Source organism: Ovis canadensis, chromosome 6 (genome assembly GCF_042477335.2).
Source record: "Ovis canadensis isolate MfBH-ARS-UI-01 breed Bighorn chromosome 6, ARS-UI_OviCan_v2, whole genome shotgun sequence".
In the NCBI taxonomy this organism is placed as follows: domain Eukaryota; kingdom Metazoa; phylum Chordata; class Mammalia; order Artiodactyla; family Bovidae; genus Ovis; species Ovis canadensis.
In genome coordinates, this window is record NC_091250.1 from 93,149,647 (window position 1) to 94,303,079 (window position 1,153,433).

Below are 1,153,433 nucleotides of genomic sequence, written 5' to 3' on the forward strand. Positions count from 1 at the left end.
AGCTCTTCGCATCAGGTGGCCAAAGTATTGGAGTTTCAGCTACAACATCAGTCCTTCCAATTAACAGCCAGGACTGATCTCCTTTAGGAAGGACTGGCTGGATCTCCTTGCAGTTCAAGGGACTCTCAAGAGACTTCTCCAACATCACAGTTCAAAAGCATCAATTCTCCAGTGCTCAGCTTTCTTTGTAGTCCAACTCTCACATCCATGCATGACCACAGGAAAAACCATAGCCCTTGACTAGACAGACCTTTGTTGACAAAGTAATGTCTGTTTTTTAATATACTATCTAGGTTGGTCATAACTTTTCTTCCAAGCAGTAAGCATCTTTTAATTTCATGGCTGCAGTCACCATCTGCAGTGATTTTGGAGCCCAGAAAAGTAAAGTCAGCTACTGTTTCCACTGTTTCCCCATCTATTTGCCATGAAGTGATGGGACTGGATGCCATGATCTTAGTTTTCTGAATGTTGAGCTTTAAGCCAACTTTTTCACTCTCCTCTTTCACTTTCATCAAGAGGCTCTTTACTTCTTCACTTTCTGCCATAAGGGTGGTGTCATCTGCATATCTAAGGTTATTGATATTTCTCCCGGCAATCTTGATTCCAGCTTGTGTTTCTCACAAGTCCAGTGTTTTTCTCCAGTCCAGTGTTTCTCATGATGTACTCTGCATATAAGTTAAATAAGCAGGGTGACAATATACAGCCTTGAAGTACTCTTTTCCTATTTGGAACCAGTCTGTTGTTTCATGTCCAGTTCTAACTGTTGCTTCCTGACCTGTATATAGATTTCTCAAGAGGGAGGTGAGGTGGTCTGGTATTCCCATCTCTTTCAGAATTTTCCATCGTTTATTGTGATGCACACAGTCAAACGCTTTGGTATAGTCAATAAAGCAGAAATAGATGCTTTTCTGGAACTCTCTTGCTTTTTCGATGATCCAGTGAACATTGGTAATTTGATCTCTTGTTCCTCTGCCTTTTCTAAAACCAGCTTGAACATCTGAAAGTTCATGGTTCACATATTGCTGAAGCCTCGCTTGGAGAATTTTGAGCATTACTTTACTAGCATGTGAGATGAATGCAATTGTGCGGTAGTTTGAGCATTCTTTGGCATTGCCTTTCTTTGGGATTGGAATGAAAACTGATCTTTTCCAGTCCTCAGGGCACTGCTGAGTTTTCCAAATTTCCTGGCATAACTAGCATATTTTCTCTTGCTCCTTTTAAGATTCTCTTTTTGTATTAAGTTTTGCTATTTTAATTGTAATATGTCTTAGTGTGAACATCTTTGTGTTCATCTTGTTTCAAACTCTATGCTTCCTGAATCTGAGTATCTGTTTCCTTTCCCAGATTCTTCAATTTCTCTGTTTCTTAGAATAATTTCTCTGCCCCTTTCTTTACCTCTCTTCACCATCTAGGATCTCTATTGTTTCAGAGGCCTCTTAAACTCTGCTCATTCAAAAAATTTCTTTTGTTCAGCTTTAGTGATTTCCGCTACTCTGTCTTCCTGTTTACTGATCTGTTCCTCTATATCGTCTAATCTACTCGATTTTATCTAGCATATTTTTATTTCAGCTACTGAATTATTCAGCTGTTTAGCTATTCATGTTTTCTCTTTGTTAAAGTTATCACTCTGTTCACCCATTCTTTTCCCAAGTTTGTTGAACATACTTCATTTGGAACATATTCCTCTATCTCCTCATTTTGCCTTATTGTTTGCATTTCTATGTATCAGATACATTGGTTATGTTCCACCTCTTGGAGAAATGGCCTTATGTAGGATACATTCTATGGGACCCAGCAGCACACTCCTCTCTGGTCACTAGAGCTAGATGTTTTATGAGTGTCCCTTATTTGGGCTGGGTTGGCTCTTCTCCTTTGGCAGATTGACCACTATGGGTATGACGGTAAGCAGAAATGGCCCCCAGCCCAGTTGGTTGCCAGGTCCACCTTGTGCAGTGGCTGGCAGCCCACTTGTGGGCAAGTAAGCACTAATAGGCTAGAAGGAGAACTCCAAAATGGTCCTCTTGCTAGAACAAGCTCCCCAAAATAGTTGCTGCCAACACCTGTGTTCCCAAGGGGAGTCCCAGTGGCTTTCTCCCTTTCCAAGGGACTCTCCAAGATCAGCAAGTAGGTCTGACCTAGGTTCCTTTCAAATTACTGCCTCTGTGCTGAGACTTGGAGCATGTGAGATTTTGTAGCTGCCCTTTAAGAGCAGAGTCTCTTGTTTCCTATAGCCCTCTGGCTTTCCTATATGTTAATCTCTCTGGCCTTCAAAGCTAGATGTTCCGTGGGCTCCTCTTGTTGGTACACGGAGTGCAGACTCTTGCTTTTTGGACAGAACCTCTGAAATTGTAATTATCCTTACTTTTTGGGTCACCTACTTAGAAGTGTAAGTGTTATCTATACTTTATTGTTCACCCCTCCCATCTACCTTGTGTGGTTTCTTCTTTACATCTTTAGTTGTAAAAAATCTTTTTTTCTAGTCTTCAAGTTATCCTCATAGTTGGTCTGTAAATAGCTATAACTTTGGTGTGCTTATAGGAGGAAGTGAGTTTGGACTCTTCCTATTTCATCATCTCAATCATATCTAGTAAAATTCATTTCATCATATAAAACTTATAAAATACAGATAGATAGGTAAGAAAGGAAAAGAAAATTACTTGTAATCACATCACCTAGAGATCTATCATTGTTTTGATTTATATGCTTCAAACAGCTATTTTATAATTACTTAGGTACTTTGTATTTGAACAATTTATGGATGATAGCATATATATATATATATATATATATATATATATATATGTTATGTGCTTAGTCAATCAGTTGTGTCTGACTCTGCAACCCCATGGACTGCAGCCTGCCAGGCTCTTCTATCCATGGCAATTCTCCAGGTTAGAATACTGGCGGGTTGCCATGCCCTTTTCCCGGGGATCTTCCCAATCTTGGGATTGAACTCAGGTTTCCTGCATTGCAAGCAAATTCTTTACTGTCTGAGCCACCAGGGAAGCCCAAGAATACTGAAGTGGGTAGCCTATCCCTTCTCCAGGGGATTTTCCTGACCCAGGAATTGAACCAGGGTCTCCTGCATTTGTAGACAGATTCTTGAACTGTTGAGCTACCAGGGAGGGCCCTATATATCATATATATGTATATGTGTGTGTATTGTGTGTGTGTGTGTGTGTGTGCATGCACATTAAGTTGCTTCAGTCGTATCTGACTTTTTCAACCCTATGGACCATAGCCTGCCAGGCTTCACTGTCCATGGGATTCTCCAGGCAAGAATACTGGAGTGGGTTGCCATGCCCTCCTCCAGGGTATCTTCTGAACCCAGGTCTCCTGAGGCTCCCACACTGCTGGTAGATTCTTTAGCACTGAGCCACAGGGGAAGACTCGTGTATGTGTATGTGTGTGTACACCTACATATATATTTTATATATGTATAGAAAGTTTTCTAGTGTTTCTATGTGTTAAGCATTTTTCTAAGCACTTCATTTCATATTTATTAACTTCTTTAATATCCACAAGAACTTTCTATTAATACCCCTGTGTACAGATAAGTGAGCTGAGGCCCAGTATATCTACATTCACATTGTTTTCTCACTGAGCAAACTGATTCTAAAAACTAGTATATAATAACAAGGATTGGTGAAAGGGAATACAGAGGGAACAGTCACTCTGGGAACCCTCAATATGGAGGGTCCTCAAAAATTAGAAGTAGTATTATGTTAAGTGAAATAAGTCAGAGAAAGATGAATAGTGCATGATCTCATGTATAATGTGGATTCTAAAATAGAAACAAACAAAAGAGAAACAGATTCATAAAGACAGAGAACAAACTGGCTGTTGCTACAGGGCAGGAAGATGAGGGATTAGAAAATAGAGGTGAATGGGACTGAGGTGAAGACTTCCAGTTATTAAATAAACATATCATAGAGAAGTAACACACAGCATAAGTAACATGGTCAAAAATATTGTAATACTGTAATAACTGAATGATGACAGATGGTTACTAGACTTATTGTGGTACATATTTCATAATGCATTTATTTAAATGTCCAATCAGTACATTGTACACCTGAAAAATAACATAGCAGTGTGCATCAACTGTACTTCAATTTAAAAAGTTTGGGAAAAATTGTTTTTAGTTACTGGTTTGAAAATTTTAAACACATTATTAAGAATATCTTACTTGTTTACATTTTAACAAAAGCCTTCTAGTGACACACTTTGTCACTTTCATAGGTTTCAGCAAATGATGAAAGAATAGTAGAAACCCTGAGAAATCCTTAATCACCACTTTTAAAAAAACACACACATTTCTTTCATTTCTATATAATGCAAGTCCAGAGGTCAGCATTTCTCAAAAGATACCCTGGAATCCAGCTGCTGGAGGAGAGGACAGACTTATGTTAGCATCCCATGTGGTGGAATCAGGATTAAAGGAGCTATTCTGAGTTATCTACCACTCCTTCCTCCAACATCTTAGGTTACATCTCCTTACACTTGATGAGATCTGGAAAACACGTGGGCAAAATGTCCTTATTACATTCAGAGATAACAGAGGAGCCAGAAGGTGATTTTAAACCCCAAACTTAGCATAATAGGAACTGCGGTATTATTCTCAACTGTGAGACTCAAGAATCAGTGGAATGTCAAATCAAGCAGCATTTTATAAAACTGTGACATCCCTGCATTGAGTGAAAGTTGCTAAATACGCTTACTATATTGCATTCTCTATCTTGAGAGAAAACATTAAAAATATATATGTAATATTTGGTGATTATATCTTTGCCAGTTTGATGTAAGAAAATGTTCAGTTTTTATTATTTGTATTTTAAATAAAGAAAATGCATAGAATATATTGAATTAATATCTCCAATATACCATAGTAATGACATAAAATATTACTATGTTATACTACGTATTGTGCATATAACTATGCTGCTGTTGCTTAGTCATTCAGTTGTGTCCAACTGTCTGTGGCCCCATGGACTATAGCCTGCCAGGCTCCTTTGTCCACAGAATTTTCCAGGTGAGAATACTGGAGTCACCTGCCATCTCCGAACCCAGGAGATCTTCCTGATCCAGGGAATTAACCTGCATCTCTTCCATCTCCTGCATTGGCAGGAGTATTCTTTACCACTAGTGCCACCTGGGAAGCCTGTATATAACTATACATAGCTACAGCTTGACCACTATGAATTGTCTTTTCAAATTTAATCTTCATAATATAGAAACTTTTCTGAGTTGCACACACTGTATCCCCTAAGAATGGCTTTGTGTCAGGCATATATGCGTATTCATTCATTTAATAAATACACTTGACTACATACTATTAACAAGGAAACAAGTTACAGAGACTAATATATTCAGGTTCACATAGCTAGCCTACATTGGTTAGAATTCAAGATTATACCTAAAGTAATTCGTCATCACCACCAAGTAGGAAGAAAAAGGTTACAGTGACAGATAGAACTCTAGAACTCACACAAACCCCTAAGTCTACCCTAGAAGTGAATGTGAATGTATTAGTTGCTCAGTTGTATCCAACTCTGCAATCCCCTGCCAGGCTCCTCTGTTCGTGAGATACTCCAGGCAAGAATACCCGAGTGGGTTGCTATTCCCTTCTCCAGGGCATCTTCCCGACCCAGAGATAAAATGCAGGTCTCCCGCATTACACACAGATACTTTACTGTCTGAGCCACCTGGGAAGCCCTAGAAGAGAGCCACTAGAAAATATTTTCAGTCACAGAATTTGAATCATTGTCAAGATCCATATCTCTACCTGCTTATATTACAGGTATTTTTGTTTCCAAAATATGTGACTCCATAAAGAATAAACTTTATGCCTTATTCATATACGTTACTATGGAGATAGTTGACACAAAAGACCTAGTAAAGTTCTAATGAATTGAATTAGAGATGAACAATATGTCAGTAGCACAACTGATTATAATGAATATCCTTTTTATAGGACAATGACAATCTATTAGACACATGTATGTACAGGCATGCAGATTGATCTACTATGAATACAGGATCAAACTCTAAACCAAAAGGTTATAAAGTGATGTTTCTTCCTGAATTTTATAGAAATATAATAATTATAGAAATAAAACAAAACTGGATTTTCCATCAAAGAAAGGAATACTTCCCATGAGTTGAAGCTGGCAGTGATGGGCCTGAATCTCAAACTAGACATTGATGCTTAGTTGTAAAAGGCACTTTGAAAGGCAAATAGTACAGGAAAAGTCAACCAACTAAAATATGGGGCAGGTAACAGGAACTGTGGTTAGCATTGATATAAATACACACCAGCACTTCCTGTTGGACTTTCTTATACCATTAATATGCATGTATGTGTATATACATATGTGTGCACCTACAGGTATGTGTATACATACACATAGCAACAGATAGATGACAGAGAGGCTCACATTCAGAATTGAGTCTATCAGGCCAAAGGTAACAAGACCTCCTATGTAGATCTGGCCTTTAGAAGGGATACAGTCTGGGAAGAAGAGAGATTATAGAAAAAGTTTATCAAAATAAAGAAATGCTCTATTCACAGAGGAAATGAAATATGAAGACAGGTGGTCAAGCATAAAAGAGTAAAGCAGCTGTCCCAGCTACTCCAAGTTGGATTCAGAGCAAAAGCTTGTTCAGTGAATCTAGGGAGAAATTATTAACTTAAATGGAAGAAAATTAGGCAGAACCAAACCTGAAACATTGAAACAAATGTTAAAATTTCTCACGTCTCTTTCTCTTTAAGTCTCTTTCTCATCTTTTACTTTCTCATCTTCAATAGGAAAGTTAGGTATGGTACAAATTAAGGTCACAAATGACAAAACTGTAACATCATTTAAATAATTACAAGAGACAAGTAATGATGGGAACAATAATCATCTCAGACAACGAAGTCTAGGGAAATTCTTACTATTATGCACAAAACCAAATGCTTATCTTTCAGGCATTCAAAGCAAAAGGGGAACATAATAGGATACATAGCTTTCAATAGCTAGTAAGTAGAAAACCAAATTATTAGGAAAGAGATATGCCCCTAGCTCTGAAATCTGAGAAGAAACATTGCATGGATCTACACTGAAACTTTTCAAAACCACACAGACAGTATTGCAATAAGGTCTTTAAGGAGGAGGGGAAAAAAAGACATAAAGAAACTTTGGATGAAATGACATGAAATCATAGAAATAAGATAGAAAAAAATCAGCAATGCAAGTGACAGTGAGACATATAAGACTAAAGGAGAGAGGCAGAAATAAATAATTACAAACGGTAAAGAAGCACCAAGAAGATAAAAGTGGTAGAATCATTTTCACAATTGAACTGGACATGAAAAAAATACAGATATTAAAATGATAAAAAAAATCCAATGGGCAATATCTGTCATTGTAAATGTCTCCATTTTCCCTAGGAATGTATTCCTTATTTTCATATAGGTTTCTCTGGCAAAAAATTGTTGTTTCATAATTATTGTTCTAATGCAGTGGCTACTAAGTTAAAATTTCAACTATTTTATATAAATTCATTTATGTTCTCTTTCAATATCTTGCTTTAAAAGATTGTTCCACTCTGAAATGCTATGTTATTTTGTAGAATTGATCTTTCGCTAATCTGAACATGAAAGTGAAGGAACATAAGTTTTAGAATTAGATAGGTTTAGGTCTGAACTAAGCCCTTCAACTTATTGGCTGTTTGACTTTGAGCAAGTTAGCCAGCCCTTGGCCCTCTAAATTTACAATATGAAGTAAATAACTCCTATACCTCTGAGTTGTTTTTATTGTTAAATGAGATCACGTATATAATGTTCCCGGTAAGGTTCAACGCAAGTATTAGATGAATAATACTGCTACTCTGATAGGCTTCAGACTCCATATCTTAAATAGGTAAATGAAATACATTTGTGGCAGGTAGTAAAAAAGAAACTTTCAAAGGAAATAATTTTTTAAATATTTATACAATAAAAACAGCCTTAAGAAAATAACCTTAGTTTATAGTTTTTAAATTGTTTCACATTCAATGGTTCAATCACTGAATATCTAGTCAATATGAAAGGGATCTTGCTGGGTAATATATGTACTAAAATAAATTTTACTGCTTCCTCAAGAGTCTAATGGGGGACAGACATTTTTAACTAAATATTGAATGTTAGCCAAGTTTTGAGAAAGACACATGAGGCTATGGAAAGTAGAACAAATGGGAAACTTTAGAGTAGTTCCAGAAACAGTCAGGAAATACTCATGAATGTTCCTGATCAGCTGTACATTTAAATATTATGCATATTAATAAATGTATGCAGCACTGTAATGATTTTTGCTTCTCCTCACATTCCTCTGAAAAGGATTTCAGTGACTGTATCCTAAGAAATTCATAAGTACTAGGATCCTTCAGTACAAAATCAGCAATATTTATACCCCTGCAAGTTTAACTTCAGTTTTTCCAAATCAAATTGGAGGTCTGATCTCTCCTTTTCTAATAAATACAAATCACATTTAGTCATTTTTTTATCCTTGCTCCACCACCTGAGACCCACCAGTTTCACAGAGCTTTTTTTAAAATTTTCATTAAAATAAATCTCTATAATACAGCAACCACACTATAGTTTAGTTCTATAAAATTATCTAAAGTTTTTTTTTCAATGATTTATTTTGTTATTTAGAAGATATTTCAAGATTATGGTTTATCTCTAGGTAACAGCAATTTTTTTCTTATAATTATTCAAGGAAGTTTTTCTAATTTCAAAAAATATCTGTTGTGATATTTGTAATAACTTATTGACAGAGTATATAACTTGTCAGGGCACCAAGGTGGGTTACAGAAAAGTAATTCCTTCAGCTCACTTACCATAGCTTCCCAAGATTCGCATGAGTTGTATAAGGTAGAGTCCTGCGGTTAGTTCAAAGGCTGGTTAGCCTATTGCAGAATTATTCTTGAAGTTTTAAGTGCTGAAGTGGAAGTAACAGTACATTCTAGGTTAAGCCACACAAACCAATTTCACTAAGGGAATGGAAAACTAATTCTAATGGAAAACCAAGGTGATATTTTTAGCCATTCATATGTTCAGTAAATATTTATTGAACATTGCTATATGCAGTTCCTGTTTTACTTGTGGAGAAATATCAATGAGTAAAACAGAAAAAGTTCTCATCCTCGAAGAGCTTACATTCTGATGGGGAGACAGTCATAAACCAGGGCCAACTTATCCATTCGTATAAAGCCTAAGGCCCATGGTACTTTAGGGCCCATAAATATGCTTTACTTTTGATTTATTTTAAAACTAGAAGAAAAATGTGAATGTTATAATAATGTACCCACCCTGCATTATATTTTTCTTTATACCAATGCAGCTGTAAAATATAATTTAAAAAAATTTTTGAAGAAGGGGACCATTAAAGCAGAAGTGCCTTGAGACCACAAGTCATATAGTAGACCAGTAATAAACACATATGAACAATTAAACTATGTGGTATATTACAAAGTGAGAAGTTCTGTGGAAGAAAAAAAAAGGAAGTGTGATAAGAGTCTGGGATAAAACTGTTGGCAATTTTAAATAGAGGTGAGAGAAAGCATCCCTGAGAAGCAATATTTGTGCACAGACTGGAAGGAAGCAGTGCAGACCTCTGCAGGTATAGAGTGCTCTAGGTGAAAGGATGAATAGATGCAAAGCCCTGAGACAGGGGTGTGCTTGGAAAGTGGATAAGCAGCAAGGAGGCTGTTACGGGTGCAGCAAAGTGATCTCTGGAGCTAAAGGCCAGGCTTTAGAGGTGTTGGGAGTTAGACTATATAGTGCTTAGAAGGCCACTTCAGACCTCTCTGAGTGATAAAGGAACAACTGGAGGATTTAAGGCAAGGCCACTTGTTAGGTGTTAAATTGAGCACCCTAAAAAGTTACTGATGTCCTAACTCCAGGTACCCGTGAATTAGATATTTGGAAACAGGGTCTTTGTAGACATAATCAAGTTAAGATGAGGTCACCAGATTGAGTCCTAATCCAACATGGCCATTGTCCTTATAAGAAAAGGAAAATACTATGGAAAGACAGAGACACACAGGGAGAATGCCATGTGATGACAGAGGCTAAATTTGGAGTGATGCAGCTGCCAACTGGAGAAGGCCAACAATTGATGGCCACCATCACAAGCTAGGAGGAGGAGAGGCAGAATCCTATCCAGAGCCTCAGCGGGAGCATAGCTCTGCTGACATCTTGACTTCTAGCTTCTAGTAGAACTGCTAGACAGTGAACTTCTGTTGTTTTAAGTCACCCAGCTTGCGGTACTTTGTTACAGTAGCTCTAGGAAACTAATACAGTCATTTTGCTCTCACAGCATGTTTCTGACTAAGTGTCAAGAAAAAAACTATAGCAAGGGCAAGGGTAGGAACTAGGAGGCTGTCTTACATCAAGTGTCCTGGGAAGCAGATTCTGAATCAAAGACTTGCATACAGAAGGTTTATCCAGAAGTATGCTCAGAAACAATACCGGGTGGGAATGGAGGTGGGGTGGGGGGATAAGGGACTCAGAACTAGGCAGGAGGAAGGGTGGAGCGTGCAAAATACCCAGGAAATTCAGTGTTTCTCACTGAATGTGAGATGGTCCTTCAGGGTCAACTTGAAGGAGGTGAGCCTACCATAAGTATCCCTGTGAAGGACAGGTATTGAATTAGTTTCCTGGGAAAGGAACATAATCTTGAGTTAGAGGTCTCCCTTCTGTAGAGGGAAGGAAATACTTGAGGAACTCCTCTGTGAGCAGCCCACATGCTTTAGGCTATGGAAATGAATACTCTGTTTCTGGGGAGAAGGAATATGCAAGGTGCTTTATATCATCTCCAGAAGAGGATACTGCATTTCTAGAAGAGAGATTCAAACAGCATGGGAAAACTGGAATTGGAGTATAGCCCATGGAATTTTGTGTGTGTAAATGGTGTAGTTGTCTATGGGGGGGGGGGGGGTTGTATCCTAGCAAGATCTTCCATTTGCGCAGTACACTAACTTTATAATATATGTAATTTGATGGCCACATTAACCTTGTAGTGCAAGTAAGACAGATTTTTAAAATACTAATTTCTCCACTAAGGAAAACAGAGCCTAGAAATATCAACTAATTGCCCAATACTTGGTGAGTTAATGCTAAAGGCAAGACTGAATGCTTTTCTGAATCCATGTCCTGAGTTGTTTGTTCTAAGTCACATGGCTTAAATATCACTTCAGATATGTGATAGTGCTTGTACTACACCATTCTGCATATTCTTTTACACTTTGTTATATTGCAGTGCTCCAAGAAAGTATGTCGAAAGAACTGCATAATTGTTTATCAAATTCACAGCAGTTTCTTCCTGGATCCAAAGCTAGACCACATTTGTCAGCTTCCTTTACAGTTAGTGTAGCCATATGACTGAGATCTCATGAATGGAATCTGAGCAGTGATAAGGATCGTTGTTGTGATCTCATGGACTATAGCCCGCCAGGCTCCTCTGCCTATGAGATTTTCCAGGCAAGAATAGTGGAGCGGGTTGCTATTTCCTTCTCCAGGGGATCTTCCCTGCATATGGATCAAACCCTTGTCTCTTGCATTAGCAGGCGGAGTTTTTTACGACTGAGCGACCAAGGAAGCCCACCATAACATTCATTTGTGTGTGTGTGTGGGTGTGTGCATGCTCAGTCACATACAGACTGTAGCCTGCCAGGCTCCTCTGTCCATGGGATTGTCCTGGCAAGAATACTGGAGTGGGTTGCCATTTCCTCCTCCAGGGGATCTTCCCAACCTAGGGATCGAAATCCCATCTCCTATGTTTCCTGCATTGCAGGAGAATTTTACTGCTGAACCACCAGGGAAGACTGCAATAGGAATCCTGCAGGCCCATAAATAAAATGCTAAGGAATCATCGCTCTCTGTTCCCCAGGGTCTTCCCAGTGCAAAGCCATGCGTTAAAGATGGACGAGTATCCACTAGCCTGGATCTCTGAATGTTTGAAAGGAACAAAGATACCCATACACTAGTTCCTGTTTCAGTTTAGATTCCTAATCCAGTGATTTTTTTTTTTTTTTTAACGACTAGAGAATTGGAAACACAATATGCTTACCTTAGTGTAAGATACATAGTATAGTTTGGGGGTTTTAGTTCATGACATTTCACATAAGCCTAACTAATGTATCTTATTAAAATATAATGCTAAATAACTTAAGAATACACCAAGCTGTTTATATATGTATATTTAATTGTTTCACCATTTTGTGAGAAAATCATTATTTTATTTTTGTAGTTGTTAAATCCCTGAGAGATGAACTAATTAACTAATTACTAAGCAAACAAAAACACTTGAGATTTAAACCATTCCAGCTTGAAAACACACCAGAGAAGGTGGGAAATTTACTCAGTGTTCATATTTTAAAAACAGCATGGAAGAACTCTGAATAGCCTGGCTTAAGTCACATGGCCATCTATAACAAAACACTGGGTAGAGCTGGTTACAATATGTGATTTGACCTGGATCATCTGCCTTCCCTAGGTGCCATAGGCACAGATCATTGCCAATATATAAGTGCAGAGGAAAAGGACACCCAAGGAATAAGCATGCAATTTTCAAAAGCAGGAAGAGGCAAATGACCAGACAAAATCCATTGATGACTATGACTAAGTTATGCTGGCTTCATCAAAAAGGAGAATGTACTGTAACATCTCAAGGGCTGATTTCCAGACTATAGTTTCCTACTATAGCAATGTAGCTGGATCTTATAAAAGAAATAGAACTCAGGTCCAGACAGCCATTTAAAAACTCTCTGCATTTCATGTAGACTCTTCTCATTGCATATGTTTTATGACTCTTTCTGCAGATTGTCATCATTTTCTTCACTTTTGCTGGGTGCCTAAAGGCAAGTTTAAATGATGATAGAATAATCTAGATCTCCCATCAAACACAAACTATCTCTGATTCTTGAATTAAAATGGCAGGGAAATGAGGGCCACACCACAATTTGGTAGCTTACCTGGCCTATTCAGAGAAACAATGACTCTCTCAAGACCAACTCCCTGGAAACAAGACTTGTTTATCCTGCTAATCAAGCAGCTTACCTCCTTCCCTTCCTGATTCAAAGAACCGTAACCAAGGAGCAGTGTTCTCATTGGAAAAACTCACTTTCAGGATCTCTACGAATGTTGCCAAAAGTTTAATAAGATAAATGCGTCTAAATGCTGTACTCTATTAATACTAAATGTTCATCCTTGAGAAAGATATTATACTCTCTGAATCTTAGTATCATTATTATTAAAGTGGAAATAATACCTATGTCACTGGTTTCTTGGGAAGATTAGGTCTTGCCCATAGAAGATGAGGATGAGATGGTTGGATGGCATCACTGACTCGATGGACATGAGTTTGAGTAAGCTCCAGGAGTTGGTGATGGACAGGGAAGCCTGGCATGCTTCAGTCCATGGGGTGGCAAAGAGACAGACATGACTGAGTGACTGAACTGAACTGATAGAAGGCGAGGGTCATTACTTTAAAAGAGTTTCAGTGCAAAAATAATCCACATAAAAATTAGTCATGCTTTATTTCGAACAACAAAACATATTTTTTTTCCTGGCTTGATGGCTAATTAGATGATTTCCAAGCTCTTTTCCAGTTCTTTAATGCAAGTGATTTTTTCCAGTGGACTTCAAACCATTAGCCAAAAAAATAGTGCTTTCAAAGCAAGAGATTCGTTAATATCTCAAGGATATTCCAAAGCATGTCATAGCATAAAATTATTTCAGAGGATTCAATTTGTTTTAAACAACAGCAGCCTCCCCTTGTCAAGGTGAATAACTCGAATTTGATAGCTTTACTTTAGATGTATAACTTTTATTAATATATAATTTTAATAGAGTGATATATTAATATTAATCAGACATAACCGATAAATCGCATGTATTTTATAACATATATCATATAACACTTGCCTTGAATTTTTTCATCACCAAACATTTATTAAATATCTAATATGGTCCTGAGCACTGTATTTTTAAGTAGGCAATAACTATTATTTTTCCTACCACTCTTCATTTTTCTTTTATAAGAAAAGAGGTGAGGTGTATGATTGAAGCAAATATCAGAAATGAGAAAATTATCTAACTGGGAGTTAGATAACTACAAAAATATGACCAACATTCCAAGAGGAACAATGCAATATGTGTTCTATGAGCTAAGCTTACAGGAAAATAAAGCAGACAGTATTATAGGGAACCTAATTTCCTAGATATCACCATAATACAGACTGTATGTTAGACTATAACAACATGTTCATACAGAATTTTCCCTTTGTGTACATCTTTATTAGGAGTTTAGATATAGATGCCAAATAAAAAATAATTTCTTATTAAGGCTAGCAGTATTTTTAAAATCTGATTGCTTTCTTCAAGAATATATTGCACTAAATCAGTCTTAGATATATAGCAGAAAATGTGACCATGTACCCCAGATCCTCCGCTATCAGGGGTGTTGAGACCCTTTGCATAATATGGTCTGAAAACTCCTAATGAAGAATTCTGATTAGCGAAATTTGGGTCAGCTGTCCTTGCCTGGATCAAACATAGCCAAGGAACAGGGCCAAACAGTATCGCCAAAGCCTCCTCATACTTGTGTTTAGGAACCACTCTGAGAGAGGGGGGAATAATTATGAGTCAGTCAGGAAGATCCCCTGGAGAAGAAAATGGCAACCCACTCCAGTATTCTTGCCTGGAAAATTCCATAGACTGAGGAGACTGGTAGGCTACAATCCATGGGGTTGCAGAGTCAGACATGACTGAGTGATTTTTCCCTCGTGGCTCAGAGGTTAAAGTGTCTGCCTGGAATGCAGGAAACCAGGGTTCGATCCCTGGGTCAGGAAGATCCCCTGGAGAAGGAAATGGCAACCTACTCCAGTACTCTTGCCTGGAGAATCCCATGGAGGGAGGAGCCTGGTAGGCTACAGTCCATGGGAGCAACTTCACTTTCACTTTCATCTCCTATTGGTGTCTAAAAAGAATAAGGTTGAGGAGCAGAGCCTAACAGGGTACAATATTTTACAAAGAAACAAAAAGTATTTCCCTTTTGTTGCAGGCCGTGACAATCATTATTAAATACCTGGTTGACCATGATATTTTAATTTGTAATGCATAAGCACGTTTGCCTTTACAAGAGGGAGATCTTAAGAAAAAAGTTTGGGGTTTGGAATATTTTTATATTTCTAGAGTCTAGAAGCTAGATACTGTGTTGTGATACTTTAACAGCAACCATGTTTATAAGGGTGCTGAATCCTTCTCCAAGGGCCAGTGTTCTATTCGTAACATTTATAGTAAGTAGTTTAAAGCATTTGGTGTTGAACCTAATTTAAAGTTATGAAAGGTAATTTAATTGTGGGATCTAAAACAAAGTAGCAGGGAAAGTTAAAAAAGAAAAAAGCTAAAAAAGAAAAAGCTTGTTGTTTCTTTCACAGTCATGCAGAACTGGCAGGCATGTATGCAAGCATTAGGGAAATTATGAAAAGGAGTTCTAGAGAGACTCTCCACTGAGAAGAAAAAAGTTAGGATATAAAAAGAATGTTAAACAATTAGGAGAAGCTGTTTATAAAAATATCTATATCTAGATTTATTTTATTTAAGTCTATTGATAAATTTCCAGTTTATTTAGAATGTATAATACATAGATCCTCTTTTGGACCAAAAAAGAACAAGGCTGAATTGCTTTCAATCAAGGTAAGAATAGATGATATCAAATCAGTAGGGATATATAACCAACCTTTTAAAATGGGTCCTTTGATGTACATACCAAGAAATGAAGAACATCACTGGATACTTCTTAGAATTAAACTATCCCTTAGTCAGTCAAATATGTTCTGCTAGTATATATAATCTTCACTTAGTCATTATTCTAGTGAACCCCAAATCTGTTAGACTTCTAACCATACCATGGCATACTAGGAATCTGAGTACTAAGCTCTGGTACATATTTTGCTTGCAGGTATGATTAACCCTGCAGTGTATCTAGGCCCAGTAGCATTTAAGATGATAACTGTCTGCTGATAATTGATTAGGTATTAGAAAATATTTTTCCTAATAACAAAACTTAGTAATTTATAATCTGAATGTTTACGTCTGGTTGAAAAATACAAGGTCATTTCATGTGAAGGTGGTGTTGTCTCGTGTCTGCAGAAGGGACCACTTGGTTACTAAAAGCCTCAAATATTTGAAGCTCAGCCCAGGGTAGTGTACGTCAAGTCATAGGATAAGGAAGAGTTGAATCATTAATGAATCCTGATTTTCACTTGCATGCATGCCTGCCTGGAATAGTCAACGTTTCTCTTTATACTTGTAGCTAGGTGTTAACCAGCTCACCATTTCAGAAAATGAAATGAAAGGGCAAATGGTGTGTGCAACTTTAGGAAAATGTCTCTGGGTGTGAGTATGCCTTTCTTTTCTTCCTTTTCTTCTCTGTTTCTGCAGTGTAGGCATCATTGTGAGAACTGGAATCGGGAATAACTACCCGGAGTGGCTGAGCAAGAAGATAAGGAAGGTGTCTGTTACAGGTTGGAATACCACAACAGCCCAGGATCACTAAAAACTATACTTTAAACTGAAAAAATAAATAAACTTTTATCTTATTTATTGTTGAAGTGTGTTTCTGTTACTTGTAGCCAAAATGAATCCTAACTAATATAGAATAAGTTATTTTAAAAAAAAACTTTGTAAACTTTAACTTCCCCCAACTAATTGAATAACTATCAATTCCAATCAGGTAAGAAGGCATTTACTGAGTATGCAAAAACAAGATATCTTACATACTTACTTCCTTTATACAACAATTACAACTGAGAGGTGTGCCACCGTGCAAAAGCCTTGTCTATACCTCTGTTTATTTCTGTAGAAGTGACATCTGTGAATAGAAACCATGGATTAGTGTATATATTCTATAAAGCAGTTGACATAATATCAGCTTTCTTTCCAGAAAAATTGTGTCAGTAAATATCACTAGCATAGAGGCAGGCCTGTTTCAGTTCAGTTTTGTTAGAGTTTAGTAGTAGGAAACTGCTATTTTTCAGCTAATTTCATGAATGAAACAAGATGGATCTGGTACTTGTATACATTTTTATGTATTGGATTTATATTGACAGAACATATTTCCTTTTTTGGCCATTTGTATTTATTTTGTGAACATGTTATGCATGTTCTTTTCCTAAATTTCACATGCTGGAGATTTTAGTATATTTCTTATTTGAAAAGACTTTTGGTCAGGAAATTTTTTTAATTATTAAAATATTTTAATTGTGATTATCTTATTTGATTGGCTATTCAGCTTTTAAAAATTTTGGGGGAGGGCCTCTTTTCAATTTTATAAATGATTTATTTTTAAATTTTAATGTCGTTAAAGTCAACAGTGGGATCTTTTTTGAAAACCACTCTTGCACACAGAACTACCACATATAAAAGCTTCTTTGCTCAAACATCATCTGCCCCGAGAAGAAGGTGTTAAAAAAAGTTGTGTAGCAAAGAGGGCATAGCTTTTTGATGGTATTTTTGTGGAAGGTTCACCTTAGAAAAATATTGGCAAGAGTCATGGATTTCCTGGCAATGGAGTATTGACACTTTGTATCTTAAATCAAATAGAGAAGACTATGGCCATCAGATTAAAAATGATTTGGAAGCATGAGGTTTGAACCTAAAGTACAGGTAGCTGCTGTAAAAATTGTTACCTTGACATTTGATTAAGTTGTATAAATCTTTAACCTATTCTTTCTTTCCAGTGCTTTTCATTAACCATCAGCTATTTTTATTCACACATTTTTTTCCCCTTTTTGGTTCTTTCTTCCTCATTATTCTGTTTGTAATTTTGTTTGTTTGAGTCAACTCCTCTGTGGTGAATACTTTATTTATTTAACTTACAATGCCTGGTTTTCACTTATCATATCTCACATGTTGATAAACATATTAATTATATTTTAAAATTTATTTTTCTCACATATTCTTCCAGACCTGCCATATCGTGATGTCTGATTCTAAATATTGGTCCATAGGTGCTGTTTATTTATATTTCTTCTGATACCACTAATATCATTTAATATCTATATAGCACCTTTCATTCTATATTCTGTTTTATTACTTTTCTACATATCTACATTTGGGGGATGAATTGAGTACTGTCCATTTTTCCTCCTTTACAAATAAGAGCCTCTTGTCACAATTGGTTAGTCTACTCTTTCCAAAATCATTTAAGTAACAAGTGACTCCAGATGTCAGTTTACGGTTTCTTTAAGTACTCTGGGGAATTCATGGATGCCCCATATTAAGCAAATTCAAGTAGCCTAACTTAAGCCTGTGGATATTTAGTTGGTCAGAATTCAGCAATATCATTCAACCTCTTTCCCATTTTTTTTTCCAAAATAAAAATAATTATAATGTGCAAAATAATGTGGTTACAGATTAATCTTACATAGATGATTGAAATTTGTAATTTAAATTCCAGGAAGATACTCTAATGTGAAGAGGTATACAGACAAGCAACTAACACCTTTAAAAGAACAAGAAAAAAACAGAATGAGATGAGTGTAGAGATACAATCAAAGTGCTATGGGAATATAATAGAAGGGGTGATTATTTTGAATGAGTAGCAGTTGGTACTGGAATTGAGTTTTGAAGACTGAATGAGATTTTGATAGTCACTTGTATTGGGTTTGGTCTGTTAATTCGAATGCGGTTTTATGTTCTTCAGATGTTGACTCTACCTCCCTAATAACTGAGAGGGCATTAGAGCATTCTGAATATATTATATACAAATGTAATTTGGATATAATGTGCTTGTTGGATGCATATAATAAATCTTGGTTTCTCTTATAAGTGCAACTCGAATGTACTGATATAGACAATAACACCTTAGCCATTTCAAATTATGAAATTTTAGAGCAGGAAAAGACCTTAGAAATTACCTACTTAACCCTCTCATTTACAAAGAAGGCAGAAAGGGGCTCAGTAATTGAACAAGGTCACTCAGTTAACTTGAACAGACTTTTCCTCCATCAAAAGGCACTGCTTTGGAAGCGGCACCTTTCCATATGCATTATGGTAATTTTTACTGATGTGAAATAAAATCATTTAATCCCCACATCGGATTATCAGAAGATACTTTAACGACTACAATGAACTTGCACGTCGTGTAAGTTTGAAGGAACATAAAATGGACCAAAGGCAGAAAACGCACTGGGACTGGATACCTGCATAATGAAAATATGGAATAATTTGCACCTGTAAAAAGAGACGCTGGCAGTAGTTTCAATCTGATGTCACTTATTCACCTGGGGTGGAATGAAGGAGGAAGAGAAGAGGAGGGGGGGAGGAAAGAAAGAGGGGAGAGGGAGAGGGAAGCTCGAAGGGGGAATGGAGGGGCCGAGAGGGAGGGGAGGGAGGGAGAAGGAGAGAGAGGGAGAGGGAGAGAGAAAGCTTGTCTCAAAGCCGCGAGGAGAGGTACCCTTTGTTTGACAAACCCTGAAAGGAAAGCCTCTTGTAGCAGCTCTCTCGTTGCCACCTCCAAGCGTTTGTCGAGCTGCTAGGTGGAGCCCGCGCGGCGGAGCCTGAGCGCACTCCAGATCCGGGTTTTGCCTCCCGCCACCCCTTCTCCCGGCGCGAGCCCCCTCTCTTCGGCTCTCGGCGCTCGCTTGCCCGCGGCTCATTCTGGGCTCGGCTAGGGCCCCGGCTGCGTCCGCCGCACGCAGGCTGCACGGCCACGGCGCGCCAGCGCTCCGACCGGTTCTCGGCGCGTCGCCCGGTTGTCTGCTCGCCCCAGTTCCCAGGAGCGGGGATGCAGATGCTGCCGCTGGTCCGGGTGGGCGCCGCCGCAGCCGCTGCCGCCTTTTCCCGGACTGCTCGTGGCCTCAGCTCCCGCAGCTGCCGCCTGTGACTCGCCCCCTCCCCTTTCTTTCTTCTCTTTTTGCCTCCGTCTTCTTTCTCCGGGTGTGCGCGCGCGCGGGTTGCACGGCTGGCTTTGGCAGGAGCTCGCTCGTGTGTGCGCGTGTGTGAGTGTGCGTGTCTGGAGAGCGCCAGAGCCTTGCTCGCTCGCGGGGAGTCGAAGAAGAGAACGAAGCGAAGAGGCGGCGGCGGCGGCAGCGCCGAGCCCGGGGCTGCGCGATGAAGCTCCCACATGTCCGCAGCTGCCCAGCCCGGCCGACCAGCTAATCAGCCACGCTCCGGGCTCGGGGTTCCGCGGCCCCCTGGACGCAGCTCTAGGCGGCCGGGCTCCCGCTCCGCCGGCGAGCCCCCGCTGTGCACCTGGGAAGGAGTTTGTGGGGCCCTCGATCCTGCTCTCGGCGCAGGTTTCGGGCGCGTGGGGAGACCCTCGGCGGCGAGAGAACCCCGAGAGGAGAAGGAGGAGGGTTTGGCGGAGAAGGAGCCACCCCTGGCCCTCGCGGCTCCCCCTACCTTTTCCATCGCTCCCGCTCTCCAGCGGAAAGGGGAGGACGAGGAAGAAGAAGAAAAAGAAAGGGGGTGGGGTGGGAGAACTGGATATAAAGATCGACTGGGGGGATGGTGGCAGATTTTTGGTCTCTTCAGCAGCGTGTTTCCTTAAGCGGCAGCAGCAGCAGGAGGAAAAGGAGCCCCAGCTATGACTGCCGCATGTTAATAGCTGCCGCTGGGGTCCCTCGGCTGCTACTGGAGCCAGAGCCTGACTCCGAAGTTGTGCAACTGTGGACTGGGAGAGACATTTGAACCCTCCACTCTGTTTGCTCCGTTTTTACTCCCTTGGTGTGTGTGAAGCGAGGAAACGTAAAGGAAGACAAGCATTTGGCTTCCCCCGCCCCTCCACCCCCGTCCCTTTTTTTCATGGCTGTGTAGCAGAAGAAAAGGGGGAAGGAGACTTTTCGTTGTTTCCTTGGCCGGGGTCTCCACCCTCCCGCTGCCTTCTCTGCGCACTGGTTATAATTCCTGGACGCGTGTGCTGGGGGTGTCTACGCTGGGGCCGCTCGGTATTTTGCCCCGGGCTCCATGGTTCGATTGTGGAAACTGCACCAGGCTGCAGGTTGTTGAGCAACTGATGGGACGAGCTCAGGGACCGGCGGTTACGAAAGGTAATTTATTCTTCTCACTCTTCCTAATAGTGGTGGCCCCGGCCCGGCGCAGGCGTCTGCGTCCGCGGGGCAGGCGACCGAGGGGGCGCAGGATTCACGCACACTCAGCCTCCCACTTGCACACTCGCCCGCACACACACTCATCCAGTCGTGATGTGGGGCGGGAAGGGAACCTCACGGCTGGTGGGTGCTGGGGGTTGGCACGGGTTCGAGGTTTTTCCAGCCGCTGGGCGGTTTGGCGGCTGAGAGAAATGAAGGGGAGAGTGGCCGGGGGGCATTCGCAGTCCAGCACTCTGGGGGATAGGAACGGTTTCCACCCTGGGAATTTTCCCTCCTGTCTCACCCCAGTATCATTCCCCTGGTGGGAGCCCAAAGCAAACCAGGGGGCGCTTTCTCTCTGCCAGCCCGGAACCTGTGCCGCTTGAGGCGGGAGAGGGCTGGAGGACCTACAGGGACCTGGTGAGGAGCTCGGCTCAGGGGTGATGGGGACAGAGGGGACCCTCTCAAGACACCTGCCTGAAGCATCCATGGGGGTCGCGTTTGCCCAGTTCGTGTCCCGGAGTGGCGGAGCCTCACCACCTCCCCATACCCAGCCCGCTGTGTCCCCTTCACGGGCAGTTTGGTTTAGACCTGCTTGCTCTAGCTTTTGTTAGGCGGTTTTGGCTGGAGAAAGCGGCTACTTTCGTGGGTGGCCGGGGGCGGCGTGGTGTTGGGAGTGGGCACTGGGCGGGGGGTGGGGGGGGCGGTGTTGCAATAATCAGTCCGGCCGGGGCGCCGGGGCAGGGTGGTCGGAGCATTGGTGGCCGCGGTCGGCTAGGTTACAGGTAGGAACGCAGGCGCCCTGTATTTTCTCACCAGTGAAGGGAAAGCTCCGGGCTGCGGCGGAGCTTCAGTGTCACCGCACCCCGGCCGATGGTCCCGCGTCGGAGCTCAGAGGCTAAACGTGCCAGGGCCCCTGGCACTGTAGGTGGGTGGGTGTGTATGTGTGTGTATGGGGGGGAACCTCCGCTACCAGGGTTAATCGGCAGCGGGATCGGCGTGTTCAGGTCTACGTGTGCGCGCGTTAGTGCGCTCCGGAGATGGCCCGGAGATGGCCCGGAGATATTTGCCGGGATGACAGAGCTGATGCTACTTGAGCTGAGCTTGCTTATCGAAATCGCCTGCGATCCGCTTAACCGGAAAATCTGGTTTGAGGAGGCCGCGGGGGAGGTAGGGGTTCTGAGGAAGCCCTACTGTGTCCCCTGTCCCCTAGTGAGCACCTCTAAGAGATGCGTGCTGCGCGTGAAAATCTCTGGTGCAGCGCGCGATGCACCCCAGATTGGCCCTGGTGAGGACCAAGCGATAGAGTAGTCCTCTTTCGGTCAGGTTGAAATAACCAAGTCAAGCCAGCATAACCCTTGTTCAGAATTCTCTGGCCACTCTCAGATAGAAATGTGCGCTGCATAATTTATGGCCAGAGATAACACAGCAATTGGGCGAACTCGAGGCGTGTGAGCCACCTCTGGGTGTCTCCTCCCTGTGCCTGTGTGTGATCCTGCCTGCGGTAGTTAGAGCACATTGTAAACAACGGTGTAAGCAGCCCTGCCAGTCTCCTTCGGAGCCCGACCTGGTGATGTCTGTTGTGTTTACTTTCTTGGGTGGATTACTCATTAGGAAGTATAAGCCTTCTTGGACCTATGATTTTACATCCTTTCAGCCAGCTGCTGGGGAAATGAGGAGATGCACAGACTCTGGCAGGAAGGAAAAATTGCCTTCTGTGTTTGGCTCTGAAGTAAATAGGCAGTCTGCTAATTTAGTGTCATATGGGCTATCAACACTAGTTAAAGGTTGTCACTGTAGAATCTCCAGAGAAATAGTTCTTTTGTAATTTTTCATTTGGAGAATGTACTTTGTTTCCCTGAGATTAAACAGAATTTGGGTAGATTTCCCTGGTATATTTTTCAATCTGTAATAGTTCTAGATGACCTAGAGTTACAGCATCCAATTTGTCTATATATGGATTATAGATAGAATTGTCAGTTCTTTTATAGAATCACCAAAAGAGGTTCGCAGATATTTGTCTAGGAGTTAGAATATTTGTAGTGAAATATCTCACCTTTGTTTCACCCAATCTTTTGTTGTTATTGTTGTTGACCAAGGGTTAAAAATGTACAAAGACAGTTTTTAAAAGTTGGAAAGCTAATCACTTTTCAGTTTCAATAATCAGAGACATGAAATTCTTTAGTTGTAGATTAGCCCTGACTGCTTTCATGTTTGTTGCCCATGGTTTTGTTGAAAGAAGGTATAGCACTGTAAATGTAAAAGGGTACTTCGATTCTGGGTACCACCATTTTCACATTTCTTTCAATTTTAAGATACTGGCGTCTTGGAAAAGCTTAGATTACCCCTCACTTCCCTTGCCAAAAAAGGAATACTGAATCACTGATGCCTGATTTTGATTAAGTTATATTTGTATGAGATAGGGCTAGTGGAAAACTTAGAAAATTATGATTTCATCCATCTGATTCTAGCTTCTTACATTTCTTTCCTTTCTAGAAGGTATGTGTTAAAACCTTTGCCCTTGCAAGTATTTCTGAAGATTAAAGAGTACTTGTCCTCTTATTTTAGAAGATCTAATCACAGTGATTCCAGGTCCTGTGTTAGAAGATTTGATCAGATCTGTTCTTTGTTTCCTAGCAGCATGTGTTTCCTAGCAGTCATACATTCCACAGGTCCTGATGTCATTAGAACTGTGTCTGTCAGGGTATTGTGCTGTCTTTAGCTGAAGGTGAATGTGTCACAAGTGCCTGAATGCCATTCCCTAGCACTTCTTCATAACTAAGTATACAGTAACCTGCTCTGTTGGTGTGCATGTTGATGAGACTATTTCCGTAAACTCAGGGTAGGAGGAATGATTACTATGAAGGTTTATGTGAACTATTTAAAAATTTTAGATAGATACATTAGGTTGCTCCAGGCATCCCTGGCCTAAAGAGCGATAAGCCAGCTTGTGATTTGCTTGATGGATAAATGCTTTTGATGTCTCATTTTAAATTGCATGGGTGATTCTCCTTCAGATTGGGAGCCCTCCATGAAAATATGAATGGAAGGTCTTTTAGAAATGAGTTTATTAATGATGATCTTCTTGCATTTTGGAGATTTTAAACATTTCTTTAAAACATTCCTTTGCACAGGGAATAATAGTGAGTATGAGACTTACTGGCTCCAGCTACTGTGCCTGGCATTGTTTCTAGTAATTAGGAAAAACAAATTTTTTTATGGACTTGTTTTCCTTTTGATTTCTTGCTGAGCTCTAGCGAAGTTAATCCTAAATAGCAGGTTTTTTTAAAAAAAAAAAGTTATCAAATCGAAAGAATTGAAGTCAGTCAAATAATATTATGCTAAACTGAAATGTTTTTTCAGATTTCCTTTGGACAACTTTAACTGCTGGATGAAACTCTCTTTGAAAAGAGCTGCCAAGTAGGAGTGATAGTTGCTGTTAGAAGTGGGGCATTTTTTCCCCAGAAATCAGCAAGGAAAACTACTTGTGTATTTGAAAACAAAATAATTTTGAGAAATGCTATGCAGCTTTAATTTAGCATGGTGTGAATGGCTAGAGCATTTGGAATTAGAGGGAGAATATCTTTCCTTAAGTTTTGCAAATGACTATTTTCCCTTTGATTTCTTAGATTTGCATAGCATTCAAAATATGCTCTTGTTCACATAGGGAGGAACCCTAAAGACAGAGGCTGTATTGTAATTTAGCATTTGTTTGCCTTCAAGGACATGTTTGCGCTTTGATCACTATTGGATTTATGTCTTTTTCTTTTATGCAAATGAATTTCCTACTAGAATATCCTATTTTATAATAAAATATAAACGAAAACTTTAAAATATGAGTAAGGGCTTCCTGACATGCTTCTTTTCTTATCTTTGAGTGTGTGTTATTAGGGATTTGCTGATCAGTGGGAGAAAACCCCAGATTTTTCATTGATTATGATTTTGATATTGATGTTTATTAGCCAGTGTGAAAGAGTAGTACAAGCGTGCCTGTGAATAGCATTTATGAGCCCAAATATGTGCACACTGTCCCCCAAATTCTTTCATGTCAGTACCCTGGTCTGAGTGTCTACATGGCCCACTGAAATTAACTTTTCTACTGCATAAAGTAACCAGGTGTCATTTTTTTCTTAGAATTGTTAAGTGTGCCCATGCGCTCACAAATACAAATATATATAAAAGACTTAGCTGTTCTACTCTGAGTTCATTGAAATTCTCCATCTGTCTTTAGAGAGTGGGTAAAAGGAAGAGTCTTTTCTGTATTTGATAATAACAGATTCTATGTGTGTTAGTCACTCAATCATGTCTGACTCTTTGCAGCCCCACAGACTGTACCCAGGCAGGCTCCGCTGCCCATGGGATTCTCCAGGCAAGAATACTAGAGTGGCTTGCCATTCCCTTTTCCAGAGGATCTTCCCGACCCAGGGATTGTCTCCTGCATTTCAGGCAGATTCTTTACCGTTTGAGCTACAGGGAAATCCTAACAGATTCTATAGATCTTAATAATTTATATCTTACTAATGTCTTGTTGACATTTAAAACAAGAATTTAGTTAAATATTAACAAATTTCTTCAGGAGTGATTACATATACACATTAGAAGTTGTTAGCATTTGGTCCATATTCAAGAACTTAAATGGAGTACTGTTGGTGGTAATCATAGTTATTGTAAACATTATCTCTGGGATGGAGATTTGATTCATCCAACTGAATATTTCTATCTGGTAAACTTCTGTGTCAGTTATTTTATAGAGCAGACAACCTTCTCTTTTCAAACTTTATTCTGGAGAAATCTGTGGGTTTTTGGAACCCTTTCAGGGGTACTCTAAGAAGAAAACATTTTCACAATAATGCTAAGACTTTTTTTTAAACCTTTCAATCTCATACTTTAACAAGTTTATGGTAGAGTTTTCCAGGAGGTATACAATATGTGATGGCATCATTACTTTGATGGCATATGGCATGCTGGTGTATTCTTCTGTTTTAAAATTTTATGAGCTTAACTATTAGTATTTAAATATTGATGGTTGTAACCAATATAATCAACAGTTGCTTTAGGTCACCAATCTTAAGTGTGTAAAAGGGTCCTGGAACCAGAGAATTTGAGAACCATTGAAGTTGACCTCAAGATCTGCCTCCTTGTATTCGAAAGTTCACCTCACTGCACCATATTAAAGAGTCATCTAGGATGAGAAAACAAATTGTTCAAGTTTTAAAAACACACAAGCCAGATGGTTATTTTGCTAATTATTTGACATTTTCACTTTTCCCTTCCCAGAGAGCTTCTTTCTAGTTTCTTTGGTCCCCAGTTAGTGGAACAGAAACGCTAAGGCTGCGGGTCTCCAGCATGACGTGCTGATAGTAGCAAAGGAGCTCCTGGGAAAATTTAAAATCTAGGCCCCAGTTCTTGATATTCTGCTATTTAGACAGGCAGAACAGCTTGGTGGTGATGAGAAGGAACTCTGTGGTGTGTTTGCCGAGGTTTGATAAATTATTTGAGTTTTGCCAAGATATTGGATCTCTCTCTCTATGCCTTAATTTCCTGGTATGTTTGGTGGGTATAACAACTGTTCCTAATTCATAGGTTTTTCCCATTCATAAAATTTAATGGGAAAATATATGCAAAGTGTTTGAAGCGGTTATAGACACAATTGTAACTACTTGCTACCGTCATTATTATTATTTTCTAGGTCTCATGAGGGGCCCAGGAAACTTTAATCAATTCCCCATGTGACTATGTGACTGACATTTGCAATTATGTGTTATCTCATTGCTTTACAGCATACCTTAAAATGCAATTAAATTTGAACATTTCATATAAAAGATAATCTTGGCTGTATTTTACATTTGCACATGAAAACTTATGAAGAGTTACTGGATTTTTTTTTTTTTCTTTCTGTATAGTAAGAATGAATCAAACACCTTTTTAGTCTGGGCCAAGTTTGAAGTTTGGTAGAGGATGAATGCCCAATTAAATTGAGATTTCAAAGACCCTAATTGAATATTTATGTATCTTGGGAATTATTAGGGAGGAAATCACTTTTCTGAAGTGATATCAAGACGATTCACTATATTCTTAGTCTGTTAATCACTATCAAAACAGGCCATTTTCAGTGAAAAACATCCTTGGGGTAATTATACACTGCAGTCTGTTTGTGAGTGGTCATATGCTTAACGAGTAACAGAAATCCCACATAGAGATTACTTTTAATAGATGCTGAAGTTTAAAGATGATCTGTAATACTTCTGAATGGCACTTTGACATCTATTGGAAAACCTTCTCTTCTCTCTCTCTCTCTCTCTCTCTAGTTGCTAAGTCAGGTCCGACTCTTGAGACCCCATGGACTGTAGCCTGCCAGGCTTTTCTGTCCATGGGATTCTCCAGGCAAGAATGCTGGAGTGGGTTGCCATTTCCTTCTCCAGGGGATCTTCTTGACGGATGAATTGACCCAGATCTCCTGTATTGCAGGCAGATTCTTTACCAACTGAGCTATGAGGGAAGCCCTAACCTTATAGAGATATTTATAAATTCCATACATATATTTGAGCATATTTCATGGCTAGTTTTGGAGAAGGAAATGGCAACCCAGTACTCTTGCCTGGAAAATCCCATGGACAGAAAAGCCTGGTAGGCTACAGTCCATGGGATTGCTAAGAGTCGGAGACGACTGAGATACTTCGCTTTCACTTTTCACTTTCATGCATTGGAGAAGGAAATGGCAACCCATTCCAGTATTCTTGCCTGGAGAATCCCTGGGACAGAGGAGTCTGGTGTGCTGCCATCTATGAAGTTGCAGAGTCCGACATGACTGAAGTGACTTAGCAGCAGCAGCATGGTTAGTTTAATTTCTGACTTAGGGTGACCACTATGAAATGAGTATTGTAGCACTGATCTTCTCCAACTCGTTGGTGAAACCTGACTTTTTCTGGAGAACCTATACTATACTCCTTAGATGGGCATACCTGGACAGTGTTCCAGATTATGAACTGCTTAGAAATGGCCTTTGGAAAGGGAGACACTTGAATACAGTCTTAGATCTACAACTTTATAGCTATATCATTGCTCTTTGTGAAATAAAGGTAATAAAATCTGCATTGTTGGTTTGGGGTGAGAAATAGGAAATGAGCAGAAAAGGACCTGATAGAGTGAGCATTTAATAAATGGTACCTATTATTATTAGAGTAATAGAAATGTCCTTCGCTACTGGTATTAAGAAAACTTAGCTAAATCAAATATCTTGTTTTTATTGAAGAGTTCTCGATGAGCTATGAAAATCAATAGCATTTTCTTAAGAAGTTGAGAAAGGTTTCACATGTATTTTTGTCTTTTCCATGATCTTTCCCTCTCTCTTGTTTTAACCTTTTAGTCAGTACCTATTTCTGAGCTCTTCCTTATAATGTTAAAATGTTGTATGTACTTTGCTACTAATTCTGCCCCCCCTCCATCATAATCCTGACAGGAAAATATTTTTGACAGCCACAAAGTGCTGTGTCTGGAGATTGACTTTAAATCAGGTATAAAATGAAAGTAGCAATTTAACTTAAGACATTTTAAATTAAACTCCTGATCATCTTTTCACATGGCATCAGCAGCTCTTTAAGCTTTAACTGCATCAGAATATTCTGCATGTTGTAACTAAATCATCATAAACTTCCAAGATTTAAGAATTTCTCATATGTTTGAAGGATTTATAATCTTAAAGTTTAGTCCTCATAAGATTGCTATAAATGCAGATGAACCCTTAAAATTCAGATCCCCAAATCGTTTTAAAGACTAGAAGTATGGAAGGGGTCATAAATAAGTCCATGTTTTAGAATGAACATGTGTATTTCAGTGACAGTTGCCATTAAGAGAAGCTATTAAAATGTGTGACTCATATCTAATCATTCAGAATTTATGTTAAAATGGAAAGAGTACAACATGGTTGGTGGTAAAAATGAATGAAATAATAAGCTGCACATTGGACAGCTGACTTGCTAAATTGTACCAGACTTAAGTGTCTTAAAGTATGACTCAAGAAAACGAAAGCCAAGTAGAAACGACACCCCCTTTTGTTTGATCAGCTTGTGTTGGTGTTTATGCATCCCGCAGAGGCAAAGTGTGTTACTATTCAAGACAGCCCCAGTGGCTCCGCAGTAGCCTGAGCCTGTGAGAATAGGGGAGAGACTTAAGCCCAGTTTTTGATGTTCTGCATGGGTGGGTAACCTGAATACTAAAGTGCATTCCATTGACAGCTGACCCTCTAAGAGGGTTTTCAACAGTCTCTTGTTTTGTTTTGGTCCCCCCTCCCCATTTTCCTTTCCTCAGAGTTCTTCCAAATACTTTTGGATAAGAGGAAATGGTCCTGACGGATGATTCTTTTTTTGTATGAGATTTTATTTCTGGCCAGAACGGAAGGGCTCAACTGGTTAACATTTCTGTCTCTTGTTTTTTTTTTTTTTTTTTCATATTTTCAGTGTTGATTTGTCAGTGGCTGATGGTTGTTGTTTGAACCTTGACTCAGAATACTGATCATGACTTTAAGGAGTAGACAAAGAGTCTATTGAGAAATAGGTTTGTATTAGCATGAGGCATGTGTAAATCTATAGACTTCTTTCTGCTGGCTTTAACTGTTCAGTTGAATTTGTCTGTTGAGTTTTAATCATAATATTAACAGTAGTTGACTTTGGAAGAAGAGCTTAGGGAATCCATTTTCTTTTAAAATAACATACCATCATGATTTGAATTTTAGGCATATTCAATTTCACTTTACTTTTCAATAAATTTTATGTGTGACAGTTAAATATTATTTTGCAGTCATTCCAAAATGCAGCATAGTTTATAACATCTCAGTTGATGCTATATGATATATCATAGTTATTATGATTATATATGATAACCATCATATGATATATCATATGATAACCTCACCGTATGCTAACATCTCAGTTGTCAAATGGACTTAAATTTAGCTTAAATGATTTAGTAGAATGGGTGTGCTCATTCTTTTTCTTTTAATTGCAGACACCTCCCAGTCGCTTTAGGCCATAAATGATTAGGGGGAGGTTTTTGTGTCTCTCACCTAAAAAATCTTGGGGAATGATGGAGGTTTACCTAGGCATCATAAGACATTAGCACCTTGACTACAACTAGGTTCTGTTCCAGTTTCATGATCCTGTTCCGACTGTCTCTTTTTCTTCTCTCTGGCTTCACTCTGGATTCTTAACCTTTCACCACAATCTTAATTAGGTATTCAGCTTTAGATCAATCTGTTATCACCAGCTTATGGAGTCAGTAAGAACACTGCAGTTCCTCTGTGGATGGACTAATATCTAGAAGAAAGAAAGGCTCAATTAAGAGAGGGATATTGTCGACAGAAAAAGGTAGAGGGACTGATGAAACCTGAATGTCCACTGCAGTGATCCTTTGTTAACTCATATCAGGCAGTAGGAGAATTGGTTAGAAAAGCCATTTAAAAGGGATGTATTCTTTTCTTTTCAGTAGCCAAAGTGATCATGGAAAACGGTTTCCTTTTACTTGACTCAGAAAATGCAACAAAAGCATGCCGATCAAGGGAATTCAGATTTTCAGATTCAAGAACATCTGTGAAGCTGTCTAATTTGTCCAGGCTGTCCATGTCTGAAAAGCCATCAAATATCTGCAGATATCATTTACATAAACAGTGTATGGCATTCCATCATTTGATGGCAGAGTTGCCATCCCACAGTGCTGAATAGGGGACACTGGAGACAGATTCCTTGGTACACAGAGTGCTAACTTTTTGCTACTCTTCCCCACAGTGCTGATCTTACTGGTTAGATCATTTAGGCATTGAGTCTTAAAATCCAGGTGAAAAATCCCCTAAGATGTGCCACTGGGCATGGAACTCATGGTTGGGTTAACTTATGTATGAGCTCCATTAGCCATATTAGATGGTCCTTACTGAAAAGGAACAAATTGTTCCTAAACCAGAAATGGGAAGTTTCACAGAAGAAAAAGTTATCTCAGAAGAAATCAAAGAAACAAAATGGGATTAAATACAGCATAAAATAAATGCAAGTAGAAGTAAAGGGAGAAAAAAGTGGATTTACAGACATAAATCCATCCATCTGTTTGAAACATCTAATTATTTTACACTTGCTAATGTACTCATTATGTCATGCTACTGATGGGAATATATTTTTATTCAAATTAACCTTATGTTTAGAGGCAGAATATTCAGAAGTACATCATGTAGGATATTTCAAATAATTGAGTATAGACAGCTTTATTAGCTAAAGCATCCAATGAAAATATATCTTCAATATATCCACTAATAAGGTTATTGAAATGATAGACATCTAATCTGGATCCATCATCACAAAAATTAGAGCCTAGGTAGTGTTTAATCCTGACGCTGGACCAGCTGAAGTTAAATGGTGCTTTAGAGCTATTATTTGTGTAGGATGGGAAACCTCTTAAATTTACTGTGTTTATGTTTTATTTATTCAAACAGAAAGTTACTGTTGACTTTTCTTTTAATATGACCAACTTGATATAAATAGTAACATAGGAAAATTTGGGAGAGTTTTTAAAGGTTGATAGAAACCTTAATTAGAAGAACTCCTGTGTGCTTTCCTTATTGTTGCATATCTTCGAAGAAGAAAGAGTCCTAAAAATTAGTAGACTGTCAGCATTTTATTTTTATGATCTGACACTATTAAGCAAACTTTGGGAGTATTTCTTTTTGTGAAGCATTTGATTAAAGGTGTGATCTTATCTTGGTGAAATAGCCTGCTGGGCTGCAGACAGTAGTATTCAGAAATAAAATTTGCTTAGAGCCTCTGAGCAGACATTTATTCATTGAGACCCTTACTGAATAATGGATGATAGTGAAATTGCAGGAGTGTGTATGTGTGTTTTCTTGCCTGAATATAAGGGTTGAGATAGAGCAACAACAAAAACATAATGGTGTATGAAAGATAGCATAGGTTTATAAATGAGAAATTAACCTACATTATTGCAAATGAATGGACTCTCTGTGTGGAGGACTCAAAGTATCACTATCAAGATGGTGTGCTAGTCCATTTGCTTTGTTTCAGTAATCTTGCTGAGTTCCTTCCTTTTCTGCTATTCTCTCTTAGCTTGGTAGATGTTATTCTGGGATTGTGCCACAATCCCAGTGTATATCCTTTATGCTCTTTTGATTCTACTTGGGTGCCAGTGATAGCTGAGTTTTGATTCCTATTCATTCTTCCTAGTGCAACTTATTCTACATTCTTAGTGATCACATTTAAATTTTTTTTTTCCTATGGCACATGCTCATGTTAAATACTTGTGAAATATAGTGATATATAAAGTCAAAACAGAAATCAACCAGTATATCATAATATAATGGTACATTGCATTTGTTCCGGAGAAGGCAATGGCACCCCACTCCAGTACTCTTGCCTGGAAAATCCCATGGACGGAGGAGGCTGGTGGGCTGCAGTCCATGGGGTCATTAAGATTCGGACATGACTGAACGACTTCACTTTCACTTTTCACTTTCATGCATTGGAGAAGGAACTGGCAACCCACTCCAGTGTTCTTGCCTGGAGAATCCCAGGGACAGGGGAGCCTGGTGGGCTGCCGTCTATGGGGTCGCACAGAGCCGGACACGACTTAAGTGACTTAGCAGTAGCAGTAGCAGTTGCAGTGTTCACAGAGATTATGTCACACATTTTTAGGCTGATTATCCATGTATTTATCTATGTATTATCTGTGTTTTATGTGTGTTTGTGTCTTTGTTTTAGAAGAATTGAGATTAAAATATATATAATTTGTATAATTCTCTTCAGGTTCCCAATGGCATTAATTTTTTAGAGCATTATTTTTAACGTTATAAAATATTTATTTTATAATGTGGATATACTATGATTTATTTCAACATTTTCTGAGAAATTCCCTGGCAGTCCAGGGGTTAGGACATTGTACTTCCACTGTAGGGTGTGTGGGTTCAATCCCTGGTCAGGGAACTGAGATCCCACATGCCACATGGTGTGGCTGAAAAAAAAAAATTGAAAATTTCCTTATTCATGTGAGTTGTATTTTGTGATGATAAATAACATGAAGCTTGGCCCATTCTTTGATGATTTTTGTAGTGGAGATTTCTTGAAGTACAGTTATTAGGACAAAGTAAATAATGACTGTTTGACTTTTACTAGTTGGTTATAGTAATCCATATGCATCATTGTTTAACTGATTTTCATGGGAAATTTTGAAGAATTATCTATTGTCAATTGTGTAGAATTAGTAGTTATTAACTTTTCATTATTTATAAAGTTAGTAACAGTTGTAATAATTAACAAAGTTGTGTGATAATTCTAAAGAATTACTAACTCTCATATCAATTATAAAAGCTGAGGTCAGTAAACTCAGTAATAAAACAATGAAATATACTGGCTATTAATATTTAAATAAGAAAGGTAGTGCCAAAGAATGCTCAAACAACCACACAATTGCACTCATCTCACACGCTAGTAAAGTAATGCTAAAAATTCTCCAAGCCAGGCTTCAGCAATATGTGAACCGTGAATTTCCAGATGTCCAAGCTGGTTTTAGAAAAGGCAGAGGAACCAGAGATCAAATTGCCAACATTTGCTGGATCATGGAAAAAGCAAGAGAGTTCCAGAAAAACATCTATTTCTGCTTTATTGACTATGCCAAAGCCTTTGACTGTGTGGATCACAATAAACTGTGGACAATTCTTCAAGAGATGGGAATACCAAACCACCTGACCTGCCTCTTGAGAAACCTGAATGCAGGTCAGGAAGCAACAGTTAGAATTGGACATGGAACAACAGACTGGTTTCAAATAGGAAAAGGAGTACATCAAGGCTGTATATTGTCACCCTGCTTATTTAACTTATATGCAGAGTACATCATGAGAAATGCTGGGCTGGAGGAAGCACAAGCTGGAATCAAGATTGCCAGGAGAAATATCAATAACCTCAAATATGCAGATGATACCACCCTTATGGCAGAAAGTGAAGAGGAACTAAAAAGCCTCTTGATGAAAGTAAAAGAGGAGAGTGAAAAAATTGGCTTAAAGCTCAACATTCAGAAAACAAAGATCATGGCATCCGGTCCCATCACTTCATGGGAAATAGATGGGGAAACAGTGGAAACAGTGTCAGACTTTATTTTTGGGGGCTCCAAAATCACTGCAGATGGTGATTGCAGCCATGAAATTAAAAGACCCTTACTCCTTGGCAGGAAAGTTATGACCAACCTAGACAGCATATTAAAAAGCAGAGGCATTCCTTTGCCAACAAAGTTCTGTCTAGTCAAGGCTATGGTTTTTCCAGTAGTCATGTATGGATGTGAGAGTTGGACAATAAAGAAAGCTGAGCGCTAAAGAATTGACGCTTTTGAACTGTGATGTTGGAGAAGACTCTTGAGAGTCCCTTGGACAGCAAGGAGATCCAACTAGTCCATTCTAAAGGAGGTGAGTCCTGGGTGTTCATTGGAGGGGCTGATGTTGAAGCTGAAACTTCAATACTTTGGCCACCTGATGCGAAGAGCTGACTCATTGGACAGGACCCTGATGCTGGGAAAGACTGAGGGCAGGAGGAGAAGGGTTTGACAGAGGATGAGAGATGGTTGGATGGCATCACTGACACAATGGACATGGTTTGGATGGACTCCGGGAGTTGGTGATGGACAGGGAGGCCTGGTGTGCTGTGGTTCATGGTGTTGCAGAGTCGGACACGGCTGAATGACTGAACTGAACTGATCCTTATTGTCTTTGAATTTAACTTAATATTAAGATGAAACCAATGAACGAAACTAATTTATGAAGAATTAAGAAATCCACCATCCAGTTTATGTCCCCATAAAATTTCTTAGTTTTGTTCTCTGCTCTGAATGGACTTAATCTCTCAAGTTCATCTGTAAACATCAATTTTTAACAAAGTTCTTCTTTTCCAAACCTCTCATGAAACAAGAAAATTGGTGTACTAGATTTGGACTATTGTAAAATTTAAGGATGAAGAGCGGGAATAAACTGTCAGTTAACACATTTATAGTAATTAAAGATTGCCTGTAAAAGGAGAATGAGATCAGTAAAGAAAGTAACTGACAGAACAGTATGGCGCATAATTAGTAAATGTGAGCTCAGTTTTTTGCTAGGTTTAAGTTTAGTTAGAGATCTGTCCATTGGATAAAAAATGACTATAAAATATTAACGTGTTCAGTAGCACTGAAGTGAAATAGAAGAGGAAAACAGTAGGTATGTAATGCAAATTTTTATCTTTTTAACAATAATGCCAATGCCTACTGAGTTTAATTTCATTATTTCATTCTTGGGTCAGAGGGACCAGTTGTTCTATTTTTAACAGTATCTTTGTGATTTCTGCGTCTATCATAAAGACATTTATATGGGGTACACTTCCTAGCAGTCAAGTTGGGAGACCAGTTCTTACTTCACTTTCTATATTTTCTTTAAAAATATGTACCAGAACATATTTACGGAACCAAGTTTAATGCTACATTAATAATGAATGTATACCTGCATGAGTGTGGTTTATGGACCTAGAAGAAATAATTGAACATGAAAGCAGTTTTTGAAGTTACTGTTGCAGGATAAATTCAAGTGCCATTCAAAATTGCTTTGCACCTTCAAGTAAAATAATAAAGGCATAGAAGGAATCCTAAAAGGCACAGTCTTTCACAGTTTGGTTCCTTGAAAAAAATTAAAATTTTGGTTAGCAATTCCCTGTTTACTAATCAATGGCTATAAAGTTTCAGTTATGCAAAATGAGTAAGTTCTAGAGCTCTGCTGAATAACATTGTGTCTGTAGTTAATATGTTGTCTGTTTAAAAGTGGTGTTAAGTGGGTAAATCTCAAAGTTTCTTACCATAGTAAATCTTTTTGAAAAGTGACAAGTCTGATGATTATGAGCACATAGCCCGAGGCCTCCTAGGACCTAAAGACGGAAAATGTTAACCCCAGTGACACCACCCTGTTACCTATGTCAGAGAATTGTATCCATTCTGATCACATATCCTGTGACCCCCACTCCCCCTGCCTTTACTTGGCTTTTAAAGGTGCTTTGTTAAAACCCTTCAGGAGTTTGAGGCTTTTTAGGGCATGAGCCACTTCATTTCCTTGCATGGCCCTGCAATAAACCTTTCTCTGCTCAAAAAAAAAAAGTTACTTGTGAGGAATTGAACTGACTTGCCGAAAGTAACATGACTGGTTTATAGCATATGCTGCCTTTTGTCAAGTGTGTGCATTGATATGTTTAGTGTATACTTAGATGTATACTTAGTGTTTCCTTTTCACTCGTTCTTTTCTCACATGGCTGAATTTACTTACATAAAATTATTACAAATTATTGTAAGGTTTAAGCATTAACTTGCATTTAGTTCTATATTAATGTTCTTTACCCAAAGTAATAAATACACATGTAGAGAAATACAAAATACAAGAACATATAATGTATATTAATGAGAAGCAAAGTGGTAGAATAGCAGAAGCTTGAGAGTTAGAAGTGCATGATTTCCAACCTGTTCTCTGTTGTGACTCTGAAAACATAACTCAGTCTCTCCATGGCTTCGTATAAAATGGGGGTAAAAATAATGCTTACTTTTCCAAGTTATTTTGAGGATTAAATGAGATGGTAAACATAAAACGTATAGCACACTGATAGCTTATATAACGTGTGTTAGTTTTCATAGATTTTTAAAGCGGATATCTTCTTTTAAGTGCGACTCTAAATCATTCTGCTTTTTCTGCAGTTCTCAAAAGACCAGCTTTATGAAGTCATTAATTTTGTCATTCACTATGTATTTGTTAGCACCAGATGTCTGCATGATGCTGGGGATGTGAAACATAATATGGCAAAAAGAGCCTCTGACTCTAGTACTTGCACAGACATAGAAATAAAGAGGTATTAAGCAATGTATCTATCATGAATTGTTAAAATTCTGGTAAGTGCTACAAAGGTCAAGTTCAGGATACTATGAGATAGCAGCAGGATCAGACCTTGTCTGAGTTGATGGGGTGAGTGAGTCTGCAAAGACTTCCCAGAGCAAGTGACATTTGAACTGAGATATGAAGGTTGAGTCGGCAGCCCTAGAGAATGTGCTGGTTCACTGCTTCCTTCACATTCTGTCATCAGAAGAGCTCATCACAGACCCAAGCATGTTCAACTGGAGGAGGTTAATAGAGGTGAGTAAAGGGAAGAAAATCGAGCATAGTTACCGTGATTTGACAGTAGAGACAACACATTACAACACACCTGAATTTTTCATTTTACCTGAGTTAACACAGAGAATGGTTTAATATCAGTTGTCTGGCTATGATGCTAAATTTCAGAATGTCTTAAACTGTCTAATGACCATAAAATATGATCAGGCACTGTAGATTTGAGATGAGGACAGTACTTAAAATATGTATGGATACTGAAATCAAGATTTCCTAGTTTAGCTTTAGGCACATGTATCTGTGTGTGTGTGACCGGGAGAGAGTTTTACTCCAGAGGGTTGGTTTCTGTTCATTTTTATCTTAACTTCTCCCCCTGCCCGTTGTCTTAGTAAGTGTGTGGTGTTTTTGGTTCTGAAACTTTAGAAATGGAGGAAATAGTTTTAGGAATACCAGTTCTATAGTTTGGCAGTGGTTATAACTCTTTACTTGTCAAAGATCAGTAGTAAAATATCAATATGGAAAATGATTGTTAAGAGAGCTATAGTATAATCATTTAGTAAAGACAATAGATTTTCTCTAGCAACTCTCCACTGTGAGGATTAAGCTTGTTATTTATTTTTTGAAAGCTTTCCACAGTATATGATGATAAAACTGGTTTTACTGTTATTTAGAGCAAATCATTGAATTTTAATAAAGTAACAATGAAGTATGTTCTAGAAAAAATGATATTAAAGTCTATGAATGAAAAATAAGTGTGGTTTAAGAAAATTATAATCAAAAAATTAATATAGGAAAATGCTATAATAAGAAGATAGCAACTTTGGAATCATTAATCTTTTGCATCCATTTATCAACATTTTACTGTATACTTCCTGTATAATAAAATTAAACAGAATAGTGATAGAGATTAGAAAAAAGAAAATAGAATAATTGCCCCAAGAATCTCAGGCACTCCAGGTAAAAGTTTTTCTCACCCTACCAAGCCCTGGAGGATTTGTAAGAGCTGGCTAAGCAGACAACCTTCCTGCAGAGGGGATCCTCCAATCTCAAGGCCTAGAGTGAGATTGGAGCTCAGCTCCTGTGAAAAACTCAGGGAAGGTTCTAGTAGCTGGAACATCAGGATTGAGAGAGGCATGAAATATAGCTAGAGGAGTAAGTAGGAGTCCAGAATTTATAGGTTTCTTTTTCTTTTTCTTTTAAGTATTTTGGATTTTATCCTAGGAGCAGTGGGAAAATCATGAAAGGTTTGAAGTAAAGTGAAGTTACTTGAAGTTGCTCCATTGTGTCAGACTCTTTGCAACCCCATGGACTATATATAGCCTACCAGGCTCCTTGGTCCACAGGATTGTCCAGGCAAGAGTACTAGAGTGGGTTGTCATTTCCTTCTCTAGGGGATCTTCCTGACCCAGGGATCGAACCCAAGTCTCCTGCATTGTAGGCAGATGCTTTACCATCTGAGCTACCAGGAAGGCCCTAAAGGTTTGAAGCAGGGTAACAAGAAGATCAGATTTTCATTTTACAAAGATCATGTTGGCTCTTCTGTGTAGATGTCATTGGGGGAGGCTTAGAGAGGGGATGTGAAGAGACCAGTTAGATAGAGTCTAAGCTTCTGCCTCACTCCTTCTCAGTTGGGAAGTGTAGTCCAGAGCTTTATGTATAAGGAGGAAGTTTGTATTATATGATATTCCTTTCAACTCTAATATGCGATGCTGTGCTTAGTCACTCTGTTGTGTCCAACGCTTTGTGACCTCATAGACTGTAGCCACCTGGCTCCTCTGTCCATGGGGATTCTCCAGGCAAGAGTACTGGAGTGGGTGGCCTTTTCCTTCTCCAGAGGATCTTCCAAACCCAGGGATTGAACCTGGGTTTCCTGCATTGCAGGAAGGTTCTTTACCTTCCAAGCCACCAGGGAAGCCCAAAATCATTCAAAGGAATTCCTGTTTTAATGACACCTGAAAAGACAGTAATATAGGTTTATTGCAACACTACAGTGGTGTGATAGTCTGAGTGACAAATGCAGACATGTTGACAGGATATTATTTAAGAATTTCTAAGACATTTTACCCCTTATATACTTCATATTATATTTTCCCCTTGTATTCTGTTTTCTAATTTCCCATAACACATTTTAAATATATCTTTTATAGCATTTATAACACTCTGCCATGGCTTTTGATTATTTGTCTTCTTGTCTTATACTTGTATGGAAATATAGTTTCATTTATAGTTGGGACTGCTTTTAGTCTTTTGATGAACCTAGAGTACCTGATTATGTAAATAGAGTTTATGTTTTATGTTGATAGGTTATTTTTTTTTAAGGATGGAGGTATAGTATGCTAGGTAAGCTTCATGAATGAAATATATCTTGGATGATTTAAAAAAGTAATAGTATAACTTCTAATAACTTGACTGTGTCCATGAGACTTACTGTTTTAGAACATAGACGTTAGGAGTCAGATGAACTTAAGTCTAAACTTTAGAGATGCATACCAAGTAAGAGCTGTGTAATTTAGGGTCATTTTTTGAGTCTCAGTTTACTCTCTATATCAATGGTTTAATGATATCTGTTTCATAGTGATATTATGATAATTAAATTAGTTTCTGTTATATAATACAAGATTTGTATATTGCATATGAGAGTCAGATGGGAAAAATAGATACTGTCATGCTTGCATGTAGCAAGGAGTGAAACACAGTGGTTCAAGCCATCTCTTTTTATCCTTTAATCCCAAAATTTTTGCAAGATTGACATCACTTTACATGTTGTCTTCAATCTTCATGGCCTTCCATTTGGGATTATTTTGTCATGTTCCTTCATATATACCATACTATGTTTTTTTTTTTTTTAATCTCTGACTTATTCTGAAAGGAATGATTATCTAGCAGTTTATGAGATACAAATGGAAGCCTAAAAAAAATTAAATTTGAAGAAAGTTGCTTATTTTAAAAAGGGACAGTTTAAGAAAATAGCATTACTCTCATAAAGAATTAACTCTTAGGAAGGATAGGGTATGAACTCAGTGTTGAATGGAATACAGTTTTATAAAACCCTGAAGCAATAGGGAATTATAATTAGGTAATAGTTACCAAAATTATTGGCAGTTTTGAGAAAAAATTATACAGTTGGTATGCACAATAAAAGCAGTACAGTTTTCAAAAATATTTTGTAGCCAATTATTCTGAGAACAATTGCAGATGTGTAAGAACTAGGGCTTGGTACCCTTTGTACTTAGCTTGTGAGAACTTGTTCTTCAGAGATAGCCTTGTAGTATGTCAGTACTTGTATCCTCATGAAGAGCTGCTCTTTCAATTTAAAGTGAAGTCGCTCAGTGGTGCCCGACTCTTTGCAACCCCATGGACTGTAGCCTGCACCAAGCTCCTCGGTCCATGGGATTTTCTAGGCAAGAGTACTGGAGTAGGTTGCCATTTCCCTCTCCACGGAATCTTCCTGACCCAGGGATCGAACCCAGGTCTTCTGCAATGTAGGCAGACGCTTTACTGTCTGAGCCACCAGGGAAGTCCATTTCAATTTAAGATAGTCTCTATTCTCTAATCGTGCTGGGGAGAAGAGTTGCAATTTTAAAACTCTCTTGACAACTAAAAGGACTTTTTGAATGAAAGTAAAAACCCTAAGTTGTTCTTCTGGGTAATTGAATATCTAATATTATTTATAATCCTGACTGCTCTAAAAATGAATTATTAATTTTTCCATGAGTTTTTGAGTCTTTCATTGGAATTAATATTTTATTCTGTAATTGTTTTATTATTTTTTCTGAATGTTGTATTAAAAAGAACTGTTAAACACGGAATGACATAGTTAGGCATATCAAAAAAGAACTTATTTTGAATAATTTTGGGTAATTGTAGCAAACCAGATGTTGCTAAGTTCTTATTTAATCAAAGATAAAAAATATTCACAATATAGTTTTGTCTAGCTGTCAGCTTAGATAAATGAATCCATTTCAATCAGCATGCTCCTAGTGAAAAAAGGAGAGGATATAATAACATTTTTCTAGCTACATTTGTTGAAAATAAATATTAATCTTCTGTGTGGTTAAAACCATGCTGTGCCAATTTCATCATAACCATAATTGCGGTGAAGCCATTTAGATTTTTTATTTTTATAAAGTTTGCTTCTTTTTCTCCTCCGGAGGCATTGAGTTAAATTCTACTTTTCATTTATATTATATGTTCATGTAGGTTTGTGTTAATCTTATATTGTCTTGAGGCTACTTGTTAAGACAGTATTGGGTGATTTATTCTCCAAATATAATGCTGTGACATGGCCAAGATGTTTTTTCCCTCCCAAACCTAAACTTCTATCTTTAAAAAAAATTTTTTGTAATTCTTGTGAGAAATTTAAGTATTAATACTATAAAGATTCCCAGTTTTCTTTTGTTCAGTAGCTTTAGTTAATACAAACTGCGACTTGAGCTGTGCTGATTTCTTAGAGAATGATGTATAAAATAAAACGCTAAAGGAAAACAAAAATCAACCTAAAACAACAAAATAAAATAAGACACTAGGCCAGGAAAAATACTGTTATTTTCAAGCTCCATTAGAAATGCCAGTGAGAAGAATGGCAGAAAAGGGTGATAGGTATCAGGACCAAGTTGGTAAGGAATGAGTTTATATGTTTTTGTCTTTTTATTGTATAGTCAGGGAAGGTGGAAAGAAAATCTCAGACCATAAAGTGAATAATATCTTCTTAAGAAAGTATCGACAGTGTCATACTTTCCTGTACTAATAAAAGTTTTGAATTTATGTGCTGTCTTAAGGGATTCCCAGATGGCACAGTGATAAAGAATCCACCTGTCAGTGCAGGAGATGCAAGAGACTTCAGTCCAATCCCCGGGTTGAGAAGATCCCCTGGAGGAGGGCATGGCAGCCCACTCTAGTATTCTTGCCTAGAGAATCCCATGGACAGAGAAGCCTGGTGGGATACAGTCCATGGGGTCTCAGAGTCTGGCACGACTAAGCACACACACACACAAACACACTAGGCCTCTACTACTGTTGTATACAGGAGTTGTAATGAGGGGTTTGATATCACGGTTGTAATTGTTGATTTTTATCAAATATATGGAGTGCTTGTAGGGAAAATTGTTGGAGCCTTCTAGATGTGGCTCAGAGGGTAAGGAATCTGCCTCCAGTGCAGCAGACCCAAAACCTCTATGAGCTGTAATAATTGCCAGAACAAATTGATTGTTCCAGTTTATGCAGATGCTTGTCTAGGCTATTCATAGAGGAAATATAGAAAATAAAGATTGAGTTGGAATTTTATTTCTACCTCTAAGAATAATTCTTAAGGATGTGTCTTAGATTATTATTTTTTTTTTCTGAGTCAAACTCTTATCTCAATTTTATTTGTGTCCTTTTCAGAAAGCAGGTTTTAAAGTGTTCTTCTTAATTGATAGTTAGAAAATTGGTTGGAAACATATCACAAAATTCTCTTTGGAGAGAGATTAGGATGCCAAGGAAGAAGGGAGAAATCATAGGTATAATTTTATCTCCTTTTACTTTTATTATGGCAGTTTGAGAGAAGAGCAGAAAGCATATTTAATGGTCTATCTGCAGTTATGACTAGTAGTATAATTTGAGCAGTGAGAAGAGAGTGATGCAAAATTGTCCTGTTATGGTTTTCTCATTGGTCTTCCTGCTTCAGTGACTTTGAGAGAGAAGTAAAACAATTCTCTTTGCTTCTCCTGGAACACAGTGGTTTTGAATGTAGGTGTAGAACCAGATTGGTGAGTGGTGGTGTCAGTCAAACGCCTCTACTTATGGTTAAATTTCACATGTCAACAGTTGTGGGTGTTTTGCCCACACACTATGGGGTAACAACCTGTATTTGATTTTTATTTTCTTCCTACTGTGCTGAGGGTGTGTGTCTGAGTGTTTGTGACTTACTGATTGTTCGGCAGAAGAGTAGGATTCTTTGAGGTACCTTGTCATTCTTACACTGCCTAGTTTCTGCCTGCCTCCCTGTGCCTTTTGAAGCACCATAGAAATGGCAATCTAGAACCAAGCAATCAGCTTCTAAGTGCAAATACTAACAGATCCCAGACTTTAAATGTATCTGAAGAAATCTCCAAATATTGCAATCAAAAATGTGATAGGAAAAAAGGTAAGTGTCTTTACATTTGCTACCCTCTCTTTTAAAATTCTTGCTGCGTTGTTTTAAGTGGTCAGTACTTTTTGCACTCATAACTATTTTATTGATAAATTATAACTTATTGTTAAATACTGTTTAAAAATCATACTTTAATTTTTAATTTCCAAAAAGAATATTTGCGTGAATATCTAAGTGGGGACTCAAAGATGGATCTGATGAAAATTTCATATCTAACAAACTATCTTTATCATTACTCTTTTTTTTCCAGGTTTGAGAAAACTTTAAATATGTTTATTTTCCATAGTTAAAATTTTTGGGGTGGACATGCATATCTAAAGTTTGTTTAAGAGCCTTTATTTAGGTTTTTGTTGACAATGTATTCTACATGAATGTGGAGTCCACTCTTTTGTTCTTTTAAAACTGGTTATAATTTGATATAGTAGTGGCCAGAAACTTGAAATGTATGGACGTTCTTCTGGTATCATGATATGACATGAATCATTTCCTGGCTGTTACTGTGGACTAGTTAATTTCCAATCAAACCCACCTTCCTGGAGTTGATAGCCCTGTGGCTGTAAGGGCTATGTAAGACTGAAACTTTTCGGAACATGTCCAGTTTTATGTAGTTACTGGGTCAATGTCTGGTTTTCCCATTTCTCTCCTTCCTATTTCTATGCTGTTAGGGACATTATCTTTTCTGCCTCATCTTCCTTAATCTCAGTGTTGTTCCCAGGCAATATAATATCACTTAACTATTCTCTGCTAGGGAAAAATAGTCCTAATACCATAGTCAGTGTTTCTCTGTGCAGATAATTAAAAATATTACCTTGTTGTTCACCCTAGCTGTATGTAGCTTCATATATTTTAACAGGCATCTGGTTTTTTAGGCATTTCCCTTTTTACTTCCTTTGCTCTTTTAGTGATATCCAGTTTAATTCCAGAGCTGAGTTTAGTTCATTCTTAGAGGAGCAAGGCCATTTCTTCTGAGCCCTAATCAACAATCAGAATTGGTCTTCCAGCAAGAACGCTGGGTCATCCAGGGTTTGGATTCAGTCCTATGTATCTATTTCCTTTCCTGGCCCATGGTCAGAATGAAAATCCATTGACTGTTCCCCTTGTTTCATTTGTTAATAACATCTTTTCCATCACTGTTTTCTACCATCTTGTTATCTGACTCTTTTTTGCTAGTAGCTCTCAAGTTCTCATTTTTCTCTAGAGTGCTCCCCACCATTATTCTTTGTCTCCCCCAGAATAACTACCTAGAATTTATAATGACTCCTCATGGGTTATAGGTGAATCACTTTGTCTAGCTTAGAGTTAGTTCTTTATTGTTCCTTTTCAATTCAAATATCAGCATAAGCATTAACATTTCTAAACCCATTTATAATTATCGTGCTTTCCATCCAACCTTAGCACAACTCTTCCTCTTAGCTTGGTGAGGGGTGTCTCAATATCTGTAGTTATCCTAGTTGCTGAGCTTAAGGACCACTTCTTTAAAAGAAAACACTGAAAATTTATATTAGCTGTAACTGGACACACTTTAGAAATTGTAACAGTAAATAAATCATTTCACTTTGAAGTGTGGGAGATAGGAAAAATCTTTTTTTTTTGAAATATCACATTGGTTTCCATATGGTCAGAAATCTCTTGTTTTCTATGCATGTATGATTATTTTAGCTTCAGGGTCATTGATAGAGCTGAGATTTTGATGAGTGGATAGCAAAAATTCATTCATTTTATGGGACTCATTTTAGATTTATGACTTTAGGTGAAATGTAAATACCACTACTTAGGTGAATAATCTCTGAATTATAAAGTAGGATATATTTGACCTTTGTTTATTGGCCTCACTTTATGAGAAGATGGAGGAGGTGAAAACCCTGAGAGATTTTCTGCTTTGACTGCAAATTGCCGAGCAAACAACTAGAGGGACAGCTCAGATGGGAATGTGGCATGAGGTTGTCATTTCAACTCACTCTGGAGAAATGTGGGTGTCAATTAGAAAAAATTAATGGAAGGTAGATAGCCTATAAAATCCAACTCTTGTCTTCAATCCTCAGAATAATTTGAAGGTATATGAAAGTAGAGCCTCATTATCTTTGTAAATTGAGATTATTTAAGCTCAGTGAAGAAGAAATGGAAAATATACCGCTCTGAGAAACCAAATTTAACTCTTTTAGGTATTCAAAAGTAGATTATTTTACTAATTTGTGCTTTGGGAGCAAGTTATATATCAAAATGATAATATTTTTATTTAAGATTTTGTTTTCTGGAGCGCAACATGAATGGCAATACTAGCACATAATACATGCTTCATAAATGCACATTGATGAATGAAGACGTAAAACTTTATTTTGCCTTAGCAAAGATATCTGGCAAAGATGGAGTGGGGAATTTTAACCTTTTCTTATGGCAATGTGTTTCCTGTAAGTGTTTCTTTTCTTTCAGAATTATATTACAATCCTAATGGAAAAAAGTATAGTCTGTTCTTTAATTCTGCCCTTGGCTGAACTGAGCCTTGGAATTGTATAACTAATGAGATACAGTGTTTTGCTTCTCGGGTTCAAATGTAGCACTTAAGTTTTCATTTTTCATTCATGGCTCTATCTTTGTAAAACCATTCCTTTGTCAAAAATCAAAGGTTAATAAGCCCTAATTGTTAAACACAGCCAGTAGAAGCTATGTTATGCTGGTATTCTAAAGCTCAGAATATTTGAAATGGTCTTCATTTGATGTTCAGTGACATCTGGACTGCTCAGCAAGCTACTCTAAAATTTTCTGTTAAAAGAACTGGCAATTTTCTTAAATGTTTTATTTTGGATCAATTTCAACTTAGAAGTTGTAAAAATAATAGAAGAGTTCCCATATACTCCTTAAGTAGTGTCCTCTAATGTTATTGCTATGGTTTGAAGGTGTCCTAAATTTCATGTGTTGGAATCTTAATACCTAATGTAATGGTATTAGGAGATGAGGCCCTTAAGAGGTCTTAGGTCATGAAGGTGGAGCCTCATGAACCAATGGAATTAACGGTCTAATGAAAGAGACCCCTCAGAACTCTCTAGCCACAGTGAAAAGACTGTCATCTATGACCCAGGAAGCCCTACCAAACACTGAATCACTGCACCATGAACTTAGAAGTTCTATCTCCAGAACTGTGGGAAATAAATTTCTACTTTTATAAGCCACTGACATCTCTGGTATTTTGCTATAGTAGCCTGAACAGCCTAAAACAGTAACTATAGTTCAATTATCAAATCTGAAAATTAATGTTGGTAAACTACTATTAACTAAATTCTGAGCAGATGTAAAATAGCCTATGCAAAGTGAGTCATATAGCTAGTACATCTTTGAGGAAAATCTTTCAAATAGGTAGTAATTAGGCAGTGAAAAGTTATTCAGGTAGTCTTATCTAGACATTATTTGCTTCATCGTATTGTTTTAAGAAAACTTGAATTTGTGGATAAGATTTTGTACATTTGAAATATAATGTAGATTCACACTGGACATATGACTTTTTTAACTTTATTTTTTCTTTCAACCATACATGTATTAATTTTAATTTGTAAATATGTGAAAAAGAAGCCAGGCTAACATCAAATGAGTATGAATCAAAATTTCAGAATGTATTTTTAAAAAACTTATTTCAGCATCAGATATTTATGTGAGGGCTGAATAATGTGTGGAAGTCAAAATGTCCAAAGTATAGGTTTTGGCTCTGGCAATGGCTGGCTAGGTGATATTTGCACCTTCCTGTGTCTCTTGCAAGTTGGGAATACTAAATAGTACTTACATCCATAGTATTTTAGGATTCATGAGACTATATATTTAAAAATCATAGCACAGTTTGGTCCACAATAAAAACAATAAATATTAATTTTTATAATTCTTTAAAGAAGGCATCATTTTAGGGTTTTAAATTACTGTATATACCATATGATATATTTTGAGAGAGGATCAAGGACAAATCAGCAGAGATGTCATTGTTAGGTAATTAGAAGTTACATTGTTAAATTTTGGTATATTTTTATTATTTTCATTTTAGTTAAAGAAGAGATTTGTTAACTTGCTATTGAATGAATTTAGAAATTATCATAACATGTAACTGTTTTATCCAAGAATGGGTAGATAATCAGGAAACCTTAGGAATAAAGAGAAGTAGAGAGGTGGGGATAAATTAGAAGTGGTATGACAATAAGAAAAGAAGAAAACTATTAAATAATAGTGACGAATAAAATTTCCCCTTAGTTTTGTAGTAGTTAAAATACTGCCATGTGCTCAGTTGTGTCCAACTCTTGTGACCCCATTGACTATAACCCACCAGTCTCCTCTGTCCATGGAATTTTCCAGGCAAGATTACTGGAGTTGGTCACCAGTTCCTACTCCAGGGTATCTTCCCAACAGAGGAATCGAACCCACATCTCTTGTGTCTCCTGCACTGGCAGGTGGATTCTTTACCACTCTGCCACCTGGGAAGCCCCAAATACTGCCAGAGAGGCATTTTAACTTTACCAGACTCCTAGAATAAGAATATTGCCAATTCAACAAAGTAAAAATCCAGATAAGACAATGCATGAAAATGCTTAAAGAGATTTAACTAAATATAGTTTTGATTTTTTTCATGCAAAAATAGTTCCAGAAGTGAGTAGTCCAATGCTAGTGTAACATGTTTTTGATGACAGTGAGACCTGAAGCTCCTATTACTTAAGCCTAGTTGTGTTGCTTCCGGCTATGGGGTCACACAGAGTCGGACACGACTGAAGCGACTTAGCAGCAGCAGCAGTCATGTTGCTCTTACATCCTATGTATTCTCATAGTTGGCCTTCACATCTGCCATGGGAAGAAGGAGAAAAAGTTGTGTGGAGGTATTGGAACTAGTAAAGGTAGAAGAAAACTTTTCTAGAAAATACTCAGTTTCTATGTCTTTCAACAGTGATGAGTCATAGGACCACTCCTAGCTAGAGGGGTGTCTGGGGAATCAAGTAATTTTTAAATAAGTGTATTCTTACCCTGAACAATGTGAAGTTTCTGCTACTTAGGAAAAGGGAGGTGAATGACAAGCAGCTAATACTGTCTGCAGAATCTCTTGGCACAGTTCTCAGCACCTAGTGAGTCCTCATCAGCACCTAGTGAGTCCTCATCGTCTGATAGGCATTCTGCTTTGTTGTTGCTCTATTATACATGAATTCTTTTAGATCATCAGCATTAGACCCAGTTTGATTAAATGAAACAGTACTTAGTAGAACTGTCAAGTGTTGTGAAAATATTCCAGATGTTGCAATCTTTCCTTATCTTTTCTGAATTTCTAATGTGGGGTTCACTGCATAAGTTGTTAAGAAACTGTAGTGAGGTCTTTTCCCCAATTTTCTATAACCCTTTCACCCCCGTTGTTGTTTTTGTTATTTGTATGTTATGATTTGTAAAAAAATGTATTATTGTTGATCCCAATCACCTGTCACAGGAGTTTCATAGTAGTAGAGCTTTATTTAACCATTCAAAAAAATATTTTTTGTGTACTAATTAAAGTTTATATCATGATATGCCTAATAATATATTGAGGCTTATCAAACTTGCAGATAGCTTGCGAAGATTTTAGTCTTAGATGAAAGCCAGTAGTTTTCTGGAGAGAAGTGCTGATAAGAACTAGGCTAGTTGGCTTGGGCACAGCCAGGTGGGCATCTGTCCCAGGCAGTCCCTCAGCCCAAGCAGGTGTTGTTTGTGCTATACAAGGAGACTGAGGCAGCAGCCCAGTTGGATAAAATGGCCCAGTGTGAGGACTGTTCTGTCTCTAGGAGACGATGGTCTCAGTGTGTGCAGGACTGAACTCAGGCATGCCAGATAAGCAGTTTGTAGCCATAAAGGTAGATTCACATGACTCCATGTGAGGTTGTTTTTATGCTTGTCTTCTCTGGGTGGGACAGAAATTAAAGTTGGAAGACATCCTGAGATTCCAGGTGAGAGGTTTTGTAGAATGAAGAGGCTGCTAGCTAGTAATTCATGCAGGGAAATCATTTATGGAGGGTGTTGGGAGGGGACAAAACACAAAAACAAACCCTCTCCCAGAGTTTGGCCTTGAAAGGGAAAGTGTTAGTCACTTAGCTGTGTCCAATTCTTTGTGACCCCATGGACTGTTACCTGCCAGGCTCTTCTGTTCATGGGCTTCTCCAGGCAAGGATACTGGTGGAATGGGTAGCCATTCCCTTCTTCAGGGAATCTTCTTGACTCAGGGATCGAACTCTGGTCTCCTGCATTGCAGGCAGGTTGTTAATCGTCTGAGCCACCAGGGAAGCCTGAGTTTGGCCTTGGTCTTTTCTTCCAGGTATACTTTACTGGACTTCCATCTCTCCATCCTTCCCTCTTCACCGGGCAATTTCAGGCTTATCATTTAGGACTCAGCTTAGACATCACTCAGCTCCCAAATCTGGAAAGGTTATCCTTTTCTGCATTTCTTAGCAACTGAACTTTCTTTGTTGTGGCATTTCTTAACGCTTTTTGTAGCTATCTATTTATTGTATTTCCCACAAATAGTATCTGTATTCTTCATTTTATCCCCTAGAGCAATCTTACTGCCTAGGACATGGTAAATGATAAACATAAGGTAATTAAAGATACCCATATTGTCAGATATCTGCATTGCAATGTACAATACTTGGATAGGAGTTTATTTGAGTGTATAATGCTGAGGAGGTAATGATGACTGTGCCATGCTATTACAATGCAAAAACGAGACCATTAGATAGGAAGGAGGAAAGAAGCATTGTTCGACAGATAGAGGTGGGAAATTTAGAGATATGAACTTGTGCAAGTACTTAACCTCCCAGAGCCCCAGTGTCCTAATCTGAAATGATGGAGAGAATGGTGATTTCTCCCTCCTGGGATTGTGTGGAGATTAAATGGGATGATGTGTATGGAGAAATCAGAGAAAGGCTTGCTACAGAGTAAGTGATCAATTATTGTTACACATATTGTATTACACCTCTTATATATTCTTATCTAGATTTAAAGAGGTAGGATGTCTATTCTAATGTTTGCTTAGGTTTGAATTCCAGTTCTTCCAGTTACTAGCAGTGTCACTTTAGAAAAGTAAGTTTATTCATCCTGAAAATGAGCTAATGATAGCAGTGGCTTCACATTGGTGTTTTAAGGATTGACTGGCTTGAAGTATGTAACATGTTTAGAACAGGGCCTGGCATTTCGAAAATGTGCTTTAAGATAGTTGTTATTATAGCTAAAGTCTCTGAAAATACTGTATTAAGAGACAGACCTTCTGCTTTCATTAGAGCACTCAGCAGAATCGCCGCCAGCACAACTCACCCAAAGGTGTCATCAGCCAAGATAATTTTGTTGCCTCTGTGTCAGCCTGAATGTAGATAGTGACAAAGCTTCAACATTCTGTAATGTTGCTCTATGACAAAATTATTTGCTTGAGTATTTATTATTATAGACTTTTAAGACAAATTTATTTTATGATTAGTACTAAAATTCATTATGAAAAAAGCCATCTGGTTTATTTGCGTACTCTAATGAAAAATCCCTTAATAATGATAACATGTGGCACAGTGGTAAAGAATCTGCCTGCCAGTGCAGGAGACACAAGAGATGTGGGTTTGATCCCTGGGTTGGGAAGATCTCCTAGAGGAGGAAATGGCAACCCATTGCATATTCTTGCCTGGGAAATTCCATGGACAGAGGAGCTTGGAGGGCTAAAGTCCATGGGGTAGCAAGAGTCAGACATGACTGAGTGCACATGCCCACACACATCATCATCATCATCATCATAATAATAATAAAACCTTATATTCAACATATTTAACTTAATTTTAGTTAAGCTCTTCTGCGCACATATTTTCACTTAGGACCAGGTCATCTCTTTAGGCCGTCATGAGTGATTACAGTGATATGGGTTAAATTCCTACAGTTCTTCTTTTACAATCTATTCTCCTTTATTTTAGTTTCCTGTGCTTTTGTCTTCTTTCTTTTTAAAAAGACCACTGCGCACCCCTGCTTTATGCCATATACTACTACTATAGTTTTTCTTCCTTTATCCCTTTGCAAGAGTGTTAGCTGTTCTTCCCAAGTTATATTGTTAGAATAATACAGTGTTTGTATTTACCATCTAGATCCTTCATTTTATAGATTAAAAAGTTGGAGTTGTGGAAAGGAGAAAGTATTGGAACAGAGTGCTCAGAGGAACAAACGATAATGAAGTTACCCTGAAAAGCCTGCATGTCTCCTGACCAGCCAGCAGCCCTTAAGTCAGTGCTATCTCCACTGTGGGAGTTGGAGCCCTGGAGAAGGGTACTGAGGGATTTTCAAAAAATCCCATGGGCAGAGGAGCCTGGTGGGCTACAGTGCATGGGGTTGCAAAGAGTTGGACACGACTGAGCAGCTGAGCACATAGCACTGGGTGGTGGGCCATATGATATGCGAGAAGATATAATAAGGTTAACTTCGGTGGTGCTGACCTTGGGAACGTTCCCATCTTACAAGTATCATTTTCATCATACATTACTGCTTATTAACCAGTTCAGACAAACAGGTGAAATGAAATTATGTATTTAATATTCAACCAATGTATATTTGAGTACCTGTTCAAAACCAGATACTGCTCTGGTTACTTGGGATGAGAAATAAGCAACAGCCAAAGATTACTGTCTTCCCGGGATGTTTTTCTGTGGTGGAGAATATGTGTAGTAGTAAAGTTAAAAAGTGAGTGAATTATGCTGCCTTTTGGAAGGTAGTAAGTGCTCTAGAGAAAAGGCAGAGCAGGATAAGGGGATAGAGGAATAGGTTGAGGGGACAGGAAGGCAGGTTGTCATATTAAACAGGGTAGGCTTCATTGAGAAGGTCACATTTGAATAAAGACTTGAAGGATGTCAGAATGTATAAGGAAGTTTAATCTAAATTTCTACACAATTTTAGTTGTATAGAAGTTAGAAAATGAATAAGGAAGTGAAAACATGTTACTTAAAGTCTCTCCTGCTTGGGGCATTGAGATACATCATCCATAGCTATACATATGAACTATGTTCTACAGGTAAATAGCCAATTTCAAGGACATTTGTTAGAGAAATTTTTAATTTATTAATAAGGAGAGAGGCATCTTTTGCTGACAGAATGAGAATGATATTTAAAATGACCTGCTTAGGTTAGGAATTTTGGCATTCTTAGTCCCACAATGAAAAGGACCTCTTTGTGAAGGAAAGATTTTTTTCTTTTGAAAAATTACATTTTCTTCACTTTATATTAAGTTCATTATATCTTAAAATATGTTCTGTATAATGGTTGCTGTATATATCTTTGGTGACATTTGCATCAGTGTTTGTATCCAGTTGGGTATGGAAGACAGTGTTATGTTATCTGAGGGAATGCATGGGCTGGCTCTCAAGGCTCAGCATCAAATTTAAGTTGTTTCTTGACACTGGAAGTTATAGAATATCAGAAGTGCTTGCTAGTAACTCTGAGCAACATAATCACATATTCAGTATTCACAGTCTTAGTAACATTAGCATTCTGTTGTTAGTGAGGGGTTTATTATTATTGTGAGCTAAAACTGCTAAGTAATTCAGAAGTTCTCATCTAGTAAGGTATGAGCCCTGTTATTACTGGTGGATGTAGATAGAAAGCTTCTTAATTTGTGACAGTGAAGAACATGATAATATACTGTGTCCATAATTCTTGTTATGGTGGAAATTGTGGTTTGGCAGTTGTGGTTTGGCATATCTAAACTGGCGACATGAGAATTACTTCTGTTGACACTTAACTGAGAAGAGAACTCTGCAATTTTTATAATCATGCCTTGGTTTTAAAACATATTGTGGATCAGGCCAGTCAACAAAGAGGTTGAAATTGGCTTCCTGAGACTCCATTAGGTGTTGGATCAATGTGGCACTGACCTGAATATTGTGCTGAAAGGTATAACAGAAAGAGGATGAACTTTAGGATAAATTTGATGTGTGTGCACAAGCATGGGTGTTGTATTGATGTGGTTTACAAGAGGGGTCTGGAATTGTGGTGAATAAAGCTGGAGAGGTATGGGCACTTCCCTGGTGGTCCAGCAGCTAGGACTCTAAGCTCTCAGTGCAGGGAGCCTGGGATTGATCCCTAGTCAGGGCACTAGATCCCACATGCTGCAACTAAGAGTTTGTAAGCTACAACTAAAGTTCCCAAATACTGCAATGAAGATACTGTGTGCCAAAGCTAAGATCTGGTACAGACAAATACATAAATCAAATATATATATTTTTAAAAAGCTTGAGATGTGAGTTTGAGCCAGGTTCTGGGGCTTGGACTTTCTTGTGGTTAACAAGTATAGGACATGGAGGATAAGGAATTCTGCAAGAAGGGCCAGTCTTAGGTGCCTCTTGGAAAGATGTTAGGGACCTCACCAGGCAGTAGCCATGGGGATGGTGAGAAGGTTGTAAGAAAGCAAAATATTTTGGAGCTAATGACTAAATTGTGGATGGACAGTAAAGGAGAAGAAATCCAAGTTGATCTATATGTTACCTGCATGATAGAGAGGATGGTGGTGTCATTTTATGGTGTTAGAGGAATATTAAAAAAAAAATGATGGGAAAGGTATTGCATTCAGTATAGGCCATTTCTTTCACTTCCTCATGGGTATGGTCTAGAGATAGATTTCTGAGGCTATGGGGAGGATTTGGGCTAGATTCAGATTTTGGTATCTTTGGGTGGAGGTTGAGGCCAAGGTTATGGATTAAATTACTAGGAGGATTCATAAAGTACAGGCACAGAACATAGCCAAGGATAAATTCATGAGGAACTCTGAGGGATCCAAACTAGAAAAGGGAAACAAAAAGATACGGTCCCAGAGTGTGGAGGAAAAATACTTAGATTTTAAAATAGAAGCAAAGAAAGAGTATTTCAGAAGTTCTTGTTCAAATGTATTAGTGACCTTTTTCCAGAGTGTTTTCAGTGAAAGTTGATGCTGGCCAAAAAAGATGATTGCAGAGGGTTGGTGATTGAGGGAGAGGTGGGTAAGAACAGACGGCAAGTATAAATTATTTCCCCATTTGTTAGGAAGAGCAAGAGAAATTTTTGGCAGTGTCCAGAGGAGAATTATAGATGGCTGTGAGGGTTGGTTTTTTGTTTGCGGCATTGCTCACTTGCACTTTGAAGATAAGAGAGGGTGGAACATAATTGTGAGTTGTAGAAGTCAGTCTGAAGAGAAAATGTGAGCAGATGAAGAACTTAACTAACAAAGCAAGGTCTCAGGAACACTTGGAAGGAGAGGCTTGGCTTATTCTTCTGCTCATGGAGATAATGCCTACCCTATGTCTATAAGGAATTTATGAGAAAATAGGTTCTCATTTATCTAGTTTATATGTCTAGAGGTAAGAGGCATTCAGTAAATGTTTGATCTATTCAGCTTCTAAATCCTCACTCCTGAAATGTGCTTGCTGACCTAGAGTTTGTACTAGCAGATAAGTATTAAGTGTTTAACTGCACTCTGTTAAACTTCTGATCATTTTAAGAGGGTGGAACTAGTTGATCTGTAATTCTTAATTTGCTGTTCAAACCTGTTTTTTGGCTAATCTTTTTTATTACCACATCTTTTCTGGCTATGCCACTGATTGTATCAAGCTTTACAAATATAAGCCTTACACTGCAGAATGATAGTGCAGTGTGTGAGAGCTTAGAGACCAAAGTGTTGCTCATATAAGTAAGAAAGAAGGGAAATAAAAATTCCTCTAAAGGTGAGATAAGCACAGAATGGATAAAGCATAGGTGTGTAAAACCATCTCAAAAGTGACTGAATCGCTCTTTGGCCTATAGCTCTTTGCTAGATTAAAGTATGACTAGATCTGATGAATAGTGTGTCACTCAAGAGAAGAGCTGGTTAACTATGGTTGTGTAGAAAGGAAATTCTTCATCCATTGGTGAGACCATCTGCCCTTAGAGAAAGAATGGGCGGATGGCTGAGACTCTAGTATCTGGGTCCCTGTGAAGGTTATTTCTCCTTGTAAATTAGTAAGGTGACATTCTACTTATCTATGTCAATCTCTGTGGGCTTGGATATAGTGAGTCTGCTTTTGAGAGGCCTTTTCTTCCACTCTAGATGTGCAGCTTTCATTAATGTTTCTAAGTATATGAGAGTGAATCCTTCCTGTAAATGGTCAAGGAGGAGACATGCTTTTTTCTTTGGTGAATCCATCAGCCATTTTCCTACTCAACACCACAAAGATAAAATAATACTACTGAAACTTTTCTTCTTTATCTTTTGATATTTTGTGAAAACAATCTTTACTAGATAGAACATGACTGTTATTCTAATAAAGCTTTTTAGGGCTTATACATATAAAATGAACTTTTATGAGCATATATCAATATTATGGTAGCCAACTAATTATTTTAGTGATTTTTAGCATCTGTAAGTAGAGGTCTGTTTAAGAAAAGCATTGCAAATCCCAGTAATAATTCCTCTGAATTACAGTTGTCACATGAGGTTGTTTTGGAAAAAGTATTATTTATTTTATAATTCAATAAAGTGAATTAGAGCTGAGTTTCCTCAGTGTGGCATATATCAAAACTTTTTTGTCCATCCAATGAAATCATAATTGTAAATCTGTCTAGGCTTGCTTTCTTCCTATCTTTTTCGATAAACAAGGCTATGAATTTGACTTTCTCTTTCAGATTTTACTACATTAATAGCTTTTGCTCTGCATGTGAATTTACATATAATTCTTTACTCATTCCTTTTTCAAAATGCAAAGATATTTATTCATCTGTAGTTGTGTTCCATCAGAGTTACAGTTTCATATTTTACATTATTGTTGTTGCTGACTAATAAGAGATTGATTAAGATTATTTTCCCTAAAGTTTTTTATTTTTCTTTTTAATACATGAGCAGTACATTCTGAAGATGTTAGGAATCTTTTCATTTTCCAAGTGTATATTCATTTGGACTGCCAGGAATTTGACGTAGATTAAACTTTTAAAATGTAAGGAATCTAGAAAAATGGTACTGATGAACCTATTTTCAGGGCAAAAATAGAGACGCAGATGTAGAGAATGGGTATGTGGATGTGGGGTGGGGGATAAAGAGAGGATGAACTGAGAGATTGGAATTGACATATATACGCTACCATGTGTGAAATAGATAGCTAGTGGGAAGCTGCTGTATGGCACAGGGAGCTCAGTTCAGTGCTCAGCGATAACCTAACAAGGTAGGATATAGGGGTTGGGTGGAGGTGGGGAGGTCCAAGAGAGAGGGAATGTATGTATACATATAGCTGATTTACTTTGTTGTTCAATAGAAATTAAAACAGCATTGTAAAGCATCTATCAGTTCAGTTCAGTCACTCAGTCATGTCCGACTTTGCAACCCTATGGACTGCAGCATACCAGGTCTCCCTGTCCATCACCAACTTCTGGAATTTGCTCAGACTCATGTCTATCAAGTTGGTGATGCCATCCAACCATCTCATCTTCTGTCATCCCCTTTTCCTCCTGCCTTTAGGCTTTCCCAGCATCAGGGTCTTTTCCAATGAGTGTCTTGTCAAGGCTATGATTTTTCCAGTGGTCATATGGATGTGAGAGTTGGACTATAAAGAAAGCTGAGCACTGAAGAATTGATGCTTTTGAACTGTGGTGTTGGAGAAGATTCTTGACAGTCCCTTGGACTTCAACCAGTCCATTCTAAAGGAGATCAGTGCTGGGTGTTCATTGGAGGGACTGATGTTGAAGCTGAAACTCCAGTACTTCGGCCACCTGATGTGAAGAGCTGACTAATTTGAAAAAACCCTGATGCTGGGAAAGATTGATGGCAGGAGGAGAAGGGGATTACAGAAGATGAGATGGTTGGATAGCATCACTGACACAATGGACATGGGTTTGGGTGGACTCTGGGAGTTGGTGATGGATAGGGAGGCCTGGCGTGCTGTGGTTCATGAGGTCGCAAAGAGTTGGACATGACAGAGCAACTGAACTGAACTGAACTGAAAGCATCTATACCCCAAATGAAAAAAAAAAAGAAGAAGGAAAACATTGCATGTATGTTTTATATATCTTGCCATCCCTTATGTCATAATTTTTAGTTTTTTGGGGGTGGGTTCATGTTGAATATTTAAAGAAACTTTTGGCCAATAAAGCTAGGTTAGCTGCATTTTCCCCCACTTCAGGGGGAAGGGGAGAAGGGAGACAGTTCAGTTCAGTTCAGTTCAGTCCCTCAGTCGTGTCCGACTCTTTGCGACCCCATGAATTGCAGCACTCCAGGCCTCCCTGCCCATCACCATCTCCCGGAGTTCACTCAGACTCATGTCCATCAAGTCCATGATGCCATCCAGCCATCTCATCCTTGGTTGTCCCCTTCTCCTCCTGCCCCCAATACCTCCAAGCTTCAAAGTCTTTTCCAATGAGTCAGGTAGGTTCCTAATAGTCTTTGTTCTTTGACACAGGGAAGAAGACAACATGTGATGGAAGAGATCACCACTGACCAAATCCTAGATCTTTTGTCTGTACCGACTCCTTGAGTGAAGCTGAGAAATACCATTTTTTTATTTGACCTGAAGTATAACCCTGTCTGCATTTTAGATGTCATGAATATTGATAAACGTTATAAAAGATAGTCCTATTGGTTAGCTTTAAAAAAGAAAAAAAAAGCAGCTGTATGATAATTGATGCAGCTGAGGTTTTCTGCAGTTATTAGTATTCTGGAACTACCTCACTAAGTTGCATTAGCTTTTTGAAAACTCTGCAACATCTATTTTTAAAATCTGGTCAGTAGTCATATCTCTAGTATATTAAATGTAAAACAAGATCTCCTTAAAAGCCAGATGATATTATAATATTGTATATAGAAATAATATGTAAGTGAATGGTCAGGGTGAAATATAGAAACAGAATAAAAAGCATTTCTTTTGTAATGATGTGAATCTGTGTAGCTGAGGCATATATTAATAAATTGACACTAGCTCTTTTGCACTCTTGATATTTCACTGGTATCAATTCATTGGAGGCTGACAACTTTCTCTTTTCAGTTGATTGATTTTGAGTTTTTCAAACTGATTAATGTTTTCATTTGAATGGTAATGCTGACTTTGCAGAAGATGTGATCTTTTAATTAGCAGATGCTGAGATTAGCATTAGGGCTGAACAGTAATTAGCATTTGTTCTTATAGTACAAGAGCACAAACTAAATGCTGAAGCAAGTAGAGCTACTGTGTCTACTTTCCATTGTTCTTTAGATCTCATTTATGAGAGAGGTTAATAATTATTGAAATACTTAATCACTGTGGCTCTAAAAACATTTTAATACGTTGAGGATTCACTTAAGAGAAAAATATTTTCAATTCCTTAAGAATTCCTATGTGTGTATATGTATTGTATTGTTCAGTCACTCAGTTGTGTCCGACTCTTTGCAACCTCATGGACTGCCGCACACCAAATTTCCCTGTCCTTCACCATCTCCTGGATTTTGCTCAAACTTATGTCCATTGAGTTTGTTGGTGATGCCATCCCACTATTTCCTCTTCTGCTGTCCCTTTCTCCTCCTGCTTTCAATCTTTCCCTGCATCATGGTCTTTTCTAATGAGTTGGCTCTTCACATCAGTTGGCCGAATTATTGGAGCTTCAGCATCAGCCCTTCCAATGAGTATTCAGGATTGATTTCCTTTAGGATTGACTTTCAAGAGTCTTCCCAAATGCTACAGTTCAAAAGCATCAGTTCTTTGGCACTCAGCTTTCTTTATGATCCAACTTTCACATCTATACACGACTACTGGAAAAAGGATAGATTTGACTATACAGGTCAGGAAGCAGAAGTTAGAACTGGACATGGAACAACAGACTAGTTCCAAATAGGAAAAGGAGTACATCAAGGCTGTATATTGTCACCCTGCTTATTTAACTTATATGCAGAGTACATCATGAGAAATGCTGGACTGGAAGAAGCACAAGCTGGAATCAAGATTGCCGGGAGAAATATCAATAACCTCAGATATGCAGATGACACCACCCTTATGGCAGAAAGTGAAGAGGAACTAAAAAGCCTCTTGATGAAAGTGAAAGAGGAGAGTGAAAAAGTTGGCCTAAAGCTCAACATTCAGAAAACTAAGATCATGGCATCCGGTCCCATCACTTCATGGGAAATAGATGGGGAAACAGTGGAAACAGTGTCAGACTTTATTTTGGGGGGCTCCAGAATCACTTCCGACGGTGATTGCAGCCATGAAATTAAAAGATGCTTACTCCTTGGAAGAAAAGTTATGACCGAACTAGATAGTACATTCAAAAGCAGAGACATTACGTTGCCGACTAAGGTCCATCTAGTCAAGGCTATGGTTTTTCCAGTGGTCATGTATGGATGTAAGAGTTGGACTGTGAAGAAGGCTGAGCGCTGAAGAATTGATGCTTTTGAACTGTGGTGTTGGAGAAGACTCTTGAGAGTCCCTTGGACTGCAAGGAGATTCAACCAGTCCATTCTGAAGGAGATCAGCCCTGGGTGTTCTTTGGAAGAAATGATGCTAAAGCTGAAACTCCAATACTTTGGCCACCTCATGCGAAGAGTTGACTCATTGGAAAAGACTCTGATGCTGGGAAGGATTGGGGGCAGGAGGAGAAGGGGACAACAGAGGATCAGATGGCTGGATGGCATCACTGACTCGATTGACATGAGTCTGAGTGAACTCTGGGAGTTGGTGATGGACAGGGAGGCCTGGTGTGCTGCGATTCATGGGGTCGCAAAGAGTCGGACACGACTGAGCGACTGAACTGAACTGAACTGACTATACAGATCTTGTTGGCAAAATAATGTCTCTGCTTTTTAATATGTTGTCTCGGTTTGTCATAGGTTTTCTTCCAAGGAGCATACATCTTTTAATTTCGTGGCTGCAGCCACCATCTGTGGTGACTTTGGAGCCCAAGAAACTAAAGTCTTTCTCTGTTTCCATCATTTTCCCATTTATTTGCCATGAAGCGATGGGACTGGATCAGCTGCCATGATCTTTGTTTTCTGAATGTTGACTTTTAAGCCAACTTTTTCACTCTCCACTTTCACCTTTATCAAGAGGTTCTTTAGTTTCCCTTCACTTTCTGCCATAACTGTGGTGTCATCTGCATATCTGAGGTTATTGATATTTCTCCTGGCAGTCTTGATTCCAGCTTGAGCTTCATCCAAGCCTGGCATTTCACATGATGCACTCTGCAAATAAGTTAAATAAGCAGGGTGACAATATACAGCTTTGATGTACTCCTTTCCCTATTTGGAACCAGTCCATTGTTCCATGTTCAGTTCTAACTGTTGCTTCTTGACCTGCACACAAGTTTCTCAGGAGGTAGGTAAGGTGGTCTGGTATTCCCATCACTTTAAGAGTTTTCTACAGTTTATTGTGATCCACACAAAGGCTTTAGCATAGTCAACAAAGCAGAAGTAGATGTTTTTCTATAATTCCCTTTCTTTTTCTATGATCCGATGGATGTTGGCATTTGATCTCTGGTTCCTCTGCCTTCTGTAAATCCAGATTGAACATCTGTTAAGTTCTCTGTTCACATACTTTTGAAACCTAGCTTGGAGAATTTTGAGCATTACTTTTCTAGCATGTGACATGAGTGCATTTGTGCAGTAGTTTGAACATTTCTTGGCATTGCCTTTCTTTGGGACTGGAATGAAAACTATATATATATATATATAATCCTATTTTCAAGGTTTACCTAAAATTTTTATAATGGAACTTGAATATTATTTTGTGAAAGTGTGAACTCTTATTTATATATATATGTGTATGTATACACAGGTATGTGTAGTAATCAAATTATCCAAAGTCCTTGTTTCCAGATTGTGCTGATTTCATTAACACACACTCTATCCAAAGCTACTTTGGGAATTAGTTTAAAATTGATGAACCCCAACTAGAGACAGTAGCGTGAGGGTTTTAAAAATTGAGGTTTGGTACAATGAGATATCACCTCACACCAGTCAAATGGCCATCATCAAAAAGTCTACAAAAAATAAATGCTGGAGAGGGTGTGGAGAAAAGGAACACTCTTGCACTGTTGGTATGTAAATTGATACAGACACTATGGAAGACAGTATGCAGAGCCCTTAAAAAACTAGGAATAAAAGCACCATATGACCCAGCAATCCCACTCATAGGCATATACCCTGAGGAAACCAAAGTTGAAAAAGACACATGAATTCCATTATTTTTTGCAGCCCTATATAGAGTAGCTAAAACATGGAAGCAACCTAGATGTCCATTGACAGATGAATGGATAAAGAAATTTTGGTACATATGCACAATGGAATGTTCCTCAGCCATGGAAAGGAACACATTTGAGTCAGTTCTAATGAGGTGGATGAACCTAGAGCCTATTCTACAGAGTGAAGTAAGTACAGAGAAAGATAAATATTGCATACTAACATATATATAGTCTCTAGACAAATGATACTGAATAATTTATTTCTAGGACAGCAATGGAGCAACAGACATAAGAATACACTTATGGACATGGGGAGGGGGAGGAGAGGGTGAGATGTAGGGAGAGAGTAACATGGAAACTTATATTACCATATGTAAAATAGGTAGCCAACTGGAATTTTCTATGTCTCAGGAAACTCAAACACCCTAGAGGGGTTGGATGGGGAGGGAGATGGGAGGGAAGTTCCAAAGGGAGGGGAAATATGTATATGTATATCTGTTTCATGTTGAGGTTTGACAGAAAATAACAAAATTCTGTAAAGCAGTTATCCTTCAACTAAAAAATAAATAAATTTAAAAAATTTGGGGTTTGGAATAAGACTTAGAGTAAAATCCCTATATGATACTTTCCAGGGTGTATTACTTAACAGTTTTATTCACAGTGCCTTTAACTGTGCAAACTGAAGAGTGTAATAGAATTGCTATGAAGATTAAAACTGCATTTTACATAAAGCATGTTCATGCTGCATGCTAAGTTTCTTCAGTCATGTCCGACTCTGTGTGAACCCATGGACTGTAGTTTGCTAGGCTTCTCTGTCCATGGGATTCTCTAGGCAAGAATACTGGAGTGATTTGCCATGCTCTCCTCCAGGGAATCTTCCCTACCCAGGGATCCAACCCATGTCTGTTATGGCAGTACAGTTCTTTACAACTTCCACCACCCAGGAAGTCTACATAAAGCATGTAGTGTACATTAAATAATGAGTAACTATTACTGTTCTGGAGAAGGCATTGGCAACCCACTCCAGTACTCTTGCCTGGAAAATCCCATGGACAGAGGAGCCTGGTAGGCTGCAGTCCATGGGGTCGCTAAGAGTTGGGCACGACTGAGCGACTTCACTTTCATTTTCATGCATTGGAGAAGGAAATGGCAACCCACACCAGCATTCTTGCTGGAGAATCGCAGGGACAGAGGAGCCTAGTTGGCTGCTGTCCATGGGGCCGCACAGAGTCGGACATGACTGAAGCGACTTAGCAGCAGCATGCAGCAGCATTACTGTTCTAGGGCTTCCCTTGGAGCTCAGTTGGTAAAGAATCTGCCTCCAATGCAGGAGACCTGGGTTCGATTCCTGGGTTGGGAAGATCCCCTGGAGAAAGAATCCTACAGACAGATGAGCCTGGCAGGCTATAGTCCATAGCATTACAAGAGTTGGACAGGACTTAGTGACTAAACCACCACCATTACTGTTCTAAAAAAACCTACTGTAAGTAATGTTAAATAACATTATTTGGCAAGAGTACTGGAGTGGGATGCTGTTGCCTTCTCTGATTATATACATTATATATACATATATATGTATATACAAATCATATACATACAACTATATAAAATATAGGTATGTACAAATTATATACATACAACATATATATAGTATAATACATATAAATATATAAACATAAATGTATATATATGAAAATTACATACATGTAATATATGTATAATATATAGTATAATGTTAAGTAATATGAAATAGAATGAGATGGTTAGATGGCAACACTGACTCAGTGGACATGAGTTTGAGTGAACTCTGGGAGATAGTGAAGGACAGTGAAGCCTGGCATGCTGCAGTTCATGGGATCACAAAGAGTGGGACACAGCTTATCGATTGAACAACAACGTGATGACCTACATTTAAAAAATACAGAAAAACCATTTATTTTAGCTTAGTTAAGCCTAACAAAGAAAATAAGTGCTAAACACCTGTAGGCTAGCTAAACCCCCTTTTTGTACTCTTGTGAGCATTATGTATGCCTTTGCCTCCTCTCCAGAAAGCCTTGTTCTGCTGGTCATTGTGTCCATCCTAGCTCTTCTTCATATTTCTTACAGATAAGCTGAGGTGTCCTCTCCAGAATTGCTGCCTAGCAGTGGCAGTTTCTGTTTTGTTTTTTATTTAAATGGTTTCCACAACTAATGACAGGAGAAAACAATCAAACCATGAATGGTGAAATACTTATATAAATTGAAGGCTATCTTTCCACATATACAATGTGGACTGCATTTTTAGGCTGAAGGTAGAGAAGAGAGTGATAATGTATGGGGATGCTAAACATGTGGCTGACTCAATGTATATCAAACATCAACATCTTGGGAGTTTAGCCAATAACATTTAAAGAGAAAATTGCTGCTAATCCCTAGTGCCTGGGAGACACGTTTCTATACAGAATTTTTTTAAACTAGTCATACCATTTAAAATAGCCCTAAAGTAAGTGCTTTTACATCTGTTACTATGGATGTTACTTTCTCCCAGGAGACATCAAACAGAACACTTAAGCTCTGAGTGAGCAGAATAATTGACAATCTAGATCTCTATTCTCACAGTTTGCTGCCTGCCCACTTAAATACAAACACAGGGAAAGAGTAAAAAATGAGTCAAAGAAGATTTCTAGAAAAGAAAAAAAAAAAAACCTTTGAGATATAATGCTTTATTTCTTTGGCGGATTTAAATGGTACTTGAATGTAATGAAATTTTAACATGGAGAGAATAAGATTTTCTTTCAGGGTATCACATCCATTGAAAATAGGTAAAACTAAATATGACATTGAAACAGGAGAGTTTTCACTTTAGAATTAGAAAATAGTTGAGAAACACATTCTTGAGAAAAAAACTGGCTTAAGTTCGTAAACTGAAATATCTGTTTACTGAAGTGTGTATTTAGTTGAATATCAAAAGATAATAAGGCGATTGACTGCTTGGCAAGCATTTCAGTTTTCAGACCTAACTAACTGGAATGTTTCCAAATAGATCTCAGATTTCCTTTTCTGTTCATCTCTTCAGTTCAGTTCAGTTCAGTTCAGTCGCTCAGTTGTGTCCAACTCTTTGCGACCCCATGAATTGCAGCACGCCAGGCCTCCCTGTCCATCACCAACTCCCGGAGTTCACTCAGACTCACGTCCATCGAGTCGGTGATGCCATCCAGCCATCTCATCTTCTGTCGTCCCCCTCTTCTCCTGTCCCCAATTCCTCCCAGCATCGGAGTCTTTTCCAATGAGTCAACTCTTCGCTGCTCATCTCTGCAAGAATTTTTATTCCCTAAGTTCAATATAAAGAAAAGTCCATCTTCAGTACCATGTAAATCAATGAAGTTAGGACAGTTGCTCACACCATACACAAAAAATAAACTCAATGTTTTCTCAATAAAAGTCTGAGAAAAGAACATAGGCGAAACATTCTCTGACACATGTCATACCGATAATTTCTTAGGTCAGTCTCCTAAGGCAATAAAAAATAAACAGATAAGACCAAATCAAGCTTATAAGCTTTTGCACAGCAAAGGAAACCATAAATGAAACAAAAAGAACCTACAGAATGGGAGAAGATAACTGCAAATGATTTGACCAACAGCTTAATTTCTAAAATATACAAATAGTTCATACAGCTCAATAACAACAAAACCCCCAAGCAATCCAGTCAAAAATGAGCAAAAGATCCAAATAGATACTTCTTTAAAAAAGACATGTAGATGGCCAATAGGCACATGAAAAGATGCTCACCATCTCTAATTATTAGATCAATGCAAATCAAAACTACAAAGAGATATTACTTCATGCCAGTCAGAATGATCATTATGAAAAGATCTACAAATTACAAATGCTGGAGAGAGTGTGGAGATAAGGAACCCATTGAATACTGTTGGTGGGGATGTACACTGGCACAGCCACTTTTGTAAATAATATGGAGATTCCTAAAAAAACTAAAAATAGAGTTGCCACCTGATCCAGCAATGCTACTGTTGGGTATATATCCACAGAATACTAATTTGAAAAGATACATACACCCCAGCGTTCATAGCAGCACTGTTTTCAGTAGCCCCATATATGGAAGCAACCTTAATATCCATTGACAGATTAATAGATACAGCAAATGAGGTGTATATATGCAGGGGAATACTATGCCACAAAAAATAAAATAATGCCACTTGCAGCAACATGGATGGACCTAGAGATTATCATACTAAGCATATGTAATCTTGAGTTAGGCATCAATATATTGAAATTACTTTTGTCAACATCCATTTTAGCCAGTTTAATCTCTACGTGGCTTAGAAATGCTTTTGCAAGGCAACAACTTTTTCATAATTGTTTCTGTTTTTAGGATGGGTAATATAAAGGAAAAAAATTGTGCTTTCTATCAATATATTTGGTTTTTATAAAATTTATAAGTTACTTATAAGCAGAATATGTAGTTTGAATTGGGAGTGACCTCTCTTCCATTGTCCAATTTTAACCTGAATCTTTCTGGTACTTTAGTAAGCATCACAATATTTATCACTTTGTTATAGCATAATGTAACTTTTTTTACTTGTGAGCACAAAAATACACTTGATACACCATGTACTCTAGGCATAGTTTATTTATATTCCCGGATTTTGCTTAACAATATATTACTTGAGAGAAATAGGTTTTATGTTTCTTAATATATGTAAATGTTGCTGCTGCTGCTGCTAAGTCACTTCAGTCGTGTCCAACTCTTTGTGACCCCATAGACGGCAGCCCACCAGGCTCCCCCGTCCCTGGGATTCTCCAGGCAAGAACACTGAAGTGGGTTGCCATTTCCTTCTCCAGTGCATGAAAGTGAAAAGTGAAAGTGAAGTCACTTAGTTGTGTCCAACTCTGTGCGACCCCATGGACTGCAAAATTACTAAATTTGTGATGGTATATGGCGCGATTTAGATTATTAGAATATTCCTGATCATGTAATTGTTTGCTCACCACTCTCACCTAATTCCTTTTTTTCTGGGCAACCCTAAATCATAATTTTATTCGCCTGATTATCTGTTTAATATCTAGCACTTTATGCCAATTGTAACCTCAGTGAAGCTGGGATTTATGTCTATTATGTTGCACTGCTGTACTTCCAGTCCCTGTAGAGGACTGGGCATGTAGCTGGTGTTCAGTAAATATTTGTTAAATGAGGTGAATGAGTGCCTTTCAGACTGATGAAATTGTGCTTAAGTGTTTTTTAAACATTGTTAATTGCCACAAAGAAGCCTATGTATAATTATTAGAATGCTTCTGCAATTTTCCTTTTTCCCATTATTTCCTACACTGATTTATATTTGAATCAGAGCATATTTGCATTATTTTGAACATTAAATCTCTTATCTATATGTAAGCATAAAATTAGGATTAATGTCTGAAATCTCAAGAAAAACCAAGGCCTGGGTTTATCAGTGAGGAGCTTTCCATTGAAAGAGTTGTATAAATTTTTCATAAACATTAGAACTAGCAGTGCAGAAAATACATAGAAATTCCCAGTGCACACGTTATCATTGCCTGAAGGCTGCTGGCTAACAGTTTCCCCTGAACTATTCAGGAATGTGGTCTTATTTGTTGGCTAAATAGAATATATATGATGATTTCATTTTTACAGACTGTCATTCTCTTCATATTTCATAACACATTCTTGATTTCAATATCCTCACATTGAGGAATATATAAATTTTAGAATTTAATTTTATAATTATAGAACAGTTCTATGCAAGGCATTGTTTGAAAAGCACACTAATAATTTATTGTCACTGGCTTTATTTGTAAGCTAGTGAAGAAATAGGACAAGTGCTGTAAGCAAACTACAAAGTGCCCTGGGAACATTGAGGAGAAAGTTAATTTCAACAGGAGAATCAATGAAATGTTTACTGAAATAGGTGATACTAGACATGAGCATTTAAAGATGAGTAGAATTTTAGGAGGTGAATTGGTAAGAACACCGTGACCCCACTGTGTATTTGGTGTAGGGAGTTCAATTTCAAACCAGATGGGAAATAAACACAAGTCAGATAGAGATCAAACCATCTACTTTACTATTACTGGTTCTGCTAAGTTGCTTCAGTTGTGTCCGACTCTGTGTGACCCCATAGATGGCAGCCCACCATCCCTAGGCTCCCCCATCCCTAGGATTCTCCAGGCAAGAACACTGGAGTGGGTTGCCATTTCCTTCTCCAATGCATGAAAGTGAAAAGTGAAAGTCAAGTTGCTCAGTCCTGTCCGACTCTTCTGCGACCCCATGGACTGCAGCCCACCAGGCTCCTTTGTCCATGGGATTTTCCAGGCAAGAGTACTGGAGTGGGGTGCCATCGCCTTCTCCATTATTACTGGTTATATATTACTTTATTATTATATCAATTAGAAACCACAGTCTGGCAGGGTAGCAGTGGAGATGCAGACAGAGAACAGAGTTATGGACATGAAGGCAGGGTATAGGATGAATGAAGAGAGTAGCATGGAAACATAGACACCAACATGTAAAATAGATAGCTGGTGGGAATTTGCTGTATGACTCAGGGAACTCAACCCAGGGCTCTGTGACAACCTATAGGGGTGGGGTGAGAGGTGGGAGGAAAGCTCAACAGGAAGGAGACATATGTATACCTATGGCTGATCCATGTTGATGTATGGCAGAAACCAACATAATATTGTAATTATCCTTTAATTAAAAATAAATAAGAAAAAAAGAAAGAAATCACAGCCTGGACTTGCAGCCAAATGGCTTCTCAAATACTTCTTCCCTGGAGTTAAACTTATTCAGACCAAATGGGAAAAGACATCCAGGTCTCGGGCAAAATTTTTACACCTTTCCCTCCCTAAATTGAAGTACATGAAATTACCCACCAAGTAATCTCTGCTTCTGAGAAGGACAGCAGTGACTAGAGAATGAACAGATTGTTAAATATGTTTTCCTCTTGGGAGTAGAAGTGTCTGCATGAGAGAGGGGATTATGGTTCCCCTTAATAGTAGGTATCTTGATATAAACTAGCTTAAGCTTTAAATACTTACTAGTAATATTTAAAGAAAGCTTTGTTAATTCTAATATTGGCTTTTCTTTAGAGCTGTCATTTTTTTTGACGGAAAGCTATTTAATATCCATTCTAGTTCCTTTTCCTTCAGAGACCTTCCAAGGGAATTTATGTTTGTATTGGTGGAAATCTTCAACAAATAAAATTAAAAGTCTCACGTCTGATTTGTGAATGAAACCCAAGGTTGATTTTAATACCATCATCATAAAATAAGTTAAAGGACATTATATCACTGTGCAATCCAATGAAGCTAACCACGCTATTAAGATTAATTTAAATTAAATTTTACTTCACTACTAAAATATTTTGATTAAATTCTATCCTTGGGTTTAATGATTTTTTTTCTCCATTGAAAGTAAATTTGTACTGGCAATTTCAAATACAACTCAGAATACAAAAATTAAGATCATTTATTGCTGTCCAGATCTACCTAACTTTCCCAACCTGTCATATTTTATAGAGCAAATATTTGTGGGTTATGGAGTTCAGCATGAGACCTTTGGTTGTGAAAGTTTATTAGCTGACTCCAGTTACACTGATTTATGCAGTAGTAAATATGATGAAAGGGGAGGGATTGTGTTTTACTGATCAGAAAACACATTGAGAGTTAAACTTGTATTTCAAGTCTTCTGTGGGGAATATTTTCCTTATAAAAGTGTTTTAATGACATAAATACCCATTTGATAGAATAGAAATAAAAGTCACTTAAATAGTATTTTAGAAGAGTTGCTGACCTTGGTTTACTTTTTCCGTGAGGCCTAAATAACTGTACAAGTAATAAACATAAAACTCGTGTTTTTCTCTCTTTAAATAGATGTATGCATATGTAAATATATGTATGGCATATTCTCTTATATCATGTGACTCTGATCTGCTTTTCTTCTCTATTTTCTGCCACTCATCTTTGCTTATTATACCTTATACTGTTTTTCTTTAATGAAATAATAGTCGTTCAGAGAGATGTGAAGGCTTTTCCTGTAGGGGAGCACAGGCTCTAGGACATGCGGGTTTCAGTAGTTGTGGCACATGGGCTCGGAAGTTGTGGTTCCCAGGCTGCAGAGCACAGGCCCCATAGCTGTGGCCCAAGGGCTTAATTTCCCCTCTGTCTGCCTGTGGGATCTTCCCAGACCAGGGATCAAAAAGGTGTCCCCTGCATTGGCAGTTGGATTCTTAACATTGAGCCACCAGGGAGGCCCCCAGCACATTCAGTTTTGCTGTCCTTACTTCTGCTTTCTTTGGCAGACTGTCAAGAACAGCTAAAGAAAACCAAATAGACTTGTGGATCAGTGCTATTACACATGTAAGGTTTTTAGCCTCAGCCGAACCTCAGCAGATCCTTTCACTTGTCTCCCAGTCAGCTTCCTTTTCCCATCTATCATGGTGTTCATATTTGCATGTACTATTCTTTTCCTGAAATATCTTTTTAAAAAGTTCCTCTTCAGATAAACCCCAGTCATCCTTCAAGACTGGCTGGGATGTTACTTGAGTTTGTGAAGCTTTGCAGCTTGCCCCTTTCTTCTTCCCATCTCCCCCAGGTCCTTCCCCTAGCCTAGCTACTGTCTTTCTTTTTGCACGCTTTTAGTGTGTCACAGGTAGCATTGTTATTAGTGTTGAAACCTTTCTCTCCCACGTGCAGTTACTGGAGGCCATGTCCATGCTTCATTCATTTTCTAGTCCAGTGGAGGGCAGGGGGTAGGGGAGGCACAGTTGACATCAGGCTAGGTTTGCTGAGTAAACTAATGCCTTTGAATAGGTTGTTGGTCTCAAAATGTGGTCTGCTGGGGAAGCCAGAGTCATTGTCTTCTTAACATTTGTCACAAATATCTTCCTGTTTATAATTGCCATGCTGCTGCTGCTGCTAAGTCGCTTCAGTTGTGTCCAACTCTGTGCGACCCTATCACTACATGGTAATAGCATTAAGTGGTAAACAGATGGAAGGGTGAGGAAATAGTTCAAATAATAATCTGGCTTTGCTCCTTTTAGATAAGGCAATAAAATACCTTCAGGCAGATATCTGTTGTTTTTTTTTTTTTTTAACAAGGTCTCTCATTAGCTCCCATAATTTCTATAAGTAGTTCCTGCTACACTGTTCACATCAGTAGGCTATTTCTCTGTGTTTCTCTTCTTCCTGTTTCTTTCCCACCCTCCTCTTTTTTCCTCTGTGCTACTCTGTTGCCTCCTGACTATGGCTCTCCTCTAAAAATCTACATAAAATCTACAACTCCTTTCAGATCTCTTTCCATAGGCCACCTGCCAGCTGTTGAGGCAACAGCTGATTCTCCTTATATAGTGAAAGGGTGGGGCCACAGATTCACAGGTGCCAGGCTTCTGGTTCTTTTCCCTCACCACATTGAAAACCCAAGTTCCTTATTACATAAAATAGCCCAGCTGCCATCTGTCTTGTTACTGGTGATCAGGGAGGAGTTTTCTGTAGAATGGTTCATAGTGGGACTCATTCTGGGGGGAGTAACAAACTTACAAATATCAGGCATTGGCATTGGAGGTAAGTTTAGTCATTGCTATCTTGCTGCAGTTTGGGACCCTAAAAGGGTATTATATTATGAAAATGTTCACAAACCTTAATAATCTTTTGTCCATAATTATTTAGTTTCTCCATAACTTTAAATTTAAATGTGTGTTTAGCTTGGAATTTGGCATTATGACTTTGACTGTGTCTCAATCTGTAGCAAGTTTCAATTGATTTTCTTTTGTCATGTTATTACTTTAATTTTATTTTGCCCAGAACAAATGAAGATTCACTTATATCCTAAATAATAGATTTATGCTAATAACCCTTTTCCTGTATAATATTTTAACCAAGATGAGTTTTCAAATTTTTGGGGGGAGGGGGTAATGGATCAGAATTGGGGTGAGTGCTTTTTACTATGATTACCTATTTGTGGAGCATCAAATTTTATCATGTGCTTATAGGAAAGAAACTAGGTTTACAGTCTATAAGGCCACACAATTGAGTGCTTCTACTGATTATCTTTTAAGCAAACACTAATGTAACAATCTGAGATTGAGATGTTTTTAAAGAAAAAGAAAGGAAGCAAATCATTAGTTTTTTTCCATATACTTTACTTTCAGATATTTTTGTCAGGAGCATATTGGCTTTTTAAAGCATGATCAAAAGCAGGCACTTTTAGTTTTAGCTGAATTCACTTAGCCATTAATAAAAAGTATAATGTTCCTGACACTGAGCTACATCCAGGGGATAGAGAAACGAGTACACACAAATGAGTACAGCACACAAAGAACCTTAATCATATTCTATTCCTATTCAGGGGGTGCTTTTATAAACAGAAATCTCCCTTGTATACTACCTCCTATAGGCAGACCAAAATTTTTATGACAATTTGTGCATTGTAAGTTTTATAAAGTTTAGCTCTTTTGTAAAAGTTTATAGGGCATTCACTTTTAGATGGTGTGGATTGTAAAATTTAGGTAGGTTTCAAATACCTCATCTGCATAATTTATGATAGGAGTTAAAATATTTTGAAGGGCACATTTTGCACCATGCTGCTGCTGCTCCTAAGTCACTTCAATCATGTCTGACTCTGTGCGACCCCATAGACGGCAGCCCACAAGGCTCCCTCGTCCCTGGGATTCCCCAGGCAAGAACACTGGAGTGGGTTGCCATTTCCTTCTCCAATGCCTGAAAGTGAAAAGTGAAAGTGAAGTCTCTCAGTCGTGTCCAACCCTCAGCGACCCTGTGGACTGCAGCCTTCCAGGCTCCTCTGTCCATGGGATTTTCCAGGCAAGAGTACTGGAGTGGGGTGCCATTGCCTTCTCCAATTTTGCACCATACTTCCCACCTAATGCCATAATTGACAGTTGTTCATTTTCTTGCCCCACAATGGTATTTAACTAATGACACTTTTTGCTACATTTCAGTCAGTTGTGGGGTTTGAATAACAGAATAATTCTACGATTATTTACATTATATAGCATTTTATATTTTAATGCATTTTCACATAAAGAAATCTGATTACATTTTCCCAACCTCCATGAAATTTAGCTTTACCAGAAATTGTTATTCCTTTCCTTAAATAATAAAATGATACTCAAAGATGTTAATAATAATAGCAGCTTTTCCTTTTAGATCAAGAACAAAGGTTTGTCCAGAACAGTACTAGGAACAATACATCACAGTGGTTGTGGAAGTTATACATTATCAACTTTTTCTTTACAGTTGAAAAAATGGAGGATCAGGCATGGTAGATCCCTCCCTACTGCCTGGCTATATCGGGATTTGAACCTAGATCTATCTCAGACTTGCTTTGAGTGTCTTTATTATATATTCTAATATATTAAAATATGAATATTCTTTATTATATATTCTAATTATACACTTCTGTCCTCCTTGTATGAATTAATCAAGTCATTCAACCAGTTATCAGAGCTGGAATATCCAGATCTTATGGGACATAATCTGGTGCATTGTCATTTACTGACTCATTATTTATTCAAAGGTTATTTATTGCGTGCAGACTCTATTTCTGTGATTGTGTCCTGGCTCACAGAGTTAAGAGCAAAGACACCGATGTGAATTTACAGTTTATTAGTAATGCTTTAAGGAAACATGAAACCATTCAAAACAGAATTAATGTGATTTATGTTTTAGAGCTTTTCTATTTACTCCAGACATCCCCCACAAGGAGAGCAGTAAACTAATTTGAATACCATTTAAAAGTTTCAGAGAGGGAGGGTCAAAAGGGAGAGAATATATGTATACCTATATCATGTTGAGGTTTAACAGAAAACAACAAAATTCTGTAAAGCAATTATCTTTCAATAAAAAATAAATTAATTAAAAAAAAGTTCCAGAGGGGTAAACTGCTACATGTGTGAAGTGCAGTGTTGACTTACTGAATTGAAGATTTCTCATTTACTTGTCTTTGCTTCTTTAGCAGTATGATCAAGTGGTACTGTATATATTTTTTGTCACTCTCATAGATTTTCAGATTATCTTCTAAAACAGACCCATGGTGAGTTGTTGAAATGCTTCATTTTAGAAAGTTACATATGACTAGGCATGCTGTAAATTGAAAAGTTAAATTACTATTATGTAACATTTCTTTCCAAGTATATTGAGTTTGATTTCCATTATTTTCTAAGCTATTTCCACTGCCGGAGTCTATTTGTTTGTTTAAAGTCTTTTAAAGAACAAATTTCACTGCTGATTTTATAATCAGTTGACTAAACAGCAAATACTGATATATTGATTGATATAATTTGATCTGCAGTAAAACCTAATCTGACATGATTTGTCTGTGGGTTGATGACACATGGGCAGAAATGGGTAATAGCTAAAGCATCTAAAATTAGCTGTCTTATATTTGTCTAAAATACTCTTCTTTTAGACATTAACCAATTTTTCTTTTAACAGTACATCTAATCAATTTCAAAGTGAAGAAAAATAAAGCCTGAGCCAGTTTTGAAAATTATTCCTCCTTGAAATGTTCTGAGTGCTGGAATTTATTTTACAGTTCCACCTAAGTAGGCTTCTAGGCTGAAAAGAAGGGGATGAATAGTGTCTAAATCTGCTTTAGCAGAGAGCTTGTTTATCGAGCTACACCTCATTTTCCTTTATCTGTCACTGGGTAAATAATGGGTAGAATTTCTTGGTTGGTTGTATTGTACGTGCACAGCATAAAGCTTTGAGTCAACTAACTGTAGCATTTCTGATTCTTCCTCAAGCTGTCTTTAACTTGCTTAGCTCCCTTCTCCATCTCACCTCCCTGCATGCAATATGATCCAAGCAGAATTATACAGTTTAGACAATTATAGTCTGCAGTGTCTATCTTTAAATTTGTACATTCAATCTTGAAGTATAGATCCTTTGCAGGATGAAATAGAAATTACAGTGAAGTAGATTCTTAGGTATGAATTGACTTAATTTTTTTAGGAGCTTTCAACATTTTGTTTGGCAATATTTTTCTGTAAAGGTAATACATTAGTAAGGATTAGCTTTGTCTCTTGGCATTTATCAGAAAACCCAGCATGTTAGGAGCTTAAACAGTATAGAAGTTTCTCTGTCTTAGAAAAGAAGTCTCTCAGTGGGCATACATGGTTGTAGGTTGTTTCCATGGTTTTCAGAGACCAAGGCTCTTGCCTCCTTCCACCTTTTGACTCCGGCTTTCATTCTCAGGATCACCTTATGTTATGTCATGGCTTCTGGAGCTGAAGCGACCTCATCTACATTACATATTGCAGGAAGGAAGGGAAAATTCAAAGCAGGAAGCACAAAAGGAATGCATGTTTCAGCTGAATCAAGGCCTTCTAGGAAATTCCACACAGCACATATATATATATCACTAGCCTGAATGTAATAACATGGCCACACCTAGCTACAAGGGTGGTTGGGAAGAAACCCAGTCTTTAATTTGGGAACATTGCCCCCTTAAATGACATAAAGAAAAAAAAGGAGAATGGATTTTATATGCAACTGTCATTGTTCATATACATGATGGCTGCTTTTCCAGTTTTCAGTTTTTCCAACTGTAATTTTGGCAAAAGAATATCCTTCCCATGGTGTTTGTGTGAGGATTGAGGGAGATACTGCATGAGTGATACTTAGTCCTGGGACAGAGTAAACATCACCACGGTTGCTTTTCTAATTCTCGTTTCCCTTGTCATTATTGCAACATTAGAGCAGCAGGAAGTCTCAGGGCTTTATGGACACTTAGGATATGATGATCCACATTAACTTGTGAATTACTTCACTTTCGGGACTAATATGTGCTTTGTTTGCAATTGGTGTCTCCTCGTATTGTCTCTCATCTATAATGCCTTACATAGCAAAGGGACATTCTATCTTCATGCCCTAAATATAACCGATAACTGGGGATTAGTCACTCTTTGAAGTGGAAAAGGATTAGCCACAGCCAGGATTAATCTATTCTGAAATTTTGGGGACTATGGAGTTCACTGAAATAATCAGTCTCCTTAAAGAAGCAGGCTACTCTTTAGTCAAGGATGCTAAAACAGTGTCAGGAAAGAAGGGCAGGCCTGGGCAAGTCACATGGCTAGTCTCCTTGTCAATGGAGGGATTGGATTGGGTGATCTCAGAGGTCCTTCTTTTTAAATGATGTAATTGTAGGAATCTCATTCTCTTAAGGTCTTTTAAGACCATGTAGGTCTTTGTGGTGTTTGCTGCTTTTATATGTAGAAGGATAGTGAGGGTGGGCCGATCTGGTGGGATCTAAGCAGCCCTTACAATTTTATACAATTAAGTTTTGCTTCCTGAGGTATCAAATTCTTTATTTTCCTCTCTGGAGTTCTAAGAATTGCAGATTTAATCAGATTTGAGCTATTTCAAGTAAATACTCTTGAAAATAAAAGTTCAGTGGCATATACATTAATACATTTTTTTTGTTGTTGTAAAATGGCTGTCAGATTGTACATTATTTTCCTTTCAGTTCAATTCAGTTCAGTTGCTCAGTCATGTCCGATTATTTGCTACTACATTAACCAGAGCACACCAGGCCTTCCTGTCCATCACCAACTCCCGGATTTCACACAAACTCATGTCCGTTGAGTCGATGTTGCCATCCAACCATCTTATCCTCTGTCGTCCCCTTCTTTTCCTGCCCTCAATCTTTCCCAACATCAAGGTCTTTTCAAATGAGTCAGCTCTCTGCATCGGGTGACCAAAGTATTGGAGTTTCAGCTTCAACTTCAGTCCCTCCAATGAACACCCAGGACTGATCTCGTTTAGGATGGACTGGTTGGTTCTCCTTACAGTCCAAGGGACTCTCAAGAACTGTCTCCAACACCACAGTTCAAAACCATCAATTCTTTAGCACTCAGCTTTCTTCACAGTCCAACTCTCACATCCATACATGACCACTGGAAAAACCATAGCCTTGACTAGACAGACCTTTGTGGGCAAAGTAATGTCTCTGCTTTTTAATATGCTGTCTAGGTTGGTCATAATTTTCCTTCCAATGAGCAAGCGTCTTTTAATTTTATGGCTGCAGTCACCATCTGCAGTGATTTTGGAGCCCCCCAAAATAAAGTCACCTACTGTTTCCACTATTTCCCCATCTATTTGCCATGAAGTGATGGAACTGGGTGCCATGATCTTAGTTTTCTGAATGTTGAAATTTAAGCCAATTTTTTCACTCTCCGTTTTCACTTTCATCAAGAGGCACTTTAGTTCTTCTTCACTTTCTGCCATAAGGGTAGTGTCATCTGCATATCTGACGTTATTGATATTTCTCCCGGCAATCTTGATTTCAGCTTGTGCTGCTTCCAGCCCAGCTTTTCTCATGATGATGTACTCTGCATATAGGCTAAATAAGCAGGGTGACAATATATAGCCTTGATGTATTCCTTTTCCTATTTGAAACCAGTCTGTTGTTCCATGTCCAATTCTAACTGTTGCTTCCTGACCTACATATAGGTTTCTGAAGAGGCAGGTCAGGTGGTCTGGTATTCCCATCTCTTTCAGAATTTTCTACAGTTTATTGTGATCCACACAGTCAAAGGCTTTGACATAGTCAACAAAGCAGAAATAGATGTTTTTCTGGAACTCTCTTGCTTTTTTGATGATCCAAGGGATGTTGGCAATTTGATCTCTGGTTCCTCTGCCTTTTCTAAAACCAGCTTGACCATTTCGAAGTTTACGGTTCACGTAGTGCTAAAGCCTGGCTTGGAGAATTTTTAGCATTACTTTACTAGCGTGTAAAATGAGTGCAGTTGTGCAGTAGTTTGAGCATTCTTTGGCATTGCCTTTCTTTGGAATTGGAATGAAAACTGACCTTTTCCAGTCCTGTGGTCCCTGCTGAGTTTTCCAAATTTGCTGACATATTGAGTCCAGCAGTTTCACAGCATCATTTTTGGGATTTGAAATAGCTCTACTGCAATTCCATCACCTCCACTAGCTTTGTTCTTAGTGATGCTTCCTAAGGCCCACTTGACTTTACAATCCAGGATGTCTGGCTTTAGGTGAGTGATCACACCGTCATGATTATCTGGGTCATGAAGATCTTATTTGTACAGTTCTTCTGAGTATTCTTGCCACTTCCTCTAAATATCTTCTGCTTCTGTTAGGTCCATACCATTTCTATCCTTTATTAATATATTTAATTAAAAAATGTATTTTTAATTGTAAGATAATTGCTTTGAAATACAGTGTTGGTTTCTGCCATATATCCACATGAATCAGCCTTAGGTATACCTATGTCCCCTTCCTCTCAAACCTTCCTCTCACCTCCGACTGCATCCCACCTGTCTAGGTCGTCACAGGTCACCATTTTGAGTTCCCTGAGTTATGCAGCAAATTCCCATTGTCTATATATCTATTTATAGTAGTGTATATTATTTGACATGCACTTTTATGAAAGGAACTGGACTTTTTTTCCTCCCAAATGAGCAATGGATTACTAAAACTAAGTTCTTCCAAATCACTCCCAAGTAAATACTTGTTCTGGTATGTGTTCTGTCATTTTCAGAGACTACTTACTATCTCATCTGCACAAATGGGAATATTTATTATACTTGTTTTTTAGGTCAAGGAGGGAGAGTTAAAGAAAATCATGAATGTGAAGTTTGTTAACCATTTGTCTGGACCTAGAGATCATGACTATTATTTTATTACTGGTACTAAATAGTATTCCTCCTATTATGGAAATGAACTTGATAGCTAATTTAATTAGGGAGATGATTATTTATCTATTGCTAACTAACAGCTATCAATAACCATTTTATTTTGCTCATACACTATATGGGCAGAATTCTGACAATATATGGAGGGTTTGCCTCTGTCCCACACTTGTCTGGACACTCAGTGGGGAAGATTCAAAAGACTGAGGGTGTCTCAGGTCTGGAACCTGGCTCATCTGGAGGTTCCTTCACTCACAGGTCTGGTTTCCAGAGTGTGGTGCCTTGAAGGCTGTATCCAGCTGGACAATTGACGAAAACCTCTACATGGCCTCTCTGTGTGGTTTGGATTTCTCCCAGTATGTGTTTGGAAGGGGACATTCAGAAATCAAGTGTTCCAGGCGACCCAGGGGAAGTGGCATGGCACTTTTTGACCTTGCTTCAGCAGGCACATAGCATCACTCCTGCCACATGCTATTAGCTGATGAATTCACAAGCTCTCCTAGGTTCAGGGGGCGGGGCATAGACCTTCTCTGTCCTTGGAAAGTGTGTCAAAGGACTGTAAGGCCATCCCCACTGCCCTCCTGTCCTTATAGAAGGTTGAAAGTGATGAGGGATAAGCATGATTTTGTTTGAAGATAGTTTGTAAGTTATTCTCAGAAGTAATGAAACTCTAATTTGTCAACATTTTAATATGACCAAGCAGGTAAAGTTTTTAATCAAAGATGTAAAATTGCTGAAAATATAATCCTAGCTTTTAATCCTGCTAATCTTCGACCTTTATACTCTCAACTCTATGATAAATCTTTTTCTAAAAAAAAAAAAATTAAAAGTCATTGTGGTGATCAGGCACATTTTATTTTTCTCATATAGGAATTATATCTTCCTAAGGTTTTTGAAAAAATAATTTATTAATTTATATTTATTTTTGGCTCCACTGGGTCTTTGCTGTGCAGAGTTTTCTAAAGCTCCAGTGAGCTGGGGCTACTTTCTAGTTGCGGTGTGTGGGCTTCTCATTGTGCTGGCTTCAAGCCTAGAATCTAGGGCACATGGAGTCAGTAGTTGTGGCTCCCAAGCTGTAGAGCACAGGATCTGTAGTTGTAGAGTACTGGCTTAGTTGCTCCACGACATTGATCCAGGATCTTCCCGGACGAAGGATTGAACCCATGTCTCCTGCATTGGCAGGCAAATTCTTTACCACCGAGCTACCAGGGAAGCCCCTAAGGTTTTAATAAAGATAAAATTGGCTATTTTTAAAATGCTTAGACCAGTACCAAGTATATATATTACAAATCCAAAATAAGTGCTTCAGTTCAGTTCAGTTCAGTTGCTCAGTCGTCCCTGACTCTTTGCGACCCCATGAATTGCATCACGCCAGGCCTCCCTGTCCATCACCAACTCCTGGAGTTCACTGCAACTCCACATCCATCGAGTCAGTGATGCCATCCAGCCATCTCATCTGTCGTCCCCTTTTCCTCCTGCCCCCAATCCCTCCCAACATCAGAGTCTTTTCCAATGAGTCAATTCTTCGCATGAGGTGGCCAAAGTATTGGAGTTTCAGCTTTAGCATCATTCCTTCCAAAGAACACCCAGGGCTGATCTCCTCCAGAATGGACTGGTTGGATCTTCTTGCAGTCCAAGGGACTCTCAAGAGTCTTCTCCAACACCACAGTTCAAAAGCATCAATTGTTTGGTGCTCAGCTTTCTTCACAGTCCAACTCTCACATCCATACAGGACTGCTGGAAAAACCATAGCCTTGACTAGACGGACCTTTGTTGGCAAAGTGATGTCTCTGCTTTTGAATATGCTGTCTAGGTTGGTCATAACTTTTCTTCCAAGGAGTAGGCGTCTTTTAGTTTCATGGCTGCAATCACCATCTGCAGTGATTTTGGAGCCCCCCAAAATAAAGTCTGACACTGTTTCCACTGTTTCCCCATCTATTTCCCATGAAGTGATGGGACCAGATGCCATGATCTTTGTTTTCTGAATGTTGAGCTTTAAGCCAACTATTTCACACTCCTCTTTCCCTTTCATCAAGAGGCTTTTTAGTTCCTCTTCACTTTCTGCCATAAGGGTGGTGTCATCTGCATAGCTGAGGTTATGGATATTTCTCCCGGCAATCTTGATTCCAGTTTGTGTTTCATCCAGCCCAGCGTTTCTCATGATGTACTCTGCATATAAGTTAAATAAGCAGGGTGACAATATACAGCCTTGACGTGCTCCTTTTCCTATTTGGAACCAGTCTGTTGTTCCATGTCCAGTTCTAACTGTTGCTTTGTTACACTTTGAAAAGATGTTCCAGGTGGCTCAGTGGTAGAGAACCTACCTGCCATTGTAGGAGATCTGGGTTTGATCCCTGGGTGTGGAAGATCCCCTGAAGGAGGAAATCACAACTTGCTCCAGTATTATTCTCTGTCTCCCATGGGCATAGGAGCCTGATGGGCTGTAGTCCATGGGGTCGCAAAGAGTCAAACACGACAGAGAAATTAAGCATGTGCACATGCATGCACGCACACTTAAAAAATGCTTGTAAATTCCTTTTAAAATGGCATAAGGAATAATAAAAGTAACTTATTGTTAAATCAACATAAAATTTACCAATATTTGTACCATCAGGATTGTTACTATAATATTTTAGCAGATTTGATTTTGTTAATTTGTTTTAAAGGTCAAAATTTATTGTCAACTAATTAGTGATTCTGATTTTAAATTACAATGAATATTCTTTCTCAGATCTGTAGTTATAATTATATTTCAGATGTGAATGTCTCATTAATTTTCCAAATTGATCTCACTTATTTTTTGGAAGCAACAGCATATCATCATACTTGTTCAGATTTATTTTGGATCATTTCTGACTTGTGTTTTAGTTGTCTCAAATTTAAGCCACATTTTTTGAGGGGCCCCAGTTGAATGTTTTAAAACCTGAGATTATAGCACCTGGTGGCTGATGATGCTCTTCTAAACTTACTCAAACCAGAAAGCAAACTTATTTAATCTAAATAAGTAGCTTATTTCATAATTTATTTACATCTAAATGACCATACTTTCTTTTGCTCAGTATCAAGCCTGCTATTTCATTGTTATTTATAGTGACCTCATGCTTGGAGTACCTTGCATAAGTAGGAGTTTAAAAATTATTTGAATAGCCAGGATGAATATGTCTTTTCTTGTTGTTTTGATTTCTGAGTGAAGTGAGGACACTGAGGTTAAAATGTGTCATGCATATTTTTTTAGTTATCACTCTCAGTCTAAACTAGGCATGTGGACAGTTCTGACAGTTAATTCTGTAAATCATTCAGGAATCTGACTGCTTTCTCAAAACATACCTGGGTCTTTCATGCAGAAGTCTACAGGTGATTGCCTCTAGATGTTTGCCTAGAGATGATTTAGAAAATTGGTGGGGACTTTGCTCTTCCTCAGCTATCAAAAATTAACCCGCCAGAAATTTGCAGACACAGCAATGATATGTTAATGATTCTGCACAAGATTTTTTTTTTCTTTTAAGAAGTTGGCTATTCCAATTTCAGAGATTCAGCATTTACTTACTTTACTTCTTTATAAAAGAAGTAATTTACTTCTTTATTTGTGCTATGAATAGAACATTAATTATCAGGCTCCTTGACTCTCTCAAACCTCTAGAGTACTGATTGTATTTATTGAACTCAGGTAACCAGCGTTCTGTTATTCCAGTGGTGAACAATAGTTCTCATTTGCTGGGAGAAAAGAGAGGAAAATCTTTGCACCAACAACTTAACTCCAAGAGGGACTGTTGTCTGATTTCCAAACAGGCCAGGGAGTAGTACACTGTGCTGCCAGATCCCCTTTGGTATTCATTATAGCATCCTGACTGGGTCATAGGGGTGAGAGCCCAGAGAGTGAGAGGGGCCGAGGTTGTGACGTTTTGTTTAAATGTTCAGTTCCACTCATACATGTATGTATTTATGACTTAGTATACTGTCACAGCCTTTTATAAATTCATAAATTAAAAAAATCATTGCTAAAAATTTTATGTACTTTATAATTAGCTTCAAATGCTTTGAGCTTTTACGTATAAGTTAGTTAATTTATCTCTGTGAGGATTGAACCAGGTGATCTCCAAAGGCAGTTCTAAATCCCTATGTTTCTGTAATACTGGTTATTTTTCTAAACTTTAGCCTCCAGTTTGATTTTTTTACCTTTGTTTAATTTTTGGCATAACAATTATTCTGATCAAAGTGCTGTACAAGCAATCAAGGTGAATTATGAATATTATTGGTAAGAACAGGAAAGCTTTTTACCTTTAGCTTTTGCTGTTTTAACTACTTCTCAACCTCCTTGTGCATTTTTTGTTGGCTTGTTTGTTTCATTTACAGGAGTTGATTTACATTCAGCATCTTCAGGTTTAGTCAAAGTGCATTACTCTTCCATCCCACTTATACCCTCCATCCTATAGAAGTATGTGTGTGGCTCAGTTCCTTGAAAGTTTGAAAATGGGATCATAAACTCAGAAGCTTCAAGATCTAAGCAGAAAGTCTTAATAAACTAGGCATATATTGTATAAGCGCTGCCAGCTCCTCAGATTATTTTACTACAAACTGGAAACCTAGATTTTTACTGTTACATATTTTACCTACTTGGTGCCATTTGAAATGATTTTAAAACTCTGAGGGAAAAAAGATAAAAGAAATTAAAAGTGATACCACTTTGGAAGACCAGGTCTACTAGTCTTTTAACTTCTCAACCTTAAACCTTAAAAGGCACACTTTTCAGCTTTGTGCTGATTGCTACTCTGTTGTGAATCAATTCCCCAGTAGACCCCTCCTCTGGGGAATCTCCATTCCTGAGTGCTATGTTTTACAAGTGTGAGCTTGCCCAGGAACTATAATTATCCCTGGACTTCAACATGGGTTCCTCAGTAGTAGTTGCCATGCTTAATAAGTTTCTGAAAAATGTCTGTCTCCTGAACTAACATCAGTTTCACAGGCATCCAGGGTTGATGCTGATCCTTAGGTCATCCTCACACTCAAAGCTCTTCCTTTTTACTAGTCACTTGTCTTTCTGTCTACAATATTTTGCATGTCTTCTGATTTATTCTTCATTTTTCAGAGTCACTGCCACTCCTGACTCAGTGCTCATCTCAGCACCAGTGACTGCTTTCATTCTTGTTATCTTTTCACTTCTGTCATTGTGTACTCCTTCTTACTACTTTTTACACTCTTGCACTTTCTACATGAATGGAAAAAATGGAAGGGATAATGGCAATAAAGTAACAAGTTATAGCATTAATATAGCAACCACATGTTAGATTAAAGAAGGATGCTGTGGGGTAGTATTAGAATGACATTACCTGACCACTGAATGCATTTGTTGTTGGCAATCAGGTTTGATATCCCGTTGTTCTTCAACACAGACTTGCTCACTTTTGTGAAATTTTGAAAGTGCTAAGTTCTCAAGAAAAGAGCTTCTCTTCTGAAGTAGCTTTTACACACGAAAGTTAAAGTATACACAGTATACTGTATATGTATTCAGTATACATAGACTGGTGCATTAGTGGTCCTGAAATGATTCAGCTGGCCCTCTTATTAAATGCTTTTTGGGTTTCTCTTACTAAACTTGCAGCATGTCAACACTCAGCTAATTTGCTTCAGTCATATCCAACTCCTTGTGACCCTGTGGACTGTAGCCCTCCAGGCTCCTCTGTCGATAGGATTCTCCAGGCAGGAATACTGGAATGGGTTGTCGTTTCTTCCTCCAGGGAATCTTACTGACCCAGGAATCAAACCCATCTCTCTTCTGTCTTCTGCATTGGCAGGTGTATTCTTTACCACTAGCACTGCCTGAGAAGCCTTGGCTTGATTTTATTTCTGTACATCCCATTGTGAGGACAAGACTGTCATGAGTGATCTCGCCAATTGCCTTGTGTTGTTGTTTAGTCTCTAAGTCATGCCCGACTCTTGTTGTTTAGTTGCTAAGTTGTGTCTGTCTGTTTTGACACTCCTTGGAACCGTATTCTGCTAGACTCCTCTGTTCATGGGATTTCTCAGGGAGGAATACTGGAGTGGGTTGCCATTTCCTTCTCCAAGGAATCTTCCTGACCCAGGGATCCAACCCATGTCTCCTGTATTAGCAGGTGGGTTCTTTACTGCTATGTCACCAGGGATAGAACTGATTAAACTCAATCTTCTTTGCTTCCCTCTTTACACATCTGATATGTTTAGAAAGGATGATGTTGTAGTTAGAGATGCCATTTTAAATTATTTATGCTGAAGAAGACGTGCATTATTGTTTTATGTCATCACTATTAAATACATTTATTTTTCATAACTCTGTTATGAAGAGGTCCTGTTATTACTATTATATAAATAGGAAATCAAACTGTAGGGAGTGGAAATTACTTGCCTGGATCACACAGGTTGTACATAATTCCTAGGAGCTCTCACTGTTCACCGTGGTTCTGTGCTGTCTGTGTCTCAGTACTTCATTTTTGATAACTCATGGTTAGGGTAGCCAGGTGGCCCCTAGTAAACAAGAAATCCTTTTCTAGCACCATACAAATCAATTCCTAATAAGTTGTTATGTAAGCTTATAAAAGAATAATATAAAATTCTTATGTCGATATCTTGAAGAATTTACTGTTCTCTTCTTTTGCAAACTGAAAATGCTTTTGTCTGAGTCTGCCTGGTGACTCAGGCCCCTCTCCAATCTTTTAAGTTCCTGCAAAGATAACTGCGTTCATTGGATCTATTTTGCAAGTCCTTTCAAATAATCTGCTCTTTAGTCAAATGGTCTAGGAGATTGGAATACTTTCCTAGCAAACATTTTCTTACCTTTAGCACTATTTTTCCTTCTGACCAGTTTTTCTTCTGCTCTTTACAGTCATGTGATCATTCTCTGATAGAGAATTCTGAGGCAACATGAACATTAGTTGTTTGGCTATCTTTTAATCATAACTATCCTTTATCATTTATATCATTAATTTAAAAATGTATGTCTCCCTTGTCCTCATTTGTGGGTATTTGCTTATTGCTTTAAATTGTTGGAGCACATAGTATTTAGTTGTTAGAGAATTTAAAAGTAAATCAGAAGTTATTTTCCTGCCAAACTGAATAGAATTTACTAGAATTATGAGTCTTCTCTGAGATATTATCAATAATTACAGATATTTTTTTCCTCTGCATGAGTCAGTAAACGTACTCGACATTTTTAGGAACATCATATCTTTCAAGATAAATCTTCAAAGTTTAGCTTCTTTTGTTTATTTGTTTTGTATGAAGGAGTATTGTGAGTTAATCAACACTAAATCAACCTAAGAAAGCTCATTTTTACTGTGCTTTGCTAGTGATTTACTTTCTATTAATTTTTACCTTTCATTAACTGTAATCTAGAACAAACCACGTTTTTAAACTCTAAAGATGATGAAGGACATCCAGGGTAGAATCATTTTAAAAATGCAAAGCCAGCTAAGTGTGTCGTGCATTTGACTATGTGCATTCTCACATCCTGTCATTTGTATTTATGGAAAAATATTTATATTTGAAAGCTAACTTTAATAGGTGGTGCACTGTTAAAGAATCTATTGCTAATGTAAGAGACACAAGAAATGTAGGTTTGATCCCTGGGTCAGTAATGCTCTCTGGAGTAGGAAGTGGCAACCCACATCAGTACTCTTGCCTGGGAAATCCTATGGACAGAGGAGCCTAGCAGGCTACAGTCCATGGGGTTGCAAAGAGTCAGACATGACTGACACAGCATATACATTAAAAATTCTAACATTTTTGTGATTACTTTTCTCATTTCTTCTGTTTATAGCCCTTTATACACATAATCAAATTTTAATTTGAACTGAAATGTGAAAATTATAATATTTCCAGCTGTACACAAAAGTACGGTGAAAAAGTCTTAAACATGCTTAGAGTCAGTTTAATTGTAAAATATATTGAGTGCTTTTATTTCACCTTTCACTATTTTGAATTCTTTGGGATTGAAATCCAGTATTTCCATTAGGTCCATGTTTCCAAGTCTATTCCTAACATACTTGCCCTCCTATGAATAATATCATAGTAGTTTATGATAGATCACAGTGTCAAAAAAGATCATAAGATCACACTGATCTTGGTCTAATTTTTCGCTCTGTTGAAAGAAATAAGAAATTCAGTTTGCTTCCAGATTTTGGAGAGAGGATAATGTTATTCAAACCAGTGAAGTGGCTCAGCTGTGTCTGACTCTTTGCTATCCTATGGACTGTAGCCCACCAGGCTTCTCCATCTATGGAATTTTCCAGGCCAGAGAACTGGAGTGGATTGCCATTTCCTTCTCCAGGTGTTATTCAAAACAATAGTTTAAATATTTATTCATGATATCTAATTAGTGCTATTTATAATTGTTATTTTAAAACCATAATCCTTTGGTATCAAGTTTATATTGTGCGGACCAGTGAATCTATTTGTTTAAGGTCATAGACTAGGTATATATTTAGACAGATCTGTGTTCTTTGAACTTAGTTTTAGACACACTGACTGGGATAGCTTAGGAATACTTTACATCTATTCTCTGAGTACCAAATTTAAATAGTGGTGATAAATATTAAAATTAAGTTAAAAAGCCTCACTACTGATGATAACAGTCTTGAAATAAAAATCAAATAAAATATTGTAATGCTCTTATGTTGTCCTTGCTCTATAGTTATATCATGTGAACTTATTAAAGATTATTTCACTTCATAATATTTTTGGATCCATTTTTCTCACTGAAGGTATGGATGTGTGTGTGTGTGTGTGTGTGTGTGTACCTGTGTGTACATGTGCATGCACACTTTTGGGCAGAAGGCACAGTGGTTTGTGGGGAAAATGTGTATGTGGTTTCAATTGCCTGTTTTTCTCCAAAGTAGGAAGAGATGTATGAACAGGTACAGGTTAGAGTGCTTTAAGGTCTTCATTTTAGCTACCAACTGCCTTGGGACCCCCAGGACTAATATTTTTGTAAACCTGAGTGTTACAATTTCTACCCCACCAATACTAAAATATTGGTAATACCGAGAGATCTTGCTTATTAGCACTGAATGAACTAATGGACCAGGTCCCTTGATAAAATTTAGTCTTAGTTCCAGTAAAAAAAAAAAAAAAAAAAAAAAAGCCCTTATAACATTAGAGGATCCCCAGATGAGGATATACTTTGCCCTATAAGCCTCCATAGTTTCGGTATTGATGATTTTTCCAACTGTAATGGAATCTGCATATTGCTCTTGTAATATTTAGGACCCACCAGAACCGTCGGGTGTGTTAGCGTGTGTGTTACATCATCCTAATGTGGTTCATGTGGCCTTCGGATCAAGTTTTTGATCTATTTTTCTGGGATGTGTGACATTGGGGATATTATTTTACCTTCCTGATTTCTACCTTGTAGAAGGGGAATACAAATAGTAACTGCTTCTCGATTAGGTTAAATAACAGAATGCATATAAATTGATTAGTTCTGTATCAGGCACATAGTAAGTGCTCAGTATTATTGAAATCAACTAATTGTCATTGACACTCCTGAGATGTTGTCAGACTGCTTGAAGAGTAAACTTACAGTACTATTCCGAACTACTCGTTGTGGCCCCTAAACCTATAAAATTAGTGTGTCCATAAACAGTAGGTAAGGTGTTTACCTCAGGATTAATCACATATTGTTCTTATATGAATATATAATAAAAATAAAGTAATTCAGTTTTGAAATATAGATAGGTATGTTGGTATTACAAGTATTAAAGAAAAGCTGTCATATACTAATACTTTGCATTCTGAAATCCTATGTCCAAGATAAGAGGATACAAATTTGGCCTTTCTTTTCTTCATGCCAAGATTTTTAAGCATTCCCATATTTGCCTGATTCGCTCCCAGTGTCACTTCAGGCATGCTTCTTCATCAATTGAATTTATTTCAAAACTAATTAATGATATATTCCAATAAAATCTTTTCAGCAGCATCCTCCCATTCCCACCATATTTAATTATTTTAAAATCAAGACAAATAACAATTTGATATAAGATCATCACTATTCAGAACTGGTCAGGCTTCTTCCTCAATGTAAGCAACTCAGCAAAGCAGTTTTCTTTATAGCCTGGAGTCTTGCAGTTTTATCCTCCCAGTGTTTGTGATGCATAAAGACTGACTGAAATGCAAGTTAGTCCTTGTGTCTCACTGACATGATGACATAAAGGAGAAGAATGGCATAATTAGCTTTTTGTATCTTTCTCTTGTACATTTTTTTCTTTGAACATATTTATGTTCTAAAATACTCACTTTCATTGGAAATATATGAGTTTCTGTTATAAAGCGATGCAAATCAATGCATACTCAAATAGGTTACCAAGATCTATGCCATTGACACATAAGATTTCCTCTTTTCTACAGTTTTAAAAATCATTATGATTCAATTTAGAAAACATTTAAATAAGTACTTAGTATCTAACATTGTGCTGGAGGCTTCAGGGATTTGCAAAGGAGTATAAAAATGCTGCTTGCAATCAAGGAACTTCCATAAGATGTGTATGATTAAATGTCAAAATATATGATGAGCATGAAAGTGAAGTCATTCACTCGTGTCCGACTGTTTGCAACCCTATGGACTGTAGCCTACCAGGCTCCTCTGTCCATGGAATTTTCCAGGCAAGAGTGGGTTGCCATTTCCTTCTCCAGAGGATCTTCCCAACCCAGGAATCAAACCCGGATCTCCCATATTGCAGGCTGACGCTTTACCTTCTGAGCCACCAGGGAAGGCTATGATGAGCATAGTAGAGATTAATTCCACACAAGGTCAGAGTTGAAAGAGATCAGAATGATTTAGATATTTGAAGATGGTTTCATTGCATATTAAACCTGTAAATTTGTGCAGCTTATGAAGAATATTGGAAACCTGATAATGGTTTGGTTGTTTTATACTTTTTGGACAAGAGATAGACTAGATAGAGCCTCAAATTTTATATCTCCTACCAAAACATTTAGCTAAAAGCTGTTTTTACTAGGAAACAAAATGTGCTTTTCTGTCTGTTATTTTCCCTGGGCATTTCTTGATCTACTTGTTAATAAATAATGAAGCCTAGAGACAGTCTAGCATAGTACATTTGATGGAGTTAATGGTAAGATCAAAGGCTTTGATGTAAACAATGTGATTTTGGCTCTTAATTTTGATACTTACTACCTTTCCAATTTTGGAGAACTATTTAATATCATCATGTCCCTTTTTTCGTACATAAATAGTATTTCATGGTAGTTGTGAGAATTAAATAAGGTAAGTGAAAAGTACTTACAGCAAAGTGTCTGGCACACAACACACCTCAACACATACAAATTTAGCTCTATGTTAAACTAAGAGCCTGGTTTAAGATCTTTGTAATTGTATGAAACCAAATCTGGTTTTTTCATCTCTGTGAAGAGGACAATAGCGATTTACCAAGGTGTTTGAAAGTATTGAATAGATTGGTATTTTGAAATTGGCCTTGGAGTGTGTATGTATGTGCAGTGCTGGCAGGGAGAGAATGTTTTGCCATGGAGATTGATAAACACTGCAAATCAGAGATCCTTATTTTTTTCAAGAGTTGACTTACAAGCACACTGCTAGATAAAAGAAACATATGATTAAAGAATCACTGTAAAGACTATGATACAACTGTAATACAGTGTTTCAGTTTAGTATTTACAAGGATGTTGAAACCAGCCAGGAATGTCAAGCAAGAGTATCTCCTTTGAAAAAGAGTAACGTCTATATTGAATATTTGCCATGTGATAAGTGAGGACAACAGTTTCTGAAACAGAAGGTAATGACCTATGTGAGGTTCTAAAGCTAAGAGAGAATTGTTCTTTCAAACAGCTGAGTTAAGTCGGGCTTAGACTTCTATGGAGATAGAGATGTTAGGAAAGGAGAGGTCGAAGAAGTAAAATAGAGATCAGGGAAGGACTCAGCCATGGTTAGAAGATTTGACTTTTAACATTATTCCATGTTAAAGTATAATAATCCAGCCTTATTCATGAGAATCATCTTTATAATAGTTATAAAATTTATTATTTGCAATTTTAAGCAGTTCCACAATCTGTGGTAATTCATAGCCATCTATGTGGTGTGGTCATTCAGCCATCTCTACGTAATTATATTTTTCATTCTTTTGTATTATGGGTTTTATTTTTTTAAATGGAAGACTTTATGAAATTAAATATATGCATATCTGGATTCTACCTGATAATATTAACTCTCAAAATTAGAAAATGAAGTTAGTTTGCTATGACTTTCCTAGGAACCTCTGTAAGTGCTCATTCTATTTTATACCTGTTTCAGTTTTGCCAGGAAGAAATATTAACCTCAGAATTGTGTTATTTCTAGGCTTCACTCTTCTGAAAAAAACTCAGCTAATGCTTTCTTTCACATTCACTAAACAGCATATTAGTGATCACCACTGTTAGATCTTTAACTAACCTGGCCTGCTTCTTGCCTGGCCAACCACCCTGAATTAAAAAAAAATAAAATAAAAGTGTGCCTTGGTTTCTTTTCATTTTATTTTCAGTTTGGAACACTAGTTTCTTCCTGGTCATGTTTATTTTATCATAGTTTTACAAGCATTTATCTTGTTATAGAAAGAAAAAAATAAAAGTGAAGGACTTCTGTCTTCTCTAATTTTGCCCTACTTCATACAATGCCACCTATACATCAAGAACTAGACTTGTTGTCTGTTTTATCTTGAATAATAAGGAACCAGTTCATTATTTTTGTCCTGTGATGCACTACTACTCTTTAAAACTTCTATGACTCAACCATAAAGGATTGTATCTTTTAAAATATTTCTGGAAAAACTATCAGCATATCAGCTTTTAAATGGTAATGCTAGGGAAGATTTAAAAAATAGTATTAGGAACTGTGCATATTTAGATGAGTTTAAAATGTAAAAGTGGGGATTCCACATTTAAAGTTTCTGAAAATTGTTCAATACAATCTTGATATAAAGAGTCATTGGATAAATAATGAATTCCTGGATGGCTCAGTGGTAAAGAATCCCCCTGCCAATGCAGGAGACTGTATTCCTGGGTCTGGACAGTTTCCTGGAGAAGGAAATGGGTACCCACTCCGGTATTCTTGTCTGGGAAATCCCATTGACAAAGGAGCCTGGCAGGCTACAGTCCATAGTATTGCAAAAGTGTTGACTTAATACATGACTTAGCCACTGAGCAACAACAACAAACTGAAAAGTTAGGTAAATGTAAAATCATTGCAGAAACAATTCATAGACTGCTTTCTGCTGTGTTATTTTCCAAGTAAAGTATGTACCATTTTGTTAGCATTAAATGAAAATAATTGGAATGAAATCAACAGTATGCAATATATTATTTAATAGGAATTGAGCTTTGCAGTAAAGATATCCCTAATTTTCCCAGAGAGAGGGGATTTAAAATAGTTCATTAATTCACTTTGATATTTTGAAAAGTTAGGAAATTCTTAAGAGGAGGAACCTTGTGGTTGGGGTTTAATCTTTTTAATCTTAGCTGTAATTAAGTATTAATTATAAAATACTTGTCTTTATATATAGTACCTTAAGGAACCTGGAAAAGCCTGATTTCTGTGAATTTTTATGTATAGTTCTAGCTCTTCATTTTGCAGGAAGAAAAAATACTTCTGAAACTTTCATATTTGGATGGAATATCTGTCTATTCTGAAATGCCAGAAAAAGCCTTAAATGACGTGTAATGTGCTGCTAGTCATCTAATGAGGTGTTCAGTGCAATGTGATTATGACTACATTACATGGGTACTGTGGCTACTGGTTTCTCAAATGAATCAAAAAAGTTTCCAGGGACTGCAAGTACTGAAATAGTGCTGTTGCTAAGTCGCTTCAGTCATGTCCAACTCTGTGCAACCCCATAGACAGCAGCTCACCAGGCTCCACGATCCCTGGAATTGTCCAGGCAAGAACACTGGAGTGGGTTGCCATTTCCTTCTCTGATGCATGAAAGTGAAAAGCAAAAGTGAAGTTGCTCAGTCGTGTCCGACTCTTCGCAACCTCATGGACTGCAGCCTACCTCTGTCCATGGGTATTCTCCTGGCAAGAATACCAGAGTGGGTTGCCATGCCCTCCTGGAGGGGATCTTCCTGACCCAGGGATCGACCCAGGTGACTGGCCAACAGCAAATGTAACAGAGAGAGCATTGTGATTGTGGGTAAGATAGACTGTATTTGTCCATTTAGGGTGGACTTTTACTCATTTGCTTCAAGATAATTTTGACTTTCCTTGAAATAAATGGAAGTTATAGACTTGTTGGTATCTTTTATTATCCATGTGGTGTCTGCATGAAAGAAGAAGCAAGTAGATTTCAGGAAGTTTCCATAGCAGTAACAGATGCAATCAAACCGGCCAATATTGGGAATAATTGTTCCGTAAGTAATTGTGGTTGGTTTCTAACTTTGATTTTATTCAGTCTAATAACAAGTATTGCTCTAAAGATAATTGTTGATGGTTGCAGACACTGATTTCATTCAATTAAGCTGGTAACCTTTTTAAGAAACTGCCTGGGAGAAAGCCAAGAATTCCAGTCAACTGATTTCTAGGGGAAGTGAATTGCAGTTGTGCTAGCCTAGAAAATGTTCCAGGTAGACACAGCTGTGTTAATTAACCTTTCCTTTAAACTACCTTCTTTATACAGAACTCCAGATGAGCAACATAGCTGAGGACCATGTTATCTGGATTCAGATTTTGCTCAGAGTGATTATAAAGTTGGTAAGACATTATAAAATATGTTTGAGACATATACTAAGAGTATAAAGGATGGTCTGTCTTTGTAAATCACATCAAAATTCAGATTCTCCCTCCTTTCTTCCTTTCTAAAAATCACTGATGTGTGTATTCAACAAAAGCAGAACCAGTGTGTATTATACAAAGGTTTGCTTTCTTTATGTCAAATTATAAATCCATAATGATAGGTAATATGGTTGGAAGACATTGGAAACTTGGTCTAACATACTTTTTCTTAATGAAATATAGAATTATGTGAGTAGTATGATTGGCCTATGACTAATATGGACAATACTGAAATTTTGCTGTTTATATCTTTTTTGTTTCCCAGAATGGGAGAGGAAAAAATAATTTGTGTTGAAAGTATGCATTATATCTGGGGAAAAAATGTTTCTTTAAATAAATGAAGCCTTTTGTGTAGGTACCAATGCAAACTAGGAAAGCAAAAGTCATAGGTCCCAGTGACCATGTGTGTCAATAAAGGGCATTTATTTGTCATAGCTACACCTAGTCATCTATGAAGTTGTATTATCCATCGTACTAGTAAGAGGCAGGGAAGTATTAATGGAATTCCACAACCATCCATCCTTGCCTAGGTAAGGAAGGAAGAAAAACTGATAAACTCTTCAAAATATACTCATTTGAGTGATCTTTATATACAGAATCAGTTCAGTTCAGTTGCTCAGTCATGTCCAACTCTTTGCGACACCATGAATTGCAGCACACCAGGCCTCCCTGTCCATCACCAACTCCCGGAGATCACTCAAACTCATGTCCATCGAGTCGGTTTGAGCTAATTCTTAACTGTATCAACCTGATTAATATTTTTATATTTTTGAAAAAATAGAATCTACCAAAGAACAACTTGCTAAAAAATCCATTCCTGACATTGCTATTGATACTGGGTTTTAGTAGGTGAAGAGTCATCATCTGCTGATGATATTCATGTTCACAATTAAAAAGATTATGTCCAAGGTGATTTTGATTGATTGACTTTTCCCTGGCTTATGGCCAGGGTTGCAGCATATGTGAATTTCTAGGTTGTATCTTTTAGGTTTTGATCTAACTCATGACAGCAGCAATAATTTCCTATCTTCCTGGGCTGAATAAAAGGAGGAGAGTAGTTAATAAGGTGACTTTGAACAGTGACAGAGGAATGTAGTGGGTATACCTTATGCTGTAAACAAGTTCTAATCTCTCTAAGAGCTGTAAGTAATATAAGATAAAAAGTATAAATCAGGAGTTTTTACTTGGGGAGGGAAAAGTGAGATAATTGCCTAAAATGGACAAGTTTTGAAATTTACTAGCCTTAAACATGATGAAAAGTTTAATTCAAACTGGTTTTGGAATCAAAGCAATATAGCATACTGTGGGGGTCAGTCAGGTCCAGTAAGTGGGAGGTACACATAGTAAGTGGCACACGTAGTAAGATAATGTAAAAAATTAACTACAACCCAAGATTTTTGACCTTCAGTGCAATTTCAAAGTTGAAAGAGATTAACTTAAAATAATGATCTTTTTAATTTGCATTTTGGAATTTATCTTTTCCTTAGTTCTTGCAAAAGCACATTGATGCACATAGATATTTGGGATATTATCTACAGTGGTATAAAATTAATAAGGAATTTTATCATATTACCTTTTTAATTTTACCTCTTTTAGTCTTAATGTGTTTCTAGAATTCTTCTTTGGGCAGTTACAATTTGATAACAAATCCAAAAGTAATTTGTACCATTTCAGGTTAGGCTTTTATTTTTGTAATGAGTCCATTTTCAGAAAGTTTGTCTGGTCTTCCTCCTTCATGCCTCTGCTAGCCGCCTGGCACAGCTATATCCTAAAGGGCTTGGACTTGATTCTCCACTTCATGTTTTTTCTGACTCAGGACTATTTTAGAAAGAGCTCTGTTTTCTAGGCTTTTCCTGTGCTTCACTACAATATTACCTTTAAAAAGTGCATTTAGGGATACTTTAGAAAGATTAAATTGTACTCATACATATTCATAAGGCAGAATAAAGAGCTGACTCTTACTTGGGGAGACTTTAAGAGAGTAGGGATTCTAGACTCTTAAGAAGATGCCATTCAATTTTAACATATTTTTTGTAGGAAAGGAGATTTGTTATATATTGCTTTGATTCACTAAATCTTTACTGGATGTTTTTGGACATATATGAACAAGCATTCATGCCTGGACAATCCCATGGGTGGAGGAACCCCTGGGTTACAGCCCATAGGGTCGAAAAGAGTCGGACGCGACTGAGTGTCCAAACATATAGACTCGTGTGAACTAGGACAAGCATTTGTGGGCAGGGAATGTTCTACAGTGGATCTTATACTGTGATTTTTCTTACATACAATTTACAGACTGTTCTGAAAACATAGGGATAAAGATTCTCAGGAAGTAGTTTTTCTACTATAGTCACTCATTCTTATAGAATGAAATAGTTTTATATATAAGAATAATCTAATCATTCCAAAAATATTTTATGCTTGACAAAAATTCTTTTGATCTGAATTGGGGCTTCCCTGGTTGGTTCAGATGATAGAGAATTTGCCTGCAATGTGGGAGACCTAGGTTCAATCCCTGGGTTGGGAAGATTCCCTTGAGAAGGGAATGGCTACCCACTCTAGCATTCCTGCCTGGAGATTTGCTTGGACGGAAGAGTCTGGTGTGCTGCAGTCCATGGGGTCACAAAGAGTCAGATATGATTGACACTTTCACTTTCATATAGTAGTCCACTAATTAAAGTAAGCCATAGGCAGTGTCAGTGCCTTTGTTTTTAATAATAGTCATAGAAACATTACTGCTGTAGAGCAATGGAGAGTTAGTGTTCAGAATTGTATGTTCAATGATGAAAATGTCCTGGACTATTGCTAATAAATGAATTCAGTTTAGTTTTGAATAGTATTTTTGTCAATATTCTTCATTTTGATGTATTGTATTTTGTCTAAGTATTATAATTCTGAGCTCAGTAGCAATTTTAATGTGTTGAATGCCATGTTTTTAAAAACATTTAAAAGATTGAAACAAACTCAAACAAGTTACATGAAAGCAATTGCAGTTCTTATTTGAAAATTAAGCTTTCAACTATGTTGGAATATATTTTTAATAACCTTTTCTAAAAGCAAACACCCTATATAATAAATTACTGGCATGTGATATTTAAGAGACATCAGTCAGGATTTCGTTTTTTTTTTTTTTTTTTTTTCAGAGAGGGTCCCAGCTACAACTAGCATGAATAAAAATCTCTATCCCTTTCCCTCAGAAAGAGTTATATGGTTAAAATATGAGTTATATAGTGAGTTCTTATATCACCACTGATCATCATTGATCTCAGAGACTGGCCAACCTGTAGACTTCTTCCTCATTTCTGCTGTACAGTAGGCCTGAGAAGATGAGGCCGCCCAGATTTTATTCATTTGCACATAGAGGATCAGTTTTCTTCTTTACCCTTCAGCATTCCAGTACAGACTAGAAAGAATATTTAAAGTAAGTTGATGTCAGCTTGGTAAAAAAAAAAAAAATACTGTCCATCTACTAATACCATGGTTCAATTAAAAAAAAAAAAAAGGAGGAAAAGATGTTTTCTTTTCTCTGTCTCTCTCTTATATACTCACAGAAACTGAGAGCTACTCAATTAAAAGGCAGGCTATACATGGACTAAGTCTCTGGATCTGTTTCAGTAAAGCATTGTCCACCTCAAATTTGGATAGGGTGTAAAATATTTTAGTTGTCTTCACTTTTTATTTTGCTACTTTGTTTCAAGTATTGTAATTATATAATAAATAGTGTACTGGTATTTTTGGGGAGGTATTGAATGAAATGCTTTTGAAAATACAGAATATTAAGTAAGTTTTGTGGAAGTATATGAGCATGCTCTTGGTCCAAAATCTTGGCAAGAAAATATTGATAACTGATTTTTTAAATTATGAATATGTATAATTATTAGTGGCCAACATGCCATTTTTTAATGAGCCCATGTAAATGATTGATTTCCTAAAACATGGGCTTCACTTTTTAGTCTATAAAATTTAGTTTGCTTTTGTTATGAATCCAATGTATTAACTGATCCAAATGGAAAAAATATAAGTAGTTTATGGAGAAGTTAATATTGCTTCAGTTCTTTTGAAAGTTATTCATATTTTGAGTGGACAGTGTCAACTTCTTAGTGTAAAAGTCACAGCCCTAATATTCTAATTTGAAATCATTGCAGGTATTCTCTCCTGAATTCAATTTTTCCCTCTTTGTAGATGCAGGGTAAAGAACTTCATCCCAAGATTAGCTATCTGTTTTTACTTGCTGATTAACCAAATTTATATCTTCCTACTATCAGGTATGTTTTAGTCTAGGGTCTAATAAAGTCTATAAGAATGTATTGGACTGAGCTATTTTGAGGGAAGTAAATTCTATGGTTTAAGGAAGATATTTGTATATCATAATTTCCTGTGGAAATGCCCTGTGAATTATTTAACATCAAGTTGCTAGCATACCTTTTTAGTACTTAGTACTAACAGCTTCCTCTAAAGAAAAAGAAATGGCCTTCCTTTTCTTTTTATTCTAGTTGTGTGTGATGTATTAAAATATGGCACATATTTGGGAAAAAACTTTATGTAAAATTAAATGTTAGACTTGTAGCATCATTTATTAATTGGCAAGATAATTTCTTGAGAAACACTGCTACAATACTATAGAAAGTGTGACCGAGTTTCTCAGATAGCAAAAACTATCTTAATTCTTTAAAACAGAGGACATTTATTTGGAGAGCACTCTTGGAAAAATGAATAATTTTGTCAACCAACTCATTATTTGCCCGTTATACTTAGGGCTTTAAGAAGTGAAAGGCAGGTGATAGTATATCCACTGTTTCTTGGTCATTCAGATGGTAACTTGTTCAATTAAAAATTCTTGTTAGGTCAGACATAATGGATTCTTGTTGTTACTTTAGTATTTATTCAATGAAAGGGATCAATATTTTGGGCCCGAGGGAGCTACATGGATAAGAGACTCTGCAGTAAGTCTCTCTGTTCATTATAAACTTTTGGCTGGTTGGCTGGCAGGTGCAGTGTCTGCTGTAGGACTTATTTTAATTAGAAGATCAAGGTGGAATAAAAATTCACATATTCTTTTTCTCCCTTTTTAATAGCACATAAGCTTTGTTAGTGCATTTTACATTCTCTTCCCTGTTCTCTTCTGTGTGTGCTCTTTTTAGAAAGGATTTCTAAAAGAGAATTTGAGAACAATAGATCTGATTTTGAGAAATTTAACTATCGTGCACTTGAACTCTGTACAGAGCCCATTTGTTTCGAGTTTGAATAGATTAAATCTTATCGTGGTAATGTACACTCTGGTGGTACCTGATAGGTAGAGAAGTAATCATTCTTCATTAGCATAGTCACCTTTGCCAAGTTTTAAATGTATCTTTGTTTAAATTTAATGAAACTGATTTGTGATTTTTCTGAAGCATGGCATTAAATAAAGCTATAATAAATTCTATTTTGCTTTGCTAGTTGAAGTACTTTCCAAATATGGCCTAATGCTCTATTCAAGTAATAATGTCATTTGCAGAACAAGCTGTCAAATTAGACTTGCTCTAAATTTGGCAAGAGCCAGTATTTAAAAAATTAAACCAAAATGCAAGTCCTTGCCATTCTGCAGCAAAACCTTACTCAGACCATTACATTCAATCTAATAGATGATTTATTAACTTGCCATTTAATTCATCTGAGTAAAAGATTTCAATGAGATCATCGATCTGAGAGCTGGCATGAACCTTTCCAAATCCTTTAGTTCTGCTCCCTTGTTTTACAAATGGAGAAACTGAGACCAGGAGAAATTAAGTGGCATGCCTAAAATTACACAGCAAATGGTTGCCAAGAAAACCCGGTTCCCTCAACTGAGTCTTCTTTTCAAAACATCACGTCAAAGAGATTGGTTGCTGTCTATAAGAAACAATAATGGTTTAAAATTTATTTATGTGAGGACTTCCTTGGTGGTCCACGGGGTTAAGACTTTGTCTTCTAATGCAGAGGGTGTGGGTTCGATCCCTGGCGGAGGAGGTAAGGTCCCAAATGCCCTGTGGCCATATATAACCAAAACATAAAGCAGAAGCTTTGTAACAAATTCAATAAAGATTAAAAATGGGCCACATCCAAAAAAAATATGTAAGCCAGTTTGTCTTCAGATCCCAATTTGCTTAGAATTATCATAGTACAAATAATTTCAGACATGTGCAGCTTGCAAAATCCATCATATTTAAGGGTCAGAATATGTAAAGAATAAATGTTAGAGGCCCAGAAATGTTAGGTATAGCCTATAAGACTAAATTTAAAATTATAGGCTCCTGAGTGCAGGGCCTCTTCCTGAGTGCAGGTTTACTTCCACGTCTTTATAAAAGAAAAGCTTTAGGGTTAAAATTCTAACAGGATGCTGTTGCATGACTGATTAAATTCCATAAAGGGTGAGAATTTGAGAAAATTTTACTTGTGACTAGCACCAATATTTCCCACATGGGAATCACATAATTTGTATCACTTTTCAGTTAATATTCTTAATACGAAAAAAATTGTTTATCTGAGATTAAACATCCCTGGAAGCATATCTCTGTCTAATTGTGAAGGTCCTAAGCATCAGAGGAGAGTGGCAGTCATAGTAGTTTAGATTTGCTTGTGAGATAACACTGCATCAGAGGAAAGAAGTTTGAAATGCAAAGGCAGCTGGAGAGGTTGTCTGGAAATTAATGTTATCCGAAGCGTGTTTTTATTATTGCTGCCAATAGGCAGATGAAATGTAAGAATGGCCAAGAAAATCAGAATGTCCTAAACACCTGCCATTTATAGCAGCTAATACAGTAAGAAAGCAAGCATTTCCTTAAATATGGAATTGAGCTCTTGCTATGCCATGAATATCTGATATTACTTGAATGACTTTTCTGATCACTTCCTTCATTGGCTACAGTTATGTTGAAACTTAATTTTGGAAGACTTGATGCTGGTAGGTTCCAGATTCTTTTCATATCATGTGTATGGGAGATGATAATATTTGTATGGCATATGTAATTCTAGAAAACTCCATCTCTTAACAGACTGTCAAAACCTGGTAGTTAAAGGAAACAACAGAAAAGCAGTAGTGGTTATTGAGCATCTCTTATATGAGAGGAATATGAACCCTTTTCTTGGAAAGTGATAAAGATGTGTATCAGTGTTCTTTTCCTATAAAATTAATGCTCAGGAAATACAGCTAAGAAGTAATAGAACACTAATTCAAATCCGGTGTTTAGTATCCAAGTCAGGGCTATATAAACTCAAATGTCTTTAGGATACAAGAATGTAAAATGAAACTGAAATTTATATATGTTGTAAATCTTTGCTCTTTACTATTGTATTACATTGATTGTCCAAGTCCTTGATCTTAGACAAAGATTTGACAGAATTGAATGTTGCCCAGTTTTACAGATATCTCAAATGAGGTCATACTATGGCATTAAGAAATATAATTATCCTAGAGCTTTTGGTTTCTCAGAGTAAGTATTGTTTAGGTTTTGTTATTATTTCAGATATTTAAATAAATGGGAAAAGTTTGTGAAATACAATCTATCTTATGTCCATATCACTTCCATATACACATCAGAGTGAAGCAGGTCTTCCTACGATTGATTTTGTGGCATTTAGGAAAAGAAAGTAAATTACTAAAATCAGAAATGGATAAGGAAACAGAGAAGCCTACTCTTCTCTGAACTCTTTGCTGAAGGCAGCTGCACTGCATCCCACAGCTAACTAATTTATGGGAGAGTATTCACTGCTTTTGAGCTTCAGATTATTCAGAAGCAGCAATCAAGGCCAGCCCAGAATTAATGTGCAAGTGACCTTTCTCAGAACTGGGACAGAGGAAAATGTCACTTATCATTGGAAGAGGTAGATTTTCAGATGTCATGAACTTCTCTTGCTTCTGTTTAAGCTAAATGGTAGAAGGGTTTCCTTTTCATAGATGTTCATTCTCAGTAGAGAATGAAAGGGTGATATAGATCCATCTAATTCTGAATTCTTGCTGTTCATTTGTGTGACGTTTAATGCAAAGCCATAGGGAAGAAAGTGATGTGTCCAATAACAAAGGACTTTTCAGTGCATATTAAATTTATCATTAGAGGTGAAAATACATTGTTTTTTAAGTGCTTGATATTTGTGAGATCTTCAAATACAAGAACTAATTCAGTCAATTCCAGGTAATTTGAATATGTGGGAATTATTTGGAACATCTGATTTCTCTAAGTAACAGTGTCTCATAGGACACTAAAACATTTAATTTTCTCATATAAATTAGTGCTTATGCTAAAATAGAGCTTCTAGAGTTTTGAAAATGATATGGTTTTATGATACTAAGTTTAAAACTGTTGTGTTCATTTTTTTGATTTCTGTGACAAACTTAAAATGTTAATGAAAAAACTATGCCTAGAAGCAGAAGTATGTTCAGAAGTCATGATTTAAAAATAAGCAAAGAGAGTGAATCTAAAAAAAAGGGGGAGGTAGGGTAATAACTTACATTTTTTCAAATGAAATTAAAGTAATTCATTGGTAAGATTAATGTTGCATTCATGTGTATAAATCAAATATCTGTATAAGCCTTGCATTCTGTGTAATGAGGGCTTTGGATAGATTTTACTTTTGAACAGCCTTTTAAAATTAGAAAACAATGTAGTCATGATTTTCATGAAATAAAAACCGAAAAACCTGTTCTAACATTGCCCCAAACAGCTTGGGATACACAGCTAGTGAGAATACTACAGATTTTTAAGTCTGGCTTCTACAGACTTTGAAGATGAGATGGTAACTAAAACCAACATGGATATGGCTATGCTGCTGCTGCTGCTAAGTCGCTTCAGTCGTGTCCGACTCTGTGCGACCCCATAGACGGCAGCCCCCGTCCCTGGGATTCTCCAGGCAAGAACACTGGCGTGGGTTGCCGTTTCCTTCTCCAATGCAGGAAAGAGAAAAGTGAAAGTGACATTGCTCAGTCGTGTCCGACTCTTCGCGATCCCATGGACTGCAGCCTGCCAGGCTCCTCTATCCATGGGATTTTCCAGGCAAGAGTACTGGAGTGGGGTGCCACTGCCTTCTCCTGGATATGGCTATAATCCTAATTAATACTTAGAATGAAAAGTAGGTTTTGAATAACTTTAACTGTCAGTCATATTGAATTTATTTTGATATTATTAAGATAGGACTCTTCATTTAAAGTAAATTAGGGAAATTTTGTGTAATCAAATGCCCATCGAAGAGCATTCAGACTGCTGTATATGTGTCTATGTCTGACGCAGGATGCAGCATGCTTCGGGCTGGTGCATGGGGATGACCCAGAGAGATGTTATGGGGAGGGAGGTGGGAGGGGGGGGTTCATGTTTGGGAACACATGTAAGAATTAAAGATATTAAAATAATAATAATAATAATAATTAAAAAAAATAAAGTATATTCTTCATAGACAGTAAGTTGAAAATAGATAAAACTTTGCTCTAAACTATTATGTAGTGTTCTGGAGTGATTTTCTGGGTTGACAAAGAAGTTCCATAACATCTTATGGAAAAACCCAACCAAATTTTCTGGTCAATCCAATAATATATTTTGAATTCTATTGTCTGCTGTCTAGATTTGCTTCCTTCCCATACATGCTAGCTGTTTGAGTAAGTTACTGTCTCAAGTCTCAATATCCTCAGCAATATATAGGAGATAATGAGGAAAACTACTTTTGGCAGGACATGGGGCTGGAATGGAGAGGGGAATGGCAAACCACTTCAGTATTCTTGACTTGAGAACCCCATGAACAGTATGATAAGGGAAAAAGATAGGACACTGAAAGATGAACTCCCCAGGTTGGTAGGTGCCCCATATGCTACTGTAGATAAGTAGAGAAATAACTCCAGAAAGAATGAAGAGATGGAGCCAAAGGAAAAACAATACCCAGTTGTGGATGTGACTGCTGGCAGAATTAAAGTCCAATGCTGTAAAGAACAGTATTGCATAGGAACCTAGAATGTTAGGTCCATGAATGAAGGCAAAGTGGAAGTGGTCAAACAGGAGGTGGCAAGAGTGAACATCAACGTTTTAGGAATCAGTGAACTAAAATAGACTAGAATGGGTTAATTTAACTCAGATGACCATTATATCTACTACCGTAGGCAGGAATCCCTTAGAAGAAATGGAGTATCCATTATACTAAACAAAAGAGTCTGAAATTCAGTACTTGGATGCAATCTCAAAAATGACAGAATGATCTCTGTTCATTTCCAAGGCAAACCATTCAATATCACAGTAATCCAAGTCTATGCCCCAACCAGTAATGCTGAAGAAGCTAAAGTTGAATGGTTCTATGAAGTCCTACAAGACCTTCTAGAACTAACACCCCAAAAAGATGTCCTTTACATTATAGGGGACTGGAATGCAAAAGTAGGAAGTCAAGAAACACCTGGAGTAACAGGCAAATCTGGCCTTGGAGTACAGAATGAAGCAGGGCAAAGGATGATAGAGTTTTGCCAAGAGAACACACTGGTCATAGCAAACATCCTCTTCCAACAACACAAGAAAAGATTCTACACATGGACATCACATGGACACTGAGCATAAGATGCTCAATACCAAAGTCTGAATGATTATATTCTCTGCATCCAAAGATGGAGAAATTCTATACAGTTAGCAAAAGCAAGACTAGGACCTGACTGTGGCACAGACCATGAACTCCGTATTGCCAAATTCATACTTAAATTGAAGAAAGTAGGGAAACCACTAGAGCATTCAGGTATGACCTAAATCAAATCCCCTATGATTATACAGTGGAAGTGAGAAATAGATTCAAGCGATTAGACCTGATAGACTGAGTGCCTGAAGAATTATGGTTGGAGGTTCCTGACATTGTACAGGAGGCAGGGATCAAGACCAACACCTAGGAAAGGAAACACAAAAAGGCACAATGGTTGCTGATGTGGCCTTTCAAATAGCTGTGAATAGAAGAGAAGTGAAAGGCAAAGGAGAAAAGGAAAGATATACCCATTCGAATGCAGAGTTCCAAAGAATAGCAAGGAGAGATAAGAACGCATTCCTCAATGGTAAGTGCAAAGAAATAGAGGAAAACAACAGAATGGGAGACTAGAGAACTCTTCAAGAAAATTAGAGATACCAAGGGAACTTTTCTTGAAAAGATGGGCTCAATATAGGATGGAAATGGTATGGACCTAACAGAAGCAGACAATATTAAGAAGAGGTGGCAATAATACACAGAAGAACTGTACAAAAAAGATCTTCATGACCTAGATGATCACGATGGATTGATCACTCACCTAGAGCCAGATATCCTGGAATGTGAAGTCAAGTGGGCCTTAGGAAGCATCACTATGAACAAAGCTCATGGAGGTGATGAAATTCTAGTTGAGCTATTTCAAACTAAAAGATGATGCTGTGAAAGTGCTACACTCAATATGCCAGCAAATTTGGAAAACTCAGCAGTGGCCACAGGATTGGAAAGGTCAGTTTTCATTCCAATCCCAAAGAAAGGTAATGCCAAAGGATGCTCAAACTACCGCACAATTGCACTCATCTCACATGCTAGTAAAGTAATGCTCAGAATTCTCCAAGCCAGGCTTCAGCAGTACATGAACCATGAACTTCCAGATGTTTAAGCTGATTTTAGAAAGGGTAGATGAGCCAGAGTTCAAATTGCCAACATCGCTTGGATCATTGAAAAAGCAAGAGAGTTCCAGAAAAATGTGTGCTTCTCCTTTATTGACGACACCAAAGCCTTTGACTGTGTGTACCACAACAAACTCTGACAAATTCTTTGAGAGCTGAGAATATCAGGCTACCTGACCAAGCAAAAGTTAGCACTGGAAATGGAACAGCAGACTGGTTCCAAATAGGGAAAGGAGTATGTCAAGGCTATACATTGTCACCCTGCTTATTTAACTTATATTCCAGTACATCATGAGAAATGCTTGGCTGGATGAAGCACAAACTGGAATCAAGATTGTGGGAGAAATATCAATAACCTCAGATATGCAGATGACACCATCCTTATGGTAGATAGCGAAGAAGCAAAGACCCTCTTGATGAAAGTGAAAGAGGAGAGTGAAAATGTTGGTTTAGAACTCAACATTCAGAATATTATGATCATGCCATCTGGTCCCATTCAGTTCAGTTCAGTCGCTCAGCCATGTCTGACTTTTTGTGACCCCATGAATCGCAGCATGCCAGGCCTCCCTGTCCATCACCAAATCCCGGAGTTCACTCAGACTCAACATCCATCGAGTCCGTGATACCATCTAGCCATCTCATCCTGGGTCGTCCCCTTCTCCTCCTGCCCCCAATCCCTCCCAGCATCAGAGTCTTTTCCAATGAGTCAACTCTTCGCATGAGGTGGCCAAAGTACTGGAGCTTCAGCTTTAGCATCATTCCTTCCAAAGAAATCCCAGGGCTGATCTCCTTCAGAATGGACTGGTTGGATCTCCTTGCAGTCCAAGGGACTCTCAAGAGTCTTCTCCAACACCACAGTTCAAAAGCATCAATTCTTCAGCGCTCAGCCTTCTTCACAGTCCAACTCTCACATCCATACATGACCGCAGGAAAAACCATAGCCTTGACTAGACGGACCTTTGTTGGCAAAGTAATGTCTTTGCTTTTTAATATGCTATCTAGGTTGGTCATAACTTTTCTTCCAAGGAGTAAGCATCTTTTAATTTCATGGCTACAGTCACCATTACTTCATGGGAAATAAATGGGGAAACTGTGGAAACAGTGACAGGCTTTATTTTGGGGGGCTCCAAAATCACTGCAGATGATGTCTGCAGACATGAAATTAAAAGACGCTTGCTCCTTGTAAGAAAAGTTATGACCAACCTAGGCAGCTTCTTAAAAAGCAGACATTATTTTACCAACAAAGGCCCGTCTAGTCAAAGCTATGGTTTTTCCAGTAGTCATGTGTGAATGTGAGAGGTGGACTATAAAGAAAGCTGAGCACTGAAGAACCAGTGCTTTTGAACTTTGGTGTTGGAGAAGACTTTCGAGAGTCCCTTGGACAGCAAGGAGATCAAAGCAGTCCATCCTTAAGGAAATCCGTCCTGAATATTCATTGGAAGGAGTGATGCTAAAGCTGAAACTTCAATACTTTGGCCACCTGATATGAAGAACTGACTCATTTGAAAAGACCCTGATGCTGGAAAAGATTGAAGGCAAGAGGAGAAGGGAACGACAGAGGGTGAGATGGTTGTATAGCATCACCAACTCAATGGATATGAGTTTGAATATACTCCGGGAGTTTGTGATGGACAGGGAGACCTGGCATGCTGCCGTCCATCGGGTCGCAGAGAGTCGAACATGACTGAGTGACTGAGCTTAATGCTAAAAAGTACTTTTGGGGGTGGGGGTGGGCTGAAATGAGGTAGATGGTGCATGTAAATGCTTAGTACAATTTCTGGTATTACTCACTTATTGTTTTGTTTGCTGAAGTTGTTTTTAGTAGAGTAAGGACACATGTTGATGCACTCAGGGCCAGATTTTAGTTTCCTTTGTTGAATTTGTTTAATTTGGAAAGGAACATAAATATTTAAGTATGACCACTGTCATTAGTCCAAACCTCTCTTTCCTAAGTATCATATTTGGAGGAAATTGTGCAGTATTTTGTCTTTCTACAATTGGCAGAGGCAAGGCAGCACTAAGACCCGTGTGCTGTGTATGGAGAAAGCTGGATTCATGACTTTGCCTCCATATGAGTGGCAGAGCTGACACTTTTGCCTCCCATATGCCTGTCCACCCAGCTGTTTTTGCAGAATTATACAAAAGTCCTGTATTTGCTGAAAAATATGCTTGTATGGAAAAGACTTTGTGACATACTTTGTGTCTTCGAATTACTTCCATCTGTTTCTTATTCAATGTTAAAAGACAAAGAAAAAAAAGAGAAGTGGTGTTAGAAAATGGAAGTGTAGTTTTATAAAAGCTGTGGTAAAATGTTTGTTTATGACCCATTCCCCACCCTTCACCATGAGGCATTTGAGAGGAGAATGGCTGCCACACTCACAATTTCAATTTTACCAATTCACAGCTGCATATAATAAAAGCATTTAGAGGTTTTAAAGAATACCTTTGCTGTTAACTAACGTCTGTTCCCCCAAATGGAATTTGTGGTGCAAGTCTTAAATGGTTCTTTGTTATTTACCTAATATATATTTTAAATGTATTTCCTCCTACAAACATATCTGTTCCTAGGCATAAAGAATGCCATTTTAAGATAAACTGATGTAATATATTTTAGTGGTTTTAAAAATTGTGAAAACTGTAACTGTTTCCATATAATCTATTGTCATCAGCAATCTTGACTACAATAAAAGATCCTAAAATAACCTTCATCTTTTTAGTAAAAGGAGAATCTACATGCAACATAATAAAGAGAAATTAAGAAACTTTAAAGTGCATATGTAGCGATATTAGAGGAAAGTTTCTATAATTTGGAAAGGTTTGGCAAAAAAAAGTTAAAGTGTGGATGTCAGGAATATTTGATGACAGAGTTCTGGCAGGAGTGGTTTTCTCCTACCTTTCAACATGAAGAGTCTCTAGCAGTTTAATGAGCAAATATAAAAATGATAAATGCTGGCATTATTATATAAACCACAGGAGAGACTGCTATCTCCACTATGAAATTGAAGAGTTTTAAATTGTATCCCATTAGTGGAAGATGAGAAGGGACGAATATGTTACAAGCTTTCAACTACATTGGCTCCAAGTTGTAGACATCTAATTCCCCAGGGTACTGCCTTTCCATGAGGGCAGGACTGTTTATGTTGTGTTTAGCCACTTAAACCCAGGGTCTAGCCTAGAACTCCTCAGCAAATGTGTTGAATGAATGACTGTATTTATCAAAATGAATGATTTAAAAACATGTTTAGGGTTCATAATCTGTCTTCTCTGTATGTTTATTTTGTTATCATAGGTACAGTGCTGTTTAGGGAAGAATGCAAGATGGACACTTAGAAATTGGTTCCTGGCTTTGCCCCTCACTTGTTTTGTGACTTTGAATAAGTCAGTTTCTTTTTCTGGGCGCTTTCCTGGAAGACATTGGTCTAGAATTAAAATTAGGACAATTTTAACCTTCAGACTTTTTATTTTTTTCCTCCAGCTTTATTAAGATGTAATTTGCATAAAACATTATGTAATTTTAAGGTGTACACCATGTTGATTTGATTCATTGATAGACTGCAAGATCATTACTGCCACCCAAAGGAGGTTTTAAATAAGGGTCATTATATGGTTTAGGGCCACATGTGTGACTGTATTAAACTTCACCCTGGTCCTTAGCCTTCAGAGGATGGGGTAAATCTATGTCCGTATTGTCCCACAAACTACATACTCTTCATACTGCTGGAACTAAGTGTTTATTCCTTTCTGTCAGTATTGGCTGCTGTACTACTTAAGCCTAAACTTCACTACCTTGCATTATCAGATAACTATCTTCTCTGTGACACTACAAGTTTATTGGAAGGTAGGAGTTTTACCTTTATCAACTTTGAATAGTGCCTGTGCTGTGTTATACCTAACAAAATACATTCTTCACTAACAACAAAAAGTACCTTTTAGTAATAACTATTTTTTTCAAGAGCATCTGTACCAGCTGAAGGGTATTTGCTTCTAATTTCTCAGGATGTGCATATACAAGTTCATATTGATAAAGGGTCTGCTATCCTGTCACTGTGTTATCTGAAAGGAAATACCAGGTCTCTGGTTCTTTTCTTTTCTTCAGGCATCACAGAATGTCCTGCAGGGTCTACCCTGTCTGCAAAACTTGTCTCTAAGTGCTCTTTACAGATTTTAATGAGATCCCTGTTGAGGAGCATGTGGGCTTTAGTGTACCTGAGTTTTCACTACTTCTCTTTGCTTCTGCCCTGTCCACTTGACTCATTTAAACAACCTGCCTGGTTCCTGCAGGGCCTTGTGTTTGAACCATGTCTAGACAGATCAGGATGGGCATTCAGGTACTTACGTATCTAAAATAAAAGCGATGTCTGTTGGCCTCAGGGGACACTCTGTTGAATTTATTGATTCTCTTAAAAGTAGAAGTAGAAAACTAAATAAGGATTTAAGAAGTAGCCATTTGTGTCTCTACATTTTTTCCTTAAGCAAAAGGTCTGAGACTGTTCCACAGGCCAAAGACAGATGTTAGGGAAAAGACAATAAGCTGCCATCAGAGTTCATGATAGAAGAGTGTGTGCCCAAAACAGAAAGATGGGAGTTATTCTGCTAAATGAGGAGTAGGTACCTGGGGGCAAAGACTGAGAAAAAAAGTTGATTATCTTATTCAGCAAAACAATTTATTTCAATAAAGGTCATGATGTTGGGCAGAAAGGAATATATGATTTTTAACATCTTCAAAATGTTACTGTCCACAACAGAGGGTTCTTTCCTTATCTTAAATTTAGAGCTTTCCTGACCAACTCCATTAAAGGCAAATCATCCATAAATTTAGACATTTTAAAGCCATTTATCATTTCAGTCCATACAACTTCTTGGGTTCACATTTAATGGTTTCAGTGTAGAGAATATATCTTTTTGTTTGTTATGTATTTACCTCTTTCAAACTTAAAGGAATGGCACTCAGTTCTACAATATGTGGCTTTAGTAAATTCCATGTAGTCATGATTTTACAGGTCATATTTTGATTGTATTTATTTTTTTGTTTTTGGCTTTCTGGGCTATATGAAATAGTTCATTTTTTAGTGGAGTTTCCACAGATGTGTTTAAAAGATTATTTTATATCATAGATTTTAGAATTCTTGCTGTTCATTTATAATTCCTTTTAATCAACGTAGATGGTAATGTATAACTAAGTTCTGAACTTTATTTTATGTTAATATGCCTGTTTTTCTTATTTAGACAGTTTTCTCTGTTCTTTTTTCAAGCTGATATGTTAGTAAGAAGATATCTCAAATTTAGAAAAAGCCTGCATTTTATTTTTTTCCTAAAAATTTTTAACCATCAAATCTTAAGCTTATTACTTAACTTTTTAAAATGACAGTGTACTCATCTATAAAATAGGGATAATATACATAATATTGGATTAGACAAAAAGTTCATCCAGATTTTTCTGTAAGACAACATAGATAAATGCAAATACAGTTTTTGGCCAACCCAGTAGATACTGGTATGCACATAATTTGCAATAATAGGTAATATATATAACAGATATAACCAATACACATGCTATACATAGTAGATACTGTTGTGAGAGTCAAATGACTTGTGAAAGAAACTGGAAACTGAAGGACTAAATAAGTTGAAATGCTTTTTTTTTCTTTTTTAATGTAGCTATTATTAAAAAATAATGTCTGGACTTTCAGCAAGTGTTTTTTGATCATTTCTGGCTTCCTATGGGTGGAGTTTATAACATATACATTTTATTTACTCAAACTTTACTAGAACCAGCAACCTGATTTCAGTTTCTGATATTGCCATATAATGGATGTGCAATTTTGGTAAAAATAAGTCATTTAACTTCTTGAGCCTCAAGTTCTATATTTTGTGGGTGATATGATAGGAGTGACTGATATGGGTTAGAATTATGCCTGTGAATCTTAGAATAGCACATGGATTAAAGTAGTTCAGCAGGGGTTGATGTTGATTTATCTTGATGAATGTGGGTAACATATAAAGCACCTAGCATGTGACAAGATCTAGGTAGACACACATCAAAATTAATTCTGTTTCGCTTTCTTGTTAAGTTATGGCATTTTTAAAAACTATGAATGCCATTTCGGTCAAATTTTCAGTTACTTAGATAAGAGCCAACATCTTGGCATAGAATTTCAATAGAATCCAGAATCTAAAATCACAGGGATGTAGTGGAAAGAATCTTTAAATAGAGAGTCTCAAGATCTTAATTCCAGTCCCACAGCCACACCTTACCAGCTGTGTTGTTCAGAGCAATTTACTTCACCTTCCTGAAATCCACTTCTCATTTACAAAAATAGGACAATAATATCTATCCTGCTGCTGCTCCTGCTAAGTCACTTCAGTCGTGTCCAACTCTGTGCGACCCCATAGATGGCAGCCCACCAGGCTCTCCAGTCCCTGGGATTCTCCAGGCAAGAACACTGGAGGGTGTTGCCATTTCTTTCTCCAATGCATGAAAGTGAAAACTGAAAGTGAAGTCGCTCAGTCGTATCCGACTCTTAAGCGACCCCATGGACTGCAGCCTACCAAGCTCCTCCATCCATAGGATTTTCCAGGCAAGAGTACTGGAGTGGGGTGCCATTGCCTTCTCCGAATATCTATCCTATGTACCAGCAAAGATTGTTGTGAGAATTAAATGAAATAAATACATGTCAAAATGTTTCGTTCAGTTCCATTGCACTATAAATGATTCTGTTGTTCCTATGCAATGCAAAAGTTAAGAGGGAACACTCAGAATAAAATAGGTATATCCTCAGACCTATAGAAGAAGCAGTGATGGGTTAATTCCATGAGGGAAGCCAGCCAAGAATTTATACCTGTGGCGTAAATTCTCAGTTGTAAGGGTTTGTGGCTGTGAGCAGTCAACAATTTTCAAGAGGCTGGTTAGGAAATTAAGAGAACAGATTAAAGTAAAATTGGGTAATGTTTCCCCTAGATCTTTATACTTGAAAATTTTCAACTGAGACACAGCTGATCCTTTCATTTATTTTTTAACGGTAGCTGAGTTTGGCTGCCTGGGGTTACACCATGAATCATGTTTATATTCTGAAAAAAATGGTCTCTTTCATCTGCCCTTTCTCTTGCCCCACAACATGCAACTAAGATCTAAAAGTATTTTTTTCTCAAGGGAATTTTTTCGTCAGATCAAAACTCTGGAGTTCTGTGCAAAGATAATGAGCTAGTAGCAAATTGAATTTTAGCTTTTCTAAGACTGTTGAAACATTTCTTATAGTATATCTGGTCGGGTTCAGAAGTGAAAATATGATATGTGACATAAAATTGCAAAATATCTTAGGAAACATTGCAGTGGTATTTTGAAGGGAAAATGAAGCACATCATTGGTAAGAAATGGTTTTGAATCCATATACAAAAGGACCAGATATGAGCATGTACAGTATCATTCTGATATACCACAGGTTTTAGTTCATTTGTATACAGACATGCCAACTCTTAATTCACATTGAACAAGACTCCTTTAATAATAAAGTCCTTATGTGGCTACAATTTAGTGCCTTAAGTTTGTTGCTGCTCCATGTCTGTTCATGGTCATAAAAGAAAAATATTTCAGACTCCAGCAGATTCTGTTTGTCTAGACTGGTTTCAAAAAAAGTATTGCTTTATTTGATAATGGAAGTTGTAATATTTCAGCTTAGAGGCAGTTCCTTTTAAAATATAGATCTATTTGGGCTGTCTTGAAGCCAAAAATGTATCACTTCTGAAACTTAGTTTACTGGTACACAAGTAAACTGCTGCATTGAAAACTGGGTATTCATTCACATTTCTGAGTGGGCTTTTGTTTTGTGTTTATTAAGTAAAAATATTTGTTTCCCTGAATTAGATCCTGTGTTTTGTATTAGCAAGCCGACTGTCTTCCGGTTCATCTGCTCAGAGTACATTTACTGAACACCTTATACAAATGGCATAATAGCAGAGGTTGTTGAGAGGGTGAGCAAGGAAAGCATCTTTAAAGGGATGACATTTAAGGTCAGGCCTAAAACATTAGAGCTGGCCCTTCATTTCTGTAAGGCTGAACTTAATGATATCTGAAGTCATACCTGTGATTCTATGTGTGCCTGAGTAATAGAATTATCTGCTGTGACTGACTTTATCATGTCTCGTTATGGCCTTATATTCCGGTTTGAGAACTTAAGAGGTTTCTGCTGATGTTTTTTGTTTGTTTTGTTTTTTGCCTCATTTTCCATCTATTATTTATTTTATCCCATCTTCCCTTTCTTCTTTACCTTGTGACAGAAGCTCTTGGCTTTACAAGATTAATATTAAATGTGTTGTTCTTATATTGGTTCTCTTAATAAATGTATGCTTATGGCCAAGTCACTTAACCTCTTTGGGACAAAGTTTCCTCATCTGGAAAATGAAGATAATTAAGCTTTGTAAACGACTTCAGAGTATTCGAAGGTTACTGATGGTTCAGTATTAAATGTACCTGTGAAGTATTCTGAGAAGTATAAAATGTATGGGGAATATAATGTGTGTTGGTAATTTCACCCCAGGAGACACTAACACTATCAAAGAAAATTTAAACCATTTGATGTATTGCTCTCTAAAATATGTTTAAGGTATTATTTTTAAGAAAAAGGACAAATTAATGGAAGTAAAGTAGGTTTCTCGGAGAAGGCAATGGGAACCCAATCCAGTACTCTTGCCTGGAAAATGCCATGGATGGAGGAGCCTGGTAGGCTGCAGTCCATGGGGTCACTAGGAGTTGGACACGACTGAGTGACTTCACTTTCAGTTTTCACTTTCATGCAATGGAGAAGGAAATGGCAACCCACTGCAGTGTTCTTGCCTGGAGAATCCCAGGGACTGGGGAGCCTGGTGGGCTGCCATCTCTTGGGTCGCACAGTCGGACACGACTGAGGCAACTTAGCAGCAGCAGCAGCAAAGTAGGTTTCTACATAAGGTGCTGTTTGTTATCTCTAATCCATCTATATACAGTGTTGCCCTTATAAACAACATGTAATTTTGTGAGACATTAATGTGAAATTAAAATCCCCTCTACAAAGTAGGGCTTCCAGGTGGCACAGTGGTAAAGAATCCTGCCAACATAGGAGATGCAAGAGACGCAGGTTCAATCCCTGGGTTGGGAAGATCCCCTGTAGGAGGAAATGGCAACTCACTCCAGTACTCTTGCCAAGAGAATTCCATGGACAGAGGAGTGTGGAGGGTTACAGTTCATGGAGTTGTGAAGAGTTGGACACAACTGAGTGAGCATTCCAATGTATAGTTTCTTGTTATCTGATATTATTTTTCCTGAGAAGACTATTTCAGAGTAGATAGGCTTTCTGAATTACAGCTTTGTTATAGTTTAATGATTCAAAAGGTATACCTTTTTTTAAAAGTAGAAGAAAACACAGAAGTCCATGAAAAGATCTATATTTTAACAGCAAATATCAGAATCATTTTGTTTGCCTAACAAAAGAGCTTAATTAAATGTATTGTGAAACATTCACTTAGTGAATGCTTTGTAGCAATTCAAAGTTTTGATGTTAAATTTAAACAAGTTGACCCAGAAAACAGCTTTTAGTTGATTGACAGATAAATGTAAAAAGAAGATCTGGTATATTACACACACACACAATATTACTCAGCTTTAGTCCAGAAAAAAAAAAAAGAATGAAAAAATGACATAATCAACAGCATGGGTGGGCCTGGAGATTATCATACTAAGTGAAATAAACAAGACAAAGACAATGTCGCATGATATTGTTTATAGGTGAAATCTAAAAATATGATACAAATGAACTTATTTATAAAAATAGGCTCTGAGATATAGGAAACAGTATTCTGGTAAGGAAGAGGAAGACAGGGATACATTTGGAGTTTGGGATTAAAATATACATATGCGCTGTGCTTAGTTGCTCAGTTGTGTCTGACCCTTTGTGACTTCATGGACTGTAGCCCCCAAGGTTCCTCTGTCCATGGGATTCTCCAGGCAAGAATACTGGAGTGGGTTGCCATGCCCTCCTCCAGGGCGTCTTCCCAAACCAAGGATTGAACCTAGGTCTCACACACTGCAGGCAGATTCTTTACCATCTGAGCCACCAGGGAAGCCTAAAATACGCATACTGCTGCTGCTGCTGCTGCTGCTAAGTCGCTTCAGTCATATCTGAATCTGTGTGGCACCACAGACGGCAGCCCACCAGGCTCCCCTGTCCCTGGGATTCTCCAGGCAAGAACACTGGAGTGGGTTGCCATTGCCTTCTCCAAAATATACATACTACTATATATAAAACAGATAACTAACAGGGACCTACTGTATGACACAGGGAGCTATATTCAGTATCTTGGAATAACCTATAATGGAAGAGAATGTTAAAAATGAACATAGGTATTTATATATATGTATAATGGAATAACTTTATGGTAGATGTGAATCTAGCACCACATGGTAAATTAACTATATTTCTATAAAAATTAAAACAAAATATATTTTAAGAAAATTAAAAAAAGAATGATGAGTCTCATAATATGACCCACTTTGTAATAAGCATATTGATACATAGGATATTGAATATTTTTGAATATTGTATATCAAATAGTATTTTAATTCATACTTCTGGAAATTTCTGATAGTACTCATTTTTATATGTGACTTTATATATGTCTAAATTTTTGAAAGGTAGCAAATACTACTTTATTATCAGACAAAACAATAAAGCTGCTTTCTGTTTTTCTTTTTTGTGGAAAGGCTTTTTATTTTAAATGTAGCAGTATATGGATTGACATGAGTTTGAGCAAACTCTGGGAGATAGTAAAGAACAGGGAATTCTGGTGTGCTTGTCTAGGAGGTGACAAAGAATTGGGCACAGCTTAGGACTGAACAACAGCAACAGTGTATACATGTCTATCCCAAATTCCCAAACAATCTCCCCACCCCTTCCCCCTTTGTAACTCTCAAGTTTGTTCTCTTAAGTCTGTGAGTCTGTTTCTGTTTGGTAAATGAGTTCATTGAATCATAGTTACAGTTTATTTGAAAAAAAAAAAAAAAGATTGGACTGTTTGAATTACATTTCCTAAACGGGAATGTTATTCCAAAAACCAGTGAGTTTATGATACTCTAAACCAGATTTTTGTTGTAATTATTGTAGCAAGTATTTTTTAAGCTTTTCACATGTAAAGCTCCTTGTGTTATGATTCTTGCAGTATTTCTCTGATCTAACCTTTTGGTACCTCAAGAATAGTATTTCTTGCACATTAAATTGCATTCTGATGAGAAAGTAATATTTTAAGATGATTTAACATACTTGGGAGTAGTTATATTTTTGCAATAAGGAATTGTAAATTGTTAAGAATATCTATAGAGATATGTTTCTTGGATGAAGCATTAAGAACAAGGTGTGGAAAAGAAGGCAGGATTTAGACTTTAGAATCTTCAGACTGATACACTCTTTACCTTTGATTTCTTCTAAATGCCTTAAGGCCAAGGGAGCAAAGGCAGGAGAGAATCCTGAGAAGCAATTCTATAGAATTGGATTTTTTATATCTGAGCAAGGTGGCTGACCTCTACTGAGCCTTGGTTGTTTTTCTGGTTACAGTTTTCCATTTCTTTTATTTGACAAAACCATAATAATGGTTTGGGAAATGATTGGGAAAAAGCATTTTTAATGAGATATATTAAATGACAAAAGTAGGTATGTTTCAAAGTTTAGAAAATCTTTTCAGTTTGTTATTGTCAATATCTATCTAGAGTCACTGAAGTGAATGTGACTTTCAAAACACCTACTTAGTTTCTCTGTGTTGGTAAGGTACTTGGTCCTTATTCTCTGGGTCTTCCAATTCACAACTATATCCAACTTATTTTTTTATTTTGCTATCAAGATTCTAAATAGGGTACGGTAGCTGCTTGTGTTGCCTTCCAAAAGTAGAGCATTGCATAGAGTCAGTTCAATTCATTCGCTCAGTCATGTCCGATTCTTTGTGACTCCATGGACTACAGCACGCCAGGCCTCCCTGTCCATCACCAACTCCCGGAGTTTACTCAAACTCATGTCCATTGAGTCAGTGATGCCATCCAACCATCTCATCCTCTGTTGTCCCCTTCTCCTCCCACCTTTAATCTTTCCAAGCTTCAGGATCTTTTCAAATGAGTCGTTTCTTTGCATCAGGTGGCCAAAGTATTGGAGTTTCAGCTTCAGCATCAGTCCTTCCAATGAATATTCAGGATGGATTTCCTTTAGGATGGACTGGTAGGATTTCCTTGCAGTCCAAGGGACTCTCAAGAGCTTTCTCCAACACCATACTTTAAAAGCATCAATTCTTTGGTGCTCAGCTGTCTTTGTAGTCTACCTCTCACACTAACACATGACCACTGGAAAAAACATAGCTTTGACTAGACTGATCTTTGTTGGCAAAGTAATGTCTCTGCTTTTTTAATAATCAATCAGTAGATTGATTATCGGAGAAGGCAATGGCAACCCACTCCAGTACTCTTGCCTGGAAAACTTCATGGATGGCAGAGCCTGGTGGGCTGCCGTCTATGGGGTCGCACAGAGTCGGACACAATTGAAGTGACTTAACAGCAACAGTAGCAACAGGTTGATCATAGCTTTTCTTCCCAAGGAGCAAGTGTCTTTTAATTTCATGGCTGCAGTCACCATCTGCAGTGATTTTGGAGCGCCCCCAAATAAAGTCTGTCACTGCTTCCACTGTTTTCCAATCTATTTACCATGAAGTGATGGGACCAAATGTCCTGATATTAGTATTCTGAATATTGAGTTTTAAGCCAACTTTTCACTCTCCTTTTTCAATTTCACCTAGAGACTCTTTAGTCCTTCTTTGCTTTCTGCCATAAGGTTAGTGTCTTCTACATGTCTGAGGTTTTTGATATTTCTGCCGGCAATCTTGATTCCAGCTTGTGCTTCATCCAGCTCAGCATTTCTCATGGTGTACTCTGCATATAAGTTAAATAAGCAGGGTGACAATATACAGCCTGAAGTTCATCTGTAAGTTCACAGTTCACATACTGTTGAAGCCTGGCCTGGAGACTTTTGAGCATTACTTTACTAGAGTGTGATGTGAGTGCAATTGTGCAGTAGTTTGAGCATTCTTTGGCATTGCCTTTCTTTGGGATTGGAATGAAAACTGACCTTTTTCAGTCCTGTGGCCACTGCTGAGTTTTCTAAATTTGCTGGCATATTGAGTGCAGCACTTTCACAGTATCATCTTTTAGGGTTTGAAATAGCTCAACGGGAATTCCAACACCTCCACTAACTTTGTTTGTAGTAATGCTTCCTAAGGTCCACTTGACTTAGCATTCCAGGATGTCTAGCTCTAGGTTAGTGATCACATCATCGTGATTATCTGGGCCATGAAGATCTTTTTTGTATAGTTCTTCTGGGTATTCTTGCCACCTATTCCTAATATCTTCTGCTTCTGTTAGGTCCATACCATTTCTGTCCTTTATTGTGCCCAATTTTGCATGAAAAGTTCCCTTGATATCTTTGATTTTCTTGAAGAGATCTCTAGACTTTCCCATTCTGTTGTTTTCCTGTATTTCTTTTCTTTGATCACTGAGGAAAGCTTTCTTATGTCTTCTTGCTATTGTTTGGAACTCTGCATTCAAATGGGTATATCTTTTCTTTTCTTCTTAGCCTTTCGCTACTCTTCTTTTCATAACTGTTTGTAAGGCCTCCAGACAACCATTTTCCTTTATTGCATTTCTTTTCCTCGGGGATGGTATTGATCCCTGCCTCCTGTATAGTGTCATGAACCTCGATCCATAGTTCTTCAGGGACTCTATCAAATCTAATCCCATGAATCTATTTGTCACTTCCACTGTATAGTCATAGGGATTTGATTTAGGTCATACTTGAATGGTCTTAAAGAGATGGGAATACCAGACCACCTGACCTGCCTTGAGAAATCTGTATGCAGGTCAGGAAGCAACAGTTAGAATTGGACGTGGAACAGCAGACTAGTTCCAAATAGGAAAAGGAGTACATCAAAGCTATATATTTTCATGCTACTTACTTAACTAATATGCAGAGTACATCATGAGAAACACTGGGTTGGAGGAAGCACAAGCTGGAATCAAGATTGCCAGGAGAAATCTCAATAACATCAGATATGCAGATGACACCACCCTTATGGTGGAAAGTGAAGAAGAACTAAAGAGCCTCTTGATGAAAGTGAAAGAGGAGAGTGAAAAAGTTGGCTTAAAGCTCAACATTCAGAAAACTAAGATCATGGAATCTGGTCTCATCACTTCATGGGAAATAGATGGGGAAACAGTGGCTGACTTTATTTTTCTGGGCTGCAAAATACTGCAGATGGTGATTGCAGCAATGAAATAAAAAGAGGCTTACTCCTTGGAAGGCAAGTTAAGACCAACCTAGATAGAATATTAAAAAGCAGAGATGAAACTTTGCCAACAAAGGTCTGTCTAGTCAAAGCTATGGTTTTTCCAGTAGTCATGTATAGATGTGAGAGTTGGACTATAAAGAAAGCTGAGGGGCGAATAATTGATGCTTTTGAACTGTGGTGTTGGAGAAGACTCTTGAGAGTCTCTTGGGCTGGGAGGAGATCCAGCCAGTCCATCCTAAAGGAGGTCAGTCCTGGGTGTTCATTGAAAGGACTGATTTTGAAGCTGAAACTCCAATACTTTGGCCACCTGATGTGAAGAACTGACTCATTTGAAAAGACCCTGATGCTGAAAAGATTGAAGGCGAGAGGAGAAGGGGATGACAGAGAATGAGATGGTTGCATGGTATCACCAACTCAATGGACATGAGTTTGAGTACACTCCAGGAGCTGGTAATGGACAGGGAGGCCTGGCGTGCTGTAGTCCATGGGATTGCAAAGAGTCGGACACTACTGAGCGACTGACCTGACTGATGTTTTTTTTAATTTTTTTTATTTTTTATTTTATCATATTTCTTTTTTTTTATTTTTAGTTTTTTATTTTTTACATTTTAAAATCTTTAATTCTTACATGCATTCCCAAACATGAACCCCCCTCCCACCTCCCTCCCCATAACATCTTTCTGGGTCATCCCCATGCACCAGCCCCAAGCATGCTGCATCCTGCGTCAGACATAGACTCGCGATTCAATTCACATGATAGTATACATGTTAGAATGTCATTCTCCCAAATCATCCCACCCTCTCCCTCTCCCTCTGAGTCCAAAAGTCCGTTATACACATCTGTGTCTCTTTCCCTGTCTTGCATACAGGGTCGTCATTGCCATCTTCCTAAATTCCATATATATGTGTTAGTATACTGTATTGGTGTTTTTCTTTCTGGCTTACTTCACTCTGTATAATCGGCTCCAGTTTCATCCATCTCATCAGAACTGATTCAAATGAATTCTTTTTAACCGCTGAGTAATACTCCATTGTGTATATGTACCACAGCTTTCTTATCCATTCATCTGCTGATGGACATCTAGGTTGTTTCCATGTCCTGGCTACTATAAACAGTGCTGCGATGAACATTGGGGTACATGTGTCTCTTAAATGGAGAGATCACAACAGACAACACAGAAATACAAAGGATCATAAGAGACTACTATCAGCAGTTGTATGCCAATAAAATGGACAACATGGAAGAAATGGACAAATTCTTAGAAAAGTACAATTTTCCAAAACTGAACCAGGAAGAAATAGAAAATCTTAACAGACCCATCACAAGCACGGAAATTGATACTGTAATCAGAAATCTTCCAGCAAACAAAAGCCCAGGTCCAGATGGCTTCACAGCTGAATTCTACCAAAAATTTCGAGAAGAGCTAACACCTATCCTCCTCAAACTCTTCCAGAAAATTGCAGAGGAAGGTAAACTTCCAAACTCATTCTATGAGGCCACCATCACCCTAATACCAAAACCTGACAAAGATGTCACAAAAAAAGAAAACTACAGGCCAATATCTCTGATGAACATAGATGCAAAAATCCTCAACAAAATTCTAGCAATCAGAATCCAACAACACATTAAAAAGATCATACACCATGACCAAGTGGGCTTTATCCCAGGGATGCAAGGATTCTTCAATATCCGCAAATCAATCAATGTAATTCACCACATTAACAAATTGAAAAATAAAAACCATATGATTATCTCAATAGATGCAGAGAAGGCCTTTGACAAAATTCAACATCCATTTATGATAAAAACTCTCCAGAGAGCAGGAATAGAAGGAACATACCTCAACATAATAAAAGCTATCTATGACAAACCCACAGCAAACATTATCCTCAATGGTGAAAAATTGAAAGCATTTCCCCTAAAGTCAGGAACTGACTGATGTTTAACAACTGCTCTCAGAAGATTGAATTCAAGACTGTATAATGAGGTTTTACATCACATTTAAAATCCACCTTTGGTTATTAAGTTGATTGGTAATATTTTAATTTCAATATAAGACAATTGTGTTAAAGTTTTTTGGAATATGTGCTAGTGTAGCATAGTGTGAAGTTGGCTTTAAGAGTGAGGAAGTTAAATTCATAATGCTTTTAAATTCATAACATTTTAGGTGTTTTTTGAGTAAATTTTTTGGATATTTTGTGGATTCACTAAAGAGATCCCACAGCTTTTATTATAATTAACATGATATATCCTTTGTAGTTCCTTTTTTAATAATCTTTTTATGTTACATCAGATGAACTGTTTGTCAATGGTGAATACAGTTGATATAAATAAAATCTGAAATTCTGCAGCAGCTGACATTCAAATTTGATCTTTAGACTCACAATTCAAATTTACTGAATAGTTGGAACCTCTTGCCTGAAGCGTGACAACCAGTGGTTATTTCATTCATTCACAATTACTTGGCAAACCTGAAGTTTTTGTTATCCATTGAAAGTCTCTGAACGTGAAGGACTTCCTTATAATATGACATAAATTTTCATATTTTAGATTGTTTTATTTAATCATGGTCCAGCTAGTTTTCATAGTGAACACATCTTTTTTTTTTCCCCTTTGTTTAGTCATGGTTCAGCTATTAAAAAAAAAGAAAAAGATCTACACTATTGTTTATAATATGTTCTCATGCCAAAGAGAATCCTAATAGAAGGTTGCATTTAGCTTAGTAGCCAGTCACACATTGTAAATGTCTTCAACAAAGCCACCAATAATTGTATCACATACTGCCTAATATAATTTGGAAGAATGAAAGTATTCCTCTCTGATTCCTTTATGTTTATGTTTTTCTTGCAAATAAAGTAGTGAATGTATAACTTTGGTATATTGGAATTGGTTAGCCTTCCTGCTCTTCATAACTATAGGTAGCACTGGCTTGATGGCTAAAATTTACTTTCCTCAGAAATGGCTAATTAGCAATTGAGATTCTTTTTCAGGGACCCCTTTTCAGTGGTAGTCATGAATAGGACTTTCAGGTCTTTTAATTCCATCTTTTTCTATTTTTTAACTTTTTCTTTCTATTTTTTTCCTTTTGCAGTAGCTGCCTCACTCAGGTGTTGATGACCTCAGTTAGACCTGCCCTAGTCTTTTCCTTCAGCTCTGCTGGTTATAAATTCTGTTACCTTTTACCTAGGAATTCAGAGACACTACTCTTTGTTAACTAACTTTCAGAAATGGTGCCGACTCTTCAATTCTCCAAAGTATAGTAGAGAATCGACTCCAGTGGTTCAGACTTTACTGGTAAAGTTCAAGGATAACAAAGGAAAAATAACACACAGTACAATACAGATGTTAAAGAAATTTCATATCTCAAAGGCTTACGTTCATCCTAAGTCTTGTAGCTCCTTACCTGTTTCCAGAACCCTGGGGCAGTTTACTCTATCAAGTGGAGTACCTTATGCATCCACCTCACTGCCCTCTATTTTGGTACAAATTTGCGAGGACCATGTCCAGAGTCCTTAATCTCTCCGGATGTTGAAATGATTCATAGTGCTAAGGTCCACCCTCCAGAGCATCCCCCTACAATTATGTAACTATATGCACTTAATCCATAATTACACAGTTGTGGTCCTGTCCCTAATACATGATCGAAGGCAGTGCATTCTGGATTGTTTATTCTTAATAACATATCCTGACTATTTCAGTGTCTTTCCATGCATCTTAATTGATATGAAGTGACACCGAATGATCTTTAATTCCAAATCTCCTACAAACAACTATTCAAACAAGCAGGAATTTCTATAGAGCCTTCTCCAGAAGGAACAAAACAGCATAACCTGTAACACATTATACTTAAGACATGATTGACTTTCTTTACCAGAGTCCACTGTCTCTTTTTCTAAAATATCTGTATCAAGTGATTCTATTGCTCTTAAGTCTCCTATGAGAAATAATGGACAGTTGTTTGCTTTATATTAACCTAATAGGGCCATATTCTGCACCTAAATGTCCAGAAAAGTGTGTGGCAGATATAAATAAAAGCTCAGTACCTACTCTCTACCGAAGCATCTCACCACTTATTATTTATGAGCTACATATGAATGATGGATCCAGAGATATATTTTTCCTCATTCTAAAAGTACAGCATTTTATCTATTAATTGGTGTTTTTTGATTATCAAAGAAATCAGTTCCTTATTTATAAAAATATTTTCATTGTATTACTTTGGAAAGTTTAGAAATTATTATCAATTGCTCTTAAATTAACTGTATCTAGCTGTAAAAATAATTTAACTTTATCTAGCTGTAAAAATAATTGGTGGAACATATCCAAAGTTTTAGCATTGGAGTATTCACTTATATAATGGAAGAATTCATTGAAAGAATGTGTGTTTTCTTAAAATGTCTAAAGAAATAGTGAGATCTCATCATATTGATGTAGGCAGGAGATCAAACTGGAAGATACATCAGCATATGTGAATCGACAAGACACTGTCTGTGCTTCCTTTCCTTCCTTTCTTTCCTCCCTCCCTCTGTCCCTTCCTCTATTCTCCTTCAAGTTATCCTGAGTTCTCCTTATTTTATTGTCTTATTTTACCAATGGCTTTGTTTCATCATTCCATGTTAGCTTAATGATCTTAATGTTTAAAAATATGTATTTGTGAGATGGTTGGCCACAGGTAGATGGATATGGTTTCAGGCAGTGAAAGAGAAACTACTTAATCTGTCAAGAAAGAAAGAAATATGACCCTGACTTTATTTAGTATAGTGCTTTAGCCAGCTGGAATACCATACATTAAAAAGAAAAAAAAAAAAGAAAGAAAGAAAAGAAAAAAACACATCTCCAGATGCTAATTACAACAGAACGGTTTACCACCTGCACTGATTAAATCAACCTTAAAAAATTATGCATTTATCTTACTGAGTAAAAATATAGAATATTTATCAACAAGTGGAAGAGCAGATATATGGGGATATATATATATAGTTTTAGTTTTCATACCTGGAATACTGCTGAGTTTTAAGTTATATATATAAAATGAGGGGTATATTTCTTAAAATTTTCATTGGTTGCTAGAAATAGTTAAGTAATTTTCTTGACGTTAAACTTGGCAAAATATAATTTCTAAAATATAAAATGCGTATCAGTACCTTTTTTTAGTTTCCCTGGCTGTGTATCTAGACTGCCAAATAGTCCATGGATTGATCCTCATGTTGTCCCCTTGTGGAGCAGCCTTGTCCCTCAGTCCCACTTTGCAAATTCTAGTGTCAGTGTCTTGCTCAGTGCCTTTCGGTGCCGCTAACTAAACATGCTTCAGGCTTATGAAACAGGCCAGTCATTCATTGTTGCAAACAAAAGAAAATGTCATCTCCAGACTCACTTTTTACTTATCCTTGCTTCAGTCAGAGGTTTAAAGGGATCCCGTTTGGAGCTCAGCATTATGTTAAAAATCGTCTTAGGTTTTATGAAATACTTTCTCCTTTTGGTGCTTTCCCTGCATTCCAGTGATCTTGAATCAATTAATATGGTACCATTAAGAACAGAGAGGGGGTTATTCCCTCTTAGGAATTTAAAAATCATTTTCTTTTACTTGGTGCTTCCACTTGGACTTCTAGTTTAACTTTCCTTATCTTTTTTTTTCTCTTTTATTTTTTTCCTGCGACTCATGCATAGGAGAACTGAAGAAGAGTGTTTAGTTCTCTTAAAATTAAAAAAAAAATTAAACATGATCTTAAATATATTAAAATACTTTGATTTATTCTGCTGTAAAATTAATTCTCTTTGTGGTCAGCTGTTTCACAGCATCTTGGCATGGGGATATATAGTGTGTTTTTAAAAATATAGTTATTTGAAACTTGATTTATCATTTGGCTCAAATATGTGAACCCATCGAATATTTCACATGGATTGCAGTGCCAAATTCATGTCATCCCCCAGAACAAAACACAAAGTTTGTTTTTTGATTGGAGCTTGGAGTCACTTGTTTAGTATTTTTTTTTTTTCCCCAACAGTTAAGATTTTTCACTTTGACATGAAAGCTGATTGGCCTTGGCAATGGAATTTTAAAATAATGTTTGACTTTTAACAATCCTCTTTTTGTGGAAGTAAAATTTAAAAGTTTTTTCTAGAATATTTTAAAGCATTTCAGATGGTGACAGAAGTCATAAAATGAGAGAAGATAAATTCAGTCTGACACTTTAAGATGGTATCTGTGTAAGTGGGGCAAATTGGTGAGTTGTATGTAAATACCCAGTGAATTGGGAAACTGCAAATAGTTAAATATAATAATTCAGTCCGACATGAATTTTTCCCTCTTTTGTACACCCAGATGGACCTTGTGTATCTTTGTAAATTCTTTTGTAAATTCATCATATTCATTGAATTTTTTAGCAGTATGTTTTTTCTAGAAGTCCTAATTTGAATAAGAGAAGAAAAGGAGGGGAAAAAAATCCCCAAAATTCAGTACACACACATTCTTTCTCTCAATAGAGAGTGTTAGAAATAATATTTCTTTCAAAGTTATAAAATCCACAATTTTTCTTTTTAAATATGGTCACCAGTTTTATGCACTTTTCTTTTTTTTCCCCAAATTTTATCCTCTTGTTTTTGGTAAACAAGATGTCTGTGAAGTGAAAGTTGCTCGGTTGTGTCTGACTCTCTGTGACCTTATGGTCTATACAGTCCATGGAATTCTGCAGGCCAGAATACTGGAGTGGGTAGCCTTTCCCTTCTCCAGGGGATCTCCCCAGCCCAGGGATCGGACCAAAGTCTCCTGCATTGCAGGCAGATTCTTTACCAGCTGAGTCACAAGGGAAGCCCAAAATGTCTGTATTCTTTTGTAATTACTAAAGGACTTAAATTGGAGAAGGAAATGGCAACCCACTCCAATGTTCTTGCCTGGAGAATCCCAGGGATGGGGGAGCCTGGTGGGCTGCTGTCTGTGGGGTCACACAGAGTCGGACACGACTGAAGTGACTTAGCGGCAGCAAAGGACTTAAAATTACTAAAGTAATTTTGTAATTACTGAAGTCAAAGGGACTGCTTAAATTTATAAGAAAAAAAGCAGTGTCCAGCTTTACTTTCACTGACTCTTATTTAAGGACTGAATATCAGCAATAATTATGGAGCTCTTTATAGTCATGATTTTGCATAGGTAGAAGAGACCAAGTTCTTAGTTCTTGAATAGAAGATACATTATAACACACCAAGGTAGAAACAGTCCAAGCACAAACTACTTGTGGATATTGTAGTTATACTGTAGAAGTGTAGCTATGTAGAAGGTGCACTGCAGTGATCATTTGCCCCCTTTAACATCTTAGTATTTTGATAATAGACCATTACTAATGCAGTCTTCTATACTGTGGTCTTGCACCAGAGTATAAATATGTTTGACACTCTTGTTCAGGTGACACATCCTTTTCTTGTATATTGAGATTTTCATCTTAATGCATTATACCTGTCCGGTGAGGAAGACTTTAATGTGCTCTTCGGACGTGGGTTTGGGTGAACTCCGGGGGTTGGTGATAGACAGGGAGGCCTGGCGTGCTGCAGTTCGTGGGGTCGCAAGGAGTCAGACACGACTGAGCGACTGAACTGAACTGAACTGAAACATTAAAAAAAAAACAACACAAAGAACTTGGAAAGTAAAAATGTCCACTCTAAGGGATTAGAGGTAATTTTACTGACTATTTTTTCTGTATTATAGAAAAATGATTGTTTGAATAAATGTTACTATTTTGTGTAGATTTATTAAATTGTATAAGAATTCTGTAAGCAGCTTTCTCAGTAGTGATCAAAAGCATAAAAATATGGGCTATGCTTGTGTGATGTTTTTCAAAGGTACTGTTTATAGCTCTGCCTCTTTAGGAGAAATTGAAAATATAGGATGATGGATACAGATTTTTTGGTAACTTGAGAAAACTTATCTTTGAGGACAGATAGTACCTGTCTTTTGATATATAACTTTAGTAAGTTAAATTGTTTAATATGATTAATGGTTTTGAGGTTTTATAGCTGAAGTAGTGATAATGATTTTAGGAACAGGTAAAAATCTGACCTAGGTAACTTAATAAAATATGTGAATGTATTGATTTTACTAGTGAGTTGAAGGATATATCTGGCTTCAAGCAGTATGATCAGAACTAGCATTTCTCTTTCTCTATTTCTTGGTGCTTTTCCCTCACTGTTGACTGTGTGCTCTAGTGACCCAAAGATGGTGTGGCCACAAGCTCTAGGGCTACAGGATTTTTTAAAAAAATCCTGATCGAGAGGAGAAAAATCTGCTTCCCATGTTTTGTAAAAGTCCCAGGATCAATGCTATTGACTTCAACTGGCCTGACTGGGAGAAGAGACCTATCCCAGTCCATCTGTAGGTCAGTGAGGATGGCATGTACTAATTCACCTCAATCAATAAAGGGTTATGTTTCAATGAGTATGAGACCAGTTTCCTATTGCTGAGAAATTTGGGGTACTATTTAGAAAAGATAATGGATGCAGGGTTGACAACCACAGATTTTCACTGTAGTCTTAATTGTTTTATTTTTGGAGCTCATGGACAGTGAGACTACTGATGGGTTGAGTAGGGCTTAGCATGCTTGTTTTTGTAATGTTTTGAACACTGACATTCACCTCTTTGTCCTTATTGTTATTTAGTCACTAAGTAGTACCTGACTCTTTGCAACTCCATGGATTATAGCCCACCAGGCTCCTCTGTCCATGGAATTCTCCAGGCATGGATACTGGAATGGCTTGCCACTCCCTTCTCCAGGGGATCTTCCTGACTCAGGGACTGAACCTGGGTCTCCTGCTTTTCAGACAAGTTCTTTATGGTCTGAGCCACTAGGAAAGCCCAGAAGCAGACTATAACATAATTCTTTTAGACCTTACCCTCATGGGCTGCTGGAGAGGACCATTTTCTCAGTTCTATGCCATCAATAGTAATAGTATGCCATCAGAAGTTTTGCTGGGAGAAAAATGTTTCTCTGTGCTTTCTAGCTGCAATGTGCCTCCCTTCATAAATGGATTTTTTAACCTAGTCCTTAAGATATCTCCTTGGTTTAGCAGCTTTTGGCTCTATATAACAGAAGATCAAGCTAGCAGTGGCCTTATCCAAAGGACACTTGCTTACTTCAAAAGAATTCCAAAAGAAGGTGGTACCTGTGATGATTTGGTTTTTCAACTGAATCATCAAGAACCTTTTCCCTTTTCAGAGGCTTTGGTATATAATTTTGCTAACTGTAGGTAGTAAAATGGCTTTCAGATATCTTGGCATCAGGTCCTGACATAACAGCATTCAAAAACAGAAGTATAATAGATTACACAAATATTTTTCTAAAGTCACCCAGTACTCCACCCATGCCCCCAACTCTATATCATTAACTAGAACAATAGACTGTAAATAAATGTTATCATTTTCTATATTCATAACAGAGACTGCCAGGTAGAGTGTGACTGAGAGCAGTTGTGTGGCTGATATCTCCCACAACTGCTCAAAGTAAAGAGGAGATAATTCCTTCGTTTTATGTAGAGTCATACAGAAGACTTTGTAATGAAAAGCACTTTTTTATCTGTTTTAGTTCTTGTGCTTTTTCAGTGGTTCTGAATCTTTAGAATAATGTCATTTTAACAAAGTATTTCACATAATAGAAGCAAGTTCTGTTAAACTTGTTATCCTCACCTGCTTCCTCCATCAAGATGCTAATGATGAAAACAGGATAGGTCAAAATAAACTAGGCAAAAAATTAAAATTATGCATCTATGTGCATATATACACACAGAATATTATATACACCTAGATATGTATGTGTATTATCATGTATTTTGGAGGTACGCATTGCCATGATGTAGCACAACTGAAGAATTCTAGTAATTTAAAATAGCCTTATTCTGTTTTCCTTTCATTTGCTGATTTCCAAGCTTTTCTTCTTTCATAGCCTCAGATACTGCTCTCTTTCCATTCAAAATCACCCGCAGAAAGTATTAGCATCATCTTAGAGAAGTGTTTGCTTATTACACTTTGCACCATCTTTCTCTCTCACTTCATGTCTGACTAATAAGATACTTATCATTGCACCAGACTTAAATAATTATGAGGTAGATAATTTTGCTTCCCTGGTCACTTCCAACATTAGAAGACTACTGACATGTTGTGTATTAAATTATATAGATATAAATTATGGCAATATTTGTCTTTATGACATGGTCATGATTCATATTAGAGAAGACATGTTTATAGATAAGTTATAGCAGAAAATGAAGAGGAACTAAAAAGCCTCATGATGAAAGTGAAAGAGGAGAGTGAAAAAGTTGGCTTAAAGCTCAACATTCAGAAAACTAAGGTCATGGCATCTGGTCCCATCACTTCATGGCAAATAGACAGGGAAATAGTGGAAACAGTGTCAGACTTTATTATTTTGTGCTCCTAAATCACTGCAGATGCTGATTGCAGCCTTGAAATTAAAAGATGCTTACTCCTTGGAAGGAAAGTTATGACCAACCTAGATAGCATATTAAAAAGCAGAGACATTACTTTGCCGACTAAGGTCCATCTAGTCAAGGCTATGGTTTTTCCAGTAGTCATGTATGGATGTGAGAGTTGGACTGTGAAGAAAGCTGAGCGCCAAAGAATTGCTGCTTTTGAACTGTGGTATTGGAGAAAACTCTTGAGAGTCCCATGGACTGCAAGGAGATCCAACCAGTCCATGATGTATGGCAAAACCAATACAATATTGTAAAATAATTTACCTCCAATTAAAATAAATAAATTTATATTAAAAAAATAAAGGAGCTCAGTCCTGGGTGTTCTTTGGAAGGAATGGTGCTAAAGTTGAAACTCCAGTACTTTGGCCACCTCATGCGAAGAGCTGACTCATTGGAAAAGTCTCTGATGCTGGGAGGGATTGGGGGCAGGAGGAAAATGGGATGACAGAGAATGAGATGGCTGGTTGGCATCACCAACTCGATGGATGTGAGTTTGAGTGAACCCCGGGAATTGGTGATGGACAGGGAGGCCTGGCATGCTGTGATTCATGGGGTGCAAAGAGTCGGACATGACTGAGCGACTGAACTGAACTGAACTGAACATAATAGTAATTTTTTCTCATGCTATCGATTCAGAACTTCTAAGTCAATTTTTTCAAACTTTTGAATGAGCCAGATATTTGGATGTTGCTATACCAAAATTTTTCTCCATGATTATTATCTTTGTTCAGGGGAGATATATTTTTAAAAAGAAAGAAAAGGCAAATTTAGTGATTCCAATGTAATGTAAGGAGATAGTAACAGGATACTAAAGACAAAATGTTTTAATCAACATTAATTGTTAAGTCTAATCTGCCTGCAATGCAGGAGACATAGGTTCAATCCCTGGGTAAAGAAGATGCCCTGGAGAAGGACATGGCAACCCACTTTAGTATTCTTGCCTGGAGAATCCCCTGGACAGAGGAGCCTGGTGTGCTACAGTCCATGGGCTCGCAAAGAATTGGACACAAGTTACCAACTAAACCACCACCTTCAATTTTTAAGTTATGCAGCTAAGAAGGGAGAATCAAACAGTGCCGCCATTAGAGTAGAGTAAATGAGATGGAATTGGAGTTTCTCCAGTGTCCATTGACTGGTTTAGAGTTTGTAGGGTCAAAAGTATGGAGTCACAATTATAATGTAGTCAATATAAACCTCAATAAAAAATAGTTATACAGTGTCCGTGATCTCTTCATAATTAAAACTACCTTATATATACTGAAATATACTTATTTTTCATTATGGCTCAAGTATAAAATATCATTCTGGATATTTAATCCAGTTTGTTTAGTTCAAAGAGAAAGTCTTCTAACTTTGATGAAAGAAAGCAAAGTAATAAAATAATCTCTAGGGGTTTGGGGACTATAGTTATAAAACTAGTAACATTTATTGTGGTTTATATAGAAAGTACCGATAGTGTTTGAAAATTAGATTATTGTTCAACTAGATGACGAGCTTGTACGTGTTTGTAATTACCTTTTGTTTATATGAAAATATATTTGTATATGTATGTGTAACTTTGTATCCATAATTTGAGCATTAAAAAAAAAAAAGGCAGTCTTAAGACTGCCAACAACATAGTTTTCATGACTCTGCTGTGCATCTAATGAGTGCATGGTGGTATAGGAGTGAATCAGTCAAATAAAGAAGGTCTGCCCCAGGGCTTTTCTTTGTTAATAGCAAAGTAAGAGACCTGGAGTCTGAGAAAATCCTGAAAGCTAGAAGGAAGCTGGAAGGCAGGAAATAATCTAGCTGACAAAGGAGGAGAGTTTTAGAGACTCTTCTATGTTCTCTTAGATGCCTTTTCTCAAAATGCCCCTTTCTTCAGATTGCAGCACTGGGAAAGCAAATAGAACCTCCTTGACCAACAACCAAGATTCATTTTAACAAAATATCTACCCAAGTGGCTTGACTATAATTTTCTGAGACCACCTGTCCAATTTGAGGCTCCAAGGGAACAGTAAGGAGAGATTTCACAGACTGTTCAGGTGAACCTCTTTTCCCTCTGTTTCAATCGCAAACACAGCTCATTATCAGCACCAAGCACTTGCCTCAGCAAAGCCAGGATGTGCAGAAAACAGAGGTGGTGGATTGCTGAGATAGGTTATGTACCAGCTGGAGGTTTTGTGAAATGAAAGACACCAAGTCAAACCCATGCACTGGTTATACTGGGGAAAAACATGGAGCGGACTCATCAGAAGGAAGAGTGAAGGTATCTGGAGTGGCAGGAACAGTAGCATTCCCCTTCCTCTTTTGTCTTTTAAACGCTTATGACACCTAAGATATTCTACTAGGTTTATATTGAATATGATTGTTGAATAAAGCTTTCCTGATTCAACTTGCAAGTCATATGATTTAAAGCAGTTGCTCAGACATTTCCAAATGGATTTATTTTCATTTCCTCACAATGATATTGCAACTCTACCTTTTCCTGTAAATGGAAGTATTTAAATAGATGAGGTACTCAGAATTTAGACTTATGACTTATTTTACTTGTGATGATATATACTGCAGTACTGAATATGATGTTAGCAGATACCTTGCCTATCTGTGTATATCACAACTGCATTCATTAATCAGAAATTAATAAACTCAGATAGGAATATTCTGGTTGATGCTAAACTAGTTGATAATACTTAGAAGAAAGTGACAAAATACAGAAGCATAATCTATTGGCCCCAGGTGTTTGTTTACTCACTTTTTAATAAGTGAATCCAATTTCAAGTCTGTTGATGAGAATTCAGACCTAGCAAGCATAGGAATTGAGGAAGGTTCAACCAATGTGGGACTAATTTAACATCCTAACTGTGACCTTCCTAGTTGTTCTGTTAGAACAAGTAAGTAAATCTCCCTCTGCCAGTTTCTCTACTTCATAAGTATGGAATGCTCTCTTGTGGTTTTCAGGGATAAAACGGTAATGACCCTAAGAGTTTTGTACAGTGACTGGAACATAATATAATTTATCCACTCAAAGGCATACATTATATTTGTATTTTTGTGTATCTGAAAATGGATGCCTTATAATATTTGATAGTCTATCAATGTAATTGGTAACATGCATTTCCCCTTAATGGTGCATAAAATTATGTTCTATCATATAAACAGTGGCATCATGTGTTTTTTGAAATATGAGTCATAAAATGCCTTCTAAAATAATATTCCACCCTATAATGAAAGGTGTCTTAATGTTTTACAAATTGGGAATAGATGTACCCAAACTGTTAGTTCCCGTTCCTTTCCTGTAGAACTGTTATTTTATGTTAGCCACTGTTTAATACTAATGGCTAATTTAAGCCTCAGTCTATGCTCCTTTTGTGATGTTTCAGATTATATATATATATATATATATATATATATGCATGTGTGAATTATTCTCAATTAATAAATATAGACATCACAAATATGAAGCAAGTAATAAAAATAAATTCTTGTAATTGCACTTGTTAGTAATAGCTGTGCTTTGATAAAGATATTTTCACACATCACCAAGTTTCTGATTAAACAGCTGATCTCTACATAATACATGGGGGCTATAAACAGAGTGGAGAATGGCGTGGCAAACCACTCTAATATTCTTGCCTGGAGAATCCCATGGACAGAAGAGCCTGGTGGGCTACAGTCCATAGGTAACAAAGAGTTGAACACTCCTGAAGTGACTTAGCGCTCATACATGCATTAACAGAGACTCCATTCAGTATGGAATTGATGATATATGTTATATGTTTTTAAGTGGACTTTGCCATGGTGTCTCATCTAAAGTAGACTGGTTTTTGTGACTGTGTTGGATTTTTCTGATAAGAAATTAAACAAAGCTAGCTTAATAACACTGTTTTTTTTTTTTTCCCCTGCCACTTCAGCAGATGATGTGATGTAGGAAACTTGAATGCAGTGATGAAATATCAGGACAAGAACATAAAAGGTTGAGTAATAGGAAATGAGACAGAAGGTAGACTGACTCTTTACCCAGAACAAATCTCAGGTTAACTGAAATTCTGGTGCTAGGAACAAAGAAAAACTCATTGCCTTTTCATGGTAAATGTCTGTAAACCCAGTCGTGAGGGAACTTCTGAGAAGCCCTGGTGTGCTTTTCAACAGATTTGTAAATTCAGTTGATACATGAAATAAAAATCAGCAGTTGGGAGTCAGTGTTTTGCCTTATATTTTGGTAGATCAATTGCTTAAGGATTTAAAATCCATCTGCAGTAAGGATGGTACATACTGGATTAGAATTAAGGGATTTATTTGGTCTTCTTTTTCCAGAAAACCAGGATTACTTCATGTCAAAACAGTGTCTTGAGAAAGTGCAAATTCAAAAGGCTTTACTTGAAACTTCATTTGGAGATGAAGACTTTTATTTCCAAAATATATTATCATTATATGATTTTGTGTACCTGTACTTTTGAAAGTAAGTAGCTTGCTTTATACAAAGCAAAGCTTGTTAAATTGTGTTTATAAAATGCTATTTGTGAAAGTAGCAGTGCTCAAATACATAATTTATATCTCTCTTCTTTGGCTCCCTACTTTAAAGTTACATTAATTATACCTATGGAATTAAAAATGCTTTATTATGGTATATTTGACATATTGATATTATTTGAAAACTCTCACCAAAGTATTTTGCAAAGAGAACATCAGTTTTATAGCAGTTGATATTCTCCCTATACCTCCTTAAACTATGCCTGTGTGTGTTTGCATATTTGCTCAGTTGCTCGGTTGTGTCCAACTCTTTGCAACCCCATAGACTGTAGCCTATCAGGCTTTTCTGCCCATGAAAATTTCCAGGCAAGAACACTGAAGGGGTTGCCATTTCCTTCACCAGGGGATCTTCCCAACCCAGTTATCAAACCTGAGTTTCTTGTGTCTCCTCCATTGGCAGGCAGATTCTTCACCACTGTGTGTCCTTGGAAACCCTATAAATATTAATAACATGAAAACAATAGATCAGGTACCATAATTGATACTGTTTGTTGTGCTTTTTAATTGCATAGGTAGCTATTTATTTTTAAAGTGTTGTTTTATTTCCTGGATAAAATGGATAATTCTGATTTCTAAATAGGTACATTGAAAATCATTGCTGGATACCAGAGATATTTCTGGGGTCCCTTTAATTGCATTGAATAGACTGTACCTAATCAGTTTTTGTATTTGGCCCTATGCCTTCCATAATATATGCCAAGTTACAGATTTCAAGTCTTTTGTCAATAGAATGGTGATGTTTATATGTACTTTGAAAACTGTAAGGAACACAAAAACACTGAAAGTTGATTTCTAATTTATTAGTAATGGTGATAAAAATTTGCTGCATTTTTAAGTTTCTGCCTTGAATTTTTATAAAGTATGAGACTGCAGATCTTATATACTAAACATAAGATTAACAACAAAAGATTTTTCCCCTTCTGTTTTTTTTTAAACAATTATTTATTTTTAATTGTAGGATGACTACTTCACAATACTGTGTTGGTTTCTGCCATGTGTGTGCATGCCCGTGTGTGTGTTAGTCACTCAGTTGCATCAGACTCTTTGTGACTCCATGAACTGTAGCCTGTCAGACTCTGCTGTCCATGGAATTCTCTAGGCAAGAATACTGGAGTGGGTTACATATGTCCCCCTCCCTCTTGAACCTTCTTCTCACCTCCCACCCCATCCCACCCCACTAGGTTGACAAGGAGTACTGGGTTGAGCTCCCTGAGTCACATAGCAAATTCCCAGTGTGTATCTACTTTATATATGGTAATGTATATGTTTCCATGCTACTCTCTCAATTCATCCCAGCCTCTCCCTCCCACACTCTGTCTCCAGGTTTGTTCTCTATGTCTGCATCTTCATTGCCGCCCTACAGATAGGAGCTTATCGGGACCATCCTTCTAGATTCCATATACATCCATTAATATACGATATTTGTCTTTCTCTTTCTGACCTACTTCACTCTGTAGGTTCATCCATCTTATTAGAACTGAATCAAGAGTGTTCCCTTTTATGGCTGAGTAATATTCCATTTTCTATACGTTCCATGACCTTTTTAATCCATTCATCTGTCCATGGACATCTAGGTTGCTTCCATGTCCTAGCTATTGTAAATACTGTTGTGATGAACACTGAGGTACATGTGTCTTTTCCAGTTATGGTTTTCTGAGTGTATATGCCCAGTAGTGGGATTATTGGGTCATATGGTAATTTTATTCCTAGTTTTTAAAAGAATCTCCATATTATTCTCCGTAGTGGCTATTATCAGTTTGCATCGCAACAGTGCAGGAGGGTTCGCTTTTCTCCAAACCCTCTCTAGCACTGAATGTTTGTAGACTTTTTGGATGATGACCATTCTGACCCATGTGATGTGATAACTCATTTTAGTTTTTATTTTCATTTGTCTAATAATGAATGGTGTTGAGCATCTTTTCATGTGTTTATTAGGCATCTTTATGTCTTCTCTGGAAAAAATGTCTGTTTATGTCTTCTGTCCAGTTTTTGATTGGGTTGTTTGTTTCTTTGTTATTGAGCTGAGTGAACTGCTTGCATATTTTGGAGATTGATCCTTTGTCAGTTGTTTCCTTTGCTATTTTTTTTATCATATTCTGAGGGTTATCTTTTCACCTTATTTATAGCTTCCTTCACTGTGCAAAAACTTTTCATTTTAATTTGGTCCCATTTGTTGATTTTTGTTTTTATTTCCATTACCCTAGGAGGTGGGTGATAGAAAATCTTGCTGTGATTTATGTCAGAGTATTCTGCCTGTGTTTCTCTTAAGAGTTTTATAGTTTCTGGTTTTACATTTAGGACTTTAATACATTTTGAGTTTATCTTTGTGTATAGTGTTAGGTGGTGTCTTAATTTCATTCTTTGAAATGAAAATGAAAATGAAAAATGCAGCAGATTGTTGTCATCATTACTAATAAAAGCTGTCTAGATTTTCCTGTACCACTTATTGAAGAGATTAGTTTTTCTCCATTGTATATTTTTGCCTCCTTTGTCAAAGACAAGGTGCTCATTTGTATGTGATTTATCTCTGGACTTTCCATCTTGTTCCATCGGTCTGTATTTCTGCTTTTGTGCTAGCGCCATACTGTCTTTTTTTTTTTTTTTAAGTTTTAGTTTTTTATTTTTTAAATTTTAAAATCTTTAATTCTTACATGCATTCCCAAACATGAACCCCCCTCCCACCTCCCTCCCCAGAACATCTTTCTGGGTCATCCCCATGCACCAGCCCCAAGCATGCTGCATCCTGCGTCAGACATAGACTGGCGATTCAATTCACATGATAGTATACATGTTAGAATGTCATTCTCCCAAATCATCCCACCCTCTCCCTCTCCCTCTGAGTCCAAAAGTCCATTATACACATCTGTGTCTCTTTCCCTGTCTTGCATACAGGGTCATCATTGCCATCTTCCTAAATTCCATATATATGTGTTAGTATACTGTATTGGTGTTTTTCTTTCTGGCTTACTTCACTCTGTATAATCGGCTTCAGTTTCATCCATCTCATCAGAACTGATTCAAATGAATTCTTTTTAACGGCTGAGTAATACTCCATTGTGCATACTGTCTTGATTATAACTTTGTCTGAAGCCTGAAGTCGGGCAGGTTGATTACTCCGGCTCCTTTCTTTTTCAAAATGTGTTTGCCTAACTGGGATCTTTTGTGTTTCCATATGCATCTTGAATTTTTTATTCTAGATCTGTGAAAAATATCATTGGTAGTTTGATAGGGATGGTATTTAATCTTTAGATTACTTTGGTCATTTTCACAATATTGATCCTTCCAATTTAGGAACATAGTATATCTCTCCATCTGTTTGTATCATCTTTGATTTCTTTCATCAGCATTTTATAGTATTTTCCATACAGGCCTTTTGACTTGTTAGGTAGGTTTATCCTTAGGTATTTTATTCTTTATGTTGCAGTGGTAAATGGGATTGTTTCCATAATGTCTCTTTCTGATTTTTTATTGTTAGTATATAATAATGCAATGGATTTCTGTGTATTAATTTTATATCCTGCAACTTTGCTATATTCGTTGGTTAGTTTTAGTAATTTTCTGCTGGCATCTTTAGGTTTTCTATGTATAGTATAATGTCAGCTGCGAACAGTGAGGGTTTTACTTCTGCTTTTCCAATCTAGTTTCCTTTTATTTCTTTTTCTTCTCTGATTGCTCTAGCTACTACTTCTAAAACTATTTTGAATCATAATGGGCACTCTTGCCTTGTACCTGATTTTAGAGGAAACACTTTCATGATGGTGTGATCCCTCACGCTCACCTAGAGCCAGACATCCTGGAATGTGAAGTCAAGCGGGCCTTAGGAAGCATCACTACGAACATCTGGTGGAGGTGATGGAATTGCAGTTGAGCTATTTCAAATCCTGAAAGATGATGCTGTGAAAGTGCTGCACTCAATATGTCAGCAAATTTAGAAAAGTCAGCAGTGGCCAGGACTGGAACTCAGGACTGGAAAAGGTTAGTTTTCATTCCAATCCAAAAGAAAGGCAATGCCAAAGAATGCTCAAACTACCACACAATTGCACTCATCTCACATGCTAGTAAAGTAATGCTCAAAATTCTCCAAGCCAGGCTTCAGCAATATGTGAACCATGGACTTCTAGATGTTCAAACTGGCTTTTGAAAAGGCAGAGGAACCAGAGATCAAATTGCCAACATCTGCTGGATCATGGAAAAAGCAAGAGAGTTCCAGAAAAACATCTATTTCTGCTTTATTGACTATGCCAAAGCCTTTGACTGTGTGGATCACAATAAACTGTGGAAAATTCTGAATGAAATGGTAATACCAGACCACTTGACCTGCCTCTTGAGAAACCTGTATGCAGGCCAGGAAGCAGCAGTTAGAACTGGACATGGAACAACAGACTGGTTCCAAATAGGAAAAGGAGTACATCTAGGCTGTATATTGTCACCGTGCTTATTTAAATATATGCAGAGTACATCATGAGAAACACTGGGCTGGATGAAGCGGAAGCTGGAATTAAGATTGCCAGGAGAAATATCAACAAACTCAGATATGCAGATGACCCCACCCTTATGGCAGAAAGTGAAGAATAACTAAAGAGCCTCTTGATGAAAGTGAAAGAGGAGAGTGAAAAAGTTGGCTTTAAGCTTAACATTCAGAAAAGTAAGATCATGGCATCTGGTCCTATCACTTCATGGCAAATAGATGAGGAAACAGTGGAAACAGTGGCTGACTTTGTTTTCCTGGTCTCCAAAATCACTGCAGATGGTGATTGCAGCCATGAAATTAAAAGACGCGTACTCCTTGGAAGGAAAGCTATGACCAATTTATACAGCCTATTAAAAAGCTGAGACATTACTTTGTCAACAAAGGTCCATCTAGTCAAGGCTATGGTTTTTCCAGTGGTCATGTATGGATGTGAGAGGTAGACTATAAAGAAAAGTGAGCGCCAGAGAATTGATGCTTTTGAACTGTGGTGTTGGAGAAGACTCTTGAGAGTCGCTTGGACTGCAAGGAGATCCAACCAGTCCATCCTAAATGAGATCAGTCCTGAGTGTTCATTGGAAAGACTGATGTTGAAGCTGAAACTCCAATACTTTGACCACCTGATGTGAAGAGCTGCCTCCTTTGAAAAGACCTTGATGCTGGGAAAGTTTGAATGTGGGAGGAGAAGGGGGCGACCGAGGATGAGATGGTTGTATTGCATCACCGAGTCAATGGACATGGGTTTGTGTAGACTCCGGCAGTTGTTGTTGGACAAGGAGGCCTGGTGTTCTGCGCTTCATGGGGTTGCAAAGAGTCAGACCCAACTGAGTGACTGAACTGAACTGAACTGAACTGAACTTTCAGTTTTCACAACTGATAAGCATGTTTGCTGTGGGATTGTTGCATTCAGTGTTTAATACATTGAGGTATATTCCTTCTTTGCCTGCTTTCTGCAGGGTTTTCATCATAAATGGTGTTGAATTTTATCAAAAGCTTTCTCTGCATCTATTGAGATGATCACATGAATTTTATCTTTCAATATGTTAATATGATGTATCTCACTGATTGATTTGCATATATCGAAGAATCCTTGCATCCCTGGGATAAAGCCCACTTGATTATGATGTATGATGCTTTAATGTCTTGTTGGATTCTTTTTGCTAGAATTTGGTTGAGGATTTTTGCATCTATGTTTATCTGTGATATTGCCTTGTTTTCTTGTTTTTGTGGCATCTTTTCATGGCTTTGATATTAGCATGATGGTGGCCCCATAGATTGTATTTGGGAGTTTTACTTCCTCTGCTGTTTTCTGAAGACCTTGAACAAGGTGTTAGCTTGTCTCTAAACTTTTGGTTGAATTCACCTGTGAAGCCATATGGCCCTGGGCTTTTGTTTGTTGTTAAGTTTTGTATTAGTTTACATTTCTGTACTTGAGATTGGTCTGTTTATATTTTCTGTTTCTTTCTGGTTCAGTTTTGGAAGGTTGTACTTTTCTAAGAATTTGTCCATTTCTTCTAGGTTGTCCATTTTATTGTCATATAGTTACTTGTCATAGTCTCTTATGATCCTTAGTATTTCTCAATTGTCTATTGTAAATCTTTTTCATGCAATTTTATTGATTTGGGTCTTTTTCTTAATGGATCTGGATAATGATTTTTTAATTTTGTTTATCTTCTCAGAGAATTAGCTTTTATTTTTATTCATCTTTGCTATTGTCTCTTTCATTTCTTTTTGCACTGATCTTTACAATTTATTTCCTTCTACTGACTTTGGGGTTTTCTCTTTTCTTTTTCTAGTTCCTTTAGGTGTAAGGTTCGGTTGTTCGTTTGAAGTTTTTCTTGTTTCTTGAGATAGGTTTGTATTGCTATAAAATTCCTTGCTATAAACTTACCTCTTAACACTGCATTTATTGCATCCCATAGGTTTAGAGTTGTCGTGTTTTCATTGTCATTTGTTTCTTGGTATATTTTTGTTTCCTTTTTGATTTCTTCAGTGATCTGTTGGTTATTAAGCAACTCATTGTTTAGCATCTGTAAATTTTGTGGGTTTCTTGGTTGATTTCTAGTAGTTATATATTCTTATAGCATTGTGGTTAGAAAAGATTCTTGAAATAGTTTCAGTTTTTAAAAATTTACCAACACTTGATCACCCAAGAAGTGATCTATGCTGTAGGCATTTCTATATGCACTTGAGAAAAAAGAGGAATCTATAATTCTAGTATTGGCACACTTAATATTGTCCCAGAGATTTCTGAGATTGTACCTATTTCTTTTTATCCTTTTTTGCTGTATTCTGCCCTGCTTCAGTGTTTCTGCCATTCTTTCTTCCAGTTCACTTATTCGTTCTTCTGCCTCAGATAGACTACTATTAGTTTTATTAATCTCAGTTATTGTGTTGCTCTTTGCTGATTGTCTGTTCTTTAATTATTCTAGTTCTTTGTTAATCATTTCTTGTATCTTTTCTGATCTGTGCCTCCCATCTATTTATCTGTTCCTCCATTTTATTTCCATGGTTTTGGATCAGGTTTGCTATTGTTACTCTGAGTTCTTTTTAAGGTAGACTGCTTATTTCCTCTTCATTTGTTTGGTCTTGTGGATTTTTATCATTTTCCTCCATCTGTTGCATGTCGCTCTGTCTTTTCATGTTGTTTAATTTACTGTGTTTGGGGTCTCCTTTCCGCATGCGGGGTGGGGGGGTCATAGTTCCTTTTAATTGTGGAGTCTTTCCCCTCATGGGTTAGGTTTGAACAGTGACTTGTGAAGGTTTCCTTGTTGGGAGTACTTGGTCTGTGTTCTGGTGGATGGAGCTGCATATTATCTTTCTGAAGAGCCTTGACATGTCCACTGGTGTGTCTTGGGGTATCTATATGCTTGGTATCACTTTGAGTAACCTTTCTGCTATGGGGGAGGGTTGTGTTTCTGTTTTGCTAATGGTTTGGCATGAGGCATTCAGCACTGGAGATTTCTGGCCTTTGGGTGGGGCTTGGTTTTAATGTTGGTATGGAGGCCTTTGGCAGAGGTTTCATCGATTAATGGTCCATGATGTCAGGAGTTCTCTGGTGGTCTAAAGTCCTAGACTCGGATCTCCCACATTGGGGATTCTGGCCTGTCACTTTATTGTAGTATCAAGACTTCACAGGCCTCACAGCACAGAAGACAAAACCCCGAGGGTAACAATGAAATCACCCCTCAATAGCCAAGGACAGCCAAAGAAACTTGCACACTTACAAAGGGAAAAGAATAAAGAAGAAGAAGAAGAAGAAGAAGAAGAAGAAGAAGAAGAAGAAGAAGAAGAAGAAGAAGAAAAGGATAAAAACAAGAGCCAAAAAAGAAGAGATCAATACTGGAGAAATAAGGGAGAACAATTAGTGAATTTATTTAGAAATAAGACTTCTAAAAATAGAAAAAGTAAGTTATAAAAAAATAAAAATTAAGGGAATAATAAAGAACATGAACAATGGGAAAAAGAAAATACTAAAGGGAAAAAAGGAAGGAGAAGAATGTATATAAGTGGCAGTTCCACCTCCACCTCCCTAGAAGGCCCTCCAATACTGTAGTATTCTCTGGACCTGCTGTGGGGACAGCTTAGACTCTAATTTGACTCTGCTTCTGTGTACTTGCCTTCAATGTCCACGGTTGCCAGAGCTAGGGCTTTTTCTTTTGTGTGACCACTCATTGTCCTCTTATATATTCCATGGATACAAAGTCTACTTAGTTGATCATGTGGATTTACTCTGCAGCTTGTACAGCTGGTGGAAAGTTTTTTGATCCTCTTCCTTAACTAGAGGACCCACATCCCTGTTGAGGTTTCGTAGGGCTGCAGTACAGATTTTCTGTATGGTTCTCACTCCATTCAGACTGTCACAGATCAGCTGCTTCACTCTCCAACAGCCCATATGCCTCCTCTCTGTCCCAAACTATTACTTTGATGTGGGAATCTCACCCCTGCTTCAGTTCCTCTATCCCCCAGGTACAGGTCAGGTCCTGCTCTCTCTCCTCCTCCTTTCTCCTCCTCATTTTCCCTTCCTTCCTTTGCTCTACCAAGTTTTGTGTGGATCCATATTCGTTTCTGGTGGTTAGGGACTCCTGCCAGCTTTCAGCTGGTGCTCTGTGAGATCCTGTGCTTTTGAATATGTATTCCTAATGTATCCCTGGAGAGAGAAGTAGTCCATGTTCAGCTATTCCTCTGTCATCTTGATGTCTTATTCCTTTCTGTATTTTTCTTGAATCATGTTTCTGTAACTGAAGGCACAGGGTATCCTGGGGAAAAGGAGGGTTTTTGAGGAGACAAAACTTATTGAAATTTACTACCTTATTTTTCACCTTAGTTAGAATACCCTCTTCTCTCCTTTCTGATGTGTGGCTATAAGGGAGGAAAAGTAATTTTCCCTCTACCCTTGTAAGTTCACAGCTGTGTCTCCTGTAATAAAAGACAGATAACAACAGAAAAACAAAAGAAGTTTATTACCTTGTATAGCTCATGTGTATTTAGGAGATACCCAGAGAAAAATGAGTAGTAACTCCCTGAAGTGGCTTAGAATTCAGTCTTGAATGCCATCTTAATAGAGAAAGGGTAGGGGGATTTAGATCTATAAGTTGGAGAGAATAGATGATTTTAGGGAAGATGAATGGGCCCTTAGAAAAATAGATGTGGGGATGATAGTTTGGACAAACTTTGGTTTGTCTTGGTGTGGTGTCAACTTTTAGTCTCCTATCCTGTGACAAAAGTCAGTCTTTCTTGGGGATGAAGTTCCCAGGAAGTGATTTCTGATGTTGAGTTCCTCTTGGGAGTTCTATCATTAGGCAGATGAGAGAAATTCAGGGAAAGCCTCTCCCTACATTTGCTGTTGTTCATATGCCTATAGCTGAAACTAATCAGTGTTTCAGAGCAGTATAATTTGTAGTAAGATATCTTGAACTCCTGTAGTCATATTTTGGGGTAGTATATTTTGATATCCTTCAAGGGTTTGTTTTAATTAAGTCAGGAGATTCTTTTATTTTTTATTTTTTTTTATTTTTTTAGTCAGGAGATTCTTATGAACTTTAAATAAGATACCTTCTAGAATGGTCCTTAATACTCATATATCACTGTTACCACCACCACTCAGTTATTAAAACACTTACCATTTGCCAGGCTTTCTCTTACGTGTTTTACTTTTAGAATTTTGTATAATCTTCCAATTTGTCATTTTACATGCATGGAAAAAGGTTTGAGGAGAATCAGTTCCTCAAGATTACATAGTTAGTACATATTATAACTAAGGATTTCAGCTATTTAAAAAACAAGCAAACAAACAAAAACAAAAACATTTTTAGTGATTTTTGACGTTTGTTGTAAACTAATTTGAGCATGTTTTAATTATTAAATGTTCTGGAATTCATTATAAACTTGTTCATGTGAACGTTATTTAAATTGTTCCTATTTCTATGTGCTTTTTTTTTTTTGAGTAAAAGCATGAAGATATTAAGAAAGCTGTCATGAGAGTATCATAATAATATTAAGGGGATAGAATCAGATTAATACTATCTATGCTGTGTTAACTGGCCTACATTTGTGATCCATCTCCTTGGGTACACAAGCTGCTTGCTGTATTGTGCTGGTAAAGATAACCCTTAATTCCTCTGTATCCTGTTTTTGAATCATTTCATTAAACAAAAGCCTTTGAGTCTTCTTTTGTTGTGGAGAACAAATGGTTAGATTTTAGGAACTGTAGCTACTTTTGTTGTTAACAAATTCCGGAGCCTTTCAAAATTTATCATTCACATTCTCTACTCTGCACACAATCAGTCATTATGTCAGCAGCTGCCCAGGGAGCCTCACTTCAATTCATTCAGCCAAATAATAACCATCAGGACAACCATTGGTACATTAAAAATAATAATAAAATCAAATCCTTAAATAGCAGAGTTCTTTACTTCTGTAGCTAAAAAGCTTATATTGAGTAGAAAACCCATTGTACATTTTGACAGGAAGAGAAAAGTAATATCTGTTGAAAGTTAAATTGATTAGATTGATATGTTTTAATACTAAGAAAGGTTAGAAAGGGTTCCATTTCCAAATAAATGACTTCAAATGATTTATTACAGGCTACCATAACTTAATCAGATGTTGGCTTTGGTTTTTGTAGTCTAGAGAGTGAGCAATCAAAAATCTGTAACCATGTAAATAATTATACATTTTGAAATAGCTTTAGCGTAAACGGATATCTTTTGTACTTCATTAGCGGTAATGGACACATTGTATATCGAACATTTACCTTGTTTTTGAATATGTGATATAATCCATTTGTAATTAAATAATTAAGAAAATAATTTCTAAAATTATAACTTGAGTGTTTGTCTCCATCCTTCTTCCACCCTGTACACTCTCCTCATCTTTTTTCTCTGCTTTCCTGTGATGTGTCAATTCCTACATTCCGTGGCATATTGCTGTTTAGAACACTGAAGAAGCACTTCATATATTGCAGGCAAAGCATTAACATAAATATTAATTTATCAGCATCATTGTGAGGCTGTGTCAGGAACATGTTCGCTGAACTCTTTTGTGTAATGTCAGGTTCTCCTTATTTTAAATGTCCTTGATCATGTTCGTTACTGGTGTCTTAAAAGAAAACCTATGTTTTTGTCAGCATCTTCACTTAATTTCCTTCTTATGCTAGAAATAAAGAATGAGAGGTAAGTGCTGACTCAGATGATCAGTTTGCTGGCAACTTGCTTTTAAGTCACATGGAATTAGAGCCATTAATTTATGCACAATGTTGCCACCTTTTGCATAAAACTTTACATCTTTGAAAAGATCTGTTTTACTTTCTGAGTTACTATTAATGTGAAAAAAAATGAGAGGTTTTTTGTGAATCTAAATTCAGTTTTGGTTATATGAAAGTTAGATGCATATGTCAGGTGATATGAAGACTTTTTTTTTTGATATATATAAGGTCTATTGTTAAGAATCTGGATAATTTTCCTTAAAGATTAATGTTGTATATTTTCTCAGTTATAGGCAAAAACTTAGTAATTAACAATTTCACTGTTCATTAGCAAATCTGGTATAACAGATGTGATTTCTTAAAAGGTAACCAAGATAATTTTGGTGTTTATAGTAGAAAATCTATATGGTATCTTTTATTATTTATTACTATTATTATTATTACTCAAGAATTCAATGGGCAGAGAAGTTTGGTAGACTGCAGTCTATGGGATCGCAAAGAATTGTGCATGACCAAGAGACTGAGCCCCTGGAGAAGGAAATGGCAGTGCACTCCTCTATTCTTGCCTGGGGAATCCCATGGACAGAGGAGCTTGGTGGGCTACAGTCTTTGGGGTCACGAGAGTTGGATACTACTTAGTGATTATACCACCACGACCAAGAGACTGAGCACAGTGCAGGACATTATTATTATTTTTACCTTGAATGTTTTTAGTTACTGTCTCATTTACCATCAAATTTGGGATCCAGTTTTCTATTTTAGACAAGCATAGCAGCTTGCTGAAGAGTGGCTTTTTAAATTTAAGAATTATTTAGTTTACGCTTATTAATACTAGATAATTCTAATATTTTCTTTTATTAATCTTGAAAGAAATAACTCATTTAGTTGAAATACAAGAACTTCTTAAGTTATATTTACCAAGTAAATCATTCTCATATATAATGCCAGTGTTTTATCTCCATTTAATCTCAGGTTACAGCTGTCATAGCCTTCATTCAGTGTTTCAATGCAAATGTTTCTAAAGGGTTGTTATGATTTTGCAACTACTTTAAAATCTGCCAAACAAATATAGATGCTCTAAATGCATAAATCTTCCAAACAGATCTGATATTAACATGAAACTGGAATAGACCAGACTAATGAATGCCAAACTTAATGTACAGTCTTTTTTGAATAAATTTTGCAGGAGAATTGCAGAGTTTGTAAATTACATAGCCATCATAAATCAATACCCTTTAGATTGCTCTGCCTTAGATAAGGAGTTGCCCTGCAAACGGCCATGGCATACTTGAAAGTGAATGTGAAGAAAGCAGTTAAAAGGAGAGAGGAACACCCATTAAGGAAAAGGAATGCTTAGGAAATTATTATAAAAGTTGAGGACAGAAATTACACATTCCTGGGCAATGGTTATTTTATGCAGAGTGCATGGATAGATGAAATGGCTCATGCTGGTTTTTACTCTAGACTGTTATAGGATTAAGATGTTTTTGAACTGTTCTTGTAAATTTGCCCTAATGCTTGAGAACGAGTCCTCAAATCTTAATGTTGTTAGTTTCTTAATAAAGATTTTGTACTTATTGATAAGGGGCTTCCCAGGTGACACTAGTGTAAAGAATCTGCCTTTCAATGCAGGAGACATAAGAGACAGGGGTTCTATCCTTGGGTTGGGAAGATCCACTGAAGGAGGGCATGGAGAATCCCATGGACAGAGGAACCTGGTGGTCTATAGTCCACAGGGTTGCAAAGAATCAGACACTACTGAATCAATTTAGCACACATGCAGTTATTGATAAAGCTGTAGATACAGTCATTTTATTATAATAGCTTACTCTGCTACCCACTTTACAATTTTACTAAGTGAAAAGTATTAGCATAAAAAGATTGTGAGGTTAAAACACTATTTAAAATACTGTCCATAGTGGCAAAACAAGTTTTGTGAAGAGATGTGAACACTATTTATTTTTTTTTTTTAAAGCTTTTTCACAGGATCAAATTAACTGCCAGGAAGTTTTGCCAAACAGATTTTAAGGGGAAAATCAGGCTATCCTAACTGTCCAAATGTTTTATCAAGTTTCAAACAAGCAGCTGCCGGGAGTTCATGCCAGTAGTAAACCTTTCAGGCAGAATGTGAGCAGCTGTCAATCTTGTGTCAATATTTTAAATTCACTTACAACTATCTTAACTGGTGTAAAAATGTCTCTTTCCCCCAAAAGGACTAATAGATAATTCCTTTTCATACTTTGCCTCCTTTTACTCCCCTAGTGATGAAAGAGCCAAGTAAGCAGCTTTGGAAGAGAAAGAGAGATTTCTTTTGAGTATTAGGAATAAGAACAAATCTCAATTTGTCTCTTGATGAGGGTAAATCAAAAATACCAACAGCAACCAAAATATGCTAACAATATGAAAAGTGTTAAAAATTATAAACTGTAAATAGTTTAGCAAATATTTGCATAATAAATTTTAGGGCTTACTGCTAGAGCTTTTTTATTTTTAGTTTTTTGTAAAGACAGTCTAGAATTTGACCTTCAGAAGCTTATATGTAAAGATTGACAGAAGCAAGAACAAAATGCTTAGAAATTAGTTTGAAGATATCTGGTGCATAATTATCACCTTGACTCTTAGATTATAATACAAAGATTATATTGTAATCCTTGGTCTTAAGTTTTCTTTGAAATAGATAAGACTCAAAAGTGTCAGATATTATTGTGTATGTAAATTGAGAGGAAAATGTAAAAGATTGTGCTTGAGATATGATTGTATAAATTTTGTTTGCTAGAGTAGGAGGATTTTATTAAAAGCATGATGATGGATAATCGTAGGGTGAGTAATGAGGGGAAAAGATGAAGAAACAGCAAACTGCAGCCACTTGTTTACCTGGAGAGTGAAGATTTGTACAGAGCTAAATGACAATCCACTCCAGTACTATTGCCTGGAAAATCCCATGGACAGAGGAGCCTGGTAGGCTACAATCCATGGGGTCACAAACTGAGCCACTGAGCCACTTCACTTACTTCCCAGATAGGGAAGTGAAGGCTTTCGATGGAGACACTGAAGCAAATGGTTAAATCTCATCCTGTCCTTGAATGTTTTTATCTAACAAGTAGGCATTGGGGGAGTTTTTTTTTTTATAAAAAGCTGAATGATTTATGAACTAAGCATTGTCTACTTCTCCTTGAACAACTTTTCACTGTCCGTGTTTTTTTTTTCCTCCTGATTAAAACTGAAAAAAATTCCTTTAGTCATGGAAAATTTTTATAAGATTTAATTTTACCTCTAATGTTACATTTTTGCTATCCAGGTTCAAAAACTATTAACATACATTTGATGATGGTTAAAAAATGGCCATAAAACAAAATCTAACTCATTTTCATATTGGATTATGAGATTTAACTACAAAGTAATGATATTTAGAAAAAAAAAGTCAGAATTGCAACAATTAATGTAAATAAGACAATCTTTTAAAATAGTCATTTTGAGACACTATACTCTTATTCTAGTGATAAGGATACTGCTAAATCATTTTTGAACTTCTCACTGGAATTGTCTTTATAACTGGTAATAGATAAGAAAGTAAGAACCACTGTTTTGTCAATACTTATGAAATATTTCTGTCACATCATGATCTGACTTGGCTCAAAATATATTTAGCCTTTCAAATGTGAAATCTATTCCTCACAGTTACTATGAAATGTAATATGGACCTCATCAGTATCCCTGAAACTTTAGTGAGAAATGAATATGAAAATGAATTCTGTCAGAGGTGCTAAATTTAAAAAGAGATTCAACATATATTTTTTAAAATTAATGGAAAAGTTGCTGTATTATTGCATAAATTCTTAAGGTAAGTTATAAGGAATCATTCACATTCCTTATCATGTATAAATTCTAAGAAACTTAAAATTTTCTTTTATAATATCAACTCATATGACTATTCAAATTTATAACTTTTCTTTATAGAGTTAAAACAACAAACATCTGCATCTTGAAAGAATAGTTATATACTAGTTGTGTGGTACTTAGGCTCTCAGAGTTTGTGAGATAGAATGGCTACTTTGAAAGCCCAGCTTCAGCTTTTACTGATAAAAGCCACCTTGGCTTCCCAGGTGGTGCTAGTGGTAAAGAACCTGCCTGCAAATGCAGGAGATTCGATCTTCGATCCCTGGGTTAGGAAGATCCCCTGGAAGAGAGCATGGCAACCCACTCCAGTATTCTTGCCTGGAAAATCCTATGGACAGAGGAGCCTGGTAGGCTACAGTCCATAGTGTTGAAAAGAATCAGACACAACTGAAGTGATTTAGCACGCAGCACACACACAGCTTTTACATGCTGTGTGGTCTTCCTCATCTGTGTATTGGGAATAATAAGAGTGTCTCATAGGTTGTTTTAAAGATTAATAACAGTGTATGTGAAGTATTTAGAATGGTGCCTTGAACATGGGAAATGTTATCTAATGTTGACAGTTAGTAATACTGATAAATTTGATTTTTTTTTCTTCACCAGCAAATTTAATATTAAATGATCCTATGTGTGATTTTCATCTGAAAGTAGTTATGACAGAAACTCTTTCTGGAAGAGCACTGTTATATGCCTAAATCTGTAATTTCCTTTTATTGTTAGGAGTCTTACACTTTTGTAGTAAAAAATTAATTAGATATTTATACATTTTTTGCATTTCAGGTGGCATCATTAAATGCCTGTAATGTGAGATTTTTAAGTTTAGCATAGCTTTCTTTCTCAAGGTTTTAAAGTAAGTCATTCTGTGTTCATATACTACAGTAGTGAATTTTATGCATGGTTCCACAAACTACCTAGTATAGCTTGATTTCCTCATTTAATTTAGTAAATACTGAAAAGTGTACAGCAATCTTGGATGGCTACATAAAACGTGGATGTGATGAAAAATAAAGATATGTTAAATCTTGTAGAAATCACAGTTTAACTGCAACACAGAATCTTTACTCTCTTCACAGGCATTATGTTCAGTATTAGCAGATGATAATAGATAGCTTGTTTTTTCAAGGGTGTGAACATGTTCATTTCTGTGCCTTGGGTAGCAGCTGTGGCTGCTGTGCACAGATGTGACAGACTCTCCAGGTAAATGAGAGCTACAATGTTGTTTGTGTAGCTGCTGCTGCTAATTGTAGAATATTTGTGCAGTAGCCCTGCTGCCTGACTCTTCTGCTGCTTTCATAGTGATGAAGACCTCATTGTGTGATTGCTTTTGCCCTCATGTAATTGATTCACTTCTTGTTTTTTGCTTTGTAGTGAAATGCATTTGATTTTAATCCAGTAGTTGTGCAACTCTCAAGGGAATAGACATTGTTCTATTGTAGGTGAAATACTCCCTGTGCTCTGGAGGTCTTGGGACTTCCAGTTTGTTTGTTTATATTATTTGGTAAAGTGATTAAATAATTCACCCCTCCTTTAGGTTATGCCATTGAAAAACAAACTCCTGAACTCTAACAGGCAGTGAGGAGCCCTTATTTATTTATTTTTAAGTTTTATACCTGAGGTCACTGTGTGCATTCTTACATTTAGTAGCTTTGAATGTTTTTTGGCTTTTGTATACTAATTAGTGCTTTCTTTCTTGTGTTGGTTAAAATTTTCAGATTTTCATTTTAGAAGTTATCTGTGTGTGTGTGTGTGTGTGGTGCACATGGTGGAAGGCAGAAGGGGGAGTGCTTCCTTGTAACAACATGTTTCTGATCATTTCTGTTTTAACAAGCTCCAAAGGACCTTGGTATAACGTTTCCTGGGTGTCTTATTGATTTAAATCTCAGTATTATTAATACAGAGAGTGTTTATGGAAAATCCCAGAGCAAAGTAATTTTGATAGGAAGGTTCTCCATCTTAAAAATCACCTGAAATAATCCTGGTAGTCTTAGCAGTGAATCAGTTTCAACAGTGGGACAACAGTGCCTACCCTAGAATCCTTTGTCTTTGGCTCAAATTTCAGTCAAAAAAGCAGAGTTCTTGGTCATATGTATTAAGTTATGAGGCAAGATTAAATTGTTAAATTATGAAGTCATATTCTGCTATTCAAGATCAAACAGCTAGTGTTTGTTATCAGTCCTAAGCCTTATGCCTCACATGAACCATTCACTGGAATAATTTGAACCATTGATTTTTTTGAAACAGCAGATTTTACAAATAATTTTTTCCAACTATTTTACTTGAAGTCTATAATAAACAAGACATAGTGTCCATGCTTAGTCACTTCAGTTGTGTCCAGTGACTTTTTGTGACCCCATGAACTGTGGCCCGCCAGGCTCTTCTGTCCATCGGATTTTCCTGGCAAGAATCCTGGAGTGGGTTGCCATTTCCTTCTCCAAGGATTTTCTTGACCCAGGGATGGAACTTGTGTCTCCTGCATTGCAGGCGGATTCTTTACCACTGAGCCACTAGGGAAGCCCCCATACTTTAGTTCCAACACTGAAATTGTGAATATTTTTCCATGAAAAGTGAGTTTTAATCTACATTTGGAGCTTTGGTAGTAGGAAATACTAATACTCATGTATTAAAGTTTCTATATTATTATATCGTTCCGGAACCTATAAAGCATCTCGTGCTCCTTCTGAGGAAAGTTCAAGTCTAAAGTAACAAAACAACTATATTATATATTGTTGTAGATTGTATTATAATATCAGTGAGAATTTGGTTCACAAAAGTATGGTATGTTGGTGTAGGAAATGCTAGAGTTGGTAGGGTGTGGGGAAACTCTAAAAGGTTCTCTTTTATTTGTCTTTCAGTTCAGTTAAGTTCAGTTGCTCAGTTGTGTCTGGCTCTTTGCAACCTCATGGACTGCAGCATGCCAGGCTTCCCTGTCCATCACCAGCTCCTGGAGCTTACTCAGACTTATGTCCATTGAGTCGGTGATGCCATCCAACCTTCTCATCCTCTGCCATCCCCTTCTCTTCCTGCCCCCAATCTTTCCCAGCATCAGGGTCTTTTCAAATGAGCCAGTTCTTTGCATCAGGTGGTCAAAGTATTGGTGTTTCAGCTTTAGCATCAGTCCTTCCAATGAATATTCAGGACTGATTTCCTTTAGGACTGATTTTAAAAGAAAAGTAGGGCATCTAGATTTCCAAGTAAATTTTCCTATTTTTTTAAAAAAAATGTTTAATAATATGTGGTTCATAGAAGAAAAGATGTATAGTATCTTTCCAAAGTGTTTTGATTTTCTGAGTCTCAGATTAGCTTAAATTAAAAAAATGGGATTGTAATTAACATGAAATATACACACCTCTTAAGCCATCTCTTTAATGACATCTGACAGTATACATACAACTGGATAATCACCACTTAAAACCAGGTTCAGAACATTCTCACCACCCCAAGCAGTTCCCTGGTGCCCCTTTCCAGTCAATTCCCTATTCTCCAAGTGTGCAACCATTTTCTGGAACGTTTTCATAAAGGACAAAGAAATTCTGTCTCTACATCAATCTTTAAAGCCCAAGGGCTAAAACTTCCAATGACCATTTTCTGCTATAAAGAAAACAAAATGAACTCATAGTGAACTTCCTTTGGTCAAGGAAAGGAGGGAAAGGAAATAACATTTGTTTAATGCTTACTCTGTGCTGACCACTTTACATCCATTATTGAAGCCTTGTGTGCAAAATAATGCAGTTTTTAAAGCATCTAGATGCAGGGACTGATGGCTTGTAATGAAACAATGACTTGCCCAGTGTCAAACAATTAGTAGGTAAGGTGAGAAAGAAAAACCAGAATCATAATATTAAGCATTTCTTTTTCCTGGTATAAACTTGGAAATGTGTTTTTGAAAATTAATATAATAATGAAAAATGGTTTACTATGGTTTGATTACCACATGGTGACAACAGCATCTAAAATGTTAATATTGTTGTTCAGTTGCTCAGTCATGTCCAACTCTTTGCTGCCCCATGGACTGCTGCACGTCAGGTTTCCTTGTCCTTCACCATCTCCTGGAATTTGCTCAAACTCACATCCTTTGTGCTGATGATGGCATCCAACCCGCTCATGCTCTGTTCTCTTCTCTTGCTTTCAGTCTCTCCCAGCATCAGGGTCTTTTTTGAAGAGTCAGTTCTTCGCATTTAGGTGTCCAAAATATTGGAACTTCTGCTTCAGCATCAGTCCTTCCAATGAATATTGAGGGTTGATTTCCTTTAGGATTGACTGGTTTGATCTCCTTTCAGTCCAAGGGACTCTCAAGAGCCTTCTCCAACACTACAGTTTAAAAGCATCAATTCTTTGGCACTCAACTTTCTTTATGGTCCAACTGTCACATCCGTATATGACTACTGGAAAAAGTGATAGATTTAGCTATATGGATCTTTGTAGGCAAAGTGATGTCTCTGCTTTTTAATAAACTATCTAGATTTGTCATAGCGTTTCTTCCAAGGAGCAAACGTCTTTTAATTTCATGGCTGCAGTCACTATCTGCAGTGATTTTGGAGCCCAGGAATATAAAGTCTGTCACTATTTCCAATGTTTTCCCATCTATTTGCCATGAACTGATGGGACTGGATGCCATGATCTTAGTTTGTGGAATGATAAGTATTAAGCCAGCTTTTTTTCACCTTCACCTTCAATAAAATATTAATATATTCATTTATTAATTGTCTGATGCTATTCTGACATACAATATTTGACCTCACAATCAAATTTAAGAGGTAGTATTTTTATTTGTATTTCATAGATTAGGAAAATAAGGACTATAGAGTGTATAGTCAGGCCACTCAAAACGGCTGCTGTATGGCTTTCTGTATGTCTCCTTCCTGACCTGGGCCTTGCTTCACTTGTATCCTACATATATGACTGACCTTAGATACTTGCCCCAGGACCTAGCTAGTGATTGTTCTCATCAAAGGGGCTGTGAGGGCGTGTGCCCGTCTACTGGTTTCCCTGGTAACTAGTGAGACCACCTGACATCAGTTCCCCTCTGTGGTAATCTCACCCCCACAGCATGCCCTATGCTGCCACCGTGTCCTTCCTGCCTTGGGATGCAGAAGATGGGGTGTCGCTCTAGGACTTTGCTTCATCCATCCAAGCTTCCCTCATTCATCTAAATGACTGACGTTTCTGTTGCTGACTCCAGTCTCTTATGTCTTAAATCTGGGCAAGTACAGATCTTGTAGGCCTGGGAGTGGTGGTGCAGCCCAACAGAGATATTAATTACCTTTTTCAAATTCACATATCAAATGAATCAATTAAACCAGAATTTAAACAGGGATCTTTCTAAGGATTGTACTTTTTATAAAACTATTTTGTTACCTGTTATATTTTAATAATTTAATATTACTGACTTTTACTTTAAAAGAAAACTTGACTTATTCTGTGACAAATGTTTATGGATTACAGATAACAATTTTAATGAGATATGAAGTGTGAAAGTAAGCAAACACTATAAATGTTTCTAAAAGTGTGGAAACAATATGGGTGAAAGATTATATACTTTATATATGTGTAATATAGTAAAAAGAAACTGTTTAAAGTACAATTAAGATGTATATCATAATTTACTGAATGGTGGTGTCTGTAGTCCAGATATTAAATAATTAGCAATTTAATGTTTTGTCTCATTGGTGGGGTTGAATAGTACACAAGTCCTGCCTTGGTTCTGTCTCATTTAGGAACTAACTGGCAAACTAAAATCAAACTATTTTTTGAATCATCAAGGCTAATTTAAGAGAAGGTAGCTTGACTAAAATGTGCTGTTTTAAACTATCCCCCTGAAATGGTCTTACCTACCTCTTTGTAGAGGAAGAAGCTGGAGAACCATGATCTCCCTGAAAGCAAGCTCAAGACTTGTCCTAGTAATTCTCTTCCCATTGGGAAGAAAAGGATGCTTAAGGGCATAGTGGCATGTGGAGAAGGAAAGAGCCCAGGGACAGACCCACATAAAAGTGTTACCTTAACATTTTTACCACTGCTGAAATTGAGTACATGACGTACTTAAAGTTAGTGTCTTGCCAATTCTATTTCTCCTATTTGGGGAACAAATACAAGATGGTGACATAGTAGGATTTTCCAGTGATTCTGCCCCTGAGAGTGGAAGGGTGTTGGGGGAACGCAAGCACCTTCTTGCAAGGATGGAAGAGAACAAAGGGGCGGAGGGAGGGTGGCCCATTTTATTAGCTATTCATTATTGTTTTCATGTACCTTGAAGTTTCCCTGTGAATGACACTAAAATGTTTGTGTGTTTATAGTTTAATGTTTTTAAGACTTCCTTCCGGGACACTTGCTGTGCTTAACCTGCTCATTCACTTCAGTCAGCTGCTAGTGTGTTAATTCACCCTGACACTATAAGTGCATTTGAAGTTCACAATAAAATAAAAACCATTAGTGAAGGTATCAGTCAGCAATAAAAATGAGATCTGCAAAACTTGTACTTTAATTAAAAATGGGGGCTGTTGAAATGAGAGATTAATGGAGCCATAAAGTAGAAAAATTAAAATGCATATGTAAAGCTGAATGGAATAGTAGTTCCTAAGATTTACCTTGTCTTAAAATGGTTTTTGAAACCTTACTCTCATTAGATTGTAATTCAGAAGGTCATGAAGCCACAGAAGCAGGAATTTGCACAATCATCATTATTGGATTGATGCTAGGTATTATAGTTTACTGTCTTATTTTAAAAGGTAATAGTGGAAAACAATACTATTTTGCCTTTGCATTTTATTTGTCTTAAAAACAAAGTAAAATATTTATTTGTTTGGGAAGTTCTTTAATTATATTTTTGTTGCACATATAGAGAAAGACTCCTTTAAATTATATGGCCTCAAAGTATATCAAAATGTTTTGAGTCATTCAAATGTAAAGCTTTAAATGATGCTCATTTCTAATTGATTTTCCAGGAGGGAGAATGATAGGAAGGAAGAAGAAAAGTCACATCTGTCAGTTACTTCCCTGAAATCCATATGAATTTGGTAAATTAATAGATGCCTTGGTCCACTGTATGGTTCAGTATCTGAGGTCAGGACATCTGGTACCCTAATTTGGCTCTGTCATATTTGTAAGTGGAGATTTGAGTCAAACCATTTAAACTCTTTTTGTTTTGCCCTCTACCAAGCCTCTATAGATTTAACATGCTGGAGGGTAAAAGTTGGGGTATGATACTAGCATCTTATCTACTCCTTGTTTATGTCTGAAATTAATAAGACATTTACTTCCATCTTGATGCTTCCTTATTGCTATATAGCAATGATCACTTATCCTACTAAAGAATCTCTGATACATGTACACTACTCTAATAAATCATGTTTAGCATAACAATGTCTTCAGATAAGAATAACAACCTTATTCTTTAAAGAGGCTGCTGCTGCTGCTGCTAAGTCGCTTCAGTTGTGTCCAACTCTGTGCGACCCCATAGCCGGCAGCCCACCAGACTCCCCTGTCCCTGGGATTCTCCAGGCAAGAACACTGGAGTGGGTTGCCATTTCCTTCTCCAGTGCATGAAACTGAAAAGTAAAGAGGTTAGCAGGAAAAAAAAAGACAGATTGCTGATAATTCACTGATTCGGAGTACTGGTTTTTAGGTATTTTCACCAGTGGACATTTTTCATAAAAACCTCCCTACAAAGTCTTCCACCCCTCAGAAATGAAAGATATGAGTTGGTTATCCCATAAATCATCTTTCCAAGAAAGCGAGCTGTTTTTGCAATAGGATGGCAGATGGAACAGCTTTTTACCAGTAGGGGGTTGTTCTCTGCTGCCAAGTATATTGAGGAAAGAAGGAATTATGTTAATTTGTCTGTTATTCTCCTTTGTAAGCAATTTTATATGTATAAGAAGCTCATTCATTTTGGGATCTAAGTTATTATTTTTGGCACTTTGTGTGCTGAATGTATATGCACTGGTTAACCTTTAAACAGATATAAATGCAATACACTATCAAAGGGTCTTCTGCTTGTTGAATTTCAAAAAGTCATGGGAGGTTAAGGTGTATAAAGCATTATAGGTAGTCTCTCTCGCTGCCCAGTTTCTCAAATGTGCAGAGCAGGAGAACTCTTATGAGGGAAGTTTTCTTTACCCTGGCTAAAGCCTAATTGAAAAAAAAAAAAAAAAAAGGTCCAACTCTTACTCTGATTAAGCATGCGAAGATTATTTTATTAAATGACCAGATTTATAGAGGAATAGAATGCTTAGGCTCTTGGTAAACTTTATTCCTGGTATTGACTTTTGATATACATACAGATAGTTTTACTGTCTCTCCTGACTTTATACAATGACTACTTAAATACAGAATCTGTTTTCTCTTTGTGAAGTACAATACCAATGTTCTATTCTTTGCCAAGGGCATGGGTTATTCCAGGGTGTACTCAAGTGAGCAGTCCATCAGGACACATAATTATATCCTGCTCTTTGGTGCCATCAAAGAGAATATTTTGAGAGAATTATTAGTTTTCTCAAACAGCCACACATGTATTGAAATAGCAAGATCAAGTCCAAAATCCTATGAGCTCTTTTGCTAAAAAAGATAATATGTGAAATGCTGCACATCTTCATTATAGTTACTGCTTTCTAAGAAACCCCTTTTCCATGCTGTCTAAGATCAGCTTATATTTTTAGAGTTCCTATTTTCTTTTTTCTTTCCTTTTTTCACTTGTCCCACTTGAGGGGAAGATAACTGAATCACCTCAGGCTCTGTGCTTGTGGACCCTATGAATTTAATGCCAATAAATAAATTATGCATGTTATATAGCAGTTAGAAAGAATGAAATGGGTACTTCCAGTCTAGGTTGTGAGTAGTTAGTATCTTAGGTGTTTTGTGTTATTTGATAGGGAGGAGATAAAAAAGGATATCCAGATCTTAGGAAGGGACTTTCTGCTTTGTTCCAGATTTTAACTTTAAGTAAAATACTGTGTTTTCAAATCGTATTTTAAAATACTCTCTTCAGTGTTCTGAATGTGTATAAGGTGATTTTCTTGAGTATTTCTCTAATACCTTATTTGTAGATCCAGGTTACTTCCATTGTGTTGTTATTCTTTCTGGAATATGTGGCTTCTAATATTGCTGTGGGGTTTCCCAGGTGATTCAGTGGTAAAGAATCTGCCTGCCAAGCAGGAGATAAGGGTTCAGTCCCTGGGTTGAGAAGATCCCCTGCAGAAGGAAATGGCAACCCGCTCCAGTGTTCTTCCTTGGGATATCCCATGAACAGAGGAGTGTGGTGTGCTACAGTCCATAGGGTTGCAAAGAGTTGGGCATGACTTAGTGACTAAACAACAACAAGAACATTGCTATGGTAGTATAAAGAGAGCTAGAAGACCAAGAACTATATTTTGTGAGCCAGGTCTGACACATTTCATAATGCAGAACTTACTTATTCTGCAACCTCACTGCAAGGAGAACTGGGAATAGCCCTCTTTTGGTATGTCTAGGAAGAACGGGTTACTAGGCTTCATTGTCTCTGCCAATAGTTAGTGCTTTTATAAATTCATAACACAACCTATAATATTATCATCAGAGTCAATTTCAAATTATGTTACTCACACCTGGATACATTATGTATCTTAGTGTTCATAAAACTCTCTAAGAGAAAACTAGAACTTAAGACTGACACTACTCAACTTCAAGATTTAAGAAAGCTACGAGAGTTAAGGTAGTATGGTATTTGGTGAAGAGTGAACAGGCTGTTTTTGTCAAGATTAATGGAACAGAAAAAAAGAATCCAGAAGTAGACCCACAGAAATACAGTTAACTCATCATTCACAAAAGAGCAAAGACAATTTAATGAAGAAAAGATAGCTTTCCAACAAATGGTAGTGCAGCAACTATATATCCACATGCAAAAAATATGAAATTAGAAACAGCCCTTAAACTTGTCACAAAAATTAACTCAAAAATGGATCAAAGACTTAAGCTTAAAACCAGAAAAAAACTCCTACTTGATCACATAGGATAAAGTCTAGGTGACCATGGGTTTGGTGAATAATTTATATACAACAACTAGAGCACAGTATATGAAAGAAAAATACTGACAAGTAAGGCTTCATGGAAATAAAACCTGCTCTGTGAAAGACACTGTTAAGAGAAATGAAAAAAGATATTATGTCTGGTAGAAAAATCTGTAAAACCTATGGGTGACAAAACTGATATCCAGTATATGGAAAACTCTTAAAAATGCAATATTGAAACAAAAAATCAAGTTAAAAAGTGAGGAAGAGAACTGAACAGACTGCTCTGCAAAGATGATATGTAGTTGGTAAATAAGCCTATGAAAATATGCTGAGCATCATTTGTCATTAGAATATTCTAAATTAAAACAGTGAATTACTATTACACACCTTTTAGAATGATTAAAATCCAAACCACTGACAGCACCAGTTTGTTGACAAGGCAATGGAGGAACAGGAACTCTAATTCACTGCTGATGGGACTGCAACATGATACAACTATTTGGAAGACAGACAGTTTAACAATTTTTTTTAAAACTGCATTATTACTGTATGATACAGCAGTCATGATCCTTGGTATATATTCAAATCAACTGAAAACACATGTTACACAAAAACCTGCTCACAAAAGTTTATAGAAGTTTCATTCATAATTGCTAAATCTTGGTAGATATCCTCTAATAGATGCATGTATAAACAAACTATGGTACATCCAGACAATTGAATATTACTCACAGATAACAAGAAATGAGCTATCAGGGTGGTTCACTGGTTGAAATTTCACCTTCCAATGCAGGGAGTGTGGGTTTGATAGCTGGCTGGGGAGAAAAGATACCACATGCCTCATGCCAAAAAACCAAAGTATAAGACAGAAGCAATATTGTAACAAAATCAATAAAGACTTTAAAAACTGGTCCACATCAAAAATAAAATCTTAAAAAAAAAACAACAATGAAATGAGCTATCAAGGCACAAAAAGACATGGTGAATTTTAAACACATGTTGCCCAGGAAAGAAGCAGTTTAATTCCACACTGTATGATTCTAACAGTGCGGCATTTTTGAAAAGGCAAAACTTACCAGTAAAAAAAATCAATGAGTGATGTTGAGCATCTTTACATGTGTTTGTTAGCCATCTGTATGTCTTCTTTGGAGAAATGTGTGTTTAGTTCTTTGGCCCATTTTTTGATTGGGTCGTTTATTTTTCTGGAATTGAGCTGCAGGAGTTGCTTGTATATTTTTGAGATTAGTTCTTTGTTAGTTGTTTCATTTGCTATTATTTTCTCCTATTCTGAAGGCTGTCTTTTCACCTTGCTTAGAGTTTCCTTTGTTGTACAGAAGCTTTTAATTTTAATTAGGTCCCATTTATTTATTTTTGCTTTTATTTCCAGTATTCTGGGAGGTAGGTCATAGAGGATCCTGCTGTGATTTATGTCGGAGAGTGCTTTGCCTATGTTCTCCTCTAGGAGTTTTATAGTTTCTGGACTTATGTTTAGATCTTTAATCCATTTTGAGTTTATTTTTGTGTGCGGTGTTAGAAAGTGTTCTAGTTTCATTCTTTTACAAGTGGTTGGCCAGTTTTCCCAGCACCACGTGTTAGAGATCGTCTTTTCTCCATTGTATATTCTTGCCTCCTTTGTCAAAGATAAGGCGTCCAATAAATGCTGGAGAGGGTGTGGAGAAAAGGGAACCCTCCTACACTGTTGGTGGGAATGCAAACTAGTACAGCCACTATGGAGAACAGTGTGGAGATTCCTTAAAAAACTGGAAATAGGACTGCCTTATGACCCAGAAATCCCACTACTGGGCATACACACCGAGGAAACCAGAATCGAAAGAGACACATGTACCCCAATGTTCATCACAGCACTGTTTATAATAGCCAGGACATGGAAGCAACCTGGATGTCCATCAGCAGATGAATGGATAAGAAAGCTGTGGTACATATACACAATGAAATGTTACTCAGCCATTAAAAAGAATACATTTGAATCAGTTCTAATGAGGTGGATGAAACTGGAGCCGATTATACAGAGTGAAGTAAGCCAGAAAGAAAAACACCAATACAGTATACTAACACATATATATGGAATTTAGAAAGATGGTAACGATAACCCTGTATGAGAGAGAGCAAAAGAGACACAGATGTATAGAACAGTTTTTAGACTCTGTGGGAGAGGGAGAGGGTGGGATGATTTGGGAGAATGGCATTGAAACATGTATAATATCATATATGAAATGAATCACCAGTCCAGGTTTGATGCAGGATACAGGATGCTTGGGGCTAGTGCACTGGGATGACCCAGAGGGATAGTACGGGGAGGGAGGTGGGTGGGGGGGTTCAGGATGGGGAGCACGTGTACACTCTTGACAGATTCATGCTGATGTATGGCAAAACCAATACAATATTGTAAAGTAATTAGCCTCCAATTAAAATAAGTACATTTATATTTTAAAAAATCAGTGGTTGCCAAGGACTCAGGAAAATGGGACAGGATGAACAGGTAGAGCACCAGGGAGCTTCAGGCAGTGAAAATATTCCATAGGACACTCTACTGTTGGATCAGAGATTGGTAAAAATCAGGTTAGAGTTCTCAAGATGAGGAAGTCTGCTCAATTCTTGCCCAAAATCTTAATTCACAGTTGCCTTGTCTCTGAATCCCCTCCCTTCCTTCTAATCTGAGATCTAAACCCTTGGTTGTTATGGACAGTATGCGTTTGATCCTTTATCTCATTTCCACAACACAGAATTAATGACTATTCTTTTAACCCATTTATGGGAGTTGAGTGGAAGTTCTTTCTCACCTATATTAGCCACAAACACACTAGTGATCAGCCTTGGGATATTAGACAAAGGGTCTATATAGCTAACACCTTCTTCCCAGGTGGTTCAGTTGGTAAAGAATCTGCCTGCAATGCAGGAGGCCTGGATTTGATCCCTAGGTTGGGAAGATCTCCTGGAAAAGGAAATGGCAACACACTCCAGTATTCTTGCCTTGAAAATCCCGTGGACAGAGGAGCCTGGCATGCTTACAGTCCATGGGGTTGAAGACTACAACCAGGCCAGAGACTAAGTCTCCAATGGTAGTGTTAAAGTGCAGTTCAAGTGATCTTGAAGGATGTGCTGCAGAGTCAAGGAATCAGGCTGGTCTTGATTTTAAGTCTTGGATATATATATTAACAGGTACCTTTTGCCATCAACTTCTGGAAACGATGAATGATCAAGGTTAAGGACCAATAGTCATCTATATGTACTAGGAGTTAGACTAGGTTGGGTTTTGTGCAGCTCTTGACTGCTGTAAACAATCATAAGACCATATTCAGATCTCAGTCTAGGTACTAGAGTCATCAAGATGACACTATTTTTTGTCAGCAAGTTAAATGAACTAACAGAAAAAATGTGTCTCATTTTCTCTCTGTTTTCAAGATATATGCCATGTGTAAAAATAGTTTTGAAATATCATAATTTAGAGTTTTCACAGATATTAGTTGAGTACTATGTAACAGATATGTTTAAGGCACTGGAATATTTTTGTTCAGTCACCCAGTTGTGTTCAACTTTTTGTGACCCCATGGACTGTAGCATACTAGGTTTCCCTGTCCTTCACCATATTCCAGAGTTTCCCCTAGTTCATGTCCATTGCACCAGTGATACCATCCAGCCATCTCATCCTCTTCTCCTTCTGCCTTCAATTTTTCCCAGCATCAGGGTCTTTTCCAATGAATTGGCTGTTCTCATCAGGTGACCATAATGTTGGAGCTTTAGCTTCAGAATCAGAATCAGTCCTTCCAATGAGAATTCAGGTTTGATTTCCTTTAATATTGAATATAACAGTAAGTAAAATTTACCCTTGCTATCATAAAACTTCCTCTGTTAGAAGAAGACTGATTATGGAAAACGTTTATAAATAATCTAGTGAATAATTCCCAGAGAAGGCAATGGCAACCCACTCCAGTGTTCTTGCCTGGAGGATCCCAGGGACAGAGAAGCCAGATGGGCTGCCATCTATGGGGTCGCACAGAGTCAGACATGACTGAAGCAACTTAGCAGCAGCAGCTTCTTTTTTATATATTTTTGGAAACTACATAAATGGAAGTAGAGAATTTTAGACCATTTTTAATGTCATTTTTCCAAGATGTGCTTTATTAAAAATATTAGGCAAATTATTGATAATGTAGAACTTGAGCAGTGTAAATTGATTTTTTTTGAAGTTTTCTTCTTCAGGCTGAGGAAGTTTTAAGCATTCACCCAGACTTACCTTTTGGGGGTATATAATTTATTATCCAGAAATTTATAAGAGGGACACAAACTCTGAAAGTTGTAGAAATAAAAGCACTACTGGAAACTTCAGTCACGTTCTGATGCGTGACCATTGTGGAATAAACCATGAGGCTGGATTGTATGTGCTTTAAGAATGCTAGTACATTTTTGTGAGCTAAATCTGGGGGTGGATCTGGCAGACCAACACCCTAGTTTCTGGTATCACTAAAGAAGTAGCAATTATTTTCAATTTTTAAAATATAAAGCAGATTTTTGTTGGAAGCATGTGCAAGTACCCAAGTAGACTGCAGGACAGTTTCGGCCCAAAGATTAATGGGACCATTACAAAGGCTTTCACCAGGTTGTAATTCTAAGGGTGGTTAGAGTACATTCATTATGTACTTGCAGGATACTTAAGGGGTTTTGGGGAGAGCTGGCAATGGATCTTTCTACATCAAAAGCTATTAACTTGTTTTTCCCTTCTTATGTAAGGCATACATTAGTGACTTTTTAAAAAATGCATTGAATTTGCTACATTTTTGAAGTGCAGAGTAAAAATGAATTGTGAAATATGAGTACAGATTAGTGGAGAGCAAATTAACTTAGTTCCCAATCATATTTTATCACCGTGTAAAGAAATGCAAAACTGAGAAGTGTAGCTTCTATCTTTATAGAATAACGAGGGACTGTATTAGCTTTCCAGTCTGCCACGCTGACAATTTAAAAACTAAATATCTTCTTAATATCTTTTTCCCCCTTTTCTGTACCCTGATGTAACACTCAAAAAGAGAGCTATTATTTCTGTACACTTATAAGAATAGGATATTATTGTAAATAAATTATTTTTTCAAATTCAGTCTACTCAACTTTGGAAGAAGATTGTTACAAACAACACCACATGAGGAGACTTAAGATAAGGATTTTAGCTCTGGTTTTGCTAATGGGCCAGATTATTACCTTCTTAGAAATCCAGTTCCCTTAGCAGCAAAATTACCTTCTTAGAAATCCAGTTCCCTTAGCAGCAAAAGGGCCGTAGTATTAGGTTGCTGCGAACATAATTGCGGTTTCAGACCATGCATTTTAAATCATTATAACTATGCTCAAACAGATCTTTATTAATCAACATAGGAACTCTTACAATCAACACATTTTTGCCAATGAGAAATAAGTTTTTTTATTCCTGTAGTGTAAAAAGCATGCTTCAGGATTCAACAAACCTTTGAAAGCATTTTCTGCCTCCTGCTGGCTGTGGAAGCGTTTTCGCTGAAAAATGTCGAGATGCTTGCCGAAGTGGTCATTTGTCGGTGAGTGGTCAGAAGAATATGGCAGATGAGCAAATCTTTCTAGCCCAAACATTCAACTCTTGTAGCATTGGATGTGTGACATGTGGTTGGACGTTATCTTTGAGAATTGTGCCCATTTTGTTGACGAATGCCAGCTGCAGCCCTTGAAGTTCTGGGGGCATCTCATCAACTTGCTGAGCATACTTCTCAGATGCATTGGTTTCACAGGAAATTAGAAAGCTGTAGAGTTTCAGACCAGTAGCAGATCACTAAACAGTGACCATCGCCTTTTTTTGTGCAAGTTTGGCTTTGGGAAGTGCTTTGGAACTCCTATTCCATCCAGCCACTGAGCTGGTTTTCCCATGCAATTCACTTTTCATTGCAGTTCAAAATCTGATTGAGAAATGGTTTGTTGTTGTGTAGAATAAGATGACACTTCAAAACAGTGATATATTTAAATTTTTGATCAGCTCATGAGGCACCCACTTACCAAGCTTTTCACATTTCTAATTAATTTCAAACTGCAAATGACCATAAAATGGTATGGGTTGAGTTCTTGGGCAACTTCTTGTGTAATTGTAAGAGGATCAGCTTCGGTGATGCTCTAAGTTGGTCATTATCAACTTCCAATCACCGGCTAGTATGCTTCTCTTCAAGGCTCTTGTTTCCTTGGCAAAACTTTCTGAACCACCACTGCACTGTACATTTGTTAACAATTCTTAGGCCAAATGTGTTGTTGCTGGTGCAAGGTGTCTCTGGTGGTATGACCCATTTTGAACTTGAATAAAAAACTTGCTTGAATTTGGCTTTTATCTAACATTATTTCCCTAGTCTAAAATAAATATAAAATACAGAGCAAGTGATAAGTCATTAGCAAAACAAAATAAAGCGAGAAATGTACATAAAAATTATGTGTGACATAGCCATATTTATTTAAGAATGTATTCCAATATCAAAAGGCTAAGCTCAACAATGCGAAACTGCAGTTACTTTGGCAAAAGCCTAATATATGCCTTGCCTTCCTGTCAAGACATTTTGAGGATCAAATGAGGTAATTCTTGGACAAGTTTGTGAATTATGAAATAGTATAATATCATTATAGTTTTCTTGATTTGCGTCATCGCTCCTTTTCAGAAGAATTAGCCACACACTGCTGAAGTTTTGTTCTGTGGAGCTAACCCCTGGTAGTCGACAGAATGACAGAGGCACTATGAATTAGTCTTCAGATAAGCATCAGATCGCTCATCAGTGTAACAGCTCTGTAATCACCCCAGGACACTGCAAGTACAGTTATAGTGTACAGTTTTGTCCAATTATAAACAGTTTTGTTTTGCAAATATGAAAACTCCCTCAGTTAAATTTTCTGTTTTTTTCCTTGGCAAATTGAATGTTCTAGAGAATTTGAAATATTTTAAATAGAATTATTATGTTGACAGTCACAATGCTAACTAAATGTCATATTTATTTAGTAATTATTGGTTGTCAGATATTTGACAAGTCCTGTAAATTCTCAAATTTAATCCTTACAACAACCTTGGATTATTATGCCTGTTTTAGCTAAAGGAAATCTGAATCTTCAACATATTAAATAACTTGTGCAGTTTACAACTGGTTAAATGGTGTAATGAAGAACCAGACTGCCTGGTTTTAAAATATGCACTGAAATACTACCTTTTAATACCTTCCTAGAGTCATTTTCTGGTAAAAATATTTCAGAAAAAAATTATATAGAAATGCAGCATTTTCATAAACTCAAAGAAAATACCACTTAAGAAAAACACATGACAGTTCTTCACTTTTATTTCGTTCTGGGGAGAGAAAATTTTAGTCCTCTCTACAAACACTTGGAATAAGTTATTAAGTCATTTGATAGAAATCTTCACATTAGTATTACTTTCAGTCCCATATGCCCAGTATATTTAAAGTTTATCTTTTATTCTATTAAGAACTCGATAAATTTACATATTCATACTTGACTTAGGATACTCTGAGCTAAGAAATAAATGGGAAACTCTGAATAATTCTTGAAAATTGACTTTATTATGTTAGTCTCTAGATTCTCCTACTTTCTCTCTTGTATCACAGTTGATGAGTATTTCTGAATATGCAGAGCCTATGGTATTTAGAAGCAATGCATGTAGGCTCAATTCCAGCTTGCTCTTTGTGAGACTATAGTATTGAGATTTAGTGTATACCACTGAGTTCTAATTTGATCATACATAACATGAGAATAACTATTAAATTTTTCCAAATCTGAGAGAATTTTATAAAGTTTTAATGCTATATAAACTATTATATGATAAACCATAGGTTTATAAGCAGTTGATTAAGATAAGGTGTTCATATCTGTGTAACTGTAATAAATTTTAAATATGAAAGCTACTAAAATATGTGCATGTGCTTTGAAGAACTGTTACTCCTCTGCTCTGGACTGAATTGTTCTCCATGCTTATGTTGAAGTCCTAACCCTAATAATGTGACTGCATTTGGAGTTAGGACCAATCGAAGAGTGATAAAGGTTAAATGAGGCCATAAATGTATGGCACTAATCAAATACTGTCAATACCAGTGCCTTTATAAGAAGGGTGTTTTCCTGGTGGGTTCAATGGTAAATAATCCGCCTGCCAGTGCAGAGACGTGGGTTTGATCCTTGAGTCAGGAAGATCCCTTGGAGGAGGAAGTGGCTACCCACTCCAGTATTCTTGCCTGGTAAATGACATTGACAGACGAACCTGGTGGGCTACAGTCCATAGGGTTTCAAAGAGTTGGACACAACTGAGCACAGATGCATACACACGTGCATGTATCTATGAGAAGGTGAGAGACAGCACCTTCTTCTTCCATACGAGGGCACAGTGGGAAGCCAGCTGTCTGCAAGCCAGGAAGAGAGTCTCACCAGGAACCAAGTTGGCTTGCACTTCAATTTTGGACTCCCTAGCCTGTGAGATATAAATTTCTGGTCTTTAAACCACCCAATCTGTGGTGTTTTGTTATGGCAGCCCAAGCTCACTAATATACTTTCCTAAATATACTAATAAACCTAAGGACAGTTGTAATACATAGGACTAGGAGCAAGTTACTAGTAGTAAGTTACACATATAGTGTGAGATTGGGTAAGGGGGAGAGAAAGAGAGAGAGCGAGATTGACTTTAAGGAACTGGCTTAGTCTGGAGAGTCGGTCAGGTAAGAATTGATGTTGAATTTTTAAATTGCAAGACTGGTCATCAAAATTTCTATGCTGCATCCTAGAGGTAGAATATTTTATTCTTTGAGGACACATAGTGTGTGGTCCAAAGGCCTAAATCTTATTGTGTAAGACCCACCCATATTATGAAGAATATTCTGCTTTGTGTAGTTGCTGCTGCTGCTGCTAAGTGGCTTCAGTCGTGTCCGACTCAGTGCGACCCCATAGATGGCAGCCCACCAGGCTCCGCCATCCCTGGGATCCTCCAGGCAAGAACACTGGAGTGGGTTGCCATTTCCTTCTCCAGTGCATGAAAGTGAAAAGTGAAAGTGAACTCGCTCAGTCGTGTCTGACTCTTCATGACCCCATGGACTGCAACCCACCAGGCCCCTGCATCCATGGGATTTTCCAGGCAAGAGTACTGGAGCAGGTTTTGCATAGTTAACTGATTATAAATGTAAATCACATTTATAAAGCACCTTTACAGGAACATCTAGTCTAGTATTTGGCCAAACAATTGGTAAACCATTTGGTTAGCCAAGTTAACATACAAAATTAACCATTGTATTGCTGTAACAAATAAGTATAAATTTAGTAGCTTAACAGCACAAATTTATTATCCCACAGTCTGACAGTCAGAAGTCTGAAATGGTTCTCAGTTGCCTAACACAAAGATGTTAGCAAGACTTAGCTTCTGGAGAAAATCCACTTCTTTGTCTTTTCCAGCGTCTAGAGGCTGCCCCTGTTTCTTAGCCCATGGCTTCATTCCTCTGTCTTCAAAACCAAGTATGCCTTACATTATCATCTCCCTATTTCTCTTTCTTCTGCCTTTTTTTCCATTTATAAGAATCTTTATGGCTACATTAGCCTTATACTGATAATCTTAGATATTCTCTTAATCTAAAAGTCTGAAGAGTAACTTCCTTAATTCCATTTGTAATCTTAACTCCCCTTTGCCATGTAATTTAAGATATTCACAAATTTGAAGGGTTTGGAACATGGATATCTTGTGGCAAGATGGGGTGGCTTCTTCTACTGACTTTACTACCTGACTTATGTGGCCTAAGAAGGGTATGGTAATTGTTGAGACCAGACATTTAAGCAAAAGCACCTAAATTGGTAGTTCTAGCTCTTCCTTTGAGTTCAACGGGCAGATGACTTTATTTTTTCCCAGGTTGAAGTGATAGTTGCTAAATTATGTTTGACTCTTTGGGACCCCACGGACTGTAGTCTGCCAGGCTCCTCTGTCCATGGGATTCTCCAGGCAAGAATACTGGAATGGGTTGTCATTTCCTTCTCCCAGGGATCTTCCAAACCCAGGGATTGAATCTGGGTCCCCTGCATTGCAGGCAGATTCTTTACCATCTGAACCAAGAGGTTTGCTCATCTATAAACTGAACTGAAAGTGTTTGAAAGGATTAAGTGTTTTGATACTTGTAAAACATCTAGAAGACTGATTAACACATAATAAGAAATCAGCTCATTTATCTGTTATTATTTTGATTACATAGTTCATCTGTGTTTTTTTAGAAAATTAAAAGTAATATAAATTGGTTAGGGGAAATGAGAGATATATAATTATTATCACTGTTCCATGACTTTTCTTTAGGTTTTATGCAGTCCAAGATAACTTACTTTTTCTGTTTTAAATTATCTTAAAATCTACAGACACAATGATATTTTATGCATATACATATGTATCTAGTAAATAAAAGATACTTCATGCCTGGCAATGGAAACAGAAAAACAAAGCATCACCAAAAATATTGAGCACATTAAAATAAGAATTTGAAAGAAAGATTGATTTTTTTCCCCACCACTTTCTTCTGATTTGAAGGAGGTGGAACTTTTAGGAAAAAGTTAGAGTGAGGTAGACTTGATTATTTTTAAGAATATATAACATTATAATTAAATGTAAAATATTCTCAATAGAAAGTCTAAAGCAAAACCAGACTATATTACAAAATCAACTTTAGTCATACATATGTGTTTGTGTGTGATTTTTATTGTTAGAAATGAGACTTAATCTGCCAAATGTTTTACCTGTTAGGCCCTGGCAGCTCAACAGACAAATATGGAAGCCACAAAAATGATATATCTTTATTACATTGAATTTATAAATATTTACAGAACATTTTGATGTGCACTTTTTAGATTTAATATTTTTGACATCCGCGGCCACATATTGAACTTTTCTATATTTTTCTTTCTTGGCTTTGACAATTCCTATCTGTAATAAATTTTGTGAATTTAGTACTTGCATTGACATAGCTAGGTACCTGGATAATGTAATCCATTAACACATACATGAAATAGAATGTTAAATTCTGAAAGCCTCAAGTAATAACCTTATTATCACAATCATAATAGAGTTCTTCTGTGTGGACCTCTCACTTTAAAGAGTACTGAATGCATTGCTTAAGAATAGTGTATGCAAAATCTATAACAGATTTTGTACTGGTAATTTTATTTATGTTGTAGTCCAGTATTTAGATATTGATATATGGTCATATACTAAGGTGGAAGTACTATTGAAATGTGAGTAGAAAAACATTTTTAGTAGCTTAATAGAATGCTATCACTTTGAAAGTTACATATGAGTTCTCATTTTACAGGCTTTTTCTTTTAAATGGTTTTCATTGAACAAATATTTGTTGAGCATGTTCCAAAACAAATTCTAGTGGTTGCTGCTGCTGCTAAGTCGCTTCAGTTGTGTCCGTGTGTGCGACCCCATAGATGGCAGCCCACCAGGTTCCCCCGTCCTCGGGATTCTCCAGGCAAGAATACTGGAGTGGTTGCCATTTCCTTCTCCAATGAATGAAAGTGAAGTCACTCAGTCGTGTCCAACTCCTAGCAACCCCATGGACTGCAGCCTACCAGGCGCCTCCATCCATGGGATTTTCCAGGCAAGAGTACTGGAGTGGGTTGCCATTGCCTTCTCTTCTAGTGGTTGAGGAGAAGTTAACAAAATAGAAGATATGCTTTTTCTATACATCTTATATCCTAGCCTTTAAAAAAACCAATATGATGGCTTTTAACCTTTTCTGGTAATTTTATGGTAGTATTCCTCTGTTGGATTAGAGGAGTAAACATATATTTAATATAATTCATTATATAAAAAGTTAATTTTGAACTAATAGGATTAAATAGATTGCTGTGAAATAGAGAGGGGCTTCCCAGGTGGTACAGTGGTAAAGAAACTGCCTGCTGAGGCAGAAAACATAGGGTTCGATCCCTCGATGGGGAACGTCCCCTGGTAGAGGGAGTACACTCCAGTATTCTTGCCTGGAAAATTACATGGACAGAAGAATCTGATGGGCTATGTAGTCCATGGAGTCGCACAGAGTTGGAGATAACTGAGCATGCACAACCTCAAACACAAAAAGAGAAGGGGGTCATTGAGCAACTAGTTATTGATTACTTACATATTTAAAAGGATTATATCCTTTTAGGAATACTAAAACCTATTATACTGAACTGTATAACTTCCTCATAGCAAACTAAGAAGTAGGGCCCATACAGAAGCTGGGACCTTAGAAACTGAATTATTTGCTGTGGTTATACATTTGAAGAAGCTGAGTCCAGAAACCAAGTATGTTTTATTCCAGGATAGAATACTCTTGACCCAAGTGCAATGTGGTATCTAAGTTTGTAAGTTTTTTTTAAGTATTTTATTGAAATATCATTGGTTTATAGTCTTATATTGATTCCTGCTGTGCAGCAAAATGATTTAGATATATATATACACACATATATATTATTTTTCATATTATTTACTATTATGCTTTGTCACAGGACATTGAATATAGTTCCCTGTGCTATACAGTAGGACCTTATTGTTTATCCATCCTGTATGTAATAGTTTGCACTTGATAATCTCAAATTCCCAGTCCTAAACTCCTGCACCCTCCTCCATGTTGGCAAGCATGATTCTATTCTCTATATCTGTGTCTGTTTCTGCGTCACTTATACATCCATTTGTGTTGTATCTTAGATTCCACATGTAGTGATATCATGTGGTTTTGGTCTTTCTGATTTATTTCACTTGGTATAATAATCTCTAAGTCCATCTATGTTGCTGCAAATAACATTGTTTCATTCCTTTGTACGGCTGAGTAGTAGTCAGCTCTATGTATGTTTGTATACGTGTGTGTGTATCATATATCTCATATCTTCTTCATCCATTCATCTGTCAGTGGACATTTAGGTTGTTCCTATGACTTGGCTATGGTAAATAGTCGTTTTGCTACAAATGTAGAAGCGTATGTATCTTTTGAAATTATAGTTTTGTCTGGATATCCCAGGAATGGGTTTGCTACAGCATATACTAAGTTGCTTTAGTCATGTCTGACTCTGTGGCCCTGTGGACTGTAGCCTGCCAGGCTCCTTTGTCTATGGGATACTTTAGGCAAAATACTGGAGTGGGTTGCCATGCCCTCCTCCAGGGTTTTTTCCCAACAAAGGATCGAACCTGTGTCTTTCATGTGTTCTGAATTGGCAGGTGGTTCTTTACCACTAGTGCCACCTCTGAGGCCCACGTGCAGCATATGGCAACTCTATTTTTACTATTTTGAGGAATTTCCATGCTGTTTTCTATAATGGCTGTACCAGTTTACATTCCTACCAACAGTTTGGTTTATAAATAACTCATTCTCTTGAGTGAGATGTTTCTACTTGTTAATATGTGTTGTGTTACGAAGAATTTGGAAGTCTCTTTGGCCATGGTGCTTGTATGTATTATCATACAGAAGAAGTCCTCTGACTTCAAGCCATTACAACCTATTGGAATCTACATGCAGGGAATAAAATGGTCTCTTTTATCTACATGTCAACGGGAATTCTAGGAAATATATGATTGTATATAAATTTCAAGTGAGCACTTAAATATTTGAAAGTTGTATAGAAAAATTACTATTTATTACTTGTCTAATTTGTAAGCTGTTTTTTCATCAACAAATTTAAATTTGAATTTCCATAAGCATGAACTTACTTTCTGTAGTTGAAATTTATTTCTAGTTTTTCTCTTTAATTTTTCATACATGTAAAATTTTGGTCAATGTAATAAAAAGTTACTTTGTTTATGTGAAAAATACTACATGTTTAATATGTTGTTAATGTAAAAAAACTGGAGAAGGAAATGGCAACCCCCTCTAGTATTCTTGCTGGAGAATTCCATGGACAGAGGAGCCTGGTAGGCTATAGTCCATGAGGTCGCAGAGTGGGAAATAACTGAGCTACTATCACTAATGTAAAAATAATATGTGTTTAATAAGATCTTCAGTTCAGTTCAGTCACTCAGTCGTGTCCGACTCTTTGCGACCCCGTAAATCGCAGCACACCAGGCCTCCCTATCTATCACCATCTCCCGGAGTTCACTCAGACTCACATCCATCGAGTCCGTGATGCCATCCAGCCATCTCATCCTGGGTCATCCCCTTCTCCTCCTGCCCCCAGTCCCTCCCAGCATCAGAGTCTTTTCCAATGAGTCAACTCTTCGCATGAGGTGTCCAAAGTACTGGAGTTTCAGCTTTAGCATCATTCCTTCCAAAGAAATCCCAGGGTTGATCTCCTTCAGAATGGACTGGTTGGATCTCCTTGCAGTCCAAGGGACTCTCAAGAGTCTTCTCCAACACCACAGTTCAAATGCATCAATTCTTTGGTGCTCAGCCTTCTTCACAGTTCAACTCTCACATCCATACATGACCACAGGAAAAACCATAGCCTTGACTAGATGGACCTTAGTCAACAAAGTAATGTCTCTGCTTTTGAATATACTATCTAAGTTGGTCATAACTTTCCTTCCAAGGAGTAAGTGCCTTTTAATTTCATGGCTGCAGTCATCATCTGCAGTGATTTTGGAGCCCCCCAAAATAAAGTCTGACACTGTTTCCCCATCTATTTCCCATGAAGTGATGGGACCAGATGCCATGATCTTCGTTTTCTGAATGTTGAGCTTTAAGCCAACTTTTTCACTCTGCTCTTTCACTTTCATAAAGAGGCTTTTTAGCTCCTCTTCACATTCTGCCATAAGGGTGGTGTCATGTGCATATCTGAGGTTATGGATATATCTCCTGGCAATCTTGATTCCAGCTTGTGTTTCTTCCAGTCCAGCGTTTCTCATAATAAGCATTTCTTGGGTAATTACTATTTGGTCTTTGCTGGATGTGAGGAGGTGAATTTGCCAATCTCTTTCCTCAGGAGGGAAATACTTAGAAATACAGTCATTTCATTTAAATGCTGTCTGAGACACAAAAATACATATCTGGTCATATGCTATATTTTATTAGAATTTTTACCAGAGAAAGTATTTATAGTCATAACTATTTTGTGGTTTTAAAACTACTATAAAAAATAGAAAAATTTAGGTAGCTATCTGATATTACTCCTGCTGCTGCTGCTGCTGCTGCTAAGTCGCTTCAGTTGGGTCTGACTCTGTGTGACCCCATAGATGGCAGCCCACCAGGTTCCCCCATCCCTGGGATTCTCCAGGCAAGAACACTGGAGTGGGTTGCCATTTCCTTCTCCAATGCATGAAAGTGAAAAGTGAAAGTGAAGTAACTCAGTCATGTCCAACCCTCAGTGACCCCATGGACTGCAGCCTTCCAGGCTCCTCCATCCATGGGATTTTTCAGGCAAGAGTACTGGACTGGGGTGCCTTTGCCTTCTCCAATATTACTCCTAATAGTAGCCAAAATTAAGTTTAGTATGACAAAGTCTATGAAATTTTATTAAATTTTATTTAGAAGAATTATTTAATCATGTTTTTTCAGTGTTAATAATCTCCAGGTAACAATTATTCCAGTTTAAAAATGTTATTACAAGAAAATAATTTAAAATTTGATATTTAGAATATGTTTCATTAAAAATTACTGAGAATTAGTACTATCTGAGTATTTTTTGCCAAACTATTATCATAGGCAACAGAAAACCATTTAGTGAAAGTTGCATATTCTGGTAAGGACAAGATTACTAAGCCATCTAGTTTTTGAGTGAAATCTCCAATTAAATTATTTGGAAGAGTTTCTCAGTGAGATTAATCTTAATGGGGTACAGACCTATACTTATTAAAACTTGCTACTCCTTTGTTTTTGCTTTGAAAATTGAATGATTATTTTTACAGAGAAGAGTTTATATTCTGAGTTCAAGAATGGTGAATTGTAGTTATATCAGAAAAAGATAGATTTGTGTTGGAAAATTTTAAATTTCTTTTGGGGAGCTTTTGTTTACATGCTTTGGGGTAAATTTTCAACCCAGTGTGTGTTAAGATTGAACCATGCAGCTCTTACTGATGTTACTGGGAATCTCTAGGCTACATTTGGTCATGCTGTGCTGAAAATGTACCTCCTAATGTTTGAATAGTTTTCTGGCTATCATAGATGCTAAAATAGAGTGATTATGGCCCACAGTATAAATATATACTTAGATAGTTTTAAAATATGTGTTTGATAAAGTGTTATGTGAATTGTTATATAGAGCTCCAATCTAATACACTACAACTTAACATTGAAAATAGTAGTGTTCAGTGAATTATAGCTTGTATTTCACCAGGACCAGATGATATGCTTCATTTTGACTTCATTTTACTCCTTGCTATGATTCTGAACAGAAGCCTCTATGGCACAAATGGAGAGCACCCCAATGGATTCATTTATGAAACGCCATATGCTAAGAGTATTCTTAGAGCTTCCCCCTCTTTCCCCTTGTCCTTATTTTTAATCGGTACATCCAAGGCTTCAAGAACAAGGCTTCTATCTAGTGTAAGCTACACAATGAATTTTGCCAATTTTTATTCTTCATTTTGCTTGTTGAGGCAAAGTACAGAAGTATTTTCTGGAAAGTGTGTCCCTAGATTACTTTCTTTTTCTATTTAAGTGCAAGTAGATGCTTTATCTGGAGAAGGCAATGGCACCCCACTCCAGTACTCTTGCCTGGAAAATCCCATGGATGGAGGAGCCTGGTAGGCTGCATGCAGTCCATGGGGTCGCTAGGAGTCAGGCATGACTGAGCGACTTCACTTTTACTTTTCATTTTCATGCATTGGAGAAGGAAATGGCAACCCACTCCAGTGTTCTTGCCTGGGGAATCCCAGGGACGGGGTAGCTTGGTGGGCTGCCATCTCTGGGCTCGCAGAATCTGACACCACTGAAGAGACTTAGCAGCAGCAGCAGATGCTTTACCATTAACATCCTTCCCCATGATTGATTTAGAGAAATTAAAACTTATTGTAAAACTGATTTATCAGATATTTACTGTTTTTTATGTGGTTTTTGAATGTTTTTTATATTTATAGAACTCTGTGACTCTTTGAATAATAAAGAGTCTATTATTTGGTCATTGAGGAATAATTATAGAATATTTCTTATCTAGTACTTTCGGGTTAGTAAGGTTCAAGTGAGAAGCATCCTAAGTTTTGCTTTGTTAGTGTTTAGCATTTACTCAAAGAAACATTGATATATGAAATTTTACAAGCAATATAAGAAAGAAATGTAATCTGAAAATATACCTATATTAAGCTATATGCATTTATCATTGTGATATATTAAATTAAGGAAAAGGAAATGGAGAAGATTGATTATTATTATTTTTTTGTTTTGGAAGACAAATCAGACTAATTCCACAACATGTCTGATTTTAAATGTTTGGCTTTCTCCATGTAAAAAAGGTTTTCTCTTTTATACACTTTACTGAGGTTATTGAGTATTACTCTCCAGGACTAAAGTACCATTAGATACTCTCCAGTTAGAAAGATGAATAAAGCCCTTGGAATTAGAGCAAGATTACACATTTAAGAGTGATGAAAATGAGTTTGGACTTCTTCAATTCATCAAGCCTCTTGATGCCATAAGGAAAATCTACCAACCTGATTAAAACTGAATGTCTTGGATTTGGGGGGGAAAGTCAATTCAAGGGACAGATTTAGATGTCACAGAGTTGGTAGCTCAAATTCTGGGATTAGAGTAGATCACTCAAGAAAAGGAAGTAGAATAAGAAATGAAACATCTAGGGAAATCATACAAATAAAGAGAAAGAAAAACAGAGAAAGACAAGCAGAATTTGAAGAGTTAAGAGACTGTGAAAATGATAGACAAGAAAGAAGCAATTTTAAGAAAATGAAGAGCTCAAATATCTAATGTTTCATGTTGTTTTTGGCATATTGAGTGAGAAAGGGGAATTTAGTTAATTAATTCATGGATATATTTAGTAGCTTTAAAGAGATATACCTTGAGCCCTAAAATATTAAAGCCTGAATGGAAAATAAAATGGAAACTGCAATTAAGTCTGTCAAAAATTATTTCAATACATTGGCCAGTCCCTAAGACTGCAAGGAGATCAAACCAGTCAATTCCTAAAGGAAATCAGCCCTGAATATGCATTGGAAGGACTGATGCTGAAGCTGAAGCTCCAATACTTTGGCCACCTGATGCAAAGCTCTAAGTCATTGGAAAAGACCCTAATGCTGGGAAAGATTGAAGGCAGAAGGAAAAGAAGGCTGCAGAGGGTGAGATGGTTTGATGGCATCATTGACTGAATGGACATGCATTTGAGCAAATTCCAGGAGATAGTGAAAGACAGGGAAGCGTGGTATGCTGCAATTCATGGGGTTGCAATGAGCTGGACACAGCTTAGTGACTGAACAACACTGGCCATGAGAAGAAGGAATCAAGTATGATGGTGGTATGAAACAGAGCAGGAGTTGTGGGAGGATGTTTTGTTGTTGATTTGTTTCTTTTTCATGGGCAAGATTTGCACTAATTTTTCACTAGGAAGATGTGTTAATTTATAGTCCACTGTCACCTCTGACAGTGAAAAGGGGCTATTAGTATTTGTTTCAGGATGATAAACATATACAGGAACTCTGAGTAGCAAACTAGGATATAATAGTTACCCTATTAGGTAGAAGAAATTAAGCCTAATATTTTTCAGTTCTAGACAGACTAAGGTAGCATAAAAAGCTTTTAGGTGTCTGGATGACATAGAGAGCAGAAACATTGCCACATTCATTCCAGAGATAATTGGATACAGTGACACTTTCCCAATGATTGACTGTAAAGTAGAGGCAAAACATATAAGGCCTATGCCAATTTTTTCATTATATATTTTAAGGAGTATCTTCTTTGCATGAAAGGGAAAGACAGAAACAGCATTTTACACTCTAAACAGTTGTTACAGAGGCATGTATACACAACCCATAAATGAAAATGACAGAGATTATCATCCATTACAAAAGAAAGCAGCCAGATTTGCAGGTTTTTTTTTTTTTCTTCATTTGTTTGTTTTTAAGTTCAGGTTAACTTTTTTGGATATATTAAAGGAAATTATATGAGATTTCAGTGAAACTTTATTTGCATATTTTAAGGTTTTTTTCCTAAGGCAAAATGTTTCTCTGTAAATATGGTAGGAATGTTAGGTGATACAAATGGCCTCTCTTTATACTAAGAGGATCACATTTGGTTTGTTTTGTTACACTATTGAATTCTCCTGGTCCTCCTCCTGCCTTATTGTGTGCTGTTCCCCTTAGTCCCTCAAGCTGAAAATTGATCTCCAGTCAATAGTGTGCATTTATTCAACCTGCTTCGTAATCGGTCCTGCTCTGTGAATGAAATTCATCGTGGGAGACTTGTTTACTATCTCTGTTAGGACTGACCTGGTTGAAAGCCCTGTCAAGCTGTCTGAATTTGGATGCTTTGGACGTTTGCCGTAAGGAGTTCTTTGCTCACCAAAGGAGCTAAATTGAGCAGAGATGAAGGACTAGTGTTCATTGATTTTTTTCCTTCTTGCTTCTGAACAGCTTAGAGGATAGGATACAAATTTAAAAGCTGTACCATAAGCATTTAAATAAAATACTCTTCTACTCTTACAAGTCTAACTGATGTGGTTTCAAATAACTTTATAAAACAGGTTTATAATTGGGAAAGCATTTAGCTGGCTAATAGAAATTCAAAGAAATCTTTGGCAATATTGTATCATCTCTTGTACCTGCTCTTGAAAGCTGTTAGTAATGCCAGGGTTTCCTTCTTAGAGGGATCAAACCATCCTTTGTTTGCAATTAAAATTCAGTCCTTTGATGTTTCACTGGGCCGTTTCTTCCTCTTGCTCTTTTTTTCTCTTTTTTTATTTTATTTTATTCTGATTTATTTTAAATGTAGAAATTCGATTTTTTCTGACATATAAAAATAAATGCTCAATGAAAAGCCAACAATACAGGATATTATAGAGGAGTTAAAGTCATCTGACATGTCTGAAAAATTAATTTTGTTAAGCTTAGGTCACTATCCCTCTGTGCACATATATTGAATTGATGGTTGTCTGTAATCTGCTGGTTTTTTTTTTTAAACTCAACAGTGTGTTGTGACCATTTTCTAGAACAATAAAGATAGGTCTGTGGTATCTTCCTATGACTTAAAGCATTCTGATTTACAGGATTCAGATATTTTACTGATTTTCTAAAGATGGACATTTCTAAAATCATAGAAGAATAACTTTGTGTTAATCCTTGTTTCATATCAGAAGAGAGCTATTCATGGTGTCTGAGCACAGGGGAATGTGTTAGCCAGGGACAGGTGCACCTCAGAGAACCTGAGGATATTCAGTACAGTTGGGTCTTCTTTAAATTCTGGAATCAAGGAATAAATTTGGAATACTTTTTTGGCACATTTCATTGTCTTAGCTTCTTTCCTTGCATCTGCTCACAGTCTTTACATTTCTGTGGTTGTTCAGTTGCCCAGTCCTGTCTGACTCTACGTGACCCCATGGACTGCAGCACAACAGGCCTCCCTGTCCCTTGTCATCTCCTAGAGTTTGCCCAAGTTCATGTCCATTGCATTGCTCATGGCATCCAGTCATCTCATCTTCTGACACCCTCTTCTGCCCTCAATCTTTCCCAGCATCAGGGTCTTTTCCAATGAATTGGCTCTTCACATCAGGTGACCAAAATATTGGAGCTTCAGCTTCAGCATTAGTCTTTCCAATGAATATTCAGGGTTGATTTCCTTTAAGATTTACTGGTTTGATCTCCTGCAGTTCAAGGGACTCTCAAGAGTCTTCTCCAGCACCACAGTTCAAAGGCATTAATTCTTTGGATGTCAAGCTTTCTTTTCGGTCCTGCGCTCACAACCATACGTGACACTGAAAAGACCATAGCCTTGACTATATGGACCTTTGTCAGCAAAGTGATGTATTTTTTTTTTCAGCACACTGTCTAGGTTTGTCATAGCTTTCCTGCCAAGAACCAATCGTCTTCATGTCTGCTGTTACCATCCACGGTGATTTTAGAGCCTAAGAAGAGGAAATCTGTCACTGCTTCCACCTTTTCCCCTTCTATTTGCCATTAAGTGATGGAGACGGATGCAATGACCCTAGCTTTCTTGTTTTTTAGTATTTAGTTTTAACCCAGCTCTTTCACTCTCCTCCTTCACCCTCATCAAGAAGCTCTTTAGTTCCACTTTGTTTTCTTCCATAAGAGTAGTATTATCCACTTACCTGAGGTTCTTGATGTTTATTCTGTCAATCTTAATTCCAGCTTGTATCTCTTCTAGCCCAGCATTTCTCATGATGTGCTCAGCGTATAGGTTAAATAAACAGGATGACAACAAACAGCCTTGTTGTACTCCTGTCTTAATCCTGAACCAGTCAGTTGTTCCATACAGGGTTCTAATTGCTGCTTCTTGACCCATGTACAGGTTTCCCAGGAGACAAGTAAGATGGTCTGGTAATTCCATCTCATTAAAAGTTTTCCACAGTTTATTGTGATCCACACACTTGAAGGTTTTAGTGTAGCTGATGAGACAGAGGTAGATGGTTTTCTGGAATTCCTTTGCTTTCTCTATGATCCAGCGAATGTTGGCAATTATGTCTCTGGTTCCTCTGCCTTTTCTAAACCCAGCTTAGACATCGGGAAGTTCTTGATTCCTGTAATGCAGAAGCCAAGCATGCGAGATTTTGAGCATTACCTTACTAGCATGGGAGATGAGTGCAATTGTCTGGTGGTCTGAACATTCTTTGGTACTGCCCTTCTTTGGAATTTGGATGAGGATTGACTTTTTCCAGGCCTGTGGCCATTGCTGGGTCTTCCAGATTTGCTGACATGAGTGCAGCACTTTGATAGTATCATCTTTTAGGGTTTTAAATAGCTTTACTGAAATTCCTGGAGAAGGAAATGGCAACCCACTCCAGTATTCTTGCCTGGAGAATCCCACGGATGGAGGAGCATGGTGGGCTACAGTCCACGGGTTGCAAAGAGTTGGTTACAACTGAGCGGCTTCACTTTCACTTTCACTGTAATTCTATTGCATCCACTAGCTTTATTGACAGCAGTGCTTCCTCGGGCCCAGTTGACTTCATACTCCAGAATGTCTGGCTCTGGGTAACTGACCACATCATCATGTTTATCTGAATCATTAATATCTTTTTGTGTGTGTGTGTAGTTTTCCGTGTCTGTGTATTCTTTCCATCTCTTCTGCTTCTACTAGGTCTCTACCATTTCTGTCCTTTATTGTGTCCATCTTTGGGTGAAATGTTCCCTTGATATTTCCAATTTTCCTAAAGAGATCTCTAGTCTTTCCCCTTCTGTTGTTTTCCTCAATATCTTAGCATTGTTCACTGAAGAAGGCCTTCTTGTCCCTCCTTGTGATTCTCTGCTGCTGCTGCTGCTAAGTCGCTTCAGTCGTGTCTGACTCTGTGTGACCCCATAGATGGCAGCCCACCAGGCTCCCCCGTCCCTGGGATTCTCCAGGCAAGAATACTGGAGTGGGGTGCCGTTGCCTTCTCCGTGTTATTTTCTAGAACTCCACATTTAGTTGCGTGTACCTTTCCCTTTTCCCCTTACTTTCTACTTCTCTTCTTTCTTCAGCTATTTGTAGAGCCCCCTCAGATAGTCAGTGTTTACAGATTTTCCCAGTGTTTCTCCCTTCTGTTTAAATTTCACAGATGAATTTCTGTATGATCATCTTTGGCTCAATTTGCAGGGCCTTTTTTTGTTAGCATTTGGGTTATTAATACATTATCATTGATTAGAAATTATTTTCCCATTTAGACGTTCAGCCTTGTTTATAATAGCTTTGCTATATGGGCATCTAAATTTTTTTATTTCAAAAGTTTTTAAGCATGACTAAATTTTGGGTTAGAGGAATATATATTCCAAGTAAAATTAACTTTAGCTGTAAGTAGTAGTTTCTGTTGTTGCTATGTATAAGTTGCTAATGCCAATATAAAAGTGTATGTAATTACTTGCTGAATTTAGTCATTATTCTAACTTGAATGTACATTGCAATTCCAGACCAGTCTTTTCCTTTTTGATTTGGGGAAACAGGAGCACAAACTTAGAAGCTCCCTCATAGCACTGAGACTTAAAAAGGTGGGCACAATTACTGTATTGAAAGTAGACGAATCTCTTAGATATCATGGGTTTCATTTCATCTGTTGTAAAGCAAGGCATTTGGAATTGTAATCTCTACAAATGTGTATTGAGCATCTATAATTTATTAGCCTATTTACATGTGCTCTTTATTTATTCATCATTTCAACTGTGTAAGATGAGTGTTTCTACCTGCTTCCCATGTGCTGAGAATCTAAGGTTCAGAGAAATGAATTAACCTTTCTTATCATCATATGTTTAACAAATGATAGAACTGAAATGTGAATTTAGTTCTTTCAGAATTTAAAACCTGTTGTTTTCCTGATTATATTATATATTTATATTAATTTGATATACTCCATGTGCTCCAGAAACTTAGTTTATAATTGGACAGAGGGAATATTGGGTTGGCCAGAAAGTTCATTTGGGTTCCCAGAGTAACTTTTTGACCAACCCAATATTTATTATTTGCCATCCAGACCAGTGATGCTTAACTAGAATGGTACCACCCCTGGAGCATTTGAGAATGTCGGAGAGCATTTTCATTTGTTACATTGACTGGGAGTTGCCACTTGCATTTAGTGATTGAGACCACAGGAATATTAAACATTTTGCAGTGTCTACTTCAGGCTCCTGGAACAAAGAATTTCCCCCCACAAGTGTGCCCTTGGTGGCCATGTTTAGATACAGTATTTTTCTGTGATATCTGTGAGGGCAGGAGACATTCTTCTTGTTGTATTATTACTGACTAGTAGAAGTATAATGCTTTAGTTTCTCATAATGTGTCCTGAAAACTTCCTGGAGTCATAGCCACAAATAGCAGTATCCATACCAGTAGGGTACTACCACTTAACATACAACCCAGCATTTCAGTGCTGAACACATTTGTTTACTAAGAGATGATCCAAAGCCTTCATGATATTATGAATTTTACATCATAAACTCTCTTACGATGTTAATTGTTCTCTGCCAGAGTATTTCACTGGTTACTTCCTTCACACTTAAATTCTGTTTATAGTTATCTCCCAAAGAAATTGTTCTTTCAGGTTACCCTTTCTTGGGTCTTTTTCTATTCTATAGTAGGAAGGGGAAGTGTAAGATGTTCAGTTGTGCCTGACTCTTTGTGAGTACATGGAGTATAGCCCCTCAGGCTACTCTGTCCGTGGGATTCTCCAGGCAAGAATACTGGGGTGGATGGCCATTTTATTCCTCAGGGAATCTTCCCGACTCAGAGATTGAACTTTGCTCTCTCACTTTGCAGGCATTCTTTACCGACTAAGCCAGATTCTCCTTTGGCATGCAAGTCCCATTTTTTATTACCTTGGTAGATCTAACTCACTTTTCCTTACCTAGTTTAGGTTCTTCTTGCACAATTCCAGAATACCCTGCTCATACTGCTATTAAGGTGTTTACCACAATACTGTGCTTTAGTTTTCTGATCTTGTTCTTCCTCTTGCCTGTAAGCTCCCTAAAGTTAAGGGATTGTGTTTACTTCAGTAGCTAAAAGACTATAGGTTACTTTCCCCATAACTTGAACTATTCCTGATGAGAGCAGTTTTATAACGAGCAGTCCTTCAGCCAGTTCAGACTATCCAAACTTTGTATTATGTCTTGGCATTCTTTTCATTGGAATGAGTTGTAAAAATCTGAGTATATATTCTCTTCACAGAAGATATATTTATACAGCTTTAAATCCATCACTGATTTTTAAGTCTGTCATCATTTGGCAGTAGACACATTTTTTTTTTGGCTTAATAAGGCTAATTTTTCGTTAAAATTTACTCTCTGTAAAGGCTCCATTCCAAAAATATTTAAATCATTTGCTTTAAATAAGCATTTAACCAGCATAGAAGATAACCGCATATACTTTGAAAGTAAAGTACGAACAGGAATTAACAACTGTGAATAGGAGCAAACACTTGAAAATTTATTATTTCTATTTTGTACTGCCATGACAAATTGACTTAAAAGCAAATTGTTTCTTGATTAAATCCTTAAAAGGAAATCTTTAGTGGGCCTGTGCCACTATTAAAAATGCAAATATTTTAAATTCAGAGTTAAACCACTTATAAATAGAATTCTTGGATAATTAACTGCTCTGACTTAAAGGATCTTCAAATTTATCACAATAAAGTATAAACTAGTTGCCTCAATTTTTCAGTTGTATTAAAAATACTTCTATAATACTTTAGTCCATTAAATTAAGGATAGAACACTATAGAAATGATATATCCTCTTTGATTTAGGCTCTTACAATATTTGATCAATTTTTGAAATATGAAGTTCTTAATTGTAATTATGGGTTATAAACAAAATTACGTTATACATTTCTTGAGTCTAGGATGTACTCTGGATGATAATGTTTTAAAAATAATAATTTATAATATACTTTCTTGTGATTTATCTTTCTCTTAAAAACTACTTAATTTTCAACAAAGTCCCAATAAGGTTTTAATATGTCTGTTAAATATAAGCTCATTTGCTGATGAGTGCTAATGACCAAAATGAACTATGGAAATATTAATTCAAATAAGTGGCTAGAGGATGAGAAAAATAGTAAAGTATCACTAAAATTAATGAAATATTCTTTCCTATTATGATATATATATATGTATGAGCTTATTTTATCTTAAAATTATGTATACTTACAGTAGTGAAGGAAATCAAGCTGTTCCATAATTCTCTTTAAAATGGTGTATTATTTTATTCTACTTTTTATAATTAAATTGAAATGATGTGTATAAACTGAACTTCAGTGAAAATAAAGTTGTCATCCTCAAGCTTTGTGGATTTTGTCTCAAAAAAACTCATGATTAAACATGTTAGATCAAGGTTAATGGATGTATTGTCTTTGAAGGCTCTGACAGTTGGGTTGCTGGCATGGTAAAAGAATTTGTATTCCATTAATGGGTGAACTTCTTACCCATGTAATAAATAATGTATTTTACAAAGAAGTAAAATAATGATATTTATTTCCTTTGCTTCAGGAAGATGAGGCAAGGTGCATATGGCTATCTTGACTGACAAAGTTGTCTCCTTTTCAAGAAATGACAGGTAAAAATGGCTACATTCCCAATCATGAGCACTTGAAAATATTTACATATTTACATATCTTATATGTAATAATACATATAAAAATAATACATTGTTAAATTTTAACTCTGATATAAACAATACTGATATTGTTGACAGTATTAATAACTTTGTTATAAGTTGAGTATATTCTATGTCTTTAGTACATAGAGCTGTGATAACTCAGGGAACATGATTTGAAATCTGGAACTTTTGCATCCTTATAAATATTAACTAATGGAATTTTACTTTATTTTTTGTTCTGTTTCTCAAAGTACAGTAAAACAGCACGAAATAAGTAATATAATAACTTGGGAATGTACTCAATTGGAAGCTGCACTGTTTTATTTCGGAATGTCACTTAAATGTGTTGTGTTTAATCTGGGTATGTTGAATTCTTACTTAACCTTTCAACTTTATTAAATGTCCTGATCTTCTTATTCTCAAAATATCCTTTAATATAAATTCTATTTGCAAAAAATTAAAATAGATTTCCATAGTTTGCAGATAATTTGAATTTATTTCTCTCTTCAAGGGTTGGAATAGATTTTCTGGAGCACTGGGGAGAGAATGTCCACCCTCAGAACTAGTTGGTCTCCTTCCTCTGGTATGATCAGGAAAGAAGCTCTGAGAAAATTGTATTGTGAAGAGATATTAATTACATGTAGCAAAATGTAAAAGTGTGCATTTGGCATGAAATGAAAGTGAAAGGAAACATTTCAAACTTTAGTTACCTAATGCATTCCAAGAAAAAAACAAGAGATGTGACTATCAAGAACCATCAGTAAGTGTTGTCAGGGACAACCTTTTCTTCCTCATACTAACTGATCCTTCCCACAGATCTAGAAAATGTACCTCAGAAGCAAGGTTTTTCTAGTTACATTTTAGGACTCTAGGGAAGCTTCTGTAGATGTCTCCGCTTGCATTTTACTGTGTTAATCTCCCCCTCCCTTCCCCTTTTTCTTTTTTTGGTTAGGAATAACCAATATGAATAGAACGTTATACATTTTAAAAAGATTCCTAGACAAGACTATAAAGTATGTCTTTTTCAAATTCTGTCGAGTTAGATTTGTGACAGCTTTGGTTGAATTTTTCTATTTATCAAATTTGATTTAGAAAGAGATTTATCACTAATCTGTTAAATGAGGACAAAAATCTCATCTTAAGTTGTTTTCAATGAACAAAAGTTATCAAATTTATATAGTAGATACAACATTTGCTTCCTCATTGAAGAATTCCTATTATAATCCATATGAAAAATTCTTAGCTCTTCCTTTTAATGGCACATTTATAAGCTATTCTTATGAAAAAAGTAGAATGATTTCTATCTTTTCTTGGTGGAGATTGCTTAAAGTAATGAAACTGGTTTGTTAATATAATAGTATAATGCTCAGTTAATAACCAATTATTGTGGTTTTTGTTTGAAGAGACATTTAGATGAACCTCATCTCTTTGTAAAGAATTTACCTCTGGGATATGACACTGGACTTTTCTCACATTTCCGGGTAATACCTAAAAAGCAGTGCCTAATGCATAGATTCCTTTTCATTCTGTTTTACTCTTAAAGTTATTCAGCTTTTAAAGGAATATCATTACTGCTTGAGATTATCCCTATAATGAGAAATCACAGCATGCATCTTGAAAAAATGGTTCCACTTCATCTTTTCTCATTCATCTCCTTGTGAAATTATAAATGCATGAGTGCAGTGTATGGCTATTCAGGTCAAATTCTCTTTCAGGACTGATGTTCCTGTTATACAATTTATCCATCTATTAGCATGCTGAAATGTCAAAAGCTTCATTTTTTTAAGAGTAGAATGTCAGTTTCTTTTTTCACTTAGAGCAATTTACCCAGGGAAAAAGCAAGAGATTTGACAGTTATAGCCATCAGGGCAAAGTCTGGCTGATGATTTGAGAAAATAGGAGTAAATGTTCAGATACAGGGTGCTCTAAGTTAATATGTTTTCAGGTTGGTGTATGAGGTAAAAGGGACAGTGCATGGGGTAAAAAGTAAATAGAGATCAGAATAATCTGTGCCTGTGTATATAAAAAGCTGCATCTCATTCCTAAATTTCAGGTTTTGAGAACTATTTTTTCACTCCTCTAAACTCTTGAGTTTAAACTCTTGAGTGACTTTTGAGTTGCAGCCAAGTGTATCATTGTGGTTGCCTGAAAGTAAAGAAGTTTTCAGTCAACTGTTGTTTACATCTAAATATTTAAAACTGTGATTGAGAGCTTTTCATTGATAATTAGAGTTTTATTTATTGTAAAGATAGCATATGTATGTGTAAAAGAAATTGGATAGAGTACAAAGATTCTGCATATTAATGTAGAATATATAAGATGTCTTCAACAAGTACTTCATTAGAATATATAAAGTGAAATTATTTTAAAAGTACTATAAATATAAATATTAACTGAGTTGTATTGATCATTCGGCAGATAGTATTGGGATCAATGAAAGATTACACAAGAGCACAGTTTTCAAGGTGCCAGTCAAAGCCAAACAATGAGCTTCCCCTCAAATTTCTGAAAATTCTCCCTTTGTGAGATAATGGATTGGGGTGGCTCTTTTTCTTTCCCATTTAAAAAGTCAGTTGGCACTGAGGAATGATGTGGTTGTTATCCACATTCCACATGGATTGAAAATCCCTTCCTTCATGCCCATGCTGTGGGATCTGTATGAGTCCATGAGATCCTGTACGGTCTGTGAGCCTCTGCTCCTTTCTTTTATGTTCTGTCTCTGGATGGGACTGTGCTGTCTTGAGAGGTCTATCTGTTGAGAGTATTTCCCCCATGAAAGGAAAGTGAAGAGCTTGGAGGGTAGCAGGTTATTTTGCAAGCTTCTGAGCCTCAGCGTATAAGTGTGTGGGGAGGTGTTAGGGTGGAAATTGGGCTCATTATGCCTTTCAGTTTATTCGTTTGTTGGTTCCCTGTCAACCTGCCAGCCTCTCTGTGGGACAACTGCCCTTTGTATCATAATCTGCCAACATTCATGGTGGTTGCATTCACTGTACCCATTGTACTTTGGAACTCCATTACAACTGGGGTTTGAATGCAAAGCTTCATGATATCTGGGTATACAGACAGTGTGCTGAGCCACAAAGGCATCCTTTGTATTTCTTAGTCTTATAATCCTTTAAAACAAAACAAAACACAAAAAATGCCCAAGCCAGCTTTGAAGAAGTGATTTTCTGAGAATAGGAAGGAAAATATGCTTTCACCACGCTATTCCATACTTTCATAAAACAGTGTTTGGGAAGAAGGGGAAATTTCTAATATTAAAGCTAGATTTGTTTCTTTGGCTAAAGTTGGCTATGTCTAAGACTAATTTTCTACTTGTGGAGATGTGGGTGACTTTGCACCTGTCTTCATCTGTTACCTTGCCTGGCAGGTGGCTACATTGATTATTTTTGGCATATGCTTTAGAAGTACCTCTGTGACCCTTGTGAGTTTCTGCATTGTCCACAGCAGTCCTGGACTGTTCTTAACTTTGAACTCCCTTTTCAAAGGAAGATGTGTCTCTGACCTCTTTATGGCCACCTCCTCTGAGTCTCTTGTTTATCTTTTCTTTTCTGTGAGTGTGTAGTTTGGTTTTGAGAATAAAGAATGACAGAGTCTTCAATCAGCAGACAGGTGACAATTACAAATGAAATACGGAAGGCTTGCTTTTCTTTGTTCCACATGCCCTCCCATTACTTTAGAGACAGAATTCCAGTTTTGAGTTATGAGGAAAATCGACACAATTGGGGTGCTACAGCAAACTCAGGTAAATGCTATGCTCTGCTTCTGTCCTTCCTCCCTCTCCTGGGGGCTGACACAAGCTTTTTGAGGGTCAAGGTACTCTCTTCCTTTCTTCCTCCTTTCTGTTGAAATACTTGACATAATTGGAAATGCTATATTTACTCTTTTTGTTAAATATCAATGTAAACTGATATTTAAGTTAGTGCATTAAGGCATTGAGCACTTGCCTAGTACTCTGGTTCACATGTACTTTTCTCATTTAACTGATAAACTTACATAGGACCATGGAAGTCAGAGATTCCTTTAGAGACTCTTCGGCTTCTTAAGAATCCTAAGTCTGTTCATGCTACTGTACCTTGTTGTTTTGGCAGACCATTGACTTTCATAAATTCATACAAATGCACGTGCACACATGTGTGTGTACACACACACACACACACACACACACAGAATACACTAGTTATAGTAGCGTCTATTATGGTCTTCATCAGTGCAGATGAATACAAGCAGATCCTAGGTCTTTTAGTTACCATAATTAAAAGAAAAGAAAGTCCCTGTTACATGGTGGTCTCTCTAACATTGACTTTTACTACATCTTCAGAGTGGTATTTTCAGGACTTCAATGACAATATATAAAAGAAGGAAGGTGTCTTTCTGTTCTTCCTGTTTGTAGATGGTTCTCAAAATTTAGTGTGCATTTAGTTCACTTGTGTTATATGTGTGACAGAGATGAGATTGATTTGATTTAATAGCTATTAAATGGCACAGAGATATGCATATTAAATAAACATTCTAATTTTCAGACAAGAGGCTCAGAAGACACAGTTTGAGGACCACTGAGGAAAGCCTTCCTGTGTGGTCTCTAGTGTGTTATAAATGAATCATTCTTTGTGAGGCTTTGATCATCTAAGCTAGTTTAACTATCATTTCTAAGTTTGATCACTATAAGGGCCATTTAATCTATATATAGTCATTATATATATATAAATATATTTTAGATAACAGCCTATATTGGTTTGCATTCATAATTCAAAATTATTGACTAACTATTAAATGAATGTCAGTGTACAAATCGTAATGAACATTTTATATGAATGTGGGTTGTTATAGTCTTCTGACATTGTAGGTAAACTAAACGAATAGTACATTATTATGAAATTGTCTTTTACATTAGGTAGAGCTTATCAAGTAACTCTATTTCCATGTGTCTACAACTTAACTCATGATCATCCCATTTCACACATATGTGTGATTCCTAATCCGTACCTCCTTGTTCATTAATGAGTACTGAAAGATTTTGCTCTTTGTAGGCCCACCAATAAAACATTTAAGTGCTTTCTCATCAGACTGACTCCAGCAGTGATTGATACAAACTCACTCTTTTCTAGTCTTTGCTTAAGATCCTTAACTTCTCAGTTGTTGCTATTGTTCAGTTACCCAGTCATGTCTGACTCTTTGTGACCTGATGGACTCCAGCACACCAGGCCTGTCTGTCCCTCTTCTTCTCCCGAAGTTTGCCCAAGTTCATATCTAGTAGCATCCAGCCATCTCATCATCTTATGCCCTCTTCCCCTTTGCCCTCAATCTTTCCCAGCATCAAGGACTTTTCCAGTGAGTCAGCTGTTTGCATCAGATGACCAAAATACTGGAGTTTCAGCTTCAGCATCAGTCCTTCCAGTGATTCAGGGTTGATTTCCCTTAAGTTTGACTGGTTTGATCTCTTGTTGACCAAGGGACTCTCAGGAGTCTTCTCCAGCACCATAGTTTGAAGACATCAATTCTTCAGACAACAGAGGGCGAGATGGTTGGGTGGCATCATTGACTCATTGGACATGAGCTTGAACAAGCTCTGGGACATGCTGATGGACAGGGAAGCCTGGCATGCTGCAGTCCCTGGGGTTGCAAAGAATCAGACATGACTGAGCGACTGAACAGCAAGAACAACTGTCCAGCTCTCACAACCATATGTGACCAATGGGAAAACCATAGCCCTGACTATATGGACCTTTGTCGGCCTTCTCAGTACTTGGCATTAAGAAACTATAAGAATAGTTCCAACTTATAGGTTTATTTTGATGCTTGATGAAAATATATTTGCAGAACCCTTAGCACAGTGCTTCACACATATTGAACCTTCCATAAATGTTTAGTTAGGTGGTCAAGAGTGTCTAGGAAGCACATACTGTCTCTGGATTTTTTTTTTTTTCTTTTTGATTGTGGGTATTAGCAGTTTTGTTTTTTATTTAGGTATTTGTCAAACTCAAGAAGGCAGTTAGATTGGTGTACTTTATACTAAAATAGATCTTAGAGATGTTTATATGAACACCCATGCCACCATTTTTCATTTCAGAAACTGAGGAACTTCATGTAGAATAGTTAATAAGCTGGCACTGGAACTGGTTTACTTGCTCCAGCAATGGAATACACATCTCCTAGCCTAATTATACTTCTGAATATTTAAGTATGGTGTTCGATACATGATACAGGGTGCTCAGGGCTGGTGAACTGGGATGACCCAGAGGGATGGGATGGGGAGGGAAGTGGGAGGGGAGTTCAGGATGGGGACTTGCATGTACACCCCTGGCAGATTCATGTCACTGTATGACAAACCCAATACAGTATTGTAAAGTAATTAGCCGCCAAATAAATAAATAAATAAAGTGAAAAAAAAAAGTATGGTGCCTTAACTCACAGAAATTGGACTATAATCATTTACACTGTATAAGATATTTTGTGGTAGTGGTTGGTGGTTTAATCATTCAGTCACGTCTGACTCTTTGTGACCCTATGGACCATAGCCTGCCAGGTTCCTGTTCATTGGATTCCTCAAGAATGCTGGAGTGGGTTGTCATTTCCTTTTCCAGGGGAACAAAGACATTTTGTATGTATTTTAAATATTTGCAGGAATATAAAACTGTTTTATACTAAATTTTTAACATTTTTCTCTTTGAGTTGGGTCTAATAACAGCATACAGCATTTATCAAACAGCCTTGTAACTACAATTGTCTTGCGCTTTGTATATTAATAAAAATTGGAAGACCCGGTGCTATAGTTTGGCAGTGGTTTTGCATGATGATGGAGCCCAGGGGGACAGTCTTAAACCTCTTGGTCCTTGGGTTTGTGAAGCTCAGGTGTTTTGGAGCCAGTTTGCTGCCAGCTGGCTTATTCTCAGAGGTGGTGCTCTGGCAATAATTCTTCAGACAGATAGAAGCAGTCAGATTGGTCAACAAAACAGAACCAAAGTTTTGGAATTCCTGTTCAGGATAATTCCTTTTCAGTTGATACTGGCTGCCATGTAAAGAAAAGTACAAAGTTGGAGGGGTATTGACAGAGCTTGTTCTGTACTTCATGACATAACTCCATCTGAAGATGCAGTGTTTTATTTTGGCAGCTGTGATGTGGTGATTAGGCACATATTTCAGACAGGACATGCATCAGAGCCACCATCCCTCAGATTCAAACTAAATTGGGCATTTTGCTCTAGGGAGTAATTCTGCCCTACTCACATCTTACTACTTGCTGCTTATCAGAAAGTGGCCCGACTGGCCCCATTAATCCTCATTTTAAAGTCCAGACCAAAATATTACCTTCTTAGTAAACCCTTGTCCACTGTCCTCTTTTATACAATATCTGCCATGCTGCTCTCTATTTTAGCAATCACTGATTTCTTTGTCTCACTTTCTTCTCACAGTGTAAATGATTATGAGAAGGTTGTTATTTGATGACAAGTGTGAGATGGGCATTCTCACACTCCTACTGTACAGCTTAATTTTGTTTTTTCAAGTCCCCAAGGTAATGTCTGGTACATTCTCAGTGCTTAAAAACAGTGGAATGAATGAATGTGCCATTTGGATACTTCTTTGTAAGGTAGAATTTAATAGATATAGCTGATCTTGAGTGAACAGTGTTGCCATTGTACAGTGTAATTAAATGTACTTTATAATGTTCCATCTCAAACTTTCTTGCTCTGAAATAGTACAGATCATCTGGAAAATTTTGCTCAACTTTCTCCTTTAAAGACACTTTTACAAAGCTATTTTTCATGTTATTTAACAGTAAATCAACATTCACAAAGCTAAGATCATGGCATCTGGTCCCAACATTTTATGGCAACTAGATGGGGAAACAATGAAAAGAGGGACAGACTTTATTTTCTTGGGCTCCAAAATGACTGTGATTGTTGACTACAGCCATGAAATTAAAAGACACTTGCTCCTTGTAAGAAAAGCTACAAAAACCTAGACAGTATATTAGAAAACAGAGACATCATGTTGACAGCAAAGGACCGCATAGTTGAACCTATGTTTTTTCCAGTAGTCATGTACGGATGTGAGAGTTGGACCATAAAGAAAGTTAAGAACTGAAGAATTGATGCTTTCTGAACTGTGGTGCTATAGAAGACTCTTGAGAGTCCCTTGGACTTCAAGGAGATCAAACCAGTCCATCCTAAATGAAATCAACCCTGATATTCTTTGGAAGGACTGATGCTGAAGCTCCAATACTTTGGCCACCTGATGTGAAGAACTGAGTTATTGGAAAAGACCCTGATGCTGGTAAAGATTGAAGGCAGGAGTAGAAGAGGATAGCAGAGGATGAGATGGTTGGATAGCATCACCAACTCAGTGGACATGAGTTTGAGCGAATTCTGGGAGATGGTGAAGGATAGGAAGCCTGGTGTGCCACAGTTCATGGGGTCATAAAGAGTTGGACAAGACTGTGTTGACCGAACAATTGAAAGACAACAATAATAAATAATGATACACCAAGAGCCAAAGGACTTTCTTTAGGTTTTTTTGTTTTTATAGCTTTCTTTCTATTTTTAATGCAGTGTGTCTGTGTGCAAGGGGTCATGTGGTACGAACAGTGGCAACAACTGCATTAGTTTGAGGAATAAAGACAATTTTGAAGTGAAAGATTTAATATCAGTTCTTTAAAGGGAGTTTGCTTTAAATGTACCCTTATATGAATTGTACCAAGGTAACACTGAGGTTTTTAAAATCCGTATTTGGTATGATGATTTGTGTGTATGTGTATTTTTGTTGTTCTTATATTTATTGCAAAGCTATTTTGTTTATAATCTATTGAAATTAGTACAATTCTGAGGAATAGCTACTTTCATATTTTCAAAGCAGTTAATCTAGGGAGATATTTGTTAACATTGTGATAGTAGTTACTATTTCCTTAGGGAAAATTTCATTTTAATATATTATAAAATAATTATGAAACTAATTTATAAATACTTTTAAAAATTAAGGACTAGAGAGGTGTATCAAGTTGAGTAAAAATTCCCAACTCCTCTTATTGGCCATAAGTAAATATGGTAAATGATTTAGTATGTATTTTCCTGGGTTTTTCTTTATGCATACAGTCATGTGTGTGCTCAGTTCAGTTCAGTTGCTCAGTCATGTCTGACTCTTTGCGACTCCATGAATCGCAGCACGCCAGGCCTCGCTGTCCATCACCAACTCCCGGAGTTCACTCAGACTCACGGCCATCGAGTCCGTGATGCCATCCAGCCATCTCATCCTCTGTCGTCCCCTTCTCATCCTGCCCCCAGTCCCTCCCAGCATCAGAGTCTTTTCCAGTAAGTCAACTCTTCACATGAGGTGGCCAAAGTACTGGAGTTTCAGCTTTAGCATCATTCCTTCCAAAGAAATCCCAGGGCTGATCTCCTTCAGAATGGACTGGTTGGATCTCCTTGCAGTCCAAGGGACTCTCAAGAGTCTTCTCCAACACCACAGGTCAAAAGCATCAATTCTTTGGCACTCAGCCTTCTTCATAGTCCAACTCTCACATCCATACATGACCACAGGAAAAACCATAGCCTTGACTAGACGGACCTTAGTTGGCAAAGTAACGTCTCTGCTTTTGAATATGCTATCTAGGTTGGTCATAACTTTTCCTCCAAGGAGTAAGCATCTTTCAATTTCATGGCTGCAGTCACCATCTGCAGAGAGTGGAGCCCCAAAAAATAAAGTCTGACACTGTTTCTACTGTTTCCCCATCTATTTCCCATGAAGTGATGGGACTGGATACTATGATCTTTGTTTTCTGAATGTTGAGCTTTAAGCCAACTTTTTCACTCTCCATTTTCACTTTCATCAAGAGGTTCTTTAGTTCCTCTTCACTTTCTGCCATAAGGGTGGTGTCATCTGCATTTCTGAGGTTATTGATATTTCTCCCAGCAATCTTGATTCCAGCTTGTGTTTCTTCCAGTCCAGTGTTTCTCATAATGTACTCTTGTGTCAGGTTTTATTTGCAGCAAGCGAGATCTTCAGTTATGGTGTGTGGTATCTAGTTCCCTGACCAGGGTTTGAACCTGGGCCCCCTGCATTGGAAGCTGAGACACTTAACCACTAGACTGCAGGGCAGTCCCTATGTGTGTGCTCAGTTGTGTCCAACTCTTTGTGACCCTTTATACTATAGCCCACCAGGCTTCTCTGTCCAAAAATTTTTCAGGCAAGAATAAAGAAGTGGGTTGCATTTCCCTCCTTCAGGGGGTCTTCCCGACCCATTGATCGAACCCACCTTGCCTATGTCTCATGCATTGCAGGCAGATTCTTTACCACAGAGGTATTAGGGAAGCCCTATATAGTCATATATAGGGTAGTGTATTTACATATGGGCTTCCCAGGTGGCACAATGGTAAAGAATCCATCTGCCAGTGCAGGAAATAGAAGAGATGTGGCCTCGATACCTGGATCAGGAAGATCTCTTGCAGTAGGAAATGGCAATCCACTTCAGTATTCTTGCTGGAAAATTCCTTGGACAGAAGAACTTGGTGGACTACAGTCCAAATGGTTGCAGAGTCGGACATGACTGAGCATACATGCACACAAACACATTTATATATGCAATATATGCTTATACATATATGTGGTATATACCTATAAAGCTAATAGAATATTCATTAAAATGGAAATGGTATTCATAGCATTCTCAGATGTTTTTGTTGCTTCAAAACTTACCTTAGAAATCTTTCTGTCTTAGTGTAGATAAATTTGTTTCTTTTCTTTTTATCAGTCTCTGAAAGTGAAAGTTGCTCAGTCGTGTCCAACTCTTTGCGACACCATGGACTGTATAGTCCATGGAATTCTCTAGGCCAGAATACTGGAGTGGGTAGCCTTTCCCTTCTCCAGGGGATCTTCCTTCCCAATCCAGGGATTGAACCCAGGTCTCCTACATTTTCAGGCAGATTCCTTACCAGCTGAGCCACAAGGGAAGCCCAAGAATCCTGTAGTGGGTAGCCTATCCCTTCTCCAGGGGATCTTCCTGACCCAGGAATTGAACTGGAGTCTCCTGCATTGCAGGCAGATTCTTTATCAACTGAGTTATGCTCTAGTGGTTCTTTATTTACCAGGTCCACAGTATAGTGATTCAATCTCCTTTTCTTGGCCTTTTGCATTGTTTTCAGGTTTTTCCTACTTTGATTTCTGTTACAGCAGACATCATGGGCATATTTATTGGTGCAAGTATTTTGGGAGATTGTATTTGTAAAGTGGAATTATAGGGGAAATTATGAAATATATAATAAATGCTTTCGCTAAACATTGCCAAAACACAATGCAAATGCAGGAGTTCTTTCTTTCACATGGTCATTTTAATAACAGGATCTTGCTATTTTAGAGTAAGTACACTTTTTTCTAATTATAATATAATGTATATCCATTATAGAGAATTTAGAATTATAGAAATGTCAAGGGATAAAAAGAAAAGCTTTATAATCCTACCATCTAGAAATAAGCACTGTTGCTCTTTTGATACGTTTAGTTCCAGTCCATATTTTCCTATGCATAATTTTTACTGTATTTATACCTCAGATTTTCTTATTTATCATTATAGTGCATTTAACCCTGCATCATTAGAAATATTAAAACATTGATATACTGATTCCCTCATTGTTCATTATATAGTACTAGCATGATACTTAAACTATATTCCTCTGTTTTATATTGATACTTAATATGTCTCCATTTCAGCAGTCACAGATAGTAAGAAATATCTTTCATGTAAGCTTTCTCTGTGTTTCGTATTAGTCTCTTAGCACACATTAAAAGTCATGTAAATACTGGGTTAAATAGTAGTAATACTATGACGTACTTAGATGCCAAATTATTTCCCACAAAGACTGTATCAGTTGCAGTCTTTTTTGTACGGTTTAAGTATGCCTTTTTCATCATTCCCAGGCTGCTACGGATGGGTTTTAATGATGTTTGGAAGGCTACGATCCATTTCATTTTTAGCCTTAGAATATTATTTCTTATTCATTTTAGGTACTCCTTTATAGTTTTGGCTTAAAGTTAAAACTTGTTTTAAACCTCTTGAGCTTTGCCAGTTGGCCCAAATTATTAGACATTTCAGAACTATTTACTTATTGCGTAGTTTTACATGCATCATGTGTAGTGGGGTAATCAATGATGAACAATTCAATAACATAAATGTTTAATAGTAATAATGAAAACCTAGAGTCTCCAGAGAAATTCAGTATGCATGAAAGTTCCTTTCAACTTTATGTATTTCTTGGTGCTCCCTTCGGAGACCATGTCATCTGCATTCATTTGTCATACACACTGTGCACCTCAAAGAAGGAAAAAGTGTTAGTTTCTTTTTCTGTTGCCGTTTCCTCCTTCATATATGTCTTCTTTTTGTGATAAGCCATATTCCCTGGTGGCTCAGATGGTTAAGAATCTGCCTACAGTGCGGGAGACCCTGGTTCAACCCTGGTTCAGGACTATCCTCTGGAATAGGAAATGGCTACCCACCCCAGTATTCTTGCCTGGAGAAGTCCATGGACAGAGGAGCCTGGTGGGCTACTGTCCATGGAGACGCAGGATTCAGACACGACTGAGCGACTAAAACTGTGTTTTTTTGAAGCTTTTGCCACTGAGCTTTACCACTTTCTTTCCTTTTATTGTTGACATGACTGAGCTCTTATCATTTTTTAATTCAAGGAACCTTCTAGGATTATTCTCATAGCTTTCATCTTACTGAACCTGTAACTTCAAACAGCCGTGATTTCAATACAGCTCAGTTATCAAACTATCTCATATAAATTTACCCATCTACCATGATTATCGTAAATCTTATCACCAGATTATTTCAGTTTTCAAAACCACAGAAATCAGGCCTACCTCTGATTACAGTCTTCTCTTCTTCCAATTAACTTTCTCAGGTACAGTCATAATATCAGTACCATTAATATGTTGATTTTTGCCCTCACCATGTTCGATTCATTCATCATCATTTTTCTTACAGTCTTGCAAATACTGTCAAAACCCTTGTTGCTCTGTTTTCATCACACTAGCCTGGCAAGATGCCTTACCGTATGTCAAAAATGATGTGTTGGAAGGACCCTGGCCACATCAGAGTTTAGTCCTTGCTCTCTGTGCTGACTAGCAATATAAACTTGGCAAGTCACTACACTAATCTAGCCTGTATAAATTGTAGTGTTTAGACTAGATCATCATTTTCTAAAATATAATAGACACTAGATCCAGATGTTATATATAAAAAAATTTCATAGTCAAATACATTTGGTAACACAGCATATTATTCCCTCTTACAAACTCACTCTGCATAATAGCATTTTAAAGGTTCTGAGGAGTCCTATGGGGAGGAAAAAGCAACTTGACATTATTTATCCTACTATTTGACTGTGGAGCCTCACACACTTAATTTCTATTTGCAGAACTTGACTCACATTGACCACACATTTGGGATTGCTGGGCCAGATTATCTTTGGCATTGTTTATTTCTGATATTTAATTTCATGATTCTGTAATTTATGTGTTTGTTTTAGTCACTAAGCGTATCTAGGATAGATACAATCCAGTGTGTCCATAATTCAGTGAGATGGATTTATACTACATATCACCCACAAATAGTGCTTGACAGTGGTCCTTCTTAGGAAGTATTTTTTTGAGATCAGTGGTATTTTATATACTGTATTAGAGAGAAAGAGAAACAATGCCTATGACTTATTAACAACAGTGTGGTGAGTAATCTCTTATTCCACAGTCATCAGTCAGTGAATAAGAAGGTTTCTTTAAGACCTTCCTTCAAAGTCACTTAAATGAAGAAGTAGATGTGGGGGAGGCAATGCATATATGTGAGAATTGCCAATACTTGCTTTGCATAATGTAGTGATTCTGATAGGTTGCTGGAATAAGTACAAGTTAAAGAGATGCATGAAAGTACAGGATTGTAAAGTTCAAACAAAATGGAAACTTGATTAACAGAAGTCACTGTCATAGACGAATTGTAATTCTGCAGCATATGAATCCTTGAAAAATGTCCCCTAAAAAGGACAGCCAAAAGTCCTGCTTCTGTCTACTGTTCCCCTGAAGAGAATTTTCAAACTTAGGTATTTCCTGGCATGGTAAAAAGCAAGGGACCTTTAAAATAATTTTTAAATTATGTATATAAGTTAAAACAACATGAGTTTGGTGGAAATGATAGTAGAGCCTTTCTGGTCATTAAATAATATGAGATTTAGCTTTCAATTTAGTTAACTAAATGTACTGTATGCAGGAGACCTGGGTTTGATCCCTGGGTCAGGAAGATCCCCTGGAGAAGGAAATGGCAACCCACTCCAGCATTCTTGACTGGAAAATCCCATGGTCAGAGTAGCCTGATAGGTTACAGTCCATGGGGTCACAAAGAGTCAGACACAACTAAGAGATTTCACTTTCATTATATGTGAATGAGAGCTCTTTAAACTGTATATATCTCTTTATTTTTTGTTTCCATGTTTCGTTGTCTTTACTTTTTTGAGAAAATATTTCTAAATTTGTCCTTTTTCATGTATTAAGTTTGCATATAAAAGATTCATGCAAATGTTATTAGTTATGCATTTTAAAATAATTATGTTGGTTTTATTATAAATATGGGATATAATTCCCCAAGAGCATGGCAGAAATAATGAATTAGTACTTAGAGATTTTTCTAGTGCTAATGATTAAATGATTGCTTCAGTAGTGTAATTTTTCAACTCTACATAATTAATGACTCTGAGTAAGCAATTAAATTATGTTTAATTTTGATAACTGTTATGATTAAATAATTACATATTTTGTTATTTCTAAAAATTAATTGTTTTATTGGCTGTGATGTTGATTGAGTCCTCACTTAATTTATTGATTTTTGTTGTATGGGAAATGTTTTCTAAGTCAAACAAAATCCCATGATACAACTAGGCAAAATCTCTACACATTTACTACACAGGCAAGAATAAAAACTGTGGTTCAAATACAAGAGCAGTTCCATTTATTACTAACTGATTCACAAATTATACCAAGAGGATGGTCATTGATATTTTCTGGAAGGAAGTCCTTAAGTGGAATACTACAATTTTCTGTCTCTTTTGCCCTCTTATAAAAAGTTCAACATTTTTTAATGATTTGAAGAAAGACATCAAAGGGAATATTTTCAAGATTTGAGAAGGACATTTATTTGGTAGCAAAATGTCATGTTTCAGAAATAAATTCTAAAATTGGTCTCTATAGACTATAGAATTTGTTTGAGTTATACAAGAAGAGGTTTATGGCATCTTATTTCTTCAAGAAACCATCTGAGAAAATACTCTATCACAATGAAGTGAGTTAGGAGCTGCAAGGTGGGATAGGACTGAGGATTTTTTTTTATTCATTCATCAAACCTGATTGAGTGCTAACTACATGCTAGATTCAGCTCTTCCTGAGCCCCCAAGAAACTCGTAGAACAGTTGAAATAGGTGTTTGCTAACTGGTGGTGTTAATGAAAATAGATGCTCTTTCAGAAGTAGAAGCTCTGCGTAGACACAAAATTAAGATAGTTTTAATATGGACATTACTTAGGATGTTTGAGGTTTCAATTACCATACCACATTTTGACCTTGTGGTGCTATCATTAATGACAATTATTAATATTATTCAGAATAAAACATTGTATTAAAAATTGAAAACTTGAAACTTAAGAATTAGGGCCATTATTACAAACCCTAACTATGAGAAATATAGTGATGTAGAAGGTCTAGACTGTATTATATAAAGAAATATTGAAAGACTGTTTAGCCTAAGCAAGAGAATGTTTAGGGATATGAAAGCTTTGTACTGATATGTGCAAATGCCATAATCCATGTTTTTACTATTCTTTGTGTCCTCAAGTGTAAGTGTCCTGAAGATGTGTGAGAGTTAAAACAGTTTTCAGTTTAAAACTGTTTAAGTTGTAAACAGTGAGTATAGTAGGAACCATAAGCTTCTCTATTGGTATGTGAAACTTTCTTTGAAATGATTGTGAGGAAAATTGCTTAAAACTCTTTATGTACCTTTCATTACACTGAAGTGAATATTTCCAACTGTAGGAAGAAAGAAAAGAGGTATAAATATATATACTTCATGATATTGAGTAGGAAGACAGTATATTCAGTCTGATTAATCCTTGTAACTAAGTCTCTTCCTATTGCTATTGGAAGGCATATTAGCTCTTTTAGGCCAGCAGGTATCATTCAATGCATTATTCAAATAATAGAGCCCATTGGGTTATTAATTCACCAATCTTGTTTTCAGTATATAACTCATAACTACTTAGAATGGTTCTTAGAACTACAGTCTTAGAGTATGATGACTGAGTTCACCAAAACAAACAAACGAAAAAAAATCAGTGTATGCCTGGGTTGAACCTGATTCATGCTTAAAGTCTCAGGGAAAGCAATGACTTGAATCAGATCAAAGGACCTATCATAGGCACTTGAAAGTCTTGGATATTCTGTGAGGAAAATTGCTGAGTTTTACACTTGCTCAAACCAAAATCAAGAGATGCTTTCACCAGTTTGAGCCATGCTGTATTTCTTCATTAAGCCAAATTTTTACATTTTATGTATCAAGAGTTTGTATTAGTTTAATCATGATAAACATTCAACTGGAGATACTTATTAAAATATTATTAGAAATTTTTTATCTTTATACTTTCTGTATCTATGTATATAAGCTCTATGAAGAATTTTTCTTCTTATATCTTAAGAAGAATCTGTTAGTGAATTATTGTATCCCTAATGGATCATTTGTCTATCATTTATTAAAATCAGACAAAATGACTTGTTAATATTTCTTCATCACCTGAAACCATTGTAGAGCACTCTTAGGAAATCTTAGCACATTTTCTAAGCTTGAAATAAAAGCAGATATTATTGGAAAAGCAGAAAACACGATTACCAAAGAGAAGAAACCAAATCAAACCCCAAACCCGAGGACAGACACTTTTTATTCTTAAATGCACATATGAATGTTTTAATCAAAATGATTACAAAGTGATTATTTTCCTATGTAATTGACTCTGTATTGTGTATGTATTTATATCATAGAATTTGAAATTACCTCAAGGGTAATTTTTGAATGTACTTCAATGAGAACATGTAATAAACAGTCTTTATTATTGCAAAGCAGAGTTGTAGAGAAAGCATGGTATATTCAAATGAGTATCCTAGTAGTACTATCAGAATAAATCTATGTTCTTAAAAAACAAAACTTATGTTCTTTGGGACGTAGAAGCCTAATTCCTAAGTTAAATTTTTATAAGGCAGAATTAAGATTATTTAATTGGTGAAAATAAATTTCTATAATACAGAAAGCTTAAATCTGAGAAAATGAATAGTCAAAGGTATAAAATATGGTAGAAATAAAAATGAAATAAAAAATCATAGTAAGTCATGACTCTGCTATTTTATTAAACTTTGTTTCATAAACTGGAAGACTTGGCAATCTGATAAATTTGCCTTTTAATATTCAATGGTTAATTTTTTAAATAAATTATTCCTTTGTCTTCTACTGCAGTAGTTAGCTAAATCTGTCTTAAGGAATGTGGAAATCTGCAGTCTTGACTAAGTAATAATAGAGATAAAAGTAGAAAAGTTCTGGACTTAAATCCAAAACTGTTATTTTAACCATATTCTTGATATAATTTAAGAAGAGAATTTGAAATGAAGATTAATGAGTTGGACGGGTAGTTATTTAGGATATATGCATTTCATTTAACTGCCTTAAGGTATTTCTATAAGATCTGATTATGTTTGAGTGCAAAGGAAAAAGCTTGTATCACATTACTAGTTTCAAATACAAAGGCAGTGTTATTCTTAAAAAGTTACGGAACATTTTGAATCTTATAAAGTAGTGAAACTTGATAAACAGACTTTCAATTTTATATTTAGATATATGATCCAGATTCCCTGGTGGCTCAGAGGGTAAAGAGTTTGCCTGCAATGTGGGAAACCTGAGTTCAATCCCTGGGTTGGGCAGATACCCGAAGAAGAAAATGGCAACCCACTCTAGTATTCTTGCCTGGAAAAATCCAGTGGATGAAGAAGGAGCCTGGTGGGCTACAGTCCTCAGGGTCTCAAAGAATTGGACATGACTGAGCAACTTCACTTTCACTTTCCACTTTTGTATGTTGATTCCTTTCCTATATTCTCTGAATTGCAGAAAAGAATAACAATTTTTGAATATTTTCATTCTACTGAGAACCACTTATGATACATTTTTACTTTAAAGATAATTAAGTATTTGGTTATTGCTTTTCTGTGATTATAGAAAATACAATGCAACAATAATACCCTATGATTATTTTAGAAATAAACCTCTTCCCTCTTCCTAAAATGTCACACCATAATTATCTATATTCTCTCTATTTGGGTCACCACACTATAATATAGAGTGTCCCTTTATAAACTTTGATCATGTCCAGAATCCTGGCTGCATCATATACAATGCTATGACTTACTTCTTTGATCATCTGTTAGACAGCACAGTATTAGTACTTGTCTTGTAGGTTGTAGAGGGAAATGATGAAATAAGGCTTCATAAATACTAGTACCTTTGCATAAAGTAACCAGTCAAGAATGTTAGATGCCATTATTTTCCTTTAAATTATGGGTCCATGGGGCTTCATTTTCTGTAATATTTATCCATGACCTCCAAAAGTGTGCCTCCCTAGAGTCAATGATTTTTAAATGAATCAGAAAATAAATGAATGAGTGGTTCATAGATGGACTTTTCATACTATACCTCACTCCTATTCATTTTTGAGTTAGCCATTCAAAATTTAAAAACATGCTTTACTTCCTACATTTATTCTACAAATGCTTATTGAGTAATAACTTAGATCCATGATACAGTCTGAAGTTGTCTGTAAATTGGTGGTGGTGTTCAGTTGCTGAGTTGTGTCTGACTCTTTGAGACCCCATGAACTGCAACACACGAGGCTTCCCTGTCCTTTACTATCTCCCAGAGTTTGCTCAAACTTATGTCCACTGAGTTGATGATACCATCCTACCACCTCCCATCTCACCCTGTCACCCCCTTTTCCTCCTTCCCTTAATTTTTTCCCAGCATCAGGGTCTTTTCCAATGATTCACATTGGGTAGCCAAAGTATTGGAGCTTCAGCTTCAGCATCAGTCTTTCCCATGAATATTCAGGGTTAATTTCTTTTAGGATTGACTGGTTTGATCTCCTAGCAATCCAAGGGACTCTCAAGTGTCTTCTCCAGCACCACAGTACAAAAGCATCAATTCTTTGGTGTTCAGCCTACTTTATGGTCCAGCTCTCACATCAGTACATAACTACTGGACAAACCATAGCTTTGACTGAACAGACCTTTGTTGGAAAAATGATGTGTCTGCTTTTTAATATGCTGTCTAGCTTTGTCATAGCTTTTCTTCCAAGGAGCAAGTGTCTTTTAATTTCATGGTGGCAGTCACCGTCTGCAGTGATTTTGGAACCCAAGAAAATAAAATCTCTCACTGTTTCCATCCCCCCCACCCATCTATTTGCCATGAAGTGATGGAACTGAATTCCATAATCTTAGTGTTTTGAATATTGAGTTTTAAGCCAATTTTTTTCACTCTCTTCTTTCACCTTCCTCAAGAAGCTCTTTAGTTCCTCTTCGCTTTCTGCCATTAGGGTGGCATCACCTGCATATATGAAGATACTGATATTTCTCCCAGCAATCTTGATTCCAGCTTGAGCTTTGTCCACCATGGCATTTTGGATTATACACTCTGAATATAAGTTAAATGAAATAGTAGATTAGGATGTATTTATTTATTTTAAAGGTTCATTCATTTTATAAATGCAAGTTGAGTATTTACTGTCGGTTTGGGCCAGGTGTGGTAGAGAGTATTTCAGAAGGGACTCAAACTGGAAACAAGGAAAAAAATTCAAACACAACGTTGATAAAAATTAGAGAACACTATTTGAGATCTGTTGTCAATGGAGCATGAATCTGTATCTGTAATATTTTCAGTTAATACAGACTTTATTTTTGTTTTTGTAGTTTGAAATTTATACTGAAGAGTAATTGTGAAGAAGTGAGTGTATTTTTCCAAAAAAAGTATGCCTTTTCCCAAATATTCTCATATAGAATATTTTCTTTCTGTTTAGGCAGATGTATACCTTTATAATAATTGTTCTGTCAGAACTATAAAATTAAAACCAGTGAGGTGGTGCTCTTTCTGTTATTCATAATTACTACTTTAGTACATTCAGTCACCTAATGATTTAAGTTATGAATTGAAAGTACTTTTAAAGGTGGCTTAGAGGTGAAGAATCCACCTGCAATGCAGGAGATTTGGGTTTGATCCCTGGGTTAGGAAGATTCCCTGGAGAAGGAAATGGCAACCCACTCCAGTATTCTTACTTGGGAATTCCCATGGGCAAAGAAGCCTGGGAGGCTACAGTCCTTGCTATTGCTGAGTCGGACACAACTGAGCGTGCATGCATGAATTAAAATATTCAATGCATGTTAGTTTCTAGACATGTCATTTTGACATGACTGGAAAGGATCTGAGTCTATCCATCTCTTTAATTCATGGCTCAAAAGTCGCAAGAGAGAAGTCTTTTCTGTCTAACTGCTATAGCTTAGGCTGGTCCTAGCATTTCCAAGGAGGAGTTTGGTGATGTTCTGGGCAAAGTGCTCCAAGTTTTCTAAATTGTCATTTATTTGTGTACAGGTTTTTTGTTTTTTTTTTTTTTTAAGCCACATCACAAGACTTGTGGGATCTTAGTTCCCAACCAGAGATCAGATCGACGCCCCTTGTAGTGGACTACCAGGGAATTCCTTTGTGTGCTGTTTTGAATAGGTGCTGCATGTACTTATATATACACACATTCAAATATATAAGTATATATATATATATATATATATACGTCTATGTGTGTATAGCTATATACATATATAAATATATGTTACACTGTGCCATTTTACAGAATTTCTGTTTCTTGTGCATTTTAAATTTATAAGTTCAGTTCAGTTCAGTTGCTCAGTCATGTCCAACTCTTTGTGACCCCATGAACTGCAGCATGCCAGGGCTCCCTGTCCATCACCAACTGCCAGAGTGTACCCAAACCCATGTCCATTGAGTTGGTGATGCCATCCAACTATCTCATCCTCTATTGTCCCCTTCTCTTCCTGCCCTCAATCTTTCCCAGCATCAGGGTCTTTTCCAATGAGTCAGCTCTTCGCATCAGGTGGCCAAAGTATTGGAGTTTCAGCTTCAGCATCAGTCCTTCCAATGAACACCCAGGATTGATCTCCTTTAGGGTGGACTGGTTGGATCTTGTTGGAGTCCAAGGGACTCTCAAGAGTCTTCTCCAACACCACAGTTCAAAAGCATCAATTCTTCTGTGCTCAGCTTTCTTTATAGTCCAACTCTCACATCCATACATGACAACTGGAAAAACCATAGCCTTGACTAGATGGAACTTTGTTGACAAAGTAATGTCTCTGCTTTTGAATATGCTATCTAGGTTGGTCATAACTTTTCTTCCAAAGAGTAAGCATCTTTTAATTTCATGGCTGCAATCGCCATCTGCAGTGATTTTGGAGCCCCAAAACAGTTATTTCCATGAAAATCCTTGTTAAAGGCCCATTGCTTTCTCCGTCACTTCAGTCGTGTCTGACTCTCTGCAACCCCATGGACCATGGCCCGCCAGGCTCCTCTGTCCATGGGATTCTCCAGGCAAGAATGCTGGAGTGGACTGCCATTTCCTTCTCCAGTGATAAAGTATGAAGTGAGTGAAGTGACGTCGCTCAGATATGTCCGACTCTTTATGATCCCATGGACTGTAGCCTACCAGGGTCCTCTGTCCGTGGGATTTTCCAGTCAAGAGTACTGGAGTGGGTCGCCATTTCCTTCTCCAAAAGCCCATTTGAAAGTGAAAGTGAAAATGAAGTCGCTCAGTCGTGTCCGACTCTTTACGACCTCATGGACTGGAGCCTACCGGGCTTCTCCGTACATTGGATTCTCCAGGCAAGAATACTGGAGTGGATTGCCATTTCCTTCTCCAAAAGCCCATTTAGTAGTTTAAAAATGTTTATGAACAAGAATTGTGTGCTCAACCATGTCTAACTCTTTGTTACATCATGGACTGTAGCCTGCCATTCTCCTCTATAGAATTTTCCAGGCAAGAATACTGGAATGGGTTGCCATTTCCTTCTCCAGGGGATCTTCCCAACCCAAGGATCGAACATGTGTCTCTTGTCTCCTGAATTAGCAGGTCGATTCTTTTACCGTTGTGCCACCTGGGAAGCCCAGAGAGAGAGAGAGATTTGTATTAATGTGGATTGAAAAAATCATATAAAATGACCATTAGAACCCCAAGGAGGTGCCTTAATAGGTACCTTTATCTTTCAAACTGTTTTCATGAAAATATCTGTGTTAGTTTCTCTGGGCATTTTCTAGTCAATTTTGTATAATTTTCTAAGTTACTTACAACTTTGAGGATAAAAAGAAAACTATTTGGTTTTCTATTCATCATTTTAATGTTTATATTTAGGTTTTCATATTAAATTTGTTAATGGATAATAGACAAATGAGGAATTTGATATGTGACATTACTGAATATAATTAATGAAAGCTGTAAATGTTAAGTGATTGGTAAGAATGTGAAACAGTTGTTCTGATCCTGTTTTGGGAAGTTGAGCTTCTTTTGGTGGATGTGTTGAGAGAATTGAAAAACTTGGAAAATGTTTGAAAAGTATTTTTGATTAGATTAATAAATCTGAAAAGAATGTTGTATAAGTCTAAAATAATTGGTGGTTGTGGAGTAATAATAAACTAGTTAAGATTAAATAGGAAAGATATAACATTAAAATGTCCTACTGTGGGAGAAAGTCTCTTCTAGACTAAAAAATCATTAAAAGCCATATTTAAATATTGACTATAAACCATTTTAAGATACTTTTTGGATAAATCAGCAGTAAAAAATAAATTAATAATGCATGATACTAAATAGTGATTGTTAAATCAGGTTTGAGAATAGAATGTTGGCTAAATAGAAAGTATTCTTGTTTTTTGATTATTGGGAATGAAAGGCATTCTGAATGTAGTTAAATTTAAAATAACCTCCAACCACCATTCTGAAAGAGATGAAGAGACAAGATACTTAGCAGTTTTCAATATGTAGATGATTTATATAAATTCATACTTAGCATTTTTCTCTACACTTCTCTAGCTGGAATTAATTTTTTGAAGTAATAATGTCTACCAGAATGATTTCCTACTTTTCTTTCTAATACCGCAAATGGGTTAAAAGGACTGTTTTCATTTTCTTGATAGAACCTACCCCCAGCCATACTTAGTTTTAGAGTCTCTCTTCTTTTCTCTCAAAGACATACTATATAAATCATAACAAATACCAGCCATTTAATTGGTTGCCATTTGCCAGATATGGTTTAAGTGATTGACTTCTGTTAAATCTTTAAATCCTCATAACACCCCTATGAAATAAATAATGATATATTGCCTTTTTAAAGGGGAACACCTTGATATACAGACAATCAAGTGGCTTATCCTAGGTCACACATCTAGTCATTGGGGCATCAGGGAATGGAGTCATTAGCCATCTAACTACATTGATCATGCTATCAACCATTGAACTATTCTGCTTCTTATGAAATATTTTATTCTATCACAATATAAAATTTATATTACAATATAAAATTTACTTCCAGAAACAAAATTAAGAAAAAAAGATGTGTCAAGGGCAATGCAAATAATTGTAGAAATGAAGGAAAAATTAATGGCCAAGATTGTTTATTTGGGTATGAAAGCATGATGGCATATGTTACATACTTCATATAAAGTTCTCCACTATTCACAGTGGATAAGACTTTTTTTCCCAGTGCTTTACTGACCCAAATTAAATTCCGACTTTGAACTCTGACTCAATAAACTATTGTAATATATATAACATTTTAAAAATTATTAATCAGGAATGTGAATGATCTACCCATTACCTGTGGGTTCAGAGAGGCCAGGACAGTGGTTTCTGAAGAAATTAGCATGATTTATTAGTAGTTCCAAGTTGTATTCATTTCAATTTATCAGCATGACCTTGCTTAGACTCTTTAAAGAGCTTCTAGTTCACCTTGAGCCTCTGTTCTGCCTTGGTCTGAACAGTGGTATAGTTTTATGTCCTCTTTTCAGTTTATACTTGCTAGAGCACAGGTCAGTCTCTGGTTTCAACATTTCCTTCTGTCATAGTCTGAATTGATCAGAATACTTAAGGTCAGTGGAGCAAAATAATTTGTCCTTGGCCCTTTCTTTAGTTCCTTAAAAGTAAAAATATAAAGGCTAGTTTCATTTTATAAAAATAGGAGTATAGAGATCTCCTTTCTCTTATCAATTCTTTAACTGCCTGATGGGTAATATTAGATGAGACACTTAACTAAGCAGGATTCGTTCTCATCTGAAAGTCTGGTAAGATTAAAAGTTTACTGTTCAGAAATCTGAAAGCCAAGTAAGATAAAACATATTCATCAGCTATAAACAAATCCCATATTGTATTATTATATTGTTATTATAACTGATTTTTGTTATTTTTTAAGCCTCTTCCAAAAAGACTTCCTCTAAGATACACATTTTGCTTTTAGAATATATATATATTTACATATATGTGTGTGGATGTGTGTGCGTAGTCCATCTTTTTGATAATTTCTTAATCTTTTAATAATAGTAATGTATTATTTATGTAAATGAAGTTAATTCCTGTTATATAAGCACAGTTATTGTGCTTGGTTTAAATGCATTTCTAAGTTCTTGAATGAAGAAAGTACATATCCAACTATGGAAATCTCCTTTAGTAAACTAGAAAAGTAATAGATAATATCTTTCTAAGGTAAAGGAGTACCTTTCTAAGAAAGCTAGTAGATAGATGATACTTTTCTAAAAGTGATAATTTGGGGATTAAATTGAGTGTTTTCAATTTGTGGAAGAAATGTAAATGAGTCCTTTTTGGCCATGTTTGTTGACAAAATATGCCTTGGCATTCAGAGCAGACACTGACCCACTCTCTTTAAGTATATATGTACTTTTATTTGCTGATCATTTCATTTCTTAGCACAGCTATACTAACTTTCCTATGAGAGTAATGTATCTAGTAGAGAAGAAAAGGAATGAAAGATTTTCAATAAATGTTGCTTAAATGAATGAAGAGTAAATTCGAGTTTATGTTTCACTGGTAGTCTTGTGGCTTCAGATATAATTTTCATGGTTATATTCAGATTTTGAAGTGTTATCCTAAATCTGTTACTTCAGTTCAGTTCAGTTCAGTCACACAGTCCTGTCCCACTCTTTGTGACTCCATGAACTGCAGCACACCAGGCCTCCCTGTCAATCACCAACTGCCGGAATCTACCCAAACCCATGTCTACTGAGTTGGTGATGCCATCCAACCATTTCATCCTCTGCCGTATCCTTCTCCTGCCCTCAATCTTTCCTGGCATCAGGGTCTTTTTCAGTGAGTCAGCTCTTTGAATCAGGTGGCCAAAGTATTGGAGTTTCAGCTTCAGTATCAGTCCTTCCAATGAACAGCCAGGACTAATCTCCCTTAGGATCGACTGATTGGATTTCCTTGCAGTCCAAGGGACTCTCGAGAGTCTTCTCCAACACCTAAGTTCAAAAGCATCAATTTTTTGGCACTCAGCGTTATTTATAGGCCAACTCTCACATCCATACATGACTACTGGAAAAACTATAGCCTTGACTAGATGGACCTTTGTTGACAAAGTAATGTCTCTGCTTTTTAATATGCTGTCTAGGTTGGTCATAACTTTCCATCCAGGCAGTAAGCATCTTTTAATATCATGGCTGTAATCACCATCTGCAGTGATTTTGGAGCCCCAAAAAATAAAGTCAGCCACTGTTTCTCCTATTTCCCCATACTATTTGACATGAAGTCATGGGACCAGATGCCATGATCTTAGTTTGCTTAATGTTGAGCTTTAAGCCAACTTTTTCACTCTCCTCTTTCACTTTCATCAAGAGGCTCTGTAGTTGTTCACTTTCTGCCATAAGGTTGGTGTCATCTGCATATCTGAGGTTATTGAGATTTCTCCCGGCAATCTTGATTCCAGCTTGTGCTTCATCCAACGCAGCATTTATCATGATGTACTCTGCATATAAGTTACATAAGCAGAATGACAATATACAGGATTGACGTACTCCTTTTCCTATTTGGAACCAGTCTGTTGTTCCATGTCCAGTTCTAACTGTTGCTTCCTGACCTGCATACAGATTTCTCAAGGGGCAGGTCAGGTGGTCTGGTATTCCCATCTCTCAGAATTTTCCACAGTTTATTGTGATCCACACAGTCAAAGGCTTTGGCATAGTCAGTAAAGCAGAAATAGGTGTTTTCTAAAACTCTCTTGCTCTTTTGATGATCCAGTGGATGTTGGCATTTTGATTTCTGGTTCCTCTACGTTTTCTGAAACCAGCTTGAACATCTGGAAGTTCGTGGTTCACGTATTGCTGAAGCCTGGCTTGGAGAATTTTGAGCATTACTTTACTAGTATGTGAGTTGAGTGCAATTGTGTGGTAGTTTGAGCATTCTTTGGCATTGCCTTTCTTTGGGATTGGAATGAAAACTGACGTTTTCCAGTCCTGTGGCTATTCCTGAGTTTTCCAAATTTGCTCATGTATGGTATTCATTTGGTTCTTTTTAAAATTTACAATTACTGATGTTAATAATGTAATAATTTTTGATACACACACACACACAGTTCATGTGGTCACAAAAATTCAGACACAACTGAGCAACTGAACTGAACTGAAGCCTTCAGAAATTTGTTAAGTGGAATTTTTTAATGCAAAACAGTTAAGATTCCACCAAATATACTGTATTCTGGCACCTCACTAGTAAAATGGTACATCATTTCTGTGAATACAGAAAAATTATTCCACATATTAAGAGGAGAAATCCAAGACTGTTTTTCTTCAAAGAGGAATAAACTTCAGTTATGTAACTAATGGCTATATACAGTAGCTTTTTTCATTTCCGTAATACTAATCATAGCTTTTAATTCATTTTGCAAGCATGTTTTAATACTCTCGTGAAGCAAATGCAACTCATTCCATGTGATATTTGACAAGGTCATTGCATTAAATGGCTTCTTTAGTTTTTGCTTTTGAATTTTCTTTGCTTGGTCTCATTTTAAATTAAAAGCAAACATTGAAATTTTCCTTGCAGCTTCTCTTCATAAACAAAATAGTTTGCAAATGCAAATGCATTTTGTCATTACTCATAGGAATGGAAAAGATAAATGTGAAAACATAACCAACTAAAATATCAGGACTGCAGAGTCCTACCCTGAAAAGGTCTGTATTTTTCTCCAGAACACAACTGCTTTTTTAAAAAACTGGGCACTCCTTCCTACCTGAATACTGTAAACTGTAGTTCAACTTACTTATTGGTACTTAGTAACTTCCCATTACACTTTTGACAAAGTGTAGTGCCATATATATAATTTTTCAATAAAATGTTGGTGAGATTAAATGTGCAAAGATGATTGAATTAGTCAATTAAAGTAGCATTGCTTTAAACCTTGTCATCATATATTCAGTTCATTATCCACTGATGCTAGGGAATTTTAAGTTTTATTTTATTATGTTGCTCTGGGGAAGGTAAAGACCCATAGCTGCCTTTTATCAAATAATTGTGTTTTTGATTTTATAATATGAATATAAAAATTAGCTGCTTAATGAAGATTAATATATGTTTCTTCATATATGATGTTAACTAGAATAATGATATGAAATAAGAAAATGTTGTTGGGTATGGATTTTGGTATAAGTAGAATTAAATAATATGTTAGAATTTTTTGACTTAAACTGAATAATAGTAGAGCATGTTGATATTTTTTGATTATAATATTAATGTATATCTGCTGCTGCTGCTGTTTAGTCACTAGGTCATGTCTGACTCTTTGCAACTCCATGAACTCTCCCACTAGGCTCCACTGTTCATGAGATTCCCCAGGCAAGAATACTGGTTTGGGTTGGCATTTCCTTCTCCAGGGGATCTTTCTGACCCATGGATTGAACTTGCATCTCCTGCTCGACAGGTATATTATTTTCCACTGAGCAACATGGGAAACCCAATGCATGTCTTTTAAAGAACAAATAGAGAAAAGAGGAAAATGAGAAATCTTCACTTTCAATATCACCAATTTTTAAAATATTTAATATATTCATTTTTTCCCAGCTATTTTTAAAGCATATTTTCAATAATTACAGAAAGAGCTGACTCATTGTAAAAGACCTTGATGCTAGGAAAGATTGAGGGCAGTAGGAGAAGGGGGTGACAGAGAGTGAGATGATTGGATGGCATCATCAACTCAATGGACTTGAATTTGGGTAAATTCCAGAAGATAGTGAAACACAGGGAAGCCTGTCATGGGATCACAAAGAATTGGACATAACTTAATGATTGAACAGCAACAATATCTACATTACATATGTGCTTTCTACTTTATTTGGTTCGTATTGTATTATAAGCCTTATTAATTGTGAAGGTGTTTTAACATTTTTCATACTGAGAGTGGTTTCATTTAGGCATAGAGACCCACACTTTTGGCAGCAATTGGCACTAATAACTGGGGAGCATCTTGATAAATATCTAAAAATGTATTTTTACATGTTTTCAGACATACGTGAAAAGTTCTAAAACCCATAATGACCTGTTTGGGGAAAAGCAAAAGATCAGTTAAGAATTCATATTAATACATACCAATGGAACATTTCTATGGAAAAAAAAAATTCTAATCAGAAGCAGTTACTTACAAATTATATGTGAAAGAAACTTCATGGCTTTAAAAGGAAGTATAGCAGTGTGGTTAAGATATAGACTTTAGAACCAGAATGGCTAATTATTGACAATTTGCTTAGCTTCAGTATTTCCATAGTGTTACAAGTAGTTATGGGGGTGAAAAGTACTAGTAGAACTTTCTTGCTTCATCATCTTTTAAACCTACTCCCATCTCATTTTAATCCTGACCATTCTATGAAAATTATTCTTTTCAGTATTTGTGTTATTAAACTGAGGGGTAAATTTAGGTTCCCATTTTACTTGATCTTTCAACAGCCTGATACAGTTCATCATCTGTCCTCACTGAAATTGCAACTGTCTTCCAGGTCATCACAATTTCCTAGTTTTCCTTGTATCTTTTTGGCAACTCCCTCAATTTTCTTCAAAGGTTTCTTTTCATCCTCCCTAATCAATAAATCTTTGACATTCTCACAGCTCAGTCTTTGCTTCTTTTCTATCTCTGTTTACATTTAATTCCTTGTAATATAGTTTGTTATTGTTTTTGTTCAGTCACTAAGACACGTCCTACTCTTTGCAACTCCATGGACTGAGGTTGCCCCACCTCCCTGTCCTCAACTAGCTCCCAAAATTTTCTCAAATTCATGTCCATTAAGTCAATGAGAGTATTTAACTATCTTACTCTGCCTCCCCCTTCTGCTGCCCTCAATCTTTTAGTCTTTTCCAATGAGCTGACTCTATCTGATGGCCAAAGTACTGGAGCTTCAGCTTCAGCAGCAGTCCCTCCAGTGAATATTCAGGGTTGATTTCCTTTCAGATTGACTGGTTCCTTGCAGTCCAAAGGACTCTCAAGAGTCTTCTCCAGCACCACAATTAGAAAGCATCAATTCTTTGATTCTTAGCTTTCTTTATGGTTGAACTGTCACATCTGTACAGAAACACTGGAAAAAAAAAAAAAACTAACACATCTTTGACTATATGGACATTTGTCAGCAAAGCAGTATCTCTGCTTTTTAATACTGTGTCTACATTTGTCTTAGGTTTCCTTTCACGGACCAAGTGGATTTTAATTTTATGGCTGTAGTCACTGTCTGCAGTGATTTTGGAGCCCAAGAAAACCTCTATCACTTTTTCTATTGTTTCCACATCTATTTGCATGAAGTGATGGGACCAGATGTCGATGATCTTACTTTTTTGAATCTTGAGTTTCACATCAGCTTTTTCACTCTCCTCTTTCAGCTTCATCAAGAGGCTCTTTTATTTTTGCCATGAGGGTAGCAAAATCTGCATATTTCTGGTTTTTTATATTTCTCCCAGCAGTCTTGACTCCAGGTTGTGATTCACACAGCCTGGCAATTTACATGCTGTGTTCTGCATAGAAATTAAATAAGCAAGGTGAGAGTATACAGCTTTGATGTACTGCTTTTCAAATTTTGAACCAGTCTGTCGTTCCATGTCTGTTTCTAACTGTTGGTTCTTGACTGGCATAAAGGTCTCTCAGGAGACAGGTAAGGAGGTATGGTACTCCTATATGTTTAAGCATTTTCTGCAGTTTTTGTGATCCACACAGTCAAAGGCTTTCATGAAGTTTACAAAGCAGGCATAGTTGTTTTCTGGAATTGCCTTGCTTTCTTGATAATCCAGTGGATATGGGCAATTTGAAGCTTGGTTCCTCTGTCTTTCCTAAACCTATGTATATCTGGAAGTTCTCTGTTCATGTACATCTGAAACCTAGCTTGAAGGGTTTTGAGCATTACTTGACTAGCATGTGAAATGAGTGCAATTGTATGGTAGTGTGAACATTCTTTCACATTGCTCTTCTTTGGAATTGGAATGAAAATTGACCTTTTCCAGTCCTCTGGCCTCTGTTGAGAGAGGGCAATGGCAACCCACTCGAGCACTCTTGCCTGGAGAATCCCATGGATGGAGGAGCCTGGTAGGCTGCAGTTGAGAGTTCCAAATTTGCTGACATATTCAGTGCAGCACTTTAACATCATCATCTTTTAAATATCTCAGCTGGAATTCTGTTACCACCTTTAGGTTTGTAAGTTCTAATTTGTCCTAGGGCCCACTTGACTTCATACTCCTGGATGTCTGGCACTAGGTGAGTGACCATACCATCATGGTTATCCAGGTCATTAAGAATTTTTTTGTATAGTCCTTCTGTGTATTCTTGCCCCCTCTTCTTATTCTCTTCTGCTTCTGTTAGGTCCTTACAATTTCTGTCCTTTATCATGTCCATCCTTGGTGTCTCCAGTTTTCACTGGAGACATCTCTAGTTTTCTCCATTCTATTTTTTCTCCCCATTTCTTTGCGTTATTCATTTAAGAAGGCCTTCTCATCTCTTCTTGCTATTCTGTGGAACTCTGCATTCATTTGGGTAAGTATATCTTTCCCTTTTTCTCTTGGCTTTTGCTTCTCTACTTTCCTCAGATATTTGTAGAATCACCTTAGACATCCATTTCGCTTTCTTACATTTCTTTTTCTTTGGGATAGTTTTGATCACTGCCTCCTGTAGGATATTATGAACCTCCATCCATAGTTCTTCAGGCATTCTGTCTACCCGATCTAATCCTTTGACTCTAGTCATCACCTCCACTGTATAATCATAAGTGATTTGATTTAGGTCATACCTGAATGACCTACTAGTTTTTCCTGTTTTCTTCAGTTTGAGGCTGAATTTTGCAATAATGCATTCATACTCTGAGCCACAGTCAGCTCCAGGTTTTTTTTTTTTTTTTTTTTTTTTTACTGACTGTGTAGTTTTTACATCTTTGACTGCAGAGAACATAATCAGTCTAATTTCACTGTTGACCTTCTGGTGATGTCCATGTGTAGAGTCACCTCTTGTGTTGTTGAAAGGAGGTGTTTGCTAGGACCAGTGTGTTTTCTTGAATAATATATTAATATATAGTAATATAGGTTAACATTGAACATTCTCTAAATTCTCATTTTTCCTGAATTTTATCTCTGGCCCAACCATTTACATCAAACTGACTCATATATATACTCCCTTTCCACATACCTAAGATCAGTTTGTCTGAAGCTTTTTCAGTTCAGTTCAGTTCAGTTCAGTCTCTCAGTCGTGTCTGACTTTGCGACCCCATGAACCGCAGCATGCCAGGCCTCCCTGTCCATCACCAACTCTCGGAGTCCACCCAAAACCATGTCCAGTGTGTCGGTGATGCCATCCAACCATCTGAAGCCTTTACAGTATCACAATTGCAACTGTTTGCTTTCCACTGCAATAGTAAAAAATGGATAAAAAGACTTTGCTATCTCTCACAGCATATATATAATTCACAGGCAAATCCTAACGGCTCTATCTTATATATGTATCAAAAATTCTACCACTTCTCATCTTTACTGTCACCACCTTGCAACCAAGTCACTTTCCTCATTCATCTAGATTATCATCACTTTTCTGACTAGTGCCGCTGGCTTCTTGTAATTTGTTCTTAACACAGCAGCCAGAGTCATTGTTTTAAAATACAAGTTGTATTATTTTCTTCCTCTGCTCAGAATCTTACATTGGTATACAATCAAAGCCAGAGAATGAATAATAGGCTACACAGTTCCATTTGAGTTAGGATTCTGTACCCCTTTCCCCTATTAGCTGTCTAATCTCTGCTACCATCTCCTCCTCACTCGGGATGCTTCAGACCTTTAGGCTTCTTGATGCTATTGAAACAGCCTTTTCAGCTCTTGCCTGAGGGTCATTGTAGAAGTTCCCTCTGCATAGCATGCTCTTGCTATTGATACCCAAGTAGCTTGCTACCTTGGTCCCTTCCTTTAGATCTCGTACTGAAATATCACCTTCTCAGTGAAGGAGTCTTTCATTATATGATCTAAAAATTTATAAATCTATATGCACTTTTATTATCACTGTACTGTGTGAAACATGCAATATACTTTACTTATCACATTTTGTTATCTATGTTCCATGATAGGAATATAAGAAAAAATGTCAAGCACACAGGAAAAGCTCAATATATTTATTGAAATAATTAGATATTTTTTGATGAATGCATTTAAAATCACTTAGTGCATATTCAGTTTCTACTGTGTATTATTATTGTTATTTTTTCATTATTATACATAATATTATATATAGTACAAATTAGCCTACATCTGAAGTATGGGTTTCCAACTGTTACTGCTTGGGACTAAGAATTTCATGTTGTGATTTTAAGGATTATAAATATTTCTAAGATAAATAGGAATACAGTTTATAATATTCAATCAATGTAAAAACGGACCTTTTTTTTAGACATAGGAATCCTAAAAATGACCAAAACCCTTAGGAAAGATGATACATGTTAACTTTGTAAAAAATTGAGATTATTTAGCCTGAAGAAGAGAAATGTCATATGTATATGACAAAGGGTATTGATGAAATGGTTTCTATAACTACCAAAAACAGAAAAAAGTAAGGTAAGAAATGATCTTTGGCCCCAATTGTATTACTTTCCTTTAAGATAGAATTGTTGAATATGAGGATATTAAAATAATAAAATTATCTATATAAGAAAATTATCTTTCCATGATCAGTTCAGTTCAGTAGTTCAGTCATGTCCAATTCTTTGTGGCCCCATGGACTGTAGCATGCCAGGCTTCAGTGTTCATCACTAACTCCCTCCTGCTGCTGCTGCTGCTAAGTTGCTTTAGTCGTATCGGACCCTGTGCGATCCCGTGTGACCCCATAGACGGCAGCCCACCAGGCTCCCCTGCCCCTGGGATTTTCAAGACTAGAACACTGGGGTGGGTTGCCATTTCCTTCTCCAATGCATGAAAGTGAAAAGTGAAAGTGGAGTCGCTCAGTCGTGTCCAACTCTTAGCGACCCCATGAACTGCAGCCTACCAGGTTCTTCCATCCATAGAATTTTCCCCCACCCAGAGTACTAGAGTGGATTGCCACTACCTTCTCCTACCAACCCCCTAGCTTTCTCAAACTCATGTCCATTGAGTCAATGATGCCATCCAACCATCTCATCTGCTGTTGTCTTCTTCTCCTCCTGCCTTCAATCTTTCCCAGCATCAGGATCTTTTCAATAGAGTTAGCTCTTGCCATCAGGTGGCCAAAGTTTTGGAGTTTCAGTACCAACATCAGTCCTTCCAATGAATATTCAGGGCTGATTTCCTCTGCGATGGACTGGTTGGATCTCCTTGCAGTCTAAGGGACTCTTAAGAGTCTTCTTCAGCACTACAGTTCAAAAGTATCAATTCTTTGGTGATGAGCTTTCTTTATGGGCCAACTTTCACATCCATACATGATTAAGGGGGGAAAAAAAAAACATAGCTTTGACTAGAAAGATCTTTGTTGGCAAAGAAATGACCCTGCATTTAAATATGCTGTCTAGGTTGGTCATAGCTTTTCTTCCAAGGAGAAAGCGTCTTTTAATGTCAATGCTTCAGTCACCATCTACGGTAATTTTGGAGCCCAAGAAAATATAGTCTGTCACTGTTTCCATTGTTTCCCCATCTGTTAGCCATAAAGTGAAGGGACTGGGTGCCATGATCTTCATTTTTTGAATGTTGAGTTTCAAGCCAGCTTTTTCACTCTCTTTCACTTTCATCAAGAGGCTCTTCAGTTCTTCTTTGCTTTCTGCCATAAGGGTGGTGTCATCTGCATAACAGATTATGATACTTCTCCCGACAATCTTGAGTTCAGCTTGTGGCATCCAGCCCAGCATTTAGCATGATGTACTCTGCATATAAGTTAAATAAGCAGGGTGACAGTATACGGCTTTGACGGATTCCTTTCCCAATTTGGAACCAATTTGTTGTTCCATGTCTGGTTCTAACTTTTTTCTTGACCTAAATACAGATTTCTCAGAAGGCAGGTAAGGTGGTATAGTATTCTACTCTCTTTAAGGATTCTCCACAACTTGTTGTGATCCACACAGTCAAAGAATTTGGCATAGTCAATAAATCAGAAGTAGATGTTTTTCTGGAACTCTCTCACTTTTTCTGCTATTATTCAATGGATGTTGGCAATTTGATCTCTGGTTCCTCTGCCTTTTCTAAATCCATCTTTTACATCTACACATTCTCAGTTCATGAACTGTTGAAGCCTTGCTTGGGGAATTTTGTGCATTTCTTTGCTAGTGTGTGAGATGAGTACAGTTGTGTGGTAGTTTGGCATTCTTTGGCATTCCCTGTCTTTGGGATTGGAATGAACCCTGACCTTTTACAGTCCTGTGACCACTGCTGAGTATCCCATATTTGCTGGCATAGTAAGTGCAGCTCTTTAATAGCATTATCTTTAGGACTTGAAATAACTGAGCTGAAATTCTATCATCTTCACTCTTTTTGTTCTTAGCTATGCTTCCTAAGGCCTGCTTGACTTGAGACACTAGGATGCATGGCTCTTGGTGAGTGATCACACCATTGTGGTTATCTGGGTCACGAAGATCTTTTTTGTATAGTTCTTATGTGTATTCTTGCCACCTCTTCCTAATAAATTCTGCTTCTGTTAGGTCCATTCCGTTTCTGTCCTATATTGTGCCCATCTTTGCATGAGATGTTCCCTTGGTATCTCTAATTTTCTTATAGACATCTCTAGTCTTTCCCATTTTATTGTTTTTCTCTATTTCTTTGCATTGATCACTGAGGAAGGCTTTCTTATCTCTCTTTGGTATTCTTTGGAACTCTGCGTTCAGATGGCTATAACTTTCCTTTTCTCCTTTGTCTTTAGCTTCTCTTCTTTTCTCAGCTATTTGTAAGGCCTCGTCAGACAACCATTTTGCCTTTCTTTTTTAGGAGATGGTCTTGATCACTGCCTTATGTACAATGTCAAGAACTTCTGTCCATAGTTCTTCAGGCACTCTGTCTATCAGATCTAATCTCTTGAATCTATTTTTCACTTTCACTGTATAATTGTAAGGGATTTGATTTTTGTCATACCTGAATGGTCTATTGTTTTTCACCACTTTCTTCAATTTAAGTCTAAATTTTGCAATAAGGAGTTCATGATCTATGCCACAGTCAGCTCATGGTCTTGTTTTTGCTGAATGTATATAGAGCTTCTCCATCTTTGGCTGCAAAAAATATAATCAATCTGATTTCGACATTGGCCATCTGGTGATGTGCATGTGTGGAGTCGTCTCTTGTGTTGTTGGAAGGGGGTGTTTGCTATGACCAGTGCTGTCTCTTAGGAAAACTCTGTTAGCCTTTACCCTGCTTCATTTTGTACCCCAAGGCAAAATTTGCCTGTTACTCCAGGTATCTCTTGACTTCCTACTTTTGCCTTCCAGTCACCTGTGATGAAAAGGACATCTTTTTTCATCTTTCCATGATAGGTTTTTTTTTTTTTTAAATGAAAATCCTTTTCCTGAGATCGATCTATAAACTAAACTCTTAGAATGATTTGGCTTTTAGGTTATTAATAATAGTTGCTCAGTCGCAACATACTTAATTGGGATTTCTCTCATAAAGTAAAAATAATGAAGACTAAAACCCTTCAGACATTTATCGAGATCTTTTCCTTGCATACTGAATACTGATATGCAACATTTTTGAGGAAATGAACTTTCAAATAGCTATTTCCCTAGTAAATGACAATGTCATGTAAATAGCAATTATATTACTAATAATAGGTAAATTTTATGTATCAGGGTCTTTTAGGGAATATGTGCCTATGTTATTTCATTTTTTTCTTCAAATAGTACTGTTAAGTAGATACTATTTTTATAGTAATATTCATACCATTAAAGAAATTGAGGCTTAGAGGTACAACAATCCAGCAAAGGCTGTGGATATAGTAAGAGACCTAGATATAAGCCCAGAGCTTCTCATCCAGTTCTTTTCTTTCCAGTAGCAATGGAATATTGTGTGCTGTGTGTAATGTGGGAAGCACAGCTTCTTAGTTTGAATTTCTACCAGCTTACTGTGATCTTTTTAATGCCTTAGGTCTTCCTTTGTTACATTTATAAAGTGGAGATAATTATATTACCTATATCATTTGTCAGGTGACTCATGTATAGAAATAGTACCTAGAATATAGTGAGTATTAATAAGCATAAGGGATCAGAGAATGGCTCCAATGGATAAGGGAGAGAAGCAAGCTTTGTTTTGACTGATTGCTTGATATTAAGAAAATAATCTTTTGAAATATCTACTTTTGATTTGAGTCTTGATGTAATTGGAACAGTAAAGAAAGGAGAAAGCAAAATGAAATGGTTAAACGTGTGGGCATTGGGGTTAAATAGGCTTGATTTCTAGTCCAGGTCCTGACAATTACTAACAGATTTCTAGACCTCCATTGCTACATCTTAAAACCGGGACAGAAATGACAGCTTCCCTCATGTTGTTGAGGGGCTTCTGTTGTGGCTCAGATGGTAAACAGTCTGTCTGCAATGCAGGAGACCCGAGTTCGTTCCCTGGGTCAGGAAGACACCCTGGAGAAGGCCATGTCTACCCACTCCAGTATTCTTGCCTGGAGAATCCCATGTACAGAGAAACCTGGTGGGCTACAGTGCATAGGTCACAAAGAGTCAGACATGACTGAGTGACTTAACACTTCACATGATGTTGAGACGATTAGATGAGTCCCTGCATGCAAAAAGGCTTAGTGCAGGGTCCAGCATATGATAAAGTTAGGCATTTTATTTACAGATTTACCTGTATTTTAGAAAACATACTGTGGAAGCAATAAACAGTGTGAATCAGTAGAGAATGCGAGATATATTAGTTAAAAACTATGATCATGCTAAGTCTCTCAGTTGTGTTCAACTCTGTGACCCCATGGACTGTAGCCCGCCAGGCTCCTCTGTCAATGGGATTCTCCAGGTAAGAATACTGGAGTGGGTTGGGATTTCCTACTCTAAATAAATAACTATGATAGATTTCTATAAATTAAATTTAGCAAAAATGTTATTAAAAATACCATGGAGCTTATTTAACATTAAAAAAAATAAACATAAATGGTGAAACGTACACATTTGGTCATAAAATTGAAGACAAATATACAGAAACAATTAAAGGAGTTATGAAATCATGTGTTAATGTAGAAAGTATTTTGAGGAAGGATGTATTTTCTTTTATGCTACAAGGATATATTTGAAAGTGCTATTTTTATTATATGTGTGTAAGCAAAAAAGGTTCAGTTCAGTCAGTTCATTTCAGTCGCTCAGTCACTTTCTAGTATTTCTGTTGTAATATATCCCAGGGTCTATTGTTAGTGTCTATTTTTAAAGTTTGTTGAGACATTTACCAATGACAAGCTCATGTTCCTGTATTTTAATTCAGAGCATGACATTGACACCAGTGTCCAAGGGCTAGCCCTTAACTACTTTTTCTCTGATTTTAAATTCTGTATTGTTAATACAACTGCCTAGCATGAATAATTTAAAATATTTTTTTTTGCTGCTGCTGCTGCTAAGTCACTTCAGGTGTGTCAGACTCTGTGTGAGCCCATAGATGGCAGCCTACCAGGCTCCTTTGTCCCTGGGATTCTCCAGGCAATAAACTGGAGTGGGTTACCATTTCCTTCTCCAATGCATGAAAGTGAAAAGTGAAAGTGAAGTCACTCAGTCGTGTCCTACTCTCAGTGACCCCATGGACTGCAGCCTACCAGGCTCCTCCATCCATGGGATTCTCCAGGCAAGAGTACCAGAGTGGGTTACCATTGCCTTCTCTGTACAATGTTTCTTTTAGAACTTTATATTGGATGCATGTTAGAATTACAGTTTCTCTATTTAAACAATTTGTCAATAATATGCATTTTTATATCTAAATTTTATATGATATAGTCTTACTCCAAAAGACTGAAAGATATTAATATCAATTTAAATATTTTACAATAGGCATAACATAAAATATCACAAGTGATTACTTAATGTTCTTGTTTGTTTACTAATAAAAATGCAATGATATCTATATTTTGTCTAGATCCCTGAGACAAGAGTCCCAATAAAAAAAAATCTAAAGCTAGTGGTATTTGAATATTTAGGATTTTTTTTTTTTTAATGTTTGAAAAAGAATGTTTTCCTTTGTTTACTCTGGCAAGTTTTTTTTTTTTTTTTGTAGTGATACTCACTTATTTCTCGAAATCGCTAGAATTGTAAGCCCATAACTTATGATGCCTAGCATGATATAAGCATGTCATTTACTTTGTCCTTTTTGAATACTGTAGAGCTATATTATCTTTCGACTCTACCGTTTAGTATTTATCTCAGGATTTGTAAGTTTTACATTCTCTATGCTGCAGATTCTTCATCTGTTGAATGGTGGTACTCTTCGTTACTTTGTAAAATAAAATTAAAAAAAAATAAAATAAAAACTTACACACATAAAGCATGCAGTGTAACATTTATGGCCTTGATAGCAAAAATAATTGTGCCTATTATGTGCTGAAAAGGATTTCAGATTTTTCATATCTTTTTTAAAAAATCTTTTCAATAACACTTTAAGATACTCTAAAATAGCTCATTTTCCAAGTTTTACAGATGAACAGATAGGAACATAAACAACTTAAATTAATGCAATTATTGTCAGAGTCAGAATTTGTAACCAAGTAGGCTAGTTCCAGAGCATATACTTTATGTTTCTTTCTTTTTTTTATACTGTTATTACATAGATATTTTATATGTTGTATGTATAATTTATGATAAATAATTGGGGGTGTAATAAATCACTCAGTAGTGATATATCCTATCTTCTATAGGTTTATCATGTGGTTCTTGAAATATGAAATAGAGTATACAGAACAAGACGATATTATGCTTATCTTATATAAAACCCTATTGTGCATCTTTGCTGCTTTCAGTTCTTTTTCTATAAAACAAGATATTTACCTTATGTTTCTGAATATTTATTTATACACATTTCCTCGTTTCTTCTGTTGGGTGTGGAGCTTCTTAATAAGCCAGATTCTCATTTTTTTATTTTGTATCACACATTATAGCATAGTGACTAACACCAAGTAGATTTTGAATACATTTTGTAGGATGAATGAGTGAACAAGGAAATGAAACCATTAGCATAAATGGAGAATTAGGAAAGGACAGTCTAAATATTTCTCATGATATGTATAATACAAACAGGTTGGAGTTTGAAATGGGGACATTTGCTAGATAACCAAAATGCAGTAATAATACTAATGGTTACTGTAATGTGACTTGCAGTAGTCTTTTCATTAATAAGTGCACCTTGATGTTATCAAGTTTTGAACAGCTGTATTTTGGGCAATGCTGTAGTAGATGTAATACACAGAAATTGTGCACTCATGTTCTTAAAATGATGAGATGGTTGAATGGCATCACTGATTCTATGGACATGAGACTGAGCAAGCTCTGGGGGTTGGTGAAGGACAGGGAAGCCTGGCGTGCTGCAGTCCTTGGGGTTCCAAAGAGTTGGACATGGCCGAGCGACTGAATGTTGTCATTCTTAAAACCATTGTAGCAAATATGATAAGCCTTACTTTAGCCGTAGGTTGTATTTCTAGAGGGAACATTAAGCAGCAGAATATTCTCTAAATGACAAAAAAAGAAAAAATACTTTTCTGGTAAAGGAAATGAAAGATAAAATATAACCTGATATCATTATACCCAAGCCATTAAACAATGGTTATGATCTGATTTTCGTGCAGATGCCGCTGCCTAGGTGTTCTAACTAAAGTTGGTTGTTCTAAACAGGAGAGAGGGGAAAAAGACACTTTTAGTCTTGAGTTTACTTGACAACTTGACTTTGGAGATGACAATGCCAAAAGCTACAAAACTTCAATCTACCACCTGAAGGTTGGCTGACTTTTCTAAAATGTAAAAATGTATATTTTAGCTCTAAAGAGACTGCTGAAAAGACTAGTACTCTGGGAATTAAATGCTTATAGAGAGCCTCTCAGCAAAGACAGGCTAATTGATGTTCAAGATCATTTGAACTGAACTACATCAAAAGAAGAATTACACCCTCCATGTACTGAAGCCACTTACCATGTCCTCGGTGCCACTCTGCAGGGATAGTTTGCTGTCATCCTCTTGCATGTCAGAAACTCTCAGTTTTTGGATCAGCCAAAGTTTTGAAGGGGTATTTCATGGTAGCAAGTCTAAAATTGCTTCTGCTTCAGAACTAAGAGCAATTCCTAGAACTCCTCAACTTTTGCACAACAATGTTTTTTGTCTAAAGTATATGTGTGTATGTGTGCTTAGCTGTGTCTGACTCTGCAACCCCATGGGCTGTAGCCCCCCGCACTCCTGTGTCCATGGGATTTTCCATGCAAGAATACTGGGGTGGGTTGTTATGTTCTTCTCCATAGTATCTTCCTGACCAGGGATTGAGTCTTGCATCCCCTGCATTGACAGGTGGATTCTTGGCCATTGTGCAACCTGGGAGGTGCCTAAAGTGTAAACTGTAAAACAACAGTTAGTATCCTTAGAAGTTGCAAATGTTAACCCCAAAATATTTTGCCTTCTCTTTCTCTCTTGCTCCCTCCAAAACATTAAAAAATGCTTATTTCTGTTTTTAAGAATTCTATATAATGGCTGCAACAGTTTCAACATGTGATGAATATAAATTCATGAGAATAATGATGAAGGGAGGTTTAGGAAAGCTATTATCCTAATTGTGTTATGAAGTTCAGTCAGTTTTTCAACAAAGTAGACTACTTATTGAATAACTGATTTGAATGGGAGTTTACAATTTACAATATAATGAAATGCCAGATAATTTTTCCTAAAAGTAGGGTAGTAATTTTAGGGGGAGAAAATTCATTTTATTTTTATTTTTTAAAAAGAGATAATGGTACTTAATAACTTTATTTTAAAACAACTCTTCTCCTTCCAAATTGTATAATCACTAGAAATGCTGAAAATTTCTAGATTTCTATAAAGCCATAATTTTATGGAACATTTAAGTGTCAGTAGTTTGACTAGCTTTACCATTAGACACATAAACATCAGTGTCTGTTGACACACTGTAAAGACACAAGTGGAATGTAGCCTGTCTTGGTGCTGTCTGTGCTGAGTTTTAATAGTGCATCTGCATCTATTTTTCCCAGTGGAAAATGACTTCATGTCACATTGTAGTTTTTTTTTCTTTTTTATAACTACTGTATAATAAAATATAGCCACGATAAATAGCAACGAAGCAAATAAAGCAGATTTGGACTGAATCCATTTTGCCTTCATCACTCAGGCGTTTAAGTAGTTGTGTATCCTAAATCGGTTTAATTGGATCAAATTGTATTTGCAGTGAAGTTGAGAAAGATTTTATTTTTATGTGTTGTTTAGGTAATGTTTTCAGTATAGTTTCCTCTATACTCCACTGTGTTTGTCCAGATTGTAATGTAAATTGCCATTTAAGGTAATTGACCTCTTCAGCTATTTTTTTTCTTTTCTGTTGTTACTATTATTTGTTATTCCTAATGAAGGAAAGAAAGTGAAGTTGCTCAGCAGTGTCTGACTCTCTATGACCCCATGGACTGTTTGTTGCCTACCAGGCTGCTCCCTTCATGGGATTTTCCAGGCAAGAGTACTGGAGTGGGTTGCCAGTTCCTTCTCCAGGGGATCTTCCCGACCCAGGGATCGAACCCGGATCTCCCGCATTGTAGGCAGACGCTTTACCATCTGAGCCACCAGGGAAGATTCCTAATGCTGGTAATTAAATAGCTCCAAATCAAGGTGTTGTACATTGTTAATAATTTGCAAAATTGCTCTGAGTGTCCTGGGAGCAGGAGTAATGTTTGATTGAATTTTGTAGCTGTTAGCTAACTCAGCATCAGATTTTCCGTGGTTTTGTATATTGGATTGATTATTGAATGAAAATGACTATGAATAGTTTTCTTAGCTAAAAATCTAAATATATAAATAGGTTTGCTTTATAATATATTTAAAATTTCCATACACTTTGATGTAAAATTACAAGGTGAGATATCTAATTTAATTTTGTGGGTGAAAAATGATTCCAGCCGTTTTTCAAACCCTTTCTTACTTACTCTTCCAAAAATACATTATTCATCTTTGGTCTTGATTTTTAACTATAATAACCATAGCATGCTATGTTTGCAATTACAATAGGTATACAATAGTCATATAAGAGGGAATAGATATATGCCTGTGTTTTCTATAAGGCATGGTCATTTAGCTCTAAATGCTATTTGAAGGAATGAGAAACATTAAAAACTTTATTTTCATTTAATAGTTAAAGGTAAATTTATATTTGCATATTTTATCACATATAAATTTGAGAACTTTATTTGTTAAGAGGAAAATTAGAGGAAAATACAAAATTTTTGTTTGAAGTAGTAATATTTCCTGTATGTTTTGCCTTCCGAAAGCATAATTTACAGCAAATTGATTGTATTCAGTAACAATGGAGACTAAAATCAATTCCAAGTAAATTTTAAAAGCTCAATATTTGTATTCAGTGATTTTCTTTGTGTTATAGTCTTTGATTTGTTAATCTGAAAAGTACGATTTTGGTTTGATCAACCTTACTTTTTAAAGATTTGTATTGATTGCTTGCAAGCAACATGTATTACTTTTAAAAGATCTGTGAATAAATATGCTTTCTGCCCGTCTCCTCCCAAAATTCCAACTAATGAAAAAAAAAAGTTGCCTGGACAATATTTAGAAGGAGTGATATGAATTTCCCCCTTCATGGGTATGTGATATTTAAATAACTTAAAATGTGGGTTTATATGCTCTTCTTTTGATATACATAACATATATAAGTAAAATAGATATACTTAAAATCATGTCTTGAAAAGGCATGGACAGAACACACTTATGTATATACATATCCTTTAAACTTTATCAAGGGTGTTAACTTTTACTTGTATTTAATACCAGCATAATTTGACCTTACTGAATTGAACATGAATAAAAATGCAGTTGTATAGAATCGGGTTTGGGTATTGTGTACTTTGCAGAGAAAAGCTTCCGAAAATTGGAAGCAACCCCCACCTGATAAAAATAGCAAAACTCCAAATGTTTGATACTTTGAATAAAACCATTTCCAAACTTCTTTGTAGGTAGATTTCAGTTTTCCTTAGAGCTTTAGGTGTTTGTGGTGGTGGTTAGTCTGTCAGTGTCATAGTGCTGCCTCTTCTGATTTCTACTTGATAGACCCTCTAGAAAGTAAACAATAAGACTTGACTGAAGGCCTCTCTGTGAGTCAAGCTCACTGAGTTTTAGTGCACTGTATTTTCTTTTTACACCATATTTCTTGATTAAGGACTGTATGTTAGATTGATCTGATTTCCAGATGGTGGAGTCTCAGATAAGGGACTTATTTCAGTGGCATATAATGTACATCATTTTAAAGATCTCAGTGCTCAAAATTTTCTGCTTGAAATCTTACACAAAGTGAGGAATAAAGCTATAGGCAGTGTAAGAATGAAACAGGAAAAAAAAAAAAAGGAGAAAGCAGAGCAGTGTGCTGCAATGGAAATCTGATATTTGATATGTTAGCTAATCTCTTTTGGTCCTGCAGCCAGATTTTTCTCTTTTTTTCTCTTGTGAGAAGAATTTCTTTATTTCTTTCTTTCTGCTTTTTGATCCCATACTCTGCCCCTTGCACAGTTGGAATGTCCCCAAAAGACTTTGGCAGAGGTCACTTCTCAGAAGCTTTTTAAACTTTAGTTAGAATACATTTATTGATTTTTTTAATGACCAGTGGAATGAGAATTTTTGGAAAACGCTCATCTGAGATTCAATGTCTGACTTGGCAGTCCGAACTCTTTTAAACCTTTGAGAACACTTCATTAGACGCCAGGTCTTCATCGTTAGTAAAACTCTGTGAGGATTCTGGCATATTGGATTTTCCTTGGGATTGATATCAGCTGACAATTTGGCCTCACAGACATTGGAGATAAAAAGCATTTTTCTGGAGCTAACAGTCAGAAACTGCACAAGTATGTGAAGTTCAGTAACAGTTGAAAAAAAATTCAATCATGTGCCTGTTGACATTATTTCGTAGAAAGAGTTGGCACAATAACTTGTTCTTAGATTCTTTTCCTTATTTATAATCATTTGAAATTAAGCTGTTTTGTTTGTCTAAATTAGCCATGTAGGGAAAGTACATTTTTGTCAACTAACTAAGAATCGGATAATACTTAAAAAAATATATCTTTTTATATTTCAGGATTTCTGCTTCAGTGTACTTTAAAGTTTTTGTTAAAATTTTAAACATGAGATAAAACATGACAAAATTTTCTACACCAATATTTCTGAGATAATTCTCATATGAATCCATGAGTGTACTAGCTAATTTATTCAAGTTAATACCATTCTAACACTCATGCTTCATGTTAGGCTCTAGTGTCTGCTTGACTGGTATCAAAGGTAATAAGATGTATTGATTGAAGGGTATTTAAATAATATACATTGAAAGTTGATTATTATGCATTTTATTTAAATGTTATTTGGGGATCATTTAAATAGCAAGTATCTGTAATATATTCAAAATGAATGAATTCATATGCAACCATTCAAAACTACCTATAAAGAATAAGGTGACTGTATTTTCTTTTTGTAATCTACCTTTAAAAGGACACATTATGAGCTTTAAAATGTATATTCAAAGAAGCAGTAGCAATCAGTATCACTTTATTGAGGCATATATTTTGAAAATTAATTCTGTATAATTTAGGAATCATAGTTTCATATTTTAAAAAGAATTCTGAGACCACATTTTTTGTAACTCCTCTATTTAAAAGAAAACATTCATTATTCAAAATTTGGTATTATATATTGCTACTGAAGTTGAAGCAAATGGACATGGATCTAAATAATCCTCTTTTTAATAAAAATTCTTAGGTAATCAATTATTATATATTTCATTGCTAATAGTGCAAACTGTTCAAATTATTTTGCACTGCTCTGTTAGAAACCATATAAATATGTATATTTTTTAACAGCTGATACTTCATGATATAAGTAATGAAGTGGATTTTAGTGTATTTTACCAGAAAACGATTATTTAAAAGTATATAGAGTAGGTACTTTTTACTATAAATGACAGAAGCTAGATAACACGTCTTATTATAGAACTTGCATATCATGATTAGGAAGCAAATATGTGTTATTATGGTTAAAACATAACCATTTTTGAGAGTTAGAAAGAGATTAAATTGGATAATTGTTTTTTATATTGATAACTTGAAAGCTATTTCTCAAGCAGAGAATGCGAAAAACATTCATTGCTTAGGAAATAATCTTCCTAGAACTCCACCAATTCTTCTTAGGGTTAGAGCAATGGGCTGCTGACTACTTGTAATGCAGAAGTGTTAAAGGGAAAGCAGGAAACCCTTCAGACCTCAGCCATTAATCCATCTTCCCTACACAAAGTTTCTATTATGAATTGAGTCCTTTAAAGTATTGGTTCTAACCTTCAATAGTCACATCTGTTGTATATTTTACCAACTTTTCTGCCATCATAGGAACTTTCTCATTTTTCCTGTAAGCAATAGAGTGCTTAAACTCCTTTTGATGGTGAATTATTCACAGCGGGTCATGTTTTCTTCCTTATGCCATAGGGTGATAGCTGCAGAGTTCCTTACATAGGAACAAGCTAAAGCATCTGTGACTCAGTGCTAGGCCAAGCCATAAGAAGGAGGTACCTGTGGGTGTGAAAACTTGAGTGAGATTAATACTCTTGCCTTTTAGTATCATAATCAAGGCCAAAAGAATACAGCGAAAGCAGACCCCTGAAGGAATTCCCAGTCAAATGCAATGCCTTAACCAGGATGAGAGTTTTGGTATTATATATGCCATGAACTTTTAATTAATCAGAAAATTACCATTTCTGTGGGGCAGAAACAATCTTTGTATGTAATTGAATTACAGACAAAGTAAAAGGCTTGTTCTTCGGGTTTGTTTTTAATAAATAAAAATTGTTCTCTGTAAGAGCTTTGTATACATTGTTCTAATCCTTGATATTAACCACAGAGACTGGGTATACAGTGGACACTGATGATGAGCTTTTCCTTTTCCTTCCTTGTGTCTATTTATCCTATACTCTTCTACTTTATCTTATCTAACAATCCTATTCTCTATATGTAGGCAACCAATGTATTTGTCACCTTAATATTTCTTCCCTTGTCTTGTTTTAGTTATAATTTACTTTTTATTCATCTAAACAAAATGTGAGAAATTCAGCATTTGATTAGTAAAAATGTTGGATAATATATTCATCTTTGAAGTCTATTCTCTATTTTGCATTATCTGTGTACTTGTCCCCTAATAAACTATGAGTTGTCATGTACTGTATATAATTTATATCCTTTGTAGGTCTGTTGACTGTTCCAAAAAATATGTTATATTTTTTTTTCATGGGGAAGAAATTTATGACTAATTTATTCTAATGTATTCACATTAAAAATGAAGACACTTTAGGTCTAAAAAAGACATGGAATTTTTTGTAACATAAAATATAGAATTAGTGGGAGTGTGTTCATTTTAACATTGGTCTTTGGTCAACATTATCCCTTCTTTCCTTTATTATTCTCTCATTTTTGTTAAGCTTGCATTTAGTTTGCTCTTTTTTTCAAGATGTCAGCTTTAGTTATTGATTTAGAAACTTCTTTTGTAATATAGGTGTTTAAAACTATATATTTGCTTTTAAGCAGTACTTTAGCTGCAATCCATAAATTTTGTCATGTGTTTTAGTTTTCCTTAGTTGAAAATATTTTTAAATTTCTCTTGTGATTTATTCTTTGATGCACTGGATATTTAGAAAATTTTTTTAAATTTCCAAATATCAGGGATTTTCCAAACTTCTTTCTTTTCGACTTGATTTTAATTTTGTTTTGGTTTGACAACTGATTTTGTGTAGTTTTCAGTTCTTTTAAATTAGGAACGAGATGGTAAAATTTCCAGGTATAAATGCCACAGCATCCCTACTGTTCTTACCAAAAGTAGGATAGTTTTTCTGGCTGAAACACTTTATCTGTTGTATAACTAGTCAATTTCCGTACTCCTGAAATAGCTAATTTTTGACAGTGTTGTCTAGTTTTAGAATTGATTTAGAAGTCTGCCTTAAGACACTCTCCTTTATATGTGCTAGGTCACTTCAGTTATGTCTGACTCTGTGTGACCCTATATACAGTAGCCCACCAGGCTCTTCCATCCATGGCATTCTCCAGGCAAGAATACTAGCATGGGTTGTCATTTCATGTGTCAGGGGATCTTCCTGACCCAGGGATGGAACCCATGTCTTTTATGTCTCCTGCATTGGCAGGTGAGATCTTTACCACTAGCGCCACCTGGGAATTCTCCTTTTTACAATGGTATACATTCTTGAGTCCTTAAACTATCATGTGTGAAAAATATGGTGCATTTAGAACTAAACTTTGTACTCTCAGTTTCAAATGCACCATGAGTCAAATGCACCATGAGTTTAGAGATGTGTTTGTACCCAAAGTATTCAGGCTAAATTCATGGGGTTTACATTAACAAGGTACTCTGTCTTAGCTGTATTCTATCTGAGGAGCCAGCCAGCAACCCAATCTGGCTGATGGGAAAATTCTGTTTAATGGTGTAGACAGTGTCAAAAAGACTCTATGGAGAATAATAGGGGCATTTTTGGATTAGTGAGGAAAATGAGATCCTAGATTATTCTGGCAGATAGATTTAAGAGAGGGATAGATGGTACTCCAAGAATATCAAGGCCTATTGCAGTATGACAGATGGAGGGGCCACATGTAATAACAGGTGGCCAAACTAAGTGTCCAGTGGTTTGGATTCCTATTTTGGCACTTTTACTTGAAAGCCATGATAATCTGAGTTGCCTTTTCTAATCTGTAAAATAGGGATTTTCTTTCTTTCTTTTTTTTTTTTTGGTCTCTGCCTGCTTCACATGACTAAGATGATTATGATACTGGAAATAGACATGAAAAGCAAATCTAAACACTCCACAGAGAGAATAATATAGTGATACATAGTAATGCTCATCCATAAGGACTTAAAGTAGAAAATATTTGAAGATAACTCATAGACTAGTAGATTGAGAGACTGAAAGATGGTAGTTGGAAACTGATTTGAATAATATGATCTTATGGAGGTAGAATGTCAATAGTGTTGTTACTGTATCTATTTATAAAGCTTTATCTTATATTTTCTTAACTTTCAAACAATTTGAAATGATAGATATGAAGACTATATACTTCCTTTTACAGTAAGATAATAAATTGTGGTACCCAGTGTTTATTTGTTTAATTTAAAAATGAATTGAGCTCTAACTCTCATAGATAAAAATTTGCATTATGATAATTTCTTTGATTCATTGTATTTTTATATGAATCTAAGTTCTCATTGATCTTTTAAAAATATCTTTCATCTTAGGCTGCAGATCATCTATTTACTGACATTAAAATGATCTTTTAATTATATGTTTGTACATGTCACTTCTTTATCGCTTCATGAACCTTTCCTGGACAGTTGAGTAGGAGTTGTCAAATACTTTTGAATTAATGCCACACAATGATATGGTGGTATTATAAAAAAAATGTCATTTCATCTCAATTCCAGACTGATTTTTACTGAGATTTCCTGGGGAATCTCATTTAAATATCAGAATATGAAGATATCTTCTAATAGTCATGAATCGTAGGAAATTCTGAGATGACTGTTTCCTGAAAAATTCACTTAAGGAAGCTTGTTTTCTGTCTTCCATTGTAAATGTGCTCTTAACATATATCGACAGTAGTAATCAGTATAATGCTATTTGAGTAGCTTGAGGGTTTAGACACTGAATCTGGAATATTTGTGATCAGATTCTAATTTTACCATTCAGTATCTCAGAATATTTATTTGTAAAATAAAGGAGATAACATTTATACCAACCTCAGAAAATTTTTCTAAAGATTAAGCAGAAAATAAAATTTTACAGTATTTAAATATTTTTAAGTTCACTGAGAATATTAATTGTTCAGAAAATAGTGTTTAAAGTTTAAAAATGTTTTCAAAATGTCTGAAGAATATAAAGTCAAACTTACTCTCTTCCTCTTCCTATCTTTTTCTCATTTTGTTCTTAGTTCCCATTGAGAACAAAGTCTAAACTCTGTAAGTGATATTTTTGTCTGTTTGGTTCATTTCTGAATCCGTAGTACCTAGATCAGTACCTTGACACAGGGTAAATAAATACTTAATTGCTGTTGGAAGGAAGGAAGGAAAGAAGGGAGAAAAAAAAGAAGCTAGTCTATTTTTTAAACTTGCTATCTCAGGATCAGAAGAATTATCTTTAACTTTCATGTCTTTATCTTGGGTTTTTTTTACATTAGAGACTCAAACTTTATTGTTATGTTATTTTCCATTTTGATATATATGTGTTTGTTTACATTTTATCAAGAGCAGGCTCTAATTTAAATTTATTTTTAATTTAAGCAATCTAGTATTCATATCCAAAGTACTTCATCTAACTAACTCTTACAACTGACAGTCAATTTCAATAATTGATCATGAATTGGTTTTTATGTAACTTTTATTTTTGGATAGGGAAAGTTTTCATTTTTAATACTGTTTTCTGGTGAACATTGAGTTCCTATTTTAATGCTATCATATTTGCAAAATATTTACTTTAAAAATACACCTTCTTTTTACAGAAAAGAAAGACCCCAAAACAAATAGAATAGACCCCAAAAGTATATTTTTAAAGTAAAGAATGCTCAAACTACCACACAATTGCACTCATCTCACATGCTAGTAAAGTAATGCTCAAAATTCTCCAAGCCAGGCTTCAACAATACGTGAACCGTGAACTTCCTGATATTCAAGCTGGTTTTAGAAAAGGCGGAGGAACCAGAGATCAAATTGCCAGCATCCTCTCGATCATGGAAAAAGCAAGAGAGTTCCAGAAAAACATCTATTTCTGCTTTATTGACTATGCCAAAGCCTTTGACTGTGTGGATCACAATAAACTGTGGACAATTCTGAAAGAGATGGGAATACCAGACCACCTGACCTGCCTCTTGAGAAATCTGTATGCAGGTCAGGAAGCAACAATTAGAACTGGACATGGAACAACAGACTGGTTCCAAATAGGAAAAGGAGTACGTCAAGGCTGTATATTGTCACCCTGCTTATTTAACTTCTATGCAGAGTACATCATGAGAAATGCTGGACTGGAAGAAACACAAGCTGGAATCAAGATTGCAGCGAGAAATATCAATAACCTCAGTTATACAGATGACACCACCCTTAGGGCAGAAAGTGAAGAGGAGCTAAAAAGCCTCTTGATGAAAGTGAAAGAGGAGAGTGAAAAAGTTGGCTTAAAGCTCAACATTCAGAAAACGAAGATCATGGCATCTGGTCCCATCACTTCATGGCAAATAGATAGGGAAACAGTGGAAACAGTGTCAGATTTTATTTTTTTGGGCTCCAAAATCACTGCAGATGGTGACTGCAGCCTTGAAATTAAAAGATGCTTACTCCTTGGAAGGAAAGCTATGATCAACCTACATAGCGTATTCAAAAGCAGAGATATTACTTTGCCGACTAAGGTCTGTCTAGTTAAGGCTATGGTTTTTCCAGTAGTCATGTATGGATGTGAAAGTTGGACTGTGGTGAATGCTGAGCGCCAAAGAATTGGTGCTTTTGAACTGTGGTGTTGGAGAAGACTCTTGTGAGTCCCTTGGACTGCAAGGAGATCCAACCAGTCCATTCTGAAGGAGATCAGTCCTGGGTGTTCTTTGGAAGGAATGATGCTGAAGCTGAAGCTCCAGTACTTTGGACACCTCATGGGAAGAGTTGACTCATTGGAAAAGACTCTGATGCTGGGAGGGATTGGGGGCAGGAGGAGAAGGGGATGACAGAGAATGAGATGGCTGGATGGCATCACTGACTGAATGGACGTGAGTCTGAATGATCTCTGGGAGTTGGTGATGGACAGTGAGGCCTGGTGTGCTGCAATTCATGGGGTCGCAAAGAGTTGGACACGACTGAGCGACTGAACTGAACTGAAAGTAAATATTTTGCGAATTTGATAGCATTAAAATAAGAATTTGATGTTCATCAGAAAATATTAAAATTAGTGATATGATAGGCTACAAATAGAAGGTATTTATTTGTACCACTTAACCAAAAAAAGATTACTTTCAGAATTAGTATATAACCCTAAAAGTCAAAAAGGAAAGACAAAAGAAATTTTATGGAAGTCATGAGTAGACACTTTATTAAATGTGAAAGTGAAGTGAAGTCGCTCAGTCATGTCTGACTCTGAGACCCCATGGACTGTAGCCTACCAGGCTCCTCTATCCATGGGATTTTCCAGGCAAGAGTACTTGAGTGGATTGTCTTTTTGTGAAAGGGCAATGAAATATTGCAGTGATTCTCAGTTAATTGTATTTATATAAATTTTGAACACTAGTGAAAACATGTCAATATAAACACATTGAACTGTTATGTCCTCCATGAGTGTTTTCCTTCAAAGTAGTCACATTGATCAAAAATAATTCTAGCAACTCTTCTTTTAAAAATCCCTTTTAGACATGTTTACTAATTAGAAAAGAAATTCAGCCTTATTGCTCTATACTGATAGAACAGTGTTATTTGGTCTGGTATCTCTGTTTGCTTTTCTAGTCCCTTTATCAGGTCTGTTTCTTTCACTGCTTTGGTTCTTGTCTTATTACAGCAAAGATTTGAAATGATGGGCTAAAGGGTTTAAACCAACAGTGAAGCTACAGCTCAGTTGCAGCTCAAGCAGACAGAAATTTTGTTCAATAGACCCTACCAAGACATGGGAGCAGTCCAACCCTGAAGGAGTCATAAAGATCTCTCTTGGCTTCCTTTTTCATACTTCAAATCTCATTCTCTTGGTTGTGCACTGTGTAAAATGGGACTTGTACCCATCACCAGTCAGGAAAGGGAATGCAAATGGGCATATGTATGACTGGCTGACAGTTGCAAGTTATATAACAGGCTCTGTTGTGTAAGTCTTCTCAAAATTCAGTCTGTTATAATCAGATGTATGTATGTATATAATATTTATGTATCCTTAATGGGCTCCTAGCTGCCTAAGGTTACTTGAGGAAGCACCCGTAGTTAGTTTTATCTACTGTGTGCCTAGGGCCCAAATGCAATAGTTCAAAAGTCTCTGTGGTTTTTTTTTTTTCTTTTTTTTTTTTGTAGTATTATCTGTGAGCTCTCCTAGGTGTGTCTGGGATGGGTTTTAAAGATCAGCTTGCAATCCTTTTCAACTAGGTCACTCCTTGTTGCTCATGCCTATTGTGAATTGATGTTCATGAAGAAAACAACCAGTCCCATTGCTTTAATGTTTTTAAATCCTGAAACAAAATATAATGCTTCTATTAGTGAATATTTTTCCAATAGCTTGTTTTCTTATATATCTGATGGTAATCAATAATGTCTAAATAAAACCTCAATTTTAATTTTATGCTAATGGCTTTCTGCCTATCACTAGTTCTTAATCCATTTGAGGGACAAGATACTAGAATAGATAATAGATTTTGTCATTGTTTTGACCTGTACAGGATTACTTAACCTCTGCTAATAGCACAATACTAACAGCATAAAGAATACCAAATATCATAATAATTGATATAATTGATGCTTGTATAAAGCATTAAATGGACTCACTATAAATTTCAGAAATTGAACTTGTTGCATAACACTGAAAACACTGAAATACCAAAGAAAATAACCTTGGAGGACATTATTCCTTTTAAAAATTTATATATACTGTGTGTGTGTGTGTTTATATTATTTCTTTTTTGATAAAATAGCTGACATTGATAGTATTTCAATAATAAGATAAATAGGAGAAACTATGGTAATTTATAGAAAATAAAGACTAAAATTTGCCATTTAAAGAAACTTTAATGTTATTGTTTATTCCTTCATAATAAAGTCTGAATTTCTCTAAATTATTATAATCACATTCTGTGTGTGCTGTGCTGTGCTAAGTCACTTCAGTCATGTCCTATTCTTTGCAACCCTATGAACTGTAACCCATAGGCTCCTCTGTGGGATTCTCCAGGCAAGAATACTAGAGTAGATTGCCCTGCCCTTCTCCCTTCTTCCCAACCCAGGGATCAAACCCTCCTCTCTTGTGTCTTCTGCATTGACAGGTGAGTTCTTTACCACTAGCATCACCTGGAGAATCCCAGAGATGGGGGAGCCTGGTGGGCTGCTGTCTATGTGGTCTATGTGGTCGCATAGGCACAACTGAAGCAACTTAGCAGCAGCAGCAGCACCACCACCACCTGGGAAGCCCCTAAACACTATCTGTTTATTCATAAATACACAGAGCATGCATATTTTGGGGGTTTGTGTGTATGTGTCTAAGAATAGCAAGATATACAAAGGCCTTCCTCCAGTATTTTCTCACAATAGTTCTAGTAATAAAAGTGATTAAACATATCCCAGGATCTTAGCTAAAAGTCCCTATGGCAAGAAATAAGAAAGTTTCTGTAAGAAACGCTGCGGGAAGAAGGAACCACCCCTATGGACCATTGTTCAGGGCCTTTTATTGGGCGGTCGCTCTTGGGCAGAACTCCAGGGGCGGGTAAGCAGGGGAGCGAGGGGGGTCTGCGAAGCAAAGGGAGTCAGCGGGGTAAAGGGAGTCTGCGGGGGGAAAAGGAGTCTGCGAAGTGTGAGGGGTGGGGAAGGGGTTTTATAGTCCCTGCTGGGGCTCCCATATAAGGAAGAAAACGCGGGCTCAGCGGTGATTGGTGTCCTAGGGCTCCGTGTCAGCTCCTGATTGGACGGTGAGGGCTTCGTGTCGGCTCCTGATTGGTCGGCTCGGTTAGTTTGTATCTACTGTGTGCCTAGGGCCCAAATGCAATAGTTCAAAAGTCTCCGGGGTGTGTCTGCAGCGCCCTCTGCTGGGGCATGTCCGGACATGCCCAGGCGTGCCTGACCTCGCCCTGAACTTTCTTCCTGGCCTTGCCCTGACCTTTCTTCCTGGCCTTGCCCTGACCCTTCATCCTGACCTCGCCCTGACCTTTCAGTTTCTTGGAAATCTCAGAATTTATTTTAAAACCCTGTGTGTTCATTTAATTAGGAAAATATTTAAGCTCCATACCTATCAAATTCATTCACTTTTCCCACTGAACATTATAGCAAATTAGATGGTAAAGGAAGATAAATCACATGTGAATTGAATTCTGTTTTATATGTGGTTTTGCTGCTCTGAACAGAGAAGCCTGGAGGGCTACAGCCCATGGGATCGCAAAGAGTCAGACATGACTTTGTGACTAGCTGCTGTACCCTAACCTTTGTTGGAGAAATACATTTGACAAACAATAAGAAATACATGTCTACTCAAATAGTCCTACACCTATAACTATAAAGTGTATCTTTTTTCTCATCATCTAATTAATTTCTTTTTTTACAGAAATGTTTAAGTGTTCAGTAAATCGGAGGAAAAAAAACATGGAGTTTTAGCAACTGAAGCTCAAATTAAGGTAATTATTAGATTATTGCTGCCAATCATGATTGTTAGTAATTTCAAAGTATATTTAATATATTCAAGTTAGTATATGTTTTTATATGTTTCACTGAAAATTGAACATATTGTTTGATGGACTACTGAAATGCAATTTTGCATAGTCTTGGAAAATAAATTGACATCGCTGGTGAACAAATATGTAAATAATATACTACAAAGTACTTGTGAAGAATTGTACTCTAAATATTTGAACACTAAATGGGCTACTAAAAATAATTTCAGCAGTGTTCTACTTTTGAAAAGCATATGGCTATCTTATACTCCTAAGTAATATTGGATAACTATACAGAATTTTTAAAAAAATTAGTACATGTATATGACAATTCATTAAAGTCACTTTTGCTTAATTTGTTCTATTTGCTCTCAATTACCTATCCATGATGGTGAAAATGAATATTAGGAAATAAAATGTATGCATGTTATAGACCAGACTATTTAATGTAAAGCACATTCTTTTCAAAAGTAATATTTTTATTTATCATAAATATATGTATGCAGTACAACATAAGAGCCTTTAAGGAGTATGACAGTAGGTCAGTATATGTAGTTTGTTTTGCAACAAATCATTTGAAGACAAAATAATTATCAATGGTAAAATTGGAATTTCCTTTCTTCTTGAAGTTACTAAGTTAAATTCCTTAAAGTGATTTTGAAATTTCTAAAATGTACACTATTATAAACATGCAGCTTGAAAATAGAAATATTAACTTTATTTTCTTTATATTAAAATTGTATTAATCTGCTTTTGAATTGAGGATATAAATTGGTATGTATTATAAATCATTATAAGCCTGTTTTCAAAGATTCTGTATTTTGCTTTTTACTCTAAGAATATTGAGTGACTTAAGACTATAAAAGCATTGCACTCACCTTTGTAGATACTAAATTTTCCCCTTGATTTTCTTTCTTATAGATATTTTGTTTCAGTTTCTTTGTCAGTGTTCTCTTCTGCCCATTCCTTTACAAATGCAAGCAAATAACATTATCCCTCTTTTCCAATATAGATGTGATTGAATCTACTAGCTTATCTATACATTGACATATAAATTTCACAGAAGTTCTTTTATTGACTTGAGTAAAGTGGTTTTTCTGGCACTTAATGAAAGAAATAAATTTTAAAACAGTCTGAATCATTTTTTAAAAATTTAATCCAAGATAAACTTAGATGTGCTTGCTATAGAGAAATTAAGGCTAATGAGAAAGACATGAAGCTCTATGGAAATGATTGTATATATTTTAAAAGCATCAGTAGCAAACTGCTAAGGAAACAGACTTGGGAGAGCTTACTTTTGCTGGAGGCCCTTGAAACCTTCATGCATGCTGTGAAACTCACTGAGAGGGGTTGCTGATAACAGAGAAACGGAGGCCATGTGGGAGGCCATGCATTCCAGATCAACACAATACCTTGAGAAGGAGTGCATAAAGGAGAAAGGGATGGCCACTGAAGGACTGCGGGATTACATATGTGATAGTACTATGTTAAGAGATGAGTCTGGAAAAGTAGATTTGGAGCAGCTCATGTAATATATCATGTTTACCAGACGAAAGCTTAATTTTCCATCTTAGCTGTCTCTAGAGTGCTTAAGTATCCATAAGGTTGTAAGAAAAAATTTTCAGAATCTCTCCTGATGCCTATTTTCATTAAGAAATATAAGAACCAAAAAGCCTTATAATATTTAATATCATGATTGCTACTGGCCCCCCAAATATGAAATTTCTGGAAAATATTTGAAATTTTTACAGTATTAAATAGTAGTATTTGCTTCCTGGTTTTTTAATTGACCTATAATACATATACCATAGGTTCACCCTTTTAAAGTGTATAATTCTGTGATTTTTAGTGTATTTGCAGAGTTGTGTACCTGTCACCGATATCTAATCTAGAATAATTTTCTCATTCCTAAAAGAAACATTGTACCCATAACCAGTTACTCCCTTTCCTCCCTCATGTCATCTGCAGGAAGCCATTAACATAACTTCTGCTGCCATGGATTTACCAAATAAAGGGAATCATACAATATTTTTGTATCTGCTCTTTTCACTTAACGTAATGTTTTCAAGTTTCAATTCTTGTGTAAATTAGGACAATTATTTTATGCATGGATAATAGTAATGAAATCACATTTTGTTTATCCATTTATCAGTTGATAGACCTTGGGTTTGTTAACATTTTCTGGCTATTATCAATACTGATGCTATGAACATATATGTCCGAGTTTTTGCATAGACATATGTATTACTTTCTCTTGGATGGATAAGTGGGGTGGAATGGTAACTGTATGTTTTACCTTTTGAGGAATTTCCAAATTGCTTTCCAAATTGGAAGGATTTTACATTCCCACCAAAATTATGTGTGTTCTAATTTCATCATATTCTTGCCAAAAGTTTTTATTGTCATTTTGATTACAGCCGTGGATATCAAGTGGCATCTCATTGGATTTTGATGGCAGTTGTATTTTTAAGAGTATTTTAGTATACTGATGTTACGAGTGTTTTGATATGTGTGTTATATAGAATCATTGTCTATTTTCAACTAGACTGATTCTCACATTGTGACAATAGTCTTTACAAAAGTAAAAGTGAAAGTAGCTCAGTCATGTCCAACTCTTTGCGACTCCATGGGCTATAGAGTCTGCAAAATTCTCCAGGCAAGAATATTGGAGTGGGTAGCCTTTCCCTTCTCTAGGGGATCATCCCAACCCATAGATCAAACCCAGGTCTCCTGCATTGTAAATGAATTCTTTACCAGGTGAGCTACAAGGAAAGCCCAAGAATACTGGAGTGGGTAGCTTATCCCTTTTCTAGTGGCTCTTCCCAACCCAGAAATCAAACCGGGGTCTCGTGCCTTGCAGGTGATTCATTACCATCAGAGCCATCAGGGAATTTTGAGTTAAACTTATACAATAAAGGTTATTTGATTAACCCCATGCATAAATCAACAACAAATGATATAGCTGGCATCATTTTCTCTATTTTTATTAAAGGATATTTTCAGATTCATTATAAGCATTGATAATCACCTTAAATTTATTCAGGGTATCAAAAACAACATAATCTCTTACGTGTGATTAAACTTGACCTAAGAGCGTATTTGTCTTGAGGTATAGGTTAGTGACAGTACACAGCATCATTAATACCAAGATTTTAATAATATCTGGAACACAACTGCACCCCTTTCTGAGTTTTTCAGCAATGTTTGAAGTCATGCTCAATCTAGCCATTTACAAATTTTCACTAAATTTATGATAAATGTTTGGAAGTTGTATTTGAGATTTCCTGCAGGGAAGGAATGAAATCATTGGAGAAACCATAGTTCTTCCTGCTGTGGTAAAGATGGTTGAAATCACACAAGATAAATTACATGACAACAAATAAAATTATGTTACTTTATCACTAAATATTCTTAGAAAATTACACGAGAAACATTGCTTTAACCAGAAAAAAACAAGTAATGTTAGAACAAATTATGTAATATGAGAGATTTGTTTTGCCTTTGGACAAAACCTGCTTTTCCAATATCAATCAGTTTATGATATTTGCTAGATTGCTTTTTAAGTTCATATTTATTGATATATAATTATGTATATTAAATGCATTCTTTTTAATGTACAATTATATTTTGATGCATAAAGCTGTGTTAGAATGTACCACCAAAATCAAGATGTAGACTATATCCTTCACCACAAGTTCTCTTGTGCCTGTTTGTAGTCATTCCCTCCTGCCAGTATCATTCCTGGGAATCTCTAGATCGTTCTTTAGTAATGAAATATAACAAAACAAAAACAATAACCCCTGAGAGGAAGCTGACTGAAGAAGATGCTGACTAGTTTTGAAGAAGGATTCTATATATGACCTTTAAGGTGTTACTTATCTTCTCTCTGCTTCAATTTCTTTATTAGAAATACAGAGTTACCAACATCATCTACCACATATCATTTAGGGTAGAGCTAGGTATATTTAAACACTTCTGGACACTCATGTTTTTAAAATGATAATTTTTTGAATCTTGTACAAAAGATTTATTGGAGTATATTTTCCACCATAAATGACTTCTTAGTATTGATTCAGTCACAAAGAATCAAATCACATTTTTCAAAATAATACAAGTAATTCAGAAGCATCATGCTCACACAAGTTTTGGTTAATGGTTCCATTCTTCCAATTCCTTCAGTACAGATACTAAGAGTAACTCTTGAATTTTCTTTCAAATGCATTGTATATTCATCAGCATCTTTTGTTGAGCTACTGAGTACCTCTTCTGCTACCAATCACAATCCACTTGACTGGAGAATTGCAACAGTCTCCTGTTTTTCTTGCTCCACTGTTTTCTCTCTGCAACACTCAGTCTTTCTTGCTCTACCTTCAACCTTATCTAAACTCCAGCTGCCCTGGCACCATTTTCATTCACTGACCACAGGAGCCCTCTCTACCAAGGAGCCTTATCCCAAGATCTCCCATGGCTTATTTCCTAGGCTTCAGATACCCTCTTCTCATGGCAGCCTTCCTTGAACAACCTATTTAATATTGAAACTGTCTGGGGGCATACCCTACCCTCCTCTCTTGCTTTCTTTTTCTCCAGATCATATAATACCACATAACACACAATTCTGTTTAATATTTGAAATATTTCCTCTTTATAGCCTTTTTTTAATTTTTACTTTAATGTGTCTTTTATATTGTACCACTGGCCTCGCTCATGACTTTGAATATTAGAAAATTAATTCTGGAGGCAGGCAGTGTGGGGCATTGTCTGACTTGAGGCAGGAGAATTATCTGGGAAATATTTGCAATATCTCATGTAAGAGATAATAAAGATTGGGGATTGAGTAGTAGTAATGGATTTGAGACTCTGTATTTAAAGAAAATTGACAAGTAATAGTGACTGATTATATCTGATTAGTGAGAGAGTTGAAGTCTCAGTGGGACAAATCTCAAGAAGCTTGAAACTGATGTCTCTGTGGATGGTGGCACCATTTACTGAGCTTTAGGGAACAGGGTTCTAGAGAACCCTGTGTGTTTTTTACAGAAAAACAATTGTGTTCATAGGAATAATAGAGCTTGTTTTTTTACAGAAATTATTTCCAAAACTAGATGTTACTTTTTATATCTAGGTAGGAATGATCTCTGAAAATAGAACACTTCAAACTGAAGGTCAATTCATTAATTGTCCCAAATTATTTACCCATTTGTTTATAGGAATTGAGAAAAAAATGTTTTGATATGCTCTGAAATTACATTTTCTAGTTTCAAAACCACAGTCAGAAAGTGTAAGATGTATAAACTGGCCATGGGCTGAGTAAAAACACATTAATTATTCAGACAGTCATCCTTACTTATTCCATTCTTGGAGATATAGTGGCTGTCAGAATCTGTCAGCTGTATAGTTAGTACCCTTCAGAATTTACATGCATAAATGGTGACCTTTGGAAATTTGCATAAAGATAAGTCTGGCATTGGAATGATAGCTGCCAGTCAGTTTTGCAAGGCAAAAGTTGTCAGCCACCACAAAATGGGCAATGAAGCAGGGATAGCAAATGGAGTATATACAAAAACAGCAATAATACTTATTTGACCAAAACAAAAATATAGCTTGTTTATAACTAGAGCTTTCTGAAGTTAAAAAAGTTATAACCAATTACTAGATATCTTTGGAACAGTATTTTTGCTTTTCTCATAACATATTTATTCAAAGTTTTGTTTTAGAATATAAGAATTTAAAAATTTAATCATTTAATATGTTTACTAGATTTTGTATTATAAAATCAGTGTATAATTATCATAGACAATTTAGAAATATTCAAAGAAAGCTAATAATTATCCATAGCCTCACACTCAGAGAAAGCCATAATGTTTTAGTGTAAATTCTTAGTTATCCTTTTAAATAGATAAATATACACATACATATTTGTTTATTTAAATAGATAAGCATATTCATAGCCTCATAAATGGGCAAGTCCTCTCGTACTGTCATTATACTATATTTTATTCATAAATATGACAGATAAACATGTATAAATCCTTTGATACACAGTGATTATTTTTTGAATAGATTTTTAGTGGTGGAATTATTTGATTTAATTTATAACTCTTTTTAAAACTTTTGATGTATATTAAAATTTCCTTACAGAAAGTCAATTTATTGAAATACCTTCTCCCTTTAATCATTTTCAGATGTTATATTTTAAATATCTGATTAAAGATTGCCATTTAGGGAATATTGTACTAAAATCAAAATCTATGTAAGGCATAAGATCTTTTTCAACTAAAAGTATCTTTTCTTTTATTATTGTTACTAATTTCAATTTCTATATTTCTATGTATGCATGTCACTTACTACTTAACATACTCATCACCCTAAACCTGAAACATTCGTATTTCAGAACAGTGCTGAATACCTAAACCAAAGTAAAAAATAATGAGAAACAAAATTAAAAAACTTTGTGCATTCAAAATAATTACATATAAATCATGTGATTTTTAGAATGTCTAGAATATTGAGATTTGTCCCACTGAGACTTCAACTCTCACTAATCAAATACAACCAGTCACTAAGACTTGTCAGTTTTACCCTTTAAATACAGAGTCTTAAATGCAGTACTGTCACTCAGTCCCCAGTGTTGTTGCCTGACACTAAATCTTTTTTATGCCTTACATGGAATATTGCAAATATTTCCCACATAGTTCTCCTGCCTCAAGTCACACAACCCCTACACTGCCTGCATGATTTATGGTGTTGGAAATATTGTGATGGTTCAGAAAAGACTGGTCATTTCTGCCTGAATTAGAGATATTATGTGGAGTATAGAGAGGACTGCTCTAGAATATAAATATTTATAAGTTGGAGGGAATGGAATTTTTATTTTGTGCCATAGTGAAAAACTAAAAATAGTTTATTACTGATGATTTTTATTTATTTTTTGCAGGAGAGGGATTTTTAAATAATTTTAAATTGAGTATATATATTTAAAATGTTTTCCTAAGTACGTGTATTTCAAATTATGAAGTAATTTGAAAATACTGGAGGAATTTTATCAAATGTGTACACCCATGAAACTGTGACTGTTCCTTGTCTGTCTTTATATCTGTCTATATATCTGACTATGTATCTATGCTTATAGTGTTTGTTTTGTTTTCTACATTCTATTCTGAGATTTAAGACTTGTATAGAACTATGTTTTTATCACCATAAGTAGGATACAGAGTAGTTACAGCACCTAAAAGTTTCTCCTTGCTGCCCATTTTTAGTCATTTTCTGCCTGTGTCTCTAATCCGTAACAACCACTATTCTGTTCTTCATTCCTACATTTTTAGGTTTTTTAGAATACCATATAAACGAATCATACAATAAGCAGCCGTTTGAAACTGACTTTTTTCACGCATAATGCCTTTGAGATTCATCCTTGTTTTTGAGTATATCAACAATTCATATGTTCTTTATTGCTGGCAGTATTCCAATGTATAGATGACTCACAGTGCATTTATCCATCTGTCCCCTTGTTGAAAACATTTGCGTTGTTCGTAGTCTTTGGTGAAATTAAAGTTCCTGTAAAAATGCATATGTATGTGTGTGTGCATAAATTTTCATTTCTTTGGTTTAAATACCTATGGATTGCAGTGTTGTGTCATGGTAAGTGTATTTATTATTTTTTTATTTTTTCTGTTTTGTATTTCCAGGCTTATTTTCTTCCTGTTGCTATTTTATTTGTATCTTATGTGGCTTTGTTGTTATATAAATTGGTGCTATGCAAAGATTTTAATATTCAAGTGCTGAGTTAACCTGTTACTTTTTTAATGCTAACTTCAAGACCTGCTTTTCTTTATCTCTGAATTTAAATAGAAAAAGTTCTATCATCCAAGTGGAAAATGCCGCTTTCATGATATTTCCTTCTATAATATTTTTCACTTTTCTTTAGGATATGTCTTGTTTCCTTTAGTAATTGATCCCCAAACAATTAACTATAGGAACTGCAGTTTAACTGTTTATCCACTAGGTACAATATTAGCTTGTATTCTAATTAAGCAAATTAGTTTTATTCTAACTAAAGCACTTTTTACATAGAAAAGATCCTCACTGAAAAAAAGTACAATATATTCTAACAAATTTGGTCATTTAGCATCCAAGACTTAAGAAGTGAAAATTTTAAAAAACCACATATAAAACTTTAGAAATACTAAAAGCTAAATGTTAATCTGTTTATTAAATGTGAGGCATGAATAGCCATTGAAAGTCATCATAAAAAATCTTGTAAATGTAGCACTCTATTATATTTCAGAGTAAAGTTTCCATATGTACCTAAGTGTCTCTGAATTATACATATTTTAGAAATATGGTTCCCATTAGGAACACCTCTGAATCAGGTTCTGTTCCCTCTAGGCTTGGTCTTGCCATTAACTTGCTATGAGACTCAGGGTACATCATATAATCTCTCTGGATTATAGTATTCTCCTTTGTCCAATTAGTGAGGGTAGTGCTAGATTATCCATAAAGGACCTACTTGCTCTTAAAAAAAAAATAGGATGCTGCAATTCTGTAGTGATCTTGGGTCATTAAGAAGAAAAGTTAGTTTGTATGTGTTTAATATACTTTGTCACAAGGCAAGGATATATACAGTATGTTGTAAAAGACTTAAAAATATGTATAACTTTGAAAAACAGTATTGGTACTTGGAAGAAATCCACTAACTATTCTAGGAACCTTGCTTATTGTCAAATCATTAATTTTCTTACTATTTTTCAAAAGTTAAGTAATTTTAAAAATTCTAGAATTTGTTTTATATTAAGTATTTACTTGAGTAAATATAAATTGATAACTCCTTTTTTAGTACTATAGAGCTTTATTGAAAATAGCATTTATCATTTTTTCCAGAATTTCTGTCAATACAAATTTATTGAATTAGTACTTCTCCTTAATTATGAACATAGACTTCATAATGATTTCTCAAATTTTTTCAGAGTAAATATGAAGTTTCTTTGAAACAATTTTCACTTATATAATCACAAGGAAAGGCGACTGATTAAAAACATCATCTTTGGTTATATTTACTTAATGCTGGGTAACTACTACCTCATTAATTAATATATTTCAAATGCTGAAGAATGTCATTGTGAATCTTGAAGAGGAATAAAGGTTAAAACATTAAGTTTGTTTTTAAAAAGTGATTTAGTGGGTATTATGTTAATATCTGGGATACTTAAGACCTCTGGTGTGGTCTAGAGGGATTGTATTGTCCTTGTCCTGACACAGAGGAAATCACAGCTCTAGCAGGGGATAAAGGATCATGTAAAACTAGCTACATTATAATGTCCTAAATACTATAATAGAAACATGAGAAAAAGGACATAATTAATTCTGAATAAAAGGCCTTAGGAAAGCTTTGCAAATTGCTAGCGTATGGGAAGGATTTTACTTTCTGAGAACAGAGAATGGACATTCTAAAAGAACAGATATTCTTTAGAAAATACTGTGTTCATTAGAAAATAGTGAATATTCTATTTGAGGGAATATAGTTTTCCTCAGTGATGGAGAATTAGATAAAGATACCTGAGGAAATTTAAGAATAATAAGAGATCCTTTTGATATGACTATATATTAAGTAGAGAACTAACTATATAGCTATATTGTCATGCCTTTTTTTTTTTTTTAAGAACTTCATGCCTTTTTTTTTTTTTAAGAACAACATCTCTTGGAAGTGTGGGAGTTGTATTAAAGGTGGGATGTAACCATCAGATAGGATCATTAACTAGAGGGCTAGAACTGATAGGTACTATCTTCTCTAAGCTGATCAGAAACACTAGTGTTTTCAGCATTGATGAATTCTAAGTGCTTAACTTCCTCCCTTGTATTTTTATATAAAACTTCGACATATATACCTTTAGAACATACCTAGTTGAGGAGGACTACAGTTTTTCTTCTTTAAAACATAAATTTTACACATAAATACAAATTTCTTTCATCTTTCCAATTCATCTCATGTACATTATATACATTTTGTTATTGAGTCCTAAAAATGTGTTAGTGGAGGAGAATTTAATTCTTTAAGAGAAAAGAATAAAGAAATTGAATTTCTTGGTTTGGCTTAGTGTTGCCTTCAATGTTCTGAGAACAATAATGCAATTAGATAAAATGTTTATCTACAAAATTTAATTCCTGGGGAGTAGCTTCTCAAATTGCCTCTTACAAGTGTAATGGAAGCAAGCAGTTGTTTGCTGGCTTTGTTGCCAAAAATTGTGAATGGCTAGATTTTTATAAAACATGGTGGTAATGCATATATAATCATGTAAACTCTCCATTGTCAATTTGAATGAAGAAACTGAATTTTGTAGACAAACACTTTTTGTTATATTGTCTCAGTGTTCTCAGCCATGAGTGAAGAAATCTTTGATGTTATTAATTATTTGACAAATGAAGTTCTTAATAGAGTTCTTTTTCATTTCAATTTAATTTCATCCCTGATTAAATACACTGAATTAGTACTATTTTGGATTGTTATTTTATGGATAATCTAGTGATAAGTAGTTGAAAATGAAAGTTTGATATTTATTCTGGAATATGTAAATATCCAAAGAAAACAAATGCTTCTTATCATTATACCTCTATCAATGAATATTGTAGCAGTAATTCCCTCCCATTGGCAGCTAATGATGACATAGCTGAATATATTTTAATTGGCATGAACTTCCATATAATGACAAGGAATAAATTTAATATAAAACAATTTGGGAAACATTGATACGGAGGGGAATAGCCCAACTGTTCATTTAGAAAGAGTGACAGTGAAAGTTGCTCAGTTGTGTCTGATTCTTTGAGACCCCATGGCTATACAGTTCATGGAATTCTCCAGGCTAGAATACTGCAGTAGGTAGCCTTTCCCTTCTCCAGGGAATATTCCCAACCCAGGGATCGATCGAACCCAGGTCTCCCACATTATCACATTACCAGAGGATTCTTTGCCAGCTGAGAGACAAAGGGTAGCAGGGTTTTTAATCCCATCTTTAAGATTATCCCACCTTGGGCTAATGCTAATAGATCAACAAGGAATAATGAGCTAATGGAGTGTCCAACAAACTGTATTCATCATAAATTGAAGATAACATCTGAACTGAGATCATTTCCAAATTGCACTTACTATAGCTTTTGTTACCTAAAGGGGAAATGATGTGTTTTTGAAGTGCTATTATGTGTATTTTTACTCAAATGCTTGATACATTTCCCATATATACATGATGCCCACTGATAAAATTCTTTTAACTTTAATTACAGCAGAAAATAAATATGTAGCATAGTTTAAATTAATGAAATAATATTAGATTTTGTTATGATTATGTGTATTTGTCTTTAATACATTTAGAATATAAACTCAAAGTTCTGGTCCATTTCTGCCATTAATGATGATAAAGTCTTAATTTTTATTTATGTATTGATATCTTTCATAATGTCATAGATCAACAAAACTTGGATACTCTGAAGCTTTTTAAAGAACATATATATATCAAGTTACATTAAAACACATTTCTTTTTTTTTACCATTTAAAAAGTTTATTGAAGGATAACTGCTTTACAGAATTTTGTTGTTTTCTGTCAAACCTCAACATAAATCAATCATAGGTATACAAATTCGCCCTCCCTTTTGAACCTCCCTCCCATCTCCCTGCCCATCCCACCCCTCTAGGTTGATGCAGAGCCCCTGTTTGAGTTTCCTGAGCCATACAGCAAATTCCCATTGGCTATCTATTTTACATATAGTATATAAGTTTCCATATTACTCTTTCCATACATCTCACCCTCTCTTCCCCTCTCCCTGTGTCTATAAGTCAGTTCTCAGTGTCTATTTTTCCATTGTCACCCTGTAAATATATGACTTTTGTTTTTATTTCCCTTACTCTAGGAGGTGGGTCATAGAGGAACTTGTTTGATCTTGCTCTGCCTATGTTTTCCTCTAAGAGTTTTATAGTTTCTGATCTTACATTTAGGTCTTAAATCCACTTTGAGTTTATCTTTGTGTATGGTGGTGGAAGTGTTCTAATTTCATTCTTTGATCAGTAGCTATCCAATTTTCCCAGCACCATTTATTAAAGAGGGTGTCTTTGCCCAATTGTATAATCTTGTCTCGTTTGTCAAAAATAAGGTACACATAGATGCATGGGTTTATTTCTGGGCTTTCTATCTTGTTCCATTGGTTTATATGTCTGTTTTTATGCCAGTACCATATTGTCTTGATGACTGTAGCTTTGTAGGATAATCTGAAGTCAGGAAGGTTGATCCCTCCAGCTCCATTGTTCTTTCTCAAGACTGCTTTGGCTGTTCCAGGTCTTTTGTGTTTCCATATGAATTGTGAAATTCTTTGCTGTAGTTCTATGAAAAATGCTATTGATAATTTGATAGGGATCACACTGAATCTGTAGATTGTATTTGGTAGTATAGTCATTTTCACAGTATTGATTCCTCCTACCCAGGCACATGGAATGTCTCTCCATCAGTTTATGTCATCTTTGATTTCTTTCATCGGTGTCTTATAAATTTCTGTATACAGTTCTTTTGTCTTCTTAGGTAAGTTTATTCCTAGATATTTAATTCTTTTTGTTGCAGTGGTGAATGGGATGATTCGTTAATTTCTTTTTGTGGTTTTTCATTGTTGGTATATAGAAATGGAAGTGATTTCTGTGTATTGATTTTGTATTCCTGCAACTTTGCAAATTCACTGATTAGCTCTACTAATTTTCTGATACTATCTTTAGGGTTTTCTATGTACAATATCATGTCATCTGCAAACAGTAAGAGCTTTACTTCTTTTCTGATCTGGATTCCTTTTATTTCGTTCTCTTTTCTGATTGCTGTAGCTAGGAATTCCAGAACTGTGTTGAATAATAGTGGCAAAAGTGGACACCCTCTTCTTGTTCCTGACCTTAGTGAGAGTGCTTTCAGTTTTTCACCGTTGAGAATAAAGTTTGCCATAGGCTTATCATATATGGCCTTTACTATGTTGAAGTAGGTTCCTTCTGTGTCCATGTTTTGAGGAATTTCAATCATAAATGGGTGCTGAAATTTGTCAGAGGCTTCTTCTGCATCTGTTGAGATTATCATATGGTTTTTGTCTTTCAATTTGTTAATATGGTGCATCACACTGTTTGATTTGCATATATTGAAGAATCCTTGCATCCCTGGAATAAACCCAGCTTATTCATGGTATATGAACTTTTTGATGTGTTGCTCAATTCTGTTTGCTGAAATTTTGTTGAAGATTTTTGAATCTATGTTCATCAGTGATATTGGCCTGTAGTTTTCTTTTTTGTGTTGTCTTTGCCTGGTTTTGGTATCAGGGTGATGGTGGCCTCATAGAGTGAGTTTGGTAGTGTTCCTTCCTCTGCAATTTGTTGAAAGAGTTTTAGAAGCATAGGCGTTAGCTCTTCTCTAAATGTTTGATAGAATTCTCCTGCAAAGCCATCTGGTCCTGTGCTTTTGCCTTTTGGGAGATTTTTGATAACAGCTTCAATTTCAGTGCTTGTGATTGGGTTGTTCATAATTTTTATTTCTTCATGGTTCATTCTTTGAAGATTGAACTTCTCTAAGAATCTGTCCGTTTCTTCCAGGTTATCTATTATATTGTCATATACTTGTTCATAATAGCCTCTTAAAATCCTTTGTATTTGTGCATTGTCTATTGTAACCTCTCCTTTTTCTCCTTTTCCTTGATTTGATTCTTCTCTCATTTTTTCTTAATGAGTCTGGCTAAAGGTTTGTCAATTTGTTTACCTTCTCAAAGAACCAGCTTTTAGTTTTATTAATTTTTACTGTTGTTTCTTTCATTTCTTTTCAGTTTATTTCCATTTGGATCTTTACGATTTATTTCCTTCTACTAATTTTGGGGTTTTATTGTTCTTTTTCCAGTTGTTTTAAGTGTAAAGTTAGGTTGTCTATTCGATGTTTTTCTTGTTTCTTGAGGTGGGATTATATTGCTATAAACTTCTTAGAACTGCTTTTTCTGCATCACATAGGTTTTGAGTTGTCATATTTTCATTGTCATTTGTTTCTAGAAATTTTTTGATTTCTGTTTTGATTTCTTTAGTAACCTTTTGGATATTTAGGAACATGTTTAATTTCCATGCGTTTGTGTTTTTTACAGGTTTTTTTTTTTTCTTTCTTGTAATTGATATCTAGTCTCATAGCATTGTGGTTGGAGAAGATGCTTGATACTATTTCAATTTTCTCAAATTTATTGAGATTTGATGTGTGACCCAAATTGTGCTCTATCCTGGATAATGTTCCATGTGCACTTGAGAAGAAGGTGTATTTTTCTGCATTTGGATGGAATGTCCTGAAGATGTCAATGAAATCCATCTCATCTAATATATCATTTAAGACTTGTGTTTCCGTACTAATTTTCTGTTTTGATGCTCTATCCGTTGGTGTGAGTGGGATTTTAATGTCCCCTACTATTATTGTGTTACTGTCAATTTCTCCTTTTTGTCTATTGGTGTTTGTCTTACGTATTGAGGTGCTCCTATGTTGGGTGCATAGAAATTTCTAATTGTTGCATTTTCCTCTTGAATGATCCCTTAATTATTATGTAGTGTCCTCCCTTATCTCTTGTAATCTTCTTTAAGGACTATTTTGTCTGATATGAGGATTGCTACTCCAGCTTTCTTTTGCTTCCCATTTCCATGGAATATATTTTTCCATCCTCTCACTTTCAGTCTATATGTGTCTTGGAGTCTGAAGTGGTTTTCTTGTCAATAGCATTTATGTGGGTCCTATTTTTATATACATTCAGCTGCCTGTGTCTTTTGATTGGAGCATTTAATCTATTTACACTTAAAGTAATTCATTTCAGTCCAGTTCAATCGCTCAGTCGTGTCTGACTCTTTGTGACCCCATGAACTGCAGCACACCAGGCCTCACTCTCCATCACCAACTCCCAGAGTCCACCCAAACCCATGTCCATCAAGTTGATGATGCCATCCAACCATCTCATCCTCTGTCATCCCCTTCCCCTCCTGCCCTCAATCTTTCCCAGCATCAGGGTCCTTTCCAATGAGTCAACTCTTCACATCAGGTGGCCAAAGTATTGGAGTTTCAGCTTCAACATCAGTCCTTCCAATGAACACCCAGGACTGATCCCCTTTAGGATGGACTGGTTGCATTTCTTGCATTCCAAGGGACTCGCAAGAGTCTTCTCCAACACCGCAGTTCAAAAGCATCAATTCTTCAGTGCTCAGTTTTCTTCACCATCCAACTCTCACATCCATACATGACCACTGGAAAAACCATAGGCTTGACTAGATGGACCTTTGTTGGCAAAGTAATGTCTCTGCTTTTCAATATGCTGTCTAGGTTGGTCATAACTTTCCTTCCAAGGAGTAAGCATCTTTTAATTTCATGGCTTCAGTCACCATCTGCAGTGATTTTGGAGCCAGAAAAATCAAGTCAGCCACTGTTTTCACCATTTCCCCATCTATCTGCCATGAAGTGATGAGACCAGATGACAGGATCTTAGTTTTCTGAATGTTGAGCTTTAAGCCAACTTTTTCACGCTCCTCTTTCACTTTCATCAAGAGGCTCTTTAGCTCTTCACTTTCTGCCATAAGGGTGGTGTCATCTGCATATCTGAGGTTATTGATATTTCTCCCGGCAATTTTGATTCCAGCTTGTACTTCCTCTAGCCCAGTGTTTCTCATGTTGTACTTTGCATATACGTTAAATAAGCAGGGTGACAATATACAGCCTTGACGTACTCCTTTTCCTATTTGGAACCAGTCTGTTGTTCCATGTCTTGTTTTAACTGTTGCTTCCTGATGATATATATGTTCCTATTTCCATTTTCTTAATTTTGGGGGGTTGATTTTGTAGGTCTTTTTTATTCTCTTGTATTTCTTAACTGTATAAGTCCTGTTAACATTTGTTGTAAAACTGGTTTGGTGATACTGGGTTCTCTTAACTTTTGCTTATCTGAAAAGTTTTTTATTCCTCCATCTATTTTGAGTAAGATCCTTGCTAGGTACAGTAATCTTGGTTGTAGATTTTTTCCCTTTCAGTACTTTAAATATATCCTGCCATTCACTTCTTGTCTGCAGAGTTTCTGCTGAAAGACCAACTTAAGTGTATGTGGTTAAGTGTATGAGGTTCCCCTTGTATGTTACTTGTTGCTTCTCCCTTGCTTCTTTTAATATTCTTCCTTTGTGTTTAGTCTTTGTTAGTTTGATTAGTATGTATCTTGGCATGTTTCTTCTTGGGTTTATTCTGTATGGGACACTTTGTGCCTCTTCAACTTGATTGACTATCTCCTTTTCCGTATTGGGAAAATTTTCAATTATAATCTCTTCAAAAATTTTCTCATACCCTTTCTTTTTCTCTTCTTCTTCTGGGAGCCTTATACTTTGAATGTTGGTGCGTTTGATATTGTCCCAGAGGTCTCTGAGACTATCCTCAGTTCTTTTCATTCTCTTTTCTTTATTCTGTTCTTCAGAAGTTATTGCCACCATTTTATCTTCCAGCTCACTGATTGTTCTTCTGCTTTAAATATTCTGCTATTAATTCCTTCTAGAGTATTTTTAATTTCAATAATTGTGTTGTTTGTCTCAGTTTGTTGATTCTTTAATTCTAGGTCTTTGTTAATTGATTCTTGCATTTTCTCCATTTTGTTTTTAAGGTTTTTGTTCACCTTTACTGTCATTATTCTGAATTCTTTTTCAGGTAGTTTGCCTATTTCCTCTTCATTTATTTGAATTTCTGTGTTTCTAGTTTGTTTTTTCATTTGTGTAGTATTTCTCTACCTTTTCACTTTTTGTTTTTAACTTATTGTGTTTGAGGTCTCCTTTTCCCAGGTTTTAAGGAAAGTTGAATTCTTTCCTTGAAGAAGTTTGAATTCTTTCTTCCTCTTGGTTTCTGCCCTCCTAAGGTTGGTCTAGTGGTTTGTATAAGCTTTGAATAGAGTGAGATTTGTGTTGCGTTTTTGTCTGTTTGTTTTTCCTCTAATGGGCAAGGGTAAGTGAGGTGATAATCCTGTCTGCTGATGATTGGGGTTTGCATTTCTGTTTTGTTTGTTGTTTAGCTGAGGCATCCTGCACAGAGTGCTACTGGTAGATGGGTGATGCTGGGTCTTGTATTCAAGCGGTTTCGTTTGTATGAGTTCTCACTATTTCTTACACCCTAGGGTTAGTTCTCTAGTAATCTAGGGTGTTGGAGTCAGTGCTCCCACTCCAAAGGATCAGGGCTTGTTCTCTTTTCTGTTTTCCAGTCTGTCTTGGACTCAGCCAGTGAGGCATGAAAGATTCCCAGTGAACAAATGAAAGACAATACTTTCTCCTCAGGGTCAAGGGCCCCTCCCATCTGTCCCTGTAAGTTCTAGATCTCTGGCTCATTGCAAAAGATTAATCTCAGTAACAGCCACGTGGGAAAGGTGCAGTGGGGACAGGGTCTGAGAGGGGAGGGCTCTTTCCAGGCTGCCGCCCTCCCCAAATCTCTGCATGGTCACCTGAAAGCATTTTTAATATTAATCTTGGAAGAGAGATTTTTGACATATATGAAAATTATTTCCATCATGACTCATTTGCATTGAATTTTTAAGTAGTTTATCATCTGAAAGTCTTTGATCTCTGACAACATATTGTGTAGTATAGGTAAAAATGAAGAGTAACCGAGACGCTTTGGCTTTCCGAGGCACTGCATTTTCTGTAATATCCAAGTTTAACTCATCTAACAAGAAAATTGTATTTGTTGTTTTGTTAATGTATACTGTAGTTACTGTAAATTTATTCTAAATCTAGATTTTTTTCTAGATAATTAGTTTTTAAAGTGACATGATAGCATGTATTTGTGCCATGCTTTGGTGTTTCTGATGCTTTTCACATTCAAATTCATATCACTGAGTATCTGTTATTTCCAAGATAGTAGGAAACATATTTTAATGAAATTTGTAGTAACTCATTACCTAGTAAAGAAGAGATTGTCACTCTAGACATTGCAAGAAATGGAAATTTGATTTAGTAGAATAACATTTGATATTTAATAATTAGTTTCCAATATAATAAAATTATATTAAAACTATAAAATAATACATAGCAATAACAATAATGCAGTTTCCAGCATTTATTTTTATTATTATATTAAAAATTAATCAAATCATTACATCATCATTCACCAATTATTACAAAATTATATAAAGTTAGGAGTTTTAAGCAATGAACTTTTTCTTTGTTGCATGTTGATATAACTTATGGTTTTTGTCCTATGACAAAGCCTTCTTGTTCTCACAGAACTTTCTCAATTTTAAATTTAAATGGTTTTACAAGATCAGTTAAGGAATAGAACCAATATGACTGAAACAGAATTCCCCTTAATTTCTGTGATCTGGCCAGCATTAAACACTAAATGGTAAAAAAGATACCCAAAAAGGAAATGGAGCAAATGTGGGAATATGAAAATATGAATGTACATTTTGCCTTTTAAAACTTGTTTAGATACTGCCTTAATCCTCCAGAGATTTTTGAGTTTCATAGCATCTTCCTACCTCTTAGTGCCTAGTTAGCTATGTTCCCTATGACTTCACCAACTTTTCTTCCCTCTTTTGCATCACAAAGTGGAACGCCAATGTTTTCTAAGATGCTCCTTAAAACTAATTCTATTCTATTCTTTATGTTTTCTGAGCCACATGTGAGTACTATCTTTAGAAAAATTAAGTAACTGCACGAGTTTCTAAGCTGGAGTAAAAAAATTTTAAAAATAGTAAATGTTTTTTCAGGCTTCAGAGAAGTATACTGAATTTCTTATCTCTTAAGAATCATTTCTTTAAAGAAGGAATTTTAAAGCATAAAGATTCAACTTCTTCTCTGTATTGTACTCCAAAGATATTTTGAGTGTATATTTGTAGAAATAGAATGGATGAGTAATAAATCGTTCACTGGAGAACAATACTAAACCATATTTAGAACAGGTGAATAAATCTGGAACTGTTGAAAGCTTTACAGTGAATCATTTTTCACAATATTTTAGAAGACTTTATCACACCCAGCAGGTTAGACTCTCAATGATGAAATAATAAAGTTATGTTAGTTTTGATATATTTATTTTGCCTTGAGAAAAAATTTCAATAAACAACGTTTCACTAAACTATAATCCTGAAAATTTGTCAGTGCTCTTTGTGAAATGTCAAAAAATTAAAATTAAGTAAGTAGTTGAATGTGATAAAGTAATTATAAGAAATCAGCCTTTGTGAAGCTGAAATTCCATATAAAATTTGAGATTTTAACTTTGGATTTTGGATTTTTATCAATTGAAAATACACATTTAAGCAGACCTTTCATTAGATATCAGAAGGTGAGAAATTTTAGCCTCTGTAAATATATTGATGGTGAATAGCATCACAGTTCAACTTGAACCATATTTTTTTCATTGAAATAAATTACCTTATCTTTTTTCTTGTCTATTAGCATTTAAAGCATGGCAAAGAATATCATATTTAAAGTCATCATCTGAACTTGGTTAGCAAGTTCAATTCATGATAATCCTGTCCATCAACTTTACTCTGATTCAGTTAATACCTGGGAAAATAGTAGCTCCTTTTCTACCTTTCCTGACTTCCCTAGGTTTGCTGACCAATCCACCGTTTTGCTTCCTTTGTACTTTTGCCCTCTGACACCACATATGGAGCTGGTGGTACTAAAGACTTTCTACACATTCTTTAAAAACACATTTTACTTTATTGGTATACTTCTGAAATATGAACCAACATATTCAAACGATCTGTCAAAATCTAATATTCAGTTAAAAAAGTGAATCAGATCTGATGTCTAGAACATTTAAATAAAAGAATCGTCTCTTTTTTTCCTTTTCTCCTCTTCTCTTTTGCATTGTGTGTTTCTCCTTTCATAACTGTCTCCCTAACACACACACACACATATACACACCCAAGTGCTTTTTTACTCATTTATTTTTTCTTACGGTAAAGAAAAGAATAATGTCTACTAGGATTAATTGATTGGAGAAGGGAATGGCAGCCAACTCCAGTGTTCTTGCCTGGAGAATCCCAGGGATGGCGGAGCCTGGTGGGCTGCCGTCTGTGGGGTTGCACAGAGTCGGACCTGACTGAAGCGACTTAGCAGCAGCAGCAGCAGGGTTACTTGAATTTATTCACATATTCTAATTAAAAATAACAGCACTGAATGGACCATCTATAGGACAGGACAATTCCTTACTTGTAAGCAGAAAGTATATGAAGATAGAAATTGTCCACAGAATTAAACATTACTAAAATTATTCTTATTCAAATATCAACAGGATATTTGATATGAAAGTTTCTTAGTTCAGTTAGTATTCTGTTCTTCATTAATATATAAATAACATGAAATGAACTGTGTGAAACTCTCAGGAACAGAGATGATTTTTTTATGTGTTTCACAATAGAAATTAAGATTATTTGGAAAAGGCCACTGGTGACTAGTTGACATTGACTTTGAAAGTGTGTTTTCATGGCTAAAGATTTAATCTTTAAAGCAGATTATTTTCCATATGAAATCTAATTTTTAGATGATGTAGATTATATATTAGACTACTTTATAGCAGAATTATTAATTCATTCTTGTTTCATCTTTTTGGCTAATTTGATTAAGTTTCAAGATCTATTTTAAAAATACTATATATACTTCATATTTTTAAAGTTTAAAGTTTTTAGGTTTGTAATCAAGAGTAGCAAAAGGTATCAATTAATAATAAGATATTTAACTCTTCATAGTGAATAAAAATGCTAAATGAGTATTTAAAACTACTAATACTGATTCTTTCACTGTACATATTAAAGATAGGGTTTCATTTCCGTGGACTTGAGTTTCTGCTGTAAATTTGAGAGCACTGAACTTAATGACTGAGATATCTTTCTGATGTTAAATGTTTAATATTTAAATTTTCCTTTGTGCTCTACAAACTTAAACTCTTCCCTTTGGGAATTTAGAAGTGAGAAAGAATGTCATTTATGTTTGCTCTTATATATGATAAAGTAGACAAGAACTTCAGTCGGAATGACAGGGTATAATTTCCAAATTTAAAATGTTGTATTGACAAATGCAATAAATTTATACTTAGTTAAAAGTAGAGGCAGTGAGTAGCAGGACACATGATAAGTGCAAATATGCTCCTGAGATAATATAATTTTCTATAGATCAAAATAATCAAGAGAGCATATATTTAATGGAATATGGAGAGTTTATCAGCTTCTATTAGAGTAGTCATTAAAATAAATGAAGAAAAGGGAAAAGATCTAGTTGAATTTTAAAATCTCAGTTAATTAGAAAAATTTTTCATATATAGTATCTTAATGATTAACATATCTGGAAGGATCAATTCCATGTTGAAAGTAGTATAATAATGATAGAAATGAATATAATTGTTAAAAAAAAGCTTTTCCTCCAGTGAAAGTCAACTGAAATGTAAGAACTAAAGACTTACAGTATAAGAAGAAATATTATATATACATATATATATTTTTTGTAGAGGAGACTAGTAAGACAACTAGAAATGATTCCTGTTTAAACCTGGCATTTAGTAAAAGAAGACCATCACTATATATTGTCTGTGAGATTCCTTGTGAATAACTGGCAATGTGAGGCTATAGTAGTCAGAGCTCTTTATTCCTTCCAAACCAGTTATTGTGCTGCTAATTAGAATTGGATATTGCTGGTAGTGGAAATGAGGGAGACTATCAATGTTACTTTGTGTTAAATTTTAATCGCACAAGTTAGGACATTCAGAATTATGGTTTCCATGGTAACCACAACACTAAGCCCTGTGTGAAGGCATTACAGTGGGGGTCTTTGATTAAAAGAAAGTAAACCAGAAGTGAAACAAAATGCTCCATATGTGCAGCTAAAATTACAAAAAAAAAAAAAAAAAGTTCAGCTCCCTTGTCCTTAATTATATTTGTTTAATAGTATGTCACGTGTTTGTGCAGTATACTGAAAGGTTTGTTGTAATTCTCATGTGGATGCTGTGTTTTCATTAGGTTTCAAATGATTATTTTTATAGCAGCTTTTGCATTTTTAAAATTTATTCAATTTATGATTTTCATTTTTAACATCTGCAGAATCTGACCCTAGGGAATTCATGATAATTCATGTGGAAGAGAAGTGTTTTTCAGTGAAAAATTTTTATAAAATGTGTAGATAGAATTGTGTGTTGTGTGCTAGTCACTCAGTCATGTTCAACCATTTGTGACCATATGGACTGTAGCCCACCAAGCTCCTCTTGTCAAAAGGATTTCCCAGACAAGAATATTGGAGTGGGTTGCCATTTCCTTCTCCAGGGGATCTTCCCAATCCAGGGACTGAACCCAGGTCTCCCACATTGCAGGCAGATTCTTTACTGGGTGAGCCACCTGAACTTTTGCTTATAAGGCTTTTATTTTTAAAAAAAATATTTAGGTTGACAGCTATTTAAAGTTCCATTTTTAGTAAGTTAATTTTTACCATCAAAGTGAAAAGAGTCCCAAGGAAGAAATGAGATTGACTAATTAAAGGCATTGAAGAGCACTGGAACCATAAAGAGAATGTCCTGGTCGTCTAGTAGTTAGTAATCTGGGCCTTCACTTACAGGGGCTTGGGTTCAGTCCCATTGGCCCATTGGGTTCAATGGCCAGGGAACTAAGAACCTGCAAGCCAGGCATTGCAGCCAAAACAAAAAACCACAAAACAGTGAACCCATAAAGAGATTGGTACAGTTAAAAACTAGTTGAAGACACTGATCACTATAGATAAAATGTATTTACAGAAGAATTTATTTTTGAAGAATACATTTTGTTCAAGAATGGGGATAGAAATCACTAAACCATTGTGTCACATTCATGTCTCATTTTTACAGAATATAATATTTAGCATATACTGGAAAACAAATGTGTTTCATACAGTTGAATAAAAATACACATATATGTATAAGCATGACAGAGTAATGTTTGTGCTGTAAAAACAAAGGAGATATACTCTGATGAGGATTTTTCCCCTTTACTATAGTGGTGATTTATTGAGCATCTATTATAGAGTTAATTATGGTAAATTTGTCATTATCAAAATTTAAGTGCTTTAAGAAACAAATAATATGGTGACATTTGACAACAATAAGTAAAAATAAGAAAAATAGTTTTCTACATTTTCATCTGTAAATATAAAACATACTAATCATACTACTACTTCCCATAAATATCTCAAAATACAGACTATAACATATATTCAAATCAGTAACATAGATAAAGTACTTTTCTATGAATACCTAATCATGGAAGAAATACCAATGGGTCAGACTTTGGCTTATTGTTATACAGTTAGTCTGTTGCAGATATCAGCAAACTTTTTCTATAAGGGCCAGATAGTAAACGTTTAAGTTTTTGCATGACATATGGTGTCTGTCCTAACTTCTGAGCTCTGCTGTAATAGTGCAATGGCACCTGAGTCAATATGTTAAAAAATAAGCATAGCTCTGTTCTAATAAAATTAAGTAGATGAAATTTGAGTTTCATCTAATTTTCACAACATGAAATCTTCTTCTTCTTTTAACTACTCTAAAATATATAAAGTAAATCTGAGTTTGTGAGATGTACAAAAACAGGAAACATGGCAGGTTAGTCATGTGGGCTGTAGTTTGCCAAACCCTTGTCTTTATTACATTCCGATTTTTGTTTTATTTTTATATTTGGAGAGGTTTTGTTTCTTGGTTTATCGAAATACAAATATAATTTAAATACAAATATACTATCAGCCTGCATGACAAAAATTAGTACTAGAAACACTAGACACTAGACTAGATACTTATGTATTCAAAATTCCTTTTTAAAATTCTACATCAATTTCTGTTGATGATGTGAATATTTTATGATCCATTCTATTTTGAAACAATGGTAATATCATCTACCTAGATTTAATAGTATCCCAAAATAACATGTTTTTCCTCCACTTATGAAGTTTAATCAAGGTAAGAGCTAGGCAGATATTTGGGTAGGTGGAGATCAAAATGTGAATAAAGTGATTGGAGAAGGTAGTGTATACAAATAGGTGCAATGCGCATTGCAGCCCAGAATTAAGCAGATGAATACATATAGGCCTCCCCATGTAGATTGTTGCTACTGCAAAATTTATTGAATGATACGCTAGAATCTGTGTTTCCAGTGTGTGTGTGGCTGCTCACAGATGGAATAGAGAGAAGAAACTAGTCAGGTATGTCATGTTCCTTTTCTGAACTCGTCAGATAAGTCTCAAATGTTTTTTTCCCTATAGCAGAGTGAAGAAAAAAGTTGGCAAATGCCAGAAAGTTATATTAATGCTATTCTTTGACTGAAAAAATACATTTAGAAGGAAGGCTTTTGTTTTTCCTATCTTTTATTCCTTCATTTATTCAATCCTTCAACACATCTTTTTAGTTACCTACTCTATTAGTTGTAGTTACCTACTCTATTAGCCTTACAAATAGCTGTGAAAAGAAGAGAAGCAAAAGGCAAAGGAGAAAAGGAAAGGTATACCCTTTTGAATTCAGAGTTCCAAAGTATAGCAAGGAGAGATAAGAAAGCTTTTCTCAATGATCAATGCAAAGAAATAGAGGAGAACAATAGAATGGGAAAGACTAGAGATCTCTTCAAGAAAATTAGAGATACCAAGGGAACTTTTCATGCAAACATGGGCACAATGAAAGACAGAAATGGTATGGACCTAACAGAAGCAGAAGATATTAAGAATAGGTGGCAAGAATACATAGAAGAACTAACAAAAAAGATCTTCATGACCCAGATAACCGTGATGGTGTGATCACTCACCTAGAGCCAGACATCTTGGAATGCAAAGTCAAGTGGGCCTTAGGAAGCTTAACTAGGAAAAAATCTAGCAGAGGTGATGAAATTCCAGTTGAGCTATTTCAAATCCAAACAAATGATGCTATGAAAGTGCTGCACTCAGTATGCCAGCAAATTTGGAACAGTCAGCAGTGGCCACAGAACTGAAAAAGGTCAGTTTTCATTCCAGTCCCTAAGAAAGGCAATTCCAAAAAATGTTCCAACTACTGCACAATTGCACTCATCTCACACACTAGCAAAGTAATACTGACAGTTCTCCAAGCCAGGCTTCAACAATACATGAACTGTGAACTTCCTGATGTTCAAGCTGGATTTAGAAAAAGCAGAGGAACCAGAGATCAAGTTGACAACATCTGCTGGGTCATCAAAAAAGCAATAGAGTTCTAGAAAAACATCTATTTCTGTTTTATTGGTTACACCAAAGCCTTTGACCATGTGATTTACAACTAACTGTGGAAAATTCTTAAGGAGATAGGAACACCAGACCACCTTACCTGCCTCCTCAGAAATCTATTTGCAGGTCAAGAAGCAACAGTTAGAACTGGACATGGAACAACAGACTGGTTCCAAATCAGGAAAGAAATACATCAAAGCTGTATATTGTCACCCTGCTTATTTAACTTATTTGCAAAGTACATCCTGAGAATGCTGGACTAGATGAAGCACAAGCTGGAATCACCATTGCCAGGAGAAATATCAATAACCTCAGATATGTAGATGACACCTCTCTTATGGCAGAAAGCGAAGAAGAACTAAAGAGTCTCTTGATGAAATAGAAAAAGAGTGAAAAAGTTGGCTTAAAACACAATATTCAGAAAACTAAGATCTTGGCATCTGATCCCATCACTTCATGGCAAATAAATGGGGAAACAATGGAAATAGTAATAAAGTTTATACAGTTTATTTTTTGGGGCTGCAGATCACTGTGGATGGTGACTCTAGATATGAAATTAAAAGACACTTTCTCCTTGGAAGAAAAGTTATGACCAACCTAGGCAGCATATTAGAAAGCATAAACACTTTCTCAACAAAAGTCCATCTAGTCAAATCTATGATTTTTCCAGTAGTCATGTATGGATTTGAGAGTTGGACTATAAAGAAATCTGGGTGCTGAAGAATTGATGCTTTTGAACTGTGGTGTTGGAGAAGACTCTTGAGAGTCCCTTGGACTGCAAGAAGATCCAACCAGTCCATCCTGAAGGAGATCAGTCCTGAGTGTTCATTGGAAGAACTGATGCTGAAGCTGAAGATCCAATAATTTAGCCACCTGTTGCAAAGAACTGACTCATTTGGAAAAGACCCTGATGCTGGGAAAGATTGAAGGCGGGAAGAGAAGCGGATGAGAGAATGAGATGTTTGGATGAAGTCACCAACTCAATGGACATGAGTTTGAGTAAGCTCTGGGAGTTGGTAATGGACAGGATAGCCTGGCGTGCTGCAGTCCATGGGTTCGCAAATAGTCAGACATGACTGAGAGATTGAACTGAACTGAACTTTATTAGTTGACTCTAGCTATCATAACAAAATATCATAGTCTGGGTGAGTTACACAGCAGCAATGTTATTTTTTCACAATGTTGGAGGCTAGAAATCCCATCTCACAGTGCCTGCTTATTTGGTCTCTAGTGTGTGCTTCTTCCTGGCTTGTGGTTGCTCTCTCACATGATCTTTCTCCATATGTGTTCATGGAAGGAGAGGGAAGAGGGCTCCCAGGTACTCTTTTTATAGTTATACTATCCTATCAGATCACAGCCTCATCCTCGTGTTCTTTACCTTAATTGTTTTTTTAGAGGCCCCATATCCACATACTATCATATATGATTTTTTAAAGGGGACAACTTATACCATAACAACTACTCTGTGGCTGGCTCTGTTATAGTTAATGTGCTTATATTAGTTAGCAAGTTTCAGTGCCATGATGTTTATAGTCTATTGGCAGAGAGCGATATCACGCAAGTAATTTCACTAATTAATGTGTAATAGAAAGTGAAATAACTTCTCTAAGGAAAAAAACCACTATTTTGAGATCATTATAATTATAAAGAGTATATATATATATATATATATATATATATATATATATATATATATATAAAATAAAAATCCTAACCTAGATAGGTTCAGAGAAGGTCTCCTTGAGGATTGAAGAGGAATCTTCTAAAGAAAGAAAGCAGCTTGTGAAAAATTAAAAAAAAATCCTTGTTACAGTGGGGAGCATGCTCCTGTAGTCTTTCCTGTTCAGTTACTATGGGGAATAGTACCTTGCTTTTTTCCAATTGTAGCTTAATTTTTCATCTGTAGAAATAAAAAGAAATAAATCCATAGTCTGAAATATTTAGTTGCATTTGAAACAAATTATCTGAAGAAATTTAGAATCACATCATATGATATTTGTTTATCTTGGCTTTAATGCTTATTAACAGAGGATGCCTCAACTAGGTGTTGCTGCTATGAAGCAGAACATTCTTTCAAGTGATCCCATTTTTTATTACCACTCGGAATGCAATATAAAAATCCTGATAGTGTATATAAGTAGTTTAGTCTAAGCTGATATCGTATTTCCTCTTTTCCTTAGCAAAAAAAGGAAAAAAAGAAAGTCTGGTTGATATTAGTCAAAGGGAAAAATCTATTATTATTTAAAAAATTCAAGTCAAAAATATCAGAATTTAATATTTTTGATCAGAATATCAAAATATCAGAATATCAGAATCATTAGATAATGTCTTAAATAAAAGCTTTGGTTTTTTTTTTAACTCTAATGTGTTAGTAGTCCTAATATTGCCAAATAATATAAAATAATTGAAATATTCATGAAAATAACATAGAGAGTGATGATAAATACCTATACCCACAACTGAGATATAACTAAAGATGTGGTGAAAGTGAAGTTGCTCAGTCCTGTCAGACTCTTTGCGACCCCATGGACTGAAGAGGACACTAATAGATGGAGAAATATACCATGTTCATGGATTGGAAGAATCAATATAGTGAAAATGAGTATACTACCCAAAGCAATTTACAAATTCAATGCAATCCCTATCAAGCTACCAGCCACATTTTTCACAGAACTAGAACAAATAATTTCAAGATTTGTATGGAAATACAAAAAACCTCGAATAGCCAAAGCAATCTTGAGAAAGAAGAATGGAACTGGAGGAATCAACTTGCCTGACTTCAGGCTCTACTACAAAGCCACAGTCATCAAGACAGTATGGTACTGGCACAAAGACAGACATATAGATCAATGGAACAAAATAGAAAGCCCAGAGATAAATCCACACACATATGGACACCTTATCTTTGACAAAGGAGGCAAGAATATACAATGGAGTAAAGACAATCTGTTTAACAAGTGGTGCTGGGAAAACTGGTCAACCACTTGTAAAAGAATGAAACTAGATCACTTTCTAACACCGCACACAAAAATAAACTCAAAATGGATTAAAGATCTAAATGTAAGATCAGAAACTATAAAACTCCTAGAGGAGAACATAGGCAAAACACTCTCAGACATAAATCACAGCAGGATCCTCTATGATCCACCTCCCAGAATTCTGAAAATAAAAGCAAAAATAAACAAATGGGATCTAATTAAAATTAAAAGCTTCTGCACAACAAAGGAAACTATAAGCAAGGTGAAAAGACAGCCTTCTGAATGGGAGAAAATAATAGCAAATGAAGCAACTGACAAACAACTAATCTCAAAAATATACAAGCAACTTATGCAGCTCAATTCCAGAAAAATAAACGACCCAATCAAAAAATGGGCCAAAGAACTAAATAGACATTTCTCCAAAGAAGACATACAGATGGCTAACAAACACATGAAAAGATGCTCAACATCACTCATTATTAGAGAAATGCAAATCAAAACCACAATGAGGTACCACTTCACACCAGTCAGAATGGCTGTGATCCAAAAATCTGCAAGCAATAAATGCTGGAGAGGGTGTGGAGAAAAGGGAACCCTCCTACAGTGTTGGTGGGAATGCAAACTAGTACAGCCACTATGGAGAACGGTGTGGAGATTCCTTAAAAAATTGCAAATAGAACTACCTTATGACCCAGCAATCCCACTGCTGGGCATACACACCGAGGAAACCAGAATTGAAAGAGACACATGTACCCCAATGTTCATTGCAGCACTGTTTATAATAGCCAGGACATGGAAACAACCTAGATGTCCATCAGCAGATGAATGGATAAGAAAGCTGTGGTACATATACACAATGGAGTATTACTCAGCCATTAAAAAGAATTCATTTGAATCAGTTCTGATGAGATGGATGAAACTGGAGCCGATTATACAGAGTGAAGTAAGCCAGAAAGAAAAACACCAATACAGTATACTAACACATATATATGGAATTTAGGAAGATGGCAATGACGACCCTGTATGCAAGACAGGGAAAGAGACACAGATGTGTATAACGGACTTTTGGACTCAGAGGGAGAGGGAGAGGGTGGGATGATTTGGGAGAATGACATTCTAACATGTATACTATCATGTGAATTGAATCGCCAGTCTATGTCTGACGCAGGATGCAGCATGCTTGGGGCTGGTGCATGGGGATGACCCAGAAAGTTGTTATGGGGAGGGAGGTGGGAGGGGGGTTCATGTTTGGGAATGCATGTAAGAATTAAAGATTTTAAAATTTAAAAAATAAAAAACTAAAATTGAAAAAAAATCAAAAAAAAATAAATAAAATAAAAAGCAAAAAAAAAAAAAGAAATAAAAAAAAAGAGTCTTTGGAAACACTGCTACGTGCTTATTATGGGGAATACTAAAGATTGGCAGATTAAAAATCAACATGATTTTATAGTGAATAAACAATTCCATTTGGAAAGGAAGCATAAAATTTCATATACTTTGATAAATTTTTCCACGTGTGACAGGCGCTCAGTCTTAACTGCACTTAGTATTATAGTAACTATTTACATTTCTTATTACTATGTGTAAAAGGGCATAGTTCTGTAAGAGGTACAATTTGTAGACTCCTAGCCCTTAATCTTAATTGTATTAGTTATGACCTACCTAGTCCCAGATACATATCTGGAGTAATACCCAAAGGAGCTCTTTAGCTTGAGATTTATGATGACAATAAAAACTTTTGTTCAGAGTGATTTAAGCATTCCTATGGCGTGAGAACTATCCATGAAGCCCAATGAAACACCAGGTAATATTCTGGTATACATCACTTATTGTAGTTGATTCAGATTCCTCCTAATTGTGAAAAATATCTGATGTGAAATTACAAGTGAATATTAGTACTGACTATGAGACATAGATTGTTTTTTGAAATTTAGGGATGCAAAATGAAATTTAGATTTTATCCTATCTTTACCAAATTCTTATGTTGAAAGGCTTCTTTATATTAAATGCAAAATATGTTTTTCAGATTGCCAAATGCTAACCTTTCTAAGTAATGAATGTTATCCTATGGTCAGCCACAACAGGAAAATAACGCATTTTGATCTGTATATTTCAACATCTGGTTGTCACTATGATGCTAAACCTATCAGAAATACTCTTTGCCAGATGTGACTTATGGTTACATTATATTTTATTTATTTCAGCAAAATGTATTTGAAAAGAAATCAAAGACATTACAGGGAATAAGCAAACCTAAGCAGTTTATTCATTCATTCATTAAAACAGTAAAACATTCATAATGAAAACAGTTAACATTTATTGAGAAGGACCTACACACCTTCTATTTGTATGCATAACAATTGTTTAATTTTTAAATCAACTGTATGAGAGCAGATTCTATTTGTTCTTCATGGTATAGATGAGAAAACTAAAGAGAAAAAAGTTGTGGGTAGTCATATAGCTAATGTGGGCTTTCCCACATTATATGGCAAGCTTTGAATCTGAGCTGAGGCCAAAATGCTATACAATACAACCTCAATGTATGCTGCTTTAGTTTCTACTTGACTTTTGACCCTACCTAAAAAAAGAATGAGTGGTTAAATTTTACAGGTCAAATGACTTTTTAATATTAATGAGGACTGTAGGCTACTTTTATGAATAACTAGTACATTTTAAAGATGGTACATATTGAGGGAGATAGAGAAGGCAATATTTTATTAAGGTATTTTTTTCTCTGATGAACATACACTTTTTTTCTGTATTTAAAATTATTTCTAAAATGTGTTGACAGATAATCCACTTGTATTTGTATTATTTTAAATTCAAGTCATTTTCTTTTCTTATTTATGAAAATACAACAGGGTAAATAATATGGCTGATAAATCATTGAAATTATTAAACCTTTTCAATATTACACATTCATGTTTGAAGAGGCAAAGGTAGTTCGAATATTTTAACTATAGTGTTTGTAGAGTAAAATATTCTGTACAACTTATTCATCATGTCAATTTAGTAAAAATATAAAACACTGTTAGTATTGTTCTTTAATAGGTGAGCTTATCTAGTGTAATGGCTGAATGATGTCATTGGTATTTCCTTTAGCTAAGAACAGTATGCGTTATGCCACAAATCATTCCATGGAACCAACTGTCATAAAATACTGTATAGGGTTTTACATTACAACTAAGGTTAAAAATAACAAAGTAGAATGTTATGAATTTGATTACTTTAGTCAGATTTGTATAGATTTTATTTCATTCTGATGGTATGTGAATTAGGCAAGTAATTGTATAAGTAATTCAACAGGACTTCTATACTTGGATTTCAGTGATAAAATTTATATTCAATGCCTAAGTCTGATACAATGAAATCTCATAGTACTTTATTGTATTTTTGCAGAATTAATAATAAAGATAATTTGAGGTAATATTTTTCTAACTGGAAGCCAAGATTTGAGCCATATGGTAAAAACTGTTGAAGAATTATACTAAAGAAATATGCTTTAAAATAATTTATTTTGATATTGCAAAAGAGGATATGTCATTAGTCTTTCACATATTAATTTTCTCTTTGCTCAAATCATAATGATAGAATAGTGCCAGCCCTTTAAGATTTGGACTTCGTCTGACAGTGTAATTCAATAAATATAGTAGTTAATCCTTTAATTTCCCTCCTTTATATCCTATGAAACCCTCAAACTTCTAGGTTTGAGGTTCTCATAATCTTTCTTTATTTGTAACATCTTGATTATGTCTTAGAGTTGCCCATAAGAAACAAAAGAAAATGCCAGCTGTGTAAACCAATTCTGAGTTTACATTGCATCTGGTTTTACCTTCCAAAGTTCTCTATAACAAGTTTCTCTGTCATCATCATAGCTTGAAGGATTGGGAAATAATAGAGAGTCGAATCCCGAGAGATGAAGGAGACTGGATTAGCTCATACATAATGTATATACTTTGCCATTAATTTCAGAAATGCCTGTACTTAAAGCTATAAAAATTATTGGGGGCTTCCCTGGTGGTCCAGTAGCTAAGACTTCAGGCTCCCAATACAGGGGGCCTGGATTTGATGCCTGGTTAGGGAACTAGGTCCCACATGCTGCAACTAACACCTGGCATGGCCAAATATACAAATAAAAACATGAAAAATTCTTTTGACTTCCATTCTCATGTTTATATGTGTATAAATTATAACTGAATGAATGAATTCATTAGAGAATGACAATATATTAGTAAATGAAGGGACTCTTATAAATCATAAATCATAGACTCAAATTATAAATTAGTTTTCCTTAACAAACATTTTATAGACTATATTCATAGAAATGCATCTGAAAAAAAAGAAAAAAACATTTAAATACAGAAGATGGTGAGCCTACAGTGCATCATATTTTCTAACACAGAGAACAAAGGACAGAAGGGAGAAGAAAAGTAAAAATATAAAACTTTAAAATAAGGAGTCTTAACTGCTGATTCTAAGATGAATATGCGATTATCAAAGAAATTTTACAAAGTTTAACATCCAGCAAAGTTCTTTTGATAACATTGCACTAAATTGACTATTATACTCTTCTCTATTCTTACTTTTTTGGGTAAAGTTTCCCTGCTCTTTGCCTGCAATGGATTCCAAATGTGCTAGACCTATTAGTTTGGCCCTTACTTTTCTTCTGGGCCCCAGTTAACCAATGAGAATGTTATTTTAAACTATTAAAGCTGCACCTGGGTCTTTGTAGCCCATGGAGATATTAGATCTTTCCCTTTCTTTCTTGCTTGTAAAGATTCACCTGGGTGCATTAATAGACTATACAGAAATTAATTTGATCATTCCCTGCTTATGAGAATAGGTTACCAGAAGCTGCACATCAATTTTTCCAGCTCTTATTGATTTTTGACTGAATCGTGGTTTTGCCTCTTTAAGCCTTGTGCAAATGTCCCATGCATACCAGTATTTAACTTGGAATTTGCTTTTTAAATGTAGATTATTCAATTTATATAAGTTTCAGGAAAATCAGTAATGATAAATCTCAAGTGGATTGCCATTCCCCCCTCCAGAAATATACTATTAAATTTACTTTTTTCTGAGTTTTATAGATTATTCTTATAGATTAATTTAGAAGTCATTAGTAATGCAGAGAGCTGCTGATCAGATTTACATATATTGACTTTTAAGTCTATGTAATGTAGTTTACTTATTAATTTTGTCTTCTTTTCTCTTAGTGTGTCAGAGCAATTATTTTGTGTATGGAACTCAGATACTGGCATTTGATGCCTCATGACTAGCTCTGCCTGGTTCACTAGTGTTTTTTCTTTTCCCCCCAGTTTTTTATACCTTGTACCAGTATTTTATATTTTATTATATTACATATTTATTTATATTATTTATTTATTATATAACTATTTTTATATTTGTATATTATATTTTATATCTTATTCCAGTATTTTATATCTTATAAAAACAGAGATATGTTTAGAAAAGTCTCAAAAATTCTAATTTTGTTGAATAAATTTATGAAGATTATGTCTCTTCTCAAACTTTCCTTTTAATATTTATCAAGTCGCTAAATCATGTCTGACTTTGCAACCCCATGGACCCCTCCAGTCTCCTCCTTCTGTGGAATTTACCAAGCAAGAGTACTGGAGTGGTTTGCCATTTCCTTCTCCAGGGGATCTTCCTGACCCAGGAATCAAACTTTTATCTCCTGAATTACAGACATTCTTCTGCATTGAAGGCAGATTCTTTCTCATCGAGCCACCCAGGAAGTCCGTACATCAAGAGTATACATACCATTTATTTTACTTTTTGATATGTCTTAAAATTAGCCATTGTGAAAATCTTATTAATTCATAATCCCAAAACTCTTGACCAGTTGAGCCAAAAAAAGGAAAAGCATTTTAAAAACAAAATTGTGAACAGAGGTCTAAATGTTTCAGTCATACACAAAGTAACCTCTTTTTATTCTTTTAAAGTAATATCTAAAAAAATTAATAAAAAGCCATTTTAACCAAAATTTGAACCAGAAAATAAAATGTTATACTTTCTTTTTAAGGTGACTTGTAAACATGACATAATACCTTTACTGGAATTCAGAAAATGATTACACTTATTTTTATGCTTGATTTATAGTCTTAAAATTTAGAATACTGATAATTTGATCTGTAAAGTTAATCAAAAGAAAGAATGGATCTTGTTGTGCCTTATTTTTAAAGAAGTGTTATCCCAACATTTTTAAGTGAACTTTTTGAATATTTATTCTTTCATAGGATTAAAACTTAATTCAGAGTTTAATTAAGGGATTAGGAAAAGGAATTTTAGGATAGAGGAAATGCATTACAGTTACATTTTTGTCTATGAGTATGTACCGCATGCTGCATCCGCTTCAGTCATGTCTGACTCTTTGCAACCCCGCTGACCATAGCCCACCAGGATCCTCTGTCCTTGGGATTCTCCAGGCAAGAATACAGGAATGGGTTGTCATGCCCTACTCCAGAGGATATTTCTAACCCAGGGATCGAACCTATGTCTCTTACATCTCCTACGTTGGCAAGTGAGTTCTTTACCACTAGTGCGACCTGGAAAGCCCCAAGATATAAATCTACTTGATTTTTATAACAATCAATCCATATTAAATTGTGTGTGCATGTATGTAATGTTCTTTTTGGGGGAAAAAAGCGTCAATCAGCACCTTGGCAAATGAAAGGGAAGAAAAAACTCTGAAACATTTGTTTCCACTTATTCATTAAACAAATTGGTATTGGACATTTTAAAATAGCATGTTTTTCCATAAATTTATATTTGTAATTCTTTAAACCTAGGCTATAAAAATGAAGTTTTGAGAGGTAAGCTAGAAAACATGATATATTTTATTCTTTTAATTTGTCATATTTCAAGAATTATGCAAGAATTTCTGTATATTCTTCAACCACATTCCCCCAAATATTAAACTTTTACCTGTAACCACAGTTCCTAAAAAAAGAATAACGTTTTTTTAACATAGTGACATACATGGTTTATCATTCTTTTCAGCTTCACGTGCAAACACAAATGCAAAGATAAAATTATGAAAAATTTCAAAATGATTTCTGAAGAGCATTTAGCCTAAAGTGCTGAGTGTTGAGTTCATGTGACTGCATTGGTTACATGTCCATGACGCCATCACTGTTTATAAACCTCAAATATTGTCCATTTTACCAGTAATCTCCATTATAGCAAGAGAAAAATCCCTAATCATGCATTATATTCAGTGATCATGCCCCTTTAGACTTTTTTCCTTTTTTTTTTTTTTTGGTGGTGTTTTCTCAGCCTTTCTTTGTATCTCATTAAGTGATATTTGTAGATTCTATAAGATAGTTCTTTTATAAATGCCCCTCAATCAGAGTTTTTCTTATTTTTTCTCATGATTAGATTTATGTTAGACATTTTTTTGTGTGTTAGATGTTTTTTACAAGAATACTACAAAAATGATATGATGTTCTCAGTACATCATATTAGGAGGCAAGTGATGTCAATAACAAAAGTTATTCCTTCCTCTATTCAGTTCAGTTCAGTTCAGTTGCTCGATAGTGTCTGACTCTTTGTGACCCCATGGACTACACAGTACGCAAGGCTTCTCTGTTCATCACCAACTCCTGGAGCTTGCTCAAACTCATGTCCATTGAGTCGGTGATGCCATCCAACCATCTCATCCTCTGTCATCCCCTTCTCCTCCTGCTTTCAATCTTTCCCAGCATCAGGGTGTTTTCCAATGAGTTAGTTCCTTGCATCAGGTAGCCAAAGTATTGCAGTTTCTGCTTCAGCATCAATTCTTCCAATGAATATTCAGGACTGATTTCATTTACAGTTGACTGGTTTGATGTCTTTGCAGTCCAGGGAACTCCCAAGAGTATTCTCCAACATCACAGAAACATCCATTCTTTGGTGATCAGCTTTCTTTATGGTCCAACTCTCACATCCATACCTGACTGCTGGAAAAACCATAGCTTTGACTAGATGTACCTTTGTCTGTAAAATAATGTCTCTGCTTTTTTTTTTTTTTTTTAAGCTTTATCATAGCTTTTCTTCCAAGGAACAAGCACCTTTTAATTTCACGGCTGCAGTCACCATCTGCAGGGATTTTAGAGTCAAGATAATAAAATCTGGTACTGTTTCCATGTTTCCATATCTACTTGCCATAAAGTGATAGGACTGGTTGCCATGATCTTTGTTTTCTGAATTTTGAGTTTTAAGGCAGTTTTTTACTTTCCTATTTCATCAAGCTTTCATCAAGAGGCTCCTTAGTTCTTCTTCCCAACAGTCAACAGAAAATTGGATTAAAGATTTACTGAACATGGCCCTCCCCATCAAAGCAAGAACCAGATTCCCTCACAGCCAGTCCCTCCCATCAGGAAGCTTCCAGAACCTCTTATCCATCAGAGGGCACACAAAATGTAAACCACAGTTGCAGAATATTATGCAAACTGATCACTTGGATCACAGCCTTGTCTAACTCAATGAAACTATGAGCCGTGCCATATAGGACCACCCAAGACAGATAGGTAATGGTACAGAGTTCTGAGAAGTCATAGTGCACTGGAGAAGGGATTGGCAAGCCACTTCAGTGCTCTTGCCTTAAGAATCCCATGAACAGATTGAAAAGGCAAAAAGATATGACACGGAAAGATGAACTCCTCATGTTGGAAGGTGCCCAATGTGCTACCAGAGACAAGTCAAACTATAGCTCCAGAAAGAATGAAGAGGTTGAGCCAAACGAGAACAACACCCAGTTGTGGATGTGACTGGTGGTGTAAGTAAAGTCTAAAGCTGTAAAGAACAATATTGCATAGGGACCTAAGATGTTAAGTCCATGAATCAAAGTAAATTGGAAGTGGTCAAACATGAGATGGCAAGAGTAAACATAGACATTTTAAGAATCATTGAACCAAAATGGACTGGAATGCACAAATTTAATTCAGATGACCATTATATCTAGTACTGTGGGCAAGAATACCTTAGAATAAATGCAGTAACCCTCATAGTAAAAAAAAAAAGAGTCTAAAATGCAGTACTTGGGTGCAATCTCAAAAACAATAGAATGATGTCTGTTTCCAAGGAAAACCATTCGTTATCACAGTAATCCAAGTCTATGCCCCAAAACTAATGCCAAAGAAATTGAAGTCGAATGGTTCTATGAAAATGTGCAAAACCTTCTAGAACTAACACCAAAAAAGATGTCCTTTTCATTAGAGGAGCCTGAAATGCAAAAATAGGAAGTCAAGTGATCCCTGGAGTAACAGGCAAGTTTGGCCTTGGAGTACAAGATGAAGCAGGACAAAAGCTAACAGAGTTTTGTGAGGAGAATGCACTAGTCATAGCAAACACCCTCTTCCAACAACACCAGGGATGACTCTACACATAGACATCACCAAATGGTCAATACCAAAATCAGATTGATTATATTCTTTGCAGCCGAAGATGGAGAAACTCTATACAGTCAGCAAAAACAGACTGGGACCTACAGTCAGCAAAAACAGACTTGGACCTGACTGGGGCTCAGATTTTGAACTCCTTATTGCAAAATTCCCTCTTCTGTAAAGATGATATTGGAAAAGCAGAATTCTTTCTTAAAAGTTTGCCACAGTTTTGTGCACTTCTTATGTGGATAACTGTCTGATTCACACTAATATAATACATATTAACACAAGACCAGTATTTAGCTTCTAGGTTTGAATCATTAATATTTCCATTCTTTCAGATTACAATTTTAGCCAATACCTCTTTCAGTCTTTATCTTTTTTGGATAAATGATCAATTATCTTTATCTTATTTTGAAATTTTATTCTTTACACTTTTCTGACTTGTCAGAAATTTCAAGTATATCTTAAGCTGAACTGCTGAAATGACTCCTTAGATGTTACTTACTGGACATCAGGATATACTTGGGAGATTTCAGAGATTTCCTGAACACTTTCAAATGTAGTGATATTACTGAGAAAATCACTTTAACAATTCAGCTAATGGAGTGATAATTCTAAGATGAGAACCAATTATTGAAATGATTTAAATATAAAGTCATTAAAACTTTTCTTAGTTTTTAAATTAAATAATAAAAATGTGTTAATACGAATGCTAGCACTCATTTATTCATCTTAATACACACAAATTGAGTTCTGGTAATACGTCACCTCTCAAATGTCCCCGCTTGATGACTACTTGATGTGATAGCTTGCTTCATAAAGCTCACTATTTGGCTAGAGTCATAGAAAGGTAACTCAATAATTTTAGTTCAGTGGGGCTAATTCTTATGACAGGGGCAGGCAGAGGATGTTCCTGGAGCACTGATATGGGTGCCTGACTCAGCTTAAAAATGTACTGAAGTGTTATGCTTCCCAGTAAGATTACCTGAATATTTAATAAATTTTAAAGGATGACTAGAGGCTGGGGGCTGGAGAAGGCAACGGCAACCCACTCCATTACTCTTGCCTGGAAAATCCCATGGATGGGGGAGCCTGGTGAGCTGCAGTCCATGGGGTCGCTGGGAGCTGGACACGACTGAGTAACTTCACTTTCACTTTTCACTTTCATGTATTGGAGAAGGAAATGGCAACCCACTCCAGTGTTCTTGCTTGGAGAATCCCAGGGACATGGGAGCCTGGTGGGCTGCCATCTCTGGGGTCGCACAGAGTCGGACATGACTGAAGCAACTTAGAGCAGCAGCAGAGGCTGGGGGCAGCACTCTAAATAGAGTAAATAAATTGGAGATCTCATTCTTTTATCATCTCTAATGGTTATTCACTTTATAACACTGGTTCTCCAAAAGAGGTTCCATAACTCCGTGAAAAATACTCCACCTACCCTATGCAGAAGCAGAAACTTATGATTAATAAATAATGTATGACCAACCAAGACAGCATATTAAAAAGCAGGGACATTACATTGCCAACAAAGGTCCATCTAGTTGAACCTTTGGTTTTTCCAGTAGTCATGTATGGATGTGAGAGTTGGACTATAAAGAAAGCTGACACTGAAGAATTGATGCTTTTGAACTGTGGTATTGGAGAAGAGTCTCGAGAGTCCCTTCGACTGCAAGAAGATCCAACCAGTCCATCCTAAAGGAAATCAGTCCTGAATATTCATTGGAAGGATTGGTGAAGTTGAAACTCCAATACTTTGACCACCTGATGCAAAGAACTGACTCTGAAAGGACCCTGATGCTGGGAAAGATTGAAGGTGGGAGAAGGGGACAACAGAGGTTGAGATGGTTGGATGGCATCACCAACTCAATGGACATGAGTCTGAGTAAACTCCAGGAGTTCTTGATGGACAGGGAAGCCTGACTTGCTGCAGTCTATGGGGTCACAAAGAGTTGGACATGACTGAGTGACTGAACTGAACTGAATTGAGCTACACTGAATCTGTAACTAGTGCTGCAGCGAATATGTGGATGTATATAACCTTTTAGAGTTAGGGTGTTTTTGTACTATTTGAATAAATAATCAATAATCTGAAGTATAATTGCTTGATTATGTAATAGTTCTGTTCTTAATTTTTTTAGCAACAGTCTTCATTTTGTTTTCCATTGTGGCTGCACCAATTTACATTCCCATCCACAGTGCACAAGTGTTCCCTTTCCTCCACATCCTTGTCAACACTTTTTTTTCCCTGTCTTTTTGGTAAGAACCATTCTAACAGGTGTGAGGTGATTATTCATTGCAGTTTTGATCTGATCATCCCTGATGATTAGTGGGCTTTTACATTCTTACTTCACTCTACTATAGTTTAAAGTGAAAAGTTAGATTTTCTTTAAGGTAGTCTTTTTATTTACTTGTTAATCTCAATTGAAGTCTCCGAAATGTTTTGGGTTTTCAAGGAAACTGATTAAAAAGACAATGTGACATTATTGCAACTAAGCTTTGACACCAAGCTTGCGATATTCCAAATAAACTTCACCATCTTGGGGAAAATTTTCCATACACTTTAAAAGGTACATAAAATGTTTAATATAGTGAATAATTTAAAAAGTGTTGTCAGTTTAGTTCAGTTCAGTCACTCAGTCGTGTCTGACTCTTTGCGACCCCATGAACCACAGCCCGCCAGGCCTCCCTGTCCATCACCAACTCCCAGAGTCCACCCAAACCCATGTCCATCGAGTTGGTGATGTCATCCAACCATCTCATCCTCTGTCGTCCCCTTCGCCTCCTGCCCTTGATCTTTTCCAGCATCGGGGTCTTTTCAAACGAGTCACCCCTTTGCATCAGGTGGCCAAACTATTGGAGTTTCAGCTTCAACATCAGTCCTTCCAATGAACACCCAGGACTGATCTTTAGGATGGACTGGTTAGATATCCAGATTGCAGCCTATGACAGGAGGCTTAGATTTGATAATGCTTTATAAAATAATAAAAATAAAAAATACTATAAAATTACCCACAATAAAACATTCCCACATATTAACTGAAAACTTTGGTTTATTGATTTCATACTAAGAAATTTCAAGTACATTAAATATATTCAATATATATATCATTGCTTAATATTTCCATAGCATACAGTGTTTGGCATCAACCATGTACTAAAAAATATAATGTATTTTTTTAGTAAATTACATCAATTTTATAATTTACATTTAATTTTAAGTAGTATGTAAACAGAAAGAGACAGACATAATTCCTGAAGTTATCCTTACATCTTTAGAAATGATACTAACACTTTTATTTTTGCGATTTAAGAAATAACTAATGATGTGAAATTTATTCTTTTAAAATAATACTAGAAGTAATTGTTGTCTAATAAATATATAATTACTTTTATTTAATTTAAAATTATGTATTGTAAATGTTTCTATTTGAAATACTGTATGTTTTATGTATATATCTATAACAGTTGAATATGTATGCACATTTTGGAAATTTAATTATACAATTTCCCTAGGATTTAACTTTACTAATCATTTTAGTGAATATTTGAGCATTTTATTACTTAGATCAAATTTTTGATGTCATTGTGAAAATTATTGGAAGAACTTAATATTTGTATTAATTTATAAATATGCATAATTATAGTGCCTCATTATTCCATATTACAGTTCCTATTGAAGGCCCTGTAGTAAAGTATCATAAGCAAACATTAAACAAATTTTAATATTACTTTTTATTTTGTTTTTAATTAAAAACATATAAATTTTACAGATAGATGTAGGTTGACATGTAAGAAATACTATGGAGAGACTTCCTTTACTTTTTCCCAATAGTGATACATGGCAGAACTGCTGTAGAATATTATAGATTGGGTTTGACAATGGTTCAGTGAAATACTTTTGCTTTCTATATGCCTATCTGCTTATATCAATATTTAAAGAGAATTTCTAATAGATACCATATCTGCCAATCTTTGTATTTAATTTGGTTTAAATTTTCATAGTATAATTATTTAATATGTTAAGGCTTACATCTTCACTGTTGTTGGTTTTGTGTTGGCTATACTGTACAACTTCTGGGATTTTAGTTTTCTGACCAGGGATTAAAACCTAGACTCTTGGCAGTAAGAGTGTGGAGTCCTAACCACTTGACTAACAGGAAAATGCCCTGTCTTTATTGTCTTTTATGTGTTTTTATATAGTTTCTTTCTTTAGGCATTATATTATATATAAATGACATCATGATGAACTGTTGTCAACTTTTCACCAGTACAAGTTTCTCCACCAAAATTGCCAAGACTTTATATCCCTTATCATCCCTTTACCCTCCCTCATGTATAAATAGTTGTCTTATTTTCTCTCCATATGTTCAGAACCATATTAGTGTCAAAATTGTGCTACTAAAGTCAAACATAATTTAAGAAGAAAAGGAAAATCTGTTTTATTAACACGTTTTTATCTTACTGTTTTCCTTTATGATCAGTGATTCCTACTTTTATTATTTCCATTCTATTTTGAGAACCACTTTCAGGCATTCTCTTAAAATAGTTTGTTTGGCAACATATTTCTTTAGGATACTTTTATTCCCTGTGGTTCCTGAAGGAAATGTTCATATGTTCCTTGATATATAATGTAGTGTGTTCACAGGTTCCACTGATTAGTATTTTATGGGGGTTGGAGGGGAATTTTGTGTCTATCAAAATGAGGATAGTAGATCTTTTATTACAGTTTCTAAGATTTTTCAAATTTTTGTTTTTATTTTTTTCTCCTCTGTGGTTTAAATTTGATAATTATTTTGCTCTATATAAAATTATATATCAGTTCATTTCAGTCGCTCAGTCGTGTCTGACTCTTTGCGACCCCATGAATTGCAGCACGCCAGGCCTTCCTGCGGAGAAGGCAACAGCACCCCACTCCAGTACTCCTGCCTGGGAAATCCCATGGACGGGGGAGCCTGGTAGGCTGCAGGCCATGGGGTCATGAACATTTGGACATGACTGAGCGACTTCACTTTCACTTTTCACTTTCATGCATTGGAGAAGGAAATGGCAACCCACTCCAGTGTTCTTGCCTGGAGAATCCCAGGGACGGGGGAGCCTGTGGGCTGCCGTCTCTGGGGTCACACAGAGTCGGACACGACTGAAGCGACTTAGCAGCAGCCACAGCAGCAGGCCTTCCTGTCCATCACCAACTCATGGAGTTCACTCAAACTCATGTCCATTGAGTTGATGATGCCATCCAGCCATCTCATCCTCTGTCATCCCCTTCTCCTCCTGTCCCCAATCCCTCCTAGCATCAGAGTCTTTTCCAATGAGTCAACTCTTTGCACTGGAAAAACCATAGCTTTGACTAGACTGACCTTTAATGGCAAAGTAATGTCTCTGCTTTTGAATATACTATCTAAGTTGGTCAAAACTTTCTTCCAAGGAGTAAGCATCTTTTAATTTCATGGCTGCAATCACCATCTTAAAAATCTCAAAGAAATTTAAAAAAAAAATCAGATGATGTCAATAAAGTGATGACATCTGACTAAGCTTTTAATGTGACTATCACAAAATATGTCCCAAGAGCAATTACAGAAACACCTGAACCAAGTAAAACAATCATAGCAAAGAAACAAAAAGTTTCAGTAAAGGAACATAAGATGTAAAGAAGAACCAAACAGAAAATTAAAAGCAGAAAAATACAGTAATCAAAATTTTAAAACTCAATGTATAACCCCAAGAGCCTAACAGATAATTTTCTGTTTTTATTTCTTTGAGATTTTATTGGTTATTCATATGATGAATAATTTTCTTTTAAACTTGAACATTTTGTGTATTATGTGATGAAGCTCTGGATTTTGTTTAAATCTTCTCTTTTAGCTGATTTCTTTGGTTACTGCCCCAACTGGGAAGATTGAGTACTGCTTTGTTATTTTATTACGGAGGTAGAAGTTTTCATTTGGCCATTGTTAAAACCTGAAGGGGAGCCCCTTATCACTGCTGGATGAGGCTGGAACATGCAGTTCCCAGGAGTCCTCTACTGATATCTCCCTGCCTGGGAGGAAGAAGAGTTCTCCATTATTACTAGATATGTGGCTTCCACTTCCTGTGTGTGCTGGTAAAAGTCTTGCTTGGCCTCTGCTCACCGACCTTATAAGAGGTATTTCATTACTCTTGTTGAGTGTGGGTATCTAAGTTCCCCATGTAGCTTTTATTGATAACATGGAGTTAGGAGTTCTTATTATTGCCTAGAGGGGATGAAAGTGTGACCTCCCCACTATACCTTCTCTGATATCACCCTTGTGGGAAGAGTATTAAGCTATATTGTTATAATCTAGTAGGAGCTGAACTTCAGACATTTCTTGGTATTTGATGATATCAATGTTCATGGGGTACAATGAGTTCTATGTTGTTTGCCTTGGATAGAGTGTTTCTGTTAAGTTTCTGGCATTGCTGTGATATGTTTTTCCTTATTCCTTGGTTCAAGAGAGGAAGCTTTAGTTGAACAGTTTGTTGTCTGCATGTGTTCTTTTTCTAGGTTCCCAGGTTTTTGTGTTCCAAGCCTAAGTTCTATAAATCCAAGAGAAAACCCAAGGATTCACCACCATGTTGTTCCTTGAATCTTGAGGACCCTAGCTTGTCTGCCTATTCTCTCCAGTTTTCAGGGTCTTCTTATATTTGTTTATGTATAATGTCCATGGTTTTAAGTTTTACTTAACTGAAGAAATTAAAAAAAAAAAAAGCAACAACAGCAAAAACTCATGTACCTTCTCCCTGGGATCAGAGTTCTCTTACCTTGTTGTTAAGCAGATCAATCCCAGATACTGTTCTAATTTCCAAATATCTATCCATTTGGATTTATTTAATATTCTGTGTGGACTCAGGATCAAGGAGAATGAATTGGTTATTGCTAATTTTTTGACTATTAATGAAAAAATATTAAAATCATATCCCACTGATATGAAGTATCTTTGTGTATAAAGGCCAGATTAGTATGAAACTTTATATTTAATGGAATGCTTTCTTGTTACCAATCTACAACTTTACTATTAGCTTCTAACTTTATATTGTTTTAATTTTATTTTTGTTATCTTATTCCCTTTCTATGAGAGTATTTACTTTAGTGATTCATACTAATTCAGTCTGTTGACAGATTTTTCATTCTTAAGATATTTGTATGACCAAGTATTTTTTTTAATCCTTGCTATTAATGTAGTAGCAGTTTAATGATGGATATGTTGAAGAATGAGAAACTGTTGTGGTTTTTATTTTGGAAATATGAGAAAATGTACATGAAACTTAATTTCCTTCTATTTGCTTTATTTATTCTTTCCTTTGTATTAAGTCTTGGTACCTCAGATTAAGAAACCAAACAAGAGTCAAATGTTCACATGGCATGTCATAAATCTTATTGTTTATTAAAGATATGCACTTTCAAATAGTAAATGTACATTTGGCAGCTATGTGTGATTTTCCTGTATTTATTGGGAATATTTATGCCCCCAAATCCTATTTCTAATGTTAAGTTAAAGCATATTGTTGTGACTGAAATTCATCAACTTTCTGGAAAACATTTCAGAAAATTATCCAGAAGACCCTGTTAGGCTGTCATAGATAATTGTGAAGAGACAAAAGCATTACATAGAAATAGGAGCCCAGAAGCTAACTCATCTGGAAAAGTGGAAAAAATAATATCAAAGGATTTCACTTTCATAACAAGTTTCATAACTAATGAAGTGAAAGTCACTCAGTCATGTCTGACTCTTTGGGACCCCATGGAATATACATCCATGGAATTCTCCAGGGCAGAATACTGGAGTGAGTAGGCCTTCCCTTCTCCAGGGGATCTTCCCAACCCAGGGACTGAACCCAGGTCTGAACCCAGGTCTCCTGCATTGCAGGTGGTTTCTTTACCAGCTGAGCTATGAGTGAGACAAAGTTTTATCAACTCTTCAATAAAAATGCCTCACTAACTTAGGATACATTGTCCCTTGTATGTGATATAAACAGGCACTGCCAAGACTATTCTTTCTACTACTCAGTGCATGTTTATTATTTTGAACAGTGGAGCTGATAATTGAAGATTTGAAGATTTTATTTATTCTTTTATAAGTATATGCCACTCTTTTTCCAGAGAAGAATTTTATTGCTTGAAGTTTCTTCTCTTCTGATAAAGGTAACATGATCCAAGTGAATATTTTCAAAAGTTTCTCTTATTATGTTTGATATTTTGCCTAACTCTTTGACTACTATTCTATGCTCCATGTCAGTTTTTGCATTTTGTGAGGGTTTCCTTTTTATTTATTTTGTTCTTATTCCACCTATAAGTGAAATCACACAATATTTGTCTTTCTCATCTGACTTATTTTGCTTAGCGTAACACACTCTAAATCCATCTGTGCTGTCGCAAATGGCAGATATATAGCACATCCTGTTTATCCATTTATCTATTGATGGGTACTTAGGTTGCTTCCATAACTTTACAGTAAATGATGCTGTGATGAACATATAAGTGCATTTATCTTTTTCAATGAGTGTTTTCATATTCTTTGAATAAATAGCCAGAAATTGAAATATTAGATCATATGATAGTTTTGTTTTTAATTTTTTGAGGAAACTCCATACTGTTTTCCATATTGGCTGCAGCAGTTTACATTCCCACCAACAGTGTATGCTGCTGCTGCTAAGTCACTTTAGTCGTGTCCAACTCTGTGTGACCCCAGAAATGGCAGCCCACCAGGCTCCCCCATCCCTGGGATTTTCCAGGCAAGAACACTGGAGTGTGTTGCCATTTTCTTCTCCAGTGCATGAAAGTGAAAAGTGAAAGTGAAGTCGCTCAGTCATGTCCGACTCTTAGTGACCCCATGGACTGCAGCCTACCAGGCTCCTCTGTCCATGGGGTTTTCCAGGCAAGCGTACTGAAGTGGGGTGCCATATCCTCGCCAGTGCGTATCATCTTGCCATTTTGATAGTAGCTATTTTAACAGGCATGAGGTGATACCTCATTTTGGTTTAGATTTGCATTTCCCTACTAATTAGTGATTTCAATATCTTTTCACATGCCTATTACCCATCTATATGTCTTCTTTGAAAAAATGCCTATTTATCTCCTCTGCCCAATTTTGTTGTTGTTGAGTTACATGGATTCTTTATATATTTTGGATATTGGATATCCATTTTATTTGGATATATAATCTGCAAATATCATTTCCCATTCCATAGGTTGTCTCTTTGTTTTGTTATTCATTGTTTAGTTCCTGAAAAGTTATTAGTTAACCTATGCTTATGCAGTTATATTAAGGGAAATGGAAGAGAGGAGACAGCAACAAAGAAAATATGAGAATGGGTTTGTTTTTTCCTCACGCTAGTGGGAAAGAATTTGCCTGCCAATGCAGGAGATACCAGACATGGGTTCAATCCCTGGGTTGGAAAGATTCCCTCGAGAAGGAAATGTCTACCTACTCCAGTATTCTTGCCTGGAAAATATCATGAACAGAAGAAAGAGCCTGGTAGGGTACAGTCCATAAATTTGCGACGAGTCAAACATGACTGAACACACAAATATTTAACTTTGCAATAATATAGTAAATCCAAGAATTGTATTTATGGATTTTTCCTTTTGGTTTTTCTCTGCTTGTTACAGGAGTTGATATTTGTTATAAACTGTAAAAGTTTTTTTCATGTAATTTTTTGTAAAAGACATAAAAATTTTATTTTTCCAACTTTAGTCATCAAAATAATGATATGGAAGTTTTTCTGTTATCATTTCAGCTTAAATTCTCCAAGCTTTCATGGCCATCTTAAGCAAATACAATATTTACTTGGACGTCCTAGATTGCTCGGTGGTAAAGAATCCACCTACCAATGCAGGAGACATGGGTTTGATCCCTGGGTCAGGAAGATACCCTGGAGAAGAAAATGGTAACCAACTCCAGTATTGTTGATTGTGAAATCCCATGGACGGGGAGACTGTTGGGTTACAGCCCATGAGGTCACAAAAGAGTCAAACAAGACTTAGCCACAACAACAATAATATTTACTTAATCTACCTTGTAGCTTTCTGGTTATCATAAAATAATTGGAAATGTGCAAACCAATATTCTAAGTAGGTTTCTGAATTTTACCTGGGTAGAAGGAGATGCTGTGTTTTTATTTCCAGCAATTTCTTGTTTTTTTTTTTTTTTGCTTTGACTTTAAATAAAGTTCTATATGTCTTGAATAAAAAGATGAGAGCCATTAAAATAGGCTTTACTGAGATATATCTACTAAGATATATCACTAAATGCTAACTAAATTTATTGTGAAATACTTTAAAACAGTATTCTATGTCAATTATATAGTAAATTAATTAAAACTAGGAATTGATTAAATTACAACCTACTTGCTAGGAGTCACATAATAAGAAACTTATACTTATGTTTGTTTACCTTTGATGTATTGGTAATTCACTTTTGAAAATTTTATTTATTTGTAAATAGTTGCCTATTTTCATGAATTCTTTTTATTTTAGAAAGACTTTTTTAATGAGGAACTAATGAATTGTTGAGAAAAGACCAAATTTTTTTTTTTTCCCCAAAGTTGTGTATGTCAAGCAATTTTTGTAGAATGTTAATACTAACTAGTTAGGAAAACTTTAGAAATTTATATCCTGAAGGCAACAATAATTTAAATTTGTACCAGCTAGTACATCATTTAGTCAGTTCAGTTCAGTCGCGCAGTCGTGTCCAACTCTTTGTGACCCCATGAATTGCAGCACACCAGGCCTCCCTGTCCATCGCCAACTCCTGGAGTTCACTCAAACTCACGTCTATCGAGTCTGTGATGCCATCCAGCCAGGTCATCCTCTGTCATCCCCTTCTCCTCCTGCCCCCAATCCCTCCCAGCATCAGAGTTGAGGTGCTATTTTTATAAAGATGATAAAATTCTAATGAGTACTAGTAACACATATAATTGACCATGTTAAGTTTATCTCATTTTCCCTTGTCTTTGTTTCTACTTCTTTTTACCAATCTTTTCTTTTTCTACTTATTCCTCTTCTTCATCCCCATTAAAAAAACAAAAATAAAAACACACACCTCTATCTAAAGTACCTTTTTTCCCCCAATATAGTATATATTTTCAGCTTTTCAAATAATCACTTTATAGAGCCAGGGACATACACTTCAATAATAGGGGTTGTGATATATCTCAGTGTAGGGAATCTAGATGAGGACATTTTCCCCATGTTCTGACACTATTATTCTCGTTTTTGAGCTATTCTCCAGCAGTGTTTCAGAAGTGAATAGTAGTCTATGCCTTTTAAAGGTAATTTTTCCCTTTCTTCTGTCTCTTTTGTGGTTTAGTTAGACATTCATCAAGATTCCTCAGTCTCACTAATAAGAAGTTTAGGTTATTATATAAAGTAATTTTCAGAATATTAAAAAATACATCTTTCAGTTATGTGCTCATTTTTAGAATTGGTAAATTATGTAAAATATATTATAATGTGTTATTTGATATTATTGTCAGTATATATTCACAAGCATAATATTGACTTACATCAATCTCAGTTTTGGCTGAAAACATAATTGGAGATAAGAAATTAGTACTTTTTCAGTAAAAGCTAAAATGTTGAGTATTTTTAATATTTATATACCTATTAGAAAAAATAAATAAATAACTTTGAACTTCTTTCAAAAGTCATTGAACTTCCTTTTATTCCTCATCCAAGCCTTCCCCAGATTCCTCAAAATGATGCTGCTTTATTCAGTTTCAACTTGTGATAAAAAAGGATAACTGAGTACTAAACTGGGTCAACATATGTGAGAATCATGTTTAGAAAAATATTTTTACTTATATTTTTGAATTCCAATACAAATGATTTTGCAAAATGGTATAGTAAGTATGGCTTTGGATCAATTCCAAAACGCTAATAACTGTTTATTTCTAGTGTGCAACAAAGCAAGAAAAAATTGAGATTAATTTTTGGGAAACTTTTATTGCACTTTGATATCTGTTGCAATCTCTAAACATATAATCAGTGGGCTTGTTTTGTTGAGAGGGATGTATTTCATAAAAGAATTGGTCTGTGACACATTGTATTGAAAAAAAGAAGTCCTTCACCACAGATAGCTTGTAAAGCAATGGTTTATAAAAACAGTACTCTTGTCTAGTTTGAATGGCTATTTTTGAGAAAACAGAAACGTTTTCCTTAGTGGTAAATATAATGATAACAGATGTTGTAGTTTAAGTTAAATTTTATTTTTTAGTTTAAATCAAATTTTATTTTTTCATTATAAGAGGAGTTATATAGAAATATAATTGAGAATGCAATTTTGTGCTTAAACTCTGTCTAACTCCATGACTGACTTACGGAGTTTGAACTTTGGTGAGGCAGATAGTTTTAGAGCAAAACCTTTGACTGCTGGAGTAATAGACCCAAAAGAATCAGATTGATTGCCTGTTGATAGTAGAGAAGTGAAGATTTTCGGTAAAATATAATTTCATTTTTAATGAGATACACATTTTAGGCACAATTACTAGTTAACAGTTGAACTTGGTCCAACTTGATTAAAGATAGAATTTTAATTTTTTTACTATGATGAATCATACAGACACAGGGAAACAATGTAGTTTCCTAGGACTAAGCTTTTCTGTTGTCCTTAGTATGTAGCCTGCATTCTCATGATTGCAAACTGGTTACTATCTAGTATCAATCACCATGTTCTGGCTGGAAAGGGAGAAGAGTGGGATGCAAAAGGCATATTTCATCTAAAGGTACCATTCATTTTGGAGATTTTCTAGATGTTGTGCTTAATGCTTAATAGCTTTCTTATTGTATCCTTTCGTATCTGAAAGAGTTGAAAATATTTCTTTTTACGGGTAGAACATAGCTTCTGCCACAAGAAATGAAGTTCTGTTAGTAAGGAGACACTAGAGAAAGGATAAGGCAATGGCACCCCACTCCAGTACTCTTGCCTGGAAAATGCCATGGATGGAGGAGCCTGGTAGGCTGTAGTCCATGGGGTCACTGAGGGTTGGACACAACTGAGCGATTTCCCTTTCACTTTTCACTTTCCTGCATTGGAAAAGGAAATGGCAACGCACTCCAGTGTTCTTGCCTGGAGAATCCCAGGGACGGGGGAGCCTGGTGAGCTGCCGTCTATGGGGTTGCATAAAGTCGGACACGACTGAAGTGACTTAGCAGCAGAGAAAAGATATCGGGTAATCATCTGGAAGTGTCTGCCATCACAATGGCTTGATATTCCCCAGTTCAGCATATGTTGACCTCTGAACATCTGGCCTGCTTATGTCTTCAAAATGGCAAAGCAAATTGATATAAAATTTTGTTTAGGGCTATCTCTGTTTATTACTTCAGTATCTTGAGTATTATTATTATTTTTTAGTGTTCTTGCAGTACTTTATTCCTGACAGTCTTCCTGTTAACACTATATCTTTTTCATTTTTTGTTGGTCTTGGCAAGGGCTATGTTCTTTGATAAAATGATATGTATCGATACATTCTATAAAAGAAAACACTTTAAATGAAAACAGACCACTTGAATAGGGAAATAACATCCTGCTCAGAATATTCTCAGTAAGGCCCAATGTTTGTTTTATTAATTTTCTCATAAAATGTTCTTTTCATATCAATATGCATTCATATAATATGCCTCAGTAGTAATTATATTAACTACGTTGAATATTCATGCTTCTATGAGTAGAGTTTAAGAGGAAATTCTTGATTGGATATACAGGTAGCATACAGTAAAATTTAAAGGCTATGTATTATTAATATATAGGAAAAAAAGTATATGATTTATTTCAGATACTATCTACATGCTACTGATTATAAATTGAAATCCTTTGTCAAATTAAAGATTTTAAAATTTAAAAAATAAAAAACTAAAAAAAAAAAAAATAAATAAATTTAGACATTTAAAAAAATATATGTCTCAATAGTATACTTGATTTAGAGTGGTTTCCATGGTTTTATACTTTTATAAATTCATATATGATACTTATTTTATTAAAATGTATGTATAATACATGTATGATACATGCAAGTAGATTTTTAGAATTATACTACTATATTTTGATATTTTCAGAGAAGTAAAATATATTCAGATATGTTAAAATATCTATGTTTTACAACTTTATATAGATCTGACTGTTCATGACTATAAAGTTAAAAATTTTAAGATACACCTTTCTATTTTCTTTTTTTTTTTTTTCTTTACATGATATCTTTTACATTAGGGAGCCTGACTCTGAATGTGCTTAAGAGTTACTAATCAGGAATTTAAAACATTTTGGTTTCTGTAAATGCACACATGGGTTAATAAATCTTTAGACATATTTTTATAATGGTAAATTCTAATATAATAATAAAACATTTGCAGTGGATAAAAGTGTGGTGATTTATTCAAAGTCTCATTTCTATAGATGAAGAAACTAAAGCATAAAGTAATTCGGAGTCACACCCAAATTTATAAAAAGTGACTTATTGGGTGAGGTCAAGTAAAATTTCATCCTCTCAATCTTTATTTTTCTATCACCTGTCTCAAAGAGGAAACTTGCATACCAGATAAGAAATGCCACTCTGGTTGATTTAGAATACTATTGGGAGACTTCAAGTTTTAGCTCTGGTTCTTAAGAACTGCCTAACTTGGAGCAAAATACTTGTTATCAGTTTTCTGTGAAACTGGCAAATGCCATCTTAGTAACAAATTCACACAATTGCTGTGAAAATCAAATAAGATGTGTGTGAAAAGCATTAGAAGTCTTATAATAGTATCCACAACAAGAGTAATTTGTATCTCTATGGCACTTTTAGAAAGTACTATTTATTATTGCTCTCATGCCTGATTCATTTGACCTGCTTATTTATCTTTCACTTTATGGAATTGTCAGGTGAGTGTATTCTCCTTGGTTCTGTCTCTTCTCAACAAAAATTTGAAGCGAAGGACATTTAAGCCCTAAGTGCATCACAGCTCTTGGACAGAGTGTGTTATAGCTCTCGGGTCTTGAAGAGACCATGTTATAGCTCTTAGACAGATCAGTGTTACAGCTCCAGGTTATAGGTCAATTTTATTTAGAAAATAGCAGGAACATACATCCTTGAGGCGTGAGGGCATGCAGACCCAAAGATGGGAAGAGAAGAAAGGGCAAGCATGTGAGTGCATGTGGTGGGGGGGTGGGGAGAGAATGATCACAGGAGAGAGAGAGAGACCCCCAGCCCTATGGTTCCTCTTTTTATATGTTTTTTTCCTCCCCCACGGGCCTGCCCTGTGTAAATTGGGCTAGCCAGGAGTGCTGTTTGTTCTGCCTGAGATCCTAACTCCAGTCCTTGGACCATTCTTTGACCTTCCTTTGTTCTATTTTTGTGGGCTTTTCCCTTCCTTGTCTTTTGGCCACTGCCATTTTGGACTCCAGTTTCCTATTGTAACTACCTAACAGATGTATAACTGTTTTTATGCAAATGTTAATTTTAGTATCGCTAAAAAGGTTGGGTAAACTCTGGAAGTTGGTGGTGGACAAGGAGGCCTGGCGTGCTGCAATTCATGGGGTCACAAAGAGTTGGGCACGACTGGGACTGAACTGAAAAAGGTTACCAACTAGGATATCCTGTTTAAAATATCTTCCTTAATACATTCTTAAATATTTGGTTTTTCTAAATGTTAGTTTGATTTCTTCAGTTCAGTCACTCAGTTGTGTTCAACTCTTTGTGACCAATGGACTGCGGCATGCCATGCCTCCCTATCCATCACCAACTCCCAGAGTTTACTCAAATACATTTCCATTGAGTCAGTGATGCCATCCAACCATCTTATCCTCTGTTGCCCCCTTCTCCTCCCACCTTCAATCTTTCCCAGCATCAGGGTCTTTTCCAATGAGTCAGTTATTTGCATCAGGTGGCCAAAGTATTAGAGTTTCTGCTTCAGCATCAGTCCTTCCAATAAATATCCAGCACTGATTTCCTTAGTCTATTTCATTTCTCATCACGTATGTTCAGTTAAACTTTTAACAAACATATGTCATTATTATGCTTGTTAATATATGCAAATGTATTCACAAACATAGCCTGTTTATGTATACACACAGATAAGACTAAATGGTTTATGGTTAAATTATGGAGCATTTTACTTTTTACTTGGTTATTAAGTACTGGGGCTTCACTAGTGGCTCAGTGTTAAAATATCCAACTGTGATACTGGAGACATAGATGATACAGGTTTGATCCCTGGGTTGGGAAGATCCCCTGGAGGAGGAAGTGACAACGCACTCCAGCATTCCTGGCTTGAATATTCCATAGTTAGAGGAGCCTGCTGGGCTACAGTCCATGGGTTTGCAAAGATTCAGATATGACTGTGCTATAGAGCATATTGTGTACTAAGGATTCCAAGATATGTTTTAAAACATGATAAAATCAAAATTGATCCAAGAAAATTTTCTGTATAGTATATTCATATAAGAATTTTTGAGGCTAATATGAATGCTGCTGATTATCTAATTTATTGGTATTATAAATTTTGATTAAGTGGTATGGGGGTATTACATTGTCTAATTAATTAGTAAATTTTTGATTGTCATTGGTGGTTTTATTTTCTTATGAGTAGTTTTAAGAACTTATATATTATTCATATATAAACTCTGCACATAAGATTATATATACTTAAGAATAGGTCATATGATTGAAAGAAGGAAATTAGAAGTCACTGTTTGGCTTTGGCCAAAAAGCATTTTGTTAAACAGATAATAGGAAAAGTAACAATTTTATTTGTGAAATTTTGATGAATATAAATATAGATGAAACATTAAAACTTAGCCTTAATATTATGAAGAGGTATTGCTAAAAGTTCTAAGGGGATTGTATTTTGTGATTTTTAGCATTATTTCTGGTGTGTGGGGAAGCATGCCTGAGACTTTTTAAAATTAAGAGCAACTAGATTTTGTTCTGAGTTAATATATAGTTTGTTTGTATTGGCTACATCTTGATTACTCCCAAAGTTTTACACTTCTTTCAATCTGTTATGCATAATATTTGTATTGCACATAAACCTTGGAGTTGAGAGTCAACTGCTCAGAAAAAACAAGAAAGGCATTGATCATTTCACTAAAGAAACTGAGTTATTTAAATTCTGTTAGGTAGAGAAGTAACAGTGGGAACGGTAGGATAAAGCAAGAAGCCATGAACTTTCTTTGTATTCGGGGGAACGTTGAATCTGGTATGGAGCAGATTAGCAAGAGATGAACTAGAAAGGTATACTGAGGTTGAATTTCAAGAGTTTTTGAATGTTATGGTGGGCAGTTTGGGTTTCATGCTACAGCAGTATGAAGTCATTTGAGACTTGATGAAGAGATAGGGAGAGACCTTTTCAAATAAGCCTGGCTGACAGCAATGTAGAAGATAAAAGTCAGACAAGAGTTCACAGGGCCCTGAACTTGTGGAATGATGGATTTGAATGAAGGAGATGTTGTTAAGAGGTATTCTGGATTTGGTTTAAAGGAATTCACAGGCTTATATGTGGAGAAGAATGAGGAAGAGGGAAATCTCCACAATAATAGCAGGATTTGTAATGTGACTGACTAGAAGACCAGTGATGTTATTTTAATAGGTTGAAATCACAGGATGTGAAAGAGTTAGATTACTGGGAGAGGGTGATGATTGTGGGATGTTTCAGAATTGCTGAAGATCTTGGTTGTTTTGTTCCTTACATGGTTGGAAATGTGTTGTTTTGGAACTTAGAAACAAGGCCACAGTTAAATCAAGATATGAAGAATGGGATGCAGTGTTTATAGTAGCCATAAGCCAAGGATGGATTGTAGGGTAAAACCATGTTTAAAAATGGGACTTTGATGAAAACTTCCCTGTAAAGATGAAATAGAAGATGAGGTGTTAAGTGAAAGAAGCTGAAAAGGGTTAATGTTAGAGATTCAGAAGGAAACACAGAAAGGGAGGACAATGTCACAGAGCTAATATTGAAGAAAGATTGAAGGAAAACAACCTACAGTGTCAAAGATTGCAAAAGATAGATCTGAAAAGATTCTATGGTCTGAAAATAGAGTTTGTATTTAGATATTGAGAAGAAATATAATAGCATATCAAGTGAGAGTTAGCTCAAAGTCCCAGGAAATAAAGGAGATTGGTTGTTGAAAATTTTAAAATGAAATTTAGCAAAGCAACTTTTGTTGCCTAAAAAAATACTTCCAGCAATGAATGGGGAAATAGTGGAAACAGTGTCAGACTTTGTTTTTTTGGGCTCCAAAATCACTGCAGATGGTAATTGCAGCCATGAAATTAAAAGACACTTACTCCTTGGAAGAAAAGTTATGACCAACCTAGATAGCATATTCAAAAGCAGAGACATTACTTTGCCAACTAAAGTCCGTCTAGTCAAGGCTATGATTTTTCCTGTGGTCATGTATGGATGTGAGAGTTGGATTGTGAAGAAGGCTGAGTGCCGAAGAATTGATGTGTTTGAACTGTGGTGTTGGAAAAGACTCTTGAGAGTCCCTTGGACTGCAAGGAGATCCAACCAGTCCATTCTGAAGGAGATCAGCCCTGGGTGTTCTTTGGAAGGAATGATGCTAAAGCTGAAGCTCCATTACTTTGGACACCTCATGGGAAGAGTTGACTCATTGGAAAAGACTCTGATGCTGGGAGAGATTGGGGGCAGGAGGAGAAGGGGACGACCCAGGATGAGAAGGCTGGATGGCATCATGGACTCGATGGACGTGAGTCTGAGTGAACTCCGGGAGATGGTGATGGACAGGGAGGCCTGGTGTGCTATGATTCATGGGGTCGCAAAGAGTTGGACACGACTGAGCGACTGAACTGAACTGAACTGAATGGCAAATTAGACACACAAGAGTATCTAATGAAATGTCACCTTCAAGATGTTTCCATTGTGCCCTGTCACTCCAGAAAAGAGTGTGTAGGTAGAAAGCACGCTGAAAAATTAGAGGTGAAGGAAGATCAAGCATGTTAAGTAAATAGTTGGAAAAGAAGACTCTTCGGACCATCATCTTTAGGAGTATGTGGGTTCATATATTGTGTAAGATATATCATATTCTAAAATTGCATGTGGTCATTTTACATTCAATATAGTTGAACTGATTTTTACCCCAGTGCTCTTGTTTAGAGTTGGGGAAATGCTTATAGCTTTATCAGTTTTTCTGTGAACATAAGAGGAAGCTCTGTAAATTCTCATGTCTACATTTCAAGAATGTCAATAAATGTTTTTTTAAAAAAAATTCCTGTTTGTAGGCATTATGAGTGAAGAAATCAGGGCATTAGCTTGCCTGAGTACTGGATATTCAGACTCTAAAGTTATTATCAATTACAGTTCAGAAATATGGGTGGGAAATAGTCATTTTAATTAGGAAGAGACTCTTGGAAATGAAGTAATTTTTTAAGGTAATTTTCTTGGTGAATGATCACTTGAATTTATTTGTCACATGAACATCACAGTGACATAGATATTTATTGGGTAGTTTTTAATTAGAAATAATAGCTTGTAGAGTTGAAATGCTGAATCATTTTATCTGTATCATGGCTCAAGTGTCCTTAGTGAAAGATGATTCCATTGATAGCTTTGGAATATCCTACCTGAATGCTTTGTCTTCTAAAACACAGAAAAATCAGTCGTATTGATATTCAAAAACTCTACATCAACAGTGAAGTACAAAGATAATCAAATTATTAACCTGTACTTTGGAAGCAAACAGGTAATTTTGCCTTTCATCATAACTGAAGCACTTTATAAATTAATAGAAAAATAAGTTATATGGCTACCTATTTCTAAATGTAAATAGGATTGGAAGTGAATCAACCAACCTTGTCAAATTTATGAGCATGAGTGCAATAGTGTAACTGATGAGATGGCTTCACTGGTATGAAGGATGTGTCATTCGGAAGGACACATTGATTCAAGTTAGTTCTTTTCTGTTTGTTTGCATTTAATTATGTCCTAAAAAGATTGGTATAGAGAATAAAATATACATGAACTAGCACTTCTGATTTATAAAAGTATATCAATGACATTTCAATTTTGAATGCAACCTCTGTAAGGAGAATAGGACTGAACATGCAACTTGCATTAACAATATTGAATTCAAATGAAAATTTATTCCTATTTCTCATTCATCTTTTAGCCAAGATATTTCATCCATACTGAAATGTACATTTTAACATTGCTTGTACTTAAAACCCACAATCAATAAAACTGAGAAATAAAAATAAATGAAATTGAAAAAATTATGTACTTAGTTTTATTATTTGTTCGTCCTTTATATAAATGTGGTGTTTCTCAGTGCCCTTTAGGAAATAATGGGATTAAGGAATTGAATCTGCCACTAACTGATTATGGATAGTTAAATTTTTTCTGTGAACACAGCATATATCTGATATGTTTATATCATATCAAAATATATCCAACCTAGTATTTTGATATTAAGGGTAGAAGAGGTTTAGTGGCAACATTAAAACCTCAAGCTCAGGAAAACCTCAGGGTGATTATAAAAAGAATAAGGAATGTTAAACAGTAGTTTCAATCATAATGTCTTAGATGTTTAAGTAGTCATTGAATGCTACTAACAGCCTTCTCCTTCCGTAAGTCTTGGTTTGTTTCTCAAAAGTTTGAGCCGCACCAGGGTAAGATAAACTGGGTCTCTCTTTAATTTTAAATTATTTGCCTTTGTAATCATTATTATCATCACTTGAAAGCAAAGAAAAGAGGTGGATTGGGAATGCAGTCTCTCTGTAGTTTCTGTCATTTTAATTGAAACAATCTGTCTTTGTGAGGAATCTAAGGTAAACTGTACAAACCATGAAATAGGATCTTTGAAGTGCTTAAACAATCCCTCTATAAGACAAAACCAATGGACGTGAGGGCCATCTGGCAGAAGCAGCTGTCCCCTGTCTCCCCTTCAATGGCTATTCTCATTCCACAGTAGGTACCATTCCTTTGTCCAGGGAAGCTGTTGTCTCTTTTGAGACTGAACACTCAACACAAGATGACCTACTGAGATAGACAGCTATTTGTTGTAGGAGTGTTCAGCCTCAAAGGGGCTTGAGACTGATTCTGATGGCGCAGACAGTAAAGAATCTGCCTGTATTGCAGGACACCCGGGTGCTATCCCTAAGTGGGAAAGATCGCCTGGCAGAGGAAATGGCAACCCATTCCAGTATTCTTGCCTGGAGAATTCTATGGGTAGAGGAGCCTGTCAGGTTACAGTCCATGGGGCTGCAAAGATTCGGACACGAATGACTAACACTTTCAGTCTCAAGAGCCTGGACATTTTGTTACCTATAAGTTCTACTGATATTGAACTGTTCTAATTTGTGTGTGTGTGTGTGTGTGTGTGTGTGTGTGTGTGTGTGTGTGTGTTATACAGAGAGCCAACTAAATATAGTTGACTGTGGAACAATACCAGTTTAAACTGTGTAGGTATACTTATAGGAGTTTATTTTTCAACAGTAGATACTCCAGGACTAAGTCCTTGATTGGTTTAAATTATATATGTAGGGGAATGGAGGTTACCTGCACTAAATATAAATTATAAGAGGATTAACCTCTGCATTGTTCGTAGTTTATATGTATCAACAGAATGAATTGGAATAAACAAATGTCTATTGTAAATTCACCATGTAAGAAATGATTGGGAAAGAATGAAAGCAAGAAAACCTGAAAAGATAGATTTTAATATTGACCCAGAAAGATGTTATGGGGAGGGAGGTGGGAGGGGGGTTCGTGTTTGGGAATGCATGTAAGAATTAAAGATTTTAAAATTAAAAAAAAAAATTTCCTCAGGAAGGAAGATATTTTAAGTCATATTTTTAATGTCATAGTAGCTCATAATGTACTTTTCTCATAGAGTCAGTATTTTTAAAATAACTATAAGCTCTTGCCAACAAAGGTCCATCTAGTCAAGACTGTGGTTTTTCCAGTGGTCATGTGTGGATGTGAGAGTTGGAATATAAAGAAAGCTGAGCACTGAAGAATTGATGCTTTTGAACAGTGGTGTTGGAGAAGACTCTTGAGAGTCCCTTGGACTGCAAGGAGATCGAACCAGTCCATCCTAAAGGAGATCAGTCCTGGGTGTTCATTGGAGGGACTGATGTTGAAGCTGAAACTCTGATACTTTGGCCACCTGATGTAAAGAGCTAACTCATTGGAAAAGACCCTGATACTGGGAAAGACTGAAGGTAGGAGGAGAAAGGGACCACAGAGGATGTGATGACTGGATGGCATCACTGACTCAATGGACATGGGTTTGAGTGGAATCTGAGAGTTGGTGATGGACAGGGAGGCCTGGCATGCTGCAGTTCATGGAGTCACAAAGAGTCAGACACAACTTAGCGATTGAACTGAACTGAACTGAATAAATTAATAGCAATGCTATCCTCTGTTTCAGTGACCATAGGTAAGGTAATTAATTTATCTCTGTTTCAGATTTCTCATAAGTAAGATAGGGTTAACAATAGGTACTTTATATTTTTGTCATGACAATTGAGCCAGTATATGTTGAGTATTCAGAAGGGTTCTAGGGAAGTAAGTTAAATATTTGATATTATTTTTTAAAAGTAATAATAGCAGAACCACTTGTTTTGTTTGATGTATGTAAGCCAATTGATCTTTTCCCCTGAAAAACTAGTGTAAGACCAAGTTCTTGAAACTGTCTTATTGTAAAACATTACTGAAAATGTGCTGCCATTTTATGATTCTGTAAATATAATAAATTTTTGCTTATAGTAACTGCACATATAAAAGTTGACTCTTTTAAATCAAGTTATTATGTCATGTTGGCCGGGTTATGACTATTCGGCTATGACGTATTTCATCAATGCTCATCCATTTTTAGTCCATTTCACATGTCTAAATTACCTATTATGCAATAAGATTATAAGGCAGGCTTTAACTTTTAAAAGACAAGAGAAGCCTGATAAATAGCAGGTACATTAGACCTTGTCCTAATCCTAAATTAGTATTGCTAATGTCTCATTAATTATAATACTTTTCTTATTCATGCTTGGTGTTTTTTGTGTTTCTAATGCTCCATTTAAGCAAGAAGTTACTAATTTCCTTAAGCAAAGGATCAGGGTATGCTACAAGACCAACAGCCTTATAAGGAGGGCTCTGTTAACATTTAGGAGTGGCATTTCTAGAATAAAAATATATAGAATAGAGATATGATTATTTTCCTGCATTCCAGTGATCCCAGTACTTCGTTATGCACTGTTTCTATCTGGTATTTTCAGTGTTGCTTATGTATATTTTTTCATGATGTTTTGGGCTCATTATATGTAAGGACTGTATATTGTGTATTATCCCTCTGAGTTGCCATCTCACAGCAGATGACTTGTCAGTAGAAACTTAATAAAAGTTTGTTAAGTTTAATTTATGAATGTATACATGGTGGATAAAATATCTAGGTATCATATTAGTGAAATGTATACAAAGGCATGGCATGATAATTTACAGAGTCAAGATTGCGAGTGGCTTTTTCTTTTTTAAATTGACCTAGCAAGCCACCTAACTCAGCACAATACTGTAACTTCTGTGTTGCTAAATATGATGGATAATTTCCAGTCTCTTCTTAGTTAAGTGTCAGTAGTACTCAAAACACTTAATAACTCCCCTTATTTCTGACACCTTTTTTTTTATGCGATGAACTAAATCACATCTCTGGAATTTTGATATCAGTTTCAGGCACCACCATTCAGTATTCCCCTTTGCCTGTTTACTGAGTTCTTTCATTGAGTTTTTTTTTATCCTACTTGACTTCTTGCATTCCTACTCTGTAAATACTATTTCTGGCTCACACACACACACACACACACAAATACACACACACACACACACACACACACACACACATATATATATATATATATATATATATGGACTCTTGAGATTCCCTCAGACTGCAAGACGATCCAACCAGTCCATTCTGAAGGAAATCAGCCCTGGGATTTCCTTGGAAGGAATGATGCTGAAACTGAAACTCCAGTACTTTGGCCACCTCATGCGAAGAGTTGACTTACTGGAAAAGACTCTGATGCTGGGAGGGACTGGGGGCAGGAGGAGAAGAGGACAACAGACGATGAGATGGCTGGATGGCATCACTGACTTGATGGACATGAGTCTGAGTGAACTCCGGGAGTTGGTGATGGACAGGGAGGCCTGGCGTGCTGCAATTCACCAGATCGCAGAGTCGGACATGACTGAGCGACTGAACTGAACTGATATGGACTTCGTTCCAGACTCATATTTAGCTATCTCCTGACATCTTGATTTGGGTGTCTTATAGTCTTCAAGAGAAACTTTTATGCAAAGATGGGAATGATAAAGGACAGAAATGGTATGGACCTAACAGAAGCAGAAGATAAGAAGAGGTGGCAAGAATACACAGAAGAACTGTACAAAAAAAATATCTTCACAACCTAGATAATAAGGATGGTGTGATTACTCACCTAGAGCCAGACATCCTGGAATGTGAAGTCAAGTGGGCCTTAGAAAGCATCACTACGAACAAAGCTAGTGGAGTTGATGGAATTCCAGTTGAGTTATTTCAAATGCTAAAAGATGATGCTTTAAAAGTGCTGCACTCAAAAAGCCAGCAAATTAGGAAAACTCAGCAGTGGCCACAGGACTGGAAAAGGTCAGTTTTCATTCCAATCTCAAAGAAAGATAATGCCAAAGAATGCTCAAACTACCACACAATTGCAATCATCTCACACACTAGTCAAGTAATGCTCAAAATTCTCTAAGCCAAGCTTCAGCAGTACATGAACTGTGAACTTCCAGGTGCTCAAGCTGGTTTTAGAAAAGGCAGAGGAACCAGAGATCAAATTGCCAACATCTGCTGGATCATGGAAAAAGCAAGAGAGTTCCAGAAAAACATCTATTTCTGCTTTATTGTTTATGCCAAAGCCTTTGACTGTGTGGATCACAATAAACTGTGGACAATTCTGAAAGAGATGGGAATACCAGACCACCTGACCTGCCTCTTAAGAATAATCTATGCAGATCAGCAAGCAACAGTTAGTACTGGACATAGAACAACAGACTGGTTCCAAATAAGAAAAGGAGTACGTCAAGGCTGTATATTGTCACCCTGCTTATTTAACTTCTATGCAGAGTACATCATGAGAAATGCTGGGCTGGAAGAAGCACAAGCTGGAATCAAGATTGCTGGGAGAAATATCAATAACCTCAGATATGCAGATGATACCACCCTTATGGCAGAAAGTGAAGAGGAACTAAAGAGCCTCTTGTTGAAAGTGAAAGAAGAGAGTGAAAAAAATGGCTTAAAGCTCAACATTCAGAAAACGAAGATCATGGCATTTGGTCTGACCACTTCATGGGAAATAGATGGGGAAACAGTGGAAACAGTGTCAGACTTTATTTTTTGGGGCTCCAAAATCACTGCAGATGGTGATTGCAGCCATGAAATTAAAAGATGCTTACTCTTTGGAAGAGAACTTATAACCAACCTAGATAACATATTAAAAAGCAGAGACATTACTTTGCCAACAAAGGTCCATCTAGTCAAGGCTATGATTTTTCCAGTGGTCATGTATGGATGTGAGAGTTGGACTGTGAAGAAGGCTGAATGCTGAAGAATTGATGCTTTTGAACTGTGGTGTTGGGGAAGACTCTTGAGAGTCCCTTGGACTGCAAGGAGATCCCACCAGTCCATTCTGAAGGAGATCAGCCCTGGGTGTTCATTGGAAGGACTGATGCTGACACTTAAACTCCAATACTTTGGCCACCTCATGCAAAGGGTTGATTCATTGGAAAAGATACTGATGCTGGGACACATTGCGGCAGGAGGAGAAGGGGATGACAGAGGATGAGATTGCTGGATGGTATCACCAACTCATTGAACATGAGTTTGAGGAAACTCCAGGAGTTGGTGATGGAAAGAGAGGCCTGGCGTGCGGCGATTCATGGGGTCGTAAAGAGTCGTACAGGACTGAGCCACTGAACTGATAGTCTTCTCACGCTAACATTTTCAAAAAGATAAAAAGTAAAAAAAATAAAACAAAAAAAAAACAAAAAAATCCCTCTTTCACACCTGTTCTAACTGCCAATCTTTCCATATCAATAAATAAGATTTCCATTATGCCAAAGACTACATTCAGAAAACTAAGATCATGGCATCTGGTCCCATCAATTCATGGTAAATACATGGGGAAACAGTGGAAACAGTGTCAGACTTTATTTTTTTAGGGCTCCAAAAATCACTGCAGATAGTGACTGCAGTCATGAAATTAAAAGATGCTTACTCCTTGGATGGAAAGTTATGCCAAACTAGATAGCATATTGAAAAGCAGAGACATTATTTTGCCAACAAAGGTCCGTCTAGTCAAGGTTATGGTTTTTCCGGTAGTTATGTATAGATGTGAGAGTTGGACTGTGAAGAAAGCTGAGCACCAAAGAATTGATGCTTTTGAACTGTGGTGTTGGAGAAGACTCTTGAGAATCCCTTGGACTGCAAGGAGATCCAACCAGTCCATTTTGGAGGAGATCAGTCCTGGGTGTTCTTTGGAAAGAATGATGCTAAAGCTGAAACTCCAATACTTTGGCCACCTCATGCGAAGAGTTGACTCATTGGAAAAGACTCTGATTCTGGGAGGGATTGGGGGCAGGAAGAATAGAGAACAACAGAGGCTTAGATGGCTGGATGGCATCACTGACTTGATGGACGTGAGTCTGAGTGTACTCCGGGAGTTGGTGATGGACAGGGAGGCCTGGTGTGCTGCAATTCATGGGGTCACAAAGAGTCAGACATGACTGAGCGAGTGAACTGAACTGAACTGATTGAATCATTTATGGTAACTCTATCTTGATTGGACACTGCCAGAATATGTCTTAAATGAATCCGATTTTCATTATATTTCTAAAGACCATCTGCTTAGTCCAAGTACTTAGTTTTCTTATTTAGTCTCCTTCACTAGCTTATAACCTCTTAAGCACAATACTTAGAATATGTTGAGGTTCTTGTTATTTTTCAAGGGATTAACCCAGCACCAGGCTCACAGTAGTTATTTGAATATATTTGTGAATGATGGATTTATTAGGGCTTCCTGGTGGAAACTCTTCTATAACCACTCTTAAATGATACTTTGATAAAAGTTTGTCACAGTCATGGTGGAAAGACTGCTGGCAGATAGTTTATTAATTGACCCTAATAGTATTTGAAATAAATTTCAATGCCCTTTTGATGATATCTCTCTAGAACTTTGACAAAGTGATAAGTTTTGACAGAGCAATTCATGATTTAGATAAAAGTGTTGTGAAAGCCATGAGCATATATATCTTTAACTCAAAACATATGCTTCTCACTATGAAATTCTATACCTTTAATGGTAATAAAATCAGGTGATATTCTGATTTTAATCCTTTTTTTCTATAGTCAGAATAGATAATATATTCATAGAGTAGTTTCTTTCTTCAGCATAAATGAGAGCTTAATGATTATCCTGTATCTTCCTATTTTTAAACTTCTCAATTTGACATGTAGTAAGTTTGAATCAGAAAGAATACTTTATACTACTGTATTTAGTGAATATTTATATTCTTATTTGTTGAGTAATTTCAAAATTAACCAAAGTACTTCAGATATACTAGTTTTTTTTTTGTTGTTGTTAGAGGTTATTTTAAAACATACACATAGCTTGACTTTAACTAACATAAACCAGCAAAATGAAGATTTGTAAATTTGAAGATGTACATTTATCACTCCCATTTTTTTTATTCAATCAGACTTTACAAATATTTTTTTTTTTAATTTTTAGTTTTTTATTTTTTAAATTTTAAAATCTTTAATTCTTACATGCATTCCCAAACATGACCCCCCCTCCCACCTCCCTCCCCAGAACATCTTTCTGGGTCATCCCCATGCACCAGCCCCAAGCATGCTGCATCCTGCGTCAGACATAGACTGGCGATTCAATTCACATGATAGTATACATGTTAGAATGTCATTCTCCCAAATCATCCCACCCTCTCCCTCTCCCTCTGAGTCCAAAAGTCCATTATACACATCTGTGTCTCTTTCCCTGTCTTGCATACAGGGTCGTCATTTTTTAAATATTAATTAATAATAACTTATATTTATAAAACAGAACTGATTCATTTGTGATATATTCAATTGAGATAAATAATATGGCCACTGAGACTTAAGAATGATATCACTCATGTTTTGAAGAGAAAGTTTTCAAACATTAAATTGAAGAACATAGATTTTATATTCCATGTATTCTAAATTGTGAAATAAAAATGTAACTCATTTTTAATTGTGTGAACAATTTACCTTATTATGTTAAAAGTATTTTAATGCTTTTAGCATTTTAATATTTTTAATAATTTTTATTAATTTGTGTGATGTGACCATTTAAATTTAATATCCTTTATGTAGCTAGAACTATCATTTTTATGGATTGTAAACCCTGAAATTAAAAAAGAATCATTGATTTTGCCATTTATCTCATGTTTTTTCATGATTATAACTATTTTTCACTGTCTGTAAAGGAGTTCAAGGTTATGAATAAATATAAAAGAAAAAAAATAATAGCAAATATAGAGAGCAAAATGTAGAGATCACTTTCTAATCCTCTGCTTAAATTTCAACTACCACCAGACATTCATGTATTCATCATAAATATATTAAGTTCTCTATACCAGTTTATTTCTTTGTGAATGTATCAATACATGTGCCCGTTTTCAATGTGAAAATAGGTTAACTTAGGTTTCTATGTATTGTATAGGATTCGCAATGTATTCTATTCTGTACAGTGTATTCTATTCTGTATTCTGTTATCTATATAATATCATCTCTTTCTAAAATATGTATTAATTGGTATAGTATTCATCATCTCCTTTAATCAATGCGTAATCCAAATGTTTAATCCCTCACCTAGGAAACTGTACAAATCTTTTTTCTGGCCCTCTACCTTGTTCCCTGACAGTCTTACATCCTTAAAACAGCAAGTGAGGGAATTCATTGATGATCCAGTGTTTAGGACTTTGTGCTCTCATTGTCAGTGTCCTGGGTTTGATCCTTGATTGGGGAACTAAATTCCTACAAGTCACGTGGTATGGACAAAATAAATACACATAATATAAAACAGCAAAAGGAACCTCTCAATTTTTATAATCTAGCATATTTCAAAGACTGTATAAGAATTTCAATTAATAGTAGTTCCAAACTTATATGTATACATAAACAGAACCTTGCATAATAGACACTTTTTATAAATTTGGAGTTTATTCTAGGAATTTAATTAGTATGTAATTCTTGCAGACCTGGTGTACTCTGAATAACTTTCATTAGTATGAAAGGCCAAAAAAATTAATTTCATTTTACATGTAATTAAAGTAAGCCATGACGGGTATTGAATAAAGCTTATGGTTCCAGATGTGAGCTTTTCATAATAATAATTTTTTCAATACTGATTAATTCCCATCATTAGGATCTATTTGTCGGTTGGTTAAAATTTATTCTTTGTTTTTCGGAAAAATCAAAGATGACAGCTTCAATTCATTTTTGCTTTTCTTTGAATTTTAAAATATTTTAAAATTTTGATTTTATATATGGAATAAATGTTTGCTGCTGCTGCTGCTAAGTTGCTTCAGTTGTGTCCAACTCTGTGTGACCCCAAAGACGGCAGCCCACCAGGCTCTCCCGTCCCTGGGATTCTCCAGGAAAGAACACTGGAGTGGGTTGCCGTTTCCTTCTCCAATGGAATAAATGTTTATGGATATACATTGATCAGTACCTCATGCTATAAGAGAACATGATTAATAGATCACTCACCATGTGGATAAATTCATTCTGGTTTTTCTGTGTTCATTCATGTGTTTATCCATGAACAGTTCCTGAGTGTCAGTCTGTCTTCTATATTAGTACTTGTGATGCCCATCTGCCTGGACAGTTTCTGTTCTCAAGAAGCTCACAGTTGAGTATGTCATAGTTGATATGGGAAGGCTGACATAAATAGTTACAGAAAAATGTAATGAGTTTTTAAAAAGATTTATGTAAAAGGCTTTGCTGAAATTTAGGACAACAGTACAATCTTCAAAGTTTACAGAGAGAAGAAGCAAGTACTAGATTATGATACCTAGCATTGGCAGCTGCCCATTCCAGGGAGTATGTTCAAAAACACAGAAATGTGAAACTGTGTGGTGGTAGCCAGAGTTAAAATACAGCAGTAGAGCTGGCTCCCTGTAACTGTTGAGGGCAGTTTTCTGGAGACTCTAGTGGTAAGGTTTAAAGATGAGAAAATTAACACATCATATGAAATGCAGGGTCAATACAAAGTCATTGAATGTATGAAAGACTGAAAAATGCTTTAGAGTTTGTAAGATTTGACATTGAAGAAAGAGGTCTTACCTGGAGACAAACATTTGAAACTGGTCAGCTGATAGGTAAGAGAGGTAAGTTGGGATTGCCTGAAATTCTAGGAACCTTGAACATTATATGCCTTTGAAAGTGAAAGTGAAGTTTCTCAGTCATGTCCAACTCTTTGGGACCCCATGGACTGTAGCCTACCAGGCTTCTCCCTCCATGGGATTTTCCAGGCAAGAGTACTGAAGTGGGTTGTCATTTCCTTCTCCAGGGGATCTTCCCAACCCAGGGATCAAACCCTGCTCTCCCTCATTCCAGGTAGATGCTTTAACCTCTGAGCCACCAGGGAAGCCACCAGGAACCTTGAATTTTATATGCCTTTAGCACTTTCCAAACTTGTTTCTTTGGTTCAGTTCAGTTCAGTCATGTCCGACTCTTTGTGACCCCATGAACCACAGCATGCCAGGCCTCCCTGTCCATCACCAGCTCCTCAGAACTAATTGAATTACTTGATGTATACAGATAGAAATCCATGAACAAAGTTCTCCACAAGCAAACCTCCCTTTCAGTACAAGTGTCTCCTTCTACATAAGTTACACTTCAGACAGACTTTCTCCATACTTAGTTTATCCTCTTATTTCTGCTTACAATTTTCTTTGTCCTCCTCCCTCTTTTTCCAACACTTGCCCTCACTTCATGCTCCAGATCATATCCTATTCTTCACTGGACATCAGTGACATTTTTCTCTGAATTCTTTTGAAACTCATCCACACTTAGAAGTTAATCCAAATGAATTGTTAACATTATTAACAAATCTCCATAATTGACTTCTCAGCCCTGTGTACCTTGTTTTTCCTAGCTACCTGGAAAACTCCACTAGGGCTGGCTGCACAATTTTTTTTGTTCTTGGAGTTCCTCATACTTAGTGTTGTGTCTGTCAAAATACAGCGTTTCTTTAAGCATTTTATGATGGAATGATAAGGCAAATGTTCCCTCAGTGAAGTGATGAATATGAATATGACACAGTAGAAAGAAGCTATGAATATTTTAATACACTTTTTAGGAATTTGCATGCTCAAATGCATGCAAACCTATAAAACTGTCTGCAGGTATTCAAGTCACTCTATCACTCTCTTTCACATTAACCTATTTCAATTCCTTCAAAGTACTAAGTATCAGGAATGAAATTATTTCTTTACATATTTAGTTGTATTTCTGTCTAGGTGATAATAGACTAGGCTCCATAGAACACTTGTCTGTCTTCACTACTGTGTTTCCAGCACAAGCATAGTACCTGGAACTTAGTATTAGATTAATTAATCAAGTAACCAAGCAAAATTATACAACTTTAATACTCTAAGATGAGGCCTACAGATGAAATGATGTGCTTGTGCTCAGTGGCAAGTCTTGCCTGACTATTCTACGACCCCATGCACTGTGGCCCACCAGGCTCCCTTGTCCATAGAATTTCCCAGACATGAATACTGGAATGGGTTACTATTTCCTTCTACAGGGGATCGTCCCTACCCAGGAACTGAACCTTGCATTGTAGGTGGATTCTTTACCACACAGTCACCCGGGAATCACTTCTCCAAAAATGATATTAAATATGAAATTTAAGGTATTTGTGAAAACATCATTATGTTGCAATAATCTCCTCAATTTAATCTTCCTAATTCAGAATTTGATAAAGAAGTTTCTCTGTAAGTCTTTTCGAGATATATTAACTTTCCAGTCACTGTGCTTTGAAATTATTGAAAGAGTAGAACAGACCCTTAGAGGTTGACAGACAGTATTTGATAATAGCAACTTTTTCTCAGCTTACACTTTTCTCTCAGCTTACACAAGATTTGATCTCAAATAATTTTTGAGAGTGACCCCCTTATAAATAAAAGGTGACAGTTTTCTTGTAAGAAAATGTATAAATATATTGGCTGAGGTTCTTTTTTTAAATTTTAAACAAATTATTTTTATGTGAAAAAGGTGACCCTTAGAAAGATGCATTTCAAAAAATATGCTACTTTTTCTTTTTCTTCCTATACTCATTCTATATACCTCCACTCCCTTTTTATCCATGTTGATACCTGTTTTACACATGCACATATACATGAATATATACAAAAGTAGATTGAACATGTATGCATGTCATATGCAATAAATATCATTGCATTAGTTGTTTCCATCAATTATATATCTGTCCTATCTTTCTTGTAATATAAAGTTTATGGTTCTTAAATTTAGAATATTTTTTTCACACTTCATATGGAAACTGACAAAGTTTAGAAGAAGCACTTAGTAATTGGGCTGCTCAAGTCATGTAACAGGTGATTCAAATCCTATTTATAAAACACCATCTGTTGTCTCAAGGGACTTCTCAGATGTATTAGCCATGTCAGTAGATTTCTTAAAGTTTGTCAGTGGCTTTTCTTAAGAGAGCATGAGGCAGATGATTTCGTAAGAGGATAACATCTGCAGATGGCAGAAGTTGAGTTGCTGTTTGAAAATTTGAAATAGAAATACATATAATGTATCATAATGTGTTGTTGACCTAAGATGTCCAACTCAGTTTTCCTATCATGGTTTGTATTGTGCTAAGTGTTCTGCACCAGACCACCTGACCTGCCTTTTGAGAAATCTTTTTGTTCTTTTTTTTAAAATTTATTTATTTTGGTTGGAGGCTAATTACTTTACAATATTGTAGTGGTTTTGCCATAAATTGACATGAATCAGCCATGGGTGTACATGTGTTCTCCATCCTGAACCGCCTTCCCACCTCCCTCCGCATCCCATCCTTCTGGGTCATCCCAGTGAACCAGCCCTGAGCACCCTGTCTCATGCATCAAACCTGGACTGGCAATCTGTTTCATATATAATAATATACATATTTCAATGCTATTCTCTAAGATCATCCCACCCTCGCCTTCTCCCACAGAGTCCAAAAGACTGTTCGTTACATCTGTGTCTCTTTTGCTGCCTCGCATATAGGGTTATCGTTACCATCTTTCTAAATTCCATATATATACGTTAGTATAGTGTATTAATGTTTTTCTTTCTGGCTTACTTCACTGTATAATAGGCTCCAATTTCATCCACCTCATTAGAACTGATTCAAATGTATTCTTTTTAATGGCTGAGTAATACTCCATTGTGTCTATGTACCATAGCTTTCTTATCCATTTGTCTGATGATGGACATCTAGGTTGTTTCCATGTCCTGGCTATTGTATTGGGGTACATGTGTATTGGGGTACACGTGTCTCTTTCAATTCTGGTTTCCTAGCTGTGTATACCCAGCAGTGGGATTGCTGGGTCATATGGCAGTTCTAGTTTCAGTTTTTTAAGGAATTTCCACTGTTCTCCACAGTGGCTGTACTAGTTTTCATTCCCACTAACAGTGTAAGAGAGTTCTCCTTTCTCCACACCCTTTCCAGCATTTATTGTTTGTAGATTTTTGAATAGCAGCCATTCTGACTGGCATGAGATGTTACCTCATTGTGGATTTGATTTGCATTTCTCTGATAATGAGTGATGTTGAGCATCTTTAATGTGTTTGTTAGCCATCTGTATCTCTTCTTTGGAGAACTATCTGCTTAGTTCTTTGGTCTATTTTTTGATTGGGTCATTTATTTTTCTGGAATTAAGCTTCAGGTGTTGCCTGTATATTTTTTAGATTAATTCTTTGTCAGTTGCTTCATTTGCTATTATTTTCTTCCATTCTGAAGGCTCTCTTTTCACTGTGCTTATAGTTTCCTTTGTTGTGCAAAAGCTTTTGAGTTTAATTAGGTCCAATTTGGTTTTTTTTTTTTTTTTTTTTTTGCTTTTATTTCCATTACTTTGGGAGGTGGGTCATAGAGGATCCTGCTGTGATTTATGCTGGACAGTGTTTTGCCTATGTTTTCCTCTAGGAGTTTTATAGTTACTGGTCTTATGTTTAGATCTTTAATCCATTTTGAGTTTATTTTTGTGTATGGTGTTAGAAAGTGTTCTAGTTTCATTCTTTTACGAGTTGCTGACCAGTTTTCCCAGCACCACTTGTTAAAGAGATTGTCTTTTCTCCATTGTATATTCTTGCCTCCTTTGTCAAAGATAAGGTGTCCATAGGTGTGTGGATTTTTCTCTGGGCTTTCTGTTTTGTTCCATTGATCTATATTTCTGTCTTTGTGCCAGTACCATACTGTCTTGATGACTGTAGCTTTGTAGTAGAGCCTGAAGTCAGGCAGGTTGATTCCTCCTGTTTCATTCTTCTTTCTCAAGATTGTATGCAGGTCAGGAAGCAACAGTTAGAACTAGACATGGAACAACAGACTGGTTCCAAATAGGGAAAGAAGTACATCAAAGCTGTATGTTGTCATCCTACTTATTTAACTTATATGCAGAGTATGTCATGAGAAACACTGGGCTGGATGAAGCACAAGCTGGAATCAAGATTGCTGGGAGAAATATCAATAACCTCAGATATGCAGATAATACCACCCTTATGGCAGAAAGTGAAGAAGAACTTGAGAGCTTCTTGATGAAAGTGAAAGAGGAGAGTGAAAAAGTTGGCTTAAAGCTCAACATTTAGAAAACGAAGATCATGGCATCTGGTCACCTCACTTCATAGCAAATAGATGGGGAAACTGTTATGAAGGGAAGTGGATGATGAAGTGGAAGGTATTTTTTTGGCACTCCAAAATCACTGCAGATGGTGACTGCAGCCATGAAATTAAAAGACACTTGCTCCTTGGCAGAAAAGTTATGAACAAACTAGACAGCATATTAAAAAGCAGATACATTACTTTGCCAACAAAGGTCCATCTATCAAGGGTATGGTTTTAGTAGTCATGTATGGATGTGAGAGTTTGACTATAAAGAAAGATGAGCACCAAAGAACTGATGCTTTTGAACTATGGTTTTGGAGAAGACTCTTGAGAGTCCTTTGGACTTCAAGGAGATCCAACCAGTCCATCCTAAAGGAAATTGGTCTTGAATATTCGTGGGAAGGACTGATGTTGAAGCTGAAAATCCAATACTTTGGCCACCTGATGTGAAGAACTGACTCATTTGAATAGACCCTGATGTTCAGAAAGATTAAAGCGGGGAGGAGAAGGAGATGACAGAGGATGAGATTGTTGGATAGCATCACCGACTCAATGGACATGAATTTGAGTAAACTCTGGGAATTGGTGATGGACAGGGAGGCCTGAGGTGCTGCAGTCTATGGGGTCTCAATGAGTCAAGACATGACTGAGCTACTGAACTGAACTGAATTGAACTGAGTGACTGAACTGAACTAAACTGAAGCTGTCCTGATTCTCATTGTTCCTTCCTTTCCTCTTTTTGTCCCTGATGGTAGGGGATGTGATAATGATTATTATAACAATATAGCAACAACAGCAAAAAGTAATGATCAAATTGTGTTAAAAACTATAGTCCTAATATGTAATAGGTCATGTGGTATTTAATTTAAATATTGTGACAACTGATCATCATTACATTTTAAAATTTATGTTAAATTATTTGTGCAGTGCTTGTATGTTCAATCACTAAGTTGTATCTGACTCTTTGAGACCCCATGGTCTGTAGCCCACCTGGCTCCTCTGTTGATGGGATTTTTCCAGGCAAGATTACTGCAGTGGGTTGCCATTTCCTCCTTCAAGAGATCTTCCTGACCTAGAGATTGAGCTGTCGTGTCCTGCATCTCCTGAATTGGAAGGCTGATTCTTTAAAACTGAGGCACCTGAGAAACCCATTTGTCCTGTATTGTGCAGCTAATAAATATCAGAACCAGTGTCTGAGTTCAGTTCTCTTTGAGAGCCTAAAGAGTGACTCTGTAAGCTTTATTTTTTCCAGTTATTCCTCTTCTTTTTGTACTTTATATTTCCTGCCAAACTAATTCATTCTTGAATCATCAATTTTCATGTCTTTGTAGATAATTTTTAAATTGATATCTACAACTCCATTCTTCTCTTTCTTCTGACATTTGTGTCTCCAAATGTCTGACCAATGCCTCTGCCTGAAAATACTCTAGAAATATCACAATCTTTCTACAGTATTTAAAATTAATTCTTCTTGGTTAAATCATCTTTATCCTTTTAAATACCCTCACTCACGACATTGTCTTTGTCTCTGTTCTCTCTTTCAGTTGTTGTCTACAAACGGGAGGCACACAGTATTGATTTTTATCTTGTTCCCTAGTTTCTTTCATTGTTCTTCAGATATATAGCATTCTTTTAAATATTATTGCTATTCAGCATGTTCTAAAGCCTACAAATAGCCCTGCAAATTAAGTCTACATGTCACTGCTGAATAATCTTTCTGAAATATTGAAAAGATTCTTTTTATGCTCTTAACAGTCTTCATTGCCTACACATTTTCAAAAATAAATAGAGAGGGCATGCTTGCCATATTACATTTTGGTATTTACTATCTTATGTAATTGCAAGCCAACACATATTGGTTACATCCAGAAATCTCCTTCACAATTCATAAACTGAAGCTGGACAACTTTTCATTACTTATCAGTGTGTCCAAGTCCTTGGGCATGACTCTTTCATCTTCCTGAATGTCCTATACTGCCCACCCTCTGCCTTTCTGAATTCTACCCTTTATCCATTCTATTTGGGTAACTTTTCCAATGGGAAGTAATCTCTCCCATGAACAAATTGACCCTGGCTGGCTGAACTTTCTTCTGTCTTTTCTAGATGTTTAATGAATGTCTATTGAATTGAATAGGCTTCATCTAAATTCTAAGTTTGGCTATTAATATATAGATAATTTTATAGTTCTAAGTTCACATATAATACTGTTTTTGCTGCCATCATATTAATTCAGATTTTGAGCATATTGTTTGAATATGCTTTCATTTTTTACTACATGAATATAGTTTGAGATGATGTTCATGAAACTCTTGTTTAAAATCTGAGAATATTTTTTACTATTCATTGAAAATTTGGAAGAGTAGTTTCAGCTAAAGGAATAATTTGATTGCAGTGAGCAAATAGTTTTCTTCATCAAAACTATTAATATTTTATTTTAGTGCTTATAAAGTATTCAGTTCAGTTCAGTTCAGTCACTCAATCGTGCCTGGCTCTTTGCGACCCCATGAATCACAGCACGCCAGGCCTCCCTGTCCATCACTAACTCCCGGAGTTCACTCAGACCCACGGCCATCGAGTCAGTGATGCCATCCAGCCATCTCATCCTGGGTCGTCCCCTCCTCCTCCTGCCCCCAATCCCTCCCAGCATCAGAGTCTTTTCCAATGAGTCAACTCTTCGCATGGGGTGGCCAAAGTACTGGAGTTTCAGCTTTAGCATCATTCCTTCCAAAGAAATCCCAGGGCTGATCTCCTTCAGAATGGACTGGTTGGATCTCCTTGCAGTCCAAGGGACTCTCAAGAGTCTTCTTCAACACCACAGTTCAAAAGCATCAATTCTTCAGCACTCAGCCTTCACTAAACTGTAAAACGTACTAATTCAATTTTTTTGAGCTTGAGAAGATATTTAGAGCACTTAGTAGGTGCAGTGTTCTGAATGCCAGGAAGATGAAAAAGAACCCCAGTCTGTACTTAAAATAGAACTCCAATTATTAACAAAAATCCTTTGATAATAACTATAATACTATTTCAAATAAAGTATTTGAGAAACATTGAATAGATACAGTAGTTTATTTCACAGAAAGAGTTATATCTGAGCTGAACCTTGAAGCATAAACCTGAGTATAGGAAAGACATTACCAGTAAAAACTATTAGTCGTTCTGTCATATCTGATTCTGTGACCCTATGGACTATACCCACCAGGCTCCTGTGTCTTTGGGATTTCCCAGGCAAGAATACTGGAGTGGTTAGCCTTTCCTTTTTATAGGGCATCTTCCTGACCCAGGGATGGAATCCTGGTCTCCTGCAATGCAGGCGGATTCTCTACCATCTAAACTAGCAGGGAAGCCCTATCTATGATAGAAGCCCTAGTTCTATCATTACAAATAGAGTAGAGTGTATACAACAGTTTTTGGAGGGATGACTAGTGTGTTGTGCTAGAGAAAAAGTAAGTTGAGCTGATGAGGTAGAGTATTAGATATGTGTGAAAAAATGACAAGAGGTTAGGCTTAAAAGTAGGCTGGAATAGGTCAAAGAAAACCAGGCTCCTCTGTCCATGGAATTCTCTAGGCAGGAAACTGGAGTGAGTTGCTCTTTCCTTCTCCAGGGGATCTTCCCAACCCAGATATCAAACTTGTGTCTCTCATGTCTCCTAATTGGCAGGTAAGTTCTTTACCACTAGTGCCACCTGGGAAGCCACAAAGAAAGCCATTAGATCCTTTTAAGCAGAGAGACAACACAGTACTAGTTATAGCATTATAAATTCTGGATTTGAGAGAGAGAACTGGTCAGAGAGATCATTTGGGAACCACTTCAAATAATTTTGGTAAGAATATCATGCTTAGACTGGAATTTAGAACAACAATGGGATGAGAAGTGTGGAAATTCAAAGAAAATAGTACTCCATTGAGTAAGCATTTAAAGGAGAGAGTTAGGTTTCATCTTGAACTCTAGCTGGGTCATAATAATACTGCTTACTTAATAGAGAAAGCAGGGGAGTTTAGGAGGAGAAGCAATCATAATGAATTTGTCTCGAGTTTATTAAATACTTAAGCTTATATGTAGGTTCCTTGAAGTCAAAACATGCTTATGCATCTTAATCAGTTCAGTCACTCAGTCGTGTCTGACTCTCTGTGACCCCATGGACTGCAGCACGCCAGGCTTCCCTGTGCATCATCAACTCCCAGAGCTTACTCAAACTGATGGCCATCGAGTTGGTGATGCCATCCAACCATCTCATCCTCTGTTGTCCCCCTCTCCTCCCGCCTTCAATCTTTCCCAGTATCAAGGTCTTTTCACATGAGTCAGTTCTTCCCATCAGGTGGTTAAAGTATTGGAGCTTCAGCTTCAGCATCAATCCTTCCAGTGAATATTCAGGAGTATTCAAGACTCAGTTTTCCCCACAGTCAGTCTTTCCCATCAAGAAACTTCCATAAACCTCTTATTCTTATCCATCAGAGAGCAGACAGAAGGAAAACCAAAATCACAGAAAAGTAATCAAACTGATCACATGGACCACAGCTTTGTCTAATTCAATGAAACCATTAGCCATGCTGTGTAGGGCCACACAAGACAGATGGGGCATGGTGGAGAGTTCTGACAAAACATGGTCCACTGGAGAAGTGAATGGCAAACCACTTCAATATTTTTGCCTTGAGAACCCCATGAACAGTATGAAAAGGCAAAAAGATAGGACACTGAAAGATGAACTCCCCAAGTCAGTAGATGTCCAATATGGTGCTGGAGATCAGTGCAGAAATAATTTCAGAAAGAATGAAGAGCTAGAGCCAAAGCAAAATAAATAAATGAACCACCCAGTTGTGGATGTGACTGGTGATGGAGCAATATTGCATAGGAACCTGGAATGTCAGGTCCATGAATCAAGGCAAATTGAAAGTGGTCAAACAGAGATGGCAAGAGTGAACGTCGACATTTTAGGAATCAGCAAACTAAAATGGACTGGAATGGGTGAATTTAACTCAGATGACTATTAAGTAGTAATGACTACTACAACTGTGGGTAAGACTTCCTTAGAAGAAATGGAGTAGCCCTCCTAGTCGACAAAAGAGTCTATAATGCAGTACTTGGATACAGTCTCAAAAATGACAGAATGATCTCTGTTTCTAAGGCAAACCATTCAATATCACAATAATCCAAGTCTGTGTCCCAACCAGTAATGCTGAAGAAGCTAAAGTTGAACGATTCTATGAAGACTTATAAGACCTTCTAGAAATAGCACACAAAGCAGATGTCATTTTCATTATAGGGGACTGGAATGCAAAAGTAGGAAGTCAAGAGATACCTGGAGTAACAGGCACATTTGGCCTTGGAGTACAGAATTAAGCAGGGCAAAGGTTTACAGAGTTTTGCCAAGAGAACGCACTGGTCATAGCAAACAGCTTCTTCCAGCAACACAATAAGAGAAGACTCTACATGTGGACATGAACATATGGTTAATACCAATATCAGATTGATTATATTCTTTATGGCTGAAGATGGAGAAGCTCTATGTCAGTTGGTTCAGCTGCTCAGTCATGTCCGACTGTGCACCCTCATGAACCACAGCACACTAGACTTCCTGTCCATCACCAATTCCCGGAGTCCACCCAAACCAATGTCCATCGAGTCAGTGATGCCATCCAACTATCTCATCCTCTGTCGTCCCCTTCTCCTGCCCTCAATCTTCTCAGCATCAGGGTCTTTTCAAATGAGTCAGCTCTTCGCATCAGGTGGCCAAAGTATTGGAGTTTCCGTTTTAGCATCAATCCTTCCAGTGAACACCCAGGACTGATTTCCTTTAGGATGGACTGGTTGGATCTCCTTACAGTCCAAGGACTCACAAGAGTCTTCTCCAATACCACAGTTCAAAAGCATCAATTCTTCGGTGCTCAGCTTTCTTTATCGTCCAACTCTCACATCCTTACATGACTACTGGAAAAACCATAGCCTTGACTAGAAAGACCTTTGTTGGCAAAGTAATGTGTCTGCTTTTTAATATGCTGTCTAGGTTGGTCATAACTTTGTTTACAAGGAGTAAGCGTCTTTTAATTTCATGGCTGCAATCACCATCTGCACTGATTTAGGAGCCCAGAAAAATAAAGTCAGCCACTGTTTGCCCATCTATTTGCCATGAAGTGATGGGACTGGATGCCATGATCTTAGTTTTCTGAATGTTGAGCTTTAAGTCAACTTTTTCACTCTCCTCTTTCACTTTCATCAAGAGGCTATTTAGTTTATCACTTTCTGTCCATAAGTGAAATATCTGCATATCTGAGGTTATTGAGATTTCTCTGGGCAATCGTGATTCCAGGTTGTGCTTGCTCCAGCCCAGCGTTTCTCATGATGTACTCTACATATAAGTTAAATAAACAGGTATATACAGCCTTGACATACTCCTTTTCCTATTTGGAACCAGTCTGTTGTTCTATGTCTAGTTCTAACTGTTGCTTCCTGATCTGCATACAGGTTTCTCAAGAGGCGGCTTCTCAAGAGGAGAAGCTCTATACAGTCAGCCAAAAAAGGACTGAGAGCTGCCTGTGGCTCAGATCATGAACTCCTAAGGCTACCCACTCCAGTATTCTGGCCTGGAGAATTCAGGGTCACAAAGAGTCAGACAGGACTGAGCCTCTTTCACTTTCTGCATTTTAATAATTCATACTTTAAAAAATATAACATAACCATTTACTTGTTAATAGAGTTTTCCATTCATAAGCTAGGAAGTTTTTTTAAATTTTAATCAGGAAAAGTAAATGTAAAATATTTTTATTCAAGGCATTTACTGATATGGGGCATTTTTCAATTTGAATTCATTTTTATCTAATGTATCTTGCACTGTGTAGCATTTTAAACAGTAGTTGAAAGACTCTAATACAAAACCATTTTGTTCTAAATCTAGCGTACCATTTCTGACCCCTTTCCTACCAAATTCAGCCAGTTATATCAATGAAATCATATAATTTTCTCAACTAAAGGCTACTTAGTTTTGTTTTGTGCAAAACAGTCTGTTTACCAGCAAATGAAGTAATTTTCCAAATCCCTTGCAGCATACACAGCTACATTCTTTGGAATTACTCCCCTTATTTTTAGATGTTAAATGAGGATTTACAGGAACTCACGTTCTAAAGAACATTTCAGGACTTGCTATTTAATCTTACTTAAAATTTAAGTAGTTTTTTTATTTAAAGCATTAAGTTCCGTGTAGTTTTATGTTTAACAGGGATGTTATATATTATCACTGTTCAGTCTTTATGGTTATTATCTTATCTAAGTAATCCTTTAAAAAGCCCAGGAACTTCCCTGGCAGTCCAGTAGTCAAGACTAAGTGCTGCCAGTGCAAGAGGCGTAGGGAAATGGGAACCCACATGCCATACAGCAAGATAAGAAAAAATTAAAAACTCCAAATAAACTTAGCATATAAACCAGCCAGCCTTTAATTCTGTTAATTAAAAATATTTCTTTAAATTTGAACATATTTTTGATCATGTTTTTGCACTTCATGTGATTGTGGTTTTCCTTACTTTAGACCAGCGGTGTGTGAGCAGTATACTGGGTTTGCCAAAAAGTTTGTTTGGATTTTTCTGTAACAACTTTTGGAAAGAAACTAATGAAGTTTTTGACTGACACAGTAAAAATTTGTTCACACATTTTGGCCCTTCCTACTCTCTGTAGTCATTGAGTAACCACCTATCAATTTTTCAACAAAAAACAGAATGTGGGGTGTTAGAAAGTGATCTAGTTTCATTCTTTTACAAGTGGTTGACCAGTTTTCCCAGCACCACTTGTTAAAGAGATTGTCTTTACTCCATTGTATAGTCTTGCCTCCTTTGTCAAAGATAAGGTGTCCATATGTGTGTGGATTTATCTCTGGGCTTTCTATTTTGTTCCATTGATCTATATGTCTGTCTTTGTGCCAGTACCATACTGTCTTGATGACTGTGGCTTTGTAGTAGAGCCTGAAGTCAGGCAAGTTGATTCCTCCAGTTCCATTCTTCTTTCTCAAGATTGCTTTGGCTATTCGAGGTTTTTTGTATTTCCATACAAATCTTGAAATTATTTGTTCTAGTTCTGTGAAAAATGTGGCTGGTAGCTTGATAGGGATTGCATTGAATTTGTAAATTGCTTTGGGTAGTATACTCATTTTCACTATATTGATTCTCCTTTGGAGAACAGTGTGGAGATTCCTTAAAAAATTGCAAATAGAACTACCTTATGACCCAGCAATCCCACTGCTGGGCATACACACCGAGGAAACCAGAACTGAAAGAGACACATGTACCCCAATGTTCATCGCAGCACTGTTTATAATAGCCAGGACGTGGAAACAACCTAGATGTCCATCAGCAGATGAATGGATAAGAAAGCTGTGGTACATATACACAATGGAGTATTACTCAGCGGTTAAAAAGAATTCATTTGAATCAGTTCTGATGAGATGGATGAAACTGGAGCCGATTATACAGAGTGAAGTAAGCCAGAAAGAAAAACACCAATACAGTATACTAACACATATATATGGAATTTAGGAAGATGGCAATGACGACCCTGTATGCAAGACAGGGAAAGAGACACAGATGTGTATAACGGACTTTTGGACTCAGAGGGAGAGGGAGAGGGTGGGATGATTTGGGAGAATGACATTCTAACATGTATACTATCATGTGAATTGAATCGCCAGTCTATGTCTGACGCAGGATGCAGCATGCTTGGGGCTGGTGCATGGGGATGACCCAGAAAGATGTTATGGGGAGGGAGGTGGGAGGGGGGTTCATGTTTGGGAATGCATGTAAGAATTAAAGATTTTAAAATTTAAAAAATAAAAAACTAAAAATTAAAAAAATAAAAAAATAAATAAATAAATAAAAATTAAAAAAAAAAAAAACAGAATGAAGATAAGCCATAACTAACTTCTAACATTAAAGCCTTTTGTTTTTGTTCAGAGTAAAGGTGTTTATAAGGACAGAATTTCTTGTGAATAATGTGAGATTTATATGAAAAACATTAATTTATTAACACTAAATTTAGATGGTTTCTCAATGGATATCACTTTAAATACATTGCAGATATATCTGATTCTGATGGCTGAATCAGTGTGTGCTGTTAGATGAAAAACAATGACAGGAATTCATATTATGTAGTATAGGCAAAGGGCTCCCTTATTGCTGGAATAAAAAGATATTCCTTCTTCATACTATCAGATCAGTTCTATGCATTTAATAATCATAATAATTTGGGTGGAATGACATTCCATATATGAAGGCATATTTGGATTGCTTCTCACTTGGTGGTTTTTTTTTTTTTTTTTTTTAGTGTAATGTCATTAATTCTTTCAGGTGAGCAGCTTTTAGAAGTACTTTGTCTCTGGTCATAGGCCTTTTAGTCTTTTTTCCCAGCTTATGAATTGTTGAATCCTTAGCCTTGTCTGCTTTTCAAACTCTTGGATTGGGCTATGGACCCCTCTATCACCATGCTCAACCCTCCCCCTCAGGCACCAAATTCAGTAAGTGACTTTTATCTTGATATCTGGGCCCAGACTCTGATTTGAACACACTTAGGCTTAACCTAAATTTTGTTCCCTTACTCCAGTTTGTGTATGCTTAGATCCCTGCATTCATCTCTTTTTTAATCTTCTAATAAATTATAAAGATCTTGGTCATGGCCCTAGATCTTACGTTAAGGTAATTCTTGCATTCTGTATATCATGTACTTACATAGTTTAATCTCCTATTATAGATGTTCCTTTGGGTCGCTATTGCTCAGTTCACTCAATTTGCACTTTATTTTTTTTATAATCCATCACTGGCATTCAACCAACCCAGTATGGGCTGTATTACCAGAGGCCATACCATGGTTATAAGCTCATCATGAACCAGGTTTCATGATTTTTTCCCGCCTTAATAATCCCTGGATTCTTAGGACAAATACTTTAGATTAGCTTTCTTGAATCTATGAGATGGGATTGACAGCTGACAAATTACTAAAATGTGCTTCTTCTATATTGAATTTCCTTTCATGTTTGTAGGTTCTGCATCTTGAAAGACAGTCTAGGCCCCAACCCAGTCTCAGTGCCAGTAGCACTGCCTGTTGGAAAAGATGTATTCTGTATGTCCTGTCTAGGGTGGTTGAAGAAAATATAGATGAGCATGAGGGAAGTCAGAGATTTATAGAAAAGCAAGGGCAAACTTCTTTATGTTTAAATCCCCAGAATTTTCCTCAGTGGCAGGCACAGAGCAGTGATACATATTGGTTGAAATCACTAATATTGTGTTGATATTACACATTACACAGGAAAAGCAGGAAGCTTCTCCTGCTTCCTTCTCAGTTGCTGGCAACCAGGTGTATATTTATTTAACTGCTTTTAGGCTTAGCCTGGAACAACAACAACAAAAAAATGTATTTGCTAGCAAATCATTTGCTGCTACAAAGCTGAAAATATACCTAGTAAGAAGAAGTGGACACAGGGACAATAGTAAGAGATAAAAGACCTCGGACAATAATTCTAAGCAACCTAGCTGTTTAGGATGAGATTCTCTTGGGGAATTTTGGGCAAGTGATTTACCTGCCTGTGCTTCAGTTTCATTCCTTATTTGTGGAGTGAAAATAATAAAACTGCTTTATAGATTATTGTGAGGTTTAAATGACAATTAAAAGTGCTTAAAACACCTCTCAGCATATGCATCATTTGATCAGTCTTACACCTTTTGTCCTGTGGACTTCAAATAATTAAGTTGAAATTAGATTCAAATGTACTTCATTAGCAGCTTTAAAGGGCAAAAATGGCATTGAAGATTGAGTGTTGGGAGGTTGAAAAACCCTTCATCATTTAATTTTTTTAAGCAGACCTAGATTCTTAACTCATCTTGATAATTATTTACTGATAAATTTATTTTTAGAATTTATCTCGATAAATTGCTTTTAGAATTTGGAGTGATGCTGTTAGAATATGTCAGGCCAGAGAATAATGTACATATAGAAAAAAAATAACCTATTGGTTTTCCAGTCTTTTGGAGTCTTTGACCACAGGTATTTATAATCTGTAGAGTGTATGACTCGCTAAGAATAATGGTGTATGAAACCACCATTTCATTTACTTTGTCTTAAGTGAAACAAAATGAAAAACTTTGAGAACATATAGAATAATATATACATACATATATATAGATTCTTTCTGCTGATGTTCCATTTGATTTTTCTCATAGCAGTACAGTTTCATTGTCAGTTAACAGAATATGTAATCTTATATTTTGGACAACATTTTCATGTGCATTGCTTTCTAATATTTGCAGGGTTGTCATGTATAATGTATAGTTTGTTTACTGTGCAAGTCAAGGAGGCAAATAAAGTCTGAATCCAGACTCTGCTTTACTTCCCATATGCTCTAGTATGGGCACAGATGGGGCATCTTTTTCTAATGAATTTGCAGTTACCCTATGGGCTAAGAGCAGCCCTGTATATTTGGGTTTGATATTCATCTAAGTTACAAATAACAGTAAGCATTAGATAATATAATTGAATTCTGTCACAGATGTGTTATGTCCTAGAGTTATTCAATGGCAGATTTAATTATTCTACAGAAATACTTCTCCCCAAAAATATGGCACATTCTTATACTCATCTTTTAACTCTGTGGGGGGAAAAAAAAACCCAGAAACTCTTTTTAGACATTTTATCATTCTCCCTCTGTTAAATAGATGAAGATGGATCATGCAGTTATAATCGTGACTAGAACTTAGTATTGTAGACCAAGAGTTGAATATTAAGATCAGCTTATTTTTTTCTTGATTGCTTTAGGCTGATAAAATATTCAAACAAATAATATTAAAGTTCCTAGTAGAGTGTTAAGAGAAATGTCAGATTATAAACCATTGATGTGTAATCTGTGAGAAAATGGAAATTTTTCATGTTTTTTTTTTCACATTGTAAGGGAAGCAAAGGGAATTTAATGAAATATGAAAAATATGAAGAAGTGACTCTTTTAAGCTCAAACTTTATAGAATGAAGAGAAATCATATAGCTTCTTTTAATTGTGGATATACTAAGATTTCCAGACTTTTAATATCATTGCAGAGTTTGATTTATAGCTCACTATTTGATTAATTTACTTTGCTCCTTGGTTTCACAGTTTATAAAAAGAGGATGATAATAGCGTATATTGTTTGGATTTTTCTAAAAGTTAAATATCATAATGGACATGAATAACTAAAAACAATGCTAGTTAAAATGTGCAGACTCAAAATGTGAGATATTATTTTTATAATTATTGGTTTTAACTACATCTTGCATAGCTGTTTATTTACTCTTTCATCTATAAGTTTAAGCCAATGCTTATTTTAGCATTTTAATACCACACCATATAGTAATATGATAGAAATACATATATTTTCTCTTCATTGTCACTTTCAGTTTAATGAGAGCATTGGAGTTGGGGGATGTTTAAATAACAAATGAATAGACATGAAAAAAATAATCACCAAGAATTCATTCTTTAAAAGGAAATTATTGTATTATCATTACCTTCATCATGCTGTGCTATGGTGTGCTTAGTCATTCATGGTGTCTGACTCTTTGCAACCCCATGGACTGTAGCCCACCAGGCTCCTCTGTCCAAGAGGCAAGAATACTGGAGTGGGTTGCTATGTACTCTTCCAGGGAATCTTTCCTGAACCAGGGATCAAACCCAGGTCTCCTGCATTGCAGGCAGATTCTTTTCTGTCTTAGCCACCAGGAAAGCCCAAGTCAGATGCCATAGACTACCATTAATTGTATTATTGAAGGTGTTAAATATGAAAACTTTACTTTTTGTTAGTTTCTAGAGTTCTTATTTAGTCAACTAAAAATTAGATATATAAAAAAAGCTTTAGCTAAAGAAATTACATTTCTGCTATCTAGATGATAACTTGTGTGAACATACTTTAAGTAATTAACATCATGTTAGAGAGTGTTACATACCACAATGTTTTATGTTCATGGTCCAGGCTGGGCATCCAGGAAGTTGTGTGATTTTGAGCAAGTCGTATCTCTTTATTGAATCTAGTTGTGCTTTGAATAAATAAGTGAGACTTGGAGAAGGAAATGGCAACCCACTCCAGTGTTCTTGCTGGAGAATCCCAGGGACAGGGTAGCCTGGTGGGCTGCCGTCTATGGGGTCGCACAGAGTCGGACACGACTGAAGTGACTTAGCAGCAGCAGCAGAGTTTTCAAACCATATCTTCCTAGTCACACAGTCCGATAGGTTTTTTTTTTTTAACTTCCAGATAATATTTAACTAAAAAAAAGAAAAGTAAAAAAAAAAGGACAGTCTCGCAAAGGCAGGGGAGCCTTTGTTCAGGTTCAGGTTCCCCTGCCGTTAAATTCTTAGTGCTCTAAATAAATTATTTTGTCTCTTAAAAATTTCTTATTTAAAAAGGGAGGGAGCATAAATCACTATTATGACATTGTTTTCTCTCCCGAAATCTACCAATTATTTACTTTATTAGTTTTTGCCATTAGTGCTGTTTTCTGTGAAGTTAGCAATTTGGAGCTACATACTTATAATACAAGCTATATATATATATATATATATATATATTTTATTATTTCACTTTAAATTCTTTGTGTCTTTTTGTATAGATGTATTCTTTTAAAAATATGTTACTTTTTGTTACATGACACAATTTTGTGACAATATTTATTTTAGTCTTAACCTTTTATACAGTTTATCAGTCTCTGCCTGTTGAACTGGCATGTTGAGTTTTGTTGTTGTTCATTCACTAAGACCTATCTGGCTTTTTGTGACCCCATATTCTGCACCACCCCAGACTTGCTTGTCCTTCACTGTTTTCCAGAGTTTGCTCATATTCGTGTCCATTGAGTCAGTGATGCTATCTAACCGCCTCATCCTCTTCCACTCTCTTCTCCTTTTGCCTTCAGTCTCTCCCAGCATCAGGGTCTTTTCCAGTGAGTCAACTCTTCGCATCAGGTGATGAAAGTATTGGTGCTTCAGCATTATATCTAATATAATTATTTATTTTGGTATAAGACTATTATATTCATGATTCATATCTATTTGCCCCATCTGTTTTTGTTCTCTCAGCTCATTTAAAGTGCAATTGTTTATTATTAAAGTCTATGTTTAACAAAGGCATCTGATAAAAATAAAGATAGAAAGTTTTATTATATATAGATTTAATATGTATAAGCAAAATAATTTTCAAATTTTGCTGTCTAGAAATTTCTGTACACTACAGTCTTAGACATTTCAAACATTTATGAATAACTAATAAAAATATTTGAAAACCATTTAATGATCACTTATTGTTTGCTGACTCTTTTGTTTATTATCTAACAGGTTAAATATTCTTGAAGGAGTAAATCTGATATAAGAATAGTCAGACAAATCATTAGAATAGAATAGGTAGCCTAGAAATTGACCTTGATTTGTATGTGATCAGATTATATGATAAAATAGATGACTCAAACAAAAGAGATTGAAGTATTTCAGAACTGTTGCTCTGTTAATTTGTTAGACACCTCTATAAAAATATATTCCTCTCTTTCAAACTGTATAACTAATACATTTAAAAGATATAACATTTTAATGAAAAAAGGGGCAAAGGGTAATGCAGCACTTTCTCTGAATAGTGAAGGTTGTTATGAGCTTGCAGGTAATGAAAAGTATCACGAAGGCCATACAACCACTGTGTTGAATATCAATAGATTCAACAATTTCCAGATTGATGGATTGGCCAGGTTAGATACTGCTAAGGTACATAGAAGAGGTTACTTATATAACATGTTTTTAAAAATCTCAGAGCAGTCTGGATACAGCGAGATGGGCAATATTTTCTATATAAATAGACATTCAGACTTTTAGCTCATGTTCCACACCAGAGAATACAGTGGTGAAGAAAGTAACATTTGTAAAGATTACATTATGCCTTTGGAAATCCAACTGAAAACCTCCAACTCTCTCTATAGATGAATGCAAATGTCCACATGTTTGGAGTAGTCAAAATCATAGCCTAATCTGAACATATTCTGGACACTACTTCAACTGGCCAGCCTTCCTTATCATTTCTGCTCTGTGTGGATCAGAAAGGGGTCAGCTTCCCAGAAGTCACAAGAAGTCACAGTAACAAGACCAACTAAAGAGTTTTTGCTTAAGTAGACTAAGGTTAATATGTACTGAACTCTGACTTTGTATCACATCATTTTCAAATCCCCTTTTTTTCTCCCTACATAAAAGAGATCACTGATTGGTGATTTATGTTTTATATAGGGTCCAGAGTCCTCTCCTTAAGAGCCGATTCCCCTAATTGCCTGGAGTGTGGCTCCTTTGGGCTGACAGCCAAATCTCTGAAGGAATTTTCCGTAGACTGGGAGGTGCCTTGATCAAGGTTTTGTCTCTGTCCTAAGGAAGTCTTCCTCCAATGAATGGTCAATGCTCGGTACCCAGGCCTTCTCCATTGCTGTATATGACTGCCCTCAAGGGCCATCTTGTTTTGAAGTCTCTTCATTATTAGCATGAAGCCTCTGTACTCTTATTACAGTTCAACCTTGTCCTCTGCTTAGCTCAGCTTTCCTAATTTCTCTTGGTTCCCCAACCCCACGCCCAGTATTCTTCCTGCAAATATATCTTGTACTCAAGGTGTGCTTCCCAGGGAATCTGACCTAGAACTCTAGTCATGTTCATGATAATATTCCAAACCTTGCAGATATTGTTTCAATTTTTGTGATTCCTAGAACAGGAAGACAAACTTGTGCTTAGATGAACTTGGAGTGATGTTTGAGAATCTTTTAAATGTACCTTACTTGGTGTTTGAAATTATTGTTGGCATCTTTTTAATCCTTAGCAGGGCTTTACAGCACAAAACATGTAAGACTAATTCTGTATTCTCCTCATTCTCACTAAAATTGTACACATAACTAGAATGATTATGATGTGTTCACAATCTGTTTTGAGATTTGGAGTGTTTGTGACATGAAATTTCATGATGTACTTTCACTTGATAATGGAATAGGCAAGTGAGACAGCTCTTTTTTCACAAAATGCCTGAAACAAAGATGACAGAATGTAAAACAGCTTGGCAATTTATGGACAATTTATTATTATTTTTTCTTGATTTTTAAATTCTATTTTATAGATTACTTTGGAGAAATTCTCTAAAAGTTTAATGTTGACTTTGCAATGACTTAGAGAGACATGCATATATTGCTTGTTCAGTAATCATAAATGAGAACTGATTAAATTTGTAAGTGCTACTGTAGTTCAGAAGTATCATACTATATGATTGGAAGACTGTCATAAGAGACTAGTTCAGTAGTGAAAGATTTGGATACAGCATTGGGAGAACATCTTGAGTTTGAATAAGGTCAAGTAAAATGGGAGTAAGTTTAAAAGATTTTGACTGTTAGTCTAAGGATACTGAACTTTTCCTTTTAGGTAATATGCAGTTTTAAACAATTTAAGAGGCAGGTTAGGTAACATATGAGAAATACATTACAGATGAAAAAGTGATATGTAAAATGAAGAGGTAAAGGAAGAGAATGGTGGATGGGCCCTATTTAGGATGTGATCTCAATGAGACAGGATATAAGTCTTCTTAATTGTCATATTTTCAATTCCATTATTTGGAAATCTTATAAATATATTTATGTTACATATCCCTTGGAATGATTCCTATGGTTACTGTTGATATGGATTATCTCATATGATTGTGTGGCTGACAGACCCCTTTTAGGCAGTGGGACATTGGTGTATTTAGTACAAAATTATAATTTGGGGATATAATGGTTATTTTATTGATTAAAATCAAAACAGTCACTGAAGTCCACAGATTAAATATACTGCTTTCTCCTTATCTTCATTGCCTCAGAATTTATCCCAGGAGAAAATTAAATTGGTTTGGAAACTTATGTTTTACAAACCCATGTTGGATTTACCTAGTATCTCATGCTTATGTAAATCATGAAAAATTAATTTGAACTTAGATATACGTTAATCTGTACTTAAAATTATTGTCCATTTCTTATATAAAGACTCAGTTTATCACTAGATTTCTGTTGTCTCCACTATCTTGCTTATTTCATTTAAAGATATTTTGCTAGGTAGTAGCCCTAGGAACATGGACATGGAACAACAGACTGGTTCCGAAAGGAAAGGAGTACATCAAGGCTGCATACTGTCACCTTGCTTGTTTAACTTATATGCAAAGTACATTGTGAGAAACGCTGGGCTGGAAGAAGCACAAGCTGGAATCAAGATTGCCAGGAGATATATCAATAACCTGAGATATGCAGATGATACCACCCTTATGGCAGAAAGTGAAGAGGAACTGAAGGCCTCTTGATGAAAGTGAAAGTGCGGAGTGAAAAAGTTGGCTTAAAGCTCAACATTCAGAAAATGAAGATCATGGCATCTGGTCCCATCACTTCATGGGGAAACAGTGGAAACAGTGTCAGACTTTATTTTGGGGGGCTCCCAAATCACTGCAGATGGTGACTGCAGCCATGAAATTAAAAGACGCTTACTCCTTGGAAGGAAAGTTATGACCAACCAACCTTATAGCATATTCAAAAGCAGAGACATTACTTTGCCAACAAAATCCCGTCTAGTCAAGGCTATGGTTTTTCCTGTGGTCGTGTATGGATGTTAGAGTTGGACTGTGAAGAAAGCTGAGCACTGAAGAATTGATGCTTTTGAACTGTGGTGTTGAAGAAGACTCTTGAGAGTCCCTTGGACTGCAAGGAGATCCAACCAGTCCATTTTGTAGGAGATCAGCCCTGGGTGTTCTTTGGAAGGAATGATGCTAAAGCTGAAAGTCCAGTACTTTGGCCACCTCATGCGAAGAGTTGACTCCTTGGAAAAGACTCTGATGCTGGGAAGGATTGTGGGCAGGAGGAAAAGGGACGACAGAGGATGAGATGGCTGGACAGCATTACTGATTTGATGGACGTCAGTTTGAGTGATCTCCAGAAGTTGGTGATGGACAGGGAGGCCTAGTGTGCTGTGATTCATGGGGTCACAGTCGGACACGACTGAGCAACTGAACTGAACTGAACTGAGCGCTAGGAATAATACTAGGTAAAACTTGTATAAAAATTTCTATAGAGACACATTTCTTACATATATGCTCAAACAAATATATATACATACACCCAGATTCATTGCTGTATAAATATGTGTTTATAAATATAAATATACTTATAAATGTATTACATTTATACAATTATAAATGTAGATATGTGTATATAAATGAATAAATATTTGTATATATGTATTATAAATTTAACATATTATACAATAAATGATTTACATTTATACAATTATAAATGTATGCTGCTGCTAAGTCACTTCAGTCATGTCCGACTCTGTGAGACCGCGTACACGGCAGCCCAGCAGGCTCCGCCATCCCGTGGGATTCTCCAGGCAAGGACACTGTAGTGGGTTGCCATTTCCTTCTCCATTATAAATGTATAAATATGTATATATTTATATATACATATGTTATAATATGTATATGTATAAAATGTATAAATATATATAAGTGTAATTATAAACGTATATGTGTGTGTGTGTGTGTATGTGTGTGTGTGTGGTGTGTATATATATATATACACACCACCAGGGTCCTCCATCCATGGGATTTTCCAGGCAAGAGTACTGAAGTGGGGTGTCATTGCCTTCTCCAATGTATATGTATAAAATTTATAATTATGTATATACATAAACATTTATACATTTATAATGTATAAATGTAATATATGCATTGTATAATGTGTTACATTTATAATATATACACATATTTATACATATATATTTATAATTGTATAACTGTATAAATGTAATACATTGTATAATACATTTATAATTGTATAAAAGTATACATTTATAAGGAGTAGGCAATTGCAACCCACTCTAGTACTCTTGCCTATAAAATCCCATGGACGGAGGAGCCTGGTGGGCTGCTGTCTATGGGGCCGCACAGAGTCAGACACGACTGAAGCAACTTAGCAGCAGCAGCAGCATACATTTATAAATATATTAATTTATACAAATACAATTGCATTTATACAACGTGTGTGTGTATATAAATGTATATACCTGTACACCTGTGACTGATTCATGTCGATGTGTGGTGAAAACCAACACAATATTGTGAAGTAATTAGCCTATTATTAAAAAAATTAATGTATGCAATTATAAATGTATTACAATGTACACTTCTAAAGTATGAATGTATAAATATGCATATATATGTGTGTGCATATGTATATATGTATTATAAATATAATACATTATATAATAAATATATTATGTTTATACAATTACAAATGTATAAATATGTTTATATAGATATATATATTTACTTGAATTTGTTTGGCATCAGATAGCTAGCATTTCAAAATTTAAAAAATTGTTTGGCATCTGCATTTATATTTCACTTTTTTAGATTCTATGAATTCACATTTGCTAACTTGTTTTCCATGTGGCTAATGGAAATAAGTAGTATCACCTTTCCAACCACAGATAGGCATCACTCTTAATGAACTTGTATCTTTCTAATTCCCAGATCTGTCACTTAATTGTAAATATGTCATTATTAAAAGCTATGTGACTTATGTAAGCAGAGATCTTGTTTATGTTAACAGAGGTATCATTAAGAGATAAGTAAAAAGTAAAAACTTGAAGTAAATGTAGGTAGAATCTTTCCAACCTATTTCCAAATGTGAATAGCAGCCCCAGTGAGAAATAATTATCAGGCTTGCCATGACTCTACAGTGGCATGCTTTGTTCCACCGCTTCACCTAAAAATAAAGCAGCACATTTTATGCTATTTTTTTCTGAAGTGTCATTTATCCTTAATTTTATGTATACAACACCAAGCCAGCTATTACTTACTAGCTATTTTGAATATAAATAAAAGTTATTAAAGCTCACAATTTTTAATATAATATTCTAAGCAACAATTCTACCTGTGTGCTCAGTTGCTCAGTTATGTCTGACTCTTTGAGACTCCATGGACTGTAGCGCTCCAGGGTCCTCTGTATATGCAATTTTATAGGCAAGAATACTAGAGAGGTTTACCATTTCCTACTCCATGATTTGACATTAATAAAAGTTCTTAGGGGGCTTCCTGGGTGGTGCAGTGGCAAAGAATTCACCTGCCAATGCAGGAGATGCAAGAGACTCGGGCTAGATCCTTGGGACAGGAGTATCCTCTAAAGAAGGAAATGGTAACCAACTCCAGTATTCTCACCTGGAAAACCCCATGGACAGAGGAATCTGGTGGGCTACAGACCATGGTGTCACAAAGAGTCAGAGTCGACTGAGTGTGAGCATAAACATGATCATGAGCAAGAAATTTTTATAATGCAAAGTAAAATGTCATAGTGAGGAGAATGGATGTGGAACATTCAGGTCTTAAATACTGGCCCTGCCAGCTACTTGGTGAGTGGCCTTGGGCAAGTCACTTATAGTCTCAGTTCTTATCTTATTTGCATAAAGGTTAGGGATACTAAAAGTTCTACTTTGTAAGGTTGGGGTGAATATTAAAGGGATTAACACATGAAGAGTGCTCAGCACAGTGCCTGTTACAGAGGAAAACTTCAGCTATCTTGTTGCCTATCCTGAGTTATAATTCTCCCTACAGCTGTAAACCTCCATGAGGCTTTATTTAAATAGTTCCTATAATTAAGTTTCACCTTCACTTAGTGAAATTGGAAAAGAATTGAAGAGAATACGCTAGCAATCCAGCGGTTAGGACTCTGTGCTTTCACTGCAGGGGCCTTAAATTCCATCCCTGGTAGGATCCTATCAAGTGGCCCAGCCATAAAAAAAAAAAAAAAAAGAAGAAGAAGAAAAAATTAAATCTGTACTACTTTCTGAATACAGGTTTCACTGAGAGAAAAGAGGACTATCTTTAGGAAAGATAAATTCTTTTGCTCGATTTTTTTTTTCCTTGCTTGAGTTGTTTTTCATTCCTACCTTCTGTTTAGGATAATATTTAGATAAATTATAATATGACACAAATATTTTACATTTTAAATTCAAAACAAAGATTTATTTTTAAAACAAAGCTATGAGAATGTATGCAAGTAGGGTGGTGTTTTTTGCAAAAAAATGTGATCTATTATTACATTGTACTGGAGTGTGAAGAGCTTGATTTATAACCATGGATAGTTAATATGAATAAATCATACACTACAACAGTGAGCATCTTCTGAGATTTAGAATGCATTTTTTGCATATAATCAGAATGAATTTGGCTGAACAAGTGGTAGCTTTTTGTTTGTGTGATTATATATATATTTGTGTGTATGTGCATATGGTAAGTATATATGTATGCATACCCATAGTCTACAATCTTTTGTCCATGTAGATTCATGTATAAATATATATAATCACAAACTAAATCATACAAATACATGATTGGGCAGAATGTAAGATTTTTTTTTCCCCCTTTAATCTTTGAGAGGAGTATTTATCTTTGGAATTTCTTTTGTTTAGAGCTCACTTTATCAGTGAGCATGAAGGCCTTTCACATTGGAAATCCTTCCTCAGTGACAGTGGTATTGTAGTTTAAAGATGAAAAATTTAATTATGTAGCTAGTAATATATTTTAAGGGCTTCCCTAGTGGCTCAGAGGTTAAAGCGTCTGCCTGCAATGTGGGAGACCTAGGTTCGATCCCTGGGTCGGGAAGATCCCCTGGAGAAGGAAATGGCAACCCACTCCAGTATTCTTGCCTGGAGAATCCCATGGACGGAGGAGCCTGGTGGGCTACAGTCCCATGGGGTTGCAAAGAGTTGGACACGACTGAGCGACTTCTCTACCTGTTTGTTAAGTCAAAACAAAAGAAAACTCTTAAAAAGTTACTTTGTTATTTTGGACTTATTATTTAATCTATTTTTCTTTACATAACTAAAAGTAATCAGTCAAACATAGTGGTGGTGGGGTGGGAAAAGACATATTTTAGATTTGAAAGACTTCAACGACATTATTTTCTAACTAATGATGACAATTGCAACAGAAGGAATGTCCCATTAAGGCTGGAGGACTGGACAAGGCAGTGGAAAAGCATCAAAGCACTATTATTAAAAATAAAAAAGAAGACTTAATCATAACTTTGGAATATTTTCAAATTTGAAAATGTTTCCCTATGACAGGGATTACAGATGAGGACACTTATAACTAGAAAAGGTAAAAATATGGCCAGACCTTAGCTATATCTTGAGGCTGAATGCCGAGACCATTGTATTCTAAGTAGTTTATTCATTTATTCAACACATGAGTATCAGCCATGTGCCCGGCCCAGAGCATGTAGGTATGAATAAAACAGACAGAAAAAAATGCTTTTCTGTAACTATTACTATATTAATATAGTATATGCAGTATATATATATTATATGGAGTATATATAGTATATTAGGTATATGCTGTAGTAATATAATAATAGCCTATACATATTCAACTATAGTAATAGTCTTATCTTTGGGCTTCCCTTGTAGCTCAGTCGGTAAAGAATCTGCCTGCAGTACAGGAGACCCGGGTTCGATCCCTGGGTTGGGAAGATCCCCTGGAGAAGGAAATGGCAACCCACTCCAGTATCCTTGCCTGGAAAATCTCATGGACAGAGGAACCTGGTGGATTGCAGTCCATGGGGTCGCAAAGAGTCGGGCACGACTGAGTGACTAACACACACAATTCAACTCAGCTATTTTTCTATTCTGTTTCTGCTACATTTTCTTCTTTATTTAGTTATGAAATAAAAGCATTTCCAGGTAATAGCCCTATTGTACTTAAAGAAACTAATTCTTTTACATAACTGAGGTATTTCAAATTGAATAAACCTGTTACTTCAGAATTAGATGTAAAGCACCTTTGATCTATAACATTATAGACAAATGTGTTTAGTTGTTTGGGGCTTCCCTCAGGCTCAGTTGGTAAACAATCTGCCTGCGGTGTAGGAAACCCCTGTTCGATTCCTGGGTCGGGAAAATCTGCTAGAGAAGGGATAGGCTACCCACTTCAGTATTTTTGGGCTTCCCTTGTGGCTCAGCTGATAGATTTCATTTAGTTATTTGTTACAGACAAATTTCACTCAAGTACTAGGCCTTGAGGAGATCCAACCAGTCCATTCTAAAGGAGATCAGCCCTGGGTGTTCTTTGGAAGGAATGATGTTAAAGCTGAAACTCCAGTACTTTGGCCACCTCATGCAAAGAGTTGACTCATTGGAAAAGACTCTGATGCTGGGAGGGACTGGGGGCAGGAGGAGAAGGGGACGACAGAGGATGAGATGGCTGGATGGCATCACTAATTCGATGGACTTGAGTTTGAGTGAACTTTGGGAGTTGGTGATGGACAGGGAGGCCTGGCGTGCTGCGATTCATGGGTTCAGAGTCGGACACGACTAGCGACTGAACTGAACTGGACTGGACTGAACTAGGCCTTATATCTGTATTATTCATTTTATCTCTACTAAATTGTCTTTTTGTTTCACATGTATTTAATAAAACTGATGATTGTACAAAGTATTATGAAACAAACAAATGTTAAAGGAGCTCAGTGACTTATTTATCCCATACCTGCTGCCTGTCTTTGCTTTGTTACTTAGAAAGATCAAATATAATGTAAAACACAGTCCCTAGAGTTTGGGGAGGGCTTCCCTGATGGCTCAGTTGTTAAGAATGCACCTGCAAGGCAGGAGACTGAGGCTCTTCCCTGGCTGGGGAAGATCCCCTGGAGGGGGAAGTGGCAACACACTCCAGTATTCTTGCCTGGGAAATTCCATGGACAGGCGAGCCTGGTGGGCTACAGTCCATGGGGTCCCAAAAGGGTGAGTCACAGCTTAGCTACTAAACAACAACAACAGCGGAGTTTTGGGAACAAGTGAGGACAGACAAGATGATATGTTGCTCAGATAAAACTATGTAGGTTTACTTTTGGGTCTGCTGCTGCTGCTGCTGCTAAGTCGCTTTAGTCGTGTCCAACTCTCTGTGACCCCATAGATGGCAGCCCATCAGGCTCCCCCATCCCTGGGATTCTCCAGGCAAGAATACTGGAAGAGATAAATAAGAGTTTTCAAAAATTGTGTAATGAAGCAAGTCCCAAAATATGCATAAGCATTTGTCAAAAAGCGAAGATGGTTAAAATTTAGTCATACAAATTTTATTATATAGTAAAATGTCGAGCTTTCCCTGGGGCTAAGTGGTAAAGAACCTGCCTTCAATACAGGAGACACAGGAGACTTGAGTTTGATCCCTGGTGAGGAAGAATCCCTGGAGTAGGAAATGCTTCCCTGGAGAATCCCATAGACAAAGGAAGCTTGTGGTCTACCAGTCTGTGTTGTTGCAAAGAGTCAGACATGACTGAGTGAGCACTCACAGCACAAAATGTAGGGAGTTATATAATTCACTTTCTCTCTAAATTCCTTTTTGATGTCTTCTACCAGTGACTATCATTTATATTTTGATATACATTTTAGTCTTCTGGAAAAAAATGTGCCTATGATATTTTTTTCTAATATAGCATCATTATAGATGAGAATGCATGCATAGTTTGTATCTTTTACTTAAGTCAAAATATATCATGAAGTACTCTGCATCCCCATAAATGTTTTTCAAAATGTTACTCAGTGGCTGTTTGAATTGCTTCTAAAAAACTAGTATCCCTTTATTAAACCATGGTTTGAAAATATATAATTGCCCAAGTTAATATCTTTTCCAATGTAAAATGGTTACATAGTAATTAAAAAATTTATTTCACTCAATTGTATGTAGTTATCCTCAAATACTTAGGGGTTGGCATATGGTGGTCATAGTGCTTAATTTGGAAAATGGTTGGAAATTGATCATTAAACATAAATTAACAAAAATATAATTTTTATTAAATTACTTACCATCTTATATATTAAGAAAAAGTAAAAAAAAATTAAAATTCAGAAGACTCTGTTCATTATCTCACTCTTTTCTGAGAATACAATTTTGAAAGCAGAGCCCCCACCTTAAATCATGTAATAGTCATATTCTGAAGTAGCTTAGTTTGAAAACCTCTGTTAAAATGCAATTACATAGTTTAATAATGGAAATTTAATCAAACTAATGGAGCCTTAATTTACATTTTTAATCCCTTCTGACTTGTTTTTTGTACTTTGTGACTTGTTTTTTGTTCTTTTGTAATTTTAGATTCTGGAATATAAACTGGCAATTAAGATTCATATATTAGCTTTTAAGGTCTGTGTCAGTTTTAGGAAAGTCATTTAGCATTTCTTATTTCACTAACAAAATGATTCGATTGGACAAGGTTAGAATTTCTTGGTTATTCACAAAGATCTTGAGTTTTTGGAGTTCCTAATTCCCCAATATAAATAAATAAACATTGATTTTAATGCCTCTTGTACATATAGAATTCAGTCTTTCTGAAAGTGTTCAGATTTCATGAAATGCTTTTTGCCATAAATTTGTCAAGATACTTTGTCAGAGTTAATGTGTTTATACATGGTAACTATCTAAAAATAGTTTGCAAGTGATAACATTTTTCTTTTTCTCATAATAAGCGGGGTACTTTGCATTATGATTTCGACCACTGCAATTTAATTTGTATCTTTTTCATGGGAAGTGAAACAAACTAATTGGATATGTCCATAGATAGGAAAAGTGGTGTTTTAGTTCATTAAAATATCATGAAAGGATTGTTAGTTCACATATAAAAATTCTAATTTTCTTTATTTTTAAAAATTTGAATTAAATGAATTATTCTGCTGGATTTTCATGGAGATTTCTAAAAATGCAGTAAGTAAAATCTTCATTAATAATTGGTCAGAAGAATTAATATAATTTCAAGGCTAGAAATATCAACTCCAATGATGTTTCTTTTTCTATTAAATATGTTCTAGATACATGATTTATAAATGTTCTTAAAATACGAGTGTGATCTAATAATATTCTCCTTTGCTTTCAAATAGTGATGTGTCTTAGAAGACATGAACTTGGAAAAATAATAGAAATAGATAAATTCCTAAAATTTAATCTTAGTTAGTTCAGTCGCTCTGTCGTGTCTGACTCTTTGCGACCCCGTGAATCACAGCACGCCAGGCCTCCCTGTCCATCACCAACTCCCGGAGTTCACTCAGACTCACGGCCATCGAGTCAGTGATGCCATCCAGCCATCTCATCCTCGGTCGTCCCCTTCTCATCCTGCCCCCAACCCCTCCCAGCATCAGAGTCTTTTCCAATGAGTCAACTCTTCGCATGAGGTGGCCAAAGTACTGGAGTTTCAGCTTTAGCATCATTCCTTCCAAAGAAATCCCAGGGCTGATCTCCTTCAGAATGGACTGGTTGGATCTCCTTGCAGTCCAAGGGACTCTCAAGAGTCTTCTCCAACACCACAGTTCAAAAGCATCAATTCTTTGGCTCTCAGCCTTCTTCATAGTCCAACTCTAACATCCATACATGACCACAGGAAAAACCATAGCCTTGACTAGACGGACCTTAGTCGACAAAGTGATGTCTCTGCTTTTGAATATGCTATCTAGGTTGATCATAACTTTTCTTCCAAGGAGTAAGCGTCTTTTAATTTTGTGGCTGCAATCACCAAAAATTTAATCTTGGATACCCATTTAACTAAAAAAAAAAAAAAAGTTTTCTTGCCCTGTAATTGAATTTTACCTCATCAAATTACCCAACACAAATTATTCAGGTCATCTAATGTTACTGACCAAAATTAATTTTAAATTATATAAGAAATGCAATTTTAAATTATGGAGCTTTTATTTGTTTCCTTTTTGGAAACCCATTATCCCTAAGTGTTCTTGAGATTATTTTTTGAAATAGTGATATTGTAATGTGACGTGGGTGACACTAGCATCTCAGAGATTCAGTTCCATTTATTTTTCTAATTCTTATTTTTCATGTTTTCTTTTAAAGCATTTGATACATTTAGAATATCACCAAGAGACAGTTATTCAAAAACATGTTTATATTTAATGATATAATGGATGGTAATTTGTTAAGGTTGAGCTTTATATCACAGTCAAAAATAAATATTTCTCTTATTTAGCTCATCTTCTACTGTATATAAATTATCGTTATAAATTTGTCTCATTAGATATTAAGGATACACATTTAATTTTAAGTTTTAAACCTTTTCTCATTTTTTGACATTATGTTTTTAGGTATTTATCTTAAAAATCAGTAGTAATTCAAAAAGTAGTTAGGAGCCGAATTGTTTCATCTTTCTAAGTCACCAGCACAGATCTTTGTAGACACAATATTTCATGGATCTATATAAATGTGGTATGGTAACACATAAAACCCAAGACGAATCAATGATTCACCTCCAGATCACACCTAGTGTAAGTTCCATGTGTGATAGCTGATATAAGTCGGCTTACAAGTGCATTCTTTATTTTTTGTTTCATCTGTTCAGAGAGGCTTCCTTTTCCTAATTAATGAAAAGAGTAATTAAAAAAAAACAAACAGACAACAACGTCATAAATGCCTAAGCGTGTATTATTAACTGCATGAGATAGAGTAAAATGTAATATTTATGCATGCAATTAAATAGCATCTTCTTATAAAATTTACATTTGACCTTTAATTTTTATAGCCCTTTTAGGAGCCTGGTTATCTTCATTGCATATGTAAATGGGGATAGGAAGAAATATGATTTCATCAAGTGTTTCTAATTTGACCTATTCTTAATAATAGCCATAGTAAATTGTTGTCTATCTGTTGTTATTTCTCAAGGGTTCCAGAAGGGCCCTGGATCCACTAATCCCTTCTTTTCTCATGAATTTAATCTCCAATAAGATCAATTCCTGGTTTTCATTGAAATGCAGATGTTCCAGGTGAGGATAACAACTTGAGCCCTAGCAGAACTTTATGCTTTATAAAGGAACTATTCACATTATCCTCTAAGTAAGGCAGGTAAGAAAGGAGTGAGAATTTGAGAAAAGGGTGCCTTTAAAAGAAAAAGACACAGTGTGGGGACAATAAGTTTGAAATAGAAGATATTGGGCATCAGTCCCCTGGATGCTTTGGGCTTGGTTTGGTCCAGTTCACCAAATCAGTAAAAAAATTTTGTTATGTACTAAAACATACACTAAAACTCAAACTACTGCACAATTGCACTCATCTCACATACTAGTAAAGTAATGCTCAAAATTATCCAAGCCAGGCTTCCGCAATATGTGAACCATGAAATTCCAGATGTTCAAGCTGGTTTTAGAAAAGAGGAACCAGAGATCAAATTGCCAACATTTGCTGGATCATTGAAAAAGCAAGAGAGTTCCAAAAAAACATCTATTTTTGTTTTATTGACTGTGCCAAAGCCTCTGACTGTGTGGATCACAATAAACTGTGGGAAATTCTTCAAGAGATAGGAATACCAGACCACCTGACCTGCCTCTTGAGAAACCCGTATGTAGGTCAGGAAGCAACAGTTAGAAATGGATATGGAACAACAGACTGGTTCCAAATAGGAAAAGGAGTACATCAAGTCTGTATATTGTCACCCTGCTTTTTTAACTTCTATGCAGAGTACATCATGAGAAACTCTGGGCTGGAATGAAGATTGCCGGGAGAAATATCAATAACCTCAGATATGCAGATGACACCACCCTTATGGCAGAAAGTGAAGAAGAACTATAAAAAGCCTCTTGATGAAAGTGAAAGAGGAGAGTGAAAAAGTTGGCTTAAAGCTCAACATTCGAAGATCATGTCATCTGGTCCCATCACTTCATGGGAAACAGATGGGGAAACAGTGGAAACAGTGTCACTTTACTTTTGGGGGCTCCAAAATCACTGCAGATGGTGATTGCAGCCATAAAATTAAAAGACGCTTACTCCTTGGAAGGAAAGTTATGACCAACCTAGATAGCATATTCAAAAGCAGAGATATTACTTTGCCAACAAAGGTCCGTCTAGTCAAGGCTATGGTTTTTCCTGTGATCATGTATGGATATGAGAGTTGGACTGTGAAGAAAGCTGAGTGCTGAAGATTTGATGCTTTTGAACTGTGGTGTTGGAAAAGACTCTTGAGAGTCCCTTGGACTGCAAGGAGATCCAACCAGTCCATCCTAAAGGAGATCAGTCCTTGGTCTTCTTTGGAAGGAATGATGCTAAAGCTGAAACTCCAGTACTTTGGCTACCTCATGTGAAGAGTTAACTCATTGGAAAAGACTCTGATGCTGGGAGGGATTGAGGGCATGAGGAGAAGGGGACGACTGAGGATGAGATGGCTGGATGGCATCACAGACTCGATGGACATGAGTTTGAGTGAACTCCGGGAGTTGGTGATGGACAGGGAGGCCTGGCGTGCTGCAGTTCATGGGGTCACAAAGAGTCCGACGTGACTTAGCAACTGAACTGAACTGAAAACATAGTTAGGAAAAGATATGATGACTTGAGAGTATCCTTGTCCCTTGATAAACTGTTTCTTAACTGTCAACAGTAATGGATCTGATTAATTGAGATTAATTTAAAAAATAGTAGAGAAAGAAGATAGAAAACTTCTTTTGAGTTTTGTTTTCGCCTTGCCCTAGTATATTGGGCCACCCAGCCTGGCCAGATGACATGATGTTACTCAGGATACACAGTCATTGTTCAATAAGTATAATGGTTGTACAGTACCTATTTCTTGGCAAAAGGCAGATGGCCAAAGCCAAGTAGCACAATCCCTATAACCAAGGAGATTTAGACTCAGTCACATTTGAGGCTACTGAGAACTGTTTCAATGACCTCCTGCTCAGATGTTTGCTTGTTCTCACCTCCAGGGTGTTTGGTAGAAAACTAAAAACTTTGTTACACCACTAACATTCTTCCCAAGGGGGAATAATTTAAAAGTACAGTGAATGTAGAAAGGAAATGTGAAAAGGAGCAGACGAAGCCCCTTTTGATTTTTCTCTTTGGAAGTTCAAGGGATTGGCAGGGTATGTGTAATCACTGGCAATACTCACGACATACAGGTTTACACCATATAAAAGTATATGCTGTTCCCTTGCAATTAAAATTTTACCTAGCATCCTGCATGTTTTACTATAATCTGGTAATCCACATTTAGGGAACACATTAAAAAATAAATAAAGCAACAAAACACACAAAATACATATGGTACTTTACCTTGAAAAAGATTTTAAATTTATTATGGAAGTGGACATTTGCTTGTGAGTTGTGAGGAAAGAATTGATATTGAAGTTTATGTGAAATTGGATAGAAGGTTACAATGTCATATTAGATACTAAAGCCACCTGTGGACATTTGAAGTTGTGTCTGTTCATATTCCTTGAGCTAGAAAAGGCTGTGGTCCAAGTGATCAGTTTGGTTAGTTTTCTGTGAGTGTGGTTTTCATTCTGTCTGCCCTCTGATGGATAAGGATAAGATTCTTATGGAAACTTCTGATGGGAGAGACTGATTAAAGGGGAAACTGAGTCTTGTTCTGATGGGCAGGACCAAGTTCAGTAAATCTTTAATTCAGTTTTCTGTTGATGGATGGGGCTGTGTTCCCTCTTGATCTGAGGCCAAACTGTGGTGGAGGTAATGAAGATAATGGTGACCTCCTTCAAAAGGTCCCATGCACCCACTGCTGCACTCCCTGCCTCCGACCCTGCAGTAGGCCAGTGCTGACCCAAGCCTCCACTGGAGACTTCTGGACACTGATGAGCATGTCTGGATCAATTTCTTGTGGGGTCACTGCTCCTTTCTCCTGGATCTTAGTGCACACAATGTTTTGTTTGTGCCCTCCAAGAGGCTGTTTCCTCAGTTCAGTACAGTTCAGTTCAGTCACTCAGTTGTTTCCAGTTCTTTGCGACCCCAGGGACTGCAGCACACCAGACATCCTGTCCATCACCAACTCCCAAAATGTAACCAAACTCATATCCATTGAGTTGGTAATGCCATCCAGCCATCTCATCCTCTATCATCCCCTTACCTTCCCACATTCAGTCATTCCCAGCATCAGGGTCTTTTCAAATGAGTCAGCTCTTTGCATCAGGTGGCCAAAAGTTTCAGCCATAAGATCATTGCTTCCGATGAACACTCAGGATGGCTCTCCTTTAGGATGGACGGGTTAAATCTCCTTCAAGTCCAAGGGACTCTCAAGAGTATTCTCCAACATGACAGTTCAAAAGCATCAATTCTTTGATGCTCAGCTTTTTTTGTAGTCTAACTCTCACAGCCGTACATGACTACTGGGAACACCATAGCTTTGACTAGATGGACCTTGGTCAGCAAAATAAAGTCTCTGCTTTTTAATATGCTGTCTAGCTTGGTCATAAATGTCCTTCCAAGGAGTAGGCTTCCTTTAATTTCGTGGCTGTAGTCACCATCTGCACTGATTTTGAAACCCAAAAAATAAACTCAGCCACTGTTTCCACTGTTTCCCCATCTGTCTGCCATGAGGTGATGGTACCAGATGCCATGATCTTAGTTTTCTGAATGTTGAGTTTTAAGCCAAATTTTTCACTCTCCACTTTTACTTTCATCAAGACGCTGTTTATTTCTTCTTCACTTTCTGCCATAAGGGTGATTTCATCAGTGTATCTGAGGTTATTGATATTTCTCCCAGCAATCATGATTCTAGCTTGTGCTTCATCCAGCCTGGCATTTTGCCTGATGTAATCTGCATATAAGTTAAATAAGCAGGGTGACAATAAACAGCCTTAACATACCCCTTTTCCTGTTTAGAACCAGTCTGTTGTTCTATGTCCACTTCTAACTGATGCTTCCTGACTTGCACACAGATTTCTCAGGAGGCAGGTCAGGTGGTCTGGTATTCCCATCTGTTGCAAAATTTCCCACAGTTCATTGTGATCTACACAGTCAAAGGCTTTGGCATAGTCAATAAAACAGAAATAAATTTATTTCTGGAACTTTCTTGCTTTTTTGATGATCCAGTTGATGTTGGCAATTTGATCTCTGGTTCCTCTGCCTTTTCTAAACCCAGGTTGAATATTTGGAGGTTCATGGTTCGCATATTGCTGAAGCCTGGCTCGGAGAATTTTCAGCATTACTTTCTAGCATGTGAGATGAGCACAATTATGCAGTAGTTTGAGTTCTTTGGCATTGCTTTTCTTTGGGATTGGAATGAAAACTGACCTTTTCCAGTCCTGTGGCCACTGCTGAGTTTTCCAAATTTGCTGGCATGAGTGCAGCACTTTCATAGCATCACCTTTTTGGATTTGAAACAGCTCAACTAGAATTCCATCACCTCCACTACTTTGTTTGTAGTGATACTTCCTATGCCCCACTTGACTTCACATTCCATGATGTCTGGCTCTAGGAGAGTGATCACAGTATCATGATTATATCGGTTGTGAAGATCTTTTTTGTACAGTTCTTCCGTGTATTCTTACCACCTCTTCTTAATACCTTCTGCTTCTGTTAGTTTCATACCATTTCTGTCATTTCTTAGATTGCATCCAAGTACTGCATTTTGGACTCTTTTGTTGACTATGATGGCTACTCCATTTCTTCTAGGGAATTCTTACCCACGGTATTAGATATAATGGTTGTCTGAGTTAAATTCATCCATTCCAGTCTGCTTTAGATCGCTGATTCCTATAATGTCAACATTCACTCTTGTCATCTCCTGTTTGACAACTTCCAATTTGGCTTGATTCATGGAGCTAACATTCCAGGTTCCTATGCAATATTGCTCTTTACAGCGTCAGACCTTGCTTCCATATCCAGTCAAATCCACAATTGGGTGTTGCTTTTCCTTTGGCTCTGTCTCTTCATTCTTTCTGGAGTTATTTTTCCACTGAACTCCAATAGCATATTGGGCACCTACCAACCTGGGGAGTTCATCTTTCAGGGTTCTGTCTTTTTGCCTTTTCATACTGTTCATGAGGTTCTCAAGGCAAGTTCACCGAAATGGTTTGCCATTCCTCTCTTTGGTCAGTCCTCTGCAAGTTCTGTTGGTTCCATTGTTGTATTAATGGCAACCTCCTCCAAGAGAACTCATGCCGTACTCAGGTCTGCTGCACCCAGAGCCCCTGCACCAGGCCACTGCTGACCTGTACCTCCACAGGAGACACTCAGACACAGTTCTGGATCAGTCTCTGTGGGTTGGACATGCATTTTGTGCCCTTCCCAGGTCAGAGAACGTGAGCTCACTGTCCTAGGTGGGCCATGCATCTTAGTCACTTCCCCGGGTGCTGCTGCTCGGTTTCCTGGGGTGCGCTGTGGGAGCACTGTCTCAGGTGTGCCCTATGTCTCCTCTGGAAAGCTGGAGGCATCACTAAAAACAAAGCTGCTGCTGCTGCTGCTAAGTCACTTCAGTCGTGTCTGACTCTGTGCAACCCCATAGATGGTAGCCCATTAGGCTTCCCCATCCCTGGGATTCTCCAGGCAAGAACACTGAAGTGGGTTGCCATTTCCTTCTCCAATGCATGAAAGTGAAAAGTGAAAGTGAAGTCGCTCAGTCGTGTCCCACTCAGCGACCCCATGGACTGCAGCCTACCAGGCTTTTCTGTCCATGGGATTTCCCAGGCAAGAGTACTGGAGTGGGGTGCCATCGCCTTCTCCGAAGAAGAAAGCTACTGGAGGTGATTGAATTCCTGTTGAGCTATTTCAAATCCTAAGATGATGCTGTGAAAGTGCTGCACTCAGTATGTCAGCAAATTTGGAAAACACAGCAGTGGCCACAGGACTGGAAAAGGTCAGTTTTCATTCCAATCCCAAAGAAAGGCAATGCCAAAGAAAGTTCAAAGTATGGCACAATTGCACTCATCTCACATACTAGCAAAGTTATGCTTAAAATTCTCCAAGCCAGACTTCAACAGTATGTGAACAGTGAACTTTCAGATATTCATGCTGCGTTTAGAAAAGGCATAGGAACCAGAGATCAAATGCCCAATAGCTGTTGGATCATTGAAAAAAAATAGAGCTCCAGAAAAACATCTTCTTTTGCTTTATTGTCTATACGCAGTCCTTTAACTGTGTGGATCACATCAAACTGTGGAAAATTCTTAAAGAGATGGGAATATCAGACTACTTGATCCGCCTTTTGAGAAATCTATATGTAGATCAGGAAGCAGCAGTTACAACTGTACCTGAAACAACAGATTGGTTCCAAATAGGGAAAGGGGTACGTCAAGTCTATTTATTGTCACCTTGCTTATTTAACTTGTATGCATAGTACATCATGCGAAATGCCAGGCTGGATGAAGCACAAGTTGTAATCAAGATTGCTGGGAGAAATATCAATAACCTCAGATACTCTGATGAGATCACCCTTATGGCAGAAAGTGAACAAGAAATAAAGAGCCTCTTGACGAAAATAAAAGTGGAGAGTGAAAGAGTTGGCTTAAACTCAATGTTCAGAAAAGATCAGGGCATTCTGTCCCAACACTTCATTCTAAATAGATGAGGAAACAATGGAACTTGTGACAGACTTTATTTTTTGTGGCTCCAAAATCACTACAGATGGTGACTGCAGCCATGAAATTAAAACATGCTTGTTCCTTGGAAGAAAAGCTATGACCAACCTAGACAGCATATTAAAAAGCAGAGACATTACTTTACTAAAAGAGGTCCATCTAGTCAAAGCTATGATTTCCCAATAGTCATGTATGAATGTAAGAGATGGACTATGAAGGCTGAGTGCCAAAGAATTGATGCTTTTGAACTGTGGTGTTGGAGAAGACTCTTGAGAGTCCCTTGGACTTCAAGGAAATCCAACCAATCCATCCTAAAGGAAATCAGTCCTGAATGTTCTTTGGAAAGACTGATGCTGATGCTGAAACTCCTACACTTTGGCCACCTGATGCAAAGAACCGAATCACTGAGAAATACCATGAGGTTGGGAAAGACTGACAACAGAGGATGAGATGGTTGAATGGATCACCTACGTGATGGACATCAGTTTGCGTAGGCTCCAGGAGTTGATGATAGGCTGCGAAGCTTGGATTGCTGCTGTCCATGGGTTTGAAGAGTCGGACAAGACTGAGTGACTGAATTGAACTGAATTAAACCAAACTGTTCATTTTGTGTGTTCTTCTGCAGGTGGGTTCAGTTTAGTGCATCCTAAAGGGGTTGCACGTAAAGAGATAGGAATATCAGACCACTTGATCCGCCTTTTGAGAAATCTATATGTAGGTCAGGAAGCAACAGTTACAACTGTACCTGGAACAACAGATCGGTTCCAAATAGGGAAAGAGGTACGTCAAGTCTAACCCCTTTTACCTAAGGGGCTAGAGAGGTCAGTTAAAGTTAATGGACCTTTAATCCTGAAAGTAGTAGACAATACTTGAAATGATGGTCCTAGCGTCTTCCAATAAAACTTTTTTTAAAATAAAAACAGGTCACTGCTGATTTCATATGGGTTTGTAGATTTTGGCTTAAAGTTTTCTGCCTACCAATTCTCAAATAAGCAAATCTAAAAACTGCATTATGTTCAAATGGTTCCTGAACCACATCAGTTGCATCAGAACAAGTTTATGTTTTCAAAATGAGTTTTCAATTTCATTCTTAAGTTTGGCATATTGGAGTACATGGACATATGTATATAGCAAAAGAATAAAATTTCAAGTCATTAATGCCTGTACGAGGAATATAAATATGAACATTTGTTCACTGCAACATGCTAAGTCAGGTTACTCTCTCTGCCAAGGTGTCTTCATATTTTCATTTCTTAAATTTAATTTCTTAAATTTAACTTTTGGCTTACACTGTTTGTATATGTGGTATTTAAAAGTGTCTATTTACTCTAGCAACCTTGGTAGTGCCTTTTGCATTTAATTTAGACATTCAGAAACATTTTAACTAAAGTTATAAAATCCAAACATTTAAAATATATATTTCTATTATTTTAAAATAACATAAAACTAATATTATAATTCCTAAAGAATGTTTGTTTTATAATACACAGTTTAATATTGGAACTAGAAATATGTATTGCTTGCATTTGATATGGAAGGTATTCTTTCTTCACCTCCTGATTTAAAATTGCTTTATAATTTAGGTAATGTATTCATTAATTATATATTCCTTAGAAAACTTATCAAGGTTGGAACATATAAATACTTTCTTTACAACCTTCTCTAATGCAGGCAAGCAGTTTCTGTTTATGATATATATAATTGAATGCCCCTAATACTACTATGGGCATATAGTATATTATATATATATATATATGCTGCTAAGTCGCTTCAGTCGTGTTCGACTCTGTGCGACCCCATAGACGGCAGCCCACCAGGCTCCCCCGTCCCTGGGATTCTCCAGGCAAGAGTACTGGAGTGGGGTGCCATTGCCTTCTCCGATATATATATATATATATATGTGTGTGTGTGTGATATATATATATATATGTGTGTGTGTGAGTGTATATATATATATATACACTGATATAATTTTTCCTTTGATATATATATGTGTGTGAGTGTATATATATATACACTGATATAATTTTTCCTTTGATATCTGTATCTTCTGAATCTTAAGCTGCAACAAAAGGCTTTGGGGTAGCCTTTAGAATTGTTCTTTATAAATCATTGTCATAGCTCTTCCTCAACACTGAGATCCTGATGTCATTGAATGTTTTAGGAAAATGCACTTAATTAAGTATTAACATATGTGATTATTTTAGAATACCCGTGTAGACAATACTTAATGCTGCATTTTGAGTATTTTATATACCAATAAAATATCAGGAAAATATATCTGCAAATGTTTTCTTTGTGGGTATATATATGCAAATATAAAAATAGTGTTATTTGCAAGACTGAAAATATATTTCATTTTAATAAATTTTTTTTTGTTGTTTTAAAATTAGTAAAGCTTGTCCAGAAGAAGATGGGAAGGATTTTAGGAAATAATTGTGAGAAATTTTTAAATAGTCTAAATACAACCGACAAATAGCTACCTTTTTGTCCTAAACAAGCAGATTAAGCTGTAATATAATTCATAATCTTATGATTAAATATAATTGGGATACAATTGCAAATATATTTATTTGTCCACTTTATAAATAATCTCGATAAATTTTTATTGTAGTTTATTGAAAAGATACAAATATTCTTTATACTTATATTTCTTATAATTTTAAAATTAAATGTTCAAAAAGTCCAGTAATTACTTGAGTATGAATTATTTCTAACTGCCAAATGATTTTTCCAAAAACTTCTTTTCTGTTCGTAAGTTAAGTTAGTTCAACAGGATTGTGGAAAATTAAAGTGTGGTTTGTTTTGTGTTTTGGGGCTGGTTCTTGAATGGTACAGTAATATACATTTAAATATGAAATACATAGTTTGGACACATTGTATCCAATTCAATAAAGATTACTTCATCTTTAATGTGAGAACTAAAATTATTTAACATTTGACAGTAATATTTAAAATAATTTCTACTTACTGATCCTTTTCAAACTTATTTTTAGATTGTCTCATACATTAGCCAGTATCAGAAAACAAAGCCATGGGGAAATTTGTCATCTCTAAAATGGCTGTAAAATACATTTCATACATTATTTTCTTATATGAAAATTTTTTGAAAAATTCTGAACATTTTGTATCATTGGTGTCTCATGTGAATATAAAGAATGATGAACACTGGATAATTCTGCTACAGTTTGTCTAGTTTGGTAGACCAAGGAGGATACAAAAATTAGATTATGAATGGGTATGATTTACATTACCTTCTTCATGTTATTAAATTGCCAGTCAATGTGTCCAATACCATTGGAGAATTCAATATCCTCAAGAGACTGTATGTTCCATAAGCTCAGAGACTGCTAGCTTCATTCCCTGCTCTCTCGACTTAGAATGTCTGGTATAAAGTAGGCACTGAGTAAATATTTGTTGAATGAATGATGTCTTCCTGTGTTTGTTAGACCAATGAAAGTTCAATTAAACCAATAAATCATTTGTGAAAATTTAGTATATGAAAAACGATGAAGTCAATTTAAAATCAAATAGAACCCAGCTTGACTGTTAGCTGTGTTGATTTTAGAAAAGCACGTGAGTGGCTGCATTAATAAAGTACGGATGATGATATGTAAATTATAAAACTATTATAAGGACCAAATGAAAAAAAATTATTTTAATGCATTTAACTGTGTGTATAAAAGATAGAAGGGCTTCCCAGGTGGCTCAGTGGTAAAGAATTAGTGTAGGAGACACAGGAGCAATGGGTTTGGTCGGAAAGATACCCTGGAGAAGGAAATGGCAACCTACTCCAATATTCTTGCCTGGAAAATCTCTTGAACAGAGGAACCTGGAGGGCTACTGTCAATGGGGTCACAAAGAGTCAGACAATACTTAATGTCTAAACATCAACAGACCATACAATTAGTTTGAGCATTCCAATGCATAATATACATTTAAAGAAATTCAGTGTCTGCTGCTCTATAAATAATTTTTGAATGAATGAATGAATGAATAAATTCATTAATGTGAGGTTTGATTGCATTTGAAGTGTGGACACAGTGAGTGAGTTAGTGAATGAAAGTCGCTCAGTCATATCTGACTCTTTGCAACCCCATGTAGCCTGCCAGGTTCCTCTGTCCATGGAATTCTCTAGTTAGGAATACTGGAGTGGATTGTCATTTCCTTCTCTAGGGGACCTTCCCCACCCAGGGATCATATCCAGGTCTCCCGCATTGAAGGAGGAATCTTTACCATCTGAGCCATCAGGCAAGCACATATATATGTAAATAAATTAAATTTGAGGCTTGTATAGTTAGAGAACAGTTTCTTTAAGAAGTGAGGCAGTGAAATACATTCTTATTTCAAGTTGGAACACTAGAGTAGAAGTGATCTGTGGTTCTCTTTTCACAGTTAATATGAATGTAGCTCAATCACCTCCTAATTATTTTACACCTTTTTCTTCCATTTGTAACTTTGCAGATCTTACTTGCATTGAACATTTTCCCTTTTTCATTAAAAAAAATCTTTGATTTATTTTCATGGTTCTCCATCTCTCCCTCTCTTTCTCGCTTTTCCTCCCTCTTTCTCTCCCTCTTTCCTTTCATCAACATTTGATTTTTGGACCACTGTAAATATTTATGAAAAACCACCTATATTTTCTTCTCTATGCATGACTATTGGCTGCATGTTTGTCTGTTTATGTCTGTCTTATTCATCACTGAATTGACATGTACACCTGGGAAAATGTTCTAATTCTTGTAGAAAATTATGTTCTTATTACCTAAAAATGTTTTGTCTATTCTTTGACCTTTGTCAAAGGAAGAATAGATTAGACCTTGTATAATCAGGCAAGTATACCATGGAATCTCAGGTAACACAGATAAAAAGGGACAGGGAGACGAACACAGGTGTCCAGAGAAGAGAACTTGGTGTGAGGGGGTGAACTGGAGTAAGAAGTAGCTGCCTTAGATATGATCTATCCAGCATTTGTCGATAAGACAAATGTGTGAGACAAATGCTCATATTTTAAACTTTGGAGTAATCTGGCTGGTCAAAATACCTCTTTTATATGAACAAGTCATAACTGTGGAAACAAGCCAACATAAAACCTTGAGAAAGCTTTAAAATGGTAGCATTGAATATTGATGCAAAGTTTTAAAGATATCAATCAAATTATTTGTCTTTGTTTCTTTGAATGTCTGTTGTTATCGTTACAAAATATTGAGTTGTAGAAGTTCACGTATAATAGTTCTATGCTATGTACAATGTACAATACTTTAGGATTAAGTAGTTGAAGATACATGAACTTCTGTTCTGACACATTCATATGTAATACTTATTGCTTTCCTTTACTTGTGTGCTAGGGAAGCAATAAATAGCCAGGCTCCAACAGGTTTTTAGCCTGTAGTCTTTATACTTATAAAATCACTTCAGAGTAACAGCTTTCTAAATCATAGCAGCATATAGTATATTGCAACAGGTGCTACAGAGGAAATAAGCATAAAAGGGAATAAAAAAAGTAAAAACCCCATTGTTGAAAAACAGTTATTACCTCAGGCATAATTTCTTCCACACCTTCTCCTGAGCCCCTGCCTGTATAACCATCACAATCTCTTAAGCAGCAGTCAGGTCACTTTGTGAAACTGTGTCTGTGTTTTACTGCGTAGCATATAAATACCAGGTACTCAGCTTTAGCAGTTGTTTTCCTGACTTCATAGCTTTGGTAAATCATTATGAGGTGCAGCTGGAACGCCAGTGCTAGAAGGCTAGAGAGGGATCTCTTTTTTCAAAAAAGGTCTGCTTTTGTCAAATCACCCTGAAAGGAACCATTTTTCTCAAAAAGGCTTTTTCAGAATGTCCCAAATAGTCTGTCATATACAGGATGACTAGAGTTTAGAGAAGGATTTTACTTTATCAACATCTTAAACTCAACGGAGTTAAAATTCTTTCCTTTGTCCAGAATAATAGTATCTTAGGAAGCTACATGTTGGAAATAGTGGAGCGCGAACTGAGTGAGACTTGCTAGAAATAGGAATAGGATGATGATTAACTGTAAGAAGCCATTAATAAAGGCTTAATAAAGAACTTAATAAAAAGGGCTCTGTTGCAGTGACTAGCATCAATAGAGGGAATGTCATTTAGCAGAGCCTACACTGCAAGGAGATCCAACCAGTCCATTCTGAAGGAGATCAGCCCTGGGATTTCTTTGGAAGGAATGATGCTAAAGCTGAAACTCCAGTACTTTGGCCACCTCATGCGAAGAGTTGACTCATTGGAAAAGACTGTGATGCTGGGAGAGATTGGGGGCAGGAGGAGAAGTGGACGACAGAGGATGAGATGGCTGGATGGCATCACCGACTCAATGGACGTGAGTCTGAGTGAACTCTGGGAGATGGTGATGGACAGGGAGGCCTGGCGTGCTGTGATTCATGGGGTCGCAAAGAGTTGGACACGACTGAGCGACTGAACAGAACTGAACACTGCAACCTCAAGCATGGGAAGGACACAGCTTTTCAATTTCAATCATTGGCTATGAACCCAATCGCCTGTTAGTACTGACAGAGCTTCTCATTTCTCAAGTATAGGTAAAATGGAAGATAAAAGTAAAATAGGTTACTAAATTATAAACATGTTGTAATTAAACTCTTCCTACTTCTTGGTGTCCCTGGAGCCAGACAGATTTCTGGCTTGTGCGCCCTATTTGGCTGGGCTTAGTCATCTTACTCTGCCCTTACTCCAGGGAATACGGCATTTTCCTTTGTTCTTATGCGAGGTCTAGCTACCATTACTCCTTACTGATTCCCAGTCAGTCTTCGCATCTTAAAAGGGAAGGCAGTACACTGCCTTGTGGTCCCAAGTTTAAACTCGAATCAGACTACCTCGTTTGAATCCCTTTTTGGCCATTGTGTGACTAGGTGGACAGAGATGTCTTCTTTGAAAATTCTTAATTGTTCTATATTTCAACTTTTTTCATCCATACAGTGATGAAAATAATGTTTAAAGAATGTTCATGAAGAATGAATTAATTAACCTTTGTCAGGTATTTTGAATGAAGTTGAGTGCACTGTAGGTATTCAGAAAGGAAAGGCTTTCCTAATTATAAACCTCTGTTTATGAGCCCATAGCCCCATAGATTTTTGTTTAGAAGCATTGGTCAGAGTTGCACTTTTCTGTTCGTGTGTGCATATGTGTGTGTTTGTGTGATTCAATTTTGCCCCTTCATTTGAAAGCTATGCTCTTTGACATTTAAAAACCTGTTTTATATTAAAACTTGCTTTTTGCATCATCCTAATAACATTTGCATTGGAGAAGGAAATGGCAACCCACTCCAGTATTTTTACCTGGAGAATCCCAGAGACAGAGGAGCCTAGTGGGTTGCCGTCTTGGAGTCGCACAGTCGGACACGACTGAAGCAACTTAGCAGCAGCTGCAGCAGCAATAACATTTTATCCCTTGTAAAATATTTTCAGTTTCTCTTTTGAGATTGAATTTAGATAGAAAAAAAGATAAATTTGGCTGTATGAAGATTCATAATTTTTAAATGCTATCTATTTTCAAAACCAATTGTAATTTACAGCATGAGAATATTACACAGAATACAAGTGACAAGAGACTATATAATGTGGGCATTAGTTTAGGATATAGTTATTTATGAATTGTTTTGAGAAGTCAAATAGAACTCTAAGGCCCTACCTGTATGTGCTTAGGAAGGAAAAGTAGATATTATCTTTTCTCATGGTTGTGTGCTCCATAAGAATGTTTCTCTGTATCTTATTTGTTTAAAGAAGAAAAATACACTGAAGGAATGGTTTGATATTCTACCAGGTGGGTGCCTGATTTTTCATTATTAACTATATACATTGATTCAGTTCAGTTCAGTCACTCATTCATGTCCAACTCTTTGCAACCCCATGAATCGCAGCATGCCAGGCCTCCCTGTTCATCACCAACTCTGGGAGTTCACTCAAACTCACGTCCATTGAGTCGGTGATGCCATCCAGCCATCTCATCCTGGGTCATCCCCTTTTCCTCCTGCCCCCAATGCCTCCCAGCATCAGAATCTTTTCCAATGAGTTGACTCTTTGCATGAGGTGGCCAAAGTACTGGAGTTTCAGCTTCAGCATCATTCCTTCCAAAGAACACCCAGGGCTGATCTTTAGAATGGACTGGTTGGATCTCCTTGCAGTCCAGGGGACTCTCAAGAGTCTTCTCCAACACCACAGTTCAGAAGCATCAATTCTTCAGTGCTCAGCTTTCTTCACAGTCCAGCTCTCGCACCCTTACATGACAACTGGAAAAACCATAGCCTTGACTAAATGGATCTTTGTTGGCAAAGTAATGTCTCTGCTTTTGAATATGCTATCTAGGTTGGTTATAACTTTCCTTCCAAGGAGAAAGCGTCTTTTATTTCATGGCTGCAGTCACCATCTGCAGTGATTTTGGAACCCAAAAAGATAAAGTTTGACACTGTTTCCACTGTTTCTCCATCTATTTCCCATGAAGTGATGGGACCAGAAGATCCCAGTGATGGGATCTTCGCTTTCTGAATGTTGAGTTTTAAGCCAAGCTTTTCACTCTCCTCTTTCACTTTCATCAAGAGGCTTTTTAGTTCCTCTTCACTTTCTGCCATAAAGGTGGTGTCATCTGCATATCTGAGGTTACTGAGATTTCTCCCAGCAATCTTGATTCCAGCCTGTGCTTCTTCCAGCCCAGCATTTCTCATGATGTACTCTGCATATAAGTTAAATAAGCAGGGTGACAATATACAGCCTTGACGTACTCCTTTTCCTATTTGGAACCTGTCTGTTGTTCCATGTCCAGTTCTAACTGTTGCTTCCTGAGCTGCATACTGGTTTCTCAAGAGGCAGGTCAGGTGGTCTGGTATTCCCATCTCCTTCAGAATTTTCCGCAGTTTATTGTGATCCACACAGTCAAAGGCTTTGGCATAGTCCATAAAGCAGAAATAGATATTTTTCTGGAACTCTCTTGCTTTTTCGATGATCCAGTGGATATTGGCAATTTGATCTCTGGTTCCTCAGGTAAGACTAATTTAAATGCTGCTTTTTATTCTAATCATTTTGTCACACTTTTAGACAGCACATCATAGTAAGATTCTAGACAGCTCATAGGAAAGCCTTTTCCTAAAATTGGAAAAACTATGATTTTGAACATCTATTTCTGCTTTCTTGACTATGCCAATACCTTTGACTGTGTGGATCACAATAAACTGTGGAAAATTCTGAAAGAGATGGGAATGCCAGACCACCTGACCTGCCTCTTGAGAAACTTATATGCAGGTCAGGAAGCAACAGTTAGAACTGGACATGAAATAACAGACTGGTTCCAAATAGGAAAAGGAGTCCTTCAAGGCTGTATATTGTCACCTTGCTTATTTAACTTATATGCAGAGTACATCATGAGAAATGCTGGACTGGAAGAAGCACAGGCTGGAATCAAGATTGCTGGGAGAAATCTCAATAACCTCAGATATGCAGATGACACCACCCTTATGGTAGAAAGTGAAGAGGAACTAAAAAGCCTGTTGATGAAAGTGAAAGAGGAGTGTGAAAAAGTTGGCTTAAAGCTCAACATTCAGAAAACGAAGATCATGGCATCTGGTCACATCACTCATGGGAAATAGATGGGGAAACAGTGAAAACAGTGTCAGACTTTATTTTTTGGGGCTCCAAAATCACTGCAGATGGTCATTGCAGCCGTGAAATTAAAAGACGCTTACTTCTTGGAAGAAAAGTTATGACCAACTTAGATAGCATATTGAAAAGCAGAGATATTACTTTGCCAACAAAGGTTCATGTAGTCAAGGCTGTGTTTTTTCCAACGCAAAGAGTTGACTCATTGGGAAAGACTCTGAAGCTGGGAGGGATTGAGGGCAGGAGGAGAAGGGGACGACAGAGTATAAGATGGCTGGATGGCATCACCGACTCGATGGACATGAGTTTGAGTGAATTTGGGGAGTTAGTGATGGACAGGGAGGCCTGGCATGCTGCGATTCATGAGGTTGCAAAGAGTTGGACACGACTGAGCGACTGAACTGAACTGAAATATGATTTTGAATGGGGAGAAAAATCTTGATCCTCAGTACTTTCTGAGGCAGAGTCATTTTAAAAAGAGAACAGGTTGAATTTTAGGTTCTGGAAATTATCTTAAATCTATCTGTATCCTATACCTTTTAGAGAATCTTTCCGTATTCCCAGAGTAGGCGTACCTGAGTTTATTTTACAACTTCGGTAACAACTGAAAATAGCAGTAGAACAGATGATACAGGGTGGCTCTTATCTGATTGACAAAACATTTACCTAACAGTGTTTTCATAGAATTGCAGAAGTGGTTGATGTAAATATTATTGTACAGAATTTTTGTTATTTTTGAATATTTTAAAATAATATTTAAATACCTATTCTATAAGGTTGCAAATGTTCCAATAACAAATAGCAGATAGAAACCACTGTTCATATTTGAGAAACAGTAAACCAGTTAGCACAAACTGGAAGACTTTGGTTGTCTTTGGGTACTAGATTCAGTATTTTTAACATATCTGTGTTTGTTACTATTTTTATGACATTGCTTATGGGACATTGAATAACAGAAAAACATCATGTGTGTGCTGGTGTTGGAAGGATAATGGGGTAGAACAATACAAAATAGGGTGAAGAGATACTTGAAGTAATAATTTTACAAGTAGTTTCAGGATAAGATGTATTATCTTTGATGCATGAGAAAAAATTACTCAAAAATAAGCATTTTCTTGTAATTCGGTGGGTTATGAGTCTTAGTGTTACTTATTTGAGTGTCTCTAGCTTTGTCTCTCTCAGGAGATTGCAGTCAGGCTGTTGGACTGCAGTCTCATCTTTAGGCTCAACTGGAGGAGAATCCACTACTAAGATTACTCACCTGGGACTCTCTACTGGCTATATCATGACGTCATGACCTCATACCAGTTACATCGTGACCTTACATCATATATCAATACGTGGCAGTTGGATTCCTCCAGAGTAAACAACACAAAAAGCTTAAGATGAAAACCACAGGATTTTTATAATCTGATCTTTAAAGTGACATCCTATCACTTCTGCCATTCTGTTTATTTGAAGTGAATCAGTAGATTCATTTCACCTACAAGGGGATGGATTATGTGTGAGTATAGATACCTGCAGGCAAGAATCATTGGGGGTTCATCTTGAGGCTGCCCACCACAGATATGAAAGCCTGAGATATAGATTTGGTAGAAGTACTGAAAGAAAGATCTATGTTGAAGAAAGTATTGATAGACTTTGAAACGATAGCCCTAAATTTTAACCATAACTCTGTGTCAACTCAAGATATGACCTTGAAATAGTTAACTTAAGAGTTCCCATTGTAAAGTGAAATGTTGGGTTCAATTATACCTAAGTTTTCATTATTATTTCATATTTCCTTTTATCCTTTGCATATCATTGAATTTTAGGAACGAAGGAATCTGATGGGTATAAAGGTCTTCTATGCTACTAATACATTAAATAGATTGAAAACTATGAAGAGACTGCTGGATTTGACAATAAGGGAATTTTTTTGACAGAATTCTCAGTGAGTGAAGAAGACAGACCTGACTGGAAGTAATTAGAGGGTGAAGTGGCTGTGAGGTATTAGAACCAATAACTTTTGGTTGCTAAGGTGAGAAATTTGACAGTGAAATGAAAAAGATATGTATGTTTTTGAATGTATGTCTTTTTTTTAAGCATTAGAGACTTTCATGTATTTCTGAGAAAGATGGTGACCAGAGAGCCTCAGCTTTATTCACCTTTGTGCCTTAGACACTTGTGTAATGCCTGAAGCAAAGCAAATGCTGTACAAGGGGATGGTAGATGAATGAAAGCAGCTTTTCCTTCTCCCTTCATTAGAGGAAGGTCTGTGTGCCTAAGAGCAGGCACTAGACTGAGATTGCTTGGACTGAATCAGTTTGGTGACAGGTATTGAACAAGTTCCTTAAAGGTTTTGTGGCTCACCTTTTCCATATGTAAAATGAGTATAATAAATGAAGAAAAACAAAGACAAACCAAAGACATTTATATTGTTTATAATTGGGCATAAGACCTTAATATGGTAAATTTTATTGTTACATACTTTTATTTAAAAAAAAATATTTGCAGTCATTTTCTCTTTGACCTAAGCAGCTCTTACTTTTCTTTTATCTGAAACTTCAATCATTGGCTTAATTCTATTACATACTAGTGAAGCAGAAATTTATTTACCTTCTATTAGATGCCAAGCTTTGTGCTAGTTGATGCAAATGTAGAAATGAATGAAATATGACCATGTACTTTTAGGCCTCTCTCTAAGAGGAGACACATATACGTGAACAAATGAGAATAGTAAAATATTCTTGACCTTGTGATTGCATGTACACCCGTGGTGGATTCATGTCAATGTATGGCAAAACCAATACAGTATTGTAAAGTAAAATAAAGTCAAAATAAAAATTAAATATATATATACAATTATGAATATAAATTTTTATGAATTTGTCAGAAAAATATTACAGGGAAAGAGATTTGTAAATATTATAGAAGATTTACTTTGCGATGGATAAGATTAATGAATGTATTATTAATATTGATGATTGTGGAGCTATCCCTGAATCTTTAATTTTACAATAGAGCAAGCAGAAAGAAAATTTTGCAAGGCTCAAGTTCTAGTGTACAATAAGAATGTTAGGATTCTGATGTACAATAAGAATGTTGTGCAAATCCCTCTGAAATATTCAGAATGTAATCTTGACATTTAGGTACAACTGTCTTACATGAATAACTTTTAACTAAGGGAAAGAAAATAATTTGAAGATCCTATTTTATCTTTTGTGAATGACAGTGAGAACAGTTAATTTGAGCCTTTTTTATGGGAGGCTTTGTTTTTCCATAGGATGTTCTAAAAGTTAAGGACACATATCAACAATAACAACAACAAAAATATCAGTATTATGGTAAATAGTGCTTTTGGGACACAGAGATGGCTTATTTACATTATTTTTTTTTTTACCACAAAGGCTTTATAGAATATTATTAGTTGCTAAATTCTTAGGAAACAAAGTCATATCATTGAACTTAAATGCTGATAATATTTTTTAAGGGAAAACCTGTAACAAGAAGGAAGAGTAAGAACATTTCAAATAGTAAAATAAACAAAAAATCAGAAATGTCCTCATTGTGTTATTTTTAGAGTTTTTCCACCCTAAATAATAATGAGTATATTAACTTAATCAATACTGTAATAGATTTTATTAACAGGAAAAGACTTGCCTATCTCAAAGCTATAGCAATAAGGAATTACCTGCTGTTAAGTATCTAAAGCATTAATTTATTCACTTGAGTGCTTTATACTTCATCTATTTATCCAAATGCAGTGTATCTCCTCCAAAGATAAATCTATTTTTCCCTGCAGGATTTTGTCGCTGATTAAATTAATATAAATTGCTGTCCAACTCTGATTAAGTCACTGTTGTCCAATTGTACAAAGTTACGTTTTATTTGAAATGATTATTTTCTCGCTAAAGAACGTGTGTGCTTAATAACAATCCAACTATTTTAGGCTAATCTAACAAACTATTTTAGAATGCAATGGAAAATGTAAAATAAATATCACCTCACTGTGCTCTAATTGAACATTCTGAAGAGAATTTTCACAAGCTGGGGCATTTTCTTGTGCTTCTTTTTTTACTATTGATTTGTTCTATAGTAGTATCTATTGCATGTCACATGTCAAAGGGTCCCTTGATTCTCTGTGTAAAAGATAATGATATTTGAATCATGAAATTTTAAGCATTTTTTATTGGAACCTGAAGGAGGTAAAATAAATTGGGTTACTGTTAACAGCACTGCTATGTTACTTTAGCTACGAGAAAAAGAATACGGCTCATTATGATTGAATTCAGGACTCATTTCTAAAAGTGACATAGATTTATAGTTTCTTTTCTGTCAGTCCTACTTGGTCCCCCTACTAGATCTTTTTTGAAGTACGTAAGAAAGAGTTAGTGCTAATGGCAAGATTTTTTCCTATAAAGTTGTATTTTAAAGTTAGATTTGGGAAATGTTAGCAAAGCCACTCTGATTTTTTGAAACTGTGATGAATTATGACTACCAAATATAGGTTTTGATTAATATTCGTAAGATAGATCTTACATTTTCTTCGTTTTGTCAAAATACCTGCCAAGATCTTATGTTAACTGCTGCAACCATAGAGATTCCTCAGAAGCCTTGATAATATTTCAGGGATTTAAACTTCAATTCAAGAATATTAAATCGGGGTAAATGAAGGTTCTAAATTCTATTACCTCAGTAGATTTACAGACCATGTGTGTTTAGTACTGAAATCTATAGACATCATCCTATTCATATTGAAGCAAATATGTAGACTGTATAATGATGAAAAAAATAATGACAGCCTTTAATTTCAAAAAGCACATGATGTTACACAAGAATTTTAGTTAAGAATGTAGACTTTACTCTTAACAGATTAAATGGCTTTTCAGAAAAATCTGGCAGTGTCACAATCAGTCTTGGCCCAGGGGCATTTTTTGGGTTGTGTTCAGTTTGGGTCATAAGGTTCCTAATATTTATCATTGTATTTATACATCATATTTTCTGTTGTGTAATAGCTACTCTTCTATCTTCTGGTGAATTCCTTTCTATATTAAGTATTTGAAAACCTTCATTAACGTAATCAAGTATTCAACAAATATCCTTGCATATCAATACTTTTAAGAGTGATTATTGCTTCTAGGGAATTTCAGTCCCACCTCCTACTTCCCATTTCATTTATTTATTAAGCAAAAACTTGAACTCAGCTCATGCAAAAAAAAATGATGACATATACAGAAATAAATGAAAAGATAATGCACTAAATTTTTGTAGTTTGAAAAAAGAAGTGTACTGTAATATGTCTGATACCTAATTTTAAAAGTCTTTTATAGCTTTTCAATAATTTTTTTGTTCAATTTATCTAGTTTCAACTACAGTGTGGGTCTCCATGTATGTACATGCTTGACTCTTGCAATCCCATGGACTGTAACCTGCCAGGCTTTTCTATCCATGGTGTTTCCCAGGCATGAAAACTGGAGTGGGTTGCCATTTCCTTCTCCAGGGGATCTTCTCCTACATTGGCAGGCAGATTTTTTTAACAAGAGCCACTTGGGAATCCCATAAAAATAGTACAAAATCAAAAAAGTCAACTGCATTGGAGACATTAATGAAATTCCTCATTATTATGTTAGGGTATTCATGGTCAGAATTTTTATCTGGTAGTATGGTCAAGCTTTGGCTTGGTGGCCATTTATGTGTTGTTATTAATAAGCTACAAGTAACATTTACTTTATTTAAAGAGGTAATGATCCACATCAATAATTATCAAAAAGAGTTGAACCAAAAAAGACTGAAACTTTTTTTTTCTTTGTGAAATCATTAATGTTACAAGAACAATTTAATTCTCTAAACAACACTACTTGGTACAAAAATGTGTGGAATCAAGAATTTGAACTATACCCTTTAGCTCCTTGGCTTCCCTGATAGCTCAGTTGGTGAAGAAGCCTCCTGCAAGGCAGGAGACCTGAATTGGATTCCTGGGTTGGGAAGATCCCCTGGAGAAAGGATAAGCTACTCACTCGGTATTCTTGGCTTCCTGGTGGCTCAGCTGGTAAAGAATCTACCCACAATGCAGGAGAACTAGGTTCAATCCCTGGGTTGGGAAGATACCCTGGAAAGGGAAAGGCTACCCACTCTAGTATTCTGGCCTGGAGAATTCCATGGACTGTATAGTACATGGTGTTGCAAAGAGTCCTGGACAAGACTGAGCAACTTTCACTCTCACTTTAGCTCCTTGTGAACAGAAATCTATTCCTACTCTATTTATATTTTCTTGGTAAATGTATTTCAATACTAAGAAGAGTATATAGGGGAAGGATACAGAGAGCTTAGGGAAGTTTCTAACATTATCTCCTTCTCACTTGGCTTAGGGGATTTAAAAGTTTGTGCATACATACTACTGTATATAAAATAAACAATAAGGACCTACTGTGTTGCACAGGGACCTATATTCAGTATCTGGTTAATAACCTATCATGGGAAAGAATTTGAAAAAGAATAGATAGATGTGGGGGTGGGGTGGGAGGTCAGGGGTGTGTTTGTGTGTGTGTATAAAATTGAGTCACTTTGATGTACACCTTAAACTAATATGGCATTTTAAATCCACTATACTTCAATTAACAATTATTTTGAAATATATTTTGTGTTTGAGTTATTACTTTCTATCTTACTCTTATGGTTCCTCTTTATCTTTACTAATTTAAAAACTATACTTTGGCAAAAAATGTATAAAAGCTCGTTGACTTTTAATGTTTAATTCATTATATTTCTCCTCTTTAAAAAAAGCTTGAAGAAGATGATTGCAAGAGTTTTCCTTTGTTCTGACACATCAACATTACCCAAATATGGAATTTGCACTTTTTACATCTATAAAATAATTTCTAGTTAATTTCTCCATAGAGTATCTTAAGTGTCATATGTTTCATTTTTATTTCATTATAAATTTTCTTTGAGAATAGAACATAGGATAATAATTACTTCACTTAGAATATGATCTCCCAAAACCAATAAATTGTTGATCCTTATCAGAGTAATTTTTATAGGTGTCTAGGATTAACACTATGCTAAAAGGATTAATGCTATATTTCTTTCCAGATAATTTTGTGTCTTCTTGTTAATTTTTAAGATACACACACTCACACTGAGACATGCATTTGTATCACAGGGGGATTCTGGTAATGGGGTTAGTGATCCTTTGCTTTCTTGGCTGACCACTAAGTCAACAAAGCAAAAGATGAAGAAAAAAAGAAGGAAACTTAGTGGGGTCATGTCTGAGAGGGGCTAATGGATGCTTTAGGTTTAATGATATCTGAAATGTATTTTTCAATGCTCCTTAGAATTCAAAGAAACTTTTCCATTAACTGTTTTAGTCCCAGGGAATACTGATGTTCTCCACAATGCCATTCTGTCTCTGCTATGTATTTTCATTTCTGAATCTTAAATATTTAAGAAATCCAGTGTGGGGCTATTTGACTCTTTTCTGTTTGAGATGAAGTGAATCCTTTCGGTATCTTTGTCTTGGATTTGGATGGTGAAATTGTTTTACATTGGAAGTTTCCTGGCAATATTCAGCAAATTTTCCCTTAAGTACTAATTTGTAATAATACATCCATTTCCATCTAAGATTTTTAAAGGTGCCTGTGAGTGCACATGTGTGTATGTTTTATGTTCAAATGAAATAATAATATGATTATTTAAGGTCATATTTCAGTGATGTAGAAAATGTATAGATACACTGTAAAAAATGCTCTTTTCTTTCTATAGCATGGGTCACATAGGAAATATTCATTGTCTTTTTGCTGTTTGATTGTTTGGTTAATATTTGTTGGTATACTTCAGCTGAACTGGTGAAGTTTTTCCTTTTTTTTAAATCTTAGTTATGGGCAGATTAACTCTATACAAGATTGTCAAAGAGATGCTTCTTTGACATCTTGATTCCCAAATAATTTTTTTCTTTTTTGATACCAGGCTCCCAAACAGATTGAAATTTTTCTGTTAGAAGAAAAATAATAAACCACAAATACCTCAGTATAAATCAACTATCCATGCTTTGTTGTTATTGTTGTTCTGTCGCTGAACCTTTCCAGCTCTTTGTGACCCCATGGGCTGCAGCACGCCAGGCTTTGTTGTCCTTCACTATTGCACTGTTTGATCAAACTCATATCCATTGAGTCAGTGATGCCATCCAATCATTTCATTCTGTCACCTGTTTCTCCTCCTACCCTCAATCTTTCCCACCATCAAGTGTCTTTTCCAGAGCAGACTCATCACATCAGGTGGCCAAAGTATTAGAGATTCAGCATCAGTCCTTCCAATGAATATTTAAGGTTGATTTCCTTTCAGTTCAGTTCAGTTGCAAAGTTATGGGTGACTCTTTGTGACCCCATGGACTGCAGCACACCAGGCTTCCTTTTCCATTACCAACTCTCAGAGCTTGCTCAGACTCATGTCCATCCAGTCAGTGATGCCATCCAGCCATCTCATCTTCTATCTTCCCTTTTTCCTGCTTCCAATCTTTCCCAGCATCAGGTTTTTTTTTTTTTTTTCCCCCTAAGGAGTCAGTTCTGGGCATCAGGTGGCGGAAGTATTGGAGTTTCAGCTTCAGCAAGGGTCCTTCCAGTGAATATTCAGGACTGATTTCCTTTAGGATTGACTGGTTTGATCTCCTTGCAATCCAAGGGACTCTCAAGAGTCTTCTCCAGCACCACAGTTCAAAACTATCAATTCTTTAGTACTGAACCTTCTTTATGATCTAACTCTTACATCAGTACATGAGAACTGAAAAAATTAAAAAATAGCAACAACAAAACAACCATCGCTTTGACTGTATGTACTTTTGTTGGCAAAGTGTTGTCTCTGCTTTTCAATACACTGCCCTGGTTTGTCATAGCTTTCCTTCTGCATAGCAAGCGTCTTAATTTCATGGCTGGAATCACCATCCACAGTGATTTTGGAGCTGAAGAAAATAAACTGTCACTGCTTTCACTCTTTCCCCTGTTATTTACCATGAAGTGATTGGACTTGATGCTATGATCTTAGTTTTTTGAATGTTGAGTTTTCAGCTAGCTTTTCCATTCTTCTCTTTCACCCTCATTAATAGGCTCTTTGGTTCCTTTTCACTTTCTGATATGAGAGTGATATCATCTGCATCTGAGGTTGTTAATATGTCTCCCTGCAATCTTGATTCCAGCTTGTGAATTATCCAGCCTGGCTATTTTGCATGATGTACTCTGCAAAGAAGATAAATAAGGAGGGTGACTATATACAGGCTTGTCATACTCCTTTCCCGTTTTTGAACTAGGATGTTCTATTTCTGCTTCTAACTGTTGCTTGTTAACCAGCATACAGATTTCTCAGGAGACATTAGGTGATCTGGTGTTCCATTCTCTTTAAGAACTTTCCTTGTTCATTGTTATCCACACAAAGTCTTTAGTCAATGAAGAAAAAGTAGATGTTTTTCTGGAACTCCCTTACTTTCTCCATCATCCAATGAATGTTGGAAATTTGATCTCTGGTTTGAGAGTGTATTTATCTGTGGTTTTTTTCTTCCTGTTTTATTAGATAAAATTGACATACAACTGAACATTAGTTTAAGTTGTGCAGCATAATGATTATATATATATATAAATTTTACATAAATATATAAAAATATTTATATATAAAACACAAATAAAATGATTAATACATATTTTATGATACATATATCATATATATATAATGATTATATATATATATCATATAATGATTGCCACAGTAAATTTAGTGAACATCTATTGCCTCATACTGATATAATATTTAAAACTATTCTTTTTTTTTTTTGCAATGAGACTTCTTAGGATTTACTCTATTGATAACTTTCATAGATAAATACAACAGAGTTAATTATATTGATTGTGTATTATATCTCTAGTATTCATTTATCTGATAACTGGAACTTTGTGTCTTTTCACTACCTTTGTCCCCATACAAAGATACTAAATTGTTATTGACTATGTTACCCACTCTGTACATTTCATCCTCCTAACTCATTTATTTTGTAATTAGAAGAATCAGATACTAAAGTATACATTTTCATTAAAGGTAATAAATAAGACTTATCATAAAGAATAAAAGAAAGAAGAGACCCTTTTCAAAAGGCCATTATTTTATTTGACTAAATAATCTTATTGCTTTACAGAGAAAAATAATTATCTGCCTTTTATTTTAAGAGGTTTAGGAAAGAAAAGCAAGGGGTATAAGCTTTGTTTTTAAACTGTGTTATGTTTCATGAATAACATTAAAAATTATTGCAATAGTAAATATTCCTAAAAGCAAGACTATGTTTCTTTGGAAATGTAAGTTTCTGAGATATTTCAGAGCATACATTATTTTTTTTTAATATCCTTGAAAAGTAAATCAATGTCTACAAAACATGAAGAAATAGTCTTTTGCTTGCCTTCAACTATACCTTATTCAGTAGTTATAGATGTACTAGGAAATGAAAAAGCCAGATAACATAGATAATTGTTGCTTCTAAAAAGTAAAATTTTATAATTATTCTAATTCACAAAATTTTAACTGCTCCAAAGTTAGTGCAAATATAGTTATTGTTTCAAAAAATATTTTTAACCTAAAGATGCCTCAGCAGTTTCCATGGTAGAAAATCATGCACTTTGGCTCTTTATCTGCCTTCACTATGAATTGTATTAGAAGAATAGTTAAATAAAATGTTGGTTAAAAAGGTCCAGATATTACTTTGTATAGTAATCTGCTAGCTTTGTTGTTTCTGATGGATTTTCCATCACAGTTGATCTGTGTTTCTTTACTATATTTCTAGCTAGAGCCAAGTGTTGAACAATGATGCTATATATCTTTTTTGTACAATTTGCCAATTTTGGTTATTTTAGAACCTAGGTGTTCCTGAATTGTCCTTGTGAATCATCACCATTCTGCAGAGAAAGGACTGAAGAAAGAAATGATTTATGTACTGAAGCATCAATGGGATTTTTAAACTACATAACTCAAAGATATTTTTACCAAAGACAGGGAGAAGAGCTTTTTCTAGGGGATCAAAACTGCAGTATCTTTAAATAAATAGAAGCCATTAAGTCATTTTAGAAATATTAATTATTATTTTATGTTATTATTATTTATTAATTATTTTATTATTATTATTATATTATTATTATTTAAACTAAGTTAAATATAACTTAGAAGTAATTCTATAGCATCCTCTTATCTAATGAGAAATAAAAAACCAGTTACTGTGTATAAAAGAATATCTTGCTCAAATTTCATTTGATTTCATTGATGTGTGTAGATTTTGAACACTGAAAAGTATAGACAACCAGAGGATGGAGTGTCAAGACTTCTAGGTGAGATGTGTATGGTTTGTGTGGCTTGGTCTTCATGCATTTTCACAGTTCTTAATGGGACCATTTTTTTCCACAAAAACAAGAACAACTTGGTTATTCTTCCCACTAAACAAGGCTCTCTTATTGTTCCTTTGTTTTTACCAGTTGTCATAATTAAGTCACCATATTTGATTGATTTAATTATCTTTCTACATCAGAAAATGTGTGCTGTTATTTGTGTAGACATCTTTAGGAGTCATTCAGTTTAATTTTTTAAATGAAAATTCTTGACATTATTATAATTTAAGATGATACTTATTTTTAACATTATAAAATATTCTAGATATATATAAAGTACACTGAGAGTTAGAAATTGACTATTTGAATGATAATTCTCCAGTACTCTTGCCTGGAAAATCCCATGGACTGAAAAGCCTGGTAGGCTACAGTCCATGGGGTCCCCAAAAAGTCGGACAGGGCTGAGCGACTTCACTTTCACTTTGTTTTATCTATCATATGCATTCTGTTTTATTAGGTCACTAAAATCATAATATTTATTGAATAAAAATGAACATGATAAAAGATTACATGTTATCACTTATTAATATTATATGACATTTATATAAATTATGTTATATATACATGAATCAATAAATTAGTATATTAATGACTAAGTATTATAAGTTCTGTTATAAAATTATTTAATTATGGGAATCTTAACAGGACCTGACTTACATTTTTTTTTTTTGTCTAAATACACCCTTTATTATTCTGTAGTTAAGGACATTCGTGAAACCATTTCCTTTTCTGTTGAGGTACTGCCACTAGGAAATTTTCAATTTACTTCTTTTCCTTGACATTTTCTTTCCCAGGCTGTTGGTTACTGAGTCCCAGATGTAATTGCTTTTTAGTTTTTCCCAATGTTGCTCAGGTCAGCTTCTATAGTGATAGGGCTAGAAATATGATGAATGGAACATAAAGATTGTTTCATTTTTGTTTTGTTTAATTCCTGTTGACCGTTTTGCCTACTAGTTAAACCCTGGAAGTTGAGGAAATGTTGCTGATATGAAAATAAATTTCTTTACCCTAAGCAGCAATACCCATAGCTTCATCATATACTTGTTTTATAACTCCTTGAGAATAGATGTTATAATGATTATTATTTCTACTAAATTATACATATTTTATTATAAAGATTAAATATAGTTTAGATATTATTTTCTTCCCTATGAAGAATATAATTTGAGGTACAAGCAGCTGTCTTAAAAGTTGAGTTTTGTAAAATGACTGTTTCATAACTTGGTAGCTATCTGTAAATGCTAAATCATCAAAATATTAATATAAAAATGTATTGATGCATTCAAATTTTTAATCTGTGTTTTGGTGTTATATTAAACTAGACTATGGTAGCTATTGATTTTAAAACCATTAAGTGTATATTTAAATAAACTCTCAGTCATGTTAAAGTTAAAGCATAAATATTGCATCATATGCTACAACCTTAGAAAATCTCCCTTAGCATTAATGGTCCCTGACTCCCTTTGGGTATTTCAGGAATTGATACTCCATAATGGGCCATTAAGGAAGATGTTTAATTTGAGACCTATCCAGGTGCACCCTACTGAGATGAGATAATTTCAAAACCTCTGATTTCCCTCCTGCCTGGTTACTACTGCTACACTAACTGCAAGGAATGAAACATAGCAGTTATCTGTATGACTCTTAAAGGGCACTACATTTCTTTCATAATCTCAAGAACAAGGCATGTAAAATATATAGATATCCTTATGTTAGGAGGTTCTAAAGGAATTATTTTTAGACCTCATCTGTTACACATTAAAAAAAAATCCACTATTGTATATTGTTTAAACTTCTTTTGAAAAGATACATACTGATCTTTTTTTTTAATGTGAATATCAAGGGTTTAAAGTCAAACTGTTTATATGAAAGAGATGAATGGGACTGACTAGTCATGATAACTAAACCACAGTGAAACTCTGATATAAGCATCTAGCTCATAATGAGATTTAGCTTCCCCTGCATTCCACTTGGTTTTGGAAAATCTTCAAAGAAACTGTAAGGTTTTTTTGTAGTTTTCTTTTTTTTTTTTTCTTGTGTGCCTGAAGGAATTGGAATAGAATGAATTTGATATTACTACCTCAGTTCTTATAGCTTTTCTATTCTAGGATTTACTTTAATTAAGTCAGTTACTTAGTAACTGTCATTGTTTTCAGAGAAGTAGTGTTAAGACTCCCCACCCTCCCCATTCAGCCTTCTAAACTCATTCTACAGCTTGATATGAGTCTAGCATCTAAGTTGACTTTTAAGTATTGTTCCCAGCTATGCAAATAGCTTTTTACCATTGTCAACTGTATTGCTATCTGCATTGGTGTGATATTTTTAAAATTTTGCTAGAGAAAACATAATCATGTTTTTTATTTCTCCAGAAAACCCTGGTACTTAATTTGTAACTAAAACTTATGCTAGATATAATATATTATCATGATTGTCAATTATGAAGTACCCAGGTGATTTCAGTTATAAAACTGTCAAAAAGAAAGCAACATAAGACAATACTAATCTATCCCAATCATGAAGTCAGGGCAGATAATAAAAATCCAATAAATATTAGAAATGTTTGAGGTTCATGACCTAATCACCTCTCAAAGCCCTCACCTACAAATTCCATCACATTAGTATTTGTATTCAACATATGACTCCTTGGGGTAGGGGGACAAACATGCAGGTTATAGTATGTAGGCTGTAGAGTCAGTAGTCAATGGAAGTGATGAGATAGAGTAGGATCTTAAAAATGAAAGTACACACCATGTGTCTAGACTATTCTGGTGCAAATCTGAGCATGTTTATTTTTAGCTTTGTGACCTCAGCAAACTCTTTAACCTCTTGGTCTTGCAATTTCCTCATTTGCCAGTTAGGAAAAATAAAAATAGCCCCTTTCTTTGAAGTTGTTACAGAATTAATATTAATGTTTATTTTTAAAATAAATTAAGGGTGTTACAACAGTGTCTGATAGTAAGGAATCAGTAAATGTTTATTGTTATTATGAGGAGGACTATTATTTTGCCTCATGCTCTAGATTTTGGAATAGATTCACCTTCTCCTGTCAGAAGTAGAATTACTTACTTTGAAATAAATCTGCCTGTGTTAAATATAGCTTGCTTGCCTTTGTTAATTTCTACTTCCCTTGGAAATAGAAATCAGTCCTTGAATATTATCATAAATGACATATTATAAAACTGTTGTTGATTTTTTCAATATCCTTTTAAATAATGGCTGCATTCATCAGGCTTATTTTTCACAGCTTAATAGTGATGATAAAAGTTTGAGATTCTATTGATGACAAAAGTTTTCCTTTGTAAAGACCATAGTATCTATTTTACAAATCATGTACATAGAAAGAGTGTCAGATCCAGTTTTAAGTTTTCCTTATCTCATTTCAAATAGCATTATTTTTCAAACTGGTTGCATTAATGCTATTATTTATACTTATATTAATTTCAAACTCACTATTTTATTTCCTGTTAAACATATAAATGGAGGCAAATATCTTATCCATAGCCTATTGGAAATAACCAGATGCTTTGTGGAATCTCAGGGAAAAGGTTAATTCAAGGACACTTTGCAAGGAAATGATCCTTAGTAAAACATCGATCTATTTCATGGCTAAATGATATGCTGCCCTAAAGCTAAAAATAGCATTATTCATTAAATCCAAATTTGTTCCTAAACATTAATAGACACTTGTTAGAGCATAACATTATCTGAAAGACAATTAGATGGGACTTTTACTCTAGAGGACTTTCTTATAAAAGTTACCTTTCTGGATTACCTATTTTCTTACATAATATCAAATTATGTTTGAAATATAATTATAAGGCAATATGTGTTTTACTTAAGCAGTAAAAAAAAAATACTTTGTTAGTGTTTCAGACAATGGGTAGAGACTTAGCATTTAATTGCTTGAAAAGTGTGGTGGGTAAATAAAAAAAATTAATTGAATACAAATGGGTCTTTTTTCTTATCGCTATGGAATTTGTGAGATAATAGTAGGAAAGGGATGAGGAAAGAATGAAGACTTCAGGATAGTTCTAGTGAAAGTGTAGTTTTACTTTGAGACTATTCTAACTCTAATTTTTTTTTCTGTATCTTAACTATCTTCTATTTTTTTCTTTTTCATCCTGATTTATTTTCTTTCCTATTCTTACAAAATATATAACTTTGATATTCTGTAATATGAGAAATCGTTGTCTTGACTTTCTTCAAGTGATCTATACTTTAAATCACAGTTCTACGCTTGGAGGTCACTGTGAACTCCCAAAGTACAAACTCTGGCTAATATTGTTACTAATACCACTAGCCTAATTTTCTTTCCTCTCTGTTTTTTTCTCGGTATGCCAGGACCAATTTAACCTTCTAAAAGTGTGGTGTTTACATTATGCTTTCTGATTCTATCCCAGTTCTCACACAGCCAATCATCCATTCCTGTTGAACATTCTTCTGTCCCAGTCACCACCAAATGTAATCTCATTTACCATTTATAATCCTACTTTTGAATATAAAACCCTTCATTAAATAAAAACAAGGATTTTTCTCACATATTGAATACCTGCTCTTGCCAGGTATCTTTATAGGTCATGTATGTGTATAACTTTTATTTAAGCCTTCTAACCATCTGGTGGAATAAGTATTAATTTTAGATGTGAACATTAGAGTATAGAAAAATTAAGTCATCTGCCTGTGGTCATACAGCTCACAGCTTGAAGAGAGAGAACTTTAAAACTTTCTTACTCCAAAGCTCATATTATGCCTTCTATTCATGCTGATTCTGATGGCTCTGTTTAATACTTGATAATAGGAGTTGTTTTTTTTTTTTTTTTAATTTGCAGAAATAAGAGACTAAGAAAGATATGGCTGCATCTGGTTCTAGGTCAATGCAAATATACTTGGTGTATGTGAAATTTCTTCCAGGTTGTATTTGTCTTGAATGTTGTATCAAATATACATCTGAGATAAGTAGCAGAGTTAAACACATAGTCTGTTATTTGGTTGTAATACAGTTCTGAATGCACACCGCTGCCATTGTATCTGAAAGTGTGGTAATTTTCTGAAATCCGTATTTGATCTCAGATAGCATGACAGCTGCTTAGAGATGTTATGCAAGTTTAGAACCCTGACAAATGTATCATATTATGAAAATGCAAAGTCTCTGATATTTTTGTGTGGTGTCATGTTAAGTACTATCTAAATACTAGTTTATTAATTTGATGGTTCACTTAATACTTCTGTTTTATTTAATATCTTAACTCAGTCTCTTTATATCAAACCAAAGATGATTCACATAAATTACTTTCAGAGAAAAATGCTCAAGTGTTTAAGAGTAATTTAGAAGATTAAAAAAATTTTAAATATACTTTGTATAAATATTTGACTTCCCTGGTTGCTCAGATGATAAATAATCTGCCTACAGTGTTAGAGACCCAGGTTTAATCCCTGGGTTGGGACAATCCCCTGGAGAAGGGAATGATTACCCACTCCAGTATTCCTGGGGCTTTCCTGGTGACTCAGAAGGTAAAGAAACTGCCTGCAATTCAGGAGACCTAGGTTTGATCCCTCCATGGGACAGATACCTTGGAGAAAGGAAGGGCTACCCACCACAGTATTCTTGCCTGGAGAATTCCATGAATTGACTAACACTTTCACTGTACATATATACCCTTGTTTTTGGAAGATAATGTTTGCAGTGATTTTTATTTATGCAAATTTTGCTTTTAAAATGAAGAAATTAAAATTTCAAAATTCTTCGTTGGAAACTAAGTAAATTGAATTCAAATTCTTTGTATAGCTTTAACAACCTTTTCTCGTCTATCCAAATCTTTCTTTATATTATGTTCCCTTGCTCCTTACTTACTCAGTAGACCTCACATACTAGACAAATTAGAGTTCTATAGCTGTTCTTTATCTGCTCTTAACTTTCTTCATAACAACTCATAACCTAGAATCCTTCCCCAACCACTATTTAGCCAAATTTTATCTACTCATGCTCTAGCACAAGTATCCTTACAAACTTAAAAATTCCATGGTCTATTCAAATGCACTCTCATTTGAGAAGTTATATATAATAATTATCTTGGCAAGCAGCAAGAAAACTTTAAAGAAAAAGTACTCTTTTTAAAGTTTTAGACCTTGTAAATTATAGCTCATATTTTAAAAAATATGTGTTTTAATCAATCTGAACTTTGAAACTTATTTTGGTTCTACCCAGTGATCATTAACACCAGACGTTTAAACATTTTATAGGATGGTGATGGGAGGAAGTTGTGTAATAGGCATCTAATTTTTCATTTTATTGCTCTACTTCTTTTCCCTAAGAGTTAATTGTAACTTGGAGCATCCATTCACAGCAGAATGAGTCTTCCATGTAGAACCATGTTGGAAGGGCATGTTTGTGAGAATAGATACCATCCATCGTTTTATAGGACATGGATTATGGAGCACTGACCTGTATGTGCTTATGACTGTGTAATATTAATAAATCATGGAAATATTGCCATATTAAATTTGAATATTTAGCACTTAAACCCCCTATCTAAGCATCTATGCATAATTAAATACTCTATTTGAAATATATTTTCCAGCCTTGTTAAATGAATATTTCTCAGAAACACTTGATCCTTTTTGGTTAATATGGATAAACTTTTTTTGAAAATGTATCACTTTCATTAAGTTACCATATGTCAGTTTTATATTGCTAAGAAGTTAATATTTGTTAATGAATGTAATTGCAAATCATTCAGATTTCAAAATCTGTCTAATAACCTGGAAGAATACAGATTACACTCAAACAATATTTATAAACATTTCTAAAGTAAGAGTTTTTTTTTTTTTTGAAAATAGCTGCAGTTTAGCTATTTGGAATGAAAAAATGTTGCTGAATGGGAAACTGTTGTTTTATAATTAGCAATGGTGTTATAGGACTATGTACCGATCAGTTATTAAAACAGTGCCACAAGGCATTTTAAACATTCGGCGTGTGCCAAACATGTAAAAAAAAATCAAGCTCTAAAAATACTTAAATGGCAAAACATGTAAATATATAAAATGAAAGGTGGATTAATATGAATTTTTAAAGAAGATATGGAATACATTTATAGTTAGGAGAATTTGTAATAAGTGAATATTTAACCAGTGGGAGGATATAAAAACATTATAAAGAAGATATTATAGTGTCTTCGGTAGGTTATTATGGGGGAAAAGTACAATAATGACATGCAATGTAATTTGGAAAAAATTGAGGTTCAGTTATTTTGTAGATATGTGGTTAAGAATAGCTTAAAAGTAGAAGCAACAATTCCAAGATGAATAGCATTCACAGGCTAATACTAATCTTTATTTAGAGTGTAGAAAGAAAGCAAATATAAAGTAAAATTTCAAGTATGATTTGAGAAGGATATATGAAAAATTTAAATTGAGAAAAAATTATGCCATCAGAATTTAAGGTACCAGTTTCCTCAAAGTAAATCAATGTCCAAGTTCAGAAGAACTTTTATTTCAGCAGTAACAAAAAAATTAGTTTTAGCATATAATTGTTCTAGATATGAATTAAGTTTAATCTGAATTAAATAAATTTTATTAAATTTTAATCTGAACAAATAAGGAATTTTCCATGTAATTTATGAGGAAAGATTTTACTTACATAAAGCATTCATAGAATGTTTTCTGTATTGTGAATTTTTTAAATGTTTAGTTGAAAATTGGTCAAACCATAGTTTCCTAATTATAATCTTAAATATTAGTGATATAAATTAGAACACTTTCATCAGACTCAATATTTCCTTTCTAATATTGTTAAGTGTAGTGAAGTTATATAGTTTTGATGGAGGACAGATAACCTAATCAAGATAAATATATTCCTTCCAAGTTTTTGAGAGCTTCTCTGGTGGCTCAGACAGTAAAGAATCTGCCTGCACTGCGGGAGACCCAGATTTGATCCCTGGGTTGGGAAGATACCCTGCAAAAGGAAATGGCAACCCACTCCATTATTCTTGCCTGGAGAATTCCGTGAATAGAGGAGGATGATGGGCTACAGTCCATGTGGTTGCAAAGAGTCCTTCATGACTGAGCGACTTTCACTCACTCCAGATTTTTGATACAGTAACAGGGAAAACTGTCTGCCATCATCTGATAATCTTTGATATATGTTAGAAACTATCTTTCAGTAGTAATTTTTAAAGTAATTTAATATGTTTTATAACTGGAAATTAATATCCTAAGTAACAGTGTATTTCAAACAAGAAGAACATACTGAAAACTCTTTTTAAAAAACAAAATCCTACATTGTTTTAGTATCCATTATTCATCCGTAGCTTTCTTAAGGACAGTGTGCATCTCTCTCAAGGAGACTGTGTATGATTTTCCTAAATATGTAAGTGAGAGGTGTGGGAGTCAAGCATATGGTCTGTTCCTCAGTTTTGAAAAATTACGGAAACAAAGGAATTGGTGAATTACAAACAAGCACTGGTAGACATGCATGATGACATGACATCTCTGCATCATGCAATGTGCGTGCTAAGTTGCTTGTCTGACTCTGTGGACACTATTGACCATAGCCGCCCAGACTTCTCTGTCCATGGGGATTCTCCAGGCAAGAATACTGGAGTGGGTTGTCATACTCTCCTCCAGGGGATCTTTCCAACCCAGGAATTGAACCTGAGTCTCTTACGTCTCCTGCATTTGCACGTGGGTTCTTTAACAGTAGTGCCACCTGGGAAGCCCCAGTAATTTATGGTATTGCTAATCTTCTCAACAAAATACAGGTATATATTTTTCTCTTATGCAGTTGAAGAAACTGAAATTCAGAGAGCTTTGTAAACTTGCCTAGCACCAGAATGTTCAGCGTGTTTTTAAGTCCTTTGCTGTTTCTTTCAAAAAACAATTTGGCAAGTTGTATGTGTGTGTGCACATGTTTCTAGAATATCTCACTTAACACATATCACATTTTGCACAGCACTTTAAATTATTGGTGAGTACACCTTCTGGCATCCATATTTTACTGAAAGTTGTTTAAAAATGGTGATATTTTAGACTTTCAGCCACATTCTCCTTATTTGACCCATAGTATTAACATAGAGCTTTGTACATGGAAAAGTTTAAAGAAATTCTTTAGAGTTGGAAATATATGTTGAACTTGACTTAAATTCTTTTTATTAGTAGTAAATTTTTTTGAGTAACCATTTTGTTCAAATGTGATTTAATGAGTCTTATGTCTTTCCTTGTTTTTTCTTCTATGTGTTTTCTTCTATGTGTTTCCTCTATGTTTTCAAAATGATTTGAATAAAAATCCCCTTTATATGAAAACTGATTGGTTTGGCTAATAGCAACATGTAGTTGGAAAAAAAAAATAATTCCAAAAAGTTTTCTTTCTTTTTTTTAATGTTAGTATTGAAAGAGTAATGGCTTATTTTTCTGTAGATTATGAACAGTCTTATCTGGAACATTATCTACTAAAATTTCAATTTTATTCTTTGTACCTCCAAATTAGCATATTATTGTGGAACGGTGAGTGAAAGGTCCATGGATGGTGAGGCTAGAGTGTGAGAACATGTCACTGTCCTCAAATAATAGCTTCCATTCATCTAAATTCCTTTCCCTACCTCTGTTTACACACAGGTGTTTACATAGTAAACAGTACATGGTTACACTGTAATCATGAAAACAAATTTTTATGCATAAATCAAGTTCAAAATAATCTTAGTAGACATGGCTTTATGCCCTGCCATGATATCCTAAAATAAGTCATTGTTACAGATAATCACTTTCTTATACTTTCCATAATTTTCTCCTGTTCCTTCAACAAGTTGGAAATACATGAAATAAACTGCTGGTTTTCACTAAAACTAGGCTTAATTTACTTCATAATTGTGATACTCATATTTCACTATGGAAATAATTTTTTGATTCCTTCACAGGGTACAATATTATAATTAGTCCAGTTTCCTTTTTAAGCATGTCTATCTTCTTCTTTCTCTTTGTCCCTCCAGACCTACTTCATATATTCGTGTTGTTCCTTTGTTCTTTACTCAGCACAAGTGGGTAACATGTTTAAGCAAAGCCTAAGTCTTTCCTTGGTGTGCTGCAATTCATGGGTAGCAAAGAGTCGGACACGACTGAGCGACTGAACTGAAATGAACTGAAGTCTTTCCTCAAAAGCTTGGTATATTTTGTCTATTCCTTTCCATAAGTAACACCCCTGATTGTGCTCATAAGTAAGTAAGTGTTACTCACTCAGTAGTGCCCGACTCTTTGCGACCCCATGGACTGTAGTCCACCAGGGTCCTCTTGTCCATGAGATTTTCCAGGCAAGGATACTGGAGTGGGTTGCCATGTCCTTCTCCAGGGGATTTTCCCAAGCCAGGGATCAAACCCTGGTTTCCTGCACTGCAGGCAGATTCTTTACCAACTGAGCTTCAAGGGAAGCCCCATAGATCTTGTTTATTTCTACCACAGGGAGAAGAAAGAGCACTAATGTTGGAGGCAGACATTCAGTTTGAAATTCTTGTTCAGTAACATGTCTGATTTTCCTTCTCAGTAGACAGGAGACAATATTATCTGCATGATAGATCTGTATGAATAATTTAATCATATAATTGTGTAATACCTAGAAAAGTAGTTGTCATATGAAAAGAACTGAAAAATATTAATTCTTCTCTTTATATTGAGACTTCATTTATTATGATTTTCCCATTACAGGAAAAGTTGTGGGAAAAATTTTTCTACTTTAGTTGCATACTCAATAGTATCCACCAAGGAAGATATTTAGTATATATTTTAGAAATAGTGAATAAATAACTCACCTATATGAGTTGCTATTAAAATAGTACTGTATATATTTATGGGCTTCCCTGGTGGCTCAGACAGTAAAGCATCTGCCTGCAATGAGGGAGAGCCGGGTTCAATCCCCGGGTCAGGAAGATCCCCTGGAGAAGGAAGTGGCAACCCACTTCAGTACTCTTGCCTGGAATATTCCATATGTGTGTGCGTGTGTTTGTCTGTGTACATATACATGTCCCTTAATGCTACAGTTATAGAGGGGAAGAGAAGATAATTGAATGTTGAGGGGGATTGTTTACTTGTTGATGGGTCAGTCAATTTACATATCGTTATTTAAGTATCCATAATCATATGCATGTAAAAGAAGGCTATTTTAAAGTAGTACCTGCTTTCAAATTTATTTTCAGAAAGAGTTATATACTTGTGACATGACAATTAAATGTAAGTTCTAAATGTTTTCATATAAGTCAAAATGTTAATTTAAAAAAAAAACAAGCAAAATATTGCACAGAAATTATTTTCACATTATTTATCTCAACCTCATTTTTTCTTGTCAATGCTTTCTCTGTTTGTAAAAGTAAAATGTTATGAGAGTGTTTATTATGAGCTTAGTTTTTCTATTATGTCTGTGAGTCTAGAAAGAAAATTATTATATCTGTTGTTTCCAGATTTAGTTTATTCCAAGCCTATCTGTACAGTAGTGACTCAGTAAATATTTTTGCTTGAATTTTCAAATGTTTGGCTTCTTACACAACCACATTAAAAAGTAAAAGTAAGATAAAATTGAAAATTCATGAGATATATAAGAATTGTTAATATATATAGGACTTTCATACTTATTGTTCTGAACAATACATATTTTAGGTATTGCATATAATATATGACAAATTTTAACATATTTAATGTTCATGTAACCATATGAATTAAGTAACATTGCTTCCCCATTAACAGACAGGAAATCAAGAAACTGAATGCTTAAAAGACTTACCTAATGTCTTAGTATTAGTAGAGTTGTGTGTATGTTAGTTGCTCAGTCGTGCCCAACTCTTTGCAACCCCATGGAGACTGTAGCCTGCCAGGCTCTGCTGTGCATGGAATTCTCCAAGCAAGAATACTGGAGTGGGTTGCCATTCCCTTGTCCAGGGGATCATCCCAACCCAAGGACTGAACCTGGGTCTCCTAAATTGCAGGCAGATTCTTTACTGTCTGAGCCACCAGGGAAGCCCACTAGTAGAGCTAATAATTCAGATTAGATGGTCTTGTTTCAGAACCTGTGCTCTTAATTACATACTGTGTAGTGCCAGAAATTCAGATAAATACATGTAATTTTGCCTTATAATGAATGCAAGCACTTCAGAAATATTTTCCAATGTCTTTTGATAGAATGAAGGTTATTACAATCCTCAGTAAGCTATCTCTATTTTGAATATTTCTTTCCAGAAAAAAATTTAGATTTATACTCAAAATGTGAAATATATTTCATACTATTTCACAATAGTGAAATATATACTATCAATAATTGCTTGAATAGAGGGAAAGAGAGAGGAAAGAAAAGAAAGAAAAGGAAGACCCAGTTAGTACTTGATTGATCAGTTTTAAAGATGCTCACTGTGAAAAACAACATCTTCAGAACTGAGGTCATGTACCTTCAGTAGATTTACTTTCTGAGATATATATGTGCAAACTTTAAAGAGAGGGCAGCTATATCAGTTTGATTCAGTAAAATAACTTTACAATGCTTAAAATTTATAGTGTCTTCTATTTAACTTTTAAGCAAAATTACTCATTTTGAGTTGTAGGATCCTGGAAGATAGGTTGCATGTTTTATTCAATATTTTGCCCTATTTTCTTAGCACAGTACTTTGTAATTTAGAGGCTACTCAGTAAACTTCTGCTAAATGAATTGATTTTGATTGAGCATAATTAATTAACATAAATTATAATTTTCACAAATTTAATTACAAAATAGTTAGAAAAGTAATATAGTTAAAATTTAGAATAATTTCTGAATTATTCTCAGGGTCTGGAATGAAAGTAAGACTCATACATTTAACTTTTTTGTTTACACATATAGTAATCATAATGAATGATTTTTTTTCTATTATTAGTAAAAATTATATTATGGATAATATTTACCCTGAGTAAACACCAAATGTTTAAATGTATTGATAAATTATACAAATTAATTATTATACTAATGAGTATAGTTTATTTATATTAATTTGTTCAGTGAGACTGAATTATTTGTGTCAGTTTGGGGGTTGGGAAATAAACACTGTGGTAATGCATAAGTTAATAATGTCTTTTAGGTTACTTACTTATTTTTATGTATGATGTGTGTTTTCATTGCAATGAGGAAGGGAGGAGGTGTACAGATGTTCTTGTCAGCAAGGAAACTTTCAAGGAAATGATAAAACCTATATTTGATAACTTTTTTTTTTCTTGTTTGCAGGATTCTGAATTGGGTATTGGTGTTTCTGTTTTGAAGAATATTTCTTTTTGAGCTGTTTTGTTTTTAATCATCCATCTTGGGATACAGAAAAAGAATCAGAGAGACACTTATTTTAAGTTTAGAATACTCACTCCTGAGGCACCCTCACTGCCGAGCTCACGACCATGTGGCCATCACAGCTACTAGTCTTCATGATGCTCTTAGCACCGATAATTCATGGTAAGACTTTTAATTATATTTTTCTGTGACAATGTTGTCTCAATAATTTACATTAGATCCTTTAGTTTAAGTTTTTGTGCTATGATTTTGCAGTTTTTGCCTACCATGTAATAATAGCTGTAAGTAATGTACTTTAAGCTGTAATAAATAGAATGTTGAGTTTTATTTCTTAAAATACCATTTAAAATGTGTATTTAACCAAACTATTTTTTTACATTCATGTTTGATTATTTTTATCACCCTTAAAGAGTATCATTTGAATTATTAACTATCATTTATTATGAACTTAATTGACCTATTTTGCTAAGTAAAATAGCTTTTAATATAGTAAATTCCCTTTTGAAAGAAATCACTCCAAAATTCTACTTTCCTGAACCCAGTAATTATTTGCTTCTGAGTGTTTAGTACCCTGCTCAATCCTTAACACACAAAATTAAATTGAAACCTCTCGTTAAAGCATAATTGTGATATCCCTTTTAACGAGAAAAGAGACAAAAAGCATTATCAAAACAGTATCAACATAAGGAAAAATGTATTTTTCCTGAAACATGCTAATATACTCATGAAAGACTGTATACATTGTTCATTTAGACATCTTGGTACTTATAGCATGAGTATGATAGTTAAGAAATGCTCTATCTTCCTTTGCAGATTTTTATAAAACATCTAATTAGTCAATAAATAAGCAAAACAAATTCTGTACCACTTAGAATAATATTTATTTAATCCCTCTAAAAATTTCCAGATTAAAGTCTATACATGTGTTACTTTTTCCCAATTTAAAGTTTTCTACTGATTATCATTGATTTTGCCCTTAAATGAAAATGGCATAATACAGTCACTGTCGCATATGTTAATGATAATTATAGAAAAGAAAAAAGGACACAGCTGTACTTGCCACTGCTTAGGAGGTCTCAGAGTATTATAGTTTAGCAGGCAGCTGAAATGGCTTTTTAGCCTCCTTGGTTCATTTTTGGTTTTTAATTGACTATAGAAATCTATTGTAGTTTTTCAGTGATGCAGTTCTTAATTTGACTCATTCATATGTTTTAACATGAATTGCATTCTACTGTCATATTAAAAACAGGATTAAAATCACTTGTCTTTTGACATTTTCCCTAAAATTTCCCTGCTTGCACAGCTTTATTTCTAACAAATTGCTATGAGAGAATGCTTTTTTAAAAAATAAAAGTAAAGTTATACCACCATCTCATTTTAAACAATGTAAAATTGTTAAATATTTCAAAAATTTCCCTTAATTCTTATACTGATGTGACATTCACATACTTGGGCATGTATGACACTCTGTGATATGGGACAGCATAGGAATTACGTTCCTTTAAACAAATGCTTTTCTAATTGTCAGTGTACCTAAAGATGATTCCACTTAGCCTTTTGATTTTATGAAAATGTATCACTCGTAAGGTTATTTGAAGATTAAATAAATAGGATGTGTAAAAAATCTAGCACATAACATGACTGATATTAAGTGATTGAACATGTTAATTTCCTTCATCATACTATCTAGCCTTCCAGTATATTTTTGTTGCAGTAAATTGTAATGGCTAAGAATTAGCTTACCCTGAGAGCTTCTTCATTTGATACTGATATTCAGGGAAAAAATCTCTAAGTATATATACAATTCATGTTTACAAAGTCAGTCTAAAATTGTACTATTAGAGCAAGGTAGGTTAAAAATAGCAGAAATACACATTGTAAGAAAAACTTTCTGTTCAGAGGTGTAGTTTCTGGTCTCCTAAACCTGACACCTACTTTGTATCTCATGAGTCCCAAAGATCACTGAGGCTTACACCATGATTCTTGAGTTGAGACCTGTGTTGAACAAGCATACAGAAATACACATATAATCTATTCAAGTAACTCTAATAACTATTTAAAAACTAATAAAGTACAGAAAATATTGATGCTGGCATATAAAAATATATTAAATATTTTGACTAAAAAACTAAAATAATGTTTTCATTTTCTGTGAACTACTTTATATCATCCTATGCATATCAGGCTAAACAATATAGAAACTTTCCACTTATAAACTTTATTCTTATTACCTTGTGTAAGTATTTTAAAATTTTTCACCAGAGAAAATGCAAGTCAGTTTTGGTTGCCTTCTATGGAAGGCTTTCTCCATTGCCTTGTGGTGCCACTTCAGACTTGTAAATGAAGGGCTCCATGTAAGCAGATTTTTTGAGTTCAGCTTGCTCATAAACAGAAAGTGTGTGTGCCTTTGATCAATGCAGAAATATAATAGTATTAGACATTTTTGGAGTCCCCACCAGTCTTGGCTTGAAGGAATATCATATAGCTTGAAACCTGAGAGGACTGAAATAAAATAGATGTCTTAGTAATAGAGGTTCTTTATATCCAGAACATCCCTGGATAGCATGTCCTTGCCTACTAGCTATATTTCTTCTCCTGATCAGAGAGAATTAACTTTTCTGGATATGACCCAAATTTCTGGCTTTTTCTCCAGAGTAATAATAATGACTACTTCCCTGGTGGCTCAGACAATAAAGAATCCGCCTGCAATGCAGGAGACCTGGGTTTGAGACCTAGATCGAGGAGATCACCTGGAGAAGGGAATGTCTACCCACTCCAGTATTCTTGCCTGAAGAATTCCAAGAGCAGTGGAGCCTGGCATGTTACAGTCCTTAGGGTCACAAAGAGTTGGATATGACGGAGTGACAAGGACATAGTGATTCAATAGCCATAAACTTTAAATGTGTTGGTACAGTTAATTATCACAGCATTCTCATGGGTTTAATATTACTTATTATTATCATCATTACCATTAATTTTTTATAGTGAAAGTATTGGGGTACCAAGTGACCAAACAACTTGAGTAAAGTTGCACATGAGACCCCGAGAGGTCTTAAAATGAAGGATTTATCTTCTTGAGCTCTGATTTTAACTGCCAGTAAATAATCAGTTCCTGTTAAAGCCATTCTTCCCTGTAGAAAATTCCACATCAGCTCTCCTGGTTCTTGTGAACAGACGAGGTAAAAAGGTAGATTTCTGCCTCTTCCATGTTCTGGGCATAGACTGACTGGGCTTTGAAGTCTTAACAGATCTGAGATAAAATTTCAGCTCTACTGTCTACAAGTTCTGTAACAGTTACTTGGTAAATTAGTTAACAAATAACATTTATCATAGACTTCGAGTCAGATGACTGTGCTAGCTACTAAAGCTATGGTAATGAACAAGGGATTCTTAATTCTTCCCCCAAGTTTACAGTAACTTAGAAATTTGTAAGCCTGCTTTTTATCTGTAAGAACAAACACGTACTCCATGTAGGATTATTTTAAGAAATGAATGATATACACATAGTTCCTAACATAGTGCTTGGCACTCAGTTAATCTTATTTCTGTTTTATTTTCCTACCCCTAATTACTTTGAAATAGAGCTAAACCTCTCAGCATTAGATAAGGAAGATATACAATTATCCTTATTCTTATCCTGAGAATTGAAGTCTTTTGCTACTAAAACCTCAACATTTTGATTTTACCAAAACATTTTAATACTAGTATCTAAACAAAATTATTGTTAAACTGATTATATATATCAGACATATATAAAGACAATATATAATTGTCAGTATATTATATTATAGTATATAATTCTCAGTGGTAGTAGTATGTAGTAGTATGCATTTTTTGCATGATTTCTGCATGGGTAAACTTATAAACTAAGCTAAATAATTAATTCTGAATAATATTTACGTTAGTTGAGTAATCTCCCACATCATCCTAGAGAGTCTGGCCAGTGTTTTTTATAGGAAAATAAAGTTAATTAGTATATCCACATTTTGTGTATATTTATATATATATACAAATTTAAACTTAAGAAATGTCTCTGGTTCTGTGTTTATCTGTCCATATTTTATGTCTCTGTGTACCTCTGTATTTCTATTTTTCTGTTTTCCATGACTGTGTCTCCTTTCTGTATAACCATAAAATCCTTATCTATAATGCAATGAGACCTGGCAGAAGTAAAGAGAAGTAGTGAAAGCAGATGGCCAGTTCTTTGGTGTTAACTAATGTAGTGTTGCATGAAGATAAATGACTTTTTTGTTCTAATGATGTGGTTGGGAGCAAGGAAAAAGAGACAGATCAGAGAACAAAAATCCAGTGATAACATGAGCACCTGGGAGTCATCCTGACTGGCGGTAAAACAAAATCATGGTTCAGTATAGGACCCACACTAGGAGATCTGTCCTTGGGAGGGATGCCACCCAAGCCATAATGGGTTGGGAGTTGAGAAGGTGATTGCCATGCTCAAATATTTTAACTGCATCTTATGTTAATTAAACCGTACTTAGCAAGTGTATCACAATGATAGAGATAGAACACAGGGTCATTGTAGCTTATTGTGTGTAAAAGGAAACAGTATTTTTAGTGATATCTTTGCAGAAAAAAGTAGAATTTAAAAAATTTTTCCACGAGCCACCATATATGTACTTTTTCCCCCAAGTCTATTTTGTGTTGGTAAAATTGCATGTGTATTTAATATATTAATGAACTTTAAAGCTAACAAATTAATTATTATAAACAGTTCTTAGCAAGGACAAAACAATGATCAAACACATATATCTTGTACTATTATGTTTTTATGTAATTTGTTTTATTATTAATCTATTTTTAGTTATAGTATTTAATGTGTCAATAATTTAAAATAATAATTCAATAATATGTGAAGCTTGAGAAAGTACCAAATTATATTTTACCACAGAAAATATTACCATATAATTTTTTTTATGAAGTCATGTTTTATTAATGGTGAAAAAGGTAGGTTGACTTCTAAGCTCTGCTTTGCTATTTTATTTTCTTTTCTATAAATTAATCATCCTTTAAATGTTTACAATGCTTGCCAGCCTAGATAATTTGTAATACTTGCAGTAATATCACTATCTGTATGTTCAAATATGTTACACTGAAAAATCTTTGTCATCATCATGATACATGAGATTATTGAGAACACACCCAATAGCATCTGTTAATACATTAGCCACTTGGTACTTAAATTCAAAATAAATATTAATATATATTTCAAAAGTTAACTATGCAGTCTCTAATACAACAGTATGTACTACCAACATGTACACCTGACAGCTTTCCTTTGTAAGAATGTGTTTTGGAGCCTTCCCTATGCATTCAGTATGCAGTTTGGCAATTGGAAAATAATTTTATTTTGCCTTTGCATCTACAAAATATGTTATGTGTGAATTTTATTGTAGTGACACTCCTCTACAAGTAACAAATGAGCACTTTGAGAGCAAAGTAGCATTTTCTATCTTCAGATTTTATGTACTGTGACTGTTTTGAGGGTGTAGAATCATGTATTATTTTTCGTGCTTCTTGGCTTTTGGGTAGACTGATTATACTAGGATGGTCGTTGTGCACTTGATGTTGAATAAATCTCAAGTAGTTTGATATGTAATATATAAGTATCTAATTATCTGTCTCCCTCTTCTTTGCATTGCTATTTTCATTCTCAATGTAAGAATAGTGCTCTTACATTTATAATTTCATGTAAATAGCCATAGGACATTTTTCATACAATTATTTCCTGCATGCAGATTGGAAAATAATTGCTTAATGACTAATCAAAAAATTGAAATGCAATAGGGAAGATCTCATCATGAAAATAAGATGCTATATATCAATGTTATATCATGATCTGTTTTGACAGTTTAGAATAAGGCCCTGTTGAAAACTAGGGTTAAGTCATTCTCTAATTTATTTCAGATTTTTAATTGATGAATTAAAAATAAACTTGTTATTTTAATAATTACATTTTTATTTTATTTGAATCTATGTTTCTTTACCATCATAGCAGAACTAGTTTCTTTAAATATAAAAACTTGTCTTTGTATCAGAAAAACTGTATATGAATGATTTGACCAAAGGAGTTAGGTTAGGTTAGCTAAGGATTTGCAAGGGAAATATGCTGATTGTATTTCCAAAAGTAATGGATATATACCTTCAAACAAAACTAGGCTCTCACAGTGACACTTGATAAACTTTCTGTGTTTATTTGATCTATACACACTGTAGTTTGTGGTGATATAAATGTCATGAAGTCAAGGTTATAGCTTGATAAAGTATAAGAACATAGTCTCATATATTTCTATGTCATTACCAGTGTCACCTATTTTATTGTCTAAGTAATCCTCCTCAAACAAATTTAAATCAGAAGGCAAAAATTCAATAGTCCCATGATCTGGTGGTACAATTAATACTAATGGTTAGATATTTTTTTCAGTCGTGCAAGTGCATATTTTTTAAAAGTGGAATAACTTTAGAAATAAAAGTTGTATCTTTAATACTGATTTCACCTTAAAATGACATTTCTAGCCCTTCACTAAAGTTTAAAAAATTATGATAGCATGTTATATGAAGGAATCATTGTTTATCTAAACATATATTATTGGCTCAGCATTGAAGGTCATTGATACATTACAGTTACAAATCGCAGTATAAGGGAACATGGTTGTATATAAAATTTGACTCTATCTTTGTACCCATAGAAGAAAATCTCTTGATAATATGGAAAGTAAAAGAATGACTCATTTTTGATTAATTCACAACTATCTAAAATAAATGGTCATAAAAGATCAAAACAGCTTTGCTTATTATCACCACCATTTGTTTAAAATAATTCCACAAGTTTTGCCTACTATAATAATCAACAAATTTAAATAAGAATAAATATTCAAATATTAAGATATAATTGTTACTTGCAGGTAGATTATGATGCATTTAGAAAATCAATAATATAATAACTTTCTCAGAATCAATGAAAGCACTAAGTTCAAGTTTATGATTCATACATGCATATATGATTACATCACAGTGGAAATGAAATGCCTCAATTACTTAGGAAATATAGGAGGAACTACATTAAACCTAGGAGAAGAAAACTGTGAAACTTACTGTGAATTGTAACATAAAACACCCAATATACCATGTTCCTGAATAGAAAAAGACTAGGAACAGCAAAATTGTAAGTTATTTCCCAGTTAATTTTTATGTATGTTCACACAACTGCTTTCAGAGTACTGATGTGAGCTTTTCCATGTAGAAATTTAATGAAATTATTCTAAAATATATATTGATATATATAGAATATTAAGCAAAAGTTTACAAAAGTGAAAAGAGTAATAGGTAGATATAAATTTAACATATATATTATGAAAGAACAGTAATTAAGACATAATATCAAAATTAGGGTAATTGATCAATTGTGAAAATGAGATTCCTGAAAAATCACTGCATTCTATATTTGTATTAGAATGACTACTCAGAAAATCAAATATCTAAGACAAAAAAGAGTCAAATAAGGATCAAATCAACTGTGTGTGTATGTGTTTCCAGTTATATATTATGGAACTTCTAGAGAAAGACTTCCTTGAGTTGCTTACTTTAATTTCCATTCTTAATGTATTAGATAGTGTAAACTTTGGCTGTGGTCACGGTAGAATTCAAAATGAATAATAGCTTCTAGAGAATATATTCTTATTCACCAAACGTTTCAAGAAAGGTAAATGTTTCTGGTTGGGCAGTATATGTATGTGTGTGTGTGTGTGTGTGTGGGTGTGGGTGTGTGCACGTGTGCACGTGTGCATGTCTCTGTGTTTGAAGGACAGAGGAGATGCCATTCTCTTGTTCTCACAGTTATTTATAGACTCAGTCTATTAATGGCAGAAGAGTTCCAATATCTTTCTGAGACTCATCGTCATTCCTCTCCACAGAAGGAAGAGTATTGGGAGGATTCCAGTGGGAGGTTCTTATATGGATATGCTTGGAAATAGAGCACATTACTTTTGTTTCCACTTCCATTAATTAAAACTGTGCCTCATAGCTACACCGATAAATAAGTCTGAAAATTGTAGTCCTCTTGTGATGAAGGAAGAAGAAAATATTTAAAAGTATATTGCAGTTTTTTAAAAAACTAGATTTGATGCATCAATATCTTTTTAATGTATAAATGGGTACTTAAAATATCTTTCCTGAGATATATTTCACATACCACAAAATTTAGTTCAGTTGATTTTAGTGTTTGCATAGTTGTGCACCTTTTAGAATGGAATTAGTCCTCCAAAAAGAAATCCTATATCCATTAGTAGTCACATCCATCTTCCCCTTGGGAAGACCCCGTCCCTGACCATCAGTAATCAATGTCTCTATGCATTTCCCTATTGTAGACATTGCAACTTGCTTCTTTCATTTAGCATAATATTTTAAAAATATATCTATACCATGGCATGTATCAGTAGTTCTTATTTTATTTCCAAGTAGCCTGTTGTATAAATATACCACATTATATTTATCAGTGGATGGAAATTTAGATTATTCCCCACTTTTTGGCTATTCTGTATAATGTGGTTATGAAAATTCATGCATAAATTTTTGTGTGGACGTTTTCACTTTTCATGGGTATAAACCTAGGAGTGGACTTGCTGAGTCACATGATTACTATATGTAGCATTTTGAAAAAGTGCTAAACTACTTTCCAAAGTGGTTGCACAATTATACATTGCAATCATTCTTGCATTCTCAACTATATTTGTTACTGTCTTTTTTCTTTTAATCAATCTGGTCAAAATGAAGTAGTATCTTGTGGTACTTTTTTTTTTTTTTTTTTTTGCTGCTCAGTAGTTTCTTTTTGGTGATCTATTTTAAATATAGTAGTTTGTACATGTCAATTCTAAACTCCCAGTCTTGACTTATATTTCTCTATGGCATAGTCTTGAGCCCATTTTTGTATACTTGGTTATTTGCATATTTTACTTGAAGAAATATTATTTAATCATTTCTTTTTATTTTTCATTTCTAAGTGTTCTTTATATAAATATATTTTTTGTAAAAAGATCACAGGGTGCCATTGTTACAGTACACTTGGATTTAAGAAATCTTTAGATTGCATTTTCTAAGAGTTTTTTTGCTTGGATTTGCCCACTTACATCTCAGCTATTTTAAATTCACTTTGAAATTGTATATCATTTGTCTAGCCCCATTCCACCTTCTTTTTTACTTATGAATTTGTGTCCTAAAAATAGTTCATTAACTTTTTTTTTTATGATTGCAAAAACTTCTAATTGACAATGATTGTAACTTTATTCTGATATGTGAATTGTATAGTGGTGAATGATACACAGAATAGTTAGGTAATTCATTAGATTCTTCTAGTCAGTTTCCAATTACTCGTCCTTAAGAAAATGCTAAAGAACGTTAAGCTTTAATTGTGATGACCAGAAGCGTTTCTATTTTTGTTCTAGTCTGAATTCTTCTACCAGATTCAGAAAGTCCTCTTTTTTACATTTTTTATATCTTTGCTCAAATTATAAACAGTGCATCTTTTATTTCCATAGACTTATATTCTCTGGTGTGTTCTACAAACAACTCAATGCCTCTTTAAATCTCAAGAAAGTTATGCGATTTGTTGTGTCTGTCAAATTTACACATGTTACTTAGTATCCTTTGGACTCACTCATATCATATCTTTGAACAAACAGAAAAAGACGAGAAACGGAAAAGGACTTGAAGTATTGTTTGGAAAGAATCCTAGTTAACTTGCACTATTTTAGCCCATTGAACTTTTCTGAAATATTACTATTTCGGGAGAAAAGATTAGGACATATAGATAATGATTTATAAATGTTACTACTGAACAGCTGTTACATTTTTAAGAAACCCTGAGTAATGGAAGATGTCCTATTTAGAAAGTAATGCTTACATGAAGCCCAGAAACTGAAGTTTATAGTATTATTCAATTTAAACTGCTTTGAAATTCTAATTTGCATGGTTCTATTGAATGAAGTGAAAAGATTTCAGGCCTTAGAATCTAATTCCAATTCTGTTACTGCTAAGAAACATGACCTTAACCAATTTGAATCACAGTTTCCTTATTTTTTATAAGGGTAATTAGGCCTACTTTGTTGTAGTATGAGGATTAAGTAAAATAATGTATAGAAAGGCCTTAGCACCAAGCTTCACACATTTAATCTTGGGAAAATGTGGTCATTAAAACATACCTTCAGGAATTAGACCTAAAAACCAAATGACCTGGATAGTTAGCAAGTTTTTAAATACTACAGTCTTGGGTCACTTACTTTCCATAGTGTTTTTCAAAGACTGCATTGTATATTCTTAACCCCGAAATGTGACAGTTTCTCTAATTATGAGTCTACACATTCGTACACACATTCCATCATTATATTCAGGACTCACCCACTGGACTGTAACTAAGTCTTTAATGAGTTACTAATGAACATCTTAAGCTTAGATAAGCAAGAAAAGAAAAAAAGTTTGAGCATTTTGAAAAACTATTCATAGTTAAGGCTGTTGCTTTTAATTAGGCTATAAGCCCAGTGAAATTTCCTGTCTTTACTCATCTTCCCAGGTTTGAAGAAATTGAATAATAAGTGACAGATGTACCCTCCCTTTGATATTATTAATGTAATGTGAAGTAAAAAGGGATAAATACATTGAGCTAAAATAGAGAAATCATTGTTTGATTAAACACAAAGATATACAAATTCAAAATAGTATTTTTCAATGATTCATTTTTTTTCTTAGACTCTGATGACTTCAAAACCAGTTAATTTTGTTGTTGAAGTAGAAAATAACAGATGTCAGGAGGAAAAAAGATCCAGGCATGATTATACCTTGTAGATTAAAAAAAAAAATCCTCTATATGGATGAAAGAACAAACAGCTTTTACATATTACTGCTTCTCTCCAAGCTGTTAGAGATACTGTGAAAGTAGTGATCACAGACACTACCTGAATTAGATCAGGACTATTATTTTCTGTAGCTCTTGTTATAAATCAACAATGATGGTGACTGTTTAGCAATGATCCATTTAAAAAATTCCTTTTGATAGTGAAGTTGGTGAAACCATTCAGACCTTAAGGGCACATGATTAAATAATGAAGAGAGATAATACATAAAATTCAAAGCAACAGGCTGGCATGATGCTCACTCCAGGGTGCACTCATATTTGCTTAAAAAGAAACCCTTTTATATTAGTCACAGTGGCTCAGGACACTGGGAAGAGCTGAGATAGCCCAGATGTTTTATGGGTTACACACTGTTGTTAGAGGCAGGCTTGACATTGTGCCTCCACACACAAATTAAAAATCAGCATGTCAATTTTTAAAAGTAAGTGCCCAATAATAATCACACTCCCTGTCTATATATCATAGTATAAAAACATAGTCAGTTGTTTTGACCTGTGAGCCTGTTAACATGTCTGCTTTCTTGTGAACCAGCATGTAGGCATTCATTTTGTATATGTCCTGAGGATGGGGTTGATTGGTAAAAGTTCCTTATTATTTGAAAAATAATACCAAAAACATTTTCATTCTTCTCAACTACCTTCAGAAATGCCAGTTATGATTAGCTTAGGATGGGGAGAAAGCACTCACTAACAAGACAGATCTCTGTCAAAATATGTATAATTTTTGCTGTTTTTTTCCCCCTACATGTCAAGTACAGGTGTCAATGGGATTAAAGTAAAGTACCTCATTACTATAGTTATAAAGATTTTCAAAGAAATTATTTAGAACATTCTGAAGGCACATTTTCTATACCATTAAAATGTTAACATTCTTTAAGAGGAGAGTAGAGGGAGGGAAATTAAAGGAATATTTATATTCTCCAAAGAATAAACTCCACATTTATACTTTTGTTATCATGAATTGAAATCTGTTTGTGTTATGTTTACAAAGAGACAGTTATGATATTTTATTTAATTTAAATGAAAATAATGTGCTTTTAAGAGCTGATTTTTTTTACAAATTTGTATCAGTACCAGAATTTTATTCTCTGCTTATTTATTTTAACAAATATTTGAGATATTTCTATTGCAATATTTCAGTGCAAGCAACCATTACAGTGAGCCACAATTTTTCTTTTATTTTTAGAACATAGAAGATATCATGGTTGAAAGACAGTTAAAAATAATCTTTTAATGTTGTTTCTATTGTTTTTTTAACACTGGGAACTTAATTTCCCTTTAGCTTTATTCATAACAGGTGTTTGCTTTTTCCACTAGTCTCAGGATGTCTTCTGTTGCTTTCAGAACTTGAACTGTCAGTCTTTTGATGAAAGTTTAAAACATTTGAATGTGTTTTATTTTCCTGTAACAAGCTCTGTTTTAGAAAAGAGCAAGAAACTCAGTTTGAAAGGAAAGTTGCATATACACATAGAGCATATGAACACTACATAAGACAAGCATTAGAAGAATCTGTTGAGTTAAACAATATACGCATGTACTCTAAAAGTTGCTTTATCATATACAGGTAGAAAAGCCATCACTTCTGAGCCATTTCTTCTAAGACCCAGAATTAAATCAGAATTTTCTCTGTATTGGAACTCCCATGATGTAGTTTCTACCTGGTAGTTTCTACCTTAGTCAGGTAGAAGTGGAACATTTATGACAATTGTTAGAGATTACTTCGTTGTTGTTAAATTGCTAAGTCGTATCCGACTCTTTGCCACCCTGTGGACAGCAGCACCACAGGCTTTCCTGTCCTTTACCATCTCCCGGAGTTTGCTCAGATTCATGTCCCTTCAGTCAGTGAAGATATCTAACCATTTCATCCCCTGCAGCCCTCTTCTCCTCTTGCCTTCAATCTTTCTCAACATCAGGGTCTCCAGTGAGTCAGTTCTTCACATCAGGTGGCCAAAGCATCTGAGCTTCAGCTACAACATCAGTCCTTCCAATGAATACTCAAGGTTGATTTCCTTTAGGACTGACTGGTTTGATTTCTTTACAGTCCAAGGTACTCTCAAGAGTCAAGGGACTCTCCGGCACCACAATTTGAAATCATCAGTTCTTTGGTGCTCAGCCTTTCTTATGGTCTGAGTCTTATATCCATACATGACTACTGGAAAAATCATAGGTTTCACTGTATGGACCTTTGTCAGCAAGGTGATATCTTTACTTTTTAGGTTTGTTATAGCTTTCCTTTTCCAATGAGTCAACTCTTCACATGAGGTGGCCAAAGTACTGAACTGAACTGACTGATAGCTTTCCTTCCAGGGAGCAGGTGTCTTTTAATTTCATGGCTGCACTCACCATCCACAATCATTTTGGAGTCCAAGGAAATAAAATCTGTTACAGCTTCTACTTATTCCCCATCCATTTGTCATGAAGTGATGGAACTAGATGCTGTGATCTTAGTTTTTTGAATGTTGAATTTTAAGGCAGCTTTTTCACTCTCCTCTTTCCCCCTCATCATTAAGCTCTTTAGTTCTCTTCACTCTCTGCCATTAGACTGGTATCATCTGCATATTGGAGTTTGTGGCTGTTTCTCCTGGCAGTCTTGATTATAGCTTTTGACTCATTCAGCCTGGCATTTTACATGATGTACCCTAAATATAAGTTAAATAAACAGGGTGACACTACAACCTTTTCTTATTCCTTTCCCAATTTTGAATCAGTCTGTTATTCCATTAAAGTTCCAACTTTTGCTTCTTAACCTGCATACAGATTTCTCAGGTGGCAAGTAAGGTGAGCAGGCAGGTAAGTTCTCATATTCTTATCTTTTTAAGAACTTTCCAGTTTGTTGTGATCCACACAGTCAGCGGCTTTAGCATAGTCAATGAAGCTGAAGTAGATGTTTTTCTGGAATTTGCTTGCTTTGTCTATTGCCCAACAAATGTTGGCAATTTGATCTCCGGTTCCTCTGCCTTTTCTAAATCCAGTTTGTACATATGGAAGTTCTCAGTTCACATAGTGCTCAAGCCTAGCTTGAAGGATTTTGAGAATAACCTTACTAGCATAGGAAATGAGTGCAATTGTACCCAGCCTATAAAGTAATTTTGCAGCTGTCATACTTACTTTAGGGAGAAATCAGGAAAGAAGTAATTTATTAATATAGCCAAGACGAAGGCGATGGCAGAAAGGTAGAGTCTTTCAGGTATGCATAAAGAAGCACAAAAAATGGGAAATGACTTAAAAAAAAAGAAATAATAGCAATCATCTCTCCCTCTCCTCCATTTTTCCTTCCTACTTCCTCCCTCCTCTTCTACCCTGTCTCTATTGATAGATAGATAGATATACATATGGCACTAAATTGGATTAGATATTTTGTATCACTCAGTCATTTTTTGCTAACAAGAATTTCAATGTAATTTGTAGCATTTATGTAGCATGTTGCCATTGCTGCTGCTGCTAAGTCGCTTCAGTCCTGTCTGACTCTGTGCGACCCCATAGACGGCGGCCCATGAGGCTCCCTGGTCCCTGGGATTCTCCAGGCAAGAACACTAGAGTGGGTTAGTTGAACACTTTTTCACACAATAGCTCAGTGACTACTCATAGCAACTCTTTGAATCATACATAGTAGTATCATTAATTCTAAGAGACACAAATAAACTTGGAACTGTCAATCTAATGATTCAGTGACATTTCAATAGGTATTAGACAAGAAACTCAAATCAAAATCCCTTAACAAGCTCTTAGAGGCTTCTTCCAAAGCATTTTAATAACCTATTGAGAATCACCTTATTTTGTAGACCTCTGATTTTAATTAGAAATAAACCAATCAGAGCAGCATATGTTACTAGAAGAATGAACTAGAAATAAAAGAGGAAAAGGAAAGAAGTAAAGTTCGTAAAGTTTGATTTAAGGAAAGCAATATTGTATTTGCTTAAATCTTGGAAATTAAAAGACAAATATTTGAAGACAGGTGTTTTCTAGAAGTAGATTAATGTGTTTTGCACATAGCCTATTTGCATTGAATTTAGCCAGTGGGTGGAGAATGCCATAGTATAGATATCACATGTTTCTCAAAATGAAGAAGGATTTGCTTCTTCATATGTAATTGGGTGGGTGGCTCAAGAACAGAGTGAATTTGTAGTCACAGTCTCCTCATATGAAACTTAGTGATTTTTAGCAGGGATAATCTTAGAGTTATTATCTATTGTATGAGTTGAATGGTTCTTCCCAGACTTGAGATTGCATATTTTTAATAGAATGCCAGACATATAACTGCAATATTTATCTTGAAGACTTAGTTTTATAAGCTTCAGGAAGAAAAATTAGATTTATATTTATAACTCAAATATTTCCCCAGAATTTATATAATACCTTAAAGATAACATATATACTATTTTTTAAAAGAAAAGTTAAGATTTTAGCTCTGTTCTAAAAATATTAGAGATACCAAGGGAACATTTCATGCAAAGATGGGCTCTATAAAGGACAGAAATGGTAGGGACCTAACAGAAGCAGAAGATATTAAGAAGAGGTGGCGAGAATACACAGAAGAACTGTACAAAAAACATCTTCACAAGCCAGATAATCACGATGGTGTGATCACTCACCTAGAGCCAGACCTCCTGAAAGTCAGGTGGGCCTTAGGAAGCATTACTACGAACAAAGCTAGTGGAGGTGATGGAATTCCAGTTGAGCTATTCCAAATCCTAAAAGATGATGCTATAGAAGTGCTGCACTCAATATGCCAGCAAATTTGAAAAACTCAGCAGTGGCCACAGGACTGGAAAAGGTCAGTTTCCATTCCAATCCCAAAGAAAGGCAATGCCAAAGAATGCTCCAACTACTGCACAATTGCACTCATCTCACATGCTAGTAAAGTAATGCTCAAAATTCTCCAAGCCAAGCCTCAGGAATACATGAACCATGAACTTCCAGATGTTCAAGCTGGTTTTAGAAAAGGCAGAAGAGCCAGAGGTCAAATTGCCAACATCCGCTGGATCGTGGAAAAAGCAAGAGAGTTCCAGAAAAACATCTATTTCTGCTTTATTGACTATGCCAAATATTTGACTGTGTGGATCACAATAAACTGTGGAAAATTCTAAAAGAGATGGGAATACCAGACCACCTGAAGTGCCTCTTGAGAAATCTGTATGCAGCTCAGGAAGCAGCAGTTAGAACTAGACATGGAACAACAGACTGGTTCCAAATAGGAAAAGAAGTACATCAAGGCTGCGACTGTCCCCCTGCTTATTTAACTTCTATGCAGAGTACATCATGAGAAACGCTGGGCTGGGAGAAGCACAAGCTGGAATCAGGATTGCCGGGAGAAATATCAATAACCTCAGCTATGCAGATGACAACACCCTTATGGCAGAAAGTGAAGAGGAACTAAAGAGCCTCTTGATGAAAGTGAAAGAGGAGAGTGAAAAAGTTGGCTTAAAGCTCAACATTCAGAAAACTAAGATCATGGCATCCGGTCCCATCACTTCATGGCAAATAGATGTTGAAACAATGGAAACAGTGACAGACTTTATTTTGAGGGGCTCCAAAATCATTGCAGATGCTGACTGCAGCCATGAAATTAAAATACTCTTACTCCTTGAAAGGAAAGTTATAACCAGCATAGACAGAATATTAAAAAGCAGAGGCATTACTTTGCCAACAAAGCTCCATCTACTCAAAGCTATGGTTTTTCCAGTAATCATGTTTCAATGTGAATGTTGGACTCCAAAGAAAGCTGAGAGCTGATGAATTGATGCTTTTGAGCTGTGGTGTTGGAGAAGACTCTTGAGAGTCCCTTGGACACCAAGAAGATCCAACCAGTCCATCCTAAAGGAGATCAGTCCTTTAGGTGTTCATCGGAAGGAGTGATGTTAAAGGTCAAACTACAATACTTTGGCCACCTGATGTGAGTAGCTGCCTCATTTGAAAAGACCCTGATGTCTGGAAAGATTGAGGTCAGGAGAAGTGGACGACAGAGGATGAGATGGTTGGATGGCATCACCGACTCAATAGTCATGGGTTTGGGTGGACTCCAGGAGTTGGTGATGGACAGGGAGGCCTGGCATGCTGCGGTTCATGGGGTCACAAAAAGTCTGACACGACTGAGCTGAACTGAACAGACTTCGTCCATGTGGGCCACCTTACAGCCCCTCCACTTTTGCTGCTAGTGGTGACTCAGATTCCTTTGTTGAGATGGTCAATTTAAAGACTAGTTTGATCTACTCACCCATAAGATACTCTGGCTTCATGGAACACCTTGCAATTAATAGTATTTTTGTGCTTCTCCATCTTACCACATGAAATAATTTTATTATCTGATCCAAACCCATTCTTTATAGGTCCCCAGACCTTGCTTTCTAGTAGTTTTAGCAGTCTTATTTCTTGCTCAAGCTGAGATTCTTTCATTTAATGCAGACACTCATGCTTTTCAACTGATAGTGATTCCATTCCACATGCATTTTCAATCAGTTAGTTTTCTGCCTACTCTAGCAATTTACCTTTCCTGAAATAATTGATCTCTAGTTCCATTCTTATGTCTTTTTCCCTTTCCTACCCTAGTCCTTTTTTCCCTAGAAGCTCTATTCAATATTCTAACCAAGTGGCTGGTTGTTCCCAAACTAGACTCCTTACCCTGGTTTACAATGCCAATAATCTGGCTGTTGCTCACCTCTCTGATCTCAGTCCAGAACATTCTTCTCCCAGTCTACTGTACACAGTTTCATTGGTCATTGTGATAATTCTTGATCAGCCCAAGGCAGTTCCAGATTGAGGCCTTTGGAGTGCTCTTTACTCCTGATTTTTTATGACTAGCAACTTCTAATTTTGCTTCCATATGTAGATCTGTAAAAATCTAAACATAGTAGAATTTATTATTCTATTTAAACTTTCTGTGGATTACTCATATCTATATGATATTAAAATTATTAATATATTTGCATGTTTTCTGTCTCCCACACAAGAATGGGTTATTCGTTAAAGTAGGTATATGATCTCTCTTTTTCACTAAAATCTCCAGCACCTAGAAAAGGGCTTGACATATAATTGTAACTCAAAACATATTTGTTGAATGAATGAACAAGTAAACCCATGCTCCATCATTCCAGATCTTCTTGTTAATTTGGCAAAATCTCTTAACTTTATTATAACTGAAGCTTGAAGGATATATAATAGCTTCATAATCTTTTCCTAATTTCCTTCCATAGACCATAGATATTTTAGAGAAAATATACTTGTACATGTTTATGTGGCCTGACCTGGTGGCTCAGCAGTAAAGAATTTGCCCCCAGGGCAAGAGACATGGATTTAACCCCTGGGTCAGAAAGATCCCCTGAAGAAGGAAATGGCAACCCACTCAAGTGTTCTTGCCTGGGAAATCCCATGGACAGAGGAGCCTGGTGGGTTACAGTCCATAGGATCACAAAGAATCAGACATGATTGAGCAATTGAGCACGCACATATTCATGTAAAAATAATTTAAGAAATAGTCACATTGTCAACCTGGGTACAAGGAGAATGATATTTTGGAAGTTGAAAGATTGGAAAAGATGTCACTGGAAGTGATTTTTTAGATATTTTAATTTTTGTCACAGCTGTATTTGGCCTTAAAACTTGTTACTTCTTTTGATACCTTTTCATTCACACAAACTGTCAAAATAGCATTCAGATTACCTTTTGGCTAGATATGTTAGTGTACATACATTATAATGAGTTTAAATAAAAATCTGTTTTAGGGTGGTGCCTTAAAGATATGTTTTAAACTTTGTCATTGTGGATGGATTGTTTGACAAATTTCTTAATATCATTTTTGCTTTTTATAAGAGCTATATCATTTGTCATGAGTTGGAGGAGAATGTGTTTTTCACTCTTAATTTTCAAATACTTTAGACACCAAGAGATTCTAGCACTACTGTATAAGCTTCTAGTATTAGAAAGATGATTATAAAATTCTCTTTATCAGATTTCTTAGTTTCTCTCCTGGCTGTTGAATATAGCATCATTATCATGTTTTTAATATGCATGTTATAATATGTTAAAATAGTTATGTAATGCAAAATTGTTTTCCTTGTAAAGTCTTTTTCTTTCTCTTAGCAGGAACATTATCATTATCACTCCTATTTATTACACTAGTTGCAATTAGTATAGAAAAGTATATCTGTACCAATTCACATACACATGAAAAGAACTCCTGTACTTAAACCGTTGTTTTTCATAGCATAAAATGTATGACTGTTCTGTGAATATTAAAAAATAGTCATGTGTGTGTAATTTTATTTTTTCATTATTGTCTTGGTCTTCCATATTTATCCATTTATGTAATATGTACCATTTGTGAGTAAAATCACTGTGTATATATATATGGCAAAAAATGTATGTATGTATTTTTCATCCTAATGTCTATCACAAACCTTAATACAGCATCTTTCCAAAAATGTTAAATAACCTGAAACATAAAAATAAATATAAAACAATCCATGTAACAATTCAACAAACAAAATTAATAAAAATACTTTCTGAAAGTTTCTTCACCCATTATTATATCAAGCTTTTTGTGTGTAAATATATAATTCAATAACCAATATTTTCATTGACACAGACATGAGTGCCCATTAATTAGAACAGAAGGCAGTGAATCTATAACAAATATAATCTATGTTTTTTTCAGGCAGCTTTTTCTGCTTTTGATAATTTTAGTTAATTTTCTGATCGTTTTTAGGAGTTAGGATGAGGTTTTTGGCTTACTTAAGATGGTGATTAACTAGGACAGAGTTACACAGTCCATATCACACTAGCAACCAGGAGATGTGAGCTCCTTAGCTCCAAGGTTGCCTGTGGGGCCTGGGGTGGTGGAGTCCACGGCCTACGGCCCGCAGCAGAGAGCAGCCTTGGGAATAGCCCCAGCAGGGCTCCTCTGAGGCCGGCCTGAGCTAAGCGGAGTCTGATGGTGCGCCCTGCGGTCCCCGCAGGTGGCAAGCACAGTGAGCGACATCCAGCCCTTGCTTCTCCACTGCGACATGCTGAGCGCGGCCCAGGAGGCGCTCTACCTCCCAGACATCTCCTTCAGCAGCCAGCTGCGGAGCGCGCCACTGCTCATCGCGGACCAGGGCCCCGTGGAGCTACCAGAGGAGTTCGTGGTCCAGGTGCCCATGGAGCTCAGATCTCAGCCCAAGGTGCGGCCAGCGGTGGGGAGAGAGGGCTGGGGGTGGCTGGGTAGGGGACCCTGGGAAGCTCGTTCCCAGGCAGTGCCCCAAACGTGTCTTCTCATAGATCTCTGCATTCACTCATTGTGGCCGATGTTTGCACCAAGTGAGATACAGACATGTTGTTGAACAATGCATGCTTGTTCTACGTTAGAACCTCATCGCTATTTGAAAATGTTTGACTTTGAATTTCCGATTCGGTTTGAAATATTTTCACTGGAAGTTTAAAATTACTCTTAGTGACCATGTCAATGGTTGTAAATTTGAATGGTTGTAAAAGACGCATTTTAACATTTCCGATCATCTGTTTGAAAAAATATTCCCATCAATGGAAACTGGAAAGATTTTTGAGGAGATTATGGTGAAAACATCTTGGTTAGGAATTGTGTGTAGTCATTTAAAGAATCCATCCTGATAGAAAAGTGATGGTTGCAAAAGCAACCAAATTTTTTAATGGAAATGTTGGAAAGTGCTTTATTTTTATTATTGTCTCTTCAGTTGGCAAGTACAGTGTGAGACACCCAGCCTTTCAAGTTCCAACGAGGAAAATTATATAATATTTTTAGAAAATCCAGTTTTATTCTTTTCCTCAGTACTTCATATATATATATATATATATATATATATATAATCTTTACATAATATTTAGGCAATAGAGTTTTTCTTCTTTTCGCTCATCAAACTTTATGAAGACACTCTTATCTCTCTAATTTCCCTCAGGGAACATAATATGTATAATGAATATAAAATAATATATACAAATATTATATAGTACTTATGTGCATATCATATGCTATTTCTATTAATACTTTATTTATAATTTTCTATGTGTCTGCAACATGAAAAAGGTTGAGAAACATTTGGCAGGTGGAACCATGAGTATCAAGCTTTATCCCAAAATACACTCACATCTCCTACACCATGATTTAATAATACAGGAAATACTGTCTAAGGAACCTGAAATGCCACTATATTAACTGAGCTTATCTTCTGAGCACCATTACAGAACTCTCTGGTAAAATACATTGGAACACTGTATTTTAGTTCAGGGACTAAGGGTTATTCATCACCTCTTTATCAATTTGAGATTTAAGAGACCTGTGATATTTAAACCTGATTCTTCAATTACTTCAGGCACATAGAGTAAGTGTGTGGTGATGCTGGCACTCACAGTGGCTCTTTCCACTCAATCACATATTTTAATCAGTGGCCTAGAGTCTTTCAATTCAGATTAGCACTACTTCCCTGATAGTGATGATTGGGGGTCAGTGGTGGGAGCTTTGTGCATATATTTCTACAGAAGCACATAGAATTGACTCCAGTGTTTTTGGAAAAATCAGGGAAAAGGTATAATAAATATTCTTTAAGAATTCATTTTTTTTTCTTTTCTGTTTTGTATTATCATTTTAAATCTGAAATTCTCTAAATTGGGTACAGTTATATTTTTCACAAAATGTGCTTTAGCAATCAGAAAGTTTTCATCATGACATTGGCTTTTGATTTATATTATGAAACAGTAACACTAAATTAATGTTTTTTTTAATTTGCTCAAATATATATGTGTTCATCACAATTTCTAGTGCTAGTAAAGAAGAAATCTAGAAATGAATTTTACTTTTTGAGATGTTATAAATGTTTAAATCAGCAACTGTAACATAAACACAGAAACACAAACACCTGCTGGCAATTCAAAATAGCAGTCAATTAGCATAAGTTTTTTCCTATAGTACTTTTACTAATATGTTGGCTGAATTTATATGTTCACCAGCTTTTATAGCTTAATAAGATTTTTCTGTATTACTAGCTTTTACATTTTGCCATGTGTGTGTCAGGTTACATTGTAGTAAGGAGATTAAGTCACATTTTTCTATCTATTTACAAATAGGGAAATTGAATTATATTCTATTTTGGGCAAAGACAAAAATGAGAGTATCAGGAAACCTTTACTTGATCTTATAAATGAACACTGAGATAAATATCATGTGATTTAAAAGGAGCCTAGGTTATTATGTTAATCTGCTATGATGAGGTAATACTTTCTGAAAGTCACTTTTGTGCAAAAGTAATTTTATCAGTCAGAGAGCAACTAAAGGTCATCTTTGAAAGCTCTCTATAGAAAGAATAAAGAAGATGAAGTAAATATTACAGGGGCATAGTCTTTATTGATATGGAAAATAGTACATACAGCTAGAACACATGAACTGGTATTAAATATGAAATTAAAATAAGAGATATTACATTAGTTTGAGCTCTTCAAACTGAAAAGACATGAAAGAATTCAAACTGGAAAATGTCAACGAACTCCAGCTTCCTCCCTTCTTCTACCTGCCTTTCTAAAAGAAAAACAATAGTCTGTTATAGAAACAAGATATTTTAAGATACAGAAAACTCAGAAAAATATAAATAGTAAAGCTTGATATTAATGCAGTCTTTGATTGGAATACAAAATTGTTATTACTTTAAAAAAGTTAACCTCTGTTTGTTCTATAGATAGCCAAAGGAGCAAATAGAAACCCAACAAACACAGCCTTCATAACATAACAAAAACCCTTTTATTTGTTTGAAATTAAACTTTGCCCTTTTTTCCCCTTTATATTCATTTGATTCCAGATAGCTAATAGCATTTCTTGAGAGTTAACGAGTGTTTGGATTCACAGGAATTAGGACTTCACAGTAGAGCAGCAAAGCATAAAGAATTAAAAAACATTGTTCTCAGAAGACATTTTTCTCTTTAGCATATTAAGGCAGAAGGATGTCTGAGGGCAGATTGCATGGTTAATGACTAGATATCAAGAGTTTTCCTTGAAGCTGAAGGAATGTTAATGTGTTTTTTATCAGCATTTTCCTTGCTTTAATTGTGATTTTCATGCAGAAGCATAAAAAGTTCATTGAAATGATCTACAAATAAGCCTCCTGCAAGCCACACGTATAGTGTGCAGGGTTCATACAAGTGTTCTCTTGGAGTACAGCTGAAGCATTTCAATCCTGAGAAGTTATAAAAACTCTAGTAGTCTGTGATTATTTTTAAGCTTACCTTTTGCGGGAGTCAAAATGCTTTTCAATGTGGTTTGTGTAGTCTCTCAGTCTCTTGAGGAATTACATCCACTTCTGCCATCACTATTTTTTTTTTCCATTTTCTCCCATTCTTTCTTCCATCTTTTTATGTTTATAGATGGTAATTCTTTCATGCTAATTAAACTATATTTGATTTTTTCTTTTTTTAAATATAAATTTATTTATTTTAATTGGAGGTTAATTACTTTATAATATCGTATTGGTTTTGCCATACATCAACATGAATCCACCACAGATTTTTTTTTTTATTGCTTTAAACACAAGTTAGTCTTTAAATTAGTCTGCTGCTGCTGCTGCTAAGTCACTTCAGTCATATCCGACTCTGTGCAACCCCATAGACGGCAGCCCACCAGGCTCTGCCATCCCTGGGATTCTCCAGGCAAGAACACTGGAGTGGGCTGCCATTTCCTTCTCCAGTTAAATTAGTCTGAATACTGGTAATTCCTTCATTCATTCTTGCCTTCACTATGTTTTCCTCTTTCGATTGTTCATAGATGCATGCTGGGCCTTGCTCTAAAGTGGCAGGAAGGCAGAGATGGAGAACTAACAAACTTTAATGGTATTGGGAGATAAAAATAATACATTGTGACAAAAGTTTGCTAGAGGATATCTCTTCCTTGTACCCAAAGAGTCAAGAGATTTGTTTGTAAAGTAGTGATTAACGTATGCTTTTGTATATGTGTGTGTGTGTATTTGATGGTAGGTGCTTCCTGTAGGAGCAGTGTTTTAGGAATTCATAATTCTGACTTCCCTGGTGGTCCAGTGGTTAAGAATCTGCCTTGCAATGAAGGGAACACTGGTTTGATCCCGGGTTGGGGAAGATCCCACACGCTGCGAAGCAACTAAGCACACATGCCATGACAATTGAACCCATGGGCCAGAACCCTTGAACTGCAGGAAGAGAAGCCACCACAGTGAGAAGCCCTCACAATGCAACTAGAGAGTAGCCAAAGAGCTTGCTTGCTACAAGTAGAGAAAGTGAAAGTGAAGTCGCTCAGTCGTGTCTGACTCTTTGCGACCCCATGGACTGTAGCCTATCAGGCTCCTCCATCCATGGGATTCTCCAGGCAAGAATACTGGAGTGGGTTGCCATTTCTTCAGGAGATCTTCCCAACCCACGGACTGAACCTGGGTCTCCCACATTGTAGGCAGATGCTTTACCATCTAAGCCACCAGGGTGTCAAGTAGAGAAAGTCCAAGAGCAAAATTAAGATGGAGCACAGCCAGTAAATAAATAATTAATTAAAAAAAACAAAACATAATTCTTATGGAAATCTAAGGACTATTAAGCACTGGACCTTGCTTATCAGTAAATGATACTAGGAAATTTTTTTTTCCCCCAATGGGCCTAGTTCCTCTTTGATTCTTCTCTAGCTTTCTGACAGCTTTCTTTGCTCATTTACATTGTAAATGACTGCCTGCCTGAATTATACACCACTGCCCTTAGCAATAGCACTAACCACCAACTGGCACTTGTTGTCTTACCTTTTAGTTTAAATTTCCAAAAAGAACATTTAATCCTCAATGGTTAGGCCTGATTAAACCCCTGATTTAATTATTCATGTCACTGGCCATCTTAGGATGTAGGGCCACATAGAAGCAGTTTTGTAGTAAAGAGGAAATACTGAGACCCTATTACAAAAGTGAGTATAAAGTCCTATGGTACACATAAGGAGAGTATCAACTCAGTTTTGGAAGACTGGAAAAGATGCTCCTGAAGAAACATGACATTTAACCTGGGATCTGACAGCCAAATAGTAGATAACCCAGTACAGAGGTAGAAGAAGAAAGTAACTATTAATTTTTAAAGAAATGGTATCAGACCACCTTACCTATCTCCTAAAAAACCTATATGGAGATTATGAAGCTAGACCCAGACGTGGAATAACTGGTTCAAAATTGGGAAAGGAGTACAACAGGCTATATATTGCCATCCTGCTTATTTAATTTATATGCAGAGTACATCATGTGAAATGCCAGGCTAGATGAATCACAAGCTGGAATCAAATTTGTGGGGAGAAGTATCAACCTTAGATACTCAAATGATACCACTCTCATGGTAGAATGTGAAGAGGAACTAAAAAGTCTCTCAATGAGGATAAAAGAGGCTTGAAACTCAGCATTCAGAAAACTAATGACATCTGGTCTCATCACTTTATGGCAAACAGAAGAAGAAAGAGTGTAAGCAGTGACAGATTTTGTTTTTTGGGGGCTCCAGATGACTGAGCAACTTGACTCTCACTTTTCACTTTCATGCATTGGAGAAGGAAATGGCAACCCACTCCAGTGTTCTTACCTGGAGGATCCCAGGGATGGCGGAGCCTGGTGGGCTGCCGTCCATGGGGTCGCACCGAGTCGGATATGACTGAAGCGACTTAGCAGCAGTAGCAGCAGAATCACTGAAGATGGTGACTCTAGTCAGTCATGATATTAAAAGACACTTGCTTCTTGGAAGGAAAGCTATGACAAAGCTAGACAGTGTATTACACAGTAGACATTGCTGACAATGACTGTATAGTTCAAGCTATGGTTTTTCCAGTAATCATGTATGGTTGTGAGAGTTGGGACATAAAGAAGGCTGAATGTTGAAGAATTGATGCTTTTGAATTGCGGTGCTGAAGACTCTTGAGAGTCCCTTGGACTTCAGGGCGATTCATCAGTCAATCCTAAAGGAAATCCATCCTGAATATTTATTGGAAGGACTCATGCTGTAACTGAAACGTTAGTACTTTGGCTACCTGATGCGAAGAGCCAGCTCACTGGAAAAGACCCTGATGCTGGGCAAGGTTGAAGGCAAAGGAAGAAGGGGGCAGCATAAGATGGGATAGGTAGATAGTATTACTGACTCAATAGAAATAAATTTGAGTAAATTTGGGGAGTTAGTGGATGACAGAGGAGCCTGGTGTTCTGCATCTATGGGGTTACAAAAGTTTGATATGACTCAGCAACTGAACAACAGTAACTAATATAGATAGGAAACAATAGTACACAGGCCTAGTTCACAAAGGATAATTTCTATTTGTTTGCCCAGAAATAATCTACAGAAGGTAAATATGGCATGATATAATGTCATGAGGAGTTTGGAATTTCTCTGATGGCAGTAAGGGTAATATTAAGTGAATTTTAGAGGAATCGAGGGAAGAATGAACTGCCACCTGCATTTGACAAATAAACTAGAGGCTTCAAGGCTTGAAATGGGAGATTATTCTATTAATTCAGATAAGAAATGATGTGGCACTGACTCTGCAAACCAATGACTTTGGTGATAATGAGGATCTATTGACAGGAGATATAGGATTCATTGGATAAGTGAGTAAGACAGAGGGAAAACCCAAAGAAGACTACCAGGTTTCTATCTTCCATGATCATAGGAATGATCCTATCACTTACTGAGATAAGAAAGACAAGAGGAAACAGAGAATGTTGATAAGGAATGATGGTGGTGTTACCAAAACATTTACAGATGACTTCTTCAATACATTCCTTTGAATAGAAACCCAGATTTCTGGCTCAGAATTTAAGAATGCTCAACTTAAAAATAATATGTTAGTCTAAAAAAATATATATTAATGCTATTAATTGAGCATGATATTCTCATTAAAAAGAAGAAAAATATTATTATTCTTCCTTAGGTATTCTATTTTGCCTTAGGTATAATAAGATTCTTCAACAAATGAGTGTCTGGTAGGCATTCAGGCATTCCTTCTATCTAATGCTTCCCAGTAATACCTAGCAGGGCTGTAATGGAGCCAAGATGAGATTTGATTTTGACCTCTCCTGTGTTGCCATGAAACAGCTGGAAGAATTCTTCCTATATATATTCTTTTGGAATGTATACTTTTCAGTACTATGGCAAAGAGGCAAATTGAATGAAGTTAAGACAGTTGATCTGCAGGCCTAAATATATTTGGCATTCATTCAGTTCTTAGTACAATGTTCCATGTCAAAATTCAGATAGGAAGTAGGAGACTAGTCTTCTCATATTTGAGCTCATTAACAATGTAACGGAGAACATTGTTTAATGAAATAATAACAAAAAATAATCTTCATGTGCAAGTGAGAATACCTCAGAAATGAATCTTTATTTATACTTTTGCCTAATTAAAAATGATTAATAAAACAGAATATCTCTTGATGACATTGATGTTTTATCTTAAGGAAATGTTTAATCAATTATTACTCCGCTATTAAAAAGAATACATTTGAATCAGTTCTAATGAGGTGGATGAAACTGGAGTCTATTATACAGAGTGAAGTAAGTCAGAAAGAAAAACAGCAATACAGTATATTAATGCATATATATGGAATTTAGAAAGATGGTAACAATGACCCTATACGTGAGACAGCAAAAGAGACACAGATGTAAAGAACAGACTTTTGGACTCTGGGAGAATGCGAGGGTGGGATGATTTGAGAGAATAGCATTGAAACATATATATTATCATATGTGAAATAGATCACTAGTCTAGGTTCTATGCATGAGACCGGGTGCTCAGGGCTGGTGCACTGGGATGACCCTGAGGAATGGGAGTGAGGTGGGAGGGGGGTTCAGGATGGGGCGTGGGGTGGGAGGAGGGTTCAGGATGGGGAACACATGTAAACGCATGGCTGATTCATGTCAATGTATGGCAAAAACCACTACAGTATTATAAAGTAATTAGCATCCAATTAAAATAAATTAATTTTAAAAACCAATTGATTAAAAGTCCCCCCAAAATAAACACTTTCAAGTCATAGGTCCAAGACCACAGCTGCAGAACTCACCTAGTTGTACATGAACATGAAGTTGCTCAGTCGTGTCCGACTCTTTGCGACCCCATGGACTATAGCCTACCAGGCTCCTCTGTCCATGGGATTTTCCAGGCAATAGTACAGGAGTGGATTGCCATTTCCTTCTCCAAGTTGTACATATGAAGGCATTAAAATAAACTGATGGAGGCAGGGGGAGGTTAGCAAAAGCTCATTTACTCTGATAGTTGTAAGACAGTGATTTGGAAATGGAGCCAGTTATACCATGATCTCATCAACATCATAGGGGAGGTCATGGATACTAAAATAAGGGAAGAACAGGAAGAGGTAACATGGGATGCTTTAAAACTTACAAGCCAAAGTACATGCATCCAGTAAATAAGATTAGTTCATGCATGCTCAGTCATTCAGTTGTGTTGAACTCTTTGTAACCCTGTGGACCATGAGATTCACCAGGCAAGAATCCTGGAGTGGGTTGCCATTCCCCACTCCAGGTGATCTTCCAGACTCAAGGATCAAACCAGCATCTCTTGCATTGGAAAGCAAATTCTTTGCCATTGAGCCACCTGAGAACCCCAAAACAAGATTAGTAGGTAGCACACTTTTTTCTTACCTCACACTACATCTCCTTCCACACTTTTCTTATCTTTCAGCCTCATGGAGTTTCTAACAATTTGTTAGACAAGCCCTGCCCCCTTCCTTCCACATCTTTGGCAATTAATATTAGTTTTGCTGGTTGGCCTGTCCTATACTACCTGACTCCTCCTTAGCTCAGCTAAAATTTCAATGTAGGACTGCCTTGAATTGATTTTTCTCTCCTTGCACTCATCCTTAGGTGTATTCTTGACCAAACAATTTCTATCTTCCCTCTAATTCTGAATTAGAGTGGCCCTAAGTTGTGTGTGTGTGTGCATTTGGTAAATAACTTCACTTCCTCCTCGCTTTTATATTTTCATTTTATATGAGTAATGATCACAGGAAAACCTGACACTTTTTTTACTCTTAATATGTTTATATATGTCATTTATATTGACTTTGATGAGTTATCCTTCTAACATGTTCTCATGTTCTTACTCCTCAAATTTTGAAAATCTGGTTTTTGTTATTACATTGCAGTCTGAAGTGTATAGGTTAAGTCCAGGAATTCAGGGGGAGCTAGAGAGATGAAAAAAACTTATAACAGAAGAACAGAGATAAATGTTGCTACAAAAATGGAAACCCTCCGTTTTACAATCTCAGTCTTTTGGATAAAATTGTTACTATAAGAGAATAGTATAACATGCCCTTCAAAGTGCTGTGTTAGCTTCTTATTTTACATGACAGTATAATATTTCAAATAAAAGCCCCTGCTCATATTTGTTTCTTTCAGTGAGGTTTGACAGTTTAAACAAAATGTCAGGTGCAATTGATATGCAAAATTTATCATTTGGACAGCACCCTTTAGAATTATTGTGTGTGTGTGCTAAGTTACTTCAGCCGTTCCCGACTCTTTGCAACCCTATGAACTGTAGCCTGCCAGGCTCCTCTGCCCATGGGTTTCTCCAGGCAAGAATACTGGAGTGGGTTGCCATGCCCTCCTTCAGAGGATCTTCCCTACCCAGGGATCCGACCTGAGTCTCTTAAGTCTCCTGCATTGACAGGCAAGTCCTTTACCACTAGTACTAACTGGAAAGCCCTTTAGGATGATTAGGTACACAATATTATATTTTTATATGGGAAGGATAATAGGTATTTAGGAAAATAGGTAAAGTATTGAGGTTAAAAAAATAATAAACTTTCTGGCCTAAAACGTGATATTTTGAAACATTTCTTTAGGATCTTGTTTCTTCCCCCAAATAGTATAATTACTAGAATGATGTATCCAATGAAAAATAAATGTATTAATGAGATTGGCCTTCAGATATTTCCAGGAAAATATGATAAATACTTTTTTTCTTTATGTTTCTTAAATTATAAATTATTTTTCCTTTCCATCTGTCAAGTCAATTTTTACTAGCTTTTCAAAATGCTCATAGAAATTATATTTTTTGCCACTGAAATTTTCTTGTTACCAAGAATTTGTATCATGAAAAATATTCAAAACCTTGACATTCTAGCCCAAAAAGAGTTAATTGGGGATATATAAATTGTTTCATTAATTTATTGAGTGTTTGCCACATAATAACAATTGTGTATATGTTCCAAAGAAATAGGTTTTACTCTTCCAGTCACAGGTGCTTTTCAGAATAAATTATTTACTGGAAAATCTTTTCCTTTTTCTTATGTTTCCCTTCAACTCAAATAATAGGTGATAGTGAGAAAGATCTGAAGTATATTTCAGATACAGAGAGAAAGCTTCCATTATATTTATAAAAGCCTTAACTTCAAATTAAGATGAAAGGGAAGAAGAGGGCAGGTGTTGTTTTACATAGAATATCATACATTCATAGATTGGTTTATGTCTGGTTTTTAGATTTTTGCATTATTCATGTATGTCTCCAGCACAGAAATGAAAACATTTGGCCAGGCACTCTAATTTATTATTTTTCTCTTTCATATGTATAGTTAGCTAAATTGATAATTTCCCTCCCGAGTAATACATCCTAAAGAAGCAATTCCTTTTTCTTAATCATTAAACATGTCTTTAACTCGCCACCATTTTGTTTTTATTGCGATTGTGAGAGTAGTAGTATGGAATTACAGTAAATGTATGAAATTTCGAGTCTGACAGTTTGAGTTCATTCTCACCAGGGCCTTCCCTGGTGGCTCAGACCCCACCTTCAATGTAGGAGACCAGGGCTCAATCCCTGAGTCGAGAAGATCCCCTGGAGAAGAAAATGGCAGCACAATCCCATATTCTTGCTGGGAAATCCCATGGACAGAGGAGCCTGGCCAGTACAGTCCCTGGGGTCACAAAGAGTTGGGTCACAACTGAGCGACTAACACTTTCAGCTTTATTGTTTCTTAACTGTATCAATTGAGGCCAAGGACTTATATTTTAAAAAATCTTTGTTATCTCATCTGTATAGTGTACTAATAAAAGTATATACATTGTTGTTCTTATGATTAAGCATCATATGTAAATATATCAAATATGATTAAGCTCATAGCTTTTGAGACCTGGTATGCATTCTTTTTTTTGGGTGTCATTTTATGATAATCATACCATAGATAAATAATACAAAATCCATGAAAATTTTTCAATGAACTGTTTAGTTTCTTTTAATATTCTTGTTGACTTTGGAAGAGACAAAATGCTATACTCAATTATTGGCTTCATGTTTCTGTCACAATCATGGGTTCATAGCTAGGGTAATTGAACACTGAGTGTAAGTATTCTGATGAGAAAATGACTTCAGTTAATTTAGTTTACATGTTGGTTTTTTCTGTAATGCATATAGAACCCTCTATAAGGCTATTTCTTTCCTCAAGGATTTCCAGTCAGTTGCTGGTGACAGAGAGAGTTGGCAAACCATAGGCATTTGACTCAATGGTTTGGTGAAATGTGGTGTTATACAACCCCTGGAGAATGGAATGGCTACCCACTCTACTCTTCTTGTTAGGAGAATCCATGGACAGAGGAGGCTGGTGGGTTACATTACCATGAAATAATACAAATGCTATAGTATTTTAAAGGAGGAAGAAATGGCTTCCCTGGTATGAGCTGGGGATTTTGGAGAAAGGAGTACAGGTAAAGCTAAGACAATGCGGTATTTTTTTATTTCTAGATTTTGATGTGAACCATTTTTAAAGCCTTTATTGAATTTCTTATGATATTGCTTCTGTTTTATGTTTTGGTTTTGGCTGCAGGGCATGTGTGATCTTAGCTCCCTGACCAGGGATTGAATCCACATGCCCTGCATTGGAAGGCAAAGTCTTGAAGCACTGAACCACCAGGAAACTCCTGGTAATGTGATATTTTAACAAACTCTTGAAAAATCCTCAGAATCATTTGCAAGCTTAGATGGGAGGTGCTGGCAGTGGAGGATGCTCCAGGGAATTGAATTATGTGAACAAAGTTATAGGTGAAGAAATTTATGACATTTTCATCAATCAGTGAATAGTCTACTTTAACCCACAATAAGGGAATGAGGAGAAAAGTAGTGGGGCAGGAAGTTTGAAAAGTGGTCCGTAGCCATCTTGTAGGGGGTCTTAAATGCCTGGGTGAGACTTTGTATGTAATTTTGTCTGTCATAGGGATTGTTTGGAAGCTTTTGATCAGAGTTGCAGTTTAGAACTTGTCAGGATTATGTAGGAAGGTTTGTGGTAGAGAGAGACTTGAGCATGGAGAGATCAGTTAGGTTATTGCCCTAGGGCAGAAGGTAATGAGTGTCTGAACTGAGGAGAAAGCAATGGGGATGGAAAGAAGAGGAACGATGTGAGAGATGCACAGAAATTGAATCTGCAGTGCTTGACTACTAACTGGACGTAGGAAGTGAGGATGAGGGAAAAATCAAAGATGCCTAGATGACTAGGCCATTCATAGAATTAGGATGACAAGAGTAAGCTTTGGTTTTCAGGGGGAAAATGATGAATCTGATCTTAGAAATATTGAGTTAGATGTATAAATGAGAACCAGACTTTGAAATATTAATCTAAATATTGAGAGAAGTTATCGCTAGTAATAGAAGTTAGAAATTTTCAACATAAAGGTGATAGATAGTTAAGGTTACTGGGGTTTAGGAGATTGTCAAAGCAGAAAAGAGAATGAGTAAGGAGATATCCTGGGGGCACGCTTTCATTTAGAGGAGGGAATATTACAAGCCAGTGGAGGGGTAATCATATCATGAATTGATACAACTGGCAAAGGGAAGTCTCAAACTTTTAATATGCTTTACCACTCTGGCAGCCTCTGCTGATGTTAATCCACAGAAAGTTCATAAATGCATGATAAGATGATGAGAGAGTGTGAGGTAATAAGTGACAAAATAAAAGTATTTTTGATTCTCACTGATAGATTTGTGATGCGACGATCTTTCTCAAATATCTTCTAGCAAGTAGAGCATATGATAGATGATTAGATTTATTAGTATATATATTAGAATTGGAGGGGAAATGATTATGTCTAGCGATTTTCTTCTGTTCTGGAATTTTCACATATTCTTTTTTCATCATGGTTTAGTTGTCAGTTATCAGGCTAAAGTAGTGCTGGATTGGACACATGTTACAAGTATGTAAAATTTTTTGAAATTTTCTAGAATGTTGTAATACTATTTGAGATTAATAGAAAAATGCTGGGATTTTTTTGATGAGACTTGGAAATTAGTAACTAAGCTAAAAATTATATACTGTAATAAGTTTTGACTGGCTGAATCTAAACATATGCAGTCAATAGCAAAAAAAAAACTTGTTTAAACACTTATATCACTTTAAAATTTAAGAATTATACAAAGCAGATTGATTTTCAAATTTTATTTGAAACTGCTGGTCTTGTGAAAGAGTAATTTATTCCCACAGTTTCGCATCTGAAAGGAAAAAGATACCATTTGTTCATCTGGTGTTTATAAATTTTCTTTTATTTACATTAAGTAATATGATTATTTATAGCATTAGAAAACTAACATGATTATATCGGGAAGATATTCTATCAGAATTATTTGACTAGCCTGTGAAGATGTATGTTTTGTTGGTTTTCTTCTTACCTCTTACTTATATTTTATTTGTCCTGTTATACAGATTTGTTTACCATCTTAAAACATCTATGACAGCATAGTATTGTTGAAAAGCTACTTGTATGAGGTCCGTTTTTTCATTTCTCACATTTTTAGTCAACATATACATAAATTCATATTCACAGGAATTTAAACAAAATAAACATGGTTATGTAACCCATGGTTAGGACTATACTAGATTAGATGTAAGTTAAAATCTTTATTTGTATTGCATGGTAGTTCAGATAATGTGAAATTTTTATAAGATATTGCCTTATATTAAAGGAAAGTCTTCACTAATTGAAGACTTCGAGGCTTGTTTTATTTTTTGCATTTCATTCCACATAATGTATTTACTTGTTTTCCCCTTAAAATATTGTAATGTACACATTGAGTTATGGGGACACATGACAAGGAAGGTGATGAGGCATTTTGATAAAGCCTATGGTAATCTCCAGAGAAGGCAATGGCACCCCACTCCAGTACTCTTGCCTGGAATATCCCATGGGCGGAGGAGCCTGGTAGGCAGTCCATGGGGTCACTAAGAGTCGGACACGACTGAGCAATTTCACTTTCACTTCTCACTTTCATGCATTGGAGAAGGAAATGGCAACCCACTCCAGTGTTTTTGCCTGGAGAATCCCAGGGACGGGAGAGCCGTCTATAGGGTCACACACAGTCGGACACGACTGAAGCAATTTAGCAGCAGCAGCAACAGCATGGTAATCTCAGTTTCTGAGCCCGACCTAATTTAACAGCTTCATCTCTTTCAATGCCTCATATCTGTGCCATGTTTTTAACTCTGTTGAAGTATGGTGGTTGTCTTAATTCGAATTCTCACTGTGCACTTTTCTCCCTTTTTTACATTTCTAATTCCCATTCATGTTGTAGTGCTTGGCACCTGGGATATGACACAGTGTAATTTGGTGATGAAGAGGGTGGTTTCTTGGGCCAGAGAGCTCTGCATTCAGTCCTGACTCTTCTACTTGGTAAATGTGTCCCCTCCCTATGCCTTCCTTCTCTTATTTTTCAGCTAGGAATAATAGCATTACTAATTCATAGGGTTGTTATGAGGACTAAGTGAGTTAGAAAATGGTAGAGCATGCAGTAACAATAAATGTTAGTCCTTGTTTTCCTTCTGTTCTGTTTTGTTCTATACTGTATTCGTTTGTGTCCCTTTCTCTAGGAAGCCTTCCTTGATCCTGGGAGGCTAGGATATAACAACATTATTGTATCTTGTCTGTTTGCTCATGTGTTTTCCTCCTTGGACTCTGTTTAAGAACAGAGGCTGTGTCTTTCATTTTTATATCCCAGGAACCCAGAATTGAGCATGCTGTGTAGACACTCACATTTGTTGAATGAGTAAATAAATTAATGAGATTTTAGAGAAATGTGCTGTTGTGTGGGAATTTATATCAGTGCAGTAAAAGCCTCTACATAACTACCAGACAAGTGAAATTACGACGGCAAGACACTCAGACCAAGGCATCAAGATTCTGGAATTGCATGCTTTATATATTCTGTCGTGGGAAGCCCATTACAAAGCTGTAGGATACATTTGCACAGATAGGAAGAGTTCCATTGGATGGTTGGAAAGGTCACACTTTTTAAATTCTGTTTATGCAGTGTCACAATATCCTCATTCACTTTCTGCTTCATCAGCCATTTCTGCTACTGATGTGGTTACAAAAAGCAGATAAACAAGGAAGTTCAATGTTTGGGAGGTATCTACAGGTAACATTAGCTTACTTTATTGGAGAGATACAGAGACTTGTATACTTAACTGCAGCTATACCCTGCTGTTTAACGTAGTGGGCTGCTGTAGCTTATATCTACCTTTTTCAAGAGAAGAACACATGGAATCAGAAATGGACCATAACAGATGTAACTAAGAGGTACAGATGTAGCTGCTGCTGCTGCTCCTGCTGCTAAGTCGCTTCAGTCGTGTCCGACTCTATGCGACCCCATAGACGGCAGCCCACCAAGCTCCTCCGCCCATGGGATTTTCCAGGCGAGAGTACTGGAATGGGATGTTGTTGCCTTCTCCGCAGATGTAGAGGGAAGGTAACTATTAATCTAGAGGTGATATAATGTGGGCTTTATGAATGTTTAAGATGTATGGTCTGTAAATCTCTTTCTAAGTAACACTCTTATATGTTCCATTCTTGTAATTGTTTCATTGATTCTGTAACATGTGTAAGGGTTACTAACTTACTCTCTATTCTTCATATATTTTATGAATTTTGTCTGTATCTCCCAAGTTATTTGCTTATACTTAACGTATATTTAACATATAAGTTTTACCGATACATTTGTTTCTTATATCTATAGCAGATGAAATGTTCTCAATTGAAGTAGCAAATACACATTGCATGTGTTATGGCTAACCATAATCTCTGGTTTCCAAAGAGACCCAGTTTATACCTGTTGTCCTCCAATCATCCTTAATAGTATCCTCTCGCATTCTCAAAAGTGTCCTGTTTTGAATGATAATGAATTGGGTTGGCCAAAAATTTTGTTTGGATTTTTTCATATGATGTTGCAGAAAATCTGAATGAACTTATTGGCCAACCCAAAATATTGCCTCCTTAGTATTAATCCACCATCTGTTACTTGTGAAACTGTAAATTGAGGTAAGTTATGAAATATCCCATCTATACAATTAGTGGATTAGCTAATATTTATAAAGCCCTTGTGAAATCTAGATGTCTTTGATACTTAGGAAAAATGTATAAACGATTTTACTTCATTGAATCTATTCATATAACTACTACCCTGAAGACAAGAACATTTTTTCCATTAGAACTGGACCTAAATGAAGATTGCATGTAAATGTTTGCATTAACTACTTTGAATTGTACAAAATTACAGTTTTAATTTATATTTGAGGTGAAATATTTGAGACATTGTGACCATCGACTTTAAAGTTCAAAAACTAAAAGCACTTTTATTAATTTATTTAAAATGGAGTATATTAAATAAAACATTTTGAAACTATTATATGTGGTTTTTAAAATACTTTATGGCTGTGAGTTCAACCTCTGCTTGTATTCTATGTATATATTGAATTAAATGGTTGGCAAGGAATACTGTTTTTTGAGGGAGGTAATAACTTCAGTTTTCAATGTGATATATTTTCAGATATCCATAGCCAGTTCTGTAGGGATTTTGAGAATAATGGGAATTAAAGTAAATCAGATTTTTAGCAACAGATATGGATATGACCTACAGAGAGGAAATCACATAAATATACGATTTGTCCCAGAAGGGTTAGTATAGATGTAGAAGGGAAGTGAAGAAAAATTTGGATAACACATTTTTTACTGGTGAATCAATTCTTGCTTTGTGGGTCTTTCAAAATTGACAACTAAAAATCTTACCAGAGAGTAACTGAATTTTCTCTACTCTGTAAAAAGAAATCTTCCTAAAATATATGGATATCTGAACTATTTTGTTTTAATGCAACACTGTTTATTTTAGTTTTTTTCATGGGTAGAAAATCCCATGGCCCAGGATTGAGTTTGTTGAACACAAATGATCGAGAGGTTTTGCTGTTTGGAATTTTGCACTTATATATGGTTATTCCAGTTTGAAGGGGCTGGGGTAATACAGTCATCTATTATTCAAGTGTCCCTACACCCCTGCTTAGGTGATGACCTGATACCACTGAAAAAAAAAATGATTCTACCAGTGTGCTCTTGTACCACATTACATTTGAAAAATCCAGGAGATTTGATGGGTGATTAAATGACATGAGCTCAGTGGAAACCCTCCTTTTTGTAGGTGGATGGAGAAGCAAGATTGATGGAACTGTATTGATCTGTGTACACCTAGCAATTTATAGGAATTCATATAGTTGTAGATGGTAACACTTGGCACTCAAATGTAGTAGAGAATTTATCTCACTGTCACATTATAGTTATTTATATATGTACCTTTTCCTCCTTACCTGATTAGAAAAGTCTTGAGGAACTTTTATTCATCATGCATTTGCCTGGGTTCTTAATGTTATGTTATCTATGACTTAGGTATTTATCCAATAAATATGTCTTTAATCATATATTAACTGTAATACAAATAGCACAATGTAAGCTGTAGACAACCATTTATGAAAGCAGGCGTTAACTGATAAAATACTGATATTCTTGCATGGCATATCACTGATGAGCTTATTAAGCAAATAAAACAAGTGGGCATGTTTGCACACATGTTCTTTCACAGACCTGAATCTCACTTAAATAATTAGATGCTTTGCTCCCATCTCTACCCTGCAGGAAACATGTTTTTCTCCTAGTTTAACTTGTGTTATACTAACAGGCTGCAGTTCTGATTTTAGTTGTTTGCTTCTGGGCTTTGTGGAAGCTGCTCATTAATTCCTTTGGGGTTGTGGAGGGGAGTGAAGGTAAGTACCTTTCATCATTCTGTGATAGCCTCGGGGGTTCATTCAAGAACCTTAGTGGCTTGCTGTGGTGAGAGCAATGAACAGCTCTCTAGTTGGAAAGACATTATAATTAAAGCATTTCATTTCCTTCATTCAGCAAGCATTTACTATGAACCTAGTGTGTGCAAATGAATGATTCTCTTTAGATAAATAATAGGGATCTGAAGATTTGACTCCTGCTTGGGAAGAAATCATAAACCAATAAATAAGACAGAAGATGGAATAGAGAGGAGAGCAACCCTGTTGTAAATCATTAGAGGAGAAGGGATAATTGTTGGAATAAAATTCCCATATATGATGTACTCTCTGATTTTCTAATAGTATGCCTTGTGTTTCCTCCTGTCTGCTTGACTTTGCTCTTAGTAATTCCTAAGAAAAGCAGACAGGTCTTTTTATTCTCTAGTATACTTTTGTTAGCCTGTGGAAGTATTATGTTTTGCCTCCCATGATACCGTGTCTGTGTTTCAAATTAAGGTGGTATGTTTTCTACCACATGCATGTAAAATAAGGAAAGGATTATTTTGGCTGTCTGAGCAAATTACTTATTTGATTCAGTTCTGTCTGTTTTATAATACTGAATCGTTAACAAGCTAAAACAAACTAAAAATATTTGGCAGAGTTGGCAATCGCTTTCCTTAGGTGAGCTCTTGGAATCAGAAAGCATGCCTCAGTTTATATGAAGGTCACCGGATTATACTGAGTGTGTGAGGAAAGGAGACGGTCAGATATGCATGGCTGCATCTGGACAGGAAAAGCATTGTGCATATAGCCACACCAGCTCTTGCTTTATCTTCAAAGTTGGAATAAAAGCTTGTGTGACTTGGAGTGGAAAAAGGTTTATCAGCAAGATCATTAATAACTTGGTACTCAGCTTTTCAAGTTACAATTAGCTGCTCAACAGCTGTGACCTTCAAGAACTACTCATTATTGTTGGTCTGATTGTTCACTCCCACTCAAGATCTCCTTTCAGAAATCGTTTCTCTGACATCATTGACCCCCAGGGGTCAGAGTGAGAAATGAGTCTTCAAGCTTGCATTTGTAAGTCGTGCTTTTGCAGGATGCTATATATGTGTGGATGTGTGTGTGTGTCTGTGTGTGTCTGAGGAATTCAGCCGATGGTTAATGTTTCACTGTAAATCCAGCTGTTTGGTCAGATCCCAATTAGGATGATGCCTGTTGGAAGAGGGGGCACCCCTGGGAGTAGGGAGAAGATTTAGTGGCCTCAAAAACAGTAAAACTGATGGTAACACAGATTCCATTTTATTTAGATTTTTTTTGAAGTCTCAGTGTACATGCTTGCCAAACTCTGTCATGCACTGTGTAGCATCTCAACGGATCAACAGGGATTTTAAACATGCTGTGTGTTTGGAATACACTGCAACCCAAAGAGAAAGTGAGGATTAGAGCAACTGTAGTGAAGTATGAAATGAAAGCTCAGCTGGAAAAGGCGGACTGGATTATGTTCAGCTTCTTTGCCTCAGTTCCTTTGGATATTAAGAACATGGTGCTCTTAGGAAAAAGGGATTTGCTTTCTCAAGGTGCAGTGGCTAATCTCTGTGTTCTGAAAGGAGGCTTAATTAGGGAAAAGCTATCTGTCATAAAACAAAGAATGAATAAATCGACAAGAAGATTGATAGAATTTGTTGATGAAAAGGACTTTTCTGCCCAATTATGACTCAGAATCATATCTTTTACTCTTTAGGGAGCCTGGTCAGTAAAATGTATATATAATGAAGTTTGTGAAAATGCAGTCTTGGCAGTTTCAACCTAAGATTTCAAACATGTGAAGTCATTGTGACTCTAGATGGAGACCTCTGGAGAAGACAAGATGGTCTGGTTTCTAGTTCTGACTCATTTGCTTCTACATCATGTGGTCCAGGACAGCATCTCTGGCCTGAGTCCTTTTTAGCTTTCATTTGAGAAGATGGTGGGACTGGGTTAGACTTGCATAGTTTGTAAAGTTTTTGGGGAACTGCAGTTCTTGGCATTGTAATCTCTCTGAGGGCATTTGTATTTCTCTATCACCTCTATTTTAACCATATTCACTGGTTTTACTATTACTAGCTTTAGTGACCAAAAGAACCACCAAATAAAATCTAAATAAATTTCAAAGTTCTCTTCCTTTGTTCTCTGACATTAGCTTTTCTATCACAAATCTGTCATTTCTTTGTCATGTCTAATATCAAATGGTTAGGTTACTATTTTCTGTTTTTTGAAATGTCCATATTCATGAATTTTTTCAAATTATGATTTCTAAAGCACGGCTTTTTCATACTGTTCATGGGGTTCTCAAGGCAAGAATACTGAAGTGGTTTGCCATTCCTTTCATGAGAAATGCTGGGCTGGATGAAGCACAAGCTAGAATCAAGATTGCCAAGGGAAAAAAAAAAAGATTGCCAAGGGAAATATCAATAACTTCAGGTATGCAGATGACACTAACCTTATTGCAGAAAGTGAAGAAGAACTAAAGAGCCTCTTGATGAAAGTGAAAGGGGAGAGTGAAAAAGTTGGCTTAAAGCTCAGCATTCAGAAAACTAAGATCATGGCATCTGGTCCCATCACTTCATGGCAAATAAATGGGGAAACAGTGGAAACAGTGGCAGACTTTATCTTTTTGGGCCCCCAAATCACTGCAGATGGTGATTACAACCATGAAATTAAAAGACACTTACTCCTTGGAAGGAAAGTTATGACCTAGACAGCATATTAAAAAGCAGAGACTTTACTTTGGAAACAAAGATTCATCTAGTCAAGGCTATGGTTTTACTAATAGTCATGTATGGATGTGAGAGTTGGACTATAAAGAAAGCTGAGTGCTGAAGAATTGATGCTTTTGAACTGTGGTGTTGGAGAAGACTCTTGAGAGTCCCTTGGACTGCAAGGAGATCCAACCAGTCCATCCTAAAGGAAATCAGTTCTGAATATTCATTGGAAGGACTGATGCTGAAGCTGAAACACCAATACATTGGCCACCTGATGCAAAGAGCTGACTCATTTGAAAAGACCCTGATGCTGGGAAAGATTGAAGTCAGGAGGAGAAGGGGACAACAGAGGATGAGATGGTTGGATGGCATCACTGACTCAATGGACTTGAGTTTGAATAAACTCCGGGAATTGGTGATGGACAGGGAGGCCTGTTGTGCTGCAATTCATGGGGTCGCAAAGAGTCAGACACAACTGAGTGACCGAACTGAACTGAACTGAAAGCATGGCTTTGCATTCAAATATCTAAGTATCCTCTAAAACATAACTTATTAATGATGAAATTGAACTTCATCATTAAAGTTGATACTTTTAGCTAAAAGACTATACAGATGAACAGCCGCAGCAATAAAAATAGCTTACTTATTAAAAATGTACTGTGTACTAGGTGCTTTTTGTTAAGTACTTCACATTAATATATGTACTTCATGCCAACCTATGATGTAGGGACTATTTTTATTCCTTTTACAAATTAAGAAATTGAGGCACAAAGAAATTAAATACCTGCAAAGTCATTGCAGAAGTAAGACTTAACCCCAGGCAATCTGTAGCAAAGTCTGAAATCCTTACCTCTATAACCACACTAATACTAAGTGAAATAAAAGGACTTTCTTCAGGAAATCTAATATTTCCATATGTTTTAGATATTAGAATTATTAAACACATTCCTAAAACTGAATTAAATATAGTAAACTCTTGAGGGATAAGATTTGAGAATATAGCAAAATTGTTGTTGAATTCATTGCATTTGAAAATTAACCTGAATTTAATACCCCAGGTTGATATTTCAAAGGTATATTTTAAGAAAGTTTATATTTGTGCATATTGGAAACCCATCACTGATCACTGCAACTGATTAATTACCAAAAGGGGCATCCTTACATGTAGAAAAGAAGTTGAAATATACAACATTCATTCACTAGATTTTTATCAAAGGTTTGATATGGTTAAAAGGGAAATAGTCACCAAAATCGGAGAAGGCAATGGCACCCCACTCCAGTACTCTTGCCTGGAAAATTCCATGGATGGAGGAGCCTGGTAGGCTGCAGTCTATGGGGTCGCTGAGAGTTGGACACAACTCAGTGACTTTACTTTCACTTTTCACTTTCATGTACTGGAGAAGGAAATGGCAACCCACTCCAGTGTTCTTGCCTGGAGAATCCTGGGGACCGGGGAGCCTAGTGGGCTGCCGTCTGTGGGGTCGCACAGAGTCGGACACGACTGAAGTGACTTAGCAGTAGCAGTAGCAGCAGCAGTCACCAAAATAAAGAAAAAAAAATAGCCACACACCTTTAGTCACAATGTAATTAGGATCAGCTGGGTTGAGCTGAGACATTAATGACTTTGAAGCTTGGTAAGCGGAAACCTCTAGGACATTGTTATCAGAGACAGAATAGGAGAAACTTTCCTAGTTCATAGAAATTGCTGGCAGCTTAGAGAGTCCTAGGAAATGAAGGTCCAGGGGCAGAAGGAGTTCATGGCCCCAGCAGCAAAGGAGAAGCACTGAAGCAGCTTGATTGCTCAGGGTTGGCTGTTTTTATTTGTTTCACCCCCAGTGAGAGTTAATCCTGAGAGAACCTGGCCAGCAGGTGAGAATAACCGATAACAGCTGGTTGTTATGAGGGCAGGGCTTAGAGCAGATGCTATTTTCTGGTAGGTTGTTTTTTTTTTTTTTTTTACAACTGGACAAGTCACATGTAGTTTACTCTTTTAGCCAGACATTTTAGTGGTTCTTCCAATAATCCCATACCCACGAGCCTGCCATTTCTTCCGTGATTGAAGCCTGATCTAAGGCATTATAAAGGAAGGATTGGGAATGAAGCATTGATATTCTTCAGTAAGGCTGATTTACTTCCATCTCATAGTTAACCTCCAAAGTCATCTTGACAGGGAAGCTCTCATTGTAAAGAGGAAGAGAGTTCCCAAGAAAGCGAGAAGGAATAAGTGTGAGTTCTATTCAGCTGGACTGCCTGGAGAGCAGTTCCTCTGTACATTTCCAGAGGGAGCTCTGGGCTAAAAGAACTAGATGGTGATACAGAGTTCCCTTGAGCCTGTAAATGTATCCTCTTCCCTCTTTTCAAAGCAAGCAATCTATAAAGAAAGACAACCAACAAGGCAGATGGAATGGATATATTGAGACATATACACACATATATACATATCCTAGTATTTCAGTGGCCATGCTGGTTGAGTTTTGAAATCGTTTTATTTTATTTATATTTATTTTTAATTTTGTTTTTATCACCAAAAACATTTTGTATTCGGGTATAGCTGATTAACAATGTGATCATTTCAGGTGAACAGCAAAGGTACTCAGCCATACATATACATGTATCCATTCTCTCCTAAAACCCCTCCCAACCAGGCTGGCACATAACATTGAGCAGAATTCCATATGCTATACAATAGGTCTTTGTTGGTTATCCATTTTAAGTATAGCAGTGTGTACATGACCTTCCCAAAGTCCCTAACTATCCCTTCCACCCCACCCTCTGGCAACCATAAGTTCATTTTCTAAGTCTGTCTCCTTCTGTTTTGTAAGTAAGTTCATTTGTATAATTTCTTTTTAGATTCCACATATAAGGTATGCTATATGATATTATTTAAATTGGCTTAAGTCTATCCTTGCCTGTGACCATATTTAGTGACATAGTCACTGTGGGGTTATGGCAAATGCATCCAAACTTTCACAAGCACTAATTACCAGAAGTGTAGTCAATGAGAGTGTCTTTTTCTCTGATGATTTCTGATCTAGGTAAATTATATGATTTTTTTAGTGTAAATATATAATAATTTATTCAACATTTGAAGTTGACAAGTAATGCCATGTCTGCACATAAATCTTATTTCATTTTTGCCAGTGTATTTTTTAGATAAATCTTTGAAATTTGAATTGCAGGCTACACAGGTAAAATGCATGTATTCATTTCACTAGTTATTTCCAAATCAGCTAGATCTGAGAGTATTTGCTTTCCCATAGCCCCACCAAAAGAATATACTGTCAAAGTTTTAGGTTTTCCAATCTGATAGTAGATAAATGAATATTTCAATGAGTTTTAGTTAGCAGTTTTCTTAATGTGAGAAGGCTGGACAGTTTTCTTATCATGAAAGGCTTGAGATTAGTTTCTTAAGGTTCAGGTCCATTTCCATTTCTTTTTTGTGTGGATTATTCCCAGTTTTTCATTTATCTTTTATAGATTTTTATATAACAATTTTATATAAATAAAAAATTTATGAATATTTTTATAGAAACAAAAATCTCTATTTTCCTATTTGAATTTGAATCTGGATATTCTCAAAAATATTTAAGCTTAGAAGGATCATTTGAGATCATGTCTATAATCCACTTATTTATAAATGAGAAAATTGTGGCTCAGAAGCTTCATGTAATTTCCCCATAGTTAATGGGCTGACACCAGACCCAGTTTCATCTCTAAACAAGTTTTAGTTTCATCATTGTGAACACATATGTTTTTTAAGTGAACTAATTATGTTTTCATTTTAGTTGTTTAAACAAAAACAATTTTGAGGAATCTAACTATGTCTAAACATTTACATTATTTCTAGAAATTAAAAAATAATTCATGTGCATAATATTGGAAAAATGTAGGAAACTTAAAGAAAAAAAGCATAAATCAAGCTGCTAAAAGCAATCACTATGAAGAGCTCTACATACTTTTTTATCTTTTTATCTATGCTGTTTATGTATCTATATATTTAATGCAGTTGTGATTATACTATAGTTTTCATCTTTCTTCAAGAGTTTGAAAACATCAAACTCATTAAAAGTATTTATAAAGTTGTATTTGCATGATATTCCATTAAGAAATAGAATAATTTGTGTGTTGTCTATTTTGTGACATTTAATTTTTACTAATAGGAGATTTTTGCTTAATATAAATACACCTTTGAGAAGTGACATTGTGTTTTCACACCATTTCTACACCTAACGTTCTCCTTAATTTTAATTAATTACTTAAATTCACTTTAATTCAGATTTATTCACTTTAATCCTGCATTCTTTGCTACCACTGTACTCAGATTGCTTTTCTTAAGTTCACCAAGAATTTCCATTTTGACAAATTCACCGTTTGTTTCCTGTCATCGTCTTAATTGACTTTTCAGCATCATCTGACATAGTTGACAACACCACAATCTCATAGTCCTCTTTTTTCTACACTGTTTTAGGATATCAGGTACAGGGAATTCAGAGATCATTTGATTCCTCGTGGGTGTCACACTGTCATCACTCTTCCAGCTTGTTCAATCTTTATTTTTATTTATTCATTTTTACCTTTCCCTGTGGTGGGCAGAATAATGGCTTCCCTAAGTGATCATCATTCTAATTAATTTCTAACTAGTATATAATCCCTAAGTATTTTCCTAACTACTCCGGAAAGGAACACAACCCTACTGGATTTTAGTCTGTTGAGAACCACAGCAAATTTCTGAATGTAGAACTGTAGAATGACATTTGTGTTGTTACAAGCCACTTAGCTCATGGTAATTTGTTACTTCAAAGGTAGAAAACCAATATATGCTTCTCATCTTCCTTTCTCAAACTAATTCTCCTTCTCCACTCTAGTGCTTTGGATATGTATTCTTTTAGTCATACTTTCCACATTTGTTTAAATGTACCTATATTCTTATAAAATTAGGAAATATTTTGTGAGGTTTTTTTTTACATAGATGAATGCAGAGATGGTTTTGTGCTATTCATCTTATTTATTACTTTGTTTTTCACTCACTATTATTGTTGAGCTTTATCCATATTGCTGTAATGTTTGTTCAGTGACTCAAACATACTCCATCATCAGATATTCCACTGTTGTATCATATTTCATCATATGAATGTACTGCATTTACCCATCCAGTCTTGTAGTGATTCTGTCTTCTTATCTTAGCCCATCATATGTGTGGTTCATATTTTACTAATCCAGTAATGGATACTTAGGATGCTTCTAACTCTTCATAATCAAAACCAATGTGCTACACGTTGTCCTAGTTGTCTCTTTGTGTATCAGTATAAGTTTCCTTGCAAATAAATATATTCCAGGGTAGAGCACACACAGATAACTAACTTCACTAAGCAGCAACAAGTTGCTCTCCAGAATGGTTGCAGCAGTTTTCACTTCAACAAACAGGTCAGAATTTTTCTTTCTTCTTAGTTTTACCAAAGCTTAATTGTAGAAGCTAGCTTTTTATTTTGTCTATGGATAGATGTTGAGACTTCCCTGGTGGCTCAGATGGTAAAGCGTCTGTCTACAATGCAGGAGACCTGGGTTCGATCCCTAGGTCGGGAAGATCTGCTGGAGAAGGAAATGGCAATCTACTCCAGTACTATTGCCTGGAAAATCCCATGGACAGAGGAGCCTGGTAGGCTACAGTCCATGGGGTCGCAAAGAGTCAGACACGACTGAGTGACTTCACTTCACTTGACTTCACTTCACTATGGATAGATATTAAGTGGTATTTCTGTGTTTTAATTTGCATTTCTCTGATTACTAGTGAGAGTGAATATTCTCTTTCAAGACTAATTGGCCATTTGGACAGTAACTTCTGTAAATTGACTCTTCACAGTCATTACCTGTTTTTCTCTGGGGTTGTTTTTTTCCCCTTAGGTTGTAAGAACTCCTAACGGTAAGTCTTTGAGATTTTTAATTGTGCAAATATCTTCTTCCTCACTTTTTCCATTTATATAGGTTTGAGCGTAAATCTTTCATCGAAATATAGTCAGAAGATGCCATTTTCAACCTTTCGGTTTGTGTTAGGAGGTATTTCAAAAACCATTCCTCACCCAATATCATACATATTTTACCTTTCACATTTAGAGCCACTCCTAGAATTCAAGTAAATTAGCTTGAAGTTTTTAATATGTTATGAGCTAGAAATAAAATATTTTTTGGATGTAGTGAGCCATTTTTTTTCAATACACATTACCAAATAATACAAGCTCTCTTCAGTGGTTTGTGATGTTATTTCTATGTAACAAATTCTCATGTACTCATACCTTTTTATTCTCTTTCACTGGTTCATTAGCCTGCATCTAATCCAGTATGCCACTATGACTTTGTAATACTCTTAATACCTGTAGGAGCAAGTTCCTTCCTTTTACTCCTTTTTAAAGTTGGCTTAAGTTTTTTTAAACTAGATTTTCAAGTTTCCATCCAGATTTTATGATTAAGTTTTAATTAGAAATATACCGAATTTAGATTGATTTGTGGGACACTGATAAAGTGAATCATATTAATATCTAGTAAAAATTCTAGACGTTCTCTTCAATTTTTATTTTTGTTTACCTCCTGCTAATGCTATCTTGTCTTTAATATTTGTGGAGCTAGAACAGGGGCTTATGTGGAAGCCTGCATATCATACATTCTAGTTGAAGGTTATCAATTAAGCTATCTTCCATACTCTGCCCGTGTTACTACCCTGAAATATAGAGGCTAAAGGAGTTCCCCTCCTTGTGGGAGAAATGCTAATAAGCTTGAAGGTGGTTCTGTTCTGCTTGTAGGAAATGCTCGGAAGCTGGGCTTATCCAGGATCTACCCAGAGGCAGGACTGATATCATCAAACTCTAATGAGACAGGGTGGGCAATGCCTTTCCTCTGTATCTCACTTTTCCCACTTTGGGTTTCCAAGCAGTCCTAGGTTCTTCCAAGCAGAGGGGAAAAGAGAAGGAACTCTGTCTTCCTAGACATTGACTCCAGCTAATTTGAGAAAGACAACTTTAAGCAAAAGCAGCCATTCTTTTCCCTACTTTACTACTGCACAATTTTCCCTCAGTTTTCTCCTTCTACCACCACTGCCCCCCCCTTCCCTTCCAGTGCTCAGACTTGCAAGCACTTTGGAGACAGTTCCTGTATCTCTCCCAGTGACTCTCTTTGGGTATGGAGCTTTCAAAAAATCTTTCTTATGACCTACAAAGGAGTTTCTGTGAATGTCAGATGTGGATCTTCTTAGCCTTACCCAAGGGCTCTGCTGTCTCCACCTCAAACCATCAATAAGTCAAGTTCCTTCCAAAACATCATTGCAATGAGTACTTTCTTCCCTAAGCCATTATTATCTCTTACCTAGGCTTTTATAGTAACTACTTCTTTCTGTTCTCCCTGTATCTGTTTTTATGTTTTTGAAATTAATTCTCCAGAGTACTGAGAAGGAATGTTTTAGAGCACAAATTGTCACAGCTCTCCCCTGATTCCCACACTCTAGTGGTTTTTCCTTATTCTTTAATTAAATAAAAACTCTATCCATTGGTTTATAAAACCTTTACCTGCTATGTCCCTGTTTATATCTGCAGCCTTGTTTATATCACCTTATATCTACATTGAACTGGAGCTGGCTTGCACTGACTGAGAGAATGAATTGATAAATTTTCAAAAAATTTGCAAGTCAGTTGTTAAAAAGAACTATTAAAATATTATATAATCTTACAATAAATTAAATTACATGCTAAAAAATAACTAGTTCAAGCTCAGTCAGTTCAGTCGTTCAGTTGTGTCCGACTCTTTGTGATACCATGAATCTCAGCATGCCAGGCCTCCCTGTCCATCACCATCTCCCAGAGTTCACTCAGACTCACGTCCATCAAGTCAGTGATGCCATCCAGCCATCTCATCCTCTGTCGTTCCCTTTTTCTCCTGCCCCCAATCCCTCCCAGCACCGGAGTATTTTCCAGTGAGTCAGCTCTTCGCATGAGGTGGCCAAAGTACTCGAGTTTCAGCTTCAGCATCATTCCTTCCAAAGAACACCCAGGGCTGATCTCCTTCAGAATCAACTGATTGGATCTCTTTGCAGTCCAATCAAGAGTCTTCTTAATTCTTCGGTGCTCAGCTTTCTTCACGGTCCAACTCTTGCATCCACACATGACCACTGGAAAAACATAGCCTTGACTAGACGGACCTTTGTTGGTAAAGTCATGTCTCTACTTTTGAATATGCTATCTAGGTTGCTCATAACTTTCCTTCTAAGGAGTAAGCGTCTTTTAATTTCATGGCTGCAGTCACCATCTGCAGTGATTTTAGAGCCCCCCAAAATAAAGTCTGACACTGTTTCCACTGTTTCCCCATCTATTTCCCATGAAGTAATGGGACCAGATGCCATGATCTTCGTTTTCTTAATGTTGAGCTTTAGGCCAAATTTTTCACTCTCCTCTTTCACTTTCATCAAGAGACTCTTTAGTTCCTCTTCACTTTCTGCCATAAGGGTGGTGTCATCTGCATATCTGAAGTTATTGATATTTCTCCCAGGAATCTTGATTCCAGCTTGTGCTTCTTCCAGCCCAGCATTTCTCATCACTTCCTAATTATTTTATTGCATTTTATTATACTATTGTTTAAGCTCTTGGGGTCTTTTCATGTATATTGTGTGGGTATTGTTGAATACTTTCTAATGGTTTTACTTAGTGTATAGTGAAGTCATGTTGATAGCTTGATATCAGCTCTTGAGAGAGAATTTTCACCATAAAAAAGAATAAATATTACAAATCAGTGCTTACTTAATGTTTTGTTGATTGTCTAGACATAAAAATGTGTTGTAAACAGTTGTTAATGCAGAGTAAAGTATGAGTGGGGCTTCCCTGGTGGCTCAGATGGTAAAGAATCTGCAATGCAGGAGACCAGGGTTCAATCCCTGTGTTGGGAATATGCCCTGGAGAAAAGAATGCCTACCCACTCCAGTATTCTTTCCTGGAGATTTCCATGGACAGAGGAGCAAAGCAGGCTATAGTCCATGGGTTGCAAAGGGTTGGACACAACTTGAGGGACTAACACTTTCACTTCACTTCAAACCATGGATAGCACAAAAATTTGAGGAGATATTCCAGAATTTAGAAGCTACTGTGCAATATAACTGGAGAAGGCAGTGGCACCCCACTCCAGTACTCTTGCCTGGAAAATCCCATGGGTGGAGGAGCCTGGTAGGCTGCAGTCCATGGGGTCGCTGAGAGTTGGACACAACTCAGTGACTTCACTTTCACTTTTCAGTTTCATGCATTGGAGAAGGAAATGGCAACCCACTCCAGTGTTCTTGCCTGGAGAATCCCAGGGACGGTGGAGCCTGGTGGGCTGTCGTCTATGGGGTCGCACAGAGTCAGACATGACAGAAGTGACTTAGCAGCAGCAGCAGTGCAATATAATACATTACTGATGAACTAGTCAAGTTTCAACATTTGTGTTTGTTTTCATCTTGCTCATTAAATAAATAGAAATATCAATCAACATTAACTTTAACTACACTTGTTCATTAGTTACAACCTTACTTTGGCTACAGATATAAGAAGTTAGTGGCAGCATTCCGTGAGAGTCAATTGGTTGTATAGAATTTATAACATAGGGTATTATATGTTACTATTGTTTATAGATTGTACACTGTACATCTTTTATATCAGTAACATTTATAACAAATGTAATATTTGTGTATACCCATGGTTTTCTAGAAAGCCAGTCAAACATTTATAGCACATCATTGTTCTTCCTGCAGTATTTTTATCTTTGTAAGTAATATTTTTTTATTAGAATCATTTTACTTTGGAATTCAGTTAAAGTCCAAAAGATAAGTAAATTCATGGAACTAGGTTGTTTTTTCTTCTATTGTGGTTTCCGAGTTAAGAAAATTAACTGAAGGGTGCTAAGAAAAGATAATACTGTTAATAATGACAGAGTCAGCATGACATATTGCTCCCCAGGTTGCTTACTGGTAAATAATATGCCTGACAATGCAGGAGACATAGGAGATGCAGGTTTGATTCCTGGGTTGGAAAGATTCCCTGGAGGGGGAAATGGCAACCTACTCCAGTATTCTTGCCTGGAGAATCCCGTGGACAGAGGAGCTTGGTGGGCTACAGTCCATGGGGTCACAGAGTTGGACACAACTGAGCAACTGAGCACACACACATACAGTGTGATAAAGTAATTCACTTTTCTTAGACAATTTTGAACTTGTGTACTTTTGTCATCAACTCTTTCACATTATTCCCCAGCAAGAATCCTTCTGCCTAGTGTTTGAGCTAAGAGAATGACACTGAGTTTGGTTCAGAAACAAAGGAATGTTTCATTCTTTGATCAGAGGATGGAGGGATGCTAGCTCATCTTTAGTCCAAGCTCTTTCCCACAGGCTGTGGGAAGAGCTGCTCATAGGGCTCTCTTTAGTAGGGAGTGGTTGCTTTGGGCAGGGGCAGCTGTGCTTGCTTACCCATCATATCCCAGCACCAGGCACAGTGTTTTATTGCCTGCTGACATCATCTTGAGTCTATGTGTCCTCTGGTTTGCTTCTGCACAAACCTGTCCATTTAGGTATCGGGCACAGCCATTTTGTAGGAGGAACTCTGGTCTGAAATAACGGGTTTGAGGCTCCTGTGCTCAGCACCCTATGAACACAAAGGAAAAGGAAGAAAAAGCTTAGACTTTGTCTTATTACCCAGATTTTTATTATTTCTTGAGAAGTCTTAATGGATTTTGCCACTGACACTTTCTCAAAAGAGGCATGCCTTATTTGTATAGGAATTTATATGCTGATTCACACATGTGTGTGTTTTCTAATTGATAGACCAATAAAATATTAAAGGAATACAGATTGCTTCAATGTCCTATAATCTTTGTTGATTTACTTTATGAAGCAATAGACAAAACATTTTGTATATTTTTCTGTGGTGACTGGTGAATCAATGATAAAGGTGTTGAATCCAGAATAACAAAGAAAGGTGTGTATTGATAAATATGATTCCAGAAGTATTCTTACTTGTGAAGCTAATTGATTTTGAGGGGCTGACTAAGGCATAGTTTTAAAGTTGCAATATATTTATTAATTTATGGGTCATTAATCTAGGGAGCTGGCCAACTAAGTAGTTATCCTGTTAAATAATAGCACTATAAATCTAGGTAATTCTTAAATATCTCACTATTTTCATTATAAATTATACTAGTCATGTGATTTTTTAGTTCTCAACTGTCAGCTCGTGTGTATGTGTATTTATGTGTGTGATTAGACACTTTTAAAATTTTACATTAAAAATATTTATCACATTGTATTAATAGCTACATAATACTCATTTCAACTCCACAGTTAATACCCTGTAGCTAAACACCTGATCGAAGCGTCACTCTGCATATTTTTTTGTAGATTAAGGACTCTATGGCTATTTTCTAGCATCAGGTCTTGAGGCATGTAACTATTTGAAATTATATAGTTCAGTTCAGTTCAGTCACTCAATCATGTCTGACTCTTTGTGACCCCATGAACCACAGCAGGTCAGGCCTCCCTGTCCATCACCAAGTCCTGGAGTTTACCCAAACTCATGTCCATTGTGTCCGTGATGCCATCCAACCATTTCATCCTCTGTCATCCCCTTCTCCTCCTGTCCTCAATTTTTCCCAGCATCAGGGTCTTTTCAAATGAGTCAGCCCTTCCAGGTGGCCAAAATGTTGGAGTTTCAGCTTCAACATCAGATTTTCCAATGAACACCCAGTACTGATTTCCTTTAGGATGGACTGGTTGGATCTCCTTGCAGTCCAAGGGACTCTCAAGAGTCTTTTCCAACACCACAGTTCAAAAGCATCAATTCTTCAGTGCTCAGATTTCTTTATAGTACAACTCTCACATCCATACTTGACTACTGGAAAAACCATAGTCTTGACTACATGGACCTTTGTTGACAAAGTAATGTTTCTGCTTTCTAATATGCTGTCTAGATTGGTACATCCTGATTAATTATTTAGAAACTTGCCTATCAAGTATTAGCAGATTCCTAGTGATGTTTTCTGTAATTATAAAACCAGTTATGTGCCTGTTGGGGAAGAAAATTTTTCCTTTCTTCCCTTTTAGGTTCTCTGGTCAAATAATTAAGTTGATATAAAACAGATTAATAGGAGGAATACAGATAACACTACATGTATATGCAGGAGCCCTATAAAGATGACGACTCAAAAGGTAGCCAGGTAATTGAAGATTATATAACATCCTAAGCTAAGGAAAGGGCTAAGGGTATGGAGATACAGAAGGGTGGAAGGCCATACATAGGAAAGCAGAGATGTTTAGAAAACAAAGGTTGCTGTTATCAGTTTCTTAGGTAAAAAGATAATTTGTTAACAGCTCTCTTCCTGGTACAGGCCCCTTTTTCCAATGGAAATTAAGGCTATTGCAGCGGGCAGGGTAGGGGGCGGTATAGGGAATTGTTCCTCAATCTGTTGTGTCTTTGATTACATTTCACTGAAAATAATCTTCGGGCAAAACCACCATATTTTAGGAGGACTGACAAAATCTTTTCCCTCATGGTCAATGAAGAAACGTATACCTCAAATGTCATAATTTGAATTCTTCATTTTAGCTAGAGTTGAAAGTATTTACAAAATCATGATACTGTGGATAGTTTAGTGTTTAAAATATTTTGGTCTTCTTCTTTGCTTTCAAATATGAAAATTAAGAGTAATAACTATGGAGGAGGCTGAAGGGACTGTGATGACTGAGAAACAATAGACCGTTTTATTCATAGAAGGTACTGTCAACATTTATATAAGGTATGATTGCATTTATGCATAACTCATTACTGTTGACCCTTTATCAACATGGGTTTAATTACTCACATTCACTTATGCAGACTTTTTTCAGAAGGTAACATGTGACAAGCTGGTTTTAGAAAAGGCAGAGGAACCAGAGATCAAATTGCCAACATCTGCTGGATCATGGAAAAAGCAAGAGAGTTCCAGAAACACATCTATTTCTGCTTTATGGACTATGCCAAAGCCTTTGACTGTGTGGATCACAATAAACTGTGGAAAATTCTGAAAGAGATGGGAATACCAGACCACCTGACCTGCCTCTTGAGAAATCTGTATGCAGGTCAGGAAGCATCACTTAGAACTGGACATGGAACAACTGGTTCCAAATAGGAAAAGGAGTACATCAAGGCTGTATATTGTCACCCTGCTTATTTAACTTATATTCAGAGTACATCATGAGAAACGCTGGACTGGAAGAAACACAAGCTGGAATCAAGATTGCCAGGAGAAATATCCATAACCTCAGATATGCAGATGACACCACCCTTATGGCAGAAAGTGAAGAGGAGCTAAAAAGCTTCTTGATGAAAGTGAAAGAGGAGAGTGAAAAAGTTGGCTTAAAGCTCAACATTCAGAAAACAAAGATCATGGCATCTGGTCCCATCACGTCATGGGAAATAGATGGGGAAACAGTAGAAACAATGTCAGACTTTATTTTGGGGGGCTCCAAAATCACTGCAGATGGTGACTGCAGCCATGAAATTAAAAGACACTTACTCCTTGGAAGAAAAGTTATGACCAATCTAGATAGTATATTCAAAAGCAGAGACATTACTTTGCCGACTAAGGTCCATCTAGTCAAGGCTATGGTTTTTCCTCTGGTCATGTATGGATGTGAGAGTTGGACTGTGAAGAAGGCTGAGCACCGAAGAATTGATGCTTTTGAACTGTGATGTTGGAGAAGACTCTTGAGAGTCCCTTGGACTGCAAGGAGATCCAACCAGTCCATTCTGAAGGAGATCAACCCTGGGATTTCTTTGGAAGGAATGATGCTAAAGTGAAGCTCCAGTACTTGGGCCACCTCATGCAAAGAGTTGACTCATTGGAAAAGACTCTGATGCTGGGAGGGATTGGGTGCAGGAGGAGAAAGGGACGACAGAGGATGAGATGGCTGGATGGCATCACTGACTTGATGGACGTGAGTCTGAGTGAACTCCGGGAGATGGTGATGGACAGGGAGGCCTGGTTTGCTGCAATTCATGGGGTCGCAAAGAGTTGGACACAACTGAGCAACTGAACTGGACTGAACTGAACTGAACATGTGCTAAATACTAAAGGACTACGCTATCCATGGTTGGTTGAATTAGGTGTAGAATAGTGGAAATATAGAAACTGTGCATATAGAGAACCAACTATAAGTTATATACAGGCATTTGAGGGCACAGAGCTTTGTGCCCCTAACCTCCATGTTGTTCAAGGTCCAACTCAATATAAAGACTTAGAAGGTCAGGAATATGGTTTTATAGGTGAATTATATCAAATATTTAGAGAAGAGCTAACACCTTTCCTCAAAACTTCCAAAAAATTGCAGAAAGAAGAACACTCCCAACCTTAAGAGGCCACTGTCACCCTGATACCAAAATCAGACACAGATATCACAAAAAGAAAATTACAGTTAAAATCACCTACGAACACAGATGCGGAAAGCCGCAACAACATACTAGGAAACTGGGATTTTATCCTGGGGAGGCTAGAAATCTTCACTATATGCAGATCGATCAATGTGATACACCATATTATCAAGGGTTCCTTTGGACTTATTCACATAGTTACATTTTCGAAGATGTTTCAAGTGAAACTGCACCTTATAAATTCTGTGCTTGATAATTTAGAGAACTCTTCTTTTCAGTTGTTCAAGAAACAATATTTATATCTTCCACAGATAGCCTTTGTCAAAGTTAATTTTTCTTTAAGTCCTATCTGGAATCACCTTCTTTTGCTCAGAGGCAAAGAGCTGGAAGGTGGCTCTTTGGAAAAGAGGTAAGTGCCAATTTGTAAGCCCTTGGGATAAGTTGGACAAGAAAGGCAATTAAATAAATCTTATCTTGATGCTCTCAGGCCATAACAGCTAATTTGAAAAGACTGCATTAAGTCTTTCAGGGTGAAATCTTCAAAGAGAACTCAGGATGCAATTGGTAAAGAATCTGCCTGCAAATGCAGGAGATGCAAGAGACATGGTTTTTCAAGTTCAATTCCTGGGTCAGGAAGATCCCCTGGAGGAGGAAATGGCAATTTGCTCAGCATAATACTGAATACCTACCCACAGCAAATATCATTCTCAGTGGTGAAAAACTGTAAGCATCTCCTGCTTGGCCACGTGCAATTTACCTTGATAAATGGCAACCCACTCCAGTGTTCTTGCCTGGAGAATCCCAGGGACGGGGGAGCCTGTGGGCTGCCTGCTGTCTATGGGGTCACACAGAGTCAGACACGACTGAAGTGAATTAGCAGCAGCAGCATGGACCTTACATTCCAGGTTCCTGTGCAATATTGCTCTTTGCTACTTTGGATTTTAGTTTGACCACCAGATATACCCACAACTGCGTGTGATTTCTACTTTTGGCCCAACCAATTCATTCTTCTCTGGAGCTATTAGTAATTTGCTCTTTGCTCTTGCCCAGTAGCATATTGGACACCTCCAACCTGGGGTGCTCATCTTCTGGTGTCACATATTTTTGCCTTTTTGTACTGTTTATAGGGTTCTCCTGGCAAGAATACTGCAGTGGTTTGCCATTCTGTCCTGCAGTGGTTCACGTTTTTCAGAACTCTTCATTGTGACCTATCCTTCTTGGGTGGCCTTGCCCAGCATGGCTTATAGCTTCATTGAGTTTTATGCAAGCTCCTTAGCCACAGCAAGGTCATGACTCATGAAGGGGACATAAACACTGCTGTACTTATAAATTTTTAATCCAGATCAAAACTAACAATAAAAATAAGAATAAATGTTTTCAATGCATAGGTAAAATGGAAAAATAGATACAGATTTGTTTTAGGAAGAGAAGAAAGAATTGTTTTAGCTGGATAAAATGTTATAGCACAACTATTAATTATGCTCCCACAAACATACAAATTATAAAACTCAGAATGCTAAATGAAGAAAATTAAACTGTATAAATGATTTAGCATTAAAATAGAGCCAACCTCCCCAGTTGATTATACAACTGGTCGATTTCTGTGACTTTTCACCATCATTTAATTTTATTTTTTCCCATATGGACTAATTAATTATTGGCTAACTTTGCAGTATAATAGGGCATCCCTAGTGGTTAAAATGGAAGAGAATCTGCCTGCAGTGCAAGAGACCTGGGTTCAATCCCTGGGTCAGGATGATCCCCTGGAGAAGGGAATGGCAACCTACTCCAGTATTCTTGCCAGGAGGATCTCATGGACAGAGAAGCCTGGCCTGCTACAGTCCATGGAGTCACAAAGAATCAGACACGATTGAGCAACTAGCACTTTCACAATATAATAGAAGGGATGGTTTTTAAGTATTATGATCAAGTGTAAGCATAAAATAAATGACAATAATTCTCATTCATTGGGCATTTTTCTATCATGTTCTCTGTAATAGATTGCCAGATATTTCTCTAGCAAAGATAGATTTATTCAGAATCAGCAAACAATTATAATTTGGAATCTGTGACAATGGTGCACCACAGGCAGTTATGTATACAGGAAGGAAAGAAAAAGGAAAACTTTTTTTTTTTTTTAAAGGAAAGCACTTTCTTAGAGGAGAAAAGGAAGCTGGGAGAGCTCAAAGCGTCTGGAAGTAGAGGTGCTATTTTTTTTTTTTCTTCCAATATTGGGCTCTGTTATCATCATAAGGCATGAGAGCTCCTCCTTCTGGTTTCTCAACTCTATTTAAATGAGGATTCTGTATTAAATTTTCACACTGTTGTTCTAAACACCTCACCAAGTGGAAGTATTTGGTTAATTAGTGGCTAGGCAACAGGATGATTTGTAGACTTGCTAGAGATTTTCTGAACTTCTCAATTAACTTCTGCAATTGATATCTTTGGGTTTTTAAGATTCCCAATCTTGAAACAGAGTTAAAATCCCATTTTTAAATTAGTTTATGCAAATGAAGAGTATTTGAGCTGAAGCAATCAGAATTTACATATCAATGATATGTGGAATTTCCTTTAAATTAGCGCTAGGGTAGTGCCTCTGCTTGTTGGAGGACCCTGGAGAAAGTTTTTGAGTGAAAGCTATTAAAAGGAGAAGTAAAGTATCCATTTTTTCAGTCTTTGTTTTAGGGATTCATGGTAATCCTCATGAATTCATGATTATTAAGAAATACTTTTAACTCAATTTGGGATGATAGTTCTTTAATGAGTATCTCAAAGTCACATTAGCTACAGATTTTTTTTTTTTCCTGTAAATTAGACTCGGACGTTTAAAATGTTTGATTCTATTTACTTGTAAAAAATTTTCTCTCCTGATTTAGGTTTTTAGTTCTGTCATTTATATTCGTATTTTCTGCTGTTTCCTAATCCACCATCCACGTGTATGTGTGTGTGTGTGTATGTTCCTGAGAGAAACTGAAAACAGGTGAGAGAAGGAAATTTGATTACATGTCTAAGTGTTTAAAAAACAAGTACAGTTTTGTTTTAATGGCATTTCTACATTTTAATTTCAGGGTCTCATTGAATTAAATTGTATGTCAGAGACTTCCCTGATGCTCCAGTGATTAAGACTTCATGGTACCAATGTGGTGGGGCAAGGTTTTGATACCCAGTCAGGAAACTAACTTTCTGCATGCCATAAGGTGCAGCCAAAAAAAAAAAAAAAAAAAAAACAGTAAAATTGAGGGTAAAACTTTTCTTTCTGCTTTCTTAGATTCAATATTTGGAGGCTTCACATTAAAGTGACACAGGACAGATTAGCAGGAGAGAAGTTATATGCATATACGTACTCGTATGCATACAAGGGGACAACACAGAAAAGAAATGAAATCCCCACAAATGAGATATATGTGGGGGCTTACATACCATTTTAACAAAGCATGATAAAGTGTGGATAAGGGACTTTTTATAGGAAATGCTTTGGGGATTCTAGTGGAGAGAAGGAATTGTAGGAAGGTGACTGAGAAAGGTAGGGTAATGAGGGTTTTCTAGACAGGTTTGTTGTACAGACTCCAGTCATCTCAGGTAAGAGTTGTCTCCAGATCTGTACACTCACTCCTGGAAAGGGAGAGGAGGACACATTTACAAGTGGAAATTTCCTTGATATTTTCTCTTCAGAAAGGAAATGTATCTCCTGCTTTTAGATAGAAAGTGGAAGGACAACTCCTCCTGAGTTGTGTTGTTGTTCAGTTGTTCCGTTGTGCCTGGCTCTTTGTGACCCCATGAACTTCAGCATGTCAGGCTTCTATGTTCTTCACAAACTCCTGGAGGTTGCTCAAACTCATATCCATTGAGTCAGCTCTTTCTTAATAGCTTTCAGCTCAAGATAATCCTTACGCCAATGTGGCTTATTTTGGGGTGACATGTTCTGATCCTTTTCATCTGCTTTAGAATGTCCAGTAAGGGAGTGTCCAATAAGGGAATTTTCTCCCAATGATAAAGGGATGATTTAATTTTAACATATTGTATACCTTAGCTGTTTGTGCGTGCTAAGTGGCTTCAATGTTGTCAGACTCTTTGAACCCCTTAAGACTGTGGCCTGCCCGGCTCCTCTGCCCATGGGATTTTCCAGGCAAGGATACTGTAATGGTTTGCCATGCCCTCCTCCAGGGAATCTTCCTGACCCAAGGATCAAACCTGAATCTCGTGTCTCCTGAATTGGCAAGCATGTTCTTTATCAGTAGCACCACCTTAGCTCTTTATTTCCTATCTGAAAAGTAGCAGAAATCTATATTTTAGTGAATGCAAATGACAAATGAGCATATTAAAAAATAAAGCCAGGGTTATATACATTCTGCCTTTTTTCAGTAAATATTCATTGACTACCATTGTACTCGAGGAGCTCTTCTAGATACAAGAACAAAATAATGGGATAGAAATAAGCAATAGACAATATTCTGTTTTCTTCAGTAGGCAGCCTTGGGAGAGCAGATAGAGAAAACAAGATTGGAAATAAAATTCATTGGTATACTATATCAAAGGAAAATATTCCTATACCCTTCTAGCTTCTTCTGGTATTATAGAACCTAACTTTCATCCATGTCTGATACACAGCAAAACAGTTTACTGACACTAAGAAAATTACAGCATTTAATGCAGGGTACCAAGCAGGGAGAATGGACAATTCTTTTCAAATTACTTGAACTACCTGATGACTTTCATAGAAGGGTTTTTAAAGGCAGTGTCTTGAGTTAAGGTTACAGGATACATTACTTTCTGATTGGTTGGTGATGAGGTAACGGGTGGTATTTTGGGGATCTCAATCATCAACCTTATAGTTCCAACTAGTCTGGGGTCTTCATGCTTATGGTCACTATATTCCCCCTAGATAGAGGTCTCAGTTTTTGCCTAAGAACTTAACGTTATCTATCACATTGTTATATGTATCTTTTGAGGCAGAACTAGGACTCTTATTTAATGGCTGAACTACTGTTCAAGCTGCCTTGCTTAACTTCTTTTCCTTTGTTTCTGCATTCCGTCACTTCTCTATTTAGTAGCTGCTCTTTGGAACTCAGCAAAAGCCTAGGAGATTAAAACCTTTTTTCTGCAAATAAGAAATGAGGGACATGGAAGAGATATTGTACCTGGGAGGGTTTTGTAGGGACCAGATTGGTTTCAATGCCCTCTCTTTTGATATTAATCTATCCTAAGGGGAGCAAGGGTGAGATAAAAAGGGAATAAAGTTTTGAATAGAGAAGTTAATCATAAACTTGGCAGGGGAATTTGTTTTTAGGGGGACTGTTTCACTGGATGTTCTAAGAATAAAACTGACATGAGACATGAACACAAGAAAATTGAATTTAATTTCATACATGCATTAACCCCATATACATGAGAGGTTCAGAGACAGAATGGTAAAATGAACTATACATGACATCCTGGGCTAAAGAATGGAATAAGGGCCTGAGATTCTCAAGGACATGAGGCTCATTCACAGTGCAATAAAAAGAAAAGATATTGGGTAATTAGATGTTTGCTCTGCCATACAGATGGAATCATTTAAATAAAATTTCTCTCTGGTAATAATTCTGTTTTGGGGGGAAAAAAACACACAAATTCTTCTAGGTAGTTAAAAGGAGGGCAGTGATTTCTCTTGAACCTCAAGGTCTCCAATGCCTTTAGCATAAAATAATCCACATACCAAGTTGATATGTCTCTGGGAGGCCTGTTCTGAAGCTCTGCAATGAAAATGAAAGTGTTAGTAACTCAGTCATGTCCAACTCTTTGCAACCCCATGGACTGTAGCCTGCCAGGCTCCTCTGTCCATGGAATTCTCCAGGCAAGAAAACTGGAGTGTGTTGCCATTTCCTTCTCCAGGGGATCTTCCCAACCCAGAGGTTGAGGCTGGGTCTCCTGCATTGGAGGCAGATTCTTTACCATCTGAGCCACCAGGGAAGCCCATGCAGTATTGTATATAAAAAACCATGGTATATCTTTCATCAAAAAGTAATATAAAGAAAAATGTTAGGGTAGATGAAAAAGGTTGCAAATATAAAGAATATAATCAGAAGAATTCAATGAAAAAGTGACTTCTGATCAATATCTTAGGGGAGATCATTCCAGACAGAAGGAACAAATAGCAAAAGAAGGCTGAGAAAGGAGTGTATTGAAGAACAGCAAGGAGATTGATGTAACTAAAGCAGAATGAGCAATGGATGAGTGTTGAGGAATGGGAGAATTATGGAAATGGGAGTTGTGTGTTGAGGGGGTTGGTTGGGTAAGGAGTTGGGTAAGGAGTTTGCATCTAAGGAAAATGAGACTTTGAGTAACAAGACTTGACTACCCTGTTTCCAAGGATCATTCTGCCTATTATATAGAGAAGAGTAGGGAAGGGCCTTCTGTATTTTGAGGTGGAACGTTTTCCTAAAGCTCTACTGAAAACACTTAGATGCATATAGGGCTTGGAGTTAGCATAAAAGAGTAAAGTTTAGTATTGAAAGTAGCTGAGTGTTCAGAGGATTAAGGAAATGGGTGCTTTGCCTCAGTGATAAGCATTTTAACCTGTGGTGAATGATGGAGCACATTGTGAAAGGGCTGTCATTGCTCACCTCCAGTTTTCACATTACGATAGCATGGGCCCAAGTGTTTCTAGGTCTTCAGATTTTTTACAAGAAGCCGAAAAAGTATTAATTTTTGTGTTAAATCTGCTGATCTTTAGAAGTATGGCCTTTCACTCGTATTTAAAACACTCAATCATGCAACACTATCTCAGCTGATTATAACATTTCTGAGGGAAGAGTTTAAAGGACGGTTTCCAGTTTGCATTTTCTAATCTATATGTAGCAAGATGAAGCCGGTGGGTTCAACAATGATAAATAAGAGATGAGATAAAGATGAAGGGAGAGAGATCTGCTCTTACATTCTGATCTTTTTTAGGTAAAACGCTTATGAAAATTTTCTTCTTAGACCTATTTCATCATAATCCAATATTGAGTATGACCTAAATTATTTTGCCTTTAATAATCTTCAAATTTTATCACAATAAAATGATTCTTAAGACATTCAAACACAATAAGAATTTATCCTTAAATAAGACGAACTCATCAGTTCAGTTCAGTTCAGTCGCTCAGTCATGTCCAACTCTTTGAGACCCCATGAATTGCAGCACACCAGGCCTCCCTGTCCATCACCAACTCCCGGAGTTCACTCACTCACATCCATTGAGTCAGTGATGCCCTCCAGCCATCTCATCCTCTGTCGTCCCCTTCTCCTCCTGCCCCCAGTCCCTCGCAGCATCAGAGTCTTTTCCAGTGAGTCAACTCTTCGCATGAGGTGGCCAAACTGCTGGAGTTTCAGCTTTAGCATCATTCCTTCCAAAGAAATCCCAGGGTTGATCTCCTTCAGAATGGACTGGTTGGATCTCCTTGCAGTCCAAGGGACTCTCAAGAGTCTTTTCCAACACCACAGTTCAAAAGCATCAATTCTTCGGCGCTCAGCCTTCTTCACAGTCCAACTCTCACATCCATACATGACCAGAGGAAAAACCATAGCCTTGACTAGATGGACCTTAGTCAGCAAAGTAATGTCTCTGCTTTTGAATATACTATCTAGATTGGTCATAACTTTTCTTCCAAGGAGTAAGCGTCTTTTAATTTCATGGCTGCAGTCACCATCTGCAGTGATTTTGGAGCCCCCCAAAATAAAGTCTGACATTGTTTCTACTGTTTCCCCATCTATTTCCCATGACGTGATGGGACCAGATGCCATGATCTTTGTTTTCTGAATGTTGAGCTTTAAGCCAACTTTTTCACTCTCCTCTTTCACTTTCATCAAGAGGCTTTTTAGCTCCTCTTCACTTTCTGCCATAAGGGTGGTGTCATCTGCATATCTGAGGTTATGGATATTTCTCCTGGCAATCTTGATTCCAGCTTGTGTTTCTTCCAGTCCAGTGTTTCTCATGATGTACTCTGCATATAAGTTAGATAAGCAGGGTGACAATATACAGCCTTGATGTACTCCTTTTCCTATTTGGAACCAGTCTGTTGTTCCATGTCCAGTTCTAACTGTTGCTTCCTGACCTGCATACAGATTTCTCAAGAGGCAGGTTAGATGGTCTGGTATTCCCATCTCTTTCAGAATTGTCCACAGTTTATTGTGATCCACACAGTCAAATATTTGGCATAGTCAATAAAGCAGAAATAGATGTTTCTCTGGAACTCTTTTGCTCCTTCCATGATCCAGTGGATGTTGGCAATTTGATCTCTGGTTCCTCTGCCTTTTCTAAAACCAGCTTGAACATCAGGGAGTTCACGGTTCATGTATTGCTGAAGCCTGGCTTGGAGAATTTTGAGCATTACTTTACTAGCATGTGAGATGAGTGCAGTTGTGCGGTAGTTTGAGCATTCTTTTGCTTTGCCTTTCTTTGGAATTGGAATGCAAACTGACCTTTTCCAGTCCTGTGGCCACTGCTGAGTTTTCCAAATTTGCTGGCATATTGAGTGCAGCACTTTCACAGCATCATCTTTCAGGATTTGAAACAGCTCAACTGGAATTCCATCACCTCCACTAGCTTTGTTCATAGTGATGCTTTCTAAGGCCCACTTGACTTCACATTCCAAGATGTCTGACTCTATATTAGTGATCACATCATCATGATTATCTTGGTCGTGAAGATCTTTTTTGTACAGTTCTTCCATGTATTCTTGCCATCTCTTCTTAATATCTTCTGCTTCTGTTAGGTCCAGACCATTTCTGTCCTTTATCGAGCCCATCTTTGCATGAAATGAAAAACATCTTAAAGAACTGTAATTGAGTCCAGCACTTTTTCACGAGAATGGATTAACAGATTACCTGGATGACAATATTTACAAAACGGATGAAGTAATATGGATCTTTATTATAAAATCTTGTGGGAAAGTAATGGGTAAAAATGGTACCTTTGATATAATGGCTTGTGAAATATGATTTAAAAAATGCCCTAAATTTGGAGAATGTCACAATATATATCTTGAGTTTTATTAAAGTACCCCTGTTTATTTCAGATTTTGATGTTATTGATTTATATTCTTTCCTATCACAACATATTTAAATTTCTGGTACAAAATATGATCATAGTCTGGTTGAACGGAGCTTTGCTAAAACTCTTATATAGTTAAATAATTTTTCTTTTGTGTTTCTAGCTCCTTTCCTCATGGACTTTCCCAGTCTATATTTGATGACCGTTTTAGAAGCTGAGTGGAAAAAAAGTAGCACTGTGAGATTGGTGTTTAGCCCTTTGGTAAACCTCTAATAGATAATATTGCTTTTAGTTCTACTGTCTTTTACCAGTACCAGAGATAAGATAGAAGTCTCCTTTTTCCCTAGGTACCTATCTATCTGCATAGATTCACTGTGTATAAAATTGCTTGGAGGAATTATTGTTATTATCCAGTTGTTTTTCAAAAAATCTCAAAATTCTTCCAACATAAACTTTTTATTTAAAAAATGCATCATATTAAGGTTCTCACTGAAATAGATACTATTTCTAGGTCCTGAAGGAAGTATTTGACATATTCAAGTGTGTTATAAAATTTCAAAGTGCCTTGAACAGTGGTGGATGACTTGAACTTTCTGAGTGGACTTGAACTTTCTTCTTTTCTCATTGGGAAAGGCAGACTCTAATACCCCCTCAGGTTATCATAAGAGTTAAAGGAGTGTACTGCTGCTGCTGCTAAGTCAGTTCAATTATGTCCGACTCTGTGTGACCCCATAGACGGCAGCCCACCAGGTTTCCCCGTCCCTGGGATTCTTCAGGCAAGAACACTGGAGTGGGTTGCCATTTCCTTCTCCAATGCATGAAAGTGAAAAGTGAAAGTGAAGTTGCTCAGTCGTGTCCGACCCTTAGCGACCCCATGGACTGCAGCCTACCAGGCTCTTCCGTCCATGGGATTTTCCAGTGAAGAGTACTGAAGTGGGGTGCCATGGCCTTCTCCAAAGGAGCATACCGTGTGTACATAATAATAATATTGCAAATTAAGTGAGATTAATGGTTAGCACAAGTCCTGGTGCAGGATAACTGCTTCATCATACTTCGGGATTATTATCATGACATATTGTGCTATACATGGCATGAATGAGACAGGTTGCACAATCCATTTAATGCTGTCTTTTGCACAACATAAACTCTCTGTAGCTTCTTATAATTGCCACCACCACCATCATCCCTAACCATTGGCACTTGCTCCATATATAAATTCCATATTTTATTTTTTGATTAAGAATTAAAATAATCTATCTGTAGAAACATGAGACAGTCAGTACAACTGGTTTAATTCCCTTTAATTTTGGAGACTTGAAAGTCTTCTGTAAGTTGTTCTCCCTTTGCCAATATAAGCTGCTTTTGTTTATGGCCTAGCTGAATACTTACATAAAAATTCGACAATGAAAAAGTTTAAAAATAAAACCTTGGCTTGCACCCAGCATGGCATTTAGTGTTATTAGGCTGAATTTGGCTCTTTCTTGTCTACTAATAGTCAGTGCATCTGACACACTGGCAGTAGGTTTTTCCAGCGCAAATGTTCATGCCTTGTAATATTTTGTACTCAATGTGTGGACATATTTGTTATGTGTTACTTTTTTTTGGCAGTACCATAAGGGGATGAAAGTGTGACTAAAAATGTTGGAAACAAGAAAAGCATGAGTAAAATATTTGTGTCTCTCTTCCTTATTTGCTTATGTCCGTATTAGGGTATATAGTCCACTGACCTAAAGAGAAAATAATGGGATAGTTACACATAATCATAATTATGTTATGTTTATTCTAGTTTTATAGAACAAAAATGAGCTTTGATGGAACTGTGGAACTGAATATGATATGCGATGTATGTGTGACCCTTTGCGAGTGCTCTATTCATTCATGCCTATTCTGTCTGTATAGCATTCTCTTCTCTCTCTTTGATCCTTAACCATACCCCTCTGATTCACATGACAAACTCCTAATTATCTTTCAAGATTCAGCTTCAAGACTCATTATATCTTCCTGTGCTATTACTTCTTCCCTGGACAGGGAAGATTAGAGAGCCCTCTCTCTGCTCCCATGGCTTGCCTTCCACAGTCTGTTATGACACTTAGCCTGTTATATTGTTATTGATTACTTGCCTGAAGCAAAATAAAAGCATGAACTGGGGAAGAATGCTTGATGTGTCTTTCTGTTGTTTTAAATCTATTATGCCTAGCACAGTGATTAACTTATGATATACAATAAATGGTTGTTTTATGAAACAATGCATGCTAACTATAATAGTTAATAAGGTATCTTTTATGTATCCAGAAATTACAGTAAATGTCATTTCCCTACATTTCAAAGTAAAAATGATAAAAACTAATGGAGACCCAGGTTCAATCCCTGGCTTGGGAAGATCCTCTGGAGAAGGAAATGGCAACCCACTCCAGTACTCTTGCCTGGAAAATCCCATGGATGGAGAAGCCTGGTAGGCTACAGTCCATGGGGTCGCAAAGAGTCGGACACAACTGAGTGACTTCACTTTCACTTTCATTTTCAATGGTAAACTATGTTTGACCTTTAACTGACCAGGAGACTCTAAATATCCTGAAGACTCTAATACCCAGGAGACTCTAAATATCCTGAAATTGTTGTGATAGTTAGCTTTCTTTTTTGGGAAATGGTGTGATATTCTGAGCACGTAAAATGATTATGGTGGATACCTACCTTTAGATGTCACTAAGTGTGTAGGGATTGAGAAAACCAGTCCTACCAAATATGTTCAATATTTTGGATCCCACTGCATTTCCCTTGTTTTTTTAAACCTTACTTTAAAGAAAGTAATCTTTAGGAGATTAATCTACTAATCTCCTAATTAGTAATCTACCCCTTCATCAGAACCTAAATAAATCTTTTATCTTCATCTGGCTGATTTCACATGGCCTCCACACTTTGACTGCTATCCATGGATCTCTTTTACTGTGACAATAAGACAGTGGGAAAACAGATATGCCTATTTGTTCTCCAGTCATAGTTTTGTTTTCATTGTCACTAAAATACAGACTCTGATTTATTTATGGTTGCAGCAGTTTTCTTTTAGATGAAGTGTCATGATAACTTGTGTTGCTAATAAGTTTAAAAAAATTGAGAAAGATACAGTACCATATAGATAAATGAATGTGGCACCTTTTATTTTAACTTTCAAGGTACTTAAGGAATATAGTATGCTTTATTAATAATGCTGATCAGTACATACATTCTAAGGTTTTATATCAAATTTTTTTTTCCCATCCAGGGAGAATTAATTCTGCCATTCAAGACTCATTTCTATTGGGATGCAGTGCTCCATATTGAATACCTTCTTTGGCAGTAGATAAAAGAAAAATATAATTCTGCTTGTCTTTTTTACAATGTGATTTAAAAATAATTTTAAAAGAACATATTTTGTTGCCATTATTCTTACTGAGAAAAATGTCAAGAAAAGAATACATGTTCTGGATGAGATAGATATTTTAATTATCAATATTTAATTATTTTAACGTATATCTCATTTATAATCTCATTTACCTCTAGGTACATTAGATTTCTTGATACATATTTTCTTCAGAAAGAAAAACAAGTAATTTACTGCTTTCTTTTTTTAAAACAGATGATTCAAAGAAATGGGTAGATTTTTGAATACCTGAAATTTTCATAGCCTTATTCTAAATAGTTATTAGTTAATTTCTTACACAGAAAGGTGATATTCTCTGCATGTTTCTTTCTATTACTGAACATACTAACAATTGTTCCATTTCCACTTTATGGAAATTATAAATTACAGTCTACAAATCTCATAAATCTACCAAATAAATAGGAATTATTAGTTTACTTCTCAGTAAGATTGACTTTAGGAATTATTTTTCATTATATATCATAATGTTTGCTTTTATCTTGTCATTTCATCTATCCTGTGGTTTATTAATTCTAAGCTCAGGCCTACCATCTTGAGAATTTATTTATTACTCATAAGATGACCCTAACTCTTAGTGTTCTGAGTAAAGACTTATAATTTATATTTAATCACATATTATTTTGGCACTCTTGATGATCACTTTAGTTCAGTTAGTCGCTCAGTTGTGTCCTACTCTTCGCAACCCCATGGATCACAGCACGGCAGGCCTCCCTGTCCATCACCAACTCCCGGAGTCTACTCAGACTCATCTCCATTTGTCAGTGATGAAATCCGACCATGTCATCCTCTGTTGTCCCCTTCTCCTCCTGCCTTCAATCTTTCCCAGCATTGGGGTCTTTTCAGATGAGTCAGTTCTTTGCATCATGGGGCTAAATTGTTGCAGTTTCAGCTTCAGCATCAATCCTTCCAATTAATTTGCCTGGGCTGCTGTAATAAAGTATCACATAGTGGCTTGAACAACAGAAAGTTATTTTCTCTTCAGTTCTGGAGACCACAAATCTGGGAACAAGGTATCCCTAAAATTCTTTTCCTCTAAGTTCTGTGAGGGAAGGACCTGTCCCAGGCCTCTCTTTAACCAGTGATGGTTTTCTTCTCTCTGTGTCTCTTCACGGAATCTCCCCTCTATGTTTTGTCTCTATGTCCACATTTTCTCTTCTAGGGACATCAGTCATATTTGATTTCACTCTATCCTAGTAGCTTCACTTTAACTTGATTATATTTGTAAAGATCCTATCTCCAAATACGGTCACATTCTGAGATGCTGAGGGTTAGGATTTCAACATAGAAATTTTCCTTCAATATGTGTAACAGGAAGGAAAATTCGCATTTCAGAACAACATCTGCAGCTTTTTTTCCTAGTAGGGCTGGATCTGCTATTTAAAGTTGTTGTTGTTGTTGTTGTTTAATATGAACGATTTCTGTTAATATCTGTTAAAAGAAATTTAACAAAATGTGTTTTGGCATAGACTCAATAGTTTTATTGTGTCTGATGATGGTAAGACATATATGGTTAATAAATAAAATTAAATATTATTTATAAATGCAGTTTTGATACTTTATGCAAGAAATTTTTGTTCTTAAAGGATATTTTAAAAATAATTTAGTATAAAATTGTATAATTTTACTATCATTAGTAATACACGTGTGCTCATTTTTATTAAAGAAATGAGTTCTTTATATGAGTAAATATGATGTATTTGCTCAACAGAAATATGACATTTTAACTCGTAGAATATGGAACTGCCTGTGTTTTATCTGTCACCTATTCTACTTGAACTCTAAGCTTGGACAACATTCTTAATCATTTATTTACTATGTTTAATGAGAAGGAAATAGATTCCTGAAGCAGAGAAGCAGCTTGTCATATGCTAGGCAATTAATTGAAAACGTCCAGCAAGAAACCAAAAATTATAGAATAAAAATCCAACAAATTTTACAGCTTTAAATGACCTTTGAGTTCATCAGCTTTGTAATTTTCCAAATGAGGGAACTAAGGCTCAGAGAAGTTGAATAATTAGTCAAAATCATACAGTTAATTCAGTGACAGAGTAAATACTAAAATGCATGTTTAACTAGTGCACTCATTTCAAAATCAGTTCAAGCAATATCAATGTCATGGGATGTTTTAGGGGCCACTAGGTAACCTACTCTGATCTTCATCAACCCTTTCTCCAAAGACCCCTATAGGTAAGTGCTAAAAATAGTTAAAGCAAATATATACATAGGTAGGGAAAACAGGCAGAGAATCTGCAGTCTTCACACTATTAAAGTCACAGCTCACTTTGTGCTACCACTGGTATCAATAACCAGTCATTAGGAAGGAAAGTATATTAAAATTTAAGGACAAGACCCTATGTTCTTCTACCTTCTAATTATCCAAGTAGATTGACAGTCCTTAGCTCCGTCTGAAATCTCTATTGAATAAACTGATGATTCCCATACACCATTCTTTTCAAGGCAGTAAGTAAATTAAGTCTAATAATTAATTTGTTTTGTTGTGATTTTTCTTATTATGGTGCCTTATATTCTTCCTCATTCAGTTTCCATTTATCTTCTAATCTACCTAATTATATTAGTATATGATCTGATTTTGTTTGAAAACTTCCTTTCCTATCAATATGTAGACTTATCTCCTTTCATTTTGAATCTTTTTGCATGGCCCCATACCAAATATTTATAAACACTTTAAGAATTCTCCAGCAAATAAGCAAAGAAAACAAAATAGTAGCAATTATAATTTCTAAAATCTGTCTACAATACCCTTCAACCTATTTTCTGCTGCTACTTTTCCATCAAATCATACTAATAATTTGAAACTAAATATATTCTTTATCTTTTGTGGGTTTAAATTCCTGTTTTTCATTCTTTTAACTATACTATAAAATTAATTCTTGTTACGTGGAAGCAGTAGAAGAAAGGAATTCTGAAATAATTGTTCACAGTCATAGCTGAAGCTCTGAGGAATTGAGAAATTATACAATGGTTATAAACTGAACAAGTGATAAGTCAGGACTCGGTAAAAAAGAATTTTTCCAGAGTTCGTATTAGTCCCACTGTAATGCTGCCACTGTAATATATTAATGCAAATCTATCAGCTAAATGTCTTAGTCCATTTGGATTGCTATAGCAGTTATATACCATGGATGGGGTGATTTATAAACAACAGAAGTTTGTTTCTCATAGTTCTGCCGAGTAGAGAGTCTAAAATCAAGGTGGTGACAAGTTTGTTGTTTGATGAGGACCTGCTTTCTGATTCATAGATGGCCATCTTTTTGCTGTATTGTCTCGTGGTGTTAGTGGTATAGGTGGAAAAATCATCTCTGGAATCTTTATTAGGGAACTAATCCCCTGTGTGAACGCTTTGCCCTAATGATTTAATCACCTCCCAAAGACTTCCCACCTGCAAATACTATCATATTTGGAATTAGATTCCAACATATGGATTTGAGGGGAAAGGAGATATTTAGCCTGTAGCACTAAGTTATAGGTCTTTTTCACTCTTCATCATCAGTGAAAATTCTACATTACTTCATATTAATTGCTAGTTCTTTTATGATCCCCTTCACTCCATCTGATTTAGTAAAGTATAACCATGGTTCTCCTCTTGCTTCTTTAACTCTCTTTTCCCTTCACAATTCCTTCTTCTATTTTTACCCCTTCTCCTCCAAATAAATCTACTTCTGAGGATAACTCTCAGCTTTCTTATCTTTTCTAGAATTGTGTTGTTGTTGTTGTTGTTTTAATCTGTAGATTATGATTGATGATTGATTTAGAAAGTCAATCTAAAGGGTTGAGATTAGAATTATTTTAATGTACAACAATAGAATAAACCTCATATAGTGAGCATCAGTATTAGTTGGAGAGGCTTCTTTCCACTGTATATGTGTGTGTGTGTGTGTGTGTGTGTGTGTGTGTGTGTGTGTGTATGAGAGAGAGAGAGAGAGAACTTTGTATCGGGTTAAGTAAAAATGTATTTATTTCTAGAGAGTCATGGTCAAAAAAGTTTCAGAAATACCTCCCTGTATAGATTGTTTTCCTTGGCAACTGAAAAAAATAGCTTTATTTAAAAGTAGTTCACATGCAGTAAAATCTGTCCTCATAAAATACACAATTCTACACAATTCAGTGATTTTTCATATGTTCACAGAATTAAGCAAGTGTCATCACACAGAATTTAGAATATTTCCATCACCACGATAGAAAATCTATAGCTATTAGCAGTCACTCACCATTTTTTTTATCAAATTCCCAAGTGCTAAGCAACCACTAATCTACTTTCTGTCTCTATGGATGTGACTGTCTGTATATTTAATATAGATAAAATAATAGAATATATTATATCTTACAAACTGGCTTCTTTTACTTGGCACAGTGTTTCCAAAGTTCATATAAGTTATAGCATGTATCGGTACTTTAATTTTTTATTTTTATTTTTCTACTGAGGTGAAAGTCACATAAAGTCAGCCATTTAAAACTGAACACTTATATGGCATTTAATACAATCATTATGATGTGCAATAACTACATATATCAAGTTGTAAAAGTTTTTGTCACTTCATTCCTAGTTATTGCTGAAGGATCTTTGGCATTTTGTTTATCATTCATCAGTTGGTGAACATTTGTTTTGTTTTCATTTTTGGCTATGACTATTGCTGCTATGAACATTTGCATCACATTTTTAATGGCAACTTTTTACAACTGTTGTACTTCATGTATTATTTTTAATTCAGGTGATTATCACATGTTGCCCAAGATTGATTTACACAAGCACTTGAAGTTTAAGCGCTAAATAGTTACTGAGTCTTTATGTATATAAAAACTTAAAGTGAACTTATCTTTGTCTCCTTTCCCAGCATTTTGAAAACTCCTGAGTTTCCCATTCTCTGCTATTCCTACCCTTTCTTCTCACTATTGAAAGTCAATCAGTTCAGTTCAGTCGCTAAGTCATGTCCAACTCTTTGCCACCCCATGAATCACAGCACGTCAGGCCTCTCTGTCTATCACCAACTCCCAGAGTTCACCCAGACTCATGTCAGTCTAGTTGGTGATGCCATCCAGCCATCTCATCCTCTGCCTCCCCTTCTCCTCCAGCCCCCAATCCCTCCCAGCTTCAGAGTCTTTTCCAATGAGTCAACTCTTTGAATGAAGTGGCCGAAGTACTGGAGTTTCAGCTTTAGCATCAGTCCTTCCAATGAACACCCAGGACTGATCTCCTTTAGAATGGACTGGTTGGATCTCTTTGCAGTCCAAGGGACTCTCAAGAGTCTTTTCCAACACCACAGTTCAAAAGCATGAATTCTTTGGCACTCAGCCTTCTTCACAGTCCAACTCTCACATCCATACATGACCACTGGGAAAACCATAGCCTTGAATAGACGGACCTTTGTTGGCAAAGTAATGTCTCTGCTTTTCAATATGCTATCTAGTTTGGTCATAACTTTCCTTCCAAAGAGTAAGCGTCTTTTAATTTCATGGCTGCAATCACCATCTGCAGTGATTTTGGAGCCTCACAAAATAAAATCTGACACTGTTTCCCCTGTTTCCCCACCTATTTCCCATGAAATGATGGGACCAAATGCCATGATCTTCGTTTTCTAAATGTTGAGCTTTAAGCCAACTTTTTCACTCTCCTCTTTAACTTTCATCAAAAGGCTCTTTAGTTCCTCTTCACTTTCTGCCATAAGGGTGGTGTCATCTACATATCTGAGGTTATTGATGTTTCTCCCAACAATCTTTATTCTAGCTTGTGCTTCTCCCAGCCCAGCATTTCTCATGATGTACTCTGCATAGAAGTTAAATAAGCAAGGTGACAATCTACAGCCTTGACGTACTCCTTTTCCTATTTGGAACCAGTCTGTTGTTCCATGTCCAGTTCTAACTGTTGCTTCCTGGCCTGCATATAGGTTTCTCAAGAGGCAGGTCAGGTGGTCTGGTATTCACATCTCTTTCAGTATTATCCACAGTTTATTGTGATCCACACAGTCAAAGGCTTTGGCATAGTCAATAAAGCAGAAATAGATTTTTTTCCTGCAAGGCTCTGTTTTTCTTTATTATCATTGTCATTTCTTCTTATCTGGATGATTACAGTTAGCATCTTGTTTTTTGTTTGTTTTACCATTTTTTCACTGTAAATTCTCTCAAATCTGTCTTGCTCATCTCAAGCAGATTATTTTTCTTAATGTGCAATTATGACCAAATTGAGACTTCATGCAACGATCTCAATGCCTCACATCTGAAACACCTCCTTATCCCTCAGAGTCTGTGATCCCTGGGTTCAAGCCTACTGATGGTCATGCTCTCAACTAGGAATACCAGAGACATTCACTTGAACATGTGTAATTTATAGTTAGCCCCACAGACATTTCTGGCACTGGGCCATTTTCATGGCTGGAAGGGCCTTGTGCTTCTCTCTATTATCTGAGGAATAAACTCAGCAAAAACATCAAGGGACTCTGAAGAAGAAAATTTATTGCTCAGAGGTCCTCCAGGGCACACACCCATGCAGGAGCCACACAGGAAGGTTATAGGATACAGACGGCAAACATGGACCTGGGGTTCAGCCTTTATTAGTATCCCTGGGTTCACTTTATTGGCTAAGTTGAACTATAAAAGTGGGAATTAGGGTCCAGGAAAGGAGATGCAGGGTCACTCAAGCAGTTAGTTTTCTAGATTACCAAGGGTTTTCTAAAAGAGGGATCTTAATGGATGGGGGTGGCCTGGTTCCTTATCTGATTGTGTCACACACCTGGGGAATATGTTTACTGAAGATGATTGTCTTTTGAAATGGGCACCTCAAAATCAAAAGTTTAGCATCAGACACTTGCACTGTAATCAGAAAGATTAATGCCAGGATCAAACACTGCAGTCTGTTACGTTTTTTGCCATTATACTTACCATTAATGGATGTAACATAAATTTATGGTTCATATTCTATCTCCCCCAATCAGAAGTTAGGCTCCATGAGGTTAGAGGTTTTTTTTTTTTTTTTTTTTTTTTCTGTTAGTTTACTGCTATGCTTCAGCTTTTTGGACGGTGTGTAGGAACTCAGTAATTATTTGTTAAATGAAGTAAAAATTAAACCCAGACCTCTCTTTAACATAAATTATTATATATTTTCACTAATAGCATGTATTATTTCTTGCCTTATACCTGTAACTATAGCATAAGTAGACCTCGTGCCATTTCCTAAATTAATTTCTGTGTTAATTTCAATTTAAATCAACTGGAGAAGTGGGTGGTAATGGAAATTGCTGAGGCTACAGGCTATGGCTCTGGATTATGGAAGAGGGTTGATCAAAGTGGTTCTGAAATCAAGGTTATCTCAAAAGCCATCATTAAACAGTGGAAACACAGAAAAGGACATAAGTATGATCTAAAAAAAAAAAAAGCGTGAAAACCAAAGGGTATTTATACTGAAGTGGAGACCACAAACATAAGGTACTAAATAGTAGACATCAAGGCAATTAGTGGGCTCAGATAAGAGGAGTATGAGAGTTTGGGACAGCATGGAAGCAGGTAGCTGTCTTACTGGATGCCTGTGTAAACCTCCCAGGCCCCAAGATGATGCTCTACAGCTTTATTCATACCATCTAATCTACTAGGAATTATTTTGTGTATAATTCTCATATCCACTTAAAACTCAGTCAGTATTGAAATTTACTAGATGTATAACTTTGATCAAGCCCTTATTATGTTCCTGGCACTATGCTTGACAATTGACTTAATTCCTATGAAGGAGATTCAAATTATTATCCTCATTTAATACAGAAGAAGACTACTACTTGAAAAGTTTGAGAAGGTTGTTCATGAATAGATAGCTTTGGATAGGAAACATGACATTTATATTCATTACACTCATATTCATCTCACAGAGAATAAAGCTTATTTCTTGGCATGTAATAAAAATCAACAGCTGTTTGTTGAATTAATGGCTGAGTAGATAGATAAATAAATTGTATTAGCTTACAAATAATAATAAGATGTTCACATCAGATGATGTTTCCCAAGTGAAGAGTTTGAGTGTTTTTGAATATTTTAATAATATTTGTTAGAGAGTTTTCAAAAAAATTTTTGGCTTGTTTTAAATCCTTTTTCTTGGCAAAACTTGCTTTAATCGATTTAGTGTTATGGTAAACAGACCCGTAAACCATAGAAAACACTATAATTATGCAATTCACCACTTTTTAAAAAGTGCAAATATTATTCCAGTAGGCTTATATTTTCTCTACAGTAACTGATCAGGGGACCACAAATATTGAAGAAAAGATACTTCGGCTCTTCATGAATACTATCTGTGCAGTCATTCTTACTTGTGTTACTTTTTTGCTTCAGTGAAGACCACTTTTAATTCAGCCTCACTTGGTCTTCTGTTTTATCTTGTAGACCAATTTATAGCCCAGTTTGTCCTTAGACTTAATAGTTAAAATTCGTTTATCCAAATATTGTAATGTGAGAAAACAAATGTGATTTAAATGCTTATGTTTTTAAAAAGAACAATTTATGAGACTGTGAATTATCTAAGGGACTACAGATGAATCCCTTTTTAGTTATACTTTTAAAAATACATTTCCCTATCTTAGAAAACCAAAAGCATGTGACATGATATTCATGGCAATGTAGTATCTCAAAATACTACAAATTAAATAACACACCAGCAATTTATCATTTATAAAAATGTCACTTATTTCACAATTTCCCTCCTAAATAACACTGCATTAATTTGGGTCATGTGAAGTTAAATATGGCAAAGATTATTACATATGTGAAAACTGCATGTATTCTCAAGGCCCCGTTCTGTGATATGACCTCTTCTTTGAGACCATTGAAATAAAGAAATGCCTTTGACAATTCGAATCTCCAGGCATCTTTATGTAAATGATCATTTTTTGCCAAAAGTTCAGGGTTTCTGTGACAAATTCTTAGTATATTTCTGAAATAAGATTTATAGGTCATCTGAGCAAAGCTGTAGGACCAAAATAACAGTTGTTCATTAGTGCAGAAAATCAGCAATAGAAAGACACTTATTCAGTAATATGTGCTAAGGCATAGTACTAGGCATTGAGATCTAGTATTATTAGGTATTATATTCTTTGCAAATTAAATCAAAGATCTGAAAATCATTTGTTTACAAATGTCAGTATTTCTATCAAGTTTGTTTAAACATACTTGTAAAATGACATGGTTTGATTGAAGTGGGGTCAATATTGCAGTTTATCCCTTCATTTTTTTTGGCATGAATCACAGAAAGCCAATTATGAACATAATCATCCTTTTTGCTCTGTTCTTCAACAACTTATTGATTAAAGTCGATGTCTGTTTATAACAATACATTTTTGAAAGCTTCCTCTAATAAGAACTTGAGCAAGACTTAATGAAATTATTTTAAATAACATTGAGCTCTATAAGTTTTAGTAACTTTAAAAACAATCTTCTTAAAATCATTTTAAACACTCTCAACTTCCTTGGATAAACTAGAGACAGACATTTGTTCAGGCTTCAGTTGGTGAAACTATGCTGTGTTTTCTCAAAGTATCATTTTTTTACATTTCTTTTTTCTTCCATAGTCCTCATGATTATCTGGGGGTTAGTTAACCACTTGCATATTTAATTGTTCTTAATGTGTATTCCTTTCTTCCATTTATGTTATAAATTCCATAAGGTCATGAATCAGTGTTTTATTGACCATTGAATACCCACAACCTGGAACAGTGTTGGACACTTCCTTTAACGATCAATTTATTTTTGTTGAATGAATAGATGAAATTAATCACTGATTGATATTTATCTTTTAAGCATGTCACAATATGTATTTCTCAACCATCACCTTGACAGTTTTTATTTCACAGCTTTCTTGTTTAATAATTTGAGGAACCATCAAGGTGGATGCTCAAAGAAGGCAATGGCACCCCACTCCAGTACTCTTGCCTGGAAAATCCCATGGGTGGAGGAGCCTGGTAGGCTGCAGTCTATGGGTCACTAAGAGTCGGACGGGACTGAATGACTTCACTTTCACCTTTCACTTTCATACACTAGAGAAGGAAATGGCAACTCACTCCAGTGTTCTTGCCTGGAGAATCCCAGGGATGGGGGAGTCTGGTGGGCTGCTATTTATGGGGTCGCACAGAGTCGGACACGACTGAAGTGACTTAGAAGTAGCAGCAGCAGCAAGGTGGATGTTTAGAACTTTATTTCTTTGGTTTTAATCTATTTCAAAAAAGTTGCTGTGTGGTCCTGAAAATACATAAATACTTTGTATTAACTTTTTTTATAGGTGGGAAAATTTTATTAACCTCAATAATGTATTTTGAGGTTGAGCTGAACAAATAAAATAGAATGCTGGACATGTCTTATATAATTTCATGACACATATACAATTTTTATCCAAATATACAATATTCTTTGGTATAGCCTTTATCACCTGTATCCTGTGATTTTTTAAAATGTGGTTTTTGAAATCAGTTCATAAGAATTTTGAAACTTAAGTGTGTGAGGTGAGTTTCTGCCTTCAGAATATTTTTGTTGTATTTATTATTGTTAGAGAAAAGAGAAAAATCTATTCAGAATCCTTCTGGTGGCTTTGCCTCAAAGTTGGGGAGAGGTGAAAGTTCACTTCTGACCCAGCCCCATGTATTTCATTTTCACTCAAAAGATCTTCCCTAATGTTCAGAATTATTCAACGTGTGCTTGGGATTTTTGTTTGTATGTTGCTTTGCTTAAGATTTAGAGTTTCATTTTAGCTAGATTTTTTTTCCACATTCTGATTCCTTGTTTTTCCTAATTTGGAGATGAAATCATCATCAGTATTTACGAAAAAGCACGTTACTATTCTTCCTAATCCTACAGTTTGCATGTTTAGCAAATATCTGAACTTTCATAGGCTTATAGGTTTTGTTAGTACATTCCTTATTTACTGATATCACTAAGTATTGATTTCACTGTATTTAAAACTAGGATTTACATTCAGTATTTAGTGTTTAGTCAACTTCTTAATGAAATGTATTCATTTGAAAGAATTGTTAATAAAATATTCACTGGGAATAAAGAATAATTCATTTTGCAAACAGCATTGTCTATTTGCAACATTTGTTAGCTTCTGTAAACAGGTGGTAGGAAACGTGGGCTAAAAATCCAATGAACATGTAGATTTTCAGGCTCTTCTTGATTAGATTTTTTGTTCTAATCTCAGGTGTATTACACAGACACTAATGCTCAGCACTGATCGGGCAAGTTTATATATGTGAAAGCTGTTGTAAATCTTGTGGATAAAGAAATTATAAATATTGTTCTATATGTTTTTCGATACTGAAGATTACCAAAGAGGATATTACAAGGTCTTATCTGTTGAAGATTTGTGCTGCTGAATTAGAAAGAGATGTCTTAGCATTGCTTTCCTTAAGGATAAAACAAAACAAAAACATATAAGCCACTGAAAGCTCTTTATCCTTTCAAGTAAATATACTGTGTTTATGGGAAATTTGGAGGAGGGGAAAAATCTGAGTAGGTGCTCCTTGTGTCTTTCTGAATGGTATTTGCAGTGCATTTGAGAGTTAATTCACTGTTTAGAAATAGTGAATTGTAATTCCCTTTACAATTAAACATCATTTGGTCTTAACCTGTGACATCACTCTTTGTTCAAAACTGATATTTATCCTTCTCTAAATTTCCTGTATATTTCTTATTAAAATCTGTATGACTGCAGATTTTCTCTGGTGTATGACAAGACAAACATATATTTTAAACTTGGTGATTTGCAGTAAAGAAAAACATTTATTTATATACTGTAGTAAAAATATAATTGCATTTGAAAATTAATGCCTTATTTTAAAATCAGTGATTTTCCATCTTACCACAGTAGATTTTCACACAAAGGAAATTTTCATATTAGTTTTTGTGATATAATATTGAAATGTATTGAATGTTAGAAAGAAATTTTAAGATTCTTGAAATAATAATAGTATACTGTTATATTTTGTGCTATTAAAAAAAGGCTCTGTCAGACACAGTAAGTGGAATAATAACTTGCATTTTGATTCAGACATTAGGCTCAATTTCACTAAAGAAATGGCAATCCATAAATTTTATTTTATTAATAACTAGTGTGATATTGTCACATCGCCTTATGTATCTCCTGACATAATCCCCCCTTCCTTTTTTCTCTGTGAAACATACGAAGAGAGTCATTGCATCTTTTTTCCTATATGACTTTCTAGTTAAATCCTCTCATTCTTGCAATTTTAGACTAAACCATTTGCCTGGAGAATCCCAGGGACAAAGGAGCCTGGTGGGCGACAGTCCATGGGGTCACAAAGAGTCAGACATAACTGAGCAACTAACACATAGTTTCTTTGTGTACACCAAATAGGGATGATGACGTTGACAAGCTTTATAGTTTGGAGTTTGAAATACAATGATACATAAGAAAATAAAATGATACTTTCAAAGCACCTGATATATATCAGCTTACCATCATCATACGATCTTATAGCTTATTGCAATATTTGTTTCATCAATTTCTAGACTGTTATTTTTCACTCTGTTCTTTTTGAATAATCTTTTGGCTAGGGCTTTTAGGATTAATTTAATTGATATTATGTTATTCTTTTAGGCTGTAATTTTCCACTACCCTATATCAGTTCAATTAAGTTGCTCAGTCGTGTCTGACTCTTTGCAACCCCATGAAGCACAGCACACCAGGCCTCCCAGTCCATCACTAACTCCCGGAGTTCAACCAAACCCATGTCCATCGAGTGAATGATGCCATCCAACCATCTCATCCTCTGTCGTCCCCTTCTTCTCTTGCCCTCAATCTTTCCCAGCATCAGGGTCTTTTCAGTGAGTCAGCTCTTTGCATTAGGTGGCCAAAGTATTGGAGCTTCAGCTTCAACATCAGTCCTTCCAATAAACACCCACGACTGGTCTCCTTTAGGATGATCTCCTTGCAGTCCAAGGGACTCACAAGAGTCTTCTCCAACACCATAATTCAAAAGCATCATCTCTTCAGTGCTCAGCTTACTTCACAGTCCAACTCTCACATCCATACATGACCACTGGAAAAACCATAGCCTTGACTAGATGGACCTTTGCTGGCAAAGTAATGTCTCTGCTTTTATTAAAAAGACATGCTGTCTAGGTTGGTCTTAACAGAGACAAGCTGTCTAGGTTGATCATAACTTTCCTTCCAAGGTATAAGCGTCTTTTAATTTTATGGCTGCAATCACCATCTGCAGTGATTTTGGAGCTCAGAAAAATAAAGTCAGCCACTGTTTCCACTGTTTCTCCATCTATTTGCCATGAAGTGATGGGACCGGATGCCATGATCTTAGTTTTCTGAATGTTGAGCTTTAAGCCAACTTTTTACTTTCCTCTTTCACTTTCATCAAATGGCTCTTTAGTTCTAATTCACTTTCTGCCATAAGAGTGGTGTCATCTGCATAACTGAGGTTATTGATATTTCTCCCGGCAATCTTGATTCCAGCTGGGCTTCCTCCAGCCCAGCATTTCTCTTGATGTACTCTGCATATAAGTTAAATTAGCAAGGTGACACTATACAGCCTTGACGTACTCCTTTTCCTATTTGGAACCAGTCTGTTGTTCCATGTCCAGTTCTAATTGTTGCTTCCTGACCTGCACACAGGTTTTTCAAGAGGCAGGTCAGGTGGTCTGGTATTCCCATTTCTTTCAGAATTTTCCACAGTTTATTGTGATCCACACAGTCAAAGGCTTTGGCATAGTCAATAAAGCAGAAATAGATGTTTTTCTGGAACTCGCTTGCTTTTTCCATGATCCAGCAGATGCTGACAATTTGATCTCTGATTCCTCTACCTTTTCTAAAACGAGCTTGAAAATCTGGAAATTCACGGTTCACATATTGCAGAAGCCTAGCTGGGAGAATTTTAAGCATTACTTTACTAGTGTGTGAGATGAGTGCAGTAGTTTGAGCATTCTTTTGCATTGCCTTTCTTTGGGATTGGAATGAAAACTGACCTTTTCCAGTCCTGTGGCCACTGCTGAGTTTTCCAAAATTGCTGGCATATTGAGTGCAGCACTTTCATAGTGTCATCTTTCAGTATTTGAAATAGCTTAACTGATATTCCATCACCGCCACTAGCTTTGTTTTTAGTGATGCTTCCTAAGGCCCACTTGACTTCCCATTCCAGGATGTCTGGCTCTAGATGAGTGATCACACCATCATGATTATCTGTGTTCTGACATCTTTTTTGTACAGTTCTGTGTATTCTTGCCACCTCTTCTTAATATCCTATATGATTTGGACTATATTCTGAATCTGATTTCAAGACTCTTTCTGAGTTAACTACTCTTTAGTTCTTTCTGCCATCTACTGACCCTCTTGTGAATATATCTTCTCTTTCCCACATTTGAGATAGAGTTGATAACATTATGTTTGTTTAAGGTATACAATATGTTGATTTCATACACATGTATTTTGTGAAGTGATTACCATAATAGAGTTAGGTAATACCTTCATCATCTCATATAATTGTGATTTGTTTTTTGTAATGGGAACATTTAAAGTCTACACTCAGCAAATTTCAAGTATATAATACAGTTCTGTTAATTGTACTCACCATGCTGTACATTAGATTTTCAGAATTTATCCATCTTATAAATACTAGAAATTTAAACCCTTTGAAAATATATCTCCCTTTCCTTAACTCTAGCCCCCAGAGACCACTAATCCATTCTCTGTTTCTATCAGTTTGGCATTTTAGATTCCATATATCAGTTCAGTTAAGTCACTCAGTAGTGTCTGACTCTTTGTGACCACATGGACTGCAGCAAGCAAGACTTTCCTGTCCATCACCAACTCCCATAGCTTACCCAAATTACTGTCCATTGAGTTGGTGATGCATTCCAACCATATCATCCTGTCATCCGCTTCTCCTCCTGCCTTCAGTCTTTCCCGACATCAGGGTTTTTTCCTACCAGTCACTTCTTTACATCAGGTGGCCAAAGTATTGGAGTTTCAGCTTCAGCATCAGTCCCTCCAATGAATATTCAGTACTGATTTCCTTTAGGATTGACTGGTTTAATCTTCTTGAAGTCCAAGAGACTCAAGAGTCTTCTGCAACACCAAAGTTCAAAAGCATCAATTTTTCAGAGCTCTGCTTTCTTTAGGGTCCAACTTTTACATCCATACATGATTACTGGAAAAACCGTAGCTTTGACTATATGGACCTTTGTCAGCAAAGTAATGTCTGTACTTTTTAATACACTGTCTAGGTTTGTCATAGCTTTCTTCCAATGACGAAACATTTTTTTTTTTTTTAAATTTCAAGGCTGCAGTCACCATCTTCAATGATTTTGGAGCCCAAGAAAATAAAGTCTCTCACTGTCTCCATTGTCTCCTCATCTGTTTGCCATGAAATGATGGCACCAGATGCCATGACCTTTGTTTGCTGAATGCTGAGCTTTAAGCCAGTGTTTTCACTCTTCTCTTTCACTTGCATCAAGAGGCTCTTTAGTTTCTCTTCATTTTCTGTCATAAGGGTGGTGTCATTTGCATATCTGAGATTATTGATATTTCTCCTGGCCATTTTCATTCCAGCTTGTACTTCATCCAGCCCAGTATTTCGAATGATGTACTCTTCATATCAGTTAAATAAGCAGGGTGACACTATACCAACTTGATGTATTCCTTTCCCAGTTTGGAACCAGACCATTGTTCATGTCCAGGTCTAACTGTTGCATCTTGACCTGCATACAGATTTCTCAGGAGGCTGGTAAGGTAGTCTGATATTCCCATCTCTTTAAGAATTTTTGACAGATTGTTGTGATCTACACAGTCAAAGGCTTTGGTGTAGTCAATAAAGCACAAGTAGTTGTTTTTCTGGAACTCTGTTGCTTTTTTAATGATCCAACAATGTTGGCAGTTTGATCTATGGTTCCTTTGCCCCTTCTGAATCCAGCCTGAACATCTGGAAGTTCTTGGTTCATGTACTGTTGAAGCCTAACTTGTAAATTATGAACATTACTTTGCCTAGTGTGTGAGATGAGTACAATTATGTGATAGTTTGAACATTCTTTGGCTTTGCCTTTCTTTGGGATTGAAATGAAAACTGACCTTTTCCAGTGCTGTGGCCACTGCTAAATTTTCCAAATTTACTGGCAGATTGAGTGCAGCACTTTCACAGCATCATGTTTTAGAATTTGAAATAGCTTAACTCGAATTCCATCACCTCCACGAGATTTGTTCGACCTCTACAGACCACTTGACTTCTCATTCCAGGATATCTGTCTCTAGGTGAGTGCTCACACCATCGTGGTTATCTTGGTCATTATGATCTTTTTTGTATAGTTCTTCTGTGTATCCTTAATCTGTATTATACAGTAGTTGACTTTCTCTTTTCTGACCTTCCTTACTTAGCATAATGTCCTCAAGGTCTGTCAGTTTTGCAAATGATGTGATTTCCTTTTTTCACCTGACTGAATGATATTCCATTGTGTACATATACCACATCTGCTCTTTTCATCCATCCATCATTTTGTACATTGTAATATAATTATACTGTTTCCAATTTTTGACTATTGAAAATATGCTGTAATGTACAAGGCGGTACAGGCATCTCCTGAGATCATTACTCAGAATGTTGAATATATCTTTCTTTGCTCCTAACTTCTGCCTGGAATATTATATTCTCTTTTCTCCTATATTCATATATTATTTCATCTTTAAAGGATATCTCATGTTTGCTTCCTTAAAAAATCTATCTTAAGCACCCAGACATGTTTATTGCTTTGTCACTTTGCGTTTGTTTCCCATTTTCCTTGTATTTTGGTTTGGTTAAACTTTTCATAGGTTGTGCATTTTCTTATCAACTATAAACTTCCAGAATGGCAGGAAACACTTAGGAAGATTCTCAGTTCTTTTGCTCTGGACCATCTGTCTGTCTGCTCTCTCCTGCTATGAAGTTTTACCCATCGGATCTTGTCATTATTCTGTAACCTTTGGTTTTAGTAATCATGGATACTGTCTTTTGGCTTTGGGGATTTTGCCACACTCACATCATTAGGTCTCTCTAGATTGTTTTCCAGTTATATTCATGAAGAATGAAATTTCTAAGCTGTCATATTTCACATATCACATTATCCATATTATCTTTATATCAAGTCTATCTCTATTATCTGTATCTATGTTTATCTGTCTATTAAGAGATCAGATCTATTAATTGTGTGAGGGATTGACTCACACAATTATGAAGGCTGAGAAATCCCATGATTTGCTGGTTTGCAATCTGGCAGCCTGGGAAATGCAGTGATACAGTTCCAGTCCATGCTTGGAAACCTGAAAATCAGAGGGTCATTGATATATATCCTGGCCTGTGTCTGAGGGCCTGTGACCAATGTTAGAGGGTGTAAGATACTTATTCCAGCTCATGCAGAGAGAAAATTTATACTTCTCCATTTTTGTTGTATTCAGACCCTCAACAGCCCACCTTAAATTGGTGACAGTGATTAGTCTTCAGAATCAAATGCTAAAGTCTGTTAATCTTTACGAGAGAGGCCCTAAAGATACTCTCAGAAATACTGTTTGAGCAGCTACCTGGAGCATCCCTTTGCCCAGTCACATTGACACAAACAATTAACCATCACGTACAAATGTCTGTCATTTTCTTGATTTCATATGATCGCTCTGAAGGTCTTTTTGCCAGACTTTTGGAATCCCAATCTGTAGAAGACCATTGCTAGGCCTGAGATAATCACCCATGTGGATGGAGAATTTAAACAGTATCCATGTCTTATGTTTAGTAACACCCAGCAGCCGCCTTGTTGTTGTTCAGTTTGCCCAGTCATGTCCAATTCTTTGCAACCCCATTGACTGCAGCATACCAGGCCTCCCTGTCCTTCAGCATCTCTCAGAGTTTTCCCAAGTTCATGTCCATTGCATTGGTGATGCCGTCCAGCTGTCTCAGCCTCTTACACCCTCTTCTCCTTCTATCCTCTAGCTTTCCTAGCAACTGGGACTTTTCCAGTGAGTCGTCTGTTCACAGCCACCTTATAACTGATAAACATACATTTCAAATTAAATTGGCATATCTTTTAAAATCTTTTGAACTGTATATTTTTTTTTAGTAGACTCTTGTTTATCTTGAAATTATAATTTTTAGTCTTAAGAACATTTTGAACAGCCAGGTTGGTGTTTTTGACATTTAGAAAAAGACTGGGATAATTGTGATATGTAAAATTTGACACAGTTTTAGACATTTTATCCCTCATGAATATAATTGGAAGGAATGTTGAATATAATTTTATTAAATGTTGAAACTTATAACAAGTAGATATGAATTCATTTATTCAGATACTTCATACATTTTTTAGGCAACCTCCATGTGGATAATTTCACTTAAAGGTCACCAATTTGTATATGTATTTTTAAAAAGAATGATTAGTGTTACTCTCATGTTGAAGCTTGATAATTCAAAAGGATAGCTTTGCATTAATTGTTTCATGATATTAATCTCTTTAGAATACTTTAGAAATTACAGGAGTAATTTCAGAATTGTAAATTTCATGCTTTTGTTTTAACCTCAGACCATAATTGGCTTTGGTTATTTCTTTATGATGTCAGTTTTAATTGTCACTGTTACACTTAATTAAATACTAAAGTATTTAAATGATATGTATTCTTTATTGAAGTAGACTTGTTGAAATTCAGTGTATTGGATGCTTGCTGGTAGTAGATGTCCTTTTATATAAAGTAGACGATAGGTTGATATTTCACTGGGTTTCCAATATTATTTTTGCAGCCAAACATTTCAGACTAGATCTTCAGAGCACATTTTAAAAAATTTGGATAAATATGTTGGCATGTAAAACAACACAGAGAAACTACATGTATTTAAGAACATTATGTTATAGGCTCTGTTGAAACTTAGAATTGGAAATATTTGCCTTTGGCAGCATTTAAGTAATGAAATAAAAGGCATTACTGATAATTTATGGTAGAAAGTAGCCCACTCCCAGATATGTTAGTATTCTTTATAATTAAAATCCTTTAAAATCATTAGCTTTGACTTATAAATGGTTTAATTTACTTCTTTCTCTTAAGGAAAGAGATCTATATATATATAGATTTTTTATTTTAAAGTTTCCAAAATAACATCTTTTTTTTTCTCTTTTATTATCATTGGAATACAGAGGAAGAAAATTAACACCTATTAGTAATCTGTATTTGGTTCCAAAAATTGATTATTTATGTATCATAAATAATATAAAAATATGTGTATGATAAATTGGATAATAAAATACAATTATATATATAGTTGTATTTTAAAAAATTAATTGCCTGAACTATGTTTAAGCAAAGGGATGGTAATATTAGACTGTGTGGGTCATTCATAGTATTTTTCTTTTATTGATTTGGTAATTCTTTAATATCGTCCAACAGTTTCAATATCCACTCTTTAAGTATTCCTTCGGACTTGCTTCTACACTCTTTTATTAATAGCTCCAAAATTACTGGCTTAAAAGAATAAACATTTATTATTTTCTATGGTTTCTTTAGGTTAGGTATCTGGAAGTAGCTTAGTTTGCATTTGCTGTTTCTGGTTCAGTCTCTCATGGGTTTATAGTTCTTCTTTCTGGTGGCTGAAAGGTCAGCCTCCAAGATTCCTCACTCACCTGCCTTACGAGTTCATTCTAGCTGTCAGCATAGTGTGCACTTCCTTTTCTGGACATCTCCTTGGGGCTGCTTGAATGGTTTCAAGATTTGGTAACTACCTTTGTACAAAGTGAGTGGTTCAAGACAGAGGTTAAAGCTGCAGTGTCTTGTTAATGAACTCTTCTTGGAAAGTGTACACTCTTGTGTCTATCAAGCTATGTTCATTTGAAGTGTATTACTACAGAGGATAAGATGGTTGGATGGCATCACCGACTCAGTGGGCATGGGTTTGGGTGGACTCCAGAAGTTGGTGATGGACAGGGAGGCCTGGCATGCTGTGCCTCATGGGGTCACAGAGAGCTGGACACAACTGAGCGACTGAACTGAACTGAACCGAACTAAGTAAAGCACACATTCAGGGTAAGGACGATGAAACTGGAGAAGTAGCAAAGAATTATGAACATATTTAAAAACTGCCATATAGACCTCTTTAGTAAAATCTGTTCTACCTCTTCTGGGTTGTTTTTATTTACTGCTTTGGTTTTAAGTACTACTTTACGATTCTCAAATTTATAAAGATCTCTTTTCTAAATCATGACCTTTTCAACTTCCTAATAGATTTTGTTCATGGCACTGTACTCTAACTTGCTTCTTCCAGAAACCTGGCTGTCATCCTTGTCACCCTCACTTTTACCCTTCATGTTCAACCAATCATTAGTCATGTAATTTTTTTTTGTCCCTAAACAAAGATATATTATCTGTCATTACCCATTTAAAGCAACCATTTTATCTTTATTACTGCAAATATCCTTCTAATACGCATTTTCCTCTCTATGCTTAATTTTTTCTTAGTAAATTTAATTTTGTTTAATACATGGGATAATATGCTTCTCAGGTGGTACAGGAGAGAATCTGCCTGCCAATGCAGGGGACACAAAGACACAGGTTCAGTCCCTGGGTTGGGAAAATTCCCTGGAGAAGGAAACGGCAACCTGCTCCAATATTTCTTTTCTAGAAAACTCCATGCACAAGGAGACGGGTAGGCTATAGTTCATGGGGTCACAAAGAGTCCGTTGCGACTGAAGTGACTGAGCATGCATGTAGTCACACATACTTGATTCATCTGTCCTGAAGCCAAGTTATAGTGGCAGGTATATTAGTCCTGTTAGTCAAAATCTTTAAGTAGATAAATAGTGCTTTTCTCTATGTTATAGATATCCAGCATCTAATCAATACACTCATCTATGTGTCTTCTGCGGCCACTGATACTCCAACTTCTGCATTTATCCTCTTCTACTCTATATGTACTCCTCAAGCTATTTTGTGTCATTACCATGGTTTTAGCCTATATTCTATTCTTGAATTCTAGACTCATGAATCCAAATGAGAATTAAACATTCCTGAGTATTATCATGACACTTAAATTCAATGTGTTTAAAGACTTAATTAATTATACTAGATTAATGCCCTCAACCAACTAACTGATCGCTTTCCTCTTAATCTGTTTAGTCTTTTACTTAGTTGCTATCTTATGTCCTGAAATCCTGTGTTTCAAGTTCCACCCCCTTCTTTGAGTGTTCCCCTCTATAAAGCTCTAAAGTTATTCTAGCAAGGCTCTGATCCCTGTTCTTGAGTCCAGGTGGAAGCAATTAACTCTGCTGTGGTCATTAGCTTTTAGCACCCAGTTTCCAGCCTCACCAACCACCTCCCCAGTGCCCCCGACCCCTGACCCCGTTCTGCCCAGGCAATCTTTAGATTGGTATATTTAGTTACCCAAAACTCACCAAGAATTTAAAGTATTTTGAGTCAAATATCATCAACCCAGCATTATGATAGGAAAGCAATAAGAAGTTTCAATAGCAGAGTGGCCAAAGTCTCAGAAAATGAAGAATCAGAGTGGTTTGTGCTGAACCGAGTGAGCAAAAACTGGGATCTAATTTTATTTTATTTTATCTTATTTTGGGGGGGGAGGCGTCTAATTTTCTTATTGTTTAATCCCTGGTTAGGAGCACTATTAATTAAGGATGTTTTTCACATAGAACTTGGGCACTTTCTGAGGTTCTGGCCATTGGTAGCAGAGAAGTTCATTTTGTCCCATGGTCAGTGGGTAGTCCCAAACTGTAGTATCCTATCAGAAGTCTACCAGGTTTCATGTTTAGTTTTTCCAATTTATTCCCTCAAAGTCTGTCCATCACATACATAATAGATAACACTCATTACTGCAGAGTAAGTCATGGTAAGAAAGTGGGATGGAGCTCAAGAATGTGTCTTCTTTGCCCCATATTATTTTTCCATAGCCGCTTCACAATGCCCAGTACAATATATCCTGATTAAAAATATGGTAGATGATTTCACTGGCTAAATGCAGTAAATATACTATGAAAATACTATGACATTTTCCATGTCATGCTATCTTTGTATAGTAACCAAAGTCTCTCCATTGTTATCATGATAAGTGAATGGAAAGCAAGACAAAATGATGAAAATAAAAACTTTTCACTTAAGCATTTTATTTTTACATTTGAATTGCTTGCTGATTAAAGCATTTAGCAACATAATTAGAAGTAATTTAAGTAGCTAATCAGATAATGTTATAAAATAGTTTCCAGTGATACATTCCTTTAAACAAAGCATCCACATTTAGGAATGTAATTTATCACTGAGTTATTGATACAAATGCATTGTATGTTACCTAGAAGAAAGCATCCACAAATCAACCGTGAAGCCTTGTAAAAATGTTCATATCTGTAACTTTTGAATAATTCTCATAGGGTTAAAAGAGATACATGGGAAACTGGTCCTCCACATGTTAGCTCTCTTTGCATTTTTTAGTGTCTGGTTCTATATCATATTTTGACAGTTAAAGACAGATAAAGCTATGTCTGTGTGTGTGCTTGCTTTAGTAAAATTGACTGATGAGTTTAATCAGTCAAATTGTCCACTTAGACAAATGCTTTGACTGTATGATTTGCTTATTTGCTTTTCTTTATTAAATTAACTTGTTTTAAACAATTTGATTTAATTGGTTAGGTTAACAAAACATAGCAAGATCAACTCAATGTTTGGAAACAGTTTCGATGTGATTTTTTAAATAGTTATACCAAAGTTAAGAAAAAAATTATCTTGTAGCAAATGCTCAAGCGTTTACTGTAAAACATTCTGAAAAATTCAGATTTCAAGAACGTTTTGTAAATAAACAAGCAAAAATTTTCTATTATTCTATTTTAACTGATCAAAGTTATGAAACTAGATTCCAAAATTGGAGCATTTTTATTGTTCAGTGATTTTATTAATTAAAATACTATATACATTAATGAAAATGTCTTTTTCCTTGAAAGAATCTCAGTATTAAAAAGAACTTCAGGTTTAAAAATAGGTATCTAATTTCTAAATTATATATATATTTATATTTTATAATACAAACCATAGAAATGCACTTTTTAGAAATTCAGTGTCTGTTGTGAGACTACCCTGTCAAATATTGACTCAAAACCAAACTTTAAAAATAATGTTACCTCCAATCTCTATGTTCATTCTCTTTGATCAGTGCTGTGGCTGTGCTAGATTTGTGTGTGTGTGTTTGTTTGTGTGTATCTGTCTCTCTGTCTTTAAAGGTGACGGAGGATGAAATAAGAAAGATGCTGAGTGTAAAGAATGGAATTAACTGTACAGTGTGGCTTGAGTGACTTACTTACTTGGAAGTTATACATGGGGTCTTTGGGGGTGCTTATGGGTTTTCCAAAGTAGTATTGAGATAAAAACTAATGTCAGTCTCAATTTAGAAATGAGTTATGGTTTCATAAAACAAATCAGTATTTTCTCTAAGTTTCAAGTGAAAATGTTTATAGTAATAAAATCTCATTTCTCCATTACAATTCTTTTTACACTTTCTTGTTTCTCTCCTCTCTTCTTTGCTTTTCAGGTTTCATACTTAATGTAAAAGTCATAAGAAAAGTTGAATGTATTTCTTTAAATATATTTTTATGTATGTACACACTGAGTTAATCAACCATCAATTAAAATGTAATGGTATCATGTGTTTATCTCTATAATTAATTCTCTTATGTGAATATCAACTTAGTAATTGGTTGGTAAACACTTAATTTTGGAATTTCAGTCATGTGCTTTTAAAAGAAGCCTTGACTTATTCCAATTAAACATTTGACTATCTTGCAATAATGTACTGATTATGTTCACAGTCTTGGATTATGAAACTGTTAAATCTGAAATGAAAAGATAGATGGTTTGCTGTATGAAAATGAAATATATATGCACAGCAAATATCTGAAACCAAACAGCAAATGAGAAAAACACAAAGGACAAAATTTCAATTTTCTTGCTATGCAAAAAAGTTTTGCAATAACAAACTGTAAATGTGAGAAAGTAGTTCACAAATGAAATATACGTAGAGGATTAATAAACATATGACAATATATTTCATTGTATAAATAAAATAGTGAAAATTAAAATAAGGATGATTGTTATATCATTATTTGTCTATCACTGGCAAAATATAAAACAATTGGTAATCTGTAGTTTTAAAGACTGAAATGACAGCAGTAGCAGCAGCACTTTTAAAGAAGAAAGTACTGCTGATAGAAGTGTGCATTTATATTAAGCTTTTTGGACATTTAGTTGATATTTGGCAAACTTCATATATATTTACCCGCCCCTATAAATTTTATTTATAGACCTATGCCATAAAATATATTTAGATAATTATATTTTTTCTAAAATATCATAGCCAAGTACACAGGTTTGTACTTCTTTACAATATTATGATACAAAAACACTTGGACAATTCTAAGTACCTTTTAACATAAGACCAGTTAAATAACATTTTATGTGTATATGTATATGCCATGCAGGTGTTAAAAATGTGAGATTCAACTTGAAATGAAAAGATTTCCACCATATATTGTTAAATTAATAAGTAAAATAAATCAGTGTATCAAGCAATATGTATAGTGTGATACTACCTGACTGAAAGTTACTTAAGTAAAATTAAAAAAGGGAAGGGAAGAAAAATACAGTTTTTTTTCTGTAGGCAATTTTTATAGAAAGGTCACCACATTGTTAACTAGTTACCTCCTGACATTGAAAGATAGATGCAGCAAGGGACCTGAAGGAATTGTAATTTGTCTCCTTACAAATCTCTATCTTCTAAAAGAACATTCACTATTTCTATCATTAACTGAAAAAGTATACTGATTTATTTTCATTATTTCTTAAAACAATAAAATAATTTAAAAATTGAAATAGATTGCCTTTTTAAGTAAGTATATATAAGCTCAAGAACAGTACTTTTTTGGAGAGGGATAATGGTTTCCGTCGAAAAATGAAACAGATACAGTATTCCTGAGATTAATTTGAGACTCTTGTTTTACAAATTGGTTGCTATTTCTGTGTAGTCTTTAACTCATCTACCAGCCAGTGCTTTAGAAAATCCAGAGTGCTTTGTTTCCATTTATAAGGGGAAAAACAAACAAACAAACTGTAAGACGAGGTTTTTAAGAAATAATTGTTATAGTTAGATTTTTTAAATTTAATTTTATTTTTTAACATCAAAAACTTTTTTATTGCAGTATAGCTGATTAACAATGTTGTGATGGAACAACACATCACATGAAGTTCTTAACGTTCATGTTTCACATGAACAGTGAAGGGACTAATCCATACGTATTCATGTATCCTTTTATCCCAAATCTCGTTCCCATCCAGGCTGACACATAACATTGAGCAGAGTTCCATGTGCTATACAATAGGTTCTTGTTGGTTATCCATTTTAAATATAGCAATGTGTACATTTGCTTCCCAGAGTCCTTAACTGTGCCTTCCACTGGCAGTCATTTTCTAAGTCTGTGAGTCTCTGTTTTGCAAGTAAGTTCACTTGTATAATTAGATTTTTAAAAATCCTGTCCAGTTACTGAAATGAAATGCTCCATTTTTAGTTAAATTTGTGAATTGAAATTGCTTTATTCTTTTGTATTAGTAGACCAAAAACACATATTTTTCTTTTGTATGTAACAAAGATGTTTTATTTTTCTTCCTCCTTTTGGTAGCTTTCAGCCGTGCCCCCATTCCAATGGCTGTGGTTCGCAGAGAGCTCTCCTGTGAGAGTTACCCCATTGAGCTCCGCTGTCCAGGAACAGATGTCATCATGATTGAAAGTGCCAACTATGGGAGGACTGATGACAAAATTTGTGACTCTGACCCTGCTCAGATGGAGAATATACGATGCTATCTGCCTGATGCCTATAAGATTATGTCTCAAAGGTATGATATTTCTAATATTCTTTCTGCATTTAGTATAGACAGTCAACATGCATCTGTGTGGCATATTAAGCATAGGTAAGAACATAAAATCCTGTACTTTAGAATACTTTACAGTGCTTTTTCAATATCAAACTGTTCCCCATATCACTAAAATGCTAGTGCCAGAAATTGCAAATGGCATTGGAAAATATTAAAATGTATTAGATTATTTATTTTTTCATATGTTCTCTTCTGCATTCTCTAGACCTAGATTCATTAGTTGAGAGATCAACTTAATTTTTCAGTTTTCAAAAACAGAATTATGTAATTTTCTCCAGAAATTACAGAAAAAAATATGTTATTGCTAACAATACTTTTCCATCAGTGTGGGAAAAGCAAACAAAATTTAGATTCATGGGCAATTTTATTAAAAAAACATATAGTAAAGACTGTTTATTAATGATTATTTGACCTTGGACAGCAATTTTAAAAGTTTTCCTTAGATATCTAGTATATGAATTAATTTATTTAATACATTTAAACTATCTGAAGTATTATAATATTAAAATAAATATAAATTAAAGTATCATACAATATCATTGGATAAGTAAAAGAAAATCTTCAATTCTAAAGAGACTGGTTAATTCAAATTTATAGTTTAAAAAGTTTATGTTAGAAGTTCTTAATGTTGTTATTCAGTTATTCAGTCATATCTAATTCTTTGTGACTCCATGGACTGTAGGCTTCCTTGTCCTTCACTGTCTTCCTGAGTATGCCCAAACTCATGTCCATTGAGTTGATGATGCCATCCAACCATCTCATTCTCTGTTGCCCCCTTCTCCTCCTGCCCTCAATCTCTCCCAGCATCAGAGCATTTTCCAGTGAGTTGGCTCTTCATAACAGGTGGTTAAATATTTCTTAATAAATTAGTTAAATACTAAATATCATTCATATATTTGCTCACTATTATGATTTATCAGAAATCAGTAACAAAGTGATTCATCTTTGACAAGCCTTTATACTGTCTGACTGCTTACTCACAAAGTAATTAAAAACTTAATAAATGATTTAGTGAATTTGTTTTTAATTAGAATTTCTATTCAGGCATTTCTTTCTTTTGTTTAAGGATTTCTTAAAATATGGAGGAAGTCATACCATAAGTAAAAATTAATTGAATTAAAACTGCAAAAACAGTGATTTTCAGGATTATCTTTCCTGTACTTATGAAAGATTTCCTTATTTTTAACCTTCTTGATACTTAAAATTCAGATATATAAGTCTATATTTTTATAAATTACTGTTGTGTAAATTATTCAGAGAATTTATAACATGCCAGGATTTTGATGATAGAGCATCTGGGGTATAATGGAAGGATAGTTAGTGGTCTCTGGGCAAATCTCAGGGCTCTTATTTGTCTGTTTCTAAAATGCTGGCTTATGGTAAGGTGAGTGTTAATGGGAAATAAGATTTTAAAATTAGGAATTCCATTTGATACAAGTTTGGTGATTAGAAAGCTAATCATTTTGTTGCATATAGGTGTTAATATCATCTTTCAAGAACAGTTTTTCCACAAGTAGTATGGAATTGGCACCATGACTAAATTGTTATTTTATTTGTTTTGGTTAGAAAACCAAACATAGGATTTTTCAGAATCCTTTTTGGGAGTGGGTTGAGGAGTAATTTCTGCTTTTTGGTGATTACATTTTCATTTAAAATGTAGAGAAGCATTAATTTCTCTAGCTCTTTGATCTCTGTATGATTTTTCACAAAAAATTATCTTAATCCTTTCATTGATATTATTAATGGCTCCCAAAATAAGCCCTTAATCTTATAATTATTACAAAAAATATCGTTACAATGGATCTTCTGGAGCTACTGAATTAGATGAGATGCATCTGTAAAGTGACAGATCTGCAGAGGAAGATTGCTTTAAGCACCCTAAGTAAATCATTTACAGAATCCCTGCAGGGGGGCTCTCAAATAAGAATTGTCAGTTAACTGTAATAGCTGTGGTTAATTCTCCATGGAGGCAAGATTCTTGCTTGTATTTGAACTATTAAATGTACTACATTTACACCTGTCCAAAATAAATGGAGAGAAGATATCTGGTTCCATTTTGTAAGCTCCCAAGATATGGGATGATCACGTCTACTTAAGCTGCTTCATAATGAACTCTCACTGTCATGCCAATGCTAGCATGTTAAATAATGCTCATAATTACTAAGTAGCATATTAATTATGATGTTGACAGTTTAAATAATATGTTTGAATTAAAACCATAATAGAAAACATCTTTTTAAAAGGTATTTTAGATTAATTATTGTGTTTTATTTTATTTAAACTTCTAGAAGGACATTTTATCAGAGTCTACAATTTTTAAGCATGTCTCTAATGGGTGAAATATTACTGAAGTCAAAAAATTATATATGTATCTTTGCAAAACCTTGTTTAAAAAGCCTTCATGACTTCAACCTCGTAAATTAGACAGATGTCACAGACAAGGACAGGCATGACATGTTATTTCTGTGGTTGTTTGAATACACATTCAATGAATGCATAAATAAATTGTATGCTAATGTGTACATTTGGTGTGAAAAATTGGGGACTTGAATCAAAAAGGGTATGACACATGATTTCTACATTTTTTTTCCCCAGTAGAACTATAGAATCTGCTCTGGAGAGTTCAGTTTCCTTACTGCCTTTCAGATTAAGCCTGCTGTTCTCAAATCCAAGTGTGTTTTCATACCATTCTTCCCCCAATTTCTCTGAGTATTTTGTGCTTTTTTTTTTTTCATTATATTGCTAGAAGACTTGTTAAAATGTCAGAACACATTTCCTTTCCCTTCTCATAACTTCTCATGCTGCCCCTCACCTATTATCATCTACATCCATTTGTTTTGCATCTGAATAATAGATGCGTATTACCATATTTTAGATCATTTCCTTGTCTAAAGTAAATAGGCTTCTAGTGTGCAGACTTGCCCTTGATTTTACCTAGAAGTAAATTTTGAATGTAGTAATCATATATATGTATATATTTCAAGTCAAGTCAAATACATATATCTTAAATCAAATATATGTATTAATGAAGAAATACATATGCTGTCCAATTTTGTCATGCCAAATAAAAGCTTTCTTAAATTTACTATCTGATTCACTTTTGTGTATTTTCATTTTATGTTTATACAGTTGAGTTTAAAATATAATATATATAACTTTAGAATCTACATGAACATGACGGCCGACTAATAACTGCAGGACTTTTACATTTTGAATGCAGCTGTTATCACCAGCTATTAATGGAAATACTTGTATTTTTTAATTCTACCAGTATCTAAAAGTTCATGATATGAAGTTCATTGTGAGAGTTACTCTGGAGTTTGGTGGATAAATACATCAGTCATGATTCTAATTCATAAAACTATATATTTTTGTTCAATAAAAACTAAATTGCTATATCGTTTGTTCAGTAATTTATTCTTATCTCATTTACATTAATCGAAGAGTTCAAACAAGAAGTTCTCTTTTACCTACATGGTATTAGGGAGCATTCAGCTGAAGTGGCAGAGAAGGCAATGGCACCCCACTCCAGTACTCCTGCCTGGAAAATCCCATGGACAGAGGAGCCTGGAAGGCTGCAGTCCATGGGGTCGCTGAGGGTTGGACACGACTGAGCGACTTCACTTTCACCTTTCACTTTCATGCATTGGAGAAGGAAATGGCAACCCACTCCAGTGTTCTTGCCTGGAGAATCCCAGGGACCAGGGAGCCTGGTGGGCTGCCGTCTATGGGGTCGCAGAGAGTCGGACACGACTGAAGCGACTTAGCAGCAGCAGCTGAAATGGAAGTGCTAGACTGGTCTTTGACGGATTGCAACATTAGTGGAACCAGAAGAGACCAAAGCGATGTTAGATATAGAAGTGGATGAATACTGAAAAAGAACATGGGGAGCAGCTTCTATTCAATAACCATCCACTCATCCTTTTCTGTCAGGACTTCATATGATTATTGATGTCTGATGTGCACAACTTAATCTCTCTAGTTCCTCTTCCCAATGTGCCTGAGGCCAGCATCTCACCACCAACCATTCCTGTGGATTCAACACTTATGCTCTAAGGAAGCCTTGACGATTTGCCAATAAACTAGCTTGGATGCTATTCCCTTATTAATAAAACTACTAGTGTCCATCTTATAAACTAAACACAAATTCCATGTAAATGTGGGAAGTTTGAAAATCATATTTTATGACATCCTCAGGTAACTTTTGACAAGTATTTTAAGTATCTGATATAATAGCCTTACGTTACATACAACTGACCATAATGTTAAAGTTGAAAAGGAAATTTGAATAAACATATGTATATGAATGGGCTTCCCTGGTGGCTCAGCTAGTAAAGAATCCTACTGCACTGGGGGAGACCTGGGTTCAGGAGAATTGGGTTCAATCCCTAGCTTGGGAAGATCCCCTGGAGAAGGGAATGGCTACCCACTGCAGTATTCTGGTGTGGAGAATTCCATGGACTAGTCCATGGGGTCGCAAAGAGTCAGATATGACAGAGCAACTTTCACAGGATGTATATGAATATGTATATGAGGGATTCCCTCATAGCTTAGTTGGTAAAGAGTATACCTGCAATGCAGGAGATCCCAGTTCAATTCCTGGGTCAGGAAGATCCACTGGAGAAGGGATAGGCTACCCACTCCAGTATTCTTGGACTTCTTGGACTCAGCTGGTAAAGAATCCACCTGCAGTGTGGGAGACCTGGGTTTGACCCTGGGTTGGGAAGATCCCCTGGAGAAGGGAAAGGCTACCCACTTCAGTATTGTGGCCTGGAGAATTCCATGGATTGTATAATCCATGGGGTCGCAAAGAGTCTTCAGGACTGAGCAACTTTCAATTTCAATATGTGATGAAATACTGTAATTTATTGCAGTATAACATACATACTGCTAATTGCACACTGCTGTTGTTCAGTTGCTAAGTCATGTTGGACTCTTTGTGACCTCGTGGACTGCAGCACACAAGGCTTCCCTGTCCTTCGCTATCTCCCAGAGTTTCCTTAAACTCATATCCATTGGTGATGCCATCCATCAATCTCACCCTCTACTGCCCCCTTTTCCTCATGCCCTCAATCTTTCCTAGCATCAGAGTCTTTTCCAATGAGTCGGCACTTTGCATCAGGTGTTGAAAGTATTGGAGTTTCAGCTTCAGCATCAGCCCTTCCAGTGAATATTCAGGGTTGATTTCCTTAGTATTCTCTGGTTTGATCTCCTTGCTCCAAGGGAGTCTTGAGAATCTTTTCCAGCAACAAAATTTGAAAGCATCAATTTTTCGGCACATAGCCTTCTATATGGTCCAATTCTCACATCTGTACATGACTGCTAGAAAAAACATGGTTTTGACTAGACATATCTTTGTCACCAAAGTGATGTCTCTGTTTTTAATATGCTGTCTAGGTTGGTCATAGCTTTTCTTCCAAGGAGCAAGCATCTTTTAATTTCATGGCTGCAGTCACTGTCTGCAGTGATTTTGAAGCCCAAGAAAATGAAATCTGCCATTATTTCCATTTTTGCTCCATCTATTTGCCTTGCAGTGATGGGACCGGATGCCAGTCTTAGTTTTTTTAATGTTGAGCTTAAGCCAGCTTTTTCACTCTTCTCTTTCACCTTCATCAAGAGGCTCTTTAGTTCCTCATTAGTTTCTGGCATTATGTTGATATTATCTGCATATATGAGTTTTTTAATATTTCTCCTAACAGTCTTGATCCTAGATTGTGATTCATCCAACCCGACATTTCACATGATGTACTCTACATATAAGTTAAATAAGCAGGGTGACAGTATACAACATTAATGTACTCCTTTCTGGTTTGGAGCCAGTTCATTATTCCATGTCTGGTTCTAACTGTTGCTTCTTGACCTGCATACAGTTTTCTCAGGAGGCAGGTAAGCTGATTGGTATTCCCATCTTTTTAAGAATTTTCCAATTCATTGTTATCCACCCATTCAGAGGTATTAAGATAGTCAATGAGGCAGAAGTGGATTTTTTTTTTTTTAATTTTATTGCCTTTTCTGTGATCCAGTGGATGTTGGCAATTTGATCTCTGGTTCCTCTGCCTTTTCTAAATCCAGCTTGAACCTCTGGAAATCCCCAGGTTCACACACTGTTGAAGCCTATCTTGAAGATTTTGAGTGCTACCTTGCTAGCATGTGAAATGAGTGCCATTCTACAGTAGTTTGAACATTCTTTGGCATTGCTTTCTTTGGGATTGGAATGAAAACTGACCTTTTCCAGTCCTGGGAACACTGCTGACTTTTCCAAATTTGCTGCAATATTGAGTGCAACACTTTAAGCACATCATCTTTTAGGATTTGAAATAGCTCAGCTAGAATTCCATGACCTTCACTAGTTTTGTTCGTAGTAATGCTTCCTAAGACCCACTTGTTTTACCCTCCAGGATGTCTGCCTCTAGGCGAGTGACCACACCATTGTGGTTATCTGGGTCATTAAGACCTTTTTTGTATAGTACTTCTGTGTATTCTTGCCACCTCTTCTTAATCTCATAAGTGTACATCTTAGTGAATTTTTACAAACCAAGCTCATCTAACAGCAACCAAGTGAAGACAGAATATTAAGTATATCTCAGATATCCCACCTTGTGCTCTGTACCAGCCATATTCCCCCCAACCAAGAATTGCTGCTATTGTGTTGTCTATTACCTTAAATTAGTTTTATTCAATTTAAATTCAAATAAATTGATTCATACAGTATATGATTTTTGGTGTCTATCTTCTCTCACTCAGTGTGTTCATTTAAAAATACAACATTATTGAAGCATTTTTATATACTGTGTAATTCACTCCTTTTGCATTCATGGTAACTTTTTTTCTGGTATGTTATCAAGAGGTGCAGTCATTTCTATAAATCAGTTTTAGGATGTTTACATCACCACAGTAAGATTATTCAGGCTCTTGTTAATCTCCATCTCCTTCTCTACCCTGTATTGTTTCTACTGTATCTTGTCTTTGTGTCTATCCTTAATGCATTCTTTTTTATAGCTAAAACCTGAATATTTGAAGTCCAGTTAGATTTAGTGGGTGTTTCAATGGGGATATTATCAAAGAAATTTTAGCAGTTATTTCTGGAGGCATGGACGTAAATATGTTTATTACCTTTTGAATTATCTTGGAATCAAATATCATGAATCTAGACATTTAAAAAGTACCCTCTTTAGAGTTTTCTATCAAGAAGAGATGTTAAATGTATAAAGTAGTAATTTTTTTCTATTTAAATAAGTGATTTAGGTTTTACTTTTAACCTGCCAGCACCATTTTAGCAATATTACAATTCCACATGTCATAGTCACATCAGGAACATGCAAAAAACGACCAAACAAAAAAAAACCAAGGGGTGGGAGAAAGAAAATCGTTTCTCACTTTTCTGAAAAAGTTCTGTTTCAGTTTATATCAGTACCACTGCAGGGGATTTTACAGTGTACAAAAAGGGCTTTGTTTTTGTTGCAGTCAATCCTAGTGACGTTAAGGACTCTTTTAATAGCAGTAAAGGAGGAAATGCCAGTGACAGTTTTTGTGTGTACATAGCTGAATATATTCTGCATATTATAGACATGAATTTTTCAGTTTGAGTATTCTCCTTTGCTCCCTTGACAGATTCATTGCATTATGTTCTGTATTTCTCTTGAAAATTATAACAGATCAAAAACAATTCCACATTTTCAGGAATTTTTTCATTGAATACATATTTTAATGCAATAAAAAGAACAAAAGACTGTAAGGATATAAATGGTAATATATAACCTTTTGCTGTAGTATGGACAGTAATGTTCGTATGTATGCTTATTAAGGAAACACAAAGAAAATAAAGAAGAGTGAAGGAAATGAAGGAAGGAAGAAAAGTCCCATTCCCAAAGCCCAAATGTAGAGAATATGGAAAAACTGAAAAGTTTATATCTGAAAGGCACTTATCTCTTCTCTTACATTTTGTCCCATTTTGATTCTGAGAATACCTATTTGATAATACTCTGCTAAAATGCTTCCTATTCCTCCTCACTGGTCATCTGATTTTGAATGAAATTATATATTATATATGTGAAATTTGAAATTTAAAAATTAGTAAATTATTCAAGTGTTTCAGGAAAGATTAGGCGAAAAGTTAAAGGGGGTTGTGTTGGCTGTCTCTTATAGGCCTTGGGGAGTGTTAACCCCTTATGCAGCCATTCTCTAACACTGTTCATGGAAACTTGTAATCCTTGGGTTCTTTCTTGATATTCCATAAGATCAAAACTATTTTCATAAAAATTCTGACATAATATTTGCCATTTTTGTTGTATTTAGTGCAGGCACTGATGGTGCAAAAGCAGTGGTAGGTAACATTAGCAGGGATCAAGGCACTAGCAACAATGTACTTTAAAAAATTTCTCGGTTATTTAATTTCTAATATTTTAAATATTGATAGATGTAACTCATATAAACTGATAGTTTGGGAATCTTAATTATTTTAAGAGTTAAGAAGGTCATGAGTCCAAAACCTAGAAAAATTGATGATTTTCCAAAGATTTTTTTTTCATTTCTAATAATTGGGTGAAATTAGTGATTTATGTTCTAATTATTCTTACATTGCATAATATTCATTCTATTTGTTTGAAAATAATGTAGACATTTTCTATAAGTGAATTATTTTTGAAGGGATTAATATCTCTGTGTTATACATTACCCCCTGCTAATATAAAATCAAATGAGAATTAGACTCATGTCTAAAACTTACTAATGTAATTTTCTGTTCAGATACTCATAACTTTCATAAAATTATAAAACCTGCTAAAATTACAAATAAAGTGATTAAAACAATAGAAAGTTAGAATAGCTATTTTTTTTAATAAAATTACTACACAGGTTAGCAGTATGATTTTGTGGGAATGACGAGATAGCCCTGTTACGATATTATCCTAAACACAAATATTTTAGAGAAACTAAATTTATATAAGTATGTATAGTGGAAAATATTTTCATTTTTGTGTATTGTTGATATCAGTTTTCTATTTTAAAAAGAGTCAGCCTTGTAAAGACAAAACTGAAGAATGTTTGGGCAACTGTTCCCTGGCACTCTTTATATTTTCTGACTTCTTTTTAATTGTTTTAATTCATGCTAATTCCAGTGCCTTGAAGCCATCAGCAAATGCACTGGGAAATATGCTAAACAAAATAAACCTAATAGCTACCTCAAAATAGAGGTAGAGTGAGAATGATAGATTTACCTAGGATTTGTTCTGTTTCACATTTGATTTATAAAATATAAGAATCACTTTTTTTCATTCATAGTGAAAGATCATCATAATTGTTTCCCCACTTCTAGATTTTTTAGAAATTTTACACCCTGTGGTCACTATGTAGAACTTGACATCTTCTATAAAATGTTTAGAAGATACTAACAAGGGAAGAAGGATAAGAATTTTCTGAAAATTAGAGAACATAGGATAAAAACACTGAAGCTATTATCTTGAGTATAATTTCAATTGAAATGGAAAACAACTAACAATTATGAGCATAAATTTTGTTACTGATTAATGCAATGTAACTGGACTCTGAAGGAAAATAAGTTATAGTGATATGTAGCAGATATTCCAAATAAATACCTCAGTTTCTCTTATTACAGTGATTTTAAAAGTTGCTAAGGATATTGTGGGAGTGGCTTTCAGAGTATATTTACTGTCTTTCATTATTCATTTTACTGATGAGAAGGCTGAGTTGTACAGAGTTAAGAAATTTATCTGAAATTACTTACTGTATGATTGTGCAAACATACCTGCTGTCTTTGGGGACAAAGCCTATGATTTTTTTTTTTGCTGTGCTCATTTGTCTTCTTCTAAGACACTAAGAGTACCTTTTTATCTTTGTAAATTTATGTGTAGTTGATTTAAACAATTAGTTTAGTTTCAACTATATAGCAAAGTGATTCAGTTATACAGATATATATATAAATATATATTTCTGATGATTTTTCTACTATAGGTTATCATATGATATTGAATATTGTTCCCTGTGTCATACAGGAAATCTTTATTGCTTATCTATTTATACATAGTAGGTTATATTAATATATGTTAATCCTATATACCTAATTCACCCCACTCTTCCTTTTGTTACTGTAAGTTTGACTTCTGTTTCTCTGAGTCTGTTTCCATTTTGGATATAGATTCCTCTGTGGGACTTTCCCAGCAGTCCAGCAGTTAAGAGCTCATGCCTCCAAAGCAGGGGGTGCAGGTTTGATACCTGATTAAAGAACTAAGATTCTATAGACCATATGGAATGGACAAAAAAAAAAAAAGATTTGTTTGTATTATTTTTTAGATTCCACATATAAGCAATATAATATTTTGTCTTTGACTAACTTCCCTCAGTATGATAATCTCTAGTTCATCTGTATCAATTTAAAAAGGATTATTTCATTCTTTTTATAGCTGAAAAATGTTCACATCTTCTTTTACCCACTCATCTGCTGATAGACACTTAGATTGGCTCTTGACTCTTATAAATACTGCTGCTGTGAACACTGGGTTAAAGTATCCTTTTAAATTAGAGGTTTTTTTTTTTTTTCTTTTTTCCTGGATGTATGCCCATGATTGGGAACACTGAGTCATATGGTAGCTCTATTTTTTTATTTTAAGAAACCTCTATACTGTTTTCCATAGTGGCTGCACCAATTTGCATTCCTACCAATAGAATAGAAGAGTTATTATTTGTAAACTTCTTGATGATATCTGTTCTGACTGGTATGAGTTGATACCTCAGTGTGGTTTTGATTTGCATTTCTTTGGTAATTAGTAATACACTAAGAATAATTTCCATCATAAGGAAAGGTCTTTTTACTTTTTTAGTATATCAGAAAAAACAAGTGAAATATTCAAATCTATCCACATTTCATATAATTCAATCTATTGTTCAAGCAAGAGAAGGGTTTTAATGAAACCAACCTTACAAAATTGATCAGTATAGCCATTTAGTTTCATCTTTGGAAAAATATCCTTTCTTTCCTTACTGATTTTACCTTTTGCTGGAGTAGTAATGTCTAGAGTATTATGTGTGTGAATAAATAGAAAGCATATTTAGTTGTTATTGGTAATAATACCTGGACATGTGTATGGGTACTTTTTATTTGCTATATATTCTAGCAGTGATTTGTACATTTCATTAACTCATATATCTTCTCAATAACACTAGGAAATACATTTTATTATTATTTCCATTATACAAATAGATAATTAAAGCACATAGAAATTAACTTATTTTAGAATTTATTTTAACCCCATTAAGTGCCTTAGTTGAGAAATCTGAGGTTTTGTTTACTATAGGAAGAATGATAAAGTATTAACATTAGTTAAGAACAGTACTCCTGATTGTGTTCATGATGGTGAGTAAAGAAACTCATTATCTCTCATGGAAACACTCAACCAAATATTGGGTTGGTTTAGCTCAAGTTTTATTAATATTCAATTATAGCCACAAATTTTTATCATTGAAGTTTTTGATAGAAAAATTTATTTTTTGTATCTGATACTCTCCAGCCTCTCAACCCCTTGTTTATTTGAATCAGTTATATTTATAGAATGTTTAATACAGTGTTATATATTTTGTAATTTGAGCTGGTGGCTCACAGGTTAAAGCATCTGCTATATCTTGTATTGATAAATATATGCATTGATAGAACAAATCTGATTGAATTATTAAATATTACAGCTATAACCATATATCAAGCAGTATTTATTGAGAACTTCATATTAGCCAGACAGTATTCTAAGCACATTACATGAGCTAACATATTTAATTCTTCTCTCACTTATATAAAATGGGTACTATTATCATTCTTCCTTTACTTATCTGGGAACTAAAGCATAGAGTTTAATTAGCATCCCAAAGTTATATAGTTTAATGTCAAAGCTGCAGTTTTAACATAATAAATCCAGCTTCAAACTCATGATAGCTACTACAATCTATTGTCTGATGTGCTCTGTCTAAAATATGTACTATTATTAATAAAAGGCCTTACCCAGGAAAGAAGTATGAACCAGTCGCTGTTCCTGAAAAGAAATCAAACACACAGATATGTGTGCATGCTTACCCCTCAAACATATATATACCATTAGTGCTTAGCTGTCATCAGTTCAGTTCAGTTCAGTCGATCAGTCGTGTCCAACTCTTTGCGACCCCATGAATTGGAGCACGCCAGGCCTCCCTGTCCATCACCAACTCCTGGAGTCTACCCAAATTCATGTCCATCAAGTCAGTGATGCCATCCAGCCATCTTATCCTCTGTCATCCCCTTCTCTGCTTGCCCCCAATCCCTCCCAGCATCAGGGTCTTTTCCAGTGATTCAGCTCTTTGCATGAGGTGGCCAAAGTATTGGAGTTTCAGCTTCAGCATCTGTCCTTCCAGTGAACACCCAGGACTGGTCTCCTTTAGGACGGACTGGTTGGATGTCCTTGCAGTCCAAGAGACTCTCAAGAGTCTTCTCCAACACCACAGTTCAAAAGCATCAATTCTTTGGCACTCAGCTTTCTTCACAGTCCAACACTCACATCCATACATGACCACTGGAAAAACCATAGACGGACCTTTGTTGGCAAAATAATGTCTCTGCTTTTTAATATGCTATCTAGGTTGGTCATAACTTGAGACATGGCATGAAGTTTATTAAATTATATGATATTCATTTTCTCCCTAAGGATAAGTTTTCAGAAAAAAAATCACTCAACTGTGAAATATTTTTTCTTAAAAAATAATGAAATCAAATTTTGTTATTCTTCTTAACATTTTAGAATTTATAGGGAAACAATTATCCATAGAAATACTTCAGTAAAGATGAACTTATGGGTAATAATGGGGAATAATATACCAGTTTCTGTATGTGTATGGAAATAAATGGAAATAGATATCAGTTGATGGGCAGACTTTAGCAAAGTGAGGCTCATGAATTTGAAACTAAATATATCCCATGGGAATTTGAAGTACTTATAAATGAGAAAATGTATCATGTCAATCTTTTTAAAATCAAACTTGAGTAACAAAATATATTAAAATTTCTAATGTTTTATGTAATGAGATTTTAGGTAGCATAAATCTCTATAAGGCTTTTGATAACAGTTATAGAAAACAAAGTGGGTCTTTATTTATGCCACTCTATGTGCGGTCAGTTTATTCTTATTTTCTATTTTATTTTGCATATTCTGCCACATCATGCTGAAAACATATTGGTAATTTTGCCTCCATGAATAATGTGTTAGACACAAGCTTAAACTGATTTATTTTCTCTTTATTAACAAGTCATTCTGTGTAATACATTTTGAATTTCTCATTATGTTATATGATTAATTTATAAAAATGGTATTTCCCAAGTCACTGGAGAATAACCATTACTCTAACATTTGTTAGTATGAAAAATTGCATTAACTGATACCAGTTTCTGTGAAATTAAGTATTTATAATACTTTGTCACATATGTTATAGCAAGATATGTAAATCATATTTATTTGTAACTAGACTTATAAATGGTAAAAGAAAAAATATGTTTTTTTTCATGCATATGGGCTTATTTCCATATATAAATATATGTTGAGAGTTTTGACTTGAAAAGACTTTCATCTTTCCAAAACTGTTAGTACTCATGACTATTAGTACTATCAACCTTATGAAAATAAACATTTGGAGCTGTTTCTTGGACATGTTAGTTCATTCAGGAAGTAATATTATGAAAATAACATAATTCTACAAAAATATTTCCATATGTAAAGAGAAAAACATACTTCAAATGTATTATAATATACAAGAGGATATGGTTATGAGCTAATATGAAAAGAGGATTATAAATGCCTATGGGTTTGAAGTTAACAGTATAGTAATGTTACATGAAAGATTTATAAGTCTTCTACCAATATGAACATCTTACTAAATATACTATTCTAATATTATTTACTGATTTAACATTGAGTTTCTTATTTCACTGTAATTGGTTTTGCTTCAGTTTCAGAATTATGCCCACCAAGTTCTGGCAACATGCTACATCCTTGAGCATTTCTGTTGTATATTAATATGTATATATTAATACACACACATATATATATATGATTCTGATATATTTCAATGCTACTCATTTTGTTTAGATACTATTTTTTTAAATCTTATTTCTCTCCCCAAACCACAACTTTTTGTCTTTCCATTAAAATATAGAGTAAAAATACTTATAATCAGTTTCATCATTTATAATCATCTAGACAGGGTGAGTTATTTCTCTGACAGTATTTTAGTAATTAGGTTCACAAATATGCACACCTTTTTCACAAATTAGTCTCTGCAAATTTGCTGCAATAAAAGATCTTTTTCTTTTGCAAGGATTTCAAGTAGATCATTTTTGCCTAAGGAGATAGGATTCTGAATTACTTTCCAAGTTTGGATCTAAAAAAAAATAAAAAATAAAAACAGTGGGATCTTCCTAATAACTTTAAATTCAGTTATTTCTTCCAATAGCATTTCCCTACTGTGACATTAAAAGAAAACACTGCAACTATAACAATAATAATTATATAAAATATTTTAATGAAAGTCATAGTATAAATTAATAAAAGAAGCACAAGTCCACATGGATATTAGAATGAAATATGACCCTTATTCTGCAAACTAATGGAAATAAAAATGTGTCTTAGTGTAAGTTATGAGGTACATAACATATATCTCAAATATTACATTATTGTATGTAAATAAAAGATTATTTTCCTATATGATATAATTGGATATATATCTTATAGCTGTAATTGCATTATAATAGACTGTCAGCAACAAATGACCAAAAAGAAGCTGCAATATAAGTCATATCTTCCAGAGTCCTTTAGGCTGTTGTACCACAGTTCTTGTAGGAACCAGTTGAAGAACATGTTGCTTTGATGGTTGTGGCATGAACTCTGTGTACCCTTAGTTTTGAAACTATTATGTCAGCAGTGTTGGCATGTACACAAATATAAATAAATGATATAACTTCTGAGACATAAGTGTATAGAGCATTTATTTTATGTATTTCTTGGATGTTGATTGATTTTAGGAAAAAAATAATGTGTCTGCCCTGGAATCACATTGTTATATCATTATCAAAATTTAATGTTTACTTTTTCTTTCATTTATTAATAAGTAGAGGGATATGTTTCTCATCCATTTCTTTGATTGTTTTATTTTAAAATATATTTTATTTGCTTTAGGATGATGGAGAAGACAATAATTTTATTTTGCCATTTATGATACTGATACTCAAACAGATAAAATGATTAATCCAGAGTTAAATAGGATCCTGTGCCTTGAAGTTTAGATATATATTAATCTGTTTTCATAGCTAGTTTATTTGGAAAGCAGATTGACTTATCTTTAGTTTTATTAATAAAAGTATGATTTTATTAACAAAATGAAAAAACAACAGTTTAAATTCTTAGACTTTTGAATTCAAAAGTAAAATTTCCTAGTATAAGTGGAAACAAATTGGAAATGAAATGTTCAGCAATGGTATAGAGACATTTTAAGAAAATATATCTTTGAAGCTCCAAAATCATATTAATATCTTTAAAAAGACATTTAGAAACCACCCCCTTACTCTCAGATATGTATGCCCCCTCTTGTAGGTTCAATGCATTGATTGTTTTGCTTTGAGATCTTTGAAGCAGACTTTGGTTTCAAATCCAAGCCATGCATCCCAGTACACATGGATTTCTGAGCAAGTTAGAATTAAAATACTTGCCTTGAAGGGCCATAATGAGAATAGAAAGTTTGTGTTTTTTTTTCACATGTGTAATAGCATGTTGCCAAAGTGATTGTTATTGTGACTAGAGAAATGTTTTCTATATTATCTTCTATTGTTGAATAAGAGATGTTAGTCTGGATTTTGATGTTTGTTTTCTTATGAAAGTCAAAGTTTTTAAATAATTCCTGTCTCCCTCTATCATCAAGTTCATATTCCAAAGAAATATGATAGGATGTGTTTACGTTTGCACATGTTTTTCTTGCTGTAGTTTTTAAAAATGTTATGGTCACTATGTAAAGAGTTCTGGTTCTGGGAAAATCCTTAAAGCACATGAAGTTTATCTTTAAAGCCAGAAAGATTTTTAGGGGTGGATGTGTTGCAGACTTTTACTTCTTTATGTTCTGGGACCTTAGACCTCATTGTTTTAGTATGTCTAGTCTCTCTTCCCTACCCCACTCCTTGCTTTATAGTCCTATATAAGAATACCATTACTTTCTTACTTTAAAATTACCTCTGAAATGAAGAATTGTTCTAATTTCAGGTGAAGCACATGCCTCATAATGAAGGAAGAATGCTAACCAAAATTTTACCTGTCTGGAGAGGAAAAAGAGAAATACATGCTGAGGAGATAATCCAAACTAGCCACCCCTGTTCCAAAGACAAATTTAAATTTATGTGGAATATCACAAAATGACTTATCTTTTGTGGCTCAGTTGGTAAAGATCCTGCCTGTAGTGCAGGAGACTTGGGTTCCATCCCTGGGTTGGAAATATCCCCTGGAGAAGGGAACGGCTACCCACTGCAGTATACTGGCCTGGAGAATTCCATGTGCTATATATCCATGGGATTACAGAGTCTGACAAGACTGAGCGACTTTCACTTGGTTAGATTAATAACAGGCATAATACTGTATAATATGTTACAGATATAAGCAAAGCTATTATTTCTTGAAAGTGTTTTGTTTCTCTGAGTTCACCTACATACTTATAAGAGGCTATTCACTTGTCTGAGAAGAAATGTTGCTTCTGAATTTCTCCACAAGTCACTCCTTTAGTCTTGGCATTGAATGATCAAGCTTTGTAGATTTTTTTCTATTCTGTTTAATTATTGTATTTCAAGCAGTAATCTTTGTAAATTTTTAAAGGAAGTCTTATACTTGTGAATTTTGTCTCACCAGTGTCATTTTATTCTGTCAATATTGTTGGAAACATCTTGATAGACTACATAAGGAATAGTCACCCACACACTGTTTACGTTAGTAATAAACAGAGATAGAATTTTAGGAGGGAGTATAGGCAATAACATCTTTCCAGAATCTTCCTCTTTATCAAGTAACTAGCACAATGGAGAGTCAGCTGTATTTTTAAACCCAACAGGCAAAGGTGTGGAATAGAAACCATTAAGTGTCAGAAGGAAGGGTCTGAATATAAAGTTTGCTAAAACTGAGCATGATAAGTTCTCCTTTAAGGAAATGCCTCTTGGGCAATCTAGTCTAGGAGCTTAGAAAACTAGGACTCTTTGCAAATTCACATTGCCACACAATTTCTTTTATAGCTGGACACTTTATGGGCTAAGGCCACAAAGCCTAAATAGAATTTATAATAAGATACTTAATTATCTTTGAATTCTGAAGACCCTCCTCTGTAAGACTAAAACCAGAATTATTTAAGTAGGCTCTTTTACATATGCACATAGGTTTGGGAATAAAGTAGTTATCTCTTCTGCATTGAGATATTTCCAGAAGGAAAAATTGAACAAGAAGCAGCTATTTAAACTTACTCCCACTTCTCTTATCCCTACCCCCCTTTCCTGACATCTGGCCTTTGGTTAATAGAACCAATGGCTAAAAATGATTCTGATCTCAGGGAGGCTCATGGCTACAAATAAGGGAAGAACACCCACCACTGCAAATCTGTGTATTCTTGACAGAAAATGAGGGATAGATGGTGGGGTGCTTGTGTGTGCTGGTTGCTTCAGTCATGTCTGACTCTTTGCAAGCCCATGGACTGTAGCCTGCCAGGCTCCTCTCTGTTCATGGGATTCTCCAAGCAAGAGTACTGGAATGGGTTGCCATGCCTTTCTCCAGGGGAATCTTCCCAACCCCAGGGATCTAACCCATGTCTCTTATGTCTCTCTCCTGTTGTTGGCAAGCAGCTTCTTTACCATTAGTGCCACCTGGAAAGCACTAACTGGGAAAATCCTGGGGAGATAATCACTACATATCACCTACTCCAAAAACAGTTTAGTATTTTATGTGAAATACCATGAAACAGTTTCCCCTTTACTGAAAATAATGATGCTAATCAGAAAGACTTGGAATCTCAGAATCTTTCAGGCCTCCACAGTACCACCTCCCCTACGAAATCTAAACTAAAGATAAATCTTGTTCCCACAGGCAGTACTTCAATTCTGAAAGAAAAGCAGTGTCTCTGTTTTAGTCTCATAGCACCGGATGCTCTATGATCTGATTGAAGATCCTGCTTTTCAAGAAGAGATTTGGGAAATTAGTTAAACTTGAATTCAGATTTTAGTTTCGTTACATGTTTTACATGAGCCTTTGTGAATTTGTCCTCACTTTTCATCACTGATCTGAGGAGACTAATAATGAAGCCCTGGGCTGGAACTTACTGGAATGTGTGCTGCTACTTCTGACCTGAGACCTGGCTGCCTCTTTTTTCTTTCACCTTCCCTCCACTCCAGGTTGCTGAGGTCAGACTAATGAAAGAAACTGGATGTGGGAAGCACCGGTCAGGCTTCATACTAACCACAATCTGTAAAATTACCTAAAAATTTTAAAATCAGTGGTATTTTTCCCTCTGAAATGAAATGTTGTTCACAAAAGGTAAAAAGAAATGTTGTCACATTAAAGTGAAATAACTAGTAAATTCCATGCTGAAAAAAGTTTAAATATTTAAAATTTTTATTACGAATAGAAACAAACTTTTAAAACAATGTAAAATTTCAAATAATCCCTTCTTCCCCATACTTTAGTTTAAATTGCAGTTTTAAATTTGATAAAATTCTGTATGTTCTACCATAAAAATAATTTCTGCAATTTTTACAGCATCCTGATTTCTATTATTAACATATACTAAATGAACCATTGTTAGTAAATGGTATAATTCATTTGTAACAGGAAAAAATACATATACATATATGTATGTGTGTATATACACATATATGTATTTATATAGTTCTTGTTCAATCGCCCAGTCATGTCCGACTCTTTGCGACCCCATGGACTGCAGCACACCAGGCCTCCCTGTCCCTCACTATTTCCCAGAGTTTGCCCAAGTTCACGTTCATTGCATCAGTGATGGCTTCTGGTCATCTCATCATCTGATGCTCTTTTCTCCTTCTGCCCTCGATCTTTCCCAGGATCAAGGACTTCTCCAATGAGTCTTCTGGTCACATCAGATGACCAAAATCCTGGAGCTTCAGCTTTAGCATTAGTCCTTCCTGTGAATATTGAGGGTTGATCTCCCTTAAGATTGACTAGTTTGATTTCCTTACTGCCTAAATGTCTTTCAGAAGTCTTCTCCAGCACCAAAATTCAAAGGCATCAATTCTTTGGTGTTCTGCCTTCTTTATGGTCCAGCTGTCACAACCATACATGACCACTGGGAAGACCATAGACTTGACTGTATGGACCTTTGTCGGCAGAGTAATGTCTCTGGTTTTCAACACACTGTCTAGGTTTGTCTAGCTTTCCTGCCAAGAAGCAATCGTCTTTTGATTTTATGGCTGCAGTCACTGTTTGCAGTGATTTGAAGCCCAAGAAGAGGAAATCTGTCACTACTTTCACCTTTTCCCCTTCTATTTCCCATGCAGTAATGGAGCTGGATGCCATAATCTTAGGGTTTATGTATATATAGTCTTAAGCTGACTCTTTCATTCTCCTCCTTCACCCTCATCAAGAGGCTCTTTAGTTCCTCTTTGCTTTCTGCCATTAGAGTGGTATCAGCCACATATTTGAGGTTGTTGATGTTTCTCCCACCTATCTTGATTCCAGCTTCTAATTCATCCAGCCCAGCATTTCTCATGATGTGTTCAGCATATAGGTTAAACAGACAGGGTGACAGAAGATAGCCCTGTTGTACTCCTTTCTCAATTTTGAATCAATCAGTTGTTCCATACAGTGTTCTAACTTTTGCTTCTTGATCCTCATACAGGTTTCTCAGGAGATGGGTAAGATGGTCTGATATTCCCATCTCTCTAAGTGCTTTCCACAGTTGGTCATGATCAACACAGTCAAAGGCTTTAGTGTAGTCAATGAAACAGAGACAGATGTTTTTCCAAAATTCCCTTGCTTTTTCTATAATCCAGCAAATGTTGGAAATTTGATCTCTAGTTACTCTTTCTTTTCTAAACCCAGCTTATACATCTTGGAATTTCTTGGTTCGCATAATGCTGAAGCCTAGCATGCAAGATTTTAAGCATGACCTTACTAGCATCAGAGATGAATGCAATTGTTCAATAATTAGCAGATTTTTTGTTCTTCCGTTCTTGGAAACTGGGATGAGGACTTATCTTTTCCAGTCCTGTGGCACTGCTGGATCTTCCAAATTTCCTGACATAATGATTGGAAACCCTTGATAGCATCCTTGTTTAGGATTTTGAATAGTTCTGCTGGAATTTCATTGCATCCACTAGCTTTATTAACAGCAGTGCTTCTTAGGGGCCACTTGACTTTGCACTCCAGAATGTCTGGCCCTGGGTGACTAACCACACCATCGTATAATCTGGTTCATTAAGATCTTTTTTATACAGTTCTTCCATGTATTCTTTCCATCTCTTCTTGATCTCTTCAGCATCTAATAGGTCTCTAGCATTTTATCCTTTATTGTGCCCATCTTTAGGTGGAATGCTCTCTTGATATTTCCAGTTTTATTGAAGAGATCTCTAGGTTTTCGCTTTTGTTGTTTTCTTCTATTTTTAAACATTGTACACTGAAGAAGGCCTTCTTGTCTCTTCTAGATACTCTTTGAAAGTCTGAATTTAATTGGATGCACCTTTCCCTGTCTCCCTTGCTTTTCTCTTCTCTTCATTCTTCTGCTATTCATAAAGCCTCCTCAGATAACCACTTTGCCTTCTTGCTTCTCTTTTTCTTTGTGATGGTTTTGTTTGCTGCCCTCTTGTACAATATTACAGACCTCTGTCCATAGTTCTTCAAGCATACTGTTACCGAGATCTAGTCTCTTGAATCTATTTGTTACCTCTACTGCAAATTCATATGGGATTTGATTTAAGCTGTATCTGTCTGGCCTAGTGGTTTTTTTGTTTTGTTTTGTTTTAGTTTTTTATTTTTTAAATTTTAAAATCTTTAATTCTTACATGCGTTCCCAAACATGAACCCCCCTCCCACCTCCCTCCCCACAACATCTCTGTGGGTCATCCCCATGCACCAGCCCCAAGCATGCTGCACCCTGCGTCAGACATAGACTGGCGATTCAATTCTTACATGATAGTATACATGTTAGAATGCCATTCTCCCAAATCATCCCACCCTCTCCCTCTCCCTCTGAGTCCAAAAGTCCGTTATACACATCTGTGTCTTTTTTCCTGTCTTGCATACAGGGTCGTCATTGCCATCTTCCTAAATTCCATATATATGTGTTAGTATACTGTATTGGTGTTTTTCTTTCTGGCTTACTTCACTCTGTATAATTGGCTCCAGTTTCATCCATCTCATCAGAACTGATTCAAATGAATTCTTTTTAACGGCTGAGTAATACTCCATTGTGTATATGTACCACAGCTTTGTAATCCATTCATCTGCTGATGGACATCTAGGTTGTTTCCATGTCCTGGCTATTATAAACAGTGCTGCGATGAACATTGGGGTACATGTGTCTCTTTCAATTCTGGTGTCCTCGGTATGTATGCCCAGAAGTGGGATTGCTGGGTCATAAGGTAGTTCTATTTGCAATTTTTTAAGGAATCTCCACACTGTTCTCCATAGTGGCTGTACTAGTTTGCATTCCCACCAACAGTGTAGGAGGGTTCCCTTTTCTCCACACCCTCTCCAGCATTTATTGCTTGCAGATTTTTGGATTGCAGCCATTCTGACTGGTGTGAAGTGGTACCTCATTGTGGTTTTGATTTGCATTTCTCTAATAATGAGTGATGTTGAGCATCTTTTCATGTGTTTGTTAGCCATCCATATGTCTTCTTTGAAGAAATGTCTATTTAGTTCTTTGGCCCATTTTTTGATTGGGTCGTTTATTTTTCTGGAATTGAGCTGCGTAAGTTGCTTGTATGGAAATACAAAAAACCTCGAATAGCCAAAGCAATCTTGAGAAAGAAGAATGGAACTGGAGGAATCAACTTGCCTGACTTCAGGCTCTACTACAAAACCATAGTCATCAAGACAGTATGGTACTGGCACAAAGACAGACATATAGATCAATGGAACAAAATAGAAAGCCCAGAGATAAATCCACACACATATGGACACCTTATCTTTGACAAAGGAGGCAAGAATATACAATGGAGTAAAGACAATCTCTTTAACAAGTGGTGCTGGGAAAACTGGTCAACCACTTGTAAAAGAATGAAACTAGATCACTTTCTAACACCACACACAAAAATAAACTCAAAATGGATTAAAGATCTAAATGTAAGATCAGAAACTATAAAACTCCTAGAGGAGAACATAGGCAAAACACTCTCAGACATAAATCACAGCAGGATCCTCTATGATCCACCTCCCAGAATTCTGGAAATAAAAGCAAAAATAAACAAATGGGATCTAATTAAAATTAAAAGCTTCTGCACAACAAAGGAAAATATAAGCAAGGTGAAAAGACAGCCTTCTGAATGGGAGAAAATAATAGCAAATGAAGCAACTGGCCTAGTGTTTTTACCAGTTTTTTTTTTTTTCCTTAAGCCTGAATTTTGCTATGAGAAGTTGATGATTTGAGCCATAGTCAGCTCCAGGTCTTGTTTTTACTGATTGTATATAGCTTCTCCATCTTAGGCTACAAAGAATGTAGTTGATTTGATTTCATTATTGACCATTAGGTGATGTCCTTGTGTAAAGTCAACTTATGTTGTTGAAAAAGAGTATTTGCTATGACTAGTACATTCTTTTGGCAGAATTTGATTAGCCTTTGCCCTGCTTCATTTTGTTTTCCGAGGCCAAACTTGCCTATTACTCCATGTATATCTTGACTTCCTAGTTTTGCATTCCAATCCCCAATGATGAATAGAACATATTTTTTGGGTGTTAGTTATAGGAGGTCTTCTAGGTATTCATAGAACTGATCAGCTTCAGCTCCTTCAGCATCGATGGTAGCGGCATAGACTTGGATTACTATGATGCTGAATGACTTGCCTTGGAAACAAACGAGATCATTATGTTGTTTTTGAGGTTCCACAGTTCCAAGTACTGTATTTCAGTTCCAAGTACTGTATTTCAGACTCTTTTGTTGATTATGAGGGCTACTCCATTCTTTCTGTGGGATTTTTGCCCACTGTAGCAGACATAAAGGTCATCTGAATTAAATTCTCCCATTCCTATCCATTTTAGTTCCCTGATTCCTAGGATATTGATGTTTATTCTTACTGTCTCCTGCTTGACTATGTCCAATTTTCCTTGATTCATGGACCTGATATGCCAGATTCCTATACAATACTATTCTTTGCAGCATCGTATTTTACTTTCTTCCCCAGACACCTCATCAACCAAACTTCATATCTCCTTTGGCCCAGACACTTCATTCATTCTGGGGCTATTGGTGACTCTCCTCCACTCTTCCACAGTAGCATATTAGACACCTTCAGACCTGGGGGACTCATCTTTTGGTGTTACATCTTTTTAGCCTTTTATACAGTCTGTGGGATTCCCATGGCAAATATACTGGGGTGATTTGCTGTTGCCTCCTCCAGTGGATACCATTTTGTCAGAACTCTCTGCTATGACCCGTCCTTCTTGTGTGGCCCTGCATGGCATGGCTCATAGCTTCATAACTTATGCAAGTCCCTTTGCCTTGGCAAGGCAATGTATATACTCTGCTTTTAGCAGCAACAAAAGACATGAAATCATTGTCCATTCCAGTCTGAATAGAAAAAAAAATAGTATATAATAAACACATGAAGTCTATTTATCTACCAAAAATTAGGAAACTTGGTCATTATGGGAAAAAAAAAATACTGTGCATTAAAATACAAATAAAAAGCTAACTCTTCTTCTTCTTCTTTTTTTTTTTTTTTTGAAATGTCTAAACTTAACTCACTGTGAAAAGACAGGAAAGGAGAGAGTCAGATATTAGAGAAAGAAGAGAGGTATTTTTATCTAAAGCCTCAGCCTTCAAGAATGTAACTATTAGCTGCTTCTGATTCCTCTGCCTTGTTACCTGGATATAGTTTCCAAGCCAGAAATGGGGAAAGATAATGAAGGATTCTTCACCGTAAGGACAGGATAGAAAAGGGAAACATATACAGGGAAAAACCAAAGAGAGACAGCTTCCTTATTTGTCTTATATTGTGCCCATCTTTACATGAAATATTCCCTTAGTATCTCCAATCTTTGGAACTCTGCATTCAGATGGGCATATCTTTCTTCTCCTCCTTTGCCTTTCACTTCTATTTTTTTCTTATTTGATTTTTAGGCCTCCTCATCAGCCATTTTATCTTTTTGCATTTTTCTTGAGATATGGTTTTGATCAACAGCCATCTGTTTAATGTTACGATCCTCTGTCCATAGTTCTTCAGACACTCTGTCTATCAGATCTAATCCCTTGAATCTATTCGTCACTTTCACTGTATAATTTAAAGGATTTTATTTAGGTCATAACTGAATGGCTTATTGGTTTTCCCTACTTTCTTCAATTTAAGTCTGAATGTTGTTATAAGGAGTTCATGATCAGAACCACAGTCAGATCCTGGTCTTGTTTTTGCTTTCTGTATAGAACTTCTCCATCTTCGGCTTCAAGAAATATAATCAGTCTGATATTTCTACTGACCATCTGGTGATGTCCATGTGTAAAGTTTTCTCTTGTATTGTTGAAAAAGGGAGTTTGCTCTGACCAGTGTATTCTCTTGGCAAAACACTGTTAGTTTTTGCCCTGCTTCATTTTGTACTCCAAGGCCAAACTTGCTGTTAACTCCAGGTATCTCTTGACTTCCTACTTTTGAATTCCAGCCTCCGATGATGAAAAGGATATATGGTTGCATATGTCTTTCTGAACTATAGTTTTTGTCTCAGTGTATTCCCAGGAGCGAGATAACTGGATCAAAATGGTAATTCTATTTTTAGTTTTCTGTGGAAACTCCATATTGTTCTGCATACTGGCTGTGGCAGCTTACATATCCACCAACAGTGTACAAGCATTCCCTTTTTTCCATATCCTCTCCATATTTTTTATATATAGATTTTTTAATGATGGCCTTTCTGACCAGTGTAAGGTGTATTATAGTTTTGATCTGCATTTTTCTAATAATTACTAGTGTTAAACATCTTTTTCTGTGCCTACTGACCATCTGTATGTCTGTGGATAAATGTCTATTAAGGTCTTTTGCCCATTTTTCAGTTGGGTTTTTTTTTTTAATTGTTGTTGAATTGTATCAGCTATTTGTTTATTTTGGAGAATAAGCCCTTGTCTGTTGCATACTTTGCAAATATTGATATTTTCTCCTACTCAGATTATCATTTTGGTTTTGTATGGTTTTATTTGCTAGGCAAAAGTTTGTAAGTTTGGATTATGTCCCATTTTTTTAATTTTTATTTTTATTGACTTGGAAGACTTAAAAAAAACTAAAAGTGCAATTTATATCAGAGAACATTTTGACTATGTTGTCTTCTAGGAGTTTTATGTTATCATGTCTTATGTTTAAGTATTGAGACAGTTTCTTGTATCATCTCAACAGAACTTTTGCCAGGCTCTCCTCTTACCTTTTGTGCTTTGACTATGATTCTTTTTGGCAAGATGCTTTGGTTGATAAAACGTAATTTAGAACACAGGATTAACTGGAGTGGATAGGGGAAAAAAAAAAGAAAGAAACTAACTAAGTAACTTAAAGAATTTGTATCATTAAAAAGTGATTTTTTTTTCACTTTTTGTGTATATCCATTGAGTAAATAAAATTGTTAATTTTATTTTGTTAGAGAGACACCTTGATGTTTCATCAATTCAGTTCAGTTCAGTAGCTCAGTCATGTCAACTCTTTGTGACCCCACAGACTGCAGCACGACAGCCTTTCTTGTCCATCATTAACCCACACAGCTCGATCAAACTCATGTCCATCGAGTTGGTGATGCCATCCACCTGTCTCATCCACTATCATCCCCTTCTCCTCATGCCTTTAGTCTTTCCCAGCATCAGGGTCTTTTCCAGTGAGTTGGCTCTTCATATGAAGTGGCCAAAGTGTTGGACTTCAGCTTCAGCATCAGTACTTCCTATGGATATTCAGGGTTGATTTCCTTTAGGATTTACTGGTGGTCTGATATTCCCATCTCTTTAAGAAATTTCCACAGTTTGTTGTGATCCACATAGTCAAAGGCTTTTGCGTAGTCACTAAAGCACAATTAGATGTTTTTCTGGAACTCTCTTGCTTTATCAATGATCCAACGGATATTGGCTATTTTATCTCTGCTTCCTCTGCCTTTTCTAAATCCAGATTGATCATCTGGAGGTTCACAGTTAATGTACTGTTGAAGTCTAGCTTGGAGAATTTTGATCATTACTTTGCTATCTTGTGAAATGAGTACAATTGTGTGATAGTTTGAACATTCTTTGACATTGCCTTTCTTTGGAATTGGAATGAAAACTGAACTTTTTCAGTCCTGTGGCCACCGCTAAGTTTTCCAGATTTGCTGGCATATTTAGTACAACACTTTCAGAGCATCATCTTTTAGGAAATGAAATAGCTCAACTGGAATTCCATCACCTCCACTAGCTTTGTTTAGTGATGCTTCCTAAGGCCCACTTGACTTAGCATTCTAGGATTTCTGGCTCTAGGTGAGTGATCATACCATCATGGTTATCTGGGGCATGAAGATCTTTTTTGTATAGTTCTTCTGTGTATTCTTGCCACCTCTTCTGAATATCTTCTGCTTCTGTTAGGTCCATACCATTTCTTTCCTTTATTATGCATATCTTTGCAGGAAATATTCCCTTGGTATTTCTAAATTTTTTGAAAAGATCTCTAGTCTTTCCCATTCTATTGTTTCTTCTCTTTCTTTGCACTGATTACTTAGGAAGGCTTTCTTACCTCTCCTTGCTATTCTTTGCGACTCTTTGGAACTTATAGGTATATGATTGTATTATGGGTACAAGATCCTTAATTTCAAACTAAATGCATACGAAAAGCAAAAAGCCTGCTGTTTTATTTTGTCAATAAAATTACTTTCATACAAGAAGTGCAAGTTTTACTTTTCAAACATTTAACAAATAGCCAGGGTTTCTATATTGCAGTCAACCTTTATAGAAAGCTTATATATATATGAAATGAGTATTGAAAGCTGAGGCTGAGCAAGTCCAGGCTTGATGGCACAGATATATTAAATTAACCATAGAAATAAGCTATTCCTAAAGATTCTCCCACTTAATGCTACTATGCCAGGAATCTTGATAAGTGCCAGGCATTTAAGCATGACTAAAATAGTCCTTCATTATAAGGAGGTTTAATGGAGAAGATTATATAAGCAATTACATTGAAAAAAAATGTAGTAGATGCAGTAAGAATGATGTGGATAAATGATGCATTATCCATTTATTATTGTTGCAGACACATGTTTGCTATTGAGAATTGTTATGAAACATCAAGGTGTCTCCCTCACAAAATAAAACTAACAATTTTATTTACTTAATGATATATACAAAAACTGAAAAAAGATATTTTTTAATGATACAAATACTTTAAGGACCAATCAAAAGAACTCCTGTAGTAGACTGAGAAGCCTAAAGTGTGAAATCGCAGCTAAATCTTAAAGTGTATATGAAAAAATCATCAGAAGAACATTCAGGGTTAAGGAGAGTTATGGGATTGCATAGATGGGAAGGGAAGTAAAAACTAATGCAGTTCAGTGACACTGAAATTCTTTCTAGGAAAAGATGAGGTATATAGTCACAAAATAATGGCCTTGACTATCATGTTCAGAATATTGGATTTTATAATGGCTGTAGTAATTTGCTAGGACTGCCATAAGAAAATATCACAAACTGTGTGCCTTAAACAAAAAGACATTTAACTCTGAACAGTGCTGGAAGCTAGCTGAGATCACGTTGTCGGGAGGTTTGCTTCCTCCCAAGGCCTCTCACCTTGACTTGCATATGGCTTCTGTATGCTCTCACACAGTCTTTTTTCTGTGCATATGCATCCCTGGTCTCTTCCTTTTCCTATAAGTACTTCATTCTTATTGAATTATTGAATTGCATAATGGAAGCCTGAGAGCAAGTTAGAATTCCTATTGAATTATAGCCTCATTCGATTTTAGTTCTTTAAAGTCCCTATTTACAAATATGGAGTTTAGGGCCTCAACATATAATTTGGAGGGACACAGGGTTGTCTATAATGATAAACATGAAGAGAGTTGCCTGAAAGACTGTAAGAGAAGAAGCACATTCCTACATTTGTAAAATTTGTGTCTAGATACATAATGAAGATAGATTTTAAGGTAAAAAATAATGGAGGCCTGAGGACAAGTTTGAAACATAAAACAAGCTGTCTGTTATGAGAAACTTAATCTAGAGCAGTTGTAGCATGAACAGAGAATGGCAGACAGAATTGAGAGGAATGTATCATTAATTGGATGCAGATGAGAAGGGAATTAAAAAATAAAATTAAAGTCCCAACTTCTGTCTTACAAAAATGGTGGTTTTACCTTAAGAATACAGGTTAATATAGAAAGAGAATTTAAAAATGGCCTTCAAAGCTGGACCAAGCTGCTTCCATTTCCCGCCTCCCACACTTGCCTACACAGCTTTGCTTCTTTGATATTGCCTCTTTGTACTCCCAGTCTTACTCCTTCTAATCCAGCTGTGATTGTGCCCTTGAATAAGACTGACACAAATGCTATTAGTTCTTCAATTAATCAAGTTAACAGCATAAGTATTGTTTTTGTTACCTTAATGTGGAATGCTGTAAACACTTTCAAAAGTATATACAGAAAAACCTCCTAAGTACAGTCCACATTATAAATAAACCAAGGGAAAAAAAAAATCCCAAAACAATCAAACAAAAACTGAGGCAATATTTGAAATGCAAAAGCAAAAGAAAACCAGCACTTTGCAGACTCATTCAATCAATATTTGTTTATTTATGTATTGAATTATAAAGACAGACTGTTAGCTTTAGGGTGGTAATGATGGCAGAAAGCGAAGAGGAACTAAAAAGCCTCTTGATGAAAGTGAAAGAGGAGAGTGAAAAAGTTGGCTTAAAGCTCAACATTCAGAAAACTAAGATGATGGTATCTGGTCCCATCACTTCATGGGAAATAGATGGGGAAACAGTGAAAACAGTGTCAGAATTTATTTTGGGGGGCTCCAAAATCACTGCAGATGGTGACTGCAGCCGTGAAATTAAAAGACGCTTACTCCTTGGAAGAAAAGTTATGACCAACCTTGATAGTATATTCAAAAGCAGAGACATTACTTTGCTGACTAAGGTCCGTCTAGTCAAGGCTATGGTTTTTCCAGTGGTCATGTATGTGGATGTGAGAGTTGGACTGTGAAGAAGGCTGAGCACTGAAGAATTGATGCTTTTGAACTGTGGTGTTGGAGAAGACTCTTGAGTGTCCCTTGGACTGCAAGGAGATCCAACCAATCCATTCTGAAGGAGATCAACCCTGGGTGTTCATTGAAAGGACTGATGCTAAAGCTGAAACTCCAGTACTTTGGCCACCTCATGCGAAGAGTTGACTCATTGGAAAAGACTCTGATGCTGGGAGGGATTGGGGGCAGGAGGAGAAGGGGACAACAGAGGATGAGATGGCGGGATAGCATCACTGACTTGATGGACATGAATCTGAGTGAACTCCGAAAGTTGGTGATGGACAGGGAGGCCTGGCGTGCTGTGATTCATGGGGTCACAAAGAGCTGAACACGACTGAGCGACTGAACTGAACTGAACTGAAACTAAAGATATGAATACTCTTCAGAGGTTTACTGTAGGAATGCTAGCCATGTGCCGCTAACCTTTTTATTATTAAAAGAAGTCAGAAATTGGACTTTTACAAAAGTCTCCTAAATTCCATTGAATCAATTAAGGTGTGGGTTGAACAAACTATCTGAAGAAGAGATTTACCTTGTATTTGACTGCTGTCTACTAGACTCTGGGAATTCAAATATGAATTATCATGGATAATGATTATTACATCAAGAAGTCAGTAAACAAGGCTCTATTTAACCTTCTGTTTAAAATGCATTTCAATCATTCAAGGAATTTAATAAGTGTAGACAATCTCTTAAGTTCACAGAACGGACAATCTCAGGGTTTGTTTCAGTTTACTTTCAAATTCAGTAGCATGCACATAAGTTCCAAGATTCTGGGTGGTGGTAATGAAAGGAGGAGTAAAGACCATCAGAGTATAGCTTTGAAACACAAACTGGGGTTATGTCAAAGCTATGTTTTCATAATTACATTTGGTTAGCACCAGATAGCAAAATGATAAATGATTATAGGCTTATTAGAAATGTTTTCCCTCAGACATGATGTCATTAGAAACGGTATGCCTTCACTTATTTGTAATTTGAGAAGATGCTGCCTAAGTAGGGCAAATGAGGCAGGACAAATTATCTTTGATTTATCAAAGTTGAAAAATATAGAGACATACTGTTTATAAATTTTCAAATATAACTTAGCTATTCAGGAAGGAAAAACTTCAGATTTGTTACAGAGTATTCTTTATGATCTGGTTCTTTTGCTGGCAGTTTCACATAGTTTACCCTATGTATGCATGTGTGTAAGAGTGAGAAGGAGTTGAAATTTTCATCTATTAGTATTAATCCTTTAAACCTGTGTCTGTTTAACTTTACGAGGTAAGTCATTAACGGGAAGCACTGGAAGTTCATGGGTATATGGAATTTACTATACTTTATATTTAGAGAATTGTCTAAATCATTGATATATGCAATATCATAAAGACATGACTTAGATTATAAATACACCTGCTGTTATTGTTAGTGGCATCTAGTCAGCTCAATAATATGGCAATGTTTGAAACAATGTATTATATTTTATGGAAAATTAATAATTTACTGACTTACCCATGAACTTATTTGTAATTTCTTGCTTAGGATTATGATTAGAAAAAACTGATAGTTATTTTTGTGTTAAAATTGTGCCTTTATTTTGCATTTTACAGTTTAGCATTCTGTTAAATACATGATAATGTTTATTTGTTTCTGTTTATATAGATAGGCCTTATCAACTGTGAAGCTATTAACTGTTTAGAGGAAGTCACAGCAGGCATGAGGCAAGGAAAGTCCTTGCCAACAATATTCTTATTGGTTATTCTCTTTGCCAGTATTACAACGAAAAAGATACCTGAGTTCCAAATTTTTTAATGTTGAGATTAATTAAAATTTACTCATCAGTATTCCCAGAGAAATCTACACTATGTGTTATTCTGCACCTTCAGAAATAATAAATTTTAACTCTGCAGACTTGTGCAAATAAATAATTAAAGAGCAAGGTACAATATGCTGTATATACTATTTTGGACTACACCCTAAAGACTATTTTAAAACTTTTATTGGGTTTCATAAAGTCATTTATGAGTAAGAATGTGCCTGATTAATTTTTATAGCTATTAATATTTAATAGCATAGCTCTTAAAATTAAAGAAGTAAGCATTGTTCATGGGGAAAATATCCCATTTTTGAAGAATTGTTTCATACATATTATTAGCATATTATTTAGTTCAGTTTCTCTGTATTTTCAGAATTCTGCCTTCTGAACTTTCTTTCCTATATTTATACATACAGTCCTGATTAAGCAACCCAGCTTCACCTAATATTATTATGTCTTAATCTTTCTTCCCTTTGGCATGCCCCATGTTACTTTCAAATGTGTAACATTATGATAACAAATATTTCAAATTAGGATCTTCTGGCTTCTGATATGAATTTTAAAAATTGCCCATGAGTAGCTGGTTTTAATATGCAGATAAAATGGGCATAAATTATTATTGGTTCTTTTTGCTGCCTGAGATAAACTCTCCCCCCACAAAAGAAAATGAAATGAAACAAATATATAATAGTTACTAAAGACATGTCACAGGTAGGCTGATATATATTTTTTTTAAAGAAAGACATTTTTGAAAGTCAAAGTAGGCATTGTTAGTAATTATGTCAAGATTATAGGAGTATACAAGTAGCGTGTGTGCTAAGTCACTTCTGTCGTGTCTGACTCTTTGTAACCCTATGGACCGTAGCCCACCAGGCTCCTCTGTCCATGGTATTCTCCAGGCAAGAATACTGGAGTGGGTAGCTTTCCCTTCTCCAGGAGATCTTCCCAACCCAGGGATGGGAACCAGGTCGCCTGCATTGCAGGCAGATTCTTTACCAGCTGAGCCACAAGGAAAGCTGAAGAATACTGAAGTGGGTAGCCTATCCCTTCTCCTGAGGATCTTCCCTACCCATGAATCAAACTGAGGTCTCCTGCATTGCAGGCAAATTCTTTACCAACTGAGCTATGAGGGTAGCCCACTGCATTGGCAAACAGGTTCTTTAACTAGCACATGTTCTTTAACTAGACATTTATCTAGCTTCCAGAATTAATCATCTTTTTATGAGCATTTCATGTTAGAATAAGAGAAGTGATACATGTGTCTCTTTTATAAAAGAAACTGATTACATTTTTATTTTAATGCAGGAAAATCTATGATTCAAACATTTGATTATAGATTTACTGACTCTCTGACTTAGCACTTTTCTTTAAGTATCACATTCCTAAAATCCGTTCTTAATTTAAAACTTATTTGAGTAATGCATTGATTCTTCATATCTAATGTATCCTATTTCCAAAGATTGCCAAGAGGTAAGTCAGCAAACTACATTTTAGAAGATGCGTAATTTCAAATTTGTACATATTAACTCAGCTTCTTATATCAAAACTGATCTTTAAAAGATGTCCTTGACCTCAGGGAAATACCACTTAAGGTTTTGATACTGTAAGTGATCTGGCAGATTAAAAGAACAACCAAAATATAAGTATTTGTTGAAGAGAAAGCCTCTAAAAATAATTTCATGGAGATAATAGTGAAATGGCCAAGTGATTAGAGTGGATCATATTTTTCCTTGATTTTTAGCAAGAATATAGACAAATATTCAGATGTTTCAGTTTAATTCTTCTAACATCTGCTTGTCAGTACAAAGAGAAAAGAAAATGGTTTTAACCATGGGGAACAGAACACTACATGAGTACTTTGAAAGAGAAAGTCTTTTATTTCTTTTAGATTAGAAATTCATTTCATAGAGGTCAAAAAATAAATACTAAATAGATAGTGAGGTGAAGAATGTTTGCATATAATCAGCATTAGCAATTTTTCCAAAAAGCGACAACTACTTATAAAAATCTTTTAATATTCCTTGGCATAGGGAAAATATTCTGTTTCTTTTTGTGTCTCACGTCCTTTATGTCAAAAATGTCAGTATATTCAGGGATATTCTCTTTTAGGGAAATAGTAGATGCTATCACAAATAAACCCCCAAACTTCAGAGGCTTAACACACTGAAGTGTATTTCTTGTCCTTATAAGAATTCAGAGCTGATGTTTTGGTAGGCTGTTTTCTCTCATATGGTTATCAAAGAACCTGGGCTCCCTCTAACTGTGATTCCCATCTTCTCTGGTGCCTAAGAATTCCCTCCATCCAGCTGGCATGGTAGATGGGGGACATGGACTAGATACAGAGGAACCCCCCAGAATTGAAAGTGTTAGTTTAGTCGTGTCTGACTCTTTGTGACCTGTGGACTGAAGCCCACCAGGCTCCTCTGTTCATGGGGTTCTCCAGGCAAAAATACTGCCATTCTCTTCTGCTGGAGATCTTCGTGACCCAGGGATTGAACAAGGGTCTCCTGCATTGCAGAAGGATACTTTGCCATCTGAGCCACCAGGGAAGCACTACAGCTCCTCAAAGCTGTGACCTGGAAAGGTTACCACTTCCAATCATGATACTCTGGTAAGAACAAGTCACATAGCCAAGAATAAGGAAATAAACAGTCATATAGACAGTCCTGATAAAGCTGTCTTACTGGCCTATAGTTTCTGTGAGTGGCTACTTCCCACACTCTGGAGTAAAGAACACAATTTTTTGTTGAATAACTAACTGTCTCTATCAGAGTAACTATGATAAATCTAATTTGATAGTAAAGGTCCATTCCAAGGATGAGTATTAACAAGCAATCAGAACGGTACCTCTAGGTGGAGTAAGCTGAGTCCCCAAGGGGAAAAATATCTTCAGTTACTACCTTTTCACAGCTTGAACTAATACCATGTGTGTGAATTAATTATTAATTATATTTTTAAATGTTTCTATATAAATTTAATGGGAAAGAATTTTAGTAATCAGTAACTCATCTACCCTAGTGTTTTACTGTATATCATACACATTTTCTATTTACTTAGCCATTACAAAGTGGGAATTGGATGATCTGAAGAGATAAAAGTTAAAAAGATGAAATAGGGTTTGCTTAATTTTCCTGTTAGAAAACATTTCCGTTAGTTCACATGATGAAAGAAAAAAAATCCCTTTATTCTGGTCAGATTGAAATCTGGCCAACCTAAGCACAAGACAAGTAATTTAGACACAAAAGCAGATATAGCACAATACAGTATAATTGGCATGATTTTGATATTTTGATATTTTCCATCTTTCATCATTGTGAATTTTATCAACTGAAGCATTTACCATTGGGGAGTCTGCTCTCTTTACCTTTGAGAAACCTGCAAGTGATTCATTCTGCTAAAAGACTCATGAGAAAACAGAGATGATACTCAAAGGCTCACTAGATATTAGATAGTGAAGGTAATCACAGTGACTCTTGTAATTTATCTTGAAAACATACACCTTTACTTATTTGTGGATCAACCAATAATATGAAGAGTCTTTTAACTAGTTCTAAATAATTTACTGTACAGTAATGACTTTTTCTTTACTTTTACAAGATGATTATTACCCTTGTTAGAGATGGTAATATTCTTTGAGAGAGAATAAAAGATGAAGGCACTCAGAAATATACTTAATACAATTATCAGTCTTTTGCCATTGAGAAAATGGATTATATTACTATCTACAAACAGGGGATGGACTTAGGCTTTTGCGACGTAGTATTACTCAATGCTATGGTTTTTCTAGCAGTCATGTATGGATGTGAGAGTTGGACTGTGAAGAAAGCTGAGCGCTGAAGAATTGAAGCTTTTGAACTGTGGTGTTGGAGAAGACTCTTAAGAGTCTCTTGGACTGCAAGGAGATCCAACCAGTCCATTCTAAAGGAGATCAGTTCTAGGTGTTCATTAGAAGGACTGATGCTAAAGCTGAAAGTCCAATACTTTGGCCACCTCATGCGAAGAGTTGACTCATTGGAAAAGACCCTGATGCTGGGAGGGATTGGGGGCAGAAGCAGAAGGGGACGACAGAGGATGAGATGGCTGGATGGCATCACCAACTCGATGGGTATGAGTTTGAGTGAACTCCAGTAGTTGGTGATGGACAGGGAGGCCTGGTGTGCTGTGATTCATGGGGTCGCAAAGAGTCAGACACAACTGAGTGACTAAACTGAACTGAACTGATGCAGAATAAAGGACCATTTATAGATTTCACTACTCTGAGCACTGCTAAATTATTGATTATTAAACATGGGATGTCTCGAATTGTATGCTTACCAGTTTAGTCTAGCCAATGTGTACATAAAATTGGCAGTCCCCCATAAAGTAACCTCAAGAGCATGAATGGAAGTTGATATCTGCTTCAAGGAAGAAAGGGGAGAAGAGGAAATCTTAAAGCTTCTTTAAATCTCAAGAGGGCTAATTTATTTGTCTTTTTATTTTCATCATCCCAAATCATTGTATAGGAAATCTATTTAGGCCAAGTCTTTACCGTCATAGAGCTGAAGTAATTAAAGGAGCAGATTATCCCTTAAATTATCATAGTTTTCTGACTTACCATGGCCCTTAAGACTCAATATGATATGGACTCCTGTCTCATTTTTATCTCCTAACCATGATCCCTATTCTTCCCATATTCCCTTCAAATGTTATGATCCTAGATTTGCCCCTTTAACATTTTCTTTGTGTGGTCTGGGGAAGCTTTGAAGCTGGCTTAAATAAGAGCATAATTTTAATTTCTCTTCTCTATTTTTCTAGGCCTAAGCATAAAATTCTGAGTTCTTATGAGAATTTCACTGATATTTTTGATGAACTATTTCTTTTAAAAAATTGATTAAGAGTGGGTCCTGGAGACGTGTTGCAGTAGTAGATTTAATTGTAATCAGTACAGTGTTACATGAAATGCATAAACTGAGATTCAGTTATGGAAACATTTGTTTTGTTCAGTCATTCAGTTGTGTCTGACTCTTTTTAATCCCATGAATTGCAGCACGCCAGGCTTCCCTGTCCGTCACCATCTCCTGGAGTTTGTTCAAACTCATGTCCATTGAGTTAGTGATGTCATCCAACCATCTTATCCTCTGTCCTATTATGGAAACATATCACGTGTGAAAATATAGAATGCGATAGCAGTGCTGCAACTTGACACTATTGAGTACAAAATTCCAACTGCAAAGACAGAGGTGCTTGTTAATTCCTAAATGGTATATGCATCAAAATCATCAGTGTGAATTTGTCCAGAGTTTATTGGTGGAGATGCATTATGGGTAGTGAATTAATTCCCCACATGTTTAATTTTTAATAAAGTTGAAAACAATTATTTTTACAAAGGAAATAAAATATCCAGGTCTCAAGAAAAATATTGCACAGTAAAAAGTTCCTACTGCTAACTGTATTTGCAATATTCACAGCCACAGAACTGAAAGCTGTCACTGGAAGATTCAAAAGCTGCCAGCATACCATACTCTCACTAATAGCATTATGCATGCTTACATTGAGAGTGATCTCAAAAAATTGAATTTATCCCAAGTGGCAAACTTCAGAAGGCTCTCTTTCCAAACTTCATAGCATGCAGTTCAGAAAGTGATTGATCTTATTAAGCAGCTGCTGTTGTCTGCTATGAGGCAGTGATGCTTAAGGTCACTGCTTATTCTGTGCACCATTTATCCCTACTGAGAATATTTGTACTGCCGGATGTGAGCAATCAGTTGGGATCATGATGGCTAAAATATAAAGGCTAGCTTCTGATAGTCTCAATAAGCTGCACTAGATTTAAAGCACATTTTAACATAGTAATCACCCTAGTGCTCTGAGAATTCAGATAAATTCATCAAGTCTAATACAGAGAAAAAATCCAGGATGCCAAGAAATGATGTATTGGATGTGGAATGATACTTTAGTCTCTGCTGAAAAATCATCTCCTAAAGACTTCTTTCCTGACCTCCATATCTGAAAGAACAATGGTGACCCCTACCCTCAAACACACTTTGTTTCCATCTTCTCATTTATTTTTCTTCAGATATGATTACCAATCTATATAACTATTTAAATGTATGCATGTATGTGTATGTCTCATCTGACTAGAGTATCATCTCTATGAGGGTAAGGACTTTGTCTTTTTTAGCTTACTGCAAAATACTGTTGCCTAAAACAGTACCTGGAGTATGAGGCACTTTAAAAATAAAAGAATGTTGTGGAGTAAAAAGGATTGTATTATCCTTTTTTCTCACTGGAGCTGAAGTAAGGAATTTTTTTTAATAAACAATCTCAGAGTATGAGTATAGAAAAGAGTTTTACAGAGAACCCTTTAAAATGGACAAAAAGCTATTAATGTATAAGATAATGATAAAAAATACAGTTTGAGAGAAAAAATGAATATTTATATGAGATATACATAAGGATGAAGATGTTAAGAAATCTAACATCTTGAATTATGATTGCTAATATGTTGACTTTTAGTAATTATTAAATTATCCCTACTTTGCCTGACATTACTTTAAACCTTATGCATAATAAGATTAATAGAGTATATGTCCTGCCCTTCAAAGGTCCACTATCTGGAGAGAGTCGAAAGCAGCTAGAGTATATTTGAATCAATAATGTATGTGTTAAAATAGAAGCTAGTATAAGGCACTGTGGGAACAAAGTGAGGAAATGCCTTGCAATATTGAGGGAAAGCTTTGAGAAAGAAGTACTATTTAAATTTAATTTTGAAATATGATAGAGATTTGTGTATCGGTTAGACATAAAGGATCTAGGTGTGAGAAAGAATTTGCGTATTCTGGTCAGAATCACATGTCTGTGTGACAGACTGACAGGAGACTGATAAAGAGGGAACAAATTATGGTTTTGAGCATCAGATTAAGAGAGTACATTTTCATTTTATTCTCTAGCTGATAGGAAGCTGCCAAAGAATTTTAAGCAAGGGACTATAACTTGAACAAAATTGTATTTTTAAAAAATGATTTCTATGTCCAGAATGTGGTGAATACATTGGAGGGAGACAGTGGAAAGGTGGGAGATTGATATCTTAGACCTCTGGTTTTCCCCCAAAGTTTTTTCAGTGGAATGCTGGCTTTGGGGAATGACTGTTGAGAGCGGATGAAAAAAATATTGCAAGGTCAGCTGTGTTTTGGGAATATTAAGCAAAGATAAAAGGTTTATTATTTGCTTTATTATTTTATTATTGCTATTACTATTATTATTACAAAACTTCTTAGCAAATTCAGTACTGTTGTGTGCCTCATGAATCTCTGAGTTGGGGGAATGTTATATCATATTTCCAAAAATGATTAACCATGGAACTATGTATCTTCCTTCCTCCTGTAAACTGCCACCTCTAGTCTATGACATTCTTGAATCATCATTAGAGCTAGTATTCAGGAAGACTCTCTCAGCTGGGCTTCTATGAGAAATTAAGTCCTATAGAAAGTTATTTGAGTGAGTCTTTTGGCAATTTTTCCAGTGGTTCATAGGTAACACCATTCTAGATTCATAAAATATAAGCTAATTCCTTACATACAGTAAATGCCCTTGGATATTAGAAATTCGTTCTTTAATGTGACCCCAATTGTAAGAACACACCTTAAGGGCTGGAGTTAAAGCAGTAGGAGTATTAAGAAAGTGGCTATGCCAAATACTTTAGTGAGTTATTTTGATATGGACTGGAATTTATGGCTTGGATAGACAGCTGTTATCATAGATTTTTTTAATTATTAAAGATAAATGAATAAGGCACCAAAAATAATCTCGATACATATATATTTCAATTTAAAAGTCTGACATTTTCTTCCTCATATTTATATGGAATCAAGGCAGAGTTCTGTTCTAAATGATTTAGAGACATCTTAATATAAGGAACAAACTTTTTCTGTAGAAAATGATGGCTAAGGAATGTTTGCATCTCAGAGAGTCTGTGAACATATGTTTCAACAAAACTGAACATTTTGTTCTATCACAGGAAGGACATAAAAAATATACTAAAGCTCCCATTGGAAATTATGAGAAAATTAGACACTGAGAAAAATGGTCCAAAATATTTATTTTTTAAGGTTGACAATATAAGTGGTAGGAAAAGAAAACATAGACTCAAGATATTTGATCAAAATGACTAATTGTTGCATAATAGCTGTGAAGTAGGGATATGTTGAAAACAAACATTATTAGAAATAAAGCTTTTGAAAAGCAATGTCTATGAAAATATTAAAATTTGCATAACAAATGCCTAAAGCTGATGCAATTAACATTATAAACTATAATTTAAGGTCATTTATATTTTTATTTTCAGAGTGAAAACCATTGAGTAGTTTAGTGGGAAAAAACAATTTTATCACTACTAGAAATTAATTTTCACTTCTGTAATCAGAGAAAGGATTTAAAATTTTCTGTCCTGCAAAGATGTTGTGTAGAATTTTAAGCAACACAAAGACCGCATGAGAAGGCTTGTTTTTCACAAGCAGCTTGATTGATGGAAGATTTCTTTTTCTTTTAAGTAGTGCTGTCTTGCCAGTGAGATAGTCCCAATCCAGTTGTTGATACAGCCTCCCATGTTGACAAATATTTTTTTTCTTTTTAATTTTTATTTATGATTTTGATTGGTACCTGGAAGAAAAAGCTAGATTTCTGATACTACTTTTTTACTTTCAATTCTGTTATCCATACTATATAGTGTGACTGATGTTTAAAAAATAAGCTTTTATAAGTATGTTGTATTCTTTTAGAGTGGTATCCAAAATTAGAAAAAAAAAGTAGCAATAGGTGGGTTGCTAATATTTAAATATTATTCCATAATTTTTGCTTTCTTCCTATGTAAAAATCTGATCATTATGATACAGTAGATTTTTATTTTGTTTAATCCATTTCATGGAAATCTAGAATTACTGAGATACTTTCATAGATATGGGATTAATTAATTTTGATTTCTAAGGAATTTGATCACAGATGCAAATGATTTTCCCTTTGTACTAAATGTGTGAAAATACAAATTACACATAAGAATACTGCATTTTTATTTAATAGTGGGCCTATCAAGTTTGATGTTTATACTATTCAGGACAAATATTGGCCTTTAGAATTTCTGATAATTGCTTGAATACATTCATTTTTCCATATTGTGTTTATTTTTTTTAACTTTTGTTTCCATTATATGATTCATATTTTCTTAAGCTTCAAAATCCCTAAACGTCTGCTTTATCTCAGCTATTTCAATGACCACTTCCTTTCTAGGTGTTTAATTCCTCTCATTATTTTTGGTGGTCATTAATTGGCCATTCCACCTCTTGCTTTTTTCCCCAAACTAGTTTGAGTGCTTCCAGTAAAATTGGCACCTCTCAATCAAAAAGAACCTTATTTTTAAAGTTGCGCCAAATATAAAATGGGAAAGTCTGAGGCAGCCAAGAATTCAAATAGCATCCGCCCCATCTCAAGTCACTTGAATGCTTCTTGTTCAGCAACTCTATTTTTATTTTTTCAATATGAATCTTATTGACATAGCTTGAATTCTGAAGACGTGCTTAATATTTCACCCTGACCTATCTGTTCTGTTAATTTCTGTTACAGACCCTACTTGAGTGTCTACTTACTTCTATTATTTACCTTAGGGTCTCTCTGACTGCTCTCTAACTGTCAAAACAGGGAACTTGTTCTAGTAAGTTAAGCTCAGTAACATCATATGAATATCTACTATTTTAAAATCTTTAATTGGCCTGAGTTATTAGAGCTCACTGACAATATGACATCTTCCTGTCTTTGAAGAGATAAAAATCTAGTAAAAGTCACATACATAGATAACTTCAGCCTAATATTTTAAGCCCTGTAATTACAGATGTGATCAGGATTCTGTTGGAATCTAGAAAAAATATTTGCTCAATATTGAAATTGAAGACTAATAGGTTGGTGCAAACATAATTGTGGTTTTGGACTGTGCAGTTCAAATCATTATAGCTAGGTTCAAACACATTTTTATTAATCAAAATAGGAACCATTGCAATCAACACATTTTTGCCAACAATAAGTAAGTTTATTTCTTAGCGTAAAAATCTTTACTTCAGGATTCGACAGACTCTTAGAAAGCATTTTCTGCCTCCTGCTGATTGTGAAAGCATTTTCTTCCAAAAATTTGTCGAAATGGTTAAAGAAGTGGTACTCAGTTGTTGAGAGGTCAGGTAATATGGTGGATGAGGCAAAACTTTGTAGCCCAATTCATTAAACTTTTGAAGCTTTGGTTGTTTGATGTGTGAGTGGGTGTTTTCCTGGAGAACAATTGGGCCCTTTCTGTTGACCAATACTAGCTGCAGGCATTGCAGTTTTCTGTGTGTATTTTTTATTTTCTGAGCATACTTTTCAGATATAATGGTTTTGCCAGGATTCAGAAAGTTGTAGTAGATCAAATGGGCAACAGACAGCCAAAGAGTGACCATGATCTTTTTTGATGAAAATTTGGGCTTTGGGAAATGCTTTGAAGCTTCTTCTCAGTCCAACCACTGAGCTGGTCATCACTATTTGTTGTGTAAAGTCCACTTTTCATCACCCAACACAGTCCAATAGAGGAATTGTTTGTTGTTGTTGTGTAGAATAAGAGAATATGACATATCAAAACTGTTACCAAGCCCAAGCTCATTCTGCTCACCAAACAACAGGTCAGTAGATCAGGAGACTAGTTGTTGGAGCAAGGAGTGATGGCTTTAATTGAAAGCCCAGCAGACCAGGAAGCTGGCAGACTAGCATCTGGAAGAACCATCTTATCTCATTCAGGATACAGAGTCCTTTTATATTCTATGCAGAGAGGGGGAAGGGACTTTCAGTTGCACCGACCAATGGCAGAGCAAGACTGTTAACTGGTTGCTGCTTGACAGTTGCTCACTTGGTTGGGAGGGGGGCCCACCGGGGTGCCCAGTCAATAGCTGAGTAGGATTGTTATAGCTGGTGTCTGTCTCAATGGAGCATGCCAGCCAGAGTGAGGGACAGAAAAGTCCCTTATGTCTGAGGTCCCATCTGAGACCACCAGTGCAAAACAAGAATTTTTTGATTTGTGGTCAGCTCACGAGGCACTCACTTATTGAGCTTTTCATCTTTCCAATTTGCTTCAAATGCCAAATGACCTTAGAATGGTTGACGTTGAGTTCCTCAGCAACCTCTCATGTCTTTGTAAGAGCATCATTTTGGCTCTCATTTGGTTGTTGTCAACTTCTGATGTCCAGCCACTGAACTCAGCTTCAAGGCTCTTTTCTCCTTTGCAAAACTTCTTTACCCACACCTGCACTGTACCTTCATTAGCAGTTCCTAGGCCAAATGTGTTGTTGATGTTGCTAGTTGTCTTCGGTGCTGTATGACTCATTTTGAACTTGAAAAGAAAATCGCTTAGATTTGTTTTTGTCTAAAATCATTCCCTGCTGCTGCTGCTAAGTCGCTTCAGTCGTGCCCGACTGTGCAACCCCATAGACGGCAGCCCACCAAGCTCCCCCGTCCCTGGGGTTCTCCAGGCAAGAACACTGGAGTGGGTTGCCATTTCCTTCTCCAGTGCATGAAAGTGAAAAGTGAAAGTGAAGTTGCTCAGTTGTGTCTGACTCTTAGCGACCCCATGAACTGCAGCCTACCAGGCTCTTCCGTCCATTGGATTTTCCAGGCAAGAGTACTGGAGTGGGGTGCCATTGCCTTCTCCTAAAATCATTTCCTAGTCTAAAATAAATATAAAAATAAGCAGCAAGTAATGTCATTAACAACAACAACAACAAAACAAGCAAATAAACATGAAGCAAGGAATGTGCAATAAAATGGTGTATAATGTTCCAACAGTTATTAGAATGTATTCCAATATGAATTGACAAATTTCAGCAGTGAAAAACCATGATTACTTTTGCAGCAATTTAATAGCTTCCTGAGAAAGATTCTGTCTTGGAAAAGTAAGCAAGATATAGGAAGATATTTCTAATAGCAGAAGCCCAGATATGAAACAGAATGAATGTGAGAAAAACTATAAGGTTTATATTTTTATTTAATTTATAAATTTTTGTATTATTATTAATACTTGCTTTAAAATGTTATCTTTAAAAGTGAAATTTAATAAAAATAAGATACTGCATAAAATTGCCATTATCAGGAGTTACTATTTAACAAATCATCCCAAAACTTAGTGTCTTAAAATGATAAATATTTATCAGATTCGCAGTTTTGTTGGTTAGCTGTGTGATTTTTTTTTTTTTTATCAGATCTTGGCCTGCTAGGCTGAGGCTTGATGGTCTACGATAGCCACACCTATCGTAGGTGGTAGTGGTTGGCAGAAAAAGTCCATTGGTTAGAGGAGAGTTGGAGGGATTAGATGGAACTGATTGTCTGAGCTTTCCCTGGCCTCCAGTTCTCCAGACTTCTTTAAAAGGTGGTCTCAAGGTTCCAACGGACTGCAAGGTAGAGTAAGTTGCAGTATTGTAGCACTTTTCAAATCTCTGCTTGAGTCATGTTTTTTAAAAGTGAACTATTAGCCAAACCAAATCACTTTGGCCAATCCCGGAGACAACTGTGGAGAAAGAAGCTTCACCTCTTTTTAAGGGAATAGTTGCAATTCAGATTTCAAACATTATTTGTATATGGATAGGAATGATCTGTGGCTATGTTTGTAATTTACAGTCACCCTGTAGATTTTAATTTTTATCATTTTATTCTTTTTTTCTTATTTCATTGTGGTTTTTTTCCATATTGAAAATTGCATTCCAGTTTGTCTCAGGACTAATTATTAGTTATACATTTACAGTATGAAGAGTGGATCTGTTTTTTTTTCCTTTTTTAAAATTGGTTTCCCTTTTTATTTGAATGTTGAATTATCTGTATTTTATTTTTAATTGGAAGGTAATTGCTTTGCAATGTGTTGGTTTCTTCCATAGAACGAGGCACATCAGCCATAAGTATAAATGTACCTCCTCCCTCTTGATCCTCCCTCCCTCTCCCCATCCTTGCCAAAAGAATGAATGTGAATCAGCTGAATTGAGGTGGATGAACCTAGAGTTTGTTATACAGAGTGAAGTAAGTCAGAAAGAGAGAATAAAATATTTATATTGACACATATATATGGAATCTAAAAACATGGTACTGATGAACCTATTTGTACAGGATTAGAGACACAGACATTTGTTTGCTTTTGTTACTATTAATTGAACACATTTGTTTCCTTACAGACCTCCTGTATTCTTTCTACTTGGTCTTTTTAAACGCACTCTTCCATAAAATGATTTCCCCAAGTAGATTTTTTTCTAGAAATCAAAGTAAGAAAATAATTATTTTCTTTGGAAGGAGATAGTAAAATTATTTTTAAAAGACATTGTGTGCTACTAAGTATCCACATTTGAAATATTCTGTTTTTGTTTGGTAGCTTTATTGCTAGGCTTCTGCAGAGTATGTTGCGTATATATATATATATATATATATACATATATATATGTGTATATATATGTAGTCATGCTTTTGGATATATAGCAACTCTGATTATGTTTTTTATCCTATTTGCCCCCAGGTGTCCAAAGTAGTCCTAGCTAGTGATTGAAGCTCACAAGGCTCATTGCTGCTTTCTGGCTACCCAGGTGCCATTCAGAGCAGAGACACTGTAGCCACTGCAGTTCACACTTAGAAGTTCTAGGGACTGAAACTTACCTCACTTTTTTCTTTCTTTCTCTACTTAAAATATACCATCAGTTTCAAAAGAAACATATCCTTCCAAAGGATTTTACATTCTGGAGAAAACAAATTTAATGTCAAGAGGTTACTGCTGATTAATCAAAAATATGCTGCTACTTATCCTAGTAAAGAAAAAAATAGTTAAAATTTCTCTGTACCAAGTTTCTGGTAGAGTTTTTACCAGTAAAAAAGAGACAAGTAGAGTAAAATTATAAGCAAAATATTTAAAATCTGTTCTTAGATACTTTTGGGTACTTTTTTCGATGTTTTAGATATATGTATATATATGTACATATATATACATGTAGTTAATGTAGATATATATATATATACATATACAGTATGTATAAATAAAATGAAGCTTGCATTACAGACTTTTTTCTTAAATTGTTGGGAGTTCTTTAATAATATAGGAAGGTACAAACAAGAACAATTTCCAATATATTTAGCAGATTTAACTCATACAACAAACTGCTTTCCCTTCTGAATATCATAGAAATGACAATGAAGAGATTTTTTTTTAAAGATATAAATGCTACAAGAATGGAAAGAAAATAAAGAAAAAGTAGCTAGGCAGGTTTTGAAGCTGGAAAGCAGATGGATGAATAGTAAATAACTATTTGAGTATAACTGATAAATTTCAGTTCTAACATTACAGAAAGCCTAAAATCAATCCCATGCAAAGGTCTTAAGGAACTGATGGTACTGATCCAACTGGAGGTGGAAAAGAAAATAAAAATAGCTATTTAATAAGCCACACTCACAGAGAAGCCTGAACACTTGAATCTACACAAGTGTCTCTTGTTTGCCTTTTATTCTTTTGCTCATCTCTTAAGCAGTAAAAGACAAAGAAATAGTATGGCTGACTTATTTTCTACCCTTTTTTATAATGTATGTAGTGCAAATTATGCCTTCCTGTACAATAGTTCATTTCTGTATCTAATTTTATGGATTTACTTGGCTTTCTTTTTTTTCTATTGTCCCCTTTAGTTTTTTGTTTGTTCTGTTTTAAACAATTAAGCCTCCATTGGACTGTGGAAGATTCCCCTCATTTAAAGAGTGTAAGTCAATAGTGAACAGTCTTACAGCTTTATTTAGTATTGATTAATGATTAATGCTTCCAGAGGTTCAAGCTGGACTTAGAAAAGACAGAGGAACAAGAGATCAAATTGCCAACATCTGTTGGATCATCAAAAAAGAAGAGAGTTCCAGGAAAATATCTACTTCTGCTTTCTTGACTATGCCAAAACCTTTGACTGTGTGGATCACAACACATTGTGGAAAATTCTTAAGGAGATGGGAATGCCAGACCACCTTACCTGTCTCCTAAGAAGTCTGTGTGCAGGTCAAGAAACAACAGTTAGAACTGGACACTGAACAACAGACTGGTTCCAAAATGGGAAAGGAGTACATCAAGGCTGTATATTGTCACCCTGCTTATTTAACTTAAATGCAGAGTACATCTTGTGAAATGCCAGGCTGGAATCAAGGCTGGAAGCATAAGCTGGAGTCAAGATTGCTGGGAGAAATACCAATAACCTTAGATATGCAGATGATACCACCCTTATGACAGAAAGTGAAGAGGAACTAAAGAGCCTCTTGATGAAGGTGAAAGAGGAGAGTAAAAACCTGGCTTAAAAGTCAACATTCAAAAAATGAAGATCATGGCATCTAGTCCCATCACTTCATGGCAAACAGATGGGGAAACAATGGAAACAGTGACTAACTTTATTTTTTCAGGTTCCAAAATCACTGAGGATCGTGACTGCAGCCATGAAATGAAAAGATAGTTGCTCCTCGGAACAAAAGTTGTGACCAACCTAGACAGAATATGAAAAAGCAGAGACATTAAATTACTTTGCTGACAAAGGTCTGTCTAGTCAAAGCTATGGTTTTTCCAGTAATCATGTATGGTTGTGAGAGATGGACTATAAACAAAGCTGAGTGCTTAAGAATTGATGCTTTTGAACTGTGGTGTTAAGAGAAGACTCTTGAGAGTCCCTTGGACTGAAAGGAGATTAAACCAGTCCATCCTAAAGGAAATCAGTCCTGGATATTCACTGGAAGAACTGATGCTGAAACTGAAACTCCAATACTTTGGCCACCTAATGTGAAGAACTGACGTATTGGAAACAACCTTGATGCTAGCAAAAATTGAGGGCAGGAGAAGGGGACAACAGAGGATGAGGTGGTTGGATGACATTACCAACTCGATGGACATGAGTTTGAGTAAAGTCCAGGAGTTGGTGATGGACAGGGAAGCCTGGCATGCTGCAGTCCTTGGGGTCACAGAGTCAGACACAACTGAGTGACTGAATTGAACTGAACTGAACTGAATGCATTTCAATCTTGTTTTTATATTCTAAGTTTTTCCCTAGCTTCTTTACCTATATCCTTTCTTTATTATATAGCTTATTTTAATAAAATGGATGAATTGAAACTGATGATTATAATGAAATTATCACAGATTAAATTCTTATCTGGAATTTAAATAATAACAATGATGACAAGCACACAGTGATCTCTAAAAAGATGGTTCATGCCCCACCTGCACCACATTACCCCAGTGGACCTCAAGTTGCAGTTGGCTTTTTTGGAAATTTCTTAGTGCGTGTAAGTGTGACAATACTTTAAAAAATTACTTAATTTATTTTTGGCGAGTCTGTGTCTGTTGCTGTGTGTGGGTTTTCTCTATTTGGAGTGAGCTGGGGCTACTATGGATATGTGGCTTCTCATTGCAATGACCCCTCACTTATTGCAGAGCATAGGCTCTAGGAGTTGGGCTCAGTAGTTGTGACAGACAGGTCTAATTGTTCCATTGACATGTTGAATCTCCCAGATCAGGGATCAAGCCCTTGTCCCTTGCATTGGCAGGCATATTCTTAACTACTGGACCAACAGAGAAATCCTAGGAAAACTTTCTATAGTAAATTTGTAAAATTTGTGTGGAAAGGAAATTTGTTAATCTTGAATTTTATTATGACCCAGCAATCCCACTACTGGGCATACACACCGAGTAAGTACATCAGAATTCAAAGAGACACATGTTTCCCAATGTTCATCACAGCATTGTTTATAATAGCCAGGACATGGAAGCAACCTAGATGTCCATCAGCAGATGAATGGATAAGAAAGCTGTGGTACATATACACAATGGAGTATTACACACCGTTAAAAAGAATACATTTGAATCAGTTTTAATGAGGTGGATGAAACTGGAGCCGATTATACAGAGTGAAGCAAGCCAGAAAGAAAAACACCAATACAGTATACTAACGCTTATATATGGAATTTAAAAGATGGTAACGATAACCCTGTATGTGAGACAGCGAAAGAGACACAGATGTATAGAGCAGTCTTTTGGACTCTGTGGGAGAGGGAGAGGGTGGGATGATTTGGGAGAATGGCATTGAAACATGTATAATATCATATATGAAAGGAATCACCAGTCCAGGTTCGATGCATGATACTGGATGCTTGGGGCTGGTGCACTGGGATGACCCAGAGGGATAATACGGGGAGGGAGGTGGGAGGGGAGTTCAGGATGGGGAACACATGTATACCTGTGGCAGATTCATGTTGATGTATGGCAAAACCAATACAATATTGTAAAATAATTAACCTCCAATTAAAATAAATAAATTTATATTTTTAAAAAATTCTTCAATGTTGGGATTTTATCATGTTTTAACATTTGCTCCTCTTCACTGAACTGTTTAAAAATATTATACACTTAATAACAATAAGAGTCTTTGTAAGTATATTGTTTGTTCTCAGTAAAACCAACATTATCCATTATTGCTCATGTGTGCTTAGTTAATTCTTCTAACAGCTAATTTTCCTTTTACATACTGTCACTAGGACAGCAGAGCTAATTTGTGTGCAAAATGGCAGTTTCTAGGGGGTTTTTTTTGATGCTTTTAATTTTTGCTGTGAAATTTAAAATTAAAGAAAAAAATAGTTGTATTTTCATTTCCTGTTATAAAATGGGAAAAGGGAAATTAATTTTTACTTACATAATTTATTCAAAGGTGGAAGGGTAAAAGAAATTGCTGTTTTCATCTATGTCTGTACTTATAAGCAAAATTTTGGTCAGACAGTTAGACCACTTTAATTATTCATCAAGACACTGCTTATATTTCTGTTACTGCTGTTGGTATATTTATATCAAAGTAGTCAGTATTTCTTTAGCATTTTCTGAGAGTTTATAGAACCAAATTTGAGGCATATGCACAAAACAAAGTTTGGAAGTGCATCTCTTTTATATATTGAAAAAATATATATCCTAAAGAAAATGATACAATCATTGATCTGATATTAGTCAGCCAGTTGTATTTATTTTCATTCAAAAAATTCTATAAATTCTATTGAGGGTATTCTGTTAAATAAGATAACAGTAATCTAAACCAATATTGATATTATGGCTTCAGGGTTAAAAATTGTCCATATGAAGTCCTCCTTGAGCATTATAAAGTGGTCTATCTTAACATGCTCATCATTGCCTCCCGTTTCCTCAAAGCTCTTATAAATTCAATCTGATTTGTTAAGATAACTTTTTATACATTTTGTAGGATAATAATATTAAAATAAGAATACACTAATAATATGAAAATCATGATAAAGGTAAAAAGAATAGCTAGAATTTATTAAATATTTGCCGGATGCAGGCATTCTAGTAGGTGCTTAATGTGAACATCTTCATTGAATCTTCACTATTAAGTAGATAAAAATTTTGTTTCCATTTAAAGCAACTGGAGCAGGGAAAATTTTTAAATATTTCAAAAGTCATAAGGCTAGTGAGCAAAGAAGCTGAGAATGAAATCAAAGCATTTCATTCGATCAATTATATCCTATTTTCAAGGATATAATAGAACCATAGCATTCTTGCATACCACTTCCTCCTTAGTGGCAATTTAGTCCAATCATAATGTAACTATAATAATGCCGTTTTTCAGGAACAATTATGAAATACTGAGAAAACCAGCTGCTTAGTTCACAGTCTTTACATCTCAGAAGAAAAAAGAAAATATTGAAAAATAAATGTTTAGTTTCCTTCAATGGTCATTTTAATAGAAAAGTGAATAGGAAAATATGTTAAAAGCTAATTTGAAGTTGACAGTTAACCAGGATCATTCTTACCCATCATGGCCTAATGTAACATTTTTGCAGTTAAAAAAAATGACCCAGTCTTACCTCTTTCAAACTTATTCTACTGTTTTATTATGTCTTTGCCACATATCTTCTCTAATGTAAGGTCCTAACTTCTTCCCTAACTTATTTTATCTATTTGCTTCTTGCTAGTAAAACCAGAGCTTACTCAGCAGTCTTAATTTTCTAAGACCCCATCCTTCAAAAAAAAAGATAACTTGAAAAAAAAATGAAAAAGAACATGACCATGTTCAAACATAGCTGAGCTTGAACTCTAGGTCACAACTCTACAATTTAAAAAGATTTTAATATGAATTTATTGTCAAACACAAAAATCCTCTAATATCTTACTTCATGTTTGAATCATATGATGTAATCCTTTCTAAAATAATTTTTTAGGTTTTTCCAAAGATAAAACACATTTAACCTTCCAGAACTGATACAATCTCTTCCATCATTACCTGTCAGTCAGTTCAGTTGTTCAGTCATGTCCAACTCTGCGACCCCACGGACTGCAGCACGCCAGGCTCTCCTGTCCGTCACCAACTCCCAGAGCTTACACAAACTCATGTGCATTGAGTTGGTGATGCCATCCAACCATCTCATCCTCTGTTGTCCCCTTCTCCTCCTGCCTTCAATCTTTCCCAGCATAAATGTCTTTTCCAGTTAATCAGTTCTTCACATCAATTGGCCAAAGTATTTCTGCTTAAGCCTCAGCATCATCCCTCCAATAAATATTCAGAATTGATTCCTTTAGGATTGACTAATTTAATCTCCTTTCAGTCCAAGGGACTCTCAAGAGTCTTCTCCAATACCACAATTCAAAAGCATCAGTTTTTTTGGTTCTCAGTCTTCTTTATGGTCCAAATCTCACATCCAACATGACTGCTGGAAAAAACCATAGCTTTTACTATATGGACCTTTTTCAGGAAATTAGTGTCTTTGCTTTTTAATATTTGCCTGCTTTGGTCATAGATTTTCTTCCAAGGAGCAAGAATCTTTTAATTTCATGGCTGCAGTCACCATCTGCAGTGATTTTGGAGACCAAGAATATAAAGTCAGCCACTGTTTCCATTGTTTCGCCATCTATCTACCATGAAGTGATGGGACCGGATGCCATGATCCTAGTTTTCTGAATGTTGAGTTTTAACCCAACTTTTTCATGCTCCTCTTTCACTTTCATCAAGAGGCTCTTTAGTAATTATAAATGAGCAATAAGAGCTTAAATTACAGTTTGACATCTTAACCTGCTTGCAGAGAAAATTCTGTTTCGCTCTCTAGTATGAAAGATGGTTGCTTCTTTTCTCTCATATTTTATTCTTTCCATTTTTTCTTATTCTTTTAAAGTTTTGAGGGCAGTGTTCATTTCTGAAAGAGATGGCTGTAAGGAGGTTGAGAACTGTTTTGCCATAACTCAATTTTTTCTGCTTCAAAATATAGCTTAGGGACAGTCCCACTTAATAATCTTAGTTTTTAAGAAATAAAATTGGACCTTGTTCTTTTTTGATAATATGTAAATTACCTGGAGAATAAGTGCTGCCACAGAATAGTTGTGGTGATTTCTGTTTACATAGCACCTATTCCTGCAAAGCAAATACAACCTTGCTTGCCTGAGAACCTCTGGGTCTCTGAAATGTGAGATCTTGCTACCTCACTCAACTAACAAATCCATGCAGAAGACACAAGTGAGACTTTAGTGAGAATCATATGATTTGCAGATCAGCAAAGTGAGAATAACTGAAATTTACCCTATACAGATTGAGAGTCTCTTTAGGAACCTTTTTACCTTGAAAGTGCTATGCCAATAGAAACAGTTCCTTTTCATTTTGTAAAAGGACAACTTGTAATAATCACAGGCAACTGGTGCCGATACTATTAGAAATTCATAGGGCTAAAATGTATATTCATGCTGATGTAGAAAGATTAGTTATTTCTGTCTCCATTGTTACTTATTTAGTGAACTTCCATTTGTAGTTCAGTAACATACATCTTTCATTGTAGGGCCATACGTTATTAGTATCTGAAGAGGTACTACATGTTTTTTCTCCATCTTTAACACAAAAATCCAAGAAATTTGGATTCACCAGAATCAGTCATTTGCATTGAACATGTGTCTTAATTGTATCCATGTGTTGGCACGATATTCTGTAGAGACTAATTCTAATCAATTCTGTCTAAACATTCTGGATTTCCCATAAATTACTATGCTAAATCGTTGACAGAATTCCTGCCAGTCTTTGGGCAAATGCTTCCCAATACTGCTATTTTAACATCCCAGAATGAGAGCAGCTTGACAGATCTCTTTGTCTATGTATTTTACATACCCACCTTATTTAAATGTGAAAGATTACTCCTGTGAAATCACTACTTCAAGAGGATGATATTTTTAATGGATTTTATTGTATTGTGTATAGTTGACCCATATATTATCCTATTTTTTGAACTGAATGGGTAATTGAAATATTAAAGCAGATTTATACATATGTAATATTCAGGCACATTTTAACTTTCTAACTGGCATGCATGAATGAGTGCTAAGTGATTTCAGTGGTGTCCAATTCTTAGGGATCCTATGAACTATAACTCACCAGGCTTCTTTGTCTGGGAGATTTCCCAGGCAAGAGTACTGGAGTGGGTGGCCATGACCTCCTTTAGGGGATTTTCCTGACCCAGGGATTGAATCTGCATCTCTTACATCTCTTGCATTAGCAAGGGAGTCCTTTACCACTAGCACCACCTGGGAAACTCTCTAAATAATATAATGCTAATCAAAAGGTGAAGTTCAGTTCAGTTCAGTCGCTCAGTCATGTCCGACTCTGCGACCCCATGAATTGCAGCACACCAGGTGTCTCTGTCAATCACCAACTCCCGGAGTTCATTCAAACTCATGTCCATCGAGCCGGTAATGCCATACACCCATCTCATCCTCTATCGTCCCCTTCTCCTCCTGCCCCCAATCCTTCCCAGCATCAGAGTCATTTCCAAAGAGTCAACTCTTTGCATGAGGTGGCCAAAGTTTTGGAGTTTCAGCTTTAGCATCAATCCTTCCAAAGAACACCCAGGGCTGATATCCTCCAGAATGGACTGGTTGGATCTCCTAGCAGTCCAAGGGACTTTCAAGAGCCTTCTGCAACACCACAGTTCAGAAGCATCAATTCTTTGGCACTCAGGTTTCTTCACAGTCCAACTCTCACATCCATGCATGACCACTGGAAAAACCATAGCCTTGAATAGACGGACCTTTGTTGGCAAAGTAATGTCTCTGCTTTTCAATATGCTATCTAGGTCGGTCATAACTTTCCTTCCAAGGAGTAAGCGTCTTTTAATTTCATGGCTGCAGTCACTATCTGCAGTGATTTTGGAGCCCTCCAAAATAAAATCAGCCACTGTTTCCCCATCTATTTGCCATGAAGTGATGGGACCAGATTCCATGATCTTCGTTTTCTGAATGTTGAGCTTTAAGCCAACTTTTTTCACTCTCTTCTTTCACTTTCATCAAGAGGCTGTTTAGTTCTTCTTCACTTTCTGCCATAAGGGTGGTATCATCTGCATATCGGAGGTTATTGAGATTTCTCCCAGAAATCTTGATTCCAGCTTTTGCTTCTTCCAGCCCAGCGTTTCTCATGATGTACTCTGCATAAAAATTAAATAAGCAGGGTGACAATATACAGCCTTGACGTACTCCTTTTCCTATTTGGGACCAATCTGTTGTTCCATGTCCAGTTCTAACTGTTGCTTCCTGATCTGCATACAGATTTCTCAAGAGGCAGGTCAGGTGGTCTGGTATTCCCATCTCTTGAAGAATTGTCCACAGTTTATTGTGATCCACACAATAAACTATGGAGTCAGTTGTCCATTTATGGCATAGAAGCCTTTTGTTAACCATTAACATTGTTGTAATTTCATATTTGTATAATATTACCCATGACATTTCTCTTTTAATCATAGGTCTTTTTAGTGAAAGAAATAGAATCTTAGTAAAAGTAGTTTGATTGAGAAAGTAATTATTTTTTAGAAATATATTGTGTTGTCTACTGACTACATTTTCCTGAAACAAAGAACTGTTAAGACTTCATAGACTCAGTAAGCTATGGGTCTTTCTCTCTACCATATACTTTCTCATTCTTTTTTTCTCCATTACTCTCTTTTTAATTCTATTTTTTTCCTTAGTTTTCCAGTGTTCAATGTTTCTTACAGTTACTCTGTGTAAGGATTGAAAAAGATCCCATTGAAATCAAGTTTACGTGTCTGCAGTTCAAGAAACCAGCCAAAACTGGCTAGCCAAGCACTCAGGAAAGAACATTTAGGTTGAATTGTAAACCTTGGTCACAGAGAGTCACACATTCATTTTCTCGTGAATGTGTGAAAAGTGCATACATAAATATGGAGCCTTTTTAATGGACAATAATATAGGTGGTAGCTCTCAAAGAAGAGGTGGGCAGACACCATAAAAGGTGTTCAGTTATATTATCTTTTCAAGAGTATTGTATTCAGTCATTAAACTATGATACATGAAATTAGATGTTAGTTTATTCCTCACTGGCCGCCTACCTAGCCTAAATAATTCTGAATTCTAAATAAACATTTATTGTTTGATTAAATGAATGAAGTAGTTGGCAAGCTGACATACCTATTGGTATCTCAATTTATGTTGATAACTTCATTATTTTCCCATTTCCCAGGCTAAACAACATGACAGTTATCTCCTTTATGCCTCTTTAGCACAGTCTCAGACATTTTTCTTGTTGCTGTCCCTCCAGTATGCTTAATAAATTTGTACCTTTCTCAATATTTCCAATGACATCTCCCTAATCCTGACTTCTCCTAGATCAACACTTTCTAAATTGAGTTTTGTGGAACAGTCATATTCAGTGAAGTATTAATGTGTGTTCTGGGAAAAAATAATAAAAGGTTTCTGTTTTCAAGTAAATTTGGAAAAGATGCATACTCTATCACCCCTTGGATATTCACAGTGGACATTATTGTTTGATAAATTCTACAATAAAGAAACTGTTTTTAATGTTGATTATCCTAGCATTTCTTTAAACATTTGACCAATTAACTCTTTTATCATGGAGTGTCTGTTTGAATCTCATGAGACTGGTGTTCTATATATCAATGTTTGGGAAATGTTGAGATGTAGAGTGTTAGAAGGAATTAAACACTTTCTCTTTGTTTCTTGTCTTGTTGAGTCTCTGCACCCTATACATTCCTGTTGAAACAATAATTATGAAATAGCACTATGTAATGGGCATATAGAGAGTGGTTACTAATTCTATTGACCATATTTAACACCTAGAGAAAAAAGAAAATGAGTTTAATTAAAGTCAGATATTATTTGCTAGAATATAACATTTATTATATTACTTGAAATAACCTTAAGGTAATTTCAAAAAAGATAACTAGTACTGTTTTCCTTAAAAAAAAAACTAATTATTTATGTATCTAAATGAGTAAAGTTCTCATAAGGGAACTATGAAACAAAATATCTAAATAGCTTCTTATATATACCATCTCAAAAGTAATAATCGCTACTGGGACAAAATCAAACTGCAGTCATTTTGTTCATAACTTCCTTAACATTTAGTTGCCTCTGTATATGTTATTTTATTTTTAATGATGATATTGGGAAATGTTTTACATTTTAAAATTCCTGTCCAGAAAATATATTTATTTTTGTGTACCAGAAATATTGTCATAATAATTTTCCATTTTAAATAAAACATTTCTCTAAATATTATGAAAGTCACACTAAGAATTTGTTATTGAGCCTTCAAATCTTCATGAGTATTAGCTTGTGCCTTTAAGTTAATGAAAAGAAGGAATAGTGATCATCAAAGCATGCAGTAGTTAAAAAACAATAAGGGATCTGCTCTCTGTTTTGCTCTTAGCACTTTAATTTTTTTCCTCTGCCTTGAAGCTTAGGAAGACTCTTTTTTGAGCATTTAAATGCCCAGTCTGTTGTCATGCCTGTTAAGTCCATGATAAAAATGAACCAGGGTCTCAGTCTAACCTAGACACTGGTCCTTGATGTTTTATACCTGGAAGGTAATTATTGTTTCGCTTTTCAGAGCTTCATTACCCCCAAACAACTTTCCTCTACTCATGCTTATTTTATTCCTCTTGCTAAGGATGATTGCATATAGTCTTTATTGCTATCCTTAAAGGTGTATATATAAATTTTCTGTACAATGTAATTGTTGGCTGAGGTAAATGACCTTTCTGGGTTTCCAAAATGTTTTCACCTTAATTGATCTACTGTATATGGCTCGCATTGATTTACTATATGTGACTTCACATTATTAATAATTTAAAAGGTTCCTTACTTTTTGTAGGAAATATCATTGATAGTTTTTGAAGTTTGGAGCTTCCTGATAATAACAGTGATGTTCGCAGATTATATTTGAAAGTAATTTACATATTTGCAGATGTGCTTTCACATATATTATCTTATCTTGTCCTTGCAGCAACACTGAAGATCATAAATATTATTATTCCAAATAATGAAGGGATGAACTCATTATTGGAGAGTCAATTACTTTGTGTCCTCATACATATAGTAAGTTTTGGAGCTGGGACTCCAAAGCCTGTATTCCTTACTCCTTTATTCCTGAAGTAGTAATTTAATAACACTGCCCCATGTTACAATTTTTTGTTTTAAAGAATGATTATTGTTTGACATACACGCTTAGGTTTAACATCTACTTCATGTACAGTCCTGAGTTTGTTTTACCTTTTGCAACTTAGTTTTATAGTGCAAAAATCAAGTGGAGAGAATCCCAACATTAACGATAATTTCAAATCACTTCTGAGTTACCATACTTTGTAAGCATATTCTTTCACATATTCTAAAGGCAAAGAAAAGAAACAAATATTACAGTGCTAGGAAGTAAAAGCAGTATTCTGATCAAGATTGAGGGCAGGAGGAGAAGGGGATGACAGAGAATGAGATGGTTGGATGGTGTCACCGACTCAGTGAACATGGGTTTGGGTGGACTCCGGGAGCTGGTGATGGACAAGAGTCGGACATGACTGAGCGACTGAACTGAACTGAACTGATCAAGATAACCTATAAAGTCAAAACACATGGGTTTTAATTCCCTCCTTCTAAGTGAGCTTTGTGATCTGGCCTACGTTACTTAAGAATCATTTTTCTTACATGTAAAGGGAATGCCATTAAAGCATTTCCCTTGTTAAATTGTTCTGAAAAGGAAATGACATAGTATGTGTGCTGTGTGTGTTTAGTCACTCAGTCATGTCTGACTCTTTGAGACCCCGTGGGCATGAGGAGACAACCCTCTCCAGGCAAGAATACTGGAGAGGGTTGCTATCCCCTCCTCCAGGGGATTTTCCCAACCCAGGGATCGAACCAAGGTCTCTCACATTGCAGGCAGATTCTTTACCATCTGAGCCACCAGGATAGCCCATAATATGTGTAATTCACTTAATACAGTGTTTCTACTTAGTAACCACTTGCTAATTTTTAGCCGTGAAAATAGTTTTCATGGATATGAAATGGAATTGAATTGCTGGTCCTGTTCATGATGCTAGTTGTCTTGCTGTTCACAGTGTTCACTCTGTTCACTGAACCAAGGGTAGGCAAGGCATGGTCTAGGAGGCTGGAAGAAGACTCTAGGAGCCATAGGAATTGCAGACATATTTATTTTCTCCTGGCTGGCACAGCAGCCATACACAGCCTCTCTCCTGGCTGATACAGCAACTGTAGCAACAGCCATAATATAAGCATAACATAGCTATAATGTGGCCATAACATGACCTCGTATAACGTAACCATGGTATTGCTCCAATGTTGCCCAGATGCAGCAGCAGCCAGGGCTTTCATGGTGAAGCTCATACAGGCATACTGCACACAGTAGCCCATGAGCAAGTAAGTACGTCGTGACATTCACGCACAGTGCTATAAGCGATCTCAGATCTCAGCTGTTACACAATCATTATTTATAAAACATGGGGCAAGAGTGAGAGGCCGTGGGGCAAGAGAGCCTGACCACGCCACCTTGGCTAATTTGCTCTTTCCCTATAGGAATGAAAACTTGAAACTATATTGAGACCCCTGGAACATCAAAGCATACAGGCATGCAGAGAAGAGGGAAATGAAAAGGGAAACAGGGGAATGAGATAGGGTAATTAAAAAGAAATGCAAAGGGGCTGTTATTTCTAATGAGGATGTACAGTGTTGCAGGGGAATGTCCCTCCAAACCTAACAAGGAAAAACAAGCTGAATAAACTATAAAATCAGTAAGTTTAGCCCATCAAACAATCAGGCCCAAAGCAATTGAATAAATTAAAATCCAAAATTTGACAAACCTCTCTTAGGATACATAGCTGCTTTCATTTTTGAAATGTGGGAGGAGGAACTCACTAAAGTAAAAATAAAGCAGCTGAACTTTTAAATTTTTAAATGCTGAATGTGGGCTGGGAGTAGGAGTTTAGAATTTCTAGGAGTCCTAGATACAAGAGGAATCTTTGCTCTCTCCTTGTCTTCTTTCTCATTGGCCTTCACTTGAGAGCCCATGAGAAAGGTCAGGATAAGGTCAGGAGAACTGAGAAGTTCATCTTACAAGGAGAAGGCTCACCAAGTCTGCTACAGTCTCCATGTGCCGATGAGAACTAAGAGAAATGCTTCTGCATTTGGGGACTCATGTTCAATAAGCAGCAGAAGCAGTCCGCCTCAGGAGAGATCCCCCTGGCCCCATCTGAGGTTCATTGGCATAAGGCTGAGGCAGGGTATGGTGGTGGGGAGGTCTAGGAGGGCTGAGACTTCCTGTAGAGCCTACTTAAGTTTGAGGGCAGGCAGAATGGAGAGAAGCCCAAAGGCACCCTCCCCTGAGTGAGTCAGTGTCTGTCTTCCTTTAGGGGAGGGAGAAGAGAGTTGAGAAAGAAGTTTCCTAAGTCACAGGTGCAGAGATGCTGTTGAATGAAGTCTGAAGATGGAGAAGGAATGAGTGTCACCAGCGCACTGGGGTTTAAGATCAGAACTGAGAGAACTCTGACAGGCACTCTGGGCCCTTGCCATTAAGAGTACCAGGAAGTGTTTTTATACCACTGGGACAGGAAAAAGATTGCTGAGATATAACTCTGGGACATCTGAAAGCAGAGTATGACAACTAAGACAAAATCTGCTGTCACTTAGACTGTAAAGTGAAGTTTCTAATTCTACTTTCAACATTTAAGCCTGTGGTAGACTGAATTTAAACAACACCAAAGCTCTGGTGCATTGTACTAGTTTGATAGATATGCTATTACAAACAACTGTAGCCTGAGTGACTTAACAGAAACTAATTGTCTCATGATTTTGAAAGCTGAAAGACTGAGATCAAGGTGTCATCAGAGTTGGTTTCATCCTAAGGCCTTTTTTCTTTGGATCATAGGTAACAGACTTCACTATCTGCCTTCAAATGGTTTTCCTTCTATGTGTTTCTGTGTACAGATTTCCTCTTCTTAGAAGGATACTAGTCATAATGAGACAGGATCCAGGCTAATGAGTACCTAAAGCCTAACGTAGCTATTTAAAGACCATTTCTTTAATCACAATCATATTTTGAAGTACTAGGAGTTAGGATTTCAACATATAAATTTTGAGGTTATACACTTTAGTTTATAATGTCTATGTAAATTGTTCTGACTTCCAATCCAAACAAGAGTTGTAGTGTACCCTTTTCTTTGTATAAATATTATTCATCTCAGTCCTTATTGTTTTTTCATATGATGTTCATTTTCAATCCAAAAATTACAATACAGAAGAAAATATCCTTTGTCAAAGGAGGAAAGAATCAATAGAAGGAGATCTAAGATATTGCAGTTATCATTCTGATTTTAAAATACCTCTAATAACACAGACATAGAGAACAGGCTTGTGGACACAGCAAGGGGAGGAGAGAACTGGACAAATTGATGTAGTAGCATTGATATATGTGCAATATCGTATGTAAAACTGATAGCTAGTGGGAAGCTGCTATATAACACCAAGAGCCCAGCCTGGCACCTCTCTGGGAGGGGTACAGGAGGCTCAAGAGGGAGAGGGTATATATATATATGACTGATTTGCGTTGCTGTACAGCAGAAACCAACACAACATTGCAAAGCAAATATCCTCCTGTTAAAATTTTTATTTTTACTTTATTTTACTTTACAATACTGTATTGGTTTTGCCATACATTGACATGAATCCACCACGGGTGTACATGCGATCCCAAACATGAACCCCCCTCCCACCTCCCTCCTCATAACATCTCTCTGGGTCATCACCGTGCATCAGCCCCAAGCATGCTGTATCCTGCGTCAGACATAGACTGGCGATTCGATTCTTACATGATAGTATACATGTTTCAATGCCATTCTCCCAAATCATCCCACCCTCTCCCTCTCCCTCTGAGTCCAAAAGTCCGTTATACACATCTGTGTCTTTTTTGCTGTCTTGCATACAGGGTCGTCATTGCCATCTTTCTAAATTCCATATATATGTGTTAGTATACTGTATCGGTATTTTTCTTTCTGGCTTATTTCCCTCTGTATAATCAGCTCCAGTTTCATCCATCTCATCAGAACTGATTCAAATGTATTCTTTTTAATAGCTGAGTAATACTCCATTGTGTAAGAAAGCTGTGGTACATATACACAATGGAGTATTACTCAGCCGTTAAAATTTTTTTAAATACCTCAGAGGTTAAAGCGCCTGTCTGCAATGCGGGAGACCTGGGTTCGATCCCTGGGTCGGGAAGATCCCCTGGAGAAGGAAATGGCAACCCACTCCAGTATTCTTGCCTGGAGAATCCCATGGAAGGAGGAGCTTGGTGGGCCACAGTCCACGGGGTCACAAAGAGTCGGACACAACTGAGTGACTTCACTTCACAATGTATTAAGAAATTTTCTTGAACAAATGATAACATATGTGAGCAGATAGGGAATTTCAGCAGATAGAAACTATCAAAAAAATCAAATGTGAATTCTAGAGGCAAAAAAAAATACTGCATTGGAGTTAAATAGTTCTTGTGATCTTTTCAGTAATCTAACACATGAAATAGTGATTTTGGCCAACACTGAGCAATATAAATTTTCTAGCTTAAAGCACAGGAAGAAATATAACAAAGTGACTAATTTCTGTAAGACTATGTTTAATTAGCATCCCAAGATGTAAAAAGAAAGAGAATGAGAGAAGAAATACTTGAATAAAAATTGATAATTTCCCAACATTAATGAAAAACATCAAACCACAGATCAAAACACTAGAGAACTTCAATCAGTGTAAATTCAAAGAAAAACATACCTCCGATATCCTAATCAAACACTGAAAATCAAAATAAGAAAGAAAACTCAAGGAGGCAACCAGAGAAAGAAGTATTAAATATAGGACAAGTGATGCAAATGATGTTGTTTTTCATCAGATGCAGTGGAATCCATGAAATAACAGAATAGCATCTTTAAAGTTCTGAAAGATAGATCTGGCAACTTAGAATTAACACCTCACAAGAATATTTTTCAGAAAAGAAAGTGAGTTGAAGACTTTTTTTCTAAATTAAAAAAGCCAAAATTTTCTCTGAGTTCTCCATTACAGATATGTTAAAATTAAAAAGAAAAAAAAAAAGATTCTTCAGCCTCTTGGAAAATGATAGCAGATATGTATCTGGTTTGCTTTTAGGTGAAGAATACCTTAAAAATATGAAATATATACATATGAATATATATATATACAGGAATAGGTATGCATGTAATATATGCATATTTTATATAACACATAGAAAGACATTGAATATGTTATCAATCTAGTTAGACATTTGTGTGATTAAGGAAAAATCTATAGAAGTTAAACATATGGTAATAAGAGTACAGAAGATGGATGGATGATAATTGAAAATATATGGTTGTAAGGTTTTTATGTTTTATTTTTATAAGTAGTGACAACTTAAAGATGCATATTGTAATGTTTTGAGCAATAACTGAAGTGAACAGAGCAAGGCATTTATATGGATTGAATTCTCCCCAAATTCAAGTCCTAACCCCAATATCTTAGAATATACCCTTCTTTAGAAATAGCATCACTGCAGGTGTAATTAATTAAGATGAAGATGTATTGTGGTAGAGTGGACCCTTCATTCAATGTGATTGTGAGCTTAGTCAATCAACCATGTCCAACTCTTTGCAACCCCATTGACTATAGGTCATCAACCTCTTCTGTCCATGGGGATTCTTCAGCAAAGTATACTGGAGTGGGTTGCCATGCCCTCTTCCAGGGGATCTTCCCAACCCAGGAATTGAATGCAGGTCTCCTGCACTAAGGCAGATTCTTTACCGTCTGAGCCACCAGGGAATCTGTATAAAAGGAGAAATTTGGACACTGACAGGAATGCTGGAGAATGCCATTTGAAGATGAAGGTAGAAATAACGGTGATGTTTCAACAAGCCAAGGAACACCAAAGATCACCAGCAAACCACCAGAAGGAAGGGGAAGGATATAGGACAGATTCCCTAGCAAACTAATGAAGGCACAAATAAAAAGTCAGTAGAGAAGGTAAAATGGGATACTAAAAATATTTGGTTAATGCATGCCCGAAACAAGAGAGGAAGAAGAAAGAGGAAAGAAGGAAGAAAGAAACAATACAGATTGCATGAAACAAAATCAAACACCTGAATAGTGAATTAAATTAAATGGTGCAGTAATTGCAATGAAGATAAATGGACTCCAAATAAAAGGCAGAAATTGCCAGACTGGATCATAACAGTTCGTCAGATTCTTATAAAAGTTAACATGTATCAACTTTATGACTGAGTAATTCCAATCCTAATGAAAAATGAAGACATATCCACAAAAATATTTGTATACAAGGATGTTCATACTAGATTTGTTGATAATAGCCAAAAACAGGAGACAGCCTACATGTTTATCCATAGGAGAATGAATAAACAAACTGTGGTATATTGCTGGAATATGAGATTACTCACTGATAAAAAGGAACAAACCACTGATGGATGCCACAGAAAGTAAAATTCTTGAAAACATTGTTGAGTAAAGGGAACAAGACTGATAAATATATACTGTTTGATTTCTTGGTAATAGAAATCCGATGAGTTGTTTGTTTGTTTGTTTGAAATGTGTGTTCCAGCAGCATAGGGATGCAGTGAGAAAGGCATATATGGGTCCTGGGGTAATGAGAATAACCCATGTTTCATAGTGGTGTGGGTTAGGTGAATCTAGACATCTGCCAAAATTGATTGAAATACATTTAAGATCTCTTTATGTATACAACTTGAAAAAAATGGAATAAGAAACACATTTACTTATATTGGCATGCAATCAATTTTTACTTGACTTTATCTTGAGTGAACGATGTGCACTGTTTTAATCCAGTTACTACCACCACTTCTAGGGCTTCCTTGGTAGCTCAGACGGTAAAGCGTCTGCCTACAATGTGGGAGACCTGGGTTCAGTCCCTGAGTTGGGAAGATCCCCTGGAGAGGGAAATGGCAACTCTAGTACTCTTGCCTGGAAAATCCCATGAATGGAGGAGCCTCGTAGGCTACAGTCTATGGGGTCACAGAGAGTCGGACATGACTGAGCAACTTCACTTTCTTTCTTTCTCTTTCTACTACTACCACAAATATTTAATATAAATGTTTATACTAAGTTTCAGTTTACAAAGTATTCTGCATATATAGTATTTGACTTGGGCTTCAAAATCACTCCAAGTTAAACAGGAAAGGCTCAGTATGATTATCCCTGTTTTATAGAGAGGATGATGTCACTCGTTTATTATTCCAGAATCAATGAGATGATAAGTGGACAAAATGAATCTTTAATGAAAATATTTTGACTCTGTCTCATTTCAGTGAATTTCTTCTACTGAAAACATAATTGTATGTAAAATGAGTTCCTCCCTCTCTCAACTCTCACTTAACCTGCCTGCTTATGTTTTGTTTATGTAAAGTAGTTCTCTTGGATCACTGAGTGCCAAAGGGCTTGGTGGTTTATTGCACTGATCCTGTATTCTAGGACTTCCCAGATGGCTCAGATGGTAAAGAATCTGCCTTCAATGCAGGAAACTCAGTTGTCTTAAGCCAGTCATATTGCACCTCTGTGTCCCTGAATCAAACCTAGTTATTGAAAACAGCCAATGGCAAGAGTGAGATTATTTTGTTGTGCGTGTAACAGGTTTAGACGTAGAAGAAATGCCAACTCGATATGTCTTTGTACTCTCAAGTATGAAACCTATATGTTTTTTAACCATATTCTTTTTTCTGTTACCCTCCTTCCTAAACCTCCCCAAGGCTGTTAGATATGTTGTGATGATTTTTTTAAAAAATATTCATTTATTTGGCTGCATTGGTTCTTAGTTGCAGCACTCTCGATCTTCCTTGTGTCACGCAGGATCTTTAGTTGTGTAGCAGTAACTCTAGTTGTGGTGTGCGCGCAAGCTCCGTAGTTGCAATGCATGGGCCTAGCTGCTCCACAACATGTGGGATTCTAGTCCCCTAACCAGGGATTGAATCCATGTCCCCTGCCTTGCAAGGCAGATTGTTTAACCACCGGACCACTTGGGAAGTTCCTATTGTGACGATTATTAAAAGATCTTGGGTTGTTGACACATTAGGTCTTAACAACTTTCTTAAGAGAAATGTAAAACTTTGGAATAATGTTTAATGTAGTATGTGAATAATGCATATCTTAATAAGTAAAATGATGTGCACAATTAAAAAAAATTGGAAAATGTATCTTCCAAAGTAGTATAAAACATTACTGCTATGTTCTGAAATCGATCATCAAAACTTATATACTGGTGAGATCATAGAAATGACATTTCAATAGTTACATTTGTAACTCAAAACAGGAAAGACTGAATATAAATTAGAATCTCCCTGGAAAGTAGGTTTATCATGCAAAATAGGACAGATTCATTAGGAGGATTTATTTTACTCAATTAATAAAATATAATATCCTGCTGAAGACAATGGCTGAACAAGTATAAACTGGTAGCAGAGAGGTCATAAAATCTCATTAAAAAGGATTTTTAAATTGTAGTCTCAGTAGTGAGTTAAATGAAAGAAAATGAGTCCAGATATTTCTCACCCAGAATTATGTGTTCATAACCATAATTTTTAAACTTTAGTCATAGAGGCCATATTAAGTTCTAATTAATACTGACCATTTTCTCAAATAATTTTAGTATCTATCTAGATTTCTACTTAGTCTTTCATGTTACAGATTACATAAAAAAACAATTGAGACCATCTGTATTTCACAGAGGCTAACGGGTACTCCTCGCTCATTAAAGGAAAATGGAATTGTCTGAATAAATTACTTCTGACTTTACTCTTGACAGCTGGAATCTAGAGAACAGTTCAGAGTGTAATATCCTTACTCCCCTAGGCAAGAAGTGGTCAGAATAGTTAAACCTCTTTTTACTTTTTGCAAACTTACTACTTAGAATCATTTAAACTGCTGTGATCAGATAATCAGATCATATCATGCTGCCACCACCAACTAAATCTATTCAGAAAGCAGAATATGAAAGAGAAAAAAATATGTCTTCATTTTGCATAGAAAAAAAAGTAAAGGAAGTAGTAATTACATGACATGTTTTTTTAGCAGATGTCATCTTTTGAGAATAAGTTACATAACAGATCCTTCTGCCACTGACAGTATCCATTGGAGGATACTTTTGCCTTCTGTAGTGTGAACTAAGAAGGTTAATGCTACCGTGCAGAAGATTGCTCTTATATAGTTAGTCATAATTGCCTTTTTAGGGAACACAGTTTCATAAAGTGGGCTTTTGGGAGCAAACCCTGGTTCACTGTATTCTCCATATGACCATATAGTTGTGACAGTATCCATCATATACTTTTTAAATCTATTTGTGCATATCCATGTCTTCTCCATAGCATAACTCTGGGTGTGAAAATTCCTTTTTATTAATTTATCAGTTATAGTGATCTCTGTTAGAACTTTGTGACACATACTAGATACTCAATAGATAGTTTTTATTTGTATGTGACACTTTCTCTTAAAATAATATTGATTTCCTCCAGTCAGTACCTAGAAAAAGATACTATTTTTATAGGTCATTGGGTTTCATTATCATTCTTGAGTTCTGCTTGGATGGGCTCTTTTTTTTTACCATCAAAAAACCAAAAATGATTTATTTTTCTAGAATAAATTTGTTTTCCTTTGTGAATTAACCAGAGTTTGACATAACTTTCATTTTCTGTTTGACTATTCAGTGTTTGAGATTAATGGATATAGATCTTTAAAAAAATTTTTTTTGTAATTTTTTAAAAGCAGGTTTAAGTTAACAAATCAAGAGGAAGGTACAGAGATTTTCCTTATATCTACTCATACCCCCTGTGCTCCACAGCCTCCCTATCATCAGCCTCATTCACCAGAATGATACTTTTTTTTTTTAATTAACGGTGAACCTATATTGACACATTATAATTACCCACAGTCCATCAGTTCATTTCAGTTCAGTCACTCAGTCGTGTCCGATTGTTTGCGACCCCATGAATCGCAGCACACCAGGCCTCCCTGTCCATCACCAACTCCCGGAGTTCACTCAGACTCACGTCCATCAAGTCAGTGATGCCATCCAGCCATCTCATCCTCTGTTGTCCCCTTCTCCTCCTGCCCCCAATCCCCCCCAGCATCAGAGTCTTTTCCAATGAGTCACCTCTTCGCATGAGGTGGCCAGAGTACTGGAGTTTCAGCTTTAGCATCATTCCTTCCAAAGAAATCCCAGGGCTGATTGCCTTCAGAATGGACAGGTTGGATCTCCTTGCAGTCTAAGGGACTCTCAAGAATCTTCTCCAACACCACAGTTCAAAAGCATCAATTCTTCGGTGCTCAGCCTTCTTCACCATAGTGTGCTTTAAAGTTTCCCTTTGGTGTTATATAATCTATGGGCTTGGACAAAAATATACTGACATACATGAGTCATCATAGTATCATAAAGAATATTTTCACTGCCCTAAAATTTCTTTGTGATCTTCCTACCCACCGCCACCATCAGCCATTGATTATATTTTTTATTGTCTTTATAATTTTACCTTTTACAGAAGGTCATATAGTTGGAATCATACTGTCTGTAGCCCTTGCCGATTGGCTTATTTTACTTAGTCATCCACATTTAAGGTATTTCCACGTCTTTTCCTGGTTTGAGAGCTGTTTTGTTCTTATAGCTGAATAATATTTGTCATTTGGATTTGCGAGAGTATATCCATTCACCTAAAGAAGGCCATCTTGAGTGCTTCTGAGTCTTGGCAGTTATGAGTAAAGCTGCTATATTCATCTGTGTGCAGACTTTTGTATGGACGTAAGTTTTCAGTTCATTTGAGTAATTACCAAGGAAAGTGATTGTTCGATCCTCTAGTATGTTTGTTATGTAAGATACTGCCCAACTGTCTTCCAAGGTTGGTTATAAATTTTGCATTCCTACCAGCAGTGTATGAGAGTTCCTTTGGCTCCACATGCATGTCAGCATTTAGTGTTGCCTGTGTTCTGGTTTTTGATCATTCTAATATGTGTGTAGTAGTATCTGGTTTTACTTTTCTTTAGTGACATAGGATGTGGAACACCTTTTCATATGTTTATTTGCCATCTCTATATGGTTTTTGGTGAGATGACTTTTATGATTTTTGGCTCATTTCTTAAATTGTGTTGTTTTCAACAGTTCTTTTATGTTTGGGGTGCATGCGTGTGTGCTCAGTTGCTTCAGTTAAGTCTGACTCTGTGTGAACCTATAGACTGTAGCCCACCAGGATCCTCTGTCCATAGAATTTGCCAGGCAAGAATAGTAGAATGTGTTGCCATGCTTTCTTGCAGAGGACCTTCCAGACTCAGGGATCCAACCCATGTCTCCTGCATTGCAGGCAGATTCTTTACCCACTGAACCACCTGGGAAGCCCATGTTTAGGATAGCAGTCCTTAATCAGATGTTTTTTTTTTTCAAATATTCTCTCCCAGTCCATAGACTGTCTCTTCATTCTCTTGACACTGTCCTTTGCAGAACAGAAAATTTTAATCTAAAATTTTGGTGAGCAGGTTTGAAGAATTGGGGGATTGAATCTGCATATATTTTTAAGTAGAAAATATCTCTTAATCAGTGATATCCTGTTCAGCAATGTTGGAATAACACAGTCCTTTCTCAGATACTCAGTTAATCAAGTTAAGGATTTGTCCCATTACCATTCCTATCAGTTACAGGTATCATTGGTACTAGGAGGGTTTTGATTGTTTTTTGGTTTTTAAAAAATGCCTTTTCCTCTTTCAAGTCTGTGAAGCTACATATCTAATAAGCTATGTGCCTATTCTCTAATTATGGGAGAAAAAACAGTCTAGAATATGAACAGTATTGACTTTCACTAATGAAAAAGGGAGGAAAATGAGTAAACTGGTATTCATAAAGTAACTGCTGTGAGCCAGACACTGTTAAGCACTTTTCATATATTATTTCAATTGCTCCCCATCTAAGTCAGGCATTTAAATGAAGAAATTCAGTTTTATTGATGAAGAAATTGAGGCTCATTGGATATGATAACTTTTAAAAACAGCTTTTCACCTTAAAAAATTACAAATAGAACTGCCATATGACCCAGCAATCCCACTGCTGGGCATACACACCGAGGAAACCAGAATTGAAAGAGACACATGTACCCCAATGTTCATCACAGCACTGTTTATAATAGCCAGGACATGGAAACAACCTAGATGTCCATCAGCAGATGAATGGATAAGAAAGCTGTGGTACATATACACAATGGAGTATTACTCAGCCATTAAAAAGAATACATTTGAATCAGTTCTGTTGAGATGGATGAAACTGGAGCCGATTATACAGAGTGAAGTAAGCCAGAAAGAAAAACACCAATACAGTATACTAACACATATATATGGAATTTAGAAAGATGGCAATGACGACCCTGTATGCAAGACAGCAAAAAAGACACACATGTATAGCGGACTTTTGGACTCAGAGGGAGAGGGAGAGGGTGGGATGATTTGGGAGAATGGCATTGAAACATGTATACTATCATGTAAGAATCGAATCGCCAGTCTATGTCCGATGCAGGATACAGCATGCTTGGTGCTGGTGCACGGGGATGACCCAGAGGGATGTTGTGGGGAGGGAGGTGGGAGGGGGGTTCACGTTTGGGATCGCATGTACACCCGTGGTGGATTCATGTCAATGTATGGCAAAACCAATACAGTATTATAAAGTAAAATAAGGTAAAAAAAAAAAAAAAGTACTAGGGACATAGTAGGAATGCAGTTTCCTAGAACTTCAGCCTTCTCTTTCCATTATTCTTTATACTATCTTTCTCCCTCTTAAGTAATTTAACTTACAGAAGTAATGCCCCCCCCAAAAAAAACACATTTTAGTCCTTTTAAGTAACCACTTTTAACAATCAGATATGAATATATTTAAGAAAATGAGATCTTCCTCTAAACATTGCTCCAGATATAAAACAGTTAAAATGGATATTAGCTGTCAAAATAAGTTTTGGAAAAGAATGCTAGTAAAAATAGTGCTATCTAATTTTTTTCTGATTGTTACATATAGAAGAATCATCACTGACTAGTTAATGAGAAAATCAAATTCATAAATTTCTATAATAATATAATAAGTTATATCCTTCTGATATTTGGTATTTTGTTAATAAGATAAACATCTCTAATTAATTCATCTTTAATAGTGGCAATATCTAAATTTGCCAAATAAATTTTTAAAGCTTTAGGCTTCTTACTTTGGGCATGTTTATGTTTTCTTTGTATGCCTTCAGTTCTCAGTAAATTTATAGGTTCAACTTTGCTTTGTTTTTTTATATTATTATTTATTTTTTAGAGGTTTTTCATTTCTGAGAATAAAAAGAGGTTTCTTATTTACTTTGTGCAAGGGTTTAACCTTTTGTCACATCTCTTTATTTTAATGATCTATGATTTCTTTTTTTAAGCTCTAAACAAAATACAGAATGTCTTTTGGGCTAATGCTAATGATTGGTTTCTTATCATTTTACACCCTTTGTTGTTTATGATGAAAGTTTTAGAGAAAGTTCAATTACTTTTTCTTAGATGAGAAAATTAACATATCAATACCATATTTCTTTGACCTGTAAATAGCAAAGTTAGAAGCACTCTCTAGTTATTATCTCTGGAAGATATCCATCTACACACAAACATGAAATTGAGTCCACATCTCAATTTGTATTCCTATTACAGAAACCCTTCTAAATTTAGGAGAGAACTGTGATTCTTATTCCAGTAAATGTGGCATACATTTACCAATCTACCCTTGTCTAGCCTTCACTGTGACCTATTTCAGGTTGAGCAGTTGGAGTTGGAGTTGCAATCCATTGTTTGGTGTCTTTCCCGCCCTTTTAGAACAGTATTGTTAATAATTACATATAGTAAAACCAGCTAAAGGTGTGAAAATGAAGAAGCAACTTAGGGCAATTAAATCTACCAAAAGTAATAATACCTTTTAATCTTTGTCTTAAAAATAATAAATATATTTGTATATTTTATGTTATCAGGATTTACAAGGAAAATTTATTAAGGAGGATAATCAATGAAATACAATGCTATTTTATAAAGTATAATCAAAATTAGACTTTGAATCTTATTCAAAATACTACATTTTAAGAAAAAAAATTATAATTGTTGGGAATACATACTCCATAACTTTAGGAAAATTGTTTTGAATGGAAGCACATTATAAGACCTCCAAAAGTTTTATCAGATTCCATATGCAACAATCTTGTAAGCACTCTTTACCTTGTCTGAATTTTCTCTATTTTATATTTTGTAATGATATATTCCTAAAACTTTTATAATAGTATATTCCTAAAACTTAAATATTAAAGGCCAATTTTAATGTTTTCATAACTGTTTATTTTAAAATTATGACTACTATCCCTCATGTTTCTGAGTTTGGCATTTTTATTTTAATATGTATTTTTGGGTTTTATGATAATTGTTTTATTTTGTTTTTGTAATTTTTTGGCCATAGGTGATTATCAAGTGAACTAGTAAATAAATGATATTAATTTGACCTGTATCCTTATCAATTGAAGAAGATGAATCTGACTTTCTAACTACAAAGTCATGATGGAGAATAACAGCTATTGTCACCTTAACCATAGTATATAAAATAATCAAATAAAATAAACTATGAAAATAGTTAAAATTAATGTAGCCCCTATATTTATATATGAGTCATCAGTGACGTGGCAAAATCTATGCTGATTGTGGCCAAAGAACAATAAATAATTTTTCAGTTCAGTTAGTTGCTTAGTTGTGTCTGATTCTTTGCGACCACATGGATTGTAGCATGCCACCCTCCCCTGTCCATTACCAACTCCCAGAGCATGTTCAAACTCATGTCCATCGAGTTGGTGATGCCGTCAAAGCATCTTATCCTCTGTCATCCCCTTCTCCTCTTGCCTTCAATCTTTCCCAGCATCGGAGTCTTTTCTAATGAGTCAGTTCTTTGCATCAGGTGGTCAAAGTATTGGAGCTTCAGTTCAGCATCAATCCTTCCAATGAATATTCAGGACTGATCTCCTTTAGAATGAACTGGTTGAATCTCCTTGCAGTCCAAGGGACTCTCAAGAGCCTTCTCCAACACCACAGTTCAAAAGCATCAGTTCTTCGGTGCTCAGCTTTCTATATGGTCCAACTCTCACATCCATGCATGACTACTGGAAAAACCATAGCTTTGACTAGACGGACCTTTGTTGGCATAGTAATGTCTCTGTTTTTTAATATACTATCTAGATTGGTCATAGCTTTTCTTTCAAGGAGCAGGATCTTTTAATTTTATGGCTACAGTCACCATCTGCAGTGATTTTAGAGCCCAGGAAAATAAAGTCTGTCACTGTTTCCACTGTTTTCCCATCTATTTGCCATGAAATATGGGACCAGATGCCATGATCTTAGTTTTTTAATGTTGAGTTTTAAGCCAGCTTTTTCACTGTCCTCTTTCACTTTCATCAAGAAGTTCTTTAAGGGTATTTTTTGAATACCTGATTGCCTGCTTAGGAAGAACAAAAAGTAATAATAATAATAATGATAATAAAAGACAGGGATTAATGACATGACAAAAGATATTTAAATAGTATAATTAACTTCAATCAATATAATTCTTGAATAAAATAATTTTTCCCACTAATGTTGTAGTTTTAAAATGTTGGGAGGAAAGGTTTTAGCTTATGCAGGCACTTTCCATATGAGAATGAGGTTAAATATCTTAGCAACTCATTACTGGTCCATTAGAAAGGAGAAATGAGTATTTTTTTGGATCATATTACATGGATAATTGCAATCACCAAACAATGCAAATGGGATGATGAAATGATGAAAACTGATAAATAAGGTAATAAATGTGCACAATGACTATAAACCCTTTGTATTTAAACTATTTCCTAAATCACTAAATTACCACCAGATATATTTACATTATTTATTGAATCAGTAAAAAAAAAAATTGACTGAATTAGTACCATGTCTTGTCATTAATTGTTATATGAGAACATTTCTAATATCCTTATCTAATAGCCTTATCCACCAGCTGCAAATTTGAAAATATATTCCAAGTAGTTGTGCTGTTTAGTGCCTTTTACACAGAGACCAGTATTACTTTGGGAAGGGCTTAAAAGTTGTATTGAGTAATGTTTTAAAATAAATTACTTATTAAGATAATATTTAAGATAATTTTAATGTTTTAAACACAAAATTGTTATTAAAAATATTTAAGCCAAAGAAGGCAATATAATTGAGTTAACTTATTTTTCAGTCTTTCTGACAAAGTTTGCATATGCATATTAAAAATAATTTCCTTAATACCACCTAAAGGAATTGAAAAGTATATAGGAGAAAACATAATTTATTCTCTATGTTTTGCCAAGCATCTAAGGGGTAGCGTTAGTACAATTAACTTCAACAGAATATCCCAGAATACTGAAATGTTTTTTGTTGTTGCTGATAGTAGTTGTGTTTTTTTGTTTGTTTTGTTTTAGATATCAATATATGCATGGAATGCAAATCTATATAATTTTAAATTGGGGGAAATTTTAAAAGTATTACTTAATGGTGGAATGCTTTGGATTTTAATAAATATTGTTCATCTTATTTTTCACCCAGTCAAAAAGTTAAAGGTAGCTATTATGGTTGAAATCAAATAAAGAGATTCTTTAGGTTCATTGATTAAATAAAGCAGGGGAGATCAAGCAATGCCAAACTAGACCTCATTCCAAACTAGACCTGTTGTAACACAACTTCTGTATTTGTTTTTTGTCTGTGGAGACTTTCTTGCTACAATGACAGAGCTGAATAGTTGTGACAGAGCCCATCAATCCCATAAGGCCTAAAGTATTTACCACCTGAACTTCAAAGAAAATTTATGCTGACTTCTCAAAGGAATACATACATGTATATCATATATAGATTATTGCCATATTATAGTGTGTTTTAGAAATCATTTTGAAGAAAAACCCTTGGCTACAGAATATATAAACTCTTCTAAGATTATCTCTGTTTATGCTTCCCTGATCCACAATATTTGTATTTCTGTCATAATCATCTTTTTTCTTGTAAGAGCATGTTTTATATAATGTCTGCCAATGAAATAATTAATTAATGCCTTAATTAATTACTGAACACTTGCTAGATACAAAAACTGTAAGTACTAATGATATCCAAGTGAATAATTTTGTTCACAGTCCACCGAGAGAGTCAGAGATAATCTAAATCAACACATGCGTTATATGCAATGGGCAAGATGTAGTCAGGCCTGAAGGAAACTCAGCTGTTTACTACTCTAAACTGCAGGGAGCTCAAGCCTAACTTAAAATGACTTACAGAGAAAGGAATTACTCTCTTACCTGAAAAGCCCCAGATTTAATTGACTTTAGGTCTCTCTTCATCTACGTGCTCAAGTGAAGCCGCCAGAAATCTGTCTTTCTCCACTTCTGTTGTACTTTGTATTGGGCTTCATTTTTAAGTGTTAGCATATTGGCTTTAAGCAGCAGCAGGATTATGTACTTGAACTTTTAATCTCAGTTTTAGGTTACCAGCATTCCCCCCCACCCCAATGTTTTCAGCAAAAATTCCAAGCTTGGATATTATTGATTTCTGTTGGATTGCAGGCCCATCCCTGATTCAGTCAATGTGACCAGGGAGCTTCATTAGGCAGATGTGGCTCACATGTCTAAATAGACTGAGCTTGTGAGCAATGATTCTGCAGAGCAAAATTTTCTGCAGAGCAAAATCCAGATACTCTAATAGTGTGAGTGCTAGGTGGACAAATTGATATTGACTGCATTCAGTTAACCTGAAAACCTCTTCTAGGGAAACTTTTCAATAATATGTCATTCTATATAACTAGGATTTTCTTTGTGATATTTTGGGCTAAAAATAATATGACTTTTATATTTGGTCATGGAGAATCAATCAATAGGGAGAAGACTACACTATTTTTTGGTAAAAGTTTGTGTTGTGTATATCCTGGTGATTAATTAATTTAGAAATTTGAAACATTTTTTAAAGTTTCAATTTTTTATCACTGCTAATGAAAAATTTATAATGAATGTGACTTACATTAATATATATATATATTTACATATATATATGTATATATATGTAGGAACATCTTAGTACCCAAATTTAGGTATAAATATAAATACAGCATTATTATTAGATTGGATTGTCTATTTCATTATTCCCTATGAGGTAAGATTGACATATTTCTTTGCTCAGTTGTGTCTGACTCTTTGTGACCCTTTGGACTGTAGCCCTCCAGGATCCTTTTTCCATGGGATTTTTCAGGCAAAGATACTGGAGTAAACTGCCATTTCCTCCTCCAAAGAGTCTTCCTGACCCAGGGGTCAAACTTGTGTTTTTCATGCACCTCCTGCATTGTAGGCAAATTTTTTACCTGCTGAGACATCAGGGAAGCCCAGAAATACTTCCAGGGGAATATGTAAGATTGTTAATATACTGTAAGATAAGTACCAACTTGAAAATTAAATATGAAAATGATTTTAACAGTTTTGTATTTCTTAGAATTCTCTTCCGTGCTCTATTACTGCCTAAAATAAAACTGATTATGAAATTTATATTAGATAGCAAAAGACCTGACATTGTCTATATACGTATATAAAGAAAACTGGAAAAGAAACTATTTTGAAAATGCAATTATTCTAGAATAATCATGACCTTTTTACATGAGCTGCCTTCCATATATATATATATATATATATATTTGGCATGGCTTTTGCTATCAGCACTATTAATACCTAAAAGAAAGTGTCTTCTTTTTAAGCAATATTGTACTTACACTTAATTATACTATATGGTTGACCTCTTTTACTTCATACAGGAGCCCTGTGAAATATGGATACTGTTATCCCTATTATATAGGTTAGGTGTTTGAGGCTTGGAGAGGTTAAGTAACTTATATAAATTATAATAGCTGATAATTGACCTGTGATAGATTCTCAAGTTTGCATAATTTTTAAGCAAATGTTTTTAAATTGTGCAAGACTTCCTCCAATTTCACGGCAAATAGATGGAGAAACAATGGAAACAGTTAAAGACTTTACTTTTGGGGGCTCCAAGATCACTGCAGATGGTGACTGCAGCCATGAAATTAAAAGATGCTTGCTCCTTCCCTGGTGGCTCAGATGGTAAAGTGTCTGCCTTCAATGTGAGATCTCTTACCCAGATATCTGACCCAGGTTCAATCTCTGGGTTGGGAATTTCGCCTGGAAGGAAATGGCAACCCAGTCGAGTACTCTTGCCTGGGAAATCCCATGGACAGAGAAGCCTGGTAGGCTACAGTCCATGGGCTGCAAAGAGTCAGATATGACAGAGTGACTTCAGTTTCAGTTTGCTCCATGGAAGAAAAGTTATAACCAACCTAGACAACATATTAAAAAGCAGGGATATTATTTTGCCAACAAAGGTCCATCTAGTCAAAGCTATGGTTTTTCTAGTGGTCGTGTATGGATGTGAAAGTTGAACCTTAAAGAAAGCTGAGCACCAAAGAATCAATGCTTTCGAACTGTGGTGTTGGAGAAGACTCTTGAGAGTCCCTTGGACTGCAAGGAGATCCAACCAGTCAATCCTAAAGGAAATCAGTCCTGAATATTTATTGGAAGGACTGATGTTGAAGCTGGAACTCCAATATTTGGCCACCTGATGTGAGGAACTGACTCATTGGAAAAGACCCTGATGCTGGGAAGGATTGGGGGCAGGAGGAGAAGGGGACGACAGAGGATGGGATGGTTGGATGGCATCACCAACTCAATGGACATGACTTTGAGTAAGCTCTGGGAATTGGTGATGGACAGGGAGGCCTGGTGTGCTGCAGTCCATGGGATCTCAAATAGTCGGACACGACTGAGCTACTTAACTGAACTGAACCTCCAATTACCTCTGTCATGTAATTTGAAAATCATGAATTTTAAAATATTTATAATAAAAGCAATAGTATATATATAAAATCTTCATTCAGTTCAGTTGTTCATTCAGAAAAGGAAAGATATACCCATTTGAATGCAGAGATCAAAGAATGCCAAGGAGAGAGAGATAAGGAAAGCCTTCCTCAGCGATCAATGAAACGAAATAGAGGAAAACAACAGAATAGAAAAGTCTAGACATCTCTTCAAGAAAATTAGAGATTAAGAAATGGGAATACCAGACCACCTGAACTGCCTCTTGAGAAATCTGTATGCAGGTCGGGAAGCAACAGTTAGAACTGGACATGAAGCAGACTGGTTCCAAATAGGAAAAGGAGTACGTCAAGGCTGTATGCTGTCACCCTGCATATTTAACTTCTATGCAGAGTACATCATGAGAAACGCTAGGCTGGAAGAAGCACAAGCTGGAATCAAGATTGCTGGGAGAAATATCAATAACCTCAGATATGCAGATGATACCACCCTTATGGCAGAAAGTGAAGAGGAACTAAAAGGCCTCTTGATGAAAGTGAAAGAGGAGAGTGAAAAAGTTGGCTTAAAGCTCAACATTCAGAAAACAAAGATCATGGCATCTGGTCCCATCACTTCATGGCAAATAGATGGGCAAACAGTGAAAACAGTGGCTGATTTATTTTGGGGAGCTCCAAAATCACTGCAGATGGTGACTACAGTGATGACATTAAAAGACACTTACTCCTTAGAAGAAAAGTTATGACCAACCTAGATAGCATATTCAAAAGCAGAGACATTACTTTGCCAACAAAGGTCTGTCTAGTCAAGGCTATGGTTTTTCTTGTGGTCATGTACGGATGTGAGAGTTGGACTGTGAAGAAAGCTGAGCACCGAAGAATTGATGCTTTGAACTGTGGTGTTGGAGAAGACTGTTGAGAGTCCCTTGGACTGCAACGAGATCCAACCAGTCTATTCTAAAGATCAGTCCTGGGTGTTCATTGGAAGGACTGATGCTAAAGCTGAAACTCCAATACTTTGGCCACCTCATGCGAACCGTTGACTCATTGGAAAAGACTCTGATGCTGGGAGGGATTGGGGGCAGGAGGAGAAGGGGATGACAGAGGATGAGATGGGTGAATGGCATCACCGACTCGATGGACATGAGTTTGTGTGAACTCTGGGAATTGGTGATGGACAGAGAGGCCTGGTGTGCTGCAATTCATGGGGTCGCAAAGAGTCGGACATGATTGAGTGACTGAACTGAACTGAAGTGAATATTTCATGCAAAGATGTGCACAATTAAGGACAGAATGTATGGACCTAACAGAAGCAAAAGATATTAAAAAGAGGTTGCATGAATACACAGAACTATAAAAAGAAAAAAACTTCATTAGGAAATCCTCTATGATTGCATTGAACAGTAATGTTCTTCCTCAGGCATACCATTAAGTCAAATTAATAGTAACTAAGTTAAATAAAATAAAACAATTTTAAATGAGAAAACATTTTAAATAATCAAAAACACCTTGACATTAGGGGAAAATAACCTAAAAACTGAGTTGATTTTAGGCAAATGCCTGTCTTTCCTAGTTAAAGCTTTTTGCCTCAAGCTTGAGGTTGTTTTTAGCAGCAACTAAGTCCCTTATTTTTCTCTAACTTGATAGGTTCATTCAAAAAGACTTTAAATCAATTAGTTCTATATGGTGGCTGATATGGTAAATTATGATATAAAAATTGGCAAATTTGGCTTCTGCAGAAGTCAAGTTTCTAAAGAAGATTTATTATTTTTTTCTTATGAAACTCAGCATCAGCCTATTATATAGTTGACTTAATTTAATTCAAATAAAATACATTACCATAGCTTTAAATTTTGAATAAAAACATGTATTTCCTTTAGATGTATGAGATTCTGTATATATATACAGAATATATTTTTCTAACTAGTATTAAAAAAAAAAAATACCTGCTTCCTTGTTAATGTTAAAATTCAAGATCATTGGTTGGCTTGGTCCCAGCTGTTTGGTTTTCTCCAGTGGCTTTTCATGCATTTTCTTAATCATGCGTTTAATGTTGAAGTAAAGCATTAAGTGTTCATTATATTGCTAAAAGGATGTTTATCATTTTAGTGAGTCATATATTTCATCTTTCAGCAGACAGAGATACAAATTTTATGAATGTCCCTTAGTACTCTCTTTTGGTACGACAACTTATATGTATTATTGTTTAAGTCAACATCTTAAAAATCTTTAAAAGATTAGTATGAATCTGTAGTTCAGGTTTTTTTCTATGAAATTAAAGTTGTATGTGATCATTTGTTGAGTGAAATAACTTGCATTATGCATACATAAATTGGTTGACACATATAAAAAGTTTTCCTTGTTAAACTTTTTTTTTTTTTCCATTTACTGCTGCATGTAGTGAACGCAAGTCCTTGATGATAAGAATAAATATGTATTGGAACCTGTATCCCTTAATTTTGAAATCTAAATTTTAAAACTGTGTGTTATAAATAACTATATAAATGAGTTATTTTGTCCCTAGGTAACATTTAAGTTGAGAAAAAGTTTATTTTGTTTTTATCTCACTAGTTTGTAAATTTTGGCAAGTTGAGATGCAATAGTTACATCCTACACTTCTAGAGTGGGTCTCCATTGATGGGGACAAAAAATGCCAATGTATAATGTAGAAAAAGCAATGAATTTCCTAACTTTTGCTGCCTTCTCACCCAGGTTATACTTGTTAATTGACTCCTTGTTCATGTCCACTTAGATATTTCAGAGTCACTTAGCCATTGCTGCTACTTAACTTTTATCCCCTGCTATTTCTCTCTTTGGTGAACTTCCACTGATTTTCTCTGTTGATGTGTTAGTAATGTCAGTCTCCCAGTACTATTCTCCCCTTGTAAAAGCAGCAAACACATCCTTCAGTTTGCATACATTTGCCAAATGTTGACCCTTTTGATAAAAGTCTATTTACTTATCAGGTGAATTAAAATTCTTGAAATATGGTAAGCAGTAAAAAGCATAATTTTTTTCACCTTTGCTTCTGTCCATTCTTTTTTTTTTAATTTTTATTTTTACTTTATTTTGCTTTAAAATACTGTTTTGGTTTTGCCATACATTGACATAAATCAGTCACGGGTATACACGTGTTCCCAATCCTGAATCCCCCTCCCACCTCCCACCCCATATCATCTCTCTGGATCATCCCCGTGCACCAGCCCCAAGCTGTCCATTCTTATACTTTCCTTCAGGCTTCTCCATTTTCTTTCTATCATTTTTATGTAACTTGCTTCCAGCTGAGAAGCCTCAATGGGAGTGCCTTTCTCTCAAACTGAGGAAAGTATTGCTGTATAATTAGACCACAGGGAATGCTGCAGAAGGAAACAGCCACCTTCTTCCTTGTCTTTAGGGACTACCTATCATCTCTGAAACATGCTCAGACATTATAATCCTCAAGAGCTAATGCTACATACATACATATATGCCATATAAATGCTTACTTATAATTGCATATGTTCAAAAATATATTGCTAGGTGATAGTAACTTTAATCAATATCTGACAGCATGGGATTTTATTCACTTAAGTACTGCTCTCTCTGGAGACCCAGTTCTTTAAAATTTGTTGTAAAAGTTCTCATTTAACACTAAAGCCAAGAAACAAGATTGTCCTTTTAATTCTGTAGCTAACTGACTGCCTCAACCACTTCTAATATTTGTTCTTCTAAGAAATGTGAATCTTTCTAATTTTGAAAATGTTTCTTTCTTTGGAGAATGAACAAACAACGAAATCTGGTTATTTAAATGTGCATATTGCAATAGAAATTGTTAAACATTTCATGTTATGTATTAGAAATCCAAAGGGTGTATACCCCAGATAATTCTGTTGACATATGAGATTTAGATTTATATCTTAATCTCTTTAAGGATAATGGTAAACATTGGAGAACAAGAGAATCTGCTTGGAGTCTGTTTAACAGAGTGATACCTTACAGCAGAATATAGCAGAGAAACAGTGCTTGTTGAAGGACATTAACCATTTAGAGTTCCTATTGTATACAGGGACTTCCCTGGTGGCTCAGATGGTAAAGAATCTTCCTGCAATGCAGAAGACCTGGGCTCGATGCCTGGGTTGGGAAGATCGATTCCCTGCAGAAAGGAATGGCTACCCACTCCTGTATTCTGGCCTGGAGAATTCCATGGACAGAGGGGCCTGGCAGGCTACCCGTTCATGGGGTCACAAAATACACATCAACCCAGAACCAGTGCTTCATGTATCATTTTCCTAATGTAGATCTATTATAAATTATGCCCATTGTGTTCTCTGACTCCTTTTCAATATTTTTTAATAATTGGAGGATAATTGCTTTATAATGTTATATTTTTTTCTGCCATACAGCAACATGAATCAGTCAAAAGTATAGATATATCCCCTCCTTCTATTCTCTGCCTTCTTGTGTTGTTCCACCACTAGACATTTAATTTCCAAAGCTAGAGTCTTCAACCTTGGTTCCGCCCTCCTTTTAAGTCTTGACATTTCAAGCAATTATCAAGACTTTTCAGTTTTGCCACCTTAAATATATTTTGAATCCACCTATTTCTCCATCTTTGTTATACAATCCCCATGCTTATTGGCCTGTACTTCACAGATTCATTTTCTATAGAAATGTCAGATTAACCTGTATCAAAAATAATGAGAGCTTATTATTGGATGGACAAAAAAGTTCATTCGAGTTTTCCCATACGATGTTATGGAAATCCTGAACAAAATTTTTGCCAACCCAATACTTCCTTGCTTGTAACACATTCTGGGATCTCACTTAACCAAATAGACTGACTCCAGACTCCATTAATAACTAACTGGATAATGTGTACACAAATAACAATTTTTCAAAGCCTTGCTTTTCTCATGTACACATGTATATAATTGTATTAATGTCATTGTGAAGATTATTACAAGATAATGCACATAGAGCACTTTGCACAGTGTTGAACTTGGAGGAAGCGATTGATTCTTGTTAGCTACTCTCTTGATTAACATGTTATACAAAATCTCTGCATTTGAGCCTCTGTTTGCCTCACTGACCTCTTCTGTTGTCAGACTGTGTCCTCTACTCCAAGGACAAAAAGTGGCTTCTACATCTGTAAATAGTTTCAATTTTCTTTCTCTTGTCATCTGTCTGAAATGCCTGCTCTTTTCTTCCAATAATTTTACCAAGGTGACTATTATTCATCTCTTAACACTCAATTCTGATGTCATATCCAGGAAAGCTGCCCTGATATCCACTGTTCTGTCCCATAAGATATCTGTATTTCCTAGGACTGCCAAAATAAAGTACCACAAACTAGGTGCCTTAAAACAATGAAAATCTGTCACTGTTCTGAAAGTCAGATGTGCTAAATGTCATGGGTCTGAGATCCTGGGTAGAATCCTTCCTTGCCTTCCTAGCTTTTGGTTATAGCCATCAAACTTGGTATTCCTTGGTTTGCAGCCTCATCACTCTAATCTCTGCCTCAGTTATAGTATGATGTTCTACCTGTGTGTCCAAATTTCTCTCTACTGTGATTTTGGATTAAAGGCCCACCCTACTCCAGGCTGACCTCATTTTTCCTAGTTGAATCTGCAAGAAGTCTAAGTCCAAATTAGGCCACATTCTTAGGTGCTTGGGGATTAGCACTTAAACACATTTTTTGAAAGACAATTCCACCAACAATAGTGACTCTCATGTGTACTTTCATATCACCTATTATACAGCTGTTTTTGCATTTAACTCATCATGTTTTAATAAACTGCTCATGTATCTCCTCTAATAGATTTCAAATTCTCTAGAGCATGTGCCAAGACTAATCTCTTTGTCTTCCTAGCCCAGGACACATGATAAGCTTTTAATACATGTCAATTAAGTAAGTATATTATTGTTCACTATTTAAAAATAGGTTTTGTGATACAAAAGATTACAAGAGTTGATAATGTCACATAATACCTAATAATCTGATTTTTTATTTTCTCATTACTACAAAGAGAAAGAATATAGAAATACCTTGAATCAGAAACAAACAGAATATAGTTCTTTTCCCTGGGACCTCATTGTTAGTGTAGCTTTGGGAAAAATATCTAATTACTTCATGCTTATTTATAAAATATAAATGAAAGAAATTATAACTTACTGATTCATTTTCAGGCATCATACTCTTTTTTTCCCAGAACTGTCACAGACTTAATTTAATCAGAAAGTAGAGTCTACTTATGAAGAGTGATGTGTCATGTTTAGTTCTTAATCTGAAGGAAATGAAGGACCATAAAAGTCAAGTAAGGATTATGAGAAAAGCTGAGATAAAGCAGCAGTAGTGAAGTCTGGTTAAGAAGGGATACTGGAGATGGGTTGAACACACAGGGAAGGAGCTGATTAAATGTTGCGAAGGACGAGAAAGAAGTTTAGGAAGCAGTGTTGAATGAATTTTTGAACCTGTTATCAAATGGCAGATATCATGACATGGATGTGTGAGTGTGCTCAGTCATTTCTGACTCTTGTGCCTCCATGGACTATAGCGCACCAGACTCCTTTGTCCATGGAATTGTCTCCTTTGTCCAAGAATACTGGATTGTGTTGCCATTTCCTATGCATATGTTAGTTGCTTCCAGTTCCAGTTCCAGTTCAGTCCCTCAGTGGTGTCCAACGCTTTCAACCCCATGAATAGCAGCAAGCAAGGTCTCCCTGTCCATCACCAACTCCCAGAGTTACACAAACTCATGTCCATCGAGTCAGTGATACCATCCAGCCATCTCATCCTCTGTCAGCCCCTTCTCCTCCAGCCCCCAATCCCTCCTAGCATCAGAGTCTTTTCCAATGAGTCAACTCTTCGCATGAGGTAGCCAAAGTATTGGAGTTTCAGCTTTAGCATCATCCTTCCAAAGAACACCCAGAACTGATCTCCTTTAGAATGGACTTACTGGATGTCCTTGCAGTCCAAGGGACTCTCAAGAGCCTTCTCCAACACCACAGTTCAAAGCATCAATTCTTCGGTGCTCATCTTTCTTCACAGTCCAACTCTCACATCCATACATGACCACAGGAAAAACCATAGCCTTGACTAGACGGGATTTTGTTGGCAAAGTAATGTCTGCTTTTGAATATGCTATCTAGGTTGGTCATAACTTTCCTTCCAAGGAGTAAGCATCTTTTAATTTTATGGCTGCAATCACCATCTGCAGTGATTTTAGAGCCCAAAAATATAAAGTCTGACAGTGTTTCCACTGTTTCCCCATCTATTTCCCATGAAGTGATGGGCCCGGATGCCATGATCTTCGTTTTCTGAATGTTGAGCTTTAAGCCAACTTTTTCGCTCTCCTCTTTCACTTTCATCAAGAGGCTTTTTAGTTCCTCTTCACTTTCTGCCATAAGGGTGATGTCATCTGCATATCTGAGGTTATTGAGATTTCTCCTTGCAATCTTGATTCCAGCTTGTGCTTCTTCCAGCCCAGCGTTTCTCATGATGTACTCTGCATATAAGTTAAATAAGCAGGGTGACAGTATACAGCCTTGATGTACTTCTTTTCCTATTTAGAAATGCTATCTAGCATCCCACAATAGGCATGCATTTTAATATATCTAACCAGACTCTGTACATTAGAATGCATATAGTATATGCTTTCAAAATAAACTATTATGTTTTAAATTTGAATAAAGACATTTTATGTCCCAATATTTTTGATAGCTGTGCTGAAGGCTTTATAATATTTTTATATGAGATGCTTTTCACTAAAGAAGGAATCTTGAGAGAATGGTATATCTACATGTTTGCTTGTGACAAACCCATCCTCACTATCAACCACAATTTATTCCCTCTTCTGTAAGTGGCTAGTGCATCAAAGGAGCCTGCTTACCTCTCTAGCCTTCTGATGAAGAACCCACACTGGGTTAAACCAGTCATGTGGATTCCCTTTGTGCGATTGTTTTAGGCATAGGCCTTTTTTTGATTTTGGCCACTGTTCTTTAAGGGCTGCCTATGGAGTGGCTTTTGGTGTAGAACATCCTTACTCTTAAAATGAGACACAAGGTAGGAATTTTACTTTTTTTGGATTTAACTTATTCATGTAAGAACTACAAATACAGTGCCCATTTTAAGACCAAAGGACATAAATCCAATAAAATTTCACAGAATCCAAGTTAGAGCCATGATGTTAAATGTTCAGTGTTAAATCTCTGAATTAATGAACTTGAATCAATTCATCTTCCAAATTTAATATGTGAGATGATACAACCCTTATTTTTAAGCTACTTTAATTTACATTTGCTGTTTTGTTTATAATAGCCTAAATTATTCTGATAAAAGTAGAAATGTCCTTGCATTTATCTTGTACTTATTGCTTTCTGGAAATACCTTAATTTAAAGCAGGTAGGATGTACGCTATAGAAGAGTCTCTGTCTGAGGTCATGACTGGACCTAATTCAAAAGAGCCAACCCAACCAGGCCAGGTACCAGAAAGGAGAGATAAAGCATCTTAGAAAGGACGCTGACCTGTGAGATTTAATAGTCTTCAGAAACTGGCACATGTGGGCTTTCTTTCACAGTTTATTATGCTGTACCATGTATATTATAGTTACACACCATAAAGATGGCTAAAATTATTTTTTTGTGATATAAATCTTACTCTTGCACTCTTCAAAAAGCCCATGTATGAGGACAGTTAGACATGAAAGTTTATTTCTGCTATATATTCTCCTTTGGAAGTCTTCTTATATGCATCCTAATGTAGGCATGTGCACACATACACACAAAGTTACTCATTTGCTTTTATTTGGCACTTCATTAAAAGCAAATGTGAAGAAATCGAAGACATCTTTCTGAGCTCATGCCATTCCTTTCATAAGCTTTCATGTTAAGTGATTTCAGGCACCAACATTACTGAAATACCATTTGCAATTTTCTTTCTCTGGATATGATTTTATTCCTTTTTATTTTTATCACACATAAATAGTTTGATCTGAAAATATTGCACATTGAGAAGACAAAAGACTAAACTGAATTAGTATGACATCTCTAGTCTTAGTCCTATCATGGCAGCTAGTTCTTGTAGCTTGAGGACGAGAAGAATGCTTTGCAGCACTCACAGGAAGTGTAATCAGTTATGTCTGTTTTTACCTTGAAAAAAAGAAAATCTGTCTGCAAAGTGAACATTGTCTTCAATAAGAAAAATACATACATGCAAATATTGTTCTTTTAGAAGAAAACAAGTTATACCTCCATTTACTATACTTTAAGATAATATATTCAGACACACATTGATTTATTTGGTTAACCAAACATGCAACTTCAAAAATGTTCAATTCTGATATGCAGCTGCAAGTAGATGGTTAATAAACTAATACAGAGGCAATTCCAATTATTTTTAAATGAGAAGTTTGTCATAATTCTATATATCCATTGTTGTAGCATTCAGCTAGTACTAGAAGATTACAGCTTAGAAATCACTGGCACATAACTCAGAACTGAAATGCTTTTCCAAGCAATGCTTGTGAGCATGTTAATTTTAAATGTACATTTCCATTTATTGTGAATGCATGCTTCTATGAGTTGTATTCATGTCTGACATAGCTAATCATTTTGTTTTTGGAATGGGCTCCATAAATATTCTGTGGATGGTGACTGATGATTATGATAATTTGTTCTAGCAAATATTACCCAGAGATGTGTGGAATATTTGGCGATTGGACTTCCTTACAAGATTACTGCATTTTCAAACTATTTCTGTATTTTCAGAATATTACTAATATTACTAAGGCAATTTGAAAAAATATTCCCAGTAATAAACCCTTAAGGTTCATAAATGTGTTCATACTATAGTAAGACAATCTGAAAATTTTTCTTGTTTTAAATTGCCACAGCAATAGTTTCAAGCACAGGCAAACAGTATCTTTTTAGTGCAGTAGAAAATTAGTATATTAAATTGAATTTTGTCAAACTAAAACTGTTTACTTAAGTCTGCAAACTTGAAATAGTCATATAATAACACTGATACATGAATTAATACATCAGTTGGATCTCATTAATAATTTCTTAATGTTTGATATTTCACATTTTATAAAGTTTTGTGATATTTTATACGTTATGAAATAAAAAAATTGAAACAATGACCTAGTTTCTGTAAAATGCTTTAATAATTGCCTTTGTTGGTCAGGCAAACCTAGCTCATTTTCTCACATCTATTGCAATAAGCTTTATCCACTGAAAATCCCATTGTGATCCAAAAAAAAAAAAAAAAACCAAGTATAACATGATGTCTTTTAGCCAAGCTGTAATCAAAATGTTTATTTGTACTGAAACATTATATATGGAAGTGTAGGCCTATGCATCATTTTAATAAATAAAACTGTATATTATGGAAATGTTGAACATCTTAGCTCTACTAAACATGCTCTACTATAATAACATGCATCTTCCTGTGTAAGACTTCTGTAAAGTGACTGCCACAGGAAGCAATTTCAGTGAGTCTTTTTGCTAAGTGCTTATGGTAGGCTGTATAATACCGCTTCAATGGTCTTGACATCTTTATTCCCGTAGCCTGTGAATTTTACTTTATATAGATAAAAGATTTTTATGTATGCAACAGTATTAAGACTTTTGAGGTGGAGGCATCATCCAGGATTATGGATGTGGGCCTTAAATATGATCACAGTGTCCTTATAGTGGGAAGCAAGAAACTCAAAGAAGGAAGGTAGTGCTGTGTCAGAATCAGTATGAAAAAGGTGATGTGGTGTGGGGCTGCAAGCCAAGGAATGAGGGCAAGCCTCTAGAAACTGGAAAAAAAAAGGCAAGAAAACAGATTCTTCTCAGACCCTTTATGGAACAAACTCTGCCAACACCTTTGTCTTAGTCATAGAAGACTATTTTGGACTTCTACTGCCAGACCTATTTTGTGGTAATTCGTTCCAGAAGCAACAAGAAAACAAACACAGTATCCTAGTTTCTGTGGTCCTCCTTACTCCTCATTTTGGTTGTTTTTACTTGCTTGTGTCATATCACATTTGTAATGTAAAGAATGTGAAATAAAATATAAAAATATAAAATATGAATGACAGGGTTAAAGAATTACCTTGTGAATCATATAACTTGATTTAACTTCATTGTTACAGTGTCTTCTGTAAGACATTACAATACTTTTAGTTTATGGCTTAGAATCAACGTTCTCAAAAATATGAACAGCAAATAAGAACCTTATCACTTTTGTTGCTCTTTTTAAATTGTCACTTAAAGTGTATGTAAACAACTTTGGCAGATTCTTTTGTTAATTTTAGCTATAAAGCTAAACCATAAGAATTAGAGAATTTTTAAAAATATTGATTGATTTTTCTCTGACCATTTAGTTATCATACTAATTGAGACCTGCATGATTCCTTTATGATACATATATTCATATTCTACCAAGAGATAGTTGCCTTATTCTTCCTAAGCAAGTCCAAACTGAATGATGTATTTGTAGGCCTCAGAGCAATGGACAGTGAAACACAGGGAAAGTAGCGTCTTAAGGAAAAGATAATTATTCTGATTATGGACATTGAGCAAAATCTTATTGATATTCATTGATGAATTCATTTTTTGTATATCACTACAGCCCATCCTGAGAATTAAAAATTGCTAGTAACCCTGTTGTTGTTCAGTCAGCAAGTTGTGTCTGACTCTGCAACTCTGTGGACTATACCATGCCAGGCTCCTCTGTTCATGAAATTTCCCAGGCAGGAATACTGGTTTGGGTTGCCATTTCCTTCTTTGAGGGATCTTCCCAGATCAGAGATCAAACCTATGTCTTCTGCATTGATAGGCAGATTCTTTATCACTGAGCCAGCAGGGAAATCCTGATTACCTAAACCATTTTCAGATTTTTAACAGTAATGTAGCCTGAGGATAGTACCTTGCTTTTTGCATAAATTATATGTGCTTAGTCACTCTGTCATGTTTAAATCTTTGCAACCCCATGGACTGTAGCCCACCATGCTCCTCTCTCCATGGACTTTTTTTAGGCAAGAATACTGGAATGGGTTGCCATTTTCTACTCCAGGGGATCTTCCAAACACAGGAATTGAACCCACATCTCTTGAATAAATCTAAAACATTTTACTCTTAGAACAGAATTCCTTACTCATATATGGCTCAGATATTGATGTGCCATATTTTAGATACTGTATTACTTGGGTATACTCAGTGTATGTGTTTCTCATCAGTCATGTGATAAATACTAACATAAATTCATATGACTAATTTTGCTAGCAAAAGATACAAAGTACCTATTTTTTAACATGATCATATCTTATAATTCCAATGATTTTAAATAGAATTTTATATATTTGCATGACTAAAGAATTAATTGAGAAGTTTCTAAACATTTGTTGGATTGGATTTTTTGTACACACTAATTTAAGAGCATAATAAAAATATGTAATTGGGTTTATTAATGGAGAACCCTATGTGTCACAGTCCCAGTGTATAAATACAATCATACTTTATTTAAATTTTTTGGTTTTATCATAGTAAAATACTAGAGCCATGGAACCAACCAATATAATCTTTATATGTCTATAAGAATGTTTTGAAATACAGTTATGTTTAGGATTCATTTGATATTCTTCATCTATAAGTATTTTAACTAAATAGCAGCTAATGGGATGATAATTTTTACCTAGATATGGAAGTTAAAACAATTGTCACTTTATTAAATTCAGCAAAAAGAGGCTGATTATTTTCTATATAATTAGAACTTACAGAATAGATAATATGTGCATAAACATAGCAATTTCATTTTTATTATTTTCTGCAATACATTATGGTGAAATTTTGCCCAATATTACTTTTTCATTATCATACTTAACTTTTTTTTTCTTATACTGCTATGAATAATATTAGAATGAATAAGTTAGCAACAAATGATTCTATATCTAATTTATAATCCTGTAATTATGTATATCTTCCCTGACAATCATCATAAGACATCTAAGTTAAGCAATATTACCTTAAAATTAGTACTAATATTGCTTTAAAATTAGTACTAATAACCAATCCTATTAAACATATTATGTAATATTTTAAACTTTTATCAATAGGAAGCAACTGTGCTTAGTTTGAATCTTTGTATATGGATTGAATTAAAATGGCCTGTTTTTATCCTTTTTCCTTTTTTATGTCTGATATATAAGTAAATCTTATATATATATATATATGTAAGTATATATATATATATATATATGTAAGTCTTATCACTCCTTCTAACTTATGTTCAGCAATTCATCTTTCTGATTGCTTCATTCCAACTTGAATTGAGAGGGCCTCATTATGTCATGTTAATTTAAATTCATAACATCCTTCGAATGCCTGATTCACACCATATCTGAATGAAAACTGGGCAAGTTATATATTTCACAGCAAGTCTACCTCATCAGATCATCATCAGTTCAGTTCAGTCACTCAGTCGTGTCCGACTCTTTGCCACCACATGAATCACAGCACACCAGGCCTCCCTGTCCATCACCAGGTGCCAGAGTCTATCCAAACCCATTTCCATTGAGTCGGTGATACCATCCAACCATCTCATCTTCTATTGTCCCCTTCTCCTCTTGCCCTCCATCTTTCCCAGCATCAGGGTTTTTGCAGATGAGTCCGCTTTTTGCATCAGATGGCCAAAGTATTGGAGTTTCAGCTTCAACATCAATCTTTCCAATGAACACCCAGGACTGATCTCCTTTAGAATGGACTGGTTAGATCTCCTTGCAGTCCAAGGGACTCTCAAGAGTCTTCTCCAACACTGCAGTTCAAAAGCATCAATTCTTTGGCGCTTAGCTTTCTTCACAGTCCAACTCTCACATCCATACATGACCACTGGAAAAACCATAGCCTTGACTAGACAGACCTTTGTTAACTAAGTAATGTCTCTGCTTTTTAATATGCTATCTAGGTCGGTCATAACTTTCCTTCCAAGGAGTAAGCGTCTTTTAATGTCATGGCTGCAAAGACCATCTGCAGTGATTTTGGAGCCCCCCAAAATAAAGTCAGCCACTGTTTCCCCATCTATTTGCCATGAAGTGATGGGACTAGATGCCATGATCTAGCTTTAAGCCAACTTTTTCACTCTCCTCTTTCACTTTCATCAAGAGGCTATTTAGTTCTTCATTTTCTGCCATAAGGGTGGTGTCATCTGAATATCTGAGTTTATTGATATTTCTCTTGGCAATCTTGATTCCAGCTTGTGCTTCTTCCAGCCCAGTGTTTCTCACGATATACTCAGCATATAAGTTAAATAAGCAAGGTGACAATATACAGCCTTAATGTACTCCTTTTCCTATTTGGAACCAGTCTATTGTTCCATGTCCAGTTCTAACTATTGCTTCCTAACCTGCATACAGGTTTCTCAGGAGCCAGGTCATAATAGTACTCCCCAAAACCTATAAGAGTGAATTACGTTAGTTTCCCAGAGTGCCATGAAATATATGACACACTCACACAAGGCAAAGGGATCATGGTTTTCAGGTCACCATTCTGGAGTCCAGTGCCTATTGTTCAATTAAGAGAGTCTGAAAAGTTATTTCACATCACCACACCTATTCCCTCCGCTGTGAAATTGGGGCTAGTAATATTCATCTCAAAAAGAAGTGGCAAGTAACAAATGCATGAATGTGCTTGATTAAAGAGTTACTGTAAATCTCAAGCTTTTTGTATGCTGGCAAATGTAATTTGCACACAAATAATTTATTTGGCTCAGCTGTAAGGAATCCACCTACCAATGGAAGAGACATGGGTTCAATCCCAGGGTCAAGAAGACCCCTTAGAGAAGGAAATGGCAACCTACTCCAGTAATCTTGCCTGGGAAATCCCATGAACAGAGGAGCCTTGCAGGCTGCAGTCCATGGGGTTGCAAAAGAGTCAGAAATGACTTAGCAACTAAATGACAATAGCTATTTATTTGGCCTACTGTAAAAAGAAATGTAAATCTGCTTTTTTCCTATTTCTACTCTCAATCCAAAGAATTTCTGTGCTTTTCTGTGTGTCAGCTTTTTCTGTGTTGTAGGTTTATCTCAAAAGATTCAGTCTATCTAGAATAAAGTGTGACCAACCCATGCCAAAACAAATGACTAATGATAATAATGAGGATAGCAACAGTAATTAATAGTATATCTTGTGCATTTGTATGATACTTTACAGAGTTTTAATACAGTTTTATAAACAAATTAACTTTATGAGGTTGTAAAATAATTTGACTTCCATGTTATATATGTAAAGACTGAAACTGCACAATATTTCTTTGAGAGTTCTACCGGATATTTGTTATTGTCACCTGCTTTTTAATTCAAATGCTTTATTTGAAAATTGTCTATTGTTGATATAGAAAAATTTTATTGCCTAAAGTTTCTGATAAAAAATGTTGAAAGTTTTTTCAAATACTGAAGCCTTAATTCTATTATAAGATAATGGCATTTTTTCCTGTGAATATTAGTAGATTCGATTGCATTTGACTATATTTTATAATCTTTTCTCATCCTTTATTGTGAGTTTTAAGAATATCTTTGATATCAGAGATATTGAAAATCATTTTTAAATGTATACTTGAATTAAAATGAAATTAAAGAATAAACTGAATGTAAAACACATCAGAACATTCAATTATTTTATTTTGCTTTTATCATCAAAAGTAGAGTAAATTTAGTTATGACAACTTTGATATAATTGTAAAAGTTTTCTTACTGGTATATATTGATCAATAATCTTTAATATATTAATTCAATTTTAACTCACAGTGACTGAAATCATAAAAGATAAATAAGAGGATAGACTTTAATCTGCAGCTTTAGAAATGTAGATAGTTTTTAAACAATCTGTAATATATCTGATACAGAAATAATATTCTAGAGGTTGTCTACCTTTTTATTTCTAAAGATCTTAATTTATGAAAAGCATTTGATACAGGAAAAGTAATAAAATATAACCTATTGAAAATACTGTAAAGCATTGTTTTCTATAGAACAATGATGACAATAACTGCAATATTATTTATGTAGCATGGTTTGGTTTACATACCTCTTCAAACACATGTCTCATCATTTAGAAGCCTTTCTTGATTCTTCTTTGGTTACCCTTAAATACGATATTTGGGACTCATGACAGCATCTAACGTTTATAATATATGTGGCTTGCTGCCAAGGTCCAGCCCCGGTGGATCCAGGGAATTCGAAGCGGGGACGGCATTGGCGAGGAAAGACTTATTTATTTATTAATATAAGATTAGATTTGGAAGAAATAGTGTAGTAGGAAAATTTGGTGGAGAAAAGAGGCTGAATAACTTAGTATATGTGGAAAGCTAATAAAGTTCCAGACAAGGAACTTGCACCATCTACGTTAGGCTACCGGCATCCGTTTCAATGTCGGAGAGTGCCCCGCCTTGGGCTCTCTCTCTTACGGATCTTAGAAGCCAGGACAAGTAAGTAAACATGGTGAGCCTCCCCGCTCCAGATGGGAATTCAGCCAGAAAAAGAAAAGAACGACATGGGGAAGCCCAGCATCAGTGCAAGACTCCAAAAACTATTTTTTAAAATCAGCTTATATACCCCAAGTTGTACATAATGGAATATGCAGAGTTATGCAGGGGCAGCTGTCCTGACCCTCATTGAGACAAGGCTTTCTTTTTGCATACCCTCCCATATACAAAAGGTCTCAGGTGGTTTACATTATCTTCTGGCCAAGAGGCTTGTTAACATTTTTATGGCTCTCTTCCTGGATTATTGTCTATCAACCAGAAAACTCCTTTTCCCCAGAAGTGTTTTTTCTTTACTCTGCATCACCCTCAAAGTACTAAATAAAGTTGCATTTCTGTAGAACAAAGGTGCAGTGGGTTATAACAAAGAAAGTACTTAACTCAAAGATCTAATGTTGCTAATACCAGGTCTACTACCTGTTTTTCTATATACCAACTATATCTAAAAATAGAGGATATGAACATTTGGCAGCAAGTACTGGCTCAACAAATGAAACCTTTAATCAGTCCTATTCTAATGATTTTGACTCCTCGGAAGCCCCTACATTCCTAGGATGTTTTAAGCTTCCTGTGCCTCCCGCAGTCAGGAGGCCTCAAACAATCACATGTGCAGCTGTACGAGTCCTGCAGGCAGGCTAAAAAGCCATCAAAGGGGTTTTTGAATTGAAACACTCGTATTATGCCCAGGAGATTTTTTTTATCTAAAAGCTCCAATTTTTTCCAGAAAAAGGTGGTGGGGGGACAGTCCCCTGTTAATGACAGAAGAGTAGGTGGAAAGCCTAACACAGTAAAGCAGGCAGATTCTGGTCTTGGGGGGTGGATGCTCAGGAATTTCCAGGGGGAATCCTTGAAGCCAATCACGTCCTTGTGTTTTGTCAGGCTTCCTTCCACATGACCTTGTCATGGGTGGGATTCCTCATGCTGGCTCCTGGCAGCTTGCTTCAGTTTTCCTATGTATACATTAATAATTAGTATTTTTGTTAATTAAATAGTATATGATATGCAGAATGATCAGTTCACATGTTTAGATAGTAAGATGGGTGGATGTACATAATATGCATATATTTTAATATCTGAGCTATACAATTATAACCATGTGAAATTATTTTTGATTCAAGACAGTTTTCTTAGAAACAAACACTGTCATAATTGCAAATTTTAACCTTTATGCCCTACTCATAAATAACTAGTAATTTGGTTTGCTGGTATCAAACATTGATTGTTTAAACAATATACATTTGAAATTGTCCACTTGTATCTGAAAATTATAAAAATAGCACAGATTCAAAATTAATTTCATTACTATAAAGCTGTAGTAATTAGGAAATAGGTTGATAATAGGAAGTAAAACAATAGGCCAAGAAACAAACCATTATATTTATATATAGGGAGAGTGAAAAAGTTGGCTTAAAGCTCAACATTCAGAAAACTAAGATCATGGCATCTGGTCCCATCACTTCATGGCAAATAAATGGGCAAACAGTGGAAACAGTGGCAGACTTTTATTTTTCTGGGCTCCAAAATCACTGAAGATGGTGACTGCAGCCATGAAATTAAAAGATGCTTACTCCTTGGAAGGAAAGTTATGACCAACCTAGATAGTATATTCAAAAGCAGAGACATTACTTTGCCAACAAAGGTCTGTCTAGTCAAGGCTATGGTTTTTCCAGTGGTCATGTATGGATGTGAGAGTTGGACTGTGAAGAAAGCTGAGCGCCAAAGAATTGATGCTTTTGAACTGTGGTGTTGGAGAAGACTCTTGAGAGTCCCTTGGACTGCAAGGAGATCCAACCAGTCTATCCTAAAGAGATAAGTCCTGGGTGTTCATTGGAAGGACTGATGCTAAAGCTGAAACTCCAATACTTTGGCCACCTCATACGAAGAGTTGTCTCATTGGAAAAGACCCTGATGCTGGGAGGGTTGGAGGCAGTAGGAGAAGGGGATGACAGAGGATGAGATGGCTGGATAGCATCATGGACTCGATGGACATGAGTTTGAGTGAACTTCTGGAGTTGGTGATGGACAGGGAGGCCTGGTGTGCTGCAATTCATGGGGTTGCAAAGAGTTGGACATGACTGAGCAACTGAACTGAACTGAATATAATATATATAATATTTATTTCAATCTTATAATTACTTGAGATTAACAATAGTATTTTATTTATAGAATATTTAAATATAATCTTGTTTTCATCATGTATATTTTCATTTTTCATTATTTCTGCTTTGAATTCATTCCTGATAATAGCTGATTTTTCTGTAATGATCTGGATATAACTGAGTTTTTATAGCTGCTCATTGTATAAAATCCTAACACAGATTTAGGATTTTATCTTTTCAAGGTGTGATGTTAAAATTGTATTTCTTAACTGCGAAAAAATAGTTATGTCTTTTAAGACAACTTTCTCAAAGGGTTTTTGTATGTAATAGGAAAGTACTGCTGATTTTAAAAAATGTTAATACACTAAAATACTTGCACCACCTATTTTCTATGTATGTTGGTGACAGCCACATTTATGTTAATGTTATTATACAATTGTTTGATAATCATTCTTAGACCTAAATCTATGCAAGAGAATTTTATAGTATGTTGACCATCAGAATTAGCTATTATTCTAATAAACTGCCTGATGAACATGGAATATTGGCCTTTATTACTCTTTCACTGACAATACAAAATATATTTTTAAGTTTAAGACATTCACTAATAAATCTGTTTTAATTTAGGTAATAAATAAAAACCTCATTATGCCTGACAAATGGTAGCCTCAAGTAAACTCAACCATTTTTAGTATAAATCAAAATGAGTTCTGCCCTAAGTGCTCCTTATCCAGCTAGTATCCTAGCAAGGATTCAGAGGTATAGGTCATACCAGGAAATGAAACATATCATTAAGAAAATAATTTAAAAAGTAATAATAAAGAAATAAAGAAACAGAGAGAGAAAAAATCTAGCTTGAGATATATTTCTGAGAAGAGTAAGATGAGAACATAAAGCAAACGACAGCGAGAATTTCTCATACTGTGTGCTTAGCAATACTCTTTTGGGTAGGAGAAGTCATATATATATATTTTAATAGGAATGTTTACTTATTGATAAATTATTGACTCTAAAAAGATTTTGAGTAAAATTTGCTAGAATGAGGCTACTCTGAAATTGAGTGTCTTTTTCAGAGCCAAAATCATTTTCATTATATGTGTATTTACCCATGAGTAAATCTAGGTAGTTTGAGCATTCTTTGGCATTGCCTTTCTTTGGGATTGGAATGAAAACTGACCTTTTCCAGTCCTGTGGCCACTGCTGAGTTCTCCAAATTTGCTGGCATATTGAGTGCAGCACTTTCACAGCATCATCTTTCAGGATTTGAAAGAGCTCAACTGGAATTCCATCACCTCCATGAGATTTGTTCAAACTACCACACTACTGAGCAACTGAACTGAACTGAAATCTAGGTACCCCAGATCTGTTTAGCCCAAAGCCACAAAAGATGCCTAATTTGTTTTTCAACTTCATTAGTAATGTCTGATCTTTCTCTTTGGTAATCTTCAGTTCAGTTCAGTTGCTCAGTTGTGTCTGACTTTTTGCGACCCCATGAATCACAGCACACCAGGTCTCCCTGTCCATCACCAACTCCCAGAGTTCACTCAGACTCACGTCCATCAAGTCAGTGATGCCATCCAGCCATCTCATCCTCTGCCGTCCCCTTCTCCTCCTGCTCCCAATCCCTCCCAGCATCAGAGTCTTTTCCAATAAGTCAACTCTTAGATGCTGACATTTGTGAATAGGAATCTGCAACATTAATGTCATTATTTGGCTGATCATGAGGAATATAAGAGTACATTCTTAAAAGTAGTCTTACTTATGGGATTATGTATTTTATACTAATTTATATAAATTAAATTCTTAGATTTTGATATTTAAATATTAACATTTTACTGAGTTTATTTTTTAGGTGTAGCTAAAAGTGTTTCAAAAACATATGTTCACTGCCTATAAAAGTGATATGATAATCAGTGAATATATTTTACTACTGCCTAATAAAGTTCTGTGGTTCTATTTTCTTAATTATTATTATTCATTTATATAATGAGAGTATTTTCCTACCAAATAGTCCTGTCTTCACATTGACAATATCCTATGGGCCAGTTAATGTTGCTTAAGCTGTGTTTTAACTTCTAACTCAATATTGTGCTGTGCTCAGTTTAATATTCAATTATTTACTATGAATAAACTGAATGAATTTTTTAATGTCTAGCTTTTTAAAGTATACTATAGACATTACCTTAGTAAACCTAAAACCCTGAATTACCCAAAACCTTGCTTAAATCTTTGTAATTAGAAAGTATTTATCAGATAAATTTTGTATTTATGTCAATAATTACTTAACTACATAGACACTTATTATTTTTTCTTTTCCTTTGACTTTAGGTGCAATAACAGAACCCAGTGTGCAGTGGTGGCAGGTCCTGATGTTTTTCCAGACCCTTGTCCAGGAACCTATAAATACCTTGAAGTGCAGTATGAATGTGTTCCTTACAGTATGTATATTCTTATACTTCTTTTAAAAAAGGAAAGATATTAAGCATTGCTTTGCATGCATTGACAACATATTCTCTATAAAACATAAAAATAATCACATAAATTATATTAAAAACTGGATAATTTTGATTTTTCAAGGTCATACATTATCTTCACACTTAGACTAATTAGATGTTGCCTGCATGATCTTGCAGCATTTAATTTTGACTATATCTTTCTATATATCAATCAGTACTTATTCTAAAACTCTTTTCTTAATGCAAGAATATAAAATATTTAGGAAAAAGGATGAATGAATGATATGTCAGTACTATATCCCTCTAGTTCCAACAAGCAGCAGTAAAAGTGAATAATATGCTTGTATATAGGATAGCATAGAAATTGATGCATTTTCAGTTTGATAGAAACAATTAAATCTAAGCTTCCTCTGCTGCCAACATATTGAGAATTAAAAATATTCATTCAGAGGGAACAGGCTGGGTAGAAAATGCAAGAATTACATGAACTAAAGCACTCTTTAGAATGCATCTTTTATACTCTCAAGAAGTTAGTCTTTACAAACCTTATGTCAGAAAAAATATATACCAAGAACTTATTTTTTTCCTTCAGGAATAATAAAAAGTCATACATTCAAAAATGAAATATTTTTGTTCCTTTTTTCTAATTCAAACTTAGAATCACCATCTCAAAAGAAAAAATTTTGATCTAACTAGTTAATTATTCATGGAATACCTTAGTGAAGAGCACTTAGGAAATCCTGTATTCTCATACTAAATATGCAGCTCATCCTAGAGGTAGAAAACTCCTGGGATCAAAAACAAATCCCAGGTTCCAATATCCTTTGACATCTCAGAAGAAACGAACTGTCTGGGGATCAGCAAGTATACTGTGCTGAGAGATATTTCTGGGCTTCACTCATTTCTGTTTATTTAAAAAGCAGTGCATTGCTTATGAGCTGTAAGTGTGTATACTCTGATAATAGAGAGAAATTTGGCCAGCAAGAAATGGATTTAAATGTAAAAGTAATAGTGAAAGCAATCAGGAGAAAATTCCATTGTTTATTTATTTAAGATGTGGTTGATTAGAAATATATCTAGTGAAGTTTTATAGGCTAACTTTATTATACAGAAGCATAAGTGTATAAGTGAAAGTGAAGTCGCTCAGTTGTGTCCGACTCTTTGCGACCCTGTGGACTATAGCCCACCAGGCTCCTCCATCCATGGGATTCTCCAGGCAAGAATACTGGAGTGGGTTGCCATTTCCTTCTCCAGGGGATCTTCCCGACCCAGGGTTCGAACCCAGGTCTCCTGCAATGCAGGCAGACGCTTTAACCTCTGAGCCACCAGGGAAGCCCATAAGTGTATAGGTTTTATTGAAATCCCAGTTGAGGTTCCCTTCTTATATTGTTATCTCCAGAGACTGACCATTGTATAAAAATATAAAGCTAAATGACCATTTATTGTTCATCAGTGTTATTTTAAAGAACTAAAATTTGTAGTCTATTTTAGAACTGTGACAATTATACTTGGATTGCATAATAATAATATCTATGTGAAAAATGTAGAATTGCTACTTCCGAAGGCATTTTTTAAAAGTATGAATTAACGTGTGCTTCAGTTTTAAAGACAGTTTTAAGAAACTTACATTCATATTTTTGAAACATAAAAGCTGAAGAAGGCTTGTTTAATATTGGTTTTTTATACAATTTTTAAAAATTAAAGAATTTCACAGCTGTTTATTCAATTTTATATGCTTTTTCCAAATTTCTTTGAAGATAACTACTCCAAAATCCTGTGCCAAACTCATTCTGAAAAAATAATTTTCTTAAATCATTTTGATATAAATGAGAACTTGCTCCCACACATTTGTATAACAGGATTGTGATTTATCACAGATTTCCTCTCTCTCTTATAAATTTTTAGAGTTGGGCAATTTGATTCCTGAATATCCTGTATTTACAGGTTTCTGATAATCCTAAAAATGTACTGATTACTTTACAAGTATGTCCATACTATATTAGAATATTTATCTGATTATTTCATTAAATAACAATTATAAACACAGGTGCAGCCACTATCCAGGTTATACATGGTTTAATTTATATGATATAGTATGATTATGTTTATTTAAAGTATTTTCAGTCTGTTTCATTTAAAAGTATAATGAATAACTAGAAATTCATTTAGTAAGTTTAACTTGAATTTAAAAGAAAAGAATCCAAAAAAAGTTGAAAACCATAAAATAAAATAGAGTGACTAGTTTGAAAGGTAGGGTAGTTTACTAGAAAAATGCCCAGGTAGCAGGGTCCTGGTTAACTTAACAAAAATCTGGATCTTTTAGCTTAGGTAAGCTGTTAAAATTTTCTGAGTCTCACCTTACCAACTTGCCCTCATCTATAGTACAGTCATCCCATTTTATCTGTGGTTTCATTTTCCATGATTTCAGTTACCCGTTGTCAACCTCACTCTGAAATTATTCAATGGAAAACTCTAGAAATAAACAATCTATAAGTGTTAAATAATATGCCATTCTAGGTAGCTGGATGAAATCTGCTGTCCTACCATAGACATGAATCATCCTCTTGTCTTTACTGCATTCACTACCCTCTTGTTAGTGTCTTAGTAGTCATCTGGGTCATCACTTCAGCTGTCTAGTGATGATAGCTATCATGCCATCATAGTACTTGTGTTCGAGTAACCGATATTTTACTTAGTAAAGGGCCCCAAAGTGCACGAGGAGTGATGCTGGAAATATGGATTTTTTTTTATTATGACTAATTAATAAATTAAATGTTATCATAGATATGTATAGGAAGAAAAACAGTATATTTGGGGTTTGTGCTATTTGCAGTTTTAGGGATCCACTGAGGGTCTTAGAATATATTCCCCTTAGAATGATCTTAGCATGGGTAAGTCAGTGGGAAACTATTACAAGTCCTGATTTAGGTGATGATAAGCTCCTTTACTTTTCTCCAGAATAAAAAAGCACTGTTTGTTGTTGTTGTTGTTTTCCCAAAAGTGAAAATATTCACTTATAAAAAGAGCTGACATTTATTAAAATTTACTACATGTCATTTACTACATTGGTTATAGGACTCTTTGTGGGTGACCTCATGGACTACATAGTCCATGGAATTCTCCAGGCCAGAATACAGGAGTGGGTAGCCTTTCCCTTCTCCAGGGGATCTTCCCAACCCAGCGATTGAACCCAGGTCTCCCACATTGCAGGCAGATGCTTTACTAGCTGAGCCACAAGGGAAGGCCAAGAATATTGGAGTGGGTAGCCTATCCCTTTTCCAGAGGATCTTCCTGACCCAGAAATCAAACCGGGGTCTCCTGCATTGCAGATGGAATCCTTACCAACTGAGCTATTAGGGAAGCCCTTTATGTTTACATACCCTCTTTTGTTTAATTCTCACAGTCTTCTCCCTGTTAGATATGTGTGTCACAGCTTTACTAAAGAAGAAACAAACTCAATAGTACAAGTAGAGTGTTTCTTATAAAATGTAGAATAGCTAGAAAATGGCAGAGGCAAGAGTTGAGTCTGTTTGTAATATTTGTTCTTAAGGATGCAACTCTACTTCCACACATAGATTTTCCCCTTTATATTTTCATGAGTTATTCCGTGGTGTTCAGTATTCAACTTCATCAGTACAGTAATGGCACATGATGAAGAAAGAACTTCAAGAAACCAGGCCCTTTTTCTCAGTTCTTTTGCTACTTACTTTTAAGAGGTTTGTATTCTTCTCTTAAAGCAGCTGAATCGCTGCAAACTTTTATTTTCCCAAACACCTAGTGAAGCTTAATGGCAAAGACTAATTTGTGCTTTAAAAATACTACCCACAATTTAGAATGAGGCTTTTACCTACATAGTAACTTTAAAAGTTTTTTAAATTACCTGCATTATAAGAAAAAAAAAAATCCTTGTACTTAATTAAACTGTGTGTTAAAAAGACCTCATTGTATTAGTAGAAGACAGACTTTATATTTAGGATTCAATATTAATATTTTAAGCTTTTCTAATGTACCACTGAATAAACAACCAAACAAGAGATGCTGTTTGGTTCTGTTTGTCATATAGTTTTATAATATCCATTTTAATTTTGAATTTAAGATGATATTTTAAAATGTATATGATGATATATTTTATATTTATGAATGCTTTGATCTTAATATTGATGTATGGGAAAATATTGATATTTTATATTTATATGTATATATATGTTATGTATATATATACACACTCTGTATTTTTCCATAGTAATATTGATTTTTAATGTGATACTTTTTCTTGGTAAAATATAGAAAAGAAGGAGATATAGAAATATAGGGAAAAACAAAATTATGTATAAAAACATATCAATATTAATTATATATAAGCATGTTAAAGGTAATATAGAAAAATTCAACAAAGTCTGTTTATCACATAGGAGAAGGAAAGTTGAAAATATCTAAGATAAGCTTGCAATAATTTTTACACAGAGTTTTAGGAGTCAGTAAATAGGTAGATAATTGAACAATAAGTTTTAAAAGAACCTTTACCTGAATCAATCAAATGTTATGACTTCTTTTGAAAAGATGACAGTAGGAAATAAAATAAGGAAAATGAGTAATTGTTAACTATGTAGTGAGGCTACTGAATTGTTCTACACTGAGTTTTTTGGATATCTTGTACTAAGTTGTTTTTTTTTTTTTTCTCAAATTGTAAAAGTTGTGTTTAATCTTTTCTTCCTACTATTTGTATTCTCTTGTTTGGGTTTATAAGCACCCTAATTTGGGGTAGGATGAATTCATATTTTTTCTGTTGCTGTCACCCCTTAGTTCCCCTGTGGCTTTGATAGCTTTTTCCTTTCCTTCTGCGACTTGATTTTCCTCCTGTGTGATATTTTCTCTCCAAGAGATGACCCAAATATTCCAGAGGTTAAACCTCAGCCTTTACCAGTGCCACATATTTGCTCTCTCATCTTCTTCTCACCCTACCCCATGACTTCTAGTCTGATTTGGGATAAAAAAAATTGTAAGCATCTTTAAGCAGAGCTTCCTTCATTTAGCCAATTTACGAGGATGACTTAGTTAGAAAGAAAACAATAAAACAACGAACCACCTACACAGAGTATTTCTGAGCAAAAAATTCTTTACTTTATATCCTGCTGACAATTTGTCTTTCTTCCAAGGGATACAATTTCACGCACATTACACTCAAAAAGTGCATGTCTTCTCTCACAGTCCAGCTTTCCTATTCAGTTGTTTCTTCTTTTTAAAACTACAAAGCACATTTTACTTATTCTAGTAATCTCCTCTGGTAGATTTTCTTAGGAGATAGATGTGGGAAGCACACAATTGGAGAGGTACTAGAAACAAGTGTTTGGTTAAACCAGTCTAATTTTATAGCACTTACAGACTTTTTCACCATTCACATTAGCCATTTGGAGTTATGTATAAGATTGTCTTTAAAGAAAGACTTGCAAAAAGGGCATTATCAGAAATTAATATTTATAATTATATAATCTACTTTTTTAACTAAAAATGTCATAATTTCAACATTTAAAGTGAACAAAGCCTTTAAATATTTAATTATAAATAACAATATATTTTACGGCTTCCTTGGTAGCTCAGTTGGTAAAGAATACGCCTGCAGTCACGAAATCCAGGTTCAATCCCTGGGTTGGGAAGATGCTCTGGAGAAGGAAATGACAAACTGCTCCAGTGTCCTTGCCTAGAAAATCCCATGGACAGAGGAGCCTGGTGGGCTGCAGTCCATGGGGTCACAAAGAGTCGGGCACGACTGAGTTACTAACACACACACAAATAGATTTTACAAGTAATGTTTAACTGAGTATATATTTTAAAATGTGCACTGATTGTATATTTTAAAATGTGCACACATTGCTTTCCTACTGGTATTTATTATGTAAATAAGTCATTATATATTCTAAAGCTCATTGTACTGAAATTAACCCATAGGTTTAAGTTTTTAAATATAAAAAAATGTCAAGATATAATTTGATTTCCAATGCCTCAGTACATTTTCCAGCTTGATACATAGGAGATATTAAATAAATGTGTACTGAATGATTGAAAGAAGAAAGGAAATGTGATCAAAATTTAATCCTCTAAAAGTATTATGTTCATTGCTAGAATGATAAACAAAAGAAACTCTTATCTATAAGACAGACCTTATTAACTCAAAGGAAAGATCTATGGTAAAAAAAAAAGTATTTATTAATTTTAGTTTCTCCAAGTTATTTGATGTTTGTTACTATATTCCTCAAGAATGCTATATTGTGCTGTGCTAAGTCGCTTCGGTCATGTCCAACTCTTTGCAATCCTATGGACTGTAGCCTGCCAGGCTCCTCCGTCCATGGGATTCTCCAGGCAACAATACTGGAGTGGGTTGTCATCTCCTTCTCCAGGGGATCTTCCCAACCCAGGAATCAAACTGGTGTCTCTATGCTTCCTGCATTGGCAGGCATCTTCTTTACCGCTAGTGCCACCTGGGAAGTACCTCAAGAATGCTACTAGCAACCAATTTGTTTTCCATATTATTATTTTATAACTTCTTTTAATATATCAAGTATTATCCTTCTATAAGAAGAATATCAGTTATCTAAATTCTGTTTTTAGAATGATACTTAAAAGAACATCAAAATTCTTCCTTTCCTTTCTCCTTTTTCTCCCCACTAGTTTCTTTCTTAAATATTTTCTCTATACTTGACAGTATCCTGCACCTAACATACAATTTATAAAGCTTTTGTAAGTCAGATTATTTAGCAGTTAATTAAAACTTTTATTGTATATAATAAATATGAAATATTCATAAAAATTGCTATTATACATTTGAAAAACAGGAAGGACGAGTGGACTATATACTTTCTTAGAAGTTCTCATCCTAAACTCTCTCATGCTTTTTGTCCAACTGCTTCATATGTTTATGGAAGTTAGTTTCAACTAGATGATATCAGTTGCTTTCAAGATCTCCTTCTCTTATAGTCCTTTCCTCAATCAGTTTATATTGCAGACCAGACACTGTGCTAAATAGTTGGTAGAAAGCTAAGATAAAAATTCTGTCTTTGAGGAATTTAGCCCAGTGAGACTCAAGGCCCCCAAAGTTACACTGTTACTAGTTCAGCAAAGCAGCTGAGCACTTCATATTCACAGCACACTGAGGAGACATGTCCGTCTCATTGCACTTGATGTTTGTAACAGGTGGGTACATCTTTAGGGAAGGTTTTCTGAAAGAGATGGCCCTTGAGCTGAGCCTCAAAGAATGAGCAGACTTTAGTGAGAAGGGCAATCAGTTTTGGCTGATGGGGCAATGACAGATAAGAAACTGTTATGGTGAATGGAAAATGAAAACAGTTCGGTATTTGTATAAAAACAAAATACAAGAGTGACTGGAAATGAAACCATAGATCGGCAGGGTAGAAATCCTGATGCCCCTCTATGCTGGGATTCTTTTGAGTCCTGATACGCATCACAGTGAGGAACACAAAGGTAGAAAATTATTTTTAATGTGATTAACTAATATATTAATTAGAAATACTTGTTTGTAATCTGCAAAAAACAATTCTGACTAAGATGAAAAACAGTCTTTTGGGGGAGAGAGGGTTGGGAAATAACAGAGTAATAGTTCCAGAATCAAAAGAGAAAAAGGCCAATCTCAAGATCCAGTAATCTAGACAGTGTTAGTAGACAGCAAGGACTCCGTGTTTGGATAAAGCAGTTCCAAAAATGGTCTGTGTAATCTAAGTCCTGTAAATATCTCTGCTGGAACTCAGTGTTAGTTGCTCAGTCATATCCTAGTCTTTGAGACCCCATGGACTGTAGCCTGACAGGGTGCTCTATCCCTGGAATTCTCTAACCAAGAATAATGGTGGTAGTGGTGGTTTAGTCACTAACTCATGTCCAGCTCTTGTGACCCCATGGACTATAGCTTGCCAGGCTCCTCTGTCCATGGGGTTCTCCAGGCAAGAATACTAGAGTGGGTTGCCATGCCCTCCTCCAGGAGATCTTCCCAACCCAGAGATCAAACCTGGGTCTTCTGCATTACAGGCGGATTCTTTACCATCTGAGCCACCAGGGACTGCATGGTGGCCAGCAACCTGCAGGTATCAGGACTCCATGAAATTCAGTTGTTGCCAAGGAAAGAGAATGGGGTTGTCAAAGAGCCTACATGTAATTAAAAAGAAGCAAACTCCTCAGTAGACTGTGCAATTCAGTCACTCAGTCATGTCTGACTCTTTGTGACTTCATGGGCTGCAGCATGCCAGAATTCTGTCCATCACCAAGTCTCAGAGCTAGTCCTGTGCTAAATACAGCCTGCAGGGGATTTCTTTAGGCCTCTCAGATATCAACAAGTCAGTTTTAACATTAAGTCTGGAGAAATACTTGACCTACATTCCCTTGGGCAACTGCAGACCAGAGCTGAGTATGTGCTGCACCTTTTAAACAGGGTCTGTTCTTTGCTACTTCATGTAATTTCCATTACTTTTTATATTGTACCTGGTATATTATGGGCTCCCCAGATAATCCACCCTCTTCCAACAACACAAGAGAAGACTCTACACATGGACATCAGAGATGGTCAACACCAAAATCATATTGATTATATTCTTTGCAGCCAAAAATGGAGAAGCTCTATACAGTCAGCAAAAACAAGACTGGGAGCTGACTGTGGCTCAGATCATGAACTCATTATTGCCATATTCAGACTTAAATTGAAGAAAGTAGGGAAAACCACTAGACCATTCAGGTAAGACCTAAATCATATCCCTTATACAGTAGAAGTGAGAAATAGATTTAAGGGACCAGATCTGATAGACAGAGTGCCTGATGAACTATGGACAGAGGTTCATGAAACTGTACAGGAGACAGAGATTAAGACCATCCCCATGGAAAGGAAACACAAAAAAGCAAAATGGCTGTATGAGGTGGTCTTACAAATAGCTGTGAAAAGAAGAAAAGCAAAAAGCATAGGAGAAAAGGAAAGATTATTCCCATCTGAATGGAGAGTTCGAAAGAATAGCAAGGAGAGATAAGAAAGCCTTCCTCAGTGATCAGTGCAAAGACATAGAGGAAAACAACAGAATGAGAAAGATTAGAGCTCACTTCAAGAAAACGAGAGATACCAAGGGAACATTTCATGCAAAGATGGGCACTATAAAGGACAGAAATGGTATGGACACAACAGAAGCAGAAGATGTTAAGAAGAGGTGGCAAGAATACACAGAAGAACTGTACAAAAAAATCTTCACCACCCAGATAATCACAATGGTGTGATCACTCACCTAGAGCCCGACATCCTAGAATGTGAAGTCAAGTGGGCCTTAGAAAGCATCACTATGAACAAAGCTAGTGGAGGTGATGGAATTCCAGTTGAGCTCTTTCAAATCCTAAAAGATGACGCTGTGAAAGTACTGCACTCAATCTGCCAGCAAATTTGGAAAGCTCAGCAGTGGCCACAGGACTGGAAAAGGTCAGTTTTCATTCCAATCCCAAAGAAAGGCAATGCCAAAGAATGCTCAAACTACCACACAATTGCACTCATCTCACATGCTAGTAAAGTAATGCTCAAAATTCTCCAAGCCAGGCTTCAGCAATATGTAAACCATGAACTTCCAGATGTTCAAGCTGCTTTTAGAAAAGGCAGAGGAACCAGAGATCAAATTACCAACATCTGCTGGATCATTGAAAAAGCAAGAGAGTTCCAGAAAAACATCTATTTCTGCTTTACTGACTATGCCAAAGCCTTTGACTGTGTGGATCACAATAAACTGTGGATAATTCTGAAAGAGATGGGAATACCAGACCACCTGACCTGCCTCTTGAAAAACCTATATGCAAGTCAGGAAGCAACAGTTAGAACTGGACATGGAACAACAGACTGGTTCCAAATAGGAAAAGGAGTACATCAAGGCTGTATATTGTCACCCTGCTTATTCAACTTCTATGCAGAGTACATCATGAGAAACACTGGACTGGAAGAAGCACAAGCTGGAATCAAGATTGCTGGGAGAAATATCAATAACCTCAGATATGCAGATGACACCACCCTTATGGCAAAATGTGAAGAGGAACACAAAGCCTCTTGATGAAAGTGAAAGAAGAGAGTGAAAAAGTTGACTTAAAGCTCAACATTCAGACAGCTTAGATCATGGCATCTGGTCCCATCACTTCATGGGAAATAAATGGGGAAACAGTGGAAACAGTTTCAAACTTTATTTTGGGGGGCCCCAAAATCACTGCAGATGGTGATTGCAGTCATGAAATTAAAAGACGCTTAATCCTTGGAACGAAAGTTATGACCAACCTATATAGCGTATTCAAAAGCAAAGACATTACTTTGTCAATAAAGATCCATCTAGTTAAGACTATGATTTTTCCATTGGTCATGTATGGATGGGAGAGTTGGACTGTGAAGAAGGCTGAGCACTGAAGAATTGATGCTTTTGAACTGTGGTGTTGGAGAAGACTCTTGAGAGTCCCTTGAACTGCAAGGAGATCCAACCAGTGCATTGAAAGGACTGATGCTAAAGCTGAAACTCCAATACTTTGGCCACCTCGTGCGAAGAGTTGACTCATTGGAAAAGACTCTGATGCTGGGAAGGATTGGGGGCAGGAGGAGAAGGGGACAACAGAGGATGAGATGGTGGGATGGCATCACCAACTCGATGGACATGAGTTTGAGTGTACTCCAGGAGTTGGTGATGGACAGGGAGGCCTGGTGTGCTGCGATTCATGGGGTCACAAAGAGTCGGACATGACTGAGTGACTGTACTGTACTGAATAATATGTAAATGTAGACATGATGCTAATTATCAGTAAACAAGATGAATTATAGTTCAATTCAGTTCAGTTCAGTTCAGTTGCTCAGTCATTTCCAACTCTTAGTAACCTCATGAATCACAGTTTCCAGGCCTCCCTGTCCATCACCAACTCCTGGAGTTCACTCAAACTCATGTCCATCAACTCGGTGATGCCATCCAGCCATCTCATCCTGTGTCATCTCCCCTCCTCCTGCCCCCAATCCCTCCCAGTATCAGGGTCTTTTCCAATGTGTCAACTCTTCAAGGATTAAAAATTAATTGGATTTGGAGAGTTAGGAAAGTATTTGATTTAGGAAGCAAACTGTTATTATAGACTTGCAGTTTGAGAGGTTAACTTACCCATACTCACTTACCTCATTTGAAATAGTAAGATTATATAACTAATGCACTTAAACTTAATTCAAATAAAATTTTATAAGACCCTCAAATTGAATAACATAAACATGACATTTAAAGAGACATGGAATATAACATTTTGTTTTTAAAATATACAGCATATGGAACAAAAAGTAGTGAAAACATGTGAAAGTGAAGGCTTTCTTTCCAAAGTGTTTGCTACTAGGAACATCTTATAGCAAATATGATGTGTGAGATCTTCAGAGTTTATTTTTCAGAAAATTTTTTTCTAAATTCTTATAAAATCAATTGAAATACTATGAAAGGGTATTAGTGTATTATAATCATTAATCTTATGAAAGCAGAAAAAATAATCAATTGTGTAGAAAGCACTTAATCCAAATATTAAAATTTTCACATCATAGTACCTCAATAAACTGTGTTATTAGTAAAGGGATAAATGTATATAAAGTTTAATGTTTTGTTTTATTTTTGAGTAATTTCTCAAAATTCCTCCTATATGTGATAGATCACAGATCCTGTGAATGTTGTAAATTTTATTAAAATTGCTTAAAATTTTTTCAAAGCCCTGCTATTAAAGCCAAATTATTTTACACAATTAAATACTTGTATGGTAGACTGAATATGTTCCCTTAAAGAATCCATATCTTAATCCCATGAGTAGGTGTTTATAAGTGGCAGAGAGACTTTGCTGATTTGATTGCAGACTTTACAGACTCTGAAGATCTTGATAAGGAGAAATTATCCTGGATTATCCATGGAGACCCAATCTAATCATAAATGTCCTTATAAAAAGGAGGCAAGACATTAACAGATGAATGGATAAAGAAGTTGTGGTACATATATACAATGCAATATTACTCAGCCATAAAAGGAGTGAATTTGATTCTGTTCTAATGAGGTGGATGAACCTAGAGCCTGTTATGCAGAGTGAAGTAAGCCAGAAAGAAAAAAACCAAATATCATATATTAATGCATATATATATATATATATATAATCTAGAAACAAATGGTACTAATAAACTTATTTGCAGGCAGTAATAGAGACACAGACGTAGAAAAGAGACTTGTGGACATAGTGAAGGAAGGTGAGGATAAGACAAATTGAGTGAGTAGCACTGAAACTTACACATTACTATATGAAAAATAAATCTAGTGGGAAGTTGGTATATATCAGAGGGAGTTCAGCCTAGTGCTCTGTGACAAACTAGAGGGGTGGGATGGGGTGGGGGTGTAGGGGGAAGTTTAAGAGGAGAGGGACATATATATACTTATGACTGATTCACTTTGTTGTATGGCAGAAACCAACATGGCACTGTAAACAATTATCCTCCAACTAAAAATAAAATTTATAAAAGAAAATAATAAGTAATATTCAAAAGAAGAGATATGACAGCAGAAGCAGAGATTGGAGGGATGCACACTGAAGATGGAAGCAGGGGCTACTGACCAAGGGATGCAGGTGTCCTGCAAGAAGCTGGAAAGAACAGGGACATAGACGTTCCCCTTGACCATGCAGAATGAACACAATTCTGTTGACCTCTTAAATTTAGCCCTTAAGACCCATTTTGAACTTCTGAAAATGTATGTTGTTTAAAATCACCAAGTTTGTGGTATTTTGTTATAGCACCACTAGAAGACCAACCTAGATAGCATATTCAAATGCAGAGACATTACTTTGCCGACTAAGGTCCATCTAGTCAAGGCTATGGTTTTTCCTGTGGTCATGTATGGATGTGAGAGTTGGACTGTGAAGAAGGCTGAGCGCTGAAGAATTGATGCTTTTGAACTGTGGTGTTGGAGAAGACTCTTGAGAGTCCCTTGGACTGCAAGGAGATCCAACCAGTCCATTCTGAAGGAGATTAGCCCTAGGATTTCTTTGGAAGGAATGATGCTAAAGCTGAAACTCCAGTACTTTGGCCACCTCATGCGAAGAGTTGACTCATTGGAAAAGACTCTGATGCTGGGAGGGATTGGGGGCAGGAGGAGAAGGGAATGACCGAGGATGAGATGGCTGGATGGCATCACTGACTCGATGGACGTGAGTCTGAGTGAACTCCTGGAGTTGGTGATGGACAGGGAGGCCTGGCGTGCTGCAATTCATGGGGCCGCAGAGTCAGACATGACTGAGCGATTGAACTGAACTGAAATGAGAATACTAAGTATAACCTATTACATTTTTTTCTGACATGATTAACATATTTGACAAAAAAAACATTACTTATGACATAAACTAGTGAAGACAGTTTTATTTTCTGAATAAAGATTGTTGTGTATTTCTCTAATGATATTTTTAAAAGGTAAACATGGAAACTGTCTCTTGCATGAAATGGCTGGATATGAGATGCACAACATGTTGTTATAGACAGAAATCATTTTAATTCTATGAATATAGCAAGCCTAAAGCAAACCAAAGTCAAGTTAATCGTTCAAAAAATCACTTTTAATGTATTACATATATCTACTACTTATAATAAGCTGAGTGCCAAAGAATTGATGCTTTTGAACTGTGGTATTAGAGAAGACTCTTGAGAGTCCCTTGGACTGCAAGGAGATCCAACCAGTCCATTTTGAAGGAGATCAGCCCTGGGATTTCTTTGGAGGGAATGATACTAAAGCTGAAACTCCAGTACTTTGGCCACCTCATGGAAGAGTTGACTCATTGGAAAAAGTCTCTGATGTTGGGAGGGATTGGGGTCAGGAGGAGAGGGGGACGACAGAGGATGAGATGGCTGGATGGCATCACTGACTCGATGAACATGAGCCTGAGTGAACTCCAGGAGTTTGTGATGGACAGGGAGGCCTGGTGTGCTGCAATTCATGGGGTTGCAAAGAGTCGGACACGACTGAGCAACTGAACTGAACTGAACTACTTATAATAGGCAGCAAAAATATTGAATGGGTGAATAAGTGGTTTATGGTAAACATATGAGCTAATCAGATAGGGTGAATAAATGCAGTGAGTTTCCATTTAAATTTTCTTGTACTTTAAGCAAAGAAGAATTTTTCACAGTAACTGAGTAATACTTGAATTAAATCCATTATTTATGGACTTCCAAGTCAACTCTGCATGTATTAATTTAATTCCATTTTATCAGTACTTAGTTGCTCAGGCATGTCTGACTCTTCAACCCCATGAACTGTATAGCCTGCCAGTCTATGTCCATGGGATTCTCTAGGCAGGAATACTGAAGTGGGTTGCCATTTCCTTCTCCAAGGGATCTTCCTGACCCAGGGATCAAACCCTGGTCTCCTGCATTGCAGGCAGATTCTTTACCATCTGAGCCACCAGGGAAGCCCAATAAAAACCTAATTATCTTCAAAATTTTGCACAATGCCTAAATGCCGCCAATATTATAAATATGATTGTTTTCTAACTTCCAAGAAACCATAATCATCTCATAATTCTGTCATCCTTAGAGTAATCATATTAACATTGAATCAGAAAGGGAAAGGAACTCAATATTCCTTTGTTTTTACAATTGTGTTTTAATAATAGATTTTGTCCTCTTTGTGCTAATTGCTTTATACTTCAACTGGAATAGAAACCAATGCAGGATAGAATAATAAGTGATATAGACACAAAAGAAGTGACTCTTTCCAAGTGTTTTTCATGGCAATGACATATTTCTAATTATTACTTAGGCACATGGCAGGTCCTGTCACATTTTCCATTCCCTTACCAGTTCTCTCAAGCATGATACTATAACAGTAAGAGTGAGAACCTTAGAATTTGTGTTCTGATTTTGCTAATTAATAGCTGTTTTCTAGTGAAATGACTTTATTGCTCTGTGAATGAGTCTTTTCACATAGAAAGTAGGGATCATAATCAAGTCACATAGTGTCTGTGAAAATTAAAATTAAATATACATAAAAAGGTTTATCTAGTGATGGCCCTATTAAATTAAATTCCCAGTATATATATTAAATTCCCAGTATATATAGTAAATTCTGAGTATATCATAGCTATTAAAATTAAGATGGTTGTGACATTTTACCCATTTCTGAAGTTTTTTGACAATCAGTGCTATAGTGTACTTGGGCTTAGAATTGTTATGCTTTTAATTTATCCCAGGAAGCCCTGGGTATCCTAGCCATCTCTATTGCTCTAGACTGTCAGTATAGATTCACAGACAAGACTTTTTGTCTTCGTTCTTGTTTTTGTTTTTGTTTTTTTTAGATCACCTCAGGATTTTGAGTCCTTCTTAGAACTAGTTGCAGAGCAATCTGTCCTATGATTTAGCTCTTGAAACAGTGCTATTTTATGCAGTTGTTCTCTTTGACCCCAACGTGGTACTAAGACACATCAAACAATTTTTCTCTTCCACCCTCAATTCTGTGCATTCTTTAGCATATTCCCTACTCTGCATCCTCTTTAGACTTAACCTTCAACAGAAAATTGGATTAAAGATTTACTGAACATGGTCTGCCCATCAGAACAAGACCTAGTTTCCCCCTCAGTCAGTCTCTCCCATCAGGAAGCTTCCATAAGCCTCTTACCCTTCTCCATCAGAGGGCAGACAGACTGAAAATCACAGTCACAAAAAACTAACCAATCTGAACACATGGACCACAACCTTATCTAAATCAATGAAACTATGAGCCATGCCATGAAGGGCCACACAAGATGGATGGGTCATGGGGGAGAGTGCTGACAAAACATGGTTCACTGGAGAAGGGAATACAAACCACTTCAGTATTCTTGCCTTGAGAACCCCATGAAGAGTATGAAAGGTGAAAAGATAGGACACTGAAAGATGAACTTCCCAGGTTGCTAGGTTCCCAATATGCTACTAGAGATCAGTGGAGAAATAACTCCAGAAAGAATGAAGAGACAGAGCCAAAGCAAAAGCAGTACCCAGTTGTGAATGTGACTGCTGATGGAAGTAAAGTCCAATGCTGTAAAGAGCAACATTGCATAGGAATCTGGAATGTTAGGTCCATGAATCAAGGCAAATGGGAAGTGGTCAAACAGGATGACAAGAGTGAACATCGACATTTTAGGAATCAGCAAACTAAAATGGACTGGAATGGGTGAATTTAACTCAGATGACCATTGTATCTACTACTGTGGACAAGAAGCCCTTAGAGGAAATGGAGTAGCCATCATAGTCAACAAAAGAGTCCAACATGCAGTATTTGGATGCAATCTCAAAAATGACAGATTGATCTCTATTCATTTCCAAGACAAGCAATTCAATATCACAGTAATCCAAGTCTGTGCCCTGACCAGTAGTAATGCTGTAGAAGCTGAAGTTGAATGGTCTATGAAGACCTTCAAGACCTTCTACAACTAATACCCAAAAAAGATGTCCTTTTCATTACAGGGGACTGGAATGAAAAAGTAGGAAGTCAAGGCATACTTGGGGTAATGAGCAAATATGGCCTTGGTGTACAGAATGAAGAAGGCAAAAGCTAACAGAGTTTGCCAAGAAAATGCACTGGTCATAGCAAACACCCTCTTCCAACAACACAAGAGAAGACTCTACAAATGGACATCACCAGATGGTCAATACTGAAATCAGATTGATTATATTTTTTGCAGCCGTAGAAAGAGATGCTCTATACAGTCAGCAAAAACAGAACCAGAAGCTAACTCTAGCTCAGATCATGAACTCCTTATTGCCAAATTCATACTTAAATTGAAGAAAGTAGGAGGAAATTGCTTTTTCTAGGGATTAGACAGAGTGCCTGATAACTATGGATGTAGGTTTGTGACATTATACAGGAAGTAGTGATCAAGAACATCTCCAAGAAAAAGAAATGCAAAAAGGCAAAATTGTTGTCTGAGGAAGTCTTACAATCAGCTATGAAAAGCAGAGAAGTGAAAGGCAAAGGAGAAAAGGATAGATATACCCATCTGAATGCAGAGTTCCAAAGAATAGCAAAGAGAGATTGAAAAAAAGCCTTCCTCTGTGATCAATACAAAGAAATAGAGGAAAACAATAGAGTGGGAAAGACTAGCGATCTCTTCAAGAAAACTAGAGATAACAAGGGAACTTTTTATGCAAAGATGTGCACAATAAAGGACGGAAGTGGTTTGGACCTAACAGAAGCAGAAGGTATTAAGAAGAGATGGCAAGAATACACAGAAGAACTGTACAAAAAAAGATCTTAATTACCTGGATAAACACAATGATGTGGTCACTCACCTAGAGCCAGACATCCTGGAGTGTGAAGTCAAGTGGGCCTTAGGAAACATCACTATGAACAAAGTTAGTGGAGGTGATGGAATTCCAGCTGAGCTATTCAAATCCTAAAAGATGATGGAGTGAAATTGCTGCACTCAATATGCCAGAAAATTTGGAAAACACAGCAGTGACCACAGGACTGAAAAAGGTCAATTTTCATTCCAATCCCAAGTAAGGGCAATGCCAAAGAATTTTCAAACTACTACATAATTGCACTCATTTTATATGCTAGCAAAGTTATGCTCAAAAGCCTGCAAGCTAGGGTTCAACAGTTCTAGAACCGAGAACTTCGAGATGTTCAAACTCCATTTAGAAAAGGCAGAGGAACCAGAGAACAAATAGCTAACATTCATTGGATCATAGAAAATGCAAGGGGATTTTAGGAAAACATCTATTTCTGCTTCATTGACTACACTAAAAACTTTGACTGTGTGGATCACAACAAACTCTGGAAAATTTTAAGGAGATGGGAATACCAGACCACCTTACCTGCCTCCTGAGAAACCTGTATGCAGAACAAGAAGCAACCGTTATAACTAAATTTAGAACAATGGACTGGTTCAAAATTGGGAAAGGAGTACATCAAGGCTGTATATGGTCACCCTGCTTATTCAACTTAAATGCAGAGTACATCATGTGAAATGCTGTAATGGATGAAGCTTAAGCTGCTATCAAGATTGCCAAGAGAAATATTAATAACCTCAGATATGCAGATGACACCACCCTTATGGTAGAAAGTGAAGAAGAACTAAAGAGCCTCTTGATGAAGGTAAAAAAGGAGAGTGAAAAAGTTTGCTTAAAACTCAACATTCAGAAAAAACTGGGATCTAATTAAACAAATGGGATCTAATTAAAATTAAAAGCTTCTGCACAACAAAGGAAACTATAAGCAAGGTGAAAAGACAGCCTTCTGAATGGGAGAAAATAATAGCAAATGAAGCAACTGACAAACAACTAATCTCAAAAATATACAAGCAAGTTATGCAGCTCAATTCGAGAAAAATAAATGACCCAATCAAAAAATGGGCCAAAGAACTAAATAGACATTTCTCCAAAGAAGACATACGGATGGCTAACAAACACATGAAAAGATGCTCAACATCACTCATTATTAGAGAAATGCAAATCAAAACCACAATGAGGTACCACTTCACACCAGTCAGAATGGCTGCGATCCAAAAATCTGCAAGCAATAAATGCTGGAGAGGGTGTGGAGAAAAGGGAACCCTCCTACACTGTTGGTGGGAATGCAAACTAGTACAGCCACTATGGAGAACAGTGTGGAGAATCCTTAAAAAAATGCAAATAGAACTACCTTATGACCCAGCAATCCCACTTCTGGGCATACACACCGAGGAAACCAGAATTGAAAGAGACACATGTACCCCAATGTTCATCGCAGCACTGTTTATAATAGCCAGGACATAGAAACAACCTAGATGTCCATCAGCAGATGAATGGATAAGCAAGCTGTGGTACATATACACAATGGAGTATTACTCAGCCGTTAAAAAGAATTCATTTGAATCAGTTCTGATGAGATGGATGAAACTGGAGCCGATTATACAGAGTGAAGTAAGCCAGAAAGAAAAACACCAATACAGTATACTAACACATATATATGGAATTTAGGAAGATGGCAATGACGACCCTGTATGCAAGACAGGGAAAGAGACACAGATATGTATAACGGACTTTTGGACTCAGAGGGAGAGGGAGAGGGTGGGATGATTTGGGAGAATGCCATTCTAACATGTATACTATCATGTGAATTGAATCGCCAGTCTATGTCTGACGCAGGATGCAGCATGCTTGGGGCTGGTGCATGGGGATGACCCAGAAAGATGTTATGGGGAGGGAGGTGGGAGGGGGGTTCATGTTTGGGAATGCATGTAAGAATTAAAGATTTTAAAATTTAAAAAATAAAAAACTAAAATTAAAAAAAAAAGAAAAAAAAAGAAAAAACTAAGATCATGGCTTCCAGTCCCATCACTTCATGGCAAATACATGAGGAAACAATGGAAACAGTGGCAGACTTCATTTTCTTGGGCTCCCAAATCACTGCAGGCCATGACAGCAGCCATAAAATTAGAAGATGCTTCCTCCTTGGAAGAAAAGTTATGACAAACCTAAGTGTATCAAAAAGCAGACATTACTTTGTCAGCAAAGGTCTGTATACTCAAAACTATGGTTTTTCCAGTGGTCATGTATGAATGCAACAGTTGAACCATAAAGAAAGCTGAATATCAAAGAACTGATGCTTTTGAACTGTGGTGTTGGAGAAGACTCTTGAGAATCCCTTGAACTACAAGGAGATCAAACCAGTCAACCCTAAATATTCATTGGAAGGACTGATGCTGAAGCTTAAGCTCTAATACTTTGACCAACAGATACAAACAGCACACTCACTGGAAAAACCCTAATGCTGGGAATGATTGAGGTTAGGAAGAGAGGGGGATAACAGAGGATGAGATGGTTGGAGGCTTCATCGATTCAGTGAGCATGTTTGAGCAAACTCGGGAAGATAGTAAAGTTAAGGGAAGCCTGGCCTGTTGCAATCCATGGGATCACAAAGAGTCAGACATGACTGAACAACTGAACAACAGAACAACAGTAATAGACAGAAGGAGTGAGTAAGGCCTTCTTTAAAAGATAGAAGTTTAAAATATATCCCCTTTAATTGATATTTGGCATTCTAATTCAGTTTCTCATATTAATTAAAATTCTTCCATGAAGATTTCAAAATTCAAAATTTCCCTCATGTGAATAACTTGGTTATTTTGTGTTTCTTTACCTTCAATATAGCCTGTAATTAATACAATTTGCTGCTACTGCTGCTGCTAAGTGGCGTCAGTCATGTCCAACTCTGTGCGACCCCATGGACAGCAGCCCACCAGGCTCCCCTGTCCGTGGGATTCTCCAGGCGAGAATACTGGAGTGAGTTGCCATTTCCTTTTCCATAATACAATTTAGGATAGCATATTGAGGCATCAAAAAACCCAACTTTCTCAATATCATGAAAGAGCAATCTTTTGTGTATACAGCTTGATTTCAAGTCTTGTAACATGTCTCATAAATTTATTTCAAAATTACCTAGAGAAAGCCAAAAAGTGAACATTTTTAGAGAAGATGGGGTGTGCCATTTCTATTTACTTTTGGAAACTTTCAAATTTACACCCAAATTTCTGCAGCAAATCCTTTCTCATTTTAGTTTTTAAAGTAGCTTGAAATAGATTCACTACTCAGTTACATTGAGATTTAATAGTTTCTAAAAACTGTCTGAAGTTAAAAACAACCAAACAAAACCCAGCAAATGTAATTATGGAGACAAGAAAGGAATGATTCTCTCTCAAAAGGCTTTCCTATACTGTTGTTTTCCTTGACTTGCTCTCTTTCCTGTTCTTAATCTTAGAAAATTCATTGTTAAGTTTATTAAGACAAAAGGAAAAACTCAGATGAAGACCATATTCAAATTTGTTGGAAACAAAATGCATTTATTTCTGCAACAAGGCTTTTGAGGGATTTTTGTTTGTTTGTTTGTTTGTTTTACCTTCTGTGTTCATTCTGTTTTCTCAGGTACTAATTGAACTAGTAGTTGGCTGTGCGCATCAAATTCTAACAAACTTTTCTTATGACTGTGTTCTGGCATAATCCTGATCTGTTCTATCCTATTTATCGAGCTATTTACCCAAATTCATCCAGGCTGAATTCCAGGAAAAGTGCTTGCCTAGTAAAAGAATATTGCAGAGATTATCAAGGACTAATACTCATATTAAACGAGTTTCAAATATCAAGCTCAGGTCTCATAAATTATGAAATGACTGCCCTGCAACAGATGGTATGTGTTACTGTTTTAAAGAATGAGTGATAAGCGTAAAGTGGAAAACATAAACTATTCTTTGTCTTTAGGACCCAGCAGTCCTTTAGTCATTTTTCAACATTTGCCTACATTTGTGATTAGCACTGATTCTAACACAAAATTCAAGAGTTCGTAATGTTATATTACTTGATTGAATCTTACCAGCTTCTGCTTCTTGGGGGTGTCAGATGATATTTTCTAAAATGTTGAAATGCCTTTTCTTTATCATCAGGGAGTAGCTTAAACACTGGTTGTGACTCTTCACTAAAAATCCCATTTGTCATTGGTTCTGAAAGTGCTGAAGATTCAGAACTAATAGGGACCAATGTATGAAGGTCATTTTATTTTACTTAAGTATTAGAAAGCTGGGATCTTGTCTGCCTCACTGATGAAAAAATAGAGTTGAAGGAGTCTCACTGTTTACCAGAAATATTCAAATGAATCTAGTGTTTTAAAATATGATTTATCTTTTCAATACAAGCACTTACATTAGTTATTTTGACTCTTCAAATAGCTATACACACAAAAGAATAAAATAATATCTGGTATGTAATTAGTGCTTGATAAAAATTTGCTATTAATATTTTAATCTTTCATACAATATGGGTAGAGAGCTTAGTCTATTGTTGAAAACACCAATAAATAATAAAATTCTGAACTGTTGTTGTTCTTTAGTCACTAAGTGTCCCACTAAGTGTCCTACTCTTTGTGACCACATGGACTGGGGCCCACAAAGTTCCTCTCTGTCCATGGGATTTTCCAGGCAAGAATACTGGAGTGGTATTTCCTTCTTCAGGGGATTTTTCAGAACTAGGGATTGAGCCCACATCATTCTTTACTGCTGAACCACCAAGGAATCCCCAAGCTATAAATAGTATTGTACTTTCCTGATTTGGGCTCTTCAGATATTCTACCTGAGTGTGTTTTTAAGAGTTAAAATTCTGATATGGACTAGTATTCATCTATCTTTGAATTATTTCAGTATATACTATATACTTTAACAGAAACTCAAATCTAATTTTACATTAGTGATGGTTGCTAGGTAACTATTTGATGCAAATAGTTCTGAAACATTTAACAGATCGTTGTCTGATTGGAGTGGAAACTGGAGTGACTTAGAACCTGACGGCTCAGGAAACGATTGAGAAAGAACATTGTGGAGTGTTTAATAAAAATAGACTGTAACCCTTCTACTTGATTTTCTTTCTCTTTGTCAAAATTAAAATATAAAAGGGAGAAATCGCTAGAGAAAAATGAAGTATTTTTTCCTGAATAGTAGACATTGTTATCTGGGCAAGTACCAAGTGCTGACACCATGCTAAATACTTTGTATACAGTATCATTTCCTAACAGCAAGGCCAAGTGCAGCCTTTAGCATGCAGTTGCTTCTGTGTGCCATTACCGCTCACCCTGTTACCAGGCAACAGGTCCCACTCAGCCACTGGTCTGCACCACAGAGGGCCCTCTCACAAGCAACCAACTGTCAATAAGTGACCCTTAGTGGTCATGCTGAGCCTCTGGTCAGCACTGCAGTGGACCCCACCCACAAGCAGCCAACTACCAAGGAGTGTCAGTTAGGAAGAGGATTTTAGCCAAAGGTTGGGAAAGTGGTGGCCTTAGTGGAGAGTGAGGTAAGAGGCGGATCCCAGTCTCTCCCTGGGGCCCTCCAGCTCTCCCAGCCTTGAAACAGCATGTTAGCTGGGGGTTCAGGGGACGAACTGGGGGCTGTGTTTGGCAGGGCTTGAGAGCCCTCATTAAGGGCACTCACTGGCCTTGGCCCAGGCATTGAGGTAGTGATGAATATCTTCCCTATCCCTGTTTCTGTGACCTAACAGCAGCTCAGTCTGCCTGGGTTGCAGGTTGTGGGAGCTGTCATACCACCCTCCCCAGGCATTTTGCTGGCCTGAGGAAGCTACCAATTAAAATCTGCTTCCTCTTAGCCATGACCGAGTCCCTAGAAGGTGAAAGTATTGCCTCAGGACCTTGTCCTTTCTTGACAGGACAGAGAAAAACTTCTGTTTGGTAGAGATTTGGGACTTCCCAAGTGGTTCTAGTGGTAAATAACCCAACTGCCATTGCAGGAGACATGAGACAGTGGTTCACTCCCTGGGTTGGGAAGATCCCCTGGAGAAGGGCATGCGGCCCACTCCAGTATTCTAGAGAATCCCATGGATAGAGGAGCCTGGCAGGCTAAAATCCATGGAGTCACAGAAGAGTTGGAAACGACTGAAGTGACTTAGCATGCATGCACAAATGGCAGAGATTTACAGAAACATCATTATTGACTTCAAGAACAAAGGATCTGACACCAAGAAGTTTGCAACAACTAACCACTCCCATCTCTCACCTTTCCTAGAAAAGGGCTTTGCTAAAGCTTTCGGTAATTTGGTTTTTTTCAAGCCATGAGCCACCCATCTCCTTCTCTGTTCCAGACTCTGACATTCTGGTATTGTTTGGTCTCACTGTGCATCAGGCACACAACTTGCTTTTGGTAACAGTTTTGTCCTATAGCAGTTTGTTTATTTATGTAGTGTAGTTCCCATTTAAAAAATAAGGAACACAGGAAAATATTCTTAATCCTTATTTTGTCCAAGTTCCCATGCTTAGTAGCTGTGTGGAAAGAAGGGGTGGGGATTTGAATACAGGTCCCTTTGACTTATGCAATTCTGTTCATTTTATTAAAGGCTGGTAAAAATAGCTTCTTATCTGGGAACTGACAATTCTTATCAGCTATCTTTTGCAAAATGTTTTACTATTCTTTAGGGCGATACCTAAAAATCAGAGTCATGTTTGCTGAAGTTAGCTTGACATGAAAACAATTTTCATCAAGAGGTGGGAATCATTGTTAGGAACCTGTGTTAGTACAAAGGCATACACGAGAGAAACTCGTTAGTGAGTAGGGTAATCACTGTCACTTTTGCTATATCATTTTATTCTTATAGCAATTTTTTTTATTTATGTAGTATAATTCCCATTTTAAAAATCTTGCAAGTCTTTCTCTGAACTGAATCTGATTTATAATGCTTTGTTTCTGTTAATAATTGTTAAATACTTGGCATTAGTTTTCTACTACCACTACATGGTGATAATTTTATTCCCTTACAGATGTGAAAGTCAGAAGTCTAAAATAAGGTTATTGATAGAATCCATTTCTGTTAGAGGAGTCTATTTCCTTGACTTTTCCAGCTTCTAAAGGGTACCTGAATTCTATGACTTGTGACCCCTTCCTGCATCTTCAGAGCATATCACTCCACCCTCTGCTTCTGCCCTCAGGTCTCTTCTCTGACACTGACCCTCTTGCTTCTCTTTCATAAGGACCCATTATGGGCTCACCTGGATGACTCAGGATTGTCTTCTCATCTCAAAATCCTTAACTTAATCATACCTGTAAAAGTTCATTTTGCAATGAAAATTAAAACATGCACAGGCTCAGGGGATTATGGTATGGACAGTTGAGAAAGAGGGCATTATTGATCCTTCCACACTTTTTTTTTAAATTAAAGTGCATGATTTTATTTTAAAAAGAGTAAAGTTCAGTATAGAATATACTTCAAGAATATTCTTCAAGAATTTATGTCAAGCTCTATTGCTCTATTGCTTAATAACTAAATATGCTTGTTTATCAAATATCAACTATCATAGAATGCTCATATCTCATAATATCTAGGAGAAAATGGGCAGTCCTTGGCTGATTTCGGATTGATGGATTAAATTGAAACCAGTCTGCTTACCTTTTTCTTCTACAGCAAAGTGTCTTTTTTTCTGATTACATAAATAAAGAATAAGTGATCACTGAATAAAAATATTACAAAAATATAAATGAAGATGAAAGTAAAGTTTACTTGAGTTTCTATAACTGGAGGTAAATTCAACTATCTTTGGTGCCAACCATTATTTTAGGTGTTGCTTTATACATTTGTATAAACACATGTGCTTTTATAAGAATGGAATATATATATATATATATATATATGACCTTAATGATATTCCTTAAGCAGTTAGTAGCTATTTCCCCACCATATTTTCCCTCCACTGATTTACTAATAATATTTTATCAAAAACTGTGTGAAACTTTGAGTCAAATTTTATTTTCTCAGAACTTGTTTTTCAATATCGCCACAATAGTTGTGACCATTTACTTTTTCCTTCTTTACTAAACTCTTCCTTTTGATTTATCAATGTTCTTTAAATTTTGAAGCACTCTCACCAATTCAATCTCATAATTATTATTTTATTTTGTTGAATTTCTTATAGAATTCCATGATCCTAATCCTTCTACAGCCATGTTACAAGTAGCTTCAGTGTATTCTTGACTACTTATGAAATAATGTGAGTTCTTATCTTGAAAATTAACATGCTCCAGTCTTTTTGCTCCTTTGTGATTTCTTCATCTTCCCAAATTATTATATAATTTCATTTTTAGAAAGCGTCCCAGTGTGACAGTAATTTAGAACCCAGGGAAAAATGCCAGAATCCATGAATGAGTTAAAGAAAATTTTTCTTTCATCCTTACTTTTCTGAGGTTTAATGATCTTCACTTTTGTGAAAAGATTAGAATAATAACAGAAAGTGTATGCTTTTGTTTTATGCTCTTCTATTATTATACTTTAACTCAATATAGCCACTGTTATTTAGTTTCTTACACAAAATAACCAGATTAACCTTTAAACTGTCACGTTCACTCTTTTCAAGCTTCAAAGGAAATGGATCACTTTAGTGCCAAGCAAAATTTATTCCATTTTTTGTGAGAGTTTTATACAAACCAACAATTTAGCATGCCAGAATTCTAACTGGCATGCCTAAAGCTTTTAATGTTATAACCTTAAATTGAGTGTTATTAAATCACCAAGAAGTTTCAAAGTGGTAGAATAAAGATTATGTTAAGTCTGAGATTAAGCTGTCACATCATAGTAATTTGATTTTAAGTCTGGCTCCACCACCTCCATTAGTAATCACATCTTTGACAGAGACAAAGTTCATCCAATATGAGTTCTTATTGCAGATGAAGTACTGATGATTTTGTGTTACTTTGGTCAGTCAATAAAGTTAAAAGGATAAAGTTTATTTAGTTTTCAACTTGAAGTCAAATGTCTATTTAATTAAATTTTCCAGTATTTGGCAAGAAAGAACTAGTCACGTCATCTTTCTTCAGCTTGATATTAAATAGCATATTGTGAAGGTTGGTAAAGAATATCTATATTAATATGAAACAGATATACTTGGAATCTATTTAAAAGAGCATCAGGAAGTCCAACTTCTTCGTTAAGATAGTTGACAACTTCTGATAGCCCCCTAATGCTAAAAGTTTGTATTATATCTGCAGGTTTTAAGTATGATATTCATTTTCTAATTGGCTTATGCTTCTCTCTTGTATTCTACTTCTTCAAATATTGAGTGTGTATATATATATATATCTTTTATAATTCACAAAATAATTTCTGAATCAAGCAGATGATAATGACTTTAAAACAGTATGTCTTCTACATTTCATTTCTAATCCAGACACCTATCACATAATCATCTCTTCTACCCTGTGCTATTGAAAATTTACAGTGCCTTTTTTAATATACTGATGACATATATAAAGAAGAAGTAAGTAGAAAGTATACTATGAATAATGTGTCACATTATATTTACTTGACAAGATAAAGAACCCACCTGCCAGTGGAGGAGACTTAAGAGACATGGGTTCGATCCCTTGGTCAGGAAGATCCCCTGGAGGAGGGCATGGCAACTCATTCTGGTATTGTTGCCTAAAGAATTTAATGGCCAGAGAAGTCTGGCAAGCTTTGGTCCTTAGGGTCACAAAGAGTTGGGCACTACTCAAGTAACTTAGCATCCATACATGTATCATATCACTAAATATATATTATACTTAGTATATATTCAGTGACCAATTGAAGACTAACTACAAAGATAACCTTAATATCCTTAACAAGCTTATAACCAATTTCATTAGAAAATACAAATTCCTGAATTACTCTTATAGTTTTATATGTGCAAAATAAAAATTCTCATGAGCCAGTTTCTATAGAAGTAGAGAGAAATATTCAAAAGCAAAAATTGCCAAAGATTCAGGGTAGAAGAATACAGTGAAGCGAGTTAAAAAATTAGTTGTAATAATATTTTAAGTCAAAAAGTATTTGATATTATTTGAAAATTGATAAAAAACAAATAGGTGGGAACATTCAAAAACTCAGTGAAACAGCAGAGGACCCTATGCAAGAAGTGGTAGTGATAGAGATGTTTCCAAGAAAACACTATCAACTTTTTCTGTCCATTTCTGAATTCTCTAGAAACTGGCCTAATAATTGTAGCATATAGTGGTTATTTGTAGGGTACATTACCGTGTCTTTGAATTTGAGCTAGTATTCTCTTTGTAAATTCCCAAAACTTCTGTGTGAGTTCTTCTTGAGATGGTCTATACTGTTAGCATGGCACTTCATTTACTAATCTCAAGTTATTCTATTATGTGCATCACTTAACCACAGAGAAATTTCTGCCACATGAAAGCCAGGAGTGATTACAAGACTAGAATAAATCAATCTGATCTATACCCTTATCTCTTAGCTATGGAATAATATTTATAATTACTAAATACTAGAATTAGACCATAAAGAGTGCTGAGGACCAAAACTGATGCTTTCAAACTTTGGTGCTAGAGAAGATTCTTGAGAGTCCCTTAGCAAGGCAATCAGACTAGTCAATCCTAAAGGAAATTAACCCTGAATATTCATTGGAAGGACTGATGCTGAAGCTGAAGCTTCAATACTTTGGCCACCTGATCAGATGAGCCAACTCATTGGGAAAGAACCTGATACTTGAAAAGATTGAGGTCAGGAGGAGGAAGAGGAAAACAGAGGATGAGATGGTTGGATAGCATCACTGACTCAATGGACATGAGTCGGAACAAACTATGGCAGATGGTGAAGTACAGGGAGGCCTGGTATGCTGCGGACCATGGAGTTTCAAACAGCTGGACATGACTTAGTGAGTGAACAACAAAAGACTATTCAAGGAGCTTCCCCCCTTTCAGGATTAGGAACCATAGAGAAGAATATCACTCATCTTAGTTTTCTATTTTAACTTTAATGAAATTAAAAGATGCTTGCTCCTTGGAAGAAAAGCTGTGACCAACCTAGACAGCATATTAAAAAGCAGAGACATTACTTTGCCAACAAAGGTCCATCTAGTCAAAGCTGTGGTTTTTTCAGTAGTCATGTATAGATGTGACAATTTGACTATAAAGAAAACTGAGTGCTGAAGAACTGATGCTTTTGAACTGTGGTGTTGGAGAAGACTCTTGAGAGTCCCTTGGACTGCAAGGCGATCCAAGCAGTCCATCCTAAAGGAACACAGTCCTGAATATTCATTGGAAGGATTGATGTTGAAGCTGTAACTCCAATACTTTGGCCACCTTATGTGAAGAACTGACTCATTGGAAAGACCCTGATGCTGGAAAAGATTAAAGACTGGAGAAGGGGACGATACAGGATGAGATGGTTGGATGGCATCACCAACATGATGGACATGAGTTGTGTAGGCTCTGGCAGTTGGTGAGGGACAGGGAAGCCTGGCGTGCTCCAGTCCATGGAGTCGCAAAGAATCGAACAGAGACTGAGTGACTGAGCTGAACTGAACTAGTTTTTTCTGTTTGGTTTCTGACTCATTCTTTGAGACAGTAGTATCGAAACTTATTCCACTATGTGAAATTATAAAGTATTAATGATTGTAAAATTCAGGATTTATTTTTAAAAAGGCATTTACTTGAGTTTCAGTGCTATATGCTAGGCACTTAGTGAAAAGCTGACGCAAAAAGTGAAAAAAATAGTGGGTCACTGACCTTACAGAATGAAAAGAGGTTACACACATTCAAGTTCTTGTGATATTTTCAAATGCTTAGTTTTTAAAGTCCACTAATTATACATTAAATAAATTATTTAGAGTTGTTTATTTAGTATGTGAGATTATCTCAAGAAAAAATATGATTAAATATCATAATCATTTTGGTGTGTTCTTTTTCATTCCATCACAGTGTATTGCAATCTTTGATTCCAGCCCCAGCCTATAAAATGAGGTAACTGCATATTACATAGAGTTCCAGAAAATCCACTTTAAATTATGTCTTATGTAAATGGCAGGCTGTTCTTTTGCAATGGGTGGCGTTATTTAATCCAGTTAAAATTACTTTCTTTTTAACTCTGGAGCTTTGACTTAAATTAGTTTATCCTCAGGCTTCAGCATCTCACTTAAACCATTAGTGTTCTTCTTCCTCTAGGGACTCCCGTTTATACTTTCCCATCCAGAATGTAATCCTATCAGAAATGGTAATTATACTTTATACTCAGTAACATCTTTCATCCAGAGAAGTCTTGAGCATTTTAAAATATGACCTTATTAATGTTTTCCACCTCCCTGAGATGTAGCCACTAGCTGAGAAGAATTTTTGCAGTTTTACAGATGGAAAAAGGGGGTGAAGGAGAAAAATAGAGTTCTCCAAACATGATTTTAAATGTGAGAAGGGATAAGTTGAATATCAGAGGAACTCCACAAGAATATAAATTTTTTTTAGAAATATAAGCAGTTATAAAATTTAATTTTCATTTAAAAATAATTTTCCAGTCATTATTCATTAACTGGCTACTCTGGCCCAGTGGTATGCTAAACACTGAGTACAGCAGAAAGCAAAACAGAACCAGGTGAAGTGGGACAAGAAGACACAGGGTTCAGATTCCTATAAGGCCTATGGGCCAAGAAAAGGATTTTAGACTTGGTTTAAGTTTGTTGAAGGGCTTAGAGCATGTTTAAGCTTTAAAGAAGAATCATCCCCAATAGAATGTGAAATAGGGGATTTAAGACAGTGAGCAGAGAAAATCCATTAGGATTTTTATTTCTAATGTTGTATATTGGTTGTTTTTGCTCTAAAACTTCACCATGTGCTCTGTGGTTCCTGAACATATAATAATAACTTCTAGAAATATGTGCAATTATATAGGAATAAGTAATGTTGGATGTATTTAATTTTTTGCTGCTTTGTTTATTCAGGAACTTCTTGAAAATTGTTTAACTTCGGAGAAAGTATTGTAGGTAAATCATGCTTTTATGAAATTGTAGACTGATTGGAAAGTTTAGATCTGTACTCAGATAACAAGTATCTACCTATCTATGTGTCTTGTTGGCTAGATAGGGTATTATCTAAAGAAAATCATCACTTAAGGGGAAAATGACCAGCAAAAGAGAAAGAGGCTATATATTATATGAGTCAGTTCAAGAAAGTATACTTAAAAACTCACAAATAGTGGTGTCATTTATTTCCCAAACACTATGGAAAGTTATAAAGAGGATGTAAATGTATTACACTGTGTTTATATTCAGTCAGGTGTCAAGTGTTCGTCTCTCAATAATGTCTGACTCTTTGTGACCCCATGGACTGTAGCCCACCAGGCTCCTCTGTCCATGGAAGTCGCTAGGCAAGAATACTGGAGTGGGTTGCCATTTCCTTCTCCAAGGGATCTTCCTGACCCCAGGGCTGAAGCCAGGTCTCCAGCATTGCAGGCAGTCTCTTTAGCAACTGAACCACCAAAGACTTTGTCTTCAGTGGTCATAGTCTATTGGAAGGACTGCATGCTTGCCCCAAACTCTAACACTAGGCACCCTACCAGAAGTACCACAAAATAGAATATGAAAGAAGAAATTTAATCTAACTGTGGAACCAAAGCAGTTTTTAAATTTGAGAATAGTAGACATTAAATATCAAGTTTTCATTCAAGAGAGAACAGATTTTACCTTAAATATCAGTTTGAAAGAAGACCAATAGATCAGAGAACTTTAGAAAATGCTGTGACAGTTGCATTCAAGTGCCTTAAATTCCAGAAAGAATAGTTAAATAGATGAATGCCACCATCTAGGTGTTCAGTGATTCCACCTGAACTAAACTGATGATGATGGTGAGGGGGAGAAATGAAATTAGGGTGAAGTGGTGAAGAAAATTTGACAGGAACTAACAAATTATTGAGTGTGGTTTAAAAAAAAAAGCAAGTACTGTGTTTTGAGCCATAGAGATTATGCAAATAGCAGTACTATTATTTACAATAGGAAAATGAAGAAATGGTGATGTGTAGAATTCAGTGAAGTGGGATTGGAAGTAAGTTCTTAAAATCTGAAGTTTGAGGTGCTGGGGAAATTTATAGTGCTCGGCAGTGATGATAGCCCTGGGTTTAGAAAAGAACTTGAGGCAGGAAAGAAAAGAATAGCTTATAAAAAATATTTGAGGCATTTTTCCTGAAACCTAACTTAATTCTCAAACCCAAGGTCATACAGCTAATAAGTAGACCTAAAGTTTAACCTCCTTCACCATATATTTTTTTTTTTTAACCAAACCACTATACTTCCACTTCAGAAGGAACGAAATATTTGAGAATCAATTGTAGAGAGGTACGAGTGGAATTTTGAAAGTGGTGCAAGTATCTGAAACAAACCAAAGGTTGGGGTTGAGGAGCGGGGAGCGTAGAGAACATAAACTTTGAAAACAGGATGGAGATATGTATATGCAGAAGGTTTGTCAAAGTTGAAAGACGCTAGTCCAGAACCTACGGAAAAGGCTATTGTCACAAAAAACTAGGAGAAGGAAATTCACAGAAAAAAGGAAACACATTAACTTGTAGAATTCTGTAGAGCAGAATTTCTCAAAATATGTTCTATGGAACATTAGCCATGCAACATAATTGAGGAGTGCAAAGGAAAGATTGCAACTATCATATCAAGTAAGTTTGTAAGACTCAAAATAATAGGTTATCACAGCCATCTTTCTCCTCATCTTCTAGAATCACAGTGTAAATTAGCACATTAAAGCTATAGAGAAATATTAAATTTAACTTCATCTTAGTGAGCATCTTCTTTTTTTTAATGTTTTAAACCTAGGAATTACATATTTGAATATAATTTTAAGAAAAGAATCATTTAGGGGTAGGATGAAGATTCTTAAAGGGGAGCTCTTGAGTCACTAGATTCTAAGAAATGTTAAAAGAGGTGTTGCAGAGATAAAAGGACAGTTTAAATCTGGACATAGGAATTGGGGTAAACAATGAAAGAGAGTTGTGGAATTGTAGAATTAGGAGGAAAGGGTGAGGCCCACTAGATTAATGACTGTGTTAAAATTACCCTGGAGCCAGATTGTTTACAAAGCTAACAACTACTGGGACTCTGGGCTGTGTAAAGGTTGATAGGAATACCAGTCCCTGAGTTATTCTGTCCTGGCAATGACTCCAGTTTCTCTTTCCATGGTTTCTAGACTCCACTCCTTTCAAGTTTCAATCGTTGGACTCGTCTGCCTTGATTATGTTGATCTCAAAAACTATTGCTTAGAACTGAAGACAGAATCCCTTGCCTTTTTCTAGGGCATTGTGTGTTTTATCTTTTCTGACAACATGATCAGAGGGTGGGTACTCTTTGAATTTTATTCAATTGTATTTAATTTATATGAATCTTTAAAATTCTTCTAGTAGCTATTGAACTTTTGTACATGAATGAAACACCTTTTTAAGGTTATTTTATAACTTTGCATTACAATTTACATTTACATTTTATTAGTATAAGCCCTTTATCTTTGCCTGGTATTTAAAGGACTTTTTCAAATATTCATTCTGACTTTCTTTTTATGGAAGCCCCTAGCTTTGTGTGAATTGCAGATTTTACTTTTATGCCTTTGATTTCTCCAGCTGAATATTAATATTAGAGTGATCAGCATGAAGGACAACGGTTTGCTGAAAGCTGCTATAATCATTGTCCAACTTTAATTTACCCAGAAATCTTTGAGTGCAGTTATTAATTGCATCCAGCTCATTGGGTGTGGCTTTTTCTCTTAAATTAATCATCTCTGTTGTTTTATTTCTACAATCTATCCACTTACATATTAGGATAAGCTTTTTCAAAGCCATGTGGTGTCCTGTAAAATCTTTATTCCTGTATTTCCTGATTTGCTATGAAGAAAGTGGTATTACTTTGATATAATTTGTGATTCTGTTTTCATGTACTTAGTACCCATCTCCTAATTCTAGAATCTAGCTTGTACCCTACGTCAGTATCACTAATATGTTTCTCTAAACATACATTTCCTCCCTTTCTACTAAAGGCATGTGTCTTTCCTCTTGCTTCCCCACAACCTTCCTTTGTATTTTATTATTCTGTTTTTAAGGTAGTTTAGCATAGTGGCTTTAGAATCTTCATTTATGCACTCAAATTCTTTCTACCTCAGTTTTCACAGCACTGTGAGAATTAAATAAACTTAAATGCTGGAATGTACTTTGCACAGTAAATGCTGAACAAATCCTGGATATTATTCTTTCAGCGTCCTTGTCTTGACTAAGAACCTAGATCCATTTACAAACCTAGGGTGAAAGTAATTTGGGGAACTGTAAGTCATTGAATACATACAAAAGTTTCTTTCAATTACTAAGCTTAAGGAGTGTGAGACTTATTCTGGGAACTTAGTCTTTAATTGTTTCTACAAAAACAGCTTGTGGGACACATCTTTCCAGTAAAAAATATGTAATAGTGAAGGATTCTGTTTATACATCCAACATCTTAAAATAACTTTCTGAATTTAAAGTTACAATGCCAAGTTTCAGAAAAATAGGGTATAGTGTTAGGAAAAATGGATCAATTTATAAAAGAGATAGACATCAAGACTGTTCTTTCCATTGTCAGTGAGAGCAAATTAGGACAGTCTTGCTGGGTAGTGACTCAGAGAGGCAGATGACAGAAAATGGGTGCTAAAAAAAAACCAAACCTTGTCACCACAGAATTTACATCCACTTCCTTCAACAGGCCATAGGATACTCTTTTATGATATATCTCATCTATTGTTTGCTTTGATATTTAACTATTTTTCTTTATGTAAATGTCTTTACATAAAGACATTTGTTTAGAGGCCAGAATGGAGAAGAGATGAGGAATAGTATCTGCACCTTAGGGAAGTGGTTTCTAATCATTGGGGGCTCAGAATTGCTTGCTTCAAAAGTTGAGTGGAGATACCTTCTTTGGGGGTAGCATCTATACTCTCTAGACGATGTATAGCAGTCTTTGGAAACTCATTAACAATGCTTCAAGGGGCAACACTATTACCAGCTGAAGGATTGTAAGGGGAACATAAAAAGTGTAATTGTTAAAGGAAGTCAAGTGTGCCCAGGCTTTGTTATTTGATATCACAGCACATCTGAGACTGATTGGAAATTATGTATCAAAGTATCTCCATTTATCAATAAATACACATTTCCATAGGAGTACAAATATTTGGAAAGAAAGATAAACTATAAAGTATTTTGGTTCAAAAAATAAATAACAGTGTATTGATTTCTTTTTAATGTTTTTATATCTTTTTAATGATTTGATTTATTTTTGTTGACGTATATTTGCTTTACACTGCTGTGTCAGTTTCTGCTGCATAGCAAAGTGAATTAGCCATGTCTATACATATATCCCCTCTTTTTTAGAATTTCCTTCCCACTTAGATCACCACAGAGCACCAAGTTGAGTTCCCTGTGCTACACAGTAGGTTCTTATTAGTTTTCTATTTTATACACAGTAGTGAATGTATATCAATCCTAATCTATTTACACCTGCTTTCACCCTTGGTGTCCATACATTTGTTCTCTTAAGTCTGTATCCTATTTCTGCTTTGCACATGAGGTCATGTATACCTCTTTTCTAAATTACACGTGTATGGGTTAATATACAATATTTGTTTTTCTCTTTCTAACTTAACTTCACTCTGTATAACCACCTTTAGATCCACCCACATCTCTGCAAATGACACAATTCTCTTACTTTTTTATGGCTGAGTAATATTCCATTGTACTTAGGTAGCACATCTTCTTTATCTGTTCCTCTGTTGATGGACATTTAGATTACTTTCATGTCCTGGCTATGGTAGAGTGCTTCAGTGAATATTCAGGTGAGTATATCTTTTTGAATCATAGTTTTCTCTGGGTATATGCCCAGGAGTGGGATTGCTGGGTCATATGGTAGTTCTGTTTTTGTTTTTTTAAGGAATGTCCATACTTCTCTTCATAGTGGCTATGCCAACTTGCATTCCCACTAACAGTTTAAGAGGGTTCCATTTTCTCTACATAGTCTCCAGCATTTATTGTTTATAGATTTTTTGACTCTGCCATTCTGACCATGTGAGGTAATACCTCATTATAGTTTTGATTTGCATTTCTCTAATAATTAGTGATATTAAACATGTTTTCATGTGTTTGTTGGCCATCCAGCATTCTTGCCTTGAAAATCATATGGATAGAGGAGCCTGGTGGGCAACAGTCCATGGGGGTCATGAAAGAGTTGGACACAACTTAGCAACTAAACAACAATGTATTATTTAGAGAAATGTCTGTTTAGATCTTCTGCTCATTTTTTAATTGGGTTGGTTGTTTGTTTTTGATTCTGAACTGCATGAGCTGTTTGTGTATTTTGGAAATTAATCCCTCCCAGTTTCCATGGAGGCAGAAGCTGGAAGATGAGGAAGTGGGTTAATGGCTGCCATGCCCCTTGCATGCCACTCAATAACAATGCTTTGCTTCTATGGTGCCAGGGCTTCTTCCACAAACTTTTCCAGGGTCTTAATCTTTTTTATTTCTCTTTTTTTTTTTCTTTCTTTCATCTTACCTGTTGTGAAGGTATTTTTCTTGTCCTTTTAGGTTTCTGAAATCTTCCACTTACATTCAGCAGGTCCTTTCTGAGAATTGCCCCTTTTGTAGATGTATTCTTGATGTATGTATTTGTGAGAAGAGACAAACTACACATCCTCCTATTCTGCTGTCTTGACTCCTCCCCTCATCAATGATTTTAAACGTGTTTGTTTGACTTTGACATTTTTAAAGCCTTATTTAGTTTAGCTTTTTTCAAACATGTAAACATCTCTAGCTATCTAATCAGATCTTAGAGACACTTTTCAGCATGATTAAGTGTACTGAGAAATTTTTTAAGCAAACAAAGTATTATGAGAAAGAAATGAAAACCCTTAGGCTTCATGTGCTTGTCTCTCCTTATATGTAACCCAGCGTATACTCCTTGGTGTGTAAGATTGTCTGCTGTTTAAGACTCCCTGATGAAAGGCCCATATGTGCTTGCATATTGGCTGCAAGTCTACCAGGACCCCAATATGAGCACTGCGGAGGGCTTAATTCACCATGTCACTGCCTCTACTATTTTATTTCAAGCTTACTGTGGGTCACTTCATCTTACTTTCCTTCTTTGCCCCCTTTTGTGGCTATAATGTATAATTTAAGTATGTTTTCTTCAGAATATTGCATTCAACATTATCCCAATTTCAGACATTCTTTTTCTGAAATTCAAGCTTCCTGGGTCATTTGGCACAGTTATTGGCTTAATTCCAAACTTGCCATCTCCCTTTTGTTTAGAATTGCTGACATTTTCATGCTTATTCATGAAAAATACCATGTGAATTTACACTGGCACTGGGAGAAAATGGTTGTGGTGCCAACAGTGAGTGTCATTTGGATTACAGAGGAATTTAAGGCTATAATAAATTCTCTCATTCTAAATAAGGTAATGTATCAGAGTAATAAATCTTACCTTTCAAATGCCTTTCTTTAATTGCAGTGGCAGTTTTTTTTTTCTACACCACTAGCAAGAAAACTTTGATTATTATTAATATCTTTAAAGATGGTTTAAAACAAGTTTTTAATGTACTGTTTTCTGTTTAATGTACTGTTACTGGTTTTTTAAACCCTTAAGGTCTTAGATTTTTTTAATGAGGTTTCCAGGTTGAAAATTTAGACTCTTTTAGATCTACTTTGGTCTGTTTTTTTTTTTTTTTTTTTAAGTAGGAACTGAAAAACTCAATAAAAATTTAAGAAAACACATGATGCTTTCTACTTTTATTTTTTAAGTTATAAATGAAAATTGATCAAAATTAAAGGATAAATTATAAGATTTTTAACATTTCTTAATCTTTCAGTTTCAGTCCCACCTTAACCAACAGAACATTTCATAGAGTTATATCCATTTTGCTATTATACCCTTCTTACAATTTATAGCTCAATTGTATCTACTTAAATTTAGCACTTTATTTTGGGCTGTTTTATTTTATCTCGAGTTATATTAGGTTAGTGCAAAAGTAATTGCAGTTTCAGACTGTGAATTTTAAATCAGTATAACTAGGCACAAATATACGTTGATTAATCAAAATAGGAACCATTCATCAATACACTTTTGCCAACAATAAATAAGTTTGTTTATTCCTATAGCATAAAAATCCATGTTTTGGGATTCAATGAACTCTTGGAAAGTTATTCTGCATCCTGCTGGATGTAGAACATTTCCATGCAAAAAGTTGTCAAGATTCTTGAAGTAGTACTAGTCAGTTGGTGAGAGGTCAGGTGAATATGGCAGATGAGGCAAAACTTCGTAGCCCAATTCATTCAGCTTTTGAAATATTGGTTGTGTAATGTGAAGTTGAGCATTATGGAAAAGAATTGGGCCCTTTCTGTTGACGAATGCTGACTGTAGGCATTGCAGTTTCCAGTGTATCTCATCGATTTGTTGAGCATACTTCTCAGATACAATGGCTTCACTGGGATTCAGATCTGTCGTGGATCAGATCAGCAGCAGACCGCTAAACAGTGACCATGATCTCTTTTTGGTGCGGTTTTGGCTTTGGAAGTGCTTTGAAGCTTCTTCTCAGCCTAGCCACTAATCTGGTCATCAATGGTTGTCATAATAAAACCCACTTTTACTCACAGGTCACAATCTGATTGAGAAATGGTTCATTATTGTTGCATAGAATAAGCAAAGATGGCACTTCAAAAATTACATTTTTTTGATTTGCAGTCAGCTCATTAGGCACCCACTTACCGAGCTTTTTCACCTTTCTGACTTCCTTCAAATGCCAAAGATCTGTAGAATGGTCAATGTTGAGTTCTTGGGCAAATTCTCATGAAGTTTTACATAAGAGGATCATTTTGATGTTGCTCTAAGTTCTTGTCAACTTTCCATGGCCGACCACTATGCTCCTCATCTTTAAGGTTCTCATCTCCTTTGCAAAACTTCTTGTACCATCACTGTACTGTACATTTATTGGTAGTTCCTGGGCCAAATGTATTTTGATTCTATCAATTGTCTCCACTACTTTGTGACCCATTTTGAACTAGAATAAGAAAATCACTCAAATTTGCTTTCTAACATCATTTCCATAGTCTAAAATACATATACAATAAATAGCAAGCAATAATGCATTAGCAAAAATGCATAAAGCAGGAAAGTTGCATTAAAAGGATGTATAACATAACCACATTTAAGAATGTATTCCAATATCAAATGGCAAAGTTCAACAATACAAAATTGTAATTACTTTTGCACCAATGTAAATATTTAATCGGGTAATTTATTTCATATTTAAATATTACTTAATTGCCCATGTATTTAAACTTCTAATTATTCAATTAGTAGAAATAATATCTTTAGAAAAATTATGAAAATCATAAAAGGGACTCATAAACTTCCCTGGTGGTTCAGTGGTAAAGAATCCATATGCCAGTGCAGGAGATTTGGGTTCAATCCCTGGATAAGGAAGGTCCCCTAGAGGAAATCTAATGGATTATTCTTGGAGAATGGACATGAATCCAGTCTTCAGCTTTATAATACCCTTAAATTTATGCCATGGAAGGTCACTCTTCAAAATGCCTATTTAATTGCCTGGAGACCCTCACCTGCAGGATGTAGTTCCCTTTTTCTTAAATCATAGATCCTTTGATTCTTCTGCCCAGATGACAGGCCAACAGGAGTATAGCATTCTGTTGAACATCTGCATTTCCAGACAGAATTTTATAAGCACTGTACTGGGTAAGGTTATTGCAGATTATACCTAGAGTATATATTAATGATTCTGAACCTGTGTGTATATGTATATATATTAAGAAACATCAAATACCAGAATCTTGGTGGGTCTCTTGAATGAATTCAAGTTCATTCAAATATACAGCACTATATATTCACTTTAGTGTGTTCCCATCTCAACATAATACTTTTCTGGACTGCTATCCTTATACACATGTAAAATTATTTTATACATTTCAAGTAAATATTATTTGGATTTTTCTTTTTTAAAATTAAATTATCTTTTTATTGAAGGATAATTGCTTTACAGAATTTTGCTGTTTTCTGTCAAACCTCAACATGAATCAGCCATAAGTATACATATCAGTTCACTTCAGTTCAGTTTAGTCCCTCAGTTGTGTCAGACTCTTTGTGACCCCATGGACTGCACCATGCCAGGCCTCCCTGATAGGTATACATATCAGTTCACTTCAGTTCAGTTCAGTCACTCAGTTGTGTCAGACTCTTTGTAACCCCATGGACTGCAGCATGCCAGGCCCCCCTGTCCAGCACACCAGTAAACTCCCAGAGTTTACTCAAACTCATGTCCATTGAGTTGGTGATGAGATCCAACCATCTCATCCTCTGTCTTTCCCTTCTCCTCCCACCTTCTTTCTTTCTCAGCATCAGGGTCTTTTCAAATGAGTCAGCTCTAAGCATCAGGTGGCCAAAGTATTGGAGTTTCAGCTTCAACATCAATCCTTCCAATGAATATTCAGGACTGATTTCCTATAGGATGAACTGGTTGGATCTCCTTGCAATCCAAGGGACTCTCAAGAGTCTTCTCCATACCACAGTTCAAAAGCATCAATTTGTCAACACTCAGCTTTCTTTGGAGTCCAACTCTCACATTGATACATGACTACGGGAAAATCCACAGCTTTGAGTAGATGGACCTGTGTTGGCAAACAGTCGGACATGACTCTTAAAAAGCCTCTGCTTTTTAATATTCTGTCTATGTTGGTCATAACTTTTGTTTCAAGGACTAAGCGTCTTTTAATTTCATGGCTGCAATCACCATCTGCAGTGATTTTGGAGCCCCCCAAAATAAAGTCTGTCCCTGTTTCCACTATTTCCCCATCTATTTGCCATGAAGTGATGGGACCAGATGCCATAATCTTAATTTTCTGAATGTTGGGTTTTAAGCCAACATTTTTACTCTCCTCTTTCACTTTCATCAAGAGGCTCTTTAGTTCTTCACTTTCTGCCATAAGGGTGGTATCATCTGCATATCTGAGGTTATTGATATTTCTCCTGGCAATCTTGATAACAGCTTGTGTTTCCTCCAGCCTAATGTTTCTCATGATGTACTCTGCATATAAGTTAAATAAGCAGGATGACAGTATACAGCCTTGACACACTCCTTTTCCTATTTGGAACCAGTCTGTTGTTCCATGTCCAGTTCTAACTGTTGCTTCCTGACCTGCATACAGATTTCTCAAAATGCAGATCAGGTGGTCTGGCATTCCCATCTGTTGAAGAATTTCCCACAGCTTATTGTGATCCACACAGTCAAAGGCTTTGACATAGTCAATAAAGCAGAAATAGATGTTTTTCTGGAACCCTCTTGCTTTTTTGATGATCCAGTGGATGTTGGCAATTTGATCTCTGGTTCCTTTGCCTTTTCTAAATCCAGCCTGAACATCTGGAAGTACATGGTTCACATATTGTTGAAACCTGGCTTGGAGAATTTTGAGCATTACTTTGCTAGCGTGTGAGATGAGTGCTATTGTGTGATAGCTTGAGCATTCTTTGACATTGGCTTTCTTTGGGATTGGAATGAAAACTGACCTTTTCCAGTCCTGTGGCCACTGCTCAGTTTTCCAAATTTGCTGGCATGTTGAGTGCAGCACTGTCACAGCATCATCTTTTAGGATCTGATATAGCTCAGCTGAAATTCCATCACCTCCACTAGCTTTGTTCATAGTGATGCTTCCTAAGGCCCACTTGACTTCACACTACTGGAGGTCTGGCTCTAGGTGAGTGATCACATCATCATGATTATCTGGGTCTTGAAGATCTTTTTGTGTAGTTCTTCTGTGTATTCTTGCCACCTCATCTTAATATCTTCTGCTTCTGTTATGTCCATACCATTTCTGTCCTTTATTGAGCCCATCTTTGCATGAAATTGTTTCCTTGGTGTCTTTAGTTTTCTTGAAGAGCTCTCTAGTCTTTCCCATTCTATTGTTTTCTTCTATTTCTTTGAACTGATCACTGAGGAAGGCTTTCTTATATCCCATCCCTTTTGAAGCTCCCTCTCATTTCCCTCGCCATCCCACCCCCTAGGTTAATTGAAAATATGTTTATTTTGGAAGGTTTAATTTTTGACAGTGGCTGCAACCTATGTGTTATCACCTGACTCCACTCAATTTACCATTTTATCCAGTGGAATTATGTTTCTCAGTTGTATTATGATAATGATTTTGCACACTGATCAAAATTTGGCCCAACATTTGTAAAGGATTTGTGGTATATTATGAATTCTGTAGACTTTTTAGACTGTCCATAAAAGTCAGCACACATGGGCCTTAAATCTAAGGGACAACTCCAAAAATTTCAATGACCTGATTAGATCCTTTTTTTTATATATAAATTTATTTATTTTAATTGAAGATTAAGATGATTAGATCCTTTTTAAAAAAAGTACAGTCTCTTCTTATATCAGAGATTGCTTTGCTCATTAAACGCATATGGTAGCGTGGCTGTCAACAATATTACTTACCTGTTATAATTTGAATGGAAAATGTTATTCACTACACTAGCTGTACATGATACTTGGTTTGCAGTGTTGAGTTGCTCTTAAATAAAGAATATGTAAAGATTGCTATTGCTTCTTTTTATCCTTCTTGTCTGTTACTAAAGTTAGGATCCATTTGGCTTCAGCTATGAACCTAACAGTGCTGTCTTAAAACATATGCTTCAGAGATTTTGCTGTAATAGTACAATTATAGAATTAATAGATGCCACTATTTCAGAAAATTAATTAGAATGCCATTAGCTTTAAACAGTGTCAGAAAAAAACATTTTTGAGGGTTTTTGGAATCATCACAAGTGAAATTATATTTTACATTTGCATTTCATTCCATATTCTATTATATCCACAAATAAACATATAGCATTTTGGTTAGAATGTATTTTTATTATCTGAAAAATCATTTATTAACAAATAAGTTTTTTTATTATCTAACAAAACATTTATTAAAAATGTGCTATGAGAAGTCCACCATAAGTATATCCTGATTATGCAATCATTTGTGTTAAAACTCATAACTTTTCTGTATTTCATGGATTTACCCTGAGTATCAGTATCTCATTTTCAATTATAACTAATTTTTGGAAGAATATAGGTTTTTTTAATCTTACGTATCTGGATCGAAATATCAAGCTTGTTGATCACAATTGTATGATTTATATACTTGGACTACATAGTTCACTGAGCTTCTATAAGGAAATGAAGACCTTAACCTGAGTGTTTTTACCAAGATTGATAAAGAATAGGAATCTGTGGAAAAACATGAGAGGACAAAATGTTTAAATGAAGGTTGGTAAACTGGAAGTAACTTCAGTTCAGTTCAGTTCAGTCACTCAGTCGTGTCCGACTCTTTGTGACCCCATGAATTGCAGCACGCCAGGCCTCCCTGTCCATCACCAACTCCCGGAGTTCACTCAGACTCATGTCCATCGAGTCAGTGATGCCATCCAGCCATCTCATCCTCTGTCGTCCCCTTCTCCTCCTGCCCCCAATGTCTCCCAGCATCAGAGTCTTTTCCAATGAGTCAACTCTTCACAAGAGGTGGCCAAAGTACTGGAGTTTCAGCTTTAGCATCATTCCTTCCAAAGAAATCCCAGGGTTGATCTCCTTCAGAATGGACTGGTTGGATCTCCTTGCAGTCCAAGGGACTCTCAAGAGTCTTCTCCAACACCACAGGTCAAAAGCATCAATTCTTCTGTGCTCAGCTTTCTTCACAGTCCAACTCTCACATCCATACATGACTACTGGAAAAACCATAGCCTTGACTAGACAGACCTTAGTCGGCAAAGTAATGTCTCTGCTTTTGAATATACTATCTAGGTTGGTCATAACTTTTCTTCCAAGGAGTAAGTTTCTTTTAATTTCATGGCTGCAGTCACCATCTGCAGTGATTTTGGAGCCCAAAAATATAAAGTCTGACACTGTTCCCACAGTTTCTCCATCTATTTCCCATGAAGTGATGGGACTGGATGCCATGATCTTTGTTTTCTGAATGTTGAGCTTTAAGCCAACTTCTTCACTCTCCTCTTTCACTTTCATCAAAAGGCTTTTTAGTTCCTCTTCACTTTCTGCCATAAGGGTGGTGTCATGTGCATATCTGAGGTTATTGATATTTCTCCCGGCAATCTTGATTCCAGCTTGTGTTTCTTCCAGTCCAGCGTTTCTTAGGCCTCTTCTTTTGGATTCTTCTATCATCTCTCTGTCTTCTGGGAATGAATAGGCCACCTCTCACAAGATGGCCTTATGACCGACTTCAGGAGAGAAGAGGAAGGTCAGAGAGTCCTTCCTACACCTGAGGTTTCTTAAAATATTTAATTTGTCAAGGCACCGTGTCATAGGGTAGTGTATTCTGATCCCCTTCATGTCCATGCAGTTACATAGCTGATATCACAATGGGAACATTCTTGCCACCCGTTGACATTCAAGGGATGGCTGTCATCTGCACAAAGGCAAATGGAGCCGCCTTCATTGTGATTTTGGTTGCTTTTGTCTCTTGAAGTCGCATGTCTCTGTATATACTTACCTTCTATGTTTCTTCTTGGAATGTTTTGTTTTCAAACTAAAATTGCCCTTTTTGACAAAAGTAAGTATCATATACTTTCAAAATTGGCCATCAGTTAAACCTGTATCTGAGTTGCATAACACCCAGATACCTGGAAAACAATGAGGACTGATATTGCAGTTACTTCCAAATACCCTCCTCATTACAAAGTAATAATATATTCCTGTAATAAGACATTATTAAAATTATTTTAGTAAGTACGAATGCCTATTACTATATTATTAGCCTGATTCTGTAGCTACTTTTACATTAATAAACATACTGTCATTTTATAATAATTATACAAGTAGTTAATGGTCATTGGTACTCATTTCCTCCAGTGAGAAACCAATTATGTTTGTATGACCAGCACTGAGTGCACTCTTTTTTTTTCCCTTTGGTATTTTCTTTCTCTGTCTAGAAATTAGTTCTTATTAACTCATCATTGTGTTCGTTAAGTCAATAACTCAGCAAATATTTACTGTGTAACCAGTGCTCAAGAAAGCATACATTTTGTTGCCTTTAAATTGCTTACAAATATTTTAGGTTGCTTCCTAATTTACTGTGGTAGATTAATCGACTTTGATCTACTTCTCAGTTTAAATGATGTCCTCTTGGAATCTTAACATTTACATGGGCTCACTTTTCTGTTTATGAGTTAGTAAATGAAAAGATATGAATTTAAATGGCCAGCATTGCCCATCTTTTCATTCTTTATTCAAGAATTTTAGGTTCCTTTAATCATCCTGAACTGTACATGATTTATTAAAATAACTTCACATGCTGTATTTTAAAAAGCCAAGTAGTAAGACACCCAAAAATGAATAATGTTTTTTACATAGGTAGTATTTTAATAGTTTCTTATGACACTATCTTATGGTCTATCTAAACACGTTTTCTCTTAAGAAAATAGGAAGGACTATCAAAAGTCTAAATTTAAATGAATGTTTTCATAAAAAGTAGCAGAAAATAATTATTATATCTGTTGAATCCTTCCTTGTCCACTAGGTCCTAGCTGCTTGTGAAGTGAGAATATGTGATCTAGGTGATTTATCTTTCTCTTTATATATTCCCAGAATTCGCATGAGAATAGACAGAATCAGCCACAAGTTCTGTTTTTCCCCTGTCTGCAGCGGAGGTTGTGTGGAATGACCTCTAGCTACACTTCTTTTCTGAACTTTTCACTCTCAGCTGCATGTGATCAGAAAGGATGTTACAAAAATAAGCTAGTAATATTACAGTAGTAAAGATTATTTTTTTGTGGTGGTTGGGAGAAGGAGTGAAGAAAAACTGCTGTGTAAAATATCACATGAGTAACTCTCTTTTCCTATATCCAAAATTGAAGGGACGACTAAATAAATTTGAAACTCAGTATTATGAGTTAATGGAAGTTAAAGATTAAGGTTTAGGTACTGTTTTTGCTTCTGTACATGCATATACACATCATGGTGGCTCAGACAGTAAATAATCCGCCTACAATGCGAGAGACCTGCGTTGGATCGATCCCCTGCGGAAGGGTACAGCTACCCACTCCAGTATTCTCACACACACACACACACACACACACACACACACACACACAGAGGCATTTAGCAGATGCCTCTGACATACATATAGCAACCCCTTGGCTCAACTGTAATTTTACCTTTCTAATGAGTGAAAGTCACTCAGTTTGCAACTCCATGGACTGTAGCCCACTAGGCTTCTCTGTCCATGGAGTACTCTGGGAAAGAATACTGCCATGGGTTGCCATTCTCTTCTCCTGGGGATCTTCCTGGCAGAGGGATCAGTCCCAGAATTCTGCATTGCAGGTAGATTCTTTGCCATCTGAGCCAGCAGGGCCACCAAAATTTTACTCAGACCCAAAGTAAACTATTTTGTGAACACTCAGGCCTACCTCAGTTACCTCATTCTCACCTTCTGTGCTTTCTCTTTGTCTTGTAATATTCTGCCATAAGACTTTCACCAAGTCTACAAGCTTCTGTGGTTGGCACTGAGCCATTCACCTGGATACAGGGGAGTTCATCTCGTGAAGATTGTCCTCAACCACTGGGGAGAAGGGCCTGTGTATCATTACCCCAGATTTGTTATTCACAGAAATGTTTCAGAGATCTGGACAGAATTTGGCTTTCTTTGCCAAAAGTGGCAATTCCAATAATAATGCGTAGTGTGACTTTTCTTCCTTTTCAGTTTCTCTCTCCCATTCCTTCAAACTACTTTCCTGGGATCACCCCCTGAGTAACCTACCTACATCAAAGTTCTCGTCTCAGGCTCTACTTTTCAGAGATCCCAAATTAAGATACCAAACCACATAAGATTGCTTGAATTTATTATGTTTGAATAACTCAAAACATTTGTAGGCATCATCTGTCAGTAAGTATCTACCAACCATTATGTAATTATTTAGTGTTATAAAAATATTGCATATCCTTTTATGTAAATTTGATTTGCAAAACATTAACCATCTCACTACCTCTTTTAACATTTACCATATTATATACCTTCTTCGAAAGCAGCTATAATCTTGCTGATGAAGTAATAAGCTTTACATGTTGGAAACAGTTGACCAGTGCTCCTCTATTATTCTACTGAATACTGAATTTCTTGTTAACATACAAATTGAAGTGGTGTCTTACTCCAGATCTCCCAAAGTGAACAATTTCTGCAAAATCTTCTTCCTAAGGCTTATTTTTCAAAAGCAGGCTTTCCTAAAAGCTGTGGTTCACATAGGAAGTTGTTGAAAACCTCCTAAGAAGAGGTGGGATTTCAACTAATCTTAGGTAAATGTATTGGAGAATGGGAAAGTCACTATTAAATGATAAGTGGTATGTGCATTGTTGTTTAGTTGCTAAGTTGTGTCCAACTCTCTTGCAACCCCATGGACTGCAGCCCTCCAGGCTCCTCCATCCATGGGGTTCTCTAAGCAAGAATACTGGAGGGGGTTGCCATTTCCTTCTCCAATGGTATGTGCATAGGCACAGCTATAAGAGAATCATTGTGTTTCATTTCAAAAGAGATAGCTTGAGAGAGAGTGACCCTATAACCAACTTGTTTTTTCTTATGTAAAAGGCAAGTTTGTATGCAAGAAAATAGTATATAAAAATGGAAGTAAGACATCAATTCACACACAGCTTTTCAAAAGTAAAATCAAATATATCATAATAAAAATTCTGGCATTTATCTACTGAGACATATTTTGTACTTATGCTAGGTATGTAAAAATATAGTATAGTTATGTTACAGCTGTGGGCATGTTCTGGTTTAATAAAAATCAATATTTTCATAATCAAGGATAAAATAAGATTGCCACATAGAAGTGGGAGAGTGCAGGTTTTATTACCTGTGAGCATTTATTCTGACTGTTGCATACTTGACCAATTGCTCAGAATGGCTCTAGGGGATTGATTATGTAAGCTTATCTATAACCATCTTCTGTGGGAGGTAAGGGACTATAACAGGGCAGAGTTTGTCTACCTTCAAAATAAAAAAATGTTTTCCTCTATAATACTGTTAAGGGAAGTACTGACTATTTACAACATTTTGTTTAATCCCTCAATTATCAGTTTAAGAATATTGGACTAAATTTGCTTTTATTTTATTTTTATGGAAATAGTCTAGGTTTGTCAATAAGCCATTGTTATAGTAAATTTAAGGAAAGCATCAAACTAACATTATAAAATTTAGTCAATTAAGCTCTCTTGCCTCTTTCTATACTGAAGAGTTATATGGCTCGAGAAACAATAGATTGAACCTTTTAAAGTCTTAATAGATTTTAAGAAAACTTATCATTTTCCCTGTTCTAAATATTCCCAAGTATATATCAGAAATATATATCTAGTCCTATTAAACATTAACAAAGTAGCATTTCTGTCAGGGACAAAAAAAGGGAAATAACTTATCTCTCTGCCTTCTTGAAGTTTGCAAGATAAATATTTACTGATTTTAAATTAAAGTGAACATCAGCAAGCTAGACAGATTTATAGAGTTATCTTGTAGGAAAAGGAGCTTGCTCTATTTTCACATACTTTTTCTGGTAGCAAATGTTTTAATCTATTGATGCCATGGAGAAATGATACATTAGCTGTAAAGCAGAAAGAGGACACTGATCAGAGACAGGACCAAAAATGTATATAGTGCAGGAACAACTTTGCACAAATTTAATGGCCCCGAATTCAAATAGACAATATATAGTTTACCAGTCTGAGAAAGACGATTCATAAAAGATTCTCCAAATGCATAAACTAAACTTAGACATGAAATGAAGATAATATTTTTTACAGTGGTGGTAAAAATTAGTTGATTTGAAAAAGAAGGAAAATTCATTTTCATAGCTCTGCTGCACACTAGAATTTTGCACTCTGTTCTTCTTTTCATAGTATAAGCATTTGACCTTCACTTTTGCTGCTAAGGAGTTATAATTTTCCATCAAATCTCTCCTCTAAAATTTTTAGGCACAGCAGAACTTAGTTCCTCACTGTTTTCTAATGAATCCATGGTACATGCATAACAAATAAACTGATGCTAAGAGAAGACTGGTGAGTTGAGATGCTGTTGTTTGAAACTAGAAAATATCAACTTGAGAAATCTAAGAAACCTCACATTCTCTTTCCAAATGCACATGTCATTTATTTGAAAGTGGATACCAAATTCTGTAGGTCACATAATTTCCATGTAAGTGGTAAATCAGCCAACATTCACAACTTGAGAATTCATTCAAAATCATAGTTTTGAATCTGTTTTGCAAATTTATTGACATTTAAAATGGGCATCAAACTGTTGTGTTATTATATTCTCTGAGTAAGAAACTTTAGTCAGTATAAACTGATAAGTAATTCTCAGGACACCATGTAGAACCATATGATGAGAATAAGCTTTTGGAGTCAGATTGTCTTTTTTCAAATTCTAGCTCTTTTTCTTACTAAATTTGTGACCTTAAGCAAATAATTTCTCCTTATACTTCATCTGTTTGAAATGGTGATTGTACCTGGTGGCTCAGACAGTAAAGAATCTGCCTGCAGTGCAGGAGACCAGGGTTCAATCTCTGGGCCAGGAAGATCCCCTGGAGAAGTGAATGGCTACCCACTCCAATATTCTTGACTGGAGAATTCATGGACACAGGAGCCTGGCAGACTGCAATCCATGGGGTTGCAAAGAGTTGGACAAATTGAGCGATTAATATTTTTTCACTTTCATACTTCCGTTAATGACTTGTTTTGATAATTAAATGAGTTAATAGTAGGGGTTTCCACATAACAAACATTCAGTAACTGTTAACTGTTGTTAGTATAAATGCTTCTTGTTTCAAATTATGCAGTTATTGCCATGTTTTAAAATGCCAAAAAATGTAAATGACTTTGTTTTCAGTGTTCATTATTTTTAAATGTAGTGGGTTTTTTTCTTTTTTTAAGCAATATTAATCTAAAATATCAAATGGGTTTATTAATCAAACAGCATATGTAGAAAATATTTACTTCAATTGTAGCAATTACACAATCTACATATATCAGTTAATTTTTTTCCTTTCATCTTATCTTTGGTGATTTAAGTTTTACCAGTTATTCAAGAGCATCATAGATTGAGACCCTTTGTATTGATTTAACAAATTCAGAATATTTATTGAGTAGCTTCTATATTCTAGGCACTATTCTAGGAGCTAGGACAGAGCAATGAATAAATGAAAGAGGGACCTTGAATATGTACAACTAACTTTCTAGTTGATTAATAGAGAATGTCATAATATGGATGCTTCTGAGAAAATATATAGTTTCTATATGAAATTTATTTTTGGTCTTTAGTATCTTTTAATCACCTTCTGTGGCAGATTCAATAATAACATTTTTATGTTATACCTGTAAAAATGAAATAAAAAACTTAAATAATTATCATCTATAGTCAGTTTGTGGAAAAAAGTAAAAATGAAAGTGTTAGTCACCAAGTCTTGTCAGACTCACTGCGATCACGTGAACTGTAGCCCGTCAGGCTCCTCTGTCCATGGAATTTCTTCAGGCACGAATTCTTCAGGCAAGGATACTGGAGTGGGTTGCCATACCCTTCTCCAGAGGATCTTCCCAACCCAGGATTGAACTGCATTGCAGGGGTTTCCTGCATTGCAAGCAGATTCTTTACTGTCTGATCCAACAGGAAGCCCATTGTCAGTTTACAAGTTAGCATTTTTTTTTCTCCCTTTGGTGCTTATTTATGGGAATTTTTTCAATTAAAAAGTGAAAAAATTATATATAATAATGTTATATTGTTTATAGTTCCTTCCTGAATGCTTTAACCAGGAAATTTATGTTTTATGATCCTTCTACAGATAGCTTTTAAGGCTAAATTAACTAACAGACAAACAGCTGGAGTCAAGTTAAAGTAAACTGTAAAGTATCTTGCCAATGTTCACTAGAGTAAAAAATAGTGATTATTTTATTCTGTGAAACTTGCCTTTCATTTAATTTAACATATTTTCCTAAAACAAACTAAACACTACATTTAGTGAATTACTGAACAGATGTTGGCTGGGTATTATAAAGAATGGGATAACACACTTTATGCTGTTCATATTTATTTTAAATTTAATGTCTATACTTTGGGTGTTGTAAACAGTATATTCATTTGAAGAGCTGCCTGCTTATTATTTCCTTTCGCAACTTTCACCTGGCTAATTTGCAACACATCTTTTAAGGAATATTAATTCCTTCTGTTATTGTCTCTCAAAGGAAGGACATAATATGACAAGGAAAGGAAGGAAGAATGTGTTCCGGTTATTAAGAGCATAAGAATATGACATAAGAATACTTCTTATGTCAAATAAAACATTGCAGAGCTAAACTCCATTATGAATGCTCTCACCTATGAGTGAGAAAAATGTAGGAACTTTTCACTATGCAATTAGCTATGTTTGACTAGACTAAAATGAAATCTTGCTGCTAAATTGTCATAGACATGCTGTGATGGGCACTGAAGAATAAAGAAACAGAATGAAGAGTAAAGAAACTTCTATGAGAAGTATGCTATGTCTACAGTTTACTCTAGGATGCATAATTAATAAAACATATTTTTCTTTCTGTAGGAAAAAAAGTAGCAGATAGTTTTATGTGTATCTATCAACTTTATTATTGTATCCTTAATTATTCTACCTCTGTGTTTCTTCCAAATCTCTCTGACATTATTGATTTAGGTCAGAAGCTGGCTCTTGTCTTTATAGGTGACATGTGTGTGCCTTGTGAGTCTGGGATGTGACACTGCCCTACAAGGAACGAAAAAAGAAAGGCTTGTGTCACAAAAGAGATCTTAAATAGGCAGCTTTGAGAAGAGATTCTTTAGTGAAAATCAGTAAATACTTTTGTTCAAGTTAAGTTATTGCTAGTTATTAATACTAACCCTTTAAAGCTTTTGGTTGTTGAAATCACATATTTTTCTTTTTTTTATATCTAGTGAGTATAATTTAGTGGATGAAGCACTACTGGTATTTAGAAAGTAATAGGGATAAATGAGATACTATTCCTCAATTGATGGATTTATTCAGCAGTTGTTTGCACTTGAAAGATACTGATTAGCACTTTGGTTCTTGGATCAGAGGCCTGGCATTGGCTCCTGAATCTGCTACTTACTATTAATTTATCTTATCTTCATTTAGTTTCCTTCTTTGAATACTGAAATAATAATGCTGTCATTTTATAATGGTAATGTGACTATTGTATGAATTGTTGTTGTTGTACAGTCGCTAAATTGTGTCTTGACTCTTTACGACCCCATGGACTGTAGCAAGCTAAACTCCTCTGTCCTCTAGTAACTCTGGACTTTGCTGAAATTCATGTCTGTTGAGTTAGTGGTGCTATCTATTATATGAATAGTATACGTAAATTATTTTCAGAGAAGGCAATGGCAGCCCACTCCAGTACTCTTGCCTGGAAAATCCCATGGACGGAGGAGCCTGGAAGGCTGCAGTCCATGGGGTTGCTAAGGCGGACATGACTGAGCGACTTCACTTTCACTTTTCACTTTCATACATTGGGGAAGGAAATGGCAACCCATTCCAGTGTTCTTGCCTGGAGGATCCCAGGGAAGGGGGAGCCTGGTGGCCTGCTGTCTATGGGGTCACAGAGAGTCAGACACGACTGAAGTGACTTAGCAATAGCAATGTAAATTATTTTAAACAGTAGATCATCTAGTAATTAGTAAGCCCACAGATGATATTAGTTATCCTCATTATTTTCATCAGCAGCAGCTTCTTGTTTGCTAGAAAGCATAGCATAGAGGTTAAGAGTGCAAGCCCAGAAGTTCAAATAGCAGCTCTACCAACTGCTAATTATGTGAACTCTGAACTCACCTGTATAACACTGACAACATTCTCATCAGGGTTGTGGTGAGGATTAAATAAAATAATTTAGATAAAGTATTCAACAAATAGCCTGATATAGGGTAAGTATTAAATAAGTGTTTTAAAAATTAGAAAATCATTTGTTTCAATATCATTGAGGAGAAATTCCACAGAAATTACAAAATGTTTCTTAATAATTGTTGTAGAAGAAACTTTTTGCTGTGTACAATCATTTTGGTAGATAGTGAGAGTTACAATGGACTCTATTATAGAAAGATAATAAGTAAGGGGAATTTTGTCTGTTTACCAGAAGTACTTTACTGTCTGTAAGATTTGCCCCTTCTCTTTTGTGCATATCATCAAATAAAGCATATCAAGTTCATATTTGGAACTATTTGCCTGTGATTTTAAAAGTGTATCAGTGCCAGCATTTTTTGACCAGCTGTTATAATAATACATTAAGATAGACCCTTATAATCCCTAAGTGAGTGATACAGCAGTTTTGGCCTTCAACAACTTCTAAGTTCAGTTGATCCTTGAATAACTTGGGGATTAATCTGAGTATAACTTATGAATGGCCCTCTGTATCCACTGATTCAACCAACCATGGACCATGGAGTACCATAATATTTACTATTGAAATATATCTGTGTATAAGTAGTCTTGCATAGTTCAAACTCACATTGTTTAAGGGTCAGCTGTGCTTCCAGAAGAAGGATAGAAGGTTAAAATACCAAGGGCCAGGAGAATAGTAAATGAGACAGTATATGTGAAATTAAATAGAATAGATATTAGCAAACTGTGGCCAAGGGATAAATCTCCAGTGGGTTGTCTACATACTGGCCCATGAACTAGGAATATCTTTTACAATTTTAAAGAGTTGTTTCAAAAAAAGGAAGACAAAGACAACTGTGTGACAAAGCTTATAGATGGCTCAAAAAACCTAAATCACTAATTGGCTGTAAAAAGTTCGCCAATCATTGGACTGGGACATTATAGAATACCATCCTTCATAAACTCTGTTGGAATTATATACATATTCAGTATGGACCTAGAAAATAATTATCAATAGTGCTTATGAAGGAATAACCTAAAGACAGAGTTTGACTTACTGAGATATATTGTGTGAGGCATTCTGGGTAGGGGCTACAGAGTAAGTAAAAGTTGAAAAATAAACTTAAAAATTTGCAAATAGAAATACCTTATGACCCAGCAATCCCACTGCTGGGCATACACACCAAGGAAACCAGAATTGAAAGAGACACATGTACCCCAATGTTCATCGCAGCACTGTTTATAATAGCCAGGACATGGAAACAACCTAGATGTCCATCAGCAGATGAATGGATAAGAAAGCAGTGGTACATATACACAATGGAGTATTACTCAGCCATTAAAAAGAATTCATTTGAATCAGTTCTGATGAGATGGATGAAACTGGAGCCAATTATACAGAGTGAAGTAAGCCAGAAAGAAAAACACCAATACAGTATACTAACACATATATATGGAATTTAGGAAGATGGCAATGACGACCCTGTATGCAAGACAGGAAAAAAGACACAGATGTGTATAACGGACTTTTGGACTCAGAGGGAGAGGGAGAGGGTGAGATGATTTGGGAGAATGGCATTCTAACATGTATACTACCATGTAAGAATTGAATCGCCAGTTTATGTCTGACGCAGGATACAGCATGCTTGGGGCTGGTGCATGGGGATGACCCACAGAGATGTTATGGAGAGGGAGGTGGGAGGGGGGTTCATGTTTGGAAACGCATGTAAGAATTAAAGATTTTAAAATTAAAATAAATAAATAAATAAATAAATAAATAAATAAATATAGGTGTAAGTATATTGAAAACTATAGGTGTGAAGTATATGAAGGAAAGTGAAAAAAATACTGTGACAAAATAGTAAAACACAAAATGAGAATAATATCATGAAGAAAACATTTTTGGAAGTTTATAGCAATGAAACTAAAGACCTAAAATTTATTCAGATGAATTGGTATTATTAGCATGTTAACTTTATCAAATTCCAAAATCTAAATGAGTAAGGATCTTAAATCTACTTTTCAAGAAATTCATATGACATATGTAAGATTTTTTGGTGTATATTTTGTATTAATGAATTCTGGATCTAACTATGTTTTTATTTATAGTTATATTTTCATAATTCTATTATTAATCTTATTCTTATTAACCATGCTATTCCCAAATGCAAAATGTTTTCTGCTCTTTGGCTACTGAATCTAGTCCAGTTTGGTTGGGATATTTGGAAGTCATACCAAGTAACAGATTATGTAGCAGCTCTTTAGATCCCTAAGCTATTTCTCAAAATGTTATTTTCTTTTTTGTTTACTGAATGTCATTGTGAGTTTTGTTGTCTTATTCTCTTGCATCAAGTGATTATACAAATTTTCAATTCCAAGAATAAGTCACAAGATCTTAAGAACTCCAGTGAAAACTGAAAGAATAATATTTAGACAAAAGTAAAGTAATTAGACTTCCTTCAGCTTCTGCTTTTTGCATCAATAAGATATGACAAATAGATTCAAAGGATTAGATTTGACAGACAGAGTGCCTGAAGAACTATGGACGGAGGTTTGTAACATTGTATAGGAAAAAGTGACCAAGACCATGCCCTCCAAAAAAGGAATGAAAAAGGCAAAAAGGTTGACTGAGGAGGACTTACAAATAGCTGAGAAAAGAATAGAAGAGAAAGGCAAAAGAGAAAAGGAAGGATACACCCATCTGAATGCAGAGTTCCAAAGAATAGCAAGGAGAGATTAGAAAGCCTTTTTCAGTGATCAATACAAAGAAATAGAGAAAATAGAATGGGAAAGAGTAGAGGTGTCTTCAAGAAAATTAGAGATACCAAGGGAACATCTCATGCAAAAATGAGTACAATAAAAGAGAGAAATGGTGTAGACCTAACAGAAGCAGAAGATATTAAGAAGAAGTGGCAAGAATACACAGAACTATACAAACAAATTTTCATGACCCAGATAACCCAGTGGTGTGATCACTCACCTAAAGCCAAACCTCCTGTAGTGTGAAGTCAAGTAAGCCTGAGGAAGCATCACTATGAACAAAGCTAGTGGAGATGATGGAATTCCAGCTGTGCTTTATCAAATCTTAAAAGATGATGTTGTGAAAGTGCTGCACTCAATATGCCAGCAAATTTGGAAAACTCAGCAGTGGCCACAGGACTGGAAAAGGTCAATTTTCATTCCAATCCCAAAGAAAGGCAATGCCAAAGAATGAGCAAACTATCACACAATAGCACACATCTCACATGCTAGCAAAGTAATGGTCAAAATTCTCCAAGCTAGGCTTCAACAATATGTGAACTAAGAATTTCCAGATGTTCAAGTTGGATTTAGAAAAGGCAGAGGAACCAGAGATCAAATTGCCAACATCGTTGTAGCATCAGAAAAGCAAGAGAGTTCCAGAAAAACTTCTGTGTCTGCTTTATTGATTATGCCAATGCCTTTGACTGTGTGGATCACAACAAACTCTGGAAAATTCTTAGAGATGGGCATACCAGACCACCTTACCTGCCTCCTGAGAAATCTGTATGCAGGTCAGGAAGGAACAGTTAGAACCAGACATGAAACAATGGATTGGTTCCAAATTGGGAAAGGAGTAGGTCAAGGCTGTATATTGTCACCCTGCTTATTTAACTTCTATGCAGTATACATCATGTGGAATGCTGGACTGGATGAAGCTAGCAGAAATATCAAGTACCTCAGATATGTAGATGACACCACCCTTATGGTAGAAAATGGAGATGAACTAAAGAGCCTTTTGATGAAAATGAAAGAGGAGAGTGAAAAACCTGACTTAAAACTCAGCATTCAAAAAACAAAGATTATGACATCCAGTCCCATCACACCATGGAAAATAGATGGAAAGACAAGGGAAACAGTGACAGACTATTTTCTTGGGCTCCAAAGTCACTGCAGATGGGGACTGCAGCCTTGAAATTAAAAGATACTTGCTTCTTGGAAGTAAAGCTATGACCAACCTAGATAGCATGTTAAAAAGCAAAGACATTACTTTGCCAACAAATGTCCATCTAATAAAAGCTCTGATTTGTCCAGTAGTCATGTATGGATGTGAGAGTTGGACTATAATGAGAGCTGAGTGCCAAAATATTTATACTTTTGAACTGTGATGTTGGAAAAGACTCTTGAGAGTTCCTTGAACTGCAAGGAGATCAAACCAGTCAGTCCTAAAGGAAATCAGTCCTGAATATTCCTTTGGAAGGACTGATGTTGAAGCTGAAGCTCCAATACTTTTGCCACCTGATGCTAAGAACTGATTCGTTGGAAAAGACCCTGATGTTTGCAAAGACTGAAGGCAGGAAGTGAAGGGGAAGCCAGAGGATGAGATGGTTGGATGGCATCACCTACTCAATGGATATGAGTTTGAGCAAGCTCCAGGACATGGTGGTGGACAGGGAGGCCTAGCATGCTTCAGTTCATGGGGTCACAAAGAGTCGGACATGACTGAGCAACTGAACTGAACTGAAGATTAGGATAGCCATTTTTGCCCTTACAATGCACAACGTTAAGTGACTCAAAAAGAAAGTCACTTTTCTCATTGATTTAATACTATTGAGTTAAAAGGTAAACTGAGTTGAGACTAATATATTAATTCTCTGGCTTCTTTTTTCTAATTTATAAAGTTTTCACTGTGACTAGATAAACACACACACACACACACACACACACACACACACACACACACACACCCCTTTCAGCTGTAGAACCCAAGGAGAACTAATTGTAAGAATTAACTGTATTTACTAACTGAGATTAGATTCAGATTCACTTTGAAATATATTTTATTTTTAAATATACAGAGCTGCATCCATAGAACCTAGTAACAGGCATCAATCACAAATATATTTCTCAAGAGCAAATGGATGACATTTTCCATAGGAAATTTGATTGTAGTCAAACTGTTATGCCTTGTGTTTGTAACTCCAGTTTCTCATAACAGTTCCCCCTTTCTCTGCTCTTCACTTCTGTTCTTTTTCATCTTTCTATATGAGTTTTTTTGAAGACATTTAGAAAGAACTTATCATTGGTAAAAAAGTATTTTGAAAATCACCAGTTATTGGATCATAAGTGTCCCTAAGGCAGAAATCAGTACCTCCTTTGTAACATGTTCATAAAAGTACAACCAGGTTCATCTTTTTGAGGATTAAATTAAATGATCTCCTGAATAATTATTCACATAGTACATATTCAGTAATTGTTAGGTATTTTGATTGTTATTACTTATTTCTGTATTCACATCTCTGAGTGCCTTGCACAAGCAGATATATTTAGTGGATCTAATATATAAACATGAATGTATAGTTGAAGACACACTGAGGGGACTGCCTTTGCTTTTTTTTAAACAACTCTACTTGCCACATGGTTGTTACATAGTGTGACAAATCGTTATGATAATGGTACATCCTTGATAAACCAAATGTGATGTTGACTTTACTGTTACCAATAATGACTTTGAAAATTATTATTTTTTACTAGAAACTACTATAATAGAGTCACAAAAGAGTCAGCCAGTAGCACTGTTTTATTGAAAGGGTCTAAATTAACAGTTTGAAGGATTTTACAAGTCAATCAATGGAATAGAGAGTTAATACAAAATAAAAGACAGTCTCAATTTCTGTGGCATCTACAGATATTGTACTTAAGTGCTTAAATTATAATGTGGCTAGTGAAGGGATTCTATGAATTATTGATATTTTCAATCTACATACTCCAGGATGAAATTCATTAGGAGGTGATAGTTTAGGAAACACATTATATAAAGCCATTGTAATACAAGCTGATTGAGCAGTACTTTTATTCACTGGTGCATGGGTATCATTTAAAAACATAATTTAGATGCTGAGCTGCAGAGATTACACTTGTCTTTCATTTAAAAAAAGTATTAGCACTTTGTTTATGGAAAGAGACAGATGTCTTTCAGAATTTTTGATACACAGTATACCAAAAATTAATGAACATCACAGATCTTTTTATTTCTGTTTACTGAAGTGCTTTTGTATTTTCTTGGTGGATGTAAAATGCATGAGGAGAGAATTTTCTCTGCTTCAGAATAATAATTAATAGGACATGAGTTACTCAGCACTGGTTTGTTTCTGGTGATAAGAAATATCTTGTTTCCTTGGCCAAGAAATGAGGATGCCATTTTTTATCTATTATTTTATCTTCTCTGAAGAGATACATTACATCACCATTCTGAAGCCTGCTAGCTTCAGAAAGTATGACATTTGGTTCCTTTCTTTGAAAATACTACAGTACAATTCATCATTGCATGGTGATGTGAGAAATATTAATTGAGCTCTTTCTGTGTGCTGGGTATTGAAGACTCAGTGATGAATAAGACCAGAACTTGGTTTTGAATTTCAATTCTACTACTACTTAATAAAAGAGCCATATATCTTTGTACCTGTCTTGTCATTTGAAAAATTAAGATAATGAAAATATCTACCACATAAGTTTGTTGTAAGATGATTAAATTAGTATATATGCAATATTGACATATAGTACATGCTTAATTGTTGTTCAGTCACTCAGTTATGTCCAACTCTTTACAACACCATGGGCTGCAGCATGCCAGGCCTGCCTGTCCTTCAGTATTTCCTGGAATTTGCTCAAACTCACGTCCATTGAGTTGGCAATGCCATCCAACCATCTCATCCCCTTCTCTTCTTGCCTTCAATCATTCCCAGGATCAGACTCTCTTTGGGAGTCAGCACTTTGCATCAAGTGGCCATAGTATTGGGGCTTCAGCTTTAGCATCAGTCCTTCCAATGAATATTCAGGGTTAATTTCCTTTAGGATTGACTGGTTTGATTAACATGCTTAATGAATGTTGAGTTTATAGCGGACACAGTGCCTGCCCTTAGGGAGATTCCATTTGTGTTACTTATCTCCTCTGCACACCTGCTTGGATTTGGTGACAGAAAGGAAATGGAGAGCAAGAACGCAATAGTGTTTCATTAAGCTTAAGTGTTGTGAGAACCAGTATATGATATTAGATGAGTGCTCAGAGTCTGCCACCTACCAGTGTTGACCTTGGTTAAGTTTTTAAACCTTTTAAGTTTTGGTTGACTTTTATGTTTGATATGGTAGTAACTAGGACCATGTCACATCAAAATATTTTGTTAACTTCAGTTCAGTCGCTCAGTCATGCCAGACTCTTTGTGACCCTATGGACTGCAGCACGCCAGGCTTCCCTCTCCATCACCAATTCCTGGAGCTTACTCAAACTCATGTCCATTGAGTTGGTGATGCCATCCAACCATCTCATCCTCTGTGTTCCCCTTCTCCTCCTGCCTTCAAACTTTCCCAGCATCAGGGTCTTTTCCAGTGAATTAGTTCTTCTCATCATATGGCCAAAGTATTGGAGTTTCAGCTTCAGTATCAGTTTTTCCAATGAATATTCAGGATTGATTTCCTTTAGGATCGACTGTTTAGAAAGTACTATACTAATATATTATTGTGAACTTTTGGTTATCTGCTTATAGGAGATTTTCTTTGTAAATAATGCACTGGCAAATTTTTTTTAGAAGACTGATTTGTTTATTACTTTTGTTTGCTTTTAGCTTAACTACTCAGCTGTCCTCAGAAGTTCAATTCAGTTCAGTAGCCCAGTATGTCCGACTAATTATGACCCCATGAACCGCAGCACGCCAGGCCTCTCTGTACATCATCAACTCCCAGAGTTTACCCAAACTCATGACCATTGAGTCAGTGATGCCATTTAACCATCTCATCCTCTGTCATCCCCTTCTCCTCCTGTGTTCAATCCTTCCCAACATCAGGGTCTTTTCAAATGAGTCAGCTCTAAGCATCCAGTGGCCGAAGTATTGGAGTTTCACCTTCAACAGCAATCTTTCTAATGAACACCCAGAACTGATTTTCTTTAGGATGGACTGGTTGGATCTCCTTGCAGTCCTAGGGACTCTCAAGAGTCTTCTCCAACACCACAGTTCAAAAGCATCAATTCTTCGGCACTCAGCTTTCTTTATAGTCCAATTCTCACATCCATACATGACTACTGGAAAAACCATAGCCTTGGCTAGATGAAACTTTGTTGACAAAGTAATGTCTCTGCTTTTTAATATGCTGTCTAGGTTGGGCATAACTTTCCTTCCAAGGAGTAAGTGTCTCTTAATTTCATGTCTTCAATCTGCAGTGATTTTGGAGCTCCCCCAAAATAAGGTCAGACACTGTTTCCACTGTTTCCCCATCTATTTGCCATGAAGTGATGGGACCAGATGCCATGATCTTAGTTTTCTGAATGTTGAGCTTTAAGCCAACTTTTCACTCTCCTCTTTCACTTTCTTCAAGAGGCTATAAGTTTTTCTTCACTTTCTGCCAAAAAGGTGGTATCATCTACATATCTGAGGTTATTGATATTTCTCCCAGCAATCTTGATTCCAGCTTGTGCTTCCTCCAGTCCAGCATGTCTCATAATGTACTCTGCATATAAGGTAAATAAGCAAGGTGACAATATACAGCCTTAATGTACTCCTTTTCCTATTTGGAACCAGTCTATTGTTCCATGTCCAGTTCTAACTATTGCTTCCTGACCTGCATACAGGTTTCTCAAGAGGCAGGTCAGGTGATCTGATATTCTCATCTCTTTCAGAATTTTCCAGAGTTTATTGTGATCCACACAGTCAGACTTTGGCATAGTCAATTGAAGCAAAAATAGATGTTTTTCTGGAACTCTCTTGCTTTTTCCCATGATCCAGCAAATGTTGGCAATTTGATCTCTGGTTCCTCTGCCTTTTCTAAAACCAGCTTGAACATCTGGAAGTTCATGGTTCACGTATTGCTGAAGCCTGGCTTGGAGAATTTTTTTTTTAAATTTTTTACAAATTCAATGCAATCCCTATCAAGCTACCAGCCACATTTTTCACAGAACTAGAACAAATAATTTCAAGATTTGTATGGAAATACAAAAAACCTCGAATAGCCAAAGCAATCTAGAGAAAGAAGAATGGAACTGGAGGAATCAACTTGCCTGACTTCAGGCTCTACTACAAAGCCACAGTCATCAAGACAGTATGGTACTGGCACAAAGACAGACATATAGATCAATGGAACAAAATAGAAAGCCCAGAGATAAATCCACACACATATGGACACCTTATCTTTGACAAAGGAGGCAAGAATATACAATGGAGTAAAGACAATCTCTTTAACAAGTGGTGCTGGGAAAACTGGTCAACCACTTGTAAAAGAATGAAACTAGATCACTTTCTAACACCGCACACAAAAATAAACTCAAAATGGATTAAAGATCTAAATGTAAGATCAGAAACTATAAAACTCCTAGAGGAGAACATAGGCAAAACACTCTCAGACATAAATCACAGCAGGATCCTCTATGATCCACCTCCCAGAATTCTGGAAATAAAAGCAAAAATAAACAAATGGGATCTAATTAAAATTAAAAGCTTCTGCACAACAAAGGAAAATATAAGCAAGGTGAAAAGACAGCCTTCTGAATGGGAGAAAATAATAGCAAATGAAGCAACTGACAAACAACTAATCTCAAAAATATACAAGCAACTTCTGCAGCTCAACTCCAGAAAAATAAACGACCCAATCAAAAAATGGGCCAAAGAACTAAATAGACATTTCTCCAAAGAAGACATACGGATGGCTAACAAACACATGAAAAGATGCTCAACATCACTCATTATTAGAGAAATGCAAATCAAAACCACAATGAGGTACCACTTCACACCAGTCAGAATGGCTGCGATCCAAAAATCAGCAAGCAATAAATGCTGGAGAGGGTGTGGAGAAAAGGGAACCCTCCTACACTGTTGGTGGGAATGCAAACTAGTACAGCCACTATGGAGAACGGTGTGGAGATTCCTTAAAAAATTGCAAATAGAACTACCTTATGACCCAGCAATCCCACTTCTGGGCATACACACCGAGGAAACCAGAATTGAAAGAGACACATGTACCCCAATGTTCATCGCTGCACTGTTTATAATAGCCAGGACATGGAAACAACCTAGATGTCCATCAGCAGATGAATGGATAAGAAAGCTGTGGTACATATACACAATGGAGTATTACTCAGCCGTTAAAAAGAATTCATTTGAATCAGTTCTGTTGAGATGGATGAAACTGGAGCCGATTATACAGAGTGAAGTAAGCCAGAAAGAAAAACACCAATACAGTATACTAACACATATATATGGAATTTAGGAAGATGGCAATGACGACCCTGTATGCAAGACAGGGAAAGAGACACAGATGTGTATAACGGACTTTTGGACTCAGAGAGAGAGGGAGAGGGTGGGATGATTTGGGAGAATGCCATTCTAACATGTATACTCTCATGTGAATTGAATCGCCAGTCTATGTCTGACGCAGGATACAGCATGCTTGGGGCTGGTGCATGGGGATGACCCACAGAGATGTTATGGGGAGGGAGGTGGGAGGGGGGTTCATGTTTGGGAATGCATGTAAGAATTAAAGATTTTAAAATTTAAAAAAATAAATAAATAAAATTAAAAAAAAACTGCAAAAAAAAAAGTTTATTTTATTGAAGGATAGTTGATTGAAATATTGTGTTAATTTCTTTATTAGTGTGTGAAATGAGTGCAATTGTGCGGTAGTTTGAGCATTATTTGGCATTGCCTTTCTTTGGGATTAGAATAAAAACTGACCTTTGCCAGTCCTGTGGCTACTGCTGAATTTTCCAAATTTGCTGACAGATTGAGTGCAATACTTTCACAGCATCATCTTTTAGAATTTGATATAGCTCAGCTGGAATTCCATCACCTCCACTAGTTTTGTTCATAGTGATACTTCCTAAGGCCCACTTGACTTCACATTCCAGGATGTCTGACTAGGTTAATGGCCACACCATTGTGTTTATCTGGGTTGTGAAGATCTTTTTTGTATAGCTCTTCTGTGTATTCTTGCCACCTCTTCTTAATATCTTCTGCTTCTATTAGGTCCAGACCATTTTTGTCCTTTATTGAGCCCATCTTTGCACACAGTGTTCCCTTTCTTGAACACATCTCTTAGTCTTTCCCACTCTATTGTTTTCCTCTATTTCTTTGCACTGATCACTGAGGAAGGCTTTCTTATCTCTCCTTGCTATTCTTTGGAACTCTGCATTCAAATGGGTATATCTTTCCTTTTCTCTTTTGCTTTTTACTTCTCTTCTTTTCACAGCTATTTGTAAGGCCTCCTCAGATAGCCATTTTCCATTTTTGCATTTATTTTTCTTGGGGTGGTCTTGATCCCTGTCTCCTGTACAATGCCATGAACCTCTGTCTATAGTTCATCAGGCACTCTGTCTATCAGATCTAGTCCCTTAAATCTATTTGTCACTTCCACTGTATAATCACAAGTGATTTGATTTAGGTCTTACCTGAATGGTCTAGTGGTTTTCTCCACTTTCTTCAATTTCAGTCTGTATTTGGTAATAAGGAGATCATGATCTTAGCCACAGTTAACTCCCGGTCTTGTTTTTGCTGACTTGTTTTTGCTGTCCTGTGAAAAGTGTACCCAAATGCATTTTAATAATCTAAGCCAAATGTAACCAAGAAAATAGTTTGGTTCAAAATACTATTACATTTCAATAATAAAAATATTTGTTTATAATTATTTAATATTTTACAACTATCTTATTCTCTTCATAAATGTCATTTCTAAATATTAGATTAGGTATATTAATTGCATAAAATTTTGCTCATTTAGAATGTTTAAATTTTAGATAGAAAATGGGTTGTATGACTTGCAGTTTAAACGGAAAGAAATTTTAAGCTACATTAGCATTAGATGCAATTTCATAGTTCTCAGTTATGGCAATTTAGTTCTAACAATTTTTGGCATGTGACAATTTTATTTCCCTGTAATTTGTAACACTATTTGAAAAAGGTTGGCAATGCATGCATATGCTCTCTCATCCATACATTTTATAATTAAAGAATGCAATCCCAAATATTGCATATGGTACAGATATGGACAGAACTAATATAGAACTAATAACATCTTATTTTTTCTAAACAATAACATGACTGTATTATATTTTATGAATTGTTGTGGGATGAAGGGGAAATTTGCTAGTCTTTTTTTTTTTTTTTTTTTTACTGTTTCTTCCTTTTATTCAGAATGCAGTTACCCTTAATTTGAATTTGCCCTGTAGCTAACCACAGGATGTAGCTTATGACATTAAGTTTGACAAGGGACAACAAGAAAATCACTTTAAGGCAGTATATAAACATATTTATGGAGGTTGCATGAATGAAAAAAGTAGTTTGGGTATTAAAATTGAAGACAGAAAAGTAGAGAAACTACTTCCAAGGAGGTTTAGAAATGAACAGCAACAGCTAAAATGTCAGAATTCAGGATATTGGATCAGAGTAACAGACAAGAGGTCCTTAAGACCTAGCAGGGTTGTCATCATACAATTCATTTATTCATGATCCCGTAACAGAGAGAAGAAAAGGGAGTATTTTCCACTTTTGTTTCTAGATTGTCATAGACTGCTTTATAGTGACAAATTTCTCTTGCCATTATAACCTCAAGACCATGCTTTTTTTTTTCCCTTTTTTCCCTCTGGTTTTATATTTAATGAGTTGAAGATGCAAATTGCTTATAAATTTACTTTCTTTCCCATCCTTTAATATATTCAAAGACATCATCCCATGTATGAGTCTATATAACAAACCCAAATTCTTCTCTGCTGTTTTTTTCTTCTTATCACATGCTATAAATATCTTCAAAACAATTAATTATCTCTATGTGGATTGTGTATTAATTCAGTGGATGTTCATTGAGTATACAGTATGTGCCAGGCATTGTGAGCTTGTGAAGGATGCAAGGGTAAGCATGGTTTTTATATACAGGCAGTTTGTTTGCATTTATTTCTTCAGGTGAAGGAAGCATCTAGAATTAGATGATGAACAATGACTGGAGAATCCTAAATGTTACTTAGCTTTTCAGTGACAAATTATGTTTGCCATACTAGTTTTTGTTATGGGAATATGATTTGTATGCACTTAACTTAAATTACAGGATTGTTTTACTTTAGTCTTAGAAATGGCAAATAAATGATGAATGAACTACAGCCAGTCATGACATAGGCAACACCATAATAATTTTCTCTGAAATAGAATTGCCTAATAAATCTTAATTTAAAGTAACCAGCAGTGCCAGAGGTGCACCTTACTTGGGCTACAGTTTATGACAGTTTCTTCAAATTAGACCAGGACCAGAGAATTAAAAGTTAAACTTTACCTAATGACAGTTGAGAAAATAAACGTAAAATTTATTTGAAAAATAAAAATCTCCATTAAATTGTTAAGTAGTAGTTATAAGTTGTAATAAATATACCTTATTAATACTTTTTGCCACATATCCATCTTGCTCATTAAATATTTGTTGGAGAGAGAAATACTAGTCACCAGGAAGCTAGAGTAATTGCACACAAAAATAAGATGAATTTTATATGGAATAAGACTAAAGTTGTGTGACTGTATATTTTATGTTGTATAATATAACCAGCTTCATATATAATCCAAAGCATATATATTTAGCGCTATTTCAAAGAATGAAATTAGTTCTAGGAATCCCTTGGTAGACTAGTCCTTGACAAATGTCAACTTCAGTGTAAGACCCCACTCTCAGCCTCCACTTTCATTGCGAAATGAGCCTCCAGTACAAACTTTTTGAGACTACTGATTAATTTTTAAAGTGCTTACTTCCGTTTCTTCTACTTGTCAGTCTGAGCTCAGGTTTGCTAGTAATCTAGTCATGAAGTTCATCTCTTAGGTAAAGTATGTAAATGGACTATACTGAAGTATACAGTCCAGTAAATACTACATTTACTTGATATAGGTTTAATTAATGTTGATGATGATAAATTATAATAATATAAAAGTATCATGAGTTTTTTAAAAAGTCCTAAAAATCCTGTTAAAAATAAGATTTGTAAATTAATGACATATCTTAAAAAGGATAACCCCATTTACAACTTCCTAAACATAAGGTTTCCTATATAACATTTTTGTCTTCTAACACATGTGATTTTGAGCTTTCAAAAAAGTCAAGGAGAGAAATGAGTGTGATTTTGCTGGTAATTGAAGACATGAGCTTAGGTCAAAGCACAAAATCTTACCTGAAAGTAAATATCCAAAAAAGTATTTCTCCCTTGTTTTAAAATTTTCCTAGAGTTTTATTTATTGTACATAGTAGCTCAGGTTATCCCTTCCACTGAAATTATCTTAGATTTATATCACTTGGAACCTATTATTTTTCTTTTTAATGTTTGTATTATGAGCCCATTCTTTCTTGAGTCTTTTCCTCTTTTTTCCCCACTGATCCTTTTTTTGATTGTTAAAAAGATGTCTCTTGATGAGTTTCATGAATATGTTACAGTTTCCCAAAATTTTCCTCTACTTGTAATAATTGATACCTTAAAATCATAATGGAATCTAATTTGAAAGATACATAACCATAATGTGTTTGAGAATCTCAATTTATTCTTAAAAGAGTTTGTTGAAAGACTTGCTCTAGAATTTCAGAAAAGCCCAGAGCAGGTGGCTCATTATTTGTATCAACCTTTGGATATATTTTTTCCTGAAGATAGTATTTTTCCACAGTAACATAAAATACTGATTAGTGGGAGGCAGAAAAGCTTCTTCAGTAAGGATTCTAAATATATTTATTCAGAATGAGAGCATTTCCTGTTAATGTGTCATCTCACAAGGTACATTTCTCATTAACTACAGAAAATATTAGGCCCTCAGAGGTTAGTTGCAGAGTAGTTTCTTCCAAAGAGATCAATTCTTGAGATGGGTAAAAAGCAAGACTATTTTGTAAGTACTGGTATAATAATCATTAATAAATGAGACTATCCAAACTATCTGAAAGCTTTCTATGTATAATTACCAACCTATCTTTCAAATAGAAAATCCTTGTGTTATTATTATGAATATTGTATTTCCTATGTCTATAGTTTGGAATGATATATTAATTCAATCTTAGCTTGATTAACTTTTGCCTTATTTTTTTTTCAAACTTATACTGTATTTTTAAGCATATAATGTGGTTGTTTCTTAAAAAATAATTTTATAGAGGAATGGGTTCTTTTAAGAAAAACATAATGTTCAATAAATCAAGTTTGAGTGCAATAAATTATTTACTTTCAGTTTGCAAGAGGTGAATAAAAAGTGCTTGGCCAATATCGTACCATTAATCTATTCTCTTTTCTCCTTTCTCTCTTTACTTCTCTCTCTCCAATAGAAGTGGAACAAAAAGGTAATTAAATACCTTTCATAAATTATATACTATTTATAGGCTAAGTTATTTAACAGTTTAACATCTAGTTAAAATAATTGTTATTAATTTTTATCTATTTTCTGAAAATTTATTTACTATTTCTGCTGCTCAACTTCACTTTAATCTGTTGTACTGACCAGTGCTGGTTTGATTATTTTTATCCTAAAACAGTTTAACAGTGTAAAGTTTTCAACCATGCATTTTATTCCTGTTTATTTTTAAATGAGTAGTTAGAAATCCAGTAGATGCTGATGCATAATGACTGCTTCAGATTTGTTTTATTTCTAGACTAGATAATTTTCCTAGCTCTGGAGTGATTCCCTGTTCTTTTGATTTGTAACTATTAAGGGAAAAGGGGAGATGGTTTTCTGAAATACATTAAAATAAATTGCTTTTGTAAGCAAAGGCTGATTATTAACTAACATAAAGTTTGTATACAATTTTGACAATAATACCTACCCATCCTTTATAATTATAGACATCATATTGCGTGTGTGCTAAGTCATTTCAGTCGTGTCCAATTCTTTATGACCCTATGGACTGTAGCCCGCCAGGCTCCTCTGTCCATAAGATTCTCCAGGCAAGAAGATGTAATGAGTTGCCATTTCCTCCTCCAGGGGATCTTCCTGACCCAGGGATCGAACCTGCATCTCTTATGTCTCCCACATTGATTGGCGGGTTCTTTACCACCACCTGGGAAGCCCAGGCATCATATTAGAGTCCTGAAGAATTCTTCCAATAATGAATTTTATTATTAAGTATAATTTGATGGTCTTCTATCCTTGCTATGGAAGATTTTGACAGTTGAATTTTCCCCTAAATGTCTCATTTTCCCCAAATTGAAACTTTGGACATTTTTTAACAATAAACTTTTGTTCTTAATAGCCTGCAAACCCTAGTTGAGTCTCATCATAGATTTTCTCTTAGATGTAGGTTTATAATTGCTGTTAAAGAGCTAATCACTAATATCAAGAGAATAATACTTTAAAATACAAGTCAACCTCCAAATTTCTTGCGATTTCCTAATTTCTCTTCCCAATATACTTCTAATCATTTCAAACATAACAGTGGACTACATGATTATTTTTCAGTGTGTTTGCTCTGCAAAAATATTGGAGCAGTGTTTCCCATAGCAGGTTCAGAAGAAAATTACATCCCATCAGGCTCTGTAGAAAGGGTTCTGTGATCAAATTAATTTGTGGAAATTTGCTCACACTCCCTTCTTCTGCCTTGCAGAGTCACTAATGTACCTCAGTACTTAGAATCCTGATATTATTTTAATTAATATTTCTTGAGCATATGTGGCTAGGAATCCCTGTTTTTGTGTGTGTGTGTGTTTTTTTCTGTGTATTATATATCTAAACCATATAAATAGGTATTTCAAGGACCTCCTTTTGGGAAACATTGCTTTTTAGCCCCCTTTTTTACGGATGAATCAGTCAAGCTTTCCTTACCACCACTCACATGATGTGCTACTGAAAAATAAAACAAATCAGACAAGTCCTGCCCATTTTCAGTCTGAAGTATGAGCAGCAAAATATTGTAGCTAGTAATCTTGTTTTTTTAATGTTCTTCTCATGTAACAGTAAAAGGTACATGTTTTTAAGTTCCAAGTCTACTGTATTTAACAGGACATTTTTAACTGATTAAAATCTAGATCTTGGGTTCTCCTCTGTAACTTTTCACCTTTTCTTCTTCCCTTATTTCTTCTTTCCTTTCTTTTTCTTCCTTTCTCTATTTCCTTCCAGTATCCATCCATCACTCATTTTTAATTGTGTGAGTTGCATGCTCTGTGTGTGCTGTAGCAGCTTTAAGGGCTTTTTTAAGATTCAGTGGCCTGTATCACAAGGTTTTTCTTTCCCCTTATTATGTTTTTAATTACTATTGTATTTTCATTTGCTTCTTAATGGTAAGTATAGAGTAGTTACTAGCATCAGAGTGAAAACAATATTTTTTAAAAACTTTCAAATAAGATATATGAAACCATCATGTGTAAATGTTTATATTTGTTATGTATCTATAGAATACACAGACATAAGTCACATCTATGTAGATAGCATATCCAAAATTATTGCAACACTCTTGCAAAGGTAAAATGCAAAGGAAAAATGCAAAGGAAAGCACAGCCACTCATGAAAAGGCCAAATTTCATCAGCAAATCAAATCAGAATGATTCTAAAGAAATGTCAAAATTAATGTGGAAAAATACTTTACGTTCTCAGAAGAATGCAGCAAAATAATTAAGTGGTGGTGGGCATTTCTTATTAGAGTTGAATTCCACTTGGTGAAAAGTAAGAATATATGACAAAATATTTAAATTAATATAATTATTATTTTGACTCTTTCCCAATTGACAGTTTTTCTTTGTCCTGGACTACTAAAAGGAGTATACCAGAGTGAACATTTGTTTGAATCTGACCACCAATCTGGGGCATGGTGCAAAGACCCTCTTCAGGCTTCTGACAAGATTTATTATATGCCTTGGACCCCGTACAGAACTGACACCCTGACTGAGTACTCATCCAAGGATGACTTCATTGCTGGAAGGCCAACTACAACCTACAAGCTTCCTCACAGGGTGGATGGCACAGGATTTGTAGTGTATGATGGAGCTTTGTTCTTCAATAAAGAGCGCACCAGAAACATAGTAAAGTTTGATTTGCGGACTAGGATAAAGAGTGGAGAAGCTATCATAGCAAATGCCAATTACCATGATACCTCCCCTTACCGGTGGGGAGGCAAATCTGACATAGACTTGGCAGTGGACGAGAATGGGCTATGGGTAATCTATGCAACAGAGCAAAACAATGGTAAAATTGTCATTAGTCAATTGAACCCTTACACCCTACGGATTGAAGGGACATGGGATACTGCATATGATAAAAGGTCAGCTTCCAATGCATTCATGATATGTGGAATTCTGTATGTGGTCAAATCTGTCTATGAGGATGACGACAATGAGGCCACGGGAAATAAGATTGACTACATTTACAACACTGACCAAAGTAAGGACAGTTTGGTGGATGTACCCTTTCCTAATTCATACCAGTACATAGCAGCTGTGGATTACAACCCCAGGGACAACCTTCTTTATGTATGGAATAACTATCACGTCGTGAAATATTCTTTGGATTTTGGACCTCTGGATAGTAGATCAGGTAAGTTTGACTTTTGATGGTACTTTAAAGGGAACTATTTACAGCTTGAACTTAGTACGTTTATTGTATATTTTGATTAGACTTCTTTCTCCTGGTTTTTCTTCTGGCCTGTGTTTTGAAAGTTATTCATTTTTTTTTTAGCTAAAAAATATTGCTGTAAATCACTGTTAAAAAAATTTATAGGCATGAGAATCCGACTCTTACTCCTCTACGCAGCTAGTCTCCAATTTTCATCCATTCTTTGAAGGGCATTTTCATTATCAGCTAGTTAGTTTGTGTGTCTGTGTGTGTAGTGAACTATACAAAACCGTTGCAAAAATAGAATGCTATCCCACCTAATTAATTGTGGCATGCCCTACAATGTGCCCTCTACTTGGAAATGCCAAAGTGTTGGTGTTATATAATTCTTCAGGAGCCCTATACCAATATGTTAAACTCATTGAGCACATCATATATGACCAACCCTACTGGGAATATTGTCAGTTAATTCATATGTATCAGTTCAGTTCAGCCACTCAGTCCTGTCTGACTCTTTGCAATCCCATGAATCGCAGCACTCCAGGCCTCACTGTCCATCACCAACTCCTGGGGTTCACTCAAACTCACTTCCATCAAGTCAGTGATGCCATCCAGCCATCTCATCCTCGGTCATCCCCTTCTCCTCCTGCCCCCAATCCCTCCCAGCATCAGAGTCTTTTCCAATGAGTCAACTCTTCGCATGAGGTGGCCAAAGTACTGGAGTTTCAGCTTTAGCATCATTCCTTCCAAAGAAATCCCAGGGCTGATCTCCTTCAGAACGGACTAGTTGGATCTCCTTGCAGTCCAAGGGACTCTCAAGAGTCTTCTCTTCTCCAACACCACAGTTCAAAAGCATCAGTTCTTTGGTGCTCCGCTTTCTTCACAGTCCAACTCGCATCCATACATGACCACTGGAAAAACCATAGCCTTGACTAGACGGACCTTTGTTGGCAAAGTAATGTCTCTGCTTTTCAATATGCTATCTAGGTTGGTCATAACTTTTCTTCCAAGGAGTAAGCGTCTTTTAATTTCATGGCTGCAGTCACCGTCTGCAGTAATTTTGGAGCCCCCCAAAGTACAGTCTGACACTTTTTCCACTGTTTCCCCATCTATTTGCCATGAAGTGATGGGCCCAGATGCCATGATCTTCGTTTTCTGAATGTTGAGCCTAAGCCAACTTTTTCACTCTCCCCTTTCACTTTCATCAAGAGGCTTTTTAGTTCCTCTTCACTTTCTGCCATAAGTGTGGTGTCATGTGCATATCTGAGGTTATTGATATTTCTCCCGGCAATCTTGATTCCAGCTTGTGCTTCTTCCAGCCCAGCGTTTCTCATGATGTACTCTGCATATAAGTTAAATAAGCAAGGTGACAGTATACAGCCTTGACGTACTCCTTTTCCTATTTGGAACCCATCTGTTGTTCCATGTCCAGTTCTAACTTTTGTTTCCTGACCTGCATATAAGTTTCTCAAGAGGCAGATCAGGTGGTCTGGTATTCCCATCTCTTTCAGAATTTTCCAAATATGTATAAGTGTATCTAATTGATATATACAGATAAATGTTCATAACTGATACAGATAAAAGAATAGATCTAATTATAAAAGAAAAACAGTACAAAACTCAGCTTAAAAAAAAAAAAAAGACATTTCAACTCCCTTTCTTTAAAAGTATCTTTTTCGTCTCTAGGAAATACTGTTTACTTTTACTATTGTTTGAAGACAGTCATGAATTGATTCATCTTTTACATTTTTAGTTGCATAAATGAGCAGATTTATCTTAGTTTAGAAGTTAAATTGTTTTACTAGCAATTTTACTGTTAGCTTAGTTCAGTCTCTTAGTCGTGTCTGACTCTTTGCGACCCTATGGACTATAGCATGCCAGGCTTCCCTGACCATCACCAAGTCTCAGAGCTTGCTCAAACTCATGTCCATTGAGTCGGTAATGGCATCCAAACATCTCATCCTCTGTCGTCCTCTTCTCCTCCTGCCTTCAGTCTTTCCCAGCATCAAGGTCTTTTACTGTGAGTCAGTTCTTCATATCCGGTGGCCAAAATATTGGAGTTTCAGCTTCATCAGTCCTTCCAATGGCTATTCAGGACTGACTTCCTTTAGGACAAACTGGTTTTATCTCCTTGCAGTCTAAGGGACTCTCAAGAGTCTTCTCCAATACCACAGTTCAAAACCATCAATTCTCGGTGCTCAACTTTCTTTATAGTCCAACTCTCACATCCATACATGGCTACTGGAAAAACCATAGCTTTGACTAGATGGACATTTGTTGGCAAAATAATATCTCTGCTTTTTAATATGCTTTCTCTGTTGTTCATAGCTTTTCTTCCAAGGAGCAAGCTTCTTTTAATTTCATGGCTTTAGTAACTATCTGCAGTGATTTTGGAGCCCCCGAAAATACAGTTTCTCACTGTTTTCATTGTTTCCCATTCCATTTCCCTGAATTAATGGAAACAGTGATACTATTGTTCCTCCTGATAAAATATAATGGAAAAACAAGATATAAGTGTCTGAATTTTGACAGTGACATAGCAATTCAAAGTTCATTTTTTAAAATTCTTACAAGTTATTATTTCTTATTTTCTGCATTGTTTTTACCATGCTTTTACTAGTATGTCATTTTGCTTTACTAACTTCATTATATACATATCATCTTATACAATTAGAGTCTAAGTGCTAGTAATCTTGCTTTACTTATCTTTTTATTATTTTTCATCTGAACATTATTTCTGCCTTCTTAGATCCTAGTGTACTATATAGCATAAAGTTAATAAAGACTCAATAATTCTTTGCTGAATGAATGAATGGATGAAAGCATGAATGGATGCCTTTCTATTTCTCACTATGATAGAATTTCATATTGGGTGGCATTTTCTCTAATGCCTGAGAAGCTTCTACAAGACTGAGAGCTGTTCTTTCCATGGCCAGCATGTTGATATTATGTTGAACTGCTTTTCGTAGAAGAAAAACCCTAATATGCAATAGCAGCAAAAGCAACTTCTCATTATTAGTCCTGAAAAATACCCTAGACCTAGCTAACCTCTGTACAGGTAAGGTTTCTAAAACCAACACACATTTCAGTTAAAAAGCTAAGCATCTGAAATATTCTGGGAAGACAATTCTTTCAGGTCTGTGATATTCTTGAGTATTTAGCCAGCGGAAACTATTGTTGAATGGTTCTTAGCCTTTTTTACTTTTAATTGTAACCAAAGTAATTTCTAATTGCCTTAAAAGAAATGATACATAGTAACATAATCATCTTTTGATGTTAGTGAAATAAGCGCAGTAACATACCTTAATTTTATTTATTGGTAAAAGCATGCATTATTTTTTAGACTAATAGATAAGTTTATATTAATTAGCATTCCAGATTTTAACTCAATGGACTGAAGCAAATTCTTAACTTACTTTTTGTAAATTATCCTTAAAGATGATACTATAGCCCCATGTATTTAGAGACTTGTCAAAAATATTTCTGGCATGCATTAATAAAATTATATTTTATCCCATACATGTGTCACTATGTATGATAATAATTCATTGTAATCGTGGACATAGGAAAATTATACCACTTACTTAATACTTTTTGTTTGCTTATAGAAGTTAGATTATGAGCCATCTTGCCCACTTATAATAGTTATCATGTTTGTTAAAAGGATATTATTAAAGTGGCAAACACTGAGAAATGAGAAAGCTCAGCTTTTGAAACAAATCACTATCTTAATCCAGGAAATTCAGTTTTCAGTCTTTTAAATGACAGTGAAATTGTTTCTGTTTTCAAAAAAGTGAAACTTCAGCTGTATTAAACTTAAGCTAGAACTTTGGTGTGTTCCTATAGTGGAGAGGTAGAAAGAAAAAGTAGAGAATAAGAATGTGTCCATTTTATGCATCAATATGAGAATTTAAACTAGCATTAATGGAAGTAGTTCACCCTATTATACAAAAACAGTTTCAACGGAGTGTTTTTCTTTAGTATAAATTACACTGACATTTTTCAAAGAAATTTCCTTTTGACTATTTTTATGGACATTTTTATTTGACTGTGTAAGGAAACCAACTTACTGTAAATATTTAGGGTCCAAAAAACTGCTCTGTAGATTAAAATATCTGGGTATTAGAAGTTGAGACAAATATGTTCCCCTGGTGTATAAAAGTCCCCAGGTGAAACATCCGTGGAGCTAGCATACTGCTTCTGAACATGAGTCTGGGAGCCTAAGGACTTGGGTTTTAATTCTGCCTCTAGTGCTTGTTTGACTGTGGGCCTCTTGGTCTTAGTTACCTCAACTATAAAGTGTAAAAATAATAATAATAGTAATAATACCTGGGTCCAAAGATTGAGTTTCCCTGGTGGTTCAGTTGTAAAGAATTTGCCTGCAGTGCAGGAGACCTTGGTTCGATCCCTGGGTTGGGAAGATCCCCTGGAGAAGGGAACGGCTACCCATTCCAGTATTCTGGCTTGGAGAATTCCATGGACAGAGTTGTCTGGCAGGATAAAGTCCATGAAGAGTATTGTTAGATTTTAATGAGATGATATATGTATAGATATAGCAAAATTAACATAAAACTACATACCAACCCTACAAGGACCATTATTATCCATGTTAACTAATTTAGGGGCTTAAGGTACTACTGCTCATATAATTTTATTAAAAATCACCAGCTACTAAAATACAGAATGAACTTCAAAGTCATGGTCCCTTCTGTGACACTAGAAGTGGAAAGTATGCTTACTGAAACAATGTGTGCAAATTCATTCACTTGATAGAAGTGATCTCAGTATCCCCATGTGCTAGGCACTCTCCAGATGTCAATCTAATTTGTAGATCTCATGATTAGATAATTACCATAGATCTGCACTCCAAAAAAAAGTGCTTCTGATTTTCATTGGTGAAATCATATACTCTGTGAAGATTTGCTGAATAATTTAAGAAATAAATAAATGAATTATAATATATACATACATATTTTATATCTTATTATTCAGAATATTATGGTAATTGAAGTAATAGTCCAACAGTGTATTTTATTAAGATTATACATATGCTTCTCAGGTAGTCCTCTTCACTGTTGGCCATGCACTCCTACGATCTGGAAGTTATTATCTGGAAGTCACCCCAGTTATTCCCCACCTGCCACACACACTTGCTTCTTATCTTCACTCAGATCGTAGTGATATTTGGTAATATAAAGAAAGTTTGTGTAGTAAGAAGTGCCAAAGCACGTTACAGCACCTAGTGCATTTTCTTCTGGAAATAATTATGGAATAACTCAATAGTTTTACAATGGGAAAGAAAGTGAGTGCAATGGATTTTGTTTTCAGAACATCTCAGATTTTTCCATTGATGAATTGCATGAATCTTTTCAGCTTAGAGAAAATGAAAAGTGTATCCATTGAGTACACCTGTGTATTCAAGTGAGTAAGCGTGTTTCTTTGAAAATATATTTTGTCTGCAGAATAGGTGGTTAAGTTTTGGACACCAGTATCTAAAATGCTTGTAAGCATTACCACCTGAGCTAAAAAGTAAATATGTGAAATTGCTTTTTTTTCCCCTAAACCGAGGACTAGCAAATATACAATTTTCCTGAAATGTACTTTTAACTGAGCCTTTTTCCTCTCATAAAATATGATAAATTATGCATTCATCATTTCCTTCAATGGCTATCTTTTGTAAGATATATTTTTAAAACTTCCAAACAGTAGTTAGCTATTTCACTTGTTATTTGAGTGATTCTCATGTTGCCATCATGGATTCTAAAATTCTACTTGATATCTTCATATGTCTGGTGTGAGGGAATCAAGTAGTTACTTTACTTGTCCTTAGTTCACTGCTGTTTAATGACTTTTATTTACCCTTGGAGTTCTTTCTCTCAAATCATATTGTGCTGAGTTCATAATTCATTAATATAAAAGAGATGTGAGGTATTATCATTTATTCTCTCACTTTGTCTCTAAACTGTCGACCAAACAATCTAAATGTTCATTGTCAAATATACAAATATTTTCCACTATTTCATCCTGAAGAAAGAAGAAATATGCACAGGTTGATAATAAGAATATACAGAGAAGGTCAATGCCAAAATTCCTAAAATTAGTACATCTAACAGATCTACAACCCTATTGGTTGAGATTTAGTGAAACACACCAGGCCTTCAGTATGAACATCAGACAACAATGACATGTAGCTACTGTCCAGTGCTTGCTCTTGTGCTTTCCAAACACAATCCAAATTTTGAAAGCCATTTTAGATTATGTAAATGTAATCATTTTGTATATGCTTAAGATAGTAGAATCTAAAACAACAAAAAGCCTACACATAACAGTTTAATAATGCAGATAAGGTAAACCTTCTGTCCTTATAATATGCTAATTAAGTACATTTGTGTCTCCAGTAAAAGCTGCAGCTATGTAGTGATGAATAAGAACTTTAAACACACATGACACCTCGTTAAAACGTAATTTTCACATCATATATCTGAACCCTTTACTTTGACAGCTGAGTAATGTGAATGTTGGGCAGAGAATCTTGAACATTTTGAAGCTGTCACGTGCTTAATAGGTAGCTGAATCTGCTTCCTTTATTTAAATATGTTGCATCCTAGTCACAAATAGCCTGAAAGTAGTGGGATGTTAAATCAAGCTTTCCCTCAGCATATAAGTTATGATTGCTTCATGGTTCCACTTGAGATATCACATTGTCTCTAAAGTTTAATTGATGTAAATCTCAGTAACTGAGTGAACTTCACTAAAAGAAAAAAATAGCTACTTGTTGCTAATTTCATCCAGGTCTTTATTTTTATGCATCAGCTGTTTGGCTGTCTGCAGAGGTGCCCCCTCTCTTTCTCTCCGCTGCTGCTGCTTTGCTTTTAGTGACAGCTTCTGATGGAAGGTCATTGCTGCTGGTGACTTTTCAGGGAGCACAGCCAAAACTTAAATATTTTGCAAAAGCTATTCTATTGTCACTTAATGTCAGCTGAATTCTCTTATGTTTGTTTTTACATTTCTTATATTTTTCTTCTTTGTAATTTTAAGGCTAAACCTTTCCAGAATGACACCCTCTGCTTTTCAGTCTCTTGATATCAAAATCTCAGTCCTGTACAAAGCAAAACTTTACTGGGTTTCTACAACCAAACCCAGTGTTAGCCTTTCATCCCACATAGAGGTGACCTTCTTAATAAAGGAGACAGATGCAAGGGACAAAAATGTTCAAAATTTTTATTAACTTTTTTCCTACATAGTGACATTCTTGAAAAATGTATAGTTATTAGAACAGTAATCAGAATTATTTATACAAGCAGCTCACAGTCATAAAAGATGACTTATTGTGAATAAGCTTCCCACTCACACCAGCTGTCTTTTCTGTAACCATTTCACTGCTCATTAGCATGTCCACCAGAGGGCAGACAGGTGGAACTGAAACAGTTTGGCTGTTCATTATTAGCACATCTTGTCAGGGTTGGCAGTAGTGATTAAAATGGGATTTCTGGTTATCAAGGGATTCCACTTTAGAATACTCTGCTTCTATCTATATTACCATAGGTAAGTGAGAACTGACTTTATTACCTAGTAAAGTCTGATTTTTGCTTTATTTTTCTGTTTTTTTTTTTTTTTAAATTTTAGACAACAAACAGAATAGGGTTGCCAAGTAAAAATACAAATTTAAGCAGAAAAATATTTCCCCCTTAATAACTACTTTTACACCACAAAGTTAAATTCTCAGATAATAATGATGAATGACCAAAAATTTAAGATACCTAAATTACAGGAATAATCAACCATAATATATAACTTTATGGAATGAGACATGTTGTCAGATATCCCTGAAAACAAATGGATTATGTATTTTTGTTTACTTTAATAATAATTATTCCTGGTTTTCTTCATGCCCTTCAGTAATACAAATCCTTGGCCAAACTCTTACGTATCCACTTACCCCAAAGAAGACACAAATTGAAAGACACAAATTGCCTACTGTCATGTGACTGAACTAGTTTACCCTAGAATTTGGATTTTTAAAACTAATTGTTAAAAAATGAAATTCTACCAAAAATATACAAATGCAGGTGAAATTAGGTATTTGTTAATTTCATGGCTTAGAATTATCTCTTTGAGAAAAAATGGCACTTTATTTGTAAATGCTTTGTTCCATAAAAATACAAAATGATAAACTTTAAAAATTTTTAAAACAAACTTTCAAAATCTATGAAAATTTTGCTATATAGTATATATATTTGCATATTAAAAATATGCTTTTATATTTTATAGAGAAGCCCACTGAGATAAATCTGAGAGAAATAGTGATAATAGTGGGGAGCAGTTCTGAAAATTTATTCTTCATTTTGATACAAAAAAAATAAATCCCTTGACCTGTTTGTGGAGAGGAAGCTTGAAAGTGGAATTGAAAAATATTAAGATAGAGGTGAAAAGTGAAATTCAGGCACGAAATCAAGCCTGCTATAGAAAGCCAAAGCAGGGAGCCAAACTGGGCTTAATTCAGAAGTCCAATGATTAAAAGTTGTTTCTTCCCCTCTTTCTCTCTTCTTCCTCCCTTCCTTCTTTCCTTTCATTCTTTAAGACACAGGTCTTTAGGTAGCTCAGGTATGCTCTGTGGTTACAACTGTTGAACAGGCCAGGCATTGACCTGTTCTATAAACTTATAGAATAGGGAAAAGTTATAAGAAGAAACAGAAAAAGGGGGATGGTGTGTCAGAAAACAGTGCTACTGATTAGCTACTAATTTTTTGAGTATTTTATTTTCTGGCCTTTTACATAGATTATCAAATTTAATCCTAACAAAAATCTCGCAAAAAAAAAAAAAGCATTTATTTCCAGTTAAAGAAATTTAGGATCAGAGACAGTAAATAACTCAAATGTCACATACATAGTCCAGAGTTGCGGTTAAAGTATTAATTGTCCGACTTTCCACTGTGTCGTGTTGCCTCCATTGGTAATTAAAAAGAATACAGGTGCCCATAGTTAAGGAGCAAGGGGAAAGCAGGAAGGCAGTGTACAGGTAGTACATAGAATATAAGCAGATAAAGTGAAGTAGCAAATGCAAAGCCACAAGGCCACATTAAACTCACTTAGAATAAGGACAGCAAACAGCAGCTAGTGTTGCAAAGTACCTAGTAAACAGTGCCCTGTGTGTGCTGTCTGTGCAGGGGGGTAGGGCCTTCCTTTGCATATGCCTTGCTGGAGTGCTTGGCAAGCAGTATTAGCATATGACAACAGGGCAACTGTCAGACAAGCAGACCTTCCTCACCTTGATCTCTGGTTTCATTTGCCTGAAGGATAAGAGCTTGCAGTCTCCACTGCTTTCCTGTGAACTCTGCCCACCCGGCTGAGACCTGCTCTCATAAAATTGAGGTGCACTGGTCTTGTCAGGAAGAAGGTATAGGATAAGGAGCTACAGGTGTTTCTGGAGAGAGATTTGGAGAATTGAAGAGATCATTCCAGAACACTTCTGTTTTCCCAAAGAAATACCTGCCATGCCTCCACATTGCACTAGGTTTCACATACATACCTTAACACTTAAAGAAATACTGTGAAGTACAGATGTGAAAAGTAAGACTCAGAAATGTAAAGTCATCTGTCTGGAGAAATCCAGTTTGTGAACGTAGATGTGAACTTTAAAGAAGCCCAGGTTTATTTAACTAAATCATGAAGCTGAGACACTTCATATTTACAATGAAAAAATTGTAATGCACACAAATATACAGTAGAATGTGATATAATGGTGTATGGTTTTTCTGTGTGCATGTATACATGTGCGTGTGTCTTCTTATAAATGCTTGAAGAAACAGACTTAATTATTGAAGGATTAGAAGACAGAAACTTGCAGAAATTCTGAGCAATTTTACTTAACTTATACTAATTCCATTTCTTAATCTAGATGTTTTGCTAGCAATACTTTTATGGTTACTATCTATGAGCAAGAATAGTAAAATGGGGGGAAAATGAAGAAACGAAAGAAAGGAGGTGGTAAGGCAAGAAATGAGGGAAATAAACATTTTTGTCCTAAAAGTAAATGGACAAGAAATATGGCATACTTATGCCTTGCTGGTTGAAATATAAATTATTGTTAGCCACTTTTGAGGGAAACTTGGCAATATCTAGTAGAGCACATGGAGCTTCCCGGGTGACACAAATGGTAAAGACATGTGCCTGCTAATGCAGGAGACACAGGTTGGATCCCTGAGTCAGGGGATCCCCTGAAGGAAGAAATGGAAACCCACTCCAGAAATCTTGCCTGGGAAATCCCATGGACAGAGGAACCTGGTGGGCTACAGTCCATGAGGTCGCAAAAGAGTCAGATAAGACTGAGTGACCAAGCATGCATTTAGTAGAGCCCATGTCTAAGTGATACCTTATATACTAGCAAGGGGCTTCCCTGGTGGCTCAGATGGTAAGGAATCTGCCTGCAATGCAGGAGACCCAGGTGTGATCCCTAGGTCAGGAAGATACCCTGGAGAAGGCAATGGCAACCCATTCCAGTACTCTTGTTTGGGGAATTCCATGGACAGAGGAGCTTGGCGGGCTGCAGTCCACCAGGTTGCAAAGAGTCAGACACGATTGACTGACTAACACACACAAATACTAGCCAATCCACTTTTAGATTTGCTTCTGGAGAAACTTTCTTACTTTTGTCCTAAGAGAGCAAGGTTTGTGTGTGGTTGCCCAAGTGACTAATAAGCAGCTGGTATAGGAGATATGAATGTGACATCTATCTTCGCTTGCACCAGAAACTATAAAAGCCCTGGTCAGTGTTGAAAAGTGAAAGTGTTAGTAGTTCAGTCAACTCTTTGCAACCCCATGCACTGTAACCCCCCAGGGCCCTCTGTCCATGAAATTCGCCAGGCAAGACTACTAGAGTAGGTATAACAGTTCCCTTCTCCTTGGATCTTCCCAAACCAGGGCTCGAACCCAGGTCTCCTGCTTTGCAGGCAGATTATTTACCATCTGAGTCACCAGGTCAGTGTTGAAGGTAGAGGGAAGCATTATGTGTACCCATGAAATGATAAATAAGAAAAAATCTTGAGATTTACCCTTTCTAGTAATATCATCCATCTGGTTTCATGCTGGCTATAATAACTCAAAGAAGCCAGGATTACAGTTTCCCAAGCACCAACAGCCTTTAACTCCTGTTAACTCTTTCTCAGAAATCATTGCACTGTTAGTAAAAGAAGCCCACTTTTGTCAGAAAAGGAAATTTTACTCTGAAATTTTGAGTGTGACTTATTATCGTAACTCATGTGTTTAAGCCACTGTGCATATTAAACAATTCTTAAGATTTAATTCCTTAAAATTTGTTTTATATCACCTTCACTGAATTTTCCCATGAGTATGAATATATTAACTTGCCGTACATTCTAACCTGCCATATATTCCATATTCTTATAACAGCTTTTAGTATAAGGATAATTTTTAAACTGTCAGGATAGTGGCAAAATACTTCAGGGACTGAACAGGATGACTGAGTTGGTTGATCATGTTCGAGTTAAGAATTTGCAATGCCATGCCATAAGCTCAAGAGCCCAGATTTTGAAAGCATGGAAAATATAAAATTTTCTAAACCGAATAGGGAACTAGCGGATTTACATGTGAATGAAGGTTGAGGTTTTAATTCTCTGAGTTACAATAGAAAAAGCTGAGTTAGTCAGAAGAGATTTGTGCCATAAAAGTATTGTATTTCAGGACAGAATATCACATAAGGAATTTAAAAAATAATTATCTAGTGGAGTTGGAAAGTATATTGGGTTAGATTCTAAAACCATCTATTAAAGTAAAATTAAATATTACCAAATCTATTTTTGAATCTCTTGTAGTAGTTTATAGAATATAATGAGGTTTTAAAAAGTATGTATCCCTAGAGTACAGAGATAGCATTATATGTTATAGTGTAATGTATATTGTACATAATAAATGGTACCTTTAACAAGGTATACTTTTACAGTAATTTAATTACATAACAGCACTACATGAATTCATGTAAATTGAGTGTAATATCTGTGATACAATTCCTTTGTATTAAAAAAACGAGTTCCATAGTTATTCCTGTGTAAATCATTTACATGAGAACTTTTCCCCCAAACATATATTAATTTGTACTTTCCCATTAAACATATGGATAGAACACTTATTAAGTGCCTAAATAATACAACTACAAAAGTATTATGGTATAAGAATACTTAATGATATGAGAAATGGTCATTATGTATTGCTAATTCTTTTTAAAGCAGGTTTAAATTATTTAGAATTTAGGTCATTATACATTTTTCTACTTTCATTTGTGTATGAAAAATTTTATACAAAGCTTTTAAAAATGCTTTATGTGGAATAAACCTACTCATTATATCTAGTACAGTTACAAGCATAGAATCCAAAGTTTTAATGGTAGCTAATTCTTTTTTATTTGGCCTTGCCATGAGGCATGCAGGATCTTCCTCCACCAGGGAGCGAATCCATCTACCCTATGCTGGGAGCACAAAGTCTTAACCACTTTATTTCTTATTGGTTCAGATTTGAGTTTATCTGGGATTCTCCAGATTTCTTTAGTGAATATGTGCGGTCTTCAAAATATATGAAACACATTTTTAAAAATTAATATTCCACATTACTAGAGTATAATAATCTTTAGAATTCTATGATGAGGTATTAAAAGGCCTTCTAGTTGTGTTCAGGACAATTGCCCAACTGATTCTCACCCACTTATGACTAGGACACACAAACAAGAAAGGGCCAAAATATTCTTGAGAGAATGAAACTGAAAGAGGGGAGCCTTGCTCTATTTCTAGCTTTTTTTTTTTTTCTTCTTTGCTATAGAAAAAAATTTGTAGTTCTTAAGGCAGTGGCAACCCACTCTAGTACTCTTGCCTGGCAAATCCCATGGACAGAGGAGCCTGGTGGGCTGCACTCCATGGGGTCGCTAGGAGTCGGACACAACTGAGCAACTTCACTTTCACTTTTCACTTTCATGCATTGGAGAAGGAAATGGCAACCCACTCCAGTGTTCTTGCCTGGAGGATCCTAGGGATGGGGGAGCCTGTTGGGCTGCCGTCTATGGGGTTGCACAGATTCGGACATGACTGAATCTACTTAGTAGAAACTTTACCTCTACCCCTTGATTACTGAGACATTATTTGGTTTAGTGGTACTTTCTGTCAATTTTGACTTTTAAACTTTTTAAGCAATCAGTTTTCACTAGTTGTTTATAAAGATTAAAATTGAAAAGGAAAAAATAAAAAAAGAGAACCATGTATTTAAATGTACCAGCATTGAAGTTGAATAAGAGTCAACCTTCCTAATCAGAGATGTAACTTAAATATTTTACTTTTAGCTTTGACAGTAAGAAAGGTTAATTTGCTCATCTATGACATTCAGTATTATTTTCTTATGTATAAAACTGTCCCCTTTTTGTGGCACCCTCTAGATGACTCAGTGGTAAAGAATCTGCCTGCCAATGCAGGAGATGCAGGTTCAATCCCTGGGTTGGGAAGATCCCCTGGAGAAGGAAGTGGCAACTCACTCAGGTATTCTTCCTTGGCAATTCCCATGGACAGAAGAGAGTGTCAGGCTATAGTCCAATGGGTCACAAAAGAGTTGGACACAATTTAGCAAGTAAACAAGAACAGCATGCTTATATTTTCTAAGAAGTAGAAAATAAGTACGTTTATTGAATATTGACTGTTCAGGTCAGTTCAGTTCAGTTGCTTGGTCATGTCCAACTCTTTGTGACCCCATAGACTGCAGCTTACCAGGCTTCTCTGTCCATCACCAACTCCTGGAGTTTACTCAAACTCATGCCCATTGAGTCGGTGATGCCATCCAACCATCTCATCCTCTGTCATCCCCTTTTCCTCGCATCTTCAATCTTTCCCATCATCAGGATATTTTCAAATGAGTCAGTTCTTCACATCAGGTGGCCAAAGTATTGAAGTTTCAGCTTCAGCATCAGTCCTTCCAATGAATATTCAGGACTCATTTCCTTTAGGATAGACTGGTTGGATCTCCTTGCAGTCCAAGGGACTCTCAAGAGTCTTCTCCAACACCACAGTTTCATTAAAATAAGATATCAAGAAATACTTTAGATGACTGAGAAGTGCTAATGGTTGTTATCTTTGTGTAATATTAAAAACTGTTGATAAACTATTAAAATGTTTTACTGCAGTTTTATGTAATTATTTTGGGAGATAAATAATTTTGTTGTGATCAGTGAGTTTAAATACTCTGATGAATTAAAGCCTCTTTTTATATTTCTTTGTATAGTAAAACTTCAGTATTTCCAAGTAGGTTATAGGCAAGAGATTGCTAAGTTATATAGCATGCTGCTAAGTCACTTCAGTCGTGTCCAACTCCGTGCGACCCCATAGACGGCAGCCCACCAGGCTCCCCCGTCCCTGGGATTCTCCAGGCAAGAACAGTGGAGTGGGTTGCCATTTCCTTCTCCAGTGCAAGAAAGTTATATAGCATAATGGATCTCAAAGCATAGTCCAACAGAAATTTTTTAAAATGCACGTTCTCAGGTTTCACCCAAAATTAAATCAGAAACTCTGGGGGTGAACTCAGTAATCTATTTTTAATAGGCTGCTAAATTTGAGAATTGCTATATAGGCCATAATCCCTCAATTATATAAGCTAGGATAGTATATACTACAAAGTATAATAAAAATATTACTTTTTTTTTTTGCTTCCTAAATTTCTGATTGCATTTAAGTGTTTCCTAATCCCCTGTCTGAAAGAAGCTATATAAATCACTAAGGGAGCACGTTAAAATGCAGATTTCCTGTCTCTCTCAAATCACAGCCCTAAGATGTTGCTTCAGTGTCAAGTGGGATCTGGGGATGGTAGTTTTAAAAAGTGATTCCGGGTTTGAAAAAATATATCACTACTTTAGATTCCCTAAGGTATAAATAAAATTTGTATCTTAGCAGGAATGTTATTTTAATGCATTAAGAATCTGTGGAGCGATATATACTATCTACCTTCTCTCTGAGCTAAGGCTATTCTGGCAGTGAAATGCATCACTTTTTTTTTTTTAATTAAATGACCCTGTTTTGTGTCCTCATAGAATTACTACCTGTGTGGTTGACAGAGAAGAACAGTAGCCTAATACAGGATGGAAACATCCCCTCACAGGCTTGTCCTGGCAAAGCAAGGTGCCATTCATCTTCACCTTGGGTAGCTGGAATAAATTAACACAGAGAGAAGAGCAATGAGACACTTTGTAATCATGCAGTGCCTTAGGAACACTCATGGTTAATCATGTGTTTGGAAACAAACACCAAAGGTAAGAAAAGGGGCAGGAAAACAAGTAAGGACTATCCCTATAGTTGAAGGACTGTATAGTATAATCCTATGAGCAATACCTCAAACTTCCATATTTTAATTTAAGGCTGTTATATTTCATACTCAAAAGTAATGGTAGCTAGAATTTTTCATTAATGTTCATAATTTTCCAAGTATATTAACACATAGTCAGGAATACACGATAGTCCTTCTTCTGTCCATTCCCACTAACTCTCATAAACATGGACAGATGATGAGATGTTTCGAAATGCTATTTTGCTCTCTGAGTCTGATCACCCTTTATGACTATTTCTTCTGGCTATTCAAGGCAGGCATGAATGGCATTCAGCTTTGCCAGCTGAGATCTGAGTGGAATCAGAAAATATGCCCATGCTGAATCAAACTGATGTGTAAACTTTCTTTTGTCCAGCCCGCTGCTGCTCTCCATTTTTTCTTTTTTAAGACAGAAACATCTGGTGGCTTTGACTCAATAAGGATGTAAAATTTAAAAGCACATTTTCAGATATGAACCTGTTGAATAAATATGCTAACTCACTTAAAAGGCACTCAAAATTTTATATCATTTTAATTTTTAAATTAAAATTATGCTTAGAAGTGCTGTGTCACTAAACAAAGTAACTATTTTTAAGAAAAACTTTTCTTTATGTTAAATCCTCCCTTCATTTTTAAAAATATATCTATTATTAGAGTTATCCCTAGAAGTGTTTGGCTTAGTAACTAGGTTGAGTAGTAGTTGTTTATTCTGAAGATATTTTTGTTCAGTTTCCTCTAATTCTTTAAATTTTATACTGTCTCTTCCCCCAATTTAGAGCTGAAAATGCAGTCATTCATTCTTCTTGCATTGAAGTTTAATTTATTTGTTTTGAATGTACTCTATTCTTATTATGATGAAAGGTAATTCTGCTATTTTTCCTGTTTAAAATAATATGAAATAGCAAAGTAATAAAATAATATGAAGCCTCACACAAGCTTTTGGGATTTTTTGCATTTCTAAACTGTAGGAAAAAGGAAAATCGAAGAGATGGAAAATCTAAAAATCATGTTTCACTAATAGCCATCATGATTACCTATTTTAGATTCTAAGTATATCCTCTTAGAGATAATTCAGAGGCTTTTTAGATTTCTTTAATTATTCTACATAACAAGGCTAAAATTTTATGTAATTCAACCTGTTAACAAATCGTTATTGAATTCTTATGCCCAGCTCTGTACTCAAGATCTTAAATTAATTAGAATGAATATGTGATGGAATTGATCCTTTTAAATTTCAAAGCAATTCATTTTAAAGTGGACTGATTATACTGCTTGAAATGGGCTGAGGAGGACACAGTTATCATTTTGCAGAGTATCGATGGGTACTATAAGCAGAGGATGTAACACTGGCTGCATCTTAAATATATGAGCTCCTTGCTATTTTGATATTCTAAGGTTTTACTAGATTCATTTCTTTTTCCATTAATGAGAAGGAATAATATTCACTGATTCAGTCTGTAGCACTTGGCCATTGTATGCTGAACTGTATAAACAATGAGCAGCTGTATCATTGTTTATATTACTTGATTTTGTTTATTCATTTAAAAATTTTATGACGGCAGTATGGCTTAGCAGCATGCTTATGATAATGAAGAAGTTAATTAGTAATGTTGAGCAGAATTTCAAGAGATGACTTTTAGTAAGTAATACTGAAAATATTATAGTAGTCATCCACAGATAAACACAAGCTTTAGACAAATGGGAAACATGGTCAGATTACAAAAATCATATTAGAATCCTTTGGCTTTAAGTTTCCAAAGAATAGTGTAGATAAACATGCTCACCCATGTACCACAATTTCCCTGTTTTTTTTTTTCTCCTAACAGTAAACTAAAGTAAGCAATCATCTTTAAATAATAAATTCACTCTGATAGAAGACGATGACTCTGCCAGTAAAAGAAGCAGACGGCTTACCAAGAATTCTGGAATTGCATGAGCTTTCCAGTCCAGAAATATTGATAGACATAGTCTGAGTGTGTTAGTCTGCTTCATTTTAGAGCCAAAGAAGTCTTAATTCAAGCACCAGGAAATCCATAATTGGAAAGAATCCCACAGTCACTACTGATATTTTCCTCTAATTATAAGTGACTTTGTGTGTCATAAGTCCACTTAAGACCTCTGGATTCTGATAAGCAAAGTATTCTCAGTCTCCATTTACTAGATTCTGGTGTTATCAGAAATTCACTTCTGCTGGCTATGCATTAGAGTGTCATGTAGTATTTGATACAGTGATATGAAAACGCTTATATTGGTGTATTTTAATGCAGCGTCAATTTTTGCCTGAAGGCTAAACAGAGGTTAAACTTACATTTCTTGATATTTGTACTTTAGTGGATGCTATGACTCATTCAGGAATTCATTGTGATTGTGGCAGGTGACATTACTTTATTCTTGTGTCATGTCACCTTCACCAGTAACTCCATATCTGAGCCAAGCCCACTGGGTGATTAAATATGGATTCAATTATCATAGACCTGAAGAGGTTACTTTTAATGAGGAAAAAAGGTATTTTTTTCTTGTTTATAAATATCATAGATATGTGTGTGTGTGTTTGTCTCATCCGAGTGGGAAGTGCCAACATTGTTAAAGCTAAGAGAAGTTAGAAGCTTGGTGATATGAGATATTTTGAAAAGAGATAATGCCGGGAAGTTGTACATAAAGCCTCTCAAGATTTTTTAGTTAGATGGGTTATAAGCACACTCAAAATATCAGATTTTATTTATTCAACATTTCATGAGTATTTATTATGTGCAAAATACTTGGCAGAAATGGCTAGAAAAGGAGGGGGAGAGAAAGAGATTATTGATAAATAAATAGAATGGTTTAGGAGAGAAATCAGAGGTGTCTTCAAAGACCAGAAGTCTGTGGATGAGAAGATCTTCATACTTCATTTTTCCTACAGTGAGCACGAGCAAGTATTTAGAAACCATAGGGTGAAGACAGATCACATTATGTTATAAAATATAACTTAAAATTTAAAAATTTAGTCAGTTATAATTCTGAAGTCCTTTCCTCCTTCCTAAATTTTGGTAATTTCTAAAATGATGCAGAATTGGCAAAATTAGCTTCAACAACCCTGCAACCTGACAGCTTTCATCCAAACTAGGTGGCAGTGTTTTTAAGGTCTAAATAAATCTCAGAAATATTGTCAACTCCAAATATGGAAACAAAATTTATTCTAATAATGGTTTGGAACGTAACTGAGTACATGCCATGTTAGGGCATGACTGCCTACTACCTGATAATATAGCTGGTAACCAGAGGTGGTAGGGTCTTTGTTCCAGCAGTGCTTCGGCCAGAGATTATCTGAATATATTCAAACAATTTTCTTAGCCTCTGTTTTTCTGTAACCAAATAAAATCTCATCAGTACAGTGTTATTACTAAGATTTCTTATAGGAACAGGTCCTACTATGGCGACTTCTTCCTTGGACTGTTCTTCATGGATTTACTGAAACCTCTCCTGCTAACATTAATATAATGTAACATTTTCAAAGTAAAACCATGGTTATGAAGAGAGAGGAGCTTTTGAAATGGTGTTTTTAAAAATTATTTCCTTAAAAGGGAATTTTTTTTTTTCCCTCTTGGTATTCTAAGCCTACAATATTTTTAGGTTATCCAAAAATAATCCAGAAAAATAAGTGTTAGCACATCCGCTTGAAGGCTATATACCTTAGATAGTTGTATGTATACTAGCTGCAGTATCACAGCTTCATCTATAGAATGTTAGTGCTGTGTCTCCACTGATACATATCTACATTTATGCTACTAGAAAGCTATGTAATGTTGATTTCACTGTTTTCAAAAAGGGCAATTTCCCCCTATTAGGCACATGTAAGATTAGGGTTGTGATTAGTAAGCAGTCAATTTTTGGCATTAAGTAAGTTCTCTTATTCGTAATTAAGTTCACATACTCATCGTCATGCAGGTTAAACATTAATTAATTACTTCACTGTTTTCAGTGAAGATACTTGGTGGGCACTGTGTGTGAATTAAACAATATAGAAAAACATTTTTCCCCAAATGAATGCAGGCCAATTGGGGATGCAAGCGATAACTGAATAAACCAGCTGGAAAAAGAATAGGAAGAACATTCATAAAATGATGATATAATACTCAAAAAGGAAAAAGGCATGAATGACTCTAGGAGAAGGGGAGATGTAAGATATTTGGTGAGAAACTCATTCCTCAATTGCTCTTACCCAACAAAGTATTTTATTTCTCATAGTTTTATATATTTTTTAAATTTTTTAACCAATAACCTATCCAAAAGGGTATTTTATTAAATAGTATAAACAAAAGATTTTTTAAAATTGCAGTTCTTGCTCACAGATGAGCTTATAAACTAATAATATATTCTTACCCTAAATAAGTTCTTGGTCCAGTTCAATTCAGTTCAGTTCAGCCACTCAGTCATATCCGACCCAATGGACTGCAGCATACCAGGCCTCCCTGTCCATCACCAGCTCCCAGAGTTTACTCAAACTCATGTCCATTGTGTTGGTGATGCCATCCAACCATCTCATCCTCTGTCCTCCCCTTTTCCTCCTACCTTCAATCTTTCCCAGCATCAGGGTCTTTTCAAATGAGTTAGCTCTAGGCATCAGGTAGCCAAAGTATTGGAGTTTCAGCTTCAACATCAGTCCTTCCAATGAACAGTCAGAATTGATCTCCTTTAGGATGGACTGGTTGGATCTCCTTGCAGTCCAAGGGACTCTCAAGAGTCTTCTCCAATTCCACAGTTCAAAAGCATCAATTCTTCAGTGCTCAGCTTTCTTTATAGTCCAACTCTCACATCCATACCTTCACTTCAGTTCAGTTCAGTCGCTCAGTCATGTCCGACTCTTTGTGACCCCATGAATCACAGCACGCCAGGTCTCCCTGTCCATCACCAACTCCCGGAATTCACTCAGAGTCGCATCCATCGAGTCAGTGATGCCATCCAGCCATCTCATCCTTGATCGTCCCCTTCTCCTCCTGCCCCCAATCCCTCCCAGCATCAATGAGTCAACTCTTCGCATGAGGTGGCCAAAGTACTGGAGCTTCAGCTTTAGCATCATTCCTTCCAAAGAAATCCCACGGTTGATCTCCTTTAGAATGGACTGGTTGGATCTCTTTGCAGTCCAAGGGACTCTCAAGAGTCTTCTGCAACACCACAGTTCAAAAGCATCAATTCTTCGGTACTCAGCCTTGTTCACAGTCCAACTCTTACATCCATACATGACTACTGGAAAAATCATAGCCTTGACTAGACAGACCTTAGTTGGCAAAGTAATGTCTCTGCTTCTGAATATGCTATCTAGATTGGTCATAACTTTTCTTCCAAGGAGTAAGCGTCTTTTAATTTCATGGCTGCAGTCACCATCTGCAGTGATTTTAGAGCCCCCAAAAATACAGTCTGACACTGTTTCCCCATCTATTTCCCATGGAGTGATGGGACCCGATGCCATGATCTTGATTTTCTGAATGTTGAGCTTTAAGCCAACTTTTTCACTCTCTTCTTTTACTTTTATCAAGAGGCTTTTTAGTTCCTCTTCACTTTCTGCCATAAGGGTGGTGTCATCTGCATATCTGAGGTTATTGAGATTTCTCCCAGCAATCTTGAGTCCAGCTTGTGTTTCTTCCAGTCCAGAGTTTCTCATGATATACTCTGCATAGAAGTTAAATAAGCAGGGTGACAATATACAGCCTTGACGTACTCCTTTTCCTTTTTGGAACCAGTCTGTTGTTCCATGTCCAGTTCTAACTGTTGCTTCCTGACCTGCATACACCTTTCTCAAGAGACAGGTTAGGTGGTCTGGTATTCCCATCTCTTTCAGAATTTTCCACAGTTTATTGTGATCCACACAGTCAAAGGCTTTGGTGTAGTCAAAGCAGAAATAGATGTTTTTCTGAAACTCTCTTGCTTTTTCCATGATCCAGCGGATGTTGGCAATTTGATCTCTGGTTCCTCTGCCTTTTCTAAAACCAGCTTAAACATCAGGAAGTTCACGGTTCACGTACTGCTGAAGCCTGGCTTGGAGAATTTTGAGCATTACTTTACTAGCATGTGAGATGAGTGCAATTGCATGGTAGTTTGAGCATTCTTTGGCATTGCCTTCCTTTGGGATTGGAATGAAAACTGACCTTTTCCAGTGTTGTGACCACTGCTGAGTTTTCCAAATTTGCTGGCATATTGAGTGCAGCACTTTCACAGCATCATCTTTCAGGATTTGAAATAGCTACTGGATAAAACATAGCCTTGACTATCTGGACTTTTGTTGGCAAAGTAATGTCTCTGCTTTTTAATATGCTGTCTAGGTTGGTCATAACTTTCCTTCCAAGGAGTAAGTGTCTTTCAATTTCATGGCTGCAGTCACCATCTGCAGTGATTTTGGAGCTCCCAGAAATAAAGCCTGCCCCTGTTTCCCCATCTATTTGCTATGAAGTGATGGAGCCAGATGCCATGATCTTAGTTTTCTGAATGTTGAGCTTTAAGCCAGCTTTTTCACACTCCTCTTTTACTTCATCAAGAGGCTCTTAGCTCTTACTTATTTTCTGCCATAAATGTGATGTCATCTGCATATCTGAGGTTACTGATATTTCTCCCAGCAATCTTGATTCCAGCTTGTGCTTCATCTAGCCCAGTGTTTCCATGATGTCCTTTGAATGTAAGTCAAATAAGCAGGGTGACAATATACAGCCTTGACGTACTCCTTTTCCTATTTGGAAACAGTCTGTTGTTCCATGTCCAGTTCTAACCATTGTTTCTTCACCTGCATATAGATTTCTCAAGAGGCAGATAAGGTGGTCTGGTATTCCACAGTTTATTGTGATCCACACAGTCAAAGGCTTTGGCACAGTCAATAAAGCAGAGATAGATGTTTTTTTCTGGAACTCTCTTGCTTTTTCGATGATCCAGTGGATGTTGGCAATTTGATCTCTGATTCCTCTGCCTTTTCTAAATCCGGCTTGAACATCTGGAAGTTCATGGTTCACGTATTGCTGAAGCCTGTTTTGGAGAATTTTGAGCATTACTTTGCTAGCATGTGAGATGAGTGCAATTGTGTGGTAGTTTGAGCGTTCTTTGGCATTGCCTTTCTTTGGAATTGGAATAAAAGCTGACCTTTTCCAGTCCTATGGCCACTGCTGAGTTTTCCAATTTTACTGTCATATTGAGTGCAGCACTTTCACAGCATCATCTTTTAGGATTTGAAATAGCTCAACTGGAATTGCATCACTTCCACTCAGTTCAGTTCAGTCGCTCAGTCGTGTCTGACTCTTTGTGACCGCATGAAAAGCAGCACACCGGCCTCCTTGTCCATCACCAGCTCCCAGAGTATACCGAAAATCATGTCCATTGACTCAGTGATGCCATGCAGCCATCTCATCCTCTTTTGTCCCCTTCTCCTCTTGCCCCCCATCCCTCCCAGCATCAGAGTCTTTTCCAATGAGTCAACTCCTCACATGAGGTGGCCAAAATATTGGAGTTTCAGCTTCAGCATCAATCCTTCCAATGAACACCCATTACTGATCTCCTTTAGGATGGACTGATTGGATCTCCTTGCAATCCAAGAGACTCTCAAGGGTCTTCTCCAACATCACAATTCAAAAGCATCAGTTTTTTGGAGCTCATGTCCAACTCTCACATCCGTACATGACCACTGGTAAAACCTTCCACTTCCACTAGTTTGATCCAAAAATATTCTCAGGCTTGCCCATTATTTTTTCATGTATTTATTGTAATATGATTTCTCAGTTTATGCTTTTATTGAGAGTCATTCATCTATCTGAATAAAACAGGCAGTGGTTTAGTTGCTAAGTCGTATCCAGCTCTTAGGACCCCATAGACTGCAGCCCACCAGACTCTTCTGTTCAGGAGATTTCCTAGGCAAAAATACTGAAGTGGGTTGCCATTTACTTCTCCAGGAGATCTACCAGACCCAAGGATAGATCCCTGGTCTCCTGTTATTCAAGCATATTCTTTACTAACTGAGCCACCATGTGGTATCCCGCAAATACTCTTTATATTGTGCCTATGATAAGCCTTACATCCAAAATAGTCCTTTATTGATAAAAGCAATTTTTTTTATTTAAGAACTTTCATTTTTATTTTTTATTTTTATTTTTTTAATTTATTTTTTTAATTTTAAAATCTTTAATTCTTACATGCGTTCCCATTTTTAATATGAATAACACAAATTAGATTTTTGTGAAGTCTTATCCTGATTACTTGAGTTTCTTTAGTATTAGAAAAGGAAAAAACAAAATTTGTCATACAAAGTGATGCTAATTCTTTTGGCATTCGCCAGTATACAAAAGTGGAGAAGGAAATGGCAACCTACTCCAGTACTCTTGCCTGGAGAATCCCAGGGACGTGGGAGCCTGGTGGGCTGCTGTCTATGGGGTCTCACAGAGTCAGACATGACTGAAGTGACTTAGCAGCAGTATACAAAGATAAAGAGAAATCAAGAATATAAATTAATTACAAAACGCATTAAGTTTTCTTAATTTCCCATATGAGATATGCCCTGGGAGGTTGCTGGGGCATGTGATGCTCCTCTGTCCATGGGGATTCTCCAGGCAAGAATACTGGTGCAGGTTGCCATGCCCTCCTCTAGGGGATCTTCCCAACCCAGATTTCAAACGCAGGTTTCCCACTTTGCTGGCAGATTCTTTACCATCTGAGCCACCAGAGAAGCCCCCTAAAAAATATTTTTTCTTTATTTCCCATACTAGATATGCCCTGTGAGGTTGCTATAAGAAAGGAAATTGCTGTAATATCCTATAAATGTCAAAATTTGTAAATAATTGACTAACTTCACAATAGAAGGTATCATTTCTCTTTGATTGATATGTCATATAAGATTTAAAACCAAAAGTAACATAATGGATTTTAAAAAGTATAGGGCTATATAGGGCTTCCCTTTTGACTCAGATGATAAAGAATCTGCCTGCATTGCAAGAAACCTGGGTTCGATCCCTGAGTAAGGGAGATTCCCTGAAGAAGGGAATGGCTACCAATCCAGTATTCTTCCCTGGAGAATTCCATGGGCAGAAGAGCCTGGCAAGCTCATGGGTCACAAAGATTGGGATATGACTGACAGCTAACACATTTCACTTTTTCATAGGACCGTATAACACTGAATTTTGATTAAATAATATTTTGCCACTGTGTTCTTTGAAAATCTTATTGTATGCACCTTCAATATCATAAAGTAACATTGTAGAAAGTGTTTGACAGATTTCAATATTAGCTTAAGCTTGTGAAAAAAGAAAACAATCCAGTGAAATTTAATATTGAAAACAAACCCATTCCAAATAATTCTGTTTTTCTTGAAATTTATCATTCATTGAAAGTTTGCCAGAACTCTTTGTATGTTATATTCCTTATTTTTTTTTTATTAAGGCCCTACCTTACTTAAAAAAGTTTTTTTATTTTTTTAACTAAAGAATTTAATAAATTATATATGTTATATGAAATTATAAATAAATTATAAATTTATGATTTATAAATATAAATTATTTATATATTTATATAAATTATATACAATCAAATTCACCACTTTAGTATAGGCTTCTGTAAATTTTATAAAATGTTTTAAATTCACTGTTATAATCAAGATATAGAATTGTTATTGTTCAGTTGCTGTATAATGTCCTACCCTTTGCAACCCCATGAACTATACCATGCCAGGCTTCCTGTCTCCCTAAGTTTGCTCAAATTAATGTCCATTGAGTCAGTATGCTATCCAACCATCTTATCCTCTGTCGTCCTCTTCTCTTCCTGCCTTCAATCTTCCCCAGGATCAGGATCTTTTCCAATGAGTTAGCTCTTGGCATCAGGTGGCCAAAATATTGGAGCTTCAGCTCAGTCTTTCCAATGAATATTCAGGGTTTATTTCCTTTAGGATTCACTGGTTTGATCTCGTTGCAGTCCTAGGGACTCTCAAGAGTCCACTCCAGCACCACAGTTCAAAAACATTAATTCTTTGGCATTCAACCCTCTTTATGGTTCAACTCTCACATCCATACATGACACTGGAAAAACCGTAGCTTTGACCATACAGACCTTTGTCAGCAAAATGATGCCTCTTCTTTTTAACATGCTGTCTAGCTTTGTCATAGCTTCCCTTTCCTTGTCATAGCTTCCTTTCCAAGGAGCAAGCATCCTTTAATTTCATGGCTGCAGTCACCATCCACAGTGTTTAAAATCTGTTCTGTTCCCGTTGTTTCCCCATCTGTTTGCCATGAAGTGACAGGACCAGATGCCATTATCTTTCTTTTTTGAATGTTGGGTTTTAAGCCAGATTTTTCACTCTCCTCTTTCACCTTCATCAAGAGGCTCTTTAGTACATAGAGTTAAGAGCACATAAATAAAAACTGAAAAGGACTAAGAAAAACAATAAAAAATACAGTGAAGAAGTAATGTCCAACCGATGTAAAGAACAGTCTTTTGGACTCTGTGGGAGAGGCGAGGGGTGGGATGATTTGAGAGAATAGTATTGAAACATGTATATTATCATATGTGGAATAGATCACCAGTCCAGGTTCAATGCATGAGACAAGGTGCTCTGGGCTGGTGCACTGGGATGACCCTGAGGGATGAGATGGGAAAGGAGGTATGAGGGGGTTCAAGATGGGGAACACATGTACACCCATGGCTGATTCATGTGAATGTATGGCAAAAACCACTATAATATTATAAAGTAATTAGTCTCCAATTAAAATAAATTAATTAAAAAAAAAGTAATATCTAAAAAGACATATTATATAACCTAATATCTGGCCACAAATTTGACCATAAAGATCTTTTCCTATTGATGAGAATATCATAAAAAATTATTTTTGTATGTTTATGTAACTGAATTATCAAATATCAAAAATCATTAAATGTTTTATATATATTATATATATATTATATATTTAATAGGGCTTCCCTGGTGACTCAGAGGTTAAAGCATCTGCCTGGATTGTGGGAGACCCGGGTTCAACCCCTGGGTTGGGAAGATCCCCTGGAGAAGACCCAGGTTCAATCCCTGGGTTGGGAAGATCCCTTGGAGAAGGAAATGGCAACCCACTCCAGTACTCTTGCCATATATATTCCATTTCTGAGAATGGATTCCACTGTCAAGAACTGATTCTATTTTTTCATTTCAATAATTTTTCCTTATATGAAATCAATTTCTTTTACCAGTTTAAAAGATGTGTTCTACTTCCCTTTGGAGCAGGATGTAAAGAATCAACTTCCCTTTAAAAATAATGTTCATCACAAATGTAATAATTGCTTTTTCTCAGTCTTCTTCTCCAGTCTGAACATCCTTAGTGTTCATTCATGTATCATCATAACAATGTTCTTAAGACTCCTTATTTCCTTTTCTCTTTCTATTCTCAAAACTGGGCACCACATAGAGATATAATGAGACCACCAATATACAGGTGGTTTGACTATCATCAGTGGTTCGCCACTAAAATTTACTGAGCTTTTCCAATGAACTGTGAGGTTTCATTTTTTTCCTTTTTATGTATAAAGAAACTGGAAGTTACAAGGATTGAACTATATATATCTCTGTGATCACGTAACTCAGCTTAAGAACTGAGATTTCCATCTACCTTTAACTTTGTACAGAATACTAACTCATTATAATGCAGACTGAGTATAGCAGAGTTTAAGCATCTGTATTGTTCCATTGGTTCATAATGAATTTATGGTTAAGAAACCAAGTACTATAAAACTTTCCAAAAGATGATTTCATTTGAAATATAAAAGTATGTCTCCTCAATCCTCTATATACATGTACAATCCACATTTTAAAACAATTTCAGAGTAATTATGAGATCTTGAAGGAATTCTTCACCTTAAAAACAGAAGTAGAGAATAGGAAACATTTTACTAAATTTTCACCTTGGATTCAGAATATTGGAAATTTATATATTTATGGCATGAACACATGCATTAAAGCTGTGCTGTTTATCTTGACTATGTTTTTAGTTTTTCCTCAAAATATTTTTCTCAAAATATATCTTAAATTTTATCTATTTTTGGAATGAAAAGCAAGTGTTTATATAGTGAATTTATATTTTCCTGGAATACTTTTCACTAAATTATACAAATAAAATTATAGATATAAGTTCGTATTTATTAACAAAGGAAGAAAATTTCAAATGTCCTTTGAGGACTTAATATGATAGAAACACATACTAATTAATTGTCAAATGTGCTAAGTAAAGTAATTGCTTTGTCACTTGCTCAAGGAAAATCTTACATTCCACATCACTTTTTCTAAGGCTTATCATATATGTGGGCAGATATTTCAGGAATCTTATACATTTTAAAATTTATTTTTTCTTCAGAATTTAAAATGTATTACTGTTTTAGATTTTCTAATTATGCATGAGATAATATAACTAAGTAGTATGCTAAGCTTCCCTTTAATTGACAGGTTTGAACTTTAAGTACTTAATTGGTACTTCATAATGAAAATGACTGAAAGTCCACTTTCAGAGAATTCTCTAAGGGATGAAATGTCTTCATTACCAGCAAGGTGTAATTAATTTTAAATTATTTCCATTTTTGCCAAGATATATTCATATACTAGAATATACATTCCATAACTCCAGTGGTAAAGATTCCAAAATGACACCAAAAAAGTGTTGCATAATCAAAATTGGAATGTGCAGTATAAAGTGTAAATGCATAAATGAACCATGCCCTTTTATCGGCACTCATTATTAAAAATGGAATGAAAGTTTTCCTATTTGAATCTCTCAGAAAATGAGTCATTTTGAATAGCTGAATTCTCTATCTAAATGAGAATGTTTAAGTAGCCAGAACATTTAAGACACATTTTAATCTTTTTGAAGAGATTCTTTCTGTAAATTCTTCTGTACGCTATATATATTTAACCACCCTTTTTTTCCTGTAGCCAAGCTAGCTCAACTTGAATTGACTGTTCTAGATTACCATTATGTTTGTGGCTTTTGACCTGACTTACATATATGTCTTATATAAATTCCTGGTTTCAAAGTAAGTGGGTTATTTTTACTGTGATACTATGGGAAATTAAGTGCCTATAACTAAAAACATATATATTCATTACAAACATTTATAGTTCTAAATTAAACTTTGACATCTCCTATGACAGTAGATGGCTGTGCATTTATTTGTGTAATCATAAATTACTTGGATTACATTGAATGCATTTATCATATTTAAAATAATAAAAAACTGAAGCTAGAACAGTATTGTTATAGTGAATTACCTCACTTGCATCCATTCTCTTTAAATTCTGGGATATTAGATTTATTTATATTTTTTAAAATTACACAACATTGGCATCCCCCCTTTTACCCCACTGTCACTGTTTTGCTTCAGTCCATTGATCCTCTATTCAGGTGGGAGTAGGGGTATTACAAATTATGTATTACAGTCACCTGAACACATGAAGATTCCAAAACCACCTCATCCTCCAGAGTTTCACCTGTTGAGAATTATTGCTGGGTGAATCACTGTTTTTGATGGAAGCGTGTCTTCCTTACATATTTAGAGACTGAAATGTGGGAGATTGGTTGAGGCTCCCAACATCACTTTCCTATTATCTTGTAGCAACTGATTCATGTTTCAACTTCTAGTCTCAACAGACTCCTCTTCACCCTCATTCCCATTGTCAGTCCGTCCTCCACATAGCTACCAGATAATTCTAAAACTCAAAACAATTATTTAAATCCTATAGTTTATTTTCTTGACTTCCTATTGCTTTTATGGTTAACCTTATGAACTGTATCATGAGAAATATAACCTCAATATATAGTCTTCATCATAAACAATGTGTTGTCATAATTTCATCTAAATTTATACTGTAAATTAGAATACATCTTATATTTTTAGCTTCTAAATAAGAATATTAAGGTAAGCTTATTTTAATGGTTTTTAAATACATTAAAGAGCTGGAAAAGCTAGAATAATTCCCTGATAATGATCCGCATATTCTTTGTGCTCATGCTCAGTCACTCAGTCATGTCCAACCCTTTGCCACCCTGTAGACTATAGCCTGCCAGACTCCTCTATCCACGGGATTTTTCCAGTCAAGAATACAGGAGTTGGTTGTTGTTTCATAGGAAACATGTTTTACGAGAAAGGATGCTAGGTGCCATCTCCATGATGTCATAACCTATTTTGCAGACAGTCATAGTTGGTAAATTTATATTGCCTTTAGAGAACCAAGTAGATCATATTTATTTTTGTAGCTAAAACAGTCTTAAACATGTGATATACTCCAGTCGACAATATCCACACAAAATTAGCCATTTTTCCTACTTAAAAGTTTGTTTACCATTGGAGAGTGGGGGTGGATTCCCTGTCACCTGAGCATTCCTGCTGCTCCTGCTGCTGCTGCTAAGTCGCTTCAGTCGTGTCCGACTCTGTGCGACCCCATAGACGGCAGCCCACTAGGCTCCCCCGTCCCTGGGATTCTCCAGGCAAGAATACTGGAGTGGGTTGCCATTTCCTTCTCCAGTGCATGAAAGTGAAAAGTGAAAGTGAAGTTGCTCAGTAGTGCCGAACTCTTAGCAACCCCATGGACTGCAGCCTACCAGGCTCCTCCGTCCATGGGATTTTCCAGGCAAGAGTACTGGAGTGGGTTGCCATTGCCTTCACCCACCTGAACATTGGCTGCGGGTAATTTTATCCTCAGAAAAGTAAAGATGTAAGTGGATGAATTATTACAGCGTACAGTCTTTGGTATTTTTCCACTGTAGAAGTTTATATTTTTGTGATGTCCATTACTAACTTCAAAACAAGAAGGAAATTTCTGCTTGTAATACTTTCTAAAAAGAACAAATTGGTTAGTTTTTAAACCAATTAATCTAAAAAAGAGAACACCTGTCTCTTCTTAAATAGTGTGATGTTTTCCTATGAATTCAGTTTGAGATAATGCAAATCTGAATAGCCATGATTCATTTCTAGTTGTCTGTTTCTTCCAATTTAAAACAAATGAAAGCTTCCTGTTATTGAGTTTCCTGGAAAGGAAAGACAAGTGATTGTTCACTTGCCTGTGGAGATATTCTTAGTGAAGAGGAACTCAAATGCACTTGGTGATGATTGACTGACTTTAAGAATAAGGTAACAGAGTTTAAGAGGCACTTGCTCATTTGTAAGTCGTAGAGTCTAAATGAGGAAAACCATTAGGTGATGGCTTCTTCAGTTTTCTGTCATGTTTGCTTGTGAACTAATGACCATTTTAAGCATAGATCTTAACTGAAAATTATTCTAAAGAAAGTCACTCATCACGGTTGCATTCACAATTACTTCCACATGAATAACTTCTTATCTCTTAACCTCTTTTCATGCCTAAGCAGCTCAAAAAATTCATATGCAATAAATGCATTTTACATGAATGGCTTTATGTCAGGCCACTGAGGAGAAATTGAAGAGCTATTCATTGGATTTTTCTGTATATCAAATAGAAGCAATAATAGCTATTTTTTAAAAATGAAAAAAAAAATCAGTGTGAGCTCAACCTAGATTTAAAAAAAGAATGGATCAATAACGATTAAAGAGTAATTACTGATTAGAATTCTTGAGTTTCATTTCTTTCAGTTTATATGTGACCTTGAGGAAATCATTTGAACTCAGCCCTGTTTAACTATGACTATAGAGTACTTATATTATGCAAATTTAAAAATAAAATATAGACACATAAAGGAAACGAATCACTTTTTCAGCTTATCAGCTACCGTCTGCAAGTGAATACTTTACAGCTACTCACGGTAAATAGAAGTCACTTTTCCAGCTTATCAGCTAATCTGTTCAAAGGAATACTTTTCAGCTATTCGTAGGGGTTTTCATTGTTCCTTAGAATTATATGTAGTTCAGAAAAAAACCCAAAGATCCTTTTTAGAAAAGGTTTTTTTTTTTTACTCCCCCGAAAGATTATTCTGTGACCTTTTCAGAAAATATATCCAAAATCTGCTCTTGCTTATGTCTCTTATCCCACGTCCCACTTCTTACTCCTTGCAGTTGGCACTAAATACAAAGATGGCCCTGTACTACTTTATGTAAATGAACTTCCCCATTTTCTGGTACCTTGATGCTGTCTTTCTTTCTTCACTCAGGAAGCCAAGTCCTCTGTACCTTTTGAGATTGGGATGATCATAGAATTAATCGCCCAAATTGGGACACTTGAGAAGAAAAGGAGAGCTAGTGAGACAGGAAGTGCGAAAATTGATGTCAACAGGGCCATATGGAACCATTACTTAAGAGCCATCTAAAACATTAGCTCCTCTGTGATGGTTTCTCCCCAAACAGAAATGCTTGTCTCATTTTTATTGCTGTTGACCTCCATTATAGCACTTAACACATTGTATTGGGTTGGCCAAAAAGTTCATTCAGGTTTTTCCATAACATCCTTAGAATAAACAGTAATAGATTTCATCCTAACAAAGTAGAAACAGATTTCAAAAGGAAAAAAGAAAACAGTTTGCATCCCTTCTGGTGTTTTCAGTTTTATAATCGAACAATTTGATTTTGTGGTAGAGTTGTTTTCCCCTATTCTTTAGAATTTTTAAAAGGTCAGCACTTAACAGCCTGTGTTTTTTCTTTTTTCTTCTCTCAGGATCACTTTATTTTTTCTTCTAAAACACAGCACCCTTTGCTTTTCCAAAGAATTAAAAGGATTTCTCAGAAGTTCTTGGCCTTTTTTCATTCCATGGACAATTAAAATGAAATTTGGTACTGCTTTCCTTCTTTCAGTTTTTTGATAGCTTTTCATCCACACAGAAGTTAAGCAATGTAAATTTTTAACAGAAGAAATTAAGAACTGTGGTGTCTAAGAAGAGTTAGATATATTCAGACTCAATGCACATGATAAAGAATGTTTTAAAGTATCAACTGTTTAATTTTAGACCAATGTTAAGTACCCTACAGAAGGGTATATCCAAATTAAAGTCCTTAGTTTTAATTTGAAGGTTATACTTTCTTTGAAATTACTACAAATTTGAAGCAGAGAATATGGGGGCAAAACATATTTAAACTGAGACTTAGTTGTCTCATTTGTTAAACAATGCTAACTAGAGCAATTACTGTATTGATTTGTTGTCAGGATAAAAATGGATTTATAAAATCCTTAACAGAGGATTTAGCAAAGTATTAAATATTCAACAAATATCACCAACATTATCATTATCCTTATTTTTATATTATCTTTTGTAGCAGTTTATCATTACCCAAACCAATTGATAAACCAACTGAATTGGTTTATTGAATATTTAACCAAATGTTCACCCTATTAGGGGGAAAACCCCAAACACGTATTCCTTTTTAGATTAAATTTTACCATGTGAACATGCATGTGAAAGTGAAAGTCACTCAGTCATGTCCGATTCTTTGCGACCCCATGGGCTATGCAGTCCATGGAATTATCCAGGCTAGAATACTGGAGTGGGTAGCCTTTCCTTTCTCCAGGGGATCTTCCCAACCCCAGGGATCAAACCCAGGTCTCCCATATTGCAAGTGGATTCTTTACCAGCTGAGCCACAAGGGAAGCCCAAATTTGACCACAAAATATATGAATTCTCAGTTCCGATCATTTCCTAATCACCAAGTTAAACTACTCCATGCTCAAAAGTTTTAATGAACAGTAATGATACTGTCTCCTTTGTCTCAGAGGAAAAAATGTAAAATAGCCATGACTCAAACAGTAATGATGACAAAAGTTTAACATTCAGGCCTTATTATGTGGCAGGCACTCTGCCTCATATTTGTGATTTTTTTTTCACAATCCTAAGAAATGGCAATGCTATTGTTTGCTTTTTGTAGATGAAATGGACACTAAAAGACTAATATACCCACTCCCCAGAATCCATAAGTGATATAATTGTATGAGTACCCACAGGTCTTATGTCTCTACAACCTGTGTTCATAACCATGGTACTACACTGCCTCACTACTGAAACCCATGTGTTCTGGGATATGTGGCTTTGATTAGAATTAGTGAAACATAGCTCAGCCTTGTAAGTGAGGTCTAGCAAAGACTAAGCTTCTTAACCATCTAGTAACAATAAGCTACTGCTGCTGCTGCTGCTGCTGCTGCTGCTGCTAAGTCGCTTCTTCAGTCATGTCTGACTCTGTGCAACCCCGTAGACGGCAGCTCACCAGGCTCCCCCGTCCCTGGGATTCTCCAGGCAAGAACACTGGAGTGGGTTGCCATTTCCTTCTCCAATGCATAAAAGTGAAAAGTGAAAGTGAAGTCGCTCAGTCGTGTCTGACTCTTCACAACCCCATGGACTGCAGCCTACCAGGCTCCTCCATCCATGGGATTTTCCAGGCAAGAGTACTGGAGTGGGATGCCATCGCGTACTCTGAATAATAAGCTAGGGAGTGCAATAAATATAGGGAAAAAAAATACACACATACATTCATGTATATTTATTTTTTTTAAAGATTCCCTTAGTACAATTGAAGCAAGACATATGCTGTCAACATGAGATTCAGCAGGAATAATTGTTGTATAGGGATATTGAGTGATACTTTAAGCAACTTGTCAAAATTCATTAGCTAATTATTTTCATATTACTTCATATTAATTCTGCTGTAGGGGGTCCATTCTTGCCTGCACCCTTTTTGGCTGTTGCTCGATAAGAAGAGTAGTATTTAGATAAGGATCATTTGTAAAGTTTCCAACCTCAACTGAGATAAATTCAGGTCAGAAAAAATTATAACGTGTCTGGTCATTGATGTATTGAAAATCATTAACTCAGAGCTGAGATAATGACAATAAAAGTTCAATATATAACTGAAACCCTTCATGTTGTTTTGATAAGTAACCCTGCATGATCAAGAAGTTCCTGTGGAGTTTTCTTGAACTATAATTGAAGATATTTGTTTAAACATCTTTGGTATATTCTAATAATATAATTTTCTTTAATGAATTATGAGTATCTAGGCTTGGGCTTTCCTGGTGGCTCATCTGATAAAGAACCCACCTGAAATGCAGGAGACCTGGCTTCAATCCCTGGGTTGGGAAGATCTCCTGGAGAAGGGAACGGCTACCCACTCCAGTATTCTGGCCTGGAGAATACCATGGACTGTATAGTCCTTGGGGTCGCAAAGAGTCAGGCACTACTGAGCAGCTTTCACTTTCATGCTTGGACTAAACTCCTCTGGAGCTGGTTGTAGGCCATCAAACATAATTCGATGAAGGATTTTCATGAAAATAGTCCTTTCATGTATATAATATTATATAGATAATGTGATAATCATATTCTGTAATAACCACATACCATTTTTCCTTTAATAGTATACTTTATGGCAGATAAGTAAAATTGCTTTTTTTGTGACCAACTTTTATTTTCTCAGCCATGTTCTAGTACTGATGTTCTCCTTCATACTGACATATAGGACTCCTGTCCTATGCAGTTAGCTGTGCAGTTTGATCAGACTGAAAAGATAATTGAGAATCCACTAGGCTCAAACCTTCCATGAAGTTAGCACAGTATCACCTTTGATATTCAGTGAGAGATAATTCAGCTCATCAATATTCAATATTGCTTTTTTGGTTTTGAAACTGTAGGTAAGACCTCATGCTCTTCTGCACAGATAATCTACTTCAGAATATGTTTATTTTCAGAAATAAGATTAGTGACGGGTAATCGGTAAAGTCATCACTAAAGTAGAGGCTATAGATAATCACTTTTGGAAGGTTTATGTGATTTTTTTTTTCTTGAGATAACATTTCTATGAGCATTTAGAACATAATGGCTATTTGAGTATAGCACTAGCACTTGATGTAAAATATTAATGGTAAGACACGATGATTTATATATACCAAAGCATGGAAGAAACTTTGAATTAAATTGAAAGGATTTGAATTCTATTCATTCTCTAGCTATTATTTTTTAGTAGATTCTCACATTTATCTCACAGAAATAAGATGTTGGATTCTAGAATAAAGTGAAGAATTCTAGAATTATTTGTTATTGTAGCAATGAAATACAAAAAGAAAAGTAAAAATATTATGATGCCTCATGGTATCATGATGGTGGTTGTGGTTTAATCACTAAATAGTGTCTGACTATTGCAACCTCATGGACTGTAGCCAACCAGGCTTCTCTGTCCATGCAATTTTTCAGGCAAAGATACTGGAGTGGGTTGTCATTTCCTTCTCCAAAGAATCTTCCCAGCCCAGGGATCGAACACTGGTTTCCTGCATTGCAGGCAGTTTCTTTACCAACTGAGCCACCAAAGAAGCCTTTGGTATCATAATATAAGGCTCAATTACTTGTTCTGTACTAAAGGAGGATACAGCAACAAGCCCAGCACTTCCATATAATATCAGCAGTTCATAGTAGGATTTAACAATATTGATTGCCCCCTAATGGCCCTAAAAATGCATTTTCAAGATATAAAAGTATTTTGATAGAGTTAATTTCCAGAAATGAATTTTCTCCATAATGAGTTAATGCTTTTTCATCACCAACATTTAGTGATTTAACTAGTTTCTCTAGTTTTTGTAGACATTTTTGTCTAAAGTTTCTAAGGCATCCCCCCTTTATTGCCAGTTAATAAGCACTTTAGGAGGTATGATAATGAGCAATTTTTTTAAAAAATGTATATTAGCTCACCATATATTCCCATTCAAAAAGTGATAAATTAAGATGTGATAGTTGAGTTATAGGTGGTTGAATAAATTGAATTACGACTATGTTAGTAAGTTTTTAAATGGCCAAGGAAAAAAGCTGAAGTAATTAGCTTCCTTTTATAAGGTGTGCTTATTAAGGGAAGAAAATACTTCTGCTACCCAGACACATTTCTACACACACAAGATGATTTTATTTAAATTAAGAAAAACTCAAATTGGCTAAAGCTAAAGGAAGGAATTAGATGTCTGACATACGTAGACTTCCAAAGAGAAAGGCTTGCTTCAGACCTAAAAAGGAAGTGTTCATTTGTGTTATCAAGGCTCTATCTTACTCATCCCTAAGCTCAGCTTGCTTGTGACTGACTCCTGTTTCAAATATACTTCCTCCACATGCAGCGAGATGATCACTGGCATCTCAAAATGTAAGTTTTTCATGGAGCTCAAGTTCTCTTCAAAAGAATATTCTTTCTGTCTATTAACACTAGCAAGTTCCAGGGAAAATCCTGATAGGTTCTGATATATTTGATAGAAATGTCCAAGTAACCAACTTAAGTTCAGTTGCTCAGTCACATCCAACATTTTGCAACCCCATGGACTGCAGCAGGCCAGGCCTCCCTGTCCGTTACCAATCCCGGAGTTTACTCAAACTCATGTCCATTGAGTCAGTGATACCATCCAAACATCTCATTCTCTGTCATCCCCTTCTCCTCCTGCCCTCAATCTTTCCCAGCATCAGGGTCTTTTCAAATGAGTCAGCTCTTCACATCAAGTGGCCAAAGTATTGGAGTTTCAGCTTCAACATCAGTCCTTCCAATAAATATTCAGGACTGATTTCCTTTAGGATTGACTGGTTGGATCTCCTTGCAGTCCAAGGGACTCTCAAGAGTCTTCTCCAAAGCCACAGTTCAAAAGCATCAATTCTTTGGTGCTCAGTTTTCTTTATAGTCCAAATCTCACATACATACATGACTGCTGGGAAAACCATAGCCTTGACTAGACAGACCTTTGTTGACAAAGTAATGTCTCTGCTTCTTAATATTCTGTTTAAGTTGGTCATAACTTTCCTTCCAAGGAGTAAGCGTCTTTTAATTTCATGGCTGCAGTCACCATCTGCAGTGATTATGCAGCCCTAAGAAATAAACTCTGTCACTGTTTATACTGTTTCCCCATCTATTTGCCATGAAGTGATAGGACTGGATGCCATGATCTTAGTTTTCTGACTGTTGAGCTTTAAGCCAGCTTTTCATTTTCTTTTACTTTCAGCAAGAGGCTCTTTAGTTCTTCTTTCAGTTCAGTTCAGTTCAGTTCAGTTCATTCACTCAGTTGTGTCCGACTCTTTGCGACCCCATGAATCACAGCACACCAGGCCTCCCTGTCCATCACCAACTCCCAAGGTTCACTCAGACTCATGTCCATTGAGTCAGTGATGCCATCCAGCCATCTCATCCTCTGTCGTCCCCTTCTCCTCCTACCCCCAATCCCTCCCAGTATCAGAGTCTTTTCCAGTGAGTCAACTCTTCGTATGAGGTTACTTTCTGCCATAAGCATGATGTCATCTGCGGTTAGAAGATATCTGAGGTTGTTGATATTTCTCCCGGCAATCAAACTGTATACTTTTACTTTATAAATATTTTCACTTTTATGACAACTTTAACTTTTCATAGATAAGTATAATATAAATGCCAAGTACCTCCAAATTATGCTAATAGTGCTTTGCTCTTCTTTGAGTGTAAAGCTAAATTCTAACTTTTTCAAATTCCTTTGATTAAGACTGCAAACATAAAAGTGGGATAAATCTGCCAAAAATGAACAATTTGCACAAAGATTTCAGACTTTTCAGCTGGCAGCATTTTAGCACACAGAGGGGTGTTGTCAAAATTTCGCTATAGGCAGTTTCATTCTATACAATGATATATTTCAGAGTTTATGAAAAAAATTACGTGGTAAAATTCACTGTCGTCATCCTGGGAGAATATCCATACCCTTTTATTTCTTGATGTACAAATTTAGTCTTATCATGTTTGAAGCACTCTGGTCCCGCTATTGAAAGCCTATACATGAAATACCTTTTGCACAGAAATTTCTGAATTCAGGTCTTTCGTGGGTGTATATTGATCTCCAACAACTAACTGAACATGCTGGCAGATCCTGCTGGGCTCTCTTCATGATCGATCCTCTCACAGATTCCATGGATTAATGAAAAGAGAGAGAAAAAGTTCTGACCTAATTGGCCTGATTGTGGGGAAAATAAGCATCTCCTTATTTCTTTTCTTTGGAGAGAAAAAATAATTATGATCAAAGTGAAAGTGAAAGTCTCAGTTGTGTCCGACTCTATGACCCCATGGCCTATAGCCTGCCAGGCTCCTCTGTCCATGGAGTTCTCCAGACAAGAATACTGGAGTGGGTAGCCGTTCCCTTTTCCAGGGGATCTTCCCAATCCAGAGATCAAACCCAGGTCTCCCTCATTACAGGGGGATTCTTAACCCTCTGAGCCACAGGTATTGAACCTGGGCCTCCTTCAGTGCAGGCAGATTCTTACTGCTGAGCCACCAGCAAAGCAACTATATCACTACACATATAAAGAACTTCTTTGAACACTGGATCTATAATTAATATATTTGAATTTTTCAACTCCTTTCATTTCAGAAATAACTTGAGGTAAATTTATTATACTATAGTATCCAAAGTTCTCATTCTAATTCTCTATAGGTATGCCTTCTCTAATTTTTACTGACTTAAGAGCTGTGAGGAAAAATGCCTGAAGGGCATCATTTGAGAGTAACACATGCTCAGTAGCTTTTACTTGGAGATCTGTGCTGTCTCACTTCTCCATTGATAGCATTTATTCAACCAAATCCAGGCTGTTACTGTTCATATTCTGTACCCTTCTATGGGGACCAGAGCTAAGGGCAAAGTGTAAACATTTTGTTGCCATCCACCTATGAACTTTTTTTTTTCAAGTACATTTAACATGCATTATCATTCTACTTTGTGAATAAGTGTTGCTGTATATTTTCTATCAGCAGGGAAGAAAAGAAAATTTAACATGTTATGTTTTTCTTAGCATGCTAAGATAATCTTTGAAGCAGAACTCTAAAAATACAAGCACAGCAGGTCATCTTCCTGGCTCTGTACTCCAGGGAACAAACTTCTTTATTGTGAAGACCCTAATCTATACTTTTCTTGTTGCTACTCGCTTCTGTGATTCTAGAAGCAAATTTTCATTTGCTAGTTCTCATTGAAAGTAATTCGAATAATGCTTTTCAGGCCATAAATGAATTTTATCAGAAATGCATTGAATTTTACAGTGACTAAGACATTCGAGTGAGTCCTGCAACAGCACAGAAGACATGGAAAGTTGTTACCCTTCCAGCTGTCATGGAGTCTTATACCTGGATTGTCCTATGTAAAGTCTTTTTGTGTTCAGTGAGCTTATTCTTCCAGTAAAGGCAGGGAAGCCTGGTGTGCTGCAGTCCATGGGGTCACAGAGAGACGTGACTGAGCAACTGAACAACAAAGGCAAATTAGAGAAGTGAAAGGGTGTTTCAGTTTTAATATTTATAAAATCGTAACAAATATTTAAACAGGTTTAGAAATCCTAGAATAATTTGAGGGTGTTTGTTTATGTGTGCATGTGACAATAAATATAAATGTATGCACAAAATTGCTACTCATATTTTCCCACATAGCACACAGCTTCTGGAGAACATACATTTATAAATATTATATAAATTTTTATTAAATAAAATGAGTATAAAGCCTACATCATCTTATTTATTCTTTAGAATTTGATACCTAGGCTGCATGTTGAAAAGGTTAAATAATTGTTATCTTTTGATATTGTTTTGATAGTTGAATTTAATTATAAGAAAAGAAGTAGACTCAAGAAATGAACAGAATGCCCTTTATGCATTTCTTGCCATAAATCAGATGCCATGGAAAACACCTCTTTTTCTCTCTCTTGAAAAGGACTTTTTAATATGGTGAATCATATTCCCAAATATCATAAGAGAATTAGGAGAGTGAACATAACAATTTTAGTCTTACAGAGTCACAGTATCTGCCTTGTGCTGGTTCCCTGCCAGTCTTTCCTGAGTCACCTGAGGAGATTTTACATTAATAATCAAGGTTATTTTTGTCTTTCTTATAGATACAATTAATAAGTATTTGTTGAACACTTACTCTGAGACACATATTTATTGGGCTCCCTTTACCTTAACAAGTAGATTTTTCACTTAAATCCCATAGTTTTTACCTCTGATTGTAGATTCCAAGAGTTAACAGTTTACTTATTTCCAACACTTGGTATCGATCATAAAGAGTGAAAGTCAGTCCTTTCTGACCCTGTGACCCCATGGACTATATAGTCCATGGAATTCTCCAAACCAGAATACTGGAGTGGGTAGCCTTTCCCTTTTCCAGAGGATCTTCCCAACCCGAGGATTGAGCCCAGGTCTCCTGCATTATAGGCAGATTCTTTACCAGCTTACCAGCTGAGCCACAAGGTATAATAGGCATTCATTAAATATTTGTCCTAATGAATAAATGAGTAATTGAGGAAATTAATAAAAGCTATTCACCATTTCTTTTTATTTTGCCATTATTTGAGTTAAAGAGTTATTTTACTCAGTTTTGCAAGTTCCATGATCAATAACTTCTATAAAACTGACATTTGGTATTTTATTTTAAAAATTTACAATTCTTGAACAATGATATATCATCAAGAACATGATAATCACTTTATTATCACAGTGCTACACAAAATTATATTCTTAATATACCACAATATATCTGAATATTAACAAGAAATTCAGCTGATACATAATAGCCCACATTTTAATATCCCACTGAACAATTAGATTCTGAGTGTTGGAAAAGGTGACAAAGAATGATTCCAGTTTAATCCAAAATTTTAATGTCTTAATTTCTTCCTCCTCAAAATTAGGTAATAAAAAGCAATTTTAAAAAATAAATTATTTTTCATTACTTACACTTATCATTTATATTGACTGATGAATTAGGTATCAGAAAATCACTACACAACAATGAAATAATCCAAAAGGAAATATTTAGTAAAGGGGTAGGAGCGGTAAAGAAATGTGTGTTTAATGAGCCTTGATTCTGTACTAGACACTAGTCATCTTTATGTCACTATTGATTTTATTCTCACTGTAAATCTGTGACCTAGATAATTTTGTGAAAGTGTATTGACACCATGTCTCCCTTTTATATAAAACTTAATTTTCCTATAATACAGCATTCCTGGCCTTATTTTGTTCAACCTAGTTGCTACACTTTCTCCATTATCTGTCATAAAAATAAGAGAAATAAAGGAGGAGAGAGGATGAGTCAGCAAAGCACAGAGAATTTTTAGGGCTGTCAGTTCAGTCCAGTTCAGTTGCTCAGTCGTGTCTGACTCTTTGCAATCCCATGAATCACAGCACGCCAGGACTCCCTGCCCATTACCAACTCCCAGAGTTCACTCAGACTCACGTCCATCAAGTCAGTGATACCATCCAGCCATCTCATCCTCTGTCATCCCCTTCTCCTCCTGCCCCCAATCCCTCCCAGCATCAAAATCTTTTCTAATGAGTCAACTATTCTCATGAGGTGGCCAAAGTACTGGAGTTTCAGTTTTAGCATCATTCCTTCCAAAGAACACCCAGGACTGATCTCCTTTAGTATGGACTGGTTGGATCTCCTTGCAGTCCAAGGGACTCTCAAGAGTCTTCTGCAATACCACAGTTCAAAAGCATCAATTCTTCGGCACTCAGCTTTCTTCACAGACCAACTCTCACATCCATACATGACTACTGGAAAAACCATAGCCTTGACTAGATGGACCTTTGTTGGCAAAATAATGTCTCTGCTTTTGAATATGCTATCTAAATTGGTCATAACTTTCCTTCCAAGGAGTAAGCATCTTTTAATTTCATGGCTGCAGTCACCATCTGCATGGGAACCTGGAATGTTAGGTCCATGAATCAAGGTAAATTGGAAGTGGTCAAACAGGAGATGGCAAGAGTGAACTTCAACATTCTAGGAATCAGCGAACTAAAATGGACTGGAATGGGTGAATTTAATTCAGATGACCATTATATCTACTACTGTGGGCAGGAATCCCTTAGAAGAAATGGAGTAGCCATCATGGCCAACAAAAGAGTCCGAAATGCAGTACTTGGATGCAATCTCAAAAATGACAGAATGATCTCTGTTCATCTCCAAGGCAAACCATTCAAGATCACAGTAATCCAAGTCTATGCCCCAACCAGTAATGCTGAAGAAGCTGAAGTTGAATGGTTCTATGAAGACCTACAAGACCTTTTAGAACTAACACCCAAAAAAGATGTTATTTTCATTATAGGGGACTGGAATGCAAAAGTAGGAAGTCAAGAAACACCTGGAGTAACAGGCAAATTTGGCCTTGGAATACGGAATGAAGCAGGGCAAAGGCTAATAGAGTTTTGCCAAGAGACCGCACTGGTCATAGCAAACACTCTCTTCCAACAACACAAGAGAAAACTCTACATGTGGACATCATCAGATGGTCAACACCAAAATCAGATTGATTATATTCTTTGCAGCCAAAGATGGAGAAGCTCTATACAGTCAGAAAAAAACAAGACCGGGAGCTGACTGTGGCTCAGATCATGAACTCCTTATTGTCAAATTTAGGGTTGTGAAAATACTCATATGATACCATAATCGCGATTCGTGGAGTTGCAAAGAGTCGGACACGACTGAGCGACTGAACTGAACAGAGCTGAACTGATATCATTATACATGTGTCCAAATCCGTTGGCTATACAACACCTAAAATGAGCCCTAATACTAAATGGACTTTGGGTAATTATAAAGTGATAGTGTCAGTTCATCAGTTATAATAAGTATACACTGTGGTGGGGAGCATCGATAATGCCTATACCTGGGTGGGACAGGATATATGGGAAATCTCTACCTCCTCCTTAATTTTGCTGTAAATTTTTAACTTTTCTAAAAAATTCCTCATAAAAAATGATAAAAAAGACAGGATAGTAAAATTTGTATAATTATTATGCTATCTGCCTCTGCCCTTAACTAGACGGTGACCTTAGATGAGTCCTGTATCTTCAGTTCAGTTGCTCAGTCATGTCCTGACTCTTCAAGACCCCATGGACTGCAGCACGCCAGGCTTCCCCGTTCATCCTATTTCCTCCTGTAAATCACAATAGTTGGGCTAGATGATTTCTAATGAAAGTATTCCATCTCTGATTTTTGTTTTGCCTAATTTTGTATAGTTGTGTTTTATGCTTATCATTTATTTACAGTCATCAAGTTATGTTGCCTTGTGAAATGAGCTCTTTTTTGATTGAAAGAACTTTGTCCTGTCTATACTATTGGCTGTATTTTAGGTGATTGTACATTCTTAATAATGTAGTATAGGAATTTATACACATTAGAAAGATGTGGTTAAGCAGTTGAAGCTCTAGAACTGTCATTTAGAGCAGTCCTGACAAAATGCAGAATATCAGTGTGTTACAATATGACAGCAATTCAAATAAATAAATACATGGTAGATTGTGTGTATGTGAGTGTGTTATAAGGGCATAGAATAACTCCAGAATGATATACTAGATAAAAGAGATTGCCTGTGGGAAGTATCAATATGATTAAATGCTATCATTTTATCACAGTTAAATATGTACCACATCCATGTATTAGCTATTCAAATAATTAGTACATTTAATATGAATGGGATGTGTTTAAGATATACATAAGGCTTCCCTAGTGGATCAGACAATAAAAAAGCTGCCTGTAATGCAGGAGGTCTGGGTTTGATCCCTGGGTCAGAAAGATCCCCTGGAAAAGGGAATGGAAACCCACTCCAATATTCTTTTCTAGAGAATCCCATGGGCAGAGCAGCCTGATGGGCTGCAGTCCATGGGGTCTCAAAGAGTCAGACATGACTGAGCAACTAAGCACATCACTACTTATTGTATTGTGTCTTAATTTTCTATCACTGATGGAACAAAGTACCACAAACTTAGAAGGATAAACAATGGTAATTTATTATATCTTTATATTTCTCTAAGATGGAAGTTCAACATGGGTCTTATTAGACTAAAAGTAGTTCTTTCTGTAGACTGTAAAGGATCTTTATGTTTTTCAGTTCTAAAAGCAGCCCTGATTCCTTGATTCAGGTCCCCTTCCTCCATCTTAAGAGCGAGAAATGTCTTATTTAGTGTTTCTCACATTGCATCAATCTGACTTACTCTTCTGCCTCCCTTTTTGACTTTCAAGAACTACTGACATAAAGATAATCTGTCTATCACCACCATAATCACATCTATAAAGTCCCTCCTGCCACATAAAATAACATATTCACAGATTCTGAAGATTAGGAGATAGGCATCTTTGGAGGACTGTTGTTCTATCTACCATAAGCTATAAGCAGAATATCTGAGGAGACTATAATTCCTAAATCAGAATTGCTCTGAAAGAGAAAAAGTCTTAGAAACAGCCTCTTGTATGGCCTGTGCTGATTGGTCAACTGAAGTTTATGACCCCTGTTTTCATGCTAACATCACAATTCTGGTCATTAGGTTTGCTTTTGTTTTTTTCCAATCTAGCTTTTCACAGTTCTCCACCCTGAACACATACTGTCAATGGAATAGGTCTAAATATTACCTCCTTCAATAGTATTTTCTTCTTATGCAGAGCATGGGGTTAGTACAATGATGATAAACATTAGGAAAGATTTGAGTTTGTGTATGGAGAGGAAGACTGCCTCAAAACTCTTTTTTTCTAGCTTTTGGATTCAAAATGTTTCAAGCAGATCTGTGTTACTGAACCTTATCATTTTTAAGACCTCCATTAAAATAAAATTAAAAATTCTAGGGGACGACTAATACAGTTAACCTATTGTTAAATAGTACATAATGTTTTGTCCATTGTTTGAGGAAACTGGTTTTAGAATCCCGATTGTTCTGTGATTTAGTAATGTAAATACTTAGTTTTAGGTTAGCTTAGAAAAGGAGAACTATAAATTTCAGAATTTTAGTGTATTTGCCTCTCTCCGCCCTCGTGGGTATATTTATAGGATGTGGAGGCAGTAAGCTATATTCTAAGAACATGGTCTCTGGACTTGAAACCTGATTCCCACCCACACTGTTGTGTAACCTTTGAAAATACACTTAACCTTATAAAGCTTTAGTTACTGCATTTCTATAATGGGAAGCAACATTTACCTCACATGGGGCTTCTTGATATTAGTCTTGTAGAAAATAATCATTTTTATTAATATGATCTTCAGTATTCAAAGTGTTCATTCCCTTTGTTCTTATAGGACTATAAAAACTACTAAAAGAGGACTATAGTTTTTCTATAAAAACTAGAAATTCAGGAAAGAGAAATGCTCTGATTCATTTTCCTTTTTCTATTCTCTTTCTAGTTTATTTTTGTAAACCTTGCTACAATAGGTTTTTGAGACTTCAAGGAATAATTTTGAAGTGATGCCTCCAAAATTCAGTGTTTGTCATTTTAACCACCAAGTCTATTTTTCACACTTGTGAAAGAAAGGGAAGCATTTGTATGGTTTTGTAAAATAGATTCCCCCTCTATATCTGTGAGCACCTGAAATTCATCATCAATATAAAACATTCCTCCATTCAATACAATTTCAAACCTACAACCAGCAAAGTATTTTGCAGGCCGACAGGTTTCATTTCTCTCGGATATGAAAGGCAATTCTTTCTGAAAACTGCTCCATTGAATTTTACATTAGATTCCTTTCACAGTGTATCTTCTTAATTTTTAGGTATCATAATGGTATTGTGGTTGTTTTAAAGAACTCTTATTTTAAAGACACATACTCAAGTAATTTACAGATGAAATTATATGATGTTTGGGGTTTGCACCCCATATTTTGGGATGGGGAAAGAGGCTTGGGAGGAAACCAGTGAAACAATATAGGCCATGATATAGGAAACAACATTGCCTCCAAAAATATGACTCAGGGAATTGACCATTATAAGACAAAAAGGTATGAACTTGAGGCAGTAAATTAGTGAAGTAACAAGGCTTGTTTATGCAGCTTTTTCAGCCCTGTTTCTGGGACAGTGATGCCTTCTGTCTGTCCACCTGGTGCAGAAAGGATACCTTTCGCATGGGAGATTTATGTCCTGCTTTCAGGGAGACCAAGAAGGGCCAGAGTATCTTTATGTATCATTTGTTTCTCAAGTAACTTTAATTCAGAATAATCAATAAATCAGAGTGGCATGCTTTGGGGTGGTATAGTCTATTCTCCTTCACATGTATTTTTGAATTCTTTCCTTTTTAATACATTTTTGAATTTTTATATTATTTTAATGGGCTTTTTCTGTCTACCCTCCTTTGTGGATTCCTGTCCTGTATCCCTCCCACTCATTTTATTGGCGGGTGTTACCGAATACCCTTCCTTCTACTGCCCGGTGCCTGCCATGCTCATTCACTGCACTGCTGCTTGCTGTTCCCTCAGTCTCATCTTTCTTCAGATCCTGTTCTTCCCTCCCTTCACTTACTTCAGTCCAGTGCTATTGTTGTGCTCTGGCTCTCACCTCTATCTGGGTACATCTCATACTTCACTGCAATTACCTAAACATGTGTTCAAGCTGCAATCTTTTTATTGAATCATTGTAGTTTCTTGTTCCTGCGGTTACTGTTAATACTGATCACAGAATGGGATCAGGTACTGAAGAAATATTTGCTGGATGAAATACACACCAAACATAAACAAAACGCACAGAAGTTACCTTCGCTTCAAATTACTCTATTTGTTTTCTGTGTGGCAAGTGATATCTACAGAGAATCCCATCAATGACCTTTGAGCCTCCTTCAATGACTATATCCTCAATAAGTCAAGCATGTAGTTGTTTCTCTGTTACCTCATATCTTACTAAAGTCATTGAAAATAAGTGTGAGTAATTGGATGAAGGGGGGAATGGAAACCAGAGTGAAAAGATCGTCATTAAATTGGCAAATTTAAACTCTTTTCTTTGGTAATTACTTTTGATTGGTGTTACATCGTCACCTGAAAGCTAGCTTTTTGAATGCCAGATGATTATAGTCAGACTATATGAAGACAGAAAAGCAAGCTGTTGCAATACTAGGCACACCCAGTTTACCATCAGCACATACAACACACTGATCTCTGGTATTTTTTTTTTTTAATCAGTAGCTGAGATTATTTTCAACAACAACAAAAAAAATAAGCTCTTTTTTGAGGAGGCTCATCTACTTTCAGAGTATTTGAAAAACTTAGAAAAAATCTCATATGCCATTTTTAAAGGTAGCATAGTGTGTGTCGGCCCCCTCGCCCATCTCATGGATCACTGCCTTCTTGTGTTGATGGGCCTTGCATAACTCAGTGAAGCCGTGAGCCATATCGAGCAGGATCATCCAAGACAGACAGGTTAGCGTGAAGAGTTCTAACAAATGTGGTCCACTAGAGGAGGAAATGGCAACCCACTACAGTATTCTTGCCTCAGGAACCCCATGAACAATATGAAAAGACAAAAAGATACAACACCAGAGATGAGCCCCTCAGGTCAGAAAGTGTCCACTGTGCTACTGGGGAAGAGCAGAGGACAATTACTATAATAGCTCTAAAAAGAATGAAGAGGCCAAAGTGGAAATGACACTTAGTTGTGGATGTATCTAGTGGTGAAAAAACTGGCTTGAAATTCAATATTCAAAAAACTAAGATTATGACATCTGATCTCATCACTCATGGCAAGTTTGAAAGGGGAAAAAGTAGAGGGAATAACAGATTTTATTTTCTTGGGTTCCAAAATCACTGTGGATGGTGACTGCAGCCATGAAAGTAAAAGATGCTTCCTCTTTGAAAGGAAAGCTATGACAAACTCAGACAGCATATTAAAAAGTACAGACATCACTTTGCTGACAAGGATGCATATAGTCAAAGCTGTGATTTTTTCCAGTGGTCATGTATGGATGTGAAAGTTGGACCATAAACAAGGCTGACCACAGAAGAATTGATGCTTTTGAATTGTGGTATTGTAGAAGACTCTTGAGAGTCTTTTGGATTGTGAGGAGGTCAAACTAGTCAATCCTAAAGGGAATCAACCCTGAATATTAATTGGAAGGACTGTTACTGAACCTTAAGCTCCAATACTGTGGCCACCTTATGTGAAGAATTTTCTTACTGGAAAAGACCCTGATTCTAGGAAAGATTGAGGGCGAAAAAGATGGGGCTGGTAGTGGATGAGATGGTTAGATAGCATCACTAACTCAGTAGACATGAATTTGAACAAACTCTGGGATGTAGTGGAGTTTAGGGAAGGCTGGCATGCTACAGTCCATGGGATTACAAAGAACTGGGCATGAACAACATTGAACAACAATGATAGGTTCCCACCTCCCACATGGAATCATTATTATAGTAGGGCAGAGAAATGGAGAGATGTCACTTGCTATCATTCTAAAGCTTGTAAAAGGAAAATGAATATCATCAAAAAACCCCATGAACAAAAATATGAGATCTATTTTATTGTTTGTAAGAAGGGGAAAATGTCATATCCCTAGAGGAAACAATTAAATTCAGAAGTTGAAAATTTAAAGCAAACAAAAAGAAGGCATGAAATCTTCCTGGATGGCCATAAACTATTAAATTTGTTTACAGCACTGTATAGAAAATGAGGAAAATTTGATTTGAAAGTTGGTATAACTGGAGAAACCAGTTGTTGTTATTTGTTATTAAAGTGTGTTTTTACTTCAGGAACAAAGTTGTATTGCCAACTACATACTGCTATATTTTATTTGTGTCTTTTACTTATAAGTGACATTATTAATGTGTCTGTGTGTAAAATGTGAAATAAGTATGTTAAGAAAACCATCTGATAGCAGCACATTTTGATCTTTCATTCTTAATTAATAGAAATAGATTTGGACTCATCCATATTTTTATCTTTTTACAATTTCTTATGAAAGTCAGATAGTATCTCTTGCCTTTTCTTGAGCTTTTCAAATGCTATTCATAGAAATTAAATTAGGCCTTCCAGATCATTGTTTAAAATTGCAACCTGCCAGTCCCACTTCAGTTCCCCTTTAGCCTATTTTAATTTGTTTCCATTGCCTTCAGCATCTCACATATATAATATTTGTTGTATTAATTGCTTATTGCCTATCTTCCCCTATGTAAGAGTGTGGATTGTCATTTGTTATATGATATATGTCAACCACCTAAGAAGGTACCTGTCACATATTAGGCACTCCATTTATTTTGTGTGATGAATTAATGAATGAATGAATTTATAATATTAATAATCATAAAGCTAAAAATTCTAAGCAATTTTCCACACACCTAGCACTGTTCTAATTGCTGAAAGTGTGTTAGTTCCTCAGTTGTATCCAACCCTGTGACTCCATGGACTGTATCCAGCTAGGCTCCTCTGTCCATGGAATTCTCCATGTAAGAATACTAGAGAGGGTTGCCAGTCCATTCTCCAGGGCACCTTCCCAACCCAGGGATCAAACCCTGGTCTCCTGCATTGCAGACAGATTCTTTACCATCTGAACCACCAGGGAAGCCCTATATGTATAAATTTAATTTTCAGAATACCCTATGAGCTCCGTGCTATTATAATCCCCCTTGTCCAAATGAGGAAATTAAGGCACATAGAAGTTAAACAGCTCTATAGTTACTGGCTAATAACTTATGTGGCTAATAATTCTATGGCTCAAATGTGGCAGAATCCCAATAGTAAGACAGGCAGTTCTGTGTCCTGGGCATGATTTTACCTGTTACACTAAGCTGCCTTTAGTTTACAGACATAGCCAACTAGGAAAAAAATAGGTACATATTTTTGTAAATAAATAGTTTTCAACCCTTAAGGTCTCTACACACCTGAAAGTTCATAACCCAAACACCTTGAGAATAATGGCTTGCTGAGGCTTCAGAGGTAAGAGGGAGCTGAGGGCAGTTTTCTGCAGGCTACTGCATCCCCTTTATCACTGTTCCTCTAACATCACTCTTGACAACCACTAGTTTGATTTGGCTTTTGAAAGTCACCGATTTCTCAAGATGTCAGTATTCTTATTTTAAAATGTTTGGGACTATATGCTATCAAATGTCTTCAGACGTCCAAATTCTATGATTCTAAAAATGTGTTTCTGTGCTCTGATGTGCAAGTAAGGTATTGACAGAAAGAGGGGGGAACAGCCTTTTCCTATACCTAGTGCTGGCCAAGTCTTTTCTATATTTGAACTTCAGTAGAAATCACACAGAATTCCTAAATGAGATGCAAATTAAATGAAAGTTGAAAGAGAGATTGAAGATAGAAAAAAAATGGCTTTTCCAAAATGCAAAATGGCCCTTCAGGTTCTACTAACAAGCACCCTTAATTTTTCTATATTTTGGGCATGCCTAACACTGGATGGTTCACACATTTTCACTTCAGAATATGAGCTGCTCTTTCTTTTCCTGTGTGTATGTGTGTTTTTTGGCTAGATCATTTTTTCCTCTTCTCTCTCAATGTGGATGAACTATAGAAATTTGACCAAAATCTTGTTTCTATGTTTATTTGGTGAGATTATTTCTTTCCCAGTTGTCTTAATATTAATTATTTCAAGGTTTTATCAACCCTAACTTAACTACACTATCAGCTTAAAATGAACAAACAAGCAAAAAACCCCCAAAACCATCTCTGTGATAGGGGAACCCTAATATAAAATGAAAAGTAAAATGGTACCTGGTGGCTCAACAGTAAAGAATCCGCCTGCCAGTGCAAGAATCACAGGTTTAATCCCTAATCCAGGAAGATCCCCTAAAGAAGGAAATGGCTACCCATTCTTGCCTTTGAAATCCTATGAACACAGGGGCCTGGGCTTGGGGCGATATAGTCCATGGGGTTGCAAAGAGTCAGATGCACCTTAGTGACTGAGTAACAACTGCTTCTTTAGAAATCATTTCCACAAAAGTTTAAAACATAGAATTTACTGTGTGACCCAGCAATTCCAATTCTAGGTGTATATATTCAAGAAAATTGCAACATATGCCCACACAGAAGCTTGTAGATGAAGGTTCATAGCAGAATTTTTCATAATAGTCAAAAGGTGAAAATTATTCCCAAAGTCCATCAGCTAATTAATGGATACAAAATACATGGTATGTTTTACAGGGAAATATCTCTAATTTCCTTGAAGAGATCTCTAGTCTATGTATATACATGTGTACATAAATGCATATATATGATACCTTCATACAAATGACATCTTCATACAATGCCATCATACAATGATATCTTCATACAAATGCATACAAATGTATTCATACAAATGCATACAAATGTATGCAGGTGAGTCTTAACCTGGGAATATATTTCTTATAAGAAACAAAGATCACAAATCATAATCAAAATGCTATTATAAGTGTATATAGTTCTAAGGATCTAGTAAGGTAGAATCAATAACTAATTATAACAATGAAGGTCAAAAAATATAAGTGAAAGTCACCAAGAAAATTTAGAAATTTTGTTAAAAATAGAGAAAATAGAATACTTGCACAATGAAATATTCTTATAACCAAAGTATAGAAAACTTCAGAAAATATTTTTATTAAAAAGCAATTCAAACAAAAATCAATCCATTTAAAATATATGAAGACAAACTAGTTAGAATGTTTATTCAAATTGTTTACAGAATTAATGTAATTCTAATAAAATTTCAGTATTTTTTTTTTGCTTTGAAATTTAGAAAACTGCATTAAAATCAGAAGGAAAAATAATCAGATATGTATCCTTTTTAATTTGGAAAAGTAAGGAGAATATCATATATACAAAGCTGTGGTTACAAGGATGACGTGAAACTAGGTATCAGTTCAGTTTACTTTCTCAATCGTGTCCGACTCTTTGCGATCCCATGGACTGCAGCACACCAGGCTTCCCTGTTCATCACCAACTCCTTGAACTTGCTCAAACTCACATCCATCGAGTCACTGATGCCATCCAACCATTCATCCTCGGTCGTCCCCTTTTCCTCCTACCTCTTAGTCTTTCCCAGCATCAGGGTCTTTTCCAATGAGTCAGTTCTTCACATCAGGTGGCCAAAGTATTGGATTTTCAGCTTCAACATCAGTCCTTCAAATGACTATTCAGGACTGATTTCCTTTAGGATTGACTGATTTGATCTCCTTTGCAGTCCAAGGGACTCTCAAGAATCTTCTCCAACACCACAGTTCAAAGGCATCAATCCTTCTGTGCTCAGCTTTTTTTATACTTCAGCTCTTACATCCACAAAAGGCCACTGGAAGAACTATAGCTTTGACTAGATGGACCTTTGTTGGCATAATAATGTCTGATTTTTAATATGCTGTCTATTTTGGTCATAGCTTTTCTTGCAAGGAGCAAGTGTCTTTTAATTTCATGGCTGCAGTCACCATCTGCAGTGATTTTGGAGCCCCCAAAATAAAGTCTGTCACTGTTTCCATTGTTTCCCCATCTATTTCCCATGAAGTGATGGGACCAGATGCCATGATCTTCGTTTTCTGAATGTTGAGTTTTAAGCCAACTTTTTCACTCTCCTCTTTCACTTTCATCAAGAAGCTCTGTAGTTCTTTGCTTTCTGCCATAAGGGTGATGTCATCTCCGTATCTGAGGTTATTGATATTTCTCTGAGCAATCTTGATTCCAGCTACTAGATATAACACTAGTTATAAGACTCAATTATGGTGAAAAATGTGTCAGATGTTTAAAAACATGTATTTGATATGCTTTTTACTCTCTTTGCTCTTTTTGAAGCTGACCACATTGTTCTTGAATATTATTCACCATAAATCCAAGAGAAAATTTTATGGCAGTTATTTATGGTTTTAGCCAGTTCTGGGGTCATTGTTTGACTGATGATGGGCAGCGCTGCAGCCTAGTATGTTGGCCATAGGGACTTAGGGTACCAGGCCTAGTGCCTGTGCACTGATATGAAGGACCATATCCTGGGCCCTCTGGAGTACAAGGTGGTATCCTGGGGAGGCTGTGGGCTCAGGGGATCTTAAGGCAGCCCCACCCTTGTGGGATTACTTGTCCTGATGCATCCCAGTACTGGTGTAAACATGCTGGTGGTCAGGGCGAGGTCCCATTGCTAATAGACTTGAGGAAAGATTCCAAACTGCGCTTACCAGTACCATTGTCCACATGAAAGAATGAGCTCCCCAGAATGATTGCTACCAGTGTCTATATCTCCACAGTGAGCTTCAGTTTCCTTCTGCCTCTTCTCAAGGCTCTTCAAGGTGAGCTGGTGGGTCTGACCTAAAATTACTGCTTCCGCCTTGAGTCCTGGAATGTGAGAGATTTTGTGTGTGTCCTTTTGAGGGGAGTTTCTCTTTCCCACAGCCCTCTGACATTAAGCCCCTCCTGGCCTTCAAAACTAAAAATGTTCTGGGGGTTGGTACAATACTCCCAGACTGCAGAGCCTAATGTGGGGCTCAGACCTCTCACTCCTTGGAGGGAACCTCTGCAATTGTAATTATCCTACCCCTGCACTGCCTAAAATATGTGGGTGGAACACTCTGAAGTTACATGTTTATCCCAAGAGCAGAGGCAAATGTGTCATTTTAAGGGACCATTTACTTCATTTTGAATATAAAGGTGACAGTTTCAAAGGCAGTTACTTGTCAGAATTTAATCACTAAAATCTACACACATTATTTCAAGGTTCAGGATGCTTTCTTTGAGAAACATTATGATATAAAAGAACAAACTTCAAATTTGTTTGTCAAATGCTTTTGTCAAAAGTCAAAATGCTGCTGGCCTTGCTATTTGCCTATTAGTTACTTACATTTTTGATTTTAAATTTTGATTTAAATTTGATTTAAAATTTTGATTATATTTTTTATTTTTTTATTTATTTATTTATTTATTTTTTATTTTTAGTTTTTTATTTTTTACATTTTAAAATCTTTAATTCTTACATGCATTCCCAAACATGAACCCCCCTCCCACCTCCCTCCCCATAACATCTTTCTGGGTCATCCCCATGCACCAGCCCCAAGCATGCTGCATCCTGCGTCAGACATAGACTGGCGATTCAATTCACATGATAGTATACATGTTAGAATGTCATTCTCCCAAATCATCCCACCCTCTCCCTCTCCCTCTGAGTCCAAAAGTCCGTTATACACATCTGTGTCTCTTTCCCTGTCTTGCATACAGGGTCGTCATTGCCATCTTCCTAAATTCCATATATATGTGTTAGTATACTGTATTGGTGTTTTTCTTTCTGGCTTACTTCACTCTGTATAATCGGCTCCAGGTTCATCCATCTCATCAGAACTGATTCAAATGAATTCTTTTTTACAGCTGAGTAATACTCCATTGTGTATATGTACCACAGCTTTCTTATCCATTCATCTGCTGATGGACATCTAGGTTGTTTCCATGTCCTGGCTATTATAAACAGTGCTGCGATGAACATTGGGGTACATGTGTCTCTTTCAATTCTGGTTTCCTCGGTGTGTATGCCCAGAAGTGGGATTGCTGGGTCATAAGGTAGTTCTATTTGCAATTTTTTAAGTAAAGACAATCTCTTTAACAAGTGGTGCTGGGAAAACTGGTCAACCACTTGTAAAAGAATGAAACTAGATCACTTTCTAACACCGCACACAAAAATAAACTCAAAATGGATTAAAGATCTAAATGTAAGATCAGAAACTATAAAACTCCTAGAGGAGAACATAGGCAAAACACTCTCAGACATAAATCACAGCAGGATCCTCTATGATCCACCTCCCAGAATGCTGGAAATAAAAGCAAAAATAAACAAATGGGATCTAATTAAAATTAAAAGCTTCTGCACAACAAAGGAAAATATAAGCAAGGTGAAAAGACAGCCTTCTGAATGGGAGAAAATAATAGCTAATGAAGCAACTGACAAACAACTAATCTCAAAAATATACAAGCAACTTCTGCAGCTCAACTCCAGAAAAATAAACGACCCTATCAAAAAATGGGCCAAAGAACTAAATAGACATTTCTCCAAAGAAGACATACGGATGGCTAACAAACACATGAAAAGATGCTCAACATCACTCATTATTAGAGAAATGCAAATCAAAACCACAATGAGGTACCACTTCACACCAGTCAGAATGGCTGCGATCCAAAAATCTGCAAGCAATAAATGCTGGAGAAGGTGTGGAGAAAAGGGAACCCTCCTACACTGTTGGTGGGAATGCAAACTAGTACAGCCACTATGGAGAACAGTGTGGAGATTCCTTAAAAAATTGCATATATTTTTTATTTAAAAATATGTGTACACTTATATAGTACCTACCTTTGAAACCTTATAGTGATACTGGTTGCATAAAATGAGATGCTGTATGTATGAATACATAGTGGTTATTATGATATGTAGTAAAAGCCATGTTCCTTAGTTAGACATAAAATCAACACTATTTTATATGCTGAGGTTATTTCGAACCAATATAAAATGACTCTTATTTTCATTTACATGATCAATAAAGTTTGAAACTGATTCATTTGTAACAACACAGAACTTTAAAAATAAAAATGTTTTTGCAACAAAGTATGCAACATAAGTAAACATCAGATGTTTTTATAATTAATATAATCTGAAATTTTAAATAAGGTCTATTACACATGAACTTGATAACAGTGCACAATTGCTCTCTTATTATTTTTATAATAGTGCTTTTAGAATTCCACTGAAACATAGCCAGTGAATGCACAATATTCTTAGTTACCATTATGAGGGGCTCTGTATATTACAACCTTTTCACTGTGTCTGCTGTTAGCTAGAAAAATGCTGGGAGCAACAGCAGCTACTATCAACAGGGAGCCATATTAATTATTTGAAATGTGCCTCATAAGAGGAATCAGCAGACTTTATTACAAGTCGAATATTACTTGAAACGGGAAGGTTACTCTAACTGTTATCATAATCTATGTATCGTTAACTTTCCTTGTTTAGGAAAAGAGATTAACAGCCCTATAAAGTGCTTTAGTAAATGTATAAAATACAACTGCATATCCCTTGTAGAAAGAAAATGATGGGTTCTCTACTTGTACCCAATTTTTCTTTCATATAAAGTGGCTTTAGTAATTGAACTCCGTAATTATACTTTCTTGCCTTAAAATTCTAATTGCTTACTGGATTATCAGTATACAAGCTATAGCTACTTTGAGCATTAGAAAATCCTTTTGTGTTTAAGTTAGAGTTGTTTTTTTTTTTTTTTTTTTCAGTCAGCAACTTGGTCTTCAAAAGAACTAACACTTTAACTCATACAATAGAAAGTGTATTACAAGTTTGTGTGTGAGCTGACAAAGTACAAGAAACAGAGAATGAATCCATTTACCTGCTTTTTATATTGTAGGTAGTTATTATTTTTCGATCAAATACAATAAGCAAGTAGGAATAGTTTTAAATAATAGTAAGATGTTAAAAAAGTAATAATAAATATAAAGTTAATTTGGATTGTAAATAAGTGCTATCTAAATAAGTGCTATTAAAAGTGTTATCTGACATGGATGCCTGTCTGCAGATTGTTACTGATCTGACTTGAAATAAGTGCAAAAATTAAAAGTGATAGAAACATTTAAAGCAAACTGAGAGTGTTTAATGTCTCTTTAGAAATGAAAAATGGGGACTGTATTTTGTATATCTTGTTTTCAGTTTTTACATTTCATCTTTTTTGCCAATCGCTTTTATGGGGTTTTTCAAAGTGTCATTTCACTATAAACATGATTTAAAAGCAACAAGAACAAAATTGGAGAAGGAAATGGCAACCCACTCCTGTATTCTTGCCTGGGAAATCCCATGGAGAAAGGAGCCTAGTGGGGTTGAATCCATGGCATCACAAAAGAGTCGGACACTACTTAGCAACTAAACAACAACAATAAAATTGGCTTAAGAAAGAGTGTTTTAATTGGTTGATGTTTGGATGACACATAGTGTTTGCATTCTATAAGGCTATTAATTCATTGTGAAGAGAGATGTGTGAAATCATAAAACTAACCAAAAAGTATAAAGACATTATTATAATATCTTAACATTTATTTTTGGGTCCACAGGGCAGGCACATCATGGACAAGTATCATACATCTCTCCACCAATTCACCTTGACTCTGACTTGGAAAGACCCCCTGTTAGAGGTGAGTTGTTGTATTCTTTTTTTAAATATATTATTATTTAAAGAAGAAGAGATTCTATTCATTATTTGATGAAGATAATCAATTAAAGATGATTATAAATATGTATGTTACAGTGCAGTGCTTGTTTAGAAAACAGAAGGAAAATGGTTTGTAAGGAATATGATAACAGAGAGTAAGTCTTATTTATAAAATAAGATGTGAAATATTTTTTTCAGAAATTCTTGTAAACCAGATAAGAGATGTGGCTCCATAGTGAAAGAAATACTAGTTGAAAACCAGCCTAGATTTAAAGATTATCATATAATCATTGCCTTTTTTATTGGAACTTTCTTCTTCTACTATCTTTTTATATCTTTTTTTAGTAAATTAAGATATCTTAAACTAAGTTACATTGACAAATTTATTTCCTTGCAAATTGACATCTTATGTTTTATTTTTCTTTTAAAAAGTCATTTTACTATTAATAAAATTTATTTTTAAATTGTATAAATTTAAATTATATATTTAAATTGATGCCATATGTTTAAATATTTTTAAAAATAACTAGTCATACAAAATAGAAATTAAAAGTAACATTTATCTTATCTACAGAATTTATCTTTCTACTTCTAAAGGATTATTAACAAATTTTAATGTTGTATAATGTTTAATCAGATGTAATAATGGACACGTTTTAGTTTCATAAATACCAAATATCCTAAGGTTAATTCTTTTTATTTAAAGTAATACAGTATATTTTCTTATACTTTTAATAATATGCAATAGAAATCACTAGATCTGTCTTTTATGAGCATGTTCTCCATACAGTTTCCTCTGCTAGGAGTCTCATTTTTTTCTTTTCTACCCATTAAGTTTCTACCAGTGTTTCAATGCCCTGCTTTATCTTCACTTCCTCTGTTAAGCCTTTGCTGACTATGTATTAGGCAGAAGCTAAGTTCATGCCTCTGTCCTCTGTGCCTGCCTCAGTTATTGTATCTAAATCATTGCATTTTATTTTTTCAGGCTGAATGTTTCCCTTTCTTTTTAATAAGGTCCTTGAGGGCAAAAGTGTCATAATTATTATTTCTCCTCCAACCACTGGTCTGTGCTTGGCATATAATGGGAAGTCATACAATGATTTCTGAATGTGACAACCTATATTGTGAAGGATGCATCCTCAATTTTTTCAAGAAGTAAGCTGAGCAGGGATAATAAGAAATTTCACAAAGGGGACACAGAATGTACCAAAATATGGGTTTGTAAAAGTTGTGATATTTTTAAGGAAATATGCTAGGTGCACAGTAACATGAAAGCAGATTTAGAGGAAGAAACTGGAAAGATGTAATGAGGCAGACTGTAAAGGATTCTGTGTCATATGCCAAGGAGTTTGTCTTTTATCCTGGAAAAAGAAAGTCAAATATTTTTAGATAAGTCAATGGGGTGTTACATTATAACATTACCAGTTCTTGATATCAGAAAAATATCACTGTCGATGTAGATGATGCAAGATTGACAGAGAGAGGCTGATTCAATAATCTAGGTAAAGATGAATAGGAAATTAACAGTGTATTGATGGCAGTGGTAGGGTCTGAGAAGTATTTTGAAGAGACATAGCATTGATTGAACAGATACAAGGGAAAGAGCGGAAATACCTCTAAGATTGCTATACTGATTAATTACCTGGATGCTTATAATGTAATTTCTCCTCATGAGGGAAATATGAGTTTTGAATGGATACCTTGTTTTAACCTTGCTTAGTAGAATGTCATTTCCACCAGAGGTGGAGGCCTACTTATGCAAGTTAGTGATTTTAATTCAGTTCTTCATATATAGTCCCAGTATAATTTGGGAAGAGTACTGTACAGTCATGAGTAGAGTAGTATAATAATCCACTCCGAAATTTAGTGGCTTAAATCAAGAAACATTTTTTATAGTTCTCAGAGTTGGTTGCGCTGCATGTGTGCTGACTTGACTGAGACTGGATATTTAGTACTTAGCAGACTGGTCGGTTTTTCAGGGGAGAAAACTCACTAACAGGTTTGGTAGCCATTGATGTCATCTTGGGGCTTCCCTTGTGGCTCAGATAGTAAAGCATCTACTGCAGTGGAGAGACCCAGGTTTGATCCCTGTGTCAGGAAGATACACTAGAGAAGGAAATGCCAACCCACTCCAGCACTCTTGCCTGGAAAATCCCATGGACGGAGGAGCCGGGTAGGCTGCAGTCCACAGGGTCGCAAAGAGTCGGACACAACTGAGCAACTTCACTTTCTTTCTTTGATATCGTCTGGGTGGTAGCCATATGACTCTCATCTTCTAGCAGGCTAGCACCAGCTCATTCCCATTGTGACAGGATTCCCAGCAGTAAGTAGGAAAGTCCCAAAGATCAGGTATTGTTCAAGACTGCTTGTGCCATGTATGTTATATCCTATTAGCCCAAGTCAGTCACATAATCATCCCCAGACTTGAGAAATAGACTACATCTCTTGAAGAAGGAACCACAGTCTAAAGGACGATGGACAGAAGAAGGAGAGGAATTCGGGCCATGTCAACCTATAGTATTCTTGCCTGGATAATGCCATGGACAGAGGAGTCTGGCAGGCTACGATCCATAGGGTCTCAGAGTTGTACATGACTGAAGCGACCGACCACACACACATACAAGCAACCTATTATAGTTAGGCAGATAGAATAAAATAAGTTTAGAATAAAATTTGACAAAAATTGAGTGATAAAGGGATTAAGAGACAATAATTTTAAACTTGGGTGTTCTAGAACTTTCTTGTCTTTAATTCCTCAACTGCTACACAGAAGACAGAAATAAGAACTCAACAATGTCTTTGTGAGGATTAGCGATAATATAGACTAGAGTCTGACATTTGATAAGCCTTAGATAAATTGTGGCTATTACTATGTACTTTTGGGTTTGCTGTTGTGGCATATGGGAAGAACTTTGGCCTTGAGGCCAGACAGACCTGCATGATCTTAAGCAGCTTCTGTCTGCCATCTGTAGCACAAGGCTAGTAATGCAACCCTGGCAAGTTTATAAGGATGATTAAGTGAAATAGTTAGGGTCAATTGCTGGCAAATAACTTGACATAAACTAGACTCTGAAGAGTCAGTTGGCATTATTAAGAGCTTCACTTTAAAGTGGCATCGCCAGTCTATGTCTGACGCAGGATGCAGCATGCTTGGGGCTGGTGCATGGGGATGACCCAGAAAGATGTTATGGGGAGGGAGGTGGGAGGGGGGTTCATGTTTGGGAATGCATGTAAGAATTAAAGATTTTAAAATTTAAAAAATAAAAAACTAAAAAATAATAATAATAATAAAAAAAAGAAAGAAAAAAAAAGAATATTACAACAGTTAAAAAAAAATAATAAAGTGGCATCATCTTAGTAAAAGTAGTGATGACACTGATGTGGTGAAGAATGAATTACTAGAATCCAACAGTGTCCCTGCTTTATGAAAAAGTAAAAGTGTTGGTCCCTCAGTCATGTCTGACTTTTTGTGACCCCATGGGCTGCAACCCACCTGGCTTCTTTATTCTTGGAATTCTCCAGGCAAGAATACTGGAGTGGGTAGCCATTTCCATCTCCAGAGGATCTTCCCAACCCGAGGATCAAACTCGGGTCTCCTGCATTGGAGGTAGTTTTATTTTTTACCATCTGAGCCACCTCAAATTGTGCTCTCGACCTTAGAAGGATTGTCCTGATAACTTGTAGTTCTCAAATCTTCCTTCTATATGCCTAAGGCCCTCTTAAATTATGCTGATTAATACAATTACAGTTATAGTTATTAGCTCATGTGTTATAGTTCTGAACCTTTTTTAAATGAACATTTAATTAGATGAAGAGGTTTGTATAAATCATCAAAATTGTAGTACACAAGATCTTGTTTTTTTATGAAAACTAATATTTCATTTAAAAACAAATATTGGAAATAGTGTAGAGTAGGCAATATTGTTACTTTGGAACCAAAAATATTTCAACTATCACTCATTTATCATCATTTACTATTTTTAATTATACTGTATATTTTTGATATTTTTATGAAGTCAAATAATGCAAATGACCTATAAATTATCTTTATATATAGAGAGAGTCTCTCATGCATGTTATAGATTTTTATTTGAATATATGCAAAAAGATAATTGAAGTTCTTTATTTTGGAATTCTATGTCTAATAATTTTTGTTAGATTATATAGCAATATACTTTGAGCTACCTGAAAAACATACTAGCTATTTTAGCTTTTCTTTTTCTACTTTTCTTCCATAACTTTATATATGTTGAAACTATGAGAGCTATGTCTTGATATTCCTCTCCCGCCTACTAATTTACATTTCATTGTATTCTTTCTCTCCCTTCCTATACCAGTTTCCATTAGTGTACATGGATATTCATGTTTTAGGAATTCTTGCTATATACATATTAATTCCTTGAGTATTTTACAGACTTGACCATATTTTCATAGAATATCATACTTAAGTTTTTGACATCAAAAAAGCAATACAAAATGATATAATGTAGGAAAGAAAGCTGTGACAAAGCTAGACAGCACATTAAAAAGTAGAGACATCACTTTGCCCACAAAATTCCATATAGTCAAGGCTATGATTTTTCCAGTAGTCATGGATAGATGTGAGAGTTAGACCATAAAGTAGGCTTAGTACTGAAGAATTGATCCTTTCAAATTGTGATACTGAAGAAGACCCTTGAGAGTCCCATGGACTGCAAGGAGATCACACCAGTCAATCCTAAAGAAATCAACTGTAAATATTCATTCAAAGGATTTTTTCTGAAGCTGAAGCTCGAAAACTTTGAGCACTTGAAGTGAAGAGCCAGCTCATTGGAAAAGACCCTAATGCTTGAAATGAATGAAGGCAAGAGATGGGAGCGGCAGAGGATGAGATTAATTAGCATCACTGACTCAATGGATATGTATTCGAGCAAACTCCAGGAAGATAATGGAAGTCAGAGAAGCCTGGTATGCTGCAGTCCATGGGGTCACAAAGAGCAGGACACAACTTAACAAATGAACAACAGTAATAACAAAACATTTACCAATGTTATCACAGGGGATTTTTCAGTAGAAAGTATCATTTATCCAACATACAATTATATATCAGATTGCTTCTGATATTTTGCCATTTTACACTATTCTCACCCCCAAAATTTTGTATTACTTGCTACTTTTTTTAAAATAATGATTTTGCTTTTAATATTTGAGATAGTGAACTAATTATTGGTAATTTTGGAATTATTTTTAAACTGATATTTTTAAAAATAATTATATAATTGTTTTCAAATATCTATATTACATTTCCATTTATTTTTCATGCTCTTGAATTTTATATAATGTATGAATCACTCCAGTTTTAATGTACATGTCACCATACTACCTCCTTTCAGTTTTCTAGATTTCTTTCACTTTTGCTCTCATTTTTAGGGGCAAAAAGTATATCTTTCAAAATTGATGCATTTGTTTGTCATAATATATTTCTTCTTTGATAATGCGTATTCTGTGACCAACATGCTTATTGTAACCATATGGAAAATGTAGTAGCACATTACCAAATAACCTTGAATAAAATGTTGAAATTTATATTTCAGCGTAGCTGAAGTATATGAATTCAGTAGCACTTACTCAATGATGAGTAAATTTGAGAGATGCTGTTCTTTAAATCTAATGTGATCATACATGGCATTTGGTCACATAATTTATGCCTGTGATGATTATATATGCATTCTGCAATTTACAGATTTTATTACTGAACAGGGGTGTAAATTCCAATAGTTTACTAGTGCATTAATGTCACAATACATTACAAGGTAGTTAACCAGAGCTGCCACTATAAATAGAAAAATAGTCACAGCCCTCACTATAAACTAATTAATAAAAATAAGATCCTGAATCAGCATTCACCATTATAGTAATTTTAGTCACCACACATCTCATTAATCAGGACTTAAAAAGAAATAGTTTTTATCTGGAAGCCTTATTATTTTTAAGCCCTTCATTATTAAAATGTTTGTTACAATTTGTACTTAATTTAATGGGGTAGATTATATATTTCTTATGCATATACATTTCCTATGCTTTTCAGACATATTTCCCAATTTTTTGAATTAAATTGGAAGTGAAAGTCTACTTTGGTAATTTTGTAGCAGATTTGTAATTAAGGACAAGGGAATTCTTCAGTTCAGTTCAGTTCAGTCGCTCAGTCGTGTCCGACTCTTTGCAACCCCATGAATCGCAGCACACCAGGCCTCCCTGTCCATCACCAACTGCCAGAGTTCACCCAAACTCATATCCATCAAGTCCATGATGCCATCCAGCCATCTCATCCTCTGTCGTCCCCTTCTCTGCCTGCCCCCAGTCCCTCCAAGGATCAGAGTCTTTTCTGATGAGTCAACTCTTAGCATGAAGTGGCCAAAGTATTGGAGTTTCAGCTTTAGCATGAGTCCTTCCAAAGAATACCCAGGACTGATCTCATTTAGAATGGACTGGTTGGATCTCCTTGCAGTCCAAGGGACTCTCAAGAGTTTTCTCCAATATACCACAGTTCAAAAGCATCAATTCTTCGGCAATCAGCTTTCTTCACAGTCCAAATCTCACGTCCATACATGACTACTAGAAAAACCATAGCCTTGACTAGATGGACCTTAGTCGGCAAAGTAATGTCTCTGCTTTTGAATATACCGTCTAGGTTGGTCATAACTTTCCTTCCAAAGAGTAAGCATCTTTTAATTTCATGGCTGCAATCACCATCTGCAGTGATTTTGGAGCCACCAAAAATAAAGCCAGCCACTGTTTCCACTGTTTCCCCATCTATTTGCCATGAAGTGATGGGACCGGATGCCATGATCTTGATTTTCTGAATGTTGAGCTTTAAGCCAACATTTTCGCTCTCCTCTTTCACTTTCATCAAGAGGCTTTTTCGTTCCTCTTCACTTTCTGCCATAAGGGTGGTGTCATCTGCATATCTGAGGTTATTGAGATTTCTCCCAGCAATCTTGATTCCAGCTTGTGCTTCTCCCAGCCCAGTGTTTCTCATGATGTACTCAGCACAGAAATTAAATAAGCAGGGTGACAATATGCAGCCTTGATGTACTCCTTTTCCTATTTGGAACCAGTCTGTTGTTCCATGTTCCAATTCTAACTGTTGCTTCCTGACCTGCATAGAGGATTCTCAAGAGGCAGGTCAGGTGATCTGGTATTCCCATCTCTTTCAGACTTCTCCACAGTTTATTGTGATCCACACAATCAAAGGCTTTGGCATAGTCAATAAAGCAGAAATAGATGTTTTTCTGGACGTCTCTTGCTTTTTTGATGATCCATCGGATGTTGGCAATTTGATCTCTGGTTCCTCTGCCTTTTCTAAAACCAGCTTGAACATCTGGTTCACGGTTCATGTATTGCTGAAGCCTGGCTTGGAGAATTTGGGGCATTGCTTTACTAGCGTTTGAAAATGAAAGTGAAGTCGCTCCATAGTGTCTGACTCTTTGTTACCTGTGGACTATAGCCCACCAAGCTCCTCCGTCCATGGGATTCTCCAGGCAAGAATACTGGAGTGGGTTGCCATTTCCTTCTCCCAGGGATCTTCCCAACCCAGGGATCGAACCCAGGACTCCCACATTGCAGGCAGACGCTTTAACCTCTGTGCCACCAGTGTGAGATGAGTGTAATTGTGCAGTAGTTTGAGCATAGCAGGGCTCAATAGAAGTTGCAGTTCTGAAGGTCATCTGTCCTCACCAAGGATCCTTTTTCCCTAACCTTTATTTTGCTTCCTAACTACTCACAAAATACTCTGTACCAGAATAAGATCTATTACAAACAGAATCACTCAATCTCTCAGTGTTTAGGAAATAGTTTATTTTGGGAACTGCATCAGAATCCTAAGCAGAGGTGAATATTGATCTTCAGCTATACCAGTTGAGGCACCCTCTTCAGTTGAAACTGTTGTTTCATGGTTTGGTTTGGTTTGGTTTCATTATGTTTTCTATTAAATTGGCTGACAGCTTTAGCAGTTAATGATAGAACCCTTCCTATAAATTCTTCACAACATCATTAGCAATTCAATTCAGATAAGTTCCTATCAATAACCAAGGAAAGACATTAACTTCTGAAAAATGTCTTCCTTGTATGTAACTAACGGTGATATTTTGAATATTATGCTGCAGAAAAATTTGACTATTCCCAGATACATTCTGCCTTCCAATATGACAAGACTCTAGTAACAAAGCTGTCAAAAACTTTGTTATATTTTATATAGTATTGGGTATAATCTTCTTTTAGGTAAGTTCTTATATTTGATCATAAGCCTAATGTGACGTGACAGTCATGTCCAACTCTGCAACCCCTTAAACTGTAGCCCACCAAGCTCCTCTGTCCATTGGAATCTCCAGAGAAGAATACTGGAGTGGGTAGCCTTTCCCTTCTCCAGGGGATCTTCTCAACCCAGAGATAGAACCTGGATCTCCCGCTTTGCAGTCATATTCTTTACCATCTAACTACCAGGGATGCCCCAAAGGGGATGTTGCATAAATCTAATAATACTCAATACTCAATACTAAAGGGTGTGTTGCATAAGCCTAATACTCAGTACTCAATACCAATTTATACATTTTTAAACTTCTTTTTCTGTAATTAAATGAGTAATATAAACATGGTTCCATTGGCAGATAATCAATGAATAGAATAATGTCAGGCATTAAGTTTCACTTCCAAACTGAATTACATTCAGCAAATCCACACACAGAAAATATTTTTTCAGCTCAAAATAAACAGATGGTCCTGTATGGTGCATATGTATAAAATATAGACTATAGGCAAAGATATAGAGTCACAAATTTGAGACATTAACATACAATATTATTTAGTGAAATATAAAAACATTGTGTATTGATTAAAATAAAATAAGATCAACACATCTGGTATTCTTACTGAGGAGTCTCCAGGCTTCTTTAATGTGCTATGATAATGTTTTTCTAACTAATTTGGTTAACAAATATTATATGGTAAAACATAATTCCCAAGCTTTATCCACCCTTATCCTAAGGTAATAAAAATTAAACTTGCATATAATGAAGTACCTTGACCATGTTGGATAAACTTCCTACAGTTGCAGATGCCAAGCTTTTTTTGTTCTGTTTAAAGTACACTGTGAACACATACAAAATAGATACAGAGAGTATATAGCTTGTAATTATTAATGGTAAACACCACTCCCTTTCATTAAGTATGTATCTTATGTCAGACACAGGAAAAAATATTTTATACACATTGTCTCCTTTAGTCTTACAAGGATCCTGTCACTTTTTATTCAGGCTTATTGGTCATCATCATTCTATTTCTAGCATCAAGCAAACAACTATAATACAATAAATTAATAATTGAATTTGGGCTGAATTTAATTGAAGTTAAATTCTAACTCAATGGTAAAATGTACTTTTTTCCCAATATCTTTAGGAATAAGTCAGAGGGTTTTGTAAATTGTAATCTACTTTCAAGGTATAAATTATTGTTGAAAAGTCAACATTTATCATTTAAAATAATTTAGTATACTCTTGAAGGTCCCTTGTGGAAAATAATTTATGTGTTGAGAATAATTATCCAGAGAATAGTGTGATCTGGTAGGTTATCTCATTAGGTTCTTAGTCAGCTTATCTTGGTGTTCTCTCAGTGAGCCTGATTAAGAGAGCTTGTTTGAACTCTCCTTCCCCATTGGTTGATTAAATAATATTAGTATCCAAAGGATATTACGTGAAGACAGAAGCTTGATACTGTTATGATATGTACATTCCCCTTCCGATTTGGTGTGCCGAATGGCAGATCCAGTGATAATGGTCCTTGACTTGAACATGAAGATTCCTCCATTGGAGCTATTGTTCAAGGCAAGGAAAAGTCTATGTATTAGGATATCTCTAAGAAGCTATGACCATGGTTCAATTCACTGAACTTCACACTTCTCCACACCTCCCAACCACCCCTGGCTCTCTGTGCTCCCTCTTAAGATTGTTCAGTGGCCCAGCTCTCCTAAGAATGCTACCATAGGTTCCAGTACTTACTTCTCTTTGTCTTGTTTTGATTTTAGTCTCATTAAGATACATGAGGATAGAACTTCTTTATTTTGTTCAGAAATAAAATATTTAATGTTTTCCAGATGTCATAACTTTACAGCGAGGTAAGACTACTCATTAATAATAATAGCTAACTTTGATTATACAAATTAACCTTAAGCCATATGATCACCTAAAAATTATCCATATGATCCCCTTTCTCCCAATTCTCAAAGACAGCTTCTCATAGTATTTGTCAGGATGTTCCAGTAGATACTACTTTTTTGAGTTGACTTGGTATGAACACTTGATATTTATATTTAGTGTTTGTGTCAAGCTCTATTCTAAGTACTTGACATGGATTAGTACTTCAATAATTTCCCAAATCCCATGAATCAGATAGTATTTTTGTTGTAACTTTATGAATGAAAAAAACTGAGAGATAGAAAGTTTCTTTAACTTCACAAATGTCAGACAAGTATTAAGTATTGGAGCCAAGATTCAAACAGGGGCATCTAAAATCTGGTATGACAGTTTTTCATTTATACAAACTGACTTAACTTATAAAACTACATATTATAGCAAGTATTTAGTAATAAAATATTATCAGCAAGCAATGGGAGTCTGACCATCCATAATAGAGTATTTTATAAAACAAATTCACCACTCTTAGTATTCATCTCAAGAACACAATATGAGGCAAGCAGTTCAGACGCTTATGTACTACTGCTCAAAGAGAAATAATTTGTGTGTGTGTGTTTCTTTTTCTATAAAATAGAATATGTTTTTCTGTTGCCATTCTTGTTACCTTCTACTCTTCATAAAATGTGTTACTTTTTCCTTACAAAAGGAGTGTATACTGTGTTTTCCAGTATTCTCTCCCCAAAATGGTTATTTATGTAATCACTAAAAAATAATGTTTCAAAATAATTGTACTGCCAGGAGCAGACAGCTATCAGTTGTATTCACCACCACCACCAGAGCCTGGGATGGGGAAGAAGGAATTGGCTTGAACTCCAAATATAGCAGTCGCCTGCATCCCTACCTGCTGAATACTCACAGCTGCAAAGTTCTCATTTTTTTGGTATACCGCCACAACACATGCATACACATACATATGCCTTTCAGAAGTACCATCTTTAAAACCAATTCTTGATAATTGATTTAGAAGATTGGTATGATAAGGATAAAATGTATAGTAAATCCTTAAACTTTAAAATATCTTCTACTTTTACAGTCAGTTGCCTGAGATGTGATAAAATCTCTTTTCTCCAGGTTCATCTTTTTTATCTGGATGGTAGTAAGTGAGGCTGTCACAGATACATCATATATATTATAGGAATGAGGAGAGTGAGGATCATGTTTTCTTAGTTCTAAAAGCTATATGTATGGGAAGCATTGACTTTGGGTATTATTAATCCCATGACACCCAAAAGCAGCATTGCCTTTACACTACAAGGCACTTGGCACCCTCAGTGCTGAGAAATACTTTTCTCTTAGCTAATTATAGCTTTGGGTCCAGCAATAATTTCCAGTTCTTCAGAGGCCCGGGGGGGGGGGGGGGTGTGAATTCCCTCACTGGAGCAGTTAGTCCTGTTGTTTGGCATCAGGTTTTTCTGGGTAGAATATTAAGAAAGCATGCAGCTCCAATTCTAATTCTTGTATTTAATCATGATAACCTTAGTTTACATTAGGCTCAAAATCCTAAAAGCTAAGCTTCAGCAGTATGTGAACTGAGAACTACCAGAAGTACAAGCTGGATTTTGAAGAGGCAGAGGAATCAGAGATTGTGGAGAAAGCAATGAAGACTCAGAAAAAAAAAAATCTACTTCTGCCACACTGACTATGCTAGAAGCTCTGATGGTGCTGAATACAACAAACTGTAGGAAATTCTTAAAGAGATGGGAGTACCAGACGACCTTACCTGTCTCCTGAGAAACCTGTATGCAGATCAGTAAACAACAGTTGAAACCAGACATTGAACAAAGGACTTTGTCATGGCTATATATTGTCACCCTGCTTATTTAACTTATATGCAGAGTACTTCATGCAAAATGCCAGGCTTAATGAATCACAGCTTGAATCAAGATTGTTGGAAGGAATATCAACAACTACGTGAACCATGAACTCCCTGATGTTCAAGCTGGTTTTAGAAAAGGCAGAGGAACCAGAGATCAAATTGCCAACATCCGCTGGATCATGGATAAAGCAAGAGAGTTCCAGAAAAACATCTATTTCTGCTTTATTGACTATGCCAAAGCCTTTGACTGTGTGGATCACAATCAACTGTGGAAAATTCTGAAAGAGATGGGAATACCAGACCACCTGACCTGCCTCTTGAGAAATCTGTATGCAGATCAGGAAGCAACAGTTAGAACTGGACATGGAACAACAGACTGGTTCCAAATAGGAAAAGGAGTATGTCAAAGCTGTATATTGTCACCCTGCTTATTTAACTTCTATGCAGAGTACATCATGAGAAACGCTGGGCTGGAAGAAACACAAGCTGGAATCAAGATTGCTGGGAGAAATCTCAATAACCTCAGATATGCAGATGACACCACCCTTATGGCAGAAAGTGAAGAGGAACGAAAAAGCCTCTTGATGAGAGTGAAAGAGGAGAGCAAAAAAGTTGGCTTAATGCTCAACATTCAGAAAATGAAGATCATGGCATCCGGTCCCATCACTTCATGGGAAATAGATGGGGAAACAGTGGAAAAAGTGTCAGACTTTATTTTGGGGGGCTCCAAAATCACTGCAGATGGTGACTGCAGCCATGAAATTAAAAGACACTTACTCCTTGGGAGAAAAGTTATGACCAACCTAGATAGTATATTCAAAAGCAGAGACATTACTTTGCCAACTAAGGTCTGTCTAGTCAAGGCTATGGTTTTTCCTGTGGTCATGTATGGATGTGAGAGTTGGACTGTGAAGAAAGCTGAGTGCCAAAGAATTGATGCTTTTGACCTGTGGTGTTGGAGAAGACTCTTGAGAGTCCCTTGGACTGCAAGGAGATCCAACCAATCCATTCTGAAGGAGATCAGCCCTGGCATTTCTTTGGAAGGAATGATGCTAAAGCTGAAACTCCAGTACTTTGGCCACCTCATGTGAAGAGTTGACTCACTGGAAAAGACTCTGATGCTGGGAGGGATTGGGGGCAGGAGGAGAAGGGGACGACAGAGGATGAGATGGCTGGATGGCATCACTGACTCGATGGATGTGAGTCTGAGTGAACTCTGGGAGATGGTGATGGACAGGGAGGCCTGGTGTGCTGCAATTCATGGGGTCGCAAAGAGTCGGACATGACTGAGTGATTGAACTGAACTTAGATATACAGATGATACCACTCTAATGGCAGAAAGTGAAGTGGAGCTAAAGAGCCTCTTGATGAAAGTGAAAAAGGAGAGTGAAAAAGCTTGCTTAAAACTCAACATCCAAAAAACTAATATCATAGCACCAGTTCCCATCACTTCATGGCAAATAGAAGGGGAAAAGATAGAAGTAGTGACAGATTTTCCTTTTTGGGGCTCAAAAAATCACTGTGAACTTTGCAGCCATGAAATTAAAAGATGCTTGCTCCTTGAAGAAAAGCTATGACCAACGTAGGCAGCATATTAAAAAGCAGAGACATTTCTTTGTTGTCAAAGGGTCTTATAGTCAAAGCTATGGTTTTTCCAGTAGTCATGAAGGGTTGTGAGATTTGGACCATGAAGTAGGCTGAGCACAGTATTGATGCTTTCAAACTGTGGTGCTACAGAAAACTCTTGAGAGCCCCTTGGACTGCAAGGAGATCAAACCAGTCAATCCTAAAGGAAATCAACCCTGAATATTCATTGGAAGTACTTATGCTGAAGCTGAAGTTCCAATACTTTGGCAACCTAATGCGAAGAGTGAACTTATTGGAAAAGACCCTGATGCTGGGAAAGATTGAAGGCAAAAGGAGAAGTGGATGGCAGAGGATAAGATGGTTAAATAACATCATCGACTCAATGGACATGAATTTGAGCACACTCCCGAGATAATGGAGTTCAGAGGATCCTGGCATGCTATAGTCCATGGTGTTGCAAAGTGTTGGACATTACTTAGTGATTAAACAATAACAAACCTTAGTTTTCTAACTATATATGATCATGGACAAATCCAATAACAGCAACAAACTCTCTCCCAAGATTTTTTAAGTATCAAACACCAAATATGATACTATATGTGAAAGTGCCTCATACACTATAGATTGCTATACACATATTATTAATATAACTTAGTACCAGTGCTTTATTACTTTAGTCTATATCTCATTATACCTCATACACATTAAGATCAAGAATATAAGTCCTCAAGAGGGTTTACAATGTTTTAATACTCCTTAAATCCTATTGGCATGTCTATGAAATTTTCACATTAAAAATATCCATGTTTACCCTGTGAATTTCTGTACATTTAAAATCTCAAAAATGTATCAGACAATAAAGCTATACATCAGCCTTTCTGTCCTTTCCTGAGAGATTGATTTTTATTTAATATTCTGTGCTGTTACATCTTATGAATAGGGTACGTTCTGAGCTTATTGGGTAAGACTAGAAAAAACCCACAAAACCCATCTTGAGATACCCTCAAAATTATGCATAAAATATAGTTTATCCAACAGTGAGTTGGATATCAGAAAATGTGAATAAAAACACCTCAATTTTCTCTTGGGAGTAGAGGTATTTTTGTGATGATCGTGTGGGAAGACATAGAACCAGGAAAACATAGCTCTTGAGGTCACTCTGGGCCATGTGTCCCTTGAGTAAAATGGCAAATGAACTCTTCTCTCAAATCCTTTTTGAGTTAATATCATTGAATTTAAGTCAAATTAATTTTGCAATAACTATACTATAGGGAATAATTAGAAGGCAATGGCACCCTACTCCAGTATTCTTGCCTGGAAAATCCCATGGGTGGAGGAGCCTGGTAGGCTGTAGCGCATGGGATTGCTAAGAGTCAGACACGACTGAGCAACTTCACTTTCACTTTTTACTTTTATGCATTGGAGAAGGAAATGGCAACCCCCTCCAGTATGCTTGCCTGGAGGATCCCAGGGACGGAGGAGCCTGGTGGGCTGTCGTCTATGGGGTTGCACAGAGTCGGACACGACTGAAGCGACTTAGCAGCAGTAGCAGCATCAGGGAATAATTATTATGTGCCGAACACTGTAGAGGAGATGGACAATACAGTGATAGACAGGAGAGAAAACCTGGGCTTAACCTGATAGTGGAGGAACTTACCAGTATATAAATATAGATTCAACAACCAAGGTTATGAATAGGTTTTGATTAGAACTATAAAGGAGGTATATAAGTGGATGGTCAATAAAAACAGTTCTAGAAAGATAAATATTGAGCTGAACTGTGAGATCACAATGAAAATGAGTTAACCATGATTAAAGTTGAAGGATAGTATAATCAAAGCCCCTGACATAGACAAGTCGTGGTGTTATTTTTTTACTAAGCAAATACTGATTAGAGCTTCATATGTGCCAGGCACTCCTGGGACTGTGCAGTTTAAAGGTCTGTGAACACTTCTGTTCTCATGGAACTTACACTCTAGACAGTGAAAGATAGAGTAAATGAACAAAATAATTAACAAATATGAGCATGTGATTAGTTCTGAACATAGAGGGATGACTGGGGATATAGGCAATCTATTTAGTCAGGACTCAGACTATACAGGACTTTTTAAAGGAAAAACCAGAGTTGGACAGTAAAGTGGTAGAAAAGTTTCTTTTTTAGAACTATTGCAGTAGAATAAAAGGCCCCTGGTATAGAAGGGGCCTCCTCTTCAAATACAGCATGAACTAGTGAGAATTTATAGCCAAGGAACAGGGCAGGGATCAGTGGATGGAAAACTACTAAGAGGAAACATCAGAGGTGAGGATAATTCTGGAACCAACTTCATAGGATTCTAGCTGAAGACGGGTCAGGGAGATTGGACATCATCAGATGTCCAGTGGTGGAAGATGAGGAATATGATCAGATGTGGAAGGCAATCAGATACTGAGGGTGAGGTTATAATTAAACTAATTTAGCAGAGTCATTGTTAAAACTGGATTTTACAAGTACACAGATGGACCTGAAAGAAGGTACAGGAGTCTAGTTAAAGTTTGTTCAAGCAAAGAATCTCTGTTGTCCTTGTAGGCCATGCAAGGAGTTTGGGTTTTATATTAAGATCTTTAAGGATCCCTGAGTAATTTTTACACAGAATTTTGCATAATCTGATTTTGATTTTTAAAAAATAACTCTAGATCCAGTGTAGAAAATAGCATAAGATCCAACCATATTGTTGTGGCTTATTTAAATTTCATTTAGAGAGTTCCCTCCTGCCACTTGATTTTTTTTTTTTTTTTAAGATTCTCTTTCCTACTTCCCACTCCATTTTTCACCTTCATGGCCTTTGAGTAATGTGTGACTTCTCTTATCCAAAAGCAGAGAAAAATTGGGAAATTGGCTGTAGGGCTAACTACTGAGCCCTTTAGAAGCAGGACCTGAGGGAACACAGGCCTGGATTCCAGAAATGCATAGGAGTTATAGTCCTGGAGAGAAGAAGGGCATTACCTGATAACAGATAGCCCATGAAAACACTGTATTTGCTATGCCCAGGCTGGGTACACTGAATATTGACCCTGTTAAAGCAAAAACAGCCTTAGATTCTTGGCTGATGATTACTAGACTGTTAACCTATTGGTCAGGTTGGTCTGCATTGCCTCTGGAACTGGGAAAACCTTCAGTGTTCACAACTGATCTGATGTGAAATGAAAAGGCAGAAGCTAGCATGAGGGATTATAGCAGATCTTTGTGTACTAATCCTAGCAATTCAGTGTATCCTATAGAAACTAAAAATTACTTTGGGTATAGAAGGCTTCCCAGGTGGCACTAATGGTAAAGACCCCACGTGCCAATGCAGGAGATTTTAAGATATGCGGTTCCATCCCTGGGTGGGGAAGATCCCTTGGAGGAGGAAATGACAACCTACTCCAGTATTCATATTGCCTGGAGAATCTCATGGACAGAGGAGACTGGCAGGCTACAGTCCATGGGGTCGCAGAGTCAGAAACGAGTGAAGCGACCTAGCACACGTGCATAGGAGGCATTAATACCACTATTCTGCATAGAAATTTTGAGTACATCGTTTAGGATGGATTGAGAATAAAGAAAATTAGTAGGCTATTTCAAGAAAGGGTTCTTGGGGCTACAAACTTAAAGACAGTAGGTTTGGGAAAACAGATGACATGATGGATTTATAGACTCTGCAGTTTAAGTTATAATAGGTCATGGTGAGTTTTTGGATATATTGGGGAGAAAAAATATGTAATTCCTTGATTTCTAATTCGGATAATTTGGGTGAATATTGATACTGTCCTAGAAGACAAGGGGAATTCATGTTCAAACTAAAGATCACCTATTATTAATTCTTTGAATATACATGCAAAATGAAATGTGATTGGAACTTGTTTCCTTTCAGTCCACAGGAGATACGAAAAATAATTTCAGGGGTGTCTGAGATCTTTAACCTTTTACAAGTAATTGAATTGGCCCTTTGGTCACCAGGTGGTTAGTTATCCCAAGATGTAATTTATTTAGAAGAGTATGACTAGTGGATTTATGGGGTACTGAGTCTGATAAAGTTCTTTCCTGGAACCTGAAAGGCATGCCTGCCAGATTTTATTTAGGTTTTAATGAATGAATAAATGAAGGCAAAGCTATAGAGTGAAAACCACCTCTGTTCATCAAATGATCCATGCCTTTCCTTTGTTTCATTCTTTTGAATAATTGTACTCCTTCATTTCCAGTGTGTATGTTCATTTGAGAGGGGCACCTCAGGGCATACTTGTTTCCTTTTTTGTTAGATAAAACCATTCTTGAAGATGAAACACATAACATACAGGCTGCACTGCAAGCACATAAAACCTGGGATACCAGCTGGAAAATGTCTTAGCCTTGTACTTCTGATTTCTTAGTTAAAAAAAAAAGGGGGGTGGTAATAGATAAACATTCAAATTTTGTGTCTGTTGTTTTTCTCTGTTATATAAAAAGGTGGTGTTGATGTCTTACAGAACAAGAGTTTTTAGAAGCAAATTCTCAGAATTTTAATACCCCCAAAAATATGTGGTATTATTTTTCTTTATAAAATTTATCCAGGTAAAATATTTTCTGATAAGTTTAAATGTATATGAATTAAGCCCTGGATAGTTTCTTAACTGACTTCTTCATTTTTCATTTTTTTTAAATTTTACTTTACAATACTGTATTGGTTTTGCCATACATCAACATGAATCCGCCATGGGTGTACGTGAGTTCCCAGTCCTGAACCCCCCTCCTACCTCCCTCCCCATACCATCTCTCTGGGTCATCCCAGTGCACCAGCCCCAAGCATCCTGTACCCTGCATTGAACCTAGACTGGCTATTCGTTTCTTATATGACATTATACATGTTTCAATGCCATTCTCCTAAATCATCCCACCCTCTCCCTCTCCCGCAGAGTCCAAAAGTCTGTTCTATGCATCTGTGTCTCTTTTGCTGTCTCGTATACAGGGTTATTGTTACCATCTTTCTAAATTCCATATATATGTGTTAGTATACTTTATTGGTGTTTTTCTTTCTGGCTTACTTCACTCTGTATGATTGGCTCCAGTTTCATCCACCTCATTAGAACTGATTCAAATGTATTCTTTTTAATGGCTGAGTAATACTCCATTGTGTATATGTACCATAGCTTTCTTATCCATTCATCTGCTGATGGGCATCTAGGTTGCTTCCATGTCCTGGCTATTATAAACAGTGCTGCGATGAACATTGGAGTACAGGTGTCTCTTTCCATTCTGGTTTCCTTGGTGTGTATGCCCAGCAATGGGATTGCTATTTTACTGAAATGTGTATTTTGAAAACATTGGTGAAATTTGCCATTTCCCACCTTGCCCGAGCAGCAGCTGGAGCCTGGACCATTTTCAATGGCCGACACTCAGGCAGCACTAATCTAAGGCAAATGGCACATTAAAAGCTACCTCGCCACCTCTTCTTCTATTAGATGTGCCTAAGGTGAAAGAAAGGATAATATTGTATTGAAGTTCCAGCTATTTTCCTTTTTCTCCTCTTCCCTTTCCATTCCTATTACCTTAAATCTATTAACTACTGGTCATGCTCTTAACATCAAAATACTTACAGGAAAAGATTTGTTTTGAATGAGCAGATGGACCAGTTCTAAGACAAGCTGCTATATTAATAAACATGTGTGGTGCTTTATCTGCAAAGGAGCCTATTTTGACATTTCTCCTGGATGATTTGTATAACCTATCACTATCACACCTGGAGCAGGGACAATAAATGGGCACTTAATAGTCAAGCAGTGTGTGAACACCTTCATTATAACTTCATTATGTCAGATATAATCATCTATTACTGAATGTCAGGCATTTAATTTATGAACAGTTACCCTACAGAATTAGTGGCCACACAAATGAATGGTCCCTTCATGTCACTTTTACTGTAAATTTCCTTCTCCCAATACCATCTCCTTTTTTAAACATACAGTATAAATATGATATCTTTGGAGGATTTTAGAATATAAGATGTCTTGTTTATATTTATGAAATTTGAGAATAGGGTAAATGTGAATCACATGTGATGTACAATTGCATATATTAATATGCATATCTATTTAAAATAATAGTACAGTTCTATCATTTACTTATGAACTTTTATTTGATTTTGGTAAAGAAGTGATAATACTCTTAGGAAAAATCAAAAGTTTCCCCAGAAATCTACAATGATATAAGGTACATATCATTAATAATACTGTTCTTTAGTCACTAAGTCATGTCAGTCCTCTGTCCATAGGATTTCCCAGGCAAGAACCCAGGGATTGAACCCATGTCTCTTGCACTGGCAGATTGATTATTTATCAGCAAGCACCAGAGAAGTCCTAACAATACTGTACTGTACATCTAAATGTTCATTGAGAGTACATTTTCATTCTAGTATTTTTAGCACAAAATAATAATAATAACAAAAACAATAATAATTCCATTGGACCATAATCAGCAGTGAAAAGTGAAAGTTGCTCAGTCGTGTCCAACTCTTTGCAACCCCATGGACTATATACAGTTCATGGAATTCTCCAGGCAAGAAGACTGGGGTGGGTAGCCTTTCCTTCTCCAGGGGATCTTCCCAACCCTGGGATAGAACCCAGGTCTCTGGCATTGCAGGCAGATTCTTTACCAGTTGAGCCACAAGGGAAGCCCAAGAATACTGGAGTGGGTAGCCTATCCCTTCTCCAGCAGATCTTCCCAACCCAAGAATCAAACCAGGATCTCCTGCATTGCAGGCAGATTTGTTACCAACTGAGCTATAAGGGAAGCCCAATCAACAGTGGTACTACCTAAATGATATGTATAAGAGAGATAGTGAGAGATAGTGAAAAGAGAAGCTTCAGTTTGTGAGAGAGAAGCTGAGGGAAATAGGGGAAACAGAACTAGCATTTTGTAATTTCTCATAATTGATGTTCCTACTGGCATCTACAGAACCCTTCAGCCCTTTTCTTTGGACTTAAGAAAATATAGCCAGAGCTTCACCATATCTGTTTCCACGTTCAGTATTAGAGAGAGCTTCAGTTGTTATGAAGACTCCAGATCTTCAGATTGAAATTACTATCTGTGAAAAAGTTCTTTCAGAGATGTCTCTACTGCTGTCTGTTTAGAAACTTAAGACTGGGGTGATGGCAGGATCCAGTACATGGAAAGAGAAATCTCAAAGGCTATTAAATGATCAGTGTCACTATTAGACCTTGACCTTTCAGATTAGAACAAAATGAATGATACAGACAGGAAATTATTAACAAACTGACAACAGAATTGTATGGTATGAGGATGAATCTACATTAATACCAAAACCATATTATACTTGCCTTTGGCTGTTTGAAAGGATGGAGCTGCCAACAAGAAGCTTCCTCCTATATATTAATAATACAGACCTGTTTTTCTTCCACGCAGTTCCAGCTTTCAATGTGATGAATGGTAGCATTCACACAGGAAACTAGGTGGCAGAAGATTATGAATTTCTTCATTAGAACTATAAACTTAAAGAAACCATGTATTTGGAAGGATGTCTCACATAACTGAAAAATATCGAGGATAAAGAAGAGGAGGATATCTAGTTCTAATATCCTAAAGAAACAAAAGGCTCTGGTGGTGTGACAGAATGCATTTGCAAAACCTGGCTACACTGACACATCTCTAATTGGCATGGACATAGCTGCCTTTGATTTCTGTTCTCTGTAGATATCAGTGATCAATAGTCATATTAGTCTATAGACTATTTCATTGACTTGAATGACTGGAAAGTTCATTAAGGGACCTGGGTTGTACAAGATGATCTTTTAACAACCAACCCAAATAATATGGTTAAGATTTATTTGATGAAAACTCATGCTAAAGATGACATAGAATGATTTTGGCCAAGACTCTTCAGGGAAGCAAGCTCCCCAAATGAACTGATTAGACTTCTCTCTTTTACAGATCTAAACCCTTGAGCAAGTGTAACCAGAATCAGGGGAGGCTGGTATGAAGGCTCAGTTTGTTGGCAAAAAAATTTCAAAACCTTCAGAGTAAGCTTCACATAGGAGGGCCCTGAGACAGTCAAAGCACTAGATAGCTGACTAGACCTCCATGCCTATTCTAAACTACCAGACTATACTTTGCAGGAATCTCATTCATTTACTTTCCTTTCCCCTTTGTCTTACATGTATCTTTCTCACAACTTCATTAGATCTCCACTATCAAAAATTTACTTCATTTGGGACCACATTGGAGCATATATCATGATATATAATTGGTAGGAAAAATATGGGTTACCCTGAAATTTCATGTAAAATAACTAGCATAATTTTTGCAAGGAACTTAGTTCATACTACATTTAAAAATGTATAAAGGTGAATACCTTGCCTTTTTGCTTTCAGCTATTATTACAGTCTTTAAAATCCATGTTACTGAGTAACTTTAGTTATCATCCTTACTGAAAGTGGGCTTAACTCCTGCTAAGATATAGGAGCCTGGCACGCTGCAGTCCATGGGGTCACAAAGAGTCCAACACTACTTAGGGACTGAACAATAAGATAGAAAGAAAATTCAATAAAATATATGATCAAAGATTTTAAATGTTTAATAAAAGAAGTGGAGATGTTAATAAAAATAGAATTTTTTTAAAAATTTTAATGAAATAGTTCATGGTAGAAAATAGTACAATTGTAATCTGTAATAATAACAGTGGAAGTCTGTGATCTAACTATAATTTTTTCAAGGTGTGTACAATCACAGTGAAAAGACTTTAAATTTACAAATCTTACCTTTAACACTAAGCATTTGACAAATGTTTATGGAATTTAACAGAAAATTTTAAGATATAGCATCTATTTTAGGCCATAGGGTAGCAAAATGTAAATTGCTTTCCATCAGCAAAAAATGGAATAATTCTAAAATGTAAACAGCATTCTTTTCCCTCTAATATAATTACAATCATTATTAAATCAGATACACTAAACTGCTGGGAATTTGGGGACAATAATTAGATTCATTTACAGAAGTTGATTGACATATACCCAGTCTAAGGAAAATTATATACATTTTTGAGAATTAAAGCTTTTTAATGATTTTATTCTTTTTTCATGTTTTACATAGTTTGGGGCTTAATCTTTTCATCTTCTAAACTAGAAATACTTGCTAGATTAAAGCTCCAAAATTCTATGTTCTCTGAGGAACAAATATTGTATAATTAGGGTCCTATCAAATTATGTAAACTCATTATTGTATGCACTGTTGAATAATATATGCAATGCAAATAATTGAAACCTTGGAGTCATAAAGTTGTAAAAGCTAAGTGGAAACAATTTAAGTGCTTTCATTCTTTTATCAAAAGCACTAGAATTTTTTTTTTTCCTTTGTGTAGTCTATGTTTTAGAATAGCCAGTGTTAGATTACTGACATGAAATGTTATAGTCTCTTGTTCATTTTACCAATCAAATTTGAATGTGTGATATTCAGGCCATTATACATTTCTAAATCTGAAGTACCCATAATTTCAAATCAAGAGACATGTAAAACCCAAATGTCTTCCTTATGCTAATATTTTCCTTGAATAAAAATATTATTCATGAATGCTTATTATAGTACTCATTAACATTTCATATTTAAGTGACTGTATTTATCATGAAACAAATTTATTTTTGTGGAAATTTTTGATGTCTTCTCAATTAAGAAAAGAATTAGTGAGTGGTTTTTATTTATTCTGTCATGTGAAATCTTTGCCTTTATACACATGTAATTTAAAATGACTTTTACTCAGCTTCTATCCAACTGTAACTGTACGAGTAGTACTGAATAATAGAAAAAAATTTGAAATCTAAGACTTAGGAAATATCTTTAAAATGCTATTAGCAAATAAAATAAGAACAAGAAAGGTCACCACCAACTGAATGGTAGTTTTAAACCTGGTACAGTGTTTGGTGCTTCACATAGGTTATTTCTAATTCTTATGAAAACTGGGGAAAGTAGGTCTCTTTATCTTCTTTACAGAAATAAGAAGCTGAGACTTAGAGAAGATGCAGTAACTCAACCAGTGTTGTACAGCTATTAAGTGCTAGAGCTGGAATCCTGGAGAAGATTCCAAGCAGTTGCTATTATTGTGTTCAGTCGTTAAGTGTGTCCACTCTTTGCGACCCCATGAACTACAGCATGCCAGGCTTCCCTCTCCTTCACTGTCTCCTAGAGTTTGCTCAAACTCAGGTCCATTGAATCAGTGATGCCATCCCATCATCTCATCCTCTGTCACCCCCTTCTCCTCTTGCCCTCAATCTTTCCCTGCATCAGGGCTTTTTCCAATGAATCAGCTCTTCACATCATGTGGCCAGTACTGGAGCTTCAATTTCAGCATCCGTCCTTCCAATGAATAGTCAGGACTGAATTCCTTTAGAATAGACCAGTTTTATCTCTTTGCAGTCCAAGGGACTCTCAAGAGTCTTCTCCAGCACCGCAGTTCAAAAATATCAATTCTTCAGCCCTCAGCCTTCTTTATATTCCAATTCTCACATCCATACATGACCACTGGAAAAAACATAGCTTTGACTATATGAACCTTTGTCACTAAAGCAATGTCTTTGCTTTTTAATATGCTTCAGTATTCTTGCCTTGAGAACTGCCCCCACCAAGAAAAATTCAGGGCAGTAACCACATTTTTATAGTCAGTAAAATATATAATAAAAGTAGCAAAATACCAGTATCTCTTAGGAAACAATGTAAAAACAAAAACAATTGTGATAACCTTCTAGAAAGTAAAGATCACACACTATTATCAGGTAATAGTAATCTCCTAGACTTGGAGTTTGAAAGAACGGTATTGAATTTTTATTTTAAAGTGAAATGAAGGAAATGAATCCCATTTGTCAGGATGTACTATATGCAATTAGGAGTAAGCTTTAGAACTGTCTTGTTTGTTGCTGCTGATAACATTTGTTTCTCATCAAACTCTCATTATCATTGGTCACATTACCCAGACCCCAAGTTGTAGCTATATGTAAACCACATTTTGATGGTATTAGTAATAATTACACTTGCTGGATTATATCATGGGGCAAAGAGGAAGAAATGTGTTCATAAATCTCTTTGGTCATCTCATTATATATAAAGATAAGTATCCAATTAAAAATCAAGAAACCTTGTGAAGTTTCTGAAAAATTAGTGCTATTTTATTTGAGTTCGTGGTAGTTTAAAATTACTTAAATGTGAACCTAGCTCTATAAAAAGGAGACGAAATGAACAGGAAATTTTTCATAAGTTTCTCATAGCAATTTAGCATTTGTCATATTTAAAGAAAGATTGTCAAGCAGGTAAATTCGAGACCATTCTTGTATTTGTTGAAACTTCAGGTTTTGCTTCTATGAAGTAAACTAGAGCTACATACAAACATGTACAATTGAATTACTTTGGTTGCATATAGATATAGGTTTATCTAATATGTGGAGCATCTTAAAGAATCCCCAACTCTGTTTATATTAATGAGTGAAGTTTTAACACAAGCAAAGCTATAACTTCTCTGGCTGGAAGTAAAACAAGGTCTGTGCCATTTATCTTTAAGAAAATGTCTGAATATGCAAATTCATTTAATTTCTTCCTTTTGTTATATTTTATTGTGAAGGAGATAAGGGAATTGGTTTAATTTAATGACAAAATAAAAAGACTCTGTCTGTAACTCTCATTCATTCATGTGTCTTAAGTGTCTAGAGAAAATGGAAATGACCTTTTAAGAACTATGAGTTGATTACTAGTGAGACTGGTATGGAGGTGTTCTTCAGAATCACTTAATATAAAGGGTTGTGTTGATAGCTGCTGCTGCTGCTAAGTTGCTTCAGTCATGTCTGACTCTGTGCAACCCCACAGACAGCAGCCCACCAGGCTCCTCCATCCCTGGGATTCTCCAGGCAAGAATACTGGAGTGGGTTACTATTTCCTTCTCCAATGCATGCATGCATGCTAAATCCCTTCAGTCATGTCCGACTGTGTGATCCCATGGACAGCAGCCCACCAGGCTCCTCTGTCCACGGGATTCTCTAGACAAGAATATTGAGTGATTTTCTATTAAGGAAACTTCATAGGCAGGGTGGAGCGAGGGAGACCAGGAAGGAAAAAGGCATGTGCTGGACTATTTAAAACTCTCATACTTTGTGCAGTAGTTCTAAAATTCTTAGTTTTTATATAACTATAAAATTTATAGTTGAAAAAAATACCATAAGAATACATTTTTCCTGTTAGTTCTTATGCTTTTTTTTTCTTTTTAATTGTCATTATTTTCCAGGTTTTCTTCTTTTTAATGATTTGGTTACTTTTGATTTACTTATAGGTTTTAGAGAGAAGAGATACGAAAAATTACAGATTATAAAAGCATGGTTCTCATATAATGGTATAGAATGTCATCTATTTAACTTTCCCAAAGACATCTAATGTGATTTTAAAAAATCCAGTTTACATATGTTAAAAGATAAACTAAGACATATTAAAATTTAAGAATTTATTTGAAAAAAAAATTGATCAAATCAGGCAACATCCAATCTAGCACATAGAAAGGAGATCTGAGGAGCTATACAAAATGAAAGACTTTTACAGGCAGAAGAGCATGAAATCAAGGAAGTTATACTAGGCAAAAATGTAGACTAATTATTGCAAGGTTACTTTCCTTTAAGGGATGGCAAGGGTCTATGCGGAGAAGGCAATGGCACTCCACTCCAGTACTCTTGCCTGGAAAATCCCATGGACATAGGAGCCTGGTAGGCTGCAGTCCATGGGGTCACTGAGAGTTGAACACAACTCAGTGACTTCACGTTCACTTTTCACTTTCATGCATTGGAGAAGGAAATGGCAACCCACTCCAGTGTTCTTGCCTGGAGAATCCCAGAGATGGTGGAGCCTGGTGGGCTGCCGTCTATGGGGTCGCACAGAATTGGACACAACTGAAGCGACTTAGCAGCAGTAGCAGCAAGGGTCTATAAGCAGATTATCTAACTAGTGTGCATGCCTGTGTGTGTTCAGTTGTGTCCAACTCTGTGATTCCATGGACAGTAGCCCACCAGCGTCCTCTGTCCATGGGATTATCCTGGCAAGAATACTAGAGTGGGTAGCAATTTCCTTTTCCAGGGCATTTTCCCTACCCAGGGATCAAACCCACATCTCCTGCATTGGCAAACAGGTTCTTTACCACTGCACCACCTGGGAAGCTATCAGGCAATTCCCAACTGACTAAGACTCCATTTCTGGGAGAGACAAAACTGTACTGGGACGTACCATAAGCAGCTCCATTTGGGGCTTGTTGTCTTTTTTTTTTTTTTTTTTTTACACATATAAGGAAAGGGAATCTCTAACAGTTTGTCACTAATAATAACACACTTTGAGTATACTACCCTTTGTAAGTCTAAGTCTGAGTTAACTCTTCTGAATCAATAAGCAGTTCCATGTATTGCCTTTCAGTCAGTTCAGTTCAGTCGCTCAGTCATGTCCAACTCTTTGTGACACCATGAACCGCAGCACACCAGGCTTCCCTGTCCAACACCAACTCCCGGAGTCCACCCAAATCCATGTCCATTCAGTCAGTGACACCATCCAGCCATCTCATCCTCTGTCGTCCTCTTCTCCTCCTGCCCTCAATCTTTCCCAGCATCAGGGTCTTTTCCAATGAATCAGAGCTTCACATCAGGTGGCCAAAGTATTGGAGTTTCAGCTTCAACATCAGTCCTTCCAATGAATACTCAGGACTGATCTCCTTTAGGATGGACTGCTTGGATCTCTGTGAAGTCCAAGGGACTCTCAAGAGTCTTCTCCAACACCACAGTTCAAAAGCATCAATTCTTCCGGGCTCAGCTTTCTTTATAGTCCAACTCTCACATCCATACATGACCACTGGAAAAACCATAGCCTTGACTAGACGGGCCTTTACTGGCAAAGTAATGTCTCTGCTTTTTAATATGCTGTCTAGGTTGGTCATAACTTTCCTTCCAGGAAACAAGCATCTTTTAATTTCATGGCTGCACTCAGCATCCGTAGTGATTTTGGAGCGCAGAAAAATAAAGTCAGCCACTGTTTCCACTGTTTCCCCATCTATTTGCCATGAACTGATGGAACCGGATGCCATGATCTTCGTTTTCTGAATGTTTGAGCTTTAAGCCAACTTTTTCACTCTCTTCTTTCACTTTCATCAAGAGGCCCTTTAGTTCTTCTTCACTTTCTGCCATAATGTATTGCCTTTAACTGATCTTTTCTAGCTTTGCTTTTCTTTTTCATTGTTTTATTTTACTAGTTACTGTGCTAGGGCCTTTAGTAATAATAATGGTAGTGTTAGTTACTCAGTCATGTCTGACTCTTTGTGATCCCATTGAATGTAGCCTACCAGGCTCCTCTGTCCATGGGATTCTCCAGGAAGAATACTGGAGTGATCCATGCCCTTCTCCAGTGGATCTTCCCAAACCAGGGATCAAACCTGGGACTCCTGCATTGTACACAGATTCTTTACCATCTGAACACTGAACCCTTTAGGAGGTTATAATGGAGGTGTTTGTTGTTTGCTTAGCTTTCTTGCTGTCCCTTATTGAAATGACATTTTTTCCCAAAAAGAATGGGTCAAATAATTAGGGAAAGCTATATTCCTGGGTTTGCATCTGGATTTGGATGAAGGAAAAGGTTAAAGAATGCCTCTGGATGATCTATCAAAATATGCTACTTAAGGAAGTGACTGCACCTTCAGCCAAGAGGAGAGATGGTTTGTGTGTCTTGGTTTAGATTATGTTTTTCTTAAAGGATTGCTTCCTTCCATCCTTCCTTCTCTTTTTCTTTTCCAAGGCTAACAAAAATTTCCTTCTCAAACTTCCTCTAATCTCTAGGGAAAGTAATAACTAAATTCCAGGTGTCCTTTATCAGTATAAACTGAAAATGTACATTGGCTAAGTTTTAAAGTCAAATATTCCATATTTTACATTAAAGGCAGCCTTTCCACCACCAGCCTCCTCTTTTCTTTCTTCACTATGGTTTCTCCTTTTTTTTTCCTCTCCTGTTTTGCCTAAACAAATGCAACCATGGCAACAATAAAAATCCTGGTTCAAACCTTCAACATTTGAAAACTCAAAAGTATGACAGTCTTTCGGCAAAACTGAAAATCATTGGTCTCCATCAGTCCTTTCCAATATGCTGGAGGCTCACTTAAGTATTTGCATATAAATTACGTAGTTTCTTAAATTTCCATATACGTCCTCAGGCCTAACAGATAGTCGCAGGTGATTTTCAAGTCAAAATCACAATAACCAGTACCCTTATGGAAGTTCTTTTAAACTTTTCTGTTCTCCCTACCTTTTCATCTCATTGCTCATCTTAAGTGACTCAAAACTTCATGTCAGCACCACATAGTAGCTGGTAGAGATTTTGAGAATGAAAACTGAGGGAAAAGGTTAACAAAGCAACACAGATTTGTTACTAAGAATATTTTAGACAAGAAGGACAAACTGTCTTTCCAGAGAGGAAGGAACACATCCATTGTTGTTGTTTAGTCGCTGTCATGTCTGACTTTTTGAGACCCCATGGACTGCACCTTGTCAGGCTTCGCTGTCCTTCACTATATCCCAGAGTTTTCTCAAACCCATTTCATTGAGTTGATGCCATTCAACCATCTCATCCTCAGTCATCCCCTTTTCCTCCTGATCATTTAAAACCATGAGAGAATTTCAAAACTGTAGAATGGGAGAAAAAAATTTTTATTGGACAAATAAATTATCATGAGGAAAAAAATTCCAGAGTGAAGTCATTTGTACCTGCTTGCTATTTTCTTGAATATTTGAGTTCCTTGCTGCCTAAAGGACTTTGCTCTTATCTTTGTACACACTCCTATTAGAGTAATACTTGTAGTGGGAAAAAAGAGGGCATGGGAAGAGGCCAGCATGTATAGAGAAAAATGACTGAAGTTTGACTTTAGTTATCCCTTAGAAGCCAGCAACGTTGACACTGTGGGTATTTTGCAATCATTTGTTTAATTAGCTGAAACTCCTAAGGGAAAATTTTATGAAATGGCAAACTTCCAAAGACTTATTTAAATCTGTTTTTCTATGTATGACAGAACTTTTGTAATACAGAGCTGTTAAAAAGGTACCATTGTATAAAAGTCCATACAGTCAAAACCTTTAATACCAAAAGCAATATTTTACAAAGAAATGTGAAAGTAAGTTCTATAGGTTAAAATATTATTCACCTGAGAGAATTGAGATCCATGCTTGCAGGTGGCTAAGAAAATCATATTTTGACTAAGAGGATTTTTTTTTAAACAGTCTCCACCCCACGCCCACCCCTTTCTTGTTTTCTGTGGATTTTTCTGTGTAGGTAAGTATATAATTAAGTTTACATTCTGTTTTTACCTAGTGGATTTTTCAAGCTACAAGATAATTCATTTTTGTAACAACTAGAGGCTATTAAGTTTTCATCATCCTACTTTAGTGCTTTCAGAGTTTAGATTTAGGTAACTGGTTGATTTGAGAAAGGCAATGGCACCCTATTCCAGTACTCTTGCCTGGAAAATCCCGTGGATAGAGGAGACTTGTAGGCTGCAGTCCATGGAGTTGCTAGGAGTCAGACACGACTGAAGCAACTTAGCAGCAGCAGCAACTGGTTGATTAAAGAGGCTAGAGAACTAGGTTTTCCTTTGCATTTGGTTACAAAGATAAAAAATTACTGTGAGTCATCCTCCTAGGGGATAAAACAGCAACTGGCCATAAAGCCTACTCCTCAAGTGTTTTTAGTTTTTGTGTGTGTGTGTTTTTTTTAATCTACTGTATCATTTAGAAAATCAAAATCTTATTAATGTACTGATTGCAGTTGAATAAAATCCATCAGATTTGTTATAATCCTGAAGTTAGAGGTTGACTTTATATAAGCTCTGGTTGAAAGCAGTTTGCATTTTGTGTGAAGCTGCATCATTTATTGTTTGCAGTAGCTGATGAATTTTCTTGAAAAGATCAGCTAAATGGAAGCTTCTAGTCAATGAATGCATGTAGTATACACTGAAGATGTAGTTTACACGCTGGAGATTGGAAACAGGTGTTCTGGCACTGGTTCTATATGGGATTGCTTTCAGTAGGAGCCTATGAGGAAACACACACAAGAAAAAGAGCAACTCATAATTCTTATGATTATTACCTCATTCATACAAGTGCCAAATGACTCAAATGGAAAACGGGTACCATAGGATTAAAGCTTTCAAAACGTAGGCCTAGGTGGGAAGGGTGTGATAGTACAGACGCAAACAGAATCGTTGTTCATGCTATGAAATTGTTTCATTTCCTTCACTCTCAGAAGTTGTCTAGTTGACATCATTTCTAAATTTGTAGATATAAACCTATAGATATGTAAAATCCATGCATCAGAGACAACTGGATGTCCAGTGCCTGTTTACCTTTTCTTCAGTGGTAATGGGGCTTTCATTTACAGTTGGACCCTTGGCTACTGAGAATAAAGTGATTTTCCCTTACAGTTAAGATATGTCCTAGCCAACAGTGCATAAATAGAGGTGGTTTGTAAAACTTCTAAGAAGTGTTCTTGGATGAAGGTGGCATTCTCCTTTCCTTCTTTTATCCTCCCCACTGGCTGGTTGCAATATTCTAGGGGAGCCATTATAGATCACAAAGTAGACTCATGTGTTAGAGAAGTGAAGAACATGATAGAAGCTGCCTGCTTCAATATTAGCCCTGGAAAGCTGTTTTGTCTTAAGAGAGAGAGAAAATGGTCTCTTGAGTTAACCATTCTTAGGTTGGATTTTTGAATCACCAACAGCTGAATCTCATTCTGTTATACTCTAGCATGAGATCCAATAATAATTTCACTAGTAGACTGTGCCTATTGTCAATTCATGAGGGTCTCTGATTCTCAGAAGTGTATAAAAATGCAAAAATTATATTTTTATGTGGTTTCTCTTTCATCTTTGCTTTCCTTTCTTTTTTCGCAGTTCTAGTTTTACCATAGCAATTGCATTCAAAAAAGTTTTCAGAGAAAAAATTAATTAAAAGCTATATATTTATCTTATTAATTATTTTGGGAAAAGACTGGCTAAAAGTGAATAATGGCAAGAAATTTTCTGTTTTGTAGGTTGAACATTACTGCTTTAAAGATTGTCATTGATTTAGCCTTTGTATCCATTCCAACTGTCCTTGCCTTTTGCAAACCTCTTCATATCTTTATGTGTGGCTCAGTTGTAAAGAATCCCCCTGCCAATGCAGGAAACACAAGTCATGGGTTCAATCCCTGGGTTGGGAAGATACCCTGGAGGAGGAAATGTCAACCCACTCCAGTGTTCTTGATTGGAAAATCCCATGGACAGAAGAGCCTGGCAGGCTAACGTCCATGGGGTGGCAGTCGGACACAACTGAGCTCACAAGTACCAGCCTTATATCCATTCCAACTGTCCTTGCCTTTTCTGCAAAACTTCTCCATATCTTCATAGATAAATAATTTTAAAATTTTATTGTATTACAATTGCTTTTCAATGTGTTAGCTCCAGATGTACAGCAAAGTGAGCCAGTTATACATATAAATACAGCCACTCTTTTTTATTTTAAGATTATTTTCCCATATAGGTTGTCATAGAGTATTGAGTAGAGTTCAGTTCAGTCCAGTTCAGTTCAGTCACCCAGTCGTGTCCGACTCTTTGTGACTCCATGAGTAGAGTTACCTGTGCTAAACAGCAGGTTCTTGTTAGTTACCTTTTTTATATGTAATTGTGTATATATATCAGTCCCAAACTCCTAGTTTAGCCCTCCTCACCTTATTCCCTAGTAATCATAAATTTGTTTTCTGCATCTGTGACAGTACTCCTGTTTTATACATAAGTTCATTTGTACCTCTTTTTTTTTTTTTCAGAGTCCACATATAAGCCATTATCAAATGCTATTTTCTTTCTGTGTCTGACTTACTTGACTCAGTCTGACAGTCTCTAGGTATATCCAGGATGATGCAAATGGCATTATTTTGTTCTTTTTATTTGCAGTGTTCCAGGAGACTCAAGCTGCATTCACAGCTTTTGGACTATTTTCTTTGCCTTATCTGACCAGCTTCTTCATTGTGCTATGGTGTATTTCTTTCACACTTAATAACACTCTTTGTAGTTATTATTTACATTCCAGTCAAAAACAAATGTTAGTTCCTACACACTAGTTATCTGTCTAGACTAATGCACACATAGTAGCTACCCATTAAATATTAGGAAAGAAAAAGGGATGGAAGATAGGAAAGAAGGAAGGGGTTTTTCTTAGAGTAAGTCAGCTTTCTTCTTTATATTAATCAAAAATATTATGTAGATAGGTGTAGTCATCATATATACTTCCAGTGTACAATAAGCTTATTTTATTACAGTTTTGTGTTTTGATAGTTTAATTCTTGGTGTCTTAATTTTATTTTTTAGACATAAATTCTCTTGGAATGATCCCTTTACATTTTTGGAAAATTTCTTATGAGGAAAAGTAAGAAACTATTCATAACTATTGATCATATGTCCTGTTATATTTTTCTTCTATTAACAATTATTATATTCCACTATGTTCTATTTAATGACCCAAAATTTGCTTAGTGGTGATATTAACCCTTAATGATAGAAATCAGTAACTATTATGGGAAGAGTGGGGAAAATTGAAGAGATTATAGGGATACAGTAAAATAGTTAACTGAAACAGTGTGAATATTTATATGATGAGATGTAAACCAATTTCTGTGAACAATTACCTCCACCAGTACTATTCTATTAATGTATACTGCTCAGTGCACTTTTATAATATTTATTGTCATTACATTATTTTATCAGTGATTCTTTCATTCTTTGGTTGCAAAAGTTTATATTTGCATAATATCTTTATTAAAATTATGTACTTGCTCATGTAGGACATGTTAAAAATTAAAAAAGAGTAAAATTTAAAATTACTCATATATACACTTCCCAGAAAATTGCAGTGTTGTCATCTTAGTGTATGTATAGCTACCTTATCTTCTGTTTTCTTTGTACAGGGAATATTATTGTACATTCTATTTTTCAATCTATTTTATTAACTTCAAAATAGGTCATGGAAAAAAGCTTACATCAACAAATATTTTTCTACAGTATTATTTGTGTTTGCATTATATTTCATTTGTATGGGTATATTTAATGGTTCTCATATTATGAGATATTTAGGATAATTCCAATTAATTCATATTATAAATAGCTCTGCAGTGAATATTCTTGCAAGGTGTGGGATTATATCTTTTGTGCCCATCTGTGATTGTGTCCTTAGACTAAACTCCTAGGTAATGAAATTCCTAAATTAAAGGATAAGCAAAATGCTACCACATCTTTTAAAATATTCATTGACAGTTGTCTTGCAGAAATGTTACACTGATATACAATCTAAGTAGGGCTCTCCCCCAAATCTCACTAATTATTTAGAACCACTTAGAAAAATGTTTAACAATTTAAATGGAGGGGGGGTGTGTGTGTATCACTTGAAAGTAGATACTATACTTTTTGTATGAAGAATCATTAAATTTTTATCTTAGAATTCTATTTGCTTCAAAGTCCCAGTTGGGAATTTATGTTAAGTGAAAAAACATGTATGTATTAAATGGTAGTAGAATGGAAGAATATTTTTAAACCATGTACTGTATCTAAAAATTTTATATTATAAACCAGTCTTTTTTTTTTTTTTGGTACTAAAATATATTAGCTCTTCTAACTCTGAAATCACATAAGTTAGTTTCCTAAGAAGGCTATAATAAATCATCACCACATATTTTAATGACTTCAAACAACAGAAATTTATTCACTCCATAGTTCTAGAAGCTAGAAGTTCAAAGTCAAGATGTCAGCTGGACTATAATCTCTTTAAAGCCTCTAGAACAAGATCCTTTATTGCCTCAGCTTCAGAAGTTCCTTAGCTAGAGGCAGCATAATTCCAATCTCTGCCTCCATCTTCATATACTGTCTTCCCTGTGTACCTCTAAGTACCAGTCAAAAAAAAGAAAAAAGAAAAAAAGATAAACACCAGTAAGTTGGATTTAGTGCCACCCTTCTCTAGTATGACCTCATCTTAACTTGATTACATCTGAAAAGATTCTTTTTTTAATAAAGTCAAACCACATTCACACAGGGTCAGGAGTTCAGCCATGCTCTCTTTGGAGGACATATTTTAACCCATTACCCCATATATCTTAAAACTTATCCAACCAATTATTATCTATTTTGATAATGAGGTAATAGTAGTTCTTACTTATAGGTCAATACTTTTAATAGTATTATCTCATACAATGAGAAATCAATTCAATCACCAAACCCTTCACCTTGTGAGTACTTTCTGTTCCAGAGACCCTCTTATATACAAATAATAGGAAAATCAGAGTTCACTGAGGATTTTCTGAGACATGCCACTGATATCACAGGTGACTAGATTATGACAGATAGCAATGAAGAAAGTTCAAACCCATTCAATCCTCTGTCCATACCAGTATGTAGAGAAGTACTTTATCAAGCTGTCCAAATACTTTAAAATAACCAAAGGAACTCACATAGATAGTATATGCATTTTAACAAGTTCAGCTTTTAACAACATACAGTAAAGTTATAGTTATGTTTTCTTCCAGTGAAAAATCAGCCACTGTTACAAAAAAAAAATCATATTTAGCTGATCTGAATATTTTTTTTCTCTGCTTTAAGTTCTATTGATTCTTTTCTCATTTTGAAAAAAATTCCTACTATTTTTTTTAATAAGGGCACTTACTATTGTCTATAAATGTCCTCTGTGCTTATAGAGATGCTCAAATTTCACTTTAAATCCAGTGATATTTAGCTTTGTATTACCAATGAATTATTGCTTCCTTAGTGCAGAAACTTCTAGATGCTGCCTGCTATATTTGTTACCTGGCTTCAGTTAGTGTCAAGTTCTCTGTATCATTAGATTAGATTCTAATACATATTCTGCTTTTCTGTAAAGAGAAGAATATTATATATAATTTTTGTGAGATGTGATTTAAAAACTGGATCTCCCTTCTTTCATCAGGCACAGACTGGTATATATTAACTCTTCCTATATAGCCCCATTCAACACTCCCTCTGCAGTGTTTGTTGGGGGTCTTTTTATCCATTTTATATAGAAGTTATGTATGTAACCTTTATAAACAGTTCTGTATCTTCTTGTTCTCATCTCTGATTTTAATTGTCTTTAGGTTAAGTTTTCAATTCTTTCTTACAAATATTGTATTCAATATCTAAATGCCAGCAACAACTTTATTTCTTACAAACAAAGAGCAAATGCAGTCAACATAACCAAACACATTTAGTTTATTCTTAATTTGAAGACTGCTTAAAATATTTTCATACTCCAGTGAATATTGCCATGAGTATTTTAGGTATAAGCACCTTACATGTAAACAAAATGCTTCTGCAAAGCAGATTGACTTAAAGAATATTCCTTTGAATTATGATATAGCATATTAGGCAATTTTTGGCATTATTTTATTTTCCTAATTTCTCTTACTGAGGACATCAGAATCTTAACTCCTAAGAGATAAGTAGTAATATCCTCTGATCCAGGTATTAATTAAAACAGTAACTAGGAATTCTTTAACTCAGGACAATGGCTGGTCAGTCTGTCTTCTCTTAATATTTATTGGGTACATGCCATGGGCCATATGCACTCTGCTTCTTAACCTTATGATTAACTCCTTTTATCCTCACAATAATTCTGAATTATTATTATTATTAATTTTTTCCATTTTAAAGATGCAGACACTGAATCTTAGAGAAAATGTATTTTCTTTCCTAGCTTTAAGTTTATTGTTCAGTTTACTAGATACTTACCATCAGTGAAATACAATGAGTAGAACAGATGTGATATCAGACTTTAGATTGTCTTACCATTATTATATGATAGCTTTAGTGACTAATAGTACTGATCCATTTTAGATCCTTTGTCTTAATTTTAACTCTAAGCTTAAAAGTTTCAAATTATATAGGCAAACCGTATTGTTAATTATAGAAAATGTCAGCATAATTGTGCTAGTTTCCTGGGATCTTTCTAGAAGGCATTTTCTTTGCAGCATTTTGCCCTTAAAGAAGATACAAACATTAAATACTGAAGAGGGTCTGGAGAAAAGACAAGCCTCTTGATTGTTGGTGGGAGTGTAAATTGATATAGACACAGTGGAGAACTGTGTGGAGTTTCCTTAAAAAATGAATAAAACCACTATATTACCAATAATCCAGTACTGAGCATATACCCTGAGGAAACCATAATTGAAAAAGACACATGTGCCTCAGTGTTCATTGCAGCACTATTTGCAATAGCCAGGACATAGAAACAACCTAGATATCCATCAACAGATGAATGGATAAAGAAGTTGTGGTACAAATATACAATGCAATGTTACTCAGCCATGAAAAGAGACACATCTGAATCAGTTCCAATGAAGTGGATGAATCTAGAGCCTATTATACAGAGTGAAGTAAGTCAGAAAAATATTGTATATTAATGCATATATTTGGAAAACAGAAAGATGATACTGGTGAACTTAATTGCAGGGCAGCAGTGGAGATGCAGACATAGACAATATACTTGTGGACAAACTGGGGAAGGAGAAGTTGGGACAAATTGAGAGAGTAGCATTGAAACATATATATTACCATACATAAAGCAGAAAGCCTGTGAAAATTTGCTTTATGACACAGGGAACTCAAACCTGGTGCTCTGTGACAACCTAGGGAGATGGGATGGGGCGGGTATATGACCCAGCAATCCCACTGCTGGGCATACACACTGAGGAAACCAGAATTGAAAGAGACACATGTACCCCAATGTTCATCACAGCACTGTTTATAATAGCCAGGACATGGAAACAACCTAGATGTCCATCAGCAGATGAATGGATAAGAAAGCTGTGGTACATATACACAATGGAGTATTACTCAGCCATTAAAAAGAATTCATTTGAATCAGTTCTGATGAGATGGATGAAACTGGAGCCGATCATACAGAGTGAAGTAAGCCAGAAAGAAAAACACCAATACAGTATACTAACATATATATGGAATTTAGAAAGATGGCAATGACGACCCTGTATGCAAGACAGGAAAAAAGACACAGATGTGTATAACGGACTTTTGGACTCAGAGGGAGAGGGAGAGGGTGGGATGATTTGGGAGAATGGCATTTCTAACATGTATAATATCATGTAAGAATCGAATCGCCAGTCTATGTCTGATGCAGGATACAGCATGCTAGGGGCTGGTGCATGGGGATGACCCAGAGAGATGTTATGGGGAGGGAGGTGGGAGGGGGGTTCATGTTTGGGAACGCATGTAAGAATTAAAGATTTTAAAATTAAAAAAAATTAAAAAATAGAAAATAATAAAAAAATAAAAAATAAAAATAAAAACACAAGCAAAACAAATAAACCAAAAAAAGAAGATACTCTGGACCAGGCTATTATTTCTTTATAATAGCACTAATTTTTTTTCCATTTTATATAGGATTGTACTTAAGTGGAAATTTAAATATAGATAGAAAATATGAATTTTTTGTCAGTAATCTATATAAAAATTATCCCCTGTGCAACAAAAGGGAAAATAAAAAATACTTTAGATACAACAAAATATAAATTATCCCCATCGAGATACGCTGCTATTGAAAATTCTGTCTCCACATGGAATCATCTTTGCCAGTAGCATTCCCCATTGAAATAAACAAAAGCATATTCCCTAATAATGAAAGTGAATTAAAAAGTGAACCAAATGTCATTTTTAACCATTCATTAGTAGAGATTTGAATTGAATGCTTGTATATTTTATTCTAAAACACACATAACTTTATCTTCTTTATCTACTATTTTTATTATTTATATTATGTTGATATTCAAGTCTTTTATCTTTTTCTTTTAAAATATAGTGATTTATCCAAAAGTCATATTATGCAGATAAATTATGAAATCTTTAGTATTAAGTGAACAAAGATGTATAGATCAAGAAAGATATATATTAATTTCAAGAGCATTTATTAAGTACTTATAATGTGAATAACAAATTAAGGTTCTTATTCAGTGCATTCAAATGGCACTTTTAGGGGGTAGTTACTGTACAGTAACTTTAATCTTGTTAAAAATTTCACCCTAGCTCCATTTCTCCTGATATTATATTTAAAATTGTTTTTTCATTTGAAGTATTATATAGAATAAACCTCTCCAATGACATGTGATACTGTTTTTAATATAACGTAATGAATATAGTGGGTTTACTTCTTTAAATTTTGAAAGACGTTGTCAACATACTATAGTAAAGATTTGTTTTGCTATACGACTAGAAAAACATAGACAGCTTTTACTTTGTCAGGAACTGATGATATAATTACGTGTTTATGGAGGAAACAAATGTCATAGCTAAAATATATATTGTTAATGTCCAAATTTTTCCTAAGCAATTTAAAATTTAGATCTTTAAGTTTGCATGTTAAGAGACTGCCAGTATGGTGGCCATATTATTAGGTTTTTGTTTACTTATTAGAACAGTTTTTTAAGAGTTTTATTTACTTTTTTTTAATAAAAAAAGGGAGGGAGTTTGTCCTGGTTTCTCTCAATTCTGCTTCATTAACACTGATATTATATTGGTGTGCTACTTAATACAATTAAAAACTGTTTTTAAAATGTAGATGCCATGGTTATTTAATCTGCTTGTTTCATTTAGTTCGAATGTGTGAAGTTAAAAGTGGAAAACTTTTATGAATGAAGGTTCAAAATATGTGGAATTATCAGACAGATATTTCTGCCCATAGTTCAGTTTGTTTTAGAACTCACCTTTTTACTTCTTAGAACTACTTCTAACTTCCCTCTTTTGAAACCACCAGCTATTAACTATAGAAGAAAGAAACTTGTTTTGTGCCCTAGAGGTGTAAGCCTGTCAGAGCTTATCCCTCTTTGTATTCCTGTTCTTAATTAGCACAGTGTCCAGGCCAGAGGTGGGGGTAGTGATTCACAAGGGCAAGATTTGCTAATCTGGTATTCACTGATGGCCTTAAGCAATCCCTGTTTCTTAAAGAAATAAATGTAAACCAGTATCTGTTTAAGGATCTCCTGGTTTTCATATTGCAATATCCTTAAGAAATACCTGGCATGCAGATTCCCAGGACCCATCTCCCAGATTGTAACCCGTTAGATTTATGACGTGGAGAAGGAAATGTCAAACCACTCTAGTACTCTTGCCTGGAAAATTCCTTGGATAGGGGAGCCTGGTAGGCTACAGTCCATGGGGTCACAAAGAGTCGGACACAATTAAGCAACTCACACACACACACACACACACACACACACACAGACTCAAGATGGTGGAATAGAATTTGCATTGTTAATAATGTTGATAATTGTAGCTGATTTATCTCTCTGATCTGGAGAAGTGAAGTGAAAGTTGCTAAGTCCTGTCCCACTCTTTATGATCCCATGGACTATACATTCCATGGAACTCTCCAGGCCAGAATACTGGAGTGGATGCCCTTTCCTTTCTCCAGGGGATCTTCTCAACCCAGGTATCAAACCCAGGTCTCCCGCATTACAGGTGGATTCTTTACCAGCTGAACCACATCCCTGTAAAACTACTATTATTATTGAAAGTTTGTGTTACAACTATTTATTAAATACTTGTCATGTGCTTGACAACATAGCATGCACTTTTTAAAGTTGTTATTTTTGTTTCTGTTCAGTTTTAAGTCATGTCCAACTCTTTGCAGTCCCACAGACTACAGCATGCCAGGCTCCTCTGTCCTCCTCTATCTCCTTGAGTTTGCTCAGATTCATGTCCATTAAGGCAGTGATATTATCTAACCATCTCATTCTCTACTGCTCCTTCTCCTTTTGCCTTCAATATTTCCCAGAATCAGTGTCTTTTCCAGTGAGTCACCTCTTCACATTAAATGGCAAAAGTATTGCAGTTTATGCTCCAGCAATAATCTTTCCAGTGAATATTGAGGGTTGGTTTCCTTGATGATTAACTGGTTTGATCTGCTTGCCGTCCAGTCTCCATCACAACAATTTGAAAACATCAATTATTTGGCCCTCAGCCTTCTTTATGGACCAACTCTCACAACTGTACGTGACTACAGGAAAAGCGATAGCTTTGACTCTAGGGACCTTTCTCAACAAGGTGATGTCTCTGTTTTTTAATATACTATCTAGGTTTGTCATAGCTTTCCTTCTGAGGAGCAAGCATCTTTTAATTTCATGACTGCAGTCAGTGTCCACAGTGATTTTGGAGCCCAGGAAAATAAAATCTGTCACTGCTTCCACATTTTCCCCTTCCATTTGCCATGAAGTGATAGGACCAGATGCCATGGTCTTAGCTATTTGGATGTTGAGTTTCAAGCCAGCTTTTTCACTCTCCTCATTCACCCTCATCAAGAGGCTCTTTAGTTCCACTTCACTTTTCTGCAATTAGAGTGGTATCATCTGTATTTATGAGGTTGTTGATATTTCTCCCAGCAGTCTTGTTTCCAGCTTGTGTTCCATCCAGCTTGACATTTTGCATGGTGTACACTGCATACTAGTTAAATAAGCAAGGTGACAATACACAGCCTTGTTGTACTCCTTTCCCAGTTTTGAACCAGTCATTTCTTCCATGTCTGATTCTACTACTGCTTCTTGACCTGCATACAGGTTTCTGCATACGGAAAAGTAGGTGATCTGGTCCTGCCATCTATTTTAAGAATTTTCCACAATTTATTGTAATCCACACAGTCAAAGGCTTTTGCATAGTTAGTGAAGAAAAGTTCAGTTCAGTTCATTTGCTTAGTCATGTCCGACTCGGCAATCCCACAGACTGCAGCACACACCAGTTCCCTATCCATCACCAACTCCCGGAGCTTGCTCAGACTCATGTCTGTCAAGTCAGCAATGCCATCTAGCCATCTCATCCTCTGTTGTTCCCTTCTCCTACTGCCTTCAATCTTTCCCAGCATCAGGGTCTTTTCCAAGGAGTTAGTTCTTTGCATCAGGTGGCCAAAGTATTGGAGCTTTGGCTTTAGCATCAGTCCTTCTGAAAGTAAATGCTTTTCTGGAGTTCCTGTGCTTGCTCCATGGTTGAGCCACTCTTGGCAATTTGATCTCTGCTTCCTCTGCCTCTTCAAAACCCAGCTTGAACCAAAGTTAATGGTTCATGTACTGCTGAAAGCCTAGCTTGAAGAATTTTGAGCATACTAGCATGCTTCCATGGTGCTGCTGCTGCTGCTAAGTCACTTCAGTCATGTCCGACTGTGTGTGACCCCATAGACAGCAGCCCACCAGGCTCCCCCATCCTTGGGGGATGTTGTCTGTGCCCATGGTGTTCTTTTGACAAAACTCTATTATCCTTTGTCCTGCTTCATTTTTCACTCCCGGGGGAAAATTGCCTGGTACTCTAAGTATCTCTTGACTTCCTACTTTTGCATTCCAGTACCCTGTGATGCAAAGCACATCTTTTATTGATGTTAGTTCTAGGTCTTGTAGGCCTTCATAAAACTAGTACACTTCAGCTTCTTTGACAATAGTGGTTGGGATCTAGACTTGGATTGCTGTTGTTGAATGTTTGCCTTGAAAAGGAACCAGTCATTCTGTCATTTTGAAATGCACCCAAATACTGCATTTCAGATTTTTGATATTGAATATGAAGGCTACTCCATTTCTTCTAAGGGATTCTTGCCCACAGTAGTTGATATAATGTTCATCTGAATTAAATTCTTCCATTCCTATCCATTTTAGTTCACTGATTCCTACAACGTCAGTGTTCAATCTTGCCATCTCCTGTTTGACCATGGCCAGTCTTTCCTTGATTCATGGACCTAACATTCCAGGTTCCTATGCAATATTGTTCCTTACAGCATCAGACTTTACTTTCACCACCAGACGTATCCACAACTGAGGGTAATTTCTGCTTTGCCCAGTCATTCATGCCTTCTGTGGCTATTATTAATTGCCGTCACCTCTTCCCCAGTAGCATATTGGACACTTTCCAAACTGAAGGATTCAACTTCTTACTTCATATCTTTTTTGCCTTTCTGTACTGTCCATGGTGTTGTCTATGCAAGAATACTCAAGGGAGTTGCCATTTCCTATGGATCATGTTTTGCCAGAACTCTTCACTATGTACTTTTTAAAGCACTCCAAGTGGAGAAGATCCCCTGGAGAAAGGCATGGCCACACACTCCAGTATTCTTGCATGGAGAATCCCATGGACAGAGGAGTCTGGTGGGCTATAGTCCATAGTGTTGCATAGAATCAGACATGATTGAAACGACTTAGCACACACTGCTTTTATATCCTTCTGACAACTTTTTCTGATAGAACTATTTCTCCCCTTTTTACAGACAAGGTAACTAAAGCCCAGAGATCATGGTTACCTTCCCCAAAATAGCAAAGTTAATAAGTTTGATTTATGGAAATCCTTCACTTAAATTTCTTAACATTTATTTGAGTAATCATGTTCCCAAATGATTTTCACAAGAATGAAACAAACAAAACAGTAAACCCAGACTACTCTCATATACACATTCTATATCTGCCATGTGATATCCACTAAACAATGGTTTAATTTGTCTCATTAGAATAGCACCGATTTTTAATGTAAAAATTTGACAGAATCCCTTTAAATTCAGTTTTTCTTTAGGTTCCGACCCACTTTGGTCGAATTAAACATACCATCTCGTGTTAGAAGTGAGTTCTTCACAATCAAGAATGTGCACAGTCAGCAGTAGTTCTCCAATGAGATTTAGCAATTATTAAGTAACTTAAAGAAATATGAATGAATAATAAATAGATTTCAAAAATAAGAAATATGAATGAATACTTTGCTTTTCAGTGATAAATAATGCTGAATATATTTATCCAGCTTTGTGTCCCACCCTTGCTACCTAATATATTATTATCCTTAACATAGTTCACCCAAACTATACTAACAGTGTATGTTATATGCCCTACAGGAGCCTGTTTTTCACTAGTAGAACTTAACCAAATACATACATATATATATATATATATATATATATGTATAAATCAAGGATGATAAACCAAGATTGACAACATTTTTGCCAATAAGAATATTAATTATATATGTATATTTAAAAAAACTATTATTAACATCAGTTTCATGAGAAGAAATAACATTTTAGTCCCTGTTCCAGTGATGAAAATGAGAATAAAAATCATAATCTCAGAGTAAAAAGATATTACTTTAAGTTATGGATGGAAGTGACATGGACTAGTATATGTTCTTACATGAGCTCTTCACAACCGCTGGTTTAGGCAGGTACTGGGTTTGTCTTTTCAAGAGCTTCCTAATGACTTATTCCTTGCTTTTGTACTTACTTATAAAAACCCACCCTTCAATTTTAAACAGTTTTTTGATTAATGCAATATTTAACATTTCTTTTTGACTTTAAGATTTTGCAGCATCATTGCTATGATGCATCATTTCCTCTCTAAGTGGCAAGCAATCTGTAGTGCTTTTTAAATTTCTATAAAAGTGCATTCCTAGTGTTTTTCTCTCAGTCTTCTACTTCCTTTTTGGACTAAGAGCATACTTGTTATGCTATTGGTATCTAATATTATCTTTAAAAAAGGATAAAGAAGTTATCATTTGCAATTTAAAAATAATAACTATAGTTCTTTTGTTTCTATTTCTTTTTCTTACTACTACTGCAGTAGTAAAGAATCTGCCTGCCAACTCAGGAAACACAGAGACACAGGTTAGATAGATCCCTGGGTCAGGAAAATGCCCTGGAGTAGGCAATGGCAACCCACTCCAGTATTCTTAAGTGGAAAATTCCATGGACAGAGGAGCCTGGCGGACTACAGTCTATGGGACTGCGAAAAGCTGGACACGACTGAGTGACTGAACACATGCTACATTGAAGGCACTAAGAAAAGGAAGTCTGGAATTAGAATATTTAGGGACTGTATGGTGTGCTCAGTCACTTAGTCACGTATGACTCTTTGAGAGCCTGTGTCCAACCCTGGACTGTAGCCTGCCAGGCTCTTCTGTCCGTGGGATTTTTCCTGGCAATAATGCTGGAGTGGGTTGCCATTTCCTTCTTCAGGACTACATGGTATATCTTTCATTTTTTAAAGTATGTTTTTATATTGTTTGTGTGTATTGTTTTCTGACACAACTCCCAAGAAGACTGTCCCCCACTCAGATGCCAGCCACAGAAGAGTGTCTGGGCTACCCATACTTCTGGCTGCCTGACTACAAATTCAAGGGGTAACTCTGATTCCCTTCCCCACTGCAGGTTCAATAATTCTGTAGAGCAACCCATGGAACTCTGAACTCATGAAAATGCTCTTTTATTATTTAGGATTATAGCCTTACATGCCACTCAAGACAAGCCAAATTGAAGTAAGAAGAGGTGTGGGGTTCTACACAGCCTCAGTATCCTCTCTGGGTGTCACTTCCCAGCACATTAATGTGTTCAACTAATCCAGAAATTTTCAGAATCCTAGAATTCAAGAGTTTTTATAACCAACTCTCCAGTCCCCTTTCCCCTCCCAGGAGGTTAGACAAATAGGCCGAAAATTCCCACCCTCTAATCCTGTGTTTGGTCTTTCTGTAACCAGCCCCCTCCATCAAGAGATCCCACTCTGAGTCACTTCTATTAGGATGAACTCAGAATTTGTTATTAATGAGAAAAGACACTCACAATACTTAGGATATTCTGAGAATTTTAGGAGTTCAATGACAGGAACCAGGGATCGAGACCAAATATATATATATATATATATATATATATATATATATATATATATATATAAACTTTACCAGAGTTTGGTTTCTGAAGTGAGTGGAATATTATGATCAGATTTTCCACTCCCAAAGCATTGGTAAGCATTCATAGTGTGTTTACTGTCTCATCATCTGGTAATTTTATGTTCTACTACACAATTTCACTTTTGGCCGCAGCATAATGGCTACAAAAATACTTGGAGAAATTAAAAAGTACTCTCTGCTATAAAGTATTATTATTACTTTAATAATTTTGAAGAACATTGCTCTCCTGAGTCACTAAAGAAGCATGTTTGTGTCCCTTGCCTCTGACCCATAAGAAGGTAAACTCAAAGCCACCTGCTGAAGCTTTGTTTGCCGTTGTTGTTACATGATTTGCATTCCTTGAGTTGATGTTTATATATAGTTCCTAATATTTGAAATATATTCTTAATTTCCAGGAGTCCCAATATCCATCATAAGAATCAGGTTCATTTGTAAAACTCAATAGGGGAGAGCCATATATGGAAAGTATGAACCATAATGATTACTGTACATAATTTTTATAGAAAAGGGTTCTTTTCAAGAGCCCAGACTTCAGACCTATACTTTGAAAGCATATCTTTTATTTTTTTTTGGTGGTAGTTATGGATTTTGATAAGTTACAGTTTTCATTTGCAGATATGATTTAGTTTATTTTCTAAGAAAACGTCTTTCTTAGCATATTTATAAGCCAGAGTACTGGGGAATTTTTTGTTGTTCAGTCACTCAGTCATGTCTAATTCTTTGCAGCCCTATAGACTGCAGCATGCCAAGCTTCCCTGTCCCTCACCATCTCTCAGGGCTTGCTCAAACTCATGTCCATTGAGTTGGTGGGAATTTATTGCTTCTTTATTGGTAGAACTACATATGTGTGACCATGCTTATATTCATATTCTTAGAAGGAGTGATGGAATAACAGTGGGCATCCAGAAAGTTGACTAGTCAATATCTTCCTTGCATAATTGAAACCAACCTCAAAAATAAAAGAAACCATGTAGCACTTGATTTCTGAAATGATTCTCCAGTCAAGGGACAAGCTCCTTGGAAGAATGTCCAATTCTGAGACTAAGGCAGAAAGTGTACAGAACAAGCCTGGAAAATCTTACAGTGACAGAAAGTAAAAAAAGTCTCAAAAACTAAAACTATGGTGATGTGTCAAAGAGAGATGAGAGTGACCAAGAGGGTAGAGCTCCAATGGCCAAAGTGGAAACAATTTGTGCAACAGAATAAATTATGTAACATTTGAATACAACTTAACAATGTAAGATGAATATCCATGAATCCATACTAATACCATTAAATGATTAAACAAGTAAATAAATGGAGGGGGAGAGACTGATTTCATTTAGTAACTTGTTATCAAAGAATACAATATGGAAGGGGGCGGAAAAAAACCTAAGTAAGTTTACAGTGGAGAAATTTGGGAAGCACTACCTCACTCATAGGATCAATGCTAATATCTTCACCAGTCAGGCATGTTAATAGCTTATTCACTTGATGTAATGTGATTGAAATGACACTTCACTTCTGTGGCCATCTTTCCAAAAGACTACATTCCCAGTCTAATCATGAGACAGGGCAAGAGACAAGCCCTAATTTAGGGACATTCTACACATTATCTGACCAGAACTCAAAATTGTCAACATCCTTAAAAATAAGCAAAATGCAGGAAAATGTCACAGTCCAGAGAAAGTTGCAGAGATGTGGCAACTAAATGTAAAGTGACATCCTGGGTGTGATCATATAACAGAAAAAAGACATTTAGGAAAAGCTAATAAACTGGTGTTTATTTAACCTGAATATTCATTGGAAGCACTATTACTGAAGTTCCAATATTTTGGCCTCATAATGTGAAGAGACTCACTGGAAAAAGCCATAATGCTGAGAAAGATTGAAGGCAAAAGGAGACGGAGGCAGAGCATGAGGTGGTTATAGCATCGTCGATTAAAGGACATGAATTTGAACTAAATCCAGGAGACAGTGATGGACAGAGGAGCCTGGCATGCTGCAGTCCATGGGGTTGCCAAGAGTTGGACATGACTTAGCGACTGAACAGCAACAACGAATTAGTTATGACAAGTATACTATAGTAATGTAAGATGTTAAAAATTGGGGAAACAGTCCTGGGTATGTAGGAAGCCAGTTGCAAGGTAATCTTTGTAAATTTAGTGTAGTAAACTAGAAACCATTTTTAATTGTAAAATAAAAAATTAAGAGAAAAAATATGAAACAAAAAATATCACATTTATAAAGTTGCCTGGGATTTTATATAGAAGAACGTTTATTTTCTGGAAGCAATCAAATACAGAAACTGAAAGGTTTATGGTGTTTGCTTGCTTTCAACAGAAAGGAGTTCTGATTTAAAAGACACTGTTTTATGAGTGAATTGACAATCAATGAAGAATATTGAGATAACAATAGGGGATATCAATAAATATTTTTCACTTTTAACAATTTTTCTGGGCTATTTAAAAGATCATGACAGTTTTAATTTTGTTCTTTAGATATCAGCAGTTTGTTACTAATAAAATGCACAACTGGCCCACACTGGGACTTTAGTAATCCACTTGAAATCATCTTAAAGTAGTTTTATGGGGGTTATGTGCTATGAATGAAGAAAATACTTTCCTAATATTCACTGAAAGGTAAAAGATATAATTCCTTTTAGTTTTTTTTCAACAAACATTAATTGAATGCCTACCAGTTGTTAGGTTCTGGAGATACAAACTTAGTCCCTAATTTCAAAGAAGTTATGGTCTAGTAGAGGGCAATGAGCATATAATCAATAACAGTAATTAAGTAAACTATGCCTTGGTCCATTGAGAGCACTGAAGAAGGAATCATCAATTGCAGAGGACAGGGACAGTTTAAAAAGGCTTTGCAGAACCTGTTATTCCAGGGCTTAAACATCTTTCATCATGCTAAAAATGTTGGGAAACCAAATGCATAGTCTGAAGCCTGAAAGCTTCAGATTGTTAGATTCAGGCACTACTAGTATTTGAGAACTTCTCAGCCATGGTAAGAGTAGAAATTCTATAAGAGAAAAGCCTAGAAATACAGGCATACTTGGGGTAAAACACTGAAGAAATCTTTGGAAGAGCATAAAATTGTAGACAGCTGAGATTAAGTGTTGAATGACTGTTTTAATAGTCCACATGAGAGATCCGAATTAAGGTTTAGCAATAGTGACAAAGAGGAAGACAAATTTGGGATAATTTGATGAAGCAAAATCATTTGGAACTTAATCATTGATAAATAGTGAGAATAAAGATATCCCAAATGAGTTTTCATTATTGAAAGGAACAGAAGTTGGCTTGTGAGGAAAGATAATGAATTAAGTTTTAGCATATTGAGTTTGAGATACCAATGGGAAGCAGAAATGACATACCCAAAAGGTAATGAATAACATGATCTAGAGCAGAAGTTGCAATTTTTTACTGTAAAGGACTAGATAATAACTCTTTTCGTCTTTGAAGGTTATATAAGGTCTCTGTCACAGCTACTCAGTTTTGTTGTTGAAACTGGGAAGTAGCCAGGGTCACTATGTAAACAAACTGAGAGAGGCAATAAAACCTTAAAACACTAAAATTTGATTTAATATAATTTTCATGTCATGTAGTATTGTTTCTTTTTTCTAACTATTAAAAAGAAGAACAAAAAAAATTCTGCTCTCATGGACCATTCAAAAACAGACTGGGGGTGGGGGTGGGGCAGTGGGCAGATTTGGCCCAAAATCCTATAATTTGCTGACTTTTGATCTAGAAAGAGGTCTGGCTTAGAGATGGGAACTTTTTGTTGTTGGTGGTATTAACCTATACAAAGAAGTCTGAAGTGATGGTTATGGATACCATAATGTGAATGTATTGATGGAGAAAAGAGCATGGTTAGTATGTGGTTAGGGAACCAGAGTTTATGGACAAGGAGTCAGTAATGAGATTTGAGAGGTATCAAATGAGATCTGGAAAGTATCAATAAAACAAATCCTATATTTTTTAATGAATAATCCTATAATCATTATTCTTTACATATACTATGAATCTGAATACTATTAGCCTATAAACTATACTGCATTTTTCTGTGTATTTTTCACTGATTAGTGAATCACCTACAGTAGAATTTGCATTTGAAAATTGTCTGAAGGAGGATGAATGGTTAGTAAAATATTTTAAATACCCTTATTTAGAACTGTTTGATTTAACTTAGGAAGTTGTAGGTTGTGTTCTTTCTCTACCTATTAATCTAGATAAGCCAAAAGGAAACTAAATGAAAAGCTTAGAACTTTGAAATAACTTGTAGGTTAAGTAATAATAAAATAATTAGTAATGGTAATATTGCAAATTAGTGGTTACATTTAATTTTTTCATACTTTAGTCATGATGATCTTAAGTGTTTATGTTTTTCTTAATTCCTTGATGGTGAGAAATGATTAACTAAAACATTTGTTAATGAAGTCCCTCACCATTAGGTAGGTTTCAGTGACCCAAAGCTCCATATTTTTTCAATGTTCTCTTTCCAATTTGTAAGTTGTTAAAAAGTATGACATAGTAATAATAACCGCATGTGGTTCTGTAAGAAGTAGAGGAAATTCAAATGTCAAAAAGTTAAAAACATTATTAAGTGGTATTTATAATTTAGTTCTGATAAAATGCTAGGAAATTAATGTGATTTTGAATCCACAGTAATGATCTGTTTCAGCAGTGTGTGATATTAAAGTGGCATTATTCTTACTAAAGAGGCAACTACTAAACAGAACTAGTCATCTCATTAGTGAAACCAATTTTAAAGAAAGATAGTGCCTAATTATGTTAGCAAAATAAATGACATTATGTTTTTCAGATGCTTGTCTGAGTTAGAGAAATATGATCTTATTGCCTTTAGGTTAATAAAATACCACTATACTAAAAGCTGTTTTTCAGAGCAAAAATCTTCATACTTAACTTAAAAAATAGAAGTAAATGTGTGTGCTGCTGCTGCTAAGTCACTTCAGTCCTGTCCGACTCTGTGTGACCCCATAGACGGCAGCCCACCAGGCTCCCCCGTCCCTGGGATTCTCCAGGCAAGAACACTGGAGTGGGTTGCCATTTCCTTCCCCAATGCATGAAAGTGAAAAGTGAAAGTGAAGTCACACAGTCGTGTCCGACTCTTAGCGACCTCATGGACTGCAGTCTACCAGGCTCCTCTATCCATGGGATTTTCCAGGGAAGAGTACTGGAGTGGAGTGCCATCGCCTTCTCCAAATGTGCGTGTGTTTATTTATATATATGTGTATAGTCATTATTTTGGAATAAAACTTTTAATGACAGGGTATATTGCAGGTTTACCTGTAGAGACTTTTTATTCTGTAGCTTCAGAGTGGCAGGGCTTTGTAATTTTTTAAAGCTCTCCAGGGGTTTTCTAACTTGCATGTCAAAAGTAAGAGACATAGTTGTGTTGTGTGCAAGTATATATACAAGTCTGTGTATTGTTTACTTCCTTCCCTGCACCTGGCTTAGGACAGCTAGCCTAAGAACAGTGTTATTCTCTTCCCTTTCTTTTTCCTTAACAATATGGAGATAAACTGAAGCCAGATGAACATTTATTTACCAACACTGTCCAAAATAAAATTATCAGAATTGAAGTGAAATGTGGAATTATTTGCCATGCTGATCAGAAAGTGAACAAATTTACCCACAAGCAGAGATAGATAACAGCAGCTGTCAGCTAATCCTTTATCTCTCTGAATCTGGGTGGAGTAGAAGACTTTTATGATGCTGGCATCAATGCACTGTGCTGATGCCAATATCTTGGTCCTTTTGTTAATGCCGACATTATACAAATCTTCTCATCCACTTTACTTCATCTGCAGTACTTCCCCTGGGTGCTATATCTAAGAGTTGTCACTGAATGCCTGATTGCCATGCAGTTGCCTCTCAGAGTTCCTTCAGGTTGTTAATAGCTGCTGTGAGAGTGCCTGCCATGTGGCAACTACTCTTTGGAGCACTTTATGACTTCTTATTCAATAATTGTCACAGTATTACAAGACAGCTAACATCATCATCTAAAGAAAGGCAAAATTCAGGGGAGATGAACGATACTCTCCCTTTTGATAGGGGCATGGCAAGGCAGAGTAGCCAAACCTCTTTGTTTCCCCAGGACTTTGAGAGTTACTATGACATGAGCCTTTCAGTTTTAAAACTGGGAATGTACCAGGAAAGCCAGGATATGTTGGTTTCTCTATGGTAAGCACAAGTTCAAAGGAGCATTTGGAATAAGATAACTGTTGCTCAAGATAAAATCTCTGCCCAAAACAGAAACCATGGGGCAGAGCTGTAACTATGAGAAGCCAGAGTCCAGATCAGCTAAGGCATAAACATTTGTTTATGAACCATAAACATATGGTTCAGCTGGCCTGACCCACTTTTAGTTAGAGATGTTGGTTGACATTGTCTAATGTGGGTTAGAAGAGAAAGAGACTCATCTATGATAGGATATTGAATAACCTGACCCTGGATGAAAACAAAGCAGACCATTCATTGTCCCCTCACACATGTTCCTTGGTGCTCTGTGTAGCACCACTGCCAATGGTATGCTTGGAGAAAACCTCAACTCTGAGTCTGTGTGTGCCAGTGGCCTTGCTCTCCATAACAAAGCAATTCAGAATGTGATCTCTGGACCCCTAGGATTATCCTCCCAAGAACCTTGTTAGAACTACAAATTCCTGGACTCTATCTCAGACTAATCAGAATCACTCTGAGATAACGCAGGAATCGGTTTAAACTCACTCTTCAGGTGACTATGATGTTCAACAAAGTGTGAAAAGCATGGCACCAGCAAAAATACTCCAGCACAACTAGTAGGTTTGTGGTTCTCATTCTGGTTATGCATCCAAATAATATATATATATATTTTTTGGCGGGGGTGGGGGGGAGCAGGATAGGAGGTATATTTTTAAATCAGACAAAAATCATCTTCCGAAGTTGCATTAATAAAGTGATTCTGACTTAGTACATTTGGGAACCAGTAGATAGGCAAAAGAACACAGGATTTGAATTTCAGAAGCCAATATTTGCAGCCCAGCTTTGCTACTTAAATACTAGGTGACTCCTCTCTGAAAGAACAGATCAAGCCAGATAAGCAGAATGAACTTTTTCTGTTCTTACATTCTGTGATATGCGTGATATCCTGAACCCACTAACAAAGACCAAACATTACTGACAAGGAAACATTCTACCTCACTTAGTGTCTAGACATCATTCATGCTCAGTAATTCCAGTTCTACATCTTTTTGTGTGGTAAATTGGATACTTATGTTGGTAAGACAAATACACTCAAGTATACATGAATTACTTTATTTTCAAACATTATTTAACACAAGTCTTGCAAATATATCACCTTAGTTGGGGAGGAAGTTAGATATTTTATAACTTTAGGGCTATAATTTATTATTGGCAACAAAATGAGAAAAACCTCACTGCCAGCATGTGGGCACAGTTTGAAGTGATTGAAATCATACAAACATCACTTAATAAGCATTGATTTTTGAGCAGCATAGCTTCAGAAAGGATTGATTTTTAAAGGATATTTTAATTATGCTCTAACAGGTGTTCGGAATGAAATGCTATATTTCAATTATCCATATGAAGGTTTAGTCAGCATTGATTATTCTGAATGTCTAGCTTTGCAAGAGAGCAAAAAGGAAAGTGGTTTTAAATAAACTCTTCTGGCACTTATTTTATACTACTAGCAGTTACAGTGTCATCAAACCTTGAAAATAGTCTCAATGTATATAAGTGAAAATGGTGGACACTAAGCTCTTCTAGAAATAAGCTGTATCTTTGTAGGTTATCTAAGACATTAAATTCCTGAGTTAAAGATCTAAAGAAAAGGTACAAGTGAACTTTTCTATAAAACAAAACTAGAGTTACAGATGTAGAAAACAAACTTACAGTTACCAGAGGGTAGCGATGTTAGGTATAAACTGCAAGATTGGGATTGACATATGCATACTACTGTATATAAAACAGATAACTAATGAGAACTTACTTATAGCACAGGTAACTATATCTAATACTCTGTTATTGCCGATATGGGAAAAGAATCTAAAAAAGAGTGGGTGTATGTATAACTGATTCATTTTGCTGTTTGGCAGAAACAAACACAATACACAGAACTGTACAAAAAAGATCTTCATGACCCAGATAATCATGATGGTGTGATCACTCACCTAGAGCTTGACATCCTGGAATGTGAAGTCAAGTGGGCCTTAGGAAGCATCACTACAAACAAAGCTAGTGGAGGTGATGGAATTCCAATTGAACTATTTCAAATCCTAAAAGGTGATGCTGTCAAAATGCTGCACTCAATATGCCAGCAAATTTGGAAAACTCAGCAGTGGCCACAAGACTGAAAAAGATCAATCTTCATTCCAATCCCAAAGAAAGGCAATGCCAAAGAATGCTCAAACTAATGCACAATTGCACTCATCTCACATGCTAGTAAAGTAATGCTCAAAATTCTCCAAGCCAGGCTTCAAGAGTATGTGAACCGTGAACTTCCAGATGTTCAAGCTGGTTTTAGAAAAGGCAGAGGAACCAGAGATCAAATTGCCAACATCTGCTGGATCATCAAAAAAGCAAGAGAATTCCAGAAAATCATCTATTTCTGCTCTATTAACTATGCCGAAGCCTTTGACTGTGTGGATCACAATAAACTGTGGAAAATTCTGAAAGAGATGGGAATACCAGACCACCTGACCTTCCTCTTGAGAAATCTACATGCAGTTCAGGAAGCAACAGTTAGAACCAGACATGGAACAACAGACTAGTTCCAAACTGGGAAAGGAATACGTCAAGGCTATGTACTGTCAGGAATACATCAAGGCTATATATTGTCACCATTTAACTTGTATGCAGAGTACATCATGAGAAACGCTGGGCTGGAGGAAGCACAAGCTGGAGTCAAGATTGCTGGGAGAAATATCAATAACCTCAGATATGCAGATGATACCACCCTTATGGCAGAAAGTGAAGAAGAACTAAAAAGCCTCTTGATGAAAGTGAAAGAAGAGAGTGAAAAAGTTGGCTTAAAGCTCAACATTCAGAAAACAAAAATCATGGCATCTGGTCCCATCACTTCATGACAAATAGATGGGGAAACAACGGAAACAGTGACAGACTATTTTTTTGGGCTCCAAAATCACTGCAGATGGTGATTGCAGCCATGAAATTAATAGATGCTTACTCTTTGGAAGGAAAGTTATGATCAACATAGACTACATATTAAAAAGCAGAGACGTTACTTTACCAACAAAGGTCTGTCTAATCAAGGCTGTGGTTTTTCCAGCAGTCATATGAGAATCAGACTATAAGGAAAGCTGAGCACTGAAGAATTGATGCTTTTGAACTGTGGTGTTGGAGAAGACTCTTGAGAGTCCCTTGGACTGCAAGGAGATCCAACCAGTCCAACCTAAAGGAAATCAGTATTGAATATTCATTGGAAGGACTGATGTTGAAGCTGAAACTCCAATACTTTGGCCACCTCATGTGAAGAACTGACTCATTTGAAAAGACCCTGTTGCTGGGAGAGTTTGAAGGCAGGAGGAGAAGGGGATGACAGAGGATGATATGATTGGATGGCATCACTGACTCAATGGACATGCATTTGAGTAAACTCTGGGTGTTGATGATAGACAGGGAGGCCTGGTGTGCTGCAGTTCATGGGGTCACAAAAAGTTGGACACGACTGAGCAACTTAACTGAACACAATACAACATTGCAAATCACCTATATGTCAATAATATTTTTTTCAGATTTAAAAACTAAAAATCCATTTAGACATTCTCTTCAAACCAGTTTTCTCATGATTGATTCTCAGTTATTCGCTTGAATTTATGAAATTAGCATGAAATGTTGGGAATTGATCTTTAAAAATAGCTTCTCTAAACCAATAAAAATTTCCCTACTGAATTCAAGTCCTTGATCCGAATAGGAAGACCAACTAACTAGTTTTCCTCTCAGTGCAAAAGGCCTTTCAGGAGCCTCAGTAAATATTAGCAAGTCCAGCATAAAACCTTGCTTCTTCCTGATCTTGCATTTGATTTGAACATTTCAAAACCCCAGAGTATCAGATACTTAAGTTAAACTGAGCTCACCAGAAAAGCTTTTAGATGTTATTGTGATGTTATTATGACAGTTACTTACTGCCTAAATCACATGCAGAAATTATAGTAATGCTGGCTTTAGAAGATCAGAATTTTGATCTACTATTTCCTTTTATTTGTGGTAGAATAACTTTATACTACTGCGGCAACAAAGAAAGCTGAGGTCACTAGCAGAAACTGGAGCAAATAATGGAATTTTCAAGCAAGATTCTTTTGAATCTGGTGTTAAACTGACTGAGGGGAAAAATGTGACATTTACTGAATATATAGAGTTCTGTGAATAGTGCCCCAAAGACACAGTCAAAGAACAGGTTGGAAAAACTGGTAAAGCTGTGAAACTGTTGAACTAAAATGCAGTCATTAGAAGCATAGTATATAATGTTTCATTAAACTGTATCTTGAGGTTATTTTCTTTGATGGACATACACTAACTAACTATCACATGATAGGTACTTTGATCCAGAAAGACCCAAATATCTTAATAATGATGCAGAACCTAGTGATTTTTAGCCTGTTAGGAGAAAATGTCCAGAGTATTACTTATATATGAATGTTTGTAATCCACTTAATAATTTATATCTCACTGAATGAGGTTGGCTTAAACTAAGTGTAAACTATGAAATAAAATTTTAGTCTAGAATAAAATGAGTATTTTAGATAGGAAACTTGAACCATTCACAAGGGTTTAAAAAAAAAAAAAACAGAATTAAATGTATTGGTTTCTTCAGGGCCTTCGTCTAGCTGTCCTGTATCCTGGGCTTCCCAGATGGTGTCCGTGGTAAAGAGCCTGCCTGCCAATGCAGGAGACATAAGAAATGGAGGTTTGGTCCCTGGGTAGGGAAAATACCTGGAGAAGGACATGGCAGCCAACTCCAGAACTCTTGCCTGGAGAACCCCATGACAGAGGAGCTTGACAGTCTACCATCCATAGGGTCACAAAGAGCTGGGCACAACTGAAGTGACTTAGCACAGCATGCTGTTGTATCCTGTATGATTTCACTCAGGATGTAGATTCCCAGGAAGTCTAACTGACCTAGCTTGACTCAGACCAGAGAGGGTCAGGGCATCTTGAGTGGCGTTTCACAAGTTTATATAAACAAGCTAGATAGTTCTACAAAACAAAATTGAGATGCTTTTCCAAGCAGAAGAAGAGAAAATCAGGAAAGCAAAAACAATAAATATTCAACACAGAAAGCAAAGTGAGAATTAATTTTTATTAGTCCTGCTAATTTAGGATAGTTTTTGTAACCAGTCTGACACTTTTGCTCTTCAGTTAACAGATCATCAGCTATCCCTGAAACACACACACATTCTTTGTTTGATAGCAAAAATCCAAAAATGCTTATATCTGTTCCTTCTCCCTATTACCTACTGCGAAATTTCTCACCTTCCACTCTTCTGGCAGGTGCCCACTTGGCGTTTTGACATCTGGGGCAGGATGATTCTTTGTTGTAGAGTGCTGTCTTGTGTATTGTGGGATGCTGAACAGCATCTCTGCCCTCTTCCCACCGTATACCATCCCTCTTGGTTGTTACAACCAAAAATCTCTAAATATTGCTAAGTATCCTCTAGAGGACACCATCATCCCATTGGTACCCACCAAACACTTTGACCATATTTGAGGAAAATCTCTTTTTTTTTTCTAATGAAAATAAATAGTAAGCCTTCTAATACATTTTAGCTATTTGAAAGAAATTTCATATAGAGGAAGATTGCCCGATATACTAATATTAACATTTCTTTTTGTCATAGTTAGTCTGTAATCACACATTAGCTAAAGGTTCTGAGTCTAATCATAAAACACCTTTGTTCTAATCCTACCATATTTCTTTCCTGCCTTTATAGCCCCCTTTGCCCCACAATCATCATTTCAGTCCAAAGAATAATTTGATTTTTGAAGTTTCAATTTCCATTTACAGTTCCACAAATAAAAGTTACGACCAACCTAGATAGCATATTCAAAAGCAGAGATATTACTTTGCCGACTAAGGTCCATCTAGTCAAGGCTATGGTTTTTCCTGTGGTCATGTATGGATGTGAGAGTTGGACTGTGAAGAAGGCTGAGCACCAAAGAATTGATGTTTTTGAACTGTGGTGTTGGAGAAGACTCTTGAGAGTCCCTTGGACTGCAAGGAGATCCAACCAGTCCATTCTGAAGGAGATCAGCCGTGGGATTTCTTTGGAAGGAATGATGCTAAAGCTGAAACTCCAGTACTTTGGCCACCTCATGCAAAGAGTTGACTCACTGGAAAAGACTCTGATGCTGGGAGGGATTGGGGGCAGGAGGAGAAGGGGACGACAGAGGATGAGATGGCTGGATGGCATCACTGACTCGATGAACGTGAGTCTGAGTGAACTCCGGGAGTTGGTGATGGACAGGGAGGCCTGGCGTGCTGCGATTCATGGAGTCGCAAAGAGTCGAACACAACTGAGCGACTGAACTGAACTGATGATAGCAAAAGTTCCAAAGTTCATTCACAATAAAATTTCTTCCCAACTTTCCCTCTCCTCAGTGCTATAGGAAGCTTGCTGTGTGAACTGGGTGCCTAGCCTGCTTCCTCTCTGTTTCTCCACTGAACACTTCTACTTGTTTTCTGTGGGACAGACTGCCTCTAGCTCACAATGGTTTAGCATCACAGGTGAGGAAGAGAAGACAGGTGAGGCATAGGGATTGTCTTATATGATAGATTCAGATGGGGTAGCTGATAGTTTCTCCTTAGAAAGATACAGAAAATGAATCTGTCTTGGGCAGATATCTGAAAGCTGAAAGGTCCCACTGAGAAATATTTGACTGTGTTCCATGTGAAAACAAATGATGCACTCTCTTCCAGCTGGATGACCACTCATGATTCCTCCTTATGCCCCTGGAAATTCCTTTGTACACCTCTTCTGCTAATACCATTTTTCACCTCCAAAAAATCATCTTGGGCTTCCAGGCTGCACCCTTCCCTGGTCCTTGAGAACTTATGCAGCCTTGCTGTCATCTTTAGAGTAGAACTATAGCCAGTTCTCTGTGCATCTTGGGTCTTTTTTCGCTGCTTTGTCAACAAACTCTGGGGCATGCATATTAAGCTCCTGTGAATCCTTTCTCATTAGGTTTAAGTGAGAGAGAAACAATGACATAGCCCTTCAGTACCTTGATCATACTTGGTGGCACATCTCACTGTTCTCACTATAGTATAGTCCTCAGGTTCATTTCATTTGTACAAACTACCAGGCCAGGAGTGCAGAGAACTTCCTTAGGGCTGTCTGCAATTTAATGACAGATTTGTCTGCTCTGGAGCTAGTTAGCCTGTCCTCAGCATATATGTTCTCTGTGGCAGGAGGAATTCAGATTCTATTGGTACTGGCCTAAAGCTACCTTATTCTTTTCATTTGTGTCTATAGTAAGGCTGGAAACACTTGGATTTCAAAATACCTCCAAGCTTTCCAGTATAACTTCTGAAACCTTATAATTAAGGAACTCCCTGTTCAGCAAGTCTTTTCACTGAAGACACCTTTCACTTCCTGGCATTAACTAAAACGCATGTCTCCCCTGAGCACATCCTCAAGTCCTCTTTTGAAGGAAAACTATTTTCTTGTGTCTGTTGTAATTCTATTTTAGGGATTAAAGGTAGTGTCACATTGATCAATCTTCAACATGCTTGTTGAATAACAAAATTAAACAGGACAAAAAAAAAAAAAACAAAGTAAAAACCTTTTCTGTTCTTATGAAGCTCATGGCATTCAGCTGTTTTCCCTGAGTCAACTACAGGCCAGAGAAGGCAATGGCACCCCACTCCAGTACTCTTGCCTGGAAAATCCCATGGACAGAGGAGCCTGGTAGGCTGCAGTCCATGGGGTCGCGAAGAGTTGGACATGACTGAGTGACTTCACTTTCACTTTTCACTCTCATCCATTGGAGAAGGAAATGGCAACCCACTCCAGTGTTCTTGCCTGGAGAATCCCAGGGACAGGGGAGCCTGGTGGGCTGCCGTCTATGGGGTCACACAGTGTCGGACATGACTGAAGTGACTTAGCAGTAGTAGCAGCAGCAACTACAAGCACAGCAGAGATTACGTACAGACTATAAGAATTGTATTGACTTTCTTACAGAATTTTTTTCATTACAACATGAAAAATTATTGTGTACTTTGCCTTCAAATTTTGTTTCTTAGGTTAATCATAAAAAAGGGGTTTTGATATTAACTCCTATCTGCTTCTTAACAGATATGCTAAGGAATATTTGCATTATTACTAGTTAGATTAAACCAAACAGAAACCAGAAACTAACATCTAAAGGTAAGTTTTTTTGAGATAATCATATCACCACTTTGATAGTAAGTTAAAGAATTAAATTTAAAAATTGAAGAGGAAAAAGACCATTATGAGGGGAAGAGAGGCAGGAGGAGAAAAATGTTAAGTGTATGAGAAGGTATTCAGCTAGGTGAAAGCAAAGCAAGAAATGAGAAATAATAAAACATGGGCAAATTCAACCTGATTAAGTATAGGAGCTGAATAGATCTTATTTTGACTCCCTGCAATACTTCTAAGAAGTTGTATTTGGAGTTACTAGCATTGCCTTCCAAATGACAGTAAGGTATTTTTTTTTTTGTTTTTTTTTTTTTCCCAAAAAAGCATTACTGAGTAATTTAAGTGAAGTTGATTTTAAGGAGGCTCTGGTGGAGTCTAAGATCAAATAGTGTGTATATCCTTTCAAGTAGGAGCAGTAAAATGCAACTTGAATTGTGCATTAGTAGTACAGAGAGTCTTTTAAGCAACACATTTAAACTAGTAGATTCATCCAATGTTTATAGTAAAATATAAGCAAATATTTTATTTTGCTATATGAAAGTGTTCCAGTGAGAAAGAATGGTATCATTTGTTTATTTTTTAAAGTTATCTGAATAACCCTTATGTTAAAATTTTACCAAATGCATTTAGAGTAATTGATAAGATGTAATGGATTTTTGCTTTCATGATAAAGGTGAATTTATATACTTTATCTTCTCTATGGGAAATGTCACTTAATCAAAATGTTGCCATTGTGTGTTTTTGATGACATTTATTTGTCTGAATATATACCATATTCCAAAAAAGAAATATAAATCAACTTATTTTAATAAAGGGTACAGCAGAGAACCTTTCAAAATTACTTTCACATTCTGTGTCTTTTATTGTATACAAGTTGACATGAAATGTCAATCTTTTATTAGGTCAATGCCATATATTACAGATTGATTTATGTTTTTGTTAAGTTTCTGATTAAATATGTAGAATAATAAGTGATAATATAAATAATATAAATGTTACCATTTACTTTGATAACAGTATTTAGATTTTTCACACTAAAAACAGAGTAACTTAAAATATGTTCATAAGCAGGGTGAGAAAAGTATAAAATTTTTCTTCAGATTAAAATATTTAGGCCTAAAATGTGAACATAATGTGACTAAGTTTATTTTGTTCTCTTAAGGCAAAAATCTATTTATCAAGCCATAAGGAAATTACAAGCCTGGCTTTCAGTTCTTTGTTTAAAATGCACTGTAGTGCAGTATGATTTGCATGTTAATGATGTGGATCCAACTGTATAATAAACAAGAAGGGGAAGATATAAACTAGTTCCATGTAGCAGACTTTTTTGTTTTTCATAATTTATTCCTTAAATGTTTAACTTGAGAAGACATCTATGAGATATGTTTATGTGAAAGCTGATAATTTGTGGTCATCAAATGCAGTGGCTTTGAAGCCATAAGTTTCATTCTCAGATTTCTCACTCAAAAAGTAACTGGACACTAAAGGCATTTGAACATCTTTGGAAGGCAGATCTAATATAGTGAACAAGAGTCTCACAGAATTTATTCTGTGCAGTGTGATCACTGAAATCAGAAAACATAAAACCACCACAGTTTTTCTTTCTCTCACCAATTTTCCCCACCCTTGACCCAATTCAAGCATGCAATTGAGATGCTTTGTATTTTGTGTTTTTCATTAGTTTCCTAGTATGCTGTTATGTCTATTCTCCTTACATAAAAAAGCAAAATACAGCCATTTTTTATATATTAATGTGTGATTTGTGGAAATGTGTTTTAGAAGCATGGAATCACTAGAAATTGAAAAGCATAATCTGTATTTTTGAAAGCCATCCAATTTCCTTTATTTACAGACTTTGACTCATTTCACAAATTGAAAAGCAACCATCCAGCCATTTCATGTTTAGATTAATATATGTTTAAAAGATTCTAAAACCATTATCAGCATGAAGTAGCCCTCTCATTGAATAAATATAGATAAGAGGTAAATGAAGAAATTCCTGCCAATCAATGGTTCTCAAATGCAGGTGATTTTCCCCAAAAAGGTTGTTTGGCAGTCTCTAAAAAAAGACTCTGATGCTGGGAGGGATTGGGAGCAGAAGGAGAAGGGGACGACAGAGGATGAGATGGCTGGATGGCATCACCGACTCGATGGACGTGAGTCTGAGTGAACTCCGGGAGTTGGTGATGGACAGGGAGGCCTGGCGTGCTGCGATTCATGGAGTCGCAGAGTCAGACACGACTGAGCAACTGAACCGAACTGAAAGTTATGTTTGATGGTCACAACTAAGAGTAGTGAGTACTACTGGCATCTAGTGCATAAAGTCCAAGGACATTGTTAAAATCCTAAAATGCACAGGACAAATCCCACTCCCTAAGACACACACATAAACCCCCCCACACACAAAAGTGTCAGTAATATCACTGTTGTGAATTCTTGTTCTCAATAAAGTTACGGAACCAAATCATATCTTAAATTTTAAATTCTAAATCACATACAACTGTGACAACAGTTAGAACTTTTGTTATCTACTGGTATATAACAATGCTGCTACAGGGGATCTTCCCGATCCAGGGATGGAACCCAAGTCTCCTGGGTTGGCAGGCAGATTCTTTACTGCTGAGCCACCAGGGAAGCTCCACAAATAACTGTAGTTCTTTCTGTTTACTGTTTGATCTATTAGCTATACTATAAAAGACATATTCTATGGTATTTAATACATATGTGATGACTGATAAAATTGCATTTTGATAGATAACAAGTATATTTTTCACATTCATAGAATTCAGTTTCTTTTTTATAGAAAATATACTCATAATGCATAATTTTAGAGACATGAAAATTATATAGTCAAGTAGAATTTTCTGTTTCCTTCAAATAACTTCATTGGACATTTGACCATTTGCATATCTTACATGGATTTCACACATACACAAAAGGTTTATTAAGCACCTATCATCTAACAGGAACTGGGTACTATGTGTGCAATATTTCATTCTCATTCATAAGTCTATTTTGCCCATTTTTTAAAAAAGGGAACTAATACTTTTCCTGGTTTAGAGGTTTGCCCAAAGTTTCAAAGCTAGAAAGTGCAACAGCTGGTACTCATATGCAAACGTCCTTTCATGTAGTTCTTCCTAACTGGTGGTGTAAAAAAAAAAAAGAACACTCCCAGAAGAATGAAATCTTGAACTTTCAGTCTAAATTAATGTCCTAAAATAATAAACATACACTAAATACAATTATGAGTCATCTAAAAATGATCATTTCATTCACTCTTCCTCCTTTTCTGATTGCAATCATTACAAATCACAGCTATCATTATGATTAGGGATTTAGCAAAATGAAGTGGGATGTGAAAGGGGAAAAATAGTTAAGACTGAGAAGAGTATGTCCCAGAAAGAAACATTTGGATCATTGAGGTTGACAGGGAGCCTTTTTGGAATGGGAAGTAAATCCAGGATTATTAGAAGGGAGAGAACAAAGGCAGGATGGCTTCAGTGACGCTGGAGAAGTAGGCAGGATGAGGATTAGAGGCCTTTTAAAATCATGTTTAAGCATGTCAAATTTATAATAATATCAATTGGGAGCCTTTAAAGAGCAACAACATTATATTTGCATTTTTCAGAAATCACTCAGGTAAAAGGTGAAAGATTGCAGGTATTTTTGTGATGATTCAGGGAGATGACTTAACTATTGATAACTGCAACTACCTGGGTAGACCTCAAGAGCATTATGCTTAAAGAAAAAAACTAATCTCAAAAGTTTCATGCTTATGATTCTACTTATATATCATTCTTGAAAGGTTGAAACTATAAAGATGCAGAATAGTTAAGAGGTTGCTAGGAAATAGGGATAAGAGGGGAGTGTGTAGGTATGAATACAGATAGAACATTTCTGTGTCATTAAGGTGTAGACAAACATGTCTACATGAGATACAATCACATTGAACTATATGCAGGTGTGCATAAATGAATGCAGGTGAAGAACAGTGAAAATTAAACAGTTCTGTACCAATGCCCATTTCCTGGCTTTGACATTATACTGCGGTTATATAAGGATTCACCACTGGAGGGAAGATAAAGGAAGGGACTCTTTGTACTATTTTTTGCAACTTCCTATGAGTCTGTGCTTATTTCAAAATAAAAAAGAGTTCTAAAGGGCTATCATAATAGAATAGGCTTAGGTTAGAATGGGATGATGGTAAAGTATGAGAAAGGCAATGTCCTATGGGCTCAATGACAATCACATTTGCAAGTCCCAATGTTAAGATTTTGTAATGAATCAAAGCAGTTGATGCTAGAGTGCTTTCATTGAACAAATACTAATTGAACAGCCTCTCTGTGTCCCAGGCTGTTGCAGGCACTGAGAATGACTGTTGGGCAAAACAGCAAGAGTCTGTCTTTAATGGGGCTTTTGGGCTATCAGGTGTCTAAAACATGCCTGCAGAGAATGTTATAAAATTTTGGCACTCTCCTATATAAAGACCAGGCTGTGCTTCTAAGAGATCAAGCTGCTGATTGAATTTTATTATGATTTGTGGACTCCTAAATTATGTGGGCCATCTGTAATTTTGATTTTACAGTAGTTTGATCTTATTCATATCATATATTTCAATATTGATTTAAAATGTCCTTTTTCTCTCCACTTTGAAACTAAAATCCCTCCAATTTTACTTTTAAAGCTAATTATTGAATTTAGCTTTATTGGGATAAAATGATTTGTTATACCCTGTATGCTCCCAAATTTCATGTTCTGAAATACCATAGAGCAGACATGATTTTGAATAAATATTTTCTCCTTATTTAAATTAGATATCCTAAAAACAGTCCAGATTTGCAGCAGAGATCTCAGAAAGGTGGTCATATTCCTGAGTAAGGGTCACATCCCAGAAATAAGACCAAAAGTGGTTTAGGTTATTTTTACAACATGAATCCTTAAATGGAATCAAACTGATCTTGTTTTTACTCTATCTGCTACTTGAGGAAAATTTAACCTTTGTTGCATTACTATATCCATTGTCTTTACAATGTCAAAAATATAATGTGTAGCATTCAATTAAAAATGCGGAAGCATATGAAGAAAGAGGACAAATGGTCAAAAACCAAGAAAAGAAAAAATCAACAGACAACATGCTCACAAGATACTGAAGTTTTTGTCAATACTAGAATGAAAAATTTTCTGGATAATGTTGTTTTTAACCTGAAAATAAATTAAATAGAATATTTATAAATGTTTGAAAATTAGTAAATAAAAATTTGGGTTCTAAAAATGTTACTGTTGTGTGTGCGCTTAGTCGCTAGTCATGTCCAACTCTTTGCAACCCCGTGGACTGTAGCCTACCAGGTTCCTTTGTCCATGGGGATTCTCCAGGCAAGAATTCAGGAGTGGGTTGCCATGCCTTCCTCCAGGGAATCTTCCCGACTTAGGGATTGAACCCAGGTTTCCCATGTTGCAGGCAGATTCTTTACCATCTGAACCACCAAGGAAGCCCAAGAATACTTTAATGGGTAGCCTATACTTTCTCCAGGGAGTCTTCTTGACCCAGGAATCACACCAGGGTCTCCAGCATTGCAGGCAGATTCTTTACCAGATGATCTACCAGGAAAGCCCATGGTATTGTTGCTGAATATCTATTGTATGTCTGTATTATTTTTAATAATTTGAACACATTATAATATGTAATATATATCCTCAAGTGAATATAGGAATCCACATTTTTAAAGCTTTAATATTTTGCTTTCTGGAGAATTAACTTGACCAAATCCACACAGCTTCCCATGGACGAAGGAGCCTGGTAGGCTGCAGTCCATGGGGTCGTGAAGAGTATTGGGCACGACTGAGCGACTTTACTTTTACTTTTCACTTTAATGTATTGGAGAAAAATGGCAACCCACTCCTGTGTTCTTGCCTGGAGAATCCCAGGGATGGGGGAGCCTGGTGGGCTGCCGTCTATGGGGTCGCACAGAGTTGGACGCGACTGAAGTGACTTAGCAGCAGCAGCAGTAGATGATTATCTAATATTTGAAGTTAAAATGAATGTTCTTTCCAGTACACCTCAGTGTCTTTAAATTTTTTAATATACTGTTTTATGAAGCCTTTGAGTTCTCTTCATAGGCCTCTAAAAATGGACATAATTCTTTTGGAGTTAAAAAAACACAACTCAGTATAATCAGTGTCCATTTTATTTACTTGTTTCCCTAGCAATTTAAAATATATGTGAGATGTGCATATGCATGTATTTGTGTGTATGCTTATGCACATGTTGGAGAAGGAAATGGCAACCCCCTCCAGTATTCTTGCCTGGAGAATCCCATGGAAAGAGGAGCATGGTGGGCTACAGTCCACGGGGTTGCGAAGAGTCGGACACAACTGAGCGACTTCACTTTCACTTTCAATTTATGCATATATGTGTGTATATATATATATGTATATCCATATATTTTAGTAGAGAAACCTCAAAATTATTATTCTAAATTGTAATTTAGAATTTGCTTCTCTGGTCCATTTATTACTACCTGTGAAATGCATGACTCCATCTTATTAAAAGAAAAATCACCAGGAGAAAGCAAACTGGGGAGGTTTTTATTATTCTATCTGGAAGGTGTTCATTAGGCATGGTTAGCATGATAGTAAAAAGAAAATAAACTATTTGGTATATATCTGAGTGAGGAGAAATTACTAAGTTCCCAACATGAGGACTAGTCTAAACATTTGCCTTAAAGATAAATGTCCTGAAATCTTTTCCTGAATATAAAACAGAAAATACCTTGGCCTAATCACTCAAACACTTAATTCTCTCAAGATAGACAATTTCTATGCAATATTATTCTTTATAGCATCAGACTTTACTTTCACCAAGAGACACATCCACGTTATCAGTTAGTGAAGTCACTCAGTCGTGTCCAACTCTTTGCGACCCCATGGACTGTAACCTACTAGGCTCCTCCATCCGTGGGATTTTCCAGGCAAGAGTACTGGAGTGTGTTGCCATTTCCTTCTCCAGGGGATCTTCCCAGCCCAAGGATCGAATCCAGGTCTCCCACGTTGTAGGTAGACGCTTTATCGTCTGAGCCTCCAAGGAGTCCCACATCCACAACTGAGTGTCATTTTCACTGCCCTCCGCTCTTCCTCAGTAGCATATTTGGACACCTTCTGACTTGGAGAGCTTAACTTTTGGTATCATATCTTTTTGCCTTTTTATACTGTTCATGTTCACGGGGTTCTTATGACAAGAATAGTGGTTAGCTGTGCTGCAGTCCATGGGGTCGTGAAGACTCAGACATAGCAACTGAACAACAATAAAGACAATTTCTACGCCTTCCTTTATTTTAGAGGAAACTAATGGAATTATCAGTATCTATATAAATATTTAAGTTTCTCAAGAGCCTAGGTCTGTATTTTCTGATACTAATCTTATGGCTTAATATTATGGAAGTAAAAGTTTGAAACTCTTGTAAATTAAATTATACAAAATTTAATCTGGAGTGAACAATTACATTATTTAATCCAACTTTATTAAAACCTCAATGTAATGAGATACAGTTACATATGTACATATATCTGAACATACTTTTCAAAATAAAGCATAGATGATTGTTATATCGTGCACTCATCATGAATTACTGAGTATTTAATATATGTCAGATGGTATATTTGCATGGAAAACAGAGTAGAATATCAAATTTCCTTGCATTCAGTAAGCTATAGAGTTGAAGACTTTAAATGTGGTTTTGGAAGGATGAATTAATTTATCAAGTCTGTAATGTATATGCTGATTATTAAGTGACTTAAAAGAACATTTATGTTTTTACTTGAAATTAAGTATCATTTATATGACAATTTTTATGCAGCGCTCTTTCTTTTTTTATAATTTTAATTATATGAAGAAAATGAAATGTTTAGTGGTCTTGTGAGTGTTGGAGAGATGATAGGCACAGTGAAGAGCCAAGATTTGACTGTCTACAACTCATAATACAATAAGCTTGACTACTCTACCCTATAAACTCTTTGAGGAGAGGAATCATGTCGTATTCAATCTTGTATTCCTATTCTAGCAATGAGTTGGATCTCCCATTTGTGTCACTGTTAGCTTCTTTGGTTAAAAAAAGAAAAAATACTTGAGTTTGTTTAATTGTTGCTTTTAAGAAAGTGCTTAGAATACAATCTAATGACCTTCTTTTTTCCAGACCCTAGACATAAACAGCAGAACAAATAGCTGAGAACTTCAGCCACCCTGAACAAAGGCCTTACGTTTTATCGGTTTCTTAGGAACTTGTGCATATGTAACAGGGATAACCACATATATATTACTTTAAGCATCTGCAATAGATCGAAGTTACTAAAATTACATTCTTAAAAAAAACTGGAGCTTAAATTATGAGCTCTTCTTCCCTACTCACTTTGAGTGTTTCATTTCCAGAAACAGAGCAATTTTCTTTTTCTTGAATTTAACTTCATACTTATAAATAAATCATGTATAACCCATATATTTTGAAACCACTTTGTCTTCATAGGTAAACTACAATTCACAATCATATATCACTGCAAATATTAGGTGATAACTTCAGTAACTGGATAACAATGATGTCAAAACTAGGGAAATAAAATACAATATTGAGGCTATAAGTAAGGAATTATTCTAAATCCTAATACCAATTCAGCATCATTACACTCTGAATGTTTTGCTACTTGATGAGAAATCAGTAAATTCAATTCAGTTGAATTTATTCCCCCAGTTTTTTTTGTGTGCACAGTTTTGTAACCAACAAAATTTACTTAATATTCTCATAAATCAAAATTTCTGGAAATTTTACTGTAATGAGAAAATCAACATAACTCTGCTGATTATAACTCAGGAATTCTCAGAAATATGTTCATACTGTTTGAAATTAATATGTCTGTGTGGTCATTTCAATTTTAAGTACATAATAGTATTTGAGATGGAGCTGAAGAAGAGTTTACTTGAGAAGGACTAGCTGTTCTTTTGTTAAAATAAAGACTCAGGCATTGACTCAATTCCACCAACATTATTGAAGGCCTAGTATGTACCAATGAGGAGCATAGTATCCATAATCAAAAGCCATCACCTCTCTTACAGCCCCATGTTCTTGTATGTATGCACGTGACCCATAGTATTCTAGTCATCTTCATCACCACTGAACCCTCAAATATATGGTCAAATAGGAACTTGTCCTCCCTACTTCCATTCTCTTCCAATTCAGTTACTCTTGAACACAACAACCAAAGTGAACCTAAGTCAGATCGTATCTTACCTCTGCTCAGAACTTACTGTGGCTTCCCACACCAGACAGAGTGAATACCGAAGTCCTCCCCATACCTGTAAAGTCCTATGTGCTCAGTCCCTCAACACCTCTGTGCTCTCATCTCATATTGGTTTTCCCTCATGTTGCTCCAGCCACACTGGCCATCTCACTGCATAGAGAATTTTGCAGATGATTTTCCCTCTACCTCTGGAAAGCTCCCCAGTTATTCACATCTCTCAGTCCTCCACTTCCTTCAGGTCTCCCTTGTCACCTTAACAGCTAAGCAAAGCCTGACACCCTATCAAAAATTGTAATTCCCTCTTCTAACACTTCTGATTATTTTCCCCTGTTTTTCTTTTCTTCTTGTCATTAGCACTTTTAAATATTTAATATGCTATATATTTTAATTTTTGTCCTATTTATCATACTAAAATATAAGCTCTTTGAGAGCAGGAGTCTTTACTTTTTGTTGTTTTGTGGTGGGGGGCACTCCGCAGAAAGAGAGAGGCAGTGGAACTTCCCTCAGCAAAGCCGAGGGGTCCCGAGCAGAGGTGAGCCTGCTGTCCACCAACCCAGCCCCTCCGCGAGCGAGAGACAATCAGACGCGACAGGGGTTCCATCTGAGCAGTTCCGCTTTATTGCCACAAACTCTTGGTTTATATAGGCAAGCAAGGGGGTTCTGCGAGGGACCTCCCATAGTTGCACCAGTCACGTTAAAGGTCAAATTATAATATGCCATAGTTACACCAATCACATTAAAGGTCAAATTATAATATGCATAGTTGCACCAATCATGTTAAAGGTCAAATTATAATATGCATATAAGGTCAAGTCGTCATGAGCTTAACAGGAGTCTATGGTAATCACACACTGTCCACGTGTACGGAAGTCAAGAGAGCCAATCAAAAACTTTAACAGACCACGCCCCTATCTCTTCTGACAGACTCCATCTTGGCTTCCAATCGCAAAAGCTAGCCCCTTTTTTTTTCTAAGGTTTCCCACGTAGGGCCCCACATTTTGTTGTTCATATCAGTATCCCAGTGTTTAAAATAGCACATGGTAAGCAATCAATAATTCTCAGTTGTGTTGTAGACTAAATAACAATATCATGTCCTGTGCTAAGTCACTTCAGTCCTGTGTGTCCAACACTTTGCAGCCTCATGGACTGTAGCCCACAAGGCTCCTCTGTCCATGGGATCCTCCAGGCAAGAATAGTGGAGTGGGCTGCCATTCCCTTCTCCAACAACACCATGACTGATAGTAAATGTTTATTAATCTGTTGTTCTCTGTCGTTTACTTTGCCAAGTGTGTTGGTAACACTCTTTAAATGTAGATCTTTCCCCACAGTGTCTACCAGTAAAAGGTTCTTTCTTGCATGCTGGTCACATGTATATCACTCGTTGTACTTACTCTTCTAAAAGCTGGCATTGAGCAGAGCCCTTGTTAGTCTTACATGGCAGTAAATGGAAGGGGAAGGGATGGAGGATCAGAGACAGCTTTGAAAATAGACTTTTATTCTGCTTAAAGCCAAACAGAAAGATATGACCCTGGTTGTCGACATCTCTCTGAAGCACAGTTCTGAGGGAAAAAGTTCTATATTGATCCTTGACATTAGTATTTCTGTATTAAACTAAGTAAAGTCCTTACAATGGATTTTGTAACAAATTAAGCATAAAAATATAATTTTTATCAGTGTTATTGCTTCACAAAAATAATTCAATTTAAATATGATAGTTCTGAGATAAGGTCATTTGGAAGAGAGGGGCTTTGCATTCTCCCTGTTCATTTTCTATTTGACTTGTCTCTTGAATTTTCTTAATGTAGAATAAAATGCATTGATAAAATAAATTTTCCAGCGCATCAACTGTAGATATTCTTAGATGCCCTGCTTGCTATTTTCCCCATTTATCCATTCCTATCTATTGTGAAGTTTTACAATGTGGGACCCTCCCATGCTTCCTTGACCTATCCCTGATGGTCATCTATATTGGCTGGTAGCTTATTAATTCTTAGTTAGACACAAGGCTAAAAGTTGAGAAAATAATTTTGTCATAACACATTGTAACACATAACCCTGACTTGTTAAATTTGGAAAGGTCTCTTGATGGAGATGGTATCCAATCTAAACTCCACAGAATACATAGGAATTACCAGATGGAAATGGAGGTAGGAATACTGTAGCATACAAAAAGACCCTGGGGCCAAAAGAACAGGAGAGGTGGGAAACTACTGGTGATTTTGTATGGTTTAAGAGTAGAAGTAAAGATGAAAAAACGTTGTAAATGAACTGAAGAAAGAAACTCCTAAGGGGTATAGGCATGAAGAAAAAGAGATCAGCCTTTGTTTGGAAGGCAGATGGAAAACATTCAAGGATTTTAATCTGGGGAGTCACCTATTCTAATATATACCCTAAGAATGCCCCTGGCAAACGGTAGAGAATGGTTTGGATAGCGAAATTTTAGAGAAAAACAAAGAACATTGATTTTCATTATGTGATGCTATTGCTAAATATAGTTTGGTAGGATACTGTAGTCTCTAAAAATCTGAAATCTGGGTCATTTGAAAAAAGCACAATGATCATATTAAATCTATGCTAAAAGACAAATACATTCAAACTTGGCAAGTCTGAAACTATCGCAAGAAAAATCTTGTGATAATGTCATTACTCCTTGTCATTAACCATGTGATTGACACAGTAAGCTGAAGAATCTTCTTACCACACATGTGATGCACATGTGATGATGCATCTTTGATGCACCATCTCTGATGGTGCAATCAGAGCAAACATGATTGCAAACAAATCTCTTCTCCCAGAGTGTTAATTAAAATATCTAACTGAAGAAGGGTGCATTTATTCAGAAAGCATTCGTTAGTACCTACATAATTCTCAAGAAGAAAAGGAAGACAGTTGAAAATCAATGATTGAACTAGAAGACAAAGAACTCAAAATGCTTTGCTTGAAACAAAATCTATAGCTCACTATCAATGAAAAGATTTACAGTTCCTTTCAAAAATTTTGTTATTCAAAATGACTCCTTTAAAACTCCAAATGAGAGATGGCATTATTGAAATTGAGGTCAGAAAAGATAACTTGAAATTAACTTTTAACTATTGCCTTACTACTCCATCAAGCAGTAAGAAGTCAAAAAATAACTTTTTCCATCAGCTGGAAAAATTTGCAGAGAAAATGTCTTAACATCCCAGCAATGACACCATTGACACACATTTTTAAACCTATTGCTTAATATTAATAAAATTATATCACTTAATTTTAACATTAATTAATATCAATACATAATATTTAAACTTCATTTTTATTATTAAATTTCTTAATTTTATGTTTTATTTTTAAAATATCCAGATAATTTTATATGCAAAAACATATATTAAAATCATTTTTACTATTTATTATTTTAAGAATTCAGTTTCACTTAGCATTTTAAAATATGTTGCTAAATTTTATATTTGAATTGAATTAAATGCTGGGTCAATAATTTTACTTTCTAAATCCTGAATTTGTATTTTGCAAAAGTAGATAGTGAAATACTACTGTTCACATTTTTTGCTTTTATTAGTAAAATGTTAAAAGACTGCTGTTTTCATTCACTGATGATGGTAGGCTGAATGTAGATAATGGTGACCGGGAAGAAAGAAAAGTTTTTTTAATGAGATAGACTCTGCCAGACCTGGCAATTTAAGTATATTGTGTATAAGGAAAAAGACAGGAAAAAAGAATACTCTGCTTTCTTGTATGAACTTTGAGTAAATGTGGTTAAGAACATTACCATTCCCATAGAGAGAGGGGACACGAGAGAAAAAGGAGGAAGAGAGGAAACAGAAAAATAAGCAAGAAAACAAAACAGCAAATAGCACCTCTATCCTGTTTTATATCCCAAATGCACTGTGATGGATTTGGGACCTCTTCCGGATTAGCAGAGTCTAGTTGATGGCACAGTAAAGCAGACCATGAATGACAAACAGAAGGCTCATCACAGGACTCTCTACAGTTTCTTAATCCTGAGATACTTTGAATCTGACCATAGCCAGTGCCCCTACTGTTCATTGCCTGTAAGTGAGGTTGAGTAGTTTCTAACCTTACAGTTAGAAAAGCAGTGTATGTATGTGGAGGGCTGGTATAAGCTTGTATTCCTATGATGGGAATCTGAATGTATTTTACCAGAAAGATGATTCTCTGCAGTGGTTATTTCTAATGTATTATTAGGACATTCCTTAGTATACATGATAGATTTAATAACCTGTTAATATCTAGGCTTCCCTGTTAGCTCAGATGATAAAGCATCTGCCTGCAATGCAGGAGACCTGGGTTCAATCCCTGGGTGGGAAGATCCTCTGGAGAAAGGAATGGCTACCCACTCCAATATTCTTGCCTGGAGAATTCAGTGCAGAGCGGAGCCAGACAGGATACAGTCCATGGGGTCACAAACAGTCGGACATGATTGAGCAACTAACACTTTCACTTTTTACTTAATATCTGGTCAAATAACCTAGCCACTTTCATTTGGAATTTGGAGTACATTGGGAAAATGCCAATTAAAAAAATCTAGGTAGTAAATAATTTATGAACACACACACCGATAGGAAACTACTTATGGAGACAGTGAATGACAGGGAAGAATAGCATGCTGCAGTCCACGCTGTCTCAAAAAGTAGGCACAACTTAGTGACTGAACAACAACAAATATCAAGCTTGAAATTTCTGATACAATGGTTCAGTTTTTAAGAGCATCAGAGTAAATCACCAAGCTACTCCAGTTTGTGTTAAGGAGATTCAGATTTGCTCTTTTACTTTTTGGTTTGTGAGCACTTAAATTTCTTTTTTTTTTTTTTTGTCCTCTATTTGCAACATTTTAGCAACTCATGTTAAGGTTAATGTGGAAAGAATATTGCTTTCAATATATAGCTCTCTCCCTATCTATACTGAGTTTGAAAATGGTAAAGAGAGGGCTTTAAATTTTTATAATCCCCTAATTGTTGAAAAGTCCTGAAGCTTCTTAAAGCTTACTGAAGAGTTGAATTGTGCTGTAACTTTGTTTTCTGTAATTGAAGTCAAAGAGAACCACAGACAAGACTACATTTAACATTAGTCAAATGACTTGTTTTGATACTCAAGTGACACTCTCAAATTTTTATATTGGTTTATCTTTCCCATATTTAAAGCTCCTTGAATCATCAAATAAAAAAGACTTCTGAAGTATTAGGATGTCTTCAGGTCCTACTGTGAACCAGCAATGCAGGTGTTTTCTTCTGGATTTTATTTCAGAAATCTCTACCACAGGACCTCTTGGCACAGGAAGCACCACCACCAGTACCACCCTTCGGCCCACAACCTGGAGCCCAGGCAGGAGTACCACCCCCTCAGTGTCAGGAAGAAGAAACCGGAGTACCAGCACCCCATCTCCAGCTGTCGAGGTGCTTAATGACATTACCACACACCTTCCATCAGCATCGCCCCAAATCCCAGCTCTAGAAGAGAGCTGTGAGGCTGTGGAAGCTCGTGAAATCATGTGGTTTAAGACTCGTCAAGGACAGATGGCAAAGCAGCCATGCCCTGCAGGAACTATAGGTAAGTTTGTCCTGCAAAACTAAGCTAAAGGTATATTGCTAATTTGGCTTGCTTTCCTAGCATTTTTTTGTCTTGTTTATTTGTTGTTGGTGGTGGTTTGGGGTTTGTTTTTGTCACAACATATTTTAACATTTGATTACATTCTGGACTCAGCTAAATTACAATTGAAAGCAAAATATTTCCAGAATTTGAGAATGCAGCCTAAAGAAGTCACAGGTGAGAATCTGCTGGTAATATTTATAAGACCAGTAGTTCTCACCCATGCTGTGCAGTTTCTAGGTCAATTTCAATTAAGCTCCAAAGGGACTTCCGTGGTGGCTCAGATGGTAAAGAATCTGCCTGCAATGCGAGAGACCTGGGTTCTATCCCTGGGTTGAGAAGATCCCCTGGAGGAGGGCATAACAACACATTCCAGTAATCTTACCTGGAGAATCCCATGGACAGAGGAGCCTGGGAGGTTGCAGTCCATGGGGTCACAAAGAGTCGGACGACTGAGCAACTAAACACGGCACAGCACAACTTCCAAAGAGCCAGCTCTTCTACACAAAAGCTCAGAGTTAAATCACTGGGTTAGTGGGTGCTAGTTTTCATGCCTGTCACCATCAAATGTTGATTACACAAAGCTAGACAGAGGAGGTGCTAGTTCTCATGCTTGTTACCATCAAATATATATTACACAAAACTAGACTGAGGGCTTCTATATTAGATAATCATTGGAACTACATATCATTTAACAAGAGAAAAGTTTTAACTATCTTTTATTACCAGTCCTCATAGCTGGCCGTAATAATCAGAGGCTCTTTGTTGTCAGGGATGATGCTGGCAGGAGCCAACCACCTCTTACCCAGCAACCACTGGAGACATCAATCCTGCATTGTTTTCTGTAGGGAATAGTCAAGAACTGGATAGCTCTTTACCCTCCACCACCACCTCCCCGCCCCCTGCTTTTTTTCCACTCTTAATCGGACACAACTGAGCGACTGAACTGAACTGAACTGAACAATTCATAATATCCCAAACTCAGAAATAGTTTGATTTCTTATTGTTACGTATAAATCATCATAAAATTAATACTTGACACCCTGCATAAAATTTGAATTATTCCATAAAATATGTAAATAAAACATAGGCAATAGATGTCATTAGACTAGCATTGTTAGGACTCTGTCTCTGGGTTCCATTGATTTGATTACTTCAACAGGTTTGTCTTAACAAAGTTTCAATGTGGATACATACTTCTGAATTCCATGGTATATAAAGTGATGGGAAGATCAGAAGATGTATATTGATTTTTATAAAAGTGCACATTAAATTTTTTTCAGCAAAGTGTTTAAAATTATTCTGAAATCTCCCTTCCCTTTATGAAGGTGCACAGTGTTTAGCCCCATTGTTTTCTATGGTATTGGAATCAGAAAACATTTTTAATTTCTCTAGAACTGCCCCCCCTAATTTTGGACCTCAATTCCTTTATCTCTAAAAGAGAAATAATAATAGCACTAACTTCTTCAGATGTTTGTTGTAGAGCTTAGTGAAGTACTTTTTCTTTGAAAGCAGTTAGCAAACTACAGAAATATGTTGTTATATTTCTGTGAAAATGAAGAAAGAGATTTAAAGAAAACCTGAAACCCTCCCTCCCAGGTGACTGTTATGCTGTGGTCTTATTTTTACCCTTTCCCTGTCCCCTCTGCTGATCCTGTGTCCAGGCCCACACAGTCTTTTTTCACTTGAATTATTGTGATAGCTTCTTCATAGCCCCCGCATCACTCCCCGAAATTCATCCTCCATCCTGCTACCACAGTTATCTTTCTAAAACCTAAATCAGCCCATTTGTCTCTTCTGCTTAATGGCCTTCATTGATTTTCCAACACCCGCAGATGACAGACAAGGGCGTTTACGGTCTGGCTCTGCCAGCCTTTCCAACTCCATTAAATACAACTCCCCTACCCAGCAGACCTCAATTCAAAACACTTGATTCCCAAAGACAGCATATTTTTCCTTTGCCTGGAATGCCCTTACCCACCTTGCAGAGTGATTCCTTTATGACTCAGCTGCTACCTTATATCTGAAAACTGAAGCAATAAGCCCCATGGAGGCTTATTCATTTAATTCATGAAATTATTCCCTGTACCTGGTGTAGTTGTCCGTAAATGCTTTAAAAATACTGAGTGTTCTGTTATGATTTTCTAATGATAGTTGCTTTGCTTGCCAGCCACTATAAATGGTACTTTAATAGTCATTACCTCAGTTCAATGATCACAATCTTATCTTTTGCTCATATGTAAAAATATCATGGACATAAAGTCATTATAAGAAAGATTGTTTGAATATTTGAAGCAGACCTATTTTTCTCATTATTTTAGGAGTATCAACTTATCTCTGCCTGGCTCCTGATGGAATCTGGGACCCCCAGGGACCAGACCTTAGCAACTGTTCTTCTCCTTGGGTCAACCATATAACACAGAAGGTAAACCATGCGATTGTCAAGGAAGGCTTTGCCAGTTCTAGATCCTGTTGCATATAACAGCTAAAAACAAAATAGTCAATATTTGTTTTAATTAATGTGGAAAAATTCTCCCATTTTATTTTAACTCAAGATTTAATGACAGTTCTAATATGCTGTGAGATAATTCTAGAATTTTGTTGTTCTTAAAGGGCAAATCTGTGTATTTCCCCTAAACTGGCATCATGGCTTATAATAGTTTTATTATTAATACAAATTTTATGGTATTGTGAATTACAGATATAAAAGTCTAAGAGGTATTATAAATCAAACAAGCAAAAGCTTCTAGTATTCATACATATGGATTTTCCTGTGGAAATTATAATTACCAAAAGAAAAAAAAAATCTACCTTTGGAATCTTAATCCATTTGATAAATGTTCTGTAACCTATTCATTTATCAGTGTTAAAAGTATACACATGTGTGACAGAATCTTGCAGACTCAAATTTGCAGGGCTTATTTGGTTGCAATATGTTGAGCATTTTTATTATTAATGCACTGTGGAGCTTTGAACTGATTTCATTACAAACAGAGACCAGATGTGCATTTATGCCAAAAGGGCTATGGGATGAATCCTTATTATAGCAATTTGTGCAGATTTATGCACTCCTAAAATGGAGAGTCCTTCTATAGCACATTAGCTATGCTGAGGAATTTTTGAAAGAGATTTTTCCTGAGAAATATTACAAGTGATGGCCTCACTAAAAGCCTGTCTGTGCCATTTGCTCTTTTCTCTATTTGTTTTTAACCAGGCTTATCCTCAATAATATACTGTATAATAATCCATAAATATCTACCCAGTAGATCATTTAGCAGATGAGCCATAACTATCTATTTACCCTAAATCATGGAAGACCAGTGGTTATATTGACTCCAGTTACCCTCTTACATATGCATCTCCATACTTGTTGCTATTCATAATGATGCTTCTCCAATTTCAGTACTGTTCCTGCCACAGTTTTTATGTTCTTTGATTTTATTACAATGTAGCTCAGACCCTAGGGCAAATAACTCTTACTGGATGTGATCAGATTAAAAGATCAGTAGCATATCACCTTACATTAGCAACTTTTAAAAAATATTCCCTACATACTTAGCCTAGGGGTTAACATTAATTCAGTAATAATTCACCTAGAAAGCTGTGTTTTCATGTTAATTCTTGAATATGGTTGGCATATTTCATTGCAGAAAATACTGGTGACTTTAACTGATAATATTGCTTAATTCTTTCCTTTCCTTTGCAGACCTTCTAATCTTATAACAAAAGACACAGTTCCTTGCAAAGACCAGACAATTGTTGCCCATTTGATTTAGGGATGGAATGTTTTTATTTTATAACAGATATGTTCCATTCTTTTGGAGGGTTTCTGTATAATCCTTATAGCGTCTGTAAAAATATATTAAGATTATACAGTTTAGATAGTTAAAATTTATAATACCTTAGCTAGATTACTTATAAATTTGTAGAATTGTCAAACGTTTCATAGTGGGCTTTTGAGCCCTGGAAATCGATTTATGTGCTTATTGCTGGGTCAGCGCTGGAGCTGGTGTTTAACTGGTTCTACCTTTATTGAGATGTCATGCTTAGCAACAACACTAGCTACGCGATGAATAGATCATGATGGCCTTTATATCCCATACCCACTTAGCTAGTTTCTCTTCACTTCTCTCCACTCTTTTCCTTGGTGTATTCATTATACGTCCGACTATTTATGCCATTCATTAAACATAATGGTAGTTGAACAGGCTACCACAAAACTCCAACATATTTAAATATTGATGTTGTAAACCTCTGAGAGAATCTGCATGCACTTCCCATAGTGATTTGTCTCTGTTTTCTCTCCCTCCTTTCCAAAGCATCTTCTACAGAATTCATCCTTTTACTCATTTCTTCCCTCAGTACCCAAGTCCCAACAGCAAACAGATGGAACCTGTGCAGAGAGCTTGTTTACAGTGGTATTGAGGGAACAAAGGTGAACTGCAAGGGATTAAGAGGAATTCCAATGCTAGGAACCCGGATGGAGCTTTTCCCAACCCCAGGCCTATGGTTGCCAGATCAAAGGAATGATGGAAAATTGGTAACAGAGTGTCTTTGAGAGGAAAGATGACCTCTAGACAAGAGATGCTTCCTAGCCTCAGGCGACTTTTCAGAAAAGATCTAGGGGAATAAATATTCTGATCTCACCCACCCCACACCTCTTAACTGGCTTCACCTGCCCAGCCTCCCCACTGCTGCTGCTGCGGCTAAGTCGCTTCTGTCATGTCCAACTCTGTGCGACCCCATAGACGGCAGCCCACCACGCTCCCCCATCCCTGGGATTTTCCAGGCAAGAACACTGGAGTGGGTTGCCATTTCCTTCTCCAATGCATGAAAGTGAAAATTGAAAGTGAAGTCGCTCAGTTGTGTCCGGACTCTTTGCGACCCCATGGACTGCAGCCTACCAGGCTCCTCCGCCCATGGGATTTTCCAGGCAAGAGTACTGGAGTGGGGTGCCATTGCCTTCTCTGAGCCTCTCCACTAGCCAAACCCAAACAAAAGCCAGAGGGAGAGATGTCTTAAACATATCCTGTTAAGTCCATTTCCTAAGATAGAGAAAAGGATGGAGGAGGATGGAAAGTGGTCTTCCCTGACTTAAGAAATGGAAAGTATCCAGCAGAGTTCAGGTTTTCTTTGCTTCTCTCACCCGTCCTCCCTTTCTCATCCTCCTCTTCCTCTCTTCACTGTCTCTCTCTTCCCTCCTTCCTTTCTCCTGCTCCATCCTCTTTCCTCTGCTCTGACCTCCCCATTTTTCTTATGTTTTATGCCATGTTGAAAAACTTAAAGTGAAATAGGTATCTGATTTATTCCTCCCCTCCTCTACTCACTGTAGTTCTGAGAATTTTTAAAGTAGAGGAACACTGTTTACCCCCAATAACAGTATAGATGGGGGAAAAAAAAAGAGGGAGTGATTCTCTCATTTGAGAAGTATATTCAGTTTCCCCTACCCAAGTTTGTGGGTACCACTGTAGGTTGCAAATAGGAATAAATAAATGGATCACAGTGCTTACTTTAGTTGGAAAAAAGCAAACATTATCATTTTTCTTAAGAAATGAGTTGTGTTTTTTTCCTCCTGCAGTCAGGCAAGGAGGGAAGAACCAAGCACAGAATCTTGATGGTTTTGTGATTCACAAATGAAGTCAGGCCACTTATATACGGGTGAAATGATAGATTAAATTTTGAGTGGTATTATAGAGTAGATTACATTTCACTGAAGAAAATGTAAGCCTTTAAAGTCAGAAGAAATTTGTTAAATGCTGGCAATAATACTTTCATAGACATGAGATTTAATAAGAAGCCAAATTTGTGTAGAAAGGAAAAGCAAAATACAAAAAGGAAAATTTACCTCAGCAGCAACAGGAAAGTGTAGGAGCAGAGAAGGAAGGAGAAATTGATAGGTGAGTGGATAAATGAATGGGCAAGTGGACAGAAAGGTAGATACAAAGATAAATAGATGATTGGATAAAAAGATTAGATAGTGAAGCTGAGTACACACATCTTGAAATTAATGTTTTAAAAACATTTTCCTGTTTATGAAAGCCAACAAATTAGTTTAGAGCTCTGCCTTCTCAGATACATGTGATGAAATATCTGATTTTCTCACCTTTCTCAAAGACTGTTCAACTGAAATCATAATCTCTGGCTTTAGTTTGACCTGTAGCTTGGATTCAAGTCTTCAAAACGGAGTTTATATTTTCTATTTTTGCATATCTGTAAAGAATTCATTGTACTTTATAATCCCTCATATCTTTTTTTCAGTTGAAAACTATGAAATTATAAATGTGAAGACCCTCCATATTTATAATATTTCCATGTAAAGTGAGATCTGCCTCCTACTTCATTAACTGGTCCAAGTGTTATATGCAAAAGAAACACCTGAATTGTTACTGGGAAATAGTCTTTCTGTTTCTAGCAAACTAAAGTATCTTTTCTTTTGTCTGCACACAAGTTACTGACAGATTTTGAGATAATGTAAGGTTCTTCCTGCATTTTCTAAAGAAGGATGTGTAGATCTAGAAATGGTGTTGCTGTTTTATATTATGTGCATGCTAAGTTGCTTCAATCATGTCCAATTCTGTGCAACCCTATGGACTGTAGCCCCACAGGCTCCTGTCCATGGAGATTCTCCAGGCAAGAATACTGGAGTGTGTTGCCAAGCCCTTCTCCAGGGGATCTTCCCGACCCAGGGATTGAACTCACACCTCTTATGTCTCCTGCATTTGTGAATTCGTTACCACTAGCAAAACATGGGAAGCCCCAGGTTCAGGTTACAGTACAAAATAAACCAACCGTTTGTTCTGGAACTGTGGTTGAATCTTGTACCCAGATCTTAATTTCACCATTCTTTTAGCACCCATAGATCTACTATGGAATAAAAGTAAATTGCTTATTAATTTTATCAGAGATTTGTGGCATTTCCATATCTTCAAGCTTAATTAGCCTACATTCAATTGTAAGGTAGAGGCATTTTATCGTCTATAAACCCACTTGACTCAGATTCATAGAAAAATAGGTAGATCTTTCAAAGAAATGGTAGCTTTGTACTTAAACACTGTAACTCCTCCATGAATTGCTTTGCCACCTAATTAATGTTTGCTGTATAAAATCCCATGAAATGTCAAAGCTTATTTCAAATAAAATGGTTTTTTCTTGTGTCAAAATTTGAAATGCAAATAGTATCCATCTCTGTCATAATTATTATCCTTAACTACAGCAGCAGGATTTCCCCTCCCCTATTCAAGCCTTAGGTATAATCCCACCATTTCAATACAGGCATTAATTTACTAATCCTCACAAAACTTATAAGATTTCTCAGTATGCATGTACTTATTTCTGAGGAATAATTTTAGCAGAATTTATTAAAAGAATTGTTAGAGATAGACATTGTAATGATGTCTTTAAGCTAGAATAAGCGAAATAACTATTTCAGTCTTGCTTCTTTGCATAGAAGACTTGAGGCAGATGTAAGATATGTGTATATTTTTGTATGGAAATAAGATAATAATAACTGTGGTGAGTGAAATAAATAGGACAATCTGAAAAAAGAGTAGCTTCGGGATGCCACTGGAAAGAATATGTTTCATGCAGGCATGGTCTGAATAAGCAAACTTTGAACTGAACTTGAACCTTAAAGTCATAGTAGCTATCAGTCAGTCAGGTCAGTCACTCAGTTGTGTCCGACTCTTTGCAATCCCATGGACTGCAGCACTCCAGGCCTCCCTGTCCATCACCAACTCCTAGAGTTTACTCAGACTCACGCCCATTGAGTCAGTGATGCCATCCAACCATTTCATGCTCTGTCCTCCCCTTCTCCTCCCGCCTTCAATCTTTGCCAGCATCAAGGTCTTTTTCCAAAGAGTGAGTTCTTCGCATCAGGTGGCCAAAGTATTGGAGTTTCAGCTTCACATTTAGTCTTTCCGATGAACATTCAGGACTGATTTCCTTCAGGATGAACTGGTTGGATCTCCTTGCAGTCCAAAGTAGTCTCAAGAGTCCTCTCAAACACCACAGTTCAAAAGCATCAATTCTTTGGCGCTCAACTTTCCTTATAGTCCAACTCCGACATCCATATATGACTCCTAGAAAAGCCATAGCATTGACTAGATGGAACTTGGCTGGCAAAGTAATGTCTCTGCTTTTTAATATGCTGTCTAGGTTGTTCATAACTTTTCTACCTAGGAGCAAGCGTCTTTTAATTTCATAGCTGCAATCACCATCTGCAGTGATTTTGGAGCCTCAAAAAATAAAGTCTGCCACTGATTCCACTGTTTCTCCAGCTATTTGCCTTGAAGTGATGGGAACGGATGCCATGGTCTTTGTTTTCTGAATGTTGAGCTTCAAGCCAACTTTTTCACTCTCCTCTTTCACTTTCATCAAGAGGCTCTTTAGTTCTTCTTCACTTTCTGCCATAAGGGTGGTGTCATCTGCATATCTGAGGTTATTGAGATTTCTCCCAGCAATCTTGATTCCAGCTTGTGCTTCATCCAGCCCAGTGTTTCTCATGATGTACTCTGCATACAAGTTAAATAAGCAAGGTGACAATATACAGCCTCAACGTACTCCTTTCCTAATTTGGAACCAGTCTGTTGTTCCATGTCCAGTTCTAACTGTTGCTTCCTGACCTGCATACAGATTTCTCAGGAGGCAGGTCAGGTGGTCTATTATTTCCATCTCTTTCAGAATTTTCCACAATTTACTGTGATCCACACAGTCAAAGGCTTTGGCATTGTCAATAAAGCAGAAATAGATGTTTCTCGGAAACTCTCTTGCTTTTTTGATGATCCAGCAGATTTGGCAATTTGATCTCTGGTTCTTCTGCCTTTTCTAAAACCAGTTTGAACATCTGGAAGTTCATGGTTCATGTACTGTTGAAGCCTGGCTTGGAGAATTTTGAGCATTACTTTACTACCGTGTGAGATGAGTGCAATTGTGCATTAGTTTGAGCATTCTTTGGCATCGCCTTTCTTAGGGATTGGAATGAAAACTGACCTTTTCCAGTCTTGTGGCCACTGCTGAGTTTTCCAAATTTGCTGGCATATTGAGTGCAGCACTTCACAGCATCATCTTTTAGGATTTGAAATAACTCAACTGGGATTCCATCACCTCCACTAGCTTTGTTCGTAGTGATGCTTTCGAAGGCCCACTTGACTTCACATTCCAGGATGTCTGGCTCTAGGTGAGTGGTCACACTATCGTGATTATCTGGGTCATGAAGATCTTTTTTGTATAGTTTTTCTGTGTATTCTTGCCAACTCTTCATATCTCTGCTTCTGTTAGGTCCCTACCATTTCTGTCCTTTATTGAGCCCATCTTTGCATTGTTCCCTTGGTATCTCTAATTTTCTTTAAGAAATCTCTAGTCTTTCCCATTCTGTTGTTTTCCTTTATTTCTTTGCACTGATCACTAAGGAAGGCTTTCTTATTTCTCCTTGCTATTCTTTAGAACTCTACATTCATATGGGCATATCTTTCCTTTTCTCCTTTGCTTTTCACTTCTCTTCTTACAACTATTTGTAAGGCCTCCTCAGACAGCCATTTTGCTTTTTTGCATTTCTTTTTTTTGGGGGATGATCTTGCTCCCTGTCTCCTGTACAATGTCCCAAATTTCCATCCATAGTTCATCAGGCACTCTATCAGATCTAGTCCCTTAAATCTATTTCTCCCTTCCATTGCATAATTGTTAAGGATTTGATTTAGGTCACATCTGAATGGTCTCGTGGTTTTCCCTACTTTCTTCAACTGAAGTCTGAATTTGGCAAGAAGGAATTCATGCTCTGAACCACAGTCATCTCCTGGTCTTGTTTTTGCTGACTGTATAGAGCTTCTCTATCTTTGGCTGCGAAGAATAGTAGCTATGAGAGAATCCAATTGATGGCACCACTGCCATTAACAAGAAGCCTGGAAAGACTCTTGGTGCCTCTCTCTCATTTCACTCACACATCCAATCAGAGAGTAAGCCTGTCTGTACTTGTAAATCTCTCCCAAATCAGGCCACTTCATGTTCCATGCTGCTCCAACCCTAATCCACAACAGCTTTTTCTACTGTGTTAGCTTCATAGTAGGTCCCCTTTCACTCACTCCTGAACCCTCTAATCCATTCCACTGAGTTCTGTTTGAAATATAAGCCTGAGGAGACCACTGCTATTTAGATTCTTTAATACCTTCACATTGCTCTTAGCACAGTTTCCCAAAATCATCATCATGCCTTTCAAGCAGTACTGCTGCTCTGCTCCTGCTCAGCTCTCCAGCTGCCTGAACCCCAGTAACAAGTACTCTTCGTGCAGTGCCCTTAAGTCTCCCTGCACCTCTTTCCTAAAAGCTTCTCTCTCTGCCTAGAAGCCCCTATCCTCATCCCAACCTAATTTTCTCTTTTCTATTTCTCTTCAGATTAAACATTCTTTCTCAGAGAAGTATTTCCTAAATTATTCCCTAACTTCAGACACCAGGCTAAACTGCCTTTAGGGCCTCCCTGGTGGTCCAGTGGTTAAGAATTCACCTTTCAATGCAAGAGACACCTGTTCAATTCCTGGTCTGAGAAGGTCCCACCTGTGTCAGGGCAGTTGAGCCCATGTGCCACAACTAGTGAGCCCGCACTCTGGATCCTGTGAGCTGCAACTAGTGAGCCCATGCATCACAACTATTGAAGCCTGAACACCCTAGATCCTGTGCTCCACATGAGAGGTTACCACAAGGAGAAGCCTGTATTTGGCAACGAGAGAAAGTCGGGAAGCAGCAACGAAAACCCAGCACAGCCAAAAATAAACGAGAAAAAAAAAAAAAAAAGCTGTCTTTAGATTTGATCCGCTGCACTGGGATTCTGGATTAAATTCAAAAAAATTAAAATTAAATAATTGTGCAGTTAATTTATTAATAGCTCTTTTATTATGTGAAACCACTTTATTTACCATTTTATCCCCAGACATTAGTATAGTGTTATTCATAGAAATTCAAATTGTGGTTAAATAACAAATGAACATATAGAATGATAGAACAGTTTTTGAAATTATAAATAGAAATGTTTTATTCTTTAAAACTGTATGTATATATGTATGACTATATATACATATGTACATGTATACATATACACAATTTCTATGTTGGTAGCAGATTGAATTCTGAAGGTATAAAATATTTTTTAAATTTATTGTCCACTTTTAGTACCCTATCTTCCCAAAACATGGTTATTCTAGAGTTCACTTACTTATATAGCATCCTCTTGGCTCTCTCCACAGTCCCCATCAGAATTTTATCTTACTGGGTCACTCTCAACTTGTCTGTTAACTTTCAACTTATTTGATATTTTCTGTTGCTTTCTTACCTAGTTTCCAGGTCTTTATTACCCCTGTACTATATTCCCATAAAACCTCACAGAAATTACCTTATAATTGCATTTTTGAATTAATACCATCTGCTTTTATGTACCCCGCATACCAAGCAGTAGAATGTGAGGTTCCTGAATGTGAGCAAAACTACATGTAACGTTTTACTTTATTTCTTTAGGAAATAAGTGTCCAAATGATTGTTAAGTGAATGAAATCATTTTTTAATTTTTAATATTTAAAACTTTTTAAATATTACTACTACAGTTTCTTCAATTTTAAGAGGAAGCAGGGATCATAATAAATAACTAGTTATATCCATTTTTATTTTACTTTAAATATGGTTTTCACATTTTTATTTTAAACTTTTTTTATAACTTATCTGTACTTTTTTTTTTTTTTCTGTTGCAGCTTTCTTGTTAGTGAACTTTGAGTTCCAGACTTCTTTTGTGGAATTAATTTGATTTATTCTTCATAAATTCATAAATACTTCTTGAATGCAAAAACATAACTACTTTCAAGATAAATTACTGATGATTTTTGTATTTGATTCAGCATTTGCAACAACATACTATCTGTCATTGACACATACATTGGCAACATCATTATCTTTTATGTTGAAAACAGTTATATTTTGACTTGTCATCTATATTTTCAGCTTTTTCATTACTGTATTTCAAAAAAAAATTTAAATTTTTATATTAGGGAATTATATAGCCTTCTTTTTTATCTTATCATGTCCTATCCCAATATTATAATAATTAATGTTGAAAACAAAGTTTGTACAACTACCCAGAACCAAAAAAATTGAATGAAAATACCTATTATTTTTTTCTGTTTGTTAATTAATTTTTCTTTTTATAATGTTCCCTGATAGCTGTAATGAAAGTCATTACTTGAATCTTTAGTTTTGAAGATAATGTGCTAAAGCCTATTACTTATTCTAGTAGATCCCAGCCTTTTTCCAAAAGGGCTCATTTAACTGAATCACGAGACTCCAGAGGTGCATATGCCTTTACATTTTCTCATAGAAAAAGTACTATGTGGTAATAAAGACATAGAAGAAAACAATACAATAATAATGATAATAGTAACAATGGTAATAAAACAATTACACAAGAGCACAGTGCTTAACAAAGTAAAACGATAGTAATTTCACAAATATGTTCATTTTTATGAGACTAGCATAGATGGAACATGATAGCAAATGCAAGACTCTGTGCATGGTGCACTGATTAAAAGAATATTCTTTTGGGATATTATAGGAACTCCAGCTGTCTGGATACTCATGTGCACAGGGGTTTTGTAACATTGCTAAGCAATTGTATCAGGTGTTCAGACTTAATTGATGGAATGCTGAATCTGAACACTTTGTGAATACTAGCATTTTACCAATTTAATTAATGAATAGTGAATTTTATAAATCATTAAGTGAGTTAATAGATTCCCAGTAAATAGCTCTAAATTGTATATAATGATTAAATATATGAATTATAATCACATTTATATCATTTTGTGACTGCTTCAAAGTACTTTCATGATCCATCAGTGGGTCATGAATGCTACTTTGATCTACATTGACTTTGTTACACATTTATCCTTGAACCTTATAATATATTCCATTTGGTGTTACAAGCATCTTAGTTTTTCAGGCCCTGATATTTTACACATTCAATAAACTTAGTGCAGGTATTTCTGTCTTTTTTCATTTTAAAGGTTTTTAAAAAGTACCAATTAACTATATAATACTTTAACATATTCTTCTTACAATATATATTCTTGTAAAATTTAAGCATTGAGCAAAATGATTCTTCTTTCGATTTCTATCTTTCAATTTTGTCCTATGTTTTTAAACATACACATATACATATAAACACACAAATATCTACATGTAATATTTATTTTTCATAGCATGTTTATATGCTACTCAAGTAATATTCATATTTCACAAATACCATGCCTATATATATTAGTATATATTTATAATTTTTATACTTGCATTTATTTTAAGTCAGTATTACATGTTGAAGATTGATGTTAACAGTATTGTTCTCTTTATTACAAAGCTGTTGTATAGTATTCCATAATTTTTATATATATGTCCAGTTTTGCACAGATATAATCCATTTTGTTTTCTATTATAAGCAAGCTGGAATGAATATATTTGAACATTCCCTTTCGTAACAGTGGGATTATTTTCTTACGGCTGATAGTGATAAGAAAAATCTCTGTCTTATACAGTCTTCACATTTCAGAGTTTAATAGACATATTAAATGTAATTTACATAGGAAGTATACAAATATACACATCCAGTAGTAGTTTATGATTGTCATATGCATTTATACAAATCTTTGCCAACACTTGGTTACTAAGCTATTTTTGCGTATTTGAATTAGGATTTTCTATAAACTTAAGAATGTGATTGTTAACAATTTAGGTATTCCAGTTGCTCCAATTTATTCATTTATTTCTTTAACATTTAGTCCTGCTACAAATATATTAAGTATCCCTGCATTAATAGTGGTAACCAGTTTGAGTTTTGAAAGCTGTTCCCCTTACAGCTTTCTGAATATTGATTAGGAAGATAGCCTTACAAAGAGAAGCCCTTTCTGTTTGTGATCCTAAATTCTATATCAGACTGTTAAAAACAGAAAAAGAGAAGAAAAGAAAATGTTCTAAATAATGACACTTTTGTATAAATAATAGTAGGGCAGACTAGAATTAGAAAAGATATATGCCAAACCATTAACAATCTCTAGAAAGTGGGAATGTATAGAGTCAAAAGAAGAGACCCTCATTATTTTTACATTGCATACCTATATCTAAATTGCATAAATGTGTTATAATTGTACTTTAGTTTAATTTTTAAAAAGATCAAGGACATGATAACTTGGAAAATTACACTTATTTACCTTTTTAAAAAAAAGTTTTACAGGCCTTCCTTACAAATTAGTATATATTCCTATCTTCTTATTACCCAGAGCTGTCAAATTTGTTCAAGTGATCGTAGCATATAAGTTTTATCTCTTTTAACATCTTTGGATTGTTGACAATTTGAACAATTCTTATAGAATATACTTAAAAAATCAGCACGTAGTTTGAGAGAAGGAAAGTGATAGAATCTAAGCAACAGTTTGCTACCAAGTACATGGGAGGTGAAATCTCTTAGTAAGAAGATGAAGACCATTTTAAATAGCAGAGTTTTTATTTGGAATTACATTTTCACAGAGTTTAGCAGACAGTGAGTATTCCTTGTGAACTAAGTGTTAAACTAGACATAATGGAAAATTTGTATTGTTCTCTGAGAACACAGTTGTTCACAACACAAACTCATCAATGTTCAATTTAGAAATGCATAGAGAAAGATCACTGGGCAAACCTTAGACTTAACCCCTCAGATGGGTAAATTGAGAATCATTTCCAGAAGTTAGATTCCTCAAGAGGAGCTTCCTAAAGGCATGACTTTAAAGTTAGTTATTAAAGAAAATAATGGATTAGCAGGAAAACTCAGGGAATGTGTACCAAATAAAGAGGGAGTTTAATAACTTACTTACCTCAATGGTTATAACATATGCAAGAACAATTGTCCAAAGAAGCCAGTAAAATTACTTAAGATCTCTTTCCTTTTTGTTCTGTTTTCAAAATTGTAGTTGAAATCTGGAGAGACAGCTGCCAACATTGCTAGAGAACTGGCTGAACAGACAAGAAATCATTTGAATGCTGGAGATATCACTTATTCTGTCCGGGCCATGGATCAGTTGGTAGGCCTCCTAGATGTACAACTCCGGAACTTGACTCCAGGTGGAAAAGATAGTGCTGCACGAAGTTTGAACAAGGTAAGGACCTTAGTTACATGCATCTTTAAAGTTGTAGTAAAATCAGTGAGACTTCCCTGATTAATTTCTCTCTTTCCGTAAAATTAGATCATTCTAAAGAAAATTGCTAGCTATATTCAATTCACTTCACTGTCTCATTATAATGCCCTTATTTGACTTTCAATCTAAGGAACAATAAATCATAATCTCTTTAAATATATTTTGAATTATAATTCATTTTCTGTAGAATCCTGTTCTGGATGCTAAATTCTGATATGGTTAATATAGATAAATGCCACTTCTTTTATTTCTTTTTTTTTCCCCCTTTCAAGCCTTTATTAATATGATTAACAGTAAAACAAATATCTAATCAATAAAGAGAAATTTAGAAAATAACAGTGAGAAAAGATATACATAATACATTATCAGTTCATTATATTATAGATTAAAAAAATAATTTAACCTAATTCATATCACATTTAAAAGCTCATTAGACAAAGCATTTGTTTTAATTTTCCTTTTGATTTTTAAGTAACTTATTTTGCATCACTACCATTATAACTTAATAGGTTTTAATGTGTTTCAACAACTTTGAATTATAAGTAATAAAAATATTTTTAAATTTTAAGGAATTTTATGTGTTTTAATTTACAGCTATAAATCTACAATGTATGTTTATATACATTATATACACATATGTAAAAATTTTGTACATAACTTATACAGATATAAGCATTGTATTTAAGTGTATAAAATATGTTTTATATATATTTATAAGGAGTATCATTTATGTAACAAAATTTCACGTTGTGAAAAGATAATAGAATCGCTGCCATATATTCTCTTAATGGCATTTTTGTAATAAAGATGATCAGTTATTGAAACTGGATTTTAAGGCCTTAAATATCAGGGATAATCTTAATATCAGGGATACTTCAAACAGCAAGAATTTGGCAGCAACAGACTAATATCCTGTGGAATTCACTGAATGAATATTCCCCTTTAGAATGAAAAAATAACTTTACAGAGTGGTCTTTGTTATGTTTATTTCTTTCCTGTCTTATTTGACTAAGAGTCTCATGAGATGGAAGACATTTTTTAAATGATGATTGTTTGACATTAAAGAAAAGAAAAAGCTAGATATTTTATCTAGCAGTTTTTTCTGCAACTTCATCCTCAAAAAACAGATTCAATTTTATCAGTTAGAATTTATTACTAAGGGTGTTTTTTTTTCGTTATTTTCATGCTAAGTGAAAAGGAGTTATTTTTGTCACTCACATCCATGATAGAATCTCAGCCCAGCCCCTGACAGAATATAATCCACAGCTGTCTATGTAATCTGGGCATGCTGTGATTTTACCAAGGTTTACTGGATGCTGTTAATGAATATCGCTGCCAGCTATTGTTATTATAATGTACTAGAAGTAGTAATTTCTATTAATGCTACATATCCATAACACTACTTGTTATAGAATATTTTGTATCTTTATTTAAAAATGATGTTGATGTCTGGCAATATCAGGTAAAGCTGGCAATTAATGTCACATTCTAACAGGCTACAGCTAATCAGCTTGCCTAGTCTGAATATCAAATAACTACATAATGGGCAAATTTCCATTTGTGAAGCTTTTTAATGCTCTCTTTTGTTTCTTATTTGGCTCTTTTCAGTTGTTTATATAATGTGGTTTGTCATATGTTAATTTGCATGATGGGGTAAAGAGATGGAATGGCAAAGGTTATTCACATGCTTCCTGGCTTGCTACCATTTCCTGTGATTCCCACTGTTCCCTGAAGCAGTTATAACCCAACAGATTTGCAAAGTCATCTCGGTACAAGTCGATTGTGTTCCACTTTGAAATACTGGAGAGTTTAGAGAGCTTTTAAACCAAGACGCTAGTCAGTGATCCAGTGACAACACTGGCAATTTACTTGTACTCATTACTCATTTAATTCTTTAGAGGAGTAACTACTCTATGCTCATTGAAGAATGTATGAATTAAAGTTGGGAGAGTATTAGCCACACTAAAGGTATCAGAGTAACTGCTTCTTAAAAATGGGTAGTTTTCTCCTTCAACAATCAAGGCTACTGAAGGAAAAAAAATACTAGAAGAGGAGGAAAACTATAATCTAATTTATAAAATTTGCAGTCATTTATTTAAACTGAATAAATATATGTATTAATTATTCATTTTATCACCAGGAAAAAAATATTTGGTACTGAATATGAGTTGCTGTTAATCTTTTTCCCAGAAAAACATCATTCTGTATGTAAACAAATAAACAAGTCTTGCTACTCTACAAACGTTTCTAAAATATGTAAAATCTTTTGGTCAAAACCATTAAAAGAAATTCTTCAAGAAATAAAAACAGAGATAAATCAGAAGATTAATCACATTCTTTTAATCAGAAATTACTTATCTCTTGGTATTTGTCTCTTAGAATCAATGAGTCAAATGAATATGCATTTCTATTTTATCAATAAATAGAACTTTTTATATGTATGAACAAATGGTTTGTGGTACATATTAACTATCTAAATTATCTTTAAACCACAGACAATTTACTATCTTTAAAAAAAATGGGTTTCAAATTCTTGACATAATTTACTTACTTCACACGTCTTCATCTGTGGCCCACAAGTTAATAACTAACCTCATATGAAATGAATCATGTCAAAAAAATAAAGTATATTGATTTTTACTAACTTCTACTAAATTTATTCTAAAATTTCTTTCCATCATTAACAGCTTTATACCATCCAGTTATCACTTGGGTTCTGGAAAAGTATTGGTTACTATTTTTCAAGCCAATGCTGACATTTTGCTGCTGCTTAGCTGTCATTCTCTTCTAAGAAGTAGTGCACAACAAAATAAGGTGTTTGTGTAGATGTGTTCTTTTATTTTTCTTGTTTTCTTCTGTCACTAATTTGTTTTTTCTATTCTGTGTTTAATCTGCTGTCTTAATGGATTCAGCTTCAGAAAAGAGAGCGCTCTTGCAGAGCCTATGTCCAGGTACTTTCTGCGTTTTTATAAATGTGTTAAGTTGTTAAATTATCTCTGTTGGCAATAGCTTGTATGGGAATCTGACAGAAAGATGATAACGTATTGAACTTGAAGAATTTCAGGGAGGGCATAGAGGGTGGGAATGGAAAGCTATATGAAAGGGCATGTGCTAAAAAGAAATTTGACAGTGATAGTGCTCTTTCATACAAGAAGATCATAGACTAGCAAAGAGATGCAACTTCGGTGTGAGAATTTTGATCATCATTGAAAGGTGAGTTGGATATAATATATAAATCTCCAATTTCTTCAGAGGGGGCTATGAAAACATTTCATTCATATATTGATCTAGTTAATATTTGAGTAACAAGTCATCCAGAAATGACAATCAAATGAGACAACAGTTCCAGGATACTTGGAATGTTATACTTCTGTACCAAATTGATCAAGACATGCTGTAATGGTTTTATTCTTTCACTCATTATAAGCACATGAATCCCAAAGTGAATGTTTCAATTAACATGTTGTAATTTGTTTCTAAGCAGGATTTTTTAAAAAAAAGAGTTTCTATGTTTATGAGTTCTTGTGGAAAGGAATCCCTGAAGCAAACTTCACAGTTATTTTTAGAAGGAAAAGAAGGGCGTGGATGTCAGAAGATAGGAGAGAGAAGAGAGGAGAGAGGTGAAGGAAAGAACAAAGGAAGGGAGGCAAGGTCAAATGACAAAATAATTTAGTAATGACTTCACTCTGCTTGATTCAAGGTAAATCAATCCATGGGTTGCCAGAGTCAGTGCCTCACCGTCAGTAGCACACTCTTCCGGAAGGATATTGGGCAAGAGTTAGTTTTATGGAGACAACTCAAAACAAAGCAAAGGAAATTAGGGATTTCCTTATAAAGCTAGCAGATCCAGTTTTCTAGGGTAAAGTGAGCTGGGTTAGAGGGTTGTGATTGGCTCCTTGACAGTCATTTCCCATAAATGCAGGTTTAGATTTGTGATATGGGCCCAGCTACTGAGGCAGCTTCCATTCTGTGGGTTCCAATATACAAGTTAACTTTATCAGAAGGAAGAAAAATATGAAACTGTGTAGCTGTAAATTTTATTCCCTATGTGGATATATCAGCATGTTTAAAAGGGAAGGTCAACTACATTTGTAAAGAAGGATGTCCTCAAGACCCAAGTTACTATTTCTCACATTGGTAATCCAGAAGTTAAACTGTATCCGTTTATTCACAATAAGGGCATTGTGTGAGACAGTCATTTAAAAGGGGGGAAAAATCTGCATAACAGAGGTTAGGAAGAAAACCTTTTAATTTGTATTTTTTCTTACAAAATAATGAACCGTTGTATATAAGAAACTGTTCAGGTTTTTATAATATTTTGGAAAAGAAATTACTTTGGGAGGTTTATGTATATAGACTTCTTAGTGTGTGCAATAGATAGAAAAAATGAAGTACTCTTCAGAATTGAAAGCTGAGGATCATTTTTGAGCAATATTAGGATTGTTTTTGATTACAATCTATGTTATTCTTTAATGGGGCCTTGGAAATAATTAGACTTAGCCTTTCAATATTTAAATCTATGAAATGCATGGTCATTCAAATAAGAATCTCTGATGGAAAATTAATAGCACAGTTTATTCAATGGCTGATTTCCTGTTGTTATAATTGACTGGCTATGAATAAATGTTTCAGCTATTGACCAAACATCTGATAAGACCAAATACAAACAGAATATTGGTGAAGTGGAAATGCTCTGCTTGCTAATACATGACATTATTTCTATTCCTTTTGTATAGATCATTATTCTGTGAAATTCTAGACTGAATAATACCTAAATCTTTAGTCTATTTGGCTTTTAAAGGTATGTTCTCTATTATTTCTATGTTCAGAGCACATTCTAAGCTACCTATGAAATAGGAATGAAATATGCTAGAAAGGTTTTTTGCACTAAATTTGAAAAAAAATTTATTTAAATATACTTAATTTTTTTTCCTTTCCATGGGCACATATTCTTCTAGATATGATTTTGACCATCTAAATACATTTAGCATTTAATTATTTAGAAGTACAGTGTCTATTTTATGAATTATCTAGATCCATTCATTACTTCTTGCTTCCCACTTTTTATTTCACACACACACACAGTAACAGTGAAATCTGGACTGTCAATAGTCAGCTATGATAACTGATCTATAAGTGAGCAATTAAAAGTCAGTTGCTTTGATTTTTTAAAATAATATATGAATCACCTAAAACTTATTATGCTTTTATATCAAGAATTTTAATGAAAATAAAAAAAACTAAGTCCAATATATTTTATTTTTCATTATTCAGTTGCAATTTTAGATTACCCTAAAAATTTTGTTGACTATTAAAATATAGGTATTCACATATGTCAAATTAAAATATCATTACCATATCCCAGACACAATGCATATATTCATTTAGAAGAGGGTTTTAAGTTTTATTCCAGAGAAGACAAGTAAGGCTTGTGTTCCATATGCATATTAAGTAGTTACCATATATATTATTACCAGGAGGGCCCATAGAGGTGAAGATGAGTGAATTGAAATCTGGAGATCCAATGACTGGAACTAGGTCACACAGCTGACACTGATGGCACTAATGCTTCTATCCTGGTGCATCCAGTGCTTCTTCAACACCATGCTTAAGAATAACAGTGATGTATTATGAAGAATAAATCATTTATTAGGCATTGTGACCATCACTGTGAAAAGCATTTTGCATAAATTTTTATTTCATATTCTTTTGAAGGAACTATTAAAATTTACTGACATTCATTTTTTTCCATTTTAAATGCTTTAAAAGCAGAACATTTTCCTAGTTAAGAAATATGTTTTGATTTTTATGGCAGTTTCCTTTGTCCTCCAAATCCCATAGGTGGTGTGGACTCCCTGGAGGCTCATAGTCAATCTTGCTTGATGGTAATAGAGTCTGCCTGCCAATGTAGGAGATGTGGGAGATGGGGGTTCAATACCTGGGTCATAAAGATCCCCTGGAGGAGAAAATGGCAACCTACTCCAGTATTCTTGCTTGGAAAATCCCATGGAGAGGGGAGCCTTCCAGGCTACAGTCCATGGGGTTGCAAAGAGCTGGACACAACTGAATGACTGGGCACACATGCATCGTTATTGATGTGAATCTTTTGAGTCATTCTTTGGAAACCACTATTACTTGCATAGTTAGGCCAAGAACTGATTTAACAATTAGTAAATAGCTACAATTTTTTTTTTAAAGACACAAATCTGGTTTCTTCTCTTCTTCCCATCCTTCCTTCCATTTTTCATTTTTTTAAAAGGTAGATAGTCTATGTCTTAAGTCTTACAAAGTATTTGAAATAAGCTCTCTTTTTATTAGATTTTACTTATTTTATTTTATTTGGACTTAAAGTTTACTCATTTATTTATTTTGTTTGTTTCACCTTCATTATTCACTAAAAATCTGTATCCTAGGTATATCATCACTGTAAAAGCAATCTCAGCTTCAACTGTTAAAAAAAAAAAACTCACACAGTAGTTAACAAAAACATTCAAGAATTACTAGTTGAGCACATGTGCGCAATAATCTTCTCAGTACTGGGAAAACAGCAGGGCCCACAACAGGTCAAAATGCCTGTTCACTCTCATAGGGTGAAATATCTAGTAGCAGAATATAAACAGTACATATATGGTATGTGAGATGATAATAAATGTTATGGAGAAAAACAGAGCAAGAAATGCATCACTGAGGTGAGGTGACATTTGAGAAAAACTCTGAAGAGGTGAACTGTGAAGATATGTAGGAAAATGCATTCTAGCAAAGAAAACAGAAAGTTTCTGAGGTAGAAATATGCCTGTGTTGTCTAGGAAGCCAATGCAACTGGAATGAAGTGAAAGAGAAAAGGATGACAGGACATCAAGGGCCCAGATCTGATAGACCTTTGTAAGGACTTCAGCTTTTATTCATAGACAGATAAGAAACCACTCCAGGTTTCTGAGCAGAGGGATGACATGGTCTGATACATTTTAAAATTAGAAAATAGATGATAGCAGGGAAAGTAAGGGCTGAAACAGGGTAACCATTTGGGCAATAACAACTACTTAAAATAGGATATGAGTATGGGATGCTCAAATAATTTTTCTGGTTAAAGTTTTTTTTTTTTTCAAAGCGGAACAAATAGGATTTACTGTGTGGATCACAATAAATATGGAAAATTCTGAAAGAGATGGGAATACCAGACCACCTGACCTGCCTCTTGAGAAGCCTGTATACAGGTCAGGAAGCAACAATTAGAACTGGACATGGAACAAGACTGGTTCCAAATAGGAAAAGGAGTATGTCAAGGCTATATATTGTCACCCTGCTTTTTTAACTTTTATGCAGATTACATCATGAGAAACACTGGGCTGGATGAAGTGCGAGCTGGAATCAAGATTGCCAGGAGAAATATCAATAACCTCAGATATGCAGATGACACCACCCTTATGGTAGAAAGTGAAGAAGAACTAAAGAGCCTCTTGATGAAAGTGAAAGAGGAGAGTGAAAAAGTTGGCTTAAAGCTCAACATTCAGAAAACGAAGATCATGGCATCTGGTCCCATCACTTCATGGCAAATAGATAGGGAAACAGTGGAAACAGTGGCTCACTTTATTTTTGAGGGCTCCGAAATCACTGCAGATGGTGATTGCAGCCATGAAATTAAAAGATGCTTACTCCTTGGAAGGAAAGTTATGACCAACCTAGACAGCATATTAAAAAGCAGAGATATTACTTTGTCAACAAAGGTCTGTCTAGTCAAGGCTATGTTTTTTCCAGTGGTCATGTATGGATGTGAGAGTTGGACTATAAAGAAAGCTGAATGCCAAAGAATTGATGCTTTTGAACTGTGGTGTTGGAGAAGACTCTTGAGAGTCCCTTGGACTGCAAGGAGATCCAACCATTCCATCCTAAAGGAGATCAGTCCTGAGTGTTCACTGGAAGGACTGATGTTGAAACTGAAACTCCAATACTCTGGCCACCTGATGCGAAGAGCTGACTTATTGGAAAAGACCCTGTTTCTGGGAAAGATTAAGGGCAGGAGGAGAAGGGGACAAAAGAGGATGAGATGGTTGGATGGCGTCACTGACTCAATGGACATGGGTTTGGGTGGACTCTAGGAGTTGGTGATGGACAGGGAGGGCTGTGTGCTGTGGTTCATGGAGTCACAAAGAGTTGGACATGACTGAGCACCTGAACTGAATTGAAGGGATTGTAAGGTGAAGTGTCTGGAAAAGAGAGATGATGGAGTGACCCACAGTGTTTTGCCTGAGCAACTGGGAGAATGAATTTGCCCTTTACTGAAATGGTCTATCTGTGACCAATTTGAGAGGAACATGAAAAGAACTTCACTGAGAAGTATGTTAAGTTTCTTATCAGATGCAATATTGATGGTAAATTTGCAGTTTAGGTATATGAGCTTAAAATTTAGCTGAACGGTCAGGCTAGAAGTAATCATTTAGTAATGTTTCAAAAACCAGTCAACCCTAAAGGAAATCAATCCTGAATGTTCATTAGAAGACTGATGCTGAAACTTAAGCTCCAGTACTTCAGCCACTTGAGGCGAAGGGCCAACTCATTAGAAAAGACCCTGATTCTGGGAAAGATTGAAGCCAGGAGGAAAAGGGCATGACAGTAAATGGGATGTGATGGCCTCTCTGATTCAACGAACATGAGTTTAAGCAAGCTCCAGGAGATAGTGAAGGACAGGGAAGCCTGGCATGCTGCAGTCCTTGGGAACACAAAGAGTTGGACATGACTGAGCCACTGGAAAACAACAAAAGCAAAAGCAATGTTTCACTTAGAGTGGCATTTTCAGTCAACGTTTCATTTCCTAGATGAGTTTATCAAGGAAATGAGTATAGAGAGGAGAGAATCTAGAGCTGAGACCCGGGACACTGTCATATGATGACATCCGGGAGAGGAAGAGTAACCAGCAGCAGAGACTAAAGAACACCTTAAGAAGGAGGAGGGTCTGAAGAGAATGGCATCCAGGAGTCAGCTCAAGTTCTTATCTCACACAAAAGAAAAGGATGTCAGGTGCTGCTGAAACTGCTCGGAAACACAAATACAGCTTTTCAGTGATAAAAGTAATGTCAACATTTGATGAATTTTAAAAGATTCTAAAGCCTGGATACATAAACATTTCTACCTATTGCTTTCTTTTTTTTTTTTTTTTTTTTTGGTCTTTAATACATACTTTCTGTGAACCAAAGTTGCTACTTGCACCTTTGACAGAGTGAAAATTGAATTATGCCAGTTTTACTTGTGTGCCTTTGGTGGATGAGACAAGAAAAGATTCTAACCTCCATTTATACTGCTAGGAAAAAATTAATGAGTATTTTCAAGTTCCTTGTTTGGTCACTTAATTGGCTGTGTGACAAAGAGCTCCGTGGTGCATGTCAAACAAGTTTTTGAGTCTTCTAATGATTTGTGCTTTGCTTGACTTGTGATACTATTCTTTGTGGCCTGTCAGGCTGGATATCCTTGTTAAAGTGGCTAGAATAAATTGCCTAGTGGTGTGCATACAATGTAGTATATTAACTACAGCAACGGGGAGTACTTTTAGCAGCTCTTTCAAGAGATTTCGATGTTTGCCCATAAGCATCAAAGCCAACTCAAACTTTCATTTAATATAATTAAAAGGACATCTGAAAGTAGTTTGAATCGCACCAGGTTCTTGAGGTTTGGTAACCCTTTGTTAAAACACTATGAACTTAATATATTTCACAGCTTGATAAATCTGCACTTGATTTGTGTAAGAGAGAAAATATAAATCTGCACCCTGCATGTTTCTGGTGCCCTGAACCTATTGCTAAAAGACACTGAGATCAAAGAAAGTGACTTCCATGTAAAAGTAGTTTTCTTTAGATAAAGAAGATATAAGAATTCTTTTTTATACATTGTAGTCATTAAATACTGTTGTAAAGCAATTGCTGAATCAAAAGATAGTAAAACCATATGTAATATAAGCAGTGTAAATTATACAGACTATTATTTAAGATCTTGGATAGGTCAGTTCATAAATCTAATGATGTGAAAACCTCCAAAGGATAGAGACAGATGTTGATGATGGACTTTCTGCTTTGACGTGCAAAGAACATCATTTTGGGAATCTCTCAAAATCCCCATGGCTAGTGTGTCAGATCAGGCAGAGATGGCTGCTTTACAAAGTTATTTCCAACTCTTCCATTTTGCACATTTCCTATAAATCAACAAAATGTTCCTGTTTTCATATATATATATATATATATATAGCTAGAATATATATATATGGTTTATATATGGAATATATATATAGAATATGTATAAATATATACATATATAGAATATATATAAATATTTATATAGACTACACATATAGAATATATATATATGGTTCATAAATGCTTCCAACTCTTCCATTTTGCACATTTCCTATAAATCAACAAAATGTTCCTGTTTTCATATATATATATAGCTAGAATATATATATATATGGTTTATGTGTATGGAATATATATATAGAATATATATAAATATATACATATATAGAATATATATAAATATTTATATAGAATACACATATATATGGTTCATAAATGCTTCAGGAAGTAATTCTAATAAGGGTGGGAGTAAAAGGCCTTTTATTTCTATATAAAATGCTTTCACCTAAAACAAAAGTATTTTCTCACATTTTTTTCACCAAATTTTATTCTCTCTTTTCTTATAACTTCTTGATTAAAGCCTGGATCATTATTTAATTGTAAAATTGTTCATTTAAAGTCCATTCTGGTGCATCATTGCTTTCTGAACATGAGTTTACCTTCAGAGAAGTTTTAAATACATATAACATAAATATATATTATTTCTATGCAAACATAAGAGAGTACACATCAATTTACCTTACTATGTGTCTTTAAAGCCTTATGATCATATACCTAATGAGAAGACCAAAAATACACTTGAAATAGCATTAGAGATTTAAAATCCTACTTTCTGAACCTATCATTAGCATTTCTGGTGCAGGTTAGAAAAGAAATGGAAGCTTTAAGGTGTCATTTGCAGTAAAATAATTGCCTAATGACTTGGAACCAAACAAATGATTTTTTAATACTACTCCCATCAGAATTATAATTTTTATATTTTCACTTATCTCATGTATGAATTTTGTACAGTCAGTAGTCACAGAAACTTAACTATGGTAACTTAAACTGGGACTTTATTTTCATAAATAAAAAGGAAATGTAGTTGAAGCAGTTCAAGATTAGTATGAACACTCCATTTCAGAGACCAAGGCTTCATCTGTTTTTCTGCTATATTGTCTTTAGCACCTGGGCTTATCTTCAAAATGACAAGATGCTTACTTAGCATCCAATCATCACTTCATGCTAATTTCTATACACAGAGAAGGACAGTAAACTATTCATTTCTGTTACAACTTTCCAAAAATCTCACCCAATTACATTTAATCATTTCCCCTACTCCTAACTGTATCCCTTGGCTGTTCAGTTTACATAAGTAAATTCTTCTTTGATAGATACAGTTTTGCAGCTGGGCATAGTGTCCAATGATTCTGTGTCTAAAACAAGAGAATTATTGGGAAATAGTATTCTTAGATGAAATAAAAAATACTTTTTTTCATATTTGATGGTACATATTGATATATTCATCCAGTTTTGATGTGATATCTGCCAGAGAGTTATGACGATACAATACCAATGGTTACTTTTAAATCCTAAGTAGAGATTAAAATGTCCTTTTGATTGTTATAGTCTGAAGGCAATCATTTTTGTTTAAAGGGGAAAAAAAAGTTTATTTCAAATTATTTCCAGATGGCATTTCTTTCTTTATAAGTACTTTTCTGAATGGCTAATATAGGTATATGTTAGAAAATTCAGAAAGTAGAATAATAGATATGTCTCCTTCCCACTCAGGCCACTGCACTGCTAACTCCAGTGCATGCCACTGACATTGTGGCCTATTTCAGTGGTGTCCCCTCGGAGTAGAATGGTGCAAGCAGCCCTGCCTCTCTCCCCAGTAATTCATATCTCCTTCCTCAAAACAATTACTGTATCAACCTCTTAAATATCTTACCAGGGAAGACTAGTTTTGCTCACATCCATATTTTTATAATGTGTCTTTATAAATCTTGTCATACAATCACTAAACAGTGTTTGTTCTCCTTGCCTATGACTAGGATGTTGAGAGTAGCTGTGGCAAACTCACGTTATGTGGTAGCATTCCACCACTGAAAGAATAAACATATACTGATGATGAAAGGCAGTCTTGTGTAACAGTTTATACCAATAAAACAAGTTTATCAGTAGGAAACTAGTTGAATAAAATGCTACAAGAATCCCTTAGAAGAATTGGAGTAGCTCTCGTAGTCAACAAAAGAGTCTGAAATGCAGTACTTGGGTGTAATCTGAAAAATGACAGAATGGCCTCTCTCCATTTCTAAGGCCAACCATTTAACATCACAGCAATCCACGTCTATGTCCCAACAACTAACACTAAAGAAACTGAAGTTGATCAGTTCTATGAAGATATACAAGACCTTCTAGAACTAACATCAAACAAAAATGTACTTTTCATCATAGGGGATTGCAGTGTAAAAGTAGGAAGTCAAGAGATACCTGGGTGACAGGTAAGTTTTACCGTGGAGTACAAAATGAAGCAGGGCAAAGGCTAACAGAGTTTTTTCAAGAGAACACACTGGTCATAGCAAACTTCCTCTTCCAACAACACAAGAGACAACTTTACACATGGACGTCATCAGATGGTCAATACCCAAATCAGGTTAATTATATTCTTTGCAGCTGAAGGAGGAAAGGTTCTATACAATTAGCAAAAATAAGACCTGGAGCTGACTGGCTCAAATCATGAGCTCCTTATTGCAAAATTCAGTCTTAAATTGAAGAACATAGGGAAAACCACTAGGCCATTCAGGTGTGTCCTTAATCAAATCCCTTATGATTATATAGATGAGGTGACTAATAGATTCAAGGGGCTAGATCTGGTAGAGAATGCCTGAAGAACTATGGGCAGAGCTTCATCACATTATACAAAGGCAGTAACCAAAACCATCCCAAAGAAAATTAAATGGAGGAAGACAAATTGGTTGTTTGAGCTGAGAAAAGAAGAGAAGCTGAGAAAAGAGAAGCAAAACCAAAGGAAAGAGGAAAAGATATAACCAACTGAATGAAGAGTTCCGGAGAATAGCAAGGACAGATATGAAAGCCTTTTTAATTGAACAGTGCAAAGAAGGCAGAGGCAAGCAAAGAATAGGAAAGACAAGAGGTCTTTTAAAGAAAATTGAAGATACCAAGGAAACATTTCATGCAAAGACAGGCACAATAAAGGACAGAAATAGCAAGGACATAACAGAAGTTGAAGAGATTAAGAACAGGTGACAAGAATACATAGAACTATACAAAAAAAAATTCCTTAATGACCTGGATAACCACATGGTGTGGTTACTCACCTAAAGTCAGACACCCTGGAGTGTGATGTCAAGTGTGCCTTATGAAGCATTACTATGAAAAAAAGCTAGTGGAGGTGATGAAATTCCAGCTGAGCTATTTCAATTCCTAAAAGATGATCTGTGAAAGTGCTGCACTCAGTATGTCAGCAAATTTAGAAAAGTCAGCAGTGGCCACAGGACTGGAAAATGAATGCAATGATACAGAAGTTTTGAACATTCTTGGTTCGTGGATAAAGCAAGTGGATTCCAGAAAGATATCTACTTCTGTTGCATTGACTACACTCAAAGCCTTTGATTATGTGGATCACAACAAACTGGAAAATTTTCAAAAGAGATGGGAATACCAGACCACCTTTCCTGCCTCTTGAGAAACCTGTATGCAGGTCAAGAAGCAAGAGTTAGAACTGGACATGGAACAACAGACTAGTTCAGAGTTTAAAAAAAGAATACATCAAAGCTGCATATTGTCACCCTGCTCATTTAACATATCCAGAATACATAAATGCCAGGTTGAAAGTTGGAATCAAGATTGCTAGGAGAAATAGCAACAACCTTAGATAGGAGGATAATACCACTCTAATGACCTAAAGCTAAGAGGAGCTAAAGAGTCTCTTCATGTGGTAAAAGAGGAGAGTGAAAAACTAGCTTAAATTAAACATTCAAAAAAACTAAGATCTTGATATCCAGTCCCATCACGCCACTTCATGGCAAATAGAAGGGGAACAAGTGGAAACAGTGAAAGATTTTATCCTCTTGGGTTCTAGAATCACTGAAGATGGTGACTGCAGGCATGACATTAGAAGATGCTTGCTGCTTGGAAGCAAAGCTATGACAAACCTAGTGTGTGCGTGCTACTCGCTTCAATCATGTCTGACTCTTTGTGACTCTCTGGACTGTAGCCTTCCAGGCTCCTCTATCCATGGCATTCTCCAGGCAAGAATTCTGAGATGGGTTGCCATTTCCTCCTACAGGGGATCTTCCTGACTCAGTAATCAAACCGATGTCTCTTATATCTCCTCTACTGGCAGATATGTTCTTTAGTTCTAGCACCACCCAGAAAGCTCCTAGACAAATCTAAACAGCATATTAAAAAGCAGAGACATCACTGTGCCAACAGAGGTCCATGTAGTCAAAGCTATGGTTTTTCTTGTAGTTATGTACAGATATGAGAATTGGACCATAAAGAAGACTCAGTGCTGAAGAATCGATGCTTTCCAATTGTGGTATGGAGAATACTCTTGACAGTCTCTTGGACAGCAAGGGGATAAAACCAATACATCCTCAAGGAAATCAACCCTGAATATTCATCAGAAGGACTGATGCTGAAGCTGTAGCTCCAATACTCTGGCCACCTGATTAGAGGAGCTGACTCATTGGAAAAGACTCTGATGCTGGGAAAGACTGAGGGCAGGAGGAGATCAGAGCAACAGAGGATGAGATGGTTGCATGACATCACTGACTCAATGGACATGAGTTTGAGCAAGCTCTGAGAGATAGTGAAGGGCAGGGAAGTCCATGGGTTCGCAAAGAGTTGGAAACTTCTTAGCTACTGAACAACAGAAACAACATTTCCACTGCAGTAGAAATTCTCAAAACACTTCTCTACATCACTGTCACCAGCCCCTCTCCTTATACTGTCTCTTAATTTCATCTCATCAGACTCTGCCCTTGCTACCTTACTGCAGTTGTACTAGTTGAGGTCATTAATGATTTCATGCTGATGAACTCAGTAGTCAAATGTCAATTAACTGTACTTAACCAGTCAGAAGACACAGTTGATTTCTTTGTCTTCCTTAATACTCTATCCTGAAGAAAACTCATTCTCTTGATTTGCTTCCTCTTGATGCTTCTTTGCAGTCTCCTTTCTCCACTCCTTTTCTTCTAAATCCATGGGTTTGGGTGCCTCTTAGCTCAGTTGGCTCTTGTTTGCTGTTTGTTCTGACAGTCTGATGTGATCTAGTTGATTTAAATGGCACCTATGTGCCTTAGACTCATAGATGTTATCTACAGCACAGACCTTTTTTGTGAACTCCAAAATTAGCTTGAAGGTAACTTTTCAAGTCTTTACTTTTCTTAAAATAGACATCAAATTCATAACTGAATTTCCAATCTTCACCTGAAAACTAGTTTTATGTGCAGTGTTCACCTACTCAGTTGATTTAGTTCACCCCCGCCACTTCCTGCTTTCTAAATAAAGCTCCAAACATGGGCCTCTTTAAGATTTTGAAATACGCAAAGCATATCTCCACTTGTTGAATTGCATTCTGTTTGGTCACCCTTTGGGAATACCTCCTCCAAATATCTACATGGATAACTCGCTCAGCAACTTTGTCTTTTTTTAAATCATTACGTTTTACTTACATCCTAAGTAAAATCAAAAGCCACCCTGTCCCCAACCCTACCCCTAACTCTGAGTCCCCCATAATGTATATTTTCCTTTTATTTTACGTGATAGGTAGATAGATGATTGGTAGGAAGGCCTGATTTACTCCTTGTCTGTTTGGTTAATGTTGTATTTAAGCTTGACATTCTCATGGAGCTGTTCTAATACAAAGCTTGTACTTCGTGTTTCCACTATTATAATGCTTGTCATGCTGTATTTTACTTGTTTAATTCCTTGGCTTCACTATATTGTTATCACTTTGAAGGAAGGAAGAATAACTATCTCTCTTTGCAGTATCTCAGTTAAAGGCACTTAATTAATATTTGTTGAATGAATGTTGAGTAAGCAAAAAGTTAATGGCAACCCACTCCAGTATTCTTTCCTGGAGAATCTCCATGGGCAGAGAAGCCTAGCAGGCTACATCCATAGGGTTACAAAGAGTTGGACATGACTGACTGAAGGGACTTAGCACAATTTCTATAACACAACATAGATGTGACAGCATTCAATCACTTAATTCAGAGAAGGCAATGGCACCCCACTCCAGTACTCTTGCCTGGAAAATTCCATGGTTGGAGGAGCCTGTTAGGCTGCAGTCCATGGGGTCATGAAGGTCAGACACGACTGAGCGACTTCACTTTGACTTTTCACTTTCATGCATTGGAGAAGGAAATGGCAACCCACTCCAGTGTTCTTGCCTAGAGAATCCCAGGAATGGGAGAGCCTGGTGGGCTGCTGTCTATGGGGTCACACAGAGTCGGACACGACTAAAGTGACTTAGCAGCAGCAGCAATCATTTAATTTTATATAAGACTTAAAAATAATACAGTCAGTTACAGATTGTTAAATACATTTTTAAATAACAAGGAGTTTCTTGAAGAGGCAGAGTCTTATTTTGTAAAATTTCTGTTTTATCTTGTTCTACTATTAAAGGTTCTTATTGCTATATTCAGGTCAGTTGTGTTATACAATCATTTTTATTAAGACTTGAAAATGCCAACACTTCTCTGTAATATAAAAGGGAGTTCAGAGATTAGTGGTTTTTATATGCTTAGTAATATTAAATAACAGTGATTATTAAAAGAATCTTAAGTTTATTGATCAGATGTGTAAATATCAGTCACTCAGCTTGACTTCTAATAAAAAAACTTTAAGTTTAAAACTGTTTTGAAGACTTCTAATATTTGACCTTTAAAATTTTGATTTGAATCAATGTCTAAAGGTAGATTGGAGTACAATGTGACCTATTCAGGAGTGATGTTAAACTTTTGCTCTATTTTATTTTATTCTCAAATGACAAACTTATTACAAAGTCAAAAATGAAGAGTTGAAGTTTTTTTTTAATTTTAATTATAAAAAAATTAAATTTTATAATTTTAATTATAAATCAATGTAAGTTATATATTATATATATATAGATGTATATATATACATCTATATATATAGAGAGAGAGTCAGAAAGCAAGAAATTGGAGCAGAGAAGATTTGAAGACTTATTTTTCTTTCTCTGCATAGCCTGAGATTTATGCATGGCATATGTTAAACATGGAGAATGAAATGGCAACCCACTCCAGTATTCTAGCTTGGAAAATCCCATGGGCAGAGGAGCCTAGCAGGCTACAGTCCCTAGGTCATAAGAGTTGGACACGACTTAGCACTATCTTTCTTTCTATCTGTTAAACATAAATATATATATATGATATAGTAAGGGAAACAATGTTCAGCATGATTACTGTATATATTGATAAAAAAAATATTGTGTTCATGAGAACACAGGAAAAAGACAAAGATGTGAAGGTAAAAAATAAAATTTCTTTTTTCAAAAGGATTTCAGCAATTTATTAATTTAAATTTATCCACTAATGGGAGATAATTGCTCTTAACATTCTAATGGGCTGCCTAATGATAAAACACATATATATGAACATATGGTTCAACAAAAGAAAAAAAAGAAAATTCATTAAAAAATAATGAAACCTCAAGAACTCAAAATCTAAATTTATAAATCCTTTATGTAAATATATTTAATGGCTGTAGATTTTCTACACAATACAGCCCAAACTGCTATCGTACTGAAAATCTTCTAAGATCTGAATTATACTCACCATTTCTCTCACTATACTCTTTTTGTGAAGTGAAGTGAAGTCGCTCAGTCGTGTCTGACTCTTTGCGACCCCATGGACTGTAGCCTACCAGGCTCTTCTGTTCATGGGATTTTCCAGGCAATAGTCCTGGAGTGGATTGCCATTTCCTTCTCCAGGGGATCTTCCCAACCCAGGGATCGAACCTGAGTCTCCCACACCGTAGACAGATGCTTTACCGTCTGAGCCACCAGGGAAGTCCACTTTTTTAAAATATATCTTTTCTTACATCATGCGTTCTTCTCACCCCAAACACAAACCATTTCTTGCCTCAATACCTTCGTTTTTTCTTTTTTAATCATTAACTTGCTTATTATGTTTCTCAGCCTCAAACTTCCTCTTCTTAGGTAAAGAAAGCTTATTTATCTTTTAACGTCTGATTCAAAACCAAACACCTCTAGGATCTTTTATCCTTCTCAGCAATAATTCAGTACTTTCTGTCCCATGCGAAAGAAATGTTTACCTTCTGCTTTGGAGTGTAGGCAAATTAAGAACAGATTTCCTTGTTTTTCCTAACCTTACCCAGCAGTGATTTCCCTAGTTCTTTGCATATCATACATATTTAATAAAATACGTGTTGCATTGAAAGTTAAAATGAATTCCCTTCATTCCCTATAACTCATCCTGCCTTCCTTCCAAACCATGCTGATATCTGGTCACTCAGAAGACTTCTTGGGTGACATAGTAAAAAGTTACAGGAGTAAAAGAAGATGTTTTCAGTTTCCCTATCCTATTAATGATTTGATAGTAAAAGTAGGATATTTTTGTTTAATGAGCCTTTATTGAATACTAAAATATCTCAAAACACTAAAATTTACCCTGGAAAAATAAAAATGAACATGATATGTCCCCTGAGGACATCATAATCTAGTGAGAAGGCCAGACCAAATATGAATAATTCTATTAAAGGTGAATAAGTACTAAAAATGGGAGCCCATTGTGACATCAAGTCTCTGATGATAATGATTTGGATAATACTGGCTAGTTAATAGATCTTTTCATTTGCACTTAGATAACCTTTGCTCATAAAATCAGAGATTTTTTTTTTCCTACTGATATGAAAAGGGAGAAAACTCACTTTCATGTGAATCTTCACTAGATGGCAATAATTCAGCAAAGAGTTATTGAACACTTACTGTGTGCCAGGCAGTTTGGGACACTTACAAATGACACAATCACTACCTTCATGAAGTTTACCCTTTTTTGAGTGAGTGATCTACCAGTTAAATAGTTTTGTAGGTAAATAAATATCTGACACACCTTAGATAATGATACTTATTACAAAGAAGACAAAACATATAATGGATTTAAGTGGGTGACTCTCCTTAGATATGCTGCTAATGGAAGACCTATATGAGCAGCTGACACCTGAGCTAAAACCTGAATGAGATCATGATTAAAAAGCTTGTCTTCAAAAAAACTACTAGGATGGTATAGTTTTATATCCTTTCAAAGGCATTCATTCTGTTTGTTTATTTTAATGGTTTTCAAGCAAGGAAGAAGGGTAACTAAGTTTCCCAGGTGATTTGGTTACCTAGTTTATGATTTAGAGTTTACCTTGGTAAGAAATGCCATTGATATATTTCTCACCATGGACCCTTTTATGTATTCTTGCTAAGGAATTCTAGACTATTTCACAAGCACATTCTCCTGGAAAAATGATAAAAATTGATATTGGAAAGATATACAACTATTTCAAAATATTCACAGTATTTCAACAAATAAATAAATACAAATAAATACAGTGTCCCTTTTGAAATATATGAAGTGTGATTAAACAGTTTAAAATACCTTTTAACAAACATGCTCAGTGTAAAATTAGTCAAATGAATTTGCTTAAGATCTGAATTTAATGATGAGGTGTCAGATAATATTGTGCAATGCCAATATATGTCCAGAAAGATATGGGATGTCCATAATTCTGGTATGAATCTAACTGACTTTTCACACTTCCTAATTTATGTTTGATTTTTAGGAAGGCAAAAGTGACTTTAGAGTCTAGTCTGTAAACTGCTTAATAAGAAAAGTAGTATCTTATATAGCATGCCCCTGCTGCTGCTGCTGCTGCTGCTGCTGCTAAGTCGCTTCAGTCGTGTCCGACTCTGTGCGACCCCATAGACGGCAGCCCACCAAGGCTCCCCCATCCCTGGGATTCTCTAGGCAAGAATACTGGAGTGGGTTGCCATTTCCTTCTCCAATGCATGAAAGTGAAAAGTCAAAGTGAAGTCGCTCAGTCGTGTCTGACTCTTAGCGACCTCATAAACTGCAGCCTACCAGGCTCCTCCATCCGTGGAATTTTCCAGGCAAGAGTAACCACCCTCAAATTGAAATATGATGCATCTTATTTTCTTATGCAGTTCACACTTTGTTAATTGGTTAGAAAACATCAAATTGCCCAAAGGCACACTGAAATATGTGGTGAAACCAGAATATAAATTCCCAGGTCCATCTTCTATTCAGTTTCTTGTGTTTTGAAAAAGATAGTAGGGTGAATTAACATTTAGTTTCTGGCAAAGATATTTTTAATTAAATTAACATCCCCAAATTTTAAATTATTTCAGTCTATAATGTCAAAACCATTAGGTATTTTTGTTGTTTTCCTTTTTCAACCTTTTGTGGTTAGAATATATTTTAAGATTTATCCAGAATTAGTCTTATTTATTCTAACTTTAGAATATAAATCTTAGGTCAATAAAAAAAATGATAGCAGATGAGAAATTGATGAGAGCTATTGATCAATGTCCCATTACCTCACTTTAATCAAATTCATTGTATATTTCCTGTTCAAGTTCGGTTCAAAACTGTAGTTAAATTCATTTCTTTGGAACCAAATAAAATGAAAAAGTAACATATTTTAAAGAAATGTTTTTGAGTTAGCGAAAGCAATACAATACCTAGTTTGACCAGAAAATGCCCCAAAATGAAAGCTTTATTACCAAATGTCATCATTTGTATGTAAAATGTATAAATGTATGAACATATAGGGAAAATGAAATATAGATGTTCTTTTGCTATTGAATATTTGTGACTGTTTATTTGGTCTTCATGAAACTGGTAACAGGGACACGTCAACAACCTTTGGAAAGCTTACACAAATTGTATTAATTATAAAGCTATTAAAATTGACTTAATTGTGCTATCTCACTAGCAGAAAACAGATCAGTTAGTTCAAGCCTCTGGAATACATATTATGAGTTTTTTAAAAAAATCATTTATATATATATTTTTTACAGTTAGTCTTTGTTGCTATGTGTGGGTGTTCTCTAGTTGCGGTGAATGGGGGCTGGTCTTCTTCGCAGAACGTGGGTATCTCATTGTGGTGGGTTCCCCTATTGTGGAGCACAGGCTTTAGGGTACACAGGCTTCCGTAGTTGTGGCACATGGGCTCAATAGCTGCAGCTTGTGGGCTCTAGATAGCGCAGGCTCAGTAGTTGTGCATGGGCTTAATTGCTCCATGGCATGCGCAATCTTCCTTTAGCAGGGATCAAGCCCTTGTCCTGTGCAATGGCAGGTGGATTCTTACCCACTGTACCACCAGGGAACATTATGAACTATCTGATACACATGTTCCTTCCATTCCTCCATAGTAAAGTTGTGTATCAGTTCTGCTTATGAGATTGCATTGTAGAAGAGGCATTCCTTCCAGATCTCACTTCAGTGTGACTATTTTGCAATTATCAGGGATGACTTGTGCTTTATTCAGTGAATACCTCTCTTCTGCCCACACTGAACTTTGATATCAAATTAAAATAAAGATAGGATTACACCTAAACACTTGTTATGAGCCAGGAGACCTTATGAAATGATTTCATTATCATCTCTAATTTACAGAAGAGTACAAAAAAGTTAAAAAACTTGCCCAATAGCACACAACTAGTAAGGTGGCAAAGTACAATTGCAGACTCAGCAGATATGATTCCAAATCCCACACTGATTTTAACACCTGAGAATTCTGTCTCATTTCTTGTGTTGATATTTCCTTTTATATACTTAGGCAATCATAATAGGTGCTATTTTAAAAATAAATAAATACTAGATTTGTGTCTTAACCCACCCCGATTTTAGGAACTGTCATTTCTGCAATAAACTTAGAAATCATTTAGGCTTTAACAGAAAACTTCTCTAAAGACTTTGTCTTATTTGGGACAAAGCAGTTGTTAAAATATGCTCAAAATATATAATGAAAAAATACTGCACCTTATACTTTTTCAGTTGCAAAACTAAGATAATAAGGGGTGTGTCTGATGTATTTACTGTCAGTTTAAAGACTCAGTATTTTATGTAAAGCACCCCATTTGTAAACAGTTTCCTATTTAGAACATCTCAGAGTTGACTATAGTTGTTTCTTTTCCTTTTGCATTTTTAAATTAAAAAAAAAAATCTATAGAGAGCAGAACAGAAACATTGCATTATCTTCCCAAAATGTTCCCTGAGGTAAGGTTTAATCAATGTAAGGTGATTCATTAATGTTAAAATGGTTGGTCCATAAAGAATTGGCATAATTTTTGTCACATACGGAGTTTTCAGAGCATTTCTAATGAATTAAGAAGATCAGTGAATCCCAGAAAGAATACTTCCTTGCACTCAAAAGGTCAGTGTCCTCTGTTTGGCTTCAGAGAATACCTAAACTTTTTTGTTGTTTGATTTCTATCCAGCATCTCCTTTTTTTGGCATGTCCTGTTGGCATCACCCCATAGAGAACTTCCTGGAAAGCAGATCAGATTGCTGTGATCCAGAAATGCTTTTGTCTGGTTTCTAGGTCATGTTTTAAACACAGAACAAATGATAGAGTGAAGCATACTATGTGGAAATAGTCATTAAACTCATGAGGGACTTTTTTTTTAACAATGCAAAGTACTCAACTTGCAAGTAGAACTGTTTTATGTACAAATCCGGTGATGTTGATTTTTAGCCAGAACTTGGAAGAGCTGGGAAAAATATCAAGAACAACTTTTATCAAAAGGCAGATTAGTTTTTGAAGCTGATGTTAATTGGCAGCAAGGTGTTTCATTATGAAGCTGAATTTTTAACAGTTGTTACTTGGTTACTATGAAAACACCAGCCAGAAGAAAACACTGCAGCTTAAGGGGTATTCCCCCAGTCTCTCCCACTCCCTCTCCCAAGGTGCCAATACTGTGAGTCCTGTTTTAGAACACCTATGTACTGCCTGGAAAGTGCCTGTGTTTGCTGTTTCTTCAACTTATTTCCAGATTAGATGCATATTTCATAATCAACAGGTTCAAGGAAGATCACTTTCAAACTGTCAGTGGTGTATTTTTCTGTTGTGTAATTCTCTATGTTCGAGTGAAATCTTAAGACCTTAATGGAAGAATTGTCTCCTTGCAACCCAGAGTATTGAACTAACCGTTGGAAATATATAAATTGCAACTAGAAAGACAATTCTTTTGGATGAAGCAGAGAGAACTTTGGTACTTTGTCTCTATGTGTGAGTGTACTTACTGCTGATTTTTTTTTTTTAAGGAAAAATGCTCAAAGGCCATAGGTAGCAAGCTCCAACTGCTTACTCCCCTTCCTAGTAGTAAACAGCACAGAGGTTTATCTTCCAAAGCCCTAGGAGTATGTATGCTTTGATTTTTTCCCCATCGTGACATTTTACTAGCTGGCTAAGAAAAAAATTGGTTTGCTTAGTGAGTTCTTGAGAGAAGGCAATGGCACCCCACTCCAATACTCTTGCCTGGGAAATCCCATGGACAGAGGAGCCTGCTGGGCTGCAGTCCATGGGGTTGCTAAGAGTCAGACACGATTGACTTCACTTTCACTTTTCACTTTCATGCATTGGGGAAGGAAATGGCAACCCACTCCAGTGTTTTTGCCTGGAGAATCCCGGGGACAGAGGAGCCTGGTGGGCTGCTCTCTATGGGGTCGCTCAGAGTCGGACTCGATTGAAGCAACTTAGCAGCAGCAGCAGCAGTGAATTCTTAACCTATACATAACAAATTCTTGTATTGTCCTGTCTTTAGTCATCCTTTTGATTTCTATTATGTTCAGCATCTAGTTTTATGGTGATGTATAGAGGAAATCATTTTTGTGGTGATGTGATAAAAGTCTTAGTTTGAATTACTTGCCAACAGTTTCCCAGCCAAATAATTTAATTATGTGATTATAGTCTTATTGAAGCCTTTGCTATTGATTTTAAGAAAGAAGCATAGCTCTATTTGTTGTCCTTCAGAACAGAAAGCAGGTTTTCCTGTTGTCTTGCAAAGTCTCAGCTAGGATTTCACAGCACAAAATAATGAATGCTTCCACTGTGCAGCATGTCACAGGGGAGGCTGGGACAATACTGAACTCATGCACACCAGTGATTCTTACTTGCTGGACAGCATGTATGCCTGGATTTCTGACAGCCCTGTGGATTCACTAGAGACTTCTGTCATTCTGTTCATCTTCTTGTAGGCAATGGTCGAGACAGTTAACAACCTCCTCCAGCCACAAGCCTTGAATGCCTGGAGAGACCTGACTACAAGTGATCAACTGCGTGCAGCCACCATGTTGCTTGACACTGTGGAGGAAAGTGCCTTTGTGCTGGCTGATAACCTTTTGAAGACTGACATTGTCAGGGAGAACACAGACAATATTCGTAAGTGGCTTTTGTTATACAGAAGGGCCAGAGAAGGACAAGAAAAAACTATCACCTGTTCAGCAGAAGAGGGAAAAGAAAAAAGTATCATCTATGGTGGACCACATATTATGAGTGGTACTTTATTTCAGGGGAGATAAGTTACTGTTTTTTCTATCCCTGGATTGGGAAGATCCCCTGGAGAAGGAAATGGTAACACACTCCAGTATTCTTGCCTGGAGAATCCCATGGACGGAGAAGCCTGGTAGGTTACAGTCCATGGGGTCACAAAGAGTCAGACATGACTAAGCGACTTCACACACACACATACTTAGGAGGGTATCACTTGTCATTAGCTTAGGAGTGTCCTCATAATCATGTATGTATCTTTCTAAGGACATTTCAATACTGATTATATTAGCCTGACCTGAGATCGAGGTCAGTGAGACGTTTTTTTGTTTTTTTTTTTTCAATTTTTATGTGTGAAATTTATGTATACATATAAGTTTCTGTCTATGGAGGGTAGTATTTTAAATTTTACCCTATGGGTCACTTCAGTTATAATAAGAATCTCTCTAAATTATAAACTAGAAAGAAGGTAGTAATTTAAGTGAAAGTGTTAAAAATAATTTTTTATAATTGTGTTGCTAGCTCATCAAAAGTATAAATCTAATTAGTGTGTTTAAGGATGTAGCTGACAGTTTTGTTTCAGAAGATTTGATAAAGTTATTTCAAAGTTATTAGATTTAAAGATAAGTCAGTATTGATATAGAGCTCCAGATTATAAAAGGATTTCACTTCATAAAATAAAGATAACATTTTGAAAGGAAACTGATAGTCAATGACAAATTGTATTTGAGCTTTAATTTTAAGTTCTAGGCTTTATAATTGATAGTCTTACTTATCTGATTTTTAATAACTTTTATTTGCTTTATTTTGAAAAAAAAAGTGAAATACTTAAAAAAAAAAGAATTTCTAAAAACACTGAACTACTATAAAGTATAGCAGATGAAGATCAGTTCCAGTGTTTTGATTTCAGAAATGTTTTAGTAATTAGATTATCTTAACTTTGGCATGTTTCTCAGTGAGTACTGACATCTTTTTACCATTAATAGAATTGGAAGTTGCAAGATTGAGCACAGAAGGAAACTTAGAGGACCTGAAATTTCCAGAAAACACCGGTCATGGAAGCACTATCCAGCTTTCTGCAAATACTCTAAAACAAAATGGCCGAAATGGTAGGTTAGAATTTATTAAGTTTGATGGAATTGAACTCTTCATTAATTCATTGAGTCTTAGGTTGGAATTTTAGATCTGCTATCTAAAATCTTTTCTCTCCTCTCTCTCCACTGATCTCTTTCTTCTCCTCTTTCTTAGCTTCTACACTGACAATATTTTAATGATATTTGCTCTACAAAATTCCAAGTTATATTTGGAAATTGTTGTTACCTTTCAGATGTAGAAAAATATCAGAAACTTGAATATGAGGAAAATTGATAGACAACAAAATCCAGAAGTTCTGACTTTTTCCTTTGGAAGGAGTAACACCCACCAACTTGACAGATTTTGTTTCTAAAATTTCTAGTAGAAATTTTATTTATACTTTAAAAATTGTATTTTCCTTATTAAATTATTTTTGATGATTTTTTATTCTTTTCCTTTGCAACACATATAGAAAATGTAAATATAAGCAGATGCTTTTGGACAATGGAACTAGTATATATAGATCAATTTAGTACCAGATTATAGTAACTGAGTATAATTAAAATTAAATAAATATTAAAAAATAATCTCATAGAGAGTATGTCTCAAGCCTCACTAATATTAACAGTTTTAAATAAGGAGATGATATCTTTTAACCTGCTATGTGATAGGAAGATGACTTCAGGTTGTACAACCAGCTCAAAGCTGATGTTTCATATTACAAGGTAAATAGTTTTGAAAAAGAAGAGACTTAAATAATATCAAGAAAAACAGATTATGTTTGTTGCCAGCAGAACAAAATTCTTTAGTATTGGAAATTTTATCAGCCCTAACTTAAAATTGTTTTTATTTTGTTATTAAGTGTGAATATTGAGGCAACACTAAGATTTTCTGTAGAGTGAAATCAGATTCCTGATTCTTCCTAATGATTTCCCTTCTTTGGCTCTTGGCCCACATCAGTTTATCCTATTGACAGAGAGTTCTTCACCCCAACTTACACTTAGGATGAAATAAAATGACTTCACAGACCTATCACATGCTCCCTAGTCCAGTTCCTTCCTGCCTCAGCTGCTCCAGCTTATGTCTTTTTTAGCATGCTCTCTGTGATCTAGACAGTCCGGTCTTGATTTTCTTTTTTAAATTGAGATATAATTGGCAAATAACATTATGTTAGTTTAAGGTGTACATCATGGTGGCTTGATATTTGCATATATTATGAAATGATACCACAATAAGTCTAGTTAGCATTCATCACCATAGAGAGTTAATTTTCTTTTTCTTGAGAAAAGTTTTAAAATCTATTGTTTTATCAATTTTCCAAACAGATGATCTAGCATCATAACTATAATCACCATCATCATGACTTATTTATTTCACAAATAAAAGTTTTTACACTTTACTCTCATTTTGCTTACCCTCACCCTTCACTTCTAGCCACCAGTAGTCTGTTTTCTTTATTAGTTAGTTAGCTAGTTTGTTTTTTCTTAAGATTCCACATGTAAATGAGATACTTGTGTTTCTCTATCTGACTTATTTCTGTTAGCATAATGCCCTCAAAGTCCATGCATTTTATAGCAAGTAACAAAATTTTCCTTTTCATGGCTAAAGAGTGTTCCATTTCCCATTTTATATCTCTATATAATTATATACATAACATTATCTTTATTTGTTCATTTATCAGTGGATACTTGATTCCATGTGTTGGCTATTATAAATAATTCTATAGTGAACATGGGGGTGCATAGGTCTTTTTCAAATCACTGTTTTTATTTGCTTCAGATAAATACCCAGAAGTAGACTTGCTCATCATCTGACAATCCTGCTTTCAATTTTTTGAGGAATCCTCATATTTTTAATTTTTTGTTTTCTATAGTAGATATATCAATTATATTTTCACCAATAATACACAAGTGTTCCCTAGTTTAGTCTCAATACTTTTTCTTGAATGTACCAAGAATATTTCCCTCATCCTACATTTGTATTTTCTTTCTTCTGAAGTACAATTTTTACCTTACTTGTTCTAGAAGCTTCTCTATCATTTATTGCTCAGTATAAATCTTAACCCTTTAGGAAAGTTTTCCCTGTTGCCTCAAAGGTAGACTAGTCTTCCCTAATCATTCTTTTCTCATTAACCATTTTCTGCAAGTGCTTCTTCATAGGATTTATTTACTTATCATTATATGAAATTACTATTAATAGTAATTATTATTTTTTAAGTTTCCTGCATATTGTCTGACTGTTTCTCTAGGAGATGATCTCCATGAGAACAAGAAGCTTTCCCAATATGTTCACTGGTGTAACGCTAGTGCCTGGCACACGGATGTCACTAAGCGTTTATCAAATAAATGTATGGATTTTCAGATATAAAGCCAATGAAGATTGAAATATGTCTACATTAGTCATATAGACATATAGTTTACATAGTCATATAATTTTGAACTCATTTTATTTACTAAATTAATGTGTGCGTGTGTCTGTGTGTGTTTTAGGCCACATTTAAGCATGAATCCACATTTAAGCATGAATTCTGGAGTGGAGAGTCTGTAACAATTATATATGACAAATTACACTGGTAAAACAAGGTGGGATGACAGTCTGACACCATTCCACAAGGGAAAATTGGTATGAATTATCACCAGTTTTAAACCAATTAAAATAGCAGTTGTTTCTGTCAATGAGAAAAATACATAGCCATTCCAAAGTGTAGCCCTCCAAAGATTAACATTTTTATGTTAAATCTAGAGGAAAAGAACTAAAATTAAATGCTACGTTGTAACAGTCAAGAAGTATTTAGTACATTATTGTTTGTATTAGAAAGTATAAGAATGCCCCTTCTGTTATATGGCTTGGATAATAATCTCTTTACTTGATTAGAAATCTTATAGTATTACTGAGACAGCTAGATAATCAGGCCCGGAAAACATACAAGAGCAAAGAGGCTGACAGCAGCCAGTGTCATCACACAGAAACAGTGCTGTGATATGTCACTACTGCCTCAAGGGAAGGTGCTGCTGCTGCTGCTCCACCTCCTACTTCCTTGAGTCACTAGCTCCCCATCTGAACTCTGAGGCTAGTGCATCTGACTGAACACGTTGAACTGATGTGCCCCAAGCAACCTCTTTGAAAGGCAGGCTGGGAAAGCAAATATATGTCCCTTTTGTGTCTAGAAGTATCTAAGAGTAGGGCATTTCCCAAATGTGGGAGTGCAATTTAGATATTGGACAGCCCCCTCCTTCCTCAAAAAATGTATTAATTTTTATCTTTATTCCCACTTCACTCTAAGATTCAGGGATTTCCCTGTCTTGGTTACTATGGTGGTCAGAACAGTGCCTGTCTCTTGGGGAACCAAAATGGATTTATACTGGAAGGAAGACATAGGGCTTTAATAAAGGAAATTATGTAAAATTTAAGAGAAACATGCTAAAAAGTTAATTTTACAGGGGATTTATAAGAGATTGTCACAAGAGAAAAAATAAGATAGAAGGGCATAAAAAGAATGTGATCTTGAATATGATAGTTGAGGTTTAAGACAGGTAAGGAATTTTTAAAATTCATTGAAATACAGTTATTTACAATGTTACATTTACAATATACATATCCATTCTTTTCCATTATGGTTTATTGCAGGATATTAAATATGCTGCACTCTATAGTAGGACATTATTGTTTAATCATTCTCTACATAATTTGCATCTGCTAATCTCAAACTCCCAATCCTTCCTTCTCCCAGACTCCCTCCCCTTCAGTAACTACAGGTAAAGATTTTGAATATTTTATTTTATTTTAATTGAAATTGAGAAATAATTGGAATATAATAGTGCACTTATCTTAAGTGTTTGATCTCCTTGCTTGATCTGATCTGACAGCAAACAGATCAAATAAGTCAGTCCTAAAGGAAATCAACCCTGAATACTCATTGGAAGGACTGATACTGAAGCTGAAGCTCCAATACTTTGCCCACCTGATGCAAAGAGCTGACTCATTGAAAAAGACCCTGATTCTGGGAAAGACTGAAGGCAGAAGGAGAAGAGGGGAGCAGAGGATGAGATGGTTGGATAGCATCACAGATGCAATGGACACAAACATGGGTAATTTCCAGGTGATGGTGAGGGACAGAGAAGCCTGGCATGCTGCAGTCTATGGAGTCACAAAGAGTCGGACATGACTTGGTGACTGAACAACAGGATCTTAAGTATTTAGCTTGATGAATTTGACAGTTATACGTTTCTCTGTTACATCACATAAAATAAGATGAGTGATGTTTTTAAAGTGCTACACTCAATATGGCAGCAAATTTGGAAAACTCAGCAGTAGGCACAGGACTGGAGAATTTCAGTTTCATTCCAATGCCAAAGAATGTTCAAATTTTTGTACAGTTGTTCATTTCACATTCTAGTAGGTTATGCTTCAAGCTAGGCTTCAATGGTGTGTGAACTGAGAACTTACAGATGTAAAAGCTGAGTTTAGAAAAGGCAGAGGACACAGAGATCTTATTGCTAGCATTCACTGATCATAAAGAAAGGAAGGGGATTCCAGAAAAGCATCTACTTCTACTTCATTGACTCAACTAAAGCCTTTAACTCTGTATATAACAACAAACTGTGGAAAATTCTTAAAGAGGTAATAATACCAGACCACATTACCTGTTGCCTGAATAATTCATATGAAGGTAAACAGGTTCATGACATTGTACAGGAGTCAGGAATCAAGACCATCCCCAAGAAAAAGAAATGTAAAAAAGCAAAATGGCTATGTGGGGAGGGCCTTACATGTAGCTAAGAAAAGAAGAGAAGCGAAAAGCAAAGGAGAAAAGGAAAAATATACCCATTTGAATGCAGAGTTCTAAAGAATAGCAAGAAGAGATAAGAAAGCCTTCCTCAGTGATCAGTACAAAGAAATAGAGGAAAACAATAGAATGGAAATACTAGAGATCTCTTCAAGAAAATTAGGGATGCCAAGGAAATATTTCATGCAAAGATGGGCTCGATAAAGGACAGAAATGGTATGGACCTAACAGAAGCAGAAGATATTAAGAAGAAGTGGCAAGAATACACAGAAGAACTATACAAAAAAATTCATCACAACCCAGATAATCATGATGGTGTGACCACTCACCTAGAGCCAGTCATCTTGGAATGTAAAGTTAAGTAGGCCTTAGGAAGCATTAGTATGAAAAAAGCTAGTTGAGGTGATGGAATTACAGTTGAGCTATATCAAATCCTAAAAAATGATGCTGTGAAAGTGCTGCACTCAATATGCCAGCAAATTTGGAAAACTCAGCAGTGGCCACAGGACTGGAAAAGGCCACTTTTCATTCCAATCCCAAAGAAAGGTAATGCCAAAGAATGCTCAAACTATCTCTTAATTGCACTCATCTCACATGCTGGTAAAGTAATGCTCAAAATTCTCCAAGCCAGGCTTCAACAATAGTGAACTGTGAACTTCTTGATGTTCAAGCTGGTTTTAGAAAAGGCAAAGGAACCAGAAATCAAATTGTCAACATCCATTGGATCATCGAAAAAGCAAGAGAGTTCCAGAAAAACATCTATACCTGCTTTATTGACTATGCCAAAGCATTTGACTGTGTGGATCATAATCAACTGGAAAATTCTGAAAGAGATGGGAATACCAGACCACCTGACCTGCCTCTTAATCTGTATGCAGGTCAGAAAGTAATAGTTAGAACTGGACATGGGACAACAGACTGGTTCTAAATCGGGAAAGGAATATGTCGAGACTATATATTGTCACCCTGCTTATTTAACTTATATGGAAAATACATCATGAGAAATTCTGGGCTGAATGAAACCCAAGCTGGAATGAAGATTTCCAGGAGAAATATCAATAACCTCAGATATGCAGATGACACCACCATTATGGCAGAAAGTGAAGAAGAACTAAAGAGCCTCTTGATAAAAGTGAAAGAAAAGAGTGAAAAAGTTGGCTTAAAGCTCAGCATCAGAAAAGTAAGATCATGACTTTCAGTCCCATCACTTCATGGCAAATAGATGGGGAAACAGTGGCAGACTTTATTTTTGGGGTTCCAAAATCACTGCAGATAGTGACTGCAGCTATGAAATTAAAAGACGCTTACTCCTTGGAAGAAAAGTTGTGACCAACCTAAACAGTGTATTAAAAAGCAGAGACATTACTTTGCCAACGAAGGTCCATCTAGTCAAGGCTATGGTCTCAGTAGTCATGTATGGATATGAGAGTTGGACTATAAAGAAATCTGAGGGCCACAGAATTGATACTTTTGAACTGTGGTGTTGAAGATTCTTGAGAGTTCCTTGGGCTGCAAGGAGATCCAGCCAGTCCATCCTAAAGGAAATCAGTCCTGAATGTTCACTGAAAGGACTAATGTTGAAGCTGAAACTCCAATAATTTGGCCACCTGATGCAAAGAGCTGACTCATTTGAAAAGATCCTGATGCTGGGAAAGATTAAAGGCTGGAGGAGAAGGGGACGGCAGAGAATGTGATGGTTGGATGGCATCACTGACTCAATGGACATGAGTTTGAGTAAACTCCAGGAATTTGTGATGGACAGGGAGGCCAGACGTGCTGCCGTCAGTGGGGTCGCAAAGAGCTGGACCTGACTGAATGACTGCACTTAACTGAACTGAAAGTAGCAACAGTTAGAACTGGACATGGAGCAACAGATTACTTCAGAATTGGGAAAGGAGTACAACAAGTCTGTATATTGTTGCTGTGCTTATTTAACTTCTGTGTAGAATATATCATGTGAAATATTGGACTAGATGAATCATAAACTGGAATTAAGATTGCCAGGAGAAATATCAACAACCTCAGATATGCAGATACCACCACTCTAATGGCAGAAATTGAGGAGGACCTAAGAATTTCTTGATGAGGGTGAAAGAGGAGAATGAAAAAACTGGTTTGAAACTCAGCATTAAAAAACTAAGATCATGGCATGTGGTCTCATCACTTCATGGCAAATAGAAGGAGAAACTACAAGCAGTTACAGACTTTAATTTCTTTTGCTCCAAAATCACTGCAGATAGTGACTGCAGCCATGAAATTAAAAGGTGCTTACTCCTTGGAAGGCAAGCGATGACAAAGCTAGACATCAGAGACATCACTTTGCAGATGAAAGTCCATATAGTCAAAGCTATGTTTTTTCCAGTAATCATGTACAAATGTGAAAGTTGGACTATTAAAAAGGCTAAATGCCAAAGAATTGATATTTTTGAATCATGGTGCTGGAGAAGTCCTTCGGACTGCAAGAAGATCAAACCAGTCAATCCTAAAGGAAATCAACCCTGAATATACATTTAAAGGACTGATGCTGAAGCTGAAGCTGAAGCTCTAATACTTTGGCCAACTTACACGAAGAGCTGACTCACTAGAAAAGACTCTGATTCTGGAAAAGACTGAATTCAAAAGCAGAAGGGGTGCCAAAGAAAGAGGCTGTTAGAGAGCATCACCAAGTCAATGGACATGGATTTGAGCAGACTTCAGGAGATAGTGAAGGACATGGAACCTGGCATGCTGTAGTCCATGGGATCGCAAAAAGTTGGACATGATTTATCAACTGAACAACAACCCAGAAAATGTCCTGATGTCTCTTTCTGGTTTTCTCACCCCATCTCCCAAACTGATGAACTGCTTTATTCTCATTAATATTTCTAATTACAAATTTTGTCTGTTCTTAGACTTCGTGTAACTGGAATAATAAAGTGTGTATTCTTTCCATCTGTATTCTTTAATTCTGTATAATATTTTGTGGATTCAGTCATGATGCTCCATCTATCATTAGTTTGTTCTTTATTGATATATAGTAATTCTATTATTTTAATAAGCCATAATTTATTTATTCTCCAATTGATATACTTTGAGTTGTTTCTATTTTTGGACTTTTGTGAATAAGGTAGTTATAAACATGCTTATACAACATTTTCTTTCTTTGTGAATATATGTTTCCATGTATCTAGCAAGGGTAGATATACGTTTAACTTTGTAAAAAATTGCCAAATATTTTTCCAAGTAGTTGAACTCCCACCAATAGTATGCAGAGGTTCATTTGTTCCATACTTTTACCAACATTAGTGTGGCTAGTCTTTTGTAGTGTGAGTTGTGGAGATTCTAGTGGGTATGAAATGCTATCTCAATATTATTTTGATTTTTACTTCCCTAATTATGAATAATGTTGACAGTTTTTCTTGTATCTATTAGCTTTTTATATATCTATAATAAAGTGTAATAATACTTTATAATAATTTTGTTTTTCCATTTTAGTATGAAATTATTTCTTGAGTAGAAAAAATGCTTTATGTATTTATAAATCATATGCATTTATATTTCCTAGTTAGTGGCTCTCTTCTTAATTTTCTTAATATTGTATTTTGGTAGACACAGATTTTCAATTTTGATAAAATTTAGTTTGCCATCTTTTTCTTTTATAATTAGTGGCTTTTAGGTCCTATCCAAAGAATCTTTGCTTTCCCAAAGATCACATAGATATCTGATATTTTGTTCCAGACTTTCTTTGATTTGAATGAGATAGGGATTGAGGTTTTTTATTTGTTTGTTTGTTTCTTTAGTACTGATATGTAGTTATTTTCATATCATTAGACTCTCCTTTCCTCATGAATGGCTGGCACTTTGGTTGAAATGAATGTTTGAATTTTGTTGTGAATATATAATATATAAATTTGATTATAATCTAATTAGAAACACCTAGTCTAAAATGGATGCACAAGCTAATTAGTTTCTTCCCAATATATATGTACTTATTTTAGGAGAGATCAGAGTGGCCTTTGTCCTTTATAACAACTTGGGTCCTTATTTGTCCACGGAGAATGCCAGCATGAAGTTAGGAACAGAGGCCATGTCCACCAATCATTCTGTTATCGTCAATTCTCCAGTTATTACAGCAGCCATAAACAAAGAGTTCAGTAATAAGGTTTATTTGGCTGATCCTGTGGTGTTCACTGTTAAACACATCAAGGTAAGAAAATGTTTATCCACATTATATTTGTTATAATTATGAAGTATATTAATTTCCTTTCATTGTCCATATTATTTGACATATAGAAATTCATTTTCTATGAAATAGCGACTTTTTTCCCCAAAGTGAGGGAAGAGAGTAATTCTTGTATATGTATATCAATTCAGTTCAGTTCAGTCACTCAGTTGTGTCTGACTCTTTGCAACCTTATGGACTTGCAACATGCCAGGCTTCTCTGTCCATCACCAACTCCTGGAGCTTGCTCAAACTCATGTCCATCAAATCAGTGATTTCATCCAATCATCTCATCCACTGTTGCCCCCTTCTTTTCCTGCCCTCAATCATTCCCAGCATTAGGGTATTTTCCATTGAGTCAGTTCTTCGAATCAGGTGGCCAAAGAATTGGAGCTTCAGCTTCAGTGTCAGTCCTTCCAATGAATATTCAGGACTGATTTCCTTTAGCATTGACTGGTTTGATCTCTCTGCAGCCCAAGGGACTCTCAAGAATCTCTCCAACACCACAGTTCAAAAGTAGCAATTAGGTAAAAGTATTCATAGATGGATTTATAAATACTTCCCTGTAATTAAAAATAACTACCAATATGTTCAGTGGAACTGGGCATAACTACACATCTGACATTACAAGTAATTATGCCCTTTGTGTGTAGATATAATTTTATGCATATACAAAGATTGTAGTGTAAATTGAACAAAAAATTTTAAAGACTGTTATCTCAGAGAGGCTTTCCTGGTGGCTCAGATGGTAAAAAATCTGCCTGCAATGCAAGATTTCCAGGTTTGATCCTGAGGTTGAGAAGATCCCCTGTAGAACGGAATGGCAGCCCATGGTTCTTAGAATATTAAGTATCTTTGCCTGAAGAATTTCATGGACAGAGAAGTCTGGTGGGCTACAGTCCATGGTGTAGCACAGAATCGAACAAGACTGAGCAATTTTCACTTTCATTTTTCTTTCACTTTCACTTTTATCATCTCAGAAGTTTATTGTATACAGCAATTCTTTGCTTTGTAGGATATATTAATTGATGTGATTCTGAGATAATACTAGTATCCCTTTAATATTATTTTAAAATGAATTCTCCCGTAATCAAGGGGCATAAATAACATATATTCATATATTCAACTTTATTTAGAATTGATAAGCCCCACTTAATATGAAAACATCGGTAGACATCTCCAGAAATACTGGAACATAGTATGAAGTTTTGTTAGATGTAAATAAAATGCCTACTTAATTTGCATGATCATAAAGTAGTTATTGGCTTTACTGATTTTTTTTTTTCTGTAGCAGTCTGAGGAAAACTTCAATCCTAACTGTTCATTTTGGAGCTATTCCAAGCGCACAATGACAGGTTACTGGTCAACCCAAGGCTGTCGGCTCCTGACAACAAATAAGACACATACTACATGCTCTTGTAACCACCTAACCAATTTTGCAGTACTGATGGCACATGTGGAAGTTAAGGTAAGATGTATAGCGTACGATAAAATTCCTTAGCATACAGTTAAGACACTAACTATAAAAAGTCTTACCTCTGCACCTATCTTGGAGAGTATTCTAGCTTTTGTAGTAATTCTATTCAAGAACTCTCTGATGTTCAACCCATACCATAGTGGATGATTCAAAGAACAATTTTTTTTCTATTATCAATATAGTCCATAATCTTGAAATCTGATATGAAATAAAATTTTGCTGATAAAACTTCCCCTGTTATTCCCTGCTTTTATTTTGTATGAATAAATGTCAGACCATATCCTCATGATCTGGACAAGATAGGACCTCAGCGCTACAGGTCACAGCAATGGGGTTAGGAAGCTAGAATCTGTTAGGCTGAAGACTAAGGAGCCATACATGAGATCAAATACTTTCAAAATAAGTATTGGGAAAATAGCCATTAAACACATTGTAATAATGGTTCTGCACATTCAGAAGACACAATTCTAAGGAAATATTCAGGTAATAGATTGTTTCCAAAATCATAAACATGGCTAACTTGGATGCATCAGTCTCTCTCTAGGTGACTGGTTATCATGGAAGGCAGGATGAGTATTTAGATTTCAGATATAGTTAGGATATAAAAATACAAAGGGATTGATAGATAGGTTGTAACAAGGAATTATGATTGTGAATTCTCTTCTCATCTTCCTGATGTCAATAAAAATAGAGGAAGTATCATTCATTCTCCAATACATCTTAAAACATAAAAACCATGGCAAAGATTTTATCTACCTGATATCATCGATCCAATAATTTTATCCAAAATTTTCTTTGGCTCTTTTGAAGTTAAAAATGGTAAAGGTATCTTAGAGGAAAACCAAATCCAAGCCCAATCAGCAGCTAATAAATTACCTTAGCTGTGTCAACACAATCAAATTTGGTCTTTTAAGGACTACAAACAGTATTTTGTCAGAACTTCACAGATTGATAAGCTAAGCAAGATTGGCTACACTAACAAATATTAGATTTAAACCCGGAATGTGTTCTTATGACTCTAAGATTCTCTCTTTTCAGCTTAGGGTATAAATTCAAACACAGGAAAATGGATCATATTTCAAGGAACAAGAAAATGCAATTTTTTGCTCAGTCCATTGCAACAATCTCTACTCAGTCCATTACACAAGAATCTTGACTGTGACCATTCTTTTGTGTCAAAAAGAGATAAAATAAATGGAAATCAGTATTTTCCTTCAGCAGTCAGTAACAAAGTATGCCCTTGATTTCTTCTATCACAATCTCTTGCAGCTATGAGAGTCATTCCCATCTTGATCATGCAACATGAATTTGACACTTGAAAAATGAGAAGCAAGCAGAATGATCATCCCTGAAAGTCCGAAAGGAAACACAGCAACCAAACTTACATTAGACTAATGTCTAGAAATGAAGGCTAGTTTATTCATGCACAGTGAGATATACAGTAGCCAGTTAGAATAGATATTTACATTGTCTAGTTATCAGTTTCTAATTCCACAGGAAAATCTATAAAGAAAACAAAATTACATTGGAGAATTTTGCTTGATGAGCTTGGAAAGAGCAAGAAGAATTAGCTGAGTCTAGATGCTGTTGCTATTAATCTGTGGTGCCCTGATGTATCTTCACTCCAGGGCTCTACCGATGTACTGAGTTGCTCTTTTCTACCATCTGTGTTATCCCTGCAATTCATTCAGTACTTCCTTCTTTCTTTTAAAGAATATTTTTCAAGCACCTAAGTAAAGATATTGATGTGTTATACAATAGGTTCTCAATAAATGTAACTCATTCCTTCTGACCTGCCAGAGATACCACAAGATTCTAGCATTCCAGTGGAACTTAGGTCATTCATGATGCTTACATTTTTGAGGGGAAGGAAAGGGCAGAGAAATAAAGCTTCAGTCATAATTGTGATAAGCCTTATAATTGATACCTACACTGTGATTTAGGACACAGAAGGGCTTCATCTAAGGCAGAACTGCTCAGAGAGGACTTATCAAAAAAGTGACCTGCACTGAAGGATAAATGGGATGAATTTAGGAAGGTAACCTGTGTAAAACTTGCATCAACCACATTCTTGGAACACTTTGCCTTGGGTACACTATTCTCTCTTATCTCTTTCCTACCTCAGCAACTGGTCCTTTTGAGCTTCCTTTGCTGGTGCCTCCCCGTCTCCACAGCCTCTTGTTGTTGCCCTGACCAGGACTATAATCCTAGATGTACTCCAGGCACTATCCATTTCTCTGTAGTTGATCTCATATGGTGGTATGCTGTAACCATCATCTCATGATCCCCAGATTCTATCCCCATTTCTTAACTCCAGACTCCTAAATTCAATAGTTAACTTGATATATCCATCTAGACTTCTAATCAGTGTCACAATTCCAGAACAACACTTTTGGTGTTTTCCTATCAGTCTTTTCTTTCTTAGTAAATGGTTATTCTGTCTTTCCAAAAGCTCTGGAATAACCCATCCCCACAAAATATTGTGGGAAGTAAGAGAAAGGAGATCACTGGCCTCAGCTAGTTTGCAGTTTATCAAGGGAGAGAAGCATTAAGACTGATTTTTGAAGGAAAGGGATGCACTAAAGTGACAATAGGTCTTCCCCGGTGATGCTAATGGTAAAGAACCCACCTGCCAGTGGAGGAGACATAAGAACCATGGGTTCAATCCCTGGGTTGGGAAGATCACCTGGAGGAAGCCATGGTAACCCACTCCAGCATTCTTGCCTGGAGAATCCCACGGTCTGAGGAGTCCATAGGGTCGCAATAGTCAGACACAACTGAAGTGACTTAGCGCTCACACACATGAAGTGACAATATTACTGAAAACCTGCCTCTGTGCACCAGTTCAGTTCAGTTACTCAGTCATGTCTGACTCTTTGCAACCCCATGAATCGTAGCACACCAGGCCTACCTGTCCATCACCATCTCCCGGAGTTCACTCAGACTCACATCCATCGAGTCAGTGATGCCATCCATCCATCTCATCCTTGGTCGTCCCCTTCTCCTCCTGCCCCCAATCCCTCCCAGCATCAGAGTCTTTTCCAATGAGTCAACTCTTCGCATGAGGTGGCCAAAGTACTGGAGCTTCAGCTTTAGCATCATTCCTTCCAAAGAAATCCCAGGGCTGATCTCCTTCAGAATGGACTGGTTGGATCTCCTTGCAGTCCAAGGGACTCTCAAGAGTCTTCTCCAACACCACAGTTCAAAAGCATCAATTCTTCAGCCCTCAGCCTTCTTCACAGTCCAACTCTCACATCCATACATGACCACTGGAAAAACCATAGCCTTGACTAGATGGACCTTAGTTGGCAAAGTAATGTCTCTGCTTTTGAATGTACTGTCTAGGTTGGTCATAACTTTTCTTCCAAGGAGTAAGCATCTTTTAATTTCATGGCTGCAGTCACCATCTGCAGTGATTTTGGAGCCCCCCAAAATAAAGTCTGACACTGTTTCCACTGTTTCCCCATCTATTTCCCATGAAGTGATGGGACTGGATGCCAAGATCTTATTTATCTAAATGTTGAGCTTTAAGCCAACTTTTTCACTCTCCTCTTTCACTTTCATCAAGAGGTTTTTTAGCTCCTCTTCACTTTGTGCCATAAAGGTGGTATCGTCTGCATATCTGAGGTCATTGAGATTTCTCCCGGCAATCTTGATTCCAGCTTATGTTTCTTCCAGTCCAGCATTTCTCATGATGTACTCTGTATATAAGTTAAATAGCAGGGTGACAATATACAGCCTTGACATACTCCTTTTCTTATAAATTGAATCTCAGATGCAGAATTTTGGGTGATTTAGGAAAGAACATTGCTTTAGCAAGTAAAGGGGTCTACTGCAGGTTAATGCCCTCAAAATTATGCATCCCCACCTGAGGGGCTGTTGTGAGGAGTCTTAGAGTTTGTAGGCAGGGTTGCTGATAAGGATCAGGGTGCATGCGGGGCCTGCATTCCTTCAATCCAGAGGTCATCTGGCATCAGGTGGTCTTTGGATGAGCTTCTGTGGTTTTTGAGGTTCTTCTGTGACCTTCTGTCTGCAATGAAGGAGGCTTCATTAAGTTAACAACTTTCATTTGTTGGGGGTTTTGGTTCTGTACAGAACTCAAAGACATTGTTATGTATATGCCTTAAGGAGGAACCAGAACCCTTTCCCAAGGCTCCACTATTATTTCTTGACTGCTCCTTCCTTGTCTCTTCATCTCCTCTCTTTTCTTATTAGCAACTGTTTGAATCTGTTGTTTGGAACTCAGGGAAGAGCATGGAGGCTGAGTGTAGACTGTTTGTAAGAGAAACAGGGAACATGGAAAGACTTTTTTACCTGGGAGCCCCACAGGGTCCTGCTCAGTCCTACACAGCTGGTTAACTACTTTTGAGTTTTCTCTGCTTCTCTTGTCTATGGAAACATTTGATTTTCTTCTCTTTTAGATTTTCTTCTCTTTCCATTATGAAAGTTTATATAATACAGTTTTATACCAAACTGTGGTAGTATGTATGGCGTTTTAAAAAACTTTTCATTATTGGAATCATGTGCAGATTTGTCTGCTGTTCAGTAAAATGTTGAATACACTAAATTCAAATGTCTGTCTCTTCTCCTACTGGTAATTCTCTTTGTGAACAATCTGTTTTGGAGGAGTATTTTAGTTTGCAGGGTCATAAGTTTCAAACTAATTGACTAACATTTCTACTGTGGTTTTTGAGAACACAGTAACAAATGCTTTAGAAATCACTGATAGCTTTTTCCTCTATTCAAATGATAATTGGGGGGGGGAGAGAATTTAAAAAGTCCCCATGATCATTCCTGTCAGTTCAGCTTGATGTTGATTTTTATTATGTTTAAAAGACTTCATTTTCCTTAGTTTGATGCTTGCATCTCTCTTTTGCCCTCTCTTTTCTTTTTAGTTTAGTATATCCTATTGCTTCTACTTCAACATTACCCCAGTCCAAGTATAGGTATTATTTTTCTGTTTAAATACTTTGTATTTCTTTTTTAATTTAATACTGATTTAAAACAATTTGAACAATTTCAAACAATTTTGAAATTTTTAACTTCATACCATGGATTCTGTGTGTCAGATATTTTATTACTAGACTTTCTAGGTTAGAAGGAAGTATACTGCAGGGTTCTGCAGTGGAACATGAAGGAAAGTACTCGCTTTTCAAAAAGAGTAATTTTATTTTTAAAGTCCAAAAGAAAAGTTAAGAGTTTAAGAGATGATTTTATTAGTGAAAAATGGAATGTTTAATGTTTGTTGATAAAGGTTGTACACTTTCATCCCCAGTTTTTTTAATTCTCATTTTATTTATCGTCATCTGTACTGTAATGGGTTTGAGGTGAAGGTAGAGATTAAAACTCATAACTGTTCTTGGGCTCCAAAATCAATGTGGATGGTGACTGCAGCCATGAAATTAAAGATGCTTCCTCCTGGAAAAAGAGCTATGACAAACCTAGACAATGTATTAAAAATCAGAAACATCACTTTGTGGACAAAGGTCCATCTAGTCAAAGCTGTGATCTTTCCAGTAATCATGTATGTATGTGAAAGTTAGACCATAAAGAAGGCTGAGCATCGAAGAATAGATGTTTTTGAACTGTGGTGTTGGAGAAGACTCTTGAGAGTCCCTTGGACACCAAGATCAAACCAGTCATTCCTAAAGGAAATCTGCCCTGAATATTCACTGGGAGGACTGATGCTGAAGCTGACGCTCCAGTGGTTTGGCCATCTGATGTGAAGAGCTGACTCATTGGAAAAGACCATGATGTTGGGAAAGATTGAGGACAAGAGGAGAAGGGGGTGGCAGAGGCTGAGATAGTTCGATGGCATCACTGACTCAATGGACATGAGTTTGAGTATACTCAGGGAGATAGTGAAGGACTGAAAAGCCTGGCATGCTGCAGTTCATGATATCACAGAGTCAGACATGACTTAGAGACTGAACAACAAAAGTATATAATACTTTAATTGATGTATTTATTCAGAGGAAAAAAATAAAAGTAGATAACTCATAAATACCCTCCAATTATGTAAAATTCTATGAATACAAAATGGTTTCAAAAATGTAAAATTTTATTGAATAATCTTAAATACTATATCAAAAATTTTGACAACCTCTTACTCTTAGAACCAAGAACTATTATTGGATTTTCTTATCAATCAATTTCATAGTAATATGTTTCCTTCATAGATTTATTAAAATCTGAAACTATTTATTTGCTAGTATGCTATTTTATTGTCTGCCTCCTCTGCTAGACCCTAAGCTCAGTATTTTGAACAGAAACCTGAAAGAAATGAGAATCAGTCTTACAGATCATCTAGGGAAAGACTCTTCTAGGCAGAAGGGACAAGAACAAAATCCTGAACTGGGGTAATTCTGATGTGAACTACAAGAACAGTGTAGTTAGAGTGGAAAAAAAATTTTTTTTCATTACTTATATTTTATACTCTTTATAGAACTTTAATAGAAAAAGATGAAACAGTGGTAAACACTCATACTCCTTATTTGGAATTACATTTAAATTTTTGACACATTTGACTTATACTTTTCTCTGTATGTATATAACATATATATTGTATTATTTGACTCCCTGAGAGTAAATAGCTGATTTTATAATATTTAATTCCTAAATCTTGCAGCAAATGTGTTTCAGGAAAAGTCTCTACCATTAAAACACACAAGAAATTTAATTTTGACTCAGTATTATCATCTACTGTATAATTCATACACAGGTGTTCTAATTATCCTGATAAATTGCTTTATAGCCATTGTGTTTCCACTTAGGACCTACTCAAACATCACACATTATCTTTAGTTGTGACATTTTTTTGCTCTTCTTTAGATGTAACTCTACCTATTTTTGTCTTTCATGAAAATGATATGTTGCAGAGTTCAGGTTATTTGTCCTATAGAATGTTTCACAATCTCAATCTTTCTGATTGTTTCCTCATAATTAAATCCAGGTTAAATTTTCTGGGCAAAATAATACCTTGTAGGAGATGCTCTATCCTTCCCATTGTGTAGCTCACACAATGAAGAATCTGCCTACAATGCTGGAGGCCTAAGTTCAGTCTCTGGGTGGAGAAGATCCCTTGGAGAAGGGCATGGCAGCTCGCTCCAGGATTCTTGCCTGGAGAATTCCATGGACAGAGGAGCCTGGTGGGCTACAGTCTATGGGACTGCAGAGTCAGGCGCAAATGAGCGGCTAACACTTTCACTCCCACTGCAAAAGGAAGCCACTTATAGGAGTCACTAAGTTTGATCACCTTGTTAAAGTTACATTGTATGGGAACATTTAAGTTTTTAATTAAGAGAAACATGGAAGAAAAGTTAGTTTTATCAATCTCAATTTATTTCATTGTAATCACTTTATCCCACCCTTCATTTGTCCCTCAAGTATATAAGTACTCTTTTAGGGATGGACAACATTTCTGATTTAATTAGTAATACAGATAAATAATCAGTATAGTGTCTTATGAGAAATGTCTTATTGTTGTGTTAGAGAATGCTGTAGAAACACATGGTGGGCGTGGTGTCGTTCAGTCAAGTCTGACTTTTTGCGACCCCATGAAAAATAGTTGGCCAGCTTCCTCTGTCTATGGAATTTTCCTGGCAAGAATACCACAGTGGGTTGCCATTTCCTCCTCCAGGTAGGGGAAAGCCTTAATTTGACCTTAAGAAATCAAAGAAGATGAAATGCCATAACTTTAAGCAAAATGAGTGACAGAGTTGAGGTAGCATGAAATAAGGTTCAACTTTTTATGGTGTGTATTTTAAGTAAATTTTATATTATTTTAGTCAGTATTAGTTGCGTTCTTCCTCTTTGTTTTATTTTTGAGACATGGTAGCATTTTTAAGCAAAAACAAAAAAACAAAAAAACACCACTTGCAATCTTCTAACACATCCTGAATCCTTACCCTTAAACTTTTCAGGTTCTTGATTGTCTTCGGTAGATAAACATGTCTAAAAATAGCAGCCGGAGCTGCATCTGCAATTCTAGTGAGAAATACTTTATAAGAAAAATAAGTAATAAAGTTTAAGGAGATTGCAAAAAGTAGAGATTTGATAAGGACTTCAGGCCTCAGAGAGGCCAGTGATAGTAGGAATTGATATAATTTCTTTAATGTCTACTTACATTGTATTATTTGATCCATAGTACCATAATAGGTATTGTCATCATAATTTATTTCCTTGTTTTATAATCTGAAGGGAAGTTAGGATAAGAAAATTTAGGAAACTTAGTGTCCTAATTCCAGCTCTTGAAGTAATTGCCTTTTCTTCTACAACACATTATCTGAACTCACTGTACCCATTATTAATCAGGTAAATGAGGGTAATAAAATTATTTTCTAACATTGTTTCAGGGTTAAATTAGTGATTGAACAGCAAAATCTATTAAAATCATGTTGAGAATTATAAAGATTTCTGAAAATATAAATTTTTAATTTACTATATACTCAAGTGCCCTCAAAACCTTTGAGCTTTTGATCCTAGGAGTAGCTAACTATCAAGACTCCAATATTTAATTGAGTTTCTAATAAATAGTCCTTTACTGGTACATGAAAGAAAGACGTTTAGACCAGTGCTTTGCATCACTGTTCAAAGTGACAGATTATTTTTTTTTACAATGAAATTGTCAAGTTATAAATAGATTTATAGCAAATATCAACATAACTGCCCAAAACTTCCCAGTGCTTCAAAATGGTGATGTGGACATTGTGAATTCCTACAATGTCAGCACCACCAAATTCAATTTTAACTACAATCATAAGTTAGTACTAAGTATACATAATCCTTTCATTGATTGAATTTCTTCTTCATGTGTGAGATGATTTTTAAGATAAACCAAATGATGAAAAGACACTTGCTCCTTGGAAGAAAAGTTATGACTAGCCTAGACGGCATATTAAAAAGCAGAGACATGACTTTGCCAACAAAGGTCTGTCTAGTTAAAGCTATGGCGTTTCCAGTAGTCATGTATGACTATAATGAAAAGTTGGACTATAAAGAAAGCTGAGCACTGAAGAATTGATGCTTTTGAACTGTGGTGTTGGAGAAGAATTTTGAGAGTCGTTTGGACAACAAGTAGATCCAACCAGTCCATCCTAAAGGAAGTCAGTCCTGAATAATCATTGGAAGGACTGATACTGAAGCTAAAACTCCAATATTTTGGCCACCTGATGTGAAGAACTGACTCATTTAAAAAGACCCTTGTGCTGGGAAAGATTGAAGGTGGGAGGAGAAATATCACTATTTCCTTCTTTTTTATGTCTGAATAATTTTCCATTGTGTAAACTATATCTTCTTTATTCATTCTTCTGTCAGTAGACTTTTATGTTGCTTCCATGTCTTCACTTCAGTACAGTCACTCAGTCATGTCCAACTCTTTGCGACCCCACAGACTGCAGCACCCAGGCTTCCTTGTCCACCACCAACTCCCGGAACTTGCTCAAACTTGCTCGTGTCCATCGAGTCAATGATGCCATCCAACCATCTCATCCTATGTCGTGCCCTTCTCTTCTGGGTCCTTAAGGTGTTTTTTGTACAGTTCTTCTGTGTATTCTTGCCTCCTCTTCTTAATATCTTCTGCTTCTCTTAGGTCCATACCATTTCTGTCCTTTATTATGCCTATCTTTGCATTAAAAGTTTCCTTGGTATCTTTAATTTTCTTGAAGAGGTCTCTAGTCTTCCCCATTTTATTATTTTCCTCTATTTCTTTACATTGATCACTGAGGAAGGCTTTCTTATCTCTCCTTACTATTCTGTGGAACTCTGCATTCAAACAGGTATTTCTTTCCTTTTTACTTTGCCTTTGGCTTCTCTTCTTTTCTCAGTTATTTGTAAGGCTTCCTCAGACCTCCATTTTGACTTTTTGCATTTCTATTTTTTGGGGGGATGTTCTTGATTGGCACCTCCTGTACAATATCACAAATCTCCATCCATACTTCTTCAGGCACTATATCAGATTAATCTCATGAATTTATTTGTCACATCCACTGTATAATCATAAAGGATTTGTTTTAGGTCATACCTGAATCGTCTAGTGGTTTTATCTACTTTCTTCAATTTAAGTCTGAATTTGGCAATAAGGAGTTCATGATCTGAGCCACATCAGCTCCTGGTCCTGTTTTTGCTGACTGTATAGCTTCTCCATCTTCGGCTGCAGAATATAATCAATCTGATTTCAGAATTGAGCATCTGGTGACATCCATGTGTACAGTTGTCTCTTGTGTTGTTGGAAGAGGGTGTTTGCTATGACCAGTGTGTTCTCTTGGCAAAACTCTATTAGCCTTTGCCCTGCTTCATTTTGTACTCCAAGGCCAAATTTGACTATTACTGCAGGTTTCTCTTGACTTCCTTCCTGTGCATTCCAGTCCTCTCTGATGAAAAGGACATGTCTTTCTTTGGCGTTAATTCTATAAGGTCTTGTACGTCTTCATAGAACCATTCAAGTTAAACTTCTTCAGAACAGTGGTTGGGGCATAGACTTGGATTACTGTGATATTGAATGGTTTGCCTTGGAAACAAACAGAGATCATTCTGTCATTTTTGAGATTGCACCCAAGTACTGCAGTTTTGGACTCTTTTGTTGACTATGAGGGCTACTCCATTTCTCCTAAGGGATTCTTGATGTCAGTAGTAGATACAAAGGTTATGTGAATTAATTTCACCCATTCTGGTCCATTTTAATTCACTGATTCCTAAAATGCCGATGTCGACTCTTGCCATCTCCTGTTTGAACACTTCCTATTTACCTTGATTCATGGATCTAACACTCTGGGTTCTTATGTAATATTGTTCTTTATTGTCTTGGACTTTATTTACATGACCAATCATATCCATAGCTGGGCGTTGTTTTGACTTTGGTTCCATCTCTTCATTCTTTCTCAAGTTATTTCTCCATTCTTCTCCAATAACATATTGGGCACCTACCAACCTGGGGAGTTCATCTTTCAGTGTCCTATCTTTTTACCTTTTTATACTGTACATGGGGTTCTCAAGGCAAGAATATTGAAGTGATTTGCCATTCTCTTCTCCAGTGGACCACGTTTTATCAGAACTCTCCACCGTGATCTGTCCATCTTGGGTGGCCCCACATGGCAAGGCTTCTAGTTGCATTGGGCTAGACAAGGTTATGGTCCTTGTGATCAGTTTGGTTAGTTTTCTGTGAATGTACTTTCATTCTGTCCGCCCTCTGATAAATAAGGATAAGAGGCTATGGTAGCTTCCTGATGAGAGAGACTGACTGTGGGGGAAACTGGGTCTTGTTCTGATGTAAATCTTTAATCCAGTTTTCTGTTGATGACCAGGACTGTGTTCCCTCCTTGCTTTTTGTCCTGAACCCAAACTATGTTAGGGGTAATGACGGTAATGGTGATCTACTTCAAAACGACTTGTGCATCATGCACCTTTTTATTCAGTGCCCCGACCCTATAGCAGGCCACTGTGGACACTTGCCTCCACCGGCGACTCCTGGGCACTCACAAGTTAGTCTGCCTCAGTCTCTTGTGGAGACACTACTCCTTTATACTGATGCCTGGGGCACACAAGGTTTGTTTGTGTCCTCCAAGAGTGTTTCCCCAGTCCTCTGGAAGTTTTGTGACCAAATCCCACTGGCCTCCAAAGTCAAATTCCCAGGGGATTCTCAGTCCCTTTGCCAGATCTTCAGATTGGGAAATTTGTTGTGGGTCCTAGAACTTTCTTAACAGTATAAGAGTTTCTTTGGTATAATTGTTCTGTAATTGTGTTCAGTTCAGTTTAGTCGCTCAGTCGTGTCCGACACTTTGTGACCCCATGAATCGCAGCACGCCAGGCCTCCCTGACCATCACCATCTCCTGGAGTTCACTCAGACTCACATCCATCGAGTCCATGATGCCATCCAGCTATCTCATCCTCTCTTGTCCCCTTCTCCTCCTGCCCCCAATCTCTCCCAGCATCAGAGTCTTTTCCAATGAGTCAACTCTTCGCATGAGGTGGCCAGAGTACTGGAGCTTCAGCTTTAGCATCATTCCTTCCAAAGAAATCCCAGGGCTAATCTCCTTCAGAATGGACTGGTTGGATCTCCTTGCAGTCCAAGGGACCCTCAAGAGTCTTCTCCAACACCACAGTTCAAACGCATCAATTCTTTGGCACTCAGCTTTCTTCACAGTCCAACTCTCACATCCATGCATGACCACAGGAAAAACCATAGCCTTGACTAGATGGACCTTAGTCGGCAAAGTAATGTCTCTGTTTTTGAATATACTATCTAGGTTGGTCATAACTTTTCTTCCAAGGAGTAAGCGTCTTTTAATTTCATGGCTCCAGTCACCATCTGCATTGATTTTGGAGCCCTAAAAAATAAAGTCTGACACTGTTCCTACTGTTTCCCCATCTATTTCCCATGAAGTGATGGGACCAGATGTCATGCTCTTCGTTTTCTGAATGTTGAGCTTTAAGCCAGCTTTTTCACTCTCCTCTTTCACTCATCAAGAGGCTTTTTATCTCCTCTTCACTTTCTGCCATAAGGGTGGTGTCATCTGCCTATCTGAGGTTATGGATATTTCTCCCGGCAATCTTGATTCCAGCTTGTGTTTCTTCCAGTCCAGCATTTCTCATGATGTACTCTGCATAGAAGTTAAATAAGCAGGGTGACAATATACAGCCTTGATGTACTCCTTTTCCTATTTGGAACCAGTCTGTTGTTTCGTGTCCAGTTCTAACTGTTGCTTCCTGACCTGCGTACAGATTTCTCAAGAGGCAGGTTAGGTGGTCTGGTATTCCCATCTCTTTCAGAATTTTCCAGAGTTTACTGTGATCCACACAGTCAAAGGCTTTGGCATAGTCAGTAAAGCAGAAATAGATGTGTTTCTGGAACTCTCTTCCTTCTTCCATGATCCAGCGGATGTTGGCAATTTGATCTCTGGTTCCTCTGCCTTTTCTGAAACCAGCTTGAACATCAGGGAGTTCACGGTTCATTACTACCTAAAAGTTACAGTTACTACTTAAAAGTTACAGTTAGTATTTAATACTAATTAGTAGTAGTGCTAATATTGTGAAAACCTATAATTATATTTTTAAATGCTTCTTTCTGTCCTCTGACACAGCAAAAATCTTTACTGTATATTAAAATTTTTAGGCTATATTATTACACATTTTATAAATGTGAGAATTAAATAAGTTAGTACAACAAAATAAACAGATGTGATATATGTTTAATAAAAATAACTATGACTTTTTTTTCTCTTTGTAGTCTTTATCCTTTTTTTGATAGTGTTAAAAATGAATATAGTGTATAGTAAAATTCACTCTAACCTGTAGTTTTCATCTTATGAAGCCAGATTACATTGATTCTTAATGTCAATACAATATGATGGCATCAAAATAAATATCTGCTCAACAAAACTTTTCAGCAAAGAATCCTTAGGACTTTACTTAATCACTTTGCTTAGTACGTTTTTAGACTTGTGGGTATTAGTTCCCAGCTCTCCAAAAATTCCCATTCACTTTATATGTACAGGCTTGTTTTGGTAAACCAGCTGTTTTTTAATTTATTCCTTTGCATCTCTGAATTCATCATATAGTCTTTCCATGTCCAAAATATTCATGATTTAGAACCATTTTCAAGCACCTCGAATGTCAGCATAAGATAAAACACTATCAGAGATAATGGCTTTAAAGCACTTTAATAAATTATGAAATAAAAATTGGAATCCAATAAAGTTTTAGTTTTAATATAGAAATCAAAAAGTTCTATTTAACATAACTGCTCTTTTCTGGTGAGATTTTTTTTGTAAACATTCTTAAATCCCAAAATAAGCAATGTTTTTCTCTGTAATTTTTTTTTTCTAACCTACACAGAAGTTCACACAACTTGGGTAGAATAAGATAGAGTATCTTTTACCAGATTCCTCATAGCCGCCTTCAGAGCTCATCAAACAGTTTTGGAAAAACATATAAATGTGTCATATTGTAATATTTTTCTCCATTGTCATCTGTCATATATATAAAATTTAGAGAAAGACATTTTTCTTGCTCCATGCTTTGAAAATAGGATTTTATGAAAGTCAGTATTATAGCATCTTGTCTATGGCTGGCCGCAGTAATAGTCATCCTGAAGGCACATGTCTCAAGGAGACTGTTTCCTTCTATTTTTAGAAAGTGAAAAGGCTCATTAAGTACTTCTACACACTTTGAGGAAACTGAAAAGTGACCAAATAATTTCATTATGAATCCTCATTATAACAAGTAAGCAAATCACATCCCTTTTTAGAAGCCTTTTCTACAAGGTGTACAGGACATTAAGTGGGTAAGAGCTGTTCATTTTCTTTTGTAAAGAGTTTATAGGCTGAATGACATTTTCCAGAATTTACATTTGCAATGTCTATCAAGTATGCAGATAGATAAGCAAAGTCTATTTTATGTCTGGACAAGATAGTAACAGTCTTTTGTGTCTTCTGAAGTTTAATCAAAATCTTCATGGAAAGTAAGAAGACAAATGAAACTTCATTTTTCAAATTGAAATATATAAGACCTAGGGGACACATTATTTTGTTTCTGAGATTAAACACATCACTTTTTTGTCATTAGTAAGATCTGACAGAATCAGCTCTACACTATAAGGAAGCAAAACATTGGTTATCAAAATTTCCCCTTTTGTCTACCCATAGGACATTTCATTTGCAACCTCTGAATCTGGGAAAGTACATCAGGAAAAATGCACCTTTACTCAGGTGTACAGACAAATCAAGGAAACAAAGCATTAATGCATATTTACTCTTTTGGAATACTCAAGCTTATCCCATCGTTAATTTCAACTGAACATTGGTACCATTTGAGGGGAGATTGAAAAAAAGAATAGCTTTTTAATCTTACAAAAACATTCTTGTCTCATTTTAGGTTTGTGAGATTCAGCCTCTATACATGCATTCACACTTATGCCTGGTCACAAATTAAATTCAGCATTTTGTGCAGTATGCTTTGTTTTTGTTACCTCTATAATCTAATTTCATGTATTTTTAATATAGCATAGTTGTTTAGCATTCTTTTTCCGTATTGTCATTATATTATAGCTGTTCTCAGTTTCATCAGTGAACTCTTAGAAACATTGTCCCAGTACTAACAATGTTAAAAATTAATCTAGCAGTCTTGATACAAAGTACAATTAATCCAAACATTTAAGTCAAAGAGGAATTGAGGATCACAAGACACTAAAGTGGCATACTTAGGTTTCATCAGTCAGAATGATGCAATCATGTTTGACTCTATACTAGGAACTGCAAATCGGGGTTTCCAACATCAACAGTCGGGGGAAGAACAGCAGGAGTCACTAAGGAAAGTGAATAGTCAATGCCACAGACATTTGATACTGAAAAACAGTGTTGCCTTCAGCCTCTATTTTCTAAACAGTTGTATGGATTTTATATTTTTCTTTCAAACTGAACCTATCTCTGATCTCTGGAATAGTTTCGTTGTCTTGGAGAACATTTTCCCAGGATACCAAATTTGATTGCTAAAACTAGGACATTCCTGAGCAAACCTGGATAGGTAGTCACTCTGCCATTGATGCTGTATCTGCCACATTACTAGTTGAATAATCTTGGGTAAATTAATTCTCTGTGCTCCAGTTTATTCATCTGTAAATTGGAAGTAATAATAATATAATGTCATATTGTTTTATAGGACTAAGTGACTACCCTAGTAAAATAAATTAGCACTTCTAGAAGAATCTGGTATTTTGAAAGTTGTGTGTCAGCTATCATTATCGTCATCATTAGTTATCACCATCATTATCATCACTGTCAGAAATGTTAAAGATGAAATTTTCTCTCTACCTCACTTCATTTCTTACCCTCACCCCACTGCTCTAAAATCTTTTTCTTATATATTGCTTGATTGCATCATTTACTTAAAAATATTCTAATTGGCCAGTTTTTTTTAATCAACTATACTTTTTAAAAACCTATATCCCCATTAAATTCTCAGCTACTGTATGATACTTAGCTTCCACATCTCCTACTATTTTTTTTTCTGTTTCCTTCATTAATGTAGTTGTGAATTTGGCTCACCAAATGTGATGAAATTTATAAAATAATAATAATTCAAATCAAGGAAATCTTACATAAGTTAGGCATACAATGCTGTGCTTCTAAAACCAAAGAGGTATTCTGAATAAGTTCTGTTGAACTCTGAAGACAGTTGGATATATGTTTTTGTGTGCTCTTACTTGCCAGTGTTTGTCTCGGCAATTAAAGTCTGAAAATATTTGATTGATTTTTTTTCAATTTGATATAAATTTGGAAATTACTGCTGTGTTATTTTGGTTAATTTACATAAAAGCATAAGAAATGCAGCCTAATCATTCTTTTTACTGTTACTCAACTTTGACCTTCACCTTATTCCACAAAGAAAATCCTTTTTTCCTCAAACCATTGAGCCCTTTATTTTGCCAAGTATTTGTGGGGTGACCTTTGTGTTTGATGATCTGTTACAGCAATGCAAGAAACTTATTTCACAGAATTCTTACCACATTTATCAGAAAATAGGACTTTCATAACCACACTGGCTTCAGTAAAATTCTTGAGTCAGAACAATGCCTTATGCTGATGTGATACATTAATAACAAATCTAGTCCTCCTACAATGGCAAAGAATAAAAAAATCAAACTCATTTTAGCTATATTACAATTACTTCAGAACAAGATATGTTTGAGAGGCAATTTAAAAACCATGTTATTACACCTTAGCAAATCTGACTCAACATTAAAATAATACATTTTAATACAGAAAGTAAAACAGATTCTTGAAAATTACTGACCAACAAATAATTATTATACGGTAATTGTTTAAGCAGTGTCTGGAAAATTCAGCTTTCTAAAAATATATAAAAGAGAAAACATACAGAGGGGTTCAGAATTAATTCATACAGTTTGTGTCCCATCTGGAAACACTTATGAAATTAAAATGAAAAGCATTTCAAAATCTATTTCTCCATCTTATTTGCTGACTTACTTTTTGGAAAATAAAGTTGGAAATATCAAAATTTACATAAGGGTCTGAGTTATTTTTATATTCTGAGGCAAAATCCACATTTCCCTATTCCATGAATTTGGGCTTTGTTTCATTAAATATACCTATTGGTTTATTTAAGAGTTTTATATTGACAGAGTGAGTTTCACGAAGCATCATTTTTTAAGCCATCTTTTTCCTTTGTTGAAGTACTTATTTCTTTTGTGGTATTTGAATTACTCAGTAACCCAACAGTGATAGCACAAAGCAGATTCACTGAGATGAAGATAAAAGGGAAATCAGAAACTTTCTGTAGCCTTTACAAAATATCTGCATTTCATATGTGAATATAAACTTCACAAAAAGCTGGAAAAGCAAGTGTTATTTTCATAAAAATTTCTTTCTAAAATGGAAGAGTCAATGAATTTCTTGGAAGTATATTCTGATGAATCATTCTGCTTATAATGATTCTGCATAGTTTTTCATAATCTTTAAGAGGTTAATTGCCTTGAAGTTCTTTTATTTTTTTGTTTATTTTTATTTTTTGTGAATTTTCCAAATGTTTCATAGTAACAAGCAGTTTATGGTACACTGGTACATAAGCAGTTTATGGTACTTGAAAAAATATGTATAGAGGTGAAATTAAGTACCTTTGGGCTTTGTTATTTAAATATCATAAACAGAATTGTATAGTAATGAAGGGCTTCCCAAGTGGTCTTAGGGGTAAAGAACCCATCTGCCAATGCAGGAGACTTAAAAGATGAAGGTTCAATCCCTGACCTGGAAAGACCCCTTGGAGAAGGGTATGGCAACCGACTCCAGTATTCTTGCCTAGAGAATCCCATGAACTGAGGAGCCTGGCAGGCTACAGTCCATAGGGTCACAAAGAGTTGGACACGACTGAAGCAACTTAGCACAAACATATAGCAATAAAGGTTGAATTCAGATTCTAAAGTTAAAATCTCTCTCCTCATATGCTATGGACATATTTTGCTCTTAATTTATAATAATGCAAATATTATTAATGATATAAAGTAAACTGACAATGTTATAAGAAGAAATTAGGTAATTCATTAGTTGGTTGCAATAATGTTTGATATCCTTAGGCAAAATAACATTAACATTTGTTCTTGCTACAGTTATTATTTTTCTGTTCTACCCTGTATTATTCGTATAGACTTTTGACTTTTAAATGAAGGTTGCTCTCAAGCATGAAAAAATTTAAGAATATTTTTAGATTAACCAAGAAGAAAGAAATATTGACTTCCTTTTTTTTAATTTTTATTTTTACTTTATTTTACTTTACAATACTGTATTGGTTTTGCCATACATTGACATGAATTCACCATGGGTGTACATGCATTCCCAAATATGAACCCCCCCCGCTCCCACCTCCCTCCCCATAGCATCTCTCTGGGTCATCCCCGTGCACCAGCCCCAAGCATGCTGTATCCTGCATCGGACATAGACTGGCGATTCGATTCTTACATGATAGTACATGTTTACTTTCACATATAGTATCTTACTTACCACACAATAATCTGAATCCTCTGTTATTTTATCTCTAGATGTATGAGGTTTTGATACTGTAAAGGGTAGGTAGTTCTTCAAGATAACAATTGCAAAATTAGACTGACAAGGTTAAATCCGCATCTTTTGACTCTCAGATTTACTCTGTAGTCCTCTTATTTCCATGCAGAGTTTTGCCTTCCTTGTCATATTGACACCTTGATATATCCACATATTTTAAGATATTGTGGTTTAACAGCCTCCTCATTCTCCAGCTCTATTTTTTTAAATATCTTACTCAAGATTTTAGAGCAGGTGATTTATGAACCAAAGTGGGTGTTCCCTGCTAGTCCCATGGTTAAAACTCTGCTTCCACTGCAGGGGCAGGGATTCAATCCTTGGTCAGGGAACTAAGATCCCACATTCCTGCATGTTGCATGCCATGCTATGTGGCCAAAAAAGTCCCAAAGATTGGGGAGCATGATACAACTTTTAGTTTATAATCTAAGGCCATTTCAGAAGAGAGGAATAATTACAGAGAGATTCATTTATTCAGTTCATATATTAATTGTACATCTATTCTAGGATGCAACTTTATAGGACCTGAGGATACATTGGGGATCAGAAGATAAAACAACTTATTCTCTTGGAGTGCAATTTCTAGTAGAGGCCACAGATGATAAACAAATACTAATAAAGTATCTAATATAGGTAAATGTTAAGGGGAAAAATAATGCAGGGAAAGTAATAGAGTCAGTTGGATAAATGATATTTGCAATTTTAGATGAGATGATTCAAAAAAAAGCTTTGTGAGGTGACATTTGAATGAAGTAGTGAAGGAAGGTAGTGGATCAAATCACACAGCTGTCTTTTGGAAGAGTATTCCAGACTAAGAACACATCAAGTACAAAGTTTGTGAGGTTGGAATGTGCTGGACGTATTCATGGGCCAAAGGAGGCCAACTGGGGTTGAGTAAACTGAACGAAGGGGAGAATAGAAAATGTTTCCACAGAAGCACAGATTTCTGGGACCTTGTAGATCTTTGTAAAGACTTTGGTTTTTACTTTTATTGAATGGGAGACATTGGATGCTTCCATCAATGAGTCTTATTACCTGACTCACTGATGGAAGCATCCAGTGTCTCCATCTTGTTGAATAGAGAGGAAAGGGCAATAGAGATGAAGGTCAAAGTAGGGAATTCATTTAGGAGGCTGTTAAAAAAAATCAGGTGGTTCTAACCAGTGTGGTACAATTGAGATGACTGGCAGCTGTCAGATAGAAGACAGGATCTATGAGATTTCTTGATGGATTAACAGTAATTTGTATATGTGTGTGTGTGTGTGTGTGTGTGTGTGTGTGTGTGTGTGTGTGTAAAAGGAATCAATATGATTCTTAAGTTTTTGGCCAGAAAACTTCAAAGAATGAAGTGTTGCTATTTACTGAAATGAACAAAACAGAGGGAAATGTAGATCTGGGAGTGAGAGTGGAGGGAGAAACAGGATAAAGGACTCAGTTTTTAACATAATGTTTGATATTGATCCTTTTAAAATTCCAATGGAGATTAAATGGAAGCTAAAGCTATACTGATGTAAGAGGGTCCAGCTCCTAGGACATTTGGTCTAAATGGTGCAGGGTTATAACCATTCAAAAACAAATATTAAGCATTTTTTATGTGTCATGTCCAGTAGTGAGTACTGGAATATAATAATAAGATATATGCTTAAAAAGATCTCAAGTCACATAATGATATGTAGTTCATGTCAAAGGTGATTTGAATTATATAGTGTTCACAAACATGAAACCTTGGAAATAAGAATACTTGATCTGCTATAGCACTGTTACAGCAATACTCCTATTTGGAGTTTTAGTCAATTGACCATCCTCTTGAAGAAGGGTTGGTTTTTATCATGGCTTGGTCTCCTGAAATTTCTGATATGACAGATATAAAGAATGCTAAACTCATAGATCTTGTTCACATTTAATGCCCATCATTCTTTCTCTTTCATCTTACTGATAAAATTCAAGTGGTGAGTTGCATTCAATCACAGTATGGTATATATAAGGTTGTTGATGTTTATGTTTTCTGAGCTAGACAGGATTACCTGAAAGATGATTATTAATTAATTGCTAGACACTTTTGTTCTTCATTTGAGTATTGTGTACTTTTTGTACTGTTGTTTTGACATTTGGTACTCTTAATAACTCTGCATGAGGTTAAGACCTGTGAAGGCACTGAATATAGTATATATACGTTTCTAATAATGCAACTACCCAGGAAAGGCAGAAGTTATTTGGTTTATTTTTTTCTTTTTTTTAGTTTTATAGGTCTTTAGGATACATTTGAGAATGTATTATATCTGCCATTTATGAAAGACTGCTGTGCTGAACATTGGTGCTTGATATTCAATTACAGCGTCTTTCCTTTAAGTCAAAGAAGAGAGCAAATAGCCCTCTGTTCAGGGAACCAGTAGCACTAACCACTCTCCAATAGTAACAGTAATTTAAGCTGTCAGAGACCAACACTAGTCTGTGTCCCCTGGAGAAAAAAGCAGTTAAAGCAAAATTTCATGTGGTTTTTCTTTCATGATTTGAGCTCCTTCTGAGAAATACATCTAGAGTTATGCAGGAATATATCAAAACTGTTTCATTGACAGTGTCCTAGCAGAGTTCTTTATCAGATAACAACTGTGAAGTTGTATCTGGCGGTATGTGAAGTGCTGTGATTCAGGTTGCAGCATGGTGGCTCACTTGTAAGGAGAATTTCCACATTCAGAATAATCTTTGTATGAAGTTTCCATAAAACATAAAAGGACAAAGTCTGGATAAAATAAAATTTTTTTAAAAAACTGTGTGTATATATATATATATATATATATATACACATATATATATATTTCTAAGGTGAGCTAACAATGTGGGAATCAATGAAATGTAAACAGTAACTCCATCCTAAAACAAAAATCAATGTGTATGATCTCTACAGTTGAGAAGATGTCAGTTAGAAACACATCTCTGTTCTCTGCTAAAAAATTTCCTATGCACATGTTATTCTTTTTTCTACTTATGCATAGACCCATAAAAATCAGTGTAATTGAATTGTGTTTTTTAAAATTTTACATAAATGGAATCATACTGTATAGGTACTTTTTCTACTTGCATTTTTTAAAGTCTAATATTAGATTTTTGAGAAGTATTCATGTTTGGGACTGTACCTCTAGAACACTAATTTTCTACTCCTCTTTTGAATATCATTTCCTAAGTATCAACCAATATTTATTTATTCCCCTTTTGATGGAAGTTAGGTCTTTAGGACTTTTCAAGAAACCTAGAAAGAAAAAAGGAATTGACAGTCAGAAAATTTCTCAAGTCTGCTCCAACATGTTGGCATATCAATGTGTTGCTACTGCTAAGTTGCTTCTGTTGTGTCTGACTCTGTGCAACCCCATAGATGGCAGCCCATCAGGCTCCCCGTCCCTGGGATTCTCCAGGCCAAGAATACTGTAGTGGGTTGCCATTTCCTTCTCCAATGCATGAAAATGAAAAGTGAAAGTGAAGTTGCTCAGTCGTGCCCGACTCTTAGCGACCCCATGGATTGCAGCCCACCAGGCTCCTCCATCCATGGGATATTCCAGGCAAGAGTACTGGAGTGGAGTGCCATTGCCTTCTCAATGTGTTGGGTTACTATAAATTCTAAAGCTTCACAGAAGTGGTTTTGGATGGAGGTAAACTATCACAGAGTAGAAATAGAGTTTTAAATCTTAGAACAAAGACACAAATGAGATTGTGGAAAAACCAAGAAACGTGTCAGGTATGAAACTCACAGGTCTATAACAGAGCCACAAAATGCAGTTTCAGTGTGGAAGGTCTCATGAGCATATTTCTTTTTCATAATTCTACTATCTGTTTTGGGCTTCTTATATAGTATAGTAATTTTAAATGCTTACTTTCCATCTGTATGTAACAGGTTCTATTCATGTAAAACCTTTTAGGGATCACAATTCTTGATCTCTTTAAGCCCTTCAGTATGAATATAAATCCAATGACTATCCTTTTTCTTTTAGATCTTCTACTAAATAAATGGTATACATATGTGACTGTCCTTCAGAATTAACTGGGGATCTTTATAAAATCATGTACTTTTATGAACTCAACCTTGGAAATTCTGATTAAGAATTTATAGAACAGATAAGTTATAATTTGTATTTAAAAAACAACAATAATTCAGAGAACATTTCAGTTAAGATACCACTTCCCTAAATGTATAACAATTTTTAAAGAAAATATTCCCTAACAAGAATTGTTTAAAAACAAGTTGTAAAAAAGCAACATGGTGTAGAAAAATGAAAAGCTTTACCTTGAAATCTTCGGCCAGAACTAAGTTGTTTTGCTTCAGCTATTTATATGCTGAAAATGAACATATCTAAGTAAGGTATGAACACTACTGACAAACTGATTTACACCTCAGAGTAAAGATAAAATGCTTTACCTGTGGACTTAGAAAAAATAAATAAGTCGTCTTACTCATTGTTTGTGTGGAGGATTGTTAATACATTTTAAAAATCATGTTTCATGAATCCAGGCCCTTATAAAACTTTGTAACTGGTTATGTATGATTGGAACTTATGTATTTTCTGTCATGTTTCCAGCATAGTGATGCTGTCCATGACCTTCTTCTGGATGTGATCACCTGGGTTGGAATTTTGCTGTCCCTTGTGTGCCTCCTGATTTGCATCTTCACATTTTGCTTTTTCCGTGGGCTCCAGAGTGACCGTAACACCATCCATAAGAACCTCTGCATCAGCCTTTTTGTAGCAGAACTGCTCTTCTTGATTGGGATCAACAGAACAGATCAACCAGTAAGCAACTTATGTTGTTATCAGAAAACAATTTCTCTACTTGTAGCTTTCCAATACTCAAAATATTCTTGTTTGAAAGTGTCCTCTCTTCCAGTTGTCTTAGTTATGAATTTTCATATCTTATTCAGTTTTCACTTTTTCATGTCAATGGTCATAAAGAAGTAGTGAATATATGGATTTATGAATGTACATTTCTTGAGAAATTCTGTTCATAAATTTGCCTTTCTAAAGAACCATGTTTCTTTATTAGTCTTTATTTTTTAATCACAGAGCTGAATATTGAGGAGAGTTAAGTCATTTAGGGAATGGAGGAGTATCTTTTCTAACATGTATTTGTTGTTCTTTCATAATAAACTTTTTAAAGACAATTGCATGTCTAACATGACTTTTTTAATATGTTATTTATTTCAATTGGAGGATAATTACTTTACAATATTATATTGGTTTTGCCATACATCAACATGAATCTGCCACAGGTGTACACATGTTCCCCATCCTGAACCCCCTCCCACCTTCCTCCCCAACCATCCCTCTGGGTCATCCCAGCAAAAGAGACACAGATGTATCGAACAGTCTTTTGGACTCTGTGGGAGGGGGCGAGTGTGGGATGATTTGGGAGAATGGCATTGAAACATGTATAATATCATATGTGAAATGAATCGCCAGTCCAGGTTCGATGCATGATACAGGATGTTAACATGACTTTTCTCATTGACTTATTTTGGAAAATAGTTCAAACTGTACATTTTCTTTTTAATTTATATACTTGTCCCATATTTTGTTTTACACTTTTTATTTTTTCAAGTTCTGTTTACATTTTAAATGCTAACATCATACTTTATTACTAATGACATTTAGCCATATCAAGAAAGGAAGGGAAGAAGGGAGAGAAGAAAGGGCGAAGGAAGGGAGGTAAAGAAATAAAAGAGGGTAACAAGGAATAGTACCAGCCAACTGTTCTTGATAAAAACCAAACTGAAAATATGATCAACAGATAATATCTAATATGTTAAACAAATTTTATGCCCACTTGTAACTTTTGTGAGGCCCTTTCTATGTCCTTGAGATTCATGAAAATAGCACATTTGTTCTCATGACTAAAACTACAAATGAAAACTCATTTTTTAGGAGTCTTTTAGGCATAATAAATAATTCATTCACTTAATGCTGTTCTCTGGTATGAGTCCATATGTATAGTCTTTACAATGAAAAAGCAGTTGAATTCATGTTTGTGATTACACATTCATGATTAATTAAAGGGTGCAATTACAGTGATTATACTTTTAATTGGTTATCATATACACATGTGACAATTTTTCTCAGAAATGCATATAGATGAATAAGCAATCAAAGTGTACATCTTTTTCTCCAAAACTACTCTCTGATAACAAAAATTAATAGTTGAAGCCCTAACTGTAAAAATCAAGAAACTGTGATATTTCCCAAGAAGAAATCATTTCATTCTTTTTAACCTGCAATTCAACTGCTCTTTGATTTTTCCTTTCCTTAGAAACATTCTAATTTTTGCTTCCTGATGATACATATGGTATGATAAACTTCTCCAAATTTTGCAGACTGCACAAAACCAATTTCTGACAATAGCATGAGGACAGTGATTGATATGAAACTTGGATAGGTGCAGTTCAGCCCAACTGTCTTTACTCTTGTTGCTGTATATGTGTCCTCTTCCTGCATCTTATATGGCAGTTAGGCTTTGCTTTCTCTCTCTGTAGGCCTCCCTGGCGGCTTAGACATTAAGGAATCTGCCAGCAATGCTGGGGATATGGGCTCAATTCCTGGGTTGGGAAGATCACCTGGAGAAGGGAATGGCAACCCACTCCAGTATTCTTGCCTGGAAAATCCCATAGACAGAAGAGCCTGGTGGGTTTATAAAGTCCATGGGGTTGCAAAGTGTCAGACACAAGTGAGTGACTTTCACTTCCCTATTCTCTCTCTAGCTCCTTTGGTGCCTGACTTCTTTATCACCCATTCATCATCATCTCCCTAACCCAAGGATATAGACCTGCTTTTTGCCTCATTCTCAAGGACCATACTCATCATTGAATCCATACTAATCAGATCATTTGTATGAATTTACTGCCCTTTTTTTTATAGGAGCCACAGATTTTACTTCAGTCAGTTCAGTTCAGTTCAGTCGCTCAGTTGTGTCCGACTATTTGTAACTCCATGAATCGCAGCACGCCAGGCCTCCCTGACCATCACCAACTCCCGGAGTTCACTCAGACTCACATCCATCGAGTCAGTGATGCCATCCAGCCATCTGATCCTCTGTCGTCCCCTTCGCTTCCTGCCCCCAATCCCTCCCCGCATCAGACTCTTTTCCAATGAGTCAACTCTTCGCAGGACGTGGCCAAAGTACTGGAGTTTCAGCTTTGGCATCAGTCCTTCCAAAGAAATCCCAGGGCTGATCTCCTTCAGAATGGACTGGTTGGATCTCCTTGCAGTCCAAGGGACTCTCAAGAGTCTTCTCCAACATCACAGTTCAAAAGCATCAATTCTTCGGCACTCAGCTTTCTTCACAGTCCAACTCTCACATCCATACATGACCACAGGAAAAACCATAGCCTTGACTAGACGGACCTTAGTTGGCAAAGTAATGTCTCTGCTTTTCAATATGCTGTCTAGGTTGGTCATAACTTTTCTTCCAAGGAGTAAGCATCTTTTAATTTCATGGCTGCAGTTACCATCTGCATTGATTTTGGAGCCCCCCAAAATACAGTCTGCCACTGTTTCCACTGTTTCCCCATCTATTTCCCATGAAGTGATGGGACCGGATGCCATGCTCTTCGTTTTCTGAATGTTGAGCTTTAAGCCAACTTTTTCACTCTCCTCTTTCACTTTCATCAAGAGCCTTTTTAGTTCTTCTTCACTTTTGCCATAAGGGTGGTGTCGTCTGCATATCTGAGGTTATTGATATTTCTCCCAGCAATCTTGATTCCAGCTTGTGTTTCTTCCAGTCCAGCGTTTCTCATGATGTACTCTGCATAGAAGTTCAATAAGCAGGGTGACAATATACAGCCTTGACGTATTCCTTTTCCTATTTGGAACCAGTCTGTTGTTCCATGTCCAGTTCTAACTGTTGCTTCCTGACCTGCATACAGATTTCTCAAGAGACAGGTTAGGTAGTCTGGTATTCCCATCTCTTTCAGAATGTTCCACAGTTTATTGTGATCCACACAGTCAAAGGCTTTGGCCTAGTCAATAAAGCAGAAATAGATATTTTTCTGGAACTCTCTTGCTTTTTTGATGGTCCAGTGGATGTTGGCAATTTGATCTCTGGTTCCTGTGCCTTTTCTAAAATCAGCTTGAACATCAGGAAGTTCACGGTTCACGTATTGCTGGAGCCTGGCTTGGAGAATTTTGAGCATTACTTTACTAGCATTTGAGATGAGTGCAATTGTGTGGTAGTTTGAGCATTCTTTGGTATTGCCTTTCTTTGGGATTGGAATGAAAACTGACCTTTTCCAGTCCTGTGGCCACTGCTGAGTTTTCCAAATTTGCTGGCATATTGAGTGCAGCACTTTCACAGCATCATCTTTCAGGATTTGAAATAGCTCAACTGGAATGCCATCACCTCCACTAGCTTTGTTCGTAGTGATGCTTTCTAAGGCCCACTTGACTTCACATTCCAGGATGCCTGGCTCTAGGTGAGTGAGCACACCATCGTGATTATCTGGTTCATGAAGATCTTTTTTGTATCATTCTTCTGTGTATTCTTACCACCTCTTCTTAATATCTTCTGCTTCTGTTAGGTCCATACCATTTCTGTCCTTTAGGACTTATAAAAATAAAGACTTCCCCTCCAGAAGAGTGAGAATTTCAGGAACAGACATAAGAAAATTAATATATGGCCAGCTGAAACTTGTGGTACCTTAGAAAATATGACAGAGTAAGGGCCAGCTGCCTTTTTTGCCAAGCTTGTGTAGACCAGTTTTTAGCAAAATAACACAAAAAAATAAGAAAATGAAAGCACTTATAGAACAGTTTATTTTTACCAGATCTACTTTTACATCTTTGCAGTACAAACTTCGCAATTCAGCTTAAATCCTTTCTGAAACAAGGCAAGGAAGAAATAAACAATTAATAATAAGTAATAATCTCATAAACTATTTTAATTATTATATTTTTATTTTGAGCTATTTTTCTCCTTGGTTTTAGTGTTTCTCCTTCATTTACATTGAAGAATTTAGTATGTTAATAAATACAGGATTATTTATACAGGACCAAGAAAAAAATTTGTGAGATCTATTTTAAAACCTTTAGACTAATCTCCAGTATAATTATCAATAGGATCTTCTTAGAACCTTTTCTTACATGTTATACTTTTTTCTTATTATAATGCTCTGCTTTCATCTATATATATTATTAATAAAATGTTAAATATGGCAATAGATGAAGAAACAGTGGAAACAGTGACAGACTTTATTTTGGGGGGCTCCAAAATCACTGCAGATGGTGACTGCAGCTATGAAATTAAAAGATGATTGCACCTTGGAAGAAAGTTATGACCAACCTAGACAGCATATTAAAAAGCAGAGACATTACTTTGCCAACAAAAGTCTGTCTAGTCAAAGCTATGTTTTTTCCAGTAGTCGTGTATGGACGTGAGAGTTGGACTATAAAGAAGGCTGAACGCCAAAGAATTGATGCTTTTGAACTGTGATGTTGGAGAGGACTCTTGAGAGTCCCTTGGACTTCAGGGAGATCCAGCCAGTCCATCCTAAAGGAAATCAATCCTGTATATTCATTGGAAAGACTGATGCTGAAGCTGAAACTCAATTACTTTGGTCACCTGATGCGAAAAACTGGCTCATTTGAAAAGACCCTGATGCTGGGAAAGATTGAACGCAAGAGGAGAAGGGGACGACAGAGGATGAGATGGTTAGATGGTATCACCGACTCAATGGCCGTGAGTCTGAGTAAACTCCAGGAGTTGGCCATGGACAGGGAGGCCTGGCATTGCTGCAGTCCACGGGGTCTCAAAGAGTCAGACACGACTGAGTGACTGAACTGAACTGAACTGATGATTTTTAAATATAGGTTATATTTGATTATGTTTTAATATATGAATTAAGTATATGAATTTTAAGAATCTTATCTCAATTCTTTTGCAGACCTATTTTATTACTGTAGTCTTGATAAATATTTATTTTAACTTTATGGCAATTGGAACTTCATTTGATAGTTATCTGACTGACTCATGTGTTCCTTTCCCTAGATTGCCTGTGCAGTTTTTGCTGCCCTATTACATTTCTTCTTCTTGGCTGCCTTCACCTGGATGTTCCTGGAGGGAGTGCAGCTCTATATCATGCTGGTAGAGGTTTTTGAGAGTGAACATTCAAGAAGGAAATACTTCTACCTGGTCGGCTATGGGATGCCTGCCCTCATTGTGGCTGTGTCAGCTGCTGTAGACTATAGGAGTTATGGAACTGACAAAGTGTGAGTTTATATTTTCTATCCTTTTTCCCCTTCTTTTTAAGTCTACTTGAAATGGAAACTTTTAATTTTCTCAGAAACTAAGATCTTTATATCACCTTACAGCAATAAATGACACAACTGTAGAAGCAAATGAGGATAATTCAATTCATGGGTTGTACTTTTGTTATGATGTATAAAAAAGAGATAATATTCTGAGATTCCACATCTACACCACAAACTTGAGTAATTGTAAAGGGACAACACTTCTAATATCTTTCAGAGCATTGAGACTTTTGTCAAATCAAGAATTAGCTATGTTAAAGATGTGTACTCAGAGGAGAGTGTAGTCTCTGACATTGAAACCTTGTCTCCTTCCTGACATATCAAATCTAGTCACTATAAAGTAACTTATACCATTAATAGAAAGGTAGACTTATAGGATCAGGGGCAACTTGTGGTTTCCTTTTTTTCCCTGGGTAGCTACTGGTGTCTAGTGATGACCTGTATTTTCAACATACCTTCAAATTGGTGAGACATACCCATAGAGATGTTAAGCATACTTATAGAAAGAAATTCAGTGAAAAATATTCCTGTAATTCACATCATTATAATAACTGGGATCCTGAGAATTAATTAGTTTTCATAGAAGGAAGTTTAGAAAGAAGAACAAGATAGATCTCTGATGAATACTCACATTTAAGACATAGATTGAAGAAAGAAAATAAAAATAGGGAAGGAAAAGAGGTGAAAGAATAAAGCCTCTGAACTATGGAGAAGGTGAGAAAAAGTTTCAAGGTGGTGCTTAATGTCCAAGATAATGTAAGTAGGGTAAGCATGGAGGAAAAATCATTTGTCCTATTTTGATAAAGTGCTAGAAACAGAAGCCAAATTGGAAGATGTGAAGAGATAAGTCAGTGGCAGTAGAGGCTTCATGTGTTATCTACAGCTTGAAAACATTTAATTGAGAAATAGTACAAGTATTAATTTATGATAGCAGTGATGAAGAATTTTTAAAAGTGAAGCTGCAAGAACATCTAGGGTGTGAAGAATCAAGTTGGAAAGAGGAAATTAATAGAAAGAAAGTATCTTATGCCTCATTTGTAGGTGGCTCAGAGGTTAAAGCGTCTGCCTCCAACGCAGGAGACCCGGGTTCGATTCCTGGGTTGGGAAGACCCCTGGAGAAGGAAATGGTAACCCACTCCAGTATTCTTGCCTGGAGAATCCCATAGATGGAGAAGCCTAGTAGGCTACAGTCCACGGGGTCACAAAGAGTCGAATACGACTGAGCGACTTCACTGACTTCACTATATAGGCTGAATGAAAAGGAAAGGTCCTAGGGGGATGGAAAGCATAGATTAGACATAAGATGAGAAAAACTGCGATTCAGTACTGAAAGTGGCCTTAGAATTCACCTAGTCCAAGGCATTAATTTTACAGATGAAAAAATCAGGAGCCAGGTAAATTGCCTTGCCCATAATGATAGAGGTAGATGGTGGCAGACATGTAATGAAATAAGTCAGGTTTATTTTGAAATAGTCAGATGACCCTTGTCTTCTGAGGTGTGAAGAAAATAACAGATAAGATAAATTTGGAAGTGGAGGAATTTTTTCATCAAGTAGGAGATGCTGATCTTTGCTGAATGGATAGGTGAGGTCATGTTAAAAAGACAGGAGATTTGAAAAGCTTTGAAATGAGCACTATGGAAAATGTTTTAAGGAGCCAATTAGATATTAATAAAAAGATTTCCAAGCAATAGTAAAGGCTCAGATGAGGTTAGATAACATCAATTTATACAGAAGTCAATAAGCCAAATTTCATGACTTTCCACCAGCAGTCAGCAGCCTGAATATGCTAGCAATAAAGCAGCTCATTTCCCAGAAGAGAAGATTCAGGAGGGAATGACAAGAGGACTCCACAGTTATAAGGAGCATAGTTAAAATAGAATATGCTTTGGTGTAGAAGCACCAACAGTGTATTTAAAAGACTATATCACTTTTGTTGAATTTTTTATTGAGAACAGTGACAAGCTACATAAAACCATTTGCCTAATATTGCTAGTAGTAATTATTTTTTAATTTAAACCTTGTGAATTGTAGTCAAATCTAAGGTCATTTTGTATATCTCAGTGGCAATCATGGACCAGGTTAGGATTAGATCAAAAATATTGTCTATATTTTGCTGTAAAGATATTTTAGGAGAGGGAAATTAGATGGATGATAGAATTTAATTTAAAATCTTTTATTGATATAATTTACATGCCATAAAGTTCACTCTTTTAAAGAATATGCTTCCATTGTTTTTAGTATATTCAGTGTGAGGCATCCATCACCACTATCTAATTTTAGAATATTTTTATCCTTTCTAAAAGAAACCCATTAGCAGACACTGCCCTTAAATCATAGGATTTTACATTTTAATTAATATGTTTCCACTCTAATATATTAAATTGACTGACATAGTTATTTGTTATCTATCTTTTCTTAGAATCAATACTATGTATTCTCTTGTGACTTTGTTAAAGCCTTGGCTATCATTACCTTAATTTCCTGCACCATACCTGGAAGCTCTCATTTACTAACATTATTACTTTGTAAGAATAGAGGCTAATTGATTTCCCAGGCACTGATTTGAAACAAGCCTTAATGATAATTCAGTTTCACCATTATGATTTTCCCAAAACAAGGAGAAGTAAAACAGATACAGATAAAATAATAGATAAATGAAAGAAGTATAGAAAAGAATAGGGAAAATTGTACTAACTCTATCACAGGTGGGCACAGAGCAGTTAGTGTCTCAATTTTATATTTTCAATAAATTGTCCAGAGAGAGACCTTCAAAATACATGGAAAAAATGTTGACTTATCCCTTTGGGACTTAATCCAGCCCAGTGTGTATAGAGTTCTGTTTTGCTCTTTGAGGAAGCACACGTGTTGAAAAAGAAATGTTATTCAGTCATTTGTATGTACTTGATAAGCTGAAACGAACAGACCATGTTTTTGTAGGAAGTTTAATCAAGGTATCGTTTAAAAATATATATAAGCAAAGAATTTGTATACAACTAGAAGAATTTCTGTATATAGAATTATGTATCTTATTGCTTCTTATTAAATTTGTCTTTGTTGTCTGATTTCTGTTACTATTGCTTATTTCTTTTATTTCTAATGGTATTTTCTTCTTCCTGCTCATCATACTTAAGTGTTTATTTGGGGTTTTTTTGCCAATGTTACCTCTTTATATGCTACATTGATGTTTTTAGTACAAATATGTAAGTCCACAGTCATAATAAACAGCGATTAGCCAGAAATCAAAGACATATTGTCACACATTTTTTTTGTAAGTCTTTAAAATTGATACAGTAAAATTTTTGTCTTAGAAGTCTATTTTACTTATTTTTGGAATTTTATTATCATGCATTTTTACTTGTTAGCCGTGATTGCTTGATTACATCTAGAATAAAACCATTGAATATATATTAGAGTATTCCAAATAATAGGCTTCTCTTTCTTTTTTTCTCACCTTAGTGTTCTTAATGTATTTTATTATAGTAGCAATGAGGTTTTATATCTGAAACCTTTAATAATAATAGCTTGCATTTCTAAAAAGTACAGAATCATATCAATGGTAGGAGATAAAATTGGAGACAAAATTGTTTTTGTAAGTTAAATAAATGTTATTTGATACAGATAGAGGTAACTATCATATTCCATCTGGCTGATGGATTATGATGTGTTTTTCTATGAAAGTTATTAGGGTTGTTGAATTGATTATTATGTACAAAACACATACTGACACACAAAGCATACATAATTTGATTTTGAGAAGTTGCTTAGTTTGCCATCAATTTACAAAGTTTATAAAAGAATCTCATTGTTTCATGATAGTGTTTAATGAAATCTTTTAATCTATGTTGACATTATTCTTGAGACAATTAGAATTACATTTAGTCAGAATTATAAGATACTTAAAAAATCAAATTAAAATTTCAATACAATTGTTAAGGAAAAAAAAAAAAAACCTCAGCTAGTAGACCACAGGTCTAAATTGTTCTCACTATGGGATTTTTTCCATTTCTCTCTTCTTTTATATCTTCCTTTAGTCTCTCTTATACTATTATTTGGGGCTTTCCCAGTGGCTCAGCAGTAAAGAATCCACCTGCAGTGCAGGAGATGCAGGAGTCACCGGTTTGATCCCTGGTTTGGGAAGGTCCCTTGGAGGAGGGGCATGGCAACCTGTTCCAGCATTCTTGCCTGGAGAATCCATGGACGGAGAATCCATGGACAGAGAAGCCTGGAGGGCTACAGTCCATAGGATCACACAGTGTCGGACATGACTAAAGCGACTTAGCATGCAGGCATGCATCCATACTATTATTTATATAGATATTCAGTGAAGCCATTGGGTATGATTCTGTCAAAAGATAAAAAGTCTGTCATTGACTTAATAATTCAAACAGAACTGATTTGGAAATTCTGTGATAAATAGTTTGATTTTATGACCTGAAACTAATCAGTTCCTGTAAACTTTATTTACCTCAGTATTACCTCCCCAAATGTAAACTGTTTGAGCAGTTAATTTTTATTCAAAGGAAAAAAAATACATTTATATTTTATAGCACTTTCCTTGAAATCTAAGTTTAGGGCAGTAAAAGCAGTGGTTAAAGTGATGGGTAGATTGAAAAGAGGGCTGGAAGGAAGTAGGTTCCAACAGGAGAAGAAGGAAGAGGGCTGGGAAGTAGTAAACCTCAGAGAATTGCCCAGGAATTAAAGTGCAAGTTCAAAAACTGGTAAGAGGTTTCTGAAAGATGTTGATTAGGTCATGAACATTTATAATGGACCAGAACATCCTTGAGTTCTTGAAGCATAACTGAGCTCTTGAAGATAATTGAAATCAATTTTATGATCTGAAAATTATTATAAATCATCTATTAAGTCTTAGATTTGTCTTCCTAGTGAGCTTAACAACAGCTCTAAAAAGCATAGTCTCTCCTCTACTAGTTAAAATCCCCCCTCCAGTTTCTTTATTTCAGCTTCATTCTCTAACCTACATAATCGTTTGAATAGAAAACTGATTATTGATTTTTAAAATACTGGATTATATTATCATTCAAGAAGGAAGCCAGCCAAGGAACATTATGCTTGATAGAATCTGAAAGTTATATGCATAGGTTTTTTCAAAACATTTACAATGTCTAAGCACTTCATCCTACTCACAGAACATTATATATTCATCTGAAATATTTCTCTAATCATATTATTATATGTAAAATATTCCTACTTGTAATATTGCAACAACATGAAGCATTTACCTTATTGACTATGTTGTCAACAGGCATGTTTGACTTTAAATTGGCCAGGGGGAGATAATATAGATAATGAAGAAGTATTTATCATTGACATATCAAGCTAATCATTCAATATGTGGGTGAGGAGTGCTCGGTATGTTATATGTTATGTTGTTAAAGGCAAGAGCATGTTTTATGTATGAATTACAGAGATTGAGGGCTTATTATATCATCATTTCATCACCCAGGAACCTGCACTGAGCATGAGATTTTCACTGTATGCAGTATATAAGAATTTAAGGTTCAGCATTTTTTTGTTTGTTTGTTTAAAGATTTAGCTATATCATAGAACATCAAGACTACTGTCTCATTATTTAGAAAATGTAACTGATGTCAAATTAGGACTTAACTTCTTACTGGAACCAAAGAAGTATAGTATCTTATTAAGAGATCACTTTATAATTGCAAAGATCTAATATTTTTACTTGGGCAATCTGTGATTTATATGCAACATATACATTTCTCATCTAATCATTTAGAATTTATAATTGTCAACAAAACTTAGATTTTGTTATTTTATATCTTGTGTATTTATTCTTTTTGAGAAAAACTAGGTTAAGGGACTTTGGAGTCAGGTAGACTAGAATCAAATTCAGGCACAACTAATTATGAGTAATATGGCTGTGAGCAAGTCAGTTTCACTTTCTAATTTGTAATATGAGGGTTATTATATAAGTACCTTGCAAAACTACTGCAATATTTGAAATTGTGTGTGTGTGAGTAAATACATATGTGTATGTCTGTGTGGGCATATATATGTATAAATATTTAATTATGTGTACATGTGGGCTTCCCTGGTGACTCAGTGGTAAAGAATTTGCCTGCCAATTCAGAAGATGCAAGTTTGATCCCTGGGTCAAAGGTTCCCCTGGAGAAGGAAATGGAAACCCACTCCAGTATTCTTCCCTGGGAAATCCCATGGACAGAATAACCTGGCTGCAATCCATGGGGTCTCAAAAGAGTCAAACATGACTTAGTGGCTAGACAACAACAGCAACAAATGGGTGTGTGTAAAATATCTAGCATATATAAATATTTATTAAAATAGAAGCACTATTATTACTGGTGCTATTATTCAACTGGGATACAAACTATGATTAGCAACATAGTTTTAATTGCAAAATAAATTTTATTAAAAGCATCCATTTATAAAAGTAGTGATTACAATTCTTATGCTACTGCCTCCTGTTACTTTAAGCAACATGGGACTGTAGGGATTATTCCAACATTTACTATTAATAAATTATAATAGCACTTTTCTTACCTTTGTAGTCCACCATAAAGTTATAGGATGTATTTTGCTGAAGAAATAATGAAACACTTATTTTTAAAAAATAAGTGCATATCGGGTACATGAAGACAACATAACCTATATTTGGTGTATGAGATGTATCAGATGCAAAAGTGGAGCTGAACTACAAATGCTAGTCTGGAGTACCAGTGGACCACATTCTAGTCCTACGTCACTCTGCCAATCTATTTTCCAGTTTATGTGCTTGCAAAGTATTTCAAGTTTAGAGGGAACAGTGTATTATGATATGTTACATTAAAAAAATCCTTAGCAGGTGTATTATTCAGTAAGCTTAGAACTAGATTTATGCTTTAAGTAAATATCTGTCCTTTTTCCTCTTCTCTCCTTTCTTCCCTCAATTCTCCTTATTTCTTCTTTTCTCTCTCAATCTTGCCAGATATATGTAGTACAAATATACAGAGATCTGCATATGTTACAGAGAAAAGACAAATATGCAGTTTATAAACTTTCATAAACAACCTGATGTGATGAGACCATGTAAAGTTCATGATCTACCAGTAGCAAAGATTGTTTACTGGTTACATTTAATACTCATCAAGGACAATTTTGTCTGTGATTTAGAGTGTGCAGAAAATGAAGCAAATACCATTGTTAATTTATACTACTTCAAAAAAATGGTTCATAGTTAGATGTCTACTTTGATAAGAGTGAATAAACAGGCAAAAAAATACAGTGCACCATGGCCTCTTAATTAAGCGGCACTGTATTAAACATGGTAACTTTGAATAAGGATGCGCTAATGTAGTGTTTCTGGTATCTAAACACATTATAAGTCATATGTTTTTGGCAACATTTATATATATTGGGCAATTGGTTTTACCTTTTTTCTAAACACAGAATCATTCATCTGTGTGTGTGTGTGTTTATTACTTTATTTTTTATTGAAGGATAATTGCTTTACAGAATGTTGCTGTTTCCTATTAAACTCAACATGAATCAGCCATAGGTATACATATATCCCCTCCCTTTTGGAACTCCTTCCCATCTCCCTCCCCATCCCACCCCTCTAGGTTGTTACAGAGCTCCTGTTTGAGTTTCCTGAGCCACAGAGCAAATTCCCAAATTCCCATTGGCTCTCTATTTTACATATGGTAATGTAAGTTTCCATGTTCTTCTTTCCTTACATCTCACACTCTCCTCCCCTCCCCCGCCCAGTGTCCATAAGTCTATTCTCTACATCTGTTTCTTCATTGTTGCCCTGTAAATAAATTCTTCAGTACCGTTTTTCTAGTGAAAGAAGGGCTTCCCTCATAGCTCAGTTGGTAATGAATCTGCCTGCGATGCAGGAGACTCTGTTCAATTCCTGGGTCAGGAAAATCCCCTGGAGAAGGGAAAAGCTACCCACTCCAGTATTCTGGCCTGGAGAAGTGCATGGACTGTATAGTCCATGGGGTTGCAAAGAGTAAAAGAAAAACAGTGAGGAATATTTTAGTAAAAGAGAATTAGCTTTAGAAGTATGGTTTTCTCTGGTCTTGTTTTGAGAAATTGATTTGTTTCATTATTTTTATTTTTCTGTTTTCTGAGTAAACTTTAAGGTAGTACTTGCTGGATTGGTAATTGATATTTTTATGTGAGACTGATTCAGATGCAATGGCACCCCACTCCAGTACTCTTGCCTGGAAAATCCCATGGACAGAGGAGCCTGGTAGGCTGCAGTCCATGGGGTCGTGAAGAGTTGGACACGACTGAGCGACTTCACTTTCACTTTTCACTTCCATGTATTGGAGAAGGAAATGGCAACCCACTCCAGTCTTCATGCCTGGAGAATCCCAGGGATGGGGGAGCCTGGTGGGCTGCCTTCTATGGGGTCGCACAGAGTCAGACACGACTGAAGTGACTTAGCAGCAGCAGCAGCAGATCCAGATGTCAATACCTTTATTATCATCTAATTTGCAAATGTTTCTTATATTTTGGAAGAAGACAATTCTAGAAGAGAATGATAATTTAGCCATGTAAATTAGCATTACTTCTTTAACATATTAAACCAATAAACTTAAATTAATGTAGTAAGACTTTTTCAAATATTTAGCAGTATATGCTGATTTTATAATTTTTTAAAATTGCTGCAAAAAATTTGATGACATCTTTGTATAGGTACATGGGAGGAAAAGTCAAAGTTTATGGTTTGTGACAAGTTCTTTTGATTACAGGATATATCTGGTCTTACAAAGTTTTCCAAGCTTGAGTCAAATAAGAATGTTTTGTCATCAGAATACATTTGCTCTCTCAAGAGCGGATTATCTTTTGTGTTATAGTACTGCTATAAACCTAATGTATAGATTATATGTAAACGACAGAAGTTCGTTAGAAAAGAATTGGTATTATCTTAAAAATTAAACAAAAATGGCTTCCTCATGGCTCAGATGGTAAAGAATCTGTCTGCAATGTAGGAGACCTGGGTTTAGTCCCTGGGTTGGGAAGATCCCCTGGAGGAAGGCATGGCAACCCACTTGCCCCTATTCTTGCCTAGAGAATCCCCATGGACGAAGGAGCCTGATTGGCTACAGTCCATGGGGTCACAAAGAGATGGACATGATTGAGTGACTAAGTACAAAATTAACAATTTCACAAATTAAATGATGCTTAGTGAATAAAGGATATTTTCAGATAAATCATATTTTTCAGTGGCAGATCTATGCAGTCATTTGCAAACTAGACTTCACTGTGTTTAGTGCAATAAATTGTTCCTTTAACATTTGTCTTCCCTTAATTAATGGTTATACATTTTATCTAAGTGACATTGAATTGTCTAGACTTGTGGAATACTATGAGGTGGATTGTATGTGTCCAGGCATGTAAAACACCCACATAATACAGTTGGCCTTCCAGATCCATGGGTTCAGCATCTGTGAATATGGAGGACCAGCTGTAAGGGACCTGAGCATCTGTGAATTGAGGATTTGGAGTCCTAGAACCAATTCCCGTGGATACTGAGAGATGTCTGTATTCTCCCTGACCTTAAAGCCAGGGTGAGTTCTTTCAACACTGGCATAGGAAACTCAGGCCACAAATCACACAAACTTTTGAGATAGTTAATGAGAAAGAGAGGAAATACAGAAACTTTTGAGAAAGCCAGCATGCAGCCAGAAACAGCAGGTATGGCCATATGGCAATTGAATTAGAAAAGGAATTCTTGCCACGTTGCCTTCCAGAAGATAGTCAGGCCCAGGCAGCCCTTAGGGATGGATGATTTATTCGGCACATGTTAAGTCTTTCATATTGCCTCATTCGTTGTTTAGTTCTCCAAGGAATTTAAATCTATTGTACTGAATAGATATTGAAGAATTTTCTTTCAGAAAAAAAAACCACTTATACAATAATTTCACTTATACCAAATAGATATTGGAGAATTTTTTTACCCCCCTCCCCAAAGAAAACTTCTAAAGTAATTTCACTTCTACATTTAGAGATCACTATGCATTGGAGAAGGAAATGGCAACCCACTCCAGTGTTCTTGCCTGAAGAATCTCAGGGATGGGGGAGCCTGGTGGGCTGCCGTCTGTGGGGTCGCGCAGAGTCGGACATGACTGAAGCGACTTTAAAAAAAAAAATGCCAAAAGCATATCTATTTCCAAACAAAGCATTTGCTAAGTAGACACATTTTTTTCAAGAAAGTATAAAAGTTTTGTAAGAATAAAATTTAATGATGTTATTTTAACAACACATTTGGTGAGATTATGTAGTTTTTTTTAAAAATTTCCTACTTAATCCAAGATACACTGCAATATTGTAATTAAAATTACTCATATAAGAACTACTTAACCTGTAGAGTTTCTGTTTTCAGAAATCCTCAAAATACATTTCCCTTTGAAAACAATTTGCAGAGAATTTGTTTTGATTCTCAGATTAACTCTCAAAAACTTGTTTGACCTACACATGGACAGGGACTATGCTAATAACAGTCATTCTTAAATGTGCTGTTAGAATATCATACTGCTATAATTTCAGAGGGCTTCACTGGTAACTCAGATGGTAAAGTATCTTCCTGCAATGCAGGAGACCTGGGTTCAATCCCTGGGTTGGGAAGACCCCTTGGAGAAGGAAATAGCAACCCTCTCTAGTATTCTTGCCTGGAGAATCCTATGGACAGAGGAGCCTGGCTTTTTAGCAACATTCTTGGACTCTGTGTCTGTGTGTGTGTATGTGTGTGTGTGCACATGTGCTTATGTATGTTTTAATCTGGGAAAATGTTCATGCTTTGTCCTTTATTAATCTTACTTTGTGAGAAAATATAATCCTTGTTGAAAACCCAGAAAGACCCATGGATATTTCCTCTGCTTTGGTCTCCTGGCAACACATACGAACTCATTATTAGAGAGGTAACAAAGTAGCCTACAGTCAGAATGAAGACAGTGTTCGTATTTCAACCATTGAGTTCTCTGGTTTGTTTCTGCTTATTGCCAGTACCACACTTTTATTTTTCCATGGCCAAACTTTGTTAACAACAGCACAACAAAAAGATTACTAAGTACTCAAACAAATTAATGGCTAGTAGTTTGAGTATTGATTGCTTCTCTAACATTTTTTTCAAATATGATTATTGTGTTTTTGTGAATGAAGAGAAATTATGTAAAAATATGAACTTGTAGTCAGTTTCTTATTGGACTGGAAATATATCCCAATGTAAATTATTTCACAAATATTTTACTTTATAGAATAAAGCCAAATTTTGTTTTCTAATCAGGTTTTTTCAGAGCATTTGGTTATTTCTTTACTTAAAAAATCTAACTTTTAACCTTTATAAAAAATTTTAAGTTACTTAAAAGTAAAAAGAAAAAAAAAATAGTAAACCTCATTGGCTCTATTGCTCAGATGATAAAACTGTTAGTATTTTGGCAGGTAGCTTTCAGTAGTTTTAGAAACGAAGCATATAGCTAATGCCTCTTTTGTGCACTTCTAGTTCTCTGTACTCACATAAGAGGCAATCACTAACCTGAGTTTGGTGATTTTTCCCAATAATTTAAAAAATTGCATTCATATATATATGAATATTATAGTTCATAAATAGTCAAAAATATGAATATTATATTCATATAGATATGTCATTTTAGTTTTTCACTAAATTTTGTTACTGTGATCTATTTTACTGACATATAAAGACCCTCCCTCTTCACTACTTTATAACATTTCATCACATGAATAGAAATTTTTTTATTTGTTGGTCTATTGACATATATAAATTTCTTCATAGCTTTTCTAGTTTTCCATTATTGTTGAGATTTAATGAATAGTTACATAATGAGAAATATTTACATACTTCAGACAACATTATGCTGTTTTAGAACGCTTAGCACACCACTGAACTATTTTCCAGTTTGTTTTTTTTAAATTATGCTTCAAATATATCCAAATGGCAAATAATTTAAGATATGATTTTTAACATTAAAGGTAATTTATTCAAGATTTACGTTAATCTTTCTCATAACTAGTCACTTCCATTTTGTCTTCCTGTCATCCTGAAGAAAGAAAATGTAATTTCCCAAAGGCTTTAAGAATTGGGGGAGTATTAAATGTAACTGAAATTAAATGATTAATAATTTACTTTGGGGTCATGAATCAACTTCATGGGATGCTAAGGATCATTTGCAGCCTCAGAAGCACTGGCAGTAACAATGCACTGTTTAAGACTCAAGAACTCTCAAAGGTTGGCTGCCCAACCTAATTAAACTTCAATCTTCTGACACCAAATTTATTTCTTCTTTGTACTGAATTTCCTCAGATCTTCTTGACGGGAAAATGTCACTTTACCTGACAGCTGATAGGCAGGTTATGTAGCACCATAATTGAAGAGAAAAGGATAGCTTAAAGCTACTCGACTTAATGGCTATATGTATGGCTCTTTCTTTCTTTCTTTTTTCTTAAGATTTCTGTGACAGACACAAAAGGCCCCAGCAAATAGGCCCACTGCCATTTATTCCTGCTTCCTCCAGGGGTAATTATCTTATTCCATCAATAGTGCTGTCAGAAATTGGGCACATAATTCAGCATTTAAATGAACAAGCAATGTAATATTTCCTGTCTCCCAGTGGAATGCTTTGCAGCTCACATTCTTCTCTGTCACTCGCTCACTCTTGATGTATGTCCCATAGCCAGTCCTTGAATGCCTTCTCTCCCTGTGTTTCATTGCAGATGTTGGCTCCGACTTGACACCTACTTCATTTGGAGTTTTATAGGACCAGCGACCTTGATAATTATGGTAAGAACTCCTAATTAACTATGTGTTTCCCAGGTCAAGAAATAAAACTTTCACTCTCCCTGTGCTGACTCTCTTTAATTTACATAGATTAATTCGGGGGTAAGCAAGTATTTATTTGACCCTAAATAACTCAAGCAATTAGACACTCATTACTCTACTTTTATATTGTAAAATGCTTAATCAAAACCCTCGGGAGCAGAAAACATGCATTTGCACAAATTTATGCAGTACTATAGCTCCTCAGGAAACTGATCTAGCATAATCCGTTTAGTTGTATAGGTTTTAAACAGTGATGACTTTGTTTGACAGTAATACATTTTCTTTTTCATTTGGATAATATGAACTATGAATGGAATCAAATTGGAAATGTGGCAAAAAAGTAAATAAATAACCTTCTGTTCCTTCCAATTCTGTTTTTATATAAATTTCAAAAACTTTAAAATTTAAAAGGATTTTACTTGAGAATGACAAGTAAGTTAGGTAAACATTCTGGAATCATGCTTTCTTTTTTTATTTTTAAATGCATAATATCTTTCAAATATGAATTGTTTATCCTAATTTAGATACTGTTGTTGGTATCATTATTTATATGCTTATCATTTTAAAATACAAGGTTGCCCCAAGTTCTGAAGTATAAACAAAGCAGGTAACAAGGGCATTTTAACATGTGGTTTGTTTTATTTCCAGTCGTATGCTCTTTCTTGGTCCAGTGATATAACAAAGTCATTGGGGGTGCCCACTACTTTAATTCTAATTTGTTGTAGCATGAGAATTTAACCAGCATTTTATATCCCTTTTGATCTAGCTACTCACAAATATTATGATTTTAAATATTAGTTTTGTAATGCAGCATTTGAATAATAAGTTAAGGTCCATGTTTGGAGAGTGGATATAATATCAACCTGGAATAGGTATTGTCTTTTTTATAAACATATACTTGACTTTGAATTGTTTTATAGTTTCTACAGCATCATTCTAACTGCTGCTGATTTTCTATTTGCATTTGGCATATCAATGCTTTGTAATCCTTTGGTATCTCAAGTTTCCAAGCTGTCTTTACAAAAAGACTAGATGATTATCTGTGATCCAGTTATTTTATGAGAGCTAATTTCCCAGAACAACTCATCTGTCATAGAAAATCGACTTCTTTTTTTTCTACTCCAGTTATGCTACATAACAGTACCTTTTACATTCCAGCTTAATGTAATCTTCCTTGGGATTGCTTTATATAAAATGTTTCATCACACTGCCATTCTGAAACCTGAATCTGGCTGTCTTGATAATATCAAGTAAGTAACTTTTCTTTTGCTTTTCTTCAGTCTACCTTACCTTGATACACTAAACTATTCAAGCTTTTAATTGTATTGAGATTTTTATGACAAAATGATAAAGATCAATGTGTTTTCTTTGTTGAATAAGATCATTTACTGACTACTTAGGTGACTTGATCTGCCTGAAAATAAGTATAGTGAAGCTTTGTCTTCAAAGAAACTTTTTTTCTCCTAAATTCTAATTTAAAAAATGATAAGTTTTTATTGAAAGTGTGTTAGTCTCTCAGTCATGCCTGACTGTGACCCCATGATCTCCCCAACCCAGGGATTGAACCTGGGTTTCCTACATTGCACTCAGATTCTTTACCAACGCACCTACCAGGGAAGACCAAGTTTTTATTAGATGCATTTATTTATTTTGTCCAAGAAGCAAATATATAGTTACTATATTGGGCAGACTCTTGTTTCATAGAGCAATAGCCACACCAATGCTCAACATTCCATCTCCTACTTCAGAGCAGTGGGAAAGAGAGCAAGATGGTGCCACCTGCAAAGGACCAAAGGAGGGTGTTTATACTACAGGGGAGGAACCCAGAAATTATTAATCTGGGTGTTTACACAGGAATTCTTATACTGCTGCCCTTCTTTCCTCCTGAGAGAGAAAGAGAAACTTCACATCTCCCTAATGTAAAATCCTATGGTATACAAATGTAAGGTTCCAGATTTTACTTTCTTTGAAATGTTAACAAATCTCTTGGGAAGTAAATACCACCAGAAGACTCTCACTATGCGATCATCTTTTAACTCTCAAGGTTTATCCTTTAACCAAAATCTGCTTTTTTATGTTCAAAAAATCTGAAACATGCAGAGATAAGAAAATATCCACATTCCTTTCCTCTCTAGTAGTGCTTCTTTTATATATACACACAAAAAATCCAATTTGCATTTTCTGGAAAAAAAAAAAGTTCTTTAGTATAACCAAGAACTTTGTCTTATTCCCTTAAAGGCTGTGACATTTGAGAAAGAATAGTGTGGAGATGTACTTTAGTCATTAACATATTGTCTGTATTAAGTAGCTTTTGTATGTGATTGCCTATGCTATGTGTAAACTGGTTAAATGTTTTTATTTAAATGAATGTACTTTCAGAGGTTTAATGAGGTTGCCTACACTTTCATGTGCTACTGACATTCTCCTTGAACTACCTCAGATAGCAGCTCTGACACCCATTTCTCATCTACTTATATTTAGCACCTGACATAGTTCCTTGCCCGTAGTAAGCCCTCAGTGTGTTTTCAGAATAAAGTAATGCATTAAAGACTGTAGTGACAAAAGTGCATTGAAATTAAGTGCTTAATTTGGCTTAAGGGATCTTCTGTCTATAACAGTTGAAAAAGTAGCTAAAGGGTTAGAAAAAATAAAAATATAATGGAACAAACTAGAACTTATCTACTGTGAGCAGTCTTTTGTAGTTTAATATTACTTAGTTGAGTCATTACACTTTTGAATTATGTACAACTAGACTGCCCTTCTAAAATGTCATTATAGTTCCTTGGACTCTTTGTTCCTAATGGTATTGAATTTAGATCAACTATATAGGCACATAAAATATAACTTCTTTATCTCAGCATATTTGTACTCACTTTCGTATAAATTATATCTTTATATGTATCTTTATGTAATATAAAAATGCATTTAATATTTTATTGTAATTTTGTTACATTTTAAAGTACTATCAGAAATAAGTGAATAACACTTGATATTTATGTGATAGCTTATGCCAAATTAAAAATCTTAGAAATATCTTGAACTTAGTACAGTCACATATTTTAAAAAATATATTTGCTTTCTCATTATTCATATGTATTTCTTTAGGTAATATGAGTTGAATCTCTGTGATATTACTAATTAGAAAAACAAGAACACAAAAGCAATAATTACATGTAACAGTATAGATGGCATCAAATTTTAAATTATAAAGCAAAATAAAGCCTTAAATGATGCTGTCTTGATTTGAATTCTATATAAATTCCTTTATAGTTTACAGCCTTTGGCAAATTTGAGCCTTTCTCTCTTCTTTAAAATGGGTGTAATATATGAAGCATGAAGTGAAGTGAAGTGAAGTCGCTCAGTCGTGTCCGACTCTTTGTGACCTCATGGACTGTAGCCTACCAGGCTCCTCTGTCCATGGGATTTTCCAGGCAATAGTACTGGAGTGGATTGCCATTTCCTTCTCCAGAGGATCTTCCCAACCCAGGGATTGAACCCAGGTATCCCGCATTGTAGACAAACGCTTTACCGTCTGAGCCACCATGAGCAGAGTAATGTTATCAGGAATGTAATAATGTAATGATGATGGTTTTTAAGGAAAAGTTAATAAAGTACAAGGAGATAAATAAGGTAGCTGTTATAAAGAATATAGAGGGTAGTTTTAAGATGGAAAGATATGCATATGGATATGCTGATAGGAAAGAACCAGTTTTAAAAGTGGTTAGAAAGAGAGGAAAGGGAAGTGCTATAATCATGATCCAAGGAACTGAGGGGAATGAGATCCAGAATAGTGGGATGGTAATTCCACTTCATTCGATTTCATGAGACACTTTTGTACTGAGATACCATAAACCAGCTAGGGGAATTCTTTTCTACTCAGAATGAATAAAATAGTTAATAGGTGTGATGTACATATGTGGTAGAACCAGAGTAGAACAGTAAATTGAGGAATTTCTGTCTATTCTCCTCTACAAAGTAAGAAAAATGGTCATCTACAGATTATGAGGACATGTGGGAGAGAGAAAATTAAGAAAGAAGTCTCAAGAAAATATTTCTTAGAACTTTATAGAATTTGAGGAACATTTTATTTCATTCAAAATATGTTAACTATTTGATAGGTGGTTGTAAAAAAAAATCACCAGGGCATAATTAAAAGGAAAAAAAGAGAATTTAAGAAAAAGCAAAATACAAAATCTGGCATTCTTTTTGTTTTTAGTAAAAATAAGGATCTGTATAATATAAATTTTTAAGTGGTATGGGTGATATGAGGGTATTTATTTTAAAGGCATAGATGATTTATTTGGAAAATCTTTTTTAGTATGGAGAGAGGGCATAAAAATGTATGTTTTCTTATTATGTTTTGTTTTATAAAGTAATGAATAAGATCCACCACCTTACACAGTTTGGTGAGAAAATAAGCTCACCATATAAGGCCTTTTGCCAGACAGTGTCTTTCTAAAACCGTTCATTCATTCATTTATTAAATATGTGTTCCTTTTATTATGTGTGTTCTTTCACAGAGAAGAAATATCTTCTTTATCCAAAATTTGTTGCTTCTTCCCATATTCACTACCACCACTTCCTTTTATGCCACAGTGAACTTCTGCAAAGCTGCTTCAGTGGTCTTCTATTTTCCCCACATTGATTCTTACCCTTGCCTTCATTAGCTAGAACGATCTCTTAAAAAGTTTAAATCTGATCATGCACCTCTCTTGGGTAAAACTCATCAGCAGTTTCCTGTTACTCTAACACCGAAGTCCAAACTTCCTACGATGGCCCACTAAGCCCTCCTAATCTAGTTGCCCCTTTCTTTCTACAACTTCATTTTAAGCTATGTGCCCCTCTGGCCTTCTAGATGCACTCACTTTTCCTTCAGGTCTGCTGTTTCTCTACAGACTTTCTTTTCCCTAACACTGCATGACTGATGCTACTCTAACTTAAAAACTAGTTATATTTTAATTTAAATTTCCTTCATAGTCATCATATTATTGATACTTTTTTGTTGTTGTTGTTATGGGGAGAATATTTGCTAACCAGCTGACATGAAGTATTCCAGCCTACTTGACAGTTAATTCTTATTATAAGTGGATAAATTAGTGTTTGACTTATAAAAAAATTAGTAAATAAATACATTTTGATGTTAGTATATGGTATTCATTTGATTTGATCATGACTATATTAATGATATACTCTGGGAAAAAATAATAATATATTAAATTGCTATAGTTAACATAATTATGGAGGTAGAGGTATGCCACGTCTCAGATATAACCAAAAAAATACTTAAAACTACATTTCTGTTTGCTCTTTTCTTACTTGTCCTTTGTCTTCTTTTCATCAAAATAGGTAATTATATTTGGAGGAAAAAAATAACTCCAGTCACTTTAATTTTCGTGTTGAATTTCAGACATAAGGAAAATCTAGCCTAATTTTAAAAAATATATATATAAATATAATAAAGCAATTAATGAATTGTTATCAGCACAAAAGTAACTTATAGTATTGCTGAAGTATTATGACATATATAACTTTAATTTTTGAGGCACATTTATAGCACTTGTGACATTTACCTTAGAAATAAAAATTAATCATTTCTATAGTTATCAACTACTTGTATTATTGAAAAAACTATTTAACAGCATCACATTGACTTTGAATAATAAAAATAAATAATGGGAATTTTTAGGGCAAAGAAAGAAAATTGGTGCCCATACGGAGAGAAAAAGAATCTGCTAGATTTCCCTTTTCTATATCTGTCCCTTTGCCCTTTTCCAGGGACAGATATCTTCTGCATCCAGACTTCTTATCTTGACCTAGTCCTGTTTTCCAATTTCTGGTATCTCCCCTTCATTATGGTTTTGCATGAGTGATGAATTGGCAAACACAATGTCAGATAGTTTAAAGAAACAGTTTTCACTTTCCTTCCTTCCTCCCTGTACTCTGATTCCTAAGGGAAGGTATAGTGCTGAAGAGAAGCAACAACTCACGTTATACACAATTTCAATTTGAATTGGTTATATGATCTCACAAGTTACATCATGGCTCTAAAGTCTTAGTATCTCCTCAGAATTAGGAATAATTGATTCTGTTTTATTGAGTTTTGTTACAATTAAAACTATCATATATATGAAGAATACAACACATAATTTAGTGTTTATATAGGATGGTTTGATTATTTTTAACCAATCTATGTGGAAATACATTTCTGCCTTTTGTTCTTAGTGTTTTCCTTAATGAAATTTGCTCATACTCCTATCAAAATCTCATTAGAATTTGACTGGCTTTGTTTCTCATGTAGAACTGGCCTGATATGATTCTCTTTTTTTTTTTTTTTCTTTTAAGGCAAAAGTTATCCTATTATGAAAGAATTGGCTCCAGGAGTGAAATGTTCATTTGATTAATAAGTAGCAAGTTCTGTAGTTAGTTTTAAATTAGGGGGGAAAAGAAGTATCTCAGTGAATTTGGACATCTGCCACACATAAAGAAAACTAAGAAGGCTTCTGAGTAGCTTCAGGGATGCATAGAAAAATGTTTTGCCTTACCAGTATCCATAGTAACTTACTTATTCCTTAATGAGGTAATTTTTGCTTTGTACTGTATTTCTAGATATTTGTAGAAATAAGTCATTTAGCTTTGCTAGTACTACATTAGTACTTCATGGAGTTAAATGTGGTAGGTTCTTAAAAACTGAAAGTGGAAAAGCAGAATGATACAATCATGAAAAATTTAACAGTATCACAAAAGCTTTCAGTACTCTGATATACATATATATATATATATATATATATATATATATATATATATATATAAATTCCCTGCTTTTTAAAGTGGTATCATTTTTATACTGAGGTCAGTACAGTATCTTAAAAAGACTTTGATCTTTTATGAAAACTGGAAACCTAGTTCTGAATTATGTGTAATAAATATATTTACCCACTTCAATGCCTTCTGGATGAGTTTTGAGGAAAATATGTGTAGTAATTTCTCATTCTTCTTAAAATATTAACTTCTTGTTCAGTCACTAATTCATATCTCACTCTTTGTAACCCCATGGACTGCAGCATGCCAGGCTTGCCTATCCTTGACAGAAGTTTGAGTTTGCTCAAACTTATATCCATTGAGTCAATGATGCTATCTAAACATCTCATCCCCTGCTGCCCTCTTTGCCTTTTGTCTTCAACCTTTCCCAGCATCAGAGTATTTTCCGATGAGTCAGCTCTGCATCAGTTGGCCAAAGTATTGGAGCTTCAGCATCAGTCCTTCCAGGGAATACTCAAGGTTGATTTCTAGGTTCCTATGCAATATTGTTCTTTACAATATCAGGTTTTACTTTCACCACCAGACACATCCACATTCTGCTTTGGCCAGCAACTTCATTCTTTCTGGAGCTATTAGTAATTTTCCTCTGCTCTTCACCAGTAGCATATTGGGCACCTTCCATCCTGGGGGCTCATCTTCCAATGTCATAACTTTTTGCCTATTCATACTGTCCCTGGGGTTCTCTTGGTAAGAATACTGGAGCTATTTGCCATTCTCTCCTCCAGTGGACCGTGTTTTGTCAGAACTCTTCACTGTGGCCTGTCTGTCTTGAGCGGCCCTGCACAGCGTAACTCATAGCTTCATTGAGTTACTCAAGCCCCCTCACCATGGCAAAGTTGTGAACCATGAAGGGAAAAATATTAGCTGTGAATTAAAAGGCTGAAATATTGTTTGGGGCTTTTATAAAGGAAGCTCAGTATAGTTTATATAGTCCATGAAGACTTAAAAAAAAAAAGAAAAACTTGTGTCTCTATTCAGCTAATTTTATTCATTGTTTACCTTCCACCACCCAAATTACTATATTTAAATGAAAATGCCATAGATTTCTAATTATTTTAAGCATTTAGAGATGTGCTTAGAAACTGTCACCTCTTGTAAGAAAAATTCCTCGGCCAACACACTTTACTGAGATGTGTTTTTCCAAAACTTTTTAATCAAATATAATTGTCAACACCCACACACACTGTGAACACTTTAGTTCTTAAAAGAGAACCAGTAATTGATTTACTTTATTTACTGTAATAAAATAATTTTTAAGAATATTCTGAAAAGAATATCATTCAGTATCTCATTTTCCCCACCTTCTCTCCATTTCCTTGGTCTGTGGTTAAACATCACTGAAAATGTTCCACAAAGTTATCATAAATGATCGAGGTATACTTGAAGAGTAATACAATCTAAACAGCACTGTTTGGAGTTCTATGTATTTTTATGACACCACTAGATTTACTTCAAATAAGTTAAGACTTTCCTCAGGTTTTAGTTAGTCTTTTACTGATTAACTTAATTTCAACCACAAACATATAACAATCACTTCTATGGAAAATTAACTTTAGCCACCAGTTCACAAAGCTGTGCATTCGGCCAGTCTTGTTGCCAGCCTCACTGTATCATGCATTTTAGGCTGTAGTTTTAAGTTTTGTGAAATATTAGAAGTGTTAGTCTCTGTTTTCAGGCATTCTCTTTAAAATGCATTCAGATCCCCATGAGATCTTTCTAGAACCAGGTGTTTTTTACATCACTGTGTTTGGCATATTTCATTTTCTGGGAGCTGACACTGAGAGAAAAAAAAAAAAACAGTTTGAAGGATGACAGTCACGGGCTCACTGGAAAACTGTTAGGCATTAAATAATTCTTTTACTTTTTCCCAAAATGATCAGGTTTCTATCAAGAGTAGGACAATCAATTACAGCCTAAGGATGAAAAAGCCTAAAAGACTACCTAAGGGGGGGGAAATTATTCTTTATGAGGAAACTTAAGTTAGTAGCTCCTGTATTCTTTATATGTTGGCTAAACTCAGATTTCTTTTGTATCCTGTATGAAATGTGCTGTCAGACTTTGGGAAAGCTTGGTAATCAGAATTGTTTCATGAAACCAGCATTTCTGTAGTAATTATACACGCAACAGCAGAATTAATCTAAAATAAGTAATTATAAAAAGGCTATAGTTTCTCCCCCCAAATAACTAGGAGACAATATTCACTTAAAGTTTCATTAGGTTGGAAGAAATACAAGAATAATAATAAATAATATTTATATTCCATATTATTCACATATTTTATTTATATTTAATGTGTAAATAGATTTTATTTTAGTCTTTTATTCACTCATTAATTTAATAAATGAGAAGTGATAAAATTTTGCATATATATTGAAGATATAATTTACTGAATTGCTAATTTATTTACACAGACTATAAGAAAAAGGAGTAGAGTATGATTCCAAGGTTTTTGGCATTGGGTATTGAGATATGGAACTGTAGAAAAAAGACACACTAGGGGCAGATTAGGAGATTTGGGAGGGGAGTTGAACAACATAACTTTGAAAGACTTACTACATATTGCAGTGTTGATGATGTATAAGCAGTTGGAATACTGAAGAGAGCTGAAGATTTAAATTTGAAATCATTGGTATATAGATTTGATTTGATTTTTGCATTTAGTGTTTTTCAGGTATTAAATATTGATTTTGTTTTATATATCTTTATTCCTTTCTATAGTGGTAAATGATGCTGCTTTCTTTTCCATTTATGACAATGATATATTTCCTGTTAAACCATTAAGCAAAGTGAGATGATTTTTTAAAAATTAATAATGTAAAGGTGGTAATGCAGACATGACAAAAGGTTAAGATAGTGATTTTCCAGTCATATCCTGTCACTTGTCATGGTGTGTTACTGTTAGGATATCCTTGCTGTGAGTATACACATCATAATGATCCTGAAGTAGGTGTCTCTGTAGCTGGTTTAATAGGTCAGTGATGTTAGTAAGTACCTAAGCTCTTTCCCTTTTCATTTATCACCCTTAGCATATTGGCTATTGTCACTCACAGTGTCAACTTGTGGTCCAGAAATGTCTCCTTCAGTTCCCATCACCTTATCTTAAGCAATTGTGTTCAAAAGCAAAAACAAAGAGAGAAAAGACTGCTATCATCAAAAGCCTCTTCTATACAATGTTCCAAACCTCTGTCCTTAGTACCTCCAGCACTCAGTCTATCAGATCTAATCCCTTGAATCTCTTTGTTACTTCCACTGTTTAATCATAATGGAATTGATTTAGGTCATGACTGAATAGCCTAGTGGTTTTCCCTACTTTCTTCAATTTAAGTCTGAATTTGGTGATAAGGAGTTCATGATCTGAGCCACAGTCAGCTCACAGTATTGTTTTTGCTGACTGTATAGAGCTTCTCCATCTTTGGCTATAAAGAATATAATCATTCTGATTTTGGAATTGACCATCTGGTGATGTCCATGTGTAGAGTCATCTCTTGTGTTGTTGGAAGAGGGTATTTGCTATGACTAGTATATCATTTTGGCTAAACTGTTAGCTTTTGCCCTGCTTCATTTTGTATTCCAAGGCCAAACTTGTCTGTTACTCCAGGTATCTCTTGACTTCCTAATTTGCATTCCAGTCCCCTGTGATGAAAAAGACATCTTTTATTAGTATTAGTTCTAAAAGGTTTTGTAGGTCATCATAGAACTGTTCAACTTCAGCTTCTTCAGCATTAGAGGTTGTGGTATAGACTTGGATTACTGTGATATTGAATCGTTTGCCTTGGAAATAAACAGAGATCATTCTGTCATTTTTGAGATTGCACCCAAATACTTCATTTCAGGATCTTTTGTTGATTATGAGACCTACTCCATTTCTTCTAAGGGATTCTTGCCCACAGTAGTAGATATAATGGTCATCTGAATTAAATTTGCCCGCTCCAGTTCATTTTAGTTCACTGATTCCTAGAATGTCAGTGTTCACTCTTGCCATCTCCTGTTTCATGACTTCCAATTTACCTTTACTCACAGACCTAACATCCCAGGTTCCTATGAAATAATGTTTTTTTACAGCAGCAGACTTTTCTTCCACTACCAGTAACATCCAAAACTGGAGACTGTTTCCACTTTGGCTCAGCCACTTCATTCTTTCTGGAGCTATTTTCTCTGCTCTTCTCCAGTTAGCATATTGGGCACCTACCAACCTGGGGAGTTCATCTTTCTATGTCATATCTTTCTGCCTTTTCATATTCTTCATGAGTTCTCAAGGCAATAATACTGAAGTGCTTTGCCATTCCCTTCTCCAGTGAACCATGTTTTATCAGAACTCTCCACCATGACCTGTCCATCTTGGATGGCCCTACACAGCATGGCACATAGATTCATTGAGTTAGACAAGCCTGTGATCCATGTGATCAGGTTGGTTAGTTTTCTGTAAATTGTAGTTATCATTCTGTCTGCCCTCTGATGGATAAAGAGGAGAAGCTTATGAAAGCTTCCTGATGGGAAGGATTGACTGTGGGGCAATTGGAGTCTTGCTCAGATGGGCGGGGCCATGCTCAGTAAATCTTTAATCCTATTTTCTGTTGATGGGTGGGGTTGTTTTCCCTACTAGGAGTAATGGGGGTAATGATGACCTCCTTTTAAAGGACTTATCCCAGGACTACTGTATTCAGTGCCCCTTACACCATGCAGGCCACTGGAGACTGCAGTCGACCCACGCCTCCACTGGAGACTCCTGCACACTCACAGGCAAGTCTGGCTCAGTGTCTTGTAGGGTCACTGCTCCTTTCTCCTGGGTCCTGGTATGCACAAGGTTTTGTTTGTGCCCTCCCAGTCTGTTTCTCCAGTCCCGTGGAAGTTCTGTAATCAAATCCCACTGGCCTTCAAAGTCAAATTCCCTGGGTTCTCAGTCCCTTTGCCAGATCCCCAGACAGGGAAATCGGTTGTGGGCCCTAAAACTTTCACCACAGTGCAAGAACTTCCTTGGTATAATTGTTCTCCAGTTTGTTCTCATGTCTAATTATCTATTATTAAATGTCTGTTGTGGATATGTCTACATTATGAAAATTCAGGTAAATCTTATGAAAATGGAAGTATTATATTATTGCAGTTCACTCAGCCCCAAATTCTTTGACAGATAGAACTTATACTAGTCTTTGCTTTTATTTATACCATAGAAGAAATTAATGTAAGAATCTAGTTATTATTTAGGAATTAAAAATGTTGAAACTTACTGTTTTAATCTTTTTTGTTCATTTTTTAAAAATGTAATTGCTGTGCACTTTCCAAACAGGTACATGTATTTAGCATTATCTTGTTTAATTCTGTCTTGTAAAACAATCTTGCTTGCTATTGGTTAAACTTACAAATTTTATCCTAAAGCATTTTCATTAGTTTGTAATATATTTATTTTAATATACTTTCAGTTTATAAACAACTATAAAAGGAAATAATAGATTTGGAACTATATATTTCAAATATAAATAAAGAGATTTGAGTCACTTTGATTTATTTCCACAAAGATCATCTTCCTTTTAAACATATAAGTCAGTTTTTGCTCCAGTAATTACTTAGGGTCATAATTCTTTAAAATATGAAGTACAATCTATGATTGCTTAAAGGCTGAATGAAATATATGAAATCTCATGGATATCACAATTATGTGGCTTTTAAGAGCTGTCTTGGTAGCTATAATCAGAACCAAGTCATAACAACATTTTCTCCTAATAGAACTCTAAAGTGACTCTGAGAGAGTCGGATATGACTGAGCGACTCAGCACAGAACAGCACAAAGTGACACAAATTATTTTAAACTGAAAATTATATTTGCTACAATGATTATCAGCCTATAAGTTTGTCTGAAAGTTGACCAAAACTTACAATTTAAAAAATTTGTTGTGAGAAATTTTGCATAAATATTATTGGGCTCAAAGACTTTTTTACTTGCAAATCCTAATCAACCCATATTTAAACTGTTTCTTGGAGATGTTTAAAGAAAATTTGTGGGTAATATTAAGTTAAATATTGAACTACATTTTGAGTCACATACTGCAGGTAAATATTTAGTCATAGATTCTGAAATAAATGACCTAAACCCTCTGGTTCTACCCTTCAGTTCAGTTCAGTTCAGTCACTCAGTCATGTTGTACTCTTTGCAACGCCATGGACTGCAGCACACCAGGTCTCCCTGTCCATAGCCAACCCCTGTAGTTTACTCAAACTCATGTCCATTGAGTTGGTGATGCCATCAACCATCTCATCCTCTGTTGTCCCCTTCTCCTTCAATCTTTCTTAGCATCAGGGTCTTTTCAAATGAGTCAGTTCTTCTCATCAGGTGGCCAAAGTGTTGGAGTTTAAGCTTCAGATTCAGAGCTTCCAATGAATATTCAGGACTGATTTCCTTTAGGATGTACTGGTTGGATCTCCTTGCAGTCCAAGGGACTCTCAAGAGTCTTCTCCAACACCACAGTTCAAGAGCATCCATTCTTTGGCTCTCAGTTTTCTTTATAGTCCAACTCTCACATCCATACAGCTACTGAAAAAACCATAGTTTTTACTAGGCAGACCTTTGTTGACAAAGTACTGTCTCTGTTTTTTAATATGCTGTCTATATTGGTCATAACTTTTCTTCCAAGGAGCAAGGATCTTTTAATTTCATGGCTGCAGTCACCATCTGCAGTGATTTGGGAGCCCCCCAAAAGAAAATCTGTCACTGTTTCCACTATTTCTCTATCTATTTGCCATGAAGTGATGGGACCAGATGCTATGATCTTAGTTTTCTGAATGTTGAGTTTTAAGCCAACTTTTTCACTCTCCTCTTTCACTTTCATCAAGAGTCTCTTACTTTTTCTTCACGTCCTGCCACATCTGCATATCTGAGGTTATTGATATTTCTCCCAGCAATCTTGATTCCAGCCTGTGGTTCCTCCAGCCCAGCATTTCTCAAGATGTACTCTGCATATAAGTTAAATAAGCGGGGTGACAATATTCAGCTTTGACGTGTCCTTTTCCCAATTTGGAACCAGTCTGTTCCATGACCAGTTCTAAATGTTGCTTCCTGACCTGCATATATGTTTCTCAAGAGGCAGGTCAGGTGGTCTGGTATTCCCATCTGAACTCCCCAGGTCGATAGGTGCCCAATTTGCTACTGGAGATCAGTGAAAAAAATAACTCCAGAAAGAATGAAGAGATGGAGCCAAAGCAAAAACAACATCCAGTTGTGGATGTGCCTGGTGATGGAAGTAAAGATCAGTGCTGTAAAGAGCAATATTGCATAGGAATCTGAAAAGTTAGGTCCATGAATCAAGGCAAATTGGAAATGGTCAAACAGGAGATGGCTAGAGTGAACATTGACATTTTAGCAATCCACAAACTAAAATGGACTGGAATGGATGAATTTAACTCAGATGACCATTATATCTACTACTGTGGGCAAGAATCCCTTATAAGAAATGGAGTAGCCCTCATAGTCAACCAGAGAGTCTGAAATGCAGTACTTGGATACAATCTCAAAAACAACAGAATGATCTCTGTTCATTTCCAAGGCAAACCATTCAATATCACAGTAATTCATGTCGATGCCCCAAACAGTAATGCCAAAGAAGCTGAAGTTGAATGGTTCTATGAAAACCTACAAGACCTTCTAGAAATAACACCCCCAAAAAATGTCCTTTTCATTATAGGGAACTGGAAAACGAAAGTAGGAAGTCACGGAATACCTAGAGTAACAGGCATATTTGGCTTTGGAGTGCAAAGTGAAGCAGGGCAAAGGCTGATAGAGTTTTGCCAAAAGAACACACTAGTCATAGCAAACACCCTCTTCCAACAACACAAGAGAAGACTCTACACATGAACATCACCAGATGGTCACTACTGAAATCAAATTGATTATATTCTTTGCAGCCAGTGATGGAGAAGTTCTATACAGTCAGCAAACACAAGACCAGGAGCTGACTGTGGCTCAGATCATTAACTCCTTATTGCCAAATTCAGACTGAAATTGAAGAAAGTAGGGAAAACCACTAGACCATTCTGGTATGACCTAAATCAAATCCCTTATATTACAGTGTAAGTGACAAATAGATTCAAGGGATTAAATCTGATACACAAAGTGCCTGATGAACTATGGATGGAGGTTCGTGACATCATACAGGAGGTAGGGATCAAGACCACCCCCAAGGAAAAGAAATTCAAAAAGGCAAAATGGTTGTCTGAGGAGGCCTTACAAATAGCTGCGAATAGAAGAAAAGTGAAAAGCAAAGTAGGAAATGAAAGATATAACCCTTTAAATGGAGAGTTCCAAAGAATAGTAAGGAGAGATAAGAAAGCCTTCCTCAGTGATCTACGGAAAGAAATAGAGAAAAACAATAGAATAGAAAAGTCTAGAGATCTCTTCAAGAAAATTAAAGATATCCACGGAGAATTTCATGCAAAGATGGGCACAATAAAGGACAGAAATGGTATGGACCTGACAGAAGCAGGAAATATTAAGAAGAGGTGGAAAGAATACCCAGAAAACTATACCAAAAAGATCTTCACAACCCAGATAATCACAATGATGTGATCACCAACCTAGAGCCAGACATCATCCTGGAATAAGAAGTCAAGGTGCCTTAGGAAGCCACACTATGAACAAAGGTACTGGAGGTGATGGGATTCCTGTTGAGCTATTTCAAATCCTAAAAGATGATGCTGTGAAAGTGCTGCACTCAATATGCCAGCAAATTTGGAAAACTCAGCAGGGGCCACAGGACTGGAAAAAGTCAGTTTTCATTCCATTCCCAAAGAAAAGCAATGCCAAAGAATGGTCAAACTACCACATAATTGCCCTCATCTCACATGCTAGCAAAGTAATACTCAACATTCTCCAAACCAGGCTTCATCAGTAGGTGAACTGTGAACTTCCAGATGTTCAAGTTGGATTTTGAAAAGGCAGAGGAATCAGAGATCAAATTGCCAACATCCTTTGAATCATTGGAAAAGCAAGAGAGTTCTAGAAAAACATCTACTTCTGCTTTATTGACTATGCCAAAGCCTTTGACTGTGTGGTTTTGCCCTTAAATCAGCCCTAATAGTTGCATTTGACCCAAAATCAATTTAAGATTTCATGTGTTTTGTCTGTTTGAAACTGTGAGCAAAATAATGAGACATACTTAATTTATTGAAGTTTTGCTATGTATCAGGCACAGTTTAAATTTAATCTTTGTAATGACTCTTTGAGATATCAAAAGGGATAATTAACTTACCTTGAGACCTTACAGATAGTTAGTGCCAAAACTTGGATTCCAATAGGCCATCTGGTTTGAGTCCATTTCCTAATTATTACCATATATTCCTTATTGTATCACACTGTACATCTACAAATAAACTGTATTTCATAAAGTTTTTTTCATAAGGATCCTTTTAGAATGAAGACATGCTTAAAGAAGATTTAAATTCAAATATGGCCTGGAATACATGACTCAAGAATCCCATCTTCAAAACCTTGTGATTATTTTAATATTTTAAATAATGAGCTGAAAAGGTTAGTAATGTGCAGTTTTCAGGAATCTTAATGTAACAGTGGTCTTAGAATTAGAGATAGAGATTTCAGAGTAACTAGAATTTAAAGTGTATTACTGAATGAAGCTACCCAAGAAGGATGTGGTTTTGGTAAACAGTCACTTTGGTGACTCATAAAGTATAGTCAACATGATAAATAAAAAATTATGCCATAGAAGCCAAAAAACAGCAGGGGATGATCAACTATAGGATGTTCCTGAGTACTCAAGTATGATGAGATGGAAAAGTTGACAAGGGATTTGGCAATGACAGGACATTGTGGAGTTATGAAGAATGTGTGCCTAAGTAGAGTGGCTTTTATGAAAATGAGAAGTGAGCCTGTATGAACTATATATTTAGAAAACTCTTAACAAATTTTTCAGTAAAGATAACACCAAAGATTCTTGGAGAGTCTGTGGGATATAAAAGGTGTTTTGTTTTGTTTTTTTAAGTAACAAGTACTGAAGTATGTTTGTTGATGGGAACGAACCTATAGACGAGGAGATAATTCATAAAAAGCAGGAGAGAAGAATCCTCAAAGGAGCACGGTTCTTGAGAAGCGTCAGAATGAGTGGATATGTTGCCATAATAAGAAAGAGGCATTTTTCTCATTATAAAAGGAGGGAACACAATGTGTGTGGGTACGTTGAAAGTAGTTTATAGATTTGGTTTCAGAAAGATGAGGACGTTTCTGTCAGTAGTCTCGTTTGAGTTCTCCCAGAAGTGGACTCTGAGCCAAGGATTCAGCACAAACAATTAATGAAGGAATTCCTTTCATAGGAAATCAATAAGAAAGTAAGGGGAAGCAGGATAGATAAGAAGAAGAAGCTATGCAAGGTTATCATTCTGGTGAAGTCTCAGACTTACCCTGATCCCAAAGGGAGCTCTGGAGTGTAAATAACACTTTGGAACTGTCCAATGTTAAGGCATAGGAACTGGGATTCTATAATTTCAGACCTGTTAGTAATGGACTACAGTTTTGCTGAGGGGCATGGGATGGGTTGTGAGAGTGGAATGTAAACTCCCAGGTACTTCTGGCTGTATGGGCCTAGTAGCTCTGGTACACAAAAACAGTCCTCTGCAGGTCACGGGACAAATCTTTATCAGCTAAGCATGCAGCAGATGAGGGATAAAGTCATGATCTGTACAAGGGATTGTGAGGTCCAGACAGTGCACCAATGCATTTGTAACTATCAGATTGCTTTTTTTTTTAAAGTAAATAGGAGGCAATATTCAGCTGAAGCTGTTGGGATAAAAAGGAAGTTTGAGGTACAAGGAAAATGTTAAATATTCCTCGTGGGGTAAGGGAAAGCACATTGATAGGGGAGTTTAGTTGACTTTCTGGATATTGTTAAATGTTATTAGACATCTTTTGTTTGTTCAATACTCATCTAATCAGGGTTGCATATTTTTTCAAATCATTAAAGATGAAAGGAGATGCAAGAAGTTAAAGATTATAGAATCTAGTCTGGTCAGGCAGGAAAGGATGAATACAAAATGGGGGATATATGGTGAAAGTGTGGAGGGACTAATGGGATGTCTGGAGATGCTAGTAAATAACAACAACAAAAAAGAAAATAAATGGTGGTAGTAGATATTTGATGGCAAGACTCTCAAAGGAGCTGGGGTTTTGACAGAGGTAAAAATCATGGTTTGGCAGTATTACTTCTACTGCCTGATTTGTGAGAAAACCAATATTTGAGTTTGTGTGGTCTTCAGGGAAAGCACTGTCAGCAGACAACAATGTCACTTAAAGCATGAAGATGACAAAAACACACCCAGGACGGAATATTAGAATTAAAGATTTTAAAATTTAAAAAAATGAAAAACTAAAAAAAAAAATGTAGGGGAATTTGTTGATATTAGATTCTGAATTTCAAAGGATAGGATGGAATTTGGGGAGAACAAGGGAAATAGTGAAAATTTGGATTGAATTAAAAGATATGCATATAAATTTTAAGTAATTAGATGGAGCAAGCTTGGAACCATTTTTGTGGTACCCATTCATTGTTTACTATCTTCTTGTAGTCACTTACAATCTTAGATAATAGATTTTGTACCCATACCAATGGAAAATCCCCCTAGATAGATGAAAGCACTACTTACACTCTGCCTTAGATACATACATTTTCTCCTCAAATTCTAGAAAATACCAAGGTACTTAATCTTAAAAATCACATCTCAGGCTATTTACCTATATTCCAATTCATTAAAGGAGACTGAAATGCTCTATGATTAAAGATAATAAATAGATGATCACTGACAGGCAAACTAATCATCACAAATTATGGTTTACACAATGAGGCTAAACAACTTACCAGCACACTCTGGGTGCATATCACTTCAGTTCAGGTCACTCAGTCATGTCTGACTCTTTGCAACCCCATGAATCACAGCATGCCAGGCCTCCCTGACCATCACCAACTCCCGGAGTTCACTCAGACTCACATCCATCGAGTCAGTGATGCCATCCAGCCATCTCATCCTCGGTCGTCCCCTTCTCCTCCTGCCCCCAATCCCTCCCAGCATCAGAGTCTTTTCCAATGAGTCAACTCTTCGCATGAGGTGGCCAAAGTACTGGAGTTTCAGCTTTAGCATCAGTCCTTCCAAAGAAATCCCAGGGCTGATCTCCTTCAGAATGGACTGGTTGGATCTCCTTGCAGTGCAAGGGACTCTCAAGAGTCTTCTCCAACACCACAGTTCAAAAGCATCCATTCTTCTGCACTCAGCCTTCTTCACAGTCCAACTCTCACATCCATACATGACCAGTGGAAAAACCATAGCCTTGATTAGACGGACCTTAGTCGGCAAAGTAATGTCTCTGCTTTTGAATATGCTACCTAGGTTGGTCATAACTTTTCTTCCTCCAAGGAGTAAGCATCTTTTAATTTCATGGCTGTAGTCACCATCTGCAGTGATTTTGGAGCCCCCCAAAATAAAGTCTGTCACTGTTTCCCCATCTATTTCTCATGAAGTGATGGGACCAGATGCTATGATCTTCGTTTTCTGAATGTTTAGCTTTAAGCCAACTTTTTTACTGTCCTCTTTCACTTTCATCAAGAGGCTTTTTAGTTCCTCTTCACTTTCTGCCATAAGGGTGATGTCATCTGCATATCTGAGGTTATTGATATTTCTCCCAGCAATCTTGATTCCAGCTTGTGTTTCTTCCAGTCCAGTGTTTCTCATCTGATGTACTCCCTATTCCAAGGGAATACTTCTCATTTAAAAAAGAACAATATTAAAGCAAAAACACTTTTTCAAACTTCAGCTTTTCTCATTCTCCTACTTTCCAGGAGTACTTTTTTAATAGGAGTGTTACTTTGTTTTTATTAAGTTTACCCCATATTAACAAGTAGTGAAACAATGTAAGTCACAGTTATTTTAAATAAAGGACTGTGTAGTAAATCCCTGGATTTGTAAATAAAATGTGCAGACAGTATAGTGGAATGTTAGCTGTCTTGAGCTGCTCAGTCCACAGCTGAAAATTTCCTAATCTAATTTTCTCTTGGCTGAGTCCCAATTGTTGCTGGATTTTTCCACTATATACAATTATGTATTTTAAAAAGATCTGTCATCCAAGTCCCCTGGCTCTTTTATAAATGTATATTTGAGCATGTATTCTAGAATACTCAGAAATGTTGTTTGTAGAAGTTCATATTTTCAATCAGACATTTAAACATGCTAACACAAAAATCCTCTCAGTTCCAGAACTGAGATTAATGGTTTTAGCTTTAATTTCAAGCTGTTTATGAGATAAAGAAAGCAAGCCATGAGTATAAAAAGTAGTAATATATCAGTGAAAAATATTGACATAACTGAATATTAACATTACATATGCCAAGAAGTAAAAAAATGGCTAATTTCCTTTGTGGGAGTCATTGTCATTGCACTTTTCTCATTTTTCTGCCTTTGAATTTACAACATCTTTTTCAGCTAGCTGTAGAAAGATATCTAAAATTACCAGATCTTCCACTCAGTTACTTTCATTAATGTAATATGTAAAAACTTAAAGCAATGAAACAACAAATATTCAACATGTCAGTTCATACTTACAGGAACCCTATTAGTAAAATGATTATGGTCATTTGTTTCTATTTTTAATCTTTCTAAAATCATTTTAATCCACCCCCCCTTTTTTTTTCAATGAGCCTTTCTGTAAACTTTCTCATTTACTTGCTAATATACACTTTAAATACTTCAGTTATTGCATGTAGCTTCTCCATTTGTCATGTCTCTGTTGATTCTTGTTTTACTATAGAGAACAATATTATATATTTAAACCATCAACTTTTCCTCTGTAGTGTGTGATTTTGAGGTCTTTGGAGGACATGTTGTGTTCCTAATATGACCAGCCAAATTTCCAACATCGTTCGCAAAATAATCCATCCTATTCCTCAAGATTTTTGCTGCTTCACTGTCCCAGACCAAATCTCTGTGTGCTCTCTTCTATTCCATGGCCATAGACTTCATTTCTCTACCATTACTTCCTTATTACCAACCTTGCTTAGTATCTGGTAGCATGAGTCCTCCCATTTTGATCATCTTTCAAAATTGCTTTATCTTCTCTTAGACTTTCATCTTTCTTCAATGTAAATTTCAAAATCAGTTTTTAAAGTTCTTCTTCACCATTATGTAGTAACTGATCATGATGTTTATGCACCATTAGATTTTGCTATCTAATAGCTTATTTAGGATTTTAAAGTAAGATTTTAAATAAAATGTTCTTTTTTATTCTCTTAAATTTTACCTACCTAGTAACTTATAGTAGTCTCATAAAGCTTTTCTTCTTTTTCATTTAGGCCTGACCTACATGAAAAAAGGATTATTTGTTGTTTTAATATTAAATAGAACTTATTTGTAAAATATTCAGGGTCTTGAGGTTTCTTTGGAGACGTAGCAGCAGATGGATAAATGTTCATGTATATCTATGCATGTTTTATAAGTTATTGATTTCAAGATTTGATGTCACGATCATCAGAGAATGCAGTAGGTTTGATATTAATTCTTAGTATTTTATTAAGGTTGCCCTTTGGCCTAACGTGTGATTGATTTAAGAACTGTTATTTTGGAATTTGGAGTTTGTATACCTTTAAAGTTTGATTTATGTGCATATTTGCTTAAATTTTCTATACCATTTCTCAGTGTTTTTTTGTTAACATAATTTTAAGATTATATTCAGATTTCTAGTTATAAATATATTTAAGGGCTACAACATCTCACAGAGCTTCTGTGTTAGAAGCAGACTTGCAGTAGAGATTGTGGGTCATTACCTAGGTCTACTCACTATTCAAGAAACTAGTTGAGGCATAGACTATTCTTTTCTTGGTTGCATTCAACTCTAAAAAGATCATAGTAGGAGAATTCCACAGACAGAGGAGCCTGGAGGGCTACAATCTATGGGGTCACAGAGAGTCTGACACAGCTGAAGCGACTGAGCATGCACGCATGCAAGATTATGTCATTCATTGTGAAAGTGAGTAAACTAGGCCTAATGACAGTTACATCACTTGACCAACATTAAATAAGACTTGTCTGTATCCTATTGTGTTTCAGGGTCTGCCTTGGTTCTGTTTATTAGAATCTTTAGTAAATACCAACATGTTTAAAATACACAGTTGTACTTTTTTATGTTTTAGTTGTTCTACAAGCAGTTTATAATAAAGTGTTTATTCACAGATAGGCTATGATGAATGTTTCTCTTACAAGTTGTTGAAATGAGAGGTGATGATACCATATGGTATGAGAAAGATATAACAATTCAACGTGTCAAAACACATTTGGCAAGAATATCTAAAAGTTATCAATTTTTCTCTCTTATTTTACTTAAAAGTTTTTATATCTTCTAAATTGAAAAAAGAAACCTTGAAAGTATGTTATACATTCTTTAAAGTACTTCCTCTCCTTGCATTCCAATGATCAAGCTTATAAGCTTGAAAAACATTGATCCTTAAATAATGAGCCAGGAAACATGACTCTATCTGTAAGTTTTAAAAAATAAAAGATGTCAATTTGTTGCCATTATTTTAAGATCTTGAGATATTTCTATCAGATACTAGAACTATAGTTTTCAAGGATTACAAGACAAAATCATTAGTAAGAAATGCAAACTTCTCTTTATATAGTTTGTCATTTACTTTATCCTATTCAGAGTTTCAAGTTTTCAAAAAATCATGAGGAACTATGAAATTCAATTTTTTTTTTTTTAAATTTTTAGTTTTTTATTTTTTAAATTTTAAAATCTTTAATTCCTACATGCATTCCCAAACATGAACCCCCCTCCCACCTCCCTCCCCAGAACATCTTTCTGGGTCATCCTATAACAGATATCTTAATGAATTTTCATCAACATTTCACATATAATTTTGTGTTGTTTATATCTTTTTTTTTTCTCATTAAACTTTTTTTAATGGGTTTCAAATTCTGTGACAGATTTTTGGTCAAGTTGTTTTCATTAAAAAGTACTGATTTTAAAAACTAATAACTTAAACTGCCACACACAAAACATATGGTTCACAAAAACATTCTCCTTTCCTTCTGAAGGTTTTACGATACATTGTTATCATTAACCAGTCTTTTACTATTAAACTTAAATGGCCAATTGAGACAAACATTTCTGAGACCGTTCTTCCACCACTGATTAAGACTGGAGTGGCAGGTATTGGGGATAATATTCATTTAGCCTTCTGAGCTTTCTGGGCAGACTTGGTGACCTTGCCAGCTCCAGCTGCCTTCTTGTCCACTGCTTTGATGACACCCACAGCGACTGTCTGTCTCATGTCACGCACAGCAAAACGGCCCAGGCGAGGATAATCAGAGAAGCTCTCGACACACATAGGCTTGCCAGGAACCATATCAATGATGGCAGCATCACCAGATTTCAAGAATTTAGGGCCATCTTCCAGCTTTTTCCCAGAACGACGATCAATCTTCTTCTTCAGCTCAGCAAACTTGCAAGCAATGTGAGCTGTGTGACAATCCAGCACAGGTGCATATCCAGCACTGATTTGGCCTGGATGGTTCGAAATAATCACCTGAGCTGTGAAGCCAGCAGCTTCCATGGGTGGATCATTTTTGTTGTCACCAGCCACATTGCCACGACGGACATCTTTGACAGACACATTCTTGACATTGAAGCCCACATTGTCCCCAGGAAGGGCTTCACTCAATGCTTCATGGTGCATTTCTAGACTTCACTTCAGTTGTTACATTGACTGGAGCAAAGGTGACCACCATGCCAGGTTTGAGAACACCAGTCTCCACACGACCCACAGGGACAGTACCAATACCACCAATTTTATAGACATCCTGGAGAGGCAAACTCAAGGGTTTGTCAGTTGGGCGAGTTGGTGGCAGGATGCAATCCAGAGCTTCAAGCAGGGTGGTTCCACTGGCATTGCCGTCCTTAAGGGTGACTTTCCATCCGTTAAACCATGAAATGTTAGCACTTGGCTCCAGCATGTTGTCACCATTCCAGCCAGAAATTGGCACAAATGCTACTGTGTCGGGGTTGTAGCCAATTTTCTTAATGTAGGTGCTGACTTCCTTAACAATTCCCTCGTATCTCTTCTGGCTATAGGGTGGCTCAGTAGAATCCATTTTGTTAACGCCAACAATTAGTTGTTTCACACCCAGGGTGTGAGCCAGAAGGGTATGCTCATGGGTCTGCCCGTTCTTGGAGATACCGGCTTCAAATTCACCAACACCAGCAGCAACAATCAGGACAGCACAGTCAGCCTGGGATGTGCCTGTAATCATGTTTTTGATGAAGTCTCTGTGTCCTGGGGCACCAATGATGGTAACATAGTACTTGCTGGTCTCAAATTTCCACAGGGAGATATCAATGGTAATACCACGCTCACGTTCAGCTTTCAGTTTGTCCAAGACCCAGGCATATTTGAAGGAGCCCTTTCCCTTCTCGGCAGCCTCCTTCTTGAACTTTTCAATTGTTCTCTTGTTGATCCCGCCACATTTGTAGATCAGATGGCCAGTCGTGGTAGACTTCCCTGAATCTACGTGCCCAATGACAACGATGTTGATGTGGGTCTTCTCCTTTCCCATTTTGGCTTAGGTTTAACGGTGGTTTTCACGACATCTGTGTCCTGGCGGCAAACCCATTGCGAAAAAGCTGTTGTTTATATCTTACTTGATGATCAAAGGATTACATTTAGTGAAATATTGCAATTATTAGTATACTTTTTGACACTGAAGATACAATATATTTATCAATTAAATTTGGATTTCTCATGTAATACAAAGAACTATTGGTTTCTATTTTAATGTTCATTAGGAATCTGGATATATACTCCAGTTCAAATGAAAATGTAGAATTTCATAGCATATACTAAGCCTAAAGAAATCCAGAATAAAACATCAAATAGACTGAGGCTTTCTCAATCTAAATATTGATTTCAGAAAAAGGCAGTGATTCTCCCTTGCTCTTTGGATTTCTAGTTAATATATGAATTTCCAAAACACTTAAAAACACTTTTTTCCCTGTAGCTCTTTTTTTGAGGTCAGAAGGTCAATACATAACAGCAAATGTAATAACAAATATGTGTATGGTACTTTTGTATATTAAAATTATATGTTGTTGAGTAATTTTTTGCATATTAAATAAAAGGAGCTTTTTGGAACTTTTTTGATACACACAACAGCCCTATGAACAAAGATCTATACTTACACACATTTCAAAGATGAAGACTGTGAAGGTCAGAGTAGATGAATAATGTGCCCAATGTTGTAAAATTCTCATCTAAGTGCAGGCAGATTGATTCACAAATCAGTGGTTTCAGTTACTAAGATACACTATCTTTCATGTATTAATATAGATAATCAAACAATGATCTTATTTGCTTCCAATGTGATTCCAAAATTTTATATCTTAATTGCACATGCACGTTTTTGCTTAGTTGCTCAGTCATGTCCAACTCTTTACAATTCCATGAACTGTAGCCTGCCAGCCTACTCTGTCCGTGAGACTTGCCAGGCAAGAATACTGGAGTGGGTTGCCATTTCCTTCACCAGGAAATCTCCCAGACTCAGGGATCTCCTGCATTGCAGGAGGATTCTTTACTGTCTAAACCACCAGGGGGAAGAAGCATCTTATTTTCATGGAAACTACCAATTCATTTTTATAAATTTTCATAAATTCATTTTTATAAACCTACTAATTCATTTTATAAATCTGATAGATGGAGATATTAAAGTGTGATAATTTAAAAAAATAAAAAATAAAAAAAATAAAGTGTGATAATTTTTTGCTGTTTGTGTCCAATATACTAATTCATTATTCATTCTCATAATTGATGTGTCTAATGTCTTTCATATAAGTTAGCTCTTTGACCATATTGAACTGAGTTATAAGAATTTGTATAGGATTGAGTTTGGAGATAATATAATTAATGTTTTATTATTCATTTATTTAATATTTATTAATCCTGATTTATTATATACTCAATTCTTCCTAATTTCAGACTTACCCAATTTATCAGGAATGTGAAATTCTCTGATTCACAATTTAATATTGGTGTTTACTCTCCTCAACTCTGCAATATTATTGTAAGGACATTGAGGGATAGGAATTAAAATGTTTATGATGTATTCAAAACCATTTATTTTCTTTATTTGGTTCATTTCACTCTTTTCTTAATATTTTTATATAAGCAAGTGTAAAAATATAGCTTTTAGTAGTAATATATTAATAGTAATAAAATCCACAGTTGAAATAATATCTATTTATAAATTTTATATTCATTATATAATTTTCATATTTTTCAAAGGACTTTAATATCTTTAATGTTAAGTAATTTAAACATATGACCATGATGAAACATTGTTTATATTTTACTTGAAAATATTGAATTACATTCTAAATGATGTTTCCTTTTACTCTTCCTATACTGGTTAAAAAAAGATAATAGAATAATAATTCTAGGATGGTATTTTCCCAGTAATATAAAGTATATGTGAAATAAACATGTATTTTCCTTCATTTTCCTTCACACCAAACCTTACCCATTCTACTATTTTTTTAAAAAAAGAAAAAAAAATTCTGTGTATCTAATATAATGAAGAGGAAATTTTAAAACTAGTTAAACAATTAATCTTCTTTTTATCTTGAAGTTTAGGTAATATGTCCTTTAAAAATTTCATTAAAAATAATATTCTATTTTGAATTGTTAAAGTCAGAGAAAGAATGTCGTATAACTAAATTGATTCATTATATTGTTTCTGTCCATTTGTCATCTGTCTATACTGATGTATTATATTACGAGACTTTTGGCAAACCACTCCAGTATTCTTGCCTGGAAGATCCCATGGACAGAGGAGCCTGGAGGGCTGCAGTCCATGGGGTCACAAGACTCGAACAAGACTTAGCAACTAAACCACAATTATAGCATTAATTTATAAGTTAATGTTTTGGTTATGAAATCTTTTGAAGATGTATTTCTCTTTTTTTAGCTAAGCTTCTAGGGGGCTAGATTTTAATAGCCTTTTCTGTTCTTTGGAATTGTTGGAGAAGGAAATGGCAACCCACTCCAGTACTCTTGCCTGGAAAATCCCATGGACAGAGAAGCCTGGTAGACTACAGTCCATGGAATCGCAATAATTGTTATAGACTATATAAACATATGCATAAGTATTTTCAATCTATGTGCATACATGCTAAGTCGCTTCAGTAATGTTCAACTCTTTGTGACCCTATGGACTATAGCCTGCTAGGCTCCTCTTTCCATGGGATTCTCCAGGCAAGAATACTGGAGTGGGTTGCCATGTTCTTATCCAGGGGATCTTCCTGAACCTGGGATCGAACCCATGTGTCTTATGTCTCCTACATTAGCAGGAGGGACTTCCCTGGTGGCTTTCACAGTAAAGAATCTGCCTACAATGTGGGAGACCCGAGTTCAGTCCCTGGGTTGCGAAGATCTCCTGGAGAAGAAAATGGGAACCTTCTCCAGTATTCTTGCCTGGAAAATCCTATGGACAGAGGAGCCTCATAGGCTATAGTCCATGGGGTCGCAAAGAGTCGGACATGACTGAGCGACTTCACTTTTCACTTTTCTTTACCACTAGCACCCCTAAAAATTCTCTACTATAGAGGCCCCTAAGAATTCTGAACTTTATTCTAAAGATCACTCTTAAAGATAATATTATGACCTTAATATTTAAAATATTGAATTTTAAATGTAAGGATAAAATGATAAATGTCTGATAAAAGGAAAACGTACTTACTAAGAAAAATGGATATTTTTTCTTATTTGTACCTTGAAAACTACATAATATGTTTTATTTCATTTTCCATGTCACAACTTGTAAATTCTAAGATAACTTCTAAGTTCCTATTAACATCACCAAGAACATCTTAAGCCCTTGTGTCCATATTTTCATAAAACCTTAAAATAATTACAGTAAAATTGTTTCAGTCTTACAACTTGGGATGAATTTTTGTATCAGTGGTGAATCAGAATGAAAATTGTTCAGCTTTAGAAACTAGCTATTTAGATTTTTTTAATAAAAAGTGAATCAATAACATATATCTTTGTCACCATAACAGGTGGCAACATTATCATCTATTTAATTTAGATTTGATGGAAAGACATTCTGAAACTAGATTCTTTAAGCCAGTAGAATATCTGACAAAATGATGGAAAATAACTGACATATTATAGATAAACTTTAGTGATATTTCGATTTCAAACTATTGTATATTATTCATGTCATACTGGAGGTAAAATTAATGACTAGTTCTTTGTCATTAGCATGAATTTCTATATTGCATGTGAACTAGGGATTCTTATAGCTAAAAGCTGCTTTAGTAATTATTTCACAGGCTAAGGCACAAACTTACTCTATAGTAGCTTAAATTTACATTAGAGTATAGAAATAGGTGATCTAAATATAAAAGGTGGCTCCCCATCAATAAGTTCAGTTCAGTTCAGTTCAGTTGCTCAGTCGTGTCCGACTCTTTGCGACCCCATGAATCGCAGCATGCCAGGCCCCCCTGTCCATCACCAAGCCCCGGAGTTCACTCAGACTCACTTGCATCGAGTCCATGATGCCATCCAGCCATCTCATCCTTGGTCGTCCCCTTCTCTTCCTGCCCCCAATCCCTCCCAGCATCAGAGTCTTTTCCAATGAGTCAACTCTTCGCATGAGGTGGCCAAAGTACTGGAGTTTCAGCTTTAGCACCAGTCCTTCCAAAGAAATCCCAGGGCTGATCTCCTTCAGAATGGACTGGCTGGATCTTCTTGCAGTCCAAGGGACTCTCAAGAGTCTTCTCCAACACCACAGTTCAAAAGCTTCAATTCTTTGGCACTCAGCCTTCTTCACAGTCCAACTCTCACATCCATACATGACTTGTGGAAAAACACAGTTTTAAATTGATGGGCCTTTCTTGGCAAAGTAATGTCTCTGCTTTTAATATGCTGTCTACAATTGTCATAACTTTTCTTCCAAGGAACAAGCATCTTTTAATTTCATGGCTGCAGTCACCATCTGCAGTGACTTTGGAGCCCAAGAAATAAAGTCTCTCACTGTTTCCATACTTTCCCCATCTATTTGCCATTACGTGATGGGACCAATGCTATGATCTTCATTTTTTTGAATGTTGAATTTAAGCCAGCTTTTTCACTCTCCTCTTTCACTTTCATCAAGAGCCTCTCAGGTTCATCTTTGGTTTCTGCTATAAGGGTGTTGTTATCTCCATATATGAGGTTATTGATATTTCTCCTGGAAAACTTGATTCCAGCTTATGCTTCATCCAGCCCAGCGTTTCTCATGATGTCCTCTGCATATAAATTACATAAGCAGAGTGACAACATATAGCCTTGACATCCACCTTTCCCATTTTGGAACCATTCTGTTGTTCCACGTCTGGGTTCTGTTGCTTCTTGACCTGCATACAGATTTCTCAGAAGGCAGGTAAGGAGGTCTGGTATTCTCATCTCTTTAAGAATTTTCCACTGTTTGTTGCAATCTACACAGTAAAAGACTTTGGCATAGTCAATAAAGCAGAAATAAATCTTTCTGGAACTCTCTGGCTTTTTCTATGATACAATGGACATTGGCATTTTGATCTCTGGTTCCTCTGCCTTTCCTAAATCCAACTTGAACATCTGCTCAAGTTCTCGGTTCATATACTGTTGAAGCCTCACTGAGAATTTTCAGCATTATTTTGCAGTCATGGGAGATGAGTGCAGTTGTGTGGTCGTTTGAACATTCTTTGGCATTGCCTTTCTTTGGTATTGGAATGAAACCTAACCTTTTCCAGTCCTGTGGCCACTGCTGAGTTTTCCAAATTTCCTGACATATTGAGTGCAGCACTTTAAAAGCATCATCTTTTAAGACTTGAAATATCTCACCTGGAATTCCATCACCTCCACTAGCTTTGCTCGTAGTGATGCTTCCTAAGACCCACTTGACTTCGGACTCTAGGGTATCTGGCTGTAGGTGAGTGATAACACCATCGTGGTTATCTGGGTCATGAAGATCTTTTTTTGTGCAGTTCTTCTGTGTATTCTTGTCACCGTTTCTTAATATCTTCACTTCTGTTAGGTCCATACCATTTCTGTCCTTTATTGTGCCCATCTTTGCATGATATGTTCCTTTGGTATCTCTAATTTTCTTGAAGAGCTCTCTAGTCTTTCCCATTCTATTGGTTTCTATTTCTATGCATTGATCACTAAGGAAGTCTTTCTTATCTGTTTGCTATTTTTTGGAACTCTGCATTCAAATGGGTATATCTTTCCTTTCCTCCTTTGCCTTCGGCTTTTCTTCTTTTCTCAGCTATTTGTTAGGTCTCCTCAGACAATCGTTTTACCTTTTTGAATTTGTTTTTCTTGGGGATGGTCTTGATACCACCTCCTGAACAGTGTCAGGAACCTCTTTCCATAGTTCTTCAGGCCCTCTGTCTATCAGATCGAATCCCTTGAATCTGTTTGTTTCCACTGTATAATCATAGGGATTTGATTTAGGTCATGATTAAATGGTCTAGTGGTTTTCTCTACTTTCTTCAATTTAAGTCTGAATTAGGCAATAAGGAGTTCATGATCTGAGCCACAGTCAGCTCCCAGTCTTGTTTTTACTGACTGTATAGAGCCTTTCTATCTTTGGCTGCAAAGGATATAATCAATCTGATTTCAGTATTGACCATCTGGTGATGTCCATGTGTGGAGTCATCTCTTGTGTTGCTGGAATAGAGTGTTTGCTATGATCAGTGCATTCTCTTGGCAAAACTCTGTTAGCCTTAGCCCTGCTTCATTTTGTACTCCAACTGCAAACTTGCCTGTTACTCCAGGTATCTCTTGTTTTCCTACTTTTGCATTCTAGTCCCCTATGATGAAAAGGACATCTTTTTTCTAGAAGGTCTTTAGGAGTTCATAGAAACATTCAACTTCAGCTTATTCTGCATTAGTTGTTGGGGCATAGACTTGGATTACTGTGATATTGAATATTTTGCCTTGGAAACGAACAGAGATCATTCTGTCATTTTTGAGATTGCACCCAACTGCTGAATTTCAGACTCTTTTATTGACTGTGAGGGCTACTCCATTTCTTCTAAGGGATTCTTGCCCACAGTAGAAAATATAATGATCTTCTCAATTAAATTTGCCCATTCCAGTCCATTTTAGATCACTGATTCCTAAAATGTCAATGTTCACTCTTGTCTTCTATTTGACCACTTCCAATTTACCTTGATTCATAGACCTAACAATCTGGGTTCCTATGTAATATTGTTCTTTACTGCATCGGACTTTTACTTCCATCACCAGTTCCATCCACAACTGGGCGTTATTTCCACTTTGGCTCTGTTTCTTCTTTCTTTCTGGAGTTATTTCTCTTATGATCTCAAGTAACATATTGGGCTGGAGAAGGAAATGGCAACCCACTCCAGTACTCTTGCCTTGAGAATCCCATGGAGGGAGGAGCCTGGTAGGCTACAGTCCATGGGGTCGCAAAGAGTCGGACACAATTGAGTGACTTCACTCACTCACTCAACATATTGGGCACTTACTGACCTGGGGAGTTCATCTTTCAGTGTCCTATCTTTTTGCCTTTTGATACTGTTCATGGGTCTCTCAAGGTAAGAATACTGAAATGGGTTGCCATTCCCTTCTCCAGTAGACCACATTTTGTCAGAACTCTCCACCATGACCTGTCCGTCTTGGGTGGCCCTACATGGCATGGCTCAAGTTTCACTGAATTAGGCAGGATTGTGGTCCGTGTGATTAGTTTGGTTAGTTTTCTGTGACTGTTTTTCATTTTGTCTGCCCTCTGATGAATTGCTCAGTAAATCATTAATCTAATTTCCTGTTAATGGGTAGGGCTGTGTTCCCTCCCTGTTGTTTGGCCTAAAGCCAAACTGTCAACCCATGCCTCCACTGGAGACTCCTGGACACTCACAGGCGAGTCTGACTCAGTCTCTTGTGGGGACATTGCTCCTTTCTCCTGGCTCCTGTGTGTACAAGGTTTTGTTTGTGCCCTCCAAGAGTCTGTTTCTCCAGTCCTGTGGAAGTTCTATAATCAAATCCCTCCGGCCCCCATAGTCAAATTCCTTAAGGTTCTCTGTCCCTTTGCCAGATCCCCATTTGGGAATTCTGTTGTGGTTCCTAGAACTTTCTGAACAGTTCAAGAATTTCTGTGGTATAGTTTTTCTGCAGTTTGTGTGTAGCTAACTCTGAGTAAAATTGGAATTGAAATTGCAGTTTTTGCTACTGAGTATAGCAAGCAGCTGATCCCCAGAGTTGCCAACAAAAATCACAGAATAGCACCCTGATATCTCTCTTTTTTGGTATTTCTCATTAAGGCAGACATCTCACTCTAGCAATTATTGTCCAAGTTCTATATATGTATATGTGTGTGTGTGTGTGTGTGTGTGTGTGTGTGTGTAACATTTTTAGTGAGCCATAGTTGCTTTACAATGTTGTGTTAGCTTCTGCTGTACAGCAAAGAGAATTAACTGTATATTGTTTTTGAAACATTTAGGTAGTTTAATATAATTTTGTATAGCATTTTTGTAGGTATCCCTACATGTTAACCTCTGTAACTTTCTTTACCTAATATTGTACTGTGTAAATTAAAATAGAGTCATTCTAATAATAAATTTAGCATCATAGGTGGAAAATGTTGATACCATGGAGATGCATATAGTAGAATAAATATCATGCTATTATCTTCTGTAAGTTTTCAATATTAATATAAGTACAGGATTTTCTTTTTAGGCACAATTGATAAGTGTTAAATATGATCAATTCTTAGAAATTCTTCTCTTTATCTTTTTCCATATCCATGGCATTATTTAAATATTTCTTAGAATTTCATTTCCTGGCTAAACACTCTCTTTGAATCTTCTAGTTCAGCACTGTCCAATAGAACTTTCTGTGATGACAGAAATGTTCTAGAACTGCCCTGTTCAATATGGTAGCTACTGAAGTTTCTAAGTATTTGTAATGTAACTAGTGTGACCAAAGGAAATGAATTTTAAACTTAATCTCCTTTTAATTAATTTAAATTTAAATATAAATAAACCCATGTGGCCAGTAACTCCATATTAGACATTATAGTTAGTCACTCCCTGCTCCATCTCCAAACTTATTTTCACCACATCTATTTTATAGCATAATATTTACTCCTGAAGCATCATCAAATGAATTTAACAGTTCAACATTTATTATTTTCTGTTATATTCTTTGGGGTGGTAAGAAACTCTGTATTTTTAGAATGAAAATGGTCTAATAGTAACCATGGAATATTTATCAAACAATATGTCAGGTACTATTCTGAGCACTTGATACATAATGTATCATTTCATTATCACAGGAAACTTAACATTATAATTATCACCATTTTATAGATGTAAAAGTTGGACACAACCACAGATAAATTATTAATAATTTTTGCCTAATATCAAATAGCTAGTAAGTGACTAAGTTAGGATGTAAACCTCAGGCAAACTGGCTTCAAATCCCAGGCTGTCACTCTGTTCTTTCTTCTTTTATCACGCTGGAGAGTGAGATTTTTTATCTGTGGTTTGCTTTGTTCAAAATACATCACAGTTGGAGCCTTTCTAAGAGCTTTACTTTGTATGCATGATATCAGAAACCATTGCCTCTGGCAAGAGGTAAGAGAATAGAGGACCGAGGTTTCTGTTTCTTTTCAGTCCTGTCACAGTTCACTGAGAAGCAACCATGTTTAAAAAAAAAAAAAAATCCAAAATATCCCCTAACTTATCTCTGCTAATTTGATGCTTGGATCTCATTTTATGTGGATGATACTAAATAGTACATATAAGTGATAATGGACAGGTGCTGTCTGTTTGCTCCTATTACTACAAAAGATTGTTCAAAAATTTTTCTCAATGTACCATCAGAAATAATTTTAAAGTAGTCTTGTTGATTATTTTCAATGGGCTATAATGTTCTGATTTAACTCAGGTCAATCATTTGCAAGTTAAAATTACTCAGAAGTGTACTGTCCATAGTTAAGTAATCTCATCTACTAATATTATAGAATAAAGAGACCTTTAGGTGACATGAAATCTGTCATTTTAAGTATGCCCCCAAGCCTTTTCCAGGTTGCTCATAAGATTTCTCATTCTCTAGAGAAATGTGGTCTCTTAGAAATAAATGTCTCTGTCAAGTCACAAGTAATATGTGCACATGATGAAGAAAAATGGAATTTTTTAGTCTCATAAGGGATATTGCAGTATTGTAAAATTGATTTTGTTCCTTGTTATTTAGGTTCTCATGGTCATTTTAGGATTTACCTTCTGGATATAAAGGGAAGATTATGATGCCTTCTAGGGAGGTGGGCGACAGAGGCCTTTGGGAACCAGGAGAATATTTTTCATATGAAATTCTTTGTCATAAAATGCTAATGTTGGTGTTCTTGTCTTTATGTCTATGCATTCTTTAGCTATGAGGATAACAGACCCTTCATCAAGTAAGAATGACCTGAATGGCTGATAAATTTCATTTATCAGTGTGGTCCCATGAACCAGCTGTCAGATCAGTACTGAAAAATCATTAGAGCTTCTGTCATTCACATTGAGGCAGAAGAGCAAACTGTGCAGGAAAATAATCAGGCATACAACTTCTCTGCAGAATAAATATGCTGCAGGTGTATTGCCAGAAAAATTCTGCTTCACCTCTTTTAATTGGATATCACCTGAACTTAGTGCCACAGTAATAGCAACTTCATGTGGTACAGACTTGTTTTGCTTTTATTAGCTTTCTCCTTTCATTGTGATGTGCTCCTCCGTGCTGCATATGTCGTCATTTCTGTTGCTTGTTTGGACATCATTCATCTAAAGCTATTTCATGATTTAGTGTTATTTCTTCAAATGATTTTCTGGATATGAAACTACCGAGTTACAAATGATACTAATGAAGTTCTTAGGCTAAATATCCAAAAGAAGGGGAAATACCTCCTTCAAAAATTAAATCTTGCATATGCGAAATAATCTCTTCCAAATTTGACACATATCTTGATTATCGATCATATCTTTTAAGCTTCTGAAACAAAGCTACAAGTCTGTACTAATCTAATAAAAATAAACGTAAATGTTAAGATTTGGGCTTTTTCTCCTTTGTACATTTTAAAATTCTATGTCCTGCAGCAATAAACAAGATTGACAACCTTTCGGTGATCTTGCTGTAGACTTTCAGTTTGTTCTTCTGGTGAAGAGTCCTTTGTTTTCATTTTCTCCAGTACCATTTCACTTACTTCTTCATGCTCTTACTTCTTTTTTCTTTAGAATTGGGCTCATCACTGTTTTATATCATTAACACTTGAGCCCATTATGTGTTTTCTAGGGGATAGCTGACTTGAATATTTAACCTATCATTTTATTTCTAAAGCTGAATAACAATTTTGTCTTGGTTTAATGGCAGCTCTTCCCATTTTTCCTTTTTCCAATATCTGTAAAAAACTGAGAGCTTTATCTTGAAAGTTCTCATACTTCTGAATCTGCTTGTGAAACAAGATATTAACTTCTAAGATGTTTTCTAATTCTTATATACAAACATGTCACATACATGTTTGTGGCATGGCAAACTTCCTTTAGGGATTCTTTATTCAAGATTATTAATGTTTTAAATTAAGCACATTAAATTTAGTGGATGTTTGCATCTGAAATATAGTGGCTGATGGTTATAGAAGGAAAATGGTAAATATTTGAGATTAATAAGACTTTAATAATATTTTACTACTCTGGGACATATCTTTCTTAAAATGTAGTTCTCTCTGAAAAATTTATTAAACCCAGCTTCAGATTATAGTAAATATATGCAATTTTCCATCCTTTGTTTTGCAAAGTTTCAATCCCCATAAATATTCATTTCTTAGACAATGTAAGTAAAGGATAGTAGTCTGCTGAAAAGGAGTATTAGTTTACCATGTTCAGGAAAGTATACTAGGAAAGGAAAGGATGGGCTAAGATTATAGAAATCTAGACTGTTTTGGTCCTATCGTATGTACATAGAAGTTGGGAAGATTCCATTTTCAATTATTGGATTCCTATCTATTGGAAAGATTTATTTTATGTTGATAGTGAATACATAACCACAAATATATGAACTTTTGTCACCCATTTACTAGTATTGTGAATGGCAGCTTGGAGGAAACTAAGGGAATGGAGTGAGAGTGGGAATTTTTCTTCCGTTCTGGACTACTTTGTTCATGCCTCTCCATCCCATTTTCAACTTCATTTTCTCCCATGAGTTTACAGACACTTCAAAGACATGAAGGTGTCCTGAGCCTTTGGGCTTCTTTTCAATAAAGCTGCCAATTGCCTGATTTCCAAAGTCTAGTCCAACATAACCCAGAAGACAGCAATCCAAAGGCTGAAAGAGTAGATGGTGATCTAGAGGGGAACTATTTTTTTTTTACATCTACTGTGTATCACATTTGTTCTACATAACTATAGAATCAGACAGAAATTTATATGTGTTCCATATATTGGTTCCTTCTGTTTTTATCAGTACACATTAAATTTTTTATGGAAAAATAGGAAATTTGGAAAAATGGGGTAAAAGTGTATCAAGTGAAGCACTAATGGAAAGAGTCTAGTCAAATAAATGTTATCATACCAATGAGACCAGTGGAGACTGACATAACTTTACAGACTTTCCCACCTTGCCATTAACCATAACTACATCTCCATATCATTCACATATGTGCTGCAAATATGTGAATAGTTTAATAGTACAAATCTGCTTTGCTTAAATGAATTTCTGTGTTCATAACATTTTCATTCATGTATATCTCCTCAAGCTTGAAAACTTGTAAGTTCTCATTAAAATCTTGAAGTACTTATACCACCTGTCTTACATTTCCTGTCAATAAACTTACCGTAACATTTTTTTCAGTGTCAGTATTGTTGATACAATATGACTATGTTAACTAAAGACAAACTATTTGATAAGTCTTAATTTTCTCTTCTCTTTGCAGATCATGGGTTATAGGTGCAATAGCTCTTCTCTGCCTATTAGGATTGACCTGGGCCTTTGGACTCATGTATATTAATGAAAGCACAGTCATCATGGCGTATCTCTTCACCATTTTCAATTCTCTACAGGGAATGTTTATATTCATTTTCCACTGTGTCCTACAAAAGAAGGTAAGTTAGAAATCTCTGTTAAGGAACAAATGGCATACCAAAAAAAAGAATAAATGGCATATATTCTATGATAACAAAACACCCATAATATAAATCATTCTTTATCTTTTTGTATCTAAAAAATAAATATATTATTTGGTTAATTTCACTTTTATAATAGAAAAGAAAAGCAAACAGAAAATGCAAGTGTAAAAGTTGATGAATGTGTTAACAACAAAAGACAGAATCATATTTTGATTTAGACAGTGCACAAAAATAATATTCTTATAGATTTGACCTTAATGTCTTTTATATTATTATTGGCAGACACATGGAATTTGTATATTAGGAAGTAGATGTTCTAAGATGTATAGATGTATGGAGACAAAGAATATACATATGTATATATTATATGGCATGGCATAGGAAATATATATTTTTCTTTTTTTAAAAAAAACTAGTTGTATATTCTAAGAAATGTAAATATCTAAACAATTTATGATAGAAAGCATTTATTATTTTAGTGAATGGTAAAACACTTTGTAAATATCTCTATGTGTGTGTTAGTTGCTCAGTCATGTCTAACTCTTTGTGACCCCATGGACTTTAGCCTACCATGCTCCTCTGTCCATGGGATTCTCCAAGCAAGAATACTGGAGTGACTTGCCATTCCCTTTTCAAGGGGAGCTTCCTGACCCAGGAATCCAACCCAAGTCTCCTGCATTGCACACAGATTCTTTACTGTCTGAGCCACCAGGGAAACCTGAAGATCTTTGAACTTCTTTAAAAGCATATTTTATTAAAATTTATGATTTTGATGATCAGAATGCAATATTTAATTTTTATAATGGTCTATTTTTTAATTACTTTTCACATCTACCAGGACCTAAAGTGCTCATTTTAAAAGTTAATTTTAGCAACTAAACACTTACATTGCTTTTTTTTAAATCTCAACATTGATTTTCTCATCTTATACTTTTTAACTCAATTAAAAATGTGGTCTTTATAGTTCTGATTACATAGACCCCTGAGCCAAGACTGTGTCCGAATCCTAGTTCCTCTACTTAATGGCGTATGTGACTTTGGGCCATTTAATTAGCATGCATGTGCTCCAGTTTCCTCATGTATAAAATGGAGGTAATAAAATAATTATGATATATTGAGATGTGGCACTGAAGATGAAATGGGAAAATGTGATTTTTTTTTTCCCTAAGCAACAACAAGACCTACAGTTTTTCTTTGGAAAATGAAAAGTAAATATATCAGTCTGTATGATATTTGGTTTGAAAGACTAAACAAATTTGAGAAATGTGTGTCCACTTATTGAAATGAGTTCACTTTTATCCTGTTTTCAGCTTTATATGGTGTTAGATATTAAAAATATGCTGGCATGATATTAAATGTAAGCTAGAATAACAATGTTTACTTAGGACAATTAATGTAGGTTACAGAAAACAGGTTATGATGTTAGAATGGATAAATCTTCCTAAATACTTAATGTGCACTCACCCCAAATTGCAATCATTTAACCTAATATTTATTCTTTTTTATTCATGGCCCCAATTGATGCAGGTGCCTAATGGAGGGACACAGCCAGTGACAGCTCAACTAACCTCACTATTTTATTTCCGTAGTTACTTTGGGTGTTGGTATCTGGCAGATAATCTGAGAAAAAGAGAGGGGACCTTGTATAAAAATTCTGGAAATGGTTCATATCATTTCCACTCACATTCCATCAGATAGGACACCATTAGTAGTACCACCCAAACTGCAAGCAAGGCTGGGAAACAGTGTACCTCTTGTACCCCAGGAAGATGAATAATTGGATATTATAATACAAACAGCTAGTAGTTGATCACACTTGGTCAGTGTGAAGACTTGGAGACATGAGTGACGAGTAAGAATAGAAATGGAAGAAAGTGTCTGAGGAGAAGAATGAAAAGATAGTATCTGAATTAAAGATAGGGGGAAGTGTCCAGAAGTAAACAACAGTGGTCAGTATTATAAAACACTGCAAAGAAGTCAGAAAGACTTGAAAGGATTTCTAGATTTTATTAGAAAGGAGCCATAACTGATTGTCAAGAGAAATATGTAAAAAGGTGGAAGCAAAATCAGGAAAAGGTAGCATTTGTTCATGTAAATAAGGGAATACTGGGCCATCATAGGTAGTTATACTAACATTTTCAAATAAAGTAAACAATTTGCCAATTCTTTTCTATATTAGCTGGAAATTTTGTTTCAATGTGAGTATTGAAATTTCCTATAGAACAGAAAAGATTTTTATGCTTTATGCATGAATTATTTTGATTGGGATTACTTTCATTAGCCAGTACCTATTAGAGTTTTCCCAATTATTATTTTATTATGTCCCAAATACACATCACTGTTTTGATATCCAGGTAGAGATACCAAACCTCAATCCAAAAACAAATTATGGTTTTTAGTGTATTGAAGGTATTTAAAAAAGGTGAATTTTTTAAAAATACATGTCATCAAGCTCAATTTTGTGATTCATTATAATAGTGTACAGCAAACTACAGTTTTCTTCTCGATTCATTCATTCACTGATGGACAGTTTGGTTCCTTCCATATCTTGGCTGTTGTGAATAGTGCTTCAGTGAATATGGGTGTGCAGATATCTCTTTAAGATCCTAATTTTTGTTTTCTTGGGATATAAGCCCAGAAGTGGGATTGCTGAGTCATATGGTAGTTCTTTTTTCAATTTTGTAAGGAACCTTCATATTGCTTTCCATAACAGCTCTATTTATTTATACTCTCACCAATAGGGCACAATAGCTCTCTTTCCTCCATATTCTCACCAATTCTTATTGTGGTTTAGTCTCTAAGTCATGTCCAACTCTTTGCAACCCTATGGGCTATAGCCCACCAAGCTCCTCTATCCATGGAATTTCCCAGGCAAAAATACTGGAGTGGGTTGCCATTTCCTTCTCCAGAGGATCCTCCTGACCCAGGGATGGAACATATGTCTACTGTGTCTCCTGCATTGCAGGCAGATTTTTTACCCCTGAGATACCAGAGAAGCACCAATTCTTATCTCTTGTCTTCATGATAGCCATTCTAACACATGTGAAGTGATATCTAATTGTGATTTTGATTTTCATTTTTCTAATTAGTTATATTGAGCATCTTTTCAAGCTAGCCATTTGTATGTCTTCTTAGAAAAAATGTCTATTCATTTGAGTTGTATGAGTGCTTTGTATATTATTGGTGTTAACTACTTATCAGATGTATGATTGGCAAATATTTTCTTCCATTCTGTAGATAGCCATTCAACTCTGTTGTTTCTTTTGCTGTGCAGCAGCTTTTTAGTTTGATATAGTATGACTTATTACTTTTTCTTTTGTTGCTTTTTCTTTCTATGTTTGTGTGTTAGTCACAGAGTCATGTCCAACTCTTTGCGATCCCATGGATTGTAGCTCACCAGGCTTCTCTGTTCATGGAATTCCTCCAGGCAAGAATATTAAAGAGTAGGTTGCCATTTCTTCCTCCAGAGGATCTTCCCAACCCAGGGACTGAACCTGGGTCTCCCATATTACAGACAGATTCTTTACTGTCTGAGCCTGTAACAAACAGTTGCTGAGGTACAGTCCTCTCCACTAGTCTGCAGATGGCTTCTTTTGTATTGGAACCCACCTCATGTCCAGCACAGTTGCAGCTGCTCATGCGACCAGACTTCAGGAGAAAAGAGGCTCATTTACTTATGTATAAGCAGAAGCAGCCTAAGGGGCAGGTGTCTAACTTAACATGTACTTCCAAGAGCTTTTGGATGCCCTCCAGTGAGGGCACCAGGGGTGCCATCTTTGGCATATCCCTCTACCTGCTCTAGCTCTGGGGTGCCATCTTTTTTCCTCTCCACAGGTGTCTTAAATTTGTAAAAAAAAAAAAAAATTGATTGATTGGTTTAATAAATTCCAGGCCTGGGAATTCCCTGGCTGTCCAGTGGCCAAGACTCAGCACTCCCAATGCAGGGGGCCCTGTTTAATCCCAAGTCAGGTAACAAGGTCTCATACATGGCAACTAAGAGTTCGCAAATTAGATGTTGTGTATGGTATAAGATAGTGAGGTTCAGTTTCATTCATTTACATGTGGTTATCCAGTTTTCCTAATGCCATTTATTAAGAGACTGTATTTTCCCCATTATTTATTCATAGCTTTCTTATCAGATATTAGTTGACAATATCAGTCCAGTTCAGTTGCTCAGTCCTGTCCGATCTTTGCAACCCATGGACTGCAGCACCTCAGGCTTCCCTGTCTATCACCAGCTCTCAAGCTTGCTCAAACTCATGTCCATCTTGTCGGTGATGCCATCCAACCATCTCATCCTCTGTTGCCCAATTCTCCTCTGACCTTAAATCTTTCCCAGCATCAGGGTCTTTTCCAAGGAGTCAGTTCTTCGCATCAGGTGGCCAAACTATTTGGTGGCCAAAGAGTTTCAGCTTCAGCATCAGTCCTTCCAATGAATATTCAGGATTGATTTCCTTTAGGATTCACTGGTTGGATCTCCTGACATTCCAGCGGACTCTTGAGAGTCTTCTCCAATACCACAGCTCAAAACCATTAAATCTTTGGCACCCAACTTTATAGTCCAACTCTCACATCCATACATGACTACTAGAAAATCATTGCTTTGACTAGATGGACCTTTGTTGGCAAAGTAATGTCTCTGCTTTTTAATACTAGGTTTGTCATAGCTTTTCTTCCAAGGAGAAAGCATCTTTTAATTCCATGACTGCAGTCACCATCTGCAGTGATTTTGGAGCCCTCCAAAAAATAAAGTCTCTCACTGTTTTCCATAGTTTCCCCATCTATTTGTCATGAAGTAATGGGGATGGATGCCATGATCTTTGTTTTTGAATGTTGAGTTTTAAGCCAGCTTTTTCACTCTTCTTTTTCACTTTCACCAAGAGGTTCTTTAGTTCCTCTTCACTTTCTGCCATAAGGGTGGTGTCATCTGCATATATGAGGCTATTGATATTTCTCCCAGCAATCTTGATTCCAGCTTGTGCCTCATCCAGCCTGGTATTTCTCATGATGTCTACATATAAGTTAAATAAGCAGGGTGACAATGTACAGCCTTGACATACTCCTTTCATGATTTGGAACCAGTCTGTTGTTTCGCATCCAGTTCTAACTGTTGCTTCTTAACGTGCATACAGATTTCTCAGGAGGCAGGTCAGGTGGTTTGGTACTCCCATCTCTTTAAGAATTTTCCATAGTTTGTTGTGATCTGCACAGTCAAAGGCTTTGCCATAATCAGTAAAGCAGAAGTAGATGTTTTTCTGATATTCTCTTGCTTTTTCTATGATGCAGTGTTGGCATTATGATCTCTGGTTCCTCTACCTTTTCTAAATCTAGGTTGAATATCTGGAAGTTCATGGTTTACGCACTGCTGTAGCCTCACTGGGAGAATTTTGAGCATTACTTTGCTTGTGTTAGATGAGTGCAATTATGCTTAGTTTGAACATTCTTTACTATTGCCTTTCTGTGGGATTGGAATGAAAAGTGACCTTTTCCAGTCCTGTGGCCACTGCTGAGTTTTCCAAATTTGCTGGTATATTGAGTGCAACACATTCACAGCATCATCTTTTAGGATTTGAAATAGGTCAACTGTAATTCCATCACCTCCACTAGCTTTGTTCATAGTGATGCTTCCTAAGGTCCACTTGACTTCACATTTCAGGATGTCTGGCTCTAGGTGAGTGATCACACCATTGTGGTTACCTGGGTTATGAAGATCTTTTTTGTGTAGTTCTGTGTATTCTTGCCAACTCTTCTTAATATCTTATACATCTGTTAGGTGCATACCATTTCTGTCCTTTATTGTGGCCAACTTCACATGAAATGTTTCCTTGGCATCTCTGACTTTCTTGAAGAGATCTCTAGTCTTTCCCATTCTATTGTTTTCCTTTATTTCTTTGCATTGATCACTGAGGAAGGTTTTCTTATCTCTCTTTGCTATTCATTGGGACTCTGGATTCAAATGGGTATGTGTTTCCTTTTCTCCTTTGCCTTTCATCTCTCTTCTTTTCTCAGCTATTTGTAAAGCCACCTCAGACAACCATTTTACCTTTTTGCATTTCTTTTTCTTGGGGATGATCTTGATAACTGCCTTCTGTTCAATGTCATGAACCGCCATCCATAGTTCTTCAGGCTCTCTGTCAGATCTAATCCCTTGAATCTATTTGTCATTTCCACTGTATAATCATAAGGGATTCAAATTAAGTCAAGCCTGAATGGTCTAGTTTCCCTACTTTCTTCAATATAAGTCTGAATTTGGCAATAAGGAGTTCATGATCTGAGCCACAGTCAGTTTCTGGTCTTGTGTTTGCTGACTGTATAGACCCTCTCTAACTTTGGCTGCAAATAATATAATCAATTTGATTTTGGTATTGACCATCTGGTGATTTCCATGTGTAGAGTGATCTCTTATGTGTTGGAAGAGGATGTTTTTACTATGACCAGGTATAGACAAGGGTTTATTTATGGGCTCACAATCTGTTCCATTGGGCTTGAATTGTGGCTCAGCTGGTAAAGAATTTTCCTGCAATGCAAGAGACCTGGGCTTGATCCCTGTGTTGGCAAGATTCTCTGGAAAAGGGAAAGGCTATCCACTCCAGTATTCTGGCCTGGAGAATGCATGGACTGTGTAGTCCATAGGGTCACATAGAGTCAGACACAACTGAGTGACTTTCACTTAAGAGTCTGATCCTTTGTCTATTGATCTATTTTTCCAATACCCTACCGTTGTGATTACTATAGTTTTGTTGTATGGTGTCCAGTCTGCAATGTGATGCCTCCATTTTGTTCTTTCTTCTCAGGATTGCTTTGGCTGTTTGCAGTCTTTGGTGGTTCTGTACATATTTAGGGATATCTTTTTCTGTATCTGTGAAAAATATTGGAACTTTTATAGAAACTGCATTGAACCTATGGATAGCTTTGGTTCTTATGGGCATTTTAACAGTCTTATTTCTTGTAGGAGGTTTTTCTTAAGCCATCTGACTGATTTCAATAATATGCTCATCTTATGTAGCTACTCATATTTGAGTTGAGAAATGTAAAATGTTCCATTTTTGAGATCATTTGTTTTATAGGATTATTTGTTGATTGATTCAACTCATTAACAACAAAAAATCAAACTTTGAACTGTCAGTCATTTTCTAGAGTGTAGGTTGCGAGATGTGTCACCAGCATCTCTACTTTGTCATTAAGGTTGTCACGTTTTCTTTGTTGTTAATTATGTGAAACATCTCAGAAAGTTTCATAATATTTTATTTCTGATCAGAGAGTATAAAAGAAATATTTCTTTGGGCAGGTATATTTTCTTTCCCATCTTTATATATTTTAGAACAACCTCATGTTGAATAATCATGTGCCATATCTGATTGGGATAAGATGTTGTATCATGTGAAATAGTGGATTAGAATATGCAAATGACTAAATTGTCAAATAAATTATATTATAATCTGCAGAGATACCTCTCATGGAGATGGTGCATGTTATTTTTGCTTTTTTCTTTTTAACATACATGCTCACCACTTCAGATCTAATCACAGAAAAATAAAGTCTGTAATGATTCAGTAATATAGCTAAATGTGGAACTAGGTATCACTATATACCTTTATTTACTGGTTATTTATATAATCAGTTCAGAACATGTAACATTTTTTGGTAAGTTTTCATGGAAGTGGTTCCCTTTGTTCTTTCTCTAATAGCCCCTCTCTCCCCAAAATATCTGTTTAGATTTACATCACTTTACTAAAATCACTTCCTTTTGTAAGGAGAAAAGCATCACTTGTTGAGTTCATTAGGAAAAACAAAATAGGATATAGGTTATGTGAAAATTTAGGTTCTAAGAGATATTTCATAAATTGAATACATATTACTAAACTGTAATTGATAATGCCTCCCTATTAGGTGGAGATTATTTTAAGTTTCCTGAAATTATCATGAAATATGTGTCCTCATTTTCTCCAGAGACAAAGAATGAGATAATCTAGTAGATTAATAATATATAATACCTTATGTTGGTCATATAAATATTAGAAATGTAGGATCTTAGAGCTTTCTGATCATAGAGCACCCATGAGATTTGGGTATTTTCATATAATGCATATCACTTAACCTTTTCAGTCTTTCAGTTTACTTTAATTGCTTAATCTTTTTAGTGTTCTTATTTGTAAAATGTCAGTAATAATTATTTTCTAGATTCATTTCGAGGGAGGAGCCTAGCATAGTTTCCAGCAAAGAATGTTTAAGATGGAGAAGCTTCTTCATCTCACCCTCCTATCTCACCCTCACGCATATCTTCACACACACACACACACACACACACACAGAAGTGGTCACAGACTTATTTTAAAAAACAAAATATGAATTGGCTTGTAAATAGTGAATTGTCTTCTCTGGGAAGCCTTTCTTGGTACCTCTCTACTTCTATCAGGCACTCCTTCTCATGCTTTGATTCACATGACTTTGTATCATTGTTCCTATCACATAATTTAGTGAATGTGAGTTCTTCAAACAAATCTGAATATAGTCAGTCTCTGATTTTGCCATATTATAGATGGAATGAACTGTAATTTATTGAGATAATGTTTAATTTCAAATACTAACTTTAGTATATCATGCACACTCCTTATTTTTCTCTTGATTCTAAGTAAAATTTCTCAGGAAAGCATGTTTTTATAAGTTTTTTTTAATGATATTACATTGTCACAAAATCTGGAAATTATGAACTCATGTGAAACCAATGAAATGCTAAAGAAAATATATATATACAATATTATTTCATAATGAATGTAAACTTTGTGAATGTAAAACCAGTAAGTTATCCTATAATGTGTTTTAATTGATGAACAAGTAATTGGCACTTATTTTTCTTGATGTTACTAGTGGAGATATGATTTAGAACAATTTCTGTTTATTTTTGTAAGTCTTGTCTGATTAAATTGATTTCCCCCAGAATTGTTGATATATTTTCTTTTTTGAAAGTATCAGCTAAAAAATGTGTATCTCCTTTTATATTGTGATTTTTATACTACAAGGATTAATTAGTTAATTGCAGTGCTATATAGGAAAGCAATCATATTTCTCTGTAATTATTTAATAGAACTATTTTAATGAAGATCTTCCCTCACAGTTCAGTTGGCAAAGACTCTGTCTGCAATGCAGGAGACCCAGGTTCAATTCCTGGGTTGGGAAGATTCCCTGGAGAAGGAAATGGCAACCCATTCCAGTATTCTTGCCTGGAAAATTCAATTGACAGAGGAGACTGGCAGGCTATAGTCCATGGGGTTGTAAGAGTTGGAGATGACTTAGTGACTAAACCGCCACCATTCTGAGGGAATAAATTTTATTTTATTTTATTATTTTTTTTTAATTTAATTTATTTTATTTTATTTTATTCCATTCATTAGGTTTTCCTTTTTTTTTTTTTAATTTTAAAATCTTTAATTCTTACATGCATTCCCAAACTTGAACCCCCCTCCCACCTCTCTCCCCATGACATCTTTCTGGGAATAAATTTTAAATGTTTTGAATTTTATATTCTCAAATTGACAATTTCCCTCTTTTAAGAGAAATACATTTCAAAGAAATATAAATTATTTTAAAATGCTTAGCCCAACACATTCTTGTTTTCTGCTCTGTCTTTAAATATTTTGTCTCCTCTTTTCTCTCACCTATTTCCATTTCCTCTTCTCTCTAAATTCCTGGCTAGACCTCTGTCTAAATAATAGTTGCACCAATAGGGATATTTTGTATCAGATCTATAAAGCTAAAAATAGCGTAGAAAAGTCTTAAGTTTTTGTTTTTTTCAACTAAGAGATTATATCATTATGGTGTGATTGGGCATCTGTGTGTTTATGTGTTTTAAAAAGTCCAGTTATACAAATTTAAGTCTTGACAGTATGGATATTATTTTACGTTGTAAAAAACATAACATGTATTCTGAACAGACTTTCTTATTTATATGTGTAGGGCAAAATGTTTTAATTATCTGAAAATAAAATTCACATACATTTTATATTCCTAGCTGAAATGAATTCTTTGATAATAGAAGCTAATGTTTTTGACTAGGTACGAAAAGAGTATGGGAAATGCCTACGAACACATTGCTGTAGTGGCAAAAGTACAGAGAGCTCCATCGGCTCAGGGAAAACATCTGGTTCTCGAACTCCTGGGCGCTACTCTACAGGCTCACAGGTAAACAATATTTGTTAATTAAAATGAACTAGCTCTTATCTGTGTTCCATTATGAGCTGCTGTCCTATCTTGATGAGATTTATTTTCTATCCAAAGCATTTAACACAACACAATTTTGTTGTTTTGTTTTAGTGTGTCTCAAATGAAAATGGTTATGACAGAAATTTAAGAAACCAAACTGCAAAAAAATTTGAAGTTTAGAGTCTAAGTTTGAATAGTAATTCATGATTTCAGATTGTTCCTAGTTGAATGAAAAATGAAGGTGAGGAAAGGAATTTGACATTTCACCTAAAATTCTAAGAAAGTAATACTGTACATAAATGTTTCTGAGTTAATTACTTCTTTTAACTAGTCTAGTAATTCTTTATTGAATACTGAAAATATTTACTTATTAAATAGGTTTAATAAAAAGTTATAACTCATTTCATGTTGTATGTTAGTAGGTCAAAGGGCAATTCAGAATACCAAAATAGCATCATTAATTTAACTGGTCAAAGTGCTTACTCCCATGAGTCCAGCACTTCAGTTCAGTTCAGTTCAGTCGCTCAATCTTGTCCGATTCTTTGCAACCCCATGAACTGCAGCATGTCAGGCCTCCCTGTCCATCACCAACTCTCGGAGTTTACCCAAACTCATGTCCATTGAGTCGGTGATGCCATCAACTATCACATGCTCTGTCATCCCCTTCTCCTCCTGCCTCAGTCTTTCCCAGCATCAGGGTCTTTTCAAATGAGTCAGCTCTTTGCATCCGGTGGCCAAAGTATTGGAGTTTCAGCTTCAACATCAGCACTAGATATATTAATAATGACTGTATCACCCCTTTCAAAGGAAATTCTGAACTTTTAAGTAACTTATCTTCTATTTTCCACACAATGTCAGTCCAAAGATTACTATGTAGAAATTTCAGCAACTCTAGGATGCTAAAATGTGCCAAATAAAAGACATATGTGGGTCAAGCATGAGTGAGTTTGAGTTCCAGTTACCAAACTAATATTTCTAAGAATATATGATTTAGTGGGAAAAACAATCATTTTTGTAGTGTTGTTAATTGAAATTTTCTGAAGAAGACTTGACTTGAAATTCCAAAACAAATTTATAAATCAGGAGCATATTTTAACTCTATTAACTCAACCTTCTAAATTTATTTATTTTAATTTGGTGATTATATATATACACATATATATAATAAAAAGATCATTTGTTCTTTGACTAATTCCAATTGGCTTATAAATATAATAGGTTCAGTTTCTCTAAACAATTCCATTCATATGCTTAGAAAATTAAATATCCTTGGAACCTTTAATTATAATAGCACTTGCCAAGCTAATATATCTGATTCTCTAAAACACATTCATTGTCAGGCTGGACAGTTGTATACACTGAACTAGCACTTGAAAAACTTATAAACCAAAGATAATAAACAATATTATCAGAAATGTTTTTATCACACTAAAGGAGTTATGTTTTATTTTATAAATAAAACCACATATTTGCTATCAATCTAATAGTTCCAACTAAACATTTGAAAACTAACATGTAACTGTCAAACCTATCAGTTATATGTTAGTTTTAGAATGTTTATTTTTATTTTGACAAGTTATCCTGACACTTAACACAAATTATCATAATATATGGAACTTATTTCCACATATAATAGGCAGTTATTTAAAATTTGAATTTATTTTATTATTTCTATGCCTTAGTAAGGTTGCACAGTTGTAAATTAAGGAAGCAAATGTACCAAATTAGATGGACTGAGATTTCTGAGTCAGGACTAGTAAATTTTCATTCAGAATCTGAGTTTCATGTAAGAGTGGAGGCACACCTGGATACTTTCTGTATAACCTTCTTGTGATCCAGTCCTTCATTTTCAACCTGATAATTCTTACCTCTCTTTTTGTAACAGTCTTTTCAACAATTTTAAATTGAAATTTCTGAGATTCTGTTTGTCATTTAACTTGATTTGTTTCTGCATTCCTTCATAGAACTGAACTTATCAACCATTATCCTACAGCCATTTTATTCACAAATGTCTTCAGTGAAATCATAATATTTCGGAGCTTTATGCTTTATGTTAGAACAGAGCTGTGCAATGTTTAGCATTACTTCTAACCCGCAAGATAAAATACTGCAGCTTAAAAGAACAATCATAACCTTTGTGAGTGGGTAGACCCGGTCTTAATTCTAGCCTTGCCATATTCCTACCAGCTGTGACACAAAACAAGTCATTAAATCTCACTAGCCCTCAGTTTTTTCATAAGTAAAGTGGTTTCTGATTTCTTACATCATTAGGCAGATTAAGCTAATTTTACAAAACATGACAAATTGTATATGCTCAAAAAGTTGGAATATATATCACTTACTGGTGTAATTTCAGGTATATATTTTAAAGTTGTCTTTTTTTTTAACTTTTATAGTTATAACATCACAATTATAATACTGTGAAGAAAAACCTCATGTTGTTTTCTTGTGCTTAATATAATGCAATTCTGTTTGACAGTCTAACACTACACAAAGTACTATTACTTAAATATAGTCTGTTTAGGTAGACATAATAAACATTTCACATTAACTGTGAAATTCCATGTACAACATCTAAAACACTCACTGATATTGAGGTAAAATTTTGAGAGTAGAGGTGTCTTTTTCCACATCAGAGAACTTCTAAAATCACAATCATTATTTTTTGTTGTTAAGAAACATTGGATTTATGTTATAAAATGCCAAGCAATATTATAAGCTCCTGTGATAAAACGGTTAAAAGACAACTTCCTCCAAGATCTGGGGCTTTCACACTAACTGTAAAAGGCAGAAAATTTATTAGTAATCAAATAAACCAACAGAAAATATCAGATTATAAAAGTTGGTGCAGAACCAAATATAGCCATATGATGCATAAAGTCCAGGTGGTTACTTGGATTAAGCAATAGGCAAAGACTGTTTGGAAAAATGACAGGAAGGGTGTTCAGGGAAAGAGAATTTCAGGTGACAGTGCATCAAATATAAAGCCATTTAGGTGGGTAAGAACTTGAAACTTTGGGAGTAGGAAGAATGTCATTGGTTCAAGTGGTATGTGAATGGGAGATGAAGAAAGCTGGAGACGGAACCTTAGGTATTTGTAAGAGAACTGGAGTTTTTATTTTATTTAGATTATTTAGAAAGTTAAGGATATAATTTAGAAATGGAGGTGACAGGAAATCACCCACAGGTAATAAAATCATGTGGCTACTGTGTAGGTAGTGGAAGGATGTGATTTTCAAGACTAAAAAGTAAAAATCCTCTCCATCTATTAATCTCCTAGTGGTAATCACTTATAAAAGATTCGTTTATAAAAACTCTGAACTGAAGTATTGTTCTTTCTACCTTGACCTTTCATTAATTGTTCTGTCATCTATTTTCAGTTGTTTTGTTGAGTTTGTAGATGTATTTACTTTTGTTATACAGTATTTTAAACAAAAAATATATGTACCATATGGTGAAGTGTAATAATAAAGCCTGTGAACTTATCATCAAACTTAGGAAATAGAGTATTTGCCATATGTTTTCCCTTCTTGAAACTTCTCTTTAAGCAATCCCTGTATCTCCCTACCACAGACAATCTACTAACCTTTGTTTATCATTTTCATGACTTATTCTAAAAATTTCTTCACCTCTCCAAAAGATGTTAATTACTTCACCTTCTTAAAATATTTCTTTAAAATTGTATCTTATTGTGTGTAATATTCTGCGACTTGCTTTATTCACTGGCATATTCTAAAGCTTGTCCTGGTCCTTTCCATGAACATTTAAATATAAGCTTAATGCTACATATTATATATTTTTCTCTGATTGCAACACTTTACCCTTATCTCCTTTTACTTTTTCAATTATTATTTGATATAGTATAACTTCATGGGAAATAGATGGGGAAACAGTGGAAACAGTGTCAGACTTTATTTTGGGGGGCTCCAAAATCACTGCAGATGGTGACTGCAGCCATGAAATTAAAAGACGCTTACTCCTTGGAAGAAAAGTTATGACCAACCTAGTTAGCATATTGAAAAGCAGAGACATTACTTTGCCAACTAAGGTCCGTCTAGTCAAGGCTATGGTTTTTCCAGTGGTCATGTATGGATGTGAGAGTTGGACTGTGAAGAAGGCTGAGTGCCGAAGAATTGATGCTTTTGAACTGTGGTGTTGGAGAAGACTCTTGAGAGCCCATTGGACTGCAAGGAGATCCAATCAGTCCATTCTGAAGGAGATCAGCCCTGGGATTTCTCTGGAAGGAATGATGGTAAAGCTGAAACTCCGGTACTTTGGCCACCTCATGTGAAGAGTTGGCTCATTGGAAAAGACTTTGATTCTGAGAGAGATTGGAGGCAGGAGAAGAAGGGGATGACAGAGGATGAAATGGTTGGATGGCATCACTGACTTGATGGACATGAATCTGAGTGAACTCTGGGAGTTGGTGATGGACAGGGAGGCCTGGCGTGCTGTGATTCATTGGGTCGCAAAGAGTCAGACACAACTGAGCGACTGAACCGAACTGAACTGAAAAAGTTCTAATCTCCTAAATCAGGAGCCAAATGATTGAAGTCAAATATTAGTTATACCAATTATTAGGTCTGTGATATTGTACATGTTAACCTCTAAATCTCAATTTTGTAATGAATGGGAGATTACATACCTCAGGGAATTCTTGGGAGATTTCAGTGAGTGAATACATGAAAAACACAGGAGAGAACCTAGAAGAATTAATTGAAATATTTGTTATATTTATAAAATGTATTTTATATACACACACAATAATTATTATATATCAGGTACCATTTCAGGTGAACAAAAAAGGACAGAATTTTTATTTTACTTTTTTCTTTTGGCTGCATAATGTGGCCAATGGAATCTTAGTTCCCTGACCAGGAATTGAACCTGGTCCCTCAGCAGTGAAAGTGTGGATTCCTAACCATTCAACCACCAGGGAATTCCCAAACTTTCTGATTTCTAGAACCTCAAACCTATATGCAGAGATTGGACATTACTGTTTGGGCATTAAATATAAATATAAGAAATGACTATATTATAATAATATGTTGTGTGTAGAAAATGGTAAAGCTATGAGGGCAAAAAGTTGCAGAGTTGGGTGCATGAAATACAATTCTATATAGGATGATCAAGTTAGGTCTCTTTAAAGAGAAAGTATTTGAGCAAAGATTGAAAGAGATGTAAAAGTCATCCATACCCGTATCGGGGAAAGAGTACTCCATGCAGAAGAAATAATCAAACAAAACCTAAGGCAGAAGCATGCTTGGCTTGTTACGGAAGAGCAGGGGAACAGGTGTGGCAAGCCCAGGTTGAGAGATTAATAGAAGATAATAATAATAGAAGATAATGGGGCCAGCTCAAATAAATGTCACCTAAAAAATAGACAGGGAGGCCTGGCATGCTGTGATTCAAGGGGTCACAAAGAGTCGGACATGACTGAAAGACTGAACTGAACTGAAAAATAGGCAGGCTTCCCAGGTGGCTCAAATGGTAAAGAACTTGCCTATCAGTGCAGAAGGCACAGAAGACATGGGTGTGCAAGAGCCCCTGGAGGAATGAAATGACAACCCACTCCCTATTCTTGCCTGGAAAATTCCATGGACAGAGGAGCCTGGCAGGCTACAGACCATGGAGTCACAGAGTCAGGCACAATTGAGCACACCTGCAAAATGATCATAATTTAATCAACCCTCAGTTGAGATGTCACTTCTTTACTGCAGTGTTCTCAGATTTCCTCAGTTCACTTCAGTCGCTCAGTCGTATCCAACTCTTTGTGACCCCATGAATCGCAGCACGCCAGGCCTCCCTGTCCATCACCATCTCCCGAAGTTCACTCAAACTCATGTTCATCTAGTCGGTGATGCCATCCAGCCACCTGATCCTCGGTCGTCCCCTTCTCCTCCTGCCCCCAATCTCTGCCAGCATCAGAGCCTTTTCCAATGAGTCAACTCTTTGCATGAGGTGGCCAAAGTCCTGGAGTTTCAGCTTTACCATCATTCCTTGCAAAGAAATCCCAGGACTAATCTCCTTTAGAATGGACTGGTTGCATCTCCTTGCAGTCCAAGAGACTCTCAAGAATCTTCTCCAACACCACAGTTCAAAAGCATCAATTCTTCGGTGCTCAGCTTTCTTCACAGTCCAACTTACATCCATACATGACCACTGGAAAAAACCATAGCCTTGACTAGACGGACCTTTGTTGGCAAGTAATATCTCAGCTTTTGAATATGCTACCTAGGTTGGTCATAACTTTTCTTCCAAAGATTAAGCGTCTTTTAATTTCATGGCTGCAGTCACCATCTGTGGTGATTTTGGAGCCCCAAAAATAAAGTCTGACACTGTTTCCACTGTTTCCCCATCTATTTCCCATGAAGTGATGAGACCAGATGCTATAATCTTCGTTTTCTGAATGTTGAGCTTTAAGCCAACTTTTTCACTGTCCTCTTTCACTTTCATCAAGAGGATTTTTAGTTCCTCTTCACTTTCTGCCATAAGGGGTGGTATCATCTGCATATCTGAGGTGATTGATATTTCTCCCGGCAATCTTGATTCCAGCTTGTGGTTCTTCCAGTCCAGTATTTCTCATGATGTACTCTGCATAGGAGTTAAATAAACAGGGTGACATTATACATCCTTGATGTACTCTTTTTCCTATTTGGAACCAGTCTGTTGTTCCATGTCCAGTTCTAACTGTTGCTTCCTGACCTGCATACAGGTTTCTCAAGGGGCAGGTCAGGTGGTCTGGTATTCCCATCTCTTTCAGACTTTTCCACAGTTTATTGTGATCCACACAGTCAAAGGCTTTGCCATATTCAGTAAAGCAGGAATAGATTTTTTTCTGGAACTCTCTTGCTTTTTCGATGATCCAGTGGATATTGGCAATTTGATCTCTGGCTTCTCTGCCTTTTCTAAAACCAGCTTGAACATCTGGAAGTTCATGGTTCACGTACTGCTGAAGCCTGGCTTGGAGAAGTTTGAGCATTACGTTACTATCATGTGAGATGAGTGCAATTTTGCAGTAGTTTGAGCATTTTTTTGGCATTGCCTTTCTTTGGAATTGGAATGAAAATTGACCTTTTCCAGTTCTGCGGCCACTGCTGAGTTTTCCAAATTTGCTGGCATATTGAGTGCAGCACTTTCACAGCATCATCTTTCAGGATTTGAAAGAGCTCAACTGGAATGCCATCACCTCCACTAGCTTTGTTCGTAGCGATGCTTTCTAAGGCCCACTTGACTTCACATTCCAAAATGTCTGGCTCTAGATGAGTGATCACACCATCGTGATTATCCGGGTTGTGAAGATCTTTTTTGTACAGTTCTTCTGTGTATTCTTGCCACCTCTTCTTAAAATCTTCTGCTTCTGTTAGGTCCATACCATTTCTGTCCTTTATCAAACCCATCTTTGCATGAAATGTTCCCTTGGTATCTCTAATTTTCTGGAAAAGATCTCTAGTCTTTCCCATTCTGTTGTTTTCCTCTCTTTCTTTGCAATGATCACTGAGAAAGGCTTTCTTATCTCTCCTTGCTATTCTTTGGAACTCTGCATTCAGATGTTTATATTTTTCTTTTCTCCTTTGCTTTTCACTTCTCTTCTTTTCACAGCTATTTGTAAGGCCTCCCCAGACAGCCATTTTGCTTTTTTGCATTTCTTTTCCATGGGGATGGTCTTGATCCCTGTCTCCTGTACAATGTCATGATCCTCAATCCATAGATCATCAGGCACTCTAACTATCAGATCTAGTCCCTTGAATCTATTTCTCACTTCCGCTGTATAATCATAAGGGATTTGATTTAGGTCATACCTGAATGGTCTAGCGGTTTTCCCTACTTTCTTCAATTTAATTCTGAATTTGGCAATAAGGAGCTCATCATCTGAGCCACAGTCAGCTCCCTGTCTTGTTTTTGCTGACTGTATAGAGTTTCTCCACCTTTGGCTGCAAAGCATGTAATTAATGTGATTTCAGTGTTGACCATCTGGTGATGTCCATGTGTAGAGTCTTCTCTTGTGTTGTTGAAAGAGGGTGTGTGCCATGACTAGTGCATCTTCTTGGCGAAACTCTATTAGCCTTTGCCCTGCTTCATTCCGTATTCCAAGGCCAAATTTGCCTGTTACTCCAGGTGTTTCTTGGCTTCCTACTTTTGCATTCCAGTCCCCTATAATGAAAAGGACATATTTTTTGGGTGTTAGTTCTAAAAGGTCTTGTAGGTGTTCATAAAACCATTCAGTTTCAGCTTCTTCATTGTTACTGTTTGGGGCATAGACTTGGATTACCGTGATAGTGAATGGTTTGCCTTGGAGATGAACAGAGATCATTCTGTCGTTTTTGAGATTACATCCAAGTACTGCATTTCAGACTCTTTTGTTGACCATGATGGCTACTCCATTTCTTCTAAGGGATTCCTGCCCATAGTAGTAGATATAATGGTCATCTGAGTCAAATTCACCCATTCCAATCCATTTTAGTTCACTGATTCCTAGAAAGTCGACATTCACTCTTGCCATCTCCTGTTTGACCACTTCCAATTTGCCTTGATTCATGGACCTAACTTTCCAGGTTCCTATGCAATATTACTTTTTACAGCATCAGACCTTGCTTCTATCACCAGTCACATCCACAACTGGGTATTGTTTTTGCTTTGGCTCCATCCCTTCATTCTTTCTGGAGTTATTTCTCCACTGATCTCCGGTAACATATTGGTTTCACATTTCCTAGACAAGGATATATTTTTTTGTTATGCGCACTTAAAAATTATTTCAATTGTGTATCATAATAGATATTAACAAAACCACAAAAATTTAATTGTATGGCACATTGATTTACCCTTCCCCAGATCAATTATTAGAACATTGGCAGTAACTTAGTTACCCTTTGAATGCTTCTTAATCAGTCACTTCAAGACATAATCAGCATCTTAACTTTTAACAGTAGCTTTTCTTTTGCATATATTTGATACTTATCCACATGAAATCATCCAGTACATATTCTTTTGTTTTCCTTCTTTCCTTGGGCATTATGTTGCTGCAGGTGACTATATTGCCCTTTTATTTTCATTACTATGTGTGTTCAGTCCATTCAGTCGTGTCCGATCCTTGTGACTTCATGGACTGTTGCCCAGAAGGCTCATCTGTCCATGGGGTTCTCTAGGCAAGAATACTGGAATGGGTTGCCATACATTGCTCCAGGGAATCTTCCCAATTGCAAGACTGAACCTGTGTCTGCCTGCATTTTGTGCATTACAAGCGGATTCTTTTGCCACTGAGCCACCTGGGAAGCCCTTCATCACTATACATTATTCTATGATCTATGTGTCCATCGTACCATTGATAGTCATTGAATTGTTCACAGTTTTCAGCTATAATTAGTAATGCTTCTATAGAGATTTGTGGACATATTGTACTTTTGCATTTATTTGTTAATTTATATGTGATTAATCTGTCACGTATTAGTCTAGCAGGACCATGAAGGCAAAGTGTTTGTGTTTGCCTTTCATCTTTGTATCTTCTACATTAAAGAGGTCAATTAATATGTTTATAGTTAGTTAACCAATAAAACAAATGTGAGAAATTGATTCCAAGTATTTCAGTTTGAATTTTGAAGTATTTTTCAATAGAAACATTTTTTAATTGTGAGGTTTATTGCATCGGTTTTCTTATTGTATTTTTATTACTTTTGTTTTGTTTGTATGTGTAATATGTGCAGTTTCTGACCTATATAACAAAATAGACAGTATTTCTAAGGGATAAACATGACCCAATATTCATAAAACCAATCATCTAATATTTGAGGATTAGGTACTCCTATTATTTGAGTTCAAATATATTTGAAACATAACCCTTTTGTGAGCTTGGTTTCACCATTAGTACTAGTTAGTACTAGTTAGTATTATAACTTTTTCATCCTTGGAAAAGCTTCTGAAAATATTTTGTTTCCTGTTCACAAGACCATTATTTCATTTTTGATCCCTAACTCTAATAAAGTAACTAAACAGTAAAACGGAAAAAAGTCTCCCCCCACAGTGGAAAAATCTTTCTTGATTTATCAGACAGTTAGAAAATTGAATTTGAGAATTTATATAATGATGTAAGGATTTCAGTTCTCTATAAAACTTCCTACTATATGGAAATGAATAAAGATCAATTGACTTCCTTTGTTTCCTTCAAAAGATAGAAAAGTCAAGATAGTATGTAACCTGTAAAATTATATTGATCTTCTTACAAAATTTATAGAAAATGTTGTTTAGTAGCATCTTAATAATATTCTATGTTCTTTTCATCCCAAACTATTTGTTCTTATAAGGTTCTGAATTAAGTAAAATTTTTGTTACTAAACCTTTAATTTAATGCACATTTAAATATTAAATTCCCATAAAATTACAGTGAAAATAACTTGTTTTACCTTAGAAATTAAAATTACTAAATTCTATCTAGAGTACACTTCTATGTATCTACATATACATCATATGTATCTTTTAAATTGGCATATCACATTACATTTGGGGCTTCCTTGGTGGCTCAGTTGGTAAAGAATCCTCCTGCTATGCAGGAGACTGACTGCAATACAGGAGACACGGTTTTGATCCCTGGGTCAGTTAAATCCTCTGAAGAAGAAAATGGCAACCCACTCCAGTGTTCTTGCCTGGAAAATTCTATGGACATAGGAGCCTGGTGGGCACAGTCCATAAAGTTGCGAAGCATCAGACACAACTGACCAACTAAACCACCACCATTACATTTATTTCTTTTAAGTAGTTATAATGACTTCTGGCATACGCATTGAAGAATACACTTAATAAGAACCAATGATTATCATTAATTTAGTTCCTGATGTTCTCATGCTCCTGTACTACAAGCATGTGGAAGCTGTGTATTTGCCAGATTCCAGAAATAAAAGCCTCATATAAGCCTATATTACAGAAATGAAAAAAAAAGAGTGACTTGTGCAAAGGTTCACTGTGTGGTGATTTTATCTCCTTTTTCCTTTTTCTTCATCCAGAGCCGAATTCGTAGAATGTGGAATGATACGGTCCGAAAACAGTCAGAGTCTTCCTTCATTACTGGAGATATAAACAGTTCAGCGTCACTCAACAGAGGTAATTAGAAATAATTTTTCATATTTACTCTTTTGTGATTACTTTAAGAAATTCCTGAATGCATTGCTTTATTTGCAACTTCTGGACTTTGTTCCATGTGATAGAAATATTGCAAAGAAATAAAACGTGGTTGAGTGTAGCAGTGTATTCCACTATTCATAAGGCTTCTTTTCTCAATCCTGAATTTTCATATCTTTTCTGAAAGTAAGTTAAAAAGTGAAAAATTTCTTTCTCTAATCATCTGCCACTGCTATAAACTGGTGAGTTGTCAGGCCTCATTGGAAGCTGTGAAAATGGGCAATTATGTGGCTATATAGTCTGCTAAGCATCATAGAGTTCCACACTGTCCCAGGTATAGAGCAATTTCTTAGTCTTTGTGGAAGTAAAATTATACTGTCTAATATACTTAAGGCAACCTGTGTATTTTTGGAAAAATCCCATCTAATCTTAATATCAATAAGATGTGTTCAGATAATATTGGATATTTAAAGATACAGAAGGGAAAACCCACTATATGTAAATTTTATACATATGTGTATATAATAATTCTTTCAGTGTGTATATGCTTCTGGTTAAAATTTTTCTGGAATGCCATTTAGATTTTAAAATTACTTAATTACTATTTTGTTTGTGCTTGATCTTTCTTATTCCCTCTGTCTCTCTCCCTCTTATTTTCTCCCTCTCCTCCCCCTCCCCATCGTAAATGTATGTGTGAGTGTGAGAGAGAGATATTAAAATTAAATTGACTGCAGTAAAAATGGGTAGAAACAATGTTTGTGCAGAGCTGGGGTACACTACACTCTGTGCTGGGAAATCTTTAGAACATAGTTTTATCTTGGGGATGGTGCTGGCATGAGCACATTTTAATTAGACTGTCCTAAAAGAGACATTTTTTGATGCATACATTCTGTGGTTATTTTTATGATTTTTTATGATCAATATTGTTATTTTTATTAGCTCCAAACTAGAATTGTTTGCTTTAAACCTACTTCTGTCTACTTTTTGTTACATCAAATGCTACTTAGAAACAACTAATTCACTAATTATGGCTTATGATTAAGAATGATTCAAATACTGGTGTTCTTGATTACTTTTAGTCAAATAAGTTGCATCTTGTTTATATAAAAGAAGTTATAACAAATAGTGTCTAAGTTAAATTTGATTTAGGGATTCATCCATGTTGTATAAATCTTGATTGACTTCCATGCTTATATGTGTGGTAGTGATAAAGTAACTATAACCTAGTGATGATATTAAATTCTCTACAACACTTTTGCTTGTTAGAACAGTGAGTGCAAATATTCTTCCAAATATGAAGAAAATACATTAAAATAAAACAATTACCTCCTTGTATTTTATTTCATTTTCAGTTTATTTTACATAGTATCTCACAAGTGTTCTCTTTTTAAGTTTACTTTTATGATTAGTTTTATAAAAATTTAAATATGAATACTCAACTCTTTGAAATACTTTCTAAATCAGAGCAAATATATTATCTACACATGCCTCCAAAGTTTAGGAAATAAATTGCTTTCATAGTGACAGATTTTCTTTTTACTTTAAATAATACATAGAAATAATACATTGAAAATGTATAGTATGCTCCTTTAAGAAAACTATTCTTTTATTCAAAGCTATCCTTATTAATAAGATTTTTTGTTAGGAGAATCTTGCATCTAATGATCACAGAAACCATAGAATGTATTCTTTAAACAAAAGATGAGGTTTGATTATAATAATGCACCATTTATTTGCTTACTGTGAAGACAGAGAAAACATGTAAACTACTTGGCTTAGCATTGTGATCTAGATTTATATTGATATTAAAGTATGTAGCTTTATTAAAAATTATTTTAACTGAATAATTTTTATGACCTTGATTTTAATGTCAATTGCACTATATAAGATTGCTTTGCCCTTTTTAGTTCCTTCTCAGAAATTTCATCAACTTGGAATATGTGCTATGTATGACTAGGTCAATTTAAAATATATTTAAAGAAAATAATAATATTTTATATTGTCTGATTATATATTAAATCTGTTTTTAAAAATCTTCAGTTTTAAAGGATACTTCTTAAAGTTATTGAAGAAAGGGTACAAAATTTCTTGTGATATCCAGTAAGTTATTTGGCGATGACTTTGGGGAGAGGGTAAAACTGACTTTATGGTTTGTTTGAAGTATGCCTATGCAGTGATCTTTTCCTTCAGGATATATATTCTTCCTTTCACTCAGTGACTTTAATGGGGAGACATCATAGTGATCTTCCTGATCTCCTATATTAATTTCCTAGTCCCCCAAGTCAGAAACTCCTCATTTTATTCTCATCTCATTATTTTTTATCTTAGATGAGTGCAGTACTTTAAAATTTTATTTCTTCATATAATATCTCTGAAGATAGTCTTTTAACTTCCTTCTTTAATCTTGTCTTAATCCCCAGGGTCCTATCTTCCCTGCATTCAGGCGTGTGTATCATATTTAGGTAGGTGGCATATAAGATTTACCCTTCCAGATAAACACTTCAGTCACCTCAGCAGCATAATTATTTACATCTATAATTCAAAAGATTATATTCTCTATTATTAAAATAAAAATGTTAGGCACTACATCTTTACATCTTCATATATTCTAACTTCCCATTCATTCTTAGTTTCTTACAGTTATAATTTTTTTATTTCCAACTTCATTTTCCTTTCTTTCTAAATTAGATATTTTAAATCTCTTATGTTTGTCTTTAGAATACTTCTGACCTTTGAAAACTACAAGAAGTTGTCTAAAAATTAGTCCCATTTTCAATTCAGGATTTCTTTTCTATTCATACCACTGTCCAATTCATTAAAAGAAAATTATCTTAAAATTCTGTATGTCTTATCATCTATTCTTCCAAATAAGAACCATTATTATCATCTTTGGGATTCATTAAGAATAAAACATCTACCATGCAGTGAATAAATCCTTCTCAATTGTTTATATTTTTTCAAATTATCCTTAATGTTTGGTTCTTGAACCAACTTGTTATATCCTATGTATCAGATTATCTGTCTAGAATCTCCAATGTGATAAATTTGATTACTATTGGGATTGTACTCCTTGGAATCAAGCAAGACTTTGGAAGATTTATTGATAATTTTCAAATTTATGAAATCATTCTTAGATGTTCTCTTGGGGATTTTGTTATTTGGTCACCTCATCTCTTTAAAAGCTTTCATTACATTGTCCTTGAAATTTCCATATTTTGAAGATGTTTTCCAAGTGTTCCCTATACATTTTTAGACATTTTTCTTCTGACAACTTGTTTGCCACAATGCTACACACTCATACAAATCCAGAATTTCATGAAGCCAATTCCCCAAATCCCAGAACTAACATCAAGTTAACTTCACCCATTCTACTGTATAAACAGGGAGAAGGAGCTTTTTGAGAGCCCTGAGGTGATGGTTGTTTACAGAGAGTTTCAGAGAAAGCTAACTCTGATCCAAGACATGTTTCACAAACCCCACTGGATAGTTTGTTCCTTTGTTCATTTAAATATATACAATTTGCATATACCTTGAAGTCATCCTCAGTTCCCAAGCTGCTCCCAGGACAATGGAACACTAATTCAAATTTTTGTTAGCTCAGAATTCCTGATAGTAGTAGAAACAATTTGTAGCTAAGGTTAGGTTTCCCACCTGTATCCCCTACCCAGTCTCTACTGGCCAAACTATATTCTAAGTGATTTAGATTAGCAAACTTGAGTTTGATCCAAATATATAGCATTTGATGAGAAATTCTCTGGTAGTTCAGTTATAATAATTGTTACATGTTTCCACTCTTTTTGTAGATATATATAGAAATTGTGATATTTTCTGAAATGAGATCTTATTAGGCTCCATCACATGAATATTTATGTCTCTCATTTTCTTTTTGTTTAATAAGTTGAATTGACATCAGAAATTTCAATTTAAAAGCAAGGTTTGGTAGGTAGCTGCTACCAATATGTCTGAATTATCAAAAGGTGCCTCCCCACTTCCCAGCTGTGGACTGCAAAAATGTGTCCCGTTTGAGTGGGAGAACCACCAAAAAGGCATTTCTCCTTCTGGAACAATGACTTGGCTAGTACTGTGAATTTTATTTTCCCTTATTTCCCATTCTCCTTCCCATCCACATCCCACACAACGTAGATTTTTCTTCATGGAGTTATGACCAGTAAAGCTGTATTTATGTAAGCCAAGTTTAAGTGTTACATGGCAGAGGACTATCTAATCTGTAGCTGTATTTTACGTAGCAGTTTTGATTATGAAGTGTTAACCTAGGAACTTTCAGTAAATTGCTGAACTTTTCAGTGTCTTTGCAGTAGGGATATAAATAGTGTCTACTTCAGTGGGACCTTGAAAGGATTGACTTAATATATCATAGTTGCTTACAACATGCCAGGAACATAATAAGTACTATTATTATCATTGTATTCACAAGTTCATTAATATTTTCTAACAAATGAAAACTGATACTTGCCAATGATCTCAAGTAATCAGATATTAAAATTCATCATTCATTGCAAAGGTTTCTTTCACTTTGTAGTTTCTAGTAATAGGTGGGAGGAATGAGGTAATTACCTGAATGTCAAGCAAAAGAAATAATTTACCTAGTATGGTGCTCCCCTTGACACTAACAAAAGGAAATAAACTAATAAAACTGAATTGTCTCTTTTGAATTAGAAATTAAATGCAAATTATACCTGTGTAGTTGCATTTTCTATTTTTGATTTGTATCTATATTTTAGCATTGAGGAGATAAATGTAAAATATTTTTTCTCCCTACCTTAGATGGTATAAACAAGCACAACCTTCTCTTTCCTCCAAGCCCTCCTGTGCTTCAAGGCTTAGAGACACTAGCTCAATGTAGACAGGTCCTCTAGATAACCAGATACATAACAGAGTAGGAATATGACTCGCTCCCTTTTTAAATTCATATCTTCTCAGAACCTATATTGTCTTTCCCAGGAGGCTGGTCACTGGGACAGATGAAGCTTCACAAGAAATGACGGGCTGTCTCCTTAAATTTAGGCTACTAAACATATTTTATTTTTATATATTTAAAGAAAATGCAAATGAAAAGATATAAGTGGTCTTTCACTGTAATTAATGATTTATATATATTAAAACTACTAGCGTGAATACTCAAACTCATTCATCACCTTATTAATGTCAGTAAGTATAATTTGGCTTACATGCATGTGTCTTATTGCCCCCAAAGCCTTGCTGTTTTGAAGGATTATAAAATCATTGGCTGCAAATATTAACCAGATTCTAATATAATCTGATATCTATTTGTGAAATTTGTAGACACCGTTATCATATGCCTAAGCTAACAGATAACTTGCATAGCTAACAGATCAGACTGGGCTATATAACAAATTACTTTGTTATGAACAAGTATTATGATGACATGAGTACAAATGCAGTAAGTATCCCATGCATGGACACATTTTTTACTTGAGATTCACCATTTTATTTATATCTAGTATTTTTTACTTTTATATTTGTGATTGTTAATGAGGCAACAGCGACTTCTGTGTTTCTTTCCTTTCTATGTGTCTTCAATATTCCGAAAGTATATGATAAAATAAGAGTATCTCCTGTTGTAGGAAAATCAATTCAATACACAAAAGCAAAATGATACAGATTTTAAAAGTGAAATATTGTATCAAATAGATAATGTAACAATGCTACTAATAACCTGATTCCTTGATTCCTCAAGGAAGACCAAGTAACTTTCAGAGTGAACTTTCCATTGCAATATGAGATATATTAAATATTGATCTCTAATCAGTCCGGGGCATATGTTCTTGCTATCAATTGTTAGCAGGAACTGAAAAAGAAAAAGCTTTAAAATGCTTTCCCAGTGAGTCCTACTTATGTTTTGCTCTTAACTTTGTCCCTTTGTTAGGAATCCTTGAAATCGTCCAGGCTGTCGCAGCCAACTATACAATAGTAAAAATGGTGTTATTACTATTGTTATTATAATTTTTAAAGATCTCTTCATAAAGAAGGTTATTTATGTAAAGTAGATGTCTTATTTTTATAGAATATGATCTTTCTCCCTTTATATTTAATTTATAGTTAGCAGTATCTTTTACTGCTTTGTTATAAACCAAACAAGCCACAGTGAGATACCTTGATAACTTCTAAATATGGTGCTATAGAACATTTCCAATTAGTTTTTAAATACTACTGTTTTCTGTAAGTTGCTGAGGATGTAATTTTTTTTCTTTTAGGGAATAGTATCTTTTTTGAGAACTAAATATGAATACTCCAACTTATCTTCAGAAATTACTGGTGTTCTTTTCTCTGCTAGAACACAATATACTCCTTTTCAGCCTTCATAAATTTGAAATTTCTCTGTTATTATGTGTAACTGTCATTTTCTTGTTGTACACTGTTCATTATTTATTATCCATTATCTTTATATCCATGAAGAACTTGGGTTTCTTGGTAACTTGTCCAAAATCATGTGGCTAATAAAGTACTAAATCTAAATTCCAAACAAGGTCTTTCTGACCAGAGAGCCCTACTTACAGCAATACAAATTTTCATTATTTTCTTATGATGACAACTTTTCAGGAAGCTTACTGAGGATTAGAATTAGAGATCTTTTCCAAGAATGTATTTCAGAATGATTTTTATTACCTTGTATGGAAATATGTTGTTCTTAAAGCACAATTATTCACATCTTTATTTCCTAATTGCCTTGATATAATATTCATTTTCTTTCACTTTATTTTCTTCTAAGCACAGTTCTTTAGTATGGATTCATTCATCCTACTCACTTAGGGAAACTGTAAGATATTGTGAGTAAATTGGGAGATGGAGTGACAATACAATTTTTTTACAAAATGATTTGATATTGAATATGCAGAATTAATAAACATAACTGTTTAACTATATATTTAAATGTAACTGCAGGACTTAGGTTGCAAGAATTTTATGATCATTCTTTTTTCCTGGAAGTTCTCAAATACACAAAATATCAAGAAATTTTATTAGTAGAATCCTTTTCTCTTTTGTTTTTAATTTCTTGTGTTTCAGTAAAAGGATGACTATTTTGATTGGGGCAAAGATTGTGTTAAAAAAATCTGGTAAATAGCTTCTGCATATAATTTAGTAATAGAACCAAAGATATAACTTTTCCAAATCTCTATATTCCTGAATTTGATGTTCTTGAACTGTGTCCTCCCAGAGGGATGTATAATAATACCGAGAAAAAAAATTGGAAATTTATTTGAGTTGACTGCAATTAGGTAGTGTTAATGTTGTAAGTTTCCACAGGACTGGAAAAGGTCAATTTTCATTCAATCCCAAAGAAAGGCAATGCCAAAGAATGCTTAAACTACTGCACAATTGCACTCATCTCACACACTAGTAAAGTAATGCTCAAAATTCTCCAAGCCAGGCTTCAGCAGTACGTGAACCGTGAACTTCCAGATGTTCAAGCTGGTTTTAGAAAAGGCAGAGAAGCCAGAGATCAAATTGCCAACATCCGCTGGATCATGGAAAAAGCAAGAGAGTTCCAGAAAAACATCTATTTCTGCTTTATTGACTATGGCAAAGCCTTTGACTGTGTGGATCACAATAAACTGTGGAAAAGTCTGAAAGAGATGGGAATTCGAGACCACCTGACCTGCCTCTTGAGAAATCTGTATGCAGGTCAGGAAGCATCAGTTAGAAATGGACATGGAACAACAGACAGGTTCAAAATAGGAAAAGGAGTACGTCAAGGCTGTATATTTTGTCACCCTGCTTATTTAACTTATATACAGAGTACATCATGAGAAACACTGGGCTGGAAGGAACACAAGCTGGAATCAAGATTGCCAGAAGAAATATTAATAACCACATATATGCAGTGACACCACCCTTATGGCAGAAAGTGAAGAGGAACTAAAAAGCCTCTTGATGAAAGTGAAAGAGAAGAGTAAAAAGTTGGCTTAAAGCTCAACATTCAGAGAATGAAGATCATGGCATCTGGTGCCGTCACTTCATGGGAAATAGAGGGGAAACAGTGGAAACAGTGTCAGGTTTTATTTTTGGGGGCTCCAAAATCACTGCAGATGGTGATTGCAGCCATGAAATTAAAAGACGCTTACTCCTTGGAAGGAAAGTTATGACCAACCTAGAGAGCATATTCAAAAGCATACACATTACTTTGCCGACTAAGGTCCATCTAGTCAAGGCTATGGTTTTCCCAGTGGTCATGTATGGATGTGAGAGTTGGACTGTAAAGAAAGCTGAGTGCCGAGGAATTGATGCTTCTGAACAGTAGCATTGGAGAAGACTCTTGAGAGTCCCTTAGACTGCAAGGAGATCCAACCAGTCCATCCTAAAGGAAATCAGTCCTTGGGTGTTCTTTGGAAGGAATGATGCTAAAGCTGAAACTCCAGTACTTTGGCCGCCTCATGAGAAGAGTTGACTCATTGGAGAAGACTCTGATGCTGGGAGGGGTTGGGGGCAGGAGGAGAAGGGGATGACAGAGGATGAGATGGCTGGATGGCATCACTGACTCGATGGAAGTGAGTTTGGGTGAACTCCGGGAGTTGGTGATGGACAGGGAGGCCTGGCATGCTGCGATTCATGGGGTTGCAAAGAGTTGGACATGACTGAGCTACTGAACTGAACTGAATGTTGTAAGTTAAACTTATTAGTTTCATGTGCTCATTTCAGGTTGAAAAAAATCTATGAAACATCTTGTAATTCAAAATCTAAAAACAAACAAAACTAAACTGTCTTTCTCATCTGGAAAAATGCTCCTGCTATATTATAAGCATAAATGTTGTGATGGTATAAGTGCAATATATAATATCCAAAGTTAATTGATTCATCACTTGTTCAGATTTTTTTCTAAGAAATAGATTATATTAACATATCTGCTATTCTGAAAGTGAATAGAAGCTAGTTCATTTACATGAAAAATTAAAATGTGGAAATGGGATATGCTTTTGCATAAATAAAGTCTTATTAGATAAAAAATACTTACATTGTCATTGCCAATCATTCTGTAGTATCCAATAGCCCCTGTTTATTGCATAGTGAGTCTTTTGTTTTATATAGTTCAATCTTATATACAACATGCCATTTAAAAGTAAGTATTTATGTGATAGGCACTCCTTTGATCTTATAATAGACTTTCCTCATAACATTATTATAAAGGATGTGGGTTCTTCAAAAACTAAAACAAGTTACCCTTCACATTCATAGAGTAATTTACAACCCCAGAAAATCACTGGAGAACTAAGATAGGTTTAAGATGATATTACAGATTGAAGGAAGAGAGTTAGTCTTGATGCAGGAAAATAGAAACAATACATTTCCTGAAATAGCCTCAGTCTAAACAAAACAGAGCTGAGCTGATTACGATTATATGACAAAATAAGTTTTCTCTGAAAAACATTATCAAGAATCTCTGTATTCATAGACACATTGTTTTAATTCATATCTTTTCTCTATATACTTTTTAAATAATAAGTGTCCAAATTTAAAATTCAAACTTTAGCTGGTATAGGCTTCACCTTGTGGCTCAGATAGTAAAAAATCTGCCTGCAATACAGGAAGCCCGGGTTTGATCCCTTGGTTGGGAAACAAATGAATATAACTCTGGGAATCACATACCGCATTTGATACACTACATTCTTACTAAAAAGAAATATGATTTACTGCTATTTTACCTGTGGTTAAGCACTTTGGGCCTATTATATTTGGGCTCAGTATTCTTGTTTTGAGTACCTTGCCAAAGTATTCAAAATGTCTAAGTTAAAAGCATACAGAAATAAATGGCTCTGACCACAAAAGATGAGTTTTAGAGATGAGTGACTGAGTAGTATAGGTTCATCATTTCTACTTGCAGACCATCTACTTCCTATTTTGTGAAGCAAAGACTCACCAAGAATTCTGATTTCCAGCCCTGCCACCATTGACTTGAGTAGTCAAAAAACATAAGATCTCTGAGTAGCTTTCTTTCAGCTAATTATGTAAAAAACAACAATGAATATCTAATAGCATAAATTTCTTCAATAGAGTACAACCAGGTTGTGTTGCACTGCAGAGCAAATATATATATATATATATATATATATATATATATATATATATATATACATACATAAAATAATACTTTAAAGCTTTTAGAAGAAAATATATTTTAGATTTTAGGTTAAAGGAGTTCTTAAAAAATAAAATAACAAACATAAACTACCAAAAAAAGATAGGATTCTCATCTCAAAATTTAAACAGTACTCAAAAAATGAGCTACTGGAAGAAGATGTAAACAGTACCTGTAACAACAAAATGTTAATGCCTACATTGCAATGAATGTCTTCAAATTATTATATAAAATTCAACAATCTAATGTGTATGTGGGCAAAAGATATGAATCAACAATTCTCAGAATAAAGAACATTTACAATCAATAAATATATGAAAAATTACTCCATCTCTCTAGTATTCAGGAAAATGCAAAGTATAGGGGTAGCATGATATATTTCATACTCTATCAAATTGGCAAAATGTCAGCCAAACAATACTAAATCCTGGCAAAAATTTAAGAAATATGCACTACTTGTGAAAGTGTGAATTGATACACATGTATTTGAAAAAACTGAAAATGTGGGCAACATATGACCCAGTAATTTTACTTCTAAGTATTTATTGTAGAAAAACTCATGTATCTGGACAAGAAGAGATGTATAAAGCCAATTAGCACAAAATAAGGGAAAAGAGAATAGGTAAAATCTAGGCCTCCTGACTGTAAAGCTCTGAATTTACATATTAAAATAGAGGCAACACCTCTGCATTCAGAATATTCCATTTTATACTGAACTAACAATAATCCAGTCTTTACTCTGGAGACAACATGTCATTGAAATCCATATTAATAGATTTCCAGTGAATGAATTAGCTATTAAAAGAAACTGAAGTATCTCTCAACCATTTGAAAGAAATTTAATAGGCAGGTTGATTAAAATTTAATAGCAAACTTGTTGGCTATTAAAAGTGCATAGTGTGATAAATCAAGATGTCAGCTCTTCAATTTATGACTTCGGGAAAAAGTGATGAACGAACTTTTGAGTTTCAATAAAACATCTCTTCTTTGACACTTTGTAATTTAATTAATTGTTTGAATAAAAACAGTGAAAAAATATAAAAATATGGTTTCTATGTCTTCAAAATTTGTATCACTGTAAGGACACCATGCAGATTATTTTACTTTTATCATTATAAAAATCTTGGTCTTAATATGTCTGTCTCTACTTTATAAAATAGCCCTTTAAAATTGATTTAATCATTGCTTGCACTGTCTTTCAGTAGACTGCATTTGTGTACTGATATTGTTTTATTACACAAAAAAGCAGAAAAGTAGAAAACAAAATATTTCAAATAGAAACTGCCTATTGAATCAGTTCTCCATAGTTCTAGAAGTCACTTTTATCTACTTTTATTTTTATTTGTTATGTAAATTAATATGTGAATATGAAAAATTAACTGAATTTACAGAAAAGCATATGATGAAAAAGTAATACACTACTATAAGGTTCCTAATAAAATTTCATTGAAACATATTTTTGAAGAAGATGCTAAAATATGTTTGAAAGTCATTGACTTAAATATATTTAAGAAAAACTACCAGAGTAATTTTGGCCACCTGATATGAAGAGCTGACTCATTTGAAAAGACCCTGATGTTGAGAAAGACTGAACGCAGGAGGAGAAGGGGATGGCAGAGGATGAGATGGTTAGATGGCATCACCGACTCAATGGACATGAGTCTGTAGACTCCTGGAGTTGGTGATGGACAGGGAGGCCCAGCATGCTGCGGTTCATGGGGTTGCAAAGAGTCAGACACGACTGAGTGACAGAACTGATAGCTACTGATACTGACCAGAGTCATGTGTGATCTTGAATAAATTATGAATGTCTCTGAGCCTGTGTTTCTTTACATATTGTGTGATGATGGTCAGTTCAGTTCAGTTCAGTCGCTCGATCGTGTCCGACTCTTTGCAACCCCATGAACTGCAGCACGCCAGGCCTCCCTGTTCGTCACCAATTCCCGGAGTTCACCCAAACTCATGTGCATCGAGTCGGTGATACCATCCAGCCATCTCATCCTCTGTCATCCCCTTCTTCTCCTGCCCCCAATCCTTCCCAGCATCAGAGTCTTTTCCAGTGAGTCAACTCTTTGCATGAGGTGGCCAAAGTACTGGAGTTTCAGCTTCAGCATCATTCCTTCCGAGGAACACCCAGGACTGATCTCCTTTAGGATGTACTGGTTGGATCTCCTTGCAGTCCAAGGGGCTCTCAAGAGTCTTCTCCAACACCACAGTTCAAAAAAGATTTAGATAATGTTAAAATCTCATTCCATTGTAAATTCTTGGTTAAAACCTTTTTCTATTGTTACATTGCAATTGATTAGGTGATACTTATATATGTAAGGTATACTTTGGGTATGTCTGAATCATTTCTTCCAGATTTCTTGTTTATGTTATAGGTCCCTTGCTAAAGGGACCTGTATACCACTTTTTTTTTCCTGTATACCACTTTTCTTAAATATTTAAAAAGGAGGTAAAAGCCACAGTACTCCCATTCTTGTATAAGCACAATTGAGCACAAAAACATACACCTATTTTGCATACAATTTTAAAGGTTTCACAACTTTGTAGAGACCATTTCCTGGTGAAAGCGTCCTTGCTTTACACTGAAATTAGTATTCTAAATTTCTATAGAAAACATATTATTGGTGAAAATATTTTTACTTATACAAAATGAAGTCTCTGCTGTGGGCCAGTATTATTATCTGAAGACAAAAGCACAAAGACATCACTCAGGCGTAAGTCTGCTTTGTGTAAAACTCTGACTTATATGCATTGGTCAATATATATAATGAAAATGACCTCATAGAAGACAAAACAAAACTATGCCAAACCAAAGGAGAGAGAACCATGAGGGAATTGAATGGAGGATGAGGTATATTAAGGAGTGAGGAATCATCTGGGTAAAGCTATTTTATTGAACTAAACCAAACATAACATTTACTATGCTGTATATTTATACATAAGAATTTGAAAATTGAGGTATATTGATATGTGATTATTAGAGAATGGTTGTATTCAATTGGTTCATTGGATCACTGTGGTCTTAAATTATGCAATTTTTCCCATTTAATATGATCAGTATGAATGTAAGTGCATTTTTTTTTAATGAAGTGTGAGGGCAAAAGAGAGTGATAGTTCTAGTTATTTTAAGAGCTTTTCAGTATAGTTTTGTTAGCCTGCTGTCAAGAAGAAACATTGTTTGAATTATGTTTCTGAATCATATAATATAGATTCAAGTGAGATCCAACTGTGATCTTGCTTCAGATCTGTTCTTTCCTTCACAATTTCAAAGCAGGTGAATCTGCCTTAGATTTTCAGTCCTCAATTACAGATATCACATTGAACTAGCCTAGGCAGTGCTGTCATTCAAGGCCTCCCAGTGTCAGAACACATATTTTAGTTTCCTAAGGAAAGAAATGTAGCAGGTTTGCAGTAAAAGACTACACATTTGAAAAGACTATACTATTATTCCATTCAAATTTCACTCATTCAAAAACTTTTATATAAACCTCAATATTTAGATTAAAAAAAAAAAACCTCTTCTTAAAATGACTACCTTCGATTTTACACTTAGTCTTTTTCAGTAGCACAGGGTCTGACAAAAAGCTGTCAGAAAAACCTCTAAGTTTTCAGTGTGGAATATGAAAATCCTATTTTGTTTTCCATCACGCTTTTACCAAAAATAAAGATTTTGTGCTTAGTCCTCTGTTGACAGCCTTGTTGATGAGTCATGTATGTTGAAATTCAATACTAATTCCTTTCCTATGGTTTTATTAAAGAGCAACGCCTTGTTTCTGATAGCAAATAATCAAGTTTGACTAGACTGTAGTCAGGATGTAATGAGTCAAAGAATTAAAAAATAGCTATTTTTACATAGCTGCCTTAAACTGTTTTACCCTATTTAAGCTTTTTGAGTCATAGCAGTCTGTTCTGTTTTTTCCCCTCTAATTATTATCTGCAGTTAATATTTAGGTAGCATTTACTATTTACAAATAATTATATGAATATTGTATTTTCTTTAATAATTTCAGTATTTCATGGCAGGCAGTGCTGTTTTTTTTCCCTCTCTAATTGTTATCTGCAGTCAATATTCAGGTAGCATTTACCATTTCCAAGTAATTATATGCATATTTATCTTTGTTTTAATAGTTTCAGTATTATGGTCATCAGTGTAGTTTTGTAAGGAAATAAATCACAGTACTTGGCAAAATAGGTGGAAAAACAGTGGAAACAGTGGCTGACTTTATTTGTTGAGCTCCAAAATCACTGCAGATGGTGATTGCAGCCATGAAACTAAAAGACGCTTACTCCTTGGAAGGAAAGTAATGACCAACCTAGACAGCATATTAGAAAGCAAAGACATTACTTTGTCAACATAGGTCCATCTAGTCAAGGCTATGGTTTTTCCAGTAGTCATGTATGGATGTGAGAGTTGGACTACAAAAAAAGCTGAGCACTAAATAATTGATACTTTTGAACTGTGGTGTTGGAGAAGACTCTTGAGAGTCCATTGGACTGCAAGGAGATCCAACCAGTCCATCCTAAAGGAGATCAGTCCTGGGTGTTCATTGGAAGAACTGATGTTGAAGCTGAAACTCCAATGTTTTGGCCACCTGATGTGAAGAGCTGACTCATTTGAAAAGACCCTGATGTTGGGAAAGATTGAAGGCAGGAGGAGAAGGGGATGACAAAGGATGAGATGGTTGGATGGCATCACCGACTCAATGGACATGAGTTTGGGTAAACTCCCGGAGTTGGTGATGGACAGGGAGGCCTGGCGTGCTTGCAGTTCATGGGGTCACAAAGAATCGGACATGACTGAGTGACTGAACTGAAGTCACAGTAGGAATTATACAAATGACACTCTTAAAAAATTTACTCAAAGTATAAAACTGCTTATAATTGAAAAAAATGATTTGTTTTAGTTTTTATATTTTACAATATCATGGGTTTCACATAAATTTTTTCTTTAATTAAGGAAATATTTATTGAGCTCCTAAGGACTATACTAGACATGAGATACAGAGCAGTGGAAAAAAACCCCTATATATTCTCTGTTTTCTGGGGTTTACATTACAGTGAAATTAGCACATGAACAGGATTTTTCCATACATAGTGTTATAACTATCTTCCTCTCCACCTCCCACCATCAATTTATTTCTATCTTCAAACTGACTAACCAGTAGGCTTAACTTTTTAGTGGCAAATTAGTGACAGATGGTTTGTAAACACTGATCTTCATGGAAGTCTTCAGCAATTTCACAGTTATTAGAAGGGAAGTTTACAAATCAGAAGTTATTTGGAGGGAAAGGGAAAAGACAGGATGGACAGAACCTTGAAAAACAGTATCAGAATTCAAAGTGACCCAGTTAAATTGGAGAAGCAGCCAGAAGCAAACAGAAAAGACTTGGGCAAAAGAGAAATGAAATGCAGTGCAACTGCAGAGAAAAGACATAGGCATAACTGTGCACGTAAAAGATGAAGGAAGATAGATTCTGTGCAGGTGTTTAGATAAAAGATTGGGCATTAGCAACAAGCAGAGTTTTTTAGTACAGCCAGTGCTATCTTTCATAAGTATAACTTAAATGCCTAAATTTGAGTGGGTACTGTGAAAGTAAAAGTGTTACTCGCTCAGTCTTTGTGACCCCAAGGACTGTAGCCCTCCAGATTCCTCTGTGCATGGGATTCTCCAGGGAAGAATACTGAAGTGGGTTGCCATTTGCTTCTCCAGGAGACCTTCACAACCTAGGGACTGAACCTGGGTCTTTCCTCATTGCAGGCAGATTCTTTACCACAGAGCCACCAGGGAAGCCCAAAGATAGGCATCACTTTCTAGGAAAATTGCACTTGTTTGGCATCACTTTCTAGGAAAATTGCACTTGTTTGGCACGCCAACAGGAAACATGGCCTCTTGAGATTACAACAGCTATGAGTGTCCATGAAAAGGTATTAACTTCTTACCCAAGATGAATCGAATGAAGCATAATTGTTGAGTTATTCAGATATCTCCCTCAAAATTTCAAACTAGCAAACTCATAGAGCTTATCCAAAACTTTATAGTCTTTGCAAAACATTGATCACCAAAGGGCACATCCTGCTCTGTAGTTCCTATAACTGAAGCCATACTTCTTATAACTCTTCGGTTTCAGAACTAAAGTCAGTTTCAGTGACACTAATTATATTAGATTTAAATGGTGCATGAGGTATAAAAATGAATGATAGTAAAAAAGCCAACAATGTAAATAGTGATTCTTTTTCTATCAGGAAGAAAGGTCCTTAACACCAATGATAAAGAGAAAGCTGATTTTAGTTTTAAGTTTAATTTTTTTTTAAGTTTTTATCTGGCTTTAGATTCAACAGCAGGTGAATTTCCAATAATGTCACTCATTAGGGCTGTAGTTTAGTAGCTGATTCTTCCTTGCCCTCAGACTTGAAACAGCCTACCAAACTCTTGTGGTAGAGATGGATAGTGTACCATTTCAGCAACACTGTATCATAATACAGCTGTATGCCAATCCATTGCTGCTATTATTGCTGGCCTTTTCTAACTTAGCAGGAAGTGATTATAAATAAGAAAACTTTAAAATTCAGTCTTCCTACATTAGTATATTTCACTGATGAAAGTGCTTTATTTAAAGATTAGGAAACCCCTAAGAAAAACAGATCAGGAACTTTATGCTAGGAAAGCTAGAACCAGATGGGTTATCTGTACAGATTTTGATAGTTTCATTAGAATTCCATTATGGAATTCCACTTTTTGTTCTCTTATTATTAGCTCTTTTGAAAGCCAAATTCTAAACAGAAAACAAAATTTGAGTCACCTGCTTCCTGCTTATGCTTGATTCTTTCCAACTCAATTGTTTACTTGTTCTCTAGGTTATCTTTTTTAAATTGTATTTTTATTATTTATTAGTTTTTAAGTACAGGTAAATTGACATATTAGTTTTCAGTGTATGGCATAATTAACTTCTTGTATATATTATGAAATGGTCACCACGATGAATCTAGTTCACATTCTTTGCCATTCATAATTAGTTTTCTTCTGATGGTAACTTTCAAGCAGATTATCTTTTACATAGGCATAGGAAAAAAAAGGGATATTTTCTTTCATAAGCTATGTGAAGTAAGGAAAAAATGTGACAGGCCATCTTCCCAGCCTACTGTTTGTTTTCCTATTACTTTCAATAATGTGTAGGAATGAAGGGAAATATATAGAAATGCACATGTAAATCCCAGCGATAACGATCTTACCCTTATTTGATCCTTGAGAAAATATAAAGAGTTTGAATAATTTCATATTTTTGTTTTACCCTAGTTCATTTTAAGTTCTTACACCTTTCATTTTTTATTTAAATTTTCATTTATAGTAACTTTAGAAAACAATTCCTTGTATTAGAAGACTAACCTTTTTTATTTGAGAAAAGGTTGCAATAATAAATATTACATAAATACAATATACAGGTAGTTTGTTTGGAGAAAATGTTGGGCAAATCAAATCCTGTCTCAATCAGTTTATCTTAAATTTGTGCAATATCCATGTTTAAGATTAATCAATATTCACTTTCTTATCTGAAAGACCACGATAGCCAACTCATTTTAGCTTTCCTCACTAATATACCATGTATTTAATTCATCAATGAAAAATAATATCCTGATGTACCCATTTTATAATAAGCTGAAGATCTGTCATCTCACTGTGTAAAGACATGTAAATGTATATGAAATACAAGTTTAACAAATATTCATCAAGCATATAGTAAGTGAAAAATTGTGTGCTAGTTGTTTGCAGAATGTGTAGGATGTAAACATATGGCTTATTTCCTAATATAACTGAAACCTTTCAGTTCTACAGATCAGACAAGCTTTGTCTGGCCATGAAATTCCCCAGGCCAGAATATTGGAGTGAGTAGCGTTTCTCAGGGTATCTTCCCAACTCAGAGATCGAACCCAGATCTCCCACATTGCAGGAGGATTCTTTAGTCTGAGTCACCAGGGAAACACAAGACAATGTTTATTGTCCCTTAAATCAAGAGTTCACTTTCCCAATTTTGAGGTTAAAATATTTGACTGGTAATTTACTGTATAACAGTATGATTAAAAAAAATTAAAACTGCCATGGAAAGTTTTCCCTTTTCACTTTCTTAACATTTCTATGAGCAACTGAATGTTGCTATTTTATGCATTCAGTATAGATTACTTTTTATTTTGAGACAGTTGTAGATTCACTTGCAGTTGTAATGAAATACTGCAGAGGTCATGTACCTTTTTCCCAGTTTCCCTCAATAATATCTTGTAAAAGTATACTACAGTGTCATAGCCAGCATATTGACATTGAAACTTCCCACCAATTTTGCTCAGATTTTTTCAGTTTTACTTGTATTTAATTGTATTTGTGTGTGTGTGTGTGTGTATTTAGTTCCCTGTAATTCTATCATAAGAACAAGTGAGTGAGTGAGTGAGTGAGTGAGTGAGTGAAAGTCGTTCAGTTGTGTCCCACTCTTTGCGACCCCATGAGTAGGTTTGTTTATCCACCACCATAGTCAAGATAGAGAGTCATTCCATCAAGGATGCCTCACGTTGCCCCTTTATGACTATGCCCACCTCCTTCCCACTTGTATTTTTCAACCCTGGAAGCCACTAATCTGTTCTGCGTTTCTATAATTTTGTCATTTCTAGAATATCATATACATATTTATGGAATCATTCAACGTAAATCTTTTGAATTTTCTCTTTTACCCAGTATAATTCTCTAGCAACTCATCCAGGTCATTATGTATACTGATAGTTGTTCAGCTTTATTTCTGAGTAGTATTCCATGGTATGGATGTGCCACAGATCGTTTAACCACTCACCAGATGAAGGACATCTGGACACTTTCCCATTATGGACTATTAAGAATAAAGCTGCCAAGAATCTGTAGGTTTTAGTGCCAGCATGAATTTCCAGTTCTCTGGGATAAATGTCCAATAGTACAGTAGCTGGGTGGTATGGTAATTGTACATTTAGGTTTTTTTTAAATTAATTATTTTAATTGGAGGCTAGTTACTTTATAGTATTGTACATTTAGTTTTATAAGAAAGTCTAAACTACTTTTCAGAATAGCTGTACTACTGTATACTTCCATCAGCAAAGTATGAGTGATCTCATTTCTCTTTATCCATGCCAACATTTGATGTCATCACCATTTTTAAGTGTATAGTGATATCTCATTATGGTTTTAACCTGTTCATTTTCCTAAAGCATTCTTTCTCCTTTTCTCACTATGAACTTGTTTGCCTCCTGTGTACTCTTTTCCATGATACATCTGTTTATACCTTTGGTCCATTTTCTAATTGAATTGTTTTTGGTTTTGTTTGTTGTTGGTTGTTTTTTACTGTTGACTTTTTGGAGTTCTCCAAAGTCCCAGATATCCCAGATACTAGTCCTTTGTTGGACTGCAAACATTTGTAAATTGGCTTGCAAATATTTTCTCCTGTTCTATTTGTTATATTTTCATTTTCTAATATATATATATATTTAAATTAATATGCAGTGCTTTCACCCTACCCTTATACAGTTTGTATTTTCCTTTATCATCTAACATAAATGCATATAAATCTATGATTTTCATATATGGCCTAATTCTATTTAATAAAACTGTCTTCTAAAGTTTTTGACTTTTTGGTTAAATTGTTATGAAAGATGGGAAGTTGTAATGCATGCTGACAGTTTGGTAGAGACTAAGTACTTCTATTCATAAAGAAATGAAAGAGTTTAACTTTCTTACTTTGCTATGCCAAAACCCACCAGTTGGAAAATGGAAAATGTAATTAGATGTATGGTTGATACCATGAACTTAATATTTTACTTAAAATATTTTAGAATAATATCCTTATGATCATTTTATCAGATTTGAAAGTTCACCTAATGCTTACTATGGTGAACTAACAAGTATGATTGCATTTTATTTTATTTCAATTTGAGTAAGTCTTCTTCATAGAATTGTAAGTAATGTCAAAATCTTCTGTTGTGTCCACAACTGCTCTCCAAATGAGTGTTTTATCATAAATGTTGCCTTTTATTATTTTCATTGGAAACAACCCAGTGGTTTCTGTGATTGAATGAATGTTTTAATTTTAGCTTTTCTTTCTGTGTTTTAAACTTTCTTTAAGCTTTTGTGTTTTGTGTTTCATTTATATGGAAGACTATATTTTGCTTTTTTAAAAAATCTTTCATTTTTAGCAAGCATGGGAATATATTCTTGCTTACACTCTGGGAAAGAGAACACCCTAAATGTGGCTTAACATTATAAATCATCTTCTTTCTTTCCCATTGACTCAGATATGTGCGTTGTTGGAAACATGTGTGCTTTAGTGGCATATATTTTTGAGTCTGACTAGCTGCCTGCCTGTAATCAGGACTATATCAACTGTTATCATTCTAAATGTTTCCTTTCTTTTTTTCAAACACATTTGCCTGATTGACCTTTTTTTTTTTCTCTGTCTTTCTATGGGGCTGCTCCAGGAGCCATGGCTAATCATCTTATAAGCAATGCTCTGCTTCGTCCGCATGGTACTAACAATCCCTATAATACATTGCTTGGGGAACCGGCGGTCTGTAACAACCCTTCTGTCAGCATGTACAACGCACAAGGTGTGCTGGAGTTTATCTTAATTTTTTCAAGTGAAAGTCCCATTTTATGTAGCTTTTATGGCCACATTCTATTTTTCTTTCCTTCCTCCTGCCTTTTCTTTCTTTTGGAAGCAGACACACAGACTCTTTTCACCTTTCACTCTTCTTGGTGCTTTTATTTTCCATTTTCCTTAGGTTTTCCTTAGTAAGAAATGGATTTTTTTCCTTCTGATAAACAAATGCTTGATTCACCAATATGTGTTTGTTCTCTGTAATGTTATAAAATGTTTTGTGGTTTGTCAGTACTTTTCTTGTTGTTGATTGATTTCCATACTAAATACCTATGTATTCACTTTGAGAAATGAGCTATTTGCCTAAGGTAAGTAAGATAAAGAAGACTTGATTCAGTAATCTTAATGCTATAAGATCAAGAAAGTAATCTTACTCTCGTCTACCATGAAGCACACTCTAGGCACAAATATCAGTACTAATGAAAGCACTTAGATCAACTTCATGGAAAACACTGAAATAAGCTGTGTAGGAAAGAACAGTGAACTGAACAGATCAAGTTCTACCCTGTCTTAATATTGCCTATATGCACTGACTCAGGAAGGTTGTGAAATGCTCTTTCTACTGTGACTGCATGTTAACAGCAAGGGTTTTGGATATGGCTCCTCTGTATATCCTCCAACTTTAAATTATATCTCAGATAAGCATAAGTCTCTTTAAAACCACTTACAATCTAAGCATTTGTATGTGACACTACCTTTTTTAAGATAAAAATATATTGAGGGCACAAGAAATTAAAAATATTCATATCATAAGTAGTAAAGTGACCACAGAAAAAATTACTCAAGTAAAAGTTTTGTAAAAGAAAAATTTTAGTCAGTGATCCAACTATTTATATTTGAAAATAACTCACTATAACAAAGAGACTTCAATAGTTCCTTCAAGCTGGACGTGATAAATGAGATATATTTTAACTTTCCTAGGCAATCTTGAGTAAAATGTCTATTATCCATTTTTGGGAATCCGTGTGTCTGTGTGTGTTTCCTTCTCAGGGGTAAAATATTACTGGCATGAATGTGAAAACTTGGTGTGAATGTTTATTCCAAAAAAAAAGTGTGTTTGTTGCAACATGGTCTTTGGGTATCTCTCTAAAATCATCTGAGTTTCCTAGGTGACACCTTGTTAGATACAAAAGGTGATTATAAATGATTTCAAAAATTTCAAAGCCAATAATTCAGAAGTGACTTCAGGAATATAGTTAAGTTGTTTGTCAGTAGGAAAAATAATTAAGCAAACTGTTAATTGTATCCGGTTACTTAAGATTTACACCTAAGAATCATAGACATTAAAAGAAGGGAAAGAACACACTGAATCCTCTTTGCTATACTATGGACATTCTGTCAGCCTGTGCTTAAGTATTTCCTCTAATGATGCCCTTCCTAGCTCAGGATCTTAAATATTCAATTGTTGAAATGTTCCATTTGTTACAAATATTTTTCTTTCCACCAAGCCGAAATTTGCTTCTGGCCAGGATGCTTAGCTTTGCCTTCTCGAACAAAGATGAGCAAAGCATTTTTCTGCTGTCTGTGGCATCCTTTAAATACTTGAAAGTAGTTAATCTGGCTTCTTTTAGTCACCTTTTTATTCTAGTAAAGCAGCCTTAGTGCTATCGATAGAAGAAAGTTTCTTCGTGGTTATCCCCCTTTATATCATTTACCGTTTGCCAATATCCTTATTTCATTGTAACACTCAGTGATATGTATATTACACAATGCAACAAATGTGGTTTGGCAGAACAGTTCTGCAGACTTTACAGAGGCTTGTCTGGGGCTTTTCTTTATTTTCATTAGTCTAAATGACAGATAACTGTGTCATTAGAAGCATTTTAAAGTGTGCTGACATATTAAGTTTTCAATGATACTAAATGAAGATTTACACCATATTTTCAAATTTTATCTATTCTACATTATTCACCTTACACGAAAAATTGTTGGAGATTGGTTTAAAATAAGTAATATATTTAGAACACATTTTGTTTAGCTCTTCTGACTATTCAGATATAATTTCTAGTGTCATACATAATGAAAAAGTTACAATCATTAATCTATGTTTTCCCTAATTCAGTATTTGCCTTCTTGTCTTACTTTATTACTGGCATTCTAAATTAGGAGATTTTTCTAAGGATGGAACACTATTATATAAACACTTTCAATGTGAATTTTTCATGACAAAATTTAAAATAATGCCATATAAATCCAAAGTTTTATTCCTGTCAAGCCTATTACTGAATATTGCTATTAAGATTATCAATAAATACACAAAGGTTACTTCTCAATGGATTTGTTGTTTATGCCAGTAAATTACATTCGGCTGACTTTTCTTAAAAACAGAAGTAAATAATTTTATTATTGGTTTTCAGAATCAAAAATGGAATTGTTCAACTACTTTATGTTTTAGTATTTTTTAAGATGTTAAGAAACTATGGTAGTGCTTAAAATGATGTTTTACCACTGACCAAAAATAAAACTTGGTGACTATCATATTGCTACTAATCTTATGCTTTCAGATGAATGCACTTATATTCTTACTGGCAAGGTGAAATCTTACATGAAATATAGGTGGCTCGGTATGTACTGGAGTGGTTTGTGTTGAATTACGACTTGGTTCTGTTCTGTTGGTCCTTTAATTCTGTTATACCAATGCCATCCAAGAAAAGAAGCATTTGGATTTAAAGTATCCATTTTTGTTTTTGATGCCTTTATTTAAAATATGTAAAGATATATTATATAGTTCCTGATGCATATAGACTTAGGAACAAAAATGAATAATACACTTTTGTTAGATTGGATTCAGATTCTCTTTGTGGAAATATTTAAAAATTCATGCATAGTATTTCTGGACCATTATCTTCCTATCAATATTGGATAGTTCAGTTTTTGTTAGATAAATCTTATTATAGATTAACCTGCCAACAAAATGTAATATATAGAGAAGTCATGCTTTTACAAGTTAATTTACATTTTAAGGTGACTTAATTCAAGTCTAAAACTTTAAAGAAAGACATATCTTTAGGATGGGATACATGAAGAATACATTATAGTGGTCAAGAATACAAGGTTATAGTATAAAGTATATAATTAAATATTCTGTTACAGCTTTCAAAGTCTAAGGCAGGATGTGAAGAGAAGGAGGTAGAGGAGAGTAGTGCATGAAGTCAATCAAGATTCCCTTTCTGATCCCAGTTCTGCCACTGTTAGCAGAGGGGTGTTAGATAAGGCTCAGTCTCTCTTGGCTCCAGCTTCCTCATCTTGCAAAACAGGAGCTGAACTTCAGTTACCTCTCCTGTGCTTTCCACTTCTAAAATGTTATCATTTACAGAAGGGGCCATAATGAGCCTACAAGCAATTTACATCTGTTGCTATACTAATTTGGCTTTTTATTCAAATTCTTCTTCTTTAAAAGAAATTTTCTCTGCATTTTGAAATATTGTTGGTCTTTTGCTGAGAAGCAAATCAACTTTTAAAGTACAAAAACAGTACCTCTAAAGCAGTAGTTAAATTGTAACAAGTCTGCATCTCTTGAAATTATCTAGCCCAGTGACTTTGCTGGGTTTTATTTTGTGATGATTTAATCCTCTTATAAAGAAAATCAGCAAGAGCAGTTTTTTGACTGGATTGAAATATGAAAATTTTAAAAAATAATGTTTTTATAGTTGTTTTTAAAGTATTAACTTTTAAAATGTTTGATTGCATATGATTATGCAACAATCCAGAGGAAAACTTGATATTGATTGCTGGTATTTTTTCCCTTCACATTTTCATGATACAGAATAATGGTTGGATTTAACATTTTTCTTTCTCCATAGTTATACAACTTTTAAATATGAGCTCCAGAAATGACAGTATTGATCAGTATTATTTACAAATGATAAAAAGTATTTGTATAGGTACAGTGGGAAAAAAATAACCTTTGTACATGAGAAGATACATAAGAAAACAAACAGAAAAACTAAGAAAAGTGTTTTTCTTTTCTCGCTATACAAACTAAAGAATTTACTTATACTCTAACTTAAAAAAACTTAAAGTGACATTCCTTAGAAGCAAATATGTCCTAACACATACACACAAATATATATGTAATATTGAATTAAAGTTGTGGAAAAAGTCATGGCTTGCCCTCAGGATTTTACTCTTTTTGGTTGATGTGATAATTTTAACTTTAAAATAGATGTGTATTTGTTTGAAATTTACAAACTGACTAAATGCTTATTACTCATTTTATTAGCATGTGTTATGGGGGTTTCTTATTTTCTAACATTTCAGTATTTTTAATTATGATAAGCCATGTAACACAGACTCATGAATTTTGGGGCAGTGGAATTATTTCCTTTGACTCTTTTTTCTGCATATCATCAATTTGCTTTTTACTCATGTTTCTTCTACTGTCGCTGTAAGCTTACTTGTTGTTTTTTCTTTCCTTTTCTCCATGCTGTCGTTTAGAGCCCTACAGAGAGACAAGTATGGGAGTAAAGCTAAACATTGCATATCAAATGTAATTTTTTTTAGTTCACTTTTATTGCATCACATATAGATGATGTAGTTATTAAAAACAGTTCATCTCACAATTTAAAAACTAAAGAACCTATAAATCAACTTATATAAATATATGTTAACAGAGATTAGACGCTTTTGTTGTCTGATTCTTTTATTGTGTCACGTAACATAGTTGTTAAGTCTCATGTAATGTTTGTGTGAGTTAAATTGTTTTTAAATTAAGCATTTATTTTTGCTAAGTAAGTCATAAACTTTTAATTTTCATTACTACATTCCATCACACAAATACATGTCATATACAATGTGTCCACCTTCTTTTAGTATGGCTGTTTTCAACCCGTACCTAATGCATTGACAACAGAAATAATAAACACGTTTCAATGCATCAGTTGCTCAACCATAACCATCAAGCATACCATAGCAGCCTCTGCAGCAGCAATCACCCATCACATATGGCCCTTTAAAAAACATTTACTTTTATTTTTTCTTAACATTGTGGATTTGTCTCAAAGATATCTTATAACATGAAAATAAATCGCTTCACCCTATGTCTGTGATGGCTGCTTTTTTAATGTACTCAGTGCATTGTTATTTTTGAAAACTGTGTTACTTGAATACAGAGTATGCATCAGAAGTCCATATAAAAATTGATATATTTGTAACACTTTATTAAATGAACTAGCTCACTTTTGGTAAACATAACTGCATCACAGATATAGAATGAATGCTATATTTTCACAAGTTAATGATGTATTGAGAAGTTTAATGGAATTCTTAAAAACAATTGTTCTATAAAGAAGTACCCTTATTTAGCAGTATTGGTTAAATGTTTGTGTTTTATTTTATTTTGTGGTTGCATTTGAAATAATTTATGTAATTATTATTGATTCTTGGATTCTTGTTCATTCAAGAAAATGCAAAAACCTTGAAGAAGCATATGGTCAGATTTATATCACTGCAGCTGTTTCTTCCCAGAATAAGATGTTTAATCTCTTTTAAACCCAAAGTTTAATATGCACACAAAGTCATCACTCATTACGAAATGGAACCTTAAATACTGACACTATGTTTTTAGGAATTAGATCCCCATGTTTTATACATTCTTTTGTAAAATTATCTAATGACCCTAACAATTACTAATGGATATATAATAGTAACCAAAGTGCTTTAAACAGAAAAAAAATTGGAAAGTAAATCAAAATATTTCTGTTTTGAAAGTTCCCATTTGCAAATTATTTTGATGTGCCATTTATTTACTTAGGCATTATTTCATAACTATATCATTCTGACAAATTTAACATAATCCTTTTGTGGTTTTTATATAGGGATTTCTCAGTTTTACAAAATTACATGCCAAATTATTAGACAGTGCTTGAATCTTCTACTTTGATTAGTATATTCAAAGTACCACACCATGAATTATGTTAATTCTATACCTATTTCAATGTTAAGACAACACATAAATTTGAAAGGTAATGAATTATTGATTGACTTTGGTGCGTATAAATTGAAAGCTGTGAATGACTACAGAAAATTTTGTGTTTTTTTCCTAAGTTATAACCAAATATGTTTCAAATAGTTTCAGGCAATGTTTGTATCGAACTTTCTAGTGTTTTGTGCAAATTTATAGTTTTAAAATTCTTTTAGAGATTTACTGTAAATACTTATTTTCTATTTATAAGATTTCTATCAGTTGTCCAAGTATATGTATATATATTTATATAGATATGTACATATAGATTTAATAGTACTTTTTTATTTCTGAACATTTTATACTTAATTAAAATTGCTACCAATTTATACATACTTCATAGTCGGGTGTTTTTGCTTTTGTGTCTCTGTGTATGTGTTCTGTCGCCAGTTGGACATGAATGTCATAATGTTTTGTGATCTTTTTCAGAGGGGCTTCTGAACAATGCCAGGGATACAAGTGTCATGGATACTCTACCACTGAATGGTAACCATGGCAATAGTTACAGCATTGCCAGTGGCGAATACCTGAGCAACTGTGTGCAAATCATAGACCGTGGCTATAACCATAATGAGACCGCCCTAGAGAAAAAGATTCTGAAGGAACTCACTTCCAACTATATCCCATCTTACCTGAATAACCATGAGCGCTCCAGCGAACAGAACAGGAATCTGATGAACAAGCTGGTGAACAACCTGGGCAGTGGGAGTGAAGATGATGCCATTGTCCTGGATGACGCCACCTCCTTTAACCATGAGGAAAGTCTGGGCCTGGAATTGATTCATGAGGAATCAGATGCTCCTTTGCTGCCCCCAAGAGTCTACTCCACAGAGAACCATCAGCTACATCATTACACCAGAAGGCGGATCCCCCAAGACCACAGTGAGAGCTTTTTCCCTTTGCTAACCAACGAGCACACAGAAGATCTCCAGTCACCCCACAGGGACTCTCTCTACACCAGCATGCCAGCGCTGGCTGGTGTGCCCACTGCAGAGAGCGTTACCACCAGCACCCAGACCGAACCCCCACCGGCCAAGTGTGGTGATGCTGAAGATGTTTACTACAAAAGCATGCCAAACCTCGGCTCCAGAAACCACGTCCATCAGCTGCACACCTACTACCAGCTAGGTCGCGGTAGCAGTGATGGGTTTATAGTTCCTCCAAACAAAGATGGGACCCCTCCAGAGGGAAGTTCAAAAGGACCAGCTCATTTGGTCACTAGCCTATAGAAGATGACAGAAATTTAAGCCAACAAGACTGCTAACACCTGATAGACTGTGCTGAGTTGATATACGCAGTGGTAATAATGTGTGTACTTTTAAATCTTTATGCTGTTCTTGAACGACAAACACAAACTCTCAGACTCCTTTTTTTTTTTTTTTTTAAACTGGGATTTTTAGGTCAGCCCAGGGGAGAAAGATAACTGCTGAAATTCCCCTGTGCCCTCTCCTTTCTTGCCCTTCACCCCCCACACCCAAGATGGAGACTTCATTATGTTAATGAACGAGATTTGAAGAAAATGGCACTCATTGTGGCCTTGTTGAATTATGTTGTGTTTGTTCTAACATCTCTGATGCTCTGTTACTATAATTACAAGGACCTGATTTTTTCAAAGGCCAGAACACTTGTTTGAAGTTAGTAACAATGCTGCATCTAGACTGGAGTGCTGCACAAACATAAAAGCAAAGCAAACTGTATCACATAGTGGTTTTTAGTCACTCACAATCTGAATTCACCACAGTGGGAATAGCTGTGGTATACAAAATCAAACAACAAAATCGATAATGAAATGGAGGAGAATTCTAGAATTATATGCTAAATGCATATTTTATGATTTGCTGTATTAACTGATGATAAACTAATGGCAGAAAAAAACTGAACAATTTCTATGTAATGTACAGATACTAGCATTGCACATGTAGTCTGCTTTCTGTTCCTCCAGAATTTGAGTCCTGTTAATGTAGTGGAAAAAAAAAGAAATTTTCTTTTTCTTTCGTGCTGGTCTTGCAAGTTTGTCTACCAGTAAGAGCAAAGTTTCCTTCCTTTCTTCTTTCCTTTCTTTCTTCATTTCTTTCTTTCCTTTCCTTTCTTTCGTTCCTTTTTTCTTTAAAATTTCACCTGGCAAAAAATAAATAAATAAATAAATGAAGCTATCACTTTATAAGAATCATTTTCTAGTAATGCAAACAAATTATTTTTTACAAAAAAATAAAATAAATAAAATTAGACTTCCTTCCCTCACTATATATCTTTATTCAGTCAGAATAATTCCAAGAGCATTTTTGCAAGTTAGAGCAGGAAGAACTTTTATGTTTACAGTGCACATCTGTTGTAATGCAAAGCATATTCGGCAAGCAGTTCATCACTAAGACAGTAGCTATGATTCTAGAAGTCAAGAGATGTCAGTAGAACTAGTGGGGCTTCTGCATGTGAAAAACGGTATCCCATAGGTGTGAGAGTGCTGAATACTCAGTCTGATCTCCAAGTGGGCACCTGCACTACCAATTTTTAAAGGAAATTCACTCAATTGTAGAAAGAATCAAAAGGTCAAGTTATTTTGAAGTGATTTAAAAAAGAAAACTCTTCTGTTTATTAACAGGAAAATTATTTATTTGACAGGATTTTAAGTAATGTAGGAATATAAGAGGTAAATTAGCAGCACATATAATTTTTTTTTAAGTTTACGATCCATTTTGTATGGTCTCAAAGTTGGATGACCTCATTACTAATACTTGTTGTAAAAGTGAAACTTGTTTGCCAACCAATAAACAACTGATTGAGATTTAGAAGATATCGTATTGATGTATGTACTATATGATTAATTATTCTTTTCATTTTTCTCACCTTTCTTTCCTTCTGTTTTCAGTATATAAATTCTGCTAATCCTCTGTGGTCCAAATGAGCCATGCTAAAGAAATCAGTCCGCCTAGGTGAATAAACTAAGCACAAAATTAGTTTTTGCAGACAAAGTATGAGAGAAAAATGAGATGGGCATTTTTATGTTGGCTGAAATAAGATGCATAACTTACTTTCAAGCAGGTTAATATATAGATTACTATGTGCTAATTTATAAGCCAGCTTCAGTCACACGGCTTATTATAAAAGTCAGCTTCAATCAGAGATTTAAAGTATTTGGAAAAGAAGGATCATATTTTTTCCTCCCTTGTATTCTTCATTTTGATGTTGAATATTTAAATTCATTCCATTGGCTAAAAATACAAGAATAATGGCAAAGAGAATACCTATTTTGTAAACATAAGACATTTTTAATGCCATTTTTTGGTTGTTTTTCTATGTATAGATAAAATGAGAGGGAAAAAGTCCTTTCAAAGAAACTTTCTAGATCTCCAATTACTGAAGAATCTTTACCAGCAGTGTGCAAGTATGGGGACCCTCCTAGGGCAAAGTTAGAATGAATTTGCCAAATTATAATTTCTAATTGTATTATATGATTTCTTGGTGATTTTTTTATTTTTTCAAAAAATTTAAACATCAGCCACCTATAAATTAATTTCTTGAATTAAGATTAGAAAGAGTAGTTTAGAGAGTAGCCAGTAATCTATGTATACAGTTTTAATATAAAACAAAAGAAAATATTCTGTACTGGGCCAGAGTACATCATAATCTTAAATTAATAGCACCTCAAAATATCTTATGCATCATTCCTTTTAGTCATTTGACATAAATATTTTTTAAGTCTACACATTGTCTCTAAGTTACAGGAGAACCACAAGCTTTATGAGTAATTAGGTTGTCAATTACCACATATGGCAATATTAGCTCCTAAAAGATGGTTAGTCTATCTGGTACATAGAATACATTTGATAATGAAAGAATCCCTTTTAGATACGCTTAAGGTAACTTCAGAAACACGAATGTAGTCTGTGGATTTATGAGTACTTACGCTAGTTTTGCCAATCCAACAGTAATCTATATGAAAACAGCTCCATCAATAAGAAGCTAGTTTCACAGAATAATGGGGAAACTACCTCAATTCAGCTTGCTGATGATGCCAATTCTGATTTTCTGCTATTGCTACCTCCCTGACCATTATTTTTTGTGTTTCATTATATGGAAATTTGAAGCTGATAATCTCCCAGCTCTACATAGTCCAAGTTGAAGGAGATCACTTGAATACATAGACTGATGTGGAAAGCCATTCAGTCCTGTTGGTAACCACCAAGCGCTTATGTCAAGATGAAAGGGTCAGATTTTTGAACTTGCATTCATCATAATTGGTGTGCTTTCAGAGAGACTTAAGATCCCAAAGACTTTCACAAGAAGAGATTATTCCCCCAGATTGAATGTGACTATAGTGAAGAGAAAATAGTGGATGAAAGAGTTAATTATGTATACATTTCAATAGAAATTTGTGTATGTCTATCATATATTCGTCTAGTTCTCTTTACACTAGCAAGGGTTGAATTCCTGAATTTGAATCTTCTATCACATGCATTTTCATGTGTGGCAATTGATAATAACTTTAAAATTTTCTTAATCATATTTGGCTGACCCTATATTTTCAGTACTTTTGTGACATTCATCACCCTCTTATTTGCATATTTTGGTGTAATTATCTGATTTTCCATCAAAAAAAATTTTCACCAAACATACTATACTGCATTGCACATTATTTGGAGAGCTGGAAGTAAAAGTTATGTCAGTGAAACAAGTTATTATTTCCAAGTAAAATAACATTTTTATAACATTTTACAATTTTGTTTCCTTTTTGAGGTCTGTTTCACATGATACTTTAATAGGACATTAGCTTACAAACCTCATGTCCAGTTGATTTAGAAAATGTTGGATTGTTGCAAAGCCCATGTTCCTTATTGATAATATTTATGGAGAAATATAAATTTTGTGAGGAGAAATAGGTGGGAATTCCAATTAAGTTTTTGAGAATCTTTTGTTTTCACTCTATTGAAATTAACAATACTATAGTTAAATAATAAATTGTTATGCTAAAATAATCATAATGGCAAGAAATAACTGGCATGAAAAATTATCTTTGGGTTAAAAATAGTCAATATAATGTAGTAATTAAATGCAGGTGAAGGACACCCCTTTACCTCCTGTAATACAAATTTATAATGACTGAAATTAAATGTAGTTATGATTTGTATTTTTAAGTTACCATTAGTCTAAAAATGTTGACATTATGAGGAAAGGTTTTTAAGATTTCATATTTAAAATTTTAAATATTAACTTAGTTGGTATAACAAAAGTTTTCATAATAATGGAAAAAAGCATATATTATAAATGAATTATTTAAGAACCCATAAACTTAAAGTCAGGCAATATCTGCAGCTTTTTCCCTCAAACCTGTTCAAATCCATTGTAATTTGCCTGCTTTAAAAAATGACATTAAAAACTTCAAAGACTAACTTTTTGCTCGGTTGTGGAGACCAAAAGGGAGAGGAAAATATTTCTTCTAGGTTGTCTAAAGACCAACTTCAAAATTATCACCGCCTATTAATGAAAGAATAACTCATTTTTTTAGAAATTGTCCATCAATACTGTACCAAAGTGCAACTGCTTATGGCATTTTTCAAAAAACACTGTAGAACTAGTATGTAATCAGTTCATATTTAGAGAGAGAAAACTTTAGAAAGAAAAAAAAAGAACCCAAATCCTAATTTGATTTGATTTTGAGTAACTCAGAATACTGACAAGAATGTCCTTTCTTCTTTAACAAATATATATTTTAGATAAAATAGCAATATATATGATCTCCCTAATGTACTATAATAATAGTATCAAGATATTAAGAATTAATTAGCTCATGTTTAGCAATTCCTAATTATAGCTCACCGTATAAGTAATTATTATGCATTTCTAAGTAATACTTTAAATATGTCTTATGTTAGATTTCTACACATAAATTAGTAACATGGAAGCACAAAAGTGAAGCAGCAACGTTGCAAAATAGCTTATGGAAGCATTTTTGTGCAAATGAATTCTACATGAGAATCATCTTTGAGCTTGTGAAACAGATTTGATGGATCCCAACCATAAATTCAATTTTGTAATCAGTAGTAAAAAGGTCCATATATAATCATCTGAAGAATATTGACAAATATCTAAATTTTCATTTCTAGACTAAAATAAGTTCAAGTGTCGATAGCTTCTTCTTTACTGCTTAGGCCATAAGAGAAACTTTCCTATTTGCTAATTAACTTGATTACCTCCTTTTTGCTTTAAAAAGGAAATCAGTCAACTTTCATCTGTACACATACTTCCATATGCCATTTACTTCCTGTTTGCTGAGGAAATAGCTTGTTTACATTATTGCAAACTTTGTGATTTTTGCAATGAAACAGGTAGTTGTTATGGTTTTGCATCTTCTCATTTGAAATAAAGTTATTGCCATTCCCTATTCTTAAGAAGTTAAAAGCCAGCAATTCTTTAATATCTAGGATCTTTACGTTATTATTCAAATGTGTTGATTTCAATATTTCTGTCTCTTAATAGGACATCACACAAATCTTTCTAAACTCATATCCCCTTAGAGTATTTCAAAGGTAAATACAAACTATGATTTTTAAGAAGGCATGTGAAAGGAGAACTCTGATTTATGTGAAGAAGTCATAGAAGACTATATAAGGAAACAAACCTCTGTTGAGGTAATAAAGTGTTTTCAACCACAATATGAACAGAAGAGCAGAACCAAGTTGAATTCATGGTGAGGTAACTAGAACTAAGTTAGAGATACAGAGAAAAGTTATCCAGGAAAAAATAATAAAACTACTTAGAGTGATAAAAATCTTAAACACTGTACCAAATGTTATTGGTGTATTGAAAAAAATCAAATTTAGGTTTACCATATTATAATTTTTACCACAGAAAACACTAAACACTTTTAACCCTCTTTAGATATTTCTTGTTTAGTCTTGTCTCAAGGAAACATGAATATTTTATAAATGTCTCTTAAATAGAAGTATTTTTGCCTCAATTCACATTCACTCTGTAGTCTGCTTACTCTATTGTATGTCAACATAGTTAATGCTACTAGTAGCCTTGTACCTTTTAGAGCTTTATTATGAATCTTTCTAATAAACATTAAATTAACATTAATTGGAATTATGTACATTGTGCAAAACAATTCATAACCAAGCAGTAATCAATTCATTATAAATATATATATATGATTAAACTTTGAGACTGAATAATACAAATAATTACAATGCTGAAAATAGCACTCTCAAGTCCTTCTCTCTCTTCAGTTATTGTAGTCAATTCATAAAATTCTGCAGACAGTTGTACACATGATGTGTTATCAAAGTACTCCATAATCCAAGTATGTCTAAAAGTTCCCAGTGCTTCTTTCATTCTAAAATGCCAAGGGAAAGAGCTTGAAAGAAGAAGAAAGTAATGCCTTCTAAGGATCTTATTTAGATAAACATTGTCATTCAGAATGAATAATTTTAAAAGGAAAATGTTCCATTTTGTGGTCTGAGGGAAAGGTTATTGAAGTTTGCAGTTAGCCCAATATTGGATAATTTTAGATTTTAAAGGAGTTAAGTTTGTCTCAATGGCCCAAGAGTGCAGAATTTCACAATATATTGGCAAGGAAATAGGTTTAAAATCCATACCTAAATTGGCTTTTAAATGTTAAGAATTCCTCTGATTCTTCTAAAGTGGAGCAGGTAAAATAGAGCCAGATTCAAAACGAAATACATTGGTTGACCTCAAAAAAATGGCAAAACAACAACAACTCTTTAGTAGTAGGTAGAGGTCTTTGGGGATGGAACTCAGGATACAGTGACTAAACAGAATGTCTTCTTACGCTGACCACTGCCTTGTCCTCTAGAACATTTTTTAATGCCTTGAATTTCAACTTGTCACCATGTCTTATGTTTTGAATGACATCATGAATCAAGATATTAGGAAAAAACATTTAAAATTGGTTTTCATGCCTCATTTGAAAATAGAGATTTCCTTTACCATCCTAAGTAATATAAGATGATACGTCTTGAAGCAGCTGTGGACAATCAGAATGTGTTCATTTATAAACAAGTCTTATTTGTATATTCTAACACTGATCTTTGCCTATGAACTACAACGTCAAGAATTGTAGAGAAGGTCAACTTGATTTCCCTTAATGGCTTCTGTGAATATATTGGAAAATGGAAGGATAATTAGAAAAGTTTTTTCATACTGTTTTCCCACTTGCCAAGCATTAAGTCTAATTCAAAATACATCTTTTGAAAAATGATAGTTTATTTTAAAAACTAACAACTAATGAACCATTTCTCATTGATAAGAAAAATCACTTTTTTAGAAACTAGAATATAGCTATTGCAGGCTTTGGTCTCTTACATTCTCATATGTTTACACATGACATTAAAATTATCATATACACCTACCAGATTTCAATCTATTGGATTTTTTTCCCTTGTACGTTTCCAGCTTTTTTCCCCCTTAAATCTTCTGTACAATCACATGTAAAATCATAAGCTACAAACCTCAATAAAAAATATCAGTAAACAATAAGTGATGTAGTCACTGTTATTATATGGTAATACCCAAACTTTGGTTTGGGAACAGTATTTCAACTGCAGGATAATAATTGAAACATGGACCTTTACTATCCCCACCCCTTCAATCTCCTCTGACAAGCTGAAAATAAAGCAATAAACTATTTTGTTTATGTTTTCAGAAAACTGCTGCCATCTGAGGTGTCTATGAATTGATTCGTTATTTCCAAGAAAACAGAAAATTAAATTTAGAACTTAGTGTTTGCCCTTAAAGTTTGCCAATGATGTGATATAATCAAATGCAGTCCTGTATCTGCTGCTTGATCAATTTCTTTTTCCTCCTCTCAAACTGGCAAGTAGGAGAATTAGTCACCAATGAAACTTTGGCCCAAGGGAGAATTAGGTTCTCTGTGAAAGTGAAGGTGTTAGTTGCTCAGTTGTGTCAAAGACTCTTTGCGACCCCATGGACAATAGCCCACCATGAAAGGCTCCAGGTGAGAATACTGGGGTGGGTAGCCATTCCCTTCTCCAGGGAATTCTCCTAACTCCGGAACTGAACCTGGGTCTTCTGTATTGCAGGCAGATTCTTTACCATCTGAGCCACCACTATTCTTTTGAATAAAAGGCATGATAAATAGTAAATGTTGTAGATCGCAAAGGTAGACATTATATAATCATCATTCTGTACTGTCAGGGATTCTGGTTATTTGGTTTACTAACTCTTAGCATCAGTACAAATTTCAGCTAGAGGAAATGTAATTTAGATGCCTCTACTTTGTAATATTGAAAATACATTTTCATAAAAAAAAATACTTTGAAAAGGAAACAAATCAGGAACTCTTGAGTGACTAGTGTGTACCTGACACTTTACACTGCCTCATTTGATTTTTCCAATCATATGGTGAAATGGATTTTTTCACACAAAGGAAATTGAAATTCAGACCTCAGAGTCATAGAACTAATGAATTTTGAACCAAAATCTCTTTTTTGGTTCAAAAAAATAGATTTTGGGGGGGTCTAAAGTCTATTGTATTAATCTCATCAACTAAATGATTAGTTGAAAAGAGGTGGCTCAGACGGTGAAGAATCTGCCTGCAATGCACGAGACCTGAGTTGGATCCCTGGGTCAGGAAGATCCCCTAGAGAAGGGAATGACAACCCACTCCAGTGTTCTTGCCTGGACAGTTCCATGGATAGAGGAGCCTGGTGGTCTACAGTCCACTGGGTCAGTGACTAACACTTTTACTTTCACTTCTTATTTAAATAAAGGAGTGAAAACAGATATTCAAGGAAACTTTAAGAAAAATGTTACACCTGCTTTTTAAAGAGCTCAAACTTTATGCAAACTCCATTTTACTAAGCAGTTGGCAGAAATAGAGAAGTGTCACTGACTGTACGCTTGAAAAATTACTTTTCTAAGAATAGAGCATCTCATCTCTAAAGTAGATGCAATACCTAATTTGTATGGGATGTACTTGACACACATGAAATTCTCAAAAAAAAAAACCTCTTAAAACAGATTTTTCATACAAAATAAACTCATGTGTGTGCTGTTTTTCAGCAAGTCTCATTTGATGAAAAAAAAATGTCTTTGAGTTTAAATGCTTTGGGGAGATGTCAGGCTAAACAAGGTAACATAACTTTTTATTATAAGATTTCAGAGAATGTACTGTAAAGTAAAAGAGGAGTATTGTGTTGTTTCCTAAACTTACTTGGCCCTAAAATCCTCAGGGAATCTGAAGAGCAACAATTTAAAACTATTAACCTATGGAACTCAGTTGGTAAAACACTGCCCAAAATATGTTTGTTACAACTGCGTTTTTTATTTTCCCTGAGTATTTTACATCAATGAAATGCTGTAGGTGTGGTTCCTTCAATATTAATTGGTTTTATAACTCATTGTAAAATAATGTTACAAAAGTATTGGCCCTAAATGTCTGGTCCCATTCTGCAGGTGGAGAAAGAACAATTAAGATGAATGACACCTTAAGAATTCTGCCTAATCATAGAATCCCTTTACTTTAATACACCTTCTTATCTTCTAACATCAAATATCCATTTGGCAACAGACACTGGAGACAAAGAGTTTTTACTCAACAATCATGTTTCTCATTTACAAAGAGAGACTAATTCAAATCCCTATGAAACACAATAATTGTGCTACATTTCCTTCTCTTATTTTGAAGAGGATGATTAAACTTATCTTGCTATTTTCATATGTTATTATAAAGGTCAATGAAATAGTTAGCTCAGTATTTCTCAGCCCTGTCATCAATGAGAATGACCTAGAGTATATTAGGAAAAGAAAAGAAAACAAACACACACACACCTCTTTCCATAGCAATTAAATCTGAATCTCTGGGTGGTGAACAAGTATAAATTAATCCCCAGAGCCCACAGTTTAATAAATATTGGTAAGTATTAACATTAATAAAATGTTTAAATATGCTCAAAATATTATAAAATTTCTCTTTAAAGCAGAAATGATATACAGAAAATTACAAAGAATTTCTTATCCTCAGGTGAGTCTGATTAATCATCTAAATGGTTTTTCTCTCAATTTATGAAGATAATTTATATATTGTTCAAATATAAATCAACTGGATTACTAAGTATATTTTTCATTATTTAATTCATAGATGAAAAACTCTTGTTCAGAATATCTGGGTTTCTATTACCACTTTCCAGTCCATGAGTATTATCATATACAAAAAAGTGAGTTATTAGCTTTAGATCATGCAGAATTCAAAGATAAATACCAGGAATTAACTGCATGGAACAAAAGTATCTTCAAGTTTTCCCTGGAAGTTTGACTACTACCAAACCATATATGTACCTGGTATTTTGCACAGCTATTTACAAATCCAGCTATTCAAAAATCTACTCACTGTAAAAATGAGTTGCTTGTAAAATGATGAAGGATATACTTTTTTATTATTAACAATGCATAACAGATAGTAAATTAAGTTTCTTCAATATAAGGCCCAGCTAATATTTACCTGTTGGTCATCCAATTCACATTTTTATTTTAAGTTCTAGTAAACAACTAACATTGATTCCTAAATGTTTCTCTAATCAGGAATAGCATGGAGGACCACATGGAAGGTAAGAGAAAAATCAGTAACCATTCATTAGAAATAACCTCTTATGTTCCATTCTCATAGCCACTAGTATTCTCCTTCAATGGTTAGCAATAATACATAGAATTACTACATCTAAATTACCAACCTACTTAACACATAACTTTCATGGATAAAATGATAGGATGTCAAATAGTTTTTACTCTAGTGACAACTGATCAAATGTTAATGTCTGCTTCGAACATACATTTTGAAAGCTGCATCTAAGATTAGTAAGAAGGAATCCCATAATGAATTTTTTACGTCTGCTATAGTAAGGGGGAAAAAAAACCCACAGGGTTAATAAATTAACTCATGTGCAATTTACATATTTATATAAACATATAATATATAGAGAGAGTCTGGTGGGCTCTAGTCCATGGGTTGCAAAGAGTCAGACATGACTGAGCAACTAACACTTTCAATTTCACTTTTCATCTCTTATATACAAGTTGTGAATACAAATATCTGATACATATTTAGAAGGACAGCTATTTCAGTTATGCAATGATAGAAAATATTTTAAAAGGGGAGCAGAAAAATTATTTGTAATCATTCATTCTACCTCTTTCTCATGTTTGCTTTATATTACTTATTGAGCTATGTTTAGAAAATTTCCATTCCCATTATTTTCACAAAGCTATACCTAAGCTCTCCTCTCCTCTATCTAGTCATTACTTCCATCTTACCACATGCCTGTCTGGTCTCCCTCATATTCAGGCTATATTCTATCTAATCTCATAGAAATATGAGATCTCTTTTCTCTTTAATATTTTCCTCCTTATCAATTTCATTCTCGGTCTCTGTTATCTTTACTCTTAGCCTTACTCATTTTCCCCTCTTAGGTCTGTGTTTCACAAATGTCATTTCTGCCTTATCTGATGTTTCTTATCAACAGCATGTTCTCCCACTCAGTCTAAAGATTTACTCATCAGTCAATCCTTTCGTTTCCCTTCTTTTCCTTTCAATATTCCCAGACCCAATTTTGATTTAGTCCTCAACCAAAATTTTTTTTCTAGGTCATTTTCATCCATCTCTCTGGACTTCTTTGCTCATCACTTTAAGCCATTTGTGTCCCCAGTGTACAGGGTAAATTCACAGAATTGCAGACCTGAGACAGCTCTTGAAATCATTTAGCTCTTGAAACTGAGGACTACAGAGGACATGGAAGTGTTCAATGTCATAAGATTCATGCTGGAGCTAATTCTTGAGTCAGGGTTTCCTGATTAGCACATTTTATGCTATGTTATTTTTTTTTTAGTTTTTTATTTTTAAAATTTATTTTTAAAATGTTTTCCTGGTTTACCCTTCCTATGACAATATGTCTACCTCACATGTGATATAGTTTCTCCTCTATTACTATAATTTCAAGATCCTTTTTTTTAAGAAACAGAACCAAACTCAATCTTTCTTAAGCTAAACAAATAAAAAAAATCAAATATTTAATGGGATTTATTGATTCATGTAATCATGAAGGAAAAGGGTGAAGACAAACCTAATTAAGAACCAGGACAATGAACACAGTAAAGACTTACTCTGTGTCTTATTTTTATCTATTTTTCCCTACATGCTAGCTTGATTTCCCTACTGAGAAGCAGTATCTGATGGTGGCTGAGTTTCCAGACTTTGAGTCTACACTGCTTGAGTTAAAAGCCTGCTTCTCCATTTTCTAGTCCTGTGATTATAAGCAAGTTCTCTATAGTTCAGTCCCCTCCTCTGTTTATTTATATATATATATAAATGTACTGAATGGGGTTAGTGAGATAATGCAGTAAAATTGTAAGTTAATAAAATGCTTTTAAAACAGTGCCTTACATGTAATACATGCTTAAGAACTGTTTCCTATTCTTTCTGTTGCAACAAGACAGTCTCTTTTTATAGAGAGTCATGTTTGGCAGCAGCTTTGGACTTTGAATCAAACAGAGCCATGAAAATCTAAAAGAGCATTTGGTTAGAAAAATCACAAGGAAGGATATAGATTCACCATGCTTGGTTCTCATAGCTTACCCTGAACCAGTTTTCCCTCTGGGATTATATACCATGATTGGAATAGCCTAGGTTACTGTTCCTATCTCCTCTAGGACAACAAAGTCTTAACAGGAGCTAATGTGAGGGGGATGCTGGAAAAGCACACTTAGAGTAGAATCAGTTCTTACAGTGCTGTGTCTCATCTAGTCCATCTGAGACATGGGCCTTGTAAATGTCACTCTCTCACAGCTAAATCCTGCTTTACATCTGACTGACCTTAACTGATTATTTTGATTTAGTTTCAGTTCTATCTCACAAAAGCACTTAGTAAACCCATAATCCAATCAATATAACAAAAGTGGCATATTTCCCTCAGTTACAATTAATTTCTCTCCTCTCCTTAATAAGTCTAATTATAAACATTAGAAAATCAGAAGTGAATGTTTCATTCTTATTCTTCTGTCAGTCGAGTCTTGAATTTTACTTTGTAAGTTTGAAAATTTCAAGTAGAGAAATACTACTTTTTCTAACACTTATGTGTCCTTGAAAAGATAATTAAATTGGATTTGATGAAAACTCTTTCTCAAAAAAGGGTAGAGATGAAAATGCTATTAGGTTTAATCCAGGATTAGCAAGAGACAGCCAGAGAAGCTGTTATTCTCATCCAGCCTGAAGGTTTAAAACTGAGGGATACACCCCACTGCAATACATACATCTGTACAAAAGAATAAATTACATTTCAATTCCAACATGCTGCTACCAGTTGAAAACAGTCTTTCAGATAAAATGGTCAGGACTTTTCCCAAGGTATGCCTTGCACAAAAAGCAGTTTATTTGAATATGGAGTGCTGATCTTACCTTCCAACACACATTCAAACACACAACTATTGGGAGGAAAATGAGAAAAAAAAAATATATATATATATATATATATACACGTGTGTGTGTGTGTGTGTGTGTGTGTGTGTGTGTGTGTGTGTGACTACGCTAAGTCGCTTCAGTCATGTCCTAATTTGTGATCCCATGGATTGCAGCCTTCCAGGCGCCTCTGTCCATGGGATTTTCCAAGCAAGAATACTGGAGTGAGTTGCCATTTCCTACTCCAATATATATATATAATTCTAGCAAACGCAAATCCTATCAGCTTTCCACCAATTTCAGTGCTGCTACTGCTAAGTGACTTCAGTCATGTCCGACTCTGTGCGACCCTATGGACAGTAGCCCTCCAGGCTTCTCTGTCCACAGGATTCTCCAGGCAAGAATACTGAGTGGGTTGCCATTTCCAATTTCACTAAGGAGGAATATATATGCGTCATACTCTGGGGTGTTCTATATTCTTTAGGTTTAAAAAAAGATCCAACCCCTTGTATAATGCCATAGGATTTTCAGTTCTACCAAATTAAGTCAAAAGTGAAACACAATTATAGTCCTACCTCTTCTGCTTCATGATCCATATGACTGTATAGTTGTGTTTTATTTATCAGTTTCTTCAGTTTTAAGTGGAAGTAATTATTCAGATTTTTATAAATAAACAAACTAGAAGTGCTGCTAAATTTTGATTTTTCTTTTGAAGCATTTCCAGAAATATTAAAAGCTAGACAAGAATAAAAACTAATTGAGTGGTCTCATTAAAAAAAAAAAAGTTTGAAGTGTTCCAAATCTGAGATGCAAAAACTTGGATATACCTCGGAGGAAATTACTATTTCCAGTAGACTTAATTTCAAACAAGCTAGAGGGGAGACCATCATAAAGAAATGATGCAAATCTTTAATTAGAAAAAATTAAAGCCTAATAGTGATTTAATTACAGATAAGATTAAATTTTGTCATTTAAAAATAAAATTCAATTGAATGTTAATGCTCTATTGGGAGTTTGCCAGATTTAAAAGCCTGGATTTTGGAATTTTGGAACTTGATTACTAAAAAAGACCTCATCCTTTATCTATACAGGCTTTACATTAAAGCAGGTGCATAATCTCAGTATACTAAAGTTTTTAAGATGATAGATTGTTCACCCATTTCCTGTCACCCTACCTAAATACTAACAATATACAAAGTCAACACATACTTTCACTTTTCTTGAGGGAATATCAACTTCAAGAACAACGGGAAAATACGAAGGATTAAATCACACTTGGGGCTTATAGAGTTGCATGCTCCAAGTGTTTGAAAACACTTTCAAGAGAAGGGAATGCAGAAAAGGATTTTTTTTAATATAAATTTATTTATTTTAATTGGAGGTTAATTACTTTACAATATTGTATTGGTTTTGCCATACATCAACATGAATCCACCACAGGTATACATGTGTTCCCCATCCTGAACCCCCCTCCCATCTCCCTCCCCAAACCATCCCTCTGGGTCATCTCAGTGCACCAGCCCCAAGCATCCAGTATCATGCATCGAACCTGGACTGTTGATTCATTTCATATATGATATTATACATGTTTCAATGCCATTCTCCCAAATCATCCCACCCTCGCCCTCTCCCACAGAGTCCAAAACGCTGTTATATACATCTGTGCCAGAAAGAAAAACACCAATACAGTATACTAACACATATATATGGAATTTAGAAAGATGGTAACGATAACCCTGTGTGCGAGACAGAAAAGGATTTTAACTCTCAAGACTATTGTAACTTAAGCATATTGTGCTGCAAATAAATCCTGATGTGATTGTCATGGAAAATAGATGCTGTAAAGACCATTCTTTAGAGGGTAAATATAAACTGTCTATGCAAATAATAAAACCTTTTTGATTAAATGAGCTGAAGCTCGGCTGTCTCCTGAGTTTTAGAATGTTCTTCAGCAATTATGTCCCTCAGTTCAGTTCAGTTCAGTTCAGTTGCTCAGTTGTGCAACTGAGTTGTGCAACTCTTTGCAACCCCATGAATCACAGCACGCCAGGCCTCCCTGTCCATCACCAACTCCCGGAGTTCACTCAACTCATGTCCATCGAGTCGGTGATCCCATCCAGCCATCTCATCGTCTGTTGTCCCCTTCTCCTGCCCCCAGTTCCTCCCAGCATCAGAGTTTTCTCCACTGAGTCAACTCTTCTCATGAGGTGGCCAAAGTATTGGAGTTTCAGTTTTAGCACCAGTCCTTCCAAAATTATGTTCTTAGTGAGATTTAATTATCTCATTAGATATTTATTTACTGCTATATATTAAGTTCCAGTGCACCATTATAGTTTGTGGACTAACAAATACATAACTGCTACTAGATAGAAACAACTTACCAAAATAAGTATTTCCAATTATTAATATTTCACAAATATTTAATAATATCCCCAGAACAATCAGTTTGAAGTACATTAAGCAGGCTTGTGGATGGAATATAACATAGAGGAATAGAAGATTGTAGAGGGTCGCTTACAGGTAAGTGACTTTTTAAATACATCCTGCTAGGGTTATTTTTTTTTCTCTCAAAAGCTACCCTAGCTTGGCAAAAGAATGTTTAAGATGTTAAAAACTGAGACACAAAGGACTAGAGATAAAGTTTTTGAATAACTATTTCCCTTTTGTAGTTCTTAGAGGAAAAAAAAAAATGATCTACTGACCTCAAACTAATCATAGTGGTCCTCCAGTAAATGAATGTTTATCTTATACCTCTTATTCAAAGAGTTTGGAAACATTATCAGGCCTTCAAAGTAATCTCTGTCATGATGACATTTCTGCAGTAATGAAGCATAAGAAAGTCAGTGTTTCCCAAACTATTCTGATAATCTTTGGTTCTTTAAGATATGTATGTGTGTGGTGGGGGAGGGGAGGTGGGAAGGAGGATTTTCTGTGAGTCAAATAAATTCAGATTAAACAGATTGAAACAAATTTTTTAATCCAAGGTTTTCAAAATCTGTAATAGTGTTGTGTTTTCCCCCAAACAGCATAAACTAAATATTCAGTTCAGTTCAGTTCAGTTCAGTTGTTGAGTCGTGTCCAGCTCTTTGCGACCCCATGAATTGCAGCACGCCAGGCCTCCCTGTCCATCACCAACTCCCAGAGTTCACTCAGAACCACATCCATCGAGTCAGTGATGCCATCCAGCCATCTCATCCTCTGTTGTCTCCTTCGCCTCCTGCCCCCAATCCCTCCCAGCATCAGAGTCTTTTCCAATGAGTCAACTCTTCGCATCAGGTGGCCAAAGTGCTGGAGTTTCATCTTTAGCATCAATCCTTCCAAAGAAATCCCAGGGCTGATCTCCTTCAGAATGGACTGGTTGGATCTCCTTGCAGTCCAAGGGACTCTCAAGAGTCTTCTCCAACACCACAGTTCAAAAGCATCAATTCTTCAGTGCTCAGCCTTGCTCACAGTCCAACTCTCACATCCATACATGACCACAGGAAAAACCATAGCCTTGACTAGACAGACCTTAGTTGGCAAAGTAATGTCTCTGCTTTTGAATATGCTATCTAGGTTGGTCATAACTTTTCTTCCAAGGAGTAAGTGTCTTTTAATTTCATGGCTGCAGTCACCATCTGCAGTGATTTTGGAGCCCCAAAAAATAAAGTCTGAAACTGTTTCCACTTTTTCCCCATCTATTTCCCATGAAGTGATGGGACCGGATGCCATGATCTTCATTTTCTGAATGTTGAGCTTTAAGCCAACTTTTTCACTCTCCTCTTTCACTTTCATCAAGAGGCTTTTTAGTTCCTTTTCACTTTCTGCCATAAGGGTGGTGTTATCTGCATATCTGAGGTTATTGATATTTCTCCCAGCAATCTTGATTCCAGCTTGTGTTTCTTCCAGCCCAGCATTTCTCATGATGTACTCTGCATAGAAGTTAAATAAGCAGGGTGACAATATACAGCCTTGACACACTCCTTTTCCTATTTGAAACCAGTCTGTTGTTCCAGGTCCAGTTCTAACTGTTGCTTCCTGACCTGCATACAGATTTCTCAAAAGGCAGGTCAGGTAGCCTGATATTCCCATCTCTCTCAGAATTTTCCACATTTTTATTGTGATCCACACAGTCAAAGGCTTTGGCATAGTCAATAAAGCAGAAATAGATGTTTTTCTGGAACTCTCTTGCTTTTTCAATGATCCAGTGGATGTTGGCAATTTGGTCTCTGGTTCCTCTGCCTTTTCTAAAACCAGCTTGAACATCAGGAAGTTCATGGTTCACATATTGTTGAAGCCTGGCTTGGAGAATTTTGAGCATTACTTTACTAGCATGTGAGATGAGTGCAATTGTGTGGTAGTTTGAGCATTCTTTGGCATTGCCTTTCTTTGGGATTGGAATGAAAATGGACCTTTTCTAGTCCTGTGGCCCCTGCTGAGTTTTCCAAATTTGCTGGCATATTGAGTGCAGCACTTTCACAGCATCATCTTTCAGGATTTGATATAGCTCAACTGGAATTCCATCACCTCCACTAGCTTTGTTCATAGTGATGCTTTCTAAGGCCCACTTGACTTCACACTCCAGGATGTCTGGCTCTAGATGAGTGATCACACCATCGTGATTATCCAGGTCGTGAAGATCTTTTTTGTACAGTTTTTCTGTGTATTCTTGCCACCTCTTCTTAATATCTTCTGCTCTGTTAGGTCCCTACCATTTCTGTCCTTTATTGAGCCCATCTTTGCATGAAATGTTCCCTGGGTATCTCTAATTTTCCTGAAGAGATCTCTAGTCTTTCCCATTCTGTTGTTTTCCTCTATTTCTTTGCAATGATTGCTGAAGAAGGCTTTCTTATCTCTTCTTGCTATTCTTTGGAACTCTGCATTCAGATGCTTATATCTTTCCTTTTCTCCTTTGCTTTTCACTTCTCTTCTTTTCACAGCTATTTGTAAGGCCTCCCCAGACAGCCATTTTGCTTTTTTGCATTTCTTTTCCATGGGGATGGTCTTGATCCCTGTCTCCTATACAATGTCGTGAACCTCAGTCCATAGTTCATCAGGCACTCTGTCTATCAGATCTAGACCCTTAAATCTATTTCTCACTTCCACTGTATAATCATAAGGGATTTGATTTAGGTCATACCTAAATGCCCTAGTGGTTTTCCCTACTTTCTTCAATTTACGTCTGAATTTGGTAATAAGGAGTTCATGATCTGAGCCACAGTCAGCTCCTGGTCTTGTTTTTGTTGACTGTATAGAGCTTCTCCATCTTTGGCTGCAGATAATATAATCAATCTGATTTCGGTGTTGACCATCTGGTGATGTTCATGTGTAGAGTCTTCTCTTGTGTTGTTGGAAGAGGGTGTTTGCTATGACCAGTGTATTTTCTTGGCAAAACTCTATTAGTCTTTGCCCTGCTTCATTCCGCATTCCAAGGCCAAATTTGCCTGTTACTCCAGGTGTTTCTTGGCTTCCTACTTTTGCATTCCAGTCCCCTATAATGAAAAGGACATCTTTTTTGGGTGTTAGTTCTAAAAGGTCTTGTAGGTCTTCATAAAACCGTTCAACTTCAGCTTCTTCAGCATTACTGGTTGGGGCATAGACTTGGATTACAGTGATACTGCATGGTTTGCCTTGGAAACAAAGAGAGATCATTCTGTCATTTTTGAGATTTCATCCAAGTACTGCATTTTGTACTCTTTTGTTGACCATGATGGCTACTCCATTTCTTCTCAGGGATTCCTGCCCATAGTAGTAGATATAATGGTCATCTGAGTTAAATTCACCCATTCCAGTCCATTTTAGTTCGCTGATTCCTAGAATGTCGACATTCACTCTTGCCATCTCTTGTTTGACCAATTCCAATTTGCCTTGATTCATGGACCTGACATTCCAGGTTCCTATGCTATACTGCTCTTTACTGCATCAAACTTTGTTTCTATCCCCAGTCACATCCACAGCTGCGTATTGTTTTTGCTTTGGCTCCATCCCTTCTTTCTTTCTGGAGTTATTTCTCCACTGATCTCCAGTAGCCTATTGGACACCTACTGACCTGGGGAGTTCCTCATTCAGTATCCTACTATTTTGCCTTTTCATACTGTTCATGGGGTTCTCAAGGCAAGAATACTGAAGTGGGTTGCCATTTCCTTCTCCATTGGACCACATTAGCCTACAGTTATCAGAGGAGTTTCCTTACAAGGTTTTAATCATTATGAAAATGAAGTGAAGTGAAGTGAAGTGAAGTCGCTCAGTCATGTTCAACTCTTTCGACCCTGTGGACTGTAGCCTACCTGGCTCCTCTGTCCATGGGATTTTCCAAGCAAGGGTACTGGAGTGGGTTGCCATTTCCTTCTCCAGGGGATCTTCCTGACCAAGGGATCAAACCCAGGTCTCCCGCATTGTAGGCAGATGCTTTACTGTCTGAGCCACTGCTAAGTTGCTTCAGTCGTGTCTGACTCTTCGACCCCAAAGACGGCAGCCCACTAGGCTCCGCTGTCCCTGGGATTCTTCAGGCAAGAACACTGGAATGGGTTGCCATTTCCTTCTCAAGTGCATTAAAGTGAAAAGTGAAAGTGAAGTTTCTCAGTCGTGCCCGACTCTTAGCAACCCCATGGACTGCAGCCTACCAGGCTCCTTCGTCCATGGGATTTTCCAGGCAAGAGTACTGGAGTGGGGTGCCACTGCCTTCTCTGGCCTGAGCCACTAGGGAAGTCCATTATGAAAATGACAATGCACTGTTTAGTCAAAAGATAGTGAAGTTCAAGTAAAACCTCATAGCAACACAAATCCTTCGTGTCTCATGAATGAAAGCTGTTTATATCAGCATTGACTACTCAGTTAAAAATGAGCACTAGATAAAGTTTAGCAAGATTCATAATGGCAAACACATCAGGAAATGGCTATTTAACAAATACTGCAGTATCTCAATAGGGGGTGTGATGATCAGGTATGTGTTTTTTTTTTTCCTCTTGATAAAGCCATGCCATTTTACCCAAAGATGTCAGTAAGGTACAACTCTGTCCCAGTAACACAGGACACGCATCATGATACAATCACTTGCAAATGATACACAATTGGTTGGTAAAGTCACTTTAGGGTAAAAGTATTCCTTAGATGGACATTTCTGAATGTCTCTGCACACATACAAGTAACTCTGTTACTTGAAATTAAGAGGAACAAACAGGAAAAGTATAATTATGTGTACTAGCAGGTGAAGAAACTAGTTTTAACAAATGATTACAAGGACAAATAGTGAAGATCATTGGAGCTTAACACATAATTATTTAAAAGTGACTGAAAGATTGATGCGATAGGTTCTCAAACAGATTACTGCCAAGTGACAGCCAGGCAGACGCTTTCCTTTTCTGCAAATGGTCACCTTCCAGATTAAATGAAGACAACCACAGATGTCTTTTATAAGCATCAGTATTTTCATGTGCAAATGATACAAACTTATAAAACACCAAAATAGCTACATAAGAAAAATCCCCAAACTAGTATTGCAAATACAATAAAACATGTCTTATGGCCTGTTTCACCTCACCCAGCATTAAAAAGCCCTTAAAGACCTTCAACATTAGGTACTCGGTTCCCTCTAAATTCATCTTCTATACTCTTCTCTTCATTCTTTCCCTTTGGCCACACTGTTCTTGGTGCCAGTCCTCAAGGATAGGTGTGTTGTTGCAAAAAACCCTTGCAATTGCTGTTCTTTCTGCTGCAGGTCTCTTTGCTGAGAAAATCCCCAAAGATACCGCCCACATTTCCTCAGTGAGGCTTCTGCAGGCCAGCCTATCTAAAAATTCAGCAATCTCCTCCTCCCACTCTTCCTCTGTTTAATTTTTCCTTTGACATACTGTCATTTTTACTTATTTATCTGGCATCTTATCTGTCTCTCCAGATTTTATTTCCATGAAGGTCATGAGTTATGTCTGCTATTTATTAGTGTATTCCCAGTACCTGGAATAGTATATGGCATGTGGCAGCACTAAATAAATATTTGATAAAGGAATAGGTCAATGACTGGATAGGCAATAATGAAAAACTTTAAAACAGCATATTATAAAATTTGCCACTGGTATCAATTTGGTGTGTATTCCTTCTAAAAATTTTCTAAGGATATGCCAATGTGTATACACAGCCTAGGTATACATTCATACATGTATATGTATGTTTACATGCAGATATAGGCATGCTTTATACTTTATATAATTATATACTCTACATTGACTTACATTTATATATTAGCATTTAATATGTTACTTATTTTCAGCAAAAGACTTTTTTTTTTTTACATTTTGAGTAGTTCAATGACAGCTTCCTATGTGATACATGAATGTTTCTATTATTTTTTATAACAGTAAATTTTTCCAGCCAGGTTCAAACTCCAATTTAAGTTAATTCTAGCTTTCTGTAATTCTTTTTTACACATATTCCTTATACTATATTAATGTATCTATAGATAAACTCCTAGGACCACAATTGCCAAGTCAAAGATGTGTGCTGCTTTAAACGTGTTATAACAAATAAACATAAACCCCCAAGTACTTCCCAGCCTCCACTATCATCAAGCATTGGCCAGTGTGTTCATCTATATCTATACATCTCCTTCCTTCCCATTTTATTTTGAAATAAATAATTTTTGTGATTTACTTTCCTTCTCATAAAGCAAATCATGCAATTATATCTATACATATATGTCTCTTTAAGAAATTACTGTTTCATTTAGACATAACTGTGATATCATTTACATGCCTTAAAATAAAAGAATAATTCTTTTAAAATTCTCAAATACCTAGCCAGTGTTTATATATTCAACTGCCAATTGTTTTACATGTTTTGGAATCAAGAATCAGTTAAGTCACTCACTAAGGCTGATTAGGTCTTTAAGCCATTTTTTTTCCCTTTATTAAAAATTTTTTTTTGTTTTTTGTTTGTTTACTTTGTTATTTGTTTATAACAATCAAGGTTTTACTTGATGCATCACTATGATGTCTTCTGCTAGTTTCCTCCACTCTGCACTTCTACAATGAGTGTTGGGTCCAGAAGCTTGAGTAGATTCATGTACAGTGATTTAAGCAAGATTACTTCATAGGTGATGTTTCACTCCTTTCTTTCATCAGGAAACAAATCATATCTGCTTGTCTCTCTATATATAGTATGAGTAGCCATTGATAATGACATCAGTATTGATGTCAATATATGTGCAGTCATTTTCGTTATCTGAGGCTTATTTCCCTAATGGATTTCGCATGGGCATGAGAACAGAGTTCATAGAAGATTTAAAAAGCTGAACGTGACTTTTATACTAAAAAATTTGGCAAGAAAAATGGAGTCAAATTTGCTTTTCTTGAGTATCTGAAATATGAATATACTGAGTAGTATATTCAAAGACAAAGAAGTCTTGAAGGTCTTTTGGCATAAAATGCTGCTACTGAAAATTAGGTGACAATCAGGTCTTCTTTACTCATATGTAGCTTGGTTGTTTTGACTTAATGTTCACAGGACATTTTTTGCTTAAAATTTCTATGATGTTATTAAAATATGTCTTCAAGGGTGGCCATTCTGGGTCAAGTTTTTCAGTATGCATTCCTTTTCAATATGGCTTGCATTTTCAGATAGTTGTCCCGAATTATAACTTTTTTTTTCCATTTCTTGGAATTGATTTTGTTTTTATTGAGGACATCTATTATAGCTTACTTCTATTTCATTTCACTGTTTTTTTCTTCAGGGATTACTATTATAGATATATTGAAACATATTTACCCACATCTTTATCTGTGTTTTCCTTAATTTCTTATTGCTTTCCTCACTTTTTGTTTTTACAATTTTCCTTTTTTCTTTGTATTTCTTTTAAGAAGTTATCTATTGAGTTTAGTAGCTCAGATATTCTTTATAATTATTTTTATTACTGAATATATTTTATTTCTATTTTTTTAAGTTCAATCACTTTGTCTGAACTTTTAAAATCCTAACATATATTGTTCTTTCACAACTTACCATTTTATTATTTATTCCACTTTATTTTAAAATTATAGGTTATAATTTTTATCTTTTTGGAGCATATCTGTCCTGCTTTAATGTCTGTGGGAAGTTCTGCTCCACATTCTTTCCTTACTTCCAAAAGTTTTGTATGAGTTTCAAACCAATCCCTGTCTGTGTCCCATTTTTATCTGAAATTAGTTTTCCTAAACTTTTAGAAAGAAGTGGATCAGAATTTTTGTTTTAGCTTTGTAGTTTCAGGGGTCCTTCTCATTGCCATAAAGTGTTATGAGAAATATGATTTTCTGAACTCTTCTGATCTGGCACCCTTCTATTTTTATTCAGACCTTCACTTTTCTTATCTTGTCCCTGTCTTGCTCACTTGGAATCTATTCCCCAAACTTTCTTCTCACTGTGGGACTTTGTTCTAGATGGTAGCTTCACCTGGTTAGTTTTGAATGTTCACAGAAACCGTACTGCTCCATCCTGTCAGAACTCACCATGGAACTTGTGCACCCAAGAATTGGAATGTGCAAAAACTCCCCCACTTTTAGCTTCTGTGCTTTCTGGTAAAAATCTTTTGTAATTCTGGAGTTCTCCTCCTTTCAGATCATTCAGATTCCCATTTGCTTAATTTTTGTCCCTTTAATGAATGCTATGAATTGTAGTTTATAATTATTGGTGATCTACTCCTATCTGCTATTATTTGGGAGTCCATGGAAATACTTTGTCAATTTTATTGTAGGTGCTAGCTGTGAGGTTTGGGGTTTTTCTATGCAGTTTCTGCGCCTCTTTTTATGATGGGATTTTGGAAGGTCCAACATTGCACCACTAAAAACATCATTTCATAATATTCTAGCAAAGATGGTACATGGATTTTTAATTTTGACAGGTGGGGCAAATTTTCCTTAACAAAGTCTTAGTCCTTGTACTCGCATATATAGTTTATGAGAGGTTCTTTCCCCATCCCATGGCTAACATTAGATATTATTACTTTTCATCTTTGGCAGTCTTTCAAGTGAACAGTTGTAGATCACTGTATTATGTTTCCCTGCATGAATGCAATTTATGAAGAAAGGGTATTGAGCTGTATTTATAGATATACCGGACAATAAGGTTTATTTCCTGAGAACTAATGTTTTACATATCATTTGAATGTGTTTCTAACAGGGCTCCCTGGTCTTGTTTGTACTGGTTTATTAATTTAATATACCAATAAATTGGTTAAATCATTTAGAGAATTTTAATGTAGTAATTCATATTGTCTTAAGTGTTCCATGTCATTTGTTTTTCACAGATCATTTTGTTGTTTAAACCTTATTATCCAAATATTCTGTTTCCTTCCATGGTTTGAAATTCCACATATATTATTCTCAAATTGCAGAACTGTATTTGGATTAATTAATGAGCATTTAATTCTGATTCACTGGCATGCCTGCTTACTCCTTTTTCTATTAAAATCCAATTAATAAATTGTAAAATTATTACAACATATAAGGTATAATGTAAAATTATCTATACAACATATTTTAATCTATAAGGACTATGTTCCTCTAAACATTTTTTCCTTAATGTTTCTTTCCATTATGTGAAACTTAATTGTAATTTTTGCTTTCTAAGGAAGTAACTGGCTTGCCTGAGGATACATATCTCAGGGTGGGCAGAGGCAGTATTTGAAATAAAATCTGCCTGGCTCCAAAATTTATACTCCATATACATAGTTCTTGTTTTTAAAAAATTCAATTCACTCAGTAAGAAAAACAACTCTGTGGCATGTACTATGTGCCAGATTCTGTGTTAACTGCTAATACTACAAAGATAAATTATTTTGTTTTTGAGCTTGAAAGCTTATTGCCTATTGTAATCCTTTTTTATTGCCAATTTCCTTCCAGAAAAATTATATATAAATCTTTATAAAATCTTTTAAAACCGCAGAAGTAGTCATTTAAAATATCATAAATACATCAGTTGGGCACAGAGACAGTTTCTAAAATAATTTTTTTTTGGAATCATTTTTATGGGAGCAGAATGCTTAAAAAAGCAGAAGCAAGCTTTATATTTTAAAAATAACAGAGTAAGTATAATCTTTGCTATAAAACAGCCCCTTTAGAGTTTATATGTAAAGATCCTAATTCGTGTTCCCTAATTCTGCTTTAAAGATTGTCTAAGCTATTGGAAAACATGGCTCAAAAACCTCAAAAGGTTTCAAATCCTTCCTCCTTATATTAGTTATTTATAGCTGCATAAAATATTACCCTGAGATTGCCTTAAGACAACAATATTTATTATCTCCCAGTTTCAGTAGGTCAGGAATCCAAGTGAGGCTAGGCTAAGTATTCTGTTTCAAGTTGCAATCAGTCAAGATGTCAGTCAGAAGAGCAGTCATTGTCAGGTTCAAATGACAAAGGGTCCACTTCCAAGCTCACTCACCAAATTGTTGGTAGGATTTAGGGCCTCGGTTTTTCACTGGCTGTTGGCCAGTGGCTGCTTTCAATTCCTTGCCACTTGGACCTCTCTATAGTGCAACTCAAAACAGGGCACCTTGCTTCATCAGAACTATCAAGCAAGAAGACAAGAGAAAGGTGTGTCAGCAAATTGCAGACAGATCTGAATCTAGTCTTGGTAGTACCATCCCATGGCCTTTGCTGGGTTCAAATCATTAGAAGCAGATTACTAGGTTCACCCCACATACAAGTAAAGGGGATCATAAAATGATATAAATAACAGGAGGCAGGCATTACTACAGATCTTAGGAGTCTGCGTATAACTATTCTCTCTGTACTGATTTTGCTACCCTGACTTGTCTGTGCAACAGAGTCATAGAAGAGAAGAAATAATTTACAAATTATTATCAATAAAATTAAATCTAGATATTCTTAGAATAAAGTTTTGTCAATATATTCTTTAGTTTTGCTATTACTGATAAAAGTTAACAGCTAGTTAATGACTTACTGCATGGCCAGTGGTGAACTAAGTTTTGTACAAGTTTATCTCTTTTAGTATTCACATAAGGTTATTAATAGTCTTAAGAGTTAGGTGATCACTATTCCCCCATATTATATTTGACAAAACCAGGGCACAGAGAATCTAAGTAACTTGGCTCAAGTCATACAACCAATAAAACAACTATCTCCAACTCCACAACTGCCATCACTACATTATAAACAGAAAAAATGTGTTTATTTTTAAGCTCTCTCTAAATATTGTGAGCTGGAAACTTTCTACTACATCTCTGGTGACTAATTTTGAGACCAAAATCATCATCTAGGTAGGACTTAGGGTATCTGTTTGAAAAAAATAAATAAGTAAAAGCCAACTATTAGTTAAAGTTCAGATATATATCCTATAGTAAGACTTTGCTGCACAGAAATTTTATAAGCCTACAGCAGCTGTTAGCCTGAACTATGAAAAAATCTGAACAGACACAAACCATTTGCAGATAATTGTGCTGTCATTCCCACTTCATTACTTTTAATAGAATTGAATTTGTGGTGCTCATGCCCAGATTCATGAGTGCACCTTCAGGACGAAGACACGTCAGGTGTCTTTATTCCTAGGTGAATGGAATGCTTTTGGGAGGAAGTCACTGTGCAGCACAAAAGACACATTCATTTAACTAAGGGACCATCTTCATTAAAATAAAATAATTTTTAAAATGGCTTCAGATGACCCTGTATATCTAGCCTGACTCTAGGTACAAGCGATGTGATGATAGAAAACAATTATACAATGGAGCTCTCAGGGCAAATTTGGTATCTGTTCCAAGAAACCCTCCTCCTGCCTTCAATCATTCCCAGCGTCAGGGTCTTTTCAGAGAGTCAGTTCTTCATCAGGTGGCCAAAGTAATGGAGTTTCAGCTTCACAATCAGTACTTCCAATGAATACAGAGGACTGATTTCCTTTAAGATGGACTGGTTGGATCTCCTTGCAATTCAAGAGACTCTTAAGAGTCTCCTCCAACACCACAGTTCAAAAGCATCAATTCTTCAGCACTCAGCTTCCTTTATGCTCCAACTCTCACATCCATACATGACCACAGGAAAAACCATAGCCTTGACTAGATGGACCTTTTTTGGCAAAGTAATATCTCTGCTTTTTAATATGCTATCTAGGTTGGTCATAACTTTTCTTCCAAGGAGTAAGCGTCTTTTAATTTCATGGCTGCAATCACCATCTGCAGTGATTTTGGAGCCCCAAAAAATAAAGTCTGAAACTGTTTCCACTGTTTCCCCATCTATTTCTCATGAAGTGATGGGACCAGATGCTATGATCTTCATTTTCTGAATGTTGAGCTTTAAGCCAACTTTTTCACTCTCCTCTTTCACTTTCATCAAGAGGCGTTTTAGTTCCTCTTCACTTTCTGCCATAAGGGTGATATCATCTGCATATCTGAGGTTATTGATATTTCTCCAGCAATCTTGATTCCAGCTTGTACTTCTTCCAAGCCAGAGTTTCTCATGATGTACTCTGTATATAAGTTAAATAAGCAGGGTGACAATATACAGCCTTGACTTACTCTTTTTCCTATTTGGAACCAGTCTGTTGTTTCATGTCCAGTTCTAACTATTGCCTCCTGACCTGCCTACAGAGGCAGATCAGGTGGTCTGGTATTCCTATCTCCTTCAGGATTTCCCACAGTTTATTGTGATCCACACAGTCAAAGGCTTTGACATAGTCAATAAAGCTGAATAGACGTTTTGCTGGAACTCTCTTGCTTTTTCAATGATCCGGCGGATGTTGGCAATTTGATCTCTGGTTCCTCTGCTTTTTCTAAAACCAGCTTGAACATCTGGAAGCTCACAGTTCACATATTGCTGAAGCCTGGCTCGGAAAATTTTAAGCATTACTTTACTTCTGTATGAGATGAGTGCAATTGTGCGGTAGTTTGAGCATTCTTTGGCATTGCCTTTCTTTGGGATTGGAATGAAAACTGACCTTTTCCAGTCCTGTGGCCACTGCTGAGTTTTCCAAATTTGCTGGCATATTGAGGGCAGCACTTTCACAGCATCATCTTTTAGGATTTGAAATAGCTCAACTGGAATTCCATCACCTCCACTAGCTTTGTTCGTAGCGATGCTTTCTAAGGCCCACTTGACTTCACATTCCAGGATGTCTGGCTCTAGATTAGTGATCACACCATCATGATTATCTGGGTCGTGAAGATCTTTTTTGTACAGTTCTTCTGTGTATTCTTGCCACCTCTTCTTAATATCTTCTGCTCTGTTAGGTCCCTACCATTTCTGTCCTTTATCGAGCCCATCTTTGGGTGAAATGTTCCCTTGGTATCTCTAATTTTCTTGAAGAGATCTCTAGTCTTTCCCATTCTTTTGTTTTCCTCTATATCTTTGCATTGATAGCTGAGGAATGCTTCCTTATCTCTCCTTGATATTCTTTGAAACTCTGCATTCAAATGGGAATATCTTTTCTTTTCTCCCCTTGCTTTTCGTTTCTCTTCTTTTCACAGCTATTTGTAAGGCCTCCTCAGACAGCCATTTTGGTTTTTGCATTTCTTTTCCATGGGGATGCTCTTGATCCCTGTCTCTGGTATAATATCACTAACCTCCATGCATAGTTCATCAGGCACTCTGTCTATCAGACCTAGTCCCTTAAATCTATTTCTCAGATTTGATTTAGGTCATATAGTTGTCTCATTAGAAAAGACTCTGATGCTGGGAGGTCGCAAAGATTCAACTGGCTAGTTTTCTGTGATTATGGTTTCAGTATGTCTGCCCTCTGAAGCCCTCTCGCAACACCTACAGTCTTACTTGGGTTGCTCTTACCTTGGACGTGGGGTATCTCTTCACAGCTGTCCCAGCAAAGTGCAGCCACTGCTCCTTGCCTTGGATGACTCACCCCTCCTGACCTTGAACATGGAGTAGCTCCTCTGGGCCCTCCTGCACCTCCACAGGAAGGATTGGGGGCAGGAGGAGAAGGAGATGACAGAGGATGAGATGGCTGGATGCAGCACTGACACGATGGAGATGAGTTTGGGTGAATTCTGGGAGCTGGTGATGAACAGGGAGACCTGGCGTGCTGCAATTCATGGGGTTGCAAAGAGTTGGACACAACTGAGCAACTGAATTGAACTGAACTGAATGGTCTAGTGGTTTTCCCTACTTTCTTCAATTTAATTCTGAATTTGGCAATATGGAGTTCATCATCTGAGCCACAGTTAGCTCCTGGTCTTGTTTTTGTTGACTGTATAGAGCTTCTCCATCTTTGGCTGCAAAGAATATAATCAATCTGATTTTGGTGCTGACCATCTGATGAGGTTCATGTGTAGAGTCTTCTCTTGTGTTGTTGGAAGAGGGTGTGTGCCATGACTAGTGCATTCTCTTGGTGAAACTCTATTAGCCTTTGCCCTGCTTCATTCCGTATTCCAAGGCCAAATTTGCCTATTACTCCAGGTGTTTCTTGACTTCCTACTTTTGCATTCCACTCCCCTATCATGAAAAGGACATTTTTTGGGGGTGTTAGTTCTAAAAGGTCTTGTAGGTCTTCATAGAACCATTCAACTTCAGCTTCTTCAGCATTGCTGGCTGAGGCATAGGCTTGGATCACCGTGATATTATATGGTTTGCTTGGAAACTAATAGAGATCATTCTGTCGCTTTTGAGATTGCATCCAAGTACTGCATTTCTGACTCTTGTTGACCATGATGGCAACTCCATTTCTTCTAAGGGATTCCTGCCCATAGTAGTAGATATAATGGTCATCTGAGTTAAATTCACCCATTCCAGTCCATTTTAGTTTGTTGATTCCTAGAATGTCGACATTCACTCTTGCCATCTCTTGTTTGACCACTTCCAATTTGCCTTGATTCATTACATTCCAGGTTCCTATGCAATATTGCTCTTTACAGCATCAGACCTTGCATCTATCACCAGTCACATCCACAACTGGGTATTGTTTTTGCTTTAGCTCTATCCCTTCATTCTTTCTGGAGTTATTTCTCCATTGATATCCAGTAGCATATTGGCACCGACCTGAGGAGTTCCTCTTTTAGTATCCTATCATTTTGCCTTTCATATTGTTCATGGGGTTCTCAAGGCAAAAATACTGAAGTGGTTTGCCATTCCCTTCTCCAGTGGACTACATTCTGTCAGACCTCTCCACCATGACCCATCTGTCTTGGGTGGCCCCACATGCATGGCTTAGTTTCATTGAGTTAGACAAGGCTGTGGTCTGTGTGATTCGATTGGCTAGATTTCTGTGATTATGGTTTCAGTATGTCTGCCCTCTGATGCCCTCTCTCAACACCTACCGTCTTACTTGGGTTTCTCTTAACTTGTTCATGGGGTATCTCTTCACAGCTGTCCCAGCAAAGTGCAGCCACTGCTCCTTACCTTGGACGAGTTGCCCCTCCTGACCTTGAACATGGAGTAGCTCCTCTGGGCCCTCCTGCACCCGCGCAGCCACCTCTCCTTGGATGTGGGGTTGCTCCTCTCGGCTGCCGCCCCTGACTTCGGGTGTGGGGTAGCTCCTCTTGGCTGCCGCCCGTGACCTTTTCCATGGGGTAGCTCCTCTCGGCTGCATTTCCTGCATGTGAGATGAGTGCAATTGTGCGGTAGTTTGAACATTCTTTGCCATTGCCTTTCTTTGGGATTGGAATGAAAACTGACCTTTTCCAGTCCTGTGGCCACTGCTGAGTTTTCCAAATTTGCTGGCATATTGAGTGCAGCACTTTCACAGCATCACCTTTTAGGATTTGAAAGAGTTCCACTGGAATTCCATCACCTCCACTAGCTTTGTTCGTAGCGATGCTTTCTAAGGCCCACTTGACTTCACATTCCAGGATGTCTGGCTCTAGGTGAGTGATCACACCATCGTGGTTATCTGGGTCATGAAGATCTTTTTTGTGTAGTTCTTCTGTATATTTTTGCCACCTCTTCTTAATATCTTCTGCTTCTTTTAAGTCTAAACCATTTCTGACCTTTATTGTGCCCATCTTTGCCTGAAATATTCCCTTGGTATCTCTAATTTTCTTGAAAACATCTCTTGTCTCTCCCATTCTGTGGTTTTCCTCTATTTCTTTGCACTGATCATTGAGGAAGGCTTTCTTATCTTTCCTTGCTATTCTTTGGAACTCTGCATTCAAATCGGTATATCTTTCCTTTTCTCCTTTGCCTTTCACTTCTCTTCATTTCACAGCTATTTGTAAGGTTTCCTCAGACAACCCTTTTGCCTTTTTTTCCTTGGGGATGGACTTGATAACTGCCTCCCGTCCAATGTCACGAACCTCTGCCCATAGTTTTTTCAGGGACTCTGTCTATCAGATTATATTTTTCTGGAAAATTATACTTATTCTCTTCAATTACTAGCTGTACTTTTAGACATAAAGTCTATTTTGTATTATTTATTCAACAACATCCACTTTCTTTCTTAAGAATATTGTGAATTATAACTTTTTAAGAATTCTTTTTTTCTCAAGTATCTATTTTCCAATTCTAAACCTTTCTCCTATCAGTAACAAAGCCCTTTGAAAGTCCTTAAACAATGTATTCATTTACCTTATGTTTTGGTTAAATTAAATATCATGGCCATGGAACTCTGGGGACTTCAGCTAAGGAGATAAGTATTTTGGGAGTAGAGAATTTTGTTTATGTGGTTAATAGAGTTACTTTCTTGGATTTTTAATTCTTGTTTGCCTTGTTGGTATGGGAATGCCTTCTAAGAGTTCTCCAGCCACATATGGTATAGTCTTACCTGGCTTCACCACATAGAACTTATGGCCCTGAGGCTGAGCTGCCATGTGAACTTGTCCTACAGTCCCTAGCAACAAAGATATATGTGAAGTGGATGAGAAAAACGTTTTGAAAAACATGAATGTAAAAACTTACTTATATATATATATATATATATAATCTTCCAATCAAATTGTAAGTATAGGATGTTGTCCTTCTTGGTGCTTATTCAAAACAGAAGCTCTGTCCTGTCTGGTACATATCCAATAATTTACATGCACAGTTATAAATACACACTTTTTAAAAAAGTACCTTATACAACAGAATTCAGTGTTCAGCAGGGCACAGACCTGTAAACATGCTGTAAATAAGCACACCAGCATGTCCACCCTTGTTTTATGCATCTGAACACATGGGAGCACATCTTAGTATATTTGATACATTTGTCTTTTAAGTTGCAGTTGTATGGCTTATGCTAAAAAAAGAAAGGTTTCCTGCTGATGTGACCCAAAATACTAACATTGATGAATATATCATAAAATATGCCACACAATGAGTTTGTAAGTAATTTGGTTAATGAATACATAATTCTTTAATGTATTTCCCTGTACAAGAAGATTTTAAAGCCTCTGAAACCTCACAGCTCATATATAAAGCAAACAGATAGGTTTTCCTAATTTTAACAACAATAACAAAAAAAAAGTCTAACTGATATTCCTAATGATAAGCCATAAAATTGAAACTTTTCTACTTTACCAATATTAGAAACAAACTTCAATCATGCTTTAAAAATTGGAATTGCTTTTCTTTCTGTTCACTAAAAATTTTCCAAAATCTTTATTCTATGAAAAGCAATACAAAATATTCAGCCAAAAAGTTTAGGACATATAAAGATATGTCCAAAGGAGACTTCTAAAGTTCATTTGTTTATTTTGGCTTATGGTATTTGTGATGTGTGTGTGCTAAGTCACTTCAGTTGTGTCTGACTCTCAGTGACCCTATAGACAACAGCCCATTAGGCCTTTCTCTCCATGGGATTCTCCAGGGAAGAATACTGGAGTGAGTTACTATGTCTTCCTCCAGGGAATCTAACCCACTTCTCTTAAGTTTCCTTGCATTGGCAGGCAAGTTTTACCATGAGCGTCAAGTGGGAAGCCCATTTGTGGTTTTTGCCAGCTCTTAAAATTTAATTTGTTATATTTTTTCATCCTAAATAAATATTAAATTTTATACCAGATTTGCTATTAGTTATTCTTTATCTCTTTTTCTTAGAGAGAGAATCCCAAATTAAATAAGCCCCTGGATTCTTACAAAATCTGTATTTCTGTCTATCATTTTATTTTATTTTGTCACATAGTATATATAAAAGTATTTCACTGCAAGCTTTTTTCTGTATTTCATGTCCACTGCTAATATTTTTATTGGTCATGTGAATTTTTTTTCTTTGAAAAGTTTCCATCCATTTTGACTTATTTTATCATTTAAAATTTTTTCATATTTTACTTTGTGAAAGTCTTTTTATATGTAATATCTTAGTACTTCATTAAGTATATTACAAATATTTTATCCCACTTTGCAACATTTTGGCTTACTTTAAAACATCTTTTGATAAATATGTTCTCAGTTTTGACATAGTTAGATTTATGTCTTTTTATTTATTTATGGTCAACTCTTTTTTTTCTAAAGGTTTTATGTTTTTTTTCCATTTTTACCATGACTGACATGTCGCAAAAACAGTGAAGACTAACCTGGCTACCTTTGCAAGACTTGGCAATGATTCAAAACTAGTTTATTTAAAAAAAAATAAAAAAGGATCATATTTTGTAATTTATCTTCAAGGTCTTCAGGAGAAGGTTTGAATTCTATACTTTATTACTAAAACCAACAATTCAACACCAATATATCTCTCATCTTAAAATAAGTATTATTTTATTTATAATAATAATTATTAAAATAATTTATAATAATAACTTTCTGTCCAGAGGTTTAAAAAAAAATAAACAGGACAGAAAAGAAAAATAAGATTTCCCACTGGCTGGCAGTGTAGCCATCACCTCAGCTCTACTTGGCAGTGACAGTGTTTTCCATTAAAGGCTCTGTAGGGGCCAAGGCCCTGTGGGACTGTGGCTGGTCCCTTGACCGCTTTGCTGGGGGCTGTCCCCCACCAGGCTTTCCTCTTCCTCCTGGGCCAGCAGACCCTGTAAGGACATGACAGGGACACATACCCTGACCCACTGACCCCTGCAAGGACCAGAGGACCCCTGACTCTGCTTGCAGGCACTAATTTCTGAGAGTTAGGACATTCAGAACAGGAGTAGAGTGGGGGAGATGGAAAAGTGTGCAGAGTCCAGCGGAGACCAGCCAGACTTCATTTGGGGGCATTTTCAACAAAGGAGAGAACTCAGTACTGAGAAGGTAAGCATCTGGGAGACTGGGCACAGCCACAGATAGGTGGGTGTCTGGAGGCGGGGACAAGGGCTGCTCTAGGAGAGCTCCAGGGACCCACTTCTTGAAGCCTCTCTGTTTCCCTTCAGCCTTAGGCTTCGAGGAGTTGCACACATCAGCAACCCCCAGAGTCAGGGTGGATGTTGAGCGTGGGCAGCCCTGCCTCATCCACACTGGGGGGGGGGGTCCTCAGAATTCTGGGCAAAGCGGGGCCAGGAATGTCACCGTAGCAGCGGAAGACTGGTCTGGTGTTAGGGCCTGCATGCTGGCCTTTGCTGCCACAGCAACCAAGGAGTCTGACAGACTGCTCCGGTGAAGCTCCGCCTTGTAGGGAGGGGCAGGTCTGCTCTGATTTCTAGAACCCTCAAGCTTCCTGGTACCTGGCTGACACAGGATGCAAAACTTCTGGGGGAGTGGAGGCAGGGGAGCAAGATAACTGGCCAGTGGGGTTAAACACACCAAGGTGGGAGGTCAGGGCAGGAGCCTGCTCTGCCTTCTGTACCTGCACACCCACAGGTTGACAAACACATTTGTCACCAGCAGTAGGTGGCAAACATACCTTGACCTGTTCTACCATAAATAGGGTGTTTTCTAAAAGGAGTCCAAGGCACCGGTCTTCCCACAGGCACCCTCAGACAGCGGTACACCAGCCTCTGCTCTGTCACCCAGGGTGTCCCTTAGAGACACTGATTGAGAAGGCAGGACCCTACTCACGTGAGATGTGCAGATTTTGGGGGTCTGGGGAAGGCCCCAGCCAAAGTGACTGGCACATCTGTGCTTCTGAGCTTAACAGGAACCGGTCCACACAGTAAACAGAAGTGGAGACTCTGAACACAACATGCTTTCCCCACCTCCGCCCAGGGTCCTACCTGCATAAAGGAAGAAGCAAAAAGTTCTGAAGCGGGAACACAGGTGAGGGCAGAACAAGATTAAAGATATTTAGCATCATTTTTCTGGACATGAACACTAACCCTTGACTCAGGGATGCAGACACAGGGGCCTCTCCGGATCCCATACTCTGGTTGGACTTGAATATACCATGTACCCCAAGCCAGCCAGGGCCCTGGGGAAGAAGCCCCAGAAACATGAACACAGAGCTGGTTTTCCAGGAGCCTTGGGGGAGGGGAGCTGGGGGTCCCAAATTTCAAATTTCTGTGGTTGTTTTGTTATAGTTAAAAAGCACAGGGGGAGCACATTTTCACAATTAACGGATGCTGGACACTTATGAAAGAAAAAAAAATATATATATATCAAGTTTTGGTCATAGATCTAAGGCAAAGTTACATTTCTCACATGGACAAAAATGAGATACCCAAAGTCGGACGTTAAGGAGGTGGGTTCACACGTCCCTCACAGCACCTTGGCCTGGATGACGATTTCTGGGTTCTGCTCTGGATCATCCTCAGCTCCAACTGGGCCAGGCTGTGCTTCAGTCCTTCCCCAAAGTGGCTTTTGCACATTTTTTGACGGTCTGCTGCAGAACATGGGGCATGGCCGATGGAGTCTTCTTGCAGGCCACCTTGAGATTGTTGGGGACCACAGGTCTGAGCTGGTGATGATCACCCTGTCAGTGCCCACTGAGTGCAGCATGTCCATCACCACTAAGGCTTTTAACTGGCTCCCACACAGCAACTCAGCCTCAGACTAGTTGGGAGTGATGATGTCTGCAACTTGCACGACTTCTTTATGTAAACAGAAAGGAGATCGCCACGGTGGTACATGGACCTTCTCCGTTCCACTTGTGTCCCATCTCAGGGTCTCATGTGCACACAAGCCTGGAGTTCTGCTGCTTCAGCTCTGCACGATGCCCACCACCATGGACAGGAAGAACAAGCCTTTCGTGTAACTGGGAGCATGCAGTCATACTGGTTCACCTTGTTCAGCTTTAGCCCGTCATATAGCTCCTGGAGCTCATCTGAGTTCAGGTCTCGGCCCTTCCCGTGTGAGTAGCCTGTGTGGTTTGACAACTAAACAGTTTAGGGCATCTACCTCAAACTGCAGAACCTGCAGCAGGAACGTAGTCACTCGCTTGGGCACAGAGCTGTGAACCTTGTGGCACCTGGCATACCTCCAGGCAGTGGGGTGGGGCGGGGCGGGAGGAAAGTGGGATTCAAGGTAGAGGGCGGGCGGGGTCAGCGTCTCAGCCACAAGCAGGGGCTGGGCTATGGATAAGCTCTGAGTGGGCGTGCCAGACAGTCTCCCTCTCTAGAGGTATTTTATTTATTTTAAAAAATACATATATTTATTTAGTTTCCACTGTGTTGTTGGGTCTCAGTTGCGGCAGCCGAGCTCTCCCTTTTATTTTTTTTATTTTATTTTTTATTTTTTTTATTTTTTTTTTTATTTTTAGTTTTTTATTTTTTACATTTTAAAATATTTAATTCTTACATGCATTCCCAAACATGAACCCCCCACCCACCACCCTCCCCATAACATCTTTATGGGTCATCCCCATGCACCAGCCCCAAGCATGCTGCATCCTGCGTCAGACATAGACTGGCGATTCAATTCACATGATAGTATACATGTTAGAATGTCATTCTCCCAAATCATCCCACCCTCTCCCTCTCCCTCTGAGTCCAAAAGTCCGTTATACACATCTGTGTCTCTTTCCCTGTCTTGCATACAGGGTCGTCATTGCCATCTTCCTAAATTCCATATATATGTGTTAGTATACTGTATTGGTGTTTTTCTTTCTGGCTTACTTCACTCTGTATAATCGGCTCCAGTTTCATCCATCTCATCAGAACTGATTCAAATGAATTCTTTTTAACCGCTGAGTAATACTCCATTGTGTATATGTACCACAGCTTTCTTATCCATTGACTCTTCCTTGCAGCTGACTGGCGTGACTCTCGTTGTGGCCCAGAGCACAGAGGGCTCCGTAGTTTGCAGCAGGCTGCTCTCTAGTTGAGGCACGCAGGCTTAATTTCCACAAGGCATGTGGAATCTTAGCTCACAACCAGAGATGGAGCCCCTGAACCCAGTGTTGGAAGGCAGATTGTTTGCCACTGGACCACCAGGGAAGTCCCTAAAGGTATTTTATAGAAATTTTCATGGCACTAAATCTAAAATCTTTTAAAATAGGTTCTTCTACCAGACACTTAAAACATTTCATTTTTGACATTTAACTCCTTAAATTTTTACGTTCTATGTTTATACATGGAATGAAGTTGATTCAAATTTTATCTTTTTTACATATGGATAGTCGTTTTTTCTCTAAACATTTTCCTTTCCCAACTAATCTGAAATTTAATCTCTGTCATGTATCAGCATGTGTGGCTATGCTTCTTAGTTTTCTATTTCAGTTGTTATTAATATTTTGTTTATCCTTGTACAAGTTTACACTTCTCACTTATTGTAGCTCTATGACAATTACTGATAACTTTCTGGGCAGTGCCTTTCACTGTTCTCTGACTTTTACCAGCCTTTCAATCCTCCATGTAAAGTTTTAGGATCAGATTATGTTTCATGAATAACCTTGGTGTACATTGGAATTGTACTGGATATAATCTTTATCAGGAGATATATTATTTCCAAATATCAGTCTTTCAACCACAGACATGATATATGACTTCATATATTTAGATGTTAATAAATACCTGTTCATAAAGCTTTAAATATTTCCCTGTTAGCAGTCTTAAACATTTAAAAAGATTATTGATATAGTATTGTAAATTGTCATATCGCATTGTATTTTCAAAATGTTTATTACTGTTAATATATTTCCTATTTTACATTTGATGTCTCATTCTTTTTCTTATTACACTTGCCTAAGACTTCAAATCAGTGTTTCATAAAAGAATTGGTACTATGTGTCCTTGTCTTAGTCCTGATTATAAAGAAAATTATTCTAATGTTTCAGGATGGTATTTATCTTAGATCTGTTCTCTTTACAAGATTCAGGATGTTCTACTATAAATTTTTGCTTACTAATAATATTCATTATGATGTATATTGGACTTTATTAAACACTTTTTTTATCTAAATAGATGATCATGTTTTTCCCCTACAATCTGTTAATGTGTTGAAATAAATATATGACTTTGAAAATATTGACCTAATCTCCCATAACTGGTGTATCTTTTTGGCCAACAGATATTATTTGAAAAATACATTTGGCTTCCGTTTGCTAATATTCTGTTTAGGATATTGCAGCTATATTAATGAGTGAAACGGTTCTGGAATTTTCCTTTCTGATAATATAGTTTACTGGGTTTAATATCAGGCATATCCAAGAATAGTAGAATGAGTTTGGAGGATTTTCTCTTTTCGATTGTCTGTGATATTTGGTGTGATCTGTTTTTTTTTTTTTTTTTGAAAATTGAAAGAACTCTATATCCTGGTTTCTATTTTTATTATCAAGAAGTAAACTATCTAGTGTTTATTCCTTTGAAAAGAACCTTTTTCCTCTATCTCATTGTAATATTTTTATCTTTTTACTTGCTTTCTGAAGTTTCATTAAAATATTTCTTTGGATGGATTTCTTTAATTTATTCTGTAACCCCAAACTTTGAATCTTTTTGAATGTTTTGTTTGGCTTCTTACATTAGTTATAGAATATTCTCAGCCACACTCTGTTTACCAATTAATTCCTTTCACTTTATCTGGACCAGTAATTGATAGACCAGTAATTAAACTATGTTAGACTCTCTCAGTTATTTTCCCCATCACTTAACCTTTTTCATAGTTTCTGTTTTTCTTCTCTATGGTACGTTCTGGGTGCTTTCTTCTTACCTAGCTTCAATTGCAGTAATGCCTTGCCTCTAGTGTGTCTAATCTGCTATAGTCACTCATTGAACTTCTATTTTCATTTTTATATTTTAACTTTTTGTTAAGTTCTCTTTGAGTTTTTTCCAAAGCTGCTTGCTTCCTTTACTATTTCCAGTTTCCTGAAGATAGAGTCAAACTTATATTTTGTTTCTTTAATTCTAGCCTGCATAATTGCTTTTATTCAAATAATATGAATATTTGATGAATTCATGGTTTACTTCCGTGATATGATTCTTTTTCTTTTGTCTTTTTTGCTGATTCTTACATATAGTGTCTTATTCCGTTGAATACGTTTGATTAATTTTTCTTAAACTACTTATGTTTTAGGGGGAAACTATCCATGAGAATTCTGAGCCCTAAAATGAAGCTTTTCTCCTCTAGAGAAGATTTTCATTTATTTCTTTCAAATTCCTGGTAGTACTAGAAATCTCCATCATCTTTACTGTAAATTTATGACACATTTTAATGTATTAACTGTACAGTGCGAATTTTTGGCCGCAAAGTCACCTTGGGACCAGTCTGAGATAGTACTTCACAAAATCAATTCTATATTATAGATTGGCTCTAGAAATTTAATTTTGCTGATTTATTTAAACAATGTTATTGGTTGTGTTTGAGTTTGCATACTTTGAGTTTGCACTGAAGTTAGTCTAAACACTTGAGAAATAGGACATTTGTTCTTTCCTTCAGATCCCAGTTATAGCTCTATAACACCTGTGTTACTGAAATGATCTGATTGCTATATATGTGTGAATTCAGTTAAAGATTAAGGTTGGATGGGTTTATTAGCTATTCAATTATAGAATTCATCATTGAATGTTTACAGAAAGTTGATTTGGCCAGAGTCCAAAATGTGGAGATGGCATTGCTTATTTGTAAATGTTTTGCTTAATCAGGCTAAACTTTTAAGCAGTTAAATATGAATAGATACTGTGAATAATAATCTAAGCACCAGAGTAGTTGCAAATACCTTTAGCTAAAGGAAAATTCCATTCTGGTGCCTTTGTTAGCAATCAACATATGTATTTAATGTGAGATTTTTCATCATTGTAATTAGCTACTGAGCTTCTGAAAGACGAAACACAATTTTTTAAAAGCAGTTTGCCTAGCTTGTAAAGATATAATATCCAGTCTTATATATCACTTAATAGATTTTTCTATCATTGCACATCTTTAAGTTTAATGATTGCTATCCTTATTTATTTAGAACCAAATATAAAGCAGCAGATGTACTGAAATGATATATCTGATTCAAATATTCATTACAACAATGTACATGTAATATATATTACTATATACATACTTGTGCCTACTTAGCGCAGATTTCCAGCACTACACATAAATGAGGCAACTATGATTATGACTCCCAAGCTCATGTGCTTTTAGATGTATAATGATAAAGTACATTACACTTCAGAGTATAAAGTTAGCAGTCCTTAGGTTGTATTAAACGGAAACTTTCTCAGCTTGAGCAAAAAGCTAATTTGTTAGGACAGCAGTGTATTTGGGCCTCAGGGATAGAAATTAGAATGGAAACATACTAAAGAATACATTAAGTTAATCCCTTGGTGCCTCTTATGTCTATCTTTCTCTGAATGTCATGCTTTATTTTTCTCCTTCATTGAAAGACAGTTTTTCTCTTGCTCATCCTCTCAGTAGAAAATGACACCAGCATTTGCTCTGGAATTTATGTAAAGTCATGAGGTAATTGAGAAAGACTAAATTTGCTCTCTCCGGGTCTCAGTTCTCAATATTTGACAAGGAATTGATTGGCTGAATTCTGAGCTCACTCCTGGGGTGTGAATCAAATAGAATCTTGATGGTTTCCACTGTACCAGGGTTGATGGAGAGAAAAGGGAATATTTGGAGGAAAGAGTTGCTGGAGAACAATTTAGTAGTATCTCTTATATTTGACCAGAGGCTGCATTCCCTAACTCCTTACCACTCAAAATGTGGTCGGTGGAATAATAACGCTGGTATTACCAGGGAGCTTGTCAGAAATTTAGAATCTCTGCTGCACGGTGTTTCTTATGAAATTTGGATTTGCATTTAACAAGATCCTCAGGTGATTTGAATGCAGATTAAAAATTAAAACATGGTTCTAATCTGGTAAAAAGTCAGGACCAGGTGTATAAAAATTGATTTTATTCAAGTATCTTTTACTCTTTTAGCTTCCTAAGTTAACCTTTTAACATTCTGGCAGAATCCCCATCAACTGATATACATATATTTAATATATATGTATTTATATTTAATTATAAAGGTAATCTTGACAGCATGTCAGTCACCGCAAATTCATTTTCATTAATGGAAAAATCAAACAGTTCAAGATTTAGATCCTAATAATTCAGGTCAATAGTTCCAATTTTATATATGGAGGATGGCATAATGTGTCTATTGACAATGTATTTCTAGTATTTTAAAGTTTTACAAATATAACTCATTTATATTAATTTCCGGGGAAGGAAATGGAAATCCACTCCAGTATTCTTGCCTGGAAAATCCCATGGACAGAGGAGCCTGGAGGGCTGCAGTCCATGGGGTCTCAAGAGTCAGACATGACTTAGCAACTAAATAACCACTACCACCATATCAATTTCCAAAAAAGAAAAATAATTGATTGGACAACTCAAATGGAAACAACTAATTCAGGTAACCTTGATGAAGATGTTTAAGATCAATTTTTCTGTAAGCACATCTTATGGAATAAAATATTGGCTGAGTGTCATTAATATTTATTACACACTAAAACCTTCCTGAATAATATGTATAGATTTTTCTGGTTTATATTTTGTGGTGTTCAGATTGTGACCTGCCATTAACGGAATGTTTACAAATATAATTATTTTTATCTAGGCTTTCTTTTCTGACTTTATTATAGTACTATACATTTTAACTTGGGCTTGGGATATGGAGCTGGACTGACTTGGACTGGAATTGGGGTTTAACTTCTTACTAGTTTCATGGTCTTGGGCTACTTACATCAGCTACCTAAGCCTTGGATCCTTGTCTGTAGAGTGGAAATAATTGTTATAATTTTTTTTCTATAGAATTGTGAGACTTGAAAGAGACAGTGATTATGTCCTGGCAGAGAGTTAGCATGGTGTTTGGTCAGGCCACTCAAGGTGGCTGTGTTCTTGTTCTCTGTATATAATTTGCTCGAGTAGTCCACACGATATGTATACCCTACTGACATGAACATGCTTGCCCTCAACCCCAGCTAGTGATTGTTTTGATCCTTAGGGCAGATGCAGCTCACCTGCTAGTTCATTAAAGTGAAAGTCCTTGTCATGAGCCAATCTGCTGTCAATTTTCCTTATAAATTATAGCCTCCTTCTCCCCAGAGTAGCAAAGATGGCTGCCTATCCTGTCTATTTGCTGTCCATACTGAGATATCACTCCAGAATATTTTGCTGAGGACAGGTAAAATTCCCTGTCTAGTATGCCATCCAGGGTTTCCCTTGTGTCTCAGTAGTAAGGAATCCGCCTGCCAATGCAGGAGATGCAGGAGATGTGGGTTTGATCCCTGGTTCAGGAAGATCCCGTGGAGAAAGAGATGGCAACCCATTTCAATATTCTTGACTGGGAAAACAAGGATAGAAGAGCCTGGTGGGCTATAGTCCATGGCGTCACAAAGAGTCAAGACAAGACTGAGCACACACACTTGCTGTTAACATCTCTGTCACTGTCTTCCAGCTCTTTCATTGGTCTTGGGGCTGGGCAACAATAGCTCAACATATAGTACAAATTTGTTGTGGTTATTGTTTGGCTACTGGATCTTCGTTGCTGTGCACAGGATTTCTCTAGTTGGAGTGAGTGGGGGCTACTCTCTAGTTGCGGAGCACAGGTGTCTCATTGTAGTGGTTTCTCTTATTGTGGAGGACAGGCTCTATAGCACACGGACTTAGTTGCCCCTCAGCATGTAGAATCTTCCCAGACCAAGGATCAACCCTGTGTCCCCTGCCTTGCAAGGTGAATTCTTAACCACTGGGCCACTAGGAAAGTCCTCAATTAGTTACTATTATAATCATTTACCTTTATATGCTCACCTTATTTCATTTGGTTCTTGACAGCAAGTTTTTCATGTTCCTTTTGGAAACATTTTTACCTTATCTAATCATCAACAAAAGAAAGCTTTCTTCTTTGTTCACAATGTTTTTTACTCAGTGGCTAGTTTGGATTAGAAATTTATTGCCAATAGATCTTCTTGAATGGGACTTTGAAAATTGTATGTGTTGCCTGTATTTGGTTATAAACTTCATTGCCGTTTTCAACTTGATTCTTATTTTGGTTCATTTCATGTAATTATATACCATTGTATATACTGTATCAGAAACAGGTAAGCATAGAAAAGTCAACGTGGAAGGGATTCTTTGATGTTTATATGTATATTTTAAACACAAATAAATCTCTAGCTTCCTTACTTCCTGATTGGTTATTAGATTTGCCACGGATAATTCATGCAACATTTTAGGCATTGGAACCTCCAGGTTAGAAGTTTTGTAGTAAATTTATACTTTTCTGTAATCATAGAGGCAATTGTTGATCTCAGAAATGTTTATCTTTGCAAATATCCTTTTACTATTTAGGTGAAATATTTTCTGATTCAATATTGTTATTTCTCATATATTCCCTAAGATGAAAAATTCAAGTAGAATGTATCTCACATTCAAACACACTGAATTTTCATTTTTCAAAGTTTATTCTTTTTTTCAAGTTTGGAACCAGTGGAGAGATAGAGGTCAGACAAAAAGCAAAATGTCACATTCATTTCCCTCATGAGTAACTGGAAAAGGTAAATTTAGATGTAAAGCTAAGTTGGCTTACTAATAATCCATCTCTGTATTAGACTAACTCACCCCATTAATGGGAGACCTGTATAATCCCAGAGTGGACATATCAGACTTTTTCCCTCTTATGAATAAGACAATAAATAGACCAGAATACACGCCTTCTGCAAACACAATAGAAGCACAGAAATTGCCAAGAGACTTGTACTTCTTTCTTCCAGAACCATCATCATCATGAACATCATTCCTCTTTCTATGATCAAGGTAATTAGAATTTTACTTTTTTTCAAGGTAATACAGTGAAATAGCACAAAACTTTAATATTACCTTGGAATTGAAGACATCTTTAGTGCGGGTAAATAATAGCATTCTAACATTCTGGTTAGTTTTCAAAATCTAAGCATAGATTATCCACCTTAAATATATTATTATTTTAAGCTTATGTAAGATTAAATAGAGATTTGTGATACCCTCAGAAAAGTAAAATCTAGCCCACTCTTTGGAACTGTCAATTCAAACTTATTTTAACTTTGAATGTCTAATTAAAATGCTGTAGGTTTCCTCTTACCATCGACAAATGGTACACCTTCTTTACTACACCTCTGCTAACTTCATATATTTCCTTCTGCCCAACTTTTGTTTCCCTAGTATATCAATAATTTCAGGGTGGGAGGAAGCTCACTGCATAGGATCCAAGGCAAACCATTAATTACAATGAAATTGCACTGATAAAAATCTCAAATCTCAATTTTATTTTTACATTTTTTCTTCTTTGGATCAACTCACTTTACTTTGATTCCTCTGGCTCCAACCTGAGGTAGACTCATTATATCCCTATAAGAAGCTAATCTCTTCCCATGACATTATGTGTATGGAATGCATAAGAAAACCACAAAGACAAGATTTATTTGTCAAATAACTAGCTCTAAGATTTCAAGAGTGGACAAATAAGTTGAAGTTCTGTTTGTCCTTTGCATTTTTATATCTTAATTGTAGTTTTCAAGATATTGTTTTTTTCCCCCTTTTTTTTTTTAAGGAAAACTTGCAACTTTTATCATTTAGTTTAACTGAACATTGTCCGAAACAAATTTGAGGACATCAATTTTTTTTTCAATATAAATACCCATTTAAAAATACATATGTTGGTTATTAGTTACATTCTTAAAGATGATTAAACTATCCTCTCTGGACAGTTTAACAGCATTATTACTGCATTCACATTCAACCATCTGGTTTACCTAAAGAAAATTAAAAGGATGATGTCACCAGAGTACCTCATCTACATTGCAAGAATTACACTGCATACACAAGAGTATTATTAGAAACATATGTTTAGTTTAAAAACGCCTTCCATTTCATTCACTGTGAGCCAGATTATATCAGTGACAAAAATTTCTCAGGAAGTTAGATAGCATTTGAATTTGTTAAATTACCACTAAAAGGCACAGCACCTTAAAACTAGTTTCAAATATCTATTGCACCAATCAAAATACTTGATTTACTCTAATGGGAACATTCTCCTCTTGAAACAAATAGAACAAAACAACACGACAACTGTATTATAGTTGAGAAGGCATAGCAAAGATTTATACAATGTACCAGCATTTATATTGTTTCATATTTAAAGAAAGGAAGATCAACATTTAATCTCACAGTGAAATTATTGACTTATTTTCACAAAGGGTTAAACAATTGAAAAATTGTCTGGCTTCTGAGAAGAAATGCAAAAGACATAGTGAAACATCTAAAATAAGCAATCAGAACAAAGCATTGTTTGGGGGCTGACCTAGTGTTTCAGCAACTTAATCTTAAAATAAAGAGCTGTCTATAATATTATTTTAGAACTCCCTCCTCCAAGTCAGTTGCTCATAATTTCTTTTTAAGATATTTTTTCCTAACAGACAAAAAACTTTAGCAAAACTCATCTTACTTTAAAAAATAGTCTGTCACTAGCCTGGAAGAGGGGTGGTAGATATCAAACAATGACATATTTCTGAGAACAAGGATAAAGATGGAATGATTTTTAGATAGGCAGTCAACTACATCTGCTTCTAAGGGCTTATATGAAATCAATTTTAATGTAGTCAAATTATTCAATGTACTTGAAGTAGTATAATGTTACTACATTATACATTAATGTATTAATTGCTGTATTTCTTGTGAAAGCTACATCTCTCAAAATAAAATGCCCTCATATTTTCCAATGTAAAATAACAAGATGGGGAGGGAGGTGGGAGGGGGAGGGGGGTTCATGTTTGGGAACGCATGTAAGAATTAAAGATTTTAAAATTTAAAAAAAAAAAAAGAAAGAAGTAAACTTAAAAAAAAAACTGAAAAAAAAAAAGGATATACCTTAAAGCCAATGAAACTGATAATATGGTACAAGATATAAGTGACCCAGAAATAATGAGGTCTCCTAAAAGATTTTGTTTGTTGATAAGTTTAAGTTACATGTATAAAATGGTCTTTGACTTACCAAATATTATAAACTTAATGTCATATTAAAATGTGGTTTATTCTGTAGGCTTGTGAGTATCCAAAAATTTTACCAACTTCTAGACTGGGATACTTATAGGAGATAATGCAGTAAAGTAAATGGCACACGGGTTTTGGAAAAACAAGCAAACAAAAAGCCCCCAAACAACAGCCTGAGTTTTAATCCTAGTCTCGTTATATACTAACAGTATGGGTCAGAATGAGTCATATAATCTAGCTGAGCCTGTTTTCTGTTCTGTAAAATGAGAAAATGTTAAGGTGCTGTGTATACGACATGGGCTTCCCAGGAGATATTAGTAGTAAAGAACCCTCCTGACAATGCAGGAGACATAAGAGATATAGGTTCAATCCCTGCATCAGGAAGATCCCCAGGAGGAGGGCATGGCAACCCACTTCAGTATTCTTGCCTGGAGAATCCCATGGACAGATGATCCTGGTGGTCTATAGTCCAGGTTGCAAAGAGTCAGACACGACTGAAGTGACAGCACACACGCACATATATGACATATACTTATCACACTTTCTAAGGCTTCCTAACAAATCACCCCAAAACTTAATGGTGTACAGTTGTCCATGTGTTCTGTGGCTCCAGAATTCAGCCAGGTCACAGTCAGAATGGTTTTTTATCTGCTCTGCTGTCCTTCACCTTAGCAATTACCGCTTCCCATGAATCTCTCTTTCATGTGCTTCCCAGATGGTAATGAACCTGCCTGCCAGTGCAGAAGAGGTAAGAGATGTGGGTTCAATCCCTGAGTCAGGAAGTTCCCCTGGAGGAGGTCATGGAAACCCATGCCAGTATTCTTGCTGGAAAAACATAACACACACATGGCATAATGTCTGGGTTGCTAGAATGAGTATCCTGAGAGAGTGAACTCAGTAAGATTGTTCTACCATACTCCATTTGTTACAGCACTTATAAGTCCCTGCCCAGACACAATGGAACAATACCTCTTAATGGGAAGATTTTCAGTCATGTAGCATGAACATGTGGGATGGGTTAAATACATTGACCAATTTTAGAAAATAAAATCGCCTGCAGCACTCAACATGTAGAAGCTATTATTATATAGTATGGAATTGTTGAAAAGGCATGGATTTGGGATCAGGATATTTTACCACCTAAAAATTCTTGTTACATATGTCTCTTACAAATTCTTCACCTATTAAATTAGTATGATACACTTATTTTGAAAGTTTTTTGGTAAGGATTAAAGAAATAATATGCAGAAGTATTTGACAAATACTCCATGCTCAGTAAATGCTTCTCCAGATTTTGACTCAGCAGGCAATAGCACTGAAATTCCCTCAGTCTGAGTCTGCTACAGAATCAGAGTTCCCAACAAGGTAAAGCAGTTATGAATAGGCCAAATGGATGGATTTCTATTTAGAATCAAGCTTTGAGCAGTGTATTCAGAACCAACAAAATATAACTTTCTATCTGGAAAAGTCCAGTGTCATCCACAAGCTTAAGGAACAAATTGAATCACAGACTCCTAGAATCTTAGAGAAGGAAGTTGACTGATAGGGCAAACTCCACATTTTATAGATAAGAGAATCAAGAGAGGTTAAATTGCTTATTCAAGGTTGTACTCTAAGGAGAAAGTATGTGGCTGAAATTCATGTCTGCTAACTTGTAGGTTCAATTCTTTAATAATCAACTATGCATATAATGAACATTATACCTTTTTTCCTCTGGAATGGAATCATACATTAATTACAGCTAAGCATATTATGTGTGTGAATTTAATAATAACATGATTGCAATAGTTAATAAATTAATATGACTTATGAGAGTTTAAAAAATCTTTATGAGTAATTATTCTATTATGGGAAACAATCAGGAAACTGAAGCTGAAAAATAACTGAAAAAATTTTCCAACTTTCCAAAAATATACCTTTCCGGTTTTGAATGTTTGATATTAGCTAATCAAAAACACAAATATGATTGTATCCATGCCTTGCTCAGCCACTAAGTCATGTCTAACTCTTTGCGACCCATAGACTGTAGCCTGCCAGGCTCCTCTGTCCATGAGATTTCCAGGCAAGAACACTGGAGTGGGTTGCCATTTCCCCCTGCAGGGGATCTCCCTGACCCAGGGCCTGAACCCACGTCTCCTGCATCTTCTACATTGGAAGGTAGATTCTTTACCACTGAGCAACCTGAATTGATCATAGGTATATACTGAGCATGTCAGTCAATTTTTCCGTGGAAATCAGACTTCCAGGACTGGATGCAGACAACTGAACTGTACTTCCAATCATAGCTGGTACATGAGTGGTTGTGAGAACTAAGTAGTATATTAGTTCCCTCTTGTAGCTGTAAGGAATTACCACAGCTTAGTAGCTGAAAGCAATACAAATGTATTTTCTTACAGTTCTAGACTCAGAAGTCCTAAACAAGTTTCATTTGGTTAAAGTCAAGGTGTTGGCAGGTTTCTCTGGAGGTTCTTAGAAGATATATATATATATATATATTTTTTTTTTTTTTGCTTTTTTTCAACTGCTAGTGGCCATCTGCATTCTTTGTGATTATATTTAGAACCACATAGATAATCTAGAATAATCTTTCCATCTCAAGATATTTAATCACATCTGTAAAGTCTCTTTGGCCATATTAGAAAACGTTCACAGGTCCTAGATGTAGGAGTCTTTATTCAGCCTAGCAGAAGTGGCATGATACATACTTATTAGTTTACCTTTTGCCTGACTCTAAGTGAAGGCTCAATAAAAAGTAACAGATTATTATGTAATACAGTGATTTTATATTTATACACATAGTCATCATTTGCATCCCTGGAAAGACACACTGTTGTGTGATATTATTCAAAGACTGTGGGTGCCAAAACAATCAAGTTAAAAATTGTCTCTGAGCATCACCTAGTGGAATGACTAGAAACCAGGAACACTCCCAAGCCCTTCCCACCCCTCCTCACATGATCTTAAGAAGGCACCTCTGTATTCTATGCATTTTTAAACCTTCTTTCCACTTCTCTCCTGATTCTCACTCTTGATGCCTTGATCTGCAGAGATGTCCACCTTCACCTTTTCCTGTGTCATTGCTGTTTTACCTCTGCTGCCATTGCATCATAACTCTGTCCCTGCCAACTGGATTTGCTCCACTCTCCAAGAACCCTCAACCGTGGGTGAAATGCCCAACCCCTTTCATCACTCTGATCATTCGACACCAGTTTTGAGCCCTTCTCTTCCCCTATATTTCTATTTCTTCTTTCTTTTAGCAACTTCACTGTTGTATACTCCATTATTATTAATAATTGCTATCCATAGATCTCTTATAGCTGTCTCTTGTAGAACACTTTAAGCAGCTTTCCCTAGGCTAAAATGGAGGACATTACCTTCAGCTGTTTCACTGACACAAGTTCAAGATGAAGCCATTCTTTTCCCAGACACAGAGTGAGTTTTATGTTGTTCAAGGATGTGAATAATGATTTAAAATTTAGTGTGTATAAATCATGTGTTGATAAACATGAAATCCACAATCTCTGTCCAAGAAGTTTGTTAAGTATTGGAAATAGAAAAAAAAAATTAAAACATGATACAGGTAATTATAATCCAGAGTGACATGCTAGAGAATGTTAGACATTTAGGGTGTGATAGAAGCATGTAGGAGAGGTACCTATTGCTGATTTGAAGGGTCAGAATTTGGTTCCTGGAGAAAATGTTCTGTATGAGGAGACTTCAAGGATCAACACTCCTTAGACTAATGAAGTGCAGAAGAGGATAGGTCCAATGGATGCATGGAGAATACAGTTTTCAAAGGAAAAGAAAAGCCTAAAGCAGAGACTTAGAGAATAAGAGAGGGTGTTGTGTGTAGAGTTCTGAGTGAATTGCAGGATGCTAAAGCATTGAGTATGGCAGGAGAATGGAAGAGAGAAGGCTGGATAGGTTCACAAGATCCCAAGAACTTTGAGAGTGATATAAGAAGTTTAGATTTTACATAAAGGTCAAAGAGGAATTCCTGAAATGAAGTGGTATTTTAGGAGTGGTGTTTAGGAAGATCATTCTTTGACTCATACTGCAATGGAAAAGGACAAAAGGCAAGACTGGAGATGAATTGGGTGGGGCAGGGTAGAACTTATTACAGTAAAACGGTTGATCTTTTTTCTAAACTGGTGATTCTGACAGGTTAAAGTGGACAAATGGTTTAGTTCAGTTCAGTTCAGTCGCTCAGTCGTGTCTGACTCTTTGTGACCCCATGAATCGCAGCACACCAGGCCTCCCTGTCCATCACCAACTCCCAGAGTTCACTCAGACTCATGGCTTTCTCAAGTGTGACAGAATTCTTTAATTTTTCATTAAAGTATGTAAACAGTTTACCCAGTTGTCTAACTTTTCTAACAGAGAAAACCAAGCAGACAAATTTCAGAAAAATATGAAGTACTCTTTTGGCATGCCAGTGTAGTTTTCTTTTATGCCCTGTGGAGGACCATGAACAAATACTATAATAAAAAATATAAAACAAAATGAAAGCAAAGCAATAAATAATACAAATATAAATATGTGGATAATTTTTTTATTGTATTACATTGAGGACTTTTAAAAGCACAAAACAAATGAAAGAAATCACAAAAGATGGTTAATTTATATCCCTTAGAAAAATTTCTGTATGCAGATGTTCATCAAACCAAATGTAATGAGAAACTAGAAAGAAAAAATATGAATAAGAAATTTGATAAAAATATAGTCTAGAACCTTAAGATCATATTCTTTAGAAAACAAATCCACAAAAAATTTTAATACTTCAGGACATAATTTGGAAATAACTCACAGAGAAATACCAATAGCCTTTAAGTATATTGTGACTGCCATTTGTTTTTCCTTGAACCCTCTAGCAGTTCTGTTCTTCTCTTCTGACATCACTCCATGAAGTTCATTTGAGGACTCTCCTCTGCACCCCTGACCCCAGTGGTGAACCACGTATTCTAAGCTCAAGCCAGTCAATAGTTCAGGGCTAGGCATATGTCCTAAGACGATCCATTCAATTCCTAGACTGTTTCTGGGGTCTGCCTATAAACAGGCTTTCCCACCGAACTTGAACCCAAGAATATATCATGTTTCAGTTACTGCAGTTATCTTGCCACTCTGAGAATAAAGTGTACATATAGAAGAAAGAAGAGCATAGCAAGTAAACAAATAAGAAAAGACTAGGAAAGGATGACATTGTTTGGAGTCTAGAAATTCAGCTGTCCTTGGAAAGTAGTTACAACCTTTCTGCAGAACAGTATATTAATATTAGCTTATATGACTCAGAACATATGTTAATACACTAAAAGTTTAATAGAATCATATTGCATATATCTGGTTGATATAATTAGTAATCCTTTTAATTCCCTTTTTTATATTCCATTTTATTTCCTAAATTTTTGTAAAATGACATGTATTTTGCTCTTTAATTTTTATCTTTTTATATTACTTTTATATTTTGGAAAAATGTATTACTATATTGTTAATTATATATTAATTATATTAATGCTAATTAATTTGTATGAGCAACATGACAATATAGATGAATTTAGTTAGACTTAAAAATATTTATTCTCATAGATATGGTAAAATTATACAAGTTATCCATATTGTGAAGTTTGAGGATACATACTTCTGGACTGCCAATTCTGCTCAAGACTTCTGACATCAACTGGAAGTTTTGGAGGTTACCATAATCAGTCTAAATTTGAGCAATTAGCTAGAAGAACTCACAGCACTTGCTGAAAGCCAGTGTACTCATGATTTCAGATGACTACAGGGAAAGACAATATATGAAAATAACAGCCAAAGGAAGAGATGCATAGGGCAGAGTCTGGGAGGGTTCCAAATATGAAACTTCTATTGACTTCTGGAAAGATCTACTCTCCAGGTATTGATGGTGACAGTACACCTGAAGTATTGTCAAACAGAGTTCACCTGAGTTTCAGTGTCCAGAGTTTTTACTGCGGCTTTGTTACATGGGTATATAATTGATTGATTGATTGCCCATGTGGTTAACTCAGCCACCAGGTAGATTATTCTGCTTGGACTACCATAACAAAATACCACAGACGGGATAACTTAAACAACAAAAATTTGTTTATTCTAGTTCTGGAGGGTGGGATGTCCAAGATTAATGTCTTGGTAAGTTAGATATCATTTTGAAGCTTCTTCTCCCAACTTTTAATCACCATCTTGCTCTGGGCTCACAGAGAAAGAGCTACCTGATGTCTCTTATAAGAGCACCAGTCTCATTAGACCAGGGCCCCACCCTCATGAACTCATCTAACCAAAATTACCTCCCCAAAGCCCCATCTCTAGATACCATCAAGTTGCGGTTTAGGGCTTCAATATATTAAATTTGAAAGAACAAAAACATTTAACCGATAATGCCAGGTCAACTGATACCATGAAATTCCAAAGCTCCCATCTATCTTTCCAGTTTTAATATATGTGCTGTTGAAACAATCACAAAACCCCTACTCTAAATCACATGGTTGGTTTTCTAGCCAGGACCAGCACCACAGTAAGGTCCAATGTGGTCAAAGACCCCATCTTTGAACAAAGACATAGAACACCTGGCACAAGCTTAGGGCAAAGGCCAACCTCTTTGGGGGCAAGGTCAAATTCTTTACCACACAGAAGAGCTAGTTTTATAAAAATAGTTTAGCTTAGTAAAGTACAATAAAAAGACAGCTTTCCCCTTTCTGTGTTTTAATATAGGCTCGTCTTTCCTGACCTGATGGCAATGTCTGTGGCAGATTGTGTGGATACATAGTCACTGTCAACTATAAAAATGGTCTTGTTTAATATTAAATTTTTTTTTAAGTTTTTCCTCTCCCTTTCCTCACGCCAAATCTGTGGACTATTTCTTCTGTTTTTTTTTTTTTTTTTTTTCCTTTTGTTGTTAGGTGTCTAAGGGTTTATGATGTCTATCTTCTTTGTGAATTTTACCTTTTATTATTAAAAACATTCATCTTAGTTTCATTAAAATAAATAAATTCAAACAAACAAACCTAAGAGTTGACTCTCTCACTGCCAATGTAGGGTTTAGATGCAACAGAGAAATAGAGTAGATATTTTCATTGGTTGGATACTGGTATAAACTGACTCTCAATACACTCTGACATATCAGGCCTGCATAGGTCTATGTAAGCTCTTACACAATAGAAAATTGTTTTGTGCTCGTCTCTTTCACCCTTTTATTAGTTCTGTCCCCCAGTCATTCTGTCCCTTAGTCCACAACTCCAGATCAAGCCACTTACCCACAGTGGTATCCTTATTGTCCAAGGGAACTTATGCCTTCTAGCTTATAAAATGCCACGTTTAGTTAAATTTTTCAAGTTGATAGGAAATACCCTATTCAGCATCCCATCAAATGTCCCATAACATATGGCATATGTTACTATGCTCATTTACTGCCCAGAAGAACTAAGGCATATGGTTGCCTACTTACTGTACCATCTTCTCTCTTCCCCTTGTCGCTAAGTGTTACCAAGGCTGGCATCATCCTCTCCTCTGAATTTCCCAAAAGAGGTATGTATAGTCTTTCTCTTCACATTACCCACAAATCCAGAAGACTCACATCAGTTTTTCTTAAGAATTCTTTCTTGCTTTATGTCATTAGATCTGTAATTTCACAAGCATAAGATACAAATAACGAGAGAGATGCTGTAGAAAATTCTTATTTATATGAATAATTTTGAGGATTGCCTCTCTTTACTTGGTGGTGGTGAGACAGTGGATGCATTCTTACCGTTCCACAGAGAGAGGCACAGGCTTCTCTACTCTTATGAATTTCCTTTAAGTAATTTCCTTGTGAATCTTCTAATCGTTTTTAACAAAGACTGAAAGTGTGTGGTGGGAGTTGTTAGAATCAATTTAATCACGTTAGTAAGTTCTGTGGGAATACGTAGCTCTCTTTGAGCGAGGGAGTTATATATTACCTACTATTTACAACTTTAGGGATTTCACCAATTTTTTAAAGTTGAATCGAAATATCCCATTCAGCATCTTAAAGCATGTGACAGACATTACTGTGCTCATTTGCTGCCCCCCAAAACTAAAGCCTACTGAACTAACATAGACTTAGGGAAAATATTACTTCTGATTGACTGTCTTATTCTAATCTAGAACTTCTTAATGCTGCTTTAGAGAAGGACTCTTCTAATGGAGGGATTCTCAGGCTCCTGACATAATAAGATTCTGAGAAATGATCTGTACCTAATCACCCCAAAATTCAGTGGATTGAAATAACACATTTAATCTTGTGTATCTGTTTGTCTTTAGGGGCTTGGCTGATCTCAGTTGAATTTGACTAGATGGTGCTCTACAGACAGTGGTACCTCAGATCCTGCTTATAATGAAAGGTCAAAGGCAGAGTGGGCATATTCAGTGTCTCTTATTTCCCGTGTGTCAGAGATGTCTCTTCCTCTTATAGCATTGGCATAGGGGTGAAAGAGAATAAGCACAACATGTATCGTGCTAAGATCCAGGCTTGGCACTGCCATATTACCTCTGCCCATAGACCCATAGTAAAAGGAAGTCATATGGCCAATCCAAAGTCAAAGGGTGGTGAAACATACTCATGATGAAGCCTTGGAAAAGTATGGATGATGGAGGGGAGAAGAAGCAGGGCAGTAATTCAATTCAATCTAAAACAGCATTGTTTGACAAATATTTTATAAACTTTGGGCTTCCCTGTGGCTCAGCTGGTAAAGAATCTGCCTGTAATGTGGGAGACCTGGGTTCGATCCCTGGGTTGGGAAGATCCCCCAGAGAAGGGAAAGGCTACCCACTCCAGTATTCTGGCCTGGAGAATTCCATGGACTGTACAGCCCATGGGATCGCAAAGAGTCAGACAGACTTTCTCTTTTAGTCATGAATGACTCTTTTTGACCCCATGGAATATAGACTACCAGGCTCCTCTGTCTAAGCTGACCACCAAAGAATCGATGCTTCTGAATTGCAGCGCTAGAGCAGAGGCATATTCTGGAATAGCATATTCTTATAATCTTCACATTATTTATTACAATGACAAGGTTATATTTCTTTATGTGTTTGCTTAATTAAACAATGTTTCTGTTACTAACTTGAATATGGGGGCTCCAAGAAAACAGGAAACATGCTGTATTTAGTTACTGTGATATCACTAACGTCTTGTGCAAACCACCTCCCCCAAATTCAGGAAATATATTTATTGGATTATTTTGACTTATTTCTTATAGTGTAGGATAAAAATAGTTTATAATATCTGAGGTTATATTATTGTAGCATGAGTAAAAAAAAGGAGGTATCTTGTATAGATATTCATATATTGTCACGGAATGTTTCCAACTTTGCCCCTTAGTCTTGTTTCCTTTTTAAATCAAGTTTTCTCTTAAATTAAACCTCACCAAAGAGGTTCCATCTTTATAACTTCTCTTTCTTCCTTCTTTCACATCATTCTGTTCTTTTATCTTTAAAACTATCTTTTAATACTGAACCGTAAACTAACCTGATTCGAAACCCTAAAAGCCTGAAATTTGGTAAATCTCAAGGGCTTCCCCATCAAGCTAAAGAAAAACACTGATTTGCATGAGTGGATAAAGTTTTACCATCTCAAATTCCTGTTATAATTAGTTTCAGAACAGTAGATCCATGTTATGTCTATTTCTATTCCTTTCCTCATCTGTGGCAAGGGAATGAGTCATTAGAATTTTAATGTTTGCATTACATGCCAGCAGTGGTCTGTTGTTATGCTTTTACTTAAATATTCTGAATTCTGACTGGCTAATCCATTCTACCTTTTATTGTAAGAAAACTGGAGTGGGCTGCTAACTCAAACAAGAGAGCCTGGAAAAGGTCAAATGAGGGCAAAATCGGCTGTCAGTCATTAAATGGTGACAGAATTAGAAGGCTTGCTTTTGTGACTAAGATTGAAATTGAAACATAGAATGTCACCACATGAATTCTCTAAGATTCACAATGAATGTGGTTGGAGTAATAACAGGGAAGAACTAACAATTTTTAAAGGATTATGTTGCCTTTGATTCTAAATTCCAAAAGGATGCATTCTTTAACCATAGGAAATGGCTCAAATGATAATGGGGTGGTGATAGTGTGCTGTTCTGAACTTAACCAAATGCAGAGTTTTGAAAATAATTTGATTTATTTGATTTTTATTCTCTTTGGCTGTGCTGGGTCTTCATTGTTTTCTCCAGGACTTTTTCTCCAGTTGCTGCAAGTGGGGGCTACTCTCTAGTTGAGGTGCACTGGTTTCTCATAGTGGTGGCTTCTATTGTTGCTAAGCATGGGCTCTAGAGCATACAGGCTTCAGTAGTTGTAGCTCCCAGGCTCTAGATACTGGCTCAGTAGTTGTGGTGCATGGGTGTAGCCACTCCATGTCAGGTGGGATTTTCCTGGGATCAGGGATTGAACCTGTGTCTCCTGCATTGGCAGGTGGATTCTTCACCACTGAGCCACCAAGGAAGCCTCAAATGCAAAATATTTTTGATAAAAATCTGAAAAGAAGCCAAAGCCTATTCTTGAAGCAATTCATAAATTTCACTACTGAGATAGTATACCTTTTCAATTTGGTCTAGTGCTTATATTTTTAAAATTTATAAATAATTTTTCTGATTTGTAAATTATAGGTGCTATTTTTAGAAATGAATTTGCTTTAATTTCATTTACTTTTTGGCTACATTTTAATCTTCAGACTCACTTCTTTTTTTTCCAGAAAGGCTGCCAAATAATACTCCTTTAGGTTTCTAATTTATCATGTATTTAAATAGACTTTCAAAAAATAATTGTACATGTTGTCATTTCTTTTGCTGTGGATTAGTTCAAATTTGCTCTTATTTTTCATTGCTTTTAAACATCACAAAAATAGATCTCTGCCATCATTTCAGGGCTGAAAGCAATGTAGCAGTCACAAATTTAGTGTTTTTTTTTTTTTTAACACTCATGTTATCTGTGGATTATTCAGAATAATTGTTTTTCCTTCCACTCTCTTCTGCAAATTTCCTTTTCTAGCCATGCTACATTTCCGAACCTTCATTGTAGGAAAAGAAGTTTCAGTCTGATGATTGAATGGAATTTGCAGTGTTACCTGTATGGTTTGGTCTCCTACTCCCTCTATCTCCCTTAGTCTTTGGCAATTAAATTTGTTTAAATCTTTGCCAGGTGTTGAGACATTACCAAACTCAGGTTTGGCTGCTTGTCCCTCAAAAGATGATACTCTAGAGGCAAGTGAGGAAAGGTTGCTTTAATCAGAAGGCTGATAATTTGGGTGGACTCCTGTATTCAAAACCAGTTCTGAAAATTCTAGTTCATGGAGAGTTTTTAAAGGGCAAAGGGGGAAAGAGTCTCAGTGAACTGTTGAGGCAGGAGGTTAGATTTTGTATCAGTCTCCATTACATGCAGACTGACTCCTCATTATCTTTCTTCAGATTTTATCTAGACTGCATGATCTGCCCGTGGGATTGCTGAGGAGATTTTGAGGGGTGGAGAGCTAGTCATTCTTTAACTACTTAATTCTTCATTCCCTCTTCTTTTAATCTAGGAAAATAGTCCACAGGTTTGGTAAGGCATGGTGTGCACTCAGTAGAGCATAAATCAGCAATTAGGCTAAGTTGCCTAGTGATCTAATTTCTATAGTTAGGTTCTTCTAAGGTTAAAGGGGAATGAATAGGAAAGGGCAAACGGCAGAGGGGCAAAAGAGCTGCTTTCAAGATTTTCAAGGTCATCTGAAAGGATATTTTTATATATGGATAACAACTCATAGAACTTAGCTGTTTGTCATATCATCATGTCTTTGGCTTAGCAATTGCTTTGTTACTCAGCAGGCTCAGAGAAAAATTTTTTGATCATTGGTGTTGTCCACAGACATGCAATCTGTAACAGCAATAGAAATATTGGAAATTGAAAAGCAGCTGTAAATAGAAGTATGAGAAATTATTGTTACTCTCATAACAAAAGTAAACAGCTAAATTAGCTTATCCAGGAGAAAATCAGAACTTCGTGCTTAAGGATATAATTTTGTATTTCATGGAAGTTGAGAGGTAAACAACAAAATCTTATGTGCCAACTAATAGAAAGATAGAGAAGGCCCAGAAAATAGAAGTTACTATTAAAGTGTGTGATTTATAGGTCTGCCAGAGGGGACTCCAAGAGTCTCGATTTCAGTGAAATTATTTGAAAAATCTATTCAGAGATGTGCTATGTCGAGGGCCAGGGAAGAGTGGAATAAAATAGAATCCTTCATCTTCACATGCTCAACATACGACTTACAGGCTCAGTGAAAGAGCAGTTGGCAGTATTTTAAGTCCATGATATATAAAGGAAGCCATGTTACCGTTATGAGTCTTCATTAAAACTGACTAAAATTCACAGTTAGATTAGGCAAGTTCAGTTTGTTCAGTATGTATGCATATTGATTATAGTGTTCTTTTTGACATTGCAGAGGGGAAAATAATCAAACTTGTAGAATGCCGTGGACCTCGGACTTTATGTTTATAGATCCAATTTTCTTTTCATTACACCCCCTTTATATTGTTTTAGTCTTGATCCATAAGATGAATGGTTCAAATAAAGGAATGCTTTGTGGGTATGGATTACCAAGAGTGAAAAAAAAAAAAAAAAGAAGAAGATGAAAAGCATAATTTGATAAGGCATGAGCAATATATGTGCTGTGGTAATAGAGTGTGGCTCAGTGACAACAGATGTTTGATAATTACAAATACCTAATTTAATGTACTGTTTCAGCCTTGCTGAGTCTGAAACATGCATAAGAGCATCTTACATCACTGGCCATGGTTGGAGGAGTCTAGGTCACTTTGTCAGTTGTAGCTGTAGCTCTTTACTGATAATAAATTCATTAGTTCACTAAGACTGAAGTAAGAATCAGAAGTAATCACAAAAATATACTATTTCTATGGTCTTTTCATTTTTAAAGGGCTCTTAGGGGTAGCTGACAGAGAAGGCAATGGCAATCCACTCCAGTACTCTTGCCTGGAAAATCCCCTGGATGGAGGAGCCTGGTAGGCTGCAGTCCATGGAGTCGCTAAGAGTCAGGCATGACTGAGCGACTTCACTTTCACTTTTCACTTTCATGCATTGGAGAAGGAAATGGCCACCCACTCCAGTGTTCTTGCCTGGAGAATCCCAGGGACAGAGGAACCTAGTATGCTGCCATCTATGGGGTCGCACAGAGTCGGACACGACTAAAGCGACTTAGCAGCAGCAGTAGAGTTAGCTGAAGAATCAATCTGTCAAAAGAATTGAGTACCTATTAAGCTAGGGGCATTGCATCAGGTGCATAAACAGACTACAAATAAACCATAAAACCCAGTCAAGACTCTGAAACAACAGACTATCTTGCCTGAGAAATAAAATCTCAAGAAAAAGAACAATTCAAATCTCTGAGACCCAGCCTATCAGTGCCTAGAATATACTGACCATCATTAAATATTGAGTAAAATTCACTCTTTAATTCATTCAAGGACTGAAAACACCACTGGAGGGAGCATAAAAGTACATACTTCTGTGTGGGGAGGAGGTTACATAGGGGTTGGCAAGAATGACCTTTCAATAATCTCTATTTAACTCAATTGCACTTGGAAATTAGTATAAAAAATTAAGAATATAGATGTAGAGGAGGAAAGATAATGTTTCCTCTGAGTTCTTGACTAAGACCCTGTAATAAAAGAATAACAAAAGAAAAACAGTTTATTTATGTGTACGACTCATATGTTGGGGTAGGAAATGGCAACCCACTTCAGTATTCTTGCCTAGAAAATTTCATGGACAGAAGAGCCTGGTAGAATATAGTCCATGCAATTGCAAAGAGTCAGATACAACTAACTGGGAGCAATAACTACTTGTGTATACCTAAAAGATCCAGGAAAAACTGACTAATGCTCTGGAGTGGTTTAGAACTCAACCTTGAGTATCATTTTAAGCCAAAGATAAAAGAAAGAAAGGTATGTATTTGAGGGAGGCCAGTTATGGAGAGGTTACTAGGAAAAGCTTGATAAATAAGGGTAAGATTTGTTAGGAAGACTTAAGCAGGTGCTTTCTCTATTGATAAGATTCTCTTGTGACTTTAGAATCATCATCCTCTTTCTGGTATAGAGAGGGAGGTGCCTTTACACATGAAAATTTGATTTATGAAGATTTGATTTATACATGTAAAATTCTCTTTCAAAAGGGTACTTTCTACTTCTTTGCAGATCTTTTCCTATTGTGCTATTTCTCAAAATAATGTATTATGCCAAAGAGGTATATTTTGGGGTAGAATATTCTTATATCCTTTATAGAAGAATATTATTCTTCCCTGGTGGCTCAAACATAAAGAATCTGCCTACAATGCAGGAGACTTGGGTTCAGTCCCTGGATTGAGAAGATCCCCTGGAGAAGGGAATGGCTACCCACTCCAGTATTCTTACCTGGAGAATCCCATGGACAGAAGGAGCCTGGTGGGCTACAATCCAAGGGGTTGCAAAGAGCTGGATGTGACTGAGCTTAATTAAATTAAGCTTACTTATATAGGTCATTATAATCTAGTTGAAAATTTAAATTGCACTTATATGTGTTGATTTAATTAATTTTATTTTTTTTTGAATTTGCAGGAAAAGTGTACAAATGTGTTAAGCCGTTAATTAATACAGCTATTCCCCCCCTCCTCATTTTTATGTTTGTGCCACAGTCAACTTTTTGAAAGATGTTACTTTGTTTTTCTTTTTTTTTTAATTAATTAATTTATTTTTTTAATTTTAAAATCTTTAATTCTTACATGCGTTCCCAAACATGACCCCCTCTCCCACCTCCCTCCCCACAACATCTCTCTGGGTCATCCCCATGCACCAGCCCCAAGCATGCTGCACCCTACGTCAGACATGGACTGGCGATTCAATTCTTACATGACAGTATACATGTTAGAATTCCCATTCTCCCAAATCATCCCACCCTCTCCCTCTCCCTCTGAGACCAAAAGTCCGTTATACACATCTGTGTCTTTTTTCCTGACTTGCATACATGGTCGTCATTGCCATCTTCCTAAATTCCATATATATGTGTTAGTATACTGTATTGGTGTTTTTCTTTCTGACTTACTTCACTCTGTATAATTGGCTCCAGTTTCATCCATCTCATCAGAACTGATTCAAATGAATTCTTTTTAATGGCTGAGTAATACTCCATTGTGTATATGTACCACAGCTTTCTTATCCATTCATCTGCTGATGGACATCTAGGTTGTTTCCATGTCCTGGCTATTATAAACAGTGCTGCGATGAACATTGGGGTACATGTGTCTCTTGTTTTTCTTCAATTGTTGTTGTTTAGTCACTAAGTCATGTTCAACTTTTTGGGACCCCATGGACTACAGCATGCCAGGCTTCCTAGTCCTTCACTATCTCCGGTGTGTGTGTGTTAGTTGCTCAGTCTTGTCTGAGTCCTTGCAACCCCATGGACTGTAGCCTGCCAGGCTTTTCTGTCCATGGGATTTTCCAGGCAAGAATTCTGCAATGGGTTGCCATTTCCTTCTCCAGGGGATCTTCCTGACCCAGGGATCAAACCCAGGCCTCCAGCATTGCAGGCAGACTCTTTACCATCTGAGCCACCAGGGAAGCCTTATAGTTTGCTCAAACTCATGTCCATTGAGTCAGTAATGCTACCTAATCATCTCATCGTTTTCCACCCCCTTCTCCTATTGCCTTCAATCTTTCCCAGCATCAGAGTATTTTTCAGTGAGTCAGCTCTTCACATCAAGTGGCCAAAGTTTTGGAGCTTCAGCATCAGCATCAGTCCTTCTAATGACTATTGAGTTGATTTCCTTTATGATTTATTAGTTTGTTTTCCTTTTCTTCAGTACAGTCTCCCAAATTATATGAGTATTAGGCCTCATAAAATTTATTCATCCCTTATTATTTAATAATAATAATTTAAAAATACGTTTGGTTAAAAAACATGAACTCTTAGTTAACTAGATATAAATTAGGTTTTTGGCATAGTTTTCTATTAAGCTTGTGATAATGAACCTATAATATTGACCCAGAAATGACAGAAGTGCCACTGTAAGTAACAGGGATGTTAGTTATTAGGGTCATTAGATAAATAGGAAAAAGGTCATAAAAATGGAATTGTTATGAGTATCACTGGATAATCATGTATGTAAAACTTGCCACATATTTGCATGAAAAGTCTCAGTATAGGTAAACCCATATTGATATCTATTAAAGTATAATTATTTGAACTCCTCAAAATCATCCTATTTTTAAAAACTGACTTTTATAATTTTTTTATCATCAGGGCTCATCAAGACTCAAAGGTCAGTGCCTTTGAAATAACTTAGGAGATTTGACAGAAATTCTTTCATAATAATTTTCTAAAAACAAAAATTTTCCAAAAGAATTAGTCTATAATCATATTTTCCTAGATGGTGTATGGTATGATGTATACATTTTTTTATAGTGGTAAACACATTGGGCTCTAACATGAGGCTGATACTTATCTTTTTATATCATTATTTTAAATTTATGGTGCTGTGATTTTTTTATTATTGCGATGTTTGGAAAATAAATCTGCATTTACAGAAGTGATTCTTTCATCCAACCATGTCTCCCTACAATTGTTCTATTCTTCAAATTCCGCTTCTCAAAGACTTCCCCACTGACCCTCTTTAACTCTCTCTCTCTTCTGAAATCTTATATTACTCATTGCTTTACAAATACTCTATAAATTATTCCTCATTACTGTCTAAATCTTTCATTTTTCAAGTCTAATCTCCCCAATTAGCTTTTTTTAAAAAATATATAAATTTATTTATTTTAATTGGAGGCTAATTACTTTATAATATTGTATTGGTTTTGCCATACATCAACATGAATCCACCGCAGGCATACACGTGTTCCCCATCCTGAACCCCTCTCCTTCCTCCCTCCCTGTACCATCCCTCTGGGTCGTCTCAGTGCACCAGCCCCTCTATCAAGACGTGGCCTGTGTCTTTTGACTTCTTGGTACTGCTCACAGTAATATGTAAGCAATTAAAATTGAATGTGAATGAATTTAATTTAATTTGATGTAGATTCCAATGGGTTTTTTTTTCCAATTAGATGGTTTGAGATTTTTAACTATTAAAAATATGTAACTATTACTAATTTCAGCCCAAGTGTAAAACTTATCCAAAAGATGAGCCAAGACTTGTTATATTTTGCAGTCTTGAGATACACTTCACAGGCTCTTCATCTAATCACTTTTCTATTCATTTTCTACAAATCCCAGCCATAAAGTATAACATGCCATTGGCTCAGCTTGGATTTATTATAAATCCTTGTTCTACAATAAACCATGTATTTATATATTCATGAAAACATATCATTAACTATAGAAGAAAGGACATATTGATAAAAATTCAAATATATTATTGAAGAAAAGAGATAATAAGTGTATCAGGCCAGATTTTAGTACTGAAGAGAGAGGATAACTTCTTGATTGGGATGAATCTGATTACTTGGTGTCTGGCCCTCTCACAATTTGACTACTTTCTTCAAACATTTTTTTTAATAGATATATATTTAAAGCCATTTAAGGTTTATATAACCAGTTTGTTGAGCTGTATAAGTTTAACTGTTTTAAAAAAAAATGAAACAGCTTCATTTTTCTTCAATCACTGTCATTAGCTGTGCTGTAACATATCTCCTTTTCTGGTCCCTTAAACAATATTTAAGAGAGATTCCCTAGTCCCAGTCAATCTCACTTACTATAACCAGTCAAGTTAGAAAATTGAACCATAAACTCATTTTAAATCTCATCTCTGGGACTTCTCTGGTGGTCCAGTGATTAAGAATTCACCTGCCAGATGAATGGATAAGGAAGTTTTGGTACATATACACAATGGAATATTCAGTTCAGTTCAGTTCAGTCGCTCAGTTGTGTCCGACTCTTTGCGACCCCATGAATCGCAGCACGCCAGACCTCCCTGTCCATCACCAACTCCCAGAGTTCACTCAGACCCACGTCCATAGAGTCATTGATGCCGTCCAGCCATCTCATCTTCTGTCGTCCCCTTCTCCTCCTGCCCCCAATCCCTCCCAGCATCAGAGTCTTTTCCAATGAGTCACCTCTTCGCATGAGGTGGCCAAAGTACTGGAGTTTCAGCTTTAGCATCATTCCTTCCAAATTACTGAGCTATAAAAAAGAACACATTTTAGTCAGTTCTAATGAGGTGGATGAAACTGGAGCCTATTATACAAAGTGAAGTAAATCAGAAAGAGAAACACCAATACAGTATATTAATATATATACATGGAATTTAGAAAGATGATAATGACAACCTTATATGCAAGACAACAAAAGAGACACATATGTAAGGAACAGACTTTTGGACTATGTGGGAGAAGGTGAGGGTGGAATGTTTTGAGACAATAGCATTGAAACACGTATATTACCATATGTAAAATAGATGACCAGTGCAAGTTCCATGCATGAAGCAGGGCACTCAAAGCTGGTGCTCTGGGACAACCCAGAGGGATGGGGTGGGGAGAGAGGTAGGGGGAGGGATTCAGGATGGGGGAATGCGTGTACACCCATGGCTGATCATGTTGCTGTATGGCAAAAATCACCAAATTCTGTAATTAGCCTCCAATTAAAAAAAAAAAAAAAGAATCCACCTGCCAATGCAGGGGACATGGGTTTGATCTCAGGTCTGAGAAGATTCCATATGCCTCAGGGCAACTAAGCCTATGGGCTACTTCTGAGCCTGAGCGCTGAAACTACTGTGCTCTGCAACAAAAGAAGCCACCACAATGAAGAGTAGCCCCAACTTGTGGCAACTAGAGAAAGTTCATGTGCGGCAACAAAGACCCAGCATTGCCAAAAAAATAAAAAGTTCTCATCTCCTCACCTCTACTTGTTGCAGAACAGATTCCTGGCTCCATTACCTGAAGGGAATACCGAGGAGCACAGCTCTGGAATACATCCGTCCCCTCTCTATTCCAGGCCCAGATTTTTTTTTTCCCCTCAGGAATTGAAGATACAGTTTAGGGGACAAGATTGTCCTCATCATTTCAGAGGGAAGAGATAAAGTACCCCCCCTTTTTTCTTCTTTTGCTATAAAACTTTTCAGGATAGTTGGCCATTAGATGAATAATTATCCTAAAAAGATATGTCCAAGTCCTAGCCCCTGGCACCTATGAATGTGACCACATTTGGAAAGAGGATGTTTGCAGATGTAACTGAGGATCTCGAGATGAGATCATTCTAATTTTATAGGAAGGCCCCTAAATTCAATGATATGCATCCTTAAAAGAGAAAGAAAAGAGGAAGACACAGGGACATACAGAGAAGGATGTCATTTGATGCTGGTGATAGAGATTAGAGTTTTATATCTTCAGGTCAAGGGTCTTCAAGTATTGCTGGCAGGAGAGAAAAACAAGGAATCAATACATTCTTCCTCAAAGGTCAAAGAATTCTCATTCTCTTTCTCAAAGCTTCCGAAAGGAACCAACACTTCAGACACTTTGATTTTGGACTTCTGGACTCCAGAACTGGGAGGCAAGGTTTTTTTTTTTTTTTTGGTGTAAGTCACCTAGTTTGTGGTAATTTGTTACGACAGTCATGGGAAGCTAACACAGACTCCTTCTTGATGCCTGTGTGTGGCAAATGTTTGCCCTGTCAGGGTGTATCTGCAAATTCTTAAGATAATTCTAGGCCTTCTTTCATTGTCATTTCCCAAATCTGAAAGGTCAGCTTCAAGTTCAAATTTCTCTCCTAGTCTTAATCCATGTAGCAGACAGTATATTGAAAACTTTGTGCTGCTCTCATCCTCTGGCCTTGAGGTCAGTCCTCATTTACGGCTTACTGAGAAGATAGCTAAGACATTCTGTTGTATTCCACTGACAAACTCTGAAAACAGGTTGCTCTAATTCTTTCATTTCTGTCAGTTCAGTTCAGTTCAGTCACTCAGTCATGTCCGACTCTTTGCAACCCCATGAACTGCAGCAAGCCAGACCTCCCTGTCTATCAACAACTCCCAGAGTCCACCCAAACCCATGCCCATCGAATCGATGATGTCATCCAACTATCTTATCCTCTGTCATCCCCTTCTCCTCCTTCCCTCAATCTTTCCCAGCATCAGGGTCTTTTCAAATGAGTCAGCTCTTCGCATCAGGTGGCCAGAGTTTTAATTTCAACATCAGTCCTTCCAATGAACACCAGACTGATCTCCTTTAGGATGGAGTGGTTGGATCTCCTTGCAGTCCATGGGACTCTCAAGAGTCTTCTCCAGCACCACAGTTCAAAAGTATCAATTCTTCAGCACTCAGCTTTCTTTATAGTCCAACTTTCATATCCACACATGACCACTGGAAAAAGCATATCCTTGACTAGATGGACCTTTGTTGGCAAAGGAATGTCTCAGCTTTTTATTATGCTGTCTAGATTGTAGACAAGGAGTAAACGTCTTTTAATTTCATGGCTGCAATCACCATCTGCAGTGATTTTGGAGCCCAGAAAAATAAAGTCATCCACTGTTTCCCCATCTTTTTGCCATGAAGTGATGGGACCAGATGCCATGAGCTTCGTTTTCTGAATGTTGAGCTTTAAGCCAACTTTTTCACTCTCCTCTTTCACTTTCATCAAGAGGTTCTTTAGTTCTTCTTCATTTTCTGCCACAAGGGTGGTGTCATCTGCGTATCTGAGGTTATTGATATTTCTCCCAGCAATCTTGATTCCAGCTTGTGCTTCCTCCAGCCCAGTATTTCTCATGATGTACTCTACATATAAGTTAAATAGGCAGGGTGACAATATACAGCCTTGACTTTCTCCTTTTCCTATTTGGAACCAGTCTGTTGTTCCGTGTCCAGTTCTAACTGTTGCTTCCTGACCTGCATATAGCTTTCTTAAGAGGCAGGTCAGGTGGTCTGGTATTCCCACCTCTTGAAGAATTTTCCACAGTTTATTGTGATCCACACAGTCAAAGGCTTTGCCATAGTCAATAAAGCAGAAATAGATGTTTTTCTGGAATTCTCTTGCTTTTTTGATGATCCATCAGATGTTGGCAATTTGATCTCTGGTTCCTCTGCCTTTTCTAAAACCACCTTGAACACCTGGAAGTTCATAGTTCACATATTGCTGAAGCCTGGCCTGGAGAATTTTGAGCATTACTTTACTAGTGTTTGAGATGAGTACAATTGTGTGGTAGTTTGAGCATTCTTTGGCATTTCCTTTCTATGGGATTGGAATGAAAAGTGACCTTTTCCAGTCCTGTGGTCACTGCTGAGTTTTCCAAATTTTCTGACATATTGAGTGAAGCACTTTTACAGTGTCATCATTCATTTCTGTACCTGTCCCTAATTTTATTGTTTTGCTTGGCCGAACTAGTGCCTAATAGACAACTGACCTAGGAATGGTATACCAGCTCTTTATCCTGCAGGAAAGTCATTTCTAGGGTACTGCATAGTTTCAGATTTTTTTTGAAAAGCAATACCTTCTTCCCTGTTGTGGTGGTGGAAGATAATAACATTTCTCTAAAAACTTATGGTTTCTACAAGAAAAAAATAACCTGCTATCTTTCTCTCTCTTACTTCGTATGGACCCACCCTCTTTTTTAGATTTGGGGAGAAAATGGAATAACAGTTTATGGTAGTTGAAACTGGTTCTCCAAACTCATAATTAACTCAGGAGTGGAGGTGGTGGTAGACAGTGTCTTCCCTCAACTGTTGACCAACCCTCCTTAGAATTCATGGTAGTTAGTGTTTCTTTGTCTTCAATTTTGGATGCTGTGATTTGCCGGGCACTGGGAACCATTTTACTCAATAACATTATATGCACTTTACATGAAATCTCTCCATTGGTTATATATAAGTGTGTGGATTTGAATCTTTAATGTGAAAAAACAGCAAGATTTGCTTTTACTATTTATTTGATATCCAATTGAACTCTTCAGTTTACTTCTTTGTAAAATAAGAGAATTGGACAAAAATCAGTTATTTCTTACCCAAGTGATTTTAAGAGATAGAAGGGAAAATAGACACACAAAGTCACTGTGAAGGGGGCTGTGACCAACTTAAAAAGTGTCAGTACTTACCTCATATATTAACATTGTTTGCAAGCCAGGTTTCATCCTCTGCTGGATAGCCTTTAATGGCCATTCCACATTAAATTGTCCATGCATCTGTTTCCATAGATATATGCTCTTTGCACAATCTGAGAGCATTTTTCTTGTCATAATGACTGAAAGTGGGAGATACTAGTCTCTTTTAGTGAGAAGAGACCAGAAATATTATATATGCAATTCACTTTTGTTCCACATGATTTTCAAATGACTAACAGGGCATTCATGTGGGGGGACATATTTGTTCATATTTATTCAAACTGAAACTCAATTCTGTTTTTTATATAGAGAGATATAGATAAAGACTTCTTGCATAATTTTATAGAGATACTTTTCCAGAAATATGTATTACTGTGTATTTTGAGGGATTGTTACACTTCATTTTGTTTAAAATCTTATCCAGCATTATTTAGTATCAGTCACTTTTTGACAAAATCACTTCAGCAACAGCAAGCTATTCATAGAATTTGAGTCCCCAGTGCCTCTCACTTGAATCAGGTAGCATTTGTTGTTTAACATTTATGAAGTTATATGGACAAAGGCCAGCATCTGACTATTTTGTGAGATCTTATCTAGTTATACCTAGGAGTGTACATAATCTTTAGATTTTTTCTAAATAAAGTGGTTTCTTATTATTTATATGTAAATAGCAGATATGAGTTTGAGTAAACTCCAGGAGTTGGTGATGGATAGGCAGGCCTGGCATGCTGCAGTCCATGGGGTCACAAAAAGTCAGACATGACTGAATGACTGAACTGAACTGAAATAGCAGATAGGGCATTATATAGATTTTTAGGGGAAAAAAAAAAAACTACATGTAGTTAGATTTTCATATCTATGATCTTAACTTTTAGGTGATAAAGCAAATATTGCAAATTATTTTCTGTAAAAAGGGAAAATTGGCTTGATAAAACTAATCTACACCTACCTCCAGAGAGCTAAAAAGTTTCAAAGATCATCAGAATTCTAGTGTACATGTATATATACATATATGGATCTTCACTTATTCCTTGCAGTATACATGTTCAATGTCCTTTACCATGCCATTGTCCTCACACTACGAAATTCTTTTTGGAGTCATCAGGGGTTTAAAATAGTCTATTTTAAAATACTGTATTACTATTTAAAGTGTGTGTGTGAAAGTCACTCAGTCATGTTTGACTCTTTGTGACCCCATGGACTGTTTAGTCTGTGGAATTCTCCAGGGCAGAATACTGGAGTGGGTAGCCTTTCCCTTCTCCAGGGGATCTTCCCAATCCAGGGATCAAACCCAGGTCTCCCGCATTGTAGGCAGATTCTTTACCAACTGAGCTATCAGGGAACTTCAACCTGATACCAACTTCCAGATAACCTATTCATTTGATGGTTTCCTAAATAGAGGCAGTTTTTCAATATTCATTTTATTTTTTTTAGAGTGTGTACTTTTTATCACTGTTCTCTTTTTATTTGTTTTTAAATATTTTTTATTTTTATTTTTTTAATTTTTATTTTTACTTTATTTTACTTTACAATGAGAGAAGTATAGCTTCCTAAATATTGTCTATGGTTATTTTTAGATTTTTACAAAATTCTTTTTTGCCACAATTACAATATTTATTAGACTGAGGAGTTTTAAAATTCAAACTAATACACTGGAAACTCAGTATTAAAAGACAAAGTATTTTTGGCATTATAATGAGAAAGGATCATTTTATTTTCCAATCCTTTGTCTTTCTAGCTGAATTTATAATTAGTGAGCACACGTTAAAAAAAGGTGAGAATATTAATGAGCTATTGATAGATGTCTCATAGAATGAGGTCAAATATTATATATATATGTATATATATGTACGCACACACATATATTCCAAAGAATGTTTTCATTATGCAAGATAATTGTCATTTGTCACAGAAGATTTCCATAGAATTACAGGTGGCATAAAATTATAAAAAGCTATTTATCTGATCTCTCCCCTTTCAGTTATTTACTCCCGTTTGTCTATAAATGTATCTTCCCATTTGCTCACATCATTACTTCCCTTTAATTACAACTAAAACATATAGAGAACAATTTCTACTACAATTTTAAACTAAAATCTGAGGATTCTGCAAACGTGATGAGTACTTGATATAGTTGAAAGTTAATGGAGATGTAGTCAGTGATAGAAAGTGTTGGAGAAGCTTTATATCTCTTATTTTTCTCCATTCTGCAATTATAAAATAGATAATTCACATTTAAAAAATTCACAGATTTGTTTTATTTGTTAAGTTGGACAACAAAAACAAAGTGTTTTTTAGGATAAGTATTTCTATATCTTCTTTATCCCTAGTATTTTCATTGTTTTTACATTATTTTCACTTCTTTCATAAAGTTATAGATATCTGTGATATAATGCATAAATTTGGAGGTTGAAATAAAACCCAGGTTGACACTAATGTGTGAGCAGGAGTATAATCCAGAAAGAATACCTTTATATTGTTCATAATTGTTTCTATTTTGGACTGTAATTATTAAGGGAATCTGCTAACAGAAGATTGTTTGGCAGAGAATTTAACTACACTGTTCTGTAACACACAAATTGCTCCTCAAGGTAGAAACCTAGCTTGAAGGAACATAGAATTGTCATGTCCTTGAGGGTGCTTAATCTCTAGTTCATGGCTGAAATTGTATGGCATATTTTAAATATTCTTCTCTGTGTGTATGTATGTTTGTGCTTTTTGTAAGTGTGGGGTGGGGTGTAGCCTATTTAGTATTTTTAGACTCTCAAATCTGATGGCCTATGACCCTCTATACCTTAAGACTGCTGAAATCTCAGCTTTCTGCCTCTAGATAATTTACAGGAAAATATTTATTTTCCCCTCTATTTTAAAAATTTCACTGAATAAATAAATTATCCTGCCCTTTAATTGATAAAGGTGATACACTCATTTGGTCATTAAAATCCTCTAACACTATTGGCTTTAACAGCCTTTACTCAAATAAAAGCTAATTCCACTTCATTTTTAAAGCCATTAAGCTTTATCCAAGTAACACTCCTGAAAGCTGTACATTTCATTTGTGCATTCTAATGGTTTGATTTAGTAACTTAATAAGCTTATCTCCAGTCAAAGATAAAATGGCATTTATATAGACTCTAGGGTATGTGTTAGGACTGAATTCTTCCTGCTTCAGTTTCAAACTAGACTCGATTTTGATTATATCAGATACCAAAGTGGGTGTGAGACAAATCTACCCATGAAGATTTTCAAAGAAATGGATTAAGAACTTACTCTTTTATTTCTTGAACATCTCATGTACTTGGACATTATGAGGATGGATCTTATGAAAGGGTTTAGTAAAGAGGTTTCTCTGGAGCTGTTGTACTGCTTGGTTGCTCCATCTTTTGAGGAAGAGGCTTTGGGCAGGGAGTTACTCTCCAACCCCAAGCTTGAAGAGGGCAGGCTTCTAGGCTCACATTTCTTATCCTTTGAAATAGTCAGGAAACTTTGACTATTTGTGCCTGACCAAAACAAAGCGAGGTAAAACAGAATGAACTCTTGAGCTTCTTTCTGCTCAAGAAATCCAGTGGAGGAAAGAAGGTTCTATTAACAACTTTGATGGCTGCACTGGGATAGGCCCACCCTCTCCAATCTTGCCAAGGAAAAAGAGGTATGATTGTTTCTAGTGAGTCAGATGTGAACCACTCAATGAGGATTTGGTGGGGGGTGGGGTGGGAAGTGTCCACTCGGATATCAGGAGGAAGCAATAAGGGCTGGAAGTGTACTCTGGATGCTCTGGGTCCGGGGCTGAGTCATAAGTCCACGTGTAGTAGAGACAGATCAACCGAGGACAAGGGCATTTTAGGCAAGAGGAGGAGCATGGAAGCATTCTGAAGCTCATAAAAGAAGATTATGAGAGAAGGAGTTGGCTTTGTTTTTCAGCTGGGTATGCTGAAGTCACCAAGAGATTTACCCATCTATTCCACCCAGACAGCGCAAAGTCACCCAGTCAAGCAAATCTGGTAAGAAGCTAAACTGCAGCTTGCAAGTAAAGAGAGAAGCTAATAGAGAAGTGGCACTTACCACCCTCATTCAGCTTCCTTGAGCTTTCAGTTTGTGGAAGAAAGAGATTTCAAGCAACGTCAGGATTGAACTGTTTTGAGTATCTGATAGTAGATATTCTAATTACTGAAATAAAATATATTTGTAAACCGAAGTAACCATATTGTGATTTACTCCCCTTAAATGTGCAAAAACACCTTGGGACCTACTGCGCTTCCATCCACAGCTACAGGAAGATGGTCTTTATTATAGAAAGTTTGAAGGGATGGTGGGAGAGCAAAAGAAAGTTGTGTTTTATTTATGTCTTAGGTTCTGTTCGTTCATCATACTAGTTATGCTGCTGACAAGGAGTTCAGGCCATTAGTACTTCTTGAAACTGATTCTTTTTTTGTGCAACATACTATTTTTTTTTAACAGTGCCATAGATGAATAGATGGGTAGAATCTAATAGTAGTTAGCTTTCAACAGATATGTTTTAGTCTCCATCATTTTCACTATTATTCAATAAACATAAGCCGTGTATGCTTTATCCTTGATATCTGTGCCATACTATTTCAAGTTATGATATAGTTCATTTCCAATCTGGATTCTCAGAAGAACATAATCACCTATGTTAGTGAGAGTGTGTCATCCAGGGTCAGTATTCATGACTGTGCACAACTATGTCTCCCACCTCACTGGCTGGAGATGAGAAAACTCTGTCTTTTAGAGACAAACTGTATTAAAGTCATAATGTAAAACTGCTTTCTAAACTAATTCAGCTAAATCAAATAAAATATCAGATTTTAGTGACTTTCTCATGACTGTCAGCTATCCAAGCTCCCACATGACACTTTAATTAATTGTTCCTCCTTTAGTGGCTCGTTTTTGGTCAGATCTCTTTCCTTAGAGCAGTGTTCCCCCACACCCCTTTACACACACCATGGCAGAAATGTTGTCTGAGATTCCACTATTGTTAAATGTAGCCCAGTATCATTTAAATATGTTACCTTGATGATGGTGATGTCACTCAGGTAGTTGGCCTACAAGGAACTAGCACAGTTTCACTTATTTCATTTTAATGGGTCCCCTTGGCTTTGAGGCTATAAACTAAAATACCACTGCAGTCTCCTCCAGCAATCTCAAACTTAATTATTCCACTCCAGGAAGCCGTCTGATGGCCCTGCAGAGACTTGCTTTTGCTCTCAAATGCAGTCCCTTATTGTGTGGCCAAATTACCTTTGTTCGTTTCTTTCTTTTTTTAAAAAATTATTTACAAACAGCATGGAAAAGTACTCCTCAGTACAACTTAATAGGTGATTAGCACAAATATGATTTCAAGAGTTTAGATTGGGTATTTGTCAGGGTTTTCTTTTTATTCTTTTCCATGTAATCACTAAGACTTCTTACATACTATTCCAAGTACTGGGCATTGTGGGTAATGTGGTATAAATTGCTAGGATAGCTGACTCAAATCTTTTCTTCTACTAAGTTTTGATATTATTTATTAAGTTTCACAGATCGGATGACACTTCTTATATGCCTATCTCTACCAATATTTTTTTTTGCTGCTTTGAGCAAATTTAGTTTTCTAAGTTAAATTTCTAACCGATTTTGCAGAAAACAGAAGAGAGACAGAGACACATTGTAGGAGAAAGAGCCAAAGAGGTCAGAGGTTTGCAGATGTTGTTGTCTGCAATACACATTTATCTATGAAAATGGAAATAGTCACTAACATATTTGACGAGTGATATAATTTTTTTAATTTCACATTTATAATATGAAATAATAGTAATATGAATATTTTCACAATTTGAATAATAACAAAGAAAAATTCAGCTTACAGTCAAAAAGAAGACTGAACTGAAACCCAGAAATTCTGTAATAATATACAAAGGAATATTTGGACTCTATTCAATACTTTGTTCTATGAAGACTAATAGGAATCTTATTTCTTGCTTCTGTCTCACAGTGTTTAAAGATAAAGGGGTAGCTCTACATATGTTGTGTTTCCCACTAATAACATTTTCTTTCTATTGCTAGTCTTAGGCTTTAGGGAAGAAATGGTAAGATGAGAGAGGAAAAAGTGAAAAAGCCTGGCTTTATTGTACTTTAGGTGTGCAGGTAGTTTTTAATTTTGTTCTTTTCAGCATAATGCTTTTATCTGTGCAAGAAATTAAGTGCATGAGAATTAATATGCTCCAGTCAATAGATGAAGCAATAAAATATAACTGAAGAGAAAGGACCCCCATCATGCACATGCTTTATAGACATTTACTTCCCCATGTGGATGCAATATTTACTTCCGTGGATTGAAGCTTCGCACAAAACAAGAATTAGATTTTCTTCATTTTGAGCTTACAAGCCTACTTCATTTAACAACTGTGGAACTGAGAAGGAAAAAAAGATGGAGGGACAGATAATATTTGGAGAAAGAGCCAGAATGAAGTCGAATTCCATGTTTATTTTGGGCTTCAGAGAATGTGGAGAAAAAGAGATTTAATTTAAACACACAAAACCTACAAACACTTTTTCTAAAACTCATTTTAGTTTATCCTCCCTGAACAAACTGAACAATATTTATGAAACTCTGTCTTAGTCCCATTGACCACTTTTGAATAACTGGGTGGTCAGGAGAGAATCGGTGAGCACATCAAAGATTGGCAAGTCATTGCAGACAGAGCAGGCTGGTGCAGGTGTCACATAATCTATTGATTCAGCATGCATGATTCTTTATAAAATGAGTTCCTATACTTTTCAGACACATTGAAAAACATGCAGGTATTGATAGATGTTATTTGCTTAGGCTTAGAGACAAATAAAAGCAAATATTAAGATTTTACTCTAAAGAAATGCCAATTTAAATAATCTCCCTATGAACTAATATCAAATACTTTATGATTGAAGGCCAGTATACCAAAATATCAAGCCTATATATTGTTACCATGTAAGTGAAACATATAGTTTCCTACTCAAAGGGAACTAACAGGTTAAAATGACACAATAGTCTTGACAAAACATTGAAAATATTTAAATAAACCTATAGTTTGGGCTTTCATTTTGGTCATAATAAATTTCACCCTCTTACAACTCTTCCTGAGAGATTACTTTCCATATTCAACAAAGTAAAACATATTTTAGGCAACTATCTTTCTGTTATGAGGACTGATTTATTCAGCAAATATTAATTAATGGCACTTGGTGCTGTTTGACTAGGTTTTTTCACTCCTGGTCCATCAAACAGAAAAATTTTAGGGAGTACAGATACCATTTTGTCATGTCTGAAGTTTCTAAATCTTTAAAGAAATGAAGTACAGAATTTCAAACACATACTCACAGGACACCTCCTAGGTTCTTGGAAGGGATGTGGTACAGTGTGGATCCCAATTTTTAAGCTGTATTAGCCTCATAGTTAAGCTTACCCTGGTCTCTTGTAATCTGACAGAAAGCACGATTGTCCTGTTCTGTGAACTGGTAACAAATGGCAGCAATCTGAAAAAAAGAGAGAAAAAAATTCACTCTCCTTTGCTTTTCAGTACAGTGCTGAAAAAGTCTTTCCTCAACTTTCCAGCATCAAATTGTTATAAGTATGCCTTTCCCTACTTCTTTAGTAGTATTACCACAGGGACATGTTGTTTGGGGTGTATGTGTGCTCGGTTGCTTCAGTTACATCTAACTCTTTGTGACCCTGTGAACTGTAGCCTGCCAGGCTATTCTGTCCACAGGATTCTCCAGGCAAAAATACTGGAATGAGTTGCTATGCCATTTTCTAGGGGATCTTCCTGACCCAGGGATCAGACCTGCGTCTCCTGCATTGCAGGCAGATTCTTTATCACTGAGTCATCAAGGAAGGACAATTGAGCTAACTAACGGGTAGCAGGAGGTGAATCCCACAGCATCAGAAAGTGCATTATGGAGATATAGTCTAATATAAGCAACTTTAGTTCAGTTCAGTCACTCAGTCATGTCCGACTCTTTGTGACCCCATGGACTGCAGCACGTCAGGCTTCCCTGTCCATCACCAACTCTCGGAGTTTACCCAAACCCATGTCCATTGAGTTGGTGATGCCATCCAACCATTTTATCTTCTGTCGTCCCCTTCTCCTCCTGCCCTCAATCTTTCCCAGCATCAGGGTCTTTTCAAATGAGTCAGCTCTTTGCATCAAGTGGCCAAAGTATTGGAGTTTCAGCTTCACATCAGTCCTTCCAATGAACACCCAGGACTGATCTCCTTTAGTATGGACTGGTTGGATCTCCTTGCAGTCCAAGGGACTCTCAAGAGTCTTCTCCAGCACCACAGCTCAAAAGCATCAATTCTTCAGCACTCAGCTTTCTTTATAGTTCTATTTTCACATCCATATGTGACTACTGAAAAAACCATAGCCTTGACTAGATGGACTTTTGCTGACAAAGTAATGTCTCTGCTCTTTAATATGCTGTCCAGGTTGTCATAACTTTCCTTCTAAGGAGTATCTTTTAATTACATGGCTACAATTACTATCTGCAGTGATTTTGGGGCCCCCCAAAAATAAAATCTGACACTGTTTCCACTATTTCCCCATCTTTTTGCTGTGAAGTGATGGGACCAGATGCTATGATCTTCGTTTTCTGAATGTTGAACTTTAAGCCAACATTTTTACTCTCCTCTTTCACTTTCATCAAGAGGTTCTTTAGTTCTTCTTCACTTTCTGCCATAAGGGTGGTGTCATCTGTATATCTGAGATTACTGGTATTTGTCCCGGCAATCTTGATTCCAGCTTGTGCTTCTTCCAGCCCAGCTTTTCTCATGATGTACTCTGCATATAAGTTAAATAAGCAGGGTGACAATATACAGCCTTGATGTACTCCTTTTCCTATTTGGAACCAGTCTGTTGTTCCATGTCCAGTTCTAACTGTTGCTTCCTGATCTGCATACAGGTGTCTCAAGAGGCAGGTCAGATAGTCTTGTATTCCCATCAACTTAAGACCCTGTAAATATTAAGAAATAGTGTGGAGCCCAAACCAGGAGTAAACCTAGGGTGTTAGAGCAGGGATTCAGGCTAGGGAAAATGAGGTCATGACAATTATTCATTTACTCACTGAAACTGGGTTTTGATAGCACATTTATGGAGCAACTATTGGGCTTCCCTGGTGGCTCAGAGGGTAAAATGTCTGCCTACAATGCAGGAGACCCGGGTTTAATCCCTGGGTCGGGAAGATCCCCTGGAGAAGGGAATGGCAACCCACTCCAGTACTCTTGCCTGGAAAATCCCATGGACTGAGAAGCCTGGTAGGCTACAGTCCATGGGGTCGCAAAAAGTCGGACATGGCTGAGCAACTTCACTTTCACTTTCTATTTATTGGCCGTGTGTTATACTAGGCCCTAAAGATATACGTATAACTGAAACTGACTATCAGGGAATTACAAATCTTGTGGAAGTAGTACCTTCTCCAACACGTAGCATAATGGATTTATATATAAATTGTAAAAATCTATATAAATCATGAAGTGCTTTGAGTGATTATAATTTGTTTACTTAGTTCAGAAATCACTTCCCTCCTCCACTCTACCTGCAACCTTGATTCAGGAGGCACATCTTAGATTACCTCCGCTGCCATTTCATCCAATGTCTATGCCATTTCAGTTTTTCACAGAAGCTGGAACTTGGTTAGCTCTTAGAAGGTGCACCTAGGGCAGGACTTGCTTTGCATGGTAAAGTTAGTTGTCCCACATTTGGATGTGAGAAAAATTAAAGAATAGAGAGATGGATCATTTTATTGGCATGCTTCCTTCACTATAGAAATGATGGGATATCTGGCTTCATGATGTCAGGAAAGAGGAGGTTCCTGGTTTCCTTCTTCACATGAGACTACCCTTCCCTAGAAAGTCACCACATAGTCTCTGGAGAGAAGATGCCTTCATGGTGCTTTGCACTCCTTGCAGCTTTGGACAACACCAATGACTTTAGTTAAATGCTGACTTCAACCATCAGCATTGTAGGGAAAGAAAAAGTGTTCCTCAATCCTCTTACAGTCCCTTAACTGGTTTGAAAATTAAGCTAACAAAAAGCAATTAACAGTAGAAAAGTACACAAACTATGTGACACAGGAGCTTTCATTAAGGAAATGAAGACCCTAAGACGTATACCCGAGTATTTTATTGGTAGGTTTGATGAAGAATACACCGTTGTGCAGATACACAGTAGGTCAGAGTATGAGATAAGTATAGCTCACAGGGGAAACACAAGGATTGTTTGTTCAGATTCTTCTTGGTGTCCCATTATCTTTGGAGATAAGGATGCTCCTTTCCTCTGGGTATAGGGAGGGCACGTCTCACATAGGTATTTCATGGTCTGTTTCAAGGAAAAAGGGCAAGGTTGAGGTTGGAGTATCATCCTGCTTTTGCCATTTTTTGAGACTCCTTCAGCTTAAAATATTCAATATGCTGAGGTTACGTGTTTTAGGTTAGCAAGTCCTGAGCCCCATCAGCAGCACTGCAAATATTTGATCACACCCTTCTCCTGAAAACATTTTCTTCTCCTGACTTCTGGGACAAAGTTTTCTCCTGGTTCTACTCTACCTCATGAAGTTGTTCCTCCTGGGTCTACTCTGTTAGCTTCATTCTTCTCAATGTCTGCAAGTTGGAGTGTTTGAGACTCATTCTTGAAGCAACCTATCCTGTCAACCTATTGAGACACTTCCAGTGATCTTATCAGATCACATACATGACTTCAAATAACACTGATGCTGTTATGACTCCAGTATCAGAGTATATATCTCGAGCCTGAACCACTTCTACATAATCCAGAAATGTATGTCAGACTTCCATAGATACCTCCACCTGCTGCTGCTGCTGCTGCTGCATTGCTTCAGTCGTGTCTGACTCTGTGTGACCTCATAGATGGCAGCCCAGCAGGCTCCCCCATCCCTGGGATTCTCCAGGCAAGAACACTGGAGTGGGTGGCCATTTCCTTCTCCAATGCATGAAGGTGAAAAGTGAAAGTGAAGTTGCTCAGTCATGTCTGACTCTTAGCGACCCCATGGACAGCAGCGTACCAGGCTCCTCCATCCATGGGATTTTCCAGGCAAGAGTACTGAAGTGGGGTGCCATTGCCTTCTCCTCACCTCCACCTAGATTTATCAAATTAATGTATCAAAAATTGTGTACCTGATTTTCCTTCTTAAACTAATTTTTATCACCTGTAATCCTGCCTTCTAGTCAGTCAATTCCATTATTCTGACTACCCAGACAAAAACTTTGAAATTATCATTGATTTCTATCTACCCTACATCCAAAACAACAGTAAATTCAATCGTCTCTATTTTTGCAGTCCAACATACGTATTAATTTTTACCACCTCCATTGCTAACATCCACATCCAAAACAACATTATTTCTTGCCTGGACTTTTGCAATAGCCTCGTAATTGGTCTCTGTTGTCACTTTTGTGTTACTACAAATTAGTCTCTTCACACAGTCAGGGTGATTATTTCTGACATGTCAGATTACATCATCCCCTACAAAGCCCTACAGTGGTTATCCATCTCCACAAGGCTAAAATCTAACTACCTTATAACCCAGCAATCCCACTGCTGGGCATACACACCGAGGAAACCAGAATAGAAAGAGACACATGTACCCCAATGTTCATCGCAGCACTGTTTATAATAGCCAGGACATGGAAACAACCTAGATGTCCATCAGCAGATGAATGGATAAGAAAGCAGTGGTACATATACACAATGGAGTATTACTCAGCCGTAAAAAAGAATTCATTTGAATCAGTTCTGATGAGATGGATGAAACTGGAGCCGATTATACAGAGTGAAGTAAGCCAGAAAGAAAAACACCAATACAGTATACTGACACATATATATGGAATTTAGGAATATGGCAATGACGACCCTGTATGCAAGACAGGGAAAGAGACACAGATGTGTATAACGGACCTTTGGACTCAGAGGGAGAGGGAGAGGGTGGGATGATTTGGGAGAATGGCATTCTAACATGTATACTATCATGTAAGAATTGAATCGCCAGTCTATGTCTGACGCAGGATGCAGCATGCTTGGGGCTGGTGCTGGGGGATGACCCAGAGAGATGTTATGGGGAGGGAGGTGGGAGGGGGGTTCATGTTTGGGAACGCATGTAAGAATTAAAGATATTAAAATTTAAAAAATAAAAAACTGAAAAAAAAATAAAGTCCCAATTATGAGTGTCATTACATTTTTATGCTCTCAACTCCTCTTATCCTCCTTGCTTGCTTAGGTCCAACTTGCAGCTTTTTGAACATGTAAAACATGTTTCAACCTCAAGACTTTTGCATTTGTTCTTATTGTGTTCTTCACCAAGATATTTACATATATCATCCCTCACTTGATTCTTAACTATCCTCAGACAGAGAAGAGACAACACCTACCACCTGGAATTCCCTATTTATCTTACCTGATTTATTTCTCTTTGTACAAGTTATCATCATTTAGTGTAACACATATATTGTTCTAAGTTTTATTGACATATGACTTTGTATAAGTTTATGGTGTACTGCATAAGATTTGATATGCTCATTTTGCAAAATAACTACCATAGTAGGGTTATTTAACATCTCCATCACCTCATATAATTACCATTTCTTTCTTTGTGGTGAAAACATTTGAAATCTACTCTCTTAGCAATTTTCAAGTGTATAACACAGTTATTACTAACTATAATCACCATGCTGTACATTAGATCTCTAAAACTTTTCATCTTATAACTGGGAGTTTGTACCCTCTGACTGACATTTCCCCATTTCTTCCACCCTCAGCCCCTAGGAACTATCATTCTACTTTTTCTATGAATGTGATTTTCTAGATTCCACATAATAGTGATATATACAGTATTGGTCTTCCTCTTTCTGACTTACTTCTCTTAGCATAATGTCCTCAAGGTCCATCTATGTTGTCACAAATAATAAGATTTCCTTTTTTTCTCTCGGCTGAATAATATTCCATCGTACATATGTACCTTGTCTTCTTCATCTGCTCATCTGTTGATGAACACTTAGGTTGTTTCATATCTGGCTACTATGAATACTGTTGCAATGAACATGATAATGCAGGTATCTTTTGGGGATCTTGATTTTATTTCTTTTGGATTTATACCCAGAAGTGGGATTACTGGATCACATGTTAGTTCTAGTTTTAACTTTGTGAAGAAACTCTGTACTGTCTTCCATAGTGGCTGAGCAAGTAAACATTCCCATCAACAGTACACCAGGGACTCTTTTTCTTCTCATCCTCGCCAACATTTCTATCTTTTATCTTTTCAATAACAGCCATTCTAGCATGAATAAGATGTTATGTCATTGTGATTTTGATTTGCATTCCTCTGATAATTAGTAGCAGAGAAGGCAATGGCACCCCATTCCAGTACTCTTGCCTGGAAAATCCCATGGATGGAGGAGCTTGGTGGGCTGCCGTCCATGGGGCTGCTAAGAGTCAGACATGACTGAGCAACTTCACTTTCACTTTTCACCTTCATGCATTGGAGAAGGAAATGGCCACCCACTCCAGTGTTCTTGCCTGAAGAATCCCAGGGATGGGGGAGCCTGATGGGCTGCCCTCTATGGGGTCGCACAGAGTTGGACACGACTGAAGCGACTTAGCAGCAGCAGCAGCAGATGATTAGTAGTGTTGAACATGTTTTCATTTACATGTTGGCCATTTAGATGTCTTTATTGGAGAGATGCCTATATGAGATCTTCTGGATGGAGGATGATCCTCTGTCCATTTTAACATCAGACCTTTTTTTTTTCTTTTTTTTTTTGCTATTGAGCTGTATGAGTTTCATATATATTCTAAATGGTAATCCCTTATCAAATAATTGATTTGCAATTATTTTCTTCCATTATATAAGTTACCTTTTTATTTTCTTGATTGCTTCCTTGGTGTGCAGAGGTCTTTTTGTTTTTAGTTTATTGTAATCTCATTAGTTTTTGCTTTTGTTTCTTGTGCTTTTAGTGCCAGTTTCAAAAACTCATCTCCAAGACCAATGTAAGAGAGTTTTTCCCCCATGTTTTCTTCTAGAAGTTTTATAGTTTCTCGTCTTATGTTTAAGTTTTTAATCAGTTTTTGTTAATTTTTGTGCATGATATAAGGTAAGGGTTTTATTTCATTTCATGTGATTATCCAGTTTTATCAACACTATTTATTGAAGACACTACCTTTTCAACATTTATTATTCGTGGTTCTCTTGTTAAAAATTAGTTGACCATATCAGTAAAGAATCCACCTGCAATGCAGGAGACTCCAATTTGATTCCTGGGTTGGGAAGATCCCTTGGAGAAGGGATAGGCTACCCACTCTGTTATTCTTGGGCTTCCCTGGTGCCTCAGATGGGAAAGAATCCACTTGCAATATGGGAGACCTGGGTTTGATCCCTGCATTGGGAAGATCCCCAGGAGGAGGGCATGGCCCTCCAATATTCTTTTGTGAATATCTACTCCAATATTCTTGCCTGGCGAATCCCCATGGACAGAGGACCTGGTGGGCTACCCACTCCAGTATTCTGGCCTGGAGAATTCCATGGACTGTATAGTCCATGGGGTCACAAAGAGTCGGACATGACTGAGCAACTTACACTTTCACTTTCACTTGAAATCAAGAACTGTGATACATTTTTTTTGCTTTCTCATGATTACTTTGACTATTTGGAGTATTTTGTGATTCCATATAAATTTTAGAATTCTTTTTTCTATTACTATGAAAAATGCCATTGGAATTTTGATAGGAATTGCATTGAATCTATAAATGCCTTTGAGTAGTATGACCATTTAAAATTTATTAATGATACTTGTTAACAATATATAGAATCAGCCGTAATATTTGCTATAGGTCTTAAAGGATGCTTAAAAAGATTTGGAAAAAATTATTCTAATATCCTATTATTAACAAAAAAATAGTCTTAGTGTATTTTCAGGAAAAGTGTTCTAAAAGAATATGCCTTAAATGAAAGGGGCTATTTTCTGGACAGTGTAAATAATGGAATGTAGAATAACTTCTTAGCCATCTGGCTTTTCCATTTTCTACAGCATGCATGAAGAAGACCCATGTCAATTTGGTCAGTCACTGTGTTACTGATGGTGCATTTCCTTTATAACCTTAGCAGATTTTATTTGAATAGATCGCATACAAACATATTTCTATGATGAGCTGGATTTGATCACTTGGTTTACAAATACCCAGGGATGTTGGGTTTATTTATTTATTGTTTTTGGATGTTGGGTTTAGAAGCTGCGAAGACATTCAGCACCCACGAGGCTCTTTTTGCTCTGTGTCATATTTACTTCTCAGGTGGGGTTAATGATGATTCTTTTAAGAACTTGACAGTTGTATTTCCAGTATGCAAAGAATGTTTCTAACTGCTTTTAGTGATAGGCTTAATCTAAGAGTAAGAAAAAATCTTATTTTTCTTTCCCTGGGACCCTTCAACACTTCAACATGTGGAACCAAGAAACTGTCTTTTTTAAGAAGTGACAGAAATTGCAAGTATCTCTAGCAATTTTGGGGAAATATCATCTGTGAAAATAGTTTCATTATTCAACACTTCTGAAATGTGAAAATGAAATACACAAAACAACCAAAAGCACCATGGGACTGAAGATTTTGTAAAATAGAATATAATATAGACGAATAGAAAATAAAGCCTGCATATTATTTATTGGTGGCTTCATACTCTTAACATGGGGCCAATACAGAAGAGCATAAGCAGATGTCTTCATGACAATATACCAAGAATATAAACCTATAAATACTGATTCTTTTCAGTACCTACTTAACGTGCAGAATTTGTCAAATTTTTTTAAGCTTATACTTGTCAGAAATATCTGTAGAACAGTTGTTTGGCTTACTTAAATTTTAACTTAATGTTAGATATATTTTTACTTGTTATGATGGAGTTGAAGAGCAATTCCAATATGCTTTATAATTACAAAATATTTTTGTAAAAAAAAAAATGTTAAAATTTCAGAAAGATTGAAAAAGGTAAAAATCTTGAAAGGTCTTTGAAAGGTCTTTCCTTAATTTTATAAGGAAGTGAACATTAAGATCAGTTTCTCAATGAAATGATTTAAAGTATCAGTTCAGTTCAGTCGCTCAGTCGTCTCTGACTCTTTGTGACCCCATGAGTCGCAGCATGCCAAGCCTCCCTGTCCATCACCAGCTCCCGGAGTTCACTCAGATTCATGTCCATCGAGTCAGTGATGCCATCCAGCCATCTCATCCTCTGTCGTCCCCTTCTCCTCCAGCCCCCAAACCCTCCCAGCATCAAAGTCTTCCAATAAGTCAACACTTCACATGAGGTGGCCAAAGTTCTGGAGTTTCAGCTTTAGCATCATTCCTTCCTAAGAAATCCTAGGGTTGATCTCCTTCAGAATGGACTGGTTGGATCTCCTTGCAGTCCAAGGGACTCTCAAGAGTCTTCTCCAGCACCACAGTTCAAAAGCATCAATTCTTCAGCACTCAGCCTACTTCACAGTCCAACTCTCACATCCATACATGAAAACTGGGAAAACTATAGCCTTTCAGAAAAACATCTATTTCTGCTTTATTGACTATGCTTTGACTGTGTGGATCACAAGAAACTGTAGAAAATTCTGAAAGAGATGGCAATACCAGACCACCTGACCTGCCTCTTGAGAAATCTGTATGCAGGTCAGGAAGCAACAGTTAGAACTGGACATGGAACAACAGACTGGTTCCAAATAGGAAAAGGAGTACATCAAGGCTGCATATTGTCACCCCGCTTATTTAACTTCTATGCAGAATACATCATGAGAAACACTGGACTGGAAGAAACAGAAGCTGGAATCAAGATTGCTGGGAGAAATATCAATAACCTCAGATATGCAGATGACACCACCCTTATGGCAGAAAGTGAAGAGGAACTAAAAAGCCTCTTGATGAAAGTGAAAGAGGAGAGTGAAAAAGTTGGCTTAAAGCTCAACATTCAGAAAACGAAGATCATGGCATCCGGTCCCATCACTTCATGGGAAATAGATGGGGAAACAGTGGAAACAGTATCAGACTTTATTTTTTTGGGCTGCAAAATCACTGCAGATGGTGATTACAGCCATGAAATTAAAAGATGCTTACTCCTTGGAAGAAAAGTTAAGACCAACCTAGATAGTATATTCAAAAGCAGAGACATTACTTTGCAAACTAAGGTCCATCTAGTCAAGGCTATGGTTTTTCCAGTAGTCATATATGGATGTGAGAGTTGAACTGTGAAGAAGGCAGAGCACTGAAGAATTGATTCTTTTGAACTGTGGTGCTGGAGAAGACGCTTGAGAATCCCTTGGACTGCAAGGAGATCCAACCAGTCCATTCTGAAGGAGATCAACCCTAGGATTTCTTTGGAAGGATTGATGCTGAAGCTGAAACTCCAGTACTTTGGCCACCTCATGTGAAGAGTTGACTCATTGGAAAAGAATCTGATGCTGGGAGGGATTGAGGGCAGGAGGAGAAGGGACGACAGAGGATGAGATGGCTGGATGGCATCACTGACTCGATGGATACGAGTCTGAGTGAACTCCGGGAGTTGGTGATGGACAGGGTGGCCTGGTGTGCTGTGATTCATGGGGTTGCAAAGAGTCGGACACGACTGAGCAACTGAACTGAACTGAACTGACTAGACCGACCTTAGTCAGCAAAGTAATGTCTCTGCTTTTCAATATGCTATCTAGGTTGGTCGTAACTTTTCCTCCAAGGAGTAAGCATCTTTTAATTTCATGGCTGCAGTCACCATCTGCAGTGATTTTGGAGCCCCCCAAAATAAAGTCTGACACTGTTTCCACTGTTCCCCCATCTATTTCCCATGAAGTGATGGGACCGGATGCCATGATCTTCGTTTTCTGAATATTGAGCTTTAAGCCAACTTTTTCACTCTCCTCTTTCACTTTCATCAAGAGGCTTTTTAGTTCCTCTTCACTTTCTGCCATAAGGGTGGTGTCATCTGCCTATCTGAGGTTATTAATATTTTTCCGAGCAATCTTGATTCGAGCTTCTGTTTCTTCCAGTCCAGTGTTTCTCATGATGTATTCTGCATAGAAGTTTAGTAAGCAGGGTGACAATATACAGCCTTGATGTACTCCTTTTCCTATTTGGAACCAGTCTGTTGTTCCATGTCCAGTTCTAACTGTTGCTTCCTGACCTGCATGTAGATTTCTCAAGAGGCAGGTCAGGTGGTCTGATATTGCCATCTCTCTCAGAATTTTCCACAGTTTCTTGTGATCCACACAGTCAAAGGCTTTGGCATAGTCAATAAAGCAGAAATAGATGTTTTTCTGGAACTCTCTTGCTTTTTGCATGATCCATCGGATGTTGGCAGGGGCCCAGATGGGAGGAGCCACCCCATGCCTGAGGCTTGGGGCGGCGGCTGGGAGGATCAACCTCACGCATGAGGCCAGGGACAGTGGCCTGGAGGAGCAACCCCATGTCCAAGGAACAGTGGCTGCGCGGGCACAGGAGGGCCTAGAGGAGCCATCCCACGTTGAAGGTCAGGAAGGGTGGCGGTGAGAAGATACCCCTCATCCAAAGTAAGGAGCAGCTGCAGCACTTTGCTGGAGCAGCCGTGAAGAGATACCCCTTGCCCAAGGTAAGAGAAACCCAAGTAAGATGGTAGGTGTTGCAAGAGGGCATCAGAGGGCAGACACACTGAAACCATAATCACAGAAAACTAGTCAATCTAATCACACTAGGACCACAGCCTTGTCTAACTCAATGAAACTAAGCCATGCCTGCAGGGCAACCCAAGACAGGCAGGTCATGGTGGAGAGGTTTGATAGAATGTGGTCCACTGGAGAAGGGAATGGCAAACCACTTCAGTATTCTTGCCTTGAGAGCCCCATGAACAGTATGAAAAGGCAAAATGATAGGATACTGAAAGAGGAACTCCCCAGGTCAGTAGGTGCCCAATATGCGACTGGAGATCAATGGAGAAATAACTCCAGAAAGAATGAAGGGATGGAGCCAAAACAAAAACAATACCCAGTTGTGGATGTGACTGGTGATAGAAGCAAGGTCCGATGCTGTAAAAAGCAATATTGCACAGGAACCTGGAATGTCAGGTCCATGAATCAAGGCAAACTGGAAGTGATCAAGCAAGAGACGGCAAGAGTGAATGTCAACATTCTAGGAATCAGCGAACTAAAATGGACTGGAATGGGTGAATTTAACTCAGATGACCATTATGTCTACTACTGCAGGCAGGAATCTCTCAGAAGAAATGGAGTAGCCATCATGGTCAGCAAAAGAGTCCGAAATGCAGCACTTGGATGCAATCTCAAAAATGACAGAATGATCTCTTTCGTCTCCTAGGCAAACCATTCAATATCACAGTTATCCAAGTCTATGCCCCAACCAGTAACACTGAAGAAGCTGAAGTTGAACAGTTCTATGAAGACCTATAAAACCTTTTAGAACTAACACCCAAAAAAGATGTCCTTTTCATTATAGGGGACTGGAATGCAAAAGTAGGAAGTCAAGAAACACCTGCAGTAACAGGCAAATTTGGCCTTGGAATGCAGAATGAAGCAGGGCAAAGACTAATCGAGTTTCACCAAGAAGATGCACTGGTCATAGCAAACACCCTCTTCCAACAACACAAGAGAAGACTCTACACATTGACATCACCAGATGGTCAACACCGAAATCAGATTGATTATATTATCTGCAGCCAAAGATGGAGACGCTCTATACAGTCAACAAAAACAGGACCAGGAGCTGACTGTGGCTCAGATCATGAACTCCTTATTACCAAATTCAGACTGAAATTGAAGAAAGTAGGGAAGACCGCTAGACCATTCAGGTATGACCTAAATCAAATCCCTTATGATTATACAGTGGAAGTGAGAAATAGATTTAAGGGCCTAGGTCTGATAGACAGAGTGCCTGATGAACTATGGAATGAGGTTCGTGACATTGTACAGGAGACAGAGATCAAGACCATCCCCATGGAAAAGAAATGCAAAAGAGCAAAATGGCTGTCTGGGGAGGCCTTACAAATAGCTGTGAAAAGAGCGGTGAAAAGCAAAGGAGAAAAGGAAAGATATAAGCATCTGAATGCAGAGTTCCAAAGAATAGCAAGAAGAGATAAGAAAGCCTTCTTCAGCAATCATTGCAAAGAAATAGAGGAAAACAACAGAATGGGAAAGACTAGAGATCTCTTCAGGAAAATTAGAGATACCCAGGGAACATTTCATGCCAAGATGGGCTCGATAAAGAACAAAAATGGTATGGACCTAACAGAAGCAGAAGATATTAAGAAGAGGTGGCAAGAACACACAGAAGAACTGTACAAAAAAGATCTTCATGACCAAGATAATCACGATGGTGTGATCACTCATCTAGAGCCAGACATCCTGGAATGTGAAGTCAATTGGGCCTTAGAAAGCATCGCTATGAACAAAGCTAGTGGAGGTGATGGAATTGCAGTGGAGCTCTTTCAAATCCTGAAGGATGATGCTGTGAAAGTGTTGCACTCAATATGCCAGCAAGTTTGGAAAGCTCAGCAGTGGCCACAGGACTGGAAAAGGTCAGTTTTCACTCCAATCCCAAAGAAAGGCAATGCCAAAGAATGCTCAAACTACTGCACAATTGCACTCATCTCACACGCTAGTAAAGTAATGCTCAAACTTCTCCAAGCCAGGCTTTAGCAATATGTGAACCGTGAACTTCCTGATGTTCAAGCTGGTTTTAGAAAAGGCAGAGGAACCAGAGATTTAAAGTACAGGGCCTAAATTTAGTTCACTCTCAGTTTTTAACATATCTTAATAGTACTACTGGTTAAATATTAATCTTTTAAACTATCTTAAATATCTTTTTTTAATTTTTATTTTTACTTTATTTTACTTTACAATACTGTATTGATTTTGCCATACTTCTCTCATATAATTTATATTAAATGTTAGATACAAGGTAGACATAAGATGATGTCTTTTAAGGGAAATACATTTACTTCACATATGTTTTCTACTTTACAAAATAATCCCAAATTTATATATATTTTCAGTATAATCTGACAGGTTTTGGAGTTGGTGATGGACATGGAGGCCTGGCGTGCTGCGATTCATGGGGTCACAAAGAGTTGGACACGACTGAGAGACTGAACTGAACTGAACTGAACTGAACTGATGGTTAATCAGTCTGCATTCTGGACTGTAAGCCACACTAACAATAATTAGTTAACTTATATGAAAATGAATTGCTTGGAAATATAACAGGCCATCAGGCTTCCCACATGGGTCAATGGTAAAGAAGCCGCCTGCCAATGTAGAAGACGCAGGTTTGATTCTTGGGTAGGTAAGATTCCCTGGAGTAAGAAATGGTAACCCACTCCAGTCTTCTTGCCTGGAAAATTCCATGGACAGAGGAGCCTGGTGGGCTAAATCCATGAGGTTGCAAAGAGCTGGACACAACTGGGTGACTGAGAACACCTACAGATATAGGCCATCACTCAGATTTATTGGGCAGACTGAAAAACCAGGCTCAGATAATGAATAGGAAACAAGGAAGCTTCAGCATCAAGATTCCTAGCTCTGGTCACACTGCGAGGTTGCCTGATCTGATCTCCATGACAAAATACTGATGCTAGTGAAAGTTGCCCCTTGAGAATTTATTAAAACTTAGGCCTTTGTCTTCATACCGCAAGATTTCATGTCCACCCCAAGAGTCAGTATTATAAGTAATACCATTCACTTGACTGATACTAGGTCAAGTGCCTGGACCCTTACTCTCAAGATAATGGAGAAACAGTATCTGATCTCTTCAGTGTGACAATTTATATTTCATCCAAGACTTAAACAATGGAAGAATCCCCTCCACCAAATAAGAAGAAACACTGAGTGATGGGAAATTAAAGATGTCCTTTAAACTTGGCATTCTATAGTAAATAGTGTTAATGTTACTCAGTCATGTCTGACGCTTTGTGACCCTAAGGACTGTAGCCTGCCAGGTTCCTCTGTCCATGGAATTCTTCAGGCAAGAATACTGGAGTGGGTGGCCATTCCTTTCTCCAGGGGATCTCTCCAACCCAGGGATCGAACTTGGGTCTCCTGCATCACAGGCAGTTTCTTTACTGTCTGAGCTACCAGGGAGTGCATGGTATATAATCTTTTATATACTAAAAAAATTTTTGTTTAGTATATAAAATTTTCATATATAAAAATGTGGATTATTGTTATTGTTATCCAAGAGCATCTGGCAAATTAAACATATCAAAGCATAAATAAGGCTATTTCCTGTCAACATTGCCACTTTTGATTTCATTCTGGACATTTGCAGAAAGTTGGTGTGACTTAGTGCTCTCTGTATGTTAATGTTTGCAGTCTTTTTCAGCTTTTTCTTTGATCTCTGACTTTTGACCTTTGGTTTATGCCAATGAAAATGATAATAATAAATATATTTTATAAAGAAATGAGAAATAACTCTCAGGTCCAAAAAACATGTTCTAGATAAGAAAACTTGCCACCTCTATAGTTAATGTTGGTATTGTTGATAACTCTGGCAAAGCTGGATCAAAAGGATAGCATTAGGACTGGTTTGAAGCAAAGGTTTTGATCAGGGATATAGTAGACTTTTACATCAGTGTGAGGCTGAACAAAAAAATCACTATAGGTAGGAGTGGTATGGTAGACATCTCGAATCTAGACTCTAAAGAAATTTCCCCTGAAGTATATCAAATGGTAGAACACCTCAGAAATCAGAGAATGAATATGATTGCTTCTAGAAATTGCAGCCTGGTTGGCCTCTGCTCCATTTTATACTACCTCCTGCAGTGGGTAGGCTTGGGTCTTGAGATATCATTTTAAGCAAAAAAAAAAAAAAGAAAAAAAGGTCAGGAGGTTTCAGGAGAAGGTCAGACATGCTAAAATAATCTTTTGAAAATAATAAGTCTACAATACCATTAAGTACAAGTGTATGAATTTCTGAAGGGAAGTGAATTTAGTTTTGGAAAATAATGAAAAATGGAGAAGGCTCTAAGACCTAATATCAATATTTCATACATTCATTTATCTGAAATGAAAGCAATTTTTTATATCTAAAATAAAGAAGACTATTGTAATTCATTGATTCTAAGATGCACTTTTTCACATTTTTAACATCTCTGAAACCTGGAAGCATCTTATAATCAATGGCATCCTATAATTAAAATTGAATAATGTTTTTCTTTGTGAAGTGTAGAATAATGAGATGAGTTACAATTGAACATAACTTTGATTTGATTATAGTAATATGTCCAAATTTAGAAAAAGATATTCATTAATAAAAATAATATTAATAAGCTATACAAAATAAACATTAAAAAAATTAGCAGAATATGTTACAGTTTAACCCTAGAGCTCAGTGGACCTCTTTTAAAGATCAACTTTCTGTCATTTTGTACACAATTCTTTTTGTATAAGTGTATGTGTATTTTTCTCCATAGTCTGTAGTTTTCATCCAGTACTAACTTGGTGTAATGTAGTAGTGTTAGTTTCTCAGTCATGTCCAACTCTTTGTTACCCTATGGACTGTAGCCCAGCAGGTTCCTCTGTCCATGGGATTCTCCAGGCAAGAATACTGCAATGGGTATCCATTTCCTTCTCCAGGGGATTTTCCCAACCCAGGAATCAAACCCGAGTCTCCTGAACTACTGGCAGATTCTTTACCATCTGAGCTACAGGGAAGCCCACAGTACTGGAGTGGGTAGCCATGGGTAGCCGTTCCCTTCCCTAGGGGATCTTCCCGATCCAGGGATCCCACTTGCGTCTTTTGCATGTCCTACATTGGTAGGAGGATTCTTTACCACTGTGCCACCTGGGAAGTGGGTTCTAAGTTGGTATTCAAAAACTGAAAAACATCTTAAGTAATTAAGATGATTAATTATAATATTCCAAATGATGATTATGTAATAAATATGTTCTAACTACTACATTAAACAGTTTATATAGGTAGTATTTTTTTCTTTTCCGATTTTCATTGCTCTTCTAAGATCACACATCCTAATAGTCATGAATCCACCTAAATGTGTAGTTCAGTCTATCACTTATACACAGGAAGAAAAAGTAGAAAGGACCTTCTACTGTTCAAGTTCTTCAGCGATCAATGCAAAGAAATAGAGGAAAAGAACAGAATGGGAAAGACTAGAGATCTCTTCAAGAAAATAAGAGATACCAAGGGAACATTCCATGCAAAGATGAGCTCAATAAAAGACAGAAATGGTATGGACCTAACAGAAGTTCTCAAATATATTCCTACATTACATTTTAGTGTCTAGAAACTGTCAATTTTCATTTTGACATCTAAAAAACTAAGTTGAAGTCTGACTTCATAATTTAGAATAATATCTTCTAATTTTAAAAATGTTTTTTTGGGGAAAAATATATACAATAGGAAAAAAATCAAACAAAATTGAATTGTATTCACACTGTCATTTTAGGGGAAAAAAAGCACTAATTAGGGGTAGATAAATTTTTTTAAGATGGAAAAGTAGAATAATAGTCTTTTAGTAGTTATGAAGTTCAAATGCCAGACTGCTTTGGAGAGGTAACAAATATGGTCTTTCTTCAAAAGAGTAACAGGAATTTAGTGTTGTTCTTTGCCTATCAAAGACTCAAGAGGGATGAAACTAGTTTGCCTTAAAAGATTCTAGGCACAGAGGAAATGGGAAAGGTGGCCCTAAAATGGAAAGAGCAAAGTGAGGAATTGGTGAACAAAGAGGGGAACAGGAATGTAAGAGGTCTTTTGTGGCAGAGATGGCTAGGAATTTAGGAGCAATACTGGCTGCCATTTTATCTTTAATCTTTAGTTTTTTGTTCTATAGTAATGATGTTCCAGTATTCTATGAATTTTGTTGACATTTCACACAACACCATTATGTATTGCACCTTGGGGAAAGGAGGCAGCACAGACATGTTTCAGAGTGCAACCTTTGCAGCCAGGCTTGCCTGGATTCAGATCCTGACTGCGTGTATAGCTGTCAGCCTTTTTGTGCTTCATTTACCTTAGCCCCCCAAATGGGAGTAAAGTGTGCTTAATCCATGGAGTTGTTTTTAAGATTCAATCTGTTAATGCATATAAAGTTCTTATACCAATGCAAGGTCTACTGTTAAAATTAAAAACAAGTTTTGGCATAAAAAACACACACAGATTCCTGGAACACCCTGAGGTAGCATTGGGTTTTACTAAAGTAATTTAAAATTGAACTGGGAACAGAGGTTTAGATTAAAGCATCTGTGCAAGTCTAAGGGTCCCTTCTGCAAGTGTCCCTTCTAATTATGTGTGATGTCTCAGGAATGCTCAGAAATAGTCAGCAGAAGAATGAACCTGCTCCCTTTTCATGGAGTGAAGACTTTTTAAGGCTGTTAACGAAGGGTAACTCAGGTGTGCTGCAACTCATGGAGTCACAAAGAGTCGGACATGACTGAGCGACTGAACTGAACTGAACTGAACTCAGGAAGAATGCATTACATCAGACTCTTCTGGTTATATATGTAACATGGAAAGTGAAATATCTCAGTCATCTTGCTCTCAGAAATACCCTCTGTTGAGAATTTAATGTACAGAATATGTTTTTTTGCATATTCTTAATAAAATTATTTTACTTTTAAAGGAAGAAAAATATGTGCCCAATAATCATTTTCATTTTCCTGAATTGACCCCTCTGTTTTCATTGCATACAAGGTAAGATGCTGCTTTGAAAACTGCAAGGCATATTGTTACCAAACCAAACTTAGATGCTCTCACCCATGCACGATAAAGCTGATTTACTGTCACTGGGTGGTGCTGACAGAAAGGGCAACATTCATTGCAGGGCATCCATCAGTTAGTTCAGGGCAACTAGTGCTCAAAATACCCAAACCCCCAGTGGAATTCAGGAAAGCATTTTTAAAGGTAAGGTGAGAGAGGGGCACCCTGGAATGAGAAGTCAAGTGGGCCCTTGGAAGCATCACTACGAACAAAGGTAGTGGAGGTGATGGAATTCCAGTTGAGCTATTTCAAATCCTGAAAGATGATGCTGTTAAAGTGATCCACTCAATATGTCAGCAAATTTGGAAAACTCAGCAGCAGCCACAGAACTGGAAAAGGTCAGTTTTCATTCCAATCCCAAAGAAAGGTAATGCCAAAGAATGCTCAAATTACCATACAATTTCACTCATCTCACACGGTAGTAAAGTAATGCATAAAATTGTCCAAGCCAAGCTTCCACCATAGGTGAACCGTGAACTTCCAGATGTTCAAGCTGGTTTTAGGAAAGGCAGAGGAACAAGAGATCAAATTGCCGACATCCTCTGGATCATCAAAAAAGCAAGAAAGTTCCAGAAAAACATCTATTTCTGCTTTATTGACTATGCCAAAGCCTTTGACTATGTGGATCACAATAAACTGTGGAAAATTCTGCAAGAGATGGGAATACCAGACCACCTGACCTGCCTCTTGAGAAACCTGTATGCAGGTCAGGAAGCAACAGTTAGAACTGGATGTGGAACAACAGACTGGTTCCATATAGGAAAAGGAGTACGTCAAGGCTGTATATATATTGTCACCCTGCTTATTTAACTTCTATGCAGAGTACATCATGAGAAACGCTGGGCTGGAAGAAGCACAAGCTGGAATCAAGATTGCCAGGAGAAATATCAATAATCTCAGATATGCAGATGACACCACTCTTATGGCAGAAAGTGTCAGACTTTATTTTTTGGGGCTCCAAAATCAGTGCAGATGGTGATTGCAGCCATGTAATTAAAAGATGCTTACTCCTTAGAAGGAAAGTTATGACCAAACTGGACAGCATATTAAAGAGCAGAGACATTACTTTGTCAACAAAGGTCCATCTAGTTAAGACTATGGTTTTTCCAGTAGTCAGGCATGGATGTGAGAGTTGGACTATAAAGAAAGCTGAGTGCCAAAGAATTGATGCTTTTGAACTGTGGTGTTAGATAAGACTCTTGAGGGTCCCTTGGACTACAAGGAGATCCAACCAGTCCATCCTAAAGGAGATCAGTCCAGGGTGTCCATTGGTAGGACTGATGTTGAAGCTGAAACTCCGATACTTTGGCCACTTGATGTGAAGAGCTGACTCATTTGAAAAGACCCTGATGCTGGGAAAGATTGAGGGCAAGAGGAGAAGGGGATGACAGAGGATGACATGATTGGATGGCATCACTGACTCAATGGGCATGGGTTTGGTTGGACTCCGGGAGTTGGTGATGGACAGGGAGGCCTGGAATGCTGCGGTTCGTGGGGTTGCAAAGAGTTGGACATGACTGAGCGACTGAACTGAACTGAACAGAGAAAGGGTTATGTCAGAATATGTAACCAGTTTCTGAAGAATTCTCTGGTTGGTGGTGAGGTAATATGATGGTGTCACAGGGGGTTAACATTGTCAATCCCTAGGTTCCAGTAGGCCTGGGGGCTATGTACTAATGGTCATCAAGTAGTTAATGTTTTCCAGTGGTGTGAGTAAAAGTGTGTGTAAAATCACATGGTATCTAAGTATTTCAGAGGGGACCCCTTCCATGGTTTGAGAGTGGGTGGGCTCTTGTCTAACATTTGGAAATGAATTGTTAGAGGAGACACACGTGCTGACAAAGCAAGAGACTATTGGGAAGGGGCAACTGGGCAAAGAGCAGGAGGGTAAAGGGATCCAGAAGAATTGTCCTGCCACATGACTCTCAGTCTCAAGTTTTATGGTGATGGTATTAGTTTACAGGTTGACTTTGGGCAGTCATTCTAACTCAGGGTCTTTGCTGGTAGTGTTTGTATTGCTCGCTTGGCCAAGATGGATTCCAGTAAGAAGGATAATGGGAGGACACATGAACTGCTGTCTGCTGTCTCCTTTTGATCTTTCTTCTGGTTGATGGTGGTTTGTTATTAATATTAATAGTTTAATGTTCCTTACTAGGACCTCCTATTGTAATATAACTTATGCAAATGGTTACTGCGGTGCCTGCCCAGGGTGTGTGGTTTGTCAGTGTTTCCCCTAACATATTAACTTGCCCTATTTATTTTTAAAAAGCTTTCAGTCAGAATGATCAATTTATTGGTGTTAATGACTGGTGGTATCAGTGGAAGAGGAAGCAGACAGATCTATAACATAATCTGGGAAAATAAAAGGAAAAGAAAGGGTTAGTCAGAGATTACAGTAGATAAAACATTAATTGCTAGAATTTTTTTCTCCAGCCTCTTATAGATTTTGCCTTAGTTATCCACATTGACTTAAAAAATATACACAGCCAAAAAATTGAGTTATAGTTTATTTGGTGGAAGTTTTTAGGACTTCAAGCCTGGAAAGCAGCATCTCAAGCCAACCTGAGAGAACTGCTCTAAGGAGGTGAGGTGGGACGTGCCAGGTTATATAGAAGTTTTGTAACAAAAGGCAGGTAGTCTGGATGTCAAAAAATGATTGTAAGTTAAAGAAAATGAGATATGTTAAGGAATTTAGCACTTTTCTAGTATGAGAAGATGGAAGAGTCTGGGCTCACTGAAATCCTTTCTTTGATATACACCTCAGCTATATGGGGCCAGTATCCTGTGTTTTCACATTCTGAGTTTCCTCAAGGTTCACCATAGGGAGTGACTGTAGTTTAATGGTTGTTAAATGGCCATATTCTTTCCTTCCTGAGTTTCCTCAGGGCTCACTGGCTCGTATTGGATGGCTGCATGGCTGCCATTGTTGATGACTGAGACAGCCTTTGTTTACTGATATGTAGGAAATATTCCATTTCTCATCCATCACCACCTAGTCTGCTGTTGTGGTATGATTTGTTGTAGGTAGATGTTCTTTAGAATGTAAAGACATGTAAAGACATTCAATCAGCTATTAGCATTCAAGTTATCATGTTTGTTTTTGGCATCAGGACTAGTAAACGGAGACAACTTTGGGAACTATTGTGGGAATCCAGAGTTGGGAGGGTCCATGGTAAGTAGATAAATGAATGAGAATTATAGACACGTTGGTGGGCAGCAGGATTGGTATGAAGAGAAGGGGCATGGAGGGAAGAGAAACTTGCTAATGCACAAGTTCTCTGAAAATTACCTTTGAATTTTAATTATCTGTGAAAGCTGGCCCCCAGAGTTCTGAAGGAAACTGGGCTAATTCAAAATGTAGATGCTCTAGTCTGAGATGCTTTGAATATGTTTATTCAGCTCAAGGCATTTGCTCTCTACATATGTTAGTTTAGGATTATGATGCCAGATGTTTCTTATGGGGGATGCTGGCAATGAAATTCTTCACATATTTACCTTTTGATTTTTATCTAGGAGGGTTTGACTGAATGCCACATGATCAGAATTAAAATAAATACACAATCAAATTTTTTAAACTTAAGAGTTAGTAACTCTTCTCATAGAGATATTCTTGTTAAACTTAATATCATTTATAGTAGGCAATTCTCTCAGTTTTGTTGATTTTATCTTATCTGCAATTATATGCTGTGAAATAAAATTAAAAATATATAATTACAGTCCTCTTGGTAGGCTGTTGACTATTTTGAGTTAAAAAGCATTCTGTGCTGGCAGCAGAAACACAGCAGCAGTGGTCTAATTTCCTCTAATCCACTAGGTGCCTGCTTAATTACAACCTTCCATTTACTAGCTCTTTGGCTGTATTCCATCTTTGCTTGTATATTTTTTTCATTCAGTTTATTGTCCATTTCTATTTCATCGAGTAATGTATAATACAGACTTGGCCTGTTTTGCTCCCTCAGTTGCACACATTGTTGAGTCATTTCTATATTTTGCTATGTAATTCATTTTAACTTTTATTTTTTATTGGGAGAATAAACACATTCATAATAAAGTTTAGTATTTAAAGTTTTTTTTTTTTTTAAGTTGGAACATTATGGAAAGTAACAGAGGAGTTTAAAAGCCATTTCATCTGTCAGATTGATGAGTTAGGTGGTAGATACTAGGAAAAAAACCAGATATTGGTGAAGGAGTTTTGTTGTAATATTATTTGTTAATTGGTTTAATGAAAGACTCAGAACTACTTTTCAAATCTTATGAATGTATAATGATTATATAATTCTTAAAACCAAAAAAATTAATTTAAAAAATTAATTGAAATGTAGTTGATTTGCAATATTGTTTTACAAATCAACCAAATATTGAATTAATTAAATAAATGAAAAGCATACAATTTTTTATTCATTTAATGTACAGTGATTATGTAAGCATTATTGATTATGGGCTTTTAATTATATACATGTTAAATATATGGAGTTTCTATCTGCTGAAACAGTTTTGTGATTTTTGTGATGTTAGATTTGTACGGGATGTGTTAGAGTCAATAGAATTAATGGTATAGGATTTGGTTTACAGTAAATTTATTCAGTTTAGCTTGTAATCCACATAAGGGTGGGGATCTTGTCAAACTTTAGCATCTTAGTCTGAGATTAGTGCTAAATATAATACCTGGCAAATAGTATGAGGATTTAAGTAAAACTTTCCTTTACAGGCATAAGACCTGCACTTATAGATTTAACAGCAATACACAGCCAGATATACACAATGAAGTTTGGCCAAATACAGAATAAGTTTAACCTTGTGAAGTCTGTTGTCAGAAGTTAGAAGACAAAATCAGGAAGGTAGAGAGAAGCAATGACAAAAATTCTATCTAGAAGCTAATGGTAAAAGGTTAGCTTTTATAGGGACTTCCCAGGTGATAAACATAATTCTGCCTGCTAATGCAGGAGATGCAAGATACAGGTTCAATTCCTGAGTTGGGAAGATCCTCTGGAGAAGGAAATGACAACCCACTCTAGCATTTTTATATGAAAAAAGTTTAAAACACAAATGTTAACTTTTCTCAGATTAAAATTAATGATAGCTAGGAGTTAGGGAGGTATCAAATAGAAAGGGGAACAAAAATTATTTTAAAGTGATGAAGATGTTTTGTATCTAGATTGTGATGGTGGTTACATATATGTATGACATTTCCAGAACTCAGAACTATTCACTTGAAATGGGTACTTTTTACTGTTTGTAGTTTATATTTCTCAGTATGGTTGATTTAAAGAATGTTCTTAGAGAGATGGATAGATAGCTGATGCCTGATAATCTGCTTTGTAAAAAACTTTAGCTTAAGAAACATTTTACAACCTGACTGGAAGCCTAACCTGGAAATAATTTCTTGACTAGAAAATCAATGACTGCTATTTTCATTTTATTTTTTCACCTTTCCTGGCTATTAGTCACTGTGGAAGCAATGCATAGAAAATAGTAAAGGCTCAAAAGGACCAAGAAATCTCCTTAAGCTCTTTAATTACTATTAAGAGTGAGTTAGAAAATAAGATCACTCGATATAACTCATTGCAATTCTGAACGGACATTTTCGTGATGACATAAAAATTCTTTTTTTTTCCTCCTTTGAAGAGAGTTATTTTATCTCTAGTTTTGCTGTAATTGCTCACTTTTATTTAGTCAGAACAGACCTGCCTCATTTTCTGGGACTGTACTATGAGAATCTGTTCATAAAGTCCTGTCTGACTTCAAATTATGTGCTTCTTTAAGCTTTCCCACTAGAATGCAAGCTCACTCTTCTAACTTTAGTGCTTAGCAATGAAGTCATCATGTCATATGCTGCAAATAAATAATGCGGAAAAGTTAATTACTCTCTTCAGCAGAATTTTTTTATCTTCCAGTGAGATAATCTAGATCAGACAAGCTGGGGTTTTGTTTTGTTTGCTTCTATATTCTCCAAAACTATGTAATATATTCTCATTTGAATTTTAGTCTCCATTATCTTAAATTAGATGCCAATTCCATTTGAATCTAGGATCTCTGGGTATTTCATAATGACCATTTTTCATGCTCAATGATTGTCCACCACACTTTGAAAACTCCTTTTCATCTTGGAGGAATATTCTTCTTTATAAGCCTTGTATTCTTTTTTCTAAATTAATTAATTAGTTAATTTTAATGGTGGCTAATTACTTTACAATATTGTAGTGGTTTTTGCCATATAAAGTCTTGTCTTCTTAATAGATTACTAGGAATGTATTTTTTTAGCCTCCCTTGAAAATAGGCCATGAAATTAGAGATCTCTGCCAATTAGAAGCATTCATTCAAAATTCTGATTTGTAAGAGGAGCCAGCATTACATGTTGGACATTACCTGTAGTGCCAAGCTTCCACCATCATATGAGTTTATTCATTCCATTAATTTATACCTATGATTTCATAAGAAGGTCCCAATGAGTAACTGACAGAGGAAGAAAAACAAAACTGAGTTCGGTTTGGTTTATAGACCATCCTGCATGGTATATCAGAAATGTGGACTTCTGCAGTGTTACAATAGTACTCAGGGATGTTCCTAAATAAGAGTGGCAATGAATTAATATCTCAATGGGGAGAATTTGGGGATACACTTCCAATTGTTCATTTGTTTTAGAAGGAAAGAAGACATTAGACACCTTTCACACCCATTCATAGATGCTGAATAACAGTAAGGTTGTATCAGTTCAGTTCAGTTCAGTTCAGTCACTCAGTCGTGTCTGACTCTTTGTGACCCCATGGACTGCAGCATGCCAGGCCTCCCTGTCAATTGCCAACTCCCAGAGTTTGCTCAAACTCATATCCATTGAGTCGGTGATGCCATCAACCATCTCAACTTCTGTTGTCCCCTCTCCTCCTGCCTTCAATCTTTCCCAGCATCAGGTTCTTTTCAAATGAGTCAGTTCTTCACATCAGGTGGCCAAAGTATTGGAGTTTTAACTTCAGCATCAGTCTTTCCAATGAGTATTCAGGACTCATTTCCTTTAGGATGGACTGGTTGGATCTCCTTGGAGTCCAAGGGACTCTCAAGAGTCTTCTCCAATACCACAGGACAAAAGCATCAATTCTTTGGTGCTCAGCTTTCTTTATAGTCCAACTATCACATCCATACATGACTTCTGAAAAAACCATGCCTTTGACTTAGACGGGCCTTTGTTGGCAAAGTAATGTTTCTGCTTTTAATATGCTGTCTAGGTGCGTCATAACTTTTCCTCCAAGGAGCAAGTGTCTTTTAATTTCACGGCTGTAATCACCATCTGCAGTGATTTTGGAGCCCTCCCCACCCCCAAAATGAAGTCAGTCACTGTTTCCGCATCTATTTGCTATGAAGTGATGGGACCAGATGCCATGATCTTAGTTTTCTGAATGTTGAACTTTAAGTCAACTTTTTTCACTCTTCTCTTTCACTTTCATCAAGAGGATTTTTAGTTCTTCTTCATTTTCTGCCATAAGTGTGGTATCATCTGCATATATGAGGTTATTGATATTTCTCCCAGCAATCTTGATTCCAGCTTGTGCTTCATCTAGTCTAGCATTTCTCATGATGTACTCTGCATATAAGTTAAATAAGCAGGGTGACAATATACAGCCTTGATGTACTCCTTTCCCAACTTGGAATCAGTCTGTTGTGTAGGTTGTATAGGCAGGGGCTTTTGAAGGAAAAATAATGGTGGATTGCTGGCAAGGCATTTTAAGGAAGGGCTGTTTAGATAGGAAATAAAATTTACCTAGAGTGTGAGATTATTTGTTTCCCATTAAAATGATGAAACTAAGCATGCTTTCTGTGAAGGAGTTTATTAATACTCAGATACAGAAGATGACCCAGCTAATACAAATGTGAGTAGCCATGCCAATACAAATGAGTTCAGTTCTTGTTTTCAATAGGAAAGATATACACTGAGTCAACAAGTCTTTCTGTTAATACAATCTGACTAGTTTCTGACTATGTTAGATTTCTGGTTCACCAACCTTGTAGGGTAAATCCCTTACCCCCTACATATAGATACCATCCATACTTGAGGGTAGAGTCCAAATTAGCCAAGAAGGGATAGATGACTTACCATGAACTGTACAACTTGGCCTTACTAGATTTGGCCTTACTGGAATAAATTACTCTTTGAAATCTGTATTTGCCTTCTCTCTTTTGCATAATTAATATATGTGGCTAATTGAGTGCCTAGTCTTCCACTATGATATCCATGTACCAGTGCTTCTGATCCTGGAATTGATTTTATAGGAACAGAATTAAGGCACAGATATATACTCACTGGATTTGTAGGTCTAGCTATGTACTGTGTCAACCAAAAGTTGCTGATCTTGCTGTGTGCAAGATTATTGAAGACACATTATGGCACCAATCTTATGAGGCCATTCTGCCATCTTGCAGAATATGGCATCTGTTATATACCACATGGTAATATAAGGTGTTTTTTCTTAGAATCTGGGAGCAAAGAAATTGGGAGTCAGAATATAAGCTCTCACTTTTATACCTTATGATCTACTGACAAAAATTGTAGTTCATGATCCATGATTTTTGGCTTTGTTGATTCATAAGTCTTAGTAGTCAAGAAAAGATTATTTCCACCCTGGGACACAACGGTGTGTGTGTGTGCTCAGTCACTCAGTCATGTCTGATTCTTTGTGTCCCCATGGACTGCAGCATGCCAGGCTTCCCTATCTTTCACTATCTCCCAGAGTTTGCTCAAAGTCATTTCCATTGAGTCAATTATGCCATCTAATCATCTTATCCTCTGTCACTCCTTCTCCTTCTCCCCGCAGTCTTTCCCAGTATGAGGGTCTTTTCCAGTGAGTCAGCTCTTTGCATCAGATGACCAAAGCATTGGCGCTTCAGCTTCAACATAAGTACTTCTGATGAGTATTCAGGGTTGATAGGGGGAAAAAGTGGAAGTAGTGACAGGTTTTATTTTCTTGTACTCCAAAATCACCGTGAATGGGGATTGTAGCCATGGAATTAAAAGATGCTCGCTCCTTGGAAAAAAGCCATTAGAAACAAAGGCAGCGTATTAAAATGCAGAGACATCACTTTGCTGACAAACGTCCGTATAGTCAAAGTTATGATTTTCCCAGTAGTCATGTACAGATGTGACAGTGGGATTACAAAGAAGGCTGAGTGCTAAAGAATTGAGGCTTTCAAATTGTGGTGCTGGAGAAGACTTAAGACACCCTTGGACAGCAAGGAGATCAAACCAGTCAATCCTAAATGAAATCAACCATGAATATTAATTGAAAGAACTGATGCCAAAACTGAAGATCTAATACTCTGGCCACCTGATGTGAAGAGCTGACTCATTGGAAAAGATCTTGATGCTTGGAAAGAATGAAGACAGGAGGAGAAGGAAGTTGCAGAGGATGAGATGGTTAGATAGCATCACCAACTGAAAGGACATGAATTTGAGCAAACTCCAGGAGATAGTGGAGGACAGAAGAACCTGGTGTGCTACAGTCCACCGGCTTGCAAAGAGTTGGACACAGCTTAGCGACTGAACAACAACAAAACACTTCCTAATTTTTTTTTTGTACTGCAATCATGCATACATAATTTATGAAAATAAATTTATGTAAAACTTACTCTAGTAAATGTTTGCTATGATTTCTTCTTATTGTTCATCAAGCCCCCTTACTCGGTAACTGAATTGTACAGATTTTGAGTGAATTAAAGAGCATCTAAAACAGTAAGTTATTAACCATTTAAGCAAATGCGTGTGTGCTCAGTTTCAGTTATGTCTCACCCTTTGTGAACCTGTGGACTGTAGCCTGCCAGCCTCTGTCCATGGGATTCTCCAGGCAATAATACTGGAGTGGTTTGCCATCCCTCATCCAGGGGATCTTTCTAACCCAGGGATCCAGCCCATATCTCCTGTGTCTCTGCCTTGCAAGTGGATTCTTTATCACTGAGCCACTGGGAAAGCCCATTTTAGCAAGTAGATCATGTCAAAGACAACCTTTTCATTTGTTCCACCCAAGCTAATAAACTGCTCATGTTCCAGTGTGGTGCTTGTCTCTGAATGGCCAGGTTCTCACTCAGGATGCTTTTCTTCAGCCTTTACTAGGCTCTCACACCTCAGTTAGAAATCTGAGAGGCACAATCTGTGCAGGTTTATATGCCTAAGGGACTGTAGTGTTTCTTCTGCAGTTTAGAGTGGAAACTATTTACAAAAAGGGGGGAAAACCCGCAAAATAACAGAAACCAAACAACAGAGAGCCTTTCATAATGTCTACTTTCAGGCCTCTCACCACTTACATACGTCCTTTTCTGGGTGTTCTGCCTTTGTTTGCTCTGTTTTCTAGTGCTTCCTTTTATTCAAGCATTTAAAGAGAAAGCACTTACATAGACCAAAGGAATCCTGTTCTAGGTGGATAGATTCAAGACCTCAGTTCTGTTGTCTTCAGGGCACACAGAGCAAAACAACAACCGAGCTTAAAAAGGTTTTGGGAAAGTGCAAGGAGCCTGGAAATAATTCAGCTCTTCTCATTAGGGTTTGTGTGTACGTCTGTCATCAGCAGGGATTACATGTGAAGTCTCTGCTTTGCTCACTGGCTGCTCAACAGGCACAGCATTAAATCTCCTCATCTCTTCTACTGTGAATTTTAATTGATGGGGCTGGTACACAGCATAAAGCCATTTTGGCAAAAATGACATGTGTGGGCATTTAAACAAGACTGGCAATTTTAATTTTATTTTCACTCCAAATTAGAAAGGCAAAAAAGAAAAAAAAAAAAGGAAGAAGAAAGAAAATCTTTCTTTGTCAAACAAAAGGGGGTGGTTTTTGTTTTTTTCATTTGGGTTCCAGGAATAAAGAAAAAAAAAATACTTAACATAAAACTTGTCTATGTCCTTTTAAAGCAGTTGGTTAATAAGCTCTGGCTTACAATTTCAATGTGGAATTTCCCTAGACTACTCTATTTATGATAGAGGCTGGATTTTATAGTGGCATTTTATGTGCCTGGTTTACATTTTAAAGCCCATCCCTGTTGTTTAGGACCAGAAGTGGACACAATTTAATTCTGTTTATTATAGAAATCAAGTGCTTTTGGAGAGAGACTTGTGAGCAGCTGTTTAATATTGTCTTTCGGCTAATATAGAGGTTCATTTCTCTTTCCCTCCAAGGAAATAGCAATTCATGATATTTCTGGAGGTTCTTTTCTACAGAAATGTAGGTCTGTTGCCAGGATTTAGGAGAGAAAAAGATATGCTGTTAATTGGTGGGGCTGGCTGTCTCTGACAGATGTCAATTTAAGACCTGTATTGCAGTAGGATTTCAGAGGATTCTGCAAAGAAGATATCAATAATCAAAATAGAAAAGGAAAACATATTTTTGTTATATAATTTCTCAGCTATTTTTAAAGTTCTTGTAGCTAAATTTAATAGGAAGGATATTTTTGAAACAAAGATGGGCAAGAATTATCTACATTCCTTGGAGACTATGTTCAATAGTTAAGGAAAATAATTTTCTTTTGAAAACAGTATGGTTAAAATAATTGAACAAGTTTAAAGGTGAACAATTTTGAACAATTAAATTTACAGTGGTAAATAACTGAAACAGTCTCTTGAAACAGGGCCTTGAATATAGCATTAGATGTGTTTTACAGTGATGTAGAGGAGACTATTAGACTTGGAAAATTAAATGGCATTTGGTTCTTCATTTGGTGTGTATATATGAATAAAAAAGTTACCTCCAGGAGGAGACATTCTCATATTCTCTTCAAGGTCCAGTTCTGGCTCTAGATTCACTATCTTAAATCTAAGGGTCCATTCTGTTAGTGTTAAGAGAGAGACAGCCAACTGACTAAGAATTTCAGTGATGCTCTGAGTCAAAGAATAACAGTATCCAGATGATTGCCTTATTCTTCAGTGAATTGTATGAATATAAACTAAATGTGAACTACTTTGACAGTTGGAATAATGCTGAGGAATTATTAAATGGAGTAGGATTTGTACTACATGTAAAGTTTGGGCCAAATGCCCATTTAAGATAGGTCTTGAGAGCATACATCGGTAGATTGCTACAAGAATTTGGGTGGTCTCGTAGGTGCATGTGCTTTCTGCATTAAGACTATGTGGAGTGAGGTTATTTCTTTTTGTGTTCCATAATTACTTTTTAAAAAATCGTACATGATTTTGGATGAACTAGTTTGGGTTTCTTCTCTCACGTTCTTTCTTTCCATTAAAAAAAAGTTACTAAATTTAAAATCTATTGCATAGACATCACATTTTGACTGAGTTGTGTAAAATGATTCAGAAGTCAAAGTAGTGTTTGTCACCTGCCTGCCTGAGAAGTTGATGTATTAGAATACAGATTTTCTCTCTTACTGTGGGAAGCACCTTGTGAAAATACATTCCAGGAGCCTGCTTTCCATTTCCAAATCAAAGAAGAAGTATTACTGAATTAGGTGGTAATCAAAATATATAGGATTTTTACCTTGAAAACTTGGCTTGCAAAGAAAGCTCTTTGAAATAAAAGATAATAGATATATGTTATTTTATGGAAAAGAAAAATTTTAATGAGAAATTTTGGTTCATGAGGATTTTTGGATTTCAAGGAGGCATGAAATCTCAAGCTCTCAGAAGCAAGGATGTTGGAATAAAAGGGAGGAGAAACTTGGGAACTTGACGATGTGTTGCTGCGATCTCCTTCTTGGACTGCCTGTTAGAATTACAATATTTTCTTGTTGTTGTTAAGCCCTATAAGCTCTGTTTCATTGTGTTGTTATATAAAGGTGAACACAATATCAAGTGAAACATTTGTTCAAGTAAATTGGAATAGGCAAACTGCATGAATCTGTCTCTCTGTCTTTCTCTCACTTTCCCTCTCATCTCCTCTCCTTTTGGGTTGGAAAGTGAGGTGTCATAGTCATACACATACCAAAATACACTTCAAATAAAATGAAATAAAGCTTAACTTTAAGTTTTAGTCTCTGAATACACATGTAACAATTCTTGCTTCTCTATATGTGAAGAAATTGGATGCTTAAGTTGGCTGTTTTCACAACTTAGGAGAAAGCTATCACCTGAACTGTTCAATTTTCACTCCCTTGAACTGCCACATGAGAATACATTTATAACAACTTGAACTTTGTATATGAGCATGATCTAACTTTAGTCTTGTCCTGTATTTCAAAAACATGTGGGCAATTTTCATCAATTACTTTTACATATGTTTCTAGTCCTCTGCCTATATCAAGAATCAAAACTTGTGGAAAGAGTACCAGGCAGTGATCCTGTTTTAATAAGATTTTTAATCTAATTATGTGTGTTATAAAGTTCAAATAACATTTGGATCAACTGCCAAATTTTAGAGGTGCTTAGCTGAATTGAACTTCTGAACTTAGGAACAAGTTCACTTTTCAATGCTTAAAAAGACTCTTCTTGTGAAAGCAAATCCTTTGCTCTGATCAGAATTTATATATATATATGTACATATATATATATTTAAAGTCTAGCCTGCTACATTTGACATATATATTAATATATTTATACATAGTCTATTTATCTTACTACTAAGGAAGTTGAACCATTAATTTTAGAAAATGCCAGGTATTTCTTTTTCTAAGATGGTGAATATGTGTTTTGAATGGTGCCCTATTATATTCAGATTGGGAAAGAAAATACTTCCTTTTTTATGTTTGTAATTTAAATTAAACTGATGGCCAGGTGATGTCATCTCTGACTAGAAAAGATAATGTTTTCCAATTATGGATAACAAACAAGCTCTATATGGATTTTATAATGCCCTCTCCATTTGTTTTAATACATATGTGATGCTAACAGCTTCCTGTAAAATTTCTTATTAATCATGTTTTACAGGAAATATAGGAGTATTAGAGGTATAATGACTGATTGAGCATCTGAGTTAGTTGTTGAATTGAGGTATCTGACTCTTGGTCCATTTCTCATTCCACTGTGTCACAACTATCTCATGTGATTAGTCTTTTTCAAGAAACAGAAGAAAACACAATGAGTAATATGGAAACAGGTAAAATTTTTTTGTGAGGTACCAAGTGGCAAGTTTAAGTAAAGCTGGACTCTGAGCTAGCTAAGCCAGACACAAATCAAAATTATGGGGGAGGGGAAGTTGTGATTGACAGGAAGTGCCTCCAACAAGACAGAGGAGATGGCCCTAGTTTTCTATTCTTTAACTCCAGTCTGTGTACCACCTGAACATGAGGTTCTTCTCTATAGTTTTTTTTTTAAAGAAAATAAAAAGAATAGCAACATAAGGTTCTGATGTTCTTCAGTAAGTGTTAGATTCAAAGGCATTTAAAATTTTATTTTAATTTTTAGAAGGTTGAAAAATAGCTCTCTTTCCAACATCTCCACCCAAAGAAAATTTTAAAATTCTAAAGTATTTAAATTATTTAAACTAAATATAGAAAACCAGTCATTCAAATGCTGTCATAGATCCAGTTAATATATTATTATGAATTATTGCAATTGCTTGAAAAATATTTCTCTGGCTGAATTCAACCATTTAAAGGTGTCTCTGTTTGTGTGTATGGTGTTAGAAAGTGTTCTAGTTAAGTGGTTGACCAGTTTCCCAGCACCGCTTGTTAAAGAGATTGTCTTTAATCCATTGTATATTCTTGCCTCCTTTGTCAAAGATAAAGTGTCCATAGGTGCATGGATTTATCTCTGGACTTTCTAGTTTGTTCCATTGATCTATATTTCTGTCTTTATGCCAGTACCACACTGTCTTGATGACTGTGGCTTAGTAGTAGAACTTGAAGTCAGGCAGGTTGATTCCTCCAGTTCCATTCTTCTTTCAAGATTGCTTTGGCTATTCGAGGTTTTTTGTATTTCCATACAAATTTTGAAATTATTTGTTCTAGCTCTGTGAAAAATATCGTTAGGAGCTTGATAAGGTTTGCATTGAGTCTGTAGATTGCTTTGGGTAGTATACTCATTTTCACTATATTGATTCTTCCGATCCATGAACATGGTATATTTCTCCATCTACTAGTGTCCTCTTTGATTTCTTTCACCAGTGTTTTATAGTTTTCTATATATAGGTCTTTAGTTTCTTTAGGTAGATATATTCCTAAGTATTTTATTCTTTTCGTTGCAATGGTGAATGGAATTATTTCCTTAATTTCTATTTCTATTTTCCAAATTTATTAAAAATCTAAACATAGGACCAGAAATTATAAAACTCCTAGAGGAGAACATAGGCAAAACACTCTCCGACATACATCAGAGCAGGATCCTCTATGATCCACCTCCCAGAACACTGGAAATAAAAGCAAAAATAAACAAATGGGACCTAATTAAAATTAAAAGCTTCTGCACAACAAAGGAAACTATAATCAAGGTGAAAAGACAGCCTTCAGAATGAGAGAAAATAATAGCAAATGAAGCAACTGACAAACAACTAATATCAAAAATATAAAAGCAACTCCTGCAGCTCAATTCGAGAAAAATAAACGACCCAATCAAAAAATGGGCTAAAGAACTAACAAGACATTTCTCCAAAGAAGACATACAGATGGCTAACAAACACATGAAAAGATGCTCAACATCGCTCATTATCAGAGAAATGCAAATCAAAACCACAATGAGGTACCATTTCACTCCAGTCAGAATGGCTGTGATCCAGAAGTCTACAAGCAATAAATGCTGGAGAGGGTATGGAGAAAAGGGAAACCTCTTACAATGTTGGTGGGAATGCAAACTAGTACAGCCACTATGGAGAACAGTGTGGAGATTCCTTAAAAAACTGGAAATAGAACTGCCTTCAGTTCAGTTCAGTTCAGTCATTCAGTCGTGTCCATCTCTTTGTGACCCCATGAATCGCAGCATGCCAGGCCTCCCTGTCCATCACTATCTCCCGGAGTTCACTTAGACTCACGTCCATCAAGTCAGTAATGCCATCCAGCCATCTCATCCTCTGTCGTCCCCTTCTCCTCCTGCCCCCAATCCCTCCCAGCATCAGAGTCTTTTCCAATAAGTCAACTCTTCACATGAGGTGGCCAAAGTACTAGAGTTTCAGCTTTAGCATCATTCCTTCCAAAGAAATCCCAGGGCTGATCTTCAGAATGGACTGGTTGGATCTCCTTGCAGTCCAAGGGACTCTCAAGAGTCTTCTCCAACACCACAGTTCAAAAGCATCAATTCTTCAGCACTCAGCCTTCGTCACAGTCCAACTCTCATATATATATATATATATACACACACATACATACATACATACACACACACATATACATACATATGGTGTTCCAACCCTGAATGATTCCAGAATTCTGCAGTTAGAGCTGCCCAGTGGTGAACCAATTGCAGAATCATCTCAGGAAAAGAGCATAAACAGCACCCTGTGCCCCCAAGGACAGGACTTTTCTCAACAACCATCTCAGGACCTTTCTGTGAGTGACGATTATGTTTCTCCCAAGTTTTTCTTACAGCATCCTTAATTTTGAAGACTTCATACAATGCTAGAGATGCAATGACACAAATTTTACATGAGGAAACCAAACCCATCAATGTGAGAAAGAATTTGAACCAAAGAATTAAAGCTAGAAGGAATGTCAAAGATTCAGAGTGAGGGAAACAGAGAAAGAGAGAGACTAAAAAGGAGGAAAGTAGGGAGGTTGAAGATATATTTTGTCTAAGTTAATATAACACTAGATGACTTTATTCCAAAGATTTGACACTAGAATTTCTCAGATTTAATTCATATGACACAAGCAACAAGAGTGCAAAACAAAACCACTCAGTTACAGTGACAGAGCTACCAAGTTGCTGTCACAGTTGGTTCTGCACAATCATCCACCAAGGATGAACCCAAATGTAGACTGTTACATGCAGTTTTCTGCACTGTCAACTCTGTTCATCCCCATGATGGTTTATTGAAGTACCTGACACTCCTGGATCATTTCTGGACCATGCTCACTAAGATCAAAGCTGTTATGCTCTTATGACCCAGCAATCCCACTGCTGGGCATACACACTGAGGAAACCAGAATTGAAAGAGACACATGTACCCCAGTGTTCATCACATAACTGTTTATAATAGCCAGGACATGGAAGCAACCTAGATGTCCATCAGCAGATGAATGGATAAGAAAGGTATGGTACATATACACAATGGATTATTACTCAGCCATTAAAAAGAATACATTTGAATCAGTTCTAATGAGGTGGGTGAAACTGGAGAGTGAAATGAGCCAGAAAGAAAAACACCAATACAGTATACTAACGCATATATATGGAATTTAGAAAGATGGTAATGATAACCCTGTATGCGAGACAGCAAAAGAGACACAGATGTATAGAACAGTCTTTTGGACTCTGTGGGAGAGGGAGATGGTGGGATGATTTGGGAGAATGGCATTGAAACATGTGTAATATCATATAAGAAATGAATCACCAGTCCAGGTTTGATGCAGGATACAGGATGCTTGGGGTGGGTGCACTGGGATGACCCAGAGGGATGGTACTGGGAGGGGGAGGGGGTTCAGGACGGAGAACGCGTGTATACCCGTGGCAGATTCATGTTGATGTATGGCAAAATCAATACAATATTGTAAAGTAATTAGCCTCCAATTAAATAAATTTAAATTAAAAATAAATAAAGATGTCTCTAAATACAATCTCAGGCGACTATTTCCTCTTCTCTGAGGATTCTTCTAAAATTACAGAAAAACCTTAACAAAACAACAGACACAATATTGTCCTTGTTGTTATGTAGTCGCTAAGCTAAATGGTGTCTGGCTCTTTGGAGACCCCATGGACTGAAACCCTCCAGGCTCCTCTGTCTATGGGATCTCTTAGGCAAGAATACTGGAAAATTAAGAAAAGGTTTTGCCAGAACAACAAAAGGTTAAAGGGATTCTTGCAGGATAGAAAGCAAGTGATGAGCCTGAAGGAAGAGAAAACAAAAACTGGCCCTGGGCACTAGACAGAAGCTTAGATCCTCTCCAGAAACTCCAAGATCTGTATCTACATGTACAAGTGGTAGAGAGCCAGCCAGGAACTGGCACAGGGATCGTTACAGCCTTGCCTCTTTCTTCTGTGAATAAATAGGCTGTCAGAAATGACTTTTACCCTTGGGCACAAGCCAGGGAACTGCTCCAGAGAGAGTTTGTCATTGGCCTCAGGGGTGAATTTATTGAGTCCAGAGAGAGAGAGAGAGAGAGAGAGAGAGAGAGAGAGAGAGAGAGAGGAGAGAAGCACAGTGGAATCATAGGTTAACAGATTCAAATAGTGTATGCAAAAAAAGACTCCCACATCTTCCCCCATCTTCCCCCTCATCAAAAATTCCCACAAACTATATATCTTCTTTAATTTGTAAAATGTTGTTGGAGGGGAGTTTCCAGTTGCCTACCTAGTGGTTCTATATTCATGTGACCTGTTTGTATATCTGTCACTAGACCCAGCCCAATAAACTAAAACCACCAACTAGTGTCTCCCATTCAAAGAATGTGGCAAACATTATCCTCAATGGTGAAAAATTGAAAGCATTTCCCCTAAAGTCAGGAACAAGACAAGGGTGTCCACTTTCACCGCTACTATTCAACATAGTTCTGGAAGTTTTGGCCACAGCAATCAGAGCAGAAAAAGAAATAAAAGGAATCCAAATTGGAAAAGAAGAAGTAAAACTCTCACTGTTTGCAGATGACATGATCCTCTACATGGAAAACCCTAAAGACTCCACCAGAAAATTACTAGAGATCATCAATGAATATAGTAAAGTTGCAGGATATAAAATCAACACACAGAAATCCCTTGCATTCCTATACACGAATAATGAGAAAGTAGAAAAAGAAATTAAGGAAACAATTCCATTCACCATTGCAACGAAAAGAATAAAATACTTAGGAATATATCTACCTAAAGAAACTAAAGACCTATATATAGAAAACTATAAAACACTGATGAAAGAAATCAAAGAGGACACTAATAGATGGAGAAATATACCATGTTCATGGATCGGAAGAATCAATATAGTGAAAATGAGTATACTACCCAAAGCAAATTACAAATTCAATGCAATCCCTATCAAGCTACCAGCCACATTTTTCACAGAACTAGAACAAATAATTTCAAAATTTGTATGGAAATACAAAAAACCTCGAATAGCCAAAGCAATCTTGAGAAAGAAGAATGGAACTGGAGGAATCAACTTGCCTGACTTCAGGCTCTACTACAAAGCCACAGTCATCAAGACAGTATGGTACTGGCACAAAGACAGACATATAGATCAATGGAACAAAATAGAAAGCCCAGAGATAAATCCACACACATATGGACACCTTATCTTTGACAAAGGAGGCAAGACTATACAATGGAGTAAAGACAATCTCTTTAACAAGTGGTGCTGGGAAAACTGGTCAACCACTTGTAAAAGAATGAAACTAGATCACTTTCTAACACCGCACACAAAAATAAACTCAAAATGGATTAAAGATCTAAATGTAAGATCAGAAACTAGAAAACTCCTAGAGGAGAACATAGGCAAAACACTCTCAGACATAAATCACAGCAGGATCCTCTATGATCCACCTCCCAGAATTCTGGAAATAAAAGCAAAAATAAACAAATGGGATCGAATTAAAATTAAAAGCTTCTGCACAACAAAGGAAAATATAAGCAAGGTGAAAAGACAGCCTTCGGAATGGGAGAAAATAATAGCAAATGAAGCAACTGACAAACAACTAATCTCAAAAATATACAAGCAACTTCTGCAGCTCAATTCCAGAAAAATAAACGACCCAATCAAAAAATGAGCCAAAGAACTAAATAGACATTTCTCCAAAGAAGACATATGGATGGCTAACAAACACATGAAAAGATGCTCAACATCACTCATTATTAGAGAAATGCAAATCAAAACCACAATGAGGTACCACTTCACACCAGTCAGAATGGCTGCGATCCAAAAATCTGCAAGCAATAAATGCTGGAGAGGGTGTGGAGAAAAGGGAACCCTCCTACAGTGTTGGTGGGAATGCAAACTAGTACAGCCACTATGGAGAACAGTGTGGAGATTCCTTAACAAATTGCAAATAGAACTACCTTATGACCCAGCAATCCTACTTCTGGGCATACACACCGAGGAAACCAGAATTGAAAGAGACACATGTACCCCAATGTTCATCGCAGCACTGTTTATAATAGCCAGGACATGGAAACAACCTAGATGTCCATCAGCAGATGAATGGATAAGAAAGTTGTGGTACATATACACAATGGAGTATTACTCAGCGGTTAAAAAGAATTCATTTGAATCAGTTCTGATGAGATGGATGAAACTGGAGCCGATTATACAGAGTGAAGTAAGCCAGAAAGAAAAACAGCAATACAGTATACTAACACATATATATGGAATTTAGGAAGATGGCAATGACGACCCTGTATGCAAGACAGGGAAAGAGACACAGATGTGTATAACGGACCTTTGGACTCAGAGGGAGAGGGAGAGGGTGGGATGATTTGGGAGAATGACATTCTAACATGTATACTATCATGTAAGAATTGAATCGCCAGTCTATGTCTGACGCAGGATGCAGCATGCTTGGGGCCGGTGCATGGGGATGACCCAGAGAGATGTTATGGGGAGGGAGGTGGGAGGGGGGTTCATGTTTGGGAACGCATGTAAGAATTAAAGATATTAAAATTTAAAAAATAAAAAACTAAAAAAAAAAACAAAAACAAAGAATGTGGCTCATTGGGGGGGGGTGAGGGGGTGTGTGTGGAATCTATCTGTCTATCTATGTTTGATATCTCTACTTTCTCTGTCTCATCATCTTCTATGTACAGAGAAAACTCATACAAGCCAACTTACTAACCAACATAGTATTTAATTCAAAGTACCACTGACTCCATGTGTAGTGGGTAGATTAGACAAGAAAAATTCACAAGTTATAATCATGAAAGCAACTTTATTTTCATCTTCCACTGTCCTTTTTATCCTACTGGTCAGGCAGAATAGATTTTCCAGACTCTTTCATGAAAACTCGTGATTCTTCCATTCATTCTCCAGTGACAGAAAAGTGTTTTGGTTGCCATAAAGAGTCTGGATTCATGCCTTAAAGTTTCTAGTTTATTTTATTAATTGACTCTTCAATATTTGTTCAAAGATAAGACTTTCCAGATCCCTCAGTGTCTGTGGGTGGGCTGCCTACTTTAAAGAAAGGAGTTATTTTAATTCCTTTCTCTCTCTCACTGCTTTCTCTTCTGATCAACTGTTTTATCTCACCCTTCAAAAGTTTTAGATGAAATATAGTGGTAAATATCACTTAGCTCATAATATTGTTGTGAGAAATGAACTTATAAACCATATTTGGAATCTAGACTCTAATGATTGCAAACTACACTTATATTATATACCACTAAAGTAGGAAAAATGAATTTTGCTGCTTAAACTATGATGCAACACTTTAAAAATCTCTTCTACTTTTCAATTATGGAAAGAATTCCCTTATGTTTGTTTATACTTAAGTATTTTTTGACCATTCTAATATATATATAAGCTCTAACTGAAATACATTTATTAATACCATGCTTATTTAACTTATATGCAGAGTACATCATGAGAAACGCTGGGTTGGAAGAAACACAAGCTGGAGTAAAGATTGCTGGGAGAAATATTAGTAACCTCAGATATGCAGATGACACCACTTTTATGGCAGAAAGTGAAGAGGAACTAAAAAGCCTCTTGATGAAAGTGAAAGAGGAGAGTGAAAAAGTTGGCTTAAAGCTCAACATTCAGAAAACGAAGATTATGGCATCTGGTCCCATCCCTTCATGGGAAATAGATGGGGAAATGGTGGAAACAGTGTCAGACTTTATTTTGGGGGGCTCCAAAATCACTGCAGGTGGTGACTGCAGCCATGAAATTAAAAGATGCTTACTCCTTGGAGGAAAAGTTATGACCAACCTAGACAGCATATTGAAAAGCAGAGACATTACTTTGCCGATGAAGGTCCGTCTAGTCAAGGCTATAGTTTTTCCAGTAGTCATGTATGGATGTGAGAGTTGGACTGTAAAGAAGGCTGAGCACCGAAGAATTGATGCTTTTGAACTGTGGTGTTGGAGAAGAGTCTTGAGAGTCCCTTGGACTGCAAGGAGATCCAACCAGTCCATTCTGAAGGAGATCAGCCCTGGGATTTCTTTGGAAGGAATGATGCTAAAGCTGAAACTCCAGTACTTTGGCCACCTCATGTGAAGAGTTGACTCATTGGAAAATACTTTGATGCTGGCAGGGATTGAGGGCAGGAGGAGAAGGGGACAACAGAGGATGAGATGGCTGGATGGCATCATGGACTCAATGGACGTGGGTCTGAGTGAACTCCGGGATATGGTGATGGACAGGGAGGCCTGGCATGCTGCGATTCGTGGGGTCGCAAAGAGTCGGACATGACTGAGCGACTGAACTGAACTGAAAGCTTCACTTCCAGTCTAACAGGACTGAATCACTTTTGACTCAGTGTCACTGATATCTGTGTTTTTCTACACCCTTTCCTTTCTGTGCCATAGATGTCACTAGTGATATATCACTTCTCAAAAGAATGTTCTGTTATGTTTATGGTATTTATCCTTCTTAAAAGTTTCAATGAAGGTTTCTTCTTAATCTTATCAAGTTATCAACAAAGGGGTTTTAGACGATAATCAGAATTCACATATTTTTTTCTCAAAAGATCCTTAAATAGTTTATTGGTTAAAATATTTAGAGGGGCAGTTGTCTAGTTATTCCATTCAGTTATGCCATAGAAGTAACCAAATAAAGTTATGACAGACAATGACAGCTGCAGTAAAGGCTAATTAAGACTGAACCACTGAACTCCACTCACTGTCAGATACATCTGGATTTCAGAAGTGTTACAGTATGAGAATGTAGACATCTTGATGCAATATAATGTACACACTGCTGTATATGTGTGTGCATGTGTGACTCATGTCTAGCCACAGTTAAACCTTCTATATGTATCAACTGCAATTACTTACTGTGATTATTATTTCAATTTGAATGATACTCTAGAAGAGTGGTTTTGTGTGCTCTGGAACAGGTGTGTATTTAGAACTAACTTTTTCTATTCCAGGAAATTGTGAAGGGATTTTTGAAGCTTCTTAGAAAAATGTGACTCTACTCTGTGATATGGTTGATGCATTTCTCTCTAGCTGCCAACTGTTCACTTTTTGTCAGTCCTACACAGATATTCTTTCTTGTAGGCCAATAGCACCCTCCCATTCTTGGGAAGAATTTAAAACTTCCTTCTCTTATACAGAGTGTACCTCTGGTCCATGAGAAACATTTGGGAATCCTGTAACCAACCTAATCAGAAATCAGAGTGATCTTAAGGGAGTATCTACTCTCCATTTTGCCCCTTTGCAAAGCAGCTGGCCAATACAACATTCTGCATCTATATTTTCAGAATACAAGTCATACCTAGCTCGGTTCAGTTAGTTCAGTCACTCAGTCATGTGTGACTCTTTGAGACCCATGGACTGCAGCCTGCCAGGCTTCCCTATACATCACCAATTCCTGGAGACTGCTCGAACTCATGTCCATTGAGTTGGTAAAACAATCCAACCATCTCATCCTCTGTTGTCCCCTTCTCCTGCCACCTTCAATCTTTCTCAGCATCAGGGTCTTTTCAAACAAGTCAGGTGGGAGAAATATCAATAACATCAGATATGCAGATGACACCACCCTTACAGCAGAAAGCAAAGAGGAGCCAAAGTATTGGAACTTCAGCTTCAGCATCAGTCGTTCTAGTGAATATTCAGGACTGATTTTATTTAGGATTGACTGGCTTGAATCCTTTCTGTCCAAGAAACTCTCGAGAGTCTTCTTCAACACCACAGTTCAAAAACATCAATTCTTTGGCCCTCAGGTTTCTTTATGGTCCAACTCTCACATTGATACATGTCTACTGGGAAACCCATGGCTTTGTCTAAATGGACCTTTGTCAGCAAAGTAATGTCCGTGCCTATTAATATACTGTTTAAGTTTGTCATAGCTTTTCTTCCAATGAGCAACTGGCTTTTAATTTCATGATTGCAGTCACTATCTGCAGTGATTTTGGAGCTCAAGAAAATAAAGACTCTCACTGTTTCCATTGTTTCCCCATCTATTTACCATGAAGTGATGAAACCAGATGTCATGATCTTCATTTTTTGAATGTTGAGTTTTAAGCCAGCTTTTTCTCTTTCCTCTTTCACTTTCATCAAAAGGCCCTTTAGCTCCTCTTTGCTTTCTGCTGTAAGGGTGGTGTCATCTGTATATCTGAAGTTATTGACATTTCTCCTGGCAATCTTTATTCCAGCTTGTGCTTCATTCAGCCCAGCATTCCACATGATGGACTCTGCGTATAAGTTAAATAAGCAGGGTGACAATCAACAGCCTTGAGGTACTACTTTCCCAATTTGGAACCAGTCTGTTCCATGTCTGGTTCTAACTGTTGCTTCTTGAGTTGCATATAGATTTCTCAGGAGGCAGGTGAGATGGTCTAGTAATCCCCACGCTAAGAATTCTCCACAGTTTTGTGAACCACACAATCAAAGTCGTTGGCATAGTCCATAAAACAGAGGTAGATGTTTTTCTGGAATTCTCTTGCTTTTTTTATGATCCCACAGATTTCGGCAGTTTGATCTCTGGTTCCCCTGTCTTTTCTAAATCCAGCTTGAACATCCAGAAGTTCTCGGTTCATGTACTGTTGAAGCCTAGCTTGAAGAAACTTGAGCATTACTTTGCTAGTGTGTGAAATGAGTGCAATTGTGTGGTAGTGGTGAACATTCTTTGGCATTGCCTTTCTTTGAGATTGCAAAGAAGACTGATCTCTTCCAATCCTCTGCCCACTGCTGAGTTTTCCAAATTTGCTGGCATATTGAGTGCAGCACTTTCACAGCATCATCTTTTAGGATTTGAAATAGCTCAGCTGGAATTCCATCTCCTCTACTAGCTTTTTTTGTAGTGATGCTTCCTAAGGCCCACTTGACTTCACACTCCAATATGCCTGCCTCTAGGTGAGTGATCTCACCATCGTGGTTTTCTGGGCCATTAAGATCTTTTTTGTATAGTTCTTCTGTATATTCTTGCCACCTTTTCTTAATATCTTCTGCTTCTTTTAGGCCTGTACCATTTCTGTCCTTTATTGTGCTCATCTTTGCCTGAAATGTTCCCTTGGTATCTCTAATTTTCTTGAAGGGATCTCCTGTTTTCCCCATTTTATTGTTTTTCTCTATTTCTTTTCATTATTCACTTTAAAAACTTTCTTGTCTCTCCTTGGTATTCTCTGGAACTCTTCATTCAGATGGGTATGTTTTTCCTTTTCTTCTTTGCCTTTTGCTTTTCTTATTTTCTGAGCCATATTTAAGGCCTCCTCCGACAATCATTTTGCTTTCTGCATTTGTTTTTCTTGGGGATGATTTTGATTGTTGCCTCCTGTACAATGTTATGAACCTCTGTCCATAGTTTGCCACATTCGCTTGTCTCAAATAACTGTGCAGTGTAAAAGTGCAGTGTATGTCACAAGATTGTCTACAGTGCCTATCTAATTATTTATGTCCTTTTGATCATTAAAACACATCTTGACTCTTTCAAGTAAATCATATCTCAAATGTACAGTTCCTTCTCCTAGAGGAATGATAATTAGCTTTTGGATATACCTGTGACCAAAAATTTTTTTCTGTTAATACTTAAATTTTTTTTTAATAGATGAGAATGAGTCAAAGGGGATAAATTTTCAGAAAGGAAAATGCTGGAAATATTTGCAAACTTTTGGAAAAAAATTTCTCTCTCTCTTTTTACATTAATATAAAGTATAAGAACCCTCATGTACTAAACTTGAAGCTTCTGTGAGTCAAATATGGAGCTATACTTAGAAACAGATGAATTTCCAACAATATAAAATTATTTGGTTTGTCCTGAAAATAATAAATCTCCCAGCTCCCCAGTTCCAAACAGATTATTTTGAGGTATTGCTAATTTACACAGTGGATAGTGCATCAAGCAAGAGAGACATGTGCTTGCTTTCAAGGTATATTCTTAAGGGGTTTAAGTGGTATTTGTTATGTGTCTTCCTGAGTGACTTGGAGGAGTGGTTTTTCTTTGGAGTTAGCCCAGGGTTCGAGTGAGACCAAGATGTGGAAAGATGATATAATCTTGTTCTTCCGGCAACCAAATAAGTTGGTTTTCAAATTAGGGTCACATCAGGTCACTTCAGGAAACAGGAGTGGTGAGTGATCTCAGCACCTAGTAGCTACCACTAATACCACATTTGGGAGATTTTGCTGTGGCAGCTGAATCAACAGCTGGGATTCTAAAATCCCTAACTTGCACATAGGATTTAGTTTTTCTCACCCACAAAATTATGGTCCTATATTTACCATCTGTGTGTCACTTTATATTTATGAAATTATAAAAATAAGGATTTGTTGGGAAAGAAATATTTTTGAAAATAATTTAAAAGCATAATTCTTGATAAGACATGGTCCATTAGACATAACAATAGATCATTAACAAATAGTTGTTATTAGCTAATAATTTTTGAAAGAAATCATTATTAATTTAAAAAAAAATGACGAGTTGTTGAAAAGACTATGTCTTTTTCCAGTAATAGCAAAAAGCCTTCAAAATTACTGCAGAGCTCATCCAATGCTTTATTCTTTTTAACTATATCAAAGTCAGTGTACAATGGAAAGAACAATGAAAGCTAACCTTGTGCCACCCTTGAATGTCTTTTGTTTTTTGCCTTGCATTCAAAGGGCATGTACTTTTTGCTAGAGGGTTTGAATTGAAGGAACTGACTGCAAAAGTGCAGGTCACTTTGTCAGGTGGAGGACAGTTTGAGAAACAGAAACATGATTCTACCAGGTTAATATACACAGGTGAGATGCAAATCTCCTACCAGTTGTTCCCATTTGTGTCATTAGCCCTCCTGTCCATAAATAAACACCCTCTCTGTGAAAAAGCTTCTAGGTACTATGCTGTGCCTTCTGAACTCTATCAACCTGCAAACAAGGAAAGAGTGATCAGAGAGAAAGTATTCCCCAAATAGGCTGTCACTATAGACTGAGGCACTGTGCTGATCTTGGGAACAGAGGGCATGACTTCTAGGTGCTTCTATGGAGAAGTGTGTCAGTTTTCATATGTGCTCTTCTCTTAATAAGGAATCAGTGAGTGTTGGTGCATCTCTGAAGTACAGTCATCTTGTGTTCACTGTTCGTAGTATTTCATAGCTATGAGGAAACTTACAGATTCACCTCTCACAGAGGAGAAATATTTTCACATTTGCCTTTTCCAGGAACTTATTTTTCTTATTGCAGATGACTGACTTCAAGTGAGAGTGGATTTTTTTTTTTTTTACATTTGGAGAATTATCAATTGAAACATACTGTTTAGTGCAGGGAAGAGAAAAACTAGGTAGAATTCTACTTGAAATATTTAGCTACTCTTTCTACAGATTTTTAGAAATAACACTAACTTTTACAAAGACACATTTTCATTGTTACAAAATAGCTTTAAGTTTTTATTCTGATGTTAAAATTCATTAATAATCAGAGATGGTTTTGTTTTTCATGAAAGATTTCCAGTGTTGGTAATTCCATAAGTGTATGGTCCTAATTTAACATAATTGCCCTGAACTAAAAATAAGCAACTATGTATCTGTAGGGTTTAAAACAAGGGCAGCCTTCCAAGTAAATTATAAACAAATTGGCTATCTTAAGATTTTCATTCTTATCTAAAAACTCATTCTTTGCCAGTAAGGTTCATAATTTTCTTTGTGGCTAGAAAAGCATAGTTCTTAATGGCTCAGTGTCCTTAGCCTTCTTAATCTAGACAAGTAAATGCAAGCCCAAGCCTCATGAAGAATGATTGATCTAGTTACATGAACATAATTGTTCTGTTAGGAAGAATCAGTTTGTTACAGCTTTAGGGGAATACATATAAATTTCTTTACTCTTACAATATCAACTTGCTTCTATAAGATGCTCCTTTATCCCTTGTAAACCTCAATAAAACAACCTTATCTACAAAGAGAAGTCTGCCTTGGCAGTATTTATAAAATATAAATACTAGCAGCTAGATGTAGCTAGACATGGAGACAATCAAGTGAGGGGAAATCAGTTGGCATCTATTTAATACTCTATGATGTGTGAAAACTATTCCAAGAAATTGTTTCTTTTTCCTTTTTTTTTTTCCCTCTCAAAAGGGAGAAACCAGTACTTTTAGTAAAAATTTACATCCGATTTTTAAAATAGAGTTAAGAAGATTTAAAGGTATATTAAGACTCGAGAGAGAGAGAGCTTCATTCTAATTTATATTTTATAAATATTGCCAAGGCAGACTTCTCTTTGTAGATAAGGTTGTTTTACTGAGGTTTACAAGGGATAAAGGAGCATCTTATAGAAGCAAGTTGATATTGTAAGAGTAAAGAAATTTATATGTATATAAAACTGTTATTCTGTGCACATTATGATATACCACTAATAGATTTACAAGGTTATAGGGCTTAATAACAATACATTGAATTTTGCAGTTTTTGCAGGGATATGCATTTTCACAGAGACACTGCAATTTAGCCACTTCTATGCAATCCCAATTACTCATGTGGAAACTGAATTTCAAGGTCATCTTGATTGTGGTAACCAAACCCGGGCTTGCTTCTAGGCCTTTTGGACCTAGGGGATATCTAGGTAATCTTATTATTTTATATTTAATGAAATAAAATTTTTGAGATTGTTCAAGATCCTAGCTTAAGTTTACTCATATTAAGGGAAGTTTTCCTGAATCATTTAAGAATTTATAAATGCATTGTATTATAAAGAACTTAAACTATATGTATTCAAAATTTATTGGGTTGGCCAAAAAGTTCATTTGAGATTTTCCACAAGATTCTTGGCCAGTCCGGTGAAACAGGAAGTCATCTTATTTCTCAGTCTACAACTTTTGTCAGACTGCTGTGAAACATTTCAGACACAGCCATATGGATTTTACCACAAAGGAACATATCTAAATACATCATGTAGCCTCTCTCCCATACAGTGTATAATTCATTTGTTTATAAAATTAGTAATATTTTTAGGTTTTTGTCTGTAACCTGGTTTTTAACCTTAACACATGCAGAGAAATTCTTATATTTAGAATAGATATATTATTCTTTAAAATTACTACAAATATTACATAATATTCTAAGAGAACACACTAGTTATAGCAAACACCCTCTTCCACAACATGACTCTACACATGGATATCACCAGATGGTCAAACCGAAATCAGATTGATTATATTCTTTGCACCCAAAGATGGAGAAGCTCAATACAGTGAGCAAAAATAAGATGGGGAACTGACTGTGGCTCAGACCATGAACTCCTTATTGTCAAATTCAGACTTCAATTGGAGAAAGTAGGGAAAACCACTAGGCAATTCAGGTATGACCTAAATAAAATTCCTTACGATTATACAGTGGAAGTGATAGATTCAAGGGATTATATTTGATAAAGTGCCTAAAGAACTAAGGATGGAGGTTTGTGACATTGTACAGGAGGCAGTGATCAAGACCATCCCCAAGAAAAAGAAATGCAAAAAGGTAAACTGGTTGTCTGGGAGAGGCCTTGCAAACAGCTGAGAAAAGAGAAGTGAAAGCCAGAGGAAGAAAGGAAATATATAGCCATGTGAATGCAGACTTCCAAAGAATAGCAAGGAGAGATAAAAATGTCTTCCTCAGTGATCAGTGCATAGAAATAAAGGAAAAAAACACAATGGGAAAGATGAGAGATCTCTTCAAGAAAATTAGAGATACCGAGGGAACATTTCATGCAAAGATGGGCACAATAAAGGACAGAAATGGTATGGATCTAGAAGAAGCAGAAGATATTAAAAAGAGGTGGCAGAATACACAGAAGAACCATCCAAAAAAGATCTTCATGATCAAGATAACCATGATGGTGTGATCACTCACCTAGAACCAGACATCCTGGAATGGGAAGTCAAGTGGCCTTAGGAAGCATCACTAAAAACAAAGTTAGTGGAGGTGGTGGAATTCCAGTTGAGCTATTACAAATGGTAAAAGATGATGCTGATTAAGTGTTGCACTCAATATGCCCACAAATTTGGAAAACTCAGCAGTGGCAACGGGACTGGAAAAGGTCAGTTTTTTTTACAATCCCAAAGAAAGGCAATGCCAACAATGTTCAAATTCTCACACAATTACACTCATCTCACACACTAGCAAAGTAATGCTCAAATTTCTCCAAGCTAGCCTTAAGTAGTACATAAATTAAGAATTTCCAGATGTTCAAGCTGTATTTAGAAAAGGCAGAGGAACCAGAGATCAAATTGCCAACATCTGTTGGATCATAGAACAAGCAAGAGATTTCCAGAAAAAAATCCACTTCTGCTTTATTGTCTATGCAGAAGTCTTTGACTGTGTGGATCACAAAAAACTGTGGAAAATTCTTAAAGAGATGGGAATACCAAACCACCTTATCTGCCTCCTGAGAAACCTATATGCAGGTTAAGAAGCAACAGTTAGAACTGGACACAGAACAACAGACTAGTTCCAAACTGGGAAAGGAGTACTTCAAGGCTGTATATTTCCACACTGCTTATTTAACTTATATGCAGAGTACATCATGAAAAATGCCAGGCTGAATGAAGCGCAAGCTGGAATCAAGATTGCTGGGAGAAATATCAATAACCTCAGATATGCAGATGACACCACCCTTATGGTAGAAAGCAAAGAAGAACTAAAGAGCCTGTTGATGAAAGTGAAAGAGGAGAGTGAAGAACCTGGCTTAATACTCAACATTCAAAACACGAAGATCATGGCATCCGGTCCCATCACTTCATGGCAAATAGATGGGGAAACAATGAAAAGAGTGAGAGACTTTATTTTCTTGGGCCCCAAAATCACTGCAGATGGTGACTGCAGCCTTGAAATTAGAAGACATTTGCTCCTTGGAAGAAAAGCTATCACCAAACTAAGCAGCCTTTTAAAAAGCAGAGACATTACTTTGCTGACAAAGGTCTATCTTGTCAAAGCTATGGTTTGTCCAGTAGTCATGTATGGTTGTGAGAGTACGACTATAAAGAAAACTAAGCACCAAAGAATTGATTCTTTTGAACCGCTGGGTTGGAGAAGACTCTTGAGAGTCCCTTGGGCTACATGGAGGTCCAACCAGTCCATCCTAAAGGAAATCAATCCTGAATATACATTGGAATGAATGATCCTGAAGCTGAAGCTCCAGTCCTTTGGCCACCTGTTGTGAAGAACTGACACATTGGAAAAGATTGTGATTCTGGGAAAGATTGAAGGCAGAAGGAGAAGGGGACGATAGAAAAGGAGATGTTTGGATGGCATTGCTGACTCAATGGATGTGAGTTTGAATAAGCACCGGGAATTGGTGATGGACAGGAAGCCTGGCGTGCTATAGTCCATGGGGTCACAAACAGTTGGACATGACTGAAACTGAATTGACTACGTAATAGTTGCATGTGTCCTAAGTTGCTTCAGTTGTGTCCAGCTACTTGCAACCCTATGGACTGAAGTCCGCCAGGCTCCTCTTCCAGGGGATTCTCCAGGCAAGAATACTGGAGGGGGTTGCCATGCTCTCCTCTGGGCATTAGTGCTGACTCATGGATCAAACCCGCATCTCTTACGTCTCCTGCATTGGCAGGTGAGTTCTTTACCACTAGGGCCACTTGGGAAGCCCCTACATGATAGATAAAACCCCTTATTTATGTGATCTCTAAACTACATGTTAAATAAACTCTACATTTCATACTGATTTCAAAGGTCAACTCAGCAATGTATTAATTTCTTTAGTATATGTAACATGAAGTGTAGAATCCTATGATTGGGTCTGAGTCCTCTAGTGAGCCTGCACCCCTGGACTGTATACTTGACAAAGGTGTCTCAGCGCCCCTCCTCCCTGCCCAGCCCCACCCCGGTAGGTGGCATAGCTTGGCTAGAGTGGACTGGAGTTGAATATTTTCTTTCTCCAGTTTTGTAGTAGAAATTTCCCTTGCCCACTCCAGTTAGGATGTGATAATACCTATCAGGTTCAGTTCAGTTCAGTTCAGTCGCTCAGTCATGTCCGACTCTTTGCGACCCCATGAATCGCAGCACGCCAGGCCTCCCTGTTCATCAAAAATCCCGGAGTTCACTCAGACTCACTTCCATCGAGTCAGTGATGCCATCCAGCCATCTCATCCTCTGTCATCCCCTTCTCCTCCTGCCCCCAACCCCTCCCAGCATCAGAGTCTTTTCCAATGAGTCAACTCTTCGCATGAGGTGGCCAAAGTATTGGAGTTTCAGCTTTAACATCATTCCTTCCAAAGAAATCCCAGGGCTGATCTCCTTCAGAATGGATTGGTTGGATCTCCCTGCAGTCCAAGGGACTCTCAAGAGTCTTCTCCAACACCACAGTTCAAAAGCATCAAATCTTCAGCACTCAGCTTTCTTCACAGTCCAACTCTCACATCCATTCGTGACCACAAGAAAAACCACAGCCTTGACTAGACGGACCTTCGTCGGCAAAGTAATGTCTCTGCTTTTGAATATGCTATCTAGGTTGGTCATAACTTTTCTTCCAAGGAGTAAGCATCTTTTAATTTCATGGCTGCAGTCACCATCTGCAGTGATTTTGGAGCCCCAAATGAAAGGTTGTTGTTGAATTACGACGCCGAGATTCTTGGCCCCTGGAGGAGAAGAATTCAATCCGGGGCCAGAGACGAGGCTTGATCACTCAGAGCTTTTGTGTAACAAAGTTTTATTAAAGTATAAAGGAGATAGGGAAAGCTTCTGACATAGGCATCAGAAGGGGGCAGAAAGAGTACCCACCTGCTAGTCTTTAGCTGGATGTTATATAGTTATCAGCAGTCTGTTAATGAAAGAAAGGAATGTCTCAAAACTTAGAATGGCACCAGGCCCCTCACCCATAGGATGTATTTTGGGATAATCTTGGCTCCAAATGGTTCATCTTGGACCATAAAAGGATTAACTTGAATCTTGAAGAAGGACAGAGCACCATACAAATAGTGTTATTTACATAGATTAGAGGAACAATATCCGAGTATAACATACTGGTTTATCAAGTAAGTTCTGAGCCAAAAGGCAGAACCAACTTGAAGACAGAGTTTGGGGTAAATGCATAGTACATTAGCATAGCTTAAGATAAACATTTCCATAAGAAAAAGGCATTGGTTAACTTCAGGTGAAGCCAGATATTATTATGACAACACAGAATTTTAAGAGAAACCTCCTTTTAAATGTGTATAGAGAAGGAAAAAAATATCGCTACTTTATTTCCTCCTGCCGATTAAGAGAGATAAAATGTCTGACACTTGCAGGCTATTTCCTCCATTTGGAGACCCCTGGCCTTCCCGCCTGTTACCCTCTCAAAAAAAAAAAAAAAAATGAAGTTTGACATTGTTTCTACAGTTTCCCCATCTATTTCCCATGAAGTGATGGGACCGGATGCCATGATCTTCGTTTTCTGAATGTTGAGCTTTAGGCCAACTTTTTCACTCTCCACTTTCACTTTCATCAAGAAGCTTTTTAGTTCCTCTTCACTTTCTGCCATAAGGGTGGTGTCATCTGCATATCTGAGGTTATTGATATTTCTCCCAGCAATCTTGATTCCAGCTTGTGTTTCTTCCAGTCCAGCGTTTCTCATGATGTACTCTGCATAAAAGTTAAATAAGCAGGGTGACAATATACAGCCTTGATGTACTCCTTTTCCTATTTGGAACCAATCTGTTGTTCCATGTCCAGTTCTAACTGTTGCTTCCTGACCTGCATACAGATTTCTCAAGAGGCAGGTCAGATGGTCTGGTATTCCTATCTCTTTCAGAATTTTCCACAGTTTATTGTGATCCACACAGTCAAAGGCTTTGGCATAGTCAATAAAGCAGAAATAGATGTTTTTCTGGAACTCTCTTGCTTTTTCCATGATCCAGTGGATGTTGGCAATTTGATCTCTGGTTCCTCTGCCTTTCCTAAAACCAGCTTGAACATCAGGAAGTTCGCGGTTCATGTATTGCTGAGGCCTTGCTTAGAGAATTTGAGCATTACTTTACTAGCGTGTGAGATGAGTGCAATTGTGCAGTAGTTTGAGCATTCTTTGGCATTGCCTTTCTTTGGAATTGGAGTGAAAACTGACCTTTTCCAGTCCTGTGGCCACTGCTGAGTTTTCCAAATATGCTGCATATTGAGTGCAACACTTTCACAGCATCATCTCTCAGGATTTGAAATAGCTCAACTGGAATTCCATCACCTCCACTAGCTTTGTTCATAGTGATGCTTTCTAAGGCCCACTTGACTTCACATTCCAGGATGTCTGGCTCTAGATTAGTGATCACACCATCATGATTATCTGGGTCGTGAAGATCTTTTTTGTACAGTTCTTCTGTGTATTCTTGCCACCTCTTCTTAATATCTTCTGCTTCTGTTAGGTCCAGACCATTTCTGTCCTTTATCGAGCCCATCTTTGGATGAAATGTTCCCTTGGTATCTCTAATTTTCATAAAGAGATTTCTAGTCTTTCCCGTTCTGTTCTTTTCCTCTATTTCTTTGCATTGGTCGCTGAAGAAGGCTTTCTTATCTCTTCTTGCTATTCTTTGGAACTCTGCATTCAGATGCTTATATCTTTCCTTTTCTCCTTTGCTTTTCACTTCTCTTCTTTTCACAGCTATTTGTAAGTCCTCCCTAGACAGCCAATTTGCTTTTTTGCATTTCTTTTCCATGGGGATGGTCTTGATCCCTGTCTCCTGTACAATGTCATGAACCTCATTCCATAGTTATCAGGCACTCTATCTATCATATCTAGGCCCTTAAATCTATTTCTCACTTCCACTGTATAATCATAAGGGATTTGATGTAGGTCTTACTTGCATGGTCTAGCGGTTTTCCCTACTTTCTTTAATTTAAGTCTGAATTTGGCAATAAGGAGTTCATGATCTGAGCCACAGTCAGCTCCTGGTCTTGTTTTTGCTGACTGTATAAAGCTTCTCCATCTTTGGCTGCAAAGAACATAAATAATCAATCTGATTTTGGTGTTGACCATCTGGTGATGTCCATGTGTAGAGTCTTCTCTTGTGTTGTTGGAAGAGGGTGTTTGCTATGACCAGTGCATTTTCTTGGCAAAACTCTATTAATTTTTGCCCTGCTTCATTCCGCTTTTCAAGGCCAAATTTGCCTGTTACTCCAGGTGTTCCTTGACTTCCTACTTTTGCATTCCAGTCCCCTATAATGGAAAGGACATCTTTTTTGGGTGTTAGTTCTAAAAGGTCTTGTAGGTCTTCATAGAACCGTTCAGATTCTTTAGTGTTACTGGTTGTGGGCATAGACTTGGATAACTGTTGAATGGTTTGCCTTGGAGATGAACAAAGATCATTCTGTCCTTTTTGAGACTGCAGGTTAGGCTTTGTTAACTAGTTTCCCTTGAGGGCAGCCTTGTGAAGGAAGATAAGAGTGCTCTGGTATATTTCACAATGGCTCTTTTTCCCCTCCCTTTGCAGGATGTTTAAGGGTATTTTCCTAAAATATATACTGTGGGAATCTGGTTAAGCTCCTCGGTGGGAATCTGGTCAAGCTTCTAGACTGATCAAGCTCACAGTCTCACGGAGCCCTCATCTTAGAAGATTTCCTTGGATCTTTTAGGGGTTAGAGTTGCACCAATTTCAAGCAATTGGTCAATTACACTTTAGGTTTTCCTCCCAGGGCTCTGCTTCTGGCTATATGTGTCTTTTGCTCCAGGAAGAAACCATTCCCTGTATTCCCCTGTCTCTCCATTTTTGAGGGGCTGCAGATTGTCCTTTCTTAAGAATCCTTGAAGAGCTGTTGATTCTTTTGAGTCTGTTCAGCTTTTTATTTGTTGATAGGGTGGTGTGGCCTTTGTGAACAGTATGTTTTCTTTTATATCTGATTGTTATTTATAGGAAGATATTGATTTTCACCTGATTAGTATATGGCAAATTTGATAATTAGTAAACTTAATACTCTTTCAGTTTATATTTCTATTCTCAAGATGGAAATTATATTTGTAAAAATGATAATTCTCATTTTCTTTTAAGTATGCTTTTTTGTTTATTAAAAAGCCAATTTGGTTTTATTAGTATATTCTGTTGTTTATTCTAGTTTGCTTGCTTTTTTGTTTTATAGTTTACGAATTTGTGCTTTAAGATTTGTTAATTTCCTTCTGTGTTTTTGAACTCCTTTTCTTGTATATCTGAAAACATTTCAACTTGGGGGATTGTTTTGATTGAATTCAAAGTTAAAAGAAAATATGTTCCAGGATTCAATATTATTGATGAAAGGATAGCAATATGACTCTGATTCTTTGTAAGTATCCTAGGTTAAAAGAAAGAGATAGCAACTCTTCCCACCCCAAAAAAGGCTGTTATGAAATGCAGATAAGGGAAACTCATATGACCAACAATTTCATGAAAAGATACTCCCATAACCTAAAGTATGCTGTTGTACTCTCAGACTGGAGGAAAAAAAAAAAAAAGGATAGTTTTAAAATAATGGAAGATATTTAGATAGAAATCTTGTGCACTGTGTTGAAAAGACAAACTGGTTCAACCACATTGACAGGATACCTTATATCACTTGATGAAATTATGTGTGCCCTCACCAAAATCCAGCAATCCAGCTCCTAAGTGTATATCGCAGAGAAATTCTATAAAGCATGTAAGGAGACATTGATGGTGATTTGTAGTAGCAGAGAGTTAGAGGCAATTGTCTTTCACTGGGAGAGTGGATGTGTGTGATGTGGTGGTTACACTCTAAAATGTATCATGAAGCAGCTAGAAGCAATGACTAGATATACAAATAAAATCTGATAGCCCTTTGGGAGAGTGTTGCATGAAAAAAAAAAAAAAAGAAAGGAAAACATAAGGCTTCTAACAAAATGCCATATATATGTTTTAAACATTTAAATTCAGAACATAAAACTTTATATGCTCTTATTAATATGGAAAAGTAAAAGGCCAAGAATAATCAAGATGTTTCTGAAGGATGAAATTAAGAATAGAAGACTAGTCCTATAAAATATGTTGAGGGCTTATTTTGAAGCTTCAATCATTAAAAGAGGTGCTCTTGTAAGGAACAAAATAGAAGTTTGAAATTGTATTTCAATTTATGGCAGAAGTGAGATCAGTAAATGAAGACTGGAAGGACATTTAATTAGTGAATTATAAAAATGCTTATTGATATGGAAATATCAGCATAGTGAAGTAGAAACTATGTACCCAGCAAAAAGGGAAAAATAGAATATTCATGAATAATCCTAATTATTGCTAAAATTATATTCTAAATAGTCAGACATTTAAGTTCTTGTGTATTTTTAAATTTAGGAATAGTTTAAGATAATATTTCCAATTGGTTAGATACTTTGTTAATAAATTTGAAAAGTTTTCAGAATGATTACATAGTTAGCTAACTGAGTCTGTAGTTTAAAATATAATTTGTAAATTATTGAGGATTTCATATGATCAATGTATATACATGTTCCATCATCTGTTGAAAAGAGAAAGTGATATCTATTATCATGGTAGTATGTTTGTATTCAATATGAATTATATGTCATACTTCTGTCATTTATATTTTTTGTTTTAGTGTTTTGCTTACAGATTCTGCCATTTTGTTTTAAATATTTTTATTTTTTTTAGATTCTTTCTAATTCTACTATTTTGAGAGTTTATACTTTTATTTTGGTACTCATTGAAAGTAAATTTATAAATTTCTATAATATGCTTAAACATCTATATGATTTACAGACTTAGAGAGTATCTTCTATATTGACTATCTACTATGATAGTTAAAATAGTACATTTAGTGTCCCTTCATATCTCTTTATGCCCACTCCAGTTATTTGGTCATTTTGTTGATTTTCATAGATATTGAATGCCATTGAATAAATTGGCACAAAGCAGAACAATTATGGATCTGTTTTTATCTTGTCACACAATGCGCCTTCCTCAGTTCTTTTCGGATAGGGTTGTGGAAAAGTGATGATTGCAGTTTTGATCCTTGCACTTATCCTCTTATAATTTTGTTGAAAGTTCTACTTTGAGGTTCAGTTCAACTTCCTGAGGGTATAAGTTGTGATCTTAAAATTGCCTTTGTATTTTCTTCATCCCCACCACCCCCCCCTCCCCCGCCCACTTAAGTCATTAACTTCATAGAATACATCACTTCTTCCAGTCAGAAGATGCAGAAGATGGCAGAACTGAGGTCTCTGGCCAAGGAGCTAGTAGGGAAGAACATAGGAAATGGAGTATCCTTGAACATTTTGCTCTTAGTCATTCATTCCCTTAGAGCTTCTGCTCTATTTTCTCTTTTGAACTCTGTTCCAACTAAATGTGGCTTGCAAGATTCAGGCAAATGTTTATTTTATTAAAAAAAAATTAGCATTGTAAGTCTTGTTTTTAAGAAAAAATAAACATATTCAAAATAAACAAAATTATACAATACATCCCATATATTTCTCACCCAGCTCCCTATAATTATCAACTCATGTCAGTTGGATTTATCTATACTCCTTTCCTGTTGCTCCTTTCTTGGATTACTTTGGAGAAAGTATCACATATTTTCAATGTATCTCTAAAAGACGACTTATTTCAAAAAATATAACCTTTCTTATTACATAAAAGGCTAGGAGATATTCCTTAATATAATTGAACATACAAAGATTGTTTCAGTTCAGTTCAGTTCAGTCACTCAGTTGCGTCCGACTCTTTGCGACCCCATGAATCGCAGCAGGCCAGGCCTCCCTGTCCATCACCAACTCCCAGAGTTCACTCAGACTCACGTCCATCGAGTCAATGATGCCATCCAGCCATCTCGTCTTCTGTCGTCCTCTTCTTCTCCTGCCCCCAATTCCTCCCAGCATCAGAGTCTTTTCCAATGAGTCAACTCTTCTCATGAGGTGGCCAAAGAACTGGAGTTTCAGCTTTAGCATCATTCCTTCCAAAGAAATCCCAGGGCTGATCTCCTTCAGAATGGACTGGTTGGATCTCCTTGCAGTCCAAGGGACTCTCAAGAGTCTTCTCCCACACCACAGTTCAAAAGCATCAATTCTTCGGGGCTCAGCCTTCTTCACAGTCCAACTCTCACATCCATACATGACCACTGGAAAAACCATAGCCTTCACTAGATGGACATTTGTTGGCAAACTAATGTCTCTGCTTTTGAATATACTATCTAGGTTGGTCATAACTTTTCTTCCAAGGAGTAAGCATCTGAATGTTGAGCTTTAAGCCAACTTTTTCACTCTCCTCTTTTACTTTCATCAGGAGACTTTGTAATTCTTCTTCACTTTCTGCCATAAGGGTGGTATCATCTGCATATCTGAGGTTATTGATATTTCTCCCGGCAATCTTGATTCCAGCTTGTGTTTCTTCCAGTCCAGTGTTTCTCATGATGTACTCTGCATATAAATTAAATAAGCAGGGTGACAATATACAGCCTTGACGCACTCCTTTTCCTATTTGGAACCAGTCTGTTGTCCCATGACCAGTTCTAACTGTTCTTCCTGACCTGCATACAAATTTCTCAAGAGGCAGGTCAGTTGGTCTGGTATTCCTATCTCTTTCAGAATTTTCCACAGTTTATTGTGATCCACACAGTCAAAGGCTTTGGCATAGTCAATAAAGCAGAAATAGATGTTTTTCTGGAACTCTCTTGCTTTTTCCATGATCCAGTGGATGTTGGCAATTTGATCTCTGGTTCCTCTGCCTTTTCTAAAACCAGCTTGAACATCAGGAAGTTCAAGGTTCAAGTATTGCTGAAGCCTGGCTTGGAGAATTTTGAGCATTACTTTACTAGCATGTGAGATGAGTGCAATTGTGCGGTAGTTTGAGCATTCTTTGGCCTTGCTTTTCTTTGGGATTGGAATGAAAACTGACTTTTTCCAGTCCTATGGCCACTGCTGAGTTTTCCAAATTTGTTGGCATATTGTTTAGATTCCCACAATTATATATCACTTTTTAAAACAATTTAGCTCTGTCATGATCCAAATAAATTCCATGTGCAGCAATTGGTAGATAGGTCTTTTAAGTCTCTTTTAATTTATAGCTTCTACCTTCATCTCACTAGTATTTTTCTCACAATTATTTGTTGAAGAAACCTTATAGCTTCTGTTATAGAATTTCCCACAGTCTAAATTTTCTGATTGCATCCTGTGATGTATTGAAATGGGTCCCCTTTTTTTTTTTTTCCTATAAATTGATCAGACTGAGGCTTGATGCTTTTGGACAAAGCTACTTGATAGGTGATGCTATATTTCCATTAGAAGTGTCCTTATGGTGAATTTAGCAGATGACCCCTGCTAGATCCATTATTTCATAAAGGGTTGTAAAAGGGTAGCATTCTAATTCATTCATTCCTTTTCAATTATTATCTAAAAATCTTACTTGAATAAAGCATTCTCCCCTATCAACCCTTTGTTTATCTGAATTCAGAGCATATGGAGATACAGCTACTTATGCTTGAGCCTTTTCTCTGTTTACTGGATTTCTAGATAATGTGTTGGCTTTTTAGCATCTGCAAAAACATGAATTAGTTTTTTAAAATGTATTTTTAAAAAGCTTATGAATTTAAACATTTGATGGGCTTTGAGGAGTTCAAATTACTATTCTTATTTATTTTCAAATTTTCCTAGATTTGTATAGTAGGAGTATCCCCCAGTTAGCTTCTGAGTCCTTTTGACATTATTTCAGTAGTGTTTGCTTCCTTACTGTTTAGGTTGACAGCATGCTCCCACCTCAACCCACATTTTCTAACCCAGCTTGAAATTAAAAAAAATTTTGAGGCATTCCAGTTGCTTTTGGATAAATGGTATTTGAAAACCAAAAAGATTTTTATTGCTCCTGTGTAGGACTTTTAATGAAATGACATATTAAAAAAAATCATTTATTCATGTTTATACTCCAATTAAAATTTAATTAATTTAGTTATTCTTCATTTTTACTTAACCAAATTCTTTTTACATGTAAGTTTTCTTTTCTCATGACCAAAATTCCAATTTTCAATGACATCATTATTATTAATTTGTCCTATATAGCACACTAAGGGAAACAATACTAGCTTTCAAAAATAAGATTACTGAAAATAGTTTGGTAATTCTTTTCACTTATTTTTCCCCTTTTAGTGTACATCTCATTAGGAAAGAACACTTGATTTATTGTGCTTTAAAAATCACTTGAAACAAATATTTCCTCCAAGCATAGTTATTTTATCAGCTACACAAAGCTGTGCTCATTTTTTTTTTTAAATTTTCTGTTGGGATTTTAAGATTTTTAAGTTATTTTTTGTATTTATGAAAACTACTTGTCATTGTATCAACTCTTATTTTTTTTTCCCAAAAACATTTTTGTTGTTTTTATTTCCTTATTTAAAAAAATATAAGCAAATATGTTCTCTTTGGTCAATGGTAGGTTTTAAAACATCTAACATCTGTCTGTGTGTTTGTGCATATGTGTTTATGTATGAGAGGTGGTGGGGGAAAGAGAAAGGGAGAGCAAGAAAGGAGAAAAAGCACAGTTTCAAGAATGTGTGCTAAAATTTGGCATGGCAAGCAAATTCGAATTTATGGGAACTTCCCAAGACATGTTCACTGCGCACTATTTATAACTAGGAGTCTGTTTGATATTAAATTTAATTTGACATTTAAAATTAATAATTTACATGACTTTTTTTTCTAACATATCCTCTGAGATTATTTACTTTACAAAGCCTATGTTATTTCAGTGAGTTTGTTTAAATAATTGTGACTATTATCTTCATTTATGTTTTAATGAGTAAAAATATCTTTGACAAACACAAGTTCATTTGGAAATATTTTAGTAAAACGTTGCATTTAGTTATGAGTTGAATGTGACTTGATAATATTTACTTTTAACTGAGAATGAAATAAGCCTATCATTATTATATATAAACATTACTATATTGATTCTTCAAATTTAACCTGACATAGCTCTAATCTTGGAGAATATTTTTGCTAGTTTGACTATTTCATGACAGCCAATGATCTTCGCCTCCTTCTATTTATACCCTTAAGTTGTCTCCTTCCACCTTAGACACAGCTTGATTCAGTAGACTTTTCTCACGAATTGCTCATTGATTTTAATATGTGTTATCAGTTCAGTTTAGTTGCTTAGTCATGTCCAACTCTTTGCAACCCCATTGACTGCAGCACAGAAGGCTTCCCTGTTTATCACCAATTCCTGGAGACTGCTCAAACTCATGTCCATTGAGTCAGTGGTGACATCCAACCATTTCATCCTCTGTCGTCCCCTTCTCATCCTACCTTCAATCTTTCCCAGCATCAGGGTCTTTTCCACTGAGTCATTTCTTTGCATCAGGTGGCCAAAGTATTGGGGCTTCAGTTTCAGTCAGTCCTTTTGATGAATATTCAGGACTGATTTCCTTTAGGATTGACTGGTTGGATCTCCTTGCAGTCCTAGGGACTCTCAAGAGTCTTCTCCAACACCACAATTCAAAAACATCAGTTCTGCAGTGCTGAGATTTCCATATAGTCCAACTCTCATGTCTATACATGACTACTGGAAAAACAATAGCTTTGACAATATGGACCTAGGTTGGCAAAGTAATGTCTCTGCTTTTTAATATGCTGTCTAGTTTGGTCATAACTTTTCTTCCAAGGAACAAGCCTCTTTTAATTCCACGGCTACAGTCATCATCTGCAGTGATTTTTGAGTTCAAGAAAATAGGCTCTGACTGTTTCCATTGTTTCCCCATCTATCAGCCATGAAGTGATGCGACTGGATGCCATGATCTTCGTTTTTTGAATGTTGAGTTTTAAGCCAGGTTTTTCACTCTTCTCTTTCACTTTCATCAACAGGCTCTTTAGTTCTTCTTTGCTTTCTGCCATAAGGGTGGTGACATCTGCGTATCTGAGGTTATTGATATTTCTCCTGGCAATCTTGATTCCAGCTTGTGCTTCATTCAGCCTGGCATTTTGCATGATGTACTCTGCATATAAGTTAAATAAGCTGGGTGACTATATACAGCCTTGATGTACTCCTTTCCCAATTTGGAACCAGTCTATTGTTCCATGTTTGGTTTTACTGTTGCTTCTAGAGTTGCATACAGATTTCTCAGGAGGCAGGTAAGGTCATGTGGTATTACCATCTCTTAAAGAATTTTTCAGTTTGTCATGATCCACCAGCTAAAGTCTTTAGCATAATGAAATAGAAGCAGATATTTTTTTCCTGGAATTCTCTTGCTTTTTCTGTGATCCAGTGAATGTTTGCAATTTGATCTCTGGTTCCTCTGCCTTTTCTAAATCCAGCTTGAGCATCTGGGAGTTCTTGGTTCACATATTCTAGAAGCCTTACTTGAAGGATTTTGAGCATTACTTTGTTCACATGTGAGATGAGTGCAGTTGTGCAGTAGTGTGAACATTCTTTGGCATTGCTTTTCTTTAGGATTGGAATGAAAATTGACCTTTTCCAGTCCTGTGGCCACTGCTGAGTTTTCCAAATTTGCTGGCATGTTGAGTGAAGCACTTTCTCAGCATTATCTTTTAACATTTGAAATAGCTCAGCTGGAATTCTATCACCTCCACTAGCTTTGTTCATAGTGATGCTTCCAAAGGACCACCTAACCTCACACTTCAGGATGTCTGGCTCCAGGTGAGTGATCACACATCTTGGATATCTTGGTCATTATGATATTTTTTGTATGGTTTTTCTGTGTATTACTGCCACCTCTTCTTGATAATCAGCTTCTTTTAGGTCCATACAATTTCTGTCCTTTATTGTGTCCATCTTTAAATGAAATGTTCCCTTGATATCTCTAATTTTCTTGAAGAATCTCTGGTACCTCCCCTATTCTATTTTTTTCCCCTCTATTTCTTTGCATTGATCACTTAGAATGCTTTCTCATCTCTCCTTGCTATTCTTTGGAAGTCTGCATTCAGATGAATGTACCTTTCCTTTTCTCCTTTGCCTTTCGCTTATCTTCTTTTCTCAGCTATTTGTAAGGCCTCCTCAGACAACCATTTTTTTTCTGTTTGCACTTCTTCTTGGGGATGATTTTCATCACTGCCTCCCATACAATGTTACAGACTTTTCATAGTTCTTCAGGCGTTCTATCTGTCAGATCTAAACCCTTGAATCTATTGGTCACCTCCACTGTATATTCATGAGGGATTTGGTTTATATCATTACTTGTTATAGTAGTTACATATATTGATAACTGTCAGATCAATGACATGTTAAAAACAAAACTTTATTTACTATGATTCTAGGCAAAATGCTCAAGAAATTCAATTAATGGATGATTGATGACACTTTCCAAGTGATTTGTCATGGTTGAAAATATGTCAAGATCTGGAGGAAATGTGATGAGAGGTGAGCATTGTGACAGTGCAGCAGTGTGGAGACACAGCGGAAGGGAAGAGAAGTTCTTAATACCCTGGAAATGGAAATCGGGAGTGTGAGAGCCTAAAGGAAATTACATATATATGTGTATGTATACACACATGCTTACCAGTGTGATGGCACAGTTTGTGATATTCTTGGCCATACACTCAAGAAAACCTATAGTCAGACCCTTCTGACTAGTCAGTATGTAAAGAATTAAACTCATATTTCTTTGTAGTGGATCCTGGTTTTTGCAGCCAGTGCATGCTGGCCTAGACTTACATAGATTTTACCTATTGTTTCATCTTTCTTCTTCTCTGAACTCATCCTAGCCACAGTTCACATCTGCTCATCTGACCCTCTGTATCAATGCATGAAGATACCATCCAACTGAGGACTCAAAATGGAAACAAAACAGCTGTCCGTAACATTTGCCTGCCCTTTTATTTTTGTATTCATTGAGTCTTGTCAAGATTCTTGCTGAAATACCTCTCAGATTTGTCCTCTCTGATCACAACCTCACAGACATTGCTTTAATTTAGTAACTCCACAGCTGTGTTGTGGTCTATTAAAATAGCTTCCTGATTCTTGTGCCTGTGTTCAGAATCTGTCTAGCTCTAAACTATTCTCTCCACTTCAATTAATTTTTGTTGCAAAGCATAGATAAAATAACTCCAAATTTTAGATGAAAATCTTAAATGGCATTGAATTACCAACTGTTAGAAGGCCAGATACCTCAGGATGTCATGCAAGTTTTATCCCATTGGCATTATGTATCTTTTTAAAATTAATTTTTATTGTAATATAGTCACTTTAGAATGTTGTGTTAGTTTCAACTGTGCAGCAAAGTGAATCAGCTATACATATACATATATCCCCTCATTTTTAGATTTCCTTTTCATTTAGGTCACCACAGAAAATTGAGTAGAATTCCCTGTACTGTACAACAGGTTCTCAGTAGTTATCTATTTTATACACAGTAGGGCATATATGTCAATCCCAATCTCCCAGTTCACCCTCCGCTTCTCCCTTTGGTATCCACATGTTTGTTCTCTACATCGGTGTTTCTGCTTTACAAATAAGTTCACATGTACCATTTTTCTAGATTCTACATATAAGTGATATTATACAATATTTGATTTTACTTCCCTGGTGGATCAGATGGTAAAGCGTCTGCTTGCAATGCAAGAGACCCGAGTTCAATCCCTGGGTCAGGAAGATCTCTTGGAGAAGGAAATGGCAACCCACTCCAATCTTCTTGTCTGGAAAATCCCATGGACAGAGGAACCTGGTAGGCTATAGTCCACGGGGTCGCAAAGAGTCAGACACGACTGAGCGACTTCACTTTCTTTCTTTCTGACTTACTTCCCTCATTACAACAAATCTCTAGGTCCATTCACATCTCTGCAAATGGCATAATTGTGTTATAATAATACACAATTATATTATATATATGTAATTATATATATGTAATGTGTGTATATATATGTAAAGACAGTACACAATTATGTATTATAATATAATGCATAATTGTATGTATTATATTATAATACATAATATAGTATAAAACATATATATAATTATATATATGTTTTATATTATAATACATAATTGTGTACTATCATTACTCTGAATTTGTTCTTAGGTAGATTGCCTATTTTCTCTTCAATTATTTGTTCTCATGGGTTTTTACTTTGCTCCTTCATCTGCAATATATTTTTCAGTTGTATCATTTCATCTAACTTCCTGTTTTTGTGTTCTCCTTTTTGCAGACTGTGGGGTCTTTTTCCTCTTGCTTCTCGTGTCTGTCACCGGGTGTATGAGGTCAGTCCAGGGGCTTGTGTAGGCTTCCTGGTGGGAAGGACTGGCTCCTGTGTCCTCGTGGATGGAGCTGCATCTTGTCCCTCAGATAGACAGGGCCACATCAAAGGGTTTATTTGGGGGTGTTTGTGAACATAGTGTGACTTTTGGCAGCCTGTTTGCTGATAGGTGGGGCTGTGTGCTTATCTTGCTGTTTATTTGACCTGAGGCATCTGGTATTGGAGCCTGCAGGCAGTTGTGACCCACTATATCTTTGGGGATTACACTACTATCCAAAAGAATTCCCTAACTGTATAAAGAATCTATTACTGAGGGTCTTGGTAGCATTTGATTGGTCCAGGAATGGGCAAAAAACAATGCAAAGACAATCCAAAACCCTTTTTTGGGGGGAAAATGGGAAAAAAATTGGAGTTGGGCTAAGGGCATGGATAGAGAGAAATACAGAGATTGAAACTTGGTCTCTCCGCATATGACTTGGACTCTTTCATGTAAATTTAAGGGACTGTTGGCAGTCATCTTCCTTCTTTCATGTGACCTGAATAGTATCAATAGTGGATATGTGGAGAAAAATCATTTAGACAGGTTATCAAAAGAAGCAAATATGCAAACTGCAGAGCTTGCTCCTGAGGACCCTTGAAACCTTCTAGTTGTTGATTTCCTGAGACATGGGTTTCTACTTGTAATGGAAAAAAGAAAAAAAAAAATTAAGCCAATGAATATGGTGGTATTGGGGAAAAATAGAAGATACAAGTAATTCTGCTAATTACTAACTGAGAAGGATAAATTTATTTGCTTGTTCAATTTTAACACAGAGATAATTAAATTAAACACACAGGTAATTTAAATTAAATTTAACCCACAGAGATTTGAAATTTATTATCTCTCTATAAAAAGTTATATATATACATATTATATTGATTTTTTTTATTGTTAAAGTTAGATAAGGAAGCCATTAACAGGACAGTAGCACAGTTATTCACTTGTCCTTTTCTTTTGTTTAACTGAAAATTTAAATCTTTGCTATTAGTTCAGAAAAACAATTTTTTTTTTCTCTGCAAACAACACTTAATGTGTAATTGGAATGAGGTGCATTTTCTCAGCCAGGTGTGAATCAAGGCTCCACCTTTAGCTTACCTATTCCGGAGAAGGCAACGGCAACCCACTCCAGTACTCTTGCCTGGAAAATCCCATGGAGGAAGGAGCCTGGTGGGCTGCAGTCCATGGGGTCGCAAACAGTCGGATATGACTGAGCGACTTCACTTTCACTTTTCACTTTCATGCATTGGAGAAGGAAATGGCAACCCACTCCAGTGTTCTTGCCTGGAGAATCCCAGGGATGGGGGAGCCTGATGTGCTGCTGTCTATGGGTCGCACAGAGTCAGACACGACTGAAGCGACTTAGCAGCAGCAACAGCAGTAGCAGCTTACCTATTCATGATTACATGTTAGATTCTTGTCAAATGATAACATCAGTGGAAGTTATGTGGAACTTCTCCTTTGTCCCCAGATGTATAAGGCTTAATGCTAAAGATAAATGGGCTCTGTTACCCAATTTCTAAAAAAAAAAAACAAAAAAAAAAAACCCAAAAACCAAAAACCTACTGTCAGTTAAGTTTAGAATCTTCCCATGCTTCCCACTCTTATTCCTGGATATTCATCTTGAGTCATGTCTCCTATACTGGCTAGACTGTACTGGAGACAGATATACATATGTAACTAATGATTTAATTAGAGTAATTTCTGAGAGTGACAAGTACTCTGAAAGCTACAAACACTGAATGTGATAGAGTGTGACTGGGGCAGAGATTTGGGGTAGGGTGGTCACAAAAACTCTGAAAAGATAATAGTGGGCTGAGATCTGAGTGATGAGATGGACTCATCCATCTGAACATTCACAGGAAGAGTATTTCCTCCAGAGGAACAAGTGCAAATATTAGGAAGTTGGAACTTATCTGTAGTAGTTGCAGGACAGAAAGAAGATCAAGTGACATCCAAGAGGCATCAAGCAAAAAAGTTAGTTTCATGACTTTTAGTGTATTTCTTAAGATAAATCTGACTGTAATAATATAAACTGTTTGGCCTTTTCAGTGTTTTAGTGTTTATGGGCTGTAATCTTTCAGGCTCCTCTGTCTGTGGGATTTCCCAGGCAAGAATACTGGATGGAGTACATTACCATTCCCTTCTCCAGGGGATCTTCCCAACCTAGGGATAGAACCTGGGTCTCCTGAATTGCAGGCAGATCCTTTATGGTCTGAAACCCCAGATAATCCCCATTTGAATTATTATGATAATTATAAAAACTGTGAACGATTCTTAGATACTCTTTGCATGATCAAATAGTGTGTTCTAAAGATAGAATAAGGCCTTGTTTTCATAAGAAGTACTTTTTGTTATAGGCATGATGTCCAGAAATTTTATATAACATTCTATTTAGCACTTTACAGTGAGAAAAGAAACAGTCAATATCATTCAAATACTTTTGTTTAAATATAAAAGAAAATAATATCTATTCATCATGTCAGCTATCTTGAACAATTTGAACTTGCTAACCTAATGTGGTTACCAGGTAGGATTTTTCTCTTTTGGCGGGGGGGGGGGGGGTTCAAAATACAAATTTCTTTTCCTTTCCCTAGAGGAGTTGGCAAGTTTTAAACTTACTGTAAAACTTTGAAAGTCATCACTTTGAATAGATCTTTATTTTAAGATCTTAAGATTATCAATGACTGATAAAGTAACACAGGACTTTATTCTGTTGATGACTTGCAGGAAGTTATTGTGAGTCAATATACAAGGTTCATCAGCACACTGTCTAACGCAGCAGAAATTGACTTGCAGGCATACGTGTACTTCAGTACTGTAGTTATTAGCTCCATTTGTCAATATGGAGAAATGAAAGCTAAGAAAGATTAATTGGGTTTGCCAGGGTTACAAAACATTGGAGTGACAGAACCAGAAAAAGAGCCTGTGTTGTCTGACACCCAAATCTGAGTTCAGAGTCCTACATAATTTTGCCTCCAGCTAAATACTACTGGTTTGGTGGATAACAGGCTCAATGCATTGCTTTTTATTGTGACTTTTTGGTAATTAATGACTAGGAATGCCTTTTCTGTTCTTTCTAAGACGTTAAACTATTTCTCAGTGAGTTCTCAGTCATGAATCTTTGTTCTGTGCTTGCCTATATTTCTCGCCCCATTGACTTCACAGCGAGATGGAATACAGGAAAGATGTAAAGCCTCTGCCCTTTTTTCCATTAGTGGCAATATTTTTCCAGTTCACTTACAGGTTTAAACATAGGCTCTTTGTTAGCCAATTCATCCAACACCTCACTCACATACAGCCCAAACTTACAAATGCTTCCTAAATCTTTATGTTCTTATTCTATTAATTTCAGAGAAAAAGTAATGCAATAGTTTTACACTGTGTCTTTTTATCATGACATAGATGAGTTATGCAGTAACTTATAGATAAAATGGGTTACCAAGGATTATTGATTACATCCTATTCATTTGTGAATGACTACATTTTAAGCCCATTTCTCATGGGCCAGGATTTGTTTCATAAATCAGATATGCCTTTGTGAAATGTAGCAATATTTTGAGAAATGTAAATAATGACATTGAAGTTTTCCAGTCAATAGTATAATGTATTTAATTAATTTTCTTACCACTTCCCAGGGACAATTGAAAATGGAGGATTTTCTCTGTTCAAAATATGCTGAACCCACTTGCAATAGTATATATATATCTTGATTTAAGAAAAAAGAATATGGCAAGGTGCAAAGGAAAGAAAATGCAACAAAATGCTTGTTGCTCTAGAAGCAAAAGTACCTGGATAATAAGTTGCCAGTCAATTGAGATTTCACCCCAGATAACAGAAGAAGACATTAGTAACACTAAAGCTGGAGAGAATATACCCATAACTGGTTCTTAATTTGTGACTTTTTATATATTTGAATGATTTATTTGTCATTTGTAGTTTTTCTTTTAAAATACATGAGTTATAAATCCTGATTCCATCTAAAAGATTTGAAACTAAGGTTTATTTTTCAGAAATTTCACATACTTTGTCATTGCATTTAACCAACCTGATTTAAATGATAGTTAACATGCCTGTTTCCATACAGTTTCATTTTATTACATGTAATTCAATTAACAGTATTTCAATAAAATGAATACAACTCAGTAAGTTTTTCAGAATATGCTCTTCTGATTATTACAGTGCCTAGGTTTTTCTTGCATGGGGACTATTTGACATAACTATATGCATCTGTTAAAAAGTTAACATGTAATCTAAAGAATTTTTTTCTCCTTTGATTGATGGACAATTTGTAAAGAATGTAGATTGTCAAGAAGCCTTTCCCTTTTCCTTCCTGAAATCCCTGTTTTAAACCATTGCTAGCAATTTCCTGTCTGTGCTGGCATTCAAGGCATAAGATATCCTTGTCTTTGACAGCAAAGGACATTTGTTTTGTTTGAGCTGCATTCTTATCAGGGACAACAATAAAATTGTCAAGTGTGTTATTTGAAACATCAAATTCGATAAGAACCTTTGTGTAAATAAGGGACATTGGATATAATAATGTTTTCTTTCTTAACCAATGGAACATAGAGCTAGACTTTGGAATATTTGGATTAAATGATAAATACAACATAATTACAAAAGAATGTAGTTACAAGGAACCAAGGAAGACATTTTTGTAAATGATAGAGTCGAATTTCAGTTATTAGTTGAATTATATATTTGGAATCAAGGGAACTGTAACAACATTTGCATTTAAAAATGCAAATAAATTTTAGTTCTCAACAAAGATTTGAAGTTAAATATCTGAGATGTCACTAAAAAAGTGAATGAAATAAGATAAAAATTTACACATCTATATCTCTTTTTATTTAGAAAATCTCACTGGCAGTTGGAAATAATAATAGTCATTCATTCATTTTCCATATTGGTTGAATCCATGTCCTTCCAACCCAGCTTAGACCCATATCTCTGAATGAGTTCAGTCTTTGTAAATAAAAGAAAATTTACCTAAGTATCTTATGACTTTTTGAGGTAAATTAGAAGAAAAGAATTTTAAAGATTAAATTTAAGATTCACAAAGTTTAAAATTTGTTCTACATCTGCAAAAATCATAATGATATAAAATCTTAGAAAAAATTCAGTTAGAATAAAATTCATAGTCTTATGAACATGTAACTATATTTTGTTAAATTAAAATAGTGGTAAATCTGTTCTCAGTATAAGATCCTATGCACAGTATAATAATTACGGAATTATTAAAACAGTTACCAGTAATTTTTATTTTTTATCTTTATCATCTGTGCTGCATCTCTAAATTACATTAATAATTATAAGTAGATTATATTTTACTTTTATAAGCATAGACATACCTCAGTCTTTAATTTATTAGTTTCTTGCCTCGCAAAATTCCTAAAACATAAATTTAGACAATGTACCTTAAAATACAAAATTAATTAACATATATGATGGGGATAGGATTATATTATATTTTAAGTTTATTTTCTTATTTAAATTACATTTTCTTGGAACACAATAGCTGAAAGAGAAAAAAATGCATGATATTGTAATCCTTATCAAAAAAATTTTAGGTAAGAATTATCATATCATTTTTTCTTTAGCATAGCTAAAAAATACCCTCTGAAGTTCTATTCCTTTTGGAGTAATGTAAAAGCTACATGTGTCCAAAGACAACTTCTTTTCAATAGATGGGGTTGAGGTGAGTATAACATATTAGGGCTTCGCTGATAGCTCAGTTGGTAAAGAATCCACCTGCAATGCAGGAGATCCCTGTTCAATTCCTGGGTTGGGAAGATCTGCTGGAGAAGGGATAGGCTACCCACCCCAGTATTCTTGGGCTTCCCTTGTGGCTCAGCTGGTAAAGAATCCACTTGCAAAGTGGGAGACCTGGGTTCAGTACCTGGATTGGGAGCATCCCCTGGAGAAGGGAAAGGCTACCCGCTCCAGTATTCTGGCCTGGAGAATCCCATGGATTATATATATAGTCTATGGGGTCGCAATGAGTTGGACATGACTGAGTGACCTTCACTTTCATTTTCATAATGTATTAACTTATTTCCTATGGGCAAACACATCTGAAGGGGTGTCCGGAATAGAATCCACTAATGTTTAAACTGTACCTGGGGTTGCTTGTGTCTGAAGTGGAGAAAAGGAGAAGGGTAAGATTCTTATCATTATCATTCTTTCTCTTCTTCATTCTATTTCTTCTTCGCTCATGTCTTCCTCACTCACTTGTTCACCTATGTACACTCCTGATCATGTGCAGTCCAAGACTGATGGCTAGATTCATTTCTAGATTTGCTACTGAATTGAATCAGTTTCTCTGCTACTGAATGAACAAACTGCAGGAAACTATTTAGGCATGTGGGAAATAATGATTTTGTTTTTAAAGATTTTACTGAGAAAGAGTGTTAGCTCTGAATTTTGTTGTTGTTGTTCAGTTGCCTAGTCCTGTCCAGCTCTTTGTGACTCCATGAAAAGCAGCATGGCGGACTTCCCTGTCCCTCACCATCTCCTGAAGTTTGCACAAGCCCATGTTCATTGCATCGATGATGCCATCCAGCCATCTCATACTCTGATGCCCTGTCCTCTTTCTGCCATCAAACTTTCCCTGAATTAGAGGCTGTTTTAGAAGTTGAAATTAATAGGTGAATGCATAATTAAAGTTAGTTAATTTGAGAGCCATATATCCTTCAAGGTTTTTTTTCTAGCCATGAAATATTTAATTGGTAAAGTACATCAGAATGAGAATGTCTCAGACCCATTTACTCTTTATTTTAAAGAATTTTTTATTATTTTGGCTGTGCTGGATCTTCATTGCTATGCATGCTTTTCTCTAGTTGTGTGAGCAGGGGCTACGCTCTCGTTGCAGTGTGCGGGCTTCTCACTATAGTGGCTTTTCTTGTTGCGGAGCATGGGCTCTAGGGCACAACGGGCTTCAGAAGTTGTGGCTCTGGAGCTCTAGAGCACAGGCTGCATAGCTGTGGTTCATGGGCTTAGTTGCTCTTCGGGTATGTGGGATTCCCCCACATCAGGGATCCAACCCAAGTCTCCTGCATTGGCAGGTGGGCCTTTTACCACCAAGTCATCAGGGAAGCTCCCCATTTACTCTTTTTTTTGTAAAAAATTTTATTTTTACTTTATTTTACTTTACAATACTGTATTGGTTTTGCCATACATTTACTCTTTTAAAACATGTTAATATGTATTAACAACAAATATATGTGTTATGTATGAAATTACTAATCTAATGATAGTGTAAGCCAAATATCCTAGAATTTATTCAATAATCACCTGATTTTTCCCTCTCGTGCACAGTGTACAAATAGTTGCTATTTCACCTGACTGTGGTATGTCCAGACTTTTACCAGATCACCCTACTTCTGGCAATCTTCAGAGAATGTGTATTTATCTGTTCTATTCCCTGTTTGCACAGAAGCAGCCACCTGCCTCTAGAATCTAACTCTCCACTCTGCTCAGTTTACCATGTGCTCTGTAGTTTGTCATCTCACCCTTTGTCTTAAGACTAACTTCTCTCAGGTGACTATTATTGGTCCAAAATGCTTCATTTTATATTTGGGCAGAGAGCTGGCTTTTTGGCTCCCCCCAGGAATCACTGAGAACAGGTTGCAATGTTTAACACTTTACTGAAGACCTGGGAACAATGGAAGAAAAATTTAATGTGAAGAACTTTTAAAAAGGTGTTTTCTAGAACCACCCTCAGTAGAAGCCAGGATCAGTTCAGTTCCTCTTACACCTACCACAAACACATACAGAAAGGTGCTGGGTCAGTGATGTTTTTGTGAATTCCTTAATGGAATTAAATGTTTGTAAAAATGCACATATTCAAATATATTCACAGAGTTTTTGAATTAAGAGCCTCTTGATCGAACACTCGGAGAAGGCAATGTCACCCAACTGCAGTAAGGCTTCAGCAATATGTGAACTATGAACTTCCAGATGTACAAGCTGGTTTTAGAAAAGGCAGAGGAACCAGAGATCAAATTGCCATCATCCGCTGGATCATGGAAAAAGCAAGAGAGTTCCAGAAAAACATCTATTTCTGCTTTATTGACTATGCTAAAGTCTTTGACTGTGTGGATCACAATAAACTGTGGAAAATTGTGAAAGAGATAGGAATACCAGACCACCTGACCTGCCCCTTGAGAAATCTGTATGCAGGTCAGGAAGCAACAGTTAGAACTGGACATGGAACAACATGTCACCCTGCTTATTTAACTTCTATGCAGAGTACATCATGAGAAAAGCTGGACTGGAAGAAGCACAAGCTGGAATCAAGATTGCTGGGAGAAACATCAATAACCTCAGATATGCAGATGACACCACCCTTATGGCAGAAAGTGAAGAGGAACTAAAAAGCCTCTTGATGAAAGTGAAAGAGGAGAGTGAAAAATGTGACTTAAAGCTCAACATTCGGAAAACGAAGATCATCGCATCTGTCCTGTCACTTCATGGGAAATAGATGGGAAAACAGTGGAAACAGTGTCAGACTTTATTTTTGGGGGCTCCAAAATCACTGCAGATGGTGACTGCATCCATTAAATTAAAAGACGCTTACTCCTTGGAATAAAAGTTATGACCAACCTAGATAGCATATTCAAAAGCAGAGACATTACTTTGCCAACAAAAATCCATCTAGTCAAGGCTATAGTTTTTCCAGTGGTCATGTATGGATGTGAGAGTTGGACTGTGAGGAAAGCTGAGCACCAAAGAATTGATGCTTTTAAACTGTGGTGTTGGAGAAGACTCTTGAGAGTCCCTTAGACTGCAAGGAGATCCAACAAGTCCATTATGAAGGAGGTCAACCCTCGGATTTCTTTGGAAGGAATGATGCTAAAGCTGAAACTCCAGTTCTTTGGCCACCTCATGAGAAGAGTTGACTCATTGGAAAAGACTCTGATGCTGGACGGGATTGAGGGCAGGAGGAGAAGGGGATGACAGAGGATGAGATGGCTGGATGACATCACTGACTCGATGGCCGTGAGTCTGGGTGAACTCCGGGTGTTGGTGATGGACAGGGATGTGTGCTGCGATTCATGGGGTCACAAAGAGTAAGACATGACTGAGCGACTGAACTGAAATGAACTGACCACTCCCTGCCAACTTGCTTCAGGGTTCAGTTTATGTCCTCTCTGAAAGAATGACTTTGAGATATTCTCTAATCCAGGCTTATCTCTTGAAAGCTAGCAGTAACTAAGCCATTTTCTGCTCCTCTTCCAAGTAAGAAAATTACTTCTGAAGTAGTGATTGTGATAATGTATTCATTATTCTAATATCTGCCATTGTTGTTGTTGTTTGGTTGCTAAGTCATGTCCAACTCTTCTGTGACCCCACCAGGCTCCTCTGCCCATGGGATTCTTCAGGCAAGGATATTGGAGTGGGTTGCCATTTCCTTCTCCAGGGGATCTTCCCAACCCAGGGACTGAACCTGTGGCTCCTGCCGTATCTTTTACATTGCAGGCAGATTCTTTACTGCTGAGCCACGGCAGAAGCTCCCAGTAGTGTGATACATTTAAGTACAAAAAAGCACATGTTGTTTTAATTGGTGTGATATCAGTCAGCAACTCCATTCCCTTTTTAAATTTCTTACCCTTTCCTCTGCCTGAGTGAGTGATAGTCGCTCAGTTGTGTCCAACTCTTTGCAACCTCATGTACTACATAGCCTGCCAGGCTCCTCTGTCCATGGAATTCTTCAGGCAAGAATACTGGAGTAGATTGCCATTTCCTTCTCCAGGGGATCTTACCGACCCAGGGATCTAACATGGGTCTCCTGCATTGCAGGCAGATTCTTTACCATCTGAGCCACCGGGGAAGCCTTTCCTCTGCCTACCCCAATTTAGTTTTCTGACTCAGTCACCCTTGAAACTTGGTACTCTCACTGTCAGGCCCTTAACTATTTGTCTCCACATAGTTGCTACCGGTTCCATTTCTCCATGATTCCCTCCTGTCTGGCAAACCTAGCAACTCTGCAAGTTCATCTTTCATCCAAAGAAGGGGAGAAATTAGTCAAAAGAAGGGATATTCTGTAATCAAATCATCTGCAAAATTGCCCTTAGGAAATTTCCGGAGAACTTATGTCAGGATAAATAAACATGCCAAGGAATTCTGAAGCCTAATCAGCCCAGCTTTCCCAGAATTGGGAATTCATTCTGAGGCTGCCCTCGGTGTACTGAACTGAAGTTAAAGGGAGCAACTGAGCCTGAAGCAGCCATCAACTTAAATTAGCATGATGATAACTGATGCACAGGCATATATGAGCATTGATATGTTACTTGATACTTTCTTTAAAGTAAAATTACTTATGTTTTCATGATTTCTAACACAGTATTAATATACAGTAAACTGCTAGCAACTTTTTGCATTTAGCTATTTCTTTAAGAAGTTTTAAGTGTGCATATACTTAATTTAATAATCTTTAATTTTCAATAAAAATGGAGTATAAACATTAGAGAATTACAAAGTTTATCATTATGTTTGGGAATGCATGTAAGAATTAAAGATTTTAAAATTTAAATAATAAAAAACTAAAAAAAAAAACACAAAAGCATCAAAAAAAATAAATAAAAAAATAAAAAAAATAATATTTCTTGATTTGCTTATTCACTACTCATTAAAAAAATGTATCATTTACTCATGCAGATTATCAAAGGAATGGTGTTTGGGTCCTTTGGGAGGGTTCAGTTCAGTACAGTCACTCACTCGTGTCCGACTCTTTGCAACCCCATGAATCGCAGCACACCAGGCCTCCCTGTCCATCACCAACTTCTGGAGTTCACTCAGACTCACCTCCATCGAGTCTGTGATGCCATCCAGCCATCTCATCCTCTGTCGTCCCCTTCTCCTCCTGCCCCCAATCCCTCCCAGCATCAGAGTCTTTTCCAATGAGTCAACTCTTCGCATGAGGTGGCCAAAGTATTGGAGTTTCAGCTTTAGCATCATTCCTTCCAAAGAAATCCCAGGGCTGATCTCCTTCAGAATGGACTGGTTGGATCTCCTTGTAGTCCAAGGGATTCTCAAGAGTCTTCTCCAACACCACAGTTCAAAAGCATCAATTCTTCGGCGCTCAGCCTTCTTCACAGTCCAACTCTCACATCAATACATGACCACAGGAAAACCATAGTTTTGACTAGATGGACGTTAGTCGGCAAAGTAATGTCTCTGCTTTTGAATATGCTATCTAGCTTGGTCATAACTTTTCTTCCAAGAAGTAAGTGTGTTTTAATTTCATGGCTGCAGGCACCATCTGCAGTGATTTTAGTTTTCTCCAAAGTGGAGTAGAACTCTGGTCAGTGTTAGAGGTCGGAAAGAATTTAATATTATTTTTTAATTGAAGTACAGTAGATTACAGGTTATAATTATTTTTAATATAAATTTATTTATTTTGATTGGAGGTTAATTACAATATTGTATTGGTTTTGCCATACATCAACATGAATCTGCCACAGGAATACGCGTGTTCCCCATCCTGAGCGCCCCCTCCCTCCTCCCTCCTGGTACCATCCCTCTGGGTCATCTCAGTGCACCACTCTTGATTTGATATTTTTATAGATCATATTCAATTTAAAATTTTTATAAAATATTGGTTATATTCCCTGTGCTATATATTGCATCCTTGTATCTTATTTACTTATTTATTTTTGTTTTATTTATTCATTTTTTTGGCCATAAGGCTTGTGGGATCTTAATTCCCCAACCAGGCCCACAGCAGAGTAAGCTCCAAGTCCTAATCACTGGACCACTAGAGAATTCCTGTATTTTATTTATTTTAAACCTTGTAGTTTGTACCCCTTGATCTTTTCGCCCTATCACACCCTTTCACACACTAGGAGGCATTGGTTTGATTTCTTTGTGGATGAATCTGTGTGTGTTTTGTTGCAGTCTTTCATTTTCTTTTAGATTCTACATGTAAGTGAAAACATACATATTTGTGTTTGTCTGACTTACTTTGCTAAGTATAATAATCCTTAGGTCCGTCCATGTCATTACAAATCAAAATTTCATTATTTCCTATGGGTGAGGAGTATTCCATTGTGTGTGTATCTGTTTGTGTGTACATATGTATGTCACATCTTATTTATCCATTTGTTTGTTGATTGATACTTAGGTTTCTTCCATGTCTTGGCTATTGTAAATAATGCTGTCTGAATATTGGGGTTCATGTATTTTTTGAAGTGAACTTAAAATTAGTTAGCCAAGGCAGCCGGAGAAGGCAACAGCAACCCACTCCAGTACTCTTGCCTGGAAAATCCCATGGATGAAGGAGCCTGTAGGCTGCAGTCCATGGGGTCACGAAGAGTCAGATACGACTGAGCGACTTCGCTTTCACTTTTCACTTTCATGCATTGGAGAAGGAAATGGCAACCCACTTCAGTGTTCTTGCCTGGAGAATCCCAGGGACGGTGGAGCCTGGTGGGCTGCCCTCTATGTGGTTGCACAGTCGGACACCACTGAAGCGACTTAGCAGCAGCTGCAGCAGCAGCCAAGGCGGCAGTGGGTACTGAAGAGTGATGGGAGGTACATTTGGATTAATATGATTCTCATTTTAAAGTCAATATATAAATTTTTCATTGAGGGAAGCAGGAAATATTGAGTTCAAAAGCTTTTAGTTTGTTAAAGAAATTACAGAAATTTTACAACTTTTTAGTGTTACCTAACCAAATGGCAACGTTATTGTATATTATGCTCTCATAACCAAAGGAATAAAGGAATAAAAATCTATGCCTCTGTCCCTTCTAGAGTTGAAATTATGGTGGGGCACCCTATTATTTACATAAAATTCCATAGTAAAACTTAAAAATGATAAATTTTGGGAAAATATCCAAACCTCTGAAGTAAAACTCAAGTGACAAGTATTTAGGACACAAATTCCAAGTGCAAAATTTTTGTGAAAAAAAAGTTCTGAATCATTTTCAAACATTGGATAGAAACTGTGAATCTCCTTTGTGAAGCTATAAGAGAAAAAGAAATGTAATGATAGTGACTGAAAGTTAGCATCTACTTAAGATTTAAAAATATTCCTCTATATGTACTGTTTGTGTGTCTGTGTGTATACCAGATCTTGTTTTCGATTTTGTTACTAATGTAGGAAACATCATAAACCCAAGCGTCCTATGACTGCTAGAGAGATACAAACTAGGAGTATATTCTTATTTCAACTTTGTGACAAATATTGTTGCAGGTGCCAAAATAGGTGCAAAATTTTCAAATTATCACCTGTGTTTGTTTACAAGAAGGAAGAGTGTCATGCTGCTTAGTGGAATGTTATAGCATTGTGATGCTAACATCTGCACTCTGCAAGACAAAACCTTAAACTCTTCCATCTGTGATGGTACCATATTTTATTGAGAAGAATTTGTGCCAATTGTACAGCTGTGTGATGGCAGCCAAAAATAAAGAGATTTCGTAGTTCAAGGATTATAATCTATTAAATATCTTAATTTTAGAAACTAGGGATACATTTTGGTTTCTTTAGAACACGGATTTGTTGGATTTCTAAAAACAACCCACAGTTGAATCAGTGAAGGATTCACTGTTCATACCTCCTAAATTAAACCTATATACCAGAGTAAAAAGAGAACAGGATTGTCATTCTTTCTTCTTAACATGAATGTATTGCACTGACTTATTCTAAATACTCACAGGCTGGTTAATTAGCTATCTTAACACTCCTATGTGATTGACTGCTCACATTGAAAGTATAGCCATTTGCTTGTGTGGCACTGTTCTTGGGAGCTACTGATACTCATAAAAGACAAAGAAATATAGTGCATTTAGATGTTGAAAAATCTTATGCATTATGTAATATCCAGTTGTAACAATAAGAGTGAATATTGATTGGGGGCGTATGTGCCCTGGTTGTTCTAATAACCTGCCAGTTTTAGAAACAAAATCATACATCCATTCCACATTGGTATAAAACGTCTATGAATTGCTACAAGGAATAGTCTACAAATTAAAAAGATGTTAAGCATGTCTGTCCAGATGGGTAGGAGCGGGAGGAATTTGGAATTTTAAAGTTTATATAATCTGTATAATGGCTGGCTGCCCATGAGCTGTCTGCTAGTTCCATCACCTTGATTTTGCTTTCTATCTCCTGACCGCTCATTACACTTTATGTAAATATTTCTTAATGACTACTCAATGTCAATAAAGCTCCTTTCTCTCTCATGAAAACCCCTCAAGGTTCTCCATAGCTTTGATCGTTATCCTCATTCATTACCCATCTAATTCTCTATTTCACACAACCAACATCACTTGCTCTATTTTACACTTTGGAGAAGGAAATGGCAACCCATTCCAGTATTCTTGCCTGGAGAATCCCATGGACTGTACCCTCCCAGGCTCCACTGTCCATGGGGATCACAAGCGTCAGACACAATTTAGTGACTAAACCACCACCATGCTTTATTCTCCCTTCAACTGAAAGTGCAGAACCAAATATATCTGGCATCTGGATATAGAGTGTGCTATGTATCTTCAGATCTAAATTTCATCAACCAAAACACTTATAAGTTCTGGTTAGATTGACATGCTGTTTATATTATGATTTGCATATTAAATGTCTATAAATGCACTACTTTGAATATGTTGTCATACAACTGTCACAATAAGAGTAAAATAATTTTTGCATCTTTATCTTTTTGCCATTTTTATTTCCATCACCATTTTACATATATATATATATACGTATATATGTATATATATATTTACACACACACATACTCCCCAAATCCCTCAGTGAATTAGATCTGGGGAAGAATCCCTTATGATGCTACATAGAAGAGAACAGAAATTTTTACCATCACTGAACCGTAGTTTGGAGCCTGAATTTATTTTCTATGAGCGTCTTGAACCACTAATTAAAAAAAAAGATAGACTATTTAATGCTAGCAGCTTTCAACTATTTTTGCTTTAGACTTGTTGAATATTATTACATTTTCAGTTGCACTGGCTTTATAAATTGATCCCTGTGGAACTATCTTTTCCAGAGGTAGTGTGCCTTCTTTCAAGCCTGGATTAATGCCATTGAATTCACCCTTTGATGTTAATAATTAAAAAAGAATAAATACTCCTTGTGGATTTTTTCTTCAATGTAATTTAAGCTTCATTTCTTTCTCAGTAATACCTATCTGATAAGATTTACATCAATGATGAAGACTAGTTGGAGCCAGTGGTTCATTTTTGAATTGTTGGCAATAATACTAAGTGTGTTTCTGTAGTCTCTCTGGACTCATGAGGCTTTGTACAGAAAATGTATTGATTTTCTCAATGTGTATTTGGTTTCATTCAGTCTAGAAGTATATATTGTGCATGAACCATTTTGACTGGTGCTATGTAGGAACCAAAGCAAAAGATATATGGTAACTTTCTCAAGTTACTATAATGTATTAGGGAATATAGGTAGTTGCAAATAACTGCATTAAAAATAAAACAGAGAATATGTTCTAAAAATGATAAAATTCGTTGTAGGAGTAGAGACAGGATAGTTTTTTATTGTTATTCATTCCCAAGTAATAATCCATGAGTAGTTCTAACATATTTGAGGTTTTGGTACGGCAATTCATTTTAAAGTTATCTTCTTCAAATTTTACTAAATAACCATATTCTTACTTTCAAAATATCCGTGGAGAAAAGCTATTTGTAAATTCAATACCTCTGATTTAAAGGTATACAATTGTTTCTTTTACTTGATTTTAATATAGTGAAAACTGTGGAATATCTTAGATAGAGTATATAACTCTGGAAAAATCTAATGTGAGTTTTAATCTCACATAAATTATTATAAATTGATGAAGGTGGAAACCACTGGTATAAATTATTTCATCTCATTGAATGATATTATGACTCATTGATGAAATGCTGGGCCATTTGTCTATTTTCAGAAACCCATTGGTATTGAAACTACTACAGCTACACGAAAATGAAACAAATGTGAAAAGCCTGTAGGAGATACACAGTGGTACTAGAAGTTTCATTAAGCAGAGCTCTAGGGCCAGAAATCTTGTTTGTGAACTTACCTTCTAGCTGCGTTTACTTAGGAAGCCCATTATTTTTCCTTATAGTATAGATGTGTTGGAATGGCTGTGGGCTGACAGAGAACTGGGAGTTAGAAACCCCATCTTCACAACAACCCACATCATAACCCCTGTATGAGATCATTAATTGAAGATTGTATTGTGTTAAATAACCTAACTTATGATTTGTTTCTTGGGAGAATTTTCCATTGGCCTGAACAATTGAAATTACTTTCAATGGCACTAACTGAGAAAGAATATTTTTTTACAATAGCATTTGATATCCTTCCTTAATAGGCATGTTTTCAACATGCACATCTCACCTGGACTTTAACATGATCTCTGATAAATGTGATACATTTCCTATACTGTTATGGTACATTTGCTCTTTAGACAAATTCTAGTTTGGGGCATGTTTTAGTTTCATAAGTCTACTATTACAAAACACCACAGACTGAGTGGCTTTAAGCAACAGTTCATTTTCTCATAATTCTGGAGGCTTGAAGTATAAGACCAAAGATGTCAGAAGTTTTGTTTTCTCTAGAAACCTCTGTTTTTGGCTTGCAAAGTCAAAACATCTCATGGTGTCCTCGCACAGCCTTTCACTGGTGTCTTGCCTTGTAGGTCCTAATCTCTTCCTCTTATAAGAACACCAGACGTATTGGACCCTATGACCTCATTAACTGTCATTCTCTCTTTGAAAGGCTTGTGTCCAATTGTAGGCACGTGGTGGACTAGGGCTTCAACATATGAATTTGAGGAGGACATAGTTCAGTCCATAACAAAGAGTTAAGGGGTTTGGATTTGCTGAACAATGAGAAACTCTAAAAAGAACCCCAAGTAACTAAGGAAATAGTATAGGCTATGAAAAGAGGCTTTGTCTAATATTTATGGCTGTTTTACCCATGAAGAATGGCAACAGTTGTTCAAATTAGGAATCTTCAAATCATTCATTACTCTTCACTCTACTGCTATTTAGTGAATTACTTGGGAGAATAAATCTCTCTCCTAAAGATCTGTCCAGTCCTTCAGCGTTCCTCCAGTCTTAGTGCGGATATGTTAACTTACATTGTCGCTAGATTAATATGGAAATTTCCCCATTATTATCAATAGTATTGATATTTCTACCATTCTCCCAATTTTAAATCCTTCCAATTCATTCCCAGTTCAACATCCAAAGCACTTTACCTTGACCACAGAGCAGAGTGAAACTGCAAGCACAATTTAATAAGCTTCTGTCAATGTCTGTACCCTCATCCTCTGTCTCCTTTGCATCTCTTCTTTTCTTGCTCACCTCTTACATTCTATGTTTCAGCAGACTAAGCTGGCATTTCTTGAGAAAGATCATGTTCCCTCTTGTCTCTGGTACTTTATATTGCACAATGTATATACTTTACACACGTGGGAATTTTAGCCTGAAGCCCTTTCTGCCAAGAATCTTGTTCATATTTAAGGTCTTAGTTAAGATAACGTTTTCTATAGGGAACCTTTCAAGTGAAAAAAAAGTGAAAGTGTTAGTCGCTTAGTCATGCCCGACTCTTTGTGACCCTATGGACTGTAGCCCACCAGGTTCCTCTGTCCCTAGGATCCACCAGGCAAGAATACTGCAGTGGATAGCCGTTCCTTCTCTGAGGGATCTTCCCAACCGAAGGATCGAACCTGGGTCTCCTGCATTGCAGGCAGACCCTTTACCTTTTTTAAGTTACCACCAGAACCTTTTATTTGTATTTAGTTGATCCCTACTTCTCTCATAGTATTTCTCTAATTATATTGGAATTACTGTTTTTATTTTCTTTTAAATAGTATTAAAATATAAGCTCCTTGAGAAATAGCAATCCTGTCTTACTCACTGCTTTATCCTAGCAATATTGGTTAGCCTGGCACATGGTAGATCTTCGGTAGGAAGAAGTTACTGAAGCAATAATTAGATTATGAAAGTTCTTCTAATCTATATCAGTTCTTAATAGGTCAGGGATTGATGGCAGGGTAACAATTCCAAAATTATAAGTTCTCTTTAATTATATTACTTTTGCTGTATATTCTTCTGTTTCTGTCATTTTATATACTAGAGAATGTTCTATATTTTTAACCCCAAGAATTAGGTCATCACATTTTTTTTTTTCACCTCGCATGATACAAAGTAAACTTGAAAGATGGTGATACAGTGTATAAACTGACAACTGGGATGAATTGAAAAACTGAAGCCCAGCGACCAAATTAACCAAGAGAAAGAAAGTAAAAGGACAATCTGTGTGTCACAGGGAATGCTTTAGGGAGGCTGAGGCTGCTGTCATCAAGTTTATGACTGATAACAGAACTGGTAGCTATCATTACCAGATTGCTTTCAAAAGACTGGAGAGTCTGCAGCTGTATGTACGTGTCCATTTTAAGAGAAGAAATATCCACCCAAAGATCAAGGTTGTAAATTGTATGTGGCAATGAATTAGAGCTTTATTCTTCAAACAATGAAACTGAAATGTGATTGAAAGTGAGTGAAGCATGAAAAAGGAACTTACATGCAAAACACTCCAGGAAGAAAGCTGTGTAATGACTGCGCTAAAAATGCATCATTTCTACATATATGTTATCAGGTTCATCAGGAATTGGGACCCAGTTTGTAAATATTTAATCAAATAATACATTTCAGAATAAAATTGCTTTTTACTTTAGATAGACTTTGACTATATAATTACTATGAGAAATGCTTGTGATCTTTGTTCTTTGTGTCTTATATGCTCTGAATTCTTTAGAAACCTTTATGATATTTTGCTACTATATTCTTTTAAATAAAGTATATATTGGGCATATCAAGTCCTCTGTGGACTGTGAGTGAAAATGTTTGCCAGTCATACAGATCTTGCTGCTTTTGTGAGTTTAAAGAAATTTCCTTGTTGCCCCCGAGAAGAAAGTTTATCTTTTGGACTACATGGGTTGAGGTAATGTCCTATATGGTAATTTTACACCTGGAAAGGGAAATCTTTGATAAGCAAAGTACACATGACTAGAGAAAATATTTGTCCAGTCAGAAGTAAGAGACCAACTGTTTAAATCTTCCCCCAAAGAACTAGAGCATCGCCAGTAATAGGCTTAAGTTTGCCTTCGGTGTACTGTTTTCATAACTACTTTGATATCAATAATTAAACACACATTTATCAAGTAATTACTGTGATGTCTAGGACTGTGTTGGGCAATGGAGATGCAAAAATAAAGATTCCAGATATTATTCTTGCCATCAACTTGCTCACATCCCTTTGAAAAGCTTGTGATTTTTCTTACTAATATTGCCTTTTCAAAATTTTAGTCTCATCATGTTACTTTGTTGTTAGCCTTCAGTGTTTTCCCTTTGCATCTGGAATAAACTAAACTAGACACCGTGGTTTATAAAAGAGCAGCTGACCTAGTCTAAGTTTCTGGTCTCTCCCATCATCTCATGCCTCACTGTGTTCTTTCCGGTCTTTGTGTGGTCATTACTCACAGTGTTATTCTCTGTTGTATGTTTCTTCCTCAGTGAGATTTTCCTTCATCATAATATTTAACAATCACTTGTGGCTCAGTGGTAAAGAATCTGCTAGATAATGTAGGAGATCTGGGTTTGATCTGTGGTTTGGGAAGATCCCTGGAGAAGAAAATAGCAACTCACTCCAGTATTCTTGCCTGGGAAACGCCATGGACAGAGAAGCCTCAGGCTACAGTCCATGAGGTTGCAAAAGAGTGGGACACAACTTAGCAACTGAACAACAGCTGCCGTCTATACACCCTTAAGTCAGTGACTATCTTGTTTCACTGCTTAATATTCTTAATAGCTTTTATCACTATCTGAAATGTTTGGTTACATTAAGAAAAGTCCCAGTGAAATTAAATTTGATTTGGAATAGATTTTCTGGTAACTGCTGAACTTGTGTCATATAAATGTGTGGCTTATAGAAGGTGCTTGATGAGTACTGTTATGTGAATGAATGACATTCTGGAGAGGCTTTGGTGGTTCAACATATGGTGCCACAGTCATCCATACACCAGTAGTTTCCATACAGCTGCAGAAATGGAAAAAGCTCAGGAAGTCAATCAAAGCATTTATATAAAATAGTTTATCCAGTCTCCCATTAAATGAATATTTATAAACTATAACTGGACACTTAGATGTAGGAAGAGATGCAGAATTCCCTCTCAATGAAGTCCTCAATACTGAAAGACTTCCAATGGCATGAGATCTTTCCCATGAAATTATACATTAGATGAAGTCCTGAACATCCATTTCTTGAAAATGAACATATTCCTAAAACCTTGGTTATGAAATAAATTTTTATAATATATTTTTAAAAGTCATGAGTTTGGATCAATAGACCTCATATTAGTGTGCTATTTATAAAAATATATAGATATTCAGAAAGTATATTTTCATGTAAGAATTTCTTAAAATAGAGTATATCTATAATAGGTATATATGTTGTAAAATTAAAGTGAAACTTCTGGTTATCTTAAAGCATGACCAGGTTTCAAACTTTACAAATGCCTTACTACAGTGAGGCATTTTAAAATTGGTTTAAATTTTAAAAAGTGGTTTGGAGTAAATATATACATGTTAGGCACTGTAGCACATGTTGTTTAAACTGCATCCCTTTTGTTAAAGACTTCACTTGCAAATACTAAGTGTGCACTGAGAATGTTTATTATCTACCAATTTCCTTTTTAGCTTGAGAGACAGTATTCAATATGATAAATTACCTTTATGGTAGGAAATCCGTTCTAGAAAAGCCCTCTGAAGTGAATACCTGTTAAACTAAAAGAGCTTTAAAATGAATAATACATTTTATAATGAGAAAAAGGAATTGAAAGATGAAGCACTGAAATAAAATAAAATGAGGCTTGAAGGAAAAAATGAAACTGGATAACATTTAAAATTTACCTTTGTGAGTCATGCCTTATTAAAAGAAAAATATATAACAGTAGAGGTAACATGAAATGGCAAAATGGCATGCTCAAGATAGGTTTTTGCTGCATGTAATTATGTTATTTTAGTCCATACGATTAAACTGTAGTCTTATGGGTTGTTTTTAGTTAACTTTAAAAATCTGATATTGTAAACTCAGTTTTGGGGAGGACATGATTCATCGATAAATTTCCAGTTGTTCCACTGGTCAATACTCAGATTGAAGTCTTCCATTCTCCATCTATCCTTCGGGTTCCTCAGAGCAAGTATTGTTGAAAAACATGCCTTGGTAATATTTCCTTAGAAACATAGTCACTTCTGGATAGAAAAATAGCCTATAACACCTAAACAAGTTGCTTCTGTGCAAACCTCTCTCATTCCGTTTCCCACCTTCTTTCCACCCTCCTCCCCCAAGTCTGTCTCTCTCCTCAAACTTCCTTTCTGACAAGTTACCTTTAAAGTAACTCTGTGGCTGTTTTCTCATTCAAGTCTCAAGTCAGATGCAGTGGGGTTTGTCAGAAGGAAGTCACTCCTGAACTGCTGTAATAAGAGAAGCTCTCTTAACTTGAAGTTTGCAACAGAAAAGCTCTCTAGGAAGAATGAAATGGCAGCTGGGAACAGCACTTCAGGCATTGGAAGCAATATAACAGCTGTTAGTGGACAGCATTGCTCTTATAGACCTCTATGCGATTTTCTTAGCCAGGGCCACATCTGCAGGGCATTATGAATCTGCCAGAAGATTAAAAAATTCATTTACCTTTATCGAAATGTCTGAGGGAACTATTTGAAGGGTGAGAGTCCTTTGTAGCTTTTACAAGGAGGCTTTTTGGAAGCAAGAAAAGTCATGTATTAGAAAGGCCAGTTTTAAATTTAAACTAAAAAAAAAAAAATCTTATTTTAGGACCTGAGTAGTAGAGTGAATGTTAAAAAGTGAAAAAAAAAAAAAAGTAGCTTCTATGAGCTGACCAAATTATTATTAGTAGAAAGACATCAATAGTCAAAATTCTCTTAATATTCCAACTGAGGTTACCATTTATGTATTAATTTCTGTCTCTGAATATATACATATAAGTATACATATAACATACATATATATTCTAACATAGTACACACCTGAGACATCTGTTCATTTATGTAAATTGTATTTACATAAGGCTTTTATGATTTTCAAAAAAATTATTAATTTAAAATTTGAACTTCAAAATAGAAAGGTAAAATAGGGCAAATATTTTTGTTTTCATACTACAGACTGGAATACTGATGTTATGAGAATTTGTCTTTTGTTCTCCAAAATCGCCACAGCAAGTGAATGTAATACTTCTGGTTCTAAGTCCATGTGATGCCTAGTACAATACCTAACACAGAGTATATATCCATTTCTTTTACATTAAAGAGAAATATTGTTAATATTGAAAATTATAACATGAAAAATATAATTTAATAATATCAGTTATATTGTTGCAGGAAGGGATACCCCTTTCAGAGCCTGAGGGTGGGCTCTTGTCTAACACTTGGACATGAATTGTTCAAGGAGATACACTTGCTGACACACCAAGAGACTTTGGGAAGGGGTACCAGGGGGGAGGACAGCAGGGTTAGGGAACACAGGAGAACTGCTCTGCCACGTGGCTGGCAGTCTTGGATTTTATGGTAATGTGATTAATTTCTGGGTTGTTTCTGGCCAATCATTCTGACTCAGGGTTCTTCCCAGTGGTATGCATATTGCTCAGCCAAGATGGATTCCAGTAAGAAGGATTCTGGGAAGTTGGTAAGATGTATGGACTGGCATCTCCTCTCTGCTTTTGACCTTTCTCAAATCCTTCTAGTTGGTGGTAGCTTGTTGGATCCTTGTTGCTTATCAGGACCTCCTGTTGTAAAGTCATGCAAGTGGTTACTATTGGTCCTGGGCAGGGTGGGCATCTTTGGTGAGTAGTTCCCCTAATAATATAGCATTGGTAAACATAAAAATATTGAGAATAAATTCATGTGACTTTTGATGGACTTTACCCTGTTCTTGGAGAAAAATAGGTAAGTGGCCACAGGTTACTGCTTAATGTATAAGACTAGAAGATCAAGAAGGGGCATGTATTAATACTAGTGGAGGTCATTTGCCTCCATAGAAAGTTATGATTTCTTGCTTATAAAGTTCCTAGATATGAGACAATTCTCAGACCCAGAAATCATAGACTGAACAGCAGTCCCTACCCTCTCCCCTAAAAGACCTATGACCACTTATTTGGGTAACCATACAGTGGGGGCTGAGGAATAATAGAGGACCCTTGGATGTAGGATCTGAATTGATGATGACCCAAAGTGTTATTATGGAGGGTTGAATATGATCAGGTATCAAATATAGCTGAGTTCCATCTCACAGTGGGCCCACTGGATCAGTTTTGGCTTTTTTCTCTGGTACATAAGTGGATATGCTAAGTTGTTGGCACAACCTTCATACTTCTTTCTTGACCTAATAGAGTAATAGCTAGAAGTAAAGAACTAGAAGTCTTGAAACAGCCTTCAAGATAGTAAACTAAAAAAAACTGGCTATTCTCTACCTCGGAGAAGGCGATGGCACCCCACTCCAGCACTCTTGCCTGGAAAATCCCATGGACGGAGGAGCCTGGTAGGCTGCAGTCCATGGGGCTGCTAAGAGTCGGACATGACTGAGTGACTTCACTTTCAATTTTCACTTTCATGCATTGCAGAAGGAAATGGTAACCCACTTCAGCGTTCTTGCCTGGAGAATCCCAGGGGCGGTGGAGCCTGGTGGGCTGCTATCTATGGGGTCGCACAGAGTCAGACACGACTGAAGCGACGTAGCAGCAGCAGCATTCTCTAACTGGCAGTGAGATGGGGCCAACTCTTCAGGGCAGTGATATCCCCAAGCTTCCCTATAGGATGAGACTGAAGCTAGTCTTTAGCTGAGACCACATTCTTACTATGCCTTTTTCCTCTGTGCTTCCCACTTTGAGTGCTTCCTTTCTCCTGAGAGCATTTTCCCACTAAGTAATCTGAACGTTAATTCCAGATTTAGGCTCATCTCTAGGAAACTTATAATATATATTTTTAAATTTTTAAATTTTATATTGTAGTATAGGTGATTCACAATATTGTGTTAGTTTCACATGCTAGTAAAGTAATGCTCAAAATTCTCCAAGCCAGGCTTCAGCAATATGTGAATCATGAACTCCCTGATGTTCAAGTTGGTTTTAGAAAAGGCAGAGGAACCAGAGATCAAATTGCCAACATCCGCTGGATCATGGAAAAAGCAAGAGAGTTCCAGAAAAAAACATCTATTTCTGCTTTGACTATGCCAAAGCCTTTGACTGTGTGGATCACAATAAACTGTGGAAAATTCTGAAAGAGATGGTACTACCAGACCACCTGACCTGCCTCTTGAGAAATCTGTATGCAGGTCAGGAAGCAACAGTTAGAACTGGACATGGAACAACAGATTGGTTCCAAATAGGAAAAGGAGTGCGTCAAGGCTGTATATTGTCACCCTGCTTATTTAACTTATATGCAGAGTACATCATGAGAAACACTGGACTGGAAGAAACACAAGCTGGAATCAAGATTGCTGGGATAATATCAAATATCAATAACCTCAGATATGCAGTTGACACCACCCTTATGGCAGAAAGTGAAGAGAAACTAAAAAGCCTCTTGATAAAAGTGAAAGAGGAGAGTGAAAAAGTTGGCCTAAAGCTCAACATCCAGAAAACGAAGATCATGGCATCCGGTCCCATCACTTTATGGGAAATAGATGGGGAAAAAGCGGAAACAGTGTCAGACTTTATTTTTTGGGCTCCAGAATCACTGCAGATGGTGACTGCAGCCATGAAATTAAAAGACGCTTACTCCTTGGAAGAAAAGTTATGACCAACCTAGGTAGCATATTCAAAAGCAGAGACATTACTTTGCCAACAAAGATCCATCTAGTCAAGGCTATGGTTTTTCCTGTGGTCATGTATGGATGTGAGAGTTGGACTGTGAAGAAGGCTGAGCGCTGAAGAAGTGATGCTTTTGAACTGTGGTGTTGGAGAAGACTCTTGAGAGTCCCTTGGATTGCAAGGAGATCCAACCAGTCCATTCTGAAGGAGATCAGCCCTGGGATTTCTTTGGAAGGAATGATGCTAAAGCTGAAACTCCAGTACTCTGGCCACCTCATGAGAAGAGTTGACTCATTGGAAAAGACTCTGATGCTGGGAGGGATTGGGGGCAGGAGGAGAAGGGGACGACAGAGGATGAGATGGCTGGATGGCATCACGGACTCAATGGACATGAGTCTGAGTGAACTCTGGGAGATGGTGATGAACAGAGAGGCCTGGTGTGCCGTGATTCATGGGGTCACAAAGAGTCGGACATGACTGAGCGACTGAACTGAACTGAGCTTCCTGTATACAGCAAAGTGTTTTGATTATACATATTCATATATCTATTATTTTTCAGATTCTTTTCCCACATAGGTTATTACAGAGTATTGAGTATAGTTCTCTGTGCCAAATGTTAGGTCTTTGTTGATTGTCTATTTTTCATATAGTAGTGTGCATATGTCAGTCCCAGAGACCTCCCAGGTGGCTTTAGTGGTAAAGAATTTGCCTGCCAGTACAGGAGACACAAGAGACGTAGGTCTGATCTTTCGATCAGGAAGATCCCCTGGAGTAGGAATTCCCACTACAGTATTCTTGCCTGGAAAATTCCATAGGCAGAGGAGCCTGATGTGCTACAGTCCATGGGGACACAAACAGTCTGACACAATTGAGCAACTGGCACATTTTCTAATCCTAACCTTTCAACTCATTCCCTCTCCCTGTCTTTCCCCCTTGGCAGCCACAAGCCCACCCTCTAAGTCTTTAAGTTGGTTTCTGCATCCCTTTTTTTCACCTGTATCATCTTTTTAAAGATTCCACATAAAAGCGGTATCACATAGTATTTGTCTCTGTCTGACTTACTTCACTGAGTATGATAATCTCTAGGTCCATCCATGTTGCAAATGTCATTTTCATTCTTTTTTATGGTTGAATAATTTTCCATTGTAAATGTACCACATCTTCTTTGTCCATTCATCTGTTGATGGACATTCAGGTTGCTTTCATGTCTTCACTATTATAAAGAGTGAAACAATGAACTCTGAGGTGAATGTATCTTTTTGAATAATTGTTTTTCCAAATACAACCTTAGAATTGGGATTGCTCAATTAAATGGTAGCTCTATTTTTAGTTTCTGATGCTTTTGAACTATGGTGTTGGAGAAGACTCTTGAGAGTCCCTTGGGCTGCAAGGAGATCCAACCAGTCCATTCTGAAGGGATCAGCCCTGGGTGTTCTTTGGAAGGAATGATGCTAAAGCTGAAACTCCAGTACTTTGGCTACCTCATGCAAAGAGTTGACTCATTGGAAAAGACTGATGCTGGGAGGGATTGGGGGCAGGAGGAGAAGGGGACAACAGAGGATGAGATGGCTGATTGGCATCACGGACTTGATGGGCGTGAGTTTGAGTGAACTCCGGGAGTTGGTGATAGACAGGGAGCCCTGTCGTGCTGCAATTCATGGGGTTGCCAAAAGTCAGACTTGACTGAGCGACTGAACTGAGCTGAACTGAAGGAATCTCCATAGTGTTCTCCAAAGTGGCTGTACCAATTTATGTTCCCACTAACAGTGTAGGAGGGGCAAATCTATAATATTTGAAATAACATCCTCTGCTCTCTACCACCTTTCATTTTCTATCCTATCACCTATTTTAATTTTGCTTTTCACATACCTCACAGTTACTTTACATTGTTTTTCAGTGGGTAGTGTGCTAATTTATTCCTAAAAGGGAAATTTAGTAATTCAATTTAACATTTACTTTTTCTATTCTTATTGTATGTATAGATTTGAAGAGGAATAAAATTAAATAAAGCCATAAGTAAGAATTTAGGAATCTATATTTTTATAAGTTTAATCTAGTTTTGGGCTTCCCTTGTGGCTCAGCTGGTAAAGAATCCTCTGCAATGCAGAAGACCTGGGTTCAATTCCTGGGTTGGGAAGATCCCCTGGAGAAGGGAAAGGGGGCTACCCACTCCAGTATTCTGGCCTGGACAATTCCATGGACTGTATAGACCATGGAGTCAAAAAGAGTAGGGCATGACTGAGCGACTTTCACACTCCCCCACAATCTACCTCTAAACTTAGATTATTTTTCCATATTTAAAAAATGAGTTCTTTCCTTTTTATGTTGATAATCTATATCTTGGATTACCTAAGATATACCATATATCTTAAATACTATGGTATACCTGTACTCTAAAATGTAGTATGTTCCTAATTGCTCCCTATTGGTTAGCAGTCCTTTTGTAAATAGAGTAGTATGATCTTTAACTATCCCAAGATGCCATCCATCTAAATAATGTCAACTTTTTGCACATTTAAGCTTCTGAAACATGTAAAAGGTAGTGGATATAGTTTATTATACTAAGTTTTTAAAACCCTTGTAATTTTTGGAATTGAGTAGACTTTTAAAATTGTTATAGTCTTTATAGCAATATTAACTTTGATAAATATTTCTTTTCTCACTTTAATTGATTGAAATATTTCAGAAAATATTTTATAGTAACCTTTAAAATATAGTGACAACACTTAAAAATATAGCACATTAAATCAAGAAGTTTACATATACTTAGAGAAAGCAGACACTCTGGGTTTATCTGAAGTTGTCTTGAATATTGTTTTTGTCGTTCAGTTGCTAAGTCGTGTCCGACTCTTTTGTAACCCCATGTACTATAGCCCATGAGATTGCTCTGTCCATGGGATTTCCTGGGCAAGTCTATTGGAGTGGATTGCCATTTCGTTCTCCAGGAGGTCTTGCTGAACCCAGGATTGAACCTGCATCTCTTGCATTACAGGAGGAATCTTAATTATTGAGCCACCAGGGAAACCTGTCCTGCATATTACGAAGCCTAAAGATTTAAAACCTTGAGACAGTGTTATTTTGGTGGGAGTTTATAGGAAACAACAACTTGAACAAAGACAGGGCAATTCAGCACTTTCAAAAGTATTAATATCAACAAAGAATTAAGTCCACTAATGGAAGCATTAGAACTGATTTTTTCTTTGCTTTATCTTGCTAGGTGATCTGAGATACAAGTATTGTCATCAAAAAAGGGATTTTATTTGATCAACATTGAATGAATGATAATATAAATTGCTACTTACTGTGTTTTTCCTCCACTCCACTCTCTGCTTTAATCCCATGCATGAGCCCATTTGAGTTACAAGGTCATAGTTGCTCATATGGCCACAGTTGGCAAACCAGTAAACAGAAAATGTACGTTTGATTTTTAAGTAACAGTCCATGGATGAAATTAAGAGATCTGGAAGAATCTTTCCAAGATGCTTCCCACTGAGTGTTTGTAACTCCCCAAATTCATATATTAAATCCTAACTCTAAATGTGATGGTATTAGTAGATAAGACCTTTGTGATGTGATTAGCTCATGGGAGGAGGACCATCATGAATGGGATTAATGGCTTTATAAAGAGACCCCAGAGAGTTCCCTTGTCTCTTCTGTCATATGAAAATACAGCCAAAAGGAGCCATCTATGAACCAAGGAAGAGGCTCTGTGCTCTAACCCCTCAACCCCTGAGACTTACCATTCAAGTTTGGGATAATAAAACTGCCAGATAAATTTGGGCAGCAATGAGTTTAAAGGAGCTGTGCTTTCCAAATTTATCTGTAAACTGGAAAACTGCAGCCTTGCAGGCATTTGCTATACCATTATGGCATAAGAACAAGAGAAGATAGATGGTTATCAGAGTTGGACAGAGGGTAATTACACAGCCTGGTTTGCCCAGGACAGTCCTGATTTACATCTGCTTTTCAATAGCATTTGTCTCAGACAACATGTCCCAGTTTGAGATGATAAATTAGATGATCACTCTTGCTGTAAATGGCAAATAGGATTTGAAGTAGCCCTATGAAATTTCCCATAGCACCAGATAGGAGTGAAAATGTGGCTGCATTTTACGGTTTCTCATTCTATTTAAGGAGAGGCAACAGTTGAAAGAGGCATACATAAGAGACTGCATTTAACTCTGGGCACCTAGATGAATAGATAGATGCCCACAACCATGTCAAAATTTACCTGGCAGTAGATACAAGTGGAAACATAGTAAACAGTATAACAAAATATTATTACCCCTGTCCATTAATGTCACCATGGCACTGTCAAATCCCTATAAAGGGAGCCTAAATTCATTGCAGATGGAGACTGCAGCCATGAAATTAAAAGATGCTTGCTGCTTGGAACAAAGGCTATGACCAAACTAGACAGCATATTATAAAGCAGAGACATTACTTTGCTGACAAAGGTCCATCTAGTCAAAGTTATGGTTTTTCCAGTAGTCATGTATGGGTGAGAGTTGGACCATAAAGAAAGCTGAGAACCAAAGAACTGATGCTTTTGAACTGTGGTGTTGGGGAAAACTCTTGAGAGTCCCTTGGACTGCAAGGAGTTCAAACCAGTCCATCCTAAAGGAAATCAGTCTTGAATGTTCATTGGAAGGATTGATGCTGAAGCTGAAATTCCAATACTTTGGCCACCTAATGCAAAGAACTGACTCATTGTAAAAGACCTTGATGCTGAGAAACAGTGAAGGCAGGAGAAGGGGATGACAGAGGATGAGATAATTGGGTGACATCTCTAACTCGATGGACATGAGTTTGAGCAAGCTCTAGGAGTTGGTGATGGACAGAGAAGCCTGGTGTGCTGCAGTTCATGGGGTCACAAAGAGTCAGACATGACTGAGCAACTGAACTCACCTGCTGCTGCTGCTGCTGCTAAGTCGCTTCAGTCATGTCTGACTCTGCACGACCCCATAGACAGCAGCCCACCAGGCTCCCCTGTCCCTGGGATTCTCCAGGCAAGAACACTGGAGTGGGTTGCCACTTCCCTATCCAATGCATGAAGGTGAAAAGTGAAAGTGAAGTCGCTCAGTTATGTCCGACTCTGTGCGACCCCATAGACGGCAGCCCGCCAGGCTCCCCCGTCCCTGGGATTCTCCAGGCAAGAACACTGGAGTGGGTTGCCATTTCCTTCTCCAATGCATGAAAGTGAAAAGAGAAAGGGAAGTTGCTCAGTCGTGTCCTACTCTCAGCGACCCCATGGACTGCAGCCTACCAGGGTCCTCTGTCCATGGGATTCTCCAGGCAAGAGTACTGGAGTGGGTTGCCATTGCCTTCTCCAAACTGACCTGAAATGAGTGTTTATCTGAGATTGAATCAGATTATGTTTTTAGCTATCTTTGGAAACTAGGTTCTAACTAAGTTACAGTTTAAAAAGGAAAAAAAAAACCAAAAAACCCACAACAGTGTATATAGGTTGAGGAATGTGTTACCAACTAGCTACATGTGTTTTTCAAACTGTTCTCTGAGAAGGTCTATGGGACCAGTCCTCAGAGTGATGTCAGGGGCAATGGGGTACCTTAAACAAGGGATCTGAGCTCACCACCCCTACTTAAATTAGTTTGATTCTGTTCCTACTTGTTAAAAAAAAAAGGCTTAATTGAAGAAAATATTTTGCTCCTAATATAATGATATTAGAATCACCTGTATTCCTCTATTTTTCTCACAGCCCATAACCAACACAAATTTTACTGGTTATGTTTTCAAAAGTCTGATCATTTCTTGCTCTCTCCACTGTTAACCACCGTGTTCAAAACTATGATCATTTCTCACTGAGATTAATACAAGAACCTCCCAACTGGTTCCCTTTTCCTACCTTTGTTACCCAATAGCTTGTTCTCAAAAGACCAGCTGGAATTATCCTTTTAAAAAGATAAGTAAAATCAGGTCATTTCTGTGCTCATGTATCTTCAATGGTATCCCATCCCTCTTAGGTCCTACACAACCTGCCCCATATGGTACCTCCTGTCACAAGGCCCTATTTGAGCTGCCCTCTTCTACCTACTATCTCTCTGATCTTGTCATTTTCTACACTTTCTTATTCTCTCTGTTCAGTTGAATTCTGAGCATCACTGTTTACACAAATATGCTAATTATTTATCCACTTCAGAGTTTTTGCATTTTTTTATTCACTCTGGCTAGCCCACCCTTCCCCCAGAGCAGGCACTAAAAAATAAGTTTAAAGACTACTATACTCAGTTATTTCTACAAAATCACTTTTATGACTTTAGTTCTGTAATTATAAAAAATTTATTCATTGCAATACCTGGAATTGAACCAAATGTTCTCTTAAAACCTCTTAAGTTGAAGAACTCTGAATCTGTTATATGGTTTTATGTCAGTTTCCAAAATGTCTATTTATCTCCTGATAGGAGAATTTGGGACCATTGATGTCAATATTAAAGAAATTACAAATAGCATAGATTCAACTACCAATATTTATAGGATAAGGATACCTTGGCTATCTTGTCATGTAACAAAGAATTTAAATTGCATTTGTTAAAAGTTACAGACTTTAAATCTTCACCATAATAAATTCAATGAACCCTGTTTTGTGTTCATGTTAGTCTTTCTTGTAGTCATCACATATTTAGACATTGCTTCTAAAATTAATTTTAAGATCAAGCCAAAATTACTGTCCAAAAATGTTAAGTAACCATGTATTATTTCTAAAAATAAACCATTGAATGCAAACTTCTCAAGAGAACAGTGTTCAAATGATCAAGTCAGTGAGCTTTTTGAGGACCCAGCTAATTTGTTTTTCTCATATGGTAGACAGCCAGAAGAGAGAAGGCAATGGCAACCCACTCCAGTACTCTTGCCTGGAAAATCCCATGGACGGAGGAGCCTGGTAGGCTACAGTCCATGGGGTTGCTAAGATTCAGACACGACTGAGCAACTTCATTTTCACTTTTCACTTTCATGTGTTGGAGAAGGAAATGGCAACCCACTCCAGTGTTCTTGCCTGGAGAATCCCAGGGATGGGGGAGCTTGGTGGGCTGCCGTCTATGGGGTCGCACAGAGTCGGACACGACTGATGCGACTTAGCAGCAGCATCAGCAGGCAGCCACAACAATGGCCCTGGATTGTTCACATCTCCCAGTGTTCACACGCTTGTATAGTCCTCCTCCCTTGACTGTGAGATGGACTTACTTCTGATGAATAGAATATAAGAAATGACACATAGTCATTTTTGAAATTAGGTTATAAAAAGTCTATGGCTCTGTTTTGGGTTCTCTCCCTCGTGCTCTCTTACCTTGCTGGTTCTGGGAGAGGTCAGTCTGATATCCTGAAGCAGCCTTTGGAGGATCCTACCTTACTGAGCTTGGAAGGAGATCTTCCGAGCCCTGCCAAAAACTATGTGAGTGAATTTGGACATATATCTTCTGAGGGCTGAGAACCTTGTGAGTGGACTTGGAAACAGTTCTTCCCAGCTGACTCTTGATATGATACAGCAGTCCTAGCTGCCATATTGATCGAAGCTTTGTGAGAGCTGCTGAGATTTAAAACACTCAGCTAAGCACTTCCCTGGTGACTCAGACAGGAGTCTGCATAGAATGCAGGTTCCATCCCTGGGTTGGGAAGATCTCTTGAAGAAGGAAATAGCAACCTACTCCAGTATTCTTGCCTGGAGAATCCCATGGACTGAGGAACCTGGTGGGCTACAGTCCATGGGGTCTTAAAGAGTTGGACATGGCTGAGTGACTAACCTCTCTTGAATCACTGACCATGAGAAACTATGACATAATAAATGTCTATTATCACACAATATCATGAGAATATTATGCTCAGTTCAGTTCAGTTCAGTCGCTCAGTCGTGTCCGACTCTTTGCGACCCCATGAATTGCAGCACGCCAGGCCTCCCTGTCCATCACTAACTCCCGGAGTTCACTCCGACTCACGTCCATCGAGTCAGTGATGCCATCCAGCCATCTCATCCTCTGTCGTCCTCTTCTCCTCTTGCCCTCAATCCCTCCCAGCATCAGAGTCTTTTCCAATGAGTCAACTCTTCACATGAGGTGGCCAAAGTACTGGAGTATCATGCTAGGGGTATGCTATCTAAGAATGACATTATATATTACTGTAAAGTTCTTTCTTAAATCCTGCCCTGCTTTTTGGGAATTATCAGGCTATAAGAATTGTTATTCTCACTAGTGAGAGTGAAGTTGCTCAGTTGGGTCTGATTCTTTGTTATTCTCACTAGTCAGAGAGTAAAAATAACAAACTTGAGAGGAAATCCGATTTTGCATTGTGATAAAACTCTTAAATGGCCACTGGGCACATAAAATATGCTTATATGAATTTCTTCCTAAAACTCTAGACTTTTCAAAAGTTGATTTCCTACTTCATTTGCCCATCTTTAGTGATGGTGATAAAATTAAGACAATCAAGCCTGAGTGACTGCTCTAGCCCTCTTGCATAAGAAAGGTCACCCAGAGGAGACTCAGTTCTGTTGAGATCAGGGCTGCCTCAAAAGGACAGCAAGAGACAGGCTGGTGAGAAGGCAGCGGCCTTGATCTTCATGACTGCTGTCCTAACATTCCAAACTTACACCAATGCCCTTTGAAATAACATAGTTTGATCCTTCCGGTCCATCCACATTGGTATGGTTTTAATTGGTCAGCATCCATTGATATCAGTCCATCACTCATGGCCTTGCTATATTATGGCTCTGATACCAGGGACCTCTAGCATCACTGATCTTTTTATTTGTATAAAAGGAGAAATCTTTCAACATTATTTATATAACTAGCACCTCCATGACTCAAAGCAGCAGCCTGCAGCCTCAGCTTTATTCCAATCTTTCACAGTTTTCTGAGTATATGGAAGTCTCAGTATTTTTATCTCTATGATTTTCTCATAGCTGACCTTAGTGTGCATTAATATACAGGCAAACATGATCATACACTTACACAAATATAATATTTTTTAAATTTTATCCAACTGAATGCAGTGTAATAATTATGTGACAGTTAATAAGTCAGATAAACTAATAATTGTGGTGGTTTTGATATAAAATAGGTGACACTTTATATTAAAATTTACAGAAGCACCTTAACTGTAGAATTAAATTAATCAATCTGTTCTTCTAACCCCACAAAATAGAAAATAATAGAATGTTGTCTATTCACACACACTTGCATGCACACACACACACTTTTCTCCTTGCAGAACATTTACCAACTACATTCTATTATTTTTTAAAGTATTTGCATAAGAAAATCATCTTTAGCATTCTCTGATAATAGTCCCCCAGTGCATTTCTTGGGTTATTTTTAGCTGGGTGTTGACATATTATATGCTAGCAATTCTCAGTTTTCATATGTTTGAAAAAATGCTGGTTTGAACAAGGTGAAATAAAAGTTGTCATTTTAGGAAATTTTAGATTTTAATATGCTTATATGTACTATGAATGTGCAATGGGGGACTGCAGGATGCAGCATTCCTTGGAAGAATGAATCAATAAATTTTTTAGAGAAAACATATTTGGGAAAGGAAAAGGAAGAAAAGAGAGCAAGAAAGAGGAAGCAAGGAAAAAAGAAAGGAAGGACAAAGGAAAGAAGGGGAGAAAGATGAAAAGGGGACACATATTGCTTTCAAATCAATTAAAAGATGGAAAAAATAGATTATTTGCTGGCTGAAATCTACCTAGCATGTTATTGAGCTTTTATATATATGACTATCACTTCGTAAGCAGCTCTAGAGACAGCTATTAATGTGAGAAAGAGAGAGGGAAAGGGAGGGAAGGAGTGAATAAGAGAGAGAGAGAGGGACTTACACTTTTTGGATGAAGCACTGAAGCATTTCGAAGAAGTAGAAAATTGTTAGAGGACATATTCAGCTCATCTTCTAACTATCCAGCAACTGGAGGTCAGACTTGGGTGAGGTGCAAAAAATAAACATTATTCATCGCAGACTTAGGATGGGAGCAAGGTGGTGAAAATACACAATACATTTTCCCCACTTAGCCATTTTGCTTAGACCTTTTAAATAAATGTCACTTTTGTCTTACAAAAATGATCTATTAGAGTACTTAATTATATAAAATATTTTATCACATAACATATTCACTTGATGATGTAAGCTTTCTTGATGAATAGGTTCTTGTGGTTGAATATTGATAGGTACATAAAACGTGATCAGTAAATAGTTGTTTAATACAATGGCTGGAATCCTGAAAGTGTTCATGAATTTCTTTCTCTGTTGAACCCATCTCTTAAATCCTTCCGCAATATTAACAGTATCTCCATCTGCTAATCTGATACCTTCCTTACTTCCCTTCTACGCTCTTGTCCCTATCTCATCTTCCTGCATGCAGCTTTATCCCTCTATAACCATTTTCTACTTTATCATCAGAATTTTTTTCTCAAATGAAATCTGATTATGTTGCTTCAGTGCTTATCTGGAGTGGCTCTCTGTTACCTGCAGGGAAAGTCTATACTATTATGTTGTGTGTATACATTATTGTAATAGTTCAATTATTTCACAGCTTTATGCTTTTCTACCTCCCCTTCCTAGTTTAAAATGCCCTCTCTAGTTCTATGCACTTGATGAGTTCCTACAACTACTTTTAAAAAATTGAGATTTTTTTTTTTAAGAACCATAATAGGTAAAAGCTCCTTAAGGTGTACATATAACTTTTTTAACAGGCTTAATTTCAAGATGAACCCTTATTTACATTCTTAAAGACATCTTCATTTCTTTTTTGTTCTTTGGAGAAAGCTTTAAGTCACATCAATGACCTTCAATTATAAATAGCCCCCATGATTCTAGGAAATAAAATAAAAATATTATTAACCAGTTCTCCAACTTGAGTGACATGAGAGAGTTCAGAGAGAGTAAGAACTGCGAGTGTTTAATGAAGATATGAAATGTGAAACACCTAGTTAAGTAGTTCTTAATAATAATTATGACCAACCCAGTATGGTGCCAATTGGTATTTTATTATGCTATAAATCTTGTAGCTACTTCCCTTCATAAATACTACAGTGTGCAATTTAAACTATTTGCTGAAAGGGCTTGCCAGAAGCTACACAAAGGAAAAATAAAAACCAAACACCAAACAATTACTTCTATAAACAGAGGAATTCATTCTAACACCTCACTTTCCAATTCAGCTAGCATAGGGATCATGGCACATAAATAGAGATGATTTGGTATTATAAGAATATCAGTTACTTGAGGCACTGCAAAGACTGAATATCATATTAAATGGATATTTATCCTCAATTACATCAGTCAAAAGATATAGTCAAATCTATACAGGCCACCTTTATGATTGTCTTGTGCAGACAAAAGAATAGGTTTTCATTTTAACATTTTTGCTTGGGTTATCATCTGTAAAATGAAGCATTTCTCATGGCTATATTTCCATCCACTTCCCCTCAAATGACAGTGGAACAATAGGTACTTTTTCATGTGTATTAAAACATTTGAGCGCCTTCCTGTGGGAACTGCCATCTTCCAATAATTTACCAAAATGAGTAACACAGAGAGAGGAGAGGCACCTGCTATGTATTTTCTAGGTCTTTTAGAAAACATAGAGTTGTTCTTTTGGCAATTTTCAGGAAAGGTGATATGGTAAACATCGAGGGAATGGACACTGTTCAGAAAGATATATGCCATAAAGGCTACCATGGCAAAACTAGAAGGTTTTGGAGTATACCTAACAGGCTGTTAGCACAGCTATCACAAGTTAAGGTCAATATTCTTGCCAAAAGAAAGAAAGAAGCCAAAGAGAAAGATATCTGGGTTCACTCGAAGCCCCAGTCTGCTCCACCCAGAGGAGCCCAGTTTGTGAGCACCCATGTAAAGGGCCTGAGTGACTGGAACCTCTTCCCTATGAATTCATGGATTGTAAATTTTAGGTCATTTTTCCCCCCCTTAATTGAAGAGGACATAGTCTCTTCTCCCCCAAAGAAATATTTAAAGCAAACCTTATGTCCTAATTAATTAATTATGTACTATTAATAGTAATATCTTTACTATTAAAATTTAGTGATTCTTGATTAACAAAAAGAAGCTTGAGCTACTCTCTGGTTTGCATAGAACAGTATGATTTAAACATTCTGCTGCCTTTCTGGCTCAAGGAGTCACCATGACCACAGAGTGTGCTGAATAGAGCAGATGTGGCTTCTTCAAGTCATTTTGCTCTTCCATATTCATAGAAAACCTCCCTTGTTTGTCAGATCTATTTACTTCCCTCTGTTATTTTTTCCTTATTAATTATTAACATCCATTTTCCCTACTAATCTCTTCCCTCTGGATTTTTTCTTTAGAACTCCACTCATATTTAGTCAACTTCACTCATATTGTTTACCACTCCTGGAGATGAGGAAAAGATAAACAAACATAATTGGAGAGATTAAAAAGATAAACCAGAGATCTAGGGGTAGAGCTAAAGAAGCCAGAAATATAATGGGAAGCAAATTGTAGAGATACAGCTGAAGCTTTTTCTCTCTAGAGGAAACAAAATTCAATTCACAGATTAATAACTTGTTCTCCCTTCTGCCTGATACAAATTCTTCTAAATCAATGTGTGCTCAACCCTTTCTTATAAGTTAGGACTCAGCTATAAATTGCTTTCTTTGAGCAGCTTTTCTTAATTTTCCCAATATAAAATAATGCCCCTTCATCACTTATATCACATCAACATCTTTTAATGTCTGTACATCACTTGAGGTTATCTGAATATACTTGATATCATCATATATTGGCTTTCTCTTTCAAATAAAAAGTAACCTCCATGGGGACTAGGTCTTTTTTTTTTTTAACTTTCTGTCACTAGTATCTAAAGAAAAGACATACTCTTTATAAAGCTAACTGTTTCTCTTCATAGAAAGCTATAATTTAATTAGAGAGTGGAATAACTAGGAAAAAATAGTACAAAGCACCTTGTGAGCCATCAGTCCAGGTTCAAGGATGAAAGAAGTTGATAAGGCTAAAAACATTTGGGGAAGTCTTCATAGGGGATGTGAACATTAAAAGGGCCTCTGAACAGGCAATGAGAAGAAAGAGCATTCCCAGGGAGGGGAATAACATGCACAGAGATATTGGAGTAAGAATTAGCCTTAAATGCTACTAAGTGGTTTATTTCACATTACCCACTTCTAATTTCTGTCATGTAAGAGTTCCACTTGAGATTATCCTCCTGAATTTTTATAAATATGAAGCCAGATATTTAACATCATGGCTTCCTCAAGGAACTGGATGTAAAACCATCCCTTGTCTTTGTGCTCAACAGTAGTGCTCAATTAGCCTGTGTTCAATGAGGTGCTGTCTTTCTGACCAGACAGATGCTGCAGCAACATTCTGAGTAGCATTGTCGACTGTGTGGGTGGGGCTTTCACACCAAGGATTTGTCAGACTAGTCTGGATTTCATTTGGAAAATCTTAAGCACATTTTTATGAGGATATCTACCTAGACTGGCATGAGAGTTTCTCACTATCGGCCAGGCCAGAGTATACACATAGCCTTCACTTGGCTTTTGATTTAGAGGGTGACTGTCAATTTACCACTTTCTCCATCAGATAAAGCCCCTGTCTAAGGATCATTTTATTCCACAGGGTGTTTAGTTAGTGGAAGGGAGGCAGCTAAGTACAAACTTTTTCATACTGGGGAGCAGGGAATTTACACAACTCAATTTTTTCTTGTGACTACCTTTGATATTGTGTATTTGTGACTTTGTGTGGATGCATGTATATGTTTTATGTTTGTGTGTGTATGTGTGAGCATGTGTTTTCCTGCTCATTTTCTTCTTTTATTGCCATAACGACAGAACTTTGCCCTTCTGGGACTGCACAATGTCAAAATAGAAAGCAATCCATTTTGAAATGGCTGTTTCAAAGAATAAATGCCTGGTGGAGGTGTTGCCACTAGTAGAAAAGAAAAGGAATACAGATAGTAAACTACTAAATATCTGAATGTTACAGCCATTAAGAATATTGAAACATTAACAATATTAAGATGTTTTGATTTACTAAATGACAATGAAAGTCTATATCAGAAGCATCATTTTCTTGATTTTTCTCTTGGCCACACCCTGTAGCATGTGGGATCATATTTCTCCAACCAAGAATTGAACCTGTGCCCACTACAGTGGAAGCACAGATTCTTAACCACTGGATCACCTGGGAAGTCTCATTTATTTCTCATTAAAAAAATATTAGGGTTGACATAGAGGCTGAGGGTACCACAATACTCAGAAAAGATAATCCTTTGAAAGCTTCTATCATTATAAATGGCATTTTTAATGGCTACTAGTGATGTCCTTAAATTTTCTGTAAAACACTTCTAAAAATTATGATGATAAGCTGAATATTGGGTGAACTGTTATTTAAAAATCTTTTCCCAATGTGCATATACTCACATATGTTCAAATATACGTTATTGTGGCATATTTTTATAAATGTACTATGGAGTTTCTAAATACAGTTCAGTTCAGTCACTCAGTCGTGTCCCACTCTTTGTGACCCCATGGTCTGCAGCACGCCAGGATTCCCTGTCCATCCCCAACTCCCAGAGCTTGCCCAAACTCATGTCCATTGAGCTGGTGATGCCATCCAATCATCTCATCCTCTGTCGTCCCTTTCTCCTCCTGCCTTCAATCTTTCCCAGCATCAAGGTCTTTTCCAGTGAGTCAGTACTGATTTCCTTTAGGATTGACTGGTTTGATCTCCTTGCAGTCCAAGGTACCCTCAAGATTCTTCTTCAACACCACAGTTCAAAAGCATCAATTCTTTGGCACTCAGCTTTCTTTATGGCCCAACTCTCACATCCATACATGACTACTAGAAAAAAACCATAGCTTTGACTAGACAGATCTTTAAACTGTCATTCAAAATGAAGAGTTACTATCTATGATGAATATTGGATGACATTAAAAAAATAAAAATAACAGCAATATTTAAATCTTTTTAGAGATATTTTCCTTTAAAAGAAGAAATTGTAGAAAAAGGTAAATTAAGCAATGGTATTCTGAGTTTACATTAAATGTAAATGGTAAAGCAGAATAAAACAAATAACCAACCTGGTGTATTTGGTTTAATAAACTCATAACTTGGAAATGTGTCACTGGTGCTTTCAAAATATAACACATTTTGTGTGAACATTTAAAGAAATTGTGGAGAAATAACTATAAAATTTTAAAAATTCAATCACAAATGAAATATATTTACTTTGAAATGTTATATAATTGTTTCAAATTAGTGGATTTGATAGAGCAGAGAAAGTAAAAATGCTGAAAAGATTTCTAGCATTCAGACATAATTACAGCATATCTTCCCAATTGTGATCAAAGATTTACAGGCTAAAGTACTGAACTGTACTTAATTGTCTTTCTGTTTATTCATTTATTCAATTCTTCCTACATTTAAAATTTCACTGTGCTTGTTAATAGAGTATTTAGTTAGCTGATTGAATTAATTAGTTTATTTAGCCTAAGTTAAGAATTTCCTAATTGCTTCTGGTTGGATTTGGGCCAAATTTTCCATGATTTCCTTCATAAAAGAGGTTATGGTCTGTTTACTAGTTCTGTTTCATCTAAATGTTAGATAGAACAATAAAATACATTTGTCTTTTATGACTATTGTTTTGCTTTCTGAATGTTTTCTCACAGTTCTTCCATATTCCCTGTATTTACTGATACACTTGCATCCTCAAACCCATTTTCTCTGCTCTTTGTTAGCCACTTTATATAAGGTAAGTATTTCACTTGTTAACAATAGCTGTAATTTTGGAATGCTGCATTTTTCCCTGTTAAGAGAAAGCCAAGCTTTAAGTAGCTAGTGGTATAGAATTGGGGGAGGTAGGAGTGAATTATGGTATTTAGGAGTGTCTGTTTCATAGGGGAAAATATTAAAGAAAAAAGGAAAACTAACATTTATTAAATCCTATTATAATGTATTGGCTTTCCAGGTGGCACTAGTAGTAAAGAATCCACCTGCCAATGCAGGAGATGCAAGAGATGTGGGTTTGATCTCTGGGTCTAGAAGATCCCCTGGAAAAGGAAATGGCAACCCACTCCAGAATTCTTGCTGGGATTCTTGATGGGTACAGTCCACGGAGTTGCAAAGAGTCAGACACAACTGAGCACATTATTATGTAGTAGTTACCCTGAACATGCATCTATTCTATTTTATTTGATGCTCCAAAGAATCCCATGAGCTTGGAATTATTGTCATCATATTATAATTAATATATATTTTTGGTAATGAAATCTGAAAAATTTACCTGAGATGGCTGTGGAGATATAACCACATGCTATAAAAAAACAAGCTCCATAAGTCAAGAGTTCCATGATGGTAACACAGTCCACTTTGTAAACGGATGTTATATAATCTCTTTATGTTGCCCTGTGGGAATTGGCAACTAGGGAATTGAAATAGGAATGTGGATACTCTGGCTAATGCTTATGTGAGTAATATACTCTTCTTCTCTGACCTGAGTCTCATATCTTCTACCTGTGTTCAGGAAACTGTGGAAAGCCAATTTGTTAGGTTCCAAATACAGTAAAATTGTGCACTCTTTACAGTTCTTAACAATTATTTCATGATTTAACTGGTACCTTTATTTTCTTAGTGGTACATGAAATAATGGTATATTGAGAAAGTAACGGCTTCTTGGATTCAATGACCTGTTGAATCCAAATATATATTCTAACATCATAATTGGTATCAGTGACATCCATACTTTCTTTCTAAGAATCCTGTCAGATTTCAAGTTCTTAAGTGCAGAGTGGACCAGAACATTGTATGATCCTAATATTTTCTTTTAAAATTAGACCCAGAGATAAATGTCACATTAGCTTTAAATGTGAGCACTTCTTAAGTCCTGCTTGAGTTCTGCTTTGGAAAGCAGATTCCCAGGTGGCATTAGTGGTAAAAGAATCCACCTGCTAATTCAGGAGACATAAGAGATGCAGGTTCAGTCCGCAACTGAAGTGCCTTAGCGCACACTCAGTTAATCATCTTATAGTTTTATTTTCTCTTTCTATTCCCACCTCAATATAGTCTCCTGAGAAACTTCTCTGAAGGAAATTTGTTTGAGAAAGCTGGCTTTAGGAATTTTTGGCTGTGATACTATTTTCCTTACTCTTTCTTAATGAAATCTACAGGAAAATTTATAACTTGAGTGAGAAGTAGCTATGAAAGAGTCAAGACACTCTGGCTTTATACATTATCTCCCTGTGCACAAGCATCATGGGAAGACACAGCATCATTACAAGGTTTTATGGTAGGCATAGAATTAGAGTAAACAGTATTATGTCATTATATGGTTTAATAGCATCTGATTGGGAAAACACACACACACACACACACACACACACACACACACACAAATAGCAAAAACCATTGATATCTTTTCCCCAGGATGCCAGTGCCCAGTGTATCACTTGTCTCATTGGCTTAAACCTTATCTCAATGGTTTCATTTTTTCAGCATAAGCACATTAGTTTTGGACATGAGAAAAAATTCAGGCTGTTAAGATATGAAAGGGAGGAGACTGAGGATTTCTGAAAAAGATAAACATTTCCTGTGGGCATTGTTTGGAATGGGCATTTGGAGATGTCTGGAAATGGAGTAGCCATCTTCAACTATGTCCAGAAGTAGCCTGCAGACAAGGTCAAAATATTCAGAGGTAGCAAGATGGAAACAGTAAATTTCCAAATCACTAGACGCCAATTCTGTCACTCTATGTATGTGCAGCAGATAACTTTCCAGGGCTAACCTTGTGTCTTTTTTATTTTTTACCTTCCTTCCCTGGCAGATTTTGAGGGGAGTAGTGGGATAGAATATATTTGAGTAAAAGATGGTGATACATGGCTCTCAGTTATTTCTTATCACAGTTCTCTTCGTTGTCAGCCTAGATTAATTCTTCTCTAGCTGAGAAAAGAGATATGTTTCCTTAATTCACATGTAATCACTGATTTTTTTTCTTCCTTGCTGATTCCAGGCATAGAATTATTTTAATATTGAAGATTGTTACCATAGTGTTCTTTTCCTTCAATGTGTTTTTGAGGGACAGGAAAAGAGTATTGAATGGAAATGAAAATAAACCAGTGTTTGATATAGCAAATTTCTAACAGCCACAATGTATGATCTATGTATTATATTTCTATATATGCCATTAACCATTATTGTTGTTTAGTCACTTAGTAGTATCTGGCTCTATGCAACCCTGTGGACTGTAGCCTGCCAGGCTCCTCTGTCCGGGAAATTAACCAGGCAAGAATACTGGAGTGGGTTGCCGTTTCCTTCATCAAGGGACCTTCCTGACCCAGGGATCAAGCTCACATCCTCTGTAGGTCTCCTGTATTGCACGTAGATTCTTTACCACTGAGCCACTGGGAAGCCTTTCTATCTATGTCACTAGCCATTACATTTGCCTATTATGTTTGGACTTTTAATCATTATTCCTCTAAACAAACTATGGCTTCACGCAGTTCTTACTCTATTTTATGTAATTTCTGTTAGTTCTTATAAATTTTATCATACCTCTTTACTTTCCTAAATATATTATTACATTTATTCTATGGTAGTTGATTGAAAGTTACAACATATTAGATATTGAAACTCATATTTTTCAGACCATTTCTCTTAATGGACTTACTATCAGATTGAATCTTTTTTCTGTTTTACACTTTAATATTTGTTCTTACTGATAATCATAGAAGTTACAAGTAAAAAATAATTTTCCCATTTCATCCATGCTAGGTGCATTGTTCTATAGGGAATAATTCCCTTTCAAAAGCAAAAAAGTGCCTCTGAAGATAGTTTCATATAATTTCTTTTGAAAGGGTCTTTTGAAACACAATATTTTCATGACCACATATAATTTCCTGAAGCCTTTTCATAACAGGCTAAATGGTAGCTTTTATCTCACTTTCTTGATACAATTTTTCACATGTCTATCACAGGTTTTAATTTTCTTTCAGCAACTTTATTTTTAAACTTCAAATAGTAGCAGAATTCTATGTCACTTCCAAACCATTGATCAGGCTATTATAAGTAACACTTCATTCTCCATCATGATTCTCTGCTGCTTTACTTCACACTCACCACAGTTATAAATGAACCACAGTTATAAATGAAAGAAGGGTCAGAGTGAGATCACTTCAATTGCTTTGAATATGGGTGAATAGTGACCTCTGCAAGGTAGAGCCAAAGCTTGCTGTTTGAGGATGGCAACAAATAGAGACCTGTTAATTCTAGGGTGCCAATCAATAAGTGAATCAGAGTAAGTTAAATATTGAGGATCAATGAACAGGCCAGCAAGACTAAATAGATTTGGAAATACGTTTGAATTCTAGATCCAAGAAGCTGTCATCATTATTATTTGATAGACTCTGAAAAGTCTTGCCAATACAATAAGATAGTACATAATAAGTGGTTAAAAAAGAAAAAGATTGTCATTATTTACAAATAATATAGCTATTTGTTTGAAATTGCATCTCACGTTAGAGTCCTGAAAAATAGTGGCTTACAAAACTGGTGTTTATTATTACTATTATTATTATTGCACATAAAGAATTCTAGGGGTAGAATTTTACTATTGATGAGTTTTCCTGACATCATCAGAGAATAAAGCTTCTTCTAGTTTTTTCTCTTTCTTCCTTAAGGTGTGATTGTTGTTAATGTTTTCAAGATAGCTACTGGACAGGAAGGATGAGGACAAAGGGAAAGAAAAAAGAGAAAGATGATACTAGATGAGTCTGTCCTGCTCTTTAAATTTTTTTTTTTCCTGGAAAGTTCATTAAAAATTTCAGCTTATATAGACTGTGTCCCATGATCTCTACTCTCCAAGTGAGACTGAAAAACAGCATTTAAAAATGCAGCGATATATCAAATAACATTAGAGATTTTTTAATATAAGAGAGGAGGATAACTATTGATTAGGAAAAAAACAATGGTCTCTGCTACAATTAAACATTAGAAAACCAAAGAGAATCAACTGAAAACTCAGAAGTAAGGAGAACATTTACTATATGAATTATGGTTAAGACAAATACACAAAATCAAAATGCATTTTTGTATGCCAGAAGTTGAAATGTAGAAATAATAACAGGTACTATCCAAAATAATCTGCAAATACTTGAAAATTACTTTAAAAATTTCACAATACTCGTTTGAAGCTCTTCACACAGAGAAATATAAAAACATATTAGAATGATTAGAAACACATGCCATATTCTTGGATGAAAAATAGAATGTTTTCAAAATATCAATTATTTGAAAATTAGTTTATTGGCTTAGTATAAAGCTAATGAAATGCCAATTTCCCCCTCTTCAATTCGATTCTCAACATTAACAGAAGAAATAATGACAGATTATTAAGATGGTTCTAAATTGTGACAAGGATAGATTTGCCCTACAAAATATAAAGGCATATTATCATGTTATAAAGGCAAAATGATACAATTATGAAAATATCATAGTACTGAGCAAGCTTTAGAAACCAGATCAATAGAACAGAACAAGTTGTCATGAAACAAAGTAAAATATATGCATATATTGTATTTATCATATTCTATCATTTTCTTAGAATATAATAAGGGCTTCCCAGGTGGTGCTAAGATACAAACTATTAGGAATGAAGTACAGATTTTTCAACAAATATCTGAAAAAGTGTACTTAAAGTTGGATAATCAAATCAGACCATCTTTATATCCAAAACACCCAAACTCCAAATGAATTGAAGTATTGAAAGTAAAATACATAAAAAATAAATAATAAATGAATTTTAAAAATCTACAAAATGCTGTTAATTTCATGATCTTAGATCAGAAAGGGCTTTTTGAGAAAATTTTGTCACAAGGAAAAGACTGATACGTTTGTTAGGTTAAAAATTTTGAAACTATCTTGATGTTAAAATATCAATGCCATAGAAAACACTTGAATGTTCAGAAACATATTTGAAGTAAACAAGAGAAAGAAAGAGGATATATAGAGACATGATGACTGAAGACCAGACACTGGGAAATGGAGTCCAAGTTACAGAAATAACTGGCAAATATTTTGTTGATATTATAGTATAATTAAGCACCACAACAATTTGTGGGAAAACCTTATTTTCAGTTTATAAAGGACTTGTAATTGGCAGTTTTTTTTACGCAGTATTAATAGGTTTTCTCACTATGGACATATCCATGACATGTGCATAATTTCATCACCCTGAATTATAGTAAATCATAGCTTAAATCTCATAAATTCTGATAGAATAATTCAGTGGCATTTGTCCTAATGTATATATGAAACATCAGGTGTACAAGCTTGTTCATCTACTTTATTACCTCCCAAATTCTGTTACTATGTTCTCTCCACTGGTGTATTTTAGCTTGGTATATTTTATTGCTTTTCTGCCATCCAAGAGATTTCTAGAGTTCTCATATTTCTGTTTATTCATAAAGTGCCTATGTGCATATATTTTATTTTGACAACTATAAAATATTTGCTAACTACTTGAAACTTATTACATTTTGGAAAAGAAAACCATCTTTAAATCAAATTGAATATGTATGGATCTTTAAAAGGTCTGACCTTATTTGAACAAATGTTACCTTAGCAGAACAGTTGATCTGAAGGAGAATCAATTATGATAAAAATCACTAACTTCAAAAGAGAAGTCTTGTCTTTGGAAATGACCATGGAATTATTTCTCTGAATTCTAATAATGAATATGCCATTAGAAAAATGAAATATTTTTACCACAAAGAAGACATGGAAATGTATGTGAGAGAATTAATTATGTAATAATTAGTTTCTTGGTCTTGACTTACATTAGTATTATTCATGGAATAAATAGACCATATATGTCAGAATGAGATCTTTTCTAAATTCTATGAACTGTTTTAAAGGAATAACTACCTTTATTCTTAGGGAAAATTTTTCTTGACTCAATTAATGGCTTTATTTTGGTTAAAGTTAATTTAAGATCTAAGCTGATCATTTTTCTGGATATATTATTTTTGAACATATTAGGGGATGAAATACTTCTTTCAGATAAGAGAACTACTTGTAGATATAACAGTAAAATAATATATCTTTACTATTGTTAAAACAGTGGCAAAAATTCTCATTTACCATATTATCTTACTTGCTGAAAGTAAAACTGAGTCATGTCAACACAAGCTAACATATAAGTGAAAATTAAAAGTTTATTTTAAACTTTGTAAATATTTATAATTAACCAAATATGTGGAGTTAAGTAAATAGGGCCTTAAATCATTGCTTATGTATTACACAAAATGTAACAGCAATTAAATGGTTGAACTTTCATTCTTTTCCACATTTCTAGCTTGTGTGAAAGTTGCTCAGTCATGTCTGACTCTTTGCAACCCCACGGACTGTAGCCTGCCAACCCTCTCTCCTTGGAATTCTCCAGGCCAGAATATTGGAGTGGGTAGTCTTTCCCTTCTCCAGGGGATCTTCCCAAACCAGGGATCAAACCCAGGTCTCCCACATTGCAGGTGGATTCTTTACCATATGAGCCACGAGGGAAGCCCCATTCTAGCTTAAACACATTTTTAGACACATATTTAAATATTAATAGATATTTTAATAAGTTAAATGAATTTGTCTTTTCAAAAACATACCTTGTTCATAGGAAAATGTTTTTTCCTTTAAGGGAAGATATAGGTGCATATAATACTCACTGCTTGTGGTGCACAGACTGTCAGAGTTTTATGATTATGAGTTTGAAATGATTAAATGAAAGTCATTTCTAAGTTTCTGTAGTTTGAAGACTGAGAAGAAGGCAATTTAATGGGCTTTCAAAAGAAATGTTATGATGTCCCTGTTTGGCCAGTGTAGTTGTGTTTCCTGCTTAGACCTTGAATTGCTTTGCTAGGGTTTCCATAACAAAGTAGCATGTGCTGCATTGTTTGCCTTGGAAATGAACAGAGATCATTCTGTTGTTTTTAAGATTGCATCCAAGTACTGCATTTTGGACTCTTTTGTTGACTATGATGTCTACTCCATTTCTTCTAAGGGATTCCTGCCCACAGTAGTAGATATAATGATTATCTGAGTTAAATTCACCCATTCCAGTCCATTTTAGTTCACTGATTCCTAGAGTGAACGTTCTAGAGTGTCAATGTTCACTCTTGCCATCTCCTGTTTTACCACTTTCAATTTGCCTTTATTCATGGGCCTAATATTCCAGGTTCCTATGCAATGCCAGACTACCTAACCCGCCTTTTGAGAAATCTGTATGCAGGTCAGGAAGCAACAGTTAGAACTGGACATGGAACAACAGACTGGTTCCAAATAGGAAAAGGAGAACGTCAAGACTGTATATTGTCACAGTGCTTATTTAACTTATATGCAGAGTACATCATGAGAAATGCTGGGCTGGAAGAAACACAAGCTGGAATCAAGATTGCCGAGAGAAATATCAATAACCTCAGATATGCCGATGACACCACCCTTATGGCAGAAAGTGAAGAGGAGCTTACACTTTCCTCTTGATGAAGGTGAAAGAGGAGAGTGAAAAAGTTGGCTTAAAGCTCAACATTCAGAAGACGAAGGTCATGGCATCAGGTCCCATCACTTCATGGGAAATAGATGGGGAAACAGTGGAAACAGTATCAGACTTTATTTTTTGGGGCTCCAAAATCACTGCAGATGTTGACTGCAGCCATGAAATTAAAAGACGCTTACTCCTTGGAAGAAAAGTTATGACCAACCTAGATAGCATATTTGAAAGCAGAGACATTACCTTGCCGACTAAAGTCCATCTAGTCAAGGCTATGGTTTTTCCAGTATGTATGGATGTGAGAGCTGGACTGTGAAGAAGGCTGAGTGCCGAAGAATTGATGCTTTTGAACTGTGTTGGAGAAGACTCTTGAGAGTCCCTTGGACTGCAAGGAGATCCAACCAGTCCATTCTGAAGGAGATCAACCCTGGGATTTCTTTGGAAGGAATGATGCTAAAGCTGAAGCTCCAGTACTTTGGCCTCCTCATGTGAAGAGTTGACTCATTGGAAAAGACTCTGATGCTGGGAGGGAATGTGGGCAGGAGGCCAGGGGACGACCGAGGATGAGATGGCTGGATGGCATCATGGACTCGATGGACGTGAGTCTGAGTGAACTCCGGGAGTTGGTGATGGACAGGGAGGCCTGGCATGCTGCAATTCATGGAGTCGCAAAGAGTTGGACACGACTGAGTGAATGAACTGAACTGAACTGATGCAATATTGCTCTTTACAGCATTGGACTTTACTTCCATCACCAGTCATATCCACAACTGGATATTGTTATTGCTTTGGCTCCATCTCCTCATTTTTTATGGAGTTATTTCTCCACTGATCTCCAGTAGCTTATTGGGTACCTACCAACACGGGGAGTTCATCTGTCAGTGTCCTATCTTTTTGCCTTTCCATATTGTTCATGAAGTTATCAAGGCAAGAATACTGAAGTGGTTTGCATTCCCTTCATCAATGGACCCTGTTTTGCCAGAACTCTCCACCATGACCCACCCATCTTGGGTGGCCCTACACAGCATGGCTCATAGTTTCATTGAGTTAGACAAGGCTGTGATCCATGTGATCAGATTGGTTAGTTTTTTTGTGCTTGTGGTTTTCAGTCTGTCTGCCCTCTGATGGAGAATGATAAGAGGCTTATGGAAGCTACCTGATGTGAGAGACTGACAGGGGGAAACTGGGTCTTTGTTGTGATGGATGGGGCCATGCTCAGTAAGTCTTTAGTCCAATTTTCTGATGAAGGGTGAGACTGTGTTCCCTCCTTCTTATTTGAACTGAGACCAAACTATGGTGGAGGGAATGGAGATAATGGCAACCTCCTTCAAAAGGTCTCATGTGCCCACTTCTACACTCAGTGCTTCCAACCCTGCAGCAGGCCACCACCAACCCACACCTTCACCAGAGACTCCTGGACACTCACCGGCAAGAAGTTGAAGTTGAACAGATCTATGAAGACATATAAGACCTTCTAGAACTAACAGACAAAAAAATATGTCCTTTTCATTATAGGGGAGTGGAATGCAAAAGTAGGAAGTCAAGAAATATCTGGAGTAACAGGCAAATTTGGCCTTGGGGTATGGAATGAAGCAGGGCAAAGGCTAATAGCCTTTTGCTGAGAGAACACACTGGTCATAGCAAACACCATTTTTCAACAATAGAAGAGAAGACTCTACACATGGACATCACCAAATGGTCAATGCTAAAATCAAATTGATTATATTCTTTGCAGCCAAAGATGGAGAAGCACTATACAGTCAGCAAAAACAAGACTGGGAGCTGACTGTGGCTCAGATCATGAACTCCTTATTACCAAATTCGGATTTAAACTGAAGAAAGTAGGGAAAACCACTACATCATTCAGGTATGACCTAAATCAAATCCCTTATGATAATATAGTGAGAGTAACAAATATATTCAAAGGATTAGATTTGATAGTCAGAGTGCCTAAAGAACTATGGACGGAGGTTCCTGATATTGTACAGGAGGCAGTGATCAAGACCATCCCAAAGAAAAAGAAATGTACAAAGGAAAAATGGTTTTCTGAGCAGGCCTTACAAATAACTATGAAATGAAGAGAAGTGAAAGGCAAAGGAGAAAAGGAAAGATATACCCATGTGAATGCAGAGTTCCAAAGAACAGCAAGGAGAGATAAGAACTTCCTCAGTGATCTGCAAAGAAATAGAGGAAAACAACAGAATGGGAAAAACTAGATATCTCTTCAAGAAAATTAGAGATACCAAGGGAACATTTCATGCAAAGATGGGCACAATAAAGGACAGAAACAGTATGGACTTAACAGAAGCAGAAGATTTTAAGAAAAGGTGGCAAGAATGCACAGAAGAACTATACAAACAAGATCTTCATGACCCTGATAATCATGATGATGTGATCACTCACAAAGAGCCAGGCATCCTGGAATGTGAGGCATCAGTACCCCCTAAGCAGTACTGATGCTTAGGGAGGATCAGTACAAATAAAGCTAGAGGAGGTGATGGCATTCCAGTTGAGCTATTTCAAATCCTAAAAGATGATGCTGTGAAAGTGTTGCAGTGAATGTGCCAGCAAATTTGGAAAGCTCAGCAGTGGCCACAGGACTGGAAAAGGTCAGTTTTCATTCCAATCCCAAAGAAAGGCAATGCCAAAGAATGCTCAAACTACTGCACATTTGCATTCATCTCACAAGCTAGGAAAGCAAGCTCAAAATTCTCCAAGCTAGGCTTCAATAGTACATGTATTGTGGACATCCAGATGTTCAAGCTGGTTTTAGAAAAGGCAGAGGATCAGAGATCAAATTGTCAACATTCGGTGGATCATCAAAATAGCAAGTAGTTCCAGAGAAACATCTACTTCTGCTTTATTGACTATGCCAAAACCTTTCACTCTGTGGTTCACAGCAAATTGTGGAAAATTTTTCAAGAGATGTGAATACCAGACCACCTGACCTGCCTCCTGAGAAATATGTATGCATGTCAAGAAGCAATAGTTAGAACTGAACATGGAACAACAGACTGATTCCAAATTGGGAAAGAGGGTATGTCAAGTCTGTATATTGTCACCCTGCTTATTTAATTTATATGCAGAGTACATCATGAGAACCACTGGGGTACATTAAGCACAAGCTGTAATCAAGATTGCCAGAAGAAATATCAATAACCTCAGGTATGCAGATGACACCACACTTAAGGCAGAAAGTGAAGAAGAGCTAAAGAGCCTCCTGATGAAAGTGAAAAAGTTGGCTTAAAACTCAGCATTCAGAAAACTAAGATCATGGCATCTTGTCTCATCACATAATGGCAAATAGATGGGGAGAGAGTGGAAACAGTGGCAGACTTTATTTTGGGGGGCTCCAAAATCACTGCAGATGGTGACTGCAGTCATGAAATAATAGACATTTGCTCCTTGGAAGAAAAGTTATGATCAACTTAGACAACATATTAAAAAGCAGAGACATTACTTTACCAACAAAGGTCCATCTATTCAAAGCAATGTTTTTTCCATTAGTCATGTATGGGTGTTAAAGTTGGACTGTAAAGAAGGCTGAATGCTGAAGAATTGATGCTTTGTACTGTGATATTGGAGAAGACTCTTGAGAGTCCCTTGGACTGAAAGGAGACACAACCAGTCCATCCTAAGGGAAATAAGTCTTGAATTTTCATTGGAAGGACTGATGATGCTGAAGCTGAAAGTCCAATATTTTGACCAACTGATGCAAAGAACTTACTCATTTGAAAGACCCTGATGCTAGGAAAAATTGAAGGCAGGAGGAGAAGGGGACAATAGAGGATGAGATGGTTGGATGGCTTCACCAAATCAATGGAAATGAGTTTGAGTAAGCTCCGGGAGTTGGTGTTGGACATGGAGGCCTGGTGTGCTGCAGTCCAATGGGGTCTCAGAGAGTTGGACATGACTGAGCGACTAAACTGACTGACTGACTGCATTGTTTGAACAACAGAAATTTATTGTCTCATAGTTTTGGAGGCTAGAAGTCCAAGATCAAAGTCTCAGCAGGTTTCCTTTGTTTTGAGCCATCGCTATGACTTAGAGATACTATCTTTTCTTTGTGTCTTTGCATGTTCTTTCCTTTATGCCTGTCTGTGTTCTAAATCTTTTCTTCTTATAAGAACACCAGTTATGAAGAATTAGAATCAACTTCAATGACCTCATTTAACTTTAATTCCCTTTTTAACAGCTTTATCTCCCAAATAGTCACATTCTGAGGTACTGGGAATTAGCACTTCAACATATGGAGTTTGGAGTGACATAATTCAGCTCATACCTGGAACAAGATATGAGTCTATCTGCCAAAGGAATTGAAACATTTCTGTCATCATCATGGTAGGCAAAACTGTGATGATGATGATAATGCTAAGTAGGGAATAAAGAATATAGCTTGCAATCAGCACAGAGTAAGAAAGCTGAAATTAAAGAGTGTATCAATATCCCACCATTCTTTTCAATTAAAGAAGCTGGCAGTCACCATTTTGGATAACATATTGCAAGGAAGGAAACTGATATGATTAGTTCTACTAACTTATGATGTGAGAACCATTATGTTTAGTTATTTGCCTACATACCAGAATGCCCAAATGGTCCTAGAAGACACCAAGATCAGGTGGCAAAGACACCAAGTAATCAGGTGGCAAGTGCTTTGGCCTTATAAAGTGAAATGCTACATACTTATTTATAACAGACATACAAATGAAGAGGTCAAAACTCAACTTTGTGATCATTGGTTCACTAGCTACCTCATGCTCAAAGGTTGAGCTTGGGAATTAGAAAGAAGATTTTTTTTCAGGAGAGGCTTATACTTGTTTCACAAGAGGTAGGGGAGATTATGCTTTACTTCACCTCAAGTCATGAGTGATGGTCTTGACTTTAGTACCTGAAGTATGGGAGCATATTGAACTGTTATCAGGTGGACATCTAAACACTCTTCCTACTTGTATTCTCTCAAAAAGTTTAAAGGACAGAGGCTGGCTGAAATGGCCTATAGCATCAGAATAGAGTGCTGTATTAGGACAGTAATTGCACTCTTAACTCCCAACAAAATAGACCAGAACTATATGTTCTTTGTGGACCAAAACTGAGCCATATACACAAGAGAAAGCTGGCCATGGGCTCACTTAGATATAATCTAAGAGTGTGAGACATCTCAAGTAATGGGAAAGAATCCAGAGAACCATAATGCTACTCTGTGAAAAGAAGTGATAGCTTTAAATACATTCCTGGTCCAGAATGTACCATGACTCTCCTAAGAGTACTAGTCATATTTGACCTTCCTACTAGCATCATGCCTAAGTTAGGGAAGAAGGGATACATTAAAATGTAATTAAGATTTCTGACTATTAGATATAATAGACATTTAAATTCTTTGTGTGCGCAAAGTCACTGTAACCCATGGACTGCAACCCCATCAGGCTCTTCTGTCTATGGGATTTTTCAAAATACTGGAGTCTATTTCCATTTCCTTCTCCAAGTGATATTCCTGAACCAAGGAAAGAATGCAGATTTCCTGCATTGCAGGCAGATTCTCTACCACTGAGTCACCTGGGAATTGTATAAATGAGATTAAATTCCTAACTAAAAATGAATTGAAAGCTTTTATTTTCTGAGTCAGGATACAGGATTTAAGGACCACCCAATATGTCACTTGGTGACAGGAAACAATCAAACCTGCAGGATCGCTTTGAAAGCATACTAAAGAGAAAAGCATATTGGTTCCTGAATTACATGCATGTCTCCATTGTTTAATTAATGCTTGTGTGTGTGCTCAGTCACTCAGTCATGCCTGACTTTCTGCAATGCTATGGACTGTAGACCTAAAGGCTCATCTGTCCATGGGATTCTCCAGCAAGAATACTGGATTGGGTTGCCATTTCCTTCTCCAGGGTATCTTCCTGCGTAGCCCTAGGTGATTCCAAGTGGCCCGGTGGTAAAGAATCTGCTTGCAAATGCAGGAGATCCAAGAGACATGGGTTCGATCCCTGGATGAAGAAATGGTTAAACAAAATTAAATTCTGCTGAAATCACTGGAATTATGAAGGTATTCTTGTAGGGCTTCCTTCTTGCTGGTTTATTCCAGAAACCTGACAGGGTTTCAAAAGGTGAAAAGTCCACCTTATACATGCTTGTGGATTTGGATTTGCCTATCTGTGTTTCTCTGAGTTATTGTGACAACTTCCATGTGTTTCCATGGTTGAGTCTTCACTATTTGTAGTGCATGAAATTTGTCTAGTCTTGAGTTCCCAGGAGAAGCTAACATGACCCCCTAAAGGTGAAGAATTGTACTTGTTTATAGTATTTTCCACTCAGAAAAGTTCAGCTAGATTACAGCCTGTTGTCTTCTGTGATTTTTAACAATATGCGTAGACATCATTGTCTAAGGCCAAGGGCGGCGGCTGGAAGGAGCTACCCCGTGCCCAACGCCAGGGACGGCAGCGAGAGGAGCAACCCCACATCCAAGGAGTGGTGGCTGCATGGGCACAGGAGGGCCTAGAGGAGCTACTCCACGTTCAAGGTCAGGAGGGGCAGTGGTGAGGAGATACCCCTCATCCAAGGTAAGGAGCAGTGGCTGTGCTTTGCTGGAACAGCCCTGAAGAGATACCCCATGTCCAAGGTAAGAGAAACCCAAGTAAGATGGTTGGTGTTGCAAGAGGGCATCAGAGGGCAGACACACTGAAGCCATACTCACAGAAAACTAACCAATCCAATCACACTAGGACCACAGCCTTGTCTAACTCAATGAAACCAAGCCATGCCTGCGGGGCTGACCAAGATGGGCAGGTCAAGGTGGAGAGGTCTGAGAGACTGAGGTCCCCTGGAGAAGGGAATGGCAAACCACTTCAGCTGTCTTGCCTTGAGAATCCCATGAACAGTATGAAAAGGCAAGATGATAGGATACCAAAAGAACTCCCCAGGTCGGCAGACGCCCAATATGCTACTGGAGATCAGTGGAGAAATAACTCCAGAAAGAATGAGGGGATGGAGCCAAAGCAAAAACAATACCCAGTTGTGGATATGACTGGTGATAGAAGCAGGGTCTGATGCTGAAAAGAGCAATATTGCATAGGAACTTGGAATGTTAGGTCCATGAATCAAGGCAAATTGGAAGCAGTCAAACAGGAGATGGCAAGAGTGACCATCAACATTCTAGGAAACAGTGAACTAAAATGGACTGGAATGGGTGAATTTAACTCAGATAACAATTATATCTACTACTGTGGGCAGGAATCCCTTGGAAGAAATGGAGTAGCCATCATGGTCAACAAAACAGTCTGAAATTCAGTACTTGGATGCAATCTCAAAAACAACAGAATGATCTCTGCTCATTTCCAAGGTAAACCATTCAATATCACAGTAATCAAAGTCTATGCCCCAACCAGTAATGCTGAAGAAGCTGAAGTTGAACAGTTCTATGAAGACCTAGTTAGTTTTTATAAATAACACCCCCAAAAGATGTCCTTTTAATTATAGGGGACTGGAATGCAAAAGTAGGAAGTCAAGAAACACCTGGAAAGTGAAAGTGCAATCGCTCAGTTGTGTCCAACTCTTTGCGACCTGTGGACTGTAGTCCATCAAGCTCCTCCATCCATGGGATTCTCCAGGCAAGAATACTGGAGTTGGTTGCCATTTCCTTCTCCAGGGGATCTTCCCGACCCAGAGATCGAACCCAGGTCTCCCACATTGGAGGCAGATGCTTTAACCTCTGCACTTGGAGTAACAGGAAAATTTGTCCTTGGAATACAGAATGAAGCAGGGCAAAGACTAATAAGGTTTTGACAAGAGAATGCACTGGTCATAGCAAACACCCTCTTCCAACAACACAAGAGAAGACTCTACACAGGGACATCACCAGATGGTCAACACCAAAATCAGATTGATTATATTCTTTGCAGCCAAAGATGGAGCAGCTCTATACAGTCAACAAAAACAAGACCAGGAGCTGACTGTGGCTCAGATGATGAACTCCTTATTGCCAAATTCAGACTTAAATTGAAGAGAGTAGGGAATATCACTCTACCATTCAGGTATGACCTAAATCAAATCCCTTATGATTATACAGTGGAAGTGAGAAATAGATTTAAGGGCCTAGATCTGATAGATAGAGTGCCTGATGAACTATGGAATGAGGTTCTTGACACTGTATAGGAGATAGGGATCAAGACCATCCCATGGAAAATAAATTCAAAAAAGCAAAATGGCTGTCTGGGGAGGCCTTACAAATAGCTGTGAAAAGAAGAGAAGTGAAAAGCAAAGGAGAAAAGGAAAGATACAAGCATCTGAATGCAGATTTCCAAATAGCAAGAATAGGTAAGAAAGCCTTCCTCAGCGATCAATGCAAAGAAATAGAGGAAAAGAACAGAATGGGAAAGACTAGAGATCTCTTCAAGAAAATTAGAGATAGCAAGGGAATATTTCATGCAAAGATGGGCTCAATAAAGGGCAGAGATTGTATGGACCTAACAGAAGCAGAAGATTTTAAGAAGAGGTGGCAAGAATACACAGAAGAACTGTACAAAAAAGATCTTCATGACCAAAATAATCATGATGGTATGATCACTCATCTAAAGCCAGACATCCTGGAATATGAAATCAGTGGGCCTTAGAAAGCATCACTATGAACAAAGCTAGTGGATATGATGGAATTCCAGTTGAGCTATTTCAAATCCTGAGAGATGATGCTGTGAAAGTGCTGCACTCAATATGCCAGCAAATTTGAAAAACTCAGCAGTGGCCACAGGACTGGAAAATGTCAGTTTTCATTCCAATCCCAAAAAAAGGCAATGCCAAAGAATGCTCAAACTACCACACAATTGCGCTGATCTCACACGCTAATAAGGTGATGTTTAAAATTCTCCAAGCCAGGCTTCAGCAATACATGAACTGTGAACTTCCAGATGTTCAAGCTGGTTTTAGAAAAGGCAGAGGAGCCAGAGATCAAATTGCCAACATCCAATGGATCATGGGAAAAGGAAGAGAGTTCTAGAGAAACATCTATTTCTGCTTTATTGACTATGTCAAAGCCTTTGACTGTGTGGATAACAATAAACTGTGGAAAATTCTGAAAGAGATGGGAATACCAGACCACCTGACCTGCCTCTTGAGAAATCTGTATGCAGGTCAGGAAGCAACAGTTAGAACTGGACATGGAACAACAGACTGGTTCCAAATAGGAAAAGGAGTACGTCAAGGCTGTACTTTGTCACCCTGCTTATTTAAGTTATATACAGAGTACATCATGAGAAACGCTGGGCTGGAAAAAGCACAAGCTGGAATCAAGATTGCCAGGAGAAATATCAATAACCTCACATATGCAGATGATACCACCCTTATGGCAGAAAGTGAAGAGGAACTAAAAAGCCTCTTGATGAAAGTGAAAGAGGAGAGTGAAGAAGTTGGCTTAAAGCTCAACATTCAGAAAATGAAGATCATGGCATCCGGTCCTATCACTTCATGGGAAACAGATGGGGAAACAGTGGAAACAGTGTCAGACTTTAATTTTTTGGGCTCCAAAATCACTACAGATGGTGATTACAGTCATGAAATTAAAAGACACTTACTACTGGAAGGAAGGTTATGACCAACCTAGATAGCATATTGAAAAGCAGAGACATTACTTTGCTGATTAAGGTCTGTCTAGCCAAGGCTATGGTTTTTCCAGTGGTCATGTATGGATATGAGAGCTTGACTGTGAAGAAGGCTGAGTGCCAAAGAATTGATGCTTTTTCACTGTGGTGTTGGAGAAGACTCTTGAGAGTCCCTTGGACTGCAAGGAGATCCAACCAGTCCATCCTAAAGGAGATCAGTCCTGGGTGTTCATTGGAAGGACTGATGCTAAAGCTGGAACTCCAATACTTTGGCCACCTCATGCGAAGAGTTGACTCATTGGAAAAGACTCTGATGCTGGGAGGGATTGGGAGCAGGAGAAGGGGACGACAGAGGATGAGATGGCTGGATAGCATCACTGACTCGATGGACATGAGTTTGAGAGCAAAAAATTAAGATCATGGCATCCAGTCCCATTACTTCATAGCAAATAGATGGCGAGAATTTGAAACAGTGACACATTTTTATTTTCTTGTGCACCAAACTTTCTGCAGATGGTGACTGTAGCCACAAAATTCAAAGATGCTTGCTCCTTGGAGAAAAGCTATGAC

General features: G+C 36.1%; 1 protein-coding gene and 2 pseudogenes across 12 annotated transcripts; 1 reads left to right on the top strand and 2 right to left on the bottom strand.

The window, feature by feature from the left end:
* Positions 1–19,682: 19,682 nt before the first annotated feature.
* Positions 19,683–956,051, top strand: ADGRL3 (adhesion G protein-coupled receptor L3). 12 transcript variants are annotated; one of them, XM_070292434.1, is made up of 27 exons: positions 19,683–21,081; positions 240,267–240,336; positions 381,452–381,670; positions 401,381–401,584; positions 474,725–474,938; positions 572,449–572,558; positions 640,118–640,132; positions 642,511–643,311; positions 700,345–700,425; positions 774,825–775,112; positions 777,473–777,576; positions 790,120–790,305; positions 793,257–793,295; positions 814,724–814,907; positions 816,002–816,124; positions 824,853–825,061; positions 826,368–826,544; positions 849,686–849,895; positions 855,135–855,355; positions 868,117–868,183; positions 869,381–869,472; positions 905,021–905,189; positions 915,267–915,392; positions 926,408–926,504; positions 947,125–947,253; positions 951,741–951,758; positions 953,695–956,051. In XM_070292434.1, the coding sequence occupies exons 3-27, from the start codon at positions 381,616–381,618 to the stop codon at positions 954,492–954,494; spliced, it is 4,719 nt and encodes a 1,572-aa protein (XP_070148535.1). In that variant the 5' UTR covers positions 19,683–21,081; positions 240,267–240,336; positions 381,452–381,615; the 3' UTR covers positions 954,495–956,051. The 12 variants fall into 12 exon arrangements, with proteins under 12 accessions (XP_070148535.1, XP_069449211.1, XP_069449212.1 ...); XM_069593110.1 differs by lacking the exons at positions 640,118–640,132; positions 947,125–947,253; positions 951,741–951,758 and having other exon boundaries at positions 774,810–775,112; XM_069593111.1 differs by lacking the exons at positions 640,118–640,132; positions 947,125–947,253; positions 951,741–951,758 and having other exon boundaries at positions 774,810–775,112; positions 826,371–826,544.
* On the bottom strand, positions 891,229–892,679 carry LOC138442153 (elongation factor 1-alpha 1 pseudogene; annotated as a pseudogene).
* Positions 956,052–990,123: 34,072 nt separating the features above from the next.
* On the bottom strand, positions 990,124–1,004,092 carry LOC138442976 (pyridoxal kinase-like; annotated as a pseudogene).
* Between the last annotated feature and the right edge of the window lie 149,341 nt (positions 1,004,093–1,153,433).

Coding starts and splice junctions, on each gene's coding strand:
- ADGRL3 (XM_070292434.1), top strand. CDS start 381,616: ATGTGGCCATCACAGCTACTAGTCTTCATGATGCTCTTAGCACCGATA. Junction 474,939..572,448: donor TATAAGATTATGTCTCAAAG/GTATGATATTTC, acceptor CTTTGACTTTAG/GTGCAATAACAGAACCCAGT. Junction 915,393..926,407: donor GCTACTCTACAGGCTCACAG/GTAAACAATATT, acceptor TTCTTCATCCAG/AGCCGAATTCGTAGAATGTG.